This window comes from Toxorhynchites rutilus, chromosome 3, assembly GCF_029784135.1.
Source record: "Toxorhynchites rutilus septentrionalis strain SRP chromosome 3, ASM2978413v1, whole genome shotgun sequence".
Taxonomy (NCBI): Eukaryota; Metazoa; Arthropoda; class Insecta; order Diptera; family Culicidae; genus Toxorhynchites; species Toxorhynchites rutilus.
The window spans coordinates 232181828-233335260 of NC_073746.1; the positions used below are offsets into that span (position 1 = coordinate 232181828).

A 1153433-nucleotide genomic window follows, 5' to 3' on the forward strand; every position below is an offset into this window, starting at 1 on the left:
GGTCAATAAATGAAGATTTGCGCTCTTTCAGAAAAACGTCACACCGATAGCGACTCGCCAGAATCTCCGGGAGCATCCCTTTTATTCAGAACTTAACACCAGGTGTTTGCCACAAATTCTTGACCAAGAGGAATGGTGAAAAGTTTGACTCAAGAGATGCTTGTGAGAATCGAATATTCATCATTTTTGCCAAAAAGGACGAGAGTATCTATTAGAGTGCCTCTGTGAAGATAATTAAAATGACAATAATTGGACCTAAATCGGGTCATTCTAACTATATTCAATACAATCTTGTGGTTAACGTTAAAAACAGATGAGCGGTATTGATATCCATGAATTTTGCTTCATTCTTAAGATAATACTTTCCCATTTTATTTGAATATCATTTCCGGTATGTGGTTACCATGTAGTCTTCCAAGGCATCGGTTGTCTGCGGCTTATCGGCGTAGACCAGATACCTCACTTTTCCCGGTAGCCTGGTATGAATAAAAACGAACCAACGATCCCACCGACCCATAAAAGCAATAGCACCAGGTTTTCACAATGCACAATGCACAATGGTCCAGGAGGTGCATTTAAGTGGAAATTAGCATCTAGAGCACCACAGTTATTCTCTAGACAAAAACTGTCTTCGCCAAAGTTGTTGCATATGATAGAGCGCTTATTTTGATGTTGTCAAAAATAGGGTGACCAATATCTACGACGAAAAAAAAAATTCTAACTTTCTTATCTTTATAGATAGAGATAAATATAGTTCAACTCAGTTATTTTCAGCAACTTTGTAGAACAAAGTTTTTTTTGACGTAGGACTACGCCTTACATTTCTATACCGGGGTGTAAAATCAAAGTTTCGAAAACGAAAGCGTTACGCCGGAGACCGAGATTTTGAGCGTTAATAGCTCCTAAACAACTGAACGAAATGGTATGATAAACACTTCATTCGAAAGATAAAATGTCTACGCGTTATATACTTGTTACTTTTTCATCCAAAAACTTGTTTCAATAGCTTTAAAATTGCTTTCAAAACAGGCTATTGAAATCACCAATCGGTATATAAGCGAGCGCCGCTCGTAAACCCACTCAGTTATGATTGAACAGCGATTGGAGAACATGTCGCTGTTGTTGTGAAGCTAATTTCGTTTATCATGAAAGCGCTGATGAACGGTGTCACCAAGAGCCTGTTTGTGCACCTAAGGCCAGAAGAGAATCCATCAGGTGGAGAGTGATGCCACGGTTCCGCTTGAAACATCGGAGCAGCCGCCACACAAACATACACGCGCGGAACCCTCGTTGCTATCATCGCCTGGGAACCCTGGGAATTGAAAAATACATTCATGCGGAAGAGTTTATTTTAATGTTTTCTATCCGTACAACACTGCAACCAAATACATTTGGTTTTTTTGATTTTTCAATCAATCGCAATTGACAGGAAAGCTTCTGAATATTATTTTTCCCCATCAGTAGATAATTTTCGTATCCAATATTGGATGCATAACATGAAAAACGGAAAATTTTTCACATCGCGAAAATCATGTAATTTTCGAGCGATTATTTGGTTCCTACTCATATAATGCTGCGACCAAATACATTTCGTTTTGGATTTTTCAATCAAGTGCGATCAAAGTAAGACCACGTCTTTCGGAAATTTATTGGAGGTGCAATGAATCTTAAGGAATTCCCGCTCTACGCGCACTGGCAAACGATGTTTACTCAACAATTTCTCAAACGAGAAATAGGTGTTGTGAGAAAAGATTAGCGAACGCAATAACGACAAACGGGAGAAAGAGATGTTTGGAGGTTGAAGGAAATTGACAGAAAACGTCTTCATTTTATCTTTCGAATAATGTGATTCATACCACTTCGTTTTGTCAGAAAGAGATTATTAATGCTCAAAGGAGGAATCGAGTCCTCCGAGGAAATTGCCCAGCGTAAATTAGAGTCGACTATCGATTGCGGCATTCGTAAACAAATAATTTTATAATGCAGTTTCATCAAAGTGATTCCTTCGATATGGGGAAATATTCACTACACCATGTCATGTATTTCATACTCTTCACTATCAAATCCATATCCATATGGCCCCTATCGGTATCGAATTATCATCGACATCACGATTTTCGCTAAATGCTCATTTCAGTTCGGCGTGCAAAAAACTTTTCTGATCTCTAATCCATCAAATGTGAAGCCCTGAAAAGGGCCGTTGGTTATATGCTAAACTAATATAGCACGCTCTCCTCGGATACGATGGGGTTCACGTTTCATACTTTTATGGTTTATAATATCACGCTTTCGTTCATTTCTTACTCTACTCTCGCACCGTGAGGACTTGTTTGTTGAGGGACTAAGCAGACAGATCGTTAGTCTTTCGGTGGTAAGGGACCAAATATTTTTCAATCATGTGCTATTAACAGGTGGTTATCGAGTTAGCATTCCCCACTGGTGGGCTTCGAGTATCGAGGAAAATCTGGAAGGAACTAATCGTTGCTGAAAAATAATCTGCCAGTTCCCCTGGGAATTGAAAAATACATTCATGTGAAAGAGTTTATTTAAATGTTTTCTATCCATGTAACACTGCGACAAAATATTTTTCAATCAAGTGCTATTAACAGGTGGTTATCGAGTTAGTATTAACCACTGGTGGGCTTCGAGTATCGAGGAATATCGGGAAAGAACTAATCGTTGCTGAAAAATAATCTGTCAGTTCCCTGGGAATTGAAAAATACATTGATGCGAAAGAGTTTATTCTAATGTTTTCTATCCATATAACACTGCAACCAAATACATTTGGTTTTGTGATTTTTCAATCAATCTGAATTAACAAGAAAGCTTCTGAAAATTATTCTTCCCCATCAGTAGAAAATTTTCGTATCCAATATTGTATGCGCGCGCAACGGAAAATGTTTCGTATCGCGAAAATTATATAATTTTCAATCGATTGCTCAGTCGCTGAAAGTTTCAAATTCAGAGAGTTCATTCTCCTCTAGTTTGCCTTCCAAATTGCCATCGTAAACCACACCTTCTCTCGATTCAATGACGTGAAAAAGGATACTTAAGCGATATTCTGGTGGTGAAACGCATTAATGTTTCGTGAGGACATCGACAAGACAACATCGTTACTGAACGAGCTGGACGAGCTGAACGGCGAGGGATCGAGGGATTCATTACCTGGCCTGACTTGACCTGAAACGCATTCATTCATTCCCTTGGAATTGAAAATTACATTCAAGCGAAAAAGTTTATTATGTTTTCTATCCATATAATACTGCGAACAAATACATTTGGTTTTGTGATCTTTCAATCAAGTGCGATCAATGTAAGACCACGTCTTTCGGCAATTTATTAGAGGTGCAATGAATCCTAAGAAGGAATTCCCGTTCTACGCGCACTGGCAAACGATGTTTACTCAACAATTTCTCAAACGAGAAATGGGTGTTGTGAGAAAGGATGAGCGAACGCAAAAAAATATGTAGACTGATTTGATGCAACAGTTATTTTGTCTATTGGAAATGGAATACAAATCATATCACAATTATGTATTATGTATTATACAACTTTCGTGTGATTGCTTTTTTTGCTGAATATTTTGCCTTCAACGTAACGCTCTCGTTTTCGAAGTCCCCCAGATATTCATTTATTCATTCATTCAGAATTGATTCAGAAGCAACTAAAAATAAATGATCACTAAATCAAAGATAGTCCTACGTCACCCTTGCGGTTATACCACAGATATAACCCACTTCCTGTTTTTTTCAATTATTTTTCGTTTGAATATTTCCTCCAAACAACAGAGTCTTTCGGCGGGGGTTTTCTTGTTCTTGGAACCTCAAAACCCCGGCAAGCAACTCGATTTGAACTGCGCTCGGGAGGTTAAAGGAAGAATCGCCCGAGAATGTTTGAATATGAGACCGATGTAGGGGCAAGGGAACTTGGCATGACTTGCGTGATTATTAACTTCGTTAATAATTACGCAGTTCCGATCCTATTGATTAGTGCGCTGATCTGAGGACCAAAAATTATGTTCGTCCATTTCAACTTGGACCGTGGACCGAGGTAGGAGTGGTACTAGTTTTTTTTAAACCGCGAAAAAAGTTATAAAAAGTAGTTGGTGCTCTGGTTTTTTTTTCTTTCTTTATTAAAAAGATTTTCAGCCAAAGGCTGGTTCATCTCTAAGATTGGTGCTTTGGTGTCACGTGTTAGTTATACTCATATGTGTTCTTTTTTTGTTAATTTTCGTCAGCTTCGTTAGTGATTACAAGTTAGTAAAACTGTATAATGTGGCGTAATTTTGAATGGCTTTCTGTGTGTCCTTTTCTGTGAACGTCTTAGGAAGTGCCGCTACTGACCCCACGGAGCAACGTTGAAATTAGCCTATCATCCAATCAAGGCTCATCGTTCTCGCAACCTGAGAGAAACGCGCTGCGCACCAAAACCTTTGCAGCCGCGGCAAGGCGCACCGGAAACAGCTGTTCATCGCCCACCTACACTGAAACAGAAGCCGCCGCCGCATCGATCACATAAAACCTAGGTAGTGTGAGTACAAAACTTCTTTCACCCTAAAAATAACATGCGCATGTAGGTTTAATAAGCAAAGATAAAAACACACACAAATTACCAAAGCCACTCACAAAATGTCACACAATACAGATGCATAAAACAATACCGTCAGCGTGCACATGCTCATCGGTATTTGGAAAGGGATACGCAACATGGAGAATTACGCTCGATGGTTAGATGACTGGACTTGAATTCATGGGTCCGACATTCGAATCCCGCATGAAGATTACATAAAATAAATTTAATAGTAATTATTTTTCGTTGGATGTAGTTTTGTTGTAACTTCAAGGTGGGTGGGTTTGACATCATTGCATAGGTACAAGAAGTTTGTCATAAACGGTGTTCATTGGTAACAGCCGAAGTGCCTCTGTTGTTGGAATTGCGGAACGCGGACAAACGGTGTCGCGGGTCTCTCTTAGCGCATGTGCAAGTTGCGGAGCAAACCGGGGTTTGCCGGGCAAAGCGAAAACATGTGATTCGGCGGCTGTGTTTTAGCCAAGACACCCACATACCAATACACCCGTAAGACCCATGCTTTCCTTTTTTCACCTTTTTTCCGTTTGGATATTTCCTCCAAACAGCAGAGTCTTTCGGCGGGGGTTTCCCGGCAAGCGACTCGATTTGAACTGCGCTCGGGAGGTGATTATTAACTTTGTTAATAAACACGGCGGATGGTCTCCCTCACGGGAGTGGCGCTTAAGCCAACTGCTTACCTGCGGAAAACCCTCCGGTCTCGACAAACTCGCGCTCTTTCCATGCGTCGCGTGTTATACATGCTTTCGATGTCAGCTTTGAAGAAATTATAGTTGACGGGAACAGTAGTTGATTCGAAAGTAGTGAATGTCTTCGTGTTAAGGGATAGCAGCAGAGGAGGATGATGAGGGACGTGTTTCACAAGTGGCGCGGGAGCCTCGGGTATAACTGGGGCATAATCACGTTGTGAAACGAAACAGAATTCCAACATGCGACCGTTCACATTTTCGATGTCGAATGGTTTTCTAACGATTTGACGAAGTGTGACTGCGCTATACGTATCAAGCAAACTCATTTGTAATGGATCAGCATACAGAAAACCATCATGAAGCGGACGCCATTTGATTCCAGGTAGATTAAAATCGCCAAGGATAACAATGTCGTCGCAAATGGAAATGCTCTTCAATCAGGGCTGTGTCTCGAATACGGTCCGGAGGAATGTAGACGCCACAAAGGTACAGCTTACTGTCACATAATGCCAGGGTAATCCAGATTTGTTCCACACCAGTCCAATTTTCGTTGTCGAGCATCAGCGCCTTCCAGTTTCGGCGAACTGCAATAGCAACCCTTCTGTCGTCTTTCGGCTGTTTAACACGTTCGACGCCCAACGCGACGTTTTTGAGTTTCTTACAGAGCAGTTATTAAGCTTATTTAGTTTATAGATAACTTTTACATGATCTAGCAAATTTTTGGTTTCAATTGAAGACGAATTAATGACAATAACACATGCCAAAGTCATAGTATAGGGATTTGGCAAAAAACTGCAGTACAAACCATCCGTACTATAAATTAATAAAAAGTACAGTTTAAACAGTATAATATTATGGTTATGATTTTATTATTTTTTTTCATATCCTATAGTTACATTTAGGTGCCTATTCTATCAAATACCTTCTCAAAATCCTACTCAATTCGAGCGAGGAAAGTGTCACCCATATCTGGGTGACGGGGTGTCGAAAGTGTTAATGGACTACGGTCAGCTTGGAAGACATCCTAGCCTGGGCTATGTTCTGTTGACGCCTCGAAAGGTCCTGTTCTGGGTACGGGTTCGTGAAGTCTATCTTCAATCGATCACTTCTGGACGACGTCTTTCCTGTGTCATGGAAGCTAGCATCCATTACCCCGATCTTCAAATATTGAAACATTTACAGCGCGGAAAACTACCGTATAATCTCAATACTGGACTGTTTGGCGAAAGTCCTAGAAAGACTGCTGCACTATAAGCTTTATACTGCAGTTCGATTGTTAATCTCGGAGTTTCAGCATGGGTTTATGAAGAAACGTTCCACCTTTACCAATCTAATGACCTTCACTAAAACTCTGATTGGTGTCATCGAGAAGCGTCGACAAGTAGATGCCGTGTATATCGACTTCTCCAAGGCGTTTCACAAAGTTCCGCCCGTTATTGCTATCGCAAAACTGAGCCGCCTCGATCTTCCTTCGTGGATCGTTCGCTGGATATAATCGTACCTTTCGTCAAGGAAAGCTTTCGTGAAGGTTCACGATGCTACATCCAATGCGTATCACCTACCATGCAGGATTCCTCAGGGTAGTTAACTTGGACCTCTCATCTTTATTATTTTTATAAACGATGTATGCGATCGCCTAAGCTGCTACATGCTCTTGTATGCAGATTATTTAAAACTACCGCTTTATTAAGACGACAGATGATTGCCATGCTCTGCGAACTGATATTGAATGCCTGTCATCGTAAAATGAACGGATTGTTGACAGCCCCAGTCAAATTCAAAATTATTACCTTCAGCCGAAGTAGAACACCGGTCACCTCTGAGTATTCGATGAACGAATCACCGCTTGTGAGAGTAAGCTCTATCAAGGACATTTGGTCTACTTTTAAACAGGAAATTGAGAGTCAACGAGCACATATCGATGACAGTCACTAAAGCAAACTCCATGCTTGGCTTCGGTCACCTCTTTAACCCCATCCGATGACGATAGAGAAGAATTCTACGCGGTTCTAGAGCGTGAATACGATCGCTACCCAAAACACAAAATCGTCATCATTGATTTAAACGCTCAGGTCGACCAAGAGGAAGAGTTCAGACCGGTAATTGGTAGGTTCAGCGCTCATTCGTGATCCAACGAAAATGACCTATGACTCATCGACTCCGCTGCATCCAAGAACATAGCCATACATAGCACCTTCTTCCAGGACAGCCTCCATTACCGTTACACCTGGAGATCTGCTCAGCAAACGAAAACACAAATCGAATACTTTTTGATTGATTGGATGGTAGATGAAGTCCCAGCATTCACTTTAACTACCATCCAATCGACCCTGAAAGCAGCAATTAGGGGCTATTAATCAGCTACAGGTGCCACAGGGTAGCTGGTGTATGCACTGGTTGATAGTCAGGTTTTGGGACATGAAACATCTTTCGGAGGAGTAAAAAAAATGGGGAATCTGCCCAATCTATAGAGAAGGTGACAAGCTGGATTGTGAGAACTACAGTGCAATCACGAATTGTGCCTATAACATTCTGACTCGGTCCAATAGTAGGCATATTTGTTGTAAGTTATCAGGCTGGATTTATGTCCGATTGCTAGGGTTACCATCTGTCCTGATTTGGCAGGACATTTCCTGATTTTGAAATCTGGTTGGGCTGTCCTGATTTATTTTTCACAATCTAGCATTTTCATGAGAAATTCAATTTTGTTGTGGACTCAGAATTATTCTCAGTGATATGATTTTGAGTGAAGCCTTTTTTTGAAAACCAAAATTTTGTGAGCACATAAAGTGTAGCAGTTGGATTTTCCACGAGATCTTTCAACTATATTCAGTCAGAACTGCAAATCAACTGATCTGCATTTTTTGAGGAGGCCCAATAATCGTAGGATTTAAGGAACATTCTGTCCATTGAATTATATTTTGTTTTTTTTACCACCAACCGAAATTAGTCCATTTTGTTAATGCATACGTTATATTCTTTACGATTTTATTCCGGTCATGGATTCATTTAAATTGCATTCCGCTGTTGATCTAGTTGACTGTTTTCGTCGGTACAGTTTGAGAAGCACTAGTTGGGCTAATCGAAAGCGCGTTAGATAATGCTTGTCATTTCACAATTATTGAATTCTTCATCTCAAACAAAATATATTTTTATAGTGATAGATGCGTAGAAATATCACCAATCATTGGATGCACACATCTTTGCGTTTTATAAAGTAACTGTTGAGTTATAACCGTTCGAAATCTTGCATCATTTCCTACATGTTCAGTGTCTTGATTTCATTTCACCCTATATCTTCCGGTTAGACGTAGTCCTACGTCTAAGAACTATCAACGAAAGCAAAAGATCCAATAATGCAAAAGAAAGCAAAAGAAAAAAAATACACAAATAAAAATATATAATAAAAAACACAATCATACTATTATGCATTGTGTGAATTTTGAAACAAATATTGAAAAACGGAAATTTAAATATAGCATTATAAAAAAATAATTAGTTACCCTGTGAAAGTCAACAGTAGGTATCTGAATGGGTCTATTTATGGATAAATATTACTGTTTGAATATTAACAAAGCTTTCCTTCTTCGTTTGTTGGCATTATGCTAATGTTCAAAATATTCTGGTTAATCGTCATGTGAGTCTGTCTTTACCATCCTTAACATGAACTTGTAACTCCAGTTAAAAAATATTGTTCAGTACATAGAAATCGGCGATGTCGGAGATCAAATATCCTATATAAGTGTTATTTCAAAATTGCGCACAATATTCAAGTCATTTCATTCCTAAGAACCACTCATTTCTCAAGCCATCGACACATTTTACGTAACGCATTATTGGAATCTCGGTTAACTACTGGGAAAGAGGCTAATCAGACGGAAGTTTATTGGAATTATCTTAGCAGTACTGCTTTGAGCTGATTTCCTCAATCTGATACTAAACAACAAGACATCTGAGCCTTCTGGTTGGGCTTTGTTAATCAGTTTAGCTAAATTCAATCATATAGTTGTAGTCACACTTGTAGCTTCCAGGGATACTATTTCATATGCAACGTGATTTCCTAGGAGACAGTACAAGTAGCTCAGTAGTTATCCGAGTTGTAATCAAGAACCCCATTGAGACATTTCAATATTCTCACATTTCTAAATCGGAAGACATCAATCACTCCACACATAGACACGTACTGATCCTTCTTAGTTTTCCGCGCAAAGCAAACACAGAATTCTTGGATACAGTAAAATCGTTTCGCTATCGGTAAACTTCGCTTCGGAAGATACATATCTCACGGAAAACCACCACCGACCGTTCAGTCCCACTTGAATTCATTAAACATTCCCAAATAATGATATATGAATACTTAAGAAAATATAATTAGTGTGTAACTTCAGCACCAAAGTCTAACGGAATGATGCTCCCTTTAAGCTCTCATCTTTCCCATTCGATAGAGGGAAGGTGGGCGATGTTCCGACCAGATAGCGACAGGGAGAACGTGCACATTCATTCTTGTTCCAGGAGGAAATTCTTGCTTCAGGTTTGACTTCTGAAATATCGCGCGGAGTGGGTGAAGCAGCATTGGGAAAACGAGTGGATGCTCGAGTAGTTAAAGCATGAGAGTGAAACATTAAAATGTTCCAACATAAATATTTTCACAGTTGATAAAATACCTTACAGCTTGACTCCTTTTGAGAATATTCAATGAGATGCTACGGTGCATCAGTAGCAGAATCAGCACAGGTTCGTTCTGCTGTGCCGCAGTGATGAGTGGGGTGCTCTCCTGCAGGGAGGAATTCGGTAAAACGGTAATAACTTTGGAAAAGAATAATCTGGCATTCTTCACAGAAATAGCGAACTAAAAAAAGAATAATACAAAATATTGCTTACATTTTCAGCGAAGGACAAGTTCCCACAATCATTTGTAGAATTAAACCCTGGCTGACACGAAGGACAACAGCAGCGCCAGGCCACTGTTTAGCAGCCCCCGGAGAAAACAAAGTAATGTTCAGCAGGCTGTTGTTTTCATGTTTCCATTTTGTGGCCTGCAGCGGTCTCTACAGTCATAAGTGGACATTTGGTCTTCTTCTGAGTAGGAGGAAGTAAGATTTCCGGTAATATTTGCTCAGTGTGTTAGTTTAATATTTGCTTAATATTTTGCTCAAATGCCGAATTTCGTTGTTGAACTTCTTGGAGCATCAAAAAAATTGTGAATTTTCGAGTGCATCAGCATTATATTACAACAAAAGCCAACAACCAAGCCATTTGATCTGAATACGATAAACAATCGGTCAGAATAGACCAAAATTCTTTTTTGCGCGTTATTTCGAGAGAAACGCGTATAAAAGATCAGAGACGCGCGCTCGTCACAAGCACACTCTCGCGTGAAATGAAATCAAGCAAAAAAAAACGTGTAAAGAAGAATCCAGTCTAATGCAAATGCAAGATAGTTTCTGGAACGCTATCAACGGCATTTTAAATACAAATGTTTTTCAACAAGACCACTTTTTGGATGTATTATATTTTTATAGAACTAGCTGACCTGGCAAACTTCGTCCCGTCCAAAATTTATTTTTCGTTATCACATCCACGTTTTCTTACTAAGCGCACGCTTATGGGTCCAATCGCAGAACTGTTCATTGATTAAAAAACTACCCTTTAAAATTATTTTTTACGATAAAATTTCAGTACTTCTACCAAAACTCGACATTATAATATCAGATTATTTTCAGACACAATTCTCGTGCAAGAGTTTTCATCCACTTGCAAATAACATGTTTCTCCGTTATATTGAATAAATGTTTGATACAGAAAATATGATAGAATGAAGGCAGCCCTAGATCGGACAATTCCTTTCTCGAGTTTTTCTCTTATCAACGACGATACATTTTTATTTATATAGATAGAATACGATATAGGAGTGCGTTTTATCACGTTGAAATCCATTTCTACTTTCGAACGAAAATCAATTTCGTTACCGCAAACATCAAATGGACTAACAACGTTTGTCAATGTGTAATTGTAGAACACATGCGAATTGAATTTTCTGAATTTTCCCATTTTCCTTCAGAGTTTTCCGAAAATTTTCAATTGTCATGTTTGGTTGGAATATGTTTGGTTGAAATATGTGCATTATTTTTATGGGATCCCCTCTCCTTTCTAGAGGAGGAAGGGGTGTCATACCATCATATAAACAATTCTATAAAAAATCCCTCAATCCTTCAATTGGTAATTTTGTTCTTTATCGCAGGACATTAGACTCGTATTTTTTTTATTTTTTCAGTTGGGTGACCATTTCCATTTTAGGGTTGTCCGAACAATCAACTATCAACAACGAAATTTTTCCAAAAATGACTTTTTTCAAAAAATCATAACTTTTGAACTACTAAACCGATTCAGATGTTCGACATATCAAATCAAAGTCAATCATCTGGTCTTTTTTGAAATTTCGAATCCTGTTTTCGTTATTATTGATTGTGTCCGGGACCTTCAGGACCAAAGGCGCTATTTTAAAAAAAAAAAATTCTGGAAAGCTGAGAATTTTTCACATAACATATCTCGAAACCAGGGAGGCTGTTTTTTCGTTTTTGAGTTATGATTTTTCAAAGTTAACCGATGGTCCAAAAATCATTTTTCACCTTCTTTCCAAAAATGCCTTTTTTCAAAAATTTATTTCTTATGAACTACTGGACCGATTTAGATGATCGATATATCAAATTAAAGTCAATTAGCTAGCCTTTTTTGAAAAAAATGACACACTTGTCAATTAATTGAATTCTAGTCGCATACATCTAGTCTAGTCTCATAGAAATATTTAACGAAGATTGAAAACATGCTAACATTGAAAAATCATAACTTCAAAACGAATAATAACATATCTCTGATTTTCGGATATGTTATGTAAAAAAACCTCAGCTTTCAAGAAAAAATATAAACATATATAACATCCTTGGTCCCGAAACCATGTAAACTATAAAAAAGTAATACAATCAATAATTACAAAATCAAAATGCAAGTCTAATATTTTTAAAAAAAGACTAAAGATTAAAGTCAATTAATTTCATGTGTAGATCATCTGAATCGGTTCGGTAGATCAAAAGTTAGGAATTTTTGTGTTGGAAAAAGAGGATGCGCGAAAGAACGCAAGTGTCCTCATTGCGGCGGGACTCCTCATGATCTTACTCAATGCCCGGTGTACAAACAACGAAGGGAAAAAATCAAGCGTTCCTTAAAGGAACGTTCCAAGCGGACTTATGCAGAAATGCATAAGAGTTCCGTTCCAACGACTCAGGACAATCCCTACTCTATTCTGCAGAACGACGAGCTTGTTGCTGACGCTTTCAATGCAGGAAGTTACGGTACATCACAGGGTGCCATCAGGAAACGAAAAATTGCATCTTTTCCCTCACTCCCTAGAAAGAAGACCGAAACTTCCCAAGTTGGAATAAAATCTCGAATCGAACGTGCTGAGAATAGACCGGAGCAAGTACATCCTGGGTTACGCGATTCTTCTACGCACCAGGGGTCCTCAGCACTTCCCGGAGCAGCACCCAACCCGTCTGTTCCATTTTCGCGGTCGAGGCAACAGCCACAATCTGGTTTGCTTGCGCTTTCTGACCTGGTGGACAACATTTTAAATGCTTTAAATTTAAATGACCCTCTTAAAAGCATAGTATTGTGTTTGCTTCCGATTGTGAGAACATTTTTGAAAGAAAAATGTGGTTTTTTAGCAGCGTTCATTTCCCTCGTTGCCTGATTCAGTGCAAGAGGTCAAGGATTTGACCACTGTAATACAGTGGAATTGCAGAAGCATCATCCCTAGACTAGATCAATTTCAATTTTTAGTTCACAGTTCTAACTGTGATGTATTTTCCCTCTGTGAAACATGGCTTTCTTCGGTCGACGAGCTGAATTTCCACGATTTCAACATTATTCGCCTCGATCGTAATGACTCGTTTGGTGTCGTACTATTGGGGATTAAAAAATGTCACTCCTTCTATAGAGTCACTCTCCCATCGATGACAGGCATTGAAGTTGTCGCTTGCCAGACACAAATCAATGGCAAAGACCTCTGCATTGCCTCGATATATATTCCTCCAAGAACTATGGTTAGCAGCCATAATTTTTTTTTATATCATCGAGGTATTGCCGGAGCCGCGGCTAATCTTAGGTAATTTCAACTCCCAAGGAAAACATGGGGGTCACTCTACGATGACAACCGATGACCAACACTTTGATTTATGATCTGTGCGACAACTCCAAAATGACAATTTTGAATACTGGGGAAGCAACTAGGATAGCCAACCCTCCTGCACGGGCAAGCATGCTAGACATATCTCTCTGTTCTTCTTCGTTATCCCTGGATTGCGTGTGGAAGGTAATCCACGATCCCCACGGTAGTGATCACCTGCAAATAATTTTATCGATCGCCAATGAATCAAGTTTTCGTGAGTCAGTAAATATTGCGTATGATCTCATGAAAAATATAGACTGGAGAAAATTTGCGGAAATAAAAAAAAAAAATAAAAAATTCAGGAAAACTGGATTAGTGGAGTGGTTCCGAAAGTACCAAGCTCTAGAAGCCAAACTAAAAGGTTTGATTAAAGCAAAAAAGCGTGGATATTGGCGGAAGTTCGTCAATGGTTTGTCAAAGGAAACCGCTATGAGCACTCTTTGGAATACGGCTAGGAAAATGCGTGGCTGGAACCATACAAACGAAAGTGAGGAATACTCTGACCGTTGGATTTTCAACTGTGCAAGGAAGGTTTGCCCCGGAGGTTCCTGCACAAAACGTCTTACGCTACATTCCGCTTCAAAGTGATTATTAACATTTTTCGATGGTGGAATTCTCAATTGCACTTCTTTTATGCACTTCTTAAATTGCACATCTTAACAATTCAGCTCCGGGGTCGGGCAAGATTAAATCCAACTTGTTGAAGAATCTTCCCGACTTTGCAAAACAGCGTTTGCTGAACTTGTTTAACAAGTTTCTGGAGCTGAATATAGTCCCGCATGACTGGAGACAAGTGAGAGTGATAGCCAACGAAAACCCAACAAGCCGGCTTGCGATCACAACTCGTAATCCAGTGATCACAATTGCAATCCAGTATTCAAAAACTCTTAGAGAAAATGATTCTACTTCGTTTGGACAAGTAGAAACGAACAATTTGCTGTCAGATACGCAGTTTGTCTTCCGCCGGGGAAAGGGACGAATGATTGTCTCGCGCTGCTATCTTCTGAAATTCAGATTGCATTTGCTCGCAAAGAACAAATGGCTTCTATTTTTATGATATCAAAGGGGCATTTGATTCAGTTTTCATGGAAATTCTCTCAGAGAAGCTTCATAATCGTGGACTTTCTCCAATTCTGAATAATTTTCTGTATAATTTACTGTCAGAAAAGTACATGAATTTCTCTCATGACAGCTCAAAATCTTCTCGTTACAGTTTTACGGGCCTACCACAAGGCTCCTGCCTAAGCCCCCTCTTGTACAGTTTTCACGTCAATGATATGGATGACTTGCAGACGATGGAGTTAATTCCATCACGGGTATAAATCCCGTCGTTCTGTAAAATTCGTTGCAAGATACCTTGAACACCCTGTTCACATGGGCTCTCAAGCTGGGTATCGATTTCTCTACGGAGAAAACCGAAATGGTCGTATTTTCTAGGAAGCACGAACCCGCCAAATTCTAGCTTCACCTATCCGGCAAAACGATCAGGCACTCTATGTTTTTCAAATACCTAGGTGTATATTTTGATTCGAAATGTACCTGGGGAAGACACATTGCGTATCTGAAACAGGAATGCCAGCAACGAATCAATTTTCTCCTAACAATAACCGGAACATGGTGGGGTGTCCATCCAGGAGACCTCATTAAGCTGTACAAATCAACGATATTATCAGTGTTAGAATATGGCAGTTTTCGATTCCGAACAGCTGCCAGGATTCATATTCTCAAGCTGGAGAGGATACAATATAGTTGCTTGCGTATAGCCATGGGGTGTTTGCATTCTACACATACTTTTCTTTTCACAGAATTATCCTACAGATTTCTCATCCGTTGCAAGATCATGAATCCATTGGTGATTGATAACTTCGAAAATCTACTCCAACTGACTCCTCAGTCAACTTTTATGTTTTTATACCATGAGTACCCACGACGTGCACCCTTCACAAGGCATCTCCAACCAAGTTTGCTTCCCATACTTTTGCAATTCCTCTGCTGTTTTTGATCTGTACATGCGACAAAAAATCCATGGAATCCCAGATCATCTACGCTTCGATTTTATTCCGCCGATAATTTCGGCAGAATATGGGAAAGTTAGATCTGATAAAATGTTCTTTACTGATGGTTCACACATCAACGGGTCCACTGTGTCTCTTTTTAACTCAGAGATCCTTGTTCGGTGTATGTCGCTAAGCTGGGTGCGATATACTATGCTCTAGAGATCATTGAAACACTGCCCATCGACCACTGTTTAATTTTTAATTTTTCAGACATTCGCAGCTCTATAGAGGCAATCCGCCCAATGAAAGCTCATCTTATTTTTTAACAAGAATAAGACATCTATTGAGTGTTTTGGTCGAAAAATTATTCAAGATAACCTTAGCATGGGTTCCCTCTCATTGCTCGATTCCGGGGAATGAGAAAGCGGACTCGCTAGCTAAGGTGGACGCTTCAGAAGGCACACTTTTTGAAAGGCAAATTGCTTATATTGAATTTTTCCACATTCCTCGTCAGCACACGCTCGTAAGTTGGCAGCGCATGTGGAGTAAAGGTGAGTTCGGTCGTTGGTTACACACGATTATCCCTAAGGTCTCAACGAGGGCATGGTTTAAGGGATTGAATGTAGGTCGTGATATCTCGGCTTATGTCCAATCACTACAACCTAAACGCGCATCTTTATCGCATTGGGCTCGCAGCAAACAATCTTTGTGATTGTGGTGATGACTACCACGACATCGAGCATATTGTCTGGTCGTGTATCCGGTTCCAGGCTGCCTGCTCTCAGCTCACCAGAGCATTGAGAGCACAAGGCAGACAATCGGATATTCTCGTCCGGGATATCTTAGGTAGCCGTGGTCCTGATCTTCTGCTCCATCTATACCTGTTCCTCAGAAACGCCGATGTCAACGTTCAATGATCTTTCCTCCGTTGTATCCTTGTATCATATCCCTCCTATCCGATAGATAAACTTTTACTTAGTCGCGGCAATACATACGCATACTCTTTACAGATATACGGGCCGAAGGTTATGCAGCCCACTGATCATTCACCAAGAGCTGAGGATTGTACCGCTCATGGCAACTCTACACGAGCTGATGATTCTGCCGGCTAGTGACCATTCTATCCTGGATTCATCGAGTCGAGAAAGACGCACCACGCTAGATATGGGGTACAGACTAAGAGGGCGTTGCTGATTAATCGTCAGCTGCATCCCAATAAGAAGTATCCTCTGTCGGGCGCACTTAGCGAGCATTGCAGACTGCAACATCCCAATTATGAGAACACTTGTAATACTAACCTCGAGCCAACCGCGAGTAAAGGGTGTGTCACATCAAATTGCATCACGGAAAAAACGCTGTAGAAATTTCATTTTTAGGAATTATATCTTCAGCTTTCGCTTATAATCAGATAAGAGTGTATAGATCACGTTGGCCATGCTTCACTGTCAATTTTTCGTAAATTTGGAAAAATGTCGTCGAACGAAAAAGAGCGTCGTGAATTAATCCTGTGCACTCAGTTCGAGAATCCGGAGTTGTCACATCGGGACATCGGTAAGATGCTGGGAATCGTCCAATCCACGGTCAGCAGAGTACTAAAACGATACTTCGAGAACCTAACCATTGACCGGAAGGAGAAATATTGGGCGATTATGAAGCAGGCTCTCCGGAAGAACCCAAAAGTTGTCAAATCGGAGGCGGACTTCAAGAGAAAATGGATTTCTGTTCAAAAAAAAACTACAACCTGACGTTGTACAGAACCTTATGGACGGGGTAAAGAGGAAGGTGCGAGCATACGGGCTTGGGCTCGAAGTATGAATAAAAAGAAAATGCAAAAAGTTGTTTAATAGTTTTTATTTTACTGTCTAAAATTTTCAAAAGGATCGGTCTACTGGGCGAATTTCTACAGCGTTTTTTCCGTGATGCAATTTGATGTGCCACACCCTTTAATCGGTTATATATTAGGCTGTCAAAAAAGTCCAACGGTATTTTTCTTGAATTTTCATTTGTTCATAAAATTAGTTACAATCATCTGTTTTAAGTCAAATATGCGCCGTTTTGTTTGATGACTTGTTCCCAACGAGATGCCAACTTCATAATACCCCTGTTATAGAAGCTCGCTTCCTTATTGGCAAAAAACTCGGATAGCCAATTTTCACAGGCCTCTTTTGTGGCTAACTTCTGACTACCTAGCTCGTTCGCCATGGACAAAAACAGGTGGTAGTCACTTGGTGCAAGGTCCGGACTATACGGCGGATGCAAAAGAACCTCCCATCCGAGCTCCCGAAGCTTCTGGCGCGTCACCAAAGAAGTGTGTGGCCTGGCGTTGTCCTGATGGAAGACAATGCGGCCTCTGTTTACCAAAGATGGCCTCTTCTTCATGAGTGCTACCTTCAAGCGGTCCAGTTGTTGGCAGTACAGGTCCGAGTTGAGCGTTTGGCCATAGGGAAGCAGCTCATAATAGATTATTCCTTGACAATCCCACCAAACACACAGCAGAACCTTCCTGGCTCTGCGTTAATGAGGGCTTAGCCACCGTCTGAGCCGCTTCAGCGGGCTTCGACCACGACCGTTTGCGCTTCACGTTGTCGTAAGTGACCCACTTTTCATCGCCAGTCACCACCCGCTTCAGAAACGGGTCGATTTTGTTGCGATTCAGCAGCGATTCACATGCGTCGATACGGTCAAAGATGTTTTTTTGCATCAACGTGTGTGGCACCCATACATCGAGCTTCTTTGTGAATCCAAGCTTCTTCAAATGGTTAATAAGGGTTTGATGACTTATCCCCAGCTCTTGGCCGATGCTATGGCTGCTACTATGCCGGTCTTTCTTGGCTAACTCAGCGATTTTGTCGCAATTTTCGACGACAGGCCTTCCGGAGCGTGGCGCATCTTCGACGACCTCTACACCAGAACGAAAACGTTGAAATCATGGTTGTGCGGTAGAAATGGAAACTGTATCGGGTCCATAAACTGCACAAATTTTATTGGCAGCTTGAGATGCATTTTTGCCTTTGTCATAGTAGTACTGTAAAATATGTCGGATTTTCTCTTTATTTTGCTCCATATTTGCGACACTATAACTCACGAACGACTTAACCAAACAAAAAACTGCCAAGGACTATATTATAGCGCCTTTCCAACAAGCTATAGTATGACTCGATACAATGAATACAACTAGAACTACGCGCTTACAACCACACCTCGCGGAAATACCGCAGGACTTTTTTGACAGCCTAATATTACTAACATAGTGGTAAGGCAAACATTGTCGAAATATTGAACTCGTGGCCTCGTCAGGCTGACGCCATATGAGCCTTAATAAAAATATATATTTTGAAAAAAAAAACTGGTAAAATACAGTTTGAGGTAGTCGGCCTACAACAACTTGAGGCATAGATAACATTTACTTGATGGCCTTGTTAACTTCACGGATGATAAACGAAGTGAACTGTACCAAATTGGAAGTCGTCGAACGGTTGGGCATGAAACCATGCTGGTCCACCGAAATGCAGTGGACGACGTTTAGAACCAATTATCCGAGAATAATTAGCTCGAGAAGCTTCGAGTTGCACTTAAAGTTGCTATTCCACGATAGCCAGATACAGTCTTTTTGCAACCATTTTTGTGGATCGGAAAAACGCAAGATTTCTTCCAGCAGGACGAGAAGTTACTCGATACCAGGGAGAGATTGAAAACGTTGGCAAGAGGTACTGCTAGGGCAGTTATGCAATGTTTCAGAACCTAGGAAGGAATACCATCTGGAAGGAACCACCCGAATATTTCAGTTGGCTCCAGTTGGTTGTTCATGTCGACCATTAACCATGTCGAAGTTTGCTTTGCCGAAGTTGTAGTCATGTCTTTATGATCCCTGTGTCCACAGAAATCAATGCTGATCAGCAAGAGGGTGTGATGCGCGCAACTTTTGACGAGCAGAAAAGGAGCTGGAATTACTAAGCAACTGTAAAACATTTCCTCACTCACAAAGCAGAGGTCTAACGTTCGATTGTTACGGTTGATAAATAACTCCATTCTTCTGTCCGAGTCTTGAAGTGCGATAGACTTCCAACAGATGATGGAAAATAAAAGCCATGAATATATGCCCCCATTTGATGTCGCGTAGGTTGAGGTCATCATCAAATTGTCCTTTTCGACCATTAGATAAACAATCCAGTCAAGCGACTACAAGTGATTTTTGAGAAGGTTATTGTCGTTCACAGGATCCGGAGAAATGTACAGCACACAGATGAAGAGCGTTGAGTCGACCGGATTAACCGACACCCACAATTGCTCAACCGACAAGCTTTCGTGAGTGAACAGTAACCGTGACTTATAGTAAGAACGAATCGCCAGCAGAACTCCACCGCCAGAACTTTTGTTGCTGTTAGAGGGTGACCGATCTTGACGGAAAATGGCGTAATTTCTGTCGAAGAGCTGACTTGACACAGTGTTATAATGAGCTAAGTTTTCGTAAACGCGCAGATGTCACAGCCGTCACTGCATGTAATCGCGTACTTTGCTAACAAGGTGCAACTCGACGAAGCACGAATAATATGCTACTTGCCTGTCAACATTGACTAGAGAACCCTTGCACTAACCTCCACCACAGGGCCAGTACGACTCTGCTTGCAGTAGCCAGCTTACCGCGTGACTGGGTCAGGTGGCTTCAGGGCTTCCTAAGCACTGTACACATTGGGCCCTGGTATATCCTCATTCGTTTGCAGTGAGTTAGAATCACTGAGTTCAGCTGGGGAGCTTGAAGATCTCGCGTCGTCAGACGGGTGCTGACTGAATTCGAAAGCAACACGGCAAATTTGTGGTCTACCACTGTAATTTTGAAAACGATCAGGGATAGGACAGTCACTAATCCACGCATACTTGTCTAGGAGTGTAGGCTGGAAAACCCCTTCCAAGCATCCGCAAACAAGTCCAAGTCGACTGCGACGGCTAGATGAATAACATTGATAATTTGACGAAGCTACCAAAGTGCTTTTAACGTGTACCCTGTTCAAGGGCTTCGTTCTTCCCCTTGTTGGGTGTGAACCACTGCGTCCATTAGTTTGAACTATTGTGGTATGCCCCATTTTTTGTACTACGCTTCAAGCTTATCTACTGCTTATTGATGAAGAAGTAGACTGAAAGCTATAGCGAGATAGGTGCCAATCAGGAATAATCTGTTTGATAAAATTTATAGTCCTGATCGGCGACACAGACCAAACTTCCTTGGGCTCCAGAATAGCCTTATCAAGGTGTTGAAGTCTGCGTCTTGTTAGTGCTCCGCATTTGCAGAGCAAATGTTCCGAGGTTTCGCTTTCGGCATTACAAAAGCGACAAATATCATCTTGCACTAAACCTATGTTTTTGAGATGGTATTTACTCGGACAGTGTCCTGTTATAAGACCAGTGAATGTGCTGAAGTCTTTCTTATTAAGACTCAGCAATTGTTGAGTAATTTTAATACTCGGCGTGATAATTTTTTTTGACTGGTTGAGTTGTACAGCCATCCAGTTGGCCATTACTTCCCGGTCTTCCCATTTCTTCAGCTCACTCTTCAACACACATTCAGAAATTCCACAGAATGGTTCTGGACCAGTGAAGGGTGAGCTTGAGCCGCGTCTTGCGAGTTCATCTGCTTGTTCATTTCCCTCTATACCGCAATGGCCAGGAATCCAGTACAGTTGTACCGAACTTCTCTGACACAGTTGTCGTAAAAGGCAAATGCATTCCCAGACAATTTTTGAATAGCACTTGAAAGCATTGAGGGCTTTAAGTGCTGCTTGACTGTCTGAGAAGATACAAATGTTAGCATGTCTATAATTTCTTTTAAGGCAGACATTTATACATTCTATTATTGCAGCTACTTCTGCCTGGAAAACTGTTGGCCAGTTCCCCATAGCTACAGAAATTTTTATTCTAGGACCATACACTCCAGCACCTGTTCTGTTACCCATTTTCGACCCATCGGTATAGAACAGGATTGAACCATTACGAACATCGGGACCACCCTCATCCCATACTGAACGAGAAAGTTCGATCACTGTGTATGGAATGTCATAATTGGTCCTTGGCTCCATCCAATCGCTGTTCATCTCTGAGGTTGGTCCAACGGGTAAGAGATTCAGGATGCTCAAATGACCAGTTTTGTCCCCGTCTAATATTTTTTTATATCTTTTTAGCTTTAGAGCGCTTCTATTAGCCTCCAGCTGAACATGTTGACCCAAAGGTAACAAGTGAAGGATAGCCTCCAATGCCTTTGAGGGTGTGCTTCGCATTGCTCCTGTTACAGCAACGCATGCCAGTCGTTGGAGTTTGTTTAGCTTTTTTGTAGCTACAGTCTCCTTAGTCTTTGGCCACCATACTAATGAGGCATAGGTTATCCTAGGCCGCACAATTGCTGTATAGACCCACATAACCATTTTTGGTTTCAGGCCCCATGTTCTACCTATCATTTTAGAACATGCCCATAGGGCAATGTTGGCCTTACTGATAATTGCATCTAAGTGTGCGTTCCAGTTTAGTTTAGCATCTAGGATTACGCCTAGATATTTCACTGAAACGCTGAATTTTATTTCCTCTCCTCCAAGATTTAGAGTCTGCAAATGCAGTTTCTTCTTTTTGGTGAAAGGAACAATTGTTGTTTTTGAGGGATTTATGCTCAGACCTTCTTTGATACACCATGATTGTGTAAGGTTTAAGGCCATCTGCACCCTACTCGATATCACATCGTCGAATTTGCCACGTACCATTATGACTAAATCATCAGCAAAACCCACGGTTTCGAAACCATTCGCCTCCAAACTAATCAGAAGGTCGTCAACCACCAGTGACCAAAGTAGAGGTGATAGAACCCCTCCTTGTGGGCAACCTTTCGTTGCAATCACAGATGTCGATGACCCACCCAGCTCCGAGGTGATTTGTCTATTTGTGAGCATGCCTTTGATCCATTCGACTATGCAGTCATCGAAATGTCTTCTTCTCATAGCCTGTGCCATTGATATATAGGAAGCATTGTCGAAAGCCCCTTCGATATCAAGAAACGCACATAATGCAGTTTCTTTTGACGAAAGAGATTTTTCAATTTTAGTCACAAGCGTGTGTAACGCTGTGACTGTGGATTTGCCTGATTGATAGGCAAACTGATATTTAGATAAAGGGCATTTGGACATGAATTCAGACTTTATGTATTCATATAATACTTTTTCCATAGTTTTCAGCAGTATTGATGATAAACTAATTGGTCTGAATGATTTTGGGAGTGATTTATCACGTTTCCCAGCTTTTGGAATGAAGACCACTTTAACGAGTCTCCATGTGGAAGGAATGTGCTCTAGTATCAGACTTGCCTTAAAAATCTCGATTAGAGATGGAATCAGCTTAGATTCTCCTTTTTGAATCAGGGCTGGAAAAATTCCATCTGCACCTGCGGATTTGTAAGGTTGAAAGGATCTCACCGCGCTTTCTACTCTGGCCCTCGTGAAAACCATTCCAGCAACTATCTTTGCGACATCCTTTGCACTTTGAGAATTCCTTCGAGAGCATTTCATGTCGCGGTTGTAGTTAGGACTGGTATCAGAATGAACCGATGTAGATCCCGGGAAGTGAGTTTTCATCAGTAAGTCTAATACTTCTGAGGGAGATTTTGTGAACGAACCGTCGTCCTTTTTGAGGGAACCTAGCCCGTTCGAGTGGTCTTTTGCAAGAATCTTACTTAGTCTTGCAACGATTGGGGTACTTTCAATGCTTTCGCAGTTATTTACCCAAGATTTTCGTTTAGATCGTCTTAGTTCTCTATTATATTCGGTTAGGGCGCTCCTATATTGAGACCAATCCGAATTAATTTTAGCTCTGTTGAACAGCTTCCGCGCTGTTTTACGTAGCCGCTCGAGCCTTTTGTTCCACCATGGAACGTTTCTTGTCGAAGAAACTCTCTTAAGTGGACAATTACTGTTGTAGACAGAAACTATCGTATCATTTAATTCTTTTGAAGTTGATTCGAGCTGTTGAATCGACCTTATTCTTGTGTTAAGAGTTTCTGACTCGATTTCAAGTGAATATCGTTCCCAGTTGGTTTTTCTTGGATCACGATATTCTCTCTGTACTGTCAAGCCACCATCCCATTCGAAGATAATGTGTCTGTGATCAGACAAAGACGCCTCTTCCGAAACGTGCCAGTTGTGTATTTTCGAAGAAATTACCGGACTGCACAGTGTTAGGTCCAGGACTTCTTGTCTGATAGCGTTTATAAACGTTGGTTCATTGCCTATATTGGCAATGTCAATGTTGTTTGAAGAGAGAAATTCTAAAAGACAGTCACCTCGACTGTTTATGTCAGTACTACCCCACAAAGTGTGATGAGCATTGGCATCACAGCCGATGATGAAGTCTTTTTTGATTTCTCTGCAATAATTTACGAACGCCGCAACCTCTTGGGGAGGTGCCTCAGGTACGTCACCAGGGAAATAAGCCGACGCAATTATTATGTCGGATCTTCCCTTGGCGGTTGGTATCTCAACTCTGATCGCGACGATGTCCCTTTGAATGAACTCTGTTATAGGAAAGCATTTAATATTTGCTTTTACTAGAACAGCAGTTCTTGGGGAGTCATGCTTGTCGTCGTAGAATAACTTGCATGAACCAGTATGAATACCAAGTATTCTTCCTTTGTGGACCCAAGGCTCTTGAATTAAGGCTAAATCCATAGCGTCTTCAATAAACCTCCTAGACAGCACACTAGATGCTGCTTTAGCGTGATGGAGATTTATTTGCAGAACCTTAGTGTTCTGCGTTATTTTCGACCGCTCGTTTTGTTCATTTGGATGTGGATTATTCATAGAAGTCCCACGAGTCTCTCGGTAAAGAAGGTCCACTGCATCAGTGACCGGCTTAATGCAGCAAGGGCAGACGATACTGTGGAGGGAGCCCTGGTGCTCCACAGGCTCCGTTAACGGCAAGGTTTAAAACCCCCCCTACCATTCATCCCTCGACACGGGTCGCTTCACACCTTGGTTTAGGGGTTTATCCATTACTTCCTTTCCATAATAACCATGGATAACAGCTATTACAACCATCCTCCTTTTCTGGGGCTTTGGACCCACTGCTCTGGTTTCTCAATAATTTCAGGTTCTTATTCGGACATGCTATTATTGAGATCCGTCATTCGCAGGCGGAGTTCAGGGCTTCGTTATCAAGGTGGGCTTCCCCGTTTTTAAACGGTTTTATTTGATCGATTGTCTTCAAAGCCACGAAACGTTCACTGGCCATGAATTGGTAGAGAGAGCATTTTCTTTGCGCGCTTCGTCGTGCCTACTTCTAATGGCATCCGCAGATGTACATTGTCGAAACTATTGACGTCAAAATCAATGCTTTAGACATAATCGTTACGCATCAAAATTCCATTTTTATTCTTGAATAAATTCACGCGAAGCTATACAGCCATTCCATGTCAACCCGATATAGTGATTCTCAGATTTTCGTGAAAAGTGGTAGTTTTGTTTTTTATCGCAAATCATTAGACCCGTATTTTTTATTTTTTCAATAGGGTGACCATTTCCATTTCAGGGTTGTCCGAAAAATCAACATTTTCCTCTTTTTTCCAAAAATGACTTTTTTCAAAAATTCATAACTTTCGAACTACCAAACCGATTCAGATGATCGATATATCAAAGCCAATCACTTTGTCTTTTTTGATAAAATACTAAATCTGCAGAGAATTTGAATTCTGTTCTTGTTATTATTGATTGTATTCGTTGTTTATTGTTTTCATAGTCTCGGGACCAAGGGCGCTATATTTTTCTATATTTTTTTCTGAAAATCTGAGGATTTTTCACATAACATATATCGGAACCAAAGAGGCGTTTTTTCGTTTTTAAGTTATGATATTTCATAGTTAACCGATGGTCAAAAAAATCATTTTTAACTTTTTTTTTTCCAAAAATGACTTTGTTCAAAAAATTATTACTTTCGAACTACTGGACTGACTCAGATGATCGATATATCAAATTAAAGCCAATTAGCCAGCTTTTTCGAAAAAATGACTCATTTGCCAATTAATTGATTTCTAGTCGTATACCACAATCTAGTCGCATAGAAATATCGAACGAAGACTGAAAACATTTTAACTTTGAAAAATAATAACTTAAAAACGAAAAATAACACATCTCTGATTTTTGGCTATGTTATGTAAAAAAAAACCTCAGCTTTCAAGAAAGAATATAAAAAAAATACAGCATCCTTGGTCCGAAACCATGTAAACTATAAAAAACTAATATAACGAATAATTACGAAATCAAAATCTATTTTTTTTCGCAAGTCTAATATTTAAAAAAAAAACTAGCTGATTGGCTTTTATTTTATGTGTCGATCATCTGAATCGGTCCGGTGGATCAAAAGTTATGAATTTTCGTTTTGGAAAAACGAGGAAAAAAGTTATTTTTCGAACCGTCGGTTAACTTTGAAAAATCATAACTCTAAAACGAAAAAAACGCCTCTTTGGTTTCGACATATGTTATGTAAAAAATCGTCAGCTTTTCAGAAAATTTTTTTTTTTTAAATATGGCGCTCTTGGTCCTGAGACTATGAAAACAATAAAAACCGAATACAATCAATAATAACGAGAACGGAATTCAAACTTTTCGCAGGTTTAGTATTTTTCCAAAAAAACAAGATTTGCTTTAATTTGATATGTCGATCATCTGAATCGGTCTAGTAGTTCAAAAGTCATGAATTTTTAAAAAAAATCATTTTTGGGAAAAAGAGGAAAAAGTTGAATTTTCGGACCATCCTAAATGGAAATGGTCACCCTACTGAAAAAATAACAAGAAAACGGGTCTAATGTTTTGCGGTATAGAACAAAATTACCACTTTTCACGAAAATCTGAGAACCACTATATCGATTTGGCATGGAATGGCTGTATATGCATGAGAAGCTAGCTTCGATTATGGGACCGAATGAGGTGTGTTTCCTGAGCCAAAATGATACAGCAAGTGTTGCAATGGGCTTAACAGCAGCCAGTAAGCAAGCACTAATATCGTGTTAATCTACCAGATCATGATTTTGTCAAGGCTGCTAAACATAAGCTTATTCCGATTGTTATCGCAGGATGCGAGCAGGAGTCAGTTTGAAATCGGAGTAGGAATAATTAAGGAAGGAATCAAGGAATAATCAAACCAGTTCATGATTCATAATTAATGTAGATGTAGGACCAGACCAGAACCATCTTTATAAAAAGATTATAGATATTTTCGATTGGATCTTGATGCAATATTTGTTGCCACAAATGCTCCAACCGAGTTGAACGTCGGATGGCTCCTCTTTTCCGGAGGTTAGCAGGTTCAATACTTCCTCATAATCATGACGGATCTCACATGGATGAAAAAATCAGAATAAGGAACCCAGAACTGGAAACGAGACATTTTGAATATGCAGGGGAATTGTAAGCTGATGTGTGGAATAACCTGTCGATCCCGTCAAAGCAGAGTATATTGTAGTGAAATGTAACGACAAGAACTGCTGCATTGAACCAATGAGTAGTTGATTTTCTATAAATCAACATCAATTTATACCAGCCCATGTTCCTTTCATGCAAACGCCATATGGCTTGAAAGCAACATGTGAACATTAATCTGTTTGTTCGAAATACTATGAACTTGACGAATGATCTTCCGAAGTCTCTTCCGTATGAACATTTGATGCCGGCTTGGGCAGATGTCTAATTTTTAACGATGATATTTTCATTACTTAATAAAAGCTAAACTATTATGAAATTTTTTTGAACGACTTTCACTTCAGGAGGGAGGTTGGTCTTGCGTTACTTATTGTTACATAGGGGGGGAGGGGAGGTGATCATAAAACCGCATTTTAGCGTTACATAATTTGTGTATCACGCCTTACGGTCAACAGAATCTGTAACAAGTATGTGACAAGTATAACTTCATATCTTTTGTCGATAAGATACAGTAAATTTCCTGTATTAGCATTTCAGAATCGAAAAATGCTTCTCTGGTTTATTGCTCAACGAACAAGTAATTTTTCTTTTTTCGAATTTACAAAGTAATGTGATGTGATTCTCACGATGGTGATTCTGCAACTGGCGAGTGACAGAGTAATAGTGCTCGTTGGACAAATGGTGGAGGGGATCAAGTGTAAGTAGGCATAAGATGACTGACTACATGTCAGCCTGCAGAAACTCAATGTTTTTATTTAGTGTCAGATTTTGCATATAACAGTTGGCACTTTCTTTAGATAATAACAAAATTTTCTATTAAACACATTAGTAGTGAGGAACATTTTCAATAATTTGTACTTGAAATTTACGTACTTTGTAGAAATTTATTCTTAAGAATTATTAAGTTAGATTGATCATGACTCATCATGAACCCCACAATGAATACCATAAACTATGAATATCCATTTTTTTCCACTATGAATACCATAAACTATGAATATCCACAGATAAATCCACTATGCGAAAAATATCAAAGTACCTGGAGACTTAGTTTGGGGTTCACAGTACGCGTGAAAATGTTGCGATACTCAGTGAAATGTTCGCAAATACATCTGAAAAGGTGCCGTATGCTGCTATTCATCGTATTGAATTTAATTCTCACGAATACCCGCCTTCATATTATAATATAGGTCTTTCATATAGTTGGCAAGTAAGAAAAGGGTTAAATATAGGATATTGAATCCGCCGCACTCATAGGCTGACTAGGCGAAGATAGTTCTGTCTGGTGTGTGTGCCCAAGCAGTAGTTCAAGTACGACGTCAATGGGCGATTAATCATTCTCGAGCATCACAAGCAGATATTGGATTTCAGCGAAAACGTGATGAATTATTGGTTTTTTCTTCTTTCGCTTGTACGCAATTTTTTTTCGTGCAAAGCGGAAAAATGTTTCGCTCCGTTTCTGATCGAAAGTATTGCGATAGTTTGTTGAAAAAAATATCAATACATATGCATACTTAATCTCTCATGAAAAATCAACCGCTATCGCCAATGCTGATCAATTAAATTTTGACCCAACGTACACCGGAATTGGTTACAATAAATAGGTCAGCGATCAATACTGCATTCGAAGCAATATCCGGCCAGAGCAGACATATTTCAGTTATTTTGTCAGACGAGCCCGATTTCACCAGAAGCAATCCAATTATGTGACAATCCATTCCTTGCCGTTACATTTTCTCGGAAATAATATTGACACCGCTCGCTAGCAAACTTCCTGCTGAAATGCACAATATGTAAACACACAAGATAAATATTCATACCTCTGTGGATAACGTGACGCCCACTTTCCACCCTTTTGACGGAATTGGTAATTAAAATGAACCGCATTCTGCCAATTATGAAAATTTCCTGAAAAATCTGACTCATCACTTGATGGCGGCTCCACTGTCTCCATTTCCTCATTAATAACCGGCTCGATCCTGTAGTCTTATCGTCTACATTCCGAGCGGGGCACGTATGTTCTCGGATTGCCAGATACGCACGATATACACACATGAACTTCTTGGAAGCGCGCGCAATGAAGATGATGTGGCGAAGTTAATCATCATTAGCTTGTGCCTGATGTGCTTCCGCGGGCTTTGCAATGATAAATGAGTCGAAAGAAAAAGTTTTGCGCGCACACCCATCACGAAAGCATCCCCCTTGCCTACACTTCCAACTTGGTACAGCAGCAGCAGAAGGAACCACTAGACGTAAAAATCCCATGGGCATGATTTTTCCCATATTCACGCGCACAATTCCACCAACTTTGCAGGGCAACCAAATTTGGGTGGATGTGGATGCGGTGGAAGGTTGTTTCACTCCAGCAGCAGAAGGATTGTTTTCAACTTCTTTATCGTCGGGCAGAGATCACGACTTAGCAGAAACGGCGAATTGTTGGTTACATACAGTATTGGACAAAAAATCTACAACTGATGTTGAGCATCATTAAAACTCAATTCTCTAAACTCGAAGGACAGCATATCGATAGAATTTTGTTATATCCATATTGGGATACTTCATTAAAATATTATCGGAAAACTTCGTTCAAAGATTATCGGAAGAATTCATTAAAAGATTCGCATAACTATAGGAAACTAATAGAAACCACCGAAGTATTCGGTTGATCGCAAGGTTCATGCCGCCCGCCACTGATGATGACCAGATTCACTACCGAAATCTTAAGAAACCGTTCATGCTGATGCTTGGTAGACGAAATCACTACACTGTATGAGTTCCACAGGATTTTACTGAAAAACCTTTCAAAGCTCGCATCTTCATTAAAAAAAAAGAAATAGGGAAATAAAAAAAACTTTCGATGCCAAATGACTTAAAAATGTATAAAACGTTGAGATCTGGTATCATCTCAATAAAAATTGACCAAAAATCGACCTAGAACTTAGTCGAAAAATCAAAACTTTGAGTGCTTTGAGGCACCCCTAAATCATGTCCGACTTCGCTGAAATTTTGCACAAATCATTTCTTAAGCCTATAAACAAAATGTACATGGTCGGTTTTTCAAATTCGATGATGAATTTTTTCCATACATTCGCTGCCACTCAGTGCCAGAAGATCGATTTTCGGCCTAAAATTTTGTTTATAGATCTGGTGTCATCTATACATCTCGACGTTTTATGCATTTTTATTCATTTGACATCGAAAAAAATTCTCGATTTTCTTATTTCATGTATCATGAGTATTTTTTCCATGATAATAGAACAGATTTTTCTCTACAACGAATATTTTCGATGGTACAGATAAAGTACAGATGAAAAAGATTTTTACCCCTTCCGGTACAGATGAAAATGTGGCAACAATGCTCATGAGACGAAGCAACAGCTTAAAGATGGGTGAGCGCTCAGAAGCGGCTCATTCGAGCCGGTTCGTCAGAAAGTTTTTTGTTGCTGCGCTTCCCAATTAGCCCGCATCAAGAGCGTTTGCACAATACCAGTGTCGGTCCTAGCTCCCAAAGATACTTATTGTATAAATAGAAAATAGTCAGAAACTCGACTAGAAAATAGTCTCATTTTGTAAAACATCCGAAAACAAATCGTATATATTTTAACTTTTTTATTTTGTAACTGGCAGTCCCAGTCAGTCAGTACTTTCCTACCAAAAAGCTCCACGTCGTGTTAAAAATGAGCCACGACTCTTAAATGAACCACGGCTCTACGGCTACGGTTCAAAAAAGTGGTTAACCTGGCTGGGTAAGAAAGTAAACTGTGCCCCAAACCAAATCACTAGCTCTATGGAATATATTGTATAGGGTAACAAATAAGAATTTTTGATTCTATGGTGGAATTCTATGGTGGTTAGATACTCCTCCCCCCTCTTATAGGGGGGGTTGCCATACAAATGAAACACAAATTCCTGCATTACTCGAGAATTAATCAAGCAAATGGAGCCAAATTTGGCATGCGAAGGTTTCAGGGGACACGGAACGTTTTTATGGTGGTTCGACACTCCTTCCCCCTTTCTAAGGGGGGCTGCCATACAAATGAAACACAAACTTCTGCATAACTCGAGAACTAATCAAGTAAATGGACCCAAATTTGGGATGTGAGGGTTTTAGGGTACGAGAAATGTTTCTATGTTGGTATGACACCCCTTCCTCCTCTGGAAAGGAGAGGGAGCCCCATAAAAACAATGCACATATTTCATCCAAACATATTCCAACCAAACATGACAATTGGAAATTTTCGGAAAACTCTGAAGGAGAATGGGATTATTGTAAAAATTCTATCATATTCTATCTGTATCAAACATTTATTCCACGTAACGGAGAAACATGTTATTTGCAAGTGGTTGAAACATTTTGAACGAGAATGGTGTCTGGAATTAATCTTATATTATATTTTGGTAGAAGTACTAGGAATTTTATAGTAAAAGGTAATTATAAAGGGTCGATTAGAAGATCAATCAATGAATAGTTCTGCGATTGGACCCATGAACGTTCGCTTGGCAAGAAAACGTGAATCTTTGAAGGCACAGGGTTTTTTTTTATCCAAAATATATATTTTTATTAAGGCTCATATGGCGTCAGCCTAACGGGGCCGGGAGTTTAATATTTCGACAATGTTTGCTTACAACTATGTTAGTAATATGTAACCGATTACTTGCGGTTGGCTCGAGGTTAGTATTACAAGTGTTCTCATAATTGGTATGTTGCAGTCTTCGATGCTCTGTACGTGTGCCCGACACGGGATACCTCCTATTGGGATGCAGCTGACCATTAATCAGCAACGCCCCCCTAGTCTGTACCCCATATCTAGCGTGGTGCGTCTTTCTCGACTCGAGGAATCCAGGATAGAATGGTCACTAGCCGGCGCAATCATCAGCTCGTGTAGAGTTGTCATAAGCGGTACAACCTTTGGCTCTTGTTGAATGATCAGTGGACTGCACAACCTTTGGCCCGTGTATCTGTAAAGAGTGTGTGTATGTATTGCCGCGACTAAGTAAAAATTTATCGTTTGGATAGGAGGGATATGAAACGGGGACACAACGAAGGAAACATCATTAAACGTTGACATCGGCGTTTCTGAGGAACAGGTATAGATGAAGCAGAAGATCAGGATCACGGCTACCTAAGATATCCCGGACAGGCACAGGGTTTTTCAACTTTAAATTCCGAAAGTAAATTGAAATAAAACACACTTAGAATTTGAATTTCGATGAAACTTTTATTTCAAATTAAAGTTTGGTTTATGCCATTATGTGTGAAATACAACATCACTCAAATGTCCACCTAGGGCTTCCTCGCACACCTTGATCCGGAACAGGTAATTTTCGATGACTTTTCGGCACATATGGGGCCGTCCATGACGACCAAAATCCGTCCGTAATGCTCGAAAAACATTTGCCGCTTTTTCATCATTGTTATAGTATAATTTAACAAAATTAACACGTTGTGCGATGCTAAAACAATCCATATTGTAAAATGGCAGACATTCAACTAACGATATGACGCTTTGGTTGATAGCTATGTCAAACGGTTGTCAGCGCAGGGCTGTATACTTTCGGAAGCCCGAAATGGAAAACCCTGTATTTTTAACAAAAATAAATTTAGGGCGATTTGCCGGGTCAGCTAGTTACTTTATAAATTATTATTACTTATTATGAAAAGTTGTCGATTGTGCATGATTGGTGGTGGCAAATATTTTGTCCAATGCTGTAGCAACGGTTATAGCCGTATGTATTGTGGGATTATTAATGAAGTTGTATGCATCGTGGTTTGCGGACTCTAAATGGCACTAAGTTTTGTACATATTTAGAGTTGATGATTGACGGAACTGTAATTTTCATGGAATAATAGTCTTGCCATTGAGACCATTCCTTATACACAGTCATTGAAATTCTCAGAAAATAATTATTCAAAAACACAAACAGGCAACAACCTCCAATAATCGAATTTTCGACTTCATTTGACTCTTGGAAATCCTCGGAAACACTCCACAGCTCTTAATCTTTCGGAACATTCCAAAGTGTTATGCCGTTCGGAGTTGCAAATCATTTGCATTCGTTCACTCTTGAGCAGGGGCACTCCACTCGCTTTTTGGAATGGTCATGTGAAAATGCATGTCTCCACTTTATTACGGAGGCTCGTTACAATCAGTAAAGCTGGTTACTCAATTCCTTCGCCCAAGTCATCCGAACGCAACGTTGGGAATGTGGACCGTTCCACCGATCCGTAGCCCAAGTTCGGTTTGCTCAAGTATCATATCGTTTGGATAATTTAATTAAAATTTATTGTTCGTTCAAATATTCCATTTCCCAGTGTCGGTCCGTTGGGGCCCGTACTGTGGAAACAGAAATCTAGTCAATAGACTGCTGGTGCTGCCTCGGGATGTCGCTACATCGTATCCACTTTATTCCTTTGGCATAGAGTGGATACGGTGCCGGTAGTTCGAGATTCTCAATCGTCTGGTAGCAATTAAGAAGCTTCGGTTGAACGGCTACTGCCTCACACCACCTCACTAAGGAAGCATCAGATCTCGAGAGCGCTAACGCCAGTCAATGCAAATTCCAGAGACATTCGAAGTTTTGACAATTTGTTAGAATACCTCCTTGAGTCGAGGAAAACTGCAACTTAACCCTACAAACTGTCGAGGTGCAGCTCGTAATGCAGCCCATTTGGTTTCATTCGATGGAATAAATCCATCCGTTCCCACAATGACTGTAATGGAATGGAAAATGGGAGTTCATTATAATATACGTGTTTTTTTTCCTCGACATAACGTTTATTAATGTATATCAATATTGCATTCAAAGTCTCTGAAAGCCATCAATTCCAATTGGCGTAATATTAACCTTTAATCCAATCACATCCAGCATCATCACAGCTTTCGCAGATTATTTCAAATTAAAAATCTGATATACTTAAAAGCATGCGGCGTCACGTTCTCGCAGCATTTCACATCGCCCTGCAATCTGGCCATCGGCAGTCTGCCATTTGCCACAGGAGCAGTAGTTTGTACATCGTTTGATCTCACCGCTCCAATTGCGATTCCGATCCCAGCTCAATTGCAAATATAAAAGCTCCCCTGTCTCTCCAGAAAACACATGGTTTATTGTGATCGGAATCAAACGTTAGCTCAAACTGATTGATTGCCGCTGCTGCTGCTGCTGCCACCAATAACGCAAAACTGAACTTGCCTCCGCAGTATGGTGTATTGTTTCTCGGAGCCTCTCGCCGTAAATCGTGGTGCATCATTTGCCAAACTCGATCGGTCGGTAAATTAAAAGTTCCATTACATTAATTAATCCTCTTTACCTGTGTGCGCTGCGTATACGACACCAGCAATCGATCCAATCGCCCACTGCTGGCAGCGGCGGTAATTCCCGGTTCCATCGTTGGTTCTTCTTTGCGCCCCCACTGTTCCGTGGGTTTGGAGGCGGCAGTTGTTGGAGAGGATTAAAAATGCAACGAATTTTTGATTGATTTCCACCGGCCGGGTTAAGCTTTCGTTGATTTTTGCTTCGGTCAGATTTGTGATCAATACTGGTCTTTTTATAACGCGGGAGGGGAAAACAGCCATCCGGTTTAATCTTTTCATCTGCACGGATGCATAATTTTCTCCTCTGCCTTTCAGTGTCGGGCTTCGGTTCGATTTATCTTTTTTCTAATCGAAATATTTGACGGAATCTAACGTGTATCGATAAATTGAAGGATTTTATTTTTCACTTCCAGCACACCAGTTTGGTTCTCTTATAGTTCATGTGGCTCTGAAGAAAAAACTAATTTAATCATATTTTGAAAAACGTCATTAAAACACTTTGATGTAAGGCAGAATCGGTCAAAGTACAGACTATTTATTCAGACACTCTCCGATTTTCCATTCAAATCTACAGTCGCCCGAATGCTTCTTTCATTCTCATATCATTTATTCTAGTTGAGACGATTTTTTAATGTAAGAGCGTATCCAATACTACATTGAACTACTTGTGTAATCAAATTCTAAATGATTTTTTTTTACTTTCTTCACAAACTTTTTCTCAGATGTTTTATTTAACAAAAATATACCCAGTTTTCTAAATGTTCCAGCGTACGTGACAGAGTTGAGACACTTCAAGATGATTTTTGAACATTTTCTCTATACACTAGCTGATCCGGCAAACTTCCTTCCGCACAAAATGGATTTTTTCCGCTATCAATACCTTCATCCATTCACGTTTTCTTGCTAAGCGAACGTTCATGGGTCCAATTGATCTTCTAGTCGATCCTATACAATTTCCTTTTACTACAAATTTCCTAGTGCAATCGAGTCCGCGATTATATATTTATGCATATATTTTTCGTTTTATTTTTGATTCATAAAAAAAAATCTTCTAGGCGTATGTTCGAATTTTAATAATGATAAAGTTATAGAACTTTTTTTTTGCTTCGGACTTTGTTGCCCCAAACTGGTTCTATACTAAGAAGCACGCAACGTAAGCCAATTCTGTTGTTTTCATTTGAAAGGTGAGAAAATTTAGTACAGGATGTAGTAGTGCAATATCAAAATTAGTGGATTTGAATAACATTTTGGAAGTGAAAACTTAGAAGTTAGTAATTTTTAATGTGTAATAATTATTTTATCCCAAAAATTTATATTTAACTATTTAACTTGATTGTTCCTATCAATCAAATTGAAGATCTCAAACCACTTTACAATTTGTTCTTTGAGACACAACTTCTATGTTTCTTAATTTCACTGCAATATCGATATAAAGGAGCAGTAGTTTGTACATCGCGTAGCATCATTTTTCCTAGAATGAATAGCTAATTATCCTTTGTTTAATATGTCGATCGTGTAAATCGGTTCAGTAGTTCACAAGTTATGAATTTGTAAAAAATGTCATTTTTGGAAAAAAAAAAAAAAAAAAAGGGGAATAAGTCGATATTTCGGATCAGCCTAAAATAAAAATGGGCACCTTAACAATATATATATATATATATATATATATATATATATATATATATATATATATATATATATAATTCATAACTTGTGAACTACTGAACCGATTTACACGATCGACATATTAAACAAAGGATAATTAGCTATTCATTCTAGAAAAAATGATGCTACGCTTGCAAAAATTCCAGGTTTTGGTTTTGTCATTATTGATTGTATTATTATTATAAAATCTGAGAACCATTATATCGGTTTGCCATGGAGTTGCTGTATATATATACAGCAATTCCATGTCAAACCGATATAATATATATATATATATATATATATATATATATATATATATATATATATATATATATATATATATATATATATATATATATATATATATATATATATATATATATATATATATATATATATATATATATATATATATATATATATATATATATATATATGTAGTAAAAGGATCGGGATGAGGTTTTTTTCGTTTTTGAGTTATTCTCCAAGTTACCCGATGGTCCAAAAAATAACTTTTCCCTTTTTCCCAAAAATGATTTTTTTCTAAAATTTATTTATTTTTAACTTCTGGACCGAATCCGATCATCGATATATCAAATTAAAGCCTACTAGCTAGCCTTTTTTGAAAAAATAACACACTTTCCAATTAAATTTTTTTTTTCATGGTGACCCTAACGCAATCTAGAAAAAATCGCTATTGAAATAACCGTCAAGAGACAGAAAAAAACTTTGTTCCACAAATATGTCTCAAATAACTGGGACTACAACATTGTCGAACTATGTTTACCTCTATCTATAAAGATAAGAAATTTATAATTTTTATTCCATCGACAATTTTGGTCACCCTATTTTTGATAACATGAATATGTGCACTCTATTATATGTAACAACTTTGTCGAAGACAGTTTTTGTCTAGAGAATAACTGTCGAGCTCTAAATGCTAATTTCCACTTAAATGCATCTCCTGGACCATAGTGCAATGGTTGTAGACAATTTTTAGGACATTTGTGTGTACATAAATATAAATTGAACTTAAAACTACAAGAAAACGTAATACAAACAGGGTGTCCGAAACTCGAATTCAATCTGTCCGAAATTTGATTTTTTTTTGTAAATAGTGTCCGAAGTTTGATTCTTATTCGCTTCAATTGAAGAACATTCAAATAGGTACCAAAGTAGAATGCCTAAAAGCATATTGAACTAATTTATTTAAAATATCAACCAAATAATACCTGTGCATACAGTTTAGATTTGTTTTCTGTATCAAATGCCTTAAGCGTCCGAAATATGATTCAGAACGGTATATTTCTATGAAAGAGCTGTTCGTTTTCAATGGTAAAATCCAAATTTTGTGCTCAAAAATACATGGGGAATGAATTTGATTCGCTGGAATTTGAAAAAAAAAGTATTGGTTGGTAGGAATAAAATGTAAGAAAGCTTTATAACAGGATCTAGCTGTTTTCATGCTTCCATCTCGTTACGAAGGATTGACCCGTGGAATTGATGGAACAAACCACTGAATGAACCGATACAAACCATTTAATGAATGATTTCGAGATTAAGTTCGGAAGGTTAATTTTCACCGGAAAATTAAAATAAAAGTTTCCAAATATTTTTTGAGGTTAGTGATCAATAATAAAACAATATGGTCAATACATCTCGATACATATTCTTCAAGGGATAATAAAGATGCAAAAAGCTGTAAAGGAAGTATCATGGAATCTGTCACCGATGAAACATGTAGCCAAAAAGCAATAGGACGAATGATAAAAAACCTCGACAATTGACCTCGATTTCTGTTGACAAAAAGAATTTCGTTTTCGCTAACCTAATATAGAAGTAATATATTAGGTAATGAAATACATTATGAGATACCATTTTGTAATAAAGAAGAAAACCATCGAATATTCTGTGAACCACTTTTCAAAATATTTAAATTCATGCCGACCGGAGGCAAACTATCATCTAAGCCTTTCGCGCCATTGATCGCGTACACTGGAGTACCAAAACCGTATTGCCTCCAAACATAAATCAATCATTCGTAAGCTACGACTCAACGATAAGCCTCGCTGGGCGAGATTCGCTTTTTAATAACATTGTCCGTGCATGAGCGGTTTGCAAAAAAGCCGGCTTGTAACCTGGAAATGTCATTAATAATTTTCGAGGATAATTAATTATTCGGTATGGCACCGTGTAGCGAAGTCAGGTCCCATCTCATTCCATCGTAAATCCTTTGCGTCGATTGATTTTGAAGGCTGTCATTTTTTCTCCCCTCAACACAATATAGTGATTCCTGTGTCGCTCTGCTTTCAATCAGTTTTTATGTCGACAGTTTGGCAAAAGTTTCCTGCCGCTGTCATATCACGTCCTCCTGCAGAGCCGTCCCAAGCCGAGTTTGGGAGTTGAAACAAAGAAAACACCAAACTTACATTTGTTCGGGTGATTCGGCAAACATTATTCTATCGTCGTCTTCACCGTTGTCGTCATGTGGAAACAAGATGGTGATGTAAGTCAAGCCCTTCGAGCATGTTCGGGAAGCTAGCATCCCGTTACTATGTATGGTGATAAAATCCCGAAAAAAGATTTGATGGGAACGACTTCTGGATTCGGGATGAAATTTTCCCTTGGTAACGCCTTTATGTGGTTTCGGAAGTGACATTCGACAGATTTGCGCTCGTTCTACGAAATGTTGGAAAACGATCTCTCGATCCGCAAATAAATAGCATGAATGAATGCATTTCGAGAATTAGGTACACGCGAAACCCGTTCCGTATCTGAAAGTTGTACAAATAATTTATGACGACTTTTTGTTGACCTCATGCCGTTGTTCTAAAACGATTCACACACTGGTAATTTTAAACATATTATAAACTGGAAAAATAATAAACACAATCTTCCCTACAACATATTTGGGCGCATAAGCCCTATCCTTTTTTTCATACTTGCAAACGATGTTTAAATCCACCTGCAAGACTTCCTCGAAATATAGCAATCATCTGTTTGAGAATGATCTCTCTTTATCACACCCAAGTACGCAATACGCACTCGGTGTGGCTTTGCTCACCATCGAGCCATTGAACATGGCAGTACCTGAAAATTCCGCATCTCCCACCAAACCTTCCTCGTAATGCCCGCCCGCATTGTACCGCCATCCAGGTGTAATCATAATAGACGGGTGAAAAGACCACATTTGCGGTAATCGGTTACAACACTCATCATTGCTGTCTGCGGGCGCGTCCAAATGACAGGTATTCCAAAAGGAGGTAAAAAAGAGGACCTGCTCGGTGTACACGTATGCATGAAGGTACGTTCGTATGTGCGTGAGGCAACCCCTCCCGAAACCTGGGTGGAATACAATGCGACTGGCGACCAAGCTCGGTGAGGGCGCATAAAAAAAAGTGCTACACAGCATCTGCTGAGGGTCGGAAAATAATGCTTACGCCGCATCACCGCCAAACGCACGGGGATAACTTTAATATCAATAAATTTTGGTTTACTGGTTTGGCTTTAAGTTTATCGCATCTTGTGTTCATACTCTTGTTTAGCAACCGAACGACACCATTGTGTGCGGTCGTCGTTCACTGATTGAATTTGGAGGTGTGCTTCGGATTCAATGATGGCAAATTTCAGATAAAATGAAATATGACATAATCATTAATTCAAGCAGGTATTATGGGTGAGTGGAAATTCAAGCAGCAAAGAACGAACATTCTCATTAGTGGTTTTTCTAAGCTTTTCTTAAATTTACGAAAACAGAAAGAAACCAATTTATTTGAATTGGGAGAATACAGAAAACTCCCATGATTTTTAAGCGTTTTTCATTCAAACATATATTATTTATATCGCATTTTGTGTGTTTGAATTAAATGAAAGCATATATGTGAATTATAATTTGATCTCACTCTTATGCATGCGTGATTTTTATGTAATTTTGTCTTTTTTTCTACATGATCATTCATTCAACATTTTTGAAAATTGTTATAAGGCTGGTTTTTATTTTATGAATCACTTGCTGACCGGGTGAACTTCCTCCCGCCCAAATTGTCGTTTTTTTACTAATCGACCGAACTATCCAAATTAGTCTTTCTCAAGGCTGAGGCGAATGAACTTTGTATTTTGCAGCTTCAATAATAGAAAAAAAAATCTATTTATCGATGACTGTCGACAAATACAGTGGGGTGAAGCATATTACTCTATCTTTTAACTTACTTTTTTTCTTACAATTTCGTTAACGCTAATATCGAATAAACTGAAAGTGATTATCACGATGTAATTTTGGAACATATGGGAATTCAATTTTCCGGATATTCCAACTTCTCTTCGGAGTTTCCCAAAAAAAATCCAATTTTTCTCTTCATAACATTGATCTATGGACAGTGACGAATACAACAAAATAAAGATGGCTCAAATCGGACGATTCCTTCTTCAAGTTTTTCACTGAACAACACATTTTGCGATCCATTTTTATTTATACTCACTCGACAAAAATAGAGGAACAGAGTGCGGAGTCGAATTTTTTTGGTGATTTTTGAAATTATGTAACTTCGTGAAAAAAACAACGTTCGCAGATGGGATATACCTCATTTCGAAGATTTCAAGTTTTGGAATAATCTACGAACATATTTATATTGGTGTGTGTACATTATGGTGCCAATGAATGTATGGGAAAAAATCGACTAAAATTTCAAAAAAATTACCTCATACAAAATGTTTACCACCTCGAAAAAACACTCTATGCAAAACTTCAGCTCAATCGGACTTAGAGGAAGGTGGCGCAAACCGGTCAAAGTTTGAGTTTTTTGAAAATCGAAAAATTACCCAAGGGATGAGTGAAGGAAATCGGTGTTTTCCAAAAAAATGTTTTTATGCCAAATGTCTTAAAATTGCATCGAGATCTAATGTCGGAATTCGAGACAAAACGTAAGATTTTGGGTGCCAATAAAAATAGTTATCTCGATTCTTCATTTGAAGCTTGCTGCGAAATGTTGATTTACACGATAAAATACCAATGCAAAATATTAGCTCAATCTGACTTCATTTACTAGTAATAATATACTCATATATTACTAGCTGACCCGGCGAACTTCGTTCCGCCCAAAATTGGTTTTTTGTTATCAATACTTTCAAACATTCACGTTCTCTTACTAAGCGCAAGTTCATGAGTAGTTCTGCGACTGCGACGAATTATCATTGTATCATTGAATTTACCCGTTGAATTTACCTATTATCTATAAAATTCCTAGTACTTCTACCAAAGCTCATCATTATAATATCAGATTATTTTCAGACACAATTCTCGTTCAAGATTTTTCAACCAACATGTTTCTCCGTTACATGGAATAAATGTTCGATACAGAAAATATGATAGAATAAAGACAGACCCCTCCCCTTTTCTCCTATTAGAGAAAGGGGAGGAGTGTCTATTCACCATAGAAACGTTTCGTGCCCCCCACATGCCAAATTTGGCTCCATTTGCTTGATTAGTGTTCGAATTATGCAGAAATTTGTTTTTCATATGTATGACAGCCCACCCTAAGAGAGGGGAAGGAGTGTCTCACCACCACAGAATATTTATTGTACCTTAAGACCTCCACATGCCCAATTTGGTTTCGTTTGCTTGATTAATTCTCGAGTAATGCAGAAATTTGTGTTTCATTTGTATGGCAGCCCCCCCTAAGAGAGGGGGGAGGAGTATCTAACCACCACAGAATCATTTATTGCACCCTAAGACCTCCACATGCTAGATTTGGTTTCGTTTGCTTGATTAATTCTCGAGTAATGCAGAAATTTGTGTTTCATTTGTATGGCAGCCCCCCTAAGAGAGGGGGGAGGAGTATCTAACCACCACAGAATCATTTATTGCACCTTAAGACCTCCACATGCCAAATTTGGTTTCGTTTTCTTGATTAATTCTCGAGTGATGCAGAAATTTGTGTTTCATTTGTATGGCAGCCCCCGATTTGAGATGGAGGAGGGGTCTCAAACTATCATGAAAACGTTCCCCGGCCCCAAAATCCCCTACATACCAATTTTCATGTCGATCGGTTCAGTAGTTTCCGAGTCCATAAGAATCAGACAGACAGACATACAGACAGAAATCCATTTTGATATACATAGATACTGATAAAAGTCGAACTATAGTATCATAAAATAATCGAAATTACTTCAGTACAATTTACAAAGAACATATTCCATGTTTGTAAAGGGTGTGTCACATCAAATTGCATCACGGAAAAAACACAGTAGAAATTTAATTTTTAGGAATTATATCTTCAGCTTTCGCTTATATTCAGATAAGAGTGTATAGCTCACGTTGGCCATGCTTCACTGTCAATTTTTCGTAAATTTGGAAAAATGTCGTCGAACGAAAAAGAGCGTCGTGAATTAATCCTGTGCACTCATTTCGAGAATCCGGAGTTGTCACATCGGGACATCGGTAAGATGCTGGGAATCGTCCAATCCACGGTCAGCAGAGTACTAAAACGATACTTCGAGAACCTAACCATCGACCGGAAGGTGAAGAACGGCAAAAATGGATGCTCCGTCAGTGAAAAAGATCACAAGCGCGTAGTTAAGCAGTTTAGACGTGATCCGAGAAGTTCGGTCCGGGATTTCGCCAATAAGCTGAATTTGTCAAGTTCATTCGTCTAGCGGACCAAGCAGCGGGAGGGCCTGCGTTCATACAAGGTTCAGAAGGCTCTTAACCGCGACGAAAGGCAAAACATGGTGGGGAAGACGCGAGCCCGGAAGCTGTACACCAAAATGCTGACGAAGCCGCATTGCCTGGTAATGGACGACGAAACCTACGTCAAAGCGGACTTTCGTCAGTTGCCGGGCCTGTTGTTCTTCTCCGCAGAGGACAAATGCAGCGTTCCGGAGGAGATTCGCAAGCAGAAACTATCCAAGTTTGCCAAAAAGTGGTGGGGAGAAATTGGTGGGGCAAGCGATCTGCTCTTGCGGAAAGCGGAGCGCCCCCTTCGTGATGACCGGTACGGTAAACGGGCAGGTTTACCTTAAGGAGTGCCTACAGAAGCGCTTACTACCACTATTGAAGCAGCACGAGAGCCCGATCATCTTTTGGCCAGATCTCGCTTCGTGCCACTATTTAAAGGACGTGTTGGAGTGGTACGAAGCCAACGGGGTCACCTTCGTGCCAAAGGAAATGAACCCGCCCAAAGCGCCGGAGCTTCGCCCAATAGAGAAATATTGGGCGATTATGAAGCAGGCCCTCCGGAAGAACCCAAAAGTTGTCAAATCGGAGGCGGACTACAAGAGAAAATAGATTTCTGTTCAAAAAAAAACTACAACCTGACGTTGTACAGAACCTTATGGACGGGGTAAAGAGGAAGGTGCGAGCATACGGGCTTGGGCTCGAAGTATGAATAAAAAGAAAATGCCAAAAGTTGTTTAATAGTTTTTATTTTACTGTCTAAAGTTTTCAAAAGGATCGGTCTACTGGGCGAATTTCTACAGCGTTTTTTCCGTGATGCAATTTGATGTGACACACCCTTTATTATCCCGTTAAAGACCAGCTGTTCGATTTCTCGATTTGATAATTTTTCATTTCTTTGGAAAGTACTTATGGTTATGTTTTCAAACCAAATGATATCTTAATTTATTAGCTATCATTTACCATCGATTCAAATTAGCCGTCTCAACGTGGTATTACTTGTCCCCTTTTCATATTAGTACTTAGTTGAGATTTCTATGCCAAATAACACGCCATGAATGCATTCTGAGTGGCAAGCTTAGAATACGCCTAACCACAGTGCAAGTCGGAGAAAATTTCTTTAACGAAAAATTCCTTCTACCAGAACGGGAATCGAACCCGTACTCCCGGCATGCTAGGTGTGACGCTAACCTCTCGGCCAAGGGAGGACACCATGGTCCGGGGAATGAATTAAGGGTAAAACTGGCATCTAGAGCTCGACAGTTTTGCTAGAGACGGAAACTGTCTTCGACAAAATGTTGTCAAAAAATAGAGTGAGCAAAATTTTCGATGAAATCAAAAATTTTGCTTTCTTATCTTTATAGGTAGAGGTAAACATAGTTCAACAATGTTGTAGCCCCAATTATGTTGAGCAACTTTGTAGAAATAAAATTCTATCTTTTAATATAACCCAGATGGCGCTTTTTTCCAACTTGTATAGGGTCACCACGAAAAGAACGGTTTTTTGTGTTCTAACTTTTATATTTAAAATTCTTGAACTGTCTTCGACTTTCAGAGCTTAGCATGACGAACATTTTTCTATGCAGAATATTAAAAAATCTTAATCCTATTCGAAGTTATTGATGTATAAAAAACATAACCCATTTCATTTGTTTGTCATTCTCAAAACTGTTTATTGGCGGCATTTTGAAGGGAATATTTGACTCTACATAAGGAGGAAATTTCAAAAAATATATAAAGTAAACTAAATTTGTAATCTTCAGTTATTACTATGGCGTGATTATTACTATGATTTCAAGAAAATAATGAAAAAAGCTGTTGTGAGGGATTTTTCCCCATAGAAGTGCCTATCTTCCGATGTATGGATGACTTGTGGGTTCATGTATGGACCATTCATATTTTTTTCAGAATTAAAAAAACGTTCTTGAGAACATTGAATCATGAACTGAAAACATACAGTGTAATTTTTGTTTTAAATTTGTTTGGTATTCTTTAAAGAACATATAAACTGTTTCCTACATTTCATTTTTTTAATAAAATTTTGAAAGTCTCATTGTTTTTGAGTATCAATTTTTGGTAAAAATTTTAGAAAAAAAACTTGAATCCTTTTCAAAGAGTCGTCTGGATTTTATGGGGATCTCAAGAATGCAAAGTTGCTGAAACGCCCAACGTGTTTACACCCACAAAGTTTAACTGCAATCGGATATGGTGCTGTCAACTTCTAAGACGATTTACCATGAAATCACAGCAGTGGAACTCCATACAATTCACTGACTAAAAAGTGTCCACATTTTCATCGCTTGTTTACGTGAAGAATATAATTTTTTCCGGCACACTTGATTTGAGAGTGTATGGATTTCTAGCTGTCTTGACGCAAGGTCTTTAGTGAAGAATGAGAAGATGGGAAGGTTTATATAAACATGTTTATAATTACATAAGTTTATTCAAATATTAATATTGCTCTTATTTAACTATTCAGTGCAATTTTATCAAAATTTGAAAGAGAAATTAAAAAAGGAATGTTTTTTTTTCAATATTTTTCTGAGATGGTTATTAAAAATCCATGATTAATATTGCTTTATTATTTACCCTCCATTATTTGTTAATTTCTCCTGATTTCCGTTCTTTGACCTATCATTTTAACAATTCAATTTGAGAGGTTTAAAATTGCGACAAGATAACAATTTGGTGTCAAAGAGCGAATTGTGGAAAATTAAGTCGCAAATTCTCTAAGCGTTATAATTAAAGTTTTTCTGTAGTATTTAATTTTTGAGTTTGTATGAATGACTAATTAAAGTTGATTCATAAAAGAATAAGATTTCATTTGATATGACGATTTTTGAAATCGACTCAATGGTTGTAAAGTTATGACATTTTGTAAGAAATCTCACTTGCTTAATCAACAAGAGGCCCTAGTGGCATGTGCAAACCAACATATCATATCTTTCCGTTATCCGCAAACATGCCAAGCAGTAACTTAAAAAAACAAACTCATAAACGACAAAAAGAGTCTTAGATTGTATATTTTTTATATATTTTTCACAGTTTTACAGTACCATTTGCTTATTGGCGTTTTTTTTAGTTGGAGTGCCTTTTAATTGGCGGTTCACCAGTTGGAGCACGCGCCATTTAAAAAAGCAATCATCTGTCATAATTGTATGTCAGTTTTACTATGTTGTTCCAATGCCATTTTTATCGAAGGGTCTTTGAACGTTAAACTCAAAAAATGAAGGCACAGTATAAAAGTATTTAGTTTTGCAGTTTGTTTGACAAATGTATTCGTTTGAAAACATTTATTAATATATATATATATATATATATATATATATATATATATATATACATATAAAATGAATTATATCACATCCACTATTCAAGGAAGTTAATGATATTTTCTAGCATCAATCCAAATGCAGTAATTCTAATTATTATTATGGCCGCACTAAAAGACATGAAAAACAACAAGAAAAACGCGAACTTTGAAATTTGTGAACTATTGCAGTATTACTTCAGCCATTCCATGCCAAACTGATATATTGGTTTTCAGATTTTTCGAAAATTGGTAGCTTGTTTTCGTTATGGTAAAACATTGAATCTGTATTATTATTTTTTTGGGTGATTCGATTTTTTCACTTTTTCCCAAAATGACTTTTATCTCAACTCATAACTTTTGAACCACTAAGCCGATAAAGATGATCGATACATCAAATTGAAGTAAATTAGCTAGTCTTTTTGGAAAAGTATCAAACTTCCAAGAAATTTGAATTTTGTTTTCGTAATTCTTGATTGTATCTGTTTTTATAGTTTACATGGTTTCGGGACCAATGGCGCTATATTTTTCTATATTTTTTCTTGAAAACTGAGGATTTTTTTACACATTTATATTTTTTACTCAAAATTAGATACATTCTTTTTTCTTTTTTGAGTTATAATTTTTTAGAGTTAACCGATAGTTCGGAATATTAATTTCTTCTCCTTTTTCCTATTTTCAACAATTCATAACATTCGAACTGCTAGAGCGATTCAGATGATCGATATATCAAATTTAAGCCAAGAATTCAGAGTTGTTCGAGAAATAATAAAACGAAAAATAAATTTTGGAAAAATATGGCACTTGCGTCAAAATTATTTTTGTTTTCGTGATTAATAATTGTATCTGTTTTTCATAAATAAAAAAAAAATTTTTGCACGTGTGAAATTATTGACTTAAATTAACTATGTCGATTATATGAATCGATTCAGTAGATAATAGTTATGAATTTTTAAAAAACGTCATTTTTGGAAAAAAGGAGAAAAATGATTTTTTAAACCATCGGTTAATTTTGAAAAATCATAATTTAATAACGAAGAACACATTTTTGGATATGTTATCTGAAAAATCCTCAGCTTTCGAGAAAAAGTATAAAAAACATAGCGCCCTTGAATGAAAACTATAAAGAACAATTACAATCAATAATCAAGAAAACAAAATTATTTTTTTGCAAGTATAGTATTTAAAAAAAAACTGGCTAACTGGCTAATTTGATATGTCGATCATCTGAATCGGTTTAGTAGTTCAAAAGATATGAATCTAAAAAAAAAATTTGGGAAAGAGGAGAAAACTAGATTTTTCGAACCACCCTAAAATGGAATGGTATCTAATATTTAACGAAAAGAAACAAAACTACCAATTTACACGAAAATCTTAGAACCACTATATCGGTTTGGCATGGAATCTATATATTAGGCTGTCAAAAAAGTCCTGCGGTATTTCCGCGAGGTGTCGTTGTAAGCGCATAGTTCTAGTTGTATTCATTGTATCGAGTCATACTATAGCTTGTTGGAAAGGTATTTATAGTCCTTGACAGTTTGGTTTGGCTTTGTTTGGTTATGTCGTTCGTGAGTTATAGTGTCGCAAATATGGAGCAAAATAAAGAGAAAATCCGACATATTTTACAGTACTACTATGACAAAGGCAAAAATGCATCTCAAGCTGCCAATAAAATTTGTGCATGGACCCGATACAGTTTCCATTTCCACCGCACAACGATGGTTTCAACGTTTTCGTTCTGGTGTAGAGGTCGTCGAAGATGCGCCACGCTCCGGAAGGCCTGTCGTCGAAAATTGCGACAAAATCGCTGAATTAGCCGAGAAAGACCGGCATAGTAGCAGCCGTAGCATCGGCCAAGAGCTGGGGATAAGTCATCAAACCGTTATTAACCATTTGAAGAAGCTTGGATTCACAAAGAAGCTCGATGTATGGGTGCCACACACGTTGACGCAAAAAACATCTTTGACCGTATCGACGCATGTGAATCGCTGCTGAATCGCAACAAAATCGACCCGTTTCTGAAGCGGATGGTGATTGGCGATGATAAGTGGGTCACTTACGACAACGTGAAGCGCAAACGGTCGTGGTCGAAGCCCGCTGAAGCGGCTCAGACGGTGGCCAAGCCCTCATTAACGGCCAGGAAGGTTCTGCTGTGTGTTTGGTGGGATTGTCAAGGAATAATCTATTATGAGCTGCTTCCCTATGGCCAAACGCTCAATTCGGACCTGTACTGCCAACAACTGGACCGCTTGAAGGTAGCACTCATGAAGAAGAGGCCATCTTTGATAAACAGAGGCCGCATTGTCTTCCATTAGGACAACGCCAGGCCACACACTTCTTTGGTGACGCGCCAGAAGCTCCGGGAGCTCGGATGGGAGGTTCTTTTGCATCCGCCGTATAGTCCGGACCTTGCATCAAGTGACTACCACCTGTTTTTGTCCATGGCGAACGAGCTAGGCAGTCAGAAGTTAGCCACAAAAGAGGCATGTGAAAATTGGCTATCCGAGTTTTGACGTAGGACTACGTCTAACCGGAAGATATAGGGGGTGAAATGGAAATCTAGGCACTGAACAAGTAGGAAAAAATGCAAGATTTGGAACGCTTATAACTCGAGCATTTCTCAATAGATCGCAAAGTTTTTTGCATCAATTGATAGAAAATATATATACGCATCTGTCATAATGAATAACATTTCATTTTTCTTGAGATAAATAATTGAATAATTGTGAAATATCAAGCATTGTCCAAATACACTATGTGCCCATTTTTGATTGGTCCATTTTGTGCTCCAAAAATCGTACCAACCAAAACGGGCAACCAGAGCAGCAGCGAAATAGAATGAAGCACGATTGGAAAGGAAAAAGAAAAAAATGAACGAAACATTGGTCGCAGTCTTACGCATGCGTAATTCTCGAGCCAGCCAGTCAGCTTAAAAATCCCCGCTCCGCTACCGTAACGATCATTCTCATTCAAACCGTACATCACATCGTTTCGCATCACATCACATCAACAAACCAACCCAAGCAGCCATGTCTGGACATGGTAAAGGAGGAAAAGTGAAGGGAAAGCGTGTTGATCTGGAGTTCTCCGCAAGGGTAGCTAGGCCGAGCGCGTTAGTACCAGTGCACCAGTCCACCTAGCCGGCGTTATATAGTTTCGGCCGCCGAAGTGATCGAGTTAGCTGGCAAAGCTGCTCGCGACGATAAGAAAACCCGCATTCGGAACAGAACACATTCGGTTCGGTGGACATCAAGACAACAACAGGCAGTTGCAGCGAGTGGCGAGTGGCAAACGCAATCGCAAAACGGCAGCATGTAGCAGAAGAAAATTTTTTGTTCTTTATACAATCTGCTTTGGTGGCAAATCCAGAACAAGGCGACATCGAGGGCGTTCGAAATGGTTTTTTTCAAAACCACGAGTACAAAGTTTTCTAAATTGGAACCATTCCATAAAACACGGCGCTTATCAGGGCCATTAAACCTTTCAAAAAAGAGTTTACGAAATACAGTTCAATGCTTTCTAAAATAATATCCAAAATAATAATAAAACACAATTTGATTTTTTCATAATTTGTTGACCAGGATCTGATGAGTATGTGAATTTGGCAGTTGTTCTGAGCTTATTAATAGTTGGGGACTTTCCTGAAAATTCAATTTTGACCAATTCTTAAATTGTTTCCATATTGAAAGTACAGTAATTTACAATTAGTTCGACATTTAGTTAATTGGACGGACATGTAATGCGACATAATTAGTTGGACAGTTTTGTAAACATAGAGATCCAAATTATGTCCCCATATTGAAAGTCGACACTATACCACTGTCATCGCAAATGTTCAATTACAGGTTAAAATCGCCTCCAATGCGACACTGAGTGGTGTTTCGGCACGTCGCATTAAATATAATTTACTGTACAACATGTCACAAGCTGGATGGGAAGAAATTTTCCAACTGTGAAAGCTGTGGCGAGTGGCAAACGCAATCGCTAAACAGGAAGGTTTAGCCGAACAAGATGGGGATATCGAGTGATAGCAAGACAATAATCTCTTTAGATTAAAGATAATTTTGTGATCCTGAAAATGACCCTGCATGTGAATCCAACGAGCGAACAAATCATAATGAATATATTGGTTCTTTCTTTCTTTGTTTTTTAAGAGGCTTTAAACTTTGAAGTTCATTCGCCTCTAATGTATTTTTCTTCTTCTTCTTTCTTTGTTTTTAAGAGGCTTTAAACTTTTGCAGTTCATTCGCCTCTAGCCCAGTGAAGAGCCACAATAAAACCAGCCCAGAGGGGACTGGCGAAAGGGAAACCAACAAAATCACTCATCAGATCTGTCCGCTCGACTCTAGGTTAAAGAAGAAGGTAGGAAGGGATCCTATGCTTCATAAGATATTTGATATATGCTGTAAAGAAAAGTAAAAATTTACTGATCCGAGGACCAAAGCAGTAACGAAGCACAAGTGACCCAGCGAAAGGCGTGTTCCAAAACAAAAAAAAAAACAAAAAGGCCCTTCTCAGGAGGATAGGAAGGAAAGGAGTGGAAAGGATTTGGGTGGGATTAGTGGAGTGGAAGGGGGTGGGAGTGGTATGGGAAGGAAAGAGGGGAGGAGTGGGTGTGGGGTGGGGTGAAATGAAATGAAATACAGTTTGAATAGATAATAAAATATAGTAGTTTTGAATTTAATGGTATATAGTAGAGCTGAAAAATGGAGAGGTTTATTTAATGAATTTATCCTCCTTGGTGGGTGTGGCTGTAGGAATAGGAAGTTGATTAAAGTATAATGTAATGGATAGAAGATAGATGTGGGTATGAAAGTATATATTATATTATTTGTTATTTAATATTATTGAATGCGTGTATATACATGTATGAATACCTTCCTTCCGACCCGTACATACATGTGTATACACACATAAACACGCATACATGACTGTGAAGTGGCGAACTTTAACAAGCAATTTCCAAGGTATTTAGTATTTCGATTTAGATTTTACCAAAGAAGTCGGTTTCTTTCAGAAACGCAATTAAATTGGTTTCTTGGGTCTCGTCTCTACTGAGGATATCTCGGAGACTCTGACCTATGTTGTGTCGGACTCGAGCATCTTTGGTATGTTGACATTCAAGTAAAAGATGGCTAACGGAAACCGGAGCTTCGTTGCAAGCACATTGGGGTTTTTCGGCTCTGCAGAACAAGTGTGAGTGGGTGAAGTTAGTGTGCCCAATTCGAAGACGGGTAAGGACTTGCCTTTCCCTACTATTGAGACGGTCCTCCCAAGGGAGAGTGGAATTTTTAATTTTATGAAGATGAGTGGGACGGCTGTTTATCCAGCCTATGTCCCAGCTTTCACGGACTTGCTGTTTTACCCAGCGGACAATGTCAGATGGAGGACAGGGCATGTCTGGGGGTTCCATTTTGCTGCCCTTGCCGGCCAATATGTCGGCTGCTGTGTTTCCGCGGATTCCTGAGTGACCGGGAACCCAGCAGAAGGAGATGTTTTTATCTGAAGCAGCCTCTTCTGTTTGTATTATCCATGGGTGTTTGCTGTTTCCACTTAGTATTAATGGGACATTGTGGTCGCTTTCGGGGAGTGACAAGTGACGGATGGCTTTATTGGTGATGGCTTTTGTTACCAGGTGGGTAAAGGGAAGTTGCCCACTTTCTGCCATTACAGCAAGAGTAGGACTGGAGGGAAAAGCGCCAATTGCGAGCCTAATTGCTTTATTGTAAATTGGTTGAATGGTGTTTAACACCCTGTCCCCTCCACGGCTGAAGGTGCCTATTCCGTAAAGGATTTGTGGGACCAACCAAACATTTACAACATTTAGCAGCGTCTTTCTATGACCAGAGGCTAGGTTGCCTGCGATAGCCTTGATGATGTTCAGTTTCTTTCTGGTGGCTATTTTGGTCTTTTGGGAATGTGATAGGAAGTTGAGTTTCTTGTCGAAAGTAACCCCTAGTATTTTCAATGTCCTCATTGTAGGGATCGGGATTTTGTTGAGCTGAAGATAGGTTCTCCTTCTGAGAGATTTTCCGATATGTATGTGTTTGGATTTCTCCGGGGAAATTTTGAAACCTGTTTTTAGAGCCCAGTTTTGGATGGAGTCTAAGGTTTTTTGAAGCCTCTTTCTCTGAATTAACCCGAAGCAGCTCGTAGAGATAAGAGTGATGTCATCTGCATAGACTATGACCTTTATATGGTCCGGGATAATCTCGAATAGAGATTGCATGGCAATGTTGAAGAGGGTTGGTGAAAGTGCTGAGCCTTGTGGGAAGCCGTTTTCTGGGATTTTTAGAGAAGATTGGTGGTTGTTAATAACGGTTTTGAAAGACCGGTTTTCTAGAAAACTTTTAATGAAGAGACCTAATCTCCCACGAATCCCCCAGTCGAAAAGGCTTTTCAGCACTGGGTACCTCCATGACCGATCGAAGGCCTTGGATAAATCCAGGGAAACAATATCAATGTGCTGTAGTTTTTCAGTTGCGTCGTCTAGGATTTTTTCGATTGCTACAAGGCAATCTTCTGTACCTTTTCCCGCACGGAATGCGAATTGTCTGGGATCAATCAGCTTATTTGACTCTAGAAAAGTCGTTAAGCGTCGATTGATCATTTTTTCCAAGACTTTCCCAACACAACTTAGGAGAGTGATGGGGCGGAAATTGTCAAGAAGATGGTTGTTCATGTCTGCTTTCGGGATACAGATCATTAAACCCTCTTTCCAGCAACTGGGGAGGGTTCCACTGTCCCAGACTTTGTTGAGGAGCTTCAGAAGTGCTTTTTTCCCGAGATGGGGTAGATTCTTAAGCATAGGGTAGCTGATGTCATCAGGTCCTGTGGATCCTTGTTTGACTTTGTTCAGTACCCAATCGAGCTCTTTGAGGGAGAGGTTTTTGTTGAAGTCAAATTCCACATCGGTATGAAAATCGATGGGAATTCTTTCGCATTCCGTTTTGTGGGTTAGAAAGGTTTGGTCGTAGTTTTTATTGGAGGAGGCGGATGCAAAGAAATCTCCAAACGCCTCGGCGATGATTTTCCGGTCATTGGTGTATTGACCGTTAATTAGAAGATTATATTCTTTGCTCCTTTTCTTGCCATGAAGCCTGCCAATCTTACTCCATAACTCCTTTGTTGACGCGTTGGGATTAATTTCGCTGACGAATTTAACCCAACTGTTGTGCTTGGCTGTGTTGATAGCAGTCTTAGCTTCTTTGCGAGCCCTTTGGAACTCTGCAAGCAGAGTGGGTCTCAGTGGGCTGTCCGGATGGGCCTTTCTTAATTTGCGTAGGGCCTTACGTCGACCTTTGATCGCTGCCTTCAGCTCAGGCGACCACCATGGGACACATTTCCTGCCAGGGATGCCACTGGTTCTGGGGATGTGCACCATTGCAACTTCTAGGACAACTTTGGAGAATTCCTCGGCTGTCCAATCTCGTTTAGCGGAGAGGCGGTTTTCAATGTCAAACTGATAGCCAGCCCAGTCAGCGTATTCAAATTTCCATCTTGGCCTTGTTGAAAACTCTGGAGAAGTTTGGCCGAAGGAAGTGAAGATTGGAAAATGATCGCTTCCGCAAGTATCATCGTGGATGTTCCAAGAAAGCTTTGAAGAGAGTTTGTCTGATACTATAGTGAGATCGATGGCTCAAGTAGTACCAGAATAATGGATTCTGGTGTGTTGGCCGTTGTTAAGAAGGAGAAGAGAATGGTCGGATATGAAATCCTCAATGATGGATCCTTTTCGATCGAGGTATGCACCTCCCCAGGCGTATGAGTGGGCGTTGAAATCACCCATAAGCATGATTGGGGCGGGAAGTTGGGCGAACAGGTGGTCCAGTTGGCCGCGTAGAGTGTTCGGATTGGAATCATTAGTGATGTAGATGCTAACGACGGTGATTGGAAAGGGGTGTTTAATGCGCACTACCACTGCCTGAATATCAGTGGTAATGGGAAGAAGATCATGTGGAGTGCCATCTTTGATTGCGATTGCAACTCCGTTTTTTGAGGGGTTGGGATCCTCTTTGAAATATGTGATATATTTTGAGATGAAGTGTTTATTGAAATTGTTTGGTGTCATAGTTTCTTGAAGGGCTATGACTGTGGGATTAGAGTTCGAAATAAGCATTTTCAATTCTAGAATATTTCGTCGGATACTTCTGATGTTCCATTGTATCCCGAATTTCTGTGTTGGAGTGAATGTGTTGGTGATTTTAACTCTAATTCCTAAGTCTTAATTGTGTGTATGTTTGAACTATTCAAAGAGAATTAGTTCGATGGTCCTTTACCCTTGGAAAGAGAAGCTTTCTTTGAGGTATTGGTGTTGTTTTTGTTTGGTGTAGAAGTCTTTGGAGTGTTTGTTGTGTTTGTGTTGTTTTTTGTTGAATGTGCGTTGCTGTTGTTGTTAATGTTGTTTTTTGTTTGATGTGTGTTGTTGTTGTTTTCTGTTGGGGTTGTATTGTTATTTGTTGTTGGTGACTGTCTTTGTTCATTCTTAGTTCTTTTCTTGTCCTTGTTTGTTTGGGTCTCATCTTCAGATTTTTGATCTGACTCTGAGGATGATCCTTTAGTTATTTTTCTTTTGTTTTTGTTTTTGTTTGGAACATCAGACGTATCCATAGAAATGACTGATTCGCTTTCGGATTCAGTTGATGAACTACCAGTTGTTGAATCTGTCATGGTTGTATCGAATGTAGTGTCAATTGGGGGGGTGCTTTCGCAACTAGAAGTGGCCGAAGCGGCCGAGGCGCAGTTACATTTGCAGTTACATGTGGGTGCTGGCTTTTGCAAGTTGGTGAGTCTGTTTTGCAGAACACTTGCGAATGAAGAGCCATTGTTTTGAAGTTGAAACTGTTCCTTTGCCTCTTTGTGTGAAATTCCATTATCGAATCTGATTCTGGTAATTTTATTTTCATTTTGCCATACGGGACAATTCCTACTGGAAGAGGAGTGGTTTCCTTGGCAGTTGACACAAAAAGCTGAAGCATTGCAAACTATGTTTGCTTCTGTTTTTTGTTCCGGATGTTCTTGGCCGCAGTTTCTGCAAAGCGGATTTTCGCGCTTGCATCGCTTGGTCGTATGCCCAAATTTGTAGCATTTGTAGCATTGCATGGGATTAGGATAGAAGTTTCTAGTCCCGACTCGAATGAACCTGAAATAAATGAAATCGGGAACAACCGTTCCACGAATGGTCAAAATTAAAGTTGCCGTTGGGACAACAATGTTGTTATCCTTCCTGGTAATACGCTTGACATCGATCACACCTTGATCGGAAAGCTCAGTAACCAGTTCGGATTCTTTCATGTCGATGACATCACGGCAAGTGACAACGCATTTGCGTTGATTTAGTGTTGGGTGAAAGATAACTTCAACAGGGGTTTCATCTATTAATTTAGTTATAGAAAGGAGCTTACCAATAATATCCTTGTCCTTGGTTGTAAGAACATACTGTGTCCTCTTTTTTTCGTTTCGTTGTGGTCGCGTGCTGTTGAATTTATCCCCCGCAACGTTGGAGATAGTTTTGCTAACTATGAACGGATTGGAAGGGATCACGTTCTCTCCTGTTGCACGAAGGAGCAGAATCTGCAAATTGCCATTGAGTGGGTCGGCCCACTTTGGAGAGGTACGTTGGGTAGGTTTCCCTTCGTACAGGTTTGTAGCCCGGCCTTGAGGAGGCCCGGAAACCTCAGTTCTTTTCTATTTTTATTTACTTTGTTTGAGGAGACTACGAATCTTACAATTCATTCGTCTCCGAAACACGGAAACAGTTTAAGGTACGGTAATGTGCTCAATAGTGAAATATATGATAGTGAATGAGCTGATGACCACCTATGCATCCCCTATCACAGCCATCATTTTGATTGTACGATATGTGCATACGCCGAAAGATACCCGGCGTTGAACATTTAATAAGTACAAAGCCTTCGGAAAAAAATCAAGAATCAACTATAAGACAGCGAGAAAAAATTGAGAAAGTTTGTAAAAAAACGCAAAAAAAAACAAACAGAGTAAACAGTAAACTAATCCATTTTTCAGGTAGATAGGTAGGTATTCACGTAGGAGAAGAAAATAAAACAATATATTTAAAATATATATTTAGCAAAAGCTGTCCCCTTTGTATAGTCCTACGTCACTCCGGTTATGTCCCCGACATTACCCACCCGTCTTTTTGTTTTAAATCATATCAGAAATCATAATCTGTTGAGTAAAAATGATTGTTAACATACAAAATTCGAAGTTTCGGAAATTCATAAAAATTCGATGTTCCACAAAGTTCGTCAAAAATAGTTTTACCATCTTGCACTCATTTTTAAAATTTTCTACATAACTTCTATTTTATATGAAAAAAAAGTAAGTGAAAATTTAAAGTTTTTTTTGTAAATAAAAATAAGAATACTAGTTTTTTTCTCAGTGTATATTTTTATCATGTTTAGACATCAATACTCTATAACTCTTTCTAAGACACTATTTCGGTACGACTCATATTTTTTTAGATATAACTTATCAAAGATTTCTCCTACTAAAATCGATACGCCCTTTTCAAAAGTTACGCTTGAGTCAAAAAATTCCTAATTGCAGTGGAAAACTCATATTTCCTTCAACCCAAACGGAATACAAACTTTCATTCGAATCAAAAATACATCTTTTTAAAATCTGCATTTTTTGGACGATTTCATTTAGAATTGCACAAGAATGAAGTACCAGAGAATCGGAGAATACAAATAAAATTAGAAACTTCGTCTGAGAGACGTAATCAATTATTCTAGGAACCACTAACCGCCGATAGAATGGGTTAAAGGTCGTGGAAAAGTATATTTGGTACCATTTTCTCAACAAAAAAAAACATATTGCATGTGACATTCTCCAAGAACGCACACGCTTCGATAAGACAGACAGACAACACTCGCGGCAGTGATTTGCTCTGCTCGTTTCTCATAACACCCATCGTGAGCAAATTTAATCCGCTATACAGCGAAAATAACTTCCTTTTTGGAATCATCCGTGTTTTATTGCCGCACAGCCGCCGCGGAGGAAAATCCATCAGAAACCATCGCTGGCTGATCCACCCTCCTGACGGGGCTTGAGTGTGGGCGGTGAAGATGAGTCGCAATACTTTGTATTACTGTCGAGGCTCGCTTAGCGTCTTCACAGTTTGCTTGTTTCTTATTCTTTGTGACTCCCCGTATCAGCTCCCTCTCCCGCCCAAAGTCACCGTTGCAGTGCTCGTTTCAGTCTGTCGGTTGTAAGTTTAGCTTAAATACGAGCATTTAGCATAACGACGAGATAATCTAATTAGACCGCCTTTGGAAAATAATTTCCATTTTATTCACAGCATACTGTTGAATTTAAATGTTACGTTCCGGAGGGGAAGTTCTAAATAATTGCAATAAATTTTCGCCTTTGGTAGGATTTTGGGAACCCATTACTGCGCCACATTAGGGCTTCCATTAGGGTAAATATTGCAGGTTTTAATTTATTGCAAATGGGATATGAATGAGTTCAAAATGGTGGTAAAATGGGTGGGTAATTCCATACTTTTTCCATCTTATCTGACAGTAATCACAGAATGTGGCGCTTGTTATTGAAATTAAATTCACCAACACTCAGCTTAGGCAACAAACTTAGTCCATATGTGGCATATTTACTGCTTGTGCTTCATCGCTGACTTTTACACTTTTTGCCTTTCAGTGGAATTCCTTTCCGGTCAGTGATAACACCCCGAGGAGTTCTCCGAAAACTCAATCAATTAGCTGCCAATTGCAAACTTAGTATCAACTGACTCGAAATAAATCGTTATTTGACCTGTGATGATTTTCTCCAGCGCTGTTGGTGTTTGTTTCCGCTCCGAGCCGGGCGTCGTAAATAGACTTTGTGCACTTTCGTTCGTCGAAAAGTCGTTCCAATGTCGAAAGTTGATTTGCGACACTATGCGACCGTCATCAGATGTTCAGCTCAGCGAGATTGCAGCTCGGTGGTGTCAAGAGGAACTGACAAGGATTTACATTTCCGCTGTAAACAGCATTCCAGGGTTTCGCCGACGGAAGGAAATTTAATAGTGCAACGTCAATCACTGCCTGTCAGCTCGCGCAAGTGACACATGTAAGTGTCCGATGGTGAGACGTCGCGCCGATGTGGGGGCGACGCTTATTGCCCTCGGCACCCTTGCATCTCAACTAGCGGCTAAGTATTTAAGGGAAATGGATGCTCTGGTCGATTCGAAAGATATTTATTGTATAACAATGTTAAAGATATTTACTGCGTTTCGAGATCACAACTGCATATGCCTTAATCATAAATTTCTTCGTAAATTTTGTAGGCAAACAGAAGAATATGGGACAAAAATTTGAATCAATCATTAAAAAGCCATAATAGAATTTTAACTATGCTCATTGAAGCGTTGAATATGCGAAGTTAATATATTCGATTTCTTCCATATTATTGCAAAGTTGGTGTTGATAGCCTGAAGTATTTCCTAACCATGAACTTAATATTCGGTTTATGTGACCGAATTAGAGCAAACATTCATCAAGCGCATCATCTTCAGTTTCGTTTTCAAATAAACTAAATGCAACTAAACGGTTAACATAATGATCAATTTCGAAAACCCTATGCTGAATTCCGAAACGATGCCGACGCAATGCGGCTCAACAGGATCCGCTAATTCCAGCGAAATAATCATTCCAAATTAATACCTACAGAAACACATATTTTCCACATTACCACTAACCCCTCATTTTCACCGGAAAACAAAATCGGATCGTCTGGAAATTTCTTATCTTCAGAATCGCTCAAAGTGGAACGCTTTAGAAAAAGCAAACGAGTTAAAATTCCCTCAAGTTCTCAAGCGATTTGCTTCCAGCTGCGAGCTGACGCTTCTGCTCATTTGAAATTTCCTTTGATCTGTTACCGTCACAGTATATATAGCCACCGATTCGCGCAGATAGAGAGAGCGTTGTGCTTCCCATACTTAATTATTAAGATCTGATTACACATTCCAAACAGCATCAGCAGCAATTGCTCGCTTTGATCTCGGTTCCATCATTTGTACTCCTCCGCACGGTTAAATCGGGGCCAGGACTAAAACCATCCGAGACTCGAGCATTTCCGGAACAGGCTCGACATAAGCATCTTTCAGACCTAGCTTCGGGTTGCTCGGAAGGAATAAAAATCTAATTTATGTATATAGAATCCACAGGCTTGAATAAAGTTGACCTTCTCAACGAGTATTGCCACTGGGGTTGGAGTCATTATCCTGTCTTTCAAATTCACTTCCATCGCGGAATTGCCCATCTCCAAACCCGGTTTCCATCAACGAGTAATCGATATCGATGCTTAAGTTCAAATCGTTTGCCATCTTTTTGCCCACTACAACGAAATGATGTGTGGAGGAGTAGTAAGTAGGGATAACCGTCTGGTAAATTCGTCTTTAATTTGAATGTGGTTCCCGCCCACACACATGGTTCTGGAGTCGGTTTGGGGAAAAAATGCAAATCAGGAATAAACGAAGGGACAATTCCCCTTAATGGTTTCTTCGAGTTTGCAAGATTTTCCCTCATTATGGCGAACTAATTGGGCGTGGAAACCCTCGGAGGTTTCTCATTTCATGTCGTTTTCGGACAATTTTCGGGTGCCACAGTTTTCAATATTTTTTGAACAGCATACTCATCTATTTGAAGCAGTTCTGAAACTTGAATCCTTCGTTCCACTCCCCCATCGACGTCCCCACAGGCCGTTTTTACATCGTTTTCTAAGTTAATAATCCCAAGTTAACGTTTTGTTTTTACAAATTCCGGCATTATTCCAACGTTAACGTCCGGCGCATCCAATATTAATCAAATGCTAAGCAAGACTAGATTTGCATAGCAAGCAGCAAAATTCGTCAGCGGGAAATAACAGTCCACTCGAAGTTGACTCCCTCCGGAAGTAATCGAGCAAACGTGATGATGTTATTCCTACAGGATGCAGTATGGAAGCTAGGCCTCCGAGAAAAGGTCGTTGGTGAATGAATTAGGCGTATGACAACAAGTAATATATCCTTCAGCGTTCCACACTGGCAGGGATCAGCATTTGCGCATTCACATAACGTCCGCCGATGATAAATTGTGCCCGAAAGATTAACGAAATTATCCTTATTAAGCATCAATTGGGAGTACGAAAAAACTCCCTCCAGGTATTTAGTTGTGTTTCTAAGCTCCAGAAAGCACTATAGGGCCTCGACACAAACAAAATGCGCTATTGTTGATTTGATGTTTGATATTTTATTTTTTTTCGATTTTTCAAATGTATTTCATTTCACTACATAGATAGATACTGTGTGCGCCAATTACCAGTGTCACGCTTTGCTTTGATTGTTTTATTGTAATAATTTGTTTAACGTTTTAATCGTGAAGCGCAATTTTCATGCAAAAATCAACGTCAATATCAATTGTAAATACAGGGTGGGCCATTTAAAGTGGAAGGATTTGTTTTTGCAATAGCAAAGTAAAGAAGTGGAATTTTAAAATTTTTTTTTGAAATTCATTTATTTTGGTCCAAGGAGATTTGTTCTAACTACTTTTTGATTATGATATCTCGTAAATGACCGCCTCTGGCCTTGACCGCAAAATGTGCCCTTTTTTCGGCATTTTCCATCACTTTGCCCAATGTTTCGGCCGATGTGGCAGCAATTTCTTGTCGGATATTGTCTTTCAGCGCAGCCAGGGTCCTTGGTTTACCAATGTATACCTTGGATTTTAAATATCCCCATAAAAAAAGTCAGGAGGCGTCAAATCAGGTGATCTCGGTGGCCAGTCATAATCGCCGTTTTTCGATATTGTCCCATTCTTTTTCACGAACAAATGGCAATAAAAACTCTTGCGAACGATGGTGACCTGATGTCGATGGAGTCTCTGCAACACTGGCTCGAACGGCATCAATATTCTCGTCGAAACGTCTTGGTCGTTGTCTGGACAGATGACTGGCATTACCAACACTACCAGACGATATAAATTTGGTATATAATCGACGTATAGTGTTGTCTCCAGGCGATGTTTTAACTTTATTTTTATTTTTCCACGCACGTTTAGTTAACACAATTGAGAAGTTATTTTGAATGTACAGCTGAACAATTTCAGCGCGTTGTTTAGGTGTGTATTGTTCCATGGTTAAAATTGTACTGAAATGACGCTTCCAACGCGGTATGACATTTGTTAATCTGACATCTCTGTCAAACGTTATGGGGTTGCCAGATGCTTCCACTTTAAATGGCCCACCCTGTATTAGGTTGGGGAAAAAGAAATCTATTATTTTGTTTGAAATTCAAAACTATATTTAAAATGTTTCGTATTATCCGATTTGGATCAAATATGCACGTTTTTGTTGTATAATCATTATGAAATACAACACCTCTTTTGTTGGAAAATCACTAGTTTAAAACGGTCCAGTTGTTGACAGTAGAGATCGTAATTTAGTGTTTAGTCATATGAAAGCAGCTCATAATAATGATCCCTTTCAATTCCCACCAAATACATAGTCGAACATTTCTGGCCGTTAATCCTGGTTTGGTCACCGTTTGAGCTGGTTTTATCACGCTTCGACCATGATCGTTTTCGTCAATATTTCCGTATGTGACCCATAACCATCCATTAAAAAAATGGGTCGATTTCATTCCGTTTGGCCAAGTCTTCGCAGATGGAAATTCGATCCATCATGTTTTTGGTGTTAATTGGTGTGGCACCTGAATTTCGAGCTTCTTTTTAAATCTAGCTCTGCTCACATGGTATAATGTAGTGAATTTTCTTTTTGTTGACTTCCATCTTTATTACCCTGTGACTTGGAACTGAATGGAACAAACAAAAACAGCAAAATATTTTTTTTAGTGTGAAATGTCTCGTTGACAATGAGCATAAGCTCGAAAAAGTTTGATCGATATTACGCGAAATATCAATCACTACAACCATCTACCGAGAAAATAATGGATTCCTTTTTCCTCAAATTAATATTTCTACTCATTTATCTCAATAAAGAACATATTAATTTTGTTAAAACAAACTATTTATGGAATGCATATGTCAACCGTTATTCGAACGAAATTCCAAAGGTCTGATTGGTCCAATCTGTGCTAATCTGTGTGGCAAAGCACTGAAGCATAACAGAAAAGAAATAATTACGCCTTTGCTCCGAGAGCGAGCATAAAATAAATTTCAATTGCAATTTTTATTCTTGTCTCGCTTCAGCCAGCATGCAGCCAAAAGCTATACACAGCGAATTTCGACTTCTTTTTAAACTTCTGTTCTCTAATCCGAGGTGGAGGCACAATGAAAGCTCCACCGCGTCGGTTTCCATGCCGTCAGGTAGAGAGAGATTGTGTATTATTAAATCACACTGTCGTCTTTATGTGATGTCAAATATAGATTGAAGTGGTTGTAGAACAAATATAAAATCGCATGTAACCGCAGTTAGTGTCAGCAGCGAAAAGACTGCTGCAATAGTTGCTGGTTTTGATCTTTTTGTGAATTTTTCTAATGATGTCAAAAATGAATCATGAATCAATCATATTCAGCTGTTTCTTGTGGAGGCGTTCTGGCGGAGTGGTTACAACCATACCTCCAATGCTAAAGGTCGCGAGTTCAATTCTCACTCCCGACATTCTTCCAAAAATGGAAGTAACGTGACGAACCAGCCAAGAGCGTTGAAAGTCATAATAATAACGAAAAAAAATAGCACATACCGTTTAGCATCATGAGGCTTGCTTTAGTTGTTGTGGCATATTTTTCCAGGGTCAAGGTCCAAATTTTCCACAAAAGGGAACCCTTTAAGAGCAGAATGTGAAAAGGTATATCAGCTTTAGTAAACGGAACATTGAAAATCATTATCCGCCACTGACCACTTTGCTCCCAAACATCAATGTAATTTCTATGTGAGTTAGAGATTGAGCAGATTGAATAAAATATTTGTTCACCTCTACTTGAATATGTGAACAGTCGTCCAAAATGAAGATTTGTTCAGGATATCAGATTGAATAAACAAAATTTCATGAGAGATTCCTTAGATACGATGCGCACAGAACTACGGCCGGATGGCTATCGAGAGAGCAATTTCTGTTTTTATTCATATTTTGACATGCGACAGCTCTACTGAAATACAGGGTGGCTCAAAGTTCATGAAACTCATCGAATATAAGGTGACTATCAATACGGCAGCTATAGTCAATAGTTATACTATTAAACAAGCAGGTGACCACTTCTCTTTAGTGACCAATTTGCCCTCACTACCCCTGCTAACGAAAACGATTGTTATGCGAAAACATTTCGAGTCGATCGCTATCACGTTCCTTACATTTGGTGGTCGTCAAACTCCATGCAGTACCCCCAATTGGCAAGGTTTACTAGAATTTATCTTTCAGCTCCTTGCAGTAGTTTTTACAGTGAAAGACTGTTCTCTGAAACTGGTCTGATGTACGAAGCAAAGCGTAATCGGTTGGTTCAAAATTTTCTAATAAATCAATGTTATAATAATGTTAATGTTAATGTTAATATTAATGAATTGATGTTTTAAGTTATTTTAATTTAGATCAATTTTGAAAAAAAAATATGTGTTACTGTGTTACTGAGAAATTATTAATATTTTTCCTAATATCCGGTATCCGGGCAGGTAGTGGGTCGCTATCAATTATTTAGTGACCGATAATTATTTTTATTTTATAACATAATTTATCATTGAATATTTATTGGGACGACCTTTATTTCTTTATTTTTTAAAATATTTCTGCAGTTTTTTCCGTTTAATTATATCTGTTTTTACTTTAAATACCAATAACGCCTAAAAATACACAATAGCAAAACTACAGAAGCGCAATCTGTGATGCCGTGCGCGAGTATACGAGTTATAATTTTGTGCGCGAGTACAGGAGGGTTAAAACTTTGTTTTATCGTCAAGTACTACATTTATTTTCTAATGACTATTCGATACAGTCAACGTTGGAAGACCGCAGCCTAACATTTGAACAATTAGTCGCCCGTAATGCGCAAAAGTTTGGTAACCGCTGCTATATATGATACCGATTAGTAAATATTTAATACCGATTAGAGAGATGCAGAGATGCAGAAGAAAAACCTGATTTTTTTCTTAAATTTTGCGTCAAACAACACATAGAACCACAAATTTAAACCCCCATACCCTATTTAATGCTCCCATGGCCGAATGGTTAGCGCCCAAAATTATCATGCCGGGGGCTCGGATTCGATTCCCGTTCTGGCCGGAAGATTTTTCGTCAAAGAAATTTCTTCCGACTTGCACTGTGGTCACGCGTATTCTAGAACTTGCCACTCCACAATACATTCAAGGCGTGATATTCGGCATAGAAATCTCAACTTAGTAGTACTAATAAAAATGAGTAATACTCACAAGTAATACTCACGTTAAGAAGGCAAAAGTTCCACTGGGAACGTTAATGTCATCCAAGAAGAAGAACCCTATTTTTTATCGCAATTTTAATAGTTTTGTACAAACGATATTCAAATAGTTCAACAGTCGGTCGTTTTTCAAACAGAATGAATTTATTTGTGTTGTTAAACGACAGATGGCGCTATGGAAGAAGCGAGTTGGAAGTATTTTTGAATGAGCACAACGAATTATTGAAATACTTCAAATCATGCTTGCTCGGTTTACAAAATGACAATCACTTTATTGTCATCAATTCATCTGCTGAGGAGCACGTGTCTAGATTCAGTGCGCAAGCGTTACTAAAACTATAGAAGGTGTCTGCACAATAATGCGAGAAATCGTGATTCGAAGAAATAACAATAATCTGGAATTCATCATCAACGCATATCGATCATACGACTCTCTCCATAATCTTCTTTAATAACACTAACGTTCCCAACGTTCGCCTTCTCATCGCAGTATTACTTGCACCATTTTTAGTAGTACTTAGTTGAGATTTCTATACCAAACAACACGGTTTGAATGTATTCTTAGTGGCAAGCTCTAGTGTGTTACCACAATGCAAATCAGAAGATATCGTTATATCTTTGATGAAAAATGTCCGACCATTCTGAAAGAACAAGATGAATATTGCACAAACATTAGACAACGTAATCCTGGCACAGGTACTCCATTCATTATGAACATCATTACTCATTTTGAAATAATATAAACAGCTATATCAAACAAATGAAATAAAGGAGTGCGCTCGATGGATTTTATGTGTATCGTATGATGTCATTATATGATCTCGTGAGCTGTACCAACAAATCATGGTCGACATGTACGCGAAGGTAGAGATCGAACGACTACGATTCCTAATCAACATAAGTGGCTTCAGGAAGAATACATTCACTTGGGAAACGCTATCATGAGCAACGCCGTAACAATGCCAGAGTCAAAATTATCCGAATGGATTGCAATTTTGCATTCTGAAATCCGTTCGACTCAAGTCCAATCGAGTTGCGCTAATGTGTCACCCTTGCGACGCAATTCGACATAGACAACATTGAGCTCCGTGTTCCATTTCTGCGAAGCAAAAATTCGGGAGTAATAAACACATTATTAGTATGGCAACCGCTTGGCGCGCTGCAGTTTGTTTGTTTTGTTTTGTTGTCCGTCGCGCGAAGGAGAGATAAAGTTTCTTTGTGTTGAGTGTTGTTCCCCTTTAAAATGCCCAATGAAAGGCAATATTCTGAAGAAAGCCTGAATTATGAATGGATCAATATAATGAGAGTAAACTCAAACAATGAGAAAGGCAACATCAACTTGAAAACTCGATGTTTTTCATTAAAAAATGGTTACTTCCAAAACCGGAAAAACTATGAGAATTTTTCGGACAAACCAAGATCATAATTTCTCTTTGAAGAAAATCGAGAAAAAAACATGAAAAAACATAAATCATTTGAATGCCTTATGGTATTATTAAAACTAGAGACTTTTCAACAAACCAAAGATCAGATTACATGTGGTTTTCATGAAGAAAAATCGATTAGCATTTACTAGTTGCGTGAAAACACCCAAAATCGGACGAGCCAACATCATTTACCTAATGTTATTTTATTCAGAATTTTAATTTTATTTATTTTATTTATTTACAAATTAATTTTTTTTTAGAATTTTGAGACCCTGTACTGGTTTAATTTATATTTGAATATGTTCATACTTGGTTTTTGATATATGTGATTTCTTTTCAGAAAATTTCGAGAACTGCGCGATACGAAAGTAACTGTTATATGAAAAAATATTTTTAAGTTATTTTTTTTTATTTTCCTGAAATCTATAATTAAACTGTATTTAAAAAAAGTTTGTGAAAAGTTCCCCCTAATCTTATCAACAGCGCTATGGAAAATATTGTATAGGGTATCAACATTAGGCATTTTTTCTGAACCCCTTTATGGTTTTCTATAAAAGGTATAGGTAAAAACGTTGTTTTTCGTTTTTGAAAATACCGGTATCTCTTTTATGAGATACCGTGTAAATCTTGCCCGGCGGTGTACATTGGTCAAACCTGCCGAAAATTTAAAGTACGCTTGAGGGAACACAGGAACGCCGTGGAAAACAATAGACATAACGAATCAAGTGTGGCAGTACACTTTACGGAACAAAATCATCAAATCGATTGGAACAACGCGAAGCTCAAAAAAAAAGACGGGTGGGTAATGTCGGGGACATAACCGGAGTGACGTAGGACTATATAAAGGGGACAGCTTTTGTTAAATATACATTTTAAATATATTGTTTTATTTTCTTCTCCTACGTGAATACCTATCTATCTACCTGAAAAATGGATTAGTTTACTGTTTACTCTTTATGAATATGTTGATGGTTCTGAAAAGAACTTTTGGTGTTGTGTTTTTGTTATCACTCGATATTCCCATCTTGTTCGGTTAAACCTTCCTGTTTAGCTATTGCGTTTGCCACTCGCCACAGCTTTCACAGTTGGAAAATATCTTCCCATCCAGCTTGTGACATGTTGTTCCGTAAATTATATTTAATGCGACGTGCCGGAGAAACACTTTGCCACTCACTGAAACTAATTGTTGCCTTGATGAGCGCCGAACCGAAGCTGCTCTGTTCTTGATGCGGGTTTTCTGATTGTCGTGAGCAGCTTTGCAAGCCAACTCGAGCACTCCGACGGCCGAAACTCTATAATCGCTGTTAGGTATACTGGTGCTCCGGCACCAATCCGTTCGGCCTAGTTACCCTTGCAGAGCAATCAGTGAATGCGACCAGCAGGGAACTGGAGACCTGCACGGTTCGAGTGAGACTTTGCCTTTCCCTTAACTTGTCCTCCTTTGTTGCGTCCACGATGCCGATGCCGTACAACCACACGGGTTTACGGTTTGAAAGAAAATAAGATATTTTTTTGGGGTCCGCGTGTTTTATACTCTAGCGGTACACACTCACAGGATAGAGACAAATCGGCATACTCAGCCAGAGGGGCGAGTCCAACGAGACGAACGAATGAGCGTTAAAAGGGAGCGATGGCAAAAAAATACATCCTTCAAGAAACTATGACTCCAAACAACTTCGATAAACACTTCATCTCAAAATATATCACATACTTCAAAGAGGGTCCCAACCCCTCAAAAAACGGAGTTGCAATCGCAATCAAAGATGGCACTCCACATGATCTTCTTCCCATTACCACTGATCTTCAGGCAGTGGTAGTGCGCATTAAACACCCCTTTCCAATCACCGTCGTTAGCATCTACATCACTAATGATTCCGATCCGAACACTCTACGCGGCCAACTGGACCATCTGTTCGCCCAACTTCCCGCCCCAATCATGCTTATGGGTGATTTCAACGCCCACTCATACGCCTGGGGAGGTGCATACCTCGATCGAAAAGGATCCATCATTGAGGATTTCATATCCGACCATTCTCTTCTCCTTCTTAACAACGGCCAACACACCAGAATCCATTATTCTGGTACTACTTCAGCCATCGATCTCACTATAGTATCAGACAAACTATCTTCAAAACTTTCTTGGAACATCCACGATGATACTTGCGGAAGCGATCATTTTCCAATCTTCACTTCCTTCGGCCAAACCTCTCCAGAGTTTTCAACAAGGCCAAGATGGAAATTTGAATACGCTGACTGGGCTGGCTATCAGTTTGACATTGAAAACCGCCTCTCCGCTAAACGAGATTGGACAGCCAAGGAATTCTCCAAAGTTGTCCTAGAAGTTGCAATGGTGCACATCCCCAGAACCAGTGGCATCCCTGGCAGGAAATGTGTCCCATGGTGGTCGCCTGAGCTGAAGGCAGCGATCAAAGGTCGACGTAAGGCCCTACGCAAATTAAGAAAGGCCCATCCGGACAGCCCACTGAGACCCACTCTGCTTGCAGAGTTCCAAAGGGCTCGCAAAGAAGCTAAGACTGCTATCAACACAGCCAAGCACAACAGTTGGGTTAAATTCGTCAGCGAAATTAATCCCAACGCGTCAACAAAGGAGTTATGGAGTAAGATTGGCAGGCTTCATGGAAAGAAAAGAAGCAAAGAATATAATCTTCTAATTAACGGTCAATACACCAATGACCGGAAAATCATCGCCGAGGCGTTTGGAGATTTCTTTGCTTCCGCCTCCTCCAATCAAAACTACGACCAAACCTTTCTAACCCACAAAACGGAATGCGAAAGAATTCCCATCGATTTTCATACCGATGTGGAATTTGACTTCAACAAAAACCTCTCCCTCAAAGAGCTCGATTGGGTACTGAACAAAGTCAAACAAGGATCCACAGGACCTGATGACATCAGCTACCCTATGCTTAAGAATCTACCCCATCTCGGGAAAAAAGCACTTCTGAAGCTCCTCAACAAAGTCTGGGACAGTGGAACCCTCCCCAGTTGCTGGAAAGAGGGTTTAATGATCTGTATCCCGAAACCAGACATGAACAATCATCTTCTTGACAATTTCCGCCCCATCACTCTCCTAAGTTGTGTTGGGAAAGTCTTGGAAAAAATGGTCAATCGACGCTTAACGACTTTTCTAGAGTCAAATAAGCTGATTGATCCCAGACAATTCACCTTCCGTGCGGGAAAAGGTACAGAAGATTGCCTTGTAGCAATCGAAAAAATCCTAGACGACGCAACTGAAAAATTACACCACATTGATATTGTTTCCCTGGATTTATCCAAGGCCTTCGATCGGGCATGGAGGTACCCAGTGCTGAAAAGCCTTTTCGACTGGGGGATTCGTGGGAGATTAGGTCTCTTCGTTAAAAGTTTTCTAGAAAACCGGTCTTTCAAAACCGTTATTAACAACCACCAATCTTCTCTAAAAATCCCAGAAAACGGCTTCCCACAAGGCTCAGCACTTTCACCAACCCTCTTCAACATTGCCATGCAATCTCTATTCGAGATTATCCCGGACCATATAAAGGTCATAGTCTATGCAGATGACATCACTCTTATCTCTACGAGCTGCTTCGGCTTAATTCAGAGAAAGAGGCTTCAAAAAACCTTAGACTCCATCCAAAACTGGGCTCTAAAAACAGGTTTTAAAATTTCCCCGGAGAAATCCAAACACATACATATCGGAAAAGCTCTCAGAAGGAGAACCTATCTTCAGCTCAACAAAATCCCGATCCCTACAATGAGGACATTGAAAATACTAGGGGTTACTTTCGACAAGAAACTCAACTTCCTATCACATTCCCAAAAGACCAAAATAGCCACCAGAAAGAAATTGAACATCATCAAGTCTATCGCAGGCAACCTAGCCTCTGGTCATAGAAAGACGTTGCTAAATGTTGTAAATGTTTGGTTGGTCCCACAAATCCTTTACGGAATAGGCACCTTCAGCCGTGGAGGGGACAGGGTGTTAAACACCATTCAACCAATTTACAATAAAGCAATTAGGCTCGCAATTGGCGCTTTTCCCACCAGTCCCACTCTTGCTGTAATGGCAGAAAGTGGGCAACTTCCCTTCACCCACCTGGTAACAAAAGCCATCACCAATAAAGCCATCCGTCACTTGTCACTCCCCGAAAGCGACCACAATGTCCCATTAATACATAGAGCTAAAACATGGTTCAAAAATCTCACGAACAAAGATCTTCCCGATATATGTGAACGTTCATCTGCGACGGGAAGAAATTGGAACGTCAAACCGCCGAACATTAACCTTGAACTTCTCAAGGCAGTTCGGGCGGGAGACCCTTCTCCAAAAGTCAAAGCCTGCTTCAATAACCTCGTTGCATCCAATTTTCAAATCAACCACCAGGTATACACAGATGGTTCAGTCAGTGCCGATGGAGTTGGATGTGGAATCTTTGAGAGTAGATACACTGGTAGCTTTTCTCTTCCACCGCAATGCTCCATCTTCAGTGCGGAAGCTTTCGCCCTTCTAATAGCTACCCAAGAATGCACCCATGAGTTTCTTCCTACCACAATATTCTCAGACTCAGCTAGCTGTCTCCACGATCTTCTAAGTGGAAACAGCAAACACCCATGGATTAAGCAAACAGAAGAGGCTGCTTCAAATAAAAACATCTCCTTCTGCTGGGTTCCTGGTCACTCAGGAATCCGCGGAAACACAGCCGCCGACATACTGGCCGGCAAGGGCAGCAAAACAGATCCCCCAGACATGCCCTGTCCTCCATCTGACATTGTCCGCTGGGTAAAACAGCAAGTCCGTGAAAGCTGGGACATAGGTTGGATAAACAGCCGTCCCACCCATCTTCATAAAATTAAAAATTCCACTCTCCCTTGGGATGACCGCCTCAATAGTAGGGAAAGGCAAGTCCTTACCCGTCTTCGAATTGGGCACACTAACTTCACCCACTCACACTTGCTCTGCAGAGCCGAAAAACCCCAATGTGCTTGCAACGAAGCTCCGGTTTCCGTTAGCCATCTTTTACTTGAATGTCAACATACCAAAGATGCTCGAGTCCGACACAACATAGGTCAGAGTCTCCGAGATATCCTCAGTAGAGACGAGACCCAAGAAACCAATTTAATTGCGTTTCTGAAAGAAACCGACTTCTTTGGTAAAATCTAAACCGAAATACTAAATACCTTGGAAAGTGCTTATTAAAGTTCGCCACTTCACAGTCATGTATGCGTGTTTATGTGTGTATACACATGTATGTACGGGTCGGAAGGAAGGTATTCATACATGTATATACACGCATTCAATAATATTAAATAACAAATAATATAATATATACTTTCATACCCACATCTATCTTCTATCCATTACATTATACTTTAATCAACTTCCTATTCCTACAGCCACACTCACCAAGGAGAATAAATTCATTAAATAAACCTCTCCATTTTTCAGCTATACTATATACCATTAAATTCAAAACCACTATATTTTATTATCTATTCAAACTGTATTTCATTTCATTTCACCCCACCCCACACCCACTCCTCCCCTCTTTCCTTCCCATACCACTCCCACCCCCTCCCAATCCACTAATCCCACCCAAATCCTTTCCACTCCTTTCCTTCCTATCCTCCTGAGAGGGGCCGTTTTGTTTTTTGGCTTTGGAACACGCCTTTCGCTAGGTCACTTGTGCTTCGTTACTGCTTTGGTCCTCGGATCAGTAAATCTTTACTTTTCTTTACAGCATATATTAAATATCTTATGAAGCATAGGATCCCTTCCTACCTTCTTCTTTAACCGAGAGTCGAGCGGACAGGTCTGATGAGTGATTTTGTTGGTTTCCCTTTCGCCAGTCCCCTTTGGACTGGTTTTATTGTGGCTCTTCACTGGGCTGGAGGCGAATGAACTGCAAAGTTTAAAGCCTCTTAAAAACAAAGAAACAAACAACAAAAATACATTCATTACGATTTGTTCGCTCGTTGGATTCACATGCAGGCTAAAAAGGGTCCTTTTCAGGATCACAAAATTATCTTCAATCTAAAGAGTTTATTGTTTTGTTATCACCCGATATCCCCATCTTGTTCGGCTAAACCTTTCTGTTAGCGATTGCGTTTGCCACTCGCCACAGCTTTCACAGTTGGAAAATTTCTTCCCATCCAGCTTGTGACATATTTTACAGTAAATTACATTCAATGGCACGTCGCATTACCACCACTCAGTATCGGATTGGAGATAATTTTAACCTGTAATTGAACATTTGCGATGACAGTGGTACAGTGTCGACTTTCAATGTGGGGTCATAATTTGGACCCCGAACTCTATGTTTACAAAAATGTCCAACTAAATATGTCACATTACAGGTCCGTCCAATTAGCTAAATGTCGAGATAAGTGTAAATTACTGTACATTCAATCTAGAAGCAATTTAAGAATTGGTGAAAGTCAATAAGCTCAGAACAACTGCCAAATTCACATACTCATCATATCCTGGCAAACAAATTATGAAAAAATCAATTTGTGTTTTATTATTATTTTGGATATTGTTTTAGAAAGCATTGAACTGTATTTCCTAAACTCTTTTTTGGAAGGTTTAATGGCCCTGAAAAGCGCCTTGTTTTATGGAATGGTTCCAATTTAGAAAACTTTGTACTCGTGGTTTTGAAAAAAACCATTTCGAACGCCCTCGATGCCGCCTTGTTCTGGATTTGCCACCAAAGCAGATTGTATAAAGAACAAACTTTTTTCTTCTGCTACCAGCTGCCGTTTTGCGATTGCGTTTGCCACTCGCCACTCGCTGCAACTGCCTGTTGTCTTGATGTGCACCGAACCGAATGTGTTCTGTTCCGAATGGGGGTTTTCTTATCGTCGCGAGCAGCTTTGCCAGCTAACTCGATCACTTCGGCGGCCGAAACTATATAACGCCGGCTAGGTGGACTGGTGCACTGGTACTAACGCGCTCGGCCTAGCTACTCTTGCGGGAAACTCCAGATCAACACGGTTCGAGCGGGATTTTGCTTTTCCCTCCATTTTTCCTCCTTTACCATGTCCAGACATGGCTGCTTGGGTTGGTTTGTTGATGTGTTGTGATGCGAACCGATGTGGTGTACGGTTTGAATGAGAATGATCGTTACGGCAGCGGAGCGGGGATTTTTAAGCTGACTGGCTGCCTCGAGAATTACGCAATGTCTGCGTACCAATGTTTCGTTCATTTTTTTCTTTTTCCTTTCCAATCACGCTTCATTCTATTTCGCTGCTGCTCCGGTTGCCCGTTTTGGTCGGTACGATTTGAGGAGCACAAAATGGACCAATCAAAAATGGGCACATAGTGCCTTTTTAAAATGCTTGATATTTCACAATTATTCAATTATATATCTCAAGAAAAATGAAATGTTATTCGTTATGATAGATGCGTAGATATATTTCCTATCAATTGATGCAAAAACCTTTGCGATCTATTGAAAGATGATCGAGTTATAAGCGTTCCAAATCTTGCATTTTTTCCTACTTGTTCAGTGCCTAGATTTCCATTTCACCCCCTATATCTTCCGGTTAGACGTAGTCCTACGTCAAAAGTGTGTCAGGAAGGCTTCCCATTTAAATGCATGGGATCCATTATCATTCACACTGCTGAGCCACCGCTAATGAATGAATTTAAAGCTCCAATTGTATCGCCTTTGTTCAACTTGACGAAGAATAACATCTATTGTTTCTACTTCTCTCCGACGTGTACGACAACAGTACGAAGCTGTTTTTTGTTTTGTGTAATCAGTCATCGACATCGTCCCGTACATGGGCAGTATCGAACCCGCCGGTCGATACTGCCCATCGGTCGACTGAAAAGGTAAAGGGCCTGGCCGGGTAAGAGAGAAAAAAGTGCCCCCAAACCAAATCACCAACTGTATGGCAAACATTGTATAGGATAATTAATACGAAAATTTTGGCCAATTTTAATTTGAAAAATGTATTAAATGTGCATCTTACTACGTTGTATCGAGAAAAATTATCAAAAAAAAAATTTATCAAAAATTTCAGTACTAAAAAAATTTTTTTTTGGGATTTTGAGACTCACTACTACTCTAATTCATATTTAAATGTGTTCCTACGGTTTTTCTAGACATGTGTGATTTTTTTCAGATTTTTTTCAGTGTTGCGCGGTACAAAAAATATTTTTTTTATATTTTCAAAGAGTATGGCTGGGTAAGGGAGTAAAAAGTCCCCCAAACCAAATCACCATCTGTATGGCAAATATTGTATAGGATATTAAATAAGAAACGTTTGCGGTTTATTTGAACCCGTATGTGGTTTAACATAAGATCTATAGTGAAAAACGTATTTTTTTGTTTATATCACGCCATTTTCAATAGCTTTGAGACAAAAATATGAAAAAATACTGAAAGTACATCTTACTAAGGTGTATCAATAAATGTCTTCAAACTATTTTTTCATAAAAAAATCTCATAATAAATAAATTTAAATACGCAGTACAAAAAAAAATTATATATTTTCTGGCATTTCGAAATTTTGAAAAAAATTAAACTTTGAGACCCACTTTTGCTCTATTTTTTTATTTAATTGCGTTCGTATGTGTCTTTTTTCTACATGTGGCGTAATTTTTCCTGAATTTTTAAGAGCATTGCGAGACACAAAAATAATTTTCTTTATCGTCCGCATTATTATTTTTATTTTATTGAAATAATAATTTTATTGTATTCGTGGTTTTCAATTGTAAGTTTCGAATAAAAAAAATAAAAACAATTCGGATTTTTTAAGGGTTATTCTCATTAATCCGAATGATCTTTCCACAAGGACTTCACACAGCTCTATCGTACTGCTGGCTCCTATGAATTTGGTAAACCATCTAAATCCAATGTAAAGATAATATATTTTAAGATACGAGAAAAAAAATGTACAGCGAAATGCTCTAAATATACCGACAAAATTTAGACATATGAAAAACAAAATTTAAAAAATATATTAGAGTACTGGGTCTCTCCATTCAAAATAAATTAAAAATGCCCAAAGGCTAAAAAACAATTTTTTTTTCGCGCAACCTCTTAAAAATTCAAGAAAAATTACGCTACATGTGGAAAAAAACAATACATACAGTAATATTTTTTTTTTCAAAATTTCGAAATGCCTGAAAATATATATATATGTAAAGGGCGAACACGAAATTATTGCGACACATTCAACAGGGCATAACTTTTTTACCATTGGGTAAAAATCAACCAAATTTTGCACACTTTCTCATTGATGTGTATTGTCTACATGCTGTCAAACTCGAAGTCGTGTTTTTCGATTCAACGAAAATGGAGGTGAACCAACGCGAGTCGAGAGAACAAATTCTTTCCAAACACCTGGAATTTCCTGACCTGTCGCACCGGCAGTTGGGAAAAATGTTGAACATTCACACTTCAACCGTCTCCAGAGTGTTGAAGCGGTTCCAGGAGCGGTTGACGTTGGACCACGGCAAAGGAGCTGGAAGAAAACCGGGGCCGGAGAACAAGAAGACGGAGGGAAAGGTGAAGCGGATGATTAAAGCAAATCCCAACGTCTCAAGCCGTGAGGTGGCTAAAAAGATCGGCATTTTGCAGAGCTACGTCCAGAATGCAAAGAAGAGAGCTGGACTACATACATACAAGGTACAGAACTTCCCAAACCGCGATGAGCGGCAACAATCGACGGCTAAAACTCGGGCACGGAAGCTCTACTAGAAGATGCTGACAAAATATGGCTGCTGTGTGATGGAGGACGAAACGTATATAAAAGCCGATTTTAAGCAAATTCCGGGGTTGGAGTTTTTCACCGGCAAGAGCAAGTTCGATGTGAACGACAAATTGAAGAAAAAGAAAATGTCGAAGTTCGCCTCCAAATATCTCGTTAGGCTGGCCACCTGCTCTTGCGGACTGAGGAGTGAGCCTTTCGTGACAAAGGACACAGTAAATGGCGAGATCTACAAATCTGAGTGCCTCGAGAAGCGTCTTTTGCCGTTCTTGCAGCAGCACGACGAAACTCCGCTATTATGGCCAGATTTGGTATCATGCCACTATTCTAAAAGTGTCCTGGAGTGGTATGAGGCCAATTCTGTCCATTTTGTTCCAAAGGACATGAACCCGCCAAACTGTCCGGAGCTGCGCCCGGTGGAGCAGTACTGGGCAATAATGAAGCGGAAACTTCGGAAGAGCAAGAAGTCAATCAAAGACGAGAAGGACATGTTAGGAAAATGGAAAAAAAAAACTGATAAACTGGTACCGGATGACACTGTAAAGACTTTGATGGAGGGCATCAAGCGAAAATGCGTTAAATTTTACACTCAAGGCTCCATCGATTAACTTTTCTCTTGATTTTTGAAGTAAATATATGTATAAAACTACCCTAAAATTTTGGTTTGATTCTAAACATTATAAGAAAATTGGCATGACATTTTCGGTGTCGCAATAATTTCGTGTTCGCCCTTTATATATTTTTTGTACCGCGAAAAACACTCTAAAAATTCTGAACAAAAACACATATACCTAAAATAGACGTAGAAAGAAATTTGAATACAAACTAGAGTAGTACTGAATCTCAAAATAAAAAAAATAAAATTTAATTTAAAATAAAAATTAATTGAATTTTTTTTAGTGTTTGATTTTCTCATGAAAAAATAGTTTGAAAATATTGATCGATACACCTAACCAAGATGTACTTTCAGTATTTTTTTTTTATATTTTTGGCTCGAAGCTATTGAGAATGGCGTGAAAAAAACGAAAAGGTGCATTTTTCACCATGGAATACACATTCAGTATTTTTTTCAAATTTTTGTCTCGAAGCTTTTGAGGATGGCGTGAAATAAACGAAAAAGTACGTTTTTCACCATAGATCCTATGTTAAACCACATAGGGGTTCAAAAAAACCGCCAAAATTTCTTATTTAATATTCTACACAATATTTGCCATACAGCTAGTGATTTGGTTTGGGGGCACTTTTTACTTCCTTACCCGGCCAGACCCTTTAACGTCCTTTTTACGTTTGTGAGTTTTGTGTTTTTTTTTTGGAGTAAGAGTTCTGAATTAATCCGTTGCGAGACCAAGTTAATGAAACATGAATTTTTAGGAATCTCTCTCCGTTTTTCAAGCTTTGCAATACTTATCAACATGCAACGAGCTTCATATATGGAGGATGTGGAAATGTTGTCCAACCTAACTTCCTCAGAGCAAATAACACAAATTGTTAGTGAACGGATTCTATTCGATTGGAGTGCAGTTCTTGATAGGGTGCCCATACAACACTACAGTATTCTGAAATCGATCTAACATAGGTTACATACAAAGCCTTCATTGTGTATTGATCCCTGAAATTGTAAGAAAATCTTTGTATGAATCCGAGCATACTATTTGCCTTATTGATCATCGCGTTGTAGTGCTCGACAAAAGTGAGTTTTGAATCGAGAATCATATCTCCAATTTTTACACATCACTCTACATTTTCTAGCTCCAAAGAACATACGAAGTTATAAGTCTCATGTTTTCGAGTATATGTTATAATATTACACTTTTAAACATTAATATCCAGAAGACATTTTACGCACCATTCATAGAATATATCAATTTCCTGTTGGAAGAGTTCGATCACAACGCTTAGTTACTTCCATGTACAATTTCTTATCATCAGCATAAATTAGAACGTTGGGGTTGGTTAGTACTATCGACACATCATTTACGAACAATATGAATAGTGGGGGCATAAATGAGAACAATGGACTAGAGGTTTTCCTCTGAAGCTCACAATCTGTGTTCTGTTGGTAAGATATATATATTCTTAGAGTTCCTGTTATTCCCATACGTTGCAGCTTGAAGATGAGCATTGAAATATCTACTTTATCGAAGGCCTTGCTGAAGTCTGTGTAGAGTGTCTCAATAATGTCACTGCCCATGTTTTTGTAGGAGACGTAAGCGACAAAATAAACAAAATCGACTTTTTCGCCGTTTTGCATTCTACGCAATGTAATATCTTTACTCAACATGCAAATAAACATTTTTTGTTCTAAAACATTTGAGCAATTAAAAAAAACGTTTCGGAAAAATCACTGTTTGTCCGTATAACGAAAATCGGTGGTCACCGATTCGATAGCACTGAAAAAATTCGTGACGCAGTTACATCGTACTTCAAAACTCGTGACTACTTTGACGGTACGCACTTCGCGCTCGGAATAGAAAAATTCGTGCCACGCTATGAAAAATGCCTCGAACGTTATGGTGATTATGTAGAAAAATAGAAAACAAAACGTAGACTACGAAAATGTTGTTTTTTTGTCCTAACTTTATTTTTCTGTGATTTCTGAGGCACTGAAACTTATTTTTTGAACGACCCTCGTACATCGTTCGAAAATCAACAATCATAAGTGTTATGTGCTCGGATTCGATATCGAATTATTACACATACTCAGCAATTACTCATACCGTTGGTGTAAGTCACTTCACTATCTTTATGCGATTGATCGGTAAATCATGTTGCTAAAATTACCAACATTGCGGATTGCCTTTACAGATTCATATAATTGAAAAGAAAAAACACGAAACTGCCGTTCTTATCATATCCCAGAGTATTCAGGAAACCAGTACTATTCTAGACTCGCAATAAATCCAGAGCACCCTTTTCCAGACATTTCACTAAATTTCTTCCAATCCTGTTTGAATTTATCCGATAACATCTGAAACTACCGACGGAGACATTTTGACTATTATCGGAAATGTGAATACTAACGCGACAGACAGAGCAACCTGGTGATTACGTCTAGCAATGCGAACAAATGTTCATTGAAACGATTGATTGTCCGCATAAATAGACATAAGCGTTTTCCGAATGAAAACAATATGTTTTAATCCACAAAATCTCCTAGGCCCTCTTTTTGCCGATAATTTCCTTCAACTGGACAAATTATTTCATTGGAAATTTGCATGGTTACGCTTGTAGGCAAAACAACAACAATACTACGTTTTTCCAACACCAATGGTGTTGGTGATTACGTCTCCTATGCAAACATGGGCAGGTTACCTCTATCCATTACCGCTAGCGAATAGGATACAAACTCTAACAGATAAGTAGTCGTAGATCTTCCTTTATGGAGTCCATGTTGATTCGATGAAATATGATGCTTTATCTGATTGAACATTTTCTCATTGACAATGGATTCAAATAATTTAGGGATACAAGATAAAATGGCGATACCACGATAGTTTGTTATGTCAGAACGGTTTCCCGATTTGAATATGGGAAGAAGAAATGATTTTTTCACACAGAAGGAAATACTGATTTTAGCGATAAGTTGAAAAGCCAGAATAAAGGCTGAACAAAGGCATCTGCCAAATTTTTCAACAATATAGGAGGAATACCGTCTAGCCCTGGACTTTTCGATGGATCTAGATCCTCCAGCGCATTAGAAAGTTCGTTAACAGTGATTTTATCAATCGAAACCGTGTTCGCACATTCTGGTAAGAACGAAAAGTAATCGAAATCTCTAGTCACATCAATTGTTGTATAATTATTTTTGAAAAAACCGGGCGAATAAACTACTAATATTCTTATCATTTGATCCAGCAAATTCTTCAAACTGCATACGTGATGGAAAATTATTAGATTTAATTTTATAGCTGGCGAAATTGAAAAAAAAAACTTAGGATCGGATTTGATATTATTTTCTACTCTTGTAATATAGTTATTATATTGTAGTGATATCTCCGCATTAAGTTCCCTACAAATATCTCTGTACTTGATGAAATTATCTAACGTTCCGTTTGTTTTGTATCTATTATGTGCTTTTTGTTTCTTGTTTTTGAGATTCTTATTATTACGATTTTTGACCTATTTTGTTTTCTCTGTCTTTTCGCGACATGCTCATTTATAATTTTATAAAGATTGCTATTGAAAATGTCAACAGCTTTGTTTGTGTTATTTTCCTCTTTAAGTAGATATTTCCAATCGATGTTGTTAAACTTACAACTTGTTCATAATCAGCCTTTTTGTAGTCGTACACAACGTCAAATTGAAACAAAGTTTTCCGAAATTTTCCAACTATTTTTATTCATTATGAGAAAATATATACAACATAGTCTACAGTTCCATATAAACTTGTCAAACTTTCCATCTCAAAAACAACTGAATATGAACAAACATCACTTCAAGTTCATCTTGTTCTTGTTGTAAGTACGCGTGTAAAAATAGTAACAGTATGTAGATATTCAGGATCATCGGTAGACACATCCAGAAGTTTTCCTAATAGAATGTGCGATCCAAAGTGGACCGTCAAGTATGCAAAGCCATCTAAAGGACCATAATGTACTTTTTCGAGTTTGCATTCCTTGTCAGCTCCATCATAAGACATCATAAGCAGACATGAAAATACATGACGGTGTCAATGAATGTATTTCACAACACCCCTGATGCTTGGGTATGCCCTCCGAGAAAGAGAATAAGTGCATACATTTTTGGTTGTCCGTGAAAGGAAAGAGTGATGACCCTCGCGCAAGGAAAGCACGTGGTTTTTTATGCAACACTAGCAACACGAGAACCTGCGGATAAGACACGCACGATCTGTGTGATAGGAAATAAATGTAAAAATAGCCAACAAGCGTCGTAAACTACATCCTCGACGGAATCCCTAACGGCACCACGTACGGAATCATGGCCTTTTTGATAATCAGAAACATCTACCTTGCGGCTCGTGATAATATCGCTTGTAGTCCCAGTAAAGTTTCAACAACATCAGCGCCATTTTGCACTAGGTCAGTGATAAAGTCAGTTCTAATTGATTCCAATCGTTACGGTTATTTACGGCGATGACATGAATAATCGACATATTCTGGATTCGAACTCACTGATGAGTGAAACATCGAAGGCTCATTAAAGCAATCGTTACGCCAATTAATTCAGCAGCATGACATGCAGTGAAAAAATAAGTATATAAATAAATAAAAGCCTACACACATTTTCCATTGCGTGTTAAGTGTTCCCTATATGCCCGGCACACGTAATTACAAAAGGGACAGAGGTTGCGCTGAGTTTATTGAAACGGTATGCGTAGAGTTTCATGACAAACAATGTCTAACCCAATTCTGATTCAAATTAATGAACGTAAACTCGTTTATCGAAAAACCTATTCTAGGATATTAATTATGCAGCGTAAATGTTTGAATTTTGTGCTGTCGTGTTGATTTTGAACAATTTCGGGATTTATTTTGAGTTATTATATCATTTTATTACCATATATGTCAATATTTTGGTTATTGGATCATTTAGTTGGTTTAATTTAATCGGTTTTAGCTCCCATGATGAATTTGAAGCTTGTGTGATATTTTTTGTATCAATATCCGTTTTCAACATATTCACCCACTAAATACCACTAAAGCCTAACGATATCATTGAAACGAAGTTACACCGAACAAACGTCAAAATAATTCATCCGTGTTTGTGGAGCAATTTACTCTATTTTTTTTTCCCAAAATATATTTTTTATTAAGGCACATGTGGCGTTAGCCTGACGGGGCCGGGAGTCCAATATTTTGACAATTTTTGTCTTACAACTATGTTAGTAATATGTAACCGATTACTTTTTTCCAACATATTGCTACCTCTGCTCTCGTACCGTGAGAACTCCCTTGCTTTCGTTCATTCGTCAAGACGTGTTTCCACAGTGCTCTGATTCTTTTCAAAACAATTAGTACAGTTGAAAGTCTTATTTCTCTGATCGGTTTTTAACGTCGTGTCGCGTTGTTCGTCTCCCCTGCGATGGGAAAGTCAGGCCTCGGCAAAGGCCACTCTGGTAAACGACCTCTGCCCCCCGGTGGGGAGGGTGACAGTGCTGATGGTGAGTCATCGAGCAGCAAAAAATTGTTGAGTCATAATCCGTATGCATTGCTCCCGGAAGAGGGAATAGAAAAAAAAGGAGAAATTGCCACCCTTTTACACAAAGGGTTTCCCGGAAAATTTTCAAAAGGATATCAACCTACTGGTTTCAAGAGGTCTGAAGGCTACGATTCGTCTTTGCACAGACGGTTACAAAATCATCGTCACATCGACACCCAACTATAAAGCAGTGGAGGAGTATTTGAAGCGGAAAAAAGTGCAGTATTTTACACATGATTTAGTGGCCGATAAACCGTTTAAAGTGATCCTACGTGGTTTACCCGATCTTGATACAAATGATCTAATTATATCTCTGAAAGAATCTAACCTCAAACCGATAAACATCTACAAAATTAAAAGACATAACACGGAGCATAAATATCGCGACCAATTATACCTCGTCCACTTCCAACGGGGAACAACGTTTCAAGAACTGTCTGGAATAAAAGCTATTTTCAACTTCGCCATTAACTGGGACAAATACAAGCCAAAACATCGAGATGTTACACAGTGTTCTAACTGTCTCAATTTTGGGCATGGAGGAAGGAATTGCCACATTAACGCGCGATGTGCCTCTTGCGGTGGAAATCACCCTACTAGAGACTGCCTCACACCTGAAGCCAAAAATCCTTGTGTAAATTGTGGAGAAGCCCATTTTTCAATGAATAGAGAGTGTCCAAAACGGGCCGACTATATCCGTTTCAGACAGCAAGTTGCCGCTCGTAACCGCCCAACAACGAAAATTAGAAAAGAGCCCAGCTTTGATATAAATTCTTTTCCGGCACTAATAGCTGACCAACGCAAATCTAATTCGGTCCAATCACACCACAATAATGCAACAACAAATGCGTCGAACAAGGATTCCCAACCTCCAGGTTATAAAACATTTGCACAAGTTTGCGGTGCGCCCGCTCCAAATGAACTTTATACGATGGAACAACTGGCAAGTCTGTTTATAGAACTTGATCGTCGTACGAGAGCTTGTGCAACCAACAATGAGCAAGTCGCAGTTATGATGACTTTTTACTATCACCATGGTCGAATTCTCGCTGAAAATCCTTAACTGGAACGCTTGCTCTATAGCAGGTAAGAAACTAGAAACCGCTGAATTTCTACTGGAGAATGAAATTGATGTAGTATCCATCACCGAAACACATCTGAAGCCCAATGTTAGTTTCTCCTTACCACAATACAATATCGTCCGCCTCGATCGCATTACTGCCACAAAAGGAGGCGTCGCACTTGCGATCAGAAAAGGCATTAAGTTCCAGAGTTTACCATCATTCCAAACCCGCATTATTGAAGCTGTTGGAATTGAACTGCTCCTCGACAGTTCCCCAATCACAATCATCTCAGCGTACTGTCCTAAACAAACCAGCTCTACCAATGGACTGTCTTTGCACTTCAAGAATGATCTTCACAAGCTGACTCGCCGTTCCGGCAAGTTCCTTGTAACTGGTGATTTAAACGCCCGATACACGTTATGGGGAAACATCACCAACAATAACAACGGTCGTTTATTAGCAGACGATGCTTCACACGGAGAATATGTAGTGCTCCACCCAGATTCACCAACTTACTTCTCCCATGCTGGAATTGGTTCAACGCTTGATATTTTCCTGACAAACATCGCGGAAAGCATGTCGATGCCTAAGACAATCTCCGCACTTTCATCAGATCATCTTCCTGTGGTTGCAGAAATAAATTTAGCAGTGTATCACCATCGTATGCTAAGAAAAAATTATCATCGAGTAGATTGGATGCAGTTCCAGCGATATATAGAACAACGTATCAACGAAAACGCAACGGTGGAAACAACTGAACATATTGAGTTAGCACTTGATTCCTTTACGCGACTCATCGAAGAAGCCGAGGAGCGCTTTATTCCTCTGATACCTGTAACATGTAAGTTCATCAATATTGATATTACCACGAAACGACTAATTAGCATCCGAAACACAGTGAGAAGACAGTATCAGCGCACGAATTGTACAAACAGTAAATATGTTTACAAAAATCTCACCAGAATCATCCAATCGAGACTAAATAGTTTGAAAAACACGCATTTCAATGAAGAAATGAAAAACTTGGGGAACTATTCTCAGCCCTTCTGGCGAGTAACGAAAATTCTCAAAAACAGGCGTAAACCGATTCCTCCGCTGAATAGTACAAATGGTATTATTATCACTCCACTTGAAAAGGCAAACATGTTCGCGAACAATTTCAGCTCAGCTCATGCATTGGGTAACAATATTGCTAGCCCGTTTGAGGCAGATGTATTAGCAACCATCCAGCAATTAGAGAATACTCCGAATGATTTTTCCCTCGATCATAGAGTCACGACCGAAGAAATAAAAACCAACATCAAATGCTCCAGAAACATGAAAGCTCCTGGATTTGATGCAATATTCAACTTAGTGCTGAAAAAATTGGGTCCTAAAGCATTAGTCCTCCTTGAAAAAATCTTCAATGGTTGTTTCTTCATTGGCTATTTTCCGACCCAATGGAAATTGGCCAAGGTGATTCCAGTATTGAAGCCTGGGAAGGACCCCACTTGTCCAAAAAGTTATAGGCCGATAAGCTTGTTATCTTCACTAAGTAAAATTTTAGAGAAATCAATTCAAAGTCGTGTGCTTAGTTACTCCGAACAGAACAATATCATACTTCCAGAACAATTTGGTTTTCGTCGAGGACACTCCACAACTCATCAGCTGTTGAGATTGAAAAACATCATCACAAGGAACAAAGAAATTTCAAAAACGACGGTTATGGCGCTTTTAGACGTCGAGAAAGCATTCGACAATGTGTGGCACAAAGGTCTCGTTTTCAAACTAGTGCGGTACAATTTTCCGACATATCTAACAAAAATGATTCGCAGTTATCTGGAACATCGCACTTCCAAGGTGTTCACGAATGGCATGTTATCACTTGCATACGACGTTGTTGCCGGAGTTCCACAAGGAAGTATAATGGGACCACTTCTATACAACTTATATACCTCTGACATACCGCCTCTTCCAAACAATGGACAGATTTCGTTGTTTGCTGATGACTCTGCCATTATTTATAATGGTAGATGCATAAATCATCTGACTAACAACTTGCAGAATGGACTCAACGCTTACGTAAACTACTTGCGATCGTGGAAGGTCTGCGTGAATATTTCGAAAACGAAAGCTATTTTGTTTCCGCATAGAAACAGAAAAATACTCCTGAACCCACCTGAGGAATTAACTGTGTTTGGACAAAATATTCCGTGGTCCACCGAAGTGCGCTATCTTGGTGTAGTGCTGGATAGGAAGCTGACATTTAAACATCACATCGAAGCTACTGTGGATAAGTGTTTAATTTTACTGAAGAAGCTGTACCCGCTAATAAACCGAAAGTCGAAACTCTCCAAGATAAATAAATTAGCAATATACAGACAAATAGTACAACCCGTGCTGCTGTATGGATGTCCAATATGGATGAAATGTGCAAATAGTCATTTGAAAAAGGTTCAAATAATTCAAAATAGATTTCTGAAAATTATATTAAATCTTTACACAAGAACACCCACTAATTTTGTACACAGACTAGCTGAAATTAAGCAAATTACAGAAATAATCTCCGAGAAACTTAACAAACTTAGAACAAGCTCAAGTATGTCTGAATTCCACCTTATAAGAGGTCTATTTCCAAATTAGTTTTTTTTTTAGTTTAAGTAGGGTAATAAATTAAAATAAACAAATTGAATAGCAATGTAAATCACATATAGCAAAAACTAGTTATGGCAAAGAAAAACTATTGAAAAATTAATTAACAAAACCAAAGATGAAAAACATAACACATGTTGTATCACTTGAACTGTAACACTAATTAATGTAAAACCACCATTTACTGTATAGAAATAAATAAAATTGATTGATTGATTGATTGTAACCGATTACTTGCGGTTGGCTCGAGGTTAGTATTACAAGTGTTCTCATAATTGGTATGTTGCAGTCTTCGATGCTCTATACGTGTGCCCGACACGGGCTACTTCCTATTGGGATGCAGCTGACCATTAATCAGCAACGCTCCCTAGTCTGTACCCCATATCTAGCGTGGTGCGTCTTTCTCGACTCGAGGAATCCAGGATAGAATGGTCACTAGCCGGCGCAATCATCAGTTCGTGTAGAGTTGTCATGAGCGGTACAACCTTTGGCTCTTGTTGAATGATCAGTGGACTGCACAACCTTCGGCCCGTGCATCTGTAAAGAGTGTGTGTATGTATTGCCGCGACTATGTAAAAGTTTATCGATCGGATAGGAGGGATATGAAACGGGGACACAACGAAGGAAACATCATTAAACGTTGACATCGGCGTTTCTGAGGAACAGGTATAGATGAAGCAGAAGATCAGGATCCCGGCTACCTAAGATATCCAATTTACTCTATATCATATCCAAATTTTTCCTCAATGTTTGATAAAAGACATAATCCTGACTCTAATTTTCTGTAAATTTCTTGGCATTATCGCCGAAATTTTATTCACAATATAAAATCAATATCAGACACAATTTTCGTTCATGAATTTTCCCCACATTTGCACAATTCGGTTGGATTTGAGTCGAATGGATTACAGAATGCCAAATTACGATCCTTCCGGTAATTCTGACTCGATCGGATTTCGGAAGACGGGAGAGTAGTTGAACAGTAGATGCATCTGGAATTTCAGAATAAATTACTCTATCCATTTCCTCAGGACGCATTTTGTCGACTTACCAAACTAAGTATACAGCCATTCCATGTGAAACCGATATAGTGGTTTTCCGATTTTCGTCAAATGTGGTAATGAAAAAATACCCGTCTAATGTTTTGCGATCATGAGACCGGTATTTTTTTATTTTTTTATTAGGGTGCTCATTTCCATTTTAGGGTTCGGAAATCAAATTGGTCCACTTTTTTTTCCCAAAAATGACTTTTTTTTGAACTCATAACTTTTGAACCACTGAACCGATTCAGTTGATCGATATATCAAATTGAAGCCAATGAGTCTAGCATTTTATTGAAAAATAATGGATTTTTAAAAACAATTGATTTTGTTTTTGTAATTATTTATTGTAGTCGTTTTCTATTGTTTTCATGGTTTTGGACTAGAGGTCGCTATATTTTTTTTAATATTTTTTTCCTGGAAAGCTGAGGATTTTTGAGAAAATGATTTTTCAAAGTTAACCGGTGGTCCAAAAAATCATTTTTCCTTTTTATCCCAAAATGACTTTTTGCAAAAAACAACAACATTTGAACTACTGAACCGATTCAGATGATCATCGACATATTGAATTGAAGCCAATAAGCTAACATTTTTTTAAATAATATCACACGTGTGGGAAGACTGGATTATAGTCGCATAGGTCTAGTCTAGTCACACAGGAATATTGAACGAAGACTCAAAACATGTTAAATTTGAAAAATAATATCTCAAAAACGAAAAAATAGCATCTCTGATATCCAGATATGTTATGTAAAAATCCTCAGCTTTCCAGAAAAATAAAAAATAAAAATATATAGCGCCCTATGAAAAACTGACTCAATCAAAAATTACAAAAATGAAAGTCAAATTTTTTCCCAAAGAAATATAAGAAATAAAGAAATAAGTTTGATATGTCGATTATCTGAATCGGTCCAGTAGTTCAAAAGTTATGAGTTTTTGTTATGGAAAAAAGGTGAAAAAATTGTTTTCTCGAACCATCGGTTAACTTTGGAAAATCATATCTTAAAAACGAAAAAATAGCATCTCTGATATCAAGATATGTTATGTAAAAAATCCTCAGTCAGATTTCAAGAAAAACTATAATAAAAAAATATAGCGCTCTCTAGTCCAGAGGCATGAAAACAACAGAAAACGACTAAATTCAATAATTAATAATACAAAATCCACTTTTTGTTCAATATTATTTAATAAAAGACTAGCTCATTGGCTGCAATTTGATATATCGATATCTAAAACGGTTCAGTGGTTCTATAGTTATGAATTAAAAAAAAGCCATTTTTGGGAAAAAGTCAAAATAGTTGATTTTTCGAATGTCTTAAATGTCTTAAAATTGCATGAAACGTCGAAGTTCAGTGTCATCTCGAAAAAAAAAATTGTCAAAAATCGACACTCTGGGAGTTTTTTTTCGGAATACGAGACGAAACGTACGTATTTAAGTGCCAAAAAAATAGTTATCTCGATTTTTCAATTGGAACTTGTTGCGGAATGTTGATTTGCACGATAATATACCCTGTGCAAAATATTAGTTCATTTGAACTTCATTTATTAGTGTTGCAGACGTTAAAAAATGAGTTAGCCAAATGTATTAAAATTGAAAAATTTAAAAATGAGAGAGTCAAATGTCTTAAAATTGAATGGCACGTCGAGATTAACTTTTATTTCAAGAAAAAGCGCAAAAAAAATGTTTTTTTGACAATTTTTTTTCGAGATAACAGTAAATCTCGACGAATAATGCAATTTTAAGACATTTGGCATTAATAAATTTATTGGAAATCCCCGATTTTATTGATCTTTCGTTTAAAAAAAAAACTCAAATTTTAACGTCTGTGGCACTAATAAATGAAGTTCGAATGAGCCAATATCTCGCATAGGGTATATTATCGTGCAAATCAACATTTCGCAACAAGTTTCGAATGAAAGATCGAGATAACTCTTTGTATTGGCACTTAATACCATACGTTTCGTCTCGTATTCGAAATAAAAAGTCCCAGAGTGTCTCTCAAATCATTTGAGTAATGTTACAGCTGGGACATCATTTCCCCTCTCAATTTTTGAAAACCTTTCCATTGACTCTTGCCTTTTTTATGACTTCCGTTTTGTATTTTGTTGTCCGCCAAACATCACGTTCACATTTCACGGTCATGTCTTGATCACAATCCAGCTTCTTACGAAACAATGATTGAAATTGTATATCTATCGCATCATTGCCCATGGTGATAAATAGAAACATGGACTTATGGGTTTTCTCAAACAAACGAATATTTGCAACCCCAATTTAAGGGGGTTCGTAGAACTAACGGGGTTTCTCAAACAAACGATTTATATATTGTCAACAGAAACTAACTCTTCTGATGTCTTTCCACCGGTATTGGCGTGGTTTTAATTGCTGTTCATACAGTGCTTTCTTCTTCTTGCATGGCGTTAACGTTCCCTGTGGAACTTTTGCCGTCTCGTGCATTAATTAGCGTTATTTATTTATACTTAGTTGAGATTTCTTAAGATAAATAACACGCCTTGAATGTATTCCGAGGGGCAAGCTCTTGAATACGCGTGACCACAGTGCAAGTCGAAGGAAATTTCTTTGACGAAAAATCCCCTCCGCCAGAACGGGAGAATCGAACCCGAACACCCGTCATGATAATGTGAAACGCTAACCACTCGGCCACGGGTGCAGACTGAGACATATCAAACCTGAACCTGACTGCTCAAATCCGTTGCTCCGTTCTTGAGTTAAACCGAGTGGAACGGACACCAAATCATTTTTATTTATATAGATATACAAAATTTGCTTAAAGATGACCTTCCTATTTTTCACCTTTCCGAATGGTTTTCATAATTGTTTTTAGCATATGAACCTGACGCAGAATGAAAAGCTTCAATCCTGATACTGACTGTTCTAATCCGTTGCTACGTTCTTGAGTTAAATCGTGAAGAACGGACACCAAATCATTTTTATTTATATAAATTTTAACGATGTACAGGGTCTTTCAGATTACACGCTCACGCAACAAGTTTCAATTACTTCTGCAAAAGTGAACCGATTTAAAAAAAAAACACAAACTAAGCTTATTTTATGACATTTTCGATGATACCACCTCTTTTTTCGATAACGCGTTTTAATCGGTGAACAAAATTCTTAATGCACAACTGTAACATTACGACTTCGATGTTGTTGAAAACCCGAGTTATTTCAGTTTCATTAAGGCTTCGGTTGTTCGAGTATACGAATACGATTTCACTACAAATACACGTTCTTGTAAATTGTAAATCATGACACTAAAAACATCCGATCGGACTGAACTGAACGAGTAGCCGAATATTATCGTCATGAAGTGGGGAATACAGTGTTACCATCGACGGAGCAAAAAAAATTATAAGGAGCTGTTCAATTTTTTCGCGTGAGCGTTTAATCTGAAAGACCCTGTAATAGCTGTTCCAATAAATCAGCAACTTCTGATATGAGAACAACCTTTGCATTCCAGGCTTTGCTGAGGATTTCAATTTCTCTTCAAAACTTATTATTTAACAAATCTCTATCCGCCCTCCCATCTGTGCCTATATTCCTAAACTGGCGCGACCAATCAGAAATCATTTTTTTGACGTGGGACTACGTATAACCGGAGTATATGGGGGTTAAAATGAAAACCTGAACACAGAACATGCCGGAAAAAATGAAAGATTCCAAATGCTTATAACTCGAACATTTCTTACTGGATCGGAAAGATGTTTGCATCAATTGATACGGAATATTTCTACGCTTCTATCACAATTAATAAAATGTTGAAAGTCGGGAGTATTTTTGTTCCGACTGAAATGTGTTTCCCTAACACAGACTTCAAATCCATGGAGCGTGCGGAAATTGGCATTGCAAATATATGCAAGTCGGGGGCATTTTTATTCCGACTGAAATGTGTTTCCCTAACACAGACTTCGAACCCATGAAGCGTGGGGAAATTGATATTGCAAATACATGCAAGTCGGGGGCATTTTTGTTCCGGCTGAAATGTGTTTCCCCAACACAAACTTCAAAACCAAGGTGTCTGGGGAAATTGGCATTGCCAATTCAAGCGATTCGTCGGGTGTATTGTTCTTCCGACTGAAATTTGTTTCTCTAAGACAGACTCCAAATCCAAGGAGCGTGGGGAAATTGGCATTACAAATACATGCAATTCGGGGGCATTTTTATTCCGGCTGAAATGTGTTTACCTATTACAGACTTCTAAACGAAGGTGTCTGGGGAACTCGGAATTGCAAATACATGCAAATCGGGGGCATTTTTGTTCCGACTGAAATGTGTTTGTCTAACACAGACTTCAAAACCAAGATGTCATCATACCAAACATAAATGGACTGTCATTAAATTTTCTTGTAACGAAGAACATAATCTATCCACATGCATGAATTGGCCTCACGTGGCATCATAAAATCTTTTTACTCACAAAGCAAATATATTGAATTCAATTGAATTCGAAAATTGCTTCATTCAATCAAAAATTAAATCAATACAAACAAATGATTGCTAAACTAAGATAGTCCCACCTCATACCTTGCGGTTATATCATAGATATAACCCACCCATTTTTCTTCAATCATTGTTTGACGTTGACTTAGTAGCTGTGAAATAATTTACTAATGAGTAATATAAAAAAAACCGAATGTGGATACAAATTGGTCAGACAAAGGTGAAACCACTTTTTTAACAAACACGTAATCAGGCGTGACGGAATAATGAACCATTGAATCAGTAAACTTCTAGCTCCAACTGCAACATAGAATCGACCACAATCATAATTACCTTTCGCTCGAAAAATTCACATTTAATGAACACAACGGCGGAGAGGAAGAAGGGAATTATCGAGTGGGTACTTATCCGAATAATATTTTAACTAGCTGATCGCTGATTTATCACACTTCGTTTCCTGGGTTGCAATCCTGAAAACAAATTAATTGGCCCGCAAATGCACCACAATAGTCGACCGATTTAGTGACGAAGCTAATTCGATCGGTGCGGTGATGTGGCTAACTGCCACAGAAGTCAATAAAAATGTTAGCAGTACGGATGGCATGAATGATTGAAAAGTATTTCAATGGCAATATTTTTATGCATCGAAACAGTTCCCCTTTGAAAGTTTTTGATTATTTTCAAGGGCTAAATAGACAGCGTACGACAAGCACGGAGTGGTCGCAATCCGTAGGGAGGGTGGAATAGCATAAATTATGGCTTTACCAAAAACATACTACAATGAGGGGGAAGTTCACATGTTAAATACATTATTCAGCAGCGGGCGGTGCTTCCGGCAGACAATTATTTATCACACCGTTCCTACGGTGGAAAGCGTCCCTGTACGCTCCCGAATGGCACGGGTTTCTCAGAAATGGAAAATAGCGCTTTCCTATATCCCTTCCTCTAACTCTACTAAGTTGCGCTTTGCTCCTGATGCAGATAGACACATATTGCGAAAACTAAAATGACTGAAAAGCATTTGAATCTTTGATGATTCCACTTGTGCCGCTAGTATAACAATCCGCAGTACACATCGTGGAACTGAAAGCAACATGGTAAACAACCGATTCCCTGCCGGATGGTGTGGTTCCTTATCTGCTAAATATGCTCCGATGCACTAGATGTTTCCACAGTTGGGATGTCATTTCATAGTTTATCAATGACTGTCTACCTTAACAATGGAAAATGTAAAAAGAGTTTTTTTTGTGTAAATAATTTTTATGCAAACAGTCATATTTAGCAGCAGCCTGTTTCGAATATTGTGCGCTTCATTCAAATTTATTGATAGCTGACCCGGCAAACTTCGTCCCGCCCAAAATTTGTTTTTTTAATCAATACCTTCAAACATTCACGTTTTCTTACTATGAGCAAGTTCATGGGTCCAAGCGCGGAACTATTCATTGATTGATCTTCTAATCGATCCCGTTGAATTTACCTTTTACTATAAAATTCCTAGTATTTCTAACAAAACTTATCATAATAATATCAAATGATTTTCAGACACAATTCTCATTCAAGATTTTTCAACCACTTACGAATAACATGTTTCTCCGTTACATGGAATAAATGTTTGATACCTAAAATATGATAGAATAAAGACAGCCATAAATCGGACAATTCCTTCCTCGAGTTCTGCTCTTAACAACACATTCGGCGATACATTTTTATTGGTATAGATAGAAGAAGATATAGGAGTTCGTTTCATCACATTATCCCATTTTAGGCCAAGCGTTCGAAAAATCGAACAGCAACTTTGATAATTTTTCATGTCTTTGGAAAGGAACCATATGGTAATGTTTTTGCTCCAAAAGATAGCTTAATTTATTAGCTACCACTTTATTGGATAATAAATTCGATTTAAAGCAAGTATTTTTGGAAGGTGTTTTCAATTCCAATTAAAAGCCCCAATAAAACACAAAAATATGTGAACTTTTTTATAGTGTTGCTTTGATAAAAAGACATACATTGTGATATAGAGCGAAAATCCTTCGATTGAGCCACATACAGGAAAACAACAGCCGGGGAAATTGAGTGTTCGAAAAATCGAACGTTGGCCATAATGAACATTTTTTTTCTGCTGAATCAACACCAACACATCTAACCTCCGCTGCGCATTTTGATTTGTTTACTTTAGAAAACGGAAGGTGTTTCATTTATTCTTGCATTTTCAGTTGTGAATTTGCTAAATTAATATTATTGAAAATCTGTATGATTTTTTGTCCGTAACAACCTTAGGTGATGGCGGCTCGTAGAATTTATTTTGTGGGAGAGCTGGAGGAAATGATCAGTACGTGTAACGAGGATTCTACTGAGAATGTTTGTGTGAATATTCTTCCGCCGGACCGAACAATAACCTCCCAACCCTCTATGCCATTGTTTTTTTGCAGTACTCTGGTACTTTGCAGGTTTTGGAAAATGTTCGATTTTTTCGGGAAATGGATAATTGGAGAGACTAGTTTTTAAGCATTGACATTTCTCCACAGTTAACAATAAAAATAACAGCATATGCGTTCGTTTGAAAAAGAAGCCTGTCAGTAATAAGTTAAATTTACATGAAATAAGGAATGCCACATCTCACCTTAGGTGGATTAATTTAGTTTTATACTTAGGAATCCAAAATTGATGCATTTATGAATACCGTTGAAGTAACTTTTAGTTCGCAGTATGTTTATACTTGCAAAAAAAGTGTGAGTTTCGGCCAATGTTCGATTTTTCGAACAGTCATTTCCCGGAAAATGGAAGATGGGAAAAAAATAATTCTTGAACATTGGAGTTCCTTTAGCGTTAGTAATCGAAAATACAACAATGGCTTTCGTCAAAAAAATAATTTTTACAGCTTGGTCGTCAATGGGTTAAAATTCATTTCCAGTTTCGAACAAAGATCAATTTCGCTAGCGCAAACATCAAATGGACTAACAGCAATTGTCACCATGTAATTGTAGAACATATGGGAATTTAATTTTCCGAATTTTCTCTTTTTCCTTCAGAGTTTTCCGAAAATTTTCAATTGTCATGTTTGATTGGAATATTTTTGGTTGAAATATATGTGATATTTTTATGGGATTACCTCTTCATTACTTAGGAGAGAGGGATGTCATACCATCATAGAAACATTTCCCATACCCAAAAACCCTCGCATTCCAAAGGAGATTTGGAAAATCTAAATTTTCTTCTTCTTCTTCTTTTTGGCTTTAAGACGGTTTAAACTTTTCAGTTCATTCGCCTCTAGAATCTAAATTTTGTTTTCGATGCCAAATGTCTTAAAAATGCATTAAACGTCGAGACCTGGTGTTATCTCGAAAAAAAAAATTTTTGGCCGAAAATCGACTTTTTGGGACTTTCGAATGCAGAAATTTGAGTTTCATTTGTCATTTGTCATTTCGATCATTTTTTATCGATCTATTACAAAAAAGTTAAATGTCAATTTTGACGCGTACGTCACTTTTCGAGATTATGGCAGTATAGGAAGTAGACTTTCCGAGATCTCGCACAGCACGCAAAAGAGACAGTGTGCCTTGCGTTATCCAGTGTCGCATCTCACAACGTCATTGGGAGCTGTCTGCAACAAATGAGCGAGGTAGAAGGCAGCCGAGCGAGCAGACTTCCTGTGCGCGTTGAAATTCCGAGAGACGAATATCGATTTTCTCTTCCTCACAGCCCTTCCATGTGCAAGCGATGAGACTGGGCTTTAGCACGCGAGCTTGGAATTGGCTCTTTCTCTTCTCTTACGTAAAATTTTGTGATCTGTTCAGGAAATACCTCATCGTGTTTCGATGCGAACGATGCACATGTGATGTGTACACGAAGAGATGCTCGTGCATTAGTGCTCGCGAGACTTTCTCGTGCACATGTCTCAAAGTGACATTTGGTTAGGCCTTCTGAGATCTCGCACAGCACGTAGAAGAGACAATGTGCCTTGCCTATTCAGCCTCATATCTGACACAATCATTGCGAGCTGTGTGCAACAAATGAATGAATTGATTGGATGACTTTAGCAGCGATATTTATGTGAAACAGTTCTTCATCACTAATTGTTCTACGTGCCATATTACGAAGATTGAAATTTTAACTCCAGAAACATAACTTCCCCCGACAGCACCAAATGTCACTTTGAGGCAGGCACACGAGAAAGTCTCGCGAGCACTAATGGACGAGTATCTCTTCGTGTACACGTCACATGTGCATTGTTCGCATCGAAACACGATGAGGTATTTCCTGAACACATCACAAAATTTTACGTAAGAGAAGAGAAAGAGCAAAAGTTTAAAAAGTTTAAATGAAAATGTGAAAAGAATAGATAAGAAAAAATGGTACTTATGTATTTACCACTGCAGCGCAATCCGAGTCGAAGCGGCAACCTCTCGCAAACAAATCTGGGTTCCACTGATTGTTCGGTTTGTTTGGAGCATAGGAGACGATTCTTTAGTCAGGTACGACCGAACGTTAGCGAGCGTTTACCTGGTGCATTACGTTTGCCCGGTTAATTGTGCATGTCATGCATTTTGATTGCCTGGTAGCAAACGTGATGCACCAAATAAACGTATCCCGTCCGACGCTTGCTAATATTCGGACCTAACTTGAATCAGTCTTAAATCTTGAGAAGACATACAACCGAACCTGGATTCCACTTGTTCTGAATACAATGACAGAGTGGGGGATAGACGGCAATCTGCTGCACTTTGTGAACAACCTGGCGTTAAATTGAACCTTCGAGGTAAATGTTGGGTAAACCAGTTTTAGGCGCCTCCACGAATAAACCGTGCACCCGTGGCCGAGTGGTTAGCGTCATAACTAACATGCCGGGTATTCGGGTTCGATTTCCGTTCTGGTCGGGGGAATTTTTCGTCAAAGAAATTTCCTCCGACTTGCACTGTGATCACGCGTATTCTAGAGCTTACCACTCAGAATGCATTCAAGGCGTGTTATTTGGCATAGAAATCTTAACTAAGTACTAATAAAAATGACGCAAGTAATACTACGTTGAGACGGCGAAGTTCCTCTAGGAACGTTAGTGCCATTGAAGAAGAAGAATACGAAGAAACTCAAGATTCCATCCAGATTCCAAGATTCCAATGTTCGCATCCACCTATGCGACGACAACCTGAGGATGAACTGCGTCTCTCGGTTTTTTAAACATTACCAAACCTCACCAGAGTAATACCTAATGATCCATTTACGGGTGGCCAGAGATGGTCTCTAACTGACGTGCTTGGCCAGAAGTAAACTTCACTGCGGATTATCTTTGGCTTGCTACATTCCATATCAACAGGTCCGGTTATGCGCTGAATTAGGGAACCACCGTTTGGCATCTTCGTGGACGCGGCGAAAATCTCCAGAACTGCGGCTTGCGGCTTGAAGCGGTTAGAAAAATCAAAGGCTCCATAACCAGAATCGAGGACGTGAAAGCGATGAGGGAGAAGCGAATCCTGTCCAGACTAAGAACCAACTACTGCAAAATATCACATAACCTCAATATAAGATTCTTTCATCCCCTTTGTGATTTGTGCGAGATCCGCAATTCGGTCGAACAAATCGTTTGTCTAAAATACGAGAACCTCCGGAAGTGTGATGGGATCAGCGGGAGCATTTGTGGTCATGCTTGAAGATAACCCTTCATAAACTGCTACACTGCTTTATTTTCTCAGAAATGACAACTTGTATTGGAAAATTTGAATAAGAAATTGTGATTATTCATCGCCATTGGTCTGGGGTCTTGGTAATCGGACATCTTTGCCAAACTACCAATGAAAAGAACTCAATGTGTAAATGTGTAGAAATTATCATGATATAAACATTTTAAATTGTTTATCCGTATCTGTATGTAAAATCAATAATGTTGGAAATAAGTTTATTGTAAACACACCTCACGGCCCTTATTAGGTCGTTCTTGCTGGGACGAATCAGCTTAGGAGTTTCAAAAGAGGAGAGGATAGCTGAAAATCAAAAAAAAAATAAGAATAAAAAACTAAAATGTCTAAAACATATTTAACAAATTCGAAACCGATCTGATTGAATTTGTATGAATTTGTATCAGAATAATTGATTCCTTATACGTCTTTTCGTTTTGCGGTCAAATTTCGTGGAACGTATCTAGACCGTAAAGCGAGGAATGGGTGTACCTGATAAAACAGCATTCTTTCACGTTTTTTTATTTTGAAAAGGATTTTATTCAACGCCACTGTTTCTCAAAATCCACTACCCACGGAAAATACTTTTTGAATGGAAATGAACGTACGAGACAAATATGATCTTTATATAATACTGATCAGAAATAAATATACAAATACAGTAGAACCTCGATTATCCGCGGAATAGTCGGGCTAGGTCACCGCGTATAACGAAAATCGCGGATAACGCATTAATGGGCTAAACATGAAGTGTAAACATGAAAAAAATATATTTTAGCATGAAAACTATGCTTCATCAATACATAAATCATTAAACTATCCATCTGTAAGGCCGTGTACACCAGTGATCAGATAATGTGAAAGCCATGACCAAAACAAAAAACGATACCCTACCACTGACCGACAAATTTCGGGAAGATCTATAGAATAAGTATGAAACTCGCTTTCGACAATCGCGACAATCAGATAAGGACCGCATAAAAAAAGTTTCCCCAAGAAAATAACTCAAATTCACGCCGTTCACTGTTCGATTTCATTTTGTTTCCCTGCTTTGCGATGGGACAGTTTGGCTTTTCGGTTGCGCCCAAAAAAAGGGTTGTCCGTAACTAAAGTGATAAAGAGGGAAATAAATTAAAAAAGTTAGTAAAGAAAAACTAATTTGGCTCACTATTCTAAGGGCTCATGATGCCACGCTACAAGCAAAACTGTCGATAGACTATTACGGTATCCCTAGTACCGCACTAAACATTAACCATCTAGCAATGTTTGCGCACTAACAAAGCTTGGATGTTTATTTATTTTTCGCTTGTAAGTATTACTCCGAACTCGTTAGGATCATATCTATTCTTTGCAATAGAACACAATTGCTCTCGTGTGTGTGATGGTAGTTTCAAAGTATAATTACATTGTTTACGCTGCCGTTATCCATCATCATTTCCGCTGGTGAGTATAATCACTTAAACATGATGTTCATTTATTTTGAGAAACGTTGAAGCTGTTTACATTGTTAGAAATCAAAGACTAAATGTGATTGATCTCGTTCAATCAACACCACACCTCCAACCCTGAGTGAGAATGTGTGTGGGAGTATGTATTTACTGACATTCTTCCACTTAGAGGCGAGTTGGTTTCCCTCCCATAAAATCAAAACGGAAACGAAACGCAATCAATGGGAACTACTTCATTAGGACGTGAAGGTCCCGATGCGGTAGCTGCGATCGTCAGCTCAGATGGTTGGGTTCATTTAATTTTATGATGAAGAAACACTCGGACCGACAGGACTTCAATAGCAATCGAAATCTCGTCTCGTTTGACGAATATCGAACTTTGGGACTCGGATGCCGCTTTCCCAGGCAAGTGGGACGCGGAGGGAGCATTGATGACGACCGTGTCGCATATCAATGAGCTCCGAACCTATTCACATCGTCCCATTCCAACACACGGGTCCATTTAGATATGTATAAATGTTTGTGCTTCTATCTAGTCATGGACGAGTGGCCCGAGTAGCCGCATAAAGCGCACTTTCTGACGATCGGAATGCTGCGTCGCGGATGGAACTCAAATCGGTTGGGTGTTGGCGGTGCCGATTTGCACTATGAATTATTCAACGGGAAGTTGTTCAATTTTAACGAAACACGATCGACGTTGTTTCCTACCGTTCGCGGGGAAATGAGCTGTGGCAATCAACAGCAAGAGTTAAAAGTTTTGGAATTGAATCATTTAAAATTTGCTTCGGATGTTCGGAGCAACAATTGCAGAAGTTTCGTTTGTGTTTAATTTTTTTCCTGTTGCTTTCAACGTTTTGACCAAAAAAAAAAAAATATTGGTGCATTTCAGAATCTTTACCGGTAACGAGATATGTTGGAATTGTACAATAGAGCAACCATCTCAATGCGATTACGCTCCTCGTGGGAGAAAAAAGGATCTTCAAATCACGAAATTATCCATATAAAGGCATTGATTTATTTCACTACGCGAAACGCGCAGCGAATATAATCTATTGTCGGTCTGTGGGTTCCTCTCGAGCGTGCCTTAACTATTGGGCACGTAGGCTATACTCGCCGATAGCACAATTTGCGCTCAGTTGTCTGCAAGAATCGCTCTGAAATCGCTTGGAAAATTTGGTAACAGCATTTCGATGCTTTTGTGATTATTATGCAATCTGGTTATTTTCGAGACATTGAAATCCTGAATTCATTTCAGAACTAAATGGAAAAGTTTACACATACACATAATACATAATAAAAAATAAGAATTTTTTGGGGTTTGGTAATAAATATTCATTAATTTCCATTCAGATCAACTAACCTTCTCCAAGTCTCGACTTTACTAACTATTCAATACGACGATTGACCACAATCCAATCTGACCACTTATCATTGTAAAGGGTGTGTCACATCAAATTGCATCACGGAAAAAACGCTGTAGAAATTTAATTTTTAGGAATTATATCTTCAGCTTTCGCTTATAATCAGTTATGAGTGTATAGATCACGTTGGCCATGCTTCACTGTCAATTTTTCGTAAATTTGGAAAAATGTCGTCGAACGAAAAAGAGCGTCGTGAATTAATCCTGTGCACTCATTTCGAGAATCCGGAGTTGTCACATCGGGACATCGGTAAGATGCTGGGAATCGTCCAATCCACGGTCAGCAGAGTACTAAAACGATACTTCGAGAACCTAACCATCGACCGGAAGGTGAAGAACGGCAAAAATGGATGCTCCGTCAGTGAAAAAGATCACAAGCGCGTAGTTAAGCAGTTTAGACGTGATCCGAGAAGTTCGGTCCGGGATGTCGCCAATAAGCTGAATTTGTCAAGTTCATTCGTCCAGCGGACCAAGCAGCAGGAGGGCCTGCGTACATACAAGGTTCAGAAGGCTCCTAACCGCGACGAAAGGCAAAACATGGTGGGGAAGACGCGAGCCCGGAAGCTGTACACCGAAACGCTGACGAAGCCGCATTGCCTGGTAATGGACGACGAAACCTACGTCAAAGCGGACTTTCGTCAGCTGCCGGGCCTGTTGTTTTTCTCCGCTGAGGACAAATTCAGCGTTCCGGAGGAGATTCGCAAGTAGAAACTATCCAAGTTTGCCAAAAAGTACATGGTGTGGCAAGCGATCTGCTCTTGCGGAAAGCGGAGCGCCCCCTTCGTGATGACCGGTACGGTAAACGGGTAGGTTTACCTTAAGGAGTGCCTACAGAAGCGCTTACTACCACTATTGAAGCAGCACGAGGGCCCGACCATCTTCTGGCTGGATCTCGCTTCGTGCCACTATTCAAAGGACGTTGGAGTGGTACGAAGCCAACGGGGTCACCTTCGTGCCAAAGTTGTTTAATAGTTTTTATTTTACTGTCTAAAATTTTCAAAAGGATCGGTCTACTGGGCGAATTTCTACAGCGTTTTTTCCGTGATGCAATTTGATGTGACACACCCTTTATATAACAAAACAAGTGATAATTATCGAAACATGATGAAGCTTGAGGTTTTAGATTAGATCTTCAGTTTATTTTTTTGTTAATTTCACTCAGTACCATAATGTATATCAGATATGAACTGAATATTCCGGACTTCCAGAGTCGATTTATTCAGATTCCATATTCCGGTTGTAGCGGACATCAGTTTTGTATGTTCTAGGGCAAAACATATACATCGGACCGACGACAATTGATGCGTTTGAGCTGTGCACTAAAGGAAAAACGGCCACAATACGAGCAAAGACACGGTAAAGTTATTTTGCAGCACGGCCGCATGTCGCGAAACCGGTCAAAACATACTTGGAAACACGGAAATGGGAGGTCCTATCCCATCCGAATTATTCTCCAGACATTGCTCCGTCCGATTACTACCTTTTTCGATCTATGCAACATGGCTTGGTTGACCAGCCCTTCTCCAATTTTGATGAACTTAACATGCCCTTTCTAGAATGTATGGACAACTCATAGATATGTATTTTATCCATTTCTGAAATGACCGTTCTGAGAAAACCGAATTATATTTTTTAAAACGCATTTTATCAGTGTAGGATTTTTTTCGTCATTTTTTTTAGTTTTTTCGAGATACAAAGAAGTATTGGAGATACATAAATGTATCAAAGAAGGTAGGCTATCTGTTGCATGCTGATTTTGGATATGTTTGAAGAATATATCGTTAAACTCATTAATAATGATTAGGTGGCCCTGGAAAGGCCGTTTTGTTTGGTTGTTGGGCATTGTTTGTTCACTCCAACAGTGTGAACAACCCAGTGATGATGATAGAAGGATGGTGATTAGTCGTTGGATGGTGCGTAACACGATAGAAGATGCCGGAGTGGAATAACATATGATGAAAGCCGCCCTCTGTGGCTCTGAAATGATGCATAAGAAAAAAAAGACGGGTGGGTAATGTCGGGGACATAACCGGAGTGACGTAGGACTATACAAAGGGGACAGCTTTTGTTAAATATATATTTTAAATATATTGTTTTATTTTCTTCTCCTACGTGAATACCTACCTATCTACCTGAAAAATGGATTTGTAAACTGTTTACTCTTTATGAATATGTTGATGGTTCTGAAAAGAACCTTTGGTGTTGTGTTTTTGTTATCACTCGATATTCCCATCTTGTTCGGTTAAACCTTTCTGTTTAGCTATTGCGTTTGCCACTCGCCACAGCTTTCACAGTTGGAAAATTTCTTCCCATCCAGCTTGTGACATATTGTTCAGTAAATTACATTTAATGCGACGTGCCGGAGAAACACTTTGCCACTCACTGAAACTAATTGTTGCCTTGATGAGCGCCGAACCGAAGCTGCTCTGTTCTTGATGCGGGTTTTCTGATTGTCGTGAGCAGCTTTGCAAGCCAACTCGAGCACTCCGACGGCCGAAACTCTATAATCGCTGTTAGGTATACTGGTGCTCCGGCACCAATCCGTTCGGCCTAGTTACCCTTGCGGAGCAATTAGTGAATGCGACCAACAGGGAACTGGAGACCTGCACGGTTCGAGTGAGACTTTGCCTTTCCCTTAACTTGTCCTCCTTTGTTACGTCCACGATGCCGATGCCGTACCACCACACGGGTTTACGGTTTGAAAGAAAATAAGATATTTTTTTGGGGTCCGCGTGTTTTATACTCTAGCGGTACATACTCACAGGATAGCGAAAAATCGGCAGACTCAGCCAGAGGGGCGAGTCCAACGAGACGAACGAATGAGCGTTGAAAGGGAGTGATGGCAAAAAAATACATTCATTACGATTTGTTCGCTCGTTGGATTCACATGCAGGCTAAAAAGGGTCCTTTTCAGGATCACAAAATTATCTTCAATCTAAAGAGTTTATTGTTTTGTTATCACCCGATATCCCCATCTTGTTCGGCTAAACCTTTCTGTTTAGCGATTGCATTTGCCACTCGCCACAGCTTTCACAGTTGGAAAATTTCTTCCCATCCAGCTTGTGACATATTTTACAGTAAATTACATTCAATGGCACGTAGCATTACCACCACTCAGTATCGGATTGGAGGTAATTTTAACCTGTAATTGAACATTTGCGATGACAGTGGTACAGTGTCGACTTTCAATGTGGGGTCATAATTTGGATCTCTATGTTTACAAAAATTTCCAACTAAATAAGTCGCATTACATGTCCGTCCAATTAGCTTAATGTCGAACTAATTGTAAATTACTGTACTTTCAATCTGGAAACAATTTAAGAATTGGTGAAAATTGAATAATCAGGAAAGTCCCCAACTATCAATAAGCTCAGAACAACTGCCAAATTCACATACTCATCAGATCCTGGCAAACAAATTATGAAAAAATCAATTTGTGTTTTATTATTATTTTGGATAATGTTTTAGAAAGCATTGAACTGTATTTCCTAAACTCTTTTTTGGAAGGTTTAATGGCCCTGAAAAGCGCCTTGTTTTATGGAATGGTTCCAATTTAGAAAACTTAGTACTCGTGGTTGTGAAGAAAACCATTTCGAACGCCCTCGATGCCGCCTTGTTCTGGATTGCCACCAAAGCAGTTTGTATAAAGAACAAACTTTTTTCTTCTGCTACCTGCTGCCGTTTTGCGATTGCGTTTACCACTCGCCACTCGCTGCAACTGCCTGTTGTCTTGATGTCCACCGAACCGTATGTGTTCTGTTCCGAATGCGGGTTTTCTTATCGTCGCGAGCAGCTTTGCCAGCTAACTCGATCACTTCGGCGGCCGAAACTATATAACGCTGGCTAGGTGGACTGGTGCACTGGTACTAACGCGCTCGGCCTAGCTGCCCTTGCGGGGAACTCCAGATCAACACGGTTCGAGCGGGATTTTGCCTTTCCCTTCACTTTTCCTCCTTTACCATGTCCAGACATGGCTGCTTGGGTCGGTTTGTTGATGTGTTGTGATGCGAACCGATGTGGTGTACGGTTTGAATGAGAATGATCGTTACGGCAGCGGAGCGGGGATTTTTAAGCTGACTGGCTGGCTCGAGAGTTACGCATGTGTGAGACTGCGACCAATGTTTCGTTCATTTTTTTTCTTTTTCCTTCCCAATCGTGCTTCATTCTATTTCGCTGCTGCTCTGGTTGCCCGTTTTGGTCGGTACGATTTGAGGAGCACAAAATGGACCAATCAAAAATGGGCACATAGTGCATTTTGACAATGCTAGGTATTTCACAATTATTCAATGATTTATCTCAAGAAAAATGAAATGTTATTCGTTATGATAGATGCGTAGATATATTTCCTATCAATTGATGCAAAAACTTTTGCGATCTATTGAGAAATGCTCGAGTTATAAGCGTTCCAAATCTTGCATTTTTTCCTACTTATTCAGTGCCTAGATTTCCATTTCACCCCCTATATCTTCCGGTTAGACGTAGTCCTACGTCAAAAACCCACCAATGTAATATAAGATAATTTTCATTATCGAACTCAATTATCGATTTCTCTCACTAGAAAAAAACATGTTACTATATTATAGTGAAAACATATTTTAAATGGGAAACGTAATTTAAATCTATAATGTTTACTTTCTGAATGTGTTTATTCAACCATTTCCATTTTCGCTTCAAACCTAACGGGACACGATGATATACGCCTCAATGCGAATTTCAATTGGACTAACACCACCTGATACGATATGTAGAGCATATGGGAAATCACTTTCTCGAATATTCCTTCCCTATTCCAATTTTTCATTAACTTTCCCTTGGGTGAAAATAAACACAACAAAACAGACAGCTCAAACTGGACACTCCGTTCTCGAGTTGGAATACACATTGGTTTTCATGTATGAGAATTGAAATAAATCGTTTCATATCTCAGTCACTTTAACACAACCGCTACTATATACAATTTTACACTTACACTTGTGCTAAATGTTTCACAATGCATGATCGGTCATTGACATGAAATTTCACGAGGCATCCAACAATAAAGTTCCAAATTTAAATTTTATTTGCTAGAACTAATCGTATAACTTACCTTACTTGCAATATAAAAATGCGACCGACTTGCATATGTTTGCAATGCTGATTTCCTTGATTTGGAAATCTCTGTTAGGGAACACATTTCGGTGGGAACAAAAGCTCCCTGTACTTTCATGTATTTGCAATGCCGATTTTTACAGGCACCTTGGTTTTAAAGTCTGTAGTTTAATAACATATACAATTTAATTCATTTCCACTTTAAATCTGTCAGAAAATGACCGAGCAATAATTGTGAGTCTAAGGTGAAGCTGCCCAGGAGGCTGAAATTCTCAAAAAAAGAATTAAGAAATAATAATAATTGTGAGTCGAAGAGGAAGCTTGTGTCTTCAATTTCGACCAATCAGAAAGAGGAATTTTCGTTTCGAGATTTGTCGATTGTTTGATAGTTAGATTCATATATTATATTACATTATTCATTGTGATGAATTGTTATGAAGTGCTCAGATCGAGTGATACAAAAATCTGGTAAATCCATCAGACAATAACTAAGCAATAATTGTAAGTACATGAGCCGCCGCTTGTGTCGTCAATTTAGAGCAATCAGAACTGGGTATTTCCGTTAGGATAGAGATTTTTCAATTATTTGATAGTTAATTTCATGACATATATTATTTTATTCAAATAAAGAAATCAATTAATTTAAATGCAGAAATTGATTAACGTAAAAATCTTATCAATCCATCAGGAAATGACTTTGCAATAAACGTTTAAAATTGGACATTTCTAAAGTTCTGATCGATTTTTGTTTTTCAGTTTGTACCCCGAATATGTTCCCGAAAGATGTAATCCTACGTCAAAAGTTCCGTTCCTCTAGAAGACAATTTAGAGTAAGTTTGGAAAACTGAATATGGAAATACGTTCAACTAACTAATATCTTAACACTTTCATAGTTTTAATGCATTCGGAAAAGGTACTGCCAGTCATTATTCGGGGTGGTGCGAAATTCGTATTCTAATTGGAAGGGTTAATGAGAGAATAACTCCCAAGTAGTTGAAGTACAATAGTGACTGTCTATATAATTGTGCATTCAAACGGCGTCTAGTTATTTTTCCGGTTTTCAGTGTTCGATCGGTGCGTTTCTATTTTTCTCTCGCAAGCTCTGTTAAAAAAGACAGAAAAAAGCGTAAAAACTCTTCTAAATTCTGCTAGGTCAATCGATCCTCTCGCATTTGTGCGGTAAACTAGGGCAAAAGGAAACGTTTGTTCGATAGCTTTAATGGAGTCACACGTGATGGTGCGAAAATTAAGAAACTATTCTGTGGACTTGCACACCACCAATTAGTGTGTTTAGTGGGTGACTGGCAAACGTGCCACAAATGAGTTGATTACTAGTGATGTTGTTAGCCCATCTCGAAGTATTATTCAAACCGTGCCCACACAGAACAAAAATAAAAATGGTTGAAGCCGAACAACATAATAATGCTTGTGACAGCGTCACATGATAGACGTGGCTTTCGGACGATGTAACATGGTGATTTCCCCAGCTGTCACATTCCCTCAATGAATGTAGTAAATTGGTGGTTTTATTGCGTCGGGTCGTCGTCCCTCGAGGACGTCGTCGCCATCACACGGCAGCAGAATATTTATCAGCGGTAATGATCGTATGGGTACTCAATAAACCTATTTTCTCTGTTGCTTCAATTTTGGTTTCGCTTAGCGGTTGAAGAGTTGTTGTTAGATATTTTCAGGGAAAAATAAACATACTTCGAAATTGACACAAATTTTGAAAGTTTCCACCACGATTCGGCATACGATTTTGCCACCAGTTGCGAAACGAAATCGAGCAGCAAAGTGGAGCCACTTGGAGCGGCCAATCAAATTAACATGCAAATCGGAACGCTGCGCCGAACAGCTCGCTAAATCTCTTCCAACTTCATCGCACCAGACAATGCTGTTCCTCGCGGAAGTGTATCCGCCATCGTTGGCGCAAATTGCGCACCGTTTAGCAATAAATAAGTTTCGTGCTTGTTTCTTTTTATTAAGATTAATTCGTCCTATCGCGAAGTTGTGTCGTACACAAGTCGATGTGCTTTAAGGAGATTCCCCACTCGTCTTGCCGAATTGCCGTACTTTCGTGCTCCGTAGAGACAGTGGTGACAGCAGAGGGGCGGCAGGTCGTTGGTTCGGTTCGTTACCTGGATGCGCACGCTCGGTGCTGTTCATAAAGCTGGACATTAAAAGACGATGTACAACAGTATGAAAAGATAAAATTGATTACTCCAGGGAGAGCCTGATACTAGCAAATTTGTTTAGTCCGGCTGCAGTCCCCAGGTCCTGGCCGGGATAAAAGTTTTCCACGAATTTTTGTCTTTTCCTCGGGAAAGTTATGTGTGTGTGTCACTCCCCTCTCGTGGGATATTACGTTCGCCAACAAAGGGAAACTTTGATGAGCTGGCAGCTGTGGTGTGTCTTTACGGAACTGTGTAATTTGCACACATAACTTATTTATGTGGGCTAGTTGTGGGAGTTCCGTCCACAAACACTCCACAAGTTCACAGTTTAAATAAACGAAGCTTAAAATAAAGAATGAAACGTTCCTTTTTTTTTACCCTCCACTGACCCCCACACCAGAAGGCTCAGACAAGGAGCCCACTCTGGTGTCGTGGACCCTTACTAACAGAAACAACAGAAAAAAAGAAAGCATGGAGCATTATTATAGGTTGTGATAAGAGTATTCAGTGTGTCATCCACATCGTTAGTGACTTCAAAATCATGTAAAAATATTGAAAAAAGATTTTCGAGCCTTATACGATCTACTATGGTTATTTTCAATTCTTGTTTACTTCTTCCATTATTCAAAACGAAAGATGAGATAATAGGGAGATGATCGCTGATATCACTGAAAGTGGAATGATTCTGTAGATTCGCGGCAAAGTTAATCGGACAGATGAAATGATCTAGAATATTATTGCTTGCTGGACGGGTGGGGATCGTGTTTATACATACGTAACCGTAGGATTCTAAGAGATTCGTGTACTTGATTACAACGTTATTGTTTTTCAAATTAATTGGGACATTAAGATCACCAACAATAAGAAGCGGTTTAAATGGAGTTGCAGTGGATAACCACCCTTCTAAAATATTCTGAAATCCATGATAATCGAACGAAGGTGGACGATACATACCAATAACTTCATAGACTTGGCTTTGACATTTTATTTCCAGGCGGATAAGCCATCAACCGTTTGATTATCTATTAATTTGTATTCTAATGAATTTTTCACAAAAACTGCTGAACCTCCCGATGGATTATCCCGGCATGAAATCCTGGAATATTGTAAATATGGCTATTCTCCTTCTTAATCCAGGTCTCACCAATAACAATAACGTCGATAACAATTTTGCATTCGTCCACGAAATAACCAATTTCATCAAATTTTTCAAAAACATTAATCCCCCTTACATTCCACTGAACAATATTCAAGGTTTTTGAGCCAATACGATAACATTTTTTATTGAAATCATCCAGACTATCCTAGTATTTATTTATAATCATGTTTGATGAAGAATTCATTACCATTTCAACAAAAATAACTTTAATGTTCATTCCTCTTCCGTTTTGGGCAGAATGCCCGGAAGTCGTGTCATATTCAGACACATTGAGAGTTCTCCAGTATTGGCTCATAACACGACTGATATCTTCTCTGTTTTTAACCAAATCTGGCTTACTATTTTCGTTCTTCTTAGCCAAAATAACACCACCCTTACCAACCCATATGTACTTAATATTTAATAATTCCTGAGATCCTCTGAGCTCTTTGAGCAGTTCCAGTGATAATGGGGTGAGTTCATCCCGCAAAGTCACATTCATTGCTCTCCCATTATTAACGAATTTCGGATCAATCAAGTTTGACAGCATGTTACCGAATTGCTTCTTCTTACTCAGCACTATTTGTTTAGATTCTCTGTCACGTAGTACAATTATTATAGGAATTAACGCATTTCTAGTTTTATTATTAACGAATATTCGCTCAGAAGTAACAAAGTCAGATTTATCTCCCAGTCCTGAACAGTTGAGAACTTTTTCAATAATCTGGGTCACATTCTCATTAGGAACTGTTGGTATGCCCCAGACTACAATGTTATTGTCAACAGCTGCTTTATCAGACTTGTCGACATTTGCTTCCAATTTTTAGACCATATTTTGTAACTCGTTTTGCGACTTTTTCAAACCATCCACTTTTCATTTTCTAGTTTAAGGTCTTTGAAATCAGTTACAATCTCATCGAACTTAGCAGACTAGAACTCCTGAGATCTTTCTATCGTGGTAGTGATCAGTTTGATTTCAGTAGAGACAGATTGCATTTCATGAGCAACCGACGATGAAATGGTTGCTTTCATTTCAGCAGCGAAAGAAGACATTAGGGACTTGTAATTGTCTTGCATCGAAATAATTCGTTGGTAGATCGCAGCGCAATCAGCCGTGCAAAAATACTCTTTTTCTCTCATACGACGAATTGCATTTCCTACATAGTTTTTGCATCTGAAGTGAGCACTTGAAAAACAATACATACAACTTAACAGTTTGGAATCATCAGTTTCTTTTTTGTTACAGACAGTACAGATGAATTCGTCATTTTTCCCATTGGAATGATTTGAAAGTAAGCCTGACCAGAAAAAACAAGAATGTAAACAAATAATATAAATAATCAGCAAAACATTAACACTGGATCTATTCGCGCTAATAGTTTGGAAAAAGAACGGCTACTGAATGCTTTACTTCATTTTAATAGATCCTTTTAATAGATGAAAGGAGAAGCTAGCTTTAGTAGTTTCCTAAATGGGATAAGGGAAGTGGGGGTAAGACGGACATGTTAAGAAGAACTTCAATTGTGTTTTTGTAAACTCATGTTTTCCAGAAGCATTTTCTACAATTCAATATTCTGGTTCCCGAAATAATTGGCCAAATGTTTTATAAAAATGTGTTTTTCCATATTTTTGAATGAAATCAAAACAAGCCAAAAAGTTGAACATTTTTATCGATAAGGTATAATGGTATAATGAGGTATAATGGATATGTAGTGGGGGGAATATCGACAGGTTCATAATATACGAAGCATAGAAGTGTATCGCTTGCGAGAGAAAAAATTTCGCTCTCTCTCAGTGTTTGTGTGTCCAGTAACTGAGATAGAACAAACAGAGAAAGCAATAGAAAAAAAAGTTGAATATTCTTCCCTTCCACAAAAAAATATATTCATACGCGGAATCATGTTCGATTTTCGGTTTTTGTTTCCCTTTTCCACTTTTGATCAGTATGCATGTATGCATGTAGTATGCATGTAGAAGGGTTTACCATCAACAGAAATTTGAAATTCATAATGCAACTATACAAATCAACACATGTTATACCCCCACTGTCCGTTGTACCCGCACTACCCCTATTCGATCAATTACTGCTAATAAAGCCATACGTCTGCCAGACAGCATCATCGAAACAGCTACAAAAACCACTCAATAAAATGTTATTCCTGAGTCATAGCGTTTGATGTCATGAAAATCAATAAAATAAAATTGAGTTGATATCAATACAATTATTATTTTTACGTTTAAAGGGTTCATAATGTAAATTTTAGCAACTTTAACATTGACTAGGAAAATTGTATTGCAGAGCTCGGAACACTGCGACGGCTGCCTATGCTTTCAAAAATAGTAAACGGAAAAGTATTACATTCAATCAAAATGCCTCGGCCAACGAAGAGAAGGGATAAGGCTCTCCAACGTGAATATGTGAAAACAATACGATCAACGAAGAAAAATATTAAGGAATTATCAACATCGAGTTACTGTGCGGAAGAACTTGTTAATACCAAAAGAGTCCCAATTAGCATGTGTTATAAATTTGCTCATGTTACGCTCGCGTATGATCAGAATTTTATTTCATATGCAAATACACCTTCTATACATTTATCTTCAGTATTGAATTGTTATTTACTGACTCGTGTCAGTAAAGCCCCACACAGTCTGATAAGTGAATTGATCCATTTACGTACGAAGATCACAACAAACGAAACAAATTGCTCCTCTCTCACAAACACTATTACCCCATTTTTACACGTGGTTTTACCCGCCTAGAAGTATATCCTAAGGTGAGGCCGTTTCGTCACTAAGCTGGTAGGGGAGCGGTAGGGGAAGTGGGGGCATAGTGGTCACCCTAAGGAATATGCCCATTTGCAGCGCCCACATACCGATTCAATTCTCGTTTCTCGGAGAATATAATATTTCAACTCATTGTTCTTCAGGATAGCAAACGGCTTTTACTATAAAAATTCAAAATAGGACACTTTTCATCATTAGAAAAAAGGTTAAAAATCGAACCTTTTTTTTTTTGCTTGGAGGTAAAGTGGTCACCCGCACATATCAAGCTAAATGGGATCGATATATGCGTTTTTTCGTCCAAATTTGTTCAAATCATGTTTGATATAGTAGGTATATGTATGAAATAAGCTTGGCATATTCACCTAGAGTCTCAATTTAAATTTTCTCTTGCATACAAAAACGCAGAAAGAAACACATAACGTTCCGCATAATGAGGCTTGGTTTAGTTGGGTCAATGCCACAAAAGGATCTTTTTCAAGAGCAGAATGTGATGAGGTATGTCAGCTTTAGTAAACAGAATATTGTAAATAAGTTATTATTCGCCTATGACCACTTTGCCCCCAAACATCAAAATAATTTCTATGCTAATTAATCGCTAAGATTGAACGAAATATCTGCTCAGCTCTCCTAGAATATGCGAACAGTCGTTCAAACTGATGATTTGTCCAATATATCAGATTGAATAAACTAAATTTCACGAGAAATTCCTTAGATACCATGCGCACTGAACTACGGCCGAATGGCTATCGAGAAAGTAATTTCTGTTTTTATTTGTATTTTGACATCAACAGCTCTACAGAGTGACTCGAAAGTCATCAAATTCTTCAAACACAAGGTGACTGTCGATACGGCATCTATAGTCAATAGTTATACTACCAAACGAGCAGGTGACCCTTTGCCCCCCATGAGCAATTTGTCTCCACTACCTCTATATGAAAACTGTACGAAAGAAAGCAGAAGGGGAAATATTTGCTTGAAGCGTGAAAGAGACAGACTGATCACGAGCGAGCTTGGGCACAAGCGTATTGTGTTTTGTTTACAAACAAAACACGGTAGACTTCCCAGATGTAGAGTGGTTTTAGCAAGTTGGATCACTATAGGATATACTTCTAGACGCCTTGGTTTTACCTATACTAATACAATGGCTTCCTTCCTCCTTCACCTCAAATCACTTGACCTTCTTCACCATCGTATGTTCGCAATTTTTTCTGTTATAACATATTGGATTAGACAAAAAGCTGAACAAGTGGGGAAGTGGGGAATCGCTTGCCATCAGGCAAAAAACGAAATTGTCATCAGCTGTTTCGTAATATTTTTCCCTTCTTGCTATAATATATAATAATAAGTGCCTCAATCCCACATTTGAGCGCAATATCATCAAATTTGTTTTTTTTTACTTTTCAAAGCTTGGCATATTGACTTTTTTCGACAAGTACAGATAAACGTGATTATAATCTGTAATGGCAGTAGAAAATAAAAGAAAGTTTTTATTGTTATGTGCAGTGTTGCAACATTTTAAACTGTACCGAAGGGGTTAAAAATCTTTCTTAATTGTACTTTTTTCCAAAAATCTGTATTATCGAAAATATTCGTTCTATAGAAAAAAAACTAATTTATTAGCAAACAATTTTCGTCCACCAACCCTGCACATGCTTGTTTTATGAAACTGTACAGCACAGGTACGGAATTAGTTGTCTACATCTTGTACATTTTTCTCATTTGCCTGATCAACTTCAAGAAAAAATTGCGACAAATATTCTTTGGAACGATCTGCCTTTCGCTGTCCATTATTCTGATAATATCTTCTGCTGCTATTCTAACTTAAAAATTCTTATCGCTTTTCAAATGATCTTCAAATTTAACAGCATTGGACATTTAAACAACGTAAAATTCCTCACAGATATTAGTGAGAATGATCAAATGTAAATCTTTCAGTTTTTCATGCAGCATCGTAAATTCATCGTAATTCCAGACTGAAAGCAAAATAATTGAAAATTGACCTGGGGCAAAACATACGTCGCATCATCCGACACGAATCCTTTCAGACGATTCTTGTAAGGAATTCCATCCTTATGAAACTGATCAATCATTGCATTGTAAATGCTTCTATGATCAGCAGCACCCAGCGATACTGCGGCATTAAAGTCGTCATGCACCTTAATGTTCAAATGTAATAAATTTCACACGTGGAAAAAATCTGCACTCTCCTTGATCTGCTAATAGTGATCCCCGATTTTTTTTTATATTAATAGTTCATCCACTAAACGAATACTTCTCAGCAGTTTGTTATTCGATACGATTAATCGCCCCAAATAATCTATTAATCGATTAATCGTCATACGGAGAGAAATAATTAGTTAGACTAATATTTCTCATTTGTTAGAAAGCCATCTGGAAACGAAAAATTATCATTCCGCCTGAAAATCAATTATTATCTAAGTATGGGAAAAATCGCATCGAAATTCATTCAACAACACTCATTCACAGATAAAACTCACCCTTCTATTCTCCGTTTATGCCTCACTTTATTTGAGATAGAGAACATTCACCTATCCTCTTCGCAAAGCTGGTTCTCGATTAGAACGGAAAAATACTGTCTCGATTCCGCTCATCTCTTCTCAGAATTTTTTGCATTCCCTCATTTGCCTCTCGGAATGATGGTGATAGAATCAAACTGGAAAATTTTGCTTGAGCCAGCGAGTGTCTCTGTAAAATCATTCGTTTTTCACTCAAATAGCAATCATTGAGCCTCGATCGCGGCTGTAAAATATAGGTAGATAGTTGAAATCGAGTTGTTTCCTGTGCACTATTGCAATGATTTTTTTGTTTCTAGTATGAAACGATCTAAGCCAACGCAAAAGTTAACCAGTAACCATATTAACGCAAGTTATTGATGAGCGGGAAGGTAGATTTCATGTGCACTTGAATGCTGACAAGGAAAAGAGTACAAGGGAAAATAAAATCATACATACCCGCAGATTCAATCTATTTTGACTCACTTGTTATTTTGTTTCGTATGATCCTTCCAAAGAAATATTCATTCATTGAATGTTGTTTTCCACTCTTTGTTTTGTTATGTTTTCTATCAGTCCCGAATGAAGATGGTCGGGGAGTGTAAAATGATTCATCGTGCAATCTCACGATTGTTTGCTGCATTCTTTTCGCCATGATTATTCCAAGCAGATACAAGATTGATTTAAAATCAGGTGTGGAGAAATGAGCGAATGAACTTTTCCATACTTGCTTCTACGCTTCCCTAAACTCATAAACGAAGCTCAATGCGTTCAACGCGAATTGAGCGCCAATGATAATGATTGATTTTCAGGATAAAACTGCAGTGGCTGTATGTTTTTTTGCTCTTTTTGCCAACAATTATCTTAACAATATTATATCTTTCCACGTACGTTTTGTTATCAAGGAACCGACTTTTTCAAAACAATTATCTGTATTCGAAACCGATCACACTTAACAAAATACCATTTCAACAATGAAATATTTCTATATTTCTATATTTTTCAATATTTTCAAAAACTGTGAATGTCTTGAATTTTATAAATAAACATATATTTTTTTAAATAAAGTCATGTTTTTAAAATTGAATGATGCCTTTGCTGTATATTCGGGTGTCTTGGTTCATTGATTGGTTAGATTCGCATAGGTCTGCAACGTACAAGGACAAGTAGACAGAATTTCTATTCCAATCATTGTTTTAGTTGTTAGATTGCTACCCAAGTAGCAAAATTGTCTGAAATTCTATGATATCTATCATAAAGTTGTCTCAGTAATTTTTAGTAATGTAATGAAAGGAAATATATCGCTGGGTAGATTAGTTTTAGAGAAGTTTCTACGTAGATCTAGTGAGTCTAGTCCAATTAAATTAGAGCGATCTTCATAATTTGGAAGATTTGAAGGATCGTTCCAAGGCAAATTTCGCATAGCAAAACGAACGAATTTGCGTTGAACCGCCTCAATTCGCTGAACGCCATTTTGATAATGAGGCGACCATACCACACAAGCATACTCGAGGTTTGAGCGGACCAAAGCACAATATAGAGACTTTAAACAATGTATGTCCCTGATATCTTTCGTAACGCGAGAGATGAATCCTATGACTCTGGATGCTTTACTGGTGATATAAGCTACAGGTAGAGGTAGATGTAGAGGTGGAGTAGAAAGATGTAAGGGCCAAGGTGACTTCCTTGATGTACGCCCGATGTAACTCGAAATGGAGAAGATACAGTATTAACGTAGCCAGTTCCGGGTATGAACGTAGCCAGTTCAAAAAGTTGCCATGAAATCCAAGACGTTGTAGTTTGGCGACGGCAATTTCATGGTTTATCTTGTCAAATGCATCCGCGACATCTGTATACACAGCATCAATTTGTTGGCGTGACTGTAGAGAGCGAGCGATGAATGCGGTATATAATACTAGATTTGTGGATGTATATCGTTTAGGAATGAAACCATGTTGTTCATCAGCGATGTAATTGCTGCAGGCATGGGAGATGTAGTCCAGAACTACTATTTCTATTAAGAATTGTGTTTAAAAATCAATTTCTCAATAATTTCAGGATAATTTAACAACATGTAAGTGTCATGAATGATTATTTGAGTTACGAAAATAGTGTCAATCCACCCAGAAGTGCGATGGAATTATTATATACAGCCATTCCATGTCAAACCGATATAGTGGTCTCGTGAAAATTTGTAATTTTTTTTTCTTTATCGCATTAGACCCGAAGTTTTATTATTAGGGTGATCATTTCCATTTTTGGGGTGCCCAAAAAATCAATGTTTTCCCATTTTTTCCAAAAATGACTAAATTCATAGCTTTTGAACTACTGTACCGATTCGGACGATCTACATATCAAATTGAATAGGTGACCATTTCCATTTTAGGGTGGTCTGAAAGGGTCCAGTAGTCCAAAAGTTATGAATTATTGAAAAAGGTAATTTATGGAAAAAAGGAGGAAAAGTTTGATTTTTCGGACCACCATAAAATGAAAATGGCCACCCTGATAAAAAAAATAAAAAAACGGGTCTCATATTTTTTTTTATTTGAATAAAACTATCAATTTTTATGAAAATCTGACAATCAGTATATTGGTTTGGCATGGAATTCAATTTTGTACTTGACTCATTCTCACCCTCACTCAATGAAAATAAGAGATTATTTTGAAAATATTGAAATTCGAATGGAAAACAAAATTTGATGTTCAAAATCAGAAATGACTCATCTGGCAAGACTTTAAAGAATCATTCTATCCAATGTTTACAATTTTAGTAGTTCTGCTAGGCATTATTGCTAGGCTTGGTCTGAGGTGTCATTTGATGGCTATTTACACATCAAACTTTGATGAATTATTAAATAATTTGATGAATTATAAAATAAAAAAATATTTATACTACAGTTAAGTATTATGCATTGGAAGTTGTGAAAATCCTATTAAACGGCTCACAGCTTTCAAAAATATTCGCAATATTTGTCAAGATATTATTAATAGTAATTTTCTCAATTTTTGTACCAATTTAGCCCTCATAACCTATTTCCACCCCCATCGACGGTACATTACTTTGAAACGCTCCGCATCTTCAATGATAGCTTGGATTTTTTTGGCGTCAAATGAAAAGTTGTTCGAAAAAAAAAATACACAACAATTCTCTTTCATTAGATATTGTAAAATTTGATCAAAGTAGGCCTGACCCAAAAAAATAATGAAAAGTTGTGATTTTTGGTAGAAAACCAGCTTAAAAGTTTTGTTACCGCAGTTTTCCGCGGTTGTGACAACATTCAAAATTTAGGTAAAAATATAAGCTTTCAATTGAACACTGTCCGACGCTGCGCAAAACTGCGCGAATTGTCGTTTAAGTGAGAAGCGATAGCAAGTTGTTTTCACTATTTTTTTTAATATTTAAATTTGATCTAGGATCCAATTAAATCAAGATCATATTAATCCATGGATGAAAATTTTCGTACCACAGTAATCTGTAGAGGATGAATTATAAATTTGGGCTAAACATCACGAAATTTATCATTAAAAATTTATAATAAAGTGTGTGATTAAAAAAGGAATAAAAATAGAGTAGAGTAAAAAAATATTTATTAAATCAGAATCATATCAAACCAATTTATCACTCATAGCATATTTAAAACAATATTTATTGAAAACATTCAGTTCTTTTCAATTGTTGAACAAGATTCGCTATCACACAAACTGATTGAACAATATCCCGTTTACAGGTTGATTTCACTTCGTACTCCTTTGCAAACAGAAGTAAAGCACGTTGTATACGAAAAAAAACAAAGAACATTCGTGGCAGTTTCGCATCTTTTCAGTTTCATTTTCAGTTGTGCGATTCATTGTTTCCCGAATTCGTTTAGAATAGATATCAGCTATATTTAGAAAATGAAATTCATAATTTCGTTGAGTTTTATTATGGAGCCTTCAACTTCAGCGGTACTACACAATTAAACGTCGAGTAAGTTGTTTATTCATGGTTTGATACATGTATTTGAATATTCTCATTGCACTAAGGGAACCGGATTAGGAAGACAACATATCATAGATTTGAAGATTTGACAATGAAGATTTGAACATCACAAGACGAAATGGAAATAGCAGCGAAAGAGATTTTTCCTGCTGATAAGTACAGCGCGGACTCGATTATATACAATTTCTGATTTCTTTTCACTATAAAGGGTGTGTCACATCAAATTGCATCACGGAAAAAACGCTGTAGAAATTCGCCCAGTAGACCGATCCTTTTGAAAATTTTAGACAGTAAAATAAAAACTATTGAACAACTTTTGGCATTTTCTTTTTATTTATACTTCGAGCCCAAGCCCGTATGCTCGCACCTTCCTCTTTACCCCGTCCATAAGGTTCTGTACAACGTCAGGTTGTAGTTTTTTTTTTGAACAGAAATCCATTTTCTCTTGAAGTCCGCCTCCGATTTGACAACTTTTGGGTTCTTCCGGAGGGCTTGCTTCATAATCGCCCAATATTTCTCTATTGGGCGAATCTCCGGCGCGTTGGGCGGGTTCATTTCCTTTGGCACGAAGGTGACCCCGTTGGCTTCGTACCACTCCAACAAGTCCTTTGAATAGTGGCACGAAGCGAGATCCGGCCAGAAGATGGTCGGGCCCTCGTGCTGCTTCAATAGTGGTAGTAAGCGCTTCTGTAGGCACTCCCTAAGGTAAACCTGCCCGTTTACCGTGCCGGTCATCACGAAGGGGGCGCTCCGCTTTCCGCAAGAGCAGATCGCTTGCCACACCGTGTACTTTTTAGCAAACTTGGATAGTTTCTGCTTGCGAATCTCCTCCGGAACGCTGAATTTGTCCTCTGCGGAGAAGAACAACAGGCCCGGCAGCTGACGAAAGTCCGCTTTGACGTAGGTTTCGTCGTCCATTACCAGGCAATGCGGCTTCGTCAGCATTTCGGTGTACAGCTTCCGGGCTCGCGTCTTCCCCACCATGTTTTGCCTTTCGTCGCGGTTAGGAGCATTCTGAACCTTGTATGTACGCAGGCCCTCCCGCTGCTTGGTCCGCTGGACGAATGAACTTGACAAATTCAGCTTATTGGCGACATCCCGGACCGAACTTCTCGGATCACGTCTAAACTGCTTAACTACGCGCTTGTGATCTTTTTCACTGACGGAGCATCCATTTTTGCCGTTCTTCACCTTCCGGTCGATGGTTAGGTTCTCGAAGTATCGTTTTAGTACTCTGCTGACCGTGGATTGGACGATTCCCAGCATCTTACCGATGTCCCGATGTGACAACTCCGGATTCTCGAAATGAGTGCACAGGATTAATTCACGACGCTCTTTTTCGTTCGGCGACATTTTTCCAAATTTACGAAAAATTGACAGTGAAGCATGGCCAACGTGATCTATACACTCTTATCTGATTATAAGCGAAAGCTGAAGATATAATTCCTAAAAATTAAATTTCTACAGCGTTTTTTCCGTGATTCAATTTGATGTTTTTATTCGGTTTTTTTTGCATGTATTTTTCTTTTTTTTTTAATATAAAATAGGAATTTAATTTTTGATTCGTCCCCTAAAGTCAGAAAATACCTTTCTCACATGAAAAAAAAATTATCCAGATTCTCTCAGAGGGTGATAGGCGATCATATTTGATGGAAAAAATCCATCTACGCATATGTTCGAATTTCAACAATGACAGAGTGATAGAACTTTTTTGTTGTTTCGGAATCTGTTGACTCGAACTGGCTCTACATTACAAAGTACGCTACGGAAGACGATTCTGCTGCTTTCATTTGAAAGATGAGAAAATTTGATACTGGATATAGTAGTGGAAAATCTAAATTAATGGATTTTAATAACATTTTGGAAGTGAAAAACTTAAAAGTTAGTAATTTGTTATGTATTATTATTAATGTCATCCTGATTTTTTTATTAAACTGGATTGTTGAAGCTCTCTAACCGCTCTACAATTTGTTCTTTGACACCCAACTTCTATCTATCTTTATTTGGCTGCAATATCGATATAATTAATTCTTGGTGAAAATTCAAGCAAAATCTTCAAAAATCACGACTTTTACCCCACTGTATATGAATTAGTCACTTAAATTACACCTTAACGTTGAAAGGTTACATTTCTTCTTAAAATAAGTCATATTTGAAACATAAAAAAATATTTTTTTTTCATCGAGTCCAAAATTGTATATAATCGAATCACATATAATCGAGTCTGTATATAATCGAGTCCGACCTGTATAATGAATTCCAAATTCCACTTATAAAAATGGTCGAGAAAATACTAATCATGTTAATCATCTTCTCACCCCACAGATCCAATAGAAAACACATATCCTGAAAAGGAGAAAAGTATCTGCATAAAAACTTCAAGATGAATTAATATTTCTGTTGAAGGACACAATTGTTGAATCAGAGAAAGATGATTATGAATCTTATAGCAGTTATGAAGAAGAAGAAGAAGAAGAAGAATATTATTGTTTTGATTTGTTTTTTTTTATTAACTGGTTTGTATTCATTTATAATCTAAAGAAAATTTATATTTATTTTACTTTTATATTTATACCAGAATTTGTTTGATTTGAGAGGTCGTCAAAAAACTACGTGATCTTTTTCAACGCCAACGCAACGGAGTTTGTTTGTGCTCAAAGTTCATTAAATTATATAGTGTGTATGTGAAAAATACTGCGTAGAAGAGGGTGCCATAAAATCTAAAAAAATTGGATACCGTGCTTTATGGATGAAGCTCCCGCGGCCGAGTGATTAGCGTCCCACACTATCATGCCGGGGGTTCGGGTTCGATTCCCGTTCTGGTCGGAGGATTTTTTGTCAAAGAAATTTCTTCCGACTTGCACTATGGTCACGCGTGTTCTAGAGCTTGCCATTCCAGAATACATTTAAGGCGTGAGTACTACTAATAAAAATTACGCAAGTAATACCTACGTTGAAAAGACGAAAGTTCCACTGGGAACGTAAGTGCCATTCAAGAAGAAGAAGCTTTATAGACTTCTCCATATAAAAAAGGATGTCAGATTCGTGTTCAGCATCAGCAATTATGTTAATACCATGTTTTTTTTCACATATAACGACTTTTTTTTTGCTTGGCCAACCTCTGTATGGAGTCACCCCACTGTGCACTGTGTCATTTCGAATCTGAATCTCAGATCTTCTACCGCCGTCTGTCTCCAGTATTTGGCAGATTTGTGGTGAGCTGTTGGACTATTTTTATAGTATTGCTAGCTGACCTGGCAAACTTCGTCCCGCCCAAAATGGATTTTTTGTTATCAATACTTTCAAACATTAACGTTTTATTACTAAGCGAACGTTCATGGGTCCAATCGCTGAACTATTCATTGATTGATCTTCTAATTGACTTTTTACAATTTTCTTTTAATATAAAAATCCTAGTACTTCTACCGAATATCGTCATTGTAACATAACATTATTTTCAGACACAATTCTCGTTCAATATTTTGCAATCATTTGCAAACAACATGTTCCTCCGTTACTTATGTAATGTACATGTTTGATACAGAAAATATAATTAAATGAAGACAGTTCAAATCGGACTCGAGTTTTGCGCTTACCCTCACATTTGGCGATTCGTTTTTATTCATATGTTTAGAAGATATAAGGTGTCGGAGAAAACATTAGGAGCACTGTTCAAGCAAAAAAAAAAAAAAAAGAAAGTGACAAAACCTTGAGAAAAAATAATCCAATCAAGTGCTTCATTCCATTTATAATAATTTATTTGCATTGTTCGAAAAAAATTAAAATTTTATTTTTAAAATTTTAAAACAATAGTCATTCATTAGATGGTTCGTTTTAAGCATACATAACACCTAAAATAACGCGACAAAATTTAGAACCAGTTCCTCGTTTCGGCTGTTTCGAGTGTAGTTTCGATCGATTTTTGAAGATAATTGATTGTTTTTCGGTGGTATTTTGTGTTTTCGGATCATGGTAAGAATTTATCATGTAAACAAGAAGTTTCATGATAAACATGAATTCTAGTTGCAGTCAACGAAAAATATGTTCCGCTCATAATTGCCAGGGACACAGTGGATGGTCATCCGTAAAATGTCCAAGGCTGGCAGCAACCAATGTGAAATCGCAGATTGCTTGAGATCAGTGTTGCCACACGTACAGATTTATTTAGAAAGGTACAGATTTTTTCGTTATTTTTGGCACAGATTCTGTACGGTATAGATTACAGATTTTCGTCAAAAAGTATAGATTGGTACAGATTTTTTTCCGAGTGTGAAATTTCTATCGAAAGTTTTATTGAAGGATAGTATGAAATCTAAGTTTAGAAATACTATGTATAAGCATCATCAAACACACGACTGATTTGAGGCTAGCAAATGTTAATGTACAGCCTTAATACGTACTAGTATTTGTAGTAAGTAAATCTAAATATAAAGGTAGTAAGTAAATATAATATTTTGTAGTAAATAAATGAGTATTTTTTTATGTTTAATGATTTTTCGCTACAATGAATAATTCCGATGGTACAGATTTTTTGAAGGAGGAGTACAGATGAGAAAGATTTTTTCCCGCGGTAAAAGCCCCCGGAAGGTCCTGATACTGACGCCGAAGCATCTGAAGGCGCGGCTGAAGTTCGTCATAGACCACTTCGATTTGATCGTTCCAGAGAAGAAAAGCAGTGGCAATATATACTGTGATCGGATGAAACGAAAGTAAACCTCATCGGCTCGAACGGAAAAACTTGGGTCCATCGCCCAATAGGCTGCGCTTACATGCCACAGTATACCACAAAGATATAGTTGCCACTGGAATGGCAGTTCATGCAGGATAACGATCCGAAGCACACCGCCAAGACCGTCAAAAAGTGGATCAAGGATAACAAAGTCGTTGTCATGGAGTGGCCAGCGCAGTCACCGGATCTAAACCCTATAGAGAACCAATAGGGGGATCGTGAAAAGGTCGGTGTACACGGAGAAGATGAAGAATAAGCAGCAACTGTGGGATAGGATCCAAGCTTGTTGGTACGCTATCCCGCCATCTAACACTACACTCATACTAGCGTTGCCAGAAAGCATTTCATTTTCGGCGGAAACCATGCCTTTTCGTGTCTCGAAGAGTCAAATGGGCAAATAAAATCATCTGTCCCTCAACGCTTTAAAATGTATGTAGTATGTATGGAAGCAGACATCTCTTTCTTTTTTTTCTTTTCTCATTTTTTTTGGGATTTCACAAAAAAAATGTCCAAGCGACGCATAGTGGGGCCGTTCTGAAAAAAACACGGTCAAAAATCATTTCTTGTCATACCTTACATTTTAGAGGTTAGGTGTCTTGAGAAAAAAATGTTCAGAATGTTGATTCGGAAAATTTGACGGTTCCAATTAAACTCTTACTAAATTACAGTAATAACAAAAAACAACCAACTTTTTATACTTACGAGATAGTTGAGTTATTTCTACAGCAACATTGTAGATTTATAAATTTCATGAAACTTTTCTGAAGATACATAATCTATCTATCAGTATTTCAGAGATATAACTGTTTTTTTCTGGGGAGACTATCTCAAAACTAGTTGTTTAACTTGAGTTATACCTAAATTACATTATATCAACTTAACATGTTCCATAAAGTTTTAGACAACATGAAAATACATACCTTTACTCAGAACACTATTAGTGTTAAATGACACAATTGCGATGGACAGAGGTTTCAAAGCAAAAATATGTCGCTTTTATTCATTAAATTATTCAAAAAAAAGTGCACGTTTGTGCATCGATACTCAACTTAATTTTGTTCGTCAGGGTTTGGAGTATACAGGCAAACTACTTTCCGAACTCGGGAACTCTCCGGAACATCACTTTTCATACCAATTTTTACAGCGCAGTTTACTCAATTTCACTCTGTTTTCTTCATATTATATCTACTATTGATGTTTAATTGCATTATATTTATTCATAAACCAATTTCTGATTCTATCTCACTATCATAGCTCGAATTTGAGTTATTTTGCAGTATTTTTATTGCAGTTGGTGATAGCAATTGGACCTTTCGATTTTAGTTTTCGTGAAACGTCCCGCGTGGTTTGGGCACGTTATTTGAAAATAACAACACGACTTTTTCCTTTCTGTAGGAGACACGACAGTCCTCCTGCGTGGCTGACGATCGATTCCTCTACTTTATTTTTTCTCTTCTCTTCTCATCCTTCCCAGAGAATGTATAGTGCTCAAACTATAAATTGCACGATTCGCAAACAAGGAAAGAGTTTATAAAATACTGCAGTCAAATACATTCTTTTTGTTATTTCTACGATCAAGTGCGATAAACTTAATATTACGTCTTTCGACAACATATTAGGAATACAATGAATCTTGAGAAAAACAATTTATTCCCGCTCAACGCACGCCGGCAAACGATGTTTACTCAACAAATTCTCAAACAGGGAGTGGCTGCTGTGAGAAATGAAGAGCGAGTGCAACATTTATGTAGACCAGTGGTTTTCAACCTTTTTTACTCAATTCTAAAATATTGTTTTGTCGGCTGTTCCATCATTCACTGACGAAAGTCTATCAAACATTGCGAAGTTGTTCAATTGAACATTACATTTCAGATTTGGAAATGTTTGCCGAGGATCGCAAATTTTAGCGTATCTAATAAAATTTTGGTGGCAATTTTTGCTAATCATTGTCAACTTCAAAGCGAGCAAATGTGCAATATTCCCTTGCACAATTCCCCCCTTTAAATGTACAAATTCCCCACCGGTTAAAAATCACTGATGTAGACTGATTGGAAGCGATAGATATTTTGTCTATTGGAAATAATATACAAATTTTATCACACACAAAGTGGGAAAATAATTTGAGAATTAGTGAAAAGTAATGTATTAAGTATAGGACAAACGTGAGGAAGCGGAGAATACATTTTGCACTGCTTTTGCGTGATTTTGCCTGACTTTTGTCGAAAATTTTGCCTTCGCTACATATAAGTTGTTCGACGACGTTGTGCACAAAGTTAAGGTATCGAGTTAGCTGAAGACGTAGGCATTTCAAAAGAATGAGTGGGATACATTTTACACGGCATTTTGAACATGAAAAAGTTATCCGCGCGATGGGTGCCGCGTTTGCTGACCACCGACCTAAAACAGCGGCTCGTTGATGATTCGAAACCCGGATTGGCGTTGTTGAAGCGTAATCGATTGAACTTCTTTCAATGTTTTGTGACAATGGATGAAACGTGGATCCATTACCTCACTCCAGAGTCCAACAGGCAGTCTTCAGAGTGGTTGATAAGCATATTTCGAAGACTTAGACGTTTCGTTTTATAGAAAGGGAATCTAAATGCAATGCTGGAAATTCGCTATACCAAATGTATTGTCCACCAAGGAAACTTTGTTGAGGGATAAATACAGCTTTGCCCAAAAAACTATTATTTTCATTAAAAATCCCGGGACTTTCCAGCCCATGTAGTATGAACACGAGGGTTACGAATGTTTCACGTTTGTTTATCGAATGACAATGCGCAAGGTACTTTTCGACAGCTTAAACATCAAACACACTTTCGTTACAAGCATTTCATTCTTCGATTACATTCGATCAATTTTATAGATCGTAACAACATTTAAACACACCAAAATATTCACTAGCAATAATTTATATGGCAGAACAACGTTTGCCGAATTAGCTAGTGAGATATATAATATAGCAGTCGAATAACATACAGCCAAGAAAAATAACTGTGCTAACGATTGACTAAACTTACGGACAGTGCGGTTTCATTTATTCAAATCTAAGCGAGATGTACGTTCAGCTCACTGAAAAGATTTATCTTGAGAGCACAAGCTTTGAAAAATATTTTCTTCACATTTTCATAACGAATAATGCAAATTATCACTCATTTGGAAAATTTAATCTAACCCTTCCGAGCGATGCATCAAACCCAATTCAGGAAACAAGAAAAAAGGATGTGAAACGTTTCTTTTATCCTACAATACGAACCCCCGTTTGCCTCCGTCCCCCTCAACTACCGTACAGAGCTGCTGAAATTTGCAAGATCGACAATTTCCAAGACTGTCGGGTTGTTGGCTGCCACTTGTCGTACAAGCGGATTGAATTATTATTGTCATTACACCAGGCCAAATTGTCGAGCAAGCTGAAAGTGTCCTCTTGCCGTTGCACTGAACAGGGTGCGGGCGACGAAAACACTTCGCTCCCGGATTCACGCAATTCGGCCCAAGGATGCTGTGACAGTCCAATTTCTAAAGGGACCGGGTAGGAGAGAAAAGTGGCACCAAAAATTTCATTTCGCCAACCGGAAAAGCGATGACTGCTGCTGCAGCTGGAGCTGCTCCGGCAGAAGGAAATTGTCTCGTTTTATGCGAAATTTTAAATGTTTTTCTTTTTTTTTGTATTTTCCCGCCACTCGGAGCGTTCGGTTTGCTTCCTCGGGGGGTTGCAGCAAGTGGTCGGCGAGTGGTGACAGAGGTGCGCCGTTTCAAATTGTTGCTCTAATGACTGCTATTACAATGTCTTTTGTCTTTTTGCTGCACAGTCGATGACTAGCTGCTAGTGGCCCTCGGAGGAAAAAGTGAAAAATCTTTAACCTTGCTGAAAATTGCATTTCCTTTGCGTTTGCATTTTTACCCCTGGTTGCCTTTTTTTGCTCGTGCCTTTCTTGGTGAAAGCTGCATCTTTGCTGTCAGCGGCAACTTTTATAGCGGTAGTAAGCAATTTCAATTTTGGTCGTTCCAAGCAATTAGGAACATAAACGAGCCGTGGTGTGTATAAATGGTCGGCATACTGAACGGTAAAATATGTTGCTTTGCGTAGTGCCCCCAACAAATTGTAAGCGCCTCTTGGGACAATTCCAACGTGTGTGGATTATTTGAACAATGGAAATTAGCTGCACGAAATATGCCGCCCCTGAATTGCTGACTAGTTTGTAATGTTCTACTTTTAAGAGGTTAAAGCCACATTTTGAGTTGAATAACCAGTGCTGGTCCGGCTTCTATATATATAATGTATAACAAGAGAAATTATTCGATAGATTTATGATCACATTTCAGCCACATTCCGCCTACGAACGGTGACTGAATGGTGGTTCTAAATCGAGGTGAACCGACAAGGTGCCGTGGCTGATCTTGAGAAACTGCCAAACGAATCTTTTTCGAATAATGCGAAAATACCGTTCTATGAAACCCAGCAAAAGCGAGGTAGGAAATACTCCTAAATCATTTTAATACACATGTAATATGAGTATGTGGTCACAGAATTATATATTTAAATCTGTGGGGTACATAATTTCCCCCTTCACATTTCAGTAATGATTTTATTGCTCATACATTTCCAGGACCTTTTCAATCGAGAAACTTTTTCTCTAGTTTTAGGAAAGAAATAGACAGAATGCCGCTAGGCGGCTCAACAGTGATAAGCTGTGAATGCAGCGTCTTGCTATTAGTTATAGAATTGTTTGGGTGATACCATCATTCTTTCCGACCGTCATCAACACGGTAAGAAGTCAGAGATGAGTGTACCTGACGATGATATATTTATACATGTGTGTATCTACAGAACTCTCACCCTCATACTACCGGGTGAAATATGTGCCCCCGGGCTGTTCCGGGATGGGAAGGCTCAATTATCACTCTAACCCACTCCTCTCGGACAAAGTAATTGAATTGATATAACGTTTCCCGGGTGAAGTCATTAGTGTAATGAATGAACCACCAGACAAGGACCTGTTGAATGGAGGCTCCCCATTAATAACAGAAAATAAGTTCGCACATCGCCGGCTGATATACGCGCGGCGCTAAACATGCAGCCGGCATGAAAAATCGATCCTTCATGTTGCCATCATTTATTTGCCGTTTGCGGTTCGAGTGCGTGGTGACTGAGTAGAGCCCACGGGGCACAGCTGTTAGCGGATACTAGTTCGTCAATTTATTTGTCATACTTTCGTTACAAATCTGACATGAAAATTTTAGTTTCATTCGCACAGCCAACACAGAACGGAATCAGTTCAGTGTGGTTCTTCAGTGGTCTCTGACCATCCAAATATTGGAGATACGATTTTCTATGGGATATCTTAGACTCCATCTTATCTCATATTAAAAACTCATTGAGACTCAAGATTGCCATCAATATTTAAAAAAAAATCACCAGCGATTCCTAAGGCGCCCAAATGACCTGATGTGGCTCTTCTGGATTTCTTTTCGTTTCATTGTTCAAAAACTGCCATCAATGCGGAAGAATTTTGCTGGAAGTGATATGTCAAGATAAAGCGATTCAAGGTAGGACCTAACGATTGAAGGATAGGCTGACCAAACAGTTCTTGGTTAAAATCGGGACACGCGAGGCGAAATAAAGAAAAAAGCAAAAATATTGTATTGGAATTGCAATTTAATTCGTTCCGTTTTTTACACGAAAACACATTTATTTGAATAATAAAATGAATTAATACATCATTCAAAGTATTGACCAATACTTTTTATAATCTTTCTGGCAATTTACGGAATCCGTCGCGAAAGAAGCGTTCATCTTTTGAGCTTGAGTAAGTCTCGTTGAATCGAGCTTTAAATAATCAATAACGACGCCGGCCACGTCCTTACAGTCATCAGGGTAAGGCAAGAAATGTTAGTTTGATATTCGTCACCCGAACCCATCCGCTATTCTCCAAATGGTTGGAATAGATGGATAGATGAAATATTAGCGACTCGTGTCTGATCGCATAATCTGGACGTTTTTTCGGCCATAGCTCGCCTTCAACGAAACTATTGTTGTCTGTAGAAGCTTCCATTGATCGTTTGACCAGGTTTTTGCATCTCACCCTTTTGATCCCACCAAACACAGAACATTACTTTGGCACCGTGGATATTCGACTTCGGCGAGGATGTTCTTGGTTGGCAGGTCTTTACATACGATCTTACCGTTCTGGATTGTAATAGTGAATCCATTTTTTTTTGCGGTAATGATTCGACGCAAAAAGTCTTTCTTTTTGAAGTTTGAGTTTTTTTTATAAATAGCTTGTCGAGTTACTCCTGATGATCTGCAAGTTCTGTTCACGTTTGACATGGATCTTGATCGAGCAATGTCATCGCCTTCAAACCTAGTCGGCTGACCCAGACGCTTTTTGTGTCCAACACTAGAATCATCACTTTCAAATCGTCCGAACCTTTCTCTACAAAACTATCCGATGGTGCAGAGTTATCTACGACCATTCGATGCGCTTCAGTTGCACTTTTCGTCCAATGGAAAACGAAAATCAAAATTTCCCACAAGTGGTGCTTATTTGCAACGAAACTTAGCATTTTTCAACGCAGTAGAAATTGAACTAGCTGTGCCAAACTCAAAGGCTTGTAAACAATATTTGGTTAACAGATGTCGACACCTTACGATTAAGCAAAAATTAGCTGTCGGCGTCAAACAGTTATAGTACTTCGAGCCATCTTGTGGAAACTGAACGAATTAGATTGCACACCCAATACATTTTGAAAAAAGCATTAAGGAATAAACCCTAGAATAAAACAAAATAATCAGAAATTGCTAGATACTAATTTGTTCACTACAGTAAAAAAATATTTAGGCGATGGAGAGACTTGGTGAAAAAGATTATGATTTTTAGAAATGTTATCATGAGAGTCGTTATATAGCAGATCGAAATTCGGTTTGGCAATTATCTCCCGACTTTTCCGTTGTCCACATATTGTTCTTCCCGGAAAAATCCATTCAATCGGTGTGAAATGTCAGGCAGACACAAAATAAGATCAGTATACTTCACAAATTCCTTACGCTCTAGAAATTCGTTAACAATTTCTGAAAACATTTACTCTTAACGATTCGCATCTGACACGGATTCTTTATACCACCTTTTTATCTCATCAATTATAAATAATTGAATCATTGTCAACTCATCACACAAAATATTTTCAACTATCTGAACAGAAAGTTTTATACTAATGCTATTTTGAATCGCTGATCATTCAAGAATATACTTTAATACAATCCATTGGTACTGTTATGCTTCTTTTAGACTAACCTTCCATTTTTCAATGTACCCAAACACTGAATCGTAAAATTTTTCCACTTTTGTGATTGGTTAAGGTAGATTTTAAGATGTATTTTTTTTCGATGCTAATATAGTGATTATTATGCTGTTGGCTGTTTCAGAGAGAGCATCCACGCGTCCTGCCAACATCATAATAATCACTATATTGGCATCCAAAAAATGAAAAATACATCTTCAAACCTACTTTAACCAATCACAAATATGTCCAAACATCCAACTTTTATTCCAAAATCCGGGAAAAAAATTACGAAAATCCGTTATTTTTCGATCTTGTAAAGTAGAGTCCTCCTTTAATTGATCTGAATTACCAACTTATTTAATCACATTTGTTGACATTGATCTCCGAATAAAGCATGTCCTTTCTCTAACGATGGACTCTCCAGCTTTACACTGTCTGTCATTCGGTCGAATGTTACACAATCGTAGATACCCCTTTAAGAACTCACACTGATTGGTATTGACGTCGAGACATGCCAAATATAAATAATTATGTGATATCATGTACTACTAAACATTTGTATTCACTTTTGTCAAAAACCAAAATTTTATCAATGGTTTCAGAAACGGCGACCGAAACAGAAAAGAACGAAATCGAACTAGCTTTTACTTCTTTACGTAGCTTTCAATCACACGTCCATTTTACTTATTGCTCTTGCCATATTCGAAGCAAACCCGACTAAAGTCTTTAGCGATGCTTCTGCTGTGAAAGAAAACTTCATCAGAATGGCATAAATTAATTAACACCGTTACTGTTCTTACTAATTTTCCCACGGTGCTAAAATGTGATTATGCTAAAGTAAACTAAACGCAAGTTGAATAGCGGCGAACAGCGAGGATGAGGGAAGAGCGAGTTCTGCTTCCGACATTGTACAACTTTATTTCTTTTTCCAATCAGACCGGATGCAGCTAAGCGGAACGCTACATTCTGTTTATTTTCCCCTCACCATCAGCCAAGAGCGAAAACTACACCGAGAAATAGTGAGGCTGACGGTTTCCGTACTTAATAAGCGTATTGAATCGATTATTGAAAGCATACCATCGCCATAGACACCTTGTGCGAACGAAAGGGTGCAAACAAAAAATAGCCATCAGTTTGTTTTATTTTCCTCCAGGGGGAAAAAAACGAGAAATTCTATGTTGTTCCAGCAGTATTCCACTCGGAACGGAGCCCAGCTTCGAAAGTCAAGCTCCTTCATATATTTCTTCGCCCGCAAAGTACACACCATCTCATGCATACCGTAGTTTTTCAATGATTGATTGAACGTTGTGACATTTTTCATCTTGCGCTCATGAAAGGTCGGTACATGAATCATCAATTATAGAGTCTTTCATGAAGTGCCGAAAGCGCTTTTCATGGTTTCGATCAAAACTTTGCGCTATGCGCCGGTAGAGTTCGTTTTGTTTCCTATCTCAATTTTCATTAATTATTGCAGCATCACAGGAAGACTAGGGAAGAAGAATGTGGCATATTCGGCTTCTCAGCTCTGGAAGAACTGCTGCTGAATCAATCACAAGGGAAAAGGGGTTACAATAGATGGGAATATTTGTACCGTCATACAGTTACTCGGATATTCTATGAAATTTAATGGAATTGAAATAAATTATTTATTATTCATCTGATTTAATTCAATTCTTCCAAAAAGACTCTTTATCTAATGCAATTCATGTAGCAATCTTATCTGCCAAAGATGTGAATTGTTGAAGGACGTTCACAGACGCTTCATGAAATAATGCTAATAGATCCACAAGCTAGGAAATATAATCTATCATATTTCGATTCTCGACACTTAATCGAAACACTGTGACTGTACAATTGTATTAGTTTATATGTATTAGTTTTAGAATTGTATTATAAGACATGAATTAATTCTTCAGAGAGCAGGGTTTGAAATTGCTTCTTTCTACCGTTCAAAGCCATTTTTTAAATATATTTTTTGTATTTTTCGCATTTTAGGGTGATTCGAAACATCGTTTTTTCCGAAAATGATTTTTTTTCAAACATTCATAACATTTGAACTACTGTACCGATTCAGATGATCGATATATCAAATTGAAGCCAATAATCTTTTCTTAAACCATTGGTATCGCATTCGCTTACTAAACGATCTATCGTGAGTTCAAAACTCTGGGCCCTCAAGTGACCAACTTTGCGCTGTTATAGAATAACTACGGTAACGCAACAATCATCAGTGATGGAGATCTATCCACGGTCGGAGTCCTGGACTGTCTCCATCCATACAAGCTCTGCTTGTAACAAGAAACATCGGGCAGTTGTCCTACTAATAACAATGTTCGGTCTATCTGAACAATGGAACAGAAGACATACTCTAACCCCTAAATGACTGCTGTGTAATTTACCATATTTATAGAGCTTAACCTTGGGTAGACTGTGCAATTCGTATTTGCTCTCCGTGATTGACCTGAACCAGCGAAATTGCACAAAGAACACACAGAATGACGCTTGGGAGTAGCAAACCATTGTCATTGTGCAAGTTTCGGTTATACGAACTTTGAATAGTCAACAACGACGCCAGCCAATGTTGGTATGATATTCGCCGCCCGAAGGCCAGAAGGGTCGCCTCTATAGCGTGGTTCCCTAGCGTTTATCATGGGAAGGATAGTTGTTAGTGGGGAAAGGTAAGAATCAGGATTCACTGAGGTAAGTGATGTGATTATGTAATCGTGAACTATAGAACCAGTCCATGAAATGAAATTCCAAAAATCTTATGTGTTACAACACACGGTAGAGATTTTCTTTAGGTATCTTTAGAAGGAAACCCTGTTAAATTATTTGGAATGTCTATATATTCTCTAATTTATCGCACGTACTTTTTATCGAAAAAAATATTATTCTCATAAAATCGCCACGGCGGAGATCAACTTTAGGAAACATGAGAAGAGAACTTCTCCAAAATCAGTTTTATTGGTGATATATTCTGTTATACGATTCCAATCGCGATGATGAAGGATTATATTTGGGATACCTGAGAAGTTAACCGAAATAAATCCCCTAAATCCAATCCAATCTCGGCGGTGAAGAATTATTCTTGGGAAACATGAAAAGGTAACCGACTTTTCAATTGTCCAAATGTTGTTTTACGCATGCTTTCAACAAACCGGCGACACTATTTTTATCTATTTATCTAAAAATTATTCGATTTCACGGGACACTTGACGCTGTTGAATTTACTGGGTTAAAAAAATATTGATGAGACTCCCTCACAGTCCCTTTCGTCACGCTGACGTTACGTATTACTACTTACAACGAAACACTTTTTTCACCCTCGCTCTTACGTATCACTATCAGTTGAAAATAATTCTATTCGTGACTTTTCCTGAAATTTTTCCAACGGATGGGAAAACTACCAAAACTGTAAATATTAAGTGATTAATCTGTTTTTGACGTAGGATTTACATTAAGGATGCCAAATCAGAAAACAGGTCACGTTTTTTTGCGAAGTAAACTCCATTCTTGCATAGCAAGTGAGCTGTCGCTAGCGTATAAGTATTGTATCTCCTATGAAGAAAATTAATTCTTCGTGAGGACACCAACTGGACAACACCGTTGCTGAGCAAGCTCGATGGCGAGGGGTCGAGTGCTTTTCAAGGCAATGGAGGTGAACGAGTAGGAAAGTTTTCCAAGGGTCTTTTTGAAGACTAGAGACAAATGACCTGAAAAGTTTAAAGTCTCTTTAATTCAATAAAGAAGAAAATGAAAAAGAAGAAGAAGAAGGAAAATTATCAAAATATTTCTATTCCCGAAACAACAAAGGTCGCTTATTTTGCTCGTTTTGTGTTTTATGTTTCCCCTCGAGCTGTGAACGCTAGCGAATATTTCACTTGAAGTGCATCTGGCATTGCAATTAACACAACCATCCGAGCAGTCATGGCAAAGCAGGTGAAAAAAGAGAGAAGTGTAAATTGCTTCTAGCCATCAGTGTTTGGCTTTGTGTGTGTTGCGTGTTTTCGCTGCGCGAAACCTAGAACTTGTTCATCTCCTGAACATGTGAAGAGCACACCTTCGATACTTTTAGTTGCCATTCGTATTTACTCTCATGCGCATCGGCTCCGTTCTGATGCAGCAAGCTCCTAGCTTTGCTGACGGTTTTGACCGAGAGTCGAGAAACTATTTTTCATAAACGGCCATTCTCGCGATATTTCATTCTTAAGTGCATCTGTTAGACGCGTGTTTGATGCTTGTTGAATGGCGTTACACGGAAGATGCCTCTCGTTAAATACTTAGTGCAATGCGATATAAAGAAACAAATGGCGACCAATTAGTGTATTGTTCTCGCAAAGGCAAGAGAGAATCGTTGCTTCTCGAAATGATTCTACAAAACCACGTAAGCCATTAAACCTTTTCAGGGTCCCCGGAACTTTTTAATAAATAGTTATTTATAAAATTTCGACAGATTCGCAAAAAATATCCGGAATGATAAACCAACAAAGGGCCTGGCCGAAGGGAGTAAAAAGTGCCCCCACACCAAATCACTAGCTGTATGGCAAATATTGTAAAGGATATTAAATAAGAAATTTTGGTGGTTTATTTGAACCCCTATGTGGTTTGACGTAGGATCTATAGTGAAAAACGTACTTTTTCGTTTATTTCACGCCACCCTCAAAAGATCCGAGATAAAAATTTGAAAAAAATACCGAATGTGCATCTTACTACGGTATATCAAGAAAAATTATCAAAAAAAAAATTCATCAAAAATTTTAGTACCGAAAAAAATATTGAAATTTTTAATTTTTTTTTTTTGAGATTTAGAGATTCAGTACTTCTCTAATTCATATTTAAATGTGTTTCTACGGCTTTTCTAGATATGTGTGATTTTTATCAGATTTTTTTCAGTGTTGTGCGGCATCAAAAATTTTTTTTTTATATTTCCAAAGAGTGGTTAGGTAAGGGAGTAAAAAGTGCCCCCAAACCAAATCACTAGCTGTATGGCAAATATTGTAAAGGATATTAAATAAGAAATTTTGGCGGTTTATTTGAACCCCTATGTGGTTTGACATAGGAAAAACGTACTTTTTCGTTTATTTCACGCCATCCAACATACACCAGATAATGGACACTTCTAGAGGGAAAAGAATAATAAATGGTTCAAAATTGATTGAAGACTCAAATTTTAACGATTATAAGGGACCTGAATTGATGTTCATGACTTTTTGGCAGGTCATATATAACCGAACCAAAGCATTGTGGTCGTGGATAAATTTATGAAATTTTCCAATGTTCTGACGTTTCATAGCATATTTCGAGCGACTGAACTTGAGTAGTAGATGAAAATTGTGCCATGTTCTTCACAGAACACAGAACCTATGTTTGGGAATAGAAGAGTGCGATCTCCGTTAATTCAAAATATTCCTGGATTGGTGAATTGTAATGGATTGCACATCAAACTAATCATAGATAATTTCTAATTCGATCGGTTCTGAGCATCATTAAGACCTGTTCACGGCCAAAAAACTATTTATTATTAACGTTGAAGCTATAAAAAAGGTAACATTTTTTTTATTTGGCACCCTCATTGAAGAACGTAGTTCTACCGCAAAACGGGGATAGTCTATTTTCTTGAGACCGAACCAGGTGACTATCACTTGATGCAAGGTTCGGATCCTCCAACTATGCTTCCTGGGTGTGATATTTGTGCGATTGGTTTAATAAAGTCACTCAGAAAGCGTCGCACAAACAACGAATCGCACACAAACCAGTTTGCCTGTAAAACGAAAAGCGATGTTTATGCTTGTGTTTAAAAAACTGAAACTTTCCTAAAGTTGTGGGAATATGTTGGTAACAGGTTTGTGGTTTCTTCCATCTGTGATGTACAAAGTGATGACTTTAACGAGTTAGATGCGCTACACATACAGCAGAACCATCACCTTCCCGTCAACTATTCTCTTGGACTTATTTGCCGACGTCAAAGTCGCCGGTGATGGTGTATGTGAATACTGCCATACTATTTCCATGGGAGAATATTTGACATTTCATTCCTTTACGTTGACTTCACGGTGACGGGAAGTTGAATGTGTAGCGCACTTTCATCGGTACAATTTGTAGGTGACCCAATATTTCTAACATGGTACTATTCAAGTTAAATGTTTCTGTCTCTGTAAATGCGTTAAACTGTCGAGAAGTATTTCATCACCTCCCACAGTCCGCCAAGATAAAGACTTTTTTGGAATCGAAATCTCATGCAAGCCTCGATGAATTGAATAATGCAGCTGATACTAGAGATATACGGAGAAGGTGGTGTTCCTCAATGGAATATTAGTGTCATTCTCAATTAAAATAAAAATCTTTCACCTATTCTAAAAGTGACACGTAAAAATGGAGAATTTTCCAAATTCGTTTATTCACGGTTCATTCAAAGAACACATTTTCTTGGGTTCATAGTATTAATTAGTTGTTGTCATTGAAAGTTCACCCAGCGGATATTGATTCATTTCCAGGAAGTATTCGGCAGAATGAAATTGAAAAAATCCTTCCAGGAGGTAAAATTGTGTGCAAAATCTGCATAGCGATAGGCGGTTACTTGGTATAATCTAGTGCTGGTGGAAAAGGTTGATTGTCGGGTGCGTTTTTCTTCTTTCAGACACTTCTTCAGATGCTGTTGATGATTTACATTCTATAGCCCAGTCTGTTTGTGCACCCGTGGCCGAGTGGTTAGCGTTGTCATGCCGGATGTTCGGGTTCGATTCCCGTTCTGGCCGGGAATTTTTTCGTCAAAGAAATTTACTTCGACTTGCACTGTGGTCACACGTATTCTAGAGCTTGCCCCTCGGAATACATTCAAGGCGTGTTATTTGGCTTAAGAAATCTCAACTAAGTATTAATAAATGACGTTAGTTAATGCATACGTTGAGACGGCAAAAGTTCCACAGGGAACGTTAACGCCATTCAAGAAGAAGCCCAGTCTGTTTACTTGTTTCATATGTTAAGAATAATACATGAGTATTATTCACTATTTTTTGCGTCCTGTAAATTTTTAGTTTTATTTGCTTAAGCTATATGCTGAAATGGTAATCATGGGCTAGGAATTGCCTGAGATTATTATGATGTACACATGTCCGTCGAATCGGTAGATCTAGTGTATTGGCGATCTGATACCGGCCTTACGACACAAAGTGAGTTGCTGGTCAAAATTTGGCATTCTGCGTATCAGACCGTCCAAGACTTAACCAGAAATTAAATTGTGAAAATCCCGCATAAAGAGAATTTCAATTTCGTATCTTCGTTACAAGAGAGAATCCTAATTTCAGGTTTTGACGTAGGACTACGTCTTTCATTTCTATACCGGGGTGTAAAATCAAAGTTTCGAAAACGAAAGCGTTACGACGGAGACGAGATTTTGAGTGTTAATAGCTCCTAAACAACTGAACGAAATGGTATGATAAACACTTCATTCGAAAGATAAAAGGTCTACGCGTTCTATACTTGTTACTTTCTGATCCAAAAACTTGTTTCAATAGTCTTAGAATTGCTTTCAAAACAGACTATTGAGATCACCAATCGGTATATAAGCGAGTGCCGCTCGGAAATCCACTCAGTTCTAATTGAACAGCGATTGGAGCATGTTGTCGCTGTTGTGGTGAAGCTCTTCATTTATCATGAAAGCGCGGATGAACGGTGTCACCATGAGCCTGTTTGTGCACCTTAGACCAGAAGGGAATCCATCAGGAGGAGAGTGATGCCACAAACGGTTCCCGGGAAGATCTCGAAGCAGCCGCTACACACACACACACACATATACACGCGCGGAATTCTTTCCGTTTGGATGCCATTCAGCATCGAGAAAGATCCGGAAAATAATCTGCCAGTTCCTCTGGGAATTTAAAAATACATTCATGTGAAAGAGTTTGTTTGAATGTTTTCTATCCATGTAACACTGTGACCAAATATGTTTCAACCAAGTACTATTAACAGATGGTTATCGAGTTAGCATAAACCACTGGTGGGCTTCCAGTATCGGGGAAAATGTGGAAATATCTAATCATTACTGAAAATAATCTGCCAGTTCCTCTGGGAATTTAAAATTACATTCATGTGAAAGAGTTTATTTTAATGTTTTCTATCCATGTAACACTGTGACCAAATACATTTGGTTTTGTGATTTTTCAATCAATCGCAATTAACAGGATAGCTTCCGAAGATTATTCTTCCCCATCAGTAGGATATTTCCGTATCCAATACTGGATGCATAAAACCTTGTGCCTCCAACGTAACGCTCTCGTTTTCGAAGTCCCCCAAATATTCATTCATTCAGAATGAATTCAGATTCAACTTCAAACAAATGATCTCTAAATCAACGATAGTCCTACGTCACCCTTGCGGTTATACCATAGATATAACCCACTTCCTGTTTTTAATAAGTTTTTATGTTCAACTTGCAGTAAAAGTGAAACATAGTGAATTATGTGGGATGGACAACGAAGTGAAAAGCTTCAAGGTACAGGGTTTTTAAATTAAACGCTTTTAACAATTTTTTTAATAACTTCTACAAAAGTGAACCGACTTATTTAAAAAAAAAATATATAGCTTATTTTAGGACATTTTCGATGTGACCACCCCTTTTTCAAAAACCCGTTTATAACGGTGAACAAAATTCTTCATGCACAACTCTAACATTACGCCTGTGATGCTGTTGAAAATCCGAGTTATTTCTTCTCTAAGTTCCTCCAAATTTTGTGGCCTATTAACATAGCAATGGTTCTTCACGTACCCCTAGAGTAAGTAATCGACGGCGAGAGATTCTAACCATAAGAGACCAAAGTTCATTAAGGCTTCGGTTGCTCGATTAATTTGATTTCACTAAAAATACACGTTCTCGTAAATTGTAAATCTTGACTAAACCATCCGATCAGACTGAACGAGTAACTGAATATTATCGTTCCGAAGTGGGGAATATAGTGTTGCCATCGACAAATCGAAAAAAACAATTTTATAAGGAGCTATTCTATTTTTTTGCGTGAGCGTTTAATGTGAAAGACGCTGTAGTAATACTTCCAAGCGCCGGAAGAAAACTTGTTTCATATGAGGATGAGGCCTCAGGGTGGCTTCAGTCGAACTTTCTTGAACACTCATTTCATTTACAAAATGTGTGTTCTCAATTTTTTTTGTCAGCAATTTGAATCCCTCTTCTTCTCAGTGTGAAGGAATTCACAATTCCATTCAATTATTTATTGTAAATCTCGAATAGTTTAAAATCAAGACGTACTGAATATTTTACGGTCGATCTTAGCGTTCCGTACCGGTACCGGAACGTTTTCACATCAGTTATTCACCCAGTTTTAAGATGCTTATAATATTATTGCTTCTGTGTCAATTTGCAATAATGATGCTGATCATAAATTCTGGTTATACGTATCAAAAATTCGCCCAGACGTCACCGTGGAATCGGTATCGACTATGGTTAAGGCTAATCTCGGGACCGAGGATAATATTTCAGTGGTCAAGCTCATTCCAAAAGGCAGAGAGTTGGATTCCCTCACTTTTTTGTCCTTTAAAATTGGACTGGACCACTCGTTCAGGGAAAAGGCACTTGACCCATCTACATGGCCCGAAGGATTGCTATTTCGTGAATTCGAAAACTACGGTTCACAAAAATTTGGAGTTCCAACGAAGTACAAGAAGTCTACAACGCCGTTGATGCCACCAGAAACGGTATCTTCTCCGACCGCGACTATCATGAATTTGAGTTAGTTCACTGCAGCCCGGGACGCAATAGTTTGAGTCATTCGGAAGGCCCCTCTCCTCCCATCCCAGTCGTGCCCCTCACGCCGTCGGTCAGCAGTCGTCCCGGACCTGCGTTTGGGCTTGGTAAAGGGGTCTTCCAGCCAGTTTGCACAGGCAAGTACAGTTCCTCTGGATCTAATTTCGTTCCTGATTCTCGGTACGTTTTCAGTTGCTTTTCTTCAATAAGTATGACAATGTCACATAGCCATTGCCCATTCGGCCAACCGCGGTTACTCCCAACGGAATGCACACAGAACAGCATGATGGAAGCTCCCAAACCGCCCGGCACAGTCGAGCACCGCTGTCGTCTCTCCGCTGACTGCTCCTGCCACTCAAGACATTCCGTTCCTGTGTTCGGAGCTGGTGAGGGAGTCTTCCAACTTGCTACCTCAGGCAAGTACGACTACAGTACCGTTCCTTCGCTTTCTGAAATCCGCCCCACTAATAGTGTTGCCTACATCGACGGTGCGGCTGATACCGCACCTTACTCTGATGCTCCCGCCGTTTCTGCTGTTTGTCGGTCATCATTCACCGAATCAGAGGATACATCGTCACCGTCACCGCTGACCGTTTCCAGCCGTCTGTGGTTACTTCCAACGGAATGCGCGCAAAATAGCATGATGGAAGCTCCCAAACCGCCCGGCACAGTCGAGCACCGCTGTCGTCTCTCCGCTGACTGCTCCTGCCACTCAAGACATTCCGTTCCTGTGTCCGGAGTTGGTGAGGGAGTCTTCCAACTTGCTACTTCAGGCAAGTACGATTACAGTACCGTTTCTTCGCTTCCTGATATTGGTCCCATTGATAGTGCTGCGTACATCAATGGTGTGGTTGATGCCGAGCCGAACCTCGATGCCACTGTTGTTCCAGCTACCACAACCTCGCATTTCAACGCTCTTTCTTCCAACCGTCATCAGGAAATTAGTGTATATTACCAAAACGTTGGCGGTATCAACAACAAGGTCGACGATTTCCGGGTAGTTGTATCAGACCAATGCTACGACATAGTAGTTCTCACGGAGACTTGGTTGGACTCACGTATACTCTCTCACCAAGTGTTCGGCTGCGATTACGATGTTTTTCGTTGCGATAGGAACGCTGATAATAGTCGTAAGGCTAGAGGCGGAGGCGTTTTAGTAGCCGTGAACTCTAGACTTGAGACGAGGGCTGTAGAAAACCAAAAATGGTCTTGTCTAGAGCAGGTATGGACGGCGATCACACTTGGCGACCGCACTTTATATCTATGCGCATTGTATATCCCTCCTGACCGAACACGAGAACGTGAACTTATCGAGATCCATTGCCAGTCAGTTTTCTCCGTTCTGGAAGTCGCTAAAGCAACAGATGAAATCATCTTGATGGGTGATTATAATATCCCAGGAATCTCCTGGAAGAAATCACGCAACGGTTTCCTTTATCCGGATCTGGGTCACTCAGCCCTCCATTCCAACGTGTCTTTCATGCTAGATACTTATAGCTTAGCCACTCTCTCGCAAATTAATCACGTCACTAACGAGAACGGCCGTAGCCTGGATCTTTGCTTTGTGAGTGCGCAGGACACAGCCCCATTCTTATGCGAGGCTCCCGCTCCTCTCGTGAAACTTACCCCTCATCACCCACTCTTGCTGGTTGCCGTTGGCACAAAACTGTTACAGGATATCAATATTTCACCTGTAGTCGTTTCTTACGACTTTCGAAATGCTGACCATCGTAATATCAGCCAGTTGTTCTCTAGCTTCAATTGGGGCGACATATTAGATACCGCTAACGTCGAGTCTGCAGCTGTAACATTCTCCAACGTCCTGGCATATGTCATTGATAGATATGTGCCAAAGAAGAAGTACCTCCATACGTCCCGAAAACCGTGGCAAACACGCGAACTTCGACGAATGAAATCCATAAAGAGGGCCGCATTAAGAAAGTTCACCAGATACCGCACACAATCTCTTCAATGCCAGTATGCGAGAATCAATTACGAATACAAACGTGTCGCGAAACAATCTTTCCTGAATTATCAGCGCAGATTACAGAGAAAACTCAAATCCCGCCCAAAACAATTTTGGAATTTTATCAACGAGCAGCGCCATGAAGCTGGCCTGCCATCGTCTATGACATTCAATGGAATTGCGGCCTCTACTCAGCAGGATATCTGCAACCTATTCTCAGAAAAATTCGCCAGTGTTTTCACCGATGAAACATTAACCGACGACTATATCAGGCATGCGGCTAGCTACCTCCCCCGTTCTAGCCAAACTCTGAGTAGGTTCGACATCAATACGGAGATGATTTCAAGGTCATTCTCAAAGCTCAAAACGTCGTTCAACCCGGGACCCGACGGTATTCCTTCAGCTTTTCTCAAAACGCACATGAATGACCTATTGATCCCGCTGCTCCACATATTTCAACTCTCTGTAGCCACCGGTGTTTTTCCGACCTGTTGGAAAATATCGCATATGTTCCCAGTCCATAAAAAGGGAAATAGACGAGATATTAACAATTATCGCGGCATCACTTCGCTTTGCGCTTTGGCAAAACTATTTGAGCTCGTTATTTTGGAACCGCTAGACGCTCTCAGCAAACCGTACATAAGTACTGACCAACACGGATTCATGACGGGCCGCTCCACCACCACAAATTTACTGTGCCTCACTTCTTACATTACCGACAGCATGTTGAAGCATGCCCAAACGGACGCTATTTATACGGATCTGACTGCAGCCTTCGATAGATTAAACCACAGTATAGCTGTCGCCAAACTGGACAGGCTTGGGATTAACGGCAACCTTCTACAATGGTTTCAATCATACCTCACTGGCCGTCGACTAGCCGTCGTTATAGGTGATTGCCAATCCCCTTTTTTCGCTGCTACGTCTGGTATACCACAAGGTAGCCATCTGGGCCCCTTGATATTTCTGATATACTTTAATGACGTAAATCTGGTAATTGAAGGTCCACGGCTATCATATGCTGACGATTTAAAAATTTACCTTCAGGTCAGCTCGATTGAAGATTGTCGCTTCCTTCAACGACAGATGGATGCTTTTGCCAATTGGTGTATTCTAAACCGAATGGAGGTTAACCCCGCTAAATGTTCTGTCATCTCGTTTTCGTGCACGAGACAGACCATATTGCACAACTATGTCCTGTTCGGCACGGAAATTGAGCGTGTCAGCGAAGTCAAGGACCTGGGTGTCATTTTAGACGTGCAACTCTCTTTCAAACCGCACATCACATACATGGTGAATAAAGCATCCAGAACTCTGGGGTTCATCTTCAGGATTGCTAAAAGTTTTACCGACATCTACTGTCTGAAGTCCCTCTACTGCTCCCTCACTCGCTCCATCTTAGAGTATGGTGCAGCTGTTTGGATTCCACACTACAGCAACGGTGTCGAAAGGATCGAATCAGTTCAACGAAGGTTTATAAGATATGCTCTGCGTAGATTGCCGTGGACTGACCCCCTCCGATTACCGAGTTACCAGAGTCGATGTCAGCTGATCAGCTTGGAAACTTTGTCGGTTCGTAGAGACACAGCCAGGGCTTTGATGATAGCTGATACCTTACAAGGACGCATCGATTGTCCCGGTCTTCTGGAAAAAATTAATTTCAACGTTCGACCTCGGGCTCTCCGAAATAACTTGATGTTACGATTGCCCGCCCTACGTACAAACTACGGCATGTTCGGTGGATTAAATGGTCTACGAAGACTTTTCAACAGGGTAGCCCAGCTGTTCGATTACCATTTATCCCGAACGCTTCTTCGTCGGAGATTTAGCTCTTTTTTTACTGAACAAACAGTCACGTGATTATTGTTTTTAAGTGTATCTTTAATATGTGATGACTGTAATTTGATGTAATCAGTTGTAACACGATGTCATTTGATTCATGTTTAGATTTAAATGTAGATTTAGAATTTTATATATCCTTAAGCACATCATTGGGGCCCTTACAGCCCGTTGATGAATTGACAAATAAATAAATATACAATAATATATTTTTCTTTTCTTTCAATCGTGAGTTATTTGTGGAGTTAACTAATCATTTCCAAAATTGTCTTTCTGTCTTTCTGTCTTTCTGTCTTTCTGTCTTTCTGTCTTTCTGTATTTCTGTCTTTCTGTCTTTTTGTCTTTTTGTCTTTCTGTCTTTCTGTCTTTCTGTCTTTCTGTCTTTCTGTCTTTCTGTTTTTCTGTCTTTCTGTCTTTCTGTCTTTCTGTCTTTCTGTCTTTCTGTCTTTCTGTCTTTCTGTCTTTCTGTCTTTCTGTCTTTCTGTCTTTCTGTCTTTCTGTCTTTCTGTCTTTCTGTCTTTCTGTCTTTCTGTCTTTCTGTCTTTCTGTCTTTCTGTCTTTCTGTCTTTCTGTCTTTCTGTCTTTCTGTCTTTCTGTCTTTCTGTCTTTCTGTCTTTCTGTCTTTCTGTCTTTCTGTCTTTCTGTCTTTCTGTCTTTCTGTCTTTCTGTCTTTCTGTCTTTTTGTCTTTCTGTCTTTCTGTCTTTCTGTCTTTCTGTCTTTCTGTCTTTCTGTCTTTCTGTCTTTCTGTCTTTCTGTCTTTCTGTCTTTCTGTCTTTCTGTCTTTCTGTCTTTCTGTCTTTCTGTCTTTCTGTCTTTCTGTCTTTCTGTCTTTCTGTCTTTCTGTCTTTCTGTCTTTCTGTCTTTCTGTCTTTCTGTCTTTCTGTCTTTCTGTCTTTCTGTCTTTCTGTCTTTCTGTCTTTCTGTCTTTCTGTCTTTCTGTCTTTCTGTCTTTCTGTCTTTCTGTCTTTCTGTCTTTCTGTCTTTCTGTCTTTCTGTCTTTCTGTCTTTCTGTCTTTCTGTCTTTCTGTCTTTCTGTCTTTCTGTCTTTCTGTCTTTCTGTCTTTCTGTCTTTCTGTCTTTCTGTCTTTCTGTCTTTCTGTCTTTCTGTCTTTCTGTCTTTCTGTCTTTCTGTCTTTCTGTCTCTCTGTTTCTTATGGACTTGGAAATTACTGAACCGAACAGTGTGAAATTTTGTTTTTAGGGGTTTTTGAGATCGGGGGTGGTTCTTATGATGGTACGAAACCCCTTCTCCCTCTCTGAGGGGAGGGGCAACATAAGTACAAATTTCTGCATAATTCAAGAACTAATCAAGCAAACGGAGCCAAACTTAGCATGTGAGGGTTTTTGGGAACGAGAAATGTTTCTTTAATAGTTTGACATCCCTCCCTCCTATGAAGATGTGGGGGGGGGGAAGGCGTGGGGTGTTGGATTTAGACGATTTACATATCGAAGGAATCTGAAATTCCCTAAGATTTGTTTTTTAAGCTATATATTACAATCCCCTGATGTGTAAATGGTTCAAATTGATGAAAACTAGAAGCATTTCCGTTTTACGATACATTTGTTCTGCACATTTGTGAGCTACCCATGCCGTCAATATCCTGCAATTTCTCGGCGATCAACGAAGGGGAATGATTTGAAGTGAACAAAGAGAAGAATGAAGGGAAATATTTGCCTGGAGCATAAACATTGGATCTCGCTGAGGCAACTTTTCAGCATCGTTCTAGGTACGAATTAATGAACATCGCTTGTTCTTCCTTGTTTCGCGTCATATCATGTCTTCGTTTCGGATTTAGCTGTGGACGCGACCAAATTCCTTACTCGCTGGTTTCTCTGGCATTGCAATCACTACATGAAACCAACACCATTTCATTAAGGTTCTGAACTACACAATTGTATTGGGAATCATCAAGCTAGGCTATACTCAGCTCGCCAAGAAAAATCCAGAAATTTTGTGTGTCATTCTGTTTCTCATGATAGTAGCAACTATATCCACCAAGGATGACAACTAAGCTATTCGAGACCGGAAATATTATTAGAAAGGTCGTCTGTTGAGAAGACAGCAAAGCGAAGAGAAGTGTGTGTGTGTATGTTTTTTTTTTTCATAGAGGTGAGGAACGCTCTACCAGCCTTACCTGGGAAGGGTTAACCCAGACGTCGAGTGGGGATCGCACCCACAAAAACCAAGCCCCAACATAGCGCGCACTCCGTCACAGCTACTCTCGTGGGGTACCATCGGTTGCAACAGCCGTCGGCGTTGTTCGCCTTGCAGTCAGGCGTTGTCAGCATGTTGATCGACTCTCCACTTCCGCTGCAGCTCCGACATGATTTGTGTGATTGCACTGCTCACGGTATTCCAGATCCTCTAGTCGCGATACATCTCCTCCACAATATTCCCGACATGAAGTGAGGGCAGCCCCTCGCGCATTACGGTGAACCTGGGACAGACAAAAACGACGTGCTCCGGTGTTTCCTCCACATCTCCACACTCCGGACAGAGGGGTGAAACTGCGTGCCCGAACCGCTGTAGATATTGCCTGAAACAGCCATGTCCAGACAGAAACTGCGTCAAGTAGAAGTTAACCTCACCGTGCTTCCTGTTCATCCAGATCGATAGTACCGGTATCAGCCTGCACGTCCATCTACCGTATTCTGCCGTATTCCATTCCTGCTACCATCTCTCAATTTCCGGATACCTCTGGTTTCCCGCCGCTTGTAGCACTCGCTGTCTTCCGCCAGGGTGATGCAGATGGGAATCATACCGGCGATGACACACGCAGCTTCTGTCAAAATGGTCCTGTACGCGCTTACGACTCGCATGGCCATGAGTGCTATTGAGTTTCCTCCTATTTCGGTGGGTATCCAGAGCCGCCAACCAAGCAGGGCCACCATACCTCAGAATCGACGAAGATACACTTGCCAAGAGATGCCTCGTGCTGCTGCTTGGGCCAAAGCTATTTGGCATGATCCTCGCCACCACGTTGATGGCCTTCGAAGCCTTCCCACATGCATAGTCGACGTGCTGGTTGAAATTTAGACGGTCGTCGATCATGACTCCGAGGTATTTCACTGCCCGCTTCGAAACGATGGTATGTCCTCCGACCGATATCTCTGCCCGCAGCACTGCCTTACGTTTGCTCACACGGTTTTGTGATGTGCCATCTGGAGCTTTACGCTGTCCATCCAACTACCGATCATGTCTACAGCCTCAGTCGCCAACATTTCCACCTCCTGGAGCGTCTCGCCGAGTACAGTTATTACGATGTCGTCCGCGAATCCCACGATCTCCACACCTCTGGATAGTTTCAGCGTTAGTACATCGTCGTACATCGTGTTCCAAAGCGTAGGACCTAGGATGGAGCCTTGCGGAACTCCCGCCGAGATGTTCTTCTGTATTTGTCCCCTGTCTATGATGTAAACTAGGATCCTATTCTCGAAATAGCTCCCCAGTATCCTGAACAGGAAGCCAGAGACCTTCAGTCTGTGCAGCGCCTCGGCGATGGCCTCCCAGCTGGCACTATTGAAGGCATTCTTCACGTCAATCAAAACCACCGTGCAGTAAGGATCGCCTCTTCGTTTTTGTTCAAGCGAAACCTGAGCTTTCTCGATAACTGTCCGAATAGCGTCCACTGTTGACTTTCCTTTCCGGAACCCGATCTGCATTTTCGACAGTCCGTGATGACCCTCCGTGCATTTCACCAGTCTGTTGAGAATAATCCTCTCCAAGAGCTTTCCCAAAGTATCCAACAAACAAATAGGCCTATACGATGCTGGATCTCCAGGTGGCTTTCCTGGTTTCGGGAGCAGCACCAACTTTTGGATCTTCCATTTCGCAGGGAAGAGACCGTCATCCAGGCATTTCTGCAGCACCAACCTAAACATGTCGGGGAAAGCAAGGATCGCCGACTTCAGGGCCACATTGGGGATTCCGTCGGGGCCGGGTGCTTTTTTCAACTTTAGACCTTTTGCCACCGCGATGAGTTCTTCGTTGATGACTTGTGCGTTCTCTGCTTCGTCCTCACCGTACAGTGTGGGTGGCCACGTCGGTGGGTCGTGCTGCGGAAAGAGTCCATTCACAATGACCTCGAGTTTTTCCGGACATAATTCCATGGGAGTCGTTGAACTACGGAATTTCGCCATCACGATTCGATATGTATGTGTGTATGTGTGTGTATGTGTGTGTATGTGTTTTTTTTTTTTTTTTTTTTGGTGAAGAAGGTGGAGATCTTCATAGACACCCAGTCGCCATGTTGACTGGGTAGTGTGAGATTCTTACTCACTAAAACCACCTCCTATGCGCCTTGCCTTTCCCCCCCCCCCCCCCCCCCGGAACCACCGTTTGGTATTACTTCGGGAGGAGGCTGTGCTCATGCACTCATCTCTATGAATTGCTACTTCTTTGTTCTTCTCTCCATCTTCGTTGGAGCATCGTGAGTATTTTGGTAATAGCAGAATTAACCGCATTCCACGTGCTCTCTTTTTCGCACATTCGTTGAACAACGTTTCCAGCGTTCACATCTGGGCTGATCTCCCGGTACATTTGTTCTCTTTCTTGGACAAAGCGAGGACAGTAGAAAACCACGTGCTCCGGCGTTTCCTCTATTCCATCACACTCAGGGCAAAACGGTGAACTTGCATGGCCGAATCTGTGCAAGTACCGTCTAAAGCAACCATGTCCGGATAAGAATTGCGTCAAGTGGAAATTGACTTCACCGTGCTTTCTTTGTACCCAATTGATTATATTTGGGATCAGTCTGTGGGTCCATCTACCGTTAGGGGTGCTGTTCCACTCCTGCTGCCACTTCCTCATGGAGTCGGCTCTTGCTGTTACTCGAGCTTCTCTATTGCTCTGTGTGCTTGTCGTTCTCAGATTGTAGCACACACTATCTTCGCTCAGAGTGATTTCGATAGGAACCAATCCGGCTATGACACATACCGCCTCCTCAGATATCGTTTTATAGGCACTGGCTACTCTCATCGCCGTCATCTCTTGCTGTTACTCGAGCTTCTCTATTGCTCTGTGTGCTTGTCGTTCTCAGATTGTAGCACACACTATCTTCGCTCAGAGTGATTTCGATAGGAACCAATCCGGCTATGACACATACCACCTCCGCAGATATCGTTTTATAGGCACTGGCTACTCTCATCGCCGTCATCCGGTAAGTTCTGTTCAACAGTCTACGGTTTTGTTGTAATTTAAGCGCTGCTGTCCAAGCCGGACCACCGTATCGCAATATCGAAGTGGCTACACTGGCCAGAAGGCGCCTCTTACTACTGCTTGGTCCTGCATTATTGGGCATTATCCTAGCAAACGCCGTGGAAACTTTAGCCGCTTTTTCACACGCGTATTTCACGTGGCTCTTAAAATTGAGTCGGTCGTCTATTATAACACCCAGGTATTTAAGTTCGCGTTTGGAGACGATAGTATGCGCCCCAACTGTTATTTCTGCCTGCTGTACTGCTCTGTGGTGCTGTACTGCTCTGTGGATGTGTGTGTATGTGTGTATGTGTGTGTGTGTAATATAATATCCGAAGTTATTAACAAGCAACTAGAACGAAATAACAGCGTAGTTCTACGTCAACAAAGTGGTCGTGTCTTGGACATAACCTCCTATAATTTTTATGTTTTTCAACACATCAAATTGAAGCCAATGACTCTTCTTTAAATTGATATGCCGACCATCTGAATCGGTACAGTATTTCAGAAGTTATGAATTTTTGTTGTGGGAAAAGGGGTAAAAATTGCTTTATTAGATCATCGATTAATTTTGAAAAATCATATCTCAAGAACAAACAATGTCGCCTATCTAAATTTTGGATATGTTATGTAAAAAGCTTGGCTTTCAAGAAAAAATATAAATAAAACTAACACTCTTGGTCCCGAGACCACTAAAACTATGAAAAACAAGCACAATCAATAATGACAACAAAATTCATTTTTTTCGCAAGTATTATATTTTTTCAAGAAAGACTAGCTAATAGGCTAATTGGTCGGGGTTCTGCCAAGACGAACCAAGCGCCAAAAACAAATCAAATGAATAGTCCATTTCATGCTGTACGCACACATTTTTGTCAATTTCTGATTCAGAACCTTTAGAAATATGATAAAAACAAAATTATGTTTATGCTAGACACGCAAAACTTCGTTTTCTTTGCAGCCAGAGCGAATCAAGTCCATGCTATCTATTAACCCAATATCATTACATAACACATTAGTATTTTGTAACGGCTCTTCTCTTCATGAATGGTGTATACATGGACTCACTTTTGCTGTTTATGACAAAATAATATCTTGATAAATGATATTAAATTGATTCAAGAATGCATTACACTTGGTTCGCTGTGGTTGAACGGAATTTTGAAAAATGCAGTTCAGCGCTTCCACACTTCATTGCAGCCCGTAGGCTGTCCTTCTTACCAGATCCCGAAGACATTTGATTCCAGGAGCTGTCCGAAGCACAAAAATCTGTTGAAGGTTCGGATCTGCTTTCTTAGAGAAAACGATCACTATCGTCCGATGCCATATTATGGGTTCATGGTTTGCTTTGGTTGAATGCAACTTCGATTTTTTACAGTCTGCTACACAGAATTTTTGTTTTGGAGCTGTTGTCAATTATCCAAATGACATGGTCATTTTACAGTCGATAGATTATTTTTTTCTGCATCCAATCGTGTAAGCAACTCAATTTTGATAAAAATGGCGCTTGGTTCGTTTTGGCAGAACCCCGACCAATTGGAAAACCAACCTAATATGATGTTTAAGATCACCTTAAAATGTAATTGGGCACCCTAACAAAAAAATAAAAAATACGGGTCTAATATTTTGCGATAAGAAACAAACCAACCACTTTTCACGAAAGTCTGAGAGCCTCTATATCGGTTTGTCATGGAATGGCTGTACACATAGTTAGAAAATGAGCAAAATTGAACACAGTCGATCATTCTTTCCAGACTGCACCAACGATATGATTAAACACTCCTATACTCGCGCGGAAAATCGTAATTTGTGTACTCTGGACTGTGGGCGTCTCTGTGTTATTGCTATTGTGTTTTTATGCGTTATTGGTATTTATTCAACGAAAAATATATAAAAGAATTGAAAAACTCCAGAAAATATTTTTTCTTTAACTTAATTCAGTTTTAATAGTCATTTAATTCAGCCACCTCTTTGGTGCTCGGTCTGTCAGACCTATACGCGAGTATAGGAATGTTGAAAAGATAATTCGTTTGCTTTTTCGAGAGTACTATTATCATTAAATGGTTTTGCAAAATATGATGTCGTGACATTGTACTCAACCATCTGTTGTCATTTCCGTACCACCCATCCTTTAAAATATTTTTATGGTCTTGAAATGACATACGTTATAGATAATTTTTAACTTTGTGCTCATTTGAGGTTTGTATTATGAGAACTAATACTATTAAGTACAGGGTTTTCCAACTTTAAATTCCGAAAGTAAATTGAAAAAAAACACACTTAGAATTCAAATTTCGATGAAACTTTTATTTCAACCTAGGGCTTCCTCGCACACCTTGATCCGGAACAGGTAATTTTGGATGACTTTTCGGCACAAATGGGGCGGTATCTCGGTCATAACTTCACGAATGTTGTCTTTCAAATGTTCAAGAGTTTGCGGAGAGTTGGCATAGACACGGTCTTTTGCATAACCCCACAAAAAAAAGTCTAGCGGGTTCAAATCGCATGATCTGGACGGCCAATTGGCATCACCAAAACGCGAAATTATGCGTCCCTCAAATTTCGTTCGCAATATGGCCATGTTCGGTCATGTTGTGTGGCACGTGGCGCCGTCCTGCTGAAACCACATGTCATCCGTATCCATATTCTCAATTTGTGGGAAAAAAAAATCGATTAACATGCGGCTATAGCACTCACCATTCACAGTTACCGTTTCGCCGTCCTCATTTTCAAATAAATACGGCCCGATGACTCCACCAGACCATAATGCGCACCAAACAGTGACTTTTGGCGGATGCAATGGACTCTCAACAATCACGTGTGGATTTCCTGAGCCCCATATACGGAAATTTTGGGTGTTCACATAGCCACCGAGCTCGAAATGTGCCTCATCGCTGAAGAAAATTTGATGCGAAAATTCAGCATTTTGCTGTTGTTGTTCGTTCACCCAATCGATGCCCGACGCATTCCATAGTCACCACGCTCTAATTTTTGTACCAGTTGGACTTTATATGGATGTAGGTGCAAGTTCAAATGCAAAATTCGCCACAATGATGTGTTTGACAAGCCCAATTGCTGAGCACGCCGTGGAATCGAAACATTCGGGTCATCCTCCACACTGGCAGCAACAGCAGCAATATTTTCGGCCGAACGCACATTACGATGATGCACAGGTTTCACAATATCCGCTACTGATCCAATTTGTTCGAATTTACGCACTACATTAGCGATTGTGTGCTCTCTAGACCGTCCATGACGACCAAAATCCGTCCGTAATTCTCGAAAAAACATCCGGTTTTCCATCATTTTTATAGTATAATTTAACAAAATTAACACGTTGTGCGATGCTAAAACGATCCATATTGTAAAATGGCAGATATTCAACTAACGATATGAGGCTTTGGTTGACAGCTATGTTAAACGGTTGTCAGCGCAGGGCTGTATACTTTCGGAAGCCCGAAATGGAAAACCCTGTATTTGCGAAGTTATCATTAATGTGAAATTCTGCATTCTCGAAGACACCCGTTTCAATTCTGACATTCATTTATAATTCTCGACTTACCATTTGAATGCAAAGTACAATTAGGATTATATTGAATGAATAATATGGAATAAATGATTCAAAACACGGTTATGTTACCCATAAATGAGCACCCAAAATTGAACAGCAGTTAAACAACTGCTTCGAATTGATGACTATTTCAAACTCCACATAACTTGTCGAAAGATCTTTGTCAGTGTCTTGTTTCATTGGAAGTGTTAATGCTTCTGTCATCTTGCAATAAGCCCCAGAATTACGCAAATGTAGCGGAATAGAGAAAAGCTTCTCAAGCAAAATCTTTGCGAAAGTTACACATATGTCGCCTGAGTCACATCGTATCCGCTGTGTGCTGTGGAAATTTTCCCCGAATTACTGCAAAGCTACTTTTAATCGCTCGCATGTCTTCACAAATTGCTGATCAAATCTAAAGTTTCATGGTGGATCCATCGACAAATCGCCGTTAAAATTGCCAAACAGCAGTGTACCGCTCAATGCCTTATGCATTCTTCATTCATTCAACACACCTTTTTTTTTCGACAGTGAAAACGGATGAATCCCAATTTGTCAAAACATCCGCACATTTTTTTCCCAACCATCCGAGCAGCATTCCCAAACTTTGCGATTTTCTCAAGCAACAGCTTCGCACCGAATTATCGAACACGAGTCGCGGAAAGAGCGGCCGTCTTTTCCTTACGGCAATTAATTAATCAAAAATAAAACGTCAGCGAATCGGTTGGAACTAATTCATTTAATCCTTCATGCCGCGACCGATTTCCTTCGGCCCGTGTCTTCACGAAAGGGAGCGAGAAATGCTTCGTTATGTTGTGCTTTCCGGGGAAGCAATGGAATTATGAACTCCTTTCGAGCTGCTTCGATTGTCGTGGATATTGTGGTGCGAATGCGGGTGGAGCAGCAGCAGCAGCAGGATGAGGAGGAAGTGGGGGGGGCACATTGAAACTGGGCAAGATTTTCCGATAGAAGGTTGTAATTAATTGGCTCGTGTCGAATTTATTTGAATAATTTATCTGCTTCCCCGTAGCCGGTTGCTGAAAATGATGGCTGAATTTGAATTATGTACTGTAAATCGATACCAATTTTGGGGACGAAAGAACTTTCGCTGCGTCGGCGAATCTATCTTTCAAAGCATGATTATTTTCGATTTGGACATAAATTACCTAAATTGCACTCAACAAGCGTTAGGTTTGAATTTCAATACAGTGATGATCGAAAAGATGATGGATTAAGGTGAGAATAAAATATTCCGTTCGTTGAAAACTGTCCCGAATGTATATTCGAGACGATTCTAGAACGATTCGAGCTGAATTTGCCATCGATTCGTTCTTAGTCATGGCGACCGTAAACTTCAGCTCGTCAATTATCACAAACGCTGACAAAAGCCCTTGATGACTAGCGCATGAATTATTTACTGCCACCTGGAGGCATACATCCTCCAATTAACGTGTTGTTTGAGTTGAAGTGCATGGTGTAATTTGCGGCAATTAATTACGGTCAAGTACTGAACAGGTGCTGTCAGATGGCTTGTTCTGGGCACTGCAGTGCGGAAAGGCAGACGTATGGAAATTCGATGCGCAACTGTTTTGTTTGTGAACCTTGAAGACATCAAGACGTGGAAGTGTATGCTTATAATATTAGAACAATATATCAGAGTTAGTCAGGTTTCCTCAAAAGTCCAAAATGCCCGGATTTTCGCCCTCTGATTTTTGAAATAATTAAATTGTGCTAGTTTCGGTTTTAACATTCTAGTTCATAATTATTTCAAGCAACACACACGTTGGAACAGGGATTGTGTAGCCTTTATCCGAGAGATAGGTAGTTTTATATAAACATTAACCATTGATTTCAATCACGTACCTTATACACGTAGAATAAATCTTTCTATTTCAAGCACTCATCATAGAATTAATAGAATAAGATGTCACAAATACATAACATATTAGTAGAATAATTATTTGAACAATGAATTTGACAAATATTAGTAAAGTTATCCATTATTTTTGAGTGAAATTCAAACCTTTCTCTAGTATGCTTCGGCTTGTCCGATTTGGGTGAAATATGCACCGTTTTGTTAGAAAATTTGTTGCCATCCTAAAGGTAGCTTCATAATGCCTCTTTCAAAGCTTGTTTCTTATTGGCGAAAGTCTTGGTTCATATTGGCGAAAAACTCTAGCAATTGATTTTTACAGTCTTTTCTTGATCCCAATTTCTTATCACTCAGAAAGTTTTGTATTGCGAGTAAAAGATGGTAATCGTTTGGTTCCATATTCGCACTATACGGTGGATTCATAAAAACATTCCTATCAAGCTCCCGAAATCTCTGGCAAATCACTATATATATGCGATGTTCTGATGGAACACAACTTTTCTATTATTTCTTCTATTGGCCAATTCTGAATGTTTCTGGTTCAAACGGTTCAGTTGTTGACTCAATATCAACTAGTACTGTTTTTATTGCTCGCTGTATATACAGCCAATCCATGCCAGACCGATATAGTGGTTATCAGATTTTCGTGAAAAGAGGTAGTTTCGTTCCTTATCGCAAACTATTAGACCCGTTTTTTTATTTTTTCATGAGGATGCCCATTTCCATTCTAGCGCGCACCGAAAAAAAATTTTTTTTTTCAAATGACTTTTTCAAACACTCATTACTTTTGAACTACTAAACCGATTCAGATGATCGACATAGCATATTAAAGCCAGTTAACTAGTCTGCTTTGGAAAAGTATTACACTTGTAAAAAATATGGTTTAATATTCGTAATTATTGATTGTATTTGTTTTTATTGTTTGCATTACTTTGGACTAGAGAGCGCTATATTTTTTTATACTTTTTTTTGAAAGCTGAGGTTTTTGCACATTACGTATCCAAAAATCAGAGCTGCTATTTTTTTCGTTTTAGAGATACGATTTTTCCCGATGGTCCACCACCTATAAATATTGTTTTCCCTTTTTTCCCAGAAATAATGAAATGTATTAATAGACCGATTCAGAAAATCGACATATCAAACTGAAGTCAATTAGATAATCATTTTTGAAAAAATAGCGTACTTGCGGAAAAATGGATTCTACTCGCATTGCTCTAGTCAAGCCGCATAGAAATATTGACAAGTTAACTTTGAAAAACCATAATTCAGAAACGAAAAAAACACCTCTCTGATATTCTCTGATATATCTGTAAAACCTCAGCTTTCAAGAAAAAATATACAAAAATACAGCGCCCTCTATATTCAACCATGTAAAGTATAAAAAACAAATACAATCAATAATTACGAAAACAAAATCTACTTTTTTCGAAAATTTAATATTTTTTCCAAGAAGACTAGCTAATTGGCTTCAATTTTATATGGATCGGTCTAGTAGTTAAAAAGTCATGAATTTTTAAAAACAGTCATTCATGAAAACAACGAGAAAAAAATATTTTTCGAACCATCGGTTAAATTTGTAAAATCATAACTCAAAAACGACAAAATTCACATCTGTGGTTTTTGGATGTGTCATGTGGAATATCCTCAGATTTCAAGAAAAAATATAAAAAAAAGTGATGCTCTCTAGTCCACAGCCATGTAAACAATAAAAGCAAATACAATTAATAATTATGAAAACCTATTTTTTTGCAAGTGTAACATCATTTAAAAAATACTAGCTGATTGGATTCAATTTGATATGTGGATAATCTAAAGTAGTTCAAAAGTCATGAATTTTTAAAAAAGTCATTTTTGGAAAAAAGTGTAAAAAAAAATTTCAGACCAATGGAAATGGGCAACCTAATAAAAAAAATTAATGAAATACAGGTCTAATATTTTGCAATAAAGAATAAAACTACCGATTTTCCCGAAAATCTGAGAACCACTATATCAGAAAGATTGGATTCTAATCGCATAGATCTAGTCTAGTCACATAGGAATATAGAACGACGACTGAAAACATATTAAATTTGTAAAATAGTAACTCAACAACGAAAAAAAAGCGTCTCTGATTTTCGGATATATTATGTAAAAAAAACTATAAAAACACATAGCGCCTTCCATCTGCAACCGAGAAAATTATGAAAAACTAACGCAATCAATCATTACAAAATATCCAAATTTTTCGCAAAATTTATGTTATTTCAAAGACTCACAAGCCTCAATTTGATATGCCGATCATCTGAATCGGTCCAGTAGTTCAAAAGTGAATTTTTGTAGTGAAAAAAAAGGGGTAAATTTGTTTTTCCAAATTATCGGTTCACTTTGAAAAATTATATCTAAAAAACGAAAAAAAAGCATCTCTAATATCGAGATATGTTATGTAAATAAATCCTCAACATTCAAGAAAAAATATAAAAAATATATAGCACCATCAACTCCAAAGCCATGAAAACAAAATATGCGAGGGGCTGTATCCGAGACACGACCGCTTAGGACGTAAGACTACGCAATCTTTTTTTTAAATTTTGTTGATTTATCATTTCGGATGTTATTTGCGAATACGTCGTAAATTCATAAATAACACTTTAGTAAAAAAGTGCCAGGGACCCTGAAAAAGTTTGATGGCTTGCGTGGTTTTGTAGACCCATTCCGAGAAGCAACGATTCTCTCTTGCCTTTGCGAGAACAATGCACTAATTGGTCATATGTTGCAATTTGTTTCTTTATATCAATGCACGCATTGCACTGAGTATTAAACGAAATGCATTTTCCGTACATCGCCACTCAACAAGCATCGAACATGCGTCTAACAGATGCACACAGTTGCAGCGATAAAAATGAAACATTGCGAGAATGACCGTTTATGAAAAATCGTTTCTCGACTCTCGGCCAAAACCGTCAGCAAAGCTAGGAGCTTGTTGCATCAGAACAGAGCCGATGTGCACGAGAGCAAATACGAATGGCAACTAAAAGTATCTTGAGTGTGCTATTCGCATGTACAGGAAATGAACAAGTTCTAAGTTTCGCGCAACGAAAACAAGCAACGCACACAAAGCCAAACACTGATGGCTAGAAGCAATTTACACTTCTCTCTTTTTTCACCTGCTTTGCCATGGCTCGGATGGTTGTGTTAATTGCAATGCCAGATGCACTTCAAGTGAAATAATCGCTAGCGTTCACAGCTCGACGAGCAGAAGCAGACAAAACGAGCAGAATAATACTCATACGCTAGCAACAGCTTACTTACTATGCAAGGGTGGAATTTGTTTCGCAAATAATCTTTTTCCCTATCCCCCTTCTTTATCTCGATTCTAGCGGCTGCATATATAAACCCGTTATTGACAGCTTTGTTCGGAAAGGAAACAAATAGACAAAACAAATGTATGGGGAAATGGGAATGCTTCCAATCAATTTAAATCATATACAGGCTATGGGATTGTAATGTATACACTTTGTCCAACCTCTCTAAGACCACCCTGATTCTATTTCATTGCAACACAAACAGTTAGAATTTCAACAAGATACATTCATACATTGTTGAATGCTTAGAATAAAGTATATTTAATGTCAATTTTGTTCAAAAGAGTTGTTTTTTTTATCTATTGTGCTTAAATATGATAATTTCAGCTGTCCAGTTTCTATAAGACCAATTCAAAATTCATAAGTATTATGAATGAAAAATTCAAAAAGATCGGCTGATTTACATGTCAATAATTGGCAACCTTGCCATTTTTGCTAATAACCTGTAAAATTCGTGTTGGAATACTATTCACCAAATGTTGCTGAGCGAATTTTTCGATAATTTTCCATGTTTTCGAAATTGCGACCTTGAGATCTTCAATAGTGGTGCACCGTTTTCCCTTAGCGTAGATTCTGCGTACAAGGATCCCCCTAAGATTTTCAGCAGGATTCAAATCTGGAGAGCGAGCCGACCAGTCCAAAAAAATGAGTTTTTCATTGCTGTTTTGCTGGAATGTGAATTTTTTGTGACGACATCCACACAACAACGGTAGAAGAGAGGATTCCAGAACATGTATGTTATCCTTGAACGATATGAAAGCTATCTTGAGCTTTCCGGTTGCACAGAATCCCGTCCAAACTATGCACCAGCCTCCATCAAAAATCCTGGTTGAAAAATACTGTTCCTTTTTCCGCAAATAACGCCAGTACCCGTTCAAACCATCAGGACCATCCTAATTGAATTTTTTTTTTGGTATATAGCAAAATGTTTTCTTTTGGAAACATTCTCTGTCACAACATACCATGTCCCACTGTCGGTTCATGTGAGATTTGGCAAAACTCAGATGTTTTCCGATGTGAGATGGTGTAAGATGAGGAGTTTTAACCTTTTGAACCCTCTTTATGTGAGGCTTTTTTACCAAAACTTGATGAATTGTCACCCGAGCTACATTTAAATTGAAATATTGCTTTATTTGCATAAGCGATTTTGAGGTATTCGAAGCTGTTCTAGATATTTCCCGCTTATCCCGGTCAGAGAGCTTCGATTTACGTGGAGCTCTCTCCTACTTACCGTATCCTTGAGGTTTCGCCAAACAATTGAGCACTAGGGTGCCAATGAAAATGGTCATCTCTAATTTCAAAAAGTTGCCTCATAAAAAATGTTCACCATCTCGAAAAAACACCCTATGCCAAACATCAGCTCAATCGGACTTAAGGAAGAGTGGCGCAAAGCGGTCAAAGTTTGAGTTTTTTGAAAATCGAAAAATCACCCAAGGAGGAGTAAAGGAAATCGGGGTTTTCGAAAGATTTTTTTTGGTGACAAATGTCTTAAAATTGCATGAAACGTCAGGAACTAGTGTCATCACGAAATTTTTTTTTGGTTTTAGGTACCAATAAAAATTGTTATCTCGATTTTTCATTCGGAACTTGCTGCAAAATGTTGATTTGCACGATAATATACCCGTTGCAAAATATCAGCTCATTCGAACTTCATTTATGCCAAATGTCTTAAAATTGCATTACTCGTCGCGATATTGGTCTGGAAGGTCGGAAAACAATAAATTTTCGTAGATTTTTTTCGGATGTTACGAATAAAGTGAAGTGTTCGTTTTTGGTTTTTGGTGTTTTTGGTCATTGTTTAAGGTATATTTGAATGTATTTTCCATTTTTTGAGTGCACGAATAATGATTATGACGCTGTTGACAGCTGGATGCGTAGATGCTGTCTGAAAATCGGTTCCTTGCTGGTGGTATCGGTTCTGAAGCAATGAGGTGTCGTAGAACAAATTCCAATGAATATTTTGAAACTTTAGAACAATACCTAAAGCGTCACATAGGAGTTTTTGAAAATCCGGAAAATTGTCAAAACAGCGGTCATTTTTGTTAAAAATTACATATTTTTCATGAAAAATCTCTATATATCGATTTTTCAAAAATCGAAAAAAATAGATATCGAAAAACGGCTATGTAACACTTTAGATAATTAATTTTAACATGCTGATAAGAAATTTCAGCCAAATCGGTCGAGAAGATCCTGAGATATCGATACCACCAGTTGAAATAACATGGTTTCGAGAAAAACACGTTTTTAAATTCATACATCAATACTATATCCATTGAGGTGACTTCATACTTTTGGTTGTAACTTTCCAACGAAATCAAACATCGAAAAACCCTTTGAGGACAACATTTTTGAGGGCATAAGCTTCCCAAAAATGCAAAAACCAAAAATTCAGTTTTTTTCGATTTTCCAGACCGGTTCCCCCTCGATACACACTATGATTTCATGTTAGGAATTATTGAAATATGCTTTCTCGTAGAAAGAAGGTATTCTCTACGCAATACGAAACAATTATCCACATGAAACCAATTTAAATATTGGGATGCCCGAAAGATTTCTTGAATTATCAGATTCATTACAGAAATCTTGAACCACAGTTAATAATACTCGGTATTTCTGAATCAGTTCTGAGGAAGAGGCTCATATCAGTAAGTGATTATTGATTTTAATCAAAATAAAAATAAAATAAAAGGGGTGTAAGTGACATCATCGATTTGTCTACATCGACTCTTTATTTTGGTCATAACTTAGCTGCAAACGCATTCCCAGCTGTAATTGACAATCTGGAAGATAGGTCAGAGCCTCATCTATAGGATTCTATCATTTTCTTCTTATATGGCACTAACGTTCCTAAAGGAACTCCGCCGTCTCAACGTAGTATTACTTGCGTCATTTTCATTAGTACTTAGTTTAGATTTCTATGCCAAATAACACGCCTTGAATGCATTCTGAGTGGCAAGCTCTAGAATACGCGTGACCACAGTGCAAGTCAGAGGAAATTTCTTTGAAGAAAAATTTCCCCGACCAGAACGGGAATCGAACCCGAACCCCCGGCATGTTAGGTTTGACGCTAACCACTCGGCCACGGAAGCACCTATCGGATTCTATAGCAAACTCAAATTGGAACGTTTTTGCAGTTGAGTTGTTAGCTAAAGAAAAAGTTGATGAAGAGAAATCGATCAAATCACTTACACCCCTTTCCTTCTGAGCCCCTCAATTCATTTTTGCAAATTATATTGGTACATGGATCAGAACTTCTTCAGACAGACTTATGATGAAAAAGTTCTAAAATAAAAATAACTTAAAACTAATATGAAATTGATACGTGATTGAATCAACTGAAGAAATATCATAGCATCATATTTTTTTCATAAGGATTAAAAAATAGAGTGATGGTTTCGTTCATTAATTGTTTTCACCGACGATTAGTGTCAATTTTTATAGAAAAAAGGATGGTTACAGTCCACAATCTACGAATACTATGTTATTGTCGAGCTTGTTTGTATCAAATTTAATTCCGTTCTATAATAAATATCAACGTCGTTTTCTTAAAACTGAAATTTCAATGTTATCAGTACAAACACTTCTCGTCATTCAATAAAAAAAAAAATACTCGGCAAAAAGTACACGATAATAGAACAAACTCAATGATCCGGAACTTGTAACATGCTATTCGCCAGCGCACGATACACGATATACGATAATCAGCTGTGTTCTAAGGGAGCAGCTGGAAGAAACCGCGGCGAACAACATCTCGAGATGTGTAATTCAAACGAATTTAATTAACCTTCGAGCATCATGACCCCAAGGGACTTCTCTGTGTAAACTTCTTGAAACCAACAACTGAAGACGATAAAAGTTCCCAATAGAATTACAATTTTGCGGAAACATTGGGCACTCCTCCGCGTACAACAACCAGGAATACTCAGCGGCCCTTAAATAAGCATTCATCAATAATCAGAGTTCGCCGTTCATCTTCAACGTGCGGAGGCGACGGGGTAAGAAAAAATTCCGAATGGAACCACCAAGAACCATTTCGATCGATCAACGTCACGTCCACACAGCCAGTAATAACAATCAAAAGGCACAACAGCTGCTGCCTCCCTGCTGGCTCCTTAGTTTTCGGCGTCGTCGTCATCTTCGTCGGAAAACTTGACGATGCTGAGAAATACTCCAACACCAACACACCACGGAGCTAATCAAACTTTCCGGTGGTGTAACTTTTAACCTTGTACCTTCTCATCGCACCACTGATTCCTTCTATTCTTTTTATTTCGGACGATAATGATGAATCCTAGATCTCCTGATAGAAGCACCGAATGGTGTCATCTTTCGCCAGCTTCACCCTTCTCCGCCTTCCGCTGGGGAGCTGTGGAGCTAAGTGCGAGGGTGTTGGGTGTACCGATGGCTCGAAAGAGTGGAGACCAACTACGTGAGCTATTTCCTAATGGATATCGATAAATAAAAGCCAATTAAATCTTTCTTATTGCTGGCCTCTGCTCTCGGAACTTAAGTGACGTTGTGCTTTTTTTCCATCTGGAAGAGATATAAATACGTGTGTTTCGGTGTGTTTAGGATTTGACGCAGTGATTGGGAGTGGTTGTTGTGAGTGTGTGGGAAGATTCGATGGTTGATATCGATGAATTGTAATGATCGGCTGGAAAGTTTTAATTCGAGAGCGTTACCAAAACTCCATGGTGTTGGATAACATAGTCATGCTTACAAGGATCGAAAAGCTTGTCGAGCTCATCGCCATAAGACTGGCATCATCTGTCTTTTAAACGGATTAGGACTAAATACAGATTTTTGTTGTTGTTATTTATGAGATTGAAACGGAGGTTTTGAGTTTTCCAAAACCTTATTCTAAGAGTCCTAAGAGTCCTATCACACAATTCATGATAGATGTAGTATTCAATTAAATGCAATGATTGTGATTGAGTGTTATCGAGAAAATTACTAATATTGAAAAACTGAAGAGTCAAAGATACGTATCAAAATCTTAAAACCATCCTCAGGTATTACAAAGGTTTTATCAATTTATAACAAGCATGGTACATCTAGATCATTGTTCGAAAATATACAATATTATAAAATTTATTCAACGCTCCAAGTACTTGCAACATTCGTCTGGACCAGCACAGCTGATATGTATTAAAGGTTAGTAGAAATTTGACGATATATACACTGCGATTCCCGAGCCTGCTTCTTATGACTTCAATACTCACGCTTAAACAATTTGGCTCATCGTTTTTGGAACAAATAATGTTTATAAATTCAGCGACTTTTATTGAATTGAGCTATCAGGTTTTAACGAATTAGATAATCATGTTATCTGTGTCAAATCTTACCTAGATGGTTTCAGAACAAAAAAAAAACAAATCGTATCTATAACCCCTTAAATAATTTTAATTTGTGAAAGGTTTGTTATGTGATGACTTGAAGTTTGACATATATCAAAACCGCATGCAATTTAAATTGAAAATTAACCCTGAATGTTTCAGGACATTTGATCAAAAGTGTCGATCCGTTCTACCGATCGTGATGGTGCATGATAATATTTACCATGTATACTATAACAAAAGAAATCCAATCAATGATGACGAAAACAAAATCCGATTTATCCCAAGTGTGACATTTTCAAAGAAGACTAGCTCATTGACTTTAATTTGATATATCAGTCCAGTAGTTCAAAAGTTATGAATTTTTGAAAAGGTAATTTTTTTGGGAAAAAGGGGAATAAAATGATTTTTCGAACCACCTTGAAATGGAAATGGGCACCCCAAATGAAAAAAATAGAAAAATACGGATCTTTTATTTTGCGATAAAGGACAAAACTACAAATTTTCATGAAAATCTGAGAACCACTACATCGGTTTGTCATGAAATGACTGTAGTTGAATCGAAAAATTAACTCTTTATAAAAAATTTGGTGGTTCTGAAAAGAACCTTTGGTGTTGTGATTGTTGTTGGTGTTGCTGGATGATAGCGTTTGTGCGTGCGTTCGTGTTGCTGGATTCGATTTTTGTTGAATGTTGGTGAGTTTTTATTTTGTTTCTTCACAATTCCTTAATTTCTTCTCACTTTCTTTCGGTTTCATCCCATTTTTATTAATTTTCTTAGTTCATTTCTTAGTTCATTTTATTAAGGGAAAGGTTTTTATGATAGTTTGATGGGGGGCTTTAGGGTAGTTTGGGGGGGGGTCTGCCATACATATGAAACACAAGTTTTCGCATTACTCCAGAAGTAATCAAGAAAACGGAACCAAATTTGGCATGTGGAGGTTTTAGGGTACAGTAAATGCTTCTATGGTGCTTAGACACTTCTCCCCCTCTCTCAGGGGGCTGCCATACAAATGAAGCATAAACTGCTGCATAACTCAAGACCTAATCAAGCAAACTGAACCAAATTTGGCATGTGGAGGTTTTAAAAGCCAAGAAACGTTCCTAAGGTAATTCAACACTCCTCCCACCTCTCTAAGGGTTTCTTATTTCCCTTGGATATTATTGTACGCAATATAGCTTCGACTGTTTTTCGCAGTGGTATTGAAGTATTCAAATTGTATTTCGCTGCACCTTCAGTCGCTTTTCTAGTCGATACAATTTGGGGAGCACAAATTATACCAATCAAAACGCGAGATTGAGCGAGATTATACCATGCATGCCATTTTACAATTATTGACGAATTTCATGCCAACTCGACTGGTCGTTGGTAGCACAATCTCAAATATCAGTGATACGTTGTGAGTGTAAACACATGGGTCTTTTAAGCAACTTTGCATACTTGAAATATTTAAAAGAGAATTATACTACTTTCAGAATAGGTCCAAAAATTTTTTTCTTTGATTTTTATAAAAACTACTAGCTGTACCTTACCACGCTTTGCTGTGGCACATTGTGGTTGCATGGCAGAGTTGAATATTTTTAATTTTTTTATGTTGTGACAACAATCCTAGTTGTGTTTGGTTGTTTTGTATATTGTATAATAGTTTGAGCTTAATCGGTTCCGTACTTTTCGAGTTTTTAATGCGCACACAAACGAACAGAAAATTTATATATATGAATCGATAAATTTTAAATCACTTCGAAACACAATTTCAGTTCATGATTTTGTCAAACACGTGGAAAAAAGATGTTTCCTTCACATAGAAAAATCTGCTCATATATAAAATAATTTTTTTCTAATTTTCTTGTTTTTTATACCGTAACAACACTCCTTGATGTGAGTTGTATGTTGTGTACAACTTTGAGCTCAATCGGTTCTGCACTTTTCAAGTTTTTGACGCGTATACAAACGAACAGAACATTTATATATATATATATATATATATATAGAGATAATATCTACAAAAGTTTGGTCATAGGATGAAATTCAGGAAATTGTTGAAATTTTCATAAAAAAATAACAAATTTTGTTCAAAAAATATTTCGGAAAAAAAATTTTAAAAATTAAAAAATTCATTTTTCTCAAAACCATTTTTTTACAAATTCTCAAAAAAATATATGAATAGTCTTTACAATTTACAACATGTCATCCATACATCGGAAAATGGGCACTTTTACCGGGAAAAAGGTTTTTTCTATCAATAACTTTTTTATGTTTTCTTTAAAAAAATACAACTAATCCAATTTTGTTTGAAGTCAACATAGCGATATAGTGTATTCGATAAAGTTTTAGATCTCATTAAAATATGAACTTTTGTCGAAGACGTCTTTCTATCTTTCTGTCTTTTATAGTTTCTGGAATATTAGGCATTTTTCTATGAAGACTCCTGAAAAAAATAATGTTTTACCCGTAACATTTTCTGTGTCGTTTATAAATCGAAAAAAGGTAGCAGAGCATGTAAATGGCGATAGTTTATACATATAAACGATACAAATTAAACATAAATAGTAATTTTTCAAAGAAAAATATAAAGTGATTTTTTGGAAATTGTATGAGCTATTCACATATTTTTTGAAAATTTCTAGAAAATACGGTTTTGAAAAACAAAATATTTTCATTTTTAATTTTTTTAAAATTTTTTCAGAATTTAAAATAAAAATTATTATCGAGAAAAAATCTACAAAATTTTGGTTAATGAATAAAGAATGAAATGTAGGAAACTATTTAGGTTTTCATTAATTAATCTATAAATATAAAAATGGATTTCTGTCTGTCTGTTTGATTCTTATGGACTCGGAAACTATTGAACCGATCAACATGAAAACTGGTATGTAGAGGTTTTTGAGGCCGGGGAAGGTTTTCGCGATAGTTTAAGACCCCTCCCCCTCTCTAAGCCCCCCTTATGCAAATTAATTTCAAATTAAAATTAAAAATTCAACCGTCTCAATCAGCACCTCCGTGTACTCCGGCGACCTCGTCATCTTCCTGCAGACGATTCCTTCCATCTTGTGGGTCCGATGGATCAATACGTGAGAGCAGCCATATTTCCGACCGGCGTCACGCAGGCTGGTTGCGTCCTTGTTGTCAAACAGCTTCTTTAACGATGTCTTCCTCTGCTTCGTCATTATCGTCACCGGACGACCACTTCCGACCTTCCGCTCTACTTTCAGGGAACTCAGGATACGATATACCGTACTGACAGGTACATTTTCTTCCTTAAAATGTGCCACCGTGAACTTTTTTCCTTGTTGGAAATGCGTTTCGTAGAACCGTACAACGTTCTTGTGAGAGCATCGCGACAAAGTTGCGTCGAACAGCAGACCACGGCCCTTACTCAAACATTCACTGACATTTTTTTGAAGAAAATACATTATGTTATTAATAAAAAATACTGAAATCGATGAAAAAAAAATTTATATGTGATTGAAATTTCAGACTAGCTGATCCGGCGATATTTGTCGCGTTAAAAACTGATTTTTAGATATGAATACTTTCAAAAATTTACGCTTTCTTAATCAGTGGATGTTCGTGAGTTCATTCCCAAAACTATTCATTCATTGATCTTCTAATTGCCTTTTCTGTGCTAGGGGCGAATGAACTTTGTAGTCTATAGCCTCTATAATAGAAAAACAATTAATCGATCAATAAATTCAATGTACAATGTCGACATCTATGGTGATGTGAAGCAATTGAACATAATAGCAAGCCCGAAACCAATGCCTTCAACACGAGCATTACTTAATTATTCTTCTATAATTTATCTAATCTCTTTAAACTCGTCTTTGTAATAGAACTTATTATCAGCTACAATTATCAAAGTTACTCGAAAGTTATTCCATAACATGAAATACATATTCGATACGGAAAAGTTAATTTTCATTTTCAAAGTGCTTTATTCCACCTGAAAATCCATTGCTATTTTCGCATCCTGCCAACGGAACACCAAGTTCCATAACGTTAACGCGAATTTTTAATCAGACTTACAACGCATACCACGATGTCACTGTAATCAATATAGAAATTAAATTTAACCGAATTTTCCCATTTTCCTTCAAAATTTTTCGAAAAAATTCCAATATTTTACCACCGTAACGTTTTTCTGCGGATACAAACGAACACAACAAAATAGAGACAATTCAAATCGGATGATTCGTGCTCGAGTTTCACGCTTAGCAACACATAGGGGAAAAGCGGTTAAAATGAACACCCTGAGAAATATGCCCATTTATTGCGTCCACATACCGCTACAATTTCCGTTCTTCAAAGAATATTACAACATAACATTGTTAGTCGTTATCGAGTGATGGCTCATTTTGCCCCAAACAACAAAGTAATTTCGAATACGAATGAATCACTGAAGCCAAACAAACTATCTGTTTACCCTTCATTGAATATGTGAACAGTTGTCCAAACTGATGATTTGTCGAAGATAGCAGGTCGAATAATTCAAATTTCAAGAGAAATTTCTTAAATACGATGCGCGCAAAATTACATCCGAATGACTACCGTGAGAGAAATTTCTGTTTTATTTATTATCTTTTACATTTGAAAGTTTCATGCAGAACAGGGTGTCTTATATAGCATCAAATGTTCTAAGAATAGGATAATGAAGAAGTATCAATCGGTTTATAGTTGAACTATCGAAGTTTAAGCACTGGTTCATTTTACCAACCCTGTTCATTTTAACCTCATTTCTCCTATGTTGCAATAGCGTTTCATTTTTATTTAAATATATTATCATTTATTTCGGACAATCGGACAATTACATCTGATTACGGAATGATTTTTGGTGGGACCAATGCGTTAAGATTTGGCTTGATAGTTGACTTGCGTCAGAAAATAAGAATCTTTTCACTTAGGCATACCATAAATTGTTCATTCTCTAAACTAGTATATTCATTCCATTAAAAAAACAGAAACAAATTCACACACCCAATGTGTAGAAGGTCACTCCACAGTGAAAATAAAAACCATCAACAGTGAATATTTCGAATCAATCAATGAAATTTTTAAATTGTTAAATTAGGGATGGCGATTATACGGTGATCTGCATAAATAATTCTAACACAAACACACGAGCACTCCCCATAATTCGTGATAATGGTGTTAATGGGCAGGTTTACAACCGTAAAAAAACGTTTTGTCCGTTCAGAAATAGAAAGCGCTAGCAGTCATTCGATGCATGCGGCAATCAAACATTAGAAGCATTTTGCCGTATTCGTTGTGTTCAATGGATTTTTGGAATTCCTGTGGAAGCGTTGTTCCGGTCGTTAATCCGTTAATCTGTTGGACTTCGCTCACTCGTTCTGAGCGTATGAAGGAGGATTCACCAGTGGGAACGAATAAATGGTTTAGGTTCGTAGGAAAGAATTTATCCGATTAGCACTGCATACCGAATAGTTGGTTGAATGCTCCAAAACAATTTTCGAAGTGTTATTTACAATAATGTTTGGCTCGGTTATGGTTACAAATATCCGGTGTGTATTATTCGCAGCTTAGGATAGGATCGAATTGCTTCAATAAGCAAAAAGAATCGCAGACCAGTTCAGCACTACCGATGACAGACTAAACCATGTCGAGCGGTAAAATGAAACATAGAATCTAAAACCGAACGATGGTAACAATCAACCTCATGCACAGTGTGGTAATTCAACGTTTAACTTTCAAACAAGTGAAATATCTTAATGAGAAATAGTTCGAGGGTGGGTTGGGACGGTGCCAGACAGCGTTATAATGGTAATTATGGATGATGAGGGTGTGGAAAACTATGTTTTGGTTCCGTGTATGTGGGCATGGGAGAAGAAGGGCGCGAAGAGATCGCAAAGTTTAGCGTGTTCAAGATGTAATACAAGTTCCGGTCGGTGGCGGGAAGGTGAATCAAAGTGAAAGCGAAGTTCACCTGATTCGTTGATATGTGATGTTGTAGCGGGAAGGAAGAGTTCCTCGCTGCAAAACTTTCCACTTTCTTCGAAGCGATAAAGAAGCCCCACGCTAGCAGGTTCTTCGGGCAGAAGGAATAGCAAAGGGATAATTGTTTCTGGTAAGCTGGCTGGGTGCTGTACCGACGTTAATTGATTCATTTCGCTCTGGAGAACAGTACATCGGGACAAAACTTTCCTGTTTGTGTTGAAGTTGAATTCAAATACCAATACTTTTCCGTTTCCAGAGAAAACAGTAAACTCAGGATGCAGACCCGGTCCTCCGTCCTCGGCGTACTCCCATCTTCTTTATATTGCAGGAGTTTCCGGATTATATTCCTTGCCAATATATATTCCCTATTCAATTATGTAGAATTATTTTTTAAGCTAATTTCTATCGGCAGCTGAGAAAAATTATGTGATAATTAAAGATTATCACAAAATTCCGTCACCCCTCATTCTCAGTTATTCAATTTACAATTAATTGTAATTTCTAAGCAATCAAAACTGTCACCGTTCGACTTCTCTAAATTGTTCATGGCCACACCGTAAGAATGCTCAACATTTGAATGTTTTTGAATTATTAATTTCCATACCCACGGTCTACAAATCTTTACCTTTTTATTTGTGTTCATCATAAATGATGAAAAATAAATGTGTCACATTTGTCGTCCCAGCATATTAGAGGATCGCCGATTTATAAAGCTTTTTTGCTTCACTATTGTTCCAAAGAGATAAAGGAAACCAGTTAAGCAATTACTCCTTCCCCGAATCGTATTTTTTAACCGTCAAAAGGTCCTGCTAAACGGGCAGTAAATAATCACCTGTCGGGCAACAATTTTGTCGTAAACCACCAATTGATAGATTTCACAGGATGGTAGGGATTGTCGGGGAGCAGCGTTCGAAGTCATAAAATTCAATTAAAATAAAATTTATCGTCGTTTAGGTTTGATGCTGTTAGTGCCCACCACACTAATAGATGCTGACTTTTGACAGAGCACAAAGAATGTTCATCCTCCGCCGACGGAAATGCTAATGAAGGAAAATTTGCGGAAAACGATGCTAACTTTGGCCTCTGTCAATACTCCTGGAGCTATAAAGTAGCAAGCAGTAATTCAATTAAATACAGCTCCACCGGAGGAGGAGCTAGCTGGAAAGTCGATTGATGTTTACTTGGATTGGATTTGTGGATGATAAGGTAGGATGGGCGTTGGAGCTAGCATTTCAGATAGATAGCGATTCATGTACCCTGCATTTTGTGAGTGAATTGCGGTTTTTTCTTCTACTATTTGTTTTGATAGTTTAGATAGATGGCTTTAATTGTGCGGAAATTGGCTTGAAAGGTTGGATGATTGAATGTGGCTTATCGTAATCTATATATATATATATATATATATATATATATATATATATATATATATATATATATGTATATATACATATATATATATATATATATATATATATATATATATATATATATATATATATATATATATATATATATATATATATATATATATATATATATATATATATATATATATATATATATATATATATATATATATATATATATATATATATATATATATACATATATATATATATATATATATATATATATATATATATACATATATATATATATATATATATATATATATATATATATATATATATATATATATATATATATATATATATATATATATATAAATGGATTTCTGTCTGTCTGTCTGTCTGTCTGTCTGATTCTTATGGACTCGGAAACTACTGTACCGATCAACATGAAAATTGGTATGTAGGGGGAATTACTCTAGAATTAATCAATCAAATGAAACCTAATTTGGCATGTAGAGGTTTTAGGATGCAATAAATATTTCTATGGTGGTTAGACAACGCTCCCGCTCTCTAAGGGTGGGCTGTCATACAAATGGAGAACTAATGGAGAACTAATCAAGCACAATTTGGGATGTGAGGGTTTTTGGGTATGAGAAATGTTTCGATAATGGTATGACACCCCTCCCTCCTCTGGAATGAAAGGCGGTTCCATAAAAATATTACACATATTTCAACCAAAAATATTCCAACCAAACATGACAATTGAAAATTTTCGGAAAACTTTGAAGGAAAAAAAATCATTTACATAGTGCTGTTAGTCCATTTGATGTTTGCGCTAGCGAAATTGATCTTTGTTCGAAACTGGAAATGGATTTTAATGTGATGAAACGCTATATCTTCTTCTATCTATACCAAAAAAAGGATTGCCGGATGTGTTGATAAGAGCAGAACTCCAGGCAGGAATTATCCGATTTAGGGCTGTCTTTATTCTATCATATTTAGTAAAAGGTAAATTCAACGGGGTCGAAAAGAAGATCAATCAATGAACAGCACTGAGAGCACAAGGCAGACAATCGGATGTCCCCGTCCGGGATATCTTAGGTAGCCGGGATCCTGATCTTCTGCTTCATCTATACCTGTTCCTCAGAAACGCCGATGTCAACGTTTAATGATGTTTTCTTCGTTGTGCCCCCGTTTCATATCCCTCCTATCCGATCGATAAACTTTTACTTAGTCGCGGCAATACATACACACACTCTTTACAGATGCACGGGCCGAAGGTTGTGCAGTCCACTGATCATTCAACAAGAGCCAAAGGTTGTACCGCTCATGACAACTCTACACGAGCTGATGATTGCGCCGGCTAGTGGCCATTCTATCCTGGATTCCTCGAGGCGAGAAAGACACACCACGCTAGATATGGGGTACAGACTAGGGGGGCGTTGCTGATTAATGGTCGGCTGCATCCCAATAGGAAGTATCCCGTGTCGGGCACACGTACAGAGCATCGAAGACTGCAACATACCAATTATGAGAAAACTTGTAATACTAACCTCGAGCCAACCGCGAGTAATCGGTTACATATTACTAACATAGTTGTAAGACAAAAATTGTCAAAATATTGGACTCCCGGCCCCGTCAGGCTAACGCCACATGTGCCTTAATAAAATATATATTTTGGAAAAAAAAATGAACAGTTCTGCGATTGGACCCATGTACTTGCTCATAGTAAGAAAACGTGAATGTTTGAAGGTATTGATAACGAAAAACAAATTTTGGGCGGGACGAAGTTTGTCGGGTCAGCTAGTCGTATATATTATCCTTCTGGTTGATATGTTCCAAGTGAATATTGTTAAACAGTGAAAAATTGTTAATAATACCTAACGAAAACAAACAGCTACGCGTTCGCAATGTATACTTTTAACATGTAACGATCGTACATCTTTTGATTGGTACGTCAAAAGATTAAACAGAAGTTCTTCTGAGGATCTATAGGTTTCAAATTCATTGACGAAAATCTAGGAAGAAATGATAAATCTGCATACTTCCAGTAACTGTGGGGACCAATAGGGAGAACGGAGGATTTTATTTTTTGGTTCCGGCTTTTTGACAATGATACTTTCCTCCAACCTTGTGCTTTTCGAATTCTTGCTAAGTTCCACTCAACCGGATCCATTCATTTCTTTCGTCAATTAGATTTGAAATCAAAAAAACTATCATTCTTGAATTTTGTATGATGATAACGTGCCGTCGCACCGAGCCCGAACTGTACTGAGTTATTTGACCAAACATCAAGTAATTACAATCGAGCAAGTACCGTATGTACTTGATATGGCCCCGTGTGACTCTTTTTGTCCCCCAAGTTGCCACTTCGTGGAATACATAAATTTTTGTTATTCACGTATCCGTTCTACCGAAAAAGTAATACATCGTCAAATACAATTCGATGAAAAAGCTAACCTTGCTACAAGTTTTCTAAAGCCTTTTCACCGAAAACACGACGCTGTGGCAGATTGTTCACACATGACACGATATACGTGTAATCTGTCAAAAACAGTGTTTTCAACGCACTGCAAAAAAAATCCCCCATTATTTGGACTGTGTCCTCATTAATTGTATGGTGAATAAGTTCATATTGAACCTACGTTGTTAGCCTCAAATGTGTCGTATTGGCATAGCTAAAATGATGAAAACCTGTTTGCTTGTATTAGGACAAATATTTCCCGACTTCATAGTATTCCACAAATATTCACTGCACACTGTCGCATTTTTCATCCCATTAATAAACCCACAAATAAACAATATTTACGCCCATTAGCAATTCAACAGTAACAGAGCGGGATTCAAACGTGTAGATAAGGGTGCCAATTAAAATGGTCATTTCGAATTTCAAAAAGTTACCCCTTAAAAAATTTTCACCTCCTCGGAAGAACACCCTATGCAAAATATCAGCTCAATCGAACTTAAAGGAGAGTGGCGCGAAGTGGTTTGAGTTTCTTGAAAATCGAAAAACCGCTCAAGGGGTTTTAAAAAAAATTCGATGCCAAATGTCATAAAAATGCATGCAACGTCAAGATCTACTGTCATCTTAAAAAAGGCAAAAATCGACACTCTGGGACGAAGCAAAAAGTATTGTTTAGAGTGCCAATGAAAATGATATGGAACTTCGTGATTCGCACGATAAAATACCCAATGCAAAATATCAGCTCAATCGGACTTCATTTATTAGTGTCGCAGACGATAAAATTTGAGTTTTTATGCCAAATGTCTTAGCATCGCACAAAACGTCGATATATACTGTTATCTCGAAAAAAGTGGTCAACAATTTTTTTTTCGCTCGGTCGTTTTATCATCTGAAATGTCGATTTTTACATAATAGGTCAAGCTGAATAAACTAAAATATTTAGAAAGTAATTAATTATTTGGGAACTGCGGCTATCTTGGATTTGGATTTTTTATGATCTGCTATGTTCTACTAGTCGAGCACTTTCATTTGATACCCACGGACCTACGGACTTATTGACTGATGTTCCATAACGAAATAGATTGTAATAACAAAGTGTCATTCAGTGTGTTCCCTATGCAATCCTGGATCACGTCTATCTTCCCAAGCTCATGCTCAAGTCACATTTTCATCGCGCAATTGAACAACTTAATTCTATAAGCATTCGTTGTCGTTTTTTCGCGTTTTCATACGTGAATGTGAAAAACGAGTAACATATCATGCAATTCTCACTCTGCGTTCTCAACGGCGTCCTTGAATTTATACGCTTATCATGCCTCCTGGCTGCTTTGGACACAGGGTGCGCAACACATACATCCACCTGTGCTCGCACCTCTCAATACTCTGCGGACACCTCATCGAAATCATCATCATCGTCACCATCGTCATGGTCGTCCTTGTCCTCAGCAGCAAGGAAAACAACAGTCATCTTCAAAACATTCCCACTTATGCAGGTTTCGCTCGATGATTTTTCCAATGCTACTGAGCGGAATTTTGGCAGAGAGAATGGGCGCGCCTCTACTGAGAGTGATGCAGTTTACGTCCGCCGAATTCGGATCCAGTATTTCCCCTCCGCGGGAGAAGATTTCCCCGATGGATTTTCCGAGAGCGGATGTACCGGTTGAACCGGTTTGGCAATGTGTTGAGGAGGTTTGCTCTCGCGATTGAGTCAGGTCGGGTTAGGTGTTCGTGGCCCGTTCGGACTCGTCCTTCGTGGAATTGTTCGATCCGTGGCGCAGTGTAAGTGTTTGGATAGATGTCAGTAGTGTTTTGAATACCGTCGAGGAAACAATGTAATATCGTACGTGCGCGTGTGTTTTTTTCTGTACCTCTTAAAGGTTGTCTCACGCTTCCTGTGACCACTGCTTACATACATGCTGTTTGCTGGTGGTATAACCTGTCAGCGAGAGGAAGTGGAATCCGGTGTAGGAAAAAGATTGACACGACGGGTGGTAACAAAAGTGGGACAGGTTGGAAGGGGGTACTAGTGTGCCCCCCCCCAAAAACTAGAGGCGAAATTCCTACGAGGACAACGGGAATTTTCGGCGAATCATATTGCAGCCACAATACTCGCATCGATTCGGTGCATTCTCCGTCCGGTCAGTCCGATAATTCGACGAACGCGTGGAAATGTCGTGAAGTTGTGTACAGTTCCATTGCCTGTGAGTTTGTGGAGTATGATTTATTTCCGGAGGTTATAGGAATTTCTCGCTGGTCTTACGTGCAAGCTTTGGGTCAGGATACTTGTGATGTTATGGTGTGGAAAGGGAATTCTAATGAGTAAATAAGTATTTTAACGGATCACTCCACAGAGAAAACAAAATTCCCCCAAGTTCCACTAGATGCATTATGCGAAGGAAATACCATTAGTCACAATTATAAATTAAAACAAACACAGCGAACGCCAAAGCTTACGAGTGTTGTGAATGTGTACTCAATGAGTGGGCATGGGATTACACCTACTTACGTAATATATGCGGCATACTGAGCCCCCTAATAATACCACCCAATGATGATAATTGGATAAAAGAAAACATTTGTTTTACCTTGCCGAACGGATCGTTTCGTTAAATACCGCCGTTTCCGCCCAAAACGCAAGTGTGAAGATATCAAGTGAAACGCGAAGAAGAGAGAAGTGATTTCCTGGAATAAAGTATTCCACATTGTCCGTAATCAGTGCGGGTGAGGGAGTATTGCTGAACGCAGGGTGAAGTGTGTCGTGTGTGAGTGTGATCGTGTGTTGGTGTGAATCAGGAAAAAAAGTTGAGTGAATTTTCGATTGACTCAGCTGCAACCGTCCAACCGTCATCAGCATCAGCAGGACCTGGACGTTGACAAGGTAGCGTATCTCACCCAGCGCCCACCCTCGGATGACCTTTAGTGGCGAACAAACATGAATCGTTTAATTGAATGCACTTTATGTAAATTTCCTCGTGGAAGAAGGACAATTATATAATCACAGTGATAAATCAAGCAAACACAATCAGATCAACCCGTCAGCTGCATCCAGTCGAATGGTTCCACCAGTGTCTCGATAAACAGAGGTTATATGGTGAATGGATAGTACTTACCGTGGGGGAACCGTGGGCGGTATTTATTTTTCCACATCATCGGTTCCGAATTGATTGATTGCGGATTCGATCGCCACTGCGTAAAATCTCGCCAATATGCAATACCAAAAAAAAAGCGCACACCAGTATAGAAAGTATGCCGTATTCCATGCAATGATAACATCATTTCATTTGAGATAATCGACAATTATCTCTGAAGGAAGATGGAATGCTTTCCTATATCCCACATTCAATGGGTGGTGTAAATATACGTGATTAAACTGTTGGTCGAGATGAATGCCTCATAGTTTTGTAATAATTATTGGGTTGGACCAAATCCAGAAACAAAGTGCTGCTATCCCGCCTTATATTTCTATCTCACAATGTTCTCCTACATTTGATTGATTATAATTGATTGTAGATCTATTTTATGCTGTTTACGTTTTAACCCTTAATGATGTTATTGAGTAGAAATTAGACTCTGTATAATTTCAAACAAAAAAAGGGAGTTTTTTTAAACAAGATGATGGTTTGCAAAGTGTAAAGGAGTCGAACCCGAACGGCATGGTAATGTTTGACGCTAACCACTGCACTTAGACAATCATAAGCCGAATATTTCTACTTTTCTTCCTCTTCGATAGTGCTACATTCCATAAGAATCATCACCTACTTATCGTTGTATGTACACCCAAACTAGCGTTGGCAGACAACATTTTATCTTCGGCTGAAAAATGTTTTTTCGTATGCTGAAGTGTGAAATGAGCAAATAAAAGTATCTGGTTCAAAGGCTTTTAAATGTTTGTATGTATGGGAGCAGACATCTCTTTATTTTTTTATTTTTTTTTTCATCTCGTTTGGAATTGTGTCCAAAAAAAGTCCAAATTATGTCAACGGGGATGTAACGAAGGCAAGGCTGTTTTACACGACCGCGTTATCCACATAGCCACTGGTGCTGTTGCATAAACGCGTGATAATACTACACCTCATTATAAATTGAAGTTGGAGAGTGTTCTCTGAGAGTAAAAAGGAGAACATAAACGTGAATCTATATGCGTATGCGAAAAGCTTAAATGTATGCTTATTTTGAATGTGTCCCTTGTTTCGCTCGCTCATATTGTTCTGATATTGCTATACCATATATACAAATATTATACAAATGATATACCAGTATGGGGGAGCAGCGTATTTTATGTTTTTTCAGGCCCATTTAATGTAATAAATCGGGACGCCAAAACTTGTGCAAAAAATTGTTTGTAGACTTGCTTAAAAATAATTGGTTATTGATAATTTGGTTGTATTGTATTTCCACATGTGAAATTTAAAGGTAAAAGTGTAGTTTCACAATAAAATTCTCCAGTCCAAACGTGTCATGAATGTCCCCACTCCAAACATGAAATTAAATTTACAAACCAAAGACAGTTAGCAAAGCAAATACATACGTCAGAGCAAATTTTTTGTAGCCTGTTTCTATTTCAGTAACAATACATTGAGAGCGTGAACGCATAATTTTCTTTTACCCCATTTTTCCTTTCGTGCTCCAAAAGCTACTCCTTGACTGTTATTCCTCGTAAATTGTTATCATACACACTGACCTACGGTTTTCAGGTCAATGCCAACTATTTTGGATTTTTGAAAAGAAGAACGACGATAGGTTTCTTACATTTATACGGGCGTTCACAAAGAAGCATTTCATTTACTTTGTATAATCTCGTTTTTTTAATAAAATAAAACGATTTCATGGCTCAAAAATTATCGTCTAGATTCTTGCTTTCTCAGGTCGCCTATATTTCGCCGCCGGTATAAAAAAATATGTGAAATATTTGAGGATACGCTACGTGTTGCGTCTTGTATTAAATCGTCGATCCGTTTCATTGTAGAATTGTTTTCTTGGTTACCTTTTCAGATTGCTTATGTATATCTTCCGCCGCCGGGTGTTGAAACATGTGAAATACTCGGGAATTACCAACGCGATAAGTATTATCGATGAGAATACATTATCGGTTAGGTCAGTTGAGAGTCCACGCTAACATGATTACATCACATACCGCAGTGACTCCTTTTTTACCTCTCTCTACTAACGAATATCCAATCCATGATAATCGCAGGGGAACCATGCCATGGAGACGCCTTCTTTAGCCGCGACTCGGAATCTACTCAACCGATCAACATGAAAATTGATATGTAGGGGTTTTTGGGGCCGGGGAAGGTTTTCGTGATAGTTTGAGACCCCTCCCCCTCTCTAAGGGGAGACTGCCATACAAATTAAACAAAAATTTCTACATTACTCGGGAATTAATCATGCAAATGAAGCGAAATTTGGCATATGGAGGTTTTAGGATGCAATAAATGTTTTTAAGGTGGTTAGACACTCCACTCCCCCTTTCTAAGGGGGAGCTGCCATACAAATGAAAGACAAATTTCTGCATAACTCGAAAACTAATCAAGTAAAAGGAGCCAAATTTGTCATGCGAATGTTTTAGGGGAAACGTTTCCATGGTGAATAGACACTCATCCCCACTCTCTGAGAGGGGCTGCCATACAAATGAAACTCAAATTTCTGCATTACTCGAGAATTATTCAAGCAAATGGAACAACATTTTGCATGTGGAGGTTTTAGGGTGCAATAAATGTTTTTACGGTGGTTAGACTAACACTTCCCTCTCTAAGGAGGAGCTACCATACGAATGCAACTCAAATTTCTGCATTACTCGAGAATAAATCAAGCAAATGGTACCAAATTTTGCATGTGGAGGTTTTAGAGTGCAATAAATGTTTTTACGGTGCTTAGGTAGGTAGGTTTCTTACATTTATACGGGCGTTCACAAAGAAGCATTTCATTTACTTTGTATAATCTCGTTTTTTTAATAAAATAAAACGATTTCATGGCTCAAAAATTATCGTCTAGATTCTTGCTTTCTCAGGTCGCCTATATTTCGCCGCCGGTATAAAAAAATATGTGAAATATTTGAGGATACGCTACGTGTTGCGTCTTGTATTAAATCGTCGATCCGTTTCATTGTAGAATTGTTTTCTTGGTTACCTTTTCAGATTGCTTATGTATATCTTCCGCCGCCGGGTGTTGAAACATGTGAAATACTCGGGAATTACCAACGCGATAAGTATTATCGATGAGAATACATTATCGGTTAGGTCAGTTGAGAGTCCACGCTAACATGATTACATCACATACCGCAGTGACTCCTTTTTTACCTCTCTCTACTAACGAATATCCAATCCATGATAATCGCAGGGGAACCATGCCATGGAGACGCCTTCTTTAGCCGCGACTCGGAATCTACTCAACCGATCAACATGAAAATTGATATGTAGGGGTTTTTGGGGCCGGGGAAGGTTTTCGTGATAGTTTGAGACCCCTCCCCCTCTCTAAGGGGAGACTGCCATACAAATTAAACAAAAATTTCTACATTACTCGGGAATTAATCATGCAAATGAAGCGAAATTTGGCATATGGAGGTTTTAGGATGCAATAAATGTTTTTAAGGTGGTTAGACACTCCACTCCCCCTTTCTAAGGGGGAGCTGCCATACAAATGAAAGACAAATTTCTGCATAACTCGAAAACTAATCAAGTAAAAGGAGCCAAATTTGTCATGCGAATGTTTTAGGGGAAACGTTTCCATGGTGAATAGACACTCATCCCCACTCTCTGAGAGGGGCTGCCATACAAATGAAACTCAAATTTCTGCATTACTCGAGAATTATTCAAGCAAATGGAACAACATTTTGCATGTGGAGGTTTTAGGGTGCAATAAATGTTTTTACGGTGGTTAGACTAACACTTCCCTCTCTAAGGAGGAGCTACCATACGAATGCAACTCAAATTTCTGCATTACTCGAGAATAAATCAAGCAAATGGTACCAAATTTTGCATGTGGAGGTTTTAGAGTGCAATAAATGTTTTTACGGTGCTTAGAGAACACTAACACCTCCCTCTCTCTTTAAGGGGGAGCTGCCATACGAATGAAACTCAAATTTCTGCATTACTCGAGAATTATTCAAGCAAATGGAACCAAATTTTGCATGTGGAGGTTTTAGGGTGCAATAAATGATTCTATGGTGGTTAGATACTCCTTCCCCTCTCTTAGGTGGGGCTGCCATACAAATAAAACACAAATTTCAGCATAACTCGAGAATTAATCAAGCAAATGAAACCAAATTTGGCATGCGGAGGTTTTAGGGTGCAATAAATGTTTTTACGGTGGTTAGACACTCCACCCCCCTCTCTAAGGGGGAGCTGCCATATTAAATTAAACGGGGTCGATTAGAAGATCAATCAATGAACAGTTCTGCGATTGACCCCATGAACTTGCTCATAGTAAGAAAACGTGAATGTTTGAAGGTATTGATAACAAAAAACAAATTTTGGGCGAAACGAAGTTTGCCGGGTCAGCTAGTTGATTATAAATATTTGGTTGCGGAATACCCTAAATATCTGAGAATTGTAACGTACATATTCAGGAGTGATAGTCCTATAACAGTAATTAATAATTCCAATTTTCATTTTATTTATTGGCTGACCCGGCGAACTTCGTCCCGCTTAAAATTATACATATTTGATACAGAAAAGTAAATTTTCATTCATAATTTTAGTTTTCAAAGCGCGTTATTCCATCTGAGAATTTATTGCCATTTTCGCTTCCCACCAACGGAACACGAAGTGTCATTCCCCAAACGCGAAATCCAACTGGGCTAACAACGATGTCATTGTACACACAAGACATTACAAGGCTTTACAAGAATTTTAAAATTTTAACCATAACATAACATTGATATACGGGCAGAGACGAATACAATAAAATAAACACGGCTCTAATCGGACCATCCCTTCCTCGAGTTTTGCGCCTACCAACACATTAATTCGTATAGATAATGGTTTTACGTCCCATAAGGAGATTAGATCTTCTTCTAAATTGTTCGCCAATAAATCCGGGCCATAGCTGCAGTTCTCTAACCCTGGGCAGCACCAATTCTTTCATGTTTTGCTCTTCCTGGTTTCGATAAGGAGCTGCTGTCCGACATTCTAACAACATGTCTCGCTCATCACACGCGTCCGTCCTTGGCGATTTTCAGAGTACTGGGTTCGCCGTAAAATTGTGCCAGTTAGCAGCTTATCATCCAGTGCCAGAGTCCGACGCCTTGTTGAAGTCTCCTGTGATTCTCAAACGATTCTGACTTCCGGGCATCCGATCATGATTATTTATAACCGTTGTCGGTCGATGGTATCATATACAGCTTTGAAGATGAAGATGATGCGTATGGACATGATATTCGCGGTACTTCTGAAGCATATGCCGCAGTGTAAAAATCTAGTTCATTGTCGAGCAACTGGGCATGAATCCGGCCTGATAACGCACAATTCTGCTTATTATTGGCGATAGACGGCGAAACAGGATCAGTGATAGAATTTTGTAGGCATTATTCAGGATCGTGATTGTACGGTAGTTCTCACAACCCAGCTTGTCACCTTTTTTATTGGGCAGACCACTTCTTTCTACTACTCTGGTAGCTGTTCTGTGTCCCAGATCTTGACTATCAACCAGTGCATACATCGTATATGTTTTGTCGGACCTCCCTTGAAGAGCTCTTCTGCAAGGCCATCCTTACCAGCTGCTTTGTGGTTCTTCAGCAGATTGATGACGCTTCATCGTAGGAGGGTGGTAAATCGTCGTTGTTCCGGCGTAGTCCTCTTTAGTGCCGTCCTGGTCTCCTGTCCGCGCGCTGTTCGGGTGTAGTGCTGCCCTAATTCAATTATCGCTGACAAACAGAAACCATTCAGAAGGAGCATTAAGACCCTTTTACGATGGTATAATACGGTAGTGGTTAAAAACAAGAGGAAAAATATGATCTCTTTTGGTCGATTTTGGGCATATACTCAACAAGTATTCTATTCTGTTTATTTTTAAAAATTGTTCTGCTCTAGAATTTAAATTTAGTTCATCGACATTACATCTTGGCTCTCAGTTTCCGCATTTTTTGACGTAGAACTACGTCTTTCAGGAAGGGTGCCAAATCAGAAAAACAGGTCACATTTATATGAAATAAAGTTAACGTTAATAAAAAAATACTGTGAAAATACTGTGATCGAATTCTCATGATTTGCATACCAATCGAATAGGAAATAATTGTACAGCTGCAAACATCGTGTTGAATCGTCGTCACCTCACATTCATAAAGAGCAATGTTCAGAGAATATAGTGAGTAAGGAGAAAAATCTGAATACAATTCGTTTTATTTCTAATGGGCAAATTTTATGAAGCATTGTCAACCAGCAAATCAGGCAAAATTAACTACATGCCGGATGTTTCAAATTTATTTTTTTTCATTCAAAATTCAGAATTAATGACATATTTTTGATTGTACATTTTTCCATCGAACAAAGGTCCAATTCTAATACAGTTTGTGTATTTATTCAACGACGATTCTAATGATGCGTTTCCTAATTCTCACGGTGATTTGCTGTATTATTCCCATACAAATTTCAAATTTTGAAACAGTAAAATCAATGCCAATATGACGACTGTCTTGAGAATAGATTTGTACGTCGTAGTAGTTTACATGTGTTCAAAATTGCGCAATGTACCATTGCTTGTTTTCATGCGTTTTCCAAGAATCAAATCATACATCTTTTGGACGAGTACTACATTCGTAAAGCGAACGTTAATACCAGTTAAGAACACAATGTATTGTCATCGGACTGAAAGATAACTATAGTATTGTTAAGTTGTTGGCTTAGAATATATAGCTATTCTTAATACAGCTTAGCTTAGCTGTTCCATCTTTATTTATTTCATTTCTGCAGTCTGTTATGTTCAACTTTTGTTATTTTACATATTTTCATATTCTGTGACTTATTACATCGAGGTTATCCACAAACTTATTGAGAACATGTTTCGAATATTTTTTGTTGTAAACCGTATTATATAAATACTAGCTGACCCGGCGAACGTTGTTCTGCCATTTAAATTATTTCTAAATAAATTTTTTTGGGTGTTAAATAAAACATAACTAATGTATTTTAGGCGCGTTTGAATGTTTGAATGTTCGAATGAGCTACAAAATTAGTCGAATGTGATCGATAAAAAGAACGAATGAAACGATTTCAACGGAATTTGGTATGATGTTTTATGATGCAATGTATTTCATTAATGTAACTGATATGTTTGATCTCTCAAAAGTTCAATGTAAAGAGAAATAAAGTAAAAGATTTTTGTCGTAAAGTTTAAAAATGAAATAAAGAAAATCAATATTCATATCGTTCAAATGCTGTCTCGTTGGAGGAAAATACACGCTTCTCATTTTCAATATGGGCGGGTGAATTTATAACTGCTGGGTCTCGTTCATGAATAGGGAAACCAACGATACGTCAGACAACAATGGAGCTGATGTATCGTTCCTATTTTTTTTTTTCCAAAATATATATTTTTATAAAGGCTCATATGGCGTTAGCCTCACGGGGCCGGGAGTTCAATACAATTTTTCTTATTATCTATGTTAGTAATATGTAACCGATTACTCGCGGTTGGCTCGAGGTTAGTATTACAAGTGTTTTCGTAATTGGGATGTTGCTGTCTCCAATGCTCTGTACGTGTGCCCGACACGGGATACTTCCTATTGGGATGCAGCTGACCATTAATCAGCAACGCCCCCCTAGTCTGCACCCCATATCTAGCGTGGTGCGTCTTTCTCGACTCGAGGAATCCAGGATAGAATGGTCTCTAGCCGGCGCAATCATCAGTTCGTGTAGAGTTGTCATGAGCGGTACAACCTTTGGCTCTTGTTGAATGATCAGTGGACTGCACAACCTTTGGCCCGTGTGTCTGTAAAGAGTGTGTGTATGTATTGCCGCGACTAAGTAAAAGTTTATCGATCGGATAGGAGGGATATGAAACGGGGACACAACGAAGGAAACATCATTAAACTATATTCACATTTGGAAACGAATTACTTTGTTGTTGTCATTCAATCGAGGAGTATTCACAGCGGTATCCTGATTTAGAATCACAGCCAAATTGCCACATCCTTTGACTTGCAAATGTATTAATTGCTCTTTGCTCAGCTGAGACGAATATGGTACTACTCAATGATTTTCAATGTCTGCGTTGTTGATATTTGTGTATGACATTATCAGTATTTATTCGTTGAAATATTATATATTCGCCTACGCTCGCGATCGTGTTGTTGGTGAAATCTCTAGGGAAACGCCTTGTACATATTCCATCTACCATGCAATACGATAAAGGTTTCGAATCACCGCATGGACCATGCACCATTATTGTGGTAACTGTATCGAACAGTTATTCATGTTCCGGAATCCGATTGGTTCGAAATTCGATCGAATTTCACGTTCACTCGCGGCGCTCGGTCATATACCGATTGGTGATTTCAAAGCCTATTTTCAAAGCAATTTTAAGGCTATTGAAATAAGTTTTTGGATCAAAAAGTAACAAGTATATAACGCGTAGACATTTTATCTTTCGAATGAAGTGTTTATCATACCATTTCGTTCAGTTGTTTAGGAGCTATTAACGCTCAAAATCTCGTTCTCCGACGTAACGCTTTTGTTTTCGAAACTGCTAACTTACACCCCAGTATAGAAATGAAAGACGTAGTCCTACGTCAAAAAATGGCTAGAATCGTGTTTATTCCTCCTGAATATCATTTTGCATTTTTGCTTCACAGAAATGGAACACGGAACCCAATGTTGGCTATGTCGAAACGCGTCGCAGGGTTGACACATTTGCACAGCTTGATTGGACTTGAGTGGAACGGATTTACGAATGTAAAAGTTCAAAACGTTCTAATAATTTTGACTCTGACGCTGTTACTGCGTTGCTCATGATAGCGTACCCCAAGTGAATGTATTCTTCCACAGCCACCTTTGTTGATTAGGTCGTAGGAATCGCAGTGGTTCACTCTCTACCTTCGCGTACATGTTGACCATGGATTGTTGGTACAGTTCACGATATCATATAATGACATCATACGATACGCATAAAATCCATATTTTATTAGTCTGATATAGCCATTCATAAATATTATTTCAAAATGAGTAAGGATGTTCATAATGAATGGAGTACCTGTGGCAGGATCACGTTGTCTAATGTTTTTGCAGTATTCGTCTTGTTCTTTCAGAACGGTCGGGCATTTTTCGTCAAAGATATTTCTTCTGACTTATATTTATGACTTATATAGATGCAAGTAACGATGAGAAGACGAATGTTGGGAAAGTTAGTGCTATTGAAGTAGAACATGGAGAAAGTCGTATGAACGATGTGCGTTAACGATGAATTCCAGATTATTGTTTTTTCTTCGAATCAAAATTTCTCGCGTCATTGTGCAGACGATTTCTATAATTTTAGCAACGCTTGCGCACTGAATCTAGACATGTGCTCTTTAGCAGATGTGTTTTATTGGTATTGATGACAATAACGTGATTGTTACTTTATAAACCGAGCAAGTGTTATTTGAAGTATTTCAATAATTCGTTATGCTCATTCAAAAATACTTCCAGCTCGCCGACGAAGTGAGGTTACTTGCGAATGTGTGAAAGAAATTTCGATCTAGCCCCATCTGTTATTTAACAACATAAATAAATTCGCTCTGTTTGAAAAACGACCGACGGTTAAATTATTTTAATATTGTTTGTACAAAACTACTAAAATCGCGATTAAAAATAGGTTATGGGCTTAAATGTGTTTGGACAAAAATTTAAGAAAAAAAAATATTCTGAATTTCTCTAATTGCTATCAAACGTTTAGTAATCAGTATTCCAGCGGTATCGTATATAGTTTACACCCTATTCTCATGCTTACCAAGTTGTTTGTGCATAATTTCATCAAAATCGGTCGTTTCTGAGGAGTTCGGTAACAAACACCGTGACACGAGATTTATATATATATAGATGAGTTGTGCGTTTGTGAAGTCAAGGACCTGGGAGTAATATTGGACACACAACTCTTATTCAAACTGCACACCTCGATCGTGATCAATAAAGCACCCAGAACTCTGGGGTTCATCTTCGGGATTGCCAAAAACATATCGGATATCTACTGCCTTGAATACCTTTACTGCTCTCTAAATCGTTCTGTTTTAGAGCATGGTTCCGCAGTTTGGACTCCTCATTACAACAACGGTGCTGAAAGAATTGAATCGGTTCAACGACAGTTCGTGAGATATGCACATCGTAGATTGCCATGGACATATCCCTTCAGATTACTGAGTTACGAGAGTCGTTGTCTCGCTGATCAACTTGGGATCTTTGTCGGATCGTAGAGACAAAAAGACTATTCAACAGTGTGGCTATTCTGTTCGATTTCCAGTTATCCCGAAAGCTTCTTCGCCGGAGGTTTAGTTCTTTTTTTCATATATTTCATATTTGTCATATGATTTTAGTTTTGATGTTAATTTTGGTATGTGATGACTTTATGTAGTTTGTGTATGTTTGGTAGTATGTTTGTTTGGATTTAAGTTACATCATTGGGTTCCTTACAGCCTGTTGACAAATTGACAATAATTCATAAAAAATTTAAGAAAAACACGAAGTTTTGAGATTGTTCAAAAAATCCTTGGAATTGTAGATTAGCTTGATTTGAATAATGGCCAACTTTAGCACCAAAAAATCTATTGAATATATCTGATTAAAACTCACATTTACTGATATACTGTAGTATTTGCAACTCTTTTGCTGTTAAGTTCATTCAAAATCGAAGATGCATCATATCGATCATAGAGCTCACATTTCAGAGTTGAAATTGTGAAAATTGCATATGCTTCGTTGTCTTATTTGACCATTGACTCCGGTAATATTGGTCTTCAATGTTTCAATCGTCGTCGGAAATAATTTGGAGGGGAAAGAATCTTCATAAGTGAAGTTCAAGGTTTTGTGGAGTATAGTTTAAATGATCCAATTTTGGCCAAATATTTGTTCGATAACTTGTTGCAATTTTTTATGCCTCTCTTCTACAAACCTTCGTTCCAGGGACAGTAGATTTTCCCAAGTTTCTGTTGAGACGAAATTGTCACCAGAATAGAAATCAGTCGCTATATAAAGGTGGTAATCGCTTGGTGTCAGATTCGAGCTATAAGGTACAAATATAAGCACCTTCCAATCAAGCTCCTGATGCTTCTGACAAGTGACCATCGGTGTGTGGTCTGGTATTGTCCTGACAATTAGACAATTTCTCTTCTATTGGCTAAGGCGAGCCGTTTTTTGAAGAATAATTCCATTATTCGGTTCACAGGTTCGAATTATGAGTTTGACAGTAGGGGAGCAGCTCCTAGTAGCTGGTTTCCAGCCATCACACAGCAAATCTTTTTTGGCTTGAGCATCGTTTGTACTAGCTCACCACTTTTTGACCAATACCGTTTTGATTCTGTCGCTCAATGTTGTCGTAAATGATAAACTTTCCATCACCAGTCACCAACGGCTTCAGAAATATGTCGATGTGGTTACGATTCAGAAACGATTCACAGATAGGAATTCGGCATATGTATCGAGCATTATATTCAGCATTATTCAAGTAGATCTGAACGGTTTTAAGTTGATTGTTTCACTGCTAAGCAATCTAAATATTGTTTGTATGATGATCGCTCCCACTGATTATCGACACTTTGCATGTTTGATGTTACAGGAACGGAAGCCACGAAATTGCTCGTAATTGACAGTTATGGTATCAGAACTCTAAACTATATTCACATTTACAGACACCTAACTTACGTTCCCGGTTTTATCGAGGCAAATCTGTACAACATGGTCTATTTTCTCTCTTTCGGCGTCCATTTCAGGATTGCGCTCAAACAAAACCTAGTGAATCTATCACAAAAACCCTATGAGACCTGTTATCTCATCTTCTTAACACCGTCTGATTGCACTTATACAACGCGAGATATCGATCACTACAGTTATCCCCAAAATAATAAATCTATGTTTCTATCTTTCTATCGTTTCTAGTTTATTCATGATGGAAACATTCGAATTGGTTTATTAACTCATGACTGTTTGCTTTTGTACCATCAACTTTTATTTTTTTCAAACGATTCATTTCAATAAGTGATAATTTCATAGATATGCGATTAGAGTATGGATTGATGGCGGTGACATTTTTCCCGACTAAAATCTCCACAATATAATAGCGCCTTTTGTCCCTTCAATTTTCCTTCATTTAATTTTGCTGTGTCGGATTTACTTTGAAGTATAGTGATGGATTCATATTTTGTCAACTTCCACCTACTATTAGGAGTACCGGTAAGTTTCTTCGGTTTTACAACAGATGGCGTAACTTGATTATTATTCCAGTGAATCATATTTCCAGACATTCGTTGGAAAGCTACTGTCATTGCGCACCTTTCTCAGTATATGTCAAAAAGTTGAAACGTAAACAACATAGTTTTGTGCTACTTCGAATATGTCGAATTTCGTACTAACGAGAGGGTTTTTGCGGGGAGTGTTACTTCATTACTTCAATATGAAGAAAAAAGCTGCGGAAAGTCATCGCATTTTGGTGAAAGTTTATGGTGACCATGCTCCAACTGAGCGAACGTGTCAGACGTGGTTTGCACGGTTTAAAAGTGGTAATTTTGACTTGGAAGACGAAGAACGTTCCGGACCGCCAAAAAAGTTTGAAGATGGGGAATTGGAGGTTTTACTCGATCAAGATACGTCACAAACACAACAAAAACTTGCAGATACACTTGGAGTAGCTCAGCAAACCATATCCGATCGTTTAAAACCAATGGGAATGATCCGAAAGATAGGACATTGGGTGCCGTGTGAATTGAAGCCACGAGACGTCGAACGCTGTTTTTTCACGTGCGAACAACTGCTCTAACGGCATAAAAGAAAGGGTTTTTTGCATCGAATCGTTACTGGCCATGAAAAGTAGGTCAATTACGACAATCCTAAACGTCGAGCAACTTATGGATACCCCGGCCATGCATCAACATCGATGGCCGCGCCAGAAGGTTATGCTGTCTATTTGGTGGGACCAGCTAGGTGTGGTGTACTATTAGCTGCTAAAACCGAATGAAACCATTACGGGGGACCTCTACCGACGACAATTGATGTGTTTGAGTCGTGCACTGAAGGAAAAACGACCACAATACGAGCAAAGACACGATAAAGTTATTTTGCAGCACGACAATGCTCGGCCGCATGTCGCGAAACCGGTTAAAACATACTTGGAAACGAGGAAATGGGAGGTCCTATCCTACCCGCCGTGTTCTCCAGACATTGCTCCGTCCGATTGCTACCTTTTTCGATCGATGCAACAGGCCTGGTTGACCAGCTTTGTTGACTTCTCCAATTTTGATGAAGTCGAAAATTGGATCGATTCGTGGTTAGCCGACAAACCGGTCGATTATTTCCGCAAAGGGATCCGTGAATTGTCAGAAAGAAGGGAAAAAGTTGTGACTAGCGATGGGCAATACTTTGAATATTTAAATATGTAACCATTTCTGCAGGATAAAGCATTAATTTTTGAAAAAAACAGGGAGGAAACTTTGTTGAAAACTTGTTGAAAACTCAGGGATTAACTACATCCACGCAACAATCATGAAGTGATGTACATCCAGCATCTCTCCGTCCAGACACGCTCTGCCGTTTGCAAGAAAATGGGGATTTTTTGAAAAAAAAATGAAATTCAAACATTAGATACAGTTTTTTTTATTAATTTTTTACCATCTTTCTATCAATTTATAGACTCCGTGTATAAAGAACTATTCGTGCCTATATATTAGGAATAAATCAAGCCAAATTTGAATGCTTTTTCTGAAGTGAACACTATCCTAGAGAGAGCGTTCTGATCACGTTAGTTAGAAAAGACAAGCTCCGGCCTTCATTGCCGATGAATCGTAACTTCCTGTTCACTATTTATCAAACACTTCTCAACACGTTGAGCCCAAATTTTTTCTTACCGCACTTTCGATTCAGCCCGCATCAAGAGCGTTTGCATAATATCAGTGTCGGTCCCAGCTCCCAAAGATACTTTATGAAATAATAGAAAATATTAAAAATTCGACTAGAAAGCGATACCATTTTGTAACACATCCGGAAACAAACCCTACATATTTTTATTTTCTTATTTTGTAACTGTCAGTCCTAGTTAGTCAGCGCTTCCCTATCAAAAACCTCAACGTCGGTTCCTAGGAACCGACGCTGGGCTCAACGTGTTAAACGGCCAAAGAACATAAAGCCACGTCTTATAATGATGTAATCAGTCTCCCGCCGAGTCTTTCATTGTGGTCGGTTTAAGATCAGTACTTGCTTCAAAAGAATCAATCCGTTTCTCGCGGAATTTTTATTTTAAGCGGTAGTGATAGAGTAGGTTTTTGCAGGTCATAATTCATGAGGGATGTGTCGTTGATAATATTTATAGATCTTGTTAAACATACGATTCCATGTGCTTCGGATTGTCTTGAATGTGTTATTTTTGTCACCGATGCGGATTTCGAAGCAGAATTTCTTTTCATGTCTTTTAAACATGTGAAACATGTGAAATTTCTTTTCGACGTATCTCTGCTTCAGTTTCTATGCCTGTGGCTTGGTTTATTTCCGAGGCATGATTTTCTTGTTTTTGTTTTCATTGAATTATTCACCGTTTTCTAAAATTCTTTACTGTCAAAACTTTAGTTTTTTTCTGTGTTAAATGTCCAAATGATCATTTTTGGCCACGGCAAACAACTAAAGCATTGGCCACAACTCAAACAAGTCTGAGCATTGGGGCACGGACGGGATCTTGACATAGGACTGTGATTGTGTGTAGTAATTGCATTTAAATTGAGTTTTTCATTGTTCAAAATCTGTTTTTTTTTCTATTTTGATACATCAAATGGATGCCCTGGAGAAACCGTTTCCTGTATGTTCTTGTATCTTTTAAACGGGTTAGATGGCATAACGTGGTAGAATTCGGTATCGCATTCTGTTCAAAAATGTACACAAAAATACCATTAATACCATTACTACCTTTTCCATCTGTTTATTCAATCATGCAGAAGAAGACAAAGAGTCATCATGTATCATTTTTGAAAACAAGTCTAAATAGTTAAGACCTACATAAATATAAGCCTGAGTCAAATCAATCTATGACTACAAAAATATATTATAGATAAATAGCATTATCTCCTTCGTTACCACGTTGTCCGGAACATTGTTTGTAATAACTTTATAGCCCTGTAAGATCGCGACTACTCAAGCTATCATAATCTGATTTACTGAATCTTCCGATCTTCTAAATCAGCAGCCATTTAAATTTATCTATCGCATTTTCACATAACCAAACAACATACTCGATATTATGACATCCTGGACAACAATTACACAAATTGTTAGTAGTGAGACCTATATGACAAAAACATGAATTGAGCACAAATTTATTGGACAACATACAATATAACATAAAATTAATGCCTATTATCGGTAAATGGAGAATTATTCATTTTAAGCATCAACTCACATTATGAGCTAACGCCCGAATTTAGGCAAACAGATTGCTCGTTGCGTCGGGGTGGAACCGAGTGGATAGTGCAATCGAAAGAAAACATACCAAGTTAAATCGTCAAATTGTTAACTTTTTTTTTACTATACTCACTGTTCATGTTTCAAGCAAAAAAAAATCTGGATAAATTTCCTGTCTAATGATATATAACACAACATATGTTGCAATAACCATTTTGAGTAATATGCGTTTGAAAACTCTTAATAAATCGTTACTTTTTTCGTATAATATAGAAAATCAAAGACATAGTCCTAAGTCTTACCATGATTTAGGTAAGTTGCAAAAGCAAATGACGCAAAACAACTGGGGCACAGAATCCACGACTACGTCTTGCTAGTACGATTCGAGCATTCCATTTTCATGCTCGAAAAATCGATTACCTTATACGAGATACCTCTACTTTCGATATGAAATACTAACGATTGGATACCCTTCGATTGTATTGGATATGGCCGAATGTTATATATATATATATATGGTATATATATATATATATATATATATATATATATATATATATATATATATATATATATATATATATATATATATATAAAGGGATTTCTGTCTGTCTGTCTGTATGTCTGTCTGTCTGATTCCTATAGACTCGGAAACTACTGAGCCGATCAACATGAAAATTGGTATGTAGGGGTTTTTGAGGCCGGGGAAGGTTTTCGTGATAGTTTGAGACCCCGCCTTCCTCTCAAAGGGGGGGCTGCCATTCAAATTAAAGATAAATTTCTGCAATACTTGTGAATTAATCAAAAAAAAAATTAAACCAAATTAGGTTTTAGGGTGCAATAAATGTTTCTATGGTGGTTAAACTCTTCACCCCTCTCTCTAAGGGGGGAGGCTGCCATACAAATGAAACACAAATTTCTGCATTACTCGATAATTATTGAAGAAAATGGAACCGAATTAGGCATATTTAGGTTTTGGGGTGCAATACATGGTGGTTAGACTCTCCACCTCCCTCTCTAAGGGGGGGCTGCCATACAAACGAAATACAAATTTCTGCATTACTCGAGATTTAATCAAGCAAATGAAATCAAATTTGGCATGTGGAGGTTTTGGGGTGCAATAAATGTTCTACGGTGGTTAGATACTCCTCCCTCTTTTCTAATGGAGCGGGGGGGGGGGGGGTGTTTGGCAGATGAAACACAAATTTTCTGCATTTCTGCATTTTGGGATGTGAGGATTTTCGGGTATGAGAAATGTTTCTATAATGGTATGACACCCCTCCCTCCTCTGGAATGGAGAGGAGGTCCCATAAAAATATTACACATATTTCAACCAAAAATATTCCAGCCAAACATGACAATTGAAAATTTTCGGAAAACTCTGAAGGAGAAAGGGAAAATTTAATTTCCATATGTTCTAAAATTACATAGTGACAAGTGCTGTTAGTCCATTTGATGTTTGCGCTAGCGAAATTGATCTTTGTTCGAAACTGGGAATGGGTTTTAATGTGATGAAACGCACTCCTACATCTTTTTCTATCTATACCAAAAAAAAGAACGCCGGATGTGTTGATAAGAGCAGAACTCGAGGAAGGAATTGTCTGATTTAGGGCTGTCTTTATTCTATCATATTATCTGTAACATTTATTCCATGTAACGGAGGAACATGTTATATACAAATGGTTCAAAAATCTTGAACGAGAATTGTGTCTGAAAATAATCTGATATTATAATGCTGAGTTTTGTTAGAAATACTAGGAATTTAATAGTAAAAAGTAAATTCTACGGGGACGAATAGAAGATCAATCAATGAACAGTTCTGCGATTGGACCCATGAACTTGCTCATAGTAAGAAACATGAATGTTTGAAGGTATTGATAACAAAAAACAAATTTTGGGCGGGACGAAGTTTGCCGGGTCAGCTAGTGAACGATAAATTAGGAAACCAAACTTTTCTCCAGTCAATATTCGAAGGACACGTTGATTGAACACATCAAAATCATAGTTTCTGTCATAAATAATGCCTTCCATTTCGAGAACAATCGCTTATTTGCGTTCTTGCTCGCCAAGTCCGAACCGTCATTTCACCCGAAAACAACCCATACCATAAATAAGCCGAGAATTCGTGTGTCCGACCGGTATTACTGCTGTTGTGTCACCGTCTTTGCCATTATGCGGTTACACCCGAATGCTGTCTTCTCCCACCTCATCGTTTCTTTGTTCCATTTGTTCTTTTTTGGTGCACACTCGAAAAGGAACCGCAGAGCCAAAACCGTTCACATCAGATCCTGACAGCCACAACAACAACAACAGCAACAACCATTAGCATCGTGCTCTTAAATAAGGATCGCATTGTCGGCTTCGATACCGTGCGGGAAATATTTTCATGCAGTATTAGAGCCTATAGCCACATGCACACATACAAGCACACACCCGCACACATCCAACGGTGGAAAATAAAAGTGATCCTACCTCAATGGGAAGAATGTGTGGCTACAAACGATAAAGGACTCGAGCAGGGACGAAGCGGTCGATTCGGATGTTCCCTCTCATGTAAATGGGCTGTCGGTTTGATGGGTGCTTTGAGGCCGACAAGAGAATGTTTGTTCGGAGCGAAGAGTTTGAATTTAATCTACTTTTGGTTTGGTCGAAATTGCGAAAATTTTCCTCATTAGAGGTTGGCTTTCGGAGAGGAATGTCGTTGTGAGGGGTTTTTGCTATAAATTGAAACGTTGGAATAGATGTTCATAGGATGAATATGGATGCAGGCATTTCTCTATGATATACAGTCTATCAGTAAAAGTTTTTTGCTAATTATTTATTCCAAAAAATTGAAAACAATCTCCATTCTAAGCATCGCAAAATTGAGTGTATACCTCGAATTTCTCCAAACAAATAAACCTTTTTAGTAAAATCTTTGCGAATTAGCGTACTTTTTTCATCAGTGATTGGTGCCAACACTTAACCACTGCTTGGGTAGTGTTAGTTTTTGTTTTTTGTAGATGTTTGAGAAAGTTTTTATCAAAATTTTTATCAACGTGCAATGATAATAAGTAAGACTTGTCGAGGAAAGACATTGCGGGAAATAGCAGCTACTGTCGGAAGAGCCCACTCTACAGTAAAGAAAATCATAAACAAGTGGAAATACGAAGGAATCATGGAAAATATTCCGGTAGAGAACGCAAACGGATCCTATCTTCTGATGATGAACGGTAATTGTTCGAACATTGCGATAGAAGCCTAAAACAAACATTCCTAAATTAACTACCGAAATAGCCGGCATCATTGGGAGACCTGTCTGCGCAGACACTGTCCGGAGCAGGATTACCATATCTACAGAATAATCTGTATTTATACAGATTTTTCAGACTTTTTGAAACCAAGAATCTGTAGATACAGATTACAGATTTTTCAAAATAACGATATGGTACTATAGCACTGCTTTCTCATGCTCAATCTAAGGCAAAAAAATGCAAAAGTCTGCGTCATCAGCTAGCTTTACAATAAATAAATTTCACTGTTTTTTTTCCTACTAAAGCATAGTGAATACGAATGTTTATGTGGTTGATGGTATCCACGTACACATTCAACAATCATTCATTCGTCAAATTCATAATAACTTTGCCAATAAATGATACTAAAGCTATGATTATGATTCAAGATTGAACTTATAAATATAACCCATGTGTGACATGTGTGTCGTACTGGTCCCATTTTTTGTACATGATGTTTAACTTTGCGAGATTATGAAAGATGAATAAGACTCAATTAATTTATTGTAAACTTCTGATAAGTATTTACTAAACAATGTTTTTATTTTTATGTTTAAAAAATAATTTTCCATAATTCTTATTCGTTTGATATCTTTCGCATATATCACAAAAATACTTAGTTTAACGTCTTTTGCCTTTTATTTTTCTGTTTGAACATACAGAACAATGCTCGTTACAACTACACAGTACCGCAATACATCGAGTTTTCCATTGATCCTTTCCTCAAGCAGGAATGACAATTTTTGTTTATACTGAGTACCGTTATCTATTATTCATAGAAGTTCACAAGACATTAAAATTTGCTTAGAAAAAGTGTAAACTTTTTTGTTGCATAAATGTTGTTGCATAAATTATAATATTAGTATACTTTTTTGCTGTGGTGGCTGAAAGTAGACAAACGACTGTAATGAAAATATAGATTTCGATACAAATTTTTTGAGAAAAAACACAGATAATAAATTTTTTTGAGATTAAAAACATAGATTTTATTATGGCAACCCTGGTCCGGAGAACAGAATACAGGAACAATCTGAGAGGTCGTGTTGGCCGTGAAAAGTATTACATCTCAAAAGGTGAATATGAAAAAAATGACTATAGTTTGTTATGGCATATGTAAACAGGCCTAAGGAATTCTGGAACAAGGCCTTTTATACGGATGAGCCGTAAACCAATATCTTTGAATCGAATGGAAGACAGACGGCGTGGAGGAAACCAGGATCGGTGCTCCAGATTCAGCATTTGGTTATCACAGTAAAACACGGCGGCGGTAGTCAGATGATGCATAGTACATTGGCGGCTTCTGGAACTGGAACCATGGTGTTCATCGATTCGGCGATGGACAAGATGGCTTAATTGACCTTCTTGAAAAGTAATCAGCAGTCTCCCGTTCAGAAATTAGATCTCCCTCGTGATTAGTACTTTCAACGGAATAATGACCCGAAGCAAACTGGCTTCGTGGTGCTGGAATGCCAATCAACCCAAAACACCTCCGAAATCACCGAAGTTGAACACTATTGAGTATATATGGTGCGGAATCAAGAACCATCCATCCATCAACATCCTGGAAATGAAGCGGAACTAAAAACGACGATTACGGAGATCTGGGAGGTACTTTCGTCTACAGTGACTAGAAATCTCGCCTCGGTGCTTGCAGGAAGTGCTGGACGCCAAAGGGGGGCCATACCAAATACTAGGGGATTGATTTTTGTTATCTATTAACATTTCTGAACTGATTTCAATTTTCGTTTTAAGAAAAACTCGAACTGTACACTGAATTTTTTGATTTTTTGGAGATTTTTTGTTTGTATTTCAAACATGAAGTAGAAATGTGTCCATTTTAATTTTTTCTCACACTACATGAGAGTAAAATGGATCGAGATTACGATGAATATAAGTCGCATTGAATTATTTATTTTTTAACCCCAAAAAACTCAACAATAACAAACCAGCACGAGTTGTATACTCAATTTTGCGATTGACTGTAGAATTAATGACGATGTGTATCCTAATGAGGTATGTCTGTTCATCCATGCTGTTTTTCCTGTTGGAAAATTTAATCTTTTCTTTCGTATATTAACATCGGGTATCCATAACAGAATTCAATTTATTTCGGATGTAATAGCAATCAAAATCTACTCAATTGGTTGAATTGAAAACTACAACACATGACCTTAGAATGAACATCACCTAAGAGGCAGATTTTTTCCTTATTTTCCACAATTGAAAGTTGGAAATTAAACCGTCAATGTTTTTTTTATAGAAAATAATGAGTCAACCCTTTTGGATAACAACAACAAATATGCTTTATGCGCATTATGATTCGGATTCTTATCATGCTGGAAGGTGTAGTCCCATACTCAGCATGGATTCTTCGAGGTTCTTGCACAAAATGTCGATGTAAACATCGGTAGACAGTTTCTCACGAGAAACAGCCCCACACTTTGATGCTTCCACCACGGTGCTCCATAGTCGGTTGTAGTTTTTTTTCGTTGGTGTTGCTGATCATCTCCGAAGAAGCTCTTCATATCTCGTTCCACCAAGCGTCGTCGAATGGTGGAATTGGAAAGGTCGAGATCCAACCTTTCTTTAGTCGCCCGAATGGTCCTTCGTGGGTTTCTCTTTACTTCCCGGATTATTAGCGTGTCTTTCGTTCTTTCATCAGTCATCAGTCACAGGAACGAAACGAAGTTCCTCTTCCCGGTTGCATCGATTACCCCATACTTCCCAGCAATGTTTCGTTAAGACTCCTTACGCTGGAAGTCGCGCTCAATTAAATTTCGGACCTTTGTTTAGATTTGCTTTCCACCCACTTTCCGGATGCTTGCTCATCGTCATAAACACGTCAATACGCATAGAAAGATTACTAAACAGCTACGAAAATGATGCTTGTGTTAGATGTAAACAACCAGCTGTCAAACCGAGGGGTGCATTGATGAACAAAACACGGTAATTTTACGCAAGTAGTTTTTTTACGTCATTCAAGAGCAAAGGTATTTTTTTTTGTTTTTCTAAAAAATAAGTCAACTATGTTGAAATGGCAAAATGGTCTACTAATTACCCACTTTTATGTAGTATTGACTGGAATACCGAAAAGTTTGAAGAAACTTTTAATATTGAAAAACTTTATTTTCAAATGGGGGCGATTCTTTTTGTGCCCATCCTGTATATGTTTGTTATAAATATTTTTTTTGGATCCTAAACGAATAAATTTTGAAAAAAATCATAGTGAATATATGAAGAGTTAAGGTCAGTACTGCCTAACAGTCAGTACAAACTGATATTGGCACAAAAAAGTGCAAAAATTCAGCTCAATCGGACATGATTTAGGGGTGCCTCAAAGCGCTCAAAGTTTAGATTTTTTGGTACTCGAAAATCTTCCATTTGGAAAATCTATTTTTTTTCGATGCCAAATGACTTAAAAATGCATGAAACGTCGAGATCTGATGTCATCTCGAAAAAAAAATTGACAACAGATCTCGACGTTTCATGCATGCATAAGACATTTGGCATCGAAAAAAAAAAATTGATTTTCCAAATTTCCTTCACTCCCCCCGTGGAAGATTTTCGAGGATAAAAAAATCTAAACTTCGAGCGCTTTGAGGCACCCCTAAATCATGTCCGATTGAGCAAAAAATGTTGCACAGATCAATTTTTCGGGCCAATAATAAAAATGTACATAGTCGGTTCTTCAAATTCGATATTTCATTTTTTCCATACCTTCATTGCCTAAGTCCGAAAAGGTCGATTTTCGACCAAATATTGTTTTTTTTTTTGAGATGCCACCAGATCTCGACGTTTCATGCATTTTTAAGTCATTTGGCATCGAAAAAAAAATCGATTTTCCAAATTTCCTTTACTCCCCCCTTGGAAGATTTTCGTGGACCAAAAAATCAAAACTAAGAGCGCTTTGGGGCACCTCTTAATCATGTCCAATTGAGCTGAAACTTTGCACAGGTCATTTTTTGGACCAATAAACAAAATGTACATGGTCGGTTTTTGAAATTTGATATGACCATTTTCGCTGCCACTTTAGGGAACATATTGTGAATACAAATTGGAATACTGAACATCGATCACTTCACTTTTCCACTTTTCCAATTTGAGCACTTATTATTTATTGGAAAATAGATAATTTCATAATTTTCGATAGTCATAATTTACATAATCCGTGTTAGGAAAGCACGATGAGCTTATCGAGAAAATGGAAAATTCATAATTGAAAATTCTACCGAGGTGGAATTCATGAAAATTTTAGCTTTTTTCCATTTGTAAAAAACGTTCTTGAGAAAAATGAATTTCAATTTTTAAAACACTTTTTTCCCAGTATAATTTTTTTTTATTAAAATTTCTCAATTTTTTACATTTTGTTCACCAGCGAGATTGTAGGATTATTGTAGGTATTGTATTGTACATTTATATTTCAAATTTTACATGCAAACTGTTTTCGAAAGGCTTTTAGAGCTTACTAATACAAACATTTTTCGATGCAGAACTTGTCAATATCTCAACTTTACTCAAAGTTATTGATATTTCTTCGTTTCACTTGTTTGTCATTCTTTCTTTGGCAAACGTAAACAAAGTTTTTTGGCGACATTTGAAAGAGCATATTTCACTCTACATGATGTGTGATTTTCAAAACTATGTTATTTTTTATGTTTGAGTAAATTAAAATTGAAATTATGAGTTTTTGGGTAGAAAACCAAATCTGTCCTTTCAAATTCCGTCAACAAACATTTTTTTATGTTTGCCCCAGAAAGAATGACAAACAAATGAAAAAAGCGTGTTTTTTGGGAAGAAATATCAATAACTTTGAGTAAAGTTGAGGTATTGACAAGTTCTGCATCGAAAAATGTTTGTATTTGTAAATTTGTAAATTTGAAATATAAATGATAGAGCAAACAAACGGTTTTTTTTCATTATGACCCTAACGTAACTTAGAAAAAAAAGCGCTATATCGGTTATTACAATAGATAGAAAAAAACTTTGTTCTACAAAGATGTTTAAAATAATTGGAGCTACAATATTGTCGAACTATATTTACCTCTATCTATAAAAATAAGAAAGTTAGATTTTATATTCCATCGACAATTTTGGTCACCCTATTTTTGACAACATAAAAACGAGCGCTCTATAATGAGTAACAACTTTGTCTAAGACAGTTTTTGTCTAAAGAATAACTATCGAGCTCAAAATGCTAATTTCTGATTTCGAGCTGCCATGAGAGAAAATCATGTGCTTTTCTGACAAACAATTATACAGAATTGGTGAAAGTCCACATTTATGAAGCTTCTCTGAGAGAATTTCCATGGAAACTGAATCAAATGCCCTAGCAGATTTCCAGATTTGCTAGATGAAGAGATATTGATTTTCCATTGAGGACTCTAGTGTTCATGCACAATCGCATGCTGAGTAGAATATCGGAACTGTAGATATATGACTTTCATAAAAAAGTATTCCATAGTACAAAATATGTAAGTATTAATTCAGTACTCGTTGGCTAACGGTTCTGGAAGGCCAACCAGCCCAGTTAACGCACCTACAGTGAAAGAGTAATCTATTTGAATAACACATAGTTAGCGAACGACTACTGCACCACTAACCGCATTCCCGCGGTGTACATTTTGCAGGAGATAGTTCATTATATTAGTTTGGGGAATAAGTAATCCATTATTTTCGCGTGAAAATCGAAACTTTTTTTTAATATTCTTCGGATTGTCCGATATGGGTGAAATATGCACTGTTTCGTCGTAAATTTTTTTGCCATTCTCACTAATAGAAGTCTTGGTCCTTATTGGCGAAAAAATTTAGCAATAGATTTTTTCAACCTTCTCTTGATACTTTTTTTTCATTACTCAGGAAGTTTTGCTATGCGAGAGAAAGATGGTAATCGTTCAGTGCCAGGTCCGGACTATATGTTGTATGCATTAAAACATCCCATTCAATCTCCCGGAGTTATGAGGCCTTGCGTTATCTTGATGGAACACAATACCTCTTCTGTTGATCAATTCTGGACGTTTCTGTTCATCCGCTAGCTTCAAACGGTCTAGCTGTTGACATTAGAGATCTGAATTTAGTGTATTGAACTAGAAAAAAAAATTGCACGTATTTTGATGTTACAGCCATATAGTCTATTCACAATTTCACCGGTCTGGCTTGCATTTTCGCCTTAATAAAAGAAAAAGTGTACAATTTTCTCTTTGTTGACTTCCATTGTTAACACCCTGTAACTCACAACTGAATAGAACAAACAAAAAACAGCAAAGGATTTTTTTGTGTGGAATATCAGCTTTACAACGAGCCTGAAATTGTAAAAGTGATATTACGCGAGATATTGAACGCTAAAGCCAGCTGCCGAGAAAACAATAAATAATTTTTTCCGCAATCTAACATGTTTTCGTTTTCGTTTTCGCGGGTTTGCTAAACGTTGCATCACAAGAACAAAAAATAGTTTTACACGTCCTATTGCTGTTTCACTCCGCAAGTCGAGTAAAGTTCCTTCTATTTTTCTGAGGCAAAAGTGCGGATAAAGTGACATTCCAGACCTCGTTGAAGGCACATCTGCACACACAAGCATCGCATTATTCCAATCCGAAACAGGATTCTATATTTTGTTCCGTCTCAGGCAGGATTCGTTTCATTCTTCTGTCCATCGTTCCTTGGCGCATCTCCGCCCTCACAGCTGCTCATTGTTTCTTCTGCAGCGCGGCGAAAACAGCTGAGACAAAGTTGCGTCGCAAAAGTTCAAGAAAAGGAAAATTGTGTGCGCTTCGCTTTGGGTTTCGCCGCGTCGTCCGGCGCAAATTTTCCACAATTTACCCTGTGAAAGGGCTGCGGCTGCTCCCATGTTAGCTTAGGGTTTGGGCGCTGGAAAACATGAAAAGCATTTTAATGTTTGCGGTGTTCGGGAGAGGTGTGTGTGTGACCATACGTATACACATACACATATCTACACGAATGGATGTGGAAATGGTTTTAAAGTCCCTCCTTTATCTTTTTCGGAGCATGTGAAGTGTCGGATGTAGGATCTAAATCTGAAAAAGTGATTTTTTGGGTAGCTCATTTGGGGGATGGTTTCGTGGCGCAGCACGGTGAATCGATTCGAAAAGGTTGGTCCAGCTCTCTGACAAATGGTAAATAAAATATTATTTATTCAGGATGCGTGTTTGCTTACCTGAATGGACAGGTCGATCGAACGATGAGGAATTTCTCTAATGGAACTATTTACAAACGCTCTGATGGTTTTCATAAGTTGCTTGGGGTGGAGTGTTTTGGTCGAAAAGAGGTAATTCCAACTGTATCCAAAGTGGTTAGCTCGAAACAAGGTTGGCAATATGAAACAAGGTTGGCAATATGCTGCCACTCTCGATACCAAACAAGATTATTGACAAAGCAAACTGGCCGAAGCCCGCCGGCTGTAGTTGACGTCGAATTCGCTCATCCGGATATCCTCAATCTTAATTTGATTGTCTTGTGCTTTTTCGCTGTTATAACGCATTCAATCCCATCAATCATCGGCCGTGGAGCCATCGAAGGGTGCCTCCAGCTTCTTGGAAAGATTTCACTCAAACCAATAAACATCGCTACATCACCAAGACTGAACGGGAAAGCTTTCTCAAGTGGATGATTGACGCGGCTGCAATACGTCATTTCGTTGATTGAATGTTCATTTGGCCGGAAGTGAAGTGAAGCGCATCGATACAACCTGCGTCCATTCGCAGTTATTGTTACAGAATAATGGTGCTGTTCTCGCGGTCTGATGCGGAATACAATGAAATGTTCCTCTAGATGCAACGTCTCCATTAGTAGGGAAACTGGGGTAAACCCGGCCCCATAAGGGGAAGTATTGTACCCTGTACTTCAGTAGGGCTGTCATATATCGAAATGTAAATAAAAACAGAAATTGCTCTCTCGACAGCCATTCGGCCGTAGTTCTATGCGCATGGTATCTAAGGGATTACTCGTGAAATTTAGTTTATTCAATCTGAATTGTTGGACAAATCATCAATTTGGACGACCGTAAACATATTCTAGGAGAGGTGAACAGATATTTTGTTTAATCTCAGCGATTAATTAGCATAGAAATTATTTTCATGTTTGGGGGCAAAGTGGTCATAGATGAATACTTACAACTTACAACTTACAATGTTCTGTTTACTAAAGCTGATATATATCATCACATTCTGCCCTTGAAGAATGTCCTTTTGTGGCTTCGACCCTGGATAAATATGCCACTACAACTAAACCAAGCCTCATTATGCGGAACGTTATGTGTTTCTTACTACGTTTTTGTATGCAAGAGAAAAGTTAAATTGAGACTCTCGGTGAATAGGCCAAGCTTATTTCATACATGTACCTACTATAACAAATATGATTTGAACAAATGTGGACGAAAAAACCCCATAAACCTATCCCATTTAGACCACTATGCCCCCACTAGGTTCGATTGTTCACTTTTTTTTCTAATGATGAAAAGTGTACTATTTTGCATTGTTATAGCAAAAGCCGTTTGCTATCTTGAAGAACAATGAGTTGTACTATAATGTTCTTCGAGAATCGGGAAATAAATTGGTATGTGGGCGCTGGAAATGGGCATATTCCTTAGAGTGACCACTATGCCCCCACTTCCACTATTCCATTCTCGGCATCCTCGGCCATCCGTTCGCAGAATCTGAGAAACAGCTGCGTGGCATCTGAAATAGATGAAAAATATATTTTAATTACCTTCAACTAACCGCAAACCATGCCGGGCTTGACCTACTCAAAGGATGAAGGTCGTACCCCAACAGCAAATATTTTTAAGAAGACTATTTCTATTGATTTATGGCTTCAAATCACCTCAACTCGAGGTCCAGTGATAGTTAACAATACAGGGGACAAACTGTAGAGCAACGAAAAAGGATTTGAAACCTCGTTCAAGAATAAAAACTTGTTTCGCGTTTGTTTTGATTGATATGTTGACATTTGACCGATCGCGGTGGTTTCGATGTGATTTAAAAAACTGTTGGTCGACCATTACGATGTTTATTTTGAAACTCAAATCATCGCAATGTTATTATTGGAATCAATGGTGCGAAGTTCTTTTTTCGATAATATACCATTCCGAAACACATTTATTTTGTTGTGCGGACAGCACCGGATTGATCTAAATGCTCCAGACACAGTTTTAAAAGTATACGGTAAAATTTGCCAACAAAATCGTTTATTTTGAGATATTATTCACTAAATATTTGATTGAGCAAAATTATACAGCAAAAAACGTGTTTCAAGTGACGCTTTGAACGTCTTCCTCAATATCTACACTCGTGCGTTTGTAAAACTTTGTACTTCAATTCTTCAATTTTTCTCCAAATAATTCACTTCTTTCTTTCTAATATAATTCCTGATAGCTGTTTTGTGAATCGGAGTGAATCATAGTTGAGATTTGACTATATGTGTGGAAGGTTTTTTTTCATCGAATATGATTCTCTATCACCTCCTGAAATCTTGTGGGTCAGCCTCCTAACACCCTGTATGAGAAATCAATATTGCAATATAGTCATCCCAAAAAAAAAGTGGTACATGGATTGGGCGAGAGTAAATCATATGTACGCCGACCAAACAGTTCAGGAATAAAAATGGGACACTTGAGCTTAAAAAATTCAAAATGCATTTTTTTGAAGAATTTTAGGAATGAGTGAATAAAACCGAGAATAATACTTAACAAACCATCTTAGAATTATTTGCTTTGTTCTCTATAACGAATTTTATTGGTTCATATTCAAATGATGGAGAGACTTTGCGAAGCGGATTATGATTTTTGGAAATTTTATCATAGAAATTGTTACATTCCAGATGGAAGCTATGTTTCACAATTGTCGTGGCTATCAAGTATTCTATTTTTCCGTTGCCAAAAAATGTTCATCGTATAAAATTTTTTTCAACAGGTAAACACTGAATGTAATTAGTAAACTTCACGAATTCCTTACACTCTAGAAATTTGTTTTCCATTTTTGAGAATATTTGCACCCAACTATTTGCAACTAGCAAGGATTATTTGTTGCAATATTTTATTTAAATAATTATAATTCCTCTGACCATTTTCCACTAATCAAACAATATGTTTTCATCTATCTCAATAGGGGTTTTTTTTACTAATGCTACTTCAAATTTCTGTCCATTCAAGAATAGATTTTAATGTACCCCATTTGTACTGTAGTGTTTCTTCTAGGCTAGCGTTCCATTTTTTCAATGTAGTCCAACACAGTGTCGTAGAAATTTTTCACAGGTATTATGAAATTCAGCATCCTGTAATTAGTCTGAATCAACAAACACTAAAGAAAATACAAAAAAAAAAACAGAAAATCCAATGTGCAGATACATTGTCTTTTTCAATATGGCAATAAATTTTTGTAAGGCCACCAACTGATCTTTGGTAAATAGTAACCATGTCTTGAGTCATGGAGTTTCAAATTATTCGCGTTGTACAACAGCAAATTTCATTAGTCAAAGCAAACAGGATAGCAATCCGTAAAAAATATTCCCCTCAAAGAAAATCATGTGTTACCATGCTCAAGCAATTTAGTATACTGTTCACCGACGAAATAAAACAAAAACTTTTCAATTGTTAGAACAACGAATGGATATCAAATATTGCCAAATTGCCACACAATCGATTTTATGTCCATTACACCTGTATAAAATCTCTGCAAACACAACGAGTAAAATTTAAATCCAAATTCAATATCGGAAAAAGATTGCCCGGTCTCAAAACTCAACGTCATCGAGTTTTAACTTTTTTTTTATCTTGATTAAAGAGAGAGAGAAACGAGAATGAGAATTTTTTTTCTTTTTTTTCTGAATAGAATTAGGAAAATCACGGTGAGATGACTTTGAAAAAGCACTGTTTTAGGCGCAATTCTTGATCGTTTTCGGATATTTTTGAAGCAATGCATCGGTAAAGCATATGTATAGCTGGTACCTTTTTTAGTTTTTTGATATTTTGCTTCTAGAAAAAATGGCAGACTAAAACCCTAAAAAAATCAGATTTTTTATAAATTCAAAATTATGTATCACCATCAATTAGGGTAAAAGGGGTTCAAACTCAAAAACATAAAAAATATAGATTGAACTCATGGCAGAAAAAAAGTTGAATTTTTGTAGAACTGTTTTATTGAAAACTAGCTGACACGGCAAACTTCGTCTCGCCCAAAATTTGTTTTTTGTTATGAATACATTCAAACATTCACGTTTTCTTACTAAGCGCAAACTATCACGAAAACCTTCCCCGGTCCCAAAAACCCCTACATACCAATTTTCATGTCGATCGGTTCAGTAGTTTCCGAGTCCATAATAATCAGACAGACAGACAGACAGAAATCCATTTTTATATATATAGATAATGACAAAGAAATAAATATTTTTACTTTATTTTTACTTTATATTCAAAATACGGTACAAGTTGATAAAAAGACGGGACATTCAAAAAGAGTTGAAAACGGTACGTTTGGCTAGCCTAATGATTAGCCACATGAGTAATCATACGGGCCACATGCGGATGTTTGAGATGTTCTGAATCTTCGTCGGCCTCAACCACAGTAAACTTCCAAAAGTCTCAATTCGCAAATTGCCTATGTTGTGAATGATGCCAGTGAATTCGTATGTAGTTTTAACGATGGTTTTACGTCGAGACCCGGATAAAATTGATTGTTGATGAAATATTGTGCTGTGTTCGATCAAAGAGAAAAAAAATATCGATTTCATCGAAGTGTTTTTTTACAAAATATTACATTTGACTCTTTTCACGGCTTGATTGAATTTTGAACAACAAATCCAAAAATCGATTTTACTCGCATGTAGATGCAATTACCCCAAATTCGTTTAACAAAAAAAAAAACAAATCTACCAACGAGGACAGCAGAGACGGGGTCGATTGACGATTTGAAGAATTGCGGTTAGCGTTGACGCCACAACCTCTTGGCTACAGATATATTGTGAGAATTAGCATGTTACATAGGTAAATAACAATACTTCTGAAAGAATATAAAGATGATTTAAGTCAACTCACATACCACTGGGATGGAGATTGTGCCAGTTTTCACAAGCACGAATTTCACCAGAATCTGTTATTACATCCAAAATAGACCGTTCAATTTTTCATCCATCCGCTCAGCATCGGAAAAATCGCTAAAAATTCCCTTAGACCGCCACCATTCCAGCACATCCAGCTAGTTATCCTGAATATATTCCTTCCCCTACATATTGCCTCGAACGGAAATGGCACTCATCTAGGGTGTACGACATCACGCCAAGCACCTCAAAATGACTCGGGGCTTTCTATCAAATTGAACGAGCACTAGGAAACCTTTTTTTTTGAAGGGCGGAAAAAGATTTCGCCATCAAACAAAATGAGAGCGGTTGAAAGCCGTTGGGTTATCTTGATAAAATATTTAGCAATGACTCCTTCTGGGTGAACATTTTTCTTATTTAGCTTTCTCGATGCGGTCCGGGTACTTAAGGGGTGCAGAAAAGTGAGTGTTTGAAACTATGCGAAATTGAAAATCAAGCAGCAACTTGAGCTTGAGCATTTTGGATATGTGTAGTATTGTTGTCATTTAACTTTCTCGCAATGTTCCCGCACTGAAGTGACTGAAAATTAATCAATAATGAATGAACAAATAAACTTCAAAAGCGTGTCTGGTGGAATGTGGAAGTATCATTTCTACTCTACACACCTGCATGGTTTGAAGCCGTTGCTTTCATTCAGTTTGTTTCGAGTGGTTGAAGTATGGTGACGTTTCTGGTGTAATGTCAACGCGAATTATATAACACTTTGTTATCGAGTTTTTAACTGCCGAGGAAGTGAATACTAGTGAGATTAATCGTCGTTTGCAGGCTGTTTATCGTTAATAATAAATTGTTAATAATAATAATAAATTGTAATAAATTGATAATAAAATTTCGTGATTGCCAATACGATAATCGTCGCAAACTCGTTTAAGATTTGATTCAAAATGACCGGCGAATCACTAAACAGCGTATTGTGTGGCTTCAATGTATCGTTGGGGAAAGGGATCACTAAATTCGGTTTGGTTCTGCACGTCTTACCTGCTTGACGGTTGAAGACTCGAAAGAAGAAATAACGCGGGTCGCCATCGAGGAGTGGACATTGACGTTCACGGCCAACACGTATTGTTGCCGTCTATAGTCAGCGCATGCCACCCTGCCTCGAGTACTTCAGTCCGTACCACACACGTATCACAAACTAAATTGGAATATTGAAGGAACTTGTTGGCTTCTATATTGAAGAATTGGGATACCGTAATTTTACAACATGACAACGCTCGTCCGCACACTTCGCGTGCAACTAAAGAGTCTTTGGAAAACCTTAAGTTTGAACCAATTTCACACCCTCCGTATTCTCCGTATTCTTATCTTTTCTCCTCTACTCAAGAGAGACCTTAAGGGTAATCATTGGTAATCATTGTAGCTCAGACAATCAGGTGAAGACACCTTGGCATCCTAGGTTCGAGAAAAATCAGAGGAATTTTTCAGTTACGGTATGAAAAATCATGTAACACGTTGGGAGGAATGCGTAATGGTTAACTGTGACTATGTCGCAAAAAACATTATTTTAAAGGTTAAGAATTGCCATGCAATTCGATTTTCACCCAATCATGCTGTTTGACTTTGTTGGTCTTCTACAAGCATGTGTGCACTACTTATCAGCCTACCATCGTACATTATGTACCATCACATTTCTAAACCTATTTTGTGGAGCTGTGTGAAACTGTAACGTATGCATTGAACCAATTGAGGATGTTGCTGACGAATCTTTTTTGAACGGATTATACTTTGTAGTTTATTTGAACTTTTTAAATTATCTTTTTTTTATTTTTATTCATCTCTATTATGTTTGTAATGATCTTGGTGGTGAATTTTTTTTTATTTTGTTGTTTGTATATTGTACTAGCTGACCCGGCAAACTTCGTCCTGCCCAAAATTTGTTTTTTTGTTATCAATACCTTCAAATATTCACGTTTTCTTACTAAGCGCAAGTTTATGAGTCCAATCGCAGAACTGTTCATTGATTGATCTTCTAATCGACCCCGTTGAATTTACCCTTTACTATAAAATTCCTAGTACTTCTACTAAAACTCATTATTATAATATCAGATTATTTTCAGACACAAATTATTGCTAGTTGAAAAAAAAGTATATATATATATATAATAATAAGACTTACGGAAGGTAGGTCATAAAAAAAACTTTATTTCTTCGCTTAAACACTAATGTTACACTTTTGGGATCGTAATAATAACTGAACTGGCTAATTTGGTTACGGCCCTTATTTAAAACCTAATTCTGTTGAACTTGCAACTTCTGTCTGGCGTGGTCCGGCTTCTCCAATTATGCTGACTTGGCTGTGGTGGCGTGATTGGTGATATGGATGGTCGAACGTGTACTTTGATCCTCTGACTCAGCGTACACGTGGAGGTCTGTTGCATAACTCCTCCGGGGGTAGAATGAAGGGCGTCCTCGAACTTCTACTCAATCTCTTTGGGATGATTCTCGTTTTCCAATCTTAATGACTACTCGCTTCCTAAAAACGCAAGTCGCTGTTATGACGATTAGAATGATCATTGACGTTGATAGGCCTCCGAATACGGCAAATAGCAGGTTCTTGTGCTCGAATTGTTTCAACGCGACGTGTTCCAGACTCATTCTATTGTGTATGGTTTGATTGTGAATGCTCGGGATGTCGTGTTGTTGTAAAATGTTCCAATTGATGGCTAAGCTTGGGAAAGCTCCCTAGAGTTCCTTTGTGTTACTAACCAATTCATCTGATGTGAAGGTCCGTTTATCGATTTGTACGCTACAATTGTTGAAAGATATTAAAAAATTTCCGTCAAGTGTACAGTTGTGCGGTCCGCAATTTGATTTCATGAGCGACCCCTTCGCATTATTGACCAATATCTTATTGATTGCTATCAATGTGATTCTGGTACTGTTATCAAACGTTGCTGTGCAGTGGCTTTCCTTTCCTAAAATAATGTGAGCCGAGCAGTTGTCTCTTAATGGTTCTAGGAATGTATCTTGTTGAATTATGCTGCTTGGATTTGTAGTTTTGAAGAGATCGTTCCCGCTCCGAATGACGTATTGAGGGAGATCTGTAATCACTGTGTTTTGGACAGTTAATGGGATGATTTGAATAACATCGCAGTTTCCTTTGACTTTTGGAACTTGCAGGATGTATAATAGGAGGTCACCTCTTGTTGCTATTTTGGGTTGGGCATAATTGAGGGCTTACTCAGGGAATTGTGTTTCTATTCCTTGTTCGTTGAGTAGCGTTTCTATAGTGAGAATTTCTTTGAGTGAGAGCAACTTACTGTTTGCTAGTTCTATCCGGGTTCTAAGGATTGTATCTTCCAAATCTTCTAAAATGGTATTCGTTGTGTCCATGTAGAGGAGAAGCATTACTGCGTCCATTTCTTCAAGTAGAATCTTGTTTTCCGTTGATTGTTGTTCGACGAGTCGGTTAACTGTTGTCATAATTTCGTCGATTCTGTTGTTGATAATATTGTTGACTATTGTTTGTTGGTTGTTTTGAGTAATTAGATTGTTCAGCGTGGTATTGATAATCCTCAAGTCGTCGGCGTCGGGAGATCCGGCGATCCACTTCCAGGCGGCTCCTAATGTGTCCCATCGTCTGGTTCTTCTGGGTTTCATCGGCTTCAGCTGGTACAGGTTGTTGACAAGTTCTTTACTTTTTTGGAGTATGAGATTTGATATCGGAATATCTCTGTCTATCTGTCTAGCCAGTTTAGAAAATAGGTGGACATTATTTTCGAGATTTGTAATATTAATGGGATGTATTATCTTGATAGAACCTGTTCGTAATTTACAATCGTTTATTTTTAACAATAATATCGGATCATTCATTAAATCGCGTATTTCTAATAGCTCTGATTGTGTGAACATTACAAGCGTTATGGAGACAAAAAATTTTATCAGTGAGTGCATCTGTAATTAGAAGAAAATGTTTCCGTTAGTATTGGTGTTAAATTTGTATTTTCTGTAGCCTTTTAATTTTATTTTTGTGTCGTTTGACTCTTTTATTGTTTTTGAATGTTTTTTCTGTTATTTCCCTGGCGTTTGTGGGTTTTGCTCTTGGATCAAGTTTTTTCCTAATGTTTGGAATTAAAAATACTTCTTGATTGTCGTTTAAATGGGGAGGTTCCTCTTTATTTTTATTTTGTTTTTCCTGACTGACCTTAGCTTTGTCGATATTTGCTTTTACTTTTTTTATACAATTGTTTCGTATTTTCTTTAATTTCATTTGGGTTTATGATGTTATTGTTATTGAAAATTATTTCATTCGGGGAAAAATTGGTAGCAGAATGCACTGTTGTGTTATAAAGAGATATTGCTAAACAAATTAGAGCGGGAGTATCTAAATTTGGGAATTTGTATTTGTTTGTGTTAATAATTTCGATTATCGTTGAATGAGTCTTCTCTACTTGCCCATTTGATTCGGAACAGGATGCGTAGGCTAATTCAACGTTTAGGGTATCCAAATAATTTTTCAATTGTAACGACATGAACGTCGTTTCATGGTCTGTTATGATCTTCCTTGGTGTACCGTACGTGCTAAAGTACAGTGCCAAAGCGTTTTTTACGTCCGTCAAATTTTTGGTTTCCATGAAGATCATTTGTGCGTGTTTCGAAAATGAGTCAACCAAAGATAAAAAGTTGTGTTTGTTGATTTGAAAAATGTCCATGTGGACGCGGTCAAATGGTTTGTCAGTTGTAGGTCTGGGAGATAGTTTTATATTGTACGGCTTCCTCTCATATTTGTGCATGTTACACATTCTGCACGTCTGATTTACTGTTTTAATTTTCGACAACATTTTAGGGAAGAAGTAACATCGCTTCAACTGGCTTTCCACTTCTGTAACCCCACGATGTGCTCGGTTATGTTCCTTGTTTATAATGATGTCTTGTCTTTGTTCATGTGTCACGTCCTCTACTTGTAATTGGGTTAGTACGAAGTGTCCTTTTTGGTTAAAATGTTTTCTATAAACTTCTTGGATGATTGGAATAAGTTCTTCTGGTGCCATGATTGCAGTCTGTTTGTTGTTGTGAAGTCTTTTTAGTTTGTCAGTTATGATGTCTTCGTCAAACTTGTCTCGACAGATTATTGTGCGCTGAAAATTGGGAAAGGGGTTTTCTGAAATGTCTGTGTTAATCCGTGTAAGCCTGAAAATAATCTGGTTGCGGTAGTAATTAATTGGCCTCTCCACGCAATGTATGTAGTAGTCGTCCGAAGACTCGGCTGAATGGACGGTGTCGTCATCTGATTCGTGTCCCTCGGTTGGTTGCTGATTTGCTTCACTTGGTGTTCGTCCTCCTTCGTTTGGTTCTTCCTCCTCTTCGTTTGCTGGATCATCTTCTTGTGTATTGTTTTCTGGAATTAATGGAGCTGTATTATGCAGGTTGATCTCGCATTTTTCTTCAGTTTTTCGACTCAACGCGTCAGCGACTACGTTGGTTTTGCCTTCCTTGTATACTATTGTGTAGTCGTAATTTTCGAGTTCTGTCCTCCAATTTAATATTTTTTGGTTTTTGTTGCAATTTTTTATGTACTGTAATGGTTTATGATCAGTAAAGAGGGTGAATTTGTTACCATATAGGTATGGTTTGAATTTATCTATACCCCACATGATTGCCAAAGCTTCTTTTTCTATTGTACTATAATTTGTTTCACATTTGGTGAGGGTTCTGCTGGCGAATGCAATCGGTCTTTCGATTTTGTTTTGGATTTGAGAAAGAACAGCGCCAATCGCATAGTTGCTTGCATCTGTGGCTAGAATAAATGGAATATTGAAGTCAGGATAGGCAAGTATTTGGTCGGAAGCTATTATTTGTTTTAATTTTGAAAAGGCTGCCTTATAGCTTTCATCGTCTAGTTTAATCGTTTGATCTTTTTTTAAAAATTTTGTCATTGGCTTGACTATTTTTGAGTAGTCCTTAATGAACCTTCTGTAATATCCGGAGAGTCCTAAGAACTGTTTGATTTGTTTTTGATTTTCGGGTAATTTCCAATCTAAAATTTTACTTATTTTTTCTGGATCTGGTTTGATTCCCTCTTGTGTAATCACATGGCCAAGGAATTCAGTTTCTCGTTTCATGAATTCGCATTTGTCCAATTGGATCTTGAGGTTGAATTCGGCGAGTCTCTTTAGTATTTTTGATAAATTCTGAATATGTGTTTTAAGATTTTTTCCGATTATTATTATATCGTCCAGGTAAACAAAACAGATAGTTCCAATATATTCGCCTAGTATGTTGTTCATAGCGCGCTGAAATGTTGCAGGAGCATTCTTCAAACCAAAAGGCATTCTGGTGAATTGAAAATGACCTAATGCCGTCGAAAATGCTGTTTTTTGTTGGTGGTCGGGATCCATTTCTATTTGGTGGAATCCCGATTTGAGATCTAACGTGGTGAAGTAGACTGATTTCCCTAAATTGTCTAAGATTTCATCTATTTGGGGAATCGGAAATTTATCGCTTATGGTTTTTTCATTGATTTTACGATAATCAATCACAACTCTGACTTTTCGTTTACCCGAAGCGTCCAGTTTTTTAGGTACTACCCAGATGGGGGAGGAATATGGACTAGTAGAAGGTCGGATGATACCATTATCTAGAAGTTCTCTAATTTGTAGTTCCACATCATTTTTAAAAGCGTGGGGGTAGCGGTACGATTTTGTATAAACCGGTTGATCGTCTGTTGTGATAATTTGGTGTTTAACAGCTGACGCAGCTGTTAGTTTTTCATTTGGCTTCAATAGAACGGATTGATTTTCGAGGATAGCTTGAAAGAGCTTTCCTTTTTCTAGTTCTGATAGGTGACTTGTTCGTATTAGTTTATCCAATGTTTCTGTTGTGATCTTGTCCTGTGGTTCGATAGGGATTGGCGTTATTGTTTCGAAGTTGTTAATTTTCAACTTGAAAACTTCGCCTATAGAAGGAGGGTCTTTTTTGTCTGTTATGATTCTGACTTTCGAGTGTTTATTCTTGGAGTTGTATAGGCCTGGTTCGATTATAACGGATTTATAGAGTTTCTGAAACGTTGGTACCAACCAATCGCCATTCTTTGTTGTGTTTATTTCAATTGTGTGTGAATAGAGTTTGCTAGCCGGGAAGTATTTTTCGTAAGGGTGTTCAATATTTTTTACAGATAGAATTTCTTTTTCATAGTCGATTTTAGCTTTGGTTTTAGCGAAAAATTCGGAACCTAGAATTCCGTCAAAGAAATTGTGAAAGTTCAGTTCATAGTATGTTTGTGGAGGAACCCCGTGACCAATTAAATTTGCCTTCCCTCTTCTTGAGATTTCGTGGCAACCGGAAATGTTTTTGATTTGTTTATTCTTTATAGTTTTTAGGTTTTTTAAAACACCGGGTCGTATAACATTTTTATTCGCCCCTGTATCTATGAGTAGTCTAATTTTTGTTTTCGTTTGTGAGTCTGTGCATGTAATGTAAGGTAAGTAATTTAGGTTGTCGCTCGTTTTTGCTGTGCCAAGCAAAAATTTATGTCTACATTTTCGCTTTCGCTTTCTGTTTCTGTTTCCGATTCAGGGTTCTTATCTTCGACTTCGTTAATGTTCACTTGGCGCCTGTTGAGCGTCAGTTTACTTCTAATGGATCCTATGTCCATTGGCTGGGGAGTGTCATTGACCGGCTCCGACTTTTCAGTTTTATTTTTATCGAATTGGGGTTTCTTAAAATTTTTATCATGGGGTTTAAAATCTCTCTGTTTTTTATTGAAGGTGTCCATGTGCAAGGCTGTTGTCTCCTTACACTTAAATTTACATACGAAGGCATAAGCTGCCTCCATCTTCCTCAATAAATGCATTTATTGCATCCCAGTGTTCTTTATATTTGGGTTTCTGTTTTGCAAGAGACTTGATATTCTGGCAAATCTCTTTGCACTTGTTATAATACTTGTGTATTGACATATTATCCATCCTAGTTTGCCAGAGTTGGCTTTTGTAGTACGTTAACTCCTGACGATCACCAAGAGCGTTAGTTAATATTTCTTTAATCTCGTCAAATTTTTGTGGGTTGCCCGCAAGACAAATAATGTCTTTGGCCTTTCCCTCGATTTTGTTGATAACTGCAGTTACAAATATTCCAAATTGTTCATCTGGTACAAGGTCTTTAAATACATTCAGCGTATTTTCCGCTGTCGTGAGCCATGCGGCGATTTGCTTCCTATTCCCATCAAATTTGGGAATAGATTTGATTGGGTCTGGAATTTTGAATAATGCTTCTACTGTTATATTAGTAGGAATAAGTTGGGTGCGGGCTTGTGCAGTGCTCGTTTGCGCTTGCCCTTGTGATAATGCATTCAATGCATGTCGTTGCTGCTCCTGCTTATTTTTTATGTCTTCCAGCATTTGAGCCAGCGTACTGATTTGGGCCGTCAGCTGTTCCATATTGTTGGAATCTACACCGTCGTTTAATGATAGATTTTGCAAAGAAGGCACGTTTTTCAGGGGGACGTGCGAAAATTCTGCACTTTCGTCACTTTGTGCCTCCGATTCGGAGCTGCTTTCGGTTATTTTAATTTGCACCGAGTTAAGCAAGCGCCTTGTTTTCTTGAGGGCGGTTACTTTGTCAGCTTTTGGCATTAGAAATTGCCTAAAGCCTAGTAATCAATGTTACCACAAAAGAAAAAATAGAAAGTATACTTTGTTTCACAAGCACACTAAATGGTGTTGATTCGCTTGTTTCTATGAGTACACTTAAGAGTGTTGAATTGCTCAATTGGAAGCACACCGTAATTGGTGTTGATTCGCTTCCTTATCGTGAATAAAAAAAATACTCACAGTTGTTTTGAGTCGTGTGCGTAGTCCCGGCCAAACGCTGCTGGTGCTCCAGGTGATGTTAGCGGGGGGATCCTCGAATCTTCGGCGACGTCGTTTAAATCACTCTGTCTGTTTGCCTTAGACGCCTCTTTCGGCGGAATCACTTCGCTAAGTTGGTTTTTCTTAGCTACCACTTTTTGTCACTAACACTCACTTCAGCCGGTTTCCGTACGGCTGCGCCAATAATAAGACTTACGGAAGGTAGGTCATAAAAAAAACTTTATTTCTTCGCTTAAACACTAATGTTACACTTTTGGGATCGTAATAATAACTGAACTGGCTAATTTGGTTACGGCCCTTATTTAAAACCTAATTCTGTTGAACTTGCAACTTCTGTCTGGCGTGGTCCGGCTTCTCCAATTATGCTGACTTGGCTGTGGTGGCGTGATTGGTGATATGGATGGTCGAACGTGTACTTTGTACACGTGGAGGTCTGTTGCATAACTATATATATATATATATATATATATATATATATATATATATATATATATATATATATATATATATATATATATATATATATATATATATATATATATATATATATATATATATATATATATATATATATATATATATATACGTTACACCACAACCGACCGACCAAGGCGTCCCAGAAGTCAAGACGTCAGCAAAAGCCCAGCCGAGACCCATAGCAACAGACAGAGGCGTCAAAGTTACACCGCGCGTGTAAACCAACATTTGCCGACGCCGCGGAAATCAATCGAACGACGCGAACAAAGGTTCGATCAGGTTCGAACCACCGACGGAAATAACGAGATCAGCAGATGTAGTCTATTTAAGCCTTGTAATACGATTATAGAATTCAGTCTTGAGCGTAGCCGAGTTGAATACGGGCATAAAGGTTTATGAACCGAATGTAAAGTGTTATAAACGAATAAAAAGGGTAATTAGAAATTAAATAAAAGTTTTTTTTAAACCGCGAGTTAAGTCACGGCATTATTGGCGCAGTCATTGGCCAAGTGGTACAACGAAGTGAGTAGTGTTTATAGAGCGGATATCTGGAAGCACCGCCACCGAGTTAAAGAGGAGAAGTTTACATCTACTGAAGAAACCAAACGAACAAGCGAGAGGACCCCCTGAGCGAAAATCAAGGACTCGCTGCCGTTAGGAAAACTAATCCCGCCACCTGGAACGAACGATCTACGAGGAAACCGTCAGAGCGGTAAAGAATAAAATCGTGGGAGAGGCCAAAGAAATTTTGATTGCTGCCGGCAACCCGAACAGTTGGGCAGAAATCAAAGAAATTATTCTAAATTCATACGGCGATAGGAGAGATTTGACATCTCATATCCAATCGTTGTTTTATATAAACCAAGGAAAAAAATCCATCACTGAATACTACAACCGAATCAAAACCATAGACACTACTATTAAATCCACAGCAACGACAATGGATGATTATAACAACTCTACAAGAGCAATAAATAATCTAGTGAGCCTTATGACTCTCACTAGATTCATAGATGGGCTCACAGAGGAATTGTCTATGCACGTGCGAAGCTACAGACCTAAAAGTCTGGAGGAAGCGTATGCAATCACCATACAATATGCCAACGCTGCATATAGGCAGAAGTTAAACCAAAAACCATCTGACACAAATAAAAATATCAGATCCAACAATAGTAACGGTTCACATAATTCGAAACCGTCTCCCAACCCCAATAGTAATGGCAATCACTTTAACGCGAAGCCATCCACCTCAAATTCTAACAATAACTTGCATAATCAAAAACCATACGGGTCTGCGAAATTCAAAGCTAGAGCTCCACCGCCAGATGACGATGTCTCGATGAGGACAGCGAAATCGCGGGCAGAGGTTAACAGCCACGAAACAGCAGAACACAGCAAAAATCATCAAACAGAACCTGACACTTCGGAACAGCTGGACGAATCCGTCCTCGATTCGGAAGATGACGATTATTTCGTCAACGATGAACTAAATTTTCACGTGGCCGAGGCGCTACAAAAAGAAAAATAATGAACGATAATAACTTTATTCCCTACATCACCATTGCAACATCCAAAGGCGAGATGAAATTTTTGATCGACACAGGAGCGAACAAAAATTACATATCACCCGAGCATGTAAACATAGAAAACTGCAAAACAGAACCGATTTCAAAAGTAACCAACATTAAGGGAACCTTTACAATCGATAAATCCGCTTCCTTCGACCCATTTCTTATAAATAAAAAACTGAAATTTTTCATTTTCAAATTTCATAAATTTTTCGATGGACTCATCGGATACGAGTCATTGAGAAATTTAAATGCTAAAATCGACGTCAGTAAAAATACATTGAAGATCGGGAGAAAAACTTTCGCAATGAAAAAGAGATTTCCCGAGAAACATAAAATCAATTTAAATGAACAAGAATATCAGTTCATAAAATTGAAAACCAAGAAAAATGGAGATTTTCTTATAGAGGAAGAAAAGCCTCACGGAAAATTTTCTATCTTGCCAGGCCTCTACAGAAGTGCTAATAACACAGCCTTTGTAGCAGTGCAAAATTATACAAAAAAATCGATGGAAATCAATTCGAACGAGATCAAGCTTTGCAATGACTTGGATACAGAGGTTGACCCATTCGAGCTGACAGAGCTACCGAAAAAGGTTGACTCTGAAAATTACACCATAAGAGACGATCATATGAATGAGGAGGAGAAATATACCCTCAGGAAATTGATCAGGAAATACAACGACGTTTTATATGTGGAAAGTGATAAGTTATCATTCACCCATAAAATTAAACATAAAATACGCACCGTGGACAGTATTCCGATACACTCCAAATCGTATAAGTACCCCTACGTGTACGAAAGCGAGGTGCAGGAGCAAGTTAAAAAGATGCTGAAAGACGGAATCATAAAAGAGTCAATCTCGCCTTACACGTCACCTGTGTGGGTGGTTCCTAAAAAGTCCGATGCATCTGGACGAAAAAAATTCCGTTTAGTGATCGATTACCGAAAACTAAACGAGAAAACAATTAATGACAAATACCCTATACCAGAAATTACGGATATTCTGGATAAATTAGGAAAGGCGAAATATTTTTCAACAATCGATTTAGTTTCTGGCTTCCACCAAATTCAATTAGCGGAGGAAGATACAGAAAAAACTGCTTTTTCCGTAAACGGTGGCAAATATGAGTTTACTCGTATGCCATTTGGCTTGAAGAATGCCCCAGCGACTTTTCAAAGAGTCATGGATTGCATTCTGAGAGATTTAGTAGGAGTATGTTGTTTCGTCTATATGGACGATATCATCATCTTCTCCAGCTCGCTTCAAGAGCACTTGAAAAATTTGTCGCAAGTCTTCGCAAAATTGAAAGAAGCAAGACTAAAAATTCAGCTGGACAAATGCGAGTTCTTTAGGAAAGAAACGCAATTTTTAGGTCATACAGTCTCTGAAGAGGGAGTACGACCAAACAGCGACAAAATTGATGCAATAAGGCAATGGCCAATACCTAAAAGCGAAAAAGAAGTGAGACAATTCCTAGGAATGCTTGGCTACTACAGACGATTTATTAAGGATTTCGCAAAAATTGTAAAGCCGTTAACAGCACTTCTCCGAAAGGATATTGAATTCGAAATTACACCAGAAGTAGTAACATGCTTCGAAAAGTGTAAGCAACTTCTGACGATCGACCCGGTATTAATTTACCCTGATTTTAGCAAAGAATTTTCACTAACAACGGATGCGAGTGACCACGCTATTGGTGCAGTGTTGTCACAAGGGCCAGCAGGTAACGACCGACCCATCGCATACGCCTCACGTACTTTGAATAAAACGGAAGAACGATATTCCACTACCGAAAAGGAGTTTCTCGCGATAGTATGGGCAGTGAAACATTTCAGACCATACCTCTATGGTAGAAAGTTTAAAATGTTCACCGACCACCAACCACTAACATTTTCTTTCACGAACGCTAACCACAGAATAATTAGAGGAAAGCTGGCTTTAGAGGAATTCGATTACGAACTAATCTACAAACCGGGAAAACAAAACGTTGTCGCCGACGCGCTGTCGCGCGTAAACATAGAAAAACACCTGAACGCACACTCGCAATCATCGCTTTCCCTAAATGTTGAACCTTCTGAGCGAGGAAACGAACCTTCAGACGACGAAAGTGACGGAACGACAGTACACTCAGCGGATACGAGTGATGACTACTTTATTCGGTATACTGAGAGACCTATCAACGTTTTTCGGACACAAGTCATATTCAAAATAGGAAATGTAGAACTTGCAGCCTACGAACAAATTTTTCCAAAATATCACAGACACACAATAGTAAAAAGAACATACACCGAAGAAGACATAGTTGAAACGTTGAAACGGACCCTGAATCCGAAGGGTTTGAGTTGTATAAAAGTACCTATCTCATTAGCACAACTAGTGCAGGAGACGTATAAAAAACATTTTTCCTCAAATATTATTTACAAAGTATTTATTTCAGAGACCATGTTGGAGGACATCAGAATGGAAGTCGAGCAAGACGAGATCATAAGAAGAATTCACCAATACGGACACAGAGGAATCAAAGAAAACCGGAACCAGATTCTACAAACACACTTTTTCCCGCAACTCGATCGAAAGGTCAAAATTTATGTCGATTCCTGTGATATTTGCAAAAAAGCCAAATATGACAGAAATCCACCCAAACTAATTAGAAAAAGCACATTTGGACAGAAACCTTTCGACAGAGTCCACATTGACATTTTCTTCCTAAAAGGTCAAAAGTGGCTCACCATAGTTGATTCATTTTCAAAATTTGCAAACGCGATTCCATTAAGCACAAGAACAATAGTTGATATCAAAACCGCAATAACCGAACACATTCGAAATTTTGGAAGACCTCAAACTATAGTGAGTGACCAAGAGCCATCTTTCAGGTCCATAGACTTTATGGGATTCCTAAATGATCTCAATATAGAGATACACCTCGCAAGTGGATCCAATTCAAATGGTATCGTGGAACGTTTCCACTCCACTTTAATTGAAACCTTCCGCACAAACAAAGCAAAATTTAAAGATTTAACATTAAACGAGCAAGTAAATATCGCCATCGACATTTACAATAATAGTTTCCACTCAGTAATAAAAACCCAACCGCGAAATTTGATTTTTAATAACTCTGGATCTACGAATATGGAAGAAATATCTGAAAAATCTAAAAACCTGCAATCTGCAGTTAAAATCGAACTAAATAGACGAAAAGATAAATACGAACAACAAAATATGAATAACGAAAAACCTGAAGATCTTCAACCAGGCGAAATTAAATACATAAAAAACTCTCAACGTTTAACAAAGGACAAAGATCCGTTTAAAATAACAACGATTAAACACAACAACGAACTAACATTTGAAGACGTCAATAATATTAAAATCCACAAAAATAGAATAAAGAAATAACCGATAAATCAATTATTTAACTCTCGTTGCAGATTTTCATGCATCGTCATAATAAATTGCACAAAACTTAAAGATCTATCTCACAACAATGGTATAATTGCCATAAAATTAAAACAAGTCAGGATTAGGATAGGATTCGAGAGAATTATCCAAAAGATTAATATCCACTCTATCGAACATAATATCAATTACATTGAAAAAATCGCAGGAAATATTAAAGTTATAGACCACTTAAGAAGTACTTTAGATTTCAAAATACAAAACTCAAAAGGTAAATTGATGAGCTTGTATTCCCACAGAAGTAAAAGAGCATTAGTAAACGCATTAGGAACAGCAATAAAATTAATAGCAGGAAACCCTGATAATGACGATTTAGAAATTATAAACCATAGTTTGGGAACTTTAGAGAAACAGGAAAATTTACTATCGAAATCTATATCAAGACAAATAATCATTAACGAAAAAATACAAAACAAAATTAATAACATAACAGACGTACTCAAAAAGATCAATAAACAGATTGTGGAACAGAGGAACAATTCTTTGGTAACCAGAGCAGATTTGGAATATATCAACATGATTGTAAACCTTGACTCTATAATTCAGATTCTCGGAAATATTGAAGAACAAATCGAGTTTGCTAAACTCAACATTTTAAACAGAAATTTATTTTCATTTGAAGAGAAGAAGTACATTTTCAACAGACTCAATGCTCAAAAGCTAAAGCTAGACTATTTAGATCAAATATTCCAGTACAGCTCAGGAAGCGTTATTGTAAGCCAAGGTGAAATTATAATACTGGTGAAAATACCCATCCTCGGGGACAACGAGTTCGACCTGATCAACATTCAGACGCTCAACATAAACAGTACACGAATCAGCACAGACGTAAAACTGGTGGCAAAGCATGGAGACATCATTTACAGACAAAGCGAACTTTGCGACATTTGCGAAGCTACAACCCTTCTCGAAGATGATTGCATCTATAACCTTCTGAATCACCAAACACCAAAATGTATCATAAAACCCGTCAGACAACCCATCCGTGTCGAAGAAATTAAGAAAGGAGTCATACTTGTTGACACAAACAAAAATGTATTGATCTCTGATTCATGCAACAATTCCAGACTGATCAACACCCCGACAATCATCGAAACAAACAACTGTACAATCAAAGTGATGAACATCACCTTCAATAACCAAGTAACTTTTGGAAATAGTGAAGAATACCTTCTCCCAATATACGGAAATAAGTTGATACAATTAAACTATACAGAGGAGAATAATGAAATCAACCACCTCAAATTGGAAAACCTTAACAGTCTGCAGGACATAAAGTTAGACCTGCATCGTTCAAAAAGGACAACAACCATCGGAGGAGGAGTCCTCCTCATGCTAATCATTATCTGTTCTTTTACCATTTATATCATCGACAGAAGATTCAAAGCGAAGGAAAGAGCAACTCTGGAAATTCGAAGCCATGTTGGAACCACCACGGAACTTAAACAAACCATTGGAAAAGGAGAATTTGGACCATTACCGAGTCTCGTCCTTTTCGAAAGATCGTCCGAGGACAGACGAGAATCTAAGGAGAATCTATATTTATATATATATATATATATATATATATATATATATATATATATATATATAAATGGATTTCTGTCTGTCTGTCTTTCTGATTCTTATGGACTCGGAAACTACTGAACCGACCGACATGAAAATTGGTATGTAGGGGTTTTTGAGGCCGGGGAAGGTTTTCATGATAGTTTTTGACCCCTCCCCCTCTATAAGGGGGGGGGGGGTGGTCTGCCATACAAATGAAACATAAATTTCTGTATTACTCGAGAATTAATCAAGCGAACGAAACCAAATTAGGTATATGGAGGTTTTAGGGCGTAATAAATGTTTTCACGGTGGTTAGACACACCACCCCCCTCTCTAAGGGGGAGCTGCCATACAGATGAAAGATAAATTTCTGCATAACTTGAAAACTAATCAAGAAAATGTCTAATTTGGCATGCGAAGGTTTTAGGGGACACAAAACGTTCCTATGGTGAATTGACACTCCTCACGTCTCTCTGAGGGGATTTCCCATACTAATGAACTAATGAAGCATACATTTCCGCATAGTTCCAGAAGTAATCATTATTCCATGTTCCATAGAGAAACATGTTATTTGCATGTGGAACATGGAATAAAAGTTTGATACTGAACCGACCAGTAGTTTCCGAGTCCATAAGAATCAGAAAGACAGACAGACAGAAATCCATTTTTATATATATATATAAATACTATGATATATATATATATATATATATATATATATATATATATATATATATATATATATATATATATATATATATATATATATATATATATATATATCTCTATATATATATATATATATATATATATATATATATATATATATATATATATATATATATATATATATATACATATAAAGACTTTTTTTCAACTAGCAATAATCGCACCTCGGATGTACCTCATTGGCCACTGCGCAAAGCTTATTATACTAGTTAAAAAAAATTTAAGTAGTCTACAAAAGTTTGAGCCTTGCGCACGTGGCACAGATATAAAGGATATTAAATTGAAAGTTGTCTAAGTACCGGTATAATAATTTATCTTAAAGGAAATTTTCTCGATTTCTCTGGATGAGGATATTTGTAGCCAATCCGAAACAAGGCTGGCGGTTGGACTTGTGCTCTGGTGGACCACTTGACTACAAAGCCTCTTCGGCCGTATCGGCTCTGTGGCGTGAATGACTGAGTATTGGATCGTTTTTTTTGTTTGGCAATTTTTTGAACTAATATCTGTAAATAAAATCAGTTCGTTGTTTTTTATGTTCGACAGCGCTCTGCGACTCTAAAGCAAAGTTGTACAGTTTCATCAATATGACTGACCATTTTTCGTTTGGTAGTCATCGGAGCAACATTGTTGCCGGTTAACGTCGAGCGGAAATGAATTGTCTTGCTTAAGACAGGTGAAGGAGGAGTAATGGAGTAGTTTTCTTTTCACAAGGGCCTTTTTCAGGGCTAGAGACGAATGAACTGCAAAAGTGTAAAGTCTATATAAACCAAACGAGGAAAAAATATCACTGACAACTGTCGTGCAACGTTAGTCACTTACTATTGACGGAATTCTTGTTCAAATGGTGACTGACAAAGTACGATGCAACACGATACTTGTTGCCGAGCTTCGTCAATACGCTTTGACCGATCGAGAAGGCTGTAAAAATGTCCGTAACGAATTGTTGATTGTCGCAGATTGTATTTCATCGTCATCGGGCAAAGCTACGATTTTCGTTTCGGTTGTTGTTTTTGTATTCATTGAATAAGTAAATAAGTAAATAAGTAAATGAGTAAATAAGTAAATAAGTAAATAAGTAAATAAGTAAATAAGTAAATAAGTAAATAAGTAAATAAGTAAATAAGTAAATAAGTAAATAAGTAAATGAGTAAATAAGTAAATAAGTAAATAAGTAAATAAGTAAATAAGTAAATAAGTAAATAAGTAAATAAGTAAATAAGTAAATAAGTAAATAAGTAAATAAGTAAATAAGTAAATAAGTAAATAAGTAAATAAGTAAATAAGTAAATAAGTAAATAAGTAAATAAGTAAATAAGTAAATGAGTAAATAAGTAAATAAGTAAATAAGTAAATAAGTAAATAAGTAAATAAGTAAATGAGTAAATAAGTAAATAAGTAAATGAGTAAATAAGTAAATAAGTAAATAAGTAAATAAGTAAATAAGTAAATAAGTAAATAAGTAAATAAGTAAATAAGTAAATAAGTAAATAAGTAAATAAGTAAATAAGTAAATAAGTAAATAAGTAAATAAGTAAATAAGTAAATAAGTAAATAAGTAAATAAGTAAATAAGTAAATAAGTAAATAAGTAAATAAGTAAATAAGTAAATAAGTAAATAAGTAAATAAGTAAATAAGTAAATAAGTAAATAAGTAAATAAGTAAATAAGTAAATAAGTAAATAAGTAAATAAGTAAATAAGTAAATAAGTAAATAAGTAAATAAGTAAATAAGTAAATAAGTAAATAAGTAAATAAGTAAATAAGTAAATAAGTAAATAAGTTAATAAGTAAATAAGTAAATAAGTAAATAAGTAAATAAGTAAATAAGTAAATAAGTAAATAAGTAAATAAGTAAATAAGTAAATAAGTAAATAAGTAAATAAGTAAATAAGTAAATAAGTAAATAAGTAAATAAGTAAATAAGTAAATAAGTAAATAAGTAAATAAGTAAATAAGTAAATAAGTAAATAAGTAAATAAGTAAATAAGTAAATAAGTAAATAAGTAAATAAGTAAATAAGTAAATAAGTAAATAAGTAAATAAGTAAATAAGTAAATAAGTAAATAAGTAAATAAGTAAATAAGTAAATAAGTAAATAAGTAAATAAGTAAATAAGTAAATAAGTAAATAAGTAAATAAGTAAATAAGTAAATAAGTAAATAAGTAAATAAGTAAATAAGTAAATAAGTAAATAAGTAAATAAGTAAATAAGTAAATAAGTAAATAAGTAAATAAGTAAATAAGTAAATAAGTAAATAAGTAAATAAGTAAATAAGTAAATAAGTAAATAAGTAAATAGGTAAATAAGTAAATAAGTAAATAAGTAAATAAGAAATAAGTAAATAAATACTATGTTGATACTATGTTGATTAGATTCAATATTTTGATACGATTTCTAACTGGTTTCTAACTATGCATATGGCAGGTTCAAAATAAAATTAGTTGATCTGTTATATTTTTCAGTAACTTACCTGCGCAACCAAAACATGTTAACTTTGAAAAAACATAACTCAAAAACGAAACAAAAACACCTATCTGATTTTTGGAAATGTTATGTTGAATAAACTCAGGAAAAAATATAATAAATTTATCGCCCTTGGTCCCGAAACCATGTAAACTATAAGAAACAAATACAATAAATAATTACGAAAACAAAAGAGTGTAATATTGAAAAAAAAATTTCATTGACTTCAATTTGATAATTCGATCATCTGAATCGATCCTGTAGTTAAAAAAAGCCATTTTTGGAAAAAGCCACCTTAGGGTGGAAATGGGTAAAAATAAAAAAAATAATGACATACTAAAATACAGATAAAAAAAAAGAAAAAACGCGGGTCTAATATTTCGAGCTAAGGAACAAAACTATCTATTTTCACGATTCGATAATCTGAGAACCACTATATTGGTTTGGCATGGAGTGGCTGAATTACAAGATTGATTTCATTTGAATTTGGCTTGTCTAAAGATTATCCTCAGTAAAAATTGATGTTACCCGATCTTTCTCATACATCATCGTATCGCAATTACGAGGGTCGTTCAAAAAATAAGTTTCAGTGCCTCAGAAATCGCGGAAAAATAAAGTTAGGACAAGAAACAAGGTGATTTTCGTAATCTACGTTTTATTTTTTATTATATTTTTTATTTTTTTCAATGCATACGTTATATATTTCTTACCTTGCTTACCTTGCGACTGCAAAATACTATTTGCAGTCGTGTCAAGGTTTCCTTGTTTCTGTGGTGAGGCAAAGGCAGAAGACAGGGAAGATTAATAAATTAATTTCAACAAAACATAGAAAAAATATTTGTTCAACCCACATAGGACTCCAGTGCTATTAATACATAGGACTCCAGTTTGGTATTAATACATTGTTTGACTTAGCTGATATGTCCCCTCGGAGTTATATTATACTGACTGCGTAAACGGAAACGTGATTTGCTGCCAATTACAAAAAGCTAATCACAATTTCCATTAGATTGAATATATATATAATCATATGATTATATGTGCCACGCCAAACTCTCGTGGATTAAAAAATCGTATCCCATTTCAACGTCAACCGTTACAGATAAAGCACGGAAAACATATTACGCAACATTGATATCCTATTCCCTCGAGTCACCGTTGAAACAAATGTTTCCCAGACGCCTTTCACTCCAAAGGACAAGAAACAAGAAGAGATGGAACAAAGATAAAAACACACACTCACATAAAAATAAATAAATTGTATTCTCTGGAAAGCAAATCCTTACGGATGGGGTGAAATAAATCTTCTTCTCGCGCACACTTTCTTTTTTTTAGATAAATTAAACAATGATTTTCACAGTAAATAGCGACATCACAATGTAGTTGAATGAAGAAAAAATAGAACAGCGCTTGTTAAAAAGCAAAATACGAGAAAGAGGACGCTTCAGCAACGGAGTAAGACAAACACGCGGAGTAATTTCTTTGAAAATCTTTAAACGCACAAGAGCACGCTTATTCAGTGAGGCACTGGATCATCCCGTGGGTGCGGGTGGTGTGCCAGGATAAGTGCCTCGTTTACCCGAGTACTTTTATATGCTGTCTCACCTTAACCGTAATTCGTGCACAGGATGATAGGCTGGGTAAGACTTTCCCAACAAAAATAAGGTGTGAGGGGGTGAGGGGGTGAAGAAACCCTCGTCAGGCGCATACTATAAAAGGTGAGCGTCGGTGGCGTGAGAGAGAATGCAATTCTTAAATGCTATCTAATTATGGTTGTGCGAGAATTACCGCTGAAATTCCACAGGAACGCTATTTACGGTGATGGTTCTTTCACTGAATTATTCTGTTATTCCGTGCGTGTTGGATTTATTCCAAAAGTGGAACTCGAGCATTTCACACACATTTTGTTCTCTAGAGTGCATTTCCAGTGTTTGACTAAATAAAATTGTGTTATTTCTTGCATTCAGACTCAAAATACATGGTTTTTCACAAACTACAGACACTGACATGAAAAGTTGATCATAATCATGGTCGTTCTACTTCTTCAAATGACACTATATTTTCTAAAGAACATCGCTTCCATGATGAACAAAACATGCAGTCTGATCCCATAAATTATGAAGGCCATCTCACCACAATTTGTGAGATTAATACTCCCATCAATAGCCATTCAGTGACATTAATTTTATTTTTGAAGATACAAAATGGATGAAGGGGTCTAAGACACGACCCATCGGTAACATCGTTAACGTTAACGTTAACGAAGGGCTATGGAATTATTCTATCCAATTTACCTGTTTATCACTTTGGATGTTATCTTAGATAGACATGAAATATTATAATTAACACTCTAGTAGAAACTTTTGTTATCTCTGAAAAGAGCTGGTGTGCGTTGTTTTATCGTAACTTGCGTAACCTTAAGCCAATTTGAAAACATTACAATCAACTTTCAAAATGCTGCCTCGCTTGGAACTGATTCCCTTTCCATATAGTACAGGTGCCGAGCAAGCGCATTGAGTTAGGGTAAATTTCCAAATTAACTCACATCCTCAGCTTATCATGTTGGCTGCTCGTTGGCTAGAGTAATACTGGCATAGAAACGGCTTTGTTTTATTGTTGTTATAAGTTGAATCTTAAGGGGGTATTCTAGTGTAGAGACACGAATTTCGGACGTTGTTTCGAATTCCGAAAAAAAACACAGAATATTTTTAGTATCTATTATACCATTATTTGTTTTTCTTCGTTTTGGCAATAAAACAAAAATTGAATGGGAAAAAATAAAAAAAAATTATCCTTTGATTAGTGGTCCATGTGATAGAGAGATGCATGCGGATAGTATTCATAAAAATTCGACATGAATCGGTTCAGTAAAACTTGAGATGTCGTGTACGCCAGTTTGAAAAAAACTAGTTTTGAGAAAAAAGCGTTTGAAGTTCATTGTTATGGCCGTATCAGGTAAGTCACCGCATCACTAAAATGGCACTAACTCGGTAAATAATAGAATTTTCTGAAAGTCCTCTCTTTGGTATATTGTTGAATGCCCAAACTTCAGAAATATGAAGAAAAAAATTGATTTTTTTTTCAAATTTCTAGACTCGAGTACTGCCTTAAAAATGATATGTACATGAGTAATCTATAAACGTCTAAGTACAAGTTGTAGGGAAGTAAGGCTTTGTGAAAAATTTATAGACTGATGAAAAATATATATTCATATATGGTTTTTCATGTTGAAATTTCGATCACATTCCCAGGAAGGAGAGATTTCAGAAAAAAATGTGTTTCATATTTTTTTCGAGAATTAACGTCTATCATTATATAATATGATTTTTCATAAAGGATAAAGTAATAAGCTTCGCAAAGCATTCGTTTTCGAGATACTTTGGATTTGAATTCAATGCATTCGAATAATTTACGAAAATACGCTCTTTTTGTAAGTGGATGCAACAGCAACAACAATAGGTTTTTCGAAACCTGATAATGTGATAATTTCCATAATCAAAAACAAATTGCCAAAATGGCGCCTGAATGATATTTTTATACTTTTTGTAGCAGAAATCGTTGATTAAAATGCTCATATAAAGTCAAAAACCCGCTACGCTACGCGATAGAAAATAAATTTAACGCATTTCATCCAAAATCAAGCTAAAACGGCTGAATTGTTCCCGCGACAAATGCTCCGCCCATTTTAGTGGACCCTCATGCGCACTACAACTAGCGCTTAAATAAAAATTATTTTTAGTCCCAACATTTTTTGAAAGCATCTTCAAGCATACACTAAATACATCGCAAGAGATTCGAACACTTGACTAAATATCAAATGATAAATAATAATATATTGGGTTTCCCCAAATGAAATGCCGATTTTTTCAATAACAACTAAAACACTTTTTATACATATAATGAACACATAAAGTTGGGATGCACCTCATTTTGAAGATTAAACTCTCAAGTTTTGGAATATTTTACGAACAAATTTTTACCTTGGTGTGTACAGATATAGTGGATCAAAGTATCGGGAAGAATTAAAAAATAGATTTCTTTCTATTTTTCAAAGATTATGTGGACTAACACAATTTCTGGCAACTAATCCAATAGCTAATCCAATTAGCCTTATCAACCAGATTTCAATTGATTCCTCTAACGTTCTTGTTGGAACTTTCAATACACAGATATAGTTGTTTGAATGAAATATTTCCCCTTCGTTTTTTATGTTTGATTGTTCAATAAATAATGATCGCATCGCAAATCGAAAGCCAGTTTTGAAAACTTTTGCCAAATCGATGCAAAATCTTTCGATGCTTCAAAGATATCAGAAAATAGTGCGTTTACATTTTACACATAAATTTCTAGCAAGCGCACGTTGATTCTCGAGATGACGAGCCCGAAAACAAAGTTCGGACCCTGTTAATAGTCGAAATAAGAAAGAAATATAAAAGACTTCTTGCGCATAAGACTTTACAATATTGTATACCAGAATCAAACAGTTCTTAAAAGTCATATGTAGCGCCCAGAAATTCCGAGGATGCATCACTCTTTGGACAAAGGAAACAAAATTAAAGATGGTGAATTGTTGGCATTATAGCACAGAAACATAGCTCGAATCTTAGAAGAACTTGGAATGTTCCCACATGAATTGTCTGATTGTGCCATCCACAACCGATTGAGTATCATCGTTTACCTTACTCACCAGAAAACAAGGGTTTCCTGTGTAACTGTGTGAAAATCCTAAACGAAATGAATCATGAGTAGATCCAGAACAACAATCAACGTTTCAACTAAAGCGGAACTTCGCGGTAATGTTTTGCATCTGGTGGTATCAGTAAGGAGTGCCGTACTACGAGTTGCTGAAACTGAACGAAACAGTTACTGTCTATATCTATCTACTATAATTGAATGATTCGACACTGTGTGCGAAGAAATCCAGCAATAGCGAGAGACAGGCTTAAGTTATTCTTTTTCATGATAATGTACATCAAAATCCCCGCCAAAGGAACACTGATACAGTTTGAATGAAACATTCTTCCTCACCCTGAATATTTACTTGAAATAGTGCCTTCTGAAAACCATATATAGAAAATGATGGAAAAGAGTTTCACCGAAATATTTGTTCAATGTTATGCTAATAAATGCTTTTTCTAAGTCTATTCCAGGCGGAAACTGAGTTGAGATACTGATATGATGAACTGTTTTCAATAGAGATTTACTTATTCCACGCGGAAGCTAAAAGGCTACAAGGACTTTTCAAAATGAATACTCGAGAACGTAGAAACCCGAAAGCGGATGGAACCACCGAACCACTAGCGATATTTCAACTTCTTAAAGATCCAAGAGTTTAAGGATTATAGAAAAACTTGAAAATACATCAAAGCTTTTCCTAGTTAAAACCACCGTCCATTAATACCGCCACCCTCCCTCTTGTCATGTATATAGCACCCACAATATTTTCCTGTGTTTACGCCCATTCGGCCAAAGGGCACAATCTCTCAACATCAAAGCATTATTCCGCCGGCAGCAAAACACAGAAAGGAAAAAAACAACACGATTGCGATGCTCTACTTCTTCGTGAAAGCTGAATGTATTCATACAAGAAGTTCCGCGGTGTAAAAAATATTAACAAAACAACGCTGTTCTTATTGAAGGCGATAGAGGCGAAGAGAAAGAGACCGCAGGCCAGACCACTGCTGGCCGCTATCCGTTCGACCAGGCGAACAACGGTGCCGGACCGAGTTCCAACCCGCTGCCGGCGCCCTCTGCGCTGCATTTCAATCGCGCGCTAAAGTGCCAGTAGCAGCAGAAAAACACATAAATTATACAAATTAATTCCAAGTGAAACACAGCAAACGTCGTCCTTGGCGCGTCGGTTCCCCCGGAGTCCGCTCTCGCATTCCATCAGTGGGAGCCAGCCGACGGAGAAGGGAGAAGCAAGCAAAGAAATCATAATCTTTCACAAAAAATCTCCTTGGCAATCATTACAAACTCATTTGCCTCGAAATTGCTTGCGCCATTTTCCATTCGACGTCATGCTTTTGTTGTTGTTTTTCTTCCAATTTTCGTGGGCTTTTCTTGGTCTACACGCTGTGACTTAGGTCAAGCCACCCTCTATTCTACTCACCAGGCGTAATGCTGTTTTGATGCGACCGCGTAAATATGCTGGAGGTAATTTTACTTAATTTTCCGACCTTTTTGAGTTTTTTAATTTCCCATCAACTGGACAACGGCTCTCGGGTAAATGATGCGCTGAGTGCCGATGGTTTTGGGCTCATTATGGAGGGCATACACGTGGCAGATTATGCCGGTAGCCATCGCGCTGAGGGGGCGATGTGCGTTTGGCGCCCGCTGTCAGAGGCTAGGCGTTGTTTGTGTATGCCGTAAATGTACGAGGCTGCATGTTGTTTTGATGAGCTTTTTTGGACTATACATTTTCAACTGCTCTGAAAGGGAGCAATGAAAGCCAAAAACGCTTGAACTAATGCTTGCTGTCAACTTTATGGTGAGTTGAAGGCTTTTGCGCACCATTGATTTATCGTTGCATTCCTTAACAACTTCACACGTTTCCATAAAATAAGAATTCCATAAAATTTTCTGTAGTCTAACATTTACCCGAATACCATTTACTCGAAACAAGTTTACCTGAAGTACATTCACCGAAATTTGAAAATAATGCAGAAGATTTCGCTGTTTCATTTGTAGAAATAAGTGTAGGAACAAAGATATGTCTCCACCCTCCCTTCCGTACTCTTCTTTACATTCATACATTAACACGGGCTTTGAAACGTTTTTTTTTTTCGAAAATGTGGCATGTAATTTGAAAAGATCTAAAGCATATCCCAATTAACAATTTCCAATCATTGTGACGTTTTATGATTTATTTTTATTGTTTTGTTCAACTCTATATACAGGGTGGGCCATTTAAAGTGGAAGGATTTGTTTTTGCAATAGCAAAGTAAAGAAGTGGAATTTTAAATTATTTTTTTTAAATTCATTTATTTTGGTCCAAGGAGATTTGTTCTAACTACTTTTTGATTATGATATCTCGTAAATGACCGCCTCTGGCCTTGACCGCAAAATGTGCCCTTTTTTCGGCATTTTCCATCACTTTGCCCAATGTTTTGGCCGATATGGCAGCAATTTCTTGTCGGATATTATCTTTCAGCGCAGCCAGGGTCCTTGGTTTACCAGTGTATACCTTGAATTTTAAATATCCCCATAAAAAAAAGTCAGGAGGCGTCAAATCAGGTGATCTCGGTGGCCAGTCATAATCGCCGTTTTTCGATATTAATCTTCCGGGGAACATTTCGCGCAATAATTTGGTCGTGGCAGCCGCTGTATGGCATGTAGCGCCGTCCTGTTGGAACCAGTAATTGTCCAATTCATTTTCACGAACAAATGGCAATAAAAAATCGGTTATCATTGTCCGATGATGTCGATGGAGTCTCTGCAACACTGGCTCGAACGGCATCAATATTCTCGTCGAAATGTCTTGGTCGTTGTCTGGACAGATGACTGGCATTACCAACACTACCAGACGATATAAATTTGGCATATAATCGACGTATAGTGTTGTCTCCAGGCGATTTTTTTTTATCCCATTTATTTATTTAAGGCTCATTAGCATTTTAGCTGTAACAGAGCCGAATTTTTAATCGTGTACATGTCACATGGTTATCATATCTATAATTAGCACATTACACAGTTGCCATTCGCCAGTATTTCTTCTATACCATTACATATAGTACATTCACACAGTAGCCATTTAGGCGTAAGAGTATTCTGTCTGTTCTTCCATTATCCAATTGGACCACCGGACAGCGGAGACAGTTGATTGATCATTGTTGAGTTATTTATAGAACAGCAGCCCGATGTGTCTTGCAGAGCAGAGCAGTTATTTTTCCACGCACGTTTAGTTAACACAATTGAGAAGTTATTTTGAATGTACAGCTGAACAATTTCAGCGCGTTGTTTAGGTGTGTATTGTTCCATGGTTAAAATTGTACTGAAATGACGCTTCCAACGCGGTATGACATTTGTTAATCTGACATCTCTGTCAAAAGTTATGGGGTTGCCAGATGCTTCCACTTTAAATGGCCCACCCTGTATCTATAAAAATAAAAATGGAAGGCCAAATGTGTTGGTAGGCGCAAAACCCAAGGAAGAAATGGTCTGATTTGAACAGTCTCAGTATTGAACCCTACTGACAGCTCTGTCAGCTGAAGTGCAGACACTTTTAAAGTTTGGAACCCTGAGATATTGGCACTATCCAAGCACATAGGAAGAGATAGACGGTAGCAGGACCCTGGAATGCACCTAAGGGGTAGAATATGATTTCACACACACTTGGGCAGTTAACTAGGTGTTCTCGAAATGATTTTTATATCACGGAAAAGTTATTTCGGGTGTACGGAGGATTGAATAAACATGAAAACATATTATATTATTAACATTTCATATTTTCTTTATGCGTTACAAATGTTATGCTTTTCGGACACTGTTAGTTTCTGTCATTTGACAGCCGTTACACAAGATATCGTACACAAGCGAAAGAATTTTATTCCGTACACATTTGAACAGACCGCAAGACGCTAGCAAGAGAAAAAATATCCATTTATTGAGAATTGATTTAGATGCAACTTCAAATGATCACTGAGGCAACGATAGTTCTGCGTTAACCTTGCGATTATATCACAGATATAACCCACTTTTATTATATTCGTTCTGGTTGGGAAAAGTGGTAGATTTTAATAACGACATCTTTCATCCTGGCTTCCTTAATTAAGGGGCTTGCAAATGTTTTTGTTTATTGTTTTACATAGAATTGCTGAACTCAACATTTATTCTTGCCATTTCATTTATTCATTACTATTAACAGGCCTGAACATGAGTGCCCTAATGATACTTAATACTACAATAGCCGAGCAAAACATTATTGTGAACATTGAATGTTTTGCTCAGCTGAGGCGAATGTGATACTGCCCAACGATTGTCAGAGTCAATGTCTGTGTTGTTGATTTCTGTGAAAGATTATCTGCCATTGTCAGCTTTTCTTCGTTGATATATCGGACTCCCGCGTACGTTTGTGCTCCTATCAGTGGTGCAACCTTTAGGAAAACACCTTGTACATATTACATCCATCATGCAAGGCGATGAAAGTTTCAGATCCATACATGAATCATATTTGTGGTAACAATATCGAACAATCACCCATATCCCTTATAATTTTGAACTCGACATCACGATTCGATCGACGTCATTTATTGAATTCGTTAATCCGTTCGGCTCAAAATCAATCGTTCTATGCAAATGTGGCAACCTTGCCTTGTCCCAAAAAAAAAATCGTCAAGATAATTCATCTGTATTCGTGGAGTAATCTGCTCTCTATCAGATTGGCAGACTCTGAAACAAATTCAAATTGTTGAAGCTTGAATGAAAATGATTACTCGATGTCGTTTAAATACATAGAAGACACGGTCATGTCCCTAACTAAACTTTTTTTTCTATAAATTTTCTTTGTATTTCCACCAAAGCTTTATCTATTATACAAAGTTATCATCAGAAACAATTTTTGTTCAAGAACTTGTAGAGAATGTGTTACTCTTTTATATAGAACACATTCGATGTGTAGAGCTAATTTTTCATTTAATTTTTTTTAAAGCGTGTTTATTCCACCCGAAAATACATAACCATTTTTGGTTCACATAAATGGAATACGGGGCTCAATATCAGCTATGTCGTATTGTGTGGCAAGGTTGTCACATATCTGGAATTGAAGTATGAAATAATCCTCGCATCTATCATTCAACCGAATACATCCAGAAATATGTGGGACCGAATCCGACAGGACTTCATTTTTTTGTTTGAACAGACTTTCTCTACTTTCGCGCATATGTCGATCATAAATTGTTGGCACAGCTCACGACATCGTAGAATGGTGTTACCCTGATCATATCGAATAATCATATGATACAATTCAAAATGAGAAATGATGTTCATAATGAATGAATTATTTTTTGGTGGGGTCTTGTTGTTTAATGTTTATGCGATATCAGTCTTGTCCCTTCAGAATGGCTTGGGGATTTTTCGTCTAAGAGACCCTTCTGACTTTCATTATAGTCACAAATGTTCCTGAGCTAGTCACTTACAATACATTAAAGGCGTATTGCACGGCATAGATTACATGTACTACTAAGAATGATGCAAGTAATACTACAGTAAGGCGGTAAGGCGGTAAGGTGGTAAGGCGAACTTTGGGAACGTTAGTGCTATTGAAGAAGAAGATGGACAGAGTCGTATGAACGATGTGCTTCAACGAAGGATTCCAGATTATTGTTTTTTCTTCGAATCACAATTTCTCGCGTCACTGTGCAGTCACCTTCTATGATTCTAGCACCGCTTGCGCATTGAATCTACACACGTGCTCTCCAGTAGGTGTTTTATAAGGATCGCGTGATTGTCATTTTGTAAACCCAGCAAGTGTGATTTGAAGTATTTCAATAATTCGTTATGCTCATTCAAAAATACTTGGCTTTAGGCAAAGTGAGATTACTTGCGAATGTGTGAATGAAAGTTCGATGTGGCGGGCGTAGCGCCATCTGTCATTTAACAACATAAATAAATTCGTTCTGTTTGAAAAACGAACGACGGTTGAATTATTTGAATATTGTTTATACAAAAATACTAAAACCAAGATTGGAAATAGGGTATGGGGGTTTAAATTTGTCGTTATATGAATTGTTCGATTTAAGATTTCAGATTTTTTTTCTGCATAGGGCCACCCAAATCGGTATTAAATAAGAGGGTCGTTCAAAAAATAAGTTTCAGTGCCTCAGAAATCGCGGAAAAATAAAGTTGTATTTTCTATTTTTCTACATAATCGCCGTAACGTTCGAAGCATTGTCATAGCGTGGCACGAGTTTTTCTATTCCGAGCGCGAAGTGCGTAGCGTCCAACTTTTTGAAGTACGATGTAACTGCGTCACGAATATCTTCAGTGTTATCCAATCGTTGATTTCTGAGGCACTGAAACTTATTTTTTGAACGACCCTCGTATAATGTCGGTATCCTAGCGGTATCGTATATAGTTTACAACCTATTCTCATGCCTACCAAGTTTTTTGCGCATAATTTCATCAAAATAGATCGAAACGTTTCGGAGGAGGTCGATAACAAACACCGTGACACGAGATTTTTATATATAGAGAAGATATATAATAATATGAATTGCTTTGCGATCGCTGCTTTCCGTCAAAACTAATATGTCATAGTTGAGAGTGTACAAGTGAATCGTGTCGTACACACTTCGAGTCCAGATTACCTTGTCATAAACGTACCCTGGCCTGAGTCATGAAAACGAAACGCTTCTTTTATAGGAGAAACATCTGACAGCATGCGGAAAAAGACAGCATGGGGGAAAAATGCCCAGCTTTCAACAACTGGAAGGTGAGGGTTTGTTTGAAGTGCAGCTCACAGTATATAGACCACTCCAATCATATCTGGATCAAATGAAGGAGTTCAAGTTTTGTTGAGGAAGCAAAACAAAAAATCCGTATCCATTGGTTAATTTTCTCATTAAAGTTCAACGGTTTAAATTTTAAATTCGATTTGGTTGAATTTTTCGGATGGAAATAAAATCGGTTTTTCGAAATGAATATTGAAAACATCAGAATTTTTGGTGAGTAATTTGGGAAAGTGTGGAAACTGCAATTTTGAAGGAGGATACTGTAGCGATACTAACCTACGGTACTGCTGCCCATATCGGATCATTCCGAATGTGCTAAATAAACCAAATCAACTGAATACAGTCAAATTTGAGACGATATAAAAACACTGCAGTCGTGTAGTGTGATGTCCTTCTCTTCCTCTGAACAAGTTTCGTGGTCACATCAGTATTTCTATCGGTTTCCTAGCAACAATGAAGTTCGGTCTGTACGAGAAACGTTAATTGATAATTATTAATTGACTTTCTTATAACTTTTTCGATGGACGTCTTTTAATCAGACAGCTGGATCTTTTGTTTGATTTTTTTTGAATTTCTAAAAATCAGTTATAATTGAAGTTGGTAAAATAATATTTTAATTTGCTTCCTAAAACTAACATTTCATCAACTTCAATTATACCTTATATGCCACCTAATGTACAATGAGCCTAAAAATCAGGAGGGTCATGACAGTGGCTACTTAATTTTGCGTTGAGTGGCTCTATGTTGATAGATGAACCCATATAAGTGTTTCAAGCTAATTAGCGACACATTCTCTATTCAATTCTGTTCTTCTTATCTTTGGCATCACCTTTAACATGCGGGGAAGATTCCACATGGAGAGACCATGTAATCCCCGTTCGTGTGACGCGCTCTGAACGCACATTACTCACCGGAACCCACGACACCTACGACAGATTCCTTGGATCATGCAACACACAATTTCCTCACTAGAATAGCTACCGATCCTCATCGCTCTTTTTTACAAACTCCCAAACCAGTGAAGTGTCACGAGTGTCAGGAAACATGTTATTGTTGATGTTGGCACCCTCGTTTCTCTTCATTTTGTCCGATGTTCTTACGTTCAGTATCCACCCTCTTTTTGTCCCTTCCACCTCTAAATAACCCACGGCATGATTATTCCAAGAAGTTCTCTCGGGTGTCTTTTGCTTTGTTTGTCTCGCCACGCGAGCGTCATCAAACCAAGCTTTCTTTCCCAGCTCGATTTCACGATTTTATGACGATGGTGGGTGGAACGGTCCAGGAGATGGCGGTAGAGCGCAAAACAACGGACTCCGTCGTCGCTCCAAACATGCTCATTTTCAGCTCGCAAAGTCGCACACAGCCAGCCGAGTCGGACATAAATCACGCGACGAAATAATGATTTCAACAATGTCGTTTTCGCCGTTGTCGCCTTCCTGTTCCCTCGCTTGGTTTTTCGCTTTTTGCCACCGAGATCCTTTACGCTGCTCCTGCACAGGAAAATGAAGTAAAATTTATCATCACTCCAAGGGCCGGCGTGTCATTCTATCGTTCCACAGCTTTTTTGCTCCCAAATTGCAATATTTCATGTGAAAATGGACATTGAATTACCGCGAAATGAATGCGGCGAATAATAGAATTACTTGCTGGTCAATGGGAAATTATGCTCAGCGGCTTCGGGGAGGTTCTTACCATAACAATGCAATAGATGATGCTATGCTCAAGACGTTGCGGAATTTGTGCGATTGTGATACTCGATTTGGGAGGTAAATTGAAGCCATTCGAAACTGTACTTCAGTACGAGCTAGAGCATCACAATTGTGGCCACATGATTCCAACAATTTATGCGTGAATAAACTCAGTTCAACACGATTGTAACGCACCGATACAAATTTCATAATGTTTCTTCTCTTTCATTGCAGATTAAACTTCAGCCAAAGCGGCAGGTGTTTGATATTTCTGAGAAGTTCCTGCCCACCTCCAAGCGAAGGACAAATTCTGCCCCAACGAAGAGGAAAAAGGAAATTCACAACCAACACCCTGTTCAACGAAAAAGATATCTAAGAATTCTATTCAACCAGCAATGAACATTAAGAAAAAAACAGTCGGTGAATATCCACCGCCCGCTGGCACGGGTTGGTAACGATTTCAACGAGACATGACGTCGATAGGAAGGGTGCCAATTCGTTGGTTGATCACATTTCAAAGCACTCTGGCGTAAGCCGATACCCACTGCGGTAATTAATTTCACGGACGCCTTTGAAAAACTTCCTGCATCGATAGCAACTGATTGCTCAAAATTAATTCCATTGGGAGCCCACTGCTGTGGAAGAAATGCTCAACCATGCTCGAAATCGACGCAAATAGATCGTTTAATTAGTACCTTAAAAAGCCCCTGCTCATAGCAGACCCAGCCGAGTAGAAAGCAGAAAAAATAAATATTATCATCACGCTGGAAGTGTTTACCGACAATTGAAATAATATTGGCAATTTTTGTTATTTTTTTCCCGCCGGGCAGAAGAGCAAGAAAAATACTTCTCTCCGATTGATGGTACGTGATGCGAGAGTTCCACACCGGGAACCAACCCCGGAAGAGGACTACGTGCGGAAGTTATACTCGCGTCAATATATGAGGGGGAGTACCGAAAATAAACGCATTTTTTTCCGAAAAAAAAGGAAACAACTCTTGATTGGGGCAAATAACGAATGCGTGTTTGTACACTGAGCTGATTAATTAAATATAAGGTAATAATAAATTATATGGGAAACATTGAAGCGCTCAATAGTGTCGATCAACAAGCAGTGAATCCGAGTGATTGAGTGGTAATGGTGAAAGCCGCTTGGCAGTGCACAATGGGATCCAGAAGCGGAATCGCAGTTGGTCTGCTGGCATGTTTGCTGGTCGGAGTTTCCGAAAATTTCGTACGGAGTGAAACATTTAAATCAGGTAAGCGTTGGTAATAGTGTTAAGCTCATTTATCAGGGGTTATTATAATCGTAGAAGTTAGGAGATACTTTGTGAATGGTCTTAATTATGATATATTCATTTATTCTTAAAAAAACACACGTGAATATCCGAATTTTTATCCTCTCCTGACCTAAACATTGTGATTCGCGATGCATTTTACTGAAGTGTATGAGTATCTAATTGGCGTCAATACAAGATTGGAAGATGACTTTTGATCTAATCTGAAATTTTATTCGTGTTATTATTAATACTAGGGCGACTTCATGAAATGATAAACAAAATACTCATGACAAACAACGTAATGTAACCTACATGTGTTATTTAATGGGTATGTGAAAATGTTGTCTAAAAGCGTTTTTTTTAAAATACTTGTATCCTAGGATGAGCTTGAGCTTGCTTTAGCTTGGGTAGACTGTACAATTCGTAGTTGCTCTCCGAGATTGACCTGAACCAACCAAATTGCACAAAGAACACACAGAATGACGCTTGGGACTAGCAAATCATTCTCGTTGTGCAATTTTCAGTGATTCAAGCTTTAAATGGTCAATAACAACGCCGGCCACGTCCTTACAGTCACCAGGGGAAGGGAAGGAGTGTTAGTATGATATTCGCCGCCCGAAGGCCAGAAGGCTCGCCTCTATAGCGTGGTTCCCTAGCGTCTATCAAGGAAGGGATAGTTGTTAGTAGGTGAGGGTTATGAAAATCAAGATTCACTGTGGTAAGTGATGTGATTATGTAAACGTGAAACATCGAACACTCGTAGAAACGAAGTTTCTAAAATCTTATCTAAACTTGCAAGATGAGTTGGACTGGCTATATATTCGATTGTTTGTTGCACGTACTTTTTCCACTCGCCAGTCGGCAGGAAACCTGATAAGCTAACCAAGATAACTCCTTTAAAACCGATCGATCCTTCTATATATGCAATTCTTCGTCATGGGTGAGCGTTCTCAATTCCTATCGCAACGGCTGAAAGTTATATTTGGAAACCTAAGAAGGTAACCGAATTATTTTCAAAACAACCGACCCGGCGATATATATTCAATTATTCATCACGGGTAAGATTTTTAGAACTTCATAGAACTTTGGGAAACCTGAAAAGGTAATCGAAAGGATTCCGCTAAAATCAATCGGACCGAAGATAAATTCCGTTGATCATCGTTATCGAACTCCAATCCCGAAGGCGGGAAGAAATTGAAAATATGAAAATAATTATTTAAACAGTAAAAGAATCAATGTTTTAATGTTTTTGATATATTTAAAAAATTATTAAAAAACGGGAAAATAATTACAATAATGTAAAAAATCTTATCTGCACTTTATAATATCAGTTATCACAGTACATTAACTATTACATTAAAGCTACTAAATCCATATTAGTTTCATACATTTTAGCAGGAAAATGTATGAAACCAATATGGACCCGAAAGTTTCTTCTATCAATATAATAAATTGTATCTGGCTCGGTATAATAATGAGGAGCTCTAAGTCGGCGGCTAGATTGGATACAGCTCCACACGAAATGCGGCCACTCGAATAGCATGCAATCGCGAAAGTAAACAACTACATCAATGTGGCCACATCAGCCAACCCCCTGCTCACTCGGCCTGCACAAAATTGCAAGCCCCGAGCAAACAAAATAGCCTAAGGGTGGGTTTAGACTAGGGATATATTCATGTGAAGAAATATGATGAGATTTATAGAAATCGCATCAACCGTTTACACTAGCGTGAACTTCTATAATGAATATATTCATATTTTCGGTGAATTTATTCACCTAAAGTAGAACTGCATCCAACTTTAGTGATTTCTCACCGGTGAGAAATTCATAAGCGTTTACATATGCTGAATTTATTCAAGTTATATATACAGGGTAGCTTCGATATAACGTACATTTTACTTTCAAAATTGTACGTTGTATCGAATTGTACGTTATATCGAAGCATAATAAAGAACTCAGAAATGTAGCTTATATTACTTTATTGTGTTGCTGTTTACGTAAGGTTAATGAATAAATTCAACTAGAAGACGAAGCCAACCTTTCTCATGTTTCCCTTTGTACTGTTGATTAAAATTTGATTCATTTAGAATCCGGAATCATAAAAAAGTTGTACTTCGGGATTGGTCAAAGGTACAAATCAAGCTTTAGTATCAAAATACAGATAATTTATTGTTTTTTCAGAAAAACAATATTCAAAAAATTATTTCTTTGGACTTTGAAAATATGTACGTTATATCGAAGTAAAATGTACGTTATATCGAGTGACGTTATATCGAGGGTACGTTATAACGAGGGTACGTTATATCGAAGTTTCCCTGTACTCGAATAAGAGTATCATATTTATTCCACCCGTTTACACCTATTTTCACGTGAATAAATCTATCTATAGCTATAGGTCTCCCTAATGTAAACCCGCCATAACACGCTCAAGTCGGATCTATACGCTGTCAGTCACTCGGCCGCGAACAAACGTCAAGCGATCCGAAGAATTACGAACGCACCCGCACCACAAAACTCTACTCGCAACCGAGCTAGCCACAAATGGCTGCTACAATGGCGCTCATTTCTATCATCTCCCTTCCTCATCCCTCGCCCGAAAATCAATAATTTTGCGAAACAGTGTGAAGAAAATGGTCGTTTCCGCACACTTCCCATCAAGTAATATCAACCAAACTATAATCGATTACTCACAAGATATTAAATTTTCATCTGCTGTCGCACTGTATGTTTTCATTAAAAGTTAACATAGTAATTGTATTGGAATCAATACAATTACTATGTTTACTTTTAATGGGTCTATAATGTAAGTTTTAGCAACTATAAAATTGGTTAAGCGAATTGTTTTGCAGAGCTCAGAACAATGCCACGGCTGACTATTCTTTCAAAAACAGTAAACGGAAAAATATTACATTCAATCAAAATGCCTAGGTCAACGAAGAGAAGGGTTAATATGAAGAGAAGGGTTCATACATTTTACTTTAGTATTGAATTTTTTCAAATGTATTCAAAGAATTGTGTCCATGAAGCGCCACACAGTATGATAAGTGAATTAATCTATTTAGGTGTGCTTCGCTCTTCTCTCACAAACACTATTACCCCATTTTTACACGTGGCTTTACCTATACTACTACAATGACTTCCTTTCATTTTCACCTTAATCGGGCGAGCAGCCCCACACATACAAATCAAACGGCAAACTTCATGGCATGGGCGCGCTCGCAACTCCTTAAACCGCCCGACGCCCACCCGCATTCGAGCAACCGACAACGTACAAACCCGGTTTCAATCGTAACGTTACGATCACAGTGGCCTCCACGAAAACTTGACTGTACGACACAGACGAAAAGAATCAAACCACCACAATCAGCCCAAACGAAGCTAGGGGAAACAATGCAACCACACCAATATTATCCTATGCATCCCTCCACTCTCCACAACCGCTCACGAACTATGCGGTCACACTCGCACTCACAATACCGAGAGACTCTGCAAGTGAAATGCATTTCGGACAGCTTTCGGATCGGCTATCGAAATTGCGACTCATAATTATCAATTCATTGTGTAAGGATATTTAAAAATAAAAAAATTATAGGAGGTTATGTCCAAGATACGACCGCATTGTTGACGTAGAACTACGCTGTTATTTTATATAAGTCGCTTGTTTATACCTTCGAATATTATTCTATAATGCTGTGAAATTTTAGAAACAACTGCTTAGTAGAATAATCTCTAAAATAGTAATGTCTAAAAGGAATCGCACCTCTAGGCATCATTCGTAGAACGCAAACCAAGCGCCAAACAAGCGTTCGCCATAGCATGCATACAGGGCCATACATTGGTGGCTTGAAACTACTAGGAATATAAACCCTTCTTATCATTTTGCGCTATTCTCAAAAGAAACGCTTCTGTTAATATTACTGGTCTCGAAAAAAGTTGCATTACTTTCTCATGCTCGAGAGAAACGCAGCTGTCACCCTTAGTGGAGGAAGTTTTGCCACTGGCGAGCGAAATTTAATCACATACAAAATTCCAGAACAACATCTACTTTCTTTGTGACTAAACAAGCGAAATAAACTCTTTTTGTTAATAAAAACCTCGAAAACAGTAGCAATGCTTCATTATGATCAATATTAGCGCAAATGCAATCCTAGTTGAAGGCAGTTTTGCGACTGGCACGCGAACCCAATTAACTTATAACATTCCAGTAAGACATTCAATATGTTTGGTTTTCCCCAAATATTTTTTTGGCGCACAACCTTTACGCCTGATTCGCCATAACATCAGTTTATTGCATTGATGCATTCTCAAAGGCTCCAACGAAGCCCTTTTGATGACGGAAAACAAACAATGTTAACTGCTTGGAAAAAGACTGAATTATGCCACACAGCTTGTACTCTGCTGTAACACCCATCGATGCGAATTCGCTGATGAGTTTGTCAAGAGCGACCGCCTTCACCACCAGCGGGGGAAGCTTGATTTTGGTTGCTGCCTGGGTAATGGCGTTTACATTTTCGACCGACGCGCCGAAATCGCCTACTTCGATGTTGTTCGATGCGGTGTCACACTCGCGAAGGCTCGGTTCAGTGCGAGCGCTTTTCACTGCACCAACATCGCGTGCATCATTAGATGACGCTTGCCTCGAAATTTTATTGCCCCTGGCAATGCGTTCGTTTTTTGCAGGGCTCAAGCCTGCCTTCCTTTCTTCTTGCTCATCACACACTACGCGAAGCGTCCAATTTATGACGCGGAAAGAAAAGCACACAATACGAATAACGCTAAAAACGTACAGAAAAACAAAACGACGATATCCAAGTTCGATTACCACTGGTGGGGTCCAATCTTAGATCGAAGCGCAGCGAAAGCAAAGTGAACTGGATTGCTCAACAGTCTGATTCCGAATGAAAGTTTGCCTTTTTTTTTTTTTTTTTTAAAGCTTAAAGTTCATTTATTTGAGGATTTTTTAAAATTACAAAATTTGGTTTACAGATCAATTTCTCAGCCTTAGGGGCCCGGCATCTTTGGTACATTTTGGATTTACTAATTGTTTGAAATTTTTGGTTGTGAGCCTAGTTTACATATGATCCCGTAAAGAGGGATGTATTAATTATTAATTTGAAAAATTTGATAACCTACCTAACTAAAATCTAATTAAAAATTTGAAAACTATGGGACCAGTTCCCGGATGATTGCGTGCGGAGACTGCTGGCAAGATCCCCTGAACCTAGACAGGATTTGAGATTTTCGTTCTTCCAGCACCTGAAGACCAGACAGACGGTGGATCTCAGTATTTCGGGTCCTTGGTGGACTATCCAGGATCATCCGAAGGATCTTGTTCTGGATGATCTGCAGCTTCTGATGATGGCAATTTGCACATCCCTCCCAGATTGGCAAACCATATTCGATCGCCGGTAGAATGATCTGTTTATGTATCGCAAGCTTGTTTCTTTGCGACAGAGTGGATTTTCGCGTGATGAGCGGGTATAGCGACTTAATGAGTTTGGAACACTTCGTGGATATTTTTTTCACATGGGATGCAAAGTTCAAATTCCTGTCCAGGGTGAGACCAAGGTAGACAACCTCACTCGACCAATTAATGGGAGTGTTGCTGAGGTGGACGTTCACATCATCAGGTGGAACAAATCGTGGTGATTTTGAGTGCGGAAATATAATGGTCTGTGTTTTCGCCGCGTTGATGCGAATCTTCCAGAATGTTAAGTAGTCGGACAGGACATCCAGGCCTCTCTGTAATCTCCTGACTAGCGGACGTATCACTCGACCCCTGTAGATGATGGCGGTTTCATCAGCGAACATCGACAGCACACCATCATCAGGTAGGGGAGGAACATCCGAAGTAAAGACATTGAACAGGATAGGACCTAGGAGGCTACCCTGAGGAACTCCCGCGATAACGTTGAACGTATCGGAGAGCGCGTTGTTCAGAGAGACCTGAAAAGTTCTATCCGAAAGATAGTTACCGATTATCTTGACTAGAAAGATCGGAAAGTTGAAACGGTGTAGCTTGAACACAAGACCATTGTGCCAGACATTGTCAAACGCCTTTTCGACGTCCAACAATGCCATGGCAGATGTTTTGGATACGGACTTGTTCCGCCTGATGATGTTCGTGACTCGTGCAAGCTGGTGGAGTGTGGAATAACCTTTCCTAAAACCAAACTGTTCACGGAAGAAGATGTTGTTCTGGTTTGCGAAATCCAGCAAACGACTGAGAATCAGCTTTTCAAATAACTTCGAGATGGACGACAAGAGGCTGATGGGGCGATGGCTTTTGGCGCTGGTAGGGTCTTTACCAGGCTTATGTATGGAAATTACTTTGGCCAACTTCCAGCGAGAAGGGAAGTAACCAAGTTCAAAGCATTTGTTAAAAATCGTGGCCAAGTGCGCAAAGAAGCGAATGCTCAAGTTTTTCAACTCGAGGTTGAGCGCACTGTCAAACCCGGCAGCCTTCATATTTCTCGTGTTACGTACCGCAGCTATCGCCTCATCAGCCGTTATTCTCGATTCCTCGGGTAGAACGATGGGGATTTCAGCGACACTAGCCACAACCTCCTCGACGATAGGCTCGTGGGGACTCACCATGGAGCGACCAATATTATGAGATTCCACGAAGTGTTGACCAAGCGCATTCGCCTTTTCGGCAGATGTAATAAGCAGAGATGAAAACGAATCCGATGATCTGAGTGGAGGAACGGGTCGCGGTTTGTTTTTTAGGATCTTGGCAGTTTTCCAAAAAGGTTTAGCGTAATCTGGGAGGGAGCGAAGATGATTTGAGAAATGTTCGTTTTTGAGATCAACCATCCTGGCATGGATGATTTTCTTGAGACGGTTGCAGTTGGTCTTCAGGTGGGGAAGGCCAGTACGTTGGTACTGGCGTCTGATGGTGTTGCGGAGTCTAATTAAATTTTTAGTTATCCTGTCAAGGTTCAGGGGATTACTCACCAGTCTTAAAGTCGGAACGTGCCGGTCTCTAGCCCTGGAGATTGCCACGTCGATGGTCTGAAGACACTGATCGATGTCGTCGGTTGACTCAGGTACGAAGTCGTAGTCGATCTCGGTGTCCACGCACTGCTGGAACTGTGACCAGTCGACTCGGTGGTAGTTGCGTCGCGAAACCTGGAATCTGTTGGCGGAGGAGCCCACTTCAATTACCACCGGGTAGTGGTCAGAACAGAGTTCCTGATGGACGACAGGCTCCGAGATGTTAATCGTGTTTGTGATGAATATGTCAATGGTCGCATGAACACCGGACCGGCTCAGCCGGGTGGGACCGTCCGGACTCAGAATGGTGTACTGTGCTTCTTGTAGATCGTTGTGCAGGATCAAACCGTTCTGGTTACTACGGCTGTTGCCCCACGCATGATGCTTCGCATTTAAGTCGCCACCGATGATGAACTGCTGTCGCCGCCGGGTCAGTTTGATGATGTCACTTCGAAGAATTGCTGCCGAGCCGTCCCGTGCATTTGATTGTCTGGGGCAGTAAGCTGCTACTATGGTGAGGGGACCGACGGGGGTCAGAGACTTCCACCCCTACGGCCTCGATGATTTTCAGCTCAAAGGTTGGAAGCAGCTGACAGCAAATATTTCGCCTTAGTGCGATGGCCACGCCACCACCCCTGGAGCTGGTCCTATCAAGCCTCACGAGCCGGAAATCTGGTAGGAAGACGTTTATACCGGGCTTAAGGTGCGTTTCCGTGATAATTATAACGTCTATCTTGTGGTCGTTGAGAAAGTCAACGAGCTCCATGGCTTTGCTCTTGAGCGAGCAAGCGTTCCAGTTAGCTATACGTAGGATGTTACGGTCCATACTTGGAGACGAGGGCAAGAACAGCCTCAAGCTGTTCATTCAAAGTCTTGCATGTGCGTTGAATCCTGATGACCTCGGAGACTAGCAGAACAAGCTCCTTATCATTCAAAGGTGCGCCCTCAGCGGTCGTGCCGGATGTAACACGCGAGTACGACAGACCCGGGAGGGGGGTTTGATTCTGCTGAGATGCTACGTCCATGAGCCGATGCTGCACTGAGGAGCCGCTAGGAACCACTTGGTTGCTTGCGGTGGGGGCGGTGGGCTCGCTACGGTTCCGTACATTGTTGAGTGGAAGAGGGGGCAGATTTGGAGCTGCACGGCGTTGTTGAAGTGCGGGAAATTGCGCATCGTTGACTGCTGGTGGACGTGGGTTGCGCTTTCGTCCTGGTTGGTTATTGACGGAGGCACGCTTTCGGATCTCAATATACTCCGCCCTCTTCGGACACGTACTGCTGGTGGGTTTGTGACCAGCTCCGCAGTTCGCGCAGACAGGGACACCGTCCTTCATGTGTTGACAACCATCAGCATCGTGGGTTTTGCCGCAATTAATGCAGCGGGATGCCATGTGGCAGTTTCGTGTGCCATGCCCAAACATGAAACAATTCGAGCATTGGGTAACGTCTCTGTGGACCGGTTTGTAGCGATCCCACACAACAGCGATATAGAAGAGCTCCCGAATATTCTGGAGGTCCTTCAGGCATGTCGAGTTCTTGGCGAAATGAACGAGATAAAGTTGGTCACGGTACGTCCGGGTTTGGTCGTGCCGTTCATTTTAAAAATCTGAACTGGCTTGAGCCCGTTTTTCTCGAGTTCAGCCGATAATTCCTTGGAATCCATATCGTGGAGACCGCGGAGCACCACCTTGAGCGGTTTCTCAGCCTCGATGTCGTGAGAGAAATATTCACAATTCCGCTGTTTCAGTATCTCCAGCACGGCCTTGTGGTGACTCATGCCAGGGACCATCAACTTGAAGCCCTCCGTGCTACGGCGGATGGTGCACCTCAAACCCTTCTCGATGAAAAAGGCAATTCGAGCATGAAGCCCCTCCGGGAAGCCTTTCACATAGATCGGCGGCAGTTTCTCCTTTTTTTTCCAATTTCGGTTCGTCACCATTCTCAAGAACAGCATATCGATTGTTCACCAGCAGCTTCTTAGCCGACGGATCAGGAGATTCCTCCGATAGTTCGGCGACGTTTGTAGACCGGGAGCGCATCCCGTTGCTGCTACCACTTGCGCCAGCGCGCGTTTTGCCTGCGGCTTGATTCATGGGGACGTCGACGTCCAGCGCGAGGGAACTAACACTTTTACTTTTCTTTTTTTTTTTTTTTTTACTAGACACACGAGCTAAAACACGTCGTTACTGCTCAACACAACAGCAGAGAGTGAAAGTTTTCCTCAGCGAGATCCACTGTTTATACTCTAGGCAAGTATTCCCCTTAATTCTTCTACTTTTCCTTTGTTCACGGAGACTTTAAATCCTACGATTTCCCCTCCGTTGGTCGTCGATAAGTTGCTCGTTATTGAAAGCTCTGTTCGGGAAAGCACACAAATGGACAGAACAAATGCATGAGAAAATGGAAACGCTTAAAGATTTCATGAATTTTAACCATTTACAAACCAGGGGATTCTAACGTATAGCATATTAAACAAATCTTACGGAATTTCCGATTCGTTTAGTATGTAAATCGCCAAAATCCGGCGAAAATAATTATTAACGTTAACTTTATTTCATAAAAACGTGATCTGTTTTCTGATTTGGCACCCTTAATGAAAGACGTAGTTCTACGTCTAAAACTTAGCTGGAATGTTGATTCTCTCGACATTGTTGATCCGGTTCCCGGAATAAATCGCCACAGAAAACGACTGCAACAGAAACCACCGCTTATAAAATGTGTAGTAGGCTATAAATATTGTGGCGCGGTATTGTATTTCAAAACAAGAATTAACCGGGCAAACGTATCGCCCCAGGCAAACGTAACGCCCCGGGCAGACGTATACCGTCCGACGCTCGCTAGAGCTCGGTCGGACATTGCTAAAGGATCGTATCCTATGTTTCAAACTAACCGGGCAATCAGTGGATCCCAGGTTTGCGTGCGAGACACCGCCGCTTCCGACGGCGGGTCGGCGGTGGACTCGGATTGCGTCATCTTGGCGGCATGGGCCGCCTCGATTCCTTATCCTCGCCAAATGGGGACTTCGTCCCCATTACATTGTCCTCAGAATAAATTTCGAAAAACGAGAACAAGAGAATAAATTTATAATAGAAATGTGAGGCACATGATGTTTTTCCCGCGCCAAATATTTCTAGCCTACTACACTTTTTCTAAGCGGTTGTTTCTGTTGCAGTTGTTTACTGTGGCGATTTATTCCGGTCACCGTTGATCCATCGTCTCGGTGGCAGAATAAGGTTGATTCCCTCCTCGATGTAACACCGCCACTACCACAACCAAAGCACATGCGCCAAAACGCTCACTACAAAACCGCCTAGTTTTTCTCGGAACTGAAACGTATTAAACCACCATACGACGGAAAAAAACCAAACGCGGAGCAATGAAAAACTCATCCGCACCCGACGACTGTTCAATCGAGACTCCTAAATACTTGTATCCTAGGATCATTGTTAAAACTAAAACAAAAAGTTAGACTGTGTCTTTGATCTTTGTTTAAAACATGTAAATTTTAACATTCATTTCCTCGTATACCATTAGACAGGAGCAATATGGGTTGATGGCAGAAAAACTTCGAAAAACTCGTTCAACCAACCAATGAATATCTGTTCTACAACTGTTAAGATTTTCTTTAAAATTCGTATAGTCAGCTTCAGTCAAGTGTACAGAAGTAACCGAGTAAAAACTACATCGTTTTCCTCACATAGCTGAGCAAAAAAAAACAAGACTTCGAGAATTGCTTCGAATTTTGTTGACAGCATTTATAATACTTATACAGTATCTTGAAAGCTTCAAATAAAAACATGTGTTCATTAATTGGAGCCGACTTTTAGACCATTTCGACCCCCAAATGCAGTTTTAGTTTATGTCGACCCTTGCGAAATCGATACAATTTGAAAATCCCAGGTTTCACTGATTGTTGAATTACAACAGATGATAATGTGCCGCGATTCCCTTCTTCCTTGCATTTTATCAGATTTTAAAATTCTCCTCAAGAACATCAATTCAAAGACTCCTAGCTTTGGCTGGACATATACTAAAATTGGAACGATACAGAGAAGATTAGCATGGCCCTGCGCAAGCATGACACGCAAAATCGTGAAGCGTTCCACATTTTTCATACAACGAGGGGAAAAAATCAAGCGTTCCTTAAAGGAACGTTCCAAGCGGACTTATGCAGAAATGCTTAAGAGTTCCGTTCCAACGACTCAGGACAATCCCTACTCCATTCTGCAGAACGACGAGCCTGTTGCTGACGCTCCCAATGCAGGAAGTTCCGGTACATCGCAGGGTGCCATCAGGAAAAGAAAAATTACTTCTTTTCCATCACTCCCCAGAAATAAGACCGAAACTTCCCAAGTTGGAATGAAACCTCGTATCAAACGTGCTGAGAATAGACCGAAGCAAGTACCTCCTGGTTTAAGCGGTTCTTCTACGCACCAGGGGTCCTCAGCACTCCCCGGAGCAGAACCCAACACGTCTGTTCCTTTTTCGCGGTCGAGGCAACAGTCACAATCTGGCTTGCTTGCGCTTTCTGACCTGGTGCACAACATTTTAAATGCTTTGAATATAAATGACCCTCTTAAAAGCATAGTATTATGTTTGCTTCCGATTGTGAGAACATTTTTGAAAGAAAAATGTGGTTTTTTAGCAGCGTTCATTTCCCTCGATGCCTAATTCAGTGCAAGAGGTCAAGGATTTAACCACTGTAATACAGTGGAATTGCAGAAGCATCATCCCTAAACTAGATCAATTTAAATTTTTAGTTCATAGTTCTAATTGTGATGTATTTTCCCTCTGTGAAACATGGCTTTCTTCAGCCGACGAGCTGAATTTCCACGATTTCAACATTATTCGCCTCGATCGAAATGACTCGTTTGGTGGCGTACTATTGGGGATCAAAAAATGTCACTCCTTCTATAGAGTCACTCTCCCATCGATGACAGGCATTGAAGTTGTCGCTTGCCAGACACAAATCAATGGCAAAGACCTCTGCATTGCCTCGATATTTATTCCTCCAACAACTATGGTAGGCCGCCATCAGTTTTTTGATATCATCGAGGCATTGCCGGAGCCGCGGCTAATCTTAGGTGACCTCAACTCACATGGAACAGCATGGGGATCACTCTACGATGACAACCGTGCCACTTTGATTTATGATCTGTGCGACAACTTCAAATTGACAGTTTTGAATACTGGGGAAGCAACTAGAATAGCCAACCCTCCTGCACGGGCAAGCATGCTAGACATATCACTTTGCTCTTCTTCGTTATCCCTGGATTGCACGTGGAAAGTAATCCAAGATCCCCACGGTAGTGATCACCTGCCAATAATTTTATCGATCGCCAATGAATCAGGTTCTCGTGAGTCAGTCGATATTGCGTATGACCTCACGAAAAATATTGACTGGAGAAAATTTGCAGAAATAATATTTGAAGCACTTGCTTCAATGCATGAACTTCCTCCACTCGAAGAGTATAATTTTATATCGAGTTTGATTTACGAAAGCGCACTTCAAGCTCAAAAGAAACGTGTACCTGCCACTACTTTCCGACGTCGTCCTCCATCACTTTGGTGGGACAAGGAGTGTTCAAAGGTCTACCTTGAAAAATCATCCACTTTCAAAAAATTCCGGAAAACTGGACTAGTGGAATGGTTTCGAAAGTACCAAGCTCTAGAAGCCAAACTAAAAGGTCTGATTAAAGCAAAAAAGCGTGGATATTGGCGGAAGTTCGTCAATGGTTTGTCAAGGGAGACAGCTATGAGCACTCTTTGGAATACGGCTAGGAGAATGCGTGGCTGGAACCATACAAATGAAAGTGAGGAATACTCTGATCGTTGGATTTTGAAATTTGCAAGAAAGGTTTGTCCTGATTCCGTTCCTGCACAAAGCGTCGTACGCGACATTCCGCTCCAATGCGACAATGAGAATTTTTCGATGGTAGAATTCTCAATTGCCCTCCTCTCATGTAACAATTCAGCTCCGGGGTCGGACAAGATTAAATTCAACTTGTTGAAGAATCTTCCCGACTTGGCAAAACAGCATTTGCTGAACTTGTTCAACAAGTTTCTGGAGCTGAATATTGTCCCGCATGACTGGAGACAAGTGAGAGTGATAGCCATACGAAAACCCAACAAGCCGGCTTGCGATCACAATTCGTATAGGCCGATTGCAATGTTATCCTGTATTCGTAAATTGTTAGAGAAAATAATTCTACTTCGTTTGGACAAGTGGGTTGAAGCGAACAATTTGCTGTCAAATACGCAGTTTGGCTTCCTCCGAGGTAAAGGGACGAACGATTGTCTCGCGCTGCTATCTGCTCAAATCCAAATCGCATTTGCTCGCAAAGAACAAATGGCTTCCGTTTTCCTCGATATCAAAGGGGCATTTGATTCAGTTTCCATGGAAATTCTCTCAGAGAAACTCCATAATCGTGGACTTTCACCAATTCTGAATAATTTCCTGTACAATTTATTGTCAGAAAAGCACATGTTTTACAATCATGGCAGCTTGAAATCTTCTCGATACAGTTTTATGGGCCTACCGCAAGGCTCCTGCCTAAGCCCCCTCTTGTACAGTTTTTACGTCAATGATATAGATGATTGTCTAACTAGAGATTGCACGTTGAGACAACTTGCAGACGATGGAGTTATTTCCATCACGGGTACTAATCCCGCCGTTCTGCAAAAATCCTTGCAAGATACCCTGAACAACCTGTTCACGTGGGCTCTCAAGCTGGGTATCGAATTCTCTACGGAGAAAACCGAAATGGTCGTTTTTTCTAGGAAGCACGAACCCGCCCAATTCCAACTTCACCTATCCGGTAAAACGATCAAGCACTCGATGGTTTTCAAATACCTTGGAGTATATTTTGACTCTAAATGTACCTGGGGAATACACATTGCGTATTTGAAACAGAAATGCCAGCAAAGAATGAATTTTCTCCAAACAATAACCGGAACATGGTGGGGTGCCCATCCAGGAGACCTCATTCAGTTATACAAAACAACGATATTATCAGTGTTAGAATATGGCAGTTTTTGCTTCCGATCAGCTGCCAGGATTCATATTCTCAAGCTGGAGAGAATACAATATCGTTGCTTGCGTATAGCAATGGGGTGTTTGCATTCGACACATACGATGAGTCTCGAAGTTTTGGCAGGAGTACCCCCGCTTACTCTTCGGTTCACAGAATTATCCTACAGATTTCTCATCCGTTGCAAGATCATGAATCCATTGGTGATTGATAACTTCGAAAATCTACTCCAGCTGATTCCTCAGTCAAGTTTTATGTCTTTATACCATGAGTACCTTACCCACGACGTGCACACTTCACCAGGCATCTCCAACCAAGTTTGCTTCCCATACTTTTGCAGTTCCTCTGTCATTTTTGATCTGTCCATGCGACAAAAAATCCATGGAATTCCAGATCATCTACGCTTAGATTCTATTCCGCCGATATTTTCGGCAGAATATGGGGGTAAAGTTAGATCTGATAAAAAGTTCTTTACTGACGGTTCATTCATAAACGGGTCCACTGGCTTCGGCATCTTCAATGAAAATTCCAGTGCCTCTTTCAAACTCAAAGATCCTTATTCCGTGTATGTCGCTGAAATGGGTGCGATATACTATGCTCTAGGGATCATTGAAACACTGCCCATCGACCATTATTTATTTTTTTCAGACAGTCTCAGCTCAATAGAGGCAATCCGCTCAATGAAAGTTGATAAACGCTCATCTTATTTCCTAACAAGAATAAGACATCTATTGAGTGTTTTGGTCGAAAAGTTATTCAAGATTACCTTAGCATGGGTTCCCTCTCATTGCTCGATTCCGGGTAATGAGAAAGCGGACTCGCTAGCTAAGGTGGGCGTTTCAGAAGGCACACTTTTTGAAAGGCAAATTGCTCATAACGATTTTTTTCACATTCCTCGTCAGCACACGCTCGTAAGTTGGCAGCGCATGTGGAGTGAAGATGAGTTCGGTCGTTGGTTACATACGATTATCCCTAAGGTTTCGACGAGTGCTTGGTTTAAGGGATTGAATGTAGATCGTGATTTCATTCGCGTGATATCTCGGCTCATGTCCAATCACTACAACCTAAACGCGCATCTCTATCGCATGGGGCTCGCAGCAAACAATCTTTGTGATTGTGGCGATGGCTACCACGACATCGAGCATGTTGTCTGGTCGTGTATCCGGTTCCATGCTGCTCGCTCTCAGCTCTCTAGAGCACTGAGAGAACAAGGCAGACAATCGAATATCCCCGTCCGGAATATCTTAGGTAGCCGTGATCCTGATCTTCTGCTTCATCTATACCTGTTCCTCAGAAACGCCGATGTCAACGTTTAATGATGTTTCCTTCGTTGTGTCCCCGTTTTATATCCCTCCTATCCGATCGATAAACTTTTACTTAGTCGCGGCAATACATACACACACTCTTTACAGATACACGGGCCAAAGGTTGTGCAGTCCACTGATCATTCAACAAGAGCCAAAGGTTGTACCGCTCATGACAACTCTACACGAACTGATGATTGCGCCGGCTAGTGACCATTCTATCCTGGATTCCTCGAGTCGAGAAAGACGCACCACGCAACAATATGAGGTACAGACTAGGGGGGCGTTGCTGATTAATGGTCAGCTGCATCCCAATAGGAAGTATCCCGTGTCGGCCACACGTACAGACCATTGGAGACAGCAACATCCCAATTACGAAAACACTTGTAATACTAACCTCGAGCCAACCGCGAGTAATCGATAACATATTACTAACATAGATAATAAGAAAAATTGTCAAAGTATTGGACTCCCGGCCCCGTGAGGCTAATGCCATATGAGCCTTGAAAAAAATATATATTTTGGAAAAAAAAATTCAAAGACAATACTTTCGAAGTGCATAGGAAGTCTCGTTGAATTCGTCGATGATTATCGCGTCTCAACTAAATGATTATCAACAAGTAGAATCTTCTTTTCTGCTCTCAATCACTTTTTCTTTTTTGGTCAACACTTTTCACGACCGCTGGGGTCAAAGCCGAATTAAGTAGTTTTTTCAGTCGAGTAGAAACATTGTGGTTTCACTCCGTTTAACTCATTGTTTACATTCCATTCATGTTAGACCAGCAGTCAGCAGGGTGGCATGCAAACGAATTAGGATCGAGTTCTTATCGCCATGCGTCGAATCTCGCAGCCAATCGAATTCACTTCGATTGCGGGGATGATGTCAGTTTAAATATTCATATTAATAAGATCCGATCGCTTATGTTTGCCTCCTACGCGCGAATTCAATCAAGAGTAGGGAGAAGGACCCATTCTTGGGACTGCTGGAAGGACGCGATTTGACAGGTTGTGGAAGCCAAATCGGGAGCAAATGAGCGCAAAAGTTTTGTACGAAAACGATTGGTAATTTGACTCAGAGGATGAGGAGGCAAAGTAGTCCAATAATGTTATTGCAAGTGTCAGGGTTGAAGCGGCGAAGTTAAATTTTAAAGACTGGTCGAATAGGAAAATTCTACAGGGCGACGGGATAAATTCGTCCCTGCCATCCATAATGTTTGGTCTCATGAATTTTTACTTACAAAAAAAAAACACATAGCTGCTGTGTGCTTCGACACCCTGCGGGGATTGCGTCAATTCTGAAGCAATAATGAACTCGTTATGAATATTAAAAATCCCAGCCAGCGTGGGGGAGGAAATTGGAGAAATAGCTATTGGAAACGACACTCCATGGAAGAACGAATATGATCCCTTGACGTTGCGGTTCATTTTTTCACATTTTTGTTCCCCTCTTCGCTCCAGAAGAAGCGCGATCTTTCCCGCTTTTCCTAAGCATTAGACATTAGGCAGTACTGGTAGGAAAGTTCATGAACTTGAACCAATGATGGAATTAATCCCTGGCAAGAGAAAACTTTCCACCGGAAATACTCACAAGTTAACTCAGAGCAGCGACAGCGTCGGGAGGGGAGCGAATTGGTAGGTAGCTGGAGGTAGCTGGTCCGATTGTTTGCCACGATTGTGTCGTACTCAGCCGGGGTCCAACGCTTGAAGGATGCCCTTTCTCCGCAAACACCATCCTTTCCACTTCCATTAGAAAACGTCGATTTTGTGTATACTATGCCTTGGCGGGGAATAAACAAATTTCAAATTGGATAAGCAAAACTTTTTCGAAAATTGATTGAGATAAGGGAAATTGGTATATTTAACGCGATGCTGGACTGGGGGGTAGGAGCACCTGCGCCATCGCAGACGCGTTGGCGGGGACCGCAGGAAGAACCTTCAAGCAAAGGAACGAGAAAATATTTTGAGCGATGACTTGGGCCACTGCTTGGCGGGAAATTGGAACGCTATCCAAACCAAACGATGGACGGAGGATAATCTTGGAAAGTCATTCTCTGACGAAGAGTGATGATAAAGTGATGGCTGTATTCTAGCAATCAGGCAGCAATGGATTCCGTCAATGCTTTCATTAACGGGAACAATACCATAATCGAGCAGCAAATTAGAGGAGCTTCTTGTGCTTTGTTCAATGCAAAATATGGACGATTCGTTGAGATATCGTGAAGTTTAACGCAAATATGGTGAATAAAATTGAATGAGATCGAATAATTATGTATTTTAATGAAAATGATTATGTATTTTAATAACAATAAAAATCCGACATATATCAATGAGAATGTGTTTAAATTAACAATAATATTGATTTTACAATTAATCTATAGTTGAACGGTTAACATGAATTAGTACGTTATAGAAAATTTGATCATTGGAAAGACGAAACTTTTTTTTTGTCGTTTTTTCAAATCGATATTTTAGGTGATTTTTGAAAACCCATCGCATGAAGAAGGGATGTACCGTCGATGGGGGTGAAAATGGATTATGGGGGTATAATTGGGTCAAAAATGGAGAAAGTAACTATTAGTAATACCTTGACATTGCGAACATTTTTGAAAGCTGTCAGCCGTTTAATAGGTGACATATTTCAACAACTTCCAATGCATAACTGTAGTACAAATAGGTTATTATTTAATAATTCATCAAAGTTTCATGCGCAAATAGCCATCAAATAGCACCTCAAAAAAATTTCATGCCCAGCATTATACAGAACTACTAAAATTGTAAATATTGGATAGAATTATCCTTTAAAGTTATGCCAGATGAGTCATTACTGATTTTGAACATCAAATTTTTTCCATTCGAATTTCAATATTTTCGAAATATTTCTTATTTTCACTGAGTGTGGGTAAGAATGGGTCAAGCACAAAATTGAATTCCATGCCAAACCTATATAGTGATTGTGAAATTTTCAATGAAAATTGGTAGTTTTATTCCTCATTGTAAAATATTAGACCCGTTTTTTTTAATTTTTCTATTAGGGTGCCCATTTCCATTTTAGGGTGGTCCGAAAAAAATTTTCCCCTTTTTCCAAAAATGACCTTTTTCAAAAATTTATAACTTTTGAACTACAGAACCGATTTAGATGATCGATATATCAAATTAAAGCCAATGAGCTAGTTGTTTGAAAAGAAAACCAGATTTTGTTCTCGTAATTATTGATTGTAATTGTTTTTCATAACTTACATTGTTGCGGAACTAAGGTCACCATATTCTTCAAATTTTTTCTTGAAAGCCGAGGTTTTTTTACATAATATATCCGAATATATGAGGTGTTTTTTCGTTTTCGAGTGATTTTGTAAAGTTAAGAAGTTTTCATTTTTCGTTCAATGCGACCTATGCGACTGGACAACATCTATGTGACTAAAATCCATTTTTATGCACATGTGGTATTTAACGGGTCTAATTTACGGGACAACAAAACTACCAATTTTCACGAAAATCTGAAGACCACTATATCGGTTTGACATTGACTGTATATAAACATTTCCATAGCACTTCTAGGTGAATTGACACTATTTTCATAACATTTGGTTTCGATGCATAAATTTCAATGAAAGCCGGAAAAATCAGCGATGCGGGGCTTAACGTGTTAAGCACTCGACTGTTATTTCGGACGTCAATTTTCTCTGACGTTCGAAATGTCAGAAGTAACAAACCAATCAAAACAACGCGAAGTCGTGTCATTCAGTTATTTTTAATTTTTTGTTTTTTTCGGGTTTTGTCGGGTAATCTGCCTTTAGCATGGAGTGCAGATATTTGGATTGTTGTTTAGCAGTTATTTTCAAATTCTGCTCGTGCAAGACAATTTGCCCAATGTACAAAGGCGGTCAGTCAAAATGTAACATTTTTCGGTTTCAACTTTAAACTAAAATCACGGAACAATAGTTATGATTTGTATTTCAGAGCTATTATTGACACCTAGTGGTGAAAGTAGTGATATAAATCGATTCCTTTCAAAACAATTTGCAGAACAATGTTCCAGTCTTCAGCTTCGTTTCCCACGAGTTGACGTAAATGCCCCACTTCCATTTCCATGGTCCAAAACGTAAGACGTAAGACCAACTCCAAACGCTCCAAAGATGTACCTTTGACACTTGAACGATTCTTTGATCCATCCCAAATCGAATTGAATCCTTTCCTACTGAATACCGTTCTTTTAAAATCCTCCAAGCAATCCAATAATCCCTTTTTCTTCTCTCTACAAATTAATTAGCCAATTTACAACTTGTTTGAAGTTTATGATTTTATCTTATTTTACATGTACTATTGAGTTTCGTTCGTGTTAGGTATCTTATACTGTAGTCTCTAGTCTGTGTTATTTTTATAACAATATGTACAGTGTGGTCATTTTGTGTATCAGTGTATCTTTTGAATTCAGTGTTTCATTTTAATTCGTAACATTTAAGGAATCTGAGAAATCTGAGGAATCTGAGGAAAACAGTCAAACAGTAATCATACGTCAAATATGTTTCTCTATCAAAATGTGTTTACATTGTTCTACTAAATCGAGATAATTCAACAGCTCCATGAACATTATGGAAAAAAGATTATAGTTGAGGTTCTACACTGAAAAAAACATTAAAACATTATATTAGATTTTCTCCGAATGTTATTTCATTAATGACGGATGACAAACAGTTCATACATCACAAAATGAGTAAGGAAAGTGTTTAAGGAAACAATGTTTTTCTAACAATTTTTTTATGTGCAAAACAAAACCAACGCAGACATTCTAGGTATGTGAATTTCAATACTCGTTGTGCTTCGATTATTACAGTCGACGAAAATTTGAGGAATAAAGTGCGATGTAGAATCTTTTAAGTGATTTTTGAAATACTGAAAGTTTATCAAAATTAACGCATGTAGATGTAATAAACATCATTTTGAAGCTTTAAATTTCCTGTTTTGGAATATCCTACGTACACTTTTTTATCTTTTATTTTGGTGTGTGAAGATTTAGTGGTCAAACATTTTGGAAAGAAATAAAAAAATCGATTGCTTTCGGTTTTTTCAAAGTTTATGTAGTTTATGTTTTTTTGCAGAAGAAGGCGATCTGTGACCAAAAGTGTTGAATGTCACTAAAATACAGAAAAAAAAATTGTTTTTGCTAATTAACGCATTAGAATATTCAATAAACCATATCAACCAGCATTCATGTGATTCCTTGAACGTTCATGTGTGACCTTTCCATACAGAAATATTTCTGTTTTAAAGAAAAGTTACCCTTTCGTCTTTGATGATGAATAATTCAATAAATAATAATCGCATCGCAAATCGAAAGATAGATTTGAAAATTTTTGGTACATGAAATTAGGAAAATCGAACTTGTTATGGACTATATGGTGGATGCATTAAAACATCCCAATCAATCTCTCGGAATTTTGTGGCCTTGCGTTGTCCTGATGGAACACAACACCTTTTCTGTTGGTCAATTCTGGACGCTTCTGGTCAATCGTTAGCATCAAACGATCCATTTGTTGACAGTAGAGATCTCAAGTTAGTGCATTTCACTAAAATAAAAATTAAAAAAAAAATTTAAAAATATTAATAACTTTAGGATTTTTTTTTTCTTTAAATAAATTAAGTTGAACGTATTTCACTGTTGCAGTATCGGAACCATAAACACCATTCACCAATTTCAGCGACCTGGCTTGCATTATCGCATTAATAAAAGAAAAAGTGTAAAATGTATTGATTTTTTCTCTTTGTTGACCTCCATTGTTAACACCCTGTAACTCACAACTGAATGAAACAAACAAAAAACAGCAAAAGTTTTTTTAGTGGTAAATATCACCTTTACCACCAGCCAAAATTTGAAATTGTATGATTGATGTTATGCGAGATATTGGTCACTGAGGCCAGCTACCGAGAAAATAATGGATAACTTTTTCCCCAACCTAATATTGAAGTTAAAACCATTAAAAATGCTAAATTCGTCCGCAAAAATATTGTTTTCACTGGAATCCGTCGTTGAACGTAACTAAGAGAAGTTCAATTATAACCCAAACCACACAGAGAAATGAACTCTGATTCATTTGAACGACTCGATGATGCTATGGATTATTAATTTAAATATGGATCTAATTTTGAAATGAAATTTGAATAAAATCTCACCCGAATAAGTTATGGAGCGTGAGAAAATTTTATCAGAACTGTCCATATCCTAAGCATAGGGCTTGATTCTCGAATACACTTCACGATGGAAACGAAATAAACGGCACGCCATTGAACAACGTTTTACGAGTTAGTAAAGTGTCGAAGATAATAATGAGTTTTCAGGCAGAATGAGTACTTTTCAAATAAAAAATTATTAATGAAAATTAACTTCTTCGTATCAAACTGGTATGAATGGAAAACTTTGTTTTCTTCATGTGATATAATAATCTCATACAAAAATTTCATCTGAAGATAATTTGTTATTATAATGATAAGTTTAGTGGGAAACTAATCTCGTATCCAGATGTCGACACCGTACCGTTGTCATCGCGAATACGTTTCATTCAGTTTCCACCGTGAAGTGTATTCGAAGTGTATTCGAGAATCAGGCCCATATTCTACGCTACTTTATTTTTTTTTGACGTAGGACTACGTCTTTCATTTCTATACCGGGGTGTAAAATCAAAGTTTCGAAACCGAAAGCGTTACGCCGGAGACCGAGATTTTGAGCGTTAATAGCTCCTGAACAACTGAACGAAATGGTATGATAAACACTTCATTCAAAAGATAAAATGTCTACGCGTTCTATACTTGATACTTTCTGATCCGAAAACTTGTTTCAATAGTCTTAAAATTGCTTTCAAAACAGGCTATTGAAATCACCAATCGGTATAAAAGCGAGCGCCGCTCGGAAATCCACTCAGTTCAAATTGAACAGCGATTGGAGCATGTTGTCGCTGTTGTGGTGAAGCTCTTCGTTTATCATGAAAGCGCGGATGAACGGTGTCACCAAGAGCCTGTTTGTGCACCCTAGGCCAGAAGGGAATCCGTCAGGAGGAGAGTGATGCCACAAACGGTTCCCCGGGAAGACATCGCTACACACACACATACACGCGCGGAATTCTTTCCGTTTGGATGCCATTCAGCATCGAGAAAGTTCCGGAAAGATCTAATCATTTCTGGAAAATAATCTGCCAGTTCCTCTGGGAATTTAAAAATACATTCATGTGAAAGAGTTTATTTTAATGTTTTCTAACCATGTAACACAGTGATCAAATTCATCTGCTTTTGTAATTTTTCAACCAAGTGTAATTAGCAGGAAAGCTTCTGAAGATTATTCTTTCCCATCAGTAGGATATTTCCGTATCCAATATTGTATGCGCACGCAATCGATTATTGCTCAGTCGCCGAAAGTTTCGAGCTCAGAGAGTTCGTTCTACTCTAGTTTGCCTTCCAAATTGCCATCGTAAACCACACCTTCTCTCGATTCAATCACACACAAAAAGCATACTTAAGCGATATTCTGGACACATACACGCGCAGAATTCTTTCGGTTTGGATGCCATTCAGCATCCAGAAAGTTCCGGAAAGATCTAATCATTGCTGGAAAATAATCTGCCAGTTCCTCTGGGAATTTAAAAAAAAACCTTCATGTGAAAGAGTTTATTTTAATGTTTTCTATCCATGTAACACTGTGACCAAATATTTTTCAATCAAGTGCTATTAACAGGTGGTTATCGAGTTAGTATTAACCACTGGTGGGCTTCCAGTATCGAGGAAAATGTGGAAATATCTAATCGTTGCTGGAAAATAATCTACCAGTTCCCCTTGGAATTGAAAATTACATTCAAGCGAAAGAGTTTATTTTAATGTTTTCTATCCATAAAATATCCATATAATACATTTGGTTTTGTGATTTGTCAATCAAGTGCAGTTAGCAGGAAAGCTTCTGAAGATTATTCTTCAGAACAAGGTTTTTCGTATCCTATATTGGATGCATAAAACCTTGTGCCTCCAACGTAACGCTCTCGTTTTCGAAGTCCCCCAAATATTCATTTATTCATTCATTCAGAATGGATTTTGATTCAACTTCAAACAAATGATCTCTAAATCAACGATAGTCCTACGTCACCCTTGTGGTTATACCATAGATATAACCCACTTCCTGTTTTTTATCCAAAATATATATTTTTATTAAGGCTCATATGGCGTCAACCTGACGGGGCCGGGAGTTCAATATTTCGACAATGTTTGCCTTATAAATATGTTAGTAATATGTAACCGATTACTCGCGGTTGGCTCGAGGTTAGCATTACAAGTGTTTTCGTAATTGTGATGTTGCAGTCTTCAATGATCTGTACCTGTGCCCGACACGGGATACTTCCTATTGGGATGCAGCTGACCACTAATCAGCAACGCCCCCCTAGTCTGTACCCCATATCTAGCGTGGTGCGTCTTCTCGAGGAATCCAGGATAGAATGGTCACTAGCCGGCGCAATCATCAGCTCGTGTAGAGTTGTCATGAGCGGTACAACCTTTGGCTTTTGTTGAATCATCAGTGGACTGCACAACCTTTGGTCCGTGTATCTGTAAAGAGTGTGTGTATGTATTGCCGCGACTAAGTAAAAGTTTATAGATCGGATAGGAGGGATACGAAACAGGGACACAACGAAGGGAAAATCATTAAACGTTGACATCGGCGTTTCTGAGGAACAGGTATAGATGAAGCAGAAGATCAGGATCACGGCTACCTAAGATATCCCGGACGGGGATATCCGATTGTCTGCCTTTTGCTCTCAGTGCTCTAGAGAGCTGAGAGCGAGCAGCATGGAACCGGATACACGACCAGACAATATGCTCGATGTCGTGGTAGCCATCGCCACAATCACAAAGATTGTTTGCTGCGAGCCCAATGCGATAGAGATGCGCGTTTAGGTTGTAGTGATTGGACATAAGCCGAGATATCACGCGAATGAAATCACGAACGACATTCAATCCCTTAAACCATGCTTTCGTCGAAACCTTAGGGATAATCGTGTGTAACCAACGACCGAACTCATCTTCACTCCACATGCGCTGCCAACTAACGAGTGTGTCCTGACGAGGAATGTGAAAAAATTCGTTATAAGCAATTTGCCTTTCAAAAAGTGTGCCTTCTGAAGCGCCCACCTTAGCTAGCGAGTCCGCTTTCTCATTCCCCGGAATCGAGCAATGAGAGGGAACCCATGCTAAGGTAATCTTGAATAATTTTTCGACCAAAACACTCAATAGATTCTTATTCTTGTTAGGAAATAAGATGAGCGTTTATCAACTTTCATTGAGCGGATTGCCTCTATTGAGCTGAGACTGTCTGAAAAAATAAAATAATGGTCGATGGGCAATGTTTCAATGATCCCTAAAGCGTAGTATATCGCACCCATTTCAGCGACATACACGGAACAAGGATCTTTGAGTTTGAAAGAGGCACTGGAATTTTCATTGAAGAAGAACTTTATGTCTCTTATTCTACTTTATGTCTCTTATTCAAGCGTTGGCAATTCTCCGGTTCTGAATTGTTACCTTGTAACATTACCTTTTAATTCATTACAATCAGTTCATTTTGGTGCGTACCATATATTTCGTTCTACACTGAACAAAAAAAATTAGAGGAACAGAGTGCGAGGTCGGAAAATTTGAGTGATTTTTGACATGCTGTAACTTCGCGAAAAATCAACGCATATCGATTAGATGCGCATCATTTTGAAGCTACAACTCTCAATTATTAGTATTCTTCACGAATTTTACGTTTTTTCAGGAATATTCTGGACTAACATAATTTTTTTGCTAACTAACTCAACAGCAAATCCAAAGAACCGTATCAACCTGCTTTCATTTGGTTCCAAGTACGTTCCCGTAGGACCTCCCCACACAGAGATATTTCAGTTTGAATGAAAAACTATCCCTTCGTCTTTGTTGTTAATTAATTCAATAAACAACCATCGCCCCTCAAATTGAAAGGCAGTTTTGAAAACTCCAATGAGTTCTGCACAAAAATAATTTGTTACTTTTGACGAAAAAAAAAAATTTAAATTTTTTGTATCGAATTCAATTTTAGAGTAAATTAGAGGAGCATTTAATAGCAAGTCGTATCAGAAGTAAAAAAATCTTACGCGACAAATTCGTAACTTTCGTTCTAATGCGTTTGTAGGTAGAAATATTGTAAGGAGTGATGATACTCACACATATTCATACGCATTTCCACACATACACGCTCTCTTCACCCACAAACTCATAAAGACGAAAGTTCATTCTGAGAGTCTCGTAAGGTTTTATACCTCTGGTACGATTTGCGATTAAATTATCCTCTAATTTACTCCAAACTTTTTAAAATCGTCTAGAAAAAACGGCTGAACGTATCAATATGAAACGTTCACGGATGTTTAGGGAATATACTAGGCTAAAAATGTGTCTGCAAACATCAGGACTTACTGCGATATTTGCTGAATTAAAGTAGATTTTGTAAAACACTATAAAAATCCTGTTTTTGGTATTTTTTTGAAATCGATGCAAAACATTTAAAATTTTTTTTTTCGCCAGAGTAACAAATTATCCTTATGAAGAATTTATTGGATTTTTCAAAACAGCCTTTCGTTTTGCGGTGCGATGGTTATTTATTGTATTCATCATCAAAGACGAAGGGATCATTTTTCATACAAACTGAAATATCTCTGTGTGGAAAGGTCCTACAGGAACGTTCTTGGAACCAAATGAAAGCTGGCTGATAAGGTTAATTGGATTTGCTGTTGAGTTGGTAAGCAAAAAAAATGTGTTAGTCCAGAATATTCTTGAAAAAAGAAAGAAAAATCGATTTTTCATTTCTTCCCAATATTGTTGCCACAACACCTACACACACCAAGATAAAAATATGCACGTAAAAAAAACGTAAAAACGAAAAACGTAAAAAAATACGTAAAAAATATTCTAATATCTGAAAGTTGTCGCTTCAAAATGATGTGCATCCCATCGATATACTTTGATTTTTCACAAAGTTACAGCAGCGACTTCGCACTCTGTTCCTCTAATTTTTTTGTCGAGTCTATAATGCATTTTATTTTATGAAGCATTATATTTTAACTACATTGTATGTGTATGTTGGCTCTACGTGGATATCATCAACATCTGGTCAAATCAATAGTAACTATACCAATCAATGATACTTAAGTTAAGATTATGCTTCATCATTGAACTAATTTATTCAATACAGATATCAATACAGATTTTCTGAGAAAAAAACTAAGATGAAAAAAAAATTCAGACCAAAAACACTGTTTTTATTTTGACAATCCTACCTTCTGGGAATTCTGAGAGTCTGAGTGGCAATGAAAGTATGGAAAAAACGTATCATCGAAATTAGAGAACCGACCAAATTTTCAAATTTCAGCTCAATCGGACATGCCTCAAAATGCTCCACATTTTTGATTTTTTGACAATCGAAAATCTTACAATGGGGTAGTACATGAAATCGGGGGTTCCAAAAAAAGTATTTGATGCCAAATGTCTTCAATATGCATGAAACGATATAGGTCCATTATTCCCAGAATGTCGATTTTCGACCAAATTTTTTTTCGAGTTAACACCATATCCCGACGTGTTATGCATTTTGAAGTCAATTGGCGTGGAAAAAAAATCGATTTTCCTAATTTAACGTATTGGGTTAGTATAGCATTATTGCCTTTCCGGAAACAGAAAAGCACCAAGAAAATAAGAAGACATTTTTATTGGTGGTGTTCGAACATGTTTGGATAACTGTTTTAACTGTTATTAAAAACATTTAACTTTTGAACTAATTTTGAATTATGATATTTCAACGTGTGTGTTAAGAATAAATGAAAAAACCAATCGTTTCTCTTAATGCTCATTGAGATGTCACTTTGCAAAATAGGTACAAAAATCAAATGTTTTCGGTAACCTTGATTTTCTTTGTAGTAAAATTCAGTCATTGAATCAATCTGAAACTCCAATTTCTAAATAATTATTGAAGGGCGGAAGCACACAGAAAATAACTTGCATAGGGAATGACCAAATATCACCAACGTGACTCAACAATTTTCCGCAACAACAAAGACGCACATTTGATTGCACCGAAACGAGTTCGCTCCTAAATGACGCAGCAATTCCTTAAATCACCATCGCTAACAATTCGTTCCGATCTACCGAACCGGTATTGATTGGCCGGTGAGGATAGGTGAAAGTTCACCGGCATCACCCACGCGAGCAGCGTTTATAAAATACAGACACGGCAACCGACAAAATCCTCCCTAAATTGAAGCTTCATGACGAGGCCACTTATCACACGGCCCCTTTGAACGGGATCCAGATGGATGGCTTATAAAACGCGTTTTTTCTGTAAGCCACCCACCCCGCACACATGTCCAATTTTGGTTGCCTTTTCCCTTTTATTCCCGGCACTAGGAGCCTAATTCGAATCATCGTGAATTTTTCCCAAAGCTAAGCTCGCATGACATTTGTCCATCCAAACGACAGCTTTCTGAAGTGACTGTCGATTTTGGACCCTCGTTTCTGCTATCGATTTCGGGGACTGATTTGCTCGATAAATCCGGCCAGGTAGCAACATCGACTGTCATTTTTTATCGTGTGTGTGTGTGTATATATTTGTGCGCTATTTATCGTCTACGATGAGTCACTTGAACATAATCAAGATGGATGGGACACCCTCCAGCAAAAAAAAAAAAAAAAAGAAAAAAACATTCGACCTCCACTTGTGGAGTTTGGAGCGTTTCGACAAATACTGAATTTCGATCTGTGTTTTTCCACACTTCTGGAGGTGGGGCGGAAAACAAGGGAAAAACCTGCCAAAAATTGCATGAACAAGGTATCGAGACAAATTTGAGCCTTTCCTCAGTGTCGTCTGATATACGAAACGCTCTCGGCTGTGACGCGTTGGCATCGATTTTATGTTTTTGTTGTTTCATTCTGGATGCCTTTTTCATCGAAAAGGATAATTTACAGCTTGTTGCTGGAGATGTTGCTGTTCTGAGCGGGGGTTGAAATTGCGTAGTGTGAAATTTGAAAGTTCAATGTATTCGTGGGTTTGGAGAGAGTGAGCGAGATGTGGTTAGTTCGAGCAGCTTACGAGACACATAGTTAAATACATTTAGAAACAGTCGGTGTTCTCTCTGCAATTTCGCAAATCGCCTGAATAAATTTGAGAAAAACGATAAACCTGAGTTACCACTTCTGTTGCGACACCCCTCGTGTAGCAACGCACCTTCAAACCAGCTATAAGGTCTACCTCACACACTTAAACCTTTTTTTTCTCAAACCTTAAAATTAGTTCGCTTAATCAATTGACAATCACAAAATTATAATAGATAGTTGAAAAACGTGGCTTGATTACTAGAGTGATTTATAAACGCTGAAAATCCAATTTATTAATTTCTTTGAATTATTGTATCCTATTCCGTTTGAAACTTAAAGCTTGAAGTAAGTCAGAAATCATTAAAACGGTATAAGAATTCGAATAATAATAAATTAATCGCTCAGGTCTAGGTTGATCAATTGTCTCCACTTATATTCCGTGAGGTCGTGTGAGATTCTCGAATTTAAGGTACTTTATATAATCAATGGTTCAAAATAGCCTACTAATTGTGTACCTATTCAGGTCCTATTCGATATAGTTCAGGGAACGAATGCAACGAATTCCACGAAACCCACAAACGTAAGCATCAATTAAATAACCTAAAAAAATATGTACTAAGAAACAAATGTAATTTACAGGAAAATTTTAACTCTGTGATAAAGTTTGCAAGTTATCATTTCGGAAATTGTTTCGTTTGTTGCACTCTGCAAAAACTTCATTAGAATATTTCGCGGCAGGCGATTTGTACCGAGAACACAATTTATGGCAACCATAAAGCTTAGAATATTTATCTGTTATCTACAGGGTGTTCAATAAGTTCGAATACAACTTTTCATCGTTGTATAGGTGCGCACCATGTGCATTCTGTGTATTGGTATTGGTGTCAGCTTTAGCCTTATATATGACCAATTCCAAATGAAATTGACAAATGACAAAACATGAGTATTTTTGATTCGGATGAAAGTTTGTATTCCGTTTGGGTTGGAGGAAATATGAGTTTTCCACGGCAATTAAGAATTTTTTGACGCAAGTGTAACTTTTCAATCGGACATTCCGATTTTAGTGAGAGAAATCATTGATCATTTCTATCTCAAAAACTATGAGTCGTACCGCAATAGTGTCTCATAAAGAGTTCTAGAGTATTGATGTTTAAGTTTAAGATTTATAATGAGCTTTTATGTCTAAAATCACATCAGGATTCATAATTTGTGGCTAAAATTGATTGTTAACATACACAAATTCTAAGTTTCGAAAATTCATAAAAAATCGATGTACCACAAAGTTCGTCAACAATAGTTTTACTATCGTGGACTCATTTTAAAAATTTTCTACATGAAAATAAATGAAAAATTAAAAAATACATATTAGGCTGTCAAAAAAGTCCTGCGGTATTTTTTTTTGAATTTTCATTTGTTCTTAAAATTAGTTACAATCATCTGTTTTAAGTCAAATATGCGCCGTTTTGTTCGATGACTTGTTCCCAACGAGATGCCAACTTCATAATACCCCTGTTATAGAAGCTCGCTTCCTTATTCCTTCCTTCCTTAAAACTCGGATAGCCAATTTTCACAGGCCTCTTTTGTGGCTAACTTCTGACTACCTAGCTCGTTCGCCATGGACAAAAACAGGTGGTAGTCACTTGGTGCAAGGTCCTGACTATACGGCGGATGCAAAAGAACCTCCCATCCGAGCTCCCGGAGCTTCTGGCGCGTCACCAAAGAAGTGTGTGGCCTAGCGTTGTCCTGATGGAAGACAGTGCGACCTCTGTTTATCATAGATGGTCTCTTCTTCATGAGTGCTACCTTCAAGTGGTCCAGTTGTTGGCAGTACAGGTCCGAATTGAGCGTTTGGCCATAGGGAAGCAGCTCATAATAGATTATTCCTTGACAATCCCACCAATCGCCAGTCACCATCCGCTTCAGAAACGGGTCGATTTTGTTGCGATTAAATTAAATAACCTAAAAAAATATGTACTAAGAAACAAATGTAATTTACAGGAACATTTTAACTCTGTGATAAAGTTTACAAGTTATCATTTCGGAAATTGTTTCGTTTGTTGCACTCTGCAAAAACTTCATTAGAATATTTCGCGGCAGGCGATTTGTACCGAGAACACAATTTATGGCAACCATAAAGCTTAGAATATTTATCTGTTATCTACAGGGTGTTCAATAAATTCGAATACAACTTTTCATCGTTGTATAGGTGCGCACCATGTGCATTCTGTGTATTGGTATTGGTGTCAGCTTTAGCCTCATATATAACCAATTCCAAATGAAATTGACAAATGACAAAACATGAGTATTTTTGATTCGGATGAAAGTTTGTATTCCGTTTAGGTTGGAGGAAATATGAGTTTTCCACAGCAATAAAGAATTTTTTGACGCAAGTGTAACTTTTCAATCGGACATTCCGATTTTAGTGAGAGAAATCTGATCATTTCTATCTCAAAAACTATGAGTCGTACCGCAATAGTGTCTCATAAAGAGTTCTAGAGCATTGATGTTTAAGCGTTAAAAAAGTATACACTAAGAAAAAAAACTTTTACTAGCAATATCTAAAATATGTATATTTTATGTTTTCATATTACATAGAAGTATGAAATTCAAAAAATTTGTCCAAGATGGTAAAACTATTTTTGACAAACTTTGGGGAACATCGAATTTTTATGAATTTTGGAAACTTCGAATTTATGTATGTTAACAATCAATTTTAGCCACAAATTATGAATCTTGATGTGAATTAAAACAAAAAAGTTCATTATCAATTTCCTTCTAAATTCAGCCATTTTCGGGGTATTTAAAATAATATTTCTAATTTATTGTATGGCTACAGGAAATTATGGAATGGCTGCATTTAGAAGGAGATTTATAATGAGCTTTTATGTCTAAAATCACATCAGGATTCATAATTTGTGGCTAAAATTGATTGTTAACATACACAAATTCTAAGTTTCGAAAATTCATAAAAAATCGATGTTCCACAAAGTTCGTCAACAATAGTTTTACCATCGTGGACTCATTTTAAAAATTTTCTACATGAAAATAAATGAAAAATTAAAAAATACATATTAGGCTGTCAAAAAAGTCCTGCGGTATTTTTTTTTGAATTTTCATTTGTTAGTAATTGTAAAATTAGTTACAATCATCTGTTTTAAGTCATTCGATAACCAGCTGCCGAGGCATCCAGACGTAGAGTTGTTTGCGTCTGTTGTACCGTTAGAACAATACCGTTATGGCTTCGTGACTGGTGGAGTGCTTTTGTTTTCACTCAAGCGGGTTTGTGAATGTCGCGTGTGATCCGTGCTGTGGAGAAGCGGAATACCAGTGCCACAATCAGCGGAGAACAAAGGCTGCTACAGCGGACGCTGTGACCTTTTGCTGGTGTCGGATTATCGGCAGTGATTTTTTTGCATTGCCGTATTATCACCGAGGTATACCGATTCATCGCATTATTGGCCGATACACCATCTCGTCTGTATCAACGTGGTCTGCCGTTCGATTTGGTGCAACGAGGTACATATAAAATAAATATAGATATAAGATTATAAAATTAGTTAGAACATTTAATATAATGGAGAATGATGAGGGATCTCCAGAAATGGAGACCTCCGACTCTGAAACCAATTCAAAAAAAGTAAATGGGAAAAAACATAAACGAGTCCCTCCTACAGCATGTAGTTCGTCTGGGGACGAATCTGCTCATCCTACCAAGTCCCCCTCGAAAAAAAGTGCCTCCTCCCTCCTCCCTAAACTCCACAAAAACTCCCACTTCTCCTCTCCCACCATCGATTTCACTTCCTTCTTCTGATATTTCCGAGCCAGTTCAAACCTCGTCCTCGTCTTCCTCTTCTGTTGTATCCTCTCCCCGTGTCAAGGTTTATCCAGAAGATGCACCTGGAACTGGTCCCTGGGTTGTTTTCTTCCGGCCCAAACCAAACGGAATAGCGCTGAATGTTATTCAGATCACGGAAGATCTGACAAGATACTACTCCTCCGTGATCGAAGTTTTAAAAGTTAGACCGAACAAACTGCGTGTTATCGTGAGTGACCGGAAACATGCAAACGGTATTGTGATCGACCAGAGGTTCACCCTAGAGTATCGTGTCTACGTGTCGTCCCATAACGTAGAAATCTCGGGGGTGGTAACTGAAACGGGTCTGACGTGTAAAATGATAAAAGAAGGATTTGGAAAATTTAAAAAACTCCCTTTGGTGAGTGTTAAAATCTTGGACTGCCGCCAACTAGGGAAAGCCTCCCAAGAAGGGGGAGAGACTAAATTCACCCCGTCCGACTCGTTTCGAGTAACTTTTGCTGGTTCCGCCCTCCCTGACTACGTCATGGTGGATAAATTGAGGCTGCCTATGCGACTCTTCGTACCAAAGCACATGACTTGCCAAAAATGCAAGTCAGTTGGCCACACTCCAGCTTATTGTGCCAACAAGGAGCGCTGTGCCACTTGCGGAGAGCAACATGTGGGCGAATCCTGCAGTGCGACTGAGCATAAGTGTCCATATTGCGGAGGAGCTACACATGTACTCTCAGCTTGTGAAACTTACAAGAGTCGCTGGGAGAAACAGAAGCGCTCTTTAAAGGAACGCTCGAAACGCACATTTGCGGAAATTTTAAAGGGCGCTTCTCCACTGGCCCAGCAACAACAACAACCAATCTCCACACACAATGTTTTCTCTACGTTGCCAGTTGATGAAATGGAAGCGGACACAGCTAGCGGGGGCACACCGCACACATTTTCAAAGGGAATCCCCGGCGCAAAAATGTGACCACTCCCAAAATTCAAAGTCCCCCCGGTGATACCCCCTGTTAGCTTGCCTAAAAAATTGAGTGCAGCGGACAAGCAAAATCAGGTTCCTCCTGGCTTCCGTGGGAATAGTTCATCTTTGAACGACCCAGCACTCGAGGGGACATCAAAAACCCCAACTGTCCCTGTTTTTCCGTCCAGTTCAACTTCCCAACCGGGATTTATAAAGTTGACTGACCTTGTGGATCAAATCTTCACGTGTTTTAATGTTTCCGACTCCATCAGAACCATTGTTATCTCAATGCTTCCAGTATTAAAGACAATTTTGCAACAATTGATGCAAACATGGCCCCTCCTTGCAATGATTATCTCTCTTGATGTCTAATTCAAATAGAGAGGTCGGAGATATCACTGTTTTACAGTGGAATTGTCGTAGTCTTATCCCTAAATTGGATACATTCAAATTTTTAATTCATAATTCCAATTGTGATGTTTTTGCTCTGTCCGAAACTTGGCTTTCTTCGCGAGATGATATCTCTTTCCACGATTTTAATATTATACGCTTGGACCGTGATGACAGATACGGAGGGGTGTTATTGGAGATCAATAAGTACCACTCATTTTTTCGAATTGACCTTCCACCTATTGGAGGGATCGAAGCTGTTGCTTGTCATGCAAACATCAGAGGCAAAGACCTCTGTATTGTCAGCTTGTATTGGCCTCCGAGAACTGCGGTTAGCCGCAAGCAACTTGTTGACATGTGCTCACTCCTTCCTGAGCCACGATTGATCTTGGGAGACTTCAACTCTCACGGAACTGCCTGGGGGGAACAGTACGACGACAATCGTTCATCGTTGATCTATGACCTTTGTAACAGCTTCAATATGACCGTTTTGAATACTGGGGAAACAACACGTGTACCTAAACCTCCTGCTAACCCAAGTGCTCTTGATCTCTCGCTTTGCTCGAATTCACTATCGTTAGATTGCAAGTGGAATGTAATCCAGGACCCCAACGGTAGTGATCACTTGCCAATCAAAATTTACATCACCATTGGGTCGAATTCTTCTGAATCTATAAACATGGCATATGACCTCACAAGACACATTGACTGGAAAAAGTATGCGGACGCGATTGCTCTAGCCATCAATTCCAGAGATGGCTTACCTCCATTGGAGGAGTATAACTTCCTTTCCGTTTGATCTATGACAGCGCAGTCCGCGCTCAAACGAAACCCATCCCAGGTTCCACTATTCGCCGAAGGCCTCCCAATCTATGGTGGGATAGCCAGTGTTCCAAGCTTTATGTAGAAAAACCGAATGCATTTAAAGCTTTTCGGAAACGTGGAACCCCTGAAAATTTTCAAACGTATTTAGCCCTTGAAGATCAATTTAAAAATCAAAGGAAAAAACGTGCTTATTGGCGAAATTTCGTGGGAGGTTTGTCACGAGAAACGTCAATGAAAAAATTATGGAAAGTGGCTCGAAACATGAGAAATCGCTCTTCAACGAATGAAAGCGAAGAATATTCACATCGATGGATTTTTAATTTTGCACTGAAGGTTTGTCCTGATTCCGCTCCTGTGCAAAAAATTGTTCGAGATATACCACAAGGTAGGTGCGATCTTGATTCCGAGTTTTCGATGGTAGAATTCTCTCTTGCTCTGCTTTCATGTAACAATTCTGCTCCGGGATCGGATAGAATTAAGTTCAACTTGCTGAAAAACCTCCCTGATGTGGCGAAACATCGCTTGCTGAATTTATTCAATCGGTTTCTGGAGAATAATATTGTTCCAGATGATTGGAGACAAGTACGAGTTATAGCTATTCAAAAACCTGAAAAACCCGCGTCCGACTTCAATTCGTACCGCCCAATAGCAATGCTGTCTTGTATACGGAAATTGTTGGAGAAAATGATCTTGTTTCGCCTTGATCGATGGGGTGAAACGAATGGCCTGCTCTCAGATACACAATATGGGTTCCGCAGTGGCAAGGGAACGAATGATTGTCTTGCGTTGCTTTCTTCAGAAATTCAAATGGCTTACGCCGAAAAAAAAACAAATGGCTTCAGTATTCTTTGACATAAAGGGGGCCTTCGATTCTGTTTCAATAGAGGTTTTGTCGGACAAATTACACTCTCGGGGTCTGCCGCCTCTATTGAATAATATGGTATATAACTTGCTTTGTGAGAAACATTTGAACTTTTCTCACGGAGATTCGGCAGTAAGTCGGGTCTCTTACATGGGCCTCCCCCAGGGCTCACGTTTAAGCCCCCTTTTGTACAACTTCTATGTAAGCGACATCGACAATTGCCTTACACAAAATTGCAGCCTAAGACAACTTGCAGATGATGGAGTGGTGTCTGTCGTAGGATCAAACGAATCCGACCTGCAAGGACCCTTACAAGATACTTTGAACAATTTTTCAACCTGGGCCATTGGGCTAGGGATCGAATTCTCCACGGAGAAAACAGAGATGGTGGTTTTTTCTAGGAAGCATAGACCAGCAAAACCAAAGCTTCAACTTTTGAGTAAACCGATCACTCATGCTATGTCATTCAAGTATCTTGGGGTTTGGTTCGACTCCAAATGTACTTGGGGGCCCATATTAGGTATCTGAGTAAAAAATGCCAACAAAGAATAAACTTTCTCCGTACAATTACCGGCACCTGGTGGGGAGCCCACCCAGAAGATCTTATAATGTTGTATCGAACAACTATTCTCTCAGTGATGGAGTATGGCAGTTTCTGTTTTCAATCAGCTGCCAAAACACACCTCATTAAACTCGAGCGAATTCAGTATCTTTGTCTCCGTATCGCGTTGGGATGTATGCCCTCAACGCATACCATGAGTCTCGAGGTTTTGGCAGGCCTACTCCCACTAAAAGATCGCTTCAATTTATTATCTCTTCGGTTCTTCATCCGGTGTAAGGTCATGAACCCATTGGTGATCGGAAATTTTGAGCAGCTGATCGAGCTAAATTTTCCCTCCGGATTCATGAGTTCATATCATGAATTCATCTCCATGCAGGTTGATCCTTCTTCGTATATTCCCAACCGTGTTTGTTTCCCTGACTACATCAACTCCTCTGTGCATTTTGATCTGTCCATGAAGCAAGATATCCATGGATATTCAGATTACCAACGATCGAGGATCGCTCCAACGATCTTCGATGAAAAGTATGGGGGTATCAATTGTGATAATATGTACTTTAGTGATGGGTCCACTATAAACGAGTCCACAGGATTTGGAGTGTTCAACGAATTTTTTAGCACCTCACACAGTCTTCAGAATCCTTGCTCAGTGTATATTGCTGAATTGGCAGCAATTCATTGGGCGCTGGACAGCGTCGCCTCACGACCTGTTGAACACTATTACATTGTAACGGATAGTCTTAGCTCTGTCGAAGCTATCCGTTCAGTGAGGCCGGAAAAGCACTCGCCGTACTTCCTTGAGAGAATACGAGAAATTTTGAGTGCTTTATCCAGACGCTGTTATGTCATTACCTTTATCTGGGTCCCTTCACATTGCTCCATTCCGGGTAATGAGAGGGCTGACTCATTAGCAAAGGTAGGTGCAATTGAAGGCGATATTTATCAGCGTCAAATCGCCTTCAATGAATTTGATTCTTTAGTCCGCAAAAATACCATCGCTAACTGGCAACGCAAGTGGAATGAAGATGAATTGGGCCGGTGGTTTCACTCGATTATCCCTAAGGTTAGCCTCAAACCGTGGTTCAAAAGTCTGGACTTGAGTCGGGACTTTATTCGCACCTTCTACCGACTCATGTCCAATCACTGTTCGTTAGATGCACTACTCTTCCGTTTCAATCTTGTCAGCAGCAATCTCTGTGTTTGTGGCCAAGGTTATCACGACATCGAGCACATTGTTTGATCGTGCGAGGTGTATCTGGTCGCCAGATCGAATTTAAGAAACTCCCTTCGGGCCCGAGGAAGACAGCCCAATGTGCCGGTGAGAGATGTGTTGGCTCGGTTAGACCTTGATTACATGTCCCATATATATGTTTTCCTTAAAGCTATAGATCTTCGTGTGTGATTGTCCCTACATCCTTATACCCTCCTTTCCTTCCTTTGCGGGTAATTCGTCCCCTTGCTATAAATAGTAGAATAAGTTGAAATGTAAATACACTACAGATATACGAATAGATTTATAAATTGAGTGTTCATCAACATTGTTACAATTTCCTTATATCCCATCCTTCTCCTAAAAATATGTCACCCTCCTAAACTCGAGTACACCGCGAGTAATCGGTTTTCCACCATACTAACCATAGATGTAAGAAAATTGTTTATATATATAGTTTTAAAATTATATTTAAGAATTCGGCACCTTTAAACTTAAGTAACTGAGCCTGTAAAAATAAACGAATTAAAAAAAAAAAAACACAAATTCTAAGTTTCGAAAATTCATAAAAAATCGATGTACCACAAAGTTCGTCAACAATAGTTTTACCATCGTGAACTCATTTTAAAAATTTTCTACATGAAAATAAATGAAAAATTAAAAATGACATATTAGGCTGTCAAAAAAGTCCTGCGGTATTTTTTTTAAATTTTCATTTGTTCATAAAATTAGTTACAATCATCTGTTTTAAGTCAAATATGCGCCGTTTTGTTCGATGACTTGTTCCCAACGAGATGCCAACTTCATAATACCCCTGTTATAGAAGCTCGCTTCCTTATTCCTTCCTTCCTTAAAACTCGGATAGCCAATTTTCACAGGCCTCTTTTGTGGCTAACTTCGCCATGGACAAAAACATGGCTTCGTTCGCCATGAACAAAAACAGGTGGTAGTCACTTGGTGCAAGGTCCGGACTATACGGCGGATGCAAAAGAACCTCCCATCCGAGCTCCCGGAACTTCTGGCGCGTCACCAAAGAAGTGTGTGGCCTGACGTTGTCCTGATGGAAGACAATGCGGCCTCTGTTTATCAAAGATGGCCTCTTCTTCATGAGTGCTACCTTCAAGCGGTCCAGTTGTTGGCAGTACAGGTCCGAATTGAGCGTTTGGCCATAGGGAAGCAGCTCATAATAGATTATTCCTTGACAATCCCACCAAACACACAGCAGAACCTTCCTGGTCGTTAATGAGGGCTTGGCCACCGTCTGAGCCGCTTCAGCGGGCTTCGACCACGACCGTTTGCGCTTCACGTTGTCGTAAGTGACCCACTTTTCATCGCCAGTCACCATCCGCTTCAGAAACGTGTCGATTTTGTTGCGATTCAGCAGCGATTCACATGCGTCGATACGGTCAAAGATGTTTCTTGCGTCAACGTGTGTGGCACCCTTACATCGAGCTTCTTTGTGAATCCAAGCTTCTTCAAATGGTTAATAACGGTTTGATGACTTATCCCCAGTTCTTGGCCGATGCTACGGCTGCTACTATGCCGGTCTTTCTCGGCTAATTCAGCGATTTTGTCGCAATTTTCGACGACAGGCCTTCCGGAGCGTGGCGCATCTTCGACGACCTCTACACCAGAACGAAAACGTTGAAACCATCGTTGTGCGGTGGAAATGGAAACTGTATCTGGTCCATAAACTGCACAAATTTTATTGGCAGCTTGAGATGCATTTTTGCCTTTGTCATAGTAGTACTGTAAAATATGTCGGATTTTCTCTTTATTTTGCTCCATATTTGCGACACTATAACTCACGAACGACTCAACCAAACAAAAGAATGTCAAGGACTATATTATAGCCCACCCAGAAGATCTTATAATGTTGTATCGAACAACTATTCTCTCAGTGATGGAGTATGGCAGTTTCTGTTTTCAATCAGCTGCCAAAACACACCTCATTAAACTCGAGCGAATTCAGTATCTTTGTCTCCGTATCGCGTTGGGATGTATGCTCCATATTTGCGACACTATAACTCACGAACGACTTAACCAAACAAAAGAATGTCAAGGACTATATTATAGCGCGCAAAAATACCTTTCCAACAAGCTATAGTATGACTCGATACAATGAATACAACTAGAACTACGCGCTTACAACGACACCTCGCGGAAATACCGCAGGACTGCGTTTTTAGGACGATTTCATTTGGAATTGTGTCGGTGTCGGTGTCGACTTGCTGTCATTTGTTGTTTTTTTACCGCACACGATGATCGAGTACCGCGACGTCGTAGTAAAGTTGTTTGCGAGAGGTGATCAGCTCGGCGACATATTTCGGCGGTTGAAATCCCACGGGGTGAAGTAGAATTTCATCTACACCACCATTCGTCGGTAGCGGGAGATGGACTCGGCCAAGATCCGTGTGAGATCCGGGCAGCCGCGTTCGGCTCCCAGCTATTAGGTGTACCGGTATGTTTTTTCAGTTTTTCAACAGATGACGTAAATTGATTATTATTCCAGTGAATAAAACTTCCAGACATTCGATGGAAAGCTACTTTCATTGCGCGTCTTTTTCAGTATATTCCAGTATTATTCCAGTGAATCAAATTTCCAGACATTCGTTGAAAAGCTACTTTCATTGCGCGTCTCTTCCAGTATATGTCAAAAAGTTGAATGGGGTGCCGTATGAGTTGAAGCCACGAGACGTCGAACGTTGTTTTCTCACGTCCAAAACAAAAAGGGTTTTATGCATCGAATCATTACTGGCGATGAAAAGTGGATCCATTACGATAATCCTAAACGTCGAGCAACGTATGAATACCCCGGCCATGCATCAACATCGATGGCCGCGCAGAATATTAACGGTCAAAAGGTTATGCTGTCTATTTGGTGGAACCAGATGGGTGTGGTGTACTACGGGCTGCTAAGCCGAATTAGACCATTACGGGGGTTCTCAATAAATATTGCCTCAATAAAAATTCGGTTCTAATTGAACAGCGATTGGAGCATGTTGTCGCTGTTGTGGTGAAGCTCTTCATTTATCATGAAAGCGCGGATGAACGGTGTCACCAAGAGCCTGTTTGTGCACCTTAGGCCAGAAAGGAATCCATCAGGAGGAGAGTGATGCTACAAACGGTTCCCCGGGAAGATCTCGAAGCAGCCGCTACACACACACACATACACGCACGGAATTCTTTCCGTTTGGATCGAGAAAGATCCGGAAAATAATCTGCCAGTTCCTCTAGGAATTTAAAAATACATTCATGTGAAAGAGTTTATTTGAATGTTTTCTATCCATGTAACACTGTGACCAAATATGTTTCAATCAAGTGCTATTAACAGATGGTTATCGAGTTAGCGTTAACCACTGGTGGGCTTCCAGTATCGAGGAAAATGTGGAAATATCTAATCGTTACTGAAAATAATCTGCCAGTTCCTCTGGGAATTTAAAATTACATTCATATGAAAGAGTTTATTTTAATGTTTTCTATCCATGTAACACTGTGACTAAATATATTAGGTTTTGTGATTTTTCAATCAATCGCAATCAACAGGATAGCTTCTGAAGATTATTCTTCCCCATCAGTAGGATATTTCCGTATCCAATATTGGATGCATAAAACCTTGTGCCTCCAACGTAACGCTCTCGTTTTCGAAGTTCTCCAAATATTCATTCATTCAGAATGAATTCAGATTCAACTTCATACAAATGATCTCTAAATCAACGATAGTCCTACGTCACCCTTGCGGTTATACCATAGATATAACCCACTTCCTGTTTTTAACACATTTTTGACGTGTATTTGAATTTATTAAACACTCTTTATATACTGTGCAGAATTTGCAGTTGCCGTTAGACTTCCGTTGTGTGTTTTTGTCAAGAATTGAGACTTTTTGAGATTGGCAATCACAGGGTCCGAAATCTTCGAAGATGAAAAATAAAAATCGACTCTCCTCTCAGTAGCTTCGCATTGTCTAGGACTACTTCGGCATTCCCCGTCAACATGATTTGAATTGACTATAAAATGAATTGACGAGCGTTAAGAGTGAGGATGACTGATGAACTTTGCTAGCAAATGGTTATTCTAATTGACTTGACTAATAAATACAATCTTCTGCCACCTGACTTCAATCCACACTACTACTCCTCCTGACACAAAACTCGTTACCCGCGTACGCATTCTTATTTCAACCCATTTCATGCCAAGCGTTCGAAAAATCGAACAGCAACTTTGACGACATGTCTTTGGAAAGCAACCATATGCTAAGGTTATGGTATCAAACGATAGCTACCACTTAATATCAATTCCATTCAATTTTGTATAACTTAATTGGGCAACAAATTCGGTTTGAAGCAATTAAGTGCGGAAAGTACATAACCTCATGGAAAAAAAATCAAATGCGTGGAACTTCTCGTGACGAAATCTGTGTTTTGTTTATTGTTTTATTTTTAATTGCTTATCCGTTTGTGCATGTAAAATGAAATATAGTAAGCGCACATCGTGGCATGGTTTCGGCCGTTTTTGTTGAGACGAACCAGCCCAGGAGGCTGAAAGTCTCAAAAATAAAGAATAAAAAAAACATAACCTCACATAACCTAACAAAAAACAAAACCTTATAAAATTAATCACACATTGTGATGTAGGAAAAGAAAAAAATTAAATTGAACCTTCTACAGAAACAAAAATGTAGGTTTTTCCAATGTTTTTGTTTGACGATTTTTCTAATAGAAGTACCGGTAAGTTTATTCGTTTTTTTTTCAAAAATTAATACTTTATTGTGCAAAAATGTTTGCAAATTTAATATTCGCTCTGTTGGAGCATGGTCACCATAAACTTCCACCGAAATGCGATGACTTCCGCAGATTTTTTCTTCATATTGAAGTAATAAAGTAACACTCTCCGAAAAAACATTCTCGTTGGTACGAAATACGACAAACTCGAAGTGGCAAAAAATTATGTTGTTTAAGCTTCAACTTTCTGACATATACTGAAAAAGACGCGCAATGACAGTAGCTTTCCAACGAATGTCTGGAAATTTGATTCACTGGAATAATAATCAAGCTACGCCATCTGTTGTAAAACCGAAGAAACTTACCGGCACACCTAATATTTTTTGTTATTTTCCGGAAAACGGAAGAACGGAAAAATAATTCTTGAAGATTAGGGTTTCCGCAACGCTTATCAAAATTACACCAATGGATTTTGTTAAAAAATATTTTTTACAGCTTGGTCGTTGATGGGTTAAGGTCCATATAACGTGAAACGAGAACTTGATTTCTGATTCAAAAAAAAGTAATTACACCTTTAATGGACGGCTTATTTGTTTACCCACCGTGAACTCAAACCACGAACACAGTTACAGACAGTTACTGGGTATGTTGTGAAGATCCTGGCGTTAGTATTAGTAAATAGCGTGCAAAATAGCTTGTTTTAGGAAGGAATCCGTAGCAAAATTTTAGTTCACCTTGTCTCAGAGTTCAATTTTGTTTAAAACATGCAGAAAAACGGGTATATGTAAAAATATCACATATTTGTCAGTGTTCATGAAACATGAAACACAAACTTCTGATATTTATTAAGTGCGTCTCCTATGAGCATGTGTGCATTACTAATCAGCCTACATATAACACAATTTCATGTCATATCTGACAAAATGTCATGTTGATTGTTCTCAAATAAATGTGACTGGCAACTGTTTTATGACCGCACGCATCTATCAATGCTTGATATTTACGACAAACAATCGCACGATGATCCAGACTTCTATGTTCCGTTCTAAAATTATTCTTACACAAATGTAAACACTGGCGTAAGTTTATAAAAACAAATTCAATTGTTTTGATTATAAAAAATATTGTCAAAATATTGAACACCCGGCCACGCCATATGAGCCTTAACAAAAATATATATTTCGGAAAAAAAAAAATTCAACAAAATAAAACTAAGCAGTACCCAGTTGAGATTCAAGCAGGAGCTCGTTTAATTATTCGGTCGTTCCACTCGAGTGGTGTTTTCTGTGGCATCGGTCCGCGTGTAAAGAAAATCCGTTCGCCTATCCGTCTTCTCTCACACTTCCCAGAATTTTCGATTTAAGTTTAGGTTCAAAAATGTTGTGAATTTATGAAAATTGATACGTCTCATGGCAGTTCAACAAACTTAAAACACTTCCAATTGAGCTTCCCCTAATCAATTATTTGCTCTGACGATTAATGAATTCAGCAAATGACCCCTTATCCCTAATAAAACAAGCACCAAAGTATTTGGAACGTTGCTATGACATTGGCTCCGCCAGCATCCGATGCCGTTTCGCCGATGTCGATACCGCAACCTACACAGCCATCTAACTTCAGGGGGCGACTTCTCGACCACCGCAAAAATTATGATCCATAAAATATCACCTAGAAAATGGTGCAGCACCTGGTTTTGATCTGACCCTGGGGAGAAAATCGATAAACCACTACCCACTGCCGGTTCGGACCTATGCTCTTTTTACCTTTCATCAACCTATCCGGAGCACAGCAATCCGAAGTTATTCCATGTTTTCTAATATTCCCGCCGGATTGACACTGTGTCCGTATACAGAGTGACATTCCGTGTAGGGAAAAGAAACAAAGATCCATCCTCCGGGTCATGTCCCCACCGTCCCCGTGCTGAGTGACCATTTGAAACAATTCTTACCGCCATTCGTGCTCACCAATAACACCACACGTTATTACAATTGCCGGTGGGCGAGTGGGTGTGAGTGTGGAAGTGCAGTTAGGATTCAACATTGTCTCGTTAAGGCCATCTCGTGCCATCCTCTCTGCGACCGTCCGCCTCCAAAAATTGCAAAACAGCAGGAGGGGGAAAGCACACTGTATCGACAAATTGGACCACTTTTTATGCGGAGGATCGATGTGCAGTGCTGCCTCTGCCTCTACCACAAAACATCCCTACCGCAGCACTTCATCCTGAGGAGCAGTCGTTATGGCTTTCCGAGAGAATGGGGAAGCGTTCATCAGAGGTTTACTCACTTTTCCGGCAATGGGGGCTACAAGGACGGAAACTGCATCCGCCTGCAGTAAAAAAACATTGTCCCTTGTGAGAGATAAATTTATCGCCGATGCTCTCTGCTGTAATGTTGCTGCATTTGCCGTTGAATTGTGCGACTCTGTTTGGTGCTCTGGATTGCGGGTGAGACGTGCAATGAATCACAGGCACTCTCGTCTTCCCCCCAGCGCTCCCAACATGCACGCCATTATTCACCATTCCGCTGCCAGGGAATGTGTCAAATTCACACAGAATTTAAAATGTGATTTAGCGGGAAAGGCAAAAAAGAGTTGGTTCAAAGTGTGTAATGATGTCGTCGTGTAGGAGATATACAGTTTATATCGTTAAAGAATCCGAAGATTCACAGGTCATAAAAAAGTAGTATAAAAGTAAAAAAGGAAAATTTTATCCATGAGCCCTCGGCTCTGTGTGTTTTAATCCTGATCCGTAATTTTTCGGGGATAGTAACAAAACCCCTATCTGGATACATCGAGGGAATCTGTTGTAATTAGTGAGTGGTGTTTTCCTTCCATTGTCGCCTCTACCCGCACTGGGTCCCGTACATAGTCCCAAAGTGCAAAGCGAACAGATCATAATCGCCAGAGCGTGACCTCGCTTGGAATGGCGGAAAGCAAGCGAAACGAGCGATATCGCCACCACGTTCCCAGCGTTTAACAGATTGAACAGAGAACTCGATCCTCTGGTCCTTCCGCCAGCGAGACATCGGCAAGCTAACGCGGGACAGAAACATTTGCAGAGCAATTATAACCTGCAAGAGACAGAGAGAGCATCGGTAAGGAAATACGTTCCGCCGAAAACGAGGGACGGTCCATCCAAAGCCTGGAGAAATGTCGGTTAGGAAGGAGAAACAAGAAAGTGAGCGTAGATTTGTCACGTATCTCATATAAAATAATTAACTTTTTATAGCCTTTAACTCCGGAGGAGTCATTTCGCTGATGGGATTTGGCAATGGGGGAGAATCTCACGGCCCGGTGAATCTCCAGGCTATCGGAGGCACCGTGGAGGAAAAGTGACTTTTTGCGCTGACTTCTCCAACAATCAGGATTGTTGGCATCCATTGAGAATGCTCTGCGGAATGTCGGAATGACCCCGTTAGATGTATATCGAATGCGTTCAGCCATGGGGTTCGGTGCTATGCACACGCGAGCACGGAAAGCATACGAGGATTGACCGGACATTCACTCGAGGGGCTTCACACTTCTGACTTGTGGTGCTCGAAGCTTTTTTGAACAATGAACGGAAATAGATGGACTGAAACTAGCGACCGCACCAGCCGAACGCGTTGCCTTTCTAATGATTTCAACGATTGAAACGAAGATAGGTAGGGCTCTTTCATTGCTACCAAATGACCGGTGGCCTATAATATGCATTCGTCGAGGCGGGCAACAAGCAGAGCTCAAAAAAGCCTATGGCAAAGTTGTGCGGTGTATGTTTTTTTGACGTCAACAGTGCTGTTGCATTTCACACTTCGCTTCGTGCAATGCACGCTTCCCGTGAATGCCCAACTTCAAAAAGGTTTGAGCAAAATAATATGAATTTTATGGTAAACATATTCCCATATTCATTTATGGTGTATGCTCTTCAGTGTAATCGCTTGTTTGGTATTTGTCTTCGGATAGGATAAGCATTAGACAGGGTGTCGACTACATGGAAAATCTTGAAAATCGGGAAATATCAGGAATTTAGTCACCAATCAGGGAAAAACTTAATTTTTGATTACTACTGTTTATAATTCGATTATAATTTCAATTATTGCGCTAATTGGAATGTTAATGATACAAGAGGTATATTTAACTAGCCAGATTTTCTATGCATATTCACTTAGTGCACGTAGTTGCTTTTCTTTTGAATGGTGTCAGGCTTTAGAAGCAAATGGTTCGAAAGTAGAAGGTTTCTGATCGCCGCAACCTCTGATGACCCTGTCATTGATTCTAAAACAAAAAAAAGTTGAAAAAAAACTTTTTGAATTGAACGGTTTCATTGAGGCATCGGAGCAGCCGCCACACACACACACATACACGCGCGGAATTCTTTTCATCTGGTTGCTACCCAGCATCGAGAAGATTTCGGAAATATGTAATCGTTGCTGAAAAATAATCTGCCAGTTCCCTTTGGAATTGAAAAAAAGCCATTCAAGCGAATGAGTTTATTTTAAAGTTTTCTATCCATATAATACTGCTGCGATCGAATACATTTGGTTTTGTGATTTTTCAATCAAGTGCAACTAATTAGCAGGAAAGCTTCTGAAGATTATTCTTCCCCATTAGTAGATTATTTTCGTATCCAATATTGGATGCGCGCGCAACGGAAAATGTTTCGCATCGAGAAAATCATATAATTTTCAATCGATTATTGCTCAGTCGCTGGAAGTTTCAAACTCAGAGAGTTCATTCACCTCTAGTTTGCCTTCTAAATTGCCACGGACAAAAAGCATACTTAAGTGATATTCTGGTGGTGAAACGCATTCATTCATTATGTGGACAACGACTGGACAACATTGTTGCTGGACGAGCTGAACAACGAGGGATCGGGTGCCTTTCTCAAGGCAATGAGGGTGGAGGTGTAATGTGTAGAGTAATGTTTTCCAAGGGCCTTTCTCAAGGTTAGAGACGAATGAACTGAAAAAGTTTAAAGTCTCTATAATCGAAAACCGAACCGAACCTGAAACGCATTCATTTTTCGTGAAGACACCGACAAGACAACATCGTTACTGAATGAGCTGAACGAGTTTCAGTTTGTTTCGAACTGTGAGGGAGCGCAGAAAAGACGATCCATCAGGAGGAGAAGAGAAGGCGACCAAGAAAGTATCAGCATCGAAAAACGGTTCCCCTCGTGACATCGGAGCAGCCGCCACATACACGCGCAGAACTCTTTTCGTTTGGTTGACATCCAGCATCGAGAAGATTCCGGAAAGATATCATCGTTGCTGAAAAAAAATATGCCAGTTTCCCTTGGAACTGAAAATTACATTCAAGCGAAAGAGTTTATTTTAATGTTGTCTATATGGGGGTCTCCGTAGCCACAATGGTTGCGCGTTCGCTTAGTAAGCGATCGATCGTGAGTTCAAAACTCAGGGCCCTCATTGACCATCTTTGTGTTGTTACAGAATAGCTACGTCCACGCAACAATCATCAGCGATGGAGATCGATCCACGGTCGAAATAAGATCGATTCATCCATACAACTGCTCTGCTCTGCAAGACACATCGGGCTGCTGTTCTATAAATAACTCAACAATGATCAATCAACTGTCTCCGCTGTCCGGTCTAACTGGATAATGGAAGAACAGATAGAAAACTCTTACGCCTAAATGGCTATTGTGTGAATGTCCCATATGTAATGGTATAGAAGGAATACTGGCGAATGGCAACTGTGTGTAATGTGCTAATTATAGATATGATAATCATGTGACATGTACATGATTAAAATTCGGCTCTGTTACAGCTAAAATGCTAATGAGCCTCAAATAAATAAATGGGATAAAAAAAATGTTGTCTATCCATATAATACTGCGACCAAATACATTTGGTTTTGTGATTTTTCAATCATGTGCGATCAACGTAAGACCATGTCTTTCGGTAATTTATTAGAGGTGCAATGGATCTTAAGAAGGATTTCCCGCTCTACGCGCACTGGCAAACGATGTTTACTCAATCGAGAAATGGTTGTTGTGAGAAAGGATGAGCGAAGGCAAAAATTATGTAGATTGATTTGATGCAACAGATATTTTGTCTATTGGAAATAGAATACAAATCATATCACAATACAAGCAATGTATTATGTATTATACGACTTTTGTGTGATTGTTTCTTTTGCCGAATATTGTGCCTCCAACGTAACGTTCTCGTTTTCGATATTCATTTATTCATTCATTCAGAATTGATTCAGATGCAACTAAAAACAAATGATCACTAAACCAATGATAGTCCTTCGTCACCCTTGCGGTTATACCACAGATATAACCCACTTCCTGTTTTTTTTCAGAAAATCTCGAGAACTGCCGGCGCTAAAATATCCAACAATTAAAAAATTTTTTTTTTCATTTTCTAATATTTTGTTATTATCCTAAAATCTATTATTGTATTGTATTCATGTGTTCGTGAAAAGTGCCTCCAAATATTATCACCAGCACTATTGAAAATGTTGTATAAGGTATCAAATTAGAAAAATTAAGTATTTTTTTCTTGAATTCCTATATGATTCACTATAAGAGCTGTAGTCAAAAACATAGTTTTTCTTTTTTTCACGTCATACTCAATAAGGCTTGGAAATGAAAATTTGAGAAAATACTCAAAGTACGTCTATTATGATGTACCACGACAAATTATAAAACATGTTTATAGAAAATATTTTTTTTAAATTTGAGGTAATTTTTTGGTATTTCGACATTTTGGATTTTATTTTTTATTTTTCAATCCATTAAAACATAATTTTCATCAAATGTACCTGTTTTTGATATGTGTTTTTTAATGAATTTTAGAGGTTTTGGAGGTACAATTTCTAAATAATTTTAAACTTAGGAATTATTAAATTAAGTATTGAGACACAATACTGCTGTGTTAACCCGGTATTACCGGTAGAACCGGTAAACAATCCCTAATTATGTTCCCGTTGTTGCTCTGAACTTTTCCTTTGTGGCTATAAATTGTTCAATTTCTCTTTTCTAAAGTTCCCTTCTAAGGAAGTTGAATTAAAATTAATTATCTCTTCCGACTGAAATCCTTCCAGTTATCGACCGTTCGTTCGAGTGGTTCAAAGCTGGTCTTCTGAATCCTCAAACACGCTATCCGCGAACCCCTCGTTCGTTCCGAACCAATCAAGTGCCCCCATTCTATTTCGTGTCCTAAACACGCCACAGTAAATGTAATAATACTCAATTTGTTAATTGTTGTTCCACGTAGTGCAGGAGAGCGGAATTTCACTATACGTGGCCGGAAGCCCTAGTCCCGTTCCCAGGGAAACCATGGCCTTATTCCCACACGGCCACACAACAACCATGATTAGCCAAGCTGGAAGTCGTTCTCGGTTCTCCGTTTGGTCTTATAAATAATTAAGTGAATAGAGGGATGCTTTTATCATTCATCCGATTTGTGAATGGGAGGGCGCTACATTACTGCAGTGGGTGGTTTGGGCGGGTTTTGGCGTTTAGAGGTATTAACAACACTTTCGGTGTGCTTCTTGGAACTTCTGTGCACGTAAAAGTAACTTCACCGAGAGCTTCTTAAAATGGATGAGGCAAATTCCAACCTGCCAAATGATTCCTGCTGCTGCTAAAATGCGTTATGTTTCCTGTCGGATTGTCGGTAAACAGGCGAAAGGCTACACTACTGGCATACGTGTACACATACCTTCGGAACGGTGGGCGCGTTGGGGTAGATAACATTTTTATCACGTAGAGGGAGCCTTCTGTCTCGACGCGAAAGGGTGAAAAATTAATGAATTGGAAGTTAGAAGAAACCCTTCCGGGAAACCGAGTATAGAGTCATAACTTCGTGTAGTATAACTTGGTTCTTGTACGCTTCTTCTTGGAAAGTCCCGGTCGACTCTTGATGTACTGTAATTTTGGCTAATGGACTGATGGTATAATTTATTGTGATGTTTTTGAGAAGGTTCATTCTCATCGCTGAGCTAGAGTTGTCTTTGATGTGATAACATACAATTGCAGTAATAATAATTCCATCCGGGATCTACGAAGCGTTCGCTGTTTCTTAGAAGGACTAGGTCAAGTGGAAATTCTTATGTCAAGGTAGAAGGATCGAAAAATTTTCAATATCCTCTTCCTCACAACATTCCTTCTCGTGAATGACGATAGCACGAATGGCTACGAAGACGACGATGACGACGATTTTACCTTTCAATTCCAATCAGCGGAATAAATGTGGTCCCGTTCGCTTCAGCGCCAATCGTCCCATCGAACCCATCTCTATAATCACCTTCACACCCCGAAGCGCTCCGATACGCTACCTGATGCGAGAAAAATCTCCTTTAATCGCCCGAGTTATATACATCTAAATTAGATTTATTTTTTCATCTCATTTCCTTCAGCCTTATTGTGGGGCTTTTCCCCGCGTCGATCGTCCGCCGGCTGAAGGTGATGCGAAAATCAATCAGCAGGAAAATTTGAAACCGCCATAAGCAATCAATTCTTTTCCCCCCATCTACCCCTCTAGGTGGGAACGGGAGCAAGACGCTGGCGCTGGGTGAGCAAATCGACTGTTTCGGATCGATTCCGTCGGTTGAAGTGGATGGAATCAGTGTTGCCACACGTATAGATTTATCTGGAAAGGTACAGATTTTTTCGTTATTTTTGGTACAGATTATGTACGGTACAGAGTACAGATTCTCGTCAAAAGGTACAGATTGTTCAGATTTTTTCCGCGTGTGAAATTTCTCACATTCGAACAAAGCAACATCAAGATACATGATGACTTTTACGCCGCAGTATCGCTTGGAGCGATTTTTTTAAAAATTAGATCATGATAGTACGCAATCTAGATTCAAAAAAACTATGTATAAGCATTATAAAACACACAAAGAACTTTTTGTAGTAAATAAATTAGTATTTTTCCATGCTAAATTTCTACAACGAATATTTTCGATGGTACAGATTTTTGGAAGAAAAAGTAAAGATGAGAAAGATTTTTAACCCCTCTGGTACAGATTAAAATGTGGCAACACTGGATGGTATGTTTGTGTGCGCGCACGGGAACACATTTTCTTTATTTCCGGAAGGCACAATTTGCGCGGCGGTAGCAGATAGGTGATAGTAATATATTCTCGGTGACAGTTTAAGTGTGTTTCCCGGCACATTTTTTTTCTTTTTAGAGGTTCTTGAGAGAAGACATCCTAAGTGGGCCATCCTAGGTTATGCACTGCGAAGCAAGAACACACTGATTTGGATTCGTACTTTCTATGTACGTTGGACAGTTTTAGAATTAATTACTAATTAATTATTTCTAATTATTCTGACTAGACAAACCAATTTTGTATGAATTTAGAATAGTTCTTAAATTGTTGTAAAGTAAAGCATATAATCCTTCCGATCTACAATGTAAAATGACAATTTCCAATTAATGCCATAAGCGGGGTTTTAACGTGTCTGCGTTCAGATATTTCTCGGTTTATTTTTTTTTTTGTATTTACATACAAATTTCACATTACATATGAGATTAAATCTGTTCGATTACATTTTCCACTACAGGTCGAAAACGATTATATATACACTCGATTATATACAGACTCGATTATATGTGATCGGATTATATACAATTTTGGACTCGATTATATACAGTTTGGAAAAAAATATTTTTTTTATAGTTCAAATATGACTTATTTCAAGAAGAAATTTAACCTTTCAACGTTAAGGTGTAATTAAGGTGGTTATTACATGTACAGTGCGGTAAAAATTGTGATTTTTGAGGATTTTGCTTGAATTTTCACTAAGAATTGTTTATATCGATATTGCAGCCAAATTAAGAAAGATAGAAGTTGGGTGTCAGAGAACAAATTGTAGGACGGTTAGAGAGCTTCAATTTAATTGATAGAAACAATCTAGTTTAAATACATTTTTCTGGATAAAATTAATAATAACACATTAAAAATTATTAACTTTTAAGTTTTTCACTTCCAAAATGTTATTAAAATTCACTAATTTAGATGATCCACTACTATATCCTGTACTAAATTTCCTTATCTTTCAAATGAAAGCAACAGAATCGTATTCCGTAGCGTACTTTGTAATTTAGAGCCAGTTTGAGGCAACAAACTCCGAAACAAAAAAAAAGTTCAATAACTCATAACTCATTGTTGAAATTCGAACATATGCGTAGGAGGATTTTTTTCATCAAATATGATCGCCTATCACTTCCTGAGAGAATTTGGATAAATTTATTTTTTTCATGTGAGAAAGGTTTTTTTCTTACGTTAAGGGGATGAATCAAAAATCAAATTCCTCTTTTATATTCCAAAAACGAAAAATACATGCATTTTTTTACGAAAACATGGTTCAATGAATCGTTTGCACCCAACATTCATACAACAGGATAGCCTGTATCGTCAGAAAAGTCGTACGTTGGAGCGCTATATGGGCTGGTGGAATAATTGGAATCCATTTTCTTGAAGATGTCGTCCAGAGCTTAACTGCCCCGTTGAGCCCCGTGTCGGTCCCTAGCTAGTTGAGCTTTTCGTTAGAACCGACCCGTTCTTCTTTATTTTTTCATGCCTATGTCTGTGCCTATTTCTACCCTAAAAGGTGGTCCGAAAAATCAATTTTTTCACCTATTTCCAAAAATGACTTTTTTTTAAATTCATAACTGTTGAACTACTGTACCGATTCATATGATCGACATATCACATTGAAGCTAATAAACAGAGAGATGCAGAAAAAACATCTCTGATTTTTGGATATGTTAGGTGAAAAAACCTCAGCTTTCAATAAAAAATGTAAAAAAAAATTATCGCCCTCTAGTCCAAGTTCATGGCACAAATGAAAACAATCGTTTTTTAGGCAAAGCTGTATTTATTCCTCAACATAGTTTCCTTCGAGGGCAATACACTTGGTATAGCGAGTGTCCAACATTTCGAATACCTTTCTGTAGTACGAAATATGTCAGTGTCAATCCATTGTCACAAAACGTCGTAAGAAGTCCACTCGATTACGCTCAACAACGGCAAACCGTCTGTTGAATCATCAACGCACCGTTTTTTTTTTTGATCGACGAACAGCAAACGCGGCACCCATCACGCGGATAACTTTTTCATGAGCAAAATGTATCCCACTCGTTTTTTTGAAATGCCTACGGCCTCAGCTAACTCGCGTAACTTCACATTACGATCGTTTAAAACGAGTCAATGTACTTGTTTTACGAATACTGGATTCGTAGCCTCTTTTGGCGCCCAGAGCGAGGTGCATCTACGGTGTTTGTAAGGCCCATTTTAAATTCACTAAACTACCGATAAACGGTTGTTCTCAAAGGAGCAGAAGTGGGATACCATTTCGTCAACCACTGCATTCATTGTTCAGGAGTTTTTCCATCAAAAACAATGTTTGATCAAAATACGATATTCCTCTTTTTCCATTTTCTATACGAATGCTCAAGTAGTGACACTTAAACAACTGTAGTTTGTGAACAAATAAACGAAATGTCATGAAACTTGACACATAAGCTAGTGACAGATGAACCTCTCGAAAGAAATCTTGTTCATTTTTTAATGGCGCCATCTGTTGAAAGCTCTCGGGACCTTTCAGACCTTGTAGTATTAGGTTGGGGAAAAAGTAATCCAATATTTCCTCGGTAACTGGCTTCTGTGATCAATATCTCGCGTAATGTCGATCATACAATTTCAAGTTGACATTTCGTCTAGTTCAATAAACCTAGTTAGACGTTTAAATAGATCCTAGTTAGATCCTTAATAAGATCCAACATCATTTTTTAATGTAGTATGATATTCAGACTTTTTTGTACAACTGCCAACTTTTGTACAATATGGATAACGCAGTCGTGTAAAACAGCCTTGTATTCCCGCCGGCCTTGGTTCGATTCGTGCTTTCTGCTTTTTTTTCTGAGAGAAAGAGAGGTTTGCTCCCATACATACAAACATTTCAACATATTTGAAAAAGTTCATTTTATTCGTTCATTTCAGCCCTCAGCACACGAAAAAGCATTTTTTCTGCCGAAGATGATATTTTTCTACCAATGCTAGGTTGTGTGTACTTTGTAATGTCCTAATGTATAGAAGTGTAATTTTAAGTACTAATAGTGAACCAGCAAACCTGGATGGAAACCCGTATTTGTTTAAAACGATCAACCAATCAGTAGCTTGTCCGAGTATAACAGATTATTGGAATTATGGAAGTGGAATCTAACAGTCGCTTTGTTGTGCGGATTTGTCATGTCATTGCAAGTCTGAGATTTCGTTTCATGACCTTGTCCACAGAAGACTTCGGAATACTAAGGTCAACAGCTATTTTAAGAACAGTGCGTAAGTACAGTTTTTCGGTTACCTAAAAAAATAAATAGCACTCGCTTCGACCTAACGTAAGGTGGTCAACCACATCTGCTCAGGTCATTATACGAGGTAGTATCACAGTACATTCCGATGATTCAATATAAAAAATCAGGCCTATCTATTAGATTTTTCAAGTTATTAAGAACAGAGCTCGGACGCTAAAATCTTTAAAATCGACACGTCATGAAATTGTTCCATCGCTGATTGATGATAATCGAGTTAAATCAAGAAGACAGAGCTCTCAATTACTGGCATGGATATTGTACTAAAATATACCACCAGATATTTAGTGTATGTATATAGTATTCACAAAATGACAATTTAAAACATTCCCACCGTCTCTATATTAAAGTTCGTTGAACATTAAGAAATCATATTAATTTTAGTGTTTCAAGAGATTGTGTCACATTCACCCGAATTCCAATCAGCCGAATGTAACAAGTACCCAAATGCGACAGATACCCGAATGCAACATTCACCCGAATGGAACATCTACCCGAATGGACATTTACCCGAGTGCAACTTTTGCCCGCATATACTATTTACAGCTATGTTTAATTAGATGGTATTTTTATATTTAATTCAAATAAGCGTTTCTAAAAATGATTACATTTATGCATTAACTGGTATTCAAGAACTCGTATATTTCGTGGGTACAGCAAAACCGAGAGAAAATGACGGTGTGGACTATATTTTTCAAAGTTATGAAAAAGCTATAGAGTTTCACTTTTTTTCATTAATTAAATTATCAATTATGTATAAAGGATAGACTTTCAAAATCGATTTTAAGTATTAGCCAGTCATTTGGATCACGTAGACCATACACGTAGAAGAAACCGTAGATATATTCCAAAGTCCGTGTTCATTTCTAAAAGATGTCTTCGACTTAAAGAACAATACGGAAATAAATAAGTTAGCATTTTAATTCATGTTAATTCATGTTCATTTTCTGCGTTAATTATGATTATAATAATAATTTCTGCTCCCTCATATTTTTTTTCAAATTTCCGCATTATAATTTTTCATTTTACTGCGTATTTTTGTTGCTCTCTCATGTTGTATTGATGAAGTCATATTCATTATCAGGTAATTCGACAAAACTCATAACCTGATTTGTCGGAAGTTTTCCTTCTTTATTCGGGTAAACATTGCATTCGGGTAAATATTGCATTCGGGTAAGTGTTGCATTCGGGTAAATGTCGCATTCGGGTATTTGTTGTATTCGGGTAAATGTTCATTCGGATGAATGATGCATTCGGGTATTTGTTACATACGGGTAAATCTGCTTCAGGTAAACGTGTTTCGAGTGAATGTTATTCTATAGTCACACGACATTTTAAGATGTTTCTAAAGTGTTATTTTTTGTGTATTTGTATGTGTATTTATGTTTTCGATTGAGCGGTTGCGTAGTTCAGCATACGACTTTAATTTAAAAGAACAAAGAGTAATTTTAATTAAGATTTTGAAAGTGGTGAAGGATGTTTATAACGGAAAGTAACTTCAAAATTTATCAAACCATTCCGAGAAGGCCCGGAAATGATTGAAGAGGTTATCGGGCTTCGAGCGGATTTCTCGGAACAAGCATTTGGTCTAGAGTATGAGCTAGAGTAGAACAGATCAGCAAACAGTTTTTCAGTGACCTGAAAATGGTCAACTAAACGTCCTTCCTAAAAAAACGCCACCGACCCCCTTATCAAAAACCCCTTCCGAACCTAATTCAGCAAACATATTACTTCGATCTGACAAGCTAATCAAAACCCAAATAACCGGAAGGTTCGTTTCGTCTACAACATTATACCATTTGCAGAAAAACGCTCAGCTCCATTACATCCCTCTTGTCTGGTTAATTGCCTCCTAGCAGCAGAACAAAAGTGAGTATATCATCTCCACACAAATTGTTCTTGGGAGTGGGTGTTTGCCAGGAAGAGGCGAAGCGGGATCGGGTATAGCTATGTGTTGATGCCACAGGGAACAACGTAAAAATCATTATAATTTATGAGTCTTTATTATTTTCATTACCTTATCTCATCTTTTGTAGTCTTTTGCGGTGCGGTTGGATCTTCTGCTAGCTCCTAGTGTCTACCGCTGACACATCAATCTTTTCATCGGGTGCTAGGTTTTCGGATTTTCCTGCTCCTTGCTCCTTGGATGTCGTCTTGTGGGTTGGTCTACAGTGACGTATGGCAAGCTGCTTCCGTCGAACAATGGAAATTGTTTGCTCTCTTCGGTAGCGATTGGAGCCGGCGGATGTGGTGAATGATTGAGGAATCATAATGCCTCAATTTATATCATAATTAAATTTGGTTTGTCTTTTCCACCGAAGGCTTGTTTGGGTGGGAAGGGAAAGAGTTGAATGGTTCAGTGTTGATGTAAGCGATGCGGAATAGGTAATCAAACATTTTATTGATGCCTGTTTATAATGGAGGAATGTTTTATCCTCCAGCCATAACCCCTTTTATTAAGCCATGGCATATGATTGAGTAATTCCAATTATTCAGCTATGTCGAGCGCTTTGTTCGTGCGCCCCAACGGTGCTGGAATCCGGTATATTATTTGTTTATGGTAATCGAAATTATTGCTCATGTGTCATCGAGATACTGATCGGAGATTCACTTCCGACCTGTAATAGAATATTACTTTGCGGAAATTCTATCGCTGTCTAGTCTGACGGGTCATAAATTCTTTATGTTTCATGAATTCCATGCAACAATGTCATCTGACGTGGTGAAAGTACACCGTCAGCTTCCCGAATCTTCCGATACAATATTCTGCCAGATGGAAACCGATCCTGATATAGCGCTCAGAACCAATTTATGGCACTGCAGGAACCATCAAGATTTTCACATCTCTGCACCAGCATCTTCGCGTCCAGAAACTGATAGCTACTATGTAGTGTAATTTAATTTTTTAATTAACTTTTTCTCTAACACTTATTACATCATGCTGCTGCTGTCGGCTTCCACCCCCTGCAACTCCTGTGCTCGGTCGAAAGGCAAGGATGCCGCTGGTTGCTGGAGGTTCGGAAGATGGATGCGGCTGGCGTAATTGTTAACCTCTATGTATATGCGCTGTATATGCCAACAGCCTTTAACTTCTCCTTTGCTCTCCGGCGGAAGGTTCAGTTTATACGGGTTGGCAAAGGTGCCAAGGAAAAACTTCACCGGTACCATCATCATCATCATCATTGCCACCATCAGATAGTTATTATCTCTTCCCCTCTCTCTGCTGCTGTTGCAGTGAGAGGAACGGGAAATGGTACACTTCCTACACTGAGGGCATCATCGCCAGGAGTCTTGAATAGGCTATGAACAATGTGGATGCCGGAATCCTGAAGGCAGACTGATAATGTTAGCATGTTTCTTTAAGATTGTACTTCGGAAGCCATTCGTAAAATTATTCTAGCCGAGCAATCAGCCAGCTTTAGTTTCTTATTGATAAAATGTATCTATCTAAATGAATCGTACAAAATTCCCAATGGATGTAGATCTATGAAACGAATTCTCCCTTTGTTACCCAGATGAACTTCGGTCATTATCCCAAAGATCTCCTATATCAGCACCCGGCTTATCGCAGTCGTTCATCGAGAAGGGTGTCATTTCCACGATAGGCCGGCTATCGGGCTGCCGGTGCTGAAGATGATTGAAAGATAATCTGCTGAAAGATTTCCAAGCTCCAATAAATGTTAATGTCTATAGGCTAAGCCTAACGATATCAAAAAGGGAAACTATCGATATGGGCGTAATGGAAAAGGCATTCCAGTATGACTTTGGAGGTAGCACAATACAAACCGAATTCGCTCAAACTGACGCTGGCGGTTTGTTGAATTTTTTTGCATTAGTACCAGATTTGCGCCGTGTTCAATACTACAAATTAATTCTTTTTTGACATCTCCATTTGACTTTCGAGGTCATGTTACTATTATAACAGATACATCAAAAATTATTTCATCCGTTTGTAGCTGTTTTGTATTCATCCTAGGTGTATTGTAATAAATAATGAACAATATTTTCTTTCTCTTTAAAAAAAAATATTTAGTTGTCCTTTCTTGTAGGAACATTATTATAGGGTACTCAATGAAGGAATGCCTCTTAACCAAAAATTGTGTAAATGAAAACCGTGTTTAATTCGGGAGAGTGATTTAAAGGGGTTTATTCAATATTTTCTCTTTTTTCCTTCTTCCGGAAAACTTGGGGATACCACGCCAAAAGAAATCTTCCCTCTCAGTCGTGAACCAAAAATTGGTTCTTCGAATGAACCAAAGCGGAAGTTTTCTTCAAATTAAAACAAATAATTGTTGCTGTCCGCGAAAGCTCTCTGATTGAAAGAAAATGACAAATTACATGTGAACTCACAGCACAATGCAAATAATTTTATATCATGTGTAAAACACACCATTGAATGGTAAAATGAAACAATACAAATATTAAATCTAAATGGTTATATTGTGTGATTACCACATCACCACACCATGAGAAACGGTATACTGTTCCATATGATCAGACATCATTTCGCTCTCTATAACAGTGAAGCTATAACATAATCAGTCATTTCATATCAAATCGATATAATGTTTCTTAGATTTTGGCGAAAAGTGGTAGTTTTGTTCCTTATCACAAAATAATAGACCCGTATTATTTATTTTTCCATTAGGGTGCCCAATTCCATTTTGGGGAGGACCGAAAAATTATTTTTTCCCAAAATTTTTTTTTTCAAAAAACCATATCTTTTGGACTACTGGACCGATTTAAACGATCCTTATATCAAATCAATTCCATTTAGCTAGTATTTTTAAAAAAAAAACAGCATACTTGCAAAAATATGTTTTTTCATAACTATTGATTGTATTTGTTTTTTTAAGTTTGCAAAGCTTTTGACATTTTTTTTAAAGTTAACTGCTAACATGTTAGCTCTGAAAAATCATCATTCAAAAACGATAAAAATCACATCTATGAGTTTTAGTCATGTTATGTAAAAAGATCTTAGCTTTAAAGAAAAAATATAAAACAATATAGCGTCCTTAATCTCTAAACTATGTACACTATAAAAACCAAATACAATCAATAACTGCGAAAACAAAATCCATTTTGTTGCAAGTGTAATAATTTTTTAAATTTGACATGCCAATCATCTGAATCGCTGCAGCAGTTCATATTTAATGAATTTTTCAAAAAAAAAGAAAAATTGATTTTTCGGACCGCCCTAGAATGGAACTGGTTACTCTTATGAAAAAAGGAAAAAATACGGGTCTAATATGAATAATGAATAAAACTACAAATTTTCAAGAACATCTGAGAACCACTATATCGGTTTGGCATGGAATGGTTTAATATTAGATAGAGGAAATACAAATCCATTATTTTACCAGTAGATGACTATATTGACCGATATCTCGTGTTGATTCCCGGATAAAATCGCAAATGAAATAAACACAACGAAAATAACCAAAGTAAAAAAAGCGCAAGGTTACAATAGCCTACTGCATATGTACGCACATGGAATATAACACACACGGAAAAAAAACTCATGGGTATACTTACAAACGTCGCATTGCATATAAGCGATCTGGTTACCCTTGGTGGCGTTAAAATTATAAGAATTCGTCATGATGAACAGTTTCACTTGGAGATGGGTGAGCGCTCATGAGCCGATTCGCTAGAACGAGCGCACGATCCACGGTTCTTTACAAATGAATCGCGGTTCAAAAAAGAGTCGCTTTTCAAAACAGTCTCGGCTAAAAAAAAAGCCGCGGTTCACAAAAGAGCCGCTTTTTGAAAGAGTCTCGGCTAACAAAAAAAGCCGCGGTTCAAAAAACATCCGCTTTTCGAAAGAGTCTCGGCTCAAAAAAGAGTCCCGGCTCAAAAAAAAAGGCGCGGTTCAAAAAAGAGCTGCTCAAATGAGCCGGCTCATTTCAATGAACGTCGATATGAACCGTTTTACCCACCTCTAGTTTCACTTCGACGCAAGCTACATCGCAAGCCGAAAACGCAAGCCGGGTGGCAGTAATTGTGAGTACAGTTCACAGTCCTGGATACTGTAACAGCCAACTCGGGTATTTTTGGTTTTGTTGATTTCATTCCATTAATTTAGAAGTTAAATATGCACCACGCTCTGATTGGCCAATTGTCGTAGTGATTAACATCTTTTGTTGCCTGTTGCGAACGATTTTTTTTGGTGAAATATTCGTCTCAAGAGAACCCCGTGAAAATCGACTGTACCTATTTTCGCCCTTAGTAAAACACATAATGGAGTTACCGAACAAAAGGTCCCTTAAACTGATCAGACTGAGCTTGCTAAATATGGCATCAAAAGTTACAAGTTTTTAGTTTCGGTAGCATAGTTTGTATATGTATTTTAATTAGACAATCAAATGCGTAGTAGACTAGAATATCGTGAGAATATTCGTTTCCTCAAGATGTCTAGAAAATTTATAGGATATCTCTTTCTTAAAACATATATTCTCAACCAAGTAATAGTAAATTTAAAAAAAAAACCATTCATTAGCTTTCATTTGATTTCTAGAACATTTTAGTGGGTGATATTTTTTATCGAATCTTTGATTATGAATACATTCTATAAAATATATACCGGGTATTCATAATTTTAAATCTTCCCGCTGAACATTTTTCAAATCTTTTATTTTTTTGTAAGGTGGTACTACTGTCAGTGGTCCTGTCAATGTCAATTTTGAGCGCGAGTTGTCATTCAGTTTGTTAACAGCGTCATTAAGATTTAAGCTTCCGGAGGGTCAAAAGGTTTATAAAGAGTATCACATTGGTGTTATGAAGCGTTTGAGAGAGCAAATTTGTCGCAAACGGCCAGATTTCGTTGGAAAAAGTGTATTGCTTCAGAAGAGGCCTATATAAAGCATTCTTTATAAAAACTCAAGCCCGCGGTATATATTTGACAGAAAATATTGCAAAATATAAAAAAAAAACTCGAAAAAAATCTGTACAAGGGCCAATATTGCTTTTACAAAAACCGTCACATTATAATTTGTTTTTAATTTCTAGTAAATAGTAAATAATGAAATTTCGTTTCTTCAATTGAAAGAAGCGAATCGAATGAACCAATTTCGTAGTCATAAGTTAATAATGCAGTCGTGTCTTGGACATCATTCTTCTATTTTTTCGTTCCCCATCATCATCAAAATTTTGAGAAAATTAGAGAAGCACTTCATTGAAAATTGTTCTGGAAGTTACATGCATACTTTTATTTTTTCGTATGTTGGTACTACTGTCAGTGGTCTTGTCATACTCGAATTATGAAACAAATTCTAGAGACATTCCATAAATTGGATGGGTACGTAAAATATCAAAACCCCTTTTGCAACATAAAGGGTTCTTTTGCTTCTAAGATGGCACTAGCGTTCTTAGAGGAACTTCGTCGTCTTAACGTTGTATGATGCGCCATTTACAATTAGTGCTCAGTTCAGAATTGCTTGCCAAAAATCACGTCTTGATAGTATTCTGAGTATCAAATTCGAGAATATGCGCGTACTGGTGCGAACCGGAAAAACTTCTTACAATGAACCCCCGATCTCCTTGCCCCTCTCAAACCCCACCAGAAGAGGAATCGAGCCTGTAACTCCTGTGACCACATGTGTGCCGCTATCCACTTGGCTATGAGAACCACAGCAAAAAAAGTTATTAATATCAAAACTATTTAATATAAACATGACATTTTTTCTAAACTGTCAAACTGTAGAAAACTTTATTCCGTCAATTAACAGGACTTACATTGTCCACTCAGTTCTCATTATCAACTCAAAATTTTTCCAGAACAAGCAATTAGTTGTTTTTTCCCCTTCCGACGGTAGCTCGAGTATTCCCACACTGTCAAAGAGCTTTATCTGCAAAATATCCTCTAAATTAATCTCGACGTCTCTATCAATTCAGAGCTAAAGATTCGCTCGAGTCTTCCACGCCGACAGATAACACTTGTTAGGTGTCGGTGCGAAGAAAATTGAACCATTTTTCTTATGATTATCCGAGGAAGTGAAACGAATGAGAATAAACTGTGTAAGACAGAAAGAAGAAGTGTATTCCATTAAAAATATACCGGATCTATAAAAAGTGGCCGACACAGAGAGCCGGGAGAGGTTATCTCTAAGAACTCATTCACCTTGGAACAATACTCAGGAAACTGTCCGAAGGCTCGGCCTAATCCACTTTCCGGTGATGGATGGACTTTTCAGCTGGAATGGATTGTGGCGTTTTGTTGAAATGGAAGTTTTTACTTCGACTAGTTCTTCTCTTATCCGTGGCAATTTTTTTTCTATTTCGATTGCATTGAACGGGAATAAAAATGTTTGTTCGTTAGAATTTCTGTGAGATTATAATGATCCTCCTGAATGCTAGAACCGTAAAGAGCACTTAGGTGAGTCTGACCACGTGGGAGGGTTCCCTCGATGGAGGGTAATTTGAAAGCCGACCCGGAGAAGACAGAAGTGAGGCACAAACACCGTTTGCATCTCGCGGGGAGGGTTGGAAAAACGCGCCCATTTGTTAATATTACCCGCAAAAGTTTAACATCGGTATCATGGCTGGCACAAGTGGGGTTGGCCATTTTTTATGCGCTGCACGTGAAACGGGTTGGGAGAACAGAGAGAAAGTAAGATAATAAGTGATGATTATGGGGATGATAATAAGAATGAATGGAAACACCAGGAAGTCGGGTAGGAGCGACGCCTGAGTGCGCGGTTCAGAGTTCTTTTTCTGTGCCAACCTTATCGGTGAAAACTTCGCTTTCGGTTAAAGGGATTGGCGTAAACTCTTGCGGATGACGGTTGAGCTAATTTTTTGACAGCGGCAAGATTCGTTAATTATTTAAAAGGTATGATAATGGCAGGAGGAAGAACAAACAGGGCGACAAAAAGATATTCGACGAACAACGAAGCAGAAAGGGCCATTTCTCCACCGCTCCACTTTCTCGGCTCAGGGACTTTTTTTAATTTATTCTAATTGAACTTTTTCATGCCCCTTTATTAAGTCGTTGAAAGTTTGGATCGCTTGAAACAAGACGAGAGTGCTTATGATTGGCGATTGCTGATAATAAGACAGTTTTGGGAAAGTTCGAAGAACATGCACAGTTGGGAACATGACATGATTGTATTTACTTACCTGCCGGGCGGGGGGTATTTGCGTACAAGTTCATAGAAAATAATAAATTCTAGGCAGCTTTGGCAATTCGAGTGTACAGATCAATAAACTCCGAAACCGATGCTATACAATCAGCACGTGGTTTCCAGAAATTCAACTCGGAATAAACGGTCACTAACCTCACTAGCCAACGACCGGATTCAAATTCACCTCAGATTCCATCTACCCACAGCCAGTCGCTCTTTCGCTTCTCTCGCAGCAAATAGCCAGAATTCATTCAACTCCAAAAGAAGCACCCGAAGGATGGCGGCAGTCTAGTATTGCATTTCTTATGCCCCACACCACATATGTGGGTTTTCTGAGAGTGGAATGTACAATTTTTCGCCAGAAAAGCACACTCGGCTGCGCCACATAAATTCTGCAAATTTGTACGGTTTTGAATTTCCGGTTGCCCCACTCGGGGCTTGCTACAAAGTCTACCGACCCTGCTCCACGCAGTTTGTGAATATGTTTGTGCATATAGGGAAGCAACAGCGCGGCCATACTAGCGGGCACTGGTTGCGACCAAATGTTGTACTGTTGTACCACTGAGGTCCTGTGGCCAAGCATTGTTGAACGGCTCTGGGGAAATTATAACCATCCATATTCACAGTGAGATAGTTGGCACTATGTACTGGATATGTAATCATTTTTAATCTTCGAATACTTCGAGTTTTAAACAATGACAATAAAAATCGTTTTAGGTGAGGCTAAGAGAGGAATGTTTTTTATTCGACAATGGATAGAAAAATCATTCATGTTTGTTTTAGAATGACCAACGTAGGAACGATGATGGTTGAATTTCTATAACATCCATTTAATCTTTTTAATCAGGGTAGTAATTATTGTTATATTAGGTTGGAAATGATTAAATACATTTTTTAACGTAAGCTTCGAGATTTTACTTGGTGTATTTAGAATTATCCGATTTAGGTCGAATATGAACTGTTTGGTCTGGCTATAAGTTCTGTCAGTCGGTTGAAAATCCATAACTCGAGAGCAAAATGAAATAAAGAGCGAAAAATTTTCATTGAAGGTATAAAAGTGTCTAAAATTAGCATTTAAAAAAAACTATTCGTAATGTTCTCTCTTCCCGCAGTATCGTAAACGCTTGAGGCAATCGTCAATCGCTGCATGGATTGTTCCAGAGTGAGAGTTCGCGGGTTAGACACAATTCTTCAACGATTGCTAGTTTTGATGCGAATGTGCACATGTACGCTTTTCTGAGCGTCAAAAAATAACTCACACATCTCCTGTACGCGCCAAATTGTAAATCATCACGCTAAATATGACTTGGAAACAATCATTTCGACTTCAAGATGCTTTTGTTTGCGAAGAGGTTTGCGCCGAACGCGTTCACGAACAGCATGGATGACTTTATGCAGCCATACCGACTTGGGACACCCCTCTCTGGGTTTATCTTCCACAACAGCCATATTTTTATACAGTTGTAGCGTACGTAACACAAATCGTTCATTGATAGGAAGCAGTTCGAGCACCTCGTAGATCTATTCCGCTGTCTTCCAACATTCAAGTACACCCATACCTCGCTATACGGCCGCTCTTTATACGGCATTTCGCTATAACGGCCCGCTTCAATTCAGGCATGTTTTCGATTTACGGCCTAAAATGTTTAGTTATAACGGCAAATGGTTCAAACATCACTTCTGTACAGAAGTAAAAACATATTTGCGAGACAATAACTTAAGCAACATACAAATTAGGTATGTATCCATACACATATTCCATGCAACATGAAGTTGTTTCTTTTTTGTCCATAGATTTTTGTTGGATTTTATGTATGTATGTTGTATCTATTGTATGTATTGTATGCTTTATGTTTCTGTTATGTATGTATTTTTGACTTAAATGATATAAATTTAAATTAATTTAATTTTTGATTTAAATGAAATAAAAATAAAAAGATAAAATACATTTTGAATGATAAACCATGTTACATATTTAACAAATTTGGAACCGATCTGATTACAAATTCAATCAGATGAATTTGTATTAGAATAAATGATTCCTTATTTCACGGCTTTTCACTTTGCGGCCGAATTTCGTGGAACGTATCTAGGCCGTAAAGCGAGGTATGGGTGTATCGCGACAGTTGCCGCACGCTTCTCGTACAAACCAAACTTCATCGTTGCTAGGAAACCAAACAAATACTGATGGGACCGTGAAACTTTAAAAAGTGAAGGGAAGTCTTACTACACGAACGTACCGTTTTGTCTCATATTCCGAACAGTCTCAAATTCCGTACACTCCATTTTTAAATGTAAATTTACTAAACTTTTATGTTATAAGTAATTGAATAATGAAAACACAGACATTCTTTGGGATATAGGCTTAATTTTGACATCCTTTACAGGTAACGATACAACCTATAATTTATAGTATTAAACATTCGCAAAAAAGTGACAGTCCAAACCAAGGATTAAATGTCTGTGTGTTAACAAATTCCGTAAAAAACAAGCATAATTCATTTTTCAGTTTTCGTAGTTTCGTAGTATTAAGTGATTGAGAATGTAAGAATCTACAATAAATGGTTGAAGTGTTCGGAATATGAATCAAGTTTCTACGCATGATTCAAATTCCGAACACTTCAATATTCAAATGTAAATTTACTGAACTTTAATTTTATAAATCATTGAATAATCAAAACCCTGACATTCTTTGGATTCATTTTAACATCAATTACAGGTATCGATACAGCGTATAATTCATGATACTAAGCAAAAAAATTTCAAAAAAAAAATGTGACTATCAAAACCAGTGATAAAATGTTTCCGCTAGTAGATTCCGTAAAAAAACGAGCATCGTTATTTTATTCTAAAAAAGACTAGACTAGAATCCGTCCAGTAGTTCAAAAGTTATGATTTTTTTTTAAAAAGGCATTTTCGCTGTTCGGAATTTAATGACTCCCATATCTGATGCAGTGTGGCCATTATAAAATCTATGTTTTTGGTCTAAACAATCCTTTCATTTTAGTATTTTTTTAAGATAATCTGTATTAATAGCTGTATACAAACTATCAGTTCATGTTTCGAGCATAGTCTTGGCTGAATGGCTCGACGTTGTAGATGATAACACCGTAGTGCTACTAACCATATTCACTGTAATAAAAACACTCTGCTTCCATGATAAGTTACCAGGGTAAGCCAATTTTAGTTGCGCTACTTGTATACATTTATTTGTAATATTTCTAGTGGAGAATGTAATGGGTATGGAACAATATTTCAAAAATAAATATAACATAAAAATGTTATTGTTATTTAAACACGAATAAATATTATCTTTATATTCTTATTATTTCATTCAAATTATATCAAATTTTAAACAAATAACAAATAAACAGAATGTATACCGAGAAACCCTTTTTTTGGTGATGTTCAAAAGTTTGCTTTCATAAATTTTTCCTTTCATACTAAATTTTTCTTATTTCTGGTTATTTACAGGTGAGACTATAAGCGAGTGATATGAAACGAGGAACTTAGAGAGGAATGAACTGAAAGGTTGAAGTATTTCAACAGCAAACAAGTACAAGTAAAACGAGGTACATCCTGAAAGGTGCATTTATATTTTCATTATTCTATTATTACTAGTTTGACATAAACAAGACCACTGCTCAAGCAAAAAAAGAAAGTGACGAAACTTTGAGAAAAAATCCAATCCAGTGCTTCAATTCATTCATAATAATTTATTTGCATTGGTCGAAGAAATTTATAACATCTGTAGTTAAACAATAGTCATTCATTCAAAAATGCATTTTAAGCGAGTTTATCAACTTAAAGTAAAGTTATTCTTCTATATAGTTTTAGGCATTCAATGTTATGATGGAAATCAGCACCGCTATGCAAAGGAGGGTTAAAGATCGGATCTGGGATATGGTTAGCATGTGGTGTCTTTTTTTATCCCTTTTGTTTATTTTAGGCTCATTAGCATTTTAACTGTAACAGAGCCGAATTTCAATCGTGTACATGTCACATGTTTATCATATCTATAATTAGCACATTACACAGTTGCCATGTTTTCGGCGTTAGAGTATTCCCTTCTATACCATTGCATATGGTACACATTTACACAGTTGCCATATAGGCGTAAGAGTTTTCGTTCTGTTCTTCCATTATCCAGTTAGACTGGACAGCGGAGACAGTTGATTGATCATTGTTGAGTTATTTATAGAACAGCAGCCCGATGTGTCTTGCAGAGCAGAGCAGTTGTATGGATGAATCGATCTTATTTCGACCGTGGATCGATCTCCATCGCTGATGATTGTTGCGTGGACGTAGTTATTCTGTAACAACACAAAGATGGTCAATGAGGGCCCTGAGTTTTGAACTAACGATCGATCACTTACTAAGCGAACGCGCAACCAATGTGGCTACGGAGAGCCCCCTTGCATGTGGTGTTAACAGCCTTGAAAATTCATTGATAACGTTTCCGAATTGTTACACTCATACAACACTCTATCGTCGTCTTGCAGCTCTTACGAGATCTTCTACGAATCGACCATCTTTTTTTTTTGCTTCGAAAATTCTATACGAAAAAAAGGATAATTAGGTGAGATTTTTATTCATTACATTGATGGAAAATATAATGAAAACAATGATAGAGAAGTTATTATAAAATCCTAAATTGTGGGTTACAATAAGCCAAAACGGTGATCACTACCGAAAAATCGTATAGTTCACATTTTTTTCATTGGTTTGGAGCATAAACAGCATCATTTCTATTTGAGGGGCTTAGAATGAAAGGCGTGTAAGTGATTTGATCGATTTCTCTACATCGACTCTCTTTGGGTCATAACTTAGCTGCAAATATATTCCCAGCTGTATTTACCAATGTGAAAAATAGGTCGGAACCTATCGGATTCTATAGCAAACATAAATTGGAAAGTTTTTGCAATTGAGTTATTAACTAAATAAAAAGTTGATGAAGAGAAATCGATCAAGTCACTTACATCGCTTGCATTCTGAGCCCCTCATTTATAATTCGTTTATTTTACAGGCTCATTCACATAAGTTTAAAGGAGCCGAATTCTTAATTATATTTATAACTATATATCGCGGTCTACTCGAGTTTAGAAGAGTGGCAAATTTTATCAGGAAAAGGAAGGGATAAATTATTAAACAACAATTAAACAACATCATGGCTGATTTCTTTTCAATTTGATAATTGTTAGAATTAAAAACAAATCTAATATGAAATCGTTTATATTGCTAAACCATTCAAAAACCATAAATTGATAAGAATTGAAGCGCAGAACATACAGGGTCTTTCAGCTCACGCAAAAAAAAAACGAAAAGCTCCTTATAATTTTTTTTTTTCGCTCCGTCGTTGGTAAAACTGCATTTCCCACTTCGGGACGATAATATTCAGCTATTCGTTCAGTCTGATCGGTTAGTTTATAGTGTCAAGATGCCACAAAATTTGGAGAAACTTGAAGAAGAAATAACTTGGATTTTCAACAGCATCGATGTCTTAATGTGAGAGTTGTGCATGAAGAATTTTGTTCATCGTTTAAAACGCGTTATCGAAAAAAGGGATGGTCGAAAATCGAAAATTTCCAAAAATAAGCTTTATTTTTGTTTTTTTTAAATAAAAAACTGTTCGTTTTTATAGAAGATATTAAAATTTTTTGCGTAGGCGTTTAATCTGAAAGACCCTGTACTAGTAAAAATATGAAAAAGTCTAATGCTAGGCAATTTAAAACAATCACCACAAACTGAAGCTACAACCCTGCAAGGACGAGATATGTATAACCAGTGCCAAAGAATCCGCGATGGCAAATTCTGTATGCGAACCACGATGGCCGGAAACGTATTTTGGGTTGCACCCGGTATTGTCCATATGTACATTGTACATTCATACAAAACACTTTGAAGAACGATATGACGCTGCTCGCGTGCAATAGGTCCGGACGCTGGTACTGTCTGTCTTTTTGGGCCTTTTCATGTGCTTGTTTGGTCAGGTCTCATCTTCGCCATTGTTACCGTTTTATGTGTGCCACTGGGAAAGAATCGCCAAAACAAGCACGAGTTGAAACAGAAAGCGCAAGCGGGCACATGAAAGAATAGCTGGAACATACTTTTCAAATGGCTGCTGAGTTCCCAAATGAAGGATACGGTGGGACTCTGGCGTTCGGAGTGTGGAAGGGATTTGGCTACGCGAAAAATCACTTATTACGGTTAGTAGAGGAAAAGCCAAGGCTATGAATGTGGTCAGAGAGTTGTTTGGATAAACACTCCACCGTTGTCGTTTGGCACAACCATATCCCAGGTTTTCTGAGCTGAGACAGCTAAGAGCTACAACAAGAAGAACCAGAGCGAAATCTAAACAAAAGGCACGTTTCGAGGATAACAAAAATTTAGCACTGCGGATGAGCTCCACACTGTTGGCGTGGACAAGGAAGGGGGCACACTGTGAATCGATTTTTTTGCTCTTCTTGTAGCTTTGGAAAATGCTGGCGGGTGTTGTTCTTGTCGTGTTTGTTTTCTGACCATTCAAGCGCACTGAGTCCGTTTTTGCACTGTTTGGACAAGGAAAGCCGGAACGACAATGTCAGCAAAGACAAAAAGGACAATTCCTTCTTCATTCTAGCCGTTGGCGTTTTTGGTATATGCTTCAATGTATATACATTTCATTACTTGGAGGCGTTTTGTCGTAGCGACATTCTTTCATTCTGAGAAAAACGAACTCAAAATTTTAATCTATGTAATCTATGTAATTGTCCTTTTTAAATTATTCTTCTTCTTTTCTTTTAGTTTCTTCATGACTCGTAAGAACCGCTTAAGAACGTCTTGATTTATGTATTGAAGGTTAACTACGGTAGGACTTCGAATGTACACTAATACTTACTCTAATACAACACAAAATCAAGTACTATGACTAAATAAAAAAAATGATTAGAATCTGTCAATTCATTTATATCTACAAAATTTAATATTATTCCTTGCTCCAGTTATTACAACGATACAGTGTCCGTAGAATCCGTCTACGTAGAGCTTTATGTTCTTCAAATTGGATCAAATTGGAAAAATGTTTTCGGTAATGTTTTGTTAACGTGCAATAAAAATCCATCAATTTAGGCTCAGAACATTTTTATTCTAACAGAGCTATTCCGAGTTTCAGCTGTGATCTTGCATAGAGATTCTCACTGATGCATGCTTTAAATTCGTGATTTGTGTTCAGTTAAACATAAGTTGTTGGTGGGCCCTCAATACTAAAAAAAGTTTCGATAAAAATAACGATCAGTATTCATAAATCATTTAAAATATCAATCAGTCAATATAATGTAAATTGTAGAATAGCAACAATAAAGTTCAAAGTTGCTTATGAAACTACACGCAATCATCTTGTCTTGCTTCAAATATTCACTATGTTCTGCTCCCAATGCAAGAAATCCATGGAAGGATAACCCAAAATCTCAGTTTGAACCTAATTGAGAAATGGCTGAACGTATCAATATGAATTTGCGCAGGGATTGAGGAAATACACTAGGCTAAAAATTTACCTGCAGTATTATTACTTTAAAAAATATATATTATATAAAATATATAAAAAATACAGTATATTTAAAAAAATACTACAAAAACCGTGTTTTAGTGCTTTTTAACCGATGTAAAAAATCTTTTTTTTTTTGACAAAGCGATAATTTTAATCAGAGTTTCCTCAAGTTTTAAAGACTCGTTTTGCTGTGTATAATAACCATACAGCAAATCGATAAGAGTTTTAGGAGTTTCATGTAACATTCATAACCAAATACGAGAGAATATTTTGCAGGTGGAGCAGTTAATGCTTCGAAATATTTTCTTAACAGTAAATGGATCGAAACCAGTGTTTGCAGATGTACAGATTTATCTGGAAAATAACAAGTTTTACGATCTTTTTAAACAGTTTTGTTTAGCCCTGTAATCTGTATGTTTATATGTTTGTATGTTTGTCTGTAGCGCTGACCCACATTAATAGAAATTTGACCCCCTTTCTGTTGACCGATTGATCTGAAATTTGGAACACACCTTTATCTCTGTAGTCATTATAAACTGCGTATTTCATGATCTTGCAAATCCAAGATGGCGGCCGCTACAAAATGGCGGATCACATATTTTCTCAAAACCTCATCGATATGGGTTTTCCAAAACCCCATCAATATGGGTATCAAATGAAAGGGCTTGACTAGTAAAACACAGTTATTTATGAAAATGCAAATCCAAAAAGGTCGCCACCACAAAATGGCGCCATATATATATTTTTTCAAAACTCTATCAATATGGGTATCAAATAAAAGGGCTTCACTAGTAGAATACAGTTATTTATGAAAAATACAAATCCACTGTTTCTATATCATCTCAAAAAAGGTTGATTGAGATATGTGTATCAAACGAACGAACTGGACTTGGAGAACACACTACGTATTTTCTGCAATCCACTCAATATCGGTATCAAATGAAATTATTTGACTGATAGAATACAGTACAATGGTTTTATTGTAGAGAAATATTCTAATGAAACAGATAATGTACTAAAAACTATAAAATAAAATAAGCAAAAAAACCTTTTAAGTTTAACGGTTCAATTATGATTAAATATAATAATGTACAAAAAGCTAGAAAATAATTAGACAAGCAGCAGTTAGCAGTTATCACACCTCTCCTTCCTTAGTCTAGGGCATTGATAAGAATAAAATAAAATCGTGGAGCACGTTGGATTTCCATTACCACAATCAGCGACTTCATCACATGTCTCACGATTTTATTTTTACTTATTGTTACTTATTTTATTTTTTCCGGTTGTATCAACAGCAGAACTAAGCCTCCAAAACGGTTCAGCAACGACACGACGAACCAAATATTAAATTTGAGTAAATTTGAGCTTAACACGATGAACCCGGAATTTTTCTTGCTGCGCTTTCCATTCGGCCCGCATTAAGAGCATTTTCACAATATCAGTGTCTGTCCCAGCTCCTAACGATACTTATTGTATAAATAGAAAATTGTCAAAAATTCGACTAAAAAGTAGTCACATTTTGCAAAACGTCCGAAGACAAACCGTTTATATTTTTATTTTCTTGTTTTGTAACTGTCATTCCCAGTCAGTCGGCGTTTTCCTACTAAAATGCTCAATGGCGGCCTCTAGGGCGGCCCGACGAGAGGCTCAACGTGTTAAATAATATATTTAATGTCGATAAAACAGATTTTTCTCTACAACAAACATTTTAATGGTTTATATTTCGGTACAAATTTATGAAGGAAAAAATGCAGATGAGAAAGATTTTCTACTTTTAAAGTACAGATGAAAACGTGGCTACACTATTCGTAACACCCAAGAAGGTTATGGCATCGGTTTTTTTTATTTATTATTGGAAGGGTGGTAAAGGCAGACATCTTAAGTAAACTGTAATTTTTTTCGTGAATTTCACAAAAAATATAAAGCTATCCCACCACAAATTGATAGTCTGGGTCTCTTTTAATTTTTTTAATTTTTTTTTTCAATTTGTCTTTGAGGCAGACATTTTGCTAAATGGATTTGTCCGGCGTATTTAAAAAAAAAAATTGTGTCGGGAAAGATGGACACTAACTGAAAATTCAAATGTATATACTCAATATGTTTTGGAGGTCTTCAAATGATTAAAATGCGAAAACTTCACCGCTGATTTGATGAACTAGATGAGAAGTGATGGTAAAACACTCACGTAACGCAAAACACACCAAAAAATTACTCGATAACAATGAGAACCTTTTTTGCTGCAGACAAAAATTTACATCAAGCTGCTCTTTGTAGATTACTTTTTTGTTTTGATTTACAATTTCAACACAAGGCCAGCTAGGTGTACACAGTAAGTTTCAAAGGTATTGATACACCGGATTGCAAATTTGTACATCATTAAAATTAAAAAATGGTCAGCTGCATCCCAATAGGAAGTATCCCATGTCGGGCACACGTACAGAGCATCGAAGACTGCAACATACCAATTATGAGAACACTTGTAATACTAACCTCGAGCCAACCGCGAGTAATCGGTTACATATTACTAACATAGTTGTAAGCAAACATTGTCGAAATATTGAACTCCCGGCCCCGTTAGGCTGACGCCATATGAGCCTTAATAAAAATATATATTTTGGATAAAAAAAAAATTTAAAAAAATGTAAGTTATCAATCATACATAGGTGTCCATCCTTCCCGACTTTCCCCTATACATTTATATTATTCTATATATTTTTTTTATTCTGGTAAATCAATAGTGAAAAAAATATTAGAAACATTGTTTAGAGTTGTTAAGAGTTGTTTAGAGTTGTGACAAAAGAACTGATTCAAAAAAGGAAATATTTTTTTTTATTACCAGGATCTTCCAAGAATTTCCATGCCTTTTTTGAATCAGATCTTTATTTATTGCCATTTAAGAAGAAAAAGAAGGGAAAAATGATTTTTCGGACCAACGGTTAACTTTGAAAAATCATATATCATATCAAAAAAAATATCGTCTCTGATATCGAGATATGTTATGAAAAAATCCTCAGCTTTCAAGAAAAAATATAAAAATATATAGCGCCCTTTAGTCCAAAGCCATGAAAACAATGAAAAACTACTACAATCAGTAATTACGAGAATAAAATCCATTTTTTGCGAGTTTAATATTTTTTCAATAAAAGGCTATTGACTTCAATTTGATGTATCGATCATCTAAATCGATTAAGTGGTTCAAAAGTTATGAATTTTTGATTTTGGGAAAAAGTGAGAAAAATTGATTTTTCGGATCATCCTAAAATGGAAATGGGCACCCTAGGGAAAAAATAAAAGCAATACGGGTCTAATGTTTTGCGATAAAAAACAAAGTTTCTACTTTTGACGAAAATCTGAGAATCACTATATCGGTTTGGCATGGAATGACTGCATACGAAAAAATCCAACGTGACAAGCGAGTTTCATCAAATGAAAATTTATTTCATTTTGTGTTTAGGTTTGTGTGACGTTCCGGCAGATGAAGAGTAAAAAATACAGTAGAACCCCGATTATCCGCGGAATAGTCTTGCAAGGTCACCAATAATAACGAAAATCGAGGACAACGTGATAACGTGATAACGAAAATTATATTTTGGGCAGGACGAAATTATCTGATTGCAACCTTTTTAGACTCGAGGTTCAAGTCAGGCCAATTAGGTGTTCCCATAAACAGACAGACAGAAAATCATTAAAATCAAAATCATCTTACAAAAATATCTTAATACGAATCTTCTGAGAATAACAGCTCATTGCCGTTTTCAGCGAAACGTTAAACGAAACAAAAGCGATGGAGCTGAATAAAACTTTAATGATATGAGTTGATAATAATTCAATTTCAATATCATTTTGACATGTCAGTAATCACACCTCATTTTAAATCACGTGTGAATGATGCTTAAAATGCAATTTTAATGTAATGAGGGCGAATTCGTTCGTTGGTAACGGCGATATGTTCCAATTCGTCTTCTCTGTGTTGAAGCTACTCACAAACGAGATTTGTCTTCTATAAATTTTCACATCCCGCAGCGATAATAGTAATCCTATCCAACTGAAGCGAAATTTGATATTGAACTTTCATTTCAACAAATATCCGACCGGAATTGAATTTCTTTTCGATATCGAATTTCTATTCGATAGCTGAGCCGGCAAACATCGTCCCGCCCAAAATGTATTTTTCGTTATCAAATTCACGTATTCTTACTGAGCGCACGTTCATGGGTCCAATCGCAGAACTGTTCATTCAATCAATCTAATCTTCTAATCTACCCTTTAAAATTATTTTTTACTATGAAATTTCAGTACTTCTACCAAAACTTCTACCAAATTCGACATTATAAAATCAGATTATTTTCAGACACAATTCTCGTGCAAGACTTTTCATCCACTTGCAAATAACATGTTCCTCCGTTACATGGAATAAATGTTTGGTACATAAAATATGATAGAATGAAGACAGCCCTAAATCGGACAATTCCTTTCTCGAGTTTTGCTCTTATGTACACATTCAACGATCCATTTTTATTTATATAGATGTAAGACGATATAGGAGTGTTTTATCACATTAAAATCAATTTCCACTTTCGTTTGTCAATATGTGATTGTAGAACACATGTGAATTGAATTTTCCGAATTTTCACATTTTCCTTCAGAGTTTTCCGAATTTTTTCAATTTTATTTTTGTTTGGCATATGTGTATTATTTTTATGGAACCCCCTCTCCATTCCAGTCATAACATCATAGAAACATTTCTCGTACCCAAAAACCATAAAAAAAATCAAAAACCCCTTTTTAAGTTCTCGAGTTATGCAGAAATTTGTGTTTCATTTGTATGGCAGCCTCCCCTTAGAGAGAGGGGAAGAGTGTCGAACCACCATAGAAACGTTTATCGATCCCTAAAACCTCTATATGCCGAGTTTGATTCATGTATCTAACCACCATAGAATCATTTATTGCATCCTAAAACCTCCACACGCCAAATTTGGTTTCATTTGCTTGATTAATTCTCGAGTAATGTAGAAATTTGTGTTTTACTTGTATGGCAGCGCCCCCTTAAAGAGGGGAAAGAGGTCTAGAACTATCATAAGAATCTTCCCTGACCCCAAAAATCCTACATGCCCGTTTTCATGTCGATCGGTTCAATATTTTCCAAGTCTATAAGAATCAGACAGACAGAAATCTATTTTTATAGATACTCAGACCAGGGCATTTTTATTTTATGTTTATTCGTTTATAAGTTTTAACTTATTTGTTAATGATGAAATAAAATTGGTATTGAATAAAACCTAATAATTCATTTTTATTCAATATTTAAATAAAATAAGTAACAAAAAAACTTAATTAAAACCGTGGGGCACGTTGGATTCCCATTATTAATTGTTTAATCATATGCCCCACGATTTTATTTTAGTCTCATCAATGCACCATAATAATGAAGGAAGGGTTTATTAACTACAAACTGCCACTTCCCCAATTATTTTATAGCTTTTAGTACCTTATCTGTATCATTATTGTGTATAATCACAATGAACCCGTTTTTACTTATTTTATTTTCTAGTTCTTAGTACATTATCTTCATCATTAGTATATTTCTCTACGAAAAAAACCTTTAACATTTTTTAAAAATATTTTTAGTTATTACCTAATTTTCTTTGGAATACTGATGTGCTGTATTTTATAAGTTAAATAATTTAATTTGATACCGATATTGAGGGAATGGCAAAAAATGCATAGTGGCCCTTTTGTGGCGGCGACCTTCTTGAATTTATGTTGTTATTAATGTAATGTGTTCTCAAGGTCAAGCCATGAAGCCATTTTTTGGCAGCAGCCAAAATGAATTTTTCAAGATCAAGATCAATACACAGTTTTATAATGACAGCAGATATAAAGATATGTTCCAAATTTCAATTCAATCAGTCAATAGGAACGGGCTAAAATTCCTATTTAATGTGGGACAACCCTACAGACATTTAAACATACATACAAGCAGTTTGAGCTGAATGAAACTGTTTGAAAAAGATAATGGTTGATTGGGGATTGCAATCATCTTGGATTTGCATATTTCATGTTCTGCTGTGTTCTACCAGACGAGCATTTTCATTTTATACTCATATTGGTAGGGTTTTGAAAAAAATTATATATATGGTGCTATTTTGTGGTGCCGGACATTTTGGATTTGTATTTTCCATACTAGTCAAGTCCTTTCATATGATATCCATAATGATGGGCTTTTGAGAAAATATGTGATTCGCCATTTTGTAGCGGCCGCCATCCTGGATTTCGCATAGAATACGCAGTTTTATAATGACTGCAGGGGTGTTTTCTAAATTAATCGGTGAACGAGAAGGGGGTCAAACTTCTTGTGGGACAACCCTACAGACAGAGTTACCCACATACAAACGGGTGAAGCTAAATAAAATCGTTTAAACATATAAATTCGTACGTTGTCTTCATCGGAAAATCGAGGATGTTGTCACTGGAAACCAATTATTTCACAGGTGCAATTTCAATAATTATTTGTTGACGTGTGACTACGTCTAATCGGAGTATATGGGGGTAAAATGGAAACCTAAACACAGAACATGCAGGAAAAATTTCTAATGTTTATAACACTAGCATTTCTTAATAGATCGGAAAGATGTTTGCATCATTTGATAGGAAATATTCTACCTAATCTACCTAACCTACCTATTTTTGCTATCGTCTTTTTGCTCAAAAAACCATTTGAATAGTTTGAAGCAATGGTTTATAGTATCATCTCCCGTGACCACTCGGTTCACGCCGCATACGAGGCGTGTTATTTGGCAAAGACATCTGAACAAAGCACAAAAAAAAATAACGCATTTATATTCCGTTGAGGCGACAAACTTCCTCTAGGAACTACAATGTTTTCTTCGTGAACGCGTACTCTGGCAATAATTCAAAAATGATTAATTTGTAACTATGTGCATAAGTTACAATGTTTAACAATAGATAGTTGAACTGATGCTATACTTTTCTGCTCCATTCACAACTGAATTGATAACAAAGTCCCACTCTTTGTATCCGAGTATGATCGTAAAACTTTATAGTTCGCATTACTATGAGTGTTTCCTTTGGAAAATTGTGCTATACGAAATCTGCCCGAAAGTGCATTATTATTCCAAGTGACGAACGCAATGTATGTATCTGCAATAATTGAAATTTGCAGCCATATAAAAAGATCAGATCTGACGCCGAGATGAAGTATCATTTCTCCGCCATACTTAAGCTGTAATACAAAAGCGAGTTTGATGAGGGAAAAAACCTCCCAGCATGAAATTGGTTCCAATTGCTTCATTACCGAACGGAATGGAGTCCTCCGAGGGAAGCATAATTACAAAAATTAACTCAGATTCCTCCGCCCACGCTCCCTCCACCAAACCGGGACTATGAATATTGAATCATTATCTTCCCTCCATTGAAAAACGACAACTCGCAGAAATCGCATTCCATTGCGGCCTTTGTCCAAACACTGTCCTACGGTGGCTGAATGAAGCGAGAAACCTTCCCAAGCGGCAGATAATGATGGCCGTGATTAATGAAACATGAAAGTTGGGGAAAAAATGAAAAAATTTCACATCCACTTCGGACCGAGGGTGACGAGCGACCGTTCGAACGAATGAAAAGATCCTCAAGAATAGAAATTCATCAGTATCCATCGAAAGGTATAATAGAAACACAATTACTAAATCTTCTTCCTACTCCCTAAAATTGTACTTTCCAGTTTCGACCAGAACCAAAGAAGAAAGACACCATATCTAATCTGCTATCGGCCCACGATAAGCCGGCCAAATGCGACGAGCTGTCCCCGATTTCGGACACCCTCATTCCGCAAACCCAAGGATTTTGCTTTGTTTATAAATCTTTTTTTTTTCGTCTTCATTGTATCATAGTTACTGCCATTCTGAAGTTTCCATTTTCCCTTCAGTTTATGGGCACCAATGTTGATTTACTGCTAAAGCCATCGATCGAGATACGGTTTGGGCATGAGCTTTTGGGGGGGAGAGGGGGGGATGAATCAAAAAGGATTATTGCCGTTTGCGACTGTAAAGAAAAACGGATCCTTTTTTGCCTCAGATCAAGCGGCATTTGCTATTCGATGAGGCTCGAAAAACATGGAATGGCCCAGAGTGGGTTGTAAAAATAGGCAGTTTGCAGTGCTTATTTCCAACGAATTTCACTCCATACTTTTTGTTTTAAGCCTTGGGATCATCTCGATGTCTCCTTCTTTCTCCACTCGGTTCATTCAGAGGTCTGTTCTTTCGAAGCGGATGAAAGTTAGACAGCTTTGGTATGAATAAAAAATGTGAGAAAGATAAACATAGATTTCTTTGCCTCTATCTCAGCAATACCCGAAACCTTTCAGTAATTATCCCGAAAATCAGATGGTTTCGATAAGCAAAACAAGCTGAAAATAGTTCCAGCAGAGTACATATGAACACATACTGAGTGCGAGCACAATGTTACCATTATCAGATAAATGCCACCTGCCTAAAGCACACATCGTCACCGAGAAAATCCCCCAAAACACGACCGTTTCCCGGTGCCCAACCGCAGCAAGATATCGGATAAATGGCAAGAAATGCACACCCGGATCCCGAGAAGGAACATCCCACAGTGGAGCTCACATTCTGGGAAAGCTCGAGTTGAAAACCCCCCACAAACGACGTGAGGAATATCGTATTTGTGTCACGCTCTCGTTCTCCTGTATGCTGCAAATCCTGCCGAGGGACATTTACGCTTGTTGGGAACAAAAATTCATTAAGCCAAAAGTCGGTTCGGATTCTTGTTTCACGCTTCGTTGACGATCTGAGTCCCAGGAAGTCGGAACACACTCTCACACAAACGTAAGCACATCCAAATTCGGTCATTCCCGTGAACAGTAGCCGGAAAGGAGAAGAGTTGGTATGTTTTTTTATATCCATGCAGCCCCGCTGTTGCTGAAGTGCCAACTGACCATGCGTTAAATTTCTTGAGGTTATGTATATCCACTCGAGTCGGCACTAAGCGAGACACGAGAAATTTGGCATGTGAGCAACGTCTGGACAACATGGTTGCGTTAGTGCTATCAAGATCGTTATCTTATTTTTGAGTAATGGAAGGGATGTGCTCACGGAGCCGGAAGATTCGGTGATGCGGATCTTCCGTCGAATTGATTCACTCGCACTGTACCTTTCTCTCTCATTTTATCTCTCGAGCGCTCTCTTTCCCCAAGGTGGCGGGGGATAGCGAGAAAATGCTGAAATGGAAAAGTTTGGGAATAAAACCAGATTTGGATGGGTTGCCTCAACCACATGCCAGATTGAATCGAACCATGCACACATTTTCAAGCCAATGTTGCCGCCGAGTAGGTTCGAATGTTGTGCCTTTGACTCGCCCAAACATTACATACAACCTTTTTTGTTCCGTGTCCCAAAGCACTTTTGCTTTTGTCGATTTCCATGTGGCAGTAGGATCTATGAGCATCATGCGTTGCCTGGAGTTATTTCCCCGATACACTCCAGTTTTCTTTGGGAGCTTCTCGTTGCGAGATAGTCGATTTTCCTTTCACCTCATTATGACTGTTTAGCATTTCTGTGGTGGTGGGGTATGCAGCGTACCTAGATAGGACTGATTTTTTCTTCCCGATGTTTCACGATACTCTCGTTGTCTCGAGGGATTCGGGACGAGCACTGACTGTAGAGAATCATATGCCAGCGGCAGGGTTTACAATGGAACCTCGTCTGAGCTAGAATTTTAGTCATGCTGAAAATTATTATAATCTGCGGGGCCATGAAACAATGCGATCGGTGGGGAGCCGTGTTGTCGATTTATACGGCAACAATCAAGATTGAAGATTTTTGCCAGAGTAACCCAGAGCGGTACAGCCTACACCATGGAACTGAACTAATTTCATGCTTTGAAGCGGTATTAGACTGGAATAGAGAAAATCGTTGGAAGGAAGGTAATGTAAACAACTTCAAAGATTTCTTCTGGCAATGACAGCGAGCCATCAACCGGGAGTAAAAATACGAAATCAGTGATTCGTTTTGCTAGATTACATTGATTCACGAAAGCCGAACGAATATTGTCTTTAATCTCACCTTGGTTTAAATTCAATTCGCCAATTACGTTTGCTTGGTTTTTATGAACAAATAGAACTTGGTTGGAAGCTCCTTCTTTGCCGCGTTGTCCGGAACATTGTTTGTAGGGGGTTGTAATAACTTCATAGCCAGTTGCCAGCTGATGTATACTAATGTATAGTACCCAATGACCATGAGTGCTCTATTGGGATGTTCGTGTAGCTGCTGTAGTTGACTGATCTCATTGGGTCCTAAGTTCTGCTTGTGGATAGGAAAAGAAAAGGAAAATGGGCAAGTATATTCCAGTAAGTGAAGCGGGTTCTCAAGGAGGACACATATGAGGAACCGAGCGTCTGTTCACCATGAAGGTGCGACCCAAAACAGCGTCTGATCCCCATGTCAGGGGCGACTGATCTCTGTCTTCGGGCCAGCGGGGACTCCAAAAAGAGCTGTGCACGCTGGTCCTCCGGCGAGACAAAGGTTGGTGCAGGCCCTGCAAGCCATCCGTAAAAACGAAACGCACATGAAAATTCACAAAAAAATCGACACAGGACAATCGGACTAGACCCACGCAAAGAACACGGACTAGAGATTGGAAACTTGGAACATGGAACTGCAAGTGTCTCAATTTTCTTGCGAGTACCCGAATTCTTTCGGAAATATTGAGAGCCTGCAATTTCAACATCGTAGCACTGCAGGAGGTGTGCTGGAAAGGTTCTATGGTACGATCGTTCCAAGGTGGGTATACCATCTACCAGAGCTAAGGTAACACACGAGCTGGGTACAGCTTTCATCGTGATGGGGAAGATGCAAAAACGAGTGACTGGCTGGTGGCAGATCAATGAAAGAATGTGTAGATTGGAGATGCGAGGCCACTTCTTCAATATCAGTATTATTAACGTCTACAGCCCTCATCTAGCTAGCACCGATGACGACATGGAAGAATTCTATGCGCAGCTTAAGCGTGAGTACGATCGCTGCCCAAAACATGACATCAATATCGTCATTGGTGATTTGAACGCTCAGGTCGGCCAAGAGGAGGAGTTCAGCCCGGTATTTGGTTCAGCGCCCATCAGAGAACCACAAAAATGACCTAAGACTTATCGACTTTGCTGCCTCCAAGAATATGGCCATACGTAGCCCCTTGTTCCAGCACAGTTCGAAATGTGCAGAAACAAGCACCTGAACAGTGCGCAGACAGGAGACGGCGTTCATGACGACTACGCCGGTGCAGTAAACAACGACGAAGTACCACCCCCGACGATGGGTGAAGTTGAGGAGGCCATTAATCAGCTCAAGAACCACAAAGCAGCTGGTAGGGACATCCTCATAGCAGAGCTCTTCAAGGGAGGCCGGGAAAACTTGTAGAGTGTATGCATTGGTTGATAGTCAGGATCTGGGACACAGAACAGCTACTGGAGGAGTGGATGGACGGGGTAATCTGTCCCATCTATAAAAAAGGCGTCAAGCTGGATTGTGGGAACTATCGTGCCATCATAATCCTGAATGGTGCCTACAAAATTATGTCTGTCTCAGATCCCCTTTCGCCGTCTATCGCCAATAGTATGTAGATTTGCGAGAAGTTATCAGGCCGGATTCATGCCCGGATGCTCGACGACGGACCAGATTTTTACACTGTGGCAGATCCTCCAAAAGTGCCGCGAGTACCTGGTCCCTACACATGGATCGAGTTTGTTGGAGAAAAGTAGTGAATCAGATCTAATCTCAATGGGATGTAGAGTCATAGTAAATAAATAAAATAAAATTTAATATTATTCAAGAATTTTTTAAATATCCCTTTTTCCGGGAAATGGATGTTCTAAAAATCGCACATTGGTCCAGATCTGCGTTTTTTCCGTGTAGAACGTTCAATCGAATGATTTTTGTCACAATGCTTGTTCTTTTATAAAAGTAATACTGTAGCAAAGTTTACATATTTTCGTATCTTATTAGGTTTCGTTACTAAAACACCTTCCGCACATATTTAGTTCCCAATAAAGTTATATAAAATTAAATTAAATTCATGGGAAGTGGTAGCGAATAATTCAAGCTATCATTTCGTGCAGAACGCTGGCCATTAAGCGGGGATTCCGATCTGGAAAATCGAAAAAAAAAGATTTTTTTTTGCATTTTTGGGAAGCTTATGCCCTCAGAAATATTGTCCTAAAAGGATTTTTCGATATTTGATTTCGTTGGATAGTAACAGTCAAAAGTATAAAGTCAACTCAAGGGATATGGTATTGCTGTACGAATTTTAAAACGCGTTTTTCTCGAAACCATGTTATTTCAACTGGTGGTATCGATATCTCAGGATCTACACGACCAATTTGTCTGAAATTTTTCATCAGCTTGTAAAAATGAATTATCTAAGGCGTTACATAGCCGTTTTTTGATATCTCAATTTTTCGATTTTTCAAAAACCCCTATGTAAAGCTTTAGCTATTGTTCTAAAGTTTCAAAATATTCATTGGAATTTGTTCTACGATACCCCACTGCTTCAGAACCGATACCACCAGCAAGGTACCGATTTTCAGACAGCATCTACGCATCCAGCTGTCAACAGCGTCATAATCATTATTCGTGCACTCAAAAAATGAAAAATACATCTTCAAATTTACCTTAAACAATGACCAAAATACACGAGCACTTCACTTTATTCGTAATATCCAAAAAAAATCGTTGTTGTTTCATACAAAAAAGGAAACACCATTAACAAAAAATAGTAGATTCGAATCTAGTGATTTTTTCTTGTTTAAATGGCCTGATCTATAGAAATCAGCAATACTACCAGCAATCGATTATCATTTTTCACACTAGCCACGATATTCCGTCATTCCAACACATTCCTATGAAAGACACATCACATAATACCACAAATAGAGCCAACCCGCAAGTTAGCTTCGTTTGGTGTACAAATGAAGCATTGTTACCTGTATAGCCTTCTGTATCAGAATGCAGGTATTGTTTTCGGAGTGTAGAAAAACTGAAACCAAACAACTAGTAGGACGACCGCAGTCCGACAAATCATCGATTTTCAAACCAGCTCGAATGCGAATCAACCCTGACAAGCAGAATTTACTGCAGTGAGCCTTGTCTCCACATGGTTAACTTTTTGATGCTGCCTCCCGAAACATCTAGCGAAAGTAGGAAAAATTACCGCGGGAAGTCATGTCGGGAATGGTAAGGCTAAATCTTCTAATACTTTAGCAAACACAAGCCAGCCAGTCAGTCATTTGGCATCATCGATTCGTGCTGAGCGAATGAATCATCAAATGGGACGTAGGATTTATGCTGTCGAGTAAGTGTGCAAAATACTTTTCATACGCCTAACTCTGTAGACAAACTTCCCACCCATGAAAAGTTGTTTTGACCATTCGTTTAAATATGAACAGATGTTAATTCTAAATTTAGCGGAAACCTAAAGGTACCACCATGATTCAACCATGGACACGATAGCTGTCGGCGTCCAATCAGTGGTTGGTGTGATCGAGCAACGCCTTCCCTCATTCCGGTCGTTACCGAGGACAGTCACTCTGCTGGGGGTGCGCACTCTGAACAACCTCCATTGCGGTCAGTCAGTCAAACGGGAAATGGTTCCGAGTCGAGAAGAGACCTGTACCTTTTGCAGATGCATATACGATTTGCTTCACTAATGCGATTTGCTCACGGGCTGATGGATGCAATCGTCTAACGGGACATAGAACAAACAGCGTGTTTTTTCCACTCCGGTCCATTCGCTGCACTGCATCGGACTGCTGGAGAATTTATTTGAATTGCTCTGGAGCAGCCAGAACGTAAAAAAAAGTAAGCACAACAAAAAATATTCCCAGCAACGCCATGAATCATGTCGAGTAAACAAGCATCGAGAACTGGGCAAAAGTGAAAAGCATATTCGCCCAGGGAGATTTCGAATAGCGGACCAAACGGATACTTCAAATCAGGGATTTTCTTCCGCTTGGGCTAACAGATTAGATCAACTCGCTGATGCGAACATGAATTGCCCTAATTACATCCGTAAATGTGATTCCTATCAACATTTGTTTGCTCCAATGATTGCGCTGGTGAAATAGCAGCACAACATTGACGAAGCGATTAGACACAGTGCGAAAATGTCGTTCAATTTCGATTACAGCTCTGACGTTCAAATTCTACGCGAGCAACCCAAACCTACGCCAACAGGTGCTCCCTTGAGATCCACCACCCTATTGTCTTCAATCAAGGGAACATCATCACGTCGGAAGTGTAATACTAGCAGCACTGTCCATTTCAATCCGGTTGCGACGGAAGCCTACTGGATCCCTAATGAAACGCTACGAATTTCGGCGCGCGTCCTCCGCCTCGAGCTCTCCCGGCGGCGCTTAATTCCTTCCTGTCCTGATGTACGTCAATTTCCTGTCCCCGGAAAGCATCAACAAAGACAGCGTAACGCGGTCTTCCTTCACTGACTTCACAATCCCTTCTTTCAATCAGCCAAAACGGAAATGTTTCCGAAAGTTAAACAGGGCGGCAGTAGGAGAATGAAAAAAAATGGGATAGACGGAAAAGCAATCTTGCTGCTCACTGTTCAGCCGTTTAGCGGATTCAGCCATTGGAATGGGCCTGAAACCACAAAAAAAAACTTGAGCTTGAAATGCACGGGTATAGATCGAAAGGAAGCCGGAGTTGTGGTCAACAAGTGAGAAAAACTAGAGAAAGAGAAGTGAAGGACTACAGTAGCAGCTGAGAAAGAAAAAAGTTTGTCGTTGATTCTCAGGGTTCATGTTGTGAAATAGAATTGATTTCCTCTATGCAGTGACGGTGAGAAGATTTCCAGAGTGACAACAGCTCGTAATCTCCCCTCATACTAGTGATAGCAAACTTTTGGTTTGGTTCTGGTGACGATTACCAGTACCGACCATCGAGCCGCAAAGCATGTAATGCAGCGGTTATCGATATTGATAGTGACTCACGGCGGAATCTAGCGCAGGTGGACCAGTTGACCCTGGAAAAAATTGACCTACTTCGTGAGGATATTCACCACAAAATCAAATTCAAGGGTAGGAAACGTATAATTGATCCTTTATCAAAATCAGAAAACACGGGATATGTTGCCATTCATTTATTTTACGAGTAAAAGTTTTCAAATAACAACCACTGAATAACATTAAGGGGTATTCTAGACTGGAAAATGGGGAAAAAAGAGTTTTTTTTCTTCATATTTCTGAAGTTTAGGCATTCAAAAATATGTCCTTTTAAGGATTTTTCAAAATTCTCATTTTTTACCGAGTTATTGACATTTTAGTGACGCGGTGTGTAATCTGGTACGGCCTTGACGCAAACATTCAAACGTGTTTTTCTAGAAACTAAGCCCCTCCCCTTAGGGGGCAGGGGTAAAACGAAAACTCAATCACAGAACATGAAGGAAAAAATGAAAGATTTCGAAAACTTATAACTTGAACTTCTCAATAAATCGGGAGGTTATTGGCATCAATTGATAGGGCATATTTCTTCGCATCTATCAGGTAATATCCCACCAACTATACTTACCGAATATTGCAAATTCAGATTATTACTGGTTTAGATCGCTGCAGAATTGTTACAAGGGCAAAAACTTCGACTCTATGGGCATCATAATGCATATCTTGAACGGTTTCCGAGTAAAACACAAACATTTCCTGGGAGGGTAGAATATTTGTTGCGTGAAATATGGTCTTTTTTTTAATTTGAAGAACAATTGACAACAATATCATAGGCCAATGCAGTATAATATATGGGTTTCGTGAATATCAGCCATACAAACTATCCGTAATATAAATTAATAAAAAGTATTGTATAAACATTATATTTTTATGGTTTTTATTTTATGATTTTTCTATATACTCCATAATTATATATACAGTAATTTTATGCCAAACCGATATAGTGGTTCTCAGATTTTCGTGAAAAGTGGTAGATTTGTTCCTTATCGCCAAATATTAAACCCGTATTTTATATTATTTTTTTATTGGGGTGGTCCGAAAAATCTGTGAATTTTTGACATCAAGCAAGCCAATTTATAGAAATGATAAATGGAAACATAACCTTGATGTTATCAGTCTACTTCTAAAGCTTTTTTTACAAGTGCAAGAGTGAATACCAGCCGATGGGTTGAACACTTTCTCAACGATTGCGTTGTCTTTTAGGATCTTTAACTCAGTGTCTTCTTCATAATTTATATCCAACTAGCTGACCCGGCAAACTTCGTCCCGCCCAAAATTTGATTTTTGTTATCAATACATTCAAACATTCACGTTTTCTTACTAAGCACAAGTTCATGGGCCCAATCGCTGAACTGTTCATTGATGTTCATCGACCACGTTGAATTTACCTTTTACTATAAAATTCCTAGTACTTCTACCAAAACTCATCATTATGATACCAGATTATTTTCAGACACAATTTTCGTTCAAGATTTTTCAACCACTTGCAAATAACATGTTTCTCCGTTACATGGAATGAATGTTTGATACAGAAAATATGATCTAATAAAGACAACAGAATTTGTGTTTCATTTGTATAGCAGCCCCTCCCCTTTGAGAGGGGGAATATCATAAGAACCTTCCCCGACCCCAAAAACCCCTACATACTAATTTTCATGTGTAGTTTCCGGGTCCATAAGAATCAGACAGACAGACAGACAGAAATCCATTTTTATATATATAGATGAGGGTGGCAGCAAAAATGGTCATGTCAAATTTCAAAAACCGATCATGTACATTTTGTTTATTGGCCTAAAAATATTACCTTGCAAAATTTCAGATCAATCGAACATGATTTCGGAATGCCTCAAAGCGCTCAAAGTTTTGATTTTTTTGATCCTCGAAAATCTTCCAAGGGAAAAGGAAATTTAGAAAATCGAAATTTTTTTTTCGATGCCAAAGGACTCAAAAATGCATAAAACGTTGAGATCTGGTGTTATCTCGATAAATATTTTTGACCGAAAATCGACTTTGTGGAACTCAAAATTTTGAGTGCTTTGAGGCACCCCTAAATCATGTCCGATTGAGCTGAAACTTTGCACAGATAATTTTTTGGGCCAATAAATAAAATGTACATAGTTGGTTCTTTTAATTCGATAATTATTTTTTTCCATACCAAAAAAAGCAAAAGAAAATAATTTGAGATAACACCAGATCTCGACGTTTTATGCATTTTTAGGTCATTTGGCATCGAAAAAAAAATCAATTTTCTAAATTTCCATTTCCCTCCCCCCTTGGAAGATTTTCTCGAGGATAAAAAAATCAAAACTTTGAGAACTTTGAGGCTCCTCTATATCATGTCCGATTGAGCTGAAATTTTGTACAGGTCATTTTTTGGTCCAATAAACAAAATGTACATGGTTGGTTATATAAATTCGACAATTATTTTTTTTTCCATACCTTCATTGCCTCTCAGGCTAAGTCCCAAAAGATCGATTTTCGCCCAAATTTTTTTTTTCTAGATTACACCAGATATCGACGTTTCATGCATTTTTGAGACATTTGGCATTGAAAATTTTCCAAATTTCCTTTACTCCCCCCCTTGGAAGATTTTCGAGGATCAAAAAATCAGAACTTTGAGCGCTTTGAGGCACCCCTAAATCATGTCTGATTGAACTGAAACTTTGCACAAATCATTTTTTTGGGTCAATAAACAAAATGTACATGGTCGGTTTTTGAAATTCGATGATGAAATTTTTTCCATGCATCCGTTGCCACCCTAATATAGATGGATAGGAAACTTCTTATTAACTTAATTATAAAGAGGCGCTTCATCCGCAAAATTTTACCTATGCGTCTGCCGTCATGAGGTAACCACATCAGTACATTTCATTAATGGTTGTGGATAGTTGAAAAACTCGGCCAAATGACCTTGTCACCCTTACACAAAGATTTATTTATTTTGAATCAGTTATGGAGAAGTTTCATGGAGACGAATAATTTTATGTCAAATTTTGTCAGTTGAACGCTGCCAAATTTTTAAAACGGTTTCATATCAAAAACAACGAAATAATATCAAATTCACTAACAGTAACTTCTTCCTACGACAGACGTTTCGTCACATGGCACTGAACGATTACCTCTTAGCTTTAAACGAATCACCTTCCAACTTGCTGCCTAAAGAATTTAGAAATTTTGCCTTACTTTCTTAAATTTTTAACACACACTGATATATACTTTTCATTATCTTCTCCTACATTTCAAGCATATATTCGCTGAACTAAATGTTAGTTTTTTTCATATTTATTCTTTGTCTTTGGGTCCACTGCTTCTGTTTTTCTTCTTTTTATTTTCCTGGTATGGTACATTTCATATGGTACATGGACACTGACAGATTTTAGATTTAAATTTTAGATAATTTGATTTCTTCATAACGACATTGTGTCAGCTAGAACACTGTCGGTCGAATTGTGTCCACACTCACCTGCGGGAGCTGTTGGAGTAGGACCGATACATAGCAGTCGGTCACGTGTTTCACGGCAGAAATATCCTTAATTCCTCACTACTGGTGTCAAACCACCATAACACATTTATTGCACCCTAACTTGATTAGTTCTCGAGTTATAAAAAAAAATGTGTTTCATTTCTATGGCAGATTTCAATGCCAAATAACACGCCTTGAATGCATTCTGAGTGGCAAGCTCTAGAATACGCGTGACCACAGTGTAAGACGGAGGAAGTTTCTTTGGCGAAAAATTCCCCCGACTAGCACGGGAATCAAACTCGAACCCCCGGCATGTTAGGTTTGACACTAACCACTCGATCACGGGAGCACTGCACTTTCGTAGTCATTTTCATTGAATACATTTCATATTAATCTTAAGCTCAAATCGATATGTTATAAACATAAAACAATATAATGAAATATTGACGTTGAATTTGGAAGATTCTTCAGCAAAAGTGTACTCATAATTTGTACATAAAAGTAATTGGTATGAATATGAAAAAATTGGCTACAGAGCGATTTCATGCCAATTCAGCCTGCTGCTGACTTATGATGGAAATTCAGCTTGCTACTGACTTATGATTAAACTTGGTACTTATGATGGAAATTACCTTAAATCACAATTTTCACTATTACATTACCAATTTGGATTACGGCTGATTTTTCAAAAGGGCGTATTCAAAATTATTGGTCTATCTTTAAAGAAATCGTAACCAAAAGTCCAAATGTCTGCTTAAAATATGATGCTTGATAAAGTTGTTTGAAAATTATTGAACTAATAAGGACAAATAACATGTACTGCTTACAAATCTTACTCAAAAAGTAAACTCAATATGAAAACCTTTAGATCTTAAAACATCCCAACCCATCAATTTTGTTTGTATGTTTATATTGAAAACTCTTTAATTTAACAAAGTTTGATGTACGATGGTGGGGATATAAATTTTTGAAAATTTATGATTTTGCAATTCTTTGTGAAATAGAAAATTCATCCTCATCCTGGGACTAGGTGTTTTGAAATGTAATAGTTTTCAATATTAAAATCCATTTTCGGGTGAGATTTTTTAGCAGAGTTTTAAAATGATATTGTTGCTAAATAGTTCATTGGTTTTCCAACAACTTTGGAAAACATCATATTAGGCTGTCAAAAAAGTCCTGCGGTATTTTTTTTTTGAATTTTCATTTGTTCATAAAATTAGTTACAATCATCGGTTTTAAGTCAAATATGCGCCGTTTTGTTCGATGACTTGTTCCCAACGAGATGCCAACTTCATAATAGCTCGGATTAAACTCGGATAGCCAATTTTCGCAGGCCTCTTTTGTGGCTAACTTCTGACTACCTAACTCGTTCGCCATGGACAAAAACAGGTGGTAGTCACTTGGTGCAAGGTCCGGACTATACAGCGGATGCAAAAGAACCTCCCATCCGAGCTCCCGGAGCTTCTGGCGCGTCACCAAAAAAGTGTGTGGCCTAGCGTTGTCCTGATGGAAGACAATGCGGCCTCTGTTTATCAAAGATGGCCTCTTCTTCATGAGTGCTACCTTCAAGCGGTCCAGTTGTTGGCAATACAGGTCCGAATTGAGCGTTTGGCCATAGGGAAGCAGCTCATAATAGATTATTCCTTGACAATCCCACCAAACACACAGCAGAACCTTCCTGGCCGTTAATGAGGGCTTGGTCACCATCTGAGCCGCTTCAGCGGGCTTCGACCACGACCGTTTGCGCTTCACGTTGTCATAAGTGACCCACTTTTCATCGCCAGTCACCATCCGCTTCAGAAACGGGTCCATTTTGTTGCGATTCAGCAGCGATTCACATGCGTCGATACGGTCAAAGATGTTTTTTGCGTCAACGTGTGTGACACCCATACATCGAGCTTCTTTATGAATCCAAGCTTCTTCAAATGGTTAATAACGGTTTGATGACTTATCCCCAGCTCTTGGCCGATGCTACGGCTGCTGCTATGCCGGTCTTTCTCGGCTAATTCAGCGATTTTGTCGCAATTTTCGACGACAGGCCTTCCGGACCGTGGCGCATCTTCGACGACCTCTACTCCAGAACGAAAACGTTGAAACCATCGTTGTGCGGTGGAAATGGAAACTGTATCGGGTCCATAAACTGCACAAATTTTTTAGCAGCTTGAGATGCATTTTTGCCTTTGTCATAGTAATACTGTAAAATATGTCGTATTTTCTCTTAATTTTGCTCCATATTTGCGACACTATAACTCACGAACGACTTAACCAAACAAAACACTGTCAAGGACTATATTATAGCGCAAAAATACCTTTCCAACAAGCTATAGTATGACTCGATACAATGAATACAACTAAAACTACGCGCTTACAACGACACCTCGCGGAAATACCGCAGGACTTTTTTGACAGCCTAATATTTTCATCAAACATCTGGATATTGAGTAACGATTTTTGGAAGGAAAGATAAATGATTTTAAATACGCCTCTTTAAAAAATTAGTCGTGCATCTCTCTTAAGCAAATGTCGAACTAACATTCCTTCCCTTTCCTTAGCAGTTGCAAGGACGTGGCCAGGACAATTCTTAACTGTTGGAAAAAACATGTGTTCATCTAAGAGATATTACCAATCATCAGCAACTGATGGAGGCTAGTTTTTAACATAACAGTTCTGAATTCGTACCACCTACGATATTGTGCAACTTGCTCAATGCTAATGCTAATGCCTCTTTAAAAAATTAGTCGTTATTTTAATTGCTTGTATGATAATGAAAATTGTGATTTTGGTTAGCTTCCATCATATGTACCAAGATTCATAAAAAAGCGAAAGAGAGTCGCTTCAAAATTTGATGTTTTTCGGCTGGATCGGCATGGAATTTCTATATAGGGATATATAGACCGATTTAGATCATCGACATATCAAATTAAAACCAATGAGCTAGTCTTGTGTGAAAAAAATGTTAGACTTGAAAAAAAAATCAAAAAATCGAGTTTTACCCATTTTTTCAAAAATTACTTTTTTCAAATATTCACAACTCTTGTAATACTGAACCGATTCAGATGATCGACATATCAAATTAAAGTCAATTAGTCTTTTTTGAAAAAAATATTTTACCTGCGAAAAAATTGGATTATTTTCGTAATTACTGAATGTAATTGTAGTTCAAGAGTTATGAATATTTGAAAAAAGTAATTTTTGTAAAAATGGGAAAAACTCGATTTTTTGAACCACCATAAAATGAAAATGGACACCCTAATAAAAAACAAAAAAAATAAGGGTCTAATATTTTTCGGTATGAAACAAAACTACCACTTTTCACAAAAATCTAAGAACCACTATATCGGTTTGACATGGAATGGTTGAATTATCAATTATATTGAATTTCATTTAGAAAATGATGTCAAGTCTAGTCATTTAATCAATCAAGTTATAAAAAAGGTGAGCAGTGTTGCCACACGTACAGATTTATCTGAAATGGTACAGTTTTTTTTTCGATATTATTCTGTACGGTGCAGAGTACCGATTTTCGTCAAAAAGTACAGATTGGTACAGTTTTTTTTCACGCATGAATTTTTTTATATTTGAACAAAGCAACATTGAGGTACATTACGACATTTACGCCAAAGTATCGCTTGGTGCTACTGAGCATAAAAGCATTTACAATGCAATGATTTATCAGTTTCATGATGACAAAATTCCTAACAAGGATCGTCTGGAAGGATTCGCGTCTCGTGGTGCTACGTATGTTTTGTCCCAGATCAACAGATTGAATAGTTTGTTCCAGTCTGATAAAACTGAATTCACAATGCTACATGAAGAGCTGAAAGATTTTATTTTTTCACTAATATCTGCGAGGAAGATTCAATGTCTAATGCTATTAAATATGAAGATCATTTGAAAAGCGACAATAATTTAATGTTGGAATAGCAGCAGAAGAAATTAACAATGAACAAAGAACAATGGACAGCGAAAGGCAGATAATTTCAAAGGATATTAGGCGCAGTGGAGCTAATCAAACAAACGATTTTGATGATTCGACGCTCAAGTCTGCGGCAATGTTAAATCCCAGAAACTTTTTCATTTTTTTAGATTCAGAAAAACTATGTATAAGCATCATCAAACACGGATGACTTGCAAATGTAAATGTAGTATTTTTGTTCATGCTTACAATTTATTTTTTTCTCTACAACGAATATTTTCGATGGTACAGATTTTTGGAAAAAAAAGTATAGCTGAGAAAGATTTTTGATCCCTCTGGTACAGATTTAAATGTGGCAACACTGATGGTAAGTAGTACGTATGAATAAGGAAAAAACCAGAAATATAATTTTTATTGAAGTTTGGCTATAGGGTTCTGAGGTATCACTTCATTCTGGAAAAGGGGTCTCAAACAAACAAGAGTAGTAGTTTCAAGGTTGCACCGGATTTTAAAGGAATTATTTTAGAAGTGAAGATACTTTTTTGGTTTGTTTTGAATTTATGCATTTTCATTTCATCTGCCTTTAAACTTGAAAATAGACCAAATTAAAAAAAAACATCAGTCAACTTAGACTTAAAAAGGCTAATGTTATGTAGCCCTTTCAGTGTTACCCAGGCACAATATATAATGAGCAAACTATTGTTATGAAAATTCAATATTAATTGAATAAGTATGCCAATAATCTAATCGGAAAATAATATTTGCAAAGACACGTGTATAATTTTCATGTATTATTTCGATAATAAACAAAAACTCAAGAATTGATATTTTTTGCATCAATATAAAACATGTTATGAACTGTTTCTGTAGTTCATCTGTTCAGGACCAATCAGGAATGGCATACTCATAAATTGTAATCTAATACCTATTCTAGTGTATTCTAGTGTATTCTAGTGTAGAGACACGAATTTCGGACGTTTTTTCGAACTCCGTAAAAATAAAACAAAGAATATTTTTACCATCCATTATATCATTATTCGTTTATCTATCTTTCAACAATAAAACAAAAATAGGACGGAAAAAAATATTCATAATTAGAACAGTTACATGCTGGTGAAGTGAGGGTGTTCAAAAAAAAGTTGTGCCATGGCGTACACGATTCCAGTCCTTCTGGTTATCTGAAACAAAAAAATCGAACAGATTCTGAATCAGTAAAGATGTCGCTATGGCATGAACCTCGGACAAGTCAAAAACATGGGTTTTAACAAAATGGCGGCCGTTTGAAAACAAAAATGCTGTTTAAAACGCTTTTTTTGCGTTTACCGATTTTTTAAAAATAGTAAAATTAAAAAGTTATAATTTTTTATTGGTTCATGCGATAGAGAGATGTATGCAGATTATTTTCATATAAATTTGACATAAATCGGTTCAGTAGAACTTGAGATATCGTGTACGCCAGTTAGAAAAAAACTAGTTCCGAGAGAAACGCGTTTGAAGTTCATTGTGATGGCCGTAACAGGTTAGATACCACATCACTAAGATGGCTCTAACTAGGTAAATAATAGGATTTTCGATAAGTCCTTTCTAGAGTATATTCTTGAATGCCTAAACTACAGAAATATGGTAAAAAAAAATTTCGATTTTTTCAGATTTCTAGACTAGAATACCCCCTTAAGCAGATGAGGGTCTTCCTAGCCACATTGGCCGCGCTTACTAAACCTAAAAATGACTACCGGGTAATGTAAAAATTATAAATACGATAAATCATGTAACATGTGTTCCCTCTTCACGTACTAATTACGGGTATAATGAACTTGTATCGAGTATGTGCCGTGTTTTCAACCGCTCGTTTACTTCATTCGATTTTCACCTGACCCGTTTACAATTGAAAAAGTTTTTGTTTAACGCTCTTAGATATTAAGTAAAAACTATGTTAGTTTTAAGAATATCATTAGGGCATTTTTGTTCAGGCATGTTGATAACAAACAAAATAAACATTAAAGATTAGAATCCGGCTCTGTTACAGCTAAAATGCTAATTAGTCTAAATAAATAAACGAATGAGATAAAAGGAGTCTCAGTCGGACAGTCGTCGAGTGCACACGCTTTCTCGTTTGCTCCGTTCATAGTATAACTTGTTTCGTTACGACACGATCGAACGCGTTTCGGTATTATTTACTTTCTCAACCGCTGTTATGGGCAGTTTTTATTTTTTGAAAGTGGTTTCGAAGCAGTAATTGTGTGAAGGGGCAGTTGTTTTCAGTGTGCAGGAGGAAATTCCCTCAGAGTGATTTGCAGCAGCAGCATTTCAAACGAAAAATATTCGCCGTTTAATCACCCGTTTGTACGGTGCTTCCACCGATTTGTACAGCTATTTTCAGGAGGCCAGGTTCTCCATGTTTCAAAGTCGTAGAGACAATTTAACAGTGACAGAACATAGAATGAAAAAAGCATTTCGTGTTAATTTTTCCTCCATTTTACGTTTTTGTTTGCGCGTGGTTTTGTTTCTGTGCCGGGGACCATGAGTCATCGCAATATAAAAAGGTGTGCGTGTAATTCCATACGCTCTCTCGAATATTGATATCCGCTCTCACGCAGTGTATGCTTGTTTTCACTTTTTACTTTTTCTTACCACAAATCATTACCACTTTTTCCTTTTAAGTTCCACTTCTCTTCTCTGCTATCATCTTCTTTCCCATGCATACGAATATATTGAGTGCATGATACAATATGCTAGAACAAAGTAAATAGAATACCAGCGAAAGAAACGCGAATCTTCCGGAGAGGAAATATGAGAAAGAGAAACACAGGGTGTCACACGAAGCAAGATAAGTATCAATCATAACATTAAATATCTAAAATTTAGAACGGCAATCATATGAATCAATTATCGTGTAGCATTTGAGGAGGACCTATCTGCTTTGGTCGGCTCTCTTCATTGACTCTCTCTTCCAATAACCCCGGCCTTGCAGACAGATTTTGCCCTATTTTGCACATAGTTTGACAAACGAAGTTCTGTTCTATACTCTTGATCATCGACCACATCAGACTGTGCTTTTACTGCTGAGTTATCAACGTAAGAGAACGTTGAGGAAGAGAGTCGATCGTTGCGGATGGGTCCTTATCGGGAGTTGCGCGGGAATTTATACATAATGAATTTGATTGTTTTTCCCAAGTCGTAAATCGTTAAACGTGAGTTATAAATCGTAGATCGCGAATCGTAAGGGTCATTCCTTTGATACTTTAACTTACTTATTTCTTTATTCTTTTTATCATGCAAAAGGAGTTTGACAGAAACGATCTCGGTTACCTTATTAGATTTCATAAAGATAACTCCCGATATCGCTGCTCCGCCCTCGCGAGAAGAGTTTGATGAAGAATAAGTGCAATAAATTGTGATACATATATTTACGGTCGTACCAGTTCTACAGGAATGTTCACGGTTACCTTTTTAGGTTTCCCAAAGTTAACTCTCCGCTATCGCGTTGGAGTCATCGATATAGAACTCATCGCCTTTGCGATTGGAGTTCTATAAAGTGTACGAGTTGAAGACCAATGGTTACTTCCTCAGGTTTCCCAAATATAACTCCGTGATTCGATTTAAAAAAAAAAGCAACTGCGAAAATATTAGAATATTTAGCCGGTCCAATGAACTATGAAGTTGTTCTACTCAGGTTACCTGAAGATAATCTCTACCGCGTGTCGTGATATATATATATGATTTTCGGAATTTCATCATCGAGTGGTAGATAGTGGCAATTTGGTTGGTTTAGGTCAATCACGGAGAGTAGCTACGAATTGTACAGTCTACCCAAGCTCAAGCTCAAGCTCAAATAAATAAACGAATGAGATAAAAGAACATCAGAAAATAGAACAAAACATAAAAAAAAACACCAGAAACACATATGTTCTGCACATTCTGCCAGAAGCGATTAGGGCAGAACGATAAATTGCGCTCGAAGAAGAATAGCACTAACCATCATCAAAGCAGCATGAATCAGATTGATATTTTCCGAATGAAGAGTCCTGTTTACAAACGATAAACGCTATCGCTCAGACACGAACAGCATCGTACCCCGCAAGAAGCGTACATTTTTCAGCGCGGTATAAGCTGCCACTTCCCAGCTCGACCTCGGTACCATCGCGCGCCTTCCAGGAAGCAATAGTGTGTAAAATCATTAGGAACAGAATGAAAAATGATTCACTGGAACAAAACACGACTGCTCAAAGGGTTTGTGTTTCCGCCTTCGCCTTCACAGACGTAGCGAAGAAAGGATCCGATGAACGATATGTTGAACTCGGGCCAATCCTCCCAGCCCCGACTTGCGCCAAGGGTAAGTTGAAAGTTTTCCGGAAAGAAATAACACTGGCTGAAGATTAATGTATATTTTAGAGAGAAACAGCAGCTTGGAAAGTTGCTTGAGATTATGAAAACTTTGCAGTACACAGTCAAAAAAAGCGTGATCCTTCAGTTAAATCGTAAATAAGTATGAAAGTCAAAAAAATGTGTAAATTTGTTGTTTTATGTGAATTTAAGTGCTGAATTTTAAATCAGCAGTTTGAGAGAAGAAATAACTCCATTTACTAAGTGTGCTATATCGCCTACCCTGCTGTCACTTTTCGCTCTTTCGGGATGAAGAATTATCTTGTCTGACAGCTACGCATATGGTTCTCTGTTACGAGTTGGCATCTCGTTGGGAACAAGACATCGAACAAAACGGCGCATATTTGACTTAAAACAGATGATTGTAACTAATTTTATGAACAAATGAAAATTCAAAAAAAATACCGCAGGACTTTTTTGACAACCAACACTCGCAAATTTGATGAGAGACTTGCACTTTGGGGAAATGGGGGGAAAGTGGTCACCCTAAGAAACATGCCCATTTTCTGTGTCCACTTATCGCTACAGTTTCTGTTTTTTAGAAGAATATTGTAGCTCAACTTATTGTAGTTCAAGATAGCAAGCGATTTATATTATGAAAATTTAAAATAGTACATTTTTCATTATTGGAAAAAAGTTGAAAAAAACATTTTTTTAGTGCGGAGGTAAAGTGGTCACCTCTTGGGGCAAAGTGGTCACTCGCACGTATCCTGTTAGAAGGGATAGATTTATGCATGTTTCCTTGTCCAAATTTGTTTAAATCTTTGTTTTAATCAAATAGAAGGTACATGTATGAAATGAACTAGGCATATCCAGCTAGAGTCAAAATTGAAATTTGATCATACGTACTAAAACGTAATAGGAAACACATAATGTTTTTCATAATGAGGCTTGGTTTGGGTTGGGGTGGCATATTTTTTCTGGGTCAAAACCACAAAACGGGCCTTTTTAAAGCAGAAGGTGATTAGGTATATCAGCTTTTGAAAACAAAACATTGTCAGTAGTAATCCTCCACTGACCACTTTGCCCCCAAACAACAAAGTAATTTCTATGCGAAGTAATCGCTGAAATTGAACAAAATATTTGTTCACCTCTACTAGAATATGTGAACAGTCGTCCAAACTGTTGATTCGTCGAAAATATCTGGTCAAATAAAATAAAAATTTAACTAGAAATTCCTTAAATTCTAGACGCACAAAACTACGGCCGAATTTCAACCGAGAGAACAATTTTTGTTTTTATTTATATTTTGACATGCGCCAGCTCCACTGAAGTACAGGGTGACTCAAAAATCACGATTTTCATCAAACATAAGGTGACTATCAATACGGACTATCAATAGTCAATAGTTATACTACCAAACAAGCAGGTGACCACTTCACCCCACGAGACCACTTTACCCCCACCATCCCTATGCTGACAGCCGAAAAAAAGAAACGACTCGGAAAAAAAATCCCTCAAGCCGTTTTGAATTGTTGTTCTCTGCGGTAATTTTGATTCATTCTGACGGCATGAAAATTAATCTTGGAGCCTCCTTCGTTGCCATCATAACTCATGCGAAGCGAACCGCAAGCCAAAAGTAGACAGCCTGTGCTGAGGGTCTCTGGTTAAGCGAAAATTGAAATGTACTTCACACTTCACAGTTCCTTCTCGACTTCCAATCTCTACCCTATCCCTATTTGGTTCAACGGTGGAACTAGGCGTTTCTTTTCGTTCAACCCAGCGAGTTAGTGGGGCTCGATGCAGTCGTTTATTTATACATCGGAGAACGTTGCATGATACGGTGCCTGGTATAAAGTCATTGCAAGTGCATGGCACTGTGAAAAGAAAAATCTAATTCTGGAGCCCTCACTTGAACCGAGGTTCGAATGATTTCTCGCTTCCCATCCAGTTGTTCACGAGATGATAAATTTAGGTTCGGTGTTCATTACTTTGATCGGATCATTGGGTCGCATTTGCATTCAAAATATAAGTAATTTTCTCACGGTGCCCCAACTTTATCGCCTGTCTGTAGTGAGTGTGACCTGGGAGTAAACCTTTTTTTTCACTGCTGTTATAGGTTCGATTCATTCGACCCTGCTCTCGCCGTTTCTTTACCGAGTAGTGGTGGTGTTGGGGAGGTTTTATTGTTTTCGTGCGCCGCAGTTGCACACTTCTGCACTACGATGGACTCCGACAACAGCAGGAGATTGCATGGCACGAAAAGCGATCTCTTTCCGGTGCATTCGTGACTATGATTTAAAAGCGCTAACAATTTTCCGGGAAGTGGTTGATAATCCACCAACAGCAGGGCCACAACGGAACGCGCTGTGCTTCTTGGGGGAGGAACCCGGGCCAGACCTGCTAACAATTGCTTAACGCTATGCTGTTTCTTGTCGAGTGGAGTTGGCAAAAATGCTTCGAGAAGAAAAATTTAATGTGAACCCTACTTCAAAGTCTCGTTAGTGCCACTCGACTGCCTGGCCTTCCGAGTGTATTTAAACTGTCATCGTTGTGGAAAAGCCAAAGTAGTATCGCTTAATTACCCTCTCTAAGCCTAACGGCTGACTAATGGAGAAGGGACTCGCCGCTGGGTGTCTAATGTTGTGAAACGAAATGGGACCCGTTTGCAAGGAATACATTTTCATTAGGAAAATGGGGACTTTCCGAATCGGGTTTCGGCAACGAGCGACCACCACTTACAAAAACGACATTGTTGAGAGAAGGTTCCAATCCATTGACAATAGTGGAATAGAAAAAAAGATACGAAAGCTCTCATAACCATTGATCCTAAATGGTTACGGCTTGGTGGATTGTACGTTTGTATGGTGGAAATGAGAGCCATTCATGATATGGTGGTAGAAGCGGGATTGCACTTCAACACATAGGATTAAGAAATTGTTCTATTCAATTCGCTTGTTTATAGCTCCATAACTAGAGGCGAATGAACTGCAAAGTTTAAAGCCTCGAGGAACTGAACTGTAATGGCTCCGTATAACATTGTAGAATGAAACCAAATTTGAGAATTTACTCTTTAGTAGAAATGTTTGGTGTACCTCCGTGGCCGAGTGGTTAACGTCACACATTATCATGCCAGGCAGTGTTTGGATATCGATCAAAATCAAATGATACACATATATAACTAAACATAAGGGGTTCATTTAGATACTTGTATGAATGACAGTACTCACTTGTGTTACACTAAATGATTAAACGAAGCGAGGGAACAAAGCCTGTTGATTGCATATCCGAGCTGTACCTAACATCGCACACCATTTTCGAAGCCTGCATATAAGTTTGAAACACATATATCGTCCCGTTCTACTATAGCGAAAACTGCTGCACAGACAAGTGCAAAGCAATAAATGACACAAGAAAAATTACGTCGTCATTCGGTCACCATTTGCGGAGAGCAACGAAAGAGAAAAAGAGCTAAAACGAGAAAGTTTTCGTTTCTCACTGGAGCGGTGTTGCTGTCTGAAAAAAGTCCTGCGGTATTTCCGCGAGGTGTCGTTGTAAGCGCGTAGTTCTTGTTGTATTCATTGTATCGAGTCATACTATAGCTTGTTGGAAAGGTATTTTTGCGTTATAATATAATCCTTGACAGTGTTTTGTTTGAAAGAGAAAATCCGACATATTTTACAGTACTACTATGACAAAGGCAAAAATGCACCTCAAGCTGCCAATAAAATGTGTGCAGTTTATGGACCCATTACAGTTTCCATTTCCACCGCACAACGATGGTTTCAACGTTTCCGTTCTGGTGTAGAGGTCGTCGAAGATGCGCCACGCTCCGGAAGGCCTGTCGTCGAAAATTGCGACAAAATAGCTGGATTAGCCGAGAAAGACCGGCATAGTAGCAGCCGTAGCATCGGCCAAGAGCTGGGGATAAGTCATCAAATCGTTATTAACCATTTGAAGAAGCTTGGATTCACAAAGAAGCTCGATGTATGGGTGCCACACACGTTGACGCAAAAAAAACATCTTTGACCGTATCGACGCATGTGAATCGCTGCTGAATCGCAACAAAATCGACCCGTTTCTGAAACGGATGGTGACTGGTGATGAAAAGTGGGTCACTTACGACAACGTGAAGCGCAAACGGTCGTGGTCGAAGCCCGCTGAAGCGGCTCAGACGGTGGCCAAGCCCTCATTAACGACCAGGAAGGTTCTGCTGTGTGTTTGGTGGGATTGTCAAGGAATAATCTATTATGAGCTGCTTCCCTATGGCCAAACGCTCAATTCGGACCTGTACTGCCAACAACTGGACCGCTTGAAGGTAGAACTCATGAAGAAGCGGCCATCTTTGGCCGCATTGTCTTCCATCAGGACAACGCCAGGCCACACACTTCTTTGGTGAAGCGCCAGAAGCTCCGGGAGCTCGGATGGGAGGTTCTTTTGCATCCGCCGTATAGTCCGGACCTTGCACCAAGTGACTACCACCTGTTTTTGTCCATGGCGAACGAGCTAGGTAGTCAGAAGTTAGCCACAAAAGAGGCCTGTGAAAATTGGCTATCCGAGTTTTTTGCCAATAAGGAAGCGAGCTTCTATAACAGGGGTATTATGAAGTTGGCATCTCGTTTGGAACAAGACATCGAACAAAACGGATTAAGAACAAATGAAAATTCAAAAAATATACCGCAGGACTTTTTTCACATATTCACATATTCACATATATATATATATATATATATATATATATATATATATATATATATATATATATATATATATATATATATATATATATATATATATATATATATATATATATATATATATATATGAACATTCATTTTTAAAGACTGCAGAGATGAAGGTGTGTTATTTTCCTAATTATTTTCCAGGAAAATATATGTACAGGGTCGGATAACACATTAAGACCACTGCTCTAGCAAAAAATCCAATCCATTTATAATCATTTATAATCACAATCAATTATAAACATTGTTCGAAAAAAGTTATAACATCTGTAGTTAAAACAATAGTCATTCATTAAAAATATGTTTTAAGCTTACTTAATAATAGAGTATAGGAATACACCCATGAAAAATTTCAAAGCTTCCCCTGCTGAGTTACTCATGGGTCGTAGATGCAACTCATACTTTCCTGCTTCCGACAGCTTACTGATTGCAAAAGTAAATTATTCTAGTTGAGAGTTACAGATTGAATATTCTAGGCAGCAGAAACACTGTTATGATAGAAAAAGCGAGGGCAGAGGTGAACATGCGGTGGTGGTATCGCTGGCTGATACCCCAAGATCCTACTGGATGCGCAGCTATAACGGCTCAGTTTATCGGAGAAATAAGCATCATTTGAAAAAAAATAATCAATCGTCAATCACTCAATCCAGATGGTGTGTCGGGTGGGAATGTGATCGGTCATGTTTGTATGTTCCTGAATTTTCACTTAAAATTATTACATCTCCTCAAATACACAGAGTTTTCAGTTTTGACGTAGAACTACGTCTATCAGGAAGTGTGCCAAATCAGAAAACAGGTCACGTTTTTTATGAAATAAAGTTCAGTTTTCAACTAGCAATAATCGCACCTCGGATGTACCTCATTGGTTACGATATCGCCACTGCGCAAAGCTGTGAAATAAAGTTAACGTCAATAACTAGTTTCACTGCGATCGAGCTCTGATGATTTGCGTACCAATCGAATTGGAAATTCTCTATGATTTGTTTGTATTCCAATTTTCCCATACATATGTTCTGCTTCCCTACCCGTTCAATAACGAGAAGCTAATACAATCGTTTCTGCCCGTTTCCAACTTATTTGGTATAAATGAGCCATCCGCGAGTCGAAATAACTCATTCTTTGTGTGGATACCGACTGGACAATATCGTTGCCGGACGATCTGGACGGCGAGGGATCGAGTGCCTTTCTCAAGGCAATGAAAATGGAGGTGTAGTGCAGGAGTTAGAGTAGAGTTGTCCAAGGGCCTTTCTCAAGGCTAGAGATGAATGAACTGAAAAGTTTGAAGTTTCTATAATACAAAACCATTCCGTTCCATGAAATAACTCATCATCATTTTAGTGCGAACACCGACTGGTCAACATCGTTGCTGGCGAGCAGTCTCGAACGAGCAAGTGAACGCAGCACAACGAACAGATGACATTGATTCCCAATGCTGATGTCGCACTCCTATACACAAACAGCTCGATACAAGAATGGAAAGAATGGAAGATATTGCAAAATATTATACCAGTGCAGTTTCGTTCACATTCACTACAACAGCATCGAAGAAGAGGAAGCCCTCGGTATCAAGGTTTACAACGACAAAGATGCTGGCTGCAGCGCACGAGGAATTTCTAGGTATATTGTTGAATACCCATACTACAGAAATATGAATGAACAAAAAAATGATTTTTTTCAAATTTCTAGACTAGAATACTGCCTTAACCTGCAATTTCGCCATTTCTCGATTGTTCGCAAAGATATTTGCTTTAATCGACAGGAAATATTACTACGTATCTATCGCAAAACATCATCAAACACATTTTCAGTGTAATATTAGATTGGAGAAAAAGTAATCCATTATTTTCTCGGTAGCTGGCTGTAGTAATCGATATCTCGCGTAATATCGATCATACAATTTCAAGCTTGAAGTGGCCGTACACTGTTTGTCCGGAAGTCAAATATTTGACCTTTTTTGACAGATAAAGTGTGCTTTGAAATTTATACAAACACTTTTTTTGTTTGCCACTCTTCAATTATTGACAGTGGCAAACAATGTCAAACATCAAACATGGAAAAATATGACTGAAATGTTTAAAGTAACCTGACCATGTACCGACTGGTTTGACGAACAGACTGGAAAAATATTTTGAACATCGAATAACTGAGAATAACTGAATATTTGCTTGTCGTGTTTTGAGCAGGAGTTAGACATCAATTGAATATAGGCTACCCAAAATCAAAATCTATATGGTCATTTGTTTACCAACATATCATTTGCGAGGAAATCACGGAGATAGTATGCTTTATTTCTAACTGCATGAGCGATTTTCATATTTCGGTTTCACATGGAGGTGTTCACATTTAACATTGAGTTTAAAGTTAGCGACTACCTACGACTTACTATTGGGTACACTGGCAATATGAGCGATTTGACGTTTTAGTCATATCCCTGGTTTTGAGTCGATTATATTTGATCAGTACACGTTGATCACATTTTATCTGTCAAAAGAGTCAAATATGTGGATTCGATGAAACAGAGTATGAGGCTCGTTGAATAGGTGACATTTCACACTAAAAAAAAATCTTGCTGTTTTTTGTTTGTTCCAATCAGTTGTGAGTTGAAGTATTTTAACGATGGAGATCAACAAAGAGAAAATTCGGTACATTTCACACTTTTCCTTTTCTAAAGGAGGAAATGTAAGCCAGGCCGCCGAAATAACGATTGCAATGCTTGTTTATTATTCCCGTCGTATTGTTCTTGCGAGGAAAAGAATTAATCATGGCTCACTCATCTTCATCATATTCTATAAAACTACGACTCTTTCCATACCACTAAAATATTCTACTAAAAGTTATTTCAAAAATTTCCATGCATTCTAAAGTAATATTCGAAGTGATAAACAAGCGGATTGAATAATATAACTCCGTAGTTCTACGTCGAACCCCTAAGGCACAACCCCTTACATTTTTTAAGTGCAGTTTTTCATAGTATAGTAGTATTTTGGTGTATATTCTTCATTTGAGGGGAAGATGTAATATATGATATAATCCCGTCTGCTGCATAGGCTCCAATTTGAAATTTGTGACATTACTAATACGCTGAATACTAATACTATCTTAAGGATGAGCTCATCTGAGAGTATATGAGATAAACTCTTTCACTTGGATTACGCTTTTTTTCATTCTTTGTGTGTACACCGACTGGATAACATCGTTGCTGGACGAGCTGGACGGCGAGGGATCGAATGCCTTTCTCAAGGCAAGAGGGTGGAGGTGGTAGCGCTGGAGTAGAGTAGAGTTTTCAAAGGGCCTTTCTCAAGGCTAGAGACGAATGAACTGAAAAAGTTTAAAGTCTCTATAATACAATACCTTCCTTCCTTCCTTGGATTACGGTCGGCTAAACGACAAGACGTGTTATTCATTGTCACGGATATCACAGGTAGTATAGCATATGAACCAGTGCTGCCAAATTCACACATCATAAGCAAATACTAAGTTGTTCAATAAGTTTGTCGTTTGATAGGAAACGATCACATTCAAATGTGTCTATCTGGGCATTTGGGGTATATCTTCGATGAACTTACTTTATCACTTGTATTTGACTACCGTGCATAGAATGATGAATGAGAGAGAAGTAGATAGATGAACGAGAATTTTTTTTTCATTTTCTATAGCATTTACTACCAAACAGCGTAATTTACCGAAATGCTAACAGTATGGATAATACGACAACTTCGTTGAATGACGCTTCACCATGTAAATAATAAAATTCTTCAGTCGATTACACTCTACGACTTCATCTATATCACCGATCCTCAAAAACAGGAGATGTGTATAAACGTGCACTTCTATCTCGAACTTATCTCACCTTCTTTCCATTTTGGAGTTCTCCTTAGGTCTACAAGTGCTCGATATCTATATATATAAAAATGGATTTCTGTCTGTCTGTATGTCTGTCTGTCTGATTATTATGGTCTCGGAAACTACTGAACCGATCAACATGAAAATTGGTATGTAGGGGTTTTTGGGGCCGGGGAAGGTTTTCGTGATAGTTTGAGACCTCTCCCCCCTCTCTAAGGGGGAGCTGCCATACAAATAAAACACAAATTTCTACATTACTCGAAAATTAATCAAGCAAATGAAACCAAATTAGGCATATTGAGGTTTTAGGGTGCAATAAATGTTTCTATGGTAGTTAGACTCTCCACCCCCCTCTCTAAGGGGGGGTGTGCTGCCATACGAATGAAACACAAATTTCTGCATTACTCGGAAATTAATCAAGCAAATGAAACTAAATTAGGCATATTGAGGTTTTAGGGTGCAATAAATGTTTCTATGGTAGTAAGACTCTCCACCCACCTCTCTAAGGGGGGGCTGCCATACACAATTTCTGAAATGAATGAAACACAAATTTCTGCATTACTCGGAAATTAATCAAGCAAACGAAACCAAATTTGGCATGTGGAGGTTTTAGGATGCAATGAATATTTCTATGGTGGCTAGACACTCCTCTCGCTCTCTAAGGGTGGGCTATCTTACAAATGAAACACAAATTTCTGCATTACTCGAAAACTAATCAGGCAAATGGAGCCAAATTTGGCATGTGAAGGTTTTACGGGACACGAAACGATTCTATGGTGAATACACTCCTCCCCCCTCTCTAAGGGGGGCTGCCATATAAACGAAACACAGACTTCCGCATAACTCGAGAACTAATCAAGTACAACTTTCGATGTGAGGGTTTTTGGGTATGAGAAATGTTTCTATAATGGTATAACACCCCTCCCTCCTCTGGAATGGATAGGGAGTCCCATAAAAATATTAGACATATTTCAACCAAAAATATTCCAACCAAACATGACAATTGAAAATTTTCGGAAAACTCTGAAGGAAAAAGGGAAAATTCGGAAATTTAAATTCTCATATGTTCTACAATTTCATAGTGACAAGTGCTGTTAGTCCATTTGATGTTTGCGCTAGCGAAATTGATCTTTGTTCGAAACTGGAAATGAATTTTAATGTGATGAAACGCACTCCTATATCTTCTTCTATCTATACCAAAAAAAAGATCGCCGGATGTGTTGATAAGAGAAGAACTCGAGGAAGACATTGTCCGATTTAGGGCTGTCTTTATTCTATCATATTTTCTGTACAAAACATTTATTTCGTGTAACGGAGAAACATGTTATTTGCAAGTGGTTGAAAAATCTTGAACGAGAATTGTGTCTGGAAATAATCTGACATTATAATGTAAGTTTTGTTAGAAACACTAGGAATTTTATAGTAAAAGGTAAATTCAACGGGGTCGAATAGAAGATCAATCAATGAACAGTTCTGCGATTGGACCCATGAACTTGCTTATAATAAGAAAACGTGAATGCTTGAAGGTATTGATAACAAAAAACAAATTTTGAGCGGGACGAAGTTTGCCGGGTCAGCTAGTGAAAGATAATTCATGAGTTCAGTTAGTATTCGAATGTGATCAAGCTGTGTGGGCAGAGGATTAACAAACACATCTACCTGTAGAATTGCAATTTTTGTTTAAGTGACGTAACAGTATGGTATGACATAATAACGAACAGTTGAGTGTATGGGTTGCATTCATTGAATTCAGTTAACATCTCGGTAACTGTTCTATTTCTAAAAATCAGTTCCAATCGAGTGAATCATTTGTCCACAAAGCAACAGCTCCACATTGACGAAGACAACATTTGAGACCGGAACCAGGCAAAAACTTATGTGCGTCAGAACGCCGCTTCAGCATGACATTTCTGTCCGGCATCCGTCTCTCTTTGCATCCATTCAATTCTAACGATAAAACTTAGCTACTAACTACCCGGCTTAATTATGCATAATCTTGCATACGCGCAACACCAGAAGAACAAGTTTAGGTCGCGTCGCTGATGGCCCATCTAGTGGTTTCTGACGACCCTGACCATTCATTCCGACTAAGCCAAAAACAAAAAATTAAACCAAGCAAAACTCGCTCTTTTGCTGCCAAATTAAGGCCCTTCCTTATTCGGCAACGATGAGGCATTCTGCAATTGTTGATGTTTAAGATTAGAGTAGCGAAAAAAAGGAAAGCTGATAAAACCGGTTCGTTGTGTTTTTGTTCTAACCGAGAAAGTTATTCGTTCGAAAGATTAAATCGCTTGTCAAACTTTCACCGAAGTTTAGGATTGATGCGAAAATCCTTGCGAATCGCGTGGGTGGTCGTGTGAATGTTCCTCCAGAGAGGCGATTGTCGCCCCGGAGGGAATAAGGGGTTCCACCGAGAGCAAATCTCTTAAGTTCTCATGATTCTTGATTATTCTTTACGCTTGCCATAAAATGAAACGTAAAAAATCTGCTTCCAGACGGGTGGGTGCTGCCCGACTACGAAGCGGGAAGACGATAAAAGTCTATCAAAGTTTTTTGATTTATTTTTTTTTCAGAGGGTACTACAAAGATGGGAGATTTGAGCGAAGAATGGCAAGATGGTGCTTTTGAGGGTCGCTTATTTGGAAAGCGCACCGGTATGAAGCGAACGCCCCATCCGACTTTGCACCGTGATGTTCTATTATGAGCTGATTATGAAACACGGGTGTTAACTGAATTGCCACTCGCGCGTGTTGGCGGAATTCGTTTCCAACAGAATTTTGATTTATTGTGTTTCGAAAACACAACATATGTATACACAAGAATATGTTAGAGAGCTGAAATAAAATTGTATGAACTGATTCCTCGAATGTCTTATCTAATTCATTGCCTTATTATGGATATTTCGATTTTCGATTAAAGAATATATATGATCGTTCTCTGATCAATTTCTGGGCATATTCTGATATTTTTCAATCCGTTTGAACATTTGAACTCGAATGGAAAATCAATTGGAATTAGTGAAATTCTCGGAATGATTACTTCCTCGCTATTGAATTTTGTTGCTAAAATGACACTTTTTTTCAGTTATTACACGAAAAATTCTGCTCCATTACACAGTTTTAGTAAATTGAAATTCCGCAGCATAACAGATCCAACTTTCTGTCGTAAATGATGTGGTAAGAATCCTGGCGAATCTAAGAAAATCAGAAACTCCATTGGATGGGTTGTTACTTCTTCTAGATCAGTTACACAATTACACGAGTGTGATTGTCCTGGAATTGCATTTTGAATTAAAAAATTAAAATCTTTCACAATCTTATTTTCGGCTGCCAAGAACACATGTACGGGAAGTTGGGGTAAAACGAACACGTTGAGATGAACTTCAAATGTATCTTTCGAAACTTATGTTTCCCAGAATGAATGCTTTCCGAAATAATCGGCGAAAGGTTTTACAAAAAAAGTATTTTTCATTGATTTTTTCTACTGAAACTAAAACAGACCAAAAAGCGGGAAAAAAATTTTCGACGCGGGTAATATGGACATTAGGGTGCCAATGAAAATCGTCATCTCTAATTTCAAAAAGTTACCCCATCAAGGTGGTGAACATTTTACCACCTTAAAAAACACCTTATGCAAAATTTCAGCTTAATCGGACTTAAGGGGATATTCTAGTGTAGAGACACGAATTTCGAACGGTTTTTCAAGCTTCGAAAAATTAAAAAAACAATATTTTTACAATCCATTATATTATTATTTTTTTATCTATCTTTTATCAATGAAACAAAAATTGAACGGAAAAAAAGATTCATAATAACTATAGTTACAAGCCGATAAAGGTATATTATATTGAATGGCGTTAACGTTCCCTATGAAACTTTTTCCGGCTCAACGTATGCATTAACTAGCGTCATTTATTAATACATAGTTGAGATTTCTTAATGCAAATAACACGCCTTGAATGTATTCCGAGGGGCAACCTCTAGAATACGCGTGACCACAGTGCAAGTCGAAGGAAATTTCTTTGACGAAAAAGTCCTCGGTCAGAACGGGAATCGAGCCCGAACACCCGGCATGGTGTTAAAAAAACTGTGCCATGGCGTACACAAATCCAGCCCTTTTCCTCATTTGATCAGTATTCATTGTCATAAGGTGGTTTAAATAATATAGAATACCATGTAGAAGGGGTTCTCATTAACAGAAATTTTAGATTCATAATGTAACTCTACAAATAAACCACCTGTCTATCTTACCCCCGCTGCTCGTCTTACCCGCATCTCCCCTACACGCACCCAATCGTGTTTCACTCATAGCTAGGCGATGTTTGTGAACAAATTCGTAATTAGTTACACTTTACTTCCTTTTTGGTCGTTGACAGAAATTTCGTAGGATTGAAATTAGTGATGAAACGGATAGTGGTTTGGCCGAATACTGGATAACGGATATCCGGCAGCCGGATATTCGGTTCTTTATAAGCTAATACAAATTAAGCGAAACGACAGACTACACGAAGCAAATAAAGCGTTGAATTTTATGAGAAAATAAACAGATTTTCAAATAATAATTATGAGCAAATATTAAGTTTTTCGTTCAAAACCAATATCACATTTAATAGTTTACCAAATTTTCTGCAAGGAATCTAGAACAATTTTTTTTTCTGATAATGGTTTTATAATCATAATATAATGTTGAGATTTTCGTAAGTGTATCGAAATAATTCAAATTCTGGTCGAATAAGAGTAAGAATTACGTGTTTTAAGAACAGCAATCAATTATTTTTATTGAAGTTAAAAAAAAACTTAGAACTATCTTCAGGGATGTGTTCTGAGAGGGGTACACATACTTCACTACAAATCAAAACTATCGTAGGCGACTACATACTCACTAATATGACGACCTAACAACTGTTAGGCTTGATGGAGTAGTATGTTGAGCTTTATATTTTCGAGATTATTCCACATATTGCTGCAAAAAAGTATCTGGATAAAGACGAGACCGCACAAGGAACACCGAACTCACTTTCTGTTCTGCTGGAATTTCATCATTCATTCATCATAATTTACAACTGGTTTTTTAGTACTGTTATAAAGTGAATACTGTTATGAGTTGATAATAATTAATATTTAATATTTAATAAAATTATCACACATTAATAACATCTTATAACATCTTATATCACATCTTATTACGTGTGAATGATCTTTATATACTTATTGTGTTATGATTTATCTTAAGTTAATGAGGATTTTTTTTTATATCCGATATCCAGCCGTATAGTTGGTCACTATCCGGTATCCAGCCAAATAGAAAATATTAAAATTTTGCTATGAGGAGTACTCTGATGTAATTTGAGAGCTTGGGCTTGAGCTTGAGCTTGGGTAGACTGTACCATTCATAGTTGCTCTCCGTGATTGACCTGAATCAACGAAATTGCATAAAGAACACAGCGAATGACGATCGGAAGTAGCAAATCATTCTCATTGTGCATGTTTCGGCGGTTCGAACTTCAAACAGTCAATAACGACGCCGGTCACTTTTTTACATTAACCAGGGAAAGCTATAAAAACTATCGGTACTCGAATGTTATTTTTTTTTATCCCATTTATTTATTTAAGGCTCATTAGCATTTTAGATGTAACAGAGCCGAATTTTAATCGTGTACATATCACATGGTTATCATATCTATAATTAGCACATTACACAGTAGTTGTCATTCGCCAGTATTCCTTCTATACCATTACATATGGTACATTCACACAGTAGCCATTTAGGCGTAAGAGTATTCTTTCTGTTCCTCCATTATCTAATTGGACCACCGGACAGCGGAGACAGTTGATTGATCATTGTTGAGTTATTTATAGAACAGCAGTCCGATGTGTCTTGCAGAGCAGAGCAGTTGTATGGATGAATCGATCTTATTTCGACCGTGGATCGATCTCCATCGCTGATGATTGTTGCGTGAACGTAGCTATTCTGTAACAACACAAAGATGGACAATGAGGGCCCTGAGTTTTGAACTCACGATCGATCGCTTACTAAGCGAACGCGCAACCAATGTGGCTACGGAGACCCCCGAATGTTATTTGAGATGTTATAAAAATTGACATTACTTTCGCATGACGAAAACATCGATTAAATCACAGAAAAATTATTTCCCCAAATTATATATCATACCTGTTGCCGCACTTTATGCAAAACTTCCAAACCGTGGAAGTGGAAACCTTTTGTTTACCCCATCTCACGATACAGTGTACCGTAATGTTTTTGAATCCGAACTCCTTTTTAATCCGGACACTTTTTCATTATATTCATTATCATACCAAAACCGTATCATTTTTTGCATGTTGAATTAATTTGACTGATGGTTACTATTGTATCAATTTAGAGTAGTATCAAGTATTGTACCAAGCTGTTGACAAAAAAAAAGTCAAACATCAAAATAAATATTTGGGTTTCACAAACCCATGTCCGGAATAAAAAACATATTCCGGACGGATCAAAAAACATATGTCTGGAATTCAAATCATAAATAAATAGTGTCCAGATTTAAAATCACGGAAAAATAATAAGATTTTCCAAATTTTGTGAATTTGTGGAATTCTGTGATTCATATCTTACATGAATGTTTTCCTATTCTATAATATTTAATTATAATTTTTCATAGTATGATGTGTCAATATTTTTTAGTAGTTGAAGTTATCGTAAACGCTTAAATGTCCAGATTTCGATGCATTACGATACAGTGTTGACATCTACTGGCGATGATACGTTAGTACGTAGAAAACCATCGCTAACTGGTAGCGCAAATGGAACGAAAATGAATTGGACCGGTGGCTCCCCTCAATTATCCCTGCCATGGTTTTAGAAGTCTGGATTTGAGTCGGGACATCGTTCGCACCTTCTCCCGACTCATGTCCAATCACTGTTCTTTAGATGTACTACTCTTTCGTATTAAAGGGTGTGTCACATCAAATTGCATCACGGAAAAAACGCTGTAGAAATTCGCCCAGTAGACCGATCCTTTTGAAAATTTTAGACAGTAAAATAAAAACTATTAAACAACTTTTGGCATTTTCTTTTTATTCATACTTCGAGCCCAAGCCCGTATGCTCGCACCTTCCTCTTTACCCCGTCCATAAGGTTCTGTACAACGTCAGGTTGTAGTTTTTTTTGAACAGAAATCCATTTTCTCTTGAAGTCCGCCTCCGATTTGACAACTTTTGGGTTCTTCCGGAGGGCCTGCTTCATAATCGCCCAATATTTCTCTATTGGGCGAAGCTCCGGCGCGTTGGGCGGGTTCATTTCCTTTGGCACGAAGGTGACCCCGTTGGCTTCGTACCACTCCAACACGTCCTTTGAATAGTGGCACGAAGCGAGATCCGGCCAGAAGATGGTCGGGCCCTCGTGCTGCTTCAATAGTGGTAGTAAGCGCTTCTGTAGGCAATCCTTAAGGTAAACCTGCCCGTTTACCGTGCCGGTCATCAGGAAGGGGGCGCTCCGCGTTCCGCAAGAGCAGATCGCTTGCCACACCATGTACTTTTAGGCAAACTTGGATAGTTTCTGCTTGCGAATCTCCTCCGGGACGCTGAATTTGTCCTCTGCGGAGAAGAACAACAGGCTCGGCAGCTGACGAAAGTCCGCTTTGACGTAGGTTTCGTCGTCCATTACCAGGCAATGCGGCTTCGTCGGCATTTCGGTGTACAGCTTCCGGGCTCGCGTCTTCCCCACCATGTTTTGCCTTTCGTCGCGGTTAGGAGCCTTCTGAACCTTGTATGTACGCAACAAGGTTCCCGCTGCTTGGTCCGCTGGACGAATGAACTTGACAAATTCAGCTTATTGGCGACATCCCGGACCGAACTTCTCGGATCACGTCTAAACTGCTTAACTACGCGCTTGTGATCTTTTTCACTGACGGAGCATCCATTTTTGCCGTTCTTCACCTTCCGGTCGATGATTAGGTTCTCTAAGTATCGTTTTATCACTCTGCTGACTGTGGATTGGACGATTCCCAGCATCTTACCGATGTCCCGATGTGACAACACCGGATTCTCGAAATGAGTGCACAGGATTAATTCACGACGCTCTTTTTCGTTCGACGACATTTTTCCAAATTTACGAAAAATTGACAGTGAAGCATGGCCAACGTGATCTGTGATACACTCTTATCTGATTATAAGCGACAGCTGAAGATATAATTCCTAAAAATTAAATTTCTACAGCGTTTTTTCCGTGATGCAATTTGATGTGACACACCCTTTAATCTTGCCAACAACAATCTCTGCATTTGTGGCCAGGGTCACCACGACATCGAAGGGGTAGTGGGGGCAAATTGGTCATGGTGGTCAAAGTGGTCACCTGCTTGTTTGGTAGTATAACTATTGACTATAGATGCCATATTGATAGTCACCTTATGTCTGGTTATCAGGAACACCTTATTTAATGACTTTTGAGTACTTCAATAGAGCTGCCGCATGTAAAAATACAAATAAAAACATAAATTACTCTCTCGATAGCCAAGCTTTCGATAGCTAAGGAATTTCTCGTGAAATTTAGTTTATTCAATCTGATATGTTGGACAAATCATCAATTTGAACGACTGTTCACATATTCTAGGAGAGGTTAACAGATATTTTGTTTAATCTCAGCGATTAATTAGCATAGAAATTATTTTCGTGTTTGGGGGCAAAGTGGTCATAGGTGAATAACAACTTACAATGTTCTGTTTACTAAAGTTGATATACCTCATCACATTCTGCTCTTGAAGAAGATCCTTTTGTGGCTTTAACTCTTGATAAATATGCCACTCCAGCTAAACCAAGCCTCATTATGCGGAACCTAATGTGTTTCTTACCACGCTTTCGTATGCATCAGAAAATTCAAATTGAGACTCTAGGAGAATAGACCAAGCTTATTTCATGCATTTACCTAGTATAACAAATATGATTTGAAAAAATTTGGACGAAAAAAACGCATAAATCTATCCCATTTAGCTTGATATGGGCTGGTGACCACTTTGTCCCCACTAGGTGACCACTTTACCTCCAAACAAAAAAAAGTTCGATTTTTCACCTTTTTTCTAATGATCAAAAGTGTTCTACAGGGTAACTTCGATATAACGTACATTTCACATCCAAAATTGGACGTTGTATCGAATTGTACGTTTAAGCTACGTTTCAGAGTTCTTTATTATGCTTCGATATAATTACTTTATTGCTGTTTGAGTAAGGTTGATGAATAAATTCAATAAGAAGACGAAGCCAACTTTTCTCATGATGTTTCCCTTCGTTCTGTTGATTGAAATTAGATTCATTTAGAATCCGGAATCACAAAACAGTTGTATTTCGAGATTGGTTAAAGATACAAGACAAGCTTTACTATCAAAATACAGAAAATTTATTGTTCTTTCAGAAAAAAAAATTCAAAAAATTATTTTTTTGGACTTTGATAATGTGTACGTTATATCGAAGTTTCCCTGTATTTTGAATTTTTATAGTAAAAGCCGTTTGCTATCTTGAAGAACAATGAGTTGAACTAAAATGTACTTCGAGAATCGGGAAATAAATTGGTATGTGGGCGCTGGAAATGGGCATATTTCTTAGGGTGACCACTATGCCCCCACTTCCCCTATCCCATCCTTTCCACAGAGAAAATAATTCACCCTTTTAAACCCGAGTCGATCGCGAGTAATCGGTGTCCTACGTTACTAAACTTAGAATTAATGAAAAATGTTTATATATACTAGTAAAAATATAGATAACTAACTGACCCGGCAAACTTCGTCCCGCCCAAAATTTATTTTTCGTTATCACATTCACGTTTTCTGACTAAGTGCTGTTGATGGGCCCAATCGCAGAATTATTCATTCATTGATCTTCTAATCTACCTTTTACAATTACTTTTTACTATAAACTACTATACTATAAACTTTTACTACAAAATTCCTAGTACAGGGTTTTCCATTTCGGGCTTCCGAAAGTATACAGCCCTGCACTGACAACCGTTTGACATAGCTGTCAACCAAAGCGTCATATCGTTAGTTGAATGTCTGCCATTTTACAATATGGATCGTTTTAGCATCGCACAACGTGTTAATTTTGTTAAATTATACTATAAAAATGATATAAAACCGGCAAATGTTTTTCGAGCATTACGGACGGATTTTGGTCGTCATTTATTTATTTATTTATTTATTTATTTGAATCATCTGACTCACATTTGGTCTAAATGATTATTTAAAACTAAACGTCACAACTACATCAAAGCTTTAGTCATACGAAATAAAAACGATTCAAAATACAGAATAAGTCATCTATGAATGAGTCGTCTATAAAAGGTGTCCGATGAGATATTGAAGTCAAATAAGTCGAAAACTTCGTTGAAACGGACTGACATGAAACGGACAGGATTATGCAACGCGTAGTTCATACTGCGTCCTTCGAGATACAGGAAGTTTCTGACACAAAGAGTACGTCAGGCGCATAAATATTGATTTGTGTCAACAGTGCAGGGTAGTCGATTCCTCCGGTCAAAAGTTTAGCGACAAACATAGCTTGAGCGTTGAAACGCCTTCTTTCCAGCGTCTCCAGTCCCAAAAGTTGACAACGCGCCTCGTATGGTGGCAAGTTTAGAGGATCCCGCCACGGAAGGTTCCAGAGAGTATGTCGTACGAATTTCCGTTGAACAGACTCAATCCTTGAAATCCAATTTGCTTGAAATGGGCACCATACAACTGCGCTAAACTCCAGTATGGATCGAACTAGGGAGCAGTAGAGAGATCGGAGACAGTGTGGATCACGGAATTCCCTTGTAATTTTAAGGATGAATCCTAACTGCCGGTTGGCTTTAGCGATTATTTCACTGAAGTGTAGTCGAAAGCTGCGTGCATTATCGAGTGTCACTCCAAGGTCTCGGATATGGCTTACTCGCGACAGAACTTGGCCACAGATGGAGTAGCCAAACACAATTGGCTTTAGCTTACGATGGAACGAAATGGCACTGCATTTCGTGATGCTGAGCGACATTATATTTCTTGAGCACCATTCTTCAAAACAGTCGACCATGTTCTGAAGTCTAAAGCAATTAAGAGCGTTCCTGATAACCATATATATTTTCACATCATCGGCGTAAAATAAGCGGCAGCCAGATGGAAGTAGTAAGGACACTTCATTGATGAACAATGAGAACAACAGTCATGGACGGCCTAGAGAGCACACAATCGCTAATGTAGTGCGTAAATTCGAACAAACTGGATCCGTAGCGGATATTGTGAAACCTGTGCATCATCGTAATGTGCGTTCGGCCGAAAATATTGCTGCTATTGCTGCCAGTGTGGAGGATGACCCGAATGTTTCGATTCCACGGCGTGCTCAGCAATTGGGCTTGTCAAACACATCATTGTGGCGAATTTTGCATTTGGACTTGCACCTACATCCATATAAAGTCCAACTGGTACAAAAATTAGGGCGTGGTGACCATGGAATGCGTCGGGCATACGGCGATTGGGTGAACGAACAACAGCAGCAAAATGCAGAATTTTCGCATCAATTTTTCTACAGCGATGAGGCACATTTCGAGCTCGGTGACTATGTGAACACCCAAAATTTCCGTATATGGGGCTCAGAAAATCCACACGTGATTGTCGAGAGGCCATTGCATCCGCCAAAAGTCACTGTTTGGTGCGCATTATGGTCTGGTGGAGTCATCGGGCCATATTTCTTTGAAAATGAGGACGGCGAGACGGTAACTGTGAATGGCGAGCGCTATGGCCGCATGTTAACCGATTTTTTTTTTACCACAAATTGAAGATATGGATACGGATGACATGTGGTATCAGCAGGACGGCGCCACGTGCCACACAACACGACCGAACATGGCCATATTGCGAACGAAATTTGAGGGACGCATAATTTCGCGTTTTTGGTGATGCCAATTGGCCGTCCAGATCATGCGATTTGAACCCGCTAGTCTTTTTTTTGTGGGGTTATGCGAAAGACCGTGTCTATGCCAACTCTCCGCAAACTCTTGAACATTTTAAAGACAACATTCGTGAAGTTATGACCGAGATACCGCCCCATATGTGCCGAAAAGTCATCGAAATTACCTGTTACGGATCAAGGTGTGCGAGGAAGCCCTAGGTGGACATTTGAATGATGTTGTATTTCACACATAATGGCATAAACCAAACTTTAATTTGAAATAAAAGTTTCATCGAAATTCGAATTCTAAGTGTGTTTTATTTCTATTTACTTTCGGAATTTAAAGTTGGAAAACCCTGTACTTCTACTAAAACTCGACATTATATCAGATTTTTTTTTCAGACACAATTCTCGTTCAAGATTTTTCAACCACTTGCAATAACATGTTTCTCCGTTACGTTACATGCCAAATTTGGTTTTATTTGCTTGATTGATTCTCGAGTAATGCAGAAATTAGTGTTTCATTTGTATGGCAGAAACAGACCGCCCTCCTTCCCCTTATGAGAGGGAGGAGGAGTATCTAACCACCATAGATTCATTTATTGCACCCTAAAACCACCACATGCCAAATTTCATTTCATTTGTTCGATTAATTCTCGAGTAATGCAGAAATTTGTGTTTCATTTGTATGGCAGCCCCCTCTTAAAGAGGGGATACAGTGTCTGACTACTGTAAAAACATTTATTGCACCCTAAAACCTCCACATGCCAAATTTGGTTTCATTTGCTTGAATAATTCTCGAGTAATGCAGAAATTTGTGTTTTATTTGTACGACAGCCCCCCTCCATTGGAGAGGGGGGGGGGGTGGAGTGTTTAACCACTATAGAAATATTTATTGCACCCTAAAACCATCACATGCCAAACTTCATTTCATTTGTTCGATTAATTCTCGAGTAATGCAGAAATTTTAGTTTCATTTGTATGGCAGCCCCCCCTTAGAGAAGGGGGTGGAGTGTCTCACTACCGTAAAAACATTTATTGCACCTTATAACCTCCGCATGCCAAATTTGGTTTTATTTGCTTGATTAGTTATCGCGTAATGCAGAATTTTGTGTTTCATTTGTATGGCAGCCCCCCATTAGAGAGGGTGGTGGAATGTCTAACCACCATAGAAACATTTATTGCACCCTAAAACCTTCACATGCTAAATTTGGTTCTATTTGCTTGATTATTCTTGAGTAATGCAGAAATTTGTGTTTCATTTGTATGGCAGCCCTCCATTAGAGAGGGTGGTGGAATGTCTAACCACCATAGAAACATTTATTGCACCCTAAAACCTTCACATGCTAAATTTGGTTCTATTTGCTTGATTATTCTTGGGTAATGCAGAAATTTATGTTTCATTTGTATGGCAGCCCTCCATTAGAGAGGGTGGTGGAGTGTCCAACCACCATAGAAACATTTATTGCACCCTAAAACCTTCACATGCCAAATTTGGTTTTATTTGCTTGATTAATTCTCGAGTAAAGCAGAAATTTGTGTTTCATTTATATGGCAGCCCCCCATTCGAGAGGGTGGTGGAGTGTCTAACCACCATAGAAACATTTATTGCACCCTAAAACCTTCACATGCCAAATTTGGTTTGGTTTGCTTGATTAATTCTCGAGTAATGCAGAAATTTGTGGTTCATTTGTGTGGAGCCTCCCCCCTTCCCTAAGAGAGGGGGAGGGGTATCTAACCACCATAGAATCATGTATTACCCACTAAAACCTCCACACGATAATTTTCGTTTCATTTTCTTGATTAATTCTCGAGAAATTTAGAAATTTGTGTTTCATTTGTATGGAAGCCCACCCTTAGAGATTTTTTTTTGCAAATTCTACGCGGAATTACTCAGCATAGCCCTCACTTTTTAGAATAGTATCATTGATAAGGAATAGCAACTTGAAATATCAGAAATTACAAAGATACAAAAAATGTTCATCTGTTTCAAAGTCGTTAAAAGAAAATGGAAACTGAACTTGTATATAATGTATTTGATGTATTTGAGCCTCAACGTGTAACAATTTGAAGTAAATTTTAATCAAATTCAAAAGTAACCTTTAACTCACTCCTTTACTACTGAGTTCAAGATTCAGTTTAAACCCACAGTAGGTTAAACACTGTAGCAATTCTTGCTTCACTCGATTTTAGTTCGGTTTGATGTGTGTTCTTTTCCATTCAGTCTTCGATATGAGAAATAAAATTATGTTATAATTCAACCTAGCATTCAGGTGGATTATGTTACTTTCCACCACCTTCGAACAACCTCGCAATAGCAATTCACTGATCAACCTAATGGACGTGTCAATTACTAATAACAACTTACTACAACATCAACCACACTCTAGAAAAACTCTCGCTCGACCCACTGTGATCTGTTGCTAATAATGCCACTCTCTTGCAGCAAGAAATCGCCAATAAGAAATTCGACACCCGCTGACTAAAAATACCCCAATCATTTATCGTGAACCACTTCATTTTTCATCGCGTATCGCGCCCTAATTGCCCTGCTACAAAACACTATAAATTGCACCAACGCAGATTGCAACCCGAGGGTAAGCACAACTATGGGAAATTACACCTCTTCGTCTGAGGGACGGATCGTGGAAAAAACCCGACACGAAACGAGAGTGGGGGAGGGGTACAAACACCACACATACACTCGCATACACACATTATTATTATTTCAAACATTTTCTCACATAATGCACTGGGCGCCTCCATTAAGACGGTTGCAATTTATATGCTCCCGACGCCACTCCAACACGCTTTTTTCCCCAGTTTGCTTCCATAGCGTTAAAGCTGCACACCCCGAGTTGCTTCTGCTATTGCGAAGGTATGTTTTCTCGAAGGAAGCTATTGCAGGTTCTCCGCCAAGTCTTGGGAAGCCATTATTAATATAAACTATAATTTTCCTTCCCGCCCGGATTAGCGAGAAGAAGAAAAGTGAAGTAATATAATTGCAATTCCTCTGGGGGATGAAATGGTTGGAACTGGGAAAGTGTTTTTACTCTGTTTGTTCGTTTTCAATTTTTTTCATTATTTTGCCCCCATTCAATCCCTCGAGGAAAGTGGAGAAAAACGCTCGCTTAGCGCGAAGTGAAATTTATTCTTTGAGAAGCAAACTAACTGCAGTCCAAGGGCTTCATGTGTTTGCTGTGTTTCAATGATTTATCGCGTGACAAAAACGATTAGCGGCTGCACCTTCAGTCTTCTGGCGATTAGAAGTGATTTCGGATTATTCGAATGTTGGCTTTTAAAAACAGCAACTTTGTATGATAATCTATTTTGTGGCGTGAATACAGCTTTTCAATGCCAAAACAGGAAACGAATCAAACGTTCAACAGATTTGCAAAAATAAAGAGTACATTTTTCTTCAAATTTTGATCGTCTGGTGCATGAATTTTCTGTCTCAGGGGATTCACAACAGTTTATTCTTGTACTCGCGCAAGCAGCAGTCAATCAAGCTCCAGTGTGTTTTTTTCTACCTCATCCTTACGGTTCATGTATCAAACGCTCGGTAAATACTCCTCAGTCGATAAACGACTCGAGTAAAAAATTTCCCACTCGTGCCGAAGTGGTAGCGTAACACAACAGCAACGTACCGCTGGAACAACGGTGGGCCAAACCGCTGAGCTGAGCTGGATGCTGCCTCGTGGAAGAAAGTTCGTTTTCCTTTCTTGCCTCCTGGGAGATGTGTAAGTGTATTTGAGTGTCGGGCGAAGCTTAGCATTCTCCCGGTTTCTTCCCGGTGGGTCAATTTGTAACAGATGTGTCTAAGTGTACCAATGATGTGAATTTTTTTACTCCATGCTACTCCCACTGCTGATTTTCCACCTTCCGGTCGGCCAATTTAGTGTTTCGTTTCCATTAGAGTAGGTTGTTTAAACTTCTTTGGTATTCCGGCGGCGGTTCGGAAATGATGCGCAACCATCAGTGGCGCGTAATATGAGGCAATTTTGGATATTGCCTTCGGTCGATTGGGGTGGAATATTAAAAGCAGCGATTCAAGTAGACAACCATGCGTCTCCATTAATGTAGCGTTAGGGTGCAGCTTCACGGTGGATAACAAAATGTTCTGTTTTGATTGTTCTCGGTTTTAATTCATTGATCATGAATCAGATGAAATGTTTAAATTCGAAGTACTTCTTTTTTTATAAACTTTAAACGATTACAAGAAATATTGATATGATCAGACATGTATATATTTCATTTATCAAATACACTGGAGACTATTGATGGGACGAATTCACCATATATATTGCCCCGTCATCTTTGAAGAAACTATTGATTTTTTTATGTTCTGAGCTATTCTTCTCTTAACCGTTATGTGTTCGAAGAAAATCATCTTTACGTGATCGACCGGGTACCCGGACACTAAGCGAACTCAAATGTTATCAAATTCAAATGTCAAACTATGATAATTTTTAACCGATTTTTAACCTCAACCGTTTAAATGTGGAGCGAATTTTGAGACCATACGCCGAAAATGGGAATGAGTTTGAGTATATTTATATGAACTGATGGATTGGTGCAAAAATCTAATAAATCCATCGATAAACGGATGAGTAAAAAGCGATAGAAGCTAGTTTTTTTCAATTTTTACGTCCAATATGTTCTTACACCCAAACTAGCGTTGGCTGAAAACGTTTCATCTTTGGCAGAAATGATGCCATTTCATTCGCTGGAGGGTCAAATGCGCAAATAATGAGCTGTTTTAAAAACTTAAAAATGGTTTGTATTTACGCGAGCAGACATCTTTTTCTGTTTTCTTTTGGGATTGTGCAAAAAAAGTCCATACGACGTCAATGGGTATCGAACCAAGGCCGGCTGGAATGCAAAGCTATTTCACACGATCACGCTATCCATATAGCTGCCAATACTATTATATAGAAGCGTGATAATCATAAAATGAAGTTGGAAAGTGTTTTCTGATAAGATACGAACGAGAATATATCTTTCTCTGTCTGGGCCGTGTATTTGGCAAACTATACGAAAAGCTTTCATATGCTTTCATTTTAATGTGTCTCCTGTTTCGCTCGCTCATATTGGCTCTAGCATATAAATTATACAAATGATATACATGTATTGGGGAGTAGAATATTTTCTGTTATTTTTCAGCCCATTTATATAATAAATTGGGATGCCATAACATGTGCTGAAAATTAACGTTGGGAGTAGAGACGAAATTCTATGTTAAGAAAAAAATGTTAACATAAAACAGAGAGCTCTATCGCACTTCCTTCGATTTTGGCATATAACAATGATAAGTCCCATTGTTATTACCAAAATCGTGTTAAACGGTTAAATAGTGTTCAGAACATTATTCCATATATTTTGTTCCGTTCATTTCATTCAGATCCATAAACTTTTTAAAAATATTACCCTGTTATTGTTGAACTGATTTGAAGTTAACCAATTCACAAAATTTCTTTTGGAGAAAGGAAAAAAAAGTGCAATAAGCTGGTTGGACGAGTTGGACCTCTATGCTTGTATCCAGAGTTCAGTCCACTCTACAGTTTGATGTCGCAATTTAGTACCGTGGTCCAAATCCAAGTCTCGTCTATATCTACGAGTCGACACACAGCATCCGTTTGATTTATCGAAAACGATCCAAGTGTAATTGAGGAAGTCTCAATCGTAGTCGATCCAAAATTCACGAAAGTGCAAACCACCTTGTCTTTGCCAGTCAATAGCACAAAAACATGAAATATTGAGTTAAATATTTGCCTGCGTTCAAACGAAGGATGAATACGCTCAATAGAGTTATAAATTCGTTCTAAAATCACGTGACTAACTAGTATATTTCCATCTATAATGATTAAAACATTGTCACCTCTTTTGTATCCTTTTCAAGATTTTAGTCTCATTTGTTCTACTTGCCATACATGCCCATTGAGACCATATTGTCAATGTACTAATGACATTTTTTTTTGCTTCGTTTCAGGTAACATCACAACAATGAATTCAACGGTGTACCGTTGAATCTTCGAACATAATTGAGGCAAGGAAAAACATTGACATTATCGTTTTGATATTTATTAAATCTTACGACTAGAAATAAGCAATTAAGAGGTAGAACAAATAGGTCTAGTATATGTAATAAATACTGGTTTTAGTGTGCCGCACAGTAATAAACACGGTTCATATCTGGATTACGATAAGAATTCCTTATTGCTTATCCATAGAGTAAATCTTTGTGCTCCATTTATTCCTCCTACCACTCGATATGGATCCAGTTGCGCTAACCGGCCTATTTTCGAGTAATATTTTTTTATTATTAACACTTTGACGTCCGCTCGATTCATAAAAAAATATGCGCTTGGCGCCGGCAGCGCTAACTCGGATTACCCGTTCTTGACCCGTTCTTGACATTATCGGGAAATTAGAAATTGAAATAGAAATAGATCTAGATCTAGATCTAGAAATAGAAATCTAATCTTATCGTTAGTTTTCATAAGTTCTCAACCCTATTCCCCTAATTTCATGAAATTTCGAAAATATACATACGTAAATATTACAAACATGTCCTTATTCCCCCCACTATATGTCAATGCGGATAATCATCGAATAAATGTTCTACTTTTCGGTTTGTTTTAATTTTATTAAAAACATTGAAAAACCTTCGACCGATTATTTCGAAAAACAGTACATTGAAATGCAAGAAACTGCATTTAAGTTTGGTAAAACACGAGTTTCAAAAAATATAATAAAAGTTCTTCTTAATATGTCCGTTTTTTCCCATCTTCCCTACTTATAAAAACATTAAAATTGATGGTATGTGTATGTTATTGTTACTTAAACCAAACCCCAACAGAATGCAAATGATACTCAAGTGCTATCGCCGGCCACTGAGATACTATGCGCACGTAACCACTGTGGTGTCGCCGGCAGTCAGGCGCTAGTTTGCGTGCGTAACCACTGTGGTGTCGCCGGACGCCAAAGTGTTAAAAACAATTATTATTGATTGAAAAGATCCATCTGAACATTCAACATGGCCGAACTTATCAGGAATTCATAGCGCACGCCTGGATAAACTAAATTGAGGCTGTTCAATCTCGATTCATAAAATGTGCACTGAAGTCTCTTCCATGGAACAACCCCGCTGATCTACAATCGTATAAGGATTGCTGTCGCCTGCTTGAGATAGAAGCTCCGCATCAAAGACGTAGCTCAGCCAGAGCTTTTTTTTTTTGTCGCAAAGGTATTGCTAGGTAAAGCGGATCCCTTCCACAGTCATGGGCAGGTTAATCCGATCGCACCGGCTGTGGCGATCAAGGGAATTCCTGCGACTAGATTTCAGGCGAACCGAATACGAGAGAAATGAACTAATTGTATTCTTATTTTTGGACACCATTTACACGTTGTTAGCAACATACCATTCTATAGCCCTTGTTCCGTAATGACAGAAGACCGAATCCGACTAAAAACAGCACGGAACAATCGTATTGTTTTTGAAAATGTAGCAGTTTCACAAATTTCGCTGAAAGTTCTTGATTCACTTGCAAATGGCATGTTTCTCCGTTACATGGAATACATGTTCAATACAAAAAAAAAATCATTCATAATTTTGATTTTCAAATCGCGTTATTAAAGCTGAGAATCTATTACCATTTTCGCTTCACGCCAATGGAACACGTAGCTTTATTCCGCAAACGCGAAATCCAATTGATGTGCAAGCCAGAAAAACGACCTTTGTCGATAGAATTTCTGATCCGAAACGGGAATCGAACCCAAAGCCCGCCCTCTTGGCGAACGCCACGCTAACCACTAGGCCATGGGGACCTCACCTAATGAGCGAAACGAAAGTAACTAAAGAAGGAACCAGCACCACGGCAGAAGACATCATCGACGGCAGATTTAGGAAAAATCTCCATATATAAACATTTCCATCGCACTTCTGGGTGGATTGATACTATTTTCGTAACTCAAATAATCATTCAAGACACTTGTCACTTGTTGTCAAATTAACACATTTTGCCTCCCATTTTTATTTATATAGATGTGATCGTATGTATTTTTATGTCTGATTTTTTTCCAGAAAATTTCGAGCATTGCGTGGTACGAAAATTCACTTTTTTTTCACCGGCTGATTTTTTTTAAATTTTCGTACAGTCTAAATTTTTTTTTGTATTCATGTAGTCGTGAAAACCGCTTCCAAACCTTACCACCAGCGCTATGGAAAGTATTGTATGAAATATCAAATTTGAAAATTAGGTATTCTTTCTGGATCCCTATATGATTGAGTATTAGAGCTGTGGTGAAAAACGTATGATTTGTATTAACGTGTATATTTTTTTTTTTTTATTTTTTTTTTGTTTTTTATTCACGCCATTTTCAACAGGGCTTGGAAATAAAAATAAGAAAAAAAACACTCAAAGTGCATCTACTATGGTGTATCGCAACAAATAAAAAAAAATCTATCGAAAATTCATTTTTTGCATTCCGAAATTTTGTTTTTTTTTATTTTAAGATCCATTAGATTCATTCAAACATAATTATCATTCAAATGTATGAGTTTTTGAAGTGTGATTTTCAGAATTAAGTTTTAAGGTAAATGTTTTTGGTAATTCGAAATTTAGGAATTTTTAAATTATGTTTTGAGACCCAATGCTGCTTTTAAATGTGTTCATACGTGTTTTAAATATATGTGATTTTTGTTCATAATGTTACGAGGATTGAGCATAATATTTTTCCTATTCTTCATCATCTGCATTTCTATGAAATCGCTGATTTAATTGTGTTCGTAGACTGAAATTCGTAAAACTAAACATGTCTAATATTAGGCTGTCAAAAAAGTCCTGCGGTATTTTTCCTGAATTTTCATTTGTTCATAAAATTAGTTACAATCATCTGTTTTAAGTCAAATATGCGCCGTTTTGTTCGACGACTTGTTCCCAACGAGATGCCAACTTCATAATACCCCTGTTATTGAAGCTCGCTTCCTTATTGGCAAAAATCTCGGATAGCCAATTTTCACAGGCCTCTTTTGTGGCTAACTTCTGACCACCTAGCTCGTTCGCCATGGACAAAAACAGGTGGTAGTCACTTGGTGCAAGGTCCGGACTATACGGCGGATGCAAAAGAACCTCCCATCCGAGCTCCCGGAGCTTCTGGCGCGTCACCAAAGAAGTGTGTGGCCTGGCGTTGTCCTGATGGAAGACAATGCGGCCTCTGTCTATCAAAGATGGCCTCTTCTTCTTGAGTGCTACCTTCAAGCGGTCCAGTTGTTGGCAGTACAGGTCCGAATTGAGCGTTTGGCCATAGGGAAGCAGCTCATAATAGATTATTCCTTGACAATCCCACCAAACACACAGCAGAACCTTCCTGGTCGTTAATGAGGGCTTGGCCACCGTCTGAGCCGCTTCAGCGGGCTTCGACCACGACCGTTTGCGCTTCACGTTGTCGTAAGTGACCCATTTTCAATCGCCAGTCACCATCCGCTTCAGAAATGGGTCGATTTTGTTGCGATTTCAGCAGCGATTCACATGCGTCGATACGGTCAAAGATGTTTTTTTGCGTCAACGTGTGTGGCACCCATACATCGATCTTCTTTGGGAAACCAAGCTTCTTCAAATGGTTAATAATGGTTTGATGACTTATCCCCAGCTCTTGGCCGATGCTACGGCTGCTACTATGCCGGTCTTTTTCGGCTAATTCAGCGATTTTGTCGCAATTTTCGACGACAGGCCTTATGGAGCGTGGCGCATCTTCGACGACCTCTACACCAGAACGAAAACGTTGAAACCATCGTTGTGCGGTGGAAATGGAAACTGTATCGGGTCCATAAACTACACAAATTTTATTGGCAGCTTGAGATGCATTTTTGCCTTTGTCATAGCAGTACTGTAAAATATGTCGGATTTTCTCTTTATTTTGCTCCATATTTGCAACACTATAACTCACGAACGACTTAACCAAACAAAACACTGTCAAGGACTATATTATAGCAAAAATACCTTTCCAACAAGCTATAGTATGACTCGATACAATGAATACAACTAAAACTACGCGCTTACAACGACACCTCGCGGAAATACCGCAGGACTTTTTTGGCAGCCTAATATATTTAAAAAAGGGTTTGTAATTTTATTTAACGATATGTTGTGGTACATTATAGTAAGATGCACTTTAGTTTTAATTTTTTTTCATTTACAAGTATTAATAATGGCGTGAACAAACAAAAAAGCGTTTTTTCCATAGAATAATAAATAGGGTTGTGGAGCACTACACGAATACTCGAATACAACAAAATCACATAAATTTTCACGAAAATAAAAAAAAATGCAGACGGTGAAAAAATAGAAAGATATTTTTGTACCGCGCAAAGCTCGAAACTTTCTTTTTCTTTTCACAATAATTTGAAATTTCGAAAGATATATTTTCTTGTGCCACGTAGCACTTCTAAAATTCTGAAAAAAATCACAAATGTCTGAAAAAGACGTAGAAACACAATGAAATATAAATCAGAATGGTACCGAATTTTTAAACATAAACAAATCAAAATTTACTTTTCTTTCAATTTTCAATGAACTTTTTTCTTGAAAAAAAAATCTTCTAAATTTCTTGATCGATCTGAACCAATTTTTTGGGGTTTGGTGGTTATCTTTGCTCACTAAGCAACCTGTGTACAAACATAAGTTCATTTAGTAAACTAAAAAAACTCAAATATTTTTGTGACATAAAACGCTTGAAATCATCTGTTTTTCGAATACTCCGATTATCCCCGGCATTGAGTAGTTAATTCGCCGTGGATAACCCAATAAAACTGACGGCGCCAGTGGTTGTGTGGTTAGCGTAACAGCCTGACAATCCGATCGGCCTGAGTTCAATCCCAGCTGGCGTCGTTGGGATTTTCTGAGGCGAAAAATCTCTGGTTACGTCTTCCTTCTGGTGGGAAGTAAAAGCAGTTGGCCCGGCTCATGAGTTGTTGAGTCTGATAGGTAAGAACAGGTGGAGTCGCCTCCCTGATGTCGGTGATTGGCACTGAAGTGGCGGAAATAGATCAACAGAAAATAAGTGAAGATAAAAAAAAACAATAAAAGATTAAAAGTTGCAAACTGATATTTCAACATGAAAACTATGTTAAAGCTATTGTATATTGTATATTGGTACATTTAACTTCTGTACCTCCCTCTTATTCCTCCGTAAGGTTGTGTACATCAGTGATCGCGGATAAAGCACTCGCGAATATTCGATGCTCTACTGTACTTGTATTCCGTAAATTTCGCATCTCAAACCAAAATACATACAGAATACATTTTTCATTTATTGTCGCTACCGACAATAAATGAAAAATATAAACTTTGCAATGATGAAAAAAAAAACCAGAATGGGTTCAGCGACACGGTCAACTCCTCATAAAATATTTTGTTATGAATTGTGTTACTTGTCATCAAGACCCAAATATGTAATTTTTTGCACAACAGTTTGAAAAACATGAACAATCTACAATATACAGGAATTCTTTTGAACTTTTTATAATTACCATCCAGATTGTAGTTCAATTGGCGTTACAATTCAATCTATATAATTATCCAAAATACCCCTTCAGTGGCTCACTGAGGGTACTGGCATCCATTATTGAGCATATTTTATATAAGTTACAGATAATACCATGGGATTGGTACATTCGATCAACCGCTTAGACGTTCTGTCCAATCTAAAGACGAGAACGAGGACGAGGACGGCTCACATTGATTATTTATGGGGCGAAATACATCAATCTTATCTCGGTTTGCATGTATATCTGTGTGTGTGTGTGTGTTTGAGCATATCACGCTCTCCGTGGTAACTTCACGGTTCGGGATCTTTCTCCCTTTCCCCAGTACTATCCTAAGTATGTGTTCTCGTCCCAAACTTCCGTACCACACAGTGTGAAATGAAAGGATACGAATGCGGGTGACAAACGGAAACGAGCTTGACTCGAAGACGACCCCGATGTGATTGAAAATAAAATTGAAATATTCATTCGACAGGGCAGGGAAATACCCGGCAAGGAACAAACTTCGTTTACCAAGCTGGATGTGAGCTGTCGTATCGTACCTCTCGTGCAGCGAGTGGTTACTTTTTGATGTTCAAATGATAGAATGACGTGTGGAATAATTCATTCATTATTGCTCCGGAGAGGAGATTGTCTGTCTTCATACATCTCAGGAATGGGAGTAAAAACCCGAAATCTTTAATCAAATTTTACCGTCATGTTTCTGATTGGATTAGTTTCGGCAGTTCTTTCGTAGTCCTAATTAACTACCACACAGCAACACAGGTTGTGGGTTGTAATACAGAGTCTGAATTTGCGGCGAAGCCTTCGGTTGCTCCCATCCGGAGAGAAAGTTTCGGTTGATTAAATGTTTATATTGTACTCAAGGTGTATGGATTATGCCATTGGGAGGCGTGGCGGTGAATCAATAATATCCATAAGCGGGCTGAATTGCATCGTAAATTGGGAAATAATTACCATGATTTGGGATTGAAGATTAGGGAGAAAAACTAAAGTGAAATTCCAACTCTATGAAAAGAAAACTAACATATTGGAAAATTGGTTTACTAAAACATAAACTTTCTTTCAAAACCCGTAAAATAGGCTAATTGAATAATTGAATGAATTGAACTAAATGACTTCGTCCAACCTTTTATAGCACAGCATTTAAAACGACAGGACAAATTTTCGACATACCAGATACACCCACTTATCGCCACGTTAACGCTTGCTTATTCATGAAGCTCAAGTTCGAAAGCAAACAAGCCAATTGTAAGAAGTCATTCCACCAAATTTATTCCTGTTTAGGAGGGTAAAATAATGTCGCTTGTGTCATCTTGTGGCTTGGAGTGCTTATACCAACAGTGGCTCCAAAGTTGTGCGTGCAAAATGCGAATCCAACCATCTATCGGTTCTGAAAAAACAATTTTGGGTTTACCCAATTAAAAAAATTAAGAATAAATGAATTCTGTAGCTTCTAGAAGTGTATGACTTCAAATGATGTATAATTTAGAAAGCAGTTGGTATTTTTTTACTATCACCCAATATGATACTCATGTTTCAATTAGAAGTAGGATCCTTATCAGCAACACATTTGTGGGAATTAATGCTCCACATCCAAAACCCAAAACTAAAGAATCATTAGAACTACTTCTAGTAACAATACTGCTTAGGTTTTTCTGCACAATGCATCAAGTGTAGGGACCCACTTGGTCAAAAATAAGGTGTCAATACTTTATGATGCAAAACCACAATACACTTTCAATCAGCTCGAAATTCAGTGTATTTCATTTCGCTGAAGAGTGAACAATTTTGTAATAGTGTTAAATATATCGAGTTTACTATCAAAAATAGTATTTGCGGAGAATTACTATAGTACTTAATTCGTTCCGTTTTTGAGGTAGGACTACGTCTAACAGGAATATAAGATGTGTAAAATGACACTGAACATTTTAGGAAAAATGAAATATTCCGAATGCTTTTAATTCCAGAATTTCTTAATAGATTGCAAAAATGTTTGCATCAATGGATAGGAATTATTCCAACGCATCTATAACATTTTTTTTCTGTAGGTAAACAATAAAATAGTTGTGACATATCAAGCACTATCTAAACGCGCTAAATACCACGTTTTGAATGGTCTGATTGTGCCGATCAAGAGGAGCAACTATAGTTACTGAATACAATTTGAATACAAGTGAAACATTGTATTCATTGTGCATATATGCAGACCGGAAAGTGTTTCCCTTAAACGGAATTCAAAATCAAGAAGCTTGGGAAACTCGGCATTGCAAATACATGCAAGCTGCGGGTACTTTTGTTCACATTCGTTGCTCCGCTCCCGTGTTAACACTCCTATACTCGCGCATTGGTCTGTCAGACCGAGAAATCAATAATTCGTTCATTTCTCAGAAAATATTAACAATACGACTTTGCGTTTCTCTCTAGCTTCGTTATTAGTCGTTCGTCATCGTTTTGCGTATCGCATGTGCTGGTACAAAGGGGGCGTATGTCACTTTTTTAACACTTTCGGTCTGACACACCGACGCGAGTATAGGAGTAACTTTTTTGGACAAGTGGCTTTTTTCATATTCTAGAATATTGTTGAATGAAATGTTTAAATTAATGTTAGTGGCGTGGAATATTTATTGAATATAATGCATAAGATCATTACCGGACTATTCCTATTTGATTTCAGTCCCTTATTTTTAACTGAACTGAACGGATTCAAATATTAACTATTCGTCGATATATTCGTCGTTAGATTCATATGTTCAAAAGCAAAATTTAAATATTTGACTTTCGTATAGTTATTCGCTAAATATAATGGTCATACATATACACACTTGTGAAAGAATTTCACTTGTGGAAGAGTTGTAAACAGTAAACTATAAACTAATCGGTGGCTTATGGTAATTTTCAACAGTTACAGTTTCGGGGATAATTTTTTTATAATAATATTTTTATAACAGTATCAACAAGAAAACAAAAGAAAGAAAAGGAAGTTCCTAGAAATCATTTTATATCAAACAAAGAATTAATGCCTTTTTATAGATAGGGTATAAACTATCTATAAAAAGGCATTAATTCTTTGTTTACCAAGAATACAGAGACAAACAATATTAGAAATATGCTAACTTTATATTCTAGAACCTTTATCATCTGGTGATTATCATTCTTCTCTTCGATTAAAGACCCGATAAAATAAAAGATTCGATTAAAGACCTTCGATAAAAGAACATGCATAAACTGCATGAAATGTAAAAAATATGTTTGTTTCGAGCAGGTAGTTATGCTATGTTCTGATTCTTACTCCAATAAAACCACAATCGATTAATACGTTTTTATGTTATTTTATAGCTCTTTATACTTCCATGAATTATATTCAGTTGCTTACTTTTAATTAATAACAGTGAAAAATTCGAATTTCGTTATTTGTGTTGGAGTATCAAAAATTACTCTGTTTTGAGGAGGCTGAATTAGATGACTATTAAAACATAATAAAGACGAAGAAAACGTATGTTTTGGAGTTTTTTCCATTTAGTTATACCCTCTTCTTAAAATAAATGCCAATAAAGCCTGAAAAATACACAATGGCAACATTACAGAGAAGTTCAATTTTCGGTCTGTGACACCGTGCGCGAGTATACGTGTTATGATTTTGCACGCGAATACAGGAGGGTTAATCGGTCGCATTCTTAGTGAGTTCGTGATTTTTAATACATTTAGTTTTGTTCGTTGTGTGCGTGGCACGTTGCATTCGGCAAGTGCATTTACCCTCCCTCGATATGGGAAAACAACGCTCTAATAAAGAGCAACTAAACACTGCGAAGAGAACACGTTCTCAAGCAGAGCTAAGTGATGAACAGTCTGAAGAAACACAACAGCAAAATTGTGGCGATTATAACCAAAAAAGAAAAGATGTCACCGTTTTATACAACACCACTCATCTCTAAGAGCTTTCAACTCAAATACAGCCTGTGCACTGATGGTTATAAAATAATGGTACCGGGATTAAACCATTACCAGGCAGTTCAGGAATATCTGAAAAGAAAATGGTTGGAATATTTCACTCATGACATAGTGGCAAACAAATCATTCAAGGTTGTTCTTCGGGGACTACCAGATTGGGAAACAAAAGTAGTGCAAGATGGTTTGACCGAAAATAACCTGAAAGTGATTGCAGTACATAAAATAAATAGATGGAATAAAAACATCACATATCGGGATCAGCTGTATCTGCTGTATCAACATGGCTGGGTGTATCTGGAAATCAGATACGTAGAACATATGGGCATTAAATGGCATCGATACAATCCCGTTCATCGCGATGTTACTCAGTGTACGAACTGTCTGAGCTTCGGGCATGGTGCCAAAAACTACTTTTTAAAAGAAGATGCAACTTATGCAGCAGTAATCATCACTCGAGTGCATGTATGAAGGAGGATGCCACCACGAAATGCTTACACTGTGGCGAAAAACACTCATCTACTAGTCGTGTTTACCCTAAGCGGGCAGAGTTCATAGAGAAACGGAAAAAGATATCGATGAATAATAACTCTATTCGGAGAAGTTCACAGATCCACCAAGCAAACTAATACATGGAGATCCACTGCTGTTCTTGAGCCTCTTCCGCTTTCCGTCGCGGTGAAAAACAAAAAGGTCACTCCATTAAATCGAATGGCAAATACGCCGAATCTTTCGACATCGCACGTCCCTCCTCCTGGAATAATGAGCTTTACTCAGGTAGTAGCTGGCGCTATTCAATCCACAGCAGGAGATTCAGAGGATCCGTATAACGGTGAGCAAATGAGCGCCCTTTTCTTCGAATTTTCGCGTCAGCGTGTAAAACCAAACAGGACCAAATCATCACGATGATGAATTTCCTGTACCAGTATGGCCAACAACCACCCAATTTTAGAATCATCACGTGGAATGCGTGCTAGCTTGCAGCAAAACAGATGGAGCTCACAGAGTTCTTAGAAACTATAAGATCGATATCGCATCTATCACCGAATCTCACCTTAAACCCAACATCAACTTCCACCTACCTGACCATACTATTGTTCGATTGGATCGCTCCACATCACGAGAGGGGGGTTTCGCTGTAGCAGTGAGACGAGGTCTGAAGTTCCTTTCATTAGGAAGCTATCGGCATCGAACTTATAACAACAACAGGGCCAATCAACATCATCGCAGTACTGCCCCTACCAAGTGAAGGAACGAGACAGCTCCAGTCTGCTGTTACGCAGAGACCTCATCGCACTTACCCGGAATCGAGGCAAGTTTACCCTAGCTGGAGATTTGAATGCCAAACATGAAGCCTGGGGGTTCTTCGACGAAACATGAATGGCAAAGTTCTCTTCAATGATCTTTCTTGCGGGCACTACAACATCCTGTGCTCCGAGGAGGTAACATACTATTCATTCACTGGTGTTGCAGGAGGTTGCAGCGTAGGAATCACCATCGAGTCAACAGGCCAGCTTTCCAGCAATCGGTCGACGCTGGCGGGATTTTTGACCATTCGCTGCAAACCAAGGAAGACATCGATAGTGCGCTGAGTGGCGTAGAAGAGGTACTGTGTGTAGCTCGTGAGCAGCATGTCCAACAAGTTCCGAGTGTAAGTTGTTTTCTCTGTGAGAAATACTAAAAACCAAACCTATCCCTCCTTTAATTCCCTATTCTCCTGGTCCTGATCTTTTAATAACCCCTGCTGAGAAAGCTGATGCGTTGGGCCATCACTTTTGTAATTCACACAATCATGGGCAAGCCATGCTCAGTCTCCGGGAGGTTGATGTTGCGGAAGCTGTAGTTGAGGTTGATCGGACCCAACCAACTTTGGATGTTGAGCAGAGAATAGCCGCTGAAGAGGCTGAGGCTAAAATTGAAGCCTCGAAAAATATGAAGGCCCTCAGCTTTGATAATATCTTCAACCTGGAGCTGAAGCACCCAAGCTCCAGGTTATACGGACATTTAGCATCGATCTTCAATCGATGCTTATAACTTGGCTACTTCCCATCGAGGTGGAAGTTTGCTAAAGTTGTACCCGTCCTAAAGCCGGGGAAAGAAGCATCCTTAGTCGGAAACTATCGCCCAATCAGCTTACTGTCTGCTCTACAAAGTTTTTGAGAAACTGATCAACTCCAGGCTCACGGTTTTCGCCATAGACAATAATATTCTCCCTGACGAACAGTTTGGATTCAGGAGAGGTCAATCAACAATCCATCAGCTCGTCAGGGTAACGAACACCATTAGGAGGAACAGAACCGTCGCCAAAACAACTGCAATGGCATTATTGGATGTCGAAAAGGTATTCGATAATGTCTAGCATGATGGTCTGCTGTATAAGTTGCATCAGTGAAATCCCAGAGTTTCTGATTAAAATAATCAGGAATTACCTTTCAGACAGAACATTCAAGGTCTCGCTGAATAATATCTGTTCAGAGGAACTGAACATCATTGCAGGCAGGGTCCGAAATCTTCGAAGGTGAAAAATGAAGACCAACTCTACTCTCAGTAGCTTCACTTCGACTAGAACTGCTTCGGCAGTCGCCGTCAACAAAAAGTGGCTTGACTAGAAAATGAATTGACTAGCGTTGACTATCGAAGATGTCTGGTGAACTAGTCCAGTCAGTGGTTATTTGAACTGACCCGACTAACGAATACAAATCTGCCTCTCCATCCAACTGACTTCAATCCACACTTCCATTTCCCCCTGACACTTATTTTTTACCCGCGTACGCAATCATATTTCACGTCTATATAAAGAGGAATGAAAACATGATTTCTGATGCAAAAGAGTAGGTTTATTGTCTACCCATCGTGAACTCAACCAACGAACTTAGACATTTATCAAGTATGCTATAAAGGTCCTCGCGTTAGTAAAAATAACGTAAATAACGTAAATAACTAGCAAAATAGCGCACACACACTGCACGCTATTTAATACGTGTGAGTAATTTTCGTGAACGATACAAAAAAAATCAGGCTCACCTGTAGCGTACGTCAAACTACGTTGAACTCAAACATTGATGCATGCACACGTACATGGGAGAGAGAAACAGAGGAACGAATTCGTTTTGGGGGAAGTCACTTCAAAATGCAATGAAGACAACTTGACTGGGAAGAATGGAATGATATAGTCGAGTCGGTAGAGGATGATAGCGACTAAACTCCCGACTGACGGTTTAGTCGTTTTGACGAAGAAACTGCGTGAAGAAGCCAAAAGTAATTACTAACTGACTACGGATATAGTCAGTCAGATAGTCAGCTGACTAAACTCAGTTGACTATGACTATTCCGAGCCCTGATTGCAGGGGTGCCCCAAGGCAGCATCCTGGGACCCTTGCTATCTATATGTATAAAAATGGATTTCTGTCTGTCTGTCTGTCTGTCTGATTCTCATGGACTCGGAAACTACTGAACCGATCGACATGAAATTTGGTATGTAGGGGTTTTTGGGACCGGGGAAGGTTTTCGTGATATTTTGAGATCCCTCCCCCCTCTCTAAGGGGGGGCTGCCATACAAATGAAACACAAATTTCTGCATTACTCGAGAATTAATCAAGCAAATGAAACCAAATTAGGCATTTGGAGGTTTTAGGGTGTAATAAATGTTCCTATGGTGATTAGACACTTCACCTCTCCCCTCTCTAAGGAGGGCTGCCATACAAATGAAGCATAAATTTCTGCATTACTCGAGAATTAATCAAGCAAATGCAACCAAATTTGGCATATGGAGGTTTTAAGGTGCAATAAATGATTATATGGTGGTTAGACACTCCACCCCCCTCTCTAAAGAGGGGCTGCCATACAAATGAAACACAAATTTCTGCATTACTCGAGAATATGGCAAGCAAATGAAACCAAATTTGGCATATGGAGGTTTTAGGGTGCAATAAATGTTTCTATAGTGGTTAGATGCTTCTCCCCCTTTCTTAGGGAGGGCTGCCATACAAATGAAACACAAATTTCTGCATTACTCGAGAATTAATGAAGCAAATGGAACCAAATTAGGCATTTGGAGGTTTTAGGATGAATTAAATGATTCTATGGTGGTTAGACACTCCACCCCCCTTTCTAAGTTGGGGTTGTCATACAAATGAAACAAAAATTTCTGCATTACTCGAGAATTAATCAAGCAAATACAACCAAATTAGACATCTGGAGGTTTTAGGGTGCAATAAATGTTTTTACGGTGGTAAGATATTCCTTCCCCCTCTCTTAGGTGGACTGCCATGCAAATGGAACACACTTTTTTGTATTACTCGAGAACTAATCGAGTAAATGAAACCAAATTAGGTATATTGAGATTATTCCATGTAACGGAGAAATATGTTATTTGCAAGTGGTTGAAAAATCTTGAACGAGAATTGTGTCTGAAATATTAATCTATAAATATTATAATGATGAGTTTTGGTAAGAGTTTTTTTAGTAAAAGGTGAACTCAACAGGATCGATTAGAAGATCAATCAACGAACAGTTCTGCGATTGGACTCATGAACTTGCGCTTAGTAAGAAAACGTGAATGTTTGAAGGTATTGATAACAAAAACCAATTTTGGGCAGGACGAAGTTTGCCGGGTCAGCTAGTTCAATATATAAACGTCGAATATTCCTCCCTAACTAGATGATGGTCAGTTATCTATGTTCGCAGATGATACGGCCATTATCTATAAGGGACGAATAATAATTCCTCTGACGGAGATGCTTCAGCATGGTCTTGATGTCCTGTCTGAATATTATAACAACTGGAAGATTCGCGTGAATGCGACGAAAACTCAGACCATCCTTTTTCCTTATTTGAAATTCCCGCGACTTGTTCCGCCTGAAAACCTTAGGATCAGCTTGGGAAATAATGCCGTAGACTGGTCTCAATCTTCCCCGCTGGACAATAACAACAGAGGTCCATGATCTGTCAGGGATTGAAACACTGAAAACCAGATTCGCCACCAAATTAAATAAATTTCGAGAGGACTGCTTACACTCGGAACAAACCATTATAAGCAACCTGTATAGGTGATTAGTTTGGGTAGGGTTTCTAATTTATGTAAATAGTTAGGATAACAAATTTTATCATTTCTTTTCAAAAATTATACTGCGACTGCGGTTAATGTAGAATAGTTATCCATAACAGAAAAAAGTCAAACAAAGAGAAAATCTTAATTTTGATACGAAGCTGAAAAGAATGTTTTTTCTGTATCACTTCTACTGTAAATTGTAGCTTGGCTCTAAGATTTCTGAATAAAACAAATTTGAATGCAAAAAATGGTACTTTTGTTCTCGCTTAAATTTTTGCAAAGGGGAAGTTGTTTCAGTAGAAGTGATACAGTTAACACGGGCTACAAAACCGATGAGCCTGGGAAAATCGTTATTACAGATACTAGAAGCGAATGAACATTCAACTTTAAAGCATCTTTAGTATAGAGAGTTGAAGTTGAAGTTATTGATTCGTCCAAGCCGGGAGTACTTTTGTAGTCACAAGCATTTGTGCACTCCGGAATGCTTCCGGAATATTTTTTTTTCCTAACACGGACTACAAAAGCGTGTACGAACACAACGCTTTGGCTCAATTATTGAAGACGTCATTGGAAGATATGCCTTAATATCTACAGCTCACTAAACTTTTATCCATAACATTTGATGATTAGGCAAAATATTGATGACCATTTGTTGCGATGACGTCGATTGATTCAACAATATGCGTTCAACGTGCATGTCAGAATCTAAACTAAGTACCTAAGTTCATCAACCCAAGCAAATTCATGGTTTGAGAAATACATTCACTTGAGAGATGCAATAACTTCATAGGAAAATGTAAAATACAATGATCATTTGACAGTTCTTCCGTTCGCATATTTTGAAAGTCCACGATAAGTGAATGGATAGACCAAAGCTTCATGCCATACCTCCTTTCGTGCCGTTCAGACAACATTTCGGACCTGTAGAATCACCGTTCGACATCTCTGACTTTCAATTCTGATGGAAAAAAGTTTCCTTGCTTTTGGATGTATCCTGCGGCTCTAAGTCGTTTAGAAGTAGCTTGTCGAATTACTCTCAATTATTCTGCAAGCTCTGTTTGCGTTGAGTAACGTCTCTAATTCTTCGTCTGCAAGCTTTTTCGGTTGACCAGGATGCCTTTTGTCTTTAACACAAAAATCATTACTTTCAAATAATCGAAAGCATTCCCAAAAAACTATATCCGATGGTGCAGATTCAGCATATACTTCAACATGCATTCGATATGCTTCAACTACACTTTTCTTCCAATGATAACAGAAAATTAAAACTTTCCGCAAAGTGTTCTCATTTGCAACGACACAGTAACAATTATGATTTTTGTGTTCAAGATAGAGAACCCTCTGACGCAATAAATAAAGGTTGGGATTTTAAACCAAGAGATCGGGAAAATGCTATCAATTGCGATTTACACAGCTACATTGATTGCGCATTCGCTTACTAAGCGATCGATCGTGAGTTCATAACTCAGGAGCCCTCAATCGATCGTCTTTGTGTTGTTATAGAATAACTACATCCACGCAACCATCATCAGCGATGAAAACCGATCCACGGTGGAACAACGATCGATTCATCCATACAACTGCTCTGCTCTGCAATACACATCGGGCGGTTGTGCTATTATTAACCCAACAATGATCAATATCAATTGTCTCCGCTGTCCGGTCTGCTGAACAATGGATGAAAAGAAAGAATACTCTTACGCCTAAATGGCTACTAACTACTGTGTTATTTGCAATTTATAGAAATCTAAACAGGTAACATGTACACGATTAAAACCCTCTGTTACAGCCTAAATAAGTAAACAAAAAGGAATAAAAAACATTTTAATTTTTCTTTTTGAAGTAAGCATGAAATACTTCAAGTTCAGTTAACATTCCGGTTGATCGAATTCAAATTGTCGAACCTTTCATTGAATTTTAGCTATCAGATTCTGTACATCTTGCTTGGTTCAAAACTAGGCTGACCAAATAGTTCAGGAATAAAAACGGGACACGTAAACCCAAAAAAACTTATATTCATTAACTTATTCTAATATTTTAGAAGACTTTTATTGAGTGAATAAAACCAATCAATCAAATTTTCTTAGATGTGCCCGCTTAGCTCCCGATAACGAAGTAATATTTAGATGCTGAAGAGACTTTACGAAGAAGATTATGATTATTGCAAGTTTTATCATAATTGTTTCATCTCAATAAATGAATTTTATATAAAAATTATAATTGTAACACTTTACCATGCAGAACTTAACTTAATGAAAATATCACAGTTGATCACAACAAATACACAACAAATTTGAAACGCCAATCAATAAAACAAGAATTAAAAAAATGGTAACAATGAACTCATGCTACGTATTTACACAAATGAAAACAATGAGCTGTACATAGAGAAGAATACATGAAAAGATGCAGGTTTTTTCTACTAATACCCAGTTTTTCCTGGCATTAGCAAAATAAAGTTGTTATAAAACGGACGTTCTTTTTCCATCTCTGGACACAATCATCTTTGGGTGGACTCTCCCTTTAGGACCCGATGACGGGTCAAGGACAACGCTTCTACGAGCGTACAATGAAATTTGTCATTTTTTTGTTAAACTACCAGGTAAACCCAAGATATGATCAGTAAGCTTTACAAATTCCTTACAGCCTAGAAGAGGAAACAGCCTTTTTCTGAAAATATTTTCTCACAACGTAATCTTTGCTGCAAACGGATGTTGACGGATGAACGAACAACGATTTGCATACTAATTCAATTGGAAATTCTCCGAGAATTGCTTGATGTGTTATGCATTACGGTTACCTAATTCATAAATCGTTTAAATTGACAAAAATTGTAAGCATTCCCATTTTCTCACAAATTTGTTCTGTGAATTTCTGTGCTAACCTGACTGTGCTTTCAATACCGAGGAACGAGTAGAGTCGTGAGGTAAAATTTTTATATATCACAAAGTTCAAAAACAAACACCTTTCGGAGGGAAAAAATCTTTATCGAAAACAATTGGTCAGTGATTACGACAAAAAGGTCTTTTGTCGACATTTTAACATTCGGACTCAGATTCTGAAAGGTGGAAGCGATCCTCATAACTTGATTTCATTTGATTTGAATTTGACGCTTTATTTACATACTTAAAATTATCCAATTTAAGTCAAATATTTGTCGTTTTTTTTTCGCAAACTTGTTGTCATTTAAAAGGCAACTTCATTATCACCCACAACCCCAACTTGGATGATTTCAACGATTTTATCGGTTTCCACGACGATTGGCTTACCAGTACGGGGTGTATCTTCGACAGCCACTACTCCAGAACGTAATCGATCAAACCAACGCTGTGCTGTGCGAATTGTTACAGTATGGAGTCCATAAACTACACGATTTTTTTCGGCCGCCTTCGTTGCAGTTTTACCTCGCAGGTAGTAAAACGTAAAATATGGCGAATTTCTTGCTTGGTGGACTCCATCTTTGACGCGCTATAACTTGAGACTGAAAAAGAGAATCAAAACACTGTCAAAACAACACTTGCACCACAGATTGTCGTCTTTAAATAGTCGTATAGTATGACCCGATACGATGAGTACAACACAAGATATGTTTAAGTGTTGCCATATATTGACAATATACCCAATATAATTTTGTAGAGATGGAATTTCAAATAAAAGTGTGTTGAATTGCTTAAATCATAGGGGACCGATTCTGAGCGGGGAATGTCAAAATGTTGAAGCCTCTTTGTTGTTTTGCAATCCCTGACAGATTTTTTTTTATAAAAGGCGCGGATGATGAAGCCTCGACTGTTATCGAAAATGGGATTTCAAGACAAACGCAACGGCATGACATCGGTCCTCCAGCCAAAGTGGTAAACAAAGGAATTGAATAAAATAAATTCGTTGTCTTGGGTCAACAATGTGGTACATATTATTTTTATTTTTTTTTCTATATTTTTTGAGAAGGCTTTACACCTCACTAATCAAAAATAGTTCTTCCTTTTTATGATGAAGAATTCTAATAGAATCTTCAAAATCAACAGCAATTTATTTGCAGATACAGCAATGTCCTTTAAACAATGATAAAAAATGTTTGAGAGATCACTAATCGATATGAAGCAGAAAAGCAATACAAATATGTTTTTTTTACACAAAATACGGTACAAATCGATAAAAAGACGGGGCAATCAAAAATGGACGAAAGACGATACTGTCTCGTTAAAAACGGTACGTTTGGTCAGCCTATTCAGAACGCCCATTTTCCTTAGACTGCTACTTACTTCCAATAGTTTTTTTGATTCGTTTTCAGGTTCCACTTGTCGATTGCCTGATATTTCTCGATAAGACGGAGCTCTGGCGTTTTGGAAGGATGTTTGTCTTTAGCCACCGCCTACACTTGTTAGCGGCATACACTCATTGGACTTTGTTCCGGTTAACGAGGATAAGGAATCGAGGCGACCCAAGCCGCTAGTATGACGCGATCCGAGGCGATCGCCGACCCGCCGTCGGAAGCGGCGGTCTCTCGCCCGCAAAGCTGTGTTCCACCGATTCCCCAGTTAGTTTGAAACACAGAATACGATTCTTCAGCAAGTTCCGACCGAGCTTTAGTGAACTGGAAAACTGAAAAACTGGAAGGTTGGTCACTCTGCATTCCACACTCTCTCGTATAATATATCGGGAACAAGCATCAAGTAGTAAAGTCATGCTATTTATCAGCATATTGGTGAAACTAATGTTTAAATCTGACGATCCAAAGCTGACGATTTTTTTACTAAAATCAGTTTCATATTGCGCCAATTTCTAATGGTGCGACAGCATCAATGATGAATTTGGCATTTGGAAACATAAAATATTTGTAATCATGAGGTCTATCGAACATCGAGCCATGAAACTATGAAAACGGTGTGCGGATACATTCAATAAATTTTTTAAACAGAAATGTTCTGCAAATACGCACTACTGGTATGATGTGGAAACAATTCAATTCAATATAATAATAATTTTCCATGTGGTAAGTCCTTATGCGTGCAGATACGAAAACATAAAATAGCAGCTGCTCCTCTACGGTGTTATATCTGTTTATTTGACAATAAAAGTTGATACTGCCGACACACGAGAACATTGAAGGAGATCATCGAAGTTTACGTGCGGTTCTGTACATGTCTAGTGTGATACTCAACAACATTTCAGTAACAGTTGAATTAAACACAAGGAAAATATTCGATTGCCCCTAAGAAAACTGTAACTATCTATCTCTGTTGCGATAACATGTTTCCGGGCCGTTCCGAAGTGTGTATCACATTAAAAGCAATCCTGAAATCGACACGATAGCTACTGTAGGGAAAATTAACATCCGCCCAAGACAGCACAGCGTCTGGTTGGAAGCGTACAAAGTAGGGAGAGTAAAACTAACTTGCCGTGTGATCACTGCCTGGTTCCATTTCTACAAACAACGTCTAGAATATCTCGCATCTGGGGAGATGTACACAACGCATTTTCATAACTTTTAGCCATGCACTCAGCTCGCAAGAGTTTCCACCTTACAAGACAAAATAGCAAAACTTTTCACTCGGCAGCGTGAGAATGGACTTTGTACTTACTTAACCTGTGGGAAAATATCAGAAGTAGCAAATGGGACCGAATAGAAGACGATGGTGGCAAACAGACAAATCTGACAGTTGCTTTGTGGAAAGCTGTGAAAAAAAAACGGACAGCGAAAAAAGGGGCGAACTTTTCCTCGAGCCTTCGAACACACCTTTTCCCCTCTTCCCAGAATGTCAGCGTCTCAGAATGGCACCGCTGCTCGACACCGGCTCTTGTGGCGAATAGACGAAGGAAGGTTGGCAAGCGAAATGACCTCCAATATTTTGCGGTGGAAACAAAAGGTTCCGGTACGATACTACACGTGAAAATTTGTAACATGGAAGCAGCCGTACAGCAAAAGATGGTACGGTTTCCAAAACAAGAAAGAGAACATCCTTTTTCGTGTTTAGATATTCTTTATTTTGTTGGGGTGATCGTTTCCATTCCAAGCGGCAAAGCTGGATTCCTTCTGATAAAAAGGATCTTTCATAATCCACTCGAATCTGTGTATTCTCGGAAGACAAGAGTTTTCTTTTTTTAGTTTGGTTTCGGTGAGCTTGAAATATTTGTTATAATTCCGACTAAGCAGCAGAAAAGTGTATTTGTATTTTTTCACGGCTTAGTGTCGGTTAGCAAGACATTGTTTTGACTTGAACAAATACAATCGTTAAAAGGATATACACAGAAAGCCGCGGAGAGTGCGAAAGTTAGATGCTGATAACTTTGACTCATTAACATTTGTAAGTATGATGGTTTTCCTTAAAACTTTTATTATTTGACTGACAGAAAACATTCTATGTGGGTATGTGTAAAAATACAAATCCATAAACAAAATAATACCAAGAAAACAAAACGGTATGAGAGGAAGGAAAATGCAGTCTATCTCGATCCCTAAGTCATTCACGATAGCATACTGTTATGACAATAAAAAAACGACAAAATATAATTCCATTCCAAGCTTGTATAATTTGGTTGGCTAAACTAAACACATGTATTCGAAAAAACTTTTTCCCATGGTACCCACTCAAATCCAGTAAGCATCAATCACAGACCTCAACTGACCTACCCAACAAGATCCACTGCTCATTATTCAGAACCTAAAACTCTGGCCCCGTGAAACCCGATCGGCAAATCGTAACAGCATGCAATCAGTTGGAAAACTAGATGGAATCTTCGAAGCTCGGACGGTGTAGGCGAAACAAAACTTGATTGATTTCAATCCCTTCGTCACAAGCAATCAATTTCATTCTTACGGTGTGTTGTCTTGCCATGAATAAATACGGACAACTCCGTCTCCAAACGATTACCACCCGTCGATATGTGGATGCTCGAGGACCTTTTCTTCTCAACCATCGTCTGGGGGGTATAACTATTAGTGGCATACTTTTGTCGGGGAATGGAGCTAACCAGCTACCGAGATAGCTGCGTTCCTCTCGAGAGAGCATCTCTTTGCCGAGAGCCATAGTGCTCAGTTTGTGCTGTGGGTGTGGATGTAATCCTTCTGGGAATCCTTTTTTTTGCGCCAAGGGCAATCGGGAACAGCGGGACGCTATAAAGAAGCACACGAAACAATATCACATTAGAGCACCATTCGGAATGACGTTCCGATTACGATTGATAGCTGAACTGGAGCATACCGTTTGTGGATCTGTTTGAATTGATAGCTATATAAATAGATGTTCAGGATGGCTTCAAGTTATGTATCATGACGTATTCAATTATACTTCGCTCAAATAAATATGTGTGAAAATGAAACAATCTTTTTTCTTTCGTATGAGATATACAGGGTGTTGGGTACATGGTAGCTTTGGATCCTATATCATCCCCTGAAATATTCTGAGCCAGCTACCTAACACCCTGTAAATATACGGATAGACTAGCTAAAAATGATGTGCTCCTGTGGTCGAGTAGCTAGCGTAAAGCGGCCCATAGACGTTCAATATTATAGCGCAATATTTTGGTTTGTGCAATATAATTGTTCGTCTAGGAACTTCAATATTGCTCCTAGACAAACAATTATGTTGCACAAACCAAAATATTGCGCAATAATATGAACGTCTATGGGCCGCTTAATACATTATCATGTGGAGGTTCGATTTCCGTGTTGGCCCCTCGGTTATTTCGTCAAAGAAATTTCTTCCGAGCTGATGTTCACACTCAGCTGATTCTATACGAGTTGAAATAGTGATCAGGTAGTCACAATAACTATGAAAACAAGTGAGAAAAATCAATTTTACAAAAAAGCATAATGAGAGAAAACTTTTTTTTCTTAATCAGACAACCGATGTTGCTGCTCAGTTTTCTCGGAAACGACTGAACCGAATTGGATGCAAAAAGTTTCATTTGAAACCCCATTTTGTTTCATTTGAGAACCTTTCAACGTTTTATCGGAATCGGACAATGAGTTCCGGGAATATGGCGGGAACAAGTTCAGTGGTCGAAAATTCTAGAACCCGAAACAACACATAACCCGCCATTTGGAGTATCAAACTTCTTGATTTTTTAAAAACTAGCTTATTTGTGATGAATTCAAGCCTACATGGCCGGATTGACGAAACCCGGATATTGTCCGGATCAGGTTTTCGAAGGAAGTGACCACTTTATGATCAGGACCAAATACCATCATGCGACATATCGGACTTCATGGTTTTCCGATAATAGCTCATTGGTGATCATTTCAAGAGAGGCTGCATTAACATAAACCGGACGGTCTACGGATGACCTGTAGCTCAAACTTTAGATCGAGATATGAGAAAGGCACGATTACACCTTTTGATGAATTAAATCAGATTAGGTATCCTCAAACTTTTGAATTATCATTAACATTACCATGGGTGAAGAAATCAGTGAACTTCTATACATTTTCGTTTGTATTACACTAGAAAATAATGAAAAAGGTAGATTGATCAATTTCTCTCCAAAAGTATGTTTTGAAATTTTACCCTAAAATTTTCCGAAATAACGTTTAAAGAAATTTTTCAGCAAAACATTATATAGTGTTTTGTGGCCTTGGCAGTACTGGTTTTTAGAAATAATTGGGTTAAATAAAATATTAAACAATGCATTGCATTCTGTACCCAACGCTTTCATGGTTACAATAGTCCTATGCTTACAGGGACAGCTTAATTAGTCCCATTCAATTTTTGTAAATCGTTCAAGTTGTCAGTAAATGTATAAACATGAAATATTTGTAAATACTCCATGTTACGTGTTTGAGTGTCAAATATTAATGTTTATTAGCGTAAGGTTGGCATTGTTGATTGGCGTTGTTTATATTATTTTGTCTAGTTACTTTAATATGTTGCCAGTTTTGTTCTCGTTTTTTTGTTATATAAAATATATATATAAGGAAAACAAGTAATCCATTTTCTTGCCATATAATTCAAATTCCGCCGCAATACCAACCTCCCCAAATAAAATTGTACTTTGCTACTGTCATCGTCATCTCTGCTCTGTTGCTGCTTCGCAAAGGCGCAAACGTACGTGGCGATCAGTGTATGGCTGGCTTTTGTTGGATGCTGCGTCCCCAGAATGGTTTATAAGGATGCTGGGGACCATTATCGAGGCTTTTTGTCTTGTTGTGTGCCCGGAGGAGTGAAGAATCGCGGCTAGTCACTCGCTACACGTGACTTGGCGTTTCGTAAGAAAAGTTCTCGTAACTAGTTAAAGTTAAAGATCCTGGAGATCTTGAACAGTGCTCCACTAGTGACACCACACGTTAGCCAAGCTCTGGTGGAGTCGTCGAGTGGAGTGATAGTGTGGTGTGATGCATTCTGGAATCACCTCGTCGTCTTCGTCGTCTGGGAACCCTACACAGCTGCGTACGTTCGTCGGAAGCCCGCCGACGTCACCGAGAGAGCCCGTCCTGCCAACTATGTCGACCACCGTTCATCACGGCCGCAACGATTCAAAGAGTACTCAATGAATGGAGTGAATCAATACGCAAGTTATAAAAGAGAATATATATTGTATTTCACACACACAATCAAACATTCCCTTTGAATTTTCCTCAAAAATATATATGTTAGGTCTTACTAAATTAAGCTGTATATCTATTATCTATTATTTGTTCCTATGTTCTTTGCTTGTTTTCCGCTTACTTGTATCCACTTTATTAAATATCTATCTATCTATCTATCTATCTATCTATCTTCTATATATATATATATATATATATATATATATATATATATATATATATATATATATATATATATATATATATATATATATATATATATATATATATATATATATATATATATATATATATATATATATATATATATATATATATATATATATATATATATATATATATATATATATATATATATATATATATATATATATATAAAAATGGAGTGATGTCTGTCTGTCTGTCTGATTCTTATAGACTCGGAAACTACTGAACCGATCGACATGAAAATTTGTATGTAGGGGTTTTTGGGGCCGGGGAAGGTTTTCGTGATATTTTGAGACCCCTCCCCCCTCTCTAAGGGGGGGCTGCCATACAAATGAAACACAAATTTCTGCATTACTCGGAAATTAACCAAGCAAACGAAACCAAAGTTGGCATGTGAAAGTTTTAGGGTGCAATAAATGTTTCTATGATGGTTAGACAGTCCTTCCCCCACTCAAAGGGGGGGCTGCCATACAAATGAAACACAAATTTCTGCATTACTCGAGAATTAATCAAGCAAATGAAACCAAATTTGGCATGTGGAGGTTTTAGGATGCAATAAATGTTTCTATGGTGTTAAGATACTCCTTCCCCCTCTCTTAGAGGGGGCTGCCATACAAATGAAACACAATTTTTAGCATTACTCGGAAATTAATCAATCAAACGAAACCAAAGTTGGCATGTGAAAGTTTTAGGGTGCAATAAATGTTTCTATGATGGTTAGACAGCCCTTCCCCCACTCAAAGGGGGGGCTGCCATACAAATGAAACACAAATTTCTGCATTACTCGAGAATTAATCAAGCAAATGAAACCAAATTTGGCATGTAGAGGTTTTAGGATGCAATAAATGTTTCTATGGTGTTAAGATACTCCTTCCCCCTCTCTTAGAGGGGGCTGCCGTACAAATGAAACACAAATTTTTGCATTACCCGGGAATTAATCAAGCAAATTAAACCAAATTAGGCATATGGAAACTTTAGGATGCAATGAATGTTTCTATGGTGGTTAGATACCTCTCCCCCCTCTCTTAGGGGTGGCTGCCATACAAATAAAACACAAATTCCTGCATTACTCGAGAATTAATCAAGTAAATTGGCGGGACGAAGTTTGCCGGGTTAGCTAGTATACCATAAAAGAACATAACCCTGTAGCCATAGTGTGTTACGAAAAGTGCGATTCGTTGAAATATTTTCAGGTGACCGTGATAGAAAACGACCCTGTCCGTTCTCAACAAAAGAGGTCATTGCAAGACCCATCCCAGATGGTTTCCGTGGCCAGACCAGCAATCAGGGGCGTAGCCAGGGGTCCGTCTGACCCTTGAAGGATAAGAGAACGAACCCCATAGTTTCACAAAAAGTTTCAATTCAAAAACTCAAAACAGGCTAGTTAAACAGCCAAACTATTTAAATTGCTAAAAACCGCTGGTGGATCGATTTTTTGAAAAATTTCAATATTTCGTACAAGTTTTGGTATGGACTTTGAAAAGATTATGGTGGTATTTCTACTGCAAAAAACGCTTGTTGAAATTTTGTTGAACGACATATAAATAAATACATCCATAGTAACCTCTCCATCAATTGAGCTTCTGGTATAAGAGAAAATATGAAATTTTCCACTTTAAGGTATACCAGAGTTGTTTGCAGTTGATACAAACATATTTTACCCAAACCGTCTCCAGATTTTCAGAATCTCATGATATACTTCGTTACACATTCAATCAAATACACATTTTATCAAATTCGCCTAGCAAAAATCTTTGATCTTTTTCATCTTTTTTTCACATGACAGCTCTAATGTTGGCCCTGGTATAATAATGTACTTCACTGAGCATTAAATATGAATTCTTTATGATGGATTCCACGCTATCACGAGGAAAGCATACATTATTTGTTCAAATTAAAGCCTGAAGTCAAGTGGGCTCATGTATTGTGTTAGTAATGTCATTTTAGGTGACGGTGACATTGAATGCGGAAAAGTGGCCGTACGAATTGTATGCTATCGTGAAAGTAAACAACTACATAGATTTGTATTGGTTTGGTTACATTGCATCCCCATTGAGAAAAAAAAATGGTTTGTTTCTTTTCTTCAATTATCGTACAGTAAAATTTCCGTGCGCATTCCGATGCAATGTTACCTCAGCGTTAGTCTTTCAATATGGCTACATACACTCTCATCTTACGTAAGTTGTAGTTTTGCATGTGTTTATATACGATGTGATTGAAAACCATAATAAGTATTGTATTTCTATCTTACCAAACACAAATCATGAACACAGCACTCGAACAATCTCATAAATGTTGAGTGGAAATATGCGTTCTTTTGTTTTCAATATTGAAGGATTCTGGGTAATGTAAATGGATAAAACTAAGATGGACATATCAAGTGTGCGAGTTGGAAATGTTTGTTTTTTTTCGGTTTTAGTAGAAACGATTTGGTTTGCAGTGGATAGACGGGCTTCACTGTAGGTCATGTTTTTTTTGCTCTTAGGGTCGCCACCGACAATCTGAAGCAATACCAACTTCCCTTGGTGTCGTTGAAGATGCACTTCACTAATAGTTTTGCGATGGTTCATTTGCTTTTCTCTTAATTTGTGTGGCACCCATGTTCCGTTTTCCTGGATCTTTCCCATGGCTATCATTCAATGCCCAATTGCTTTTCGGGACATATTCAATGTCTCTGCAAATTTTGTTGTGTTTGAGTTAGATCTGCACCCAAAATCTCTTGGAATTCCTCGTCTCCAAACCATCTCGCCCCAAAAACTGAATCCGTCCAAATCAGGAAGGATGGTATCCCTACGAATGCCGCAAATGTTCCTTATTCGGAACGAAGCTTTACATTTTTAATACGCTGAAAAATCAAGTTACCTTGTTCTTCATACAATAACACTAACATAATTTTTAGCTTTAATGTCAAATGAAAAACATGAAATATATATCAAATAGAATAAATACGTACAACCCTACTAGCAACATCTGAAACATCAAACGGGAGATGTCAACTATAAGTTCCCAAGATAAGATTATTTATACCCTTCCTTTTTACCCCTAGTACCTTACCCTCTAATCCATTTGAAAACTTCACTTACGTCGTCTCCCAGAACACCGAAATACGCATGAGTGTCACAAATATCATATCGTAACCTGCACTTGTTAAAAGTTTCCTTCAAAATAGAGAGAATCGTGTAAGATGATTAGCACAGTTAAACAACATATCGAACAAATGTTTTCGGTCACCTCTGGAATCATGGTAATTTATCCATGAGATGATATATGATCCGAATCCAATAAACATTCAAATGCGGTTTTACATGGAACGCTGTTTGAGCGCCATATAACGAAATTGTTTTTGTATCGAATTGGTACTGGTGACGGTGAATTACGACAACCAATATGCAGAATATATTTGTGAAGTCCGGTCAACCAAGAACATCAACACTGACTGAGTATACATGACACCCGGGATATTGCACATTCAAAGCTATACAAATTTTAGATACACAGTTTTTTGAAAAAATATTGAAATAAAACAATTGAAATGAAATATAGAAAACTCTGAGATGGTTGTAATTTCCTTAGTAAAAAACTTAAATACTTCATATATTTCATTTCAAAGGAAAAAATAAAGATCAATCCAAATAAAAGCCAATTAACGTATGTGCTCATAAAAAATCTGACACACATTTGCAACGTTGCGATTTGTTGGTTTCTCTCAATAAAACACGTGCAATATAAAACGCAAATGTTCCAGGAAAAATAAACTCCAAGGTTTTCTGCAAAGATGGTAGCATACTGAAGAAGCTGACGGTGCGCTAAATACACGAGAACGACCCCATCCTTGGCGAAAAAATCGCACACAAATCGTTCACGCGAATGCCTAACGCTTCCGCCCACGTCTAACAAATCTGACAACAAATTAAATACAATTTCTTTTGCCACGGCTCTATCCAATCAACATCAAGCCGTCCCAAACGTTTCGCTTTGATGATGGTGCGCCCTTATCGGTAACTAAACTTTTTCTAAAGAGGCGAGAAATAGACATTTATTTACTGCTGTTTCACGCATGACAGTTCTTTGTTGTATTCACATTTTGGACCCATTTCCGCGGGCAGCAACCCCGGTATTGGTAGTGGGTGTAGGCAGGGTGGGTAATCCTAAAAAAAAAGAAAACAAGTATAAAAATATCGTGCTAATGGGGTCCCAAATTTGTTTCTCGTCATTTTTCCTCGTCGGCCACGCTCCTTTTTTGCTTTCTATCTTGTTGCTTCTATTCATTGACGGAAAAAAACTCCACCGTGGTTGAAAATGATACTTTCGTATGGAAATATGATAACCAATATGTAAATGCTAGACGGGACAGAAGCCTTCGGCTGGTGGTGCGACAGCGGGCCCATCAGCGAAGGGAAATTCGGCTGTTTTCCCATTCCCGGTCTGGAAGTGGATTTTTTTTTGTTTGTGCCGTATCAGTTTGAGTGCTTTGTTGTACATACATTTGGAAGATAAATAGGCAAAGGTGGCGACGAGCTGGAAAAAATGTGTTTTATTGAATTGAGCTGAGCGGAAGTAATCCTTCTTTGAAAATAAGACTGCTGGAGGGAGGGTTGTACCAGAGATGCTTTCACGTCACGGTGATGAAAGATGTTTCTTCTTTTGGCAGTGCAAGATTAAAGGAAGTCGGTGGAATAATAAAATAGAACGGTTGCTGGCATGATTGATTTATCATGTTTTAAAGATTCAATCTCCGGTGTGGGTAAAGCAAGCGAAGATGTTCTGGTGATGATTTTAATTGTTTCGCTCCCGAATCGCGATTCAATATTTTGCGAATATTGCGAACGAATTTAATTCTAAAGTTTTTCTTTCTACATCACAAAAAAGATTCAGATGATATCGCGAAACCACATTATCTGAACTAATTTGTACCGACGTCCGAAGCGGCCTTCCAAATCTCTTTAATTTTTCCCACAAATGAAAACTAGCCTGAAAAAGCAAACAGTAAAAGTTATGCCGCACAAGTTTCATCCGCAATCTGCAATGGTTTGTTTGTTTCGACTCAAAGGAATTCATTTGGTACGAATCGGAGCCAAATCTTCGACCGCGCAGTATGGGGTTTAGCGAAAAGTTGAATGTCTGTTGTCGGCCGGCTGGTGCAGCGACGGAAGATGATGGCCTCCAGTATAGGGCTGGACCTGGCCGGAAGCGATTCGAACGAGAGAAACTATCCCTCACCACATAAAGCTTACCGCATTCATTTCGAAGTGGTCCCAACCCCTGATTGCCACATAAAACCCCCATCCACTTTTTGGTATTTTATTGTTTTTGAATATCGTTCATAGCAAGATAAACGGAATTAGGAACTAAATCGAGCGAGTAATAAAATATGTATGGTCGATACGGTTGGGAATTTATAGTGCGTGCGATTTTACTAAAATGATATCATTGTATATATTGAATTGCCATTTCGGGAATGATGTTGTGATTTGTTTTCATTACTAAAAATTTTGTTCGCGTTTCATAATTATTTTTCGCCCTATCAACCACCGTAAAAGTCGGTTTTACTTTTACTTACTCTTCGAAGAAACATATAATTACTCGGATGATAAGAATTATATTTTCATTAATGTCGTTTTAGTGTTGTGAATAAAAAATAAACAGCATATAAAACTAACGCAGAACCCACCGGATATAAACAGCTCTAGCAGTCATTACAGACGCATGTGTCAGTTCGTTCCATCACTCAGGGAATAAGTGATAGTCGCACCAGGACTTTGCATATCCCCCCACGAAGGCATGACTTCCTTTATGAAGTTCCTTACCTTTTTTTGGTTCAGCAGACCAATTCTCGTTAGGCATAAGAATGCCCTTTTCAAGAATCCGCAGTCTTCGCTGAATTAGTGTATTGCATTGGTACCCAGTATAGATTAACTTCGTTAGTAGCAGCTAATTGGTTTAAGGATAGAATACATTCCCAAATTAGCTTTGACTGACATGTGTATGCTGTTACTGCATTAAGAGCTGCTTGGCTATCTGAGAAGATACAGATATTGGCATATCTGTATTTTCTAGTCAAACAAATATTTGTATATGTTAGAATAGCTTGTATTTCTGCTTGAAAAACTGTAGGCCACTGTCCCATTGGAATTGACATGTCTATTCCTGGTTCAGTAATCCCACCTCCCATAGATTTACCAATTTTAGATCCATCGGTATAAAACACGAGTGATCCTGGACGAGTTTTGGGACCACCTTTTCCCATTCGTAGTGATTGAATTCAATCACTTTGAAGGGAACACTGAAGTTATTCTTTGTTTCCATCCAGTCTTCATTCATGCTTACTATAGTGTTCAGTTGAAAATCTTTCAGGATTTGTAATGCCCTGTGAGATCTTCTTCTAGAAAATGTTTTATACGTTTCAGCCTAAGAACACCTTTTTCCGCTGCACATATGCACATATTGGTACAAAGGTAGAAGCTATAAAAGAGCATCTAGAGCTTTGGAGGGTGATATTGAGCTTTTTCTGAGCTGATATTTGTATAGTTTTAGGCCACCACACTAGTGAAGCATATGTTAGTCTGGGTCTCACAATCTCGGTTTTAGTCCCCACTTTTTCCCGAATATACTACTACAACTCCAGAGCGCAGTGTGGGCTTTAGATATTGCATACTCTAGTTGATCGTTCCAATTCAGTTTTTGGTCAAGTATGACACCTAAATATTTGGTTCGTTTTGAAAGCTCCAATTGTACACCTCCCAATCTAAGAGGTGGAATCTTATACATTCTTTTTCTGGTAAATGGAATTATGAGTGTTTTTGGAGGATTAACAATAAGTCCAAGTTGCACCATTTGAGTGTGTAGTTAAGGGCTGTTTGCATTCTATTGGAAATAGTTTTTACCCTTCACTTCACTAAGATGATTATGTCATCAGCAAAACCAATGACTTCGTATCCTAAATTAGCTAGGTTATTAAGAAGATCGTCGACAACTAGGGACCACAACAAAGGAGACAGAACTCCTCCTTGAGGGCAACCTCTAGTTGGTTTCGTTGTTAGAATAGATCCTCCTAATTTAGCAGTTATTAGTCGGTTGTTTAGCATTGCATGTATCCAGTTGGAGATGCACATGTCAAAACTCCTTTTTTTCATAGCTTTATTTTGAGAGTTGTAGGATGCATTTGCAAATGCTTCCTCAATATCAAGAAAAGCTGTAAGTGAGAATTTTTTAGCATCAAAAGACTTTTCTATTTTTGAAAATTAACGTGTGAAACGCTGTTTCAGTTGATTCATTTGCTCGGTAGGCAAATTGAATTTTCCATCTTGATACTAAGTGTTTCCTGGGAGTCGGTTGTAAATTGACCGTTTACTTGAACTAGAAGTTTGCTGTTTCCAATGGTTTGCTGTTTCCAAAAGTTTGCACGCCACGGAAAGATCCAAATGGAAGGAGAATGGATACTACATTTATTGTTTGAATGTATCATTCACATTTGTACACGGTTTCTTCGCTTGTCAAGCAATAAAGAATGGTTTTCTGTTGGCCTATTGTGACTGGTGTGGAATAGTAGACCTACTGCGACAACCCAAAACGATGAAAATCATGGGTAAACCCAGGAAAATTTTCAAAAATATTGACATATCATAGCATGAAAAATCATCGTTCAAATTTTGTCTTTTTGGAGGAAATGTAAAATATCCTCTTGTCATTTTCAAGATGGACGGCTGAATTTATAGCTGCTGGGTTCTGTTCGCAAAAAACCTCAAAAGATTCGTCCTTTTTCATGGAGCAATTTATTCTCTATCAAATTGGCAGACCCGAAAGCAATTTTGAATTGTTGAAATTGGAATGAAAAATATCACTCGATGTTGTTTGAATACATAGAAGACATCCCTGATCCTAACTTAACTTTTTTCCTATAAATTTCATTGCATTTAGTGCAAAGAAATGTAGGTGCACCTTTATTATGGTGCCAATGAAAATGGTCATCTCGAGTATCAAAAGGTTACCCAATAAAAAATGTTCACCGCCTCGAAAAAACACCCTATGCAAAATATCAGCTCAAGGGAGAGTGGCGCTCTCGCTTAAGGGAGAGTGGCGCAAAGCGGACAAAGTTTGAGTTTTTTTTTTGAAAATCGAAAAACTGAAACGAAAACGAAAAACCGTACTGAAGAGACAAGACGAATATTGGCGAATATTGGTTAAAGGAGGCGAAACAAACAAGAGAGTGCGCTCCATGCATTCTTATGTTTATCATATGATGAATCAACATGATCAGGACAACCCCATTCAAAGACGTCGTTAGCTGTGCCAACAATTTATGATCGACATTTACGCGAAGGTAGAGAGTAAATGACTGCGTTTTCTACGACACAATCAACCAAAGCGGTGTGAGGAAGAATGCATTCACTTGCGAGACGCTGTCACGAGCAAAGCCGACACAGCCTTTGCTATTGCTAGGCCAAATGCAATGCATTATCATGGCATTACTGCGCGTGTGTTCAAACGTATAATGAAGTTCTTAATGAGCTTCATTACAACATTATTATTTATTCTTTTTTAGTTTGGTTAATCAACAAAATACGCTCTGAGGAAATAGTTTTCCCCGGGAATACCAAATCTGTCTACTGATCTACTCCTCACCCGTATTCTCGAATCCGATAGATTAAGAATTACCCGAACGGATCGCAATCTTGCATTCTGTTTTCCGTTCAACTCAAGTCCAATCACGTTGTGCAAATGTGGCCACGCAACTGGACAAAAACCAAATTTGAGCTTCGTGCTCTATTTAAGTGGAAAATTTAATGGAGTGGAATAAGCACGCTTTAAGAACAAAAAATATATACGAAATTCAGCTCTACCATATCAAATATATGTTCAATGTAAAGGATATTTTAATAGGGACGCTACAAAAGTAGACCGATGGGGACAGCAAACGACGCCATATTTTTTTCCGCTCTCTTGACATTTCTCTTCAGTAAGGTTTGCCATTTCATAATGGAAAGATATAGGGTAACACGGGGTGAGTTGGACATACGGGGTGATTTGGACCACCCCATTATCTCGAAAAGTACGGCTCAACTTAGATTTTTTATAATGTCATCTTCTTTCATTAATGAACCGTATGTAACTAACGTAAAAAAACTTTGATAAAATTCGACAGTTGGAAGCAAACGGTAGCATGAACACAGCAAGCACTTTGATTGTCAAAAAATGTGAGTTCTCCGATCGTGGTTTTGAGGTTTTTTTTTCCGCTGATTAAACAAACTTTTCGTGTATTGTGCAGTAACGTTCTGTTCGCCTACAAAATATGAACAATTTGATGCAGCGAAACTGTAAGTTTGATAATAATAAATGAAATTAATTGCATTTTAATGCAATTGGACACGCTTCTGTGGGGTGAATTGGTCCTACAGGTTTGAGGCTTTTCTTTGGTCTAATTGATTCCAGATGCCGTTGAATTACAAAAAAAAAGGATGGGCAGACAACGTTGGAAGAAGGGAGAGTTTGAACGAGCAACGCAGGCTACCAAGAACGGATTTTCTTTGACCAAGCATCGAAAGTGTTTGAAAATGCTTGAAATGAAATTGAAATTTGAATCGCTGCCGCTCAATGATAACCGGATATTTTTGGCCCGAATTGGATGATATGGACTTGGACAATATGTAGTTTTAACAGGACGGCACCACAAGCCACCTAACGAATTTAACAATCGATTTATTGAAAACCAAGTTTGGTGAGCGTGTTATCTCACGAAATGGCCCACTCTATTGGCCGCCTCGGTCGTGCGATTTGCCGCCGTTGGACTGTTTCCTGTTGGGCTACGTCAAGTCTATGGTCTATGCCAACAAGCCAGCGAAGATTGATGAACTTCGTACAAATATCGAACGTGAAAATGCAGCAGTATCGGCCGATTTATGCTTGAAAACCGTCGAAACTTGGGTTCAGCGTCTGAACTTCTGCAAGCGTACCCGTGGTGTCCATGCAAAAGAAATCGAGTTCCATACATGATGGCATCAAATGTACTTGCGCATGAATAAAATATTTGATTGATATCCAAAACCATTTTTATCTTATTTAAAACAAACTTTTGTAGCGCTCTTATTGAAAACCCCTTTATAGATCGTTAAAACATCCAAACACGCTTACAATGCATTGGTATTTTTGCGGTATTTTTGTTTGCAATGCGGTATTTTTTTTTTGAATTTAAAATAAATACCTGTTATAGAAGCTCGCTTCCTTATTGGCAAAAAAACTCGGATTACCAATTTTCACAGGCCTCTTTTGTGGCTAACTTCTGACTACCTAGCTCGTTCGCCATGGACAAAAACAGGTGATAGTCACTTGGTGCAAGGTCCGGACTATACGGCGGATGTAAAAGAACCTCCCATCCGAGCTCCCGGAGCTTCTGGCGCGTCACCAAAGAAGTGTGTGGCCTGGCGTTGTCCTGATGGAAGACAATGTGGCCTCTGTTTATCAAAGATGGCCTCTTCTTCATGAGTGCTACCATCAAGCGGTCCAGTTGTTGGCAGTACAGGTCCGAATTGAGCGTTTGGCCATAGGGAAGCAGCTCATAATAGATTATTCATTGACAATCCCACCAAACATACAGCAGAACCTTCCTGGCCGTTAATGAGGGCTTGGCCACCGTCTGAGCCGCTTCAGCGGGCTTCGACCACGACCGTTTGCGCTTCACGTTGTCGTAAGTGACCCATTTTCGCCAGTCACCATCCGCTTCAGAAACGGGTCGATTTTGTTGCGATTCAGCAGCGATTCACATGCGTCGATACGGTCAAAGATGTTTTTTTGCGTCAACGTGTGTGGCACCCATACATCGAGCTTCTTTGTGAATCCAACCTTCTTCAAATAGTTATTAACGGTTTGATGACTTATCCCCAGCTCTTGGCCGATGCTACGGCTGCTACTATGCCGGTCTTTCTCGGCTAATTCAGCGATTTTGTCGCAATTTTCGACGACAGGCCTTCCGGAGCGTGGCGCATCTTCGACGACCTCTACACCAGAACGAAAATATTGAAACCATCGTTGTGCGGTGGAAATGGAAACTGTATCGGGTCCATAAACTGCACAAATTTTATTGGCAGCTTGAGGTGCATTTTTGCCTTTGTCATAGTAGTACTGTAAAATATGTCGGATTTTCTCTTTATTTTGCTCCATATTTGCGACACTATAACTCACGAACGACTTAACCAAAGAAAACACAGTCAAGGATTATATTATAGCGCGCAAAAATTCCTTTCCAACAAGCTATAGTAAGACTCGATACAATGAATACAACTAGAACTACGCGCTTACAAGGACACCTCGCGGAAATACCGCAGGACTTTTTTGACAGACTAATATAAAAGAAACAAATTTAGTGTCAAATCAATATGGTCTACACAAATGATTTTGTAAAATCAGAATAAATAACAAATTTGCAAAAAAAAACAATACATCAAGTGTATACGGAATGAAACATATAGATGATTCAACGACAAGGGGAACACATTTTCACTGCAAAATCCAAACTATAGAATCATATCAAATCTCCTAATAATTTTCAGTGAGCTCTATACAGACAAATGACAATGTATCAATGGCTTTAACAAACAACGCTGTCTCGTTGAACACTTTTTTACAATCGGCATAATACTCGAAACACGAAAATAAATTATCGCTGTGATAACCACCTGCCCCAATCGAACCATTTGCTAGCCATTGTAATCGAACCAAAAATAGTGAAAAAAAAAAAGGTTAGCCAAAACACAACCGCAAAACAAACAGGAAACAATGTCGAACGATTTCGGCCGGTGGCACATGTGCATCGGAGGAATAAGCAAAACCATTGACACATCCCCACAAGTGGCTCCCGGTTGAAGCTTTTTCATGGGGCTCCATTCACAGATGCTTTGTCAAAACAACAACAGCCACTCGCTCGCACCCACACGATGCCACCAGAACAGTAACCAGCTGCACAAAAACAGTGATTCGCCACGGATCGCGTGCTGCCGTTCCCGATCCTCGTACACTTCCGGCCGATTCGAATGTATACACTCTCTAATGTGCTCCTTTCACATTTTGGCATTGCAATCGATGCCCCAACGTCCACTGCCTCAGACGGTTCCAAGCCGCAACAAGCTCGAGCACTCAAATGAGGATGATTGCAATCGATATTCAATTTTGTGATGGCAATTGGCGTCATCCCATGGTGCGTCCCAGTACACAGGGGCGATAGTGGGCGGGTAGGAAATTGAAAATCCTAGCTGGAAAAAAAAAGATTAATTTAATTTCGTTTTTGGTTTTTTACGCCCACGATCGAACCTAAGCCGCTGTTCGCGTGCTGACTGAAGCTATATGCACTGAAAGTTGGCGAAGCTCTCGAGAACGCAACTCTCGGAATGGGTTACAATCGATCCAGGTTGTGCGGTTACCGGTTTAGGTTAAATGTATTAGATGCAATTTTCTACGGCACTTCAATCTAACACAAGTGAAATAATTCGAAGGAATTCAGATTTTGGAATTACATCAATCAATTTGGGAATTAATTAATTAGAGAGCAATGAACACGATGCTCAACATATACAACTTCTGGACGTCCGTGTGACAGCATCTTCTTCGATTTGATATCGAATTCCCAGGGGACATCGACATCGAGAGCTGTCAGTGTTATGGCCAACATCAGGGGAGAGTGCCATACATCGATAGGAAATCGTCGGTCAGACTCGCTCCGGACAAAATATGTCTGTACAATGCTCGGCAAATAGCTACAAGGAGCACCAGACTTTCATAAGATAATAGTAAGTAATCATCATGGGTACTCGGATGCTGTACCGATGCAGACTATCTAGAGTTTACCTCTGTTATGGGCGAGTTGTACCTAGTGGCAGACGAGTCTCTGCCTTATGGCTGAGATAAAAGAGGCATTCATTAGTCTTGTTTCTGCTGCAGCCACTCCACAGAGTGAAACAATTTACATCTGCCGTTCGCCGGAGGGACGAGATGCGAGGTGGGCTGGCGATTGAGCACGTACACGGAAAATATGAAAACATGAATAAATTTAATTATAAAGGAGCTCATCTGCGAGGTGGACCTGTTTTCAAGAGGAAGTTCATTCGGTCTGGAATTATAACATTCAGACCGAATGCTAATCTAGAGCAAACAACCAACCTAACTATATTAGACAGTGGAAGAATGTTTCATGTTTTAAGAAGGACCTCGCTTTCGCGGTCCTTTTGCAAACAAAATTCATTGTGCAGAAACGTTGAAAATGTTGCAGAATACATTTGGTGACACATATGTCTAAAACATGATGTCGAAACATGAATATACAGTTGTGTTCAAAATAATAGCAGCGCCTAATGCTATTTCTATATTATTATTACTATTCATGTATGGATGGTTGATGTTATCAACTGATCATATTAATGTATAAAGGTGTCATCACCCGTTCAAAACCCATATTGTTTATAGCAATACAATTTCGTTCAGTGTATATTTCATTTAACACTTCCGGCTGAGTCCGTTTCGCGTTGTTCAAAATAATAGCAACGAAAAACGATTTCAAACAAAGTTTGTTTCCATTCGGAGTTTTATACAAGTTTTGCTATTTTGTTAGTCGGTATGTATATAAAAACTAAGATATGTGCAAGAAAATATGTTTGTTTTGTTTGTATTGCAGGAAATGGGTCGCGGAAAACATTGCTCTGAAGAGCAGCGCAATTTTATCAAAACGTTGATAAATCAAGGCAAAACTTACAGACAAGTACAGCAAACAGTGGGGTGCTCGGCCAAAATGATAAGCAATGCTTTAAAATAGAAAGGCAAGTTGGAAACTCGTGGCCGGAAACGTTGCACTTCTGAAAGAATTGATCGAAAAATCATCAAGATGTCACGGACTGATCCAACTTTGTCTTCTAATAAGATCAAAGATGAACTAGACTTAACTGTGAGCACTGTTACAGTCAGACGACGATTGACGGAAGCCAAACTATACGCACGTAGTCCTCGGAAAGTACCATTGTTGACAAAACGTCATGTTTCGAATCGCCTTCGGCCAATCGATATGCATTTGCTAAAATACATATCGATTGGCCGAAAGAAAAATGGCGTAATGTTTTGTGGACGGATGAGTCCAAAATAGTTTTGTTCGGGTCAAAAGGTCGTCGTCAGTATGTGAGACGTCCACGCAATACGGAATATCAACCGCAGTACACGGTTAAGACAGTAAAGCACGGCGGAGCAAAAATTATGATATGGGGAAGTTTTTCGTACAACGGTGTAGGGCCAGTTTATCGCATACCAGGCATCATGGATTAACATGGCTACATCAAGATACTCAGTGAGGTTATGTTACTTTATGCTGAGGAGGAAATGCCACTAAAATGGGTGATGCAGCAGGACAACGATCCTAAACACACGAGCAAACGTGCTAAGGCGTGGTTTAAGGAGAAGAATATTGAGGTTATGGAGTGGCCAGCGCAGTCTCCAGACTGTTTCTAAAACTTCACAGCATTATAGAATAATATCCGAAGGAACAAGCGACTCATATAAAATGACAGCGTAGTTCTACGTCAACAATGCGGTCATATCTTGGACACAACCTCCTATAATTTTTTTTCTAATTATATCTACTTTTCATTCCTGGTCACGATCCGAGTAATGGCTAGTCTGGTTAAAAACATATTGCAAATCCTTTCCCAGTTTTCTTGTGGTCTATCGGTCTAACTAAATGGGATCCATCTTCCATCTTGAAGCATCTTCCCCATCGCTTTAAAGGGTCGGGAAACAGTTGATTGGCCATCATTTTTGGAGGTATTCTAGTGTAGAAGCACAAATTTCTGACGTTATTTTCGATCTCTGAACAAATAGAACAAAGAATATTATCCTGCGTGTATGATTTCAGCCTTTCTGGTTATTGGAAACAAAACAAAAACAATGGATCTTAATAAGTAAAGATGCTGGGGTGGTATGAAACTCCGACGAGTCAAGAAACATTAAACAAATGTTTAGACAGAATCAACAAATGTTTTCACAAAATGAAATATAGGTATAACCCGGCAAATAATGGTATTTTTCAAAAATCATTCCAAGGGCATATTCTTAAATGTCTGGACTTCTGGAAATCTGAAGAAATAGAAATCGATTCTTCCAAATTATAACACTAGAAAATCCGCTTAGTTGTTCTGCGAATTGTTGCTGGGTTTGGTCATTGTCTTCGTCCAATAAAATTTGTAATTCAGTGTTGAATTACTTGCGGTTTGAAATGGTTTTCAGCGTTACTCACGCGCGTGATTTGGCTGCATGAAACATCTGATAGATTAAATTTTTGACAGATACACTCGAACGAAAAATTAGAAGAGAGTGAAAAGTGAAAAGTGAAAAGAGTGCGAAGTCGAAAATTTTGAATGATTTTTGACATGTTGTAACTTCGTGAAAAATCAATGCATATAGATGGGATGTACATCATTGTAAAGCTCAAAGGTATTAGAATATCTTACGTACATATTTTTATCTTGATGTGTGTAGGTGTATTAGGCAACAATATGGGTAAGAAATAAAAAATCGATTTTTTTCTGTTTTCGGTTTTTTGTATATCCCATCTGTATGCATTGATTTTTTACAAAGTTACAGCAATCAAAAATCACTCAAATTTTCGACTTTGTACTCTGTTCCTCTAATTTTTTTGACGAGTGTATTTAAAAAAACATAGAATACGGCAATCGATAAGATTTTTAACATTAATAATTTTTAGCATGAATATATATATATATATGCTTTGCCAATATATATATATATATATATATATATATATATATATATATATATATATATATATATATATATATATATCTATTAATAAGTGAACTTTCTTTCTTTCTTTGTTTTTAAGAGGCTTTAAACTTTGCAGTTCATTCGCCTCTAAACTAAGTGAACTAGTAACTAGTACTTTACATAATGAACGAAAACGGTCTAATGAAGATATCCTATCCACTATGATGATAGACCGTTTCGCATCTATTCACTTTTTTATTTATTATCGAAAGCCCACCATATAAACAATCCCTAGCCAAATTTGGGATGCGAGGGTTTTTGGGTACAAGTATGACACCTCTTCCTCCTCTGGAAAGGAGAGGGGGTCCCATAAAAATAATGCACATATTTCAACCAGATATGACAATTGAAAATTTTCGGAAAACTCTGAAGGAAAATGGGAAAATACGAAAAATTCAATTCGCATGTATTCTACAATTACATATTGACAAGCGTTGTTAGCCCATTTGATGCGGTAACGAAATTGATCTTCGTTCGAAAGTGGAAATAGATTTTAATGTAATGAAACGCACTCCTATATCGTCTTCTATCTATATAAATGAAAATGGATCGCCGAATGTGTTGATAAGAGCAAAACTCTGGAAAGGAATTTTCCGATTTAGGGCTGTTTTCATTCTATCCTATTTTCTGTATCAAACATTTATTCCATGTAACGGAGAAACATGTTATTATCTAGTGAATGGAAAATCTTGCACTAGAATTGTGTCCGAAAATAATCTGATATTATAATGTCGAGTTTTGGTAGAAGTACTGAAATTTTATAGTAAACATGAAAAGGGTTCGATTTTGCTGCCCTTGCCGGCCAGTATGTCGGCGGTTGTGTTTCCGCGGATTCCTGAGTGACCAGGAACCCAGCAGAAGGAGATGTTTTTATCTGAAGCAGCCTCTTCTGTTTGTTTAATCCATGGGTGTTTGCTGTTTCCACTCAGAAGATCGTGGAGACAGCTAGCTGAGTCGGAGAATATTGTGGTAGGAAGGAAATCATGGGTGCATTCTTGTGTATCTATTAGAAAGGCGAAAGCTTCCGCACTGAAGATGGAGCATTGCGGTGGAAGAGAAAAGCTACCTGTATATCTACTCTCGAAAATTCTACATCCAACTCCATCAGCACTGACTGAACCATCTGTATATACCTGGTGATTGATTTGAGAATTGGATGCAATGAGGTTATTAAAGCAGGCTTTGATTTTTGGAGAAGGGTTTTCCGCACGAACCACCTTGAGAAGATCAAGGTTAATGTTCGGCGATTTGACGTTCCAATTTCTTCCCGTAACAGATGAACGATCACATATATCGGGAAGATCTTTGTTAGTGAGATTTTTGAACCATGTTTTAGCTCTATGTATTAATGGGACATTGTGGTCGCTTTCGGTGAGTGACAAGTGAAGGATGGCTTTGTTTGTGATGGTTTTTGTCACCAGGTGGGTGAAGGGGAGTTACCCACTTTCTGCCATTACAGCAAGAGTAGGGCTGGAGGGAAAAGCGCCAATTGCGAGCCTAATTGCTTTGTTGTAGATTGGTTGAATGGTGTTTAACATCCTGTCCCCGCCACCGCTGAAGGTGCCTATTCCGTAGAGGATTTGTGGGACCAACCAAACGTTAACAACATCTAGTAACGTCTTTCTATGACCAGAGCCTAGGTTGCCTGCAATAGCCTTGATGATGTTCAGTTTCTTTCTGGTGGCTGTTTTGGTCTTTTGGGAATAGGAAGTTGATTTTCTAGAAAACTTTTTATGAAGAGGCCTAGCCTCCCCCGAATTCCCCAGTTGAAAAGGCTTTTCAGCACTGGGTACTTCCATGCCCGATCGAAGGCCTTCGATAAATCGAGGGAGACAATGTCTATGTGATGTAATTTTTCAGTTGCGTCGTCTAGGATTTTTTCGATTGCTACGAGGCAATCTTCTGTACCTTTTCCCGGACGGAATGCGGACTGTCTGGAATCAATCAGCTTTTTTGACTCTAGAAACGTCGTCAAGCGTCGATTGATCATGACTTTTTCCATGACTTTCCGAACACAACTTAGGAGGATGATGGGGCGGAAATTGTCGAGAAAATGGTTGTTCTTGTCTGGTTTCGGAATACAGATCATTAAACCCTCTTTCCAGCAGCTGGGGAGGGTTCCACTGTCCCAGACTTTGTTATGGAGCTTCAATAGTGCTTTTTTTTTCCCGAGATGGGGTAGATTCTTTAGCATAGGGTAGCTGATGTCATCGGGTCCTGTGGATCCTTGTTTGACTTTGTTCAGTACCCAATCGAGCTCTTTAAGGGAGAGGTTTTTGTTGAAGTCAAATTCCACATCGGTGTTAAAATCGATGGGATTTTTTTCGCATTCCGTTTTGTGGGTTTGGAAAGTTTGGTCGTAGTTTTGATTGGAGGAGGCAGATGCAAAGAAATCTCCAAACGCCTCGGCGATGGTTTTCCGGTCATTGGTGTATTGGCCGTTTATTAGAAGATTATATTCTTTGCCATTTCTTGCCATGAAGCCTGCCAATCTTATTCCATAACTCCTTTGTTTACGCGTTGGGATTAATTTCGCTGACGAATTTAACCCAACTGTTGTGTTTGGCTGTGTTAATGACAGTCTTAGCTTCATTGCGAGCCCTTTGGAACTCTGTAAGCAGAGTGGGCCTCAGTGGGCTGTCCGGATGGGCCTTTCTTAATTTGCGTAAGGCCTTACGTCGACCTTTGATCGCTGCCTTCACCTCAGGCGACCGCCATGGGACGCCTTTCCTGCCAGGGATGCCGCTGGTTCTGGGGATGTGCACCATTGCAACTTCAAGGACAAATTTGGAGAATTCCTCGGCTGTCCAATCCCGTTTAGCGGAAAGGCGGCTTTCGATGTCAAATTGATAGCCAGCCCAGTCAGCGTATTCAAATTTCCATCTTGGCCTTGTTGAAAACTCTGGAGAAGTTAGGCCGAAGGAGATGAGAATTGAAAAATGATCGCTGCCACAAGCATCATCATGGATGTTCCAGGAAAGTTTTGAAGAGAGTTTGTGTGATACCATAGTGAGATCAATAGCCGAAGTAGTACCAGAATAATGGATTCTGGTGTGTTGGCCGTTGTTGAGAAGGAGGAGAGAGTGGTCGGAGATAAAATCCTCAATGATTGATCCTTTTCGGTCAAGGTATGCGCCTCCCCATGCGTATGAGTGGGCGTTGAAATCGCCCATAAGCAGGATTGGGGCGGGAAGTTGGCTAAACAGATGGTCCAGCTGGCCGCGTAGAGTGGCCGGATCAGAATTGGGAATAATGTAGATACTGACAACTGTGATTGGGAGGGGGTGTTTAATTCGCACTTCCACTGCCTGAAGGTCGGTGGTAATAGGAAGAAGATCATGTGGAGTGCCATCTTTGATTGCGATTGCCACTCCGTGCTTGGAGGGGTTGGGACCCTCTTTGAAGTATGTGATGTGCTTTGGGATGAAATGTTGATAGTAATATAGTAATATAGTAAAATATATAAATATTTTAGTTGTTTGGAGTCATAGTTTCCTGAAGGGCTATGACTGTAGGGTTAAAGTTCGAAAGAAGGATTTTTAATTCTGAAATATTTTGTCGGAGTAAGGAAACTCTTCCTGTTTATATACTTTTTAAAAAAGAGTTTTATTAAATTCCTAACCTACTTATTCCCTAGCCGACGTCCAGTGTGAGAAAAGAGAGCGAGCCACATGGCTGTGGCCTTTTTATTATTTCATTCTGCTGGGTATGCATATCGCATACCGCTGACGATGGATGTGCCGCGTGGCGTGGTATACCGGCTGGATTTCCTAACGGCTCCCCTTTTAGTCGAAAGTCGTCCTCGGCTTTCCTCAATTATCTTGCTGTGGTATGAACTTAACCCTCGGTTTCTTCTAAATATATTCATCTACAATGTCCTCCATACTACCCGTTGGCGTGTCTCCCTTGATAACGATTTTGGTTCTATTGCATGGTGGAAGTATGTTTTTGATGACCAAGGTGAAAATGATTCCAAGGATGATTAGAGTTGTAACGGAGAATGAACCAAAGGATATCCACTTGAAGGTGCGCAAACTTCCGTGTATGTTTGTCGTCGTCAAGTTGAGCTTGTGCAGGTGTTCTCGATGATTTAGATGAAGTTTCTGTAAGTAGTCTAGAGGCATACGATTGATGATTTCAGTGGCGTTTACCTTTAACCCGGTGGTTGGAATAAAAGACGTTGCAGGTCCTTCAGCGTCGAGATTTGTATACTCCTCTCCATTTAGGTGGATAGTACATCCGGAGAACTGAATTAAGAAAGATCCCTGCAAGTCTTTCGTGTGTTTAAAACAGCTTGAAGACATAGTCATGTTTGCATCATTTACAACGATATTGGCGTCGTTGATTTTCTTTACAAAATTTTGACCATACGTTTTCTCAACCATACATTGGGCAGAACTTCCACTCATTAGTTGTTGAATGCATGCTCCTGCTACTTCTAACTGCGACTCCTGGCAAATGTAAAGTCCTCTGGTTTTAGGACTTAAATTTTGCATATGGTAAGATTTGGGTCCTTTTAGATAGTAGTTTGAAGATAGATGAACACGTGTACCATTGGTTATGACTGGTTCGATGTAGTGTAGCTCATAAATGACATTCTTAATTCTTGGAACTTTTAAGGTGTAGATAATTGAATGTGAGGTTCGAAGAACATAAGCGCTGGCGATATCCAGAATAGTGCCGAAGGAATCTAGTTCGAAATTGTTGATGGTGAGAAACTGTTGTGCTGCGAAGATTTCTTCTGGGCTGATGAGGCGGCTGCTTGGTATATTAAACCTAGCTAAAGTTATAGCCTCCTCTACTATCTCTAAATTCTTGATGAGCTCATCTAAATTAAAAAAAAAGATTAACTGATTCAAATCCATCCATTGTTTCATTATATGACTTGTAATAGTCGGTAGCTAGCAAAGAGATAGTTTTTGTTAAGTTATTGATTCTTTCTTCAAATTGCTTATTAATTGCTGTTTGCTTATTATTTTGTTCAATTAGTGTATTGGTAGTGGTATTAATGATTTTCAAATCTTCGGCATCCGGGCTGCCTGATATATATTTCCAGGCTTTTCCTAGGGTTTCCCATCGTCTGAATCGTCTAATATTTGGCGTTTTCAGTTTTTCAAAAGTTATTAACAATTTTTCTTGTTTAGATTTTATAAGTGGGCTCAGGATGTGTCTATGTGTTATCTTTTCATTTGCAATTACAATCAGTTTTTCAATAATGGATTCAATAGAACTTACATTTACACGGTGGATAATTCTAACATAGTTATGGCTTATTCTCGCAGGTCCTAATGACACAACAGCTAGAGGGTTTTGATTTAAATCGTGTATGCGGACATCGCAGTGTCCGCCCTGGAGTAGTAGACATAGTCTGGAAGGAAGATCATATAAATGAGGGGTTTAGATAGGAGATCTTTTGATGCTTTTCTTGTGAATTTTGATGTTTGTGTCGTCGGTCACTGTCTTGTCCGTTTCAGTTTTGATGTTTATGAGTCGATATCTGTGTCCGTGAGGCGTTGGATGTGCTTTACATTTTACTAGTGCTTGTCTATTTACCAGTTTCTTGAAATCGTCCTTTGATATTATGGGTAATTTAGAATTGTGATTGTTTGCGTCTAGGGATATATTGTCTCTAGCGGTCTGAAGTTTTTTGTTTTTCGAAAGGTTGATTTCGTCAATGTTAAGGGACGATGAATTTCCAAATATTATTTCTCTAGGTGTGAGTTTTGTCGTCGTATGCTTTGTCTCGTTATACAGGGTCGTTACCAAGACTAGGCCCTGATAAAGTGAAAGATTTTCTATTTTGTCTCTATTCGCCATAGACATTTCGAGCAATGTGTTGTGGAAACGTTCCACAATTCCGTTGCCATTACTGCAACTCGCGAAATGAAGAGATATACCAAGTTTGTGTAAGAATTTGTTAAATTTTGCATTTCTAAAACTTGTGGCTTGGTCACAAGTGATCATTTTTGGTAGGCCGAAACTTTTAAAGTATTCAGTCAGAGTCTCCATTAACTCATCGGCAGTTTCATTTTGAATCTTGAAAATTTGCGCGAACTTTGAGAACGCGTCAACGAGGGTTAAAAAATTTTCACCCTCTTTGACATAAACGTCTATGAAGACATTTTCAAACGGTCTTTCATAAATTCTTCTACCAATCGGGATTTTGAACGGTTTTCGTTCATATTTGGCAAATTTGCAAGATTCACAGTTTTGTACAAATACCTTGACCTTAGATAACATCCCTGGGAAGTATACAGATTTCTGTAGCTCACTGTATGTGAGTTTCCATCCTCTGTGGTTAAAATTATGACATCGTTTGATGAATTCCTGTTGGTCCGCTGATGACATCAAATCTGGAAGTTTGAGATTGGAGAAGTTAATTTTTAAGGTCTTGCTAAATGTGTTATTAATTATCCTTCGACACGACAAAGAAATGTCGAGTGGCGCAAAGATACCGTTATTCGTTGTTGGATCCAGATAATCCTTCAAAATCCTTGTTAGGTCTCCATCTGAATATCCATTTCTATGAAAAATGTGTCTTACTTGACCTGGAAAAGTATTATATATTATATGTGGGCTCTTAGACTTATCCTTAGTAATTTTTAATATAAGCTGGTTCTTGTATTTGTTGATAATTTCTGGACCATATACTTCGTGATTTTCAAAGCATTCGCTTTCCAACGTTTGAAGATTGAGTTCCATGCGGGGAATCCTGGAAAGCCCATCCGCGACTACGTTTTGCTTTCCTTTCTTGTAAATGATTCGAAAGTCGAACTGTTCCAGATAAAGCCATTGTCGGGTCACTCTGCCAGTGGCGTCTGTCAATTTTAGCTCTTTTGTTAATGGTTCATGGTCCGTGTATATAGTAAATCGTCGACCATAGAGATACGGCCTAAACATTTTCGCGGCAAAATATATCGCTAAAAGCTCCTTTGAAGTGGCTGAGTAATTCTCTTCAGCCTTTGAAAGAGTTCGAGAGAGATATGCAATAGGTCTCTCTTTACCATCAACCAGTTGCGATAACACTGCCCCAATTGCTACGTTAGAGGCATCCGTAGTCACAATAAAAGCTTCGTCAAAGTTTGGATAGTGTAATAGCAAATCCTTAGTCATTATATCCCTTAACTGTTTAAAGGCTGTTTCGAAATCATGAGTTACATCAAACGTTTTACTTTTTCCGCGTAATTTCGAAGTCATTGGTTTTGCAATGGATGCAAATTTTGGTATAAATCGGCGGTAGTAAGATACGGTTCCCAAAAACGATCTCAACTCCTTCAATGTCCTTGGGATTGGCCAATTTTTGATCGCCTCTACTTTCTTTGGGTTTGGTTTAACTCCTTGAACAGTAACGAGGTGCCCAAGAAATTCAACCTCTTTGCGAAGAAACTCCGACTTATTGCACTGTACCTTTAAATCGGCTTCTTTCAGAGTTTGCAAAACTTTAGTGATATCTTGCAGATGATTCTCCAAGGAAGGGGAAAAGATAATGATGTCGTCCATATAGACGAAACAACTGATACCCAGGTGTTTCCTCAATACAGAGTCCATCAACCTTTGGAAAGTAGCGGGCGCATTCTTCAACCCGAACGGCATGCGAATGAATTCGTATTTGCCATGATCTACATTAAAGGCAGTCTTGGGAATGTGAGCTGGTTCCACTTCAATTTGATGGAAGCCGCTTGCTAAGTCTAACACGGAAAAATATTGAGCTTTTCCTAATCTGTCAAGGATCTCGACGATTTCCGGTATAGGGTATCGGTCAGCGGGTGTGACTTCGTTTAGCTTGCGATAGTCAACCACAATCCTATATTTCTTTTTGCCTGAATTGTCGTCTTTTTTGGGTACGACCCAAATCGGAGATGTCCATTGTGATGAGGACTCTTGAATAATCCCGTTGTCTAACATCTTCTGAATCTGTTCAGAAACAATTTCTCGAAGGTGGTATGGGTACTTGTATGTACGCTGATGGATGGGTTTTTTATAGTCGTGTTTATAGAATGTTTTACCTCATGAGTGAAAGTTAACCTTTCGCTTTCATTGAAAAATATGTCTTTGAATGGCTTCAGGGTTTTAACCAATAGGCGGATTTCTTCTTTGTTTAAATGATCGGCAGGAAATTTTAGTTTACCTGTACTGCATTTGTCTTCCAACAAGTAAGGATCATTATCGAATGGTTTTAAGTTGCGATTTCTTTTCTTTCCATTTGCAGACAGAAATACTGTTGCCCTGTTATCCTCGGCTACATATAAGCCAGGATTTACAGTGACATTTGAGTTGATATCTGTTTCATGCTCAATTAAAAATGTGCCATTCGATGTAGTACAAATCTCACCAAGTTTTTCACGACACTCGTGGAAATTTATGTTTGAAGGATAGTACTTTGTGAAAGAGTACTCTCTGTTACCAATTTTTAAAAAATGATGTGTTGTATCAATGATTGCGTTCATGCGCGCTAAATTTTCGTAGCTTATAAGGCCATCGAAAAATGGATGAAATTTAAACACGTGGTATGGCAATTTTTCACTGAAGGATTCTGCAAACAAATTAGCATGTACAACGCTATCTATTACAAATTTACCATTTTTGTTTGTTACAACCGCAGGATTAGATACCTTGCTAGCGGTTTTGACATGTTCCGGATTTATATACGACTTATTGGCCCCTGTGTCGACCAGAAAGTTTAAATAACCTTTCGAAGTCGTAAAACGAATGTATGGTATAAAATTCAAGTTCGAGAGTTTTTCAATCTGACCACGTGAAAATTTAGTTCATTGGATTCCACTGCGATATCTGATTCGTCGTCATCGTCATCGTCATTGTCATCGTCCGAGTCATTGTCCACTATGGCGCTTTGCGCTCCATTTGATTCATTATTATTATGCTCAACCCGCGCTCTGTATTGCTGATATGGTTTCTTATGTTGTTGTTGTTGTTGTTGTTGCTGTTGCGGTGGGGGTTTATTAAAATTTAATTTACTTTGGTGTGCTTGATTTCCGAATGCTTTTGGTTTTACCGTCCCCTTTGCGCGTGTCTCGGCGTTAGCATTAAGCATAACTGCTGAGTGTGCTTCATCGAGTGTAGAAGGTTTAGAATTTCTAATAATGGACGCAAGTGGCTCCCCTATATTGTCCAAATATTTTGAGACTGTTATCATCTCGATAATTTCGTTTGGTGAAAGCGGGTTCATTTGAAGATTAGCCTTCAACTTAGTATTGATTTCTTTAACCTCGTTAAAGAATCTCGAATTGTTTTTGTCACCTTTACGGATATGGAATAAAAGTGAAAGGTTAGTAGTAAAATCTCTTTGGTCACCGAAGTTTTCGACCAAAATTTTCTTAATCCCCTGTAAAGTACTGGGATTCCCGTTGGCACATAGAATGGTGCGTGCCTCACCTTTAATTTTGTTTCTTATTGCTCTGAGAAAGAACATGTTTAATGTGTCAGGAGCACCCTTTCGTCCCTTCACTTTAAAGGTATCGTATAATTCGTCAACTTCTTCCAACCACGAGTTTAATTCTCGTTTGTTGCCCGTGAACTCGGACAAATTTTTGATGGGATCTGGCAGGCGATAAAGATCGTCATTCTGCCCCCCGGCGAGCATTGTTTTAAGCTCCTCAACCGTGTTACGGAGCTGCTCAATTTCACTGCACTTTTCGTCTGGCATTGTTTCGGTAGTTAAGTATAATTAAATGTGTGTACTTACACGATTATTTCCAGCATTCGATATGCTGATATGTAGGCCCCGAGGAGGCGGGCAATAGTTGTCGTTCTGCTAGGGGCGATGTCCAAGCGATGCTCCAGAATGATTATTCGGTGCTGCTGCTGGTGATCACTACTAAGCTTTCACTGTCACTTTGTCACTTTTTTTCTAAAACCTCCTGATGGGTATCCTACCGGCTGCGCCAGTAAGGAAACTCTTCCTGTTTATATACTTTTTAAAAAAGAGTTTTATTAAATTCCTAACCTACTTATTCCCTAGCCGACGTCCAGTGTGAGAAAAGAGAGCGAGCCACATGGCTGTGGCCTTTTTATTATTTCATTCTGCTGGGTATGCATATCGCATACCGCTGACGATGGATGTGCCGCGTGGCGTGGTATACCGGCTGGATTTCCTAACGCGGATACTTCTGATGTTCCATTGTATCCCGAATTTCTGTGTTGGGGTGAATGTGTTAGTGTATTTAAAGTCTTAATTGTGTGTATGTTTGAACTATTCAAAAAATTAGTTCGATGGTTCTTTACCCTTGGAAAAAGAAGCTTTCTTCGAGATATTGGTGTCGTTTTTGTTTGGTGTAGAAGTCTTTGGAGTGTTTGTTGTGTGTGTGTGTTGTTGTTGTTTTTTGTTGAATGTGTGTTGCTGTTGTTGTTATTGTTGTTTTTTGTTTAATGTGCGTTGTTGTTGTTGTTTTTTTGTTGGTGTTGTGTTGTTATTTGTTGGCGGTGTAGTTCTTTGTTCATTTTTTGTTCTTTTCTTGTCCTTGTTATTTTGGATTTCATCTTCGGATTTTTGATCTGAATCTGAAGATGATCCTTTCGCCATTTTCCTTTTATTTTTATTTTTGTTTGGATCATCAGAAGTGTCCATTGAAATGACTGATTCGTTTTCGGATTCCGTTGTTGAGCTGTCAGTTGTCGACTCTGTCATAGAAGTATCGATTGTAGTGTCAATTGGGGGAGTGCTTACGCGGCTAGAAGAGGCCGAAGCGGCAGAGGCGCAGTTACATTTGCAGTTGCAGCTGAATGTTGGCTTTTGCAAGTTCGAGAGTCTGTCTTGCAGAACAATTGCATAAGTTGGTCCATTATTTTGACCGTTGTATTTTTCTTTCGCCTCTTTGTAGGAGATACCATAGTCGATACTTATTTTTGTGATGTTGTTCTCGGTTTGCCATACGCGGCATTTCCTATTCGAAGAGGAATGGTCCCCTTGGCAATTCAAGCAAAATGCTAAAGCGTTGCAGGTTTTAATTCCATCCTCTTGTTCTGGATGTTCCTGTCCACAATTTCGGCAAAGCGGGTTCTCGCGTTTGCGTCGTTTGCTAGTATGTCCAAATTTGTAGCACTTAAAACATTGCATTGGGTTGGGATAGAAATTTCTAGTCCCAACCCGAATAAATCCAAAATTAATGAAATCGGGAACAACAGTTCCACGAATCGTCAAAATAAGAGTGGCAGTTGGCACAACAATATTGTTCTCCTTTCTGGTGATGCGCCTGACATCGATCACACCTTGATCGGAAAGCTCTGTCACCAGTTCGGATTCTTTAATGTCAATGACATCACCGCAAGTAACAACGCATTTACGTTGATTTAGGGTTGGATGATAGATCACTTCAATAGGGGTTTCGTCAATTAATTTGTTGATTAAGAGGAGCTTACCAATTATATCCTCGTCCTTGACAGTAAGGATATACTGCGTCCTCTTTTAGTCGTCCCGTTGCGGTCGCGCTATGTAGTATTTCTATCCTACAGCGTTGGCGATCGTCTTACTCACGACGAACAGGTTAGTCGGGATCACGTTCTCTTCTGTGGCACGTAGTAATAGTATCTGTAGGTTGCCGTTCAGTGGGTCGGCCCACCTTGGAGCAGTACGTTGGGTAGGTTTACCCTCGTAAAAATTTGTAGCCCGGCCTCCTGGAGGCCCGGAGCTACTGGAAGCCATGCTGTTGTCAGGCTACCCCCTAGGTATAGCCGACAAGTGGGTTAATCTTTGGACGAAAACACTGAGAATTTTTGTTGGGCCTTTACACTTGAGATCACTTGAGATCACTACAATCACTACAATCACTACAAAATAAATTGGCAACACTACCCGGAAAAAAGGGGACGTGGCGTCAGTGACGCCGTAAAAAGCGCGCGCTTTTCCGGTTTGCCGGTAAGTGCCCGCTCTCCACGGTCGAAACGAGATATTGCCTTTTCCCGCTCTCCTTCTGCTGTCACGTTCAAACAATTGCAACAAATATCCTTCCAAAATCGCCAGGGGGAACGTCCCAGTCCGCTGTCCAGGAACGCCAAAACTACGAGCTGCTGAAAGAGAAAAGCGACCTTCTCGGTCGGAGGTTAAAACCAGTATGATTCTACCCAGAGGATATGCAATATTTACACGCTAGCGACAGCGTACTTACTGTGCAAGGGTGGAGTTTACGTCGCAAATATTCTCTTTTCGATACCCCCTTTGATGTTTCGATTCTCGCGGTTACATGAGTTGCCCGTTATTGACAGCTCTGTTCGAGAAAGGAAACAAATGGACAGAACAAATGTATGGAAGAATGGGAATGCACATACTATGGCATGTCAAACAAATTTTAAAGAATTTCCGATTCGATTAGTATGAATTCAAAATCCGTTCGCAGCAAAAATAGTTATTAACGCTAACTTTGTTTCATAAAAACGTGACCTGTCTTCTGATTTGGCACCCTTTATAGAAGACGTAGTTCTACGTTAAAAATAGGGATGGTTCAGAACCGACTCAAAAAAGGTGGTTCCAAACCGAACTAAAATGACCGTTCACCATTACATTTGTTTCCGTTTCTGTTTTGGTTCGTGCCTTTGTTCTTTTACTACTGCCATTTCGCTCTAACAATTTCTTCGTTTCTTTTTAACTCTTTTTTTTATCTAACTCCACTCCCTAAACTTCATTTCCGGTCATTTAGTGATGTTTTCAATGAACCGGAAGCCACCATTTTCGCTTCCAAATGGCAACATGATCGTTCCCAAATGGCAATGGAATATAAAAAGATTATATTCGTTTTCCGCTCGTCAATCATTTTTTCTTATTACCTACGAGGGCGGTCCGATAAGTACTTAGCCTCATCGCCCGATGGTGTCAGTATCGCAAGAGAGATTACTTATCGTGTAGTACATTTTCGTAAACGGCTACTGTCAAAATTTCAGTCGAATCGGATTCATAGTTTTGTTTTGATCGTGTGTGGAAGCGAGCGTGTCCGCAGATTTTAGAATTGGTTGAATTGCACTACGAACTGCTGCCCCATCCACCGTATTCTCCAGATTTGGCCCCGTGCGACTTTTTTTGTTTCAAAACTCGTCGGGCAGAAATTTGAGTCGAATGAGGAGGTCATCGCCGCCACGGAGGCCTACTTTGCAAACCTCGAGAAAACGTATTTTTCAGATGAATTAAAGAAGTTGGAGCATCGCTGGGTCAAGTGTTTACCTCGAGGAGACTATGTTGAGAAATGAATCGCCACTTTTCCATTTTTTTTTGTTTTTTTTTTGTAGGCTAAGTACTTATCGGACTGCTCTCGTATGTATGGCGAGTGGTCGAGTGCTTTTCTCAAGGCAATGAGAAGGATTTTGATTTTTTGGGCTAGTACACAACCAAACAGAACTAGTGTCTAGTGTCCAAAAAAACGGCCTTGAAGTTATTCAGTTGCACAATACGAAGTACAAAAGATGCATATTCATGAACGACGACCGGTACGTGAAGCTGGATTAGCTTCCCGGACAAAGGTTCTACATAACCACTTGTCGAGGTGATGCCCTAGCAAATTCAAATTCGTTTTTGCCGATAGATTGGCAAGAAAGCTTATGATCTGGCAGCTGCAGACAAAACATTTTCGTGACAAACAAGACTATGAATTTCAAAATGTACAAATAGCAGTGCCTGAAAATGTATTCTTCCGTACATGAAAGGTTACAATGTACATGTATAGTTTTGGCCTGATTTGGCTGCCACTACAACGCAATACAGGGTAACTTCGATATAACGTACATTTCGCTTTCAAAATTGTACGTTATATCGAGGTAAAATGTGCGTTATATCGAGTGACGTTATATCGAGGGTACGTTATATCGAAGTTTCCCTGTAGCACTACAGTGGTTTCGGGACAACGAAGTCGATTTCATCGAAAAGGACAACTGTCAAACTAAAGTTGAAGAAGAATGGAAATGGATGCGACAGAGATGAAAAGATGGTGAAACAAAATGACCGCTCAGGTTAGCCAACAGAGTGTGCAATACTAGGCGGACTTGATTATATACTGTCTCTGATTTATTTTCACTGTATATAATCGAGTCAAAAAAAATATTTTTTAATCTGTTTTTTATACATATATTTTTTCGTTTTGAATATAAAAGAACAATTTGATTTTTGAATCATCCCCCTAAAGACAGAAAACACATTTCCCACATGAGAAAAATAAATTTATCCAGAATCTCTTAGGAGGTGATAGACGATCATATTTGATGAAAAAATTCTTCTACGCATATGTTCGAATTTCAACAATGACAGAGTTATTGAACGTCTTCATTGTTCCGGGATCTGTTTGACTTAAAATGGTTCTACTTCAAAAAGTACGCTATACAGGACGATTCGGTCGCTTCCATTTGAAAGAAAAGAAATTTTGGTAAATGATATAGTTGTGAAACATCTAAATTAATGGATTTAAATAACATTTACAATAACATTAACAATAACATAACAATAACAAAATTCAATCAAAAATCACGAGTTTAACTCCACTGTACAAAAATAGTCAGTTTAGTTTGGTCTTAACGTTCAAATATTACATTTTCTTGAAATAAGTCATATTTGAAATATAAAAAATAAGTTTTTGTCAAACTGTATACAATCGAGTCCAAAGTTGTATATAATCGAACCATATATAATCAAGTCGGAGCTGTAAATTATGCCATGACTTTATCGCGGGATTAAAAATAACTTTATTTATTTGTTTAATACATTTGTGGTGAACACTTTTGAGCGACACTGTAAGTCGCCAACCGATGCAACATTGTTGCTACGGTTGATTATTTTATCATGGTGTCAAATTGCGCCGACTGGTAAATTAAACATCCACGCGCAATTGACACGCTGTGTCAGCAATGGCATCGACCCTCCACATCGATGCCCGAGCGTTCTCTATGGGTCTCGCTGATATGAAATCAGAACAATAAATCATTAGTTATTCGAACCTAGAGTTGAGTAGTCTGCTGCCTAATAGAGAAAGTCCCAATTTAAGTAGTAAAATGTTAGACATTTATAACTGTACACAACTAATCTACGCTAAAGACTGAATCAATATTCATATTACAAAGCTTAAATAAACTAAATCCCATCATTCTTGCCGATGGTTCGAACCTAATATATCTTTTGTCCGCCTCGTTCGATTGGTTTCTGAGGCGTCGGCAAGTCCACACGTGCGTTGTTGCTCTGACACCTCTGTCTGTTGCTATGGGTCTCGGCTGGGTTTTTGCTAACGTACTGGCTTCCTTGCCTTGGTCGATCGGTTGTGGTGTATGCTGAATGGTATTCGAAGAAAAGTTCGAAATTTCTTCAAAACAAAATTGAAATAATTTGCGATTTTTCTTTCAAATGCAATAAATTAACTTTATTTTGAAAACTCAACATTTTTATTCATTAACATGGATCTGAGATAGAGAGATTATTGCGTCCAGATATTTAATGACTCAAGCTTTAAAGGTGTTTTTTTTTTAATTTCTAGTGAAGATTAACAAACAAATCATGGATGCGTCGTGACCTGTTAATTGTTTCCAAGATTTAGCATTTCAGACAAATGAAATTTGTTAGATTTTCAACTATCCTAGCATGAATAACATATGGTTATTTGGCAAACAAAATAACTCTCCTTCCTATTTGTTGATTTTCAATCGGAGTCAGTTCATGTTCAAGTTCAAGCATTCGTGCTCAGTTCTTCTTTTATTTGTAAACGAATTCTAGAAATTGAACTATTTTCTTAAATTATTATGTTTTTGGCAGGTATTTGGGGCGATTACATTGCTGGTCATTGTATATGAGGCTATTAAATAAACGTATATATTGTATATTAGTTAGGAGCATAAAATAATGGGTGATAAAACTTCATATATGAATAAGAAATATATTCACGATCCGCCTAAAATACATTACCAGTGCATGGTAGCTGAAAGTAGCAGGTTTTCTTTCCATGCTACAGTTTCCGCCTAGCTTCAGAGCAGAAGGTGATCACATATGCATGTGTCCCACAATGTCTCCCTGTTCGCTTCTCTGGAGCCAACAACTAGTAGCTGTACAGTAACGTCTAGGAAGAGCACAAATGAGATTGGACAGCAAGGATGGTTAGTGGAACTCATCCAATCTCGTTTTCGTTCTGCTTTCGACAGGCGAATGATACTCTTGTTGAGTTGTATTCTTGCGATTGCTTGTTGCCAAATGCAAGTCAATACTTGTGAAACCGTACCATTATTAAGTGGAGGGCTCGTAAGGACAAGAAATCCCCCAGCGGACAAATGATTTCAGCGATAAATTCAAAATTTCACAGATACACATTAATAATAATAAGAATGTCTGCTACTACATCACTCTTTTGTCGATGGTCTCTACCTGATTTATAGACAGTGTCAGAAAATTAGTTTCATTTTTAAATAACTTCTACCTTTCCCGGTGAATCTTCGAAATTCGTCCTTTTGTGTTTACTAGAAACCGTAATCAGTTATCGTCAGACACAAAAACTCGTTCTTTTTTCAGGAGATATAAAATCCTCAACTCGACCCGTTTCTAATCCAACCCCTACTGGTTGGACCCAGCTGTTTGAAAGTTTTTCGGAAAGCGAAACTTTCGCTCATATCTGTGCGGTTCTCCAGTGTATGGCTTGTCAGTGGGGAAGCAGGAAAAAGCCAGCATTTTTCCCCGGCTGGAGTAAAACAAATTCATGACAACCCCAGGCCCAAGTATTTTCGTCCGGCAGTTCACCCGAACCGACATCATTTCTCGCACCGAAACCACCGACTGACGAAAGTCCCACAGGGACAACTTGGCAAAAATAAATGAAGGTAGATCATAATGTCAAGTCAGTTTTTTGGTATCCACCAGCTCACAACAGCCGCCTCCTCCCACGGATGACACGAATTTTCCCGCTACAAAATATGAGCTTTTCTTGTTTATCTCAAACTTGGCTGGCGGCTGCGAAGTTGTGTCTCTTCGTCTTGTGGGACAAATTCTTGGATTTTGTTCCCCGCCGTGGGGCGGAGATGGGCGAGCAGAAAATGACTTCGACAATAGAAATCCGTTGTCAAGCTGATGTTCAACAAGCTGAGAAATGGACTCGGAAAAAGTTCAAGGAAGGTGTGATTTGTGCGGAGCGCTACGGCTGTGGTTTGCTGGAAAACTTTTGCCCTACAAAATTTGCAGCCTCGGGAAAATTCTAAAACGACTGTAAATAATCGCAAACATGGAAGTTTTTATTTGTTACGAATATATCCGATGGTACGCCTTCAGAATTTTGTTCAGAAAATAAAGTGGTTAAAAATCCACCGAGTTACGATGCCTTCGTTGTGTTAGGTTGACTGTGAAACAGTGATTTTCCTTTCAATTTCATCTCCACACATCCCAAAGGAGTCACAGAAGAATTCATTGGCATGAGAACGACAGCGTGTTTGGTGAGCACCACAAGTGGAAATTTTATCGTTACGCCATGTCAACTGGTTCCGAAATCGAAATTTCTCACAAGAAATTTAAGCATCAGTCATGACTGACAGCATTAGGTTTAATAACCAACTTCCAGCATGCCGAAGTGTAACTTCTAGCTTCACCAGAATATATCTGCTCTCTCACGTCTAGTGGGAAAAGTTGTCGCAAAAGTTTAAAATTATAAAACGCTCGCCTCAGTTTGCAAATTTATTCCGGTCCAATTAAATCGCCAGCGCTACCCCTCGTTAGCAACTGCTACCATTGTCCAGTTGCTTCCCCGCAGGGTTAGTTGTTCGAAGGCAAACCCTCATCATCAAATTTTCCAGCTCGGTCTCCAGCTGCATGGTTAGCGCCTGTGGTTAACTTCTCACCACACATACAACGCAGAACCTAAACCACACTTTTTAATGAGATCTGCAGTTCTTCCCGTCCCCCGGAACTGGATTCCGGTGAACCATAGCGGCTCAATTCTTGGCAAATTGCTCTCCGAACCTGCCCTATTCCGTTCCCAAGCAACCATTCCGCAATCAACCATAACCGACTAAGTGAAAGCAAAAGCCTTGTCCTGTCGTCAAAAGAGGTCCTTTCCGCCCTCACCAACGTCCCTCCACTAGCGCGTGTTCATGAGCTCAGAGCCTCCGGGCGAAGCACTATTGGAAGTTGGCTCTGTATAGAACCATTCGCCGACACCGGAACCACGACAGCTAACGAGAGCGAGAGTGGAGGAGAGATTGTGTGGTGTATTGTCTATGCGCATAATTTCTATGGTCGACGAGGTTTCACGGAAAACAAATAAGATTCAAATTTAATTATTTCGAATTAGCATATAATCTCATTGCCGCAATAATGCAGAAGAAGATTAGAACGTTACTGCCACCCGGCGATAATACTGCTGCTATGCTACGACGATAGCTCCCCGCTCTCGCAATCCTTTTCGGAAGCTTTCATCAAGTGGTCCTCAGGCAGCTGCTGCCACTGCTGGGGTTCGTTAAAGGCTTTGAGGTTTGGGACATATCACACATTACACTGCATTCTGGCTGGATAGATGGTGTGTAGGAGAGTAATCAATCCTATCCTCCTATGTTGGATTCACTTTACCAGGATTGGTACTAACTGAATGGTTTTCATGGCTTCCGGTATTCCGGTGATGTAGAATCGTACACATGACGAATTACTTGTTCCGAGTGGCAATGAGTACGTCACTACTCGAGGCGAATGTGGTCAATCTACGTGAATTTCGAGAAATTGGTTTCCGATCGAACGGTTATCCATTCGAAACAACAATTGACTGCCATTTCCCAGACAGTTAGTTCGTGGTTTTTGGATATCATATCAGCATCCTGTTGTGTTATCAATGAGATAGTAAATATCGGTCATTAACCCCCGCTGCAATCGAGCAACGGTAGAATGAAAAAGTCTTATTCTGTGGATCAAGATGGGTACTTTACAAATTTTACATTTTACATAAATTCAGAAGATGCAGATTTATTTTTGAGTATTTTAAAAATTTCAGTGATGCAAGCTAATAATGTATACAATCACAGTGGATATGAGTTTTCACGGTAAGTTCTTTTGTGTTTATCATAGCTTCATCGGAGCAAGCGCGTCACGAATCGATCCTGCACGCATGAAACGAAATATCAGTCTAATCGCTCGAGAGTCAGCAAAAGTTTTGAAATTTCCGAAATCCACGTTGTGTGACGTTCTGAAATGGTTTAGGAAATTTGTGACTACCGGGATCCTCAGAAAAGGAAGATCCATAAAGTCAGCAGGTTTTAGAATGCATGCAAAAGTAGCGGGTCATTTCAAACGGAACCAGAAGAAGTCATCGAGAGAAGCTGCGAAAAAGACTAATGTTTCGTAATCATACGTCCAAAAGAAATGTTATGGCTCAAATTGTGCCAGACCGGAATGCATAGAAGAATGCGGAGGCAAAGAAGTGCTCAGGGAAACTGTACACAAAATATGTTACCAAAATACGATTGCGTGGTTGTGAACGACAAAACGTAGTGATTAGCAGATTTTGATAAAATTCTTGGCCAAGAAAGAAATACTACGGTTGACCGTAAGAAAACCCCGGAAGAATGTAAAATCAAGAAAAAGTCGAATTTCCCAAACAAGTTGCTTGTTTGGCAGATTCCCAAAAATCCACAAATTCAATATATCCGGTTATTCATTATGTTGTTCAGGAAAAAAAAGTTTCTTCCTCCCGTGTTCATTTTATAGAGGCTTCAAACATGAAAATTGAATCATTTCTAAGAGTGAGGAAAAATACGTTAGATAATGCATAAATTATACTCAACGCGTTCTACAAGAGAAGTTCGGAGAAGATAAATGACTAATTTACATTAGCTGTATTTTCCGAATCATCAGATGGATAATCCACAGCGTGCCAACGTGAAGGTGATACACATTAATCATGTCATAGAACTCAATCCAAATGTTTAATTTTCTCCGAAATCAGTTTTAATGACATGTGAAAGTTGTAAAGTTACGATGTTTTCAGTTCAGTTCAAATCTCTCCGAATTTTTCAGAATAAACTATAAATATGTCATTCTTTTAAAACATATCAAGATATAAAATGTTGTAAATTAACCTAAAACCGAGGTGCACCAAAACGAGTCGAGTGAAGACTCAATACATGGATCACTACTACTCATTCATTACTAAGAGTTCGGCTCCTTTAAACCTATGTAACTGAGCCTGTAAAAATAAATGACTTAAATAAATACTACTCATTCGTTGGGCTTTTTATTATTATGTTTCCTCATTCAATTTTCGGAAAGTTTGCCCGATCTATATAGCAGAACAATCCTGGGGAGAAATTTGGTGAATCACAGATTACTCATAAAGACGAACCACGTACCACGTTTTTCAGAAAAACATTTTTTGTACGATTTTCTGTTCGTGTGCGGTTTTTTTGTGCATATTTTTAAGGTATATGAAAAGAAGCATACTTAACGAAGTTATCGTCCATTTAGTTTTTTTTTCGATGTTTTATATGCATTTCAGTGCAAAAAACATATTAGGCTGTCAAAAAAGTCCTGCGGTATTTCCGCGAGGTGTCGTTGTAAGCGCGTAGTTCTTACAACGTTGTATTCATTGTATCGAGTCATACTATAGATTGTTGGAAAGGTGCGCGCTATAATATAGTCCTTGACAGTGTTTTGTTTGGTTAAGTCGTTCGTGAGTTATAGTGTCGCAAATATGGAGCAAAATAAAGAGAAAATCCGACATATTTTACAGTACTACTATGACAAAGGCAAAAATGCATCTCAAGCTGCCAATAAAATTTGTGCAGTTTATGGACCCGATACAGTTTCCATTTCCACCGCACAACGATGGTTTCAACGTTTTCGTTCTGGTGTAGAGGTCGTCGAAGATGCGCCACGCTCCATAAGGCCTGTCGTCGAAAATTGCGACAAAATCGCTGAATTAGCCGAAAAAGACCGGCATAGTAGCAGCCGTAGCATCGGCCAAGAGCTGGGGATAAGTCATCAAACCGTTATTAACCATTTGAAGAAGCTTGGATTCACGAAGAAGCTCGATGTATGGGTGCCACACACGTTGACGCAAAAAAACATCTTTGACCGTATCGACGCATGTGAATCACATCATTCTCATCCTTCCATCAAATCATCATCAATCATTAAAAAACGAAATGAACGGCATGCCATTGAACTAAGTTTTACAAGTTAGTGAAGTGTCATAGATAATGGGTTTATCAATGAAATTCAACTTATCCGTTTCAAATTAGTGTTTACTGTGAATGAAAAACTTTTTTTTTTTCATGTGGTAATATAATTTCATACAAAAATTTTATCTGAAGATAATTTGATATGGTGATAAATTTTAGTGGAAAATAATTTCGTATCCAGACATCGACACCGTACCGTTTTCATAGCGGATACACTTCATTTCGTTTTCACCGTGAAGTGTATTCGAGAATCAGGTCCGATGTGTCATGTTATGAAAAGCGAAATCCTTTTGCGCACGCTATTGAAATCGGATGTTGTAAACCGATCAGTAGAAGTCGATTTACTATTGATTACAAATTTTAGTGTTGTTCTCGACCCACAGTGCGAACGAAGAGCAAGTGTCCCATAATGTAGTTCTCTTTACAAATTTCTATTCCATTTCCTCATCGAATCTACACCCTTCCAAGGTAGATATAATAAAATCTGTGTTTTTGGTCTGAAAAAATCTTTCATCTTAGTTTTTTTTCGCAGACAATCAGTATTGATATTTGTATTACATTTATAAGTCCATTTTTTGATAAATGCCGTTTATAATCTCTCACTTCCATGATTAATTCAGGAATAACGCTTCTTTATTGAATTTGAGATTTGCGCAGTGCTTCTCAATAGATATATAGAATGTATCTTTCACCTGAAATGTCATCTCATCTAAAATGCGCAGATTCCTCATCATTGAAAAGTCCGAATAGTTGGTTGTGTTCGACCGCCCATCAAAAAATGTCTCATTCTTCTTACAGTTTGCTCCTCAAGGGAGCAGTTTTCAATGTTCGGGTTGTCGGAATCCCCAACGCGGTCCGCAATGATTTTGCCCAACACGGACTAAATCGATTTTCTAGTCCGTGTTAGGGAACAACCTTCTGTTGGATCTACCTTGTATTCATTGAAAAATGACTGAGCAATACGTATCCATGGTTCTTTTTTATATTCCCAATCCTTGCAACAAGAACTCTTACGGCAGAATGGAATTTCACGACAGTATGAGTAGATTTTTAAACTTCTCATTCTCTGTACCCATAAACCATAAAATATGACACATATGAACGAAGATGTGAAAGAATCCAAATTTTTTTTTTATAAATTCGTTTATTTTTACAGGCTCAGTTACATAAGTTTAAAGGAGCCGAAATCTTAAATATATTTTTAAAACTATATATATATGAACAATTTTCTTAAATCTATGGTTAGTAATGTGGGAAACCGATTACTCGCGGTGGACTCGAGATTAGAAGGGTGACATATTTTTCTCAGGAAAAGGATGGTGTATAAGGAAATTATTACAATGTTGATAATCACACACACTCAATTCTTAAATCTATTCGTACATCTGTTGTGAATTTACATTTAATTCTCCTGTTTATAGCAAGCGGACCAATTACTCACAAAGACGAGAATCCAAATTGATCCATACTTATATCAAACCTTTTCTCCATTCCGAATGGAATAAATCTAGTTGTGTTTTTGATTCTCCTATGCAAACGGTCTTTTTCAACATCTAAATTTCCCGAGATTACTGATTCAACATTGTGACCTCCTTCAGTCGAACGATCCACCGTTCGTATGCGAGATAAATGTCCACGACCCAGATCTTCACGGTTCGGCAAATTCTGCGGAAATCCCACAAATACAACATACCTTTTATAATTCGTCTTCAATTCAGCATACAACACAGACGGTCGTGACAAGCTATGGCAAATTATGCATGACTATGGTTTCTCGAAAAAACTTACGCGGTTGAACAGGGCGACGGTAGAAGCAGAGTTTCCAAGCCAATTTAACACTTTACGGACCGCTCACGAGTTTTCTCGTTTTCGCTTTCCTTCTTTACGGACTTGTGTGAAAGTTTTTGTTGCGTGCAAGCTTGTGTTCGACGTCTTGCTGAATTACATGGAAAATGAATTATTTTAATTGAAATAAATTGATTGTTCATCAAGTAACAACCTTCAAAATCATGCTCATTAGAGAGAGAATTGAATTATTTTTGAGATAATACTCATTGGATAGAGAATATTTTTATCCATCTTCAACCAAATTTTCGTTGACCGGAAAGGGCCTGAGAAAAGTTATGGGCCAAAATATATACAAGTTGTAGGAAGGAATTTAATAAATTCAGCGAAAATGGAAATAGAACTTTTTCACATTCGAAAAGAAAATTGAAGGAACAGATTGCGAAGTCGAAATTTTTAGGCGATTTTTGAAATGCTTCAAAATCGTGAAAAATTAACGCATGAAGATGGGATATAAATCACTTTAAAGCAGAATTTAAATCAACTACCTATAATTTGACTTCTATAACGTTGTTGTAGGACCATTTAGTACAGAGATATTATTGTTTGAACGAAAAATTTCGAATTCGTATTTGATGATGAATAGTTCAATAAATAATCATCGAAAAACAGTTTTGGAAATTCCAATAAATTCTATACACCCAGGATAGGATAGAATTTTGTTATAATTTTTCGCGCTACATCATAGTAGATTGAGTATTTTTTCAAATATTTATCATTTACATATCATTTCCAAGCCTATTGAGAATGAGAAAAAAAAAGTAAAACTCTTTTTCCCACTTTAGTTCTTATAGTGAACCATATAATAGAATTGTCTTATTCTCTAGTTTGGTACCCAATAGAATATTTTCCATAGTGTTGGTGATAATGTTTAGGGAACTTTTTACGAACCCATTAATACAATACAACACAATTGTAGATTTCAGGAAAATAAAAAAGGAATTAAAAAGAATTTTTAGACTTATTAAATATTTTCGTACCGCATAGTTCTCGAAGTTTTTGAAAAAAAACACAAATATCAGAAAATACATACGAAAAGGTTTAAATATAAATAAAAACAGTAGTGAGTTTCAAAATACTAAAAAAATCTAAATTTGGGAATATATGTATATTTTTTGTACCGTGCAACATTGTTAAAATTCTGAAAAAAATCACACATATCTATAAAAATCGTGGAACTACATTTAAATACGAATTAGAGTAGTACTGAATCTCTAAATCCTCAAAACAAAAATTCAATGTTTCAAGATTTTTTTTAGTATTTAATTTTTTTAGGTATTTATTTTTTGATTATATTTCTCGATATATCGTAGTAATATGCATTTTCTTTTTTTTTCAATTCTTTATCTCGAAGCTATTGAGAATGACGTGTTAAAAATTAAAAGGTACGTTTTTCACCATAGATCCTATGGTGAATTACATAGAGATTCGAAAAATAGTCAAAATTTCTATACAATATTTTCCACAATGCTGGCGATTTGGTTTGGGGGCACTTTTTACTTCCTTACCCAGCCAGACCTTTTCCCCCGTACAACTCGTATACGTTTTGGCCAATAACTTTTCTCATACCCTTTTCCGACCAATGGAAATTTGGCTAAAGATAAATGAAAATATTCTCTAACGAATGAGTACTATCTCGAAAATGTGTTTTGGGCCCGTTCAAATAACTTTTTTCAATTTTCTTTAAATTAATTTATTTATACCCATACCCATATACCATATACCCATACAAGTTGTACATGTTTTGGCCTACAACTTTTCTTATACCATTTTTCGACCAATGAAAAGTTGGCTAAATTGAGATAACTGCCGGAAACTGAGTACATGAGAAAAGAAGTTTATAGAGGAAATGATGCAAACCTCCCACCACGAATTCAAATCGGCGGTGATTGATGACTGTGACTGGTGACGATGACTCTCGCTCTTGTTTGTTGCTCTGGGGTCGGGAGATTCAGGAGACTTCCGTTTTAAGGTGTTGCTAACTTGCTGATTGCATTGGGAAAAGGACTAGCCTATAGTTCTTTTCACAGCTTATTTATTTTTTCGTCAAAATCCCAACCCAAACATGGTGTATACAACATAACTAATCATAACATATGTTCATGTTTATCCTCTTCTCTGTTACAGTAACTGCTATAATTTTATATTAGTGTCAAACATTGCTGAAGCCTTAAACAAACTACCCAAAACGGTAACATGATTCATTTCTGTATACGAACAGAACAATCATTTAACTGACCGATTCTTCCATATGATGATAACTACCCGAAATATTATTTTTCTTTACAATATATCCAATTTCAATTGAGAATATACATTCGGGGGCAGAACGTGAAGCTAACCTTTCTTTCAAAAATCTAAACTTGAAAACTTCTTGTCTGACATTATCTTCAGAAATGTATGTACCTAATGACGAAAGCAAAATAAAAATTGTACAATTCGTTCTGAAGTTACACAATACAATATCCTCCATTCCTTGGTTCGAAAAAAAAATCATAGGATTCATGAAAAATTCTAATTTCGATTTATTTTTTCATTATTTTGACTATGCCATGAAATGCTAGCTTAATCTTGTTGAGTTAGTTTTTTTTAACTTCTGCGTGCATCTCATCTTCAACACATGCATAATGAACATTAACAAAACAGCAAGGTTATCAGACGGTCCATGTATGTGTTAAATGTTAAAATTATGTAACTAACCAAACCACAGTTTGAATGATTCACAAGTTTGCTAATTGTCAGAATACAGGATTATAATTTCCGAATCGCGAAATCGATGATCCAGTGTCATACCATTGACAAAATAGATTAAAAAAATCAAAGATGTTGGATCAAGTTGATGTGGAAAATGCAACAATTTTTCTGTTTTCAAAATTCTGAAAGATCAAATGTTTACGTCTTTTATTTAATGTTTTCATCCATATGCTCTATTCCGAACTATTTCATCCCACATGATTTGTGCGGTTCTATTTCATTCCTACAAACTAACTATAGCAGAAACATAGAGATAGAGCAAGTAATTGCGGTGTGAGGGGCCTCTAGACTTTCATCGGTTCTCGATAGCTTCCCGCAGTCTGCCAGGAAAGTGTGCAGAGGGCCAGCATCCTTCTCCTGCAGCATGAAGTCTGATCAATTCTACATTCAATTAATTTTGTTCAACGATGTGTTAAATAATGTACTCCTTCCACAAACAAAAACACGGAACCGACCGGAGATCGTTATGTAGCTGCCAAGTAGAAAATACGGAAACGCCAAACTGGGCCGAGTGCCAATACACAAATAACGAGCGGTGGGCGTGTGCGATGGGTGGTGGCATGAAAGAATTACTCCTGGAGCAGTTGCTGTTGGTGCTATTAATAGCATCATATTTTATTTTTTCACTCGATCTCGTTTGTATCCTTTCCATTTGCCGACTTGGAATCATTTCCGTAGCCTTTCTACACTGGAAGCTTATTGATGGTGCTTGGGAGAATTGCTAATAATCGCCCATTTCAGCAATACTGACGCAGACGATGGCGTACCGATTTGGATGGATGAAGCTGAAATGGATAAATGTGCAGTTCAATAAAACATTTGTCAGACGCATTCAGTTGGCCGTAATGGGGAAATAATAGTTGAATAATTCTTCTTTGCATTGAGCGACAAATGCAATTGACGCTGCTTCGTTAAGAAAGGAAGAAAAGTCAATACCAGGTTGTTTTCACTAGAAACAAGCTCTTAATATGTGCTAAACATTCATTCGTATCCCATCGCAAAGTAAATATACACTCAGCACAAACTTCCCTCTATTTAATTACTTTTACCTGTTCAGGAAAGCAAATACTCTCTCTCTCTTCCTCCCTAAAAGGATGACAAATATTTGTCACAATCACAACTATTTTTAACCCAAACAGCGTTCCCGTCGGCTATAGATGTCTGTCATCATACTCATTTCAAGGGCTCTACCGCACAACCAGCCTCTCAACGCTCCTGTCGTTCGCCCAAGAAATTGTAATAAATCGTAGCGAATAAATTAAATGTCAATAGCCAGGCTGGGCGGGAACAGGTGGGAGGTAACTCCTCACTCTAGTCCCTCAGCGCCCTGGAACCAACCTACAGCATTCTGACACACCTTGCCACTAGAACCAGCGATTTCCCGCATTCGCGGAAAGATTTGATGTGGGATTTGACATGTTTAGCCTACGGCGAGATTCCCAACGCAAAGATGAACCAGTTTAATCGATGGGAAAACTACAACCGCCACATGACTGACAAACCGTGGTTCGGGTTGGAAACATCAAGAGGGGTGAAGCGCGGCTGTTACTTCCACTAATGGATCCCACACTCCCGCTGAAATGAGCAGGAATATCTATGTAAAGTATCTCGGTGAAAGCTTCCCATCTGCACCATCAACCGCAATCATGCGTGCACACTTTACAAACATATTTCAAAATGATGATAAATACAAGTGCTCTTTGAGCAGCTGAGTGATGCTTCGTAGCTCGGTCGTAACTGAATCGACTTGAAATATTTGCGGGTTAGAGGACAAATGTTTATTCATTAAATCAAACCATCTCGTGGGGAACAAAGCGGGGCTTAAATCAACATTTGACGCCGAGAGTACACATCGGCAGCGGTGGAATCCTGCACATGTCGGATTGTAGTTTTCAACTATCCCAACTAGCAAACTCAAGTGATTGTGGGAACCTGAAATGGCGTCTTCTAATTTTTTTTCCAGAATTTCTAGGAGATCAATGCAATACCATAGTATCGATGTATTGAGGGAAGAAACACGTACATTTTCCACTTATTACCAAGTCGCAAATATATATTCTTGTATATCATTGGCACGCAGGCAAGCGGTTAACGCCAGAACTACTGTAATATACGACTGTAAAGGACGAAAGTGGACCATGAACTTTACGGCAATCAGCATTCCTTCCCATTGTTCGGAACAATCAGAAATTTAAAAAACTGACTTCGTTCAAAAGACGATGCCTGCCGGGTGGCTGTAAAATTTCTCCTTTCGATGTTTCATTTTTTGTTTCAACGTTGAATTGGCAAAAGTAGCAGATTATTGAGGGAAAAACAAAACAATTTTTCGTTTGCGTCAGAACTATACAGCTGCGCTCGCCTCGATGTGAACACTGGTGGTCGATTCATCACAAAGCTATTTCCGTCGCGGATCAACCTCTATCATCCGTGGAAGAAGGACTCATTCTTAATTAATCTTCTTATCTACCATTTCTGGGCCATAATATTTAGTAGAATTTCGCTTTAAAGTAGTTCTTTGGCATTGAACTTTTGACGTAGGATTTTTTTCCCCTGTTGGATGTGAACCACTGCGTCCATTATTCTGAACTATTGTGGTATATCCCATTTTTTGTACTCCGCTTCAAGCTTACCTACTGCTTATTGATGAAGAAGTAGACTGAAAGCTATAGCGAGATAGGTGCCAATCAGGAATACTCTGTTTGATAAATTTTATAATCCTGATCGGCGACGCAGACCAAATTTCCTTGGGCTCCAGAATAGCCTTATCAAGGTATTGAAGTCTGCGTCTAGTTAGAGCTCCACAATTACAGAGCAAATGTTCCGAGGTTTCGCTTTCGGTATTACAAAAACGACAAATATCATCTTGCACTAAACCTATGTTTTTGAGATGGTATTTGCTCGAACAGTGTCCTGTTATAAGGCCTGTGATTGTGCCTAAGTCTTTCTTATTAAGACTCAGCAATTGTCGAGTAATTTTAATACTCGGCGTGATAATTTTTTTTGACTGGTTAAGTTGTACCGCCAACTAGTTAGCTAACACTTCCCGGTCTTCCCAGTTCTTCAGCTCACCTTTCAACACACAGTCAGATATTCCACAGAATGGTTCTGGACCAGTGAAGGGTGAGCTTGAGCCGTTCCTGGCAAGTTCATCTGCTCGCTCGTTTCCCTCTATTCCACAATGGCCAGGAATACAGTACAGTTGTACCGAACTTATCCGACTTAGTTGCCGTAAGAGGAGAATGCATTCCCAGACAATTTTTGAGGAGCATTTAAAAGCATTTAGAGCTTTAAGTGCCGCTTGACTGTCTGAGAATATGCAGATGTTAGCATGTCTATATTTTCTTTTAGGGCAGACATTCTATTATCGCAGCTATTTCAGCTTGAAAAACTGTTGGCCAGTTTCCCATAGCTACAGAGATTTTTGTTCTGGGACCATACACTCCAGCACCTGTTCTGATTCCCATTTTTGACCCATCAGTGTAGAACATGATTGAACCATTACGAACACTGGGACCGCCTTCATCCCATATTGAACGAGAAGGTTCGATTACACTGTATGGAATGTCGTAGTTAGTCCTAGGTTCCATCCAATCATTGTTCATCTCTGAGGATGGTCCTACGGGTAAGAGATTCAGGATGCTCAAGTGACCAATTTTGTCTCCGTCTATTTATATATATATATATATATATATATATATATATATATATATATATATATATATATACTGCTCGCTAAAACCTCTACTTTAGGTTATCCAGCTGATTATCATTAATGAAACGGTGTACAATGCTCTCCACAATGTAACGTTCGGTGTCAAATCCGGAACCTCCCCCTAGTTTCAGACGGTCACTCGACCATTACAGTGACTATGTGCTCCTCCACGGTCTAATAGGGGCGAAAACCTTTGGATTTTCCTTCCCGCATTACTTTCTCTGGAGAAAACCCTGATGATTGAGTTGGAAGCTAATATGCTATCAACCCAACTCGCAATATAACTTCTGCAGCCATTCCAACTCGCCGACATTGGGTGGCTGCTCCGCCACCATTCTTTTGCTGAAGCGGTTGTCCCAACACGCAGCTTTCTTAGACGGTTGTCCCGACACGTCTCTTCCAAGCGGTTTCCCAACACGCGGTTTTCAGGCGGTTGTCCCGACACGCCACTTCCAAGCGGTTTCCCAACACGCAGTTTTCAGGCGGTTGTCCCGACGCGCCATTTTTCCAAGCGGTTGTCCCAACACGCCTATTTTTCAAGCGGTAATTCCAACAAGCAGTACCTCTGGCGGTTGTCCCGACGCGCCATTTATTTTCACAGATGGTTGTCCCAACACGCCATATTTTTAGAATTTCTTTTCTCTATGTCGGGTGATTTCACTGCATATTTAAATATCCGGCAGGATCGCCAATGTGAAGCATTAATTATATTTACTGTACAGGTTCCTCAATGTAGTCGGTATAAACCTACAGTGAAAGCACCCGACACAGGGAATAAATATTGAGTATGACTTACCGGCTCGACAGTTGTCTGTTGTGAGAGGAAATGATGCCCAATGTATGGCTAACTAGTGTTGCCAGTATATAATATCAACATCACTGTTATACTGTCAACTGCGAGGGATAGGACATTGTATCTTTCACGCACCTCACACCTTCAAGGGTGTGCTTCGCATTGCTCCAGTAATTGCAATGCATGCTAGTCGTTGGAGTTTGTTTAGCTTTTTTGTAGCTACAGTCTCCTTGGTCTTTGGCCACCAGACTAATGAGGCATAGGTTATTCTAGGCCGCACAATGGCAGTGTAGACCCACATTACCATTTTTGGTTTAAGACCCCATGTTCTTCCTATCATTTTAGAACATGCCCATAGGGCTGTATTGGCCTTACTGATTATTGCATCTAAGTGCGCATTCCAGTTGAGTTTAGCATCTAGGATAACACCTAGATATTTCACTGAAGCGCTGCATTTTATTTCCACTTCCCCAAGATATAAAGACTGCAGATGCTGTTTTTTTCTTTTTGGTGAATGTAACAATTGTTGTTTTTGAGGGATTTATGCTCAGACCTTCTGTGGTACACCAAGTTTGTGTAAGGTTTAAGGCCATCTGCATTCTGCTCGATATCACGTCGTCGAACTTGCCTCGTATCATTATGACTAGATCATCGGCGAAGCCCACAATTTCAAAACCTTTTGCCTCTAAACTTGTCAGAAGGTCGTCAACTACTAGTGACCAAAGGAGAGGTGATAGAACGCCTCCTTGTGGGCAACCCTTTGTTGCAATCACATAATTAGACGACCCGCCCAGCTCCGAGGTGATTTTTCTGTGTGTGAGCATGCCATGGATCCATTCGACTATACAATTATCGAGGTGTCTTCTTCTCATTGCCTGTGCCATTGATAGATAAGAAGCATTATCAAAAGCACCTTCGATGTCAAGAAACGCACATAATGCGGTTTCTTTTGACAAGAGAGATTTTTCAATTTTTGTCACAAGCATGTGTAGTGCTGTTATTGTGGATTTGCCTGATTGGTAGGCAAACTGGTATTTGAATAGTGGGTGTTTGGACATGAATACAGACTTTATTTATTCATATAATACTTTTTCCATAGTTTTCAACAGTATTGATGATAAACTAATTGGTCTGAAAGCCTTTGGAAGTGATTTGTCGCGTTTTCCGGCTTTTGGAATGAAAACTACTTTCACAAGTCTCCATATCGAAGGAATGTGCTCTAGTATCAGACTTGCCTTAAAGATCTCGATTAGAGACGGAATTAGTTTTGATTCTCCATTGTGAATCAGGGCTGGAATAATCCCATCTGCACCTGCAGATTTGTAAGGTAGAAAGGATCTCACCGCGTTTACTACTCTGGCCCTCGTGAAGACTAACCCAGCAACTATGTTAGCGACATCCTTTGCACTTTCGGGTCCTATGAGACGCCTTCGAGAGCATATTGTGTCGCCATTATAGCCAGAATTTGTATCCGAGTGGACAGATGTAGATCCCGGAAAGTGAGTCTTCATCAGTAAGTCTAGTACTTCTGAGGGGGTTTTTGTGAACGAACCGTCATCCTTTTTAAGCGATCCAAGCCCGTTCGAGTGGTCTTTTGCCAAAGTCTTGTTGAGTCTAGCAACAATTGGGGTATTTTCAATGCTTTCGCAGTTATATACCCAGGATTTTCGTTTAGATCGTCTCAGTTCTCTACTGTACTCAGTTAGGGCTCTCTTATATTGAGACCAGTCCGAGGTAATTTTTGCTCTGTTGAACAGTTTACGCGCCGTTTTGCGAAGCCGTTCGAGCCTTTTATTCCACCAAGGAACGTTTCTTGTCGAAGAAACTTTTCTCAGTGGGCAATTACTGTTGTAGGCAGAGACTATCGTTTCATTTAGTTCTTTTGTAGCTGATTCAAGCTGCTGGATCGACCTTATTTTCGAGTTTAGAGTTTTAGACTCGAGTTCAAGTGCATACCGATCCCAATTGGTTTTTTTGGTATCTCGGTATTCTCTATGAACTTCCATGCCACCATTCCATTCAAAAATAATGTGTCTATTTATGATCAGACAAAGACGCCTCATCGGAAACGTGCCAGTTATGGATATTTTCTTGAATAGCCGGGCTGCACAGCGTTAGATCTAAGACTTCTTGTCTGATAGCGTTAATGAAGGTTGGTTCAATCCCTTTGTTAGCAATATCTATGTTGTTTGACGAGAGAAATTCTAAAAGACACTCACCTCGGTAGTTGATATCCGTACTTGCCCACATGGTGTGATGAGCGTTGGCATCACATCCGATAATGAAGTCCTTGTTAATTTCCCTGCAGTAGTTTACAAACGCCGCTACCCCTCGTGGAGGAACCTCAGGAACATCGCCTGGAAAGTAAGCCGACGCAATTACGATGTCGGCCCTTCCTTTGGCGGTAGGAACTTCCACTCTGATCGCGACGATGACCCTTTGAATGAACTCTGTAATAGGAAAGCATTTAATGTTTGCATTCACTAAGACAGCAGCTCTTGGGGAGTCATGCTTGTCATCATAGAACAACTTACATGAATCGGTTTGAATACCTAGTATTCAAAGGCTTTTGTATAAGAGCTAGATCCACAGCGTCTTTTGTAACCTTAGAGGCGAATGAACTGAAAAGTTTAAAGCCTCTTTAATCCAACATCATCATCATCTTTTGCAAACCTCCTGGATAGCACACTCGACGCTGCTTTGGCGTGGTGGAGGTTTATTTGCAGAACTTTAGTGTTCTGCATTAGGTTGGGTTATCCGATCTGGTGGTTCATTCGTTTTGGATCTGGGATGGGTTTGAAGAAACTCACCTTTTTTACTTGGCATAATCGAGGTTCCTAACCTGTTTGCGATAACCGTTGAGTTTGTACCGCTTGGGCCGGGAATACTCAGGATGCCAAGCTTCTTGTTTTCGGAGAAGCTTCACGAGGGCGCTTTTGTTTGCCAGAAACCCTTCTGACGACTTCTTGAGCATTTTGTGGTTCCACTATTTTGGAGTCACTAGTCTCTGAAGACTTCAGGTTTCCTGGGTTTTTGGAATTTTTAGGTTCCCCGTTTTTTGGCCCCAGATCTCCTTTGAATACACCGGAGCTTTTATGGATTATGACTTGGCGCTGCTTTGGATTTGTTTTCCTCAGCTTAGTTTCGCCAAATCGGAAGTTTATGTTGAAGTTTGTGCTAGTTAGTTGACGCATCGAAGCTTCGTCGACTGTTAGCGTCCAGTCCGCGTGAATTTCGTTGGGATTGGATCTCTTTAGTATTCGTCATTTATCGGTGGAGAGATTTTCATTTTGACTCTCAATGAGGCTTTTGAGTCTCTCGTCGCTGAATGTTGCGCTTTGTGGGAAAAAGGCATGGAGAATTTCTGGACGCGGAATATTTTTGGCGTCTAGAGCAACCAGTTTGATGTTGTCGTCTAGGATTATCCCGGGAACCACATTCTTCAACCATTCCGAAGTTTGATGATCTTTGCACGAAAGGATTAGATAACCTGACTTATACGAGCAATTGAAAAATTTGGGCTTAACCGGCTCGTTTCTTTGTTACTCTATTGCAGTGAGTAGAGCATTCTGGATGGAATTTAACTGAGCCGTAGTAAGATCGGTGTTGGGATAGTCCTCCGGGAGTATTCCAACTTTGATCTGTTCCACAGCTTCCTTGAAGGAGATTCCAGTTTCGACAGAAGTTATTGTGGAGTCTTTGTTTTGAAGAGTGTTTTGGGCATCTTTTTTTTGCTCATTCAACCCCGCTCTTTTACGGGGGCAGAGATTTTGTTTAGATTTTTTAAGAATCGGTTTTTCGTCACTACTAGGTAGTTCCGATCCTCGGGGGCGTTTTGCTGGTCCAGAGATGTGCTGACTCAGTGCTTGCTGCCGAGCTTCCTTTGCAGGGATCCCAGCTGCGACCAAGTTCTTCAGCCTCCTTCTCTGACCCTTGGTGAGGTTTTTTTTCCACGAAGAGTGGACCTCAGCTGAATCTAGCATTTTAGGTTCAGTTTTTGTAGTGACGTTACTTTCGTCACTTTCATCCTCTAGCGACTCACAACGAGTCGGGGTGTTGAGGATGGAAGAGGAGCAGGACTGAACATCCGCAGGTGCGTCGCTCAGTACTTCATCCTCTTCGACATTCATAGAGTCGACCTCTATGACGATTTTTTCCGACAGAGAGAGGCTGCCGGAACCCGGAAGATTTTTGTTATTTGTTGAATTATTCATGAAATTCCCACGAGTTGCGCGGTAAAGAAGGTCAACTGCATCAGTGGCCCGCTTAATGCAGAGGGGGCAGACGATACTGTGGAGGGTGCCGTGGTACTCCACAGGCTCCGTTAGAGGCAGGGTATTTGATTGAAACCCCCCCCCCCAACCATTCATCCCTCAGCACGGGTCGCGTCACACCTTAGATTAGGGGTTTATCCATTACTTTCTTTCCATAATAACCATGGATAACAGCTATTACAACCATCCTCCTTTTAGGGGCTTTGGACCCACTGCTCTGGTTCTCAATAGTTTCAGGTTCTTATACGGACAAGCTGTTATCAAGATAATTTCAGGTTCCTATAAGGACATGCCATTATCGAGATCCGTCATTCGCAGGCGAAGTTAGGATTACGTCTTTCGGGAACATATTGGGGGTTCAAATTGAAAAGCGAAAATCGATTGCATCGTGAAAAATGTGCAATTTCAAACGATAACACTCAGTCATTTCATTATGGATTGATGAGATTTTTGCGTCAATCGATTTCAGCACTCCATAATATTTGTTTTAATTGAATAAAATGATATATGCCATGAAACTAACTATCGAGAATTGGAAAATATCAACCCCATCCTAACGGAAATATCTATTTCTGATTGGTCGAAACTGGCGTCAAATGCGACGGTACATTTACTTCCTATTATTGCTCAGTTATTTTCTGATGGATTTACGAGATCTTTGCATCAATCGATCTGAGCTTACGAGAGTTTACGAGAGTTTTGCATCAATCATTTTGTGCACTCCATAACAATTCAATACAGTCGAAATGAATAAAATTATGTATTTTATCCCGTATTTTTTATTTTTCTATTAGGGTGCCCATTTCCATTTTTGGGTGGTCCAAAAAATTATTTTCTCAACTTTCTCCCAATAATGACTTTTTCAAAAATTCTTAACTTTTGAACCACTGAACCGATTTAAACAGTTAATATATCAAATTGAAGGCAATGAACTAATATTTCGTTAAAATATATTTAAATACTGTTGTTTGTAGAAGATTTTTATTGTTTTCATGGCTTTGGACTAGAGGGCGCAATATTTTTTGTGATTGTTCTTGAAAGCTGAGGATTTTTTACATAACATATCTCGATATCAGAGATGCTTTTGTTTTCGTTTTTGAGATATGATTTTTCAAAGTCAACCGATTGTTCGAAAAAACCATTTTTCCCATTTATGAGTTACTTTTCTTTGAAAAAATGTTAGTTCTGCGAAAAAATTAGATTTTTGTTTTTGTAATTAATGATTGAGTTAGTTTTTCATAGTTTTCTCGGTTGAACATAGAGGGCGTTTTTAATATATTTTTTTTTTCTGGAAGCTGAGGTTTTTTTACATAATATATTCGAAAATCAGAGAGGTGTTATTTTTCGTTTTTGAGTTGTTTTTTGCAAATTTAACAAGTCTTAAGTCTTCGTTTAATGATGACTATATGATTAGACTAGACCTATGCGACTATCCGATCGTCCCGCAAGTGTGATAGTAAAGGTTAGATTATTAGCTTCAATTTAATATGTCGATCATCTAAATCGGTTCAGTAGTTCAAATTTATGAATTTTTGCAATAAGTAGTTTTTGGATAAGAGGAAAAAAAGGATTTTCGGACCACTTTGAAAAAAAACATATCTCAAAAATGAAAACAAAAACATCTCTAATACCGAGATATGTTATGCAAAAAATGCTCAGCTTTCAAGAAAAAAGATATTAAAAAATCTAGCGCCTATAGAACAAAGCCATGAAAACATTATAAAACGACTATAATCAATAATTACGAAATTAAAATCCACTTTTTCTGCAAGGCTAGACTAGGCATTGGCTTCAATGTATTGATCATCTGAATCGGTTCAATGGTTCAAAAGTTATAAGTTTTTGAACAAAAAAGTTATTTTTGGGAAAAACGGAAAAAAATGATTTTTCAGACCACCCTAAAATGGAAATGGTCACCCTAAAAAAAATGCGGGTCTAATGCTTTGCGATAAAAACCAAATTACCACGTTCGGTGAAAATCTAAGAACAACTATGTCGGTTTGGTATGTTATGGCTGTATAATAAAGTAACATGTTTTTTTCTGGCGAGAAAAATTGATAATTGTGTTCGATAATGATAATTTTCTTATATTACATTGGGATTTTTTTTCTGACGCACCATTTCATCCATATAGAACACGGGTGTAAACACTACTGAAGTGAACGAACAATACCCAACAACCAAACAAAACGGCCCTTTTCAAGGCCACCAAATCATCGTTAGAGAGTTTTACGATGTAATTCGTCAAAAATATCCAAAATCAGCATGCAACAGATAGCCTAACCGAATCCTACGTCAGCTATGTGATTTCTTCAATGATAAAAAAATACTATTCCATTTGATTTTATATTATTGTAGATGTAGGTAGATAGAAAGGAACAAAGCTGAAGTTTTTACCATTCAACAAGATTAGATGTACGGCCCTGTTAAAACTCTATCTCGCGATATACGAGTGCAAGCAAATAGCAAAAGACTATATGTAATGTTTCAATAGTTTTATTACAATTTAGGTTTTGTTGCACTTCAATGAAAACGTATGCCAGGATGTTGAAGTTTTGAATAGTATTTATGTTCCTGATACCGTAACTGTCAAACATTGGCTTCGATGTCCAATGGAAATCGTCGAGTGCGACTATCAAGTAAGCATTGCTTCCACTACCACTAGAGCTACAGACAACAAGATAAACCGTTTGTTTGAATAAGGATATAATAAAAAGAGCTTGATGTATGGGGGCACAATATTTAACGCCGAATTTTCATTTATGACGACAAATTGCCAACGAATTATAACACGAAGAGTGCGAGCTGACGTAAACTGTAGCAAAGCCAGAGATGACGGACACGAAGATTGTGCTATGTGTGGGGTGGGATCGTAAGGGGACCATCTGTTATGAGTTCCTATGAGCGAAGAATTAATTCGGTATTGTCGTAAACTCGACTAACTAAAGAAACCAATCAGCCGAAGCGGCCAACTTTAACCAATAGACATAAAGATTTCGAATAAAACAATGCAGATTTCATCTGAAGAAATCATTCTAACTCTGTAAAAAAATTATCAAATTTCATGAGAAAATAATCAATCTCGTTTTACTACTTCGTATACTGTAAGTATTTAATTCTCCTGTACTCGCGCGAAAAATCATTACTCGTGTACTCACAGACTGTGCGCGTATCTGTAATATTGCTATTGAGTATTTTTTGGTATTTATTAAAAAAAAAGATACAATCGAATGACAAAACTGTAGAAAGTGTTTTATCTTTAACTTCATACAGTTTGAATTGTCATTTAAATCAACCACCTCATTGATTCTCTGTCTGTCAGACCGTAGGTGCGAGTATAGGAGGGTTAAATATGAATTATGTTCTTATAAATCAATGATAAAACAAACGAAAAGTAGTAAAGTGACACTGAGGAAAAGCAATCAAATGGTATTGAAAACTGAATGGAAATTATTTTCATTTGCGAAATTTTCGATCAAAGTTTGGTATTTCTATTAGAAAATGTAGTGCATCTCAACAGGTATGATAGGGTTCTGATACCTCATTGTAGCCTCCTGTAAGGAAGATTCTGTAAATCCGACATTGGTAGCTATTTGTCTTCATTTAGGCCAGTCATTCAATCCTGAGAGTTTATCTTTCCGAACATTGATGAAATCGAAGGTGATGACAATCTTTTTCATCGAGCATGAAGTGCGATTCACATACGACATCCACGTCACGTTCACGTTCTGTCACGTCACGTTGCGTCTATTATTCTCCCATGTAATTCTTATGGGAGCATTCACATATACCAGCAAATCGAAGTTGCCTGTGTATGTGAATGTTTTCTTAAAAATTGTATGGTAGAATAATTGACGTAACTTTCAGAACGTCAGTTCAAAAGTAGTTCAATAGTAATGAATTAAAAAAAGGCTTTCTTGGAAAAAATTTGGAAAAAAAACTGATTTCCGAAATGGTCACCCTAATAAAAAAATAAAAAATACAGGTCTAATGTTTTGCAATAAGAAACAGAATGACAACTTTTCACGAAATTCTGAGAATCACTATATCGGTTAGGCATGAAATGGCTGTATAACAACATTTGGAAAGCAATTTCATTATATACAATAAAACAAAAAATAAAACATGTAAAAATAAAGTTCATTTGAGTTAATTATATATTATAGTCTCTATCAGCTAGCGAACAGACAACTTCCTCCGCTTCTCAGTAAATTCTGCCCCCGAAGGACATTGGCGATTGAATGCATTAATTTTTTCTCAAATATATTTAACATGTTGTTATCATTACTACATTTATTAATGTGATGGCTGCCTCCACATGAATTTCAACTGCTGTTTAAAAAGCAGTGCAATATTATTGGGTGGAAGAAGCGTAAATTTTCATGCTATCTAGTGCAGAGTGCTTCTGTATTTCTGCCTCACACGTACATTATTGTTTATATGCGTTGCCAGAGAATATAAACAATAATAGGTTAAGAAATGTGGAATAATGGTAGGGGAGGTGAGCGTAAAACGGACATGTTAAGAAGAAATTCAATTATATTGGGCTGTCAAAAAAGTCCTGCGGTATTTTTTTTTTGAATTTTCATTTGTTCATAAAATGAGTTACAATCATCCGTTTTAAGTCAAATATGCGCCGTTTTGTTCGATGACTTGTTCCCAACGAGATGCCAACTTCATAATACCGCTGTTATAGAAGCTCGCTTCCTTATTGGCAAAAAAACTCGGATAGCCAATTTTCACAGGCCTCTTTTGTGGCTAACTTCTGACTACCTAGCTCGTTCGCCATGGACAAAAACAGGTGGTAGTCACTTGGTGCAAGGTCCGGACTATACGGCGGATGCAAAAGAACCTTCCATCCGAGCTCCCGGAGCTTCTGGCGCGTCACCAAAGAAGTGTGTGGCCTGGCGTTGTCCTGATGGAAGACAATGCGGCCTCTGTTTATCAAAGATGGCCTCTTCTTCATGAGTGCTACCTTCAAGCGGTCCAGTAGTTGGTAGTACAGGTCCGAATTGAGCGTTTGGCCATAGGGAAGCAGCTCATAATAGATTATTCCTTGACAATCCCACCAAACACACAGCAGAACCTTCCTTGCCGCTAATGAGGGCTTGGCCACCGTCTGAGCCGCTTCAGCGGGCTTCGACCACGACCGTTTGCGCTTCACGTTGTCGTAAGTGACCCACTTTTCATCGCCAGTCACCATCCGCTTCAGAAACGGGTCGATTTTGTTACGATTCAGCAGCGATTCACATGCGTCGATACGGTCAAAGATGTTTTTTTGCGTCAACGTGTGTGGCACCCATACATCGAGCTTCTTTGTGAATCCAAGCTTCTTCAAATGGTTAATAACGGTTGGATGACTTATTCCCAGCTCTTGGCCGATGCTACGGCTGCTACTATGCCGGTCTTTCTCGGCTAATTCAGCGATTTTGTCGCAATTTTCGACGACAGGCCTTCCGGAGCGTGGCGCATCTTCGACGACCTCTACACCAGAACGAAAACGTTGAAACCATCGTTGTGCGGTGGAAATGGAAACTGTATCGGGTCCATAAACTGCACAAATTTTATTGGCAGCTTGAGATGCATTTTTGCCTTTGTCATAGTAGTACTGTAAAATATGTCGGATTTTCTCTTTATTTTGCTCCATATTTGCGACACTATAACTCACGAACGACTTAACTATATTATAGCGCGCAAAAATACCTTTCCAAAAAGCTATAGTATGACTCGATACAATGAATACAACTAGAACTACGCGCTTACAACGACACCTCGCGGAAATACCGCAGGACTTTTTTGACAGCCTAATATCTTTGGAAACTCATGTTTCCCAAAACTTTGGTGCAGTTTCTGCAATTCAATACATTGTTTTTCTAACTAATTGACCAAATATTTTACAAAAAAAGCGTTTTTTAATGCAAGAGTATAATAAATAAATAAATAAATAAATAATGTATTTTACTGAAGTTAAAACAGACCGAATAGTACAACTTTTTTTTGATGCGGTTAATATGGACATATAGTGGAGGGAATATGGACATGTTTGTAATATATGAAGCGTAGGGATTTATCGATCGCGAGAGGAACAATTTTATTCAACCAAGGTCTGAACTCATCATGAATGTCCGTTAAATGATGAAAAAAACTAATTAATCCACCTAGAAGTGATATCGTGATTTTCAGCAGTATAAACAGTCAGCTTCTGAACAGTCCACATTTGGCAATCTGATTTCCGTTTATAGACGCAGAACATTCCTTAGAAATAGATTAAACAGACTTTTCACAGTCTATCTCACTCCCACTGGCAACTGTCCGTTTTACCCCACCAGTACAATTATTTCAATTATTCAAATTTTCCACTCAAAAAAGAAATTTACTTTTCCGTACAACCCTAATATCGCTTCTCTGTCAACTCACAAACCGAAATATAACCATCAGCGATTTGAACTTTGATATCAAACCACTCAAAATGCTTATTAACGAAGCAGCTAAAATTACATCCACACGCGGAATCATGTATGATTTTCGGTTTTTGTTTCCATTTTTCACTTTTGATCAGTATTCATTGCCATATGGTGATTTGAATATTATATAATAACATGTAGAAGGTGTTCTCATTAACAGAAATCTGAAAGTCGAAATGTAACTATACAAATCAACCACCTGTCCATATTACCCCCACTCTCCGTATTACCCGTGGTTCCCCTACTGGTAGGACAAAATTTAGGTCAGTTTGTACATTGTTCTCGCCAGAATAAAAATCAAACATGAATATACAATTTTCAGTTGTTTCCATAAAAATTACCTTTTCAGGGTTGCCGAAAGTTTCCACTAAGGAGTTATTTCAAAAAGATTCAAAAATAATATGCGAAGTAATAAAAAGCGCATTTTAATATTTTTTGCCGGGAGAAACCTTTTTTGAATTAAAGATTGTCTTATTGATGACTTTTTCTATTTTCTTTATTCAATTTTCGTAAATTCGAGCTTTGTTTCTGAGTTAAAAATGGCTTCAAAGAGCAGCACATTTCAAGTCGAATGTGACGAAAGTGTTTCTAGTGGTGAGTGCGGTGAAATATTGAAGATGAAAATGAATTCTGCAGCGGTTGTCGTCGCCATCAGACAACCAATTCGGTTTGGATTCTCTTTCACCGCTCTGCGAGAGGTTCTGTATAGCCGAATTTATGGATTATTTCGTGGCAAATTGCTTTCTTTGTGAGCATTGGAGTTGTAATTTCGCTATGATATACTGGTAAACTACAGGCATATTTTTGCTCAAAAAGACTTTTCATTACCTTGTGAATTGTTCACGGCCCTTAGTGTAAGCATTCATTTATCACCACTTGTCTGCGCTACTAAATATTTTTACTAATAAATTCATTCTTAAATTTCTCTAAGATTTATTCTTGCCGGCAATTATGTCATAGTCCCACGTTAATAATGGGGTCGTCTCTTGGACACCGCCCTTCTATTTCTTTATTTTTTTTTTGAACTATATGGAGGTTTATTCAACAAACTTGATGAATTTGATGTCAACATATGAGCCACTATAGCTGACATTCCAATAGAATTTATCATCTTGAAATGAAGCACACGCATATTAAAAGGCGATGTGGTCGAATAAATAATCTTTTGTTCAAATCATGAATGGCATAAAATGGTCCATAAAAAAAACTATTTCGCCCTTTTTTGACCACAATTTCTTTTTTTCCACAATTTCCATTTATATCATATCGCTCTTATTGGGAAACCTTTCGTATAAGTAATTCAGATCAGTCTCACATTTTGCGAAAAGTTTCATTATGTATATTCATGTATTTTCATGAAGTGTAACGCTATGAGCCGAAAGTGACAAATGACATTCTAAACTTCATTCACATGGATTCCATAACGCCGGGAGTGAACACTACACTTCGATAAATTGACTATTCCTCTATATATATATATCTTCCATGTATCTAAACGACGTGTCATAATTATCATTCCAAAGATATCCAAAGAAATCACGAAACGTGACTCTCCATTTGTTGACATCAACTGACTCATTTTGAGAACTGAAGAGCAAGCGACAAAATCAGTATAGAGGAATCATTATACACGTACATACCTTTAAAATGAGGTTCAGGTTTTTCAATGTTCACTCAGAAGAAATATGTCAACTTTAATTTTATCAAAGTTTGAATGTACAAACCTTTATTTTTCAATAGTTAAAATTCTTTGGTAGAAATGTTAGTTTATTTCAGAATTTCGTAATCATTAAATAGTCCGATAGGTGATGTTTAACAGATAGCGCATATTTCACTTTGACACTTGTTGGAAGCAGCTTGTACGAAACTCAGTCTTCCTAATTATGAATTCATTTCTAACATATTGTTTTTTTTTCGTATTGAATGAAAACAAAGAAAGTTTATTTAGTCTTTGAAAAGAAATGACGGTTTTTTGTTCTTAGTTAGCCGTCTTTCTATTATTTCTAATCTTTTCTCTCTCTCTCTCTCTCTCTCTCTCTATATATATATATATATATATATATATATATATATATATATATATATATATATATATATATTTTTTTTTTTTTATCCCATTTATTTATTTTAGGCTCATTAGCATTTTAGCTGTACACACAGTAGCCATTTAGGCGTAAGAGTTTTCTATCTGTTCTTCCATTATCCAGTTAGACCGGACAGCGGAGACAGTTGATTGATCATTGTTGAGTTGTTTATAGAACAACAGCCCGATGTGTCTTGCAGAGCAGAGCAGTTGTATGGATGAATCGATCTTATTTCGACCGTGGATCGATCTCCATCGCAGATGATTGTTGCGTGGGCGTAGCTATTCTGTAACAACACAAAGATGGTCAATGAGGGTCCTGAATTTTGAACTCACGATCGATCGCTTACTAAGCGAACGCGCAACCAATGTGGCTACGGAGACCCCCGTATATATATATATATATATATATATATATATATATATATATATATACATATATATATATATATATATAAATCTTGTGTGATCTCGTCATTTCTCATTCTGAATTGTATCCTATGATGATTCGATGATCAGGACAACACCATTCTACGATGTCGTTGGCTCTGTCAACAATCTATAATCGATATATGCGCGAGCGTGTGTTCAAACAAAAAATGATGTCCTGTGGGATTCGGCACCATATATTGCTGGATGTATTCGGTTGAATGAAAGAAGCGAGGATTACCTCAAACACACATTTTTAGTTTAGTTTGTAAACAAAATCGATAGGCCCTGAGGAAATCGATAGTGTAATTCCAGATCTGTTTACTGATCAACTATTAACCCGTATTCTGAAATCAGATCGAGTCAGAATTACCCGAACGGATTGTAATTTTGCATTCTGTAATCCTTTCGACTCAAGTCCAATCGAGTTGTGGAAATGTGGCAACCTTGCTACACAATTCGACATAGCCGACATTGGGCTCCGTATTCCATTTATGGGACGAAAAATGGTTATGGATTTTCGGGTGGAATGAACACGCTTTTAAGACAAAAATTTTGAATGAAAAAAATAGCTGGACTTCGAGGTGGGATAATTGAAAATCGAGTCCCATGATTTGCTGCAGCATCTATGAGTTTGGTTTGAAATATTTGGCTGTTGTAGATCTTACGCAAATGATTTAGCTCTCTACTGGCTCCTATAAAGTTACGCCCATTATCAGAATATATTCTGGGATTCCTCTCACTGACGTGAATCGAAGCAATGCTGATAGAAAAGCCGATGACGATTGATCTTCAACGACTTCGAAGTGTACCGCTTTTGTAGCGAAGCAAATTAAGATGCAGACATACGCTATTGTTTTGCATTTCGATTTCGGGTTTATGAATACTTCAAAGGGACCACATGAGTCCACTCCGGTATGTGTAAACACCGGTGACTCATTCACTCTTGGGGCTGGCAATTGTCTCATTTGCTGTTGTAAGCGTCTGGGACGCGCTCGGGCACATAGCATGCAGCGTTGGATGACGCCCTTTACGGTTCTTCGAAGATCTCTCATCCAAAATTTCTGTCGGAATTCATTCATGACTAAATATGCTCCTGCGTGATATCTGTTTTCGTGAATTTTTCGAATTATCACTCTTGCGAACAGGTGTGATTGGGTTTTTCCCCAGTGTGGGAAATTCTGCGTTTCGGAGTCTGCCTTTGACATGGATAACGCCATTCTTAATTATAGCGTTTAGGTGCTGGAACGGCCCTTTCGTCGGTGTTTTTCCAATTTTTCTCATCTCTGCCATCTCATTTGGATAAATGTGTAGTTTGCATGATTTTGATTATAAATAACATTCCTTCTTCTAATTCGGTCATAGTGAGTGGGCCTGCCCTCTTTTCGTTGATAATTGCAGCATTAACGTTAGTCCTCCTCATGTTATTAATGGCTCGGCTAATCCATGCGAAATGCCTGACCGTCCGGTCATATGAATTATGATGTGCATATTCTGAAATGTAATCTAGGCAATCTTTTCCCTTGTTTGTCAGAAGCAGAACCACTGGTTTCTTCATCTTCTCTTGTTCCTCCGAGGTGTCGTATTCATAACTCGACTGTGGATATCTTTCTCTATTTTGAATGTAGTTTGGCCCACGTAGCCAGAAATTCAGTTTCGTTTCTATCAATTTTCTGACTGGGACTCCTCTAGAGACCATATCAGCAGGATTATTGGTTGTAGATACGTGTTTCCAATATTCTGGTTTTGTATGTGCATATATTTCATCTATTCTGTGCTTTATGAATGTTCCCCAGCGCGAGCTTGGAGATTTTATCCTACTCAATGCTACCTGTGAGTCACTGTAGTAGTATTCATGCGTAATTATCGTTTTCAATATTACCTTTATTTTGGCAGCGATTCCTGCTAATAGCACAGCGGCTAAAAGTTCTAGGCGGGGCAATGTGACCTTTTTTAGAGGAGCAACCCTCGATTCAGCGCACAACAGGTTTGTGCGTTCTTCACCTTTCAAATCCATTGCACGCAGATAGATGACGCATCCGTATGCTTTTTCGGACGCGTCACTAAATCCATGCAAATCTAATACTATTGTGCGGCTCGGTATTGTCATCCGAGAAATCTCAATTTTCTCCAATTTTGTCAAGGAGGTTTCGAATTGCTTCCAAGAGCTCATTACGTGATCAGGGACATTATCACCCCAACTGATGTTTAATGTCCACAGTTCTTGCATCATTATCTTAGCCGTTATAATGACGGGCTGTATCAGACCAATTGGATCGTATAATCTTAATATTTTTGAAACCATTTGTCGTTTGGTCAGTATTCGGGACGTTTCGTTTGAGTTTATAATACTGATGAACTGAAACACATCCTTCTTGGGGTTCCAGGCCACGCCGAGTGTTTTTACGACTTCCTGATCTCCTACTTGAATCAGCGGTTCTAGATCTTTGTCTGGAATTTTCTCTAGTATGCTCATATCGTTGGATGCCCATTTTCGCAACGGGAATCCACGTTTTAATAGGGCATGTTCTATACCTTGTTTCATTGCAACTAATTCTTCTGTGCTTGATGCACTGATCATCAAGATATCAACATAAAAGGCTTGTTGAATAGCGTCGGCAATTTTCGGATTCAACGCATGATAATCTGCTGCAGCTTCATGTAAAGCTCTGCATGCAAGAAATGAAGAAGATGCTTCACGATACGTGACTGTCATCAATCTATACGCTCGGAGTGGTTCCTTTGAGTGATTTCGCCATAATATACATTGCAACCAAGTATCAGGCTCCGCTATTAGTACCTGTCTGTACAGTTTTACTATGTCTGCGGTCAGTACCTTGTCATGCGTCTTAAATTCGATCAACAGATCGAACAAGTCTCTTTGAATTGTGGGGCCCACGATCTGAATATCGTTCAAGGATAACCCAGTTGTAGTCTTTGCGCTGGCATCGAAAACTACCCTTAGTTTAGTGGATGTTGACTTCACTCATTTGGCTTGATTGGTACCATGTGCCCCATGTTCTCATATTCAACCATGAACTTCTTATATTCGTTATACAAATCCTTGTTGTGTTCAAGCCTCCGTTCGAGGGACATGAACCGTCTGTGTGCTTGCTGATAGGAGTCACCCAGCAATGATGACTCCCCCCGTAATGGTAAACGTGTGATATATCTGCCATCTGCAGCTGTTGCTACAGTGTCGCGGAAGTGTTTCTCCGCTTCACATTCTCGATTCGGTTCCCAGTCTCGAATTCCTGTTTCTTCGAGACTCCAAAACTTCTCGATAAATTTGGCCAGTTCGTCCTGTGGGAAATTTTGTTCGTTGTGACTGCAATTTATTGCAGTTATTCTTGTTGATGTGGAGCTTCCGTATTGGAATACTCCACAAGCGATCCAGCCAAAGGCTGTTTCTTGAAATGTAGGCCCATGGGCTGTGCAGATTTGGCCGGATTCTAAAACGTTGAAGAATATTCTCGCTCCAAGTATAATGTCTATTTCTTTGGACGCATAAAACTCTGGATCAGCCAAATCCAGTTCGTGTGGAATCTGCACAGCATTTCTGTCGATTATAATATTCGGTTGTTTATTTACTATCTTGGGTAAAATTGTCAATTCCAGGTCTTGTTTATAACTATTGAATCGAGATGCTATCTCCGTGTTGATACTTTCTTTAGCCGTGGTTTGTCCGCTTATTCCTTCAATGGTTATATCTACTGTGCGTTGAGGAACTCCTAAAATTTGTGCTGCTTTTTCTGTTATCGTTTCAATTTGGCTTCCGGAGTCTTATAAGCACGACATCACCTTCTGGCAGTGATACAATAATTGGTTCCGTTTTCTTTGAAAATTCATCTCGGTGTAGCATCGTATGATGCTTAGCGTTACACATTTGTCACTTCTTCGTAGATTCGCATGATTAGGCTGAATTGCCCTGTGAAAGACAGTTGAAACAATGTCTTCCAGACTTAACGAGCTCCCATCTCAGGGCGATATGTAGATTCGTGATTTTGGGACATTGCTGCTAGAATTCTGGGTTGAGATCGATGGTTCGAGTGTGCAGTCTCTGTGGCTACCTTGCATGTGAGTTGATTTGCTAGTTTCTCCAGCTCGAGTTTAAATTCATTCCATGTGTATATACGCTGTAAATCCAGTTTTTCCTCTATTTTACCAAGCGTTTGCTCGTCCAGTCTTTCCCGCACTAGGCAGACCAATATCCTAAATTTCTTGGATTTTCGTCGGTTATCTGTCTCGTAGCAGATAATAACGTATCGACAGCATCGATTAATCCCAAAATTCCCCTTTGCGTTGGTTTGACCATCTTTCTCATTTTCAGCAGGTTGTAAAAATATCCTTCGAATGCCACTCTCTTCTTATAATACTGTTCTTCAAGTTTCACCCATGCTTCGTTGAAAGGTAAACTGGCATTTTCTAATGCTTCGCATGTATTTCGCGCGGGTTCGTATTCCAAGCACTTAGAAAGAAATGCATACTTGTTTACGTCCTCGTGTAGTGTAGCGACTTTCTTTTCAAAACGAATTTTGAATAATAACCATTCGGTGGCTGATCCTCGGAATTTGGGAAGCTCCAATCTTGGCAAGTGGTCCGTTCGCGTGCTGCCGATTACAGTCGTTTGGTCCAATATGGAACGCGAACCATCAGCTTGAGTCGGTTCGCTATGCTCTGTTTTGCTTGCCGGATCCGTTTGGCGAGACCCGTCCTTGCCTTAACATATACGGGTAGTAGTGTTTCTCGGCGCTTGGAGGGGCCTGTGCGACCTTCCATCTTCAAAATTATTGAACTAGCTTGCTCATACAGACTCGTTAATATTTCTTGCTGGATGAGCAACTCTTCCACGTCGTCCTCTCTATCCGGAACATCCATAGCGGCTTTAGCAAGTGGAGCGATACTTTGCTCCAAGGCCGTAAGTTGTTTTTTCCAGGTGTCGATTGCCTCTTCTTCTGCCATTTTGCACACTTTATCGGTCGATTTTATACGAATAAGAAGTTTCACAATACACTATTGCTCTCTTATTCCCTCACGAACAATACAGGGATTGTAATATATTGTCACTCGATTGTTCGATGGTTGAAACTTTCGCTCGGAATGTTCCACGCGAGGGTGGGTAATGGAACGCTCTTCGATTGTTCTCTACCAAGTCTATTGAACTATCAATAACGCGCGTAATTTATGATCGCGTACCGCGAATCACGTCGGGGTCACCAAAATGAAATAGTGCGAAACGATTTTAGCACGGGTCTGAAAACTCGAGTACTAAAGCGGGACTTTGGGTGAATATGATAAAGGACTTATCTGTATTATAGTGACTTTCAACTCATTTGGCTGGTTCATCACATTTACTTCCATTTTTGGAAGAATGTCGGGAGTGAGAATTGAACTCGTGACCTTTAGCGTGAGAGGCATGGATATTACCACTACGCCAGATCGCCTCCACATGATAAAGGACTTCTACACCGGTTCGTAGTTTGAACTAGACTGTATTTCATGAAATTTCACAATTGTGTTGAGTTCAAGAGAATGGTGGAGTAGAAGAGTAGAAGACTCTTCTCTCCAATATATTATACCAAAATGTGATGGTGATTATTATAGCTGCGATGAATTTTGAGTGTCATTTTCCGCTGATCATAGGGTTGTCACCCAATCTGAATTTGTGTCCATCCAAACGGGACTCAAATTTAGCCCTCCTTCTTGAAAAGCAATTGAACAAAATGAACAGCAATTTAACGAAATGAATGTTGATTTTCATTGTTCCATTTTTATACTTAACATTAGAACTAGCAACAGTTTTTATATACCGTTTTCTACCAAACCAATAATTTTGACCAGTGTGATATTTAGTTCTCAAAACTTTAAGTTTTCAAAGGAAATAAATTTTATGTTCATTTAACTTTTAAAATATCAAACATATCAGGTACGTAAATGATGTACATTGATTCAAGAAACATCATACAAACTTTCATTCAAATTTTTTATTCGTTCTTTTTTATAGTGATCGATTAATTTTATATATCGTTAAAACATTTAAACACACTTACAATACATTAGTTATTTTTTATTTAACCCCCAAAATATTCACTAGACATAAATTATATGGCAGAACAACGTTAATAGTCCGTCTTTCATAAAACTAATTGCGTCTGGATAAATCTATTTTCAATAAAATATGATTATTTGAATATTGATAGCGTTATGCCTCAAATATGAAATGGTTAGAGCATATTGATTACATTGTCTCGAAAATTGCAAACCTACACAATCAGCTTTAATTTTCCGACTACGCCGCAAATTTGATTACGAAAACCCTCAATTTCAACCATATGCTTCCCGGTAGCGTATAATTCTGCAGCAAAATTTCAATTCCGTACCCTTTTATCGCAGTGTTCCGTAGGCCCGAAACAATATAACACCGTTGCGGTGAAGGTTGTTCGATCAAAAGTCAAATTCATCGGTCCTGATAGCTCGAATAATTCTGTTCCTTTACCTCGTCCTTGCCTTCACGATGCCCACAAAACAGGCCAATTTAAATTTAATTAACTCCGAGCTTCCATCTCTCGGTTGTTTCTCGATCTGTGCTCGGATATGTATTGGTTGTCCTCTTGGCCATCGGTTCGGCTGACTGGTTCCGGACCCTGATTGGCCCCTATGTGTGTGCGTGAGTATATGTGGGCCTGATGAATGCTCCTATTTCGGTTCCTCGTTTGCCAACTCAATCGATGTCATAATTTTTCATCCAACCATACCTCACACTTGAACAGATATTTTCTCCGGGGGCCACCCGTGGGAGAACCAAACGAGAAATATCCTCCGATGGAGACACCCGATAACCTTTAGCTTGCTTCCGCTTCCCCTCGAACTGAGCATTCGAGCCGCTCTATCAGATGCCATCTGTTTCAATCAGGATGATCAAAGTGGATGACAAGGACTTCCCCACATCCTACCGTTTTAAACCCTGACTAATGTGCCTTCAGGATAAACACTTTCAACTGCCGGAGAACTGAACAAACACAAGTTCGGTTGGCCGCTTGCGAACCGTACAGACCCGGCTTGATATGTGTGCCATTCGGTGCGGGCGTCGTTTTACTTTCTGAGCACATTCAGACGCAGAGAGATACACATATAACTAGCCATTTCAACGTTAGACTAGAGATTCAGGATATCCAGTAGCCACTGAGGAGCATTCATTAACTTTGTTTACCGAGCGAAGATGACTTTCTCCGGTGAGTGGAATCAATCAGAATGGCTCGCAGAGTATGACAGCACACTGAATCTAATAATAGAGCCATTTTGGGCGAATTTAAAGCGAAATAACAAATAACAATGTTTTCCTGATCAGTTTTAGGCTGTTTTGGTATGAAGGACAAAGTCGTGATACTTGATTTATTCATTCCAATGTGGATCTTCTATGGAAAATAATAGATTAGTAAGGAGAGTAACACCGATGAGTGGTGTTAAATACCATTAATTTAGCTTTAATCGAAACAGAATTCTTTTGAATATGATTTCCGTCATATGACTATACCGAATGGCTAGTTTTTCTTCTTTTTGAAGGATTCTGCAGCTTCTAATGTCCAACGCATGATTTTGCAGCACAATCCACGGGTCCATCACGCGAAATAATTAATTTGCCGAAGCTTTCTTCCAAAAAAATAATGAATTAGGCACGCTCGGTGTAGCATGATGTTTTGACAGTCTTGTTGAAACCACAGCTCCTTCACATTAAGTACACTTAACTTTTATACAAAAATGTCAGTAATCATGGTGATTTCATAAATAATGTCAGCATTAAAAGTTACATTCCGGCCGGCAACATTTTTGTAGAATAACCGATCAATAAAGCCAACCATAACCATAGCCGACCCATAAAGCGCACCCAACAGTGACTTTTCCAGGATGCAACGGTGTTTCGAGAACGACACGAGGATTTTCCTCGCTCCAAATGCAACAGTTCCGTTTCGTTGACGTATTCCCGATGGATGATTGTTTCGACCGTAAAAATGACGAAGTGTCAAATGGGTTTTTCGAACCGAACCAAGGTTTCTGTAAAAAATCTGCTCAATGTACAGACGATGTGCAGATATCAGTCTTTTTATCATGAAATTATAAATAAATCAAACTAAACACAAAACAAGTTACAGCCTTCAGAATGGCGCACATATAAAAAAGTGAGGCCAATTTAAAGTGCAATACGTATATAAAAAGTTCTACACAAAAATATTGGTTTTCGTTTTTCGCCTTATACTTATATCACAATCATAACCATCATAATACACTTGAACCAATAAACGGTTACTGGGAAATTCCTTTAATACCAGTTCAAATAAAAAGTAGTATGAACAAAATTGCTCTGCACCGAACATTGAATTCAATGCTTCAACAAAAATCCTCATAACCCAAACCATTCACTCCTGCAGATGTTTTCGAATGGTGTTCGAGAGAACGAATGTCACATGTCACGGGCCGACAAATAATAGCTCCATCAATGCTATGTCAAAGCTGATTAACGGGCTCCTCGACAGGCAATTGTCTTCCCCAGTAGCGACCGGGCTCTCGAATCGGTGAGAATATCACTGCAAGTAATTCTCTGTCATTCATCAATTTCACCGCAATCAGCTGACCATCATCATCATCATCATCATCGTCGTCGTGGCCGTCACTGTCGCTGTCACGAACCCGCCCAGGGTGCATTAGTTCAGTCGACTTTATGGGAAAAGGGATGAGAATTGAATCCGGCCAATATCATCATGCTCATCATCAGTAGTGTGGCGCTACCCGGTGTTCTTGTCAACCGTGACATGCTTATTTCAGTCTATTAGGTTGAGAGGCGGCCATCGATGATGCTCGCAAACACGAAAGTTGGCCACCATCGGGGCCCAACACGATGTCACGGAATCGAACAATAAATCAAGCAGTAAATTTGATAATTTGTAAATAAATTAGAGCATTACTGTTAATGTTCTTCGTATCGATTTGCGGCACGTTTCCTTAATTCAGGTGTTCCACTACTGTTTCGTATATGTTAACAATCCGTCCGCCGATCGGATGGGTGGTACTAACGTTCACGCAGATATAATTAATTCATTAGCGGTCCGTTATGTGTTGAAATAATCGTGCCACACGAAACTTTATTAGCAAGTGGTGAGCGAACTGTTTTGAACTGGTATTGAAATACTCGAAAATTGATCCCTGAACTTGTTCTTCATTGAACTGAAAGTTTTCTATTCTGTTTACACATGCCGTGTACAAATGTTCCCATCACACCAGCAAACCTCTAGGAGAATTGAAAGTAATTATCCCACCGTAGCGTTTCCAGATAAGTTCATACATATGCATTAGACACAGCTTTCGAGAAAGGCAAATACTACTGACGGAAGGCGTTCACAAAATCCGTATTCCGCCGGTGGGAATTATAACTCGCATGCAAACTTCAACCAGTTGTCGAAGAGCAGAGCCATCGAGCAGCGCCGTTTTTGTTCTCTAATTCCAAACGGTAGCCTCCTGAGTGGGATAACATCAGACTACCATGAGCCACCACACGTGCTCCATTACCCTGGTCCTCACGAGTCGGGAAAATACGGTTCCGCAGCTCAGTAATAATCATGCAAATGTTGATGATAATGACTATCGTTACCGAATCGCTTTACCAGCTTCGTTACAGTTCCTGCCGTGGCATAAGGCAAACACATTCGGACGTAGAATGACGTCCCTACATCCTTCATCGGTAATGACCGCGTGCGTGTGTTCCACCGATGGAAGATCCTCGGAAGTGAAAGTGGAAGTAAATAACCGTGTATGTACATCTGTTGTTAGAAGATAATATAAATCCTCGAAGGGGCAGCTGTTTGTCAGGTCACGCTATTGTTTGTTTTGCTTAGTAATACCAACGGAGCGAAATACACCAAACACCAGAAACGCGATATACACACATGGTCAATGTTTTAATTGTCAGTCATAAAGAGTAAAAAATGCCTCTTGAATCCTTGCACGTCGGCATTTGCACCAAAAATGTTAACCTTCATCCCTAGGCAGCTCCCACGAATACATATGAGAGCGGATATGTGTCCGCACGTTGCCATAGAGTGGATAATCAAAATATTTATGATTCATTATTATGCTGCTTTAATGGAAAACATTAATTAATGTTCTTTTCACGTGCGGGACTTTAAAGTGAAAATTTGTGCACACCAAACTACGACGGTAGTGGATCAGGTGTTGATCTTTTTGGAATTTATGCTTCTGTCACATATTCTGGTGATGTTTTATCTCTCTTGCGGTGAAATTTGTGGGACAGACATGTGTACCGCTATTGTTATTTTTCACGTATCATCATTTAATGACACTTGATGTGTTTTCTCATTCTTTCTTCCTCAGATGCACCGGTGCACGTGGAACGAGTACTAGTCAATGATACCGCCCAAATCAAGTGTGATGTGTCCTCCAATCTTCCAAACGATAGGATACTTCTTGTCGTATGGTACAAAGGCAACGTGCCTATCTATAGGTAAGTGAATAAATCCATCTCAAATCCAGAAATTTATTTCGGTCGATAACTTCGATATCGATATAAAAGAGTTGGCCAGGAAATTAATCAGTTTGATTGGTATGTAGAATGTCTAGAGGCGAATGAATTATAATTGAGGGGCTTAGAATGAAAGGGGTGTAAGTGATTTGATCGATTTCTCTACATCGACTCTCTCTCTCTTTTGGTCATAACTTAGCTGCAAATACATTCCCAGCTGTATTTGAAAATGTGGAAGATAGGTCAGAACCTCATTTATCGGATTGTATAGCAAACTTGAATTGGAACGTTATTGCAGTTGAGTTATTAACTAAATAAAAAGTTGATTAAGAGAAATCGATCAAGTCACTTACACCCCTTGCATTCTGAGCCCCTCAATTACCATCTTAGCATCTGTAACGGAAATCAATCAATCAATCAATTCGCGGTGACAAAGGTTAAATATTGACATCTACTGTGGTATGAAGTAATCAACTCTATCAGATCATCAAGTCCAAGAGTAGTTTTAAGTTGTTAAACTTTGAACGAAATTGTTCGAACACTTGAAATACGTTGTTCTGATACTTACATAATCATGTTTCTTTTTCCTAACATTTTAACCAAAACTCGTCATTTCAGGGGACCGACCGGTAGCCTCGCACCGGATCAAATGATCAAATGAAAGGTGTCACTACGCTGGTAATTTGGTTATATGGTGACCTTTTGTCTGCTCCCTTCATTCTTCCGTTTTGTGTTTTCAATGCTTAAAAACAGAAAAAGATAAATTTTTGATTAATTATAAATTGTCTTGGAATGATCTAAGAGATGATCTTAGGTGGTTTCACTCTATTCTCCCCAAAGATTTGACGAGAGCAGAACTTAGCATCCAAAGAGATCAATTTATGGCCATAGAATGCTTAATATACAGAGTGGCGCACAGGTCACGCAATGCTCACTAAAGAAAAAAATAACGATCGCACTGCAACTATCGAGCGTGTTGGTTCCAAAGCGGTTCAGTTGACAGACCCATATACTTTTATGAAAAATTTCCCCCACAAAATGTATTCTATGTAACAATGTAACATATTTGAGTGATGGAAAATTACTGAAAAAAGTCACAGGAGGTTGTGTCCGACACGACCGCATAGTTGATGTAGGATAACGTTAGGCTGTCTGTCGCATGCTGATTTTGGAAATGTTTGAAAATATATATTGTTAAACTCTTTGATGATGATCTGCTGGTACTGAAAAGGGCCGTTTGGTCTGGTTGTTGGGTATTTTTGTTCACTTCACCAGTGTTACAATCGAGCTTCCGGTATCAGTGATAGAAAGTTGTTTCAGCTTCGATGCAAGTTTCGGGATCGGCACTCATATTGCGTAAACATTTATTGAGACATATTTACTCGCATAAAACTTAATGAAACAACAATTCACTTCTGCTGTTTTATTAGCAGCGGTAGCTTTTTTCTCTGAGCCGCTGCTGCTTATTTCTGCTTTGACGTCTTCGGCTTTCTAGAGTTTTCGTTGACACCACCACAGCGAGCAAAACGACGGATAGCGAGTTTGATACACTGGATGTTGTCATGTAAATAGAACGATTCTTGTGATACGCTTCGATCCTTCTTTGCCTTCCTTGCCGCATGAAGTCGCGTTGGTTGATGTTGATTTGATGTGACCACACTTGAAACACTAAAAACAGATGTTTACCGACCAGAGCGTCGAATACCGCCGCTGCTGCTGCTACTGGCACTAATGTTCGATGTGAGACACAATTGACAATTGTTGGCCTCTCAGATTCGATGCTCGTCTTGAATTTCACTGCTGCACCTTCACGATGTCAAGAAGCGCGTTCTCGTACTTCTGACGGTGAGAGCGTGCCCGATACGCTCCGCTCGTGATAATTACTGCTTGTTTTGTATCATTTGGTATGTGTGAACTACGCGCCTCCTACACGCTTGCGATACAAATACAGGGTTTTCCAACTTTAAATTCCGAAAGTAAATTGAAATAAAACACGCTTAGAATTCGAATTTCGATGAAACTTTTATTTCAAATTAAAGTTTGGTTTATGCCATTATGTGTGAAATACAACATCATTCAAATGTCCACCTAGGGCTTCCTCGCACACCTTGATCCGGAACAGGTAATTTTCGATGACTTTCCGGCACATATGGGGCGGTATCTCGGTCATAACTTCACGAATGTTGTCTTTCAAATGTTCAAGAGTTTGCGGAGAGTTGGCATAGACACGGTCTTTCGCATAACCCCACAAAAAAAAAGTCTAGCGGGTTCAAATCGCATGATCTGAACGGCCAATTGGCATCATCAAAACGCGAAATTATGCGTCCCTCAAATTTCGTTCGCAATATGGCCATGTTCGGTCGTGTTGTGTGGCACGTGGTGCCGTCCTGCTGATACCACATGTCATCCGTATCCATATCTTCAATTTGTGGCAAAAGAAATCGGTTAACATGCGGCCATAGCGCTCACCATTCACAGTTACCGTCTCGCCGTCCTCATTTTCAAAGAAATACAGCCCGATGACTCCACCAGACCATAATGCGCACCAAACAGTGACTTTTGGCGGATGCAATGGCCTCTCAACAATCACGTGTGGATTTCCTGAGCCCCATATACGGAAATTTTGGGTGTTCACATAGCCACCGAGCTCGAAATGTGCCTCATCGCTGAAGTAAATTTGATGCGAAAATTCTGCATTTTGCTGCTGTTGTTCGTTCACCCAATCGACGTATGCCCGACGCATTCCATGGTCACCACGCTCTAATTTTTGTACCAGTTGGACTTTAAATGGATGTAGGTGCAAGTCCAATGCAAAATTCGCCACAATGATGTGTTTGACAAGCCCAATTGCTGAGCGTGGAATCGAAACATTCGGGTCATCCTCCACACTGGCAGCAACAGCAGCAATATTTTCGGTCGAACGCACATTACGATGATGCACAGGTTTCACAATATCCGCTACGGATCCAGTTTGTTCGAATTTATGCACTACATTAGCGATTGTGTGCTCTGTAGGCCGTCCATGACGACCAAAATCCGTCCGTAATGTTCGAAAAACATTTGCCGGTTTTTCATCATTTTTATAGTATAATTTAACAAAATTAACACGTTGTGCGATGCTAAAACGATCCATATTGTAAAATGGCAGACATTCAACTTACGATATGACGCTTTGATTGACAGCTATGTCAAACGGTTGTCAGCGCCGGGCTGTATACTTTCGGAAGCCCGAAATGGAAAACCCTGTATGATGAAGCGCCTTATGAACCTGTTTCAAAATAATGTCGATGTTTTGTTTCTACACTTCGCTGACGATCGTACACACAGATCGATCGCTTCTCTAATTCGTCGAAGGACCATGGCGCACATTCACCGTAAAACACAACTCAATACAAAGTCAATTTTCACCCTAAATTTTAGCGGCACACAGCCAAACCAGCAGAGAAATTTCAACGGCTAAAACACGCCATTGATCGCTGCAGAACACGATGCTGGCATACGGACGACAGGATCGAACACGTTTGTTGGTAGCTCACAACGCAACGGAGGAAGTAAATTACGTTGGTCGCCCTGTTGATCAGATTGAATTCCACTGCTGCTGCTGGGACACTTCTTCAAAAAAAAGGCAGTTTTAATTTACGTTCTTACTCCTTTAATTGTCACAAACAGAATGAGACAAACTTAAATCTACACATCCTTACACACTAACAGAAACTTATAGCTACACTTCTTAAATACAATGTGTGTGTACGATCGCATCGCCGAGTGCAGCCGATTGCATCTTCGTTTCTGCCATCTTCAGCAGCTTCTACAAAACTACGCAAACCATCGACCCTTGTTATGTTGTTATCTACTAAACAGTTATTTTCAAAAATTTGATGCACTCTAAAATAATATTTTAAGTAATAAACAAGCACAATGAATAACATAATTCCGTAGTCCTGCACCAACAATGCGGTTGCGTACTGGACACCATTCCCTATATATATTGTTTTGCGTCGAATGATTCTTCCATCGACGTGAATCTATTATTCTCTTTTAGATCTATCAAAAGCAATTAAGTCATAATTTGCAACAATTCCACGAACTGTATAGTTTTGAACCGACTGGTTCACAATTGCGTACAACATAATTTCCAACTGGTAAAATAATAGATCTTATACCCTTGTTAAATGTATATATTTAACAATCGATTTATTGAAAACCAAGTTTGGTGAGCGTGTTATCTCATGAAATGGCCCAGTCAATAGGCCGCCTCGGTCGTGCGATTTGACGCCGTTAAACTATTTCCTGTGGGGCTACGTCAAGTCTATGGTGTATGCCAACAAGCCAGCGACTATTGATGAACTTATTGAAAAACCCGATATTTTATCTTCAAATTTTAAGATGTTATTTGTCTTCTCAATGAACACATGTTTCATCACAAATTATTTGTCTTGGAACATATAATAGTGTAATTCTGCAGAAACATTCCGAGTGAAAAGCATTTGCGACATTCTCAAAGCGGTAGAATCAAGACAAAAAGCGGTAGAATCACATCGTTTACTTTTTGTATCGTTATTTCGGTTATTTCTAGAACCCTAAGCGCAAAAAATCACCAAAAGCGCAAAAAAAACTCGAGAATATAGTGGAACACTACTAAAACCGATACGATCCTTTAGCAATATCCGACCAAACTTTAGCGAGCGTCGGACGGCATACATTTTCCTGGGGCGTTATGTTTGCCCGGTTAATTTTTATTTTGCAATACAATACCGCGCCACAATATTTCTAGCCTACTACCCTTTTCTGAGTGGTTGTTTCTGATGCAGTCGTTTTCTACAGCGTTTTATTCCGGGAATATGAAGGACGCAATAAAAATCCTTAACTGAGAAATCACCTTTTGCTTTTGCTTCTCCTGCACTTGCAGAGCGTTACTTCGCCGAATATAAATCGTCGGAAAATTGGTCGACGAATGGTTTTCATCAAAACATAACAAAATTTATTGGAAAGAAATTCACAATTTGCCTGAGAGATGGTCGAAATCTGTAGAATCAAACGGGGATTACTTCAGATAAAAATATTTTGAGGTTCTTCTAACAATTTTTATAATAAAAGATGATGATGGTCCCACCTCATTCCCCTACAAAGGTTTGAGCGGGACGAGTTATCTTATTGATAATTATTATATTACGGTATTTATATTTTTCATGAACTAACCAATATGCAAATTGAAATTGAAAGGAAAACGGACTGGTTATCTCGCAGACATAGATCACTAATCGAAAGAACAATATAAGCCATTATCTGATCGTATTTATTCCATGGCATGTCGAGAGAATTTCCAACCCGGGAAGACCCTAGACCGATCGGGAATTGAACCCAATACCTATGTCAGTATTAGCCACAAATTTACAAGGGAATTCCCGCTTTATCAGATCCCCGGCCACGATTCTATCGTTTCCGAGTTCAAGCAGCTGAGCAAACCCAAGCCTAATTCTAGCCGATACTTCAGGCCCACTACTTATCCCAAGGCATGTCAAGAAAGTTTCCAACCCGAAAATATCCTTGACCGATCAGGAATTGAACCCAATAACTATGTCAGTATTAACCTTGAATTTACAAAGGAATTCCTGCTTCACTGGATACCCGAAAACGGTCTGTTAATCGTTTTCGAGACCAGACAGCTGAGCAAACCTAAGCCTAATTCCAGCCGATACTTCAGGTCCTACATTCAACATGGAGTATAAACGTATCAACCTGAAGTCTGCAATGAGATCCGCCATAACACAGAAAAATCTCGTTATCTGTTGAAAAGATGAATTTACGAGTATTCCGTTTGAGCTATCCCTAGCTTCATTCCGATTTCCACATACAACCCCTTGGAATGCTTTTATTTTATTCGCGATAAACTACTTTTGCTTATGCTCGATCTCAAGTATTTCTATGTTTGACAACGCGCGCGGGCTCAAACTATTGCAGACTTCACAATTATTGAATTTTTTTAAATTGAATTGAAAAATTGAATTTAAATAAAAAAAAACAATTAATACCATCATCATCAGTCTTAATATAAAATGAGTAATAAAAAGAACACACTCACACACAAAAGACAATACATAATTCATTATATGAAATCATGATGATGGTCCCCTTACAAAAGTTTGAGCTGAACGGGCTCTTGTTGATAATTATATTTATATTGAAATTTATTGTACTATACAACTAACCAGTTAAAATATTGAATAAAAAAAAACAAGAAAGAGATGAACTGGTTATATCACAGGCATAGATTCCTAATCGAAAGAACTACTTAAATCATCATTTTGACACATTTATTCCATGGCATGTCGAGAAAATTTCCAACCCGGGAAGACCCTAGACCGATCGGGAATTGAACCCAATACCTATGTCAGTATTAGCCAAAAATTTACAAGGGAATTCCCGCTTTATGAGATCCCCGGCCACGATGCTATCGTTTCCGAGTTCAAGCAGCTGAGCAAACCCAAGCCTAATTCTAGCCGATACTTCAGGCCCCATAACTTATCCCAAGGCATGTCAAGAAAGTTTTCAACCCGAAAAAAAATCCTTGACCGATCAGGAATTGAACCCAATACCTATGTCAATATTAGCCTTGAATTTACAAAGGAATTTCTGCTTCACTGGATACCCGAAAACGGTCTGTTAATCGTTTTCGAGACCAGACAGCTGAGCAAACCTAAGCCTAATTCCAGCCGATACTTCAGGTCCTACATTCAACATGGAGTATAAACGTATCCACCTGAAATCTGCAGTGAGATCCGCCACAACACAGAAAAATCTCGTTATTTGTTGAAAAGATGAATCTACGAGTATTCCAGTTGAGCTATCCCTTGCTTCAATCCGGTTTCCACATTAAACCCGTTGGAACGTTTTTATCTGATTCGAGAAAAATTTGTTCATGTTCAATCTCATGCTTCTCTATGTGTGTAAACGCGCGCGGGCTCAAACTATTGTTTAAAATTAAATTTGTTTGTACGACTAAAGAAAAAAAAATACGACTTAAGTTCCGCAAACAATTAACATACCATCATCATCATAGTCATAAGTTAAGAAACACAAATATCCGTTATAACTTCGTCATCTTACATGCTAACATTGATTAACATTGATTCTATACTGGGTTACAAATCCAAAGCATGCTTCAAAAACTCTTTGCAAATACTATGGAACCTTCGAAGATTTGTTGCTGTCTTTGCTTCATTTGGTAATGTATTGTAAAGTCGATATCCTCTGTAAAAAAAGCGAATTTTGGGTACAAGACATTCGAAAGTTCATGGCTCTGAGGTCACTTGCTTGTCTTGTGTTATATCGGTGCATATCTCTCCCATACGTTATCGTGTTTTGTAGATAATTCGGTGTCATACCGTTAGTCATCTTATAATGAACGTAAGCGTGCAGTACTTAATACGCTGACTCACTGACATCCATTGCAGGCATTCGAGCATAAATCTTAGTCGATCACATCTCAATATAAGGCGCATCGCCTTGTTTTGCACAATTTGCATTCTTTGCATTTGCCTCTTATTTGCAAGAAATAGCACAGATGCACAATAATCAAAATGTGGAGCAATTAGTGCCTTATAGATAGTAATTTTACTTTCAAAGGTCAAGAATCGATTAATTCTACAGAGCACTCCATATTTTTAAGCTGCCTTCTTTATAGTATAGTTTATATGTTCGTCAAAGTGCAGCGTTTCGTCAAGAATAACGCCAAGATATTTGATCGATGATGCTCTTTCCACCGTTTGCCCATCAATAGTTATATTCATTGTCAAGATTTCGTGTAGATACTACCATATAAAGGGTGTGTCACATCAAATTGCACCACGGAAAAAACGCTGTAGAAATTTAATTTTTAGGAATTATATCTTCAGCTTTCGCTTATAATCCGATAAGAGTGTATAGATCACGTTGGCCATGCTTCACTGTCAATTTTTCGTAAATTTGGAAAAATGTCGTCGAACGAAAAAGAGCGTCGTGAATTAATCCTGCGCACTCATTTCGAGAATCCGGAGTTGTCACATCGGGACATCGGTAAGGGTGCTCATACACTGTTTGACCGAAGCCAAATATTTGACTCTTTTTGACAGATAAAATTTGGTCAACGTGTACTGATCAAATATATTCTACACAAAACACGACAAGCAAATATTCAATTATTGGATGCCTAAAATATTTTTTCAGTCTGTTCTTCGAACCTGTCGGTACATGGTTAGGTTACCTTGGATATTTCAGTTTATTTTTTTCCATGTTCGGTGTTTGATATAGTTTACTACTGTTTAAAATTGAAGAGTGGCAAACAAAATAGTGTTTGTACAAATATGAAATCAAACCTTATCTGTCAAAAAATATCAAATATTTGACCTCCGGGCAAACAGTGTACGGCCACCTTAAGATGCTGGGAATCGTCCAATCCACGGTCAGCAGAGTACTAAAACGATACTTCGAGAACCTAACCATCGACCGGAAGGTGAAGAACGGCAGAATGGATGCTCCGTCAGTGAAAAAGATCACAAGCGTGATCCGAGAAGTTCGGTCCGGGATGTCGCCAATAAGCTGAATTTGTCAAGTTCATTCGTCCAGCGGACCAAGCAGCGGGAGGGCCTGCGTACATACAAGGTTCAGAAGGCTCCTAACCACGACGAAAGGCAAAACATGGTGGGGAAGATGCGAGCCCGGAAGCTGTACACCGAAATGCTGACGAAGCCGCATTGCCTGGTAATGGACGAGAAACCTACGTCAAAGCGGAATTTCGTCAGCTGCCGGGCCTGTTGTTCTTCTCCGCAGAGGACAAATTCAGCGTTCCGGAGGAGATTCGCAAGCAGAAACTATCCAAGTTTGCCAAAAAGTACATGGTATGGCAAGCGATCTGCTCTTGCGGAAAGCGGAGCGCCCCCTTCGTGATGACCGGCACGGTAAACGGGCAGGTTTACCTTAAGGAGTGCCTACAGAAGCGCTTACTACCACTATTGAAAGCAGCACGATCTCGCTTCGTGCCACTATTCAAAGGACGTGTTGGAGTGGGTCAATGGTGCGAGCATACGGGCTTGGGCTCGAAGTATGAATAAAAAGAAAATGCCAAAAGTTGTTTAATAGTTTTTATTTTACTGTCTAAAATTTTCAAAAGAATCGGTCTACTGGGCGAATTCCTACAGCGTTTTTTCCGTGATGCAATTTGATGTGACACACCCTTTACTTCGTTTTGTTTATGTTTAACTTGAGTTTCTTCCATTTCAACCATTCGTCTAAGTTTAGCAGTTCATGGTTCATCTTTATATAGCAATCTTGCAATGTATCAGCTACAACGAAAATAACAGTGTCGTCAGCAAATAAGTTTACGTCACTGCCATTTAACACCTGTTTGATATCATTGATATAAAGCAAGAAAAGCAGCGGCCCCAGAACACTTCCTTGAGGCACACCCAGATTCACTGGTACCGCCGATGATTTACTGTTCCTATAAATAGTGATTTGTGTTCGCCCTTCCAGGTAACTTCCAAACCAGTTCAATACAGGTCCAGTTACATTATAATTGGAAAGCAAGTTTAGTAACTTATGTCGATCAATAGTTTCAAAAGCCCGTTTCAAATCAATAAAAACACCCAATACTACTTTCTTCGCCTCTATAGCCTGTTTCCACTTCAAGAGCAACAAATTGAGAGCCGTTTCACAAGAGTGATTTTTTCTAAACCCTGACTGTTCATCTACCAGTATCCCATTTTCCGTTATATGTTCCAATAATTGATCTTTGACAACAATCTCTAGAATCTTTTCGTACAGTGGTAACATATTAACTGGCCTACGGTCTTCTGGTTTGGATGATTTTGGATTTTTTGGAATCGGTATGACAACAGATTTCTTTTATTCTGTTTTATTAATATCATCAACACCTGAACAGTTTCTTAAATCCATTACTACCTTCCTCAGTGTTTCCATGCTGATGGTTCTAAAGCATCACAATTCTGAAGACAGACTAGGAAAAGCAAAATTAAGTCGATTTGTAGAAAATACAATACCATTGTGGATTTCCTCCACACTTGACGTGAAAAATTTGTTTAGCTTTTCTACTGTTATGAAGTCATGTTCCTTATTACCGTCGAATTCAATGTCGATATCTCTATTTCCGCTTGGATTACATAAAGTTTTTATTTTTTTCCACAGTTTCTTTGGATCATGCTGAATGGCTCTGATTTCATTTCAATTAAGATTTCAATCAATTAAGTGTTTTCTTCATCGAAACACACAATCATCTATTAGCTTGAATATCGCATTTCACATAGCAACACAGATCACGAACGCATATGCGCCTCGTCATGGGCACTTGACATACGGTGCGGCGAATGTCATCCCCGGCGTATTACTCCTGTTGAGCAAAAATGATGTGGCACTTTTGCTACTCTCACGAAAGCCTCCTCCCTTCCCCCCTGGTTGGAATCGACTTCAAAGACTTATCTCCGGTCATGCTTTGAGCTTACTTCGGCCTGGTGCATCGTTTTTCCTGGCACGTTCCGCGTTAAGTTTCCTCCGAGGACCTGGTCTATATCCGCACTAAACCATCAACCGTTCTCTTTTCCACTCGCGCTCCCGGCTCAGTCCGCTTGGGATAAACGGCAGCAGTGGCGCCTAAAAAATGTCCTGTATTTTTATGCTAAGTATGCGATGTGCATAAATAACGAGCATCCCCCCGCGCCACCAGGGGATCTGCTCTCATCTTCGGCGCAGATTCCGCTCAGGAGAACAGCAGGACGAAGGGTGTAGTCGGCAAGCAAAACACGCTATGCTTATGAATTCGCAAGCATCTCTATCTGCAGCCAGCGCCCAGGGTGAAATCCTTCCAAACTGTTCTATCGGTGAGGTGGCAGGTGTGCGGAGTGGAGCAGCCGGGGGGAAAGTATCGTATGAATATTATCTATCTTCTCGATCCTCGCCAATCCACCAATCCAATTTAGTGGTAGTCACTTGCTTCCACGGCCCCATTTTCCCGCCGAGGAGAAGGAGGGTTAGACGGAAACAACCCTCGGGGGAAGAATCGATCTCGGGCGGGAGTGCGATACCGGGCATAATTGGGAAGTGTCGCTTTGTATCGAATGATTATTGGGTTATGCAAAAGTTGGCAAATCTCGTGGCAGAGATTCTTCATTGCAACCTTTTTTTTCGTTTCACGGAGAAGGAAGAATTTTAACGGATACTTCTATCGTGAATTTGGTTTTCCCCTCAATAACAGCCCGCGGGTACAGATATAATCTGTGATAGTGTCACACTTTCCGTGCAGAGGAAAGTGAAACGAAACTGTTCGCGGAGTGTTGGGAATACCATCATTAGCAGAATAAACGTTGAAATGGGAGAAAATAAAATGTAGGATATCTCACCATCAACATATATCACCATATTTGCTTCGGGAGGGGAGTGAAAGTGGTGTCAAATACAATACTCGCTTTGAATATATTTTACTCCTTGTTTGTCTGATCTTATGTCCTTGGCGTATAATGTTGTTTATTTAAACCATACACTGTTTTTTCTCATTTCCAATATTTAAATATTTGTTCTTCACGTTGAATACTCAAATAAAATTCAACACCACAATTTCTTCATTACATTGCAAAACCCTGTAACGAGTCCATAAATATTTGCGTATCGTATTACGTTTAGTAATCGCTAGCTCTCGAGGAAACAGAATTATCGCCAGGGTGGCGAACGTCGTGATACATTTTCGCTCGATATATTTATGTTTGCTAGGCATCCACGCTGAAAATAGACGACATGTTTATGCTGAAGACATTTTCCATTGAACATGTAAATTATGTATGTAGACAGTGTCAGTTCTCTATTCCAACGGAAGAAAGCAAGACCTATGGATCGTCCCATACGTGCAGAGCACTTCGGAGTAAGAGTAAAAAGATAGAAAATTGTTTTTCCTCACCCCTGACGCTAGCATTCGACAGAGGCTGTTATCGAAGAGGTTCAAGTGGAAAAGAGCTTCTCTCCAGGTGACATCTTCCAGCCGGTGAACCGCGACAAACGAAACAGACCACCCGTAACCAGCCGCTGTTCACATATTCACATACTTTGCCTCCTCCGAACCCGTGTTTCCTGGCATGATACTTGATACTTGACTCTTGCATCGTGTGAAAAATATACAGCGATGAAATTATCGATATGTAAAGCATTTTTCTTTTTCGCTCACACAGTTTGTCACCAAAAGCGACCTGTGCTCTGCAGGGTGCTCAGGCAGTAGCGAAAAAAATCCGAAGATTGATGGTCTGAATATTTCATGATCAAATCATAATTTTTGCTGAATCAGCCAACGATGTACGTTACATGCGAAGCTGTAATCATAGTAACAGTGATCACTAATGATGCATTTTGGAAGCTCCGATGTAGGCGTATCGATTCAGCGATAATCTTGTCATGAAATGCATCGATTATGAACGAGATGAACACTCTTAATACGCTGATAGGAACGATACCACAGTGAACGTGATTGATCACCCATAGCAGCTCTTTTTTTTTCATTTGCTTGAAATTCATCATTCAGACATCACTTGAGTTTGAACTTGATCTTGAGTATTAATAGGTTTGTAACTTGCTTATCATGATTGATCTAAACCAGCAAAAGTGCAGAACTACTTATTTAATTTTTATGGCGTATAGAAACAGAACTTCAGATATCCAGTGATGAGCCTCTTGGAAAGGACATCAATTTTATTCTTGCGACAAAAGAGATCACTTCCATAGCGTAGTCTTCCAGCGAATTTTATGAAAAGAATTATTGTTAATAAGAAAGAGTTTAGGATCCACAACGATAACGATGTTCAAAGTCGTTTTTAGAAGTAAATGAGGACATATATTTTTTTCATTTATTTAAGTATACGACGGCTGATTATTCGAATAATGAAAAAAAGTAGTTTTGTTCCTTAACGCAAGATATTAGCCTCGTAGAAAAGAATCGGGCGGTCGTCGAGTGCGGACGTGTTTTGTTGTTCCGCGTATTTTGTTTGCGAGTGCTTGTCCTTTCACAGTGTTGAGCAGAGGACAGCGCATCGAGCAAGATGTGCGCATTTGTGCTGAGTGGTTGAATATACAGTGATACAAACTCGTAATCGTACTTCACCGTGCAAATCTCTTTTCCCTTCTTTTGAAAGTCGAAAACAAAGTTTCAGAACATTCTATTTAGATGAAGTCATAGTGCCATATGATAGTTAAAAGGTTTACTATCTGTTTTCAGAATAATAGTTTTTATTTCTGTAAGAATTGCGAAGTATGTGCGAATGTATGAAAATTGACTCAAACTCATAATCGTACTCTGGTTGAAATTTCAACTCGATTCATAAAGCGTTAATCAATTTCAGGATTCCATCATTAGTATGGTATCTCTTGTTCATTGCAACTATCTTTAGCTGTCTTTAGTCGTTGTCTACGAGTTTTTTGGAGCATTCGGAAGGAATATTCATCCATTTTTTGATCAAGTGATTTTAAAAATCGTTATTTTTAGAAATTTGATTATTTTAAATTTCCTACACAGATGACTTTCATATTTTTTAACTGGGATTGATGCTGGGAGATTGGGAACAAGTATCAATAACTTTTGAGCAATTATAATGTAACCATGTGCGAACTATATGTGACATGTGCTTAGGGTCATCGTCTTGGTAAAACTTGAATCCTTGATTCAATCTCATTTTGTTCACACTTTGCTGCATGTTTTTCTTTGGTGTGTACAATTAAACATTCTGACCCAATACACCATCGATGGAAACCAAATTACCCCCTACATGCACCCTCATACCATCCCTCCACCACCAACATGTTTATACGTTGCTTTCAGATGTTTATGCTCAATTCATTGTTCGGCTTCCTCGATACGAAACGACAATCATCGGAGTCAAAAATATTAAATTTCGACTCACCTACATCTTACTAGTAAGACATTGGTGTGTTTCATGCTGTTTGGGAAATTGGAAATTGGAGTTACTGATTTATTTTACCGTTGAACGGTTTTTCCGTCTGTGCTCGGACATTCAAGCTGTTCTTCCATGGCACATTACAAACTTTTTTTTTTGTTCAATTTGATTTTCATCGATGGTGTATTGGATCAGAATGTTTACTTGAACATCCTAAAGAAAAACTTGTAGCAAAGTGTGAACAAAATGAGATTGAATCGAGGATTCAAGTTTTACCAAGACAATGACCCTAAGTATAAGTCACATATAGTTCGCACATGGTTACATTATAATTGCTCAAAAGTTATTGATACTTCTCCCCAATCTCCCACCATCAATCCCAGTTAAATAATATGGAAGTTATCTGTGTAGGATATTTAGAAACCATCAAATTTCCAAAAATAACGATTTTAAAAACCACTTGATCAAAAAATGGATGAGTATTCCTTCAGAATACACCAAAAAACTCGTAGATAACGGCTAAAGACAGCTAAAGATAGTTGCAATGAACAAGGGATACCATACTAATGATGGAATCCTGAAATTGATTAACGCTTTATGAATCGAGTTGAAATTTCAACCAGAGTACGATTATGAGTTTGAGTCAATTTTCATACATTCGCACATACTTCTCAATTCTTAGAAAAATAAAAACCATTACTCTGAAAACAGATAGCAAACCTTTTAACTCTCACATGGCACTATGACTTCATCTAAATAGAATGTTCCGAAACCTTGTTTCCGACTTTCAAAAGAAGGGAAAAAAGATTTGCACGGTGGAGTACGATTACGAGTTTGTATCACTGTATTTTGAATAAGCGAAAAATAGTTCACTCTGCCCTGTTCACTTATTTCGAAACTATTATATGTTCATTAATTTTTTTGATTATATTTTTGAGATGGCACGGTGAAGTAAAATATTGGGGGAAGCCATTTTGATATTGCGTTTGTGGTAGTGAATACTCGTAGTTTTTGTTGCTCTCTCAATTGTCGCGTGCTCGGTTTTGCGTTATAGTGCTCTCCCTCTGACACGTGTATACATTAGCATGACGAACAGTTTGTTTGCTTTCGTCTAATACATCGAATGCGAGGTTATCGTAGCGAGTGTATCACAACCGAAAGCCATCGAACATGGATGGACTGAGCATGCAGTGGCGTCAGCTAAGTTTTCCTTTTCCATAGGCACATACAGCTTAATTTACGTTGCAGTCTAAATTGTAGACCATCTCAAGAGTTGGAACCCGCTTCTCACTCCATAGCAAAGAGCACGATTACAATTGTTCTCGTGTTCTTGTCTTTCATGTTCTCATTATTATTTTGCTTCTTTCTTTTCTGGAGACAGTTGCAGTAATGGAGTGTGAAAACTGTGAAAAACTGAGACAGGTGTTAATCGATCTTCAGGAATTCATGGATTCGTGAGTTCGTGGAATGGTGGATTGGTGGGTTCGTGAGTTTTTGGATTCGTGAGTTCATGAGTTCATAGATTCATGTACTCATTGATTCGTGAATTTATAGTGTCATAAATTCAGGAATTCTTGGATTCACAGACTCATACATTCATAAATTTTAAAATCCATAGATTCCAAAAATTAATATCACTTTTTATTATACTCATAAGTTCTTTAATTCTTCAATCCTTAATTTTTTTTATTTATTAAAATCATGAATATTTTTAATCTTTCAATTCATTAGTTCATAATTCTTTCAATCCTTCTCACCGTCGCAATCGAAGTTCTATAAAAAATACGCTCGATGGTTTACGGCATTATTCGCAGGTCCGATAGATTTCTGATTGCTCTCGGCGACCTTCTCAGGTTTCCTAAAGATCTCCATCGCTACGAATGGGGTTGAATGAAGACTGTGGAATAACGGATTATAGGTCCGATTGTTTTAACAGGTTTTATGGTTACCTTCTCAGGTTTCCCTCAGTAAATTCTCCATCGTCGTAGTTGGGTTGCGATGAAAAAAGTGCGAATCGTTGTAATACCACTTTGGTCAAAAAGTTTCCGGAATTTATTAAGGAAAGAAACATACAAGATTATACATCAATATCGATATTGTCCCCTTCAAAGTACGCCCCATCGACTGCAACACACTTAAGCCAGCGCTTAAGTGTGTTGCAGTCCTCGAAACATTTATTATATTCAATTTGCGGTATGGCCATCGGCGCCATCTTCGATTATATCTCATCTCGGGTGCTGAAACGTAGTTTCTTGAGTCGTTCGAATGGGAAAACGTCGCAGGGAGTCGGATCAGGTGAATTCGGAGGTTGCTGAATGGTATTCGTTTCGTTTTTAGTCAAATATTCACGAATAATGATTGATTTTGCAAATTGTACAAAATCGAGACATGCACAATGTGCAGATGTACCCAATACAGCGTAACTTTTTGAAGTGTAAAACTATCACACTACAAATTTTGTAGAATTTCAATGACAGATGTGCCAACCTACAAAATAAAATAAAAATAAAAATAGGTGACTGAAAGCGCCACACGGTATTGATTCCGGGAACTTTTTGATCAAGATGGTATATAGGAGTTCAATTGATTTTATAGGTTTTCCTTCTCAGGAAACCTAAAAATAATTTCTGCCGCGTGTAGTGACATATCAGATTTTCAAATTTTCGTTCAAAATTTCGTAGAGTTGTCATTAATTCGCGTTTATAAAGGGTTTTCCATTTCGGGCTTCCGAAAGTATACAGCCCTGCGCTGACAACCGTTTGACATAGCTGTCAACCAAAGCGTCATATCGTTAGCTGAATGGCTGCCAATTTACAATATGGATAGTTTTAGCATCGCACAACGTGTTAATTTTGTTAAAATATACTATAAAAATGATGAAAAACCAGCAAATGTTTTTCGAGCATTACGGACGGATTTTGGTCGTCATGGACGGCCTACAGAGCACACAATCGCTAATGTAGTGCGTAAACTCGAACAAACAGGATCCGTAGCGGATATTGTAAAACCTGTGCATCATCGTAATGTGCGTTCGGCCGAAAATATTGCTGCTGTTGCTGCCAGCGTGGAGGATGACCCGAATGTTTCGATTCCACGGCGTGCTCAGCAATTGGGGTTGTCAAACACATCATTGTGGCGAATTTTGCATTTGGACTTGCACCTACATCCATATAAAGTCCAACTGGTACAAAAATTAGAGCGTGGTGACCATGGAATGCGTCGGCCATACGTCGATTGGGTGAACGAACAACAGCAGCAAAATGCTGAATTTTCGCATCAAATTTTCTTCAGCGATGAGGCACATTTCGAGCTCGGTGGCTGTGTGAACACCCAAAATTTCCGTATATGGGGCTCAGAAAATCCACACGTGATTGTTGAGAGGCCATTGCATCCGCCAAAAGTCACTGTTTGGTGCGCATTATGGTCTGGTGGAGTCATCGGGCCGTATTTCTTTGAAAATGAGGACGGCGAGACGGTAACTGTGAATGGTGAGCGCTATGGCCGCATGTTAACCGATTTTTTTTGCCACAAATTGAAGATATGGATACGGATGACATGTGGTTTCAGCAGGACGGCGGCACGTGCCACACAACACGACCGAACATGGCCATATTGTGAACGAAATTCGAGGGACGAATAATTTCGCGTTTTGGTGATGCCAATTGGCTGTCCAGATCATGCGATTTGAACCCGCTAGACTTTTTTTTGTGGGGTTATGCGAAATACCGTGTCTATGCCAACTCTCCGCAAACTCTTGAACATTTGAAAGACAACATTCGTGAAGTTATGACCGAGATACCGCCCCATATGTGCCGAAAAGTCATCGAAAATTACCTGTTCCGGATCAAGGTGTGCGAGGAAGCCCATTTGACATTTGAATGATGTTGTATTTCACACATAATGGCATAAACCAAACATTAATTTGAATAAAAGTTTCATCGAAATTCGAATTCTAAGTGTGTTTTATTTCAATTTACTTTCGGAATTTAAAGTTGGAAAACCCTGTATAATCACGTCTCTTACCGCAGTGAATCCTGATTCTTACCTCTTCCACTAACAATTATCCTCTCCATGATAAACGCTAGGGAACCACGCTATAGAAGCGACCCGTCTGGCCTTCGGGCGGTGAATATCATACTATCATCCCTTCCCTTCCCCTGGTGACTGTAAGGACGTGGCCGGCGTCGTTATTGTCCATTTAAAGCTCGAATCTTCGAAAATTGCACAACGAGAATGATTTGCTAGTCCCAAGCGTCATTCTGTGTGTTCTTTGTGCATTTTGGTTGGTTCAGGTCATTCACGGAGAGCAACTACGAAGTGTACAGTCTACCCAAGCTTGAGCTCAACGCAAGATATTAGACTCACATTTTTAATTTTTTTCATGAGGGTATACATTTCCATTGTACTGTTGTCCGAAAAATCAGTTTTTCCCCTTTTTTACAAAAATGACATTTTAAAAAATTAACACCTCTTGAACTGTTAGATTGATTGAGATAATCGACATATCAAACATATAAAATATCACAAAAATGCAATGAGCCACTCTTTTTGGAAAAAAAAATATTACACTTGTTGGATTTTGTTTTCGTAATTATTGATAGTATTTGTCCTCACTGGTTTATATGGTTTCGATACCAAGGGCTCTAGATTCTGTTATTTTTTAACTTGAAAGCTGATTTTTTTTACATAGTATATTCAAAAATCAGAAAGGCGTTTTTTTTCGTTTTTGAGTTATGATTTCTCAAAGTTAGCCGATGGTTCGAAAGATCATTTTTTCCAAAAAAAAGGTTTTTTTCAAAAATTCATAATTTCAACTAATGACTGAGGCAGAAAAAATGCATAACTTAAAACATTTATTAAAAAAAATAATAATAAATAATAAATAATACTGTAGTTTCGAATACCTTCCTGACTGCGATGTTTGCTTTGATTAAAGTATGATATTCAATCGGACTAAAGACTAAAGAAATCTACCTATTGACGTCTCTAGAAACCAAAATCAGATTATTGTCTTCATACCATTTCAAAGTTGCTTTGGCGTAATGACATGAAGCGAAATCTGGCCAAAAGAATGTAGACATATTGTGTTTCCTTATAAATGGCGATAGACGCTTTTGTAGGCACTTTTTAATATAAATTTCCGAATTTATACTTCCAGTAGTAACAAATGATTTGCTTTTGGCACCACAACTTAGAGAGTCCAGGATTTCTCTCTAAGCAAGCTTCTACTTTCTTCACAGTTTCTAGATATTTATATCTTTTCTTGCGATCCGGAACAGCTATCCTCTTGACATTTAAGTTGTGTTTGATCGTTTTAATCACCATCGACACAGTAATTTCCTTCACTTTAGCTTTATTGGCGATTGTTTGTTGGGACCATTGCCGATTTTGTTGAAATAATCGAATTAGAAATTCGCGTCCTTTCACTTCTAATGACATTTTGCTACTAATTGCTCACATATTGATAAAAGTCATATGAGATATTATCAGAAATTCTCTAACGAACAAATCTCTTCTATCCGCTCTCAATTTGCTATCATATTTTTCGAGATAGAGTTAAAACGGCATTTATGCATTTTTCTCCGCCACAGTCCTAATCGAACCGATTGAGATGATCGACATATCGAACTGAAGCCAATGAGCTAGTCTTCTTCGAAAAATATTACACAATGTACAGCCATTCCATGCCAAACCGATATAGTGGTTCTCTGATTTTCGTAAAAGTGGTGATTTTGTTCTTTGTCGCAGAACATTAGATTCGTATTTTTAATTTTTTTCATCAGGATGACCATTTCCATTTTAGGGTGGTCCAAAAAATCAATTTCTCCCCTTTTTTGCAAAAAAAAATTTTTTTTATTCGTAACTTTTGAACTACTGAACGGATTTAGACGATCAACATATCAAATTGAAGCCAATGAACTAATCTTCTCAGAAAAATTTTACTTAATTGATTTCGCTTTGGTAATTGTTGATTGTATTTGTTTTTTTTATAGGTTGCATGGTCTCGGAACCAAGGGCGCCAATTTTTTAATATTTTTTCTCGACAACTGAGGTTTTTGTACATAACATATCCAAAAATCAGGAAGGCGTTATTTTGTGTTCTTGGGTCATGATTTTTCAAAATTAACCGATGGTCCCAAAAATTTTTCGACCCCTTTTTTTACCAAAAAAAAGATGATCAACATTTAAAATTGAAACAAATGAGCTAGTCTTGTTTGATAAAATATTAAACTTGGAAAAGTGGATTTTTTTTCGTACTTATCGATTGTAATTGTTTTTCATAGTTTACATGGTTTTAAGCTCAAGGGAGCCACATTTTTTTATATTTTTTCTTGAATACTGAGGTCATTTTCTTGAATACAGAGAATATCAGAGAGGTGTTTTTCTTTTTTAATTTATGATTTTTCAAAGTTAACATGTTTTCAGATTTCGTTAAATATTCCTACGCGACTGGAGTAAATCTATTCGACTAGATTCCAATTATTATATCGGCCAGTAGTTTAAAAGTCATAAATTTTTGAAAAAAGTCTGCTTTAGAAAAAAGAAGAAAAATGATTGTTCGGATTGGTTAGTTTTGAAAAATCATAACTCAAGAACAAAAATAATGCTCTCTGAATTTTTTTATCTGTTTTGTAAAAAAACCTTAGCTTTCAAGAAAAATATAAAAAATATAGCGCCCTTGGTCCCGAGACCATGTAAACTATAAAAAACAAATACAATCAATAGTTACAAAATCAAGATTCACAATTTTCGCAAGTATAATAATATTTCAAGAAATACTTGCTGATTGGCTTTAATTTGATACGTCGATCATCTGAGTTCGTTCAGTGGTTCAAAAGCTATGATTTCTTGAAAAAAAGGGGAAACACTCGATTTTTCGGACTACCCTAAAATGGAAATGAGCACCCTAAGAAAAAAAATTAAGAATACGAGTCTAATATTTTACGAAAATTCGAAAACCACTTTATCGGTTAGGCATGGAATGGCTGTATATTACTGTTGAATGTAAAAATCTAGGGTAAGCGAAATGGACCGAGGGCAGTCTTCATCCAAATCTGGAATGCGAAAGGTTTTTTTGTAATATGAGTTTCTACCGAATATTTAAAACTGGATCGCAAACGACCATAACTACTGGAGGCAGACGACCATAATTAGCTAATAGGAAAGGTGTCGTATTCCATCTGGACAATACCTGATCCCATGTCTCTTTGACAACCCGATATTTATTCTTTGAAGTTTGGATGGGATAAGCTGTCCCACTCTCCGTACCAAATATTGCAATTGAAGATAATCACTTGTTCAGATCCATCTCATAATAACTTTTATGTCATTGACATCGACATTTATCTTTCGGGACATTGTACGCTACGACAACATGCAGATGATGAAGTGGTTTCCATTAGGGTATATTTCTCTATCGACCTGCACAAAAGTCTTTCAAGTATGCACAAAGAAAAAAACACATTTTGGTCCTATAGTACAGTCCTTTTTCATCTGGTTGTCAATCCATGTCTATTTTTTAATATTTCAATAAAAGAGAGAATCAATCTTGGACGTCAATCAACAATCCAACCCCACTGATTGATTGATTGATTCTTGGTTTTTTAGAGGCTTCAAACTTTGCAGTTCATTCGCCTCTAATCTCCTCACTGACGAACAATAATACATCACGTTAGGCCCAGTAACCGTACCATCAATAAATCGGATCGGGTCAAGCTAAATTTCTGTGTACTCTTTGTATATAAATTGAACCGCTACGCGCATGTGAACCATTTGCAGAAAAATCCAATCGAATATTCCCTAGAGAATGGGGAGTCTTCGTAGTCACATTGGTTGCGCGTTCGCTTACTAAGCGATCGATCGTGGGTTCAAAACTCAGGACCTTCAATTGACCATCTTTGTGTTGTTATAGGATAACAACGTCCACGCAACAATCATCAGTGATGGAAAGCGATCCACGTTCGAATGAAGATTGATCCATCCGTACAACTGCTCTGCCCTGCAAGAAGCATCGGACTGTTGTGCTATTAATAATCCAACAATGATCAATATCAACTGTCTCCGCTGTCCGGTCTGCTGAACAATGGAAGAACAGTCAAAATACTCTTAAGATTAAATGGCTACTACTGTGTAATGTTCGATTTATAGAAACCATATAAACATGAACATCTACTTATACCACTCATGTGTGTTCTTACGCACCCTGATTGAAATGCACCTGCCGCCAGTACTACAGGCAAACTTTTTTTTGTGCGGGGGATAGGGACCGCATAAAAAAAAATCGCGCAAAACTTCACCAGTAGCTTTAAAAAACCGTGTTCGATACACATTTTGAAAAAAACTTTTTTTGTGCGGTAGATAGGGACCGCATAATAAAAGTATACCCCAAGAAAATAACTCAAATCCACGCCGTTCACCGTTCAATTTCCTTTTGAATCCTTGCTGTTTTGTGCTTTCAGTTGCATGCCGAAAGGTGATGCTGTTAAATATCATGTCATGCAAAAACTTAGAGCATTTGATGGGAGGAGGGGAATGTTTTCAGAAGTGGATAATTGAGACGCAAAAATGCTTTTTACGCACTGAAGTGCATATAAACCGTCGAAAAAAAACTAAATGGACGATAACTTTGTCAAATATGCTTCTTTTCATATACCGCACAAAAAAAATCGCACAAAAACAGGTTTTACTGCACTTTATTTCAAATACACACCGGGACTTTGTTTGTTGACACATGCGGCGGCTCATGTACATACAGCTGTTAGTCAGTATTTTCCTGATGGATTTACGAGATATTTGCATCAATCGATCTTAGTACTCCATAACAATTCATAACAAAGGATGAAATAATATATCATATGAAATCAACTATCAAAAAATCGAAAAATCTCCAAACGGAAATACCTCGTTCTGATTAGTCGGAATTGAAGATACAGAGAAATCTGCATTGCAAATACATCAAAGTAAAGGGAACTTTTGTTCCCACCGAAGTGTGTTCCCTAAACAGAGACATCAAAACCAAGCTGCCTGGAGGAAATCGGCATTGCAAATACATGAGGAGCTTTTGTTTCCACCGACATGTATTCCCTAACAGAGATTTCAAATTCAAGGTACCTGGGGGAAATCAGCATATAAATACCTTGAACCTTCTTGGCTAGTTCGGTTTATTATTGCTAACGCTCTCCAAAATATTGATTTTTATCGTGCAATCAATCATCTATGAATATAAATTCAGTGCTGTACTGTTAACTCATTATCATTGAACAAGTTAATATGTTAACAAGGTGGAATTTGTGCGCGGGAAGTTGATAATTTTGCAATTTTGCGATTCAATCTTCTCAGTACAGTGTCAGCGCTCCATTGTGCCAACTACAACAAACCGCTGTGAATCATATTGTTTCCAGTGTGTTCTATCATCTCCGTTTTGTGCCAGCGTTCATCATGAAGAAATGCGATGCTAACCCGTGTTCTACCGCATCATTCCACTTTGGTATCTTCTATCGTGATACGCACCATCCAATGACTATTCACCATCCTTCTATCATCATCACTCGATTATGAGCAAACAATACTCAACAACCAGACAAAACGGCCTTTTTCCGGACCACCAAATTATTATCGAAGAGTTTAACAATGTAATTCTTCAAACATATCCAAAACAACAAATGGCCTAACGGAATCATATGTCAACTATGCGGTCGTGTCTCGGACACAACCCTCCTGCGACTTTTATCTCTTTAACCCTCTCACTACGGCAGTGTGTTCCGTCGGAGTGCTACCGCTGAACGGACCACTGCGCCGAAAAGTATGTATATCGCGCTGGTGTGATCGATGTGCAGTATCACCCTGATGTCGTCTATAGACGACGCTCGTGCACACAAGTCATCGCGCGAATGTCGTCTATAGACGACACTTGTACACACAGGTCGTCGCGCGGATGTCGTCTATAGACGACGCTCGTAGCGAAAGGGTTAATACTATCAAAACGGTCCCACGAAGCGAAAATTTGAGTTTCGGAAACAGGAAAAAGTCACACCTACACTCTGTCCAACTTCTATAAGACCAGGTGATGATCTTGCTGATTTGTGCCACTGTGAACATACAATCCTTCAATTTACATTCTAGTGTGTAGGTTAGGATGGCAGCGAAAATGATCATGTCATATTTAAAAAACCGACCATGTACATTTTGTCTATTGGTCCAAAAAAATGACCTGTGCAAAGTTTTTGCTCAATCGGACATGATTTAGGGGTGCCTCAAAGCGCTCAAAGTTTTGATTTGTTGATCCTCGAAAATCTTCCAAAGAGCAAAGCAAAGGAAGAGCAAAGGAAACTTTGAAAATCGATTTTTTTCGATGCCAAATGAATAAAATGCATGAAACGTCGAGATCTGGTGTCATCTGGAAAAAAACATTCTTGGTCGAAAATCGACCTTTGGCCTGAGTAGCCAAAAAATCAAGACTTTGAGTGCGTTGAGGCACCCCAAAAAATCATGTCCGATTGAGATGAAACTTTGCATAGGTAATTTTTGTGGACCAATAAACAAAATGTACATGGTCGATTCTTTAAATTCGACAATTATGTTTTTCCATGCCTTCATTGCCTCTCAGGCTAGGTCTCAAATGGTCGATGTTCGGCTAAAATGTTTTTTTTCGGAATGACACCAGATCTCATGCATTTTTAAGTCATTTGACATCGATAAAAAAAATCGAGCATGGTATGTTATGAGAAACAAGAATACATTTTGTTATATACCATAACGAAAAGTTGTTCAATGTATAGATAATCTTCACTGACGAAAAAAAGTTCAATTTGGATGGTCCTGGTGGTTTCAACGGATACTGGCGTTACGGAACAGTATGTTTCAACCAGGAATTTTGGTGGAAGCTCGTGCATGGTTTGGGCGGGATTCTGTGCAAGCAGAAAGCTCAAGATAGCTTTCACATCATTCTAGGATTACATACATGTTCTGGAATCCTCTCTTCTACCGTTTTTGTGTGGATATCGTCACAAAAAATTCACATTCCAGCAAAATAATGCTACTATTTATATCAGCAAGGAAACTAAGCAATGGATTAAGGACAAAACACTTAATTTTTTGGACTGTTGAAAATCTTAGGCGGATCGTTGTACGCAGAATCTACACTGAGGGAAAGCGGTACACCACGATTGAATAGCTCAAGGTCGCAATTTCAGAAACATGGAAAAATATCGAGAAATTCGTTCAGCAGAATTTGGTAAATAGTATGTCAACACGATTTTTTCAGGTTATTCGCCGAAATGGCAAGGTTGCCAGTAATTGATCTGTGAATCAGCCGATTGATTTGAAGTTTTCATTGATAATACTTATGAATTTTTAAATGGTACTATAGAAAATTGACAGCTGAAATTATCATATTTCAGCACAATAAATAAACAAACTTTTGAATGAAGTTGACGTTAAATATACTTTATTTTAAGCATACTACAATGTATGAATATATCTTGTTGAAATTCTAACTGTTTATGTTGCAACGAAATATAATCAGGGTGTTTTTAAAGAATTGGGACAGAGCGTATGTCTCGTTGCTAATAATTATGCCTTCGATGAAGTGGGATCAGAACTTGATTGTCACAGCATTTCTTCTAGATTGCGATGACATTTTTGAGAAAAAAAAATCTTTTGGCACTGCGATTTGCTGCTGCCCAAAACATCAACCGATATATGACGAACGGTCTAGTGAGAGATATTTAACTCACGGGCTAGCTTTCTCAAACTTAAATGGCGATTTCTGAGCACCTTTACTTTTATTACATTCCTTTTTTTAGATCTTATCATCAGTTGAAAAGGTAGATAATTGTCCTTGACTTGGCAAATCGTTCATTTCTGCTCGGCCGTTTGTGAATGCCTTTTAACATTCAAACACCCGTGTTTTGAATATCTTTGAACAATACACAATGGTCCAGGAGATGCATTTAAGTGGAAATTAGCATTTAGAGCTCGACAGTTATTCTCTAGACAAAAACAGGAAGTGGGTTATATCTATGGTATAACCGCAAGGGTGACGTAGGACTATCGTTGATTTAGAGATCATTTGTATGAAGTTGAATCTGAATTCATTCTGAATGAATGAATATTTGGAGAACTTCGAAAACGAGAGCGTTACGTTGGAGGCACAAGGTTTTATGCATCCAATATTGGATACGGAAATATCCTACTGATGGGGATGAATAATCTTCAGAAGCTATCCTGTTGATTGCGATTGATTGAAAACCCACAAAACCAAATGTATTTGGTCACAGTGTTACATGGATAGAAAACATTCAATTAAACTCTTTCACATGAATATATTTTGAAAATTCCCAAAGGAACTGGCAGATTATTTTCAGTAACGATTAGATATTTCCACATTTTCCTCGATACTGGAAGCCCACCAGTGGTTAATGCCAACTCGATAACCACCTGTTAATAGCACTTGATTGAAACATATTTGGTCACAGTGTAACATGGATAGAAAACATTCAATTAAACTCTTTCACATGAATATATTTTGAAAATTCCCAAAGGAACTGGCAGATTATTTTCAGTAACGATTAGATATTTCCACATTTTCCTCGATACTGGAAGCCCACCAGTGGTTAATGCCAACTCGATAACCACCTGTTAATAGCACTTGATTGAAACATATTTGGTCACAGTGTAACATGGATAGAAAACATTCAATTAAACTCTTTCACATGAATATATTTTGAAAATTCCCAGAGGAACTGGCAGATTATTTTCAGTAACAATTAGATATTTCCACATTTTCCTCGATACTGGAAGCCCACCAGTGGTTAATGCCAACTCGATAACCACCTGTTAATAGCCGCGCGTGTATGTGTGTGTAGCGATGTCTTCCCAGGGAACCGTTTGTGGCATCACTCTCCTCCTGATAGATTCCCTTCTGGCCTAGGGTGCACAAACAGGCTCTTGGTGACACCGTTCATCCGCGCTTTCATGATAAATAAAGAGCTTCACCGCAACAGCGACAACATGCTCCAATCGCTGTTCAATTAGAACTGAGTGGATTTCCGAGCGCCGCTCGCTTATATACCGATTGGTGATTTCAATAGCCTGTTTTGAAAGCAATTTTATGACTATTGAAACAAGTTTTTGGATCAAAAAGTAACAAGTATATAACGCGTAGACATTTTATCTTTCGAATGAAGTGTTTATCATACCATTTCATTCAGTTGTTTAGGAGCTATTAACGCTGAAAATCTCGGTCTCCGGCGTAACGCTTTCGTTTTCGAAACTTTGATTTTACACCCCGGTATAGAAATGAAAGACGTAGTCCTACGTCAAAACTGCCTTCGACAAAGTTGTTACATATGATCAGGGCTCTGCATAGTCATAGTCAACTGAGGATAGTCAGCTGACTATCTGACTGACTATATCCATAGTCAGTTAGTAATGACTTTTGGTTTCTTCACGCAGTTTCTCCGCCAAAACAACTGAACAGTGAGTCGGCCGTTTAGTAACTATCTCCCTCTATCGACTCGACTTTATCATTTCATTCTTCCCAGTCAAATTGTCCTCATTGCATTTTGAAGTGACTTCCCCCAAAACGAATTCTTTCCTCTCTTTCTCTCTCCCATGTACATATGCATGCATCGATATTTGAGTTCAACGTGGTTTGACATATGCTACAAGTGAGTTAGATTCTTTTGTATCGTGCACGAAAATTATTTACACGTATAAAATAACGTGCAGTGTGTGTGCGCTATTTTGCACGCCTAATACTAACGCGAGGACCTTTATAGCGTACTTGATAAATGTCTAAGTTCGTTGGTTTGAGTTCACGATGGGTAGAAAAAAAACCGTCCATTGATGGGGTAACTACTTTTTTGCATCAGGAATCAAGTTTTCGTTCCTTTTTATATGGACGTATGCGGGTACAAAATTAGTATCAGGGGGAAATGGAAATGTGGATTGAAGTCAGTTGAATAAAGAGGCAGATTTGTATTCATTAGTCGAGTCAGTTAAAATAATCACTGACTTGACTAGCTCATCCCCGCTAGTCAACGCTAGTCAATTCATTATCTAGTCAAGTCACGTTTTGTTGGCGGCGACTGCCGAAGCAGTTCTAGTCGAAGCGATGCTGCTGAGAGTAGAGTCGGTCCTCATTTTTCACCTTCGAATATTTCGGGCCCTGCATATGATAGAGCGCTCAAGTCCTGCATCGCAAAATGTTTGTATCAGTATGTTCTGAAAGTCTTTCGAAGACAGTTTGTATGTAGAATTTGAAATATAAAAGTTTGAGCAAAAAACTATTTTTTTAAAGGTGACCCTAACGCATATTAGGAAAAACGCACTATATCGGTTATGTCAAGAGTTGGAAATAACTTTGTTCTACAAAGATGTTTTAAATAACTGGGACTACAACATTGTCGAGCTATGTTTACCTCTATCTATAGAGATAAGAAAGATAGATTTTTTTTCATCGAAAATGTTGGTCGCCCTATTTTTGGCAACATGAAAATGAGCGCTACATTTTTTATTTCTAGAGAATAACTGTCGAGCTCTAAATGCTAATTTCCACTTAAATGCATCTCCTGGACCATTGTGCAATGGAATTATCCATATCAAAAATCGCTGAGCAAAAAAAAGTTAACTTTTTTAATGAGGTTGTAAACAAACTAAATGACAGATCGCGCTCAAAATTGACATCAAGATCACTGACAGTAGTACCAACTTAAAAAATGAAAAATGTTCAGCAGAAATATTTTAAAACTATAAATTCCCAGTAGGTATATGTTTAACAGAATGTATTTTGGAAGCTGTTGATTCCGTTAGAGCACCATCTGTATATTTAGTCTAATCAGAAATGTAGAGAAATGTAGAAACAAAACAACTCAACCCGCTACTCCAACTCACTTTTCATTCGAGGTGTTAAAAATGCTAGTTTTCTACCTCCTTTTATCGTGGTAAATGATAAAAGGAGGTAGAAAAGTTTTCAAAAAAAAAAAAGGCTGCATCGATTCTGGAAACCGTGATCAAAAAAATGGTCAAGAATGGTGTGTATTTGCTGTAAGATAATAGATCAGCTAGAATTTGATGATTCCGAAGAACTACTTCAATTGAGAATACAGTCAATGTTCATTGCCTTGTACTGCGGATACCTTACCCAAGAAGTACGTTCATCTTCAACCAAGTCCGCTTCCTGGACTTCTGCAATTGTGATTTCCGATGTATCCACACCTCAAGGAATCCATGATCCATCAAACCATATGCGCTCCATGAATATCAGGCCGATCTTTTCGGAGAAGTTTCGTGAAAAAGTTTTTTGTTTATCTGTATTATAGTGACTTTCAACTCATTTGGATGGTTCGTCACTTTTACTTCCACTTTTGGAAGAATGTCGAGAGTGAGAATTGAACTCGTGACCTTTAGCGTGAGAGGCATGGATGTTACCACTACGCCAGATCGCCTCCACGTGAAAAAGTTCTGAAGGTATGTTTTATACTGATGGGTCATATATCAGTGGATCCATTAGTGTCGGCATTTTTGATTAACGTTTCAGTGCTTATTAGAACTAAAGAGAGTTCCATGTTCATTGTATATTGCGAAAATGACTGCAAATATGCCCTGGAGGAAAATAAGTCCATGTCGAATGAATAGGGATACCATCTGGTCGGAGTTGAAAATCAGGACACATGTCACAGCTACGACCAAATCATTATCAATGTTTTGAGATATAAATAAACAAAAACACGTTGTGATTTGCACTTCAAAAGACCAAAATACTTAAATCTATATATTTTACGTATTTCTCGGACGATCCATGCGGTGGAAATACTCCGGAGGTGATGGCTTCTGTTCTGTACGAGAATAGGAGATTTTTGGTGGTTTCCGAGTCATCAAACATCATGCGCAATAGTGCCGGAGACAATCCATGGTTTTGAAGTTTTTATTATGTAAGAAACCCAAGAGTTGATTTTAACACCACATAATTCATCATGAATTTGGAAGTAGATTCCAATTGAATATTCTTGCAATATTTTGGTGTTTGGATATACTTTTCCGAATCAGATTTAGCTGTAATGGTACATTGTTGATTCAAAACTTCTGTTTCAACAAAATGAAAAAAGGAACACATCATTATTGTCCACCATCACTTATCAATCACATATGCAGCATTAGGTATTTCTGTGAGACAAAGGTACTTTCGGCGCAATTAGTCGGTTAAATGATACTTCCGTTTAGACAGTTTAAACTTTTAGTCACCAATATGAAGTTACAGGAGGGTTGTATCCGAGAAAATACCCCATAAATCGTAGGATTACGTTAAGCTATTATTGTAAATTGATCCTGGATATGTTTGAAAAATTTCATTATTTCCCTCTCTGATAATAAATTGATGGTCCTGAAAAGGAGCGTTTAGTTTGAGTATTCTTTGTTCACTCCACCACTTATACAATCGATTTATGATAGCAGAAGGATGGTGATTAGTCGTTGGATGGTACACGATAAATGATGCCGAAGAAGAATGAGACGAGAACTTGGGAAGAGCAAATTGGATCAATCAAAATCAAACCAAATGCATAATTCATTGCACCGTCAGGTATTCGTTTTGAATAAGCAACTAGGAGAGCTCAAATTGCTTGTGCCAATTAACCAATCAGAATGTAGGATTTTCGTGTAGATAATGCTTGACATTTTTCAATTATTTGATGGTTAGTTTCACAAAATATATAATTGTGTATTAAATTATTATGGAAAGCCTAAATAATGAAATTGGACCATTTGCGTTAGATTTTTCGTTTTTGATTCTGTACCCCAATATGTCTCCGATAGACGTAATCCTACGTCAAAAAGTTTTCACTCAAAAACGAAATACAAACAAAATACTTGACAATTTTGAAACAAGAAGATGAAAATAATTCTTTCCACTTCTTTATTTCTCTTCTTTCCTTTTCCTGCTGTTGTTTTCTGCTCGAATTCATTATCATTTCAATAGGCTATATGTCAGTTTCAGTTCCACATGTAAAAGGACAATCATTGAGAGAGAATTCATTCACTTTCAACGAATTCATCTCTCTCTTTCCCTCTCTCTCTCACTCTCTCTCTCCCCAAAATTGTAACTAAGCAATTGGGGTTCATTAGCCACGTAAATGCGGCCGAACACATAATTTCTGATTATCGGCAATATATTCTATTATGGCGCATCCACTGCATTTTACAAACCTACGAGATTTTCTGTTCCGAGAAACAGAGAACATGAAAAATACAAACATATTGAAGATTATTTTTTATAAAACAATTTCTACGTACAAATCTCGTATTTTAGTAGCTGCAAACGAAAGAAACAACTTGTCATTGAAACTAGAAAATTAGTGAATTGTGTATAAAATAATGATTTAGAATTGGCCGAGAAATAAAACAGACATAACAAACCCCCATAAAAATGCCCGGAAGGGTTCTGTTAAATTTCATCTGCCGAATAAAACGGAAATTGTAAAAAAAACTTTTCTCTTTCTGTGCATAAGCATTTCTTGTCAAAAAAAAAAGCCCACCAACTGTATGAAAACCTACCTGGATCTCATGTCTGCAAAAGGATGCTTTCCCATTGACCTAGCTTTGGAAAGAATGAAAATGTAAGCTCATTGTAGCGTTGGCATATTTTCCGGGCCTTTGGCTTATTATTTCATCTGATGAAACATAGTTATGCGTAAAATTCTATTATTCGTTCATAAAATCAAGGAAAGTAGTTTGCATCGGATATTTATCAAATCAAATATGTTGAAAGCAAGTTTGGTTGACGCAATATCGGTACATTGCTCACATTGTACCCAGGAATTTTCGAATGCTGCAAAACATAATTTTCATTGGAGCTAAATTTTAAATCCCACGTTCAAAACTTTATTAGGACAGGAATCAATGCGACACACATCGAGATTCACATTCAGATCAAAATGCATTCACTTGAGCTCGTTTGATTAGATTCTACTGCTGGCCTTGCTTTCGGAAAAGTACGTACGGCAAAAGTATAAAGGAATAGGATTAGAATTCTGATCGGTGATTTGATTCAATTAAGGTTCATGCTTCTGTTTGCCTTCGAGTGAGTGAGTCAAGGATAACCACCCTTCGAAGACACATCCTCTTCCCACTGGAAGCGACAGTAGAACCCGGAAGTATGTGAACTCTCGGTTGCGCTACAAGAGTGCTCTCCGCAATGCACCAAAATCGGTATACACAAAATGCTTAGCATTTTCGAAACGTGTAACAATAGTCTTTTCCTATCAGCTCCCCTTCTCCTCCACTGTTACTTGACGAGAGAAAGGACGACGATCTGGAGGAGTAGCATTTTGTTTGAGTGCCACTCGAGGCGGGCTCTGATGTTTCGTCATTCGAGCATACGGCCGGGCGGTTTGTTGGGTGGTTTTCGAAGAACAAGATATTTTATTCACAACTTCTTCTGTTGCTGCTTGGAAAATGTGTACATATCTTCCCTGCTCCCTGCTGCCACAAGTGCGAGCAAAGCCTACCCTCGATGTCGGAAGAAAACTTTGTTTACAGTGAATCGAGTGTCAGAGGTTCGTTCCTTTTTTCTTCCCTGCCTGAGTAAGATGAGCTGTTTTATCGATAGTTATGTATCAACAAGAGGCACACTCCGGGTCTCGAAGAACGTCGGGAAAATTGGTTGCTTGTCTGGGGAGATCTACCAGAGGTGGGCTTGTTTGAGGAGGTAGCCAAGTATCGTGTTGCTGCAGTACTCACCGATTGACCCTATTTGTATAAATTACTTTTCAAGTATACATCGTCGAGCACCGTAAGCAGCTTGTGTCGATTTCGTCTAGTGTCGGTCTTTCTCCGGCAGCTCGGAATTAAATCCTGAGTAGTTGCAATCTGATATGTGTATTGTTGAAGGGAAGAATGCTCGAGAAGAGGCTTTCGGGAGCTTTCGAAGCAAAATTGTTTGCCTTTTTGCAGATGGATTTACCGCAGGACACGCTGCTTATGATTCTCCGAAGTGGACACTGTATGTTTGAATAGTGATTTGTTCCCATTAGGGAGCAGCTTAGGTTTGCACACTGGAGGGGGAAGGGTCAAATTATGCGGAGTAATGTGCATCTATACAGATGAAGAATGATGGCATGATTTGCAGGAAAGGCAATCATTTTCATCATTCTGTGATGATGGTTATGATCAAAAGATATATCCAATAAAATGTAGAAGAGATACAAAAGTAAATGCATTTATGATCAGAAAAATAAGATTAAATCTGGTATGAATTCGTTAAGGAGTGATAATGATTTAAAACACGTTGAGCCTCGACCGAGCTAGGGACCAAGTCGGCCACTGCGATCGATAGCGAACTATTCAAACAATCATTTTCTAAATTCATTGGTGCCGTTTCCAGTGCCGACAATCTTCAAACCAAAAGTCCAAAAGTCTCATCGGAAAAGTGGGAAGTTTTACTGCCAGTCAGGGATGCCAGGTTATTTTTTCAAACGTCTTAGCATGGTACGAAAAAATGTCTTTAAATGTCTTCACAATCATTTCGGAGGAAACTAAAATTCATAACATACTTTCAAACAAAGTTTGATAGTTTGTTCAATGTTTTTTATAATTGGTTTTGTAATATAACGCTTCTCATTAAAATTACCTTGAGGTTTTCAAGTTGATTTAATACAAATGTGAACAAAGACTAAAGGGTGTGTCACATCAAATTGCATCACGGAAAAAACGCTGTAGAAATTTAATTTTTAGGAATTATATCTTCAGCTTTCGCTTATAATTAGATAAGAGTGTATAGATCACGTTGGCCATGCTTCACTGTCAATTTTTCGTAAATTTGGAAAAATGTCGTCGAACGAAAAAGAGCGTCGTGAATTAATCCTGCGCACTCATTTCGAGAATCCGGAGTTGTCACATAGGGACATCGGTAAGATGCTGGGAATCGTCCAATCCACGGTCAGCAGAGTACTAAAACGATACTTCGAGAACCTAACCATCGACCGGAAGGTGAAGAACGGCAAAAATGAATGCTCCGTCACTGAAAAAGAACACAAGCGCGTAGTTAAGCAGTTTAGACGTGATCCGAGAAGTTCGGTCCGGGATGTCGCCAATAAGCTGAATTTGTCAAGTTCATTCGTCCAGCGGACCAAGCAGCGGGAGGGCCTGCGTACATACAAGGTTCAGAAGGCTCCTAACCGCGACGAAAGGCAAAACATGGTGGGGAAGACGCGAGCCCGGAAGCTGTACACCGAAATGCTGACGAAGCCGCATTGCCTGGTAATGGACGACGAAACCTACGTCAAAGCGGACTTTCGTCAGCTGCCGGGCCTGTTGTTCATCTCCGTAGAGGACAAATTCAGCGTTCCGGAGGAGATTCGCAAGCAGAAACTATCCAAGTTTGCCAAAAAGTACATGGTGTGGCAAGCGATCTGCTCTTGCGGAAAGCGGAGCGCCCCCTTCGTGATGACCGGCACGGTAAACGAGCAGGTTTACCTTAAGGAGTGCCTACAGAAGCGCTTACTACCACTATTGAAGCAGCACGAGGGCCCGACCATCTTCTGGCCGGATCTCGCTTCGTGCCACTATTCAAAGGACGTGTTGGAGTGGTACGAAGCCAACAGGGTCACCTTCGTGCCAAAGGAAATGAACCCGCCCAACGCGCCGGAGCTTCGCCCAATAGAGAAATATTGGGCGATTATGAAGCAGGCCCTCCGGAAGAACCCAACAGTTGTCAAATCGGAGGCGGACTTCAAGAGAAAATGGATTTCTGTTAAAAAAAAACTACAACCTGACGTTGTACAGAACCTTATGGACGGGGTAAAGAGGAAGGTGCGAGCATACGGGCTTGGGCTCGAAGTATGAATAAAAAGAAAATGCCAAAAGTTGTTTAATAGTTTTTATTTTACTGTTTAAAATTTTCAAAAGGATCGGTCTACTGGGCGAATTTCTACAGCGTTTTTTCCGTGATGCAATTTGATGTGACACACCCTTTATATTGCGCAACAGAAAACTAAATTTCACGAGTTGAGAAATGGTAATTGGCATAAACCGTTAATTGAGTTAATGTATCCCCAGTTCTTCCACAAAAACAGAACTATGTTAACCTAATTTGTTTATTTCAGCTTTGAAGTTTTGGTTGTAACTGAAACCATATCCATAAAACAAATTATTGAAACTGTATGTAACCGTAAATCCTTCGATTTGCGAAGAGGTCGTTTGAAAGACCTAGGTTAATCTATTGTATAGTACAGGCCCAAAATAATAAGAATACAATCTAATCATTCGAATTCTCGAGCGGAAATGAACTAATGTCCTCTAAAGACAATATGTATTCAGACCGCTTGAAGTTCTCCAGAATTTGAAGTAAAAGTAAAAGTGTATTTAAGCGAAAATTAGCATTTAAAACTCGACAGTTATTCTCTAGACAAAAACTGTCATCGACTAAGTTGTTACATACGATAGACCCCTCATTTTATGTTATCTAAAATAGGGTGACCAAACTTGTCGACGAAATAAAAAATCTAACTTTTTTACCTTTATAGATAGAGGTAAACATAGTTCGACAATGTTGTAGTCCTAGTAATTTGAGACATCTTTGTAGAATATAGTTTTTTTTCAATCACTTGAAATAACCGATATAGCGCCTTTTACTAAGTTACGTTAGGGTCACCATAAGAAAAACAGTTTTTTTGCTCTAACTTTTATATTTAAAATTCTGCATACCAACTGTCTTCGGAAGACTTTTAGAGCATACTAATACAAATATTTTGCGATGCAGAACTTGTCAATATCTCGACTTTACTGAAAGTTATTAATATTTCTTCCCAAAAAATACGCTCTCTTCAATTGTTTGTCATTCTTTCTGGGGCAAACATAAACAAAGTTTATTAGCGGCATTTGAAAGATCATATTTCAATCTACATTATGTGTGATGTTCAACACTATGTTATTTTTTGTGTTTGAGTAAATTAAAATTGAATTTATGAGTTTTTGGGTAAACAACCATCAATAACTTTAAGTAGGATTAAGATATTGACAAGTTCTGCATCGCAAAATGTTGTTTTGATGTAGAATTTGAAATATAAAAGTTAAAGCAAAAAACCCGTTTTTTCATGGTCACCCTAATGCAACTTAGAAAAAAAGCGCTAAATCGATTATATTAAAAGATAGAAAAAAGCTTTGTTCTACAAAGTTGTTTAAAATGATTGGGGCTACAACATTGTTGAACTATGTTTATCTCCACCTATAAAGATAAGAAAGTTAGATTTTTTATTTCATCGACAATTTTGGTCACCCAATTTTTGATAACATAAAAATTAGCGCTCTATCATATATAACAACTTTGTTGAAGACAGTTTTTGTCTAAAGAACAAATATCTCGCACAAGTTTTGAAATTCACGTTTTATATAGAGTGAAATTAGTTCTTTCAAATTCCGTCAACAAACATTTTTTATGTTTGCCCCAGAAAGAATGACAAAAAAAAATGAAAAGAGCGTGTTTTTTTTGTGAAAATATATCAATAACTTTGAGTGACGTCGAAGTATTGACAAGATCTGCATCTCAACATGTTTGTATTAGTAAGTTCTAAAAGTCTTCCGAAGACAGTTTGTATGTAGAATTTGATATATAAAAGACATATAGAGCAAAAAACAGATAGTGACCCTAACGTAACATAGAAAAAAGACGCTATATCAGTTATTTCAAGAGATAGAAAAAAAACTTTATTCTACAGAGATGTCTGAAATAACTAGGACTACAACATCGTCGAACTATGTTTAACTGTTGATTCTGATAATTACCATAGGGAAATTTTGAGAACACGCCATAGCTTGTGCTAGCGATCGCGTTTTTCGACGAGATTTGATTTCTGTTCTCTGGCAACCCGGCAGCCGATAATGATCATGAGATTCAGTACCGAGTCAGCTAAGCCGACTCAGTTCCATTTCGTATGCAGAGCAGACCAGTAGTAAAGGGTGTGTCACATCAAATTGCATCACGGAAAAAACGCTGTAGAAATTTAATTTTTAGGAATTATATCTTCGGCTTTCGCTTATAATCAGATAAGAGTGTATAGATCACGTTGGCCATGCTTCACTGTCAATTTTTCGTAAATTTGGAAAAATGTCGTCGAACGAAAAAGAGCGTCGTGAATTAATCCTGTGCACTCATTTCGAGAATCCGGAGTTGTCACATCGGGACATCGGTAAGATGCTGGGAATCGTCCAATCCACGGTCAGCAGAGTACTAAAACGATACTTCGAGAACCTAACCATCGACCGGAAGGTGAAGAACGGCAAAAATGGATGCTCCGTCAGTGAAAAAGATCACAAGCGCGTAGTTAAGCAGTTTAGACGTGATCCGAGAAGTTCGGTCCGGGATGTCGCCAATAAGCTGAATTTGTCAAGTTCATTCGTCCAGCGGACCAAGCAGCGGGAGGGCCTGCGTACATACAAGGTTCAGAAGGCTCCTAACCGCGACGAAAGGCAAAACATGGTGGGGAAGACGCGAGCCCGGAAGCTGTACACCGAAATGCTGACGAAGCCGCATTGCCTGATAATGGACGACGAAACCTACGTCAAAGCGGACTTTCGTCAGCTGCCGGGCCTGTTGTTCTTCTCCGCAGAGGACAAATTCAGCGTTCCGTAGGAGATTCGCAAGCAGAAACTATCCAAGTTTGCCAAAAAATACATGGTGTGGCAAGCGATCTGCTCTTGCGGAAAGCGGAGCGCCCCCTTCGTGATGACCGGCACGGTAAACGGGCAGGTTTACCTTAAGGAGTGCCTACAGAAGCGCTTACTACCACTATTGAAGCAGCACGAGGGCCCGACCATCTTCTGGCCGGATCTCGTTTCGTGCCACTATTCAAAGGACGTGTTGGAGTGGTACGAAGCCAACGGGGTCACCTTCGTGCCAAAGGAAATGAACCCGCCCAACGCGCCGGAGCTTCGCCCAATAGAGAAATATTGGGCGATTATGAAGCAGGCGCTCCGGAAGAACCCAAAAGTTGTCAAATCGGAGGCGGACTTCAAGAGAAAATGGATTTCTGTTGAAAAAACTACAACCTGACGTTGTACAGAACCTTATGGACGGGGTAAAGAGGAAGGTGCGAGCATACAGGCTTGGGCTCGAAGTATGAACAAAAAGAAAATGCCAAAAGTAGTTTAATAGTTTTTATTTTACTGTCTAAAATTTTCAAAAGGATCGGTCTACTGGGCGAATTTCTACAGCGTTTTTTCCGTGATGCAATTTGACGTGACACACCCTTTAAAAATTCGAGTGTATAGTTATAGTTGAATAGAAATAGAAAATAAAATTGTGTTTCATGTGAAGAGATTTATGAAGAGAAAATAAAAAGTGACTTACCTGTTTCTACTTACCTGGACTTCGCTGGAATCGCCGTTAGTACGCTGCTGCTTGCTTCCCTTGCTGTTCGCCGTCGCTGCTGCTGCTGAAGGACCTGAAAAGGAAAAACCTGGAACTTACCTGTGTCGTCTGCTGCTCAGAGCTGCGATTTGTCGTGAGAATCAAGTGATGGTACTCACACAAAGATAATCAACAAATTTTGTACTACGATTATCTTTGGTGACCATCACAAAGTCAGTCTAATAGTGTGAGAAGAGTATTATCACAACACTAACGCATGGTGAACTTCTACTTGACAGTAGAAATCCGAGCTCCTTGGTGAGTGTCCTGTCGCTGAAATGTCAGAATAGTGCGACACTCAAAAGTCTAACTGATGGTTTGGTGTTTGGCGATATTCACAACATTCGCCTCTTTGTGTTCGTTCTTTGTGACTAGGGATGCCAGATGTGAATATACAGTTTCATTTTAAATACAATTTGAAGAATATTGTGTTTTCAGGCATATATTTTCTTTTCAACTTTTCAGACGGCCTTAACGTTTTTAGCGGCACTTCGCCGACTCTACGTAGTAATACACGTGTCATTTGTATTAGTACTTAGTATGTGGAATAACACGCCTTGCGTATCCCCTCTATTCCGGCTCCCGATCGGGTTTGAAATTAGCAAAATGATGCATTTTTTAACCCGTTCGACTTCGATTTTTTTTACCAAATTTGTTTCTCATCATTGCAAGGATACTAAATTTGCAGACTTGTTCGCAATTTTACTGATATTTAATGTCCTGTCTATCCTTTGCAAACTCATATATTCAGTTGCAGACTGTAGGGATATGGTATTTCTTCTCTTTATGGCTTGATTCCCTGTGCTTAAAACCCCTTTTTTCAAACATTACTTTGCTATTCTCGCGGTTACAAAAGTATCTGCATCTCAGATTTCATCAACATTTCAGATTTTTGTCGATGATTTTCAAAAAAATCTGGAGGTGATGCATTTACTCTGACAAATACCAACACGAAAACAACAAGTCACCAAGTATTTTTGTATTATACATCAAATATTTTTGTGTACAATGGCTCTCTGAGTTGACCGCTACCGACCGCGCCAGCTGTCCAAACTGGACTACCACAAAACGTAAGTTGCGCATCTGATTAATCTTCGGTCCCAGGGAGACTTCCCGCATCTCATGTTATACGGTCCTTCTGGGCCAGTAAGAAAACTCGCATCATGTATCTGCTGTGGAAACTTTACCAACCGGGCGTGGAACGGCTACACAATGAAATAATAAAATTCACTACGCCCTCGAACCGGAAGGTGGAAATCAGTACCATCAGCAGTAATTACCACATCAAGTTGAATTCATCGGTTACCGGGATATATGACAGGGTGGTCGTATCGGATTTGATCAATCAAATTGATCCCAGCGGGTAGAGTGAATATGAGACTCGTCTTGTCCGTGGTGGATTAGCTGACCAAACATACCCAGGATGCGCTGAGAAGAACCATTGAAAAGTATGTGTCTAGGTGCAGATTGATTTTGTGCGCCAATTCTACTTCGCTGGTTATTCCCGCGGTGAGAAGTCGTTGCTTGGGAATAAGGGGACCGGCTCTATCTTAGGAGGATATTCTTAAAATTTTGAATGTAATATTGTCATTTGTTTGTTTCTTGAATGTAACAACACTATTTGCATTTCAGCACATTCCTTCGGAGAAAAGAATTACGCTATCCTCATGCTGGAAGCTTGCAAGGTACAACAGTAACCGTTCACGGTCAACTAAGAAGTACCGGAAATTGACTGGAAAATATTCCATCGAGAAACCGCCAATCAGATTGTCCTCGAACAAAGTCCACAGAAGCTGGAAGGGGTGAGCGAACGGCTATACGAGCTGCTATTTCAAGGCGTTCTATCGAATGTTATAATCTGTGGATTGGTACCGAATCTGGTTAAAAATTGCGATATGAGTCTGAAGACGCAAACATTGAATTTTGCCGGGCATTATGAACACTGGATGCAGCAAGGAAGCAAACATATATTCCATCTGGACGTGTTCGTGGCGCGGTTTGTAACACTGTATAAGAAGTTTCTCAATAAAGCCTCAATGGAAGTGGATGATTTTTGAGCGATTCTTTGAGATCACAATTTTCTTTCATTTTATAAAAAAAATGAAATTTTTGTGTTCATCTCACGTTTATGAACTAAACTTCAATAGGCTTAACATCTGGTAAGGCTTAACTCTAAATAAAAAAAACCCCTTGTCGGTTTTCAATCGGATCATTTTCATGATCCGCAAATAATTATGAAATGGTAAATTTATCAATATACTTAAATACCATTTCATTCAAATAATGGTTTTGGCTGCACCATGTTTATTTGAAAATTATATTTAATATAACTTTTAAAATTATGACACCGTAATCTTTTTTATTATAAATGTTTGTTTATTTTAACTGCAAGAAATAAATACTCGAATACTGGAAGACAATTGTTCGAATGACTCGAATATTTAAAAATGGCCCCACAATTAATCGATAATCGAATAAACGAAAAATTTGGACATCTCTAACAACAACAACAACAACTTCTATTTCAACAAACAAATCTAAACCAAGGAAAGTGAAGTGGAAGGTAAAACGTAATGTCAGAATTGCCGTTTGGACGTATCCCGTAAGTTTGAATTTATTTACATAGATGGTATCTAAACAACACTAAACATTGGCTACAGTTTCGTCGGCACAGTTGATTGCCGTTATGAACCAGCACAAAAAACAAAGCTGCAAATTATGCACCATGTCGGTACCACGATCAAAGCATTCCCTGAATAAATCATATCACATTAGCCGAGCCAGCTGGCGGAAGCATATGCATAAAGGTTACTAGGTTACTATTTTCAACGACAACTGTTTATTTATTATACTGCTTCAAATACCTTCGACGAAATCAAATGTAACCATACCAACGTAAGTAATAACATAAACAAATCCAAACCTTTCGTCTTGCCATTCCTCATACGACTTTTCTAAATAGTGTAAATTATGAGCCACCTGTTAACTCCACCTTCTTAATCTAAACAACCGTCGCGCTTGTCAAAAATGATTGGAACTGTCTGATCACTCACATTTCTACTACCATCATACGCCACAACCAGTTTTGATTCAGTTTCCATGGAAATTCTCTCAGAGAAACTTCATAATCGTGGACTTTCACCAATTCTGAATAATTTCCTGTACAATTTACTCTCAGAAAAGCACATGTTTTTCAATCATGGCAGCTTGAAATCTTCTCGTTACAGTTTTATGGGCCTCCCACAAGGCTCCTGCCTAAGCCCCCTCTTGTACAGTTTTTACGTCAATGATATAGATGATTGTCTAACTAGAGATTGCACGTTGAGACAACTTGCAGACGATGGAGTTATTTCCATCACGGGTACTAATCCCGCCGTTCTGCAAAATTCCTTGCAAGATACCCTGAACAACCTGTTCACGTGGGCTCTCAAGCTGGGTATCGAATTCTCTACGGAGAAAACTGAAATGGTCCTTTTTTCTAGGAAGCACGAACCCGCCCAATTCCAGCTTCACCTATCCGGCAAAACGATCAAGCACTCGATGTTTTTCAAATACCTTGGAGTATATTTTGACTCTAAATGTACCTGGGGAATACACATTGCGTATTTGAAACAGAAATGCCAGCAAAGAATCAATTTTCTCCAAACAATAACCGGAACATGGTGGGGTGCCCATCCAGGAGACCTCATTCAGTTATACAAAACAACGATATTATCAGTGTTAGAATATGGCAATTTTTGCTTCCGATCAGCTGCCAGGATTCATATTCTCAAGCTGGAGAGAATACAATATCGTTGCTTGCGTATAGCCATGGGGTGTTTGCATTCGACACATACGATGAGTCTCGAAGTTTTGGCAGGAGTACCCCCGCTTACTCTTCGGTTCACAGAATTATCCTACAGATTTCTCATCCGTTGCAAGATCATGAATCCATTGGTGATTGATAATTTCGAAAATCTACTCCAACTGACTCCTCAGTCAAGTTTTATGTCTCTATACCATGAGTACCTTACCCATGAAGTGCACCCTTCACCGGGCATCTCCAACCAAGTTTGCTTCCCATACTTTTGCAATTCCTCTGTCAATTTTGATCTGTCCATGCGACAAAAGATCCATGGAATCCCAGATCATCTACGCTCCGATTACATTCCGGAGATATTTTCGGCAGAATATGGGAAAGTTAGATCTGATAAAATGTTCTTTACTGACGGTTCATGCATAAACGGGTCCACTGGCTTCGGCATCTTCAATGAAAATTCCAGTGCCTCTTTCAAACTCAAAGATCCTTGTTCCGTGTATGTCGCTGAACTGGGTGCGATATATTACGCATTAGGGATCATTGAAACATTGCCCATCGACCACTATTTTATTTTTTCAGACAGTCTCAGCTCAATAGAGGCAATCCGCTCAATGAAAGTTGATAAACGCTCATCTTATTTCCTAACAAGAATAAGACATCTATTGAGTGTTTTGGTCGAAAAATTATTCAAGATTACCTTAGCATGGGTTCCCTCTCATTGCTCGATTCCGGGGAATGAGAAAGCGGACTCGCTAGCTAAGGTGGGCGCTTCAGAAGGCACACTTTTTGAAAGGCAAATTACTTATAACGAATTTTTTCACATTCCTCGTCAGGACACACTCGTTAGTTGGCAGCGCATGTGGAGTGAAGATGAGTTCGGTCGTTGGTTACACACGATTATCCCTAAGGTTTCGACGAAAGCTTGGTTTAAGGGATTGAATGTCGGTCGTGATTTCATTCGCGTGATATCTCGGCTTATGTCCAATCACTACAACCTAAACGCGCATCTCTATCGAATTGGGCTCGCAGCAAACAATCTTTGTGATTGTGGCGATGGCTACCACGACATCGAGCATATTGTCTGGTCGTGTATCCGGTTCCATGCTGCTCGCTCTCAGCTCTCTAGAGCACTGAGAGCAAAAGGCAGACAATCGGATATCCCCGTCCGGGATATCTTAGGTAGCCGTGATCCTGATCTTCTGCTTCATCTATACCTGTTCCTCAGGAACGCCGATGTCAACGTTTAATGATTTTTCCTTCGTTGTGTCCCTGTTTCGTATCCCTCCTATTCGATCTATAAACTTTTACTTAGTCGCGGCAATACATACACACACTCTTTACAGATACACGGGCCAAAGGTTGTGCAATCCACTGATGATTCAACAAAAGCCAAAGGTTGTACCGCTCATGACAACTCTACACGAGCTGATGATTGCGCCGGCTAGTGACCCTTCTATCCTGGATTCCTCGAGAAGACGCACCACGCTAGATATGGGGTACAGACTAGGGGGGCGTTGCTGATTAATGGTCAGCTGCATCCCAATAGGAAGTATCCCGTGTCGGGCACAGGTACAGATGATTGAAGACAGCAACATCACAATTACGAAAACACTTGTAATACTAACCTCGAGCCAACCGCGAGTAATCGGTTACATATTACTAACATAGTTATAGGGCAAACATTGTCGAAATATTGAACTCCCGGCCCCGTCAGGTTGACGCCATATGAGCCTTAATAAATATATATATTTTGGATAAAAAAAAAAAAAAAAATACGCCACAACCACCGCTCTCGTAACGTAAAGTTGTAAACAGAGCGATCGGCAATGAGAGGCATTGAAACCAACCGTCATTTGGTTAGGTGTCAGAAACAAGAGAGTGAGTATCACTACTAAATATTTGGAACTCACGTGCCGTGAGAGGAATTGAGTGACTATGGTCAGCTTTTTTGTGACATTGACGGTGATGGATTGCAGCTCTGCAGTGCTGCTACGGAGTGAGCTGTAAAAGAAAAAACACAACGTAGGACTAATTGGGTAAGCGCCAACAGTTCTCTATGAACTATGACTATCTATGAAGATAAGAAAGTTAGATTTTTTTATTTCGTCGACAAGTGTGGTCACCCTATGTTTGATAACATAAAAATGAGCGCTCTATCGTATGTAACAACTTTGTCGAAGACAGTTTTTGTCTAGAGAATAACTGTCGAGCTCTAAATGCTAATTTCCATTTAAATACATCTCCTGGACCATTGTGCACTGATGAAAAAAACAAGCGAATGACACTGACCAATAGTTCGGCCAATAGTTAGAATTTCATGGATTTCATAATCCCATTTATTCCGCGCGGCGAATGACGTGAGATAGCAAATTCTCTCTCTTTATTGTGGAAGCCACCTTACTTTTCAGCTCCTATTTGAGGGGCTTAGAATGCAAGGGGTGTAAGTGACTTGATCGATTTATCTTCATCAACTTTTTATTCAGTTAATAACTCATTTGCAAAAACGTTCCAATTTAAGATTGCTATAGAATCCGATAGATGAGGTTCTGACCTATCTTCCACATTGTCAAATATAGCTGGGAATGTATTTGCAGCTAAGTTATGACCAAAAGAGAGAATCGATGTAGAGAAATCGATCAAATCACTTACACCCCTTTCATTCTAAGCCCCTCATTTCATACCCGAGTCGATAACATATGAGGTCACGACTTCAAATCTCACCTAAGTGACAATCTATAGTCACGCAATTCGCCTGCAGGAATACCGTGACTTGAGTCATCTCATGTCACTCGCCACGCGGAATCAAAAATCCGTGGCGGAGTGGTTAGCGTTCCACATCATCATGCCAGGGGTTCGGGTTCGATTCCCGTTCTGGCCGGGAATTTTTAGTCGAAGAAATTTTTTCAGACATGCACTGTGATCACGCGTATTTTAGAGTTTTCCGCTCCATAATACATTTAAGGCGTGTTATCCGGCATATAAATCTCAACATGGTATTACTAATAAAACTGACGCAAGTAATACCTACGTTAAGAAAGCAAAAGTTTCACTGGGAACGTTAGTGCTATCCAAAAATCTCTCAAAAACCCACGTAAGCTATCATACTGAATTTTTTTCACATGTTTCATAATGTCTTCACAAAATCAAATGTCTTCACAGTAAGTCAAATGTCTTCAAAAAGAAGTCGTGGTCGTGTAATACAGCCGTGCACTCCAGCCGGTCTTGGTTCGATCCCGTTGGGATCGTTGGACTTTTTTTTTGGTACAATCCCAAGCTGACGTTCAGTCTGAAAGAAAAAGATGTCTGCTCCCATCCACACAAACAAATTATTTTAAAGCGAAAGTCCGGAACTATTTACTTTACATTCGAGCATTTCAAGTTTATTCATGACACTTTTGAATAACTTTTTTGAAGCCAGACTATATGAAAAATATAACCAATCTGAACAACGAGCGAACTCAGGAAAATTATGTCAGTTAAGATAATGTTTATGTAGGTGTCGCAACTGGAATGTTGATTAATATATATTTATCCGTATGTATGTCGCCGTAGCTGAATTCAAGCCCGGTTCGATAAGTTTTTTTTATATTGCACTTTACAATCATGTTCTAAAACTATTTAATTTCAATGAACCTTTGACCACCAACATGACGATAATTGATCCAACTATTGTCATGTCAAAAGGAATGCCAATAATTTTGCTTTTCCAACATTCAGAAAAAATAAATATTCCAACATTTCTGATTCTGCCGCATTCCTTAGCAACCGTTAAACAATTGTTTTCAGGATACAATTTAAACAAAATAAAACTAAGAAATAGAACAGGAACAAAATTTGTGCGAGGAATTCTAGATTCCAAAAATTATGTAGACATGCAACAGTCAGGATTATTTAGAATTACACAAAATGTCAAACAAAGGTATAATGTTAAAATGTAAGATCACAAACGGAGAACAGAGAAAATTGAGAAAAAATAAAAAAAAATCTATTCGTCCAGCTTTATTCCATTTTTTCTAATTTCAGCTTTTTCTATTTATTTTATTTATTTTTTTTTTAAACGAATCGATTTTTTTTTCTTCTTATTTCTGATGTTTGAATACTTGAGGATATACCCTGGATAGGACATTTCGAAAACCACATTATTAACCTAGTTATAGCCATTTTAGTGATGCGGTGTCTAGTACGCCCTTGACACAAACTTTAAACGCGTTTTTCTCGAAACTATTTTTTTTAAGCTGACTACACGATATCTCAAGTTCTACTGAACCAACTTATTCCAATTTCGATTTGAAAAAATCTTTATACACCTCTTTGTCGCATGAATCAATAAAAAACAATATTATTTCTCAGTACTATTTTTAAAACGTGCTCAAAAGCATATTTTATTTTCAAACTGCTTTCATATTGTTGAAAAAAAAAGTTTGACCTGTCCGAGGTACATACGAAACATAATAACGATATCGAAACAAATAATGGAAAAATGAATAGTAAAAATATGATTTGTTATATTTGTTCAGAGCTCGAAAACACGTCAGAAATTCGTGTGTCCACACTAGAATATCTCCTTAAAGAATGAGATTTAATGAGGTTCTTTCTTAAAAATATTAGTTGTTTTAACTCTGTGTATTGATATCTTTAACGTCGATATCATTATTAACAGACAATGGAGGTGATTCACAACATTATGTTTCATTCACTATCCATTGGCAATTTAATAGAATACTTTTGTCGAACGGCCGCCATGGTGGTTAATTCTATCTCGCTCAAAAAAAAAATAAAGGAGCAAGGTGCTTCATAAAACTTATTAGGGAATTTGTAAAAGGCTGCAACTTTGTTATGAAAAAACACCTGGAGTTGAAATATACAGCATTTCAAAACTACAAAATTTCATTTTGATACGTTCAGCCGTTTCTCATTCCCGATCCGGAAAATTATTCGATTTTTTTTCATCCATTTAAAAAAGGGCAAAAAAATCATTTTTGATCGTCGAAGCCTACACCCAGGCTAGCGTTGGCAGAAAACATTTCATCTTCGGTAGAGAGAATGTTTCTTCGTGTGCTGAAGGGTCAAATGAGCAAATAATAGTATCTGTTTAAAAAGCTTTAAATTGTTTGTATGTATGGGAGCAGACATCTCTTTCCTTTGTTATTGTTTCATCTCTATTGGGATTGTACCCAAAAAAAAGTCCAAATGATGTCAACGGGGATCGAACCATGACCGGCTATAATGCAAGGCTGTTTTACACGACAACGCTATCCATATACGGGGGCAGTCCGATAAGTACTTAGCCTACAAAAAAAAAATTTGGAAAAGTAACGATTTATTTCTCAATTTCTATTTCTTAGCTCGATAAACTTGACCCAGCGATGCTTCAACTTCTTTAATCCATCTGAAAAATACGTTTTCTCGAAGTCTGCAAAGTGAGGCAGCAGTTCGTAGTACAATTCGACCAATTCGGCCGTGGCGACGGCGGAATTTCAATTTTTTCCATTTTTCTAAAATCCGCGGACACGCCCGCTTCCACACACGGTTAAAACAAAACAACGGGTCCGGTTCGGCTAAAATTTTGACAGCCGTTTACGAGAATATACTACACGATAAGTAATCTCTTTTACGATACTGACACCATCGGGCGATGAGCCTTAATACTTATCGGACCGCCCTCGTATATACTTTTGCATAAATGCGTAATAACATTACACCTCATTTTAAAATAAAGTTGGAATAAGTTTCCTAAGAGTGAAAAGAAGAGCATAAACGAGAATATATATCTTTCTTTGTCTGTATGGCCGTGTATTTGGCAAACTATGCGAAAATCTTTGATGCGTGTTCATTTCTAATGTATCTCTTGTTTCGCTCGCTCATATTGATCTCATATTGCTATAGCATATACAGGGTTTTCCATTTCGGGCTTCCGAAAGTATACAGCCCTGCGCTGACAACCGTTTGACATAGCTGTCAACCAAAGCGTCATATCGTTAGTTGAATGTCTGCCATTTTACAATATGGATCGTTTTAGCATCGCACAACGTGTTAATTTTATTAAATTATACTATAAAAATGATGGAAAACCGGCAAATGTTTTTCGAGCATTACGGACGGATTTTGGTCGTCATGGACGGCCTACAGAGCACACAATCGCTAATGTAGTGCGTAAATTCGAACAAACTGGATCCGTAGCGGATATTGTGTAACCTGTGCATCATCGTAATGTGCGTTCGGCCGAAAATATTGCTGCTGTTGCTGCCAGTGTGGAGGATGACCCGAATGTTTCGATTCCACGGCGTGCTCAGCAATTGGGCTTTCAAACACATCATTGTGGCGAATTTTGGATTTGAACTTGCACCTACATCCATATAAAGTCCAACTGGTACAAAAATTAGAGCGTGGTGACCGACGGCGGAATTTCCAAATTGGAATGCGTCGGGCATACGTCGATTGGGTGAACGAACAACAACAGCAAAATGCTGATTTTTCGCATCAAATTTTCTTCAGCGATGAGGCACCCGAGCTCGGTGGCTATGTGAACACCCAAAATTTCCGTATATGGGGCTCAGAAAATACACACGTGATTGTTGAGAGGCCATTGCATCCGCCAAAAGCCACTGTTTGGTGCGCATTATGGTCTGGTGGAGTCATCGGGTCGTATTTCTTTGAAAATGAGGACGGCAAGACGGTAACTGTGAATGGTGAGCGCTATGGCCGCATGTTAACCGATTTTTTTTTGCCACAAATTGAAGATATGGATACGGATGACATGTGGTTTCAGCAGGACGGCACCACGTGCCACACAACACGACCGAACATGGTCATATTGCGAAGTAGTTTTTGTCCCAGGTTTGTCCGATGCTCCGCTCAAAAGTTACAAGCCAATTAGTGGACCCAAGTATTTGCGTAAGAAGCGTGGATCCAAAATATAAAACGCGATTTTCTCGAAATTTAGTTTTGCAATCTGGTGGGAGTTCTACCTCCGGAATGGTTCCATCCGATTTCAATGATTTTTTTTCCAGATTCTCCATCAAATTTCCTGTCATCGTTCGTAGGTTTTTCATATATTTTGAAAAAAAATTTTGGTGAATGTTTTTGTCTCCATTTTCGAGGCAGAAACGCATTTTTTTAAATCCTACGTACGATAACAGGAAATATATCCAAGATTATGTAAAAAATCACTGGTTGAAATCGATCCACTAGAAAAACTTGTAAAACTCCCACCAGTTTACAAGGTTTTGACTGCAAGGGTTCAACAAATCGGTTGCGGATATTCAGAGGACAGTCCAATTGACACCAATTTCGCTTGTTTGTTAAGTAATTTATACCTACTAAAACTGTGATATCAGATTAATGATAGTAATTTATTTTCTCGTTGGAAAAAAGGGGAAAAATAACATAATTTTTATGATGTACCCCCTTAATGTGAAAGATCGGGATGCCAAAACATGTGCTAAAAATTAATTTTGGGTGTAAAGTAAATCAAAGGTACGCTTCGAAGCAAAGTGCGCTGAGAGTAGAAAGTACAAGCATGTTCTTGGAATGAAAGACCCATACCGTTTGTTTGTGGGTATGTGAATTATAAAGAGTAAGGACTATCAGACTTATGAATTATCACACTCGCACACGATCTCGCAGAATGATTAGGCAGAGCCAAATCACGTTATTTCAAGAAAATTACGTGAAAACATTTTCGAGAGAATCGAGTAAAAACTATCGCGTAATTTCAAGGTAGAATAAAATCACGAAAAAAATCGCATGAAAAAGAATGCAGTCAACTTTGTGTTATGATTTTTCAGCCATTCCATACCAAACCGATCTAGTGGTTCTCAAATTTTGGTGAAAAGTGATAATTTTGATTCCTAGGGTGGTCCGAAACATCATTTCTTTCCACTTTTTCCAAAAATTACCTTTTTAAAAATATAATAACTTTCCAACTACTAGACTGATTCAAATGATCGACATTTTAAAATCAAATCAAACTAGATAAAAGTGAAAAAAAAATATTTTTCGGACCATCCTAAAATGAAAATGATCACCGTAATGATAAAATTTGAAAAATACGGATGTAATTTTTTGCGATAAAGAACAAAATTACCACTTTTCACGAAAATCTTAGTTAAAATGTTTTCAGTCTTCGTTCAATATTCCTGTGCGACTAGACTAGATCTATGCGACTAGAATACAATTTCAAATTTGTAACATTTTTTCGAAGAAGACTATCTTATTGGCTTCAATTTGATATATTGATCATCCGAAACGGTTCAAAATTTTAAAAGATATGAATTTTAGAAAAAAGTAATTTCTAGAATAAAGTGAAAAGAATAATTTTTGGTCGCCCTAATGATATAATAAGAAAATACTGGTCTAATATTTTGCGATAAGGCACGAAATTATCACTTTTATCAGATCTGCGAACCTCTATATCGGTTTGGCATGCAATTTTTATGTGTTAGTTTTTTCCTTTAACACAAGTTTTGTGATCTAATCAGTTACCATTACAAAATTTGCCCCAAACTCAAACTGTTCAAGTTTTGAAGGGTTTTATTTTGAAATTATTTCTGAATAGATCCCTTTGCCTTTTGATGCTATGATATGGCTTGTTGAGTCACTCCCACACATTTGCCAAATTCCTATCGAGACTGACATGGATCTTGATCCAATTAATTTTCTTCATCTGTTGCAGGTTTTCCTTCACGATCATTGACGCTCAACACAGCAATACCTGACTGTCATTTTCCATCCTAGTAATGGGTCATGTTTTAATGCATCAGCAGCGTTTCGCAAATGAAGATCTGATCCATGATATTTCTATCCGCTATCTCCCCGGCAACCACCCATACATCGAGCTTTTTTTTTGAATCCAAACTTATTCTAGTGGTTCTAAATGATCTTTTGAGCAAAGTTTAGTTACTGAGCAATTAGAAACAGTGCTTAGATATCGGTCGGAATTTTTAACAATTGGCCGGCTTGATCATGGGGCATTTCAAAATAACCTAAACGGGATCGAAGAAACCAAAATTACGCATGCTTAGCTGTTACGGTATCGATATCATATAAGCGATTCACAATTTCAATCGCCTGGATCGCACCTTTATATATAAAATAAGGATTTTCCCACGTACATGTAAAATATCATCACAGGAGAACGGCTGATCAGATCAGCGTCGTTTATATATCATAAATATCAAATTAGAATGATGAAGTGTTTTGGAAAATATTTGAGATGATTAGAAAAATTCGAAAAAATTGACTATGCATATCTTTATATATAAAACAAGGATATTTAAAATAAAAATGTAAAATTAGAAAATAAGAGGTACGCATATGCATGTTTCGCAGAAAAAAAAATTTTCAGATCAGAACGATAACATACAAACTCTCTTGAAATATATTCGTTATTTTAATCAACCACAATTTTATAGAAATAAACTATATGGCAGAACAACGTTTGCCGGGTCAGCTAGTTTTCGCATATATCAAAGAAAAATTAGGGGTCTTTGTAGCCCTATTGGTTACGCGTTCGTTTACTAAGCGATCGATCATGTGTTCAAAACTAGGGGCCCTCAATTGACCATCTTTGTGTTGTTATAGCATGCAGAGAAAATCTTGGAACTTGTTGTTAAAGGCCAGCTGTTGGAATATTTGAATCGTTATTCTTTGCTAATACCAGAACAATCCGGATATTGGGAAGGCCATTCCTGTGAAACCGCATTGAACTTGGTGTTAGCAAAAGGGAACGAAAAACTAGAAGATAAAGACACGATTGTTGCTGTTTTCTTGGATCTAAAACGCGCTTTCGAGATAATTTCTATGCCCTTGTTGTTGAACACGATTAAGCGTTTTGGAATTACGAGTACTGCATATAAATGGTTTGAAAGCTATTTGGGTGACAGAACTCAACGGACTATTTTTAATGATACAATTTCCAGTCCCGTAGGGAATAATCTTGGAGTACCTCAGGGAAGTGTATTAGGGCCCATTTTTTTATTATGTACATCAATGACATGCGACGAGTTTTACGATATTGCGATATTAATCTTTTTGATGATGATACTGTGTTTTTCATTGCAGCTAAAAATGTATATTAGGTCGTTTTACACTTGAATGGCGATTTGCGTTCTTTAAGTAGATGGTTGAAGTATAAGCAATTAAAATTGAACATAAGTAAAACTAAATATATGATAATCACGCGAGATCAAATAAATGAAAACGTCTCTACTGTAATTGATGATGAGACCATTGACCATTGAAATATATTGGCGTGATTATTGATGATAAACTTAAGTTCAATACTCACATTGACAATATCATCAAGAAAATTGCCAAGAAGTATGGAATCTTGTGTCGACTAAGAAACGATTTAACTATTTGCAGTAAAATACAGCTATACAAATCAATCATCTCTCCTCATCTGGACTTTTGTTCTTCCATTTGGTTTTGGCCAATGAAACACAATTATCGAGATTACAGCGCTTGCAGAATAGAATAATGCGTTTGATTTTACAATGCAACAGGTTCACTTTTTCGTATTTGATGTTGGACGCAAAGCAAAGAATAGCTCATTTAACTATGGTGTTCATTTTTAAAGTAGTTAACGGTTTGCTGCCTCGATTTTGGTGTGATCGAGTTGAAAGAGTAAGTGACTTTCATAGATATAATACTAGAAACGCGAATGAAATAAGAACACCACTTTTCTTAACATGTGCTTCACAAAATTCTCTATATTTTAAAGGAGTAGGGGAAGTGGGGGCAAAGTGGTCACCCTAAGGAATATGCCCATTTCCAGCGCCCACATACCGATGTATGTGTAAATCCCGTTTTTCGAAAAATATTATAGTTCAACTTATTATTCTTCAAGATAGCAAACGGCTTTCACTATAAAAATTCAAAATAGTACACTTTTCATCATTAGATAAAAGGTGAAAAATCGAACTTTTTTTTTGCTTGGAGGTAAAGTGGTCACCTAGTCGGGACAAAGTGGTCACTCACATATATCAAGCAAAATGGGAGAGATTTATGCGTTTTTTTCGTCCAAATTTGTTCAAATTATATTTGTTACAGTAGGTACATGTATGAAATAAGCTTGGTCTGTTCACCTAGAGTCTCAATTTTAATTTTCTCTTGCATACAAAAACGTAGTAAGAAACACATAACGTTCCGCATAATGAGGCTTGGTTTAGTTGGAGTGGCATATTTATCCAGGGTCAAAACCAAAAAAGGATCTTCTTCAAGAGCAGAATGTGATGAGGTATATCAGCTTTAGTAAACAGAGCATTGTAAGTTGTTATTCACCACTTTGCCCCCAAACATGAAAATAATTTGTATGCTAATTAATCGGTGAGATTAAACAAAATATCTGTTCACCTCTCTTAGAATATGTGAACAGTCGTCCAAACTGATGATTTGTCCAACATATCAGATTGAATAATCTAAATTTCATGAGAAATTTCTTAGATACCATGCGCACAGAACTACGGCCAAATGGCTATCGAGAGAGTAATTTCTTTTTTCATTTGTATTTTGACATGCGAGAGCTCTACTGAAGTACAGAGTGACTCAAAAGTCATTAAATTCTTCAAACATAAGGTGACTATCAATACGGCATCTATAGTCAATAAATATACTACCAAACAAGCAGGTGACCACTTTGCCCCCCATGACCAATTTGCCCCCACTACCCCTAAATGTTTTCAACTCGATGCCAACACATATTAAACGTGCAACAACGGAATTTAAGCGGAATTTAACAGAAACTGTAGTTCACACGTTAAGGCTGTGTTTTCCTAACAGCCTAAAGTTAATTTTTTTAAATTTTTTTTGGAAAATATTTTTGACTGACAACGTTTTATACGGATCTTAATGTGAACAGTTTTCTTGTCTTTTTTTTTGTTTTTAATATTTTTTTTTTGCTTTTAATATTGACGAAGTTTTTTTAAACGGATTATATTGTTTATACAATTTAGAACAATTTTTGATTTATGTTACATTTTTTGTTTTCAATTTGTATTCGTCTCTATTATGTATATCATGAACAAGGCTGGCGGTTGGACTTTTGCTTTGGTGGACCAATTGGCTGCAAGAACCTTGTCGGGACCGTATCTGTCCTGTGGCGGACACGACTGGGTATCGGCTTGGGTTGTTTTTGACATTGCAATACTATATACGAATTTATGTCTGTAAATAAAATCAGTTCGTTTTCTATTGTTAACCTTATTTCAATGCTGAGAAAAATAAATTATCGTTTAGATAACTCGTCTTGCTCAAACCTATGTAGGGGAAGGAGGCGGGACTATTATCATCATCATTATGATTGCCACGCAACAATCATCTTGCAAGCTCTGCTATTGGGGAAGCTTTGCTTGCAACAAAAAAAAACATCGGGCTGTGGTGCTAATAAAATAATAACACAACAATGATCATATCAACTGTCTCCGCTGTCCGGTTAGCAGAACAATGGAAGAAAGAAAGGAATACTCTTATGCCCAAATGGCTACTGTGTAATTTACAATTTATAGAAACCATAAACATGTAACATCACGGTGCTCCCGTGACTGAGTGTTTAGCGTCAAACCTAACATGCCGGAGGTTCGGGTTCGATTCCCATTCTGATCGGGGGATTTTTTCATGAAAGAAATCTCCTCTGTCTTGCACTGTAGTCACGCGTATTCTAAAGTTTATCACACAGAATGCATTCAAGACGTGTTATTTGGCATAGAAATCTCAACTAAGTACTAATAAGAATGATGTAAGTAATACTACGTTCAGACGGCAAAGTTCCTCTAGGAACGTTAGTGCCATTCAAGAAAAAGAAACATGTAACATGTATACTATTAAAGCCCGGCTCTGTTACAGCTAAAATGCTAATGATCCTAAACAAATAAACAAATGGGATAGAAAAGGGAAAACTGTAAAATTGGTCAAATTTGATCTTAGTTAACTCCCATTTTTAACATCCTGTAGCTCACAAATAAATTGAACTAAAAGAAACCAACAAACGATTTTTTAGTGCGAAACTAAATGTTTGGATGCCATCAATGAGCATAAATATTTAATTATTTAAACAATACTTTACAAAATATCGACCACAACCGCCATACAAAGGCAATTCATTGTTTTTCAATATTCAACAGAGCAGAGTAAAACACCTTAGATGTATTTTAATTATTGAAACCAAAAATACGCTTGTGCCAGTGCAGAAAGAGAATTCCACGCCAAATCAGCCAGTAGCTGACCCGACACTTTTCGATTTTTTTTGAAAGCTTGTACAACTGGCAACTACTCAAAATCCCAATTTTCATTAACATATGACCAATTTTAATAACGACTGATTTTTTTTATGAGGGCATATGCAGAAACATTCAACTTTTTTTCAAAAATCGTAACTCGAAATCAAGATGACTGATGAAAATATTATGCACGACAAAGTTGTTGGGGAATTATTGAACTATTTAGGAAAAATAATATTTTAAATACACAGTTTAAAAAATCGTACTACACAATTTAACCTAATGTAAAAACCTTTATATGCATTTCACGCAGTAAATGATATGATGATAAAAATGATTATTATCATCTTGATGTAATTATAAATTACGAAGCCATAATCCACAAGCCCCTTCACCCACAATTCAGCAGTTGTGGAAACATATATCCAGGCACTTAAAGGCCATTTAAAATTGGCATTCTATCCAGTTCCCACTATTTTGCGAAAACGAAGAATGTAGAAATATGCTAATGTCGTACGGAATCACATCAAACATTTCACATTCACTTGTGATTCAAGACAGTTTCCTTTTGAATATTATGTTCCAAGCCGATTTTTTCTTCTCTTTTATAGAAGTTGAAGAATTATCTTAAAGTGAAGACCGACCGAAGGAATTTTGATATGAGATTCCTTCGGTGTTTCCCATTCTCTGCCATCCCAGCTCTCGCTCAATAGCATCCAACGGTTATCCATGTATGTGATTTTGATTTTCTTCCTGCTTTGAATAAACAAGAATAAAATCTCATTCGGCCAAAATGTGGGACTATAAGGATTCGAATATGCATCGGTCGACATGTGTGATGCGGGCTCGGGGCGAAGAAGGAGCCATGTGTGTGTGTGTGTGTGTGTGACGACCCACATCCGAGGAAGCCAGCAAGCAAACATGTCAGCAAATAAAATGAAATATCAAAGACACGATGGTGGTGGAAGAATAAAACGAGAAATGTACGAGAGGGAATCAAATGTCGTACCAAAGAGCCCGGACCGGAATAAAATTATAGGCCTTTTTTGATATATGTATGCGGAGCTTCCGATGTGGCGTGTTGGGTGGCGTTCGAGAGGGAAATGAAAATGACAAAGCCAACCGAACAAAGTGATCCAATCCATTTTGCTGAATTGTTGACTGTCAAGTTCAAGTGTTCGCCGAATTGTCGCACGAATGAGAATTGATTATTAAAATTGGCTTTCGTGTTTTTTTGTCTCTGTCTTTGTTTCAGCTACGACACACGGGGAAAGAATAGCGAACAGCCGTCGCACTGGAAGGACAGCTCCATCCTGGAGGATCGTGCCAACTTCAAGCCCATGCGGGACAAAAGCCGGGCGGAGCTAGTCATCAGTCCAGTTCTGGTAAGTTGAATGTTTATGAAAAATGGTGGGAAAAGCTCTGTAGAGACGGATACAGTGCTCTTATGTCGATTAATGGCATACACTTTGTTTGTTTTGTATGATATGCTCAGGACAAAAGTACAAAAATGAGCAAAAACTATTGTTTTCTGAAAGGCATTTATTCTAAAACACAATTAAGAATGAATTTTGATCTGTTACATTACACATTACATTACAATATAGTGTGGGTTTCCACAGGGTTCTCTTTTAATGCTTCGGCATAACTCTTCAGCTCTATAATTAGTTCGACCTACTCAATTTCAATTCCCACGTATTTTTGCTCTCTGGATGTGACTTTTGAGGCTATGAGATCTTATTATCCTAATCTATTTCTCATCGGGTCTTCAATGTGCTGGTAGCGTTAAACTCGTAATTAGTTCTAGTTTCTGAAACCAATTCAAAATAGAGATAAAATATATTAAACCAGATAAAATTAAAAGCAATGGAAAGATGTCTCACGTGTTAGTTAGCTAAACGGCTAAATAACTAGCAAATAGCGATAAAAAAAACAGATTAATAAAACAACATCAATTTATCCGTCAAATGCAATCTGTTTAATACGAATAAGTCTATCTTTCGAAGGGTTATTACTATTTAAACATTTTTTGTCTATATACTATATATCCTCCCAGGAGTTTAATCAAACCTTCAACTGTAGCGTTAAATCGATATTCAAATCAAGCTTGAAACAACAAAATTCCTACCCTCTGCTCTAAAATAAATACTCTGCTGTCTGAAAACACCCTCATTCGTTAAGTTTGGGACAATTTTAATCAACGCGATCATCGCAATTGAATAGAAATTTATGGTACCCAAATATTGACGAAACCATCTCGAATTGATTTTCTCGGAAGACAGCAGACCACCCACTCAAGCGCGCTGCAGCCCCCACCCGAGCTGCGGAAATAGAAAACGAAAAAGTCGAACGCTAAAGTTAAACATGCAAATCCGAAGAGATTATTACTTTTCCATCCGTAATAATTTTTTCCGCGGTCGTCGTGCCGGATCGGCGGAGGACTGGTTTACTCAGAAAGGAGGAGTAAAAAAGATATTTGCCTGTGAATAGAACAGCAAGATTGGTGCCACAAATAAAATGGCAAAAAATATCGGAAACGAGGAGAATCAGCGGAAATTACTTTCACACAAATTAGTTTCTTTATTACCAACCTCGCGAAAGCTTTCGCTCAAATATTGCCAGCTTCGGCGAATCGACCCAATCAGTGCTGTGGTCCTCTTCCCCATCCTTTCTGCTGTTGCTGCAAGCAAACTCAACGCGATTCGTTGGTTTTCTTCTGCTCGAATGGCTGACAGAAATGAAAGGGACCTTTGTGGGGATTCGTTCTGCATGTACACTATGACCAAACGATCCCCCTCTAATGAAGCGGCATTGGGGCTCGCTTTGGGGGATTTTGTTTGACGATAATTGAACAAACTAAAGTCAATTTTCCCTTCGATTACGAATTTATGCATGTTTGATTTAGGCTGCTACTGACTGTTATTTTTTCCGATATTTCTATTTCTTTCGCAGGAAAAGGACGCTGGTGCTTTTCGCTGTCGAGTAGATTTTTTATTGTCGCCTACAAAAAATAAAGATATCAACTTAGAGATAGTAGGTAAGTACTGTCCGCACTGCATTTCAACACTGTCGTTACACTTTGATGCCACTTGTCATTATCGCCCATTTGCACTGCGACGGTTTCGGGTATCGAGCAGAGAGCACTTGTTTGTTTTTCCTCGCCATTATGTCGAAAAAGTCATTGCTTCCATTGTACACACCACTTCAACACACTGTTCTGCAAAGTGATTCCGGAGTATACTCGAACAACAGTTCACGGAAGAAACGAAAACCATGGAGTGAGGGCGGAGTATCCGGCTGGAAATGACACACCTCAGAATATGGTTCAGCAAAGGAATCAAGTGCATTTCGTCGAGTGTTGGTATTAAGAAAACTACCGCTTTTTTGTAAAACTGCAAACAATGGATATCACGAAATGGTACCTGTTCATGGTTAAGTACATTGTGAGCAAAATTCTCTCGCTCGAAAGCCCCGAATGTGACTATTGTTCTGAAAATGCGAAAAGTCGAAGAACACAATCGTCGGATGACTCATTGTGTAAAAATCCGTACACGAGTAGTCGTTCAAGTATTCATTATAGTGGGATTAAGAAAAGGTGTCCGTTTCTTTTTTTTTAATTCGAAGAATTGCTGTTTCACCCAAACCATTTCTGCTCATCCTGAAGTTGAGTAAAAATGTCTGGCAGGCATCCTAAATTTAGAATTAACAGAATACGAGAAATATTATACACATATCATGCTTAGATATCCGCTCTGAGTATCGGAACATATTGAAAAAAAAATTCTAAAACCCTTCAGATTTAACAATGTTTGATGTGCAGTGATGCTGTAGTAAATTCCGAAATGGAGATCCACCACTGCTCAAGCAAAAAAGTGACAAAACTTTGAGAAAAAATAATCCAATCCAGTGCTTCAATTCAATTATAATAATTTATTCGCGATGTTTGTAGAAATTAATAACAGCTGTAGTCAAAAAAATAGTCATTCATTGAAAAATTCATTTGAAGCATCCTTCACAACTAGAATGACGCGACAAAAATTAGGACCGGTTTTAAAAGTTGGTCGTGTAACCATTGTTACGCATCACTTCACGCACCCGATTCATCATGGATTACACCAGTTTCTGGCACGTGGTGACCGGGATGGCGTTCCAAAAACCTTATATCCTATCCCGCAGTTGCTGATTATTCTTCGACTTCTCCGTGTACACCTTTTCACGATCTCCCACTGGCCACTTTCTTACGTCGACTTTGTTATCTGGAACCACTTTTTAATAGTCTTGGCGGTGTGCTTCGGATAGATATGCTGCATGAATTGCCATTTCAGGGCCATCTCCCACTCGGAGTATGGCAGCATAACATCCCTTAGGATTTGAGCGTAGAGATATTGATCCATGATCTTATCCACCTAATAGAGGGGGCCAACCCCGTACCAGGAGAAGCATCCCCACACCATAATGTTCCCTCGTCCATGCTTGAATGGACGAATGACCCGAGTTTTTCCGTCAAAGCCGATGAGGTTTACCTTCGTCTCATCCGACCATTGTATATTTCACCAGTGCTTTTCCTTCTCCGGCCCGATCCAATCGAAGTGGTCTTTCACGAACTTCGGATGCTTCGGTATCAGCATAGGTACCTTCCGGGGGCTTTCACAGCCTAGCCCCTGCTCCACCAGCCGCCGCTGAACCATCCGGGAACTCACGGACAAGTTCAGTTCGCCCCGAATCTGTTACGAGGCCTTGAAAGGATCTTTCTTGGAGGCTCGCTTTATGGTAGAGTCATTCTTCGCGGTCGTTTTCTTTGGACGTCCATTCGTTTCGGATTTTTTGCGGTCATGGAGGGCATTAAACATGAAGGTTTTAGATCGTCCCAATCGTCCTGCGACTGGGTGTTGGCTGCTGCCTGTGTTTTTGCATGAAAAAAACTCATTTTTAACAAAAGTGGCCGCCATTTTGGCAATTTTTTGATTTTTCAAAAACCTTTATGTAACGCTTTAGGTATTATCCTAAAGTTTAAAAAAAATTCATTTGAACTCGTTCTGCGACACGACGTTGCTTCAAAACCGATTTTCAGACAACATCTACGCATCCAGTTGTCAACAGCGTGATAATCATTATTCGTGCTCTCAAAATATGGAAAATACATCTTCAAATATACCTTAAACAATAACCAAAATATCCGAACACTTCATTTTATTCCTAACATCCTAAAAAAATCACCAAAAATTTATTATTTTCTGACCTTCCAGACAGGGGTCCCCCTCAAACGCATTGTTCAAGGAATCACTATTGTTTTAACTACAGATGTTGGAAATTTCTTTGAACATTGCAAATAAATTGTTATAAATGGATTGAAGCACTGCATTGGATTTTTTTTTCAAAGTTTTGTCACGTTCTTTTTTTGCTTGACCAGTGATCTTAATGTTTTGTCCGACACTATATGTACAACGTTCTATCCTAGGACTAACCTTTCTCGAGATATAACCAATTTTTTTTTATCTCATTTATTTATTTAAGGCTCATTAGCATTTTAGCTGTAACAGAGCCGAATTTTAATCGTGTACTTGTCACATGGTTATCATATCTATAATTAACACATTACACAGTTGCCATTCGCCAGTATTTCTTCTATACCATTACATATGGTACATTCACACAGTAGCCATTTAGGCGTAAGAGTATTCTTTCTGTTCTTCCATTATCCAATCCAGTTGGACCACCGGACAGCGGAGGCAGTTGATTGATCATTGTTGAGTTATTCATAGAACAGCAGCCCGATGTGTCTTGCAGAGCAGAACAGTTGTATGGATGAATCGATCTTATTTCGACCGTGGATCGATCTCCATCGTCGATGATTGTATCGTGGACGTAGCTTTTCTGTAACAACACGAAGATGGTCAATGAGGGCCCTGAGTTTTGAGCTCACGATCGATCGCCCCCATATAACCAATTTAATATTATTAAAATCATGTCCTTGGAAAATTAGAAAATGCGTAGTTCCGCTGGACATTACGACTAAGGTTTCGACATCGTATATAACTTTCACTAACATTATTTTCACTATAAACAATGGTTATATCTCGAGAACGGTTTGTCCTAGCATAAAACGTATATGTATATTATGTATATTATGTATATTTTTTCGTGTAGAATCGCATGTAGATTCCATTTTTTATGTTACTTTTCCTAAACGCTCACGATTTCACAAAGTATTGAAATTTCAATTCAATTTTATTTAAAATCCCGATGTAGACCTCCGTTTTTATTTTGTCGTCTTCTGGAAGAAACACCGGGTTCTTTTTTTTGCTATCGGAAGCCACCAATCTAAATACCATAACGCTAGCAGGATGCTTGATCAGACACACGTTTTTATGCTCGTTGATAACGTCTTTTACCGGGAGAGAACTAATTAGTGATCGGTTTTGGAGTTTGACACTGAATCGATCGGTTTTGGAGTTTGACACTGACACTCTCGTCGGTGAACAGGATTACCAAATTTTTTCGCTTGAGGAAGTTCAACATTTTCTTACATTGCTCAACTAGTAGCTCCTGGATGCGGTTGGTAATTTTGAGAATTTTTTTTCATGTCCTAGACTTCGCCCCGAAACCTTCCTTCACGATCATCTGTGGCGTAAGTCGCTGATCCCGTGTTCCTTTGCCATTTTCCTCTTTGATCGCACTGGATTGGCCCGTCTCTTCCTTTTGATGGCAGCGATAACCTTTGAAATTCGAAATGACCTCGGACGAGATGTGGCCACCTTCGCGGATAATTGTTCCTTTTTTCTCGGTCTAAGATCCGTTTCACGGTCGAACGGGACAATCGAACGGCGATTGAAAAGTTTTTTTGTAACATTTATGAGTGAGGCAAATCACGCTGCCACTTCGTCATGGTGCAATTTTAAATTGCAAAGAAACCAACGAAAACCAAAGCAATGTATGCACCAGTGAAACGGAAACTTTATTTGTACGATGGTGATTATCACGCATACGCTAGTTTTTTTCAGGGACAAAAATTATCTTGATGGGCCAGCAATATGAAATTGTCCTTCGATTCGAACGAAATTTTGACGGTGGCATGCATCTTATTCCATAAGACTCTGGAAGATACTGTGAGCTTCTGGAAGTCATGTAATTTCTCATTTCGAAGATTACTATGGTGAAGCGCTCATTTTTCAGTGACATATTGCTTTATAAAATAATGGTATGAGGGCTATAGAAGTTCATACAGAAAAACTAAATAACGGGAGTGCTCAGAGAAAAAAAACCCAAAATCTTGTTAACTTAACACCTACGAAGGTTTGTGATGTTATTGACTAACTAACTGAATGTTCATAGCAGAAAAAATGCTTTTAACAGGTGTGGTACTATCAGGTAGACTCAAAATATAGAGCAAATTAAAACCAATTCGATATTTACCGATTTTTACGCAACCCTCTATGTTTGTTTTGACGTAGGATTACGTTTTTCAGTAAGGGTACCATATCAGTGACGATGCATGAAATAAAGATAGCGGTAAAGCTACTTTCGCTACGAATGAATTTTAATGATTTGCACACCAACCGAATCGGATATTTTCTAAGATTTTTTTGATGTGCTATACATTATAATCCTCTAATCCGCAAATGATTTGAATTTTCCGATTCGTTTCCGTGTTAAAGTGGCGTCAAAGTGCAGCATATTTCAAGTCGGATGCTCTTGGCGACCGGTTCTCTCGTGTGTTTCATTAGAAATTTTGTCGAGAGGGGTCTATGTGCTTTCGGTGGTGTTTTGCACTACAAACGTATTTCGTAGTAAGCTGAAGGGATACAGAAGAAGAGGTTTAAACTCCGGTGCGCAACACTTTTTACTTCTCGAAGTTAGAAAAAAATCTCAAAACTTCAGGCGGAACAAGAGATTGCCACATGGAAAAAGAAAAACACATAGACTGCTGTGCATTATTCCGGGTTACAAGTGGCTTAAAAGTGCAGCGTATTTTAAGTCCGATGTAATGAATTATCCAGTGGTGAGAGTTGTATTCTTCGGTGAAAACTTAAGATGGAAGATTGTGCCGCAACGCTTATCCTCGCCTTCAACAATTTTGTAGTCCTTCGTCAACAATGCGGACATCACCCTTCTAATTTTTTTAATCCTTTTGGCAACTATCCCAAATCATAATTTCAATCAATGAACTATTAGGAAAAATAACATTTCAAATACACCGTTCAACAATCTGACTGACAAATTGAGTTCAAACATGTCCCTGTCGATTGCTCTTTTTAATATATTTTTATTATAAAATCCTTTCAATTCAACAAACTTTGATGTGCCGTGGTGCCGTTTCGGATTCACCATAATGGAGATATAAGTTTTGAAGAAATTAAATACTTTGTGAAACCGTAACCATATGAGAAAAGTTATATCAAAAATTGAATCTAAATGCGGTTATATATAAATAAAGGATAAAATGTTATCCTATGATTAACCGTTCTTGAGATATAACCAATTTTATATCCAGACATTCCATGTAAAACCGATATAGTGGTTCTCAGATTTTCATCAAAATTGACCATTTTGTTCTCTATCGTAAAACATTAGACCAGTATTTTTTTGATTTTTTCGTTGAGGGACCCTTTCCCATTTTAGGGTGGTCCAAAAATCAACTTTTTCCTCTTTTTTCCAAAAATGACTTTTTCAAGAATTCATAATTTTTGAACCACTGAACCGATTTAGATGATCGACATATCAAATTGAAGACAATGAGGCTTTTGTAAAAAAATATTGAACTTGCAAAAAAATGGATTTTGTTTTCGTAATTAATGATTGTAGTCGTTTTTTGTTGTTTTCATGGCTTGGACTAGAGGGCGCTATATTTTTTATATTTTTTTACTGAAAGTTTAGAATTTTATACATAAAATTTGTCTTGATATCAGAGGTGCTATTTTTTTCGTTTTCGAAATATGGTTTTTTAAAATAAACCGGTGGTCCAAAAATCATTTTTCCACTACAAAAATTTATAACTTCTGAACTACTGGACCGATTCAGATGATCGACATATCAAATTGTAGTTTTTTTTAATATTACTTTTGGGAAAATAATAGATTTTCTAATTTTCATAAAAGGATCATATAAATCGGTTCAGTGGTTCGAAAGTTATGATTTTTTTTTGAAAAAAGTCATTTTTGGGAAAAAGTGGGAAAGATTGATTTTACATACCACCTTAAAATAGAAATGGGCACCCTTCGTTTTTTATTGTTTTCATGGCTTTGGACTAGAGGGCGCTTTTTTATATTTTTTCTGGAAAGCTGAGGCTTTTTCACATAACATATCTCGATATCAGAGATGCTATTTTCTTTTCGTTTTTGAGATATGATTTTTCAAAGTTAACCGGTGGTCCGAAAAATCTTTTTTGCCCTTGTGTGTCCAATCATGGAACAAAATATGTTCATCTATTTGAACAGGATATTTTTTACTAATGCTACTTCGAATATTTAACCATTTGGGGATGAACTTTAATACAATATATAGATAGTTTAGGAAAACACAATAGAATGGTGAATCTCCTAAACTAGCCTTCCATAATTCAAACAGAAAAATAAGACGGTGCTATGTTTCACTTATGTCAAAGAGGAAGTGAACACCGTTTATTGTATCATAAGACAGGACATGACCAGAATCCAAAGTAACATTGTATTAAAAAGCTATTTATCAATAATGCTGCTCAGTTCTAATATAATACAATTCATGTCTACATTGGCTACATTATTTGAATTCGCCTCTCACTCTAGCATCTATTTCATTGTAACCGAGCTGATAAAGCATCCTCAACCGCTCGACTCGAGAAAAAGGAAGAGACTTCACATAAAATACATTTATCCAAATGATGCACTGTGTGTTTGTGTGGGTGGTTTACATTTTCAGCTATTTTTCTGCTCTCTAACGGCAATAGATCACCATGTTTCATCCACTACTCCACAACTGAGGAAGATGTTTATGATGATGAAATTTATCAGCATCATCAACAGTGAATGTTTTCATTGTTTCTTGGGTTTGTCTTAGGGTGGAACGATTTTTTTTCACTTATCTACACATTTCATGTTTATTTGACTTGTGTCAGAATGGTGGACAGGCAAAACCTTAGAAATAGCTAATCGTACTACTTCTTGCCATCCAATCGGATTGAAAGTTAGAGCTTGCAGTTGTTACTCAAGGCCATATTTCATCTTTTTTAATGTAAAACTACTGTTAACAGGAAGGTATAGTGTGTCAAGTGAAAATCTACTAACAAAAAATGTTACGTTCTGATTGGTCTATTGGAACGAGTAATCTGTGCCCTCGAAACAGATCCATCAAAAAAGACCATCTAATGTAGCAACGAGGCACGATTTAGTTCTTCAGTTCTTCTTCTTCAGTACTGTTTTAAATTATAATTTCTAGGAACCACTGTTTCGGATGATTTGACGGAGGGCAACAAAATATGAACATGTGTTTGAACAGATTTAAAAAGAATACAACTTTGAGAAAATTGTTTCATACTCGTTCCCGAGAACAATTTAATTCACTAGTTCTTTCTCTTTTGCAGTGCCACCTGAGGTACCTAAAATTCAGGACTCGAATGGATTCGAGCTCACAGCGCATGCTGGACCATATGAAGAAGGCGGAATCCTCGAGCTCACCTGTGTCGTGACGGGAGGTGAGTTGCTAGATACGTTAATTTTTCTGCTTTTCGTTAATTTTTTTAGGTATAATATGGTAAAATTGTCGTCAGTATGATCAAAATTCATGCTAATATATTCAATCTGACCCACTTGAACAAAGTTTTCCCATTGGAATTTGCCCTTATGTTTCCTCTTTTTTTGTATGTCTATGTTTTCCTAGAATCTCGTACAGTCATATTTCGTCCAACAACAAATCCATCAACCGGAGTGTTATTCAAGTGTTGGGTATTCAAATCACTACTGAATATTAATTCGCATTCCGCTGCGACTGAAGTGGGTTCTCGAGCGCGTTTCAGCCATATTCTGGAATAAAACAATTCGGTTCTCTGTGCCACTTATAACTCCGTCAATCTGCCCTTTGTGCACTTCTCAAATACCAACCACCGAAAGCAATACCAAAAATGGAAATTGCATCTGATGAGTTAGACGGACTGCAACCCGGGAAGTGTGGGATGTGTCGCAGTGAAAACGCAATGTTTCGCATTATTTTCGTTTTATTTTTGCTGTTTCGCCATTGTTTGTAGTCAACATTACCCGACACCCTTTCGTTCCTAACCCCCCTGCTGGCATGCCAAGCAAACATTGCTGTAACAATCCGGCTTGATGTTTATTTCTCATGCCAACGTGAAATGTTTTATTTTCATTTGAAATTTGTTTTTATAAACTCCCGAAGGATGGGATAAAGTTGAATAAATAAACGAAGCTGCTGGTGGCGGATTTTGTTGCCTCGCGGAAACGGTGTCCTCGAGGGTAGGACATGGCTGGGACTTGTTGTGGTTAGGCAAAAAAAATAAAAAACAGGGGGTTGGGAAGCGATTATTTTTCCGTAACAGCGCTGTATGATGGATAGTGATCCCGGAATGTATCAGGGCTGCTAACTGAGTGTTAGTTCCCTGAAGGTATGAAAAGTGTGGAAGCAATGATTCCTACCGGTAGGGTTGGCTTGTTACCGAGTTCTGGCAGCACTGCTATACACGATAGATGCACAACGGTTCAAATTTTTGGGACCAAAAGCTGCTTTACTATGTAAATATGAAATCATTGGAGGGAACTCGCGTAAAACGCACCAACAACTAAAACCAACTTTTATCATAAACGCACACACAGACACATGCATGCAAATGGTTATCCCTTGGTCTTGTCCCTGGCTAAAAATTGGGAAACAAGAAGGCAAAAAATGGTTTTGCTTTTCCTGAGCGAATACATATTTTCGGCGACCGACATTCCCCATCGCTTGAGTTTGTATTTATGAGTTGTCCCGTCCGCTTTGAAAGTATTATGAACCTTGCCATCTAGATTTTGGGAAATCCCTGCGGCGGAGCTTTTACCTTTGACATTTTCAAGTTGGGTTTGAATTTCTATTTTCATTTATCAAGAAATCTAGAAAAAATTAAAAAATCGAAGGAATCGGGGAATCAAAAAATCAAAAAATCGAAGAATCGAAGAATCGAAGAATCGAAGAATCGAAGAATCGAAGAATCGAAGAATCGAAGAATCGAAGAATCGAAGAATCGAAGAATCGAAGAATCGAAGAATCGAAGAATCGAAGAATCGAAGAATCGAAGAATCGAAGAATCGAAGAATCGAAGAATCGAAGAATCGAAGAATCGAAGAATCGATGAATCGAAGAATCGATGAATCGAAGAATCAAAGAATCGAAGAATCGAAGAATCGAATAATCGAAGAATCGAAGAATCGAAGAATCGAAGAATCGAAGAATCGAAGAATCGAAGAATCGAAGAATCGAAGAATCGAAGAATCGAAGAATCGAAGAATCGAAGAATCGAAGAATCGAAGAATCGAAGAATCGAAGAATCGAAGAATCGAAGAATCGAAGGATCGAAGAATCGAAGAATCGAAGAATCGAATAATCGAAGAATCGAAGAATCGAAGAATCGAAGAATCGATGAATCGAAGAATCGATGAATCGAAGAATCAAAGAATCAAAGAATCGAAGAATCGAAGAATCGAATAATCGAAGAATCGAAGAATCGAAGAATCGAAGAATCGAAGAATCGAAGAATCGAAGAATCGAAGAATCGAAGAATCGAAGAATCGAAGTATTGGCGGATAAGGTGAAACAATCGACCGGAATTGAAAAGACACAACTAAAAGATTAAACGTCTGTATTTAACGGTTGTAGTTTTCAAAGTAATAGTATAGAGGCGAATGAACTGCAAAGTTTAAAGCCTCTTAAAAACAAAGAAAGAAGAAGAAGTAATAGTAAAAATAATTGACAAGCAATGGTTGTTTCGACTTGACGTTGCTCACTGCGTTGCTACTCACAACACTCCTCCTCAACGCTGCTGCTGTAACCCACACTGGTGTCGAAGTTTCTCCAGACGTACCCGTGGAAGTGGTTTCGTCAGAAGGTCCGCTGCCATCGTTTCCGTAGGACAGTACTCGTATTGGACAACACCTTTCGTCTTCAAGTCCTTCGCGTAATGGAATTTGGTGGAAATGTGCTTTGTATGATCACTGAACTTTTCGGAATCCAACATCTTCAAGCAGCTTTGGTTGTCCTCGAACAACATCACTCCGGTTTCTTCTCCTAGGTTCTCTAATAATTTCTGCAACCAGATCGCTTCTCGTGATGCGTCGGAAAGTGCCACGAACTCCGCCTCTGCCGTAGACAGTGAGACGCAGGTTTGCTTGCGACACGCCCAAGAAATAGTGCCTCCACAGAACTGGAAGACAAACCCGCTGTTGGATTTCCGATCGCTGCGACATTCAGCCCAATCGGCATCAGAGTAACCAACCAGACCGGAAGAATCGCCACTACTGCTTAGTCGAAGTTTTAAATCAGCTGTCCCCTTTAAGTAACGAACCATTCGCTTTACTTCGTTCCAGTCACGCTGGGTTGGGCAACTTACTTTACGACTCAGCATCGAAATTGCTGCTGCGATGTCGGGCCTACTGTTGACTGCGATATACAACAACTGCCCAACTACCTTCATGTATTGTTGATTACTTGGGAGCAGGTCCCTGCCCTCGTCCTCGTCTGTCTTACCGTATCCTGGATCAATTGGCACGGTTGAGACTTTTGCGTCTTGTAGACCAACAGAACGGACAACGTCTTCGATATACTTCCGTTGGCTGATGAGGAAGTCTCCAATCTGATCTCGGTGGACCTCGATTCCCAGGTAAAACCCAACGTCGCCCAGGCTGCTGATTTGGAAATTTCTGGTAAGTGTTTGCTCCAATGCTTCGATGATGCGTTCGTCCTCACTAGCCACGATGAGATCGTCTACGTACACGAGAACATAGCACCGCTTTCTACCAGTTTGCTTCCTGTATAAGCAAGGGTCAGCATCGCACCGTTCAAAACCATCTTCTTCCAACACCTCGTGCAGTCGCTGGTTCCAAGAACGAGCCGCTTGTTTGAGCCCATACAAACTTTTCTTCAAACGGCATACCTTGCCTTCCATACCGCTGACGACAAACCCGGGAGGTTGCTTCATGAAGATCTCCTCCTCAAGGTTGCCGTTCAGGAACGCCGTTTTCACGTCGAACTGCTTGACACTCATCTTTTTCTTTGCTGCAACGGACATCATGGTGCGGAACGTGGTATGTCGAACAACTGGCGCAAAAACTTTGTCGTAGTCCATTCCACAATGTTGGCTGAATCGCTGAACTACATACCTGGCCTTGTATCGAACTACATTACCTTTTTCATCTTGCTCCCGTTTGAACACCCACTTGCATCCGATGGCGCGTCTCCCAGCCGGTAGGTCAACCAAATCCCAAGTTTCGTTCGCTTCAATTGATTCTAGCTCTTCCATCATCGCGTGACGCCACTTGGTGCTGTCCGGACAAGACAACGCTTGCTTTAATGATTTTGGCTCCTCCTGGATCGACGTTTCTGCTGTGCATGCATACCGCTTAGGTGTTACACCATGGTTGGATCGTGTTGACCTACGGGGCATATCGACATCCACATGCTGCGAGCTGCCCGCCATAGTATCGAAGAGTGGGTCAGTTTCAACTCCTTCTTCATCAGGACCATTATCGTCGTCGACTTCCTCGTCATCACCAGACTCGAACACTGGATCTACACGTTGGAAATTTATGGATGGAACAATCAATCTTTCCTCCACCGGCTCTGGTTCCAGCCCACAAGACGATAGGAATTTCACATCACGACTAATGGTTACTTTTCCTGTAGTCTCGTCCACTAGGCGGTATGCCTTCGATGTCTCGCTATAACCGACGAACCTCAGCTTGACTGCCTTGCTATCTGTGTCCTATGTGTCCAAGATTGGGCTTCCTTCCAAACCACCGCTGATATAGTGTGCCGGTGATCGACCGCGATGGCAACCGGTTCTGCATGTAGTTTGCTGTCACCACCGCCTCTCCCCAGAAGCGTTTATTCAGATTTCCATCGATGAGCATGCACCTAGCCATCTCGACGAGATACCGGTTCTTCCTTTCGGCAACCCCGTTCTGCTGTGGGGTATACGGTGCCGTCAGCTGCCTAATGATCCCATTATGCTTCAGGAACGCCTTGAATTTCTCACCGATGTACTCACCACCCCGATCTGACCGCAGAATTTTCGGTTTCTTTCCAAACTGCGTGATGACAAGCTCAACGTACTCCTGCAGCTTCTGGATCGCTTCGGATTTCTCACGTAATAAATAGACGACCGTGTGTTTGCTGTGATCGTCGATGAACGTGATGAAGTATCGCCTTCCGCCCACAGTCTGCGTACGCATTGGTCCACAAATATCGGTGTGAACCAAATCCATTACTGCAGACGATACATTTCCTGAAACCTTAGGGAATGGCACCCTGTGCAGCTTCCCTTCAATGCATACTTCGCATGGGCCAATACAACTGCAACTCTTCACTTTTACGCCATCAGCTATTGTCTGCAATTTCAGCACCGCTTCACAGTCCCTATGGCCGAACCGCCTATGCCAGGCATGGACATAATCATCACAATGTGACAGGCTGCGCCGGAATCCAAAATCCACCGCTTTCCGGCTTGATTGGCACATCCAGTGAGAAACGCGTAGTGATCTTCGTCGTCATGATGCGTGACATGGTTTGCTTTATGCTGCTTGGTTACCACTTTCGGTTGCATGGATACCGGACCGCTTCCTTTCGCAGCTTTCCACGCTCGGAATTTTTCACAACTTGCCTTCTGGTGACCCAACTTTTTGCAGAAAAAAACACCGATCTTTTTCAGTCTTCGAATCTGCATACAGCACGGCTTCGGAATCTCCTTCATCACTTTTGCGCTGCTTCTTCTTCTGCCACTCGTCAATAAGCTTGCTCTTCACCATGTCCAGGGTTAAACCCTCCTCCGGTCGGGCTTCAAGAGCGGTTACCAACGTCTCGTACTCCTCTGGCAGACCGCTGAACAAAATGGTCACACACAACTGTTCGTCCAGGATCTTCTGTGTCATTAAAATGTTGAGCTTTTCAAACAAATCCGTCATCTTTGATACGTGCGCTTCCATATCACCGTCCTCTCTAGACGTGAAGTGAGGATTTTCTTCATTACAGAAACCTTCGTCGAGAACGTTTTCTTTACGTGGAAATTTTCCAGAGCTTTCCACGCCTCCGCTGCTGATTTGGCCTTCCTTATGTGGAGCAATTGGTTGTTCTCCACGGCCAATCCGATCGATGCCAGCGCTTGCTCGTCCTTGGTTTTCCACGCATCCGTGACCGGTTCCGGTTTCGCGTTCGCTACAGCCGTCCAGTTGCCCTCCTTGGTTAGCAACAGCTTCATCTGGAAGCTCCAATTATCGTAGTTGGAGCCATTGAGCTTCGCGAACGACACCAGCCTTTCTCCCATCGTGATAGATTAGCTGCAACTTATGTTTCTTCACCAGTGTTCCGACTCCGCGGGCAAAGGGCCCATAACCTATTGGCGGATAAGGTGGAACAATCGGACCGGAATTGAAAAGACACAACTACAAGGGTGGGCCATTTAAAGTGGAAGCATCTGGCAACCCCATAACTTTTGACAGAGATGTCAGATTAACAAATGTCATACCGCGTTGGAAGCGTCATTTCAGTACAATTTTAACCATGGAACAATACACACCTAAACAACGCGCTGAAATTGTTCAGCTGTACATTCAAAATAACTTCTCAATTGTGGCTTTTGGCAAAAAAACATAATGTCAACTTGAATGGAGGAGTGAATAAACAAAATTGTCGGTTTTATGTTACTGAAAACCCTCAATTCATCGAAACGAAACCTCTTTACGACCAAAAAGTTACTGTGTGGTGTGGCATTTATGCCGATAAAGTCATCGGCCCGTACTTCTTTGAAAACGAAAATGGAGCAACGGTAACCGTGAATGGGGAGCGTTATCGGACAATGATAACCGATTTTTTATTGCCATTTGTTCGTGAAAATGAATTGGACAATTACTGGTTCCAACAGGACGGCGCTACATGCCATACAGCGGCTGCCACGACCAAATTATTGCGCGAAATGTTCCCCGGAAGATTAATATCGAAAAACGGCGATTATGACTGGCCACCGAGATCACCTGATTTGACGCCTCCTGACTTTTTTTTATGGGGATATTTAAAATCCAAGGTATACACTGGTAAACCAAGGACCCTGGCTGCGCTGAAAGACAATATCCGACAAGAAATTGCTGCCATATCGGCCGAAACATTGGGCAAAGTGATGGAAAATGCCGAAAAAAGGGCACATTTTGCGGTCAAGGCCAGAGGCGGTCATTTACGAGATATCATCATCAAAAAGTAGTTAGAACAAATCTCCTTGGACCAAAATAAATGAATTTCAAAAGAAAAAAATTCAAAATTCCACTTCTTTACTTTGCTATTGCAAAAACAAATCCTTCCACTTTAAATGGCCCACCCTGTAAAAGATTAAACGTCTGTATTTAACGGTTGTTGTTTTCAAAGTAATAGAGAAAATAATTGACAAGCAATGGTTGCTTCGACTTGACGTTGCTCGCTGCGTTGCTACTCACAACACGAAGAATCGAAGAATTGAAGAATCGAAGAATCGAAAAATCGAAGAATCGAAGAAGAATCGAAGAATCGAAGAATCGAAGAATCGAAGAATCGAAGAATCGAAGAATCGAAGAATCGAAGAATCGAAGAATCGAAGAATCGGAGAATCGAAGAATCGAAGAATCGAAGAATCGAAGAATCGAAGAATCGAAGAATCGAAGAATCGAAGAATCGAAGAATCGAAGAATCGAAGATTCGAGGAATCGAGGAATCGAAGATTCGAAGAATCGAAGAATCGTAGAATCGAAGATTCGAAGATTCGAATAATCGAAGAATGGAAGAATCGAGTATTCTTCGAAACGAAAAGACAGACTAATCGATGCACAAATTTCTAACGAAAAATTCACAATAGAATTAATATAAATCAAAGAATTGATAGATTATTCGTCACCAAAACCCGATCGAATCAATCGAATGTGAGATCACCCAATAATAATAAGTAATTGTCCTCTCCACTCGTGCAGAACGGAATGACTTGAGCTTTTTTATGCCTTCTCAATTTCAAACGAGTAGTCCCGCATGACTCGTAAAGTCAGAAACATATTTCCTCCTTCGAGTATGTTGGGACCGCTTTTACGCAGTAAAAAGTGATCGGGTATAATGTAGCCATTTTCCGAAATAAAATGAACAATTTCCCTTAAATTTAGCCAGTCATTGGCGGACCAAATAAAAAACGTGACGAGGGTAGCTCAGGGTATTAGCGCCTAGCGGACGTTAAGCAGGTAATAGGCTTGTACAAATAACGATGCTTTCGCTGAGGCCAACGTAAAAAGAATGTTCTTTCTTCTTTACTCCTAGCGAAAAATATTGATTGAATCTGGCGGAGCAGTTTTCTGTATTGATTTTTGACAGCTTTCGGCTTACAGCCATCCGCGACATCCCCGTTATTCCAATCCACCCAATCAGGTAGTGTTAAATCAATCTTTAAAAATGTATTGAACTTCATTACCGTCTAATTAAAGCCTCGATTTCGAGGAAACTGTTGCTGCAAAATTTATAGGAAAATAGAAGAAAACCGAGAACAGTAGCTCTGGATATATACATGGCATTAAAAGATGTTCATGCTTATGGTTTGTTTTATTTGTTGTTTAAATATGAACAGGGGGTGGAGAAGCTATGAATGCACAATCATGAAGTATTTCAAAAACATACCAATTAAAATAACATTAGCCTGAAATATTTATCACCTGCATCAGATGCTTTCATCATAATCAATTATCCATGCACCCACAGCGTCTTATCCGTTCGGAATGGAAAACGTATCCTCTTCAATCGGTACACTGCGCTCTAGAATGCAAGTCATCCCCATCAGAACATTCCTATCTCCCATTTGCTCGACATACTCGGCACTCAACCAACGCAAATGACATCTTCTCAATACCGGTTATCGAAATTTCAATGTTCCAGCTTGTCGTTCCAACCTGGTTGAACTGTCGATTGGCAATCCCAGCGACCCGGGCGGATATATAGTATGTGTCAATTCCTGGCGGTGAACATTTCGTCTTCCAGGACACACCACCCGCTCGTCCCATAGGTTTTAATACTGCATTATTTTGCGGGTTTGTACATGCAACTACGACGATATGCTTCGATTTCTACAGCGTATTGTTTGTTCTTCTTCAGGGAAATTTAAGATCTTTGAAAATATCAAAATACGAATTATACATAGGCATTACAAATTGCAAAGATTATACAGTTTCACGAGCAGCACGAATGAAACTGATTATGACGTACAAACATTGTGTTTCAAAATCCAGTGTTCTTCAGTTTAGCATTTCCAACCAGAATGATATAAAAAAAGAAAATTTTTAGTAGATTATTTTTGAATTGAATGAAACGTTGCATTGCGTTGTATTTGCCTTAGAAAACTGACTTTTTGAAGAGCGTAAGCTTTTTCACATAAACTTTATTTCAAATTATTTTTTTTTTATATAAATCGTTTATTTTTACAGGCTCAGTTACATTAGTTTAAAGGAGCCGAATTCTTAAATATATGTTTTAAAACTATACATAAATAATTTTCCTAACACTATGGTTAGTAAGGTGGAAAACGATTACTCGCGGTTTACTCGAGTTTAGAGGGTGACATCTTTCAGGAAAGGGATGGGATATAAGGGAATTGTTACAATGTTGATGATCACACTCGATTCTTAAATCTATTTTACATTATATATATATTTACATTTCAACTTATTTTACTGTTTATACCAAGGGGGCCAATTGCTCGCAATGGATGAAAAGGAGGGTATAAGGACATAGGTACAATCACACACGAAGATCGATAGCTTTAAGGAAAACATATATTTGGGTCATGTAATCAAGGTCTAACCGAGCCAACACATCTCTCACCGGCACATTGGGCTGTCTTCCACGGGCCCGAAGGGAGTTTTCTAAATTCGATCTGGCGACAAGATACACCTCGCACGACCAAACAACATGCTCGATGTCGTGATAACCTTGACCACAGACGCAGAGATTGTTGCTGGCAAGATTGAAAAGAAAGAGAAGCGCATCTAACGAACAGTGATTGGACATGAGTCGGGAGAAGGTGCGAACAAAGTCCCGACTCAAGTCCAGACTTTTGAACCACGGTTTGAGGCTAACCTTAGGGATAATCGAGTGAAACCACCGGCCCAATTCATCTTCGTTCCATTTGCGTTGCCAGTTAGCGATGGTATTTTTACGGACTAAAGAAAAAAATTCATTGAAGGCGATTTGACGCTGGTAAATGTCGCCTTCAATCGCACCTATCTTTGCTAATGAGTCAGCCCTCTCATTACCCGGAATTGAGCAATGTGAAGGGACCCAGACAAAGGTAATGACATAACAGCGTCTGGATAAAGCACTCAAAATTTCTCGTATTCTCTCAAGGAAGTACGGCGAGTGCTTTTCCGGCCTCACTGAACGGATAGCTTCGACAGAGCTAAGGTTATCCGTTACAATGTTATAGTGTTCAACAGGTCGTGAGGCGACGCTGTCCAGCGCCCAGTATATCGCTGCCAATTCAGCAATATACACTGAGCAAGGATTCTGAAGACTGTGGGAGGTGCTAAAAATTTCGTTGAACACTCCAAATCCTGTGGACTCATTCATAGAGGACCCATCAGTAAAGTACATATTATCACAATTGATACCCCCATACTTTGAATCGAAGATCGTTGGAGCGATCCTCGATCGTTGGTAATCTGAATATCCATGGATATCTTGCTTCATAGACAGATCAAAATGCACAGAGGAATTGATGTAGTCAGGAAAACAAACACGGTTGGGAATATACGAAGAAGGATCAACCTGCATGGAGACGAATTCATGATATGAGCTCATGAATCCAGAATGAAAATTTAGCTCGATCAGCTGCTCAAAATTTCCGATCACCAATGGGTTCATAACCTTACACCGGATGAGGAACCGAAGAGATAATAAATTGAAGCGATCTTTTAGTGGGAGTACGCCTGCCAAAACCTCGAGGCTCATGGTATGCGTTGAGGGCATACATCCCAACGCAATACGGAGACAAAGATACTGAATTCGCTCGAGTTTGATTAAGTGTGTTTTGGCAGCTGATTGAAAACAGAAACTGCCATACTCCATCACTGAGAGAATAGTTGTTCGATACAACATTATAAGATCTTCGGGATGGGCTCCCCACCAGGTGCCGGTAATTGTACGGAGAAAGTTTATTCTTTGTTGACATTTTTTACTCAGATACCTAATATGGGCCCCCCAAGTACATTTGGAGTCGAACCAGACCCCAAGATACTTGAATGACACACGAGTTGTAGGGAACTAATTAGGTATTTTCCTAATATTGATTTAGATATTTATTGTGAAATATTGAAAAATGTTGCGTAATCTATGAACAATGTTTTGCACAATCATCAATATCATCTTCACACGATTCAATTTAATTGTACAAATCCGACTGCTATGCAATAATAGTGTACGTTTGTGGACAATCTTCAATAATATTGTGCATACATTTTCACATTAATATTGAGTGTGTACGAGTCGCTTTATTTGGGGTGTGAAAACTTAGTCATAGCCGAAATTTCAATTGCCTTTGCAGGATGGTTTTCAGGAGAAAGAAAACCTGCAAGGTAAACTTTTGGTAAGTTTTTCAAAATTCAAATAATTCAATAATAAACGTTTTCAGATGATGTAATATAATTCTAGTGGTCCTTCGAAATCACAAATCCTTATGGTAGTAAATTTTCTAAAGTAAATTTTTTGAAATTTAGGTCAAATCTTTATAAATAAAAATCTCGTGTCGCAATGTTTGTGGTCGAAATCCTCCAAAACGGATCGATCGATTTTTATGAAATTGTACCCAAAAAATAAGGTTATTATGACAATAAGTCTCGATGTATATTTCATACATCCTAGCGGTATTAAATATTATTAATAAAAATATTCAACACCGATTCGAATGGCCTTATGCGGATAAAAATCAAAGAAGAAACTATGATCTGCAGTTCATCGTCGACACACACCGTTCATACGACACTCTCCATTTTATTCTGCAATGGCACTAACTTTCCTCACGTTCGCCTTCTCGTTCGTATTTTTATTAGTACTTAGTTGAGAATATGTGCGATCGCAGTGCAAGTCAGAAGCAAGTCTTAGACAAAAATCCCCCAGCCGTTTTGAAGGGACAGGATTTGCGTAAACAACGAGATTTCTCCAAAGGTACTTCATTCTTTATGATATCATTACTCATTTTGAATTAATATTTATGAACATGTAGAGACAGAACAACACAGCAGTCTCTTGTTGGACGGGTGAATTTGTAGGTATATCGTACGATTATTCATTGTCCTGACGTCATTCTCTGATGTCGTTAGCTATACCAACAATTCAATGTACGCTGTACGCAATGTACGCAATGTACGCAATGTACGCAATGTAACAATGATTGACATGTACGTGACGATAGAGAGTGAACTACGAACTACTGTGATTCCTACGACACAATCAACAGAAGCGAAGGAAGAATACATTCACATTCACTTCACTTCTCGAGACGCTATCATGAGCAACACCAACACAGCTTTAACTATTGCCAGGCCAAATCACAATTGTGATGACATTACAGCACGTGTGTTCAAACAAAAAATAAGGTCTTTAATGAGCTTCGTTACAACAACATTCCTCATTCGTCTGCTGATCAACTACTCATCCGTATTCTGATAGTCGATCGAATCAGGAGGAGGAGTTTTTACATAGGAGTTTTTGGAAATTCGATAAATTGCCAAAATGGCGACCATTTTTGTAAAAAATGAGTTATTTTTTATGAAAAATCGCTCATAAAAAATGTAAAAAATAGATATAAAAAAACGGCTATGTGACGCTTAAGGTCACATGACACTTAAGGTTAATTCTTACATGCTGATAAAAAATTTCAGCCATATCGGTCGAGTAGATCCTGAGATATCGATACCACCAGTTGAAAAAACATGGTTTCGAGAGGTGGCCTCATACTTTTGGCTGTTACTTTCCAACGAGGTACAATATCGAAAAATCCTTTCAGGACAACATTTCTGAGGGCATAAACCTCCCAAAAATACAAGAAAAAAGATTTATTTTTTTCAACTTTCCAGACCGCGATCCCCCCCTTTAGTCTTTTTTCTACTTAACGACTAAAATATATTATTATTTTTCCCTTTAAATTTAACTTTTAAGAGATCATTTATTTATCGAATGTTTTCGACAGCATAAACATCAAACTCACTTTACTTCAAATAGTTTCATTCGTTCTATTATTATCGATATTATCGATCACATTCGATAAATTTTATAGATCTTTAAAACATTCTAACACACTTGCAATACATTAGTCAGTTTTTATTTAACAACCGAAATATTAACTAGAAATAATTTGTATGGCATAATAAGGTTTTCCAGGTCGGTTATTAAGTCACTTATAATAATATCAGGTATCAGGCATTGAATTAAAGAGACTTTAAACTCTGAGTGTTCATTCGTCTCTGCAATAATAATAATATACAGAAATAAATCCGTTTTATAAGTTCTCCGCATTTCTCCAGTAGCATTAAAAAGTTTTTCGAAATATACGAAACATACAGCAAGATGATTGGACGAACAGTTCACAAGATAGAGGGTAATTAATTCAAATAAAATATTTTATTCATTTTTTTTATCCCAACAGTTTTATTTTATTAGGCTCATTCAGCAATTCAGCTGTAACAGAGCCGGATTCATTCGTGTACATTTTTTATCGTAAGATAACTTTCGTTGTATATTACACTGTTACCATATTGAGGCGTAAGAGTATCGCTATTTATCGATAAACATTTGTTTTATCTATAACACAGTAGCCGTTTAGGCTCAAGAGAATTCCTATTCTATCGATGCACAACACATGTCGCCTTTTTTCGGCGTAAGAATATTGCTATTGTTCGAATGTTCACAGTTGGGTTGTTCACATCGGGACTGTGAGTTATTAATAGTGCCAATTACAGATGCAGCAGACCGAAAATGTGAGCGGTAAGGGACTGGGATTACCGACACATGATGATTGTTGCGTGAACATAGTAGCTAGAATAACACACTAAGATGGTCAGTTGAGGGGCCCTGAGTTATGAGCTCATGATCGTTCGCTTAGTAGCGGACATGCAACCAATTAGGCTACGAAGACCCAAAAAAAAACCTTAAAAAAATTTCCTTCGGTTTGCCAATATTAGTCGTCTGCCCAAACATTATCAGGCTTCGGAAAAAAGCGTTGTTTCAAAAGGATTTATCAAAAAAAATATTTTATATCTTCATTCCATTTACACTCTTTGCTTTTAATTGTACCGGTTTGACTCAAATTCCGAACACTTCATTTTAAAAACTAAATTTGCTAAACATAAATGTTGTACATTATCCAATTATTTATAAAATTGATGTGTAATAAATAAAAAAAGAAGTTCAATGTTAAAAAATGTTTAAAATGTTCGGGATATGAGTCAAAACGGTATATAATTTTGTTTCAATATTTTTGGTTTTTCATTTACACCAAATACATTACATTTACCAATGAAAATATATTTCCTAATCTAAACTCAACTCGGAGCCCCTCGAATTTTGCCGATGTGAAAATAACCAACCAAACAGTCCTCTCCTATTATTCAGTTAGAAATTTTAATTAAAGTTTCACAAATCACAAGTCACTCTAAAGCTTTAAGTTAGTGGTTCTTTAGAGATATTATTCATTTTTCGAAAATCCAAATTATGTTTCCATGCGGTATTTCGGCTTTTTAAAAAAACCAACCGCTCTACTCGGAGTTCTCGATAAAAACTGAACATTATTCTTCTCGATTTGGTTTACATTTTTGATTTGTATACTTAAAGCTATCGTCTCTGATTCGAAGAATATATGCGCTGATCTGAGTCAGCAGAAAATGTGCTCTGGGATTCTGCACGCTGCTCGCGTGATGATTGCCGGGGGTGTTTTGTTTATTTGCTAGCGAATCATAGCTTCGTGGGTCTGGTGATAAATTCCATAATGAATAGCTATGAGAGGACTGATTTGATTGGGTCAAATATTAGAAGTAATTTGATCAAGAAACTCAATTAAACTATCAAACTTCTTGAACTATTCTACGATTCACTTTATCCATTCTTAAATAGCAATAACCTTTCTAAAGGAACTTCGTCGTCTCAACTTCTTATTACTTGCGTCATTTTCATTAGTACTTAGTTGAGATTTCTACGCCAAATAACACGCCTTGAATGCATTCTGAGTGGCAAGCTCTAAATACGCGTAACCGCAGTACAAGACGAAGGAAATTTTTGACGTAGGACTGGGCTTTTCATTTCTATAGTGGGATGTAAGTCCGAAGACTTGAAAACGAAAGCGTTACACCGAAACAATCAGATTTTGAGCGTGAATACCTCCTGAAAAATTGAACGAAATGGTATGATGAACACTTCATTCGAAAGATAAAATGTCTACGCTTTATATACTTGTTTTTTTTTTCAATTCCATACAAATGAAACACAAATTTCTGCATTACTCGAGAATTAATCAAGTAAATGACACCAAATTAGGCATCTGGAGGTTTTGGGGTGCAATAAATGTTTCTATGATGGTTAGACACTCCACCCCCTTCTCTAAGGGAGGGGAGGGGGGTGGCTGCCATACAAATGAAACTCAAATTTCTACATTACTTGAGAATTAATCAAGCAATTGCAACCAAATTAACCATCTTGCGGTTCTAGGGTGCAATAAATGTTTCTATGGTGGTTAGACACTCCACTCCCCTCTCCTAGGAGGGGGGGGGGTATTTTGACTGCCATACAAATGAAACACAAATTTCTGCGTCATTCGAGAGCTAATCAAGCAAATTTAGCCATATTTCGCATGTGGAGTTTTTAGGGGGCACGAAACGTTGGATCCGAATTTGGGATGTCAGGGTTTTTGGGTACGAGAAATGTTTCTATGATGGTATGACACCCCTTCCTCCCCTGGAAAGGAGAGGGGGTCTCATAAAAATAATGCTCATATTTCAACCAAACATGGCAATTAAAAATTTTGGGAAAACTCTGAAGGAAAATAAGAAAATTCGAAAAATTCAATTACAATTATTGAATTACATATTGACAAGCGTTGTTAGTCTATTTGATGTTTGCGGTAACGAAATTGATCTCGTTTGAAAGTGGAAATGGATTTTAATGTGATAAAACGCCCTCTTATATCGTCTTCTATCTATATAAATAAAAATGGGTCACTGAAAACGTGTGATAACGAAAAATAAATTTTGGGCGGAACGAAATTTGGCGGGTCAGCTAGTCATAAATTACTTTTCAATGTTCCCACCATTAACACTTATACAACACTCCCAACGTGGAGCAATTTTTCTCACTCTATATTTTAGATGGAACTTTGGGTAAGTGCGGGTAAGATAAACAGTGGGGGTAAAATGAATATACGATTGATTTGTATAGTTACATTTAGAATTTCACACATTTCACATTGTCAATAGGAACGCGTCCTACATGTTATTCAATAATATGAGAACAACCTTATAACAATGATGATTGGTCAAAAGTGGAAAAGGGAAAATCAAAAGTGATGGGGATGTAATTTTTGCGGCTTCAATATTAAACATTTTGAGTGATTTAATTTCAAAATTTTATTCACTATATTTCGATATGTCAGATATCGTCAAAGCTTTGTTAGGTGTGATCCAAAAAGTAAACGCATTTGTGAGTGGAAAATTTGAATCATTGAAATAATTGTAATTGTTTGGTAAAACTGAAAATTGCCAGCGAGAGTAAAACAAAGAGTGAAAATTATGTTCCAAAGGAATGCCTCGCGTCTATAATAGGAAATCGATTCGCAAATACACAAATATGGACTATCCAGAAAATTGCCTACAGCCAGCATTTCAACATTTCGGCCTGTATTAATTCCAATAAAAAAACATTAGAAAACCTTTTTTTGCGATTTATTCGTACGATTAACACTCGCGCGAAAATCGTAACTCCTGTACTCACAGACTGTGCGCGTCTCTGTGATATTGCCTAAACATACGTTATTTGTATTTATTCAAAGAAAAAGATATAGTTGAATGAAAAAACTCCAGAAAATATGTTTTCTTTAACTTCATTCAGTTTTTATAGTCAATTAATTCAGCTACATCATTCATTCTCGGTCGGTCAGACTAGGAACAAAAGTCATTTTTGTTTTTTCTAAAAAACAAATCAACGATGTGGAAATGGAAAAATGGTCTATCAATTACCTGCTTTTACGTAGTATTCACTGGAATGCTGAAAAGTTTGAAAAAACTTTTAATTTTCGAACACTTTTATTTCAAGTGGAGGTGGCTTTTTTTGCGCCCCTATCCAAACATTTCCTGTCATTTGTGAAATGGCTCTCCTCGGCGAAAGCCCGTAAACGACAGCTAAATATAACGGGGCAAAGGGTCCTGATGGTAGATACGCGACGAGTGACTAGTTCTTCTGGATTGAGCCGTGATCGAGTCAAGACGTTAATCAACATCCCCATTTGATTAGTTTGTCGAAATTGTCTTCTCCATTATAGTTCCCCGATTAGAAGTGGTGTACTAAGTAGAGGCATCCGTTGATCGCGAACCGCGAGGATTACGTCTTTCGCGAACATATTGATAGTACAAACTGAAAAACTAATATCGGTCACGTCATGAAAATAGTAAATAGTCCAATTTAGAGAGCGTATTGCTCAGTCTTTTCGCGATAGCTTTACGAGATTTTTTCACCGATCTATTTGGACAATTCGTAACAATCTTTTTCAATATGGATAATCAGAAAAATCAATAGACAGCATATTAAAATTGGTTTATGGTTATGATGTCCCTTATTTTTATAGAGACCGCTAGTCGTTTCCCCACGACGATCAATGTATCATCGCAATCAAAGTTGAAAATTAATACAAGTGAATTGATTTGAGAAGTTTTCTCGAATATTGCAAATAATTACAAAAATAATCAGTGTATCTGTGATCGTGATATATTGGCAGCCATAACAGATAATATAAATATCATAATTGAGGGGCTCAGAAGGAAAGGGGTGTAAGTGACTTGATCGATTTCTCTTCATCAACTTTTTCTTCAGTTAATAACTAAACTACCAATTTGAGTTTGCTATAGAATCCGATAGATAGAAAATGAAAGGTGGGAAGATCATGAGGGCCCACCTAACATTTTAGCAGAAACTGAAATTTGAGTATTATTGAGGTGTTCTGAACTCCATTTCAATTCAATTTTACTTCTCGTTACGTCGACCAAAGACGTAAATGTACAAAGTCAGAGTCACAAAATCTATTGTTCCTTTGACGGAGAAACATTTAACAGTGCATGGGAAAAAAGGTTGCAAGTTTTTTTCATGTAAAATGCACTTGAAAAATAAATTTAATTGACTCTGTATGACCTAGATTGAGACGAAAAGTTTTCCGCTTGTGTCTTAGATTTAGACGAATGAAGTGTTCAGCACACTAATTGTGAAAAAGTAATAACAATTGCTGACAAGAGATAAACTTCCATGAAGTTGTTCTAAGGTCCAAACATTGTAGACATTAGAATGCTATGTCTGATATAAGAAGAAATCTGAGAAAAAATTAAACATTTTAGTTCGTTTTATGTTCTGTTTTATTTTTATAATGCGAAAAATATTTTTTTGGAAATATGTAATTATTTCTGTATAACCTCTTTCAACGTTATTCGTTGACACATTCAATGTTGTACAATTTGAGTAACTGACCTGGTGCCTGGTATATGAACTTCCTATCTTCCTGGCTACTAATACAATCAAAGTTTTACCAAACCAAAACCCGTGAATCTTCCCACCTTCTATTATTCATCTCGGCTCAGACCTATCTTCCACATTTCCAAATACCGCTGGGGGTGTGTTTGCAGCTAGGTTATGACCAAAAGAGAGAGTCGATATAGAGAAATCGATGTCACTTACAACCTTTTCATTTGGAGCCCCTCAATTAAAATCTAAATAACATGTTAAGTGACAAATAATGATTTCATTGTTATTGTAATGAACGCATATTCTATCGTTTAAACTAGGCGTATCGATCATTCTTCTCCGAAGCATCACTTATAAAAGTCATCCACAATAATATTTCACTTTTACTAAAATGATTTGCTTCAACAGGTTAGAAAGAAGGGCACGAGTAAATCTTATTCAACGAAGTCCAACCGTTCAAAATTACCATCTCAGTTGTTCTCGACGCTAATTTGCGTTTTTCGAATACAATAAATGAGTCAGTCATTTTCGCTCAATGACTGAACAGACCGAATGCCCCACCGTATCACACATCTGCTATTTTGACCAAACTCAAACCAGCGGGGTCTCGTGTGATCCCAAATCGTTGCAATCGAAGCCAATCCAATTGACGACCCACCTTTGGGCACTGTGCCACAAACCATTCGTCGCAGCTTTAGGACGACATATACACATATACATACAAACGTGCGCACACGTACAGAACATGAGGGCATTGCTGTGCGAGACATTCAGGTATAGCGAAAGCAAGAACCACAAACACATGCTCGTTACCTTTATTCATCTCATTTAACTTTTATATATATATATAGATGACAACAGCGGGCACTCCGGGCGGTGTCCTTTGCCCCAAACCCACACATTTCCAGTGCTCGGTTCACCACCAGCCCGCCTCCCAATCCCTTCCCGAAGCCATCAATGCGGGTGACGATAATGTGTGCTATAGGTGTACACGTTGGGGGCAATTTTTCACACATCCTCATAGTCGGCATACAGTTTTCGAGCAATAAGCGGGAGGGTCTGCAAGAAGGATCAAGTGTGGCGTAAAGTGATTGTGCTGTTGGAATGGCATTTTCACTCTTGTTTCTGCCCAGCTGTTTGTCTTCCAAGTCGTTCCCACCCATTGGGGGAATCACGAGAGAAACGGGCGAAACCAAAATGTGGCTTCTGGAGACTGGAGAAAAAAAAACAAAATTCTACCAACGCTCAACCGCGGAGGAAATATTTTACTCCAGCGCAAGGATCTGCTGCGTTCTGTGTGTTGTGGTTGCAAATGGAAAATTGTTGTTCTTTCACGCTTTGTTGCTAATGTAACTTAGCCGGGCCTTGCGGGGTATTTTTTAAGTGGCTCACCACCATCAGTTCTCGTTTGTTGGTGAAGTTTTGTAGGGAAAGAAACGAAACAGATGCTGGTGTACCTTTCAGCCCTCCTAAAGGAGCAATTGATGAAAAGTTGGTGTTTCACAGGCATTGGAAAAATAACAAGTTTACTTTGAACTAATGAATATAAGTTACATTAACAAAAGAACACCCATTCATTTCCTAACTTTTTGGTGTCATCAATTAACATGTTGTCAAACTTTATTGAGTAGGTTGAAAATCATAACGAATTTGGTGTAAAACCACTTGGTTATAATTGGGCACGAGCGATAAATAATCCAGCTAATCCGCGCCACAATTCCAGTCACACAATTATTTCAACGCCTCCAAACACCTCGGCGACAATGTTGCATGAAATCCGCCCCATGTAATTTATTTTCTTGCGCATCCCCATAAAAAGCCGACGAATAAAAGCTCAAGTCCTGCACCACACAGGCATGAGTTGGTGCTCAGTCACCCGTGTGCCACTCGTTATCATAAACCTTTTAATTCGCATCAAAATCGCTTCGCACCGCCATTGAGCTGATTCGGCGAATTGTTAACCAGCAGCGGAACCGCTGTTTATTGGAAATCTTCCGTATCCAAATAAAGAGACTGGGGGAAACAGGAGGAAGAATGCGGACTAATCTACCTTCGATGCGATTGGACCTTACTTAACACGTTCGTCGCCCAAAGCGACTTTTCTGAGTTCCTTGCGGAGCCCAACTTGCGGATGAATTATTAAACGAAGATCAAGCTTAATTTTTTTGTTATAATTTCTTTATTACTTTTTTATTACCTTAGTTTGTAGACAACTTTTACATGATCTAGCAATATTTTATTCAATTTGAAGATGAATTGACTACAATAACACATGCCAAAGTCATATTATATGGGTTTCGCAAAAAGCTGCAGTACAAACCATCCGCACTATAAATTAATAAAAATTATAGTATAAACATTATAATGATATAATTATAATTTTATTATTTTTCTATATATCCTATAGTTACATTTAGGTGCCTATTCTGTCAAATTCCTCTTGAAAATCCTATTCAATTTGAACGAGGAAAGTGTTACCCATATCTGGGTGACGGGGCGATGAAATTGTTAAGAAGAATTATTAGAGCAATGAAATGTACTACTAAAATCTGGATTCTTTAAGACTATGCGAACAAGCCAGTATTTTACACTCTCGAGTCAAACGGTGACTATGTTCTTCGCATAGATCAGCAAAATTCTAGGAGGTCATTTGATGCATTTAAGCAGCAGTGTGTATTAGATGTCTCGAAAATAAGAAGCTTTCACAACTTGAGCCATTAATTTTTCTTGAAAGTATCAGAACTAGTAACAAAACACGGACTCATGAGCCTGACATTCAGAAAAAAGTTTCATCTTCTCAATTAATGTTAATCGGTGAGCCAAGTCTTCAAATTTTTCGACAAATTATATGGATACCGGAACTAGGAGAGCCGAGGCTCATTAGACGCATATTCACTTCCACAGAATAGTGGAATTGTGGTCAACAACATGAAAGTGGTCTTTTCCCTCCTTTGCCTGAAAAACGTATGTCACCCTTCTAAACTCGGGTCGACTGCGAGTAAACGGATTCATACCTCATTAACCATAGAATTAAAGATAAATGTTTATATACACTCGACAAAAAATAGAGGAAAAAATAGTGCGAAGTTGAATATTTTGAGTGGTTTTGAAATACTGTAACTTTGTGAAAAATCAACGCATACAGATGGTATATACATAATTTCAAAATTCAGGTGTAGTTGACAACAATTTCGGGAAGACAACTATTTCTTTTTGTTTTTCAATGATTTTGAGGACTAATACATTTTTTTGCCAACCAACTCAATATCAAATCGAATTAACCCCATCAACCAACTTTCGTTTCCTTGAACGTTCCTGTAGGACCTTTCCATAACGAGATATTTATGTTTGAATGAAACATTACCATTTCGTCTTCGATATTGAATAATTCAATAAATAATGAACGTACGGCAAACCAAAAAACAGTTTCGAAAATTCCTATATATTCTGTACAAGGTTACTTTATTGGTCTGATGGAAAAAATTAATTTGAACTTTTCGCATCGATTTCGAAAAAGTGCTAAAAACAGGTAATGCTTTTGAAATTGATCTGCAATTTTGCAAATATTGCAGAAACGTCTAAAGTTAGCAGGCAAATATTTAGCCTAGTGTATCTCCAAAGCATGTATGAACGTTCCATATTGATATTTCAGCCGTACTTTTACCGACAGAAATTCAATATATATAGCCTGCTTTTTTTTAATCAAAATAGTGTAATATTTTCCTAAATGCGATTTTTTGGTACATGCTTGACATGATCAATACAGAAGTTGTTTCAACTTTGACGCGTTAATGGGCCTGATCATGGACGTCACTTCTTTCTTACCCTCCTTTCCCCCTCATCTCTAAAGAACTCATACACGAGCATCTAGAGTTGGTCTCATTTTTTTTTAACAGGACACTACAACACTTAGAATTAAGAGGACAAAATGGTGAAAACGAAATGAAGTGCATATAACCATGCATACAAATCATTTCGTTTTCACTGTGAAGTGACGTTCGTGATCAGGCCCAATGTCTCGAAAGCCGTTTAAAATCACCTCATTTCGAAATCATATGATTTATGATCTATCCGCGCAATGAAACGAAAAAAAAAACAAACCATGGTACATCAGAACATCCACTTTTGTCAAAAGGGACACTTCAAATTTTATTTTATGGTGTCGGGGAACAGGCAAGAAACACAGCTAAAATTGTGATTGGTGTTCATGGCTCCGATATTGTAACAGCCATTATCATGCAATTTTTGTCTCGTCGATTCCGTTCCGGTGACTTTGATGTTAAAAATGCATCGCGTTATAGCTGGTCAATTATCCAGACATGCATGCACATACGTAAGAAGCTCTCAAACGTGCTCCTGAAACATCTGGCGTGTCGCCATCGATGTGTATTGCCCTAATTAAATCACGATTATGTAATCAAATAGGGATAATCAAGTGTAGTGGTTGTGAAAACTAAACTGAAAAATCTTTTTTCGTATAGCTCTGAGCATTTTAACTCACACCATGTTTTTTTCCACCATGGGGTAAGTTGCAACCAGTTAAAATCGACTATTTTTCAAACATTGCTGCAGATGCCGGACGTTATTTGTCGGTGATTGCTATATGAATGAATGATGATAAATTTAAAAAAATAAGAATCATTCATATTTCGTTCCTCAGTATGTTCCACATTCTTTATGAATATACAAGCATGATACAAATAAAATTTGTTAATTTTGCAGTTAGGGGTCGTTCAAATATTACGTAACGCAATGTGTCTACTATTTTAGATTCCCTCTTCCATACATAACATGTAACAAATGGTCATTTGTATTTAACTGACTCTACCCTGACATCAAAGCGTCTAAAATAGTATTCGTGATGATATTGTTTCGAATATTATTTCTAGTATGTAGTGTCCACTTTGTGTGTATCAGACTAGTCCCCCACATCTCACGTGTACTAAAGCCCTTTTTTCCAAATGTATATATAAAAGATAGATGAGGGAAATGAATATATTTCTAATCATTTTGAACCAAAATTTCAGTTCACGATTTTGTCAAAAAAGATGTTTCCACTGCATAAAACACATATTCAATACGAAATAGTCGATTTTCATTAGAAGTTCACCATGTACAATTTGTTTATTGGCCCAAAAAAATGACTTGCGCAAAGTTCCAGCTAAATCGGGCATGATTTAGGGGTGCCTCAAAGCGATCAAAGTTTTAATTTTTTTGATCCTCGAAAATCTTCCAAGAGTAAAGGAAATTTGGAAAATCGCAAAGTGCACAGGTATTTTTTTTGGCCAATAAACAAAATGCATTTGGTCGGTTTTTAAAATTTGACATGACCATTTTCGCTGCCACCCTAATCTACATAAATAAAAATGATTTGGTGTCCGTTACTCACGATTTAACTCGAGAATGGAGAAACGGATTTAAACAGTCAGTATTCGGATTGATGCGTCTTAGTCTGCGTCAGGTTTATATGTCAAAACAGAAATTATATACTGCGTTTATAGATTCTTGTAGGAAATGGTTTGAGACATTACTCGATCAAGATTCATTTCAAACGCAAACAGAGCTTGCAGAATCATTAGGAGAAATTCGACAAGCTATTTCTAAACGACTCAGAGTCGCAAGATACATCCCTAAGCAACCAAATTATGTTCCATATGAGTTGAAAGCGAGAGATGTCGAACGGCTTTTTGCATGTCAAAAGTAATGCTCTGTATTTCGTGCGATCAAAAGGGCTTGATCCACTATGAGCTGTTAAAACTCGAATGGGGACATCTACAGTCAACAATTTATCCCTATAAAGCGAGCTTGCAGAAAACGTCCAGATTATGCGACCAGACGCGAGTCCATGCTATTCCTTTAAGAAATAGCATCCTCATGTAGCTGCGCGAGTTAAAAACCATCCGGGAAACAGCGGATGGAAAATTCTAGTTCATCCGCCTTATAGCTCAGACCTTGCCTCTTCCGGCTACCATATGTTTCTATCGATGTAGAACGCTTTGAGTGGAGTATGTTTTACTCCAGAACAAAAAATTGGCTAGATTCTCTCTTTGCATCAAAATATTCCGTAATTGCCAAGTGATTTTGATACATTTTATTATTCAAATAAGTGTGTTTAACATGCAAAAACCGGAGCGAATAATGATAATGAAAATTGTAATTTTGAATAGGTTCCACCTAGAGTATATATATATATATTTTAGGCTGTCAAAAAAGTGTCGTTGTAAGCGCGTAGTTCTAGCAGGGGTACGACTAAAACGTCAAATCCCTCATATTGCCAGTGTACCCAATATTGCTGCGGTTCACTGATATTTTGGTTCTATCAATTACTGTTGTTTACAACTCGGTCCGGTTATATAGCCGAATAGTGGCTAACTTCAAACTACATGTTAAATGTGAACACCTCCATGTGAAACCGAAATATAAAAATCACTCATGCAGTTAGAATAAAGCAACGCATTTTTCGATTTCAATCCTCGTTAATGATATGTTGGTAAACAAATGACGCCATATTGATTTTGATTTTGGGTAGCCTATATTCAATTGATGTCCAACCCCTGAGTTCTAGTTGTATTCATTGTATCGAGTCATACTATAGCTAGTTGGAAAGGTATTTTTGTGCGCAATAATATAGTCCTTGACACTGTTTTGTTTGGTTAAGTCGTTCGTGAGTTATAGTGTCGCAAATATGGAGCAAAATAAAGAGAAAATCCGACATATTTTACAGTACTACTATGACAAAGGCAAAAATGCATCTCAAGCTGCCAATAAAATTTGTGCAGTTTATGGACCCGATACAGTTTCCATTTCCACCGCACAACGATGGTTTCAACGTTTTCGTGCTGGTGTAGAGGTCGTCGAAGATGCGCCACGCTCCGGAAGGCCTGTCGTCGAAAATTGCGACAAAATCGCTGAATTAGCCGAGAAAGACCGACATAGTAGCAGCCGTAGCATTGGCCAAGAGCTGGGGTAGAGTCATCAAACCGTTATTAACCGTTTGAAGAAGCTTGGATTCACAAAGAAGCTCGATGTATGGGTGCCACACACGTTGACGCAAAAAAAACATCTTTGACCGTATCGACGCATGTGAATCGCTGCTGAATCGCAACAAAATCGACCCGTTTCTGAAGCGGATGGTGACTGGCGATGAAAAGTGGGTCACTTACGACAACGTGAAGCGCAAACGGTCGTGGTCGAAGCCCGCTGAAGCGGCTCAGACGGTGGCCAAGCCCTCATTAACGGCCAGGAAGGTTCTGCTGTGTGTTTGGTGGGATTGTCAAGGAATAATCTATTATGAGCTGCTTCCCTATGGCCAAACGCTCAATTCGGACCTGTACTGCCAACAACTGGACCGCTTGAAGGTAGCACTCATGAAGAAGAGGCCATCTTTGATAAACAGAGGCCGCATTGTCTTCCATCAGGACAACGCCAGGCCACACACTTCTTTTCTATTAAGGCTCATATGGCGTCAACCTGATGGGGCCGGGAGTTCAATATTTCGACAATGTTTGCCTTATAACTATGTTAGTAATATGTAACCGATTACTCGCGGTTGGCTCGAGGTCAGTATTACAAGTGTTTTCGTAATTGTGATGTTGATGTCTCCAATGCTCTGTACCTGTGCCCGACACGGGATACTTCCTATTGGGATGCAGCTGACCATTAATCAGCAACGCCCCCTAGTCTGTACCCCATATCTAGCGTGGTGCGTCTGCTCGACACGAGGAATCCATGATAGAATGGTCACTAGCCGGCGCAAACATCAGCTCGTGTAGAGTTGCCATGAGCGGTACAACCTTTGGCTCTTGTTGAATGATCAGTGGACTGCACAACCTTTGGCCCGTGTATCTGTAAAGAGTGTGTGTATGTATTGCCGCGACTAAGTAAAAGTTTATAGATCGGATAGGAGGGATATGAAACAGGGACACAACGAAGGAAACATCATTAAACGTTGACATCGGCGTTTCTGAGGAACAGGTATAGATGAAGCAGTAGATCAGGATCACGGCTACCTAAGATATCCCGGACGGGGATATCCGATTGTCTGCCTTTTGCTCTCAGTGCTCTAGAGAGCTGAGAGCGAGCAGCATGGAATCGGATACACGACCAGACAATATGCTCGATGTCGTGGTAGCCATCGCCACAATCACATAGATTGTTTGCTGCGAGCCCAATGCGATATAGATGCGTGTTTAGGTTGTAGTGATTGGACATAAGCCGAGATATCACGCGAATGAAATCACGACCTACATTCAATCCCTTAAACCAAGCTTTCGTCGAAACCTTAGGGATAATCGTGTGTAACCAGCGACCGAACTCATCTTCACTCCACATGCGCTGCCAACTAACGAGCATATACTGACGAGGAATGTGAAAAAATTCGTTATAAGCAATTTGCCTTTAAAAAAGTGTGCCTTCCGAAGCGCCCACCTTAGCTAGCGAGTCCGCTTTCTCATTACCCGGAATCGAACAATGAGAGGGAACCCATGCTAAGGTAATCTTGAATAACTTTTCGACCAAAACACTCAATAGATGTCTTATTCTTGTTAGGAAATAAGATGAGCGTTTATCAACTTTCATTGAGCGGATTGCCTCTATTGAGCTAAGACTGTCTGAAAAAATAAAATAATGGTCGATGGGCAGTAATTCAATGATCCCTAGAGCATAGTATATCGCACCCATTTCAGCGACATACACGGAACAAGGATCTTTGAGTTTGAAAGAGGCACTGGAATTTTTATTGAAGATGCCGAAGCCAGTGGACCCGTTTATGCATGAACCGTCAGTAAAGAACATTTTATCAGATCTAACTTTCCCATATTCTGCCGAAAATTTCGGCGGAATATAATCGGAGCGTAGATGATCTGGGATTCCATGGATCTTTTGTCGCATGGACAGATCAAAATTGACAGAGGAATTGCAAAAGTATGGGAAGCAAACTTGGTTGGAGATGCTCGGTGAAGGGTGCACTTCATGGGTAAAGAAATCATGGTACAAAGACATAAAACTTGACTGAGGAGTCAGTTGGAGTAGATTTTCGAAGTTATCAATCACCAATGGATTCATGATCTTGCAACGGATGAGAAATCTGTAGGATAATTCTGTGAACCGAAGAGTAAGCGGGGGGTACTCCTGCCAAAACTTCGAGACTCATCGTATGTGTCGAATGCAAACACCCCATGGCTATACGCAAGCAACGATATTGTATCCTCTCCAGCTTGAGAATATGAATCCTGGCAGCTGATCGGAAGCAAAAACTGCCATATTCTAACAATGACAATATCGTTGTTTTGTACAACTGAATGAGGTCTCCTGGATGGGCACCCCACCATGTTCCGGTTATTGTTTGGAGAAAATTGATTCTTTGCTGGCATTTCTGTTTCAAATACGCAATGTGTATTCCCCAGGTACATTTAGAGTCAAAATATACTCCAAGGTATTTGAAAAACATCGAGTGCCTGATCGCTTGGCCGGATAGGTGAAGCTGGAATTGGGCGGGTTCGTGCTTCCTAGAAAAAACGACCATTTCAGTTTTCTCCGTAGAGTGTTCGATACCCAGCTTGAGAGCCCACGTGAACAGGTTGTTCAGGGTATCTTGCAAGGATTTTTGCAGAACGGCGGGATTAGTACCCGTGATGGAAATAACTCCATCGTCTGCAAGTTGTCTCAGCGTGCAGATTCTAGTTAGACAATCATCCATATCATTGACGTAAACACTATACAAGAGGGGCTTAGGCAGGAGCCTTGTGGTAGGCCCATAGAAGTGTATCGAGAAGATTTCAAGCTGCCATGATTGAAAAACATGTGCTTTTCTGACAGTAAATTGTACAGGAAATTATTCAGAATTGGTGAAAGTCCACAATTATGAAGTTTCTCTGAGAGAATTTCCATGGAAACTGAATCAAATGCCCCTTTGATATCGAGAAAAACGGAAGCCATTTGTTCTTTGCGAGCAAATGCGATTTGGATTTCAGAAGATAGCAGCGCGAGACAATCATTCGTCCCTTTACCTCGGCGAAAGCCAAACTGCGTATTTGACAGCAAATTGTTCGTTTCAACCCACTTGTCCAAACGAAGTAGAATCATTTTCTCTAACAATTTACGAATACAGGATAACATTGCAATCGGTCTATACGAATTGTGATCGCAAGCCGGCTTGTTGGGTTTTCGTATGGCTATCACTCTCACTTGTCTCCAGTCATGTGGGACTATATTCAGCTCCAGAAACTTGTTGAACAAGTTCAGCAAACGCTGTTTCGCCAAGTCGGGAAGATTCTTCAACAATTTGAATTTAATCTTTTCCGACCCCGGAACTGAATTGTTACATGAGAGGAGGGCAATTGAGAACTCTACCATCGAAAAATTCTCATAATCGCCTTGGAGCGGAATGTCGCGTACGACGTTTTGTGCAGGAACGGAATCGGGACAAACCTTTCTTGCAAATTTGAAAATCCAACAGTCAGAGTATTCCTCACTTTCATTTGTATGGTTCCAGCCACGCATTCTCCTAGCCGTATTCCAAAGAGTGCTCATAGCGGTCTCCCTTGACAAACCATTGACGAACTTTCGCCAATATCCACGCTTTTTTGCTTTAATCAGACCTTTTAGTTTGGCTTCTAGAGCTTGGTACTTTCGAAACCATTCCACTAGTCCAGTTTTCCTGAATTGTTTGAAAGCGGATGATTTTTCAAGGTAGACCTTTAAACACTCCTTGTCCCACCAAAGTGATGGAGGGCGACGTCGGAAAGTGGTAGCAGGAACACGTTTCTTTTGAGCTTGAAGTGCGCTTTCTTAAATCAAACTCGATATAAAGTTATACTCTTCGAGTGGAGGAAGTTCATGCATTGAAACAAGTGCTTCAGATATTATTACTGCATATTTTCCTCAGTCAATATTTTTCGTGAGGTCATACGCAATATCGACTGACTCACGAGAACCTGATTCATTGGCGATCGATAAAATTATCGGCAGGTGATCACTACCGTGGGGATCTTGTCACGGTGTTTGTTACCGAACTCCTCCGAAACGGCTCGACCGATTTTGATGAAATTATACTCAAAACACTTGGTAGGTATGAGAATAGGTTGTTAACTATATATGATACCGGTAGGATACCGATAACCATACATTTAATACCGAATAGGGTGGCTCTATGCAGAAAAAAAGATCTGGATATTTTTTTCAAAAATTTGACTTCATACCATACATATAACCTTAAACTTTGACCTCAATTCCCTATTTTTAATTGCGATTAAATTATTTTTGTGTCAAAAATATTCTAATAATTTTAACGTTGTTCGTTTTTTCAACAGAACGAATTTATTTAAGTTGTTCAATGACCGATGACGTAACGCCCGCTTCATAGAACATCCATCTACAAATACACAAGTAACATCAATTCATCTAAAGCAGGGAGCATCTCCGACGAGCTGGAAGCCTTTTTGAATGAGCACAATGAGTTATCGAAATTCTGACAATGACAATCACGCTATTGCCATCAACTCTAATAAAACATCAGCTGGAGAGCACGTGTGTAGATCCAAAGCACAAGCGCTGCTGGAATCATGATAGCACGGTGACACGAGAAATTTAATGCGAAGAAAAAACAATAATCTGGAATTCATCGTTGACACACACCGTTCATACGACCCTCGCTATGTTCTTCTTCAATGGCACTAACGTTCCCAAGGTTTGCCTTCTCAACGTAGTACTACTTGCGTCATTTTTATTAGTAAATAGTTGAGATTTCTATGACAAACAATACGCCTTGAATGTATTCTGGAGTGGCAAGCTCAAGAATACGCGTGACTACAGTGCAAGTCAGAAGGGTTTCTTTAACGAAAAATCTCTTGCATAAACATTAGACCAACGAGACCCCGTCACAGATACTCAATTCATTATGAACATCATTTCTCATTTAGATTTAATATTTATGAACATGCGACGAAACAAACAGAGGACGCGCTCGAAGGATTTTTATGTTTATCATATTGTGATTTGACATGGTCAAGAAACGCCAATTCAAGATATCGTAAGCTGTGCCAACAATTTATGGTTGACATATACGCGAAGGTAGAGATTGAATGACTGCAATTCTTACTACACAATCAACAAAAGCGGTGCGAGGAATAATACATTCACTTGCGACACACTATCATGAGCAACGCCGACACAGCTTTAGTTATAGCCAGGCCAAAGCGCAATGCATTGTCATGACATTGCGTGTGTGTTCAAACACAAAATGAAGTTCGATCGTATTCGTCCCCACACATTGTTGGTTGTATTCTGTTGAAAGGAAAAAGCGCAATTTTGCATTCTGTTCAAGCTCAAGTCCAATCGAGTTGAGCAAATGTGACAACCTTGCCACGCAATTCGACGTAAACAACATTGGTCTCCATGTTCCATTTCTATGAAGCAAAAATAATAATGGTTTTTCGGGTGGAATAAACACGCAAAATTTAGCATTCAAACACATTCAAAACAAATTTAGCATCCAAACGAAATCGAACAATAATTTTCATTCGAATTTCAACAATTTAGAATTATTTCCGGAATTATGCCGATCAAATAGAGAGTAAATTGAACCACAAATACGGATGACTTATTTTGACCATTGTTTCGCGACAAGGCGAACAAATTTAAGAGTGTAAAAGTCGATTTCGATCGAATTGCAAAATCCGATCACTCATATGCATATATGAATATTGAGTTCTACAAATCGGTGAAGAGTAATAAAAACATCCATGAATAAAGGAAGCAATATGGCTGTGTTTCAAACTTAGATTACCGATGTGAATACTCCTCGATTGAATGACAACGATAAAATAACTCGATTCCAAACAGGCTGATTAATCAACTCCATTGAAGTTAGCTGGCGTATCGCTGTTTTCCAATTTATGAACGAGACCAAGCTGTTATAAACTAAGCCATGTTGAAAATTACATGCACGTATTTTCTAACAAGGAGACAGCAATAAATATTGATTTTCTATATTTCATTTTTTCTACTTATATTACGAAATTACGACAAACTTATATTACTTTTTTCAGTTGACGTTTAGCTTTTAAGAGATCAAACATGTCAGTTACGTTAATGAAATACACCAAGAAACATCATATAACCTCATTTAATTCGTTTTTTTATCGGTCACATTCGATTTATTTTAAAGATAGTATATAGTATATATGTTCAATCAGACCGGACAAAGTAACATAATTATGATTTCGAGTAAATCGAGCTCAAATTTTGAAGCTGTGTAGTTTTAATTGCTTGCAATTGTTCTCGCCAATTGTTTTACTACAGTTCCAAGCTACTCTTTAGAGCAAGGTCGTATGATGGTATTATGACAAAAAAGAGCCTCTTTAAGGACAATCAAGAGGATTTTACGGCTGGCTATTTGTACTTGGTCCAATCTGATTGAACAAAAACATATTATTCAGAGACTTGGTTCACTATGAATGAAATCATATCATTTATTCAGTAGAATTTCCCACTAAACCTACGAAATAAAACAAACCGGTTTTATGGCTTGAAACAGTATTTTGCTTACCAAAAATACTCGATTAGTATGTATTTACAAGTACAATTCTTGATTTTCTAAAAAAAAGTTTTCAACGACTAGCGGCTTAGCGAGATTTTGAAGAAGAGTACCTGTAGTCAATGAAAGACCACAGTTGGAATTGAAATCGACCATGAAAAGCATGGTAGTTACAAGTTTTCACTCTCTGTCCACTTTGTATGAACAAGATATAATACAATATTTGATCAAATTTCTATAACTATGAATTGTCTGAAAAGCATATACATTGTATTTTAATAGGAGTAACTATCCCGTGTTAACTGAAGGCCAAAGGGAAGAATCTTGTGATGCGGAGAGATGCAATAGTCACTCTCTAATCGCTATGGACGTATGTACTTGGTCCACTCTGACTGCTTACTACTATCAGTTTTTGCTAATCAGTCAAAATAAATTTATGCCATAAACCTGGCTGTTTGCAACAAAAGTGTGATCTGATAAATGTAGGATGTAAGTCAAGAAATTCTTGACTGTTTGCTATTATTAAGCGAGTAGAGAACGATTTTTTTTTAAATGAATATAATGTTAGGAGTTCGTAAAATGTTGCATATAAGCAACCGCAATACCTTTCTCGGTGTTAGCGAATATACAATAGGGAGCGGACAGTGCGATAAACGTCCATCGAGACTCTGCTGTTGCCTCCGTTGGGTCGGATTGCTGCTACGCATCGAGCGGGCTTATCTCCTTGTTGTCCGTTAACAGGAACGATTCTGTCGATGCACCAACCGTCAACATCAACATCGACGACACCCCACGATGATTATCCTATTCATCCTATTCCTCGATGTGTCTATCATAGCCACGGGAGGGAATTTCAAACAGCCCCACATAGCCTTGTCCCAGACGACTGGATCTCTCATTCTGTGATCTGGTCACCAATGGTAACGAATCAGTCGTTTCCATCGTTTACTCACGAATCGTCGAGAGTGGTTCCACACCACATCGGGCAACATTACGTGTAACGAGGAAATAATCTAATTAATCTGTCTTCTACAGCATAATTTTCATTTTATTTACAAATCGTTTGGTTTGATGCTGGCGTGCTTCGGCTCAGAAGCGGACGGAAAATTCCTTCTGCTCAGAAATGTCTCCGCCAAATTGATGCGCCCCGAAAATGGGGGAAGGAGGCGTGTGGGCGTTCATCTGGCAACGGTGCCAATCTTCGCAGTCGTAGTTGCTAATTGACTTAACAAGCGCAGTTTCGCAAATATTTGAATGTCGCATAATGCTTCCACTGTCGACCGACCGTTTCCAAGACTTCCCGAGTAGTTATCGCTGCCGATTTTGATTATCTGAATTAATATGCTAGCACTGGCGGCAATCCGATTCGGAAGGATGCATAAATAGGTTGGCTTTCGTTCATAAAATTTGAGGTGAGCTTTCGGCACGCAATTGGTTTAACATTAATTGATTTGAAAAATTTTAAGTGGAAATTATATTGATCCATGATGCGAAAAACAAATTTCAAATCACTCTCAAACCAGAGCCATAACTATTCCCCACTCAGTTGAAATTGCTCGGGTTTATGCGGCCATCGTCAACTATCAATCTACATTGAATCATTGCATTAATGTCACAAAATATTGTTCACCACAACACATACATGCTTCGAATGTGTGTACAAAGAACACCCTGTTGATATCAAGACATGGAAACGTGCTGCGGTAAACATTTCCATCGAATCTCTTTTTCCTAAAAAAGTGTTTGCTTCTCAACCCTCTTCCAACATACCATTGAACGGAAGCCATGCGAACCTCAACACCAATCAGTTCTATTTACGACATTTTCTCATTCAATTATGCCCCAATTCAACCGTGTTTGGCTTGCTTTCGTAGATTGATCCCTTCCGGTACGATACAAACAGCCTCCCTCCATCATCATCTATTTCTTCCCATGTCAAATCTTGAGGAGACACTTCCGCAGCGTAAAATTCTTTATTGATTTCTATTTTTCTTCGAACTTCAAAACATGTTCCTCGACGAGCCTTACTCAACAGGTGGCTCGTTGTCGGGACACGCTGGAAGTTTGAATGATTGATGAGCTTAGTCCAGTCTGACTGTTCGATTATGTCGGCTCGAAAGTTTTGTCGTTAGACCTTTAAGGCCCATTTGTGTAGCAAAAAAAAAACATTGAGATAGTGTGCTGCGATTGTCTGAAAAAAAAGTTTCGTCAGTTCGTTTGAAAACATTCAAAAAAGGATTGGGACAAATTTTACAAATAAATATTAGACAGCAGATTTTTCCTAAACCTTAAGCTAGCTGGTTGACAAGCGAAGATTTTTCGATCGTTTAGAAGAATAGGATGATTTCAAAGAAATAGATTAGTCAATTCAGTGATTGAAGAAAAAAGTGTCCACTCAACTTGTTTTCCTTCTTATTTGACGTAGGACTACGTCTTTCATTTCTGTACCGGGGTGTAAGTTCAAAGTTTCGAAAACGAGAGAGTGACGCTGGAGTGCAAGGTTTCGCACGTTAATACCTCTTTCCCGGCTGAATGGAGCGGTATAATAATCACTTCATCCGAAAGATAAAATGTCAACGAGTTATATGATTGTCACTTTTTTGTCCAAAAAATCGTTTCAATAGCTTAAAAATTGCTTTGAAAGCATGCTATTGAAATCATCATTGCTCATTGATGATGATTGGTGATCGAAATGTGTTCTCGAATACGGACGCAAAATCTAGGTCTGGAGAAACCGTCATAGCGAATACATGGAAGGAAGGAAGGTATTGAATTAGAGAGACTTTAAACTCTGAGAGTTCATTCGTCTCTTAAAGCGAATACATGCAAGCTGCGACTTCTTTTGCTCGCTTGCATTAGTGTTTGGGAAACCATAGCGGACACATGCAGGGCGTGAGTGCTTTTACTCGCATAAGTTTCTGTTCTGCTTTCGCGTGGAACAGTCATGAAAAATTGTTTGCGTGTGAATGCGTCCAAGCGAAGGAATATTCGCATTTACGCATTCAACTTGGTGTTCCCGTGATGCAATCCGATTGACGAATTTACGCAGAGCTGAATCAGCTTATGCAACACCTACATTAGAATTCAGAACCACAAAAGTGATGATGTTTGTTTATTCTACGCACTGAAAAGCAAGATTCGGTCGTGATTATTCATTTTATTTCTATTTGGATTCATTTCAACCATTAAATGTCTCCAGTATATGGTAAGCAAGTTAGTTATATTTACGATGATTTCAACACGCGATTGGACCAAAATCATTGATAATCTTCGAAAACTTTGAGTTTGATAATGCATACAGGTTATGAATACTGTGGATAATGGTGATGAAATCGATATCGTATAAAGTTGGATTATATCATTGATAATGTAAGGGCCGATACAAGAAGGAGTTACAGTATTTTTAGCGCAACACATGCTACTCATCGATATCTAGTTGAAAAAAAATCAAGTTACAATACTTATACCAAGCCATTTTTCAAAATATACATACCACATTGCACTATGGTCCAGGAGGTGCATTTAAGTGGAAATTAGCATCTAGAGCTCGACAGTGATTCTCTAGACAAAAACTGTCTTCGACAAAGTTGTTACATATAATAGAGCGCTCATTTATATGTTATCAAAAATAGGGTGACCAAAATTTACGGTGAAATAAAAAATCCAACTTTCTTATCTTTATAGATAGAGGTAAATATAGTTCGACAATATTATAGCCCTGGTTATTTTAAGTAACTTTATGGAACAATATTTCTTTCTATCTCTTCAAATATCCGATATAGCGCTTCTTCTCTAGTTTGAGTTAGGGTTACCATATAAAAAAGGTTTTTTTGCTCTAACTTTTATATGTAAAATTCTACATCAAAACTGTCTTCGAATGACTTTTAGAACTTTCCAATCCACGTATTTTACGGTGCATAACTTGTATGTATCTTAATTCTACTCAAAGTTATTGATGTTTTTTCCCTGAAAACATGACCTTTTCATTTGCTAGTCGTTCTTTTTGGGGCAACCATAATAAAAAAATATTGATGGCATTTTGAAGAGCATATTTGACTCTACATAAGGTGAAACTTTCAAAAGAGTGTTATTTTTTGTATTTGAGTAAATTAAATTTAAAATTATGAGTTTTTGCATATAAATGAACAAGTTGCAATTTTTAAATGCATATAGTAAGCGTGGACTTTAAAGCAGCATCACTTCAGTTCAGTCTTATAGCCACTCAACATGGAGGTTCAAAGTAGACACATTGTTGATTTCCTTTTTCGGTGGACGAAATATAGAAGACGTTATACAATTATTACGAGAAAAATGCCAAGATATATGTGTTTTGAGTGCCAGAAAGTGACTGAAATTTGAGAAGTTAAAGTTCTCAACACGGTGGTCGAAATGTGCTCGTACACGCTCCCGATTTGAACGGCAAAATGCCACGTGGCTCGAAGAAGTCTTGGTTTTCTCAAAAAATACCTTTTATAATACTGCTAGAAGGCAAGAAAGGAAATGTTTCTCTGAGCTGAGCCAAAGGATGAAGCGTAACCGTGTTCGGGAGATTACAGAAAAATTTTCTGCTGAAGAACTGGGCTTCGCAACAGCTTCCAGTATCAGGGTTGGTTGGTCCCGTCATTCGGCTATGATTGTAGAAAATTTGGTGAAAACGCCTAATAAGAAAAATAGACGTTCTAAAAGAAGCTCGCATAGAACAGCTCTTACCCCAGAAGAAGCAATTGGATTTATTTGCCGGAATCATTTCAGCAAATCACAATACTTGAACGTGCGAATGACGACAAAACGACAGGGGCTCCATGTATACCCTGCATATAATTCGATTGTGAAAGTTAAAAAGCTGTGTTATCCGTCAAGTTGGTATGATTTGAACATAGTTAAACATAATATAACAATTCTTTTCAATTTCTTCAAGCATATGTATAAAAACGTCACATGCTAGCGTTGCTTTACAGAGTTTGATCGACCATACTATTCAACGTATTCTCGAGTATTTGAGATATGATACCAAAACAAGCATCGAAAAACTGAGTCTAATTGTTAAGTGGGGTTGCGATGGAAGCTCAAATAACAGCAGGTTTGCTTCGGTTATATATGTAATTGTATGTGTCTCTTAATCAATTCAGTTGTAATTTAGTACAGTCAATATTCTTAAGTAGATCTTTTTTATGGAATAGCTCTTTATTACACCCTTTTCCTTAATTAGGATGAATAAAATCGCCATTTTTTATTTTCAAAAAACTATATAACTTTTGAGCAGTATGACTGATTGAAAATTTTTCTTCGTCGAATTGAAGGGCTGTAACAAGTAACAAATCCTACCTAAAATAACTCAAACTATGCAAAAATTATGAACAAAATATGTTTTTGCTATTTTTTGAGTTTAGTTTAGTTTCGTTTTTTATTGCTAATCAAATTTAATATAGAATATTCTACACTTTTTTTATATTCTTCATTTTCAATATTAATTTTAAAAATAAAAAAAACTCACATGACAACACTTTTGCTGTTAGGTATCATCAAGTTTTCCTGGATGAAGATGATGATGGTTACCTTCGGGAGTATCAAGACTCGCATATATTTGCTGTATCAATAGTCCCTTTGCGATTGACAAAAGCAGGAAATGGAGTCGAAACAATCGTTTGGAACAATGAACTATGGAAAAGTTTATTAAGATTTCTTCCCGTTTGATCATGGAGGAGCCAGCTTGGAAAGTGTCCAAAACAAATCAAATTGTCAAAGAACGGGAAGAAACCGTTTGCAAAGAATTGAATGAGCAGTTGGAATTATATATAAATGAACCACGCCCAGGAGGAGGAAACTTGAATTGCGCGAACGTTGCTCGTCGAGTTTTCGAGAATAGAGAAGCGGTTGCGGAAATTACGGGGTTGGATAAGAAGTTATTGGAGAAATTTTATGTAATTTTGACATTAATCAATTGTAAGGCGCGAATCGATGTGCATGCTTATCAAGTGTATGTAGAGGAAACTCGTATACTCTATAATAATTTATACGGATGGTACGCCCTTTCTCCGACAGTACACAAACTACTCGTGCACGGTGCAGCATTAATCAAACATGCGCTACTTCCAATCGGTATGTTTTCCGAAGAAGCTGCTGAATCCCGTAATAAAAGCATCCGCCAGTTTAGAGTTATATCCAAGTTGGCAAAGCTAGGCGTCACTGGAACATTACTAAGTTGGTTTGAATCCTACCTGAAAGGACGCCGATTAACTGTTTCAGTAGGAGACAACAGCTCGGAGCCGCTCGGAGCAACTTCTGGGATACCACAAGGAAGCCACTTGGGTCCTCTAGTTTTCCTGGTTTACTTTAACGACATTTTTTTGGTGCTAGAGGGATCCCGAGCTTCGCCGACGATCTGAAGATATTTTTTCGGATCCGTTCAACCACCGATGCTATCTTTCTCCAACGGCAGTTGGATACATTCGCTTCTTGGTGTTCTGTCAATTGTATGTCAATCAACCCTTCCAAGTGTACGACGGTTACCTTCGGTAGGAAGAAGGAGCTAATTATGCACAATTATACCCTATCTGATGTCAAAATTCAACGGAGAACGGAGATTATGACTATCAAGGACCTTGGTATCGTCCTAGATTTTGAGCTAACATTCCGCGATCATATCTCGTACATCATCACCAAGGCATCGAGGGTCTTAGGCTTCATTTTTCGCGTCACCAAGCAGTTCAAAGACCCACATTGTATTAAAGCTCTCTATTGTGCTCTAGTCTGCTCTACTCTTGAATACGCGTGCATAGTATGGTCTCCCTACTACTAAAATGGAGTCCAGCGGATTGAGGCTATCCAGCGAAAATTCGTCCGTTTCACCCTACGTAACTTGCCCTGGAGGGATCCTTCGAATCTACCAAGCTATGAGGATCGTTGTAAATTGATCAGACTCGATTTGCTGAGCTTACGTAGGGATGTAGCGAAGGCAACTTTCATATCAGATCTGATTTCTTTGAAAATCGACTGTGCTGATCTTCTTCAGTTGATCAATTGTAACCTACGTCTTCGTAACCTGCGTTCTCATACTTTTCTCCGCCTCCCTCACTCTCGTACAAATTACGGTTACAACGAACCCATATCGAGTATGTCTCGTGTTTTTAGCCGTTGCTACTTGTTTTTTGACTTTCACTTATCTCGTGCAAGCTTGAAAAAGGCATATTTGGCCGCTCTTTCCAGTTAGGTAAAGTTCTAAGTAGATATTAGGCGTTGTAGTATTAGTATCATTAGGGCACTTATGTTCAGGCCTGTTGATAGTAATGAATGAATGAATGAAAGTGGCATATTTTTACAGGATCAAAGCCACGAAACGGACAAGCATGTGATAAGTTCTATTAGCTTTAGTAAACAGAACATTGTAAGTCGTTACCCACCACTGACCATTTTGCCTAAAAAAATACAACTATGCGAATCAATTGCTAAAGTTAAACAAAAAAATTGTTCATCACTCCAAGAATATGCGAACAGTCGTCCTAACTGATGGTTTGTCGAAGTTATCAGGTCGAATGAACTAAATTTCTAAAGAAACTACTACGGTCGAAGGGTTACCCAGAGAGCGATTTTTGTGTTCATATAAGTTACCGACGCCATCAATCCAATCTCCCGCGGAAACAACATTATGCTATTCACCCGGGCCACACCAACTCCGGCGTCAGCAAAATAAGCATACGCCAAATATTTGAGGCACGAGGCGCTGACCTGGATACCACGCCACCGGCGACTCGGACGTTGGACTCCGGAAGAGGAGTCAGCAATATAACAATAGGTTTCATTATTAATCTTGAGTACAAATAAATTCATTCTGTGTTAAACTGTAGTTGCGTGTAGTTCGTTTTCTAAACCTTTTTAAAACCCCTCGTCGGAAGTCTAAATTAATAACTTATATATTTTGACATACTTAAGTACAGGGCGACCCAAAAATCATTAGTTCTATGTGACATTATTCCTTCCAAGATTATTTTGCATATAATGCTATATTAATTTGCATATAATGCTATATTATTTTGCATATAATGCTATATTTTGCATATAATGATTTCATTCCTCTTGAAACATTCCTAATTCGTTCCGAATTCCTAAACAGGTATCCCAACGCCAAAAATCACCTGGTCCAGCAACGGCAAGGTGCTGCCCAGCGCGTTAGTTGAGCATACCCATGATTCCTCACTCAGCAGTAAGCTTGTGGTGAGAAATTTATCACGTGATCACCAACACAACGCCTACACCTGCCAGGCGAGCAATTTCTTCAAACGAAACGTGACCACCAATGTGACGATCGAACTGCGGTGTAAGTATCTCATGAATTTCGTGCAAAACTGATTTTTTTTTTCTGTATTATAGTGACTTTCAACGCTTCTGGCTGGTTCGTCACTTTTCCTTCCATTTTAGAAGAGTGTCGGGAGTGAGAATTGAACTCGTGATCTTGAGCGTGCAAAACTGATATGTCCTCATTAATTTTTTTTTTTTCAAATTATAGTGCGACCTCTGGTGGTTGAAATCATCAACGGGAGTACACCGCTCTCCTCCGATCGTCGGTACGTTATCCAGTGCCAATCGAGTGGATCCCGGCCCCCCGCCAAGATCACCTGGTGGAAAGACGGCGAACAGCTCACGGCAACAAACCAAACGGTAAGCATTAACGATCCCGGTGTCATCCGTGCTGTCATCGACCGAAATTAATAACACTCTTGGGGACACACACAACGTCCCTAAAACCCGTAGGAAAACAATCGACGTCAGTATTCTGCGAGAAATCCTTTACTTGGCGGTTGGTAGTGCTATTTTCTCACTGCCAGTGTAATAAAATGGTATAAACTTTTATCGCCTCAAGCTCATAAACACCTTCATTCTTGGGCTCGGGTTAAATTCATTCCAATTTCCCATGATGACGCTCGAAATTCGATGTGTATACACAGTTACACACACGCACACATACAGTTGAGCCTTGCGTGTTCGCACAAGGCTGTTGGTAACCGTACTAATTGATTTCCCCTCATTAAACGGCTCAAAAATGCGGGACGCACAAAGAGGATTAGGACACCGCCAGAGATAGGGAACCAGGCAGAGACGCCATCTTTCCCCGATTCGGCGGGCAAAGGCGTAACATAGGGGACGGGCAAGAGAGGCGTGATACTTTAAGCGCCTTTGAAACGGTTATGACGTCTGTCGGAATGACAACCTTTGCCCGGGTGTGGGTGTACTTAATGAAATAGTCCAGATCCAAATCTAAGAAAAGAGCCCGCCACAAGCAAACAAATGAGCGCGTTTTTCGGCAGTATGAGGGTGGTTCTTCCGGCACGAAATAATTGTGGGTTTCACCGCCGGCTGTCGGTGATGTTGGTTTTGTTTCACATCGAAAGCTTTGCGTGGCAGTTTCTTCGGAAAGCAATTAGTTATTTCTTCTATATATAAAATCTGATGGATCTAAAATTCAACATTTTGGATACATGTCGTTGATATATGTTAAAACAGAAAAGAAACTATGCACGAGCTGATGTTTAACAACTTCTATAAATTTTAGGACAGTTTCTGTGTATTTTTTTTCCTGGGTTTACATGGTTAGTGGCGTTCTTACTCCATTAATAATAAGAATTTGAAAAAATCCTTCCTTAACTATTTAACCCTTCCACGCCCAAGGTAAATATTTTTCCCTACTACAAATTCCGTTATCAATTTTGAATTATTATTGAATCCATATTTTTTTTACTGAATGTCGTAAAACGTATGTTCAAGCCAGCAAATGTGTTTCTGAACGAACAAAAAAGGACTGTCAAACATGATCCGGTCTGACTTAACAAAGACCACATAAGAAATGTGTTTTGTGCAATGTCTACTTATGCTTCACAAGTAAACGAAATTGTTTCGTAGAATACCATATCTAACTAATCATTTTACTTTTTTGATAATTTTTAATATATATTTTGTATTACAAAGCAATAAATAAAATACCGATATAATAAACCTTACTCTTCGTTTATTTATTTTTATGGTTCATAGGGGAAAATACATCGCATGAAATTATAGGAAACCTATACACCCTGCTATGTTTTTGTGGTGATGCCATATTACTTTACACCCACAATAACTATAATATTGCGTTGTATTGGCATATTTAGTCTTGGACATCTCATGGTCCTGAAAGAGTTAAACTACAGGAATATGAAGAAAAAAAAATCAATTCTTCCAAATTTCTAATTTAGAATACGTATACATAAGAAATTAACAATGCTTCCGTGTGATTCAATCATACACAAACTTTCTCCAGCTGATGGTATGAAAAGGTCGGTTGCGTGGATTTATAGAAGCAGTTGAAGATAGTTGATTCATGGCTCATTCTTTTTCTCGCAAGTACTAAGATGTTGCAATTTGTTTCCTTTCTTACAATGTACACAAGGCACAATTTGTTTTCTTAATCAATGCGCGCATTGCACTGAGTATACATCGCGAAGTTCTGTGCTAGTTCTGTGTATTATAGCTATTACAGTTATAGCCAGGATTGCCAACTATAATTCTCAAAAATCAGGTAGAATGAAAATAAGAATCAGAGAGAAATCAGGATAGTTCAAATTGGGTTGTCCAGAAAGTTCATGCCGATTTTTGAGAAAACTAAATCATCATTTCTGAAGGCAGACATATATTCATTCAGTTTAATATGCACAATTGTGTATTACAATCTTTCACCATCCTCCCAGAACATGTTTGCTTTCGCATCGAAAACTGTTGAAGGTATTTTTTATGCTGTCCATAAAGTCGAAGGCTTTTTTCCACTGAGACAACTTTGCAGGGACCTGAATCTGTAATAATCTGATGGTTCTAAACTAACGAGCTAGTAGGACAATGCCTCTTAGTCTTGAAGTATGATCGTATGATAATCTTTCGTGTTGTCAAAAATACAAGAACTGTAGCATTGCCCTTATAGGATACAATGTCTATCACATTGGCTAATTCTGTTCGCTACATATCATATCTTACATAATCTCATATGGTTTTTTAATCATGTCTATTGTTCTTCTGTACAATCTGCCAAATGGATGTAAAGCTGTCATCATATTTTTATTATACTGGAGGGAGAGAAAAAAGATTTCTCAATACTATCCTAAATGCTTATTCAATTCGCGTTGACGATATTGAGCTGCATGTTCTGTCATTGTGAAGTGAAAATCATAATATACTCGACAAAAAAATTAGAGGAACGGAGTGCGAAGTCGGAAATTTGAAGTGATTTTTGACATGCTGTAACTTCGTGAAAAATCAATGCATATCGATGGGATGCCCATGATTTTTAAGCTACAACTTTCAGGTATCAGAATGTGTTACGTACATATTTTTATCTTGGAGTGTGTTGGTGTAGTGGGCAACAATATCGAGAAGAAATGAAAAATCGATTTTTTTTTTGTTTTTTCAAGAATATTCTGGACTAACAAAGTTTTTCGCTAACCAAGTCAACAGTAAATCAAATCAACCTTATCAACCAGCTTTTATTTGGTTCTAAGAACGTTCCTTTAGGACCTTCCCACACAGAGATATTTCAGTTTGAATGAAAAATTACCCCTTCGTCTTAGATGATCAATAATTCAATAAACAACCATCGCACCGCAAATCGACAGGCAGTTTTGAAAACTCCAATAAATTCTGCATATGGATAATGTGTTACTTTGATGAAAAAAAGTGCCAAAAATATAATTTTTATAGTGTTTCACAAAATCCACTGTAATTCTGCAAATGTCGCAGTAAGAGTTCTAATGTTTACAGGAAAATTTTTAGCTAGTGTATTCCCTAAACATCTGTGAACGTTTCATACGTTCTCCTGTTTTTTCTAGCCGATTTTTCAAAGTTTGGAGTAAATCAGAGGAGCATTTAGTCGCAAATCGCGCCAGAAGTATAAAATCATACGCGACTCTCAGAATGAACGATTCATAACGTAAATTCGTAATAGACAAGACAAGACAAGAGAGCTTCAAAAAACATAAAGTAATTATTTTTATTCAAAACTATGTGACTATGTGCTTTCGGGCGTCCAAAACTGATTTTTATTTCACGCCAACTTCAAGCTTTTATAAATGTCAAGAATGCACCTCCAATTACGTGAATTTCTTTGGGACAGATAAATAATTAAAGAAATCAAAAGTAAGCATTATACAAGTGCGAATCGGATAGCTTTTCTATGTAGACTATCCGTGATCATTTCGAATGTTTCCCAAATCCCAAATCTGATTTATCAAATCAAAAGGCATGAAGTCTGTTTTAAAATGTTAAAATTTGAATGAAAATTTTTGCATTTGCATTAATTTGTTTTTTCATTACTTTAAACATGTATTCTCGGTTCTTATTTAAAAATTTGTCAATACATTTCCGACATTCCTAAAATCTGATTACTAAAACTCTTCATTATAATATAAAATTGTCTTCAGACACAATTTTCGCATGAGATTTTTTCACCACCTGCAAAAAAAGTGTTTTTCATTTACATAGAAAACTAATTTGATAAGGAGAAATTAATTTTCATTCATGTTTCTTTTTTATTTTGAAAGCGTGTTCATTCCGCCTGAAATCAATTATTATGTTTGACGCTCCTCGAACTCGTAAAAAAAACTCAATGCCGTCAACGCGAATTATGACAGCTCTCATTTCCAACCAAGAAAATTTTGGCAGGGATCCCAATTTTTATTCTGATGAAGAAAATACAAAAATCAGGATAAATCAGGATCATTTCTGTAAAATCTGGGAAAATAGAATGTTTGTCAGGATATCGGGAAACGTGCCAAAAAGTCTGGGAAATCCTAGAAAATCAGGAAGGTTGGCATCCATGGTTATTATCTATAAGTGTTGTCTTTTCTTTATACATGGAATAAATATCTCACATTTCTATTCCAACATAAAACGCATTTTATTTAGATTTTCAGCATGGAGGTCACAAAAAACTTGATTGTCTAGTAAAAAATTAATTTCCGTCATGAAATTAACCGTAATGGAATTATTTAATTAAATAATTTAATTGAAAATTATTAATAGAAATTCAGCAACTGATATCCATCCAGAACTCCGCTGACAGTTTTGGGAGTACAAATAATCGATCCAAAATATCGGAAATCGGAGAGGAAAAGATCGATCTTCTAAATATCGATCCAAGATCGCCCGATCCTAGTATTAATCACTTTTGTATATTATTTTGAACTATTGGTAAACCTGTTTTTGTGTGAGAAAAAACACTTGTCCTACAAAATTGCTTCAAATAACTGGGTCTACAACATTGTCGAACTATGTTTACCTCTATCTATAAAAATAAGAATGTTAGTTTTTTTTTATTTCAACGAAAATGTTGGTCACCCTATTTTTGACAACATAAAAATGAGCACTCTATCACATGTAACAACTATGTCGAAGACAGTTTTTGTCTAGAGAATAACTATCGAGCCCTGGATGCAAATTTCCACTCAAAAGCGCTTCCTGGACCATTGTGTAATGAGTTAGTATTCTTTGAAAAAAAAACGGCTGGAAAAAATGGATTTTGCTTTCGTAATTACTGATTCTTTTTTCATAGTTTACATGATTAAAGATAAAAGGCGCTATTATTTTTCATATTTTCTCTTGAAAGCTGAGTTTTTTTACATAACATATTCAAAAATCAGAGAGGCGTTTTTTTTCGTTTTTGATTGATGATTTTTCAAAACTTTTTCGAGTAAGATTTTTCAACAGTATATTTAAGATGTTATTCGATCAATCGTAATTTAAATTGGTCATACGATAGTGAAACTGATTTTATGTAGCTTCTATCATATGCTCCAAGTTTCAATAAAATCGAAGAGAGTCGCGTGGAATTGCTACAATGTTCGATTTTCCTTTTTCCTGCATGAGGTTCAATCGAATTGCTGAATGCGTTATTTTATGATTACATAAGAGATTCTGAACCATTACGTTTGTGAGAACGTTTTTTTGTAGATCTGTTTTCAAGTTTTACAATTACAATTTTTGAATTTTTTTATCGTTTTGAATTGCTATATTTAGTGCCACGTTCGATCAATCCACCAATTCGTGTGAATATCTGCCGCAGGGCATACAACCATTAGCATTCCGATAACACCCAACGAGTGAGTGTTGTCGTAAAACTCTCCACCATAGGAGATTCCACATTTGCAAAGATACACCCCATCGAACCCTTTCGTAAAATCTTTTCCCTATCAACCTCCCTCTTACCCAGAAAGTAAAGTATTCGAAGGTACATCATCTCGCTGGCGTGTATTGATAGTGATAGCGAAGTGCTAATGGGAAAGAGTTCTATCGCTTTCACCCAGACATGCGGGAGGAAAGATTCCTGCTCGGGATGGCTTTCCCCTGGTAGATTTTCCTAAGCGCAAATGTTTTCATGGCAGACAATTTTCGTTGTCCGCTTTTCGCCCGAACTAATCTAGCGTCACCCTTGCTCCAGCGGTAGCGAAAATATTATTATTATTGTTACTGATATGAGGAAACTAAGTGCTGCCAGCGATGCCTCCGACGGAATTCTGTCGGTGATTGAGCTTTATTGGTCTTGTTGAAAGTGCGATGCCGTAATGGAGGCGATTTGTTGCTACAAGGAAATTGGTAATAATAGTATCGGTGCGAGAGATGAAAAACTTCTCTTCGATGGAACATTGTGTCGTATGGATTGACAGCAGATTAACGAAAATTGAAAAGATTAGGGGAACTTTGACTTGAGGATGTACTTATAATTCGCAAAGGTATGTCAAGTATTTATGTAAATAAGCACAAATTTCTGTTCATTGTTCGTTATATTGAGGTCTTTTTTTTTAATGATTTTCATTCGTCAACAGTCTGAAGGCATTGAAAATAATACCACCGAACGTACGCCAAAAAATAACATAAAATTAGGTTTATGAAAAAGGCAACCAGCGGACATACACACATTTCGGCTACACAGGCAGCTTCTATCCGTTAAATTATGCTCTCCAACAGCACGAACGGATGGTGACCTCGAAGTTGATCAGCGATTCGTGCTTTTCCCCGTTCCTGTAGGGCTAAGCCGTAAGCCGCACGGACAACCCAAACAAACCAACGGCTATGGATAGGTAGTGAATGTTATTAAGCCTTTTCCATCGAGTCCAACGTGTCTGCTTGACGAAATGAAAACAATCGTAATAAAGATGCTTTCCCGTTGGAATAAGCCGGGTAAAGTGCACCCGATTAGGACCGTCTCGTGATATACTTGAGAGAGTTAACCTTTGTGCACGTAATCTTGTTAGCGGAGGGAAATCTTGGATTATTTTCGGCGTACCGTAAAAAAATTCCGTTGTATATAAAAGACGGGATAGGGAAAAAAAGATTGAAAATTGATACAGATATTAACACAGACATCTTTTTGATGTCCCAACTGGATAGCTCTCAAGCTCTTCAGTAACAAGAAAATTCCTCCTCATTTACACTTTTCCTCGGATATATATGTTTATTTCCCCCTTTCATCCCGGCCTGACCCGATATGGCCCACTACGAGTGGTGAGTGTGAGACGCAAAGTTTCATGTCCGGCCTTGGCGTTACACGATGGAGAAGGTCACGTCCTCATACGTAGCGTACGAGGAAGAAAACAAAATTATATGTATATATACTTCTACTTTACGTTCCCATAATGGGGCAATATTTAATAGCTGTTTATGCTAATGCAACAACGTACTTTCGTGTCATAAATTCGCCCTGTTACATTAGCCGCGAACAGCCAGAAAACAAAACTTTGACGGTGCCCGCGGGTCCGGTTTCGGGGCGGTGGGATATTTTTGACCTGGATGTTTTGCTTGGGAAGGACGCCCTGGGCCATGTCAGGATGTAACGAGTGTATGAGAGTTACAAGTAAACATTGGAAACATTAACCGCAGGTATGTTACAAGTTATGATTCTTCTGTGCATGGTTGAATATGAACCATAAACTTCGCATAACTATGGGAAATTAGACGAAGTTGCCTTCTAAATACTACTGAATTATTACTACGCTTTGTAGAACTTTTTTGAACGTTCATGGATTTGGAGAGACTTTTGTTATTTACATAAGATAGCTAAGTGAAAGAATGAAAAAAATAAAATATAATCTTTTTAGAATTGTATAAAAGGTGGTTTATTCACGGAATCGATATTTAGGAGAGCATGGTCCTGAAACGAACCGCTAAACTGTAAATTTCCTAAAGTTCCAAAATCCCAAAAAAAAGTTATTATGACGACCTGTACTGTATAGTAAATTTTGTTTACTATTTTTTCCACCAGTTGGTGTGGTCCATAAATGTAATAAAAGATAGATACAGAGGCTAAACTGAAGGAATTTTTTGACATGTTTAAAAATAGTGGCAAGAAGCGACCCCCATGGATCTCAGGAATGGCACTACCTACCCAATTTTCAGGAAAGGTGTCACAGAGCTGACAGTTTGGTTGTATCTGGCGCCCCTCATTCTAAAGTTTTAGCACAATTTTATGATTTAATTGCTTTTATGGCCGAACTTTTTGTAGTATTTCGCATGTTCGTCCATTGCCTAAAACACATGCTCAATTTAATAAAGAATTTTTCGGTTTTCACCTTCAAAAATGAAAATATTTGTTTGTCAGAGCGATAAGGAAAATGTGTCGCTAATGATGGATAATTTTTCAAAAAAAAACGTAATTCGTTTCCAAATTTTTGCGGATATAAAGTCTGGTAGGATTACTGCTAGCGACTTCTGCTGTGCTTGAATATTTTCATTTCGTCTACTAGACGCTTTTGCTTTCGAAGAGAACTGTTCACGAATGGCATGGATGACATCGTGCAGACGTACCCACCTCTGACGCCTGGGTCTGGCTTCCATATCAGTTGATTCATTGTACAATTGTAGTGTACGGAACACGAATCCTTCATCAGTAAGTCTAGTGTTAAATAATGCCACAGTTGCCACTCGCTTCTTATAAAGGCCGAACTTTATCATTACTAGGAAACCGAACAAATAGGGGGAAGGGTGGTAAAGACGGACACCCTAAGTAAAAGTTGATCTTTTTCGTGAATTTCACAAAAAATATATAGCTATCTCACCACAAATTGATAGTCTAGGTCTCTTTTTATAATGAAATCTTTTTATAAAAAAATTGTCTTTGAGGCAGAAACTTTGAAAAATGAACTTGTCCGGCATTTTTGACAAAATAAGATCGAGTCGGGAAAGACGGGCATTTGGTGGGAAAGACGGACATCTGGGGTGGGAAAGATGGACACTAACTGAATTAGTTTTTTTTCATCAATATTTCTGGAGTGAAAATGTGAAAACTTCACCGCTGATTCGATAAACTGGAAGAGAAGTGATGGTAAAACATTCACGTAACGAAAAATGCCCCGTAAAATTACTCGAAAACAATGAGAACTTTATGTTCTGCAGACGAAAATTCACATCGAGCTGCTCTTTATAGATTACTTTTTTGAACAGAAAGCCAGCTAAATGTCAAAGGTATTGATACACTGTGTTGCAAGTTTGTACATCATTAAAATTCAAAATAAAAATGTAATTTATCAATTATACAGGGGTGTCCGTCTTCCCTGACTTTCCTACCCTGTCCGTCTTTCCCAGCTTTTCCCTACTGCTGAGATCGCGAAACTTGTTGAGAGTGAAGGAGGGACATCACACTACACGACAGCTGTGTTACCACTTTTTTCGTTTCAGATTTCCCTGCAGATAGCAGACGTTATTTCATTGACAGAATTCATGGCTATACTAGGGACAGTTTTATGATGTGACACCAATATTTTCACAACCATCGAACATTGTACACATCCTGAATCTCTAGAGGACATGTATACCTCGTTTATCTTATGATGGATCTCAATTCAAAAAACAGTTGAAAATAGTATATCTTTCCAGTAATCACAAATCAAACACTCATAAGAATTAAAGTGATGATGGGATCGACTTCTTTTGACTCTTTATTCCACTATTTCTACTAGTTCGTACTCCAACATCTTAGGTGTTTTACGAAGTATGGCACAAAACTTCTCAACTGGGTGATGTTCCGGCGAATTCGATGGGTGACGTGTCTTTGGTACAAAAACAACATCGTTCTCCCTGTACAAAAGGTCGCGCGTAGCGAATCGAATCGCAGATTCGGCCGATAGCTTAAACGAACTCAACGCCTTCCTGGTCTCCACCAGGGCAGCTGTCTTCGGACTTCTGTCGCCTCTGAGTCGTATGGGTTTCCTTGAATGACTGCATCTCCCAGGATACCGTCTTATGATGGATTCCTAGGTGTTTTCAGGTCCGCCTGTGGGACGCAGTCGGATTTTCTACGACGCAGGATTTTTTGTGTACGTTATATCAGGGTAAACTGTACGTTAAATAGAGTGACGTTATATCAAGGATACGTTATAGAGCAAAACTTACATTTCGCTTTAAAAATTGTACGTTGTATCGAATTGTACGTTTTATCGAAGCATTATAAAGAACTCAGAAACATAGCTCATATTACTTTATTGTGATGTTGCTTGAGTAGAGCTAGTAAATAATCATGAAAAAATCGAACTAGAAGGTGATGCCAACTTTTCTCTTGATGTTTCCCTTCATACGGTTAAGTGAGGGTTAATAGATAAAACAACAGCTTGTTTGTGAAAAAAAACTTTTTCCCTGTAACAGTGCCCTTCTTCCGGTGTTTAGGAGACTTCTTGGTAGTTGTGTGGTTTATCCATATAATTTTCGTTCGAGATTAAAACACATTCTAGAAAAATGAGTTTCAAATTTTTTTCCAGTGTAATTTTTATATATTTTTTTTGTAAAAGACTAAATTGTTTCCTATTTTACATTCTCTGGCTAAACTTTTGTAGGTCTCAAATTTTTAAATATATTTTTTTCCAAAAAAGTTAAAAAACCTTAAACTATTTAAAAAATTTATAGTTCTTATAGTTTTTAATATAAGAACTATATAAATTTGGTCAGACAATAAAATATAGAAAATTATTCAAGCATTTATTGAAAAATAGCAAATAAATTTAAAAAAATACATTAGAAAGCATTTTGGAAATTAAATTTCGCTTTTCTCAAAAAACATATATTATATAAATTCTAAAGAAAAATTATATGAATAGTCCATACTACCACCAACAGGCCTCCCATACATTAGAAGAAGGGCACTGTTATTTTGGCAATTTTTTGAGATTTTTTTTTGAATTTTTTTTCAGTGTAATTTAAATAAAAATTTGAAAACAAAACAATTTCTTACATTTTATTTTTTGACCAAAAGTTTGTAAGTATTATAGCTTTTGAATAAGAAATTGTTGCATAAAATTGAGAAAAAAAATTGCCCTTCTCTAAAAGTAAAAACAAAAATTTCTGGAGATTTCAAGTATGAAAAGTTGCTCAAATGATCAATGTATTTACACCCACAACGTTTCACTGCAATTTGAGATGGTGCTACCAACTCCTAAGACTCCTAAATTCGTCTGTTGAAAATGTGTACTTTATTTTTTTTATAAATCGTTTATTTGTACAGGCTCAGTTATATAAATTTAAAAAAGCCAAATTCTATATCTAATTCAAGTTCAACAGGTGTACGTTATATCGTGATAAAATGTACGTTATATCGAAGCTTCCCTGTAAGTTCTCCTGTATCTTGTTGAAATACGATTTGTTACGATACATTGCTGTAAATATGGTCGAGAAGTTTTTTTATAACCTAATTGTATTCTGATGAGACCATGTACTTCTTGTTCATTGCAACTATATTTAGCTGTCGTTGGCCTCAACTATGAGTTTATTGGAATATTCAGAAGGATTCGAAATTTTCTACACAGATAACTTCCTCAGTTTTTTACTGGGATTAATGTCGGAAGATTGTGGAGGAATATCAATAACTTTTGAGCAATTGTAATGTAACCATGTGCGAACTTTATATGTCTTGAGCTCTGGGTCATTGTTTTGGCAAAACTTGAATCCTCGATTCCATCCGATTTTGTTGACACTTTGCTTCATATTTTCATTCGGAATGTTCAAGTAAACACTCTGATCCAATACACAATCGATAAAAACGTGTAATGGGAGGTATTTTTCTGTAAAATCAGAAAAATATATAAATTTGGATATATTTATGTATTGTCAAAACAATTAAGAGATTTTTTTTATTCAAGTCATTTATTTTTACAGGCTCAGTTACATAGGTTTAAAGGAGTCGAACTCTTAACTATATTTTTATTAGTATATATCAACATGTTTCCTTAATTCTAGGGATAATAAAGTTAGAAACCGACCGCGGCCGACTCGAGATTAGAAGGGTGACATATTTTCTTTTGGAAAAGGAGGGGATATAATTAAGAGATGCTGTAAAAATATTCTTCAAAGAACAAACTTACGCTTTAACATGTTGAGCTCCGCACATTTATCCATTCAGACCACGTCAAGAGAACGAGAGAGTACTTAACTGCTTGCACAATATCTGTGTCGATCCCAGCTCCCAAAGATATATTTTTGTTTCTTTTGTGTAATTTTATTTTTCATCGCAGCAGGAAATTATTGGGCACGTTGCCAAAAACGAACGGGCTCTTTACTAATGTCAATATGCTTCTTTAAAAAAATCAGACAATAACATTCTCTGCATTATCGTTTACGGCGGGGTTTTATAACATAATAAATCATTATTCGGTGTGGAATTAGTCGTGCATTCTAAATCATAAGATCAATAATCAGCCACAAAAATAATATAGATTTAGGCATATTTTAATTTATACATTGCATCTAAACCCGGATACCAGCAAAGCGAATTTCACACCCAAGACAAATTGTATCATTTTATCTCCGAAGAGCTGCGAATTGTCTGAGTTTGAAGACGAAGCAGAAAAACAATGCTAATTGCATCTCTTTCGGCTAATGATGTGCTATATTTCATTTCCACTCGCAATCAACATGCAGCCGGTGAAAGTTGCGAGATTACTCTTCCCAATTCAAATCCCCGTCCCTAACTCAGCGAAACGAATTCATTCGATAGAAAGGATCTTCGCTAGGTCTGCTAAAATGGTGCAATTAATTCTACCTTTAAAAATTAATGAACCCATCCATAAACTGCGCACGGAGGAGAAAGGTCACTGGCCGGAGGGTTTCCCTGCGTCTCCCCAGCGCGCACCGAAATGTGGAAAGTGGAAAACTCAAATAAACCTTCTCGTTTGCCTTTTTTCAATTTCAGCAATCCAATTTAAACCCCATAACTCCTTTATCCGTTTGAAGAATTATAATTACTCGAACGGAACCTTTTCGGTTCCGTTTTACTGCGTTCCCTTCGAAGGCGTGTTTTTATTCTGTTGTTTTTTTAACTGAGCTCAGCACGATTAACCTTGGAGAAGTGAGGCCCCATATGACATTTAAAAATAATATTCCCCAACGCAAAGTGTTTATAAACAAAAAACTCTCAAAGCGAGACACTTTGAACTGATTGTTTTCTTGTTTACTTGTATTTCAGACATCAGAGGACGGCAACAGCACCCTGTCATCCCTCAGTTTCACTCCCACGAGGGAAGACCACGGCAAAACGCTTACCTGCCGGACAACCAACGAACTGGTCAAACGGGGGATGAAGGAGATCTCCACAAAGCTGAATGTGTTCTGTAAGTATACGCAGTCGATAACGGAGAAACTTGATTCCATCCGGGAATGGACAATTTGTATCCACTCAGGTCTACAGATACATTTATTTATAACCGGTAAATCGTCTTTTCAGCATGAGAATGTTTGTCCTACAACTACTAACATCGGATAAATTCGTTTGACTAGTCCGATGACTGAAATCCGTGAACATTTGAACTAATTGGTGCTAACTTCGGTAGTCACAAATTACCTTGTGATGAATGTTACGCAACGTGGAGATTATCTCCTGACAGAGTAAATAACCAAGTGATAGATGGTGTCGCACAAACTCACCTATTTGCCAGACGTGCGTGGTATTAGATTTTCAAAGAAGGTTCTCCTCGTATGTGTTACAATTCCAAATGAAAAATAATTTGAAAATCTGAACCATCAACAACCCTAATAAATCATTGCAAACCTATAATTGATGGCAATCACTACAAATCAGATTCTCATTTACTCACTTCCGGAAACAGATTTAATTGCCGTATTACCGAAAACTTTTCTGCTCAACCACTCGTCCGTGATTGATTACAGTTTGGCTTCCTCCCACTCTACCATTCCGTTACTCTAGCCACTTCTGAGTCTAAGTGTCTCAAAAGTTTTCCCCTCCAAAAAGGGGACTTTTCCAAACGCTCCATCCAGTGCTTTCTTTCACGCTTTGATGGAGAGCAAGCTGTTTTGCGTGGTTAGGGCCAAAATGTAACTTAGGCAAACAACACTTGAGTTTTTCCGGTCAGTTCTCCTACAATCCCACACTCACTTCCAGCAGCCACCCAAGACAAAGACTTCACATCGATAAGCAGACATTTCCCATGACCAGACCGTAGCCATGGATATCGTCAATTTAGGATTAGATAAAGCTATCAAGCCAGCGTAACGGCCGGACAAATGGTTAAGGTTCTGTGAACAGCTTTTGAAATGGGTCAAAAGTGGGCAGGCGCACCTTTTTGACGGTGAAGCATTTCCCTTAATTGTCTCTCCTGGAGGATACGGCGGAAATACTTGAGCTAGGGAGATGGATTCTTTCAATGAATTTACCTGCCCTCCGGAACCGATACAGCAGGCTCGGCGAAATTCAGGACGGGCTCTTGGTTACCGTGACGAGAATGAATAATTATTTTTTCTTCTCGATTCCTGTGGACTTTCACTGTGGCTCATGTTAAAAATGTGATGGAAATTATCTACCCTCTGCAATCGTCTAATCCATTTGAACATTTGAATCAGACGTTGACTTGAGCCGACGGTGAAAAGTGCGCAACAGTCAACAATCGCCGTAATATAAATTCCTCAATCAATTGCGGATGAAAAGAAACCTTCTTGACTGAAGTAACGATTCTACTCGTTTTCTTCTGCCGCGATGAAAGGGCAAGTATTTGATAAACGTCTCATTTGCATTTGAAGCGGACTTCTGTACGAGCACAACCATACCTTCATTTGATGTTCTTTCTGTTCCTTCCATTGTGGGCTATGCTCCGTTGGAGATTATTCAAATGCTCTGCATATTTGTGCCGTTTGCTCCCAGAAATTTATATTGAAAAACGTGTAGCAATTACAAAGTTTTGAAATATCTCCAACCACCAACGACTGAAACCATCCGATGCAAACCTCACATAGAGTGAGCATTAGCTTTGCACTGTACAGGACCAAGGGCAAAGACATTCAACCCAACAAGAATGCACAATCTGGCACTGCTTGTGTAATGTGCTTTTTGATTCAGAAATAAAAATGTGCACTGCTTGACACACTTGTCGGACCAGGCATGATATATATGCTCTAGAAGCTAATGGAGTCCGGAGACCCGCTGGGAAACATCTTGCTGCCAATTCATTCCCTGGCAGCGAAAAAACATGCTTTTTCACATACGGAAACAAAGCCACTTTTTTATTGCTGAGTGATCACAAGTATTCAAAAGTTATTTTATCATCCCCCGTTCAGGATAAAAAAAAACGCTTCCCCCTCAGCACACGGTCCCATTTGGGGAGAAAGCTGGCAGTGGAAAACTTTGCCCCCCTGTTCTAATCTCGGCAGCATTTCTATGTTGAATCGCACAAACACACGTTCCCGCCTCCATCAACGCGCAAACCAACATTCAGGAAGAAACACACTCAAACTTTGTTTCTGAGCCCGGAAGCAGAACGTTAAAATTTCAAGCGGAAAAATACCTTTCAAATAGGGCTTTTAGACGTTGCGATACAGCCACGTTGCTTTCAGAACTTCTCGCTGACTGTATTGTGTGGGGGCAGTGGGGTGGGTACATTGTCTGCCAGGCGGTCTTCTCATGTCGGCGCATTCGCGAGCGAATTCCGCCAGCGAGTGAATATCATTGTTTTCCGGATAAAGTGGAAGCTATATAAAATCGCTTTCCGCATTCTTCTCTGGCGTAACCTTGTCAGCTGCGGAGAGGAACAAGGTGAGCTGAGGGAGGGAGTAGTGGAGGCACAAAACTACTCCTTGCCACTCAGCGACGATCGCTTCATTTTAGTTAGGAGAGGAAAAATGTGATTTTTGAGGACAACATACTTTCGGTACGCATCATCGTCTATGCATTGGGTATTGATGGTGAAGATATCTTTTTCATCTACTTTTCAATCTATCAAGCTGAACACGATTCCTATAGCTAGCTACAAACTAAAACATAAGGTATCCAGAAAATCAATTTCAAATCGACAATACTTGCTCCGTTTTGGAGAAAATATTTACACTTTTATTTTTCTTCATAGACCCATTCTATGCGGTAATGCACAACCAAATCAAATTAAATATCAATGTTTAGAAGAATTGTATATCTTTATCTGAATTAATAATAGCTATCACATGCTAGAATTTAATTTAATATTCTTCGACACATGTTAACACCATATCATGAAATTAGCGTATTTCAAAAACTGCATTATTTCATTAAAAGTAAAAACTCAAAACTTTTAATGGAATAATGTAGTTTCTTCTTTCTAACTATTTGAGCTAATTCTGAACTCGTTTAACCAAATTCTATTATAAGCAATGATTAGATACTTGTTGACATGTAACAAATGTATGTTTTATTTTAAACTGGAAACAAGCAATTCTAAAAGAGCGTTCTACGGTACAAAAATAAAGGATTTTTTCAGTTTATTAGCTGAACTCAAGTTCAAATGAAATTACACCTAGATTTATTTCAGAAAACAATGAAAGTCACCGAAACTTTAATTTTTGTTAACATAAGTCTACAGAAGATCCATTCTACAACGAAGATGTCATTGGTGCACACACTCGCAACTTGTACAGTAATTCTCATCCCTAACTCTCCGTGATTCTATCTGGATTACGAGTAGCCATTAAGTAGATCTGATAACCTTCATCGATGGGGTCATGGCCGTATGCTGACAGGGAAGTCTCCTCTCATATTCACGGTGAATGCAGCAAGTGCGGCTCAAAACACCGTGTTTCCCCAACATATTGAGGTCACGGTTCACAGCAAACTCCGGTTCAACAAGCATGCTAGCATGACGACCGTAAAAGCCTTCGCAACCCTGGGTCTAGAACGACGAAATACAAGTGGCTCCACCGATGTATATGCTCTGATGGTACTGTACTGTTCTATTCATGGAGTATGATGTCGCTCTATGGTTGGACATCGCAGCTTCTTTGGGCATGTTCTCCGAAAGCATCCGCGGAACGTCCCAAAAATGTTTCCGGACTATCAAAGCCGATTCATCAACCTCGAAATATCCTTTAGAGACTGTTTAACCACGGGCCAAAAAGTGCAGGAACAGGGAAGGGAGCATCTTAACGTACAAACTCGAGGTTATCGAAAGGCGCGAGACAGTACTTCTATGAACACATGAACAGCAAACAAGCAGAAGGCCAAGACGACGTTTAAGAGTAAAGGGTGTCCCACATCAAGTTGCATCACGGAAAAAAACGTTGTAGAAAATTACCTATTGGGTATTGGATATTGAAATTTTGGTTAGAAGTAGTTTAGAGTGTATTGTACCTGGAAAATTCTCAAGTCTCTCATCGGGACGACGGTGAGTCGTTTGATTAAACGTTACTACGGAACTCTGAGTATAGAACGGAAGGAGAATCGCGGTCTGAATGGATGTTCTATTGATGATCAGGATCACAAGCTAGTCGTGAACGCACCGCTTCCGGGTACACGATTTTGGGGTTGCAGAAACACCTCTACTTTAACGAATACTTCACGATTCGACATACATCATATACAGATAGCAAAGAGCGAGGGGGTGCAACCAGACACTTCCGGTGTGAAAGCTCCACTCGATGCTTACTAATGAGTCATATTTTACTGTCTGAAAGTTTGAAAAGGTTCTTAGTCTTTTTAATAATAAAAAATGAAATTAGGAATATAGAAAACTATTTGTTTGATTTTCACTGATATGGAACACTGAATTGAAATGCTTTCGCAGCTAACATATTTCCGAGTATGTAGAGCATTGATTATTTCGTTCAAAAGATACACTGTCGTTCAGTAACGCATGACGCATGCATTCAATTGACGGTTGACGGCAATAGTCGAACCCGTATCGAGTATGTCTCGTGTTTTTAACCGTAGCTACTTGTTTTATGACTTTCTTAATTTATTAATTTAAGTTTATCTCGTGCAAGCATGAAAAAGGCATACTTGACCGCTCTTTCCAGTTAGGTATAGTTTTAAGTAAACATTAGATGTTGTAATATTAGTATCATTAGGGCACTTATGTTCAGGCCTGTTGATTCATTCATTATGAATAAATAAATAAATAAAAAAAATGGGGAGGGGGTCCCATAAAAACAATACACATATTCCAATCAAATATGACAATTGATAATTTTCGGAAAACGCTGAAGGAAAATGGGAAAATTCGAAAAATTCAATTCTCATATATTCTACAATTACATATTGACAAGCGTTGTTAGTCCATTTGATGTTTGCGCTAACGAAATTGATTTTTGTTCGAAAGTGGAAATGGATTTAAATGTGATAAAACTCACTCCCATAGCTTCTTCTATCTATATAAATAAAAATGGATCGCCGAATGTGTTGATAAGAGCAAAACTCGAGAAGGGAATTGTCCGATTTAGGGCTGTCTTTATTTTTTCATGTAACGAAGAAACTTGTTATTTGCAAGTGTTTGAAAAATCATGAACGAGAATTGAAAAGAATGAAAAGAATCTGAAAATAATCTTATATTAAAATGACGTTTTGGTAGAAGTACTAGGAACTTTATAGTAAAAGGTAATTTTAAAGGGTAGATTAGAAGATCAATCAATGAACAATTCTGCGATTGGACCCATAAGCGTGCGCTTAGTAAGAAAACGAGAATGTGATAACGAAAAATTAATTTTGGGCGGGACGAAGTTTGCCGGATCAGCTAGTTGTAAATAAAAACAAAAAAGAAATTTTCGTCTGCAGAAAGGTTCTCGTTGTGATACGAGTATTGTTTATGGGGTTGCTTGAGTGTTTTATCATCACTTTTTTTTCCTTCAAATTTTATTATAAAAAGAGACTTAGACTATCATATTGTTGTGATATAGCTATATATTTTTTGCGAAATTCACGAAAAAGATCAACGTTCACGCTCGACTCCGAGAAACGTAATTTAGAAAACCCTTGGTGTGGGCCACCTCGTATGAGGCAAATTGAGGAACATTAGCATCTACTGGATTCAGTTCACGAATCTCGACAAAACAAAGTGTGCAAATGCAATTGAAACTCAATAAATTACGTGTATAAATCAACATTAGCAACATTAAATTAGTAAACCGCAGGCTGCGCACCAGTTATCCCAGCCTAACGGCGGCGGCAACATCATCAGGTTAAACCGATTCCCTCTCAACGACTCGTAGCCCACCCCGAGGGATGTAATAGACGCGAGTGACAAAGACAAATTACGACTACAATACCACTTGGAAGCAACGATGAACAGACACCGAACATAGCCCCCGGAATCTGGGCTGGCGTGAAAAATATAAATATACGCTAGGGATACCCAACGACTCATCTCGTACACGTGTCCTTGTTGGGCTCCCCTTGTGCCGGTAGGCTGTATAGAATCGCATACTAACCAAAGCACATGGAACCTAAACAATGTAGCAGGAAATTCTTCCGACGCATCCACGGACAAGAAAAGGCTGAGGGTAGAATGTCCTTTTCTTTATGTTTCATGACTCGGAGAATTGGATGAAAAATGTTAATAAGCGCTATGCGCTCGTTGACTTTGTCTAGAGAAAACCTGTGTATTAAGCTGAGAATGAGGTAGTGTAGAATTTTAATCTCGGCCGATGGTGGAAATATTAACGCAGCATTACGTCTTTGATTCCATTAAATCGTAATAAAAATAAGGGTGATTTCAAACCCATTATGCCAATCAATCACAGTTCTACATCAAACTTCTATTCCTACCCCCCGGCACAGATTTTTTTGAATGATTAAACCAATATTCTAGTCTGTAAATCCAGGATGTTAACGAACACATCAGCTTGTGGACGCACTACCGAGCATAACGACTGAAGCCACCCTGCGGCAGTCCCATTGTCAACATTGTCAATTTATGTCGCATTATGGCTGTCGGCTTTTTGGCAACCAGTACATTTCGACTCTGTTTGACTTTTTTTCTGTTTTACCGTATTGGACAAAGTTTGCTTCTGAAAACTTTTGCACTGAAATTTTGTCCATGGGCGAAGGACGAAAATGGTGAAAAGTATAGCATGTCCCTGTCATCAGTATGAAAGTTACGCTAATAATATAGTTGACAAGCCACTTCAAAGTAAGAAGGTTTTCCTGCCTCTCGTGCTGACGGAGAAGTGGATGGAGTTGGTTAGCATTGATTTTTTGTTTCTTTTTTTTTCCTCTGTTTCCTACCAACATATCACCTTTGTCAGATCCCGCGCAGTAGTTGTTGACGCCTCAGCAGTCACTCTTTCTTTGAAACCAATTCTAGCGTGTTGGAGCGCCTGCGGAAGGAAAAATGCTTCAAAATCTCATCTTACTCTTTGTAACACCGGATATGAAGCGTGGCAACAAACACGATCACTTTAGTGGCTCGTACGGTTTTGTTGCGCACGGATGTCAGATGTCGTCGTTGTTTTGATGGCAATGCTAAGTTACCCATCCTTGCTCGGGGGCACTTTGTGCCATTGTTGATGCTGTACCTTTCGTTCGTCCGTTCTGTCGTTTCGAGATTTCGCACCGTCTGGTTCGCCCTGCCGTATGCAGATGACACAGCCAGCCGCCTTCGGTGAAGTGCCACAATGAAACGTGTTTTTCGATGCCCGGAGAACGAGTCAGCCAACCCGGACCTTTTCTGCGAAGCATGGCTGACAATGGTTGCTTACGAGGCGTCATATACAAGCCAGGGGTTTATGTTGATTGCGATACTCAGCTGGTGTTGCCGTTTGTGCTGACGAAGCTGATGACTTCGAGTATTTTTCAACTCGTGTTGAGGTGGAAGGAATTCGTGCTCTTATCACATTAAAGTACGAGTTTGTGTACCGATATAGGCAAACTAATCTGCGTTTCGATTTAAATAAAGAATGTGCTCCAACCCGGAAGCCCAAACTCGTTCTACGTTATCCTGTTGTCGAAGCTAACGGGTAACAGTGACAAAGTAAATTCTGCTGAAAATTGACTATGCCGTAAACTAATTCTGCATTTCAGGTATACCTTGTGCTTCCGTGGCCGAGTGGATAGCGTCACACATTATTATGCCGGGGGTTCGGGCTCGATTCCCGTTCTAGCCGGGGAATTTTTCGTTAAATAAATTTCTTCCGACTTGCACTGTGGTCACGCGTATTCTAGAGCTAGCCACTCCACAATACATTCAAGGCGTGTTATTCGGCATAGAAATCTGAACTAAGGACCACTAATAAAATGACGCAAGTCATACCTACGTTGAGAATACAAAAGTTCCACTGGGAACGTTAGTGCCATCCAAGAAGGTGTGTTCTTTTATCAGGAGGATTATTCTTCATCCAAACGTTTTTTTTACAATGTTTTATGTCAAGATGTGGGATTTTTACACCACTCTGGCTTTTCACCATTAATTTTCAATATGAAAACATAATTCAGATTTTCCAATATGAAAACATAATTCAATTTTTCACTCTACAGCTCTAAGATATCGTGCAAGTTCGAGGGGATGAATAATTCTTTGCAAATTAAACAATAAATGTTTTGTAATTTCCAGAAGATAGCATTTCCAGCTAGAATGATCTGGAAATATGAGAGATCGCAATCGAATATTTTTAAGGCTTAGTGAGAACGTTACAAACATGGCATCGAATCGCGAGCGAACCATCAATTCTTTTTAGGCATCCAATTTTTGTCCACCTACCCTTCACATGCTCTTTTTCTGAAATTGCGATTTCCTTACGCAGTAATTTCATCTTTAGGCTACAGAATTAATTATCCACTTCTTGTACATTCCCATTGTAGAATCCTGGAAACGCTTCTAACACAACGTGAATGCTAGTCAAATTGGAAAAGTTTCTGGGATTTAACATTACCGTAGACTTGAGCGTCGAATCATCAAAATCGAATCTTTTTCTCATTCGTTTGATCAGCTCCACGAAAAAACTGCGACAAATATCCCTTGAAATGATCTGCCTTTCGCTGTCCATTGTTCTGATAATTTCTTCTGCTGTTATTCCAACATAAAATTCTTGCTGCTTTTCAAATGATATTAGATGTTAGTGTACCAAATTAAGATGTACCAAAAATCTGTACCATCGAAAATATTCTTTGTAGAGAAAAATTTATTTAATAATATAAAAAATACTCATTTATTTACTACAAATATCACATTTACATATCATTCGTCATTCGTTTGTTTGATGATGCTTATACATAGTTTTTCTGAATCTAGATTGCATACTATACACCAAGCGATACATCAGCGTAAAAGTAATCATGTACCTTAATGTAGCATTGTTCAAATGTAAAAAAATCACCCGCAAAACGTTGTCGAGCGAATCCAATCTTAGACCGTTGTTGATTATGAATTTTTGTGTTGCTTGTAGTTCTTCATATGTGACGATGCTTGGGATGCTGAATCTAGCTAAGGCAATATTGATGAATTAATCAATCAATTAGAAGCCTCTTCGATTGCTTCTAATTGATTTATTAATTCATCTATATTGAATAATAGGTTTACTGAATCGAATCCGTCTAGCGATTCGCTCCTAATCATAACGCTATTGGACGCTAAACATGGTACTGATTTAGTTAAATTTACTATTCTGTTTTCAAATTATCTGTTTATCATTTTGTAGAATGAGTGAATTTGTAGTGCTTTTAATTGTCTTCGAATCGTCTGCATCTGGGCTTCCTGAAATATAAAGCCTGTCCACGTTAAATTTCGGACATTTTTCTTTCAGTGTGGTTTATGAAATATTTCACTAATCGATGAAATATTCCACTTACATGACAGCTGAAACCCTCCTCTTTATTTCGATGTCCAACATGTTTACATTCTTCTTCAGTTTGGTAAAATAGCGTCGAATCAAGTAAAAGTACGCAAACGCATTTTGCACGAACGGCAGCAAAATTCAACACTGTCGGTACGCGATCTCGTCAAAAAGCTAAAACTGCCGAAGAGTACTGTGTTTAGTGTGTGCAAATCGTTTGACCAGCACTGTGGATCGGAAGGTTGGAAGCGGAACAAATCCAAAAGTATGCTTCCGACAGATGGACTGAAAGGTGGTTGCCATTATTGAGAAACATCCCAACCTTTCAGTTAGAAATGTAGCTCGAAAGGTTGGGAAATCAAAATCATATGTACAAAAAGTGAAGCAGAGGCATGGACTGAAGCTGTACAAAGTGAAAAAGGTACCCAATCGTGATGATAAGTAAAATTTCACTGCAAAAAGCCGTGCTAAGGTGATCTACACCCAGTTTTTGTAAAAATGTTCATGCACCATAATGGACGATGAAACTTATGTTCTCGAAGACTTCAAACAGCTTCCGGGTCTCGCTTTTTATACTGCAATGCGAAGGAATGCCGTAGCCGAGTGTTTCCGGACCAAGAAGCAGTCTATATTCCCCAAAAAGTACTTGGTTTGGCAGGCCATTTGCAGTTGTGGCCGAAAATCCAAATCTTTCGTCTCTACCGGAACTATCAACAAAGATAGCTACGAGAAGGAATGTCTCCAGAAGCGGTTGCTATCATTCATAAGAAGCCACGACTCTCCAGCGTTGTTTTGGCCAGATTTGGCCTCTTGTCACTATGCAAAATCCATCCTGGAATGGTATATTTTACTGATATAAGCAATCGGTTTTGTTGTATTACGTGAATTTTTGTTTTACTGGCATCATCTTGGTGTCCGAAATTTAACGTGGACAGGCTTTATTTCCATGCAGTGCATAGGCTATTCCATCTTTTGAATCTATTGTTCCCGAGTGTTTTAGTTTTTTATATGTGCTAGTTAGTTTGTATTGTTTGGCTTTTATTAATGGTCCTAATAGTTTATTATTTACAATCTTTTTCGTAGCGGCTTCATTCAGAAAATCTATTGTGGTTTCTATGGTTTTTATGTCGATTTTGTGCAAAATTCTGACATAATTATTATTAATCCTGGCCTGTCCTAAAGGAATTGGGTTGCGGTTTAGTTCGTGAACGTGTATGTCCGCCATGACAATCGTAATCAATAGGCATAGTCTGCAAATAGAGGTAGCAGGGAGTGTCTTGTTAGTGTACGGTATAATTCGTATAGTTCTATGTATGTCTTTTCATGTCTAATTTATGTGTCTTGATACCGTGTTTGTCCGTCACAGTTTTGTCTGTTTGTTCTTTCATTTCTATTTGTCGATATCGTTGGGTGTAGGGTGTCGGTTTCGCCTTACTTTTAACGAGGACATGTTTTTGGGTAATTGTTTCGGACTTCCGGTTGTCTTCTGAATTTAGTTTTGAATTGTGAAGTGTTGCCTCCCGGGCAATGTTATCGCGAGCTGTCTGTATAATTTTCATTTTGTGGTTATGAATGTCGTTTGAGTCTAACGAAGTGGAATTTCCGAAGACGATTTATTTCGGGGTTAATTTTGTAGCAGAGTGCTTTGTCTCGTTATACAGTGCGATTACCAGTGAAAGTAAGGTTTTTCACTTCGTATAAAGTAGGGTTTTTCACTTTTTCTCGGTTTGCCAAATACATCTCCAGGAGAGTATTGTGGAACCGCTCTATAGAACCGTTACTATTACTTGCAAAATGTATGGCTATTTTGTGTTTTTTGAGAAAATCTTTAAATATAGCGCTTCGAAAGGATGTGGTTTGATCACACATGATTGTTTTTGGAAATCCGAAAATTTTTAAATATTTGATCAGGGTTTCGGTATTTGGGCGAATTTTGAAAACGCGTCAATAAGTGTGAGAAACTTCTCACTTATTGATGTCTATGTTACCGTCAATAAAAATTGAAGGTATTTTGAACGGTTTCCGTTCGTATTTAGAGCATTCACATTCGGGAAAATAGACTGATTGTTGGACTTCATCCAATGTGAGTCTCCAATTTCTGTGGTTGAAAACTCTTTTGTATAGTCCTGCTGATCGCTCTCTGACGGGGAGTTTTAAGTTACAAAACTCTACTTTCATGCCTTGTTTGAAATGTTCTTTTAAAATTTTTGAGCAGAGTTTTGCAACTTCTGGTGGCGCGGAAATTCCATTCGTATTCCATTCCTGGAGACAGATGGTCTCTCAGAATGCTTTTGAATTGTTCCTCCGAATAACTTTCGAAAATGTTCCTGTTAAATCCTGGATGTACAGAAAACATTATGTGAGGACTTTTATTTCTTATATTAGATACTAACTGACCCGACAAACTTCGTCCCACCCAGAATTTATTTTTCGTTATCACATCCACGTTTTCTTACTAAGCGCACGTTCATGGGTCCAATCGTAGTACTGTTCATTGGTTGATCTTCTAATCTACCTTTAAAAATATTTGTTACTATAAAATGTCAGTACTTCTATCAAAACTCGACATTATAATGTCAGATTTTAATATCAGAGGCACAACTCTCGTGCAAGATTTATCATCCACTTGCTAATAACATGTTTCTCCGTTGCATGAAATAAATGTTTGATCCAGCAAATATGATAGAATGAAGACAGCCCTATTTAGGACAATTCCTTTCTCGAGTTTTGCTCTTATCAACACATTCGGCGATCCATTTTTATTTATATAGATAGAAGAAGCTATAGGAGTGAGTTTTATCAAATTAAAATCCATTTCCTCTTTCGAACGAAGATCAATTTCGTTACCGCAAACATCAAATGGACTAACGTTTCTTGTCTCATGCCAAATTTGGTTCAGTTTTCTTGATAAGTTTTTGACTTATGAGGACATTTATGCTTCCAATGTATAGTAGTCCCCCATAGAGAGGAGGGAGGAGTGTCTAACCACCGTGAAAACATTCATTGCATCCTAAAACCTCTACATGCCAAATTGGGTTTCATTTGCTTGATTAATTCTCGAGTAATGCAGAAATTTGAGTTTCATTTTTATGGAAGCCCCCGCTCCACCTTAGAGAGGGGGTGGAGTGTCTAACCACCGTAAAAACATTCATTGCACTCTAAAACCTCCACATGCCTAATTGGGTTCATTTGCTTGATTAATTCTCGAGTAATGCAGAAATTTGAGTTTCATTTGTATGGAAGTACATCTTGACATTAAAAACCATCCGAATAGACTGAACGAGTAGACGAATATTGTCGTCCCTAAGTGAGAATGCAGTTTTACCATCGACGAAGCGAAAAAAAAATTATTAGTAGCTATTCGATTTTTTTGTGTGAGCGTTTAATCTGAAAGACCCTGTAATTTGTAAACCTTTACTAAACACTAAACAAACAATGAAAATTTATAAATGTTTACATTCGAAAGCAGAACTGCAAAATTATGTTTCAAAATCAAACTGCATGTACCCTACGCCATAAGGTACAAGAACAAGTTTTCCATCTTTTCTACTATCACAATTGTTAGAAATGTTTTGAAGCTTATAAACAAGTTTGGGCTACAATTTTTCATTTGGTTGAAATACGGTCGGTTTGCATCCCATCAAAATCTGTAGGGGAGTTTATAGCGTTTTATCGTATGTTAACTATCAAGGCGTGTTCATTATCTAGAGTGTGCTGATAAAAATGCCGTAAGCCTATTATGTAATACGTAATGTGTAATGTTGTATAATGTTATTATGTTTTCGAGCTTTTTAATAAGTTTTGTTTTATTTTGAACTCTGACGACCATCCTAGTTTCAGTGCGCTTCTTATGACACTTTTTCAACTTTCCACTTACAATAATATCATCTAGCAACGCTCGCATCACTGGCAGAAGATTATCCTATAAAACAAGGTTGATGTTACTGCATATTCTGACAACGCCACATAACCCTTCCCAGATGCTCTACTATTCGCATCTTGCCTGTGTTTTTTTTTTTTGTTTTTACTGCCATCAAAACTGAAGGAAAACCTTCGGTTCAAGTCCTTTAAACCACCCCTACACCCACCACACTCACACATGCAAAGAAAAAGATGGGTGTCAAGCAGTACCACCGTACAGTGTGCGAAAATCCAGTTCGTCTTGGAAATCTACCTAGAACCCATCCAACCAACCAGCCCCCTGGCAAAACCACCCGCTCCACCGCGTTACTGAATTCTTTATGTGCAATGTAAATCATAATAAAATTTTCGAAAGAATTTCATTTCTCCGGAACGCGAAAAGCGTACGTTGTGTGCAACGAATGATTTAGTGCAACCTCTTTCTCTGGGATTCTCCGCTGTGAAAAGCAAGGGAAAATGTTTCAGCGCCGATGATTGAATGTACGAAATGGCTCCCAGGTTCAGCGCAGATTGCACTTTGGTGATGCGATGGAAATCGGTGGAATTGGAATACGGTTTCGCCGAGTTGCAAACAAACTCTCAAGCGCACTTCGCCGTTTGAAGTTTATGAGCTGTTCCGTGGCGTTGAGAGTACAACAGTGTTCAGTTGTTCCAACATATTTAGTAATTTATTTTCTCGAGAACAGCGATGACAACTTTTCTTCTCGTGTTTTTATATGTTTGTATGTATGTCTTTCTGAGCAATTTATGTCCTCTACTCAACACCATATCACTGACATTCCTCCTACGTATTATCATTCATTGCGAGTAATGACGCATTTATTCCACTTCCACCATATTAACGTGTTTTGTGTTGCGTCCGGAAAAGATATGAGGTTCCACTTCCGGCAACCCTTATAGTTCGGCATAGTTCACTCCTGTAAGGGAAATAAACAAACCAGATATCATACACCCCCACCTCTGATGGTGACATCCATCCTTCTAGTATATCGAGAGCATAATAGTGGTTGATGAAGTGTGCCAAATTATGGTTGTGATTTTCTCATTTTCTGTTTTGCTCTGTTCGACTTTGACTTCTGTTTTCTGACCGAAATAAGCATGGATTGGGAGTTATCGTCTATTTGTTAGCACTAGCTGATAGACACATTCATTGTTGATTAGATTGTTTACTGGTGAAGGGAGCAACATAGTCGATACTTATTGAATTGTGGATATTATTTCATTGCTGCTGCGGTTATGGAATATCAGGTTCGAGTTTATTACTGGGTGATAAAGGAAAAAGCACTATTATTATACAACTCGATGAGGTTCAACATCATGTTTCCAGGAAGAAGTTATCACAGTAATTATTGGTTGAAATTACAATTTCGCAGTTCTACGGACTGACAATTATCCACTCGGTAGAAGCATTCATTGTACTAATAATCAACGTGTTCGTACCCACTTTATAAAAACCTCACGATCTAAGGGGGTATTCTAGTGTAGAGACACGAATTTCGGACGTTTTTTCGAACTCCGTAAAAATAAAACAAAGAATATTTTTACTATCCATTATATCATTATTCGTTTATCTATCTTTCAACAATAAAACAAAAATAGGACGGAAAAAAATATTCATAATTAGAATAGTTACATGCTGGTGAAGTGAGGGTGTTCAAAAAAAAGTTGTGCCATGGCGTACACGATTCCAGTCCTTCTGGTTATCTGAAACAAAAAAATCGAACAGATTCTGAATCAGTAAAGATGTCGCTATGGCATGAACCTCGGACAAGTCAAAAACATGGGTTTAAACAAAATGGCGGCCGTTTGAAAACAAAAATGCTGTTTAAAACGTTTTTTTTGCGTTTACCGATTTTTTAAAAATAGTAAAATTAAAAAGTTATAATTTTTTATTGGTTCATGCGATAGAGAGATATATGCAGATTATTTTCATATAAATTTGACATAAATCGGTTCAGTAGAACTTGAGATATCGTGTACGCCAGTTAGAAAAAAACTAGTTCCGAGAGAAACGCGTTTGAAGTTCATTGTGATGGCCGTAACAGGTTAGATACCACATCACTAAGATGGCTCTAACTAGGTAAATAATAGGATTTTCGATAAGTCCTTTCTAGAGTATATTCTTGAATGCCTAAACTACAGAAATATGGTAAAAAAAAATTTCGATTTTCTCAGATTTCTAGACTAGAATACCCCCTTAAAACCACGGCGGATTTATTTCAACCAAGTTTGTATTTTTTTTCAAATTCAGAAATGCTATTATGCTATATTCTCATGTGGGGACTTCAAAAGACAGAAAGAGAAACTTTAATGATGGAATTAAAACAAATCTACATTTATTAGGCCTTCTATAAAAACGATTTCTCTGCCAGGCAGCCTTATGGTAATGAACCAGAACCTTACCCATTATCGATGGAAAGATAAATGTCAGCATGTTCCTCAGATCTTTCGTGGCCTTACCGATCAGCTGCTTTTCTATTTGACCACAAATTTATTGGAGTGGATCCTCCGTTTGTAGTTCAGTTAATAGCAGCTGGGGAACTTTGGGAGGGTGGGCAGACTTCGGTACAACGTCTATCTTCTGACGCTCTTTGTGGACGACTGCCTGCTGCTCAGACCCGGTCGGCCTAGACTGACGCTTCCACATAAAAATGTCCATTTTAACCCTTTGCGATCGTATTAAATTTGGGCATGAGTATCGTACTGGTCGGAATTATTTTTCCTTGAAAAAGCTGTGATAGCTGCAAGATTATGAGAAATAAACATTTTTTATGTTTTTATGAACTTTTATGAACTACATATATGTATTAACAATGTATCTTAATGTGTTGTTTTTATATAAAAATTATATTTTATTATTCATCTTCGTGTGAAATATTTCGAAACAGTTTCCAAGAGTAAATCATATGAAGTATAATTACTACCTAATTTTGTTTTTATTATTCGTTGAATATGAGACACTTTTGCCATAGATGCAATAAATGTGTAATTAATGCCAGCAATGTGTATCCAAAAAGATCAGCACTTTTCACTTTTAACACACATATTTTTAAGATTTTTTTACATGATATTATTCAAATGACGTAAGACACTTATGCAAACAATTATTCTGCTCTTTAAAAACAACTACTTCAACATAATTTGAGCCATTAGTTACTCAAATAATGATTTTTGCGTATCCCAAATGATCAGAACTTTTCACTTTAGATGAACAAAGATTTTGTCGCTTGAGACACTTATGTGATTATTTATTGTTTTATTTTATTTACCATCTTTGATCACAGACCACACAGATTATTTAGACATTCTTTATTCTATCTTCAATAAAATAAGTAAAAAAAAACTATTTAAGTTAAACGGTTTAATTGTGATTAAACATAATAATGTACTAAAAGCTAGAAAATAATTAGGCAAGTAGCAGTTAGCAGTTATCACACCTCTCCTTCATTAGTCTAGGGCATTGATAAGACTAAAATAAAACCATGGGGCACGTTGGATTTCCATTTTATTTTAGTCTTTATTATTTTCTAGCTTTTAGTACATTATTATGTTTAATCACAATTAAACCGTTTAACTTAAAAAGTTTTTTTACTTATTTTATTTTCTAGTTTTTAGTTCATTATCTGTTTCATTAGAATATTTCTCTACAATAAATCCTTTGTACTGTATTCTATCAGTCAAAAAATTTCAATTGATACCAATATTGAGTGAATTGCAGTGTGTTCTCTTCTAGTGTGTTCTCCAAGTCAAGTTCGTTCGTTTGATACACATATCTCAATCAACCTTTTTTTTGAGATGATATGGAATCAGCTATTTTGTAGCGGCGGATTTTCAAGATCATGAAATACGCAGTTTTATAATAACTACCGAGATAAAGGTGTGTTCCAAGTTTCAGTTCAATCGGTCAACAGGAAGGGGATCAAATTTCTATAATTGTGGGTCAGCGCTACAGACAAACAAGTTACAAAGTTACAAACATACAAACATACAAACAGATTACAGGGCAAGCTAAATAAAACCGTTTAAAAACTAGGTAGTTTTCCACACTGTGAATGTTTCCAGATTTGTAGATCGGGGTTATGGATGCTAGCTTCCATGACTCAGGAAAGACGCCGTCAAGAAGTGATCGATTGAAAATAAACTTCACAGGGGTGGTCAAGGATGCAGCACAATTCCTAATGAAGGAAGGTGGAATTCGATTCGGACCAGGACTTTTCGAGGCGTCTACAGAAGAGAGGGCTTTGAGAATATCGTCGTGGCTGAAAGTGACTTGCTGTAAACGAATATCAAAACTCGACAAGTTATCGATGTATTCCTGAGGAGTTGGAGCCTGATCGACTTCGTAAACGGTTCGGAAGAATTCCGCAAAGAGGTTAGCAGAGGTAGCAGCGTCAGAGGAGCTTTGACTACAGTATGTAACGTCCACTGGAATACTTTTCGGGAATTTACGAGCCTTTTCGGGAATTTACGAAATTCCAGAAAGATGATGGATTTATCTTGAAACTACTCTGCAAATTGTCAATGTACTGCCGAAAGCTAAGTGCTGTAAACCACTATACTCGGCTGCAGCCAACAGTACAGCAGATTTATTTGCAGCTGTTTTGGAGCGGAAATAACGTTTCCGTGATTTCGCAGACGGTTACGGTTACGCAGATTACGGAGTTCGGAATTCCACCATGGTTGTGTGAAATTCAGGGAAGGCTTACCTCTTTTAACAGGAACGGTGTCTTGAATTATTTGATATATGTTGTCGTAGAAGGCAGAGGCGGCTGCACCAACGCCAGAGAGGTCAATTCAACGAGCCGATTCGCTCGTTGATAGCGTTAAAATCACACCGTGTAAAGTCATACTCACTGCGAGCTGCTGGAACACCGGGTGGGCGGATCTGGCCAGGCGAATGGACGTCAAGTTTTAAAAGTAACGGCTTATGATGAACGTCGATTTTTACAGCTCAATGCTGTCTGAATCGCTGACGAGTACCAGGTCAAGTAACTTGCCATTCACATTGACTAGATCATTGATTTGCTTGAGTCCAACGGACAAAATGGACTCGACAAGAGCAAATTCTTGTTCAGACGATGCATTGAGTGGCAACAGGCCGTTGATGTCTTCTTAGAAATTCCACACTAAATTTGGTAGATTATAATCAGCCAATCATGAGGCTTTGCCATATCTATAATTTGTTGTAAAGACTCGACATGCTTGGCATAAATATCCAGATGGCTATTGGGACGAACATAGATGCAGCATAGGAAGAGCGATCGATGTAGAAGCACAATTTGTACGGCAATTTGTTCGAGGTTCTCACTGTCTAACAGATGCACAGATTTGCAATTAAGTATGGGATTGACAGCAATCAAAACGCCGCCACCGCGTTGAAATGAGCTGGTACGAGAATTCCGATCACAACGATAGATTGTATAGTTAGCAGCCAACTCGGTATTCGCAATGCCGGAATGAAGCCACGTTTCGGTGAAAATTACCACGTCGAAATCACAGGAGAGCAACGAGTGAAGCAAAGCGTTCGTTTCAGTTCGTAAACCACGAACGTGTTGATAATAAATGGTCAAGTAATCACGAGTGCTGATTGAGGTTGGCAGAATTGTTACGTCGACGTCGATTATTCAAATAACATGAGACATTTATGCAAACAGTAGTTCTGATACTTATGAACAACCTTTTCCATCACACCAAAGTGTTACAATGGCTAAATTTGGCTGCTGCTGATTTTAGCCCCACATTCCTATGCATTTAACGCACTGTGCGATGTCTTGTGTGGGTGACTACTTTGTTTGATACTGAGAACCGTTATCTATCACTCATAGGAGCACCGTATTGATTCGTGAACAGGTTCACTAGACATCAAGCTTCATTTAGGAAAAGCATAAACTGATAATTGGTTGAGTAAAATATAAGGTTAGCATGGTTTCTTGCTGTGGTGGCTAAGAGCAGACAAACGACCAGAACGGTAAAAAAGGTATGGTGGCTGAAGGTAGACAAACGACCACAAAGAGTTACATATGTTCTGGTTCACAGTTCGAGTGGTTGTCCCGATCTCCCGGCCCAAGGTGCGGAACGATGAGGCTACCTTGCTCTCGGTCTCCCTCTTCAGATTTTGCTGAGCACTGACAAGGGCCGATGCGGAACAAATTTTCACCTTTAGCTTTCCACCAAAGAACTCTTACTCTTACTTACTACTCTTACTAAATACACTCTTCACATCCGGTTCGAAAAGCGCTGCACTTTGTTGCCACTTTCAACCCGCAAACAATGCACGAATTCACGAAATTTAATTAATCGATCGAACAAATTTGTCAATAAGTCATTTACGATTTATCAGTCCTCCAGCTGACGATGAGATTGCATTTTAAAACGCATAAAATCAAAAATTCGTGTGATTCGACCGCATGAAAACCGATGCGGTACGTCCTATTTAATATTTTTTTTCTGCGTTGCTTCCGCCTATCAGCGCCGTGTTCTACACTATGCTCGCAACACGGTTTGATTGTGATTGAACATAATAATAATACAGATAATGTGCCATAAGTTTACAAATAATTAGGCAAGTAGCAGTTAGAAGTTATCATACCCATTCTTTCATTAATCTAGGGCATTGATGAGACTAAAATGAAATCGTGAGTCATATGATAAAACCAGGTTCTCCAGATGATATTACCTGTCTTTTTTAACGATTTCTGTCCGATACGAAAGGAGTTTTTCTGGCAGTACGGGTACGGTATTTACAATCGAGCGGTTCCGGATTGTTCTAGTTGTCACTTTCAGTCCAAGTTCCTTTTTAATGGCTGTAGATGTAACGAAAGGATCTATTTTCGCCAATTTTAATATTCGGCGGTCTTCCCTAGAACTAGTTTTTCTTTCTAGTCCTCGTGTTTCTGATTTCTTCCGATATTTCAGGGCATTTGTAACCATAATATGTGAGCTACCGATGGTTTCTGATATTTCTTTTAAGTTTTAGCTTCATTTCGCAATTTTTTAATCAGTCGTATTTCATCGGGACTGCAATGTTTACCACGACCCATTGTCTGTATACCAAAAGCAAAATTTTAATGCCAATGTATGAAATATTACGCATAGGTTTGAATTTCAACAATAGCAGAGTTATTGAACTTTTTCTCTGTTTCCGGCTCTGTTTGTCTCAAACTGGCTCTAATTTAAAAATTACACTACGTAAGACAGTTATGTTGCTTCCATTTGAAATGTAAGGGAATTTAATACAGAGTACAGTTGTGAAACCTCCCATATTGATGAAGTTTTGAGAAAATATGTAATCCGCCATATACCGTTCTGAATCATATTTCGGACAATTTGTTCTAATATCTTATTATGCTTAATGCACTGATGATATAACTATAAAATTAATATTACTATTGTTTCTTTGCAATTGCTTTAGTTTCACTATCATTTTATATGAGAACTACATTTGAATTATAAAATAATTGGCAAAAATCTAACTATACTACTCATTATCGTTTATGTTTGACGTTTGCTTAGCGTGAACAAGTAGAATTTACCCGTTCATCAATATTTTTTGTCCCGTGTTTCATCAGTTCTCATAATCGTTAACGGTTTACTATGATTGCTTGGTAAGTGTTTCGCAGTTGACTATAAAATATAATCAAGTGTAATGTAATTTTCGTTCAAAAAATTACAAAATAAAATGTCCGAAATTTGAATTCAACCTGTTCGAAATTTGATTTTTTGTATAAATAGTGTCCGAAGTTTGAATCTTATTCGCTTAATTTGAAAAGAATTTTATTCGATGATTTTTTATGTTTTCAATCAAATAGGTACCAAAGTAAAAAGCTTAAAAACATATTGAACTTATTTATTAAAAATATCAACCAAATAATACCTGTACATAAAGTTTAGATCTGTCTTCTGCATCATATGCGTCCGAAATATGAACCACGGTACGCAGTTTTATAATGACTGCAGAGATAAAGATGTGTTCCAAATTTCAGATCAATCGGTCACCAGGAATGGGATCAAATTTTTATTAATGTGGGCCAGCGCTACAGACAAACATTTTGCAAACATGTTTGTTAATACGCCTGTCGATACGTTCGGCGATCCCCTCGTACAATACACAGTAGTAATGTAACTGCTTACTGATCGATCGCCGTTCGTCGATTGTCCAGTCTGATTGACCATCACGTAACAATCGTGATCTGTCAGTGGGCGATGATCAGCATTTTTTTATCTGCGACGAGCACAAAAGAAAAGATTACTTGCAAAAATCCTTAAGTTATACGATCCTGTACCTGATAATAATTTCTAAAAACTAGTGCTAATGCTTATATACCTAAATGACATAAAATTATTTTTTATAAATACTAGGATAAAAAAGGTAACAAATACGTCGAGTTTGCAATGAATTTAACTTAAAACCTAGGTGTTACGAGTGGTAACAACGGAGAGGGGTTTTCTTCCGTGATTATAATCTCAGAACCAGGGATGGTAAAAAATCACATTCAACGATCAATGAATAAGTATATCCTTCTAGTCGGATGTTTTTAAATCACCCCCAGCAGGCGATGCTCTTTTATTCTTCATTAGCTAACCCGGCAAACTTCGTCCCGCCCATTTACTTGATTAATTCTCGAGTAATGCAGAAATTTGTGTTTTATTTGTATGGCAGCCACCCCTAAGAGAGGGGGAGGGGTATCTAACCACCATAGAAACATTCATTGCACCCTAAAGTTTCCATATGCCTAATTTGGTTTAATTTGCTTGTTTAATTCTCGGGTAATGCAAAAATTTGTGTTTCATTTGTACGGCAGCCCCCTCTAAGAGAGGGGGAAGGAGTATCTTAACACCATAGAAACATTTATTGCATCCTAAAACCTCCACATGCCAAATTTGGTTTCATTTGCTTGATTAATTCTCGAGTAATTCAGAAATTTGTGTTTCATTTGTATGGCAGCCCCCCCTTTGAGTGGGGTAAGGACTGTCTAACCATCATAGAAACAATTATTGCACCCTAAAACTTTCACATGCCAACTTTGGTTTCGTTTGATTGATTAATTTCCGAGTAATGCAAAAAATTGTGTTTCATTTGTATGGCAGCCCCCTCTAAGAGAGGGGGAAGGAGTATCTTATCACCATAGAAACATTCATTGCATCCTAAAACCTCCACATGCCAAATTTGGTTTCATTTGCTTGATTAATTCTCGAGTAATGCAGAAATTTGTGTTTCATTTGTATGGCAGCCCCCCCTTTGAGTGGGGGAAGGACTGTCTAACCATCATAGCAACATTTATTGCACCCTAAAACTTTCACATGCCAACTTTGGTTTCGTTTGCTTGGTTAATTTCCGAGTAATGCAGAAATTTGTGTTCCATTTGTATGGCAGCCCCCCCTTAGAGAGGGGGGAGGGGTCTCAAAATATCACGAAAACCTTCCCCGGCCCCAAAAACCCCTACATACCAATTTTCATGTCGATCGGTTCAGTAGTTTCCGAGTCTATAAGAATCAGACAGACAGACAAGTAACAAGAGACGATCAACTGAAATCTTACGACACTCATCGAGGGATTTTTAATTCTCTATTGCACTGTCCGCAGTGAGTGGCTGACTCAGTCTCGTGTCGATTTTATTTTGCTGTCGTCACCCGCCCGATAAACAGCAGACGGGTAATGGATGCAATTGATTAATTTTATTACCAGCAGATTTGGACGAATATCATCCCGCTCAAGATCGTTTTTTAGATTCCAATCATTCTGAACATTCACATTTCTCTCCAAATAATTTTTCCAATAGTAATTCAATTAGTGACTTCACGAAACACCTTTCGAATTCGATTGAATTTCAGACCCTTTTTTATTTTGTAGCTAAAACGGATCACATATTTGATTAATTCAATTCTGTGTGGTTACGTTCTTCGCTGCGAATAAATGTAATGAATTAGTATGGACGTATGTTAGTCATATATCGTGGACTTCCGACATATGTGGCAGTAGATTTATCGAATGACTAATGTTTTTTTTATATCCCTTCAAACTTGTTGCATCTCTCAAGTGTACATACTGCTTTGACCGCAGATTTGCATGGTTGAATCTGGTTAATTTCAGGTATTCAGTCTTCATATTGTCGAATGAATACTATTGGAACAATAGGTATCGCAGCAAATGATTATCAACATCCTACCTTATCATCAAACGGTATGCGAAGAATTTCAGTGAACTGACGGCATTGGAATATATGCGTTGTGAGGACCACACAATTATTATCAGAGCGAATAAACGTTCGACTGGAAGTCTTGAACATCAATTCAATATGCCCAAGATAAATTTATCCTTTGAAGGTCATTAACCTTTCTAAAGATGATCAGATGGAATATATTTCAATGTCGTCTGGAATAACGTGTCCAACAACTTATGACCGTAATATTGTTTTTGCTATTATTCTGATGTTTCATAACACGGCTCTCTATTGATTATTCGCCGAAAATGAGTAAAACATATCCTTGAAGTTAGCCTACGGTTTTAGTAGCAGTGCAATATGGTGAGCCAGTCTCAGGATAAGAAAACATTTAAAAATAAAGCTTTTTCTTAATGAATCAATAATAAAACCAAACGTCAAAAAATTTCTCAGCTTTGTGATAGCAGAGAATCATTATCCATTTGAGTTGTATGAGTATTAACACCATTATGTAGATTATGTAGAGTTCCACAATCCAAAAAAATTATGAGCAAATATTTACGTGCTTACACAAAAAAACACATGTTCACATATTTGCGCTAATTTATGTTTTTTGATTAATTCAAGGTAACCAAGGTCTTTTCTAGCCACCAGTTTACTCGGGCCCGAAAAAAGAGGTCTGTATTTGGGCTGGCGGAAAAATATATCTCGCAAGACCACGCGTTCGATGTCGTAATAGCCTTGGCCAATAACGCATTTACATTAACTCATAAAATTAGTGATTTGAGAGGGATTATTGTTTGTAGTCTCTTGTACATTAATTTAAACACCATCTGAGAAATCCTCTGTGAAACATGAAACATTAGAGTCGTCCTATCTGCTGTAGCGCATTTTTTTATTTTACCCAGTTTCATCGAAGTAAACGCGCTCGGAAAGGAAAATTGAACGCTCGGACGAGAGAGCGAGAATCGTAAAGCGTACGTCATAGAGACACTCATTCCCATGGAGCAAGTTCTTGTTAGGAGTTGAAAACAACACGAGGAAGGAGAGTAACTCAATTATTCGAACTAGTTTCAGTCTAGCAATGCTTTGGTCAACTCAGAGTTACCCAGAGAAAATCATTTGGTTATGATGGGTGAGGATTAATAGTTAGTCGCAGTTTGCACAGATTGCGATGTGTGCAGTTTGCGATTATTCGTAAATCACATCATGCTCCCTTGTTTTCCATCCTTGCTCAGAACGACGTTTCAATGTTCATATAAGGAATATAATTTTCCTGCAAATTTTAAATACTGAAGAAGTTCTGCGAAGCTGTCTAATTGAAATTGAGGCACGTTGAACTCACGGCCACTCACTCACGTTCCCATCGATGATGATTCATCCCCTGCACTCACCCCTAACCACTTCCTGCTCGGATCATCCGATGGCTCGAAACCTTTCACGTCATCTCTAGATCAGTTGGCTTCTTCGAGGGACAGATGACCAATAAGTTTTTCTTCACGCTCTGGATTAATCGCTCCCAACTACCACCCATGTGTGGAGCCAAGGGGGGTCTTCGTAGCCACTTGGTTACGCGTTCGCTTACTAAGCGATCGATCGTGAGTTCAAACTCAGGGCCCTCAATTGACCATCTTTGTGTTGTTATAGAATAACTACGTCCACGCAACAATCATCAGCTATGGAGATCGATCCACGGTGGAACAAAGATCGATTCATCCATACAACTGCTCTGCAAGAAACATCGGGCTGCTGTTCTTATAAATAACCCAGCAATGATCAATATCAACTGTTTCCGCTGTCCGGTCTGCTGAACAATGGAAGAACAGATAGAATACCCTTACGCCTAAATGGCTACTACAGTGTAATTTACCTCAATGTAATGGAACAGAAAACCTAACGCCTAAATGGCTACTACTTCTACTGTGTAATTTACAATTTATAGAAACATTAACATATGTACATGTACACGATAAAAACCCGGCTCTGTTACAGATAAAATACTAATGAGCCTGATAAATAAACTAAATGAAATTTATGAAGTAACGATAAGGAGACTAAACGAAAATTATAAATTGTTACGAGTGGTAACAACGGAGAGGGGAATCTTCCGTGATTATAATCTCAGAACGATGTTTCAATGTTCATATAAGGATTATAATTTTCCTGCAAATTTTAAATACATGATAAATTGTATTGGTTTTAATTCATTTACATGTGTATCTTATTAATATTTATGTGTTCTTAATATTTATTAAATTTGCATGCGAATTATGTTGAACTGCTAGTTGTAAGTTAAATTCATTTAGTTTTAAGAACAATCTTTAGTTTTAGTCTTATGTGTAGGTTAACCTCACGATAATATGCTAGAATGATTTTAAATAAGGATTACTATAGTTTTAAGTTCATTTTCATTTGAAGTATACTCACTAAATAATGTAAGTTTTAATATAAGTTATTCGAGAATAGTATTTAGTCTTTTAAGTTAGAATTTAATTGAAAATCGACTTAAATCGGTAGCACACGTTTTCTCCTTCGTATAGCTTTTGTTTGTCTTTTCCTTATACATACAATTTACAAATTTACAATATAGGGAAAATTAGGAATATTGACATAACCTCGAATTCTTATGTGGAAGAGGAGTTGAATCACTAAAAGTAAGTGAATACTTATTGTATCTATCATTCCTGTAGGAATTTATAACACGATTTACTCTCCGTAATAAAGTTCATGAATTCGGTTACTTCTGGCGACATTCGCGACTATTCTTCCAACAATGTTACAAACATACAAACATACAAACTTGTTACAGGGCAAGCTAAATAAAACTGTTTAAAAGCGTGCCCTGTTTACAGGTTTGGCACCAGTACTGAAATACGTAGTCCTACTGAACAAGAGTCTTTAAGTTAATGGAAGCTAATGTGATGTTCATTAAAGATAACAAAGTCGGTGGATCCGTTGATTCTTGAACCACTAGTGAAAAACATTCTTGAAGAATTGATATGGTAATATTTTGAAGCGAAAATATGAGGGATTCTCGACGATCGAAGATGATCTGAAATGTCTCGAATTCCTTCTCTCATAGAAAGATCGAAATCAACAGAGGAACTGCAGAAGTTCGGGAAGCTAACATTATTGGAGATGTCTGCTGAAGGTTTTATTTCTTGAAAAATGTAATGAGAGTATAGATTCACGGATCTCGGACGCTCGCTCCGGGTTGTTTTTGCAAATCAATAGTTTTAAGTGCCTGATATAGATACAACACTATCATCTGCCAGTTACCTCAATGTACATCGGTCTGCAAGATGATTATCTTAAGGACTTAACAACTTAAGCAAGAGCCTTGATGGAGACCTATGCAGCCTATCCTAGAAACGGCACAATTTCCGTGAGAAAAATGCATGTGAAAATGCATTTGAAAATCCTTGGTTGTGAACTTTGTCGGATTAAATTCTTATAAATGCTGACGTCCCTTTAATGTCTAAGAAAACAGAATCCATCAATACAATGATTATAATAGTTAAATTATATCGACGAAATTCAAAAATTAAAAAGTCAATGTTCTGAGCTTTTGCAATTCACAATTCAATATAAAGTACGGAGTGAATGCATATTATTTATTCAGAATGTAATATTTTTTATTGAAATGTTGTTTGAATGCAAACGACAAATCCATTCGAATAAGTATTTCCACGATTTTGCAAAACTGTCAGTCACCGGTTATTATGAAGAAAAATGAAAAAGCTTCCACTACATTAATCAGAGTTCTTCGCAGGCTTCTGTGCGTCCTCGTTTTGCAGAATCACTCGATTGATATCTTGTACTTGCGAATCCTTCCAAAGCAATTTGTTTTGTGGAAACTTCCGAAAACAATCTGCATTCCTTCTCCCGTGTATAAATATGTTTTGGTATTCTTCTCCCACAGCGCCCCGACACTTTTTCTCGGAATTAGGCATAACTCCTTTTCACCGCTCCGTCCCGCCCCAACGATAACACGATAACAGCATTGTAAACGCCGCCCTCCCGAGAAGCATAACATCTACAGTTGGTGTGTGGATGGTGAAGAGTGCGGGGCCGGGAAAATTATGACCCGGCGACATACGGAGAAAACTCGAATGATGTCACGATTCGTTAGGGTTTGTGAGGCGTGAAATTGAAATTAATCTTGTTGCTACTCGGCGGGACTCCGCGTGGCAGGCAGCAGCCGTCATCTGCCGGAATGTGATTTCGGTTAGCCCAGGAATGGTGCTCGTGCTCGGTACGGCGGTGACACGAAAATGTGCCCAATATATGCTGCAATGCAAATAACCTGGTATGAGTGGCATGTGCGTGTATATGTCTGTGCTGCTTTTTTTATTTAGGGTTGCGGTTTTTTTCACTCTTACCCATTCGCCGAATGTGTCCCATGGAGCCGTGATTCAAAATAAATGGAAAGTGCTGATAGGCGCAACGGGCGAAGTACAAAGTTAATTATGATCTGTGGATACGAATCTTCACTAGAGATGGGATAGCGGCGGCTACAAATATTGAGCGAATCTCGAAACTGTAGCCTGCCAATCGAAGAAAAATTTAATTGGGGAAATTCCTAGTACCGTATAAACATCGCAAGAAGCTCAAACTTACTAACACAAAGAAGGGAGATTACTAAGAATGATATTCCTAGACCACAAAGAGAAACTTTCCTTAGCTTTATGATACCATTGTGAGAACCTGTTCCATTTTTTGCTACCATCCCGCTTGAAAGTTTTATTTTAAACATTGGAACGCTTTTTGTCGCTTCAAGTACCCAAAATCCCATTGGCTAAAGGAAAATCTTGAAAAAAAAACTTCCGTTCGATCCAACTTCAACAAAAACATGAAACGAAAACAGATAGTTTTGTCGGAACCAGAAACAGCACCACAAAAGTTTCCCCCGCTGAGCTAGAGGATAAAAACAGATGATGAAATTAGATTGCTCTATAAACGAGTGGATCCAAAGGACAATCCGAAGACGGATGGTGATCCTCACGAAAGGGAAGAAAATATTTTCCACATTCCAGTGCTTGCAAGCGCAACCAGCCGGTCTCGGTAATAAGATCATAAAGCGGCGAGGATGGCCTTTTCGTAAGCAGCTCACATATGTTTATTTTCAGGAAAACTCTTCCACAGATTCAACCCTGTCCATCGACCAAAAGTCGTTGCTCTGTTCATTCAACTGCTATGTTCGGCACGGTTTCAATAAATTCCAGCCCCTAGCTCGAAAAACGAAAAAAGAGGTAAAGATTGGAGTAAGATGTGACTGAAGATGAACACGAAAGCATCCGGAAAAGTTGGATTCGGCAGAAGAAATGGTGTCGATTTTTATTCCCATGTTTCCCCGTCCCCCAAAAGGAAGATCAAAACAATAAATGAAATAAGTTCATCGGTATATATGAGTATATGTGTACGTGTGTGAGAATGTGAGTTTAATATATGGTGGGTGCTCGACCAAGATTGCAGAGATCCTCCCGGGAGTTTTCCCGAATAAGGATCGAATTACGTTCTGATGGAATATTTGCCGCTTTTTGTGTGCCACCGAAAACACGTTCCGTTTGAAGAAAGTGGCTTGCCATTCGTTTTTCCTTTATTTTTCCCAATCGAATCTCTCTACATTTTCTTGCGCCCCAGCGCTTATTTAATTGCAGCCCCTCGATGAGATTGATTCTCTCGAGTGTCGCCGTCGAGTGGGCGGGGTGCGAATGAAGATGATTCCGATTGAGGAGTCGGCAGCATCCTCAGTGAGAATTGAATAACATTGAAACAGAATTAAAGAAAGAATACGGCAGAATTTGCTCTACGCATTAAGGTTTTCAGGCGATGTCACTCATGATACAGGAGCTACATCGAGAGTGGATTGGCTAACGAGACACAGCGAGTAGCAGAAGAAAGCCTTCACAACAACTGACATTCCAATTACATTAGGATGATTGGCATCGATAAGAATATCATGAACGAAAAATAGCTTTTTAATGGGGGAAGGAAAGGATCAGGATATCGGATGATACGATGAGTGTTGGATGTGACTCGACAAAATTTGACATTTCAATTTACACTTCATTACTGCGTTATTGATTTCCAGTGCACCAGAAAAAACCAATTTGGAAACAGTTCGAAATTTATTAGACAAAGTTTTATGTTTATACATTGCTTTTCACAACTATAGAACCACTAATTTTTTATGAGTTTCTAGAGATATGTAAGAAGTCGGTTGAATTGAAGTATATAGTGTAGAACAGAATAACTATCTTCATTTGTAAGTCTGGCCATTTCAACTTTATTGTTGTGTTCAGACGCGAAATATTCAAAAAACTAAAACTCCGATGTTTCATAACTATAGAACCAGATGGAAAAACTCTCACTCCTTTACAAAATCAACGTCAATTTCACATGAATTACGATTACGATAAGTTTCATGCAAATACAGCAATAGCTCACAGTTCTGGGTACAAGGGGAGTCCATTTCTGGAGCAACAATATAAAAAGACCTAACACCATTTGTAAACAAATGTTTGCTCTTTTCATGCTAAACGTAGGTGGCAGTCGCAAACCAACGAAAATAAAATTGATTTGCTTAGTCAGGTTTTCAACTGAAATCATAATAACAAAAACGGTTTCTTACTGAACTTAAAACAGACCGAAAAGTATCACATTTTTTATGCAGGTAATATGGCCATATAGGGGATATGGACAGGTTTCGTAATATACGAAGCGTAGAGGTTTACCGTTATTTATAAACAACCTAATGAAATACAACTCTTGGTCAAGTAGAAAATTTTTCTCCTCTCAAATCTGATTTACAATAACACAGTGTCACTGTCACTACCTGAGCATTCGTATAGAAAATGGATAGAGGAATATATATCGTATTTTGATCGAACATTGTTTTTTGATGGGAAAAACTCCCTAAGAATCAATGCAGTGGTCGACGAAGTGTTATTCCACTTCTGCTCCTTCAAGAACAACAGCTTAACAGTGGTTTAACGAATTTAAAATGGGCCGTACGAGCATCGCAGATGCACTTCGTTCACGAAGGCCGAAAGAGACTACAGATCAAGAAATCGTAAAACAAGCGCATCGACTCGTTTTGAACGATCGTAAAGTGAAATTACGCGAGTTATCTGAGACCATGGGCTTTTCAAAAGAACGAATGGGATACATTTTGCACGAAATTTTGGACATGAACAAGCTATTCACCAAGCGATGGTTGCCGCGTTTGCTGATCGTCGATCAAAAACAGTCGGTTTGGCGTTGTTGAAGCGTAACCGAGTGGACTTTTTTCTACGTTTTGTCACAATGGATAAAATGTGGATCCATTACCACACTCCTGAGTCCAATAGGCAGTATGCAGAGTGGCATTGAGGCATATTTCGGAGACTTTTCGTACTACAGAAAGGGAAACAAAATGTTGGAAATAATTTAGATTTTCATAATAATTTTCTTAATAAAATGTTGGAAATAATTTAGATTCATAAACAACTACTGTACAGTAACCCAAATTGTTATCACTTGTTGAATTGCACTAAAAAACGATAACAACGCCCGAAAGTTCCAAAACCAAAGTGACCGAAAAACAACATCGTGTTGTTTTGATTGCTTTGATACTTCGGACATATCGAGCGCCGGAGGAAAGTGGCGTCCGAAGTAACAGTTGAGTGCTTAAAATCCGAATATGTACATTGGACATTTTTTGTATCGAAAATGCAAAGGTGAAAAGGATAGATACTTGAGCGATTGTTTCTACAATGCAATCAATGATAGAAAACTAATAGTGTGCATCCATTAACTCGATTTGTTTACATTTGTTACATAGGACCTTTTCAAAAGTTACGCGAGAACTATTCCGTTAATTAGGCGTGGAAGGATAATCGAAATATACTAACCCAACTTTGTAAGGCCCTGCCTGAGATTTCTAGAACGGCATCCGAACCATTCATTCCGCAAACCTGAGACCACCATCGGTAGTGAGAGATGTGAAGCTCAAAAATCCATCAGTGAAAAGCCTTTTCTTGCAGACGAAATACATTAATTTGTTTGCTTTTTTATCATTCAAAATCTGGGCAATCAAATTAAATGCAATTTGCGGCTATCCCTCCATTCCCCTCTAAATACAGTAGAACCACGATTACCCGCGAGCGGATGATCCGCGATACGGATTATACGCGACAGCGACCTCCATAGAAAATCTATAGGCCTTCCCAGGATTTATCAGTAAGGGGTATGCTCATGCTCTTTTGTTTTGGTCATGCTGTTCCGTCTGCTGGGAACTGTGGGTGGACTGTATAGGGTGAGTTGATCCACTCATGGAGACAACCGGGTGCGTGGAAGGAACCCTTGTGTTCCTCACGCTTTATTCTTCTGAGTGGGAGCCCCTTGTGGCGACGAAGTGTTGGCTGTGTACACTTTTGCACTGCATTCGCTGCTTGTAGTTGTTGCTTGCGACACGGTTGATAATAGACTGTCCACCGCGCGGTCGGGTGGCTGCTTTTATGCTCGTCTGTTGCGTCACGAAAAGAAAAGGTGGGTGGGACTTACGATCTGATATGTTTTCTTCTTCAGTGCGCTTCTCGGACTGAACACATGCCTTTCATAATATCTGACAACTGGTGTACACGACCTTATCGATGAATAGTTTAATATTTTTGTATTGCTAAAACATAGTTTTCATGCTGAAATATCTTTTCTCTGTGTTTTTATACTTGCCAGACTATTCCTCGGATAAAAAAAAGATGTCCTGTTAAAAGATGTAATGAATCATCCCGTAGAGGTCCCGAAGTGCCGGGGCCCCAACCTTTCCAGAACCTCGGACTTATAGTACGCGGCGTAGATTTTCATGTTTTTCTCGATGTTTATCGGAGCTTCCCACGCCTGGACACGTATAAATACAGTTTATTCTGTAGATATGGTAACCCTGGTCGGAAGCCTATAAAGCACACCAGGGCAAGTTGGAACAATTTTTTCGAAGTTCAACTTGAAAGTTATCTTAATACTAAATTGAAATCTGTTGGAGCATATGCAAGGTATAACAAATGACTTTCGATAAAAAATCGGGATTTACACTGGATGCTTCGAAAAATATCAATTTTGAAAATTTTTAGTTTTCATATGCATTGTTTCCTGTTGTCTCGTAGAGCGGGGTAAGTTGAAACGCTGAATTATCAAGAGTTTAATGTGCGGTTTTGCTTCTCGAACAATCTACAACTGATTTATGAAACAATAAATTGAAAGAATTAGAAGTAAACAATTGGAATACAGGGTTTTGGTTCACATGAGATGTGGGGGAGTAGTCTAATACACACAAAATGGACACAACATACTAGGAACTAATATACGAAACAATAACTTCAAGAATACTACTTTAGACGGTCATGTCAGAGTAGAGCCACTCGAAACGGCCACTATTGAGGTTTATGGGATCATTCAAATATTCAAATATTACGTAATGTACTCAAAAAGGGAGGAGGGATGGCTTGTCGAAAATTGTTTAGGAAGAAATCCAACTAAATCTAAATATTTTTATGCAAATGACGATTTGTGGAATGAGGAGTCTAAAATAGTAAAAAATTGCGTTACGTAATATTTGAACGACCCCTAGATGCAAAACTAACAAATTTTACTTACTGAGGAACAAAATATAAATGATTCATATTTTTTAAATTTATTATCATTCATTCATACAGCAATCATCGACAAATAACGTCCGGCATCTACAGTAATGTTTTAAAAATAGTCGATTTTCACTGGTTTCAACTTATCCCAGGGTTGGAAAAAACATGGGGTGAGTTTAAATACTCAGAGCTATACGGAAAAATATTTTTCAGTTTGGTTTTCAAAACCACTACACTTGATTATCCCTATTTGATTACCTGACGTGCGATTCTGGCGGTATTTTTAAAAAATCAGTGGTTTTGGACCGATTCAGTCAGCGCGCAAAAATGTTTGTTTTGATTTCACGGTAAGAGTAAAAAAAGGCACGGATTGCGTTAATGCATTCCAATATTCTGATAATGGCGGTCATAAGGTGGGCTGGAAGATAATGTTTACTTTATATATTTTTATTGCATCAATCCATCCTTCCTAGTGAATGTTATGATTTCCGTTTTAACATACCTCAAATTTCAACATGTCCAGGTGTACCTTATATGAGGCTGAGGCTGACACCAATACCAATACACAGAATGCACATGGTGCGCACCTACACAACGATAAAAAGTTGTATTCGAACTCATTGAACACCCTGTATATGGATAGTCTCTTAGTAATTTGAAATTATTGTAACAAGTTTTCATTCGTTTCTCTAAAAATGTCGGTGTTGCAAACCAATGACAGACATATGATCCACAAACAATGGTTGCAACAAACCGCCATCTGAAAAGGCCTTTTCGGAATCAAACTATTGGACCTCGATATCACACAAACCTTGCGCTCGATAATTGTTGTACGCAACTAAAGGATTTATGTTGTATAGAACAAAAACTTTGAATTTATTGTTCAAATTGATTTAAAGGCGCTCTTACACTGAAGATCCTTTCATTTCCATATTGAAGTAAAGAGAAGAAAGATAATGCAGTTTTAAGAATAAATATTCAAAGTATAAATTATAGTGAATAATAGGAACACTAAACGTAGGAAAACTCAATTTTATATTTTATTCCATGTTATTGAATTATGTTAAACTTCTAGGGATTTTTTAACCTACCACCGAATAAAGAATAAAGGTTCAAAAAATTGGAAAAGTTCCTGTTGCTCACGCAACAGTCGGTTTTAATCGCACTCCCATTTATTTCACCTAAAAACACCAATTTTTGTATTCTATAAAAAATCGTTGATTTCGTTACTCAAAATTCAGATGTCTGGATGAAACAGAATGTTAAACAAAGTTATTGGGACGTTTAAGATTCATTTGGGGAAAATAACACTTTAATTACACGTTGAAAAATTTTTACTCAAAAGTTGAATTAAATGTAAAAATATTTATTTATTAGAAAACCCTTTTAATTTAACAAAGTTTTACGAATAGTGGTATAGTGAATTCAATATTAAAATTAACTTTTGAGTAAGATTTATTAACAGTTTAATTAATGTATAATGTTATTTATACTAAATAGATAATTATTTTTACAACATCTTTGTCGAACATCATATTTTCAAACATGAAACATCTGGATTTCGAGTTACAATTTTTAGAAATGAATTTTGAATTGATTCAATGATTTTGAATACAGGGAAACTTCAATATAACGTACCCTCGTTATAACGTACCCTCGATATAACGTACACATTTCCAAAGTGTATGGGAAAAAAAATTTCAATATTTTTTTTTGATAGAACAATGAATTAGCTGTATTGAGATGCTAAAACAAGTTTTGTACTTTCAATCAATCCCGAAATACAGATGGTTTTGTAATTCCGGATTCTAAATGAATCAAGCTTTAATCAACAGTACGAAGGGAAATATCATGAGAAAGGCTGGTTTCGTCTTCTGATTGAAGTTATTCATTAACTTTACTAAAACAGCAACACAATAATGTAATATAGACTACGTTTGTGAGTACTTTATTATGCTTCGATATAACGTACAATTCGATACAACGTACAATTTTGAAAGTGAAATGTACGTTATATCGAAGTTTACCTGTACACCCTTTTCGTAATTTAAATTGGTCATATCACATTGAAAATTTTTATTGTGGTTAACTGCCATCATCGGGGCAGGATCGAGGCAGTGGTCGACTGATTTGGCATGAAATTGCTCATTTTTATGAAACATTGGCTACGAATGCATGTAGGGGAAGTGCGAGTGATACAGACAGTGGGGGTATTATAGTCAGGAGGTTAATTTGTATAGTTACATTTTGAATTTCAAGTCTCTGTTAATGTGAACCCGTTCTACATGTTATTCTATAATATTTGAACTACCCTAAGACAATGAATAGAGATCAAAAGTTGAAAAGGTTGGAATTTATTTTCCTTGAAAGAAATCCTCTTATCTTTCCGCGCTTATAATATATTGTTTATGCTGAGTACCGTTACCTATTATTCATAGAAGCTCCGTATATATGTAGTAATGCGTCGAAATCCGGACGCTTAAGCGCTTACGAATATAACTAAAACTAAACTAAAAAATATTGACATATCATAGCACTAAAAATTAGCGTTCCTATGGAATTAGAAGGCCTTCATCTATGTTATGAATCACAGAACTCCACAAAATCAAAATTTGAAATTTCTTTCATCGTGTCGTGATTTTAAATCCGGACACTTTTTTTATCATGCTTTGAAATCCCGACACTTTTGCTTTCAAATCCGGAAACTTGTTTTTTTTTGCAATTCATTGAGAGAATTTTTTTATTAATTATTATAGAACTTATTAACGGGTGCGTCATAAGTAGCGGGGCTAAATGGAAACGGGTTTGGTACAATTTTTTTTATTAATTCAATTATTTATTGTATTTTCACAAGATGACAACTACAAGATGGCGCCATTTATATATATTTTCAAAATCCTCTTTTTAGTACATTATCTGTATCATTAGTATATTTCTCTACAATAAAACAATTCATCAATTTCTTCAAAATTTAGGATTTGCATTTTTCATGAATAACCGTGGTCTACTAGTCAATCTCTTTCGTTTGAAACCCATATTGATGGGGTTTTGAGAAAATATGTAATCCGTCATTTTGTAATGGCCGCCATCTTGGATTTATATTTTTAATCAATAACTGTATTCTACTAGTCAAGCTCTTTCATTTGATACCCATATTGATGAGGTTTTGAAAAAAAAATGAGTGGGTTATATCTATGATATAACTGCAAGGTTCACGTGGAACTACCTTAGCTTAGCAATCATTCGTTTGTATTGATTAAATTCTTGATTGAATGAAACAGTTTCCAAATTCAATTGAGTTCAATATATTTGCTCTGTGAGTGAAAAAAATGAACAAATGCCATGTAAAGTCAATTCATTTATTGTGATTGATTGTTCTTCGTTACAAGTAAATTTAATGACGGACCTTTTACGTTTGGTATGATGACTAGAACAAAATATATGTACGGAAGAATTATCAAACGTTTGATGAACCAGCCTAAGGCTGAAAATCTTTCCAATAAAGACAAAAAAAAATTATCAAACGATTATTTTATTTTACATTTCCCTCTGAAGTTTACATCCCAAAAGTGTACATACTTCTCGAATCTCGAATTTGCTTGAAACTGGGAAGTTCATTCGCTTCTAGTGGCTGCACGATTTTCCCAGGTTCCTAAGTTTAGAAGATCATGTTAGGACAGACATATTCCACTCTGCACAAAGACAAGCGAGGACAAAAGTACTCGCAGTTTGCATTTATGTGCAGAGCCGATTTCCCCAGAAACCTCGGTTTTGAAGTCTGTGTTAGGGAAACACATTTCAATCGGAACAAAAATACCCCCGATTTGTATGAATTCGCAATACCGATTTCCCCACGCTTCATGGATTTGAAGTCTGTGTTAGGGAAACACATTCCAGTCGGAACAAAAATACCCCCGACTTGCATGAATTTGAAATACCGATTTCTCCAGGCACCTTGGTTTAGAAATCTCTATTAGGGAACACATTTCGGTGGGAACAAAAGCTCCCCCTACTTTCGTGTGTTCTTTTTCTTCTTTTTGGCTTTAAGAGGGTTTAAACTTTTCTGTTCACTCGCCTCTAGGTTCTTTCGTGTGCTTGCAATGCCGATTTCGGTGCTTGGTTTTAAAGTCTGTGTTAGGGAACATTTTTCGATGAGAACAAAAGTCCCCCTACTTTCATGTATTTGCAATGCCGATTTCCCCGAGGCCGCTTGGTTTTGATGGCTGTGTTAGGGAAACCGTAAATCGGGCCAATCAAAACGATGCAGTTTGGGCGTTTAAATAACGCCTAATATTTTACAGTTATTCAATTGTTTATCTAATGAAAAACAACATTTTGTTAGTTGCGATAGATGCGTAGAAATATTCCCTATCAAGTGATGCAAACATCTCTCCTATCCAGTACGAAATGTTCGAGTTATAAGCATTCGAAATCTTTCATTTTTTCCTGCATGTTCTGTGTTTAGGTTTTCATTTTACCCTCCATATATTCCGGTTAGACGTAGTCCCACGTCAAATAAACATGGCGCCATATTGTAGTGGCGGCCATTTTGCATTTCCTTTTTTTCATGAATAACTGTCTACTAGTCAATACCTTTCGTTCAATTCGTTTTCTCTAAACTCTTTCGTTTTCTCTAAACCCATATTGATGGGGTTTAGAGAAAATATGAAATCCGCCATTTCATAGCGGGCGCCATTTTGGATTTTCAAGATTATGAAATACGCAGTTTTCCATACTAAGGCATCTAACATACCCTTATGCAACTCCTTCAATGAATTTAATCGTCAATTTTTGACCGTCCGGATATAAAATCATTTTCTGAATGTGCTTTTTATTCAGGACATTGGTTTGTAAAATTCACATTGATTTTTGATTTTTAACATTTTTTTGTTAACAGCTAGATACCATGTTCGACACTAAACTAAATTGACACAATAGTAACTATCAATCACATCAATTCAACATGCAAAAAATGTCAGGTTTTTAGCATAATATTGAATGTAATGAAAAAGTGTCCGGTTAAAGAAGCGTCCGGATTCAGAAGCATCACTGTACATTCGTGAAAAGTATATTAAACATCAAAATTCGTTTAGAAAAAAATGCAAGCCATTACATCTGTGGCGTCTTGTATGCAGTAGACTATATAACTGTTGGCTTAACCCCTTACCGTACCATTTAATTTTCAACAGCACGGCACAAACACGAGCACATCGTTTCGTTCCGCTACTATGCTGTGCGTGTGTATCTCAAATGGGCGCCTTATGATGTGCAAATACATGTTGTGAGCCAGCAGTCCCACGAATATCATACGCCAGAAGCTATGTAATCATTTCACAATTTCATTTCACCAGCACGATACACCACGAGTGAGGTTCGATATTGTACGTTTTGACACAGTCTAAACGCCACGAGTATAATTCGATGTTGTACGCGAAAGGGGAAATCCCGCGACCGCAAAGAGGTGATATCAAAATTCAAAATTCAATTCAATGTATTTCAGTTTGTGAGTTAAAAGAGAAGTTATATTAGATATGTAAGTCAAAGTATATTCATTTGTGGGTGGAAAATTTAAATTATTAAAAAAAATGTACTGGTGGGGTGAAATGGACAGTGATGTCTTGAGACCACAACCAAAGTGATGGAAAGAGTATTCAACTCTTTGTTCGCTCGCTTTCTGTGTTTGTTTTATATCAGTTGCTGGAAAAACAATCGATGAGAGAGAGCGAAATTATTCCTCTCGCGAGCAATAAACTTCTACGCTTCGTATATTACAAACCTGTCCATATTCCCCCCACTATATAACCATAATATCCGCATCGACAACAATGTTCTACTACGATACGGTCTGTTCGAAATTTCAGTGAAAACATTGAAAAACACTTTCCTGTAAAACATTTTGCGGTTTAGTTCGAACAACAGTATATTGAATTGCATAAAACTGCATTTAAGTTTTAGAAAGCATGAGTTTCCAAAGATATAATTGAACTTCTTAGCATGTCCGTAGTACTCATCACCTACCCTAGAACCCTCCTTCTCCATAATAATGTTCCCCTAGCGATTATTATTAGGTCAAAAATTTAAAAAAAACACATGAGATAGCTGAAAAGGTGTTTTTAATTATTTTTAAAATCAAAGTCTAGTAATTCGAGTACAAATTAGGGGCTGTCCACATACCACGTGGACAACTTTAGGAGGGTAGGGGGTACGAAAATGTCCACGCTTGTCCACGGTGAGGGAGGAGGGGGTTTAGATAATGTCCAAGTGGACACATAAAATGAATATTTCTGAAAATACAATATAATCAAAAATGAATGATCCATGCCTCTCACGCTAAAGGTCACGAGTTCAATTCTCACTCCCGACATTCTTCCAAAAATGGAAGTAAAAGTGACGAACCAGCCTAATGAGTTGAAAATCACTATAATACAGATAAAAAAAAAAAAAAAAAAAAATTAATGAAATTTGCTCTGCATTTTCATCGAATTTCAATCTTGCCGCTCCTTACGTGTACTCCGTATTTATCAATAAAAGACCATATTTTTCATATCGTTGAACTGTTTCGCTGAAATGCGTATTCTGAGAGTAACGCACATGAACTGAGAGTGATGAACTTATTTACATTTCGCCAGGACGAAGACACCATCAAAGATACTCATATCTTGTAATTTGAAAAAATGCACGACATAGTTTTCTTAGGTACGGGTTTGTTGTTGTCTCTGTCTTTCGAGGACTCGTTCGCAAAAGATCATGGGATAAGCGAGACAAACTACTACAAATATCATCAAAACCCTGACTCCAAAAAAGGGACGCTGTGTGTATGGTGGAACTGGAAGCGAATCTTCGATCATGAGGAGTTACATAGCCAAAAGGTTAATTCAGTGTTGATTTAATTTTTTCCCTTCTTTAACAATAAATTATTACTTCTAGCCTAACTGTGGTAACTAGTTCTGATATCTAGCAACGCGCCTGATTTTTTTGGGCGCGAAAAAATTTAAAACTATTCATTTTTTAGTTATTTTCGTGTTGACAACTTCCAATTTAGAGCAGCAAGAGAAAATTTCTCGAAAAGTCATTGTAAAACAGTCTATTTGTTGAAGTTTTCAATACATATGAACTGTTTAGGACCTACTGAGTCTGATCATGAATTTTATTAATTGTTTTTGTTGAAACTAACATCAAAAATTCAAATATAAGAAAAACATTTTTACCATCAAGTGTTTACCGCTAGACGGGCAGATGGCAACTATAATGCCACCATTTTTTTCAATGCTTTTAATTGTTTTGTTTATTGAAAAAAATCTTTTGTGTATTTCAGCATGTAAACATGTTGCTGTATTGTAATTTGCGTTGATTAAATGCCTAGTTCTCACAGTCCGTTAGAGGGTTAAAGCCGGCACGAATTCGGGAACAACCTAAAATTTTCGAAGACTTACGAGGTTGAACAGAAAGATTATTGGTACATGAAGCCAGCGATCACGATGCAGGTTCATTGTTTATTTGAGCTGCCATTTGTGTGTTAAACATACCAACACTAAATAATTAAACGCGACATTCTTATAACTTGAATAGCATGACCGATATCGATTTTTTCTTTATCACTGCTGCTTCGTTCCGTGATTCCAATAACCATTTTGTAATGAAGCTCTAGATTTCTTTGTCTGATTTTTTTTGAAAACATATACAGCTCAATCAACTTAGGGCAGGTATTAATGGAGTATTGAAATAAAGAATTCCCGAGAATGGATTCACAAGTAAATTTTTTATGTGGATTTTAGCGGTGAAAACAATCTGACAACATAAAGGGTGTGTCACATCAAATTGCATCAAGGAAAAAAACACTGTAGAAATTCGCCCAGTAGACCGATCCTTTTGAAAATTTTAGACAGTAAAATAAAAACTATTAAACAACTTTTGGCATTTTCTTTTTATTCATACTTCGAGCCCAAGCCCGTATGCTCGCACCTTCCTCTTTACCCCGTCCATAAGGTTCTGTACGTCAGGTTGTAGTTTTTTTTTGAACAGAAATCCATTTTCTCTTGAAGTCCGCCTCCGATTTGACAACTTTTGGGTTCTTCCAAAGGGCCTGCTTCATAATCGCCCAATATTTCTCTATTGGGCGAAGCTCCGGCGCGTTGGGCGGGTTCATTTCCTTTGGCACGAAGGTGACCCCGTTGGCTTCGTACCACTCCAACACGTCCTTTGAATAGTGGCACGAAGCGAGATCCGGCCAGAAGATGGTCGGGCCCTCGTGCTGCTTCAATAGTGGTAGTAAGCGCTTCTGTAGGCACTTCTTAAGGTAAACCTGCCCGTTTACCGTGCCGGTCATCACGAAGGGGGCGCTCCGCTTTCCGCAAGAGCAGATCGCTTGCCACACCATGTACTTTTTGGCAAACTTGGATAGTTTCTGCTTGCGAATCTCCTCCGGAACGCTGAATTTGTCCTCTGCGGAGAAGAACAACAGGCCCGGCAGCTGACGAAAGTCCTTTGACGTAGGTTTCGTCGTCCATTACCAGGCAATGCGGCTTCGTCAGCATTTCGGTGTATAGCTTCCGGGCTCGCGTCTTCCCCACCATGTTTTGCCTTTCGTCGCGGTTAGGAGCCTTCTGAACCTTGTATGTACGCAGGCCCTCCCGCTGCTTGGTCCGCTGGACGAATGAACTTGACAAATTCAGCTTATTGGCGACATCCCGGACCGAACTTCTCGGATCACGTCTAAACTGCTTAACTACGCGCTTGTGATCATTTTCACTGACGGAGCATCCATTTTTGCCGTTCTTCACCTTCCGGTCGATGGTTAGGTTCTCGAAGTATCGTTTTAGTACTCTGCTGACCGTGGATTGGACGATTCCCAGCATCTTACCGATGTCCCGATGTGACAACTCCGGATTCTCGAAATAAGTGCGCAGGATTAATTCACGACGCTCTTTTTCGATCGACGACATTTTTCCAAATTTACGAAAAATTGACAGTGAAGCATGGCCAATGTGATCTATACACTCTTATCTGATTATAAGCGAAAGCTGAAGATATAATTCCTAAAAATTAAATTTCTACAGCGTTTTTTCCGTGATGCAATTTGATGTGACACACCCTTTAAGTGGAATTCGAAAGAAACTAAATAGCGATACAAATTACTTTCCGGGGAATGTTGGAAAACAAATAAATCAATTTAAAACAAACCGTTATTATTAATTAAGCTAACATTTTTATCCATAAAACTACAAAACAGAAAATAGAAGCAATCCCAAAATGAAATTTACGCGAAGTTCAATAGAAATAATTGGTGTAATGTCCACGTGGACAACAGGAGGAGAGGTGTAGGAAAAGTCCACGTTTATCCACGGTGGGGGAGGGGGGTGTTCACGAACTCACGTACGTAGCTATCACACACAACATATCCGATTACGCCACACTAATCCTTGTCGTCGTGGACCTATTGTTCAACCGATGAACTGGGAGGATATGACGAATGGATGAGTAATTCGAATGCTCCCAATCACATGCTACAATATTCATTAGGCAGAAATCAATCACATATAGTGTACCTTCATCCAAGCTGAGATCGAAATATCAAATATCTGTACTTTGCCCAGCATCATTCACACCAAAATAGTCGATGCAGTGCTGAACTCAATTAACTTACGCCAGATTGTGTTCAAAATAATCATCACTAATTCAATATCACTGATTTTCGAGACTTCCTCGTCCTCCAGTGAAGACATGAGAACACAAAATATGATGTTGCGTGTATGCGATACTTTTTCGAGAGAATGTTAGGAAAACACTGCGTTATCGAACCATCCCAGGTCATCGATTTTGGCGACTTGATTACACTACAAGTGTCTCGGCACTGTCCGGAACCCATACATCACATCAAATCACCACTTTTCCCGTCCAGAAAGCAATAATCCGCTGGAAATTACTTCCGCCTTCGCACTCACCACGTGGCGGATCCCTGTGCGTACATGCGAAGGCCGTAAATTATCATATTTACACGAGCGTAATAAAACTGACACCAGACATGTTAAAATGCCATAAATTTACGATGATGTGAAAAAATGGCAAACGTACCGTACCGGAGAAAGTAATCCTCTGGTCGTAAACTGTGCGCTTAGCAACTCCACGCGCCCCCAAGCTCGGATGTTTAGGTGGCAAGAACCGCACATTCGATTTGTAATTGATGTAGCGTTGATTTATTGGATGCGTCATTTGACAGAGTGAAATAACTGAGATATCGAGAAAAGGCAAGTATTTGACCTAAATACGGCTGATTCACGAGAAGGAAAACACCGCCAATGCGTCATTCATGATTGAGAATAACGAAAAGACGGCGCAAAACCTCCCTACACAGAAAATATAACCATGAAACAAGATATCAATTGCAAGTATTACGAATAAATATTTAAATTTATTACCGCCGAGCTCGAAGGCAAAACAGCGCACCAATTGGCATCGCAATCGATTCTCTGGAAATGCTTTAGGGTCACGAAGTGCCCACGGAAGGAAAAACATCCGAGGAGGAAAAACCTCGAAGTGGTTTCCTTTCAAGAAAAAAAAGTAAAACGATGAATTCTAAGTATTTTTCCGGTGTGTAGCGGTGCTCCTTCGAGTTGCATATCAAAAGAGCATCGATGGCGAATAGAAGAATAATCCATTTTCCGTGACGCTAAAGTGCTTTCGGAAATGCCACCATCCAATTCAGAAAAAAGCGAAATAAACCAACACCAAAAACTGATATATCCAAACGAGATACTGCTGCTCACCACCGTTGCTCGAAACGGGAGCGGAGAAGAAAGATTCCTTTTAGCATTTAATTTTAATGTGAATAAGTTTTCCTTCAGCGCATTCGGTGCAAAAAAAACTATCATCCGGAAGCAGACCCTAGCAGATAGTAGTCGCTTCCGTCTATCGGTCTCCGGATTCGCATTATCCTATAAAAATGATATGGATATATCCGGTTCCGGATTTGAGTTTTTTTTTATCTTTTGCTCTCTAAAACTGCGATTGTTTTCCATTTCCACCTTCCCTCCCACACTGACACCTATTTTTCGCTCATGTTTTACCTTCACCGTCTTGTCTTGCAGATCTTCCCACGCTGAAACTGGAACTGGGGACGAATATGAACCCGGAAGACATCGAGGAAGGAGACGACGTGTACTTTGAATGTAAAGTGAATGCAAATCCTTCTGCATACAAAGTGGTGTGGAAGCATAATGTAAGTACTACTTTCTTCCGCTGCAATCGAATCGATTGCAGAGCGAAACTAGATGAAATCTTCATACTATTCGCTAACTTAGACAATACGGGAAGTGTGGTAAGAAGTAAATTGATTCAACGAGCCATAATTACAGGCGGATTCCGCTATTGAATTTTCTCCCCGAAAGTACGTTCATAGAGTATGAATATAACAGTTCAAATGAGTCATAAGAAATTGGTAGTGTCTGGGAAGCTGCAACAATCATTGATACTTTGGTAGACGTCGATTTGTTTCAAATATTTACTGTCATAGATCGTATTGTAATTTCGACTGTCGTAGGACTACCATTGGATCAGTCCTGAATAAATGAAGAGAAATTTTGAAAGATCGCTGGAAGTTTTTTCTTGTAAGTGTATGAGTGGATGATTATGATTATGAAATTTTAATTTTTAAACGAAAATACATAAAATTCCAATCTTTAGATCTTGATCACCCAAGCTCAAGCTCAAGCTCAAAATTTCAATCTTTAGATCTTGTTGGTGGCCCTGAAAAAAATCGATGGGTTTACGTGGCTTTGTAGAAGCAGCTGAAGATGAATAATACATTATTTATCCTTTTTCTCGCTAGAACAATACACGAGATCAGTGTTCTAATTGCCAGTATGTATCTCTTCTAGACACTCTCAGTCGCGCATGGCGATTCTATACATGTTCCACCATCACAATTTTCTATCTTTGATAACGCATAATATCATAATATCTTGGATAACGCATATACCACTATGTTCAGCCAGCAAAGAGATATTAACACTCAAAACTTTGCGCCTCAAACGTATCGCTCTCGGTTCCTAAATGATGAACTTACACCCCAATACAGAAATGAATGGCGTAGTCTTACGTTGAAATAGATTAACTTCTTTTGTTTGATAAACGATGGAATAAAACACGCTGCGACAGGAATCAAGCAGATGACGATGATGTTTTGAATTATATTCTTCTTTATATAAATATATATATATTATATATTTAAAATTAAAAATTCCCGGTATATATTATACCGGGAATTTATAATTTTAAATCTTCCCGCTGATCATGCTTCAATTTCTTTTTTTTTATCATACTACTATCAGTGGTCTTAACGTCAATTTCGAGTGCGATCTATCATTTAGTTCGTTTCTTTGTTGTGCCATTAAAAACAAGTTAACTTCTCTGGTTCGTCGATTTTTTATATAGACAATTCTATTGGTCAAAGATATTGTGTCAAATTTAATGTAGCAAAAAAAACTTATTGTGTAGAAACGTTGAAAATGCTGCAGAATACATTTGGTGACTCAATTATGTAGAAAACAATGGTATAAGACATTCAAAAACGCCCGACAAGAGATGAACTATTCATCACGTCAAGGACGACCATCCAATTCTTCAACTGATGAAAACATCGACAAAATAAAAGGAATTGTGCTGGGAAATCATCTTTTAAGATGATCCTCACGGACCTCAACGTGGAAAAAATATCCCTCCCAAGACCGTTCGTTATATTTTGGTCAATGTTTCGTGTATGAGAGAAGCCGCAGCGTGACTAGTGCCAAAAGAACTAAATTTTCTTCGAAAATTTCATCGCAATCTAGTGGCTGAAGACAAGCTTGAAGTATCAAATTCTGATCCGATGTTCATCCTATTCCCGAAACTCCAATTACCGCTTCGTGGGACCTATTTCGATATCATTGAGAACAAAAAAAAATGAATTCGCTGCTTTAACTTAAGGCAATTCCTGATTAAAACTATAAAAGGTGTTTCGAAACAATCTATGTTTTGTGTGTTGCTTCAGAAAGGGCCTATTTTGAAGGCGACAATATAAATGAGCGAAGCTCGCTAAACACATTATTATTTTTTTATTTAATTGGCTTTCCGTCTTATGACAAGGCTTGATGAATATTATACCTCCAACTCACTCGGTTGTGGGCTGTCGGTCTCAAATTTCTTGGGTATCACGTACTCGCCGCCGGATTACGCTCAACCTGGTCTAAACCATCTAGCTCGTAGTGTTCCTGGTCGTCTTGTGCGTGCCGGATTTGAGGCAAACACCATCTTCGCAGAGTAGTTGTCCGGCATTCTTGTAACATGCCCTGCCCACCGTCCAGCTTTAACCACCTTTTGAATACTTGTTTCGCCGAAGAGCTGTGCGAGTTCATGGTTCATCCTTCGCCTCCATTCTCCGATATCCTGCACGCCGCCGTTCTTAGTACTCGGCTTTCGAAAACCCCGAGCACTCACAGGTCCTCCTAGAGCATTTTCCACGTTTCATGCCCGTAGAAGACAACCGGTCTAATAAGCGTATTGTACAGTGTACACTTTGTACTTCTCATGAAACACCTAATAAAGTTCATTAACTTCTAGTCTTGCAAAAGGCCAATCAATCAATGAAGAGTCCTGGAATCGAATCCACCATCATTCGCTTGTTGAACGGAAGTGCAGCCATTCAGGCTACGGGATCCCCCTTGTTTGCTTCGCTGTGGGACATCTATTTTTGTATACATTCTGACTGGCAGGAGAAACACACAGGGGTGAAGCTTGCGAAGAAATGTCGTTTCGCTTTACTTTTTCTCCTCCATTCATTCTTTGTATCGAACAAAAACGTTGTGTTTAATATCAGCATCAAGAAAGACTGTTGTCTGCTCGCTAGTTGGTGCAAGAATGTGATTTGAAATCACGAATGGAATTATTTATACCCAATAAGTTGAAAACGGACCGAGCATAAATTGAGATATTTCCTCGCTCCACATTGTCCGTAGAAGGTACACTGCATTTGAATTCGATTCGCAGTAATATACATATACTGTACATCGCTGATACATTGAGTACTCGTTATTGACAGCACAGATAGCTAGGCACAAGAACATACAAAACAAATGTATGAAAAAATGGGAATACTTCCAATTTTTGTTAATTGAAACCTTTCAAAAATTAGGAAATCGTAATGTTTAGCATATTGCACAAAACTGAGAATTTACGAATCGATTGGTATGCAAATCAACAAAAATCTGTTTGCAGTAAAAATAGCGTTTAACGTCAAAACTATTTCATAAAAACTACAAGTGGGTCTGTGATATCTGTGATATAACCGCATGGTAGACGTAGGACTACTACTGGCTCGGTAACATTTGTTTGAAGTTGCGTCTGAATCACTTCTAAATGAATGAATGAATGAAAATTTTGAAGAAACGCTGAAAGTTTTTTATGTTAGTGCGTAAGAGGATGAGTATAAGTATGGAATAATTTATACAGGGATACAAATGATATTCAAGTCATTTGAACTTATTAGTGGTCCTCAAAAGCTCCGAGGTGCCTTGATATTGCGTCCATGTTCGGGAACACATTCCGATCAGCACAAATCCAAGCTAGTGAAAAATTACTCGCAGCTTGCATGTATCTGTTACGATGGTTTCCCCAGGCGCATTTAGTCACATTCCGCACACGTTCCACATTCGCACACATTCCGATTAGAACAGATGCAAGCATCGTCAATGAGTTAGATTGTTATGATTTCAATAGCTTGCCTTCGAAACAATTTTTGAGCTATTGAAACAGGTTTTTGGATCAATAAGTAACAATCATATAACTCTAGGACATTTTATCTTTCAAATAAAGTGAGTATCATACCCAACGTTAATCGGATAAGAATTATAAATGCTCAGAGAAGGAATCGATTCCTCCTCGGAAATACCTACCACAACAACAATACCTTCCTTCCCGACAATTGGAGTCATCGATCGATTGCAAACGGTGCTTGAAAGTTCAATAATTGAAGTGCTGCTTTCACCAAACAATTCGGTTTCTTTGTTTATGAAATATTTTATGACCCATATCAAACCTGTCGTATTTTCCGCCATCGAATCCATAACCAATGGCACCATTTGTACGCAATCTGTATCGAATTATAAACGACACTTCGTTTTTTGCTAAAGGTTCCATTCAACCCGGCGACAGAAAAGAAATGGGATTGGGAGAAAAAAGCATAGTGTTCAGGCGAGTGAGTAAGACCATTCTCCAGTTATTTTGTAATCACAACTAAATGGATTTCCGACCAGGCGCCAGTTTATATACAGATTTTCGTGATTTCAATAGTCTGTTTTCAAAGCAATTTTTAGGTTATTGAATCAAGTTTTCGGGTTAATAATTAACAAGCATATAAATCTTAGACATTTTATCTCTCGAATGAAGTGTTTATCATACCATTTCGTTCAGCCGGAAAAAGGTATAAACGTTCAAAACCTTGCACTCCAAATGTAACGCTCTCCTTTTCGAAACTTTGAATTTACACCCCGGTACAGAAATGAAAGACGTAGTCCTACGTCAAAACGTGATCGTTTTCTGATTCGACACTTCTACTGAAAGACGTAGATCTTCGTCAAAAAATATTATTAATAATTCATTACGTTTTCCTAACCATCATGTATCGTTTGAAGTTTGATCCAATATGTACCAATACGAGCAACCACGAGCAACCATTCCGAGCTGTTGCCCTTTCAATTACAACTTTATTCAGAAACAAATTACAGATTGGTTGTGTCACTGGAAGACAGTAAACTACTGCTGAAACAGGTTTCCTGTTTCATGCATATGCGATAAGCTGTAGTGCTCCGGCAAGGAATTTGAGCATATTTCCTGGTTGGTGAACGGAAACCTTCTCATCTTTCCATCTGACTATATCTGATCCACCCCTGTTCGGAACAAAGTCACCGATTTTCTCTATGCTTGTCTTGCCTTTTCGATATACAGTACCTTCAGATCCTCTTGAGGATTACCCTTGCCCTCGAGCAGAACACGCTCTTGCTCCTGGAGAAATAGTTTTCGCAAAAAGAAAAATCCTCCCCTTCTTTCATTGCCGATTTCCACGCTATGGTTGCATCTCCAGCAGTGTTTTCTCTCTTCGGCTACCTTTGGAAGCATTTTTTCCCAGACTTTTTCCCATATTCTTTCGACTCGAATAGTTTTCCAGTTTTCCGCTGTCAGCTCGTTGCGGTTCTCATTCCCGTTGATATCTTATTTACATATGTCTTCTCAGTGATGCCTTCTCTTTCCTACCCTACCCAACTCAGAAGCGGTGCAATTTGAGTAGCTGCCTTACAAGGGAGGAAAACTTTCTTTTTTTTGTTTCCACTCGATGGAATGTTCCGTCCATCCGCATGCAAGTATAAGAAGGACATTTTTTGTTGCTGCAGCATAAATGAGCAAACGACGATGATTATAGAAGGGGAAATTACCAGTTTTCGAACGGCAGCCGGAACTGACACTTTTCTAATAGATCGAAAGCTCCACGAAACAAAGTTTTCCAAAGATGGAAAAGTTTCTGCTTCTGTTTTCGAAGATCAAAGCACTTAGCTGTCGTTTCAGAAAGCGCTGGAAATTTCAAAAAACGTCAATAAGGCATGCGAAACAAGTTTCCCTCTTAATGATTTGCTAGAGATTTTTTTTATAAACATAACACTCCGCTGCGACGCTGGCGTTTAAAATATATTTCACGCTGAGTGTTCGTGTTAACATCCTCGTTAGGTGCAATCAAACGCTTGTTAATACAGATGTAATACATGTACTAGTAGGACCCCAGCTGTTGAAATAATATACACGTTATCTTCATCCGTGTGCAGTGGAACCGAATGAGTTTGGTGTAGTTTTTTTGCTTCCCTTTGCTTTGCGCTTTCCGTTGTGGACATAATGCGAATGTTAATCAACATGCAACATCGACCTCACAACATCCGAATTATCGCAGTGAAATTCATATTCTGCATTTACTTTAGCATTTTTCTCATCAGGTGCGGCACTGCCAAACCGAACAGTGAACTTCTTATTGCTACTTTGGCTTAATTCCCATATCAATATGCATTCCAGCATCCCCGTCGTACATGTGGCTCATCATTCGATCGCAAAAATGAACCGAAAGCATCCCCTGAGAGGCACGACTACCACCATTTTCCCATCAGGCCAATTTCTTCAGTTCTATACGTCCTATACGTTTCTATACGTCCGTATGTGTGTGTGTTACTGTGTGCACACAGGCGAGAGTTTCCTTTTCCATCCTACATCATCTCGTCTCATGAATATTACATTTTCCACTAAATGTCTCAGAATTTTCCTCGACATGATTCCCTCTCCCTTCTTTCTCAAGCCCAGAGTCGCCCAAAATGGGATGGGTATTGAAAGTTTTCGTAGAACCTCATTCGTTCCCAGTCAATGTTGTGTCACATCTTCTCGGTGAGACGAACACGAGACAAACATGCAGCTGTCGACCAAACCTGACCGGCCGGGATCGATGTTTAATATTTTCCAGCAATTTTTTTATGTTTTTTGTTCTTTTCTTTTCCGCTGTTCACTTTTTGGCTGAACGATTCCACCCTGGAACAAACCAGCCTAAATGGGAAGGAAACAAAATTCCTACTCGGCCGTAACGATGATGAACCCAGGCTGGTCCGTTTCAGACTCGGCGAGAGTGAAACGTGGGATCCACCTCGTCCAGTTTGGTCGGAGAAGGCTCTGCAGATTGACCGGAGCTTCTCGAGTTTCGGAAACATAGGTTGATGAAATTTTCAAGAAAATCTCTCCCTTCGCTCGAGACGAACGGATGGGTGTGTCTTGATATATATATATTTTTTGTCTCTGAGGGACACACCATACTCTTTTCCATTCCGAATCACTAGATCTTTCAGAAATTGAATGTTGAATGCTATTCAACAAATTGATGCTCGATTTGGCTTCAGTAGCTGATAACGAACCATATCAAGTCAGCGCCGAATGTAGTGTTTTAGAATGATTGTCGTTTTATCTTCAGTTTTTCTCAGAGGCTCATATGATATCAATGGAAAAACCTTGGAAACCTTGGAAAAACAATTCGGATTTTTTTTGTTGTGCTAAAGGGAACTGTTTAATAAAATTCCTTTGTTTCGCTATAATCGATTTAATAAGGATGGTTATTCAAAAGTAATTTTTTAGAGTATGGTTCTATATGTACAGGGCGGACTCTAGTATATACTGTCTCGGATTTTTTTCACTGTATATAATCGAATCCTGTATATAATCGAGTCAAACAAATTTTTTTTATTTGTTTTTTATGCATATATTTTTTTGATTTTTGAATATAAAAGAAGAATTTAATTTTCGATTCATCCTTTTGAAATCAGAAAGCACCTTTCTCACATGAAAAAAATAAATTTATTCAGAATCTCTCAGGAGGTGATAGATGATCATATTTGATAAAAAAAATCCTTCTTCGTATTTGTCCGAATGTCAACAATGAGTTATAGAACTTTTTTTTTGTTTCGGACTCTGTTGCCTCCAACTGGCTGCACATTAAAAAGTACTCTACTTGTCTGTACTAAAATTTAGTACTGAAACATCTAAATTAGTTGATTTAAATAACATTTTGGAAGTTAGTAATTTTTAATTGTTGTGTCCCATTCACCCGAATACCATCAACCCGAAACACGTTTACCCGAAGCACATTTACCCGAATATAACACATACCTGAATGACAATCACCCGAATGCAACAAATGTCCGAATGTGACATTTACCCGAATGGAATGTTTACCCGAAAGAAGAAGAAAAAATTCGGACAAATCAGATAATGAGTTTTGTTGAATACCCTTTTGATAAATAAGATTAAATCAAAACAACAAATAAAATAAAAAATTGTAATGAGGAAATTCCAAAAAGATGTTGAGGCCTAGAGATCATTCAGAAATGAGTATGGATTATGGAATGTTCCAAAAATTAAGCAGGTAATTTTAACATAAAAAATATAAAGAATAAATGCCATAAAAATGTGAAAAGAATTGACAAGAAAAAAATGGTACTTACGTATTTACTCCCGCAGCGCAGTTTTTATCATCGGAAGTCAATGCATGGGGGCGAAGTCCCAATGTAAATGTAAATGTAAATGTAAATAAAATTCGCGTTTTATTCGAATATATCCTTCTTTCGGGTAAGTGTCGCTTTCGGGTAAATGTTACATTCGAGTTATTGTTACATTCGGGTCACTGTCGAACTCGGGTAAATGTTACATTCGGGTGACTGTTACATTCAGGCAATTGTAGCATTCGGGTAAATGTCGCATTCGGGTATTTGTAACATTCAGGTGAATGGAATTCGGGTGAATGTCTTTCGGGTGAATGGGTTTCGGGTAAATGTGACACAATCATTTTTAATGTGTCATTATTAGTTTTATCCCAGAAATTCAAATTTAACTTGATTGTTTCTATCAACTAAATTAAAGTTCTCTAACCGCTCTATTTGTTCTTCGACACCCAATTCTGTTCGACATTAATCATTCCTGGTGAAAATTGAAGCAAAATCTTCAAGAATAACGATTTTTACCCCACTGTACTTATAATAGCCACTTAAATTTCCCTTTTTAATTTTTTTTTCAATTTTTTTAAACGTTGTAGATTCTTCGTAATTAAGGCTAACGATATCATACACACTGTCCTACAGCAGGCCTTGTCATGTGTAGAATAAGACTCAACGTTGAAGTTTTGTTCGTAACATTTATGGCTCTTCAGTTATTAAGCCACTGGATTATTCTATGTGGTCAGATGTTGAAGCAAAACCAAAATTCTCAAAACTTTTTGGTGCACCCTGTACAAACTGTTACCAAAAGAGCTCAAACCGAAAAATAAAAGATGTTTGATGCACTTTTTGAGCAAGCAAATTAATGTCACTAGGTTTGAAAAATAATTCTTTTCAAAGTTTTTATTTTAAATATCAAACTTTTGTTTCTTACTTTTATTCATTTTGATTGATTCTGGATTCTGGATCATCAACATTTTTGCGAAACTATTGTATTCTCGCATTAAGAGCATTTCGCTGTCTTATGTTTGATTTTATTTTGAGTATTTCTTTTAGCAAGACCGTTTATATTACATTTTCAAGTAATATTACAAACTGTAGTGTCCTGGGCGCATACCAGGTGTGCAAGTTGAGATTGTCTGACTATTTTTTTAGAATTAGGATGCAGGAATGTATGCATTTCTTCAATTTGACATATATGTAATTTTTTTCATCTGCCATTAAATCGAAAAAATATGTTAGTGTCATTCTGCCAAAAAAAACCACAAATTATACTATCCCAGCACTTTCCGCTGAAGGACAACAGAAAATCCAAACGATGAATTATAAATTGGCTGGTTTTGCTCATTTCAGACAGCAAAACTGGGGCTCAAAGACCGGTCGGAGTATCGAATTTTTGTTTAGATAAGCCCTGCGTTTGCGCAGTGGATTACGAGACGATGTATGTATATGACGCATAAACCGTATCCCGAAATCTTTCGTTGAATCTATTAAAAAATGGTCGAGTTATAATAGTTCGAAATATTACATTATTTAATACGTTCAGCGTTTAAACTTTCAACTTGCCCCCATATCTCCCTGTTAGCCGTAGTCCTACGTCAAAGGTGACTTGAGTGCTTAGCGTATTAAAAATGCATTTTCGGCGCTCGCTACTTTTGTTTTTTTTTTATTTGAAGAAAAAAGTTATCGAAGCACATCGTTTACTTGTTATAAAGTTATTTCGAGAACCCTAAGCGCAAAAAAAATCGTTGCTTTCACTGCAACCGTAAGGGACGAAGTAGAAACCATTAACTGTGAAACCTTATCGCACCCGCCGTATTCTACAGACTTGTCCCCGTCAGATCATCACTTCTTCTGAAATTCTGAACGAAAATTTTATGAATAGTCCATACTACTACCAACAAGTATCTCATACATTGAAAGAAGAACACTGTTACTTTTGGCATTTTTTAAAAAAATACCAATTTAAATAGAAGTTTTAAAAAATTGAATTACCGAGAAAATCGAATTTCATTTTTTAATTTTTTTTTTCAGAGTAATTTGAGGAAAATGGTTTTGTTAATTTTGAAAATTTAAACAATTCCCTACATTTCATTCCTCGTTTTAAAATTTGTTGAATTTGTTGAGTTGAAAAATTTGGGAAAATATTGAGAAAAAAAACTATGGCCCTTTTCAAAAACTAGTCTAATTATTTTTTGGAGATTTCATGTATGCACAGTTGCTCAAATGACCAATGTCTTACCACAACCAACATTCCACTGCAATCTGAGATAGTGCTGCTAGATTCTAAATGCTAAAAGAAATTCGTCCTTTGAAAATATGTACGTTATATCGAAGTTCCCCTGTAATCACATTAGTATACCAGGAATCTGCATTTCCAATCTGGAATCTGAGTTTCAAATTCTGGAAACAACCAGACTAATATTTTGTGGTCAATCGTGATGACGTTATACATAATGCATGAGCAATGTATGTTTCAACCAAAACACGTGTAAGAAAAGCAGTTGTAAAAAATTAACTGAACATTCAAAATAGCCGTACTTGTCAGCATAAGTGAGAGACATGAGTAACAACATTATGCCTCCAAAAAATCTAGAATCGAATAGTGGGGGTAATGTGGTCACGTGGTGTAAAGTGGTCACCTGCTTGTTTGGTAGTATAACTATTGACTATTGACACCGTATTGATAATCATCTTATGTTTGAAGAATTTCATGACTTTTGAATCATCCAGTGGAGCTGTCGCATGTCCATATATAAATAAAAACAAAAAACGCACTCTCGGTAGCCATTCGGCCGTAGTTTTGTGCGTTTCGAATTTAAGGAATTTCTAGTGAAGTTTGATGATGATGAAGACCCACCTCATACCCCTACAAAGGTTTGAACTGGCCGATATATATATCTAATAGATAATATTAATGTTTAACCCAATTAAGAGAACAGTATTATAAAACCAAAATCAAAGCGAACTGACTCTGTTACAGGCATGAATTTCAATCAATCGTACATTATAAATAGACAAAAACTGCAAAAGAAAAACAATGATCCTATCTGTATCGACATTTACATAATAATAATCTCAACTTCAGGCCCAATGTTTTTTTTTCAAGGCATGTCAAGAAAATTTCCAACCCGGGAAGATCCTTGACAGATTGGGAATTGAACCCAATGTCTAAAAGTGTCTACTTAGAACATGATAGAGATCTGCCACAATTCAGCAATACTCGATATAACCATCCGATAAAAAGATAGTTTCAGACCCCACATAAAAATTTCATTAGGTATCAGTGTTCTGCCAGTGTTCACTTAACATAATCCAGGCCCATCAAACGCGTGCGAGGCTCAAACTTCCGTAGACTTTAAGATACTTTAACAAAACAAACAAAAAAAATATCATCATCAGTACGAACATGGTAGTTAAATCTGTAAATAAATTTTAGAAATTTTAATCAATTGGAAACATAAATGAATTATTTAGAAAAAATTGATAAAACCAGTTTACAAAACAGATTTTACGTGTGAAATACGCATTTTCTCAAACTCTGCCATTGTTGCCGCACATTTAATTTCTCTGGGCATCGAATTGAAAAAAATTATACCTTTATATAACAACGAATTCTGCGACCTACTAAACATAAAGTTGAGTGTTCTTGCATCATCCGCGTTTCTTGTATTGTATCTATGAACATCACTTCCTCTTTCAATTCGATCACACAAATATCGAGGCAGCATATCGTTTAAAATTTTGAAGATGAACACCATTGTCAGGTAATAGATTCTCTGCTTCACAGATAGCCACTGTAGCGCGTCCAACATCAAACTAGAGGAAGTGTATCTACTACATCTTAAAATCAAACGCATTACTTTATTTTGTAAACGCTGCAATTTCATTAACTGTGTATTATTTGCAAGGAATAGGATCGACGAGCAAAAATCTATGTGCGGTGAAATCAATTATTTATACAATTTAATTTTACTGTTTATTCTCAACTCTTTCTTCAAACGACACAAAACGTCGTACTTCTTGGCAATCTTTCTGATGACATTATTAATGTGAGACTTGAAAGTTAAGTTGTCATCAATAATAACTCCTAAGTATTTGATTTCCTTTACGCGTTCTAATGTCTCACCATCTATTTCAAAATTTACGTCAATACTGGAGTTTGCTGCAGAAATTAGCATGTATCAAACATGTTTTGCCAAAATTTAACTTTAATTGTTTAAATTTAAGCCACTGAGCCAGAGAATGCAAATCTTCGTCTATATGCTCCGCGGTTTCTTTTATATCCTTAGCTGCGTTGAAGAGGACAGTTTCATCCGCGAACAAATTAATGTCACAGTATCATAAGACTCGTCGCAGATCATTTATATATAAAATAAACAAAATGGGCCCTAAGACACCAGCATCAATCTTTGTGTGGACACCGACTGGACAACATCGTTGCTGGACGGGCTGGACGGCGAGGGATCGAGTACCTTTCTCAAGGCAAGAGGGCGGAGGTGGTAGCGCTGGAGTAGAATAGAGTTTTCAAAGGGCCTTTCTCAAGGCTAGAGACGAATGAACTGCAAAAGAATCATTAAAACGAGTCTTTTGAGTTCTGTCGCACAAATAGCTTTCGAACCATTTGTACGACATTCCTACAATTCCATTGCGCTCCAATGTTTGTAACAATAAGGGCCTAGAAATTGTTTCAAAAGCGCGTTTAAGATCCAGAAATACCGCAAATATAGTCTCTTTCGCCTCGATATTCTCTTTCCATTTTGCTAATACCAGATTCAGCGCGGTTTCACGCGGTTTCGCGATATTTCACGCGGTTTCTCGATATCCCGACTGTTCTGGTATTAGCAAATTGTTATTATCTATAAAATGTACCAGCTGACCTTTCACAACAAGTTCTAACAGCTTCTCTAATATGTGCAGCATGTTAATAGGGCGGTACTCTTCTGCTTTATCCGTCCCATTAACTTTGGGAATTGGAATCACAAGGGATTCCTTCCAAACCTTTGGCACGTGCCCAATTCGTAAAGATTCATTTATCAGGTTCAGCAGATCGTGTCCAATGATATGAAAGCAATCTTGAATCACTTTTGCGTTGACATTATCGGTACCAGCCGATTTTTGCAATGAAAAACAGATACCTTTCAACTCAGCAAAAGTGATAGGTGAAAAACAATCTAGTCTGCAATTGATAGTAATCGGCTGTATTATTTCGTCAGGTTCACTGACCAACGCAATACTTTGGTTGATCAGCAGAACACTATTAACGAAATAACTGTTAAATTTATCTGCAATAATTTGGTCTGACTGTTCTTCTGATCCTCCGAAAACTATGGAACGCGGTATACTATTTTTCGAATTTGATAATGTTTTTAATATTCTCCATAGTCCTTTACTATTATTTTGATATTCATCGATTTTCCTCTGTATATATTCACATCTAGTCTTTTTCAAGGTCCGTGAATTTATGTTCCGCGCTAAGGTGTACGTGTTCCAATGGTTTTCTAAATGAGTTCTCAAAAACTTTTTGTACTTTTTGTCTCTTTGGCGTTTGAGGGGCATCAGATCCAAAGAGTACCAGCTGTTCTTAAATCAACATATTTTTCATCTACTAATTTATTCGTACACTCTCCTAAAATATTAGTTAGAATAGCCGCTTTATCATTCAGATGTCCAGTCATTGCTGCAAAATCCAGGCTTGCCGACACAAGCTGAGACATGGCTTCTTTAGAATATCGTTTCCAACATTTGATTTTTACTTTATTTCCATCACTGTCATTCTGTCCATTCTCAATATAAACAAAAATTGTCTCATGGCCAGTTATATTAAATTTGGCATCGGTCGAAGAATGAACAGTAGCAAAATTTGAAAAGACGTGATCAATCAGAGTTCTACTATGTTTAGAAATCCTAGTCGCTTCGATAACCGTTTGTTTCAAGTTGAAATAATGCGATAGTTGTTTCAATTGATTCGAATTTCGTACATTGAGCCAATCATTATTAAAATCACCAGCAATTACATTGAATTTGCTGCAATCAACGATATTTTCCCACCAGTTCTCCAAAGTTTCAATAAATCGCTGGTCGCTGGAACTAGGGGAATGGTATACAATCCCATAATTTCCCATCTGCATTCCCCTTCAACTGAAACAACCAAGAACCAATTATTTTCAACAGCTTCGTTTAACCGAATGTTGAAATTAACTGATTCTTTTGCATAAATTGCGACACCTCCTGTGTGTTTGGAGTGCGACAAGCAAAAAGCAACTTTATAACCTGGTATGCTGTACTGGTCAAATGATTCTTCATTAACTATGTGAGTTTCAGAAAGAAAAACCATCTGAGGACGCATGTTTTCTACAAGTAATCGCATTTCTGCGTAATTTGTAGAAAGCCCAGCTATATTCAAATAGATTATTGCTATCTTACTTTCACATGTAGGTTTCCGCAATTGCTATTTAGTTTGAAAAATGTTCCTTTTTTTTGAACATTGTGTACTATAAGCTGTATGATTTTCATCCAAATTCATTTTTTGTTCCTTATTAACTTTCAAGCAATTTATACATTTCCATTCTGTTGATGAACACTCAGATGTTTCATGTTCTCCATTACATCTTGAACATGTTTGTTCTTTTTTGCAGTCCGTACTCTTATGCCACTCTTAATTCTCCACGTTTAAAACATCGCAGAACATTAAAGGCCTCAATCACATTACATTTATTCCACCCAACGCTTACTTTACCAGCAGTCATCAGGTGGCCATAAGTGTCATGATCAACTTCAATAATTGTGTTATATTTATTATATTTCAAGTGTGGATTTTCGTACTTAGCAATAACCTTAACATCAGTGATAGAAATTTTATCATTCTGACTCTTCAAAAAATCGATGCAAACCTCAGAGGAATATCGATCACTCATCCCAATAATTTTCAATCTTGGTTTAATTGGTTTTGGTATAAAAGTATTAAACCTCTCTCCAAGATTGCTTTCAATTCCTTGTTTCACATTTTCTATATTATCCCCTGCCGCACATTCAACAATAATCGAACCATCTTTACCGTTTCTGATATTGGCTGAGACTTTTTCCATCTCTCTTTGCAATCCCACAAATCTAAAACACATCTCGCACGCCACATTTCTGGTTCGACAAACATTCATCACACACAAACTGAATATTCGGATTATCGGCAATCAGCTTCGCTGTTGCTTTTGTAAGTGAGGTACAGCGTCGATGGTATCGAACACCGCACTCACCTACACAAGCAACAGGATTATCGCTTATCATTATTTTGCCGTCGCACGCTTTGCATTCGATCATCTCGAGTAAGCCCCGTGCGGCAGCAATGGCAAAAGCGGAATAAAACAAAAACAATTAGACAATACACAAAACACAACACAAGCAACTACGGTTGCTATCCTGAGCGATAGCGAGCCGTAGCGCCGTGACACTAAATCGCAGGAAAAAAACACGGAATAATTATCAGCATGCAAGCAACTTGTACTTATCTGATAATTATCTAAATTCGCCATCTATTGCAACAATTTTCATCAAATTCAACCGTGAAGCTCTTTGTCTCCGTATTGCGTTGGGATGTATGCCCTTAACGCATACCATGAGCCTCGAGGTTTTGGCAGGCGTACTCCCACTAAAAGATCGCTTCAATTTATTATCTCTTCGGTTCCTCATCCGGTGTAAGGTTATGAACCCATTGGTGATCGGAAATTTTGAGCAGCTGATCGAGCTAAATTCTCACTCTGGATTCATGAGCCCATATCATGAATTCATCTCCATGCAGGTTGATCCTTCTTCGTATATTCCCAACCGTGTTTGTTTTCCTGACTACATCAACCTGACTACAGTACATTTTGATCTGTCCATGAAGCAAGATATCCATGAATATTCAGATTATCAACGATCGAGGATCGCTCCAACGATTGAGGATCGCTCCAACGATCTTCGATGCAAAGTATGGGGGTATCAATTCTGATAGTATGTACTTCACTGATGGGTCCACTATAAACGAGTTCACAGGATTTGGAGTGTTCAACAAAATTTTCAGCACCTTCCATAGTCTTCAGTTTCCTTGCTCATTGTATATTGCTGAATTGGCAGCGATACACTGGGCGCTGGACAGCGTCGCCTCACGACCTGTTGAACACAATTACATTGTAACGGATAGTCTTAGCTCCGTCGAAGCTATCCGTTCAGTGAGGCCGGAAAAGCACTCGCCGTACTTCCTTGAGAGAATACGAGAAATTTTGAGTGCTTTATCCAGACGCTGTTATGTCATTACCTTTGTGTGGGTCCCTTCTCATTGCTCAATTCCGGGTAATAAGAGGGCTGACTCATTAGCAAAGGTAGGTGCGATTGAAGGCGATATTTCTTCTTCTTCTTCAATGGCACTAACGTTCCTAGAGGAACTTCGCCGTCTCAGCGTAGTATTACTTGCGTCATTTTTTATTAGTACTTAGTTGAGATTTCTATGCCAAATAACACACCTTGAATGCATTCTGAATGGCAAGCTCTAGAATACGCGTGATCACAGTGCAAGTCGGAGGAAATTTCTTTGACGAAAAATACCCCCGACCAGAACGGGAATCGAACCCGAACACCCGGCATGTTAGTTATGACGCTAACCACTCGGCCACGGGAGCACACGATATTTATCAGCGTCAAATCGCCTTCAATAAATTTTATTCTTTAGCCCGTAAAAATACAATCGCTAACTGGCAACGCAAATGGAACGAAGGTGAATTGGGCCGGTGGCTTCACTCGATTATCCCTAAGGTTAGCCTCAAACCATGGTTCAAAAGTCTGGACTTGAGTCGGGACTTTATTCGCACCTTCTCTCGAGTCATGTCCAATCACTGTTCGTTAGACGCGCTACTCTTTCATTTCAATCTGGCCGGCAGCAATATCTGCGTTTGTGGCCGAGGTTACCACGACATCGAACACGTTGTTTGGTCGTGTGAGGTGTATCTTGTTGCCAGATCGAATTTAGAGAACTCCCTTCGGGCTAGAGGAAGGCAGCCCAATGTGCCGGTGAGAGATGTGTTGGCTCGGTTAGACCTTGATTACATGTCCCAAATATATGTTTTCCTTAAATCTATCGATGTTCGTGTGTGATTATCCTTAAATCCTGATACCCTCCATTTCTTCCTTTGTGAGTGATTGGTCCGCTTGCTATAAACAGGAGAATGAAATGTAAATTCACAATAGATGTACGAATAGATTTAAGAATTGAGTGTGTGTTATTATCAACATTGTAATAATCTCCTTATACCCCATCCTTTTCCTGAGAAAAATATGTCACCCTTCTAATCTCGAGTCCACCGCGAGTAATCGGTTTCCCACATTAATAACCATAGATTTAAGAAAATTGTTCATATATATAGTTTTAAAAATATATTTAAGATTTCGGCTCCTTTAAACTTATGTAACTGAGCCTGTAAAAATAAACGAATTTATAAAAAAAACCCGTGAATTTCACACACACAAAAACACTTTTAAATCAGCACTATATGAAAACAAACTACCATGTTCGCCAAAAGAAAAAGAATACCATTAGTTTATTTGTACTGATATTTGCAACAAATCAACAGTTTGGACGACCGTTCACATATTCTAGGGGAAGTGAACAGAGATTTTGGTCAATTTCAGCGATTATTTCGCATATATCGCAATTCGTTGTTTGGGAGGTAAAGTGGTCAGAGGACCATTACTACTGGCAATGTTCTGTTTTCAAAAGATGATATACCTTATCACCTACTGCTGTGGTTTTGACCCAAGAAAAATATGCCACCCAAACCAAAAACAAGCTTCATTTTGAAAAACGTTATGTGTTTCCTACTACGTTTTTGTACGTATGAGAAAATTTCAATTACGATTCGAATTCCATTCCATCAGTAGGAAGACAACACGATTGTCGCCGTGCATCATTCATCTTTCAGTCAATTCTCCCTTAATCAGAGCGATAAGAATCTCCCTAACTGGCGAAGTTTTCTTTTTTAATTTTACATATAACTGTTTTGATACACAAACAGACATCAAGAATATATGCAGATGCATATGATTTAAAAAATAACAAAGATTAATATCCACTCGTATGTATCATATATTATTTTATTTATTTTAACGTAACCAAAAATTAAGGCTGGGAATCAATACATCCAAGTTTATCTTCTATTATTCATATCTCGACATTGAAAGGAAATAACGGATTGCCGGTTGGTTTGTTTTCATAAATATCATCAAGTTATACGATCTTGATTATTTTTTACTTAAATTTTCTTTTATTCCTTCATTTTGTTTACATTATGATTGAATAACACATTTCAAGTGATCAACCTAGGGTTCTATATATTTAAGTTCCACGATTCATCGAAAGGAATCATAACTCTTCGTCATTCCTAGCTATGCACGGATACTTGCAGAGCAATATACTACTGCGACAATAACGCACAATGGACTAGATACCGCAAAAGCGTTCTATGTGTTGACTTTCCACAGTGGGTTAAGCGCTGATTTTTCATCGTAAGGATTAGCCCATTTTATAAATATAGAATATTATATATCATAAAACATGAATTCATTATTTAATAACAACTTTTATCCTGAAACTGAATCTGAATTGAATCTGGAACTAAGGAATCACCGTCGGCAGAATGGATACAAAACATCACCAGGACCATGCACAACACCTCGGGATTTCGCATTCTACTTATTACCCATGATATATATTTGCATTTTCATTTATAAATATTTATTATTTATTATCTTGAGAATAATGTTCATTTACAAATAAATAGATATGAAGGATTTCTGTTAACGGAAGAAGGGATTATTTAAGCAGTCTCAAGGGATATACTTCTATCAATGTAAAAAAATCAAATCCGAATTTAACAAAACATATATATATTTACATAGCTATGAACATGACAACAATTCAATTTTTCAAAAAAAATTATTTCCATACAGCTACCATGGTGACAACGATCGAGAGGCCGAAATATATTCATAACATTCTACGATTTTGTATCATAAAATTTTATTAACCAATTTTTTCAGCAGATTCTTTCAGTATTAATTAATGGTAATAGTTATAGTTATAGTTATAGTTATAGTTATAGTTATAGTTATAGTTATAGTTATAGTTATAGTTATAGTTATAGTTATAGTTATAGTTATAGTTATAGTTATAGTTATAGTTATAGTTATAGTTATAGTTATAGTTATAGTTATTGTTATAGTTATAGTTATAGTTATAGTTATAGTTATAGTTATAGTTATAGTTATAGTTATAGTTATAGTTATAGTTATAGTTATAGTTATAGTTATAGTTATAGTTATAGTTATAGTTATAGTTATAGTTATAGTTATAGTTATAGTTATAGTTATAGTTATAGTTATAGTTATAGTTATAGTTATAGTTATAGTTATAGTTATAGTTATAGTTATAGTTATAGTTATAGTTATAGTTATAGTTATAGTTATAGTTATAGTTATAGTTATAGTTATAGTTATAGTTATAGTTATAGTTATAGTTATAGTTATAGTTATAGTTATAGTTATAGTTATAGTTATAGTTATAGTTATAGTTATAGTTATAGTTATAGTTATAGTTATAGTTATAGTTATAGTTATAGTTATAGTTATAGTTATAGTTATAGTTATAGTTATAGTTATAGTTATAGTTATAGTTATAGTTATAGTTATAGTTATAGTTATAGTTATAGTTATAGTTATAGTTATAGTTATAGTTATAGTTATAGTTATAGTTATAGTTATAGTTATAGTTATAGTTATAGTTATAGTTATAGTTATAGTTATAGTTATAGTTATAGTTATAGTTATAGTTATAGTTATAGTTATAGTTATAGTTATAGTTATAGTTATAGTTATAGTTATAGTTATAGTTATAGTTATAGTTATAGTTATAGTTATAGTTATAGTTATAATTATAGAGTTATAGTTATAGTTATAGTTATAGTTATAGTTATAGTTATAGTTATAGTTATAGAGTTATAGTTATAGTTATAGTTATAGTTATAGTTATAGTTATAGAGTTATAGTTATAGTTATAGTTATAGTTATAGTTATAGTTATAGTTATAGTTATAGTTATAGTTATAGTTATAGTTATAGTTATAGTTATAGTTATAGTTATAGTTATAGTTATAGTTATAGTTATAGTTATAGTTATAGTTATAGTTATAGTTATAGTTATAGTTATTGTTATAGTTATAGTTATAGTTATAGTTATAGTTATAGTTATAGTTATAGTTATAGTTATAGTTATAGTTATAGTTATAGTTATAGTTATAGTTATAGTTATAGTTATAGTTATAGTTATAGTTATAGTTATAGTTATAGTTATAGTTATAGTTATAGTTATAGTTATAGTTATAGTTATAGGTATAGTTATAGTTATAGTTATAGTTATAGTTATAGTTATAGTTATAGTTATAGTTATAGTTATAGTTATAGTTATAGTTATAGTTATAGTTATAGTTATAGTTATAGTTATAGTTATAGTTATAGTTATAGTTATAGTTATAGTTATAGTTATAGTTATAGTTATAGTTATAGTTATAGTTATAGTTATAGTTATAGTTATAGTTATAGTTATAGTTATAGTTATAGTTATAGTTATAGTTATAGTTATAGTTATAGTTATAGTTATAGTTATAGTTATAGTTATAGTTATAGTTATAGTTATAGTTATAGTTATAGTTATAGTTATAGTTATAGTTATAGTTATAGTTATAGTTATAGTTATAGTTATAGTTATAGTTATAGTTATAGTTATAGTTATAGTTATAGTTATAGTTATAGTTATAGTTATAGTTATAGTTATAGTTATAGTTATAGTTATAGTTATAGTTATAATTATAGAGTTATAGTTATAGTTATAGTTATAGTTATAGTTATAGTTATAGTTATAGTTATAGAGTTATAGTTATAGTTATAGTTATAGTTATAGTTATAGTTATAGAGTTATAGTTATAGTTATAGTTATAGTTATAGTTATAGTTATAGTTATAGTTATAGTTATAGTTATAGTTATAGTTATAGTTATAGTTATAGTTATAGTTATAGTTATAGTTATAGTTATAGTTATAGTTATAGTTATAGTTATAGTTATATTAACAAGAAGCTACGCCAGTAACACCGGCTGAGTGTATCCTATGGCTTACCTACCCTACTAACACATCCCTAAACTCCCGAGACATTTATGAGAGGTCGTAGAGTCCTCTGCATCTCTCTTAAGTAAATGTCGAACTAACACTCCTTCCCATTCCTTAGCAGTTGCAAGGACGTGGCCTGGACAATTCTGAACTGTTGGAGAAAACATGCCTTCATCTAAGAGATATTACCAATCATCAGCAACGGATGGAGGCTAGATTTTTACTTAACAGTTCTGAATTCGTACCACCTACGATATTGTGCAACTTGCTCAATGCTAATGCTAATGAGAAATTTTCAATTACGATTCTAGGTGAATAGCCCTAGCTCATTTCATACATGTACCAACTATATCAAGAATGATTTAAACAAATTTGGTCAAGAAAACCAAGAAGGGTGACCATTTTACATCCTCACTAGAAAAATGTTCGATTTTTAAACCTTTTTTCTAATAATGAATAATGTACTATTTTCAATTTTCATAATAAAAACCGCTTACTATCTTGAACTACAATATGTTGAGCTACAATATTCTTCGAAGAACGGGAATTTTAGTGGTATGTGAACACAGGAAATGGGCAACACCTCACGAGGAAAGGAATAAAACATATCCAAGTTCTTCATATAAATTCGGTTCAATCTGCACCCCTAAAATCGTGCATTCGGGGACGGTATACCCCCTCTGCACCCCCCAGTCGACGCCACTGCATCTGACATCACTGATCATACCGAGGAAAAATGACAGAAGTCTTTCCAGTTTTCCAAATAAAACATTTCAATGAAACTCGTGTACTGGAATATGATACTTTACTCGTCTCGACAGTGACTGAACTGGAGTGACTGATAGGTATGGGCAATATCGCATCGAAATTCGTTCAACAACACACATCCACAGATAAAATTCACCCAATTCACAATAAAATTCACTCCGTTCATGCCTCACTTTATTTGAGACAGAAAACATCCACCTATCATCTTCGCAAAGTTCATTCTCGATTTGAACGGAAAAATACTGTTTCGATTACGCTCATCTATTCTCCGAGAATTTTGCATTCCCTCATTTGCCTCTCGGAATGACGTTAGATGGCACTAGAATTAAATTGGAAACTTTTGCTTGAGCCAGCGAGTGTCTCTGTAAAATCATTCGTTTTTCACTCAAATAGCAATCATTGAGCCTAGATCGCGGCAGTAGAATATAGGTAGATAGTTGAAATCGAGTTGTTTCCTGTGCACTATTGTCAATGATATTTTTTGTTTCTAGTATGTTTCTAGTTTCTAGTACGATCTAACCATATTAACGCAAGTTATTGGTGAGCGGGAAGGTGGATTCATGTGTACTTGAATGCTGACAAGGAAAATAGTACAAGGGAAAATAAAATCATACATACACGCAAATTCAGTCTATTTTGACTCACTCGTTATTTTGTTTCGTGCGATCTTTCCAAGTGAGTATTCATTCATTAAATGTTGTTTTCCACTCTTTGTTTTGTTATGTTCACAATCAGTCCCGAATGAAAATGGTCGGGGAGTGTAAAATAATTCATCGTGCAATCTTACGATTGCTTGCTGCATTCTTTTCGTCATGATTATTCCAAGCAGATACAAGAGTGATTTATAATTAGGTGTGGAGAAATGAGCGAATGAACTTTTCCATACTTGGTGACTGCTGACGAGAAGGAACGAATTGCTCGTCTCTTTTTAAAGAATTTTGGTTTCAAGCCAAAAGCATGTCATTTTTAGTCACGTTATTCATGACAAAAAAAACACCTTAAGGTATGTTTTATATTATCCTACACGGCACGTAGCGACTTGGATCGCATGGAATATTTTTTCCAGAATCCCGTGATGCCTTAATCGGATCGGATCCGCTATGAACGCATTACAAAAAACAACAACTTTTTAAGAAATTGTGTCACAATGTGTCATTATTTTAAAATTACTTACTTGGGTAATCTAGTGTTAACAAATCAGAAAATAGTCCAGAATTTTCTGCCATCTTGTAGCAAACACCAGGCAGCGCATGCCAAGGCAATAACTAACCACAATTACCCGTTCCATGGATCTATATGAAGAGTTGAGTCGAAAATCATGTAGAATATGTAACAGCTTATAATACATGTCATTGCATCAGACAGCAATCTGCGAAACGAGAGATGACAATCGTGGTTGCACCATGTTGGAGTTTTATTGTGTTTTTTTTTCACCTCTCGAATGTACAGTTCTGCTATTACGTGTCAAGAGATAAGCAGATAAAAACAAACACATGATTACCATGAATGAAGGTTACGGAACGATGACCACCGCTGGTGTCAGAATAAATCCTGGGTCTTCTAGCTATAAAAATCAAAGATCCTCACACACTCTCGGTCACACCGGAGGGGCAGCGGTTTACTGCTCGTGGGAAGTGAGCAAATCGGCTTTTGATGATGATGTCGTTTTAATAGAACAGCTCGGCGTATGTTCCCTCACCGAATAAGAGGGGTTATCGGCATTAATGCGACATGATCCTGATCGTTAAATTCGTCAATCTGGTGAACCACGCAACTGTGGCCAGTAAGAGAAAAAAAGGATCAGAAAAGACACAATCTGTTATTCTTAAATTCGCATCAGATTTTTCTTCGAGTGAGGAATCAGTGTTGGCAGTTCACACTCATCAAACTTCTCTGCATGGTCTACCCAGTACCACACAGCATCTCGTTGATGCCTGAAATGATTCGAAATTCTGCATAACGTACGAATCCGCCTCTAATTGTCGGGGTGTACAACACTGCCACCCACTGACAGTGACTTTTGGCTCTCCTCTAAAGGCCGGAAAGAAGCTCGTAAATGTAATGTAAATTTTTTATTTCCGGTCTCCCCATACGCAAACACATACGCCAGACCGGTCCATGCGGGAGGCTAAAGCTTCGAACCCCGACTGCGTTCTTCCGAAGTCAGGAAAGAAGTATTTTTCACCGCGTGTGTTATGTTTTTTTTCGGCGGACACTCAGAATATCGAAACATGTTTTATTCAAGCGCTTTGCTGCTGTAAAGCCAGCCATAAAATGTGAAATGGTCGTAAAAAGCGGGATAATAATAAATGCATAAATTTACACAACGGCAGACCGCAGCGCCATTTCGGGTCAAGATTATAGATGGAGGAAAGACGACTGACTGAGCTTCTGGGAAGAGTGTACTCCCCAGTAGTTATGGGAAAGGGAGGGAACTTCGTGCGTGAAATATGTTGAATGTGTGGCACTGAAAAAATTCTAAATTCTTGTCAGAAAAGGAAATAAAAAAGGAACCCATTCTATTTTCATTTCATCCAACTCGGGGAGACCGCTTGCCGAGAGATCCCCTCCTATACCCAAGCTCTTTTTCATCTCGTAACATTTTTCCCATAGTCAGTGTTTCATTTTTCATGTTATGAAACATATGCGACGCTCGTTTATTCGAGTTTTATTGCTCGTTCAGCACGGGTCTAGTTTGTCGGTGGTATTGATTTGTCGTGATGTTATTGATTGTACTGCGTTTGTTCAACAGCGATGGCGATCCCCACTTGGATGCCCAAAGCGCCGACTCATGTAATGATTACTAATGTCGCATTGCACTTGCTGCATACGGCGGCATAAATCGGCACCTGATAACGATATAAGCTAGTTTGAAACTACAGCCTCGCATCGCATCGATGCTGGATGTAAATTCAATGCTGCAATCATTCCCTCGTATCAGAGTTCTAATAAACCGGACATTTATATGACTTTCAAATTTTTTGGTCGTGAACCCGATCGGGAGAATAAACATTCTGTTGATTCTTTTTATTCCTTCATCGAATCATGTGTCAATAACAATAATATTCTGGCTATAAACAAAATATTCATTGGCAGCTAAAAAAAACTTTGTTGAGTCAAACCAGTCAAAATGTGCAATTTTCGCACATTTTCATAAGAATCGGAGCACTGCTCAGCGAGTGCGAATCCCATCAATGAAAACAAATGTTACTCGAAAGGAGCCAAGTCTGATGGATAATCCGCATGCCGTAGTTGCTCAATCACTGTCCAGGCCGGTCTTGCTCGGAGCGACGGAGCATTGTCATCAAGAAAAATCACTTTGTGTTGCCGTTCCTAATCTTCCGGTCGTTTTGAAGCAGAACACGGTTTAATTCGATCAATTGCTTTCGACAACGTTCAATTTTGATAGTTTCACCGGTTTCAAGTCCATAAATTGATTAACCTAAAAACTACTTATTTTCGCTAACCCAAATCCGAAAGCCTCCCCACATAACTCACGCGGTGGCCCTAAGAACCGAAGACCCAGAAGAAGTATTTCACATATACCCCTGCACAGTCATTGTTAAGGCTAGGGCTTATGCTAGGGCCCTGAGGCTTAAGTTGCGTTCCCTTCCGTTCCTTTCAGCAGATTACATTTTCGGGAGCTGAGAGCAGCCGCACCAGAAAGTAAATCGTAACACGATAGACGACTAATTTATAAAATTATAACGAACCCCAAAAAAGTACCATCGGAAGCCAGTTTTGAATTTGAAGCGTGCAACAGGTTCCCGAGAATTTGTAGTGGCGTTAAAAACTACAGAAACCTATCTTGAAAGAATGGCATATGATGAATCGCTCCAATTTCGAAAAGAAGAGGGTTTCTTGGATTTAAGAACATTTTGAGTAAATAAAGTCTTCGGGTGTAAGTGTTCACAGGTCAATTGGTAAACTGGTGAATTGAGGAGCATATTTCGTTCGAGAAAAGAAAAATTCCCATGGGCGTGAATTTTATCAAAGATGTGATCACACGTATACAACTAAGTGCAAAAGATGAATGTTATGAGCCCAGAACTTGTTTTTCAAAAAGGAAATGTTGCAATACAGAACCTGAGTTTGATAAAAACGTAATTACTGATAAAAAGAAACAAAGGTTCTTCAAATTTAAACCCTTTCGAAAACGAGGCATGTTCTCACACGTTTCATTCTCGAAATAAGCAAGCAATTGTACAATGTAAAAATTCTCAAATAACGACTTCGTGAGCACTGGAAGTTGACGAAGCAGAAACCTTTAGGAACGTTTTAAACGGTTTTATTTAGTTTGCCCTGTGATTTGTATGTTTGTATCATGTTTGTCTGTTACGCTTCACCACATAATGGAAATTTGACCCTCTTTCTGTTGATCGATTGATCTGAAATTTGGAACACATCTCTGCTCATCTCTGCTGTCATTATAAAACTGCGTATATCATGATTTTAAAAATCCAAGATGGTGCTCGCTAAAAAATGGCGGATTAGATATTTTCTAAGAACCCCATCAATATGGGTTTTTCCAAAACCTCATCAATATGGGTATCAATTAAAAGGACTTGACTAGTAGAACACATTTATACACGAGGAATGCAAATCCCAAATGGCTGCCACCACAAAATGGCGGATCACACATTTTCTCAAAACCCAATCAATATGGGTATCAAATGAAGGGGCTTGACCAGTAGAACATAGCTATTTATGGAAAATTCAAGATGGCCACTGTAACAAAACAGCCAATTACTTTTTTAAACGGTTTCATTCAACTTGACCTGTTTATGTGTATGATTGTATGTCTGTAGGGTTGTCCCACATTAATAAAATTTGGCCCTATTCCTTTTGACTAATTGATCTGAAATTTGAATTTGAAATTTGAATCTGAAAACACAGTTTCATCGCTGCTATTATTATAATACTGTGTATTCCATCATCTTGAAAAATCCAATTTGGCCGTTAAAAAATGGCTGATTTCATATTAGTTTGGAAAAAAAGGTTGGGATACGTGTATCAAATGAATTGGATTGACTTGGAGAGCAAACTACATTATGAACAACATAAATTAAGAAAATTCGCCGGCACAAAATGGTCGTCTATATATTTTTGCAATCTCATCACTAGAGGTATCAAATTAAATGATTTGATCAGTACAATACAAAACATCATGAAAACATTCCGAAAAAAATAGAACAAATTAAAAATTTAAAAAAAATGTGGAATGTTTTTTTTTTGTACCGAAATATACTAATGATACAGATAATGTACTAAAAACTAGAACATAAAAAAGATGTAAAAAAAACTTTTTAACTTAAACGGTTTCATTGTGACAAACCATAAGAATAATACAGATAATGAACTAAAAGCTAAAAAATAATTCCCCAAGTAGCAGTTAGTAGTTATCACATCCATTCTAATTAACTTTATTCTAACTATAATCAAAACGAAAATAAGCTTCGAAATCGGCTCAGCAACGATACGATGAACACTATATTGAGACCAACATAGCGGTGAAACATAGTGGCTTTGTATAAGCATCATAAAACACTCGAATGACTTGCAAATCAAATGTAAATGTATATGGAGTAAATAAATGAGTTTTATTTCATTCTAATAAAATATATTTTTTCTACAATAAATATTTTAGATGGTACAGATTTTTGGTATAGACCAACAACCACTACCACCCCCACCCCCACCCTTTGAGAGGGGGTGGAATTTGCTAACCACCATAGAAACATTTATTGCACCCTAAAACCTCCACATGCCAAATTTGGTTGCATTTGCTTGATAAATTCTCGAGTAATGCAGAAATTTGTGTTTCATTTGTATGGCAGCCCCCTTCAGAGAGGGGAATGGAGTATCTAACCACCATAGAATCATTTATTGCACCCTAAAACCTCCAGATGCCTAATTTGGTTGCATTTGCTTGATTTATTCTCGAGAAATGTACAAATTTGTGTTTCATTTGTATGGCAGCCCCCCTTAGAGAGGGAGGAGGGGTCTCAAACTGTCAAGAAAACCTTCCCCGGCCCCAAAAACCCCTACATACCGATTTTTATGTCGATCGGTTCAGTAGTTTCCGAGTCCATAAGAATCAGACAGACAGAAAGACAGACAGACATCACTCCATTTTTATATTTATAGATTTGGTTGTTATAGTTGGTTGGTAAATGACTGGATTAAGCGTACCATCGGTACTTTGCGTACCTGCAGGCATAAAATAGACCCCATTCGTGGTCCTTAGCTTCCTGTCCAGTAACTTCTATCCCTACATCCCCGTGATGCCGGCGGGGTACGAGTAACCATAGTGAAGATCGGGTAACCAACCCCGGTGGGATCGACTGACAGTTTAGAACGCAGTTTGACCATCACCAGGTAGTGATCTGAATCGATGTTAGCGCTACGATAGGTTCTGACGTCGATGATATCCGAGAAGTGCCGACCGTCGATCAAAACGTGGTCAATTTGCATTTGTGTTTGCTGTGGTGATCTCCAGGTGTAACGGTATTGGAGGCTGTGCTGGAAAAATGGGCTACCTATGGTCATGTTCTTGGAGGAAGCGAAGTCGATAAGTCTTAGGTCATTTTCGTTGGTTCAGTGATGGGCGCAGAACCTACCAATTACCGGCCTGAACTCCTCCTTCAAATCACCGATAACAATTTTGATGTCTTGTTTTGGGCAGCGATCGTATTCACGCTCTAGCTGCGCGTAGAATTCTTCTTTATCGTCATCGGTGCTAGCTAGATGGGGACTGTGGACGTTGATAATGCTGATATTGAAGAAGTGGTCTCGCATCCTCAATCTGTCCATTCTTTCGTTGATCGGCCACCAGCCAATCACCCGTTTTTGCATCTCCCCCATCACGATGAAAGCTGTACCCAGCTCGTGTGTGTTGCCGCAGCTCTGGTAGATGGTATACCCACCTTGGAATGATCGCACCATCGAGCCTTTCCAGCACACTTCCTATAGCGCCACAATGTTGAGTTGTGGGCTCTCGATATTTCCGAAAGAATTCGGGTACTCGCAAGATAATTGAGAGACTTGCAGTTCCATGTTTCGAGTTTACAATCTCTAGTCCGTGTCCTTTGATAGGGTCTAATCCGATTGCCCTGTCTCAAATTTCTTTGTGAACTTTCCTGTGCGTTTTACATTTACGGATGGCTTGCAGGGCCTGCACCAACCCCCTGTCTCGCAGGAGGCTCTTTTTAAAGCCCCGCTGGCACGAAGACAGTGATCAGCCGCCTCTGACATGGGGATCAGACGCGGTTTTGAGCCGCACCTCCATGGTAAACAGACGCTCGGATAGGCCGCCTACCCTGTCAGCATACGACCAAGATCCCCCCGGGTTTGGTTACCCGATCTTCATTATGGTTACTTCTAGTGGATGGTTTCCTAATATTCAGTCTGAAAATGTTTCTCTTCCAGTGATGACGGTTTGATTACGATCCCGAGGGTAGAACATTGATTTCGGGAGTCCATCGGATTCGAACCGACACGCAAGCCTTTTCGGTAGCTGCTTTCGAAGGTATAGAGAATATTAAGGTATAACCAGAGTGCCCTGATGCCGATCAGAAATCCGAGATCAATCAAACTACATCAACTACATCAACCTACTGTCTAAAAATGTGATAGAAGGTTATTGTTCTTTTAGTGACACAACCAGTGTTGCCACATTTTAATCTGTAGCAGAGGGGTTCCAAAACTCTCTCATCTGTACTTTCTTCAAAAAAACTGTACCAAAAATCTGTACCATCGAAAATATTTGTTGTAGAAAAAATGTATTTTATTAGAATGAAAAAAAAACTCATTTATTTATTTCAAATACATTTACATTAGCAAGTCTTCAAGTGTTTTAAATAAATCATATATACATATTTTCGTTTTTTTAAATATAGACGAAGAATTAAATTTTTGATTCATAGTCAGAAATCATCTTTCTCACGTGAAACAAAAAAAGATTCTGGATCTTTCAGGAGGTGATAGACGATCATTTTTGATGAAAAAAAAATCCTTCTACGCATATGGTAGAATTTCGACAATAACGGAGTTATTGACCTACTTTATTTTCACGAGATATGTTTGCCTTAAACTGGCTCTACTTGAAAAAGTACGCCATTCATCCAAAAATGGCGTAAATAAAGTATCAAACCAGCCCAAATTGTTGAACGTCACTATAAACATCTGAAAAATCTAAATTAGTGGATCTTAAGGGGGTATCTAGTGTAGAGACACGAATTTCGGACGTTTTTTCAAGCTCCAAAAAATAAAGCAAAGAATATTTTTGCCATCCATTATACCATTATTTGTCCATCTATCTTTTAACAATAAAACAAAAATAAAACAGAAAAAAATATTCATAATTAGAATAGTTACAAGCTGATGAAGTGAGGGGGTTGTGCTATGGTGTACACGATTCCAGCCCTTCTGGTTAAAAAATCGAACAGATTCTGAATCAGTAAAGATGCTGCTATAGCATGAACCCTGAAGTCCAAACCATCTTTTTTGACAAAATGGCAGCCGTTTGGTAAACAAAATGTAGTTAAAAACGTTTTTTCTTGCGTTTATCGTTTTTTTTTTAAATAGTAAAATTTTTGAAAAATATCATATTTTAGAGGCTTATGTGATAGAGAAATGTATGGAGATTATATTCATATGAATGAATCGACATGAATCGGTTCAGTAGAACTTGAGATATCTTGTACGCCAGTTTGAAAAAAAACTAGTCCCAAAAAAACGCGTTTGAAGTTCATTCTTATGGCTGTACCAGTCGGTAAATAATAGGATTTTCGATATGTCCTTTCTAAGATATTTCCTTGAATACCTAAACTACGGAAATATATTTTTTTTATATTTCGTGTTATCCAGCAAAGAAATCTCAAGTAATGCCTACGTTGAGAAGGCAAGAAGTTCCACTGGGGCCATCCAAAAAGAATCATATTTTGGAAGTTAAAACCATTAAAGATAGTGATTTTTCTATCCCAAAAATACATAATAAGCTTAATTATTACTATTAACCAAATCATAGTTTTCTAACCTCTCAACAATTTGTTCTTTGACGTCGAACTTCTATCTTTCTTAATTTCGCTGCAATATTGTTATAAAAAATTCCAGTCGAAAATTCAATGAAAAATCCCGGTTTTTACTCCACTGTACTTATAATAGCCGATTAAACTTCAGCTTAACGTTGAAATATTTCTTTTTTTTTTGAAGTAAGTCATATTTGAAATATTTATAATTGAGTCCAAAATTGTATTTAATCGAATCATATATAATTAAGTCTGTATATAATCGAGTCCGACCGGTACTGCAAAATACGTGCTGGTACTATTATTATTTATTTAAAAGAAATTCAATTGGTCCGATTGATTATTTGTTTCGGAAGATTTTCAAATTGATGAAACGTATAGAAATCATTCAACACCTAACTATAAAACATACTTCTTGTGTTAGATAGTTCGAACACGAGTTTACAAAAAGTCGATGATGACTATAGAAAGAAAATGATACGCTCACATGAGATGTCAATCGGTGAATATTCATTCCAATATCAAATAACCAATGTCAACATTTGTTCTCCAGTCTATTCTATTCTCAGAGCGATTCCAAAAGCATTCACACTGAAGCAAAACATCAATACAATCTCAAACTTTCCACTCAAAGCTCAGTATGACAACAAAACTATAACCCGGTATAAATTCCCACAAGGATTGAAAGCACAAGATTTTCGAAACCACTGATTCGATTGGGAGTTATTTGTTCAGCTTCAAATATTGGTTTTGTGTTCATTGGCAGAAAATTTTCTTTCCGTTCGATGGTTATTGTCATTCGCTACACTGACTTCGATTATCCCACCGACTGCTAGCCTTGCCATATAGAATAGTGCACCGGGGGAAGCTTGGGAGAATTGCCTCGATTCTTTGGATCGGGCTGCTGCTGTCTCGCTGTTTAGCCGGAAAATAGATTGACTTTCGCTCTGATGAAACAACCGCAGCCAGGCGGAAAATTAGCTTCATTTTCGCTGTCGCCTAATTACGTACTGTGCTGTTTGCCATCCGTGCGCGATTCTCCTGCTGCAATCCAACTTTTCAAACTCTGTCTCCGTTGTTTACCTGTGTCTCAGATTTTCTCCATCCAATTTGGATGGCTTGGACAGTTCTACAACAAGTTAGATTCAATTTAATCTCCTCCTCCACGACATGCCTTTTTCGTAGGATTAAATTGAGTGGTCCATCACCAACCCACCACCAAGGTTCTGTTACGGCTCGTAGTGAAGTTAGTTTGATGGAAATGCGTAAAATAGTTTATAAAATGACGAAATTGGGTACAAATGTTAATTGTTGTTCCACCAACAATGAGGAAATATTGGATTGGGGAAAAATGTCGTATATTGTCAATATATGGCAACACTTAAACATATCTTGTGTTGTACTTATCGCATCGGGTCATACTATACGGCTATTTAAAGACGACAATCTGTGCTATAAATATCGTTTTGACAGTGTTGTGATTGTTCTTTTCAGTCTCAAGTTATAGCGCGTCAAAGATGGAGTCCACCAAGCAAGAAATTCGCCATTTTTATATGGCGAGGTAAAACTGCAACGAAGGCAGCCGAAAAAATTCGTGTAGTTTATGGACCCGATACTGTAACGATTCGCACAGCACAGCGTTGGTTTGATCGATTTCGTTCTGGTGTAGTGGTTGTCGAAGACACACCCCGTACTGGTAGGCCAATCGCCGTGGAAACCGATAAAATCGTTGGAATCATCGGCATGTGAGCACTCGCTCGATTGGCCAGGAACTTGGTATAGACCATAATACCGTTTGGAATTACTTGCAGAAGATTGGATTCCAAAAAAAGCTGGATGTATGGGTGCCACACGAGTTGACGCAAAAAAAAATCTTTTAGAGCGATCAACGCCTGCGATGCACTGCTGAAATGGAACGAACTCGATCCATTTTTGAAGAAGATGGTGACTGGTGATGAAAAGTGGATCACGTACGACAACCTAAAGCGAAAAAAGTCGTGGTCGAAGCGCGGTGAGCCGGCCCAAACCATCGCCAAGCCCGGATTGACGGCCAGGAAGGTTTTGCTGTGTGTTTGGTGGGATTGGAAATGAATCATCCACTATGAGCTGCTCAACTATGGCCCCAGACCTTCAACTCGGTTCTCTCATGTGAGCAGCTCGACCGTTTGAAGCAGGCGATTGACCAGAAGCGGCCAGAAATGATCAATAGGAATGGTGTTGTTTTCCACCAGGACAACGCTCGGGCTCACACATCTTTGATGACCCGCCAGAAGCTACGGGAGCTCGGATGGGATGTCCTATTGCACCCACCGTATATATATATATCTTCTATATACATAAAAATCTCGTTGTCACGGTGTTTGTTACCGAACTCCTCCGAAACGGCTCGACCGATTTTGATGAAATTATACTCAAAATACTTGGTAGGTATGAGAATAGGTTGTAAACTATATATGATACCGGTAGGATACCGATAACCATACATTTAATACCGAATAGGGTGGCTCTATGCAGAAAAAAAGATCTGGATATTTTTTTTTCAAAAATTTGACTTCTATATACATAAAAATCTCGTTGTCACGGTGTTTGTTACCGAACTCCTCCGAAACGGCTCGACCGATTTTGATGAAATTATACTCAAAATACTTGGTAGGTATGAGAATAGGTTGTAAACTATATATGATACCGGTAGGATACCGATAACCATACATTTAATACCGAATAGGGTGGCTCTATGCAGAAAAAAAGATCTGGATATTTTTTTTTTCAAAAATTTGACTTCATACCATACATATTAGGCTGTCAAAAAAGTCCTGCGGTATTTCCGCGAGGTGTCGTTGTAAGCGCGTAGTTCTAGTTGTATTCATTGTATCGAGTCATACTATAGCTTGTTGGAAAGGTATTTTTGTGCGCTATAATATAGTCCCTGACAGTGTTTTGTTTGGTTAAGTCGTTCGTGAGTTATAGTGTCGCAAATATGGAGCAAAATGAAGAGAAAAACCGATACATTTTACAGTACTACTATGACAAAGGCAAAAATGCATCTCAAGCTGCCAATAAAATTTGTGCAGTTTATGCGCCACGCTCCTGTCGTCGAAAATTGCGACAAAATCGCTGAATTAGCCGAGAAAGACCGGCATAGTAGCAGCCGTAGCATCGGCCAAGAGCTAGGGATAAGTCATCAAACCGTTATTAACCATTTGAAGAAGCTTGGATTCACAAAGAAGCTCGATGTATGGGTGCCACACACGTTGACGCAAACAACATTTTTGAACGTATCGACGCATGTGAATCGCTGCTGAATCGCAACAAAATCGACCCGTTTCTGAAGCGGATGGTGACTGGCGATGAAAAGTGGGTCACTTACGACAACGTGAAGCGCAAACGGTCGTGGTCGAAGCCCGCTGAAGCGGCTCAGACGGTGGCCAAGCCCTCATTAACGGCCAGGAAGGTTCTGCTGTGTGTTTGGTGGGATTGTCAAGGAATAATCTATTATGAGCTGCTTCCCTATGGCCAAACGCTCAATTCGGACCTGTACTGCCAACAACTGGACCGCTTGAAGGTAGCACTCATGAAGAAGAGGCCATCTTTGATAAACAGAGGCCGCATTGTCTTCCATCAGGATAACGCCAGGCCACACACTTCTTTGGTGACGCGCCAGAAGCTCCGGGAGCTCGGATGGGAGGTTCTTTTGCATCCGCCGTATAGTCCGGACCTTGCACCAAGTGACTACCACCTGTTTTTGTCCATGGCGAACGAGCTAGGTAGTCAGAAGTTAGCCACAAAAGAGGCCTGTGAAAATTGGCTATCCGAGTTTTTTGCCAATAAGGAAGCGAGCTTCTATAACAGGGGTATTATGAAGTTGGCATCTCGTTGGGAACAAGTCATCGAACAAAACGGCACATATTTGACTTAAAACAGATGATTGTAACTAATTTTATGAACAAATGACAATTCAAAAAAAAAATACCGCAAGACTTTTTTGACAGCCTAATATAACCTTAAATTTTGACCCCAATTCCCTATTTTTAATTGCGATTTTATTATTTTTGTGTCAAAAATATTCTAATAATCTAACCGTTGTTCGTTTTTCAACAGAACGAATTCATTTAAGTTGTTCAATGACTGATGGCGTAACGCCCGCTTCATTGAACATCCACAAATACACAAGTAACATCAATTCATCTAAAGCAGGGAGCATCTCCGACGAGCTGGAAGCCTTTTTGAATGAGCACAATGAGTTATCGAAATTCTTCAAATCACATTTGCTCGGATTACAAAATGACAATCACGCTATTGACGAATTTACGCAAAGCTGAATCAGCTCATGCAACACCTACATTAGAGGTCAGAACTACAAAAGTGAGGGTGTTTGTTTATTTTACGCACTGAAAAGCGCGATTCGGTCGTAATCATTAATTTTATTTTTATTTAGATTCATTTCAGCCACTAAATGTCGTCAGTATATGGTTAGAAAATTATTGTTTTGTATATTGCCGATGGTTTCAACAAGCGATTTTACCAAAGTCATAGATAAACTTCGGAAATTTTAGGTTTGATGATGCATACCGGTTATTGATACTATGGATAATTGCGATGAAAATGATATCATAACAAATTGGCTGATATCATTGATTATGTAGCGGCCGATACGAGAAGGATTTGCAGTATTTTTAGCGCAAAACACCCTATTCGTCGTTTACTTAGTTGAAAAATATTAAAGTTACAATACTTATAACAAGCCATTCCTCGTAATATACGTAGCACATTGTAAAATGATGATTTTCTAACCTTTTCAGCGTGGAAAGAATACATGAAACCGGGAAATTTGAAGATAAATTCTGATTTTTCTAGAAAATTTGAACGAATTCCGAATTCGCCCCCACATATTGTTGGTTGTATTCTGTTGAATGGAAAAAGCGCAATTTTGCATTCTGTTCAAGCTCAAGTCCAATCGAGTTGAGCAAATGTGACAACCTTGCCACGCAATTCGACGTAAACAACATTGGTCTCCATGTTCCATTTCTAAGAAGCAAAAATAGTAATGGTTTTTCGGGTGGAATAAACACGCAAAATTTAGCATTCAAACACATTCAAAACAAATTTAGCATCCAAACGAAATCGAATAATAATTTTCATTCAAATTTCAACAATTTAGAATTATTTCCGGAATTATGCCGATCAGATAGAGAGTAAATTGAACCACAAATACGGATGACTTATTTTGACCATTGTTTCGCGACAAGGCGAACGAATTTAAGAGTGTAAAAGTCGATTTCGATTGAATTGTAAAATCCGATCACTCATATGCATATATGAATATTGAGTTCTACAAATCGGTGAAGAGTAATAAAAACATCCATGAATAAAGGAAGCAATATGGCTGTGTTTCAAACTTAGATTGCCGATGTGAATATTCCTCGATTGAATGACAACGATAAAATAACGCGATTCAAAACAGGCCGATTAATCAGCTCCATTGAAGTTAGCTGGCGTATCGCTGTTTTCCAATTTATGAACGAGACCAAGCTGTTATAAACTAAGCCATGTTGAAAATCACATGCACGTATTTTCTAACTAGGAGACAGCAATAAATATTGATTTTCTATATTTAATTTTTTCTACTTTACGACAAACTTATATTACTTTTTTCAGTTGACGTTTAACTTTTAAGAGATCAAACATGTCAGTTACGTTAATGAAATACACCAAGAAACATCATATAACCTTTCGTTCAAATCATCTAATTCGTTTTTTTATCGGTCACATTCGATTTATTTTAAAAATCGTTAAAATATTCAAACACACTAACAATACATTAGTGGGTTTTATTTAACACCCAACATATTCACTAGAAATAATTTATTTGGCAGAACAACGTTTGCCTGGTCAGCTAGTATATATATATGAAAATGGATTTCTGTCTGTCTGTCTGTCTGTCTGTCTGATTCTTATGGACTCGGAAACTACTGAACCGATCAACATGAAAATTGGTATGTAGGGGTTTTTGGGACCGGGGATGGTTCTCGTGATAGTTTGAGACCCCTCCCCCCTCTCTAAGGGGGGGCTGCCATACAAATTAAACACAAATTTCTGCTTTACTCGGAAATTAGTCAAACAAACGAAATCAAAGTTGGCATGTGAAGGTTTTAGGGTGCAATAAATGTTTTTGTGGTAGTAAGACACTCCTCCCCCTCTCTGCCATACAAACGAAACACAAATTTCTGCATTACTCGGAAATTAGTCTAGCAAACGAAACCAAAGTTGACATGTGAGGGTTTTAGGGTGCAATAAATGTTTCTATGGTAGTAAGACACTCCTCCCCCCTCTCTAAGGGGGGGCTGCCATTCAAATGAAACACAAATTTCCACATTACTCGGGAAATAATCCAACAAACGAAACCATATTTGGCATTTGAAGGTTTTAGGGTGCAATAAATGTTTCTATGGTAGTTAGACACTCCTCCCCCTCTCTAGGGGGATAAGGAGGGGCTGCCATACAAATGAAACAGAAATTTCTGCATTACTCGGAAATTAGTCAAGTAAACGAAACCAAAGTTTGCACGTGAAGGTTTTAGGATGCAATAAATAATTCTATGGTAGTAAAACACTCCTCCCCCTCTCTAAGAGGGAGGACTGCCATACAAATGAAACATAAATTTCTGCATTACTCGGGAATTAATCAAGCAAACGAAACCAAAGTTAACATGTGAAGGTTTCAGGGTATATAAAATGTTTCTTGTTATGTTATGTTATGTTAGCCTGTGTTCATAAGCAGTTTTCAGAACTCTACGCTTGCTTGTGGATACACCTATGCGGAAAATTTATGCCGTCTTCAACGCTGCCTGAAAGCCGCGGCTTATGAAGCGGTTCAAGTCGTCTTCCCCATGTCATGGATACTTTGTACCTGCTCTATGGAAGGCCTGAGCTGCTTATACACGCGTTATTGGAGAAGGTTCGTTCTGTTCCTGCACCGAAAACCCATAGACTTGAAACACTAATCGATTTCGGTATGGCAGTTCAAAGTTTGTGCGATCATCTCGAAGCAGTGAATCAACTTGCTATGTTGAAATGTTAGACACTCCTCCCTCCTCCTAAGGGGGAGGGGGACTTCCAAACTAATATCTGCATAGCTCAAGAACTAATCAAGCAAACAGAACCAAAGTTAGCATGTGAAGGTTTTAGGGTCCAATAAATGATTCTATGGTGGATAGTCACTCCTCCCCCTCTCTAAGGGGGGGGGGGTGTCTGCCATACAAATGAAACACAAATTTCTGTATAACTCCAAACTAACCAAGTAAATGGAGCCAAATTTGGCATGCGAAAGTTTTAGGGGGTACGAAATGTTTCTATGGTGAATAGACACTCCTCCCCTCTCGCTAAGGGGTAGCTAAGGGGTCCCATGAAAATAATACACAAATTTCAACCAAACATATTCCAACCAAACATGACAATTGAAAATTTTCGGAAAACTCTGAAAAAAAATGGAAAAGTTCGAAAAATTCAACTCTAGAAAGGAATTGTCCGATATGGCTGTCTTTATTCTATCATATTTTCTGTATCAAACATTTGTTCCATGTAACGGAGAAACATGATATTTGCAAGTGGTTGGAAAATCTTGAACGAGAATTGTGTCTGAAAATAATCTGATTTTAAAATGACGAGTTTTGGTAGAAGTACTAGGAATTTTATAGTAAAAGGTAATTTTAAAGGGTAGATTAAAAGATCAATCGATGAATATTTTTGCGATTGAACCCATTAACGTGCGCTTAATAAGAAAACGTGGATGTGACAACGAAAAATAAATTTTGGGCGAGACGAAGTTTTCCGGGTCAGCTAGTGTTAAATAAAGTGTCAAATTTCGATAAGAAATAAGACATTCCTTTTTCCCTAACCCTATATAACTTACTATATATAACACTTTAACTTTACTTACTTATATAACACTTTAACTTACAACTAAAATTATTCCAATGGGTTATTCGCTTAATATTTTAATCAGTAAAACTTTACCGCTGCCCACCGAAGATGTATAATTGAAATATACCACCGCCCCCCTTAATATCCAATGAACAATCACTTTCTCGATCCTGGAAGGATGCTATCTATTGCCCGGTCTAGGCACCAGTGACAATAATGTTGAATAAAAATGGTGGCAGTAAAATTTTACACTGGATTGTAAGCCGGGAATGTGTGAACACAGTTGTGAAAACTTTACAAGAAAAACAATTTGCTTTTCCGAATGAAAAAGAAGCGAGTAAACCGAAAGCGCAGCACCGGCAGTGACCGAGCAGTTACCGAAAAATGTCGTTAAGTGTAGTAGCCAGGAAGGAATGAGGCGAATTGTGGGCAATTCCTCGTTCCAGAATGCCGAGAAGTGGCAGTTTGATGGCGCTTCGTTGCCTACAACTTTTACTGCTTATTGAATGTCCAGACACTGGGAATGGAACAAACCCGGGGGAAAAGAAAGCGCCCTATAAAACGCTACGTTCTCCGGATTCCCGATAAGAAAATCACATTTCCACAAGAGTCGTGAATTTTAGGATTCGTGGCCACGAAGAAAGCATAAAAAAGAGAAATAAATTATCGATACAAAACGCAATAAACTATATGCTGCCAATCACAGCCCGTTATGCAAATCGAGAAAAGCATTTTAGACCATATTTTTGCCCATAGCATCGAAACCTCTTTGACCAGAAGCGGATATTTTCCCTTGTTTAATGGAGGATCCTTCCTCGAAGCGACCAGAAAAAATCAAATCATTACAAGACAAATCCCACCATGTGCACATTGTATTTCCCAGTTTTTCATACGCTGCTGCAGAGGACATTTCTCCAATATCCGTCTCCAAACAGCATCGGTTTTATGGCTCATCATTCGGGAAAATCTCTCTCTTTTTTGCACCAGAAGCAACAGCTGGAATGGTCGTAAAAGTTTTCGATCGAGAAAATTGGAATGAGAAAGAACGAAGAAAAAACAAAATCACATGGTATCAGAAATTAATCCGCTTATTTTTGTTGCGGCGTCGTCGATCTGCTTGGGAATGTGTATCAAGCAGAGAGGCTGAACACTCCTAAAAAAACTAGTTTCGCCGTAGCAGATTGCCACAAAATATTGCCAATAAATTGAAAAACTAGATCGGCAACCAACAGTAGCAGCAATAACAACAGCAGAAAAAAATCAATCAATTAAAAAACTATCGTCTAACAGTTTGATTGGAAAAGTTTTACGCCATCGCTTATCGAGTAGTTTTTCAATTAAATTTAATTTAGACCACGTTCCACGGAAGCTCTTCCTACGATTGCCTGCCCGATTCCCAAGTTTTCTTCAGTTCTTGGCACAGCTTGTGAGTGGGAAAATCGAAATCACTGTTTGTCGTCAGTTGGAGCCGGTCTCGCTTCCAGCTTCTCTCCGTTGTTTACACTGCTTTTCTCTCTCGTTCTGTCTCTCGCCTCTCATTCCGCTCTTCCGTAGGTATGCACGCTACCGAGAAGTAGAAAAAATTTAACTCTCCAACGAACAAACACCGGACTACATGGCTTAGCTTGTCGTAAATCTGGAAAGTCATGATCGGGAAATTAAAAGTGTAGTCATTATTTTAATGAACGAACGCCTGCAATTGCTGGCCGCTTACAGTTTGCTTTGCACTCAATTTCTGCAAAGTAATTATCGGTGCATTCATCCCGGAGTCCCTCAATGAAGAAAGGTTCCGACAATCTTTAGAGAAGTGTGAAAGAACATTTTTCGTAAGCAAATTCGTTTCCTGTAATGAATTTCCGGCTGCTTCAATTAGTAATTGATCGTTTGTTTTAATTTTCAATATGTTTCATCAGGCATTCAATATTTTCCGACCAATGTTCTTCATATAATATTTTTATCCGTTTTTTGACTTATGATTTCATTTTTCGGGACATATGGAGGTAGCAGACAACAGCCTTCTTAAGGCTAAGAGTTGTAGCCAAATAGTAAAACGTCCGCTTACCAAGCAAGAGATCGTGGAATCAATCCCAGGACTCTCAATTAACAGTTATCAACTACAAACTACATACCACATTTATCAGATTTGGACCATCACGCGCACAACAGGAATAACGGATCGAGATTGTTTTGAATGATCAACGAAAACCACTCAAAGTAGGGTTGAGCGGGACTAGTTGGTCATAGAGGTAAGTTGGCCAGTGAGGATATCTTGAAATCTGAGCGTCCAAAAAATTAGCGATCTATGGATGAATAAAAAAAAGTAAAAAAAAACTTTAAGTTAAACGGATTCATTGTGATAAAACATAATAATAACACAGCCATTCCATGCCAAACCGATATAGTGGGTCTTAGATTATCGTGAAAGTTAGCAGTTTAGTTACATTTGACCCGTATTTTTTTTTTCATTAGGGTGACCATTTCTATCAAATTAAAGCCAATTACTTGTTCTTTTTCGGAAAAATATTACACTTGCTGAAAAGTTGGGATAAAATATCAAATTTTCCCCGTTTTTTTTTTAAAAAGACTTTTTTGAAAAAATCATAACTTTTGAACTACTGGATCGATTCACACGATCGACATATCAAGTTGAAGCCAATGATCTAGTAAAAAATATTACATTTCCGAAAAAAAGGACTTTTGCTGTAGTAATTATTAGAGATGAAACGGATAGTAGTTTGGCCGGATACCGGATATCCGGCAAGCTTCGAGGCCGGATAGCCGGATATCCGGCGGACGGATACATTGATGAACATTATGATGATGATGATGAACATTAAACTCTAAGTAGAACCCCAATTGACAAGGTTTGCTAGAGTTTATCATTCAGCTCCTTGCAGCAGTGTTTCTCTGTTCTCTTAAGCTAGTCTGATGTACGAAGCAAAGCGTAATCGGTCGATTAAAAAAATATAATAAAAGTTATAGTGTTAACACTTTGGCGTCCGCACGGTTCGTGAAAATATATGCGCTTGGCGCCGGCAGCGATAACTCCGATTACTTGGCTTGTCGCCGCCCGTTCTTGACATTATCGGGAAATTAGAAATTTTTAAGTTTTACTATCGTTAGTTTTCATCTTTTCGTTAGTTTTCCTAAGTTCTCAACCCTGTTCCCCTACTTTCATGAATTTGCGAAGATATACATACATAAATATTACAAACCTGTTCATATTCCCTCCACTATATGTGCATGCGAGGAAACATCGAAAAAATGTTCTACTTTTAGGTCTGTTTTAATTTTAGTAAAAACATTGAAAAATATTCGGCCGATTAATTCGAAAAACAGTCGAAAACCCCACAGAATGCAAACGATGCTAAAGTGCTGTCGCCGGCTATTAAGATAATATGCGCACGTAACCACTGTGGTGTCGCCGGCAGTCAGCCGCTAGTTTTCGTGTGTAACCACTGTGGTGTCGCCGGACGCCAAAGTGTTAATGAATGAATGTTATAAGTGAATATTAATTTAATTTTAGAAAAATATGATTTATCTTGTGTAAATGAGAAATTATTGTTTTTTTTTTCTAATATACGGTGAACTACTACCCGGCCGGATAGGCCGGGTTACCGGATATCCGTTTCATCTCTAGTAATTATTGATTATGTTAGTTTTTCATAGTTTACTCAGTTAAAGATAGAGGGCGCAGTATTTCTTTCTTTGAGGTTTTTTTACATAACATATCCAGAAATCAAAGATGTGTCTTTTTTCGTTTTTGAGTTATGGTTTTTCAAATTTAACTTGTTTTTAGTCTTCGTTCAATATCCCTATGCAATTTTTGCCACCTTTTCCGCAAGTGTATTTTTTTTCAAAAAACAATACCTGATTGGCTTCAATTTTATATGTCGATTATCTGAATCAGTTTGGTAGTTCAAAAGTTATGAATTTTTGAGAAAGTCATTTTTGGAAGGAAAAAAATATTTTTCGGTCCATCGGTTGACTTTGAAAAATCATAACTTTAAAACGACAAAAATAACATCTCTGATTTTTGGATATATTATGTAGAAAATCCTCAGCTTTCCAAAAATATAAAAAATATAGCACCCTCTAGTCTCAAGCCATGAAAACATCAAAAATCAAATACAATCAATAATTACGAAAACATAATCCAACTTTTTTGCGAGTGCAATATTTTATAAAAAATACCACCTAATTGTCTTTAATTTGATGTGTCGATCATCCGAATCAGTTCAGTAGTTCAAAAGTTATAAATTTTCGAAAAAACTCATTTTTGGAAAAAAAAAAAAAAGCGAATAAATTGATTTTTTGGACCACCCTAAAACGGAAATGAGCACCCTAATGACAAATAAAAAATATGGGTCTAATATTTTTTGATAAAGAACAAAAAGACCACTTTTGACGAAAATCTGAGAACCACTATATCAGTTTGACATGGAATGGCTGTATGTATATCCAGGGTACGTATATATGACAAGGTAGTCTGGACTGACTAGTGCATCAGTAACAGTAACGCTGTGACGTGTTAGCTTTGCAAGTATCATGGAGCAGTATAATAAATTTGTCTAAATAATTTTTTTTTTCTATTGTATTTTGGCTTAATGTATATATTTATTCATTGCAGCGTAAACACAATCTATTTTTTTCTTTCTAATCAAAACCAAATCGCTAGGTTTTTCATTGAAGATGTTGATGGTGCTGCTCCCGATTTCATTTGACAGAATATCCTTCTCGGGATAGTCTTGTTTTGGGTCATTTTGATTTCCCGAGGTATAAATATCGTTGGCCTTTCTGACAGTAGGAACAGCTAAAAATAAACTGTTTTGTGTTCTAATTTTATAATCTGGATTTGTTTAAATTTACCTGTTGGTATCAGTTTACGTCGATATTGTACTTCCAAACCATTCATGCATAAGCAATCTGGGCTGAAGTGAAGCGAGCAAATCTACATGTTTTTAGTATAGCTGAATAGTCACATCCCTCAGGAATCGATGGAATGATAGTTTGTGGGATATGTTTTCATATTTCGAGTTGGACTTGAGCTTGGGCATCGATGACCAAACGCTCATGCACCCGGATGCCATACATCAAGCCATAGAGTTGTCTGAAAATGGAAATATGTTATATGTATATTCAGTCGCCGCCGAACCGCCGTATGAAGACCAGATTCAAAAACCAGCACAGAAACAACACACCCAGGGTACTAATTCCGAAAAGCCTTCAACATTAATGGTTCACTAACTTCTCTATCTCACTTATTATCGACGTATTCTAAAAAAAAAAAGTAGCAAAACACGTAATATTTGTAACAAAAAAAAAACTTGTTATGAATTGCTTTGCGATCGCTGCTTTTCGTCAAAGCTAAGACGTCATAGTTGAGAGTGTCTGTTGAGAGAGTGTGACCACCCTGATTTTATTTCGTTGCGACACAAACATGAATAGTATGAATAGTAGCATCGTTTTGCAGTAATGTGGTGATTTCTTTGTGAAGATATCTAAACGGTAGGAGAGAGCTATCTTGAGCTTTCCGGTTGCACAGAATCCCGATCAAACCATGCACGAGCCTGCACCAAAATTAACGGTTGACAAATACTGTTCCTCCTTCCGTAAATCACGCCAGTACCCATTGAAACCATAAGGACCATCCAAATTGAACTTTTTTTCGTCAGTGAAGATAACCTATACATTGAAGAACTTTTCGTTATAGTATATTGGCGATCTAACGTACAAATCCACACCTAGGCGGCGTTGCGGTGAAATTGATGATGGTTTTAAATTTTGCTATGTGAGTTTATGGAAGGTTTGCAGTTCTTTCCATAAATTGCAATGTTATAATCCTAAAAGATTTTTTGATTGCGATGAGTTTGGAAGAAATTTAAAAAGAGAAAATTGTATAAATGTTGACAATTGTTGAATCAAAAAAGGAAATTCGAGAGCACAATCAAAAACAAGTTGAAAAACGCATGGTTCCTGCATGCAAGAACTACCTTGGAAAGTCCGGAAGTAAAATATACGTGATTTGTTTTTGAGTTTTAGGTTACATTATCATCATTTTCTTAGTTCAAAAACAAAATCCAGATGTCTCACCGATCGTTTACGTTTTGCGTTAAATCGCCAATAGGAAAAAGTATTCTTTTGGAAACATTCTTTGTCACAACATACCACTGTCGGTGCATGCTGTGACAGGGCAAAACTCAAACGTCTTCCTATGTGAGATGGTGGAAGATTAGGAGCTTTTATCTTTTAAGCCCTCTTTATGAGAGGATGTTTACCAAAACTTGACGAATCGTCACCCGAGTAACATTTAAATTGAAATATTGCTTTATTTGCATAAGCGATTTTGAGGTATTCGAAGCTGTTCTAGCTATATCCGCTTTTCCCGGTCATAGATCTTCGAGCTATGTGGAGTTATCTCCTTCTTACCGTATCCTTGAGGATGCGCCAAATAATTGAGCACAACTTAATTCGATTGTCCAATCCGACGAGCAACTTCTCTGATACTAATATTTTCTTGGTGAAATACATCGATTTGTCCTTGTTCCCTCTCCGTGAGCGCTTTTCCCTTCGGCATTTTCCAGATTTATTGGTCAAAACACTAAAACAAAGGGAAATTTTACAGGTCTTATAGAAACTTGACACTTTAAAAATACAAAAATATTTGTTTTCGCTCAGCGCTTGTACACACACACATATGAAAATCATGCAATATATGGTAGTCACCAATACCTAAACACTAGAATATAAATTGAAGCATTGTTTGTTTACAATGACACAAAGCAGCAAGATCATCACTTGGTCTTATAGAAGTTGGACAGAGTGTAAGTGAATCGTGTCGCTACACACTTCAAGTCCAGATCATACGTACCCTGATATATATCGCCGTTTTGTTATGGCGGCCATTTTGGATTTGCATTTTTCATAAATAAATGTGTTTTACTAGTCAATCCTTTTCATTTGATACCCATATTGATGAGGTTTTGAGAACATATGTTATCAGCCATTTTGTTGTGGCGTCCATTTTGGATTTGCATTCCTCATGAATAACTTCTACTAATCAAGCCCTTTCATTTGATACACATATTGATGGGGTTTTGGAAAAACCCATATTGATGGGGTATTGATAAAATATGTAATCCGCCTTTTTGCAGCAGCTGCCATCTTGGATTTTTAAGATAATGAAATACGCAATTATATAATGGTTGCAGAGATAATGTTGTGTTCCGAATTTCAGATCAATCGATAAACAGGAAGGAGTTCAAATTTCTATTAATGTGGTATAGCGTTACATACAAACATGTTACAGAGACACCTAAATAAAACCGTTTGAAAGCGAGATTTCAAGGTGCTACTGACATTCAACCGATTCGGACGTGTTTTTAGCGCCCTTGTGAAAGAGTACGGAAAAATAGGAGTTTTCTCGCACAACTAATCAAATGCTTAAAGCAGCCTTTCTAAAGGCTTGATTAGTCCTAAATACAAATTGATTTTCAGCATCGCAACCCGAGGATAGCAGAAGAGGATATCAGCAAACGTTCACTGCGGTGGCGGTGCTCACCGGTTCGCCGGAAAAAGCGCGCGCTTTTTCGGCATCACGCCCCTTTCTGGATCGACGGAAGCCGTTCGAAAAGCATAAGCTGTGTGATAGTGACTAGTTTCTGGTAGTGATTAATAATATTTTAAAATATATCCGCATACTGACGGTGAAGTGAAGAAAAATTCTAAAACGAAAATTTTATAGTGAATCGCTCGCGTTCTTTCGAGTACATTGGTGGTTCTTATAAGTGCTTTCAAAAAAATAGTGCGAATTTCTTGGTACATATCCGCAAGTGATTAGCCCAATATTCAATTTTTTCATAAAGTGCTAAAATCTTTTCTCCGGCTACACCTAAGGTGTAGCCGACAATCAACATGGCTTCCAGTAGCTCAGGGCCTCCGAGAGGCCGGGCTACAAACCTCTATGAAGGTAAGCCAACCGAAGCCACCGCTCCACTTTGGGCGGACCCATCGAATGGCAACCTGCAGATACTGCTCTTGAGGGCTACAGGAGACAAGGCTCTCCCATCCAACCCCTTCGTAGTCATCAAGACTATAACGTCGGCAATCAAAAACTTCAATAACTTCAACAGTGCCAAACCACAGAGAGACGAAAAAAAGAACCTTCAATATATTCTTACCACCAGGGACGAGGAATCAGTAGGTAAGCTTCTCCAAATTAACAAACTTATTGACAACACACCTGTAGAGATTATTTTCCACCCCACCCTAAACCAACGCAAATGCGTGGTTACATGCAGAGACGTGATTAATATCACCGAAACCGAATTGCTGAAAGAGCTTTCCGATCAGAAAGTGATCGATGTCAAGCGAATCACCAGAAAGGAAGGAGAAGAAATTATCCCCACAGCTACACTAATCATAACGCTTCGTGGAACCGTTGTTCCCGAATTCATTTATTTCGGTTTCATTCGCGCTGGGACTCGGAATTACTATCCGAATCCAATGCAGTGCTTCAAATGTTTTAATTTCGGACACACCAGCAAAAGATGCAAGCGTGAAAATCCGCTTTGCAAAAATTGCAGCAATGAACACCCCAAAGATTTCAATTTTAAATTGTATAATACCCCAGCACTATGCATTAATTGCCAAGGGAACCACTCCTCTTCCAGCAGGAAGTGCCCCGTATGGCTAAAAGAAAATGAAATCACAAAAATAAGAATCGATCGTGGTATCTCTTACAAAGAAGCAAAAATCATCTCCAACACCCAAAATGGTCCAACTTATTCGAGCGTCTTGCAAGACAGGCTCAACATTCGGGAACCAGTAGCTGGCTGCAAGTGCAAATGCAGCTGCGCCTCGGCCGTTTCGGCCGCTTCTAGTCGCGAAAGCACCCCCTCAATCATAGACACAACCATGACAGAATCGTCTACTGAAAGTTCAACAACCGAATCCGATAGTGAATCGGTAATTTCTATGGATACCTCTGAAGGCCTGAAAAAAAAAAGAAAAATTTCGAAAGGTTCATCCTCAGATTCAGATCCAAAATCTGAAGATGAAACCCAAACTAACAAAGACAAGAAAAGAACAAAAAACGAACGATAAGAACTACACCACCAACAAATAACAACTTTACAACACCAACAAGAAACAACAACACCAACAACAACACACATCAAACAAAAAACAACAACAACAAGGCACATTCCACAAAAAACAACACACACACACAACAAACTCTCCAAATACCTCTACACCAAACAAGAACGACATCAATACCTCGAAGAAAGCTTCTCTTTCCAAGGGTAAAGGACCATCGAACTAATCCTCTTTGGATAATTCAAGCATACACACAATTAAGACTTAGAAATTAGAGTTAAAAACACCAACACATTCACTCCAACACAGAAATTCGGGATACAATGAAACATCAGAAGTATCCGACAAAATATTCTAGAATTGAAAATGCTTATTTCGAATTCTAATCCCACAGTCATAGCCCTTCAAGAAACTATGACTCCAAACAACTTCGATAAAAAATTTATTTCAAAGTACATCACATACTTTAAAGAGGGTCTCAACCCCTCAAAGCACGGAGTTGCAATCGCAATCAAGGATAGCACTCCACATGATCTTCTCCCCATTACCACCGACCTTCAGGCAGTGGTAGTGCGCATTAAACACCCCTTTCCAATCACCGTCGTTAGCATCTACATCATTAATGATTCCGATCCGAACACTCTACGCGGACAACTGGACCATCTGTTCGCCCAACTTCCCGCCCCAATCATGCTTATGGGTGATTTCAACGCCCACTCATACGCCTGGGGAGGTGCATACCTCGATCGAAAAGGATCCATCATTGAGGATTTCATATCCGACCATTCTCTTCTCCTTCTTAACAACGGCCAACACACCAGACTCCATTATTCTGGTACTACTTCAGCCATCGATCTCACTATAGTATCAGACAAACTCTCTTCAAAGCTTTCTTGGAACATCCACGATGATACTTGCGGAAGCGATCATTTTCCAATCTTCACTTCCTTCGGCCAAACTTCTCCAGAGTTTTCAACAAGGCCAAGATGGAAATTTGAATACGCTGACTGGGCTGGCTATCAGTTTGACATTGAAAACCGCCTCTCCGCTAAACGAGATTGGACAGCCGAGGAATTCTCCAAAGTTGTCCTAGAAGTTGCAATGGTGCATATCCCCAGAACCAGTGGCATCCCTGGCAGGAAATGTGTCCCATGGTGGTCGCCTGAGCTGAAGGCAGCGATCAAAGGTGGACGTAAGGCCCTACGCAAATTAAGAAAGGCCCATCCGGACAGCCCACTGAGACCCACTCTGCTTGCAGAGTTCCAAAGGGCTCGCAAAGAAGCTAAGACTGCTATCAACACAGCCAAGCACAACAGTTGGGTTAAATTCGTCAGCGAAATTAATCCCAACGCGTCAACAAAGGAGTTATGGAGTAAGATTGGCAGGCTTCATGGAAAGAAAAGAAGCAAAGAATATAATCTTCTAATTAACGGTCAATACACCAATGACCGGAAAATCATCGCCGAGGCGTTTGGAGATTTCTTTGCTTCCACCTCCTCCAATCAAAACTACGACCAAACCTTTCTAACCCACAAAACGGAATGCGAAAGAATTCCCATCGATTTTCATACCGATGTGGAATTTGACTTCAACAAAAACCTCTCCCTCAAAGAGCTCGATTGGGTACTGAACAAAGTCAAACAAGGATCCACAGGACCTGATGACATCAGCTACCCTATGCATAAGAATCTACCCCATCTCGGGAAAAAAGCACTTCTAAAGCTCCTCAACAATGTCTGGGACAGTGGAACCCTCCCCAGTTGCTGGAAAGAGGGTTTAATGATCTGTATCCCGAAACCAGACATGAGCAACCATCTTCTTGACAATTTCCGCCCCATCACTCTCCTAAGTTGTGTTGGGAAAGTCTTGGAAAAAATGATCAATCGACGCTTAACGACTTTTCTAGAGTCAAATAAGCTGATTGATCCCAGACAATTCGCATTCCGTGCGGGAAAAGGTACAGAAGATTGCCTTGTAGCAATCGAAAAAGTCCTAGACGACGCAACTGAAAAATTACACCACATTGATATTGTTTCCCTGGATTTATCCAAGGCCTTCGATCGGGCATGGAGGTACCCAGTGCTGAAAAGCCTTTTCGACTGGGGGATTCGTGAGAGATTAGGTCTCTTCATTAAAAGCTTTCTAGAAAACCGGTCTTTCAAAACCGTTATTAACAACCACCAATCTTCTCTAAAAATCCCAGAAAATGGCTTCCCACAAGGCTCAGCACTTTCACCAACCCTCTTCAACATTGCCATGCAATCTCTATTCGAGATTATCCCGGACCATATAAAGGTCATAGTCTATGCAGATGACATCACTCTTATCTCTACGAGCTGCTTCGGCTTAATTCAGAGAAAGAGGCTTCAAAAAACCTTAGACTCCATCCAAAACTGGGCTCTAAAAACAGGTTTCAAACTTTCCCCGGAGAAATCCAAACACATACATATCGGAAAAGCTCTCAGAAGGAGAACCTATCTTCAGCTCAACAAAATCCCGATCCTTACAATGAGGACATTGAAAATACTAGGGGTTACTTTCGACAAGAAATTCAACTTCCTATCACATTCCCAAAAGACCAAAATAGCCACCAGAAAGAAATTGAACATCATCAAGGCTATCGCAGGCAACCTAGCCTCTGGCCATAGAAAGACGCTGCTAAATGTTGTAAATGTTTGGTTGGTCCCACAAATCCTTTACGGAATAGGCACCTTCAGCCGTGGAGGGGACAGGGTGTTAAACACCATTCAACCAATTTACAATAAAGCAATTCGGCTCGCAATTGGCGCTTTTCCCACCAGTCCTACTCTTGCTGTAATGGCAGAAAGTGGGCAACTTCCCTTCACCCACCTGGTAACAAAAGCCATCACTAATAAAGCCATCCGTCACTTGTCACTCCCCGAAAACGACCACAATGTCCCATTAATACATAGGGCTAAAACATGGTTCAAAAATCTCACGAACAAAGATCTTCCCGATATATGTGAACGTTCATCTGCGACGGGAAGAAATTGGAACGTCAAACCGCCGAACATTAACCTTGAACTTCTCAAGGCAGTTCGGGCGGGAGACCCTTCTCCAAAAGTCAAAGCCTGCTTCAATAACCTCGTTGCATCCAATTTTCAAATCAACCACCAGGTATACACAGATGGTTCAGTCAGTGCCGATGTAGTTGGATGTGGAATCTTTGAGAGTAGATACACTGGTAGCTTTTCTCTTCCACCGCAATGCTCCATCTTCAGTGCGGAAGCTTTCGCCCTTTTAATAGCTACCCAAGAATGCACCCATGAGTTTCTTCCTACCACAATATTCTCAGACTCAGCTAGCTGTCTCCACGATCTTCTAAGTGGAAACAGCAAACACCCATGGATTAAGCAAACAGAAGAGGCTGCTTCAAATAAAAACATCTCCTTCTGCTGGGTTCCTGGTCACTCAGGAACCCGCGGAAACACAGCCGCCGACATACTGGCCGGCAAGGGCAGCAAAATAGAACCCCCAGACATGCCCTGTCCTCCATCTGACATTGTCCGCTGGGTAAAACAGCAAGTCCGTGAAAGTTGGGACATAGGTTGGATAAACAGCCGTCCCACTCATCTTCATAAAATTAAAAATTCCACTCTCCCTTGGGAGGACTGTCTCAATAGTAGGGAAAGGCAAGTCCTTACCCGTCTTCGAATTGGGCACACTAACTTCACCCACTCACACTTGTTCTGCAGAGCCGAAAAACCCCAATGTGCTTGCAACGAAGCTCCGGTTTCCGTTAGCCATCTTTTACTTGAATGTCAACATACCAAAGATGCTCGAGTCCGACACAACATAGGTCAGAGTCTCCGAGATATCCTCAGTAGAGACGAGACCCAAGAAGGAAGGGTCTCGGAATTCATACATGTATATACACGCATTCAATAATAATAAATAACAAATAATATAATATATACTTTCATACCCACATCTATCTTCTATCCATTACATTATACTTAAATCAACTTCCTATTCCTACAGCCACACTCACCAAGGAGGATAAATTCATTAAATAAACCTCTCCATTTTTCAGCTATACTATATACCATTAAATTCAAAACCACTATATTTCATTATCTATTCAAACTGTATTTCATTTCATTTCACCCCACCCCACACCCACTCCTCCCCTCTTTCCTTCCCATACCACTCCCACCCCCTTCAACTCCACTAATCCCACCCAAATCCTTTCCACTCCTTCCCTTCCTATCCTCCTGAGAAGGGCCTTTTTGTTTTTTGGCTTTGGAACACGCCTTTCGCTGGGTCACTTGTGCTTCGTTACTGCTTCGGTCCTCGGATCAGTAAATATTTACTTTTCTATACAGCATATATTAAATATCTTATGAAGCATAGGATCCCTTCCTACCTTCTTCTTTAACCGAGAGTCGAGCGGACAGATCTGATGAGTGATTTTTTTGGTTTCCCTTTCGCCAGTCCCCTCTGGGCTGGTTTTATTGTGGCTCTTCACTGGGCTAGAGGCGAATGAACTGCAAAGTTTAAAGCCTCTTAAAAACAAAAACAAAGAAAGAAGAAGCGAGATTTTTTTAAGTGGTTTTCTTTTTGAGGCCGGTCTGACTGAGAATAAATTAATGAGACTTTAAACTTTAGAAGCTCATTCATCTCTAGCCCTGAAAAGGGCCAATGTGGACAACTCCAATCTAAGCTCCTTCCCTAACTGCCTTGACATTTCATTGCCGTTCGACGCTCCTCAGCAAATCGTGTTCGCTTTCGGTATCATCAAACGAAGATGTTTGTCGAGGCCGAGTGATTTTCACCTAATTTACATATTACCTATATCGTCAGTGTACTTGATCCGGACTTGTATACCGAACGACGCTACTATCTCGGAAACGTGACCCAACGAAAAATTGGAAGGATTGCATACATATTGCCTGCTTGAAGGAATCATAGAATTTCGTCGTTCCAAATCGTATTAGAATAAGTTACTTTCCCCATTTTTCACTTATCCAACAGAAGCAACTGATGGCGAATTACCTTTCTCAGTTTCTTACAGTGTCGACTATACGTCACACCATCCGCCAAAAAAAAACCTCACCTTCCATCATTCGGTCGCAAGCAGAATTGGATCGCGGAAAAATGTCACAAAACTGTACCGTAATTGAACCAATTAAGCGGAAAAGTAAATTGCGTTTTCTTCGCTACGTTTTTGCTTGATTTAATGTTTTCTCTCAGTCGATGACCATTCCGGAGTTTTCGCTAACAGCGTGCGCTAGAAAAACGAAAACATTCTTGAAGGAAATTCATTTAGAGAAAAAGTGCCGCTGGTACTATTGCGTGGGGAGAACGAAGGGAACAGAAAATAGCATTACTGAAATGACTGCAATTACACGGGATGCAAAAGTTGTTCCTGTCGGAAGAGAACAATAGGCCCGTTGTATCTGGGGGTACAAAGTAGTATTCCACGGGGCAGAGGGAAAAAATCAACATCCACGTCCGGTGGAAAATTGCATTTCATCCCTTGCGAAGGCTGAGAAAAAGTTCTGCGCTCCAGGAATGGCATGAAATTGCTCGTTTACCGCCACCTCAGGTCTCCTTCTCATCTCAACATGCTTCGGAATGATTTTGTGCGAGAATATGGGAATTCTGCTTCCAGTGGGATCCGGTACGGTGGAGGCAGTGCCAGTAGCAGTGTTAATTGTTGACATACTTTATTTTCTAGTAGTTCACTTTAACACTTTCCGAGCAGAAAGTGGTGCCTGGTTACTGACGTCCTGCGCGCGGTGCGGGTGGTTTTTGGCCGCAGAGGAAGGTCCTCGGTGGCACGTGAAGCATTGCACTCATCGCTTCGAGGTATTTGACGGCGAGGAAGTACAGAAAAAAATCCATTAGCAGTGTGGTCCAGCAGACGGGGAGCTGAAGAGGCGTTGAGAGGTATAGCAAGAGAAAAAGAGAAAAAATAGTGGTGTACCGTTCTCCTAACCGAAACCGCGGGAAAGAAGCGGGAGCGACGATATAAAGATTAATTGTTATTAGTGCAGGAATGTTTTTCGATCATTACCAAGCGGAAACGCTATCCGAGCTTATGCTTTTCCGAACTCTATCAGCTTACTTTGTATCACGAAGTGTACTTGCACCTTCTCCCCTTTCATCGGATAATGGTTTGCCCCGAAGGCTTCCCCCAAGATGGTAAAGCGATAATTAATTTCTGTTGGCAGCAAAAGTTGATGGGGATAATTAAGAGTCTCGCTTCGGGAGAAATCTCTTCCAAGAGAATAGAAAGAAAGAATAAACGCTTTGGTTGGAGCGTAAAAGCATTGAACAATAACGCAGGACGCACTAGCCTGACTACATTCAACATTCATTGCCGTTTATCTACTATATCGTTTCGAGGCAGGCAATAGTCATAGGTCTCTGAATTATCACGCTCTATTCGTCGTCCTGTCCTGTTCTATTCTGGTAGGTTCTTCGCAAACACACTTTTCTTATGTTGGAGATACTCAGTGTGTGAATAATTCTAGATGCCACAGGTGACATTTGACATCGTTCCACTTTGTCGTCGACGGCAAAAAGAACCTTTCTGAAGAAATCAGAAGCTTTTATTAATTAAGCGTAGGTCAACTTTGGTTAAGCGGAGAAAAGGATAAGAAGCTGAGATATGTGATGAACTTATTTCTAGATACTTAAGAAGGGGCCCCGACTTGGTGGAACAAAAAACATTTCATCTGAATCAAATTATACGGCCATAAATTTCAATTCTAGAAAATTGTAGAAAAAAAAAAACTACCAAAGTTCCCCCTCAACTTGTTTTATCATAATGATTCATTATGTCGATTCTCTTGCGGCGTGTTTAACCCTTTCACTACCGCAGTGTGCTCCGTCAGAGTGCTACCGCTAAACCGAGCCGAAATGTGTGCATATCGCGCTGGTGTGATCGATGTGCAGTATCGTCGCGCTGATGTCGCCTATAGACGACGCTCGTAGCGAAAGGGTTAAGGTATGAATCAGGTGTTTCAATCGACAATAGAAAAAGATTGACATGATGGGTCTCATTAAGTCTGTATAGGCTGTTTTGTTCGCAAATCCCTTAAAATGATCCGCTGGCTACACTTTTATGATTTTATACGGACAGAGGGTCATGGCCAGGGTCAGAGTCATCAAATCTACTAGAAGTCGTAGGTAAACTATGAAAACGAACGGATTTAATATAAAACGATAGGAAGCATTGGTGTAACGTTTAATTTCAGTTCTGTAAATATTTGTTCAGCTACGAACAATAATTGAAGAAACCCATTTTTATCATCTCCTCTCGGGGAAGGAAAGGCTGACGTATGGTATGTCGTAAAGCTTTAAAATTCACGAATAAAAATTGCCAACATCCCAAAAGAAATTTCCCCTGCAATAACTGTCCACACTCGCGTACGCTTGTTACGGGACCAAATTGAACGAAAGATTCAAATCACTACACAAACGTTTTATAGCGTTTCACAGCTCCGGTGAATAGGCCATTGCCACAATAAAATTTGACCTTTGAAATATTGGCTTCCATCGAGTGTACGGTTCGCTCCAGGGCTCGTCAGAAGCTCTCGCCTTTTATGATTCCGTCTCCCTTCCTCTGGCAGAGTCCCATTTCCACTGAAAAATCGCTCGTTTTATGGTATTGTCCTTGCTCGAGGCATCAAGCCGAGGGCTATCGGTGTCTAACCCGGGGTCCAAAGCCAAAAACATATCGTCCTGTAACGGAAGCAGGGCCACTCCCGCTCGCTCGACGAGGACAAATGTGTCTAACAGGCAAGCATCTTGAAGCTACAAGGCTATTTCCGTACCATCCACTCTCAAGCATGCAGTGACAGAGCAGGGAAATGATGATGGTTCTACTGCCCGACTGGGACGGCCACAATTCAAATGAGCGATGCCACCACCAACACCAATATATACCATGTTTATGCCACTCTCTCCATTTGGTATGGTATAAATATATCACTGGGCCCAAAGCATCTCACTTCAATTTTCTTGCGGAGAAATTTGTCTGCTTTCATTTATTGAAGATGTCGTTTAAAACAAAATAAACAAAACTCACACAACCTTGGAAATCGAATTTTGCATTCAAATATTTTAACTTTCATTGAACATTGGATATCCACAACGAAAAGTGAACATCCCGTTGTCGCCGGAAGGAAGCTGGTTTAAAACTTCTTCAAGGTTGACTCTCACTCAACGGAATTTCAACGTCAGGTCACGTTCAAACATTTTTGCGCATTTTCATGTATAATTCACAACACGATTTAAAATAAAATTAACCATTGAGGATATTTTCTACATCAACTTAAGAATGATTCATATTCGATTTCATTTGTTACCAGTAACAGAACCAAATTTGGCATGTGGAGGTTTAAGGGAACAGGAAATGTGTTTATTGTGGTACGATACACCTCTCGCTGTCGTACGAATGAAACATAAATACGATACACCTCCCCACTCTCTAAGGGGAGCTGTCATATCAATGAAACACAAATTTCTGCAGAACTCGAGAACTAATCAAGTAAATGGAACCAGAGAGATGGCTTTAGGGGACATGAAACGTTTCTATGGTGATTCAACACTCTTCCTTCCTCTCAAAGGGGGGCTAGGAACTGGCTTACCAATGAAACAAAAATTACTGCATAACTCGAGAAATAACAAAGCAAATAGCAAATTTGGCATATGGAGGTTTTACGGAGTAATAAATGTTTCTATGGTGGTTTGACACATTTGAGGGCAGAATGAGACGAGAACTAATCAAGCAAATGGAACCAAATTTGACATGTGAATGTCTCAGAGGGCATGAAACATTTCTATGGTTGTTCGACATTCCTCTCCCTCTCTAAGGGGGGCTGCCATAAAAATTAAACACAAATTACTGCATAACTCGAAAACTAATCAAGCGAATGGAATCAAAGTTGGCATATTGAAGTTTTAGGAGTCAATAAATGTTTCTATGGTAATTCGATACATCTACCTCCTCTCTAAGGAGTATAAGGATGTATTCCATGTAAGGGAGAAACATGTTATTTGCAAGTGATTGAAAAAGCTTGAACAAGAATTGTGCCTCAAAATAAGTTGATAATATAATCACTTTGATAGATGTACTAGAAAATTTATAGTAAAAGGAAATTGTAAACGGTCAATTAAAAGATCAATCAATGGACAGTTCTGTGATTGGAAACATGAACGTTCGCTGAATAAGAAAACGTGGATGTTTGAAGGTATTGATAAGTAAAAGTCCGTTTTGGGCGGGACGAAATTTGGCGGGTCAGCTAGTATTTTAATAAACCGCTCCTTGAAAAGAGCCATCGAGCCGTTCGATTGAACCTGTTCGCTCATAAAAACGCATGGCTCTGGCGCTCACTGAAATGAACCATTTTGCTCATCTCTAAAACAGAGTATGAAGTCGAAATTTTTAGGTTATTTCTGATATGCTGCAACCAGTGTGACCACACGTACAGATTTATCTGGAAAGGTACAGATTTTTTCGTTATTTTTGGTACAGATTCTGTACGGTACAGGGTACAGATTTTCGTCAAATAGTACAGATTGGTACAGATTTCTTGGATGTCTAAAAAATTGATGGCTCGCTTACATTTTCGGTATTTTGATGCCTTAGCAACTGTCGAGCGATTTTTTTCTGAATATAATCAAAGTAAAACTAAGATTTTTAACCCCTCTGGTACAGATAAAAATATGGCAACGCTGGCTGCAACCTTCGTGAAATATCAACGCATGTACATAATTTTAAAGTTTTCAAGTTTTGAAATATTTCACGAGCATATTTTTATATTGGTGTGTATGCATGTAATGGACAAAAATATCGAGAAAAAATAAAAAATCGAATTCTTTTTGTTTATTTCAAAATTTCTGTAGACTAACAACTAAGTCTAGCAAATCCATTGACCGTTATCAACCAGCTTTTAATCAGCCAGCACGTTCCTGTAAGATCTTTCCACACAGAGAATTTTTTTATTGAATGACAAAATTTCCCTTCGTGTTTGATAATGAATAATTCGATAAATTATGATCACACCGCAGAGCGAAAGACAGTTTGGAAAACTCCAATAAATTCTTCACAAGGCTAATTTTTATATTGCGTTGAAAAAAAATTTATTTGAATATTTTGCATCGATTTCAAAAAAGTTCCAGAAACAGTTTTTTTTGTAGATTTTTACAAAATATTTTGTAATTCAGCAAAATTTTCTGTAAGTTGTAATGTTTCCAGACAAATTTTTAGCCTAGTATATCCTCAAAATCCCTGTTAACGTTCCATATTTATTGTCTGGGAACATTACAACTTACTGCAATATTTTCAGAATTACAGAATTACAGAATTACAGAATTACAGATAATACTATAAAAATTTGTTTTCTGCACTTTTTTTTTTGAATCGATGCAAAATATTCAAATATTTTTTTCGTAACAAAACAGTAACAATTGATCTCGTACAGAATTTATTGGAGTTTTCAAAAATACGTTTCGACACTAATAAATGAAGTTCGATTTAGCTGATGTTTTGCATTGGGTATTTTATCGTGTAAATTAATATTTCGCACAAAGTTCTATATGAAAATTCGAGATAATAATTTTCATTGGCACCCTAAACCATACGTTTTACTTCATATTCCGAAAAATAGACTCAGTCCCAGAGTGTCGATTTTTGACAAAAAAAAAAAAGTTCGTGATGACAGTAGTTCTCGACGCTTCATGCAATTTAACATTAAACATACAAAGAGAGGTCAAATGCCCCATTTTTAACTTTTTTTCAGAATTTTCTTGCAAATAATATTGGCACAACATCATTTGCCTACACTACTTTTCTTAAAACATACATCGAATTTATTTTCCAGTGTAATTTCATTATTTTGCTAATAATTGTTGTCTCAAAATTTCTAAATATAACAGGAGAAAAACTGTATGCCACGTTTCTCAACAAAACTTTATAAATCGAGTCATTGTTCACAAACTATTTATAAAGGGTCACTTGACCCGCTGTGGTAGGAATAGGTATACATGAAACATTGGTAGGGTTAGTGTTAAAGACATTTGGCACCAAACTTTTTTTTGACGTAGGACTACGTCTTTCATTTCTATACCGGGGTGTAAAATCAAAGTTTCAAAACGAAAGCGTTACGCCGGAGACCGAGATTTTGAGTGTTAATAGCTCCTAAACAACTGAACGAAATGGTATGATAAACACTTCATTCGAAAGATAATGTCTACGTCTACGCGTTCTATACTTGTTACTTTCTGATCCAAAAACTTGTTTCAATAGTCTTAAATTTGCTTTCAAAATAGGCTATTGAAATCACCAATCGGTATATAAGTGAGCGCCGCTCGGAAATCCACTCAGTTCTAATTGAACAGCGATTGGAGCATGTTGTCGCTGTTGTGGTGAAGCTCTTCATTTATCATGAAAGCGCGGATGAACGGTGTCACCAAGAGCCTGTTTGTGCACCTTAGGCCAGAAGGGAATCCATCAGGAGGAGAGTGATGCTACAAACGGTTCCCCGGGAAGATCTCGAAGCAGCCGCTACACACACACACATACACGCACGGAATTCTTTCCGTTTGGATCGAGAAAAATCCGGAAAATAATCTGCCAGTTCCTCTAGGAATTTAAAAATACATTCATGTGAAAGAGTTTATTTGAATGTTTTCAATCCATGTAACACTGTGACCAAATATGTTTCAATCAAGTGCTATTAACAGATGGTTATCGAGTTAGCATTAACCACTGGTGGGCTTCCAGTATCGAGGAAAATGTGGAAATATCTAATCGTTACTGAAAATAATCTGCCAGTTCCTCTGGGAATTTAAAATTACATTCATATGAAAGAGTTTATTGTAATGTTTTCTATCCATGTAACACTGTGACCAAATACATTAGGTTTTGTGATTTTTCAATCAATCGCAATCAACAGGATAGCTTCTGAAGATTATTCTTCCCCATCAGTAGGATATTTCCGTATCCAATATTGGATGCATAAAACCTTGTGCCTCCAACGTAACGCTCTCGTTTTCGAAGTTCGCCAAATATTCATTCATTCAGAATGAATTCAGATTCAACTTCATACAAATGATCTCTAAATCAACGATAGTCCTACGTCACCCTTGCGGTTATACCATAGATATAACCCACTTCCTGTTTTTTTTTTTGAAAACCCTGATTCGCTTTACTCCCTCTTGGGTGATTTTTCCATTTTCAAAAACTGAAACTTTAACCGCTTTGCGCATCTCTGCCTTAAGTCCGTTCGAGCTGAAATTTTGCATAGGATGTTTTCCGAGATAGTGAGCATTTTTAATGAGGTAACTTTTTGAAATTCAAAATGACCATTTTCATTGGCTCCCTAATCTACACACACACATCAAACACAAAATTGTAATACAAGAATACTATACATTAAATATTATAATGATTGTTGATCTTCCTCCAATGTTGATCTTGGAAGCCCAATAACAGCCAATTGGGGTAATTTGTATCAAATACAAATATGATGTGATATGATTCCGACAGATCTGATAAATGAATTCGGAACATGGACTTCGAGAGGCTTCTTGAAAAAGCTTTGTAACTATTCATCGTTCCGTTAAAAGAATATACACTTCAAGAGATCAAAAAATTATAGGAGGTTGGGTCCAAGATACGACCGCATTTTTGACGTAGAACTACGCTGTTATTTTATATAAGTCGCTTGTTTATACCTTCGGATATTATTCTATAATGCTGTGAAATTTTAGAAACAACTGCTTAGTAGAATAATCTCTGAAATGATTTTTTCATTGTAGAATCAGTTGACGATAATTGATTGATGATTCATTCTTGCCCTGGCAAAACAATCGTATGTCGCAATTTATTTCATGTCAATGCATTGAAAATTTACCTCGAAGACTATTCCGGTGGCCTTTTTCGAAATTGACATAGACTCGGCTACAGTCGATTATATACATGTTGCAGCAGCACCATTATTCCATATCTCATAACTACATCAATATATCTTTGACACCGCATGTAAACAACAACAATGACAACACTTGCAAGTATCAAATATCATGCTACATGTTATTGAGTATTGCCTCAAAGGAATCGCACCTCTAGATATCGTTCGTACAAACTAAGCGTAAACCAAGCGCCAAACAAGCGTTCACCATAGCATGCATACAGAGCCATACATTGGTGGCTTGAAACTACTAGCAATATAAACATTTCTCATCATTTTGCGCTATTCTCAAAAGAAACGCTTCTGTTAATATTACTGGCCTCGAAAAAAGATGCATTACTTTCTCATGCTCAAGATAAGCGCATCTGTCATTCTTAGTGGAGAATAATTTACTACTGGCGAGCGAAACCAAATCACTTACAAAATTCCAGAACGACATTTACTTTCATGGTGACTAAATAAACGAAATAATATCTTTCTGTTAATCTCAACATCCTTGAAAAGAGTAGCTTTGCTTCATTATAATCACGATTAGCGAGCGCAAATGCAATCCTAGTTGAAGGCAGTTTTGCGACTGGCACGCGAACCCAAATAACTTATAACATTCCAGTAAGATATTCAAGATGCTTGGTATTCCTGAATAATATTTTGGTGCATAACCTTAACGTCTGCTTCGCCATAACGTCAGTTTAATGCATTGATGTATTCTCAAAGGCACCAACGAAGCCCGTATGAAGACGGAAAATAAACAATGTTAACTGCTTGGAAAAAGACTGAATTATGCCACACAGCTTGTACTATGCTGTAACACCCATCGATGTGAATTCGCTGATGAGTTTGTCAAGAGCGACCGCCTTCACCACCAGCGGGGGGAGCTTGATTTTGGTTGCTGCCTGGGCGTTTCCATTTTCGACCGACGCGCCGAAATCGCCTACTTCGCTGTTGTTCGGTGCGGTGTCACATTCGCGAAGGCTCGGTTCAGTGCGAGCGCTTTTCACTGCACCAACACCGCGTGCATCATTAGATGACGCTTACTTCGTAATTTTATCGCCCCTGGCAATGCGTTCGTTTTATGCAGGGCTCGAGCCTGCCTTCCTCTTCTTCTTGCTCATCACGCACTACGCGAAGCGTCCAATTTATGACGCGGAAAGAAGAACACACGATACGAATAACGCGAAAAACGAACAGAAAAATCAAACGACGATTTCCAAGTTGGATTACCACTGGTGGGGTTCAATCTAAGATCGAAGCGCAGCGAAAGCAAAGTGAACTAGATTACTCAACAGTCCGATGCCGAATGAAAGTTTGCCTTTCTTTCTTTCTTTGTTTTTAAGAGGCTTTAAACTTTGCAGTTCATTCGCCTCTAAAGTTTGCCTTAACGAGATCCACTGTTTATACTCTAGGCAAGTATTCCCCTTCATTCTTCTTCTTTTCCTTTGTTCACGGAGACTTTAAATCCTACGATTTCCCCTCCGTTGGTCGTCAATTAGTTGCTCGTTATTGATACCTCTGTTCGGGAAAGCACTCAAATGGACAGAACAAATGTATGGGAAAATAGAAACACTTAAAGTTTTCATGAATTTTAACCATTTACTAACCAGGGGATTCTAATGTATGACATATTAAACAAATCTTACGGAATTTCCGATTCGTTTAGTATGTAAATCGCCAAAATCCGTTCGCGGCAAAAATAGTTATTAACGTTAACTTTATTTCATAAAAACGTGACCTGTTTTCTGATTTGACACCCTTAATGAAAGACGTAGTTCTACGTCAAAATAGCCGGAAGAATACCCAAAAGAAAACTCGTTCATATTTGAAGCTCTAGCCGATTTGTTTTTTTTTCAGATATGAAACGCGAGCAGTATCATTGATGTCATTTGAAAACGCCAACGATGCGGCTTGCCATTGCGGAAAGCCGCGCGGAAAACATTCTAGTATGTTTTCACGCTAAGAATTACATTGTTTATATTTATTTTTTATTAATTTTATGTCTTCTCAAACATCGAGAGAAAATTAATTTAAGACCTCCTAAAACAGGCCCGGTGTTTAATCACTTGATTTGAATTCTGATCTGTTCTTGTTTTTGAAGAGACTTTAACCCAAAGGTCATTCGTCCCTACTTGATTTGAAACACGGATGTTATTCTTAAATACCTGTATCTAATTCGAAAATACATTTATTTTATTCCCGAAACTGATGCCTGGGATCTTCTGTGACGTACATTCTTCTTCTTCAATGGCACTAACGTTCCTAGAGGAACTTCGCCGTCTCAACGTAGTATTACTTGCGTCATTTTTATTAGTACTTAGTTGAGATTTCTATGCCAAATAACACGCTTGAATGCATTCTGAGTGGCAAGCTCTAGAATACGCGTGATCACAGTGCAAGTCGGAGGAAATTTCTTTGACGAAAAATTCCCCCGACCAGAACGGGAATCGAACCCGAACACCCGGCATGTTAGTTATGACGCTAACCACTTGGCCACGGGAGCACTGTGACGTACATTACAAATACTGTATGTACTGAAAATCTTCTAATGGCGTAATTCCATTCCAGAACTTTCCACTCCAGAATACATTCAAGGCGTGTTATTCGGTATAGAAATATCAACTAAGTGCTACTAATAAAAATGACGCAAGTAATACCTACGTTGAGAAGGCAAACGTTCCACTGGGAACGTTAGTGTCATTCAAGAACTTCGAAAAGAATGGCAGCAATTATGTTATTAAAGTATGGAGTACATAAAAAAGTTTAAAAATAAGGTCAATTTCTCAAATACTATTTCATATACATTTCACGTTACGTTCCAGTTCCTTCCCGTAATGTTGACCGTCCGTTATGTGAGAATGGATCTTTACAAAAGCCAAATGATGAGAGCAACGTCCGACAAACCCTCGTTTTGATAAGCGACAACAACGATGATTACAAAAACAATAAAGTAATAAAAGAAAATTAAATTCTAGCAGAAAATGTATTCATTCGATGCTGCCGATGTCGCTGTTGTTGACGCGACCTCCATTCCGCCGGTCTTACCACTCGTCTCAGCCGTCTTTCCAAAGCGACAAACGATGCTAGATGCTAGCAAGCGATGATCGCGAACGCCTGGAATAAGATAGCTGCCTTTTATGACCGTACTGACGATGTGCCCTCCCACCGAATGCGTCCCGCGGGGGTCTGTTTCGGAGAATAAATGACGGAAAATTGCGCCTCGTTTTGGGTGATTTTGCGATGGCCCAGATTCGGGCGTCACCTGCTGGTTGTTAGAACACATGGAATGGCGTGCGTTGATACTCAATGTTGTGACTTGGTTTGCTGTTTTGTTTTTTTTTTTCTAGAAATATGCAGTGCGAGTAATGTCGCAGTGTTGTTTTGTAATGTTCCTATGTCTAAACGATGTACCGAGGTAGGAAGCTTTGAATGAAGTTGAATTAAAAATTCCGATAGAGATTTATACTTTGCGCACGAATGAAAGCAAAATGTGGGTGAATTTGTCATCATTAGAGTTCAATGAGAAATGATTAACAGAGTTTGATTTATATTTTTTTCTTAATGCTAAATTTAAATTACAGTGACAAAAGAAACAAGGTATTGGTAATTCGGTGATCAAACACTAAGATTTGAGTAGTCTTTACAAGTTTGATTCACAAGTGTTCTTTTTTTCACCTCAAGAGCCTCTCAATTCAATTCGAAAAATGAGCTTATAGATACCATCGCCATGAAACATTTGTGATAATGATTATTGGATATTAGTTTAATTTTAAACACCTCCGAGTCCTGCTCCATCTGGATCACCTCACTCACTGGGCTTGCGACATGTCCTGCCCATTGCACTCGTCCTTCCTTGGAGACATTCTGAATGCTTGGTATATTTGAAGACCTCCAAAACTTATCGAGTACATAAACTTGAATTTTCGGTTAGGGTCCATCTTTCCCGACTCAATCTTATTTTTTTATCAAAGATGCCGGACACATTCATTTTTCAAAATTTCTGCCTCAAAGACAAATTTTATTTTAAATAGAGACCTAGACTATCAGTTGTGGTGAGATAGCTAGATATTTTTTTGTAAAGTTCACGAAAAACAAACAACTTTTATTTAGGGTGTCCGATTATCCGCGAGCGGGTGATCCGCGGTGCGGATTATTCGAGACAGCGATTACCATAGTTAATCTATAAGCCTTCCGGGAATTTGTCAGTGAGTGATCGGTTCATGCTTTTTTTTCGGTTGTGGTTTTTACTTTTTCGGCCACTGGTGTTTACGACCATTCAGATAGATAGTTTAATGATTCCTGTATTTATAAAACATAGTGTTCATGCTTTAACACATTTTTTCGTGTTTGTACCTTATTTCAAGTTTTTTATTACGTTATCCACGATTTTCATTATTCGGGGTGAGTTTGTCCGACTATTCCGCGGATAATTGGGGTTCTACGGTAGCAGCAACGTAGCAGCGTTAGACTGTAGGGATAGCAGCTTCAAAATGAAAAATATAATCTGCCTACTCTTCCTTGAGCATCTAGCTAGCTAAATATTCACATGTGTTGCAATTGCTCGAATCGGTCAATCGACAAACACTGCATGTGAGACTCAAACGACTTCGGCAGATCGACTGAGATCCGCAAACTGCCCCGCACGCCGTCCATTGTTGCCTGAATCAGTCTTTTCAGTGTTCGAGGAAAGTCGTGATTATCCATAGTTCTCCATAGCTGTCGTCTGTTGATTGCATCGTAAGCGGTTTTGAAGTCGACTAAGATATGGTGCGTAAGGGCTTCTGAATGATCTGCGGCAATGTAAAAATCTGGTCCGTCATCGAGCAACCGGGCATGGATCCAGTCTCATAACTTCCCACAAATTTGCTTACTATTGGCGATAGACGATGAATGAGGATCTGGAATAGAATTTTGTAAACTTCATCCAGGATTGTCATTGCACGGTAGTTCTCACAATACAGCTTGTCATTTTTTATAAGTGAGGCAGATTACATCTTCTCTCCACTCATTTGGTAGCTGGTCCATGTGCCAAATCCCGATTATCAACCGGTGCTTGCACATTATGAGTATGGCTGGCCCTCCCTTGAACAGCTCCGCTGCGAGGTCATCTGTACTGATATTGAATTTTGCTTTCTAATTGAATTTCTGACTATCTCCCATTTATACAAAAAGTATCTTTGGGAGCTGGGACTGACACTGATATTATGCAAACGCTCTTGATGCGGGCTGAATGGAAAGCACAGCAAAAACATTTCAAGGCTCAACGTGTTAATAACTGATGCAGTCAAAGTTTAGCAAGAGTGTGTGTAACAATCATCAAACGAATGAGTAATTTGAGGCATGAGCACTATTTGTTCAACAGTTTTTTCTATACATTTTGAATGCTACAGATTGCCATACAGATTTTTGAAATAAATAGTACAGGTAAAAAAGATTTCAGTATAACTGTGACAAAAATTAGATTACTTGCAGAATACTGACTTCCCTCATAGATTCAATGGCATAACATCTGTTGCTTTTTGGAGTATATTTTGTCCCAGATAAACCGAATGAAATAAATCATTCCAGGTCGAGGAACTGGATTCACGATGTATTTAACAGAAGGGCTTAATTTTTTTATCTAAACATTCTCACTAATATCTGCGAGGAATATTGTATTGTTTTAATTTCCAATGCTACTGAATTTGAAGATCATTTGAAAAGCGGCAAGAATATTTATGTTGGGATGGCAGCAGAAGAAGCTGTCAGAACAATAGATAGCGAAGGCAGATAATTTTTAAAGATATCTGTAGCAGTTTTTACGCGGAGCGGATCAAGCAAATGAGAAAAATATTCGATTTTAATGATCCGACGTTCAAGGTTTCTGCAATGTAGTTAACATTTTAACAACCATCAACGTTGTATAGGAAGCATTTTCATGCCTAATAGAATTAACGGTAAAACGGATGTAAAAGGATAAATAAAAGGATAAACCCGTCCTTAGGTGTTGGGTGTATTGCATTACAATATCATGGAATCTGATTTTTGTGACTTTTCAAAGACTGACATACTGACGTTTTTTGACAATTTTTTGAAAAAAAAGTGCATTAGTTGACTTGACGCTCTGCAGCTTCAATGATAGCTTGAATTTTTTGGGCATCTACAGAAAAGTTGTTCAATAAACTATACGAAACGAATTTCTTTCTTTAGATTTTGTAAGAATTCATCATATTAGTGATTTTTTGTACAAAAAACCAGTTAAAAATTTTGTTGCCGCAATTTGCCACGGTTGTGAATACATGCAAAATTTATATAAAAATATAAAGTTTGAAACGAACACTGTCCGCCGACCGCGAGTAATCGGTTACATATTACTAACATAGATAATAAGAAAAACGGTCAAAATATTGAACTCCCGGCCCCGTCAGGCTAACGCCATATGAGCCTTGATAAAAATATATATTTTGGAAAAAAAATGGGCTAAATATCACGAAATTTATCATTAAAAAATTATAAGAAAGAAAATCAAATTAATGAGTTAAAGCTCTTGGAGATAAAAACGAAAAACAGTAAAGGCATTGTTTCATTCTCATTATTCCTCACATTTATTGATTGCGTTTCAATCACTGGCGAAAATTAGGGCTTAAAACACATACCATGTGACAAAAAATCATGTAAGAACATATCAGTATTTCAGTCCGGCAATGGAATTTTAACATTTAGGAAAGCTTCAAAACTAGAAAGTGTCTCATTATTGACAAACTAAAGCCTGGCGGTTCTGGCGACAGCAATGATGACAATACCGCCTGTAGGTTTTTCGCGAGCCCGCAACAAGTTCCGAAAAAACTGGCGTGGATTAAGAATTGATTCGACGAGTTCGACATATTTTTATAGAAATTTCATGCTCCGAGCAGATAGATCCAGAAAATATTAACGACACAGCAAAACGTTACGTTGACTACTGCTATGCACAGAATTTTACTTCACGACTTTAGAATTGTTTAAACCGCAATATTACCAATACAAAGAATGATCGAAATGAACATTTCATTCGTAAAAATAGTCGAGTCATACTATAGTCAATCATTTTCTTATCACCACATATCCAATAGTCAACACTTATTTTGAAAAGGAGAAAAGTAATTGTAAGCAGGGCTCTGCATAGTAATAGTCAACTGAGGATAGTCAGCTAACTATCTGACTGACTAGATCCGTATTCAGTTAATAATGACATTTGGCTTCTTCGCGCAGTTTCTTCGCCAAAACGACTAAACAGTCAGTCGAGCGTTTAGTCGCTATCTCCCTCTACCGACTCGACTATATCATTTCAGTCTTCACAGTCAAATTATCCTCATTGCATTTTGAAGTGACTTTCCCCAAAACGAATTCGTTCCTCCCTTTCTCTCTCTCATGTACGTGTGCATGCATCGATGTTTGAGTTCAACAAGGTTTGACATACACTACAGATGAGCTAGATTCTTTTGAATCGTACACGAAAATTACTCACATGTATAAAATAGCGTGTAGTGTATGTGCACTATTTTGCACGCTATTTACTAATACTAACGCGAGGACCTTTATAACATACTTGATAAATGTCTAAGTTCGTTGGGTTCAGTTCACGATGGGTACACAATAAACTGTCCATTGATGGGATAACTTCTTTTTTTGCATCAGAAATCATGTTTTCGTTCCTCTTTATAAGATTGCGTACGTGGGCTTAAATTTCGTTCCTAGGGGAGTAGAAATGTGTATTGAAGTCAGTTGAATGAAGAGGCAGATTTGTATTCATTAGTCTAGTCAGTTAAAATAACCGCTGACTGGACTAGTTCATCACTGCCGTAATCTCGCAAAGTGACGCAAGCGCCAACATTGACATTTTACGTTTTTTGTTATAGATCGATAAAGAATACCAAATCCTTCCAAACAACTGTGAAAATTTACAAAAATGTGAGAAAAAGACCCTGTGAAAGCTTGAAAACGGAGTGGCGCAAGCGCCATTTCCACTGTGATGGGGCGCAAGCGCCATTTTCTCTATGTTGTGACGTAATTTGATAGTGATGTGATGTGATTTTTTTTATCTGTTCTGATAGAGTACGATGAACGCGCAGGGACAGCAATATTCACATAACAACTTCTTCCGTAATGAACGTTTAGCATAATAAAAGTCACATGCCTTCTTTCTTGTAAAAAAAACACTTTTCCGAGAAGCTTGTCATGCCAAGTATTTTAATCAAAAACAGTCCATCCCCATGTAATGTTACTTTTATAATAGCAATTTTGTTTCAGAATTAGAAATCATGTACTAAGAAGCTCACAAAACCATGTACATTAAATTCATGAAATCAAACTCATCTTAAAGTACAGTTATCCTAGATTGAAGTGTATTGCTGTTCCCACATATAGCTCATAAAGATTAGAACTAAATAGTTCAAACTCATCAATTTAATTGTTGATTACAAGGATTCCCTAATATGTAGTGTCTTTTTTCTCCAGGCATCAAGGGACAAAGCTTCTTGACGATGTTTACTTTCCTCGCCTGTTCAATTTCTCTTTCGGATAAATTGAAGCTGAGTGTTGATTGAAGGATAAATGTCGGATTTGGTGAACAGCTGCACTCTTCTAAATGCTCCAAACAAAACCAAACACATCTTGTAACATAACTCAAAACATCCTCGCGTAAACTGAATCTGTTTTACTTCGGATTATTTCGGACGGCATTATGTTATTTAACACGGATGGTTTCAATTGCATTTTGAATTCGAAAAAATCGGTGCTGTCCATAATTATTACAAACGGGTTCTCAACTACTTTGACCTGCTCGACTCATGCTACAAAGTTGGGTAAGTATGTGAATTCTTCTCCCTGATGCTTCGCTCAACGGCAGCATGTTGGAGAAAATAATTGGAAACAGATTCTCACATACTTTGATGGATGAACGCCAATCGGTTGAGGAAACAGCGATTTAAATTTGCTGTTTCCAAAACAAATTGGCGTTGGTGGCATAGCTTAAATAAAACTGCATTTTTTCAAAAATCAAGCCGATGGCAATGTTTTTCCATCAACAATACACATTTTGTACAGATCAGATTTTCGTAATGTACGCGTATGCTGATTATACATGCAATTTTACAAAAAGTCTCGTACTGAAAATTCTTACCTCTGGCGCTTGCGTCACTTTGCGAGATTACGGCAGATCAGTCATCCTCGCTAGTCAACGCTAGTCAATTGATTTTCTAGTCAAGTCACTTTTTGTTGACGTAAGAAACTTGCAGATGAAGTAATATTTCTATTGAAGAGAAGTATTGTTGAATTAGGAAAAGATGATGATGATAATGATGATCTAAACGATACATGGTCTAGAGAAAATCTTTTATATTTATAGTAAAATTTGTTCGATTTGAGGGGTCGTCCATAAACTACGTGATCTTTTTTTTCAATAGGAACGACGCCCGGTGAGTTGCTAGTGATCAAATATTATAAAATTATATAAGAAAGTATGTAAAAAATACTACGGGGGGAGGGTGAAGTAAAATCCCTAAAAATTGGATCACGTGCTTTATGGACGGCCCCAAATAAAAAATGGATGTGTTCAGCATCCCGAAAATATGTAAACCCCATGTTTTATTCGCATTTACCGACACTTTTTTGCTTGACCAGCCTTTGTATGGAGTCACATTTTCGGGCCCTTTTCGCATTTTCCTACCTGCGTAAACCCACCGGTAGCGACGAACTCGCGCGCTTTCCCGATATCGTGAGTTACAACTTTATGCTTACAGAAAAAGAAAGAACTTTATGCTTACTGGATGGTACGCTTTGTCCAGTCGTTTACCAACCAAAGCTTTTATCACTCTAAAATCACTGTAAACAAAAAGAAAGTATTTAACTTTTCGTTATTTTAAGGACCGAAGCGTGTTTTGTCTTCCACAATAAAAAATCAAAACGAATACAAAAAAAACTTATGCATTAGATTTCATTATAGCATTTTAAAAGCCGACTAAAATTTTCCTGAGAACCACTATATCTGTTTTATTCGTTCCACGAAACTTGGCCACAAAGTGAAAATCCGTATAAGGAACCTATTAGAATGTATTTCTGGTAAAAATCATTTTTGGAGAAGGTTTATTTTTCGAGCCACCCTAAAATGTAAATGGACACCTCTACTGAAAAAAAAATAAAAAAATACGGGTCTAATATTTTGCGACAAGGTACAAAACTACCACTTTTCACGAATATCTGAGAACCACTATATCTGTTTGGCATGGAATGGCTGTATATCGACATCGACATGGTTTTTTGCCGTTATAGCAAATCATTTTAAGCCGTAAATCAAAAACGTGCCTTAACTGAAGAGGGCCATTATAGCGAAATGCCGTATAGAGAGTGGCCGTATAGCGAGGTATGGGTGTACAGCAAACATCATTAAATTTAGCAACATTTTCATCGTGCATCACAAGTTCACCCATCAAAACTCTCTATTTTCTATAGCAAGTAACTGTGGTAAATGTTTCACCGTTTTCATCGAAAAACTTTCAAAAGAGGAGCTCAGTGAGCGAGGTGGTTGAACCAGGTGGAGCAGGAATCGGCGAGAAACGGTGTGGCCTGGAGTTGGAGAACATCAGCTATGAACCGGCTTTACTGGCGAAACCATGTATCGTTAATAAACATTGAAAAAAGACGATTGTTGCACCTGAACATTTGTTTGGGTTACGCTTGAACTGAAATACGGCGATTCTACAGAAGAAGAGCATAGCAACTAGCTCTACCAAATGCTTTCCCCTTGGTTCCTCGATTGCTCCATCCACCGATAGGTAATTGCAGTAATTCAATACAACGGAAAACTTCTCGAGAATCAAAAATTACCATCCAGTCCCCGCCGGGGTAGCATTCCAGTGGATAATTTGAATTTTCCCCGCCAATCTGCCCGTGACTTAATCAACTCCCGCAAGGCGACAGTCGTTATCCCGCGCGCAAAAGTTTCCAACCGCGCACAATGACCCATCTAATGAATTCAGTATTAAATTCTATGGCTTGATTGTTTCAGATCTAGCAGAATTCATGAAATTATAAATTACATTTGCTAACAAGCACATCGTACAAAACTTCTTGGCAACCTTCTCCACCAGTTCTCGTCAGAAAAGTTTCGATGAAAAATGCTGAAGACAGGAAAAAACAGCAAACGGGTTATCCCACCCTCTCCCAATCAACGCTGCAGGGGTAATTCTTTCGGATCTTGTTCGAAATAGAGTTATCCCAACGGCTACTGGGCAAAAAATAGCGCTTCTTTCGGAATTTGCTCTTCCCCATAGCAGAGGCAGTCCCAGCGATTTTGCAGATTCAAAGATGATAATGATGGCTGCACTGATGTACAAAAATTAAAATCACTATTCACCAAAATTTTATTCGTTATCCCCTCAGTCTATTTTCTGACACAAAGCAACTCGTGTTAGGAGGGATGGAACAGGAATGTAAACAGCTTCTCATTATTCTGATCGTCTAGTTGCTGAAGAATCCGGAGGAGGAGAAGGGCGATCGCTTTGCTCTTATTTTGCGTTCCGCGTGTCGAATGGAATTTCTCGGCAAATGAATTTTTAATTTGACCATCATTCAGATGCAAATCAGTCAGCGTTGGTCTACATTGCTGCCCATCACAAACGCGAGTAGAGGGAGAGTGTCCACTGGCAAAAGACGGATATCGTTCATCGGTACCAACGAATGCATTCAATTCCTATGAACAAGTCCTGTAAATTTATGCTTATTTTTTTGTCATCTGAACAAAATCAATTATATTTTTCAATCACGGAAGAAGTTTATTCTATTCTTGTGAAGACCTTCTCAAGCACCCAACAATGGATTATCTCTGCTTAAACAACAAAGCCAAGTTGATTTGATGGCACTCATTTGCTTCCCTTGAATATTACCTAATTACTTTTCCCGAGAACAAAGTCAAAACACACATCGTAAAAACATACATACATACACACATTTTAGGGGGGAGAAGTTTCATCATCCAACGGCAACGAAAACAACAGCAATAAAGTTCAAACTCACATCTTCTGTTTACGCTGATTTTAGCCGCCACTCCCACGCCTTCTTCACTTCTTACTCCTTCCTATAAACGGAAGTGTAGATGTGTTCAAATATTTTTATGCTTCCGCCAGAGAATTTTATTTCATTTAATGTGTCCCTAAACTTGGCGCGATCTTCCTCTCCCTCAATCCAAACGGAGACGCGTCGACAAAGGGGCTGCCCCGATTCGTGTGTAATGACTTTCGAGAGCTTCCGTTCGTAAACTCGGTGCTCTGTGGCCTCACCGCCGCCTCCCACGACTGGTGTTTGTTTTGCCCCGAGAGATGGTGGGAGGAGTTGTACGATGTTACCAAAGTGTCAGTCAAAGAAAAACAAAAACATCAAAATGAAAGTGCTTCATTAGAAACGATGGCGGGGGAAAATTGAAAGAAAATTATTTTTTCGGCAGCACTTGCTTGGATGAAAATTACCGAAAAAGGCAGAGAACAGTGAACAAAGAGAATAGGAGGATACGGAGGCGATGTAACTTACCGTGGTGTCGTCGATTTGCTTCTGAACAGATAAAAATCCTACCGAGCGGCCGGATGTTGTTTGTAAATTTGAAGCTAGGCTTTTTCCTCTGCTTCTTGAGGTACCGTTCTGAATCATATTTCGGACACTTTGTTCTAATATCTTGAAATGCTTAATGCACTGATGATATAACTATAAAAATAATATCACAATTGCTTCTCTAGAGTAATCCCTTGGTTTCACTATCATTTCACATGAGAACTACATTTGAATTATGACATAATCGGCAGAAATCTTACAACACTATTCATTATCGTTTGTCTTTGGCGTTTCCTTAGCGTGAGAACGTAGAATTGACTCGTTCATGAATATTGAAATTTCTCCCGTGTTTCATCAGTTCTCATCATCGTTAACAGTTTACTGTGATTGCTTGGTAAGTGCTTCGCAGTTGACTGTGAAATATAATCAAGTGTAATGTAATTTTCGTCCAAAAAAATACAAAATCAAGTGTCCGAAATTTGAATTCAACCTGTCCGAAATTTGATTTAGTGTCCGAAGTTTGATTCTTAGCCACTTCATTTGAAAAGCATTTTATTCGATGATTTTGTTATGTTTTCAATCAAATAGGTACCAAAGTAGAAAGCTTAAAAACATATTGAACTAATTTATTAAAAATATCAACCAAATAATACCTGTGCATAACGTTTAGATCTGTTTCCTGCATCATATGCCTTAAGCGTCCGAAATAAGATTCATAACGGTATAATCTATTGTAAGGTAGTCCGGGAAATGTTACACCATAATGAACAAAAATTACTTCGAACAGAGAGATGAATAAAAGCAGCGCCTAGCGAATAATGTGACGACACGATTTAATCGAAATTTTCGTTGACAACGTTGACCGTGGTACAGATACCGTCGAAGTGCCGACTTATTGACGTAGGATTATGTTTTTCATTTCTGTACCGGGGTGTTAGTTCAAAGTTTCGGAACCGAGAGCGTGACGCTTTAAGTGCAAGGTTTTGAATGTTAATACTTCTTTGCCGTCTGAACGGAGTGGCATGATATTCACTCCATTCGAAAGACAAAATATCCAAGAGTAATATGATTGCGAATTATTGGCCCGAAAACTTGTTTCAATAGCTTCAAATTTGCTTTGAAAATAGGCTATTGAAATCACACAAATCTGTATATAAACGAATGTCCGCTCGGAAATCCACTCAGTTATTATTTCGCAGCGGTAGAGTCTGGAAAAAGCGGAATGAGTCTGGGGAAATCAACGTTGCAAAATAGATGCAAAGTGCAGATACTTTTGTGTTCGAATGCATTTCTGAAGACCAACATGACTTTCACCAACACAGACTTCCAATCCAAGTAGTCTGGGGAAATTCGCATTGCAAGTATATACAAGGCGCGGGTACTTTTATACCCGCATGCATTTTTGCGCTGCGAAATGCGTGCGGACTTCAAAAGCGGTATGAACACAACTCCTATCCCTTCATGTATTGGCGAATAGGGCTCTCAAACAAATGAAGCACGATTTTCTTCATAACTCGAGAATTAATCAAGAAAATGGAACTTGACATATAGAGGTTTTAGGGATCGATAAACGTTTCTATGGTGGTTCGACACTCCTCCTACTTCTCTAAGGATGGGCCTGCCATACAAATGAAACATAAATTTCAGTATAACTCGAGAAGTAATCAAGCAAATCGAGCCAAATTTGGTAGTGGAGGTTTTAAGGGACACGAAACGTTTCTATGATGAATCAACACTGCTCTCTAAGGGGGGCTGCTATACAAATGAAACAAACATTTGTGCATAACTCGACTAATCAAATAAATAGAACCAAATTCGGTATATGAAGGTTTTAGGGGGCAAAAATGTTCTATGGTGGTTCGACACTCCTGTCCCCTCTCTAAAGGAGATTAAAGATTTCTACATAACAAATACAAAAATTAGAGAGGTGTTTGTCTTCGTTTTTGAGTTATGATTTTTCAAAGTTAACATATTTTGGTTGATTCCGTACCTACCATGTACATAGTTAGAAACCATAGGATTGTCTTATTAAAATAATTAATCTAATAAAAATGGATATCGATATGAAGTTCCTCATAGTCCGAGAAAGCAATCAACAATTGATTCAAGTCTTTATGTATGACATACTAGTCTAAGATTAGAAATTATAATGAGTATTGAAAATGTAACCATGCTACAATCACTATAATTTTTGTTAGGAGCATGGCAGTCTAGTCGTATAGTCGTATATTGGACGAAAACTGAATACATGTGAAAAATTTAAAAAATCATTACTCAAAAACAAAAAATAGACGATTTATGGATATGTTATGTAAAAAAACCTCAGCTTTCGAAAAAAAAAAAAAAATTAAAAAAATATAGTGCCCTCAAGTCCAAACTCATGCAAACAAAAAATAAAAGCAAATACAATTAATAATTACGAAAACAAAATCTTGGCAAGTATGTTATTCTTTTAAAAAAGAATAACTACATGGCTTTAATTTTAAGTTTCGAGCATCTGATCATCTATTCATCGTGATAGTAGTTCAAAAGTTATGATTAATTGAAAAAAAATAATTTTTGGAAAAAAAATTAAACGAAAAAAAAAAAATTCTGAGACCACCCTGAAATGGCTTCTCTTTCATAACTGCAACTCACACAAATATAATTCCTATCATTGCAGATTTTACCTTAGAATAGAAATCGCATAAAATATTCGGCCAGGGCGGCGAAATTACTAGTCGACTTCAACTTGACGCATTTTTTTTAATCGTGCTATTCAAAACATGAATACTCCTTATTTTGTAAAGGTGTGCGCGCCGAATAATGTCCCTGTTTGAATTTTGACGTTTGCTCTTCAGTTATCAAAATATCGTTCAAACAAGATGAGTGGCGCATCGAGACTTTTATCGCTCATCGCGAAAAAAACGGAACGTCACTTGACGTGAAGTATTCGGCCATGTTCTCACTGCAGCGGGGCGTCAACGTGGCGTGTTGAATTGTCGACACGATATTTTAATTCACTCACATTGCACCGTGCCAGCGAGGCGTGTCTTCGCCGTGTTCTATGAAAATTTTCAATGTGTGTTTTTGAATGAAAGAATGAAAATTAGTTTATTTTTCAATATTCCAACACCGTTGGACGTATCCGGCTAAAAACTGTGAGGGTAAAATACGTAAAAATAAAAAAAAACAAAAAAATTTAAATTATGTCACTACTGCAAACAAACATTTGCTAGAGAGAAGCGGAGAAGTACAAATATCGCCGGCGTGAAGTGTTTTCCTTTGGATGCCAGCCACACGTCAGAACCACGCTCATGACACGTCAGCCTGGGGTGAACACATCGGTAAGAACACACACGATTAATCGTAAGCGTCACACGCCCCGCACAAGCCACGCTGACGCCCCGCTGCAGTGAGAACAAGGCCTTCAAGTATTCGGAGAAGATTTGTCGACATCCAGGAAGCCTTGAACGGAGGAAAATTGAAAACCGGGAGTTGCAACGACAACAAAAAGAGTGGCCAGCGCTTTCGAGCGGAACACCAACCGCTCTGTTAGAGATATCGCAAACAAGCTTCAAGATTCGTCTACAACCGTGAATCGAAATATAACTCGTAATTTTGGAAATGGAAGTTTGATGGTTTGAAACGAGTTCTCCCGAAATGGACTGGTACAGTTTAATTTTCCATCGACACAAACAAACACACGAGTCACGAGTATATGGAGTACTTCGGAATCGTTTGCTGCCGTTTTTATAACAAAAACCATAACATGATTCATTGACCAGGAGGTCCATATTCGGGACTGGTCAACTCGCTAATCATTAACTTAAGAGGAATGATTGTACGAAAAGTAGATGCAGATAACAAGCACTGTGGCAGTGCTGAAGAGCCGAATCGAGCAGTTTTCTCTTGACGCAGCTTGGTCGGAAGCACGCCGAATAGTTTGTTTGCTGTGATTGAGAAGGATGGTTTTCGAGTTATGAAATTGTTGTAATTCGTGCGAAATTGATGTTAATGCTGTAAGAAACAATAGTTTTCCGTCTAGTTCTATAGTTATGAATCACTAGCGTTTCTGTTTTTTGAATGCTTCAACAAAACAACCATTATTTTATATTATATATATATATATATATATATATATATATATATATATATATATATATATATTTGTGTTAGGGGACACGAAACGTTTCCATGGTGAATAGACACTCCTTTCCTCTCTCTGAGAGGGGGGGGGGCTGCCATACGAATAAAACTAAAATTTCTGCATTACTCGAGAATTAATCAAGCAAATGAAACCAAGTTTGGCATGTAAAAGTTTTAGGGTGCAATAAATGATTCTATGGTGGTTAGACTCTCCACCACCCTCTTTAAGGGGAGGGCTGCCATACAAATGAAACACAAATTTTTTAATTACTCGAGAGTTAATCAATCAAATGAAACCAAATTCGGTATATTGAGGTTTTAGGATGCAATAAATGTTTCTATGGTGGTTAGACTCTCCACCCCAATCTCTAAGGGCATCCGCACCAATGCGTTAATATTCAGGGTTTCTAGTCGCGAGTTTTAGCCGTTGTCAATTTATGAACTCTTCGATTTGCGCACCCGTCGTTGCTATCGCGGTTGCTATAGTATCAGTTCTTTTTCGCACCGCAGGTTGCTAAATACGATTGCTATTACTAGAAGAAATGACAAGTGTCAGTTGATTCTCTTTTCGTCGCATTCATTGTTTGATAGGTAAATGTAATATATACACTTCCGAAATAATACTTCAGAGCCGAATCACAAAAAACCAACACAAGACGAATGGAACCCACAAAAGATGTTTGACATTTGTTGAAAATAGCAACACTTGGCTCGGTTTCTATCGCGATGCCAAATTTGTTAACTCACTATTCTCCGAGAGGCAGATTACTATTTCCCACACCTGAAGCGCAACTACCAGTGGGGTTGCTGCGTTATGGTGAGGGTTGTCAAAATGTCTGTAACAACGCATTGGTGCGGATACCCTAAGGGAGGGTTGCCATACAAATGAAGCACAAATTTCTGCATTAATCGAGAATTAATCAAGCAAATGAACCCAAATTTGGCACGTGGAGGTTTTAAGGTGCAATAAATGTTTTTAAGGTGGTTAGACACTCCACCCTGTCTGCCATACAAATGAAAGACAAATTTCTGCATAATTCGAAAACTAATCAAGCAAAAGGAGCCAAATTTGTCATGCGAATGTTTTAGGGGACACGAAACGTTTCCATGGTGAATAGACACTCCTTTCCTCTCTCTGAGGGGGAGGGGCTGCCACACAAATGAAACTCAAATTCTGCATTACTCGAGAATTAATCAAGCAAATGGAACCAGATTTTGCAAGGTTTTAGGGTGCAATAAATGTTTTTACAGTGGTTAGACTAACACTCCCCCTCTTTAAGGGGGGGCTGCCATACGAATGAAACTTAAATTTCTGCATTACTCGAGAATCAATCAAGCAAATGGAACCAAATTTTATATATGGAGGTTTCAGGGTGCAATTAATGATTCTATGGTGGTTAGATACTCCTCCCCTTCTCTTAGGTGGGGCTGCCATACAAATGAAACATAAATTTCTGCATAACTCGAGAATTAATCAAGCAATTGAAACCAAATTTGGCTTGCGGAGATTTTAGAGTGCAATAAATGTTTTTACGATGGTTAGACACTCCACCCCCTCTCTAAGGGGGAGCTGCCATACAAAATTAAACGGGGTCGATTAGAAGATCAATCATTGAACAGTTCTGCGATTGGACCCATGAACTTGCTCATAGTAAGAAAACGTGAATGTTTGATGGTATTGATAACAAAAAAAACTTTGGGCGGGACGAAGTTTTCCGGGTCAGCTAGTAATGTTTTTAAATCTAGTCTTATTAATGACTTATAAAGACAGTTGTTATCATATATAGTATATATCATATACATCAATTCAACCGAACTGTTACATATCTCTGGAAACTCAAAATATGAGTGGTTCTAACGTTATTAAACATAGTATATCATAGGGTCCGTAATTTTCCATGAAAATATTCAGCTATTTAATAAAATTTATTGAGTAGCAAATCCAAAAATTCAGTTCGAGCTGAGAAGACTTATAAGCAACATGATGACACTGCTATTCATACTATGTATTACAATAGCAATGGTATTACCATACATAGTATTGCACTTAATATAATCGAGTGTCATGGTGAAAAGTTAAATATAAAAAAAGATTTGAAAACGATTGACATTGTCGTCCTGCAATTCGAAATTTAATAAGTACCATCTACTTTTCTAATTTGATCAAACCGTTTAAAAAGCCCCTTAGCTGAAAAAGCTCTTATGACTCTCAATTTATTCTGCAATTATTTTTTCCAGGACCAAGTGGTTCAGCATAACTCCAAGACTGGTGTGATAATGAGCAGTAGTGCTATCGCCCTGCAGGGCGTCACGAGACACCAAGCCGGCAACTACACCTGCATTGCGTCTAACGTGGAAGGCGACGGGGAGAGCAACACAGTGGACTTGAAAGTTATGTGTGAGTATTAAAATCATTGCTTAGAGCAGCTGCTGTTTAAATAATCACGTACTGGGACACACATTTCTGTCTCACTCCCTTTCTGCATCTGTCGCAGAGTCCCCAAGCATAAATTCTTGAAGAACTGATGCAAGTCGTAAAACGATACGTTATTATGCATCATTGTTGCGAAGGCCCCCAATCTGATTACCGGGACTCATTCCATTACAAGTGTATACAAATTGACATCTCACTCTTTCGTGTGCCACGACTCCCGGACCCGAATTTGATCACCTTCCCAGACACACCAAGGTGTCACCACTCTCGAGCGGAGCGCATACACGGTTTATGTGGCCCGCGTCTGAGGAACGACCCAGTGCTCCTCACTTGCCACCTTCCGTTTTCCCACCACGATGCTGTTATTTCATATTAAAAATGTATACACACAACATCATCAAGCACATTGCTCGATGACTGCAAATTGACTTTCAACAAGCTCGTATATAGTCGATAAGATGAACCCCGCCCATATAATCTGCATGTATATTCTCACATTCGCACCACCTCCATCCCACCCATCGGTGGGAGATCAGTAGGAGAGGCGGGTCGCGATTGTGGAACTTGGTCGGTTGATTCTGGGAGGGCGAAAACTGTTGTCGTCATCGTTGTCATCGTCGGAGGAAGGAAACAAACTGTGGCAAAATTTTCGTTGGCACACGTCTGGCAAAGTTTTCTTTTCTATTTCTTGTTGCTGTTTCTCCCGAAGACGACGACAACCGCTTGCCTTCGTTCAGGTCGTACGAATAACGAATTGGCTTGAGCCTGGAAAATGTTTTTCAAAGCCTGTCGTCCCGAAAACACTTAGGTAGTGTGTAGTCGAACTCTCAGGAATGCACAGCGAACGAGTTCCCTTAGATGCAGCAATGAGTTGGCTGGTAATGCTTTCAAGACACAGCACAAAAGTCTAGCCATCGGCACGGCGAATTTCGCTGCTATGGGAAACCTGGATGCCAGATGCTATTGATGACAACAGCAGTCGGCGAAAATGTTGACGACAGCGAGCAAGAAGCAGGCCGTCGAAAGATGCTGGCGATGATAATAATAATGGCAATTTATGAAACGGATTACAATGTATTTATGCTTTGCTACGAGAATTCCCTCCACCGACAGCGAAACAGCAAGAGAGCCAAACGAGTCGTAATAAGTTACGGTGTGCAATGCTTGGTATTAGCATTGCTACTTATGTTCAGTGTGATGTTCACCGTTTGGAATGTCAAAATTTTGCCGTCACATAAAGTTTGAAGTTAACTAGATGTATGGGAGAAAGTGCACCTGCTGGTGGCTTTATGCAGAGCTGGTAGATATCGAGTGTAATCACTTCGAATCTCAACTCATAGCTAAGAGACTATATAACTAAGAAATACGTTATCTGACTTACAATATGATCATTTTGCTCACACAAGATGCGAGAGATCATTTACACCCATAGCCCATATTTTCATAAAATACAATCAGATTACTGTTGGCTGATGGAGTGTGATAGTATGACGCGTTAGTTCGTTCCATGACCAGAAGCTCTTTCCGAAACGCGTCTTGTACTAAAGCTTGTGTTCATTTATATTAAATTATAATAATCGGAATGGAAAAGCCGCATAAGATACACTTATGATTATATGTGCTATTTATTAGACATGTACATTGTGAAAAGTGACAATAACCTCGTACGACATCGGTTTCGGAAATCCATGCAATGACCAATTTGATTGGGTCCAATATCGAAATAATGGAAATAATGAAAACTGGAAATTTACACGAGGATTAATTTGAATTTAGTTTCCGACGAAGCTTCACATTTATTTATAAAGATTCTCAAAGGGCATCAGAAGTAGAATAAATCGTAATTTTCATGCGTGACCCTTCAAAGCGTTTGCATTTGGTCCGCTCTTTTGAAAACTAAATCGTACGAAAAGGGGTTAACTGGTATCCACAAACTCGTGTATTGCGTGGGTAGAACAAAAACGAGAAAAAGTGGCGTTGCGTACTATATTTTTCAAAGTGATGGTAAAGTGATATAATTTCACTTTTATATTAATTAAAATATTAATTTTGTATAAACGATGGACTTTCAAATCCAATTGAGGGGCTCAGAATGCAAGGGGTGTAAGTGACTTGATCGATTTCTCTTCTTCAACTTTTTCTTTGATTAATAACTCAACTGCAAAAACGTTCCAATTTGATTTTGTTACAGAATCTGATAGATGAGGTTCTGACCTACCTTCCACATTCAAAGGACTACTAATTCTGCAAACTTGCGTTACTAGTTTTCTTACACTTGAATGTTCGAACAATAAAAAAACAGGAAGTGGGTTATATCTATGGTATAACCGCAAGGGTGACGTAGGGCTATCGTTGATTTAGAGATCATTTGTATGAAGTTGAATCTGAATTCATTCTGAATGAATGAATATTTGGAGAACTTCGAAAACGAGAGCGTTACGTTGGAGGCACAAGATTTTATGCATCCAATATTGGATACGGAAATATCCTACTGATGGGGAAGAATAATCTTCAGAAGCTATCCTGTTGATTGCGATTGATTGAATATATTTTGAAAATTCCCAAAGAAACTGGCAGATTATTTTCAGTAACGATTAGATATTTCCACATTTTCCTCGATACTGGAAGCCCACCAGTGGCTAATGCCAACTCGATAACCACCTGTTAATAGCACTTGATTGAAACATATTTGGTCACAGTGTTACATGGATAGAAAACATTCAATTAAACTCTTTCACATGAATATATTTTGAAAATTCCCAAAGGAACTGGCAGATTATTTTCCAGCAATAATTAGATCTTTCCGGAACTTTCTCGATGCTGAATGGCATCCTAACGGAAAGAGTTCTGCGCGTGTATGTGTCGATCCTTCGCCGTCCACCTCCTCCAGCACGTTAGGCAACGATGTTGTCTTGTCGATGTCCTCACGAAAAATGAATGTGTCTCACCACCAGAATATCGCTTAAGTATGCTTTTTGTGTGTGATTGAATCGAGAGAAGGTGTGGTTTACGATGGCAATTTGGAAGGCAAACTAGAGGGGAATGAACTCTCTGAGCTCGGAACTTTCGGCGACTGAGCAATAATCGATTGCGGGCGCATACAATATTGGATACGGAAATATCCTACTGATGGGGAAGAATAATCTTCTGAAGCTATCCTGTTAATTGCGATTGATTGAAAAACCACAAAACCAAATGTATTTGGTCACAGTGTTACATGGATAGAAAACATTCAATTAAACTCTTTCACATGAATATATTTTGAAAATTCCCAAAGGAACTGGCAGATTATTTTCAGTAACGATTAGATATTTGCACATTTTCCTCGATACTGGAAGCCCACCAGTGGTTAATGCCAACTCGATAACCACCTGTTAATAGCACTTGATTGAAACATATTTGGTCACAGTGTAACATGGATAGAAAACATTCAATTAAACTCTTTCACATGAATATATTTTGAAAATTCCCAAAGGAACTGGCAGATTATTTTCAGTAACGATTAGATATTTCCACATTTTCCTCGATACTGGAAGCCCACCAGTGGTTAATGCCAACTCGATAACCACCTGTTAATAGCACTTGATTGAAACATATTTGGTCACAGTGTTACATGGATAGAAAACATTCAATTAAACTCTTTCACATGAATATATTTTGAAAATTCCCAAAGGAACTGGCAGATTATTTTCAGTAACGATTAGATATTTCCACATTATCCTCGAACTGGCAGATTATTTTCAGTAACGATTAGATATTTCCACATTTTCCTCGCTACTGGAAGCCCACCAGTGGTTAATACTAATTTGATAACCACCTTTTAATAGCACTTGATTGAAACATATTTGGTCACAGTGTTACATGGATAAAAAACATTCAAATAAACTCTTTCTCATGAATGTATTTTTGAATTTCCAGAGGAACTGGCAGATTATTTTCCAGAAATGATTAGATCTTTCCGGAACTTTCTCAATGCTGAATGGCATCCAAACGGAAAGAATTCCGCGCGTGTATGTGTGTGTAGCTTCCCGGGGAACCGTTTGTGGCATCACTCTCCTCCTGATGGATTCCCTTCTGGCCTAGGGTGCACAAACAGGCTCTTGGTGACACCGTTCATCCGCGCTTTCATGATAAACGAAGAGCTTCACCACAACAGCGACAACATGCTCCAATCGCTGTTCAATTAGAACTGAGTGGATTTCCGAGCGCCGCTCGCTTATATACCGATTGGTGATTTCAATAGCCTGTTTTGAAAGCAATTTTAAGACTATTGAAACAAGTTTTTGGATCAAAAAGTAACAAGTATATAACGCGTAGACATTTTATCTTTCGAATGAAGTGTTTATCATACCATTTCGTTCAGTTGTTTAGGAGCTATTAACGCTCAAAATCTCGGTCTCCGGCGTAACGCTTTCGTTTTCGAAACTTTGATTTTACACCCCGGTATAGAAATGAAAGACGTAGTCCTACGTCAAAAAAACAAATTATATTTCAATATAATGAACTTGCAAATGATTTTGTTTGTACAATAACAATTAGTTATTGAATTATAACAAGAGTAAATTGGGCTACACATCCAATAGTTTGAACTCAACCAATCAGAGATAAAAGAACAGTATTATAACACAGCGAGATTCAAAAGCATTTACGAAAAACAAGGTGACTCGTACGTCATCTATATGGATAGAACGTTTACCCGAATTTGTAAATAATCCCGAATGATAATGAAAGAAATATTGAAAAAAAGATTTCCATTTTGTTGATAGGAGTACCGGTAAGTTTCTTCGCTTTTTTTAAAAAATAAATGCTTTATTCTGCAAAAATGGTTACAAATTTAATATTCAAAGTATTGCCCATCACTAGTCACAACTTTTTCCCATCTTTCTAGCAATTCACGGATCCCTTTGCGGGATCCTCATGGTACACCACACCCAGCTGGTCTCACCAAATAGACAGCATAAACTTCTGGCCGTGAATATTCCGCGCGGCCATCGATTTTGATGCATGGCCGGGGTATCCATACGTTGCCCGACGATCAGGATTGTCGTAATAACCCCACTTTTCATCGCCAGTAACGATTCGATGCAAAAAATCCCTTTCTTTCATGGCGTTGGAGCAGTTATTCGCACATGAAAAAACGACGACGTCTACTCCAAGTGTATCTACAAGTTCTTGTTGCATTTGTGACGAATCTTGATCGAACAAAGCCTCGAATTCTCCATCTCTAAACATTTTGGGCCGTCCGGAACGTCTTTGAAGTCAAAATTATCACTTTTGAACCGTGCAAACCATGTCTGATACGTGCGCTCAGTTGGAGCATGGTCACCATAAACTTCCACCAAAATACGATGACTTTCCGCAGCTTTTTTCTTCATATTGAGCATATTGAACTGATAACAAATTGAAATCAATTGAACACCACCCGTCAGAAAAATAAGGAATAAAAGAAATAATCAATTATTTGTCAAAGAAGGAATTAAGATATTTACGTTTGCTAAATCCAATTCAAATAATTAGAATGAACATAATAAACGTGAAAGAACATCTCATGTTTAAAGAAGGAAAAGGAACATGGAATATTGTTTTTTTTTCTTGCCATTCCTTCTCACATTTTCAAGACATTTATGATGTATATTTTTTATGTCAAAAATACCTGCTACATTTTCGAAAAAGAATTACAAAGCCCGTGTTCATTAATAAATAACCTTCAACCCTTATTTACTCGCCCATACGATCTCACAGGCCGGAAATGTTTTGAGGAGACTGAATTAAACTGAATGAAGTTGAAGGTAATAGATTTTCTGAAGCTTTTTTCATTCAATTATATCTATTTCTTTAAATAAATATCAATAACGCCTAAAAATTCACAAAAGTACATTAAATATTACATTATTTGTTGCTTGCTCATGTTGCATTAATATATACTTATTTGTTCCATTTGTTCCAATATTTCCAAAAATGATTCGACAAAACTCATAACCTGATTTGTCGAAATTTTTCCTTCTTCATTCGCGTAAACGTTACATTAGGGTGAACATTACATTCAGGTAAGTGTTCATTCGGGTGAATGTTGCATTCGAATATTTGTTACATTCGGAAGAATGTCACTGGGGTATTTGTTACATTCGGGTAAATATGCTTCGGATAAACGTGTTTCGGGTGAATGGTATTCGGGTAAATGTTACACAACATTATAAAAGTATTAATGAAGAAACCGTCTAGTATGTTTCGTAATGGATATTCATTACTGAATCAGAACATGTTCAAGTTCAATCAACTGTTAGGTTTTAGTGCCATTCGATTATTAGTGTCTGCCTGTACGTCGCAAACGACCGGAAATGTGGGCCGACAATTTCTTGGATTTTGGGTGATGATAACGCGCCATCGTACCGAGCCCGAATTGTACTGAATTATTTGACCAAACATCAAGTAAATAGCATCGAGCAAGCACCGTATTCACCTCATATAGACCCGTGCGACTTTTTTTCCATGTTGAAGTTTCCACTGTGTCAAACATTGGCACATGTGTGGATGGATCATATTTTGAAAGAGATTAAATAAACCTGTGCTATTATATTCATCAAATCACTGATCATGTTAGACGATTTCTTCATTAATACTTTTATAATGTTGTGTGATATTTACCCGAATACCATTCACCCGAAACACGTTTACCCGAACTAACAAATACCCCGATGACATTCTTCCGAAAGTAATGAATATCCGAATGCAACATTTACCCGAATGAACACTTACTCGAATGTAATGTTCATCAAGAAAATAAATTACCTTCAACTTCATTCAGTTCAAATAGTCATTTAATTCAGTCTCCTCAAAACAAAATTATTGATTTCCGGTCTGCGAGACCGAATGGGCGAGTAAATGAGGGTTGAGGGTTATTTATCAATGAACACGGGCTTTAGAATTGTGGCAGGTATTTTTGACATTAAAAAAATGTAGCAGGTATTTTTGACATAAAAAAAGTAGCTGGTATTTTTGACATAAAAAATATACATCATAAATGTCTTGAAAATGTGAGAAGAAATGGCAAGAAAAAAAAACAATATTTTATGTTACTTTTCCTTCTTAAACATAAGCTGTTCTTTCACGTTTATTATGTTCGTTCTAATTATTTGAATTGGATTTAGCAAACGTTAATATCTTAATTCCTTCTTTGACAAATAATTGTTTATTCTATATTTTTTATTCCCTTTTTTTGCTGACGGGATATGTTCAATTGATTTTAATTTATTATCAGGATTATTTTTATCTCTTTTAGAATTTATCTCTTAGAATTTATCTCTATTTTGTTTTATTTAAAATTTCCTGGTCCTTTCTGATCATAGGGTATGTTTCCTTATAAACGAAGACACATTTGATCACCCAAAACTTACCGCTTATAGATGAAACCAGTGCAACCAATCTCAACGTGCTGTCATGAACTTGGCAGGGAGTAGCCCAATTTCAATCGGAAACGAGAACTTTTCACAAACCCAATCAGTCCGATGCTTCCCGTCGGGACTAATAATTTTCAAATACAGCGAATCCATAGTTGAAGGTACCACCGACTGTGCACTCGGGGAGGAAAGGTCGATTACTTCTGAGGAAACAATTCTTGTTTGATAATCGATAGCTATAAATCAGACAGGAATCATTTCTCCGACACTCTCAGCGTTTCGAAGAAAGCAGTAAACCAAATACAATCAACAGTATCGTTTGTTTGCGTGAAGAATTTTAGTCACTGTACGTGTGCTATTCTGAACAGCCAGTGAATGTTCGCCGTTTTGGTGTTTAATAAAATCAACCTCTCAAACTGCCAATTGGCATTGGCCTTGGCCTCAAAGCATGTTAGGTTCGTCTATTTTCGTCTCCCGAACCAAGGTGAAGTTTAATATATACAGCCAATCGCAAAATTTGCACACTTAATTTTGTGGTTTGTGTTTGTTTGTTATTTTTGAGTTTCTCGGGGTTAAAAATTAAATAATTGAAAGCGACTCATATTCTTCGTAAAATTTATCCTTTTCACACTCATGTAGTGATAATAAAAAATTAAAATGGTCCCATCTCTACTTCATGTGTAAAGAACAAACAATAAATCTTCGATTCAGACGTTGCAAAATTGAGTGTACAGTTCAAGTTTTTATTTAAAGGAAAATTTAGGGGCTTAGAATGAAAGGGGTGTAAGTGATTTGATCGATTTCTCTACATCGACCATCTCTTTTGGTCATAACTTAGCTGCAGATACATTCTCAGCTGTGTTTGACAATGTGGAAGATAGGTCAAAACCTCATCTATCGGATTCTATAGCAAACTTAAATTGGAACGTTTTTGCAATTGAATTATTAACTAAAGGAAAAGTTGATGAAGAGAAATCGATCAAGTCACTTACACCCCTTGCATTCTAAGCCCCTCAATTGAAATCAGTTCAGAAATGTTAACAGATAACAAAAATCAATATCCTAGTATTTGGTATGTCCTCCTTTGGCATCCAGCACTGTCTTCAAGCGCCGAGACGTCGCTTCGAGTTCTGGATTTTTATTCTTCAGCATTTTTTGAATCCCACCCATATAGACCCATATAGTTAAAATCCAGTGATTGCGGAGGTGTTTTGAGTTGATTGGGACATTATAGAGTGGGCACTTTTCACGGCCAATACGACCTCTCAGATTGTTCCTGTATGCTGTTCTCCGGACAGTGTCTGTGCTGACAGGTCTCCCAATGATGCCGGTTTCTTCGGTAATCAATTTAGGAATGTTTGTTTCAGAGTTCTTTCGAAATGTTCGCACAATTACTCGTTCATATAGATACGTTTGTGTCTATTCGGGAGATTTTCCAAGGTTCCTTCGTATTTCCACTTGTTCATGTTTATCCAAACCATCAACAAAGCTAGGAGCTTGTTGCATCAATACAGAGCCAATGCGCTATTTACTGTGCAAGGGTGGAGTTTACTTCGCAAATATTCTCTTTTCGCTATCCCGCTTCGTTGTTTCTATTCTAGCGGCTGCATAAGCATTCCGTCCATTTGTGTGCTTTCCCGAACAGAACGAGAAAGCACACAAATGGACGGAATGCTTCCAATTTTCATCAATTCACACCATATAAAGACTACGAGATTGTAATGTATAGCATATTAAACAAATCTTAGAAAATTTCCGATTCGATTGGTATGTAAATCATTAAAATCCGTGCGGACTTGTGCGGAGAAATTGAAGGTGTACACTCAATTTTGCGATGCCTAAAATAGAGATTGTTTTCAATTTTTAGGCATAAACAATTAGTAGAAAACTTTTCGCGGAATTTTATTTCACGTATAGCTAGTTGAATGTGTGAGTAGTTAACACGCATCAAAAGAATCAATGTATTCAAAATATTCTATACCAAATAAATGGAAGGTATCGTCAAGTAGCATTTGTACACTAAATTTTGACTTTATGTAACACCAAGGAATTATCCCAATATGTATCATGTAGCGCTGTCGATTGTGTCGAAGGCACGTTACCTTATTAGGTTGGGAATTTATTTGTGTGGTGATTTTGCCTCGTTGGCAATAATCCCGGATATTGGAGCTTGAACAGCTGCTTCGCGGGTGGGAATCAAACATTATCTTTCTCCACTGAACGGCAATCTAATTCATTGTATCTGAATTATATCAACTCTGTAGAAGTTGTCGTATTAATTATAAAGTGCAGTCCACTACAAGATAACAAGTTAATTCTGTTTACGATGCATCTGCTCCCTCGTTAGCAAACGCTCTTAATAATTGAGCAACTACTTCCAAATGCATTCAACTTTTACACGCTCGACTGCAGCGCCAACTTGTGCGTGTTTACAACTCAATTGAGTGAGCAAATAGCAGCACGTACCATCTTCTTCGAAATCTTCGAAGTCCTTGCATCCTCGGAGCATCACCTTCATCATAATCACAATCATATCAGCTGTAAAGTGTTAATATCTCATATCGCAATTTCCCAAAACCAGTGGAGGAGTTGAACGTTCATAAAGCTCATCTCCGCTTGGAACTGCATCTACCACACAACATTTCACATCACTTTCGGAATTTTAAATCATTTCCCTGCACGTACCATCCGCTCGTCGGATGTGCTGGAAAACGCCACTCCTGAAGCAGGAGCACAAGCAGCAGATTTGGTACACTTGTTTTCACACAAGATAAGAGCGAAACTTTTGCGGAATATGTTGGCAATTTAAACATTCATCTAATAAAATTTATGCGTCTCGGGCAAAAAGTGTGCGCAGCATCCCCAGCGAAAAGGTGCACACGAGTCAGGTGCTTCGTCGAAGCGAATACTGGGCTTGTGTGTGTATGTGTTCTCAAACTTCCTCCCACAACGCACTGCAAATGTATTCTTTCAAATCAAACACTCAAACCAGCAGTGTCTGTTTGCTGGAGCGGTAAGGAAACAAACTCCCCAAAAACTAAAAAGAGCATAAACTCAAAGTTTTCCCGCTCTATATATTTTGGAACCACCCTTTTGCTTGCCGCATACCGGGACGAGCAAAGGCATAAATTTCATCGCAATCTATGTGTGTCCAGCCGAGAGCAACCAGCAGTGACACATATTGTGGAGATTGTTTATGTTGGACCACCAACCGGCCAAAGGAGCGGGACTGTCCGGACTGTCCCAGCCGGTCTGTTACAACCAACGGTTCACAGCCTGCACAACTACTGTGATGGCCCTTTGTGCCATCCAGATTTTTTGTTGTTGTTGGTTCCATTTCGCTTCGAGCTTCCAGATTAAAGAACAACTGCAACAGTGACTAGTTACGAATAGAGGCAGATCCCGTATTCACAATCGGGACGAATTTTCAGTGGAGGACACTATTCCGAATGTAGTTCACAATAAGATAAGACTGGTTGTCAGAGCAGAAAATATTAAAAAATAAAAGTAAAAGACAGTGAAGTGCTGACTTTGGGCTTGAAAAGCAATGCGGAATAAGTTTGGCTTTGCAATTATCGGCGCGATGCGATTTATTTGCTGTATATGGAGAATTATGGGGTATCTTTGGGATGATGTATTTTGATTAAGAAAAAAAAGATGACTTCATTTATGATCAAAATTACATAACGTTTGATAGAATTCTGCGATTTCGCTGTGCAAAAGCGTTCAATATTTTAAGTGGATTGAAAGGAAATAAAACATGTTCACGTTTATGAAAGAACGAGCATTACAATCAAAATTTAGTCAAACAAGAATGTGTGCAAATTATATATCTTTCAATAGGGGGCCAAATCATGAAAAAGTCTCGTTTTTATGAAATAAAGTTAACGTTAATAACTATTTTTGCTGCGAACGGATTTTGATACCAATGCATCCAATTGAATCGGGTATTCTCTAAGATTTGTTTGATGTGCTGTGCATTACAATTCCATAGTCTGTAAATGGTTTAAACTGATGAAAATTTGAAGCATGCCCATTGTCCCATTCATTTGCTCTGTCCATTTGTGTGCTTACCTAACCGTGCTGTCTATGATGGGCAACTTAGGCAGCCGCTCGAATAGAAACAACGAAATGGGATAACGAAAAGAACATATTTAACACGTTAAGCCTTTTTGGTAGGAAAGCGCTGACTGACTGGGACTGACAGTTACAAATATATATGGTTCGTTTTCGGATGTTTTCGGATGGATGCGCGAAACTTTTAATTAGTTCAATATGTATGAACATCACACCTTCGCTAGTTTCAATTGACAGTGCGTTCTCTGTGGGACGCTTGTTTGTTGCTAGTTGATTGGAAGATGCCACTAGGGCAACACTAAACAACATGAAGAATGACACTTGATTCTTGCAAGTATTGCCATTTTTGTTGTTTTTTATAGGTTAGCAATAATATATTGCAGCGGTTGAGAAATGTAGAATAAGTGAAGATCAATTTGAATAAGATACAAAAAATATATCCAGCAAAGCTTCCGGTTGAACAAAACAAAAATTCACATAAGGCCCGCGATACAAAGCTTTGTGCAAGGTGTTCAGTTTCTGGAAGAACTTCCGCGATTCTCGAGAACGATAAAGCAACTTCATCTCCTTGAACTCTTCCACTTTCAAGCGGTCCTTTTTCCCGAAAGAGATGTGTCTGCTGCCTTCACTTCAATCGGTATCGTTCCACGTTTTGTCGAGTTGCTCGTTGCAGCATGACTGCGCATGTTCAAATTATTCATCATTATGTTTAAGGATTGTCTTACTTTTCCACCCCACTTTCGGTCATTTCAGTTGCCCCAAACATCTCTATTGGGCGAATTTGGAGTTGGTTTTTCTTGAGATGACGACCGTTTGAAAAATAAAACTGCTTTTTGGAACGTTTTTTGACAATTTATTATTTTTTTGCAAAAAACAATCAAATAAAAAAAATCATGCGATAAAGAGACGTATAAAGATTCAATCACATGAAATTTGGAATAAATCAGTTCAGTAGAACTTAAGATATCGTGTACTTAAGTAAACTAGCTTCCAGAAAAACGCGTTTAAAGTTTTTTGTCAAGGTCGTACTAGATTAGATACCGCATCACTAAAATGACTATAACTCGGTAAATAATGAGATTTTCGAATAGGGTATATTCTAAAGTTCAAAAATACGAAGAAAAAATTAGAATTTTGTTCACAAATTTCTGAACTAGAAAAATCCATTAAGGGGGACCCTCCTCTGGAAGGACAAACAATAACGGATTTCCGTGATTTGTTTTCGAATGTTGGAATTAAAGTTGAGTGTTGGGACATTTTGATGATTTATTGAGTTATATTTGAAGATACATTTATTTTTTATTTTTAGGATACCAATAAAGTGATGCTTTTGCTCTTGGCAGCTGGGCGCGCAACTACAGTTCCTTGCTCGTGGTACGTTTTTCTCAGAATCTAGTGAACCGATCTGGGTAATGTTTTTTTAGAATGTAAAAATGAATTATCTAAGTTGTCACGTAGCCGTTTTTTGATATCTGAATTTTTCAATTTTTTATGATTTTTTAAATAACGATTGCCAATAACGATTTATCCAGCCATTTTGACAATTTTTCGAATTTACAGAAAACGCTACTTAACAATTTAGATGATTCATTTTTACATGTCGGTTAAACAGTGCCCCTCCAGCCAGCTAGCAATTTTTTTGACAATTTTCAAGCAAAAGATGAAAATGACTTTTTTACTTCTTCCTTTCTCTTCAGTCTATTTCAATTTCGATTGTGCGTATGCACTACGCATACTAAAACATCGATTCTTCAATTTCGTTTTCGTTCTGCTGTCGTTTCCTATGAATTTGAAGGCAAACGCTTTCGCTTGACGATTGAATTATCATTGTGCCCTATTCATTATCATTTGAGTGGGCTTTATGTCGCTTTCAGTTTTTAATGTGAAAGGACGATCGCTACTTTCAATTAGAAATTTCATTTGATTTCATTTCTCCACACTGGATTTTTCCGCACCGTCTTTCAATAAAAATGAAATTAAAAGAGGTATATAAGAGCATACAGGGCAACTTCGATACAACGTACATGTTGCTTTCAAAATCGTACGTTGTACGTTATATCGAAGCATAATAAAGTACTCAGAAACATAGCTCATATTACTTTATTGTGATGCTGTTTGGGTAGAGTTAGTAAATAATGATGAGAAAATTCAACTAGAAGGTTTCTACTGTTGATTGAGGATAAATAGATAAAATGACCGCTTACTTGTTAAAAAAAAACTTTTTCCCTGTAACAGTGGCCTTTTCCGATGTATGGGAATCTTTTTGGTAGTTCTATTGTCTATTCATTTAATTTTCGTTTAGAATTTGTAAACAAATATATTTTTGAGAAAAATGAATTTTTTTTACCTGGCAGACTTATCTCACTTCTTAACTAGGCGAACCTAGCCAGAATTTTCACCTGCCCCCGGGCTTCTGAATGCCAAAGGGGGACTAGGCTCTGCGGAATGCACGTATCTGCATGCTCGTGCTGTTTCAGTCCTGACCGAGAAATTGTCGGACAATCGCGCAGGTGCTAAGGATGACCGACTTTTGGATGCCGGCCAATTCCTTCTCCATATTCAACACCTTTAGCGCTTCCAGAAGTGTCTTCGGGACAATTCCAGTTCCAGAGAGAACGACTGGAACAATTCTTGGGACCTCCCTTAGCCCCCACAGTTCCTTGAGCTCCACGGCCAATGGTCGGTACTTGCAGATTTTGCGACCGTGGGTCTCCTCCAGATTCTGGTTCAGTGGAATAGCGACATCGATGATGGTGACTTTGCGGTCGCTCTTGTCGTAAACCATTATATCTGGCCGGTTGTGGTGGATCGAGAGGTCGGTCAGAACAGTGCGATCCCAGTACAGCTTGAAACGGTCATTTTCCAGGACAGGTGCAGGCAGGTACCGGTAGTTTGGTACGTTGTCTTCCAGTAGAGCACATTGGAGCGCCAGTTGTCGATGAACAATACGGGCCACGTTGTTGTGGCGCTCGGTGTAGGCTGCGTTGGCCAAAACGGGACAGCCTCCCATAATGTGCTCTATGTTTTCACCTGGTTGATGGCACATCCGGCAAATGTCATCAACGTCTTGATGCCAGACGTACCGCCTGCAGTTTCTCGTCGGCATTATCCTGTCCTGGATGGCTATCATGTCGGCTTCTACTACTGAAGAGAGTTCACCACGCGTTAGCCACAGATTAGATGCGGCCTTGTCGACGTGTGGCCGATCCAGTTGATGGGGGTGGGCACCATGCACTGCCTTCTGCTTCCAAGCTGCAATCTTCTCCTCCACTGTCTGCAGATTGCAGTTGAGTTGGTACTCCGCTTGCGCCAAGTGCAGAGCGCTGTATCCTCTGTCGGCGGCGCAGACAGCCCGGTATAGCGCGTTTTGGTTGGCGCGTTCTGCGAAGTACTCGCGCAGTTGTCGTACCTGGGCAACACACAGTGCAGATATGTCGACTATTCCAAGTCCCCCTTCTTTGCGTGGCAGTGAAACTCTCTCCAGTGCCGATTGAGGATGGTGCATTCCGGCCTCTTTAAATGCTTTCCTCATCCTCCTCTCAAGGTCCTCTAGGTCAGTTTTGCTCCATTTGACTACACCAAAACTGAAGGTCAGCAGGGGAACCGCGAATGTGTTGATCGCGCGTACCTTGTTCCCCGCGTTGAGGAAAGTCCTCAGGACACAGTTCACTCGACTCAAGAACTTGTCTCGCAGCTCCGTCTTGATGTCGGAGTGGCGAATCCTGGTGAGCTGTCGGAATCCAAGATATTTATAGGATTCGCCACGAACCATGTCTCTTATAAACTCGCCGTCATAGACCTCGTAGCCTCCGGATTCGGTAAGTTGTCCTTTCAGCAGGTGGACACAGCGACACTTGTCGAGGCCGAACTCCATACAGATGTCCCTGCTTATGTCTTCGACAACCCGGATAGCTACACCTAGACGCTGACGTGAATCAGCGTAGACCTTGAGATCGTCCATGTAAAAGGTATGGGTCACTTCTTCGTGGGCGCCGTCGCCATACCTTATTTTATAGCCATGACCGTTGCTATTGAGCGTCCTACTGAGGGGGTTCAGTGCCAGACAAAACCAAAGCGGGCTGAAAGAGTCGCCTTGGAATATCCCCCTCTTTATCTGCAGCGTTCTAGACTGCAACACATTTTCCCCATCACTAAGGTGCAGAGACGTGCTCCACTGCCTCATCGCATGCTGCAGGAACCTAACGACGACGGGATCAATTTTGTAGAGCTCCAATACCCGGACGAGAAACGAGTGAGGTATGGAGTCATAAGCCTTCCTGTAATCGATATAGGCCATGCTTAGGTTCCGCTGGTTATAAACCGCCTGGCCGACTATGGCTGCGTCGATGATGGCCTGGTCTTTGCAGCCATGCGTATTTTTTCTGCATCCTTTCTGCTCTTCTGCGATGATATGGTGTTGTTCGCAGTGGGCAGAAACTTTGGCGGTTATGATGCTGCTTAATATCTTGTACAGACTCGATAGGCACGTTATCGGCCTGTACTTTGATGGGTTCAATGTGTTGCTGTCTTTCGGGAGGAGGAATGTGACGCCACGGGTGGCGAATTCAGGGAGGTTGTGTGGGTCACGTAGCACCTTGTTGAAGCACTCAGCTATCTTTTGATGTGTGACGGTCAGCTTCTTGTGCCAGAAGTTCTGAACACCATCGGGGCCCGGTGCTGCCCAGTTCCTCAGGTACCGCGAGGCTTCGCGGACATCGTTCTCTTCGACGATGATAGCTGGCATCTCTCCAATTTCACCACAACTCTCCTCCTCCCGTCTTAACCACATTTGCCCGTCGCGATGTTGTACTGGGGTCTCCCAAATACCAGCCCAGAAGTGCGTCACATCGCTAATATCTGGCAAACCTTCGCGGTAGTCGGGCTTCTCGTCGCTAATGTGGTCGTAGAACGCTTTTTCGTTATCTCTGAACATCCGATTTTGTTCCTGGCGCTTTGCAGAGTCAGAGTAACGTTTCAGCCGTTTAGTTAGGACGCTCAATTGCTGTACCAGTGTGTCGAGTTTTTCCGTCAGCTGGTGAGCTCCCAGCTGGCGAAGTTCAGTAGGCCGCACGATCACAGCAACTTGGCGACATAATTTCGCCGATCTGCTGCCTCTTTTGTACGCCATCAGTCTTCCAATTGCGGCGCGCTTGTTTAGGATCCGTTGCTCCAATCTCCTTCGCCATGGAGGCTCACGCCTTTCACGGAGATGTTGGAGCAGTCCGCCTCTTGGCCTAATACGGTATCCTAAACTTTTGGCGGTCGCCACAGCAGCACAGTAAACTTTCAGTTGCAGCTCCTCCATGTTCTCAGCATCAACCAAGTGCAGCGGAAGAACGTGCTCGTTCATGAGCTTTACTGCACTTGTCAGCCTGCGGGAATGCTGCAACTTCGGGATCCTGGGGCGCGACAATGGGTCTGTGTCGCGGAACTGTGAGATCGCCTCGTCGTAGTGGAAGACCAGATCGCGTAGTAGTTGTTGATCTGGCTGTGGGTCTTCCGGCTCAGGGGGTTGTAGTACTGTGGCCTCCACTGGTGCTGATTCGCGTGCCCCACTCGCGAATGAATTGCTCAGCCGTACTGAACTTCGTCTCGACACATCGCTTGCTCTGTTGTTCCTGGAGCTTATTTCTCTCTGCACCTGCTGCTTGATCTCGTCGATTTGCGTTTGGGAGAGCATGTTGTTGCGTACTATCGCTCTACGCCTCGCGTTCATCGCGTTCTGATCAAGCCTCCCGACGAACTCTGGATACGCTTCCTCGAACATTGTTAGTATTCGAGGGCGACCGCTCATGTCCGTCTCCAAAGCAGTGCAGATGTAATAGGCGCGGATCACGAATTCATTCATTTCGTGTGTCCACATGATCCGGCGCCTAGTGGTACCCACAAGTGTGGACGACTGTCGTCTGGCAGTCGCAACACGTCTCGTAGGCGCAGCGTTTCTTGGGTGATGTCGATGGCTGCTGTTTCCGTGTGGCGGTAGCTCTTCGGGTTGAACCCGGCTGGTGGCCCGCTCTTGCACATCGCCCTCCAGCCGCTGGCCGCTCGCTCTTACGCCCGTTCCAGGACCAGCTCCAGTTCGGGGACCCTCCTCGGGCGATCGCATTCTGAGTATTCTTCGTGAACGTAGCTCCATTTTCTGGGTGTATCTCCTTTGACCGGGAGACAGCGGGTTGGCAAGGCCTCCATGACCCGGGAGGCCTTCCCCGGGAGAGATATAGCGCTCTGACTCGCTCGCACCCCCTCACTTAGCCACTTTCGACACCCGTTCTCGGAGCCAAGACCAGGTGTGTGTTTCCAGTTCACGCCCGATCTAAAAATGTCGTCATATGATCTTCGTGGAGGCGTGAGATAGGAACATTTGAGACCAACAGGCAGGCTCCTACCCTATGTTGATCCCCATTTGAGAACCAAACGTTCTAAATTTTTAAAACATTTTTTTATGCGTAATTTTTTTTTTTTTTTTTTTGTATTTTTTAATGAAAGATTAAATTATTTTATTTATTTCATTCTCTGACTGAGTTATGTTATTTTCTTCCGAAAAAGCACTGTTACTTTTGTTAATTTTTATGAGAATTTGAAAAAATACGATCTTGAGAAAAAATTATTTCAATCTTTATTTTTTTTCAGTGTAATTTTATTTATACATTTTTTACTTGAAAGCTTAAACAATTTCCTACATTTTATTTTTTGGTCAAAATTTTATAGGTATTGTAGTTTTGGAATAAAAAATAAAAACAAAAAAACTTTGGCCCTTTCTACAAAGTAGTGTGTATGCGTGTGTATAGGTGAAACGTCATGATAAACAATAAAAATAAACTTTTCAGATGGCGACGAGCATCGATTTGTTATTTTTCTTACAAGAATGTTAGTGTGCTAGTGGTGAATATGAACATGTCCTATGAAACCAATGTTACAATAATAAACACACGGGCCGTGTGAGTGTGTTTGTATAGAAAACGGTATGTTTTTAAAGCATTTCATAGAATTATTGAGACACCTTTACTTGACTCATAGCGCGGGCAAGGTGGCCACTATTATAAGAGATGAGATTTGCCATCTTTGACGCATCTTTGAACGCGCCTAATTGACGATTTTAATGAGAACATGATGTTGGTTTAACTCTTTGTGGTCGTTTGTCTGCTCTCAGCCACCATACCTTTTTTACCGTTCTGGTCGTTTGTCTGCTGTCAGCCACCACAGCAAGAAACCATGCTAATCTTATATTTTACTCAACCAATTATCAGTTTATACATTTCCTGAACGAAGCTTGATGTTTAATGAATCTGTTCACGAATCAATACGGTGTCCTATGGGTAATAGATAACAAAGTAGTCACCCACACAAGACAATACACAGTGCGATGAATGCATAGAAAAGTGGGATAAAAATCATAACAGCAGACTTTAATCATTGTAACACTTTGGTGTAATAGAAGATATAGTTCATAAGTATCAGAACTACTGTTTGCTTAAATGTCTCATGTTATTTGAATAATCGCATGAGTGTCCCATGCGACAAAATCTTTGTTTACGTAAAATTAAAAGTTCTGATCAATTCGGATACGCAGAAATCATTATTTGAGTGACTACTGGTTCAAATTATGTTGAAGTAGTTGTTTTTAAAGAGCAGAATAATTGTTTGGATAAGTGCCTTATGTCATCTGAATAATCTCATGTAAAAAAGAGTGAAAAGTACTGATCTTTTCGGATAAACATTGCTGGCATTGATTACACATTTATTGCATCAACAGCAAAAGTTTCTCATACTCAACGGATAATCAAAATAAAATTATGTATTGATTATACTTCATATGATTCACTCTTGTAGATTGTTTCGAAAGATTTCACATGAAGACGTATTATAAAATATATATTTTTTATATAAAAACATCACATTAGAACACATTGTTAAGGTAATACATATATATAGTTCAAAAAAAAATAAAAAAACCTTTTTTTTTTCATAATATTGCATGTATCACTGCTTTTTCAAGGAAAAATAATCCCGACCAGTACGACACCCATGCCCAAATTGATTACGACCGCAAAGGGTTAATAGCTCAAGGCGCATTCATGATAAATTCGATGTTTTTTTTGGATGCCAAATATAATAAATTTTAATTATGATAATTTCGCAAGAGTTGCACATTAAGCACGTTATAGTTACCTATAACCTATAAATAACACCTCCCACTCTTGTCACGCTTGATCTAAAATACTACGACCTTGATATGTAGCACAATTTTACCGAAAACAATCATCCCCTAAACGCCTAGATTCACGAGTCACTTCATGTGGCCACCTCACCCTTATTGGTGGCCAACTTGACCCGTCATGATTTTAGTAGCACCTTTTGCATATCTTTTTTTAATTTATCATATAACATTATGAAATAAGAAGAACAACTTTTGGAAGTCAACGTGATTGCGGAAAACATCCTAAATATGGATGCTGACATAATGAAATGCCTCATTTTTTTATGCATTGTGTTTAATTGTACTCTATGCTTAGGGTGGCGCCATACCCCGTCCTCCCCTACGTTATATCGAGGTAAAATGTACGTTATATCGAGGGTACGTTATAACGAGGGTACTAGAGGCGAATGCACTGCAAAGTTTAAAGCCTCTTAAAAACAAAGAATCAATCAATCAATCAACGAGGGTACGTTATATCGAAGTTTCCTTGTATTAGTCTTACAACCAGCGTCGTCAACTGATTACACCTGCTAGCATACTTTATATTCTTTCGACATTTTCATTAGTTTCAGTGAATATGATTTGGACTCCAACGAAATTTTCAATCGAAATAAGACATTCAATATAAAAACCTTTCATTTTCATTTGATGATTTGATAATTTCGCTTCGGTGTGAAGAATGAAAAAAAAGCGAAACGACACTGTATGAAGGTGAAGTGATATTGTCTTTATTGAGCGTGCAAAGAGAGTGGCACTATTTTCAGCCTACACGAGTTTGCAACATATTGAAAAGCGAAAGACTAATTATTGAGTGACGATATGTAAATTAATATGAAATTGTATAGGTTTGGCCAAGGCTTTCACATCACCTTATCAATGGTGTAAATGACATATGGTTCATGTATAGTTTCCATGCTGATTTTTTTTCGTGTTTGCAATTCATTGTTCTTTTCTATCAACTTGTCCACGATTTTCATTATCCACAGTAACCTTCACATTCTATTGGAACCTCTTAGAAAAAGCACTCGTGGCCGAGTGGTTAGCGTCTCACTTTATCATGCTGGGTGTTCGGGTTCGATTCCCGTTCTGGTCGGGGGATTTTTCGTCAAAGAAATTTCCTTCGACTTGCACTGTGGTCACGCGTATTGAAGAGCATGCCCCTCGGAATACATTCAAGGCGTGTTATTTGGCTTAAGAAATCTCAATTAAGTAATTATAAATGACGCTAGTTAATGCATACGTTGAGACGGCAAAAGTTCCACTGGGAACGTTAACGCCATTCAAGAAGAAGAAGAAGGAAAAGCAGTACCAATATAAATTGGTCATATGATCATCGGAGACAATGGGCAACATAAGGAAACAAATTTCGGCATATAAAAAACTGGAGTGTTGTTCTCGCGAGGCAACAATGAATCATGAATCAACCATCTCAAAATACAAAACTACGCAAATCATTGGCTCTTTTCCGGGCCAACAAAATATTCTATAATAGAATGCTCGGAGCACCTAATTTTGACGACTAGGAATCGTTCATTCTCACACATCTGAAAAAGATGAATAGTTTCATCTCACATATTGGTACTTCATCGCACAAATTGTCGTGTTTTACATTTTGTAGAATATAGATCTATATTTACATCACCAAACTTTTTGCGAAAAACGAATTGCTGGAATCACGATTGTCAGCAAACATCACAGTCGAAAACTATATATCAACATTTCTTGTCGACACAAAAACGTTCGATTCCTATAGACTCCAGCCCCAATCATAAACCTCCGTGAGACAACAAACAGCGCAACATAGATGATATTGTAAATACATTTATCGCATTTGATACTGATATGAAAATGTTAGCACTTTATGCAGATGTAATAAAGCTCGTAGAGACAAATAAATTCCGGACTTTGTGCACACAAACTCATTCCCCCTGGCAGAAGCAGCACATATAATGGTCGAGAGGAGAGCATCCAGGCTTCCATTCTTTGGGTCTGGGTCTGATATTTTGAGGCAGTCGGCTGGTTTTGACTGCATTCATGGCTTTATGTGGGCGGGTGTGTGGTTTGTGCGGCCAGAGCAAAACTTTCTTTGTCAGTGAAGGGAAGGTGGAGGGAGGGGACGAAACCAAAAGATCAACACTCATCAGCAGCACCGAAGGAATGCATCGATTAGACCGCTGTGGTCGATGATGGATGGTGAAATGGATGCGGTCGTTTCCGGCATTGAGGCACTCATTACTGCAGAGAAGAGATGAAGTGGAGCACAATAACAACCCGAATGAGTCAGAACTGCAGCAACATTCTCTTGCCCATCGATACGGTCAGGATGAAAGCAAAAGAAGCACTCGGGTCAGGAGAAGAAATTCATTCCGAAACCAACTTTCCGCAACGACCAATATTGAACAAATAGCGTTTCGGACGCATGCTCTTGAAACCTGGTCTCATCTCTATTCTTAGCATGCACTTTCGCAAGACCCGTGCAGAATGGTTAAATAGACTATTTACAAGTTCGCTTCAAAAACTACACAGCATATTTTTTTGTCTGGTGTAATATTGCGTAGGGCTTGGCTGCTAGCACCCAGGTTGGACTATTTGCACAAAAGCACTGTGTCCGACGTGGACGATTACAGCAAAATTTCACTAATGAGTACGAGCACAACTAGACGGAGTGCTCATGATGTTTTTTGGTAAGCAACAACAACATTGTTTGTACAAGTTGATTAAATGACTAAACTTCGATGTGGATGTTTCCATTTGATATCTTATTTTTTTTTATTTAAATCGTTTATTTTTACAGGCTCAGTTACATAGGTTTAAAGGAGCCGAACTCCTTACTGTATTGTTACTAGTATATATACATTTTTCCTTAATTCTAATGTTAATAATATAGGAAACCGATTACTCGAGTATAGAACGGTGACATATTTTCTTCATGAAAAGGAGGAGATATGAGGATATGTTGACAATGATCACACTCACACTCTCAATCACACTCATCACACTCAATTCTTAAACCTATCTTATATCTAATATGTATTTACATTTCATCTTATTCTTAAGAAGGGATCCGATCTCTCACAAAGGAAAAGGAAAAGGAAAAACTAGGGGTATAAGGACAATCACACACGAAGATCGATAGCTTTAAGGAATACATATATTTGGAACATGTAATCAAGGTCTAACCGAGCCAACACGTCTCTCACCGGCACCATGGGCCGCCTTCCTCGGGCCCGAAGGGTGACTACTAAATTCGATCTGGCGACAAGATACAGCTCGCACGACCAAACAACGTGCTCGATGTCGTGGTAACCTTGGCCACAAACACAAAGATTGTTGTCGGCAAGATTAATAAGAAAGAGTAGCGCATCTAACGAACAGTGATTGGACATGAGTCGGGAGAAGGTGCAAATAAAGTCCCGACTCAAGTCCAGACTTTTGAACCATGGTTTGAGGCTAACCTTAGGGATAATCGAGTGGAGCCACCGGCCCAATTCATCTTCGTTCCATTTGCGTTGCCAGTTAACTATGGTATTTTTGCGGACTAAAGAATAAAATTCATTGAAGGCGATTTGACGCTGATAAATATCGCCTTCAATTGCACCTACCTTTGCTAATGAGTCAGCCCTCTCATTACCCGGAATTGAGCAATGTGAAGGGACCCAGACAAAGGTAATGACATAACAGCGTCTGGATAAAGCACTCAAAATTTCTCGTATTCTCTCAAGGAAATACGGCGAGTGCTTTTCCGGCCTCACTGAACGGATAGCTTCGACAGAGCTAAGACTATCCGTTACAATGTAATAGTGTTCAACAGGTCGTGAGGCGACGCTGTCCAGCGCCCAGTGTATCGCTGCCAATTCAGCAATATACACTGAGCAAGGATTCTGAAGACTGTGGGAGGTGCTAAAAAATTCGTTGAACACTCCAAATCCTGTGGACTCATTCATAGAGGACCCATCAGTAAAGTACATATTATCACAATTGATATCCCCATACTTTTCATCGAAGATCGTTGGAGCGATCCTCGATCGTTGGTAATCTGAATATCCATGGATATCTTGCTTCGTGGACAGATCAAAATGCACAGAGGAATTGATGTAGTCAGGAAAACAAACACGGTTGGGAATGTACGAAGAAGGATCAACCTGCATGGAGATGAATTCATGATATGGACTCATGAACCCAGATTGAAAATTTAGCTCGATCAGCTGTTCAAAATTTCCGATCACCAATGGGTTCATAACCTTACACCGGATGAGGAACCGAAGAGATAATAAATTGAAGCGATCTTTTAGTGGGAGTAGGCCTGCCAAAACCTCGAGACTCATGGTATGCGTTGAGGGCATACATTCCAACGCAATACGGAGACAACGATACTGAATTCGCTCGAGTTTAATGAGGTGTGTTTTGGCAGCTGATTGAAAACAGAAACTGCCATACTCCATCACTGAGAGAATAGTTGTTCGATACAACATTATAAGATCTTCTGGATGGGCTCCCCACCAGGTGCCGGTAATTGTACGGAGAAAGTTTATTCTTTGTTGACATTTTTTACTCAGATACCTAATATGGGCCCCCCAAGTACATTTGGAGTCGTACCAGACCCCAAGATACTTGAATGACATAGCATGAGTGATCGGTTTACCCAAAAGTTGAAGCTTTGGTTTTGCTGGTTTATGCTTCCTAGAAAAAACCACCATCTCTGTTTTCTCCGTGGAGAATTCGATCCCTAGCCCAATGGCCCAGGTAGAAAAATTGTTCAAAGTATCTTGTAAGGATTCTTGCAGGTCGGATTCGTTTGATCCTACGACAGACACCACTCCATCATCTGCAAGTTGTCTTAGGCTGCAATTTCGTGTAAGGCAATTGTCAATGTCGCTTACGTAGAAGTTGTACAAAAGGGGGCTTAAACATGAGCCCTGGGGGAGTCCCATGTAAGAGACCCGACTTACTGCCGAATCTCCGTGAGAAAAGTTCAAATGTTTCTCACAAAGCAAGTTATATAACATATTATTCAATAGAGGCGGCAGACCCCGAGATTGTAATTTGTCTGACAAAACCTCTATTGAAACAGAATCAAAGGCCCCCTTTATGTCCAAGAATACTGAAGCCATTTGTTTTTTTTCGGCGTAAGCCATTTGAATTTCTGAAGAAAGCAACGCAAGACAATCATTCGTCCCCTTGCCCCTGCGAAACCCATAATGTGTATCTGAGAGTAGGCCATTCGTTTCAACCCATCGATCAAGGCGAAACAAGATCATTTTCTCCAACAATTTCCGTATACAAGACGTATGCTATTGTACGTAGACGTACAAGACGTATGCTATTGGGCGGTACGAATTGAAGTCGGACGCGGGTTTTCCGGGTTTTTGAATAGCTATAACTCGTACTTGTCTCCAATCATCTAGAACAATATTATGCTCCAGAAATCGATTGAAAAAGTTCAACAAGCGATGTTTCGCCACATCAGGGAGATTTTTCAGCAAGTTGAACTTAATTCTATCCGATCCCGGAGCAGAATTGTTACATGAAAGGAGAGCAAGAGAGAATTCTACCATCGAAAACTCGGAATCAAGATCGCACCTATCTTGTGGTATATCTCGAATAATTCTTTGCACTGTAGCGGAATCGGGAAAAACCTTTCGTGCAAAATTAAAAATCCATCGATGTGAATATTCCTCGCTTTCATTGGATGAAGAGCGATTTCTCATGTTTCGAGCCACTTTCCATGGGTTACGTTTGAGCGCGAACCGCGCTGTCATAGATCAAACGAGAAATGAAGTTATACTCCTCCAATGGAGGCAAACCATCGCTGGAATTGATGGCTAGAGCAATCGCGTCCGCATATTTTTTCCAGTCAATGTGTCTTGTGAGGTCGTATGCCATGTTTATTGATTCAGAAGAATTCAACCCATTGGTGATAGAAATTTTGATTGGCAAGTGATCACTACCGTTGGGATCCTGGATTACATTCCACTTGCAATCTAACGATAGTGAATTCGAGCAAAGCGAGAGGTCAAGAGCACTTGGGTTAGCAGGAGGTTTAGGTACACGTGTTGTTTCCCCAGTGTTCAAAACGGTCATATTAAAGCTGTTACAAAAGTCATATATCAACGATGAACGATTGTCGTCGTACTGTTCCCCCCAGGCAGTTCCGTGAGAGTTGAAGTCTCCCAAGATTAATCGTGGCTCAGGAAGGAGTGAGCACATGTCAACAAGTTGCTTGCGGCTAACCGCAGCTCTCGGAGGCCAATACAAGCTGACTATACAGAGGTCTTTGCCTCTGATGTTTGCATGACAAGCAACAGCTTCGATCGCTCCAATAGGTGGAAGGTCAATTCTAAAAAATGAGTGACACTTATTGATCCCCAATAGTACCCCTCCGTATCTGTCATCGCGGTCCAAGCGTATTATATTAAAATCGTGGAAAGAGAGATCATTTTGAGAAGAGAGCCAGGTTTCGGACAGAGCAAAAACATCACAATTGAGTTTATGAATTAGAAATTTGAATGTATCCAATTTAGGCATAAGACTACGACAATTCCACTGTAAAACAGTGATATCTCCGACCTCTCTATTTAAATTAGACATCAAGAGAGATAATCATTGCAAGGAGGGGCCATGTTTGCATCAATTGCTGCAAAATTGTCTTTAATACTGGAAGCATTGCGGTGACAATGGTTCTGATGGAGTCGGAAACATTAAAACACGTGAAGATTTGATCCACAAGGTCAGATTACTTTATAAATCCCGATTGGGAAGTTGAACTTGACGGAAAAACAGGGACATTTGGGGTTTTTGATGTTCCCTCGAGTGCTGGGTCGTTCGAAGGTGAATTATTCCCACGGAAGCCAGGAGGAACCTGATTTTGCTTGTCCGCTGCACTCGTTTTTTTAGGCATGCTAACAGGGGGTATAACCGGAGGGACTTGTCCTTGAACTTTGGGAGTGGTCACATTTTTGCGCCGGGGATTCCCTTGAGAAATAAACGGCGTGCCCCCGTTAGCTGTATCCGCTTCCATTTCGTCAACTGGCAACGTAGCGAAGACATTGTGTGTATTGATTGGTTGTTGTTCTTGAGCCAGTGGAGAAGCGCCCTTCAAAATTTCTGCGAACGTGCGTTTAGAGCGTTCCCTCAAAGAGCGCTTCTGTTTCTCCCAGCGAGTCTTGTATGTTTCACAAGCTGAGAGCACGTGTGGGGATCCCCCGCAATATGGACACTTGTGCTCAGTCGCACTGCAGGATTTCCCCTCATGTTGTTCTCCGCAAGTGGCACATCGTTCTTTATTGGCACAATAAGCAGCCGTGTGACCAACTGACTTGCACTTTAGACAAGTCATTGGCTTTGGAATAAAAAGTCGCACGGCTAACCTCAATGTATCTACCATCACGTAGTCATGGAGAGCTGAACCAGCGAAGGTGACTCGAAACGAGTTGGACGGCGTAAATTTCTTTTCTTCTCCTTCATGGGAGACTGTTCCGAGCTGGCGGCAACCCAAGATCTTAACAGTCGTCGAGGGCAGTTTTTTAAAACGGCCGATACCTTCACTCGTAATGTATTCGCACGTCAAGCCCGTTTCGGTTATCACACCCTCAATTTCGACTATGTGAGAAGGAATGTAAACCCGATACTCAATTGTAAAATGCTGATCGACAACAATCTTGTTTGCGTCTTTTCGATCAGTCACGACAACTCGCAATTTGTTTGGTCTAACCTTCGAAATTTCCGAAACGGAGGTATACCTTGCCAGATCTTTCGCGATCTGCATGACTCTCAACGCCTTTCCATTTGGTTTAGGCCTGAAGAAAACAACCCAGGGACCAGTTCCGGGCGCATCTTCTGGATAGACCATTACACGGGGAGTGGGAATAACAGGAAGGGAAGGCGAGTATGGGGATTGAGAGGAATCGGGGACAGTAGAGTGGGAAGGCGAAGGTTGAGAAGGAGCGGGAAGAACAGAGGGAGAAGACGAGGTTGAAGGTAGAATGGGATCGTTAAGGGCAGATGGGAGATTTGCTAGTTTTTTGGAGGGAGGCTTGGTAGGGTTAGCTGACTCGTCCCCAGAAGAAGTATCTTCCGTATTTGGAACACATTTGAGTGACTTTTTTTGTCCGTTAGGAGGGAACTAGAGTCAGAGACCTTCATATCCGAAGGTCCCCCACTCTCTGCCATTTTAAAATTTGCACTTATATTCTAAGTATTTTTTTTAAACAATATTTCACAATAAAATAACTCACAAAAACAAAAAAAACTTATAATTATTAAATATTTTCTCTCAGTATATTTAATGTTATTCACCTATGAACGCACTCCAGTGCAGATGAACGGGAGCGTGCTTAAAGCTTGTTGGTGGTGGGAATGTAGGCACACCACTACACACAGTCGTCGGTGAAAGCTTACCCGCACTGTCACTGTTGGCACGATGACTCGGCGAAATCTCCAATGTCGGCGAAGCAGCGACAAAACAAAAACCAATGCTTGGCTTTCCGAGGATGAAAGCCTCTATCCACTCGCAGGCAGGGCACTTCACTCACTATCCAGATAGCGAAATGAACTCAGCGGCAAAAAAACAATCACGCGGTAACCGATAACGGAACTTGGACGCCACTTTCCTTCCTATGGTTACTTCGGGCAATCGGCGAAGAAATGCATTTGATATCTTGGCTCATCTAAATTTTTTTTTTTTCTTATCTGGTAATCAAAATTGAAAACAGTCGTAAGAAACGAGTGAAAAATATAGTACGGATTGAAATTTTTTTCCTAAATGGCATGGCTCATATCAATCATCCAAAATTGACTTGAACGCAACAAGTTGCACACACATCTTCGAAAAACTCATACTGCTGTATGATATACGAGCAAACATCAAAATTTTATGACTACTTTCAAACCATCCGGTCTTGAAGGGCCATCCTATGATTTAATGAGTGAATATTACGGGGAAAACTGTTAGTTTACACGGCGGATTTGTGACAAAGCTTAGGGCAAATTTCATGGTACAACCTGATTTTACCAATCACGCAGTTTTTTATGAAATTTTTGTTTCGCGGATTTTTGAATTACCGCGTTTTTTAGAAAAAAAAAGCTAAACAATTTGAACATTTAAACCATACATGCACTCATAGTTACTAATCTAGTGCACCTGATTTATAACTCATCAGTTGTGTTTTTCAAATGTTTTTATTAAAAATTTACATTAGGGTGGAGCACTAGTTCATCATACTCCCCTAAAATCGCATATTGAATGAGTTACAGTAAATGGTTCAATATCATTCGTGATATCTCACGTAAATCAAGAAGTCGTAGTTATAGGATTAATGAAAGCGGTTTTAATCGCGAATTAGATCATATGACGGAAATTAGTGCCGATTCCCAAGTGGATTTTCATGTGATCTTGTTGTTTTTGAGTGGATTATCCAAATAACGCGGTTTTTCGAATTAACGCGGTTTTCTAAGAGGCACGTATCCCCCGCGTAAAAAAACCTGGGTGTACTTCCGACTCTCTCAGAAGACAATTCCAAAAAATACGAATGTTTTGCAATAGCTGTTTGAAAAATAATCCACAAATTTAGCAGGTTAGGGGGTAAAAAATCTTTCTACGGTAATTCGACACTCTACTCCTTTAAACGGGCGGCATACAAAAGAAACATAAATTTCCGCATAACTCAAGAACTAAGCAAGCATACGGAACCATATTTGGTACGTAGAAATTTTAGGAGGCAAGGAATTTTTTTATTGTGGCACGACACTCCTCTCCCTTCCAAATTTGGCATATGGAGGGTTCATGGGACAAGAAATGTTTTGCTTATGGTACGACACTCCTCCTCCCTCTCTTAAGAGAGGGCTGTCATACAAATGAAACACAAATTTCTGCATAACCCAAGAACTTATCAAGTAAACGAGAGCACGATACGTTTCTATGGTGTTTCCACACTCATCCATCCTCTCTAATGGGGGGAGGTCACATAACTCAAGAACTAATCAAGCAAATTAAACCAAATTTAGCATGTGATGGTTTTAGGAGGCAATAAATGTTTCTATGATGGTTCGACACTCCTCCCCCTCTCTAAGGTTGGTGGGCTGCCATACAAATGAAACACAAATTTCTGCATTACTCGAGAATTAATCAAGCAAATGTAACCAAATTTGGCATATGGAGGTTTTAGGGTGCAATGAATGTTTTTAAGGTAGTTAGACACTCCACCTCCCCTCTAAGGAGGAGCTGCCATACAAATGAAACTCAAATTTCTGCATTACTCGAGAATTAATCAAGCAAATGTAACCAAATTTGGCATCTGGAGGTTTTTGGGTGCAAGGAGTGATCTTAAGGTGGTTAGACACTCCACCTCCCTCTCTAGGGTGGGGGGTCCTATACAAATGAAACACAAATTCCTGCATTACTAGAGAATAAATCAAGCAAATGAAACCAAATTTGGCATGTGGAGGATTTAGGGTGCAATAAATGTTTCTACGGTGGTTAGACACTCCCCTCTCTAAGGGAGGGGGGGGGTGGTTCTGCCATACAAATGAATCACAAATTTCTGCATTACTCGAGAATTAATAAAGTAAATGAAACCAAATTTAGCATGTGGAGGTGTTAGGGGGCAATAAATGTTTTTAAGGTGGTTAGACACTGGTGGTTAGTTGATCGAATTGAACAACGTCTGCCCCAAAAATGACCGAAATATCAGAAAAAGCGAAAAAGTGATTTTTCTTGATGACAATGCCCCGTCACACCCAACTTAAAAAAACATTCAATCGGGTTTCATGTACATTAAGGTGCCAATGAAAATGGTCATCTCTAATTTCAAAAATTTACCCCATAAAAAATATTCACCACCTCCAAAAAACACTCTATGCCAAATATCAGCTCAATCGGACCTAAGGGAGAGTGGCGCAAAGCGGTCAAAGTTTGAGTTTTTGATAATCAGAAAATCACCCAGGAGGGTGTAAAGGAAATCGGGGTCTTGGAAAAAAAAATGTTGATGCCAAATGTCTTAAAATTGCATGAAACGTCGAGATCTACTGTCATCTCGAAAAAAATCGACTCTCTGGGACTTAGTTTTTTTTCGGAATAAGAGACAAAACGTATGGCTTTGGGTGCCAATAAAAAGAGTTATCTCGATTTTTCATTCGGAACTTGCTGCGAAATGTTGATTCGCATGATAATATACCCTATGCAAAATGTTAGCTCATTCGAACTAACGTTCAAATTTCAGTGTTGTTGCCAAATGTCTTAAAATTGCATTACTTTTCGAGAAAAATTTTTTGAGATAACTGTAAATCTCGACGTGTCATGCAATTTTAAGACATTTGGCATCAAAAAATATTTTTGAAAACTCAGATTTCCGGTGATTTTTTGGTTTTCCAAAAACTCCAATTTTAGCATCTGTGACACTAATAAATGAAGTTCAAATGAGCTAATATTTTGCATAGGGTATACTATCGTAAAAATCAACATTTCGCAAGTTCCGAATGAAAAATCGAGATAAATATTTTTATTGGCACCTAAAACAATACATTTCGTCTCGTATTCCGAAAAACAAACTAAGTTCCAGAGTGTCGATTTTTGACAAAAAAAAGATTCGAGATGACACCAGATCTCGATCTCGACTTCATGCAATTTTAAGACATTTGGCATTAATTTTTTTTTTTCGAAGACCCCGATTTCCTTTACTCCCTTTACTCCTTGGGTGATTTTCCGATTTTCAAAAAACTCATACTTTGACCGCTTTGCGCCACTCTCCCTCAAGTCCGATTGAGCAGATATTTGGCATAGAATGTTTTTTAGAGGTGGTGAACATTTTTTATTGTGCTCCCGTGGCCGAGTGGTTAGCGTCATAACTAACATGCCGGGTGTTCGGGTTCGATTCCCGTTCTGGTCGGGGGAATTTTTCGTCAAAGAAATTTCCTCCGACTTGCACTGTGATCACGCGTATTCTAGAGCTTGCCACTCAGAATGCATTCAAGGCGTGTTATTTGGCATAGAAATCTCAACTAAGTACTAATAAAAATGACGCAAGTAATACTACGTTGAGACGGCGAAGTTCCTCTAGGAACGTTAGTGCCATTGAAGAAGAAGAAGAAGAAGAAGAACATTTTTTATGAGGTAACTTTTTGGAGTTTTAGGGTCGACTTTTTCCCATACATTCATTTGCACCCTAATGTACAGACACCTGGTATATGACATACTGGTTTGTAGGTATAAGATAAATAAATGAGAATACACAGTAAGTTTGCATATCTGTCTGATTATGTTAAATTAGTTATTATTATTGTTATTATTCTGATAGAATATAATAAGATATTGTCATATTTCGAAGGGCTATGTTTGGTGAAACCAGTTCATAGTAAAGTATCATAAACTGTTCAAAACGACAAAGACGATCGATACCGAATGCATTTGAAGAACATTAAACTGCGTAAATCGAACAACGACGATGCAACGTGACAGTGCTTGATCTCATCCTTCGGTAGTGGTTAAAACAAACATAGAATCGTTGAAGTGAAAAAATCTATACACCCATGAAGAGGAGTAAAGAAGAAGGTAGCAACCTTGAAGCAAGAAGAACTTTTCGACGAATGATTACGTCTTTCGGGGACATATTAGGGGTACAAATTTAAAAACTAAATATGGATCACATCACGAAAATTGTCCTATTTTAAGCGTTAATTGTCAAGGGGATTTTCGCACCTGCCGATCGATCTGGACACTGCCTAACAAACTATATCATTATCGAAAATTATTAAGTTTTCAATAGTTGATTCATTAAAATAGCATTGAAATGTGTGCATCTAATATCTAAACCCAACAAACTTAAATAGTAGACAATGTTTGAGTAATTGAAGAGATGAATTTTCTATTACGTAAACCGCGATACAATCTAAGGACGGAGTAAATACCGCATATATTGAAACGCGGAAAAAAATCCGGATATCGGATTATTGTACCCATATTTTGTGCGGCAAAAGGCATTTAAAGACAATTGTGAGATCATAGATTTCGTTGTTGGATGATAAAATTCACTAGCTGTAGAAGCAAACATCGTGATAAGGTAGAGACCGTTTGCTGAGTTAAGTTATCACGAAATTCTGATTATTGCATTCTTCAAAAAAGATCATACGCTGGCAAGAAAAAAGAAGCGCCAAATTTGTCGTCCCGGAACAAATTCGAAGGAATAAAATGAAGAAATAAGGTGTAGGAATAAGTGATAGTCGCTAGGGTCGATGTCTGGGGAATGAGGGGGATGCTCGAACACAGTCCATTTGATTTTTTTCAATTGCTCTTGGGTTACGCGAGCAGAATGGGGCCGCGCATTATCGTGGATGAGGAACACTCCTTTCGTCAATAAACCTGGTCTTTTGTTCTTAATCGCGATTCTTAATCGGTCCAAAACTTCACAATAGTACGGTGATGAAACAGGCGTTTGGCTGTCAACGATTCGATAAATGAAAGAAATGAACTAAAGAAACTGAAGAAATTCGTGACGCAGATACATCGTATTTCAAAAAGTTGGAGGCTACGCATTTCGCACACGGAATAGAAAAACTCGTGCCACGCTATGAAAAATAGAAAATAAAACGTAGATTATGAAAATAACCTTGTTTTTTGTCCTAACTTTATTTTTCCGCGATTTCTGAGGTACTAAAACTTGTTTTTTGAACGACCCTCGTTTATATTGTGGACCAATCCATCCAGTATGCATAATGTAAACTTCTACAGATAAGTCCCAAAAGTTATCTTAACAAAAATGTATGAAGATTGTTTTTCTTGTTTCAGTGAGATACCCCTGATTCCGCTCTCAGAGCTATTTCGCCCGAGAGTTGAAATCTAAAATTATGACACTTTCGTAATCTTGAAATACGACACAATTGCTGTTTCCGAGAAGGTGTCTCAAATTGGCTTGTATCGCTACGTCTCGAACCTCTCTGTACCCCCATACAACATCCGCAACACTTCCTCCGGCGTCACACCGAAGAAAGCCATCGAAATATGCCCGAAGCATCGCTACAACAAAGTAACTAAAAATTCACCAGAGAAAACTCATTAGTCAAAAAAGTTTTCTGCACTTGCAAAAATATTTTTGTTCGCCCTACAAAACCTCCTCTTCCATTGTCTCCCTTCTTTTCTTCACCTGACATATATTTTGTTGTTGCTTTCAGCAGTATTTCACGCTCTAGCTTCTTCAGCACGAACTTGCGAAGAGAACCCCCCGATACCGGAACTTGAGGTTCAAGTCGATTCTAGAACCTTCCCTGAAGACAATCACGCAACTACTCGCCTCCATCCCATTCGAGGAGGGGCCGCCGTCTTACGAGACAGGGCAAAAAAATAGGCACAAAAAACAACCGAGCCAATGCGGAACGTAAAAACAAGAATCTTAAAACTGCGCGAAACGGGAGTACAATTTCAAATGTAAATTATTTTGTTTATTTTAAAATTGGAACTCGTTCTTCTCCCGGCCAACGCTCGACGAAGGAAAAGTTATCGGCAAAAACTTTCCGCCCAACAACAACTCTTCCGGTTATGTTAACGTAAGAGCCCTGTAGTTGTGGGGTGGTTACAAGGAACGGTGGAAGGCATAGATGGCAACCAGAACTCTCCAAATTTGAATTCGAAAACGACACCTTGCAGCAATGTGACTAAAAATGTGCTTTTTTAGAGCTTTTTCTGTGTGCTTATCCTGAAGATTGCTATCGGGATGTTAGTTGTGTTTTATTTATGGCTGTAAAACCTGAAGAATAGTTTTCCTATGTAGCGGAAGAAACCGAAGAGAACCCGTTTGTCGGTTATTGCTTTGTTCATTATTCATATTTTCGTAAATTACATTGAAAACTTCGAACTTGAAACGTAGAAATATGCTTTTATGTGAAGACTAATTGAAAGTTCGCGTGAAGCTCTGTTCGTGGAAGGTTGTAATTAACCTAGGTTGAATAGATAGAGCTTAAATTGGCTAAACTTCAAATAGAAACCAGCAGTCCGTGCGAACGAATGAAATTACAGTCGGAGCCGCCATTGTCTGAAAAGTTTGAAGCTTTTGTTCAACTTCAAATTTGCAACACGAACAAGCTATAACAGATTGACCCTTCCAGCATCGTTTGGTGAGAACAAGTCATTGCAAATGAAGGGATGAGGCAATTTCGACCGCGCTTCAAATTCTCAATTATATGCCCACACACGCTGGTTGATTTACTACGCCGAATTGATGAACCCATTACAGGTAATAACTCATTCATGGAATGGGAATTCTAGCAATTGAAAGTGGTCTTCACAAACGCTAAAGTTGTACCTTTCCCTTCCACCTGCATGCACGTTGCCTTCAATTAAATAAGGTACCGATCGACGGCAGCGGGCAACCAACAGTTCACCCAGACCACCCAACCTTTTATTCAGACCCAGGTGAATGGATGGATGGCTTGCTATTGTACCCTGAATCCAATACCAACAAGCTACGTAAATTCGCAATCAATCTGGATGTAATGCACATCCAGCCAGCAACCGACATCACCATGCTGAGGTGTCCTTTGGAGTACCACGGAATGTGAGTGCTATGAAAACGGATCGTAACCAGAAACTACACACGAACCGAGTAAACGAGCGTAAAATCATACGACAACACATAGGGCGCAAGTTTTTCTCTTTTAAGTTGAAGAAAGGGTCGGATGTAAGGGGCGAAAAAATCGCGTAATACAAGTCTGACCCGATTATATATTACTTTTTACAATTTATGACTCGATTATATACAGTACAAGAATATTATTTTTTACGTACTTTTTTATTTTTATTTTTTTATAAATAAGTTCAATATAGCTTATTTCAATTTTTGTGAGTTGGTACTACTGTCAGTGTTCTTAATGTAAATTTTGAGCGCAATTTGTCATTTAATTTGTTTACAACGTCATAAGTAACAAGTAACCTTTTTGGCTCGGCGATTTTTGGTATTGATCAAAGATATTGTGTGAATTTTTGGGTTGCAAACAAAAGTTCTTGTGCCAAACGTTATAAATGTTGCATAATACATTTAATGACTCAACTATGTCGAAAACACAGGTGTATAAATTATATCTCGTGTTCAAAGATGACCGAGATCAGCTGACGAAAACATCGACAAAATAAAAGTAATAGTGCTCGGAAATTGTCATGTAAGTTTGAAAGAGCTAGCCCATGAATTAAATATCTCTCACGAGACGGTTCGTCATATTTTGGTTGATGTTTTAGACATGAGAAAAGTCGCAACCCATCTAGTGCCAAAAGAGCTCAATTTCCTTCAAAACTACTAAGTAGGAAAAACTAACACAAACAATATTTACAAATACGTAAATTCAAACTGTAACATTTTTTAAAAGAAGACTAGATCATTAGCTACAATTTGATTTGTCAATCATCTGAATCGGTCCCGTTGTTCAAAAGTTGTAATTCGAACAAAAAAATGGATTTTTCGGACCAACCTAAAATGGAAATAGGCACCCTATTAAAGAAATAAAAAAAAATCATGTCTAATATGTTGCGATAAAGAACAAATCTACCTTTAACAATATATAATAGAGTCTACCCTGTATTATTTTTTAGCATAATACTATTTCAACGCAAAATACATAAACTGAAAAATTTGGTAACATAAAAAAATCATCGAATAAAATGCTTTTCAAATGAAGCGAATAAGAATCAAATTTCGGACAGATTGAATTCAAATTTCGGACACTTTATTTTGTAATTTCATGAACGAAAATTACATTACACTTGATTATATTTTATAGTCAACTGCGAAACACTTACCAAGCAATCACAGTAAATTGTTAACGATGATGAGAACTGATGAAACACAGCAGAAATTTAAATATTTATGAACGGGTAAATTCTACGTGCTAACGCAAAACAAACGTCAAACACAAACGATAATGAGTGGTGCTGTTGAATTTGTTACTACTATGTGATAATTCAAATGTTATTCTCAAATGAAGTGATAGTGAAACCAAGGGATCACTCTAAAGAAGCAATTGTGATGTTATATTTATAGTTATATCATCAGTGCATGAAGCATTTCAAGATATTAGAACAAAGTGTCCGAAATATGATGTTGTCCGAAATATGATTCAGAACGGAAGGAAGGTCTTGTATTATAAAGTCTGCTTCATTTAATATTGGAACAAATTCTTTTGGTCATTGTGACGCTCCTAGTGGACGGATTTGGAAACTTTTTTCACCCACGTGTCGGGAAATTCATTACCTTTCACCATGTATTTATGTCATAACACCAAACGATAGCATTTTGTAAACAACCGCCATGGAAGCCGAACGGAGAGTCAAAATTGTGCACAGTTTTCTTGAAAATCCATTGTTGTCGGCATCTAAGCTAGCTAAACAGCTTAAAAGGCCCAGAAATACCGTATGGCGTGTTATCAAGCAGTACAAGGAAACATTGACGACGGCTCGGAAGCCGCATTCGAAGCGTCGGAGTGGAACTGTCGACCGGAAACTGCGTGGGAAAGTCATCAAGGCCGTCAAGAGGAATCCCAATCTTTCAGACCGCGATTTGGCCAATAAGTTCCAGGCCGCTCACAGTACGGTGCGACGAATTCGTCTCCGGGAAGGAATAAGATCATTCCGAGCCAGCAAACAGCCAAATCGGACGCTGAAGCAGAACAATGTGGCCAGAATCCGTGCTCGAAAGCTGTACGACCAAGTGCTGACCAAGTTCGACGGATGTATTCTGATGGACGATGAGACCTACGTGAAGGCGGACTTTGGGCAAATCCCAGGTCAAAAATTTCATTTGGCGACGGCTCGGGGGGATGTACCTGCAAAATTTAAGTTTGTGTTTGCGGATAAATTCGCCCGCAAGTACATGATTTGGCAGGGGATATGCAGTTGTGGACAGAAAACCAAAGTCTTTCTCACTGACAAGACAATGACATCAGAAGTCTACAAAAAAGAGTACCTACAGAAACGGATTCTGCCGTTTATTCGTGCCCACGACCGTCCAGTTATGTTTTGGCCGGACCTCGCAAGCTGCCATTACAGCAAAACGGTTATGGAATGGTACGCAACGAACGGGGTCAGCGTAATACCGAAGGACCTCAACCCCCCCAAACTGCCCCCAGTTCCGGCCGATAGAGAAATACTGGGCAATCACGAAGCGGAGGCTTAAGGCAAAGGGAAAACTTGTTAGGAACATGACTCAAATGAAGAACTGGTGGAATCAAATCGCCAAAACGGTGGACGAAAAGGGTGTGCGCCGCCTAATGTGCCGTATTACGGGAAAAGTACGAGAATTTCTTCGAAACAGCAATGAATAATTTTTTTAATTTTTTTTTATGAAAGAGTAAAGAAAATGCTACATTTGTATGAAAAACAAATTATGAATTCGTTAATAAATGACTGAACTACACGCAATTGTTTGTGTTCCAATATTAAATGAAGCAGACTTTAGAGACTTTAAACTTTTGCAGTTCATTCGTCTCTAGCATTGAGAAAGGCCCTTTGAAAATTCTACTCTACTCTACTCCAGCGCTACCACCTCCACCCTCTTGCCTTGAGAAAGGCACTCGATCCCTCGCCGTCCAGCTCGTCCAGCAACGATGTTGTCCAGTCGGTGTCCACACAAAGAATGATGTTCAGAACGGTACTCTAACAATTGTTTCTATATACAGCCATTCCATGCCAAACCGAAAATTCGAAAAATCATAACTTCAAAACGAAAAAGAACGCATCATATTTTATGTCAAAAATCCTCAGCTTTCTAGAAAAAAATATTAAAAAATATAGCGCCCTTGGTCCCGAGACCATGAGAACCATAAAAACAAATTCAATCAATAATAACGGAATTTTTTTTGAAATTTCCTGCGGCTGAAGTATTTTTCATAATACTTCATAATGCTTTGATTTGATATGTGGATAATTAGAATCGGTCCAATAGTTCAAAAGTTATGAATTTTCGAAAAAATGTGATTTTTCGGACCACCCAAAAACGGAAATGGTCACCCTAACGAAAAATAAAAAAAATACGGGTCTGATTGTTTGCGATAAAGAGTAAATCTAACACTTGTCACGAAAATCTGAGAATCACTATATCGGTTTATCATGGAATGGCTGTATATATGGTTTATGAGATTAAGAATAACCGAACAAAACGATATAATCTCACCTATGCGGTACGCCATTTGTCAGGTAGTTCAGGCTTGAACATCCTAATAATGAGAAAAAAGTCATATCGATCATCATTTTTTATATTTTTTAAATCTTTTTTAAAATATCGTAAGTTTTAGGCCAATTTTTTTTTGTTAAAAATTGTAGATTTGGTGCCTACCTACAATCTGCGGAGATCATTGTTTTTTTGCCATAAACTAAAAAAAAAACGATTCACGATCAATGTTGGTGGAAGTTTAGTAGAAAAATTTAATGTTGACCAATCGAAAGTTGTTTGTCAAAATCGAAAGAAAAACGTTTCTGCACCAGATCGTGACCGGGAATGAAAAGTGGATGTATTTAAAGAACCCGAAAGCGCATAAAATCAGTCAATGTGATGTGTTTTCTGAGATCAGAAAGGTGTAATCTTTTGATACCCGATAAAAATGTTTATGATGAACGTTGCCGAAAACAATTTAGCAAATTGAGCTAGGCTCTGCTCCAAAAACGAACATAATATCAGAAAAGGCAATACAAAGTAATTTTTTCTGACGAGAATGCCAAGTCACACCGAGCAAGGCCGGCCAGGGGTTGGGCTGCTCAATCACCGCATGCCATACAGGATGTTTATGCAGGCCCTGCAAGCAATCCACAGGAAAATTCAAAAATAAATTCTAGACAGAACATTTGAACTAGACCCAAGAAAAGAACACGGACTAGAAATTGGAAACGCTGGACATGGATCTACAGGTCTCTCAAATTTCTAACGACTATCCGAATTCTTTCGGGAATATTGAGAACCCGCAATTTCAATATCGTAGTGCTACAAGAGGTGTGCTGGAAAGGTACCATCTACCGGAGCGGCGGCAATACACACGAGCTGGGTACAGCTTTCACCGTGATGGGAGAGATGCAGAAACGGGTGATGAGCACAGCCTCCAATACCGTTACACCTGGAGATCACAAACACAAACGGACACACAAATTGACACTTCTCACTTCTCAGATATCATCGACGTCAGAACCTATTGTGGTGCTAGCATCGATTCAAACCACTACCAGGTAATGCTGCTTTCAAACTATCAGTCGTCAATAACTTAAGCCATCAGCACTCACCACGGTACCACCTACGACGACTGCCGAACTTTGCTGCAACATACTCGTAGTGTCTTGAAGCAGCGTTGTAGACGAATGTTGCTCCTCTCGATGAATGTTGTAACACGCTGGAAGCAGCATTTAGCAATGAAGCAGACGCCAAGGAGCTCGAGGTAGTTGAGGAATTTGTCTACCCAGGCTAGTTGATAACGACCGACAACAATAACTGCCGTGGAATTCAAAGACGCATAGTCAATGGAAGTCGTGCTTATTATGGGCTCCACGAATCCTTAAGATCCAACAAACTCCGCCTCGAGAAGAAAAAACCATATACGAATCCCTGATCCGGTTCGGTTGTCCTCTATGGAACGGAAGCGTAGACGTTGCTCGAAGAGGACTCACTAGCACTTGATATTTTCGAACGCCAAGTACTCAGGAAAATATACGGCGGTGTACAGAGAAACGAAGTACGGAGAAGGAAGATGAACCACGATCTGGCGCAATTCTACGGTGAAGCCTGCATCCCGAAAGTCGCCAAGACTTGGGAACAAGAAGATGTGAAGCCCATCGAGTGAGGTGGGTGGACTCAGCAGGACTCGGCAAAAGGTGTGGCACGGACAACAATGTTGTGAAAAATATCCAGTCTCCTCATGGGATGTAGCATCATTGTAAATAAAGTGAGAATTGAACTCGTGGCCTGAGAGGTACGGATGTTAAGCTCTAACCAGATATAAGGTATTTATGTTGATCTCAATGAAAAATAATAGTAGTGATAGTAGTTTTGTTTATTCAGAGAGGTAAAATTAAAATTAATTGCTTCGATCGCTCTTCGTAACTTTTGTTTCAAATCATAAGACTTTATTGCAAAAAGTATTGAACGAAAATTTTCTCCAATTTTCAAGTGTCAGAAATCGAAATGAAGAAAAAACAATCCAAAAACCCAACCAATTTCGACTCTGCCAATTCGAACTGTTTCAACTCAACAGTTGTATTATTTCTGGAGTGGAGCACTTTGTCAAACAAACACCCTGGTCACAGACACTACCGTCTCCGAGAAACTAAACGTGTAGTTCGATTCTTCACGAGTCACGAGTATCATGTGACTGTGGTAGCCACAAAGGGAAAGAAGATGAAATATATGGTTGCTCATAAATCAGAAGAATGTGATGCAATTGTACTTTATTACTTTCCGAGTGTGTATCGATCGCAAGCGACTCTTCGATGTTTTCTGGTTCGTAGGCAATACGGGGAAAATAAAAGAGTGACACACTCGCAATTGAAATCCAATGACATAATATGCAAAACTCGGAAAATTTTCTACGCTTTGATGAATCTCGTCGCGAGTGGGATGAAAGGTGAATGTGTGTTAGCAAATACTTGTAGTACAAAAGCAAATTATTATTTGATTGCTACGGGAGCTCTTCAACGTACAATTATTACTTTGAACGTATTTTAAGCGTACAATTGTGTTCTCTTCTCATTGCAGACAAACCCATCTGTCGACCGGATCAGAAGAAAATCTATGGCGTGGCACGGAACGAAGCTGCGGAAATTCTGTGTCAAGTGGATGCCTACCCACCGCCGGAGTCGTTCAAGTGGTCCTTCAACAATACGGCCGAAACGATAGATATGCCTCAGAGCGGCTACCGAGTGCATGCCGAGCAAGCATCCTCGCTAACCTATACGCCAGTCAAGGTAGGGATCAAACGGTGACCATTTTACTTTCAACATGCATTTCCAACAGGAATAATAATATTGCGCAAAGAAATAATTCACTTCAACTTAAACATTTCATAAACGTAAACTTTCATATTGCGCCAATCGTTCATAAACATCGATTATAGTCGCTTCTGCCCTAGAGACGAAAAACTATTATTACTTGGGATTGCAGAATGTCAAACACATTTCCGGTCAACTTTTATTTCTCCCATCCCTTTCCCAATTGCAAAAATCAGCCTCGCCATCAAATAACCTAACAAGCCCCTCTCCCGCCACTCATCAGTCCTGTCATTCTATGGTGCCATTCCGGAAACACGGGACGGTACTACAAAATTCATTCAGCGTTTAATTAAATATTTAAATGATTTGACCTATAAAATTGCGATAGCGCGAGCAGGAAAAACGCGCTTTTGCCTTCTATCTGATTCGCGCGCTTTCTCTCTCTGTGCGGTACGGACTCTGCACCGGGTCATACCAAAAACGATAGGCATACAGCAGTAGCCTCGGAAACACCACTCCTGAACCCATTGTGCTAGTTCAAAAAAGCGTACCCGCGGTCGTTGCTGGCTGAAAATGGCGGACGAAAGGAGATTGCGATGAAAACTACAAAACCCCGCCATTCAGTAAATGACACAAAACGATAACAGGAAAAAATGCACATATTTTTCATCACTTTAAAAAGCAGCTCCCCATTAAATGCAAATTTCCAGGCGCCATTGCCGTGCACACATACACTGGCAACCGAGCAGATGTGGTGGTGTGTAGGTGGGTTAGGTAATACACAAAATCAGACATCATCGCGAGTGAGCCAAGGTGAGACTTCCATCCCAACGACTGAACCATCGTCCGGTGGAACTATAACGATAGGTACCTTCTCGTTAAAATAATTATCATAATCGGCATAATTATTAACGTACACTCTTTCATCATAAACTATATCATCATCACCAACGGCAACAGCGCCACCGCCATCATCAGCAGCATCGTTAATATTTCATCGTCTGAATAGATGCCAACCATTGTGAAGTGTATATTTCGATTGCTTCACGCACTGTTGCATCGGAATGTTGAATGACGGCTACCAATCCAGTATTTCGAACGTGACGAGGGGTTCGCGGGTGGCACTTCGATTTGTTGAAAATTTTAACACAGCTATGACATGAACAACGCAGATGCATCATGATGTCCGCGTTTCTTCTGCATTATCCCGATCACGTGGAACTTTAAGTTGGGATTCAACTGAAGAAACATCGTCCTCTTGACGTACAGTGACCAGAGTAGAAAATACACCAATTATTTTTGAAACAATGTTAGAAATTCAGTACGTTGGGACTTTTTTCATAAATTTTGAACTACTGGACCGATTCAAATGATCGACATACCAAATTTGAGCCAATGAGGTAGTTTTCTTTGGAAAAAAAAACAGGAAGTGGGTTATATCTATGGTATAACCGCAAGGGTGACGTAGGACTATCGTTGATTTAGAGATCATATGTTTGAAGTTGAATCTAAATCCATTCTGAATGAATGAATAAATTAATATTTGGGGGACTTCGTAAACAAGAGCGTTACGTTGGAGACACAAGGTTTAATGCATCCAATATAGGATACGAAAAACCTTGTTCTGAAGAATAATCTTCAGAAGCTTTCCTGCTAACTGTACTTGATTGACAAATCACAAACCCAAATGTATTATATGGATATTTTATGGATAGAAAACATTACTCTTTCTCTGGAATGTAATTTTCAATTCCAAGGGGAACTGGCAGATTATTTTCAGTAACGATTAGATATTTCCACATTTTCCTCGATACTGGAAGCCCACCAGTGGTTAATGCTAATTCGATAACCATCTGTTTATAGCACTTGATTGAAACATATTTGGTCACAGTGTTACATGGATAGCAAACATTCAAATAAACTCCTTCACATGAATGTATTTTTAAATTCCCAGAGGAACTGGCAGATTATTTTCAGTAATGATTAGATATTTCCACATTTTCCTCGATACTGGAAGCCCACCAGTGGTTAATGCTAACTCGATAACCACCTGTTAATAGCACTTGATTGAAACATATTTGGTCACAGTGTTGCATGGATAGAAAACATTCAAATAAACTCTTTCACATGAATGTATTTTAAAATTCCCAGAGGAACTGGCAGATTATTTTCAGTAACGATTAGATATTTCCACATTTTCCTCGATACTGGAAGCCCACCAGTGGTTAATACTAACTCGATAACCACCTATTGATAGTACTTGATTGAAAAATATTTGGTCACAGTGTTACATGAATAGAAAACATTCAAATAAACTCTTTCACATGAATGTATTTTTAAATTACCAGAGGAACTGGCAGATTATTTTCCAGCAATGATTAGATCTTTCCGGAACTTTCTCGATGCTCAATGGCATCCAAACGGAAAGAATTCTGCGCGTGTATGTGTCGATCCTTCGCCGTCCACCTCCTCCAGCATCCTCAGCAACGATGTTGTCTTGTCGATGTCCTCACGAAAAATGAATGCGTCCCACCACCAGAATATCGCTTAAGTATGCTTTTTGTGCATGATTGAATCGAGAGAAGGCGTGTTTTACGATGGCAATTTGGAAGGCAAACTAGAGGGGAATGAACTCTCTGAGCTCGGAACTTTCGGCGACTGAGCAATAATCGATTGCGGGCGCATACAATATTGAATACGGAAATATCCTACCGATGAGGAAGAATAATCTTCAGAAGCTATCCTGTTAATTGCGATTGATTGAAAAATCACAAAACCAAATGTATTTGGTCACAGTGTTACATGGATGGAAAACATTCAAATAAACTCTTTCACATGAATGTATTTTTAAATTCCCAGAGGAACTGGCAGATTATTTTCAGTAATGATTAGATATTTCCACATTTTCCTCGATACTGGAAGCCCACCAGTGGTTAATGCTAATTCGATAACCATCTGTTAATAGCACTTGCTTGAAACATATTTGGTCACAGTGTTACATGGATAGAAAACATTCAAATAAATTCTTTCACATGAATGTATTTTTAAATTCCCAGAGGAACTGGCAGATTATTTTCCAGAAATGATTAGATCTTTCCGGAACTTTCTCGATGCTGAATGGAAAGCCAAACGGAAAGAATTCCGCGCGTGTATGTGTGTGTAGCGATGTCTTCCCGGGGAACCGTTTGTGGCATTACTCTCCTCCTGATGGATTCCCTTCTGACCTAGGGTGCACAAACAGGTGACACCGTTCATCCGCGCTTTAATGATAAACGAAGAGCTTCACCACAACAGCGACAACATGCTCCCATCGCTGTTCAATTAGAACTAAGTGGATTTCCGAGCGGCGCTCGCTTATATACCGATTGGTGATTTCAATAGCTTGTTTTGAAAGCAATTTTAAGACTATTGAAACAAGTTTTTGGATCAAAAAGTAACAAGTATAGAACGCGTAGACATTTTATCTTTCGAATGAAATGTTTATCATACCATTTCGTTCAGTTGTTTAAGAGCTATTAACGCTCAAAATCTCGGTCTCCGGCGTAACGCTTTCGTTTTCGAAACTTTGATTTTACACCCCGGTATAGAAATGAAAGACGTAGTCCTACGTCAAAAGACGGATGGGTAATGTCGGTGACATAACCGGAGAGACGTAGGACTACACCAAGGGGTGTCCATTATTCGAATATCATGGAGCACAGATCCCAGAATGACCAACTTTTCATGTACAAAATCACAGAAAAAAAACAAAGGATAAAATAAAACCTCAGCACTCAGCAAACACTCAGACGTTTAGATTTAAATACGAAAAAAATCAAAATTTGTCGTGCAAATGTCGTGCGGTGCAAATGTTGCAGGGGTTATTGTTCAGCCGGTAACGAACACATACTTGATGGCAAGCATATCGTAATAGGAATTTACCGTCTGGTATCGTTCTACTAGTCTATCCCTTTCATTTGATACCCATATTGATGGGGCTTTGAGAATATATGAGGGGCTTAGAACGCAAAGGGTGTAAGTGACTTGATCGATTTTTCTTCATCGAATTTCTCTTTTGATCATAGCTTAACTGCAAACACATTCCCAGCTTATTTGACAATGTGGACGATAGGTCAAAACATCAATTATCGGTTTCTATAGCAAAATCAAATTGGAACGTTTTGTGCGCTGAGTTATTCACGAAAGAAAAAGTTGATGAAGAGAAATCGATCAAGTCACTTACACCCCTTGCATTCTAAGCCCCTCATATGTAATCCACCATTTTGTAGCGGTCGCCATCTTGGATTTTTAAGATCATGAAATACGCAGTTTTATACTAACTGCAGAGATAAAGGTGTGTTCCAAATTTCAGCTCAACCGGTCAACAGGAAAGGGGTCAAATTTCAATTAATGTGGTTCAGAGCCATAGACAAACATGTTACATACAAACATACAAATATGTCACAGCTAGATAAAACCGTTTAAAAACTCCAGCATTCTATCAAATCGAGAGCGATTAGCCACTCATTCACCCGGCTCGACACTTCCACCGCTTTTAACACACTTCGATAGGCTCTCCTGCTCCACATCCCATTGAAACTCCTGTCTCTCACTCTTGCGGTATCGCATCACATACATCCCCGGCAAATGCAGCAATCTATTATGCTGAAAATCAATTTCAAGATAGCGTATTTCCTGCTTGGCGTCCGATGATAGAATGTGGCCAAGCCCCACCATCGCTCACTTTATATAGCCATATAGTTGAATTTCACGAAAAAAAAAATCAACTTTTACTTAGGTGTCCATCTTTACCATCCTTCCCCTATTAACATAGGGTGATTGGTTTGAAATGCTAACAATGATGCGTCCATTGATGTGACCACTGTGATCACGTAAGCATTTCGGTAGAGAAGGTGGACATTCTAGAAGAATTTGGCGTTCTTCCACACCCAAAATCAATTTTAAGCACATGTTTTGGTATCCCGATTCATTCCAAAAATTAACAGAAAGTTTCTACTCCCCCATACTAGTATATTAGCTTAAAGCTTTTCGCATATTTTCCACATACATGGCCTGAGAAGGATAGGGATTCACGTTTATGCTCTCCTTTTTACTCTAAGAAAACACTTTTCAACTTCATTTTATAATGAGGTGTAATATTATCACGCATTTATGCAACAGCACCTGTGGCTATGGGGATAGGGTAGTTGTGTAAAACAGCATTGCATTCCAGCCAGCCTTAGATAAGAAAACCTGCATTCGGAACATAACACATTCGGTTCGGCGGATATCAAGACAACAGGCAGTTGCAGCGAATGGCGAGTGGCAAACGCAATCGCAAAACGGCATCAGGTAGCAGAAGAAAAAAGTTTGTTCTTTATACAAACTGCTTTGGTGGCAAATCCAGAACAAGGCGGCATCGAGGGCGTTCGAAATGGTTTTTTTCAAAACCACGAGTACTAAGTTTTCTTAATTGGAACCATTCCATAAAACAAGGCGCTTTTCAGGGCCATTAAACCTTCCATAAAAGAGTTTAGGAAATAAAGTTCAATGCTTTCTAAAACATTATCCAAAATAATAATAAAACACAAATTGATGTTTTCATAATTTGTTTGCCAGGATTTGATGAGTATGTGAATTTGGCAGTTGTTCTGAGCTTATTGATAGTTGGGGACTGTCCTGATTATTCAATTTTCACCAATTCTTAAATTGTTTCCAGATTGAAAGTACAGTAATCTACAATTAGTTCGACATTTAGCTAATTGGACGGACATGTAATGTGACTTATTTAGTTGGACATTTTTGTAAACATAGAGATCCAAATTATGATCCCACATTGAAAGTCGACACTGTACCACTGTCATCGCAAATGTTCAATTACAGGTTAAAATTACCTCCAATCCGGCACTGAGTGGTGGTAATGCGACGTGCCATTGAATGTAATTTACTGTAAAATATGTCACAAGCTGGATGGGAAGAAATTTTCCAACTGTGAAAGCTGTGGCGAGTGACAACAAATCGCTAAACAGGAAGGTTTAGCCGAACAAGATGGGAATATCGAGTGATAACAAAAACACAACACCAAAGGTTCTTTTCAGAACCATTAACATATTCATAAAGAGTAAACAGTAAACTAATCCATTTTTCAGGTAGATAGGTAGGTATTCACGTAGGTGAAGAAAATAAAACAATATATTTCAAATATATATTTAACAAAAGCTGTCCCCTTTGCATAGTCCTACGTCACTCCGGTTATGTCCCCGACATTACCCACCCGTCTTTTTTTATACAATCCAAAAAAAATTATTTTATTTGTTCATTTCACCCTTCAGCATTTTTTCTGTTGGAGATGAAATGTTTTCTGCCAACGCTAGTTTGGGTACATATTAGGCTGTCAAAAAAGTCCTGCGGTATTCGTTTTAAATTTTCATTTGTTCATAAAATTAGTTACAATCATCTGTTTTAAGTCAAATATGCGCCGTTTTGTTCGATGACTTGTTCCCAACGAGATGCCAACTTCATAATACCCCTGTTATAGAAGCTCGCTTCCTAATTGGCAAAAAACTCGGATAGCCAATTTTCACAGGCCTCTTTTGTGGCTAACTTCTGACTACCTAGCTCGTTCGCCATGGACAAAAACAGGTGGTAGTCAATTGGTGCAAGGTCCGGACTATACGGCGGATGCAAAAGAACCTCCCATCCGAGCTCCCGGAGCTTCTGGCGCGTCACCAAAGAAGTGTGTGGCCTGGCGTTGTCCTGATGGAAGACAATGCGGCCTCTGTTTATCAAAGATGGCCTCTTCTTCATGAGTGCTACCTTCAAGCGGTCCAGTTGTTGGCAGTACAGGTCCGAATTGAGCGTTTGGCCATAGTGAAGCAGCTCATAATAGATTAATCCTTGACAATCCCACCAAACACACAGCAGAACCTTCCTGGCCGTTAATGAGGGCTTGGCCACCGTCTGAGCCGCTTCAGCGGGCTTCGACCACGACCGTTTGCGCTTCACGTTGTCGTAAGTGACCCACTTTTCATCGCCAGTCACCATCCGCTTCAGAAACAGGTCGATTTTGTTGCGATTCAGCAGCGATTCACATGCGTTGATATGGTCAAAGATGTTTTTTTGCGTCAACGTGTGTGGCACCCATACATCGAGCTTCTTTGTGAATCCAAGCTTCTTCAAACGGTTAATAACGGTTTGATGACTTATCCCCAGCTCTTGGCCAATGCTACGGCTGCTACTATGTCGGTCTTTCTCGGCTAATTCAGCGATTTTGTCGCAATTTTCGACCACAGGCCTTCCGGAGCGTGGCGCATCTTCGACGACCTCTACACCAGAACGAAAACGTTGAAACCATCGTTGTGCGGTGGAAATGGAAACTGTATCGGGTCCATAAACTGCACAAATTTTATTGGCAGCTTGAGATGCATTTTTGCCTTTGTCATAGTAGTACTGTAAAATATGTCGGATTTTCTCTTTATTTTGCTCCATATTTGCGACACTATAACTCACGAACGACTTAATCAAACAAAACACTGTCAAGGACTATATTATAGCGCGCAAAAATACCTTTCCAAGCTGTGCAAGCTATAGTATGACTCGATACAATGAATACAACTAGAACTACGCGCTTACAACGACACCTCGCGGAATTACCGCAGGACTTTTTTGACAGCCTAATACTTCGCCTATACACGAAATATCCCTGAAAAATAACAGTTCATGCTTTATCACTAATTAACAACGAACCCACTGGATTACTCTACCTAGGCTATATAAGATCGATACCTAGAAGTTACAGGAGAGTTGAGTTCGAGACACGACCGCATAGTTGACGTATCATTATGTTAAGCTATTAGCTGCATATTGATTTTGAATGTGTTTGAAAAATACTATTGTTAAACTCTTTGATAATAATTTGTGGCTCTGAATAGGACCGTTTAGTTTGATTGTTGTATATTGTTTGTTCACTCCACCAGTGGTACCAGCAATGATAGCGGAGGATGGAGATTACTCGTTGGATGGTGCATATCACGATAAAAGATGCCGTAAGTAAGAGGTATGAGATATGCTAAAATATGTTCTCTGTGACCCAGGACGAAATGGTTCCTGCGTTCTGTATGAATAAAATAATAAAAAGTACAGAGTTTTCATTTCGGGCTTCCGAAAGTATACAGCCCTGCGCTGACAACAGTTTGACATAGCTGTCAACCAAAGCGTCATATCGTTAGTTGAATGTCTGCCATTTGACAATATGGATCGTTTTAGCATCGCACAACGTGTTAATTTTGTTAAATTATACTCTAAAAATGATGAAAAACCGGCAATTGTTTTTCGAGCATTACGGACGGATTTTGGTCGTCATGGACGGCCTACAGAGCACATAATCGCTAATGTAGTGCGTAAATTCGAACAAACTGAATCCGTAGCGGATATTGTCAAACCTGTGCATCATCGTAATGTGCGTTCGGCCGAAAATATTGCTGCTGTTGCTGCCAGTGTGGAGGATGACCCGAATGTTTCGATTACACGGCGTGCTCAGCAATTGGGCTTGTCAAACACATCATTGTGGCGAATTTTGCATTTGGACTTGCACCTACATCCATATAAAGTCCTACTAGTACAAAAATTAGAGCGTGGTGACCATGAAATGCGTCGGCCATACGTCGATTGGGTGAACGAACAACAGCAGCAAAATGTTGAATTTTCGCATCAAATTTTCTTCAGCGATGAGACACATTTCGAGCTCGGTGGCTATGTGAACACCCAAAATTTCCGTATATGGGGCTCAGAAAATCCACACATGATTGTTGAGGTGCCATTGCATCCGTCAAAAGTCACTGTTTGGTGGGCATTATGGTCTGGTGGAGTCATCAGGCCGTATTTTTTAGAAAATGAGGACGGCGAGACGGTAACTGTGAATGGTGAGCGCTATGGCCGCATGTTAACCGATGTTTTTTGCCACAAATTGAAGATATGGATACGGATGACATGTGGTTCCAGCAGGACGGCGCCACGTGCCACACAACACGACCGAACATGGCCATATTGCGAACGAAATTAGAGGGACGCATAATTTCGCGTTGATGCCAATTGGCCTTCAAGATCATGCGGTTTGAACCCGCGAGACTTTTTTTTGTGGGGTTATGCGAAAGATCGTGTCTATGCCAACTCTCCGCAAACTCTTGAACATTTGAAAGACAACATTCGTGAAGTTATGACTGAGATACCGCCCCATATGTGCCGAAAAGTCATCGAAAATTACCTGTTCCGGATCAAGGTGTGCGAGGAAGCCCTAGGTGGACATTTGAATGATGTTGTATTTCACACATAATGGCATAAACCAAACATTAATTTGAAATAAAAGTTTCATCGAAATTCGAATTCTAAGTGTGTTTTATTTCAATTTACTTTCGGAATTTAAAGTTGGAAAACCCTGTATATATGAGATTGTTTAGTGATACTTCTGCATTGCCATTTTCGCTTCTGCTAAATCTGACACCGCGAATTTCAATTGGACTAATAATACAACAGAATAGAGATCTCAGCATTTGTACCGCTTGATTTTAAAATTTGGAGATTTAAAAATTTAGTTTCAACTATTTCCAGCAAAATTTCTACCAAATAGTGTTACACTCGTCACTCTAGTGTTGCCCTCACGTGAACAATACACAACCTGACCGTATGTCGTTTTTATCAGTGCGTCCTTCATTCTCAATATTCTATCGAACAGTCGAAGCAAATCTTACGTTGCTAAATTTTTCTTCTCTTGCTCTGCATTTTATTAAATGTTTATGTCGATTAAAATGTCGATTAATTTTCACAGCAGGCTTTGCAATGGTACACCAATAGCACACCACGAAGCCGATTCGATGTAGTTCGGCCCCAACATATCGCAACAACCTACATTGTCGCCATATTTTAAGTAATACACTGAAGTCGCTTTTTACGCGGTTTTTTTATACGCGGTTTTATTTCACGCGACTTTTTTTCACGCGGATTTTGGAATTTACGCGGTTTTTTTTACGTCACACTTATCAACCACGTAAAAACTCAATATGCTAATTGATATTACTTTTCATGAAATAATTTTGTATTGTATCACTAATAAGTAACTGAGAAATAAAAAGAAATACAGATATCACGATTGTAGCATGCAAAAAAAATCAGTTAATCAAATTTTATAATATGGGTTGCATTTTAAACTAATAATTCACTGTTTGTTAGATTTTTTCAGGGATTCTGAAAATTACCCGGTTTATTTTTACGCGGATTTTGGAATTTACGCGATTTTTTTACGCGAATTTTGGGATTTACGCGGATTTTGGAATTTACGCGGGTTTTGTTTACGCAGCACGTATCCCCTACGTAAAAAGCGACTCCAGTGTATTTGTTCCCGCGGCAACCTTGTACTTGTAGGCAATGTTGACAAGTTAACTCAAAGCGTTAACATGCACTTCACGCTGTCTACAGTAGCTCTAAAACTCTGAAATCGCGCAGAAGCTGTTCTATGATTGCTGCATGGGCATAGTTAATCGCCTCAAAGGAGTAATGAGGGAGCGCAAATTGGGCCAATAGAAAATCAAATCAAACGCAAATTTCATTGCACAGTCCCGTATTCATATTGAATGATGATTTTGAATATCTTTGAACATGATACGTCGTAGACCACCACATGTTAACGAAACGCCTTGAGTTCTACACAAATGCATGGGAAATTAGAAGATCGAATTTTATCTCTATTATGAAATAATAAATTGAAAATTTTATAACTAACTATACTGCAATAAATTTTTAGTGTCCAAATAAATTGGTGCCATAAAAAATACCAGTTATTTCTCAAAATTGGACAATTTTCGTGACGCGACACATGTTAGGATTTTGTTTTTTTTAGCAGACTTATCTCACTTCTTAACTAGGCGAACCTAGCCAGAATTTTCACCTGCCCCCGGGCTTCTGAATGCCAAAGGGGGACTAGGCTCTGCGGAATGCACGTATCTGCATGCTCGTGCTGTTTTAGTCCTGACCGAGGAATTGTCGGACAATCGCGCAGGTGCTAAGGATGACCGACTTTTGGATGCCGGCCAATTCCTTCTCGATGTTCAACACCTTTAGCGCTTCCAGAAGTGTCTTCGGGATAATTCCAGTTCCAGAGAGAACGACTGGAACAATTCTTGGGACCTCCCTTAGCCCCCACAGTTCCTTGAGCTCCACGGCCAATGGTCGGTACTTGCAGATTTTGCGACCGTGGGTCTCCTCCAGATTCTGGTTCAGTGGAATAGCGACATCGATGATGGTGACTTTGCGGTCGCTCTTGTCGTAAACCATTATATCTGGGCGGTTGTGGTGGATCGAGAGGTCGGTCAGAACAGTGCGATCCCAGTACAGCTTGAAACGGTCATTTTCCAGGACAGGTGCAGGCAGGTACCGGTAGTTTGGTACGTTGTCTTCCAGTAGAGCACATTGGAGCGCCAGTTGTCGATGAACAATACGGGCCACGTTGTTGTGGCGCTCGGTGTAGGCTGCGTTGGCCAAAACGGGACAGCCTCCCATAATGTGTTCTATGTTTTCACCTGGTTGATGGCACATCCGGCAAATGTCATCAACGTCTTGATGCCAGACGTACCGCCTGCAGTTTCTCGTCGGCATTATCCTGTCCTGGATGGCTATCATGTCGGCTTCTACTACTGAAGAGAGTTCACCACGCGTTAGCCACAGATTAGATGCGGCCTTGTCGACGTGTGGCCGGTCCAGTTGATGGGGGTGGGCACCATGCACTGCCTTCTGCTTCCAAGCTGCAATCTTCTCCTCCACTGTCTGCAGATTGCAGTTTAGTTGGTACTCCGCTTGCGCCAAGTGCAGAGCGCTGTATCCTCTGTCAGCGGCGCAGACAGCCCGGTATAGCGCGTTTTGGTTGGCGCGTTCTGCGAAGTACTCGCGCAGTTGTCGTACCTGGGCAACACACAGTGCAGAAATGTCGACGATTCCAAGTCCCCCTTCTTTGCGTGGTAGTGAAACTCTCTCCAGTGCCGATTGAGGATGGTGCATTCCGGCCTCTTTGAATGCTTTCCTCATCCTCCTCTCAAGGTCCTCTAGGTCAGTTTTGCTCCATTTGACTACACCAAAACTGAAGGTCAGCAGGGGAACCGCGAATGTGTTGATCGCGCGTACCTTGTTCCCCGCGTTGAGGAAAGTCCTCAGGACACAGTTCACTCGACTCAAGAACTTGTCTCGCAGCTCCGTCTTGATGTCGGAGTGGCGAATCCCGGTGAGCTGTCGGAATCCAAGATATTTATAGGATTCGCCACGAACCATGTCTCTTATAAACTCGCCGTCATAGACCTCGTAGCCTCCGGATTCGGTAAGTTGTCCTTTCAGCAGGTGGACACAGCGACACTTGTCGAGGCCGAACTCCATACATATGTCCCTGCTTATGTCTTCGACAACCCGGATAGCTACACCTAGACGCTGACGTGAATCAGCGTAGACCTTGAGATCGTCCATGTAAAAGGTATGGGTCACTTCTTCGTGGGCGCCGTCGCCATACCTTATTTTATAGCCATGACCGTTTCTATTGAGCGTCCTACTGAGGGGGTTCAATGCCAGACAAAACCAAAGCGGGCTGAAAGAGTCGCCTTGGAATATCCCCCTCTTTATCTGCAGCGTTCTAGACTGCAACACATTTTCCCCATCACTAAGGTGCAGAGACGTGCTCCACTGCCTCATCGCATGCTGCAGGAACCTAACGACGACGGGATCAATTTTGTAGAGCTCCAATACCCGGACGAGAAACGAGTGAGGTATGGAGTCATAAGCCTTCCTGTAATCGATATAGGCCATGCTTAGGTTCCGCTGGTTATAAACCGCCTGGCCGACTATGGCTGCGTCGATGATGGCCTGGTCTTTGCAGCCATGCGTATTTTTTCTGCATCCTTTCTGCTCTTCTGCGATGATATGGTGTTGTTCGCAGTGGGCAGAAACTTTGGCGGTTATGATGCTGCTTAATATCTTGTACAGACTCGATAGGCACGTTATCGGCCTGTACTTTGATGGGTTCAATGTGTTGCTGTCTTTCGGGAGGAGGAATGTGACGCCACGGGTGGCGAATTCAGGGAGGTTGTGTGGGTCACGTAGCACCTTATTGAAGCACTCAGCTATCTTTTGATGTGCGACGGTCAGCTTCTTGTGCCAGAAGTTCTGAACACCATCGGGGCCCGGTGCTGCCCAGTTCCTCAGGTACCGCGAGGCTTCGCGGACATCGTTCTCTTCTACGATGATAGCTGGCATCTCTCCAATTTCACCACAACTCTCCTCCTCCCGTCTTAACCACATTTGCCCGTCGCGATGTTGTACTGGGGTCTCCCAAATACCAGCCCAGAAGTTCGTCACATCGCTAATATCTGGCAAACCTTCGCGGTAGTCGGGCTTCTCGTCGCTAATGTGGTCGTAGAACGCTTTTTCGTTATCTCTGAACATCCGATTTTGTTCCTGGCGCTTTGCAGAGTCAGAGTAACGTTTCAGCCGTTTAGTTAGGACGCTCAATTGCTGTACCAGTGTGTCGAGTTTTTCCGTCAGCTGGTGAGCTCCCAGCTGGCGAAGTTCAGTAGGCCGCACGATCACAGCAACTTGGCGACATAATTTCGCCGATCTGCTGCCTCTTTTGTACGCCATCAGTCTTCCAATTGCGGCGCGCTTGTTTAGGATCCGTTGCTCCAATCTCCTTCGCCATGGAGGCTCACGCCTTTCACGGAGATGTTGGAGCAGTCCGCCTCTTGGCCTAATACGGTATCCTAAACTTTTGGCGGTCGCCACAGCAGCACAGTAAACTTTCAGTTGCAGCTCCTCCATGTTCTCAGCATCAACCAAGTGCAGCGGAAGAACGTGCTCGTTCATGAGCTTTACTGCACTTGTCAGCCTGCGGGAATGCTGCAACTTCGGGATCCTGGGGCGCGACAATGGGTCTGTGTCGCGGAACTGTGAGATCGCCTCGTCGTAGTGGAAGACCAGATCGCGTAGTAGTTGTTGATCTGGCTGTGGGTCTTCCGGCTCAGGGGGTTGTTGTACTGTGGCCTCCACTGGTGCTGATTCGCGTGCCCCACTCGCGAATGAATTGCTCAGCCGTACTGAACTTCGTCTCGACACATCGCTTGCTCTGTTGTTCCTGGAGCTTATTTCTCTCTGCACCTGCTGCTTGATCTCGTCGATTTGCGTTTGGGAGAGCATGTTGTTGCGTACTATCGCTCTACGCCTCGCGTTCATCGCGTTCTGATCAAGCCTCCCGACGAACTCTGGATACGCTTCCTCGAACATTGTTAGTATTCGAGGGCGACCGCTCATGTCCGTCTCCAAAGCAGTGCAGATGTAATAGGCGCGGATCACGAATTCATTCATTTCGTGTGTCCACATGATCCGGCGCCTAGTGGTACCCACAAGTGTGGACGACTGTCGTCTGGCAGTCGCAACACGTCTCGTAGGCGCAGCGTTTCTTGGGTGATGTCGATGGCTGCTGTTTCCGTGTGGCGGTAGCTCTTCGGGTTGAACCCGGCTGGTGGCCCGCTCTTGCACATCGCCCTCCAGCCGCTGGCCGCTCGCTCTTACGCCCGTTCCAGGACCAGCTCCAGTTCGGGGACCCTCCTCGGGTGATCGCATTCTAATTACTCTTCGTGAACGTAGCTCCATTTTCTGGGTGTATCTCCTTTGCCCGGGAGACAGCGGGTTGGCAAGGCCTCCATGACCCGGGAGGCCTTCCCCGGGAGAGATATAGCGCTCTGACTCGCTCGCACCCCCTCACTTAGCCACTTTCGACACCCGTTCTCGGAGCCAAGACCAGGTGTGTGTTTCCAGTTCACGCCCGATCTAAAAATGTCGTCATATGATCTTCGTGGAGGCGTGAGATAGGAACATTTGAGACCAACAGGCAGGCTCCTACCCTATGTTGATCCCCATTTGAGAACCCAATTCGAAATTCGGAAATTTTTTTTTTTTTTTTTTTTTTTTTTTTTTTTTTTTTTTTTTTCTGTATTATAGTGACTTTCAACGCTTCTGGCTGGTTCGTCACTTTTACCTTCCATTTTGGAAGAATGTCGGGAGTGAGAATTGAACTCGTGATCTTGAGCGTGAGAAGTATGGATGTTACCTCCACGCCAGATCGGCTCCACGTTTTCGATTTGTATTCTATACATGTTTCCGAAAAACATAACCATACTTAAGAATGAGTGACACAAATCAGTAACCTCGTACCAAAGTCAGTGTAAACTCAACGCATAACAGTATATTCAACGTTACTTTTTCTTGTAAAGCCTTGTAAGCCTTTGAATTTTCAATTTTGGAATGTTGAAATTTAGAATTTTCAATATGAAAATTTTCGAATTTATTTGAATTTATCAATTTCCAATTATCCAATTGAAAATTTAAAATCTTCAAATTTTGAATTTTCAATTTCTGAATTTCAAATGTTATAATTTTCAATATTTGGATTTTCAATTTTTGAATATTGAATTTTTGAATTTTAATTTTTAAGTTTACAATTTTCGGATTTTCAGAAAAATGTAAACTTAAAAATTAAAATTCAAAAATTCAATATTCAAAAATTGAAAATCCAAATATTGAAAATTATAACATTTGAAATTCAGAAATTCAAAATTCAAAATTTGAAGATTTTAAATTTTCAATTGGATAATTGGAAATTGATAAATTCAAATAAATTCGAAAATTTTCATATTGAAAATTCTAAATTTCAACATTCCAAAATTGAAAATTCAAAGGCTCAACATTTAAAAATTGAAAATCCAAAAATTGAAAATTTATCACAATAAAGAGCAATAATAATAATAAGGTTATAAGGAGGGCCCAACAATAATGATTTTTAATTAACGGTGCCATTGTCTCCCGGAGAACGAGTTAAAAAAACAGAAAATGGCTTCAAGCGCTACCAGTTTGCAATTGTTGATCGAACTTTTTTCTTGAGTGCGATGCAGTGTTCGATTGTGAGAAACTTTAGTGGGAGAGTGAAAGCTAGCTTCATCTGGAATGCTGACTCGTGTACCCTCTTGCTCCGCCCATACCACCATGCAACGTTTGTACTACTCTGTTGGGATTCCGTTATGTTCGGGTGATTTCGAGCAGGTCATTTATTCATAAACAGCAATTAATCAACGCTCGTGCTGAAATTATAAATTCATATTCTCGGAAGTTAAACAATACACACGTACATGCCCCGTTTAAGCAGAAACAAACACGTACTCCCTTACGCTGCTGCATCAGATGCCGCCCGGCAAACATCATTTGTCGGAACGTTCTGATTAAACATGCGCGAATCCACCCTGAAGCCTGAGGCCTCTTGGCCGAGAGAGAGAAAGTGCGAAAATTGCAAATGTAAATGAGGGGCGGTATACGCTTAGACGATTGCAGCGGGTTCTGTGGTGCTTTTGTGTAATTGGTTATGAGTTGTGTCGACCGATTTAAACGGTTCTTCAAACAGTTTGAGTGATGTTTCGGTCTAAGCGCTCCATTATTTATGGGAGTTTAGTAATTGGCTTTCCAATTTTTTTTTTATTCGTTTCAACGAACAAAACGCTTGACTCCATTTGACATTACTTCACAACAAATCTCCTTAGCTAGTTTATTTTCCTATGATTATATGGACACATTCATTCCACACACCGTCTCGCGGTACCCTACTGAACAAACACCATCAATTATCCTGTAAATTTTTAACGCGAAAATGCATTTGATGAGCGCCTCAAGCTCTCGTCTTCTGTCATGTTTTCATATTCATAACAACAACCGACAGCCGGGAAACACCTCCGCCCCACTTTCAAGCGGAAGTAGACATACTGACCGTATCCTTCGAATCAATCACAGCCCTTGTCAGTTACTCATATGCAACCCTTCATGTAACTGTCTGGAGAATACGTCAATGTTATTGTCTTTGTGAGTGGCAGTGCTGTTAAGGAGACATGATTGACAGTTTGTCTTTAAATTTTATACATCATAGTATTATGATTTTTTCTCTCTTCGATAAGTTAATACTACGCCTTCCGTTTCGCATGAAAAAAGGGATGTGCTAATTTGTTTCGATCTCTTGATTTCTCGTTCATACATCTTTCAACTCGCAGCCAGTGAGGCAATGATCTTCTTCAAAAAATACATACTTGCAAAGAAAATGGAATTTGGTTCCGTGATCGTTGATTGTATTTGTTTTTTCATAGTTTACATGGTCTCGGGACGAAGAGCGCTATTTTTTTTTATTTTTGTCTTGACAGCTGAGGTTTTTTTACATAACATATAGAAAAATCAGAGAGGTTTTTTTTCGTTATGATTTTTCAAATTTAATCGACGGTGCTGCAAATCATTTTGCCCCTTTTTCCAAAAAAAATAGTTTTTTTTTCAAAATTCACAACTTTTAAACCGTTGGACCGATTTATATGATTGACCTTTTTCTACCTTTTTTGAAAAAATACTACATTTTCGAAAGAACTGGGTTCCAGTCGCATAGATCTAGTCTAGTCGCAAAAAAAATATTGCAGGATGACTGAAAGCATGGATACTCAAAAACGATAAAATGCACCACTCTGATATTTGGGTACGATATGTCATAAAATTTCAGTTTTCGATAAAAAATATAAAAAATATAGCGTCCCTGGTCGCTAAACCTTGTAAACTATGAAAACGACATACAATCAATAATAACGAAAACATATTCCAATTTTTTTCGTACATGTGATATTTTTTTTCAAAGAACTAGCTTCTTAGCTAAAATTTTATATATCGATCATTGGAATCGGTCCAGTAGTTCAAACGTTATAATTTGTTGTTGTTAGAAAAAGGGGAAAAATTATTTTCGACCTACAGGTTAACTTTAAAGAAAACATAACTCAAAAACAAAAAATAACACCACTCTGATTTTTGGATATGATATGAGAAAAAACTATGTTCATGAAACAATATGAAGAAATATGCGCCCTTGGTCCCGAGACCATGTAAACTGTAACAACAAAGGCTATCAATGATTACGAAAACAAAATCCAATTTTCGTCAGATGTAACATTTAAAAAATGTGCTCCCGTGGCCGAGTGGTTAGCGTCATAACTAACATGCCGGGTGTTCGGGTTCGATTCCCGTTCTGGTCGGGGGAATTTTTCGCCAAAGAAATTTCCTCCAACTTGCACTGTGATCACGCGTATTCTAGAGGTTGCCACTCAGAATGCATTCAAGGCGTGTTATTTGGCATAGAAATCTCAACTAAGTACTAATAAAAAATGACGCAATTAATACTACGTTGAGACGGCGAAGTTCCTCTAGGAACGTTAGTGCCATTGAAGAAGAAGAAGAACATTTAAAAAAAAAAAGACCAGCTAATTACATTTAATTTGATATGTCGAACATCTAAACAGGTTCAGTGGATCTTAAGTTAGGATTTTTTGAGAAAATTAGGAAAAAATTATGTTTCGGACCACCCTAAAATCGAAATGATCACTCTAACGAAAACATAAAAAATAAGCGTTTAATATTCTGCGTTATATTAGGCTGTCAAAAAAGTCCTGCAGTATTTTTTTTGAATTTTCATTTGTTCATAAAATTAGTTACAATCATCTGTTTTAATTCAAATATGCGCCGTTTTGTCCGATAACTTGTTCCCAACGAGATGCCAACTTCATAATACCCCTGTTATAGAAGCTCGCTTCCTAATTAGCAAAAAACTCGGATAGCCAATTTTCACAGGCCTCTTTTGTGGCTAACTTCTGACTACCTAGCTCGTTCGCCATGGACAAAAACAGGTGGTAGTCACTTGGTGCAAGGTCCGGACTATACGGCGGATGCAAAAGAACCTCCCATCCGAGCTCCCGGAGCTTCTGGCGCGTCACCAAAGAAGTGTGTGGCCTGGCGTTGTCCTGATGGAAGACAATGCGGCCTCTGTTTATCAAAGATGGCCTCTTCTTCATGAGTGCTACCTTCAAGCGGTCCAGTTGTTGGCAGTACAGGTCCGAATTGAGCGTTTGGCCATAGGGAAGCAGCTCATAATAGATTAATCCTTGACAATCCCACCAAACACACAGCAGAACCTTCCTGGCCGTTAATGAGGGCTTGGCCACCGTCTGAGCCGCTTCAGCGGGCTTCGACCACGACCGTTTGCGCTTCACGTTGTCATAAGTGACCCACTTTTCATCGCCAGTCACCATCCGCTTCAGAAACGGGTCCATTTTGTTGCGATTCAGCAGCGATTCACATGCGTCGATAAGGTCAAAGATGTTGACGACCTCTACACCAGAACGAAAACGTTGAAACCATCGTTGTGCGGTGGAAATGGAAACTGTATCGGGTCCATAAACTGCACAAATTTTATTGGCAGCTTGAGATGCATTTTTGCCTTTGTCATAGTAGTACTGTAGAATATGTCGGATTTTCTCTTTATTTTGCTCCATATTTGCGACACAATAACTAACGAGGACTATATTATAGCGCGCAAAAATACCTTTCCAACAAGCTATAGTATGACTCGATACAATGAATACAACTAGAACTACGCGCTTACAACGACACCTCGCGGAAATACCGCAGGACTTTTTTGACAGCCTAAATTATATATATTAATAGCTAACCCGGCAAGCTTCGTCCCGCCCATTTACTTGATTAATTCTCGAGTAATGCAGAAATTTGTGTTTTATTTGTATGGCAGCCACCCCTAAGAGAGGGGGGAGGGGTATCTAACCACCATAGAAACATTCATTGCACCCTAAAGTTTCCATATGCCTAATTTGGTTTAATTTGCTTGATTAATTCTCGGGTAATGCAAAAATTTGTGTTTCATTTGTATGGCAGCCCCCTCTAAGAGAGGGGGAAGGAGTATCTTATCACCATAGAATCATTTATTGCATCCTAAAACCTCCACATGCCAAATTTGGTTTCATTTGCTTGATTAATTCTTCAGTAATGCTGAAATTTGTATTTCATTTGTATGGCAGCCCCCCCTTTGAGTGGGGGAAGGACTGTCTAACCATCATAGAAACATTTATTGCACCCTAAAACTTTCACATGCCAACTTTGGTTTCGTTTGCTTGGTTAATTTCCGAGTAGTAATGCAGAAATTTGTGTTTCATTTGTATGGCAGCCCCCCCCCCCCTTAGAGAGGGGGGAGGGGTCTCAAAATATCACGAAAACCTTCCCCGGCCCCAAAAACCCCTACATACCAATTTTCATGTCGATCGGTTCAGTAGTTTCCGAGTCTTTAAGAATCAGACAGACAGACAGACATCACTCCATTTTTAAATATATAGATATTTTATATATCCTTCTAGTCTAGGAATTTGAAGAAAATCGAAATTTTTCCCCCATATTTCTGTAGTTTAGGCATTCAACAATATACCCTAAATAGGACCTATCGTAAATCCTATTATCTACCGAATTAGGGCCATTTTAGTGATGCGATATCTAACCTGGTACGGTCATAACAATGAACTTCAAACGCGTTTTTCTCGAAACTAGTTTTTTTTCAAACTGGCGTACACGATATCTCAAGTTCTACAGAACCGATTCATGTCGAATTTATATGGATACAATCTGCAGGCACCTCTGTATCGCATAAACCTCAAAAACATGATTTTTTTTTGTATTTTACTATTTTAAAAAAATCGGGAAACGTTTTGAACCGCATTTTGTTTTTCAAACGGCCGCCATTTAGTCAAAAAAGATGTTTTCGACTTGTCCGAGGTTCATGCGATAGCAGCATCTTTACTGATTTAGAATGTATTCGTTTTTTTGACGTAGGACTACGTCTAACCGGTAGATATAAGGGGTGAAATGGAAATCTAGACACTGAACAAGTAGGAAAAAATGCAAGATTTGGAACGCTTATAACTCGAGCATTTCTCAATAGATCGCAAAGGTTTTTGCATCGATTGATAGGAAATATATCTACGCATCTATCATAACGAATAACATTTCATTTTTCTTGAGATAAATAATTGAATAATTGTGAAATATCAAGCATTGTTAAAATGCACTATGTGCCCATTTTTGATTGGTCCATTTTGTGCTCCTCAAATCGTACCGACCAAAACGGGCAACCAGAGCAGCAGCGAAATAGAATGAAGCACGATTGGAAAGGAAAAAGAAAAAAATGAACGAAACATTGGTCGCAGTCTCACACATGCGTAATTCTCGAGCCAGCCAGTCAGCTTAAAAATCCTCGCTCCGCTGCCGTAACGATCCATTCTTTGTGTGGACACCGACTGGACAACATCGTTGCTGGACGGGCTGGACGGCGAGGGTTCGAGTGCCTTTCTCAAGGCAAGGAGGCGGAGGTGGTAGCGCTGGAGTAGAATAGAGTAGAGTTTTCAAAGGGCCTTTCTCAAGGCTAGAGACGAATGAACTGCAAAAGTTTAAAGTCTCTATAATACAATACCTTCCTTCCGTAACGATCATTCTCATTCAAACCGTACAACACATCGGTTCGCATCACAACACATCAACAAACCAACCCAAGCAGCCATGTCTGGACATGGTAAAGGAGGAAAAGTGAAGGGAAAGGCAAAATCCCGCTCGAACCGTGTTGATCTGGAGTTCCCCGCAAGGGTAGCTAGGCCGAGCGCGTTAGTACCAGTGCACCAGTCCACCTAGCCGGCGTTATATAGTTTCGGCCGCCGAAGTGATCGAGTTAGCTGGCAAAGCTGCTCGCGACGATAAGAAAACCCGCATTCGGAACAGAACACATTCGGTTCGGTGGACATCAAGACAACAGGCAGTTGCAGCGAGTGGCGAGTGGCAAACGCAATCACAAAACGGCATCAGGTAGCAGAAGAAAAAAGTTTGTTCTTTATACAAACTGCTTTGGTGGCAAATCCAGAACAAGGCGGCATCGAGGGCGTTCGAAATGGTTTTTTTCAAAACCACGAGTACTAAGTTTTCTAAATTGGAACCATTCCATAAAACAAGGCGCTTTTCAGGGCCATTAAACCTTCCAAAAAAGAGTTTAGGAAATACAGTTCAATGCTTTCTAAAACTATATCCAAAATAATAATAAAACACAAATTGATTTTTTCATAATTTGTTTGCCAGGATATGATGAGTATGTGAATTTGGCAGTTGTTCTGAGCTTATTGATTTTCACCAACTCTTAAATTGCTTCTAGATTGAAAGTACAGTAATTTACACTTATCTCGACATTTAGCTAATTGGACGGTCCTGTAATGCGATATATTTAGTTGGACATTTTTGTAAACATAGAGTTCGGGGTCCAAATTATGACTCCTCATTGAAAGCCGACACTGTACCACTGTCATCGCAAATGTTCAATTACAGGTTAAAATTACCTCCAATCTGATACTGAGTGGTGGTAATGCGACGTGCCATTGAATGTAATTTACTGTAAAATATGTCACAAGCTGGATGGGAAGAAATTTTCCAACTGTGAATGCTGTGGCGAGTGGCAAATGCAATCGCTAAACAGAAAGGTTTAGCCGAACAAGATGGGGATATCGAGTGATAACAAAACAATAAACTCTTTAGATTGAAGATAATGTTGTGATCCTGAAAAGGACCCTTTTTAGCCTGCATGTGAATCCAACGAGCGAACAAATCGTAATGAATGTATTTTTTGCCATCGCTCCCTTTTAACGCTCATTCGTTCGTCTCGTTGGACTCGCCCCTCTGGCTGAGTCTGCCGATTTGTCTCTATCCTGTGAGTGTGTACCGCTAGAGTATAAAACACGCGGACCCCAAAAAAATATCTTATTTTCTTTCAAACCGTAAACCCGTGTGGTTGTACGGCATCGGCATCGTGGACGTAACAAAGGAGGACAAGTTAAGGGAAAGGCAAAGTCTCACTCGAACCGTGCAGGTCTCCAGTTCCCTGTTGGTCGCATTCACTGATTGCTCCGCAAGGGTAACTAGGCCGAACGGATTGGTGCCGGAGCACCAGTATACCTAACAGCGATTATAGAGTTTCGGCCGTCGGAGTGCTCGAGTTGGCTTGCAAAGCTGCTCACGACAATCAGAAAACCCGCATCAAGAACAGAGCAGCTTCGGTTCGGCGCTCATCAAGGCAACAATTAGTTTCAGTGAGTGGCAAAGTGTTTCTCCGGCATGTCGCATTAAATGTAATTTACTGAACAACATGTCACAAGCTGGATGGGAAGAAATTTTCAACTGTGAAAGCTGTGGCGAGTGGCAAACGCAATAGCTAAACAGGAAGGTTTAACCGAACAAGATGGGAATATCGAGTGATAACAAAAACACAACACCAAAGGTTCTTCTCAGAACCATCAACATATTCATAAAGAGTAAACAGTAAACTAATCCATTTTTCAGGTAGATAGGTAGGTATTCAAAAAAAAATAGGTAGGTAGGTAGAAGAAAATAAAACAATATATTTGAAATATATATATATCAAAAGCTGTCCCCTTTGTACAGTCCTACGTCACTCCGGTTATGTCCCCGACATTACCCACCCGTCTTTTTTTTTTGTTTCAGATAACCAGAAGGTCTGGAATCGTGTTCGCCATGGCACAATTTTTTTTTGGACCGTCTCACTTCATCAGCTCGTAACTATACTAGTTATGAATATTTTTTCTCCGTTCAGTATTTGTGGCTAACAAATAATGATATAATGGATAGTAAAAATATTCTTCGTTTTATTTTTACGGAGCAAGAAAAAACGTCCGAAATTCGTGTCTCTACACTAGACTACCCCCTTAAGGAACAAAACTACAAATTTTCCGGATACTTGAGAACTACTATATCGGTTTGACATAGAATGGCTTATATATTACATGCGGATTATTTGCGTTTTCTATAATAATTATATAGAGCTTTTCGAAATTTGATAGTGAGTGGTAAGCTCTTAATCTTCGGTTTTGGTCATGGCTTTCATATTGTCTGTCCCTTGGTCTGTCCTTGGTCCCTTTTCCCCTACACAACCATGCAGATGGATAGTTTAATGATTTCTATATTGATAAAACAAGCTGAGATATATATTTTTTCTCGTCGATTTTCGCTATCCGAGGTGACGTTGCCAAACTATTCCGCGAATAATCGGGGTTCTACTGTATATATATAAATAGAAATGGATCGCCGAATGTGTTGCTAAGCACAAAACCCGTGTAAGTTATCGTCCAATTTGAGCCGTATTTACTTTGTTGTGTTCGTCCCTGCCGATAGATTAATATTATGGAGAGAAAAGTCGGCAAATTTCGGAAATTGAATTACCATATTTTTTTAAATTATTTCTTTGTTCGAAAGTGAAATAACATAAATAAAAATGGATCACCAAACTAGTGGAAGGAACAGTCCGATTAACAAAACAAAACAGAAGAAATGTAAAACGGCCAATCAAAAAGATCGGTTCGGGGATTGAACCAGAGATCGTACTTAGTAAGAAAATGTGAATGTGAATCCCGTATTCATTTTAAAAATCAATTTGAGGTGGGACGAAGTTCACCGGTTCTGCTAGCTATTTATATTATTATTTCCAAATAAATTGGTTTGTAAATCATGTGATACGTAATTTTTTCTAACTGTTTCAGTGGATTTCAACGTTCCTCGCATCAAAATTACGATTTGCCGAGAGCAAACTCGCCGTAAGCCTTCATCAACATTCTATGCAAATCGTAAACGGATTTTATTAGTTTATATCAAAAAATGTATGATATCTGCAGATCTTAGTTGTTAGCATTAGCATTAGCATTAGCATTGAGCAAGTTGCACAATATCGTAGGTGGTACGAATTCAGAACTGTTATGTTAAAAACTAGCCTCCATCCGTTGCTGATGATTGGTAATATCTCTTAGATGAAGGCATGTTTTTTCCAAGAATTGTCCTGGCCACGTCCTTGCAACTGCTAAGGAAAGGGAAGGAATGTTAGTTCGACATTTACTTAAGAGAGATGCAGAGAACTCTACGACCTCTCATAAATGTCTCGGGAGTTTAGGGATGTGTTAGTAGGGTAGGTAAGCCATAGGATACACTCAGCCGGTGTTACTGGCGTAGCTTCTTGTTAATATAACTATAACTATAACTATAACTATAACTATAACTATAACTATAACTATAACTATAACTATAACTATAACTATAACTATAACTATAACTATAACTATAACTATAACTATAACTATAACTATAACTATAACTATAACTATAACTATAACTATAACTATAACTATAACTATAACTATAACTATAACTATAACTATAACTATAACTATAACTATAACTATAACTATAACTATAACTATAACTATAACTATAACTATAACTATAACTATAACTATAACTATAACTATAACTATAACTATAACTATAACTATAACTATAACTATAACTATAACTATAACTATAACTATAACTATAACTATAACTATAACTATAACTATAACTATAACTATAACTATAACTATAACTATAACTATAACTATAACTATAACTATAACTATAACTATAACTATAACTATAACTATAACTATAACTATAACTATAACTATAACTATAACTATAACTATAACTATAACTATAACTATAACTATAACTATAACTATAACTATAACTATAACTATAACTATAACTATAACTATAACTATAACTATAACTATAACTATAACTATAACTATAACTTTTTTTTTTTTTTTTTTTTTTTGGTGAAGAAGGTGGAGATCTTCATAGACACCCAGTCGCCATGTTGACTGGGTAGTGTGAGATTCTTACTCACTAAAACCACCTCCTATGCGCCTTGCCTTTCCCCCCCCGGAACCACCGTTTGGTATTACTTCGGGAGGAGGCTGTGCTCATGCACTCATCTCTATGAATTGCTACTTCTTTGTTCTTCTCTCCATCTTCGTTGGAGTATCGTGAGTATTTTGGTAATAGCAGAATTAACCGCATTCCACGTGCTCTCTTTTTCGCACATTCGTTGAACAACGTTTCCAGCGTTCACATCTGGGCTGATCTCCCGGTACATTTGTTCTCTTTCTTGGACAAAGCGAGGACAATAGAAAACCACGTGCTCCGGCGTTTCCTCTATTCCATCACACTCAGGGCAAAACGGTGAACTTGCATGGCCGAATCTGTGCAAGTACCGTCTAAAGCAACCATGTCCGGATAAGAATTGCGTCAAGTGGAAATTGACTTCACCGTGCTTTCTTTGTACCCAATTGATTATATTTGGGATCAGTCTGTGGGTCCATCTACCGTTAGGGGTGCTGTTCCACTCCTGCTGCCACTTCCTCATGGAGTCGGCTCTTGCTGTTACTCGAGCTGCTCTATTGCTCTGTGTGCTTGTCGTTCTCAGATTGTAGCACACACTATCTTCGCTCAGAGTGATTTCGATAGGAACCAATCCGGCTATGACACATACCGCCTCCGCAGATATCGTTTTATAGGCACTGGCTACTCTCATCGCCGTCATCCGGTAAGTTCTGTTCAACAGTCTACGGTTTTGTTGTAATTTAAGCGCTGCTGTCCAAGCCGGACCACCGTATCGCAATATCGAAGTGGCTACACTGGCCAGAAGGCGCCTCTTACTACTGCTTGGCCCTGCATTATTGGGCATTATCCTAGCAAACGCCGTGGAAACTTTAGCCGCTTTTTCACACGCGTATTTCACGTGGCTCTTAAAATTGAGTCGGTCGTCTATTATAACACCCAGGTATTTAAGTTCGCGTTTGGAGACGATAGTATGCGCCCCAACTGTTATTTCTGCCTGCTGTACTGCTCTGTGGTTGCTGATTATCACCATTTCTGTTTTGTGGTGTGCGATCCTCAGTTTAGCATCGTTCATCCAATCTTCAACAGTTTGTATTGCCTCAGTAGCCAACATTTCTACCTCCTCTCGGGACTTGCCTGTTACCGTCAAGGATATATCGTCGGCGAAGCCGGTAATCACTACACCCTGCGGAAGCTTCAACCTCAGCACTTCATCGTACATTCCATTCCATAGTGTTGGACCCAAGATGGAACCCTGTGGGACACCCGCTGTTATGTTAAATGACTCCTGTCCCATGTCTGTGTCATAAATCAAAACTCGGTTCTCGAAATAGCTTTTCAGGATCTTACAAACATAGTTTGGTACCGTCAGTCTGTGCAACGCTTCGGCGATAGCTTCCCAGCTGGCACTGTTGAACGCATTTTTTACGTCGACCGTAATTACTGCGCAAAATCGATTTCCACGTTTTTTCTGCTTCAACACTTTTTCAGCTGCTTCGACAACTGACAAGATGGCATCCACCGTAGATTTATTTTTCCGAAATCCGAACTGCATCCTCGAGAGTCCGTGTTCACTTTCTGTGCATCTCGACAGCCTGTTGAGGATGATCTTCTCTAACAGTTTCCCAAGGGTATCAAGGAGGCAAATCGGTCTATACGAGGATGGATCCCCTGGTGGCTTCCCTGGTTTTGGCAGTAGCACCAGTCTCTGCTTCTTCCACATGTCTGGAAAGTACCCCTCATCCAGGCACTTTTGCAGCGTTGCCCTGAAAATGTCAGAGTTCGCTTGTATTGCGGCTTTAACCGCCACATTTGGGATTCCGTCGGGGCCAGGTGTTTTGTTGACTTTTAATTTTCTTGCTGCCGTAATCAGCTCCTCTGTTGACACTCTCTCGACGCGTTCTTCATCATCGCCATATGGCGTTGCTGGCCAGGTAATCGGATCATGCTTCGGGAAGAGACCTTCTACGATTTTCTTCAGCTTATCCGGACAGCTTTCACGGGGCATCGATGGGCCTCTGATTTTGGCCATCACTACCCTATATGCTGTGCCCCAAGGGTTCGCATCGGCATCGCGACATAACTCTTTGAAGCAGTTTCTCTTGCTGGATCTGATTTCGTGCTTAAGGGCGGCTTTTGCCGTTTTGAATAATTCTCTACGCTCTATTCTTTCGCTAGTAGTTCTAGCCCTCTGCATTCTCCTTCTCGCTCGGAGCGAGCGAAGGGAGTTAATCACCTCGTTCCACCAATAAACTGGGCAGCGTTCGTTTTTCGGTGTTCTTTTTCTCGGCATGGCGACGTCACATGCTCTCACCATTATACTTGTCAATTCACTGGCGCTCGTGTTATTGACTGATCGTTCCTCTCGGAGTGCTTCCAGGAAGAGATTTTTGTCGAATTCCTTCGACTTCCATCTTCGACCCTCTGTTCTCATTATTCGTCTTTTTACTAAGTTCTGGCTGCCGACGGTATAGCGAATTGCTTGGTGGTCGCTGTGAGTATAATCATCACACACTCTCCAATTAATGTTTGATGCCAGTGTCGGACTGCAAAATGTGACATCAATAATTGATTCTCGACCATCTCTATGGAAGGTGCTGGTGCAACCTTCATTGGCCAGTCTCACATTCAGCTTTGCCAGAGCTTCCAGCAGACTAAAGCCCCTCGTGTTGGTAAATCTGCTACCCCATTCCACTGCCCAGGCATTGAAGTCTCCGCCGATGACTATAGGGCTCCTTCCTACGAGATCTTCGGTTAGATTGTGGAGCATCTGATCAAACTGCTCTATCGTCCATCTCGGGGGGGCATAGCAGCTACATACGAAGATTCCAACTATAACTATAACTATAACTATAACTATAACTATAACTATAACTATAACTATAACTATAACTATAACTATAACTATAACTATAACTATAACTATAACTATAACTATAACTATAACTATAACTATAACTATAACTATAACTATAACTATAACTATAACTATAACTATAACTATAACTATAACTATAACTATAACTATAACTATAACTATAACTATAACTATAACTATAACTATAACTATAACTATAACTATAACTATAACTATAACTATAACTATAACTATAACTATAACTATAACTATAACTATAACTATAACTATAACTATAACTATAACTATAACTATAACTATAACTATAACTATAACTATAACTATAACTATAACTATAACTATAACTATAACTATAACTATAACTATAACTATAACTATAACTATAACTATAACTATAACTATAACTATAACTATAACTATAACTATAACTATAACTATAACTATAACTATAACTATAACTATAACTATAACTATAACTATAACTATAACTATAACTATAACTACAACTATAACTACAAATGTACTCCAAACTTCCGACTATCGTCTCGTTAATTGCTGTGTAAAAAGAAAAGATTTGTTAAATTTTGATACCATCTTTATTGATGAATAGGTTAAGCTGTGGGAGTGACATTGCAGTTTTCTCTTCTCTCATAAGCACAATCCTCAATACCTAATCATATAACTGACATTTAGTTTGATAATATAGAAAATTTGAAAGTAAATAGTAAATATAATATAAAATGGAATATATTAATATAAATAACGAATAATGTAGGAAATTCTCTAACCGTGATGATCTGCGTAGTACTGGAGGAGTTCTATTTCAAACATAACCAAAATTCTACACAAATGCACACAATTATATTATAAATACTAACTACAGACGAACACAGAGCATTATATATATATATATATATATATATATATATATATATATATATATATATGTAGTGGAACCACCTACATCATATCCGGGACCTACAAAGGAAAAGACCCTCAATTTCCATGTTCAGGAATCTGAATATAGCATTTAAAATTAAAAAATTAAGCAACTAAAATATGTGATCTGTAAATTATATGTTGTACATAACTGCAATTTGCTTCCGGAATCTGGTGTAAAGGAAATTGAAAAAAAAAAATTAACAAGCAAGACTGAACCTCAACTCTCATGTTAATATTATAACGACGAATCATTTGCACTCGCCTATTGTGAAACGCCAGCACGAGTAACTAACGATGCGCATATATTCGTGTGGTAGTATTCGTGTACGGTTCTGTCTTGTTTGTGCCGTATAGAGCAAGCTACAGTGGAAGTCCGATTATCCGCGGAAGCGAGTTCCATAGCAATTCAATAGAGCTTCACGAAATTTTTGAGTGAGGAGTAGGCTTTTGTTCTGGTCATGGCTAATATACACGACCTTCGAGCTGCGTAGACTAATGATTTCTATATTGATAAAACAAAGATTTCATGCTAAAACATCTTTTTCTCGCGTTTGCAACTTATTTTTAGTGCATCATTGCGTTATCTGCGATTTATTTTATCCAGGATGATCTTGCCAGACTATTACGCGGAAAATCGGGGTTCTACTGTACTTGATTGCTTCCTCTCTGTGCATCGTATGACTCGATGGAGCTAGCGAAAAGCGAATATAATTCAGGAACGCCAACCTGACATCATTATTTATTATTTACATCAAATATCTGAGTATGAGGCTTAGTTAAAAGATATAAATGGTAATAGCTAAACTTAGCTGCAATGATTCCCAGCACAAATGCCGCACCAGGAACGCGAGCCGCCCTCCTCTGTGACAGAATCACTGCTGTATATCAGATGTGTATGCGTTTACTTTGAATAACACAACAAACACACACGCACGGGGCGCTGAAACACTCAAACACTCCGCCAGCACAAGGCTCCGATGCACAAATAATAAGATTTCGTATATTTGCATAGAGCCATTTTATACACGAACTCACACACGCAATACGCGACGGAACGAGAAACAAATCAGAACATGAAAACGAATGAGCTGAACACACACACTAAACGGCACTAAGCATGGAAGCAGATTATTTCCTCCGAAAAAATTATTTTCGATTATAAATTTATGAAAACTATCCACAGAAATTGAACAAACTCCACGGTATTTCTTTGTATCGAGGCAGGAAATTCACTTATCCGTTTGATAGACGCATTTTCAACTGAAACACCAAATAATGAACCGAAATCTACGACAAAAAGACAGAGCGCAAACGAACATGTCTGATCTGTACCATCGCTCAAACAGCAATCATATCTGCAGATCTTAGTTGTTCTGTACAAAATCCCCTTTTTTGAATTCCTAACATCTGATATTTTGAATTGAATTTTGTTGATAGACGTCATAAATTATCAATATGACGAAATGATGCTATGATGAGTAGGGGAAGTGGGGGCATAGTGGTCACCCTAAGGAATATGCCCATTTCCAGCGCCCACATACCGATTCAATTCCCGTTTCTCGAAAAATATTCTAGTTCAACTCATTGTTCTTCAAGATAGCAAACGCTTTTTACTATAAAAATTCCAAATAGTACACTCTTCACCATAAGAAAAAAAAGGTGAAAAATCGAACTTTTTTGCTTGGAGGTAAAGTGGTCACCCGCACTTATCAAGCTAAATGGGATAGATTTATGCGTTTTTTTCGTCCAAATTTGTTCAAATCATATTTGATATAGTAGGTACATGTATAAAATAAGCTTAGTCTATTCACCTAGAGTCTCAATTTAAATTTGCATACAAAAACGTAGTAAGAAACACATAACGTTCAGTATAATGAGGCTTAGTTCAGTTGGAGTGGCATATTTATTCAAGAGCAGAATGTGATGCGGTATATCAGCTTTAGTAAACAGAACATTGTAAATTTTTATTCACCTATGACCACTCTGCCCCCATACATCAAAATAATCTCTATGCTAATTAATCGCTGAGATTAAACAAAATATCTGTTCACCTCTCCTATAATATGTGAACCGTCGTCCAAACTGATGATTTGTCCAATATATCAGATTAAATAAACTAAATTTCACGAGAAATTCCTTAGATACAATGCGCACAGAACTACGGCCGAATGGCTATCGAAAGAGCAATTTCTGTTTTTATTTGTATTTTGACATGCGACAGCTCTACTGAAGTACAGGGTGACTCAAAAGTCATTAAATTCTTCAAACATAAGGTGACTATCAATACGGCATCTATAGTCAATAGTTATACTACCAAACAAGCAGGTCACCACTTTGCCCCCCATGACCAATTTGTCTACCGCTATGCATTATATGCCGTTGGAAAGTGAAACAGAATGCATAAGAGAAGCTCGATGATAGTTTTGTGGTACTATGTAATAAGTAACCGAAGTATTTGTGCTGACGGTGCTGCCTCTCCGTTTATGTCTTTTCGGATTTGACACGCATCATGTGTAATTTTAACACTTGAGCTGCTTGTATGTTAATGCTTCCGTTCGTCCTACTGTGTCCTTCAACTTAGCCGAATTACCTGCCGATCGCATTACCGCGCAATTGGTAATTTATACACCGCATAACCCAATTAAGACCGACTCAATCCGAACGGAGCACTTTGAGCGGTGGAAATGCACGCCACATACGTTTGAAATTATAACTTAATGCTCCGGTAGATACTTGGGGAGTGGGAAAGTCATGGCAGTGTGTCGGTGTGCTTTTGCTCGGCTAATGGTGCTGGGAAAATTGAAGCGAGACAACCTCATAAATTTTCGATCGTTATAACATATTTTCCTCCTTTTAATCCCGCTATAATCCAGTCCTCCCGATCCGGTAGTACACAGTTTGTTAACACAATAAAAGCTATTATTTATTATTTTCATCCTTTCTGCGAAACAACTGGCGGATCAGTAGGCTCTATCCTGTGGTGTGTCCAAAGGGGGTGATCAGGGGCGATTAGTACCAAGTGTGAGAATTAATTCTATTTGAATTCAAATTATATAGAGACGCATATGCCACACTTGCTCTCTCCCTGGAGGGCGATTCGGCCCGAGTATCATTAATTTATTATGCCCCTTCCATAATATAGTAAATATAATATAAAATTATTAATGATATTAAATTAATATTGTTCACTGCGTGCTGTTGCAACGGGAAAAGGGCGAGATTGTACCGATGTGTGCATTTGTTAGAGAGTCACGTTCACGCTGTTGTCCCTTCTCGGGGGGATTAATTAGATTGCGCGCGTTGTTCTCGCGAAACAAACTCACAGCATTATGGCGGACACTGCATTATAGATTTATTAAAAAAAACTGTAATTGAGTTATCCCTGATCAGGTTCGTCAGATTCGCTGCAGGACTGGAGCGAAACATTTTAACTAAATAACACGGCGACGATCCACTACGTCACCGATAGATTACTGGAAGCAGATTCGCAGCGGCGCGTGTCCGATTGATGGTTATCCGGGAAATACAGCTTTTTTTCCTTTCAAACATTTTCGCTCTGTATATTTAATAACTTTAATAATTGAGCTTCGTCAGAAACACATTATGTTTATAAATTGAATTAATTAAAATGTTCCCTTGTTGCGCTACATTTAATGCTTTTTTCTCCCACTTCATTTTGCTGCATTATCAATCTGCAATATTAAATTATTGTATGGCAATCAGAAGTACAATAATCGAGTTAGCTCTATTTATAAAAAATAGCTACATGAAAATCAACTTCAACTTAGACTGTTTTCTGTGCAGTAACTTGATTTGGTACACTATATTTACAAAACCATAATGGATTCGATGGTACAGTACGCAAGGGTATTGAATAAGCAACATTGTTTATCAATAAAGAATAATAATCAATTTCCCTATTTTGTCATCATTTACTATGTTAAAAAGAATACTTTTGAGATGTTATATAGCGATTTACAGTTAATCGATGATTGTGCAATTATCATGCAAAAAACGTGCTTCAAAGCATTCTGGACGAACTTGAAATGCTTTACTACTGAATACGCGGGTAGGGCTCTAGATTAAGCATGCTAAATGGGTAAAATATAATGAAATTTAATATAATAAAAACAACGAGTACGAGTACTTCGAGAATAAGGATTTGTCGCGTGCCATCGAAGAAAAAGTTGGGAATCGCGAATTCCACGGTGTCTGGTATTATCGGTTCGAAGAACGTCTGACTATTGATCGAAAGCAAAGATCCGAAAAAACCGTCAGGTCAACGAGAACGATGACAAACGCGTGATTGTTGCATTTGAACGAAAACCAAACGCCTCAGTTCCAGTGATGGCATTCTCACCGAAATGATGCATCCGCTCGCTAGTTTCATGCATAAACGGAGGATACAATCACCAAAAAGAAACCATGCGCTTTTCGCTTTCACCGGCGAATATATAAAAAGTTAATGTGCGCTAGTTGGGAGAAATCTTGGTGCGAGTGAGTTACACTCTATTACACTCTCTTTAATCTTGGGAGCTCGAGTGTGCGAAAACCTGTATCCAGCATTGAAGCGCGGCGATCCGCACTCTACCACACTGAGGAATACCCTGAAGAGTACCCTGAAGAGTACACTGAAGAGCAAACTGAAGAATTAAATTTCATTCGACATATAATCCTCACGCATGTTTCACCTCGGTTTACCTTTTTTAGCGAGCCACAGCGCTAAGTCAATTGAGAGCCACTTATGTTCTTTTACCTGTGCGCACCCACCAGAGCGCCAGCCAGAGCACCAGCCAGAGCGCACAGGTAAGAGCTCACCAAAATATTAGGCTGTCAAAAAAGTCCTGCGGTATTTTTTTTGAATTTTCATTTGTTCATAAAATTAGATACAATCATCTGTTTTAAGTCAAATATACGCCGTTTTGTTCGATGACTTGTTCCCAACGAGATGCCAACTTCATAATACCCCTGTTATAGAAGCTCGCTTCCTTATTGGCAAAAAACTCGGATAGCCAATTTTCACAGGCCTCTTTTGTGGCTAACTTCTGACTACCTAGCTCGTTCGCCATGGACAAAAACAGGTGGTAGTCACTTGGTGCAAGGTCCGGACTATACGGCGGATGCAAAAGAACCTCCCATCCGAGCTCCCGGAGCTTCTGGCGCGTCACCAAAGAAGTGTGTGGCCTGGCGTTGTCCTGATGGAAGACAATGTGGCCTCTGTTTATCAAAGATGGCCTCTTCTTTATGAGTGCTACCTTCAAGCGGTCCAGTTGTTGGCAGTACAGGTCCGAATTGAGCGTTTGGCCATAGGGAAGCAGCTCATAATAGATTATTCCTTGACAATCCCACCAAACACACAGCAGAACCTTCCTGGCCGTTAATGAGGGCTTGGCCACCGTCTGAGCCGCTTCAGCGGGCTTCGACCACGACCGTTTGCGCTTCACGTTGTCGTAAGTGACCCACTTTGCATCGCCAGTCACCATCCGCTTCAGATTTTCGGGTCGATTTTGTTGCGATTCACATGCGTCGATACGGTCAAAGATGTTTTTTTGCGTCAACGTGTGTGGCACCCATACATCGAGCTTCTTTGTGAATCCAAGCTTCTTCAAATGGGTCATAACGGTTTGATGACTTATCCCCAGCTCTTGGCCGATGCTACGGCTGCTACTATGCCGGTCTTTCTCGGCTAATTCAGCGATTTTGTCGCAATTTTCGACGACAGGCCTTCCGGAGCGTGGCGCATCTTCGACGACCTCTACACCAGAACGAAAACGTTGAAACCATCGTTGTGCGGTGGAAATGGAAACTGTATCGGGTCCATAAACTGCACAAATTTTATTGGCAGCTTGAGATGCAGTTTTGCCTTTATCATAGTAGTACTGTAAAATATGTCGGATTTTCTCTTTATTTTGCTCCATATCTGCGACACTATAACTCACGAACCAAACAAAACACTGTCAAGGACTATATTATAGCGCGCAAAAATACCTTTCCAACAAGCTATAGTACGACTCGATACAATGAATACAACTAGAACTACGCGCTTACAACGACACCTCGCGGAAATACCGCAGGACTTTTTTGACAGCCTAATATATCTTTAAGTGAATATATCCGCTGTACTGTAGAGAGTTTGTGCGCTCTCTTTCCACACTCTAGCGCGATTGAGTATTGAGTGAAAAAGAACTTAACATCCATCATCTTGCGCTCGCACATATCTAGAACTATGGTGATTATAGACCAAAGAGAAGCGCTCTCGTTGAGGATGCAGGGTAGTGAATTTGAGAAGTCCCCAAACCGTGACGAGAAACAGAATACGGTCACAAAAAGCCGTACCCAGAAGTTATACGAAACGAAACCACACTGCTGCGTAATGGATGAAGAGACATATGTGAAGGCGGACTTCAACCAGATTCCAGGAAACTTGTATGGGACTGCCAAGGATAAGTTGGATGTTCCTGAGAACCTCCGGACACAGAAGATGTTGAAGTTCGCCAAGAAGTTCTTAATTTGGCAAGCGATTTGTACTTGCGGATTGCGGAGTACACCTTTCGTTGCCGCATGCACCATGAATGGTCAGGTGTATTTGGAAGAGTGTCTCCAAAAGAGGCTTCTACTTCTCCTGAAGGCTCATGTCGGCCCGACGATCTTCTGGCCGGATTTGGCATCACACCACTACACGAAGGGCTATTTCGTGACCGGCGTGGGCCTCAACGTGTTAAGTGGTACAGGCTTCGAAACCGACATCGTTTTGTCAAAACTATGGTGCCCAGTGGCGAGAAAACAAGGAATAAACTTGTAGAAAGTGTGAAAAATAGAAACTATGTTAAAGAGAAACTATGTTGTAGTTTCTATGAAACTATGTTGAATCATCATGCAATGACTTCCGAATATTCCGAATAATACCAGTGGAGTATCCAATGGTAAGAAAAATATTCCAACGTAATTCTCTAATAAAATCTTCTCACTAAATGCTCTATCACTGAATTTTCCCGTACCATTCCGTATTAATAATGATTCTATCGGTCGAGTAGGCAAAGCCACTAAATCTCAAGTGCACGGTGAATAATATAGCATACCAACAGAGATGAGACATAATTAAATATGTCCCACCCGGCTATACCGAGTTTGTGACGACAGTGCGAACATACATCAGATATTTATTATTTCATTATCTGCCACCAAATCGTACAATTCACACTTTGGCCTCAGTGGACTCCTACCCAATGTCTTTGTCCCACGCCCCCGACATGTTGTTTAGTTTAGCTCATTAATATCAAACACTCGTGCCCTATTAAGTATGTGAACATATACATACATGGATGTGCTCGTCTCATTGCAGGAGCTGGACTATGGAACGATCATGTGCTGGGCGGATAACGCGGTTGGTCAGCAGAGGGAGCCATGTGTGTTTCATTTAATCGCCGCCGGGAAGCCAGAGATGCCCTACAACTGCTCCCTGGTCAACCAGACGTCCGATTCGCTGGAGGTGGACTGTGCTGAAGGTAATTATACGCTCGTTTATTTTCTCAGCGAACAGCGAACCTCCCAACTCGGACCCGACGGTAATCCGGGAGTCACGTGAAGACAATGAACTTGAGGGTGGAGATTTGAAGATGTTGCTGCTTGATAAATAATTTAGGTTACGAAAATATTGCTCCCCCAGCACGCACGTCCTCCCGAAGTGGCAGCAAGGTTGGTCCTGTATTTCGTTGCAAAACTGTGTTCCTGTGGTACGGAACGTGTCACGCGAAGGAAACGGAAACTGAATCACAGCTTGTAATTAAGCACTTTATAATTTACGGCAACATGTTGCACGCAGCTGGCTGTGTGGCCAATGATGACGAAACGTACAGCACTCCACTGCTCGGCGAAGAATGTTACTTCGGATTCGCATAAATTTTCGTCGATGTTTAGTTTTCCCATCAATTTCATTTTTACGCATATAGCGCCCATTTACAAGTGACTGACCCCGACCATCATGTTTTGTGTTTACGTGTTTCTCAGACGGCGAAACAGTACTGACCCACCACCACCATCACCAAGGGCTCCGTCATGTCAAGAATTCATTTGGTTTTTTTTCACTACTTTCGCTATAATAAAATTACCGTTTCTACTACACGCAAGGTTATCGGAGGAAATTAACACTAATCAATATTCTACGCCGCAGTGAAACTCACGCGCGGTTTATGCTGTAGCTACGGTGCCGAAACGCTGTCCCATATCGCTGTGAGAAATTAATTCCTCCCTGTGGAGCCAGTGGGTGTTTTTTGGGGTGTATTACAGTTATCGGCAAAGTAAAATACCCTTCACTACAACAAACACTTCATCAAAATAACAACACCGCAAAAAGAATGTTTGTTATATTTTTGGAAATGATGATTCAGTTATACTTTATGAAATACACTTATTGTAAATTTTAGTTTAAGAATTTTTAAGAATATCATAAAATGTATTAAAATATAAAAAATAACATAAATCCTACTGATGCTTAGCGGGAATGCGCAGTTCTCTAACGTTTCCAATATTTGAGAAGAAAAATGTTTTTTTGTGCTTTTGCAACACGTCTACGTTATTTTTCAAATCGTTCAGGTTTAACTCTTTCGGGTCGTTTGTCTGCTCTCAGCCACCACAGCAAGGAACAGTACTAGCCTTATACTTTACGCAACAATTTATCCGTTCACATAAACGAATTTTAATGTCTAGTTCACGAATTAAAACGGTGCTTCTATGAATAATAAATAATGGTACTCAGTATAAACAAAAGTTGTTACCCTTGTTTGAGGAAAGGCTCAATGCAAAATTTCATGCATTACAGCAATGTGTAGATGTAAAGAGCATTGCTCTGTATGTTCAAATAGAAAGATTAAAGGCGAAAGATATCAAATTCATTATTTTTGTGATATATGCGAAAACCAGGGCTGTCTTTTTGGGACGGTTCCGAAAGATATCACACGAAGAAATTTTTTTACACATTTTCTTTAAATGGAAGTAACACATTGAAACACATTAAACCACGTGAAATGCAAAGTTTCCACTAACAAATCCTTCGTGTTTCCACAAATTAATGCTTCGAGAATTGAAGTGATGGCAAATTGCCGCAACTCTCATAAGAGAGTATTATACTACCCATGTTTGTATAGGAGACGTAAACGACAAAATGAACAAAATCGGCTTTTTCGCTGTTTCGCATTCTAATCAATGTAATACGTTTGCTCAACATACAAACAAAAATTTTTTGTTCGAAAATATTTGAGCAATTTTGAAAAAAACGTTTCCGAAAAATCACTGTTTGTCCGCATAACAGACGTAGTTCCATACAGCTTTCATACATCGTTCGAAAATCATCAATCATAAGTATTATGTGCTATGAGCTAAATCTACATTTGAATCACATTCTTTGTAGAATCCAAACATGTCTGTCACGATAGTGTCTTATTACTTAGTGTTTCCTAATAGATGAATATAAGAAACCATTGAAACGCTGCTCATATATTTACTATTTTCTGTACACGATGAACAAAGAGAAGCAATTGTGCTTTTTTTAATGTTATAATTACCTAAATTTCTGTACTCGAAACTTCAAGTAGATAATGAAACAATCAGATTAGTAGTAAAATAAAAATAATATTGGTTCTTAGCATTATAACTCTTCGGATTCAACATTGAATTATTCCACATACTCAGCATTTACTCATACCGTTGGAGTAAGTCACTCCACCATCTTTATGCGATTGATCGTGATATCGGCAAATCATGCTGCTAAAATAACCAACATTTCAGATTGCCTTTACACATTCAATTAGTTGGAAAAAAACATGAACTTGCTGTTCTTATTATATCCCAGAGTATTCTTCAGGAAAAAAGTACTATCATAGACTCGCAACAAATGAAGAGCACCTTTTCCAGACATTTCACTAAATTTATTCCAAACCTTTTTATCCGATAACAACTGAAACTACAGAGAAGTTTTGACTATTATCGGAATTGTAAATACTAACGCTACAAACAGAGCAACCTGGTGATTACGTCTAGCTATGCGGACAAATGTTCATTGAAACGATTGATTGATCGCATAAATATACGCAAGCGTTTTCCAAATGGAAAAAATATGTTATAATCCGCAAAATCAGCTAGGCCCTCTTTTTGCCGATAATATCCTTCAACTGGACAGATCATTTCATCGGAAATTTGCATGGTTATGCTTGTAGGCCAAAAAACAACAAAAATGCGTTTTCCCAACACTAATGTTGTTGTTGATTACGTCATCTATGCAATCATGGACAGTATATTAGCCAGGCCGCTATTTGAAAAATACGCTTGATGTACAGAACATTCGAGTCAGTGTTGATTGGCCCAGAACAAGCAATTCATTTCACTCGTTTTTATTTTTTTAAATATTGTGTCCTATGTTTGCCTCAAAACTGCATGACAGTGATATTCATTAGTTGAATTGAACTGCTAGGCCAATGGAATTGCATGGTAGTTCAAAGGAGTTGAAGACAAAGTTCAATGGAGACGCGTGGTTATTTTAAAGCTAAACAGGCCTCGATAATCTGGGAAAAACATATGGAGCAATTCCACGTCAAATCAAGCCAAACAACTTTTTTTTTTTGAAACATGGTACTTACGATTGAAGCTACTCAAATTCACAATTTTCATTATCATATGAACCATTTAAATTATGACGATTTTTTGAAAGGACGTGTTCAAAATTATTGTTTTTCATTTCAAAAAATCTTAACTGAAAAACCATATGTCAGATTAAAATATGATGTTTGACAAAGTTATTGCAAAATTAATAAACTATTTGAGGAAAATAACATATTAATAATTGGATGATTTTTTTTTAATATTAAAAACTTTTATATCTAACATTTTGATATTTTTTTTGTATATTTGAAATTTAATTCTTATTTAACAAAGTTTGACGTGTAGAGGTGCCCAATTTTGTTGAGTCCGAGATATGAATTTTTGAAAATTTCTGAAATTTCAATACTTTGTGAAATCGTAAACACTTAAAATAAGTAACTTTAAAAATGGAACTATATGTAACATTTTATCCCAGGCGCAAATGTTCTCGAGATATAATCAATTTCTTATAATCAAAATAATGTTAATAAGATGTGGAACCTCAGTCGTAGTATCCAGCAGCAGTATATATTTTCTAATATTACAAAATAATGAGATTTTCATACTGTAAAAAGCCTGGTTTGGTGCAAATACAGTTGGTGCGACGCACCTTACGTCAACGTATTGAGCAACTCCCAAATGCCACCCTGGGCTATTTATTGTCAACATGTTTGTTTATGTGTAGAGAAAACAAAAGCTTATTGATTAAGTGAGTTGGTGAAAAAGAATTGTTAAGAATTAGAAAAGCCATTTGCGTTGAATTTATCATTCTACTTAGATCTAACTTAAAAGTATGTATAAAGTTACTAGTATATGTAGAATCATTTTTTATTCTATAAATTGAATTATTTATTCTACCTAAATCTAGCCTAAAAGCGTCAGGAACCGTGTCGATTTTCACTTAAAATTACAAACATAAAATTACATTATCTACAGTTGAAAACACACAGAAGGTACAATGATCTACAAAGATTGAATTATTATTATACAACCACATAAATTTCCAGTACGAAAATAGCACGGACCGTTATTTTGCAACTAGCATGGACAAAAAATAGTACGGAGAAGAAACTAAACGTGAGTGCCAACATTTTGTATATAAAAAGCATTTTCTCATGTATCCAAAATTACGTAGTTAAGCAAACAAATTATCCTCCTGATGCTAGGCACAAATTGTTAATTTATAACTTCATATATTTCCTTATTCTGTGTTTTTTCCCCGAAGGGATTTTATAACTCCTTTTTATAAATATACGAGTTACGAAACTGGAAAACGTCTTTTCTGTCTGTCCGATTGCCAACGCAACAACAGTGTAGATGCATGCATCACAACCTTCTTGATGTTGTGATTGGACAAATTTCAACCATAATTGGTACAATTTTACGGTTCCAGGAACAAAGCGCTGGAGAAAACGACTGTAACAGAGACAACCACTCAGAAAAAGTGTAGTAGGCTAGAAACATTGTGGCGCGGTATTGTATTTCAAAACAAAAATTAACCGGGTAAACGTATGCTAAAGGATCGTATCCTATGTTTCAAACTAACCGAGCAATCAGTAAAACCCAGGTTTGCGTGCGAGACACCGCCGTTTCCGACGGCGAAAAAATTTAAAGAATAGAACGCGAAGTCGAAATTTTCGAGTGATTTTGCAGATGCTGAAACTTCTTGAAAAGTCAGCGTACGTACGTGTACGTCATTTTAAAGCTTCATAGTTTTGGGATGTAATATTTGAATCTTTCTATCTTGTTGTGTTTAGGTGTAGTGGATAACAATATTGGAAAGAAAAAATCGATGTTTTCTATTTTTTTTAAAGTATTTTATTAATCAAGTCAATAGTATATCCAATTAACCTTATCAAGTGAAAGACTGTTCGGTGAGGCTATTTTTTGTTATTTATTCTCTGTTAAGGAGCAATTATTGTTTTTTTTTTCTAACATTCGGCCAGATACCGGATAGTTACCGGATATCCGTTTCATCTCTAGATTAGACTTTTGTTGAGTGCTTCCCGGTTGGAAAATAAATAGCAGATCCACTATGTTCCAATTATCGCAATACGAAAGCGATTTTCTACAACCATAATCGGAACAGGACAGCATACTAGGAATAATATTTAGATGCATAGTTTTATTAAAAAATTATTATAAAAGTATTATTTGAGTCCTATTGACACTTTTTCCATGTGACACCGACTATTACCAAAATAGGTACACTTATGACGAAATTCCAAGAACACTATTACCATAATTGGTACATGAGAGTTATATTTTCCAACAAGTTTTTATACAATTTAGTCGATTAACCATCGAAATGTCAGTGAGAATCTTCAAAAACAGAGTGCAAACTGCTATAAACAGTATACTTTTGTATATACTTATATATACTTTTGAACTAAAATAGAGTATTCGCAAATTTCTGTAATTTGGTGACATATTACCTTCATAATTGGTACACCTACCCTACGAGTTCATGATTTCAATTATATTCAATTGGTTATATCTCGATAACTAACCGTTATAGGATAAAACGATAATCGCATGTTGATTCTATTTTTCATACTACTTTTACTACTTTTATGAAATGTTTACCGATTTCACAAAGTATCGATATTTCATAAATTTTCAAAAATGCATATCTCCATTTTGGTGAGTCCGACACTGCACCACTGTACGTCAAACATTGTTAAATCAGAATGGTTTTCAAAATATCGAAAGGAGTGTTTCTTAGTTACGATTTTTTGAACAACATATCAATGATTTTGAATACCGTCGGTGGGGGTAAGAATGGATAAAAAAGGATGTTTTTGATTTTTTTGTTGAATAACTATCGTAAACGCAATATGTTGAATAACTATCGTGGAACGCACTTCTGATTGTGTAAATATGATCTTCAGTAAAAACTTAGGAGTTTTCGGAAAATTGTTGAAAAGTATTAAGTCTACTGAACTGCGATTAAATTAAAACTAAAAATTAAATTAAAATTAAAAATTAAAACCAATCTCACCACTTAGAAATTAATAAATCATTGTGTTCTTTTAAGAAATATTTTTAGGACTCAGCTTCTCAATAAAATTATTTGACAGCACGTAAGTGTCTTGAATTATTATTTGAGTTGCGAAAATAGTGTCAATCCACCAAGTAGTGTGATGGAAATGGTTATATTTGAAGAGAGTCCTTAATTCTGCCGTCGACGATGTCTTCTGCCGTGATTCTGGTTCCTGGTAGGATATCAAACTTCTTTCGTCGCTTTCATATTCCGCCCTCGCCAACTATCTCTCGTTTCGAATTGAGGAATTCCACGATTCCGTTTATCTAAATTCTATCTGGCGAATTTGTAACAAGTGAGATGCTCTTCAGTAGCCGTTTCACAGTAATCCGATAAATGCCACATTTCTTGAATCCTGAAATCATGTTGCTCTTTTGGTTAACTTTATGGCTTTCAATTAGCGGTTTCAGCAAACCTGGAAAATGTGGCTTCTGCAAAGTAGTCGCTGAGGAAACACCTTTCTCCTTATATGTGTGAAGAACTTGGCCCCAACTCCTGTTCATAGGTCCGAAAACAGTCACCTCTAGGAGCGGTGTAATGAGCATTGAATTTGGAGGATTGTTACTAATTTTGAGTGTATTGGTATATTTTTACATTGCAACTTAGTTGTAAATATGTGCAATTTTATGCTTGACCTATTCTCACCCCCACTCAGCGTAAATATAAGATTATTTCGAACATGTTGATACTCCCACGTAAAAACGTTTTTGATATTCAAAAACAACAATGATTCATCTAGACAAGACATAAAGGAATCATTCTATGAAATATTTAATCTTGTAGTAGTTATTTCTAATATGCATGATATTTTTCTGGGGAGTTATTTGATGGTTATTTACACACCAAAGTTTGAAGAATTATTAAACAATACCAATTTGAAGTACAGTTAAATATTATGCATTAGAAGCAGTAAAAATGTGTCTCCTACTAAACAGTTCACTGCTTTTAAAAAAATATTCGAAATATTTGTCAAGATATTACTAATAGTAACTTTCTCTGTTTTTGATCCAATCTCACCCCCATCGACGGTACGCCCTTTTAAAAAAATCAGTCGTTATTAAAATTGGTCACATAATAAAAAGATTGTGTTTTTAGAAAGTTTCCAATCGGAGAGGACCGGGCCGAGGCTGATTAGGCGTGAAATTACTCTATATACAAAAATTACAATTCCTCCTTTTGTGTACTTCATCGCACTATGTGGGTACTGTGTCACTTATTTGTTTAAAAAAATATGTGTCACTCATTTGTTTAAAAAAATATAAATACAATAAAAAAACAAAATTCGAATTTCGAATAATTGGGCATGAATGTATATGAATAGTATCTATATGAATACTCAATTATTCCAAAATTAGTCTACAATCAAAAATTTTAGCACATGATTTGGCATCCCAATTTATTGCATTAAATGAGCCTAACAATAACAGAAAATGTCTTCTTCTTGGATGGCACTAACGTTCCCAGTGAAACTTTTGCCTTTTCAGCGTAGGTATTACTTGCGTCATTTCTATTAGTAATACTTAGTTGAGATTTGTATGCCGGATAACACGCCTTGAATGTATTCTGGAATGGCAAGCTCATAAATACGTGTGACCACAGTGCAAGTCGGAAGAAATTTCTTCGACGAAAAATTTCCCGGCTAGAACGGGAATCGAACCCGAACTCCCGGCATGATAATGTGTGATGCCAACCACACGGCCACGGGAGCAGAAAATGTGGTACCAATACTGGCATACAATTTGTAAAATATATATGCTATAGCTAGCAAGCGAAACAAGAGACACATTGCATATAAGCACACATTACAGCTTTTCATATACTTTGCCACATACGCGGCCTAGCCCGAAAAAGATATAGATTCACGTTTATGCTTTCCTTTTTACTCTTAGAGAACACTTCCCAACTACATTTTATAATGAGGTGTAATATTATCACGCATTTATGCAACAGCACTAGTGGCTATGTGGATTGTAAGAAACAGCCTTGCATTCCAGCCGGCCTTGTTTCGATCTTCGTTGACATTCGGGCTTTGGTCACATACGTACAAACATTTTAAAGCTTTTGTAAAAAGGGCTTTTATTTGCTCATTTCACCCTTCAGCACACGAAAAAGATTTTTTTCCTGCCGAAGATGAAATGTTTTCTGCCAAGGCTAGTTTGGGTGTAGAGCTTTTGCATACATTTTTTAAAACTTTTTTTTAAATTCGGGCAATATTCCAAGAGTCACTCATGGAACACATATTCGTAGATGTTACTGTTTTGTGCTACCTCGATTTAAGTTTTACTCCATGCAGAAGACAGTTTGGTCGCCTTCAAGTTCGAAATTGATGCCAAGTGAATCTAACTGCATATTTCGGGAACATTCTTCAACAGCCATTTGTTAACGTATCAATAAATGAATTTGAAATATCAAATACGTATATAAATTCAATTTCCGAATAGATGAGGAGGCGATCTGGCGTAGTGGTAACATCCATACCTCTCACGCAGAGATCACGAGTTCAATCCTCACTCCCGACATTCTTCCAAAAATGGAAGTAAAAGTGACGAACCAGCCGAAATGTGTTGAAAGTCACTATAATAAAGAAAAAAAAATTCCGAATAGTGCTTCATTTTTCCAAAACTATGTAGATACCCTGACCGCAGGATACAAAATGTTCATTGATTGATGTGTTAAAAGACTCCCTAAACTATTCGCATCTCCCTCATTGCTGAACGGAATATCTCCAGCATGGAAACATCAGCTGCTATTCCTATTTTCCCCATCGAAGTGGTGTAAGCCGAGAAAACAGTAGCCGATAACATAAAATTAGATTTTCGCCTCGACCACCACTCGTCAACCAGCCACCCCTTCATTCAGGGGCCACCGAGCTACTTCCGAGCGGGCTGGCTGGTCGTACCAACTCACACAAATAGCCCCGCTTACAATCATGATTGCTATTCATCACACGGCACGTCGATATCGGCCAGGCATTAAGGGTCTATGCACCCATAAGGCGAAAACTAGCAGCGTACCGTCCGCCATCCGGATCGCCCTCATGCCACCGGTAGGACAACCGCTGCTTATTAAATTTATGGTCCCTACGCGCAGCACAATCCTGGACCCACTTGAGCCACACAATTCGCTCAGCACATCCACACACACAGAAACATTGTTTTCATAAAATCGATTCCCTCTCACCCTATGCAGCACTGCTCGAGAACCTGTCCAAAGCCACGATTCCGTGGGCAATAAATCATCTCCGTCATGGGAAAATAGTGAAGCCAGCTCAAACCGCCCGGTAGATAATGCTACATAAAATGAATCTATTGGCAAGTGGCGGAGAAGGAAAAGCAGCGAGCACAGAGCAAAACAGTGGAGTCTATTGTCCAAGCCAGAAAGCAGGAACCACACAAAAGTCAATGATCTTATGAAATAAACATGTTTGCTGATGGAGTCACTCGTTTTAATAGTATTTGGCTTCGATTTGACGTACGATTTTGACGCCACCAACTCAATTAATGGACCGATGTTCAATCAGGTTGACAGATATTAAGCATACTCCAGTCCATTTGGAAGGATTCTAATGTGTTGATAATACCGCACTTGAAATGAACGCACGACACTCCGTCGATACATAGGACATAAAACGCGCGATTGGTACACCATGTTTGCGTTGGTTTCGCTGATCCACTCAAGTGAGCGTATTATTAGGCATCTCCGTTCACCACAATGTGATCAATTAGCAGAAGCTTTACACCAACAGCATTTATCCCCTCACGGCACCATTAGCTACATCCGTTGCAGTTCAACAGCTCACCGTACCAACGCTTCCCCTCTTACCTTTTTTTAAACATCCTGTCAAACAACCGCAAACCTGTTTTATTTGCTCAATTATCAGACTAGCGAGGAAAGATTATCGCCTACTTAAAGCTTTTAAAGCCACTCTGGCGGCACTAAATGAGCGAATTGTGCACACAAAATCCGCCAGTTGCGAGTCAAGCTGGGATCCTTTAAAAAACACATAAAACTGAAGCTTTATGGGTTGGATTCGACTCACTGGAAGGAAATGTAGCAAATCTTTCCTTTTCCCCATTCTATTCCCCATGTCCGCCGGAATAGGAACCAAGCAATGGCGTAATACGAAAATACTGATGAGGAGAAGCAGCAGCCGGTGGCAATAGAAAGCAGCGAAAAAAAAACATAATCACGGGCTGGAAATCCCACCGTTTAAAGGCAGCTGCGGAGGAGGAAAGTTAAGAGTGCAGAATAACTCACCGAATGCAATTGCAGACGAATGCCACGCAGGGACTAGAAAAACTTGACATCGCTTTAAAGGCCAGGCCACGGGGAGAAATCGAGTAGAGTAACACGGGGTGATTTGGTCATATGGGGTGATTCGGACCACCCCTTTATCTCAAAAATTACGGCTCAACTTGGATTTTCTATGATGTCATTTTCTTCTATTGTTGAATCGTATGTACCTACAGTAAAAAAACTTTGGTAAAACTTCACAAATAGAGAGAAACGGTAGCATAAATACATCAAGTACTTTGAGCGTCAATAAATGTGAGTTTTCCGATCATGGTTTTAAGGTTTTTCCCGCTGATTAAACAAACTTTTCGTGTATTGTGCAGTAAAGTTCTGTTCGCCTACAGAAGAGGAACAATTTGATGTAGCGAAACTGTAAGTTTGATAACAATAAATGAAATTTATTGCATTTTAATTTTTGCGTGTTGTGTGGGGTGACATGGACACGTTTCTGTGGGGTGAATTGATTCCAAATGCCGCTGAATTACAAGAAGAGGATGGACAGACAACGTTGGAAGAAGGAGGAGCTTGAAAGAGCAACGCAGGCCATCGAGAACAGATTTTATTTGACCAAGCATCAAAAGTGTTTGAAAATGCTCGACCAACAGTGAAAAGATTCATGCAGAATTCGAGATGGCGTCAATCCAAATTTTCCGGTCTGGAATCTGGCCAAGATACCTGGTATCGATCCTAACTGATAGTAGAACAGAAAGATTGAAAAGCTGTCTTGATTTTTATGGCTTGAAATGCGTAAATTCCACGAACACTCACTTTTTCTCAGGTGGTAGTTCGTTAATTGACCTGTTTTTAACGAATAATCCAGATTTTGTTATAAAGTTAAATCAGGTCTCTACACCAGGATTTTCAAGACAAGATGTTTCATTTTCATCTATAAACATAAGTCGATCTCACGTGAATTCTATCCATACTTTCCGCGATTATCATAATTTAAATCTGGCGCATCTTATGAGTGCTTTTGAGAGGATTAACTGGGCATTTATTTATAACATTACTGATGCTGATCTGGCTGTGATTTTTCTCAATGAGAATCTACTAAACCTGTTCAATTCTTTTGTTCCAATAAGAGAAACACGAGCTAAAAGGAATCCTTGGTTTACCAATCAAATCGGGCATGTTATTCTGGAAAGAAATATTGCGTATCGCTTGTGGATCTCAGATAGATCTGTTTATAACGGAAACCAATTCAAGCGCCTTCCTTAGAGGCGAATGAACTGCAAAGTTTAAAGCCTCTTAAAAACAAAGAAAGAAGAAGAAGCGCCTTCGAAACAGAGTTACCCACTTAGTTAACACATCAAAAATTCATTACACATCTGATCAGCTTTCTTCGACACATTCTAGCAAGGACTTGTGGAAGAAACTGAAAAATATCAATGTATGTCAAAATCAACAACTTTTCGATCAATTTAATAATAATAACGACGAAATTAATGAATATTTTAGCTCCAATTTTACTATGAACCCGGAAGTATCCCCCATTCCTCCAGAAAATGAACATGGTTTTAAATTTTCAGAAATATCTGACAATGACATTATTATAGCAATGAATTCAATCAAATCTGATGCAGTGGGTTTTGATGAAATACCGTTGAAATTTAATAAGCTATTATTTCCTTCGGTTTGTCCTGTATTAAGATACATATTTAATGTCATTATTTATTCTTGTAAATTTCCACTAGCTTGGAAATATTCTAAAATAATTCCTTTTCAGAAAAAGGTAAAAAGTGTTAGTTTGACTAATTTAAGACCGATAAGCATTCTGTGCGCCCTGTCAAAAGTCTTTGAACGATTGTTAAATATACAGATTCAAGACTATATAGAAAATTATAATTTAATGCACCAGCTTCAATCAGGTTTTCGTCGTGGACATAGCACAACTTCTGCCTTTTTGAAAGTGCACGATGGTATTCACTCGGTAATTGATAGGAAAGGTCTGGCTATTTTAATATTAATCGATTTTTCTAAAGCCTTCGATAAAGTGTCGCATACCAAACTTAAAAAAAAATTATCTTCTCAGTTTTCTTTTACCCGTTCAGCTGTTTACTTGATTCGCTCATATCTCATATAACGCAATCAGTTTTTGCAAATGGAAAATATTCTAAACACATTCCAATTATGTCTGGTGTCCCACAGGGTTTAATTTTGGGCCCCTTGTTGTTTTCATGTTTCATTAACGATTTACCGTCCGTTCTGAGGCACTTTAAAATTCATATGTTCGCCGATGATGTGCAACTCTACTTAGCTGTAGAAGGCTTACCAGCGTCTGTTATGTCAAATTTCATAAATTTTAATTTGTGCAGAATTTATCGATGGTCTATTCAAAATTCGTTGCCGGTGAATGCATCCAAAACAAAAGCTATCTATTTTACCAGAAACGTTCAGAACAGCGAGTTACCATCCTTATTCTTGGGTATTCTTGGGATTCAAAATAACCTGGAATGGGATAATCATATTAATAGTCAATGCGGTAAAATATTCGCTGGTTTACGTCTTTTGAGGCTTTCATCTAGCATGCTTCCAACTCCTATAAAATTACGGCTGTTTAAATCATTGCTTCTTCCTCATTTTATATATGGAGATGTATTTCTTTTGAATTCATCTGCTCGAGGGATTGACAAATTAAGAATTGCCCTGAACTGTTGTGTCAGATATGTTTTTAATTTAGGAAGATTTTCAAAGTTTCCCACAAGCATCATGTTCTACTAGGATGTCCTTTTCATGAATTTATAAAGTTGCGAACATGTTTAACCTTGTTTAAAATCATTCGTTTTCGTTCTCCTACATACTTATTTCAAAAACTTAATGCTTTTCGTAGTAATCGTAGTAGGAACTATGTGATACCACGGTATAATTCGTCGCATTATGCCAATACATTATTCGTCAGGGGCATTGGGTTTTGGGATCAATTACCTAACGGAATTAAGAGCATTAATAGTGTGGGTGGATTTCATCGGGAATGCGTTAAATGGTTCAACAGGAGGAATCAACAAAATTAATCGAAACTCTAGATTAAGATTAATTATTATAAAGAAGTGAAGACGGATTAATGAGCTCAATGAATTAAAACTAGATGTAGTAAATGAAAAGGAGAATTCCTTACGCTACAGTGATTTGAATTGCAATAAATGAATAAATAAATAAATAAATAAATGGGGACTTCACTTATTCGTTCTATCACTTTTCCTCTTGTGACCAGATCAAAGGACTTCCTCACATAGTTCAAAGCAGCGCAATCAGTTTTCATAATTGAATTTTCTCTAAACAAGTTTTAATAACGGTCAAAAACTTTTTTTTTCAATTCACTTTGATTTGTAATCATTCCTTTACTTCGTTTCAAACTTAAGGAAATTGGGTTCAACTTTCGTTGATTCATTTTTGACACATGATGAAGTCCAAGTTTCTCATTCTCCATCAAGGAAATTGACTGTAAACGTCTAGCCTGTCAATCTGTCTTCTTCAATTTCCAAAATTTTTACCTTCACAATACTTATTTCTTCAGATAGCTGTTCATCGTTTCTTAGCATGTCGCTTAATTGTATTCCACACGTCCTTCCTGCACCTAGTCGCATAATAAACTCGAATGCCTTTTGTTTATAAAATTGTTTGATCTTTCGTTTCACACCATTCACTGAGTTCTTTTTCATTTTTGCATATTCATTTTTAAACTGATCCTGAACGATTGGATCATTCAGCGAATGATCGTTAATCTTCCTGTACCTCGACCAAACACCATATAACGTTATTCTCGAAATCATAAAAATGTCACATGGTCCGGTCTGACTTAACACCAACCATTTGAGCTAAACACATAGACACGATCTAATTTGAACGCTGAATCACCTCGAAAGAATGTATACTCTCGTTGCGTTTTTTATGCGCATCCACCACGTCCTGAACCTCAAGAGGTTGCACGGCTGATTTCAAACCATTTGAAAAGTTATACATTTTCCCTTTGCAGTCCTCAGGATACAAAATACAATTAAAATCACCTACGAGTAAGTTGCATACTGTTCCCGGTTTGTTGAAATGTGCAGCAAGAGAATCCGTAAACATAGCGTCCGTGTCAGTTCTGTATTATGAACCAGAGTGACCGTACACATCACTAAATTTAAACCGTCTACCGAAACAGATATAATACGTTCCCCCTAGTCCTTCAATAAATTGTTGTATTCCAAAGTCTCCGAATCAGAATTGCAATACCCTTGTTAGTCATTCCAACATTCACAAAGACTTCATGAGTTCACTTCGCTTGAATAACAATAGCGTTTATAACAATCGTCGCAATAATCCGACTGGTAACTCAATACATTCAATGCCATTTTTATAAGAAACTTCTCCACACCAAACACGTGATCCGAACCATGCCTGTCTAAGGTAAATGATTTTGGTTTGTCCAGTCGAAAATATGATCATGGTTTGTCCACTTTTTGAAATGTTCTAGTTCAGCGCACCTTTGTCAAATCAGGTATTCGAATGCTTCGAAACATATAAATAAAATTGTATTTTTCATGATTTACAGTAGTGTTAGAGTATATTTTTACGGATTCGTATGTTTCGAAGGATTATAAAAATCATTTTCTATTTGTGTCAATGCTCCCCTCATTTGAGCTAACTTTTAATCAATCACCAGATAATTATTTGGCATGTATTCAGACCTTTTCGGGTTTCTACCAATTACAAATATCGTAAACATCATGTTTGCACACAATTTGTATCAGATTTACTTGGCTGAACCATGTTATTAATGCATTTCATGAGTTGTCCGATTCACTAATTTTGTTTTGTCCACATGATTTCTATGGCAACCGTTTGGCGCACTGCATTTTTTTAAGGTATATTTCGCACATAGCAGAAATATATTTTCTCTGTGTTGAGTGTGTTGAGGTGAACACTTTTAACATACCCAAGAAAAGGCAATATTCTGAAGAAAGCCTAAATTATTAATGGATAAATTTGATGACAGTAAACTCATGCAATGAGAAATGCAACATGTACTCTTAAATTCGATTTTTTTCATTCAAAAATAGTGATTTCTTAATCTGGACAAGTCATGATCATAATTTCTCTTTGAGGAAAATCGTTAGAAAACATAAATATTTGAATAATTCTACCGCCTTATGGTTGAATAAGAAATACTGTCGAATGATACAAGCGCTCTCCAGCGGTGAGCGAGAGAACCGGCGCACCTAAACGTCATCGACAATAAAATACAAACGACAACAAAGTAAAAAGTTGATGAGCATACAAGAAAGTTAGGATTGGCACTAAATTCAAATCTTAAACACTGTTAATTTGGGTAAATATGATTGGAATTAATAATTTGAAATTGTAATAATGAAATGAAGCAAAATGTAGAAAGCAGGAAGACAGTAGGCGGAAAATTAGCTGATCGAAGAAAAGGGAGTGATAACAAAGCGTGAACTACTCATGTGAGTAAAAGTTTGTTACATGAAAAAATAGTTTTATTAAATAAAATTCATTGCAGTTTTGAGCTGCTAATAAATAAAAAAGCTGCTTCAAAAATCTAGTTCGAAACAACGTCCGAAAATAGGGATTTTCAATAAACCCAAACTCGTTTCGATCATATCTGATTTTCATGAAAAAAAAAACGATTTGCTTTTACTAGTTGCGTGAAAACACCCTAAATCGGACAAACCAAGATCATTTACCCTATTTGTTACAGCTTCTTTTGTTTTAATCTGCCTTCTTGAAACCGCTCGAGATTACTTCAAGCTATTTTCATCATACGGGATGATTTTCTGATTGCTTCCCCCTTGGCAAACCCAGGCAGAAAATCTTCGTCAGTATCTCCATAATCTCCGGCCGAGTGCTGCCGTTTCACGGCAGACTTACCAGCACCCTCTTCGACGGTATCCTTTTGTTCACCACCCTCAGCCGTTGATAGTGACGAAGCAATTTTGTTACGATCGGACATGACCATTTTTCCTTCAATGTTCTGCGGCTTGGAACCACTGACCGCTGTCGAATAGCTTGGTAAATCATGTGGTGCCGATGAATGCTGTACTTCTTGTCTCTTGACATTCTCTTGTGGCAGCATGTCGGAACTTGATTCAAACTTCACAAAAATATATCTATCTTCCGATATCTTGTATGTTGTTTCAAATATGTTTAAATCTACATCGAGATCTTTCACAAATCTCGACACTTCCACCAAGGATGGTATTATCGTTCCCATGGGAAACTAGAAAGCCAGAGTGTCCTTTACGAGTCCGTCATCCAATGTAATACTTCTGCTAAAGTGAAAGAAACAGCCCCCAAGTAACTGAGCTGATGATACGCCTTAGGTTGAAAATAATGTGATTCAGAGAATTGAAAGCACCTAGTGGAGGCGATCTGGCGTAGTGATAACATCCTCTCACGCTAAAGGTCACGAGTTCAATTCTCACTCCTGACATTCTTCCAAAAATGGAAGTAAAAAGTGACGAACCAGCCAAATGAGTTGAAAATCACTATAATACAGATAAAAAATAAAAAAATTGAAAGCACGTTCTTGCACAACGAAATCAAATCGACAATTGTTAGTTTATAATAAGTTTATAATAATAAAAAAATTGTAAGGCGTTCATACCCATGAGGTTTTCCCCGCACATACTACATTTTTCTCTGGGCGGTTGTTTCTGTTGTAGTTGTTTTCTGGGCGATTTATTCCGGTCACGATAAATATTGTACCTCGTTGATGGTGACCGGAATAAATCGCCACAGTAAACAACTGCAACAGAAACAACCGCTTAGAAAAAGTGTAGTAGGCTAGAAATATTTGGCGCGGGAAAAACATCATGTGCCTCACATTTCTATTATAAATTTATTCTCTTGTTCTCGTTTTTCGAAATTTATTCTGAGGACAATGTAATGGGGACGAAGTCCCCATTTGGCGAGGATAAGGAATCGAGGCGGCCCATGCCGCCAAGATGACGCAATCCGAGTCCACCGCCGACCCGCCGTCGGAAGCGGCGGTGTCTCGCACGCAAACCTGGGATCCACTGATTGCCCGGTTAGTTTGAAACATAGGATACGATCCTTTAGCAATGTCCGACCGAGCTCTAGCGAGCGTCGGACGGTATACGTCTGCCCGGGGCGTTACGTTTGCCTGGGGCGATACGTTTGCCCGGTTAATTCTTGTTTTGAAATACAATACCGCGCCACAATATTTATAGCCTACTACACATTTTATAAGCGGTGGTTTCTGTTGCAGTCGTTTTCTGTGGCGATTTATTCCGGGAACCCTCGTTGATACATTAGTTGCTCGTTGTTGACAACGTGGATAGATAAGCACAGAAATGCACAGAACTAATTTTCGTTAATTCAAACCGTTTACGAATCCACCGTCATCCCGAAAAAAAATTGCCAAAAATCGACACTCTGGGACTTTTCTCGGAATACGGAAGTTTTAAGTTTTAGGTTCAGGGTGCCAATGGAAATGGCTATCTCGATTTTTCATATGGAACTTCCCGCGAAATGTTGATTTACGCGATAAAATACCCAATGCAAAATGTTAGCTCAATCGAACTTCATTTACTAGTGTCGCAGACGTTAAAATTTGATTTTTTTTTTGAAAACCGAAAAATCACCGGAAATTGGGGTTTTTTTTTTTTTGATACCAAATGTCTTAAAGTTGCGACGAGATTTACAGTTATCTCGAATCTCGAAGTTATCTCGAAGTTTTATATGATGTTTATTCGAGATGACCATTTTCATTGCCACCCTAATATATATACATTATAACAAAACTATGTACCTGGAAGATTAAAAGAAATTTATTTTGTTTGAAACTTATTTATTATGTATGTATATTTTAAAATTCCCAGAATAAGAAGAGTCTAAAAAATCACTGACATTCTCGCTTTTTCTCACATTCACAATACAGTGATTTGTCGCCAATCGCCATGGTCAAACGAACTACACGTTCCCTGCATACTAAGATTGATTTTGTTTGATAATTCAAAAAGTGATATTTTCACCAATAAAACACAGCTGTTTGTTTTAAGTGCTCATTCCCAAAGAAACAGAAAATTCTTTATTAATTTAGCCTTTTCAGATGAATATTTCAAAGAATCATGTTATGTCATGTACTACTATAATTTACAGAGATCATATAGTTTTCTCAACATGCCATCCATGTATCAGACCAGAAACTTGTTGAGTATTATGCAAATGTACGACCTAATGTACAACTCCAATCGTCATTAGCGATGAGCAAACTGTAGATACACATTTCTCCTAGACGCGAGTTCAATTGTAGCATTAGTGAAATTGCGAAAAACAAACTGCCATCAATTATTCAGTAGAGTTTCTATCGATAGTAGGATTCATCATTGCACTCTACAACCGAACGAACCAAGCTACCGGACTCAAAAGGTACGATTCTGGTGGGATGGGACCCGCATCACCGCCGCCACCACAAACATCGCCCATGCCGAGAAAGTGAGTTGGGTGCAATTGTGCAGAACCTTGCTCGGGGCGGGTCACCCACTGAAAAGTTGGTTCGCATTAAAACAAATAATACGGTAGCAGAAAACGAGGATAGATGCCAGGAACTTTACCACTTTAATGATGTGCCGTTATAATTTACTCGAGGCGCTCTTTCGCACTTTCGCCATTGCTTCACCTCCTAGATCCCGAGCGTTGTCTCAAGGGTCAGCCATGGGGAAGGGTCCGATGTTTGGTGGGCGCGCGCTGTCTGCTGCATATACTTTGGTAGACTCCTCGACACTCTAGCCCAGACAGATTGTACAGCAAGGACTCCAATGGGAACAGAAGTCATATATTTTGCGTTGGCTGATGGTTCCAACAACTGCCGGCCCGGACCTCCGGCTGAAGCACCCGCACTTGAGCATCTAAAGTCGGTAGCTTAATTTCCGGCCTAAACTGTGGTTGATAACTTGTTGGCTTCATATATTTACTATCTAATTCTGCCTCAGCGAAAAAGTTTTCACTTCTGTCCCTTCGGTCGAACCCGACATCATTCAGACAACATGGATGACACAGCCATCACCGAAGAGACAACGAAGGGCACGGTCTGCTTACAGAGTTTCAAATTGAATACGTTACGGTCAGTTACGTTTAATTAAACCAGGACGATTTCATTCTGGTAATTCCTGAACAGTGTTGCAACAAAGAGAAAGCAATGTCGTCCGCGGTAAATGGAGCCGGACTTTATGGGGTAGGATAATGTGCTCGTCACGCAATGAGGGAAACGTATTTCAAAACATGGTGATGCCTGACTGACACGGATAAGGGTGCTAAGGATGCTGCGAGGATCTAATTTCTCATGTTGTTTAAAACAAATCATATTTATTAACGAAGACGCAAGCTAGTAATGTGACTATTCGTCATTGAAATCTGAACAGGAGGTAAATAGCGATGAGTTGTCCTGTCTTCCCTTGCGTGTCGATGATTGAAGTTTATGTGGCCGCGTGTTGTTAGACCATTAGATGCCCCCTGCCTTCCAAATTATCACTTTCATTATCTTGAATGATGGCCATGTCGTGGAACTAATGCTATTTCATCAGATCACGAAGTGTTACGGATGGTAAGAGCAATTTGTCTGAATGGGTGAGATCTGCTGTTGCTTCCTAGTCCTGCGATTTCCGACAGGTACATTGCAATGTATTCATTGTTAGGCAACGTTCGAATAGCGCACCACAGCGCTTTTGAGAACCGATTCTCATTAAAGGATCATTAATGATGAGAATTGAATATTGCCCAAATAGTTCAACGTGAACCGAACCAATATCAGAATAAAACGAGCACATACTAGCATTTTCCAATCATCGAACCGTTCACTTTATTAGAGGTTCAACAAACGGCCACATCGTTGGAACCTAATTTACGAGCCACAAATTGAGCCTATCGAATGTTTTCTTTTTTTTTGTTGGTGTTATTCCTCCGCAATACGAAACAATATCAGCTTTCACAAAACGTAATAATTTTGTCCACCCAACCCTCTATTCACAGGCTTTGACGGTGGTCAGCGGCAGTGGTTCGTGATGGAGATCTACGACCAGCAAACACACATGCTGCTAGCAAACGTATCATCCCGGATACCGATATTTACCGTCGGTGGGCTCGATTCGGGCCGGCTGCTAAAAATCGTCATTTACGCTACCAACATGCGCGGCCGCAGCGAGCCCATCGTGATGAACGCCTACACGCTGAAACCGGCGGAAAAACAAACAGGTAAGCAGCATCGGCCTCGCGCTGCAACTTTCTAATGCAATAGCCATTTTTGGATTCGTTTGAAATTGATTCCACCCTCGTCGCTCCCTGGACACGTCACGAGATCCCCGCATGCCACATGTGACAACCGGGGGCCGGTTCCGGTTCGGTCATAGTACCGCCATCCGCATGAATAGATATGCCGGTCACAATTGACACAATTGTTCCGCTCAAATTCGAAGCGGAACGTAAATTTGCTCAGTACTTCAAAAATTTTAATTACATTGTTCCCGACGAGCCGTGGCATAGTCTCTCTCTCTCTCTCGGACTCATTTTGGGTAACTGGAAAGATAATCGAATTCGGTACGTTCTGTTCGAATGTTGGGCAGACTGCACTCAACTCCAGCGGAAATGGAAACGCCCACGATTGATGGTGTAATTAATTATGCACCATAATGCGTCGCTATTTCGACCAGTAATTGGACGACAGCAAGATAACCCAGCTTATATCACAAACCACTGGTTCATTTTTTTTTTTTTAATTTTCAAGCTATTGTACAGTTTTTTTTATAAAATATAACTTGACCTCACTCGTATTATTGAAGTTAACAATTGATTCCTCGCGATTGTTTTAATATAACTTGAGTTTGTCATGTGTTTAAATAACTTGTATTGTATTGATATTTAAGTGTACTGCATTGATATATAGCGTTAACGAAAATCGATTATTTTCAGTGGATTTCCATTATATCTTTTCCTTTTTTGAATAAATGAAAACAAAAAATCGCGCAGGAACGTTAGAATGAAGGAAGCAATCACCAAAAAAACAAAATTGTTAGCATTGTGACATCTTTCGTTTGACACTACTGAAAATTCGGTAGGTGGTGCCATTCTCTAGATCCACCGCTAAATTTATTTTGGGTATTTTCAAGCTAAACTCACCCGGTTTAAGCTCAATATAACGGGTGAGTCATAAGTAGCGGGACTCAATGAAAACATGTTTGGTAAAAAAGTTTTTTTTTAATTCATTGCACGTTCACAAGTCCATACAATGTGCGTTTGAGGTGTAAAACAATTAGACAAATAGTGGCCCTCCATTTTCAATCTTCCTCAAGATTCACGAAACCCTCGCCATCATGTTCTGGACCACCTTCAGGTCCACTTTTTGGCACATCTGATGATACGGCATCTGAGCAGTTGAGCTGTGCTGGCTTCCAAACCATTTTCGTACACCGACTGGTACAGTGTGACCCAATACGACTCGATTGGTCGAGGCTGGGGTACGTTTGGGGATTGTCTTTTTCACGTACAAACGGTATGTTATGGGCGGTCAACTAATCCAGAGTGCCCTTCACGTAATGGTACGAAGCTAGGTCCAACCAGAACACAATATATTCATTTCTATGATGTTTTTCATTTTTAGCAAATCATCCTTCGTGTAGCCACCTTCGAGAGACTCGCTCTCAGAGAAAACTCTGTCCCGCAACCTTTATCGTAAACAAACAAAAACACATTTAGTACGAACAACGCCCACAAAGATGAGAACAAAACAACTCACAGTTGTTTGCCTCCCTCAGCGCGTGTTGCGGGAAACGTGACATGAATTTAGTTCCGCTACTTAATTCGTTCCGTTCCCACAAGATGGCTCAAGGTGAACCAATCTGTGAACCAAATATTGTTTATAAGTATTTGAGTTTTGCACAACAAGTTCAATTTTTACTACGTTGAAAATGTGAGTTTCGTTGCCGATAAGCACTAAATATTTGCGAGAAGTTTTGATTTTCTGTTTCCATCGGAAGAAAAATTCAGCTGGAGCACATCGAATGTATGGGGTGGCTTATGGTGACTCTGCTTGATCAGATAGATTTTGTAGTGAATTGTTTAGTGTTAAAGACCAAAGCTTCCTTGTCAGCCGAAAAAAATTGAAGACGTAAAATTAGAGACATTGCTCGACGAAGATTCGTGTCAAATGCAAGCAGAGCTTGCAGAATCATTGGTAGTAACTCGACAACCCATTTCTAAACGACTCAAAGCCGCAGAATACATCCAAAAGCAAAATCGATATTTGTCGAACGACGACTTAGCATGTCCGAAATTTTGCTTGAACGGCTTAAAAGAAAGTCTTTTCTGCATCGAATTGTTGGCGAAGATAAAAAATCGATTCATTACAACAAAGTAATGCTCTGTGTGGTCCACTATAAGCTGTCAAAACCTAGGCAAATGATTAATGGAGGCAACAATTGATCCGTTCAAAGCGAGCTATTGCTGAAAAACGTCCAGATTATGCGACCAGACTTGAGGCAATAATATTCCATCATGAAAACGCTCGGCCTCATGTTGGGAACCTTAAAGTCCAATGTCGGTCGTGCTAAAAGCAGGTTGATGCGCAAAATCTTTGAGAAACAAAGGCAACTTCAGAACAAATCCTTAGTGGCTCCCATCGTGAAACCGAGGGCTCGTAAGTCGGATAATATAATTTTCGCCAAGAATAACCATTGCGGGAAAAACTGGACTATGGATTATTACCTAGACCCCACTTTTCCTAAGCGGATCATCGTAAGTTGATCAATTGATACGGATGTTTATGTTTATCAGTCCTTGAGAAAGTTTCTTTTGTCTCTTGTTCGTTTGTTTTTTTTTCAATTTGTTTTTTTTTTAATTTAATTTATTTTAAACTGGCTCAGCAACGTTAAGCATCAATGAGCCGTGTTTATGTATAGGGAAAAGCCTCTGTGAGTAGAACTATGCAAATGTTCTTTCTCATAAAGGCATAAAAACCCTATGATTTTTTCAAGAAATAGAACAATATAAATAATTATACAACAATTCATTATGAAATATTATTTAAGACTTCTTCTTGAGGATTTTTTATAGAGAAAACCACCTCCTTGAAGATTGCGAGCAATTGCGTGCATCTGAGTATTTTTGAGTTCTGAGGAAAATAGTTGAAGAAAAATGAAAACGTTAATAACCATATATTATTGATAAATAATAAAAATATTCATAACAAAAAACAAAAAAGTTGGAGAAGTAAATGATAATCAAAAATAAAAGAAAAATACACACATACTCATACTTGAAAGTGTATGGATTTGAGGAAGTAATAAATCAACATAATTGCATCGAGATTACGAGTAGCCAGAACGTCACGGATCGAAACATTGAGTGGCATTCCCTTTTTGCGAAAATTTTCTATTAAAGATAACCTTTTATTTTGAAATTCAGAGCAATACCATACAATGTGATCAATATCGTGGTAACCTGTACCACAAATACATAGGTTACTATCACTGATGTTAATTCGAAAAAGATGTGCATTCGAGGAATAATGATTAGACATGAGTCTGCACACTACTCGAATGAAATCACGAGAATAATTATGTCCTTTGAACCATGGTTTGAGGGAAACTTTAGGAATGATAGAATACAGCCAATTTTTTGGCTGCCTAAACTAAATTTGGGATTTGCAGATTTGAGGAGACAAGAAACATTTCTAAGCTAGTTCAACACTCCTCCCACCTCTCTAAGGGGGGGTGCTGCCATAGAAATGAAACATAAATTTTTGCATAACTCGAGAACTAATCAAGCAAATACAACCAAACTTGGCATATGGAGGTTTTAGGGAGCAATAAATGTTTTTATGGTGGTTTGACACTCCTTTCTCCTCTCTAAAGAGGAGGAGGGGAGGGTGCTGAACAACTCGAGAACTAATTAAACAAATGGAATTAAGCTTAGCATATAGAGGTTTTAGGGATCGATGAACGTTTCTATGGTGGTTCGACACTCCTCCCTCCTCTCTAAGATGAGGCTACAAATGAAACACAAATTTCTGCATAACTCGAAAACTAATTAATCAAATGGAGCCAAATTTGTCATGTGAAGGTTTTTGAATATGAGAAATGTTTCTATGATGGTATAACACCCCTCCCTACTCTGAAATGGAGAGGGGGTCCCGTAAAAACAATACACATATTTAAACCAAACATGACAATAGATTTGTTTTAATGTAATAAAACGCACTACTATATCTTCTTCTATTTAGATAAATAAAAGTGGATCACCGAATGTGTTGATAAGAGCAAAACTCGAGAAAGGAATTGTCCGATTTAGGGCTGTCTTTATTCTATCATATTTTCTGTATAAAACATTTATTCCATGTAACGGAGAAACATGTTATTTGCAAGTGGTTGAAAAATCTTAACGAGATCCGTGTCCGAAAATAACTTGATATTATAATGACCAGTTTTGGTAGAAGTGCTAGGAATTTTATAGGAAAAGGTAATTTTAAAGGGTAGATTAGAAAATCAAAGGGTAGACCTATGAACGTGCGCTTAGTAAGAAAAACGTGAATGTAATAACGAAAAATAAATTTTGGGCGGGACGAAGTTTGCCGGGTCAGCTAGTATTTTATATAGTTAATACTTCTCCGCTCTTTGAGAAATATATTGATATTCAAAATACCTTCTTAGAAAAGCCCGGAACGGAAGCCAGAAAACTATCCCCACACAAACTAAACAATCGATCCAGCATCCGCCCATCGTTCGGAGGGTTCGCTATGGGAGCCATCGTACCCGATGAAGCGAAACAACGATCCGATGGTGCAGAAACCACTTGCTGAGTGACCTAGAACAACGAGAAGTGGCCAGCTAACTTTCAAATCTAATTATCTTAAGCGACACAGATGTCAATTGGAATTTTCCATTATATACAAGTCCACACTCGCCTGTCCGCACAGCTGCTCCTTCCACCGCTACTCTGTTGGTTGTTGCCTAGCGAGAATTGTGAGACAATCCAGTTTACAGCAGTGCCAGCGCAACTCTGTCCGGACCAAGTCCATCCCGAAAGTGAGCGTCCGGCCAGCATGAAAAGCTGTTTAATCTTAATTAATACCATTATATTGCATTAGATTTAATCCTCGCTGGGATTCAAAAGGTATAAATTCTAGAGTACTCAGAGCTTTGAAGTTCGGACTCGGCCAAACGATGCCGGGAATGTTCTCACTACCTTTCGCTTCCGTCGTCGCCAACAGTATCGGTTGGAGACCTGAAAGGAGACCACCAGCGAATATATTGGGAGTTATTCTCTGAAAAGTTTTCCCTTCAAAATATGCCACCCCCTCTGGCATTAGGATGGTTGACACTATCCTCCGATGCTGTCGGCGCTGGATCTAGGCTGTTGTGGTTTGTCACCAGCAGACCGAATGCTGCCTCAATCATGGCGAAAGCAAGCGAAGCAGGAAGCCAGTCGGATATGTGTACAGAATTGGAGTGGATTAGGCTGAAAGTATCGGTAAATGATTTTCTAGCCTATCAAAAGATAGGGCTTATTTTAAATACTCATAGAATATTGCCCCGCAATTGCGGTTCACAGATTTGGAAGAATAAGTGGAGATCTAGCGATACGGGCTTTAGAAATGTGTACTTTCCATGTGGATATTAATTATTTTGCCGGTTGCACACCAGACGAGAACAAATTTTCAATTTTACCTCAATTAATACTGAATAATCGCAACCCAAAATCTGCTAAACTAAGCCTCAATTATTTCAATGGTATTCCGGCGGATACCCGCAAATTTTCCTGTTGACATTTCGAGTGACCCCACAAGAAGCGGTTCGCGTTCCAATAATATTGATTCAATTCCACTAAATAATCCATCTTTCCGTTGCATTACACCACTAAACGATCTTAATGGCCGGTATTGGATTGGCAATATTCCTCGTTGTCGGCACAATTTTCCGGCTCGGATATTGTGTATTAATCGCGATGCAATCCTTCCTGCCTGGAACGAACCCCGTTCTCGGACTGCGGGCGGCCGCATGTAATCTGCATTTAAGTTTATCTCTCGGCCTCTCCAATGGCCGATAATGCAGCTAATTGATTGTGTGCACTGTCGAATGGAAAATGCAAATTGACTCTGAAAAAGGACTGCAAACCAGCGCTATAAATTGCAGTTGTTACTTCGACTCGGGTGATTGTGGTTACAATTCCTATTTAATCGATTACGCTGCTCGTTTCGATTCAATTCGTTCGGCTGGTGGTGCACTGGGTCGAAAGATGAACTTTGGTTGGAAAAAGTAGAGCGCATCATTGTAATGGCAAGAAAAATCCCAACGAAACTGAATTTAACAATTACGATACCGCTCTGCCCAGATTCGATCATTTTAGTATGTCGCCTTCTTCTTACTATAACGTTTTGTTTTATTACCTTCTCTCACCTTCATCTCTAAAGAACTCATACTCGAGCCTTCTAGAGTTGGTCACCATTTTTTGCTTTTTAACACAGGATACTACAACACTTGGAGGTAGGAGGACAAACCATAACGATCGATAACATTTGGATCCAAGTGAAATGATATTCTTTTAAGGCAGTACATATTCTAGTCTAGAAATTTCCCTCCAACCCTCCAACTTAATTAGCTCTTAACTATTCTAGTTGTGAATATTTTTTATCCGTTCAATCTTTGTTTAACTGTTAAAAGATAGATGAACAAATAATGATATAATGGATAGTAAAAATATTCTTTTTTTATTTTTACGGAGCTCGAAAAAACGTCCGAAATTCGTGTCTCTACACTAGAATACCCTCTTAAGGAACCCAAATAGAGTGCACAAATTATTCAATCGTTAATTATGTTTTGGCATTCCATTAACATTACTGTGAAAGCAAAAGGGAGAGACAGGCTACTGTCTGTTGTTTTACATTTATATGTTGATACATTTACATGAGAAAATTGTTTATTTTCTTTTTCTGAAGAGCATTGACATGACTTCTGAAGACACAAGAAAGATCGTAAAGAAGCTAGCCTTTTTTGCCTTTAAGTTTTCATAACACTTCTCTTGTTCATCCAAATTCTTGAAGCTTTTTTAGATCACAATTAATATATGATCATTAAAATAATTAGTACAAAATGCAATATCGATTTTTTGTGATTTTTGGAAAGCATTTATGTGAGAAATAAACTCATGGAGATTAAATATAGATCATTTGAAAGCTACAAGTTTTGGATCGTTTTGAAATACTTTAAAAGTCGATTTCTCAAACGCAAGAAACAGTAAGACCATAGAAAATCGATATGTAGTTTGGCATATTAATTTTCGGGAACTAGACAGGGCTTGTACAGGGCTCAATTATTGTTGGCGAACAAAGGATTTCCCTGTATGGTCGATGAAAAGATGGATGTCGGCATGTTCTTTAGCTTCTTCTAGGCCTTGGCGATCAACTGATTCTCCGTTTTAGCCACGAAACTATTGGAGTAGATCCTCCGTTTGGGGTTCGCCCAGAAATATCGGTCGCAGCCAGGGGACGTTGTTGGGTTTGACGATCTTCGGTACAAAGTTTGTCTCCAGATGGTCTATGTCCTCCAGTGTATCTTGGTACAATGGATCTTGACCAGTTCCGACCAAATGACCACATACTTTTTTGCGTGATACTTCTAGATGAAATTGGCAACTTCCGGTAGGCACTTTGTACTGTACTTCTCCCTATTCACCGCAAGCCCTGAAGGAAAGAACAGCCGCTTGGATAATCTCCTCTCGCTGATTGTCAGTTACAGAAGGACCTTCTTCGAGAACTTGATGTGAGAGATATTTGTTTGTGTTTAGTCAACAGGTGACATATTCATCCCAATGACAAAAAAAATCGCTTGCATAATACATATTAATTTAAGACTCGACGGAAACTACACTTATTTTTATAATGTTTCTATTGATGTCAAACACATCGTAGCATCTGTTGAAGATTCGGCACATTCTCCGCAAGGGCTCGAGAAATCCGTAGTTGATTCGGGAGGGATGGTTATACAGGAAAATATGTAAGCGCAAATTACGGCGGCGAGTGTTTATGTGAAGACAGCTTAACAGCAGAGCGCAGTCGATGTTTCCTTGAATCAGATCATCAATTGCTCGTCATCGTTATGTTGCATCTCGCCTCCAGTGTTTCCAGGTGTATGAACATACAGCGGCTTTCGTAACTGGGTAAATGGCCAATGTACGACAACTAACGATATTTTAGTTAGCGTCATTCAACGTCTGCCTTGAGGATTGCCGGATGTCACGAAGAAAGGAGAAGAAACATAGAAACAGTCAAATAAGAGCATAGCCAATTAAACAGATTCTTATGAACACCTAACTTGTCGTATTCGACCCAAACAATATCGTGATTCATTTTATCAGACGCTGCAGAGAGATCCGTAATAATTGCATCTACTTAATGGCCTAGTTCGACTTCGCAGATGATTAACGAATGGAACTTTACTAAATTGGTAGTCGTCGAACGCTTGGGTATGAAGCCATGCTGGTCCTCCGAAATGCGGTGGGCGAAGTTTTTAGACAATTTTCTAGAATAATTAGCTCGAAAGGCTGGAAGGTAGCACTTAACGAAGCTACTTCTCGATAGTTGGATACATTCATTTCGCTGCCCTCCTAGTGAGTCGGGAAACGAAGGATTCCATCCAGCAAATCAGAATTCAGAATTGAACTTACATCCCAGTACAGATATGAAAGACGAAGTGCTACGCCAAAACTACCAAAAACAGGTAGAAAATATATTGCAATTTTGCAAATTTTGCCGTAAATACTTACGTTAGCGGGTAAATTTTGTGTCTAATGTATCCACAAAATCTCTGCTAAAATTCATATTTATTCGTTCAGCTATTTTCCTTAGTCGATCGATCAGAGTTTTGAGAAAATTTGAGAAGCACTTCATTGCAAATTGTATCAGAAGTACAAAGTGCTATACAAACCCTTTGAATGAACGTATGGTTGAATTCAGTAGGTAAATGCATGTCGAAGGACGTTGGGAATGTGATAAACAAGTACCTTCATTTGGTCGGTGTTAAGTAAGACCGAACTAAGTAACAAAATAAGAAAAAATGACTTAATAGTAGCAAACAATCAAGAATTTCTTAGCCTACATTATATCAGATCACACTAATGTTGCAAATAGTCAGGTTTACGGCATAAATTTATTGAATGATCAGCAAATACTGATAATAGTGTGCAGACAGAGTGGACCAAATGCATACGACAATAGCAACTAGAGAGAAGCCACGTTTTCTGACAACCAGGAAATTAAACGAATTTTAAAGTAAATGTTGGATTTCACCGTACTAATACTTCCCTTTGTCCTCGTATTGGAAAACAATGTAGGGTAGGTGTATCAGTTATAGAGGAAATATGTCACCAACTTACAGAAACTTGCTAATAAATGCTCTTTTTTAGGCCATGTAGTATTTTTTTTATATTTCATCATTTTTGTAATATCAAATATTCAAGAAAAATATTGATATTTATACTTTAAGCTAGAAGTTAATTGTCTATTTTAAGTACAGCAGAGTAAAAATCGTGATTTTTTTAGATTTTGTTTGAAGGCTCACCAGGAATGGTTTATAATGAAATTTCAGCGAAATTAAGAAAGATATAAGTTAAATTAAATTCTTATTTTGTATACAAAAAAACAAAAAACTGTATAGCAACTCCATGCTAAACCAATATAGTGGTTCTCAGATTTTCGTGTAAATTTTTATTTGTTCCTTAGCGCGAAATGGAAAAAATGAGTCTTGTGTTCGTAATTATTGATTGTATTTGTTTTTTATAGTTCCCATGATATATATACATTAATACATTAATGGAAGAAACTTAATAAAATCCGTAATAAAATCCACGCGAAGTATTACTCTCTCTACTCCAGTAGAATTGTTCTCGAATAAATAATGAGGGTTATAAATCTATTTCTATAGATTTAATGAATGTCATGAAACTTTCAATGCAGTTCCAAATTTTCACTCCTGTGTACATTTTCTCGCAGTGTCCCATCATACAGTCGTGGGAAATCTTTAATTGAAAGCCGATGACTCTCTTCACCCCTTACCTAATGTTACTCAACACTCAATTTGATTGAAATCGCTTTTAAAAAAAACTAGCACCGCTGCAAGGCTTCCGTGTGCCGACAATTATCCTATTAGGGCCATCATCAAGCGCAGGGGATTGCCATTAGCGGAAGCAGTGGAAAGCAAAGCAAAACAAACAATTTCGCCACATTTGGTCGTCGTGCCGCCAATCCCATCCACCGCAGGGGAAAAGCCAAAATCGTTCCCGAAATGGACGAAATAGCTGTGCGCATAAAATGATCGTAAAAATAAATGACTCCACTCGTAAACATAAAAACACACATTTGCACATTTGTAAGACTATAAAGGCTAATAATGCCCCTCGCCCCTGAAATTATGGCATTGTATTTTATGCGCGAAAGTAGCTTTCGATTCGAACCGATATCATTCTCCCACGACAAAAAATAAAACCCCTTTCCGCTAAGCACCAATATGATTGCTGCCAGCGCCCTCGCGAATAGGCAAACGAAACGAATGAAATCATATGGCATCTGACTGGTTGAAGTGGGAGACATTTGGATTTGGGTAATAAAAGCTGTAACTCCCGCGATTGTCATTATTATCCATTTTTCCTCATGCCAATAGCTAGTAATGACATCATAGACCAATTTATCGAGATGACGCTGCATAGCGGGAGAAAATAGAAAAAAAAGAAAGGGTCGCGCGGGTGAAACAAATCCTCGTCGTAATGATTAATGCTTTCTTCTCACAACAGTGTTTAGGGTAAGCCGCATCAAATTGTTTATCAACTGCTTGGAGAAACATCTATAATTTTATTAGAAACTAGCTGACCCAGCAAACTTCGACCCGCCCAAAATTAGTTTTTGTTATCAATACCTTCAAACTTACACGATTTCTTACTAAGCGCAAGTTCATAAGTCCAATCGCAGAACTGTTCATTGATTGATTTTCTAATCGACCCCGTTGAATTTACCTTTTACTAAAAAAATCCTAGTACTTCTACCAAAACACATCATTATAATATCAGATTATTTTCGGACACAGACCCCTCTCTCTTCTCCCCTTTAGAGAGGTGGGAGGAGTGTCTATTGACCATAGAAACGTTTCGTGCTCCCTAAAATCTTCACATGCCAAATTTGGCTCCCTTTGCTTGATTAGTTTTCGAGTTATGCAGAAATTTGTTTTTCATTTGTATGACAGCCCGCCCTAAGAGAAGAAGGAGAAGTATCTAACCACCATAGAATCATTTATTGCACCATAAAACCTCCACATTCTAAATTTGGTTTCGTTTGCTTGATTAATTCTCGAGTAATGCAGAAATTTGTGTTTCATTCGTATGGCAGCCCCCCCTTAGAGAGGGGGGTGGAGTGTCTTACCACCATAGAAACATTTATTGCACCTTAAAACCTCCACATGCCACATTTCGTTCCATTTGCGTGATTAATTCTCGAGTAATGCAGAAATTTGTGTTTCATTCGTATGGCAGCCCCCCCTTAGAGAGGGGGGTGGAGTGTCTTACCACCATAGAAACATTTATTGCACCATAAAACCTCCACATTCTAAATTTGGTTTCGTTTGCTTGATTAATTCTCGAGTAATGCAGAAATTTGTGTTTCATTCGTATGGCAGCCAGCCCCCCCCCCCCCCCCCTTAGAGAGGGGGGTGAAGTGTCTTACCACCATAGAAACATTTATTGCACCCTAAAAACTCCACATGCTAAATTTCGTTCCATTTGCGTGATTAATTCTCGAGTAATGCAGAAAATTGTGCTTCATTTGTATGGCAGCCCCCCTTAGAGAGGGGGTGGAGTGTCTTACGACTATAGAAACATTTATTGCATCCTAAAACCTCCACATGCCACATGTCCATTTGCGTGATTAATTCTTGAGTAATGCAGAAATTTGTGTTTCATTTGTATGGCATAAGGTACTGCTCACAAAAAATATTCCAATTTTCAGTTTTGTCTGTTATAAATTCCTCTATCACATATCGAAAAACTCAACGCGTCGCCGAGTTCACCCTGTACTGATTACAGGCTTCGCTAAAGTCAACGATAAGTGTCTTAAGGTATGTTGTGCCATTGCGGGAAATGAGTTGCAGTTCTAGTAAACAATTGTGAACCATAAAGTGATTGGTGGCTTATAAACTGCTCTCGATTGAAAATTAATATATCAGAAGACGTATACATAAATATTCTCTCCCAACCTGAGATTACATTTTTGTCAAATTCCTCCAGAGAAAGCAAGTTCAAGTGACTATATAACCTTCAATTCTACATCGTGTCACGAACGGCTCTTCAATTTTTTCCTTTAAGTACTCTTCCTCGTGACCGAATTACATCGTACTGACCTGTGTAATACGCCTTATATAATTCGAGACTGTTTCAAAAATACCCCTCACGAAACGGCGAAGCAATTCACCCCATGTATGAACATTCCCGAACTCAAGCAGCCAGGCCGAGCCTTGCTGGCCTGGGAAAGGATGTATGGTGTGGTATTTTGATACGTCGATTCGTGACCCAACCACCGTTCAAACGAAAGCCCTCGTTCGATTTTTATCCCTCTCGTGCGTGATTTAGAGGAATTATTTGCGAAAACAGGGCGAATTCTGAGTGGCACAAGTCTGCTTATAAAATAATTCCTTATTAATGCTGTATAACAAAATTATTTTCAATGGTGAGGATTTTCAATCATATTCGTTTGATTTTTTATGATCCGAAACAATTGAAATAATATATAGAGGAGGTACATAAAAACTTAATCATGATCAGTTCCATATTCTCCTAATAAAATAAATGCACGAACCAATTACTTTAACATGATTAAGACCAATACTAGTATAGCGCATTTAATTTTCAACAATCTCCAATCGCATCGATTCTGTTCCCACAAGAATTTCAAATCAGAAATTCCGGAAATTTATAATTACAAGGTTTATTCACAACAAGCGACAATAATTAAATGTTCCGAAGAACCAGTAAGTTATTCTGTGCATTCAATATGATATAGCGGTGACTTCCGTGAACTGCACAGGATACAATGGTTCCCCGCTGATCGATTACAATATGAGTAACGAAATAATGAATATTTTACGGCAAAAGACTTCAGTTGTACAGTTTCAGTTTTGATTAGCTAGACATTCAAATTGATCACGTCCCACGCATAAAACTTTTTTTATGTGAGCGAACATTCCTTTTCCTTTTTGTGTAACATTAACCCGAATACCATTCACCCGAAGCACATTTATCCGAATGTAACAAATACCCGGATGACATTCACCCAAATGAAACAATTACCCGAATGCAACATTTATCCGATTGAAAATTTACCTGAATTTGCGAATCGAATCGAATCGAATAATCGGATAAATACAAAAATAATAAAATTAATAAAATATAACCGTAAATTGCATTTTCGGTTAAATGTTACATTCGAGTAAATGTCGCATTATGGTGAATGTTCTTTCAGGTAGATGTTCCATTCGGGTACCTGTCACATTCAGGTATTTGTTACATTCGAGTGATTGGATTTCGGGTAGCTTGTCTTCCGGGTAAAAGTGACACAATCGTATTAGAAAAAAGACGGGTGGGTAATGTCGGGGACATAACCGGAGTGACGTAGGACTATACAAAGGGGACAGCTTTTGTTAAATATATATTTTAAATATACTGTTTTATTTTCTTCTCCTACGTGAATACCTACCTATCTACCTGAAAAATGGATTAGTTTACTGTTTACTCTTTATGAACATGTTGGTGGTTCTGAAAAGAACCTTTGGTGTTGTGTTTTTGTTATCACTCGATATTCCCATCTTGTTCGGTTAAACCTTCCTGTTTAGCTATTGCGTTTGCCACTCGCCACAGCTTTCACAGTTGGAAAATTTCCTCACATCCAGCTTGAACATGTTGTTCAGTAAATTACATTTAATGCGACGTGCCGGAGAAACACTTTGCCACTCACTGAAACTAATTGTTGCCTTGATGAGCGCCGAACCGAAGCTGCTCTGTTCTTGAAGCGGGTTTTCTGATTGTCGTGAGCAGCTTTGCAAGCCAACTCGAGCACTCTGACGGCCGAAACTCTATAATCGCTGTTAGGTATATTGGTGCTCCGGCACCAATCCGTTCGGCCTAGTTACCCTTGCGGAGCAACCAGTGAATGCGACCAACAGGGAACTGGAGACCTGCACGGCTCGAGTGAGACTTTGCCTTTCCCTTAACTTGTCCTCCTTTGTTACGTCCACGATGCCGATGCCGTACCACACGGGTTTACGGTTTGAAAGAAAATAAGATATTTTTTTGGGGTCCGCGTGTTTTATACTCTAGCGGTACACACTCACAGGATAGAGACAAATCGGCAGACTCAGCCAGAGGGGCGAGTCTAACGAGACGAACGAATGAGCGTTAAATGGGAGCGATGGCAAAAAATTACATCATACTGATTTTAACCTCCGACCGAGAAGGTCACGTTTTTTTCAGCTCGGCAGTTTGGCGTTTTGGACAGCGGACTAGGACGTCTCTCCCTGGCGATTCCGAAGGAGTTAATTTTAATTATTTTTAAGTGGTAGCAGAAGGATAGCGGGAAAAGGCAATAGCTCGTTTCGACCGTGGAGAGCGAGCGCTTACCGGCAAACCGGAAAAGCGCGCGCTTTTTACGGCGTCACTGACGCCACGCCCCCTTTTTTCGGGGAGTGTTGCCAATTTCATTGTAGTGTCAGTAGTGTAGTGAATCTTATTAAATAAAACCCAAAAAGAAAAACGCGCATACAGACCGTGAAGTGACTGACGCAATTATTGCCTGAAGGGTGATTTGCAATTTTCCGCACCCATTGGTGGCTTTTCAAAGTGCTTTACTAGAACAAAGTGTAATTTTTTGGGAACATACCCCTTAGTGAATATCCCCCAATAAGGAATTTTAGTGATTTTATATCCGTACCTGCTGACTATAACCTAGGTATAGTCAAGCAGAAGCATGGCTTCAAGTAGCTCCGGGCCTCCGGGATGTCGGGCTACAAATTTCTATGAGGGCAGGCCCACCGAAGCCACCGCTCCACTATGGGCGGACCCCTCGAACGGTAATCTCCAGATACTGCTTCTGAGAGCTACAGGAGACAAGGTGCTTCCAACAAACCCCTTCACAGTCAGCAATACCATCAAGGCAGTTGTAAAAAAATTCAACAGCGCCAAACCACAGCGAGATGATAAAAAGAAACTCCAGTACATCTTGACAACCAGGGATGAGGATACAGTCGGTAAGTTACTTTCGATTACCAAACTGATTGATAATACTCCTGTAGAAGTGATCTTCCACCCAACTTTAAACCAACGCAAATGCGTTGTGACTTGCCGCGAAGTTATCGACCTTCCGGAATCCGAACTGGTGAAAGAACTCACCGCTCAAGGTGTGATCGGCGTCAAACGCATCACCAGAAAGGATAACAACATTGTTGTGCCAACGGCCACTTTAATATTGACCATTCGCGGAACTGTCGTTCCCAATTTCATTTACTTTGGGTTCATTCGAGCCGGGACTAGAAATTTTTATCCCAATCCCATGCAATGCTACAAGTGCTACAAATTTGGGCATACGAACAAGCGATGCAAACGTGAAAATCCACTTTGCAGAAACTGCGGCCAAGAACATCCGGAACAACAAACAGACGCAAACAAAGTATGCGATGCTTCAGCTTTTTGTGTCAACTGCCAAGGGAACCACTCCTCTTCCAGTAGGAATTGTCCCGTATGGCAAACCGAAAATAAAATCACCAGAATAAGAATCGACAATGGAATCTCATACAAAGAGGCAAAGGAACAGCTGCAACTTCAAAACAATGCTCCAACATTCGCAAGTGTTCTGCAAGACAGACTATCCAACTTGCAAAAGCCAGCACCCAGCTGCAACTGCAAATGTAACTGCGCCTCGGCCGCTTCGGCCACTTCTAGCCGCGAAAGCACCCCCCCCAATTGACACTACATTCGATACAACCATGACAGATTCAACAACTGGTAGTTCATCAACTGAATCCGAAAGCGAATCAGTCATTTCTATGGATACGTCTGATGTTCCAAACAAAAACAAAAACAAAAGAAAAATAACTAAAGGATCATCCTCAGAGTCAGATCAAAAATCTGAAGATGAGACCCAAACAAACAAGGACAAGAAAAGAACTAAGAATGAACAAAGACAGACACCAACAACAAATAACAATACAACCCCAACAGAAAAGAACAACAACAACAACAACAACACACATCAAACAAAAAACAACAATAACAACAACAGCAACGCACATTCAACAAAAAACAACACAAACACAACAAACACTCCAAAGACTTCTACACCAAACAAAAACAACACCAATACCTCAAAGAAAGCTACTCTTTCCAAGGGTAAAGGACCATCGAACTAATTCTCTTTGAATAGTTCAAACATACACACAATTAAGACTTAGGAATTAGAGTTAAAAACACCAACACATTCACTCCAACACAGAAATTCGGGATACAATGGAACATCAGAAGTATCCGACGAAATATTCTAGAATTGAAAATGCTTATTTCAAACTCTAATCCCACAGTCATAGCCCTTCAAGAAACTATGACACCAAACAACTTCAATAAACACTTCATCTCAAAATATATCACATATTTCAAAGAGGGTCCCAACCCCTCAAAAAACTGAGTCGCAATCAAAGATGGCACTCCACATGATCTTCTTCCCATTACCACTGATCTTCAGGCAGTGGTAGTGCGCATTAAACACCCCTTTCCAATCACCGTCGTTAGCATCTACATCACTAATGATTCCGATCCGAACACTCTACACGGACAACTGGACCATCTGTTCGCCCAACTTCCCGCCCCAATCATGCTTATGGGTGATTTCAACGCCCACTCATACGCCTGGGGAGGTGCATACCTCGATCGAAAAGGATCCATCATTGAGGATTTCATATCCGACCATTCTCTTCTCCTTCTTAACAACGGCCAACACACCAGAATCCATTATTCTGGTACTACTTCAGCCATCGATCTCACTATAGTATCAGACAAACTATCTTCAAAACTTTCTTGGAACATCCACGATGATACTTGCGGAAGCGATCATTTTCCAATCTTCACTTCCTTCGGCCAAACTTCTCCAGAGTTTTCAACAAGGCCAAGATGGAAATTTGAATACGCTGACTGGGCTGGCTATCAGTTTGACATTGAAAACCGCCTCTCCGCTAAACGAGATTGGACAGCCAAGGAATTCTCCAAAGTTGTACTAGAAGTTGCAATGGTGCACATCCCCAGAACCAGTGGCATCCCTGGCAGGAAATGTGTCCCATGGTGGTCGCCTGAGCTGAAGGCAGCGATCAAAGGTCGACGTAAGGCCCTACGCAAATTAAGAAAGGCCCATCCGGACAGCCCACTGAGACCCACTCTGCTTACAGAGTTCCAAAGGGCTCGCAAAAAAGCTAAGACTGCTATCAACACAGCCAAGCACAACAGTTGGATTAAATTCGTCAGCGAAATTAATCCCAACGCGTCAACAAAGGAGTTATGGAGTAAGATTGGCAAGCTTCATGGAAAAAAAGAAGCAAAGAATATAATCTTCTAATTAACGGTCAATACACCAATGACCGGAAAATCATCGCCGAGGCGTTTGGAGATTTCTTTGCTTCCGCCTCCTCCAATCAAAACTACGACCAAACCTTTCTAACCCACAAAACGGAATTCGAAAGAATTCCCATCGATTTTCATACCGATGTGGAATTTGACTTCAACAAAAACCTCTCCCTCAAAGAGCTCGATTAGGTACTGAACAAAGTCAAACAAGGATCCACAGGACCTGATGACATCAGCTACCCTATGCTTAAGAATCTACCCCATCTCGGGAAAAAAGCACTTCTGAAGCTCCTCAACAAAGTCTGGGACAGTGGAACCCTCCCCAGTTGCTGGAAAGAGGGTTTAATGATCTGTATCCCGAAACCAGACATGAACAATCATCTTCTTGACAATTTCCGCCCCATCACTCTCCTAAGTTGTGTTGGGAAAGTCTTGGAAAAAATGATCAATCGACGCTTAACGACTTTTCTAGAGTCAAATAAGCTGATTGATCCCAGACAATTCGCCTTCCGTGCGGGAAAAGGTACAGAAGATTGCCTTGTAGCAATCGAAAAAATCCTAGACGACGCAACTGAAAAATTACACCACATTGATATTGTTTCCCTGGATTTATCCAAGGCCTTCGATCGGGCATGGAGGTACCCAGTGCTGAAAAGCCTTTTCGACTCGGGGATTCGTGGGAGATTAGGTCTCTTCGTTAAAAGTTTTCTAGAAAACCGGTCTTTCAAAACCGTTATTAACAACCACCAATCTTCTCTAAAAATCCCAGAAAACGGCTTCCCACAAGGCTCAGCACTTTCACCAACCCTCTTCAACATCGCCATGCAATCTCTATTCGAGATTATCCCGGACCATATAAAGGTCATAGTCTATGCAGATGACATCACTCTTATCTCTACGAGCTGCTTCGGCTTAATTCAGAGAAAGAGGCTTCAAAAAACCTTAGACTCCATCCAAAACTGGGCTCTAAAAACAGGTTTTAAAATTTCCCCGGAGAAATCCAAACACATACATATCGGAAAAGCTCTCAGAAGGAGAACCTATCTTCAGCTCAACAAAATCCCGATCCCTACAATGAGGATATTGAAAATACTAGGGGTTACTTTCGACAAGAAACTCAACTTCCTATCACATTCCCAAAAGACCAAAATAGCCACCAGAAAGAAACTGAACATCATCAAGGCTATCGCAGGCAACCTAGCCTCTGGTCATAGAAAGACGCTGCTAAATGTTGTAAATGTTTGGTTGGTCCCACAAATCCTTTACGGAATAGGCACCTTCAGCCGTGGAGGGGACAGGGTGTTAAACACCATTCAACCAATTTACAATAAAGCAATTCGGCTCGCAATTGGCGCTTTTCCCACCAGTCCTACTCTTGCTGTAATGGCAGAAAGTGGGCAACTTCCCTTCACCCACCTGGTAACAAAAGCCATCACCAATAAAGCCATCCGTCACTTGTCACTCCCCGAAAGCGACCACAATGTCCCATTAATACATAGGGCTAAAACATGGTTCAAAAATCTCACGAACAAAGATCTTCCCGATATATGTGAACGTTCATCTGCGACGGGAAGAAATTGGAACGTCAAACCGCCGAACATTAACCTTGAACTTCTCAAGGCAGTTCGGGCGGGAGACCCTTCTCCAAAAGTCAAAGCCTGTTTCAATAACCTCGTTGCATCCAATTTTCAAATCAACCACCAGGTATACACAGATGGTTCAGTCAGTGCCGATGGAGTTGGATGTGGAATCTTTGAGAGTAATTACACTGGTAGCTTTTCTCTTCCACCGCAATGCTCCATCTTCAGTGCGGAAGCTTTCGCCCTTTTAATAGGTACCCAAGAATGCACCCATGAGTTTCTTCCTACCACAATATTCTCAGACTCAGCTAGCTGTCTCCACGATCTTCTAAGTGGAAACAGCAAACACCCATGGATTAAGCAAACAGAAGAGGCTGCTTCAAATAAAAACATCTCCTTCTGCTGGGTTCCTGGTCACTCAGGAATCCGCGGAAACACAGCCGCCGACATACTGGCCGGCAAGGGCAGCAAAATAGAACCCCCAGACATGCCCTGTCCTCCATCTGACATTGTCCGCTGGGTAAAAAAGCAAGTCCGTGAAAATTGGGACATAGGTTGGATAAACAGCCGTCCCACTCATCTTCATAAAATTAAAAATTCCACTCTCCCTTGGGAGGATCGTCTCAATAGCAGGGGAAGGCAAGTCCTTACCCGTCTTCGAATTGGGCACACTAACTTCACCCATTCACACTTGTTCTGCAGAGCCGAAAAACCCCAATGTGCTTGCAACGAAGCTCCGGTTTCCGTTAGCCATCTTTTACTTGAATGTCAACATACCAAAGATGCTCGAGTCCGACACAACATAGGTCAGAGTCTCCGAGATATCCTCAGTAGAGACGAGACCCAAGAAACCAATTTAATTGCGTTTCTGAAAGAAACCGACTTCTGTGGTGAAATCTAAATCGAAATACTAAATACCTTGGAAATTGCTTATTAAAGTTCGCCACTTCACAGTCATGTATGCGTGTTTATGTGTGTATACACATGTATGTACGGGTCGGAAGGAAGGTATTCATACATGTATATACACGCATTCAATAATAATAAATAACAAATAATATAATATATACTTTATACCCACATCTATCTTCTATCCATTACATTATACATTAATCAACTTCCTATTCCTACAGCCACACTCACCAAGGAGGATAAATTCATTAAATAAACCTCTCCATTTTTCAGCTCTACTATACACCATTAAATTCAAAACCACTATATTTTATTATCTATTCAAACTGTATTTCATTTCATTTCACCCCACCCCACACCCACTCCTCCCCTCTTTCCTTCCCCTACCACTCCCACCCCCTTCCAATCCACTAATCCCACCCAAATCCTTTCCACTCCTTTCCTTCCTATCCTCCTGAGAAGGGCCTTTTTGTTTTTTTGTTTTGGAACACGCCTTTCGCTGGGTCACTTGTGCTTCGTTACTGCTTTGGTCCTCGGATCAGTAAATTTTTACTTTTCTTTACAGCATATATTAAATATCTTATGAAGCATAGGATCCCTTCCTACCTTCTTCTTTAACCGAGAGTCGAGCGGACGGGTCTGATGAGTGATTTTGTTGGTTTCCCTTTCGCCAGTCCCCTCTGGGCTGGTTTTATTGTGGCTCTTCACTGGGCTAGAGGCGAATGAACTGCAAAGTTTAAAGCCTCTTAAAAACAAAGAAAGAAAGAAGAAAATTACATTCATTACGATTTGTTCGCTCGTTGGATTCACATGCAGGAGAAAAAGTGTCCTTTTCAGGATCACAAAATTATCTTCAATCTAAAGAGTTTATTGTTTTGTTATCACTCGATATCCCCATCTTGTTCGGCTAAACCTTTCTGTTTAGCGATTGCGTTTGCCACTCGCCACAGCTTTCAGATGGAAAATTTCATCCCATCCAGCTTGTGACATGTTGTACAGTAAATTACATTCAATGCGACGTGTCGAAGCGCCACTCAGTGTCGGATTGGAGGCGATATTAACCTGTAATTGAACATTTGCGATGACAGTGGTACAGTGTCGACTTTCAATGTGGGGTCATAATTTGGATCTCTATGTTTACAAAAATGTCCAACTAAATAAGTCGCATTACATGTCCGTCCAATTAGCTAAATGTCGAACTAATTGTAAATTACTGTACTTTCAATCTGGAAACAATTTAAGAATTGGTGAAAATTGAATAATCAGGAAAGTCCCCAACTATCAATAAGCTCAGAACAACTGCCAAATTCACATACTCATCAGATCCTGGCAAACAAATTATGAAAAAAACAATTTGTGTTTTATTATTATTTTGGATAATGTTTTAGAAAGCATTGAACTGTATTTCCTAAACTCTTTTTTGGAAGGTTTAATGGCCCTGAAAAGCGCCTTGTTTTATGGAATGGTTCCAATTTAGAAAACTTAGTACTCGTGGTTTTGAAAAAAACCATTTCGAATGCCCTCGATGCCGCCTTGCAGTTTGTATAAAGAACAAACTTTTTTCTTCTGCTACCTGATGCCGTTTTGCGATTGCGTTTGCCACTCGCCACTCGCTGCAACTGCCTGTTGTCTTGATGTCCACCGAACCGAATGTGTTCTGTTCTGAATGCGGGTTTTCTTATCGTCGCGAGCATCTTTGCCAGCTAACTCGATCACTTCGGCGGCCGAAACTAAATAACGCCGGCTAGGTGGACTGGTGCACTGGTACTAACGCGCTCGGCCTAGCTACCCTTGCGGGGAACTCCAGATCAACACGGTTCGAGCGGGATTTTGCCTTTCCCTTCACTTTTCCTCCTTTACCATGTCCAGACATGGCTGCTTGGGTTGGTTTGTTGATGTGTTGTGATGCGAACCGAGGTGGTGTACGGTTTGAATGAGAATGATCGTTACGGAAGGAAGGAAGGAAGGTATTGTATTATAGAGACTTTAAACTTTTGCAGTTCATTCGTCTCTAGCCTTGAGAAAGGCCCTTTGAAAACTCTACTCTACTCTACTCCAGCGCTTCCACCTCCGCCCTCTTGCCTTGAGAAAGGCACTCGATCCTTCGCCGTCCAGCCCGTCCAGCAACGATGTTGTCCAGTCGGTGTCCACACAAAGAATGATGATCGTTACGGCAGCGGAGCGGGGATTTTTAAGCTGACTGGCTGGCTCGAGAATTACGCATGTGTGAGACTGCGACCAATGTTTCGTTCATTTTTTTCTTTTTCTTTTCCAATCGTGCTTCATTCTATTTCGCTGCTGCTCTTGTTGCCAGTTTTTGTCGGTACGATTTGAGGAGCACAAAATGGACCAATCAAAAATGGGCACATAGTGCATTTTGACAATGCTTGATATTTCACAATTATTCAATTATTTATCTCAAGAAATGATAGATGCGTAGATATATTTCCTATCAATTGATGCAAAAACCTTTGCGATCTATTGAGAAATGCTCGAGTTATAAGCGTTCAAATCTTGCATTTTTTCCTACTTGTTCAGTGCCTAAATTTTCATTTCACCCCCTATATCTTCCGGTTAGACGTAGTCCTACGTCAAAACGTGACCTGTTTTCTGATTTGACACCCTTAATGAAAGACGTAGTTCTACGTCAAAAAATAATTATGATTGAGCCAAATCCTAGCATTGTACAGGCCAACCTGTTTTTGTGCGATTCCTCATTTATGCGACCCTTTTTGTGTGATTTTATTATTGAATCGGAACTTGAATCGAACATATAATAAAATCACAAAAAAGTCAATAAGATTGAGACTTCGAAAGTTATTAAAAACGAGTTTTCGATCAGACTTATAATCCATTCCATTTTGTACACAAGCATTAAAAGTGTGCAGTCCTCTGAGTAGCGTTACCAAATTGTGAACCACTTTCGAAATGATACATGCAGATCTGAAAATAAGTCTTGGATGCCCAACATCGATTCAATTCGATTCCTCTGATAGAAATTCATTGCAACAATTTGTGTCCCCACAAATTGTATAACAATTAGGTGACCTGTCTCACAAGGAACCACTTCCGTCACTCGAATAATGGTGAGCTACAAACGTGTAAGTTTTTAAAATATCTGTCTGTAAATTTGTATATAATCAAGTCTGACCTGTAATATGTGAGATAATACTACGAAGTCTGTTCAAAAAGTATCACGACTTTCGAATTTACGCAGGATACGTATATTCGATTCTAGTTTTTTTTTGTGGCATTATGTTGTTACTCATGTCTTTCAATTGAATATTCACTTAATTTTGGTTCATCTTCGATTTCTGCCTATTGCAAAAATGGATCAAAGAATCTGTATCAAATTTTGTGTGAAAAACATAATTAAGTGCGCGAACACATTCCGAATGTTGATTTTGACATCTGGTGAACCTAAATTGGAGCGATTGTTTATCGGAGTTCGAAAAAATGTTCTCGGAGGGTCGAAAAGATAGGAACGACGCAAAGCGTGCCGGAAGCCCGAGCAAATCAACAACTGAAATGTAAGTAATCCGTTGGTATAGGATTACACTTTTAGAACAGCTTCTGTAGATAGAGTGGTCCACTCTATCCCATTCCATTAAACATTTCCATAGGCTTAGCCGATTTTGCTTCAGCACTACGAAAGAATTTCTCGAGAGATAGACAATAGACGAAAATCGAAGATGAACCAAAACACGTGTAAGAAAAGCAGTTGTCAAAAATTAACTGAACATTCAAAATAGCCGAACTTGCCAGCATGAGTGAAAGAGACGAGTGAAAGTATGACTTTATGGATTTATAATGTTGAATTTGTCAACACACATCGTTAAAGGAGTGTGTTTCAGCTTCAGACACAATACGGTTCATCTGATTAAACTGTATACAGCCAATCTTTGAATCGCATTGATAATATCGAGTGTTGTACCGCAAAACACCATTTATGGGAATCTTTTGGACTTATTTTATCTGAAGAAAACTGCAACTGATAGCCATCATTTGCTTGTCAAAGCTTACAAAGATTATGCTGCATCGGTAAGGACATTTGAAAAATTGTTTCAACGATTCAGAAGTAATGATTTCGAATTGGATGATAAATAACGACCCTTCTTAAAGAGTGGTTCCGTTCTCATGAAGAAATAAAAAACTGGCTCCATACCTGGATCGCTCCAAAACAACCAGACTTCTACCAGCTAGGGATCTTTGTTGACGTGGAACTACATCTAACCAAAATTATATGCGGGGTAAAATGAAAACCTAAACAAAGAACATGCAGGAAAAAATGAAAGGTTTCGAATGCTTATAACTCGAACATTTCTGAATAGATCGGAAAGATGTTCGTATCAATTGTTAGGAAATATTTCTACGCATCTATCACAATTAATAAAATTTGTTTACAGCAAATATGTTGAATTCAATTGAATTCGAAAATTATTTCATTCAGTCAATTAATCAGTAATCCGCCAATTTTTTTGCCTAAAAAATGAACCAAGGTCCGACGGATACTTCGAATGATTTAGCAGCATTTTTTATGTTTGAAACGATAGTCCTATTCATGGGAAAAATAAAAATCATCTAAAATATCAATTAAAAATAACATACAATGCACAACTATCTGATACGTTAAATGCACAAAATCCTCCAATTTTTAGAAGTTCGATTAAAATAAACAGTTATTACTAACGTCATGCAGTGCCTTTGTTATTCACCAAATATAACTGCTGTTAAAACACCCAAATAAAACTAGTGTAAAGTTGTGAACTGATTCGAAACATTTACCCGTGATATCTCCGAAGAATGCGGCCACAATCGAACAATTATAAAATGAAATGACACTATTGTGTTTTTTACGTGGCTCCCTACGCGAGGGTTCGTGGTCGCATATCCTGCCACAATCAAAACAAATTAATACAACGAAATTAAATTGGAACCCCTATCGCGTGTTCATCGCCTAGTCCGAGTGCTGCATGGCTTTCTAATCTTCAATTATTCATATGTCTCTTCGGCAAATTCTATCCATGATAGTTATCACGTTCGGTACAGTCTGTATACATATCATGTTTATTAACATTTCAAAAGAGTAATGGAACATAATGAATGGGTATACACAAATCGACGCTTTTCGCGAAAATCAGTACCCACGTGCCGTCCAGCACCACCGGCCAACTGCGGGAATATTTATCGCCACCCAAAAACCACCTCCACTAGAACGCGATGTCTCCCTCTACCACCCACCATAAATATAGATGTGGATGTGTGTAAACTTTATCGATTGCAGTCCCGGCCGCCAGAGCCGAAGCCACGCTCGGTACGCTACTAATCAAACAAAATGGAAAATGATAATTGTGCAAATATTTGTAATATATTCGTTTCACACAATTGAGGTTTCCGTCCGGCATGACCACCCCCGCGTATTACCACCACATTCTGAAGCCTACACCTCCAGCCGATGCACAAAGTTGCAACAAAGCCATTCCTGCTCGGGCCTGTTGCAGTCCGTGCCGAACTGTCTGCTATCGGCGAAAAGAATGAAATGTTCGAGCTGAATAATTTATTATTAATACTGAGCCATTAATTATTCACCTGGGAAACGCGCGGAAGGTACTGCGTAAGTTTGTGTGTGTGTACATGTTCTAGAGTAGTAGAGTGCACCGGTATTTTGAGGCCGACTAAAGCCCTACAAAAGTGCCAAGGCTGTCGAATGGCCCGTCCTTTCCAAAATGAACTGAACACCGTAAAGGTTTTACGTATTGATCATTTTGGATAGTTACTTCGGTCTACCGAATTGTGCTGCGCTGGAATTTGAATTTGAGTTGCAGAAATGTTGCATGTTTAGGTGATGTGTAAGCGTTATTTGCTCTGATTTTTTTTCAAAAACGCAACGTTTCAAAATATACTACATCAAAATTTGTCAAAGGAAGGGGGGTCTTCGTAGCCACATTGATTACGCGTTCGCTTACTAAGAGATCGATCATGAGTTCAAAACTCAGGGCATTCAATTGACCATCTTTGTGTTGTTATATTGTTATAGAATAATTACGTCCACGCAGCAATCATCAGCGATGGAGATCGATCTACGGTCGAAATCGATTTATCCATACAACTGCTCTGCTCTGCAAGGAACAACGGCCTGTTGTTCTATTTATAGCACAAAAATGATCATATCAACTGTCTCCGCTGTCCGTTCTGCTAAACAATGGAAGAACAGAAGGAATACTCTTACACCAAAATGGCTACTTTGTAAAGTATCATGCAATGGTCTAGAAGTAATACACTTACGCCTGAAAATGGCTACTGTGTAATGTACAATTTAGAGATTCGATAAAACATGTAACATGTACACGATTCAATTCCGGCTCTGTTACAGCTAAAAAATGCTAAAAAATGCAAATAAACAAATGGGATACAAGAAGTTGTCAAAATAACTGAAAACATTCTGAATCACTGCAATATTTGCAAAGTAATTAAGTGATGTTTGACGGTTTTATAAAAGTAACAGTAAAATGGTTTACCTACTCTTTTCAAATTGCTTAATAGTTGTTGATCAACAATTTGTCACATCAGATGTTGGTTATTAGATCTTGATGAACCAAAAATAAATTATTTCAAATGTCAATGAATTGGTATTTTTCCGATTCTAAAAAAGATTAGAAAAAAAAAATTGAAATAGTTTATCTCGCTACCCTTGATATACATTCAAACCTGTTTTGTGTGATTTGATGAAGTTATTGGCAATGTAGTTTTTTCTCGATCTTTGATATGCAGTTCATCGCACTACATAAATACATTTGTTTTGTTTGTTTTAACGTTTAAGTAGGACCTTATTGAAGGGAACAATAAGTTAATTTTCAGCTCATTTTGCGTGAGTAGGCCGCTCATTCAAGTGAAAAATAAAAATCAAATAAGAATATAACGTGTGTTTTCATTTTTAAATCTCATAATGACGTCCGTTGACGTCCGTTGGCTCGTTTCACGACACTGGATCAATACGATAATATTCATATTTTAAATTATAGCTTGTTCGCAACTGACAGTGCGAAACGAACAAGTTTGCGTCTAAATTTTCAACTCTCATCCTTCCGTTAAGTGTGATATGTTTTGCATGACATGATTTGTAATAGTCAATAGTTCCGACATGTAGTTATAAGCACATCACAGCCACGCGCAAACGAAAAGGCAACATGCAACGTATAGCAAGAAAATAGAAGAAAATCTAACGGCGATCTAAATCGGAATCATCAGGACTAGAGTTATTTGCTTGGGGGAATTTTTTTATGCGATCCATATCAAACGCATATTTTTTTCCAAATTGTGTAGCGAAAACTATTTTTTAAAACAACTGTTGAAAATCTGTACGATTTTCTAATGCGATTTTTTGTGCGAGGCCTATCCCCTCACAAATAAGTTTACCTGTAGGGAAAGACGGGGCAAGACCGCCCCACTAAGAAAACCAATTTTCAGTTAAACGTCCTTTAGGATTTCCCCTATCTGTTGTACTACATATCATTGAGTATATAATAATCTATTACTAAAAAATGTGTTACTGTTGATTGTATAACTTTTATGGCGTTTTCTCATTAAGTTTCGGAATGATAAAAAAATACTCTTTATCTTGCTGGCGGGGTGAGAAGGACCATCCGCGGGGTAGACAGAGTGATACTATTTTCAAACAGTTTAGTCTAGTAAAAATAACAGAAACAGTGTTGTCTATGATCCTGAATATTTAGGGTTATTCATAAACCACACACAAACTTCCGAAAAGGTCTATATTCCATGTGCAGAGTTTTCAAAAAAAAAACGCTACAAATTTACCAAATTATCGGACGATTATCTACGTGTGTCTAAAATCTCTCAAAATCTGTTCACGTGAAGTATTAATGACCCCGAAGTAGGTATTTCTAGTTCCGATTCGATATTGTTGATATTACAACGCGTGGCGCTTTTACCCCGTCAAAAAAAGTCCGTTTTCCCCCCAGAGCACATTTTGCATTATTTTGCACATTACACGCATTTTATATTATATTTCACATACCTTTTCACACAGGCCGAACCGGAACGATCTACTGAAGGACTGGGATGCTGGCAACTAACGGAATATACAGTTTTTGCTGGAGAAATCCTTATTTCGGTTACCTTGTTACCGATCTACTTACAACCGTAATAAACTTTGTTTTGTGAACAATTTTGATATTTCGTGCGCTCAAGTGTTGCAACCTGTTCCGAAATGACAAAAATATACTATTAATGTTTCTTGCGTAGCATATTTGCCAAAATACTGAGGAATTCTTATAAAACTAGAAGCGGTCCGTCTTACCCCGCCGGGCGATCTTACCCCGTCTTCCCCTATTAGGTCGCGAAAAAAGAAATTAAATATACCTCGCGTATGTATGAGAGCTATTGAGTTAGACTAGGTTGACTAGGGTTAGACTAGGGTTGAATTTTTCGCCACTCTTGATTTAATGCAAAAATAACCTCAATATCGTTTGAGTAACAACAATATTTTGTTCTCCGATGAAGCACATTTTTATGCGAATTGGTAGACCAACGAAAAAATTGTAGATATTGAAGAAGTAGGAGCATCAAAAATCTAGATCTCACAGCAGATTTTCTATAATGGGAATATTCAAAATATGGAAATGTAAAAAAATATATAGAATGTGGGAATGTGGAAATTCAGAAAATGCTGGGAATAAAAAGTACGGCAAATATTCGAGGACAATATAAACAAAAAAACTCTAGTAAAAAAAAAGATCCTTCTCATTCTAAAAACGTATTCCAAAACCTGAATGCTAAGATGTAATACTCGTAACACTCGATACTCGTCAAAATAGCATTTGTATCTTATGTAGAAATTGATGTTTAACGTTACACCTAATCAATGATTCGTGTTCGAATAACTTAAACTAAGACCCACTCAAGTATTGAAACTTTTTGTTGTGAATGTTTTTGAATTATAATATTAAAATTGTATTTTATTTTTACACTTTTTACTGTTCCAGGATATTGTGAATGAAGATCACATATTCTCATATTGTCACCATATCCAGGGCTTATGATAATAGGTAACCGTTATACCCGCTCCGACACCAACGTAAAGGGTGTGTCACATCAAATTGCATCACGGAAAAAACGCTGTAGAAATTTAATTTTTAGGAATTATATCTTCAGCTTTCGCTTATAATCAGTTAAGAGTGTATAGATCACGTTGGCCATGCTTCACTGTCAATTTTTCGTAAATTTGGAAAAATGTCGTCGAACGAAAAAGAGCGTCGTGAATTAATCCTGTGCACTCATTTCGAGAATCCGGAGTTGTCACATCGGGACATCGGTAAGATGCTGGGAATCGTCCAATCCACAGTCAGCAGAGTACTAAAACGATACTTCGAGAACCTAACCATCGACCGGAAGGTGAAGAACGGCAAAAATGGATGCTCCGTCAGTGAAAAAGATCACAAGCGCGTAGTTAAGCAGTTTAGACGTGATCCGAGAAGTTCGGTCCGGGATGTCGCCAATAAGCTGAATTTGTCAAGTTCATTCGTCCAGCGGACCAAGCAGCAGGAGGGCCTGCGTACATACAAGGTTCAGAAGGCTCCTAACCGCGACGAAAGGCAAAACATGGTGGGGAAGACGCGAGCCCGGAAGCTGTACACCGAAATGCTGACGAAGCCGCATTGCCTGGTAATGGACGACGAAACCTACGTCAAAACGGACTTTCGTCAGCTGCCGGGCCTGTTGTTTTTCTCCGCTGAGGACAAATTCAGCGTTCCGGAGGAGATTCGCAAGCAGAAACTATCCAAGTTTGCCAAAAAGTACATGGTGTGGCAAGCGATCTGCTCTTGCGGAGAGCGGAGCGCCCCCTTCGTGATGACCGGCACGGTAAACGGGCAGGTTTACCTTAAGGAGTGCCTACAGAAGCGCTTACTACCACTATTGAAGCAGCACGAGGGCCCGACCATCTTCTGGCTGGATCTCGCTTCGTGCCACTATTCAAAGGACGTTGGAGTGGTACGAAGCCAACGGGGTCACCTTCGTGCCAAAGGAAATGAACCCGCCCAACGCGCCGGAGCTTCGCCCAATAGAGGGCGATTATAAAGCAGGCCCTCCGGAAGAACCCAAAAGTTGTCAAATCGGAGGCGGACTTCAAGAGAAAATGGATTTCTGTTCAAAAAAAACTACAACCTGATGTTGTACAGAACCTTATGGACGGGGTAGAGAGGAAGGTGCGAGCATACGGGCTTGAGCTCGAAGTATGAATAAAAGGAAAATGCCAAAAGTTGTTTAATAGTTTTTATTTTACTGTCTAAAATTTTCAAAAGGATCGGTCTACTGGGCGAATTTCTACAGCGTTTTTTCCGTGATGCAATTTGATGTGACACACCCTTTAATAACTATTTTCCATCTATAGCATGCACTCTAAAGGGAAAGGTATGAGAACAAAGAACCATTAAGATTACAAACAGTATCACGTAGCAGGACAGCTCACGTACACCAAATGCCAACTATCGGCCAGATAATAATGTTCGACTGTCGAGCCCAACCCAGCGGAAGTCATCTGAAGTCATGAAGAGAACTCTTGAGCCACACTACATATCCCTTTCCAACAATCACCACTTTACGAGTCAACAAAGTAGTGCATTACAAAGTAATAATTTATAGTGGGCAAACGCTCGTTTTGTTCAACACGGGTCGGACCCGGCCGCGTCAGCTCCACAGCCCGAATTGCAATGCACTTTCCAAAGTTTAATCGAAGCTTAATCACTATGATGACTGAGTACACAGCAGTAGTGTACACTACCAGCTAACACCCACATTTGACCGCCTGAGCAGATATTCGTCCACGCCCCCAACCCCGCCGTACAAACTGAAACAGAAAGTCGCATCCGTTGCAATTGCTACTTTTGCATATTTCTGAATTTATCAAGCAAATATTTAAACTATGACTATGAGCAACTGCTGAACGGCTTCAAACCATTCTGGTCTGCTGCTGGCTCACATCGGTAGGCACGTGTACGGTCTTGCTCGCCGGCAACTGCACCACCACCAAGTTGATAGCCAGATTGCTCGAATGATTATCAAGAACAGAACTCATGCAGTGCCTTTTCCGTTTGCGAAAAACACGACGGAAATGTGACACCGGAAATGTGCTTACAGAACTACATCAAACGTACGAAATGGCCCCACGACATGCTACCTGGCCATTCCTGGAAAATGATGCTGTTTGAAAGCATGTCATCGCAGTTTCGAAAGACAAAACATTCCAAGCTAGCTAAACTTTTAGCGCTGAAATCAACGCAATCCTATGTGAGAATTGAGTTACGAGCAAATATTGGCACTGCGAGGGCAGTCTGATAAGTACTTAGCCTACAAAAAAAAACAAAAAATTTGGAAAAGTGGCGATTTATTTCTCAACATAGTCTTCTTTTAGCTCGATACACTTGACCTAGCGATGCTCTTTCTTTAATCCATCGACTCAGATTTCTGTCCGGCGAGTGACTCTTGACGTGGGACTACGTCTTTGATTTCTATATAGAGGGGTCCCTCTACGAAAAATGTAACGTTTATTAGGAGTTTGCAAATGTTTAACGATATGTTTTAACGATCTACAAAATTATTCGAATATGATCGTTAAATAGAACGAATGAAATGATTTCAACAGAAGTTGATATGATGTTTCATGATGCAATGTATTAAATTAATGTAACTGATTGTTTGATCTCCCAAAAGTTAAATGTAAAAAAAGTAATGGATTTTTTGTCGTAAAGTTGAAAAATGAAATGAAGAAAATCAATATTCATATCGTTCAAATGATGTTTCGTTGGAGAAAAATACGCGCTTCTCTTTTTCAATATACATGGCTAAATTTAGAACTGCTGGGTCTCGTTCATGAATTGGAAAATCAACGATACGCCAGACAACAATGGAGCTGATGGATCGTTTTTTTTTGGAACCGCATTACTTCGTTGTCATTCAATCGAGGAATATTCACAGTGGTATTTAGAATAATTTAGAATCACAGAATTGCCACTTCGTTTATCCACGGACTTATAAATGTATTGATTTTTCTTTGCTCAGATGAGGCGAATATCGTACTACTTCATGATTTGTAATTTCAATGTCTGCGTTGTTGATATTTGTGAATGACATTATCAGTCTTTATTCGTTGATATATTAGATATTCGCCTACGTTTGCGATCAAGCCGTTGGTGGGATCTCTAGGAAAACACTTTGTACATATTCCATCTATCATGCAAGGCAATAAAGGTTTCGAATCACCGCATGGATCATACACCATTATTGTGGTAACAGTATCGAACAGTTATTTATATTCCGGAATCCGATTGGTTTGAAACACGATCGAGTTTCACGATCACTCGATGTCGTTTAAATACATAGAAGACATAGTCCTAACCCTAACTTAACTTTTTGTCTATAAATTTCCTTGCATTTCCACCAAAACTTGACACATAACATAAAATTATCGTCAGACACAATTTTCGTTTATTTATCGTTTATTTAAGATTCATCCCCCAATCGCAGAGAATATGTTGCTTTTTCATATCGAACACATTTTTGATATGTAGAATTAACTTTCATAAAAAAAATTGGTTTAAAAGCGTTTATTCCTCCCGTATATCCATTTTGCATTTTTGCTTCACATAAATGGAACACGGAGCTCAATATGATGATTGTCCCACCTCATTCCCCTACAAAGGTTTGAGCGGAACGGGTTATCTAATTGATAATAATTATATTACGGTATTTACATTATTCATCAACAAACCAGTAAGCAAATTAAATTGAAATGAAAACGGACTGGTTATTTCGCAGACATAGATTACTAATCGAAAGAACAATATAAGCCATTATCTGATCGTATTTATTCCATGGCATGTCGAGAGAATTTCCACCCCGGGAAAACCCTAGACCGATCGGGAATTGAACCCAATACCTATGTCAGTATTAGCCAAGAATTTACAAGGGAATTCCCCCTTTATCTGATACCCGGCCACGATGCTATCGTTTCCGAGTTCAAGCAGCTGAGCAAACCCAAGCCTAATTCTATACTTCAGGCCCATTACTTATCCCAAGGCATGTCAAGAAAGTTTCCAACCCGAAAAAATCCTTGAATGATCAGGAATTGAACCCAATACCTATGTCAGTATTAGCCTTGAATTTACAAAGTAATTCCCGCTTCACTGGATACCCGAAAACGGTCTGTTAATCGTTTTCGAGACCAGACAGCTGAACAAACCTAAGCCTAATTCCAGCCGATACTTCAGGCCCTACATCCAACCTGGAGTATAAACGAATCAACCTGAAATCTGCAATGAGATCCGCCATAACACAGAAAAATCTCGTTATTATTATCTGTTGAAAAGATAAATTTACGATTATTCCGGTTGAGCTATCCCTAGCTTCATTCCGTTTTCCTCATTGAACTCCTTGGAATACTTTTATTTTATTCGCGAAAAACTACTTTTGCTTATGCTCGATCTCAAGTCTTTCTATGTGTGTCAACGCGCGCGTTGTCTAATGTTTGTGCAATGTTCATCTTGTTCTTCCAGAACGATCGGGCATTTTTCGTCAAAGATATTTCTTCTGAATTGCATTGTGGTCACACACATTCTAGAGCTTGCCACTCAGAATACATTCAGGGCGTATTGTTTGGTATAGAAAACTCAACTAAGTACTACTAAAAATTATGCAAGTAATACTACGATGAGAAGGCGAACGTTGGGAACGTTAATGCTATTGAAGAAGAACATGGAGAGAGTCGTATGAACGATGTGCGTTAACGATGAATTCCAGATTATTGTTTTTTCTTCGAATCACAATTTCTCACGTCATTGTGCAGACACATTCTATAATTTTAGTAACGCTTGCGCACTGAATCTAGACACGTGCTCTCCAGCAGATGTTTTATCAGAATTAATGACAATAACGTAATTGTGACCGTGATTTTGACCATCAAACGCTGATCAGTGAGGTTACTTGCGAATGTGTGGATGAAAGTTCGATCTAGCTCCATTTGTTTCAACAACATAAATAAATTCGTTCTATTTGAAAAAACAACCGACGGTTAAATTATTTGAATATTGTTTGAAAAAACTACTAAAATCTCTAGTATGGAGTATGGGGGACGATCTGACATTGATTTCTCGATCAGACAGACGAAAATTGAACTTCTCTGTAATGTTGACATTGTGTATTTTTCAGGCTTTTTTTGGCATTTATTTGAAGAAGAGGGTATATTTAATTGAATGAAAAAACTCAAGAAAATACGCTTTCTTCGTCTTTATTATTTTTTAATAGTCATCTAGTTCAGCCTCCTTAAAATAGAGTAATATTTGATACTCCAACACAAATAACGAAATTCGATTTTTTCACTGTTATTAATTAAAAGTAAGCAACTGAATATAATTCATGGAAGTATGAAGAGCTATAAAATAACATAAAAACGTATTAATCCATTGTGGTTTCATTGGAGTAAGAATCAGAACATAGCATAACTGCATGCTCGAAACAAACATTTTTTTACATTTTGACGTAGGACTACGTCTAACCGGAAGATATAGGGGGTGAAATGAAAATCTAGGCACTGAACAAGTAGGAAAAAATGCAAGATTTGGAACGCTTATAACTCGAGCATTTCTCAATAGATCGCAAAGGTTTTTGCATCAATTGATAGGAAATATATCTACGCATCTATCATAACGAATAACAATTCATTTTTCTTGAGATAAATAATTGAATAATTGTGAAATATCAAGCCTTGTCCAAATGCACTATGTGCCCATTTTTGATTGGTTCATTTTGTGCTCCTCAAATCGTACCGACCAAAACGGGCAACCAGAGCAGCAGCGAAATACAATGAAGCATGATTGGAAACGAAAAAGAAAAAATATGAACGAAACATTGGCAGTCTCACACATGCGTAATTCTCGAGCCAGGCAGTCAGCTTAAAAATCCCCGCTCCGCTGCCGTAACGATCATTCTTATCGAAACCGTACACCACATCGTTTCGCATCACATCAAATCAACAAAGCAACACAAGCAGCCATGTCTGGACATGACAAAGGAGGAAAAGTGAAGGGAAAGGCAAAATCCCGCTCGAACCGTTTTGGTCTGCAATTCACCGTAGGTGTATCCGCCAATTGCTCCGCAAGGGTAGCTAGGCCGAGCGCGTTAGTACCAGTGCACCAGTCCACCTAGCCGGCGATATATAGTTTCGGCCGCCGAAGTTATCGAGTTAGCTGGCAAAGCTGCTCGCAACGATAAGAAAACCCGCATTCAGAACAGACCACAATCGGTTCCGTGGACACCAAGACAACAACAGGCAGTTGCAGCGAGTGGCGAGTGGCAAACGCAATCGCAAACGGCAGCAGGTAGCAGAAGAAAAAGTTTGTTCTTTATACAAACTGCTTTGGTGGCAAATCCAGAACAAGGTGGCATCGAGGGCGTTCGAAATGGTTTTTTTCAAAACCACGAGTACTAAGTTTTCTAAATTGGAACCATTCCATAAAACACGGTGCTTATCAGTGCCATTAAACCTTTCAAAAAAGAGTTTACGAAATACAGTTCAATGCATTCTAAAATATTATCCAAAATAATAATAAAACACAAATTGATTTTTTCATAATTTGTTTGCCAAGATATGATGAGTATGAGAATTTGGGACTGGGACTTTCTCGATTATTCAATTTTCAAGAATTCTTAAATTGCTTCCAGATTGAAAGTACAGTAATTTACATTTAGCTCGACATATAGCTAATTTGACGGACCTGTATTGCGACATATTTAGTTGGACATTTTTGTAAACATAGAGTTCGGGGTCCAAATTATGACCCCACATTGAAAGTCGACACTGTACCACTGTCATCGCAAATGTTCAATAACAGGTTAAAATCACCTCCAATGCGACACTGAGCGGTGCTTCGGCACGTCGCGTTAAATGTAATTTACTGTACAACATGTCACAAGCAGGATGGGAAGAAATTTTCCAACTGTGAAAGCTGTGGCGAGTGGCAAACGCAATCGCTAAACAGAAAGGTTTAGCCGAACAAGATGGGGATATCGAGTGATATCAAAACAATAAGCTCTTTAGATTAAAGATAATTTTGTGATCTTGAAAAGGACCCTTTTTAGCCTGCATGTGAATCCAACGAGCGAACAAATCGTAATGAATGTATTTTTTTGCCATCGCTGCCTTATAACGCTCAATCGTTCGTCTCGTTGGACTCGCCCCTTTGGCTGAGTCTGCCGATTTTTCTCTATCCTGTGAGCGTGTACCGCTAAAGTACAAAACGCGCGGATCCGCTGAAAAATATATCATTCTCTTTCAAACCGTAAATCAGTGTGGTTGGTTCCGGAGCACCAGTATACCTAATAGCGGTTATAGAATTTCGGCCGGCGGAGTGCTCGAGTTGGCTTGCAATGCTGCTCACGACAATAAGAAAACCCGCCTACAGAACAGAGCACATTTGGTTCGGTGGCAACAACTAGTTTCAGCGAGTGGCAAACGCAATCGCAAAACGGCAGCAGGTAGAAAAAGGAAAAAGTTTGTTTATACAGACTGCTTTGGTGGCAAAACCAGCCACCGTAAAACACGGCGCTTTTCAGGGCCATTAAACCTTTTAAAGAAGAGTTATTAAAAGTTATTCACAATACCAATGCATTCTGAAGTGACATAATATGATATATAATATGAACTGATTTATTTTGTTTATGCTTGTTTTTGAACTTCTTGGTGGTTGGGGTCTTATAAGTTGATCATTCAGTTCTCACAAACCCATGTATGGTTCCCGAATTGAAAGTGGCTTCATGAAGGATGGCATTCACGATTTTCTCGGTAGCAAGAACTGCTTTCTTTGGTTGATAACTGATGTTGAAAATTGACTGAGGTTACATCTGCATTGTATAGAAACATAACTAAGGAGCAACATGATGAGCTATGTATTTCCTGCTGCTCTGTTCTTATTTTAAAGGACTTTAATCCGAAGGTCATCCATCCCTGTATTCACTGTTGGTTTTTCAGAACGCTTATAGCTCATCTATTTCTCGACAGATCGTAAAGTTCGTTTCCATTTCATTTTTATTTACATTGTTTGCGGAGACTACAAATCTTACAATTCATTCGTTTACGAAACCACAGTTCAAGGTACGGTAATGTGCTCAATAGTGAAATATATGATAGTGAATGAGCTGAGGACCACTATGCATTTCCTATCATAGCCATCATTTTGATTGTACGATATGTGCATACGCCAAAAGATGCCCGGCGTTGAACATTGAATAAGTACAAAGCCTTCAGAAAAATATCAAGAAGCAACTATAAGATAGTGAGAAGAAATTGAGAATGTTTGTAAAAAAAACGCAAAAACACAACATCAAAGGTTCTGTTCAGAACCTTCAACATATTCATAAAGAGTAAACAGTAAACTTATCCATTTTTCAGTTAGATAGGTAGGTATTCACGTAGGAGAAGAAAATAAAACAATATATTGAAAATATATATTTAGCAAAAGCTGTCCCCTTTGTAAAGTCCTACGTCACTCCGGTTATGTCCCCGACATTACCCACTCGTCTTTCATGCAGTTGTTGCGTGTTTTTCGGGTCTTTTATCGAAGAGAAGAATGTATGCCAAACTTTTAGATAATTACCAGATGATAAAGGTTCTGGAATATAAAGTTTGCATATTCCTAATATTCTTTGTCTCTGTTTTCTTGGTAAACTAAGAATTGTTCCCTTTTTTTGGATGAGGCATAAAAAGATGATATAAAAGGATTTCTAGGAACTTCCTTATCTTTTTCTTGTTTTCTTGTCGATATTGTCTATTATAAAAACAATATCCTCGAAACTGTAACTGTTAAAAACTACCATAAGCTTTTTACAATGTTTACAATTCTTCCACAAGTGAAATTCTTTCACAAGTGTGTATATGTATGACCATTATATTTAGCGAATAACTACACGAAAGTCAAACATTTATATTTTGCTTTTAAACGTATGAATCTAACGACGAATGTATCGACGAATAGTTAATATATGGATCCGTTCAATCCAGTTACAAAAGGGACTGAAATCAAATAAGAATAGTCCGGTAATAATCTTATGCATTATATTCAATAAATATTCCTTGGCACTAACATTAATTTATACATTTCATTCAACAATATTCTAGAATATGAAAAAAGCCTTTTGTCCAAAAAAGCTACTACTATACTCGCATCGGTGTGTCAGACCGAAAGTGTTAAAAAAGTGGCACACGTCCCCTTTGTACCAACACATGCGATACGCTAAACGATGACGGACGACGAATAAAGAAGCTAGAGAGAATCACAAAGTCGTAGTGTTGATATCTTCTGAGAAATGAACGAATTATTGATTTCTCGATCTGACAGACCAATGCGCGAGTATAGGAGTTTTAACAAATAAAAGAGGTTTGTTTTGCGAACGGATGCGAAGGTAAATCACGTGTTATGCATTCTTTCAACTTCGATCCCATGAATGTTGTATGCAACACAAAATTGTATGCAATAATTCGTTCTATCAAACAAATTAGCAAGACCAAGACATGTTGAAGAAATCAGATGCAAGATTTCATGCAAGATTACATCAAAGTGTCACCCTAACAGTGATCGTTCGTTAATTGGGCCAAAAAATCGATAAAGTTACCGAATTTTACTCGCTAGCTAGACTGCAAAACAGCAAAAGCAATACTTCAAATTGACGATGACATCTACTATTGACACATAACTGTTTTGCAGCCCAGGTAACGTACACCCTGTTATAGATAAGTAGATAAGTAAGTGAAGATAGTCCAGTTAGCAAATGACTTCTGTATATGATGGGGTGACGAACATCTTAAGCGAGTGTCTTCCGGGCTGCGGTAACATGGGCAATTTTACAGCGAAAAATGATATCAATACTAGGAGGATTGCAGCGATTACCATGCGAGGATTTATTGAGATTAGCATTACATCGCATCACAAAAATGAAACTAAATGAAATAATCATAATCTTCATGACTCATATTCATAATTCTCAATGACTCAATTTCTGTTATGAAAGATTGAGCAGTACAACCAAGACGACTTGATTGTGATAGTCTGCAAACGAACATTATTTCATCGAAAAAGCTACTGCTCCCGATGCCTTAGAATAAGACTGATAATAGAAATAAGACAATGGAAAGAAATCACAATTCCTGTCCATTATCCATTAAAAATAAAGCAACTTCATGATTTTAAGTGTATTTCACCTCAAAATATCACGAAATCGTAAGTATTTTCAACTTGTTTTTTTTGTTTCTTCCCCATAAACTTCGTATTCAATGTAATCAATGACGATATTTTTTGGTTACCTATCCACATATACTTCATCTACAATTCCACCCTGTTATGTTTTACACTGATATTAATTAATCGTTTTCAGTTAGACAGTTGAACTTCCTGCCAGAAGCTAATTTTCTTTTTCTATTTTTGTTCGTTACGAACCGTTTGACGGTTATGAGTATATATAACAAACGGCCCCTCTTCAGGGCTACTATTTGAAGTTTCAGAAGAGTTAAACTAACAGATTTCAAAACAATCAAAAGAATTGCATTAAATAACAACTGTCCTACGTCAAACTTCCGTCCGTGTCCCTAGGCTCAGAATCTTCTACTTTTTCAAGTTTGGAAACAAAACAAAAGTCGTGCTGCGTGAATGAACTACACGATATGTAATCTCTCTTGCGATACTGACACCATCGGGCGATGAGGCTGAGTAATTATCGGGCCGCCCTCGATCTTGAACCGTTATGAGGAGTCCCACTTTTCAGTCCAAAAACCTCGCAGATAACGTTCGAGAAAGATGTTTCCCGTCTACGAAATGGCACCCAATTTTCCAATTAATCCTCCTCACCACGCCCAATTGCTGCAATGCTGCGTTCATTCCAACTCACACTTCCCCAACAACATGCTGACAACCGCCCACAAAAGAAAGGCAATAAAAGATACGCGCCATCATCGGGGCTTATCGCCATGATTCAATTAAATTGAAAATATTAAATAAACGAATGTAAACATTCAATTAAAATCGAGCGTGTAAACAAGTTAAAAACAATTCCCCGGCAATACAATTAATATAAATATATTTCATTTCTCCGTCAGTCTGACTGCTAGCTGAACTTTTTTGTTGTTGTTTTTTTTTGTCTTCTGCGCCGCGGTTACCGAAGCGGCCTATAGCCTATTACTTGCGTATAATTTAATATTCATGTCGCATACAAAGCTGGCCAAATTATGATCTTGGAAAATGCGCTTGAAAGGACAGCCTGGAAAATGTACATGACGAACAAGCGAACGCTTCTTCCAGTAATTTCATTAATTTTATTTGGTTCGTTTCTCTGACGCCGTGCTGTGTTATTAGTTTCCACTTTTAGGCCTTACTTGACATGCCAGAAAATTTGAGAAAATATTCGCATAAACCATAGTAATTGTCATTTTTAACAGATACAGATAATATTCAAATGAGTGATGTTTTTTTGTACATAACCAACTTTAACATGTATTAGGGTGGCAGCCAAAATGGTCATGTCAAATTTCAAAAACCGACCATGCACATTTTGTTTATTGGCACAAAAAAATGACCTGTGCAAAGTTTCTGCTCAATCGGACATAATTTAGGGGTGCCTCAGAGCGCTCAAAGTTTTGATTTTTTTTATTCTCTTCCGAAGGAAATTTGGAAAATCGAAAAAAAATCGATTTCAAACGACTTGAAAACGTTGAGATCGGGTGTCATCTCGAAAAAAATTTTTGGCCGAAAATTAACCTTCTGGGACTTGGCAATGAGTGGCAATGAAAACCAAAACTCATTTCCAATTGAATATGAGGGCGAATTTCTTCATAGCCCGCTGACTATCCTCAATAGGATATGACTTTGCCGAGCCCAGGTTAGAATAATTTGTAGTATCGAAGATCAAAATTGGGTTTGGGAAAAATTAGACCTTTCTGAGGATTTTATAACACATATGACATTTTCATCCTTATCTGGACAGCAAATACATTACAACTTTACATTTAACATAAGTTTTATTTCTATTTCGTTAATCGTGTGAAACCTCAATCAAATGTTTTTTTTTTATTCCGGATTACATTGTGTTGCAACAATCTTCGACAAATTATATAAATAATAGTAATTTATAATTTTCCCGCTGAACATTTTATTTTTTTTTTATTTTCTTCAAGTTGGTGCTACTTTTAGTGGTCACCATGCCAACTTTGAGCGCAATCTGTCATTTAATTTGTTTACAGTGTCATCAAGAACAAGTTAACTTTTTTTGCTAGGCGATTTTTGATGTTGTCATTCGTAATTCCTTCCGGAGGGCCAAAAAGTGAACGAAGAGCAGGGCAACATATTTAACTGAGGATCGTCTAAGGAGCCATCGGCCTTCGCATTCAATTGGAAATGAATTTTTGCTTCTTCCAGCAATTTCTGTCAACATAAATCAAAAGTTATTCGAGCCCTTACGTCGCTATCTGGTCATCGTAGGTCCGTGCTCATTTAATTTTTCACCGTCAAATGGATTTCACGGTATATTGAAAATAGCATTAGTCCTGCACTCGAAGCGAAGCCACTAAGAGGAGATTCGATTTTCATGTTTCGTCTTCAAAAATGTTGGACCCTGACAAAAAGTGATTACCTACGGCCACATTTGTAAAAGAATAACACTTGGATTTTGCACCACGATAATGCACGTGATCTATCGATCATTGTGAACGAATTTTTGACCAAAAATGGCTCGAATGTAATTGAACAAGCATCGTACTCTCCAGATATGGCGTGTGACTTTTTCCTATTTCCGAAACTCAATTTATCGCTTCGTAGGACCCGTTTTGACTGCATTGAAGATATAAAAACAAATGCGCTACGTGAACTGAGGACTGGATTGTTCGTTGGAAAAAGTGTATTGCTTCAGGAGGACCCTATTTTGAAGGCAATAATAGAAATTTTGATATAAATAAAGCATTTTGTTCAAAAACACAAATTCCTCGCATATATTTGACATAATGTATATATACATGTACATGAGAGACAATTTTGCCTATTTGCTCTCACTCTACATCATCTCCTAGTGGCAAATATTCATTTTCATGTCTATTGTGTTTTCTTTTCTTCCTTTTCTATGCCTAGGTCCGCATGCTGAATTCCAATTATCGCCCATCCTATCGATAGGGATATTTATTGGCATTTTAACGGTGATAATCTGCATAATAATCGCCGTTACTGCCGCACTGAAGCTACGGACGAATCAAACTGCCAAGACGCACCACACCGGCACCGGAGGAGGTGGCGTCCTCGGCAAACGTCCCGGTAATCTACCAATTAAGGAGAAAATCTCGTTACCGCTCAGCCAGTCGGAGGACATGTACGATGAGAAAAATCCAGACGTGGTCCCGGCAAACGAAGGTAAGTTTGGCACTGCCATCGCTGGAAGCCAACAGTTGCATATTGATCAGTTCCCAGCATCCTTCCCTCGGTATCGGCAGGGATTGAACATTTTTTGTTGTTTCGCTTCTTTTCGTGCTCCAAGCTCCTAGCCTTTTTTCTGCATGTTCTTAATATTATGCCTGCCGCCCTGTAATCTCGTTTATTAAGTCGTTAAGAATCGCTAGCCGGTTGCAGCCGTAACCTGTTTTAGGATTCCGGGAAGGATCATCGAATAGATAAAGCGATGAAAATGAGTCCTTTTAGCGGGGTATGTAACATTGAATGGAATGAGTTTTCGAAGCTAATAGTAGTGTATTTTTTCTATCGAGCGAAGCTAGTATAATGAATATGGAATACCTTTTCTGAAATAGTAGGAAATAATCATTCAGGTTCTACCGATTTGAATATATTATAAAAGACTCCTTGGAAAACTTAAAGCTTTCATGAATTGATAGTATCAATCGAGTAGCGCTTCCCATTCTAAACAGTATGCGGAAACTGAAAGTGTTAGTTTGAAAACTGCTTTCAAACTACAGTTATTCGATATTGCTTTGTTTCCAATATTCTTGTTGAAGTACTGTTAACAATGTGACCCACCGACAGACAGCCTTTTATAATCGTTCGAACAATCAATTACATATATTTTTACACTGTTTGTACCAGTAGTCCCATCTTTAACCCTCCTATACTCGCCCATAGGTCTGACAGACCGAGAGTACATGAGGTGGCTTGAACGATTTCGACGTGCGAGTAGTTTGGATGTGTTGGACCTCTTGTTTGGGCGCTCTTTTGATAACTGAAAAGAAAATGTCAATATCAAAATAGATGTATAAGTCTGCACAAAATGAGTGGTGTTCAGTTTTTTTTTAAATGCACAAGCCAAAGGACCACGTCAAATCAACCAAATTTTAATCGTACAGGGTTTTCCAACTTTAAATTCCGAAAGTAAATCGAAATAAAACACACTTAGAATTCGAATTTCGATGAAACTTTTATTTCAAATTAAAGTTTGGTTAAAGTTTATGCCGTTATGTGTGAAATACAACATCATTCAAATGTCCACCTAGGGCTTCCTCGCACACCTTGATCCGGAACAGGTAGTTTTCGATGACTTTTCGGCACATATGGGGCGGTATCTCGGTCATAAGTTCACGAATGTTGTCTTTCAAATGTTCAAGAGTTTGCGGAGAGTTGGCATAGACACGGTCTTTCGCATAACCCCACAAAAAAAGTCTAGCGGGTTCAAATCGCATGATCTGGACCGCCAATTGGCATCACCAAAACGCGAAATTATGCGTCCCTCAAATTTCGTTCGCAATATGGCCATGTTCGGTCGTGTTGTGTGACACGTGGCGCCGTCCTGCTGAAACCACATGTCTTCCGTATCCATATCTTCAATTTGTGGCAAAAAAAATCGGTTGACATGCGGCCATAGCGCTCACCATTCACAGTTACCGTCTCGCCGTCCTCAATTTCAAAGAAATACGACTCGATGACTCCACCAGACCATAATGCGCACCAAACAGTGACTTTTGGCGGATGCAATGGCCTCTCAACAATCACGTGTGGATTTTCTGAGCCCCATATACGGAAATTTTGGGTGTTCACATAGCCACCGGGCTCGAAATTGGGTGTTCACATAGCCACCACGCTCTAATTTTTGTACCAGCTGGACTTTATATGGATGGAGGTGCAAGTCCAAATGCAAAATTCGCCAAAATGATGTGTTTGACAAGCCCAATTGCTGAGCACGCCGTGGAATCGAAACATTCAGGTCATCCTCCACACTGGCAGCAACAGCAGCAATATTTTCGGCCGAACGCACATTACGATGATGCACAGGTTTCACAATATTCGCTACGGATCCAGTTTGTTCGAATTTACGCACTACATTAGCGATTGTGTGCTCTGTAGGCCGTCCATGACGACCAAAATCCGTCCGTAATTCTCGAAAAACATTTGCCGATTTTAATTTAATTATTATAATTTAACAAAAATTAACACGTTGTGCGATGCTAAAACGATCCATATTGTAAAATGGCAGACATTCAACTAACGATATGACGCTTTGGTTGACAGCTATGTCAAACGGTTGTCAGCGCAGGGCTGTATACTTTCGGAAGCCCGAAATGAAAAACCCTGTATTATCAAATGCAGAAACTATTTGTTTCTTGAATTCAGAATCTTACCGTTCGAAACATTTGTTCACGGCGAGGGTAAGGTATGTGATTGTATTTCCAAAATAAAAGCAATAGATCATCAATTCAATTCACAAACAGACAAAATTTTGTCACACAAAGTTAAACTATATCCATGACATAAAATTCAAGGGTTAGACGGGACAACCCTTTAACTTGATCGTATCTAATGAGCTAACATGCTTTCAAGTTTCATCAAAGTTGATGTTGGTGTATGTTCCAGCTAGACGAAATCTAGTACCATACATCTGAAAAAATGAGATGTGGCTGTGAAGAATCACCAACCTTTGCATTTCTGCATGTGTTCAGATTAGGGCTTGTGACATATATACCAAAATATGTATTTTGGATAGAAACAATAGAACTCATGAAGGCCAGAAAATAGGAAGTTCTGAAGCAAACATCCAATCTAATGTTATCAGATTCAAGGGCTTCAAGATTATCGGATTCAATATATCCATTATTACGGATTTCATCAAATAGCACTTCGCCACCATATTCTCTGTGTGGATTGTGTGGTAGTCACTATTGAATTTATTATACCCAGTATAAATATCGTTCATGTCATATGTTTCTGTATCAATGAAAAAGTGGGTGGTCATCGTTACAGGTAATAATCAAGTGGAGGGTAAAGCGAATAACTGCTTACATCTCGTTTTTCTCTTCCAATCAATCGCTCTTTCTATTTCTGTCAAATTTACAAAAGAAAAATACTTAAAATCTTGACCATGGCAAGATTTCTCATTTTTGTACATAAACACACCACGCATCTCCATCGAAACCGAAAATTGTATGAACAAAGAGAGTACAGTACCTCGCGTCTCCATTAATACGCTGAACCCCGTGTCGGTCCGTAGTGATCTTTTCGTTAGGAAACGTTAATCACTGGGACTGGCATTTGTAAAGTAAGGAAAATAATGATGTCCACGATACATGACTACTTTTTAGTCGAATTTCTGACTATTCTTTTTATATAACCTGACCTGGCAAACGTTGTTCTACTATAGAAATTATTTCTATTGAATATGTTGGTTGTTGAATAACAAATAACTAATATATTGTAAGTGTATTTAAATGGTTTAACGATCTACACATACGTGAAACGTTCGTGACTCTTGTTTTCATACTTGTGTTTGACATACCGAGGAATAGAGCGCCAAGTCGATGACCACCGACAAAATCGCAAATAAACACAAACCATTCCATTTCCGATATATTTCATTCATGAATCTGACATGTGTGTTCTCTTGAACGTTAAAAGAGTAATATATTTTTGTCGTAGAGTAGATAAATTTATATAAAAGATAAAGTAGATTAATTTATCTTTATCTGAAAGAAAATCAATATAAATTTCGTTGTTGCAAATGTGTTGTTCTCCATCGAACCACAAAACTTAACACTAATATGAGCATTGAATGTTTGCTCAGCTGAGGCGAATATGGCACTACCGAACTATTTTCCATGTCAATGGCTGCGTTGTTAATTTTTATGAATGATTTCCGTCATTCTCAGTATTTTTTCGTTGATTTATTGAACATCCACCTAGGATTACGGTCGTGTCACTGGTGAAATCTTTTAGAGAATGCAGTGTACATTTTCCACCTGTTATATTGTTATGCTGTTATATTGAATCATTCGAAAGCTGAATGAACGAACTTCAAGGTAAAGGTAAATAATGATCCATCTGCATAAAAGCGAAAACATTCGATTAACCCTTTGCGGTCCTTTGTCTGCTCTCCGCCACCACAGCAAAAAAGTATACTTGTATCTTATGCAACAGTATATCGATTCACACTTTTTCTATAAGTTCACGAATCTAAACGGTACTACTATGAATAATACATAACAGTACTCAATATAAACAAAAGATCACCCATTCTTTAGTCTTAATGGAAAACTCCATGTATTGCGGCAAAGAGCATTGTTCTGTAGGTTCAAAAAAAAGAATAAAGGCGGAAGAGCCAAACTAATTATGTTGGTGATACATGCGAACACCTGAACACACTAAATCACATTTTTTAGTGTATACTTACATGAAATTTACATAAAAATAAATAAATCTTGTTCATCTTTCATCATCTCACAAGTTTTACATATCCCGCACATAATCTTACAAAGTTATACATCACTGCTTTTTCAAGTAAAAATAATTCCGACCGCAAAGAGTTAAAGCTCAGGACACCTTGATTTCGGAATCATACAATCGACTTTATTTTTGGATCACTAAAGCTGGATTTAGAGCAATGTGGTGAGACGGATATCTGATCGGATTTTTTGTTACGTTATGTGATAATGAATGAAATTTAGGCCCGCAATCACAAACCTGAACAAAAAGAACGCCGGCTTAATAACATTTTGTTACACGGAGAAGTGGTTGTCGAATTTTTCGGGCTGAGATTTCAGGAATAATGATCTGCTTACCAAAAATCTTATTCCATGTTCTAAAATCATATCACTTTGATTATAGAAAACCACATGACCCGCTAAAAGTAGTTAAAAAGTAGTATTTTTTGGTAAATAATGGGTTTCTTAATAGAGGTATCAAACTTTTAGATGACAACACTTTCTGATGTAGGGATCATTTCGACATATGTTAAAAAAATTATGTCAGACAGAACGTAACAGATACCGGCTTTTTCTAGCATCATTATCATCGTCAATGTGAAGAAGCTGTGGTTCAACAACACGTTGTATATTAACACATACTGTAAAGCATAAATGTTGTAGAATTTCATGCAAACTAAATGTATTTGCGAAAAATCCATCAAACGTTCCACAATTGTAGATAATGGTTGAGACACAAGACACAGACACAAGTCACAGTCTCGCTATAGCTAACAGACAGCAGTCTTCCTCAGTACCGATGTCAGACACACCTGCTCGATACAAAGGAAGAATGGATATCGCACACAGTGGTGCAATTTTGTTCGGTGCATGTACCGCGTGAATTTTCCTCCGTCTGGTGATGAAGGCTTCTGTATTTTTGCACCACATCATGTACTGGAGTGTAAGTTTAGAATTTCGAAAACGAGAGCGTTACGTTTGAGGAGCAAGGAAAAATACGTTTATACCTCTGTGTCGGCTAAACGAAGTGACATGTCCATCACTTTCGACTGATTAAAGTTGTATGAGTGATGTTTGTTACTTATTGATCCAAAACTTTCTTCCATAACTCAAAAACTGCTTTGGAACCGAATTAATGAAATCACAAAAATCTATAAATGTGCTTAAAAGTCCATCGAAGTCGATATTGACCAGCGATTGGTGCACGTCGTCAGATGGCCGTGAAGTACTACACATATTGTGCTCGCGCTGGGCAGCCTCAGTTTATTTTTTGCTACCGTGTTGAATGCCCGTTCGACATTTGTCACCACAAAACGCACAAATTTCGTGTATTGTTCTCGCGAGAACAGGAATGAATCGTGAATCACCCATCTTCAACCACTTCTTCAAAACCACACAAGCTCGTCGGACCTTTTGACCTACAGTTATTTTAAAATTTTAGATAAATTCTGAAATAATATCCAAAGTAATCAAAGGCGAATTGATTTTTATAATTTTTTGCTGGAGCTTCTGTTACGCTTTCTCAGACTCTCAGACTTTCTCAGTTCATTTACCTCTATCCTTAAAAAAGGCCAATTTGGAAAACAAATTCTGTCTGGAGAAAGGCCATCTGAAAAGCCTTGCTGCTGTCGCTAGAGCATGACAGAACAATCGCGAATACCTTATTGGTGACTTTTCCGATCCGATCAACTGATTTCTGTGAATTCGAGTATTGTTTCCGAGTTAGAGATGGCGTCAAAATGCTGCGCATTTCAAACTGGTTGTGAAGAAGGTAGTTTTCAGCGGCGAGAACTGCGTTCTTCGGTGGAAAACTGAAGATGAAAATTTGTTGCGCATCGGTTACTGTCGACCCAGCCACCTTACCATAAATCCTATTCGGTTCGGATTTCGTAGTCCTACGTGAACGATGCGATCATATCTTGAACACCACCCTTCTTTATAATTTAGTTTGCGACCCGGAGCACCATAAAATACACGTGTTTTTGGCCCCTCTGCAAAAAAGGTTTAGTACCGCTGATCTAGAAGATACAAAATAGAATACTGCAGACAACTATAAAGGAGGTGGATAGATGGTCTAAAAGCGCTGGATCTACTAACTCACGAACTACCTAAAATGCAAATAATCTTGAGATATCTATTTTGTTCAAAGGAGCGCAAACGGGATCATTACAATAACCACAGACGCAGAGAATATTGTTCCGATTAAACTTGATGCTCAAGATTCTTACTTGGTAAACTCAACTCACTATAACATTTTATAAGATTTACAAACCAACTGAAAAAAAATCATGTAATTTACTGCCGTTCTACGCATAGTTGTCCCATGTTCCAAAATCAACAACTGAGAAAAAACGCAAAATTTTTCAAAACTTTATAGCATACTTGCGGACCCGGCGAACTTCGTCCCACCTAAAAAAGATTTTTGATATGAAAACATTCGAATATTTACATTTTCTTATTAAGCAGGATAAGAGAATTAAGCATTCGAATATTTACATTTTCTTATTAAGCAGGGCTCAATCCTAGAACTATTAATTAATAGATCTTTTTATTTGCCGTTTTAGAATGTTCTCTTTCTCTAACAATCCATCATCATCTTTCCTTGACAATCCATCACCATTTACGCTTCACACCAACGCAACATGAAAAACAATTCCGTCAACTCAAATTGCAATGGGCCGAACAAGGCCTTCAACGATGTTACTTCAGGACATATGAAAATTCAATCTTCTGAATTTTGCCATTTTAGCGAATTTTCCCATTTTTCTTCAAAGTTTTACGAAAAAAAACAAAGATTTATTCGATTTAACATTGATCTACAACAAAATTTTCAGCACCTCCCATAGTCTTCAGTTTCCTTGCTCAGTGTATATTGCTGAATTGGCAGCGATACACTGGGCGCTGGACAGCGTCGCCTCACGACCTGTTGAACACTATTACATAGTAACGGATAGTCTTAGCTCCGTCGAAGCTATCCGTTCAGTGAGGCCGGAAAAGCACTCGCCGTACTTCCTTGAGAGAATACGAGAAAATTTGAGTGCTCTATCCAGACGCTGTTATGTTATTACCTTTGTGTGGGTCCCTTCTCATTGCTCAATTCCGGGTAATGAGAGGGCTGACTCATTAGCAAAGGTAGGTGCGATTGAAGGCGATATTTATCAGCGTCAAATCGCCTTCAATGAATTTTACTCTTTAGTCCGTAAAAATACCATCGCTAACTGGCAACGCAAATGGAACGAAGATGAATTGGGCCGGTGGTTTCACTCGATTATCCCTAAGGTTAGCCTCAAACCATGGTTCAAAAGTCTGGACTTGAGTCGGGACTTTATTCGCACCTTCTCCCGACTCATGTCCAATCACTGTTCGTTAGACGCGCTACTCTTTCGTTTCAATCTGGCCGGCAGCAATATCTGCGTTTGTGGCCGAGGTTACCACGACATCGAACACGTTGTTTGGTCGTGTGAGGTGTATCTTGTTGCCAGATCGAATTTAGAGAACTCCCTTCGGGCTAGAGGAAGGCAGCGCAATGTGCCGGTGAGAGATGTGTTGGCTCGGTTAGACCTTGATTACATGTCCCCAATATATGTTTTCCTTAAATCTATCGATGTTCGTGTGTGATTATCCTTATATCCTTATACCCTCCATTTCTTCCTTTATGAGTAATTGGTCCGCTTGCTATAAACAGGAGAATGAAATGTAAATTCACAATAGATGTACGAATAGATTTAAGAATTGAGTGTGTGTGATTATCAACATTGTAATAATTTCCTTATACCCCATCCTTTTCCTGGGAAAAATATGTCACCCTTCTAATCTCGAGTTCTCCGCGAGTAATCGGTTTCCCACATTACTAACCATAGATTTAAGAAAATTGTTCATATATATAGTTTTAAAAATATATTTAAGATTTCGGCTCCTTTAAACTTATGTAACTGAGCCTGTAAAAAAAAACGAATTTATAAAAAAAAAAACATTGATCTATGAGCAGAGACAAATACAAAAAAAATTAAGAAGTCTCAAATCGGACGATTCCTTCCTCGGGTTTTGCGCTTAGCATCACATTTGTTGAATCCTTTTTAAAGGGTGTGTCACATCAAATTGCATCACGGAAAAAACGCTGTAGAAATTCGCTCAGTAGACCGATCCTTTTGAAAATTTTAGACAGTAAAATAAAAACTATTGAACAACTTTTGGCATTTTCCTTTTATTCATACTTCGAGCCCAAGCCCGTATGCTCGCACCTTCCTCTTTACCCCGTCCATAAGGTTCTGTACAACGTCAGGTTGTAGTTTTTTTTTAACAGAAATTCATTTTCTCTTGAAGTCCGCCTCCGATTTGACAACTTTTGGGTTCTTCCGGAGGGCCTGCTTCATAATCGCCCAATATTTCTCTATTGGGCGAAGCTCCGGCGCGTTGGGCAGGTTCATTTCCTTTGGCACGAAGGTGACCCCGTTGGCTTCGTACCACTCCAACACGTCCTTTGAATAGTGGCACGAAGCGAGATCCGGCCAGAAGATGGCCGGCCCTCGTGCTGCTTCAATAGTGGTAGTAAGCGCTTCTGTAGGCACTCCTTAAGGTAAACCTGCCCGTTTACCGTGCCGGTCATCACGAAGGGGGCGCTCCGCTTTCCGCAAGAGCAGATCGCTTGCCACACCATGTACTTTTTGGCAAATTTGGATAGTTTCTGCTTGCGAATCTCCTCCGGAACGTTGAATTTGTCCTCTGCGGAGAAGAACAACAGGCCCGGCAGCTGACGAAAGTCCGCTTTGACGTAGGTTTCGTCGTCCATTACCAGGCAATGCGGCTTCGTCAGCATTTCGGTGTACAGCTTCCGGGCTCGCGTCTTCCCCACCATGTTTTGCCTTTCGTCGCGGTTAGGAGCCTTCTGAACCTTGTATGTACGCAGGCCCTCCCGCTGCTTGGTCCGCTGGACGAATGAACTTGACAAATTCAGCTTATTGGCGACATCCCGGACCGAACTTCTCGGATCACGTCTAAACAGCTTAACTACGCGCTTGTGATCTTTTTCACTGACGGAGCAACCATTTTTGCCGTTCTTCACCTTCCGGTCGATGGTTAGGTTCTCGAAGTATCGTTTTAATACTCTGCTGACCGTGGATTGGACGATTCCCAGCATCTTACCGATGTCCCGATGTGACAACTCCGGATTCTCGAAATGAGTGCGCAGGATTAATTCACGACGCTCTTTTTCGTTCGACGACATTTTTCCAAATTTACGAAAAATTGACAGTGAAGCATGGCCAACGTGATCTATACACTCTTATCTGATTATAAGCGAAAGCTGAAGATATAATTCCTAAAAATTAAATTTCTACAGCGTTTTTTCCGTGATGCAATTTGATGTGACACACCCTTTATTTATATGGAAATGAAATCATTATCAGGCACGATTTTTGTTCAAGATTTTACCCGACCTGCAGAGAATGTAAAAGAGTGAACATTTTACATAGAACACATATTTGGTACGTTAGAGTTAATTTTAATACATGATTTTTGTTTCAAAAGCGTGCTTATTCCACCTGAAAATTCATTACTATTTTCACGAATACATGCTGTAATATCATGAAAATTAATTGTATTTTGACATGACAATAGCAAAGGCTGTGTAGGCGTTGCTCACGATAGTGTCTCGCAAGAGAACGTATTCCTTCTTACACCGCTTCTGTTGATCGTGTCGTAAGAATCGCAGTCGTTCGCTCTCTTCTTCGCGTAAATTTCGACCATAAATTGTTGAAACAGTTCTTGACAACGTAGAATGACGTTTTCCTGACCGCGTTAAATCATCGTATGATACATATAGAAATCCATCGAGCGCATTTTTTTGTTTGTTTCGTCTCCTTTGTTCATAATGTTTTTTTTAGTTGTTCATAATGTTCGTAAACATTAACTCAAAAAGAGTGATGATGATTATAGCGAATGAAGTTCCTATGGCAGGATTTTGTTGCTTACTTTTGTAATACACGTATTGTTCTTTCAGAACAGTTGGGGGATTCTTCGTCAAAGAAATTTCTTCTGATTTGCACATTTGTCACACATATTGTAGAGCTTGTCACTCAGAATACATTCAAGGCGTGTTGCGTGGCATAAGAATGTCAACAAAAATGACGCAAGTAATACTACGTTGAGACGGCGAACGTTAGTGCCATTGAGGAAGACTATGGAGAGTGTCTTGTTAACGGTGTGAGTCTCATCGCCGACTCCAGATTATTATTTCATTTTAGAATTCCACATAATCCACAGTTTCTCGCATTACAGTGCAGTCGCTTTTCATGATTCCAGCAACGGTTTCAATAACATGTGCGTTGGATCTACTCACATGATCTCCAGTTGGTGTTGGTGTGTAATCCGAGCAAGTGTGATTTAATAAATTTCAATAACCCATTGTGCTCATTCAATAAGGCTTCCTACTCGCCAGTGATGTGTCAAGCTTTAGGCTAATTGAGGTTACTTGGGCATATGTGGATGGAAGTACTATGGAGCAGACGTAGCGATATTTTTCATTTAACAACGTAAATAAATTCGTTTTGTTTGAGAAACGAACGGCGGATAAATGTATTATTTATATATTTTTTATAAAAATATTTAAATCTCGATGGAAAAATAAGGAATGAGAATAGTTAGAGAGTGATAATTGGTGGTTTTATGCATGTTTTGAAGTCAAATTTAAAAAATATATATATACAAAAAAATATATTCAGAATAAAAAAACATGTTTTTCTACATAGGGCTACACTAATCGGTACTAAATATACGCTAATCGGTATCCTAGCGGTATCATTCTAATGCCTAACGACCTATTCTAATACCTAAAATTTTTTTTGCGCATAATTTCATTGAAAATGGTCGAGCCGTTTCGGAGGAGTTCAACCACGAACATCGTGACACGAGATTTATATATATATATATATATATATATATATATATATATATATATATATATATATATATATATATATATATATATATATATATATATATATATATATATATATATATATATATATATATATATATATATATATATATATATATATATATATATATATATATATATATATATATATATATAGATTTACACTAGGTTTTTTATAAGCAGAAATCTATTTTTGATTGTAATGTGAAATGATCCGCTGACTTGAATGAATCAATATTGGTTACGGGCTTAAACATTCATGGTGGGACAGTTATGCCTAGAATTTCAACATGGGAACTTGATGTTGAACTTGATGTTATTTTTTGAAATACTGAGAACAAACAATAAGTTTTTTTGTGTTTTTCCGAAAGATTATGCATAAAAACATCGTTTTATGAAGAAAGGGAATGCAATTCTGCAATACTTTGCAGAATTTAGATCTCATTGTTATTAGGCATTCGCTAACAAGGTGTACACGTGCTCTGTTGAACTTTTTTTTATTTGTTTGAAAATTAGTTCGTTCTTCCAAACCAGAAATGAGAGCATTAGCCCTGCTGAAAGCGTGACATAAAATTCTTGAACTTGAAATCATAACTTTTTTTGTGTTTTGCCGGAAGATTAGGCATCAAAAAATCTTTTTATGAAGAAAAGTGAAAATTGGCAAAAAGTAACATGGGATAACTATGCGTAGAACGGCAGTTTACCAGTGTGAGGCAGAGCGTTATCGAGAAGGGAAATTACTTTGCGCCTGCTGATCGCTATTGCTGATCTTTTTCATTACAAATTATCATTCAATTTATTAAATTGGCGTTTGTAGATATAAAAAAATCAGATGCGTCAGTAAAAATCTCTAGGACTGTTTACATCACCATTTCATATTTGCGGATGATGAAAACTTGGTTTAGATCCTAATATTTTCACAAACAAAATGTAGCGTTTTGAAGAAACCAGAGATTTATTTCAATCAATTCATAAAAAAACCAAAGTGCAAATTTCAAAGTGTACCCCATCTAAGCAATTCAATAATTTAAATTAATCCCTTATAAACCCAAGCGGCACCTAACCAGCCTTTCACCATAATCTAATTAGCTGCGACATTTGTTTGTAATGGCACGCTACATGCGAAACAATCACCGCAATGCTACGATTCTTATCGAAATTCCCAATATCAAAGCACGCCCTTTAACCATATCATTGTCCATTCATTTTTAAACAACTATGACCACACTGGGTTCACTAGTACTGATTCCATACAGCAATATAAAAGTAACAAAAAAGATTTAGCTAACCAAAACATTTTCCGACATTTTCCAGATCCCGATTACAAATTAATATCAGCAAATCAGACCCCCACGGCGCTGCATAATTCATTATGCAACAGCAAACATGACATTATTGGTCGAACGATACTGGACGATAGCCGGAAAACGTATCTAAGCGGGGTAGGTTCATTTCATTAGCCTTGAGCACCATTAGCACAAGCGAGACGGCAGCAGGCACATTCGAGGCGCGTTCGATGGATGGAGAAAGCCTCTGGTACAGACTAACAGCAGAAACCACATCGAGAAAATTTTATTCAGCACACGAGGAAACTCAATGCGATACGTTCTCTGTCGGCAGGGTTGTCAGATGTTATGCCCTCTCTGTAAATAGACGCTCTCATTATATCGATCAAAGCGTCTGACAACGCTGCCCTCGGAAATTGCGACTCCCATTAAAATACGCACTATCTCTATTGATCATCGCCCTCCTGATAAAATACTTGCACACTTTCCAATTGAAATGCTAACCACATCGTAGATTCCTCCACCAACCCTCTTCGTGACACATTTTGCTTCGTAGCTTACATTGGAAATTATATGGGCAAAGCTCGAATGACAGAGCATTTTCCCTTTCCAAACAAGCCATTGAAATGGTTCTCTGCATTACCATATCGACAGTCCATTCATCATCATCATCAGCACCATCACACATCACACGTGTAACGCATCGAGTGTCATTTCAAACCGGAGACGAGGAAAGAACTGACTTCCGACTCAAACGAGGGAGGCAGTTTGTGAAAGAGCAACTTTGATTGAATAGGTTGATCAGCGGTGATTAGTTTCTGCTGTTCAAATACATCGCCTCTCCCACATCAACTCCTAACCCCAACGATGGCGTCTCCGTCTAGCAGATTCGCTGCCACGATGCTCATTTGCGAAATTACCTACCACTTCAGGAATATCATGAAGGTGGGGAAAAGTGCGTTTGAGGGCGATGAGTTTCCTTTAATCTACTCGTAGAAAGTAATTAGCTGCTCCATGCTGCTCCATGATGATGCAGATTGGAGGAACGCGCCATTAAAAGATGCCTGTAAGTGGTCTATAAACAGCACTGGTGTTTTTATTCCAGCAAATTCGCATAAAAGACAATTCTGCTAGAATGTTCTAAACAAATACAATGCAAAGAACTGTTACAAATTAAAATAGTCTCGAAACGGAATAGCAAAAAAAACAGACAACATTATCTTGGTGTACCCAACGGAAAAACTCATCTTCACGCAGAAACATCACAACTCTATCGCGTCGCGTAACAGAGTTGCAAAAGAATCTCTTGCTTCCAGAAACGTTTAATCCAACGTGGTTGTAAGAAAATAAGGCCATCAGCGATACGATTGCCAATGCTAAAGCACCTGAGTGTTTGCTCAGTGGGCCTGTTTGCAGCGGCAGCCGAGTTGATCACAATTCATCCCGCTAGTGGTCTGGAATTCCTATGCCGAGAAGAGCAAGCAATGAAGCGCCCTCTGGTACCTGGACGCCGCGTTATCGTGACTTCACATCACGATAGAAGCTAGTTGTGGGATCACGTGGGAAAAGAGCACATTGGATGCGAAATTTTTGTGACTTTAATTATCATGTTTTATGGTATATGTTACCTGAAACTCACTTTTCCAAAAACATCCCCCCGAATGTAACAGTTACTCGAATACAATATTTGTCAGAAAAAAAAGAAAAAATACAGTCAAATTATGATTTTTATCAAATTTTCTGATAATAATTCAGATCATTTCAATACATTGTTAAAGGAAACATACGAAGCAGAATTATATTCACGAAATTTTAAAAGAATTGTTTTTGTAGGCAACGCTAAGGAGGTATTTCCTACGTTTTATTTCGTGCTGCTTATTGAGACTATGAAGTAATGTATACACCACCCTAAATGTTTTATGGTCTCGTTGGTCTCGATATTTCAACAACCAAAAATAAAATTTCCCAATATTTCGCCTACAACAATACATTTAAATTGCAATTGAGTATTTTTCATGTAAAGTCTGAATACATATCCACCGCTGAACCTACTTTCAATCTTTTACTGGAAAATACCTTTCCCTTTCAACTAAAAGATTTCTGTAAAATTGCTAATGTGTATTCTTGGTTCTTGGTGTTTTTTTCAAAGAAAAAGAACGTTATATCGAATTGTACGAATCGTACGAAGCATAGAATAGAAATAAGAAATATAGCTCAGAATACTTTACATTGTTGTTGTTTGAGTATGGTTTGAAAATAATGATGATAAAATCCAACAAGGAGGTGAATCCAACCTTCCTCGTAATTTTTTTTCTTCCGACAGTTGTTTATTGTTTAGATAAATAACTAAATAATAAATAGAAAAAAAACATTGACACCAAAAATCAATTTCAATTATCAAATCCATGACAAGCAAAACATTTTTCTCTGACAATTTTTTACATCAATCAAACAAATTTGTAAAAATGATAAATAGGAACAAAAACCACCTAATGATGTTATCAGACCACTTCTCAAGTTTGTCCACATTTACTTTTTATATCCCATCTGTTTATTTTACCAGGTTCATTTAGCAATTCAGCTGTAACAGAACCGAATTTATTCGTGTACATTTTAATCTAACGATAATTTTATTACATATTACACAGTAGCAATTTTTTTGGCGTAAGAGTATTCCCAACTTATCCTTACACATTTTTATCTATTACCTTATCTATATCTATCTATATCTATTACACAGAAGATATTTAGGCGTAAGAGTATTCCTATTCTATCGACACACATGTCGCCTTTTTTGTTCGGCGTGAGCATATTCCTAATGTTCCAATGTTCATAGTTGGACCGTACACAGCGGGACTATGGACATGAGGCTTCCATTGTTGTGTTATAAATAGTACCAATTACCAATGCAGCAGGAGGACCATCCTGATACTGATATTTTACGCCCCAAGTACCACCACTTGTACACACGGAAACATGGTTGCGCCACGATATCAGTAACGCTGAGCTAGCTTCAACATACAGCACTTTTTGATGCGATCGGAATACTCAATGTGGCGGTGGGGTTTTTATTGCAGTTAAAGCCTCTATGAGTTGTAACTCGGTTGCTCTGGAAGCCTGCAGCAATCTCGAACAAGCCGTCGTTCACATAAAGCTTTTAAAGTCAACGATCTAAGTTTACGGAATTTACCTCCGACTTAACTCGCAACCGTCGTAGTATTCTGCAAACTTCACAGCAATTCAACAGCTTCACGAACATATTGCGGACTTTGCCAAGATCGTTGTAATCTAGTAATTGATTACTATCTTCCTAGTTCAATATGGGAAAAAGACAAGAGATTGTGCTGATCAAAATTATGATTGCTTCTGGTCTACACCAAATAAACAGCCTATTAATTTCAAATGGTCGGATACTCGATCTAGCATTCGTGAACGATACAAATGCTGTTGAGTTGATTGAACCGCCTTCAGTTTTCCTCTAACTCGACAACCGCCACATGCAGCGAACAATCTATGTGATTGTGGCGATGGCTACCACGACATCGAGCATATTGTCTGGTCATGTATCCGGTTCCATGTTGCCCGCTCTCAGCTGTCTAGAGCATTGAGGGCACAAGGCAGACAATCGGATATCCCCGTCCGGGATATCTTAGGTAACCGTGATCCTGATCTTCTGCTTCATCTATACCTGTTCCTCAAAGACGCCGATGTCAGCGTTTAATGATGTTTCCTCCGTTGTATCCCTGTATCATATCCCTCCTATCCGATCGATAAAGTTTTATTTAGCCGCAGCAATACATACACATACTCTTTACCGATACAAACGACACGAGCCGAAGATTGTGCATTCAACACTGGATTCCTCGAGTCGAGAGAGACGCACCACGCTAGATATGAGGTACAGACAGGACACTGCTGATTAATGGTCAGCTGCATCCCAATATGAAGTATCCCGTGTCGGGCACATGTACAAAACATTGGAGACTAGAACATCCCAATTGTGACAACAAATTGTAACACTAACCTCGAGCCAACCGCGAGTAATCTGTTACATATTACTAACATAGCTTTTAAGAAATATTGTCAAAACATTGTACCCCCGGCCCCGTCAGGCTAACGCCATATGAGCCTTTACAAAAAAATATATATTTTGGAAAAAAACCACCATATGCCGTTCGTTCTTCATATTGACGTTGATGACTTTTCTACAGGGTGGGCCATTTAAAGTGGAAGGATTTGTTTTTGCAATAGCAAAGTAAAGAAGTGGAATTTTAATTTTTTTTTTTGAAATTCATTTATTTTGGTCCAAGGAGATTTGTTCTAACTACTTTTTGATTATGATATCTCGTAAATGACCGCCTCTGGCCTTGACCGCAAAATGTGCCCTTTTTTCGGCATTTTCCATCACTTTGCCCAATGTTTCGGCCGATATGGCAGCAATTTCTTGTCGGATATTGTCTTTCAGCGCATCCCCATAAAAAAAAGTCAGGAGGCGTCAAATCAGGTGATCTCGGTGGCCAGTCATAATAGCCGTTTTTCGATATTAATCTTCCGGGGAACATTTCGCGCAATAATTTGGTCGTGGCAGCCGCATGTAGCGCCATCCTGTTGGAACCAGTAATTCACCAATTCATTTTCACGAACAAATGGCAATAAAAAATCGGTTATCATTGTCCGATAACGCTCCCCATTCAAGGTTACCGTTGCTCCATTTTCGTTTTCAAAGAAGTACGGGCCGATGACTTTATCGGCATAAATGCCACACCACACAGTAACTTTTTGGTCGTAAAGAGGGTGCGTTTCGATGAATTGAGGGTTTTCAGTAGCATAAAACCGACAATTTTGTTTATTCACTCCTCCATTCAAGTTGAAATGCGCCTCATCAGACATTATGATTTTTTGCCAAAAGCCACAATTGAGAAGTTATTTTGAATGTACAGCTGAACAATTTCAGCGCGTTGTTTAGGTGTGTATTGTTCCATGGTTAAAATTGTACTGAAATGACGCTTCCAACGCGGTATGACATTTGTTAATCTGACATCTCTGTCAAAAGTTATGGGGTTGCCAGATGCTTCCACTTTAAATGGCCCACCCTGTATGTACTTATTTATTTATTTATTTGCCAACAGATACAATAATTATCCCAATGACATGAAAATTACGACTTACATACATTACATATTAATTAAAAACTCTACGGAAACAACACTCATTTTTGTACAACGCGAAACATTAAAGTCAAACACATCGTAGTATCTGTTGAAGACACGGCACATCCTTCGCATGGGCTCGTTAAATCCGTAATTTGTTCGTGAGGGATGAACGCATAAGAAAATATGCGAGCGTAATTATGGCGGCGGATGTTTATGTTAAGACAGCTTAACAGCGAAGTACAGTCGATGTTACCTTGAAGCAGGTCCCCAATGAAGCATGCCATCGTTATGTTACGTCTCACCTCAAGTGATTTCAAGTGTATTAACATACAGCGACTTATGTAGCTGGGCAAGTTGTGGACGTCATTCCGAGGAAGATGTCTCAGAGCGAAACGGATAAACTTTCGTTGGATTGCTTCGATGCGGTTCACCTCATTTTGGTAGTATGGGCAGCACATTATAGCCGAATATTCCAGTATTGATCGAACCAAAGAATAGTACAAAGCCTTAAGGCAATATATGTTGCGACAACTGGAATCGAACACTGGAAACACGGGCAGTGTGCAAGTGTTCCATTGTTTTCTCGCTGGGCTCTTCGTGTGACAGCTCTCGACTATCACAACGATTGACGTCATCAACAGCAGCATCCGGAACCGCCATCATTAAGTGTTTTATTGTCGCTTGTAGAACACACGTTTTGTATTGTCCATGTAATAAATGTAGTTTTTATTTCGTTTACGTCCGCGATTTATATTAGTCGAATGACTACCACGTCACGGCCACCCCCACGCAACGTGATGTAACAATATATATCCTTGAATTCTTTGGCGAAGCGGAACATGAACTATGGAAGACAGCTTCAATCTGCCCAATACACAAAGCTGATTCGAGGAACATGAACCCGAGTTGAGATGAAGCTTTCGACACCACGTAGGCGACGTGGTCCTTGAATGTAAGCTTGGAATCAAGTAGTAATCCATGATCCTTGACCGTCGATTCCCGTTTCAAGCTTATCCTCGATAGAACATAGTTCTGTTGGATCAATGCACGTTGTCTGCCGAATGAAATTATAGAGCATTTCGATGCATTGAGCGACATGCGGTTTAGCTGGCACCACTCGGCGAAAGCTTCTAATTGCAGCTGTAGAAAAACAGCATCGCACGAGATATAACTTGAGGTCGTCCGCGTATGACAACTTGCAGCACCCTTGTGAGACCTTTGTGAGCCTTGACAAACGGAAGGAGATGTTTCTGCAGACCTTCCCTGTACATTTTCGAATCCATTGTCTTGTTTGTGACGAGAATCTCATGACTTTTATGACCACAGCTGCAAATCCCTAGCCAAATCAAGAACTTCCTGACAATGTTATCAGCGAAATCGAACTTGCTGGGGGGCATCTCCTCTGACCGTGGTCTTATAGAATTTCAGCCTTACGAGCTGTCCAAAACCCATCTGCACGTACGTTTCGTCATCCACCAGCATGCATTAAAACCTCGGTGCACAACCTTCGAGCGCGACTTTTGGCCACCAAATTTTGCGTCAGATCCTGTTGGGTTGCGTGGAGGCACGGAAATTATGCTAACCTTCTCGCATATGGATTCTCAAGATGGCACTTTGGTTAGAATTGTGCTTTTGAAGATGTCGTAGTCCAAGAGTCCCGGGTTTGTCTTAATTGTTCTCAATATCTTCAATCTGATCTTTCGATCATGAGTTCCACTAGGACACGACTTCTGATCTTCAATCTGATCTTTCGATCATGAGTTCCACTAGGACACGACTTCTGATTCACCCAAACAACAGTTGTACGTTCTCGGAATCGTTTTAGTACGTCATAAACGGTCGACTTAGCCACTTTAAGCCATTTTGCGATTTTTTTGCAATGTACCTGACCGGATTTTTTATGTTTTCGGCCAAATTGAATTTCTTGTCTCGGTTTCCATCCTGCACAAGTTTTTCAAAACAAACCAGGTCAACGTGGAATTTTTACCGTCGAAAGATGCACGGGCAATTCGCTGTAAAAAGGCTTCAGCCTACTACGACCGCTGCTATTAAAAGAACAGTGATTACGGTTTCTAACCTTATATGCTAAAAAATAAACTGTCATAGTATGAATAAATATTACATACGGTTTTATATGGTTTATATGTTATATTGGATACTAATATTGTACAACGCTACAGTGGGTTCGACAACCCTCGGTTGCATCAACGATACCCAAATTTCAACCGGAGGTATATGAAGGATCAAAGCTTCATCTCTACAAAGTTACTAGCAAAACGACCCTCAAGCTTTTCGCGATAGAAAATAATAGTGGATAGAGTCCAGGACAAGACCGCGTTCTTGACATTATTTCATTCATTTCGCTTGTTTGTCATCTCGGATATTATTTTAGAATGCATCAAAGCTTTCGAAATCACTACAATAGATCAAACTTATGGTCGTAGTGGTACAATGCTTCTACAGAAGAAGAAGCTTTCGGAATATCTCTTCAGTATATAGTTTTGGTAGCCCTGAAAGTGTCGATGGGATGCTTGATTATTTAGAAACACTTGAAGTATGATTCATGATTCATTCTTGTCATTATGAGAACAATGCAATGTATGCATCGTGAACATTCTTCTTCCAGTCACACAACAGACACACTGCAGGCACATTTCCCATATCCTGATCCCCAACCACTACTCGCAATCAAGGAAGTGGAAGACAGCCAAAACTATGGACTCAAAAGGACTTCGTTTTCTTTCTTGTGTCTTCAACAGCAAGGATTCACTGAGCCAACGGAATGCCGCAAAAAATTCAACCAAAACGAATGTTTGAAGAAAACTTTGACCCCTTTTCAACAAAAGCATCATGCAGATAGACAATACGTATTTTGATGAAGCGTTATCACATCACGCCAAAAAAATCACAATGGTTCCTAAATACCCATTCGATTCCGACATTAAACGGAAGCTTCGCCGAACAGCCTATTACGTCCAAAAATGTTAATTGCCATTCGTTAGATTGGGAGAAAAGAAAAACATTATATTGGAATAATAATCCGATACTTTTCGCAAGAGGATTCAAATCTTCCTGCGTCAAACCAATCCCAATATAAAAATGAACTTTTAGTTCCGGATTTTAACCGGATCGAATTTTGGAAGCCACCTGCTTGATATTTAATCTAACTATTATCTAAAAAATATAAACCTATTTGAAATTTTATTAATAAAATTTCTAAATCAGTAAATTCCCCTTTCATACCCTGTTCCGTTTTCTCAAATAATGTATTCATTGTTTGCTGATCATTTTCTTTTCTTTTTGTTTGCCTTCGAATCAAAGGAAAAAAATGTTGGTTCGTCGTTCGAAAAAACAGTTGGTTCGAAATTGGAAAAATAATCGACAATCGACCACGATTTTGACATAGAACAACTTCACACCTAATTATATGAAAAACCACCGATCCAAAGTACTCTTCGTTTGTTTAAAATGATTTACATACGTTGGCGTCTGAATTACAGTATCATTGTGACTAATTTTTATTAAGACGTATTTTAAATTATAACAGCATTGAATATTAAATTTCTAACACATTTTCAAATGATATGGAAAATGAACTGTACGAGGATCTTCTTTAATAAATCTGTATGATTATTTTTTTTTTCGTAGTGCAACCGTTTTATGAACATTTATATTTTCTGCATGAGGAGACCACTGTGAAAACTGGCGGCTGGCAGAATAAACCATCGGCAAATATACGAACAAAAAAGTCGACTATCGCTGTTCTACCTACGAGATCCCACAATTCAGAACTAAAAAGGATGAAGTCCGTTTCCCAAATCTTCTATCGAGTTGAAATACCAGCACCTCTTTGATGCGAGTTCTACTTTCATTCGTCTCGGACCGTGTTCTAGCAAGCGCCAAATCGTTACTGTTTGCCAAATTGAGCAGGAGAAAAATGGGTTCAGACCACGATAAGAATGCAATTCTGAAGTGTCAATTTCCGCGAATGCTTCGAGCTATATGAGCGGTGTTGTTATCCTATTTTTGGATCCAGTACGACAGGATTGAGTCTATCCCGCTTATAATTGGCAGCGTAAAATCGATATACATCTTGTACAAAACAAACAATGATCATACATTCGAATGAGTACACCTTGAATAAAATACCTCAACAAAGGAAAGGTGAACAAACCAATTAAACCAATGATTATGCAAATTGTTATCGAACTCATCATGTTTTAGCATCACCAATCAGTCTTAATACGTATACATTAGGAAGCCCCAGAGAAAAAGTGAGAAAAAGAATGAAAAAGCTTTACCGAATCAACACAACATAACCCATCGCAAATTTCTTCACCCCTTAATGGAAATTCCAAATCGCTGCCAATTCTCTCTTTGTGACCCTACTGGCGAATATCTCTTCCCGGCTATTATCATCACCCTAGCGATTGTACGAGGGATAACGGATGATTGAGCTAAATTAAAATTCCTTCAAATTGAGTAATTTGTTGCTTCACTGCCGACGAGTTCGCGATTCTCTGCATGCCGACCAAAAAAAAAGGAACTTTTCTCTGGTTCATGGGGAAAGTTCAATACCCATTAATAAACTATTACGCAGCAATTTCGGGCAGAAATAGAACGCACCGAAACGCCTGATGAACACGCAAGAAAAGCGCAAAAAACATACACTTTGTGAGAAAATATTTTACATCACCGCCCAATAATGGAAGCAGGAGTAAACGCCGTAACGATCTGACGTAATTCGTTTTTGGTTGATATTTTCTTGTTCGTCAACGGCACTAACGTTATTTGATAAACTTGGCCGTCTCAACAAAGAATTACTTGCGTCATTCTTAGTACTTAGTACCTAGTTTCTAGTACTTAGTAGAAATTTCTATTCCAAATAGCATTAGCATTTCACGAGTATCCCTGGTATGAAGTGCTCCTCTAACATACTAAAAACTTTGGGCATTTAGCTATGAAAAACAGCTGAACGTATTAAAATAAAATTTAACATGCATTCTGCGGATACATTAGGCTGAAAATTTACTTGCTTTGCTAATACTAGTACCGTCATCCGGGGGCAAATTTCAATTAAATTTAAAACTTTTTTAAATGACACGTTCAATAATCATCTGTAGGTTCTTTTCGTCAGTGGTTCTCACAGAATTGCTTATGATATTGCATATCGAAATAAGTAAAAAAACTTTTTAAGTTAAACGGTTTAATTGTGATTAAACATAATAATCTACTAAAAGCTACAAAATAATTAGGCAAGTAGCAGTTAGCAGTTATCACACCTCTTCTTATTAGTCTAGGGCATTGATAAGACTAGAATAAAATCGTGGGACATATGATGAAGTCGCTAATTGTGAATAATGGAAGTCCAACGTGCCCCACGATTTTATTTTGGTCTTATCAATGCCTTAGACTAATGAAGGAGAGGTGTGATAACTGCTGACTGCTACTTGCCTAATTATTTTCTAGCTTTTAGTACATTATTATATTTAATCACAATTAAACCGCTTAACTTAAAAAGTTTTGTTCCTTATTTTATTTTCTAGTTTTTAGTACATTATCTGTTTCAATAGAATAGTTCTCCACAATAAAACCATTGTACTGTATTCTATCAGTCAAAAAATTGCATTTGATACCGATATTGAGTGGATTGCAGAAAATACATAGTGTGTTCTCCAAGTCAAGTTCGTTAGTTTGATACACATATCTCAATCAACCTTTTTTTTTTGAGATGATATGGAATCAGCTATTTTGTAGCGGTGGCCAAATTGGATTTTTCAAGATAAGCAGTTTTAAAATGACAGCAGAGATATAGGTGTTTCATGAATTCGGTCAGTTCCTATTGGTCAAATTTCTATTAATATGGGACAACCATACAGACATACAAACATAAATACGAACAGTTCAAGCTAAATAAAACCGTTTAGTAAAGTAATTTGCTATTTTGTGATTGCGGCCATCTTGGATTTGGATTTTTCATGATCTACTGTGATCTACTATTCAAGCCCTTTTATTTGATACCCATATTAATCGAATTTTGAGAAAATATGCAGCCCGCCATTTGATAGTGGCAGCTATCATAGATTTGCATTTTTCATAGATAACTGTGTTCTACTAGTCAAGCCATTTTATTTGATACCCATATTAATGGGGTGTTGACATATGTATTTCGCCATTTGGTAGGATGTTAATGGATTTACATTTTTCATAAATAACCGTGTTCTACTAGTCACCTTTCATTTGATACCCATAATAATGGGGTTTTGAGAAAATATGTGATCCGCCATTTTGTAGTGGCAGCCATCTTGGATTTGCATTTTTCATGAATAACGGTGTTCTACTAGTCAAGCCCTTTCATTTGATACCCATATTAACGGGGTTTTCACATAATATGTAGTCTGCCATTGTGTAGTGGCAGCCATCTAGGATTTGCATTTTTCATAAATAACCGTGTTCTACTAGTCAAGCCCTTTCATTTGATACCCATATTAATGAGGTTTTGAGAAAATATGTAGTCCGCCATTTTGTAGTGGCAGCCATCTTGGATTTACATTTGTCATAAATAACCGTATTCTACTAGTCAAGCCCTTTCATTTGATACTCATATTGATGGGGTTTTGGAAAATCCATATTGATGAGATTTTGAGAAATATGTGATCCGCCATCTTGGATTTCAAGATCATGACATACGCAGTTTTATAATGACTACAGAGATAAAGGTGTGTTCCAAATTGCAGATCAATCGGTCAACAGGAAGGGGGTCAAATTTGTATTAATGAGAGTCAGCGCTACAGACAAACATGTGTAACATACAAACATACAAACTGATTACAGGGCAAGCTAAATAAAACCGTTTAAAAATTGATCTTTTCCTGAATCGCATTTTCGTTTCCATTTTTAGGCATGATCAAAAAATTCGAGACACGACCACGAGACACGATGTTTGCCCCAGAAAGAATGACAAACAATTGAAAAGAGCGTATTTTTTGGGAAGAAATATCAATAACTTTGGGTGAAGTTGAAATATTGACAAGTTCTGCATTGCAAAATGTTTGTATTAGTAAGCTCCAAAAGTCATTCGAAGACAGTTCGCATGTAGAATTTGAAATATAAAAGTTAAAGCAGAAAAACTGTTTTTTTTTCATAGTGACCATAACGTAACCTAGAAAAAAGGCACTATATCGATTATTTCAAGAGATAGAAAGAAAAAAGTTCTACAAAGATGCCTCAAATAACTGGGACTACAACATTGTCGAACTATGTTTACCTCTTTGTTTTAAAGTTATATTTTTATTTAGAATTTTGGTCACCCTATTTTTGATAACATGAAAATGAGCGCTCTATCAGATGTAACAATTTTGTCGAAAATAGTTTCTGTCTAGAGAATAACCGTCGAGTTCTAAATGCTAATTTCCACTTCAATGCATCTCCTGGACCATTGTGGAACGACAATTAAAAATATCGAAGGTGTGCTATTTACATGTACAGGAAATGGACAAGTTTTAAGTTTCGCGCAACGAAAACAAGCAACACACACAAAGCCATGGTAAGCTCGGATGGTTGTGTTAATTGCAATGCCAGATGCACTTCAAGTGAAATATTCGCTAGCGTTCACAGCTCGAGGGGAAACATAAAATACAAAGCGAGCAGAATAAACGACCTTTGTTTTTTCGGGCATAGAAAGATTCTGAGAATTTTCCTCAGATGAGATCCAATACTTATACGCTATCGACAGCTAACTTACTATGCAAGCGTAAAGTTTACTTCGCAAATATTCTTTTTTCGCTATCCCCCTTAGTTGTTTCTATTCTAGCGGTTGCATAAGTTGCCCGTTATTGACAGCTCTGTTCGGGAAAACACACAAATTTGTGTGTGAACAAATGTATGGGGAAATGGGAATTCTTCCAATTTTCATCAATTTAAACCATATTTAGACTATGGGATTGCATACCTAATAATAAAACAGGGAGTGGGTTATATCTATGGTATAACCACAATGGTGACGTAGGACTATCGTTGATTTAGTGTTGTTGAATCTGAATCCATTCTGAATGAATGAATAAATGAATATTTGGGGAACTTCGAAAACGAGAGCGTTACGTTGGAGGTACAAGGTCTTATACATCCAATATTGGGTACGAAAATATCCTACTGATGGGGAAGAATAATCTTCAGAAGCTTCCCTGCTAACTACACTTGATTGAACAATCACAGAACAAAATGTATTTGGTCGCAGTGTTATATGGTTAGAAAACATTAAAATAAACTCTTTCGCTTGCATGTTATTTTCAATGCCAAGGGGAACTGGCAAATTATTTTGCAGCAGCGGTATCTTACCGGATTCTCCACGAAGTCCACCACCAGTGGGTAATGCTAACTCGATAACCACCTGTTAATTGCACTCGATTGAAAAATCACAAAACCAAATGTATTTGGTCGCAGTATTATATGGACAGAAAACGTTAAAATAGACTCTTTCGTTTGAACGTAATTTTCAATTCCAAGGGGAACTGGCAGATTATTTTGCAGCAACGATCACTTCTTTCCGAATTCTTCTCGATAACCAGCAAACGTAAAGAGTGGCGCGCGTGTATGTGTGTGGCGGTTGCTCCGATATCTCATGCGGAACCAATTTTCCGATGCTGGTATACTCTCGGTCGTCTTCTCTTCTTCTGATGGATCGGCTTTTCTGCGCTCCGTCACAGTCCCAAACAAACTGAATGCGTTTCAGGTTAGGTCAGGCCAGATAATGAATCCCTTGATCCCTCACCATCCAGCTCGTCCAGCTCGTTCAACTCGTTCAGTAACGATGTTGTCTTGTCGATGTCCTCACGAAAAATGAATGCGTTTCACGGATAGAATGGTTTTGTATTATAGAGACTTTAGACTTTTCAGTTCATTCGTCTCTAGCCTTGAGAAAGGCCCTTGGAACTCTACTCTAACTCCTGCATTACACCTCCACCCTCATTGCCTTGAGAAAGGCACTCGATCCCTCGCCGTCCAGCTCGTCCAGCAACGATGTTGTCCAGTCGGTGTCCACACAAAGAATGGTGCGTTTCACCACCAGAATATCGCTTAAGTATGCTTTTTGTCCGTGACTGAATCGAAAGAAGGTGTGGTTTACGATGGCAATTTGGAAGGCAAAATAGAGGCGAATGAACTCTCTGAGTTTGAAACTTTCGGCGACTGAGCAATAATCGATTGAGAATTATGTTTTTCGCGATGTGAAACATTTTCCGTTGCGCGCGCATCCAATATTGGAAACGAACATATCCTACTGATGGGGAAGAATAATGTTCAGAAGCTTCCCTGCTGATTGCATTTGATTGAAAAATAACAAAACCAAAAGTATTTGGTCGCTGCGTTATATGTTAGAAAACATAAAAAAAACTCTTTCGCATGAATGTATTTTTCAATTCCCAGGGGAACTGGCAATTAAAGGGTGTTTCACATCAAAGTGCATCACGGAAAAAACGCTGTAGAAATTTAATTTTTTGGAATTATATCTTCAGCTTTCGCTTATAATCAGATAAGAGTTTATAGATTACGTTGGCCATGCTTCACTGTAAATTTTTCGTAAATTTGGAAAAATGTCGTCGAACGAAAAAGAGCGTCGTGAATTAATCCTGTGCACTCATTTCGAGAATCCGGAGTTGTCACATCGGGACATCGGTAAGATGCTGGGAATCGTCCAATCCACGGTCAGCAGAGTACTAAAACGATACTTCGAGAACCTAACCATCGACCGGAAGGTGAAGAACGGCAAAAATGGATGCTCCGTCAGTGAAAAAGATCACAAGCGCGTAGTTAAGCAGTTTAGACGTGATCCGAGAAGTTCGGTCCGGGATGTCGCCAATAAGCTGAATTTGTCAAGTTCATTCGTCCAGCGGACCAAGCAGCGGGAGGATCTGCGTACATACAAGGTTCAGAAGGCTCCTAACCGCGACGAAAGGCAAAACATGGTGGGGAAGACGCGAGCCCGGAAGCTGTACACCGAAATGCTGACGAAGCCGCATTGCCTGGTAATGGACGACGAAACCTACGTCAAAGCGGACTTTCGTCAGCTGCCGGGCCTGTTGTTCTTCTCCGCAGAGGACAAATTCAGCGTTCCGGAGGAGATTCGCAAGCAGAAACTATCCATGTTTGCCAAAAAGTACATGGTGTGGCAAGCGATCTGCTCTTGCGGAAAGCGGAGCGCCCCCTTCGTGATTACCGGCACGGTAAACGGACAGGTTTACCTTAAGGAGTGCCTACAGAAGCGCTTACTACCACTATTGATGCAGCACGAGGGCCCGACCATTTTCTGGCCGGATCTCGCTTCGTGCCACTATTCAAAGGACGTGTTGGAGTGGTACGAATCCAACGGGGTCACCTTCCTGCCAAAGGTAGTGAACCCGCCCAACGCGCCGGAGCTTCGCCCAATAGAGAAATATTGGGCGATTATAAAGCAGGCCCTCCGGAAGAACCCAAAAGTTGTCAAATCGGAGGCGGACTTCAAGAGAATATGGATTTCTGTTGAAAAAAAACTACAACCTGACGTTGTACAGAACCTTATGGACGGGGTAAAGAGGAAGGTGCAAACATACGGGCTTGGGCTCGAAGTATGAATAAAAAGAAAATGCCAAAAGTTGTTTAATAGTTTTTATTTTACTGTCTAAAATTTTCAAAAGGATCGGTCTACTGGGCGAATATCTACAGCGTTTTTTCCGTGATGCAATTTGATGTGACACACCCTTTATTTTTCAGCAACGATAATATCTTTGCTGATACTCTCTTGGTCACCTTCTCTTCTCCTTCTGATGTCTCGGCTTTTCTGCCCTCCCTCACAGTTTCAAACAAACTGCATGTCTTTCAGGTCAGATCAGGCTAGGTAACGAATCCCACGATCCCTCGCCGTCCAGCTCGTTCAGCTCGTTCACCTCGTTCAATTACGATGTTGTCTTGTCGATATCTTCACGAAAAATGAATGCGTTTCACCACCAAAATATCGCTTAAGTATGCTTTTTGTGCGTGATTGAATCAAGAGAAGGTGTGGTTTACGATGGCAATTTTAAAGGCAAACTAGAAGGGAATGAACTCTCTGAGTTTGAAACTTTCGGCAACTGAGCAATAATCGATTGTAAATTATATAATTTTCACGATGCGAAAAAATTTCCGTTGCGCGCGCATACAATATTGGATACGAAAATTTTCTACTGATGGGGAAGAATAATTTTCAGAAGGTTTCCTGTTAATTGCGATTGATTGTAAAATCACAAAACCAAATGTATTTGGTTGCAGTGTTGTATGGATAGAAAACATTAGAATAAACTTTTTCGCATCAATGTATTTTTCAATTCCCAGGGGAACTGGCAGAGTATTTTTCAGCAACGATTAGTTCTTTCCAGATTTTCCTCGATAGTCGAAGCCAACCAGTGGTTAATGCTAACTCGATAACCACCTGTTAATAGCACTTGATTGAAAAATCACAAAACCAATTGTATTTGGTCGCAGTATAACATGGATAGAAAACGTTAAAATAAACTCTTACGCTTGAATGTAATTTTCAATTCCAAGGGGAACTGGCATATTATTTTGCAGTAACGTCTTTCCGGATTCTTCTCGATGTTTCTCGAAGTCCACCACCAGTGGTTAATGCTAACTTGATAACCACTTGTTGATTGCACTTGATTGAAAAATCACAAAACCAAATGTATTTGGTCGCTGTGTTATATGATTAGAAAACATTAAAATAAACTTTTTCGCATGAATGTATTTTTCAGTTCCCAGGGGAACTGGCAGATTATTTTTCAACAACGATTGAATCTTTCCGGAATTTTCTCGATGCTGAATGGCACCCAAACGAAGAGTTCCGCGCGTGTATGTGTGTGTGTGGTGGCTGCTCCGAACTCTTCCCGGGGAACCGTTTGTGGCATCACTCTCCTCCTGATGGATTCTCTTCTGGCCTAAGGTGCACAAACAGGCTCTTGATGACACCGTTCATCCGCGCTTTTATGATAAACGAAGAGCTTCACCACAACAGCCACAACATGCTCCAATCGCTGTTCAATTATAACTGAGTAGGTTTACGAGCGGCGCTCGCTTATATACCGATTGGTGATTTCAATAGCCTGTTTTGAAAGCAATTTTAAGGCTATTGAAACAAGTTTTTGGATGAAAAAGAAACAAGTATATAACGCGTAGACATTTTATCTTTCGAATGAAATGTGTATCATACCATTTCGTTCAGTTGTTTAAGAGCTATTAACGCCCAAAATCTCGGTGTCCGGCGTAACGCTTTCGTTTTCGAAACTTTGATTTTACACCCCGGTATAGAAATGAAAGACGTAGTCCTACGTCAATAGAGCATATCAAACAAATCTTAGAAAAAATCCGATTCGATTGGTGCGCAAATCGTTAACATCCGTTCGCACCACAAATAGTTATCAACGTTAACTTTATTTCATAAAAACGTGCCCTGTTTTCTGATTTGGCCCCCCTAATGTAAGACGTAGTCCTACTTTAAAAACACATTTTCAACACATCAACGATATTAATAGACGTATTTACAAACATATCAATGAAGATTTTTAATTATTTTTCGAAACTAGCACATTTGTGATGAATTGAAACATATATGATCTCATTGACGTAACCCGGATATGTTCAGGATCAGGTTTCCTAGGAAAGTGACCACTCTATGACCTGAACCAAATCACATCATGCGAACTTCATGGTTTGTCAATACTAGCTCTTTGTTGACCATTTCAAAGGTTTTTGCCCACATTGGGCTAACCCGGACGATTCCCGGATGACCTGCAGCTCAAACTTCAGATCGAGATATGAGAAAGGCACGACTACATCTTTAGGTGGATTGAATAAGATTTGGTATTCTCAAACCCTTGAATGAATTTCTATACATTTTCGTGCATATTACACTAGAAAGTAATGAAAAAAATAATTGATCAATTCCACTATAAAGGTATGTTATGAAATTTTCACTTAAATTTGTTTCAAACTAAAGTTACTAGTTACTAGTACTGGTATTAAAAATAATTGAGTATAGATTAAACAAAACATTTCAAAAATATTTAATTTTTTCTGAAAATCGTGATCAATTTGCCCTCGGTTTATGGTACTTACTGCAATATTGTCAAAATTGCAGTAAAAAGTATATTAGCAATAAAAAAAACTTGTTTTGAACCTTTTAGTGTAGAAAATTCGAATATTTTTTTCCGTCAATTCAACAAATTAACCTTATACAGAACTTATTGATGTTTTCAAAACGATTTGCGGTGCGATAATTATGAATTGAAATATTCATCATCGTAGCCGACAGGGTCAGTTTTCATCCAATTAAAAATAACTCTGTAGTCAATTGTCCGTTAAGTAACGTTATAGGGATCAATTCAAAACTTATTTAGGAGGTGACTGAATTTGCTATTGACCTGGTTAGTAAAATATTGTTTCGGTTTACAAAAACTTTGAATAACATAAAGAAATCTAATTTGTTATTTCCTCCTGATATGTTTGTTCACTACATCCTCACACATCAAGATAAATATTCCGAAATAATAAACTCGAAGCTTTAAATTGATCTATATTCCGTTAGCGTGCGCTGTTTTTCCCCGAAGTTAAATAATTTCGAAAATCGCTTAAAAATTTCGACGTTGCACTCTGCGTCTCTTTTTTTTGTCGAGCGCACTTTTCAAATCATAAATCAAACAACCAGCATCGCGAACATGATTTTATCTAGACTCTGTTGGAGTTCTTTGGTGATTTTTTTTTTTTTTTTATTTAAATCGTTTATTTTTACAGGCTCAGTTACATAGGTTTAAAGGAGCCGAACTCCTTACTGTATTGTTACTAGTATATAAACATTTTTCCTTAATTCTAATGTTAATAATATAGGAAACCGATTACTCGCGGTCGACTCGAGTATAGAAGGGTGACATATTTTCTTCAGGAAAAGGAGGGGATATGAGGATATACTGACAATGATCACACTCACACTCTCAATCACACTCATCACACTCAATTCTTAAACCTATCTTATATCTAATATGTATTTACATTTCATCTTATTCTTAAGAAGGGATCCGATCTCTCACAAAGGAAAAGGAAAAGGAAAAACTAAGGGTGTAAGGACAATCACACACGAAGATCGATAGCTTTAAGGAATACATATATTTGGGACATGTAATCAAGGTCTAACCGAGCCAACACGTCTCTCACCGGCATCATGGGCTGCCTTCCTCGGGCCCGAAGGGTGACTACTAAATTCGATCTGGCGACAAGATACAGCTCGCACGACCAAACAACGTGCTCGATGTCGTGGTAACCTTGGCCTCAAACACAAAGATTGTTGTCGGCAAGATTAATACGAAAGAGTAGCGCATCTAACGAACAGTGATTGGACATGAGTCGGGAGAAGGTGCGAATAAAGTCCCGACTCAAGTCCAGACTTTTGAACCATGGTTTGAGGCTAACCTTAGGGATAATCGAGTGGAGCCACCGGCCCAATTCATCTTCGTTCCATTTGCGTTGCCAATTAACTATGGTATTTTTGCGGACTAAAGAATAAATTTCATTGAAGGCGATTTGACGCTGATAAATATCGCCTTCAATTGCACCTACCTTTGCTAATGAGTCAGCCCTCTCATTACCCGGAATTGAGCAATGTGAAGGGACCCAGACAAAGGTAATGACATAACAGCGTCTGGATAAAGCACTCAAAATTTCTCGTATTCTCTCAAGGAAATACGGCGAGTGCTTTTCCGGCCTCACTGAACGGATAGCTTAGACAGAGCTAAGACTATCCGTTACAATGTAATAGTGTTCAACAGGTCGTGAGGCGACGCTGTCCAGCGCCCAGTGTACCGCTGCCAATTCAGCAATATACACTGAGCAAGGATTCTGAAGACTGTGTGAGGTGCTAAAAAATTCGTTGAACACTCCAAATCCTGTGGACTCATTCATAGAGGACCCATCAGTAAAGTACGTATTATCACAATTGATATCCCCATACTTTGCATCGAAGATCGTTGGAACGATCCTCGATCGAAGATAGTCTGATGTTCCATGGATATCCTGCTTCATGGACAGATCAAAATGCACAGAGGAATTGATGTAGTCAGGAAAACAAACACGGTTGGGAATATACGAAGAAGGATTAACCTGCATGGAGACGAATTCATGATATGAGCTCATGAATCCAGAATGAAAATTTAGCTCGATCAGCTGCTCAAAATTTCCGATCACCAATGGGTTCATAACCTTACACCGGATGAGGAACCGAAGAGATAATAAATTGAAGCGATCTTTTAGTGGGAGTAGGCCTGCCAAAACCTCGAGACTCATGGTATGCGTTGAGGGCATACATCCCAACGCGATACGGAGACAAAGATACTGAATTCGCTCGAGTTTAATGAGGTGTGTTTTGGCAGCTGATTGAAAACAGAAACTGCCATACTCCATCACTGAGAGAATAGTTGTTCGATACAACATTATAAGATCTTCGGGATAGGCTCCCCACCAGGTGCCGGTAATTGTACGGAGAAAGTTTATTCTTTGTTGACATTTTTTACTCAGATACCTAATATGGGCCCCCCAAGTACATTGAGAGTCGAACCAGACCCCAAGATACTTGAATGACATAGCATGAGTGATCGGTTTACCCAAAAGTTGAAGCTTTGGTTTTGCTGGTTTATGCTTCCTAGAAAAAACCACCATCTCTGTTTTCTCCGTGGAGAATTCGATCCCTAGCCCAATGGCCCAGGTTGAAAAATTGTTCAAAGTATCTTGTAAGGATTCTTGCAGGTCGGATTCGTTTGATCCTACGACAGACACCACTCCATCATCTGCAAGTTGTCTTAGGCTGCAATTTTGTGTAAGGCAATTGTCAATGTCGCTTACGTAGAAGTTGTACAAAAGGGGGCTTAAACATGAGCCCTGGGGGAGTCCCATGTAAGAGACCCGACTTACTGCCGAATCTCCGTGAGAAAAGTTCAAATGTTTCTCACAAAGCAAGTTATATAACATATTATTCAATAGAGGCGGCAGACCCCGAGATTGTAATTTGTCTGACAAAACCTCTATTGAAACAGAATCAAAGGCCCCCTTTATGTCCAAGAATACTGAAGCCATTTGTTTTTTTTCGGCGTAAGCCATTTGAATTTCTGAAGAAAGTAACGCAAGACAATCATTCGTCCCCTTGCCCCTGCGGAACCCATATTGTGTATCTGAGAGTAGGTCATTCGTTTCAACCCATCGATCAAGGCGAAACAAGATAATTTTCTCCAACAATTTCCGTATACAAGACAGCATTGCTATTGGGCGGTACGAATTGAAGTCGGACGCGGGTTTTCCGGGTTTTTGAATAGCTATAACTCGTACTTGTCTCCAATCATCTGGAACAATATTATACTCCAGAAACCGATTGAATAAGTTCAACAAGCGATGTTTCGCCACATCAGGGAGATTTTTCAGCAAGTTGAACTTAATTCTATCCGATCCCGGAGCAGAATTGTTACATGAAAGGAGAGCAAGAGAGAATTTTACCATCGAAAACTCGGAATCAAGATCGCACCTATCTTGTGGTATATCTCGAATAATTCTTTGCACTGTAGCGGAATCGGGACAAAACTTTCGTGCAAAATTAAAAATCCATCGATGTGAATATTCCTCGCTTTCATTGGATGAAGAGCGATTTCTCATGTTTCGAGCCACTTTCCATAATTTTTTCATTGACGTTTCTCGTGACAAACCTCCCACGAAATCTCGCCAATAAGCAGGTTTTTTCCCTTTGATCAAGTTTTTAAATTGATTTTCAAGGTCCAAATACGTTTGAAAATTCTCAATGGTTCCACGTTTCCGATTTATCTCCATAAAGCTTGGAACACTGGCCATCCTACCATGGATTGGGAGGCCTTCGACGAATAGTGGAACCTGGGATGGGTTTCGTTTGAGCGCGAACCGCGCTGTCATAGATCAAAAGAGAAATGAAGTTATACTCCTCCAATGGAGGCAAACCATCTCTGGAATTGATGGCTAGAGCAATCGCGTCCGCATATTTTTTCCAGTCAATGTGCCTTGTGAGGTCGTATGCCATGTTTATTGATTCAGAAGAATTCAACCCATTGGTGATAGAAATTTTGATTGGCAAGTGATCACTACCGTTGGGATCCTGGATTACATTCCACTTGCAATCTAACGATAGTGAATTCGAGCAAAGCGAGAGGTCAAGAGCACTTGGTTTAGCAGGAGGTTTAGGTACACGTGTTGTTTCCCCAGTGTTCAAAACGGTCATATTGAAGCTGTTACAAAGGTCATATATCAACGATGAACGATTGTCGTCGTACTGTTCCCCCCAGGCAGTTCCGTGAGAGTTGAAGTCTCCCAAGATCAATCGTGGCTCAGGAAGGAGTGAACACATGTCAACAAGTTGCTTGCGGCTAACCGCAGCTCTCGGAGGCCAATACAAGCTGACTATACAGAGGTCTTTGCCTCTGATGTTTGCATGACAAGCAACAGCTTCGATCCCTCCAATAGGTGGAAGGTCAATTCTAAAAAATGAGTGACACTTATTGATCCCCAATAGTACCCCTCCGTATCTGTCATCGCGGTCCAAGCATATTATATTAAAATCGTGGAAAGAGAGATCATTTTGAGAAGAGAGCCAGGTTTCGGATAGAGCAAAAACATCACAATTGAGTTTATGAATTAGAAATTTGAATGTATCCAATTTAGGGATAAGACTACGACAATTCCACTGTAAAACAGTGATATCTCCGACCTCTCTATTTAAATTAGACATCAAGAGAGATAATCATTGCAAGGAGGGGCCATGTTTGCATCAATTGCTGCAAAATTGTCTTTAGTACTGGAAGCATTGCGGTGACAATGGTTCTGATGGAGTCGGAAACATTAAAACACGTGAAGATTTGATCCACAAGGTCAGACAACTTTATAAATTCCGATTGGGAAGTTGAACTTGACGGAAAAACAGGGACAGTTGGGGTTTTTGATGTCCCCTCGAGTGCTGGGTCGTTCGAAGGTGAACTATTACCACGGAGGCCAGGAGGGACCTGATTTTGCTTATCCGCTGCACTCGATTTTTTGGGCAAGCTAACAGGGGGTATCACCGGAGGGACTTGTCCTTGAACTTTGGGAGTGGTCACATTTTTGCGCCGGGGATTCCCTTGAGAAATAAACGGCGTGCCCCCGTTAGCTGTATCCGCTTCCATTTCGTCAACTGGCAACGTAGCGAAGCCATTGTGTGTTTTGATTGGTTGTTGTTCTTGAGCCAGTGGAGAAGCGCCCTTCAAAATTTCTGCGAACGTGCGTTTAGAGCGTTCCCTCAAAGAGCGCTTCTGTTTCTCCCAGCGAGCCTTGTATGTTTCACAAGCTGAGAGCACGTGTGGGGATCCCCCGCAATATGGACACTTATGCTCAGTCGCACTGCAGGATTTCCCCTCATGTTGTTCTCCGCAAGTGGCACATCGTTCTTTATTGGCACAATAAGCAGCCGTGTGACCAACTGACTTGCACTTTAGACAAGTCATTGGCTTTGGAATAAAAAGTCGCACGGCTAACCTCAATTTATCTACCATCACGTAGTCAGGGAGAGCTGAACCAGCGAAGGTGACTCGAAACGAGTTGGACGGCGTAAATTTCTTTTCTTCTCCTTCATGGGAGACTGTTCCGAGCTGGCGGCAACCCAAGATCTTAACAGTCGTCGAGGGCAGTTTTTTAAAACGGCCGATACCTTCACTCGTAATGTGTTCGCACGTCAAGCCCGTTTCGGTTATCACACCCTCAATTTCGACTATGTGAGAGGGAATGTAGACCCGATACTCAATTGTAAAATGCTGATCGATAACAATCTTGTTTGCGTCTTTTCGATCATTCACGACAACTTGCAATTTGTTAGGTCTTACCTTCGAAATTTCCGAAACGGAGGTATACCTTGCCAGATCTTTCGCGATCTGCATGACTCTCAACGCCTTTCCATTTGGCTTAGGCCTGAAGAAAACAACCCAGGGACCAGTTCCGGGCGCATCTTCTGGATAGACCTTTACACGGGGAGTGGGAATAACAGGGGGGGAAGGCGAGGACGGGGATTGAGAGTGGGAAGACGAAGGTTGAGAAGGAGCGGGAAGAACAGAGGGAGAAGACGAGGTTGAAGGTAGAGTGGGATCGTTAAGGGCAGATGGGAGATTTGCTAGTTTTTTGGAGGGAGGCTTGGTAGGGTTAGCTGACTCGTCCCCAGAAGAAGTATCTTCCGTATTTGGTACGCGTTTGAGTGACTTTTTTTTATCACTTAGGAGGGAACTAGAGTCAGAGACCTCCATATCCGAAGGTCCCTCACCCTCTGCCATTTTAAAATTGGCACTTATATTCTAAGTATTTTTTTTTTAAATAATATTTCACAATAATTCACAAAAACAAACAAAAAAAAACTTATTATTAATAAATATTTTCTCTCACTATATTCAATCTTATTCACCTATGAACGCACTCCAGTGCAGATGAACGGGAGCGTGCTGAAAGCTCGTTGGTGGTGGGAATGTGCCTACGACACCACTACACACAGTCGTCGGTGAAAGCTTACTCGCACTGTCACTGTTGGCACGATGACTCGGCGAAATCTCCAATGTCGGCGAAGCAGCGACAAAACAAAAACCAATGCTTGGCTTTTCGAGGATGAAAGCCTCTATCCACTTGCAGGCAGGGCACTTCACTCACTATCCAGATAGCGAAATGAACTCTTCAGCGGCAAAAAAAAAAACAACAATCACGCGGTAACCGATAACGGAACTTGGACGCGACTTTCCTTCGTCTGGTTACTTCGGGCAATCGGCGAAGAATGATTCTTTGGTGATGAAATGAGCATGTTTCCGTTCGTAGCAGATCTTGTTTTCCCTTTTGTCAACGAGAGTTGAAAATGTTTATTACATTACATCTTGTCGCCGTTGAACTTAACAGAAACACTAGTTTGTTCGGTACTTACGTATTAGCGTCACCGGAACCGAAATACAGTAGATAGCAATATTTTTGTTCGCACGGGCACTCTGTTGCGTTATTGTTTGCAGTGTTTTATTATTGTTCAATGCTACAAAAATGCATATTTGGGATTTGCGGTATTTACACATGAACGCCACCATAGCACAATTTTCATTATATATTTTTTTTTGTAATAAAATTTATTCTAAGGTGTAATATTGATGAAGACTCCATCTAACGAAGATAAGGAACCGAGGCGGCCACAAGCCGTCAAGGTGACGCAATCCGACGGCCGACGCGCCGTCTCTCGCAAGCAATCCTGTGTTCCACCGACTGCCCGGTTAGTTTGAGACATAGGAGACGATCCTTTGGTACGGACAGTTTCTACGGCATACGTTAGCATGGTCCGGAGGTGTTCATACGTAAATACCGCAAATCCCAAATACGCATTTTCGTAGCACTAAAAAATAACAAAACAGTGCAAACATGGAAAAAAAAGAAGAAGAAAAAAAAATCAAATGATATATTTTTAAATTGTCCATTTACCAACAATGCGGAATTACAATGCCTCGTCATTTTAAAATTCGTTGAGGCACTGCTGAAAAAAAGAAATGATATTTCTGGCAATTTTGGAAACATCAAAGCACTTCACCAAAATAGTTAGTTTGGCGTCTTTCGCGGAGACAAAGATACTGAATTCGCTCGAGTTTGATTAAGTGTGTTTTGGCAGCTGATTGAAAACAGAAACTGCCATACTCCATCACTGAGAGAATAGTTGTTCGATACAACATTATAAGATCTTCGGGATGGGCTCCCCACCAGGTGCCGGTAATTGTACGGAGAAAGTTTATTCTTTGTTGACATTTTTTACTCAGATACCTAATATGGGCCCCCCAAGTACATTTGGAGTCGAACCAGACCCCAAGATACTTGAATGACATAGCATGAGTGATCGGTTTACCCAAAAGTTGAAGCTTTGGTTTTGCTGGCTTATGCTTCCTAGAAAAAACCACCATCTCTGTTTTCTCCGTGGAGAATTCGATCCCTAGCCCAATGGCCCAGGTTGAAAAATTGTTCAACGTATCTTGTAAGGGGTCTTGCAGGTCGGATTCGTTGTCTTTATTTCAAATAATTGAAGCTCATAAATTATTGCATGTATAGGAAAACTCTCTACACACGAGTTGTAGGGAACTAATTAGGTATTTTTCTAATATTGATTTAGATATTTATTGTGAAATATTGAAAAATGTTGCGTAATCTATGAACAATGTTTTGCACAATCATCAATATCATCTTCCAACGATTCAATTTAATTGTACAAATCCGACTGCTATGCAATAATAGTGTACGTTTGTGGACAATCTTCAATAATATTGTGCATACATTTTCACATTAATATTGAGTGTGTACGAGTCGCTTTATTTGGGGTGTGAAAACTTAGTCATAGCCGAAATTTCAATTGCCTTTGCAGGATGGTTTTCAGGAGAAAGAAAACCTGCAAGGTAAACTTTTGGTAAGTTTTTCAAAATTCAAATAATTCAATAATAAACGTTTTCAGATGATGTAATATAATTCTAGTGGGCCTTCGAAATCACAAATCCTTATGGTAGTAAATTTTCTAAAGTAAATTTTTTGAAATTTAGGTCAAATCTTTATAAATAAAAATCTCGTGTCGCAATTTTTGTGGTCGAAATCCTCCAAAACGGATCGATCGATTTTTATGAAATTATACCCAAAAAATAAGGTTATTATGACAATAAGTCTCGATGTATATTTCATACATCCTAGCGGTATTAAATATTATTAATAAAAATATTCAACACCGATTCGAATGGCCTTATGCGGATAAAAATCAAAGAAGAAACTATGATCTGCAGTTCATCGTCGACACACACCGTTCATACGACACTCTCCATTTTATTCTGCAATGGCACTAACTTTCCTCACGTTCGCCTTCTCGTTCGTATTTTTATTAGTACTTAGTTGAGAATATGTGCGATCGCAGTGCAAGTCAGAAGCAAGTCTTAGACAAAAATCCCCCAGCCGTTTTGAAGGGACAGGATTTGCGTAAACAACGAGATTTCGCCAAAGGTACTTCATTCTTTATGATATCATTACTCATTTTGAATTAATATTTATGAGCATGTAGAGACAGAACAACACAGCAGTCTCTTGTTGGACGGGTGAATTTGTAGGTATATCGTACGATTATTCATTGTCCTGACGTCATTCTGCGATGTCGTTAGCTATACCAACAATTCAATGTACGCTGTACGCAATGTACGCAATGTAACAATGATTGACATGTATGTGACGATAGAGAGCGAACTACTGTGATTCCTACGACACAATCAACAGAAGCGAAGGAAGAATACATTCACATTCACTTCACTTCTCGAGACGCTATCATGAGCAACACCAACACAGCTTTAACTATTGCCAGGCCAAATCACAATTGTGATGACATTACAGCACGTGTGTTCAAACAAAAAATAAGGTCTTTAATGAGCTTCGTTACAACAACATTCCACATTCGTCTGCTGATCAACTACTCATCCGTATTCTGATAGTCGATCGAATCAGGAGGAGGAGTTTTTACATAGGAGTTTTTGGAAATTCGATAAATTGCCAAAATGGCGACCATTTTTGTAAAAAATGAGTTATTTTTTATGAAAAATCGCTCATAAAAAATGTAAAAATAGATATAAAAAACGGCTATGTGACGCTTAAGATAATTCATTCTTACATGCTGATAAAAAAATTCAGCCAGATCGGTCGAGTAGATCCTGAGATATCGATACCACCAGTTGAGAAAACATGGTTTCGAGAAAAACGCATTGAAAATTTGTACAGCAATACTATGTTCCTTGAGGTGGCCTCATACTTTTGGCTGTTACTTTCCAACGAGGTACAATATCGAAAAATCCTTTCAGGACAACATTTCTGAGGACATAAACTTCCCAAAAATACAAGAAAAAAGATTTATTTTTTTCAACTTTCCAGACCGCGATCCCCCCTTTAGTCTTTTTTCTACTTAACGACTAAAATATATTATTATTTTTCCCTTTAAATTTAACTTTTAAGAGATCATTTATTTATCGAATGTTTTCGACAGCATAAACATCAAACTCACTTTACTTCAAATAGTTTCATTCGTTCTATTATTATCGATATATTCGATAAATTTTATAGATCTTTAAAACATTCTAACACACTTGCAATACATTAGTCAGTTTTTATTTAACAACCGAAATATTAACTAGAAATAATTTGTATGGCATAATAAGGTTTTCCAGGTCGGTTATTAAGTCACTTATAATAATATCAGGTATCAGGTATTGAATTAAAGAGACTTTAAACTCTGAGAGTTCATTCGTCTCTGCAATAATAATAATATACAGGAATAAATCCGTTTTATAAGTTCTCCGTTGGAACATACAGAACAATGCTCTTTGACGCAATACATTGAGATTTTCATTGATCTTTTCCTTAAGCATGGGTGACAACTTTTGTTTATACTGAGGGTTATGTATTATTCATAGGAGCACCGGTTGGATGCGTAAACAGATTCACTAGGCATTTAAATTCTTTTAGAAAAAGTGTGAACTGATATATTGTTCATGCAACAATATTGCATTATTAGTATACTTCTTTGCTGTGGTGGCTGAGAGCAAACAAACGACCGCAAAGGATTAATCATCTAGCATGAACTGAAATTTGCGATTCGATCACCTGTTCGTTGCAGCCATGATTAAGATAATATTGACAATGTTGATTCACGCGTGAAACATTTCGCTCGACCGGGCACTCGCTTATTAACAAGCGAAAAACTCGTATCGTAAATACTTTTCCAACACAAAGTATACAGGCATACGCACACGGACAACCGGCAATTCGATGTAGCTACGAGATCGATAAGATGAGAACGACCAATCCATTGACATTGAGCCTATTTTAATTTCGAAGAATAATGTTATCGATTCTGGCTGACCAAACAAAATAATGTTTAATCCAATCCTAGAAATAATTTCCCGAACCAACAGCAGGTTCATCAGCAGCAGTAAAAGCGCAATTTTGGCCTACATCTGATGGTTGCCCACCGACAATGGCATTCCGATAGGATGTACCATTTTCAATCATTTAGTCCGTTGAAATCGAAGCGAGGAACACGTTAGGAAAAGTTGAACCAATCTCCTCCAAAGTAGAACATCGTAAACATAAGGGGTGCACATAGTTCTATCGGAGTCGGAACTTGATTGGCTGAAGTATCGTGTATTGTGTTATCGCTCGCAACTTCTCATGAGCACAACTGACGTGCGTCGTTGGAAAAATCTGGTGGAAAACCGTAACACAAGCGGACAGCCACCGTGCCCGTGTCAGCTCGAGGAGTCATCATTAGTAGTGATGATCAAATGTGGCACACGAAACGGAGGAACTTTATCCAACAATAGGGACACACAATACGTCAAAAAGGATTGCGCTTGTTCTGCTTCAAATAGAAACCCACTTGAGCTTAAGGGAGTAAAGGATGCTGTGCATACATATTACACATTTTCGAGTGGAAAGTCAACATGCTGGAAATGGATTTGATCGCCAGGACAAATGGAACTCTCTGGTTATCTACCGAGCTTGGGGAATGAGTTTGATGTGTGCCCGTGTATGTATGTGTGCACTCAAGACATGTTTGCTAACATTGATGCAACTGTCAATTGGTCGACGTTTTCCAATGGGATACGAATCTCGGACTCGGATGCAACTGTCCATTTATCATTTATGTGCACTGAAGCAATCTGGACATTTTCCGGATTTCATCGAAACGAAAACCAATCCCACTCTCAAATCCACTCCTAACGATGGCATTTTTTGACTAGTTTTTATTTATTTTTCCGCTGAAACGGTATGTATTCGATCGCTTCCGGTTCACTCCATCTATGACTATGCTTTGTTACATGTTAAAAGCAGTAATGAGACAAGCATGGATACCCCACTTTTCAAATTATTTGATTAATAAATATTAAAAAGCAATGCCAATCTAGAACCAACCTAAACTATCCTGGTTACCAGGTTAATCCTAAAAATCAGCATGTTATCAGCCTTATAGGCTACTTGAAACCCGCTTTGCAAAGAAAAATACTGCTACTACTGCAGATTTAATGCCGTTTGGATAGTTTCTTCAAAACTTACTCTGATATTCTAATCAGCCATATTTTAGTTCTTTCTAAAATAACGTTGTTTTTTGTTACAACGAAATATCGAGATAAACGGACGAAACATGTAAAACCAGTGAGAACAATTTTTTTAAGGACCCAAATAATGTAAAAGATAGCTAGAGTTTATTTGATGAATCTATATAAATAAAAATGGAAAGCCAAATGTGTTGGTAAGCGCAAAACCCGAGCAAGGAATGGTCCAATTTGAGCCGCCTTCATTTTGTTGTATTCGTCTCTTCTCAATATGGCGGACCCAGCAAACGTTGTTCTGCCATAAGGGTCGGACTCGATTATATGCAGACTCGATTATATATCATTCGATTATATGCAATTTTGAACTCGATTATATATACTTTGAAAAAAGAATATTTCAAATATAACTGTCGGCGATCGATACACGCCGACCTTACGACGCGAGTTGGGTTGCCGGTCAGTATTCGACGTTCTGCTGAACAGACCGTCCAAGACTTAACCAGAAGTTAGACAATGAAAATCCCGCGTAACGAGAACTCCAATGATAACTTCCTTGCAAGGGAGAGGTTTGGTTAGAACCGTCCTGCAGTACAGGCCAATTCTAATTCCAAGTTTGTTTGTAAGTTTCTATGTTCCACTTGCAGCACAAGTGAAACAGAGTAACTCAGGATTTGTAGCGAAGTGAAAGATGCAACTTAGTAAACTTCCTCACGCCGGAGGAAAACCTTTTTCGGATGTAGAGGACCCGAACGTACCACTTGAATATTCTTTGGATACTTTATTGATACTGATTATTTACATGATTTGTGGGTTCTTAAATACTAAGATAATGGATTGTCAGCAATTTTGATGCCCCTTGCTTCCCAGTGTGAAAGGAGTTACAATTTCATTCAATAATATTTTGCCACCCGGGAAGCAAAGGGCGTTCAAATTCGGTATCCCTTTCGAATCGGGAATATGTATCCATGCTATACTTTTTATACAGTATGTTCTCTTCCAGTCGCTGGTTAGGTTAAACCGCGACGAAATCTAATTGCTGATCCTAGCACAACTGACCTATATCCATACCCGTGAACGCGTGCGCGTAATGAATCAGCTCTTTGTAATCTGATCCCTCGCTCGGTCAGTGGCACGGCAGCGCGCTCATATTGTCGCTTTACAGCTGGTGGAAGGAAAATTGAACGAACGCTAACAGCTGATTTCAGCTAGCGGCGACAATAACTTATTTCACGATAAAATTTAATATTTCAACGTTAAGGGGGAATTTATTCGGCCATTATAAGTACAGTGGAGTAAAAATCGTCATTTTTGAAGATTTTGATTGAACTTTCACTAGGAATTGTTTATAACGATATTGCACAAAAATTAAGAAAAATAGAAGTTGGGTGTTGAAGAACTAATTGTAGAGCGGTTAAAGCTTTAATTTGGTTGATAGAGACAATCAAGTTCATTGATTTCTTGGGTTAAAGTTAATAATAACACCTTCAATACCAGTATCTATTAAGTTTTTCACTTCCAAAATGTTATTCAACCCCAATAATTCAGATATTTCACAACTATATCCTGTACTAAATTTCCTCATCTTTCGAATGGAAGCAACAGAATCGCCATTTGTAACGAATTTTTTGAAGCAGAGTCATTTTAAGACAAACAGATCCCAGAATAATGAAGAATAACTGTGTCATTGTTGAAATTCGTAGAACAATTTTATTCATCAAATATGATCCCCTATCATCTCCTGAGATACTCTGGATAAGCAGTGAGTACTGACGAGATTGAACAAAAAATATGCCCATTAGAATCGTGATGTTCCTTTGCAGGGACTTATTCCATAAGGGACACACGTTATATACCGATAGCTGGAATGGAACTGGAACAAGTTTGGAATTAGCAGAAAAAACTAATGACAAAAACTTCGCAGCTTGTGATTTCGAAAATTCGGAAATTCGCAGCTTGTGATTTCGAAAAAGTTAAAACAGGGAGAGGCAATTGCGAAAGAAAATAGAAAATCAAAGACCATTTTAAAAATAAAGACAAGCGGGATATATCAGGTTTGTCAACGAAACATCCATCGGAAATGGTGAATGTGCAGAGCCGATCAGTGAACAAGTTGGAACCAAAAATTATAGTGGACTATAATACAGGAAGGGCAGCTGTCGACTTATCTGATCAGACGAATGCTTATAATAGTCCACTAAGAAGATCTCTGAAGTGGTATAGGAATTTGGCCGTTGAACTTTTACTGAATACTGTAGTCCTAAATAGTTTTATTTTATACAAAAATATAACGAAGAAGGGAGCATTGCGGAATTCCGGAAGAAATTGGCGACCATTGCAACCAGTAAATAAAATAAGTAAAAAAAACTTTTTAAGTTAAACGGTTTCATTGCGATTATAATTAATAATAATACAGATAATGTACTCAAAGCTAAAAAATATTCAGAGAAATAGCAGTTAGTAATTATCACAACCCTTCCTTCATTAATCTAGGGCATTGATGAAATTAGAATAAAATCGTGGGGCACGTCGGGTTCCCATTACAGGTCGGACTCAATTATCTGGAATGTTGATTTTTTTTTTCATTCCGGATAATCGAATTTTCCGGATACTCGAATCATGAAAAAATAAAAACAAAATCTCTCGGTAATACGTAGAATAACTATGATTTGCACTGATTTATTTGTATATTGCCAGAAATTGACTAGCGCCCCAGGGGAAGGGGTATTGTTTTGAAATAAGAAAAATAATCGCCTTGTGTCAGCTCATGGAACAAAATATTATTCAAATGGTAAGCTTCGGTGTAAGCTTTACATCCAAGAGCCAAGGAGAATTCGATGACATGGTTAAGCGAATTAACATTAGGGATGCTATGTTTTGGGCAACTTCATGTACTGTCATCTCGGCAATTTTTTTCACTCAAATGAGCTAGAGAGTGACCTTCGAAAGATGTTCAGCAGCAGGTTTTCCTTTTCATTCTCTTTCCGAAGTTACGTCGTTTTGCTTTTTTTTATAAAGGTAAGCATCGAATATTGTGCTCTCTAATGAATATGAAGACTCGGGATTATCACTGAGAGATTCACCGACAGGTTCATCATCCTCCTTCGTCAACATCAAACCTTTTATCCGTTCCGATGTTCCACATAGTCTCCTCCACCAGCCATGTCTCTTGTTAAGTAAAATTCTGCTTATTGGATCGATGTAAATTGTTGCTAACATGCTATAATCGATATATATGAACTCCTTTACCGAGTAGCCTGATCTAAAATTGCTTCTTTCCCTGCTCTTTTTCTTCAAATCCATCCAAGCATCCTAATCCTAATCGATCCTTGTCTAATATTGAAAATATGAGGTTCTCCTGAATCTGGATACTCTGGAAACTTTGTAGTTTCCGCGGCAACTTTCTGTGCTTTAAAACTGTTTGAGTAGTTAAAGGGGGCGGAAGTGCTGGCGAAGTGATTCGCGAGATGTTCGGCTACGGTTCCGGGATCATCTGTAAAGATACCCTTGATCTCAATGGAATAACCGTGCCATGAGGTAATCGTTAAATCTATTGCGGAAGTGGAGCCAGAGTTTTCATCCATTGCGATTATAATTAATAATAATACAGATAATGTACTCAAAGCTAAAAAATATTCAGAGAAATAGCAGTTAGTAATTATCACAACCCTTCCTTCATTAATCTAGGGCATTGATGAGATTAGAATAAAATCGTGGGGCACGTCGGGTTCCCATTACAGGTCGGACTCAATTATCCGGAATGTTGATTTTTTTTTCATTCCGGATAATCGAATTTTCCGGATATTCGAATCATGAAAAAATAAGTGGAGCCAGAGTTTTCATCCATACGAGTGTGTTGGTGGTCGTTCAAAATGGTGAGGCTCAGTTTTTTAACGATTTTTAAAGTAGTTTTACCTCTTGAATCACATTGCTTGTCACCCCAAACAGTATGGGAGGCGTTAAAATCAACAAATTATTATGAAAGTATGTGGTAATTGTTGGATAGCGTTGGTAATCTTTATTTCCAAAACACTGCTACTTAGCATTGGGGATATGTAGATAGAAGCAAGGGTTAACCGTAACGGTCCTATTAGTTGAATCGCGCATTTTTGTAACTGTGATGAAATTTGGATAAAGGTTTGAGGGAGATGGCTCAAAACAGCGAGGCATGCTCCACTCTTGTGTAAGGATAATCCCTCACAGAAGTACCATTTGTATGTACTGTTTATGTGTGGAGTATTGAATTTTAAAAGATAGGGTAGTTGAAGGTTTTGATTTTTGATGTGGGTATGTTTTAGAAATAGTTAATAAAATTGAGGTGTATCGGGAATTAATTTGATTGTTTGCAAATTTTAAATAATTTAGGATTGTTTTATTTATAGCAGAAACAGATTTGTATGAAATAGTTGGTTGCGAGGTGGCCTGTTGTGTTGTGATTTCCTAGTCGTAGAGGGGTGGTTGTCACTGCAATTAACGTAGAAAGCTTGAGCGTTACAAATAAATTTTTTGACGGTTTGTTCGTTTCCTAGTTCTGGGTAGGCTTGACCGCAGTTTCGGTATAGTTTGACCTTGGTCATACATTTTTTGGAGGTATGTCCGAATTTGTAGCAGCCGAAGCACTGCATCGGATTCGGATAAAAGTTGCGGGTCAGGAATAACCGTTCGTCTTATGGTCAAAATTAGATTTAGAGTCGGAATTGATTCCTTCTTAATTGGGTCCCTACGTGAGATTCTTTTAATACCAATAACTTTTTGATCAGTAAGCTCGCTTATAAGTTCTGCTTCTGTCGTACCAAGTACATCCCGGCAAAAACCCACGCATTTGCGCTGGTACAGGGAAGGATGGAATGAAATCTCCACAGGGGTTTCGTCAGTTAATGACTTAATGCCCAGAAGTACATCAACATGTTCCTTGTTACGAACATGGATCACATATTGTAGCTTATTGTTCTCATCTCGCTGTGGTCTTGCGTCTTTAAACTCGCGATCGTCGCTTTGAACGATAAAATATAGAGCTCCCCACATGAAAGGTCAGCCCAAAAGAGAAAAGTGCGCGTGGTGGCCACGCCATTATAAAGGTTTGTCGACTTACCGGCACCGGAGCTACTGGAAGTCATGATTGTACCAGGGGGTACAGCCAGGGAGGGTGGTGAAATTTCAAAAACTAGCTGGAAAAAGCACTGGTACTGATAGAGCAAAACAACTCACTACCTTCGGAACTAGTTTTAGAAATACTTTAGTATTGCACTGAAATTAAATCGCTGTAACTTCGTGAGAAATCAACGCATGGAGATGGGATGTTTAACATGAAAACTTAAATATTCATGTTTTGGATTATTGTTAGCATCATCAACCGACTTCCAATTGATCCCTATAACGTTCCTGTAGGACCTTTCAATACATAGATACTTTTGCTTGAATGACAAATGAATAATTCAATAAATAATGATCGCACCGCAAATCCAAGGGCAGTTTTGAAAACTTCAATACATTCTGTACAACGATAATTTGTTACTTTGACGAAAATGAAATATATGGATTTTTTGCATCGATTTCACCAAAGGGCGGAAAACTGAATTTTTATTATTCGTAACATTCAATTTCGTGCATTTGTGGGTATGAGCAGTGTTGCCACACATACAGATTTATCTGGAATGGTAAAGATTTTTTAGTTATTTTTGGTACAGATTCTGTACGGTACATATTACAGATTTTCGTCAAAAAGTACAGATTGGTACAGATTTTTTTCATTTGTGAAATTTCTAACATTTGAACAAAGCAACATTGAGATACATGACGACTTTTACGTCGCAGTATCGCTGATCATAAAAGCATTTACAATGCAATGATTGATCAGTTTCATAAGGTCGAAATTTCTTACAAGAATCGTCTGTCGCGATAGTGATAAATGTAGTTCGACATTGTTGTAGTCCCAGTTATTTGAGGCATCTTTGTAGAACAAAGTTTTTTTCTATTTCTTGAAATAACCGATATAGCGCCTTTTTTCTAAGTTGCGTTAGGGTCACCATGAAAAAAACGGTTTTTATACTCTAACTTTTATATTTCAAATTCTACATACAAACCGTCTCCGAAAGATGATTAGAGTTTACTAATACAAACGTTTTGCGATACAGAACTTGTCAATATTTCAACTTCACTCAAAGTTATTGTCATTTCTTGTCAAAAAATACACTCTCTGCAATTGCTTGTCATTCTTTCTGGGGCAAACATAAACAAAGTTTATTGACGGCATTTGAAAGAACATAGTTCACTCTACATGATGTGTGATTTTGAAAACTATAATATTTTTCGTGTTTGAGTAAATTGAAATTGATGAGTTTTTGGGCAAAAAAAACATCAATAACTTTGAGTAGGATTAAGATATTATCAAGTTCTGCATCGCCAAACGTTGGTCTGGATAATCTCTAAAAGTCGTATGAATACAGTTTTGATGTAGAATTTGAAATATAAAATTAGAGCTAAAAAAACTGGTTTTTCATGGTCACCCTAATGCAACTTAGGAAAAAAGCGCTCAATCGATTATATTAAAAGATTGAAAAAAGCTTATTATTATATGCTTATTATTTAAAGTTATTTAAAATAATTGGGGCTACAACATTGTCGAACTATGTTTATCTCTATGTATGAAGATAAGAAAGTAAGATATTTATTTTCATCGACAGTTTTGGTCACCCTATTTTTTATAACATAAAAATGACCGCTCCATCATATGTGACAATTTTGTCGAAGACAGTTTTTGTCTAGAGAATAACCGTCGAGCTCTAAATGCTAATATCCACTTAAATCCATCTCCTGAACCATTGTGCAATGGTTTCAAAAGAAAAATAAACGTTTCAGAAACACTCTCACGATTCCACTCTAGAATATTTATAGTGCTCAAACTAATAAAAACTAAAGTATAAAAGCAGCTCAGTTTTGTCTCAATGCCGTATAGTGAATTCAATCTGACAAAACGAATAGTGATTCTGAACACGTATTAAAATTTATTCGGCTATCAGAAGAATAAAAAAAATAATTGTAGCCACATCTGTACGAATACACGCAGCTTCAATGTTATACACTTCAACGGCGGAATAAATCAGACCCAGTGATCCAACCTGAACACCAGTTATCGCCATCGTTCGTTGCCATCCGGTAAAACAGCAACGTAGATCGTCCTTGCCCGCATCTATCGAAAAAGATTAATTCTAAAACAAGCAAGTCATCAATCTAATCAAGAAGTTGTGCCGGTATCACATGCAGATGGCGGCATGGTTTCGCAGCAAACTCTAATGCCAATTTCTGCCAGCTGTCTCGCAGCCAATCGGCGAGGGGTGACTCACAAACGATTAGTTCAAACTCAACGGATATCGCTGACTAACGACAGGAATAATGAACACCCCTACATGTTTGCAGTCAAAGATGCAGCAATCGCGATTAGCATCGTTAGGATCCATCTCACCATTTCTCACATCCGTGTGGAAACACCACGTACAATTTCGATCCAATCTATGCAGCCACCTTGCGTCGCTTTTCCGCCATGTGGTCAAACGTCGTTTGTTAGCACCGAGAAATGTCCGAAAGCATTTTCGCTGATCCGGGACACTGTTGGATATCGTTAGGATTAGCAAGCAAATTAGCTTCGTACAGTCGATAGCCAGTCTCCTGACCAAAGCTGTACCGATAGCAATATGCTAGACCTTGCAGCCTAGATGTGACGTTATGATTTTTTTTGGTTCGTTCTTGTTCACACATCCATTGAATTTGATTTTTGAAATTTAGATTCAATATACCTATTCAAACAAGTGTTTATGATTACACATTCTGTAGTTACAGTATAATTTTGGAAAACAGGTGATAAAACGTACATTCTTGCAATGCGGTTCGTTTCCACAACTAAAAATTGATTCGAACGCGAGACAACCACATTATGCTATAGCAATACTTCGCATTTCTACGGCCAACAGAAGCTAAATTAACATTTATTCATGCAATGTACTGGTCAACAAATTCGTTGACAAACATCAAGTATGTCTTCATTCAGGTGAGCGCACAGCGGGATGAAAACTCTAGCCCGAACCAGTCCACGTCGTGTCGTTCTGCTCCCTCGAGCATAAATTTAATTCCGAAACACTGTCAAACATGATTCTCATCAACATTGTACACATGCACACATCCATTAGTCCGAGCACACTTTTTCGCCGCGAATTACCCTCGTACTCGTTTTGAGTTTTCCACAGTATCCGAATCTAACTAATGACATTTTCTCTTGTATTCTCTACTTTTTTACCTCCCATCACGCTTGCCATCGTCCGCTTTGTGGCTTGTACTAATCAACCTGGTGGGCTCACCGGCACAAAAAACCGTAAAAATTGGTGCACCCGGGCGCAGGCGGCCAGCGAAGTCCACTACGCTGAATTAGCGTTAGCAATACCTCACGATGACAATAGCAATAAAAATCATCTCAATCATCTGAAAAAGCTACCGCCCCCTCCGGCGTACAACTATTTCGACGAGCCGACGATTTACGCCCAAATAGATCACGGCAGCAACTTCAAAACGTCGACGTCACCTTTTCCACTGATATCGCCGGTGTCGCAGCCGCCGGCCAATCAGCAGCTACAGCAGCCCCTAAATCAGTCACAATTAACGTTACAGTTGCAACAACAGCAGCAGCAGGATCATCCCAGTCAACAACATACGCCAACCTCGCTGCAGAATCACCAGCAGCATACACCGACGTCGTTACAGCAGTTGCAATTGCACCAACATTCGCTGCCTAACAATAATAAACAATACCTGCGTGAGATAGTTACAGTACGGACGCCTCTGGCGTTTTCGCAGCAGGAGAGCTGTGTTTAATTAAAATTTACTTCCAACGGCCAGTCCGGCCACGTGTATGTACGTACGTGTGTAGGTTATACAAAAAGCCATTAGCCAGGGAAAACCTCCAGAAGGACTAGACAAATCTGAAGGGGTAGAAGGCGGGAGTTTTGGTGCGGTTTCCATTTCTGTAGTCGCTCGATGACGTTTCCTCGTCCATGTTTGGCAGCCCCCGAAATGGGACTATCTGAAACTATGATGTATTTCGAACGGATATCAGTCAGCGGGTAGTTTAAAGGTGGGAGGAATCAGAGAACAGATAAGATTTATGAATTCAGGTTCACGTATGGTAGGTATTTATACTATGAACGCAACTATTTGACATATCGGAGAAAGCACGTTAGTTCTAATGAACCCACTATCTTCAAAGGAAATCCGAATGGTCGACTTAATTAAATTCTTTGCTTCTGATGTATAGGGGTAGTGGGGGCTAATTGGTCATGGGGGGCAAAGTGGTCACCTGCTTGTTTGGTAGTATAACTATCGACTATGGATGCCGTATTGATAGTCACCTTATGTTTGAAGAATTTAATGACTTTTGAGTCACCCTGTACTTCAGTAGAGCTGTCGCACGTCAAAATATCAATAAAAACAGAAATTGCTCCCTCGATAGCCACTCGGCCGTAGTTCTGTGCGCATTGTATCTAAGGAATTTCTCGTAAAATTGAGTTTAATCAATCTGATATGTTGGACAAATCATCAGTTTGGACGTCTGTTCACATTTTGTAGGAGAAGTGAACAGATATTTTATTCAATCTCAGCGGTTAATAAGCATAGAAATTACTTTGACGTTTGGGGGCAAAGTGGTCATAGGTGCATAACGACTTACAATGTTCTGTTTACTAAAGATGATATACCTCATCACATTCTGCTCTTGAAGAGGTTCCTTTTGTGGCTTTGACCCTGGAAGAATATGCCATTCGAACTAAACCCAGCCTCATTATGCGGAACGTTATGTGTTTCTTACAATGTTTTTGTATGCATGAGAAAATTTAAATTGAGACCCTAGGTTTAAGCTTATTTCATACATATACATGCATTAAACTGACCAGACGTCCAGCGTTACGCGGGACAGTCCCGCATTTCAACAAAATGTCCCGCGAAAGATTCCGTCCCGCGAAACGTCCCGCATTTGGCAAAAGAAACGAAAATGTCCCGCGATATCAATATATTTCAATATCAAAATTTGATCATGTTGATTTTCTTAAATGGATGAACCTCAAAAATAAAACTTTCATTTGGCAAACTGTTCATCCAGAGATTAAAACGTTGAGCTGGTTTCATCGCACCGACATTGGGCTTTTTGTTTAGAGAGTGTCAACTGGAAGCGACAGCAACAAAATTGGAAAATGATTTTTATAAAAGTCCCCTATTGATCCGCAGGGACCAAACGTGAGGCAGACGAAAAGTTCATTTTTGGTCCCCTAGCTCGGTGAGGACTTGAGTTGTTTGATGAAGTATCGTAAATGAAGCGCTGGGTGGTATTACGGAAGTTGACCGGAACCTGAACCATGGCCGATGAAAAGATGTATATTGGCGTGTTATTTTACCTTTTCGTGGCTTTGGTGGTCATCTGCCTTTCTATTTTGGCCATTCGCCCAAAAGTTTTCTATCGGGCGCAGCTGGGGAATGTTGGGAAGGTTGGTGGTCTTCGCGAAAATGTTTATCTCCAGCCGATCCATCCTTCAGCGATCTTTTGGCATAATGGGCTGATCCCAGGTTCGGCATAAAGACCACATTACCTTCCCAACTCCGGCAAGCACTTCGTACTATATATTTCTCCATTCACCATATGACTCGAAAGAAGAGCGGCTTGGACATTCCCTTCACGTCTGTCAGAGAAGGACCTTTTTCGAGAACTTGATGTGAATGATATATTCGACGTCATCTCTTACCTGGGGAACGTAAAGTATCCGGTCCCCTGCCATTCGTTGAATTCTAGCATCAAGTACGTCTCGTCTTTCATTATGAGTACGAAAAGAAGTTTTTCATTTCTTTCGCCGGAAAGAAGTTTTTCATCAGCACCTCAAGTTACTCCTCCTGGGTGATTGCCTGCTGCTCAGATACGGCCTCGTCTGACGCTTCCGCATAAAAATGTCCATTTTGGCCAGATTCTTCTCCACTGTTTGGCCGGTTGCTTCGATCCCCCGGCTTAAGGAGCATTGCATTCGGTAATTTGAAGAAAATTGTAGAATTTGAATCGTGCTTGCCAGGCGTAAATGCTCTGATTGAGGGAGTGATTTTCGGGCGTAAACAAAATCTAAACCATCGAAAAATTACTGAGTACCGATACTCAGAAAAAAATAATACTGATCAGTTTAGACTCGCTAAACTATGGTTTATAGGGCTCTTGCTACACATACATACATGCAGAGCATCTGTTGGGCAAACAACATTTGTTTACATTCGTAGCTTCTAGGCATCAGAAGCGGATTCATTATCAATCGACTTTCTTGTAGATGATTTAAATACAGTTATATATATATATATATATATATATATATATATATATATATATGTATATATATATATATATATATATATATATATATATATATATATATATATATATATATATATATATATATATATATATATATATATATATATATATATATATATATATATATATATATATATATATAGATCTTTCTATTAGCACGAAATATTTCATAGAAATAACATGAACTTTGTGAAATAGAACGACCTTCTCACTAGATTTGAATAAAAAAAAACAGGAAAGGATTATCAGCATGTTCGGACCTAGATTCAAGACACAGAGGCTCGAGCTCACGTTCGAATGTTTCCTTGTATTTTCCATGAATTAGCCAATTGATGGATTTTCTTCGTTTCCGATCAATTTTCTTATAACCATATTTCACTTCCCCGCAGAGCATTCAGGTACCCGGAAATCATATCTCAGGGTTGGTTGATCTTTCTGGCTGAATATGTTCTTTATTTCAACATAATCATCTGCTTTTTTTGGCGATACTAACCACCGATTAAGGATATCTGCACACGAATATTCATTATAGTTTACTTCTTCACGAGACCAGCATTTCAGGGCAAAAAGCACAAAGCCTAAATGGGAGCACACTTCACCTAATCCGGCTGTACAATCGCAATGTGTAATTTGCATTGTTTCTGTGAAACTTTTTGAATAATCAATCTGCTTCCATTGATATGGATCATAGCCATAACAGAAATTTCTATTTTTCTCCGTGTATATGGCTTTGACGCTAAAAGTAAATATTTTTATGTAAAGAGACATATATTCGCATGTTTTTAATACAGTGCAGTGCGTAATCTCTATAACTATTTCGCTAAAATAATTATTTAAGCAAAGTTCAATCTTGTCGATCCATATAAATCCTATGCAGCGATCTCTTTTGCCTGCCCAACAGATCACTAATACATATGCACGCTGCAAGCGCCTTATGTTCACATAACGTATATACATAACGTTTTGTTTTTTGTGTCTCGCGTTAGACCTCTGACCATCTGGTCACTTTAACATACATGTACCTACTATATCGAATATGATTTGAACAAATTTGGACGAAAAAAACGCATAAATTCATCCTATTTAGCTTGACATGTGCGAGTGACCACTTTGCCCCCACTAGGTGACCACTTTACCTCCAAGCAAAAAAAAAAGTTCGATTTTTCACCTTTTTTTGTAATGATGAAAAATGTACTATTTTGAACTTTTATAGTAAAAGCCGTATGCAATCTTGAACAACAATGAGTTGAACTATAATATTCTTAGAAAAACGGGAATTGTAGCGATATGTGGACGCTGGAAATAGACATATTCCTTAGGGTGACCACTATGCCCCCACTTCCCCACTTACCGTAGGTCTCTTTTAACTTTGCAGTTCGTTCGCCACCTTAATGAAAACGAAAATTCAACTCCTATACAATGGTCTCCATATGTACTATGGATCTAACTGAAGTTTTTTTTTCATAATAACTGTTATATTTTTGCGCGTGATGCCTCCTGTTCACGGTTACTTGATTTGGAAAGTTCTCATTCCACTGGAGGAGAATCGTCATTGAAAGTGATATGGACCGCGCGTTTTGGGTTTTACCATCGCTATGCCTTGTTAGATTCTTGGCAGACCAAGGATTTAACCATCAAGTGTAGCAAACACGGGTTATTTCGTAATCCATCCGTAATAGACGGAACGCGAAACATGAGAAAATTCGCGAGCGGTCCGCAATGTGTTAAGATGAGACGACGTTTGTTCGAAACCCCTTAAACACCACTTTCATCAAAATTGACTTTTTACAGTTTTTGAATCCTTGAGGGTACCTACATTAACTATCAAAATTTCAGAAAAGTTAGTTCTACGAAGCGCCTTTAATTGGGGTTCCAAATAGTCGTTTGTATGAGAAACCCCATAAGTCCATGTTTCCAATTATCAGCACAGGCGGCGCTGCGATGGATATACCGTTTTGAATCATATTTCGGACAACATCATATATCGGACACTTTGTTCTAATATCTTGAAATGCACTGATGATATAACTATAAAATTGCACTGATGATATAACTATAAAATTAATATCACAATTGCTTCTTTAGAGTAATAGTTTCACTATCATTTCATATGAGAACTACACTTGAATTACAACATAATCGGCAAAAATCTATCAACACTACTCACTACCGTTTGTGTTTGACGTTTGCTTAGCGTGAGCACGTAGAATTTACCCGTTCATCAATATTTAAATTTCTCCCGTGTTTCATCAGTTCTCATTATCGTTAACAGTTTACTGTGATTGCTTGGTAAGTGTTTCGCAGTTGACTATAAAATATATTCAAGTGTAATGTAATTTTCGTTCAAAAAAATTACAAAATAAAGTGTCCGAAATTTGAATTCAATCTGTCTGAAATTTGATTTAGTGTCCGAAGTTTGATTTTTATTCGCTTCATTTGAAAAGCATTTTGATTTTTTTAATTCAATCGAATAGGTACCAAAGTAGAAAGCTTAAAAGCATATTGAACTTATTTATTAAAAATATCAACCAAATAATTCCTGTACATGAAGTTTAGACCTGTTTCCTGCATCATACGCCTTAAGCATATGATGCCGTTCTGAAATATGATTCAGAACGGTACCGTTCTGAATCATATTTCAGACGCTTGACTCCAGACGCTGCATATGATGCAGAAAACAGATCTCAATTTTCTACACAGGTATTATTTGGTTGATATTTTTAATCAATTAGTTGCATATGCTTTTCAGCTTTCTACTTTGGTAAGGTAAATGATTTTGGTTTGTCAGTCGAAAATATGATCATGGTTTGCCCACTTTTTTGAATGCTCTAATTCAACGCTCCTGTGTCAAATAAGGTATTCGAATGTTTCAAGACATATAAAAAAAATTGTCTTTTTCATGATTTACAGTATTTTTATAGTATATTTTTACGGAATCACATGTTTTAAGGATTATAAAATACACCTTCTATTTGTGTCAATGCGCAGAGAACCTAAATTATGAATGGATCAATATGAAGACAGTAAACTCAAGCAATAATAAATGCAACATCTACTTGAGAATTCGAATGTTTTCATTAAATAATGGTAATTTCTAAATCGGACAAACAATGATCAGAGGTGATCGAACCATGATCATAATTCCTCTTTTAGGAAAATCGTTAAAAAACATAAAAATCTGAATAATTTCAACGCCTTATGGTAGTTTTAACAACTAGTCCACTAAAAAAACTTGTTTACAAGGTTTTGGCTGCAAGGGTTCAACAAACCGGATGCAGCTATTCAGGACACAGTCCAACCGACGACATTTTTTCTTTGTTTGTTAAGTAATATAACTTAAATTCACATATAAAAAGTTGAAGTTTTCAAAAAATAATTAAGCTAGACTACACTCGTTGGCGACTTGAATAATAATCATTTATTGTTTCAACTAAAGACCTAGCTGACCTTCCTTTTTCCCTAAAACTGCTAACCTAGCGTCTAGCGATGATCCGATTACATTCTCCGCGCTGGTGCTGTCATCGGACGCCGCCGCATTCCTGAGGTTGCAGGTAGCGTCCGGCCTTGGTGCTGCTGAATCTACTGTCTGGGTGTCATCGTGATCTTCTTCTGATGCTACGGAGCCAACGGTTGACGGCATCGGTGGCTCCGTCTATAATTGATGTCGCTGGGGTGGTTCCATATTTAACTTATATACCTAATGAAATTGTGATTTATTTATTTATTTTCTCGTTGAAAAAAATCGCGAAAATCACATACGTTTACGCAACAAGAAAAATAAGTTAAAATATTGTCTATCTACTTCTATTACGTATTTTTTTTCAGCCTCATTCTTACTTGATATGAGCATTATGAGCATTGACAGTACAGTAGAACCTCGACTTCGAGCTCGAGGATGATCGCGATTTTTTTCGGATGTTGGAATTACAGTTGGGTTTAAGGTAATTTTGGGGATTCGTTTAGATGTTTTTTTGTTTTTGGATGGAAATATAGTGATTATTATGCTGTTGACATTTGGGCACGTGGAACAACAGTTACATGCTGGTGGTACGGTTTTCTCAGATTTTTAAATTGTTACGTAGCCGTTTTTTGATGTCTCAATTTTTAGATTTTCAAATTTTTTATTAGTTTTTATTCAAATGTCCGCCATTTCGGCAATTTTTCAAGTTTTCAGAAACTGCTACGTAATTCTCACATGCTGATAAAAAATGTCAGTCCGATTAGTCCGCTGAATTTTAGGTTAAACGTCCCAGCAAACATTAAATCGCATGACAAGCGTATATACAGGGTTTTCCATTTCGGGCTTCCGAAAGTATACAGCCATGCGCTGACAACCGTTTGACATAGCTGTCAACCAAAGCGTCATATCGTTAGTTGAATGTCTGCCATTTTACAATATGGATCGTTTTAGCATCGCACAACGTGTTAATTTTGTTAAATTATACTATAAAAATGATGAAAAACCGGCAAATGTTTTTCGAGCATTACGGACGGATTTTGGTCGTCATGGACGGCCTACAGAGCACATAATCGCTAATGTAGTGCGTAAATTCGAACAAACTGGATTCGTAGCGGATATTGTGAAACCTGTGCATCATCGTAATGTGCGTTCGGCCGAAAATATTGCTGCTGTTGCTGCCAGTGTGGAGGATGACCCGAATGTTTCTATTCCACGGCGTGCTCAGCAATTGGGCTTGTCAAACACATCAATGTGGCGAATTTTGCATTTGGACTTGCACCTACATCCATATAAAGTCCTACTAGTACAATAATTAAAGCGTGGTGACCATGGAATGCGTCGGGCATACGTCGATTGGGTGAACGAACAACAGCAGCAAAATGCTGAATTTTCCATCAAAATTTCTTCAGCGATGAGGCACATTTCGAGCTCGGTGGCTATGTGAACACCCAAAATTTCCGTATATGGGGCTCAGAAAATCTACACGTGATTGTTGAGAGGCCATTGCATCCGCCAAAAGTCACTGTTTGGTGCGCATTATGGTCTGGTGGAGTCATCGGGCCGTATTTCTTTGAAATTGAGGACGGCGAGACGGTAACTGTGAATGGCGAGCGCTATGGCCGCATGTTAACCGATTTTTTTTACCACAAATTGAAGATATGGATACGGATGACATGTGGTTTCAGTAGGACGGCGCCACGTGCCACACAACACGACCGAACATGGCCATATTGCGAACGAAATTTGAGGGTCGCATAATTTCGCGTTTTGGTGATGCCAATTGGCCGTCCAGATCATGCGATTTGAACCCGCTAGACTTTTTTTGTGGGGTTATGCGAAAGACCGTGTCAATGCCAACTCTCCGCAAACTCTTGAACATTTGAAATACATCATTCGTGAAGTTATGACCGAGATACCGCCCCATATGTGCCGAAAAGTCATCGAAAACTACCTGTTCCGGATCAAGGTGTGCGAAGCCCTAGGTGGACATTTGAATGATGTTGTATTCCACACATAATGGCATAAACCAAACTTTAATTTGAAATAAATGTTTCATCGACATTCGAATTCTAAGTGTGTTTTATTTCAATTTACTTTCGGAATTTAAAGTTGGAAAACCCTGTATAACATCATATGCCCTAAATTTCGGTTGGCATATAATGCGCCTAACTGGCATATGCATGCAAAAGTGGAGGCCATATACATACATGGCAAATGCTTACCGAATTAGTTTGGATGAATATGCAACTTTGACCGACTATAATAGCGATTATGTTGAAATTGAATTGCGATCTAATATGAATATATTCATGAATTGTCAACGGACTTAATACGACTTTTGCCATACTCATATACGATTTATTACAGACATAGAAAAAAAAACAAATGGAACAAAATATTTTCGTAAAATGTTTATTACAGCCTCACCATTTTTATATAAAGGGTGTGTCACATCAAATTGCATCACGGAAAAAACGCTGTAGAAATTCGCCCAGTAGACCGATCCTTTTGAAAATTATAGACAGTAAAATAAAAACTATTAAACAACTTTTGGCATTTTCTTTTTATTCATACTTCGAGCCCAAGCCCGTATGCTCGCACCTTCCTCTTTACCCCGTCCATAAGGTTCTGTACAACGTCAGGTTGTAGTTTTTTTTGAACAGAAATCCATTTTCTCTTGAAGTCCGCCTTCGATTTGAAAACTTTTGGGCTCTTCCAGAGGGCCTGCTTCATAATCGCCCAATATTTCTCTATTGGGCGAAGCTCCGGCGCGTTGGGCGGGTTCATTTCTTTTGGCACGAAGGTGACCCCGTTGGCTTCGTACCACTCCAACACGTCCTTTGAATAGTGGCACGGAGCGAGATCCGGCCAGAAGATGGTCGGGTCCTCGTGCTGCTTCAATAGTGGTAGTAAGCGCTTCTGTAGGCACTCCTTAAGGTAAACCTGTCCGTTTACCGTGCCGGCCATCACGAAGGGGGCGCTCCGCTTTCCGCAAGAGCAGATCGCTTGCCACACCATGTACTTTTTGGCAAACTTGGATAGTTTCTGCTTGCGAATCTCCTCCGGAACGCTAAATTTGTCCTCTGCGGAGAAGAACAACAGGCCCGGCAGCTGACGAAAGTCCGCTTTGACGTAGGTTTCGTCGTCTATTACCAGGCAATGCGGCTTCGTCAGCATTTCGGAGTACAGCTTCCGGGCTCGCGTCTTCCCCACCATGTTTTGCCTTTCGTGGCAGTTAGGAGCCTTCTGAACCTCGTATGTACGCAGGCCCTCCCGCTGCTTGGTCCGCTGGACGAATGAACTTGACAAATTCAGCTTATTGGCGACATCCTGGACCGAACTTCTCGGATCACGTCTAAACTGCTAAACTACGCGCTTGTGATCTTTTTCACTGACGGAGCATCCATTTTTGCCGTTCTTCACCTTCCGGTCGATGGTTAGGTTCTCGAAGTATCGTTTTAGTACTCTGCTGACCGTGGATTGGACGATTCCCAGCATCTTACCGATGTCCCGATGTGACAACTCCGGATTCTCGAAATGAGTGTACAGGATTAATTCACGACGCTCTTTTTCGTTCGACGACATTTTTCCAAATTTACGAAAAATTGACAGTGAAGCATGGCCAACGTTATCTATACACTCTTATTGATTATAAGCGAAAGCTGAAGATATAATTCCTAAAAATTAAATTTCTACAGCGTTTTTTCTGAGATGCAATTTGATGTGACACACCCTTTATGAGTATTTATATTTGTAGAAATAATAATTATTAAATTTACTTGTGTTGGGAGTGGAATATAAATGTTTAAAATGGCACAGATTGATGTTTGGTGAAAACTGATCCGATGTGGGTTGTGGCTCTGATCCGATGTGGCTCCTGTCGTCTGGATTAACATCCACCAGCTATCTCGCGCGACTATCTGAAATTTTATTCAACAGCGGTTAAAACTCATACATATGATTCGATATGATATAACCTAATACATTCTATGCAGTAGGATCAGTCATTCCTGGTTTCCGAGCCATATAAGAGCCACTTTTTTTAAATTTAATTATCTTATTTTTTCGTATGTGTTCAGACATTGCTGTTATGAAATGAAACTTGTCAATGTTAAAGCATTTCATTGACATTTCAATATGATGTAATATGTTCTTTATTAGGAGCTAATATGATTCACTGTTTCATGATTTTCTTCAGCATGCAACACGGTTTACTGCAGTACTGAATCGATTTAAATTATACGCTTATACGACACACAAACTGCATCAGCGTAATATACGCATATGATGCGGATTAAATATATTTTATGATAATGTACATCATAAAACTGATGTTTATTATACCGAATTGCGACTTAATTTGATAATGATATATAAAATCGAGTTTTTACATTTTATGCGATTTCAAATATACATGATATATACTTTGATTGATATTATATGCGATTATGATTTATTCGGATTTCTTGTAAGACTTGGCACGTGCAAAATTATACGATTTAATGTTTGCTAGGGTACCACCACCGGAACTGTTGTTCCACGCGCCCATCTGCCAACAGCATAATAATCGCTATATTGGTTTTCAAAACCAAAGCATACATCTTCAATGAAACCTAATTCAATCACCAATACCCAACATTAATTCCAACATCCGAAAAGACAAAACAAAAATATGTTATTTGTTGTTTTTCTAGAGTAGGGTTCCCCTTAATTATCTTACTTGTTAAGTTTTGTCTGTGCGAATAATCGAAGACGATGTTAAATAAATTATTGAAGAAAATGTGAAAACTACTAATTCATTCATCAAATTACGACTTATTCGTCTTTCAAATTGCAGCGAGTTGATTAATGATCTTTAGGTGAAGAAGTCAAACCTGCTTGAAATTATGTTTAGATGAACAATTTTTTACATTACTCGGTTGCTGATGTCATCAAAATTGGCATGCTGGTTGTGGTGGTTTTGGTATTGAGAAGCAAGCATAAATGTCCCCGCCTCATCTTCCGAAGTTTCCACTGAATCCACTGTGTATCCTGCAGACCAAGATCATAACCAAGAGATAACAGAGTGTCTACGCCCTGAGCCAAACTTTTCGCCGAAAAGCGAGTACATCCGGATAGCCTGTAATATTTTTGAAGCTTACTTGTGGTATAGTATTGGGGTATAGTATACACATAAAAATTGAAAAAAAAAAAAACATTTCCAGAACAAAATCGAACAAACTACTCCTGCGTTCAATTATAGCATCCATTTCATTCAGAATTTTCTGCATGTTTCTGCTGCTCATTTGTCTGTTCTGTAAGTAGAAATCATCGCAAACCGTATTCCTTCAGGAATTTCACTCATTTTCAAATCAATATAACTTGTGTAGGGGATAAACCAAAGAGTCTAACTTGCATTCAAACCACAGCTTAAAAGCGGCTAGTGTGTTCAACCTTTCCTTACACTTGGATCGTTATCCTGCTGAAAAGTATAGTTATCAGTTCTGTTTTCAGCAACGGCTCTTCCAAACTTTTGCAGAGTATACCGATATATCCATCTGCGGTCTTCATCCCAAGAAATTTATCAAACTCCCAGGAAAACGAACCACGAGGAAACATTTCCTCTGCCGTATTCCATAGTTGGTTGCAGATGTCTGTCTGGTAGTGCCTCGGTGCTTGTCCCGGCACACCCCAAACGATTGTTATTAACCCTTTCATTACGGCAGTGTGCTCCGCCAAAGTGCTACCCCTGTACGGAGCACTGCGCCGAAAAGTATGCACTTCGCGCTAGTGTGATCGAAGAGCAGTATGAATTTCATGTCGTTTGAAGACGACGCTCATACACACAGCTCGTCGCGCGGATGTCGTATATAGACGACACTCGTACACACAGGAAGTCGCGCGGATGTCGTCTATAGACGACGCTCGTAACGAAAGGGCCTCCTTTTTTTAGAGGTGAGGAACGCTCTACCAGCCTTATCTAGGAATGGTTAACCCTGACGGCGAGTGGGGCTCTCACCCACTAAAACCAAGCCCTATACTCGTTGCCTCATTCCTCCCGGGACCACATCTAGGCGACTACTTCTGGGGGCGACTGTGCTCATGCACTTCTAGCGTTATTTCTACCCTTTTTCATTCACGTTCCGTTGTTCTCCGCAACGCTCGTCCATTGCACAAGCTTCCGTTTGCTCATCGAGACGTGTGCCGATAAGAAAATTGCTCTCCAACTTGACGCGCAACCCGTCACAGCCACCCTCGCGGGATTTATCTTTCCAACGGAGTGCCGATTAGGTAGTGTTCTCCATCATGACGCGCACTTCGTCACAGCTACTCTCGTGGGGTATACACCGGTTTGATGGTAATTTCATCTCCTTGACGGTCGTTCTGACAAAACGCTCGCAGTGTTGCTCCATCCAGGCTACGATCAGACATTGCCAGGCAGGCATTTCGAAGTACTCCGCGTCAGTATCCGTTTACCCATCGAGACATGTGCCGATTAGGAATCGCCCTCCAACTTGAGGCGCGCCCCGTCACAGCCACCCTCGCAGGATTTCTTTCCCCAGCGGAGCGCCGATTACGTAGTGCCCTCCAACATAACGCCCACTCCGTCACGGCAGGTCTCGTGGGGTACTATTCGGTGCTACAGCCCTCGCAGTTGTTCATCTTTTATAGTCAAGCATTATCCGCACGCTGGTCGATCCTCCACTTCCGCTGTAGCTCGGACATGATGTGTACGATTGCACTGTCCACTGCGTTCCAGGTACCCTCGTCACGATACATTTCCGCCACGATGTTACCAGCATGAAGGGTAGGCGGCTCCTCGCGCCTTTCGGTGAATCTGGGACATACGAATACGACATGTCCCGGTGTTCCCTCCACATCTCCACACTCCGGACAAAGAGGCGATCTTGCATGTCCAAGCCGGTGCAGATCGTAATCTGTCTGGAACCCCGTACCGTAATGTCGATGAGGAGACACTAGCCAGAAGGGGCCTCTTGCTGCTGCTTGGGCCAGAATTGTTGGGCATGATTCTCGTGAGTGCATTGATTGCCTTCGTTGCTTTTTTACATGCGTAGTCGACGTGACTGTTGAAGTTCAGTCGATCATCGATCCCAGGTATTTTAAGTCTCGCTTCGAAGTTATCGATGGTTCTCCAATGGTGATTTCTGCACGTTGCACAGTCCAGCGGTTATTATCAATCAGCATTTTCGTCTTGTGGTGGGCTATCTGCAGTTTCACACTTTACATCCACCATTCGATCATGTCTATCGGCTCGGTCGCGACCATTTCGACCCGTTCCAAGGATTCTTCTATCACGTTATTAACCCTCCTATACTCGTGCTATCAATAATTCGTTCATTTCTCAGAAAACATCAACACTACGACTTTGCGATTCTCTCTAGCTTCGTCATTCGTCGTTCGTCATCATTTAGCGTATCGCATGTATCGTACATGTGTCACCTTTTTACCACTTTCTGTCTATGACACCGACGCAAGTATAGGAATAACTTTTTTGGACAAGTGATTTTTTTTTCTACGAGGGTCTGAACGATTGCTTGGATTTTGATAGCTGACCGACGAGTTTAATAGATGAACCAAAAAAGCAGACACCCAGTATAGATTAACATAATATTAACATATTAACATAAGGATAGAATTCATTCCAAACCAGCTTTATCTGACATATGTATGCTTTCACCGCATTTTGAGCAGCTGCCTGGATAAATTCATCTTGTCCTGGATATTTGGTTGCATATTTATTTATTCGTACTTGATTGAAACGTACAGACTACTAAGGGCTTCAAGGAATTCACTGCCCATTCAATCCTCAACTTCGTGAATTTAGCCCTGGTGATTTCTTTATCTCTGAACTCATCTCGGATTATACAGAATTCATTCCACTTCATTTTGAAGACGTCATGTTCACTAGCTTTATTTTGAAGTGTTGCACTTAACTGCATAATAATACTCAAACTTTTTGAACACTTGAGGAAGAACCCTCATTTAGATCACGTTCTTGTTTTTCGAGGAGGCACGAAATTATATATTACACAGTTGCATATCGGTCGTCATCACTTTCAATCAAAATCATCCACCATCAACGCCTTTAATGATTTTTCCCGCTCATACCGTCGGTGTTGTGTTGATAGGAAACTGCTCGAAGCTATAAGAGCGGGTCAGTTTATTTTATCAGTGCCAAACATTTGGGGTGTAATTTCAAATGAACATTGTTTATTTTACGAGATAACAGAAGTAATAGGGTTGCTCCGAATAACTCGTAGGTCGCTTCATGCGTGCACATTAATACAAAATCTATACTTCATCCCATTTTCAACAAGTCTATCACGTAACTGATATGTTTCTATTCTAAGGAGATGTTGAAATTTTAGTTTCATTCCGTAGTTGAGACATCCCTAAGCATTAATTGTTGACAGTGCCACGATGGCACAAATTGCTCGAGAGTGGTCGATAAATCTGTTTAATATTGAGTGTACCCGGTGAACGCGTAAGTCGAGTGTACAAATATTTAGTTGCCCTCCAGCTGGGTTGATAGTGTTGTTCTAGTAACGATTATTAGATGTAAGTTGTGTGTATGTTTGCTAGAAATATACTGTTGTAATTGTATGAGATTTTAGTTACGTATATTGGTTCGGAAATATGAAGCTACGGGGTAAATATCATTTTTCAATCCAGTTCGATATGTTAGTTTTATAGTTTGAAATCCGATCCGTTTATTTTTATTTTTATTTTTTATTTTTTTATTTTACAAAGACAACAGGCTATACATAGATGCCCTAATGCTTCATAACTACTACTACTACTTATAATACTACCACTACAAACTACAACTATGTAAATATATACTACTGTAACTAATCAAGTTAATTAAGAGCAATAGAATACATTTTTTTGAGGGACGAACGAGACAGATGGAAATCGAAACAGACACTACAACGGTTAAATACGCGGCACATGCTAGATATAGGTTCATTATACCCGTAATTTGTTCGGGTTGATGGGATGTATAAATAGTTCTGAGATCGTAAATTACGGCGATTTATGTTGAAATTAATCAACCGAAGGAGCTCAGGACAATCGATGTTCGATAAAATCAAGTCGGGGCAACGTTCCTGCGTGAAGCTAATGAGTCCAGTCCAATCAATTTGCAGCGATCCTCGTATCTAGGTAGGTTTATTGGATCATTCCACGGTAAATTGCGCAAGGCGAAACGAACGAATTTTCGCTGTATCGACTCAATTCGCTGAACATTATTCTGGTAATACGGTGACCAAACCACGCATGCATGAGAGCCTTAATGCAGTGTACGTCCTTGAAGTCCTTTGTGACGCGGAAGAGAAAACCAAGAGTTTTAGACGCTTTAGATACGATGTAGGATATATGGTCTCGAAAGGTTAATTTACAATCCAACATAATCCCGAGGTCTTTGATTGTGTTGACACGGTCAAGTAAAACACCATGCAGCATATATCCGAAGCTTATTGACGAACGCTTGCGTGAGAATGAAATGACTGAACATTTTGAAGGGTTTAAAAACATCCTGTTGGTTACACACCATTGGGCGAATATGTCTAATTGCTGTTGTAAAAACTCAGCTTCTTCGATGCAGTTCACTGGGAGGAACAATTTAAAGTCATCCACATATGAAAGTTTCAGACACTTGAGGCTAAAATTTACATCGTTAAGGTACAACAGAAATATGTATGGACCCAGGTGACTGCCTTGAGGAACACCTGATGTTACGCGAAAAGACGTAGATATAGTGTCTCCTAATTTCACTGACATTTCGCGATCAGTGAGGTATGAATGAAGCCACTTCAAAAAAGAACCGTTGAATCCAAGACGATGGAGCTTAGCTATTGCAATGTCGTGGTTGATTAAATCAAATGCTGCAGAAAAATCTGTGTACACCGCATCAATTTGATTTCGAGATTCTAGAGAGCGGGCAATGTACGAAGTATACAGAACGAGATTTGTAGTCGTTGATCTCTTAGACATGAATCCATGTTCTTCATCTGCAATGTAGCTGTTGCAAGCATGGGAAATGTAATCCAAAATAATTATCTCAAATAGTTTGGAGATAGCGCATAGGCAGGCAATTCCTCTGTAATTCCTGACGTTCTTCTTGCAACCCTTCTTGAATACCGGGAACACGAATGACTTCTTCCACACATTTGGAAAAGTACCACAGAGGATGGAACGGCGGAACAAGATGCTCAACGGTGTCGAGAGGTTGCTTGAGCACTTCTTCAAAATAATAGAAGGGATACCGTCAGGTCCAGCATTTGAAGAAATCCTTAATTTTTTGCAGGCATCGTGTACAATAACGGCATTTATTGACGGATTATTACCAACAGACGACAGGCTGGGAACGTTGCTAATAGTTGAAGAAATTTGATGGCTATTGAGTTTTTCGTCAACAAAAACTCCGCTAAACTGCTTCCGAAACAGCTCACAGATACCTTTTTTGGCAACCAATCTCTTTTCTTTGACTGTCAATATGTCTCCAGAAACCTCTTGGATTGGCACGCAAGTTTGACTGAATGCGATTTTTATAGGCGTTACACAGGATTTTGTTCAAATTTTTATAATTTTTGTTCGCAACTGAATACCGGTTTCTCCACAAGTCACAGCGATATTTAGCAAATTTCCGTAGGTTTGATCTTTTTTTTGTTCTCAGGCGTTTTAGATTGTGATTCAGCCATGATGGGTGGGGTGGTTTACTATTCACCTTTTTGGGAACAAACTGTTCGATCGCGTAAAGCAATACATTGTTCAAGGATGATGTGGCTTTGTCTATGGCATGGTTATTCAAAATTTCGTCCCAATCGATGCTAAGAAAGAAACGATTCATTGACGCGAAGTTGGCTTTGCGATAGTTATAATAAACTGACTCGATAGTACGGGCAAAAACAAGTGGTGGTGTAACGGACACAGAGATCAAAAGTGGAGGATGATGACGACATTGTTTCACCAAAGGAGAAGGTGCTTTAATGACAGCTATGTTGTGAACTATCTCTGAACTTGCGAAACATAGGTCAAGAATACGGTTATTGTCGTTGAGGATACTATTCATTTGACATATTCCAGCAGTGCTAAAGCAATCTATCAGGCGTTCAATAAATGGATTAACAGATGAATGAGAAATATCTGGATATAGATATTTCGATGCGCTGGAACTCCAAGCGATACCAGGCATGTTAAAATCACCCAGCAAGATGATGCTGTCGTCCAATTCCATTCGTTGTGTTATCCAGTGAAGTGTAGAAATAAGTTGATTCATAACCGCGGAATCATTGATACGATCAGGAGGAATGTAAGCAATACCAAGGTACATCGTACGATTGTCCAACGAGATAGCTGCCCAGATTTGCTCAACTGATCGCCCATCTGGAGGGAATATTTCGCGTGATTTCAATTTTGAGCTAACTGCCAACAGAACTCCACCACCAGTATGTTTGCTGCTATTCTCAATGGATCGATCTAGGCGGTATACCGTATATGCCAATTCAAAAATTTGCTGAGACAATGTGTTATTGTTGAGCCACGTTTCTGTGAATGCGAACACATCATAAGAAGCATCGGAACATGCTATATAATAGTCAGCAATAGTTGTGTTGATCCCACCAACATTCTGATAATAAATTAAAATTTGGTTGTCTACACGAGAGAGGTTCGCACCTTTGTTGACGTATTGTATTTTGGTGCACTCCTGTATTGCGGTGGGGGAGGGATCCTTTGAGGTAGAGCTGCCACGCGTTGCACTTCTGAGGCGTTGTTCGCTGGTTTTTAGGTTTTAAGCAATAGATTTCCATGCTTTCTGTCTTCGTTCGTGACAAACGGGTAATTTATGGGAAGAACATGTGATTCTGAAATTACGTCGTTTTTCAACACTTTCTTCCATTTTTTCAATCTTTGGATTCCCTTCTTGTTTACACAGAATCCAAAACTGAAAAGACAACTCTGTCTCGGGATTAATTTGGAGTAAGAAATATGAAAAATGGTAAAGTGAAGGTATAGAACTTCCATTAGAAGTTTTAGAAAATCGTTCTGATGAGCTTCGGATGAAATCGCAGATATACCTTTCACATTTCGCCATCATCGGCCCACGTTGTTGTATCTTTTTGTTTTGGAACGCATTACGTTCATATAATCTTCGAGATTCAATCACTCGAAATCTATTTTTTATTCTACATTCATATTCATTATTAATGACACCTTTTCAAAACTGTTCATGAAACCCTTATGATCTGGTCTGGTCTAATAGATTACTCAACTCTATTAAATGCACCGATGTGTGAAAAATACAATAACACATGCAATCGGAAAAGTTGATTTTTTCCAGACTGAAAAATACATTTTTGTTCGTCGAATATCGAAAAGTTAAAAGCAATCACTTCACAGCTTGACGTTATCATTGTAATTACTTTTTGTAATAAATCCACTGTTCGAAATAATTACCAAATAACAATAAAGAGCGTTTAAAACATCATCATTATGATTTTAAAATTGCGCAAATGGAAGCCTGTTATCGACGTCACTCTTTTCCACAATGACGCATTATATGTTTGATAATTGATACGTGTCAGGTCAGTATCGAATTGAAGAACAGCATCACCACAATGATCTGCTGTGTTGAACAGAAAAATGCGTGCGAAAAGGCATAACTTTTGAGATAATCGAGGATACAATTCTTCAAACTGCAGCATCAAGTAGTTAAGCTGCAAATTTCAACTTCCTAATTATCACTACAACATGAAGTATCGTCGGAGCCCATCGCTTGAAACCACCAATTTACATAACCAAAATAGGTGCTAAAATATCAGCGACGAGAGGCGCGGCGATCGAAGTGGAAAATAAACTCCAACACCACATTTACTCGCGCATACGCCAAAAATAAACCATTATTGTAGGCCGCAAACCCTGACACTAGGACAAGCCCTCGGAGCGCTTTTCCCTGACATTGTATAAAATAAACTTTTAGATAAACATAAAAAATTGCAAAAGCTGAATTGATTGAGTGTGACGGTACGGTGAAAACAAACGTGAAGTATTATTAAGTGAACGAATTGATTAAAAAAGGTATAAACCATCAACGGAAAAACAACTTTAATTGGATATCACCATCAAAAATCAAGAACAGAACTGAATAAAATAACGCGTTAGAAAAATGCACCAAAGGGGCAAAACGGTAACAAAACCAAAATGGGATACGAATCGAAACAAAAAAAGTGAAAAGTTTTCCCCTAAAACAATAAATAATTAAAAAAGACACAAACGCAAAAGGGAAGCCACAATTGACAGTTTTCTAGATTAGAGTGTTTAGATAATTTTTGTACATATGTGAAAGAGTAAGCAACACACATCACTGGAAAAAAAACTTCACACGATGAAAAGGTTGTTATGTACTTTGAGCCCAAATCGATCACCAAACCCTAGCCGAGATTTTTCGACGGTTATGATGTGAATCTAGGTTAAATAAAATAAAATGAACAAAGGTACATAAAAAGCGAGATTCCGTACGTTTTAGGGTAACTTCAATTGGTTTTATAACTATTATGCAGAAATAAGAAAATACAAAAAAAATACAACAAATGCTGTACAGCAGAAAAAAAAACTATTTATTACTGTAATGAAGAGAATCTATGAGAAATGTTTTCATTCGGTTTGTTTCTGTACTTTATATATGGTAAATCAATCAACGACACGATTCTGTAAATACTACGACATTGTACTGTAAGTTGATAATAGCTATTTTAGGAAGAAACTAAGAAAAAAAATTATATTTTAATTCACAACTTTTATGTGCGCGTGGATGTCAACATCTGAAGTATAATTTTATACGGATTTAGTTTTCTACAGGAAAGGGTGGTGCGAGGATACAGATGTTATAGGATGAGTTAAATTGAGTTTCAATAAACAAATTCTTATCAAAATATATTTCATGTACGTCCTGTGATAGAGCAGAAAAGAAATCTGAAATCTTCCGCCGGCAGACGGGATCTGTACGAGTAATTTCAAAGTCCGGGTTTTATTTCAACGAATTTCAATTTCCGATATAATAATTTTATTCCGACATCACAACGCAGATAACACTTTCGATGATGCTGTACGCTATCTAGCTTTCAACAGAGTAATAGATCGTGCTGGATATGTTATCGCTTTATGTAGGGCAGTGTTGTGACCGTTCTCAACCCAGCATTAGAGCAAGCGATAACACAGCAGCAGAAATAGCACCAGCAATCCACCAACAGCAGGAACAGCAATAGCAATCAACCAGCGATAGGAAACAGAAACTCACCGACAGCAGGAACAGCAACAATAGTCCAATAGTAGCAGGACTCAAAACTATGTGTCGGAAATGTTCGACCGGAAAACTTGTGAAAAATGCTTGCGGGAAAATAATATCTTAACACCTTGGTTACTCAACTCGAACTGAACATTTATTTCTTAGACACTAAACAATATCAACTACAACAATGATTCTAGCGAACATTGAACCATATTTATAGCTAAAGTGGGTACAGTAATTGTACCGACACGAATTTCGTACACTGTGTGACAGAACAGGCAGGTTTTCTGGATTCGCTTCTGTATCCTATCCTTCGAGACAATGCGATAGAGATCATATGCAAATTACCTAAGCTTACCCCATTGTTTTAATTTGATTGGGTTTTGACGTAGGACTACGTCTTTCATTTCTATACCGGGGTGTAAAATCAAAGTTTCAAAACGAAAGCGTTACGCCGGAGACCGAGATTTTGAGTGTTAATAGCTCCTAAACAACTGAACGAAATGGTATGATAAACACTTCATTCGAAAGATAAAATGTCTACGCGTTCTATACTTGTTACTTTCTGATCCAAAAACTTGTTTCAATAGTCTTAAATTTGCTTTCAAAATAGGCTATTGAAATCACCAATCGGTATATAAGCGAGCGCCGCTCGGAAATCCACTCAGTTCTAATTGAACAGCGATTGGAGCATGTTGTCGCTGTTGTGGTGAAGCTCTTCATTTATCATGAAAGTGCGGATGAACGGTGTCACCAAGAGCCTGTTTGTGCACCTTAGGCCAGAAGGGAATCCATCAGAAGGAGAGTGATGCTACAAACGGTTCCCCGGGAAGATCTCGAAGCAGCCGCTACACACACACACATACACGCACGGAATTCTTTCCGTTTGGATCGAGAAAGATCCGGAAAATAATCTGCCAGTTCCTCTAGGAATTTAAAAATACATTCATGTGAAAGAGTTTATTTGAATGTTTTCTATCCATGTAACACTGTGACCAAATATGTTTCAATCAAGTGCTATTAACAGATGGTTATCGAGTTAGCATTAACCACTGGTGGGCTTCCAGTATCGAGGAAAATGTGGAAATATCTAATCGTTACTGAAAATAATTTGCCAGTTCCTCTGGGAATTTAAAATTACATTCATATGAAAGAGTTTATTTTAATGTTTTCTATCCATGTAACACTGTGACCAAATACATTAGGTTTTGTGATTTTTCAATCAATCGCAATCAACAGGATAGCTTCTGAAGATTATTCTTCCCCATCAGTAGGATATTTCCGTATCCAATATTGGATGCATAAAACCTTGTGCCTCCAACGTAACGCTCTCGTTTTCGAAGTTTTCCAAATATTCATTCATTCAGAATGAATTCAGATTCAACTTCATACAAATGATCTCTAAATCAACGATAGTCCTACGTCACCCTTGCGGTTATACCATAGATATAACCCACTTCCTGTTTTTGATGAAACAATACTTATAACGTTGCGTGTGCCGCAACAGGGTCAATCAATAGAGTTCAATAACACAATCAAATGCATTCCACCGGTAGTCCGCGATGATCGTTGTCTAGCCAGTTCAATAATTACGAAGCTCAAACAGCGGTTTAGAACCACTCCAACTCATTTCATATAATGGTACTTACAGCAACATGTAGATTCATTCCCTTCCATACCACCAGTCTTCCGAAAAACACTTACACATGTCCACGCGATGTGAAAATTCCATGTTTTGTTTGAATTCGAACATGATTCTCGCTAGTGTTGAGTGTCTATCCCCAACACGAACAATGATACACAAACATAGACATGTGAAAACAAACACGATGTTTATAATTCAAGAACATCATGTACAAACATATCACCCGATGTCGATGTTGCTTTCGTTTTGTTTCTCTTCATACACGGAAAGAAATTATTCATCCCAAAACATTTCTTCGTAGAATACTTTTTCACAGAAACAAACTTGAAATTTAGTTCGCATTTCAAAAATTGCACGAACTAAGAGGCTATAAGTTCATGCACCAAAATATATATTTTTATTAAGGCTCATATGGCGTCAGCCTAACGGGGCCGGGAGTTCAATATTTTGACAATGTTTGCTTACAACTATGTTAGTAATATGTAACCGATTACTCGCGGTTGGCTCGAGGTTAGTATTACAAGTGTTCTCATAATTGGGATGTTGCAGTCTTCAGTGCTCTGTACGTGTGCCCGACATGGGACACCTCCTATTGGGATGCAGCTGACCGTTAATCAGCAACGACCCCCTAGTCTGCACCCCATATCTAGCGTGGTGCGTCTTTTTCGACTCGAGGAATCCAGGATAGAATGATCACTAGCCGGCGCAATCATCAGCTCGTGTAGAGTTGTCATGAGCGGTACAACCTTTGGCTCTTGTTGAATCATCAGTGGACTGCACAACATTCGGCCCGTGTATCTGTAAAAAGTGTGTGTATGTATTGCCGCGACTAAGTAAAAGTTTATAGATCGTTCATGCACATTTTGCAAGTCTGATTAAATAATCCTTGGTTTCGTTCAAAGAAAACATTCTCTGAATAGAAAGAAGCTTTCTATTTTTTTTGCGTGCATGTTGGCAACTAAAGTCTGGGGAGCCGACTGCATAGCGGGCGACGTCGTACAAATGCTGACCAAAAAAATAAATACCCAAAAATTAGTTTTAGATGCAACCTTCAGCGGCACACAGCAGAACCAGCAGAGAAATTTCAGCGGCTAAAACACACCATTAATTTCTCGATGTTATCACAAACTGAACGAAGGAAAAAACTAAAAGCTACACTTACACTGCACTACATATGCTATGTGTGCATGCGATTGTATCATCCTTTCTTCTCCTCTTCTCCACTCGTTTTATAGCTCGGGTCGCGATCGTCGCGAACAAGCAGTATTGGCCATTTGTATTCAAAGATCCAGCCAAAATTGTTGCTCCCGTGGTCGAGTGGTCGAGTGGTTAGCGTCACGCCTAACATGCCACTGCTGAATAATTCAATTTTAGTACTTGTTTAAATAGCTAATAATAGCGAATGTTACATGAATTCAATATATAAATTGATGCGTGCACTAAATAATGATATCAAATGTGAAAAACTCTCATATCAATCGATGTTTATTTTGTTCAGAACAGAAAAAGAGGTTTATTTTATTTGCCCAATATTTTTGATGGAGCACCCATTGTCATGAAAGGAAAGAATTTTTTCCATGTTAACATACCAACACACCACGCGTTGAGTGGTGGTGGTGTGGTGTCCGATTCGCTTCTTCTACTCTACGCACTGCCGGTGCTTGGGGTGAAAATGCAAGAGAAACTGTACACCATGTTCGAACATCATGTGAAACATTGGGATTAAACATCGTATGTCCAAACATACCACGAATACAAACATGTCACATTTTCTAACATAGGTCATGTTTGTACTCAAACTGTGAACAGCAGCGTGGACATGTTTATTCCGGACGCAGTGTTTTTTGTGAAACATGGAAGACTGGTGACTGGTTATGAAAAATGGATCACGTACGAAAACCAAGGATGCAAAATTTCGAAAGAACATGTTGAAATCGAAAAGCAATTTTTATCAGTGCAAAATATCTCCACCGACACTCTTCACATTTTTCTATCGCGGTGCCGCTGTGCCTATGACCGCTGGCTCACCATCTCGTTTGTTTTGATATAGTTTTCGTTCCATCAACAGAAATATCAGTTCATTCTCGATGTCTGTGAATGCTCAAGCCGAAAATATCACCTTTCATTGCGTCCTGGTGAAATTTTCATTGGTCATACACCCATAAACTCAGCACTCAAATGTGCCGTTGCCCATCGATGTGTGTGCAATAAGCGGCACAAAAATGGGACCGGGGCTAGAAACATACTAGGAAAACACACACGAACACGCGTTTAAACGTCTGACGCGGTGTCAGTGAGATATTTCCTTGTATGGAATTTTGTTCCCTTCCACTGTCAGCTGATCGAAGATGCGTATGAAAATTTCGGGCGTAAATTCTCAGTGAGACAGTGGAACGAATAAGTGTGGGGAATAATGCAAAAACCAAATGTTCCACGTGACGGAGTGTCGGTTGCATGTAATTAAGTTTGGTTCATTTGTCATGAACTGCAGGGGCATTGGTGGTTGATTTTGATGTTGTCTCAATATCTTGCGCTGTCAGTAAAGTGAGTGTGAGATTTTGCAACTCTGACGAAAACCTAAAGTGAAAAAAGTCGTGGTCGAAGCGCGGTGAGCCGACCTAAACCATCGCCAGGCCCGGATTGACGGCCAGGAAGGTTTTGCTGTGTGTTTGGTGGGATTGGAAGGGAATCCATGAGCTGCTCAACTATGGCCAGACCCTCAACTCGGTTCTCTACTGTGAGCAGCTTGACCGTTTGAAACAGGCGATTGACCAGAAGCGACCAGAAATGATCAATAGGAATGGTGTTGTTTTCCACCAGGACAACGCTCGGCCTCACACATCTTTGATGACCCGCCAGAAGCTACGGGAGCTCGGATGGGATGTCCTATTGCACCCACCGTATAACCCAGACCAGGCTCCAAGTGATTATCATCTCTTCCGGTCCATGCAAAACGCTCTTGGTGATACTAAGTTGGACTCAAAAGAGGCTTGCGAAAACTGGCTGTCTGACTTTTTTGCAAATAAGGAGTGGAGGGGGGGGGCGGTTTATAAGGGGGGGATAATGAAGTTGCCTTCTAAATGGCAACAAGTTTGCGAACAAAACGGCGCATATTTGACTTAAATTGGATAATTTTAAGTATGTTAAATAAAGCGTCAAATTTCGATCAGAAATACGACTTTTTTTTCCCCAACCTTCTTATAATTAAAGCGTGAGTTGTGTGAGAAATTTGATACAAAAGAAGGAAATAAAGGAAATAGGAAACAATTGTTTTTTGTATAATGGCTTTATTTGTGAACAGGATAATCGTAGGGTATTTTCATCAAAGAATACGGTTGTAGCTATTTTGAGTTGGTGCATTGGTTGAGTCCCCGGTAGTGATCTATCGCCTCGTTGCGTTGCGTACCACTATAGACCATTCTGGAGTGCGTTGGTCATCGGAGAAGAAGCTCGGTTCTACGGCTGCCGTACACTACAGTAGGGAAAACATTTATACAAAGTAGTATAGAGTAGGATTATAAAATTTACGTCATCGATAGGAGATAGGTTATAGTTGCAAAATAGGCGATTTAAAGAAGGGCTCTGGATTAGTTTTAGTTTATTAATTTGAAATTTCGTTTAATTTTTTTATTATTATTTAATTTTGGCGAACCTGACAGCGGTTTTTTTCTGAAATCGGGAACATCGGATCGGTTTCGGTAAGTTGGTTGAAAGGTCAATTGAAGGTGGATACTGTCGCGTGACAAAGCAAAGCGCTAGTCCGGGCAACTATAGGACCTTTATCTTTTGGGGCGAACTAGGAAAATCTTCTTGTAATATCAATTCTCCGTTCATGTAATTTTTTAAAGCATCCCGTTTTATTTTGGGACAGAGACTGTAATATAGTTTGGCAGCTTATGTCAAATAAATTCTCAATCAAAACAATTGTACCCCCTTCTACAAATTATTAAAATTTTGCGTCAATTGCACCCGGCTGATTGCGTAGAACAAAATACTATTCCGTAAGCCATATGCTGTAGGCGACATAAAGGACAAGATATACTCTATCATCTACATAATCACAACCGTCATATGCCATGCTTCTCCTAACGACTTGATAGTTACAATACCGATTACAGCATACCACCTCGTTCAAAAGAGTCCATTTCAAACATGGTGAAAGGAGAGACTGCAGGGAAGAGTAAATATCCATCCCATCAGAGAGTTAAGCACATATAAAAGATAAAGCCGCACATCGGAACAAAAAATAATAATGAAAACTATATTGCTGGGACAGTCAACAGTGAAGTCGTGGTAAATGTCCAACAAATATTCTAGGACTTTCTGCACCACATAACCCACAAGCCCACCATGCGTTATAATCATATTTCTGTCATCGTCATCATGCTGCTGTCATCTCCTGATCTCCTGATTATGACGATTACTGTAAACCATGAAACGAGATATTATCTGATAACTGACCACAATCGTAAGCCAGCATCGTCTGGCTGCAAACGGGTTACTTTCTCTTTCCGTGAATCGTACAAACGATTGCATCGAGTCTCACAACATTTTTTCCGCTACAGCTCTTTTGGTCACTCATTTGTGCTATTAGTATAATTTGTTTTAAGCTGAAATTTAAGGAATCAAAATGAAATTGGGAAAAGTTGGTTCTGAACCACCCGTGGCCCTAAACCAAACTGTAAAATTCAATGCTGGAGTTTGCCAAAAAAAAACTTCAAATTTAAATGTTTTACGGCTTTCACAATTTAGTGGGTCGGTTAACGACCATCCTCTTCTATACCCGATACAAAATATAAAATGTTGGTTTTCTGAAGAATACGGAAGAATGACCAATAAAAGTTTATTCGAAACAACAATCCCGACGCTCAAAAATTGATGTTTAAAATTAAAAGAATTTCGAACCTTCCCGTTTCCTCCTGAAATATTTTTTTGACCATACATTCGCGTTCGATAACAATTAGTGATTGAATGGAACATTTCCCGAGTTCAATTGAATTAGAAGATTTTTAGCGAAATACAGGTCTATACAAGTGAGCAGGTCAATTAATCTTTTGTGGTAGACTACGTTCTTCTTCTTCTTGAATGGCGTTAACGTTCTCTGTGGAACTTTTGCCGTCTCAACGTATGCATTAACTAGCGTCATTTATTAATACTTAGTTGAGATTTCTCAAGCCGAATAACACGCCTTGAATGTATTCCGAGGGGCAAGCTCTAGAACACGCGTGACTACAGTGCAAGTCGAAGGAAATTTATTTGACGAAAAATCCCCCGACCAGAATCGAACCCGAACACCCGGCATGATAATGTGAGACGCTAACCACTCGACCACGGGTGCGCGGGACTACGTTCTTCATTGCAAGTAAATGTGACGAATAATTCTAGATTTTCGCCAAATTCATTCATACATCGTTGACCTTCGAAATATGCCGACATCTACAGCTTCCACAGCGTTTTTGATAGACCGATCGATTTGTGGATCGATTTTATGCCATGCTCGTTCGTCGACTCTACTAAGTGGGGTAATCGTTGATAGAGAGACCAGTTGTGGACCCTGCTGATGGTAGAATCAATTGCTGGATACTTCTTCGGAAATATTATTTAAAGTGTTGAAAGTGAATTTGAGAAATTCCATCGCAAGTTGTACCAGAAGTATAAATTGCTACGCGTACACTCGGAATGAACGATTCATAACATTACATGAATATTCCATGATATTTCCATGCGACAATCGAAATGAAGCCGGAACCAGGGTGAATCTGTGGCTTAGCGGCGGTTCGTTTGTGCACACGTAGTTGAAATATTGGTGGTCGATAAAGTGCTTACATTTCGAGCGAGCTTCGTTTTCGAGCGATTCTCATTCAAGTAGACTCCTTCTTGGACATTGAATCTGAAGTATTCTAAACTCATTCCATTCCATTCTTTGCTTTTAAGAGGCTTTAAACTTTGCAGTTCATTCGTCCTTAATTTCTAAATTCAGCTTGCTCATATATAAACTGTTTAATTCATCTTGGGATGTTATAGCCCTCAATAAGTCCATGGCAACTAAATTCCACAAAAATATTTTTTTCGCTGCACTTGTAATATTATCTGAATATTTTTCTTAACCAAAGGCTTCTAAAGATATCTAGAAATACTCCATTTCTTCAAGGGCTGATAAAATTGTATGATATTAATTTGAGAGTAATTTTTATGTAACAAAACGCCGATTTTAGAGCAGAAAACTCTGTTTAAATTCGTTGAAAATGCAACAAGTTGATAAGTTTCTCACAGTATTTTTCTACATAATCGCCGTAATGTTCGAGGCATTTTTCATAGCGTGGCACGAGTTTTTCTATTCCGAGCGCGAAGTGCGTAGCATCCAACTTTTTGAAGTACGATGTAACTGCGTCACGAATTTCTTCAGTGTTATCGAATCGTTGACCGCCGAACGCCTGTTTCATCACCGGGAATAAGTAATAGTCGCTAGGGGCGAGGAGTAAGGAGGACGCTCGAACATAGTCCATTTGAATTTTTCAATTGCTCTTGAGTTACGCGAGCAGAATGGGGCCGCGTATTATCGTAGATGACGAACACTCCTTTCGTCAATAAACCTGCCCATTTGTTCTCAATCGCGGTTCTTAATCGGCCCAAAACTTCACAATAGTACGGTGATGAAACAGGCGTTCGGCGGTCAACGATTCGATAACACTGAAGAAATTCGTGACGCAGTTACATAGTACTTCAAAAAGTTGGACGCTCCGCACTTCGCGCCCAGAATGAAAAAAAAACCGTGCTACGCTATGAAACTGCCTCGAACGTTACGTTTTTTTTATATTTTATATATATATATATATATATATATATATATATATATATATATATATATATTTTTACGTAGGACTACGTCTTTCATTTCTATACCGGGGTGTAAAATCAAAGTTTCGAAAACGAAAGCGTTACACCGGAGACCGAGATTTTGAGCGTTAATAGCTCCTAAACAACTGAACGAAATAGTATGAAAAACACTTCATTCAAAAGATAAAATGTCTACGCGTTCTATACTTGTTACTTTCTGATCCAAAAACTTGTTTCAATAGTATTAAATTTGCTTTCAAAACATGCTATTGAAATCACCAATCGGTATATAAGCGAGCGCCGCTCGGAAATCCACTCAGTTCTAATTGAACAGCGATTGGAGCATGTGAACATACTGATTTTAACCTCCGACCGAGAAGGTCGATTTTTCTTTCAGCTCGGCAGTTTGGCGTTTTGGACAGCGGACTAGGACGTCTCCCCCTGGCGATTCCGAAGGAGTTAATTTTAATTATTTTTTAAGTGGCAGCAGAAGAAGAGTGGAAGAAAGCAACAGCTCGCGTCGACTGTGGAGAGCGGGCGCTTGCCGGCAAACCGGAAAAGCGCGCGCTTTTCGGCGTCATAGACGCCACGCCCCTTTTTCTGGCAGTGTTGGCAGTTCAACTGTAGTGTTGCTAAAATAAAAAATATATTTAAAAAGAATTTAAACACGCATACAGACAGTGAAGTGGCTGAAACAATTATCACAACAAGTGATTTTTTATAGTGATTCGCGTCAATTGGTGGTTTTAAAGTGCTTTACCGGAACAAAGTGAACTTTCGGGTACATATCCCACTAGTGAAGATCCCTCAGTAAGGAATTTTTTTGTGAGTATCACACTTTTTTCTGCTGACTATATCAGTGATATAGTCAAGCAGAAGCATGGCTTCTAGTAGCTCCGGGCCTCCGGGAGGCCGGGCTACAAACTTCTACGAGGGCAGGCCTACCGAAGCCACCGCTCCACTATGGGCGGACCCCTCAAATGGCAACCTTCAAATACTGCTTCTCAGAGCGACAGGAGATAAGGTGCTTCCAACGAACCCCTTCACCGTGAGCAAAACCATCAATGCAGTTGCAAAAGATTTCAACAGCGCAAAACCACAGCGCGATGAAAAGAAGAAACTGCAATACATCTTGACAACTAGGGACGAGGATGTTGTCGGTAAGTTGCTTTCTATTACTAAACTAATAGACAACACCCCTGTAGAGGTGATCTTCCACCCAACTTTGAACCAACGCAAATGCGTTGTAACATGTAGAGATGTAATCGATTTTAAAAACGAAGAACTAGCGAAAGAGCTTTCCGATCAGAAAGTGATCGACGTTAAGCGCATAACCAGAAAAGACGGAGAATCCATTATTCCTACACCAACACTAATCCTCACAATTCGCGGAACCGTTGTTCCCGAATTCATATATTTTGGCTTCATTCGCGCTGGGACTCGGAACTACTATCCGAACCCCATGCAGTGCTTCAAATGTTTTAATTTTGGGCACACCAGCAAAAGATGCAAGCGCGAGGACCCGCTATGCAGAAACTGCAGCAAAGAACATCCCAAAGACTTCGATTCTAAGATGTGCAACTCTCCAGCACTTTGCATCAATTGCCAAGGAAACCACTCCTCTTCTAGTAGGAAGTGTCCTAAATGGCTTGAAGAAAACGAAATAACTAGGACAAGAATAGATCGAGGAATCTCTTACAGAGAAGCCAAGAATCTACTCACCCAAAACAATGGTCCAACCTTTTCAAGCGTTTTACAAGATAGAATTAACAAAATTCGGGCACCAATGGCCGGCTGCAAGTGCAAATGCAGCTGCGCCTCGGCCGCTTCGGCCGCTTCTAGTCGCGAAAGCACTCCCTCAGTTATGGACACAACCATGACCGAATCGTCTACCGAAAGTTCGACAACCGAATCAGATAGCGAATCGGTAATTTCAATGGATACATCCGAAGCCCCGAAAAAAAACAAAAGGAAAATAAATAAAGAATCATCTTCAGAATCAGAACAAAAATCTGAAGATGAAACCCAAATCAATAAAGAAAGAAAAAGAACAAAAAATGAACAAAAAACCACAACACCAACGAATAACAACAACACAACCATAACAAAAAACAGCAACAACAACAACAACGCACATCAAACAAAAAACAACAACAACAACGTACATACATCAAAAAACAACAACACACACACAACAAACACCCCAAATACCTCCACACCAAACAAGAACAACAACACCCCGAAGAAAGCTTCCCTTTCCAAGGGTAAAGGACAATCGAACTAATCCTCTTTGGATAGTCCAAACACAACACAACTAAGACTTAGGAATTAGAGTTAAATCACTCTAACACATTCACTCCAATACAGAAATTCGGGATACAATGGAATATCAGAAGTATCCGACAAAATATTTTAGAATTGAAAATGCTTATTTCGAGCTCCAATCCTACAGTCATAGCCCTTCAGGAAACTATGACACCAAACAACTTCGATAAAAATTTCATTCCAAAGTTCATCACATACTTCAAAGAGGGTCCCAACCCCTCAAAAAACGGAGTTGCAATCGCAATCAAAGATGGCACTCCACATGATCTTCTTCCCATTACCACTGATCTTCAGGCAGTGGTAGTGCGCATTAAACACCCCTTTCCAATCACCGTCGTTAGCATCTACATCACTAATGATTCCGATCCGAACACTCTACGCGGCCAACTGGACCATCTGTTCGCCCAACTTCCCGCCCCAATCATGCTTATGGGTGATTTCTACGCCCACTCATACGCCTGGGGAGGTGCATACCTCGATCGAAAAGGATCCATCATTGAGGATTTCATATCCGACCATTCTCTTCTCCTTCTTAACAACGGCCAACACACCAGAATCCATTATTCTGGTACTACTTCAGCCATCGATCTCACTATAGTATCAGACAAACTATCTTCAAAACTTTCTTGGAACATCCACGATGATACTTGCGGAAGCGATCATTTTCCAATCTTCACTTCCTTCGGCCAAACTTCTCCAGAGTTTTCAACAAGGCCAAGATGGAAATTTGAATACGCTGACTGGGCTGGCTATCAGTCTGACATTGAAAACCGCCTCTCCGCTAAACGAGATTGGACAGCCGAGGAATTCTCCAAAGTTGTCCTAGAAGTTGCAATGGTGCACATCCCCAGAACCAGTGGCATCCCTGGCAGGAAATGTGTCCCATGGTGGTCACCTGAGCTGAAGGCAGCGATCAAAGGTCGACGTAAGGCCCTACGCAAATTAAGAAAGACCCATCCGGACAGCCCACTGAGACCCACTCTGCTTGCAGAGTTCCAAAGGGCTCGCAAAGAAGCTAAGACTGCTATCAACACAGCCAAGCACAACAGTTGGGTTAAATTCGTCAGCGAAATTAATCCCAACGCGTCAACAAAGGAGTTATGGAGTAAGATTGGCAGGCTTCATGGAAAGAAAAGAAGCAAAGAATATAATCTTCTAATTAACGGTCAATACACCAATGACCGGAAAATCATCGCCGAGGCGTTTGGAGATTTCTTTGCTTCCGCCTCCTCCAATCAAAACTACGACCAAACCTTTCTAACCCACAAAACGGAATGCGAAAGAATTCCCATCGATTTTCATACCGATGTGGAATTTGACTTCAACAAAAACCTCTCCCTCAAAGAGCTCGATTGGGTACTGAACAAAGTCAAACAAGGATCCACAGGACCCGATGACATCAGCTACCCTATGCTTAAGAATCTACCCCATCTCGGGAAAAAAGCACTTCTGAAGCTCCTCAACAAAGTCTGGGACAGTGGAACCCTCCCCAGTTGCTGGAAAGAGGGTTTAATGATCTGTATCCCGAAACCAGACATGAACAACCATCTTCTTGACAATTTCCGCCCCATCACTCTCATAAGTTGTGTTGGGAAAGTCTTGGAAAAAATGGTCAATCGACGCTTAACGACTTTTCTAGAGTCAAATAAGCTGATTGATCCCAGACAATTCGCCTTCCGTGCGGGAAAAGGTACAGAAGATTGCCTTGTAGCAATCGAAAAAATCCTAGACGACGCAACTGAAAAATTACACCACATTGATATTGTTTCCCTGGATTTATCCAAGGCCTTCGATCGGGCATGGAGGTACCCAGTGCTGAAAAGCCTTTTCGACTCGGGGATTCGTGGGAGATTAGGTCTCTTCGTTAAAAGTTTTCTAGAAAACCGGTCTTTCAAAACCGTTATTAACAACCACCAATCTTCTCTAAAAATCCCAGAAAACGGCTTCCCACAAGGCTCAGCACTTTCACCAACCCTCTTCAACATTGCCATGCAATCTCTATTCGAGATTATCCCGGACCATATAAAGGTCATAGTCTATGCAGATGACATCACTCTTATCTCTACGAGCTGCTTCGGCTTAATTCAGAGAAAGAGGCTTCAAAAAACCTTAGACTCCATCCAAAACTGGGCTCTAAAAACAGGTTTTAAAATTTCCCCGGAGAAATCCAAACACATACATATCGGAAAAGCTCTCAGAAGGAGAACCTATCTTCAGCTCAACAAAATCCCGATCCCTACAATGAGGACATTGAAAATACTAGGGGTTACTTTCGACAAGAAACTCAACTTCCTATCACATTCCCAAAAGACCAAAATAGCCACCAGAAAGAAATTGAACATCATCAAGGCTATCGCAGGCAACCTAGCCTCTGGCCATAGAAAGACGCTGCTAAATGTTGTAAATGTTTGGTTGGTCCCACAAATCCTTTACGGAATAGGCACCTTCAGCCGTGGAGGGGACAGGGTGTTAAACACCATTCAACCAATTTACAATAAAGCAATTCGGCTCGCAATTGGCGCTTTTCCCACCAGTCCTACTCTTGCTGTAATGGCAGAAAGTGGGCAACTTCCCTTCACCCACCTGGTAACAAAAGCCATCACCAATAAAGCCATCCGTCACTTGTCACTCCCCGAAAGCGACCACAATGTCCCATTAGTACATAGAGCTAAAACATGGTTCAAAAATCTCACGAACAAAGATCTTCCCGATATATGTGAACGTTCATCTGCGACGGGAAGAAATTGGAACGTCAAACCGCCGAACATTAACCTTGAACTTCTCAAGACAGTTCGAGCGGGAGACCCTTCTCCAAAAGTCAAAGCCTGCTTCAATAACCTCGTTGCATCCAATTTTCAAATCAACCACCAGGTATACACAGATGGTTCAGTCAGTGCCGATGGAGTTGGATGTGGAATCTTTGAGAGTAGATACACTGGTAGCTTTTCTCTTCCACCGCAATGCTCCATCTTCAGTGCGGAAGCTTTCGCCCTTTTAATAGCTACCCAAGAATGCACCCATGAGTTTCTTCCTACCACAATATTCTCAGACTCAGCTAGCTGTCTCCACGATCTTCTAAGTGGAAACAGCAAACACCCATGGATTAAGCAAACAGAAGAGGCTGCTTCAAATAAAAACATCTCCTTCTGCTGGGTTCCTGGTCACTCAGGAATCCGCGGAAACACAGCCGCCGACATACTGGCCGGCAAGGGCAGCAAAATAGATCCCCCAGACATGCCCTGTCCTCCATCTGACATTATCCGCTGGGTAAAACAGCAAGTCCGTGAAAGCTGGGACATAGGCTGGATAAACAGCCGTCCCACTCATCTTCATAAAATTAAAAATTCCACTCTCCCTTGGGATGACCGCCTCAATAGTAGGGAAAGGCAAGTCCTTACCCGTCTTCGAATTGGGCACACTAACTTCACCCACTCACACTTGTTCTGCAGAGCCGAAAAACCCCAATGTGCTTGCAACGAAGCTCCGGTTTCCGTTAGCCATCTTTTACTTGAATGTCAACATACCAAAGATGCTCGAGTCCGACACAACATAGGTCAGAGTCTCCGAGATATCCTCAGTAGAGACGAGACCCAAGAAACCAATTTAATTGCGTTTCTGAAAGAAACCGACTTCTTTGGTAAAATCTAAACCGAAAACTAAATACCTTGGAAATTGCTTATTAAAGTTCGCCACTTCACAGTCATGTATGCGTGTTTATGTGTGTATACACATGTATGTACGGGTCGGAAGGAAGGTATTCATACATGTATATACACGCATTCAATAATAATAAATAACAAATAATATAATATATACTTTCATACCCACATCTATCTTCTATCCATTACATTATACTTTAATCAACTTCCTATTCCTACAGCCACACTCACCAAGGAGGATAAATTCATTAAATAAACCTCTCCATTTTTCAGCTCTACTATATACCATTAAATTCAAAACCACTATATTTTATTATCTATTAAAACTGTATTTCATTTCATTTCACCCCACCCCACACCCACTCCTCCCCTCTTTCCTTCCCATACCACTCCCACCCCCTCCCACTCCTCTAATCCCACCCAAATCCTTTCCACTCCTTTCCTTCCTATCCTCCTGAGAAGGGCCGTTTTGTTTTTTGGCTTTGGAACACGCCTTTCGCTAGGTCACTTGTGCTTCGTTACTGCTTTGGTCCTCGGATCAGTAAATTTTTACTTTTCTTTACAGCATATATTAAATATCTTATGAAGCATAGGATCCCTTCCTACCTTCTTCTTTAACCGAGAGTCGAGTGAACAGATCTGATGAGTGATTTTGTTTGGTTTTCCTTTCGCCAGTCCCCTCTGGGCTGGTTTTATTGTGGCTCTTCACTGGGCTAGAGGCGAATGAACTGCAAAGTTTAAAGCCTCTTAAAAACAAAGAAAGAAAGAAAGAAAGCATGTGAAGCTCTTCATTTATCATGAAAGCGCGGATGAACGGTGTCACCAAGAGTCTGTTTGTGCACCTTAGGCCAGAAGGGAATCCATCAGGAGGAGAGTGATGCCACAAACGGTTCCCCGGGAAGATCTCGAAGCAGCCGCTACAAACACACACACACATACACGCGCGGAATTCTTTCCGTTTGGATGCCATTCAGCATCGAGAAAGATCCGGAAAATAATCTGCCAGTTCCTCTGGGAATTTAAAAATACATTCATGTGAAAGAGTTTATTTGAATGTTTTCTATCCATGTAACACTGTGATCAAATACATTTGGTTTTTTGATTTTTCAATCATTTCAATTTTCAATAATCGCAATTAACAGGATAACTTCTGAAGATTATTCTTTTCCATCAGTAAGATATTTCCGTATCCAATATTGTATGCGCCCGCAATCGATTATTGCTCAGTCGCCGAAAGTTCCGAGCTCAGAGAGTTCATTCCCCTCTAGTTTGCCTTCAAAATTGCCATCGTAAACCACGCCTTCTCTCGATTCAATCACGCACAAAAAGCATACTTAAGCGATATTCTGGTGGTGAGACGCATTCATTTTTCGTGAGGATATCGATAAGACAACATCGTTGCTGAGAGCGCTGGACGGCGAAGGATCGAGATCTGCCCTGAAACGCAAGCAGTTTGTTTGAAACTGTGAGAGAGCACAGAGAAGCCGATCCTTCAGGAGAAGAGAAGGTGACCATCGAAGCAGCCGCTGCACACATACATACACGAACGGAATTCTTTCCGTTTGGATGCCGTTCAGCATCGAGAAAGATCCGGAAAATAATCTGCCAGTTCCTCTAGGAATTTAAAAATACATTCATGTGAAAGAGTTTATTTGAATGTTTTCTATCCATGTAAAACTGTGACCAAATATGTTTCAATCAAGTGCTATTAACAGATGGTTATCGAGTTAGCATTAACCACTGGTGGGCTTCCAGTATCGAGGAAAATGTGGAAATATCTAATCGTTACTGAAAATAATCTGCCAGTTCCTCTGGGAATTTAAAATTACATTCATATGAAAGAGTTTATTTTAATGTTTTCTATCCATGTAACACTGTGACCAAATACATTTGGTTTTGTGATTTTTCAATCAATCGCAATTAACAGGATAGCTTCTGAAGATAATTCTTCCCCATCAGTAGGATATTTCCGTATCCAATATTGTATGCGCCCGCAATCGATTCTTGCTCTGTCGCCGAAAATTCCGAGCTCAGAAAGTTTTTTTTTTTTTATCTGTATTATAGTGATTTTCAACTCATTTGGCTGGTTCGTCACTTTTTACTTCCATTTTTGGAAGAATGTCGGGAGTGAGAATTGAACTCGTGACCTTTAGCGTGAGAGGCATGGATGTTACCACTACGCCAGATCGCCTCCACTGAGAGCTCAGAGAGTTCATTCCCCTCTAGTTTGCCTTCCAAATTGCCATCGTAAACCACACCTTCTCTCGATTAAATCACACACAAAAAGCATACTTAAGCGATATTCTGGTGGTGAGACACATTCATTTTTCGTGAGGACATCGACAAGACAACATCGTTGCCTAACGTGCTGGAGGAGGTGGACGGCGAAGGATCGACACATACACGCGCAGAATTCTTTCCGTTTGGATGCCATTCAGCATCGAGAAAGTTCCGGAAAGATCTAATCATTGCTGGGAAATAATCAGCCAGTTCCTCTGGGAATTTAAAAATACATTCATGTGAAAGAGTTTATTTGAATGTTTTCTATTCATGTAACACTGTGACCAAATATTTTTCAATCAAGTACTATTAACAGGTGGTGATCGAGTAAGTATTAACCACTGATGGGCTTCCAGTATCGAGGAAAATGTGGAAATATCTAATCGTTACTGAAAATAATCTGCCAGTTCCTCTGGGAATTTAAAAATACATTCATGTGAAAAAGTTTATTTGAATGTTTTCTATCCATGTAACACTGTGACTAAATATGTTTCAAGCAAGTGCTATTAACAGATGGTTATCGAATTAGCATTAACCACAGGTGGGCTTCCAGTATCGAGGAAAATGTGGAAATATCTAATCGTTACTGAAAATAATCTGCCAGTTCCTCTGGGAATTTAAAATTACATTCATGTGAAAGAGTTTATTTGAATGTTTTCTATCCATGTAACACTGTGACCAAATACATTTGGTTTTGTGGTTTTTCAATCAGTCGCAATTAACAGGATAGCTTCTGAAGATTATTCTTCCCATCAGTAGGATATTTCCGTATCCAAATTGTATGCGCCCGCAATCGATTATTGCTCAGTCGCCGAAAGATCCGAGCTCAGAGAGTTCATTCCCCTCTAGTTTGCCTTCCAAATTGCCATCGTAAACCACACCTTCTCTCGATTCAATCACACACAAAAAGCATACTTAAGCGATATTCTGGTGGTGAGACACATTCATTTTTCGTGAGAACATCGACAAGACAACATCGTTGCCTAACGTGCTGGAGGAGGTGGACGGCGAAGGATCGACACATACACGCGCAGAACTCTTTCCGTTAGGATGCCATTCAGCATCGAGAAAGTTCCGGAAAGATCTAATCATTGCTGGAAAATAATCTGCCAGTTCCTCTGGGAATTTAAAAATACATTCATGTGAAAGAGTTTATTTGAATGTTTTCTATTCATGTAACACTGTGACCAAATATTTTTCAATTAAGTACTATTAACAGGTGGTTATCGAGTTAGTATTAACCACTGGTGGGCTTCCAGTATCGAGGAAAATGTGGAAATATCTAATCGTTACAGAAAATAATCTGCCAGTTCCTCTGGGAATTTAAAATTACATTCATGTGAAAGAGTTTATTTTAATGTTTTCTATCCATAAAATATCCATATAATACATTTGGGTTTGTGATTTGTCAATCAAGTACAGTTAGCAGGTTAGCTTCTGAAGATTATTCTTCAGAACAAGGTTTTTCGTATCCTATATTGGATGCATAAAACCTTGTGCCTCCAACGTAACGCTCTCGTTTTCGAAGCGTTTCATTTATTCATTCATTCAGAATGGATTTAGATTCAACTTCAAACAAATGATCTCTAAATCAACGATAGTCCTACGTCACCCTTGCGGTTATACCATAGATATAACCCACTTCCTGTTTTTCTTTTTCCTTTCCAATCGTGCTTCATTCTATTTCGCTGCTGCTCTGGTTGCCCGTTTTGGTCGGTACTATTTGAGGAGCACAAAATGGACCAATCAAAAATGGGCACATAGTGCATTTTGACAATGCTTGATATTTCACAATTATTCAATTATTTATCTCAAGAAAAATGAAATGTTATTCGTGGATATATTTCCTATCAATTGATGCAAAAACCTTTGCGATCTATTGAGAAATGCTCGAGTTATAAGCGTTCCAAATCTTGCATTTTTTCCTACTTGTTCAGTCATAATTTCCATTTCACCCCCTATATCTTCCGGTTAGACGTAGTCCTACGTCAAAAAACAGGAAGTGGGTTATATCTATGGTATAACCGCAAGGGTGACGTAGGACTATCGTTGATTTAGAGATCATTTGTTTGAAGTTGAATCTAAATCCATTCTGAATGAATGAATAAATGAAACGCTTCGAAAACGAGAGCGTTACGTTGGAGGCACAAGGTTTTATGCATCCAATATAGGATACGAAAAACCTTGTTCTGAAGAATAATCTTCAGAAGCTAACCTGCTAACTGTACTTGATTGACAAATCACAAACCCAAATGTATTATATGGATATTTTATGGATAGAAAACATTAAAATAAACTCTTTCACATGAATGTAATTTTAAATTCCCAGAGGAACTGGCAGATTATTTTCAGTAACGATTAGATATTTCCACATTTTCCTCGATACTGGAAGCCCACCAGTGGTTAATGCTAACTCGATAACCATCTGTTAATAGCACTTGATTGAAACATATTTGGTCACAGTTTTACATGGATAGAAAACATTCAAATAAACTCTTTCACATGAATGTATTTTTAAATTCCTAGAGGAACTGGCAGATTATTTTCCGGATCTTTCTCGATGCTGAACGGCATCCAAACGGAAAGAATTCCGTTCGTGTATGTATGTGTGCAGCGGCTGCTTCGATGGTCACCTTCTCTTCTCCTGAAGGATCGGCTTCTCTGTGCTCTCTCACAGTTTCAAACAAACTGCTTGCGTTTCAGGGCAGATCTCGATCCTTCGCCGTCCAGCGCTCTCAGCAACGATGTTGTCTTATCGATATCCTCACGAAAAATGAATGCGTCTCACCACCAGAATATCGCTTAAGTATGCTTTTTGTGCGTGATTGAATCGAGAGAAGGCGTGGTTTACGATGGCAATTTTGAAGGCAAACTAGAGGGGAATGAACTCTCTGAGCTCGGAACTTTCGGCGACTGAGCAATAATCGATTGCGGGCGCATACAATATTGGATACGGAAATATCCTACTGATGGAAAAGAATAATCTTCAGAAGTCATCCTGTTAATTGCGATTATTGAAAATTGAAATGATTGAAGAATCAAAAAACCAAATGTATTTGATCACAGTGTTACATGGATAGAAAACATTCAAATAAACTCTTTCACATGAATGTATTTTTAAATTCCCAGAGGAACTGGCAGATTATTTTCCGGATCTTTCTCGATGCTGAATGGCATCCAAACGGAAAGAATTCCGCGCGTGTATGTGTGTGTGTGTTTGTAGCGGCTGCTTCGAGATCTTCCCGGGGAACCGTTTGTGGCATCACTCTCCTCCTGATGGATTCCCTTCTGGCCTAAGGTGCACAAACAGACTCTTGGTGACACCGTTCATCCGCGCTTTCATGATAAATGAAGAGCTTCACATGCTCCAATCGCTGTTCAATTAGAACTGAGTGGATTTCCGAGCGGCGCACGCTTATATACCGATTGGTGATTTCAATAGCATGTTTTGAAAGCAAATTTAATACTATTGAAACAAGTTTTTGGATCAGAAAGTAACAAGTATAGAACGCGTAGACATTTTATCTTTTGAATGAAGTGTTTTTCATACCATTTCGTTCAGTTGTTTAGGAGCTATTAACGCTCAAAATCTCGGTCTCCGGTGTAACGCTTTCGTTTTCGAAACTTTGATTTTACACCCCGGTATAGAAATGAAAGACGTAGTCCTACGTCAAAAAAATTAGTTAGATATGTAGTTAGATATCACAAATCAAACACACCCACACACACACTTAGACACACACTCACAACAAAATACACAGATTTTGATTTTGACGTAGGACTACGTCTTTCATTTCTATACCGGGGTGTAAAATCAAAGTTTCGAAAACGAAAGCGTTACGCCGGAGACCGAGATTTTGAGTGTTAATAGCTCCTAAACAACTGAACGAAATGGTATGATAAACACTTCATTCGAAAGATAAAATGTCTACGCGTTCTATACTTGTTACTTTCTGATCCAAAAACTTGTTTCAATAGTCTTAAATTTGCTTTCAATATAGGCTATTGAAATCACCAATCGGTATATAAGCGAGCGCCGCTCGGAAATCCACTCAGTTCTAATTGAACAGCGATTGGAGCATGTTGTCGCTGTTGTGGTGAAGCTCTTCGTTTATCATGAAAGCGCTGATGAACGGTGTCACCAAGAGCCTGTTTGTGCACCTTAGGCCAGACATGAATCCATCAGGAGGAGAGTGATGCCACAAACGGTTCCCCGGGAAGATCTCGAAGCAGCCGCTACACACACACACACACACACACACACATACACGCGCGGAATTATTTCCGTTTGGATGCCATTCAGCATCGAGAAAGATCCGGAAAATAATCTGCCAGTTCCTCTGGAAATTTAAAAATACATTCATGTGAAAGAGTTTATTTGAATGTTTTCTATCCATGTAACACTGTGATCAAATATGTTTCAATCAAGTGCTATTAACAGATTTGATTTTACACCCCGGTATAGAAATGAAAGACGTAGTCCTACGTCAAAAAACCCCAAGGCCTTTCTCAAGGCTAGAGGCGATTGAACTGAAAAGTTTAAAGCCTCTTTAATCCAACATCATCATCATCATCTTTCGAATGAAGTGTTTATCATACCATTTCGTTCGGTTGTTTAGGAGCTATTAACGCTCAAAATCTCGGTCTCCGGCGTAACGCTTTCGTTTTCGAAACTTTGATTTTACACCCCGGTATAGCAATGAAAGACGTAGTCCAACGTCAAACTTTTCTGAACTCTAATCCATCAAATTTGGTGTCCCTGTAAAGGTCGTTGATTATATGCTAAGGTTATTACCTGACGAAAGTTTGGAAGCGCAAGTGGATTTTGAAGCCCTGGGCAATTCCACGAACCAAACACTGGAAAGGTAGCTTGCGGATCAGGTTTGTTCCATTAGATGTATACACTAGCCAGAAACTATCAACGAGCAGAATAATGTTGTTTCAACACACCGTACTGGTCAATGAACGAAAAGCGGTTAATAAGTCCTTTTACAATAGTCCTGAACCTTGTTTCCAATAGCTCCGGTTCCGGTAAGACAACAAATTTTATAACGCCCCCGCAGGTTGTTTGTATCGTCACTGGACCAAATTTTCTAGTCCGTCCGGAAACACCTTGGACAGCAGCTTTGAAAACAAAACCAGCAGTAGTGACAGAAGAAAGCTTTTATTGTCCCATACATTTGTGCCACTATTTGTTTTAACGCCATAATTCGCTGGGTAAACTCCCAATATCCTCAATTTTAGTAACATGTCTCGTTTAAAATTTCGTAAAGTGTTCCCTGGTATACAAATTCTACTTCAGTACCTTAATTTTATAAAACGGATCATTGTACACAATTTTTCATTGCATACAAGTTGTATAGAATGTACTGTGTATGGTATGTATTCAGGAGAAACTAAGCCGAGCGAAAGCTTGAATAATATAGATTGTTCCTCCCTTCCACTTTCTTGATTGGTTCGAAAAGCTTTTATCCCATTTTATCGTGTACAAGTATATTAATACAAGTGCTTTCGCCGCTTCCACACACCATTCCCCTCATTCCGCAACACGAGTGATGTGACATTACAGTAATCGTTAGCTCCTTACCTTACTTTTCAGCTCTTTTTTTACCCGAATCGATAACAGAAGGGGACATGATTTCAAATCTCATCGAAAGACAGCTATAGTCACGTTATTCTTCTTCGGATATGCTGTGACTCTAATCATTCACAGTATTTGCCGCTCGGAATAAGGGAGATTTTTATCTTCCAACAAGTGTCGGTCAGATGATAATCAACAAACGCAACTACCACCAGCTCATTTCTGTATATCAGTATGTCACACTGTCCGTGGTAATGTAATAGTAAATTTGGTGCAAACGCAAATCAACCCGTGACTTTGGTGTGGACGGTTCTACTCATCGTTCGCTACACTGAAGCAGTCGCAGTACTCGGTTTTCGCTTAATTCGATCATATCCTGTTTTGGTTTATTCTACGCTAAGATTCCCGGGATTTGTTTAGCATGGCCAGCAACACTCAAGGAATTCAGCAGCTGCTGACCGCGGAAAAGAAGGCTGCCGAAAAAGTCGGAGAGGCTCGCAAACGTAAGTAATTAGTGATACCGCTCGCGACAGTGAAAATGCTGGTTGGTCACATGACCCTGTATCAGGTTATATTTTCTGATAGAAAAGTTTTCACTGGTCAATGTTCCTGCTAATTCTCAACCATTTCTCCAACCTAGGTAAGACACGTCGCTTGAAGCAAGCCAAGGATGAGGCCACCGATGAGATTGAGAAGTACCGCGTCGAGCGGGAAAGACAGTTCAAGGATTTCGAAGCGAAGGTTAGTTGGGAATATGCTTTTGTCATAGATGTAGAATACGTTTTGAAATTTGCTAGCAGATTAACATTGACATGAATAAAATGAATAGTAGTCAGTTCACAATATTCACAATTTCGCGTTGCGATGTAGCACGTGACAGAATTTCAATTGATTAATTGAAAAATGAGATTGAAATTGTAATACGTTACGTAAATAACGTTGCTCATCCTTATGATTTAAACCTGTTCGGTAGCAATACAAACCTGACCGTCTTATCTAATTTGCTAAAATAAAGCGTAATGTTCCACTTGTTGAAAATAATTCAGTGTGCTTTTTCCAGCATATTAAAATATGAGCAATGAAAGATTTTATATTTAGTTTGCATGTTCGGCTATATCTGTTTGTTGTAGGGGATTGTAATTCCAACAATTGAAACATGGCATGGGATTCAGCTAGTAATTCCTCGTCCCAACTCGAATGAATCCAAAATTGATAAAACCGGGAACAACAGCTTCACGAATTGTCAAGATTAGTGTGACGTCGATCACACCTTGATTGGCAAGCTCTTCCACAAGTTCGAATTCTTTGAGGTCGATAATGTCACGGCAAGTAGCAACGCATTTGCGTTGATTCAAGGTTGTATAAAATATTACGTCTACGGGGTCTCATTTATTTATTTACTAGATGACCCGGCAAACTTCGTCCCGTCCAAAATTTATTTTTCGTTATCACATCCACACATCCATTTCAGACACAATTCTCGAAGATTTTTCAACCACTTGCAAATAACATATTTCTCCGTTACATGGAATAAATGTTTGATACAGTAAATATGATAGAATAAAGACAATCTTAAATCGGACAATTATATTCTCGAGTTTTGCTATTATCAACATATTCGGTGATCAATTTTTTTATATAGATAGAAGAAGATATAGGAGTGCGTTTTATCACATTAAAATCCATTTCCACTCGCGAACAAAATTCAATTAGCGCAAACATCAAATGGATCAACAACGTTTGTCACTATATAATTGTAGAAGATATGCGAATTCGAATCTTCTTAATTTCCCCACTTTCCTTCAGAGTTTTCCGTAAATTTTCAATTGTCATGTTTGGTTGGAATATATGTATTATTTTTTACTGGACTCCCTCTCCATTCCAGAGGAGAGAGAGGTGTCATACCATCATAGAAACATTTCTCGTATCCAAAAAACCCTAACATACCAAATTTGGCTCCATTTTTTTTTGATTAGTTTTCAAGTTATGTAGAAGTTTGTGTTTCATTTGTATGGCAGCCCCTATCCAGCTTGCATACGGCTTATTACTACTAACATAACACAAAAAAAATAACAAAAATACAATTCAATTATTGAGAAAACAAAAAAAAACTATAACAATTATTAAAATTAATTCAGGTATTCTTTGCATTGCTTCTTGAATGTTGTGAATAATTTGTGATTTCTCATATGATTGAGAAGAGAATTCCAAAGACAAACACCTCTTACAAATAATGTTTTCCCATATAATGCAGTGGTGTGTGTCGGTAAAACATATTTATTTAGTCTGTCACTTCTGAAAGGCGTCAATTTCTCATACAAATATGAAGGGCATTTTGTAGTGATTATTTTCTGAATCATAATACAAGAACGAACTTTGATATAGTTGTGGAATGAGTAACCCAAAAGTTCGATTTGTAAATGAGAAACGCTGTCCAGGCGGTTGAGATTGAAAACGAAACGAACACAAGTATTAAGTGCTACCCTTAGCATGTCCAAAGTTTGCATATCAAACGAAAGCAAGAGAAAGTCATGAAGTATGGTAAAATGAAACTTTTAAAAACTCCAAGCTTAGTCTTTTTATTCAAGCAATAACCCTTTAATTTGAAACAACGCAAACTTGACGAAAACAACAAACTTGACGTTCAACAAATAACGATTGCAAAACTTTGAATTTGTAACATTTTCGAATATACAGTAATAATCCGCCTCCTATTTTCCCAATTCTATCATTTCTCATAGTGTTATAACCACTGACTTGAACTAAACTCGAATTTTTACTGTCAGTCAACCACGTTTCGCATACACAAGCGATATCAACACTAGAAATGCTCTTTTTTTACGCAACTCATGTATTTTTATTATATTCCTAGCGCCTATGCTTTGCATATTCAAGCAACACACTGATACTTTATTAGATATTGCAGCAGACATCATAACAATTCCAGGAATGCAAATATCTGTAGAGGTGTTTGAAAAATTAGAATTATCTCGATAATGAACACTCCAGAAGCAACACAGTTGTGTCCAGAAATATAAATATAAATTCATTGAAAATAAAAATAAATAAATAACACTTATGCTAACAAGGACGCAAAAATACCATTGCAAAGAGAAAATTATGAACGACAAAAAACCAAGTGTAATAATTCATCTTCATTAATATATAATTCAATAACAGAACTCATGCAAAAAGAAGCCGGTCTCGTATTTCATTCAACAGCTCTCAATACAAAAACAATCCGCAGCAACGGCAGGCATCAACAGCAACAGCAACAAACTCCAGTACCAAACGGTACCCGTAGAAAACAGCATACGTGTTGAAACACAAAAAATGAAACACAAATTTCTGCATTACTCGAAAATTAATCAAGTAAACGAAATCAAATTTGGCATATTGAGATTTTAGGGTGCAATAAATGTTTTTATGGTGGTTAGATACTCCTCCCCCTCTCTTAGGTGGGGCTGCCATACAAATGAAACTCAAATTTCTACATTACTCGAGAATTAATCAAGCAAATGGAACCAAATTTTGCATATGGAGTTTTTAGGGTGCAATAAATGATTCTATGGTGGTTAGATACTCCTCCCCCTCTCTTAGGTGGGGCTGCCATACAAATGAAACACAAATTTCTGCAAAAATGTTTTTATGGTGGTTAGATACTCCTCCCCCTCTCTTAGGTTGGGCTGCCATACAAATGAAACTCAAATTTCTGCATTACTCGAGAATTAATCAAGCAAATGGAACCAAATTTTGCATAGGGAGTTTTTAGGGTGCAATAAATGATTCTATGGTGGTTAGATACTCCTCCCCCTCTCTTAGGTGGGGCTGCCATACAAATGAAACTCAATCAAACTTTGATTTTACACCCCGGTATAGAAATGAAAGACGTAGTCCTACGTCAAAATGTGCCCCCCTCTCCCCTACTATATAATTGATTAACATACAGGGTGGCGCATAAGACACGCAACCGATTTGCACAAAATAAAATTTCGTATAAAAAAATGCCTCTCGATACAAAATCTTTATTCTCGAATAAAAAACGATACAAAGTCGTCAACTGGTACCGCTTAGGAACCAACACGATCGATAGTTGTTTTCCTTCCGAGAGCGTTGCGCGACATATGCGCCACCCTATAGGACTTTCAAATGACCAGGTTTTCCGGTTACATACCTTTTCAATAATTTTCTCAACGTTTTATGGATATGGTTTGAGTTTCAACCAGAACTTCAAAGCTAAAAATAAACAAATTTTGCTATCACAGTTCTGTTTTTGTGGAAGAACTGGAACTCACTAAACCAACGGTTTATCAAGTCAATTATCATTTTTAAACTCATAAAATTCCAGTTGCGCAATATATTCTTTGTTCACATTTATTAAAATAAACTTCAAACTCTCAAGGTAAATTTAATTAAATGCGTCTATAACAATACCAATTAGAATGAACATTGTATAAGCTATCAAACTTTGTTCAAAAGTACGTTATGAATTTTAGTTTCCTCCGATATGATTGTGAAGACATTTGAAAAAAATCACCTGGCATCCCAGGACCAAACTGAAATATATATATCGAGCTTAGCTGCGATTTTTTAAAACAAAGTATTAGTTTCCACAAAAACCCAGAGCTTATCAGAATTCTTATTAAAACGAAATATGATATGATCATCTGCTTTTAACATCCATTATGGAAAACGTATCGTGCCAATAAATTTAACCCCCTCGAATATTTTCGATCCTTAATGACGTTTCCTTACTTCTGCAGCACATAGGTTCCCGCGAGGGAGTCTCGAATAAAATTGACGCCGACACCAAGATTCGTATCGAGGAGATGGCCCGTGCTTTCAACGCAAAGAAGGAACCAGTCGTTCAGGAGGTACTACAGTGCCTGTATGACATCAAGCTGGAGGTACACAAGAATGTCCACGCTTGAGCACGGACATATTGGATCGACACAAGTGCGCTGCACGTACGACGGAACGGCAACGTAAAGAAACTTCAAACATTTTGGAAATAGCGTGGCATTCTCCTACATCATCAACGGCCACATCGATGTCGGCAAGACATGTCCGAGAGTTGTTCACATAACGTTGACGTTCACGTTGTATATGTAGCGCTCTATGTACGGTATAACAACGTCATCAGTAACAGTTGATTTTCACATATAAACGCATTCCATTTGTTTTTCCTCTGTCGTTGTGTTTTATAAATTTTACTGAAATCGCTCGGAATGAGTTGAAGGATTACTTAAACATTGTTTAGTATTACTGTAAATAAGATCATGTAAGAAAGGAAACGCTTAGTTTAAAAAATATAGTTACATACACCCCAACTTTTATTGTTTGTTTTTAAAGAGGCGTAGAACTTTAAGTTGTTTCAGAAATTTGGCTACATCGCAAAAAAATCCAACTTATTTGAAGATGAAGTGTTACATGGATAGAAAACATTCAAATAAACTCTTTCACATGAATGTAATTTTAAATTCCCAGAGGAACTAGCAGATTATTTTCAGTAACGACTAGATATTTCCACATTTTCCTCGATACTGGAAGCCCACCAGTGGTTTATGCTAACTCGATAACCATCTGTTAATAGCACTTGATTGAAACATATTTGATCACAGTGTTACATGGATAGAAAACATTCAAATAAACTCTTTCACATGAATGTATTTTTAAATTTCCAGAGGAACTGGCAGATTATTTTCCGGATCTTTCTCGATGCTGAATGGCATCCAAACGGAAAGAATTCCGCGCGTGTATGTGTGTGTGTGTGTGTGTGTGTGTGTAGCGGCTGCTTCGAGATCTTCCCGGGGAACCGTTTGTGGCATCACTCTCCTCCTGATGGATTCATGTCTGGCCTAAGGTGCACAAACAGGCTCTTGGTGACACCGTTCATCAGCGCTTTCATGATAAACGAAGAGCTTCACCACAACAGCGACAACATGCTCCAATCGCTGTTCAATTAGAACTGAGTGGAATTCCGAGCGGCGCTCGCTTATATACCGATTGGTGATTTCAATAGCCTGTTTTGAAAGCAATTTTAAGACTATTGAAACAAGTTTTTGGATCAAAAAGTAACAAGTATAGAACGCGTAGACATTTTATCTTTCGAATGAAGTGTTTATCATACCATTTCGTTCAGTTGTTTAGGAGCTATTAACGCTCAAAATCTCGGTCTCCGGCGTAACGCTTTCGTTTTCGAAACTTTGATTTTACACCCCGGTATAGAAATGAAAGACGTAGTCCTACGTCAAAAAACCCCAAGGCCTTTCTCAAGGCTAGAGGCGATTGAACTGAAAAGTTTAAAGCCTCTTTAATCCAACATCATCATCATCATCTTTCGAATGAAGTGTTTATCATACCATTTCGTTCGGTTGTTTAGGAGCTATTAACGCTCAAAATCTCGGTCTCCGGCGTAACGCTTTCGTTTTCGAAACTTTGATTTTACACCCCGGTATAGCAATGAAAGACGTAGTCCAACGTCAAACTTTTCTGAACTCTAATCCATCAAATTTGGTGTCCCTGTAAAGGTCGTTGATTATATGCTAAGGTAATAATGACGAAAGTTTGGAAGCGCAAGTGGATTTTGAAGCCCTGGGCAATTCCACGAACCAAACACTGGAAAGGTAGCTTGCGGATCAGGTTTGTTCCATTAGATGTATACACTAGCCAGAAACTATCAACGAGCAGAATAATGTTGTTTCAACACACCGTACTGGTCAATGAACGAAAAGCGGTTAATAAGTCCTTTTACAATAGTCCTGAACCTTGTTTCCAATAGCTCCGGTTCCGGTAAGACAATAAATTTTATAACGCCCCCGCAGGTTGTTTGTATCGTCACTGGACCAAATTTTCTAGTCCGTCCGGAAACACCTTGGACAGCAGCTTTGAAAACAAAACCAGTAGTAGTGACAGAAGAAAGCTTTTATTTTCCCATACATTTGTGCCACTATTTGTTTTAACGCCATAATTCGCTGGGTAAACTCCCAATATCCTCAATTTTAGTAACATGTCTCGTTTAAAATTTCGTAAAGTGTTCCCCAGTATACAAATTCTACTTCAGTACCTTAATTTTATAAAACGGATCATTGTACACAATTTTTCATTGCATACAAGTTGTATAGAATGTACTGTGTATGGTATGTATTCAGGAGAAACTAAGCCGAGCGAAAGCTTGAATAATATAGATTGTTCCTCCCTTCCACTTTCTTGATTGGTTCGAAAAGCTTTTATCCCATTTTATCGTGTACAAGTATATTAATACAAGTGCTTTCGCCGCTTCCACACACCATTCCCCTCATTCCACAACACGAGTGATGTGACATTACAGTAATCGTTAGCTCCTTACCTTACTTTTCAGCTCTTTTTTTACCCGAATCGATAACAGAAGGGGACATGATTTCAAATCTCATCGAAAGACAGCTATAGTCACGTTATTCTTCTTCGGATATGCTGTGACTCTAATCATTCACAGTATTTGCCGCTCGGAATAAGGGAGATTTTTATCTTCCAACAAGTGTCGGTCAGATGATAATCAACAAACGCAACTACCACCAGCTCATTTCTGTATATCAGTATGTCACACTGTCCGTGGTAATGTAATAGTAAATTTGGTGCAAACGCAAATCAACCCGTGACTTTGGTGTGGACGGTTCTACTCATCGTTCGCTACACTGAAGCAGTCGCAGTACTCGGTTTTCGCTTAATTCGATCATATCCTGTTTTGGTTTATTCTACGCTAAGATTCCCGGGATTTGTTTAGCATGGCCAGCAACACTCAAGGAATTCAGCAGCTGCTGACCGCGGAAAAGAAGGCTGCCGAAAAAGTCGGAGAGGCTCGCAAACGTAAGTAATTAGTGATACCGCTCGCGACAGTGAAAATGCTGGTTGGTCACATGACCCTGTATCAGGTTATATTTTCTGATAGAAAAGTTTTCACTGGTCAATGTTCCTGCTAATTCTCAACCATTTCTCCAACCTAGGTAAGACACGTCGCTTGAAGCAAGCCAAGGATGAGGCCACCGATGAGATTGAGAAGTACCGCGTCGAGCGGGAAAGACAGTTCAAGGATTTCGAAGCGAAGGTTAGTTGGGAATATGCTTTTGTTATAGATGTAGAATAAGTTTTGAAATTTGCTAGCAGATTAACATTGACATGAATAAAATGAATAGTAGTCAGTTCACAATATTCACAATTTCGCGTTGCGATGTAGCACGTGACAGAATTTCAATTGATTAATTGAAAAATGAGATTGAAATTGTAATACGTTACGTAAATAACGTTGCTCATCCTTATGATTTAAACCTGTTCGGTAGCAATACAAACCTGACCATCTTATCTAATTTGCTAAAATAAAGCGTAATGTTCCACTTGTTGAAAATAATTCAGTGTGCTTTTTCCAGCATATTAAGATATGAGCAATGAAAGATTTTATATTTAGTTTGCGTGTTCGGCTATATCTGTTTGTTGTAGGGGATTGTAATTCCAACAATTGAAACATGGCATGGGATTCAGCTAGTAATTCCTCGTCCCAACTCGAATGAATCCAAAATTGATAAAACCGGGAACAACAGCTTCACGAATTGTCAAGATTAGTGTGACGTCGATCACACCTTGATTGGCAAGCTCTTCCACAAGTTCGAATTCTTTGAGGTCGATAATGTCACGGCAAGTAGCAACGCATTTGCGTTGATTCAAGGTTGTATAAAATATTACGTCTACGGGGTCTCATTTATTTATTTACTAGATGACTCGGCAAACTTCGTCCCGTCCAAAATTTATTTTTCGTTATCACATCCACACATCCATTTCAGACACAATTCTCGAAGATTGTTCAACCACTTGCAAATAACATATTTCTCCGTTACATGGAATAAATGTTTGATACAGTAAATATGATAGAATAAAGACAATCTTAAATCGGACAATTCTATTCTCGAGTTTTGCTATTATCAACATATTCGGTGATCAATTTTTTTATATAGATAGAAGAAGATATAGGAGTGCGTTTTATCACATTAAAATCCATTTCCACTCGCGAACAAAATTCAATTAGCGCAAACATCAAATGGATCAACAACGTTTGTCACTATATAATTGTAGAAGATATGCGAATTCGAATCTTCTTAATTTCCCCACTTTCCTTCAGAGTTTTCCGTAAATTTTCAATTGTCATGTTTGGTTGGAATATATGTATTATTTTTTACTGGACTCCCTCTCCATTCCAGAGGAGAGAGAGGTGTCATACCATCATAGAAACATTTCTCGTATCCAAAAAACCCTAACATACCAAATTTGGCTCCATTTTTTTGATTAGTTTTCAAGTTATGTAGAAGTTTGTGTTTCATTTGTATGGCAGCCCCTATCCAGCTTGCATACGGCTTATTACTACTAACATAACACAAAAAAAATCACAATAATACAATTCAATTATTGAGAAAACAAAAAAAACTATAACAATTATTAAAATTAATTCAGGTATTCTTTGCATTGCTTCTTGAATGTTGTGAATAATTTGTGATTTCTCATATGATTGAGAAGAGAATTCCAAAGACAAACACCTCTTACAAATAATGTTTTCCCATATAATGCAGTGGTGTGTGTCGGTAAAACATATTTATTTAGTCTGTCACTTCTGAAAGGCGTCAATTTCTCATACAAATATGAAGGGCATTTTGTAGTGATTATTTTCTGAATCATAATACAAGAACGAACTTTGATATAGTTGTGGAATGAGTAACCCAAAAGTTCGATTTGTAAATGAGAAACGCTGTCCAGGCGGTTGAGATTGAAAACGAAACGAACACAAGTATTAAGTGCTACCCTTAGCATGTCCAAAGTTTGCATATCAAACGAAAGCAAGAGAAAGTCATGAAGTATGGTAAAATGAAACTTTTAAAAACTCCAAGCTTAGTCTTTTTATTCAAGCAATAACCCTTTAATTTGAAACAACGCAAACTTGACGAAAACAACAAACTTGACGTTCAACAAATAACGATTGCAAAACTTTGAATTTGTAACATTTTCGAATATACAGTAATAATCCGCCTCCTATTTTCCCAATTCTATCATTTCTCATAGTGTTATAACCACTGACTTGAACTAAACTCGAATTTTTACTGTCAGTCAACCACGTTTCGCATACACAAGCGATATCAACACTAGAAATGCTCTTTTTTTACGCAACTCATGTATTTTTATTATATTCCTAGCGCCTATGCTTTGCATATTCAAGCAACACACTGATACTTTATTAGATATTGCAGCAGACATCATAACAATTCCAGGAATGCAAATATCTGTAGAGGTGTTTGAAAAATTAGAATTATCTCGATAATGAACACTCCAGAAGCAACACAGTTGTGTCCAGAAATATAAATATAAATTCATTGAAAATAAAAATAAATAAATAACACTTATGCTAACAAGGACGCAAAAATACCATTGCAAAGAGAAAATTATGAACGACAAAAAACCAAGTGTAATAATTCATCTTCATTAATATATAATTCAATAACAGAACTCATGCAAAAACAGGAAGTGGGTTATATCTATGGTATAATCGCAAGGGTGACGTAGGACTATCGTTGATTTAGAGATCATTTGTTTGAAGTTGAATCTAAATCCATTCTGAATGAATGAATGAATGAATATTTGGGAGACTTCGAAAACGAGAGCGTTACGTTGGAGGCACAAGGTTTTATGCATCCAATATAGGATACGAAAAACCTTGTTCTGAAGAATAATCTTCAGAAGCTAACATGCTAACTGTACTTGATTGACAAATCACAAACCCAAATGTATTTGAACATATTTGGTCACAGTGTTACATGGATAGAAAACATTCAATTAAACTCTTTCACATGAATATATTTTCAAAATTCCCAAAGGAACTGGCAGATTATTTTCAGTAACGATTAGTTATTTCCACATTTTCCTCGATACTGGAAGCCCACCAGTGGTTAATACCAACTCGATAACCACCTGTTTATAGCACTTGATTGAAACATATTTGGTCACAGTGTTACATGGATAGAAAACATTCAATTAAACTCTTTCACATGAATATATTTTGAAAATTCCCAAAGGAACTGGCAGATTATTTTCCAGCAATGATTAGATCTTTCCGGAACTTTCTCGATGCTGAATGGCATCCTAACGGAAAGAGTTCTGCGCGTGTATGTGTCGATCCTTCGCCGTCCACCTCCTCCAGCACGTTAGGCAACGATGTTGTCTTGTCGATGTTCTCACGAAAAATGAATGTGTCTCACCACCAGAATATCGCTTAAGTATGCTTTTTGTGTGTGATTGAATCGAGAGAAGGTGTGGTTTACGATGGCAATTTGGAAGGCAAACTAGAGGGGAATGAACTCTCTGAGCTCGGAACTTTCGGCGACTGAGCAATAATCGATTGCGGGCGCATACAATATTGGATACGGAAATATCCTACTGATGGGGAAGAATAATCTTCTGAAGCTATCCTGTTAATTGCGATTGATTGAAAAACCACAAAACCAAATGTATTTGATCACAGTGTTACATGGAAAGAAAACATTCAAATAAACTCTTTCACATGAATATATTTTGAAAATGCCCAAAGGAACTGGCAGATTATTTTCAGTAACGATTAGATATTTCCACATTTTCCTCGATACTGGAAGCCCACCAGTGGTTAATGCCAACTCGATAACCACCTGTTAATAGCACTTGATTGAAACATATTTGGTCACAGTGTTACATCGATAGAAAACATTCAATTAAACTCTTTCACTTGAATATATTTTGAAAATTCCCAGAGGAACTGGCAGATTATTTTCAGTAACGATTAGTTATTTCCACATTTTCCTCGATACTGGAAGCCCACCAGTGGTTCATGCCAACTCGATAACCACCTGTTAATAGCACTTGATTGAAACATATTTGGTCACAGTGTTACATGGATAGAAAACATTCAATTAAACTCTTTCACATGAATATATTTTGAAAATTCCCAAAAGAACTGGCAGATTATTTTCAGTAACGATTAGTTATTTCCACATTTTCCTCGATACTGGAAGCCCACCAGTGGTTAATGCCAACTCGATAACCACCTGTTAATAGCACTTGATTGAAACATATTTGGTCACAGTGTTACATGGATAGAAAACATTCAATTAAACTCTTTCACATGAATATATTTTGAAAATTCCCAAAGGAACTGGCAGATTATTTTCAGTAACGATTAGATATTTCCACATTTTCCTCGATACTGGAAGCCCACCAGTGGTTAATGCCAACTCGATAACCACCTGTTAATAGCACTTGATTGAAACATATTTGGTCACAGTGTTACATGGATAGAAAACATTCAATTAAACTCTTTCACATGAATATATTTTGAAAATTCCCAAAAGAACTGGCAGATTATTTTCAGTAACGATTAGTTATTTCCACATTTTCCTCGATACTGGAAGCCCACCAGTGGTTAATGCCAACTCGATAACCACCTGTTAATAGCACTTGATTGAAACATATTTGGTCACAGTGTTACATGGATAGAAAACATTCAATTAAACTCTTTCACATGAATATATTTTGAAAATTCCCAGAGGAACTGGCAGATTATTTTCAGTAACGAGTAGATATTTCCACATTTTCCTCGATACTGGAAGCCCACCAGTGGTTAATGCCAACTCGATAACCACCTGTTAATAGCACTTGATTGAAACATATTTGGTCACAGTGTTACATGGATAGAAAACATTCAATTAAACTCTTTCACATGAATATATTTTGAAAATTCCCAGAGGAACTGGCAGATTATTTTCAGTAACGAGTAGATATTTCCACATTTTCCTCGATACTGGAAGCCCACCAGTGGTTAATGCCAACTCGATAACCACCTGTTAATAGCCGCGCGTGTATGTGTGTGTAGCGATGTCTTCCCAGGGAACCGTTTGTGGCATCACTCTCCTCCTGATAGATTCCCTTCTGGCCTAGGGTGCACAAACAGGCTCTTGGTGACACCGTTCATCCGCGCTTTCATGATAAATAAAGAGCTTCACCGCAACAGCGACAACATGCTCCAATCGCTGTTCAATTAGAACTGAGTGGATTTCCGAGCGCCGCTCGCTTATATACCGATTGGTGATTTCAATAGCCTGTTTTGAAAGCAATTTTAAGACTATTGAAACAAGTTTTTGGATCAAAAAGTAACAAGTATATAACGCGTAGACATTTTATCCTTCGAATGAAGTGTTTATCATACCATTTCGTTCAGTTGTTTAGGAGCTATTAACGCTCAAAATCTCGGTCTCCGGCGTAACGCTTTCGTTTTCGAAACTTTGATTTTACACCCCGGTATAGAAATGAAAGACGTAGTCCTACGTCAAAAGAAGCCGGTCTCGTATTTCATTCAACAGCTCTCAATACAAAAACAATCCGCAGCAACGGCAGGCATCAACAGCAACAGCAACAAACTCCAGTACCAAACGGTACCCGTAGAAAACAGCATACGTGTTGAAACACAAAAAATGAAACACAAATTTCTGCATTACTCGAAAATTAATCAAGTAAACGAAATCAAATTTGGCATATTGAGATTTTAGGGTGCAATAAATGTTTTTATGGTGGTTAGATACTCCTCCCCCTCTCTTAGGTGGGGCTGCCATACAAATGAAACTCAAATTTCTACATTACTCGAGAATTAATCAAGCAAATGGAACCAAATTTTGCATATGGAGTTTTTAGGGTGCAATAAATGATTCTATGGTGGTTAGATACTCCTCCCCCTCTCTTAGGTGGGGCTGCCATACAAATGAAACACAAATTTCTGCAAAAATGTTTTTATGGTGGTTAGATACTCCTCCCCCTCTCTTAGGTTGGGCTGCCATACAAATGAAACTCAAATTTCTGCATTACTCGAGAATTAATCAAGCAAATGGAACCAAATTTTGCATAGGGAGTTTTTAGGGTGCAATAAATGATTCTATGGTGGTTAGATACTCCTCCCCCTCTCTTAGGTGGGGCTGCCATACAAATGAAACTCAATCAAACTTTGATTTTACACCCCGGTATAGAAATGAAAGACGTAGTCCTACGTCAAAATGTGCCCCCCTCTCCCCTACTATATAATTGATTAACATACAGGGTGGCGCATAAGTCACGCAACCGATTTGCACAAAATAAAATTTCGTATAAAAAAATGCCTCTCGATACAAAATCTTTATTCTCGAATAAAAACGATACAAAGTCGTCAACTGGTACCGCTTAGGAACCAACACGATCGATAGTTGTTTTCCTTCCGAGAGCGTTGCGCGACATATGCGCCACCCTATAGGACTTTCAAATGACCAGGTTTTCCGGTTACATACCTTTTCAATAATTTTCTCAACGTTTTATGGATATGGTTTGAGTTTCAACCAGAACTTCAAAGCTAAAAATAAACAAATTTTGCTATCACAGTTCTGTTTTTGTGGAAGAACTGGAACTCACTAAACCAACGGTTTATCAAGTCAATTATCATTTTTAAACTCATAAAATTCCAGTTGCGCAATATATTCTTTGTTCACATTTATTAAAATAATCTTCAAATTCTCAAGGTAAATTTAATTAAATGCGTCTATAACAATACCAATTAGAATGAACATTGTATAAGCTATCAAACTTTGTTCAAAAGTACGTTATGAATTTTAGTTTCCTCCGATATGATTGTGAAGACATTTGGAAAAAATCACCTGGCATCCCAGGACCAAACTGAAATATATATATCGAGCTTAGCTGCGATTTTTTAAAACAAAGTATTAGTTTCCACAAAAACCCAGAGCTTATCAGAATTCTTATTAAGACGAAATATGACGACATCTGCTTTTAACATCCATTATGGAAAACGTATCGCGCCAATAAATGTAACCCCCTAGAATATTTTCGATCCTTAATGACGTTTCCTTACTTCTGCAGCACATAGGTTCCCGCGAGGGAGTCTCGAATAAAATTGACGCCGACACCAAGATTCGTATCGAGGAGATGGCCCGTGCTTTCAACGCAAAGAAGGAACCAGTCGTTCAGGAGGTACTACAGTGCCTGTATGACATCAAGCTGGAGGTACACAAGAATGTCCACGCCTGAGCACGGACATATTGGATCGACACAAGTGCGCTGCACGTACGACGGAACGGCAACGTAAAGAAACTTCAAACATTTTGGAAATAGCGTGGCATTCTCCTACATCATCAACGGCCACATCGATGTCGGCAAGACATGTCCGAGAGTTGTTCACATAACGTTGACGTTCACGTTGTATATGTAGCGCTCTATGTACGGTATAACAACGTCATCAGTAACAGTTGATTTTCACATATAAACGCATTCCATTTGTTTTTCCTCTGTCGTTGTGTTTTATAAATTTTACTGAAATCGCTCGGAATGAGTTGAAGGATTACTTAAACATTGCTTAGTATTACTGTAAATAAGATCATGTAAGAAAGGAAACGCTTAGTTTAAAAAATATAGTTACATACACCCCAACTTTTATTGTTTGTTTTTAAAAAGGCGTGGAACTTTAAGTTGTTTCAGAAATTTGGCTACATCGCAAAAAAATCCAACTTATTTGAAGATGAAGTGTTACATGGATAGAAAACATTCAAATAAACTCTTTCACATGAATGTAATTTGAAATTCCCAGAGGAACTAGCAGATTATTTTCAGTAACGACTAGATATTTCCACATTTTCCTCGATACTGGAAGCCCACCAGTGGTTTATGCTAACTCGATAACCATCTGTTAATAGCACTTGATTGAAACATATTTGATCACAGTGTTACATGGATAGAAAACATTCAAATAAACTCTTTCACATGAATGTGTTTTGACGTAGGACTACGTCTAACCGGAAGATATAGGGGGTGAAATGGAAATCTAGGCACTGAACAAGTAGGAAAAAATGCAAGATTTGGAACGCTTATAACTCAAGCATTTCTCAATAGATCGCAAAGGTTTTTGCATCAATTGATAGGAAATATATCTACGCATCTATCATAACGAATAACATTTCATTTTTCTTGAGATAAATAATTGAATAATTGTGAAATATCAACCATTGTCCAAATACACTATGTGCCCATTTTTGATTGGTCCATTTTGTGCTCCTCAAATCGTACCGACCAAAACGGGCAACCAGAGCAGCAGCGAAATAGAATGAAGCACGATTGGAAAGGAAAAAGAAAAAAATGAGGGAAACATTGGTCGCAGTCTCACACATGCGTAACTCCCCTCTCCGCTGCCGTAACGATCATTCTCATCCGAACCGTACACCACATCGTTTCGCATCACCTCACATCAACAAACCAACACAAGCAGCCATGGTTGGATATGGCAAAGGAGGAAAAGTGAAGGGAAAGGCAAAATCCCGCTCGAACCTTGATCTGGAGTTCCCGCTCGTGTTGATCTGGAGTTCCCCGCAAGGGTAGCTAGGCCGAGCGCGTTAGTACCAGTGTACCAGTCCACCTAGCCGGCGTTATATAGCTTCGGCCGCCGAAGTGATCGAGTTAGCTGGCAAAGCTGCTCGCGACGATAAGAAAACCTGCATTCGGAACAGAACACATTCGGTTCGGTGGACATCAAGACAACAGGCAGTTGCAGCGAGTGGCGAGTGGCAAACGCAATCGCAAAACGGCATCAGGTAACAGAACAAAAAAGTTTGTTCTTTATACAAACTGCTTTGGCGGCAAATCCAGAACAAGGCGGCATCGAGGGCGTTCGAAATGGTTTTTTTCAAAACCACGAGTACTAAGTTTTCTAAATTGGAACCATTCCATAAAACAAGGCGCTTTTCAGGGCCATTAAACCTTCCAAAAAAGAGTTTAGGAAATAAAGTTCAATGCTTTCTAAAACATTATCCAAAATAATAATAAAACACAAATTGATGTTTTCATAATTTGTTTGCCAAGATCTGATGAGTATGTGAATTTGGCAGTTGTTCTGAGCTTATTGATAGTTGGGGACTTTCCTGATTATTCAATTTTCACCAATTCTTAAATTGTTTCCAGATAGAAAGTACAGTAATCTACAATTAGTTCGACATTTAGCTAATTGGACGGACATGTAATGCGACTTATTTAGTTGGATATTTTTGTAAACATAGAGATCCAAATTATGACCCCACATTGAAAGTCGACACTGTACCACTGTCATCGCAAATGTTCAATTACAGGTTAAAATTACCTCCAATCCGGCACTGAGTGGTGGTAATGCGATGTGCCATTGAATGTAATTTACTGTAAAATATGTCACAAGCTGGATGGGAAGAAATTTTCCAACTGTGAAAGCTGTGGCGAGTGGCAAATGCAATCGCTAAACAGAAAGGTTTAGCCGAACAAGATGGGGATATCGAGTGATAACAAAACAATAAACTCTTTAGACTTTTTGTGATCCTGAAAATGACCTTTTTTAGCCTGTATGTGAATCCAACGAGCGAACAAATCGTAATGAATGTATTTTTTCTTCTTCTTTCTTTGTTTTTAAGAGGCTTTAAACTTTGCAGTTCATTCGCCTCTAGCCCAGTGAAGAGCCACAATAAAACCAGCCCAGAGGGGACTGGCGAAAGGGAAACCAAACAAAATCACTCATCAGATCCGTCCGCTCGACTCTCGGTTAAAGAAGAAGGTAGGAAGGGATCCTATGCTTCATAAGATATTTGATATAAGCTGTAAAGAAAAGTAAAAATTTACTGATCCGAGGACCAAAGCAGTAACGAAGCACAAGTGACCTAGCGAAAGGCGTGCTCCAAAACCAAAAAACAAAACGGCCCCTCTCAGGAGGATAGGAAGGAAAGGAGTGGAAAGGATTTGGGTGGGATTAGTGGAGTGGAAGGGGGTGGGAGTGGTATGGGAAGGAAAGAGGGGAGGAGTGGGTGTGGGGTGGGGTGAAATGAAATGAAATACAGTTTGAATAGATAATAAAATATAGTGGTTTTGAATTTAATGGTATATAGTAGAGCTGAAAAATGGAAAAGTTTATTTAATGAATTTATCCTCCTTGGTGAGTGTGGCTGTAGGAATAGGAAGTTGATTAAAGTATAATGTAATGGATAGAAGATAGATGTGGGTATGAAATTATATATTATATTATTTGTTATTTATTATTATTGAATGCGTGTATATACATGTATGAATACCTTCCTTCCGACCCGTACATACATGTGTATACACACATAAACACGCATACATGACTGTGAAGTGGCGAACTTTAATAAGCAATTTCCAAGGTATTTAGTATTTCGGTTTAGATTTTACCAAAGAAGTCGGTTTCTTTCAGAAACGCAATTAAATTGGTTTCTTGGGTCTCGTCTCTACTGAGGATATCTCGGAGACTCTGACCTATGTTGTGTCGGACTCGAGCATCTTTGGTATGTTGACATTCAAGTAAAAGGTGGCTAACGGAAACCGGAGCTTCGTTGCAAGCACATTGGGGTTTTTCGGCTCTGCAGAACAAGTGTGAGTGGGTGAAGTTAGTGTGCCCAATTCGAAGACGGGTAAGGACTTGCCTTTCCTTACTATTGAGACGGTCCTCCCAAGGAAGAGTGGAATTTTTAATTTGAAGAAGATGGGTGGGACGGCTGTTTATCCAACCTATGTCCCAGCTTTCACGGACTTGCTGTTTTACCCAGCGGACAATGTCAGATGGAGGACAGGGCATGTCTGGGGGTTCTATTTTGCTGCCCTTGCCGGCCAGTATGTCGGCGGCTGTGTTTCCGCGGATTCCTGAGTGACCAGGAACCCAGCAGAAGGAGATGTTTTTATTTGAAGCAGCCTCTTCTGTTTGCTTAATCCATGGGTGTTTGCTGTTTCCACTTAGAAGATCGTGGAGACAGCTAGCTGAGTCTGAGAATATTGTGGTAGGAAGAAACTCATGGGTGCATTCTTGGGTAGCTATTAGAAGGGCGAAAGCTTCCGCACTGAAGATGGAGCATTGCGGTGGAAGAGAAAAGCTACCCGTGTATCTACTCTCAAAGATTCCACATCCAACTCCATCGGCACTGACTGAACCATCTGTGTATACCTGGTGGTTGATTTGAAAATTGGATGCAACGAGGTTATTGAAGCAGGCTTTGACTTTTGGAGAAGGGTCTCCCGCCCGAACTGCCTTGAGAAGTTCAAGGTTAATGTTCGGCGGTTTGACGTTCCAATTTCTTCCCGTCGCAGATGAACGTTCACATATATCGGGAAGATCTTTGTTCGTGAGATTTTTGAACCATGTTTTAGCCCTATTTATTAATGGGACATTGTGGTCGCTTTCGGGGAGAGACAAGTGACGGATGGCTTTATTCGTGATGGCTTTTGTTACCAGGTGGGTGAAGGGAAGTTGCCCACTTTCTGCCATTACAGCAAGAGTAGGACTGGTGGGAAAAGCGCCAATTGCGAGCCGAATTGCTTTATTGTAAATTGGTTGAATGGTGTTTAACACCCTGTCCCCTCCACGGCTGAAGGTGCCTATTCCGTAAAGGATTTGTGGGACCAACCAAACATTTACAACATTTAGCAGCGTCTTTCTATGGCCAGAGGCTAGGTTGCCTGCGATAGCCTTGATGATGTTCAATTTCTTTCTGGTGGCTATTTTGGTCTTTTGGGAATGTGATAGGAAGTTGAGTTTCTTGTCGAAAGTAACCCCTAGTATTTTCAATGTCCTCATTGTAGGGATCGGGATTTTGTTGAGCTGAAGATAGGTTCTCCTTCTGAGAGCTTTTCCGATATGTATGTGTTTGGATTTCTCCGGGGAAAGTTTGAAACCTGTTTTTAGAGCCCAGTTTTGGATGGAGTCTAAGGTTTTTTGAAGCCTCTTTCTCTGGATTAAGCCGAAGCAGCTCGTAGAGATAAGAGTGATGTCATCTGCATAGACTATGACCTTTATATGGTCCGGGATAATCTCGAATAGAGATTGCATGGCAATGTTGAAGAGGGTTGGTGAAAGTGCTGAGCCTTGTGGGAAGCCGTTTTCTGGGATTTTTAGAGAAGATTGGTGGTTGTTAATAACGGTTTTGAAAGACCGGTTTTCTAGAAAACTTTTAACGAAGAGACCTAACCTCCCACGAATCCCCCAGTCGAAAAGGCTTTTCAGCACTGGGTACCTCCATGCCCGATCGAAGGCCTTGGATAAATCCAGGGAAACAATATCAATGTGGTGTAATTTTTCAGTTGCGTCGTCTAGGATTTTTTCGATTGCTACAAGGCAATCTTCTGTACCTTTTCCCGCACGGAAGGCGAATTGTCTGGGATCAATCAGCTTATTTGACTCTAGAAAAGTCGTTAAGCGTCGATTGATCATTTTTTCCAAGACTTTCCCAACACAACTTAGAAGAGTGATGGGGCGGAAATTGTCAAGAAGATGGTTGTTCATGTCTGGTTTCGGGATACAAATCATTAAACCCTCTTTCCAGCAACTGGGGAGGGTTCCACTGTCCCAGACTTTGTTGAGGAGCTTCAGAAGTGCTTTTTTCTCGAGATGGGGTAGATTCTTAAGCATAGGGTAGCTGATGTCATCAGGTCCTGTGGATCCTTGTTTGACTTTGTTCAGTACCCAATCGAGCTCTTTGAGGGAGAGGTTTTTGTTGAAGTCAAATTCCACATCGGTATGAAAATCGATGGGAATTCTTTCGCATTCCGTTTTGTGGGTTAGAAAGGTTTGGTCGTAGTTTTGATTGGAGGAGGCGGAAGCAAAGAAATCTCCAAACGCCTCGGCGATGATTTTCCGGTCATTGGTGTATTGACCGTTAATTAGGAGATTATATTCTTTGCTTCTTTTCTTTCCATGAAGCCTGCCAATCTTACTCCATGAATCCTTTGTTGACGCGTTGGGATTAATTTCGCTGACGAATTTAACCCAACTGTTGTGCTTGGCTGTGTTGATAGCAGTCTTAGCTTCTTTGCGAGCCCTTTGGAACTCTGCAAGCAGAGTGGGTCTCAGTGGGCTGTCCGGATGGGCCTTTCTTAATTTGCGTAGGGCCTTACGTCGACCTTTGATCGCTGCCTTCAGCTCAGGCGACCACCATGGGACACATTTCCTGCCAGGGATGCCACTGGTTCTGGGGATGTGCACCATTGCAACTTCTAGGACAACTTTGGAGAATTCCTCGGCTGTCCAATCTCGTTTAGCGGAGAGGCGGTTTTCAATGTCAAACTGATAGCCAGCCCAGTCAGCGTATTCAAATTTCCATCTTGGCCTTGTTGAAAACTCTGGAGAAGTTTGGCCGAAGGAAGTGAAGATTGGAAAATGATCGCTTCCGCAAGTATCATCGTGGATGTTCCAAGAAAGTTTTGAAGATAGTTTGTCTGATACTATAGTGAGATCGATGGCTGAAGTAGTACCAGAATAATGGGTTCTGGTGTGTTGGCCGTTGTTAAGAAGGAGAAGAGAATGGTCGGATATGAAATCCTCAATGATGGATCCTTTTCGATCGAGGTATGCACCTCCCCAGGCGTATGAGTGGGCGTTGAAATCACCCATAAGCATGATTGGGGCGGGAAGTTGGGCGAACAGATGGTCCAGTTGGCCGCGTAGAGTGTTCGGATCGGAATCATTAGTGATGTAGATGCTAACGACGGTGATTGGAAAGGGGTGTTTAATGCGCACTACCACTGCCTGAAGATCAGTGGTAATGGGAAGAAGATCATGTGGAGTGCCATCTTTGATTGCGATTGCAACTCCGTTTTTTGAAGGGTTGGGACCCTCTTTGAAATATGTGATATATTTTGAGATGAAGTGTTTATCGAAGTTGTTTGGAGTCATAGTTTCTTGAAGGGCTATGACTGTGGGATTAGAGTTTGAAATAAGCATTTTCAGTTCTAGAATATTTCGTCGGATACTTCTGATGTTCCATTGTATCCCGAATTTCTGTGTTGGAGTGAATGTGTTGGTGTTTTTAACTCTAATTCCTAAGTCTTAATTGTGTGTATGTTTGAACTATTCAAAGAGAATTAGTTCGATGGTCCTTTACCCTTGGAAAGAGAAGCTTTCTTTGAGGTATTGGTGTTGTTTTTGTTTGGTGTAGAAGTCTTTGGAGTGTTTGTTGTGTTTGTGTTGTTTTTTGTTGAATGTGCGTTGCTGTTGTTGTTATTGTTGTTTTTTGTTTGATGTGTGTTGTTGTTGTTGTTGTTTTCTGTTGGGGTTGTATTGTTATTTGTTGTTGGTGTCTGTCTTTGTTCATTCTTAGTTCTTTTCTTGTCCTTGTTTGTTTGGGTCTCATCTTCAGATTTTTGATCTGTCTCTGAGGATGATCCTTTAGTTATTTTTCTTTTGTTTTTGTTTTTGTTTGGAACATCAGACGTATCCATAGAAATGACTGATTCGCTTTCGGATTCAGTTGATGAACTACCAGTTGTTGAATCTGTCATGGTTGTATCGAATGTAGTGTCAATTGGGGGGGTGCTTTCGCGACTAGAAGTGGCCGAAGCGGCCGAGGCGCAGTTACATTTGCAGTTACATGTGGGTGCTGGCTTTTGCAAGTTGGTGAGTCTGTTTTGCAGAACACTTGCGAATGAAGAGCCATTGTTTTGAAGTTGAAACTGTTCCTTTGCCTCTTTGTGTGAAATTCCATTATCGATTCTGATTCTGGTAATTTTATTTTCATTTTGCCATACGGGACAATTCCTACTGGAAGAGGAGTGGTTTCCTTGGCAGTTGACACAAAAAGCTGAAGCATTGCAAACTATGTTTGCTTCTGTTTTTTGTTCCGGATGTTCTTGGCCGCAGTTTCTGCAAAGCGGATTTTCGCGCTTGCATCGCTTGGTCGTATGCCCAAATTTATAGCATTTGTAGCATTGCATGGGATTAGGGTAGAAGTTTCTAGTCCCGACTCGAATGAACCCGAAATAAATGAAATCGGGAACAACCGTTCCACGAATGGTCAAAATTAAGGTTGCCGTTGGGACAACAATGTTGTTCTCCTTCCTGGTAATACGCTTGACATCGATCACACCTTGATCGGAAAGCTCAGTAACCAGTACGGATTCTTTGATGTCAATGACATCACGGCAAGTGACAACGCATTTGCGTTGATTTAATGTTGGGTGAAAAATAACTTCAACAGGGGTTTCATCTATCAATTTAGTTATTGAAAGGAGCTTACCAATAATATCCTTGTCCTTGGTTGTAAGAATATACTGCGTCCTCTTTTTTTCGTCTCGTTGTGGTCTCGCGCTGTTAAATTTATCCCCCGCAACGTTGGAGATAGTTTTACTAACTATGAACGGATTGGAAGGGATCACGTTCTCTCCTGTTGCACGAAGGAGCAGAATCTGCAAATTGCCGTTGAGTGGGTCGGCCCACTTTGGAGAGGTACGTTGGGTAGGTTTCCCTTCGTACAGGTTTGTAGCCCGGCCTTGAGGAGGCCCGGAGCTACTGGAAGCCATTTTGTTGTCTGGCTACACCCTAGGTATAGCCGACAAGTGGGTTTCACTTTGCACTAAAGCACTGAGTTATTCTTGTGAGGGCTTGACACTTGGGGATATGTTCCCAGAAAATACTACTTTTTATACAAGAGCACTTGAAAAACCACCAATATCGCGGGTAAACTTTTGGAATTATTCCCTCCTGTCACTTCACAGTCCGTACGCGTGCGTATTCTTTTTAAATTTTATTTTATGTTGTAAACACTAAGCACTACTATTAAAATTGGCAACACTGCCAGAAAAGAAGAAGGGGGCGTGGCGTCAGTGACGCCGCGTAAGCGCGCGCTTTTCCGGTTCACCGGTAGGCGCCCGCTCCTCACGGTCGAAACGAACTGTTGTTTCCTGCTTCTTTTTCTGCTGCCACACTAAAACCGTTGAAATCACTCCTTTCGAAAACGCCGGGGGGGGAGGACGTCCTAGTCCGCTTGTCCAAAACGTCCAACTGCTGAGCTGAAAATAAAAGCGACCTTCTCGGTCGGAGGTTAAAATCAATATGAATGTATTTTTTTGCCATCGCTCCCTTTTAACGCTCATTCGTTCGTCTCGTTGGACCCGCCCCTTTGGCTGAGTCTGCCGATTTGTATCTATCCTGTGAGTGTGTACCGCTAGAGTATAAAACACGCGGACCCCAAAAAGATATCTTATTTTCCTTTAAACCGTAAACCCGTGTGGTTGTACGGCATCGTCATCGTGTACTCAACAAAGGAGGAAAAGAGAAGGGAAAGGCAAAATCCCGCTCGAACCGTGGTGGTCTGCAATTTCCCGTAGGTGTATCCGCCAATTGCACCGGAAAAGGTAGCTAGGTCGAGCGCGTTAGTACCTGTGTACCAGTCCATCTAGCCGGCGTTATATAGTTTCGGCCGCCGGAGTGATCGAGTTAGCTGGCAAAGCTGCTCGCGACGATAAGAAAACCTGCATTCGGAACATAACACATTCGGTTCGGTGGACATCAAGACAACAGGCAGTTGCAGCGAATGGCGAGTGGCAAACGCAATCGCAAAACGGCATCAGGTAGCAGAAGAAAAAAGTTTGTTTATACAAACTGCTTTGGTGGCAAATCCAGAACAAGGCGGCATCGAGGGCGTTCGAAATGGTTTTTTTCAAAACCACGAGTACTAAGTTTTCTAAATTGGAACCATTCCATAAAACAAGGCGCTTTTCAGGGCCATTAAACTTTCCAAAAAAGAGTTTAGGAAATAAAGTTCAATGCTTTCTAAAACATTATCCAAAATAATAATAAAACACAAATTGATGTTTTCATAATTTGTTTGCCAGGATTTGATGAGTATGTGAATTTGGCAGTTGTTCTGAGCTTATTGATAGTTGGGGACTTTCCTGATTATTCAATTTTCACCAATTCTTAAATTGTTTCCAGATTTAAAGTACAGTAATCTACAATTAGTTCGACATTTAGCTAATTGGACGGACATGTAATGCGACTTATTTAGTTGGACATTTTTGTAAACATAGAGATCCAAATTATGACCCCACATTGAAAGTCGACACTGTACCACTGTCATCGCAAATGTTCAATTACAGGTTAAAATTACCTCCAATCCGGCACTGAGTGGTGGTAATGCGACGTGCCATTGAATGTAATTTACTGTAAAATATGTCACAAGCTGGATGGGAAGAATTTTTCCAACTGTGAAAGCTGTGGCGAGTGACAACAAATCGCTAAACAGGAAGGTTTAGCCGAACAAGATGGGAATATCGAGTGATAACAAAAACACAACACCAAAGGTTCTTTTCAGAACCATCAACATATTCATAAAGAGTAAACAGTAAACTAATCCATTTTTCAGGTAGATAGGTAGGTATTCACGTAGGTGAAGAAAATAAAACAATATATTTAAAATATATATTTAACAAAAGCTGTCCCCTTTGTATAGTCCTACGTCACTCCGGTTATGTCCCCGACATTACCCACCCGTCTTTTTAAATTTCCAGAGGAACTGGCAGATTATTTTCCGGATCTTTCTCGATGCTGAATGGCATCCAAACGGAAAGAATTCCGCGCGTGTATGTGTGTGTGTGTGTGTGTGTAGCGGCTGCTTCGAGATCTTCCCGGGGAACCGTTTGTGGCATCACTCTCCTCCTGATGGATTCATGTCTGGCCTAAGGTGCACAAACAGGCTCTTGGTGACACCGTTCATCAGCGCTTTCATGATAAACGAAGAGCTTCACCACAACAGCGACAACATGCTCCAATCGCTGTTCAATTAGAACTGAGTGGAATTCCGAGCGGCGCTCGCTTATATACCGATTGGTGATTTCAATAGCCTGTTTTGAAAGCAATTTTAAGACTATTGAAACAAGTTTTTGGATCAAAAAGTAACAAGTATAGAACGCGTAGACATTTTATCTTTCGAATGAAGTGTTTATCATACCATTTCGTTCAGTTGTTTAGGAGCTATTAACGCTCAAAATCTCGGTCTCCGGCGTAACGCTTTCGTTTTCGAAACTTTGATTTTACACCCCGGTATAGAAATGAAAGACGTAGTCCTACGTCAAAAAACCCCAAGGCCTTTCTCAAGGCTAGAGGCGATTGAACTGAAAAGTTTAAAGCCTCTTTAATCCAACATCATCATCATCATCTTTCGAATGAAGTGTTTATCATACCATTTCGTTCGGTTGTTTAGGAGCTATTAACGCTCAAAATCTCGGTCTCCGGCGTAACGCTTTCGTTTTCGAAACTTTGATTTTACACCCCGGTATAGCAATGAAAGACGTAGTCCAACGTCAAACTTTTCTGAACTCTAATCCATCAAATTTGGTGTCCCTGTAAAGGTCGTTGATTATATGCTAAGGTAATAATGACGAAAGTTTGGAAGCGCAAGTGGATTTTGAAGCCCTGGGCAATTCCACGAACCAAACACTGGAAAGGTAGCTTGCGGATCAGGTTTGTTCCATTAGATGTATACACTAGCCAGAAACTATCAACGAGCAGAATAATGTTGTTTCAACACACCGTACTGGTCAATGAACGAAAAGCGGTTAATAAGTCCTTTTACAATAGTCCTGAACCTTGTTTCCAATAGCTCCGGTTCCGGTAAGACAATAAATTTTATAACGCCCCCGCAGGTTGCTTGTATCGTCACTGGACCAAATTTTCTAGTCCGTCCGGAAACACCTTGGACAGCAGCTTTGAAAACAAAACCAGTAGTAGTGACAGAAGAAAGCTTTTATTTTCCCATACATTTGTGCCACTATTTGTTTTAACGCCATAATTCGCTGGGTAAACTCCCAATATCCTCAATTTTAGTAACATGTCTCGTTTAAAATTTCGTAAAGTGTTCCCCAGTATACAAATTCTACTTCAGTACCTTAATTTTATAAAACGGATCATTGTACACAATTTTTCATTGCATACAAGTTGTATAGAATGTACTGTGTATGGTATGTATTCAGGAGAAACTAAGCCGAGCGAAAGCTTGAATAATATAGATTGTTCCTCCCTTCCACTTTCTTGATTGGTTCGAAAAGCTTTTATCCCATTTTATCGTGTACAAGTATATTAATACAAGTGCTTTCGCCGCTTCCACACACCATTCCCCTCATTCCACAACACGAGTGATGTGACATTACAGTAATCGTTAGCTCCTTACCTTACTTTTCAGCTCTTTTTTTACCCGAATCGATAACAGAAGGGGACATGATTTCAAATCTCATCGAAAGACAGCTATAGTCACGTTATTCTTCTTCGGATATGCTGTGACTCTAATCATTCACAGTATTTGCCGCTCGGAATAAGGGAGATTTTTATCTTCCAACAAGTGTCGGTCAGATGATAATCAACAAACGCAACTACCACCAGCTCATTTCTGTATATCAGTATGTCACACTGTCCGTGGTAATGTAATAGTAAATTTGGTGCAAACGCAAATCAACCCGTGACTTTGGTGTGGACGGTTCTACTCATCGTTCGCTACACTGAAGCAGTCGCAGTACTCGGTTTTCGCTTAATTCGATCATATCCTGTTTTGGTTTATTCTACGCTAAGATTCCCGGGATTTGTTTAGCATGGCCAGCAACACTCAAGGAATTCAGCAGCTGCTGACCGCGGAAAAGAAGGCTGCCGAAAAAGTCGGAGAGGCTCGCAAACGTAAGTAATTAGTGATACCGCTCGCGACAGTGAAAATGCTGGTTGGTCACATGACCCTGTATCAGGTTATATTTTCTGATAGAAAAGTTTTCACTGGTCAATGTTCCTGCTAATTCTCAACCATTTCTCCAACCTAGGTAAGACACGTCGCTTGAAGCAAGCCAAGGATGAGGCCACCGATGAGATTGAGAAGTACCGCGTCGAGCGGGAAAGACAGTTCAAGGATTTCGAAGCGAAGGTTAGTTGGGAATATGCTTTTGTCATAGATGTAGAATACGTTTTGAAATTTGCTAGCAGATTAACATTGACATGAATAAAATGAATAGTAGTCAGTTCACAATATTCACAATTTCGCGTTGCGATGTAGCACGTGACAGAATTTCAATTGATTAATTGAAAAATGAGATTGAAATTGTAATACGTTACGTAAATAACGTTGCTCATCTTTATGATTTAAACCTGTTCGGTAGCAATACAAACCTGACCATCTTATCTAATTTGCTAAAATAAAGCGTAATGTTCCACTTGTTGAAAATAATTCAGTGTGCTTTTTCCAGCATATTAAAATATGAGCAATGAAAGATTTTATATTTAGTTTGCATGTTCGGCTATATCTGTTTGTTGTAGGGGATTGTAATTCCAACAATTGAAACATGGCATGGGATTCAGCTAGTAATTCCTCGTCCCAACTCGAATGAATCCAAAATTGATAAAACCGGGAACAACAGCTTCACGAATTGTCAAGATTAGTGTGACGTCGATCACACCTTGATTGGCAAGCTCTTCCACAAGTTCGAATTCTTTGAGGTCGATAATGTCACGGCAAGTAGCAACGCATTTGCGTTGATTCAAGGTTGTATAAAATATTACGTCTACGGGGTCTCATTTATTTATTTACTAGATGACCCGGCAAACTTCGTCCCGTCCAAAATTTATTTTTCGTTATCACATCCACACATCCATTTCAGACACAATTCTCGAAGATTTTTCAACCACTTGCAAATAACATATTTCTCCGTTACATGGAATAAATGTTTGATACAGTAAATATGATAGAATAAAGACAATCTTAAATCGGACAATTCTATTCTCGAGTTTTGCTATTATCAACATATTCGGTGATCAATTTTTTTATATAGATAGAAGAAGATATAGGAGTGCGTTTTATCACATTAAAATCCATTTCCACTCGCGAACAAAATTCAATTAGCGCAAACATCAAATGGATCAACAACGTTTGTCACTATATAATTGTAGAAGATATGCGAATTCGAATCTTCTTAATTTCCCCACTTTCCTTCAGAGTTTTCCGTAAATTTTCAATTGTCATGTTTGGTTGGAATATATGTATTATTTTTTACTGGACTCCCTCTCCATTCCAGAGGAGAGAGAGGTGTCATACCATCATAGAAACATTTCTCGTATCCAAAAAACCCTAACATACCAAATTTGGCTCCATTTTTTTGATTAGTTTTCAAGTTATGTAGAAGTTTGTGTTTCATTTGTATGGCAGCCCCTATCCAGCTTGCATACGGCTTATTACTACTAACATAACACAAAAAAAATCACAATAATACAATTCAATTATTGAGAAAACAAAAAAAACTATAACAATTATTAAAATTAATTCAGGTATTCTTTGCATTGCTTCTTGAATGTTGTGAACAATTTGTGATTTCTCATATGATTGAGAAGAGAATTCCAAAGACAAACACCTCTTACAAATAATGTTTTCCCATATAATGCAGTGGTGTGTGTCGGTAAAACATATTTATTTAGTCTGTCACTTCTGAAAGGCGTCAATTTCTCATACAAATATGAAGGGCATTTTGTAGTGATTATTTTCTGAATCATAATACAAGAACGAACTTTGATATAGTTGTGGAATGAGTAACCCAAAAGTTCGATTTGTAAATGAGAAACGCTGTCCAGGCGGTTGAGATTGAAAACGAAACGAACACAAGTATTAAGTGCTACCCTTAGCATGTCCAAAGTTTGCATATCAAACGAAAGCAAGAGAAAGTCATGAAGTATGGTAAAATGAAACTTTTAAAAACTCCAAGCTTAGTCTTTTTATTCAAGCAATAACCCTTTAATTTGAAACAACGCAAACTTGACGAAAACAACAAACTTGACGTTCAACAAATAACGATTGCAAAACTTTGAATTTGTAACATTTTCGAATATACAGTAATAATCCGCCTCCTATTTTCCCAATTCTATCATTTCTCATAGTGTTATAACCACTGACTTGAACTAAACTCGAATTTTTACTGTCAGTCAACCACGTTTCGCATACACAAGCGATATCAACACTAGAAATGCTCTTTTTTTACGCAACTCATGTATTTTTATTATATTCCTAGCGCCTATGCTTTGCATATTCAAGCAACACACTGATACTTTATTAGATATTGCAGCAGACATCATAACAATTCCAGGAATGCAAATATCTGTAGAGGTGTTTGAAAAATTAGAATTATCTCGATAATGAACACTCCAGAAGCAACACAGTTGTGTCCAGAAATATAAATATAAATTCATTGAAAATAAAAATAAATAAATAACACTTATGCTAACAAGGACGCAAAAATACCATTGCAAAGAGAAAATTATGAACGACAAAAAACCAAGTGTAATAATTCATCTTCATTAATATATAATTCAATAACAGAACTCATGCAAAAAGAAGCCGGTCTCGTATTTCATTCAACAGCTCTCAATACAAAAACAATCCGCAGCAACGGCAGGCATCAACAGCAACAGCAACAAACTCCAGTACCAAACGGTACCCGTAGAAAACAGCATACGTGTTGAAACACAAAAAATGAAACACAAATTTCTGCATTACTCGAAAATTAATCAAGTAAACGAAATCAAATTTGGCATATTGAGATTTTAGGGTGCAATAAATGTTTTATGGTGGTTAGATACTCCTCCCCCTCTCTTAGGTGGGGCTGCCATACAAATGAAACTCAAATTTCTACATTACTCGAGAATTAATCAAGCAAATGGAACCAAATTTTGCATATGGAGTTTTTAGGGTGCAATAAATGATTCTATGGTGGTTAGATACTCCTCCCCCTCTCTTAGGTGGGGCTGCCATACAAATGAAACACAAATTTCTGCAAAAATGTTTTTATGGTGGTTAGATACTCCTCCCCCTCTCTTAGGTTGGGCTGCCATACAAATGAAACTCAAATTTCTGCATTACTCGAGAATTAATCAAGCAAATGGAACCAAATTTTGCATAGGGAGTTTTTAGGGTGCAATAAATGATTCTATGGTGGTTAGATACTCCTCCCCCTCTCTTAGGTGGGGCTGCCATACAAATGAAACTCAATCAAACTTTGATTTTACACCCCGGTATAGAAATGAAAGACGTAGTCCTACGTCAAAATGTGCCCCCCTCTCCCCTACTATATAATTGATTAACATACAGGGTGGCGCATAAGTCACGCAACCGATTTGCACAAAATAAAATTTCGTATAAAAAAATGCCTCTCGATACAAAATCTTTATTCTCGAATAAAAAACGATACAAAGTCGTCAACTGGTACCGCTTAGGAACCAACACGATCGATAGTTGTTTTCCTTCCGAGAGCGTTGCGCGACATATGCGCCACCCTATAGGACTTTCAAATGACCAGGTTTTCCGGTTACATACCTTTTCAATAATTTTCTCAACGTTTTATGGATATGGTTTGAGTTTCAACCAGAACTTCAAAGCTAAAAATAAACAAATTTTGCTATCACAGTTCTGTTTTTGTGGAAGAACTGGAACTCACTAAACCAACGGTTTATCAAGTCAATTATCATTTTTAAACTCATAAAATTCCAGTTGCGCAATATATTCTTTGTTCACATTTATTAAAATAATCTTCAAATTCTCAAGGTAAATTTAATTAAATGCGTCTATAACAATACCAATTAGAATGAACATTGTATAAGCTATCAAACTTTGTTCAAAAGTACGTTATGAATTTTAGTTTCCTCCGATATGATTGTGAAGACATTTGAAAAAAATCACCTGGCATCCCAGGACCAAACTGAAATATATATATCGAGCTTAGCTGCGATTTTTTAAAACAAAGTATTAGTTTCCACAAAAACCCAGAGCTTATCAGAATTCTTATTAAAACGAAATATGACGACATCTGCTTTTAACATCCATTATGGAAAACGTATCGCGCCAATAAATGTAACCCCCTAGAATATTTTCGATCCTTAATGACGTTTCCTTACTTCTGCAGCACATAGGTTCCCGCGAGGGAGTCTCGAATAAAATTGACGCCGACACCAAGATTCGTATCGAGGAGATGGCCCGTGCTTTCAACGCAAAGAAGGAACCAGTCGTTCAGGAGGTACTACAGTGCCTGTATGACATCAAGCTGGAGGTACACAAGAATGTCCACGCCTGAGCACGGACATATTGGATCGACACAAGTGCGCTGCACGTACGACGGAACGGCAACGTAAAGAAACTTCAAACATTTTGGAAATAGCGTGGCATTCTCCTACATCATCAACGGCCACATCGATGTCGGCAAGACATGTCCGAGAGTTGTTCACATAACGTTGACGTTCACGTTGTATATGTAGCGCTCTATGTACGGTATAACAACGTCATCAGTAACAGTTGATTTTCACATATAAACGCATTCCATTTGTTTTTCCTCTGTCGTTGTGTTTTATAAATTTTACTGAAATCGCTCGGAATGAGTTGAAGGATTACTTAAACATTGCTTAGTATTACTGTAAATAAGATCATGTAAGAAAGGAAACGCTTAGTTTAAAAAATATAGTTACATACACCCCAACTTTTATTGTTTGTTTTTAAAGAGGCGTAGAACTTTAAGTTGTTTCAGAAATTTGGCTACATCGCAAAAAAATCCAACTTATTTGAAGATGAAGTTACATAATCTCCGGACTTTTATTGTTTTTATTCTTTTCAAAGAGACGTAGAACTTCAAATTATTTCAGGAATTTTGGCTTTATCGAAAGAAAATTCCAATTCATTTAAAGATTATTCCTTGTGGAGGCGATCTGGCGTAGTGATAACATCCATGCCTCTCACGCTAAAGGTCACGAGTTCAATTCTCACTCCCGACATTCTTCCAAAAATGGAAGTAAAAAGTGACGAACCAGCCAAATGAGTTGAAAGTCACTATAATACAGATAAAAAAAGATTATTCCATTTATTTTTATTTGAATGATAGCTGAACCCGGTGCAAGCGTTGCTACGCTTGCAACTGAATGTATATAAATTTAATAGAACTGGTTTATGGTTGTTTTTGGCTATGATAGTGCGTTTTGATAATTTTCATTTTTTTTTGTTTACGTAACTACATTGCATAACAAAATTTGTTCTCAAATGCCTTCATCTAAAAAAATGAAAAAAAATCTATTATATTTTTTTCTTTTCTTCAAATACAGTAATCGTTCGCTAACTAGTCCTGGTTTAACTGGTCTGCTTTTTAACTGGGAACTGGGAAATGTTATGAAAACTGACATTATTTTCGCATGACAAAAACATTGATTAAATAACAGAAAAATAATTTCATCAAATTATATTTCATACCTGTTGTCGCACTCAATGCGAAACTTCCATTGGTATACTTTTGTTTATCCAATTTCATTGTCAACGCGAATCAAACAATTCATTCAAGTTCCCCTCGATTTTATTTGACGTTTTACATGCCGCACCCGTTATAACGCGAATGTCGATAACTGGTCTTCCCTTTTCGCCCAGTTAGCGAATATTTACTGTACCTGAATTCCTATTGGATTTTTTTTTCCAAAATATGTATATACAGGGAAAACTAGTTATCGACATTCGCCTTATAACTGGTCCGGCATTCGACAATTTTTCGTATAAGTTATGTTTAAGTAATATGTAACCAATTACTCGCGGTTGGCTCGAGATTATTGTATGCTTCGTCAAACTTAAAATTTTTAGTCAATTGACGAATTTAAGCAAAGCTGAATCAGCTCATGCGACATCTACATTAGAGCTCAGAACCACAAAAGTGAGGGTGTATGTTTATTTTACCCACTGAAAAGCAAGATTCGGTGGTGATTATTCATTTTATTTCAATTTAGATTCATTTCAGCCATTGAATGTCGTCAGTATATGGTAAGAAAGTTGGTGTTTTGTATATTTACGATGGTTTCAACACGTGATTTGAAGTCATAGATAATCTTCGAAAATTTTAAGTTTGATGATGCATACCGGTTATTGATACTATGGTTAGTTGCGATGAAATCGATATCATATCAAATTGGCTGATATCATTGATTATGTAGGGGTCGATACGAGAAGGATTTGCAGTATTTTTAGCGCAAAACACCCTATTCATAGTTTACTTAGTTGAAAAAAAAATGAGTGGGTTATATCTATGATATAACCGCAAGGTTGACGTGGAACTACCTTAGCTTAGCAATCATTCGTTTGTATTGATTAAATTCTTGATCGAATGAAACAGTTTCCAAATTCAATTGAGTTCAATATATTTGCTCTGTGAGTGAAAAAAATGAACAAATGCCATGTAAAGTCAATTCATTTATTGTGATTGATTGTTCTTCGTTACAAGTAAATTTAATGACGGACCTTTTACGTTTGGTATGATGACTAGAACAAAATATTTGTACGGAAGAATTATCAAACGTTTGATGAACCAGCCTAAGGCTGAATAGTCCTACGTCAAAATCTTTCCAATCAAGACAAAAAAAAATTATCAAACGATTATTTTATTTTACATTTCCCTCTGAAGTTTACATCCCAAAAGTGTACATACTTCTCGAATCTCGAATTTGCTTGAAACTGGGAAGTTCATTCGCTTCGAGGAGCTGCACGATTTTCCCAGGTTCCTAAGTTTAGAAGATCATGTTAGGACAGACATATTCCACTCTGCACAAAGGCAAGCGAGGACAAAAGTATTCGCAGTTTGCATTTATTTGCAGAGCCGATTTCCCCAGAAACCTCGGTTTTGAAGTCTGTGTTAGGGAAACACATTTCAATCGGAACAAAAATACCCCCGATTTGTATGAATTCGCAATGCCGATTTCCCCACGCTCCATGGATTTGAAGTCTGTGTAAGGGAAACACATTCCAGTCGGAACAAAAATACCCCCGACTTGCATGAATTTGAAATACCGATTTCTCCAGGCACCTTGGTTTAGAAATCTCTATTAGGGAACACATTTCGGTGGGAACAAAAGCTCCCCCTACTTTCGTGTGTTCTTCTTTTTGGCTATAAGAGGGTTTAAACTTTTCAGTTCATTCGCCTCTAGGCTCTTTCGTGTGTTTCTTCTTCTTCTTTTTGGCTTTAAGAGGGTTTAAACTTTTCAGTTATCTTTCGTGTGTTTGCAATGCCGATTTCGCTGCTTGGTTTTAAAGTCTGTGTTAGGGAACATTTTTCGATGAGAACAAAAGTCCCCCTACTTTCAAGTATTTGCAATGCCGATTTCCCCAAGGCTGCTTGGTTTTGATGACTGTGTTAGGGAAACCATAAATCGGGCCAATCAAAACGATGCAGTTAGGGCGTTTAGATAACGCCTAATATTTTACAGTTATTCAATTGTTTATCTAATGAAAAACAGGAAGTGGGTTATATCTATGGTATAACCGCAATGGTGACGTAGGACTATCGTTGATTTAGTGATCATTTGTTTGAAGTTGAATCTGAATCCATTCTGAATGAAAGAATAAATGAATAGTTGGGGGACTTCGAAAACGAGAGCGTTACGTTGGAGGTACAAGGTTTTATGCATCCAATATTGGATATGAAAATATCCTACTGATGGGGAAGAATAATCTTCAAAACCTTTCCTGCTAATTGCACTTGATTGAAAAATAACAGAACCAAATGTATTTGGTCGCAGAAAAACAAAAAAAAACATTAAAATAAACTCTTCCGCTTGAATGTAATTTTCAATCCCAAGGGGAACTGGCAGATTGTTTTGCAGTAACGATGACATCTTTCTGGATTCTTCTCGAAGTCCACCACCAGTGGTTAATGCTAACTTGATAACCACCTGTTAATTGCACTTGATTGAAAAATCCCAAAACCAAATGTATTTGGTTGCAGTGTTATATGGATAGAAAACATTAAAATAAACTCTTTCGCATGAATGTATTTTTCAATTCCCAGGGGAACTGGCAGATTATTTTTCAGCAACAATAACATCTTCCCAGATAGTCTCCGATACTCGAAGCCCACCAGTGGTTAATGCTAACTCGATAAGCACCTGTTAATTGCACTTGATTGAAAAATCGCAGGACCAAATGTATTTGATCGCAGTGTTATATATTAGAAAACATTTAAAAAAAACTCTTTCTCATGGATGTATTTTTCAATTCCCAGGGGAACTGGCAGATTATTTTTCAGCAACGATAATAATTTTCCGGAATCTTCTCGATGCTGGATGGCATTTAAACGGAAGAAGTTCCGCACGTATATATATATGTGTGTTGTGACGGCCGCTTCGATATCTCAAATGGAATCGTTTTTCGGTGCTGATAACTTCTCGGTCGTCTTCTCTTCTTCTGATGGTTCGGCTTTTCTGTCAAGTTTTTCGCCGTCCAGCTCGTCCAGCTCGTTCAATAACGATGTTGCCTTGTCGATGTCGTCACGAAAAATGAATGCGTTTCACCACCAGAATATCGCTTAAGTATGCTTTTTGTGCGTGATTGAATCGAGAGAAGGTGTGGTTTACGAAGGCAATTTGGAAGGCAAACTAGAGGGGAATGAACTCTCTGAGTTTGAAACTTTCGGCGACTGAGCAACAATCAATTGAAAATTATATAATTTTCGCGATGCGAAACATTTTCCGTTGAGCGCGCATACAATATTGGATACGAAAATTTTCTACTGATGGGGAAGAATAATTTCAGAAGCTTTCCTGTTAATTGCCATTGATTGAAAAATCACAAAACCAAATGTATTTGGTTGCAGTGTCATATGGATAGAAAACATTAGAATAAACTCTTTCGCATCAATGTATTTTTCAATTCCCAGGGGAACTGGCAGATTATTTTTCAGCAACGATTAGATTTTTCCCGATTTTCCTCGATACTCGAAGCCCACCAGTGGTTAATGTCACTCGATAACCACCTGTTAATGGCACTTAATTGAAAAATATTTGGTCGCAGTGTTACATGGATAAAAAACATTAAAATGAACTTTTTCGCATGAATGTATTTTTCAGTACCCAGGGGAACTAGCAGATTATTTTGCTGAATGGCATCCAAACGAAGAGTTCCGCGCGTGTATGTGTGTGTGTGGCGGCTGCTTCGATCTCTTCCCGGGGAACCATTTGCGGCGTCACTCTCCTCCTGATGGATTCCCTTCTGGCCTAAGGTGCACAAACAGGCTCTTGGTGACACCGTTCATCCGCGCTTTCATGATAAATGAAGAGCTTCACCACAACAGCGACAACATGCTCCAATCGCTGTTCAATTAGAACTGAGTGGATTTCCGAGTGGCGCTCGCTTATATACCGATTGGTGTATTCAATAGCCTGTTTTGAGATCAATTTTAAGACTATTGAAACAAGTTTTTGGATTAAAAAGTAACAAGTATATAACGCGTAGACATTTTATCTTTCGAATGAAGTGTTCATCATACCATTTCGTTCAGTTGTTTAGGAGCTATTAATGCTCAAAATCTCGGTCTCCGGCGTAACGCTTTCGTTTTCGAAATTTTGATTTTACACCCCGGTATAGAAATGAAAGACGTAGTCCTACGTCAAAACTACTTTTTGTTAGTTGCGATAGATGCGTAGAAATATTCCCTATCAAGTGATGCAAACATCTCTCCTATCCAGTACGAAATGTTCGAGCTATAAGCATTCGAAATCTTTCATTTTTTCCTGCATGTTCTGTGTTTAGGTTTTCATTTTACCCTCCATATATTCCGGTTAGACGTAGTCCCACGTCAAAAAAATAAAGTTACAATACTTATAACAAGCCATTCCTCGTAATGTACATAGCACATTGTAAAATGATGATTTTCTAACCTTTTCAGCGTGGAAATAATACATGAAACCGGGTAATTTAAAGATAAATTCTGATTTTTCTAGAAAATTTGAACGAATTTCATACCAAAAAAAAAAAACAAAACATCCTCATTTTACTCGTTGCGCCATCTGGTTGTAAATCCAACGTAAATTCGTCAATTGGGATGCAGCTGACCATCAATCAGCAACGCCCCTAGTCTGTACCCCGTATCTAGCGTGGTGCGTCTTTCTCGACTCGAGAAATCCAGAATAAAATGGGTTACCATGATACCGCAAATATTCAATTAATTTCAACTCTGAAAAGCCTCTCCAGAATATGCCACAGAAACACACACGGTTAGAAACAGTTTTAGATTCACTGTGAGTTTTGAAACCGATCCTTGGAAGTTCCACTTCATGATGAACTGTAACAATCTCATTAATGGCATCATTAGAATTAATTTCAGCGGCCTTCAAATGTCTACGGAGTCTTGGTATCTCTAGCAAAAGCTGCCATTTCGAAACTTCGTGGTTGCCAGTTTGTTAAATCAACTTTTTCAGTTCGCTGTCAGGTACTCATAACATGTATCGAGTTTGAATTGCTTTAAAATTTTCAGCTTCTTCTTTAGACGATTTTAACCGTTCTTATAATGATAAGGAATTCTCCGTTTAGTAGCAAATTTGTAATAAACAGTTTTGACTAGACTGTTTCTTTCTACGGCGAGAAAAAATTACCAATGCATTGAGTCTGATAACAACATTACTAAGAGATGGTCCTTTGGTTTGCAAATATTCTGCGCTAGATCTACTTCATGTAGTTTAACGCAACAGAAGTACAGATAACACAGAAATGTCAAATCATAAGCTGCTGGTAGGAGGGACTGTGCACTTAATTCAGTATTTGAGTCGCGCAGTACTCCAGTGGCTGTGCCCACAAAATGGTCTCACAGCATTATAATGAGCACTCCATCGAATTTGCAACAATCTTTTAACAACACACCTATGTGGCTCAAAACCATTCCGCGATCAGTTGAAACTGTGAAAAACGAATAAACAGATTGAACAGTTCTAAAAATGTCACACACTGATTCTTAGCAAAATCATGTTGTCCTTATAAGCTCAAATAGTTGCCTACAAACTCTATGGATATGGCCTTTTTGTTTTGCTTTCTCAACAAAACCTGAACTCCTTCATTTGATCCTGACATGGTTTGTGCGGTCGATAGCCTGCGAACGGGACTTCATGAAAATTAAACCCTCACCTTCCAGTTGTTGACAAATCTGCAGCTTTTCTCACCCGAAATGAAAAAAAAATTATAGGAGGTTGTGTCCAAGATACGACCGCATTGTTGACGTAGAACTACGCTGTTATTTTATATAAGTCGCTTGTTTATACCTTCGGATATTATTCTATAATGCTGTGAAATTTTAGAAACAACTGCTTAGTAGAATAATCTCTGAAATGATTTTTTCATTGTAGAATCAGTTGACGATAATTGATTGATGATTCATTCTTGCCCTCGCAAAACAATCGTATGTCGCAATTTATTTCATGCCAATGCATTGAAAATTTACCTCGAAGGCTATTCCGGTGGCCTTTTTCGAAATTGACATAGACTCGGCTACAGTCGATTATATACATTGTTTCAGCGGATTACCCGGATTGTCCGACGCGAAGGCTTTCTCAACGGCACTAATGGCCTCTGGGCCTAAAAACGTGAATGCCACTTGTTTCAGCCGATTACCCGGAATGTCCGAAGCGACATAGTGCTTCACGGCACTATTGGCCTTTTGGCCCAAAAACTTGGATGCCACTTGACTCAGTCAAACACTGTCTCCTACAGCTGGTGCAATTGAACCGGATTGTTCAATTGCATTCACGCGATGCTGGAAACTACTTCCGAAACGCACTGTGATCCCGTCTCGTTTTCCTTTTAACTAAGGAACGGGCTGAGGAACCTGGGCACAAGTTCCACTTAATTCGGGAACGGGTTATTCGGATCGCGTAAATTGTAAAACTACAGTACTCAAAACTTCTCGGATTGGAGAAAAATTGGGTTTTATTCAGACGTCTGTCTTCCACGAGATTCTGATTTCAACTAACTTTACGTGGAGCTTTCAAACAAGATGGTACATGTATGTGATCATTAGATCGTTTAGATCGTTTTCATTCTGGTATGAACTTGAATGTAACGTAGGTAACATATGACCCTAACTTTAGCTACTCAAGGAATTCATTTGAGGTACACATAATTTCAATTTAAATTCATTTTAATATTTATACTAAATACTAAACACTCCGGCCACCTTAAAATAGTAACGTATTTTAATTACTACACGGACACTGCTGCGTACGAATCGATGAACTGTCTGGCGTCGAAGATATTGGCTCATTCTCAACGTCGTTCACGTTTGATGGCATTGGAAGAAGTGAAAGTTTGACGACAGGACGGACAACATTGTCTGCAGATGCCGTCTTCAAGGTGACGACTCTAACGATACCATCATGAGCGGGATGAATCTTCGTTATGCGACCCAACATCCACTGGGCTGGGGGAAGGTTGTCGTCCTTAATGATGACTAGTCGGCCCACTCGGATGTCAACGGGAGGTTTGATGCCTTTTGATGAACGGGCTTGCAGCTGCTGTAAATACTCGGTGCTCCAGCGCTTCCAAATTGCCTGGAGTCGTTTTTGCATCAGCTGCCAACGGTTGAGCTTGTTGTCTGGTAATTGCTTGTAGTCGGCTTCTGGAATCGATTGCAGGTTCGAACCGACCAGGAAATGACCCGGTGTAAGAGCCTCTAGATCCGTTCGGTCATTGGACATCTCAGTTATGGGCCGTGAGTTGAGGCACATTTCGACCTGGGCGAGCAGGGTCAGCATTTCTTCGTGGGTGACGGTTGTATTACCCACTTCCTTCAGAAGATGACTCTTCGCCGATTTCACCGCCGCCTCCCACAGACCACCAAAGTGAGGTGCGCGCGGTGGAATGAATTTCCACCTGATTTCTGCATTAGCGCACCAGTCGAAAATGAGTTTTCGGCTGCTGTCGTCCGTTTTAAGCGTTTTAAAGAGATGATGCAGCTCGTTGGCGGCTCCTTTAAAGTTTGTAGCATTGTCTGAATGAAGTTCACAGACCTTGCCACGCCGTGCTATGAACCGCTTCAGAGCAGCCAGGAATGCTGCTGTGGAGAGATCGCTGACGAGCTCCAGATGTACGGCCCGCGTTGAGAAGCACACGAATAAAGCGATGTATGCTTTGACTGGTCCTGCTCTACGGTGTGGACCACGTAAGAGGATCGGGCCGCAATAGTCGACACCGGAGACTGAAAATGGCCGCGACGGTGTCACTCTGGAGTTAGGTAAATCTGCTGTTGCTTGCTGGATCAATACCGGTTTTCTACGGAAGCAGGTATGGCACTGGTGGTACACTTGACGCAATAAATCTCTGCCTCGTAGAATCCAGAACTTCTGTCTGATGGTGGTCGTCATCAGCTGCGGTCCGGCGTGCATTAGAGTTCGGTGGTAGTGATCAGCAAGCAGGTGTGCCAGTCGGTGTTTACTCGAGATGATGATTGGATGCTTCATTCCTTCGGGAGAGTTGGAGTCTTGAATACGACCACCAACCTTGATGAGGCCGTCCTTGGAGAGCATTGGATTGAAGAATTTCATAGGGGATGTTTTGTCAACTGGTCGTCCATTGCGTAGTGCTTTTAGCTCCGTCGGAAACGTTTCACGCTGGGATAGTTGACACAGAACATGTTCAGCGTCTTGAAGATCGGATGCAGTGAGATGTGTGTGTGGCTCACATGGTGTCTTCGAGGATGCCGCACAAGCCCCATCAGGATGTTTCTTGGCAGCTGTTGCGTGCAGTACACCCATGTACCGCAGGAAGTATGCCACGGCCTTCCGTAGCTTAGTATACGACGAGAAACAGTTGAACAACCAATCGCACAGTTGATTCGTGGGAGATATGAGTGCCGCCAGGCACACTTTACATTCTTCGACGACAGCCTTGGAGGATGCCACGGAATCGACGAGTTGGCCAATGTTTCTTGGTCTGCTTGAGCCAAGCAGGCCCGGTCCACCATCGCTCTTGGTGAAGAAGTTCGGCTGGAGTGAGGCCACGGGATATATCATCGGCCGGATTGTCCTTTCCTGGCACGTGGTACCATGGATGACCAACTGTCGCAATTTGAATTTTGGACACTCGGTTGCCCACAAAAGTTTTCCATCTGTTGGGTGATGCTTTCAGCCATTGAAGCACGGTCATGGAGTCTACCCAGAAGAAAACAGGAAAGTTAGATTTAAGCGAGGCAATTACCTTCAGGAACAGGTCTGTAGAGAGAACTGCAGCACAGAGTTCCAAGCGGGCAATGGAATGGCGGGTCTTCAATGGCGTGACCCTTGATTTTGCTGCAAGCAGGTGGACGACAACGTTCTGGCGTTGATCCTCGGATCGCATGTACACGCATGTACCGTATGCCCTTTCGGAGGCGTCTGAGAAGAAGTGCAATTCGAAGCTGGTAGCACCGGCCACCGAAACGAATCGGGGAATGCGAACATCGCTCACCAAGTTCAATTGGTAATGAAATGCTTTCCATTCATCTTGGATCCTTGTCGGAAGTGGATCGTCCCAAGCGTAGGAATTCCCATCGTTGTTCTTCAATGCCCACAAGCGCTGCATAAACTGCTTGGCTGTTGAAATTACCGGACCGGCAAGGCCCAATGGATCGTAGATCTTGGCAATGTACGACAGTAAATTCCGTCGGGTGAGTTCGACTGCAGGAGGTGTAAGTTGGATCCGAAACCGCAAAGTATCGGAATGCGGTTCCCATATAAGTCCGAGTGTAGACACCGACTGCTCGTCGGCGAATTCGTAAACCGGCTGAATTGCCAATTCCTCCGATGGTATTTCGGCTAGGACTGCCGAACTGTTGGAGGCCCATTTCCTCAACGGAAACCCGGCGGATTGCAACATAGCACTGAGCTGTCGACGGAGTTCTACGGCTTCTTCGGGTGTAGATGCACCGCTGATGAGGTCGTCCACGTAAAAGTCTTCGAGGACGGCCTTTTTGGCCATCGGAAAGTTCTCGCCTTCATCTGTAGCGAGCTGTACGAGAGTACGTGTGGAGAGAAACGGCGCAGAAGAGGTACCGTAGGTAACGGTCTGAAGCTCGTACGTGGAGATTGGATCCGTTGGCTTCTGTCGGAAAAGTATTCTGAGGAGTGGTTGATCGTTGCGACAAACTGCAATCTGACGGAACATTTTTTCAATGTCCGCCACAAGACCGATTGGGTTTGTCCGGAAACGCAATTTAATTGACTGAAGATCCTCTTGAACGATTGGCCCGACAAGCAGAAGATCATTGAGGGAACTACCAGACGACGTACGGCAGGACGCATCAAATACGACCCGTACTTTCGTGGTTGTACTGCTGGCTTTGAATACGGGGTGGTGTGGCAAATAGTAGTGGTAAATGGAGTTGTCCACCGGATCCTCGAGCCGTCGCATATGGCCTAGCCGTGAATATTCTTCCAAGAACTCATGGTAGGCTTCCTTTACGGATGCATCACGTTCAAGTTTTCGCTCCAAGCATAGTAGACGTCTTTCGGCGATTGCACGGGATTCACCGAGTTGAATGTAAGGGTCCTGTGATTTGGGAAGAGACACTACATATCTCCCGTCGGATTTTCTAGTCGTAGTACCCTGATATAGCTCCTCGCAGGCGATCTCCTTAGCAGAATAGATTCGGTCGGACTGCAAGGATTCGAGCTCCCAGAACCGTTCCAAAAGAGATTCCAGATTTCGAGTGGTGGCGATGTGGCAGACCGGAGTAGTTGGTGGAGTTGTGCCGTAGCATCGACCGATTACAGCCCACCCGAAGACAGTCTCGAATAGTACTGGACATCCTTTCCCGAGGATTATTCTACCACTCATAATGTATTCGTGGAATTGTTCGATTCCGAGTAACAGGTCGATAGGACTCGACACGTTGAATGCAGGGTCAGCTAATGGGAAGTTTGACGGGATTTTCCACATGGATATGTCGACATTTGACGTGGGAAGTTCAGAGGTTGGATTCGGTAAAACCAGGAACTCTAACTTGCTGGAAAACTCGTTGTTCTTGGAGTGAATAGTGGAGATGACAGACTGGGTAACCGTCACTGTTGTTTCACCGATGCCAGCGATGGGAACACGTACTCGATCTGACTGTAGACACAAACGACGAGCCAGCTTCTTTGAGATGAAGTTCGACTGCGAACCAGAGTCGATTAATGCTCGAGCAGAATGTTGTCTTCCAAATCGATCCTCGATCCACAGCGAAACAGTGGACAGGAAAACAGTTGATGGGGAACTGCTATGAGCAGGAACGCTTACTTCGGGAACCAAAATACCCGATCCGTGGGAATTCGCTTGTTGTGTCGGGTACTGGGGTGTTGACTGTGCTGCAGGGTCGCTCGAGGATTTGTGCAACAGCGTATGGTGGCGTTCGTGACAATGACGACAGGTGTACTTGGAGTCGCATCTCCGTGCGATATGCGACGATTTGAAGCAGTTCCAACAAAGTCGCTTCTGGGAAATTAGTTCGCGGCGCTGCTCAACGGTCATTCTTTGAAAGGCTGAACACTGAAACAATAGATGCTTCTCCGGGCATGCAATGCAGGATGGTGGACTTGGACGCGAACTTGCGGTAGCGGAGTTGGCAACCGCCTTCGTAGTGGGGAGCTTCTTGCTGAAGGAATGGGGACCGGCCACCTTGGCTGGTGCTGCTTGAGAACGATGTTGGATCTCTGTTGACACTGTGTGCAGAATCCGAATTCGCTGGTAGAGAAACTCGATACATGCTTCGTACCCAACATTATCCGACTTTGCTGCATACTCCTCCCAGGCTCTGAGGGTAGCAGGGTCCATTTTATAGGACAACATACAAATCAGTGGAGTGTCCCACGTTTCCACCAACTCATCAAGCTTCGCCAGTGCCTTCACATGGCGTTGAAAATCGTCTACAAGATGATGAAGATCTTGTGCAGATTCTTTCCGGATTGGAGCGAGATCGTGTAGTGTACGATACAACTGTTTTGTTAAAAACCGCTTGTTATCATAGCGCTTTAGGAGGGCTTCCCAGGTGATGACATAATTGGCTGCCACTATATCCACCGTCTCGTAAGGCGTACGTGCCTCACCCTCTAAAGACTGGAGCAGGAACTGCAGCTTCGCTACCAGTGGAATGTTCTTGACGTCATGTACCATCGATTTGAAGGTGTCACGAAATCCCAGCCACCGTGAATAGTCGCCGTCAAACTTCGGCAGATCTATTTTTGGCAACCGTAGGTGGAAGCTAGTAGGTTGAGCTGGAGCTGCATCGTGTACATTGATGGTTGAGTTCAGGTCCAGCAATCGCCTGTTCATCAACCATCCCTTGGTTGCACAGTATCTACACTGGAACTGGTGGCGTTCCTGGAGATGCTTCACTAACGGGGCGTCTCCATTGTCCATCCTTTCAATTTCGGATTGAACCTTCAAGCAGTCCTGGAAAGCCTGGTCGAGTATCTCCAGCCACACTGGTACTTGTGGGAAATCTCGTTCTTCCTCGTAATTATCCATGAAGGCTTCCACTGTCTCGAGTGTTGAAAGTAATGACCGTCGAAGAGTTAATTTGTCTTTCAACTTTTTATCCTTCACTTTCATGGTGGCCATCTCCCGACGTTGGCGTTATTCGAACGACCACAACAACGAAAATAGATTCACAAACAAGACGGAACGTGGGTGGGACGGTACGTAAAACTTCTTCCCGTATAGTCTTTTTCTTCGACTCTTTCCCGACGAGGATGTTTCGGTCACCAAGGAATTTCGAAAAAACACTGCACAGTTACCGAATTGCTAAACACGGTGCACTACTTGCCCGAGCAAAGGATATAAAGCGTCCTTTCAATTGCGATCGATCGATCGAACAACGTATCGATCCAACAATGCTAGCGTAGCTTGACTTGAGTTAAATCGCGAGAAACAATAGATATTGTTCACCTTCACAAAGGGTCAAAGTCACTACTTAGTCTTCGACACTGAACAATTGCAATCTTCTTTGCTAATTGTCTCGAACAACGGATGCACTAACAATGCCTATTGGTTTCACACATCGCGTGCAAAATGGCAGATTCCACACCGAACCTTTGTTCTTGACAAACGTGGCCACAATCACTTTTTGGTCCCCGGAATGTCCTTCGCATCCGGTTCGAAGGACCAATGTTTCAGCGGATTACCCGGATTGTCCGACGCGAAGGCTTTCTCAACGGCACTAATGGCCTCTGGGCCTAAAAACGTGAATGCCACTTGTTTCAGCCGATTACCCGGAATGTCCGAAGCGACATAGTGCTTCACGGCACTATTGGCCTTTTGGCCCAAAAACTTGGATGCCACTTGACTCAGTCAAACACTGTCTCCTACAGCTGGTGCAATTGAACCGGATTGTTCAATTGCATTCACGCGATGCTGGAAACTACTTCCGAAACGCACTGTGATCCCGTCTCGTTTTCCTTTTAACTAAGGAACGGGCTGAGGAACCTGGGCACAAGTTCCACTTAATTCGGGAACGGGTTATTCGGATCGCGTAAATTGTAAAACTACAGTACTCAAAACTTCTCGGATTGGAGAAAAATTGGGTTTTATTCAGACGTCTGTCTTCCACGAGATTCTGATTTCAACTAACTTTACGTGGAGCTTTCAAACAAAATGGTACATGTATGTGATCATTAGATCGTTTAGATCGTTTTCATTCTGGTATGAACTTGAATGTAACGTAGGTAACATATGACCCTAACTTTAGCTACTCAAGGAATTCATTTGAGGTACACATAATTTCAATTTAAATTCATTTTAATATTTATACTAAATACTAAACCAATCTTAGCAAGCCTTGAACGGTAGCTGTCGATTTTTTTCACCTGCTCCAATTTTTGGAAAATTGAAAAATATATATAATTAATATTCGTTTGATATTTTTCCATAACGCTATTGTGAATAGTGAGTGCAACAAAAAAATTGGAAATCCATACTAAGCAAATAACCCATACAATCGATAAAAAAGTCGTTGTAATTGTGATTCAAGAAATCAACCGTACAGTGTTTTAGATCTCACCGTATCGAGGCCCATATGGCCTCTTTCAGCGAGGGCGGTTCTGATGAACCTCCCGAAAGAAGTTTTCCTGAACTCTACAACCATCAAAATGAGTTTGGAGCATTAACAACTTTGCTTATGACAGGCAAAAACCAATCTCCACTTCCAAAGAAACCTCTTCTAATTGCAAAAAGCATTCGAGCACAGGTCGGTCAGATCGAGAGTGCACGGACAGCAGAAAAAGGTACACAATACATTCTTAATACAAGAAAACCAAATCAGATCAAAGAGCTGCTCAACCTCACTCACTTGTCAGATGGGACAGAGATCGAAATTAAGCTGCACCCTACGCTTAACTCATGCCGCTGTGTTATCGCGTCTTGGGACATTGCTGACATGACCGACGATGAACTACTGAGCGAGTTGAAAAGTCAACGAGTAAAAGCAGTGAAACATATAAAAAATACGCCAGTTTTTGTTCTGACAATGAATCAATCAACATATCCTAAGCATGTGAAAGTTGGTCTGCTACGAATTGAAACGCGGACGTATTACCCAGAACCGATGCTTTGTTTCAAATGTTATCAGTATGGTCACCCCAAACTCAAATGTCCCGGCCCAAAAAGATGTTACAATTGCTCCCAAACACATGAAGATGCAAGAGAATCATGCGAAGAAAACTCTCATTGCCTCCATTGTAACGAAAACCACAGACCGTCCAGTCGTAAATGTATAAAGTACAAAGAAGAAAAAGCTGTCATCCAAACAAAAATCGATCTCAACCTCTCGTTTGATGAAGCTAGAAAACGTGTAGCAACTGGACACACTACCTACTCTAAAGTGGCCGCTCAACCTCGCCTTGATCGGGCTAGACTAGATGCACTACAGGAAGAAAACAAGAAAAAAGATGAACTAATTGCACTCCTAACCGAAAAAGTTAAGCAAAGTGAAGCGTTGGAACAGAAAATGGATGTAATCCTTAAAGTGCAAGCAGAAAAGAACTACGAATTTGATAACCTACTTAAAACAGTCCAAGAGCATGAACAAGCAAACAAACAGCTTGAAAAACAAAACTCTGCTATGAAACACTACATTCAAAAACTTCAAGAAAAAATCCAATTCGAGACGTGTAGTACCAACAAAAGTGAAACTGAAACTAGACGAAAATCAAAGCGTGTGAATGCTCGAGCATCATCATATCAACACAGTCAGGAAATTTCTCCCGAAAACAACCAACCTCCCTCCAAAAAGTCACAGTTACCAGCAACTTATCAACCTCCTGTATTATACGCGGAAGAACAAGTGGTGGATATTTCCGATTATGAATTAGAGTTCGATGAAGATTCTTCACCTCACTATGTTCGGAAAACCCAGTAAATCAACACCAACGCACAACAATCAACCCACCAGACTCAACGACGCAGACTAACAACAACCACGCATCTAACTGGATTGAGACGAACGAGAATGTACAAACTCCCTCACTTTCCGGCCGGGAAGCCCAGCAGGATAACATACTTGTGCAGGACGTTACACCCACACCTGTTAATAGCGAAACCCTCTCTACGACCAGTAAAAACAGTAGCAGCTGCTCAACGCCAATTAGCACCGTTAGTTCTGCTTCCAACATTGAAAATGATTCCAAAACTCTAGAATTTTCTTCGAACGATGCCTATCAAGAGTCTATGCATTTCCACACACGGTTCCTGACAGTAGATGTTCCCGAATCTCGGAGCAACCCTTCAAAAGCTTTCGATGTGAGGGGCCTGTCCCAACAACCAACTTTACGTGATTTTTACCAACTGTGGGATCCAGGCGAAGGTTCGAGTTCCCGAATATCAGTCCCAATGATTCAACATCATTCACCACCGCCTACGTCTTTTCATCTTTCACAAGCTGCAACTACTACCGGTGAGGGGTCCGTTAACCCCGGGCATTTCCTAACACCGGTCCTGATTGTAGATGTTCCCGTACCTCGGACTGATCCTACAGCAGCTACCGGTGTTGGGGACTTGCCCTTACAGGCAAGTACCAGTAAACGTATTGACAACAGACAATTCTCCCCAGCTACCTTCTCATTCTCAGATACTGAATTCAGACGAGTACGAGACAACGAGAACGAAAGTCAGTTCAGCAATATCTCCGAAATCAACACAAATAACAACGAAACTTTCCTTCTTCAATGGAATGTGCGAAGTATATGGCGAAACTATCCCGAATTCAAAAAACTCGCTGATGACAACACTCCAGCCGTTATCTGTTTACAAGAAATGATAACCGATAAAACCAACAACCTTCTATGCAACAATTACAACTGGATAACACACAATCGTCCAGCGAGCCTAGGGAAGGGAATCGCTGGTTTGGGCATTCGGAATGACTTCTGCTACCAAAGCATAAACAATACCACTGATATGCACGCTTGTATTGCCAGAATTGGCGATCCATGGAACATAACTGTCATTTCGCTATACATTCCAAACAATGCGAACAACGAAAACCTGGTCAACGAGCTCAACGAACTCATAAGGACAAGTGAACCTCCTTACATAATCTGTGGAGATTTCAACGCGAAACATGAAGCTTGGGGTGCATCTACTTCCACTACTCGAGGTCGCAGGATTTTTGAATGGGCTGTTGATAATAATCTTGTCTCGCTGAACAATGGATCACCTACTCATATACACTGCACGTCAGGATCATTTTCATCAATTGATATTTCTTTTGTTTCTCCTGGCCTCGTGTCAAACTTTACATGGTCAGTTGAGCAAGACAGTTATGGAAGTGATCACTTTCCGATTCTCATACGGTCCCACAATACGCTCCGCAACATTTACTATCGCAAAAGATGGCTTTTCAAGGATGCAGACTGGACTGCTTTTGAAATGATAATTGATAATTGATGATTCGGATTGCATCAGGTGCCCTCCGAACAACTCCAATACAATCGATGATGGCAGAAGCAGCACGGCTCCCATGGGAATTTGTGGCAACCTTAACATTGGCAAAAAAGGCTTGTAGAATCATGGAGAGGGAAAACGCTACAACCAAAACAATATGGAAGAAAACCAATCAAGCACTTAATGCTCTAACCAATCAAAAACTCCCGATGATCACAAAAATCCACACTAAGCTAGGTAGACCCTGGTATGAAGCGTGTCCTAAAATCGACTGGTTTTTGAAAAAACGGGTCAGAGCAGGTCAAGGACGTCTGATAGCCCAAAAATTATTTGAATCACTAGTGGAAAAAAAATACGCTGATTACGACCTTTGGTTCACAGATGGTTCGTTATCACAATCCAAAGTTGGAGTTGGAATTGTAGGCCCGAACTACCGGCTTAGTGGAAGCCTTGGTAATCAATGTTCCGTTTATTCCGCCGAAGCTTTTGCAATTGCGAAAGCTACAAGGCAAATACAAAATAGAAGCGTAATTTTCACAGATTCTGCAAGCTGCTTACAGGAGATAGAAAAAGGGAAGTTGCATCATCCTTTCATTCAAAAAATTGTAAAAGAGATGAAGGATAAACAAATCATTCTATGCTGGGTTCCTGGTCACCAGGGAATCGACGGAAATGAAAAGGCGGATGACATGGCTCGCGAAGGACGAAATGCGGAGGTGATTTGTTCCTCGATTCCCGCACAAGATGCAGTTAGCTGGTGTAGAAGGATTTTGTGGCAAAAACATCAATTTATCTGGAACAACGCAGATCCGAGAGGCCTAAAACTCATTAAAGGTACCATAACGAGATGGAAGGACAGAAAAACTAGGCGAGAGCAAATAGTACTGACCAGATTGCGTCTGGGACATACTTGGTACAACAAAAAGCATCTGTTCGAGAGGAAACCTCCCGCGATGTGTGACATCTGTAGCAAACCAATCACTGTGAACCATATACTACTCGATTGCTGTAAATACGCTATTGAAAGGAGACGAAATGGACTACCAAACAATATAAGGGATATATTAAGTAACAACAACAATATGGAAGAAAAAGTACTGAAATTTTTAAAAGACATCAAACTGTACAATCATATATGAATTACTGTAAACTCACAAAATAAAATTGAAATACAGAGGCGAATGCCACATTAGGCAAAGTCTCTATAAAAATAAAAAAAAAATAAAAAAAAAATACTAAACATACATGTTGCACCAGCACCATTATTCCATATCTCATAACTACATCAATATATCTTTGGCACCGTATGTAAACAACAACAATGACAATACTTGCAAGTATCAAATATCATGCTACATGTTAATTAGTATTGCCTCAAAGGAAACGCACCTCTAGATATCGTTCGTACAAACTAAGCTTAAACCAAGTGCCAAACAAGCGTTCACCATAGCATGCATACAGAGCCATACATTGGTGGCTTGAAACTACTAGCAATATAAACATTTCTCATCATTTTGCGCTATTCTCAAAAGAAACGCTTCTGTTAATATTACTGGCCTTAAAAAGAGTTGCATTACTCTCTCATGCTCGAGATAAGCGCAGCTGTCTCCCTTAGTGGAGGAAGTTTTGCTACTAGCAAGCAAAACCTAATCACATACAAAATTCCAGAACATTTACTTTCTTGATGACTAAACAAGAGAAATAAACTCTTTTTGTTAATAACAACCTCGAAAACAATAGCAATGCTTCATTATGATCAATATTAGCGCAAATGCAATCCTAGTTGAAGGCAGTTTTGTGACTGGCACGCGAACCCAAAAAACTTATAACATTCCAGTAAGATATTCAAGATGCTTAGTATTCCCAAATAATTTTTTGGTGCACAACCTTAACGTCTGCTTCGCCATAACGTCAGTTTAATGCATTGATGCATTCTCAAAGGCACAAACGAAGCCCTTATGAAGACAGAAAATAAACAATGTTAACTGCTTGGAAAAAGACCGAATTATGCCACACAGCTTGTACTATGCTGTAACACCCATCGATGCGAATTCGCTGATGAGTTTGTCGAGAGCGACCGCCTTCACCACCAGCGGGGGGAGCTTGATTTTGGTTGCTGCCTGGGCGTTTACATTTTCGACCGACGCGCCGAAATCGCCTACTTCGCTGTTGTTCGGTGCGGTGTCACATTCGCGAAGGCTCGGTTCAGTGCGAGCGCTATTCACTGCACCAACACCGCGTGCATCATTAGATGACGCTTACCTCGAAATTTTATTGCCCCTGGCAATGCGTTCGTTTTTTGCAGGGCTCGAGCCTGCCTTCCTCTTCTTCTTGCTCATCGCACACTACGCGAAGCGTCCAATTTATGACGCGGAAAGAAGAACACACGATACGAATAAAGGCCGTTTTATATTATCAGGCACGTAGCGTAAACGGCACGTACCGATACCGGCAGACAAATACATGATGTATTCATATCATCAGGCATAGCAACTTCTCTGTACGGACCGGCAGCGCAGACGGAGCGGAGAAATGCTACTGGTGATTGAACCGATGTCGTACCGAAGAGCGACGAACGCACCCACACCACGAACTTCGGCGTTGGGTTTGTATGTATGGTGCTACTCGCCCATGTAGTTCGTGCCCGGCACCGGCAAAATATTCTTTTCGAGAATTCCTTCATGCATTTGTCTGAAGCGTGCTGTGTATGCCCGGAGCCGTTCCGCTATATATACGCATACACATTTGAAACACACGCAATAATATTTGTCTTGCATGAAACGTGCCGTGCCGGTTACGCTACGTGCCTGATAATATAATATTACCTTAACGCGAAAAACGAACAGAAAAATCAAACGACGATTTCCAAGTTGGATTACCACTGGTGGGGTCCAATCTTAGATCGAAGCGCAGCGAAAGCAAAGTGAACTGGATTACTCAACAGTCCTATGCCGAATGAAAGTTTGCCTTTTTTTTTTTACAACTTAAATGCATTTTTATTAAGATGTTTTGCTATTTGCATACATATTTTACAGTTCAAGTGACACAGTCTGGGCTTTACATCTTTGGTTCAGCTTTTGGATTTAAAATCATACTGTTGAGCAAAAGTTCCTTATTTTTAATTTGACAGTTGTTCACCATTTTAATGGTATTGTTTGAAATTAAATTTGAAAGAGACTACTTATAAACTACTAACTAACTAACTAATAACCAACTAGTTAGTTACTATATACAAATTTTTTATCAGGTCAAATTCAGAGGATCTAGATTTCTCAACAAATTTAGCTTTTGTTTCATACATAATTGCATCTAGTTTTTGTATATTAGCCTCTTGGTGTAGATCCGAGATCCTTGTGTCAAAAGGACGATCAAGAATCATCCTCAATGCACGATTTTGCGCCACTTGGAGTTTGTTCCTGTGAGTCTGAGCACATGACCCCCACACCACAATTGCATAAAGGATGGCAGGAGCTATGATTTGTTCACCTTTGAGAGACGGGATCGTCGACAGATCAGAGGGTACAGAGATCGAACCAAAGCGGAACACCTATTCAAATTCTTCTCCACGTGCTGACGGAAGAGGAGTTTCTGATCTATCACTAGCCCCAAATATGTTACTTCAGCGGACCACTCAACACTTGTGCCATTCATCACCACAACGCAAGATGGAGGAGGTTTGAGTTTGGGAGACTGCCTGTGCAGGAACATGATTGTTTGGGTTTTGGAGGCATTGATTTTAATTTTCCATATGTTAGCATATTCAACAAAGGCGTCAAGGCATCGTTGAAGCCTGTTTGTTATTTCACGAGGCATCCTCCCCTTGACGGCAATTGCGGTGTCATCTGCGAACAGAAAGGACGCGCAGCCATCTCCCAGGGGAGGAGTGTCAGAGGTGTAAAGGCTGTACAGCAAAGGGCCCAGCAGACTTCCCTGCGGGACCTCTGCCTGGATGGAAAATGTGTTTGACAAACAGCCATTCAACGATACCCTGAACGACCTTTGCTGAAGGTAACACCGGATGATTTTCACGAGATAAATTGGAATGTTAAAGGAACAGAGCTTATATACAAGCCCGTCATGCCAGACACAGTCGAAAGCCTTTTCGACATCCAACAGTGCCAAGGCTGTGGACTTGGATACAGCCCTGTTCCTTTGGATGGTGTTCATCACTCTCACTAGTTGGTGGATAGTCGAATGCCCCCGTCTAAACCCAAACTGTTCAGGCAGGAGGATGTTGTTGACCTCAACAAATTTTTGCAATCGGAATAAAATGATTTTTTCAAAAAGTTTGCCCAGCGCTGAAAGGAGGCTGATAGGTCTGTAGCTTGAAGGTAGAGTTGGATCCTTCCCGGGTTTGCGGATCGGCACGATTTTCGCTTCTTTCCAGATGCTTGGATAATAGTGCAATTCCAAGCATCGATTGAAGATGTTGCTGAGCAGCGAGTAGACTTTGGGAGTGAGCCTTTTCAGGATCAGGTTGAAGATTCCATCAAACCCGGGAGCCTTCATATTCTTAGTGGCCTTCAGCGCTGAGCAAACTTGGTCTGCATTGACCTTATCTTCCCGAGGTATGGCACAAGGGGAGGTATCTAGTTCTTGGACGCACTGCGCAACCTGCTGTTCGAGCGGACTAGCCATATGCGAGCCAAGCAAATGCGACGATGCAATGTGATTGCCTATCGCATTCGCTTTCTCAATAGGCGCAACGAGGAGACTATCGCCGACCTTGAGAGGAGGAACTGGTTTCGGATGGTTTTTCAGCACTTTGGCAACCTTCCAAAATGGTCTGGAGCGATCATCCAAGTTTTGTACGGTACGCCCGAAGCTGTTGTTTCGAAGAGAGACCATCCTGGAAGCAATCTGCCTGTTCAGATCGGCCATCTCTTCCTTTCTGCCGAGATCCCCGGTCCTCTGAAACTGGCGTCTACGCACATTTCGCAAGCGGATCAATAGTTGAGTGTGAGAGTCAATAGCAACGAACTTACCCCTCACAGGAACACGCTGCACACACGCCACATCAGCCACGGAGATGGCGTATTGAAGTCCCTCTAATGCTTGGTCGATGTCCTCCACTGAATGCAGCAGCGGGTTCTCCTCGAGGTGATGGTTCACCATCCTTCCAAACGCCAGCCAGTTGACGTGATGGTAATCCTTTCGAAGGTAGATGGCTGGAACAATGTTGACCCCTACTTCAGCAACCACTGGAAGGTGATCGGAGCTGAGCTCGTTTACCGCCACCGGCTTGGTCAGCATGATGTTTGAAAGGAAGATGTCCAAAGTCGATGGATTTCCCGCAGGTGAGGTGAAGGTCGGCTCGTCCGAGAACTGTACCGCATACTGCCCATGTTCGCGTGGTCGAAGAGAAGCCGCCCGTTTTGATTTTGTCGGTAGTTCTGCCAATCCTCATGGCGGGCGTTGAGATCACCCCCAACAACAAAGCGAGAAGAGGTGCGAGTGATGGCAGTCAAGTCATTTTGGAACTGACGCGCCATCCTGTTGCTGTTCGGACACTGATGAGGACAGTACACGGCAATGAAATGGATGTTGCCGTTTGTCAAAGCGACCTCCACACTAATCGCCTCGATGACCGACGTGCGAACGTGCGGAAGTATGTTGAGCTTCAGGCCTTTCCGTACGATGACCGCAACACCGCCCCCCCCCCCTAGAGCTGGTGCGATCAAGCCGGATGATGTTGTGATCCGGCAGCCAGAAACTGTCACCGGATTTTAGGTGGGTCTCTGAGAGCAGACCCACGTCGATGCTGTGTCTGCCGACGAAATCGGCAAACTCGATGGCTTTTGCTCTTATTGAGCAAGCGTTCCAAGTGGCAATTTTCAGAGACCTAAGAGCCATATTCAATGATAAACTTACCAAGCACATTCATCTGCTCGGGCTTGTTGCGGCACGCGCGGAGGGCGGTCGTCATCTTGTCAAAAATTTCCAGTAGCTCCGTCGGGGTGAACTTTTCGGAGTTGGTTTCAGTTTGTGGTGGGCGCCAAAATCCAGGGGGGGGTGGGAGGCGAGCGCTGTCCGGCGGGCTCGCCGGAGGTACGTTGAGGAGGGGCAGCTCGATCCCGAGCGCTTGGATGAGTTGTTTGCTGAGTGGGGCGAAGCGGAGGAAAATCTTCTGCTCTAAACGACTTCTCCTTCTTCCGCCCCGGTTGATTGTTGATAGACGCCTGCTTGCGGATATGTTTGAAATTTTCGCGTTTCGGGCATTGCCGGTCCGAACCCTGATGAGCGCCGCCACAGTTGATACATTTGTACTCCACTTTACCAGCTTTGTCCACTGGGCAGTCACCAGTGGCGTGGTCCTTAGCACACGTGCTGCAGCGAGGTTTGATGTTACAGTTGCGGGTGAGGGCATTCAGCGTCACCGTCCCTTTCTGAAAGTGCACCAGAAACAGACAGTCCGGGTACATCTTCTCGTTTTCACCTCTACGTTTCATCCGGTAAATGGCGGTTACGACTAGCTTAAACCGATCCTTGAGTTCAGCGGTGATCGTCTTCGGGTCGTAGTTAGACAGGCCGCGAATAACAGCCTTTAAGGGTTTGTCCCCCGGGATGTCGTGGGTGAAAAACTCAATATTGGCATTCTTCACTTATGGGAATCGTGATATGCAAACACTTTTAAAAACTAACTACTTTCAACAATTTATTCACTTATCACTAATCACACGGCACCACCGGTGCTCCACAAGAACTGCACAGCGAAAAAGAGGGCGAGCCATGCGCTCGCGGCCCTCTTATGACTGCATACTGCTGACGCTGCACGCTCCACGTTGTCGACCGTAGGTTGGCGGACCCGAGTGGCGTGATGTACCAAACGGTTCCGTAACGGCTTCCCCCTTAGCTGAAAGACGTCCTCGGCTTTCGTCTACTGCTGAAGTATCAGCGGTACCTCTCTGGACTCGGGATGGGCCTCGGTTGATGCGATGGTATCCTGTTCGATGACTTCTGGTTTGCTGTTGGTAAGGAGTGTCTTCCAGGCGGCGAATTTCAAAACGATGATTATGGATGAACCCAGTATGCAGATTAGTAAAGTTGATGAGATTACGGATGCTATCCATCCCAGGAAATGAAGTTTCCAATGGAGGTTTTCGGCTGTCAGGTTAAGGTGTGTGATATGGTTACGCTGTTCCATATGTAACTCCTGTAAATGTTCCAACGGAATGTGGTTAAACAGTTTGGTTGGATTTACCTTCAATCCCGTGGTAGGTATGAACGGCTGTATCTCCATGTTTGTGTTGACATATTCCTCGTCATCCAATTTCAGTGTACAGTTTGAGTATTGGATTAGGAACGACCCCTGTAGAGTGCGTTGGGTGACTGAACAGTTTGACGAAAGTGTTACATTGATTGCATTGACGACTATATTGCCATCATTGATTTTCCGAATAGTTTTGTTTCCGTAGGTGCGTTCTATGGGACACTCTGCTGTATTTCCGGAGACCAATTGTTGCATACAACCCGTCAAAGGTTCTAGATCCGTTGAGGAACATATAAACATGGCGTTGGCTTTGGAACAAGCGCTTTTTAACATGAATGATTTCTGTCCTTTCAAATAAAACTGTGTTTGTAGGTGGACTCTGTGGTGATCTACAATGACTGGTTCAATGAAGTTGAGGGTGTACTGTACATTTTTGATCCTGGGTATCTTCAGTATGTACATGAAAATTTCGTTGTTTAATACTGCGTAGGCATTGGCAGTACTAAGTATGCTATCGACCGAGTTAAGCCCGAAACCGTCATTAATGAGGGAATGATGAATGGTTTCCAATTCGTCGAGGCGAATGATGCGGCTGCTTGGGATACTCCGTCTCGCTAGTGTGATCGCCTCTTCGATTATGTCTAAGTAGTATAATAGCTCATCAATTTTGAATATTAATTCTAATACATCAAAGCCCTCTAAGGAATGTATTACATTTTCCTCATTTTCCAGTATGACGTTAATTGCTTTTGTAATGTTGCTCATTCGTGAATCGAAAGCACTATTGATTCTTATTTGCTTGTTATTCTCGCTAATTAATGAATTTAATGACGAATTTATACTCTTAAGGTCGTCTGCATCAGGGCTTCCCGATACGTATTTCCAGGCCTTTCCGAGAGATTCCCATCGTTTTCTCCTACGTAGTGGTTTTATTCGGTTGTAACTCAAGTTTATTTTGTCTAATTTTGCTTTAACTATTGACTTAAAAGGCGTTTGATTCGACAATCTCTCCATAGAAACGGCGTTAAAGTTTTCTACAATTGTTCCAATTGAGGTCAAGTTTATGGGGTGCACAATTCGCAGAGAACTAGTGCTTATTTTAGCGGGTCCTAACGGAACTATAATGATCGGACTCTGATCCAGGGTATGAATTCTCAAGTCTGAAGTGGCCATCCCTACCAGCGTAAGGAGCCACAGTATTCTGCAAGAAAATATAAAGTGTTGTTTTAGTTAGCTCCTTTCATATCTAATTTGTGAATTTTGATAGCCTTTTCATCTGTTACAGTTTTGCTGGTTTGACTTTGGATTTTAATTGGCCTAAATCTATTGGTGTAAGGGGTCGGCTTTCCTTTCCCTTTAACTAAAGCTTCACTGATGGTGAGGTTTTCATATTCTTTATTGTTTTGACTTTCATTTTTCTGATTGTGTGTCCTCGCTTCTAACGCAATATTTTCCCTGGCAGTTAGTATTATTTTTGCTTTCTGTGTATTTATATCCTCCGGGTTCAATGAATGAGAATTTCCAAAAATTATATCCCTAGGTCTTAATTTCGTAGTTGAATGTTTGGTATCGTTATATAGGGCAGTTACTATGGAGAGCCCTTCGTATAAGGTTAGTTCTTCAAGTTTTCTCCTGTTTGACATGTACATTTCTAAAAGCGTGTTGTGGTATCTCTCGACAATGCCATTGCTGTTACTAGTACTGGCAAAGTGTATATCAATATTTTGATTTTGGAGAAAGGTTTTGAATTTTGAGCTTCTGAAAGATGTGGCTTGATCACATGTTATAGTTTTTGGTAGGCCGAAAATTTTAAAGTATTTTGTAATTACTTCGATCAGCTCATCCGCCGTTTCATTCTGGATTTTGAAAATTTGGGCAAATTTGGAAAATGCGTCAACAAGGGTAAGGAATTTTTCACCCTCCTTGACGTATACGTCAATGAAAATGTTCTCTAATGGTTTGTCATATGCTCTTCGAGTTATTGGAATTTTGAAGGGACGTCGTTCGTATTTCGCGAACTTGCAGTCCTCACAATTTTTTGCGAATGATTTGATCTTCGTAATCATATCGGGGAAGAAAACTGACTGACGAATCTCCTCGTATGTGAGCTTCCAACTTCTGTGGTTAAAATTATGGCTCTTACGAATAAATTCCTCTTGATCAGTTTTAGAAATAAGATCAGGGAGTTTTAGATTGCAAAATTGTACTTTCATGCCTTTGAATTGATCTTTCATTATTTTAGAACACAATTGTGCAATCTCTAGGGGAGCGAATATACCATTGGATATGGTCGGGGAAAGATAACTTTTAAGAATGTTTCGGATTTCATCTTCGGAATATTCTCCACGGTTGAAAGTATGCCTGCTGTAACCTGAAAATATAGAATAAAATATGTGAGCCGATTTTCTAGGATCGTTTGACACATTAATTATCAGCTGATTCCTAAACTTGTTAATTATTTCTGGTCCATATATCGGGTCATTTTCATAAAGCTCGTTTTGCAAAACGGTTTGAATATTTAGTTCAGATTCGTCAGCTCGTGGTATCCGGGATAAACCATCGGCCACTACATTTTGTTTTCCTTTTTTGTAAACCAACTGGAAATCGAATTGCTCCAGGTATAGCCGTTGGCGAGTCACTCGTCCTGTAGCATCTGTTAACTTGATTTCCTTAGTAAGAGGCTCATGATCTGTGTATATGGTAAACTGCCTACCATACAGATATGGCCGGAACTTTTTAGCTGCAAAATAGATAGCTAACAGTTCCTTGGCGGTGGCAGAATATTTCTCTTCCGCCTTTGTCAATGTTCTTGATAGATAGGCAATGGGTTTTTCACCTCCATTCACTATCTGTGTGAGGACCGCCCCGATCGCAAAGTTTGACGCGTCCGTAGTCAAAACGAACGGCTCGTCAAAATTGGGGTAGTGCAATAAGAGATCCGAACTCATTATATTTTTCAATTCAGTAAAGGCTTTTTCATATTCCGGAGTAATTTCTATGGATTTGGTTTTTCCACGAAGCACACTTGTCATCGGCTTTGCGATTTTAGCAAAGTCGGGAATGAATCTTCTATAGTATGAAATTGTTCCAAGGAAGGATTTTAGTTCCTTCGGGGTTTTCGGAAGAGGCCAGTTTTTCACTGCTTCAACCTTCTTGGGATTAGGTTTAACCCCTTCCGTAGTAACCACGTGACCGAGGAATTCAACTTCTTTACGAAGGAATTCCGACTTGTCACACTGAACTCTAAGGTTTGCTTCCTTTAGAGTTTTTAAAACCTTTTGGATGTCTTTCATGTGCTCTTCCAAAGAGCTGGAAAAAATTATGATGTCGTCCATATAGACGAAACATCTAATACCTAAATGTTTCCGTAATACCGAATCCATCAGGCGTTGGAATGTTGCGGGCGCATTCTTCAATCCGAACGGCATCCGCACAAATTCGTATTTCCCATGATCGACGTTAAACGCCGTTTTTGGGATGTCAGCTGGGTCTACCTCTATTTGGTGGAACCCGCTGGCCAGGTCGAGCACAGAGAAATACTGCGCATTTCCTAGACGATCCAAAATTTCGCTGATTTCCGGTATTGGATACCGATCAGACGGTGTGATTTTATTTAATTTTCTGTAATCTACCACTATGCGGTACTTTTTCGCACCTGAGTTGTCGACCTTCTTAGGTACGACCCAAATAGGAGAAGTCCAGGCAGATGAAGACTCTCTAATAATGCCTGTATCCAACATCTTTTGGATTTGTTCACTCACTATTTCTCTTAGATGGTACGGATATTTATATGTCTTTTGGTGTATTGGCTTGTTATCGGTGGTCTCTATTCTATGCTTTACTTGATGTGTAAAGGCAAGTTTTTGACCTTCCTGGAAGAAGATGCTTTTGAATGGCTGTAAGGTCTTTGCAAGAAGTTTGACCTCCTCTTTATTTAGATGATCCGCAGGGAAATTCAAATTCTCTTTTGGATTATCGGTTTTTATAAGAAAGTCTTTATTTTCGAATGGTTTCGACAATATAGGCTTCGGTAGGCCTTTTGAATGTACATGAACCATCGCACTATTATTCTTTGCCAAGTAAAGTCCCGGTTGGACTGAAACATTTGCAGTAATGTTAAGCTCATCTTCGATTAGAAACGTTCCATCTTGTAAAGTTGGAATTTTCATGAAAGTTTCGAAATTTTCGTGAAAATTAATGGAAGAAGGGAAATACCGGTAAAATTGGTACGTAGATTTCCCAATAATCAACTCGTGTTTATCTGTATTGATCACGGCTTTCAAGGCTGCTAAGTTTTCGTACCCTATGAGCCCGTCAAAAAATTTATGAAATTTAAACACATGAAATGGTAGTGCTCTGTTGACATCTTTCGGAAAAAGATTCGCGTGCACCACTTTATCCAAAATAAATTTTCCATTTTTGTTCGTGACGATGGCTGGCTGATCAGTCACTTTTGCGTTTGCCACATGTTCTGGATTCATATACGATTTGTTCGCACCTGTGTCTATCAAGAATTTTAAGATTCCCTTGTTAGATCGGTAGCGAATGTAAGGAATGAAATTGTTCAAGTTATTGTCTGGTCTTCCTCTCCTCTGTGAAAATTTACTTCGCGTGTATTTTGCACTTCGCACTCGGTCGCGTTATTGTCATCATCGTCATCATCATCATCACTATCCACGTCAACCTCGTTGGTGTTATGTTCCACGCGCGGTTTAAATTGCTGAATCGGTCGTTTGAATGCAGTTTTTGCGTTCGTTTCTTTGGCATATGCTCTGTAAGAGCTGTTGCTGTTGTTGTTATTATTATAGCCACCAGAACCACTGCTACTAGGGTTACTGTGCTGTTTGAAAATTTGTTTTGCGGGTTTCGTTCTACTTTCCGCGTTTTGATTAGTGCATACAGCCTGGTATGCCTCTTCTAAAGATTTTGGTTTCGATTGCCTGATAATGGAGGCCAGGGGCTCTCCGATGTTGTCCAAATATCGTGTGATTGTTATCACATCAACTACCTCTCGAGCCGATAACGGGTTCGAGGATAGATTGGCTTTTAGCCTAGTGTTAATTTCTTTGATTTCATTAAAGAATCTCAAATGATTCTTATCTCCTTTCTTCAAATGGAACATCGCCGACAAATTAGTGGCGAAGTCCTTCTGGTCCCCATATTGTTCGATGAGAACCGATTTGATACCGTGAATGGTATCGGGATCACCATTTGCGCATAATATCACGCGAGCGTCCCCTTTGATTTTATTTTTTATTGCCCGCAAATATATCGAGCTAAGCGAGTCGGGTTGCCCGTTCTCGCCTTTTATTTTAAACATTTCGTAAAGCTCGTTGACTTCCTTGAGCCAACTTGCCAATTCCTTTTTATTTCCGGAAAATTCCGACATATTTTTAATAGGGTCGGGGATGGCATATTTGTTGCCCTCCCTGGCCACTACCAATGCTCGGAGCTGTTCAAGCTCTGTTTTGAGTGCTTCAAGTTCACTGGCTCTTGTTTCCGGCATGATTGATAATAGAGTTTTAGATGTTGAAAAGTAATTCACTTACGGTTGTGTTTGCAGCATCCGGGTGATCCTTCGACGGCTGGTTACTCGTGCGGCGGGATCTTCCACTATTTTAACACCTCACGATCCCACTTCTGACACCACTTATGGGAATCGTGATATGCAAACACTTTTAAAAACTAACTACTTTCAACAATTTATTCACTTATCACTAATCACACGGCACCACCGGTGCTCCACAAGAACTGCACAGCGAAAAAGAGGGCGAGCCATGCGCTCGCGGCCCTCTTATGACTGCATACTGCTGACGCTGCACGCTCCACGTTGTCGACCGTAGGTTGGCGGACCCGAGTGGCGTGATGTACCAAACGGTTCCGTAACGTTCAAAAACGCCACGACCAGATCAAATTCATTCCGCGTACGGAGGAAAACTTTAGTGCCGATGCCACATAGCTTATATTCTGCTTTAACGCCCATCGATGTTCTTCTTCTTTCTTTGTTTTTAAGAGGGTTTAAACTTTGCAGTTCATTCGCCTCTAGCCCAGTGAAGAGCCACAATAAAACCAGCCCAGAGGGGACTGGCGAAAGGGAAACCAACAAAATCACTCATCAGATCTGTCCGCTCGACTCTCGGTTAAAGAAGAAGGTAGGAAGGGATCCTATGCTTCATAAGATATTTAATATATGCTGTAAAGAAAAGTAAAAATTTACTGATCCGAGGACCAAAGCAGTAACGAAGCACAAGTGACCCAGCGAAAGGCGTGCTCCAAAACAAAAAAAAACAAAAAGGCCCTTCTCAGGAGGATAGGAAGGAAAGGAGTGGAAAGGATTTGGGAGGGATTAGTGGAGTGGAAGGGGGTGGGAGTGGTATGGGAAGGAAAGAGGGGAGGAGTGGGTGTGGGGTGGGGTGAAATGAAATGAAATACAGTTTGAATAGATAATAAAATATAGTGGTTTTGAATTTAATGGTGTATAGTAGAGCTGAAAAATGGAGAGGTTTATTTAATGAATTTATCCTCCTTGGTGAGTGTGGCTGTAGGAATAGGAAGTTGATTAAAGTATAATGTAATGGATAGAAGATAGATGTGGGTATGAAAGTATATATTATATTATTTGTTATTTATTATTATTGAATGCGTGTATATACATGTATGAAAACCTTCCTTCCGACCCGTACATACATGTGTATACACACATAAACACGCATACATGACTGTGAAGTGGCGAACTTTAATAAGCACTTTCCAAGGTATTTAGTATTTCGGTTTAGATTTTACCAAAGAAGTCGGTTTCTTTCAGAAACGCAATTAAATTGGTTTCTTGGGTCTCGTCTCTACTGAGGATATCTCGGAGACTCTGACCTATGTTGTGTCGGACTCGAGCATCTTTGGTATGTTGACATTCAAGTAAAAGATGGCTAACGGAAACCGGAGCTTCGTTGCAAGCACATTGGGGTTTTTCGGCTCTGCAGAACAAGTGTGAATGGGTGAAGTTAGTGTGCCCAATTCGAAGACGGGTAAGGACTTGCCTTTCCCTACTATTGAGACGGTCCTCCCAAGGAAGAGTGGAATTTTTAATTTTATGAAGATGAGTGGGACGGCTGTTTATCCAACCTATGTCCCAACTTTCACGGACTTGCTGTTTTACCCAGCGGATAATGTCAGATGGAGGACAGGGCATGTCTGGGGGTTCTATTTTGCTGCCCTTGCCGGCCAGTATGTCGGCGGCTGTGTTTCCGCGTATTCCTGAGTGACCAGGAACCCAGCAGAAGGAGATGTTTTTATTTGAAGCAGCCTCTTCTGTTTGCTTAATCCATGGGTGTTTGCTGTTTCCACTTAGAAGATCGTGGAGACAGCTAGCTGAGTCTGAGAATATTGTGGTAGGAAGAAAATTATGGGTGCATTCTTGGGTAGCTATTAAAAGGGCGAAAGCTTCCGCACTGAAGATGGAGCATTGCGGTGGAAGAGAAAAGCTACCAGTGTATCTACTCTCAAAGATTCCACATCCAACTCCATCGGCACTGACTGAACCATCTGTGTATACCTGGTGGTTGATTTGAAAATTGGATGCAACGAGGTTATTGAAGCAGGCTTTGACTTTTGGAGAAGGGTCTCCCGCCCGAACTGCCTTGAGAAGTTCAAGGTTAATGTTCGGCGGTTTGACGTTCCAATTTCGACGGATGGCTTTATTAGTGATGGCTTTTGTTACCAGGTGGGTGAAGGGAAGTTGCCCACTTTCTGCCATTACAGCAAGAGTAGGACTGGTGGGAAAAGCGCCAATTGCGAGCCGAATTGCTTTATTGTAAATTGGTTGAATGGTGTTTAACACCCTGTCCCCTCCACGGCTGAAGGTGCCTATTCCGTAAAGGATTTGTGGGACCAACCAAACATTTACAACATTTAGCAGCGTCTTTCTATGGCCAGAGGCTAGGTTGCCTGCGATAGCCTTGATGATGTTCAATTTCTATCTGGTGGCTATTTTGGTCTTTTGGGAATGTGATAGGAAGTTGAGTTTCTTGTCGAAAGTAACCCCTAGTATTTTCAATGTCCTCATTGTAGGGATCGGGATTTTGTTGAGCTGAAGATAGGATCTCCTTCTGAGAGCTTTTCCGATATGTATGTGTTTGGATTTCTCCGGGGAAAGTTTGAAACCTGTTTTTAGAGCCCAGTTTTGGATGGAGTCTAAGGTTTTTTGAAGCCTCTTTCTCTGAATTAAGCCGAAGCAGCTCGTAGAGATAAGAGTGATGTCATCTGCATAGACTATGATCTTTATATGGTCCGGGATAATCTCGAATAGAGATTGCATGGCAATGTTGAAGAGGGTTGGTGAAAGTGCTGAGCCTTGTGGGAAGCCGTTTTCTGGGATTTTTAGAGAAGATTGGTGGTTGTTAATAACGGTTTTGAAAGACCGGTTTTCTAGTAAACTTTTAATGAAGAGACCTAATTTCCCACGAATCCCCCAGTCGAAAAGGCTTTTCAGCACTGGGTACCTCCATGCCCGATCGAAGGCCTTGGATAAATCCAGGGAAACAATATCAATGTGGTGTAATTTTTCAGTTGCGTCGTCTAGGATTTTTTCGATTGCTACAAGGCAATCTTCTGTACCTTTTCCCGCACGGAAGGCGAATTGTCTGGGATCAATCAGCTTATTTGACTCTAGAAAAGTCGTTAAGCGTCGATTGATCATTTTTTCCATGACTTTCCCAACACAACTTAGAAGACTGATGGGGCGGAAATTGTCAAGAAGATGGTTGTTCATGTCTGGTTTCGGGATACAGATCATTAAATCCTCTTTCCAGCAACTGGGGAGGGTTCCACTGTCCCAGACTTCGTTGAGGAGCTTCAAAGTGCTTTTTTCCCGAGATGGGGTAGATTCTTAAGCATAGGGTAGCTGATGTCATCAGGTCCTGTGGATCCTTGTTTGACTTTGTTCAGTACCCAATCGAGCTCTTTGAGGGAGAGGTTTTTGTTGAAGTCAAATTCCACATCGGTATGAAAATCGATGGGAATTCTTTCGCATTCCGTTTTGTGGGTTAGAAAGGTTTGGTCGTAGTTTTGATTGGAGGAGGCGGAAGCAAAGAAATCTCCAAACGCCTCGGCGATGATTTTCCGGTCATTGGTGTATTGACCGTTAATTAGAAGATTATATTCTTTGCTTCTTTTCTTTCCATGAAGCCTACCAATCTTACTCCATAACTCCTTTGTTGACGCGTTGGGATTAATTTCGCTGACGAATTTAACCCAACTGTTGTGCTTGGCTGTGTTGATAGCAGTCTTAGCTTCTTTGCGAGCCCTTTGGAACTCTGTAAGCAGAGTGGGTCTCAGTGGGCTGTCCGGATGGGCCTTTCTTAATTTGCGTAGGGCCTTACGTCGACCTTTGATCGCTGCCTTCAGCTCAGGCGACCACCATGGGACACATTTCCTGCCAGGGATGCCACTGGTTCTGGGGATGTGCACCATTGCAACTTCTAGGACAACTTTGGAGAATTCCTCGGCTGTCCAATCTCGTTTAGCGGAGAGGCGGTTTTCAATGTCAAACTGATAGCCAGCCCAGTCAGCGTATTCAAATTTCCATCTTGGCCTTGTTGAAAACTCTGGAGAAGTTTGGCCGAAGGAAGTGAAGATTGGAAAATGATCGCTTCCGCAAGTATCATCGTGGATGTTCCAAGAAAGTTTTGAAGAGAGTTTGTCTGATACTATAGTGAGATGGCTGAAGTAGTACCAGAATAATGGATTCTGGTGTGTTGGCCGTTGTTAAGAAGGAGAAGAGAATGGTCGGATATGAAATCCTCAATGATGGATCCTTTTCGATCGAGGTATGCACCTCCCCAGGCGTATGAGTGGGCGTTGAAATCACCCATAAGCATGATTGGGGCGGGAAGTTGGGCGAACAGATGGTCCAGTTGGCCGCGTAGAGTGTTCGGATCGGAATCATTAGTGATGTAGATGCTAACGACGGTGATTGGAAAGGGGTGTTTAATGCGCACTACCACTGCCTGAAGATCAGTGGTAATGGGAAGAAGATCGTGTGGAGTGCCATCTTTGATTGCGATTGCAACTCCGTTTTTTGAGGGGTTGGGACCCTCTTTGAAATATGTGATATATTTTGAGATGAAGTGTTTATTGAAGTTGTTTGGTGTCATAGTTTCTTGAAGGGCTATGACTGTGGGATTAGAGTTTGAAATAAGCATTTTCAATTCTAGAATATTTCGTCGGATACTTCTGATGTTCCATTGTATCCCGAATTTCTGTGTTGGAGTGAATGTGTTGGTGTTTTTAACTCTAATTCCTAAGTCTTAATTGTGTGTATGTTTGAACTATTCAAAGAGAATTAGTTCGATGGTCCTTTACCCTTGGAAAGAGAAGCTTTCTTTGAGGTATTGGTGTTGTTTTTTTTTTTTTATCCAAAATATATATTTTTATTAAGGCTCATATGGCGTCAGCCTAACGGGGCCGGGAGTTCAATATTTCGACAATGTTTGCTTACAACTATGTTAGTAATATGTAACCGATTACTCGCGGTTGGCTCGAGGTTAGTATTACAAGTGTTCTCATAATTGGTATGTTGCAGTCTTCGATGCTCTGTACGTGTGCCCGACATGGGATACCTCCTATTGGGATGCAGCTGACCATTAATCAGCAACGCCCCCCTAGTCTGTACCCCATATCTAGCGTGGTGCGTCTTTCTCGACTCGAGGAATCCAGGATAGAATGGTCACTAGCCAGCGCAATCATCAGCTCGTGTAGAGTTGTCATAAGCGGTACAACCTTTGGCTCTTGTTGAATGATCAGTGGACTGCACAACCTTTGGCCCGTGTATCTGTAAAGAGTGTGTGTATGTATTGCCGCGACTAAGTAAAAGTTTATCGATCGGATAGGAGGGATATGAAACGGGGACACAACGAAGGAAACATCATTAAACGTTGACATCGGCGTTTCTGAGGAACAGGTATAGATGAAGCAGAAGATCAGGATCACAGCTACCTAAGATATCCCGGACGGGGATATCCGATTGCCTGCCTTTTGCTCTCAGTGCTCTAGAGAGCTGAGAGCGAGCAGCATGGAACCGGATACACGACCAGACAATATGCTCAATGTCGTGGTAGCCATCGCCACAATCACAAAGATTGTTTGCTGCGAGCCCAATGCGTTAGAGATGCGCGTTTAGGTTGTAGTGATTGGACATAAGCCGAGATATCACGCGAATGAAATCACGACCTACATTCAATCCCTTGAACCATGCACTCGTCGAGACCTTAGGGATAATCGTGTGTAACCAACGACCGAACTCATCACCACTCCACATGTGCTGCCAACTTACGAGCGTATACTGACGAGGAATGTGGAAAAATTCATTATAAGCAATTTGCCTTTCAAAAAGTGTGCCTTCTAAAGCACCCACCTTAGCTAGCGAGTCCGCTTTCTCATTCCCCGGAATCGAGCAATGAGAGGGAACCCATGCTAAGGTAATCTTGAATAATTTTTCGACCAAAACACTCAATAGTTGTTTTATTCTTGTTAGGAAATAAGATGAGCATTTATCAACTTTCATTGAGCGGATTGCCTCTATTGAGCTGAGACTGTCTGAAAAAACAGGAAGTGGGTTATATCTATGGTATAACCGCAAGGGTGACGTAGGACTATCGTTGATTTAGAGATCATTTGTTTGAAGTTGAATCTAAATCCATCCTGAATGAATGAATAAATAAATATTTGGGTGACTTCAAAAACGAGAGTGTTACGTTGGAGACTCAAGGTTTTATGCATCCAATATTGGATACAAAAAACCTTGTTCTGAAGAATAATCTTCAGAAGCTTTCCTGCTAACTGCACTTGATTGACAAATCACAAAACCAAATGTATGTGGTCGCAGTATTATATGGATAAAAAACATTAAAATAAACTCGCTTGAATGTAATTTTCAATTCCAAGGGGAACTGGCAGATTATTTTTCAGCAACGATCATTTTTTTCCAGGTTTCCTCTCGATAACCAGCAAACGAAAAGAGTTGCGCGCGTGTATGTGTGTGTGTGGCGGCTGCTTCTATGTCTTCCCGAGGAACCGTATTTCGATGCTGATACTCTCTTGGTCACGAGAGTATCAGCATCGGCTTTTCTGCGCTCCCTCACAGTTAAAACAAACTGATTGCATTTCAGGTCAGGTCAGGCCAGGTAATGAATCCCTCGATCCCTCGCCGTTCAGCTCGTTCAGTAACGATGTTGTCTTGTCGATGTCCTCAGGCGTCGTGCACAAATTACGTAACGCTAAAAATCCGAATTTTGAACCACCTCTCCCCCCCCCCTTTCGTAACGCAATTTCCTATCTCTAATAAACAGAAAGTAGCGCAACATCTACCCCCTCCCCCCTTATCGCGTTACGTAATTTGTGCACGACGCCTCACGAAAAATGAATCGGTTTCACCACCAGAATATCATTTCAGTATGCTTTTCGTGCGTGATTGAATCGAGAGAAGGTGTGGTTTACGATGGCAATTTGGAAGGCAAACTAGAGGAGAATGAACTCTCTGAGTATGAAAATTTCGGCGACTGAGCAATAATCGATTGAAAATTATATAATTTTCGCGATACGAAACATTTTCCGTTTTTCATGTTATGCATCCAATATTGGATACGAAAATATCATACTGATGGGAAAGAATAATCTTCAGAAGCTTTCCAGCTAATTACACTTGATTGAAAAATTACGAAATCAAATGTATTTGGTCGCTGTGTTCGCCATATAATTAGAAAACATTAAAATAAACTTTTTCGCATGGATGTATTCTTCAATTCCCAGGGAACTGGCAGATTATTTTTCAGCAACGATTAGATCTTTCCGGAATTTTCTCGATGCTGTATGGCATCCAAACGAAAATTCTCGTTTCAGTTTGGCCTGCAAAAAACTTTTCTAAACTCTAATCCATCAAATTTGGAGCCCTGAAAAGGGCCGATGATTATATGCTAAGCTAATATAGCACCCTCTCCTTGGATTCGATGGGCCAGCTGAATGTCCTTGGGCATGATGTGACGCGTTTTGCGTGGATAGCACACAAATTTGTATCTTCGAATAAGCTTCCTGCAGCGTCATAACCGCGGAACTTTGGAAGCGCAAGTCGGTTTTGAAGTCCTGAGCAATTCCACGATCCAAAAGCTGCAAAGGTAGCTTGCGGATCAGCAATTCGGTCGACTTCCGATAGCGATGAATTTCACGCAAAGTTCCCGGTCGATAGCGATGTGGCTTCTTCACCTATCCTGCGGCTGGTGCGCTTATCCGAGCTGCTTTCGTGTGCCTTACCACTGAAAGACTAACCTGCTATCTGCTTGGTCCCAAACAAACGAGTCGTCACGGTGCGAGAGTAGAGTAAGAAATGAACGAAAGCAAAGGAAGCGTCATTTTATAAACCATAAAAGTATAGAATCTAAACCCCACCCTTATTATATTCGTTGCTTACCCTGAAAGAGAAACGAATAACATCGAAGTAAGTATACAGTAATGTATTTGAATCCGGACACTTTGCGTTACATTTAATACCATACCGCAGCCACAACATTTTCTGCATGTTGAATTAATGCGATTGATAATTAACTATCAAGAAACTATCAGTAACTATATTAGCAACTATTAATCGCATAAATTCAACATGAAAAAGACGGGTGGGTAATGTCGGGGACATAACCGGAGTGACGTAGGACTATACAAAGGGGACAGCTTTTGTTAAATATATATTTTAAATATATTGTTTTATTTTCTTCTCCTACGTGAATACCTACCTATCTACCTGAAATTTTTTTTTAGTTTACTGTTTACTCTTTACTAATAAGTTGAGGGTTGAAAAGAACCTTTGGTGTTGTGTTTTTGTTATCACTCGATATTCCCATCTTGTTCGGTTAAACCTTCCTGTTTAGCTATTGCGTTCGCCACTCGCCACAGCTTTCACAGTTGGAAAATTTCTTCCTATCCAGCTTGTGACATATTGTTCAGTAAATTACATTTAATGCGACGTGCCGGAGAAGCACTTTGCCACTCACTGAAACTAATTGTTGCCTTGATGAGCGCCGAACCGAAGCTGCTCTGTTCTTGATACGGGTTTTCTGATTGTCGTGAGCAACTTTGCAAGCCAACTCGAGCACTCCGACGGCCGAAACTCTATAATCGCTGTTAGGTATACTGGTGCTCCGGCACCAATCCGTTCGGCCTAGTTACCCTTGCGGAGCAATCAGTGAATGCGACCAACAGAGAACTGGAGACCTGCACGGTTCGAGTGAGACTTTGCTTTCCCTTAACTTGTCCTTCTTTGTTACGTCCACGATGCCGATGCCGTACAACCACACGGGTTTACGGTTTGAAAGAAAATAAGATATTTTTTTGGGGTCCGCGTGTTTTATACTCTAGCGGTACACACTCACAGGATAGTGACAAATCGACAGACTCAGCCAGAGGGGCGAGTCCAACGAGACGAACGAATGAGCGTTAAAAGGGAGCGATGGCAAAAAAATACATCAAGGTGCTACTGACATTCAACCGATTCGGTCGTGTTTTTAGCGCCCTTGTAAAAGAGTACGGAAAAATAGGAGTTTTCTCGCACAACTAATCAAATGCTTAGAGCAGCCTTTCTGAAGGCTTGATTAGTCCTAAATACAAATTGATTTTCAGCATCGCAACCCGAGGATAGCAGAAAAGGATATCAACAAACGTTCACTGCGGTGGCGGTGCTCACCGGTTCGCCGGAAAAAGCGCGCGCTTTTTCGGCGTCACTGACGCCACGCCCCCTTTTTTCTTTCGGGCAGTGTTGCCAGTTTTTTTCTGTAGTGCTAATAGTGAATCTTAATTATTAAATAAAATCTAAAAAGAAAAAAAAAACCACGCATACAAACAGTGAAGTGACTGAAGCAATTATTAGATTAAGTGTAATTTGAAATTTTCTGCACCTGTTGGTGGCTTTTCAAAGTGCTTTATCGGAACAAAGTGTGATTTTCTGGGAAAATACCCCTTAGTGAATATCCCCCATAAGGAATTTTAGTGGTTTTATATCCGTACCTGCTGACTATAACCTAGGTATAGTCAAGCAGAAGCATGGCTTCAAGTAGCTCCGGGCCTCCGGGAGGCCGGGCTACAAATTTGTACGAGGGTAAACCAACCCAACGTACTGCTCCAAGATGGGCCGATCCACTGAACGGCAACCTACAGATCCTGTTACTACGTGCCACAGGAGAGAACGTGATTCCGACTAACCCGTTCGTCGTGAGTAAGACGATCGCCAACGCTGTAGGAAAGAAGTACTACACAGCGCGACCGCAACGAGACGACAAGAAGAGGACGCAATATATCCTTACGGCCAAGGACGAAGATATCATTGGTAAGCTCCTCTTAATCAACAAATTAATTGATGAAACCACTATTGAAGTGATTTACCACCCAACCCTTAACCAACGCAAATGTGTTGTTACTTGTCGTGATGTCATGGACATCAAAGAATCCGAACTGGTGACAGAGCTTTCCGATCAAGGTGTGATCGATGTCAAGCGCATCACCAGAAAGGAGAACAATATTGTTGTACCAACTGCCACTCTTATTTTGACGATTCGTGGAACTGTTGTTCCCGATTTCATTAATTTTGGATTTATTCGGGCTGGGACTAGAAATTTCTACCCCAACCCAATGCAATGCTTTAAGTGTTACAAATTTGGACATACTAGCAAACGATGCAAACGCGAGAACCCGCTTTGCCGAAATTGTGGACAGGAACATCCAGAACAAAAGGATGGAATTAAAACCTGCAACGCTTCAGCATTTTGCTTGAATTGCCAAGGGGACCATTCCTCTTCGAATAGGAAATGCCCCGTATGGCAAACCGAGAACAACATCACAAAAATCAGAATCGATTATGGTATCTCCTACAAAGAGGCGAAAGAAAAACACAACGGTCAAAATAATGGACCAACTTTTACAAGTGTTCTGCAAGACAGACTCTCCAACTTGCAAAAGCCAACACCCAGCTGCAACTGCAAATGCAACTGCGCCTCGGCCGCTTCGGCCTCTTCTAGCCGCGAAAGCACTCCCCCAATTGACACTACAATCGATACTTCCATGACAGAGTCGACAACCGACAGCTCAACAACGGAATCTGAAAACGAATCAGTCATTTCAATGGACACTTCTGATGTTCCAAACAAAAATAAAAATAAAAGAAAAATGGCGAAAGGATCATCTTCAGATTCAGATCAAAAATCCGAAGATGAAATCCAAACAAACAAGGACAAGAAAAGAACTAAGAATGAACAAAGAACTACACCACCAACAAATAACAACACAACACCAACAGAAAACAACAACAACACACATCAAACAAAAAACAACAATAACAACAACAGCAACGCACATTCAACAAAAAACAACACAAACACAACAAACACTCCAAAGACTTCTACACCAAACAAAAACAACACCAATACCTCAAAGAAAGCTTCTCTTTCCAAGGGTAAAGGACCATCGAACTAATTCTCTTTGAATAGTTCAAACATACACACAATTAAGACTTAGGAATTAGAGTTAAAAACACCAACACATTCACTCCAACACAAAAATTCGGGATACAATGGAACATCAGAAGTATCCGACGAAATATTCTAGAACTGAAAATGCTTATTTCAAACTCTAATCCCACAGTCATAGCCCTTCAAGAAACTATGACTCCAAACAACTTCGATAAACACTTCATCTCAAAATATATCACATATTTCAAAGAGGGTCCCAACCCCTCAAAAAACGGAGTTGCAATCGCAATCAAAGATGGCACTCCACATGATCTTCTTCCCATTACCACTGATCTTCAGGCAGTGGTAGTGCGCATTAAACACCCCTTTCCAATCACCGTCGTTAGCATCTACATCACTAATGATTCCGATCCGAACACTCTACGCGGCCAACTGGACCATCTGTTCGCCCAACTTCCCGCCCCAATCATGCTTATGGGTGATTTCAACGCCCACTCATACGCCTGGGGAGGTGCATACCTCGATCGAAAAGGATCCATCATTGAGGATTTCATATCCGACCATTCTCTTCTCCTTCTTAACAACGGCCAACACACCAGAATCCATTATTCTGGTACTACTTCAGCCATCGATCTCACTATAGTATCAGACAAACTATCTTCAAAACTTTCTTGGAACATCCACGATGATACTTGCGGAAGCGATCATTTTCCAATCTTCACTTCCTTCGGCCAAACTTCTCCAGAGTTTTCAACAAGGCCAAGATGGAAATTTGAATACGCTGACTGGGCTGGCTATCAGTTTGACATTGAAAACCGCCTCTCCGCTAAACGAGATTGGACAGCCAAGGAATTCTCCAAAGTTGTCCTAGAAGTTGCAATGGTGCACATCCCCAGAACCAGTGGCATCCCTGGCAGGAAATGTGTCCCATGGTGGTCGCCTGAGCTGAAGGCAGCGATCAAAGGTCGACGTAAGGCCCTACGCAAATTAAGAAAGGCCCATCCGGACAGCCCACTGAGACCCACTCTGCTTGCAGAGTTCCAAAGGGCTCGCAAAGAAGCTAAGACTGCTATCAACACAGCCAAGCACAACAGTTGGGTTAAATTCGTCAGCGAAATTAATCCCAACGCGTCAACAAAGGATTTATGGAGTAAGATTGGCAGGCTTCATGGAAAGAAAAGAAGCAAAGAATATAATCTTCTAATTAACGGTCAATACACCAATGACCGGAAAATCATCGCCGAGGCGTTTGGAGATTTCTTTGCTTCCGCCTCCTCCAATCAAAACTACGACCAAACCTTTCTAACCCACAAAACGGAATGCGAAAGAATTCCCATCGATTTTCATACCGATGTGGAATTTGACTTCAACAAAAACCTCTCCCTCAAAGAGCTCGATTGGGTACTGAACAAAGTCAAACAAGGATCCACAGGACCTGATGACATTAGCTACCCTATGCTTAAGAATCTACCCCATCTCGGGAAAAAAGCACTTCTGAAGCTCCTCAACAAAGTCTGGGACAGTGGAACCCTCCCCAGTTGCTGGAAAGAGGGTTTAATGATCTGTATCCCGAAACCAGACATGAACAACCATCTTCTTGACAATTTCCGCCCCATCACTCTCCTAAGTTGTGTTGGGAAAGTCTTGGAAAAAATGGTCAATCGACGCTTAACGACTTTTCTAGAGTCAAATAAGCTGATTGATCCCAGACAATTCGCCTTCCGTGCGGGAAAAGGTACAGAAGATTGCCTTGTAGCAATCGAAAAAATCCTAGACGACGCAACTGAAAAATTACACCACATTGATATTGTTTCCCTGGATTTATCCAAGGCCTTCGATCGGGCATGGAGGTACCCAGTGCTGAAAAGCCTTTTCGACTGGGGGATTCGTGGGAGATTAGGTCTCTTCGTTAAAAGTTTTCTAGAAAACCGGTCTTTCAAAACCGTTATTAACAACCACCAATCTTCTCTAAAAATCCCAGAAAACGGCTTCCCACAAGGCTCAGCACTTTCACCAACCCTCTTCAACATTGCCATGCAATCTCTATTCGAGATTATCCCGGACCATATAAAGGTCATAGTCTATGCAGATGACATCACTCTTATCTCTACGAGCTGCTTCGGCTTAATTCAGAGAAAGAGGCTTCAAAAAACCTTAGACTCCATCCAAAACTGGGCTCTAAAAACAGGTTTTAAAATTTCCCCGGAGAAATCCAAACACATACATATCGGAAAAGCTCTCAGAAGGAGAACCTATCTTCAGCTCAACAAAATCCCGATCCCTACAATGAGGACATTGAAAATACTAGGGGTTACTTTCGACAAGAAACTCAACTTCCTATCACATTCCCAAAAGACCAAAATAGCCACCAGAAAGAAATTGAACATCATCAAGTCTATCGCAGGCAACCTAGCCTCTGGTCATAGAAAGACGTTGCTAAATGTTGTAAATGTTTGGTTGGTCCCACAAATCCTTTACGGAATAGGCACCTTCAGCCGTGGAGGGGACAGGGTGTTAAACACCATTCAACCAATTTACAATAAAGCAATTCGGCTCGCAATTGGCGCTTTTCCCACCAGTCCTACTCTTGCTGTAATGGCAGAAAGTGGGCAACTTCCCTTCACCCACCTGGTAACAAAAGCCATCACGAATAAAGCCATCCGTCACTTGTCACTCCCCGAAAGCGACCACAATGTCCCATTAATACATAGAGCTAAAACATGGTTCAAAAATCTCACGAACAAAGATCTTCCCGATATATGTGAACGTTCATCTGCGACGGGAAGAAATTGGAACGTCAAACCGCCGAACATTAACCTTGAACTTCTCAAGACAGTTCGAGCGGGAGACCCTTCTCCAAAAGTCAAAGCCTGCTTCAATAACCTCGTTGCATCCAATTTTCAAATCAACCACCAGGTATACACAGATGGTTCAGTCAGTGCCGATGGAGTTGGATGTGGAATCTTTGAGAGTAGATACACTGGTAGCTTTTCTCTTCCACCGCAATGCTCCATCTTCAGTGCGGAAGCTTTCGCCCTTTTAATAGCTACCCAAGAATGCACCCATGAGTTTCTTCCTACCACAATATTCTCAGACTCAGCTAGCGGTCTCCACGATCTTCTGAGTGGAAACAGCAAACACCCATGGATTAAGCAAACAGAAGAGGCTGCTTCAAATAAAAACATCTCCTTCTGCTGGGTTCCTGGTCACTCAGGAATCCGTGGAAACACAGCCGCCGACATACTGGCCGGCAAGGGCAGCAAAATAGATCCCCCAGACATGCCCTGTCCTCCATCTGACATTGTCCGCTGGGTAAAACAGCAAGTCCGTGAAAGCTGGGACATAGGCTGGATAAACAGCCGTCCCACTCATCTTCATAAAATTAAAAATTCCACTCTCCCTTGGGATGACCGCCTCAATAGTAGGGAAAGGCAAGTCCTTACCCGTCTTCGAATTGGGCACACTAACTTCACCCACTCACACTTGTTCTGCAGAGCCGAAAAACCCCAATGTGCTTGCAACGAAGCTCCGGTTTCCGTTAGCCATCTTTTACTTGAATGTCAACATACCAAAGATGCTCGAGTCCGACACAACATAGGTCAGAGTCTCCGAGATATCCTCAGTAGAGACGAGACCCAAGAAACCAATTTAATTGCGTTTCTGAAAGAAACCGACTTCTTTGGTAAAATCTAAACCGAAATACTAAATACCTTGGAAAGTGCTTATTAAAGTTCGCCACTTCACAGTCATGTATGCGTGTTTATGTGTGTATACACATGTATGTACGGGTCGGAAGGAAGGTATTCATACATGTATATACACGCATTCAATAATATTAAATAACAAATAATATAATATATACTTTCATACCCACATCTATCTTCTATCCATTACATTATACTTTAATCAACTTCCTATTCCTACAGCCACACTCACCAAGGAGGATAAATTCATTAAATAAACCTCTCCATTTTTCAGCTATACTATATGCCATTAAATTCAAAACCACTATATTTTATTATCTATTCAAACTGTATTTCATTTCATTTCACCCCACCCCACACCCACTCCTCCCCTCTTTCCTTCCCATACCACTCCCACCCCCTCCCACTCCACTAATCCCACCCAAATCCTTTCCACTCCTTTCCTTCCTATCCTCCTGAGAAGGGCCTTTTTGTTTTTTTTTGTTTTGGAACACGCCTTTCACTAGGTCACTTGTGCTTCGTTACTGCTTTGGTCCTCGGATCAGTAAATTTTTACTTTTCTTTACAGCATATATTAAATATCTTATGAAGCATAGGATCCCTTCCTACCTTCTTCTTTAACCGAGAGTCGAGTGGACAGATCTGATGAGTGATTTTGTTTGGTTTCCCTTTCGCCAGTCCCCTCTGGGCTGGTTTTATTGTGGCTCTTCACTGGGCTAGAGGCGAATGAACTGCAAAGTTTAAAGCCTCTTAAAAACAAAGAAAGAAGAAGAAAAATACATTCATTACGATTTGTTCGCTCGTTGGATTCACATGCAGGCTAAAAAGGGTCCTTTTCAGGATCACAAAATTATCTTCAATCTAAAGAGTTTATTGTTTTGTTGTCACTCGATATCCCCATCTTGTTCGGCTAAACCTTTCTGTTTAGCGATTGCATTTGCCACTCGCCTCAGCTTTCACAGTTGGAAAATTTCTTCCCATCCAGATTGTGACATATTTTACAGTAAATTACATTCAATGCAACGTACCGAAGCGCCACTCAGTGTCGCATTGGAGGCGATTTGAACCTTTAATTGAACATTTGCGATGACAGTGGTACAGTGTCGACTTTCAATGTGCGGTCATAATTTGGATCTCTATGTTTACAAAAATGTCCAACTAAATAAGTCGCATTACATGTCCGTCCAATTAGCTAAATGTCGAACTAATTGTAAATTACTGTACTTTCAATCTGGAAACAATTTAAGAGTTGGTGAAAATTGAATAATCTTGAAAGTCCCCAACTATCAATAAGCTCAGAACTACTGCCAAATTCACATACTCATCAGATCCTGGCAAACAAATTATGAAAACATCAATTTGTGTTTTATTATTATTTTGGATAATGTTTTAGAACACATTGAACTTAGGTGATCTGGGATTCCATGGTTTTTTTTTCGCATGGACAGATAAAAAATGACAGAGGAATTGCAGAAGTATGGGAAGCAAACTTGGTTGGAGATGCCTGGTGAAGGGTGCACGTCGTGGGTAAGGTACTCATGGTATAAAGACATAAAACTTGACTGAGGAGTCAGTTGGAGTAGATTTTCGAAGTTATCAATCACCAATGGATTCATGATCTTGCAACGGATGAGAAATCTGTAGGATAATTCTGTGAACCGAAGAGTAAGCGGGGGTACTCCTGCCAAAACTTCGAGACTCATCGTATGTGTCGAATGCAAACACCCCATGGCTATACGCAAACAACGATATTGTATTCTCTCCAGCTTGAGAATATGAATCCTGGCAGCTGATCGGAAGCAAAAACTGCCATATTCTAACACTGATAATATCGTTGTTTTGTACAACTGAATGAGGTCTCCTGGATGGGCACCCCACCATGTTCCGGTAACTGTTTGGAGAAAATTGATTCTTTGCTGGCATTTCTGTTTCAAATACGCAATGTGTCTCCCCCAGGTACACTTAGAATCAAAATATACACCCAGGTATTTGAAAAACATAGAGTGTTGGATCGTTTTGCCGGATAGGTGAAGCTGGAATTGGGCGGGTTCGTGCTTCCTAGAAAAAACGACCATTTCAGTTTTCTCCGTAGAGAATTCGATACCCAGCTTGAGGGCCCACGTGAACAGATTGTTCAGGGTATCTTGCAACGACTTTTGCAGAACGACGGGATTAGTACCCGTGATGGAAATAACTCCATCGTCTGCAAGTTGTCTCAGCGTGCAGTCTCTAGTTAGACAATCATCCATATCATTGACGTAAAAACTGTACAAGAGGGGGCTTAGGCAGGAGCCTTGCGGTAGGCCCATAAAACTGTAACGAGAAGATTTCGAGCTGCCATGAGAGAAAATCATGTGCTTTTCTGACAGTAAATTGTACAGGAAATTATTGAGAATTGGTGAAAGTCTATGAAGAAAGATTATGAAGCTTCTCTGAGAGAATTTCCATGGAAACTGAATCAAATGCCCCTTTGATATCGAGAAAAACGGAAGCCATTTGTTCTTTGCGAGCAAATGCGATTTGGATTTCAGAAGATAGCAGCGCGAGACAATCATTTGTCCCTTTACCTCGGCGGAAGCCAAACTGCGTATTTGACAGCAAATTGTTCGTTTCGACCCACTTGTCCAAACGAAGTAGAATCATTTTCTCTAACAATTTACGAATACAGGATAACATTGCAATCGGCCTATACGAGTTGTGATCGCAAGCCGGCTTGTTGGGTTTCCGTATGGCTATCACTCTCACTTGTCTCCAGTCATGCGGGACAATATTCAGCTCCAGAAACTTGTTGAATAAGTTCAGCAAACGCTGTTTTGCCAAGTCGGGAAGATTCTTCAACAAGTTGAATTTAATCTTGTCCGACCCCGGAGCTGAATTGTTACATGAGAGAAGGGCAATTGAGAATTCCACCGTCGAAAAATTCTCATAGTCGCTTTGAAGTGGAATGTCGCGTACGACGTTTTGTGCAGGAACGGTGTCGGGGCAAACCTTCCTTGCAAAGTTAAAAATCCAACGGTCAGAGTATTCCTCACTTTCGTTTGTATGGTTCCAGCCACGCATTTTCCTAGCCGTATTCCAAAGAGTGCTCATAGCGGTCTCCCTTGACAAACAATTGACGAACTTCCGCCAATATCCACGCTTTTTTGCTTTAATCAAACCTTTTAGTTTGGCTTCTAGAGCTTGGTACTTTAGAAACCATTCCACTAATCCAGTTTTCCTGAATTTTTTGAAAGCGGATGATTTTTCAAGGTAGACCTTTGAACACTCCTTGTCCCACCAAAGTGATGGAGGACGACGTCGGAAAGTGGTAGCCGGTACACGTTTCTTTTGAGCTTGAAGTGCGCTTTCGTAAATCAAACTCTATATAAAGTTATACTCTTCGAGTGGAGGAAGTTCATGCATTGAAACAATTGCTTCAGATATTATTTCCGCAAATGTTCTCCAGTCAATATTCTTCGTGAGGTCATACGAAATATTGACTGACTCACGAAAGCTTGATTCATTAGCGATCGATAAAATTATTGGTAGGTGATCACTACCGTGGGGATCTTGGATTACCTTCCACATGCAATCCAGGGATAACGAAGAAGAGCATAGAGATATGTCTAGCATGCTTGCCCGTGCAGGAGGGTTGGCTATTCTGGTTGCTTCCCCAGTATTCAAAACTGTCAATTTGAAGTTGTCGCACAGATCATAAATCAAAGTGGCACGGTTGTCATCGTAGAGTGATCCCCATGCTGTTCCATGGGAGTTGAAATCACCTAAGATTAACCGCGGCTCCGGCATTGCCTCGATAGTATCAAAGAACTGATGGCGGCCTACCGTAGTTCTGGGAGGGATATATATCGAAGCAATGCAGAGGTCTTTGCCATTGATTTGCGTCTGGCAAGCAACAACTTCAATGCCTGTCATCGATGGGAGAGTGACTCTATAGAAGGAGTGACATTTTTTAATCCCCAATAGTACGCCACCAAACGAGTCATTTCGATCGAGGCGAATAATGTTGAAATCGTGGAAATTCAGCTCATTGGCTGAAGAAAGCCATGCTTCACAGAGAGAAAATACATCACAGTTAGAGCTGTGAACTAAAAATTTAAACTGATCTAGTTTAGGAATGATGCTTCTGCAATTCCACTGTATTACAGTGGTCAAATCCTTGACCTCTTGCCCTGAATCAGGCATCGAGGGAAATGAACGCTGCCAAAAAACCACATTTTTCTTTCAAAAATGTTCTCACAATCGGAAGCAAACATAATACTATGCTTTTAAGAGGGTCATTTATATTTAAAGCATTTAAAATGTTGTCCACCAGGTCAGAAAGCGCAAGCAAGCCAGATTGTGGCTGTTGCCTCGACCGCGAAAAAGGAGCAGACGTGTTGGGTGCTGCTCCGGGAAGTGCTGAGGACCCCTGGTGCGTAGAAGAACCGCTTAAACCAGGAGGTACTTGCTTCGGTCTATTCTCAGCACGTTCGATTCGAGTTTTCATTCCAACTTGGAAAGTTTCGGTTTTCTTTCTGGGGAGTGATGGAAAAGAAGTAATTTTTCTTTTCCTGATGGCACCCTGCGATGTACCGGAACTTCCTGCATTGGGAGCGTCAGCAACAGGCTCGTCGTTCTGCAGAATGGAGTAGGGATTGTCCTGAGTCGTTGGAACGGGACTCTTAAGCATTTCTGCATAAGTCCGCTTGGAACGTTCTTTTGAGGAGCGCTTGATTTTTTCCCCTCGTTGTATGTACACCGGGCATTGAATAAGATCATGAGGAGTCCCGCCGCAATGAAGACACTTGCGCTCTTTCGGGCAAGGATTCTCATCATGGCTCTCTCCACAATCTGCGCAACGTTTTTTGTTGCAACAATAGGCGGCCGTGTGACCGAGTTGCATACATTTGTTGCATTTCATTACCCGGGGTACAAACAACCGAACAGGTAAACGAAGTGCACCTATTGCAACGTAGTTTGGAAGGGCGGAACCCTCAAATGTCACACGAAAAGAGTTTGTCCGATTGAGAACTCTTTTGTCATTTTTAAGTGACACAGATTTCAGTCGATCGCATGCAAGAATCTTCACACTTTTAAGTGGAGAGTTCTTGAAGCGACCGACACCATCGAGTATCTCTTTTCGAGTCAAACCCTTTTCGTTTATTACACCGTCTATTTCAACGTTGCAACAGGGTACGTATACGCGATACTCGATCGCAAAGAGATCACAGCGCGTTATTTCATTCGCTTGGGTTCTGCTGGAGACGACAACTCGTAATTTGTCTGGCCCCATCCGAGTAATCTCGGTAACTTCGGAAAATTTCTGTGTCAACTCTTTTGAGATGCGCATGACGTTAAGAGGTTTGGATTTTCGTCTAAAGTATACGATAAATGGGCCTTTGGCGCCATCAGGGTATTCTTTTAGACGAAAATCCTGCTTCTCGTCTTTTTCCTCATCTTCAGAGCTTTCTATTTCGTATACAGAATTTTCCTCCTCATCTTCTGTTTCATCCTCCTGCTCTTCAGGAGGAGGTTCATTATCTGATATATTCTTTGGCGTGGGTGGGGGATCCTCCCCGCCCTCTGCCATATTAATAAAAACGAAGAAGTAGACAACTGTTCGATATGAACAGAATATAATAATTTGGAAAATATAAATTAGTAAAAGAAATTATATTTCTATATTAGTTATTATTGAAAATTTTATTTATTTCAATTTTTGTTATTATGTGTAATTTGAAAATGAAAAAAGTTCCAATAAAAGTTCAACGGTGATGTAAGAAATGAACACCCCTAATGCCAACGCTTGCCGATATGATAAACAATGGTATAAATCGAGCACAGAAGCTATACAGAATGATGGAAGAGGTAAGAGGAAAATAAACTTCTACTTGCCCCGCTGCTGTGTAGCGTGTGTGATGATGTGACTTGCTGCCGGATTGTCTCGATAGCGCACCACTTTTTATGAGCTTTACTCGCTCGCAGCGCACCAGATGAAAAAATACACACTAGAAACGGATGTAAAAAAAACACCTGTATCGGATCAAATATAGGTTCGACCGATCTGCTTGCGAGTTGTCGAAGCACTCTCAGGTGTTGCAGAGTGCTTCGACAACAGGAAGCAGGTGTTGTTTTTGTTTGGTGTAGAAGTCTTTGGAGTGTTTGTTGTGTTTGTGTTGTTTTTTGTTGAATGTGCGTTGCTGTTGTTGTTATTGTTGTTTTTTGTTTGATGTGTGTTGTTGTTGTTGTTGTTGTTTTCTGTTGGGGTTGTATTGTTATTTGTTGTTGGTGTCTGTCTTTGTTCATTCTTAGTTCTTTTCTTGTCCTTGTTTGTTTGGGTCTCATCTTCAGATTTTTGATCTGATTCTGAGGATGATCCTTTAGTTATTTTTCTTTTGTTTTTGTTTTTGTTTGGAACATCAGACGTATCCATAGAAATGACTGATTCGCTTTCGGATTCAGTTGATGAACTACCAGTTGTTGAATCTGTCATGGTTGTATCGAATGTAGTGTCAATTGGGGGGGTGCTTTCGCGGCTAGAAATGGCCGAAGCGGCCGAGGCGCAGTTACATTTGCAGTTGCAGCTGGGTGCTGGCTTTTGCAAGTTGGATAGTCTGTCTTGCAGAACACTTGCGAATGTTGGAGCATTGTTTTGAAGTTGCAGCTGTTCCTTTGCCTCTTTGTATGAGATTCCATTGTCGATTCTTATTCTGGTGATTTTATTTTCGGTTTGCCATACGGGACAATTCCTACTAGAAGAGGAGTGGTTCCCTTGGCAGTTGACACAAAAAGCTGAAGCATCGCATACTTTGTTTGCGTCTGTTTGTTGTTCCGGATGTTCTTGGCCGCAGTTTCTGCAAAGCGGATTTTCGCGTTTGCATCGCTTGTTCGTATGCCCAAATTTGTAGCACTTGTAGCATTGCATGGGATTGGGATAAAAAAATTCTAGTCCCGGCTCGAATGAACCCAAAGTAAATGAAATTGGGAACGACAGTTCCGCGAATGGTCAATATTAAAGTGGCCGTTGGCACAACAATGTTGTTGTCCTTTCTGGTGATGCGTTTGATGCCGATCACACCTTGAGCGGTGAGTTCTTTCACCAGTTCGGATTCAGGAAGGTCGATAACTTCGCGGCAAGTCACAACGCATTTGCGTTGGTTTAAAGTTGGGTGGAAGATCACTTCTACAGGGGTATTATCAATCAGTTTGGTAATCGAAAGTAACTTACCGACTGTATCCTCATCCCTGGTTGTCAAGATGTACTGGAGTTTCTTTTTATCATCTCGCTGTGGTTTGGCGCTGTTGAATTTTTTTACAACTGCCTTGATGGTATTGCTGACTGTGAAGGGGTTTGTTGGAAGCACCTTGTCTCCTGTGGCTCTCAGAAGCAGTATCTGGAGATTACCGTTCGAGGGGTCCGCCCATAGTGGAGCGGTGGCTTCGGTGGGCCTGCCCTCATAGAAATTTGTAGCCCGGCCTCCCGGAGGCCCGGAGCTACTTGAAGCCATGCTTCTGCTTGACTATACCTAGGTTATAGTCAGCAGGTACGGATATAAAACCACTAAAATTCCTTATTGGGGGATATTCACTAAGGGGTATTTTCCCAGAAAATTACACTTTGTTCCGATAAAGCACTTTGAAAAGCCACCAATAGGTGCAGAAAATTGCAAATTACACTTAATCTAATAATTGCTTCAGTCACTTCACTGTTTGTCTGCGTGTTTTTTTTTCTTTTTAGATTTTATTTAATAATACAGATTCACTACTGGCACTACAATAAAACTGGCAACACTGCCCGAAAGAAAAAAGGGGGCGTGGCGTCGGTCGAAGAGGCTATTGCCTTTTCCCGCTCTCCTTCTGCTGTCACGTTTAAACTATTGCTCCAAATCTCCTTCCAAAATCGCCAGGGGGAACGTCCCAGTCCGCTGTCCAGAAACGCCAAAACTCCGAGCTGCTGAAAGAAAAATCGACCTTCTCGGTCGGAGGTTAAAATCAGTATGCGCCCATCGATGCAAATTCACTGATGAGTTTGTCGAGAGCGACCGCCTTCACCACCAGCGGAGGGAGTTTGATTTTGGATACTGCCTCCGTAGCAGAGTTTGCATTTTCAACCGTCGCGCCGAAGTCGCCTACTTCAGTGCCGTTCGATGCGGTGTCACAGTCGCGAAGGCTCGACTCTGTGCGGGCACTTTTCACCGCTTTTTTTTTTTAATGAAATGAAATACAGTTTGAATAGATAATAAAATATAGTGGTTTTGAATTTAATGGTATATAGTATAGCTGAAAAATGGAGAGGTTTATTTAATGAATTTATCCTCCTTGGTGAGTGTGGCTGTAGGAATAGGAAGTTGATTAAAGTATAATGTAATGGATAGAAGATAGATGTGGGTATGAAAGTTTATATTATATTATTTGTTATTTAATATTATTGAATGCGTGTATATACATGTATGAATACCTTCCTTCCGACCCGTACATATATGTGTATACACACATAAACACGCATACATGACTGTGAAGTGGCGAACTTTAATAAGCACTTTCCAAGGTATTTAGTATTTCGGTTTAGATTTTACCAAAGAAGTCGGTTTCTTTCAGAAACGCAATTAAATTGGTTTCTTGGGTCTCGTCCAGGGGTACCAAATGTACTGCATCACGACAGTAATCTCATGACTGTCGCCACCATTGTCCCGTGACAGTCACGCGATTGAATTTTTACTACAGTCACACAGTGGAAATGTTATGCGACATTTATTGTTACTGTCGTTTACTGTACACGAATACATTCCCATGTGAGAGTATTTTGGTCTTTCGTCTGCGACAGACCCGTTTGCTCATTAGTGATGTTTTTGTAGATTCTGAATGCAATAGTTATACGTTGCTACCGTCGTTGATGATTTTTTTCCCTCGTGCTGATGATGTCGGGTGTCTTAGTATGTATTTTTCCACTACAACGTCATTTTATTTCATTTCATTTTCGCAAACTAAAGAGATTAATCTGCTGTGCAGCGAAGAATTAATAACAATTAATAACTGGCGAATTTTGCAGCATATTCCGATATGGGAAAATTTAATTTGTCGATGACGTGGCTATTCTATGTAGAGAAGTTTTCGGGGGAAATAGTGTGAGCAACAGAAGAGAATCTGTTGAAAGAGGTGCGTGGTGAAGTGTCGTGGGTGGAAGTCGTGTGAATGAAAGTTACACGGATGCAACTGTAGGGCCAGATTAGAATGCGGCTGGGGGAAGTGTTGCGCACTTAGCAATGTAGGTTTGGACATGAAGGAGATTTTATTTTATTTATGAATAAAATATGTTTAGCGCGTAATCTGAATATTATCAACAAAATTTTAGTATTATTATCATTATTACTAACTGACCCGGTAAACGTTATGCTGCCATTTAGATAATTTTTAGCGAATATATTCGTTGTTATATGAAAAACAACAAGTGTATTGCAAGTGTATTTCATATTCATATCGATATACTGAATTTGAAATACAGCCACCTTACTGCCCTCATTCACGGACTTGCAAATGTATTTAATGCTTTTCACGGAACTTCATGCAAGATTTTATTACTCTGTTACATAGAACACATGTTTGATACAAAAAATTTTTATTATTCAAATGGCCGACATTTTGGCAATTTTCATAATGTTCAAAACCGCTACGTAACAATTCAGATAATAAGATTTTTACATGCTAAAAAAATCAACCATATCGGTCCACTGGATTATGAGAAAAACGTACAACTAGCAAGAAAATGTTTTAAAGATTAAAAAAAATATCTTTCAAATGAAAGCAACATAATTGGCTCACGTAGCGTACTTTTTAGTGTAGAGGCAGTTTAGTTCTATAACTCTGTCATTGTTAAAATTCGAACATATGCGTAGGAGGGTTTTTTTTCCATGAAATATGATCATCTATCCCCTCCTGAGAGATTCTGGGAAAATATATTAAATTCTTCTTTTACATTCAATAATCAAAAATTATATGCATGAAAAACAAATTTAAAAAAACATTTTTTGACTCGATTATATACCGTGAAAAGAAATCGGAGACTGTATATAATCGAGTTCGCGCTGCATTAGTTTCCAACTTGGAGGATAAATCTAAACACTCCCAACACTGAGTATTTCCGACGTCACCAATATATTATCGAAGAATCTCTCGCCTAGAATTATTAAGCTGTGCGTGTTTTTCTCATATGAATTGTTGATCATTTGTGTATCTGGATTCAGGCATCCCAACAGTAAAGCATTCTTATTACAGTCGATATGAAATTAACTCGGCTTCCTATGTGTGCACGCAACTAGTGATCACAGCCATATGTCCGATACACATCTCAAAGCGTACTGGTGAAGAAGCACAAACGCATAAGATACAGGCTAGCATTACGATGTCATGACATTTTTCTGGCGACAGTCACGTGTGACAGTAACCCGGGTAAACCGATGAGATTCATCGCTTCGTCAGCGACTGTTACGGCGACAGAGCGAACGGAATAGCAGACACGAAAAAATCGGAAACGAACAGTCTCCCCGGCTCACTACGGTCGGGCACGACAAATTAGATGAATTCGACGAAACACCGACTGTTGCTGTATAGTATTACTTTATGCAATCATGCTCTGTCGCTTGTATACGAGTGTAGCGCGCTCACAGAGACTGTCGATTCAATTTCATACCGACTGTTATGAAAATGCAGTACTTTTGGGATGCCTGGTCTCGTCTCTACTGAGGATATCTCGGAGACTCTGACCTATGTTGTGTCGGACTCGAGCATCTTTGGTATGTTGACATTCAAGTAAAGTTTGCCTCAGCGAGATCCACTGTTTATACTCTAGGCAAGTATTCCCCTTCATTCTTCTTCTTTTCCTTTGTTCACGGAGACTTTAAATCCTACGATTTCCCCTCCGTTCTTCTTCTTCTTCTTTTTCTTTGTTTTCGGCAGCCGGGTGCTATGATTGATGCTAGGATCGTTAGCAAAATCTCAAGCAGAACTGTCAGTGGGATACCCAATTCATATGAAAACAAAGGGAAAATGTCAGTGGGATACCCGATATGTTGGCTCATGTCAGTTCAATGGGGGTTCTCTAAATACGTCACCCACCTGGTTTACGGAGGCTTTAAATCTAACGATTCATTCGTTTCCGATATTCTTTTGATTTCTACTTTTTGTTTGTTTCTCAAATTTCTTTATAAAGTTCTGTTTCTTTTAAAAATTGAATTAGATTTTTTTCTTGTGTTTTATCATTACTTAAAATGTCCCTTAAGTTCTGTCCAATATTATTCCTAATTCTAGCTTCTTTTGTGTGCTGACAATCCAGTAAAAGGTGACTTACAGAAATGGGGGCCTCGTTGCAAGAGCATTGAGGTTTTTCTTTGTTTCTTTGAAAAAGATATGTATGAGTGGCCTTTGTATGGCCGATTCTAAGACGGGTGAGAAGCCGTCTTTCCTTACTGTTATTTCTGTCATGCCATGGAAGAGTGGTGTTTCTTTGAAGAAAAGTTGTTCTACTGTTTCTCCAGGCTATGTCCCAACTTTGGCGAATCTGCTGTTTTACCCATCGTTTCGCATCAGAGCGAGGAATGGGAATATTAGGGGGTTCTTGTGCTCTGCCTCTACCGGCCAATTTGTCGGCGGCAATATTTCCAGTAATTCCGGTATGACCGGGAACCCAACAGAAGGTAATATTTTTATTAGAAGCAGCCTCTTCTATTTGAGTAATCCACGGGTGAAGGTTTTTGCCTTTTTGAATAGCCCGGAGACAGCTCGCGGAATCAGAAAATATAACAGTAGGAAGTGAATCATGTGTGCATTCTTGACTAGCGATTAGAAGCGAAAAAGCTTCTGCGCTAAAAATTGAACATTGGTGAGGAAGAGAAAAACTACCGGTATAACGGTTTTCAAAAATTCCGCAACCGACACCGTCAGTGCTTACAGAACCATCAGTGTATACTTGATGTTCAAACTGGAATTTTGTTTCTACGACGTGATTGAAACAGGCCTTCACTTTTGATGGGAGATCTCCTGCTCGAACTTCCTCGAGTAAATCAAGGTTAACATTCGGCGGTTTTACATTCCAATTCCTTTCCATGACCGTCAAATGTACATATATATCGGGGAGATCCTGATTCGTGTGTTCTTTGAATCGGTCCTTTGCCCGAGATATTAATGGAACATCATGATCGCGGTCAGGAATTGAAAGGTAACGAATAGCTCTATTTGTCACAATCTTCGTAACGAGTCGATCAAATGGTAGTTGCCCACTCTCTGCCATAACAGCGAGGGTAGGACTTGTAACAAAGGCACCGATGGCTATCTTTATTGCCTTATTATATACCGGTTCGATCGTTTTTAGTGGTTTTTCACCACCTCGGCTGAAGATGCTTACACCATAGAGTATTTTTGGTATTAACCAAGCATTTACTATCCGTAAAAGAGATTCCCTATGTCCGGAAGCTAGGTTACCAGAAATCGCCTTCAATAGATTAAATCTATTGCGAGCATCTTTTTTGACCATCTGAGCATGTGGTATAAAACTCAGTCTCAGTATTTTGAGAGTTCAATGGTGCTACTGACACTCGACCGCAACGGTTATGTTTTAGCGCCATTCTAAAAGAGAATAATAACTATAGAAGTTTTCTCCTACAACCGAATGTATAGCTTTTTTCAAAGCTGATTTCGGTCCTAAATATAGCGTTTTTTTCAGCAACAGTTGTCCGGATACCAGGAAAGGAGGAAGCAGCCGAGAAGCCCCCAACGGCCATTCAGGAAGTTGGTTCGGTCGGATTGGCCACTTTGACCGGCAGTTTTCACTGTCCCCTGCGTGTCCCGCTGTTTGTGCCCGTCCCATCAGCTACGTTTTTCCTGCCAGTGACGCGCGATTTTGGCGCAATTTCTACTCATCAATCATCAGCAGCTCAGGAGGTGTGAAAAGAGGTTTTCTTCGCTTCGTCGCTTCGAACCGCTGCGGCGATTGCCCTGCCGTCGGCGGTATCCGGTCCCTTCCCCGCTACCCCACTACCATTTGGTGGTGTATTAGGAGTGGTTCTTCAACACGATCGGTGAGTGACCAAACCTTTCTTAATACCAGGAGTTAGTGAGAGATAGGACGCCCAAAGGGTATAGGTTAAAAATTTTTTTTACTACATATCCCAAATTGATTTTAATTTAACTGACATTTAAAAAGTGATTTTTTCCAAGTGTTTTTAAAAAAAATAGTGTTTTTCCGCCAAGTGATTTCGGTGTTTGTTCTTGTGACTGCGTTGGCATTGTCCCCCGCCGTTACTGTCCTCCGCCGTTTTCGTCCCCCGTCGCACGTCGTATGGTCTACTTTGGTTAGTGAATATTTTACGACTTTTTCGCCGGCTACACCTGGGTGTAGCTAGGCAACAAAAATGGCTTCCAGTAGTTCCGGACCTCCAGGAGGCCGGGCTACAAACCGTTACCGTGGAAGACCAACCCAACGGACCAGTCCATTTTGGGCTGACCCACTGAGTGGTGATCTTGAAATTCTTCTATTACGGGCCACAGGGGAAGATACCCTCCCCTCGAACCCCTTTCTTGTAAGCAAGACAGTTGCCAAGGCAGGATCCTTAGAAAGTGCAAGACCACAACGAGACGATAAAAACCGAATTCAATATGTACTCTCAGTAAGAGAAAAGGATGTTATCGAAAATTTACTTTCAATTAACAAGCTAATTGATGACACCCCAATAGAAATTATTTACCATCCGACTCTAAATCAACGCAAATGCGTTGTCACCTGTCGTGAAGTTCTAGATTTAAAGGAAGACGAATTGTTAAAAGAACTAGCCGATCAAAAAGTGATCGAGGTAAAGCGTATCACCAGGAAAGAAAATGATTTGATTATAGCCACACCAACATTAATTCTGACCATTCGTGGAACTGTTGTTCCTGAATATATAAATTTTGGATTTCTTCGAGCAGGGACTAGGAATTATTATCCAAACCCCATGCAATGTTTTAAGTGTTACCGCTTTGGGCACACAACAAAACGGTGCAGACGAAATACTCCACTCTGCAAAAACTGTGGAAAAGAACACAAAATAAATATTTCCGGAAACAAAATTTGTAAATCCCCTGAATTTTGCGTCAACTGTAAGGGTGATCATACCTCATCCAACAGGACGTGCCTAATATGGGTAAGAGAAAACAACATAACCAGAATAAGAGTAGATGAGGGAATATCTCACAACGAAGCTAGGAAAAAGTATGACCTCCAGAACAATGGAATAACCTATTCCAGTGTGCTGCAGGACAGACTTAATACCATTCAAACAACAGTAGATGGCTGCACTCAATGCAAATGCCAATGTAATTCCGCTAGACCCAATCAGGATAATAGCCAATCCATTACTTCAGGCAATGAAACGGAAAGCTCGGTAGATGAATCTGAAGAAGATTCCGAAGAATCAGAAGAAGAAGAAATGGAGGAACCAAAGAATATAGAATCTGAAGAGGATAGACAGGACATGCAAACCGAAGAGGAATCAGATAATCCAATGGAATACATTGAAATTAGGAATAAAAATAAAAGGAAAATCTCGAACAAAGGAATATCTTCTGAAGAACATAAGTCTTCTGATGAGGAAAACAAGCAAACCAAAGAAGTCCAACGAAAACGGACAAGGAACGAACAAACAAATCAAATAAATGGAAGAAACAACACACACACACACACCAACAATAAACACCCACATAACAACAATCAACAATCACATGCTAACACTCTATACCACTCCACTCCAAATAAAAATAACACTAACACAAATAACACACACACCAGGAAAGTTTCCAGCCCTCCAAAGGGTAATAATAAAAACAAATAAATTATTACTTCTATTACATAATTTTAACCTTTAATCTGCAGCATTTTTATATCAATCAACATTATTTTAGTTAAACCGAACGGCCCGGAGTTGCCGTCCACCTTATTCTTGAGGGAGGTAGGATGGACGGCGGCTCCAGCCCTCGATCTCTTGATACTATTTACCATACTTTTCATAAAATAATTCATTAATCGAAAGACCTGGAGTCACCTTCCGCCTTATTCAAGAGGGATGGGACGGAGGGCGGTCTTCAGGCTTTCACTTATTCATATTATATTTAATCGGATTATTTCTTTAAATAACTTTCATAATCGTAGGACCGGAAACCGACTCTCACCTTATTTTTGAGATGGTAGGGTGAGCGGCGGTTCCTAGTCTAATATTATATTTTCTCTAAAGGCCGGGAGTTGTCCTCCATTTCACTCAGTGGGATTGATGGCGAAGACTCACGGTGGAACACATATTAATCACATGCCCTAAATTTAATGCTTCAAGAATAAAGTTTCAGGTTGCAGACACCATAAGGACAGCACTATCGGACGACGCCGTCGAGCAAAAAAGGACCATCGAGTTCCTAAAGGATACAGGTTTATTCGATCAGATCTAATATCAAATTACTAAATCTACCTATACTGATAAAACTACGTTTGTTTTCTCTTCTAATTTCAGCAAAAGATGAGCAGGTCTTTTACGCCCTTTTTAGAAGCGAGCTCGTCAAGCACACTAAAAGGGGCTTTTTCCCTGCTCCATTTGTTTGGTTGTGTTTTTGGCCCCAGAGCCGTGTAGGGTGCGGCGTTACGACATACATCCATAGCGGTTACTAGGACTGAGTCGAGCGAGAATAACGAATTTTGCAATAGTTTTTCTTAGTTTTCCTTTAGTTAAATTTCCCGCCCTCAAGGGCAAGAGACGAATGAACTCTCAGAGTTTAAAGTCTCTCTAATTCAATACCTTCCTTCCTTCCTTTGAGAGTTTTGACTGAGGGGATTTGGGTTTCGAAAATTTTAGGGTTGGAAACTTTGAAGTGAGCTTTAGGATTACATATATGCAGAAGTTTTGATTTTTCCGGGGATATTTCGAAACCAATATTTTGAGCCCAGTTTTGAACTGAATCAATTGCTTTTTGAAGTATTTTCCTTGTTGCTGATGCAGCGACGCTAACTGAAACTAGCACAATGTCATCTGCATAAACAAGGATTTTTACATTCTCTGGAATTTTTGCAAAAAGGGATTGCATAATAATGATGAAGAGGGTTGGTGATATAACCGAGCCTTGGGGAATGCCATTCTCTTGGACTTTTAATGAAGATTTCGTGTTGTTGACTATGGTTCTGAAAGTTCTGTTTTTAAGAAAACTTTTAATGTAAAAACCTAGTCTTCCACGGAGCCCCCAGTCGAAGAGACTCTTCAATACTGGATACCTCCATGCTCGATCAAATGCCTTACTGAGATCAAGTGATGCCACATCTGCGTGGTGATCTTTCTCAATAACGTCATGTACAGTAGCCTCCAACTCTCCTAGGTGATCTTCTGTGCATTTTCCTGCACGAAAAGCGTATTGCCTTGGATCGAGCAACTTATTAGACTCCAAAAAGGTCTTTAAACGTCGATTTACTATCCTTTCTAGAACTTTTCCAACACAACTCGAAAGAGTTATAGGTCGGAAATTGTCCAAAAGATGTTGGTTTTTGTCTGGTTTCGGAAGTGAAACTATCAAACCTTCTTTCCAGCAATTGGGAATATTCCCGCTGGACCATACCTCATTATAAAGTTTCAATAAGACTTTTTTTCCAAGGTAGGTCAGGTTTCTCAACATAGGATAGCTAATTTCATCTGGTCCTGCAGAGCCTTCTTTAACTCTACTAAGTGCCCATTCAAGATCGATGATGGAAAATTCCCTGTTGTAATCAAACTCAGAATCGGAGTTGAAGTCAACGAGTTCCTTTTCACATTCAGCTTTTCTGGTTTGGAAAAGACTTTTGTAGTTATGGTTGGACGAGGCTTTGGCAAAATTTTCCCCAAAAGCTTCTGCTATTGTTTTATGGTCAATAGTATATTGACCGTCAATAAGGAGATTGTATTGGTTTTTTCTCTTTTTGCCATTTAGCCTTCCGATTTTACTCCATAACTCTTTCGATGACGTTTGAGGGTTGATGTCTTCAACAAACTTGGCCCAGTTTTCTTGTTTGGCTTTAAATATGGCAGACCTAGCTTCACTGCGTGCCTTCTGGAATTCCTTCAACAGAATGGGCTTGAGCGGACTATTCGAGTTGGTGTTCCTCAATTTTCGTAAAGCCTTTCTTCTGCATTTAATAGCAGTTTTTACCTCGGGGGTCCACCAAGGGACGCACCTCTTTCCAGGGTTTCCACTGGTTCTTGGAATGTGTTTTAAAGCAATTTCGAGGATGGTTTGAGAAAAGGTTTCTGAAGACCAATCCTGTCTGGATAGGAGGCAGTTTTCAGTATCCAATTGGTAACTAGTCCAATCTGCATGTTCAAATTTCCACCTTGGTCTAGTGGGGACTTCCGGAGAAGTCTGACCAAGGGAAATAATAATGGGGAAATGATCACTATTACAGTTGTCTTCATAGACATTCCATAATAGCTTCGAAACAAGTTGACTAGAAGCGATAGTCAGATCAATGGCGGTTGTGAGACCATTAGAAGAGTGTAATCTGGTATGTTGACCATTATTCAAAATTTGAAGGGAGTGATCAGAAGTGAAATCTTCAATTATCTCTCCTCTTCGATCAAGGTGTGTGCTTCCCCAAGTATGAGAGTGAGCGTTGAGATCACCCGTAATTATAAATGGGGGGCGAAGCTGGCTCACAAGATGATCCAGTTGACCACCTAGTGTCAGCATGATGTGGAATGTACAGGCTCACAACTGTAACTGCAATTGGGAACTTAACTAAAATTCCTATTGCTTCCATCGAAGTGTTAAGTTTAAGCAGCTTATAGGGAGTCCCAAATTTTATTGCAATTGCTACCCCATTTGAAGAGGGGGTGGGATCTTCTTTGAAGTAAGTTACATAGTTTTTAATGTAATCAGAGTAAAAATTACCAGGAGTCATTGTTTCCTGGATGCATAAAACAATGGGATTTATTTCTGAAATTAGAAGTTGCAAGTCAGAAAGTCTACTTCTGAGACCTCTTACGTTCCATTGGATGGCTAGATTAGTAAAATCATTGAAATTAATTTTTGTAATATTATTGGCCATTTTTAAAATTTAGTTTTGGGAGGGGCAGATGTACTGCTACCAGAAGCGGATGACTGTAGCCTCATTTTATTAAAGGAATTGTCAATTTCCATATTCGTTTCCATTTGTGTGTTGTTGGGTTCGATTATGTGTGGTTCTTTGTTAATTTGTTTTGTTTTTGGCGGAGTTTATAAGTTTTCTCTTGTCGGAGTTTTTTTAGCTGGTTGTTGTCCGTTGTCAATTGTTAAATGTCGTTTGTGTTTCTTTGTCCGTTTTTTGTTAATGTATATGGTGTGTTCTGTCGGTTGTTCAGTGTTATTTTCAGTGTTAATATTTTCGCGTTCACTTTCCGTGTCCATTTCTGTCAAAGATTCGTTTACGCAAAGCAAATCGATTTTTTTGTTCAGATTTGCGATTTGGTTTTTAAGTTCTTCGATTTCACAATTTTTAATATCGATTTTTAATTAAATTCTCCCTCAGTTTTGTTTATAGTTAGCCTCTGTTGCGCTACTCCAGCATAGGTAGTGTTACCGCCTTTTGCTGTTTTGCGCGCTTCTTCGAAAGAGAGACCCTTTAGGAAGTGAAGCCGTTGGACTTCTTTTTCATCCTGATAATACTGACACTTTCTATTGAAAGAACCGTGATCAGCTGTTTTGCATCTTAGACAAAACAAAGGTTTGTTACATTTGGTTTCACTGACAATTTTATGCTCTTCGCCACAAGTGCCGCAAAGCGGTTCCTTCCTTGGGCATCGAGCCTTGGTGTGACCAATATTCCAGCACTTGTAACACATCATAGGTTCTGGGACATATGGGCGGGTTGGAACTTTTAGAGGACCAAAATTTATATACCGAGGAGGAACAGTACCCAATATGGTTAAAATCAATGTTGGAAGAGGAGTAACGATACCATCTTTTCCTTTTTTCGTCATGCGATATATTTTTGTTACATTTTGATTGCTTAGGCTCTTCATGAGATCGTCTTCAGACATCTCAATGGCTTCCCAGCATGTAACGACGCATTATGAGAAATTTTTTGTTGGATGGTAACTGATATTAATGTTGGTTCCATCAATTAATGTTTTCATTGAAAGCAGTATTTCAACTTGTTCAGGTTTTCTGACTTTTAAAACGTACCGTGTACGGTTTTCTTCGGTGTGGGCGTTTTCAATCTCACCCTTCACCGCATCTTCAATAGATTTGCCAACTATGAACGGGTTCTTAGGAAGGGTGCAGCCTTCTTCTGCTTTAAGTAGAAGGAAGTGCGCTGCCCCAAAGTCACCATAAGAATCCATCCATAATGGCATTGTATCAGTATAATTTCTTTTTTTTTCTTCTATCTGGTGGTAGAGTTCCACCGCTGTTCTTTGCCGCCATGATGACGGCTGGGCTAATTAACCCACCGTGTTATTAATATATTTGTTTATAATTCTTTTCAATGAAGAAGAATGGAAAAAATCGTCGCTTACCGTTTGCTTGCCGGTTAAATGATCAGTGATAACTGTGATCACCGATTACTCACCACAGAAACACTTTAAATTAAGCGGAAATAAACCACTTGACCTCAGGAGAGGCCCCAACTAGCACACAATTAACCTGGATTAGCCAGTAATTTCTTTTAATTTTCTTTTTCACTCCTATATCTTTTCTAACTAATATGTATTCCTTGAATTATTATTTTAAATATAAATTAGCCTTAATACAGGCTTTTACAACACTCTTTTCCACACTCTCACTATACAACACCACGAAGCGCAGTTTTGGCGGGAAAATTGTAACCTGGAAATAGAAAGGTAAGAAGAAAACGTTAGTGGATAGAACTTGAATCAAGCAATACCCGTGTCCCCTCCGTTGGTCGTCGATAAGTTGCTCGTTATTGATAGCTATGTTCGGGAAAGCACTCAAATGGACAGAACAAATGTATGGGAAAATAGAAACACTTAAAGTTTTCATGAATTTTAACCATTTACTAACAAGGAGATTCTAATGTATGGCATATTAAACAAATCTTACGGAATTTTCGATTCGTTTAGTATGTAAATCGCCAAAATCCGTTCGCGGCAAAAATAGTTATTAACGTTAACTTTATTTCATAAAAACGTGACCTGTTTTCTGATTTGACACCCTTAATGAAAGACGTAGTTCTACGTCAAAAAACTACAATCTGACGTTGTACAGAACCTTACGGACGGGGTAAAGAGGAAGGTGCGAGCACACGGGCTTGAGCTCGAAGTATGAATAAAAAGAAAATGCCAAAAGTTGTTTAATAGTTTTTTTTACTGTCTAAAATTTTCAAAAGGATCGGTCTACTGGGCGAATTTCTACAGTGTTTTTCCGTGATGCAATTTGATGTGACACACCCTTTAGCATAACTGCATGCTCGAAACAAACATATTTTTTACATTTCATGCACTTGTTGCGTGTTTTTCGGGTTTTTTATCGAAGAAAAGAATGTATAACGACCTTCTAGATAATTACCAGATGATAAAGATTCTGGAAAATAAAGTTTGCATATTCCTAATATTCTTTGGCTCTGTTTTTTTTTGGTAAACTAAGACTTAATGGTTTTTTTACATGGGGCATAAAAAGATGATATAAAAGAATTTCTAGGAATTTCCTTTTCTTTTTCTTGTTTCCTTGTGGATATTGTCCATTATAAGAAAAATATCCCCGAAACTGTAACTGTTAAAAATTACAATAAGGTACCGATTAGTTCATAGTTTACTGTTTACAATTCTTCCACAAGTGAAATTCTTTCACAAGTGTGTAAATGTATGATCATTATATTTAGCGAATAAACTATACGAAAGTCAAACATTTATATTTTGCTTTTGAACGTATGAATCTAACGACGAATATATCGACGAATAGTTACAAAAAGGACTGAAATCAAATAAGAATAGTCCTGTAATAATCTTATGCATTATATTCAATAAATATTCTGTGTGAGGCAAGACATGGTGTCTCATATTCCATCATATATTATATGCCGTCTCGATGAATTGTCACAACCGCAGCCCTCATCAGAGAGAGTCAAACAGCCAACAAGGTAAGACGTGTATTCGTGCTCCGGGTAATGGGTGATTCCCAGCGGCGGAATCAAGTTACACATTTGGCGACTGTGACAGGCTTGTTGTGTTCTCGCGTAATACAACTGACAAAACCAAAAAAACATCTTGGAAACCACCCATTGGCATCCATTAATCTGGAGCGACCTTTGAGGAAGTAAATCCAAAATGATGGTTTTGTTGTGCTCGGGGAAAAGTGAGTAAATTGAGTCGCAATTCTCTATGTGCGCTGCGAGATATAGAGGTGTATGATGAGTACACAGTGAGTTGTGAGCAGCGCAAACATTAGTAAAAACGGCAAGTTGTGAGAACCGCCGATTTAAGTGTGCGCTGGAAGAGCCACATAAAGTAGTAACAGCTATAAAAAAAACAGCGTGTTGAGAGGACAGCTGGAATAAAATGCGTGTTGTGAGAACCGCAGATACTGATGAAAAAAAAGGCGTGTTGTGAGGACCACCTAAATAAATGTGTGCCGGGAGAGCAACAGAAAATAGATACCATTACGATACACAGCGTGTTGAGAGGACAGCTAGAATAAAATGCGTGTTGGGAGAACCGCAAATATTAATGAAAAGCGAGCTGTGAGAAACGCCAGTGACAGAGCTGCCTGAGGGAAAAACATGATTAGACAAGCCCAGAGTTGCAAAATCTCACACTCACTTTACTGACAGCGCAAGATATTGAGACAACATCAAAATCAACCACCAATGCCCCTGCAGTTCATGACAAATGAACCAAACTTAATTACATGCAACCGACACTCCGTCACGTGGAACATTTGGTTTTTGCATTATTCCCCACACTTATTCGTTCCACTGTCTCACTGAGAATTTACGCCCGAAATTTTCATACGCATCTTCGATCAGCTGACAGTGGAAGGGAACAAAATTCCATACAAGGAAATATCTCACTGACACCGCGTCAGACGTTTAAACGCGTGTTCGTGTGTGTTTTCCTAGTATGTTTCTAGCCCCGGTCCCATTTTTGTGCCGCTTATTGCACCCACATCGATGGGCAACGGCACATTTGAGTGCTGAGTTTATGGGTGTATGACCAACGAAAATTTCACCAGGACGCAATGAAAGGTGATATTTTCGGCTTGAGCATTCACTGACATCGAGAATGAACTGATATTTTGACGTAGGACTACGTCTAACCGGAAGATATAGGGGGTGAAATGGAAATCTAGGCACTGAACAAGTAGGAAAAAATGCTTTGGAATGATTTGGAACGCTTATAATTCGAGCATTTCTCAATAGATCGCAAAGGTTTTTGCATCAATTGATAGGAAATATATCTACGCATCTATCATAACGAATAACATTTCATTTTTCTTGAGATAAATAATTGAATAATTGTGAAATATTAAGCATTGTCAAAATGCACTATGTGCCCATTTTTGATTGGTCCATTTTGTGCTCCTCAAATCGTACCGACCAAAACGGGCAACCAGAGCAGCAGCGAAATAGAATGAAGCACGATTGGAAAGGAAAAAGAAAAAAATGAACGAAACATTGGTCGCAGTCTCACACATCCGTAATTCTCGAGCCAGCCAGTCAGCTTAAAAATCCCCGCTCCGCTGCCGTAACGATCATTCTCATTCAAACCGTACACCACAGCGGTTCGCATCACAACACATCAACAAACCAACCCAAGCACCCATGTCTGGACATGGTATAGGAGGAAAAGTGAAGGGAAAGGCAAAATCCCGCTCGAACCGTGTTGATCTGAAGTTCCCCGCAAGGGTAGCTAGGCCGAGCGCGTTAGTACCAGTGCACCAGTCCACCTAGCCAGCGTTATATAGTTTCGGCCGCCGAAGTGATCGAGTTAGCTGGCAAAGCTGCTCGCGACGATAAGAAAACCCGCATTCGGAACAGAACACATTCGGTTCGGTGGACATCAAGACAACAGGCAGTTGCAGCGAGTGGCGAGTGGCAAACGCAATCGCAAAACGGCATCAGGTAGCAGAAGAAAAATGTTTGTTCTTTATACAAACTGCTTTGGTGGCATATCCAGAACAAGGCGGCATCGAGGGCGTTCGAAATGGTTTTTTTTCAGAACCACGAGTACTAAGTTTTCTAAATTGGAACCATTCAATAAAACAATGCGCTTTTCAGGGCCATTAAACCTTCCAAAAAAGAGTTTAGGAAATACAGTTCAATGCTTTCTAAAACATTATCCAAAATAATAATAAAACATAAATTGATTTTTTCATAATTTGTTTGCCAGGATCTGATGAGTATGTGAATTTGGCAGTTGTTCTGAGCTTATTAACTATCAATAAGCTCAGGGACTTTCCTGATTATTCAATTTTCACCAATTCTTAAATTGTTTCCAGGTTGAAAGTACAGTAATTTACAATTAGTTCGACATTTAGCTAATTGGACGGACATGTAATGCGACTTATTTAGTTGGACATTTTTGTAAACATAGAGATCCAAATTATGACCCCACATTGAAAGTCGACACTGTACCACTGTCATCGCAAATGTTCAATTACAGGTTAAAATCGCCTCCAATGCGACACTGAGTGGCGCTTCGGCACGTCGCATTGAATGTAATTTACTGTACAACATGTCACAAAGCTGGATGGGAAGAAATTTTCCAACTGTGAAAGCTGTGGCGAGTGGCAACAAATCGCTAAACAGGAAGGTTTAGCCGAACAAGATGGGAATATCGAGTGATAACAAAACAATAAACTCTTTACATTGAAGATAATTTTGTGATCCTGAAAAGGACCCTTTTTAGCCTGCATGTGAATCCAACGAGCGAACGAATCGTAATGAATGTATTTTTTTGCCATCGCTCCCTTTTAACGCTCATTCGTTCGTCTCGTTGGACTCGCCCCTCTGGCTGAGTCTGCCGATTTGTCTCTATCCGCTAGAATTTGAGTGTGTACCGCTAGAGTATAAAACACGCGGACCCCAAAAAAATATCTTATTTTCTTTCAAACCGTAAACCCGTGTGGTTGTACGGCATCGGCATCGTGGACGTAACAAAGGAGGACAAGTTAAGGGAAAGGCAAAGTCTCACTCGAACCGTGCAGGTCTCCAGTTCCCTGTTGGTCGCATTCACTGATTGCTCCGCAAGGGTAACTAGGCCGAACGGATTGGTGCCGGAGCACCAGTATACCTAACAGTGATTATAGAGTTTCGGCCATCGGAGTGCTCGAGTTGGCTTGCAAAGCTGCTCACGACAATCAGAAAACCCGCATCAAGAACAGAGCAGCTTCGGTTCGGCGCTCATCAAGGCAACAATTAGTTTCAGTGAGTGGCAAAGTGTTTCTCCGGCACGTCGCATTAAATGTAATTTACTGAACAACATGTCACAAGCTGGATGGGAAGAAATTTTTCAACTGTGAAAGCTATGGCGAGTGGCAAACGCAATAGCTAAACAGGAAGGTTTAACCGAACAAGATGGGAATATCGAGTGATAACAAAAACACAACACCAAAGGTTCTTTTCAGAACCATCAACATAGTCATAAAGAGTAAACAGTGAACTAGTCCATTTTTCAGGTAGATAGGTAGATATTCACGTAGGAGATGAAAATGAAACAATATATTTAAAATATATATTTAACAAAAGCTGTCCCCTTTGTATAGTCCTACGTCACTCCGGTTATGTCCCCGACATTACCCACCCGTCTTTTCTTTTTGTTGATGGAACGAAAATTATATCAAAACAAACGAGATGGTGAGCCAGCGGTCATAGGCACAGCGGCACCGCGATAGAAAAATGTGAAGAGTGTCGGTGGAGATATTTGGCACTGATAAAAATTGCTTTTCGATTTCAACATGTTCTTTCGAAATTTTGCATCCTTGGACAAGCCTCTATCTAAGATAAGATCAGACAATAGGGGGTCTTTTACGGACCAAATTTCTGTCAGATACGGACCAAATTTCTGTCAGTCGTTCTGATTTCTGATTGGTCGATTTCGATAAATTTTGTAAACAAAGTCGATTTTTCCAGTGTTGCCAATAAAAATAAATTACGTTGGGTTTGTATTGAATTTAGAAAAAAAATGAATTTAATTGATATTACGATACTTAGTTTAGAGGAAATGTGAAGGAATTGTATACACGTTTATATATATATATATATATATATATATATATATATATATATATATATATATATATATATATATATATATATATATATATATATATATATATATATATATATATATATACATCCATTTCATGTCAAACCAATATAGTGCTCCTCAGATTTCCATGAAAAGTGGTAGTTTCTTTCTTTATTGCAAAATATTAGACGCGTATTTTTTATTTTTTCATTAGGGTGACCTTTTCTTATTTTAGGGTGGTCCGAAAAATCATTTTTTTCAACTTTTTCCTAAAAGTGCCTTTTTTAAAAATTCATAACTTTTGAATCACTGAACCGATTTAGATGATCGATATATCAAATTGAAGCCAATTAATCTTTTTTGGAAAAATATTAGGCTTGCCAAGAAATCGAATTTTGTTTTCGTAACTATTGATTGTAGTTGTTTTTTGTTATTTTTATGTTTTTTGTTTTTATGTTTTTATATTTTATGTTTTTTCTTGAAAGCTGAGGATTTATTACATAACATATCTCGATATCAGATAGGCTTTTTTGTGTTTTTGAGTGACTTTTCAAAGTTAACCGGTCGTCCGTAAAATCATTTTTCCACTCTTATCCAAAAATAATTTTTTGCAAAAATTTATTACATTTGAACTACTGAACTGATTGAGATGATCGACATATTAAATTGAAGCCAATAAGCCAATCTTTTTTGAAAAAATATCACACTTACCGGAAAGATAGGATTCTAGTCGCATAGGTCTAGTCTAGTCACATAAGAATATTGAACGAAGACTTAAAACATGTTAAATTTACAAAATAATGACTCTAAAACGAAAAAAACACCTCTCTAGAACCCTCTTTCCAAGTTCAATACTTTTTTCAATATTTTTTCTATTAAAAATCTACCTCATTGGCTTCAATTAGATTTATTGATCATCTGAATCGGTTCAGAGGTTCAAAAGTTATGATTTTTTGAAAAAGTCATTTTTGGGAAAAAGTGGAAAAAATGAGTTTTCGGACAACACTAAAATGGAAATGGACATAAGTTTAGTTTAATAATAATCTATTTGGTTTCTGATACTAATATATTTTATTTCTACCATGCCATGCTCCTGCTATCAAATTTTCGTTTCCTTGTTTTTTTGTTTTCTCCGCTTTTTAAACGAAAAGATATAATTTTTTTTATAATGTCATTCCTTGTTTTTTCACAATGGAATAAAGTGGATGGCAAAACATACATTTCTCCTGCCATTTTCTTCGGCAAATCAGCTTCGTTAGGTTCCAAATGCGATTTCATATTTCGGAATAGAATTTCCATTGCTAAGAAGAAATTAAAAGTCTCATCATTCACTATGCAGATGGGAGAGTTAGAAGCTGTAGCTCGCAAATATGAAAAAAGAGACGGTTGATACAATCTAGGTTGTGTTTTGCTGACTACCAATCTCTTGTTACACTGCTGACATGTTCTTTCCCGCTGAATAATTTTTTTGATGATGAAACCAGCTATATAGAACAACGAATTTTGTTCTGTTCTGTCGAGAAAAGTTTTCGCTTCATCGACGGTGTACTCATAGTCGAATTCAATATTCATATCATCCACATTATCACTAGAATTAGATGAAGCTGAAATTCGATATGATGTCGATGCTGCTTCATTGTCCATCAATTTCTGGGCTGAACATTCTTCACGCCGCTTTGATAGCAAATCTATCAATCCAATAAGATGTTGTTGTGTATCGGCTGTATACGAAGCATTCGGTACTACGGTCATGTATTGCGAAAGAGTCACAATTTTCAAGTTATTGCTGAATTGCAATGGAGTTGGGCGTCGTTGCTTTGCACGAATCAATGGGAAAAGACTCTCCAGACAATCTTGGACGAACCGCGATGTAAATATTTGTGGGTGTCCTTCATGCAAAAGCCGATCTGTCAACCTCACAATTGCATTCGTGGAAACGATTACACTTGTTTGCCATGGTTTCCAATGTCCGTGTCCTACTTGGAGATCATACATTAACCGCACCATGGTCTTCAGATGAGCGATATCCTCGTCATATTTCATAGGATCATTCAAACAAAATACTTTTTCTTCTGCCCTATTATTGATAAGCTCGAACCATCGAGCAAAGTCTTCTGTGAAGCATGCGGTAGTAAGAAGCTCCGGTAATTCTCGTATTTCCGCATGAAACTTCAATGCTGCAGCCACCGTCCTGTTGCAATATTTTGTTGCGTTGCATACTTTCATTTTATCTATTGAAGATGTTCTGTTGTCAAAGCACACATCCGAGGCCGTTAGTCTGTGACAAAGCCGCAACGTGTTGTTTATTTCGGAGTTCACGATTGTGGTTAAATGGTCTCGATGAACAATATTGGATGTTAGCTTTTTTTCACGAACATACCAATCCGGAACTTTCAGGTAGACATTGTTCAACCAGCCATGTACTGTATTTTTAAATACGTGTACGGGATCGGGTATGATCTCTAGCATTCTGTTCTCAGCGTTTGGATGAGGTATCGCAGCATTTAATGTCTCATTTTTGCGACGAATATCGATCCCCAAATCCTTCCACATGCGCTGGTTTTCGGATCCGGAATCTGTTGTTATAAAATGGACACGCAAACTGATTCCCTCTGCTCTTGAAACTGCAGACAATACAGCATTCTTCAAAAACTCTTTTTATATAGAGTTGCCGGTGTACTCGAAAGCAACCACCTGTTTCCAGCGCGCTGCGATTCCAACTAGCATGAATACCAAAGCTTTACAGGCTAAAGTTTGGGACATAGGAAGCGTTGTTGTTCCAACAAACTGCTTCGTATTTTGGCAAAACTCATTTGCCTCGTCTATGCTCATTTCGTCTAGAACCAATCCGCAGTCCTTTTCTTCAACCGACATTGTGGAGACTTTATGTTGTAGCAGCTCGAATATATCTTCAAGAATACCTACGAAATATCATTTCATATATTAACATGCGATGAGACATATGATTATAATTACATACCAGGACTGAAACGAACTCCTTCAATTTGGCGTAGTAGAGTCCTCGTGGATGGGAACGGGAAGCCTTTTTGAATAAGCTTGTCGTATCCACCTTGACATGCAAACCGAATTTGTAAATTTTCCGTAATAGTTTCATTGGACCAACGTTTCACTTTTTTAACCTCTCCTGTTAATAGCTTAATTTGATCTTCTCTGAAAAGCTTCTTCAAGGGTTGTTTTCCACGAATTCTCGAGGTCAGATATCCGCATTTTTTCTTCCATTGTTTTACAATTCTATTAACGGTTACATCAATATAAAATATTAGAAAATAACATATTTTTTGACACACTACCTTTTCAGCTTGGAAATTTGATGTTTCAAACGAAATATTTCTTCCTGTAGTTGTTTATCTCCTTCATATACGTCAACCAAATCATAATTGTTCTCAATACTTTGTATCTCTTCCCATTCCTCATTCGCGGATGCAGCTAAGGTCGGAATTTTCGTAACTCCATTTTCATTGTATTTCCCATCAACAAAATGAGCCTGTATATATACTAGTATTAGGATATGTTTTAGAATTAGTTTTTAATACTTACGCTACATATTCTTGTGCTTGATTTGATTTCAAAGAATGGAACTTCTAATTCACTGTTCACGCAAAATCGAATCCATTCTTTCCGAATATTTTTGTCTTGAGGGAACCGATAAAATTTATACTCAGGATGAGTATCCGTCCTTCGCTCACAATTTAAGGCTTTACACTTCATTTTTATTTTTGAATTACGTTTTGTATGAATAAAATGGCTTCCTAACGTTGTTTTGGTTGTATTCCTGCTCATATAATAAGATAGAATGTTTTGGTTCAGACAATGAGAATCTGCATAACGCTGTAACGGTTGTCAGATTAGATTTATTTGCTAAAAAAAAATCCCAAATTTGTTTTGGAAACGATTATATTATAGATATGGGTATTTAAAAGACTTATTTTATCCTTTTAAAGCATATTTTTGAGATTGTCTATTTGAAAATATGCAATAATCATTGAATTCGCACCAACCAAATGTTACGATTCATTAAAATAGAAATTTGAAAAATCCGATATTTTATAATATTTGGCAGCTCTGGCATCTTCATGTCATGGCTTCGTTTTTGGACGACGAAGAAGAGTAAGAAGCCAGTTGTCTGGTCTTGTCTTAGGCCTCTATCATGTAAGAGTAAAGCGTGTAGAGAGAACTGCAGAAATCCGTGCCCTGGGAGAGCCACATGAAGAAACGAAGGGAGGAACGCATACATACATAGCGAGCTGAGAAGGCCGCTCGCTTGATGTATGCATGCAGAAGAAACACAAACACATATTTGCACAGATGTGCCTATCGCAATAGGTTGGTGGGGTAGGAGGAAAAAGGCGCAGACTAGTATGCATAAAACGAACTTACTTGAGTGATGTTTATCAGAGCACCGTACAAGGCAATTGAAGAATTTACGTTGGATTTACAACCAGATGGCGCAGCGAGTAAAATGAGGATGTTTTGTTTTTTTGGTATGAAATTCGTTCAAATTTTTCAGAAAAATCAGAATTTATCTTCAAATTTTCCGGTTTCATGTATACTTTCCACGCTGAAAAGGTTAGAAAATCATCATTTTACAATATGCTACGTATATTACGAGGAATGGCTTGTTATAAGTATTGTAACTTTAATTTTTTTTCAACTAAGTAAACGACGAATAGGGTGTTTTGCGCTAAACATACTACAAATCCTTCTCGTATCGGCCCCTACATAATCAATGATATCAGCCAATTTGATATGATATCGATTTCATCGCAATTATCCATAGTATCAATAACCGGTATGCATCATCAAACCTAAAATTTCCAAAGATTATCTATGACTTTGGTAAAATCGCTTGTTGAAACTATCGGCAATATACAAAACAATAATTTTCTAACCATATACTGACGACATTTAGTGGCAGAAATGAATCTAAATAAAAATAAAATTAATAATTACGACCAAATCGCGCTTTTCAGTGCGTAAAATAAACAAATACCCTCACTTTTGTAGTTCTGAGCTCTAATGTAGGTGTCGCATGAGCTGATTCAGCTTTGCGTAAATTCGTCAATTACTGAGAATACTTTCCATACCCCTCATCGATGAGATGAAGGTGAAGTTGTATGATGCAAACTGTACTTCGCCAAGTTATATCTATCACACATAGAGTGATGAATCGCGTGAACTTACCATATTTGTATCAGCAATCAGAATGTGTCGTTTCACTCGAATGATGTTCGGCATCAGTAGCGCATCGAAAAGTTCCAGCGCGAAATGATGCGTAATCTCAAGGCTGTGGATACTGATATTGTAGATACAGGTGTTGTTTTATTATATGCAGAAACCAACTGAGAGAGACATTTCCTCAAGTCCTGAAAATCATAGATCCAATAACCTTTCTCTAAATGCACGTTCAATCAGACGCGTTTTAGATTCTTGGAACAACAGCCTAGTGAAAATGGTTTCAGTATTGAAGCATCAAACATGGAAAATATTTAAACATTCCGACAGTTATCCACTTTATCTGAGCTTACATCGAGAATATAGCGAGAATGTATGTTCCCTTGTGGTCAGTTATCACAGCGCTGAAATGGAGCTGCGGCAAAGAACATTAAAGCGCATTCAAACTCGTTAAGCGACGCATGATTATTTCGGCGTTTTTGGGATTCTGTTCGGAGTCGAACAAAACTATTTTGTGTACAGATGTATATCCTAAGGCATTGGGCACTGATTCAAGTAAACAGCGAAGATACACCACTAACAATAAGCTTTGCATGAAAATCATTCACATCAACTGAGATAAAATATGCTCAAAATCAGCAGTAGGGGTAGAACGGGAGTGTGAACAGTGGAGTAATTCTCATACTTTTTGTCATACTTTTTGTTATGGTGGATAATGTATTTTGCAAAAAAATAAGTCCACATGAACTTAGATTTAAGGGACAATGAATCTCTTTCCGAGGAGGAAATTTGTGAATGCACGAAGCGAGACGAAACATTATTCATGCCATGGAAACTCAAACGTGGCACGCGTGTCCACGGAGGGGGAGGGGGGCTTGATGAAATTCAAATCGGTAGCGGTGATCTGGATTCCATTGGAGGAATCATAGTGAAAAATGGATGTGCCATCATCCCCCAGCAGCTTCAAGGATAAACATTGGGGATAGCTCACGCAAAACATCCACTTGAAGCCAAGTTGGAGAGTTTTATCCGTTGACAGGTGTAGTGAACTGGAATGACGCAAACAAGTGGGTAAAATAATGTGCAATTTGTTCCGTAATGAACCACCGGAAAGGAAATGTAAAACAGTTTGATCCAAAATGCGTATGGAAACCGTTGCTCTTGGCATGACCGGATCATATAAGAAGCTTGGATGAATATCGGGGTATTAGAATGTCAGTAAACAAATAATAGATCATCCAATCAGGTGCACCACAACCTGTTAAATGTACAAAGTTTGAGCACCAGAGTACAGTGTTGGATGCTGTGGGGTGCTGATCAAGTAGGCTTCCCAAGAACAATGAAGTCTGATAATGATCACCATTAGAACATAATCTATTACAAAAATTTCGATGCATTCTAAAATATTTGAAGTGGTAAACAAGTGGATTACATAATATAATTGCGGTCGTGTCCTAGATGCAACCCTTTAAATTTTTTTTCTATGGCATTGGAATCCTTTTTCCGGAGAGGAAGGAGGATGTGTGAGGCAAGACATGGTGTCTCATATTCCATCATATATTATATGCCGTCTCGATGAATTGTCACAACCGCAGCCCTCATCAGAGAGAGTCAAACAGCCAACAAGGTAAGACGTGTATTCGTGCTCCGGGTGCAATGGGTGATTCCCAGCGGCGGAATCAAGTTACACATATTCCACGCCACTAACATTAATCTATACATTTCATTCAACAATATTCCAGAATATGAAAAAGGCACTTGTCCAAAAAAGTTACTCCTATACTCGCGTCGGTGTGTCAGACCCAAAGTGTTAAAAAAGTGGCACACGTTCACTTTGTACCAACACATGCGATACGCTAAACGATGACGAACGACGAATAACGAAGCTAGAGAGAATCACAAAGTCGTATTGTTGATATTTTCTGAGAAATGAACGAATTATTGATTTCTCGGTCTGACAGACCAATGCGCGAGTATAGGAGCGTAACAAAAAGAGTTTATTTCGCTTGTTTAGTCACCGAGAAAGTAAATATCGTTCTGGAATTTTGGATGTGGTTTCGCTTGCCAGTAGCAAAACTTCCTCCACTAAGGGTGATAGCTGCGCTTCTCTCCAGCATGAGAAAGAAATACAACTTTTTCGAGGCCAGTAATATGACCAGAAGCTTTTCTTTTGAAAATAGCGCAAAATGATGAGAAGTGTTTTATATTCCTAGTAGTTTCAAGCCACCAATGTATGGCTCTGTATGCATGCGATGGCGAACGCTTGTTTGGCGCTTGGTTTACTTTGTACGAACGATGCCTAGAGGTGCGATTCCTTCAAGGCAATACTAAATAACATGTAGCATGATATTTGATACTTGCAAGTGTTGTCATTGTTGTTGTTTCCATGCGGTGCCAAAGATATATTGATATAGTTATGAGATGTGGAATAATGGTGCTGATGCAACATGTATATAATCGAGTCTAGCCAAGTCTATGTCAATTGCGAAAAAGGCAAAAAAAAACAGGAAGTGGGTTATATCTATGGTATAACCGCAAGGGTGACGTAGGACTATCGTTGATTTAGAGATCATTTGTATGAAGTTGAATCTGAATTCATTCTGAATGAATGAATATTTGGAGAACTTCGAAAACGAGAGCGTTACGTTGGAGGCACAAGGTTTTATGCATCCAATATTGGATACGGAAATATCCTACTGATGGGGAAGAATAATCTTCAGAAGCTATCCTGTTGATTGCGATTGATTGAAAAATCACAAAACCTAATGTATTTGGTCACAGTGTTACATGGATAGAAAACATTAAAATAAACTCTTTCACATGAATATATTTTGAAAATTCCCAGAGGAACTGGCAGATTATTTTCAGTAACGATTAGTTATTTCCACATTTTCCTCGATACTGGAAGCCCACCAGTGGTTAATACCAACTCGATAACCACCTGTTAATAGCACTTGATTGAAACATATTTGGTCACAGTGTTACATGGATAGAAAACATTCAATTAAACTCTTTCACTTGAATATATTTTGAAAATTCCCAGAGGAACTGGCAGATTATTTTCAGTAACGATTAGTTATTTCCACATTTTCCTCGATACTGGAAGCCCACCAGTGGTTAATACCAACTCGATAACCACCTGTTAATAGCACTTGATTGAAACATATTTGGTCACAGTGTTACATGGATAGAAAACATTCAATTAAACTCTTTCACATGAATATATTTTGAAAATTCCCAGAGGAACTGGCAGATTATTTTCAGTAACGATTAGTTATTTCCACATTTTCCTCGATACTGGAAGCCCACCAGTGGTTAATGCTAACTCGATAACCATCTGTTAATAGCACTTGATTGAAACATATTTGGTCACAGTGTTACATGGATAGAAAACATTCAAATAAACTCTTTCACATGAATGTATTTTTAAATTCCTAGAGGAACTGGCAGATTATTTTCCGGATCTTTCTCGATGCTGAATGGCATCCAAACGGAAAGAATTCCGCGCGTGTATGTGTGTGTGTAGCGGCTGCTTAGAGTTCTTCCCGGGGAACCGTTTGTGGCATCACTCTCCTCCTGATGGATTCCCTTCTGGCCTAAGGTGCACAAACAGGCTCTTGGTGACACCGTTCATCCGCGCTTTCATGAAAAAATAAAGAGCTTCACCGCAACAGCGACAACATGCTCCAATCGCTGTTCAATTAGAACTGAGTGGATTTCCGAGCGCCGCTCGCTTATATACCGATTGGTGATTTCAATAGCCTGTTTTGAAAGCAATTTTAAGACTATTGAAACAAGTTTTTGGATCAAAAAGTAACAAGTATATAACGCGTAGACATTTTATCTTTCGAATGAAGTGTTTATCATACCATTTCGTTAAGTTGTTTAGGAGCTATTAACGCTCAAAATCTCGGTCTCCGGCGTAACGCTTTCGTTTTCGAAACTTTGATTTTACACCCCGGTATAGAAATGAAAGACGTAGTCCTACGTCAAAAAAGAAAAGCGTTCGAGGTAAATTTTCATTGCATTGACATGAAATAAATTGAGACTTACGATCAGCTAGTGTATTGTTTTACGAGGGCAAGAATGAATCATCAATCAATTATCGTCAACAAATTCTACAATGAAAAAACCATTTCAGAGATTATTCTACTAAGCAGTTGTTTCTAAAATTTCACAGCATTATAGAATAATATAATAATAGAATAATAGAATAATAATAATATAAGGTATGAATAAGCGACTTATATAGAATAACAGCGTAGTTCTACGTCAACAATGCGGTCGTATCTTGGACACAACCTCCTATAATTTTTTCATGCAATTGACTTTTTGGTACTTTCGGTTAAAAATACGGGGAATGAAAGTTGGTCGCAGCTGATCTGAAATCCCAAGTATTGCTTGTTTGATCGACAAAGTTGGACTTTATATGGATGTAGGTGCAAGTCCGAATGCAAAATTCGCCACAAAGATGTGTTTGACAAGCCCAATTGCTGAGCACGCCGTGGAATCGAAACATTCGGGTCATCCTCCACACTGGCAGCAATAGCAGCAATATTTTCGGCCGAACACACATTACGATGATACACAGGTTTCACAATATCCGCTACGGATCCAGTTTGTTCGAATTTACGCACTTAGCGATTGTGTGCTCTGTAGGCCGTCCATGACGACCAAAATCCGTCCGTAATGCTCGAAAAACATTTGCCGGTTTTTCATCATTTTTATAGTATAATTTAACAAAATTAACACGTTGTGCGATGCTAAAACGATCCATATTGTAAAATGGTGGACATTCAACTAACGATATGACGCTTTGGTTGACAGCTATGTCAAACGGTTGTCAGCGCAGGGCTGTATACTTTCGGAAGCCCGAAATGGAAAACCCTGTATATACGAAATAATATTCTTTCGCTTGTGATCTCTTATTGACGTTCGACACTCAAATCATCAAGCCAACCTTATTCAATCTTCCGTATATCCGAAATATTTTTTTCCGTAATATAAAAAACCATCACGGAACACTAAGTTAACTCACCAAACGAGTGCGAAATTATATTTTACGAAATTATATTTCACAAACAAACGATTTTGCATGTCCATTCATCACGGGAGCAAAAGAAGAACGAACAGAAGTTGGCCAGCCGACGCATTGAATAGTTTGCATTCGAAGTAGTTTTGAGCTATTAAAACAAGTTTTTATGGCTAATAAATAAAAAAAACATCTCTCGTAGATCTTTTATCTTTCGAATTATGTTATTTTTATAAAACTTCGTTCATTCGGTAGAGAGATGTTAACGCTTAAAACCTTGTACTTTGAACGTAGCCCCCCTCGTTTTCGAGAATTTGTATTTACACCCCAGGACAGAAATGAAAGATGTAGTATAATGAAATAATGAACATAACAACAAAAAAGATTTTATAAAATGGACATTTACATAAGTAATGGGTTTATGAGTTAAAAAATTTCGAACATTTCTTTTTCCTTCCGAAATGTTTTGGAGAGTTCATTCGTGATCGATAACAATTAGTGATTAAATGGTACTGTTTTACGAATACAATTGGATTGAAAGAGTTTGAGTGAATCACATGTAAGGTCAAGTTAATGCTTTGTGGTAGACTACGTTCTTCGTTGCAAGTAAATGTAATGAACAAGTCTGGATGTGCGTAATTCCTTACATCTGTCATGGCGTCTTGACCACATTTGTTTATACATCGTGTACCTCCGACATATGTGGGCGGAAGAATTGTGAAATTTGTGAAGAATGTGTGAAGAATTGTTTGAGCTCTTCGTTCGTTCGCGGCAACCATATACTGAGAGAAATAATTAGTAAATATAACGAATTTTTTGGTAAATACTACCAATCTATAGTCATTTTCGACCGTACTAATAAACACATATGTCAAGCAGAACAATGATTCGGAAGCCCAATATCGGCTACATTTTCTCGCCGAAAATGCACGTATCAGAATTATATCCTTATTATACCTCCGTATTGTCTGTGTGACATCAAACTCCATCAGGAAATCCCCCATTACGGAATTCACTGTCTGGAATCCTATCACTTGTCTTACCAGTTTGGCTGTTAGACTCTCACTGCGGAGCTGTGTGCAATTTCTTACTACACATCGGCATATGCAGTATATAATGCAAGGTGGCATACAGTAGTTATGTCGTGTCCCACACATCCCCCTTTTGACGTAGGACTACGTCTTTCATTTCTATACCGGGGTGTAAAATCAAAGTTTCGAAAACGAAAGCGTTACGCCGGAGACCGAGATTTTGAGCGTTAATAGCTCCTAAACAACTGAACGAAATGGTATGATAAACACTTCATTCGAAAGATAAAATGTCTACGCGTTATATACTTGTTACTTTTTGATCCAAAAACTTGTTTCAATAGTCTTAAAATTGCTTTCAAAACAGGCTATTGAAATCACCAATCGGTATATAAGCGAGCGGCGCTCGGAAATCCACTCAGTTCTAATTGAACAGCGATTGGAGCATGTTGTCGCTGTTGCGGTGAAGCTCTTTATTTTTTCATGAAAGCGCGGATGAACGGTGTCACCAAGAGCCTGTTTGTGCACCTTAGGCCAGAAGGGAATCCATCAGGAGGAGAGTGATGCCACAAACGGTTCCCCGGGAAGAACTCTAAGCAGCCGCTACACACACACATACACGCGCGGAATTCTTTCCGTTTGGATGCCATTCAGCATCGAGAAAGATCCGGAAAATAATCTGCCAGTTCCTCTAGGAATTTAAAAATACATTCATGTGAAAGAGTTTATTTGAATGTTTTCTATCCATGTAACACTGTGACCAAATATGTTTCAATCAAGTGCTATTAACAGATGGTTATCGAGTTAGCATTAACCACTGGTGGGCTTCCAGTATCGAGGAAAATGTGGAAATAACTAATCGTTACTGAAAATAATCTGCCAGTTCCTCTGGGAATTTTCAAAATATATTCATGTGAAAGAGTTTAATTGAATGTTTTCTATCCATGTAACACTGTGACCAAATATGTTTCAATCAAGTGCTATTAACAGGTGGTTATCGAGTTGGCATTAACCACCGGTGGGCTTCCAGTATCGAGGAAAATGTGGAAATAACTAATCGTTACTGAAAATAATCTGCCAGTTCCTCTGGGAATTTTCAAAATATATTCATGTGAAAGAGTTTAATTGAATGTTTTCTATCCATGTAACACTGTGACCAAATATGTTTCAATCAAGTGCTATTAACAGGTGGTTATCGAGTTGGCATTAACCACTGGTGGGCTTCCAGTATCGAGGAAAATGTGGAAATAACTAATCGTTACTGAAAATAATCTGCCAGTTCCTCTGGGAATTTTCAAAATATATTCATGTGAAAGAGTTTAATTGAATGTTTTCTATCCATGTAACACTGTGACCAAATATGTTTCAATCAAGTGCTATTAACAGGTGGTTATCGAGTTGGTATTAACCACTGGTGGGCTTCCAGTATCGAGGAAAATGTGGAAATAACTAATCGTTACTGAAAATAATCTGCCAGTTCCTCTGGGAATTTTCAAAATATATTCATGTGAAAGAGTTTAATTGAATGTTTTCTATCCATGTAACACTGTGACCAAATATGTTTCAATCAAGTGCTATTAACAGGTGGTTATCGAGTTGGTATTAACCACTGGTGGGCTTCCAGTATCGAGGAAAATGTGGAAATAACTAATCGTTACTGAAAATAATCTGCCAGTTCCTCTGGGAATTTTCAAAATATATTCATATGAAAGAGTTTATTTTAATGTTTTCTATCCATGTAACACTGTGACCAAATACATTAGGTTTTGTGATTTTTCAATCAATCGCAATCAACAGGATAGCTTCTGAAGATTATTCTTCCCCATCAGTAGGATATTTCCGTATCCAATATTGGATGCATAAAACCTTGTGCCTCCAACGTAACGCTCTCGTTTTCGAAGTTCTCCAAATATTCATTCATTCAGAATGAATTCAGATTCAACTTCATACAAATGATCTCTAAATCAACGATAGTCCTACGTCACCCTTGCGGTTATACCATAGATATAACCCACTTCCTGTTTTTCTCTAGAGAAAATAAAACAATTTGAAAAGTTATAGGAGGTTGTGTCCAAGATACGACCGCATTGTTGACGTAGAACAACGCTGTTATTTTATATAAGTCGCTTATTTATACCTTCGGATATTATTCTATAATGCTATGAAATTTTAGAAACAACTGTTGCGTTGTTGTTGAAAGTTGCATTACTTTTTCATTCTCGAGAGAAGCGCAGCTGTCACCATTAGTGGAGGAAGTTTTGCTACTGGAAACGAAACCTAATCACATACAAAATTCCAGAACGACATTTACTTTCTTGGTGACTATACAAGCGAAATAAACTCTTTTTGTTAATAACCTCGAAAACAGTAGCAATGCTTCATTATGATCAATATTAGCGCAAATGCAATCCTAGTTGAAGGCAGTTTTGCGACTGGTACGCGAACCTAAATAACTTATAACATTTCAATAAGACATTCAAGATGCTTGGTATTCTCTAAATATTTTTTGGCACACAACCTCAACGCCTGCTTCGCCATAACGTCAGTTTAATGCATTGATGCATTCTCAAATGCACCAACGTAGCCCTTATGATGACGGAGAACGAACAATGTTAACTGCTTGGAAAAAGACTGAATTATGCCACACAGCTTGTACTCTGCCCTTGGATGCGAATTCGCTGATGAGTTTGTCAAGAGCGGCCGCCTTCACCACCAGCGGGAGGAGCTTGATTTTGGTTGCTGCCTGGGTAACGGCGTTTACATTTTCGACCGACGCGCCGAAATCGCCTACTTCGCTGTTGTGCGATACGGTGTCACACTCGCGAAGGCTCGGTTCAGTGCGAGCGCTTTTCACTGCACCAACATCGCGTGCATCATTAGATGATGCTTGCCTCGAAATTTTATTGCCCTTGGCAATGCGTTCATTTTGACGTAGGACTACGTCTTTCATTTCTATACCGGGGTGTAAAATCAAAGTTTCGAAAACGAAAGCGTTACGCCGAAGACCGAGATTTTGAGTGTTAATAGCTCCTAAACAACTGAACGAAATGGTATGATAAACACTTCATTCGAAAGATAAAATGTCTACGCGTTCTATACTTGTTACTTTCTGATCCAAAAACTTGTTTCAATAGTCTTAAATTTGCTTTCAAAATAGGCAATTGAAATCACCAATCGGTATATAAGCGAGCGCCGCTCGGAAATCCACTCAGTTCTAATTGAACAGCGATTGGAGCATGTTGTCGCTGTTGTGGTGAAGCTCTTCATTTATCATGAAAGCGCGGATGAACGGTGTCACCAAGAGCCTGTTTGTGCATCTTAGGCCAGAAGGGAATCCATCAGGAGGAGAGTGATGCTACAAACGGTTCCCCGGGAAGATCTCGAAGCAACCGCTACACACACACACACATACACGCACGGAATTCTTTCCGTTTGGATCGAGAAAGATCCGGAAAATAATCTGCCAGTTCCTCTAGGAATTTAAAAATACATTCATGTGAAAGAGTTTATTTGAATGTTTTCTATCCATGTAACACTGTGACCAAATATGTTTCAATCAAGTGCTATTAACAGATGGTTATCGAGTTAGCATTAACCACTGGTGGGCCTCCAGTATCGAGGAAAATGTGGAAATATCTAATCGTTACTGAAAATAATCTGCCAGTTCCTCTGGGAATTTAAAATTACATTCATATGAAAGAGTTTATTTTAATGTTTTCTATCCATGTAACACTGTGACCAAATACATTAGGTTTTGTGATTTTTCAATCAATCGCAATCAACAGGATAGCTTCTGAAGATTATTCTTCCCCATCAGTAGGATATGTCCGTATCCAATATTGGATGCATAAAACCTTGTGCCTCCAACGTAACGCTCTCGTTTTCGAAGTTCTCCAAATATTCATTCATTCAGAATGAAGTCAGATTCAACTGCATACAAATGATCTCTAAATCAACGATAGTCCTACGTCACCCTTGCGGTTATACCATAGATATAACCCACTTCCTGTTTTTTGCAGGGCTCGAGCCTGCCTTCCTCTTCTTCGTGCTCATCACACACTACACGAAGCGTCCAATTTATGACGCGGAAAGAAAAACACAATACGAATAACGCGAAAAACTAACAGAAAAACCAAACGACGATATCCAAGTTGGATTACCACTGGTGGGGTCCAATCTTAGATCGAAGCGCAGCGAAAGCAAAGTGAACTGGATTGCTCAACAGTCCGATGCCGAATGAAAGTTTTCCTTTTTTTTTTTTAAAGCTTAAAATTCATTTATTTGAGGATTTTTTAAAATTACAAAATTTGGTTTACAGATCAATTTCTCAGCCTTAGGGGCCCGGCATCTTTTGTACATTTTTGATTTACTAATTGTTTGAAATTTTTGGTTGTGAGCCTAGTTTACATATGATCCCGTAAAGAGGGATGTATTAATTATTAATTTGAAAAATTTGATAACCTACCTAACTAAAATCTAATTAAAAATTTGAAAACTATGGGACCAGTTCCCGGATGATTGCGTGCGGAGACTGCTGGCAAGACCCCCTGAACCTAGACAGGATTTGAGACTTTCGTTCTTCCAGCACCTGAAGACCAGACAGACGGTGGATCTCAGTATTTCGGGTCCTTGGTGGACTATTCAGGATCATCCGAAGGATCTTGTTCTGGATGATCTGCAGCTTCTGATGATGGCAATTTGCTCATCCCTCCCAGATTGGCAAACCATATTCGATCGCCGGTAGAATGATCTGTTTATGTATCGCAAGCTTGTTTCTTTGCGACAGAGTGGATTTTCGCGTGATGAGCGGGTATAGCGACTTAATGAGTTTGGAACACTTCGTGGATATTTTTTTCACATGGGATGCAAAGTTCAAATTCCTGTCCAGGGTGAGACCAAGGTAGACAACCTCACTCGACCAATTAATGGGAGTGTTGCTGAGGTGGACGTTCACATCATCAGGTGGAACAAATCGTGGTGATTTTGAGTGCGGAAATATAATGGTCTGTGTTTTCGCCGCGTTGATGCGAATCTTCCAGGATGTTAAGTAGTCGGACAGGACATCCAGGCCTCTCTGTAATCTCCTGACTAGCGGACGTATCACTCGACCCCTGTAGATGATGGCGGTGTCATCAGCGAACATCGACAGCACACCATCATCAGGTAGGGGAGGAACATCCGAAGTAAAGACATTGAACAGGATAGGACCTAGGAGGCTACCCTGAGGAACTCCCGCGATAACGTTGAACGTATCGGAGAGCGCGTTGTTCAGAGAGACCTGAAAAGTTCTATCCGAAAGATAGTTACCGATTATCTTGACTAGAAAGATCGGAAAGTTGAAACGGTGTAGCTTGAACACAAGACCATTGTGCCAGACATTGTCAAACGCCTTTTCGACGTCCAACAATGCCATGGCAGATGTTTTGGATACGGACTTGTTCCGCCTGATGATGTTCGTGACTCGTGCAAGCTGGTGGAGTATGGAATAACCTTTCCTAAAACCAAACTGTTCACGGAGGAAGATGTTGTTCTGGTTTGCGAAATCCAGCAAACGACTGAGAATCAGCTTTTCAAATAACTTCGAGATGGACGACAAGAGGCTGATGGGGCGATAGCTTTTGGCGCTGGTAGGGTCTTTACCAGGCTTATGTATGGAAATTACTTTGGCCAACTTCCAGCGAGAAGGGAAGTAACCAAGTTCAAAGCATTTGTTAAAAATCGTGGCCAAGTGCGCAAAGAAGCGAACGCTCAAGTTTTTCAACTCGAGGTTGAGCGCACTGTCAAACCCGGCAGCCTTCATATTTCTCGTGTTACGTACCGCAGCTATCGCCTCATCAGCCGTTATTCTCGATTCCTCGGGTAGAACGATGGGGATTTCAGCGACACTAGCCACAACCTCCTCGACGATAGGCTCGTGGGGACTCACCATGGAGCGACCAATATTATGAGATTCCACGAAGTGTTGACCAAGCGCATTCGCCTTTTCGGCAAATGTAATAAGCAGAGATGAAAACGAATTCGATGATCTGAGTGGAGGAACGGGTCGCGGTTTGTTTTTTAGGATCTTGGCAGTTTTCCAAAAAGGTTTAGCGTAATCTGGGAGGGAGCGAAGATGATTTGAGAAATGTTCGTTTTTGAGATCAACCATCCTGGCATGGATGATTTTCTTGAGACGGTTGCAGTTGGTCTTCAGGTGGGGAAGGCCAGTACGTTGGTACTGGCGTCTGATGGTGTTGCGGAGTCTAATTAAATTTTTAGTTATCCTGTCAAGGTTCAGGGGATTACTCACCAGTCTTAAAGTCGGAACGTGCCGGTGTCTAGCCCTGGAGATTGCCACGTCGATGGTCTGAAGACACTGATCGATGTCGTCGGTTGACTCAGGTACGAAGTCGTAGTCGATCTCGGTGTCCACGCACTGCTGGAACTGTGATCAGTCGACTCGGTGGTAGTTGCGTCGCGAAACCTGGAATCTGTTGGCGGAGGAGCCCACTTCAATCACCACCGGGTAGTGGTCAGAACTGAGTTCCTGATGGACGACAGGCTCCGAGATGTTAATCGTGTTTGTGATGAATATGTCAATGGTCGCATGAACACCGGACCGGCTCACCCGGGTGGGACCGTCCGGACTCAGAATGATGTACTGTGCTTCTTGTAGATCGTTGTGCAGGATCAAACCGTTCTGGTTACTACGGCTGTTGCCCCACGCATGATGCTTCGCATTTAAGTCGCCACCAATGATGAACTGCTGTCGCCGCCGGGTCAGTTTGATGATGTCACTTCGAAGAATTGCTGCCGAGCCATTCCGTGCATTTGATTGTCTGGGGCAGTAAGCTGCTACTATGGTGAGGGGACCGACGGGGGTAGAGACTTCCACCCCTACGGCCTCGATGATTTTCAGCTCAAAGGTTGGAAGCAGCTGACAGCAAATATTTCGCCTTAGTGCGATGGCCACGCCACCACCCCTGGAGCTGGTCCTATCAAGCCTCACGAGCCGGAAATCTGGTAGGAAGACGTTTATACCGGGCTTAAGGTGCGTTTCCGTGATAATTATAACGTCTATCTTGTGGTCGTTGAGAAAGTCAACGAGCTCAATGGCTTTGCTCTTGAGCGAGCAAGCGTTCCAGTTAGCTATACGTAGGATGTTACGGTCCATACTTGGAGACGAGGGCAAGAACAGCCTCAAGCTGTGCATTCAAAGTCTTGCATGTGCGTTGAATCCTGATGACCTCGGAGACTAGCAGAACAAGCTCCTTATCATTCAAAGGTGCGCCCTCAGCGGTCGTGCCGGATGTAACACGCGAGTACGACAGACCCGGGAGGGGGTTTTGATTCTGCTGAGATGCTACGTCCATGAGCCGATGCTGCACTGAGGAGCCGCTAGGAACCACTTGGTTGCTTGCGGTGGGGGCGGTGGGCTCGCTACGGTTCCGTACATTGTTGAGTGGAAGAGGGGGCAGATTTGGAGCTGCACGGCGTTGTTGAAGTGCGGGAAATTGCGCATCGTTGACTGCTGGTGGACGTGGGTTGCGCTTTCGTCCTGGTTGGTTATTGACGGAGGCACGCTTTCGGATCTCAATATACTCCGCCCTCTTCGGACACGTACTGCTGGTGGGTTTGTGACCGGCTCCGCAGTTCGCGCAGACAGGGACACCGTCCTTCATGTGTTGACAACCATCAGCATCGTGGGTTTTGCCGCAATTAATGCAGCGGGATGCCATGTGGCAGTTTCGTGTGCCATGCCCAAACATGAAACAATTCGAGCATTGGGTAACGTCTCTGTGGACCGGTATGTAGCGATCCCACACAACAGCGATATAGAAGAGCTCCCGAATATTCTGGAGGTCCTTCAGGCATGTCGAGTTCTTGGCGAAATGAACGAGATAAAGTTGGTCACGGTACGTCCGGGTTTGGTCGTGCCGCTTCATTTTAAAAATCTGAACTGGCTTGAGCCCGTTTTTCTCGAGTTCAGCCGATAATTCCTTGGAGTCCATATCGTGGAGACCGCGGAGCACCACCTTGAGCGGTTTCTCAGCCTCGATGTCGTGAGAGAAATATTCACAATTCCGCTGTTTCAGTATCTCCAGCACGGCCTTGTAGTGACTCATGCCAGGGACCATCAACTTGAAGCCCTCCGTGCTACGGCGGATGGTGCACCTCAAACCCTTCTCGATGAAAAAGGCAATTCGAGCATGAAGCCCCTCCGGGAAGCCTTTCACATAGATCGGCGGCAGTTTCTCCTTTTTTTCCAATTTCGGTTCGTCACCATTCTCGAGAACAGCATATCGATTGTTCACCAGCAGCTTCTTAGCCGACGGATCAGGAGATTCCTCCGATAGTTCGGCGACGTTTGTAGACCGGGAGCGCTTCCCGTTGCTGCTACCACTTGCGCCAGCGCGCGTTTTGCCTGCGGCTTGATTCATGGGGACGTCGACGTCCAGCGCAAGGGAACTAACACTTTTACTTTTCTTTGTTTTTTTTTGACGTAGGACTACGTCTAACCGGAAGATATAGGGGGTGAAATGGAAATCTAGGCACTGAACAAGTAGGAAAAAATGCAAGATTTGGAACGCTTATAACTCGAGCATTTCTCAATAGATCGCAAAGGTGTTTGCATCAATTGATAGGAAATATATCTACGCATCTATCATAACGAATAACATTTCATTTTTCTTGAGATAAATAATTGAATAATTGTGAAATATCAAGCATTGTCAAAATGCACTATGTGCCCATTTTTGATTGGTCCATTTTGTGCTCCTCAAATCGTACCGACCAAAACGGGCAACCAGAGCAACAGCGAAATAGAATGAAGCACGATTGGAAAGGAAAAAGAAAAAAATTAACGAAACATTGGTCGCAGTCTCACACATGCGTAATTCTCGAGCCAGCCAGTCAGCTTAAAAATCCCCGCTCCGCTGCCGTAACGATCATTCTCATTCAAACCGTACACCACATCGGTTCGCATCACAACACATCAACAAACCAACACAAGCAGCCATGTCTGGACATGGTAAAGGAGGAAAAGTGAAGGGAAAGTCGAGTTCTTGGCGAAATGAACGAGATAAAGTTGGTCACGGTACGTCCGGGTTTGGTCGTGCCGCTTCATTTTAAAAATCTGAACTGGCTTGAGCCCGTTTTTCTCGAGTTCAGCCGATAATTCCTTGGAGTCCATATCGTGGAGACCGCGGAGCACCACCTTGAGCGGTTTCTCAGCCTCGATGTCGTGAGAGAAATATTCACAATTCCGCTGTTTCAATATCTCCAGCACGGCCTTGTAGTGACTCATGCCAGGGACCATCAACTTGAAGCCCTCCGTGCTACGGCGGATGGTGCACCTCAAACCCTTCTCGATGAAAAAGGCAATTCGAGCATGAAGCCCCTCCGGGAAGCCTTTCACATAGATCGGCGGCAGTTTCTCCTTTTTTCCAATTTCGGTTCGTCACCATTCTCGAGAACAGCATATCGATTGTTCACCAGCAGCTTCTTAGCCGACGGATCAGGAGATTCCTCCGATAGTTCGGCGACGTTTGTAGACCGGGAGCGCTTCCCGTTGCTGCTACCACTTGCGCCAGCGCGCGTTTTGCCTGCGGCTTGATTCATGGGGACGTCGACGTCCAGCGCAAGGGAACTAACACTTTTACTTTTCTTTGTTTTGACGTAGGACTACGTCTAACCGGAAGATATAGGGGGTGAAATGGAAATCTAGGCACTGAACAAGTAGGAAAAAATGCAAGATTTGAAACGCTTATAACTTGAGCATTTCTCAATAGATCGCAAAGGTTTTTGCATCAATTGATAGGAAATATATCTACGCATCTATCATAACGAATAACATTTCATTTTTCTTGAGATAAATAATTCAATAATTGTGAAATATCAAGCATTGTCAAAATGCACTATGTGCCCATTTTTGATTGGTCCATTTTGTGCTCCTCAAATCGTACCGACCAAAACGGGCAACCAGAGCAGCAGCGAAATAGAATGAAGCACGATTGGAAAGGAAAAAGAAAAAAATTAACGAAACATTGGTCGCAGTCTCACACATGCGTAATTCTCGAGCCAGCCAGTCAGCTTAAAAATCCCCGCTCCGCTGCCGTAACGATCATTCTCATTCGAACCGTACACCACATCGGTTCGCATCACAACACATCAACAAACCAACCCAAGCAGCCATGTCTGGACATGGTAAAGGAGGAAAAGTGAAGGGAAAGGCAAAATCCCGCTCGAACCGTGTTGATCTGGAGTTCCCCGCAAGGGTAGCTAGGCGAGCGCGTTAGTATCAGTGCATCAGTCCACCTAGCCGGCGTTATATAGTTTCGGCCGCCGAAGTGGAAAAGCTGCTCGCGACGATAAGAAAACTCGCATTCAGAACAGACCACATTCGGTTCGGTGGACATCAAGACAACAACAGGCAGTTGCAGCGAGTGGCAAACGCAATCGCAAAACGACAGCAGGTAGCGGAAGAAAAAAGTTTGTTCTTTATACAATCTGCTTTGGTGGCAAAACCAGAACAAGGCGGCATCGAGGGCGTTCGAAATGGTTTTTCTTAAAACCACGAGTACTAAGTTTTCTAAATTGGAACCATTCCATAAAACAAGGCGCTTTTCAGGGCCATTAAACCTTCCAAAAAAGAGTTTAGGAAATACAGTTCAATGCTTTCTAAAACATTATCCAAAATAATAATAAAACACAAATTGATTTTTTCATAATTTGTTTGCCAGGATCTGATGAGTATGTAAATTTGGCAGTTGTTCTGAGCTTATTGATTTTCACCAATTCTTAAATTGTTTCTAGATTGAAAGTACAGTAATTTACACTTATCTCGACATTTAGCTAATTGGACGGACCTGTAATGCGACATATTTAGTTGGACATTTTTGTAAACATAGAGTTCGGGGTCCATATTATGACCCCACGTTTAAAGTCGACACTGTATCACTGTCATCGCAAATGATCAATTACAGGTTAAAATTACCTCCAATCCGATACTGAGTGGTGGTAATGCGACGTGCCATTGAATGTAATTTACTGTACAATATGTCACAAGCTGGATGGGAAGAAATTTTCCAACTGTGAAAGCTGTGGCGAGTGGCAAATGCAATCGCTAAACAGAAAGGTTTAGCCGAACAAGATGGGGATATCGAGTAATAACAAAACAATAAACTCTTTAGTTTGAAGATAATTTTGTGATCCTGAAAAGGACCCTTTTTAGCCTGCATGTGAATCCAACGAGCGAACAAATCGTAATGAATTTATTTTTCTTCTTCTTTCTTTGTTTTTAAGAGGCTTTAAACATTGCAGTTCATTCGCCTCTAGCCCAGTGAAGAGCCACAATAAAACCAGCCCAGAGGGGACTGGCGAAGGGGAAACCAACAAAATCACTCATCAGACCTGTCCGCTCGACTCTCGGTTAAAGAAGAAGGTAGGAAGGGATCCTATGCTTCATAAGATATTTAATATATGCTGTAAAGAAAAGTAAATATTTACTGATCCGAGGACCAAAGCAGTAACGAAGCACAAGTGACCCAGCGAAAGGCGTGTTCCAAAGCCAAAAAACAAAAAGGCCCTTCTCAGGAGGATAGGAAGGAAAGGAGTGGAAAGGATTTGGGTGGGATTAGTGGAGTGGGAGGGGGTGGGAGTGGTATGGGAAGGAAAGAGGGGAGGAGTAGGTGTGGGGTGGGGTGAAATGAAATGAAATACAGTTTGAATAGATAATAAAATATAGTGGTTTTGAATTTAATGGTATATAGTATAGCTGAAAAATGGAGAGGTTTATTTAATGAATTTATTCTCCTTGGTGAGTGTGGCTGTAGGAATAGGAAGTTGATTAAAGTATAATGTAATGGATAGAAGATAGATGTGGGTATGAAAGTATATATTATATTATTTGTTATTTAATATTATTGAATGCGTGTATATACATGTATGAATACCTTCCTTCCGACCCGTACATACATGTGTATACACACATAAACACGCATACATGACTGTGAAGTGGCGAACTTTAATAAGCACTTTCCAAGGTATTTAGTATTTCGGTTTAGATTTTACCAAAGAAGTCGGTTTCTTTCAGAAACGCAATTAAATTGGTTTCTTGGGTCTCGTCTCTACTGAGGATATCTCGGAGACTCTGACCTATGTTGTGTCGGACTCGAGCATCTTTGGTATGTTGACATTCAAGTAAAAGATGGCTAACGGAAACCGGAGCTTCGTTGCAAGCACATTGGGGTTTTTCGGCTCTGCAGAACAAGTGTGAGTGGGTGAAGTTAGTGTGCCCAATTCGAAGACGGGTAAGGACTTGCCTTTCCCTACTATTGAGGCGGTCATCCCAAGGGAGAGTGGAATTTTTAATTTTATGAAGATGAGTGGGACGGCTGTTTATCCAGCCTATGTCCCAGCTTTCACGGACTTGCTGTTTTACCCAGCGGACAATGTCAGATGGAGGACAGGGCATGTCTGGGGGATCTATTTTGCTGCCCTTGCCGGCCAGTATGTCGGCGGCTGTGTTTCCACGGATTCCTGAGTGACCAGGAACCCAGCAGAAGGAGATGTTTTTATTTGAAGCAGCCTCTTCTGTTTGCTTAATCCATGGGTGTTTGCTGTTTCCACTCAGAAGATCGTGGAGACAGCTAGCTGAGTCTGAGAATATTGTGGTAGGAAGAAACTCATGGGTGCATTCTTGGGTAGCTATTAAAAGGGCGAAAGCTTCCGCACTGAAGATGGAGCATTGCGGTGGAAGAGAAAAGCTACCAGTGTATTTACTCTCAAAGACTCCACATCCAACTCCATCGGCACTGACTGAACCATCTGTGTATACCTGGTGGTTGATTTGAAAATTGGATGCAACGAGGTTATTGAAGCAGGCTTTGACTTTTGGAGAAGGGTCTCCCGCTCGAACTGTCTTGAGAAGTTCAAGGTTAATGTTCGGCGGTTTGACGTTCCAATTTCTTCCCGTCGCAGATGAACGTTCACATATATCGGGAAGATCTTTGTTCGTGAGATTTTTGAACCATGTTTTAGCTCTATGTATTAATGGGACATTGTGGTCGCTTTCGGGGAGTGACAAGTGACGGATGGCTTTATTGGTGATGGCTTTTGTTACCAGGTGGGTGAAGGGAAGTTGCCCACTTTCTGCCATTACAGCAAGAGTAGGACTGGAGGGAAAAGCGCCAATTGCGAGCCTAATTGCTTTATTGTAAATTGGTTGAATGGTGTTTAACACCCTGTCCCCTCCACGGCTGAAGGTGCCTATTCCGTAAAGGATTTGTGGGACCAACCAAACATTTACAACATTTAGCAACGTCTTTCTATGACCAGAGGCTAGGTTGCCTGCGATAGACTTGATGATGTTCAATTTCTTTCTGGTGGCTATTTTGGTCTTTTGGGAATGTGATAGGAAGTTGAGTTTCTTGTCGAAAGTAACCCCTAGTATTTTCAATGTCCTCATTGTAGGGATCGGGATTTTGTTGAGCTGAAGATAGGTTCTCCTTCTGAGAGCTTTTCCGATATGTATGTGTTTGGATTTCTCCGGGGAAATTTTAAAACCTGTTTTTAGAGCCCAGTTTTGGATGGAGTCTAAGGTTTTTTGAAGCCTCTTTCTCTGAATTAAGCCGAAGCAGCTCGTAGAGATAAGAGTGATGTCATCTGCATAGACTATGACCTTTATATGGTCCGGGATAATCTCGAATAGAGATTGCATGGCAATGTTGAAGAGGGTTGGTGAAAGTGCTGAGCCTTGTGGGAAGCCGTTTTCTGGGATTTTTAGAGAAGATTGGTGGTTGTTAATAACGGTTTTGAAAGACCGGTTTTCTAGAAAACTTTTAACGAAGAGACCTAATCTCCCACGAATCCCCCAGTCGAAAAGGCTTTTCAGCACTGGGTACCTCCATGCCCGATCGAAGGCCTTGGATAAATCCAGGGAAACAATATCAATGTGGTGTAATTTTTCAGTTGCGTCGTCTAGGATTTTTTCGATTGCTACAAGGCAATCTTCTGTACCTTTTCCCGCACGGAAGGCGAATTGTCTGGGATCAATCAGCTTATTTGACTCTAGAAAAGTCGTTAAGCGTCGATTGACCATTTTTTCCAAGACTTTCCCAACACAACTTAGGAGAGTGATGGGGCGGAAATTGTCAAGAAGATGGTTGTTCATGTCTGGTTTCGGGATACAGATCATTAAACCCTCTTTCCAGCAACTGGGGAGGGTTCCACTGTCCCAGACTTTGTTGAGGAGCTTCAGAAGTGCTTTTTTCCCGAGATGGGGTAGATTCTTAAGCATAGGGTAGCTAATGTCATCAGGTCCTGTGGATCCTTGTTTGACTTTGTTCAGTACCCAATCGAGCTCTTTGAGGGAGAGGTTTTTGTTGAAGTCAAATTCCACATCGGTATGAAAATCGATGGGAATTCTTTCGCATTCCGTTTTGTGGGTTAGAATGGTTTGGTCGTAGTTTTGATTGGAGGAGGCGGAAGCAAAGAAATCTCCAAACGCCTCGGCGATGATTTTCCGGTCATTGGTGTATTGACCGTTAATTAGAAGATTATATTCTTTGCTTCTTTTCTTTCCATGAAGCCTGCCAATCTTACTCCATAAATCCTTTGTTGACGCGTTGGGATTAATTTCGCTGACGAATTTAACCCAACTGTTGTGCTTGGCTGTGTTGATAGCAGTCTTAGCTTCTTTGCGAGCCCTTTGGAACTCTGCAAGCAGAGTGGGTCTCAGTGGGCTGTCCGGATGGGCCTTTCTTAATTTGCGTAGGGCCTTACGTCGACCTTTGATCGCTGCCTTCAGCTCAGGCGACCACCATGGGACACATTTCCTGCCAGGGATGCCACTGGTTCTGGGGATGTGCACCATTGCAACTTCTAGGACAACTTTGGAGAATTCCTTGGCTGTCCAATCTCGTTTAGCGGAGAGGCGGTTTTCAATGTCAAACTGATAGCCAGCCCAGTCAGCGTATTCAAATTTCCATCTTGGCCTTGTTGAAAACTCTGGAGAAGTTTGGCCGAAGGAAGTGAAGATTGGAAAATGATCGCTTCCGCAAGTATCATCGTGGATGTTCCAAGAAAGTTTTGAAGATAGTTTGTCTGATACTATAGTGAGATCGATGGCTGAAGTAGTACCAGAATAATGGATTCTGGTGTGTTGGCCGTTGTTAAGAAGGAGAAGAGAATGGTCGGATATGAAATCCTCAATGATGGATCCTTTTCGATCGAGGTATGCACCTCCCCAGGCGTATGAGTGGGCGTTGAAATCACCCATAAGCATGATTGGGGCGGGAAGTTGGGCGAACAGATGGTCCAGTTGGCCGCGTAGAGTGTTCGGATCGGAATCATTAGTGATGTAGATGCTAACGACGGTGATTGGAAAGGGGTGTTTAATGCGCACTACCACTGCCTGAAGATCAGTGGTAATGGGAAGAAGATCATGTGGAGTGCCATCTTTGATTGCGATTGCAACTCCGTTTTTTGAGGGGTTGGGACCCTCTTTGAAATATGTGATATATTTTGAGATGAAGTGTTTATCGAAGTTGTTTGGAGTCATAGTTTCTTGAAGGGCTATGACTGTGGGATTAGAGTTTGAAATAAGCATTTTCAGTTCTAGAATATTTCGTCGGATACTTCTGATGTTCCATTGTATCCCGAATTTCTGTGTTGGAGTGAATGTGTTGGTGTTTTTAACTCTAATTCCTAAGTCTTAATTGTGTGTATGTTTGAACTATTCAAAGAGAATTAGTTCGATGGTCCTTTACCCTTGGAAAGAGAAGCTTTCTTTGAGGTATTGGTGTTGTTTTTGTTTGGTGTAGAAGTCTTTGGAGTGTTTGTTGTGTTTGTGTTGTTTTTTGTTGAATGTGCGTTGCTGTTGTTGTTATTGTTGTTTTTTGTTTGATGTGTGTTGTTGTTGTTGTTGTTGTTGTTGTTTTCTGTTGGGGTTGTATTGTTATTTGTTGTTGGTGTCTGTCTTTGTTCATTCTTAGTTCTTTTCTTGTCCTTGTTTGTTTGGGTCTCATCTTCAGATTTTTGATCTGACTCTGAGGATGATCCTTTAGTTATTTTTCTTTTGTTTTTGTTTTTGTTTGGAACATCAGACGTGTCCATAGAAATGACTGATTCGCTTTCGGATTCAGTTGATGAACTACCAGTTGTTGAATCTGTCATGGTTGTATCGAATGTAGTGTCAATTGGGGGGGTGCTTTCGCGACTAGAAGTGGCCGAAGCGGCCGAGGCGCAGTTACATTTGCAGTTGCAGCTGGGTGCTGGCTTTTGCAAGTTGGAAAGTCTGTCTTGCAGAACACTTGCGAATGTTGGAGCATTGTTTTGAAGTTGCAGCTGTTCCTTTGCCTCTTTGTATGAGATTCCATTGTCGATTCTTATTCTGGTGATTTTATTTTCGGTTTGCCATACGGGACAATTCCTACTAGAAGAGGAGTGGTTCCCTTGGCAGTTGACACAAAAAGCTGAAGCATCGCATACTTTGTTTGCGTCTGTTTGTTGTTCCGGATGTTCATGGCCGCAGTTTCTGCAAAGCGGATTTTCGCGTTTGCATCGCTTGTTCGTATGTCCAAATTTGTAGCACTTGTAGCATTGCATGGGATTGGGATAAAAATTTCTAGTCCCGGCTCGAATGAACCCAAAGTAAATAAAATTGGGAACGACAGTTCCGCGAATGGTCAATATTAAAGTGGCCGTTGGCACAACAATGTTGTTGTCCTTTCTGGTGATGCGTTTGACGCCGATCACACCTTGAGCGGTGAGTTCTTTCACCAGTTCGGATTCCGGAAGGTCGATAACTTCGCGGCAAGTCACAACGCATTTGCGTTGGTTTAAAGTTGGGTGGAAGATCACTTCTACAGGAGTATTATCAATCAGTTTGGTAATCGAAAGTAACTTACCGACTGTATCCTCATCCCTGGTTGTCAAGATGTACTGGAGTTTCTTTTTATCATCTCGCTGTGGTTTGGCGCTGTTGAATTTTTTTACAACTGCCTTGATGGTATTGCTGACTGTGAAGGGGTTTGTTGGAAGCACCTTGTCTCCTGTGGCTCTCAGAAGCAGTATCTGGAGATTACCGTTCGAGGGGTCCGCCCATAGTGGAGCGGTGGCTTCGGTGGGCCTGCCCTCATAGAAATTTGTAGCCCGGCCTCCCGGAGGCCCGGAGCTACTTGAAGCCATGCTTCTGCTTGACTATACCTAGGTTATAGTCAGCAGGTACGGATATGAAATCACTAAAATTCCTTATTGGGAGATATTCACTAAGGGGTATGTTCCCAGAAAATTACACTTTGTTCTAGTAAAGCACTTTGAAAAGCCACCAATGGGTGCGGAAAATTGCAAATCACACTTAATATAATAATTGCTTCCGTCACTTCACTTGCTTGTATGCGTGTTTTTCTTTTTAGATTTTATTTAATAATAAATATTCACTACACTACAATATAACTGGCAACACTGCCCGAAAGAAAAAGACGGGTGGGTAATGTCGGGGACATAACCGGAGTGACGTAGGACTATACAAAGGGGACAGCTTTTGTTAAAGATATATTTTAAATATGTTGTTTTATTTTCTTCTCCTGCGTGAACCTGAAAATCTACCTGAAAAACGGATCAGTTTACTGTTTACTCTTTATGAATATGTTGATGGTTCTGAAAAGAACCTTTGGTGTTGTATTTTGTTATCACTCGATATTCCTATCTTGTTCGGTTAAACCTTCCTGTTTTGCTATTGCGTTTGCCACTCGCCACAGCTTTCACAGTTGGAAAATTTCTTTGCTTTGCTTTGCAGCTTTGTGACATGTTGTACAGTAAATTACATTCAATGCGACGTGCCGAAGCGCCACTCAGTGTCGCATTGGAGGCGATTTTAACCTGTAATTGAACATTTGCGATGACAGTGGAACAGTGTCGACTTTCAATGTGGGGTCATAATTTGGACCCCGAACTCTATGTTTACAAACATGTCCAACTAAATATGTCGCATTACAGGTCCGTCCAATTAGCTAAATGTCGAGATAATTGTAAATTAATGTACTTTCAATCTAGAAGCAATTTAAGAATTGGTGAAAATCAATAAGCTCAGAACAACTGCCAAATTCACATACTCATCATATCCTGGCAAATAAATTATGAAAAAATCAATTTGTGTTTTATTATTATTTTGGATAATGTTTTAGAAAGCATTGAACTGTATTTCCTAAACTCTTTTTTGGAAGGTTTAATGGCCCTGAAAAGCGCCTTGTTTTATGGAATGATTCCAATTTAGAAAACTTAGTACTCGTGGTTTTGAAAAAAGCCATTTCGAACGCCCTCGATGCCGCCTTGTTCTGGATTTGCCACCAAAGCAGTTTGTATAAAGAATAAACTTTTTTCTTCTGCTATCTGATGCCGTTTTGCGATTGCGTTTGCCACTCGCCACTTGCTGCAACCGCCTGTTGTTGTCTTGATGTGTTCTGTTCTGAATGCGGTTTTTCTTATCGTCACGAGCAGCTTTACCAGCCAACTCGATCACTTCGGCGGCCGAAACTATATAACGAAGGCTAGGTGGACTAGTGCACTGGTACTAACGCGCTCGGCCTAGCTACCCTTGCTGAAAAATTGGCGGATACACCTACGGGGAACTGCACACCTGCACGGTTCGAGTGGGACTTTTCCTTTCCCTCAACTTGTCCTCCTTTGTTACGTCCACGATGCCGATGCCGTACAACCACACGGGTTTACGGTTTGAAAGAAAATATGATATTTTTTTGGGGTCCGCGTGTTTTATACTCTAGCGGTACACACTCACAGGATAGAGATAAATCGGCAGACTCAGCCAGAGGGACGAGTCCATCGAGACGAACGAATGAGGGTTAAAAGGGAGCGATGGCAAAAAAATACATTCATTACGATTTGTTCGCCCGTTGGATTCACATGCAGGCTAAAAAGGGTCCTTTTCAGGATCACAAAATTATATTCAATCTAAAGAGTTTATTGTTTTGTTATCACTCGATATCCCCATCTTGTTCGGCTGAACCTTCCTGTTTAGCGATTTGTTGCCACTCGCCACAGCTTTCACAGTTGGAAAATTTCTTCCCATCCAGCTTTGTGACAGTAAATTACATTCAATGCGACGTGCCGAAGCGCCGCTCAGTGTCGCATTGGAGCCGATTTTAACCTGTAATTGAACATTTGCGATGACAGTGGAACAGTGTCGACTTTCAATGTGAGGTCATAATTTGGACCCCGAACTCTATGTTTACAAAAATGTCCATCTAAATAAGTCGCATTACATGTCCGTCCAATTAGCTAAATGTCGAACTAATTGTAAATTACTGTACTTTCAATCTGGAAACAATTTAAGAATTGGTGAAAATTGAATAATCAGGAAAGTCCCCAACTATCAATAAGCTCAGAACAACTGCCAAATTCACATACTCATCAGATCCTGGCAAATAAATTATGAAAAAATCAATTTGTGTTTTATTATTATTTTGGATAATGTTTTAGAAAACATTGAACTGTATTTCCTAAACACTTTTTTGGAAGGTCCTGAAATGCGCCTTGTTTTATGGAATGGTTCCAATTTAGAAAACTTAGTACTCGTGGTTTTGAAAAAAACCATTTCGATAAGTTTGTATAAAGAACAAACTTTTTTCTTCTGCTACTTGATGCCGTTTTGCGATTGCGTTTGCCACTCGCCACTCGCTGCAACTGCCTGTTGTCTTGATGTCCACCGAACCGAATGTGTTCTGTTCCGAATGCGGGTTTTCTTATCGTCACGAGCAGCTTTGCTAACTCGATCACTTCGGCGGCCGAAACTATATAACGCCGGCTAGGTGGACTGGTGCACTGGTACTAACGCGCTCGGCCTAGCTACCCTTGCGGGGAACTTCAGATCAATACGGTTCGAACGGGATTTTGCCTTTCCCTTCACTTTTCCTCCTTTACCATGTCCAGGCATGGCTGCTTGGGTTGGTTTGTTGATGTGTTGTGATGCGAACCGATGTGGTGTACGGTTTGAATGAGAATGATCGTTACGGCAGCGGAGCGGGGATTTTTAAGCTGACTGGCTGGCTCGAGAATTACGCATGTGTGAGACTGCGACCAATGTTTCGTTCATTTTTTTCTTTTTCCTTTCCAATCGTGCTTCATTCTATTTCGCTGCTGCCGCTGGTTGCCCGTTTTGGTCGGTACGATTTGAGGAGCACAAAATGGACCAATCAAAAATGGGCACATAGTGCATTTTGACAATGCTTGATATTTCACAATTATTCAATTATTTATCTCAAGAAAAATGAAATGTTATTCGTTATGATTGATGCGTAGATATATTTTCTATCAATTGATGCAAAAACCTTCGCGATCTATTGAGAAATGCTCGAGTTATAAGCGTTCCAAATCTTGCATTTTTTCCTACTTGTTCAGTGCCTAGATTTCCATTTCACCCCCTATATCTTCCGGTTAGACGTAGTCCTACGTCAAAAGGGGGCGTGGCGTCGGTGACGCCGAAAAAGCGCGCGCTTTTTCCGGCAAGCCGGTGAGCGCCCGCTCTCCACGGTCGAAGCGAGCTATTGCCTTTTCCCGCTCTCCTTCTGCTGTCACCTTAAAACTTATTCTAACAAATCTCCTTCCACAATCGCCAGGGGGAACGTCCCAGTCCGCTGTCCAGAAACGCCAAAACTCCGAGCTGCTGAAAGAAAAATCGACCTTCTCGGTCGGAGGTTAAAATCCCTGTGATTTATTTTTTTGCCATCGCTCCCTTTTAACGCTCATTCGTTCGTCTCGTTGGACTCGCCCCTTTGGCTGAGTCTGAAGATTTGTCTCTATCCTGTGAGTGTGTACCGCTAGAGTATAAAACACGCGGACCCCAACAAAATATCTTCATCATACTGATTTTTACCTCCGACCGAGAAGGTCGTCTTTTTCAGCTCGGCGTTTTGGCGTTTTGGACAGCAGACTGGGACGTCTCCCGTTGGCGATTTTGAAGCGGATTCATTTGGCGTGGAAGCAGAAGGCGAATAGGAGAAGGCATCAGCTCGTTTCGACCGTGGAAAGCGGGCGCTCACCGGCTTGCCGGAAAAAGCGCGCGCTTTCGTGGCGTCACTGACGCTACCCTCATAGTGCCTCTTTTAGTGTTTAGAACCAAATAATACATAGCGTGAATATACGCAAACGAATTACAACGGTGAAGTGATTGAACTGAAAGTGTATACGACTGAAAAATTTTAGTACGTTTTTTCCAAATTTTCGCGTTACAGTTAATCAGTTTTGGGCTATTTCGTTTTTCTCCATTGAGTGTGTTAAACGTTTTCTCGCACATATCCGAATAGTGTTTTGTGAGGTTTGTGTAAACTGAAACCATTCTGCCGGCTATACCCAGGGTGTAGCTAGGCAATATCATGGCGTCCAGTAGCTCCGGGCCTCCGGGAGGCCGGGCTACAAATTTTTACCAAGGAAAGCCGACTCAACGTACCGCTCCAGAGTGGGTTGACCCTCTGAACGGTAATCTTCAAATTTTACTCTTGCGTGCTACAGGAGATCATGTGTTACCATCCAACCCATTTGTTGTGAGCAAAACCATCGCCAATTTCGTGAAAGATTTTGATAAAAACAACGCCCGACCATCAAAGGACGATAAGAAGAGAACGCAGTACATCTTAACGGCCAGAGACGAGGACACCATCGGTAAGCTCCTCTTAATAAATGAACATAAATGAACATCACCCAACATTAAATCAACGCAAATGCGTTGTCACATGCCGTGAAGTGATTGAAATACCTGAATCAGTAATTCTCACTGAACTTGCCGACCAACAAGTGATCGAAGTTAAGCGGATCACTAGGAAGGAAAACAATATAGTTATCCCCACAGCTACCCTTATTCTTACCATTCGTGGGACAGTGATCCCAGAAGTAATTTTATTTGGATTCCTTCGCATCGGAACTCGGAATTTTTACCCGAACCCGATGCAATGTTTCAAGTGCTTCCGCTTTGGACATACGTCGAAACGATGCCAACGCGAGAATCCACTCTGTCGAAATTGCGGCAAAGAACATGGCACAGAAATTAAAATATGTAACGATGTCGCCCACTGCATTAATTGCCAAGGGGACCACTCCTCTTCAAGCAGGAAGTGCCCAACATGGCTAAAAGAAAACGGAATAACCAAGATTAGAATAGATCAAGGCATTTCATATAAACAAGCCAAGGATCTTTACAACATTAAAAATAATGGACCTTCATATTCAAGTGTCCTACAAGACAGGCTAAATATTATTCAAAAACCGACTGCTAGCTGCAACAAGCGCAAATGTAGTTGCGTTTCAGCTGAAAACAGTCCGGCAACAAGTCGCGAAAGTACTCCATCCACAGTTGACACTACTATGTCCGAATCTGATACCTCGACCACCGAATCAGAATATGATTCCGATGTTTCTATGGCAATCTCTGAGGCTCCAAGGAAAACCAAAAGGAAGATATCTTCCAAAGACACATCTTCAGAGGAGCTAAAAACCTCGGAAGATGAACTTCGACAAAATAAAGAGAAACAAAGAAAGAAGACACGAAACAATCAGGAATCAACGGAAACCACACCACAAAAAAACAACACACAAAACCAAAACACAAAACCAAAACACACAAAACAACAACACACACAATAACAATACACAAAACAACAACACACAAAACAACAACAAGAAAACGACAAAAACACTAACTTCCTCCACCCCAAACAAAAATGACAAAAAATCCGGAAAGAACAGCACCCCTTCAAAGGGGAAATAAGATCCACCTTACTCGTCAATACATTCACTTCAACGAGCAAACTAGCTATTCAATGGAACATTCGAAGTCTCCAAAGAAATTTTCCGGAATTACAAACATTAATTTATAAATATAATCCCACAATCATAGCTCTTCAAGAGACTATGACGCAGAAAAATTTTCACAAAGATTCTATCAAAGGTTACACCACTTATTTCAAAGAAGGACCCAACCCTTCATTCAACGGGGTTGCAACTTCAATAAAAATCGGCACCCCCCACAATTTTCTCCCCGTTAACACCGCTCTACAAGCAGTGGCAATACGCATAAACCTTCCGTTTCCAATCACAGTAGCCAGCATATACATTTCTCCTACGTCCGATGTGGCTCCTCTACGGGGTCAACTGGAACATCTTCTCAACCAACTTCCCTCCCCAGTTCTCCTTATGGGTGATTTCAATGCTCACTCGTATGCCTGGGGATGCTCATACCTCAATCGAAGAGGGTCCATTTTAGAGGATTTTCTCTCCGATAATACTCTCACTTTTCTGAACAACGGCCAACACACCAGAATCAATTCTGCTTCTGGCTCTTCTTCGGCCATAGATCTCACCATCATATCCCCTCAACTTTGTTCAAAGCTTTCATGGAACACTCACGATGATTGCTGCAACAGCGATCATCTCCCAATATGTATTTCCCTTGGCCAACCTTCTCCAGAAGTTTCAACAAGGCCTAGATGGAAATTTGAATATGCAAACTGGGCTGGCTATCAATGTGACATTGAAAGCTGCCTCTCAGCCAAACAAGTTTGGACACCCGAGGACTTTTCCCAAGCCGTCCTTGAGGTTGCAATACGACACATTCCTAGAACCAGCGGAAATCCTGGTAGAAAATGCGTCCCATGGTGGACACCTGAAGTAAATACAGCCATCAAAGACAGGAGAAAAGCCTTACGCAAGCTAAGAAAGGCCCATCCGGATAACCCATCTAAGCACACTCTGCTAGAGGAATTCCAAAGCGCTCGCAAAAATGCTAGAGCTATTATTAAAACAGCCAAGCATAACAGCTGGATTAAATTTGTCAACGATATTAATCCCAACACGTCGTCAAAGGAATTATGGAGCAAAATTGGCAGGCTTCATGGGAAAAAAAGGAACAATGAATACAACCTTCTAATCAACGGTCAGTACACAAATGATCGCAAAACGATAGCAGAGGCCTTCGGAGATTTCTTTGCCTCCACCTCAGCTACCCAAAGCTTCGATACTACCTTCCAAACTCGCAAGGCAGAATGCGAAAAAATCCCCATTGATTTTGACACCGATGCAGATTTTGACTTCAATAGAAATCTTTCATTCAAAGAACTAGAATGGGCTTTAAACAAAGCAACACGCGGCTCCACTGGACCAGATGACATCAGCTACCCAATGCTGAAAAACCTACCCTATCTTGGGAAAAAAGTTCTTTTAAAACTTTACAACAATGTATGGAACAGTGGAATTTTCCCAAATTGCTGGAAAGAGGGCCTAATGGTCTCTCTGCCTAAACCAGACAAGAATAATCACCTGCTGGACAACTTCCGTCCCATTACCCTTCTGAGTTGCGTCGGTAAAATCATGGAAAAAATTATCAACCGGCGCTTAACGACCTTTTTAGAGTCAAACAAGCTGCTCGACCCTAGACAATTTGCCTTCCGCGCGGGTAAAAGTACAGAAGACTGCCTCGTAGCTCTCGAAAAAGTCCTAGACGACGCCGCTGAAAGTAATCTGCACGCAGATGTTGTATCACTCGATCTTAGCAAGGCCTTCGATCGAGCATGGAGGTACCCAGTTCTGAAAAATCTTTTCAACTGGGGGGTTCGTGGTAGATTAGGCTTCTTCATCAAAGGGTTTCTGGAAAACAGAACCTTTAAAACAATCATCAACAATCACAAGTCTTCATTGAAAATTCTTGAAAACGGGTTTCCCCAAGGTTCAGTCCTTTCTCCAACACTCTTCAATGTTGCCATGCAACCTATTTTTGAATTAATTCCCGACAGTATAAACATTTTTGTTTATGCTGATGATATCACTCTTGTCTCTGTCAGTGGCTTTGGGCTAGCACAGAGAAAGAGACTTCAAAGTACAATTGATTCCATACAAAACTGGGCCCAACACATAGGATTCCAATTTTCGCCAGAAAAATCCCGATTCATTCACATTGGCAAAACACTCAAAAAGAAATCCGCCCTAAAGCTTAATCAAACCGAAATCCCTCAGAAGAGAACACTAAGAATACTGGGCGTAACCTTCGATACCAGGCTTAACTTTTTACATCATGCTCAATTGGTCAAAAAAGCCGCCAGCAGGAAAATGAATATCCTCAAATCCATTACAGGAAGTTTATCCTCTGGACACAGAGAAACACTGCTTAAAATCATCAATATCTGGTTGATCCCCCAAATCCTTTACGGAGTAGGCATCTTCAGCCGTGGTGGGGACAGAGTACTCAACGCCATTGAACCCATCTACAACAAAGCAATAAAGCTAGCAACAGGAGCCTTCACCACAAGCCCCACTCTTGCTGTTATGGCGGAAAGTGGTCATCTGCCTTTCAAACACCTTGTAACAAGAATCATCACAGGCAAAGCCATCCGACAACTTTCACTTCCTGACAATGACCCCAATGCACCATCAGTAATTCGAGCTATAAATTGGTTCAAAGACCTCACGAACCAAGACCTTCCCGATATATGTGCACTTTCAACTGCCACGGGAAGAAAATGGAACGTCATACCGCCGAACGTGAATCTTGATCTTCTCAAGACTGTCCGTGCAGGCGACCCTCCACCAAAAATTAAAGCCTGCTTCAACCATCTCACGGCTACTCACTTTCAAAACAAACACCAGGTCTACACAGACGGTTCTGTTAACTCCGATGGAGTTGGGTGTGGAATTTTCGAGAACAGATACACCGGTAGCTTTTCTCTTCCACCGCAATGCTCCATCTTCAGTGCGGAAGCTTTTGCTCTATTAATAGCTACACAAGAGTGTACCCATGATCACCTTCCTACGGTAATTTTCTCCGATTCAGCCAGCTGTCTTCAAGACCTGCTCAGTGGAAACAGTAAACACCCATGGATAATACAGACAGAAGAGGCTGCTTCAGAAAAAAACATCTCCTACTGTTGGGTTCCTGGTCATTCCGGAATCCTCGGAAACACAGCCGCAGACAAACTGGCCGGTAAGGGTAGCAAAATGGAACCACCAGTTATACCCTGTCCTCGAACTGATATAGTTCGCTGGGTCAAACAGCAAATTCGCGAAAGCTGGAACATAGGCTGGTTAAATAGCCCTCCCACCCATCTCCATCAAATCAAAAATACCACGCTTCCTTGGTTTGATCAAAACAACAGCAAAGAAAGACGGGTGCTAACCCGTCTTCGAATTGGACACACTTTTTTCACACACTCACACCTAATGAAGAAAACCGAAAGACCACTTTGCGCATGTAACTCAGCCCAAGTTTCAGTTAGGCATCTTCTACTAGAATGCCAACACACCAAAGATGCTCGTGTCCGACACAATATAGGTCAGAGTCTCCGAGACATTCTCAGTAGAGACGAGACACAGGAAACCAATTTGATTGCGTTTCTGAAAGAAACCGGCTTCTTTGGTAAAATCTAAAATACACTCTTATTTCAGTTAGTCACTTCACCGCCGCGTATGCATATACATGTAGATATAAGTAAATAAAATGTATATATATGTATGCATGTACATGCGCATGCATGCACAGGTTTATGTACAAAATTACAAATCTAACAAAAATGGCGTATGTATGTGTATGCATCTATAAACATATAACATACAAAAATACTAAAACAAATAAAAATACATAAACATAAACATCTTCCATATATAACTCACAAATTAACTTTTTCCAGCATATGCAGCAGTACTATATAATCAAACAGCATACCTTTCAAACATATTATTATTTTATTTACTCAATTCTAACCACACTAATTCATACTTATCCAGCATTTTACTAACACCATTAAACTAACTACATTTATAAATCACCCAACATCACATCATTCCTTCCCACTCCATCCCACTCCTTACCTTTCCTTTCCTTTTCACCAACCCCCCCCCACTCCCTCCCTTTCCCTTTGTTCTAGAGCTTGGTTCTACGATGCTTCGTCGCCGCTTTGGTACTAATTAATAACAATACAATTACGTTACAGCTTATATTAAACATCTTATATGGCATAGGATCCTTTCCTGCCTTCGCCCGGTTTTACATCTGAGCAGACAGGTCCGCTGAATATGGTTTTTTCTTCTTTTTCACCAGCCTCCTCAAGACTGGTGCTCAATGGCTCTTCTCAGAGCTAGAGGCGAATGAACTGAAAAGTTTAAACCCTCTTAAAACCAAAAAGAAGAAGAAGAAGAAAATATCTTCATGGTGCTACTGACACTCGACCGCAACGGTTATGTTTTTAGCGCCATTCTAAAAGAGAATCATAGAAATAAAAGTTTTCTCCTACAACCGGATGCAAAGCTTTTTTCAAAGCTGTGTTCGGTCTTAAATATAGCGTTTCTTTTAGCAACAGTTGTCCGGACATCAGGAAAGGAGGAAGCAGCCGAGAAGCCCCCAACGGCCATTCAGGAAGTTGGTTCGGTCGGATTGGCCACTTTGACCGGCATTTTTCACTGCCCCTTGCGTGTCCCGCTGTTTGCGCCCGTCTCATCAGCAACGTTTTTCCTGCCAGTGACGCGCGATTTTGGCGCAATTTCTGCTTCAACCACCAGCAACTCAGGAGGTGTGAAAAGAGTTTTTCTTCGCTTCGTCGCTTCGAACCGCTGCGGCGATTGCCCTGCCGTCGGCGGTATCTGGTCCCTTCCCCGCTACCCCACTACCATTTGGTGGTGTATTAGGAGTGGTTCTTCAACACGATCGGTGAGTGACCAAACCTTTATTAATACCAGGAGCTAGTGAGAAATAGGACGCCCATAGGGTATAGGTTAGAAAAAAAATTTTACTACATATCCCAAATTGATTTTAATTTAACTGACATTTAAAAAGTGATTTTTTCCAAGTGTTTTTAAAAATAGTGTTTTTCCGCCAAGTGATTTCGGTGTTTGTTCTTGTAACTGCGTTGGCATTGTCCCCCGCCGTTACCGTCCTCCGCCGTTTTCGTCCCCCGTCGCACGTCGTATAGTCTACTTTGGTTCGTGAATATTTTTCCGCGCCTGGCTGTATTTCGATATAGCCAGGCCCCAAACATGGCTTCCAGCAGCTCCGGCGCCGGAAGGCCAACCAATATTTACAGAGGTGTTACCACCACTCGTACCTTGCCCAGATGGGCTGATCCTTTTGGTGGCAACTTGCAAATATTACTGTTGAGAGCCACTGAAGGTAACATTCTCCCATCGAATCCTTTCACCGTTTCCAAATCGATCCAAGGAGTGATCGGTACGGAATTTAAAGACGCTAAACCTCAACGCGACGATAAAAATCGCCTTCAATATGCGCTACATCTACGAGATGAAAAACTCGTTCAATTGCTTTTGGGTACAAAGTCGCTGATCGACGAAACACCCATTGAAATTTTATACCATCCCACCTTGAACCAACGCAAATGCGTTGTGTCCTGTCGTGACGTAATGTTCTTAAACGAAGACCTCCTCCTATCTGAACTAGCCGACCAAAATGTAATCGGCGTTAAAAAAATTTTACGATTTGACCCAGTCTTGAAGGAAAGAGTTCCTACTTCAACCATGATCCTCACCATTAACGGAACAGTTATCCCTGAAGCAATTAACTTCGGATTCCTCCGTGCTTCAACAAGAAACTTCTACCCAAACCCGATGCAATGCTTCGGATGCTTCGCTTTTGGCCACACTGCCAAAAAGTGCGCCAAAAAAATCCAACTTTGTCGTAACTGCGGTGTAGCCCACCCTGAACTTAACACAAATAGTAATGATAAGGACAAAATTAAAAATTTTATCTGCAATGCACCTGCCTCTTGTGTGAACTGCAAGGGAAATCACGCCTCTACCAGTAGGAAGTGCCCAGCGTGGATCGCAGAGGATAACATCACCAGAGTCCGAATTGACCAAGGTGTGTCATATAAGGAAGCTAAATCCATTTTTGAGAACAAAAATGGTCCTTCCTTTGCTAGTAAGCTTCAAGAAAGACTAGTCAAAATCCAGAATACTGGTTGTTCTCAATGCAAATGCAACTGCAATCAGGCTAAGCTAACTTCTTCAGAAAAAGCAGTTCCAACCCCGTCCAGTAATCCACAGGAATCGGAACTCAGCACCTCCTCGTCAGATTCAGAATCCGACCCAGAAATTTCTATGGAAATCGAAACTACCCCTTCCAACAAGAGGAAAAATACAAACAAAAGGTCAACCTCAGATGAATTCAAATCATCAGAAGAGGAAATTTTTAGAGGAAAAGAATCCAATAGGAAGAAATCCAAAAACCAAAAATATAACTCAACCCAACCAGCCAACGAATCCAAACCATCCACTTCCTTCCAACCATCCACTTCCCCCCAACCATCCACTTCATTCCAACCAACCACCGCATCCAAAACTAAAACCTCCAACCAATCCAACCATTCAAACAAACCCACCCCACCTGGCAACAAATCAATTGCCAAAGCTTCCAAAAATGATCCTAGACTGAAGAACAAATCCAGCAAATCTACCCATTCCTAATCTCAAGTCTTCTGATGAGGAAAACAAGCAAACCAAAGAAGTCCAACGGAAACGGACAAATCAAACAAATCAAATAAATGAAAGAAACAACACACACACACCAACAATAAACACCCACATAACAACAATCAACAATCACATGCTAACACTCTATACCACTCCACTCCAAATAAAAATAACACTAACACAAATAACACACACACCAGGAAAGTTTCCAGCCCTCCAAAGGGTAATAATAAAAACAAATAAATTATTCCTTCTATTACATAATTTTAACCTTTGATCTGCAGCATTTTTATATCAATCAATATTATTTTAGTTAAACCGAACGGCCCGGAGTTGCCGTCCACCTTATTTTTGAGGGAGGTAGGATGGACGGCGGCTCCAGCCCTCGATCTCTTGATACTATTTACCATACTTTTCATAAAATAATTCATAAATCGAAAGACCTGGAGTCACCTTCCGCCTTATTTAAGAGGGATGGGACGGAGGGCGGTCTTCAGGCTTTCACTTATTCATATTATATTTAATCTGATTAATTCTTTAAATAACTTTCAAAATCGTAGGACCGGAAACTGACTCTCACCTTATTTTGGAGATGGTAGGGTGAGCGGCGGTTCCTAGTCTAATATTATATTTTCTCTAAAGGCCGGGAGTTGTCCTCCATTTCACTCAGTGGGAGTGATGGCGAAGACTCACGGTTGCAGACACCATAAGGACAGCACTATCGGACGACGCCGTCGAGCAAAAAAGGACCATCGAGTTCCTAAAGGATACAGGTTTATTCGATCAGATCTTATGTCAAATTACTAAATCTACCTATACTGATAAAACTACGTTTGTTTTCTCTTCTAATTTCAGCAAAAGATGAGCAGGTTTTTTACGCCCTTTTTAGAAGCGAGCTCGTCAAGCACACTAAAAGGGGCTTTTTCCCTGCTCCATTTGTTTGGTTGTGTTTTTGGCCCCAGAGCCGTGTAGGGTGCGGCGTTGCGACATACATCCATAGCGGTTACTAGGACTGAGTCGAGCGAGAATAACGAATTTTGCAATAGTTTTTCTTAGTTTTCCTTTAGTTAAATTTCCCGCCCTCAAGGGCAAGAGACGAATGAACTCTCAGAGTTTAAAGTCTCTCTAATTCATTACCATTACCCAAAATATCTTATTCATACTGATTTTTACCTCCGACCGAGAAGGTCGTCTTTTTCAGCTCGGCGTTTTGGCGTTTTGGACAGCAGACTGGGACGTCTCCCGTTGGCGATTTTGAAGCGGATTCATTTGGCGTGGAAGCAGAAGGCGAATAGGAGAAGGCATCAGCTCGTTTCGACCGTGGAAAGCGGGCGCTCACCGGCTTGCCGGAAAAAGCGCGCGCTTTCGTGGCGTCACTGACGCTACCCTCATAGTGCCTCTTTTAGTGTTTAGAACCAAATAATACATAGCGTGAATATACGCAAACGAATTACAACGGTGAAGTGATTGAACTGAAAGTGTATACGACTGAAAAATTTTAGTACGTTTTTTCCAAATTTTCGCGTTACAGTTAATCAGTTTTGGGCTATTTCGTTTTTCTCCATTGAGTGTGTTAAACGTTTTCTCGCACATATCCGAATAGTGTTTTGTGAGGTTTGTGTAAACCGAAACCATTCTGCCGGCTATACCCAGGGTGTAGCTAGGCAATATCATGGCGTCCAGTAGCTCCGGGCCTCCGGGAGGCCGGGCTACAAATTTTTACCAAGGAAAGCCGACTCAACGTACCGCTCCAGAGTGGGTTGACCCTCTGAACGGTAATCTTCAAATTTTACTCTTGCGTGCTACAGGAGATCATGTGTTACCATCCAACCCATTTGTTGTGAGCAAAACCATCGCCAATTTCGTGAAAGATTTTGATAAAAACAACGCCCGACCATCAAAGGACGATAAGAAGAGAACGCAGTACATCTTAACGGCCAGAGACGAGGACACCATCGGTAAGCTCCTCTTAATAAATGAACTCATCGATAAAACACCTGTTGAGGTAATATATCACCCAACATTAAATCAACGCAAATGCGTTGTCACATGCCGTGAAGTGATTGAAATACCTGAATCAGTAATTCTCACTGAACTTGCCGACCAACAAGTGATCGAAGTTAAGCGGATCACTAGGAAGGAAAACAATATAGTTATCCCCACAGCTACCCTTATTCTTACCATTCGTGGGACAGTGATCCCAGAAGTAATTTTATTTGGATTCCTTCGCATCGGAACTCGGAATTTTTACCCGAACCCGATGCAATGTTTCAAGTGCTTCCGCTTTGGACATACGTCGAAACGATGCCAACGCGAGAATCCACTCTGTCGAAATTGCGGCAAAGAACATGGCACAGAAATTAAAATATGTAACGATGTCGCCCACTGCATTAGGAAGCAGGAAGTGCCCAACATGGCTAAAAGAAAACGGAATAACCAAGATTAGAATAGATCAAGGCATTTCATATAAACAAGCCAAGGATCTTTACAACATTAAAAATAATGGACCTTCATATTCAAGTGTCCTACAAGACAGGCTAAATATTATTCAAAAACCGACTGCTAGCTGCAACAAGTGCAAATGTAGTTGCGTTTCAGCTGAAAACAGTCCGGCAACAAGTCGCGAAAGTACTCCATTCACAGTTGACACTACTATGTCCGAATCTGATACCTCGACCACCGAATCAGAATATGATTCCGATGTTTCAATGACAATATCTGAGGCCCCAAGGAAAACCAAGAGGAAGATATCTTCCAAAAACACATCTTCAGAAGAGCTAAAAACCTCAGAAGATGAACTTCGACAAAATAAAGAGAAACAAAGGAAGAAGACACGAAACAATCAGGAATCAAAGGAAACCACACCACAAAAAAACAACACACAAAACAACGCACCACACCACAGCACACAAAACAGCAACACACATAACACACAAAACAACAACACACAAAACAACAACACACAAAACAACAACACACAGAACAACAACACACAAAATAACAAACAAAACAACAACAAACAAAACAAAAATGACAAGAGATCCGGAAAGAACAGCACCCCTTCCAAGGGTAAATAAGATCCACCAAACCCGCCAATACATTCACTCCAACGAACAAACTAGCCATTCAATGGAACATTCGAAGTCTCCAAAGAAATTTTCCGGAATTACAAACATTAATTTATAAATATAATCCCACAATCATAGCTCTTCAAGAGACTATGACGCAGAAAAATTTTCACAAAGATTCTATCAAAGGTTACACCACTTATTTCAAAGAAGGACCCAACCCTTCATTCAACGGGGTTGCAACTTCAATAAAAATCGGCACCCCCCACAATTTTCTCCCCGTTAACACCGTTCTACAAGCAGTGGCAATACGCATAAACCTTCCGTTTCCAATCACAGTAGCCAGCATATACATTTCTCCTACGTCCGACCCGGCTCTTCTACGGAATCAACTGGACCATCTTCTTAACCAACTTCCCTCCCCAGTTCTCCTTATGGGTGATTTCAATGCTCACTCATACGCCTGGGGATGTTCATACCTCAATCGAAGAGGTTCCATTTTAGAGGATTTTCTCTCCGATAATACTCTCACTCTTCTGAACAACGGCCAACACACCAGAATCAATTCTGCTTCTGGCTCTTCTTCGGCCATAGATCTCACCATCGTATCCCCTCAACTTTGTTCAAAGCTTTCATGGAACACCCACGATGATTGCTGCAACAGCGATCATCTCCCAATATGTATTTCCCTTGGCCAACCTTCTCCAGAAGTTTCAACAAGGCCTAGATGGAAATTTGAATATGCAAACTGGGCTGGCTATCAATGCGACATTGAAAGCTGCCTCTCAGCCAAACAAGATTGGACACCCGAGGACTTTTCCCAAGCCGTCCTTGAGGTTGCAATTCGGCACATTCCTAGAACCAGCGGAAATCCTGGTAGAAAATGCGTCCCATGGTGGACACCTGAAGTAAATAAAGCTATTAAAGACAGGAGAAAAGCCTTACGCAAGCTAAGAAAGGCCCATCCGGATAACCCATCTAAGCACACTCTGCTAGAGGAATTCCAAAGGGCTCGCAAAAATGCTAGAGCTATTATTAAAACAGCCAAGCATAACAGCTGGATTAAATTTGTCAACGATATTAATCCCAACACGTCGTCAAAGGAATTATGGAGCAAAATTGGCAGGCTTCATGGGAAAAAAAGGAACAATGAATACAACCTTCTAATCAACGGTCAGTACACAAATGATCGCAAAACGATAGCAGAGGCCTTCGGAGATTTCTTTGCCTCCACCTCAGCTACCCAAAGCTTCGATACTACCTTCCAAACTCGCAAGGCAGAATGCGAAAAAATCCCCATTGATTTTGACACCGATGCAGATTTTGACTTCAATAGAAATCTTTCATTCAAAGAACTAGAATGGGCTTTAAACAAAGCAACACGCGGCTCCACTGGACCAGATGACATCAGCTACCCAATGCTGAAAAACCTACCCTATCTTGGGAAAAAAGTTCTTTTAAAACTTTACAACAATGTATGGAACAGTGGAATTTTCCCAAATTGCTGGAAAGAGGGCCTAATGGTCTCTCTGCCTAAACCAGACAAGAATAATCACCTGCTGGACAACTTCCGTCCCATCACTCTTCTGAGTTGCGTCGGTAAAATCATGGAAAAAATTATCAACCGGCGCTTAACGACCTTTTTAGAGTCAAACAAGCTGCTCGACCCTAGACAATTTGCCTTCCGCGCGGGTAAAAGTACAGAAGACTGCCTCGTAGCTCTCGAAAAAGTCCTAGACGACGCCGCTGAAAGTAATCTGCACGCAGATGTTGTATCACTCGATCTTAGCAAGGCCTTCGATCGAGCATGGAGGTACCCAGTTCTGAAAAATCTTTTCAACTGGGGGGTTCGTGGTAGATTAGGCTTCTTCATCAAAGGGTTTCTGGAAAACAGAACCTTTAAAACAATCATCAACAATCACAAGTCTTCATTGAAAATTCTTGAAAACGGGTTTCCCCAAGGTTCAGTCCTTTCTCCAACACTCTTCAATGTTGCCATGCAACCTATTTTTGAATTAATTCCCGACAGTATAAACATTTTTGTTTATGCTGATGATATCACTCTTGTCTCTGTCAGTGGCTTTGGGCTAGCACAGAGAAAGAGACTTCAAAGTACAATTGATTCCATACAAAACTGGGCCCAACACATAGGATTCCAATTTTCGCCAGAAAAATCCCGATTCATTCACATTGGCAAAACACTCAAAAAGAAATCCGCCCTAAAGCTTAATCAAACCGAAATCCCTCAGAAGAGAACACTAAGAATACTGGGCGTAACCTTCGATACCAGGCTTAACTTTTTACATCATGTTCAATTAGTCAAAAAACAGCGAACGGTAAAATGAATATCCTGAAGTCTATTACAGGAAGTTTATCCTCTGGACACAGAGAAACATTGCTGAAAATTATCAATGTCTGGTTGATCCCCCAAATTCTCTACGGAGTAGGCATCGTCAGCCGTGGTGGGGACAGAGTACTCAACGCCATTGAACCCATCTACACCAAAGCAATAAAGCTAGCAACAGGAGCCTTCATCACGAGTCCCACTTCTGCCGTCATGGCGGAAAGTGGCCATCTACCTTTCAAATACCTTGTGACAAGAATTATCACAGGTAAAGCCATCCGACAACTTTCGCTTCCTGACAATGACCCCCATGTACCATTAGTAATTCGAGCTAAAAACTGGTTCAAAGACCTCACAAATCAGGACCTTCCCGATATATGCGCACTTTCAACTGCCACGGGAAGAAAATGGAACGTCATACCGCCGAACGTGAATCTTGATCTTCTCAAGACTGTCCGTGCAGGCGACCCTCCACCAAAAATTAAAGCCTGCTTCAACCATCTCACGGCTACTCACTTTCAAAACAAACACCAGGTCTACACAGACGGTTCTGTTAACTCCGATGGAGTTGGGTGTGGAATTTTCGAGAACAGATACACCGGTAGCTTTTCTCTTCCACCGCAATGCTCCATCTTCAGTGCGGAAGCTTTTGCTCTATTAATAGCTACACAAGAGTGTACCCATGATCACCTTCCTACGGTAATTTTCTCCGATTCAGCTAGCTGTCTTCAAGACCTGCTCAGTGGAAACAGTAAACACCCATGGATAATACAGACAGAAGAGGCTGCTTCAGAAAAAAACATCTCCTACTGTTGGGTTCCTGGTCATTCCGGAATCCTCGGAAACACAGCCGCAGACAAACTGGCCGGTAAGGGTAGCAAAATGGAACCACCAGTTATACCCTGTCCTCGAACTGATATAGTTCGCTGGGTCAAACAGAAAATTCGCGAAAGCTGGAACATAGGCTGGTTAAATAGCCCTCCCACCCATCTCCATCAAATCAAAAATACCACACTTCCTTGGTTTGATCAAAACAACAGCAAAGAAAGACGGGTACTAACCCGTCTTCGAATTGGACACACTTTTTTCACACACTCACACCTAATGAAGAAAACCGAAAGACCACTTTGCGCATGTAACTCAGCCCAAGTTTCAGTCAGGCATCTTCTACTAGAATGCCAACACACCAAAGATGCTCGTGTCCGACACAATATAGGTCAGAGTCTCCGAGACATTCTCAGTAGAGACGAGACACAGGAAACCAATTTGATTGCGTTTCTGAAAGAAACCGGCTTCTTTGGTAAAATCTAAAATACACTCTTATTTCAGTTAGTCACTTCACCGCCGCGTATGCATATACATGTAGATATAAGTAAATAAAATGTATATATATATGTATGCATGTACATGCGCATGCATGCACAGGTTTATGTACAAAATTACAAATCTTACAAAAATGGCGTATGTATGTGTATGCATCTATAAACATATAACATACAAAAATATTAAAACAAATAAAAATATATAAACATAAGCATCTTCCATATATAACTCACAAATTAACTTTTTCCAGCATATGCAGCAGTACTATATAATAAAACAGCATACCTTTTAAACATATTATTATTTTATTTACTCAATTCTAACCACACTAATTCATACTTATCCAGCATTTTACTAACACCATTAAACTAACTACATTTATAAATCACCAACATCACATCATTCCTTCCCACTCCATCCCACTCCTTACCTTTCCTTTCCTTTTCACCAACCCCCCCCCCCCCCCACTCCCTCCCTTTCCCTTTGTTCTAGAGCTTGGTTCTACGATGCTTCGTCGCCGCTTTGGTACTAATTAATAACAATACAATTACGTTACAGCTTATATTAAACATCTTATATGGCATAGGATCCTTTCCTGCCTTCGCCCGGTTTTACATCTGAGCAGAGAGGTCCGCTGAATATGGTTTTTTCTTCTTTTTCACCAGCCTCCTCAAGACTGGTGCTCAATGGCTCTTCTCAGAGCTAGAGGCGAATGAACTGAAAAGTTTAAACCCTCTTAAAGCCAAAAAGAAGAAGAAGAAGAAAATATCTTATTTTCTTTCAAACCGTATACCCGTGTGGTTGTACGGCATCGGCATCGTGGACGTAACAAAGGAGGACAAGTTAAGGGAAAGGCAAAGTCTCACTCGAACCGTGCAGGTCTCCAGTTCCCTGTTGGTCGCATTCACTGATTGCTCCGCAAGGGTAACTAGGTCGAACGGATTGGTGCCGGAGCACCAGTATACATAACAGCGATTATAGAGTTTCGGCTGTCGGAGTGCTCGAGTTAGCTTGCAAAGCTGCTCACGACAATCAGAAAACCCGCATCAAGAACAGAGCAGCTTCGGTTCGGCGCTCATCAAGGCAACAATTAGTTTCAGTGAGTGGCAAAGTGTTTCTCCGGCACGTCGCATTAAATGTAATTTACTAAACAACATGTCACAAGCTGGATGGGAAGAAATTTTCCAACTGTGAAAACTGTGGCGAGTGGCAAACGCAATAGCTAAACAGGAAGGTTTAACCGAACAAGATGGGAATATCGAGTGATAACAAAAACACAACACCAAAGGTTCTTTTAAGAACCATCAACATATTCATAAAGAGTAAAAAGTAAACTAATCCACTTTTCAGGTAGATAGGTAGGTATTCACGTAGGAGAAGAAAATAAAACAATATATTTAAAATATATATTTAACAAAAGCTGTCCCCTTTGTATAGTCCTACGTCACTCCGGTTATGTCCCCGACATTACCCACCCGTATTTTTTTTTGACGTAGGACTACGTCTAACCGGAAGATATAGGGGGTGAAATGGAAATCTAGGCACTGAACAAGTAGGAAAAAATGCAAGATTTGGAACGCTTATAACTCGAGCATTTCTCAATAGATCGCAAAGGTGTTTGCATCAATTGATAGGAAATATATCTACGCATCTATCATAACGAATAACATTTCATTTTTCTTGAGATAAATAATTGAATAATTGTGAAATATCAAGCATTGTCAAAATGCACTATGTGCCCATTTTTGATTGGTCCATTTTGTGCTCCTCAAATCGTACCGACCAAAACGGGCAACCAGAGCAGCAGCGAAATAGAATGAAGCACGATTGGAAAGGAAAAAGAAAAAAATTAACGAAACATTGGTCGCAGTCTCACACATGCGTAATTCTCGAGCCAGCCAGTCAGCTTAAAAATCCCCGCTCCGCTGCCGTAACGATCATTCTCATTCAAACCGTACACCACATCGGTTCGCATCACAACACATCAACAAACCAACACAAGCAGCCATGTCTGGACATGGTAAAGGAGGAAAAGTGAAGGGAAAGGCAAAATCCCGTTCGAACCGTATTGATCTGAAGTTCCCCGCAAGGGTAGCTAGGCCGAGCGCGTTAGTACCAGTGCACCAGTCCACCTAGCCGGCGTTATATAGTTTCGGCCGCCGAAGTGATCGAGTTAGCTGGCAAAGCTGCACGCGATGATAAGAAAACCCGCATTCGGAACAGAACACATTCGGTTCGGTGGACATCAAGACAACAGGCAGTTGCAGCGAGTGGCGAGTGGCAAACGCAATCGCAAAACGGCATCAGGTAGCAAAAGAAAAAAGTTTGTTCTTTATACAAACTGCTTTGGTGGCAAATCCAGAACAAGGCGACATCAAGGGCGTTCGAAATGGTTTTTTTCAAAACCACGAGTACTAAGTTTTCTAAATTGGAACCATTCCATAAAACAAGGCGCATTTCAGGGCCATTAAACCTTCCAAAAAAGAGTTTAGGAAATACAGTTCAATGCTTTCTAAAACATTATCCAAAATAATAATAAAACACAAATTGATTTTTTCATAATTTGTTTGCCAGGATCTGATGAGTATGTGAATTTGGCAGTTGTTCTGAGCTTATTGATAGTTGGGGACTTTCCTGATTATTCAATTTTCACCAATTCTTAAATTGTTTCCAGTTTGAAAATACAGTAATTTACTATTAGTTCGACATTTAGCTAATTGGACGGACATGTAATGCGACTTATTTAGTTGGACATTTTTGTAAACATAGAGATCCAAATTATGACCCCACATTGAAAGTCGACACTGTACCACTGTAATCGCAAATGTTCAATTACAGGTTAAAATCGCCTCCAATGCGACACTGAGTGGCGCTTCGGCACGTCGCATTGAATGTAATTTACTGTATAACATGTCACAAAGCTGGATGAGAAGAAATTTTCCAACTGTGAAAGCTGTGGCGAGTGGCAAACGCAATCGCTAAACAGAAAGGTTTAGCCGAACAAGATTGGGATATCGAGTGATAACAAAACAATAAACCCTTTAGATTGAAGATAATTGTGTGATCCTGAAAAGGACCCTTTTTAGCCTGCATGTGCATGTTGCCATCGCTCCCTTTTAACGCTCATTCGTTCGTCTCGTTGGGCTCGCCCCTCTGGCTGAGTCTGCCGATTTGTCTCTATCCTGTGAGTGTGTACCGCTAGAGTATAAAACGCGCAGACCCCAAAAAATATCTTATTTTCTTTCAAACCGTAAACCCGTGTGGTTGTACGGCATCGGCATCGTGGACGTAACAAAGGAGGACAAGTTAAGGGAAAGGCAAAGTCTCACTCGAACCGTGCAGGTCTCCAGTTCCCTGTTGGTCGCATTCACTGATTGCTCCGCAAGGGTAACTAGGCCGAACGGATTGGTGCCGGAGCACCAGTATACCTAACAGCGATTATAGAGTTTCGGCCGTCGGAGTGCTCGAGTTGGCTTGCAAAGCTGCTCACGACAATCAGAAAACCCGCATCAAGAACAGAGCAGCTTCGGTTCGGCGCTCATCAAGGCAACAATTAGTTTCAGTGAGTGGCAAAGTGTTTCTCCGGCACGTCGCATTAAATGTAATTTACTGAACAACATGTCACAAGCTGGATGGGAAGAAATTTTTCAACTGTGAAAGCTATGGCGAGTGGCAAACGCAATAGCTAAACAGGAAGGTTTAACCGAACAAGATAGGAATATCGAGTGATAACAAAAACACAACACCAAAGGTTCTTTTCAGAACCATCATCGTGTTCATAAAGAGTAAACAGTAAACTAATCCATTTTTCAGGTAGATAGGTAGGTATTCACGTAGGAGAAGAAAATAAAACAAAATATTTAAAATATATATTTAACAAAAGCTGTCCCCTTTGTATAGTCCTACGTCACTCCGGTTATGTCCCCGACATTACCCACCCGTCTTTTGACGTAGGACTACGTCTAACCGGAAGATATAGGGGGTGAAATGGAAATCTAGGCACTGAACAAGTAGGAAAAAATGCAAGATTTGGAACGCTTATTACTCGAGCATTTCTCAATAGATCGCAAAGGTTTTTGCATCAATTGATAGGAAATATATCTACGCATCTATCATAACGAATAACATTTCATTTTTCTTGAGATAAATAATTAAATAATTGTGAAATATCAAGCATTGTCAAAATGCACTATGTGCCCATTTTTGATTGGTCCATTTTGTGCTCCTCAAATCGTACCGACCAGAACGGGCAACCAGAGCAGCAGCGAAATAGAATGAAGCACGATTGGAAAGGAAAAAGAAAAAAATGAACGAAACATTGGTCGCAGTCTCACACATGCGTAATTCTCGAGCCAGCCAGTCAGCTTAAAAATCCCCGCTCCGCTGCCGCAACGATCATTCTCATTCAAACCGTACACCACATCGGTTCGCATCACAACACATCAACAAACCAACCCAAGCAGCCATGTCTGGACATGGTAAAGGAGGAAAAGTGAAGGGAAAGGCAAAATCCCGCTCGAACCGTGTTGATCTGGAGTTCCCCGCAAGGGTAGCTAGGCCGAGCGCGTTAGTACCAGTGCACCAGTCCACCTAGTCGGCGTTATATAGTTTCGGCCGCCGAAGTGATCGAGTTGGCTGGCAAAGCTGCTCGCGACGATAAGAAAACCCGCATTCGGAACAGAACACATTCGGTTCGGTGGACATCAAGACAACAGGCAGTTGCAGCGAGTGGCGAGTGGCAAACGCAATCGCAAAACGGCATCAGGTAGCAGAAGAAAAATGTTTGTTCTTTATACAAACTGCTTTGGTGGCAAATCCAGAACAAGGCGGCATCGAGGGCGTTCGAAATGGTTTTTTTTCAAAACCACGAGTACAAAGTTTTCTAAATTGGAACCATTCCATAAAACAAGGCGCTTTTCAGGGCCATTAAACCTTCCAAAAAAGAGTTTAGGGAATACAGTTCAATGCTTTCTAAAACATTATCCAAAATAATAATAAAACACAAATTGATTTTTTCTTAATTTGTTTGCCAGGATCTGACGAGTATGTGAATTTGGCAGTTGTTCTGAGCTTATTGATTTTCACCAATTCTTAAATTGCTTCTAGATTGAAAGTACAGTAATTTACACTTATCTCGACATTTTGCTAATTGGTCGGACCAGTAATGCGACATATTTAGTTGGACATTTTTGTAAACATAGAGTTCGGGGTCCAAATTATGACCCCACATTGAAGGTCGACACTGTACCACTGTCATCGCAAATGTTCAATTACAGGTTAAAATTACCTCCAATCCGATACTGAGTGGTGGTAATGCGACGTGCCATTGAATGTAATTTACTGTAAAATATGTCACAAGCAAGGTTTAGCCGAACAAGATGGGGATATCGAGTGATAACAAAACAATAAACTCTTTAGATTGAATATAATTTTGTGATCCTGAAAAGGACCCTTTTTAGCCTGCATTTGAATCCAACGAGCGAACAAATCGTAATGAATGTATTTTGTTGCCATCGCTCCCTTTTAACGCTCTTTCGTTCGTCTCGTTGGACTCGCCCCTCTGGCTGAGTCTGCCGATTTGTCTCTATCCTGTGAGTGTGTACCGCTAGAGTATAAAACACGCGGACCCCAAAAAAATATCTTATTTTCTTTCAAACCGTAAACCCGTGTGGTTGTACGGCATCGGCATCGTAGACGTAACAAAGGAGGACAAGTTAAGGGAAAGGCAAAGTCTCACTCGAACCGTGCAAGTCTCCAGTTCCCTGTTGGTCGCATTCACTGATTGCTCAGCAAGGGTAACTAGGCCGAACGGATTGGTGCCGGAGCACCAGTATACCTAACAGCGATTATAGAGTTTCGGCCGTCGGAGTGCTCGAGTTGGCTTGCAAAGCTGCTCACGACAATCAGAAAACCCGCATCAAGAACAGAGCAGCTTCGGTTCGGCGCTCATCAAGGCAACAATTAGTTTCAGTGAGTGGCAAAGTGTTTCTCCGGCACGTCGCATCAAATGTAATTTACTGAACAACATGTCACAAGCTGGATGGGAAGAAATTTTCCAACTGTGATAGCTGTGGCGAGTGGCAAACGCAATAGCTAAACAGGAAGGTTTAACCGAACAAGATGGGAATATCGAGTGATAACAAAAACACAACACCAAAGGTTCTTTTCAGAACCATAAACATATTCATGAAGAGTAAACAGTAAACTAATCCATTTTTAAGGTAGTTAGGTAGGTATTCACGTAGGAGAAGAAAATAAAACAATATATTTAAAATATATATTTAACAAAAGCTATCCCCTTTGTATAGTCCTACGTCACTCCGGTTATGTCCCCGACATTACCCACCCGTCTTTTTTTTTTACTAGACACACGAGCTAAAACACGTCGTTACTGCTCAACACAACAGCAGAGAGTGAAAGTTTTCCTCAGCGAGATCCACTGTTTATACTCTAGGCAAGTATTCCCCTTCATTCTTCTACTTTTCCTTCGTTCACGGAGACTTGCAATCCTACGATTTCCCCTCCGTTAGTCTTCGATAAGTTGCTCGTTATTGACATCTCTGTTCGGGAATGCACACAAATGTATAGGAAAATGGAAACGCTTAAAGTTTTCATGAATTTTAACCATTTACGAACCAGGGGATTCCAATGTATAGCATATTAAACAAATCTTACGGAATTTTTGATTAGTTTAGTGTGTAAATCGTCAAAATCCGTTCGCGGCAAAAATAGTTATTAACGTTAACTTTATTTCATAAAAACGTGACCTGTTTTCTGATTTGGCAATCGCCCTCAAGGGCAAGAAACGAATGAATTCTTAGAGTTTAAAGTCTCTTTAATTCAATACCGTTACCATGATTTGGTACCCTTAATGAAAGACGTAGTTCTACGTCAAAAAAACTATACATTATACATTGCAAAGTAAAATCATTAGGAGAAATCAAAGTCTGCATTGAAAATTTATGCTGACGACACAAACCGATAGTTTCCGCCCTGATGAAAAATTTTGTCGCTCAAGGAAACCATCCCTGGCTGAACCTATGGGATTAGATCATTCTGGACCTGGACCTTCTTGGTCTGCGTAGCATGACGCCTCACATGATGACCCCCCAGAATTACAAAGGATCAAGCTGCCATTTCGTTCATGCATCACAGTAAGACGCATCGCGCTGAACCTACTTTCCCCTCTATATCGGAAAGGGAGTTCAACGATAACTATGTCTCCTGGTTTAACCTTACTCGCCTTTGCACCACGGCGAATATCCTCTCGTTGTTTCGAGAGGAGTTTAGTCTCATGATCTCTTGCATCCAGTAGCCGTTCATCGTGTTCCGATTTACCATAACTTAAAAGTGACAACAAACGCTTAATTTTGCGACCATTTAACACTTCTTCCGGAGATATTTTGGTTACACTGTGATCTGCCGCGTTATAAGACTGCAACATGCAATTCTTTCTGGTAGCTTGTTTCTGTTGGAAATGCAGTATACATGGCTTTATTTACAACTTTCATAAAGCTTTCTACCAGCCTATTCTGCTGGAGCTAGAAAGGTATCGAGAATATGGTTTGAATGCCACGCTCCGAGTAATATTTAACGTAATCTCCGCCATTGAATGGCAGTTCGTTATCCGACTTCATCGCCCTTGGGAAACCCTCCCTGTCAAAAATAGAATCCAATACTGCTCTCCTGTGCTCAAATTTTGTTGACTTCACAGGTCGCGCTATAGTGTACCTGGATCTAAGATCTATGATAACCAAAATGGATATTCCCCCTAGTTTTATGTATGGTCCGTTGAAATCAAGAGCGGTAGTTCTCTATACGACTTTTGGGGCAAATGCTCTTTGCATGGGAGGTGGTTGCATTGATCGTCCGTTTACATAGCAAATGGCGCAAGATTTTACCCATTTTTTCCGCATCAGCATTCATCCTAGGCCACCATACATGCTTACGAAGAATGCTTTTCATCTTAGCTTCAAGTGGATTCCTACATAAGCTACCTTCAGCGCTTTTTCACGAAGTGCTGAGGAATAACAGCACACCCTTTCTTCGTTATGAATCCACCGATAAAGACAAGATCGTCCGCTTCTGACTTGAATTAGGACAAACTTTTTGTGTGTGTTTCCATGGCACGGATTACACCCGTCAGAGTATCGTCTTGCTCTGTGTTCTCACGGATTCCCTCCTCAGTGAGGAATTCGCTTGCGAACGGTTCTAAGTGGCTAAGTTCCCATGCACTGACCTCTTCATTGAATGCGTCATTATCTCCACAATATAGCCGCGACGAATGGTTCGCTATATTGCCCATCCCTTTTATGTACTCAATGTCATAGTTGTACGGGCTGAGGCGTAGAGCCCATCCAGCGGCTCTTGTCAATGCTCGTTTCGGCTCTTTACGCGATTTATTGGAAATGATGGTCATTCTACCCACACTGTATTCAAAGCTTTCCATTGGTTTTGGGCATACTTTTCCGCACAGGACATGTTGATTTTGACGTAGGACTACGTCTTTCATTTCTATACCGGGGTGTAAAACCAAAGTTTCGAAAACGAAAGCGTTACGCCGGAGACCGAGATTTTGAGCGTTAATAGCTCTTAAACAACTGAACGAAATGGTATGATAAACACTTCATTCGAAAGATAAAATGTCTACGCGTCATATACTTGTTACTTTTTCTTCCAAAAACTTGTTTCAATAGTCTTAAAATTGCTTTCAAAACAGGCTATTGAAATCACCAATCGGTATATAAGCGAGCGCCGCTCGGAAATCCACTCAGTTCTAATTGAACAGCGATTGGAGCATGTTGTCGCTGTTGTGGTGAAGCTAATTTCGTTTATCATGAAAGCGCTGATGAACGGTGTCACCAAGAGCCTGTTTGTGCACCTAAGGCCAGAAGGGAATCCATCAGGAGGAGAGTGATGCCACGGTTCCGCTTGAAACATCGGAGCAGCCGCCACATACACACATACACGCGCGGAATTCTCGTTGCCATCATCGTTGCTGAAAAATAATCTGCCAGTTCCCCTGGGAATTGAAAAATACATTCATGTGAAAGAGTTTATTTTAATGTTTTCTATCAATATAACACTGCAACCAAATACATTTGGTTTTGTGATCTTTCAATCAATCGCAATTAATAGGAAAGCTTCTGAATATTTTTTTCCCCATCAGTGGAAAATTGTCGTATCCAATATTGGATGCATAACATGAAAAACGTGAAACATCATCGCGAAAATCAAGTCATTTTCGAGCGATTATTTGCTTTCTACTCATATAATGTTGCGACCAAATACATTTCGTTTTGGATTTTTTCAATCAAGTGCGATCAACGTAAGACCACGTCTTTCGGCAATTTATTAGAGGTGCAATGAATCTTTAGGAATTCCCGCTCTACGCGCACTGGCAAACAATGTTTACTCAACAATTTCTCAAACGAGAAATGGGTGTTGTGAGAAGGAATTAGCGAACGCGAAAACGACAAACGGGAGAAAGATATGTTTGGAGGTTGAAGGAAGTTGGCAGACAACTTCTTCATTCTATCATTCAAATAATGTGATTCATACCACTTCGTTTTGCCAGAAAGAGTTTCTTAATGCTCAATGGAGGAATCGAGTCCTCTGAGGAAATTACCCAGCGCAAATTAGAGTCGACTATCGATTGCGGCATTCGTACACAAATAATTTTATAATGCAGTTTCACCAAAGTGATTTCTTCAGATATATTCACTACATCATGTCATGTATTTCATATTCTTCATTATGAAATCCATATCCATGGCACCTATCGATATCGAATTATTATCGAAACCACGATTTTCGCTAAATGCTCCTTTCAGTTCGGCATGTAAAAACATTTCTGAACTCTAATCCATCAAATTTGGAGTCCTGAAAAGGGCCGTTGATTATATGCTAAGCTAATATAGCACGCTCTCCTCGGATACGATGGGCCAGCTGGATGTCCTTTGGAAGCGCAAGTCGGGTTTGAAGTCCTGAGCAATTCCAAGATCCAAATGCAATTCGGTCGACTTTTGATAGCGTCGAATTTCACGCAATGTTCCCGGTCGATAGCGATGTGGCTTCTTCACCTATCCTGCTGCTGGTGCGCTTATCCGAGCTGCTTTCGTGTAGAGACGTCGGATAATCGTTCGATTAATTCAAATAATCGAATATCTTAAATTATAATCGAGTAATTTTGTATCGAATAATTTAAAAGCAAGATATGAATACATCGAATAATTGTCACTGTAATCGCGATTAATCAAAGAAGGAATCTTTCTTGAGGTTAATGCATTTTTAGATTAAGAATTAGGCTACATATTTTTTTTTATCCATCATTTTTTTATCCAACCATCTAACATCGACAACCCGATAGACTACGAGACCAGAATGACAACATGATACGTGATTATTACAAGAAATAAATATTCGCTCGATTAATCGAATATTGAAAGACAACTATTCGAATTAATCGAATATTGAAAAATGTCCCAACGATTGATCGATAATCGAATAAATGAAAGTTTTAGACATCACTACTTTCGTGTGCCTTACCACCGAAAGACTAACGAGCTTATTTTTGGTTGTGCTAACGTAAGGATATTTATCACTATTCACTCGCGAGACGCGACACGGAACTAGGACACAACACTTATAATCCTTACAAACATTAAAATGGTTAAAATTACCTTTTTCGTCGACCGGTTTCGGGCTCGATGTTGCCCATCTACTGGACGGTGTCCAACTGGTTACGATGGAGCACTAACACATATTCATACGGTTATCAGTACTTGTCGAAGATATAGTTTGCTGAGTTATCAGCTTCGTCAGATGGAAGAGTTGAGATGATATTGGTGCATCTTCTTCATTCATAAGTGGGGAATCGCTGGTTGAGATGTACATTGATTCCCATGCATTCAACTGTGAGGCTTTTCGTACATTTCTAATAATTTTTGCCTTCTCCCAGTCTACGCAGTGGGCTTGAGTTAAAGCATGTGCTGCCACACTTGATTCGCTGGCTCGTTCATTATCCACCGCATTCTTATGTTCACGTAGGCGGATTTTGAATTTCCGACGAGTTTGACCGATGTATACACTAGTACAGTCTTTGCAGGGAATCTGATAGATCCCTGATTTTTCATCCGGTGGAATTCTATCTTTCAGGTTGCACAAAAGGTCTTTCAATCAATAAGTAGTGCATCCAGTGAAAAGGCAGCCAAACGTGCCCGAGTACTTTGGCTAGCCGAAGAAATAAGGTGCAAACATAAAGCGCTGTCCATTGTCGAAGAACAGCTGTATTCATTGCACCTACAGCTGTTGAAGCAAGTTGTTTACCACAGTGCTGTAGAGTGTATTGTTCATCGGTGTGTGGAAGGGAACAACGATTGTTGGCAAACAGTGATGTGTAAAATAAGTCGCAATCTCCAGGGACGTGTAAGGAGAACGAAAGAAAGGCATCACAAAAAACTACAACATCTCGCTCTGACGTAGGCGCCACAGAAGGTAATACGATCTCCACAAAACATCGACAATTTTGTTATCAACCTTTCGTCCGCACAGTACGCTAGAACTGAGCTGGATCTATTGAACAAGGGATTGAATTTTGCCATCTCCCCCTCGCGCCCCCCATCCCCGACACAGTAAACAATATTGAAAGCGCAATACAGTACAACACTTTCACGTCGAAATCAGCTATACGGTACGACGTTGAGCAATGTTTATTAAAAAGACGGGTGGGTAATGTCGGGGACATAACCGGAGTGACGTAGGACTATACAAAGGGGACAGCTTTTGTTAAATATATATTTTAAATATTTTGTTTTATTTTCTTCTCCTACGTGAATACCTACCTATCTACCTGAAAAATGGATTAGTTTACTGTTTACTCTTTATGAACACGATGATGGTTCTGAAAAGAACCTTTGGTGTTGTGTTTTTGTTATCACTCGATATTCCTATCTTGTTCGGTTAAACCTTCCTGTTTAGCTATTGCGTTTGCCACTCGCCATAGCTTTCACAGTTGAAAAATTTCTTCCCATCCAGCTTGTGACATGTTGTTCAGTAAATTACATTTAATGCGACGTGCCGGAGAAACACTTTGCCACTCACTGAAACTAATTGTTGCCTTGATGAGCGCCGAACCGAAGCTGCTCTGTTCTTGATGCGAGTTTTCTGATTGTCGTGAGCAGCTTTGCAAGCCAACTCGAGCACTCCGACGGCCGAAACTCTATAATCGCTGTTAGGTATACTGGTGCTCCGGCACCAATCCGTTCGGCCTAGTTACCCTTGCGGAGCAATCAGTGAATGCGACCAACAGGGAACTGGAGACCTGCACGGTTCGAGTGAGACTTTGCCTTTCCCTTAACTTGTCCTCCTTTGTTACGTCCACGATGCCGATGCCGTACAACCACACGGGTTTACGGTTTGAAAGAAAATAAGATATTTTTTTGGGGTCCGCGTGTTTTATACTCTAGCGGTACACACTCACAGGATAGTGACAAATCGGCAGACTCAGCCAGAGGGGCGAGTCCAACGAGACGAACGAATGAGCGTTAAAAGGGAGCGATGGCAAAAAAATACATCAAGGTGCTACTGACATTCAACCGATTCGGTCGTGTTTTTAGCGCCCTTGTAAAAGAGTACGGAAAAATAGGAGTTTTCTCGCACAACTAATCAAATGCTTAGAGCAGCCTTTCTGAAGGCTTGATTAGTCCTAAATACAAATTGATTTTCAGCATCGCAACCCGAGGATAGCAGAAAAGGATATCAACAAACGTTCACTGCGGTGGCGGTGCTCACCGGTTCGCCGGAAAAAGCGCGCGCTTTTTCGGCGTCACTGACGCCACGCCCCCTTTTTTCTTTCGGGCAGTGTTGCCAGTTTTTTTCTGTAGTGCTAATAGTGAATCTTAATTATTAAATAAAATCTAAAAAGAAAAAAAAAACCACGCATACAAACAGTGAAGTGACTGAAGCAATTATTAGATTAAGTGTAATTTGAAATTTTCTGCACCTGTTGGTGGCTTTTCAAAGTGCTTTATCGGAACAAAGTGTGATTTTCTGGGAAAATACCCCTTAGTGAATATCCCCCATAAGGAATTTTAGTGGTTTTATATCCGTACCTGCTGACTATAACCTAGGTATAGTCAAGCAGAAGCATGGCTTCAAGTAGCTCCGGGCCTCCGGGAGGCCGGGCTACAAATTTGTACGAGGGTAAACCTACCCAACGTACTGCTCCAAGATGGGCCGATCCACTGAACGGCAACCTACAGATCCTGTTACTACATGCCACAGGAGAGAACGTGATTCCGACTAACCCGTTCGTCGTGAGTAAGACGATCGCCAACGCTGTAGGAAAGAAGTACTACACAGCGCGACCGCAACGAGACGACAAGAAGAGGACGCAATATATCCTTACGGCCAAGGACGAAGATATCATTGGTAAGCTCCTCTTAATCAACAAATTAATTGATGAAACCCCTATTGAAGTGATTTACCACCCAACCCTTAACCAACGCAAATGTGTTGTTACTTGTCGTGATGTCATGGACATCAAAGAATCCGAACTGGTGACAGAGCTTTCCGATCAAGGTGTGATCGATGTCAAGCGCATCACCAGAAAGGAGAACAATATTGTTGTACCAACTGCCACTCTTATTTTGACGATTCGTGGAACTGTTGTTCCCGATTTCATTAATTTTGGATTTATTCGGGCTGGGACTAGAAATTTCTACCCCAACCCAATGCAATGCTTTAAGTGTTACAAATTTGGACATACTAGCAAACGATGCAAACGCGAGAACCCGCTTTGCCGAAATTGTGGACAGGAACATCCAGAACAAAAGGATGGAATTAAAACCTGCAACGCTTCAGCATTTTGCTTGAATTGCCAAGGGGACCATTCCTCTTCGAATAGGAAATGCCCCGTATGGCAAACCGAGAACAACATCACAAAAATCAGAATCGATTATGGTATCTCCTACAAAGAGGCGAAAGAAAAACACAACGGTCAAAATAATGGACCAACTTTTGCAAGTGTTCTGCAAGACAGACTCTCCAACTTGCAAAAGCCAACACCCAGCTGCAACTGCAAATGTAACTGCGCCTCGGCCGCTTCGGCCTCTTCTAGCCGCGAAAGCACTCCCCCAATTGACACTACAATCGATACTTCCATGACAGAGTCGACAACCGACAGCTCAACAACGGAATCTGAAAACGAATCAGTCATTTCAATGGACACTTCTGATGTTCCAAACAAAAATAAAAATAAAAGAAAAATGGCGAAAGGATCATCTTCAGATTCAGATCAAAAATCCGAAGATGAAATCCAAACAAACAAGGACAAGAAAAGAACTAAGAATGAACAAAGAACTACACCACCAACAAATAACAACACAACACCAACAGAAAACAACAACAACACACATCAAACAAAAAACAACAATAACAACAACAGCAACGCACATTCAACAAAAAAACAACACAAACACAACAAACACTCCAAAGACTTCTACACCAAACAAAAACAACACCAATACCTCAAAGAAAGCTTCTCTTTCCAAGGGTAAAGGACCATCGAACTAATTCTCTTTGAATAGTTCAAACATACACACAATTAAGACTTAGGAATTAGAGTTAAAAACACCAACACATTCACTCCAACACAGAAATTCGGGATACAATGGAACATCAGAAGTATCCGACGAAATATTCTAGAACTGAAAATGCTTATTTCAAACTCTAATCCCACAGTCATAGCCCTTCAAGAAACTATGACTCCAAACAACTTCGATAAACACTTCATCTCAAAATATATCACATATTTCAAAGAGGGTCCCAACCCCTCAAAAAACGGAGTTGCAATCGCAATCAAAGATGGCACTCCACATGATCTTCTTCCCATTACCACTGATCTTCAGGCAGTGGTAGTGCGCATTAAACACCCCTTTCCAATCACCGTCGTTAGCATCTACATCACTAATGATTCCGATCCGAACACTCTACGCGGCCAACTGGACCATCTGTTCGCCCAACTTCCCGCCCCAATCATGCTTATGGGTGATTTCAACGCCCACTCATACGCCTGGGGAGGTGCATACCTCGATCGAAAAGGATCCATCATTGAGGATTTCATATCCGACCATTCTCTTCTCCTTCTTAACAACGGCCAACACACCAGAATCCATTATTCTGGTACTACTTCAGCCATCGATCTCACTATAGTATCAGACAAACTATCTTCAAAACTTTCTTGGAACATCCACGATGATACTTGCGGAAGCGATCATTTTCCAATCTTCACTTCCTTCGGCCAAACCTCTCCAGAGTTTTCAACAAGGCCAAGATGGAAATTTGAATACGCTGACTGGGCTGGCTATCAGTTTGACATTGAAAACCGCCTCTCCGCTAAACGAGATTGGACAGCCAAGGAATTCTCCAAAGTTGTCCTAGAAGTTGCAATGGTGCACATCCCCAGAACCAGTGGCATCCCTGGCAGGAAATGTGTCCCATGGTGGTCGCCTGAGCTGAAGGCAGCGATCAAAGGTCGACGTAAGGCCCTACGCAAATTAAGAAAGGCCCATCCGGACAGCCCACTGAGACCCACTCTGCTTGCAGAGTTCCAAAGGGCTCGCAAAGAAGCTAAGACTGCTATCAACACAGCCAAGCACAACAGTTGGGTTAAATTCGTCAGCGAAATTAATCCCAACGCGTCAACAAAGGATTTATGGAGTAAGATTGGCAGGCTTCATGGAAAGAAAAGAAGCAAAGAATATAATCTTCTAATTAACGGTCAATACACCAATGACCGGAAAATCATCGCCGAGGCGTTTGGAGATTTCTTTGCTTCCGCCTCCTCCAATCAAAACTACGACCAAACCTTTCTAACCCACAAAACGGAATGCGAAAGAATTCCCATCGATTTTCATACCGATGTGGAATTTGACTTCAACAAAAACCTCTCCCTCAAAGAGCTCGATTGGGTACTGAACAAAGTCAAACAAGGATCCACAGGACCTGATGACATTAGCTACCCTATGCTTAAGAATCTACCCCATCTCGGGAAAAAAGCACTTCTGAAGCTCCTCAACAAAGTCTGGGACAGTGGAACCCTCCCCAGTTGCTGGAAAGAGGGTTTAATGATCTGTATCCCGAAACCAGACATGAACAACCATCTTCTTGACAATTTCCGCCCCATCACTCTCCTAAGTTGTGTTGGGAAAGTCTTGGAAAAAATGGTCAATCGACGCTTAACGACTTTTCTAGAGTCAAATAAGCTGATTGATCCCAGACAATTCGCCTTCCGTGCGGGAAAAGGTACAGAAGATTGCCTTGTAGCAATCGAAAAAATCCTAGACGACGCAACTGAAAAATTACACCACATTGATATTGTTTCCCTGGATTTATCCAAGGCCTTCGATCGGGCATGGAGGTACCCAGTGCTGAAAAGCCTTTTCGACTGGGGGATTCGTGGGAGATTAGGTCTCTTCGTTAAAAGTTTTCTAGAAAACCGGTCTTTCAAAACCGTTATTAACAACCACCAATCTTCTCTAAAAATCCCAGAAAACGGCTTCCCACAAGGCTCAGCACTTTCACCAACCCTCTTCAACATTGCCATGCAATCTCTATTCGAGATTATCCCGGACCATATAAAGGTCATAGTCTATGCAGATGACATCACTCTTATCTCTACGAGCTGCTTCGGCTTAATTCAGAGAAAGAGGCTTCAAAAAACCTTAGACTCCATCCAAAACTGGGCTCTAAAAACAGGTTTTAAAATTTCCCCGGAGAAATCCAAACACATACATATCGGAAAAGCTCTCAGAAGGAGAACCTATCTTCAGCTCAACAAAATCCCGATCCCTACAATGAGGACATTGAAAATACTAGGGGTTACTTTCGACAAGAAACTCAACTTCCTATCACATTCCCAAAAGACCAAAATAGCCACCAGAAAGAAATTGAACATCATCAAGGCTATCGCAGGCAACCTAGCCTCTGGCCATAGAAAGACGCTGCTAAATGTTGTAAATGTTTGGTTGGTCCCACAAATCCTTTACGGAATAGGCACCTTCAGCCGTGGAGGGGACAGGGTGTTAAACACCATTCAACCAATTTACAATAAAGCAATTCGGCTCGCAATTGGCGCTTTTCCCACCAGTCCTACTCTTGCTGTAATGGCAGAAAGTGGGCAACTTCCCTTCACCCACCTGGTAACAAAAGCCATCACGAATAAAGCCATCCGTCACTTGTCACTCCCCGAAAGCGACTACAATGTCCCATTAATACATAGAGCTAAAACATGGTTCAAAAATCTCACGAACAAAGATCTTCCCGATATATGTGAACGTTCATCTGCGACGGGAAGAAATTGGAACGTCAAACCGCCGAACATTAACCTTGAACTTCTCAAGACAGTTCGAGCGGGAGACCCTTCTCCAAAAGTCAAAGCCTGCTTCAATAACCTCGTTGCATCCAATTTTCAAATCAACCACCAGGTATACACAGATGGTTCAGTCAGTGCCGATGGAGTTGGATGTGGAGTCTTTGAGAGTAGATACACTGGTAGCTTTTCTCTTCCACCGCAATGCTCCATCTTCAGTGCGGAAGCTTTCGCCCTTTTAATAGCTACCCAAGAATGCACCCATGAGTTTCTTCCTACCACAATATTCTCAGACTCAGCTAGCTGTCTCCACGATCTTCTGAGTGGAAACAGCAAACACCCATGGATTAAGCAAACAGAAGAGGCTGCTTCAAATAAAAACATCTCCTTCTGCTGGGTTCCTGGTCACTCAGGAATCCGTGGAAACACAGCCGCCGACATACTGGCCGGCAAGGGCAGCAAAATAGATCCCCCAGACATGCCCTGTCCTCCATCTGACATTGTCCGCTGGGTAAAACAGCAAGTCCGTGAAAGCTGGGACATAGGCTGGATAAACAGCCGTCCCACTCATCTTCATAAAATTAAAAATTCCACTCTCCCTTGGGATGACCGCCTCAATAGTAGGGAAAGGCAAGTCCTTACCCGTCTTCGAATTGGGCACACTAACTTCACCCACTCACACTTGTTCTGCAGAGCCGAAAAACCCCAATGTGCTTGCAACGAAGCTCCGGTTTCCGTTAGCCATCTTTTACTTGAATGTCAACATACCAAAGATGCTCGAGTCCGACACAACATAGGTCAGAGTCTCCGAGATATCCTCAGTAGAGACGAGACCCAAGAAACCAATTTAATTGCGTTTCTGAAAGAAACCGACTTCTTTGGTAAAATCTAAACCGAAATACTAAATACCTTGGAAAGTGCTTATTAAAGTTCGCCACTTCACAGTCATGTATGCGTGTTTATGTGTGTATACACATGTATGTACGGGTCGGAAGGAAGGTATTCATACATGTATATACACGCATTCAATAATATTAAATAACAAATAATATAATATATACTTTCATACCCACATCTATCTTCTATCCATTACATTATACTTTAATCAACTTCCTATTCCTACAGCCACACTCACCAAGGAGAATAAATTCATTAAATAAACCTCTCCATTTTTCAGCTATACTATATACCATTAAATTCAAAACCACTATATTTTATTATCTATTCAAACTGTATTTCATTTCACTTCACCCCACCCCACACCTACTCCTCCCCTCTTTCCTTCCCATACCACTCCCACCCCCTCCCAATCCACTAATCCCACCCAAATCCTTTCCACTCCTTTCCTTCCTATCCTCCTGAGAGGGGCCGTTTTGTTTTTTGGCTTTGGAACACGCCTTTCGCTAGGTCACTTGTGCTTCGTTACTGCTTTGGTCCTCGGATCAGTAAATTTTTACTTTTCTTTACAGCATATATTAAATATCTTATGAAGCATAGGATCCCTTCCTACCTTCTTCTTTAACCGAGAGTCGAGCGGACGGGTCTGATGAGTGATTTTGTTGGTTTCCCTTTCGCCAGTCCCCTCTGGACTGGTTTTATTGTGGCTCTTCACTGGGCTGGAGGCGAATGAACTGCAAAGTTTAAAGCCTCTTAAAAACAAAGAAACGTGAAACGTGAGACACATTCATTTTTCGTGAGAACATCGACAAGACAACATCGTTGCCTAACGTGCTGGAGGAGGTGGACGGCGAAGGATCGACACATACACGCGCAGAACTCTTTCCGTTAGGATGCCATTCAGCATCGAGAAAGTTCCGGAAAGATCTAATCATTGCTGGAAGATGAGTTCGGTCGTTGGTTACATACGATTATCCCTAAGGTCTCGACGAGTGCATGGTCCAAGGGATTAAATGTAGGTCGTGTTTTCATTTGCGTGATATCTCGGCTTATGTCCAATCACTACAACCTAAACGCGCATCTCTATCGCATTGGGCTCGCAGCAAACAATCTTTGTGATTGTGGCGATGGCTACCACGAGATCGAGCATGTTGTCTGGTCGTGTATCCGGTTCCATGCTGCTAGCTCTCAGCTCTCTAGAGCACTGGGAGCACAAGGCAGACAATCGGATATCCCCGTCCGGGATATCTTAGGTAGCCGTGATCCTGATCTTCTGCTTCATCTATACCTGTTCCTCAGAAACGCCGATGTCAACGTTTAATGATGTTTCCTTCGTTGTGTCCCCGTTTCATATCCCTCCTATCCGATCGATAAACTTTTACTTAGTCGCGGCAATACATACACACACTCTTTACAGATACACGGGCCAAGGGTTGTGCAGTCCACTGATCATTCAACAAGAGCCAAAGGTTGTACCGCTCATGACAACTCTACACGAACTGATGATTGCGCCCGCTAGTGACCATTCTATCCTGGATTCCTCGAGTCGAGAAAGACGCACCACGTTAGATATGAGGTACAGACTAGGGGGGCGTTGCTGATTAACGGTCAGCTGCATCCCAATAGGAAGTATACCGTAATACTAACCTCGAGCCAACCGCGAGTAATCGGTTACATATTACTAACATAGATAATAAGAAAAATTGTCAAAGTATTGGACTCCCGGCCCCGTGAGGCTAACGCCATATGAGCCTTGATAATAATATATATTTTGGAAAAAAAATACGGTAGCGCGACTTCAGGCTGATTTAGACGATGCCAGTCAGCGCTCTAGTTGAAGTATCCAGTGAACAGAGAACAGACATTCTGTTCAAGTTACTTGTACCAGTATCGAACAAGTAATTGGCCTCTAACATGAACAGAGTGTCTGTTCTCTATTCACTGGATACTTCAACCAAGGCGCCTAGAAGTATATCCTAAGGTGGGCCAACTTGCTAAAACCACTCTTCAGCCATCTTGGAAGTCTACTGTGTTTTGTTTGTAAATAAAACACAATACGCTAGTGACGAAGCTCGCTGATCAGTCTGTCTCTTTCACGCTTCAAGCAAATAATTCCCCTTTTGCTTTCTTCCGTACTGTTTTCATATACCGCTCCCCTAACCAACTTAGTGACGAAACGGCCTCACCTAGTACCATAGACCCGAAAGATGTGTAGAATAAAGTTGTGACCGTGTGGTCTATAAGTGCGCGAGGGGAAACGGTATAAATATACAGAGGATTGTGGGAAGGGATTTGACTGCAAATAGAGATGTCTAAATTTTTCGTTTATTCGATTGTCGATTAATCGTGGGGTGATTTTTATATATTCGATTGATTCGAATAATTGTCTTTCAGTATTCGATTAATCGAGCGAATATTTATTTCTTGTAATCAAAACAAACAGACATTTATGATAAAAAAAATATGTCATAATTTTGAAGTTCATGATTTTTTGAGGATGATTGAAAAAAGAGCACACCATGAAAATGATGCACAATACAGGGCGGACTCTATTATATATAGTTTCTGATTCCTTTTCACTGTATATAATCGAGTCAGAAAAAAGTTTTTAATCGTTTTTGACGTAGGACTACGTCTTTCATTTCTATACCGGGGTGTAAAATCAAAGTTTCGAAAACGAAAGCGTTACGCCGGAGACCGAGATTTTGAGCGTTAATAGCTCCTAAACAACTGAACGAAATGGTATGATAAACACTTCATTCGAAAGATAAAATGTCTACGCGTTCTATACTTGTTACTTTTTGATCCAAAAACTTGTTTCAATAGTCTTAAAATTGCTTTCAAAACAGGCTATTGAAATCACCAATCGGTATATAAGCGAGCGGCGCTCGGAAATCCACTCAGTTCTAATTGAACAGCGATTGGAGCATGTTGTCGCTGTTGCGGTGAAGCTCTTTATTTATCATGAAAGCGCGGATGAACGGTGTCACCAAGAGCCTGTTTGTGCACCCTAGGCCAGAAGGGAATCTATCAGGAGGAGAGTGATGCCACAAACGGTTCCCTGGGAAGACATCGCTACACACACATACACGCGCGGCTATTAACAGGTGGTTATCGAGTTGGCATTAACCACTGGTGGGCTTCCAGTATCGAGGAAAATGTGGAAATATCTACTCGTTACTGAAAATAATCTGCCAGTTCCTCTGGGAATTTTCAAAATATATTCATGTGAAAGAGTTTAATTGAATGTTTTCTATCCATGTAACACTGTGACCAAATATGTTTCAATCAAGTGCTATTAACAGGTGGTTATCGAGTTGGCATTAACCACTGGTGGGCTTCCAGTATCGAGGAAAATGTGGAAATATCTACTCGTTACTGAAAATAATCTGCCAGTTCCTCTGGGAATTTTCAAAATATATTCATGTGAAAGAGTTTAATTGAATGTTTTCTATCCATGTAACACTGTGACCAAATATGTTTCAATCAAGTGCTATTAACAGGTGGTTATCGAGTTGGCATTAACCACTGGTGGGCTTCCAGTATCGAGGAAAATGTGGAAATATCTAATCGTTACTGAAAATAATCTGCCAGTTCCTTTGGGAATTTTCAAAATATATTCATGTGAAAGAGTTTAATTGAATGTTTTCTATCCATGTAACACTGTGACCAAATATGTTTCAATCAAGTGCTATTAACAGGTGGTTATCGAGTTGGTATTAACCACTGGTGGGCTTCCAGTATCGAGGAAAATGTGGAAATAACTAATCGTTACTGAAAATAATCTGCCAGTTCTTTTGGGAATTTTCAAAATATATTCATGTGAAAGAGTTTAATTGAATGTTTTCTATCCATGTAACACTGTGACCAAATATGTTTCAATCAAGTGCTATTAACAGGTGGTTATCGAGTTAGCATTAACCACTGGTGGGCTTCCAGTATCGAGGAAAATGTGGAAATATCTAATCGTTACTGAAAATAATCTGCCAGTTCCTTTGGGAATTTTCAAAATATATTCATGTGAAAGAGTTTAATTGAATGTTTTCTATCCATGTAACACTGTGACCAAATATGTTTCAATCAAGTGCTATTAACAGGTGGTTATCGAGTTGGCATTAACCACTGGTGGGCTTCCAGTATCGAGGAAAATGTGGAAATAACTAATCGTTACTGAAAATAATCTGCCAGTTCTTTTGGGAATTTTCAAAATATATTCATGTGAAAGAGTTTAATTGAATGTTTTCTATCCATGTAACACTGTGACCAAATATGTTTCAATCAAGTGCTATTAACAGGTGGTTATCGAGTTGGCATGAACCACTGGTGGGCTTCCAGTATCGAGGAAAATGTGGAAATAACTAATCGTTACTGAAAATAATCTGCCAGTTCCTCTGGGAATTTTCAAAATATATTCAAGTGAAAGAGTTTAATTGAATGTTTTCTATCGATGTAACACTGTGACCAAATATGTTTCAATCAAGTGCTATTAACAGGTGGTTATCGAGTTGGCATTAACCACTGGTGGGCTTCCAGTATCGAGGAAAATGTGGAAATATCTAATCGTTACTGAAAATAATCTGCCAGTTCCTTTGGGCATTTTCAAAATATATTCATGTGAAAGAGTTTATTTGAATGTTTTCTTTCCATGTAACACTGTGATCAAATACATTTGGTTTTGTGGTTTTTCAATCAATCGCAATTAACAGGATAGCTTCAGAAGATTATTCTTCCCCATCAGTAGGATATTTCCGTATCCAATATTGTATGCGCCCGCAATCGATTATTGCTCAGTCGCCGAAAGTTCCGAGCTCAGAGAGTTCATTCCCCTCTAGTTTGCCTTCCAAATTGCCATCGTAAACCACACCTTCTCTCGATTCAATCACACACAAAAAGCATACTTAAGCGATATTCTGGTGGTGAGACACATTCATTTTTCGTGAGAACATCGACAAGACAACATCGTTGCCTAACGTGCTGGAGGAGGTGGACGGCGAAGGATCGACACATACACGCGCAGAACTCTTTCCGTTAGGATGCCATTCAGCATCGAGAAAGTTCCGGAAAGATCTAATCATTGCTGGAAAATAATCTGCCAGTTCCTTTGGGAATTTTCAAAATATATTCATGTGAAAGAGTTTAATTGAATGTTTTCTATCCATGTAACACTGTGACCAAATATGTTTCAATCAAGTGCTATAAACAGGTGGTTATCGAGTTGGTATTAACCACTGGTGGGCTTCCAGTATCGAGGAAAATGTGGAAATAACTAATCGTTACTGAAAATAATCTGCCAGTTCCTTTGGGAATTTTGAAAATATATTCATGTGAAAGAGTTTAATTGAATGTTTTCTATCCATGTAACACTGTGACCAAATATGTTCAAATACATTTGGGTTTGTGATTTGTCAATCAAGTACAGTTAGCATGTTAGCTTCTGAAGATTATTCTTCAGAACAAGGTTTTTCGTATCCTATATTGGATGCATAAAACCTTGTGCCTCCAACGTAACGCTCTCGTTTTCGAAGTCTCCCAAATATTCATTCATTCATTCATTCAGAATGGATTTAGATTCAACTTCAAACAAATGATCTCTAAATCAACGATAGTCCTACGTCACCCTTGCGATTATACCATAGATATAACCCACTTCCTGTTTTTTGGAAGGTTTAATGGCCCTGAAATGCGCCTTGTTTTATGGAATGGTTCCAATTTAGAAAACTTAGTACTCGTGGTTTTGAAAAAAACCATTTCGAACGCCCTTGATGTCGCCTTGTTCTGGATTTGCCACCAAAGCAGTTTGTATAAAGAACAAACTTTTTTCTTTTGCTACCTGATGCCGTTTTGCGATTGCGTTTGCCACTCGCCACTCGCTGCAACTGCCTGTTGTCTTGATGTCCACCGAACCGAATGTGTTCTGTTCCGAATGCGGGTTTTCTTATCATCGCGTGCAGCTTTGCCAGCTAACTCGATCACTTCGGCGGCCGAAACTATATAACGGCCGGCTAGGACTGGTGCACTGGTACTAACGCGCTCGGCCTAGCTACCCTTGCGGGGAACTTCAGATCAATACGGTTCGAACGGGATTTTGCCTTTCCCTTCACTTTTCCTCCTTTACCATGTCCAGACATGGCTGCTTGTGTTGGTTTGTTGATGTGTTGTGATGCGAACCGATGTGGTGTACGGTTTGAATGAGAATGATCGTTACGGCAGCGGAGCGGGGATTTTTAAGCTGACTGGCTGGCTCGAGAATTACGCATGTGTGAGACTGCGACCAATGTTTCGTTAATTTTTTTCTTTTTCCTTTCCAATCGTGCTTCATTCTATTTCGCTGCTGCTCTGGTTGCCCGTTTTGGTCGGTACGATTTGAGGAGCACAAAATGGACCAATCAAAAATGGGCACATAGTGCATTTTGACAATGCTTGATATTTCACAATTATTCAATTATTTATCTCAAGAAAAATGAAATGTTATTCGTTATGATAGATGCGTAGATATATTTCCTATCAATTGATGCAAACACCTTTGCGATCTATTGAGAAATGCTCGAGTTATAAGCGTTCCAAATCTTGCATTTTTTCCTACTTGTTCAGTGCCTAGATTTCCATTTCACCCCCTATATCTTCCGGTTAGACGTAGTCCTACGTCAAAAAAAAAGACGGGTGGGTAATGTCGGGGACATAACCGGAGTGACGTAGGACTATACAAAGGGGACAGCTTTTGTTAAATATATATTTTAAATATATTGTTTTATTTTCTTCTCCTACGTGAATACCTACCTATCTACCTGAAAAATGGGTTAGTTTACTTTTTACTCTTTATGAATATGTTGATGGTTCTTAAAAGAACCTTTGGTGTTGTGTTTTTGTTATCACTCGATATTCCCATCTTGTTCGGTTAAACCTTCCTGTTTAGCTATTGCGTTTGCCACTCGCCACAGCTTTCACAGTTGGAAAATTTCTTCCCATCCAGCTTGTGACATGTTGTTTAGTAAATTACATTTGATGCGACGTGCCGGAGAAACACTTTGCCACTCACTGAAACTAATTGTTGCCTTGATGAGCGCCGAACCGAAGCTGCTCTGTTCTTGATGCGGGTTTTCTGATTGTCGTGAGCAGCTTTGCAAGCTAACTCGAGCACTCCGACAGCCGAAACTCTATAATCGCTGTTAGGTATACTGGTGCTCCGGCACCAATCCGTTCGACCTAGTTACCCTTGCGGAGCAATCAGTGAATGCGACCAACAGGGAACTGGAGACCTGCACGGTTCGAGTGAGACTTTGCCTTTCCCTTAACTTGTCCTCCTTTGTTACGTCCACGATGCCGATGCCGTACAACCACACGGGTATACGGTTTGAAAGAAAATAAGATATTTTGTTGGGGTCCGCGTGTTTTATACTCTAGCGGTACACACTCACAGGATAGAGACAAATCGGCAGACTCAGCCAAAGGGGCGAGTCCAACGAGACGAACGAATGAGCGTTAAAAGGGAGCGATGGCAAAAAAATAAATCAAGGTGCTACTGACATTCAACCGATTCGGTCGTGTTTTTAGCGCCCTTGTAAAAGAGTACGGAAAAATAATAGTTTTCTCGCACAACTAATCAAATGCTTAGAGCAGCCTTTCTGAAGGCTTGATTAGTCCTAAATACAAATTGATTTTCAGCATCGCAACCCGAGGATAGCAGAAGAGGATATCAACAAACGTTCACTGCGGTGGCGGTGCTCACCGGTTCGCCGGAAAAAGCGCGCGCTTTTTCGGCATCACGCCCCTTTCTGGATCGGCGGAAGCCGTTCGAAAGGCATAAGCTGTGTGATAGTGACTAGTTTTTGGTAGTGATAATTATTAATAATATTTTAAAAATATATCCGCATACTGACGGTGAAGTGAAGAAAAATTCTAAAAACGAAAATTTTATAGTGAATCGCTCGCGTTCTTTCGAGCACATTGGTGGTTCTTATAAGTGCTTTCAAAAAAATAGTGTGAATTTCTTGGTACATATCCGCAAGTGATTAGCCCAATATTCAATTTTTTCATAAAGTGCTCTGCAAAAGAAAAATCTATTCTCCGGCTACACCTAAGGTGTAGCCGACAATCAACATGGCTTCCAGTAGCTCAGGGCCTCCGAGAGGCCGGGCTACAAACTTCTATGAAGGTAAGCCAACCGAAGCCACCGCTCCACTTTGGGCGGACCCATCGAATGGCAACCTGCAGATACTGCTCTTGAGGGCTACAGGAGACAAGGCTCTCCCATCCAACCCCTTCGTAGTCAGCAAGACTATAACGTCGGCAATCAAAAATTTCAGTAACTTCAACAGTGCCAAACCACAGAGAGACGAAAAAAAGAACCTTCAATATATTCTTACCACCAGGGACGAGGAATCAGTAGGTAAGCTTCTCCAAATTAACAAACTTATTGACAACACACCTGTAGAGATTATTTTCCACCCCACCCTAAACCAACGCAAATGCGTGGTTACATGCAGAGACGTGATTAATATCACCGAAACCGAATTGCTGAAAGAGCTTTCCGATCAGAAAGTGATCGATGTCAAGCGAATCACCAGAAAGGTAGGAGAAGAAATTATCCCCACAGCTACACTAATCATAACGCTTCGTGGAACTGTTGTTCCCGAATTCATTTATTTCGGTTTCATTCGCGCTGGGACTCGGAATTACTATCCGAATCCAATGCAGTGCTTCAAATGTTTCAACTTCGGACACACCAGCAAAAGATGCAAGCGTGAGAATCCGCTTTGCAGAAATTGCAGCAAAGAGCACCCCAAAGATTTTGATTTTAAATTGTGTAATACACCAGCACTATGCATTAATTGTCAAGGGAACCACTCCTCTTCCAGCAGGAAGTGCCCCGTATGGCTAAAGGAAAATGAAATAACAAAAATAAGAATCGATCGTGGTATCTCTTACAAAGAAGCAAAAATCAATTCCAACACCCAAAATGGTCCAACTTATTCGAGCGTCTTGCAAGACAGGCTCAACATTCGGGAACCAGTAGCTGGCTGCAAGTGCAAATGCAGCTGCGCCTCGGCCGTTTCGGCCGCTTCTAGTCGCGAAAGCACCCCCTCAATCATAGACACAACCATGACAGAATCGTCTACTGAAAGTTCAACAACCGAATCCGATAGTGAATCGGTAATTTCAATGGATACTTCTGAAGGCCTGAAAAAAAACAAAAGAAAAATTTCGAAAGGTTCATCCTCAGATTCAGATCCAAAATCTGAAGATGAAACCCAAACTAACAAAGACAAGAAAAGAACAAAAAACGATCTAAGAACTACATCACCAACAAATAACAACTTTACCACACCAACAAGAAACAACAACACCAACAACAACACACATCAAACAAAAAACAACAACAACAAGGCACATTCCACAAAAAACAACACACACACAACAAACTCTCCAAATACCTCTACACCAAACAAGAACGACATCAATACCTCGAAGAAAGCTTCTCTTTCCAAGGGTAAAGGACCATCGAAATAATTCTCCTTGAATAGTTCAAACATACACACATTTAAGACTTAGGAATTAGAGTCAAAAACACCAACACATTCACTCCAACACAGAAATTCGGGATACAATGGAACATCAGAAGTATCCGACGAAATATTCTAGAATTGAAAATGCTTATTTCAAACTCTAATCCCACAGTCATAGCCCTTCAAGAAACTATGACTCCAAACAACTTCGATAAAAATTTTATTTCAAAGTACATCACATACTTTAAAGAGGGTCCCAACCCCTCAAAAAACGGAGTTGCAATCGCAATCAAAGATGGCACTCCACATGATCTTCTTCCCATTACCACTGATCTTCAGGCAGTGGTAGTGCGCATTAAACACCCCTTTCCAATCACCGTCGTTAGCATCTACATCACTAATGATTCCGATCCGAACACTCTACACGGACAACTGGACCATCTGTTCGCCCAACTTCCCGCCCCAATCATGCTTATGGGTGATTTCAACGCCCACTCATACGCCTGGGGAGGTGCATACCTCGATCGAAAAGGATCCATCATTGAGGATTTCATATCCGACCATTCTCTTCTCCTTCTTAACAACGGCCAACACACCAGAATCCATTATTCTGGTACTACTTCAGCCGTCTCACTATAGTATCAGACAAACTCTCTTCAAAACTTTCTTGGAACATCCACGATGATACTTGCGGAAGCGATCATTTTCCAATCTTCACTTCCTTCGGCCAAACTTCTCCAGAGTTTTCAACAAGGCCAAGATGGAAATTTGAATACGCTGACTGGGCTGGCTATCAGTTTGACATTGAAAACCGCCTCTCCGCTAAACGAGATTGGACAGCCGAGGAATTCTCCAAAGTTGTCCTAGAAGTTGCAATGGTGCACATCCCCAGAACCAGTGGCATCCCTGGCAGGAAATGTGTCCCATGGTGGTCGCCTGAGCTGAAGGCAGCGATCAAAGGTCGACGTAAGGCCCTACGCAAATTAAGAAAGGCCCATCCGGACAGCCCACTGAGGAAAAAAGCACTTCTGAAGCTCCTCAACAAAGTCTGGGACAGTGGAACCCTCCCCAGTTGCTGGAAAGAGGGTTTAATGATCTGTATCCCGAAACCAGACATGAACAACCATCTTCTTGACAATTTCCGCCCCATCACTCTTCTAAGTTGTGTTGGGAAAGTCTTGGAAAAAATGGTCAATCGACGCTTAACGACTTTTCTAGAGTCAAATAAGCTGATTGATCCCAGACAATTCGCCTTCCGTGCGGGAAAAGGTACAGAAGATTGCCTCGTAGCAATCGAAAAAATCCTAGACGACGCAACTGAAAAATTACACCACATTGATATTGTTTCCCTGGATTTATCCAAGGCCTTCGATCGGGCATGGAGGTACCCAGTGCTGAAAAGCCTTTTCGACTGGGGGATTCGTGGGAGATTAGGTCTCTTCGTTAAAAGTTTTCTAGAAAACCGGTCTTTCAAAACCGTTATTAACAACCACCAATCTTCTCTAAAAATCCCAGAAAACGGCTTCCCACAAGGCTCAGCACTTTCACCAACCCTCTTCAACATTGCCATGCAATCTCTATTCGAGATTATCCCGGACCATATAAAGGTCATAGTCTATGCAGATGACATCACTCTTATCTCTACGAGCTGCTTCGGCTTAATTCAGAGAAAGAGGCTTCAAAAAACCTTAGACTCCATCCAAAACTGGGCTCTAAAAACAGGTTTTAAAATTTCCCCGGAGAAATCCAAACACATACATATCGGAAAAGCTCTCAGAAGGAGAACCTATCTTCAGCTCAACAAAATCCCGATCCCTACAATGAGGACATTGAAAATACTAGGGGTTACTTTCGACAAGAAACTCAACTTCCTATCACATTCCCAAAAGACCAAAATAGCCACCAGAAAGAAACTGAACATCATCAAGGCTATCGCAGGCAACCTAGCCTCTGGTCATAGAAAGACGCTGCTAAATGTTGTAAATGTTTGGTTGGTCCCACAAATCCTTTACGGAATAGGCACCTTCAGCCGTGGAGGGGACAGGGTGTTAAACACCATTCAACCAATTTACAATAAAGCAATTAGGCTCGCAATTGGCGCTTTTCCCTCCAGTCCTACTCTTGCTGTAATGGCAGAAAGTGGGCAACTTCCCTTCACCCACCTGGTAACAAAAGCCATCACCAATAAAGCCATCCGTCACTTGTCACTCCCCGAAAGCGACCACAATGTCCCATTAATACATAGGGCTAAAACATGGTTCAAAAATCTCACGAACAAAGATCTTCCCGATATATGTGAACGTTCATCTGCGACGGGAAGAAATTGGAACGTCAAACCGCCGAACATTAACCTTGAACTTCTCAAGGCAGTTCGGGCGGGAGACCCTTCTCCAAAAGTCAAAGCCTGCTTCAATAACCTCGTTGCATCCAATTTTCAAATCAACCACCAGGTATACACAGATGGTTCAGTCAGTGCCGATGGAGTTGGATGTGGAATCTTTGAGAGTAGATACACTGGTAGCTTTTCTCTTCCACCGCAATGCTCCATCTTCAGTGCGGAAGCTTTCGCCCTTTTAATAGCTACCCAAGAATGCACCCATGAGTTTCTTCCTACCACAATATTCTCAGACTCAGCTAGCTGTCTCCACGATCTTCTAAGTGGAAACAGCAAACACCCATGGATTAAGCAAACAGAAGAGGCTGCTTCAAATAAAAACATCTCCTTCTGCTGGGTTCCTGGTCACTCAGGAATCCGCGGAAACACAGCCGCCGACATACTGGCCGGCAAGGGCAGCAAAATAGATCCCCCAGACATGCCCTGTCCTCCATCTGACATTGTCCGCTGGGTAAAACAGCAAGTCCGTGAAAGCTGGGACATAGGCTGGATAAACAGCCGTCCCACTCATCTTCATAAAATTAAAAATTCCACTCTCCCTTGGGATGACCACCTCAATAGTAGGTAAAGGCAAGTCCTTACCCGTCTTCGAATTGGGCACACTAACTTCACCCACTCACACTTGTTCTGCAGAGCCGAAAAACCCCAATGTGCTTGCAACGAAGTTCCGGTTTCCGTTAGCCATCTTTTACTTGAATGTCAACATACCAAAGATGCTCGAGTCCGACACAACATAGGTCAGAGTCTCCGAGATATCCTCAGTAGAGACGAGACCCAAGAAACCAATTTAATTGCGTTTCTGAAAGAAACCGACTTCTTTGGTAAAATCTAAACCGAAATACTAAATACCTTGGAAAGTGCTTATTAAAGTTCGCCACTTCACAGTCATGTATGCGTGTTTATGTGTGTATACACATGTATGTACGGGTCGGAAGGAAGGTTTTCATACATGTATATACACGCATTCAATAATAATAAATAACAAATAATATAATATATACTTTCATCCCCACATCTATCTTCTATCCATTACATTATACTTTAATGAACTTCCTATTCCTACAGCCACACTCACCAAGGAGGATAAATTCATTAAATAAACCTCTCCATTTTTCAGCTATACTATATACCATTAAATTCAAAACCACTATATTTTATTATCTATTCAAACTGTATTTCATTTCATATCACCCCGCCCCACACCTACTCCTCCCCTCTTTCCTTCCCATACCACTCCCACCCCCTCCCAATCCACTAATCCCACCCAAATCCTTTCCACTCCTTTCCTTCCTATCCTCCTGAGAAGGGCCTTTTTGTTTTTTGGCTTTGGAACGCGCCTTTCGCTGGGTCACTTGTGCTTCGTTACTGCTTTGGTCCTCGGATCAGTAAATTTTTACTTTTCTTTACAGCATATATTAAATATCTTATGAAGCATAGGATCCCTTCCTACCTTCTTCTTTAACCGAGAGTCGAGCGGACAGGTCTGATGAGTGATTTTGTTGGTTTCCCTTTCGCCAGTCCCCTCTGGGCTGGTTTTATTGTGGCTCTTCACTGGGCTAGAGGCGAATGAACTGCAAAGCTTAAAGCCTCTTAAAAACAAAGAAACAAACAAACAAAAATAAATTCATTACGATTTGTTCGCTCGTTGGATTCACATGCAGGCTAAAAAGGGTCCTTTTCAGGATCACAAAATTATCTTCAATCTAAAGAGTTTATTGTTTTGTTATTACTCGATATCCCCATCTTGTTCGGCTAAACCTTTCTGTTTAGCGATTGCATTTGCCACTCGCCACAGCTTTCACAGTTGGAAAATTTCTTCCCATCCAGCTTGTGACATATTGTACAGTAAATTACATTCAATGGCACGTCGCATTACCACCACTCAGTATCGGATTGGAGGTAATTTAAACCTGTAATTGATCATTTGCGATGACAGTGATACAGTGTCGACTTTAAACGTGGGGTCATAATATGGACCCCGAACTCTATGTTTACAAAAATGTCCAACTAAATATGTCGCATTACAGGTCCGTCCAATTAGCTAAATGTCGAGATAAGTGTAAATTACTGTACTTTCAATCTAGAAACAATTTAAGAATTGGTGAAAATCAATAAGCTCAGAACAACTGCCAAATTTACATACTCATCAGATCCTGGCAAACAAATTATGAAAAAATCAATTTGTGTTTTATTATTATTTTGGATAATGTTTTAGAAAGCATTGAACTGTATTTCCTAAACTCTTTTTTGGAAGGTTTAATGGCCCTGAAAAGCGCCTTGTTTTATGGAATGGTTCCAATTTAGAAAACTTAGTACTCGTGGTTTTAAGAAAAACCATTTCGAACGCCCTCGATGCCGCCTTGTTCTGGTTTTGCCACCAAAGCAGATTGTATAAAGAACAAACTTTTTTCTTCCGCTACCTGCTGTCGTTTTGCGATTGCGTTTGCCACTCGCTGCAACTGCCTGTTGTTGTCTTGATGTCCACCGAACCGAATGTGGTCTGTTCTGAATGCGAGTTTTCTTATCGTCGCGAGCAGCTTTTCCACTTCGGCGGCCGAAACTATATAACGCCGGCTAGGTGGACTGATGCACTGATACTAACGCGCTCGCCTAGCTACCCTTGCGGGGAACTCCAGATCAACACGGTTCGAGCGGGATTTTGCCTTTCCCTTCACTTTTCCTCCTTTACCATGTCCAGACATGGCTGCTTGGGTTGGTTTGTTGATGTGTTGTGATGCGAACCGATGTGGTGTACGGTTCGAATGAGAATGATCGTTACGGCAGCGGAGCGGGGATTTTTAAGCTGACTGGCTGGCTCGAGAATTACGCATGTGTGAGACTGCGACCAATGTTTCTTTCTTTTTTCTCCTTTTTCCTTTCCAATCGTGCTTCATTCTATTTCGCTGCTGCTCTGGTTGCCCGTTTTGGTCGGTACGATTTGAGTAGCACAAAATGGACCAATCAAAAATGGGCACATAGTGCATTTTGACAATGCTTGATATTTCACAATTATTGAATTATTTATCTCAAGAAAAATGAAATGTTATTCGTTATGATAGATGCGTAGATATATTTCCTATCAATTGATGCAAAAACCTTTGCGATCTATTGAGAAATGCTCAAGTTATAAGCGTTTCAAATCTTGCATTTTTTCCTACTTGTTCAGTGCCTAGATTTCCATTTCACCCCCTATATCTTCCGGTTAGACGTAGTCCTACGTCAAAACAGTACCCAAGACGGAAAGTGGGAAACAGACGAGCTTTGATACCTGGTGTGCAATACGACAGCTAAAAGCTCGCGATGTAGTTTATTCACGGGCAGATAAAGGGAATGCAGTTGTGATCATGGATAAACATGATTATGACTTACGGGTTCTTGACATGATTCGCTCCGGTCCGTATGAAGAGCATTGCTTCAAAAATGGGAAACCTAAAGATCCGCTTAATGCAATGACTGAAGAAGCTAATTCTGTTCGCCAAAAAGTCACACACTTGATGCGTGGGGATAAACTTGAACGAAAATTGAATGTACCCAATCCAAAAGTGGCATCGTTGTACTGCCTCCCAAAAATACATAAAAATCCAGTGGCAATGCGGCCGATTTCGTCTAACATCTGCACTCCAACTGAAAAAATGGTTGGTTGAAGAATTGAAAAAATATCCCATAACTCACGGTAAAAATGTCAACAATTCGTTTGAGTTGGTAGACCATTTGAAAGGCTTCGAGGTTAGGCGAGGGGAAATTCTGGTGTCGTTCGAGTAACAGTAATAGAGGCGGTAAATAGTTTGCGCAGACATCTGGAACGGAAACGCGTACCACCCAATCAGATCGACGCATATCTTTTGGTAACGAAAACCTGTATGAATCAGAACTTCTTTTCGTTCAGGGGAAAGTTCTACAAGCAAACGTTCGGTCTCAGTATGGGTAGCAAGCTATCGCCACTCTTAGCGGAGGTTTTCATGAAAGATTTTGAAACAGAGTTGGCGAAAGAAAAATTCTTCCCTCGAATGTGGAGACGCTATGTAGATGACATCTTCGCAGTTGTGAAAGAACGTTACTTGAAGCAGACGTTGGAGTTGTTGAATTCCCGACATAGGACGATTAAGTTTACCGTCGAAAAAGAAAAAGACGGTACACTTCCTTTTCTGGACCTGTACATTACCCGGAAGGAAGATAATCGGCTAAAGTTTGGGATATACCGTAAACCAACGTCTACGGATAGATATATAACTTCCGACTCTAATCACTTCAGCGCACAAAAACAAGCAGCCTTCCACTCCATGGTGTATCGTCTCCTCAACATACCAATGGAGAGAGATGATTACATAGCGGAGAAAAATAGAATCTACCATGCTGCAGAGCTGAATGGGTACAAGAGATGTTTTGTGGAGAAAATCCTTCGGAAACACGAGAAGAAGAAATGGAGAAAAAACAACACCACATTAGAGCCTGAGAAGGAACAACACAAAAGGATCAGCCTACCGTACTATCCCAAAATAACCAACACAGTCCAGTCTACACTCCGGAAACACGGATTTCATGTGGTGTACAAAAGTGAGAGCACCCTGAAAGACCTTTTGTGCAACCTGAAAGATAGAATTCCACCGGATGAAAAATCAGGGATCTATCAGATTCCCTGCAAAGACTGTACTAGTGTATACATCGGTCAAACTCGTCGGAAATTCAAAATCCGCCTACGTGAACATAAGAATGCGGTGGATAATGAACGAGCCAGCGAATCAAGTGTGGCAGCACATGCTTTAACTCAAGCCCACTGCGTAGACTGGGAGAAGGCAAAAATTATTAGAAATGTACGAAAAGCCTCACAGTTGAATGCATGGGAATCAATGTACATCTCAACCAGCGATTCCCCACTTATGAATGAAGAAGTTGCACCCATATCATCTCAACTCTTCCATCTGACGAAGCTGATAACTCAGCAAACTATATCTTCGACAAGTACTGATAACCGTATGAATATGTGTTAGTGCTCCATCGTAACCAGTCGGACACCGTCCAGTAGATGGGCAACATCGAGCCCGAAACCGGTCGACGAAAAAGGTAATTTTAACCATTTTAATGTTTGTAAGGATTATAAGTGTTGTGTCCTAGTTCCGTGTCGCGTCTCGCGAGTGAATACTAACGAGCTGTCTGCGAAAGACTAACGAGCTCGAGACCTCACGGTGCGAGAGTAGAGTAAGAAATGAACGAAAGCAGGGAAGGAAGGTCTTGTATTATAGAGACTTTAAACTTTTGCAGTTCATTCGTCTCTAGCCTTGAGAAAGGCCCTTTGAAAACTCTACTCTACTCCAGCGCTACCACCTCCGCCCTCTTGCCTTGAGAAAGGCACTCGATCCCTCGCCGTCCAGCTCATCCAGCAACGATGTTGTCCAGTCGGTGTCCACACAAAGAATTAACGAAATGATGATGATGATGTTGGATTAAAGAGGCTTTAAACTTTTCAGTTCATTCGCTTCTAGCCTTGAGAAAGGCCTTGGGTTTTTTTTATATCAAATTTCGCGCATGCTTCCTCTGCTCTCGTTTCCGGTAAATCATGTATATAGTGTAATAATTGTATAACATATGCTGGAAGAGAAGTACGTTAGTAATGGGAGGCATATTTGGTCACCTGGTAGTAGAAATAAGAAATAATTATATCAAACACGCTGAAAGAAAATAAAATGAGAAATGATGTCTAGCCCAGGAAGCTGAAAGTGAATTATATGGTAATTAAAAGATATTAATTGACTTGTGTGCCATCCACGCAAAAATTGTATTCGAATGTCGGAAAAGAGCCTTTTTTTTACAAAAAATCAAAATCTGTGTATTTTGTTGTGAGTGTGTGTCTAAGTGTGTGTATGGGTGTGTTTGATTTGTGATATCTAACTACATATCTATCTAATTTTTTATTTTTTTTTATTTTATATATTTATTAATATTTTTTTTATAAATAAAATGTGTGTGACCTAACATATGTAATACGTTGGTAACACATATATTAGCTCACAAGCATTAGGTGTTAGTATGTATGATGTGGTTAAGTCTGTAACATATAGCAAATAATTGTATAGTGGTTAAATAAGCTCCAAAAGATCCGTCTCCTTCAGGAAATGCAGTAATTTGTCCTCCTCCAAGTTATCTCTTGCTAGGGCTGTCCTTGGGTTGTCAGCTATCTGAAACTTAGTTCTCATAAGGTTGTAACGTGGGCAGACAAATAGAAAATATTCTACGGTCAGCCTGACGTTACAGGTACTACAAATGGGTGGTTCGGTTTGTTCAACCAAGAACCTGTGCGTTAATTTGGTATGTCCAATATGAAGACGTGTTAGACATACTTGAAAAGATCTTTGGTTTCTATCCATCCAAGGATGGGTAGTGTTTTTTGATTCCAGATGGCTTTCTTTCTAGCAAATGAGAAATATTAGTCTAATTATTTCTATAAGCGTGACGATTAATCGATTATTTGGGGCGATTAATCGTATCGAACAACAAACTGCTGAAAAGTATTCGATTAGCTGATGAACGATTAATTTCAAAAATCGGGGATTACTACTTCCTTCAACAAAGCATTACTAAGACACCTCGAAATCAACTCAATTCTATTTGCTTCAGAAATGGGTTGATTTCAATGTGATCACGGGCGATGAAAATGGGTAAAATACCGAAATATCGTTCACGAAAAAAAACATGCGGCAAGCAAGGCAGATAACCACAAATAACTTTTGGATGAAGTTTGTCGGGTCAGCTAGTCAAAAATATGAAAGAATTTAGAACAAACCGCTATTATTAAGCTAACATTTTATCCATAACAAATAAAATAAATAATGGAAAATAGAAACAAAGCCAAAATTTAAGCTAGGTTCCAGTCTATTGGGATTTAAAAAAATGGTGGAATGTCCACGTGGGCAACAAGGGGAGGGGTATAGAGAATGCCCACCTTTGTCCACGGTGGGGGAGGGGGGTGTTCAAAATCATGATTTTTCTGTCCACGAGGTATGTGGACAGCTCTTTTCAAAATTAGTGAAAAGAGATCTGCATAGTGAAGTACGAATTCGAATTTGAGTCACTGTATCTTTTAGGTTCGTGTTGACTTACCCCAGTGTCAATATGTAAACAAATTGAGTCTGCGAAAACCTCTTATCATTAGAACCGCCCTGAATTCTAAGTAAAACAAACAACTGTTTGGATTTCTCGAGTATTTAGGCAATTATTCATACAAAAAGTAAATGTTGTTTTGTTATTCGAAAGCAATGCCTACAAGAACAATTTAAAGCTACTGCATTGACTTGTGGATTAACAGCTGCGAATTTCTAATACTACGATGCTTTATTTACAATACTTCAATCAAAATCCCACAAATAAATAAAAATACCCCTGACTTCAAGTAGTCACGCATTCAAAATGTCCACTCTACAGATCAACTTTAGTATTTAGAGCCGAGTAGCCAACTGGAATCTCCCGCAGTTCCGTTTTCAAACAAAGAAACTCGCCGCAAACACACATCAGAGCGGTACACACCGCGTTCAACATCCACCAGCTTATGTTAGAAGGAAATGCACTGTTGTACCACCAGCACACAACCAGATGGAGTAAATGGAACGTGAAACTAAAGTCCAGGCAGAGCTTCGTCCTCCGGACGATGAACCAGAGCAGCCCGGAACCGACTAGTGAGTTGAGCACGAAAGCGGAAATAACTAAACGTCCACCCAAATCAGTTACGTGAATTTCCTGTGGGTAATAATATAACTTGGATGATGATCTCAAAATGAAAACTCAAAACACCTACATGGTACTCGAAAATATGATCCAGCGTATGATTTGCCTCGGCAAAATAATCCATCATGTACATGATAGTGCCTAGGCTGACATAAAGCAATGCTTGCATGGCGATAATCTGCGAAATCAGTAGATACGGATCCCATTGAGTATTACGAAATGTTCCGTTCAATTTCTTCATCGTTGTTGGCGTATTTAGGCCACCGCTGGTGGCAGTTTCAATCAAATATTAAGCGTAAACCACAATTCCCTACATCAAAATTCTGTTAAGAATCATCTCGAAGGTATTGAACAATCGTTTAATGCAATTTAATTTCAAAAGCCAATGTTGTTTTGATATCACATCATTTACGTAGAAAACCAAATGTCAAACGGATTCTCTCTATCTTGTTGATGGTCTAGGGGTCTAGGCCAAGATGGTGGAGTTGACAGGTGGTTCGTAACTTTCACTATTTAGAAAAGACGTATGAGGAATGGCAAGACGAAAGGTTTGAATTTGTTTATGTTATTACTCACGTTGGTATGGTTACATTTGATTTCGTCGAAGGTATTTGAAGCAGTATAACATTTGTCGTTGAAAACAGTAACCTAGTAACCTTTATGCATATGCTTCCGCCAGCTGGCTCGGCTAATGTGATATGATTCATTCAGGGAATGCTTTGATCGTGGTACCGCCATTGGCGCATATTTTGCAGCTTCATTTTTTGTGCTGGTTCATAACGGCAATCAACCGTGCCGGCGAAACTGTAGTCAATGTTTAGTGTTGCTTGGATACGATCTATGTAAATAGCTTCGAATATACGAGATACGTCCGAACGGCAATTCTGACATTACGTTTTACCTTCCACTTCACTTTCCTTGCTCTAGGCCAAAGCGCCTAGAAGTATATCCTAAGGTGGGCCAACATGCTAAAACCAAGGCACCTATAAGTATATGCTAAGGTGGGCCAACTTGCTGAAACGACCAGGGGTTAGACATCAATTGAATATAGGCTACCCAAAATCAAAATCAATATGGCGTCATTTGTTTACCAACATATCATTTGCGAGGATTGAAATCGTTGAAATCACGGAGATAGTATGCTTTATTCCTAACTGCATGAGCGATTTTCATATTTCGGTTTAACATGGAGTTTAAAGTTAGCCACTATTCGACTATATAACCGGACCGAGTTGTAAACTACAGTAATTGATGGAACCAAAATGACAGTGAACCGCAGCAATATTGGGTACACTGGCAATTATACCCCTGGAAACGACTCTTCAGCCATCTTGGAAGTCTACTGTGTTTTGTTTGTAAACAAAACGCTTACGCTTGTACCTTGTACCTACGCTTGTGCCCAACCTCGCTCATGATCAGTCTGTCTCTTTCACGCTTCAAGCAAATAATTCCCCTTCTGCTTTCATCCGTACTGGTTTCATATACTAATCCCCTGTTGAGTGTACAACCACTACAACCAGGTGTACATGCGATATAGCCTCTACTGTTTATGTAATGTCAAATTGTCTGAGCACATGCTATCGAATGTTTTTGTTATTAAAAACGAACCTTTCATGTGAATACACGTTTTTCTTAGTTTGTGAAACCGCGTTTTTCTCTTGCTTATTCGAAACCACTTTAGGTTATGGGGCCAGTCCATTTCCAGTAATATTACGGACAAAAGTGTGTTTAGTGCAATGGCAGATGAAGGAAGCAGTGAGCGTTACCATTTAGCGCTTTTTGATGGAAGCAATTTCAGTGCGTGGAAGTTCCGGATGCAGGTGTTGCTGGAGGAGCATGACCTGCTGGAATGCGTCGAAGAGGAAATTGGAAACATCGAAGCGTTGAAGGATTTGGCAGGCGACACAGTTGAGAGAAAAGCCGAAAAGAAGAGGTTACGTGAACAGAGAAGTAAAAAGAATCGGAAATGCAAATCGTTGATAATTTCCCGCATACACGATTCACAGCTTGAATATGTGCAGGAGAAGAAAACACCGAAGGAAGTTTGGGATACCCTTCGGCGGGTTTTCGAACGTAAAAGCATTGCCAGCCGAATGCATTTGAAGCGCAAAATGTTAAGTTTACGTTTCGGAGGTGGAACTTTGCAGGAACATTTTTTATGTTTTGATCGTCTCGTCAGAGAATACCGGAACACAGGAGCTGAAATGGAGGAAATCGACATTATTTGTCATTTGTTGTTGACGTTGGGTCCATCATTTTCGACGGTTGTAACCGCTCTGGAGACAATGCCGGAGGATAACCTCAATCTCGAGTTCGTCAAGTGTCGATTGTTAGACGAAGAGGTTAAGCGTCGTGGAATAGGTATGGAATCGTTCACTTCAAAAGATGATGCAGCAGCTTTCTCGGGATCGAAACAAATGTTCTAGAAGAAGCTAAAGTGCTACGCGTGTAATAAAGAAGGACACAAACAGGTGGATTGTACTGAAAAGAAAAAGAAGAAACAAAAACCACAACATAGTGCGAAGGCAAATTTTTCGGAAACCAGCGATAAAGGTGTTAGTTTTGTCAGTTTTAGAGGTGATGTGGAATCGCAGGTAGATAATCATGTCAGGTGGTATCTAGACTCTGGTGCATCGGATCATCTAGCGAAAGATCGAGAGCTTTTCACAGAGCTTCGGCCACTGAATGCGCCAGTTGAAATAGCCGTGGCCAAGGATGGTGAAACAATTGTTGCGAAGCATAGTGTTACGGTAAAGGTCGTGTCGTTGGTGGATGGCAAGCAGATTGATTGTACGATCAATGATGTGTTATACGTTCCGAAACTCCGTTGTAACTTATTTTCAGTGATGAAAGTCGAACAAGCTGGTATGAAAGTTGTTTTTAACGCTGGAAAAGCAAAGGTATATCGGGATTCTGTTCTTGTTGCTTGTGCTGAACGTCGAAATAAATTATATGAGCTTATGTTCAATTCGGCCGGATTAAATGAACGTGATAATTGCTTTTTAACATATGGACGTATTCGGAAGGACCTGGAACTATGGCACCGCCGGTTCGGTCATCTAAGTGATAAAAACCTCAAAGTGTTAGTTCGGAACGATATGGTGTTAGGACTTCCGTTAAGTTTGAATTTTTCAAAAGACAATGTTGTCGTGTGTGAACCGTGTATTGCTGGTAAGCAAACTAGAAAACCTTTTTCGGTCGGTGTGAATAGGCGTTCCTCGCGTGTTCTAGAGCGAGTGCATACGGATGTGTGCGGGCCTGTGTCGCCAATAGGGTTATACGGTATGAAGTATTTCGTGACGTTTGTGGATGATTGGAGCCATTTCACAATGGTGTATCTAATGGAATCCAAAGACGAGGTGATGGAATATTTTCGGCAGTATGAAGCCCTAGTGACCGCGAAATTTGGTGTGAAGATTGCAACATTGAGGTGTGATAACGGTGGCGAATATCGCAGTAAAGAATTTGAGCTATTTTGCAAGCAGAAAGGGATTCAGGTTGAGTGGACAGTGCCGTATACTCCTGAGCAGAATGGTGTGAGTGAAAGAATGAATCGCACGCTTGTCGAAAAGACCAGGGCGATGCTGGAGGATTGTGCTATCGATAAGCGCTTCTGGGGTCAGGCTGTACAGACGGCGGCATACTTGGTGAATCGGAGTCCAACGAATGCAGTTGATGTTAATAAAACACCTTTCGAACTTTGGGAATCCAGGAAACCTGATGTATCAAAGCTTCGGGCTTTTGGGAGCAAAGTGTTTGTACATGTACCCAAAGAGCACAGGAAGAAATTGGATGCAAAGGCGTGGAAAGGAGTCTTGGTTGGATACTCGCCTAACGGGTACCGTGTCTGAGATCCAAAGAAGAAGCGAATCATTGTTGCTCGTGATGTCGATATTATCGAAAGTGGTGTGATTGCTGAACGAGAAATTGATAGCGGTACTGCTGATCAGTATTTTCGAGTGAAGAAAACCGGTGAAGATTTCGATAAAGAAGATGAAGTTTTAGAAGAAAATTTAGATCAATCGTCGTCTGAAGATGAGTATTTAGAGCCATCAGCTGAGGAAGAAGAATTTACCGATTTTATCAGAGAAGCTGAAAGAGGGGAATCTGAGGTCGAGAATGGACATGATAGGCCTCGACGTAGTCGAACTGCACCCATGTGGCATAAGGATTTTGATATGGAGTTTGCTGGATTTGCTTTAAGTGCAAAGAGTTTTGTTGACAACATACCAAATACTATTGTTGACTTGAAGAAGCGCCATGATTGGAATCTTTGGAAGGCTGCGATTGATGACGAAATGGATTCCTTGAAGCGAAACAATACTTGGACGATATCGAAATTACCCGAAGGACGTTCTCCAATTACATGTAAATGGGTGTTTACCATAAAACGAGGATATGATAATCAACCTGATAGGTACAAGGCACGGCTAGTAGCTAGAGGCTTCAGCCAACGAGCGGGCTTTGACTACACGGAAACGTACTCTCCTGTAGTAAAGCTTGATACTTTAAGAATGGTATTGGCGATTGCGAATCGAGACCGGATACACATTCACCAGATGGATGTAAAAACGGCATTCCTGAATGGCGAACTGAAGGAGGAGATCTATATGGCTCAGCCGGAAGGGTTCAGGGGAAAGAGCTATATTGTCGTCTTAACCGATCACTATATGGATTGAAGCAGTCTTCGAGGGCGTGGAATGATAGATTCCACAACTTTATGGAGAAATTAAAGTTTATTCGAAGTGTCAATGATCAATGTCTTTACGTTCGAGGTAATGGTTTAGAGAAGGTGATACTGATACTTTATGTCGACGACATGTTGATTGTTTGTTCGTCGCTGGAGATACTTGAAACTATCAAACGTCTTCTATGTGCGGAATACGAAATGAAAGATATAGGTGAGGTGAAGCAATTTCTAGGAATGAAGATCGAACGGAACATGAAACGTGGCGAAATGAAGATAAGCCAGCGGGATTACTTGGAGGAATTGTTGAAGCGTTTTGAAATGTTCGAATGTAAGCCAATATCAACACCAATGGAAAACAAGCTGCGCCTACGAAAAGGTGAGGAGAAGTTGAGAACTTCGGAACCGTATCGCGAGCTAATAGGATGTATTGATATATGCTTCACTCACAACAAGACCGGATATATCAGCAGCAGTAAATTACTTCAGCCAGTTTCAAAGCTGTCCGAATGAAGTACACTGGGTACATCTTAAACGAGTGTTGAGGTATATAAAGGGATCTTTAGCTGTTGGATTGATCTACAAGGAGGAGAAACAAATGCCTTTACTGTTGGTGTTCAGACGCGGACTGGGCGAATGATCTTGTTGATCGTCGATCTGTAACAGGATGTGTGTTCAAACTGTTTGGCTGTACAGTGAGCTGGATAACCCGGAAACAGCAAACGGTTTCGTTGTCGTCCACCGAAGCTGAGCTTGCGGCTCTTTGTACTGCAGCATGTCATACTATCTGGATGACGCGGCTACTGAATGAACTCGACAAGAAAGTTGAAGGTGCTGTTCAAATATATGAAGACAATCAGTCCACCATCAGGATTGCAGAAGATTCTCGCGATTATGGAAGGTTGAAACATGTAGATACCAAGTTCCATTTTCTTCGAGAATTGGTACAGCAAGGAGTGATTCAGATTGATTATTTGCGAACAACGGAGCAGCAGGCGGACATCATGACGAAAGGTCTTCCGAAGTCTACTTTCCAGAATATGTGCGTCAAGCTTGGATTAGATGGTTGCCGTGTTTGAGCAGGGGTGTTGAGTGTACAACCACTACAACCAGGTGTACATGCGATTAAGCCTCTACTGTTTATGTAATGTCAAATTGTCTGAGCACATGCTATCGAATGTTTTTGTTATTAAAAACGAACCTTTCATGTGAATACACGTTTTTCTTAGTTTGTGAAACCGCGTTTTTCTCTTGCTTATTCGAAACCACTTTATCCCCTAACCAATTTAGTGACGAAACGCCCTCACCTTAGGATATACCATGGCGCCTCTATATATACCAGGTGAAACAATCATATGAAATGCACTTTCAGCCATATTGGAATTGCTGTCGGTATTGTTTACAAACAGCTGCCGGCGGCTCTCAAATAAACTGACGCTTATTCGAACGGTGCCTACTATGTTCGGCTTTCGCAAATTTATGTGAAAAAGAAGAGATGATTTTGTAGAATTTCATTCTCATCCAGTTCATCCACTACTCTCGCATGTGAAAATGCAAAAATTTAAACGGTTTTATTTAGCTGTGACATGTTTGTATATAACATGTTTGTCTATAGCGCTTTACCACATTAATTGAAATTTGACTCCCTTCCTGGTGACCGATTTGTGAATACCAGATTGCCACCAGGAAAAAGGGACCACTCCATGAGTTGTGTTTCCGCACGACCTACCTGGTGAATAGTTGGAAACCGAAAGCGGGTAATGCGATGGCGACTGCTACGATGAGCCAGTGGAATGGGTGCTCACAATGAGTGCACAATACCCACTGCTTTGAGTAGTTCAACCCGTTCCACACAGGTACCAAACTCGATGTTTACAAAATATCCAATTAGAGATGAAAATGTCCAATTATTGACGTAGGATTACGTCTTTCGGGAACATATTGGGGTACAAATTGAAAAACGAATATCGATCGCATCGTGAAAAATGTCCAATTTCAAACGCTTATTGCTCAGTCATTTCATGACGGATTGATGAGATTTTTACATCAAAACATTGCGGCACTCTATAACAATTTTCCACCTTGAATAAAATAATATATATCATGTAATTAACTATCGAACAATTGAAAAATCTCAACCCCTATCCAAACGGTACTGATTGGTCGAAATTGACGTCATTTCTTTTTCGCCTGCTTCGCTTCTTTCGTTCCCCGATAAGTCAAATATTTGCATGGCGAGCGAGTGGGGGACGCCTATTTCTCACATACCAACTGATATAAAAGGACGGTAGCATTTTTGGATCTCATTCTCGTTCAACGCTCAGATCGGCAAACATCTAGGCTTCTAGTGTGCAGTGTTCTACAAATCAACCAACACCATACGGTGCGGCAAAGGAGAGGAAGCCATCGGCAACCAGCGATGGATGCGGTGCGGCAAAGGGGACAAAGAAGAGGAAGCAGCGAAGAGCATCGAATTAAATCTAGTGTGCATTGCTGGTGCGCTCCTCTTCACATCAACAATTGGATGCGGCAAAGGAGGCAGAGGAGCGAAGTGCATTGCATCGCATCGTATCACACCCGCTATCCGTCGTTTAGCTCGTCGTGGTGGTGCCAATCAAACCCTCGCAAATCGACGCACAGAAGCCGATGGCGCCAAAGTCAAGGAAAGCATCAGCGAATCCGTAAAAGCTACCGCTCCCAGAACTAAACTGCTACATCCGACTGAAACGCAGCAGATTCCGTACAACCCATTAAACCATTCCAGTCCTTCTCAGGACTATCAATTTGTTTTGAAACAAAAGAGTTTATTTTACTGTTTTCCACTTACCACAAAAACTACATAAAACTGATCAAAAATACTGTTTATTTTTACATTTTCTACTAACAACTAACATGGAACGTATCACGTCAAAAACATACGTTTCATCAACCACCTTTTACTGGATTTGGCAAAAGAAGCGAAGGACATATGCATGCACGTATATAACGGAACGCTCCAGTCATACACAGCCCCGATAAGAGACGAATGAATTCTCAGAGTTTAAAGTCTTTCTAATTCATTACCTATTACCGATACACAGCCCATTAGGGACGAATGACCTTTGGGTTAAAGTCCCTTCAAAAACAAGAACGAACGATACACAGCCCGTATCAGACAAATGCATGAAAGAATTCTATAAAATAATATTTTTGCGGTTCCTTTGCGCCAACTACACGGGCGAGTAGCACCATAGTAGCAAAAAATGTCGAAGCTCGTGACATCTGGTAGCAATATTTTTCTTCTTTTGAATTATAGAGACTTTAAACTTTACGTTCATTCGTCTCTAGCCCTGAGAAGGGCCCTTGCGAAGAAAACTAGTTCATACTCTTTCTCGACCTATCTTTAGAAAGACATTTTCATTGTCGCTCAGCACTCCTCAGCAAACGAGTCTGCTTTCGGTGGCACCAAGCGATGCCATGAGCAATATTCTTTTAGGGAGGCAGATTAATCTCCCATCGAACTAGAAGGCCCGAAGGCATATTGCCTGATGTTTCTACCAAAACACATCATTCAAACACATTTTTTTTCATGTGCAATTTTCATATAAGATTTTTTGACGTTTTTGACGTAGGACTACGTCTAACCGGAAGATATAGGGGGTGAAATGGAAATCTAGGCACTGAACAAGTAGGAAAAAATGCAAGATTTGGAACGCTTATAATTCGAGCATTTCTCAATAGATCGCAAAGGTTTTTGCATCAATTGATAGGAAATATATCTACGCATCTATCATAACGAATAACATTTAATTTTTCTTGAGATAAATAATTGAATAATTGTGAAATATCAAGCATTGTCAAAATGCACTATGTGCCCATTTTTGATTGGTCCATTTTGTGCTCCTCAAATCGTACCGACCAAAACGGGCAACCAGAGCAGCAGCGAAATAGAATGAAGCACGATTGGAAAGGAAAAAGAAAAAAATGAACAAAATATTGGTCGCAGTCTCACACATCCGTAATTCTCGAGCCAGCCAGTCAGCTTCAAAATCCCCGCTCCGCTGCCGTAACGATCATTCTCATTCAAACCATACACCACAGCGGTTCGCATCACAACACATCAACAAACCAACCCAAGCAGCCATGTCTGGACATGATAAAGGAGGAAAAGTGAAGGGAAAGGCAAAATCCCGCTCGAACCGTGTTGAACTGGAGTTCCCCGCAAGGGTAGCTAGGCCGAGTGCGTTAGTACCAGTGCACCAGTCCACCTAGCCGGCGTTATATAGTTTCGGCCGCCGAAGTGATCGAGTTAGCTGGCAAAGCTGCTCGCGACGATAAGAAAACCCGCATTCAGAACAGAACACATTCGGTTCGGTGGACATCAAGACAACAACAGGCAGTTGCAGCGAGTGGCGAGTGGCAAACGCAATCGCAAAACGGCATCAGGTAGCAGAAGAAAAAAGTTTGTTCTTTATACAAACTGCTTTGGTGGCAAATCCAGAACAAGGCGGCATCGAGGGCGTTCGAAATGGTTTTTTTCAAAACCATGAGTACTAAGTTTTCTAAATTGGAACCATTCCATAAAACAAGGCGCTTTTCAGGGCCATTAAACCTTCCAAAAAAGAGTTTAGGAAATACAGTTCAATGCTTTCTAAAACATTATCCAAAATAATAATAAAACATAAATTGATTTTTTCATAATTTGTTTGCCAGGATCTGATGAGTATGTGAATTTGGCAGTTGTTCTGAGCTTATTAACTATCAATAAGTTCAGGGACTTTCCTGATTATTCAATTTTCACCAATTCTTAAATTGTTTCCAGATTGAAAGTACAGTAATTTACAATTAGTTCGACATTTAGCTAATTGGACGGACATGTAATGCGACTTATTTAGTTGGACATTTTTGTAAACATAGAGATCCAAATTATGACCCCACATTGAAAGTCGACACTGTACCACTGTCATAGCAAATGTTCAATTACAGGTTAAAATCTCGTCTCGTTGGACTCGCCCCTCTGGCTGAGTCTGCCGATTTGTCTCTATCCTGTGAGTGTGTACCGCTAGAGTATAAAACACGCGGACCCCAAAAAAATATCTTATTTTCTTTCAAACCGTAAACCCGTGTGGTTGTACGGCATCGGCATCGTGGACGTAACAAAGGAGGACAAGTTAAGGGAAAGGCAAAGTCTCACTCGAACCGTGCAGGTCTCCAGTTCCCTGTTGGTCGCATTCACTGATTGCTCCGCAAGGGTAACTAGGCCGAACGGATTGGTGCCGGAGCACCAGTATACCTAACAGCGATTATAGAGTTTCGGCCGTCGGAGTGCTCGAGTTGGCTTGCAAAGCTGCTCACGACAATCAGAAAACCCGCATCAAAAACAAAGCAGCTTCGGTTCGGCGCTCATCAAGGCAACAATTAGTTTCAGTGAGTGGCAAAGTGTTTCTCCGGCACGTCGCATTAAATGTAATTTACTGAACAACATGTCACAAGCTGGATGGGAAGAAATTTTCCAACTGTGAAAGCTGTGGCGAGTGGCAAACGCAATAGCTAAACAGGAAGGTTTAACCGAACAAGATGGGAATATCGAGCGATAACAAAAACACAACACCAAAGGTTCTTTTCAGAAGCATCAACATATATATATTTCAGGTGCTACTGACATTCAACCGATTCGGTCGTGTTTTTAGCGCCCTTGTAAAAGAGTACGGAAAAATAGGAGTTTTCTCGCACAACTAATCAAATGCTTAGAGCAGCCTTTCTGAAGGCTTGATTAGTCCTAAATACAAATTGATTTTCAGCATCGCAACCCGAGGATAGCAGAAGAGGATATCAACAAACGTTCACTGCGGTGGCGGTGCTCACCGGTTCGCCGGAAAAAGCGCGCGCTTTTTCGGCATCACGCCCCTTTCTGGATCGGCGGAAGCCGTTCGAAAGGCATAAGCTGTGTGATAGTGACTAGTTTTTGGTAGTGATAATTATTAATAATATTTTAAAAATATATCCGCATACTGACGGTGAAGTGAAGAAAAATTCTAAAACGAAAATTTTATAGTGAATCGCTCGCGTTCTTTCGAGCACATTGGTGGTTCTTATAAGTGCTTTCAAAAAAATAGTGTGAATTTCTTGGTACATATCCGCAAGTGATTAGCCCAATATTCAATTTTTTCATAAAGTGCTCTGCAAAAGAAAAATCTTTTCTCCGGCTACACCTAAGGTGTAGCCGACAATCAACATGGCTTCCAGTAGCTCAGGGCCTCCGAGAGGCCGGGCTACAAACTTCTATGAAGGTAAGCCAACCGAAGCCACCGCTCCACTTTGGGCGGACCCATCGAATGGCAACCTGCAGATACTGCTCTTGAGGGCTACAGGAGACAAGGCTCTCCCATCCAACCCCTTCGTAGTCAGCAAGACTATAACGTCGGCAATCAAAAATTTCAGTAACTTCAACAGTGCCAAACCACAGAGAGACGAAAAAAAGAACCTTCAATATATTCTTACCACCAGGGACGAGGAATCAGTAGGTAAGCTTCTCCAAATTAACAAACTTATTGACAACACACCTGTTGAGATTATTTTCCACCCCACCCTAAACCAACGCAAATGCGTGGTTACATGCAGAGACGTGATTAATATCACCGAAACCGAATTGCTGAAAGAGCTTTCCGATCAGAAAGTGATCGATGTCAAGCGAATCACCAGAAAGGTAGGAGAAGAAATTATCCCCACAGCTACACTAATCATAACGCTTCGTGGAACTGTTGTTCCCGAATTCATTTATTTCGGTTTCATTCGCGCTGGGACTCGGAATTACTATCCGAATCCAATGCAGTGCTTCAAATGTTTCAACTTCGGACACACCAGCAAAAGATGCAAGCGTGAGAATCCGCTTTGCAGAAATTGCAGCAAAGAGCACCCCAAAGATTTTGATTTTAAATTGTGTAATACACCAGCACTATGCATTAACTGTCAAGGGAACCACTCCTCTTCCAGCAGGAAGTGCCCCGTATGGCTAAAGGAAAATGAAATCACAAAAATAAGAATCGATCGTGGTATCTCTTACAAAGAAGCAAAAATCATTTCCAACACCCAAAATGGTCCAACTTATTCGAGCGTCTTGCAAGACAGGCTCAACATTCGGGAACCAGTAGCTGGCTGCAAGTGCAAATGCAGCTGCGCCTCGGCCGTTTCGGCCGCTTCTAGTCGCGAAAGCACCCCCTCAATCATAGACACAACCATGACAGAATCGTCTACTGAAAGTTCAACAACCGAATCCGATAGTGAATCGGTAATTTCAATGGATACTTCTGAAGGCCTGAAAAAAAACAAAAGAAAAATTTCGAAAGGTTCATCCTCAGATTCAGATCCAAAATCTGAAGATGAAACCCAAACTAACAAAGACAAGAAAAGAACAAAAAACGATCTAAGAACTACATCACCAACAAATAACAACTTTACCACACCAACAAGAAACAACAACACCAACAACAACACACATCAAACAAAAAACAACAACAACAAGGCACATTCCACAAAAAACAACACACACACAACAAACTCTCCAAATACCTCTACACCAAACAAGAACGACATCAATACCTCGAAGAAAGCTTCTCTTTCCAAGGGTAAAGGACCATCGAACTAATTCTCTTTGAATAGTTCAAACATACACACAATTAAGACTTAGGAATTAGAGTTAAAAACACCAACACATTCACTCCAACACAGAAATTCGGGATACAATGGAACATCAGAAGTATCCGACGAAATATTCTAGAACTGAAAATGCTTATTTCAAACTCTAATCCCACAGTCATAGCCCTTCAAGAAACTATGACTCCAAACAACTTCGATAAACACTTCATCTCAAAATATATCACATATTTCAAAGAGGGTCCCAACCCCTCAAAAAACGGAGTTGCAATCGCAATCAAAGATGGCACTCCACATGATCTTCTTCCCATTACCACTGATCTTCAGGCAGTGGTAGTGCGCATTAAACACCCCTTTCCAATCACCGTCGTTAGCATCTACATCACTAATGATTCCGATCCGAACACTCTACGCGGCCAACTGGACCATCTGTTCGCCCAACTTCCCGCCCCAATCATGCTTATGGGTGATTTCAACGCCCACTCATACGCCTGGGGAGGTGCATACCTCGATCGAAAAGGATCCATCATTGAGGATTTCATATCCGACCATTCTCTTCTCCTTCTTAACAACGGCCAACACACCAGAATCCATTATTCTGGTACTACTTCAGCCATCGATCTCACTATAGTATCAGACAAACTATCTTCAAAACTTTCTTGGAACATCCACGATGATACTTGCGGAAGCGATCATTTTCCAATCTTCACTTCCTTCGGCCAAACTTCTCCAGAGTTTTCAACAAGGCCAAGATGGAAATTTGAATACGCTGACTGGGCTGGCTATCAGTTTGACATTGAAAACCGCCTCTCCGCTAAACGAGATTGGACAGCCAAGGAATTCTCCAAAGTTGTCCTAGAAGTTGCAATGGTGCACATCCCCAGAACCAGTGGCATCCCTGGCAGGAAATGTGTCCCATGGTGGTCGCCTGAGCTGAAGGCAGCGATCAAAGGTCGACGTAAGGCCCTACGCAAATTAAGAAAGGCCCATCCGGACAGCCCACTGAGACCCACTCTGCTTGCAGAGTTCCAAAGGGCTCGCAAAGAAGCTAAGACTGCTATCAACACAGCCAAGCACAACAGTTGGGTTAAATTCGTCAGCGAAATTAATCCCAACGCGTCAACAAAGGATTTATGGAGTAAGATTGGCAGGCTTCATGGAAAGAAAAGAAGCAAAGAATATAATCTTCTAATTAACGGTCAATACACCAATGACCGGAAAATCATCGCCGAGGCGTTTGGAGATTTCTTTGCTTCCGCCTCCTCCAATCAAAACTACGACCAAACCTTTCTAACCCACAAAACGGAATGCGAAAGAATTCCCATCGATTTTCATACCGATGTGGAATTTGACTTCAACAAAAACCTCTCCCTCAAAGAGCTCGATTGGGTACTGAACAAAGTCAAACAAGGATCCACAGGACCTGATGACATTAGCTACCCTATGCTTAAGAATCAACCCCATCTCGGGAAAAAAGCACTTCTGAAGCTCCTCAACAAAGTCTGGGACAGTGGAACCCTCCCCAGTTGCTGGAAAGAGGGTTTAATGATCTGTATCCCGAAACCAGACATGAACAACCATCTTCTTGACAATTTCCGCCCCATCACTCTCCTAAGTTGTGTTGTAGTTGTAGTTGTAGCAATCGAAAAAATCCTAGACGACGCAACTGAAAAATTACACCACATTGATATTGTTTCCCTGGATTTATCCAAGGCCTTCGATCGGGCATGGAGGTACCCAGTGCTGAAAAGCCTTTTCGACTGGGGGATTCGTGGGAGATTAGGTCTCTTCGTTAAAAGTTTTCTAGAAAACCGGTCTTTCAAAACCGTTATTAACAACCACCAATCTTCTCTAAAAATCCCAGAAAACGGCTTCCCACAAGGCTCAGCACTTTCACCAACCCTCTTCAACATTGCCATGCAATCTCTATTCGAGATTATCCCGGACCATATAAAGGTCATAGTCTATGCAGATGACATCACTCTTATCTCTACGAGCTGCTTCGGCTTAATTCAGAGAAAGAGGCTTCAAAAAACCTTAGACTCCATCCAAAACTGGGCTCTAAAAACAGGTTTTAAAATTTCCCCGGAGAAATCCAAACACATACATATCGGAAAAGCTCTCAGAAGGAGAACCTATCTTCAGCTCAACAAAATCCCGATCCCTACAATGAGGACATTGAAAATACTAGGGGTTACTTTCGACAAGAAACTCAACTTCCTATCACATTCCCAAAAGACCAAAATAGCCACCAGAAAGAAATTGAACATCATCAAGTCTATCGCAGGCAACCTAGCCTCTGGTCATAGAAAGACGTTGCTAAATGTTGTAAATGTTTGGTTGGTCCCACAAATCCTTTACGGAATAGGCACCTTCAGCCGTGGAGGGGACAGGGTGTTAAACACCATTCAACCAATTTACAATAAAGCAATTCGGCTCGCAATTGGCGCTTTTCCCTCCAGTCCTACTCTTGCTGTAATGGCAGAAAGTGGGCAACTTCCCTTCACCCACCTGGTAACAAAAGCCATCACGAATAAAGCCATCCGTCACTTGTCACTCCCCGAAAGCGACCACAATGTCCCATTAATACATAGAGCTAAAACATGGTTCAAAAATCTCACGAACAAAGATCTTCCCGATATATGTGAACGTTCATCTGCGACGGGAAGAAATTGGAACGTCAAACCGCCGAACATTAACCTTGAACTTCTCAAGACAGTTCGAGCGGGAGACCCTTCTCCAAAAGTCAAAGCCTGCTTCAATAACCTCGTTGCATCCAATTTTCAAATCAACCACCAGGTATACACAGATGGTTCAGTCAGTGCCGATGGAGTTGGATGTGGAGTCTTTGAGAGTAGATACACTGGTAGCTTTTCTCTTCCACCGCAATGCTCCATCTTCAGTGCGGAAGCTTTCGCCCTTTTAATAGCTACCCAAGAATGCACCCATGAGTTTCTTCCTACCATAATATTCTCAGACTCAGCTAGCTGTCTCCACGATCTTCTGAGTGGAAACAGCAAACACCCATGGATTAAGCAAACAGAAGAGGCTGCTTCAAATAAAAACATCTCCTTCTGCTGGGTTCCTGGTCACTCAGGAATCCGTGGAAACACAGCCGCCGACATACTGGCCGGCAAGGGCAGCAAAATAGATCCCCCAGACATGCCCTGTCCTCCATCTGACATTGTCCGCTGGGTAAAACAGCAAGTCCGTGAAAGCTGGGACATAGGCTGGATAAACAGCCGTCCCACTCATCTTCATAAAATTAAAAATTCCACTCTCCCTTGGGATGACCGCCTCAATAGTAGGGAAAGGCAAGTCCTTACCCGTCTTCGAATTGGGCACACTAACTTCACCCACTCACACTTGTTCTGCAGAGCCGAAAAACCCCAATGTGCTTGCAACGAAGCTCCGGTTTCCGTTAGCCATCTTTTACTTGAATGTCAACATACCAAAGATGCTCGAGTCCGACACAACATAGGTCAGAGTCTCCGAGATATCCTCAGTAGAGACGAGACCCAAGAAACCAATTTAATTGCGTTTCTGAAAGAAACCGACTTCTTTGGTAAAATCTAAACCGAAATACTAAATACCTTGGAAAGTGCTTATTAAAGTTCGCCACTTCACAGTCATGTATGCGTGTTTATGTGTGTATACACATGTATGTACGGGTCGGAAGGAAGGTATTCATACATGTATATACACGCATTCAATAATATTAAATAACAAATAATATAATATATACTTTCATACCCACATCTATCTTCTATCCATTACATTATACTTTAATCAACTTCCTATTCCTACAGCCACACTCACCAAGGAGAATAAATTCATTAAATAAACCTCTCCATTTTTCAGCTATACTATATACCATTAAATTCAAAACCACTATATTTTATTATCTATTCAAACTGTATTTCATTTCATTTCACCCCACCCCACACCTACTCCTCCCCTCTTTCCTTCCCATACCACTCCCACCCCCTCCCAATCCACTAATCCCACCCAAATCCTTTCCACTCCTTTCCTTCCTATCCTCCTGAGAGGGGCCGTTTTGTTTTTTGGCTTTGGAACACGCCTTTCGCTAGGTCACTTGTGCTTCGTTACTGCTTTGGTCCTCGGATCAGTAAATTTTTACTTTTCTTTACAGCATATATTAAATATCTTATGAAGCATAGGATCCCTTCCTACCTTCTTCTTTAACCGAGAGTCGAGCGGACAGGTCTGATGAGTGATTTTGTTGGTTTCCCTTTCGCCAGTCCCCTCTGGACTGGTTTTATTGTGGCTCTTCACTGGGCTGGAGGCGAATGAACTGCAAAGTTTAAAGCCTCTTAAAAACAAAGAAACGTGAAAAATACATCACGGCGCTTTTGGATCTCGGACTGGAACGTCACCCTCTGGCGCCTTGGAAGGAGTTTGCAGATTTTACCTGTTTTTTCACACCTAAAAAACTAACTTTTGCTTCTAGCAGCCTTTCTGAAGGCTAAGTTAGTCCTCAATATAGTTTTAGTTTACAGATTTGCTGCAGCAGACGACATCCGTTTATTTCGACCGCAGTGAGCGGTGCTTACCGGCGTGCCGGAAAAGCGCGCGCTTTTCGGCGTCACCAACGCCACGCCCCCTTTTTTCTTTTGGGCAGTGTTGGCAGTTTATTTGTAGCGATTAGGGATTTTAAATATAAAAAATATAATTTAAAAAGAAGACGTGCGCTTACGGACAGTGAAGTGACTGGTGAAAACAATTTCAAAAGCTTATTCGCGATATTGGTGGTTTTACAAGTGCTCTGGTTAAAAAAGTGTGAATTTCTGGACACATATCCCTAAGTGTAAAGCCCCCATAAATATTATATAGTGTTTTAACCCGAAGAAAACCTCAGTCATCGGCTATACCTAGGGTGTAGCCAGACAACAGCATGGCTTCAAGTAGCTCCGGGCCTCCGGGAGGCCGAGCTACAAACATGTACGAGGGTAAACCTATCCAACGTACCGCTCCAAGGTGGGCCGACCCGCTAAACGGAAATCTTCAAATCCTGCTACTTCGTGCAACAGGAGAGAAAGTAATCCCGACTAATCCGTTCGTAGTAAGTAAGACGATCGCCAACGCTGTAGGCAAAAAATATTACACAGCGCGACCGCAACGAGACGACAAGAAGAGGACACAATATATCCTTACGGCCAAGGATGAGGATATCATCGGTAAGCTCCTTCTAATTCATCAACTGATTGACGAAACCCCTATTGAAGTGATTTACCACCCAACCCTTAACCAACGCAAATGTGTTGTTACTTTCCGTGATGTCATGGACATCAAGGAATCCGAACTGGTTACAGAGCTTTCCGATCAAGGTGTGATCGATGTCAAGCGCATCACCAGGAAGGAGAATAATATTGTTTTGCCAACTGCCACTCTCATTTTAACTATTCGTGGAACTGTTGTTCCAGACTTCATTAATTTCGGATTTATTCGGGCTGGGACTAGAAATTTCTATCCCAACCCAATGCAATGCTTTAAATGCTACAAATTTGGGCATACAAGCAAACGATGCAAACGCGATAACCCGCTTTGCAGAAATTGCGGTCAAGAACATCCAGAACAAAAGGATGGAACTCAAACCTGCAACGCTTCAGCATTTTGCGTGAATTGCCAAGGGGACCATTCCTCTGAATTGCCAAGGGGACCAAAGGACAAATACAATGGACAAATTAATGGACCAACATATGCAAGTGTCTTGCAAGACAAACTCTCCAACTTGCAAAAATCAGTAACCAGCTGCAACTGTAAATGCAACTGCGCTGCAACTGCCTCGGCCGTTTCGGCCTCTTCCAGCCGCGAAAGCACCCCTTCAATTGATACTACACTCGACACTACCATGACAGATTCGACAACTGATAGTTCAACAGCTGAATCTGAGAGCGAATCAGTCATCTCCATGGATACTTCCGATGTTCCAAACAAAAATAAAAATAAAAGAAAGATTGCGAAAGGCTCATCTTCAGATTCAGATAAAAAATCCGAAGATGAAACCCTAACTAATAAAGACAAGAAAAGAACAAGAAATGAACAAAAACAGACACCAACAACAAATAACAATACAACCCCAACAGAAAACAACAACAACAACACTCATCAAACAAAAAACAACAATAACAACAACAGCAACGCACATTCAACAAAAAACAACACAAACACAACAAACACTCCAAAGACTTCTACACCAAACAAAACAGGACCATCGAACTAATTCTCTTTGAATAGTTCAAACATACACACAATCAAGACTTAGGAATTAGAGTTAAAAACACCAACACATTCACTCCAATACAGAAATTCGGGATACAATGGAACATCAGAAGTATCCGACAAAATATTTTAGAACTAAAAAAAAGACGGGTGGGTAATGTCGGGGACATAACCGGAGTGACGTAGGACTATACAAAGGGGACAGCTTTTGTTTTTTTTTTTTTTTTTTATCTGTATTATAGTGATTTTCAACTCATTTGGCTGGTTCGTCACTTTTTACTTCCATTTTTGGAAGAATGTCGGGAGTGAGAATTGAACTCGTGACCTTTAGCGTGAGAGGCATGGATGTTACCACTACGCCAGATCGCCTCCACAGGACAGCTTTTGTTAAATATATATTTTAAATATATTGTTTTATTTTCTTCTCCTACGTGAATACCTACCTATCTACCTGAATAATGGATTAGTTTACTGTTTACTCTTTATGAACATGTTGATGGTTCTGAAAAGATCCTTTGGTGTTGTGTTTTTGTTATCACTCGATATTCCCATCTTGTTCGGTTAAACCTTCCTGTTTAGCTATTGCGTTTGCCACTCGCCACAGCTTTCACAGTTGGAAAATTTCTTCTCATCCAGCTTGTGACATGTTGTTCAGTAAATTACATTTAATGCGACGTGCCGGAGAAACACTTTGCCACTCACTGAAACTAATTGTTGCCTTGATGAGCGCCGAACCGAAGCTGCTTTGTTTTTGATGCGGGTTTTCTGATTGTCGTGAGCAGCTTTGCAAGCCAACTCGAGCACTCCGACGGCCTCTATATACTCTGTAATTGATGTTAGGTATACTGGTGCTCCGGCACCAATCCGTTCGGCCTAGTTACCCTTGCGGAGCAATCAGTGAATGCGACCAACAGAGAACTGGAGACCTGCACGGTTCGAGTGAGACTTTGCCTTTCCCTTAACTTGTCCTCCTTTGTTACGTCCAGGATGCCGATGCCGTACAACCACACGGGTTTACGGTTTGAAAGGAAATTAGATATTTTTTTGGGGTCCGCGTGTTTTATACTCTAGCGGTACACACTCACAGGATAGAGACAAATCGGCAGACTCAGCCAGAGGGGCGAGTCCAACGAGACGAACGAATGAGCGTTAAAAGAGAGCGATGGCAAAAAAATACATTCATCATACTGATTTTTACCTCCGACCGAGAAGGTCGTCTTTTTCAGCTCGGCGTTTTGGCGTTTTGGACAGCAGACTGGGACGTCTCCCGTTGGCGATTTTGAAGCGGATTCATTTGGCGTGGTAGCAGAAGGCGAATAAGAAGGGGCATCAGCTCGTTTCCGACCGTGGAGAGTGTGCGCTTACCGGCCAGCCGGAAAAGCGCGCGCTTTTGTGGCGTCACTGACGCTGTTCTCTTTCGCGCTTGTTTCAGTGAATAAATAAATTTGTTACCATACAATTAGTGGAAATATATGCTCGCAAATACGCACGGTGAAGTGATTTAGCCCTTCAGGACCAAAAGTTGTAAACAACATAAATTCTATAGTGTATTTCTCTTGTTTTTACTGCGCTTTATAGTGGTTTTTTTGCGTTCTTCGGAGTGTTTATCTCCCGAACCAGTGTTGTTAAAAATATTTTTCGGGCACATATCCGAATAGTGCTTACCAATTCTTGTGCTTACTAGAACCATTCTGCCGGCTATACCCACGGTGTAGCCAGGCAACACCATGGCATCCAGTAGCTCTGGGCCTCCAGGAGGCCGAGCTACAAATTTTTATCAAGGGAAACCGACCCAACGCACCGCTCCAAAGTGGGCCGATCCTAATAACGGGAACCTGCAAATTTTGCTCCTACGTGCTACCGGAGAGAACGTGCTACCAACCAACCCGTTCATTGTTAGGAAAACAATCACCAATGCCGTTAAAGATTTCGATAGCGCGAGGCCTTCACGAGATGACAAGAAGAGGATGCAATATGTCTTAACATCCAGAGATGAAGACACTATAGGTAAGCTACTTCTTATTACCCAATTAATTGATAAGACACCTGTCGAGGTAATCTATCACCCAACACTAAATCAACGCAAATGCGTTGTCACCTGCAGAGAAATAATCAATTTAAAGGAAACCGAAATTCTTACCGAACTTGCCGACCAAAAAGTGATCGAAGTCAAGCGGATCACTAGGAAAGAGAACGACGTAATCATACCTACAGCCACACTGATTTTGACCATTCGTGGCACAGTAATCCCAGAAACAATTTCCTTCGGATATCTTCGCATCGGGACTAGGAATTTTTACCCGAACCCGATGCAGTGTTTTAAATGTTTCCGTTTTGGACACACATCAAAACGATGCCAGCGTGAAAACCCACTTTGTCGAAACTGCGGTAAAGAACACGAATCGGAAACAGAAATTAAGACGTGCAATGATATCGCATATTGTATTAACTGCCAAGGGAACCATTCCTCTTCTAGCAGGAAATGCCCTGTATGGCTCAAAGAAAACAACATTACAAAAATTAGAATAGATCAAGGCATCTCTTATAAAGAAGCCAAAGATCTATTCAATATTCAAAACAATGGACCAACTTATTCTAGTGTCCTGCAAAACAGGCTGAACACCCTTCAAACTGAAACACCCACTGCTAGCTGCAGTAAATGCAAATGTCAATGCACCTCCGCCATGACAAATTCCGACGCGAGTCGCGAAAGCACTCCATCTTCAATAGACACCACCATCACGGAAACCGATACCTCGACCACCGAATCAGAATATGATTCCGATGTTTCTATGGCAATCTCTGAGGCTCCAAGGAAAACCAAAAGGAAGATATCTTCCAAAGACACATCTTCAGAGGAGCTAAAAACCTCGGAAGATGAACTTCGACAAAATAAAGAGAAACAAAGAAAGAAGACACGAAACAATCAGGAATCAACGGAAACCACACCACAAAAAAACAACACACAAAACCAAAACACACAAAACACCAACACACAAAACAACAACACACACAATAACAATACACAAAACAACAACACACAAAACAACAACAAGAAAACGACAAAAACACTAACTTCCTCCACCCCAAACAAAAATGACAAGAAATCCGGAAAGAACAGCACCCCTTCAAAGGGGAAATAAGATCCACCTTACTCGTCAATACATTCACTCCAACGAGCAAACTAGCTATTCAATGGAACATTCGAAGTCTCCAAAGAAATTTTCCGGAATTACAAACATTAATTCATAAATATAATCCCACAATCATAGCTCTTCAAGAGACTATGACGCAAAGAAATTTTCACAAAGATTCTATCAAAGGATACACCACTTATTTCAAAGAAGGACCCAACCCTTCATTCAACGGGGTTGCAACTTCAATAAAAATCGGCATCCCCCACAATTTTCTCCCCATTAACACCGCTCTACAAGCAGTGGCAATACGAATAAACCTTCCTTTTCCAATCACAGTAGCCAGCATATACATTTCTCCTACGTCCGACCCGGCTCTTCTACGGAATCAACTGGACCATCTTCTTAACCAACTTCCCTCCCCAGTTCTCCTTATGGGTGATTTCAATGCTCACTCATACGCCTGGGGATGTTCATACCTCAATCGAAGAGGTTCCATTTTAGAGGATTTTCTCTCCGATAATACTCTCACTCTTCTGAACAACGGCCAACACACCAGAATCAATTCTGCTTCTGGCTCTTCTTCGGCCATAGATCTCACCATCGTATCCCCTCAACTTTGTTCAAAGCTTTCATGGAACACCCACGATGATTGCTGCAACAGCGATCATCTCCCAATATGTATTTCCCTTGGCCAACCTTCTCCAGAAGTTTCAACAAGGCCTAGATGGAAATTTGAATATGCAAACTGGGCTGGCTATCAATGTGACATTGAAAGCTGCCTCTCAGCCAAACAAGATTGGACACCCGAGGACTTTTCCCAAGCCGTCCTTGAGGTTGCAATTCGGCACATTCCTAGAACCAGCGGAAATCCTGGTAGAAAATGCGTCCCATGGTGGACACCTGAAGTAAATAAAGCTATCAAAGACAGGAGAAAAGCCTTACGCAAGCTAAGAAAGGCCCATCCGGATAACCCATCTAAGCACACTCTGCTAGAGGAATTCCAAAGGGCTCGCAAAAATGCTAGAGCTATTATTAAAACAGCCAAGCATAACAGCTGGATTAAATTTGTCAACGATATTAATCCCAACACGTCGTCAAAGGAATTATGGAGCAAAATTGGCAGGCTTCATGGGAAAAAAATGAACAATGAATACAACCTTCTAATCAACGGTCAGTACACAAATGATCGCAAAACGATAGCAGAGGCCTTCGGAGATTTCTTTGCCTCCACCTCAGCTACCCAAAGCTTCGATACTACCTTCCAAACTCGCAAGGCAGAATGCGAAAAAATCCCCATTGATTTTGACACCGATGCAGATTTTGACTTCAATAGAAATCTTTCATTCAAAGAACTAGAATGGGCTTTAAACAAAGCAACACGCGGCTCCACTGGACCAGATGACATCAGCTACCCAATGCTGAAAAACCTACCCTATCTTGGGAAAAAAGTTCTTTTAAAACTTTACAACAATGTATGGAACAGTGAAATTTTCCCAAATTGCTGGAAAGAGGGCCTAATGGTCTCTCTGCCTAAACCAGACAAGAATAATCACCTGCTGGACAACTTCCGTCCCATCACTCTTCTGAGTTGCGTCGGTAAAATCATGGAAAAAATTATCAACCGGCGCTTAACGACCTTTTTAGAGTCAAACAAGCTGCTCGACCCTAGACAATTTGCCTTCCGCGCGGGTAAAAGTACAGAAGACTGCCTCGTAGCTCTCGAAAAAGTCCTAGACGACGCCGCTGAAAGTAATCTGCACGCAGATGTTGTATCACTCGATCTTAGCAAGGCCTTCGATCGAGCATGGAGGTACCCAGTTCTGAAAAATCTTTTCAACTGGGGGGTTCGTGGTAGATTAGGCTTCTTCATCAAAGGGTTTCTGGAAAACAGAACCTTTAAAACAATCATCAACAATCACATGTCTTCATTGAAAATTTTTGAAAACGGGTTTCCCCAAGGTTCAGTCCTTTCTCCAACACTGTTCAATGTTGCCATGCAACCTATTTTTGAATTAATTCCCGACAGTATAAACATTTTTGTTTATGCTGATGATATCACTCTTGTTTCTGTCAGTGGCTTTGGGCTAGCACAGAGAAAGAGACTTCAAAGTACAATTGATTCCATACAAAACTGGGCCCAAAACATAGGATTCCAATTTTCGCCAGAAAAATCCCGATTCATTCACATTGGCAAAACACTCAAAAAGAAATCCGCCCTAAAGCTTAATCAAACCGAAATCCCTCAGAAGAGAACACTAAGAATACTGGGCGTAACCTTCGATACCAGGCTTAACTTTTTACATCATGTTCAATTAGTCAAAAAAACAGCGAACGGTAAAATGAATATCCTGAAGTCTATTACAGGAAGTTTATCCTCTGGACACAGAGAAACATTGCTGAAAATTATCAATGTCTGGTTGATCCCCCAAATTCTCTACGGAGTAGGCATCTTCAGCCGTGGTGGGGACAGAGTACTCAACGCCATTGAACCCATCTACACCAAAGCAATAAAGCTAGCAACAGGAGCCTTCATCACGAGTCCCACTTCTGCCGTCATGGCGGAAAGTGGCCATCTACCTTTCAAATACCTTGTGACAAGAATTATCACAGGTAAAGCCATCCGACAACTTTCACTTCCTGACAATGACCCCCATGTACCATTAGTAATTCGAGCTAAAAACTGGTTCAAAGACCTCACAAATCAGGACCTTCCCGATATATGCGCACTTTCAACTGCCACGGGAAGAAAATGGAACGTCATACCGCCGAACGTGAATCTTGATCTTCTCAAGACTGTCCGTGCAGGCGACCCTCCACCAAAAATTAAAGCCTGCTTCAACCATCTCACGGCTACTCACTTTCAAAACAAACACCAGGTCTACACAGACGGTTCTGTTAACTCCGATGGAGTTGGGTGTGGAATTTTCGAGAACAGATACACCGGTAGCTTTTCTCTTCCACCGCAATGCTCCATCTTCAGTGCGGAAGCTTTTGCTCTATTAATAGCTACACAAGAGTGTACCCTTGATCACCTTCCTACGGTAATTTTCTCCGATTCAGCCAGCTGTCTTCAAGACCTGCTCAGTGGAAACAGTAAACACCCATGGATAATACAGACAGAAGAGGCTGCTTCAGAAAAAAACATCTCCTACTGTTGGGTTCCTGGTCATTCCGGAATCCTCGGAAACACAGCCGCAGACAAACTGGCCGGTAAGGGTAGCAAAATGGAACCACCAGTTATACCCTGTCCTCGAACTGATATAGTTCGCTGGGTCAAACAGCAAATTCGCGAAAGCTGGAACATAGGCTGGCTAAATAGCCCTCCCACCCATCTCCATCAAATCAAAAATACCACACTTCCTTGGTTTGATCAAAACAACAGCAAAGAAAGACGGGTGCTAACCCGTCTTCGAATTGGACACACTTTTTCCACACACTCACACCTAATGAAGAAAACCGAAAGACCACTTTGCGCATGTAACTCAGCCCAAGTTTCAGTTAGGCATCTTCTACTAGAATGCCAACACACCAAAGATGCTCGTGTCCGACACAATATAGGTCAGAGTCTCCGAGACATTCTCAGTAGAGACGAGACACAGGAAACCAATTTGATTGCGTTTCTGAAAGAAACCGGCTTCTTTGGTAAAATCTAAAATACACTCTTATTTCAGTTAGTCACTTCACCGCCGCGTATGCATATACATGTAGATATAAGTAAATAAAATGTATATATATGTATGCATGTACATGCGCATGCATGCACAGGTTTATGTACAAAATTACAAATCTAACAAAAATGGCGTATGTATGTGTATGCATCTATAAACATATAACATACAAAAATACTAAAACAAATAAAAATACATAAACATAAACATCTTCCATATATAACTCACAAATTAACTTTTTCCAGCATATGCAGCAGTACTATATAATCAAACAGCATACCTTTTAAACATATTATTATTTTATTTACTCAATTCTAACCACACTAATTCATACTTATCCAGCATTTTACTAACATCATTAAACTAACTACATTTATAAATCACCCAACATCACATCATTCCTTCCCACTCCATCCCACCCCTTCTCCTTACCTTTCCTTTCCTTTTCAGCCACCCACCCCCCACTCCCTCCCTTTCCCTTTGTTCTAGAGCTTGGTTCTACGATGCTTCGTCGCCGCTTTGGTACTAATTAATAACAATACAATTACGTTACAGCTTATATTAAACATCTTATATGGCATAGGATCCTTTCCTGCCTTCGCCCGGTTTTACATCTGAGCAGACAGGTCCGCTGAATATGGTTTTTTCTTCTTTTTCACCAGCCTCCTCAAGACTGGTGCTCAATGGCTCTTCTCAGAGCTAGAGGCGAATGAATTGAAAAGTTTAAACCCTCTTAAAGCCAAAAAGAAGAAGAAGAAAATACATTCATTACGATTTGTTCGCTCGTTGGATTCACATGCAGGCTAAAAAGGGTCCTTTTCAGGATCACAAAATTATCTTCAATCTAAAGAGTTTATTGTTTTGTTATCACTCGATATCCCCATCTTGTTCGGCTAAACCTTTATGTTTAGCGATTGCATTTGCCAATCGCCACAGCTTTCACACCTGTAATTGAACATTTGCGATGACAGTGGTACAGTGTCGACTTTCAATGTGGGGTCATAATTTGGACCCCGAACTCTATGTTAACAAAAATGTCCAACTAAATATGTCGCATTACAGGTCCGTCCAATTAGCTAAATGTCGAGATGAGTGTAAATTACTGTACTTTCAATCTAGAAGCAATTTTAGAATTGGTGAAAATCAATAAGCTCAGAACAACTGCCAAATTCACATACTCATCATATCCTGGTAAACAAATTATAAAAAAATCAATTTGTGTTTTATATATTATATATTTTATATATTTGTTTTATTATTATTTTGGATATTGTTTTAGAAAGCATTTAACTGTATTTCCTAAACTCTTTTTTGGAAGGTTTAATGGCCCTGAAAAGCGCCTTGTTTTAAGGAATGGTTCCAATTTAGAAAACTTAGTACTCGTGGTTTTGAAAAAAACTATTTCGAACGCCTTCGATGCCGCCTTGTTCTGGATTTGCCACCAAAGCAGTTTGTATAAAGAACAAACTTTTTTCTTCTGCTACCTGATGCCATTCTGCGATTGCGTTTGCCACTCGCCACTCGCTGCAACTGCCTGTTGTTGTCTTGATGTCCACCGAACCGAATGTGTTCTGTTCCGAATGCGGGTTTTCTTATCGTCGCGAGCAGCTTTGTCAGCTAACTCGATCACTTCGGCGGCCGAAACTATATAACGCCGGCTAGGTGGACTGGTGCACTGGTACTAACGCGCTCGGCCTAGCTACCCTTGCGGGGAACTCCAGATCAACACGCTTTCCCTTCACTTTTCCTCCTTTACCATGTCCAGACATGGCTGCTTGTGTTGGTTTGTTAATGTGATGTGATGCGAAACGATGTGGTGTACGGTTTGAATGAGAATGATCGTTACGGCAGCGGAGCGGGGATTTTTAAGCTGACTGGCTGGCTCGAGAGTTACGCATGTGTGAGACTGCGACCAATGTTTCGTTAATTTTTTCTTTTTCCTTTCCAATCGTGCTTCATTCTATTTCGCTGCTGCTCTGGTTGCCCGTTTTGGTCGGTACGATTTGAGGAGCACAAAATGGACCAATCAAAAATGGGCACATAGTGCATTTTGACAATGCTTGATATTTCACAATTATTCAATTATTTATCTCAAGAAAAATGAAATGTTATTCGTTATGATAGATGCGTAGATATATTTCCTATCAATTGATGCAAAAACCTTTCCGATCTATTGAGAAATTCTCGAGTTATAAGCGTTCCAAATCTTGCATTTTTTCCTACTTGTTCAGTGTCTAGATTTCCATTTCACCCCCTATATCTTCCGGTTAGACGTAGTCCTACGTCAAAATTCTTATTTCGAGCTCTAATCCCACAGTCATAGCCCTTCAAGAAACTATGACACCAAACAATTTCAACAAACACTTCATCCCAAAGTACATTACATACTTCAAAGAGGGTCCCAACCCCTCAAAGCACGGAGTTGCAATCGCAATCAAGGATGGCACTCCACATGATCTTCTTGCAATTACCACCGACCTTCAGGCAGTGGTAGTACGCATTAAACACCCCTTTCCAATCACTGTCGTCAGCATCTACATCACTAATAATATTAATCCGGCCACTCTACGAGGCCAACTGGACCATCTGTTCTCCCAACTTTCCGCCCCAATCATACTTATGGGTGATTTCAACGCCCACTCATACGCCTGGGGAGGCGCATACCTCGATCAAAAAGGATCTATAATCGAAGATTTTATCTCCGACCATTCCCTACTCCTTCTAAACAACGGCCAACACACCAGAATTCATCAGACTGGTACTTCTTCGGCCATTGATCTTACTATGGTATCACACAAACTCTCTTCAAAACTTTCATGGAACATTCACGATGATACCTGCGGCAGCGATCATTTTCCAATTCTCATCTCCTTCGGCCAATCTTCTCCAGAGTTTCCAACAAGGCCAAGATGGAAATTTGAATATGCTGACTGGGCTGGCTATCAATTTGATATTGAAAACCGCCTTTCCGCTAAACAAGACTGGACAGCCGAGGAATTCTCCAAAGTTGTCCTAGAAGTTGCAATGTTGCACATCCCTAGAACCAGTGGCATCCCTGGCAGGAAATGCGTCCCATGGTGGTCGCCTGAGGTGAAGGCAGCGATCAAAGGTCGACGTAAGGCCTTACGCAAACTCAGAAAGGCCCATCCGGATAACCCCCATAAGCCCACTCTGCTCACAGAGTTCCAAAGGGCTCGCAACGAAGCTCGAACTGCCATTAATTCAGCCAAACACAATAGTTGGGCTAAATTCGTCAGCGAAATTAACCCTAACACGTCGACAAAGGAGTTATGGAGTAAGATTGGTAGGCTTCATGGCAAGAAAAGAAGCAAAGAGTATAATCTTCTTATTAACGGTCAATACACCAATGACCGGAAAATCATCGCCGAGGCGTTCGGAGATTTCTTTGCATCTGCCTCCTCCAATCAAAATTACGACCAAACCTTTCAAACCCATAAAACGGAATGCGAAAAAATTCCCATCGATTTTCATACCGATGTGGAATTTGACTTCAACAAAAACCTCTCCCTCAAAGAGCTCGATTGGGTACTGAACAAAGTCAAACAAGGATCCACCGGACCCGATGACATCAGCTACCCGATGCTAAAGAAACTACCCCATCTTGGGAAAAAAGCACTTCTGAAGCTCCTCAACAAAGTCTGGGACAGTGGAACCCTCCCCAGTTGCTGGAAAGAGGGTTTAATGATCTGTATCCCGAAACCAGACATGAACAATCATCTTCTCGACAATTTCCGCCCCATCACTCTTCTAAGTTGTGTTGAGAAAGTCATGGGAAAATTAATAAATCGACCCTTAACGACCTTTCTAGAGTCAAATAAGCTGATTGATTCCAGACAATTCGCATTCCGCCCGGGAAAAGGTACAGAAGAGGTGCCTCG

At 39.1% G+C, this 1153433-nt stretch overlaps 9 protein-coding genes, 1 long non-coding RNA gene, 2 other non-coding genes and 1 pseudogene across 16 annotated transcripts; 6 read left to right on the plus strand and 7 right to left on the minus strand.

The window, feature by feature from the left end:
* Nucleotides 1-147502: 147502 nt before the first annotated feature.
* On the minus strand, nucleotides 147503-147847 carry LOC129774021 (uncharacterized). The gene has a single exon (XM_055777710.1). It carries the CDS (start codon nucleotides 147845-147847, stop codon nucleotides 147503-147505), a length of 345 nt encoding a protein of 114 aa, XP_055633685.1.
* Nucleotides 147848-173435: 25588 nt separating this feature from the next.
* On the plus strand, nucleotides 173436-896576 carry LOC129774902 (hemicentin-1). 3 transcript variants are annotated; one of them, XR_008742804.1, is made up of 17 exons: nucleotides 173436-174494; nucleotides 237979-239003; nucleotides 456997-457126; nucleotides 513741-513870; nucleotides 515438-515522; nucleotides 523041-523151; nucleotides 563056-563259; nucleotides 563449-563600; nucleotides 576403-576547; nucleotides 620739-620869; nucleotides 700555-700714; nucleotides 742126-742334; nucleotides 779192-779354; nucleotides 799808-800029; nucleotides 842133-842408; nucleotides 854940-855161; nucleotides 893619-893738. XR_008742804.1 is itself a non-coding variant. In XM_055778958.1 (17 exons), the coding sequence occupies exons 2-17, from the start codon at nucleotides 238883-238885 to the stop codon at nucleotides 894087-894089; spliced, it is 2838 nt and encodes a 945-aa protein (XP_055634933.1). In that variant the 5' UTR covers nucleotides 173436-174494; nucleotides 237979-238882; the 3' UTR covers nucleotides 894090-896576. The 3 variants fall into 3 exon arrangements, 2 of the variants coding, with proteins under 2 accessions (XP_055634933.1, XP_055634934.1); XM_055778958.1 differs by having other exon boundaries at nucleotides 854940-855067; nucleotides 893619-896576; XM_055778959.1 differs by lacking the exon at nucleotides 854940-855161 and having other exon boundaries at nucleotides 893619-893787.
* LOC129781018 (U4 spliceosomal RNA) lies at nucleotides 222224-222340 on the minus strand (annotated as a pseudogene).
* On the plus strand, nucleotides 250030-250133 carry LOC129781046 (U6 spliceosomal RNA). Its single transcript, XR_008744077.1, has one exon. It is a non-coding gene; the product is annotated as a U6 spliceosomal RNA (small nuclear RNA).
* LOC129780661 (U4 spliceosomal RNA) lies at nucleotides 342035-342175 on the minus strand. The gene has a single exon (XR_008743993.1). It is a non-coding gene; the product is annotated as a U4 spliceosomal RNA (small nuclear RNA).
* On the minus strand, nucleotides 514010-515853 carry LOC129774903 (uncharacterized). Of its 2 annotated transcripts, XR_008742806.1 has the most exons (3): nucleotides 515077-515853; nucleotides 514874-514965; nucleotides 514525-514806 (listed from the first exon to the last, which is right to left on the minus strand). It is a non-coding gene; the product is annotated as an uncharacterized LOC129774903 (long non-coding RNA). The 2 variants fall into 2 exon arrangements; XR_008742805.1 differs by lacking the exons at nucleotides 514525-514806; nucleotides 514874-514965 and adding an exon at nucleotides 514010-514295.
* Nucleotides 896577-913757: 17181 nt separating the features above from the next.
* LOC129774022 (uncharacterized) lies at nucleotides 913758-925129 on the plus strand. The gene is made up of 4 exons (XM_055777711.1): nucleotides 913758-913807; nucleotides 923854-924005; nucleotides 924051-924772; nucleotides 925073-925129. The coding sequence occupies exons 1-4, from the start codon at nucleotides 913758-913760 to the stop codon at nucleotides 925127-925129; spliced, it is 981 nt and encodes a 326-aa protein (XP_055633686.1).
* Nucleotides 925130-936720: 11591 nt separating this feature from the next.
* On the plus strand, nucleotides 936721-942020 carry LOC129779188 (V-type proton ATPase subunit G-like). The gene is made up of 3 exons (XM_055786486.1): nucleotides 936721-937193; nucleotides 937331-937431; nucleotides 941454-942020. The coding sequence occupies exons 1-3, from the start codon at nucleotides 937112-937114 to the stop codon at nucleotides 941619-941621; spliced, it is 351 nt and encodes a 116-aa protein (XP_055642461.1). The 5' UTR covers nucleotides 936721-937111; the 3' UTR covers nucleotides 941622-942020.
* A 2046-nt stretch (nucleotides 942021-944066) lies between these two features.
* LOC129778863 (V-type proton ATPase subunit G-like) lies at nucleotides 944067-952194 on the plus strand. The gene is made up of 3 exons (XM_055786003.1): nucleotides 944067-944535; nucleotides 944673-944773; nucleotides 951628-952194. The coding sequence occupies exons 1-3, from the start codon at nucleotides 944454-944456 to the stop codon at nucleotides 951793-951795; spliced, it is 351 nt and encodes a 116-aa protein (XP_055641978.1). The 5' UTR covers nucleotides 944067-944453; the 3' UTR covers nucleotides 951796-952194.
* Nucleotides 952195-963747: 11553 nt separating this feature from the next.
* LOC129779231 (V-type proton ATPase subunit G-like) lies at nucleotides 963748-969036 on the plus strand. The gene is made up of 3 exons (XM_055786590.1): nucleotides 963748-964216; nucleotides 964354-964454; nucleotides 968470-969036. Exons 1-3 carry the CDS (start codon nucleotides 964135-964137, stop codon nucleotides 968635-968637), a joined length of 351 nt encoding a protein of 116 aa, XP_055642565.1. The 5' UTR covers nucleotides 963748-964134; the 3' UTR covers nucleotides 968638-969036.
* Nucleotides 969037-976540: 7504 nt separating this feature from the next.
* LOC129774024 (uncharacterized) lies at nucleotides 976541-981917 on the minus strand. Its single transcript, XM_055777713.1, has 2 exons — nucleotides 978540-981917; nucleotides 976541-978463 (listed from the first exon to the last, which is right to left on the minus strand). The coding sequence occupies exons 1-2, from the start codon at nucleotides 981915-981917 to the stop codon at nucleotides 976541-976543; spliced, it is 5301 nt and encodes a 1766-aa protein (XP_055633688.1).
* A 10947-nt stretch (nucleotides 981918-992864) lies between these two features.
* LOC129778552 (uncharacterized) lies at nucleotides 992865-999287 on the minus strand. Of its 2 annotated transcripts, XM_055785520.1 has the most exons (3): nucleotides 998994-999287; nucleotides 993436-994645; nucleotides 992865-993338 (listed from the first exon to the last, which is right to left on the minus strand). In XM_055785520.1, the coding sequence occupies exons 1-3, from the start codon at nucleotides 999008-999010 to the stop codon at nucleotides 993297-993299; spliced, it is 1269 nt and encodes a 422-aa protein (XP_055641495.1). In that variant the 5' UTR covers nucleotides 999011-999287; the 3' UTR covers nucleotides 992865-993296. The 2 variants fall into 2 exon arrangements, with proteins under 2 accessions (XP_055641495.1, XP_055641494.1); XM_055785519.1 differs by having other exon boundaries at nucleotides 992865-994645; nucleotides 998994-999276.
* Nucleotides 999288-1123758: 124471 nt separating this feature from the next.
* LOC129778275 (protein SYS1 homolog) lies at nucleotides 1123759-1124599 on the minus strand. Its single transcript, XM_055785073.1, has 2 exons — nucleotides 1124238-1124599; nucleotides 1123759-1124179 (listed from the first exon to the last, which is right to left on the minus strand). The coding sequence occupies exons 1-2, from the start codon at nucleotides 1124406-1124408 to the stop codon at nucleotides 1123862-1123864; spliced, it is 489 nt and encodes a 162-aa protein (XP_055641048.1). The 5' UTR covers nucleotides 1124409-1124599; the 3' UTR covers nucleotides 1123759-1123861.
* Between the last annotated feature and the right edge of the window lie 28834 nt (nucleotides 1124600-1153433).

Bases quoted from the DNA above. Each gene is read 5' to 3' on its own strand.
- LOC129774021 (XM_055777710.1), bottom strand. From the start codon at position 147,847: ATGCCCAATAATGCAGGACCAAGCAGTAGTAAGAGGCGCCTTCTGGCC.
- LOC129774902 (XM_055778958.1), top strand. From the start codon at position 238,883: ATGGTGAAAGCCGCTTGGCAGTGCACAATGGGATCCAGAAGCGGAATC. The intron at 576,548-620,738 runs GTAAGTATACGC...CTTGTCTTGCAG, and splicing joins CACAAAGCTGAATGTGTTCT to ATCTTCCCACGCTGAAACTG. The intron at 800,030-842,132 runs GTAAGCAGCATC...TTCTATGCCTAG, and splicing joins ACCGGCGGAAAAACAAACAG to GTCCGCATGCTGAATTCCAA.
- LOC129774022 (XM_055777711.1), top strand. From the start codon at position 913,758: ATGGTAAATCAATCAACGACACGATTCTGTAAATACTACGACATTGTA. The intron at 924,006-924,050 runs GTAAGTTGCTTT...ACACCCCTGTAG, and splicing joins TAGGGACGAGGATGTTGTCG to AGGTGATCTTCCACCCAACT. The intron at 924,773-925,072 runs GTAATTTCAATG...ACACCAAACAAG, and splicing joins CCGAATCAGATAGCGAATCG to AACAACAACACCCCGAAGAA.
- LOC129779188 (XM_055786486.1), top strand. From the start codon at position 937,112: ATGGCCAGCAACACTCAAGGAATTCAGCAGCTGCTGACCGCGGAAAAG. The intron at 937,194-937,330 runs GTAAGTAATTAG...TCTCCAACCTAG, and splicing joins AGTCGGAGAGGCTCGCAAAC to GTAAGACACGTCGCTTGAAG. The intron at 937,432-941,453 runs GTTAGTTGGGAA...TTACTTCTGCAG, and splicing joins TCAAGGATTTCGAAGCGAAG to CACATAGGTTCCCGCGAGGG.
- LOC129778863 (XM_055786003.1), top strand. From the start codon at position 944,454: ATGGCCAGCAACACTCAAGGAATTCAGCAGCTGCTGACCGCGGAAAAG. The intron at 944,536-944,672 runs GTAAGTAATTAG...TCTCCAACCTAG, and splicing joins AGTCGGAGAGGCTCGCAAAC to GTAAGACACGTCGCTTGAAG. The intron at 944,774-951,627 runs GTTAGTTGGGAA...TTACTTCTGCAG, and splicing joins TCAAGGATTTCGAAGCGAAG to CACATAGGTTCCCGCGAGGG.
- LOC129779231 (XM_055786590.1), top strand. From the start codon at position 964,135: ATGGCCAGCAACACTCAAGGAATTCAGCAGCTGCTGACCGCGGAAAAG. The intron at 964,217-964,353 runs GTAAGTAATTAG...TCTCCAACCTAG, and splicing joins AGTCGGAGAGGCTCGCAAAC to GTAAGACACGTCGCTTGAAG. The intron at 964,455-968,469 runs GTTAGTTGGGAA...TTACTTCTGCAG, and splicing joins TCAAGGATTTCGAAGCGAAG to CACATAGGTTCCCGCGAGGG.
- LOC129774024 (XM_055777713.1), bottom strand. From the start codon at position 981,917: ATGGCCACCATGAAAGTGAAGGATAAAAAGTTGAAAGACAAATTAACT. The intron at 978,464-978,539 runs GTAATTGCCTCG...AATGGCTGAAAG, and splicing joins CTACAGACCTGTTCCTGAAG to CATCACCCAACAGATGGAAA.
- LOC129778275 (XM_055785073.1), bottom strand. From the start codon at position 1,124,408: ATGAAGAAATTGAACGGAACATTTCGTAATACTCAATGGGATCCGTAT. The intron at 1,124,180-1,124,237 runs GTAGGTGTTTTG...TATTACCCACAG, and splicing joins ATCATATTTTCGAGTACCAT to GAAATTCACGTAACTGATTT.